General features: G+C 42.5%; 16 protein-coding genes, 5 long non-coding RNA genes, 2 other non-coding genes, 3 pseudogenes and 11 gene segments (V, D, J or C); 21 read left to right on the forward strand and 16 right to left on the reverse strand.

The window, feature by feature from the left end:
• Positions 1-7,455: 7,455 nt before the first annotated feature.
• On the forward strand, positions 7,456-8,572 carry LOC129013229 (T cell receptor alpha variable 18-like). The segment is given in 3 exon segments: positions 7,456-7,501; positions 7,630-7,997; positions 8,474-8,572. Coding segments are annotated over 3 exon segments (513 nt in total).
• Positions 8,573-10,777: 2,205 nt separating this feature from the next.
• Positions 10,778-606,636, forward strand: LOC129012897 (T cell receptor alpha chain MC.7.G5-like). The gene is made up of 7 exons (XM_063651408.1): positions 10,778-10,832; positions 11,010-11,314; positions 554,392-554,467; positions 601,970-602,242; positions 604,084-604,128; positions 605,019-605,126; positions 606,087-606,636. Exons 1-6 carry the CDS (start codon positions 10,778-10,780, stop codon positions 605,123-605,125), a joined length of 861 nt encoding a protein of 286 aa, XP_063507478.1. The 3' UTR covers position 605,126; positions 606,087-606,636.
• Positions 15,048-48,048, forward strand: LOC129013230 (sal-like protein 4; annotated as a pseudogene).
• Positions 107,487-108,086, forward strand: LOC129012906 (T cell receptor alpha variable 23/delta variable 6-like). The segment is given in 2 exon segments: positions 107,487-107,604; positions 107,752-108,086. Coding segments are annotated over 2 exon segments (387 nt in total).
• On the forward strand, positions 126,035-134,172 carry LOC129012898 (T cell receptor alpha variable 25-like). The segment is given in 3 exon segments: positions 126,035-126,101; positions 133,252-133,382; positions 133,663-134,172. Coding segments are annotated over 2 exon segments (498 nt in total).
• LOC129012902 (T cell receptor alpha variable 36/delta variable 7-like) lies at positions 269,687-270,278 on the forward strand. The segment is given in 2 exon segments: positions 269,687-269,772; positions 269,926-270,278. Coding segments are annotated over 2 exon segments (405 nt in total).
• On the forward strand, positions 308,802-309,273 carry LOC129012910 (T-cell receptor alpha chain V region 2B4-like). The segment is given in 2 exon segments: positions 308,802-308,853; positions 309,029-309,273. Coding segments are annotated over 2 exon segments (297 nt in total).
• Positions 324,177-325,382, forward strand: LOC129012907 (T cell receptor alpha variable 38-2/delta variable 8-like). The segment is given in 2 exon segments: positions 324,177-324,300; positions 324,549-325,382. Coding segments are annotated over 2 exon segments (357 nt in total).
• On the forward strand, positions 345,874-347,841 carry LOC129012900 (T cell receptor alpha variable 39-like). The segment is given in 3 exon segments: positions 345,874-345,947; positions 346,896-347,028; positions 347,197-347,841. Coding segments are annotated over 2 exon segments (408 nt in total).
• LOC129012899 (T cell receptor alpha variable 41-like) lies at positions 363,756-552,307 on the forward strand. The segment is given in 3 exon segments: positions 363,756-363,807; positions 363,980-364,257; positions 551,613-552,307. Coding segments are annotated over 3 exon segments (528 nt in total).
• Positions 421,829-467,853, reverse strand: LOC129012912 (uncharacterized). 2 transcript variants are annotated; one of them, XR_010123676.1, is made up of 7 exons: positions 467,781-467,853; positions 465,469-465,611; positions 456,572-456,641; positions 452,733-452,863; positions 427,087-427,184; positions 425,113-425,205; positions 421,829-422,297 (listed from the first exon to the last, which is right to left on the reverse strand). It is a non-coding gene; the product is annotated as an uncharacterized LOC129012912 (long non-coding RNA). The 2 variants fall into 2 exon arrangements; XR_008493736.2 differs by lacking the exon at positions 467,781-467,853 and having other exon boundaries at positions 465,469-466,032.
• On the forward strand, positions 455,104-456,205 carry LOC129012903 (T cell receptor delta variable 2-like). The segment is given in 2 exon segments: positions 455,104-455,204; positions 455,370-456,205. Coding segments are annotated over 2 exon segments (399 nt in total).
• Positions 471,109-486,222, reverse strand: LOC129012913 (uncharacterized). Its single transcript, XR_008493737.1, has 3 exons — positions 486,135-486,222; positions 481,162-481,296; positions 471,109-472,412 (listed from the first exon to the last, which is right to left on the reverse strand). It is a non-coding gene; the product is annotated as an uncharacterized LOC129012913 (long non-coding RNA).
• LOC129012896 (T cell receptor delta constant-like) lies at positions 476,024-521,640 on the forward strand. The segment is given in 7 exon segments: positions 476,024-476,084; positions 476,237-476,532; positions 503,717-503,783; positions 517,960-518,238; positions 518,802-518,903; positions 519,268-519,387; positions 520,594-521,640. Coding segments are annotated over 6 exon segments (909 nt in total).
• On the reverse strand, positions 523,316-524,823 carry LOC134738130 (T cell receptor delta variable 3-like). The segment is given in 2 exon segments: positions 523,316-524,414; positions 524,648-524,823. Coding segments are annotated over 2 exon segments (372 nt in total).
• Positions 606,637-610,721: 4,085 nt separating the features above from the next.
• On the reverse strand, positions 610,722-611,520 carry LOC129012717 (uncharacterized). The gene is made up of 3 exons (XR_008493694.2): positions 611,370-611,520; positions 611,212-611,273; positions 610,722-610,943 (listed from the first exon to the last, which is right to left on the reverse strand). It is a non-coding gene; the product is annotated as an uncharacterized LOC129012717 (long non-coding RNA).
• A 7,811-nt stretch (positions 611,521-619,331) lies between these two features.
• Positions 619,332-642,924, reverse strand: DAD1 (defender against cell death 1). The gene is made up of 3 exons (XM_054448809.2): positions 642,475-642,924; positions 629,411-629,585; positions 619,332-619,562 (listed from the first exon to the last, which is right to left on the reverse strand). Exons 1-2 carry the CDS (start codon positions 642,683-642,685, stop codon positions 629,455-629,457), a joined length of 342 nt encoding a protein of 113 aa, XP_054304784.1. The 5' UTR covers positions 642,686-642,924; the 3' UTR covers positions 619,332-619,562; positions 629,411-629,454.
• A 239-nt stretch (positions 642,925-643,163) lies between these two features.
• On the forward strand, positions 643,164-665,878 carry ABHD4 (abhydrolase domain containing 4, N-acyl phospholipase B). Of its 2 annotated transcripts, XM_054448805.2 has the most exons (7): positions 651,787-651,903; positions 655,207-655,295; positions 656,915-657,287; positions 657,450-657,604; positions 659,930-660,041; positions 663,234-663,420; positions 664,378-665,878. In XM_054448805.2, the coding sequence occupies exons 1-7, from the start codon at positions 651,881-651,883 to the stop codon at positions 664,465-664,467; spliced, it is 1,029 nt and encodes a 342-aa protein (XP_054304780.1). In that variant the 5' UTR covers positions 651,787-651,880; the 3' UTR covers positions 664,468-665,878. The 2 variants fall into 2 exon arrangements, with proteins under 2 accessions (XP_063507505.1, XP_054304780.1); XM_063651435.1 differs by lacking the exon at positions 651,787-651,903 and adding an exon at positions 643,164-643,287 and having other exon boundaries at positions 663,234-665,878.
• Positions 665,879-686,296: 20,418 nt separating this feature from the next.
• LOC129012785 (olfactory receptor 6J1) lies at positions 686,297-694,238 on the reverse strand. Its single transcript, XM_054448810.2, has 2 exons — positions 693,983-694,238; positions 686,297-688,733 (listed from the first exon to the last, which is right to left on the reverse strand). Exon 2 carries the CDS (start codon positions 688,704-688,706, stop codon positions 687,663-687,665), a length of 1,044 nt encoding a protein of 347 aa, XP_054304785.2. The 5' UTR covers positions 688,707-688,733; positions 693,983-694,238; the 3' UTR covers positions 686,297-687,662.
• An 18,620-nt stretch (positions 694,239-712,858) lies between these two features.
• LOC129012786 (large ribosomal subunit protein uL10-like) lies at positions 712,859-713,862 on the reverse strand (annotated as a pseudogene).
• Positions 713,863-751,606: 37,744 nt separating this feature from the next.
• On the reverse strand, positions 751,607-752,044 carry LOC129012788 (large ribosomal subunit protein uL24-like; annotated as a pseudogene).
• Positions 752,045-759,637: 7,593 nt separating this feature from the next.
• LOC129013235 (olfactory receptor 6E1-like) lies at positions 759,638-760,567 on the forward strand. Its single transcript, XM_054449712.1, is given in 3 exon segments — positions 759,638-759,746; positions 759,749-760,266; positions 760,268-760,567. Coding segments are annotated over 3 exon segments (927 nt in total).
• A 58,169-nt stretch (positions 760,568-818,736) lies between these two features.
• LOC129013443 (small nucleolar RNA SNORD41) lies at positions 818,737-818,805 on the reverse strand. The gene has a single exon (XR_008493919.1). It is a non-coding gene; the product is annotated as a small nucleolar RNA SNORD41 (small nucleolar RNA).
• Positions 818,806-826,231: 7,426 nt separating this feature from the next.
• LOC129012811 (uncharacterized) lies at positions 826,232-828,609 on the reverse strand. Its single transcript, XR_008493720.2, has 3 exons — positions 828,389-828,609; positions 828,109-828,256; positions 826,232-826,623 (listed from the first exon to the last, which is right to left on the reverse strand). It is a non-coding gene; the product is annotated as an uncharacterized LOC129012811 (long non-coding RNA).
• A 6-nt stretch (positions 828,610-828,615) lies between these two features.
• Positions 828,616-834,652, forward strand: OXA1L (OXA1L mitochondrial inner membrane protein). Its single transcript, XM_054448854.2, has 10 exons — positions 828,616-828,729; positions 829,213-829,374; positions 829,923-830,136; positions 832,659-832,802; positions 833,061-833,146; positions 833,329-833,493; positions 833,673-833,777; positions 833,886-834,048; positions 834,136-834,216; positions 834,302-834,652. Exons 1-10 carry the CDS (start codon positions 828,667-828,669, stop codon positions 834,424-834,426), a joined length of 1,308 nt encoding a protein of 435 aa, XP_054304829.1. The 5' UTR covers positions 828,616-828,666; the 3' UTR covers positions 834,427-834,652.
• A 2,095-nt stretch (positions 834,653-836,747) lies between these two features.
• SLC7A7 (solute carrier family 7 member 7) lies at positions 836,748-886,752 on the reverse strand. Of its 6 annotated transcripts, XM_054448852.2 has the most exons (15): positions 886,596-886,752; positions 884,643-884,871; positions 884,255-884,374; positions 883,981-884,029; positions 880,563-880,681; positions 876,253-876,390; positions 873,828-874,368; positions 843,432-843,557; positions 842,298-842,442; positions 839,725-839,848; positions 839,364-839,467; positions 838,972-839,068; positions 837,880-838,029; positions 837,459-837,642; positions 836,748-837,242 (listed from the first exon to the last, which is right to left on the reverse strand). In XM_054448852.2, exons 7-15 carry the CDS (start codon positions 874,324-874,326, stop codon positions 837,136-837,138), a joined length of 1,536 nt encoding a protein of 511 aa, XP_054304827.1. In that variant the 5' UTR covers positions 874,327-874,368; positions 876,253-876,390; positions 880,563-880,681; positions 883,981-884,029; positions 884,255-884,374; positions 884,643-884,871; positions 886,596-886,752; the 3' UTR covers positions 836,748-837,135. The 6 variants fall into 6 exon arrangements, with proteins under 6 accessions (XP_054304827.1, XP_063507482.1, XP_063507485.1 ...); XM_063651412.1 differs by lacking the exons at positions 880,563-880,681; positions 886,596-886,752 and having other exon boundaries at positions 884,781-884,928; XM_063651415.1 differs by lacking the exons at positions 876,253-876,390; positions 886,596-886,752 and having other exon boundaries at positions 884,781-884,928.
• A 169-nt stretch (positions 886,753-886,921) lies between these two features.
• MRPL52 (mitochondrial ribosomal protein L52) lies at positions 886,922-895,946 on the forward strand. Of its 7 annotated transcripts, none has more exons than XM_054448868.2 (6): positions 886,922-887,143; positions 890,707-890,860; positions 890,966-891,026; positions 891,103-891,170; positions 894,325-894,389; positions 895,079-895,946. In XM_054448868.2, exons 2-6 carry the CDS (start codon positions 890,707-890,709, stop codon positions 895,226-895,228), a joined length of 498 nt encoding a protein of 165 aa, XP_054304843.2. In that variant the 5' UTR covers positions 886,922-887,143; the 3' UTR covers positions 895,229-895,946. The 7 variants fall into 7 exon arrangements, with proteins under 7 accessions (XP_054304843.2, XP_054304845.2, XP_054304847.2 ...); XM_054448870.2 differs by having other exon boundaries at positions 886,933-887,143; positions 890,454-890,856; XM_054448872.2 differs by lacking the exon at positions 886,922-887,143 and having other exon boundaries at positions 890,454-890,856; positions 890,969-891,026.
• A 1,133-nt stretch (positions 895,947-897,079) lies between these two features.
• MMP14 (matrix metallopeptidase 14) lies at positions 897,080-908,602 on the forward strand. Its single transcript, XM_063651411.1, has 11 exons — positions 897,080-897,169; positions 897,361-897,830; positions 902,334-902,482; positions 902,755-902,877; positions 903,252-903,559; positions 904,099-904,260; positions 904,553-904,713; positions 905,210-905,348; positions 905,469-905,619; positions 906,089-906,204; positions 906,551-908,602. Exons 2-11 carry the CDS (start codon positions 897,723-897,725, stop codon positions 906,880-906,882), a joined length of 1,749 nt encoding a protein of 582 aa, XP_063507481.1. The 5' UTR covers positions 897,080-897,169; positions 897,361-897,722; the 3' UTR covers positions 906,883-908,602.
• Positions 908,603-933,332: 24,730 nt separating this feature from the next.
• LRP10 (LDL receptor related protein 10) lies at positions 933,333-939,814 on the forward strand. Its single transcript, XM_054448831.2, has 7 exons — positions 933,333-934,070; positions 934,468-934,512; positions 935,041-935,176; positions 936,785-936,975; positions 937,085-938,102; positions 938,419-938,548; positions 938,670-939,814. The coding sequence occupies exons 1-7, from the start codon at positions 934,037-934,039 to the stop codon at positions 939,255-939,257; spliced, it is 2,142 nt and encodes a 713-aa protein (XP_054304806.2). The 5' UTR covers positions 933,333-934,036; the 3' UTR covers positions 939,258-939,814.
• Positions 939,815-944,890: 5,076 nt separating this feature from the next.
• On the forward strand, positions 944,891-949,385 carry REM2 (RRAD and GEM like GTPase 2). Its single transcript, XM_054448863.2, has 5 exons — positions 944,891-945,087; positions 946,381-946,722; positions 946,973-947,046; positions 947,733-947,940; positions 948,323-949,385. Exons 1-5 carry the CDS (start codon positions 944,985-944,987, stop codon positions 948,616-948,618), a joined length of 1,023 nt encoding a protein of 340 aa, XP_054304838.1. The 5' UTR covers positions 944,891-944,984; the 3' UTR covers positions 948,619-949,385.
• Positions 949,386-962,557: 13,172 nt separating this feature from the next.
• Positions 962,558-981,119, reverse strand: RBM23 (RNA binding motif protein 23). Of its 18 annotated transcripts, none has more exons than XM_054448855.2 (15): positions 980,794-981,119; positions 973,933-974,050; positions 973,475-973,550; positions 971,952-972,064; positions 970,800-970,847; positions 968,677-968,850; positions 968,083-968,136; positions 967,810-967,927; positions 967,568-967,720; positions 967,349-967,486; positions 966,092-966,157; positions 964,037-964,232; positions 963,830-963,949; positions 963,664-963,733; positions 962,558-963,584 (listed from the first exon to the last, which is right to left on the reverse strand). In XM_054448855.2, the coding sequence occupies exons 3-15, from the start codon at positions 973,538-973,540 to the stop codon at positions 963,581-963,583; spliced, it is 1,320 nt and encodes a 439-aa protein (XP_054304830.2). In that variant the 5' UTR covers positions 973,541-973,550; positions 973,933-974,050; positions 980,794-981,119; the 3' UTR covers positions 962,558-963,580. The 18 variants fall into 18 exon arrangements, with proteins under 18 accessions (XP_054304830.2, XP_054304831.2, XP_054304832.2 ...); XM_054448856.2 differs by lacking the exon at positions 973,933-974,050 and adding an exon at positions 978,817-978,954 and having other exon boundaries at positions 980,794-980,979; XM_054448857.2 differs by lacking the exon at positions 973,933-974,050 and having other exon boundaries at positions 980,794-980,979.
• A 1,203-nt stretch (positions 981,120-982,322) lies between these two features.
• On the reverse strand, positions 982,323-991,311 carry PRMT5 (protein arginine methyltransferase 5). Of its 4 annotated transcripts, XR_008493716.2 has the most exons (18): positions 991,026-991,204; positions 990,269-990,387; positions 989,899-989,984; positions 989,303-989,437; positions 988,487-988,599; positions 988,291-988,340; positions 987,918-988,081; positions 986,660-986,821; positions 986,413-986,490; positions 986,260-986,318; positions 986,052-986,174; positions 985,790-985,965; positions 984,846-984,955; positions 984,542-984,635; positions 984,243-984,359; positions 983,972-984,036; positions 982,634-982,849; positions 982,323-982,525 (listed from the first exon to the last, which is right to left on the reverse strand). XR_008493716.2 is itself a non-coding variant. In XM_054448832.2 (17 exons), exons 1-17 carry the CDS (start codon positions 991,133-991,135, stop codon positions 982,697-982,699), a joined length of 1,914 nt encoding a protein of 637 aa, XP_054304807.2. In that variant the 5' UTR covers positions 991,136-991,311; the 3' UTR covers positions 982,323-982,696. The 4 variants fall into 4 exon arrangements, 3 of the variants coding, with proteins under 3 accessions (XP_054304807.2, XP_054304808.1, XP_054304810.1); XM_054448832.2 differs by having other exon boundaries at positions 982,323-982,849; positions 991,026-991,311; XM_054448833.2 differs by having other exon boundaries at positions 982,323-982,849; positions 990,941-991,151.
• A 73-nt stretch (positions 991,312-991,384) lies between these two features.
• Positions 991,385-1,019,255, forward strand: LOC129012812 (uncharacterized). The gene is made up of 3 exons (XR_008493721.2): positions 991,385-991,528; positions 995,471-995,520; positions 1,018,894-1,019,255. It is a non-coding gene; the product is annotated as an uncharacterized LOC129012812 (long non-coding RNA).
• Positions 991,477-991,549, forward strand: TRNAR-ACG (transfer RNA arginine (anticodon ACG)). Its single transcript has one exon. It is a non-coding gene; the product is annotated as a tRNA-Arg (tRNA).
• Positions 1,010,835-1,021,772, reverse strand: HAUS4 (HAUS augmin like complex subunit 4). Of its 3 annotated transcripts, none has more exons than XM_054448849.2 (10): positions 1,021,490-1,021,772; positions 1,019,661-1,019,737; positions 1,017,097-1,017,239; positions 1,016,880-1,017,011; positions 1,016,110-1,016,244; positions 1,014,866-1,014,962; positions 1,012,466-1,012,611; positions 1,012,199-1,012,329; positions 1,011,773-1,011,841; positions 1,010,835-1,011,311 (listed from the first exon to the last, which is right to left on the reverse strand). In XM_054448849.2, exons 2-10 carry the CDS (start codon positions 1,019,713-1,019,715, stop codon positions 1,011,128-1,011,130), a joined length of 1,092 nt encoding a protein of 363 aa, XP_054304824.1. In that variant the 5' UTR covers positions 1,019,716-1,019,737; positions 1,021,490-1,021,772; the 3' UTR covers positions 1,010,835-1,011,127. The 3 variants fall into 3 exon arrangements, with proteins under 3 accessions (XP_054304824.1, XP_054304826.1, XP_054304825.1); XM_054448851.2 differs by having other exon boundaries at positions 1,021,482-1,021,752; XM_054448850.2 differs by having other exon boundaries at positions 1,021,302-1,021,699.
• A 13,554-nt stretch (positions 1,021,773-1,035,326) lies between these two features.
• AJUBA (ajuba LIM protein) lies at positions 1,035,327-1,047,418 on the reverse strand. 3 transcript variants are annotated; one of them, XM_054448845.2, is made up of 8 exons: positions 1,045,393-1,047,418; positions 1,042,472-1,042,573; positions 1,040,767-1,040,834; positions 1,040,578-1,040,640; positions 1,039,101-1,039,231; positions 1,038,966-1,039,017; positions 1,038,172-1,038,240; positions 1,035,327-1,037,708 (listed from the first exon to the last, which is right to left on the reverse strand). In XM_054448845.2, exons 1-8 carry the CDS (start codon positions 1,046,396-1,046,398, stop codon positions 1,037,583-1,037,585), a joined length of 1,617 nt encoding a protein of 538 aa, XP_054304820.1. In that variant the 5' UTR covers positions 1,046,399-1,047,418; the 3' UTR covers positions 1,035,327-1,037,582. The 3 variants fall into 3 exon arrangements, with proteins under 3 accessions (XP_054304820.1, XP_063507501.1, XP_054304823.1); XM_063651431.1 differs by having other exon boundaries at positions 1,035,327-1,037,804; XM_054448848.2 differs by lacking the exons at positions 1,035,327-1,037,708; positions 1,038,172-1,038,240; positions 1,038,966-1,039,017; ... (2 more) ...; positions 1,040,767-1,040,834; positions 1,042,472-1,042,573 and adding an exon at positions 1,042,939-1,043,166.
• Positions 1,047,419-1,051,064: 3,646 nt separating this feature from the next.
• C15H14orf93 (chromosome 15 C14orf93 homolog) lies at positions 1,051,065-1,073,943 on the reverse strand. Its single transcript, XM_054448836.2, has 7 exons — positions 1,073,901-1,073,943; positions 1,062,528-1,063,453; positions 1,060,081-1,060,401; positions 1,054,231-1,054,292; positions 1,053,907-1,054,010; positions 1,052,062-1,052,174; positions 1,051,065-1,051,796 (listed from the first exon to the last, which is right to left on the reverse strand). Exons 2-7 carry the CDS (start codon positions 1,063,122-1,063,124, stop codon positions 1,051,377-1,051,379), a joined length of 1,617 nt encoding a protein of 538 aa, XP_054304811.2. The 5' UTR covers positions 1,063,125-1,063,453; positions 1,073,901-1,073,943; the 3' UTR covers positions 1,051,065-1,051,376.
• Positions 1,073,944-1,084,809: the final 10,866 nt, after the last annotated feature.

Consider the following 1,084,809-nt stretch of genomic DNA (forward strand, 5'->3'; position numbering starts at 1 on the left):
TCATTTCTTTTTTACCTTTCTCTGTTCTCCTCTCTTCTCCTCTTTCCCATCTCTCCCTTTGTTTTACACACAAAATACCTTAAAATCAATTTTTGAGAACATTTATAAAATACTCTAGAAGGTTCTTGCTATTCTTTTTGACTGCTCTGCATCAGGACCCATTTTCTTATAACAATAATAATTTTTCAGTCACTAATGAATGTCAGGCACTATGCTAAGTGACATCTTATGATCTCATCATTAACCTTCAACAGCTCTGAAAAGGTGGTATTATTATTTACTCATGATCCATGTTCTACAGCCAAGAGAATGTAGGCACAGAAGACAGAAACAGCTACTGAATTGATAGATGCAAACCTGACTTCAATGGCCTGAATACAAAACTTACTCTCTTCCTGGACCCGCCTGCCTCCAGCCATAGAAACTAAAACTTCTAGGTATTCATTGCTATGGACTGAACTGTGTTTCCACAAAATGTGTATGTAGAAGCGCTAACCCCCAGTACCTCAGAACATGACTGTATTTGGAGACAGAACTTTTAGAGGTAAAGTTAAAAGGTGGTCCTGAGGGTAACCACTAATTCAATAAGACTGGCATCCTTAAGAGGAGATTAGGACAGATAGCACAGGCAAAGGGATGACCATGTGAAGACACAACAAGAAGACAACCATCTATGAGTCATGGAGAAAGGCCTCAAAAGAAACTAAACCTGCCAGCACTTTGACCTTGAACTTGTAGTCCCTAAAATCATGAGAAAATAAATGTTTGTTGTTTAAGCCACGCAGTCTGTGATACTTTGTTATGGGAGCCCTGGTAAACTAACACAGTACACTAATAACCAGCCTACTGGTTAGGCTTGATGTGGGCACATGGCTTGGGCTCCAACAATTAGATGAATTGTTCCCTAACTTTCACTCAGGAGTTACTTATGCAAAAAAAAAAAAAACAACAAACAAACAAAAAGAAAAAAGTAAGAGTTTCCTTTTTGAGAGTGGTGGTAATTGCAACAAGATGGACATGAGAGTTTACAGAGCTACAAGGCAGTGGAATTGTAGCTGCATACATTGTCCTGCATGAACAGTCTTGCATAAACTACATGCAGTATCTGGAGGTCAGGAGAGGAGCCAGTGGGATACTCAGAGGAGTGGTTCTCCAGAGTGATTTTCTGTACTGCTGCTGACTTAGTAGCTTTTGAGTTCAGTTCTCTGACCCTATTGGAGATTCTGAGGCAAATCCAGTATTCATTAATTTATTCCTTTTCTACTTAATTCGGGCAGAGTCCATTTCTGTTGCCCATCAATAAAAACCGTGACTTGTATATATTCTCATTCCAGGGAAAGTTTTTTAAAAGGAAGCTCATAGGTACATGATCGGGGTCATAGTAACTACAGGGAATTTAAAAGTGCTTCTCAGAGGTAGTCTGCAAATATTGAGCACCAACTTTCTTTCGTAGTTGAGTTCTTACCTGAATTGAAATGTATCTGTTCCTATTCTAAGTTAGAACTAGAATTCAATAAAGGCAGAGACTGGAATAGCTTTGTAATTTCTTCTGAGTCAGCTCTGAACACGCGTCCTGATGGCAGCAGGATGATGTTGCCACCACAAGAGGGCAGTGCCTCCCTCTCCTCAGACTAACTTGGCTTTAAATCAGCCTGTCTGCTTGCCTCTGACTGGCTAGGGAGGAAGCTGAGACTAGGGGACAGAAAGACTAAGGATTCACCCAGTAAAGAGAGCTCACCTGTGACTGAGGAGCCTGGCTCCATTTCAGATTTTCTGTGATTTCATAAGGAAGAAGAATGGAAACTCTTCTGGGAGTGTCTTTGGTGATTCTATGTCTTCAACTGGCCAGTGAGTTGGGGTTTTTGGTGATGGGAATGGCAAGACGAAACTTTAGAGCCCACAGGACTGAGGGGAAAATTTCTTATTAATCTGGAAATGTAATTTGAAAATGCAATGACTGACTCCTGGTCCTGGACCTGTGTTTCTGCCTAGGGGTGAACAGTCAACAGGGAGAAGAGGATCCTCAGGCCTTGAGCATCCAGGAGGGTGAAAATGCCACCATGAACTGCAGTTACAAAACTAGTATAAACAATTTACAGTGGTATAGACAAAATTCAGGTAGAGGCCTTGTCCATCTAATTTTAATACGTTCAAATGAAAGAGAGAAACATAGTGGAAGATTAAGAGTCACGCTTGACACTTCCAAGAAAAGCAGTTCCTTGTTGATCACAGCTTCCCGGGCAGCAGACACTGCTTCTTACTTCTGTGCTACGGATGCACAGTGTTCCCCAGGAACCTGCAGCCTCTACACAAACCCTGCCAAAGCAGCTTCTTAGAAGCCCTAACAGCGGGTAGAATTGGTGGTTATGTCTTTCAGTGAAGAAGAATCTACAAACAGCTGGCAAAGTAAAAGGGGAACGCTTTCAAATTCATGATTTTTTAAAAAGCATCTTGGACTAGGGGAAAATGCATGAAATTTGGAACAGGAAATGGAAATGCCAGGCTCAGTTCTGCTAATCCTGGCTACACAGGGACATTTTCAGTGTAGCAGATTTCAATTTCCTCACTTGAAATAAAGGATTTGGACCAATGAGCTCAAAATATTACTTAATCGCTAATTTTATTAGGGAAAAAAAAACAATCACTGGGCTCTTGTGGAAGAGGAGGAAGGCTGCTCAGTTTTAGAAGGTCTCATCTGTCCTATGTGCAGCCCTCCCAAGACATCAGTGGGTCTTTGAGATGCATGAGGTGGCTCTTACATTCCTCTAATTCTTGTATAAGAAGCAGTAGATTCATTAGGCATTAGAATTGGAAGGGGTCCTAGGACTCTCAACCAAGCTTTTCATTTTAGAGCTGAGAAGTAAAACCATTGCATAATAAGACAGACAATTATCTGAATCTTTGGAGTGATAGTGGCAAATATCTGGATCTGATTTCACCATTTATAAGTTGTATGATTCCCACGCTTCAATGTCTCTATTAGGTAAAATGGGAGTTTATAAGAAAGTAACAACTTCTCCCCATCAAAAGGAGAGATATGTGTTCACCACTACCAGGTCCTAAAATGCTGTGTTTTGAAAGCAGGCATTTTCAGTATCAAATACATAACAATTTTTCAGCCATTTATTCTTGCTCTTACTGAGAAATAAATGCTGACTATAGTTTTCTTGATACAGTTTTGATACTACCGAAAATGTGTTTGTGGAGAAAATTAAAGCATTTGTATTTAGGTGTATGCTTTGGTGAGAAAAGTGGGGGAGGGCAGGGAAAGGTTGTATAGGACAGTGGTTCCCACAAGTCAGACCTTGACCCATTAATATTAGCTGTACCAGCATCACTAGAGCGTCTTTGAAGATCTGGACTATTAAGCTCAATTCTGGCTTACTCAATCAGCCTCTGATAAAGTGATGAATTTCAATTTTAATGAATATCTTTTATATATGTAAGAGATTGGCTCAGGTTCACATTTAAAAAACCCAAACAATAATGTTTTTAACAAGATTGACGAGTTTTTTTCCACATAAAGGAGCTCTGTAATATTCAGGGCTGGTTCAGCAGCTTCATCATGTTACAAAGGAACCGGGGTCTTTCTAGCTTACTGTTTTTCACTCTTAATGTGTCACTCTTGTTTTTATACTTTCAAGAGACTGATAGAGATCCTTCCACTTTATACACCTTCCAGACTGAAAGAAGGAGAAAGTCAAGGGCACATGTACATGCTGGCTGAGTCAGTCTTTTCCAGAATCTCCGCCCAATGGCTTCTGCTTACACTCATTTGCTAGAGTGTTATTCGATGTTCCCACCTCCTCCCATCTGCAAGGGAGGCTAGGATATCAGGATTATTATCTAAGTATATTTCTATTCACAGCAAAATTTGGGTTCTATTAGTAAAAAAATAGGCGATAATGGACATTTTACAGACAATTAGAAGTTTCTGCCAGACTCTCAGTTTAGGACATATTAGGACTCATAATATTTTTGGTTCATAGTTATTTTTGAATTACCATATCCAATGTATTTTCAAGTTCTATTGAGTGTACCACCTACTAAGTTTTCCAGAAGACATCACAACCTCTATAACCTAATTCACCTCCACACCCAAATTTAAAATTCTCCCTAATCCCTTGCTCCTCTGCCCCCAGCAAGCTTGACAGACCCCAACACTTCTCAGTATAGTGCTTTGTACACAGTAAGGGTGACATTTTCAGAGTGCAAATTTGACCATGTCAGCCACCTGGGTCCTCACTGGTTCTTAGAGTAGAAAAAAAATTGCTTCATGTGATTTACAAAACCCTCCATAATTTAGACTCTTAATACCTCTCCAGTATCTTTCCACAATAAGCTCCTAATTTATCTTTTTCTTCAATACTGGTCCTATCTACGTTTCTTGAATGCACTTTGTTCATCTTATATAACCCCCTCAAAGCAACTTTAGGATACATTCTTACTCTTTTTAAAAAATTCTTTTCTCTTCCCTTGAGAGTAGAACCCAGGAAATGCCTACTTGTTCTCATACGTCTGTTCAGGAGTCAGTAATAGAAGAAAGCTCAATACGCTTTCTTAGAATTGTGGACCACTGCCTTTTTAAATGTGCCGTTTCTCCTTTTATTTCTTTATTTAATTAGTAATTGTCTTTATTATTACTCTATGTGCTCCTTAAGGGCAGGGACCATTATCTGTGCTGCTCTGTTCTGCTCAGTCTTGAATCTGTAACACCAAAGTAACTTAAGCACTAAGATAATCAATTTTTCCTCTTCTTTCTTCCTATTAATTTATTTAATATACTACCTTTATTTTAAGCCTCCTCTAAGAGTTAAAATAATGTTGTAGTAAAAGAACACCCAAGAGGTCGGGCGCAATGGCTCACGCCTGTAATCCCAGCACTTTGGGAGGCCGAGGAGGGCAGATCATGAGGTCAGGGGATCGAGACCATCCTGGCTAACACGGTGAAACCCCATCTCAACTAAAAATACAAAAAATTGGCAGGGCATGGTGGCGGGCGCCTGTAGTCCCAGCCACTCGGTAGGCTGAGTCAAGAGAATGGCGTCAACCCGGGAGGCAGAGCTTGCAGTGAGCCGAGATCGTGCAACTGCACTCCAGCCTGGGCGACAGAGCGAGACTCTGTCTTAAAAAAAAAAAAAAAAGAACACACAAGAAAATAGGGCTGAGTTTTTCAAACTATAGTCCATGGGTATTTGGAATTGTATGAACAAATTGTTGGTGTATAATGGGAGTCAGAAAACTATGGCCTAGTGTTCAAAACAAACTGTCACCCATTTTTGTAAAGTTTTATTGCAAAATAGCCATGCTCATCTATTTACACATTGCTTATGATGGCTTCCATGTTATAACAGCAGAGTTTAGTACTTGCAACAGAGAGTGTATGATTTCAAATATATACTATTTGTCCTTTTACAGAGAAAAGTTTACCAATCCCTGAGGTATAGAAATTAAATGAGAATTATTAGATCTGTGTGATTAGGACAATGTAAAATAATGAAGGTATATTTCTAATAATCTAGATGACTAATAGAATAGCCCCCTTGAATTTGATTTTTTTGGCACTTTTACCAAATTAAGGGTAAATGGGATAATAATACTCTACAAATGAAGACATTGCAGCTGTTTAAATGGTGAAAAGTTTTTGGAAAATTTTGGTTATGATATAGAACATAGCACATAGCACTACAGATATATCACATAGTACTACAGATAGGGCACACTCCCAAGAACCTGCATCTTTCCATTGAAAGAGGATGTATTGCAAACATTCATTGTTTGTATGCATCAACATGCAATTCAATATACATAAAAGTAGCAGTAAATAAAAAACATTTTTTTCAGTGCTGAATTCTTGGGTGCTTCATTAAATAATAAAATTGTATAATGGTGACTGACATGAGTATTTCTAAATAGGAAAAGTGAAGAAAAAATCCTAGTAATCACTAATCACAATAACTCAGACAATAGCACATCAAGCTCCAAATAACTTTAATCAATTCAGTTATTCAACTATACACATCCATAGCTTTCTTTTAATAAGTCTACACTAACCGTTTAGTTTCAGTGAAAAATCATTTCTTACACTAATGTTTTAATTTGAATTTTATCGATTTTATATTTTGTTTGCAGTTTTTGTCTGATTTGGTAATTGTATAAAACCTATGAGCCTAAAAAGTTGATATAAATAAAATATAAAGTTTTTATATTTTTATTATATATATTTTATATATTTTTTATATATTATATAAAGTTTTATATATATAATATAAATAAAATATAAGTTGATAAAATAAAATAAACATTTTATTGTTGGGTATATGAAAGCACCATAATATTTTAAAAAATGGTTAGTATGAAAGTGGCCCCTTACAAGAAGACCTGCACCTTACTCAATTTTGAAGAACACAGAATGCACCTGCTACCAGGTTCTGGATCTACTCCTAAATGAAGCCAGTCACACCAGGGGCCTAAGACACTAGACACATCTTCCCATAGACTGTCCTTCATCAAAGATAATTTTTCCCACCAGACACAGCCATTCATTCATTTTTTCACCAATTTTTAAGGGTTTTTTTTGAGCATTTCCTATGAGCTAAGGTCCTAGGAAAAGGGCTGCTGATAGTAATAGGATTCAACTTCTGATTCAGGAGCACTAAGTGCAGCTTGAGAAACAGGACAGAAACGATTCTAATATGATGTGATAGGGACAGAAAATATGGTGGGAAAAAAGGAGAGCACTAACTCAGCTCGAGAGATGGCAGAATGTTTTCACATGGAGGTGATGCACTGGTTTTCGAAGAATGAACAGGAGTCTTCCAAGTGAAGGGGAGTGGGGAGAAGGAAGGGCATTCTAAGAAGAAGTGCTTACCCCCTGGTTTTGGGGGACCAGTGGGAAATATGTCGAGAAAAAAAATCTCACATTTTTTTAAAATATATTCTCAGGATATCCTGAGATGCCTAAAACTAAATTACCACTTGTGAACACATTAGATGCAGGGAATGGGGAGATTCAAGGGAGTCATATTGCTCTGAGCCTTGAAGAAGGTGACAGGAATCACCCACACGATGAAGTCAGCAGAATGTTTGATGCGCCTTCCTTGAGTCCCACCCTTCACCTCGGACACCATTTTCTTTCTATGTCTGCAGGTTAAGCCGCACCCCAGGATGGAAATGAAAATCATTCCGAGACTCAGAGCAGGCTTCAGAGACAGAGAGGAGCCTCAAGAGGGCGCTGCTGCCTTCAGCTTGTGGTTTGACAAACATTTCATCTTTCCTACCTTCGCACATCTCTTTGTTCCAGCCTGTGGCCTGATCTTGCAGAGCAGTTTACCCTGCTTAACACGTGAGTCAAGATTTTGTAGAAGACTCCGCCAAAGGATCAACAATATAAGGAAATATACCTCTCGGTTTGGGTATCTCTCAACAAAACGTTCTACTGCTTCTCAGCCAGCCATGCTGTCTGCTTCCTGCTCAGGACTTGTGATCTTGTTGATATTCAGTGAGTAATGTTTACTCAGAACTTCTGAGATGTTCTATTCCTTAGCTTTACGATGACCTTTAACCCCTTCCAAACTGGAGACCATGCCTCTTCTATTGCCAGTATAATAATGTCTTTCCTTTTTTTAGGGAGGACCAATGGAGACTCGGTGACCCAGACAGAAGGCCCAGTTACCCTCCCTGAGCGGGCAGCTCTGACACTAAACTGCACTTATCAGTCCAGCTATTCAGCTTTTCTATTCTGGTATGTCCAGTATCTAAACAAAGAGCCTGAGCTCCTCCTGAGAAGTTCAGAAAACCAGGAGACGGACAGCAGAGGTTTTCAGGCCAGTCATGTCAAGAGTGACAGTTCCTTCCACCTGGAGAAGCCCTCGGTGCAGCTGTCGGACTCTGCCGTGTACTACTGCGTTCTGAGAGACACAGTGGGTGGGACTGCAGCGAGAGCCCAGCACAAACCCCGGAGGCTGCAGGTGGGGCCTGAGTGTGAGCCGCTTACGGTGGGAGGTATTATTTTCTGTCTCCAGGGTTCTATGCTGGAGGCTTCCTCCAAGTACTTCCAGCTCTGATTCTTCAGTGCCAAGGAACCATGGAGATTTTGGATTACACCACACAGAGGAATTGGGGGAGGAACAGTCTAAAGCGAACCTAAGCTCTGTTTTCTAGAAATGCCTCTGTCCTCAGCCCAGATGTCTCTTCTTCTCCCCAGACGGCATACATTCCTGAGAAGTGACAGTAACTTAGCTATGTGACAGTTCAGTTGGTCTATGCTGAAATACTTCATAACCTGTTAATACAAACTCTAAGGGAAAACAGTTCATGGACTAATGTATCACCTTGAATCTACACCCTTGTGTTTACAATTGCGATCAAAGTTGTTTGTCTTGCTGAGTTTCACCTGCGGAAACTCCATCTCCAGTGACTGCAGCATTTATCCTCTCTTCCCTTCACTTTTCCTTCTCTTGTGGTTGCTTAGAAATTCTGCTACCTGAGTAAGTGCTATGAGGAGAGTGTCCTGATGAGAGGCTTTCCTTGTGCTATTGGCACTGTGGTTTCAGAACAGCCCAGTCAGTAAAGGCTGTGTCCATGGTATGTCTTGCCCACACTGTTTACACCCCTCCACACTGATCTTCCTGTTGGCTTTGCAGCTGTTTATTGCAACACTAAATCATGACCTGGAGTTTTGACTTGAGGATCTGTGTTATGAGAAATTCTGGATTTGGGACATTACTTTAACTTGGGAACTAACATTATTTTTATCATTGCATTCATGCCAATGATCCTTTTAAAGTGCATCAAATTTAGCAGCCAAGAAAGACTGTTTATAAAAAAGAGGTGAATGGACATGGACTTTTGTTCACTGGGACCCCAAATGGAGAAAATAATCTCATATTTCTCTACATCAAAGAGCACAAAACAGAAATGTGGGCCCCTCACACATGGGATGTAGCTCACCATGAGAAACTTTTCCTAATATTCTGGAGTTCTGTGAGCCTTGTTTGTCCTTTGTCTATCCTGCATGATTCTGTGAGTTTTACACATAAAAATGCAGGTTTTGCAGGGCCTGATGCTTCTTTGATTTCTAGGGCTCTCTTTAAGAAAAAGAAAATTGGGGGGAGGGGGGAGGGATAGCATTAGGAGATATACCTAATGCTAAATGATGAGTTAATGGGTGCAGCACACCAACATGGCACATGTATACATATGTAACAAACCTGCACATTGTACACATGTACCCTAAAACTTAAAGTATAATAATAATAAAATAAAATAAAAATAAAAAAAAGAAAAAGAAAATTAAATTATAAATTTAAGTTTCTAGGTTCTGGGGTAGAAAGGAGCCCTAAAATCAAAGCCGAATATACTTCATGGTAAATCTCCATTTGAGGTTCCATAGAGATCATCTTCTTTAAGACTGAAATATTATAATAGTCTTAGTTTGTCCTGATACTGGGAGGTTCCCTAACTCCAAGTCCTCTTTCCCACGGCAGCACTAGAATCACTTTAGCTATCATTAATATGAGTATTTTCACTTCTATCTTTAAAAAAATAACAGCTTTATTGAGATATAATTTGCATACCTTAAACTTCATTCTTTTAAGTCCACAATTCAGTGGTTTTAGTATATTCACAGTTATCCAATCATTATTGTGATCTAATTCCAGAACATTTTCACTACCTCATAAAGAAACTCTGTGCTCACTAGCACTCACCCCCATTCTTTTCTTACCTTAGCCATAAATCAAATAAAAATATTGATTTATGAAGAATAATAACACAAAATTTTGTTGTACCCAGTCTTATTGTAAATACAGGACCTCTTATGAACCTATATCTAGAGGGATGAAACATAAGTCCCAACATGTAAGACTGCAAAGAGTTTAATGACTGTGATGCAAGGGACAAAAACCAGTGGAGATTGAACTCTGCTGGTATTTTAACAGGATTTCTATTGTTTTTGGTAACGCTTTGGTTACAAATTGTATATTTTTGGGTGTTTCCCATCCTAATCTCCACCATAATTAATATGTGTGGATTGGAATAGCAGGGGGATTTTCAAGAACACACATATTGAGTTATAACAGAAACTCCTGTCTTTGAGCAGTGAGTAGAATTTCTGGAATTTATTTTTGTTTACACACACACACAAAATATGTGTGCAAAGAAACATGTATGTATTTTTCTCTGGTGTTACTCGACATGGCAAACACTGAACAGATTTGGTGACTCAGGAGGTATGTTGTGAAATCATTTATTAACAATAAACTATTTCTTATATAACTTTTGCTAGATTCCACAACTGGCAAAGTAGTAACAAAGATTGAGACTAAAAGTTTTGCCTTCCTGCTAGAAAGTGAAAACTCCGTATGGTTAGTTTGCACCTTGATTCTATCTGGAGAAAAAGATATGTAAGACCAAAAGATGCATAACTGTATCATCCCATGTATTCACTATAGCTCATAATAAATTGTAAGTCTCACATTTTCCACCAAAGATGAATTAACTAACCATGATTCAATTTTACCACTGTATATTTACAGTCCAGTAAGTTATATTGAGACAAAATTGGTATTTAGGACAGTCTAGCATCTTCCATCTATACAGGAAGCATGTGACATGGCACAGTCAAACTCATCATATATCTGTTAACTGTACTTCCTGTAAAAGGCAGAAGCCTCACACAGCCCAGTAACTTTGCTAGTACCTCTTGAGTGCAAGGTATAGAATTAAGATCTGGATTTGAGACGGAGCACAGAACAGTTCACTCAGGGGAAGAGCTATGAACATGCTGACTGCCAGCCTGCTGAGGGCAGTCATAGCCTCCATCTGTCTTGGTAAGGATGACACCAGCATAGGACTCAGGCTCCTGTTAGCTCAGAAGGATGTGGAGAGAGGCTTAGAAAGAAGGGGTAATGGGCAATGGAATCAGCACTAGGTCCTAAGCCACTGAATCTGTTTTATCCCCAGGGTTACAAATAAGGGATCAGTCTATTTTTTCCTCTTTTCCGCAGGATCCAGCATGGCTCAGAAGGTAACTCAAGCTCAGGCTGCAATTTCTGTGGTGGAGAAGGAGGAGGTGACCTTGGACTGTGTGTATGAAACCCGTGATGCTACTTATTACTTATTCTGGTACAAGCAACCATCAAGTGGAGAATTGGTTTTCCTTATTCGTCAGAACTCTTTTAATGAGCAAAATGAAGTAAATGGTCGGTATTCTTGGAACTTCCAGAAATCCACCAGTTCCTTCAACCTCACCATCACAGCCTCACAAGTCATGGACTCAGCAGTATACTTCTGTGCCCTGAGTGAGGCCACAGTGAGATGAGTGCCTGCGGGAGCCCTACAAAAACCTCAACAAGAGACAGGGCTCCTGGGGAGAGACTCCGTCACAGACAGGAAGAAGCAACGAGGGGCTGTGTCAGCACAGGTGGCTTGGCAAGGAAACCTGAGTTCAATTCATGTACAATGTCTAGATATAACATTTATTAGAAACATGTGTATCTTCTATTCTTTAGAATAGATTGAGACAGAATGTATAGCACATATTTTTATATCACATATAGAATTATGAAACAAAAAGTGCTATAACAAAATATATTAATCTTGTGTTGGTTTTATTGAGGGTGGGAAACTATCCAATTATCTTCAGACCACATGGAATGATTCCATTCATAAGCTGTTAAGTTTTTAGAATCACTCATACATTTATGCATTAATTATTATGTAGAATGCTTTAATCCAAGTGTAATAGAAATGCCTTTCATCGATTTTTCTTAAGAACGGTATCAATACTCAATGAGGTAAAAAAATTAAATTTAAACTTCTTTCCATAATCATACCAGCAACCTCTTGTACATCAGAATAGATGTGAAATGTTTCTCAAATTTCCTTTCTCTGGCTCCTCTCTTTTTGTGACATGATTATGATTTTTTAAAAGTACCTAAATATTTTGCTCTCATTTAGAGGCTGCCTACTAAGAGAGATGTCTAGGGTGGGAATTTGTCCTAACTGATTGAATATCTTGCCTTCACCCTTTCCCCTTTGAGTTCTGGCCAGTTTGAAGCTGAGAAGTGGTTAGGGCCAGAATTACAGCTGCCATGGCAACCAGAACCCAGGTGGTGTGTCCAGTGTCTACTTCCTGTCTAAACATATATTTCTCCTTGGATGTTACAACAGGTGCTCAGGAACAAGGATTTTTATTTCTTTTGCTCCACACAAGTTTTTAGAAACCTGAGTTTTTAACATTAAAAGAAAACAGACATCATATTAAAAACCAGATTTCTAGCTTACCTATAAACATGGGAAGAGCTGGGAAACACTACACTCCCTGGGGTAGAGGTCAAAAGTTCTGTTTGGATACATAATGGTTTTGATGTATATGTATTTTATTTTTAAAATTTATGCAAATTTACCATTCATTTCACAGTATGAATTAATTTAAAAGTAAAAATTTAAATTATTAGTTACAAGACATAAACTAATCTGCAAGACAAACAAATCTGAATTATCATCTCATGAAACTATACCTGGTTTTTCCCCCATGATTTCATGTATCATGGGTGTATCCCAGCTTGAGAAACTTAACTATAGTTTATTCTTAATTCAGGAGGCATTTGTAGCTATAGTAAGCATTGGAGAAACATTAGTTAATAAGACATGCTTCCTGCCTTTATGGAGGTCATGTTCTAGGGGGCTATATCCACTATAGAATGATAGGCAGAGGGAACTAAAGTTTTACACAAACAACCTATGTGACCTTAAGAAAGTTATAACTCCCCTGAACCTGTTCTCTCATTTGTAAAATGCAGAGATTTAATTAGGCAGTTGCTATTGAATAATATTTTCCAAAATTTTACTAACCTCACAAGAGCACATAGTCCACTGCCTTTTTGAGTTCCTAACACTTATTAGCTGCCCTTCTTTTTTGGGAAAGGACAATTAGTTGTTATAGACATATTCATACTGTTCCACATATTGCATGATAATGTAACAGTAATAGCAAGAAGCCAAAGGAAGCAGGCAGAGAGGAGAGTGGCTTGGGAAGTCACCTGCTTTCCATACACAGAAGCTATTATTCTGTGTAGCTGAGCAGCAGAGGAAGAGGGAGAGGAAGAAGGCGAGAGGGAGGGAGAGGAGAAAAGAAAGAAGGAGGAGGAGGAGAAGGAGGAAGGGGAGAGGAGGAAGGCAGAATGAGGGATAGAGAAGGAGAGATGAAAGGAGGAAGAAAGAAGGAGGAAAGGACAGAACAGGTACTAATTCAAAAGTAAATATTTTTATTTGAATTCGAAGTTTTTGTTTCTTTCACAAGGCATTAGACACACTTTCTTTCCTCAGCATGAGAGAATGAGAAAAATTAGAAGATTCCTATTTGACAAGCATGAGGTCACACTGAAGTTGGACTAGCTGGCTGAAACTCCAGAGGACACAGCTCCTCCAGTTAAGTTCTAAGGCAGGTTGAGAGACAGATTTTCTAGTAATTCTGGTTGTCTCTTGTAAAATTAATATAATTCATCTGTTCCTAAAGGAACTAAGAACATTGTAACTGGGAAAGGTTCGTTCAATATTAGAATTCTCTCTAGAACTAAGTAGCAAATGCAAATGCTCGTAGGTGCCTAGAGTAGAATGAAATGAGTGTGGTTGTCCAAATGTTTAAAAAGGTACAGGCCTGATGATGTGTCACTAGGCACTGGGCTTTGGCATCAGACAATAAACAAAAATGATGCAGTAAACCCTCCCATTCTTCTCCTTAGTAGAGTGGGTGTCCTGAAAGGTTATCCAGAGATTGAAGCTTTGTTGTTTGTTCCTGAGTCCTATCTAAGTCAGGCTACAAGCTGTTAGATGTAGACAGGCCAATGCACAAGAGCTGTAATACAGGAAGCTTCTTGATGAGGGGTTGGGGAGATGAAGCCATCACAGTCTGCAAGACAGCTGAGGCTTATTCCAGCCTCTGTGAATAAAGTCAATGATAATGACCATTAGGCTCCAGCCCCTGCTATTTCCTAATGATCCTCATCAGGGAACCTCTTCAGGTGTTCCCTGAAATTAGTTACCCTCATACCCCGCATCTCAGAGCCTCTGATCTTGCATACAATGGATGTCTTCACTGCAGAATTGTTCCAGTATCCCTGGGCTAAAGTTTGACTGAGTTCAAATAAAGCATATCACACACAGAGAGAGCTGGTTAAGCTAATGAGCTGTCCAGGGTCCTTAATCACTTGGCTTACATAACTTCTGTTCTAGACATGATCCATTGTCACAAGCATTTTTTTTAAAAAAAGAATGAAAGCATACATTAGGCACATATTATGTGTGATACAAAGAATCTCTGAACCTTACCTCTTATCCCTTTTTATTACATGTAGTAGTTGCCTTCTGCCTGACCCCTAGTACAACCTGCTTACCATCTACATCCTTTGTGTGTTTGCCCTCATTTCCATCTTCTACCACACAATAAGATACAAGTTCAACAGCTCGGTGCTGCTCCAACCCCAAATGGTAGCATTAGGAGCCTTTCCACCTGATTTCATAATTAAAGTTTCCTTTTCTTTGGAAAGGAGGAAATTTCCCCATCAGAATTGGATACCCTTGGGTGTGAACAGTAAATTGTCAAATGTGTACTCTCCCAGAAGTAGAGTGGAATTCTTGATGTTTCACACCACTGTTATTACACAACCTCCAGTCTCTTTCAGAATTTCCAAACAGAGGGAAAAATTAGGTGGACTTGAGATAGTAACTCAATCCAATAGATTTCCCACAGAAGTGAAAAATAGCTTTGTTTTTTGTTCACTGTATTAAACAAAATACTGCCCTCTAGATCCAATCGCCAATTTATAGTAAGTACAAAGGACAGCAGAACATATTAAACCCATCACAAGTATACAGTAAGCAAAATTTATAGTATGAAAAACTCTGCAAGACAGACACCCTGGGTCTTTTTTTCTTCCCACAATAAACTACAAAGAATGAGTGAGGGGATCTATGGATCAGAAGGGCCTTTAAAAAACATATCAGCCAGAACTGTGGCTTTCCCAGTGCCCCATGCTAGCACCATGTAGAAGTGCAAGCAGACAAAACCCCAGCATGCCAGCTTGGAGGGGGACCAGGGCAAGCAGCAACTGAATCCAGAGTTTGCAGATGCAGCCTGAATGGTGCCAGTGGTGGGGGCCCGGGGTGCTCCAATGGATCACCAAGGGAATGATGATGAAGCGAATGAGGACAAAGCCACATGGTAAAATGGCTTCATCAGGAGGAGATGGACACCTGCGAGAAATACTGTGCAGAGTTCTTTAGCATCTCTGAGTTCTTGGAACATAAGAAAAATTTCACTAAAAATCCCCCTGTCCTCTTCAGGAATGACAGTGAGAGGCCATGACAGCTCTCTGGAGCTGGACTGAGCCATACCAGCCACTCAGTCCAAGTAATAAAGATGGTCACAAGGAGAACAGTGGCAGCTCAGGAGACATGAAAGAGAAGCCGGGTGTGGAGTCTGTGGTGCACTTACAGACAGAGATGGCCCTGCCACCCACACCTAAGGACACAGGCTATTTACCCACAGGCAAAGTAGGCAATACTAACGTGCCCATGCAGGCTCTCTGGGGCACGAAGGTGGCAGTGAATCAGTGGAGGGCAGGTGCACTGCCAACCTGTGCCCAGCGCCCACAGCATCCCATGGGTCCTCCAGCAGATCTTGTATCTGCAACAGCAGCTACAGCAGATACAGCTCACCAAGCAGATCTACACTGAGATGAACATGTGGGCCTCCCATGTCCTCCACTGTGGCAGGGCAGGGGCTGACACCCTGAAGACTTTGGGCAGCCACATGTCCCAGCAGGTTTCTGCAGCTGTGGTTTTGCTTAGCCAGAAGGCTAGAAGCCAAGGTCTGTCTCTGGATGCCTTGAAACAAGCCAAGATATCGAACGCCAACATCCCTTCTACATTCAGCACTCTGCCCCAGGACTGATGCCTTTTGCTCTGAAGCCAGATGGGAAAAGTGTACTCCCTTCCCTTTCCCTGTTTGGGAAAACATCATGTCTCCCACACTGAGTGCTTTGCTCCCTCAGGCTCTGGGCTTGGTGCTCTTCCAGGGTCCTTTCTCCACTATGGCATTAGACCCATCCAAGAAAGGGAAAGGAAAGCTACAGAACATCTCCAAGCACAAGTGTAAGTACTCTAGCAAGGTTTTGGGGACTGAGAGCTTCTCGTGGATCCACCTCTGCTCCCACACTGGAGAGAGACCCTTTGTGTGCTACGTCTGTAGTCATCGTTTCACTACCAAGGGCAACCTCAGGGTACACTTTCACAAACATATCCAAGAGAAGGTGAACCCCCAGCTGTTTGTTGAGTTCCAGGACAAAATGGCAACAGGCAGTGGCAACCTATATGCACTCTGTACCCGCCCCCTTCAATGAATCGAGTCTCTCTTTAAACAGCAAACTTGTCCTTGTAACTTCCTCTCTAAGGTTACCTCAGAATCTCTCTTCAGAGACTAACCCCAAGAACATCATGGATGGCCTGTTGCCCAACGACCTGTAGCCCAGTCCTTCTGCAGAAAGTGAGGGCAGGCCTACACTCCTTGAGGTAGGGACAAACAATAATTCACCAAGGATTGGTGGCTTCTAAGTGAGTGGGACCCCCAGCCAGGACCAGAGACCCTAAAATTGCTGTAGCTGTTTGAGAACATCCACAAGGCCGCCACTGGCTTCATTTTCTACTGATTCCTAAACTTACTCTCTCTCAAAATGTATTACTGCGCACGCACCCACACATCAGGGAAAGACCATTCCAGTCTAAGATTCGTAGCTGAGATTTTTCTACCAAAGGCAACCTGCAGACGCACCTTGAGGTTCACTGAACCAACACACCCATAAAGAGGCAGCATTCATGTCTCATCTGCCAGAGTTACCAATGCCGTAATATTGAAGCAGCATATTCGGATGCACATGGGCAGTCAGATTCCCAATACTCCCTTGCCAGAGGATCCCTGTGACCTTATGGTCCTGATCCAGTGATGGTCAGTGAGGATGGCCTGCAGTGCCAGAGCAGCCGAAAAATGGTTCAGTGGAGAGCAATGGCTTGACCAATGACTCATCCTTACTGAAACGAGACCAGAAGTGTGAGAGCTGAAGTCCAGACACCATGGAAAATAGGTCCTTCCAGGTACTCTCTCTGGCCAATAGTGAGGCACAAATCATCAAGTCAATGTCTCCTGATGCTGGGGGCCAATCAGAGAGCTTTGAGAACAAATGCAGAGATGGAGGGTCGGAGCAGGCTCCCTTCAACGTTTATCTGAGCCCAGCCAACCTATGTCAAACTTGAAGTTCCGGGTATATTTGTAGGACCTTCAATCTTGTCTCCAGGGATGACCCCTTTGTTAGAGGCCCAGCTACACCGACGGGTCAAGCAACACGGCTGCACCCAGTGTGGGAAGAACTTCTTGTCCACTAGTCTTTTCAGATTCATGGACAGACTCACACTGGAGAGAAGCCTTTTGTATGCAACATTTGTGGGACAGCTTTTACCACCAAAGGCAACTTGAGGGTCTACTATATGACACATAGGGTGAACAATAACTGCACACCATGAGAGGAAGCTGGTCCTGGAGAACACCATGGCTCTGTTAGGTACAAAAGGAAAAAGAGTCTCAGAAATGTTTCCTAAGGAAATCCCAGCCCCTTTGGTGAGTGTGGACACTGTTGTAAAGAATCAGTACACCCCCACACTTGACTGCAGTCTGGCGGTGAAAACCAGTGAGCTCTCTCTGATCCAGAGTAGCTGTATTCCCACCCTCCTGGTTTCCTTGGTGGCTGTCTCTATCATGAATAGCACCACCATCTCCAGATGGTGGCTCCCAATCAGGTGTCAGTGCAGATGTGGAAAAACCAGGTGCTATTGACAGCATTCCCAAACACCAGTTCCCTCACTTCCTGGAAGAAAACAAGGTTGCATTCTTCTTTTTTTTCTTTTCTTTTTCTTTTTCTTTTTTTTTTTTTTCCAGCTTAGCTTAACTTGCATGGAAGGATAAATGCAGACAGAGTTAAATCTCTAGAATCTGCCATTTTTTTTTTTTTTTTGTAAAGGCCCGTCTCCTCCTGTTTCCTTTCTTTTTTATTTTTATTTTTTCGAGATGGAGTCTTACTCTGGAGGCTGGAGTGCAGTGGCGTGATCTCAGCTCACTGCAATCTCTGCCTCCCAGGTTCAAGCAATTCTCCTGCCTCAGCCTCCTGAGTAGCTGGGACTACATGCATGTGCCACTGCATGCAGCTAATTTTTGTATTTTTGGTAGAGACGGGGTTTCATCATGTTGGCCAGGCTGGTCTCGAATTCCTGACCTCGTGATCCACCCACCTCGGCCTCCCGAAGTGCTGGAATTACAGGTGTGATTCACTTGTGCCCAGCCTTCTTTTTCTTACTGGTATGCAAATGATGTTTATGAAGGTTGTGACCACCACCTCAAGCATGATTGAAATGAAAATGAAAAAAATGAAAAAAAAATTACACCAAAGCAAATATACACTGGATTTTTTTTTTTAAAGCAGCAGGTCTTGCAAAGTAGCCTTGTTACTTGTGACAAACTGTATACATAGGACTTTTGTACAACCTAGGGTGACTTTTTCTAAGACCATTATCTATTTCAAGGTGGAAGTATTGGAACTTATTGAACCACAATGGAAGAGACAACTACTTAGCCTAATTGGGGTGAAGGGTATTGGTAACCGCATGCAGGTAAACGGACAAGATCTGTCATCTATTTAGAGAACTGTTTTATATTCCCCCAAGTCTGTTAACATCTTTTTTTAAAAAAATATACTTTTTAAAGAACAAAAAACTAAGGTTGTACAATTATAAAACTGCTTCAACCTTAGAACCTTAAGTAGGATGCCCTCAGATGGACTTATGTTAGTGCTTAGGGATTCATTGTGTGTGTTGCTGTTTATTCAAATGCAGTTCAGTCAGAACCACAAAAGTGCCAATGTCCTCTTCATACTTCCCAAATGCCTTTTTCTTCCTGAACCTGAGGTGGACACCTGAATGGGGAATCTCAGGTGACTTAATTTAGTTTGCCAGTGCCTTACCTATTGAAAAACTGGGTTTTCATTCTTGAGAAGAAACTCATGGAAGAGTGTTTCCTGCCATAGGTTCACACACTATTTTTTTGTTATGTTTAATTTATTTGGTGCAACTTAGGAAGATTGTTTTTTCTTGAGGATTTTATGAAGGCTATGAAGTTGGAACAGGTGAGTCCTGGATAGGAAAGCTTTTATTTATCTCCCTTATTTATTTGTTTATTAGCCATAGTCTCTATTTTCCTATTTTAAGACCACTGAAGTATTCCCAGGTTCTGTCTTAAACCTAAAAGTCAATGTATTGGTGGAAAGAGTTGGATGTTCAAGGTGTTTTGTGATTCCTTTGTTTGTAATCTCCTTTCGTATATGTAATAATACTGAGCAAATGAAACAGCTCTCTAATGGTTTAACAAAAAGGAGAAAGAAAAACCCTAATTTCTGGAAGAAGTCTATCCCTTCTATGTGCAAGGCCCTGAATGAAATGTAGATCAAGACTGTTAGCTAATGTTTTGCCTCTTTGTTATTGCACCTGATTTTAGGCCTTTTTTTTTTTTTCCATTTGTGCCTTTCCTTCTGGAATTGTAAGTGAACACAATAATGGTATCTGCTTATACTGTGAAGTGGATATTGTTACAGAGACCACACCAGTGGCTTTTTCACTGTTGAGCTAATAATGCCTTGTGAATGTATGATCTTTGGAGAAACTCCTATAGCTGTGCTGCTAATGCTATCTGTCTGTTGGAAAATAAATTTTGAATGTTTTCTCTTTGGAAAACATGTCCACAAATCACAATATGTGACTCTTAGGTGAATTCTGAATCAGATAAGCTGTAAAATAATTGAAAATGTAAACACATTTACCAATTTGGTTGTGTTTTTAAAAAGTCAAAATTTAGTGATAGTACTAAAATAAGCAAAAGCAAAATAATATGATATTTTAAAAATACATGAATGGCTTTAAAAAAATAAATGAATGTGTAAGTTTAGTTGGGGCATAAATAAAACAAAATGGACCGAGAATCAATATTTGATGAACATGGGTGATGGGTACATGGGGTTTCATTGTTCCATACTGTATACTTTTCTATACATTTGAGAAATTTTCTTTAAAAAAATTAAAAATAGAAATTGGCTAGATTCAAATCCTGTCATCTCCATTGCAGCATGACTTTTGATTCTTTAACCTGTTGATGTCTCAGTTTCCTCATCCATTAAATGGTGATAATAGAATTTACCTCGTGAAGTCAAGTTGAGAATTAAAATTATACATGTTTACATATACCTATATGTTTAAATTAAACTATACATGATTTTATACAGACACAGTTTTCGCACGGTACATAGCATGGCATGTTGATGCAGTAGAGACTCAATCTGTGACAGCCAATGTTAATGGAAAGGGTGGAATTTGTTCAGGGCCTAAATCAGATTTTCAATCATGTGTTGGTTTCATAACACCACACTGCTCCTTGACGTGTTTTTCAAAGGAAAGAGCCAAAACTCATTGATAAGGAAAGGACATCTTGGCACTGCTTGAAAATCACCCCAACAAGTCCCTATATCCCCATTTGCAGCTCCAGTAAATATTCCCATTTGCAGCTGCTCCCCCGCCAGTACCTACCCTGCTGATAAGGCCCAGGCCCTGTCAGAGAAGCAGCACATGACGGATGTTTAATATAAAAGTGTTTTTAGGGGGCAGGCAGGGCTGCTTTAATTCCCCTAACTAGGTAATTTAAGGTATATTTTCTCATATTTGCTAACAGACCAAAGAAGAAATGCTCTAAGATGTAATCAATATTCACATCAGCCTTCAAACCAATTTGGTTTCAGTCTTTCACACTGTTGAAATAAACAACCCTGTGAAGTCCCACACATCAAGATAAAGGCCAACAAAGAAACGACATCTTTCCCTTGAGCAAATATACATCTAAAAGATGACTTGTGAAGCAATAAATATAGGTTATGGAGATTTTCCCCTCTTACTCTAAGAGTACATAAACACTTTAAAATGTATTTGAAATATTATTGATTGCTGAATTAATATATTTTGTAAGATGAGGTAATTATTGACAAAGAAGATATTCTCATCCTGTATTCAGTTTAAATGCAAGCTGTCATACAAAAAAGAGGTGATTTATAACCTGCTCCAGGAAGCTAGGAGAAGGTTTCATCCACCCTCAAAGCACAGACACCTCCTCACTCTTCTGCTTGTTAACAGTAATTTGGATGCCACTGTGTCTGGTCACAGATCTGTGTCTCTGCTTAAATTGTCCCCATTGCACAAAATGTTCTTTCTCCATCTCCACAGGCTAAACTTCTGTCTCAACCTCCTATGACTGTACTTTCGGAAAGGAAAGTGGGGAACACAGTAGGTGAGAAAAGACATCTGTTTTGCTGGTTGATAGTCTAGAAGATGTGGCCTAGACATTGAATTATTGTCATTTCATAATTTATAAGAACAACTATTAAAATTCCCAGTGGTCCTGGATAATGTATAGTCACCATTCTTATCTTACAAGACATAGCTGTCCTGATGCAAAGATACATGTGTAATCTTTCCTTCTCTAAATTTCTCAATCACTCTTTAACCTTTGTTGCTACTTACCACTTGATACGTTGCATTTTGTTTCTGAAAATTCATATCTATAACTACACCATGATCAGAATGGCTAAAGTGAAAAAGACTACACTAAATATTGACAAGAACATGGAGCAACAGAAATTCACATATTCGGCTGGAAGGAAGGTCAACTGGTACAATTTCAAAAAACATTTGGCAATATTTACTACAGCTGAACATGTGCATTTCCTGTAATGCAGAAATTCCATTTCTACCTATATGCCCAATAAGAAGTTACATATATTCATTTGTAAAACATGTACAAGAATAAGAACATGTATTACATCAGTGATTATAATATCCTAAAACTGGAAAGCAACTCAGATGCACATCAGCAGTTTCAAAGATAAATAAAGTATGATAATGAAATACTACCCAGCAATGAGAATGAATAAATTTGCCATATGCTCAAGGCAGATTGAATCACACAAATATTACTGAGTGAAAAATGAAAGCAAAAGAAATTCAAGAAAAGGCAAGACTAGGCTATGAAGTTGTAAGTCAGGAAAGTGAAGATAGGGGCTATCTTTACAAGGAGATAGTGACTCAGAAAGAGTACAAGGGAGGCTTCTGGAGGTTGGCATGCTGTTTCTCAATTTGGGTGCTGGTTACATAGGTGATTTCACTTCGTGAAAATTCACCAAGCTCTACATTTAAGTTTTGTGCACTTTTCTGAATCTATACTATACTTTAAAAGTTTTTAAAAGAAACCTTATCCATCCCATTGACTAAATTTTGAGAACATACTTATTCAATCCATCTTCATAGCCCCACTGCCCTTCACATTAGCCTTCATTTAAAACATGCTTCATAATTGTTTTCTCAATAAAGGACTGAGCTACATGTTTAAAAAGATGCTCTGGTCCCACGTCCTAGGATCTAGTATGTTATTAGATGGACTTGAATTTCCCTGTGTAGCTTGCTAATTACTGCTTTGAGTTTAGACCTTTGGTATTGATGTGGTTTTTCCCTTTGTCTCCACTCAAATCTAATGTTGAATTGTAATTCCTAGTATTGGAGGAGGGGTCTGGTGGGAGGTGATTGGATCATGGAGGTGGCTTCTAGTGGTTTAGCACCATCCCCCTAGTGCTCTCTCGTGATAGAGTTCTCAAGAGATCTGGTTGTTTGAAGGTGTGTGGCACCTCCCCCGTTGCTCTCTCTCTCTCTCTCTCCTGCTGGGCATGTGAAAATGTACTTGCTTCTCCTTCACCTTCTGCCATGAATTTCTTAGTTTCCTGAGGCCTCCCCAGCCATGCCTCCAGTATAGTCTACAGAACTGTGAGTCTATTAAACAACTTTTCTTCATAATACCCAATCTCAAGTAGTTCTTTATAGCAATGTGAGAATGGTCTAATACAAGTATGTTACACATGGTTTTCTGGAACAGGCTTTTAACTGGCCTCCCTCCTTCCAGCATTTCCTCCCCATAATCTGCTCCCATACCATACAAATGAGTTATTCTTTTAAGAAACACAGCATCAATCACATCAGTCCTCTGTTTAACAACCTTCAATGACCATTCTTTTCCTGCAGGAGTAAGGTTAATTAAAACTCATGGTGTAGCTCTTGATGGCCTCTACAGTAGTCATGAACTTTCTGCTTCATCAGATTAAGTCTAAATTGTGAATGAGGCTGGGAAACATTTACTGTCCTCCATTAATAGCTCTGCTCATAGTCCTTTGCTCCCATGATTACACCTGTCTGAATGCTTACCATCATTCTTTCTCCCTATCCTAGAGACTATCTCAGACTATTATTATCTTGTGAAGAATTTTCTGGTCACCCCAGCTCACAGTGATTTCTTCCTTCTGATAAATTACCCAAAATTTTTTAAAAATATATTTCAAAAAATCTTTTTTTCAAAAAATATTTTTGAAATGTATTTTTATATATTTTATGTATGTTTTTAAAATATAGTTCACTTAATTTTACAGTGCACTTTCACAAACATTATCTCATTCACTTTTTATAATAACATTGTGAACAAGGCAAGGTACAAAGAATTAATCTCATTTTGTGGATTAAAAACTGAGATTCAGAGAAGTGAAGGGACCTAAGCCAGTGTGCTCAGCCAAGGGTAAAGCTCACTCTTCTCACCCAAGCTCTCTGTAGCCAATTACCTTAATGTGAGTATATAGGTTATCTCCTCCCAAATATACATTTTTTTCTAAATGTGCTTACACGTTTGTATGTCTCATAATACTGGACAAGACATTTATGGGGCTATGTAGAGCTGAGTGATTTTATTTCAATATTGTTCCCAGCAAGCTCAAGGACTGACAAAGCTGTACCGCCTCTGCTCTATGGGACTTCTGTAGCAAAAGCTGAATTGTAGAAAAAAACAATCACTGCATCTCCAAAAAATCTGCTTTTGGAAGTAAGAAAGAGACAAGAAAAATAATCTTTTAAAGGTCAGGGCAGCCTTAATTTTACCTTTATATCCTCGGCTCCATATTGAAAACTTTCAAAGAAGGCTATCAGAGGTAATGACAATGGGCTTCAAGAACTACAAATGAATCACAATAAAATAAGTTTCAAATTGATCAAATTCCAGAAACCACTCCTCAAATAATTTAACTGGTAAGCAAAATGGAGAACCTTTTGATTTTGAAGCCCAGTTTAACAGAATTTAAACTATATTAATATAAAACTTAATTTTCTTTATTCCAAAGGCTATATTATACTAAATCTTTCTGGAAGCCAGCCACAGAACTAATGTGATGAAATTGAAAGAATGGGGAAAAAACTAGGTGGATGTCTGGACACCCCAAACTGAAGGTAAATGCTACCTTCTACCCTAACATTCTTGACTTCCACAAACTCAGGTGTTAGACGCCTGAGCACTGGAAGTTAAACATCTAGATATGAAGACTAAGAAAAGAAGAGTAAGCTAGAAGGACCAAAAGAAATCTGAATATTGTAAAGAAGGTATTCACACGGTCTTTATTTGCCTAGTGCTAAATACATCCAGTATCTATTTCTAGTCTGACCCTTCATTCCAAATGCCTGTGCCTGGGCTAGCGGGAGTATAGACAGCGAATAGAATTTGCTTTACTATCTGTTCTTCACTCAAGTGAAAGCAATTTGAGGTAGGAATCATGTTTTGTTTTGGTTTATGTGTTTTTTTGTGGAGCTTTACATGTCATGTAAGTCTGAATTTCTGGAATGAGTACTTAAGCTTAGGGATTCCTGAGTATGCATAATCATTTGAGAGCGGCTAGATGATCTGTCTAGCCAGAGAATCTTATCAGCATGTAACTGTACTCAAGATCATAATTTTACTAAGAGTTGAAGTGTGTAGGTAATTTTAATTGGTGATAAAATTCATTTAGGATAAATATTTATTATTTAAAGATTATTTTTATGTTCACTTTATTTTTGCCATAGCTATTGTTACTATACTGACAGCACTTCCAATCAGAGACTGTGTAAAAATATACTATAGTGGTCCTCAGTAAAAAAAGTCCCAATGCTTTAAAATGGTTTATGTAGGCAGAGAACTATGCTTTAACTTCTTGCTATAATACAACCATACCTTGCATAAAGTAAATCCAATCCTAGAGAAATTATGAGCTATGAATTCTGCTGGTCTTGTTTCATTAGCACAAATAATTTTTAAAGCGCTAGACAAACAGGCCAACTGATGTCAAGCAAACAGAACCTTTAACCGAGATTCCTGAAATCCCTAATAAAACGAATAAACGGGAGACAGCTATAATAAAATAAGTGCCTCTGTAATGAAGAGAAGTGTGTGATAGTAAGCATCTAAACCTGGCATTGTAAAAGAAACAAAAAGTAAAAAGATGGCATTTCAAAAACCAAGTTACTAAAGTAAGGTTACCTATTTATCATAAAGCTAAAGGTGTAAGGCTGCTGTCATTCAAGTATGGTCCAGGGAACCCTAGACAGATCTTTTAGGGAGTCTGGCATTCCAAAACTATTTTTATAATAATAATAAGACATTATTTGCCTTTTTTACTTTCAAAGTCTCGCAGGTGTATATGGAATGTTTCCAGTCTACATGATATGTGATAAGGTCATCACTCTGATGGTTAATGGAATATATCTCTACCTCTATCTCTATTCCACATAAACAAAACCTCTTTAGAGTCTTCTTGGAATCTCTCAGTAAAACTATACAGGGATCCTGAGACCAACGTTTGAGAACTGATGGTTTACAGACTACAAATTCAATTTATCACAATATGACTTTGAGTAATATTTTACCACTTCACACACAGTGTAATAAATTTACAGCATTTCACCTCCATTCTTTGTGCTATTGTTGTCAATGCATTTTTATTCTACATAAGTTAAAAGCCCCACAATGCAGTTTTATGGTTTTTCCTTTAAAAAATTATAGTTTAAAGTTTTTTTAGCACTTTAAAGTTCGGTTCTGACATACATTGTTTCTGATGAAAAGCTGGCTGTTATTCTTAGCTTTGACTCCCCTTACCTAAAGCGTCTTTCCTCATTTTTCTATCCTGTCACCCCAACTGCTATTAAAATTTTCCCTTTTATTACTGGTTTTCAGAAATTTGATTACAATGAGCCTTGGAGTAATTTTCTCTATATTTCTTCTTTGTATCTATAAAAAACTTTCAGCCATTATTTCTTTAAGTACCTTTCTTTCTCTCCCTCTCTTCTTCAGAGGCCTCAGTTACACCTATTTTAGACTATTTGATTTTGTAGAGTTCAGGAGCACTATTTCTTTTTTTAAAATTTTTTTTCTTTGCTTCAGTTTAGATAATTTCTACTGCTTTTTCTTCAAGTTCTCTAAGCTTTTTTTCCTGTGATTTCTAATCTGCTGTTAATCTTGTCCAACTTATTTTTCATTTATTTGTTTTTTATTTCTACAAGTTCCACTTGGATCTTTTTATGCCTTCCATTTTTCTCCTCCTTATGTTTCTATATTTTTTTACATCCTTGAATTCATTTTTATTGTATATATGTAGTTTATATGCACTGTTTTAAAGTCCTTTTATAATAATTACATAATCTGTGTCATTTTAAATTCCATTTCTCTTTATCTTTCTCCTGGTTATAGACTTTATTTTCCTGGTTCTCCACCAGCTTGATAATTTTGATTGGGTGCTAGATATTATGTATCTTACATTGTTGTATGCACAATTTTGTTATATTACTTTAAACACCATTGGACATTGGTGCTTATCATTAAATAATTTGCTTATCCTTTTGATTTTTTGAGACTTCTTTTAATTTTTATCTGAACAGCCTCTATTCTGGGACTAATTAAACTCACTACTAATTTATCACCTTTCTGAGGATTCTAGTGCCTGCCCCATGCATTACAATGTCTCTTGAATCCTGGATGCTAGTAATACAAGCTATGCCCAGCACTGTGTGAACTCTGGAAATTATTTGGCCTGTTGCTTCTCTTTGCCTGAGGTTCCTCTCATATATATAAAGATCAGCCAAAGACAAAGAGTGACCCCTCCAGAGCCAGAGTTCTCTTCTGAATCTCTCTCTCCCCCTCTTTCTCTTTGTCCCTCTCTCTTTTTCTGTCTCCCCAAATCCCTCCTCTCTGGTATACTTATTCATACATTCTAGATGCTTTAGGATCCCCAATCTCCTATTCTATTCCTCAACACAATGAGGCAGCTGCGCTGTGTTGTGGTTAATCCTCCCTGTGCTGTTGCCTAGAAACTGCCTCCAGGAAATAAGTGGAAGCAATGTTAGGACTCACTTCATTTATTTTCATTATCTCTGTATAATCTGTAGTCCAAGCTCTGAAAATTTCCTTTATTTTGTCCAGCTTTTTAATTTGAAGATGAATTTCTGTAGCAGTGTACATTTATCAAGGAAACAAAAGTCAAAGTAATTTATTTGTGTTGTATTTTACAGTTGTAGTGGTCCATGATAAATTGGTGAAAACACTGATTCTTTATCATCGATTATTTGAAAAGAGCCACATTGGATAATGTTTCTAACATGCATTATCATGTTTATAAGATGGCATGCTGATTGTGTCTTGGGGACTTAATAGAACCGATTCAGATAAAGGAATAAAGGAGAGTAGAGAGGACTTTCTAGGCAGATGTTCTCTGTCCCATGAGAACTATAAAGACATGTGCAAGGAGGAGGCCTCAGATTTTTCTGCTTAAAAGTTGTGCCTGGAATTATTTGGGATTATTATCTGTACCCAAGGAGAAAATGATGCAAGTAGTAATTGAATATTGCCCCAATTATTGCTGTGAATCTATAAAAAATGAATGTTTAGTGCTTTCTTCTTAGAGTCCTATTCCATTCTTCTTAGGTATCTACCTTCCCTTCAAGCTATTTTATTAAAAACAGGGTCAAGGTTCTTTTTGGTTTTTATTTTCTCCAAGATAGTGGATTGGAGGCATCATCAACATGTCTCTCCCACTTGGGAAGACAAAATAGTGTGTAGAGACTCACACTGTGAACTTTCTTCCAAGAAGCAACACAGGAACTTAACAAGAAAATGGAAAGAAACCACATACCCTTTGAATGAAGCAGCAGCTCGGCTGGACACAGCGGCTCACGCCTGTAATCCCAGCACTTTGGGAGGCCGAGGTGGGTGGATCATGAGATCAAGAGATCGAGACCATCCTGGCCAACATGGTGAAAGCCCGTCTCTACTAAAAATACAAAAATTAGCTGGGCATGGTGGTGCGTGCTTGTAGTCCCAGCTACTCGGGAGGCTGAGGCAGGAGAATTGCTTGAACCTGGGAGGTGGAGGTTGCAGCGAGCTGAGATCGCACCACTGCACTCCAGCCTGGTGACAGAGCAAGACTCCATCTCAAACAAACAAACAAACAAACAACAAAAAGCAGCAGCAGCGGGTTGCAGCCTGCACTGTGAGCTAGTTGGAAAACTCTAAGTCCCCAGAGTGTGAGAGGGTTAGAGACTGCTTCTGGGATATACATGCCCACTGGGGAAACTGGCAATCCAGGCTACAGGGAAAGACTTAATCCTACCAAGCCCTAGAGCTGATTTAGTGAGCTGCAGGGGGTACACGAGAAGGAGCAGCATTGGGATGTGCTTTGCATGCATTCCCAGTCTCCAGTGGGGACAGAGGGAAGCCATTTCTGATCCTCACAGGGGACCTCACAGACATCTGCCAGCTAGCTCAGGCGGTGGTTGAGAGAAGCTCCCAGCTGAGATTTGCAATATAATCTCAAGTGGGGATAAACCCCTTTAGCCCGAACTCAGGGACAAGCGGAAAGTGTACTATAACCATGAGCACAGGAGCTAAATGCCCCTGCCTTGCAGGTGGATCAGGAGGGGCATGGCCTGAAAACCACAATTTCTGTCTCTATGGGGAAGGCTTATGGCCTGGAGAAGCTTTGAGTTCTGAGTGCAGACTGCTTGGAATCCAGCTAGCTGCTGATAGTGAAACACTGCAGGTGTGAGACCTGCCTTGCCAGGTGCGTGGGGGCTGAGGGAGGCTTACTGCTGCCTGCTACTCCCTACTCCCTATGTGAAAGAGTCCACATGGGGAAGTGCCTTCTGTGCAACAGAGGCAGCTGTACTCCTCTGCTTGTGCCAGCTTGTGCCTCTGCTTGTGCCAGCACACAGAACACGGACTTCCCTGACCTAGCACCACCTAGCTTTGCCCCTCCACCAGCTCTGGTTGCTTAACACAAAGGTCTGAGTCTTTTGGGAGCTATATCGCCCTTCCCATTGCCTGAGACACCAAAGTACCTCTCCCGGTAACATAAGGCAAGCACAAATCCCACCATTATTACCACAGTTGGTGCTCTTTTGCAAGCACTATCTCCTGGCTGGAGGCCAACCAACACAGTCCTTCACAGCATTTGTAGACAGACTAAAACAGCACCAAGAAAGAGGAAACTTGAGTGTGACCTCAACTATAACCATTGCCTGCAGCACCCTGGCTAACCAGGAGGTCCTCAGCCCGTCCACATGATCGGTTCATTTACTAGTATAACTGGCATTTGAGGAAGCCAACACACTAAAGCTATTCATAACCAAGCAATCTCTCAGAGTCTAAGTCACTCTCCTGCCACTCCCATCAGAGCTGGTGCTGGTAGCCACTTCTGGGAGACTTGAGAACAGGTCACATCACTAGATCCCTTGCAGACATTCTGCAGCGCCAGCCTGGAGGTATCAGTCCCACTGGGTGGCCAGAACCAGAGGAGCAGCAGCATTCACCAAAGTCTGGCTCTCAGGGACTCCTACTTCTAGGGGTAAAGGGGGTGCACTACATCAAGGGAGCACCCTGTGGGACAAAAGAACCCAGATGGCCAGTCTTGAGTCCCAGAATTTTCTGCTTTGGGGAAATTTCTTTCAACAGAGTCACAGGTGCAGTGCTGGGCTCAGCAGGGAAAGCTTGTGGCTCTAACTCAACAGTCAGTCAGCCCTGGTGCTAGTGAAGGGTCTTGAAAAGTAGAATTCTTTTTCCCCCTCATCCACCACTGCAGACACAGCTGCAGCTTCTCCCACGGAAGCTCAGTGTGGGTGCATCTGTAAACAACCTTTCTGGAACACTTCAAGGTAATTGCATCCCCACAGGAAAAATGCCTTCCAGGTTTAGGCTTACACAAGGGGGGGAGTCACAATCCCTGTCTACATGGAACATCAGCACTCTTGCAGGTGAGAAGAGGTGCCTATATGATCTGTACAGCTGGAACACTGGGCCAGGAGTATGACTGGGAGGTGGATCACTCTCCTGCTGGACTGGCGGGGTAGCTGATGTGGCTCTCTCCCTTTCCCTTGAAGAGGACTCAGTGCATTTCACTGAGAGTTCCCCCAGCTGCTTCTGTCAAGGCTGGAACCTCTGCCCACCTCTAAATATTGCATTTACCCATCTGCTTTAGCCACAGTTGTTTTTTTGTTCCCCTTGGACATCTCTTACTGGTCTGAAGCCTGAACTATTCTACCCAGTGAATAAAATACTGGGGAAAAAAGTAAATAAATAAAAGGGTGCACACCACTGGAGAATGAGACAAGCGTCAAGACGCCTCTGCCATTCAAGCCCCACAGGAGACAATGAACCTGCTCACATACTGAGAACATTGCTACCACAACCAGCATCCAAGAAAGCCATCATACAAAGGCTCTCTATAACCAAGTAGCTCATACAGAATCCATCTCTGAAAGCACCCAGAGCCAAACCAGATTATAATAAACTATAGTCAAAGTCACATCCTCAAGGGGACAAAAAAGAAATTAAAAAACCCACAAATGAATAAAAAATAAATTCAAAAATAATTAGAAGAAATGGTCTATCCAAATATAAGAAGTGCAAAGAACCACTGGGAGATTAAACCATACACACAAAAATGTGAACCATTGTCAAAAGAGAAAACAGTTAATAAAACCAACCCAAAAAGAGATGACCCAGATGTTGGATTTATCGAATGTACTTTAAAATAAATATAATAAAATACCAATGGATCTAATAGAAATTGTAGACAATATGCATGCTGAGATATGTAAGTTTCAGAGACAGAAGAACAAATATATGTATAGGGAATAGATTAACCAGTATACTTAAAAATATGTATACAAAATATGCTAACCAAAAAGAAAGATTGACAAATAGGACATGAATACAATTTTAAAATGATGCTCATCAAAAGACAGTAGTAAGAAAGTCAATTAGCAACCTAAAGTCTGAAAAAATATTCAAGAAAGATACAGCTGAAAAAATATTATTTCCAGAATATATTTAAAACCTCCCATAAATTAACAATTAAAAATTACACAATAATAAAATACATAAATGGTGTAACGAGTGAGTACTGCTATAGACTGAATGTTTGTGTCCCCCCAAGTTCATATGTTGAAATCTGTTGTGATTTTAATTTATGTCTTTTTTTTTTTTTGACAGAGTCTTGCTCTGTTGCCAGGCTAGAGTGCAGTGACGCGATCTCAGCTCACTGCATCCTCTCCCTCCTGGGTTCAAGTGATTCCCCTACCTCAGCCTCCCGAGTAGCTGGGACTACAGGTGTGTGCCACCATGCCCAGCTAATTTTTTGTATTTTAGTAGAGACAGGGTTTCATCACGTTGGCCAGGATGATCTCAATCTCCTGACCTCGTGATCCACCTGCCTCAGACTTCCAAAGTGCTGGGATTACAGGTTTGAGCCACCTCACGTGGCCAATTTGTTATGTCTTTTTAATTTAGACTTGAAGTCTCTCTCCTGAGAATGACCATAAGCCAAGATAACCACTGCCTAGGAGAGACTTGACTAGGGGAAAAATTAGGTTTAGGTGTGTGGGTCAGGTAAAATGGAATGGATCTTTAAAACTTCATGTTGAACAATAGAAACCAGGCCCTTCTCCCAACATACTATATAAGGACATGAAGCGAAAAGGCATAAAATAGAAGGAATTTATTACTCACAGGCCCCAGAGAGGTTATAAGTGCCAATGGGAGGCTGATGGGAAGTTTGGAGGCAGCAGGGAGCTCAACCAGTAGGTGAAGAGAGAGAGAAACAGAGGGAGAGAGAGGCCTGTGGGACTATACCTTTATTAAGGTTCATGGGTATTATCCCTTAGGCTTATCCATGGCTATTGAGGACTGTCTAGTTCAAAGAAAACACATAAAAAGGGGAGAAATTATGTACACGACTCTGGCATTGGCCGTTAGATTTATCATGGTTAGCAGCTGTGGAAAGTGTTGGATTTTGGGTCAGTGAGATAAAGAACAACCACAAAGGGAGCGGAAGTTCTAACTAGGCCAAGGGAGATGAAGTATGACTTATGTCAGGCCTGAAAATGGATGCCAAGGCAGCAACCACATTCAACAAACTTATGACAGAACTTAATTACCAGTGTGATGGTATTTGGAGGTGCGGCCTTTAAGAGGTGATTAGGTAATGAGAATAATATCCATATAAAAGAGGTCACAGAGAGCTTCCTTCCTTTTCTGGCAATTTGAGGACACTGCAAAGATGACTACTAACCTGAAAGCAGGCCCTCACTAAGCACTGAATCTTCTGGGAACTTGATCTTGGACTATGCTTCCTCCAGAACTTTGAGTTTCTGTTTTTTATAAGCCACCTATCTATGATATTTTGTTATAGTGGCCCAAATAGACTAAGACAAATTCATAAAATATATTAAACATCATAAGTCATTAGGGAGATGCAAATAAAATCTATATTCCGGTGCCATTCATTCCCACTAGAAGCACTAAAAACAAGCCATCTGACAACCCCAATACTGGCAAATATGTGGAACAACTAGACGGTTCATGCAGTGCTGGTGAGAATGTAAAATGGCACAGCACAATTATTTTGGGGTCTTGCAATGGCCCAGCAAGAACACTCACAGATATTTAGCAAAGATAAGTAAAAACATAGGCCGATAAATGATCCATACAAAAAATTTTGTATGCACCTCATTTATATTTGCTGTAATTGGAAACAACTTAAATGTCCATCAACAGGAGATAAAAAGGAACTACTGACTGATACACACAACAATATTAATGGATCTCTAAAGCCTTATGTTGAGCAATGGAAACCAGGCCCTTCCCCCAAAATACTGCATGATACTGTTTATATAAAATTCAAGAACAAAAACTAAACTATGGTAATAGAAGTAAAAACGTGGTTTCCTCTGGGAAGGAGGGTTTGGCTAAAAAGGGGCACAAAGGGATTTTTCTGCGATCATGGAAATGTTCTACATATTGTTTTAGGTGATAGTTACACAGGTGTGTAAAATTCTCAAACTCATTGAAATGAATATATTGTATCTGTGCATTTTATTATGTCAATCATACTTCCATATAAAAGAAACCAAAATAAAATAAAATAACCTATATAGAAAGAAATGTGCCCCTGCACAATTGTAGAGCTAGGTAAGTTTTCACAATTTGGAAAAGCCCATGTAACCAGCACCCATATCAAGAAAAAGGGCATTACCCACATGGCAGGCCACTCTTGTACCTGCTTCCTGTCTCTACCAGCCCAAGTAACCATCATCCTGACATCTAACTGCACAGACTAGTTTTGCACTTTAATTAAATGGGATCATTTAGTATGTACTCTGGTTTCTAGCTAATTTTACACAATCATAACTTTATGAGATGTGTTTGTATTATTATGTGTAGCCATAAATCTTCATTCTCAGAGCTGTGGGGCATTTTATTTTCTTTGGTCATTTCATTTGTGTATATTTAGCATCCCAGGGCATATTAACGACAAGCTAGTCTTTGTTGATTCCAAGTCTCAGACAGCTATCACAGTAGACTATAATCACAACAGACCACAGCTGCTCTGTAGCAATTAGAAAAGTATAAACAAATTCCTGCAACAACTGTAGAGAGCTAAAAATATTAATTTTTCTCTGTGTATATATTATTTTATTTTGGTTCTTTTTTATGAGGTATAATTTTTTCTACAATGAAATGCACTTACACGTTTAATTTAATGTGTTTTGAGAACCATATACACCCATGTAACAAGACAATATATAGAACATTCCCTACATCCCTGAAGTCCCCTTGTGTCCCTTTCCAGTCTAATTTTTCCTCCTACAGGCGACCACTTTCTCATAATTTTATCACTAGTTAAATCATCCTGGACTTTAAAAAAATTAATTTTCTCATGAGAGGGACTTTAGGTCATTATATTATATTCAATTATATTCACTCGAAGAAGAGAACACAAACAGACAATTAAAAGCTGCAGTCAACTGAATCATACTCACATATCTGCACATTGACACCACACAAATCAGTCACCAACTTTCATGCTGCTGAAAGGTAAAACTATAGAGTTGCCCCCAGTGAAAAAAGTCTTTCAGCCATATCTGCTGCAGCAGTGGGCTGACAGGGGGATTTGCAATGTTCCAGTTGCTTTATTTATGATACAAGAGAATAAAAATGCATGCTCTGATGAGTTTGGCTGCACTCATTTAGACTATCGGGTGCAATGTTTGAAAGCCAGATTTTTCCTAGCACAGACTTACTATTGATTGCTATTGGGCACATGCAACGGGACAAATTTTGTCAATCAAGAAACTTGCTGTAATGCCATTAAGCAAACAAGAAACTTTATCTAATATAAATTTTCCCGGAATCCAATGCCTTGGTTCACAGGAAGAAAGAATTATAATGATTGAGAGTGAAAAGTTTTATCTCCCTGTCTGAAAGAAAAATCTGTGAATATATTTCACTGTAGATTTCAGCCAGAGACCAAAAAGCATACACCATGCAAAAAGATGGATGATAACTTGTTCTCAGTAGTCATCATAACCCATAATAAATTCTTATTTCTTATGAAACTTATGAGTCCATCTCTGATGCATTGGCTGAATTTAGCAAATGGTTGAATCATTAAAACCCTTCAATTTAATTTAACTTATGTACATGTACAGATGTAATTTCTGTCTATTAAATTACAATAAGACCAAATAGGCAGGTTAGAATCTCCAACTGTGTCAAAAAGCTATGGCTTAACACAGGCAAACTGATATCAGCAGATCACATTTTCTTTTCTGGCGCAGGAACACCTTACAGCTCGGTACTCAGAAGAACTTGCAACATCCTGCTCCCCTGCCTACTGAGGACAGTCATAGCCTCTTTCTGACAAAGGATGGTAAAGATGGCCACAAATGCAGGACTTTGGCTTTTCTCAGCTTTAAAATCTGGGGGCAGCAGCAGGTTGTTATTTTCTCCTAAACCTGATAGGGTTTAGGGGAAAAAGGTAATGGACAGGGAGTCACAGCCCCGTCCTACATTATTTCCTTACAACCTCATGGGTACCACCAGGAGAATCAGCATAATTCTCTCTCCCTTCTCCCCCTCTCATCTCTTTTGTCTCTCTTTTTCAGGATCTAGCTAGTTCCAGAGGGTAACTCAAGCCCCGACAGAAATTTATTTTTATGCTTTAAGTTCTGGGTTACGTGTGCAGAACTTGCAGTTTTGTTACATACGTATACACATGCCCTGGTAGTTTGCTGCACCCATTAACCTGTCACCTACGTTAGATATTTCTCCTAATGTTATGCCTCCCCTATCCCCAACCACCAACAGGCCCTGGTGTGTGATGTTCCCCTCCCTGTGTCCATGTGTTCTTATTGTTCAACTCCCACCTATGAGTGAGAACATGCGGTGTTTGGTTTTCTGATCTTGTGATAGTTTGCTGAGAATGATGGTTTCCAGCTTCATCCATGTCCCTGCAAAGGACATGAACTCATCCTTTTTATGGCTGCATAGTATTCCATGGTGTATAAGTGCCACATTTTCTGAATCCAGTCTATCACTGATGGCCATTTGGGTTGGTTCCAAGTCTTTGCTATTGTGAATAGTGCCACAATAAACATACGTGCACATGGGTCTTTATCATAGAATGATTTATAATCCTCTGGGTATATGCCCAGTAATGGGATCTCTGGGCCAAATGATATTTCTAGTTCTAGATCCTTGAGGAATCGCCACACTGTCTTCCACAATGGTTGAACTATTTTACACTCCTCCCACCAACAGTGTAAAAGCATTCCTATTTTTCCACAACCTCTCCAGCATCTGTTGTTTCCCGACTTTTTTAATGATCACCATTCTAACTGGCGTGAGATGGTATCTCATTGTGGTTTTGATTTGCATTTCTCTAATGACCAGTGATGATGAGCATTTTTTCATATGTCTGTTGGCTGCATAAATGTCTTCTTTGGTGAAGTGTCTGTTCATATCCTTTGCCTAATTTTTTGATGGGGTTGTTTGATTTTTTCTTGTAAATTTGTTTAAGTTCTTTGCAGATTCTGGATATTAGCCCTTTGTCAGATGGATAGATTGCAAAAACTTTCTCCCATTCTGTAGGTTGCCTGTTTACTCTGATGATAGTTTCTTTTGCTGTGCAGAAGCTCTTTCCAATTTGTCAGTTTTGGCTTTTGTTGCTGTTGCTTTTGGTGTTTTAGTCATGAAGTCTGTGCCCATGCCTATGTCCTGAATGGTATTGCTCATGTTTTTTTCCAGGATTTTTATGGTCCTGGGTCTTAGGTTTAAGTCTTTGAGCCATCTTGAGCTGATTTTTGTATAAGGTGTACGGAAGGGGTCCAGTTTCAGTTTTCTGCATATGGCTAGCCAGTTTTCCCAACACCATTTGTTAAATAGGGAATCTTTTCCCCATTGCTTGTGTGTCCTGATGGGAATTTCTATACTACCAGGAGAATCACTATAATTTTCTCACTCTTCTTCTCCTCTCCTCTCTCCTCTCCTCTCATCTCCTCTCCTCTCTTTTCTCTCTTTTTCAAGATCTAGCCAATCCCAGAAGGTAACTCAAACCCAGGCTGCAATTTTTATGCTGCAGAAGGAGGCTGTGACTTTGGGTTGTGTATAAGAAGCTAAAACTTGGTTATTATTTACTCTGGTACAGACATCCACCAAGTGGGAGAATTATTTTCCTTCTAGATCAGGAGTCTTTTAATGAGCAGAATGGAACAAAGGGTTGGTATTCTCTGAACTTCCAGAAACCAGACAGTTCCATCAGCCGTATCTTCACAGCCTCACAGCTTGAGGTTTTGGCAATGTTCTTTCGTCCCCTGAGTGAAACTACAGTGAAATATTCACCTGAGGGGGGCCTAAAACATTCATATCTCAATGTCCCCCGATATAAACACCTGGGCAAGAGTCACAGTGTGAACAGAAAGAGGCAGGGAGGCAGTGTCAGCAGAGACGGAGATTTAGAAGGAACTTCACTCTAAGGAAAATGTTCTCTCTGGCTCAGAGAGCATATCTTAAATTGTCATTCATCAAAAGCATGTTTATCTTCAGTTCTTTATCTTGAAGTAGATTATTTGGCAAAAGATATATATATGTGTTTGTGTGTGTGTATATATATATGTGTGTGTGTGTGTATATATATATATACACATATATATATTTTTTCCAAGATGGAGTTTCACTCTTATCGCCCAGGCTGGAGTGCAATGGCACTATCTCAGCTCACTGCAACCTCCACCTGCCAGGTTCAAGCAATTCTCCTGCCTCAGCCTCCCAAGTAGCTGGGATACAGGTGCACGCCACCACGCCCGGCTAATTTTTGTATTTTTTTGTTAAGTAGAGGTGGGGTTTCACCATGTTGGCCAGGCTGGTCTCGAACTCCTGACCTCAGGTGATCTGCCAGCCTCAGCCTCCCAAAGTTCTGGGATTACAAGCATGAGCCACCGTGCCCAGCCAACAAAAGATTTTTTTTAGAAATTTGTGGTGACTACATTAAAGTGTGAAACTGACTCTTAAAAAGAAACACTTGGCCAAATCTATATGCAGATTGTTAGATGATTTAGGTTCATTCCACAGGTATTTATGCATTGCTTACTAAGGCTGAGCGCTGTTCTAGAGCTGGAATATCTAGAGCTGGAAATCACACCTCTCGGACCCTTGCTCTTCCTTCAACTCAAGCTGAACCATGAGTGACTTGGAATGTATGCATAGGATAAACGTTACTACAAATCTCTCTCTTTTTTTTTTTTTTTTTTTTTTTTTTTTTTTTGAGACAGAGTCTCGCTCTGTTTCCCAGGCTGGAGTGCGGTGGCGCGATCTCGGCTCACTGCAAGCTCCGCCTCCCGCGTTCATGCCATTCTTCTGCCTCAGCCTCCCGAGTAGCTGGGACTACAGGTGCTCGCCAACACACCCAGCTAATGTTTTGTATTTTTAGTAGAGACGGGGTTTCACCGTGTTAGTCAGGATGGTCTCGATCTCCTGACCTTGTGATCCACCCGCCTTGGACTCCCAAAGTGCTGGGATTACAGGCGTGAGCCACTGCGCCCGGCCCAAACGTTACTGCACGTCTTAACACCAAGGAGAAATGAAGCTCTTCATTTTGCTCAGAACTAACTTCACCACCTGGTCACATTCTCCGTATGCAATTACAGAGTTATTCACGTCTCAGGTAAAAAAAAAATATATATATATATCCAAAGAATGAAAGCTAAAAATGAGATAGCTCCAAAATTCTACCTTTCAGAAAAAAACTGTATTATGGAATCATGTGATGTAGGATGCTTTCTACTACACATTTACCCAACAGTATATTGAGAAACAATTACTTACAGAATGTTATTTATAGTTTAACATTATACATTCTAATGATGATATCGTAATGTATGATTTTAATAATACTTTAAGTGATTCCATTTTGTTGGCTATTTAGATTGTCTTAATTATTTACTGTAACAAATAATGCTGAGATGAACACACATATTTAGCTATTTCATGATTTCCTAGATTATTTCCAGGAGTTGAATACCTGATACTTACCCTTAAATTTTTCAAGTATTGCTCCCTGACCATTTTTGTGACCCTGGAATATAGCATATTTTTCTTCTGCAACCAATAAACACTCTTGTAAGTGCCCCGATTCACAAAATTTTATGTATCTATCTAGCTACTAATGACTATCCAGCTTTTTTTTCTACCTCCTAGCTACTTTCCTGTCATGAGTAAGCTATCACTGGGAGCTTCCTTATGATCTAACTGCTGATGATTCCATGTGGCCTCTATTTCCTACAGTCCTGCATTAAATTCATGTGCAGATTAACTGTCATAAAACTACTTAACAGTCATGCCCTTTTGCTGTTGTTTGAAGATATTAGATAGAAATAAACCTGGTGGATCTGTTTGCATCTGGAACTCCAAATGGAAAGATATTCTTCCTTTTAAAAGGAATTCCTATCATCGATGTGCAAATAATAATACTAAAAAAGAGAGGAAAATGGTGTGTGTGTGTGTTTTAGAGAGAAAGAGGAGAGGGAAATAGAGACAGGGAGAAGGAAACAGAGAGAGAGAGAGAGTCAGAGATAGAGAAGGGTGGAATTATGTAAATTATGTAGCCAAGTCATCAAGTAATAAACTAACTAAACAGTTAAACCACAAAAACCCTAGAAGAAAACGTAGGCATTACCATTCAGGACATAGGCATGGGCAAGGACTTCATGTCTAAAACACCAAAAGCAATGGCAACAAAAGCCAAAATTGACAAATGGGATCTAATTAAACTCAAGAGCTCCTGCACAGCAAAAGAAACTACCATCAGAGTGAACAGGCAACCTACACAATGGGAGAAAATTTTCACAACCTACTCATCTGACAAAGGGCTAATATCCAGAATCTACAATGAACACCAACAAATTTACAAGGAAAAAACAAACAACCACATCAAAAAGTGGGCAAAGGATATGAACAGACACTTCTTAAAAGAAGACATTTATGCAGCCAAAAAACACATGAAAAAATGCTCACCATCACTGGCCATCAGAGAAATGCAAATCAAAACCACAATGAGATACCATCTCACACCAGTTAGAATGGCAATCATTACAAAGTCAGGAAACAACAGGTGCTGGAGAGGATGTGGAGAAATAGGAACACTTTTACACTGTTGGTGGACTGTAAACTAGTTCAACCATTGTGGAAGTCAGTGTGGCGATTCCTCAGGGATCTAGAACTAGAAATACCATTTGACCCAGCCATCCCATTACTGGGTATATACCCAAAGGACTATAAAGCATGCTGCTATAAGGACACATGCACATGTATGTTTATTGTGGCATTATTCACAATAGCAAAGACTTGGAACCAACCCAAATGTCCAACAATGATAGACTGGATTAAGAAAATGTGGCACATAGACACCATGGAATACTATGCAGCTACAAAAAAGGATGAGTTCATGTCCTTTGTGGGGACATGGATGAAATTGGAAATCATCATTCTCAGTAAACTATCGCAAAAACAAAAAACCAAACACCGCATATTCTCACTCATAGGTGGGAATTGAACAATCAGAACACATGGACACAGGAAGGGGAACATCACACTCTGGGGACTGTTGTGGGGTAGGGGGAGTGGGGAGGGATAGCATTGGGAGATATACCTAATGCTAGATGACGAGTTAGTGGGTGCAGCGCACCAGCATGGCACATGTATACATATGTAACTAACCTGCACATTGCGCACATGTACCCTAAAACCTAAAGTATAATAATAATAAAAAAAAATTTTGTAAAACATATGGGAGGAAAATAAGTAGAGTGTTCCAGAGAAATATTATATTAAAGAAAAAAGATGTTTAAGTAGTTTACAAAGGAATAAATTAAAGATTTGAAACAAGGAAAATAAATCCTAGAATCTGGTGCAGGAAACAGTAATAATGAGAGATACTCAAAAGAGGATTCTCAACATTTAGCAGAAATTTAAAAATACAAGACCTGAAACAATAGATTACCTATCTTATTTAAGGGCTATTTCCAATCTATTTGTTTTATACACATTTTGCAAAAATCCCCAAACATATATTCTGGTCTATAAGCCTTTGTTGGTTCTTTCCAAAGTCCAATTCAATAGGAAATGTTGCAGTTAATATCTTTTACACATCTATGTCTATGTCTACATTTATGTATAGATTTTAAAAATTCCTGTTACACCTATAAAAGTGAGCACCATAGAGTCAGGAAATACGTATGTATTGTACACCATTAGCTAGGTCTTGCCACCTAGTGATTGAACGTTAAATATTTGCTGATCGAAAATCAAATGTATTGATAGCATTAACAGGTATACAGTTTTATCCTTTGGATGCTGTTAGATAAGTATAGATCAATTATTTTATGAATTTGTCCTTTTCTCATCACCACGAGAACATTCCTTATATTTACATGTGTCATATATCTCCTTTCCGTTTTTACACAATTTTCTCATGAGGTGCTATTTCTCGGTTTGCAGTTTAGATGGTCTCCACCTTGTTGGCATTGACAGCGGCATCATGATCACCTGAGTGATTCTATGCAAAGGTTTATACCTGATTTGGTTTCTTGCAGACTTGGAAGTTTGTCCTATATATGTATGCTGATTCTTTTTGGCTTTGGCCAGTGATGGCATCCCTCTGTCTTATCTCTTTTCTGGTTTATTCTGGGAGTTTTAGAATTTGAGCCTCAAATATTTACTTATTGTGGCTGGAGATATGAGTTCTATAAAATTAAGAGCAATCATATAGGGACTAGGCTGAAAGAAAATCACAGTTGTCTCAGTTCTCTCTGAGTCCCCATACTTTTCCCTTCCATCTTAAATTCTGTGGAACAAACAAAATTATTCTTGTATGTAGTGTTGTCATACAGCATCTGCTGCCCTTGTGTACAACTGGATGGGGTCACACAGTCTGTTGCCATTTGTCTGTGTATTGCCATGACTTGCTTTTCTTCTTTTTATGTTTTTTTCTTTCCCTTTGAGTGACCTACTTGATTTACTTAATTTCTGGGTGGATATTCCCTCCATTACAAGTCCTAGCCTAAGACTTAAGGAAAATGAGCTTGCTTTTCTACTTTCCTGACTCTGGTTCCAAAGGCTGAATTATTTCAATTGAAATAAAAACTTGTTGATTCTTAACCCTTAAGAAGACTTTCAGAAAGTATTATCCTCAATTGTAATATTGGTCTTTTCAAAATTCACCCATGAGAGCAAAATCAGAACCCTGTTCCGCGAAGAAGCATGACTACATCCCAGGGAGCCAGGCCATTTGGCCTTGAAACTGTGATTGTGAAAAGAGGTAGATGAAAGCATATGACTTTCACAAAAAGTAATGACAAAAAGAGGGATTTCTTATTCTTGGGACAATTTGGAGAGAATTAGTCTTTTCTTCAGGAAACATGTGCCTAAATATCAGAAAAGAAGTCATAGAAGCAGAAAGAAAATCTCATTTTCAGTTCATTTTGATGACTTAAAGATGGATGGGCAATTTTCCTGCGGAATATTAAGTTTTAAAAGAACATAAATTTTAGGAAAAGTTTCCAGTTATTCTCAATAATAAGACAGATATAAAACTATTTTCCAAATCTATAATAAAAAATTGCCCTGTAGTAAATGACAGGAAATTTCTGAAGGTGATGGGTTGAAAAGGGTTTGATGTGGTTCCTATATTTCTAAATTAAATTTTCAGGTGAATAATCACAGTGAGATAAAAAGGAAATTTTTCAGCCTCAAAATATAAAAGGTTTTTAAGTCATCTATTAAAAGACTTTGATATACATTTTGGTTATTCAAAGCAGAATAACCACTGTACAATTCCATTTATATAACATTCATGAAATAACAAAATTGTAGGGATTAATAACAGATTAGTGATTATCAGGGGTTATGACTGGGGAGAAGGAATAGCTATGGCTATTAAGATAAAAATAATGACCCATTCCTCCTTTCCAAAAAATCTATTTAAAAATACACATCATAAAAAATAAACTCAAAGTGAACCATGAAATTAAATGTAAAATGTAAAACTGTGAAATTTTAGGAAAAAATAAAGAAAATCTTCAAGATGCAGAGCCAAGCAAAGAGTTCTTAGGTTTGACACCAAAAGCGCAATACACACACACATATACACACACAAATTGGATTTCATCAAAATTTAAAACTTTCGCTCTGTAAAAGATCCTGTTAAGAAGATCAAATGATAAACTACAGACTGGGAGTAAATCGTTAAAAACCAGGTATCTGACACAGAGTTGTGGCTAGAATATATAAAGAATTCCCAAAATGAAACAGTAAAAAAAAAAAAGAAGTTAGAAAATAGGCAAAAAGCATTAAACAGATTTCACTTTGAGGACATACATATTGCAAATAAGCATATGAGAAGATGATCAACATTATCAGCTATCAATGAAATGCAAATTAAAACCACAATGAGATATTATTATATACCTATCAGAATGGCTGAAATAAAAAATAAAGATAACATCAAATGCTGTTGAAAATTTAGGGAAACTGGATCACTAATATGTTGTTGGTAGGGGTATAAAATGATACAGGCACTCTGGAAAATAGTTTAGCAATTTCTTATAAAATTATGCATGCCTTACCACATGACCCAGCAATTACACTCTTTGGGACTTATGCTAGAGCAACAAAAGCTTATATTCACACCAAAACCTGTATATGAATATTAATAGCAGCTTTATTAATCACAGCCCAAATCTGGAAACAACCCAGATGTCTTCCAGTGGGCGAATGGTTAAGCAAACTGTGGCACATTCATAACATAGTCTATTATATAGCAATACAGAGGAACAAAAACATTTATACACACAATAACTTGCATAGATATCATGCTTTTATCCCTCATGCAGAGTGAGAAAAGCCAATTTTAAAAGATTACTACTGCACAATTCCATTTATATGACATTATTGCAATAACAAAATTGTAGGGGTAAGTAACAGATTAGTGATTGTCAGGGATTAATGATGTGGGGAGGGGATGGGTGTGGCTGTGTGAAGGAGTAGCATGAGGAAAGCTGTGATTGTGAAACTGTTGTGAGTCTTGACTGTGGCAGTGGTTACATGAATCTATACAGATGATAAAATTGCATAGAACCATACACATACAAATTAGTGCATGCACAACTTCAGAAACCTAAATAAGCTCTACAGATTATACCAATGTTAATGTCTTGGTTTAGATTCTGTTCTATAGCTACACAAGTTGTTATCGTTGGGGAGGCTAAGTGAAGAATACCTGAGACCTCTCTGTACAGTTTTTGAAATTCTAATTCTATAATTATTTCAAATAAAAAATAAAAATATTTTTAAAAATTAAACAAAACTTTGCATAAAACTCACAATTCTAAATCACCTTCTGTGGCTCTGTTACCCATCTATCACACATTCAGTCTAGGTTCTCTTAGTTCCTGCACTAATAAATATAAACATAAATTGTCCCTGCACTATAAATAGCCCTGCCCCAATCTTGCATTTATCTTTCATCTTTTTCACCTTTTTTCTTAGGTACGTATATTCAGAAACAGAGAAAAACTGCCTATTGAAAATGATTTGTAAGAGTCAGAGTTTGCTAACGTGGGTAAAATAAATCAAATCAGTGAATGATGAATTATATGCAAGCTAGTGTAATGATTTGTAGATAACTGAGAAATTATCTTATTCTCAAAAAAAGTCAACGAACCACGTGTTTATACTGTTAGTACAGTATATGCTGGGTAACTTTTTTTTCTGCTGAATGGAAGAAGGGTTGGAGGAGCATCAAAATTAATGGGGACTAGGAGCAGACTGCTATTGGCACAAATCCAAAGAGAATTCGTATAAGTAATGGATAATTCAACGAGATAAGCACATATTTAATGACAAAATTTACCTACAAAATTATTGGCATATGATAAACACATCGCAATTATAAAATCCAGTGGTGTGTCATAGAATCAAACTAATTAGGCAATACTAGTTTTGCCATGATATCTTAGCCTAGTATTGCTAATTTCAATGTTCTTGGAAAAACAGTTTAGGGGTTATGTCAGAATATTATTGAGGTTAATTTTCATTAGGTAACTACTCTTTTAATTCAGTTTTAATAAGGTAACTACTCTTATTTTTGTAGTAGTGGGTATTGTCTAAATTATGATTACCTTGAAATTTTTATACATTTATTTGAAACTAGACATGCTCATTCAAAAATTTAAATGAAGACTAAACATGTAGAAAATGAGAAACAGTCTTAAAACAGAAGGGCAATAGAGTGGAGACAAGTTCAATCATGCATTAAATAATATTATTAAGCTGAAATAATTAAAAATAGTTGGCAATAGTGAAAGTATAACTAGATAGATTGATAGATCAGAAGACAGAAACAAATTACATAGAGAAAATTACTATACTGCAAAAGTATTACTAATCAGGGAGAAAATAATAGATTTTTGAGCACATAATATTGAGTCAATTGTCCAGCCACTTGAAAAAAATTAACCCCTTACCTTATTCCTTAGATCAAAATAACTCCAAATGATAGGCTTAAAAGATTAAATATAAACACACCAGAAATTTTCAGGATTTAAAAAAGTAAGCTTAGAGTGGGTCAGGTTTTCTAAGCAAGACCAAAATTTCAGGAGATATTATAAAGATGAATGCATTTGAATATACCATAAGTAAGAGATATATGAAAGCAAATATTTCTACATGGCAAAAATACAATAAACAAGCAAAAACTAAATGCCAAAATGGAATAAAAAGCTTCAAAATATAAAGTCACCTAAAACATGACTTTAATATATAAAGAGCTTTAGTAAACCAACAAAAAATTAACTCTCCAAAAGAAAATTGTGCTAATACTATAATAGCTAATGTTACTTATTTGTTATGTTTTAGCCACTATTTTATTTTTTATCTAGGTAGTGTGTAATCTACCTATCTACCTATGTATCTATCATTATCAATCAATATATATCTGTTGATTTCAATACATATTTCAAGTGATTCTCACAGTAATTATTTAAGGTATGTACTGTTCTTTCTCCACCATCCAATGATAAAACTAAGTTCAAAGATAAAACTAAGTCACAGAAAATCTCTGAGCAATTTTTTCATGCAAAATAAATCATAGAGCTAGAGTTTGATCAGTGGTATTCTGTCTCCAAAATGAACACTTAAACATAATTTTCAATAGACTATTCAAAGAGAGACATACAAATGGATTTTAAAATTATTTTTTCAACCCAGGCTTCAGTAATAATAGAGAAAATTTTGAAGTGGTATTCTGAATTAGCATTTTTCACCTATTAACTTCATAAAGATAAAAATGTTTAATAATACATTGTGTTGGCAAGGAAGTGAAGCTGACACTCACACATTATAAATATATAAAGTGCTACTGCTTGTTAGAAGCATTTTGGCAATATTTATTAAATGAAAAATGCATGGGTTCTCTGTTATCATTTACATATTTTCAATAATTTTTATAAATATATTTGTTCATGTTGGCAAACATCTTTTTATGGGGATAATCATTTCACCATAATCTTTTGTAGTAAAAGACTGGGAAATGAAAACACAAAAATGCAAAACTCTTTAAATATAATATAGTACAGCCAAACAACGGAATACTATGTGGCCGTTTTGCATGGACAAAAAACAAGGCACAGAATGATATGTATGTTTGTCTGAAAATAATGAGTATGTACATGTATGAGAGTGTTTGAAAGAACAGATGCATAGATGCCTCTATAATGAGAACTGTGATACTGAAGGACAGATGAGGAGGAAAGACTTACTTTTGCTGTGTATTATTAATTTTGTGTAAAATATTTATAATTTGCATGGAATAATCTCCCTCGCAGCACACACACACACACACACACACACACACACACACACACAGTGACTTTCAGGTCTCTCTGAGGTCCAGAAATGGAGACCTCTTTTTTCTCCCTGCCATGCTTTTTCAAAACTTCCTTCCTTCTAAGATCTATCAATTTTGTGACCCTGAATTTTGGTCACAGTTGGTCTCAATCCTGTAGTCACACAGAAAATTATTTGAAGACATGGATTTCTTAATTTATGTTCCAAATTCTCTGCACATTGCATCAGAGAGGTTTCTAGACACATCCACAAGCTATTTGAGCCCCTCAACCCCATCTTTTATTTTCAGAGCTCTAGTCTTTTTAAGGTTTCACCTGCTGAGGTTTTAAGATTTTAAGGTTTCACCTGCTGAGGTTCTTGTGTATTTTAGTGAGAAATATAGTTTAGTGAGAAATATAATTACACCTACCAGTTGGGTTCAACTCCTTTATAATCTCTGGTTGCAGCTTAGCTTTAAAAACCATTCAAAAAACAATCTAGAGAATTAAGAGTCCAAGTAAAATAAGGGTTTTCTGATTGCCACTTTAAACCTCATATGCACTATGCCCACCAAATATGAAGAATATTTTTCTTGGTAGGTGGCATGAAATGGGTACTGTGGGACAGTACTGTGGCCATGACGTAGCAGTAGCTCAATTTACTCTCATTCTGCAACTGCCTTTAATTTCAAAAGCATGAAAATTACTAGAGGACTTGCATTTGATTGGTTGAGCAGCCAACAGAAAGGCTCTTTCCTGCATTAGAGAATATGAACTAAGATACAGAAGTAGCGCCTCTGAGAAAAGAAGGTTGGAATTATCGTAATTTGTCTCTAGGCTGAGATACCAGCATGGAGAAAATGTTGGAGTGTGCATTCACAGTCTTGTGGCTTCAGCTTGGCTGTAAGTTGGAGGTTAAGAAATGAGAACCATTCATGCAAAGCTGAGGAAGAGAGATGAAGATTTAATCTCAGCTCATTCAGTTTTCCTGTTGGAATTTTTCAAAGCTGCTAAACTAAAAGCTTTGTATAATTTCTGATTTTGCTTTCCTGAACAGGGTTGAGTGGAGAAGACCAGGAGAAGAGTCCTGAGGCCCTGAGACTCCAGGAGGGAGAGAGTAGCAGTCTCAACTGCAGTTACACAGTCAGCGGTTTAAGAGGGCTGTTCTGGTATAGGCAAGATCCTGGGAAAGGCCCTGAATTACTCTTCATCCTGTATTCAGCTGGGGAAGAAAAGGAGAAAAAAAAGGCTAAAAGCCACATTAACAAAGAAGGAAAGCTTTCTGCACATCACAGCCCCTAAATCTGAAGACTCAGCCACTTATCTCTGTGCTGTGCAGGCACAGTGTTCCCCAGGTACCTGCAACTTGTATCAAAACCCTGCAGCTAGGGATCTGAAATGATGGCAGAAGCATCTCTGCTGTTCTTCCTCTTGAAGGAGTATTTATTTAATGCCCAGGACCTTTTTCCAAATGGTCCTTTGGAGAATGAAGTCATGAGACAAAGTCAGAGGGCACGGACTACTGTTCATTCTGTCCAGGCATCCTAGACAGTCCCTTGTGCATGTTAATGGGTCATTCTACTCTTAATAACATCCCAGAACTTCCCTCACATAAATTCAGAAGGGCCAGATGTAATATGAAGAGTCCTGGTTTCCAGTTGTGGACCACTTGGAAAAAGACTGCACAGGTGCATACACTCCCTGCCGAAAAAAAAAAAAATGTGTGTATGTGTCTGTGTTGTCTCACAATAATCTGGTCACATTAATATAAGTAAATCTTTTTCATTTTAATATAGTCTTCTTGAAACCCACATCTCCACCAGCCACATCTCTATATTTCTCATCCCTTCAACATCAAATTACTTGAAAGAATTGTCTGGACTCATTCTCTTAATTTCCATTCTTCAGTTTCATTCAGCCCCTGTTAGCATCACTCCAAGGGAAGTTCTCACTTTAGCAGTTTTGGTATTGATAAGGCTATCAGATATTTTTCAGTACACATCTTGTCTAAGATTTTCAGCAGTCTTTCCTCCCTTCTCATTAAAATAAATGTTACTTTAATCAAAATAATACTCACATACATTTACAAAACCCAACAGCACTGTCTGACACCCCAGTCAGGTCTCCCCACTCTCAGGTGGTGGTACTCACATTTATCTGAACATTTAAAAATGCTGTTTGTTCGCTTTCTTCTCTTTCTTTTTGAAATTGAGGTACAACACATAATAAGGTGAATAAAATTTTAGCTTACAGCTCAATGGAATTTTACACTTCTTTGTATCTGGGTAACACCATCCAGACCTACATATTGAAATGTTCCATTACTCCAGAAGATTTCCACATGCCCCTTCCAATTCAACGGCCCTTCCCCCACTCTCCACCTGGAGTAACCATGATTCTGCCTTTCATCATTTGGTCTTACACTTTGTGTGACTGGAATTATATTGTACAGCCTATATTCTACTGTCTCAATTTCTTCTCTCAATATCATATTTTTGAAATTTATTAATATTGCTGTATGCACGTTATTTTTAAGTTTATATGTAAAATTCCCCTGTATCAATCTGTAATAATTTATTTTTCCATTCTTCTTGAAATAGACATTTGGGTTTTTTAAATTGTTTACAGTTTTGTGCCATCATGGAAAATGTTGCTATAAACATTTATTTAAATTTTATTTGGTGGGCATATAAACTCACTATTCTTGGGTAATTCCACTGGAATGGACTTGAATGGACTTAACTAGGCCATAAAATAGGCATATATTTAGCTTTAGTGGTTATTATCAAATGTATTTCGAAAGGTTCTGAAGTTGTATGCTCTTATGAACAATGTTGGGGAGTTTTAGTTACTCCATGTCTTCACCAAAAAATGGTATCAGGTTTCTTTTTGTTTGTTTTTTAATTTAAGCCATTATGGTGACATGCAGTGGTATCTCATAAAATTGTGGTTTTAATTTGCTTTTCCTGAAGAATAATGATGCTGAGCACCTTTTCTTATGTTCATTGTCCATCTGGATATTCCTTTCTGTCTAGTACCTGTTCAAGTCGTTTGCTTATTTGTTTGTTTATTGTTCACATGTAGGCATTCTTCATAGATTCTGGCTATAAGCCCCTGTCAAAACCATCTATTGTGAATTCTCTACTAATCCATTACTTGACTCCTCACTTTCATAATGATTTTCTTTGAGATACAGAAATTCCTAGTTTTGATAAAGTCCAAATAACTATTTATTTTTCTTTATTGGTTAGTAGTTTTTGTGCCCTATTGAGAAATCTTTCCCTACTTCAAGTAACAGACACACTTTTTTTCATGTAGGTCCATTTTCCACCTCAAATCAATTTTCATGATGCTATGCAAAAGGTGTCAAGGTTCCTATTGCCCCATGACCATTTAATGAAAAGATCTTCCTTTCCCCCATTAAATTGCAGTGGTGTTTGAGTCATAAATCAAGTGATCCTACATGTATAGCTCTATTTCTGCACTCTATTTTGTTTCATCTGTTAGTTCAGCCTCCCAGCTATCTCATAATGTGCTTATTAATATAGCTTTAGAATAGAATTTGAAACTCATCAGTGTTTTTTCTTCATTTGTGTTCTTCCCCTTATTATTTTATCCATTCTATGTCCTTTCTGAATCCATACAAATTTTAGAATTAGTTTCCAAATTCTAAATCATTTTCAAATCTACAAAATTTCCCTTGCAGTTTTGATTGGTATTGCATTAAGCTTATAGATAACTTTGAGGAGAATTGCTACCTCAAAAATATTGAGTCATTGTGTCAAAAACATAGACGGTCTACCTGCTAAGGTCATCTAATGTCTTAAGCAATGATTTTAGTTCTCAATGTAGTGATTTGCACATCCTGTATCAGATTTACTTCCATGTATAGACATTTCATGCAGATTTTGAAATTTTATTTTCTAATTGTTGCTGGTGTATAGAAATACAATTGGTTTTTACATATTGACCTTATATTCATTGAACTTGCTACACTTACTAATTTTAATCATTTGGTCATACATTATTCTGGATTCTCTAAGTCCACAATCATGCCACCTGCAAACGAAGAAAAATTTGTTTCTTGCGTTATAATCTTTGTATCTTATTTATTTTCCTTTCCTTCCTTATTGGGCAGACTTAGTGGAAGAGCTGGCCACTCTATTTAGATCTGCTTATCATCCCAGGGAGGCAGGAACTTAAAACTGTAAGAGATATAAAGTGAGCGAGTGGTTTATGGAGTTCTAGCTATTGAGTCAAAGTAATGACTAATGCCCTACTTATAAATGGACTCTAAACAACAGAATCAGCTCTTTCCACCCCCGCTTTGTGGAGAAGAAATGCAGGGAGGCCTAGAAACAAGGGAGCAGAAGTAGAAGCTTCCTGATTTAGGAAGAGAGGCACAAGCGTTATTTTACCCACGTCATCTGGTTTTGTTGTATTTAACCCTTTGGGTTTACAGCCTTACAGTTTGCCCAATGTATTCAGGTGAAGCAATACAAAAATCACCGAAGGATTCATGCTTTACCTGGTACCAATTTTGTCATTCTCATCATCATCTTTATCGTCACAAAAACTATGAAGTAATATTAACCCATTTCTCAGATTGGGAAACTGAGGCTTACATAAGTTTTGAGATGAAAGCATTTCTGAGATAAAGTAAATGCTGCAGGTATCATAAAATAAGATGAAGAAAAATACATGAAACTCCAGAGTTAACCAACTAGACAGCACTTCTCTAATTTTACTGTACATTTAAGAATCACATGAAGAGTTTATTTTAAAAATGCTTTATTTCCATAGATTCTGATTCTATAGGTCTGACACAGGGTCAGGAGTCTGCTTTTTATAGTGAGTTGTCTAATGATTTTGATCATTAGATCTGGAGATCTTACTTTGAAAAACACTGCAGTTGGGAGAGTACTGCATTTCAGGAGGATGGATGAATAGACATGCAGGTGACTTTGTGATAACTTAGATAACAGGGCTTAGGGAACCAGGAAACACACCTGGGAATGCCTTAATGTGGGTTATGCCTATTCTGATTAAACTATATCCTATCATAATTAGTAGAAGATACTTTGTTTTGATGATAAAGAAGGCAATGATTTTTGTTTCAACAACAGAAAGAAATTTATTTATGATTTCAAAAGCAGCAGAGAGATTAGGGGATAGACAAGCGTTTTAGTTGCAGACTTTCCAAGAAGAAAATAGGCTAAAACAATATATGAGATTCTCCACTATGAATTAAAGCTTTTTCATTCTTTATTGTCAATTAAAAAATAAAACTTCTATATATTTTAAAGGCCATAAGCCAATTATCTTAGTGTTTCCTTCAATGTTCTAAAATTTAGACACATTTTATCTAATTATTTTATTTACTCTTTTTACACTCTCTGGATTCTTTACAACATTTTAACTTTCTATTAAAGAAAGTTGGTTGCAATACCGCTAAAGCTGTTTATTACAGAATATAGCAAATAGTGCTCCAAACTCCGCCTTTAACATGCTCATAATAATTCCAGTATAGAACATGCTAATGCTCATTATTGTTTAATGAGCATGGTTATCTTCTGCTGCATCCTCATAGCTAGGCTTTCCTTTTCCTGAATCCATGATGAGTTTGGTTGGTATGAGGACTGTAATTGAATTTTGTCCCCAAAGCTCATCTAATATTATATTCCTAATATTACTGGAATACAAATATGTCTATTTATATTTATATATTTATAATCTATATGTTATACATTACATATTTATATTTATTTATATGTTATATGACATCTAATTATTGGAATATATATTTATTTTGTCTTTTGGAGAATTTGCTATGGAATCAAACAGACTTCTTTTTCCCATGAGATCAATAGGATATATTGTGGGACATTTTCTGTTATGAATTTGGCAAATAGGACCCAAAGCTAGGAACCAAGAGTCATTAGGCATCCACTATTTTTCATTAAGAATGGCTCACATTTTAAGCACAGCTGCACTTCTCAAAAATTTTTTTAAATAAAAAAAATTAAAAAAAGAATGGCCCGCAGTTGGACATTCTCTGTAGAGTTAAGCAGCAGCAACTGAACAGGCTTTGCAACCTCCAATTCTCACCTCTTAGCTGGTGTAAGGAGGTAGCGAGGGATGGGAGGAGTCAAGAAGAGAATATCATCAGAGTATTCCCCTTTTCCCACAAGCCACTTGAGGGATCAATACTCCAAAATAATTACTTCCAAAGACAGAGATCTGCTGCATAAAAAAGGAACATTGTATGACATTTTCGTCTTTGTTCTGAAGCAGATTTTGACCTATGTTTACATCTACTTAAGCAGAAGACAAGGAAACTGGAGAGAGATGGTGGAGTGGAGAGGGGCAGCCATGGCCTGCCTGGGTTTCTGCACTGGGCATGGTGAGGAGGCACGTGTATTCTGTGGGCAGGTGCCGCCTCTGAGGTGCCAGGGCTGAGCTGTCCTGCCAGAGCTTCACCCAGAGAAGAAAGTAAGGGGCTGTGGAGGGTTCTCCTGAAGGAGGGGCTGACAGGAAAGGGAGACACCTCCCTTGAGGAGTCCCTGAGGTCCCCTGGGTGCTCTCTCATGGGGACACTCACCACACACAGGCATCAGTGGTCGGCCAGGGAAGTAACAACACTAGAGGTGCACAGTGGTTAAGTAAGAACAGTTTTGTTGCTTCATCCCCTTAATCTTTTTCTTTCACCTTAATCCCGAGAAGTTAAAATCAAAGAAAAAGGAGGGAAGAAGAGAACGAAGTAGGCCATGTCCACCTCACTGTAGCTCGGGATCAGGCCTGAAGTGTGGAGAGCAGAGGAAAGGTAAAGACTGGAGTGTTAAACAGAACTGCCCTGAGGTTTATTTAACCACTGAAAGTGGCCCAGAGGTTTACAGTTTTTTTTCTTAGACCTCTTCAAGGGCATAAGGACCAGGGCCCCTCTGAAGGAGCCGACCATGGTTAATCCTCTTTTTTTTTTTTAAATTATTATTATACTTTAGGTTTTATGGTACATGTGCGCAATGTGCAGGTTAGTTACATATATATACATGTGCCATGCTGGTGCACTGCACCCACTAACTCGTCATCTAGCATTAGGTATATCTCCCAATACTATTCCTCCCTCCTCCCCCTACCCCACAACAGTCCCCGAAGTGTGATGTTCCCCTTCCTGTGTCCATGTGTTCTCATTGTTCAATTCCCACCTATGAGTGAGAATATGCAGTGTTTGGTTTTTTGTTCTTGCGATAGTTTACGGAGAATGATGACTTCCAATTTCATCCATGTCCCCACAAAGGACATGAACTCATCATTTTTTATGGCTGCATAGTATTCCATGGTGTATATATGCCACATTTTCTTAATCCAGTCTACCATTGTTGGACATTTGGGTTGGTTCCAAGTCTTTGCTATTGTGAATAGTGCTGCAATAAACATACGTGTGCATGTGTCTTTATAGCAGCATGATTTATAGTCCTTTGGGTATATACCCAGTAATGGGATGGCTGGGTCAAATGGAATTTCTAGTTCTAGATCCCTGAGGAATAGCCACACTGACTTCCACAATGGTTGAACTAGTTTACAGTCCCACCAACAGTGTAAAAGTGTTCCTATTTCTCCACATCCTCTCCAGCACCTGTTGTTTCCTGACTTTTGAATGATTGCCATTCTAACTGGTGTGAGATGGTATCTCATTGTGGTTTTGATTTGCATTTCTCTGATGGCCAGTGATGATGAGCATTTTTTCATGTGTTTTTTGGCTGCATAAATGTCCTCTTTTGAGAAGTGTCTGTTCATGTCCTTCGCCCACTTTTTGATGGGGTTGTTTGTTTTTTTCTTGTAAATTTGTTTGAGTTCATTGTAGATTCTGGATATTAGCCCTTTGTCAGATGAGTAGGTTGCGAAAATTTTCTCCCATTTTGTAGGTTGCCTGTTCACTCTGATGGTAGTTTCTTTTGCTGTGCAGAAGCTCTTGAGTTTAATTAGATCCCGTTTGTCAATTTTGGCTTTTGTTGCCATTGCTTTTGGTGTTTTAGACATGAAGTCCTTGCCCATGCCTATGTCCTGAATGCTATTGCCTAGATTTTCTTTTAGGGTTTTTTTTTTTTTTTTTTTTTTTTTTTTTTTTTTTTAGGTGGACACATCTATTTCTTTATTATTATTATTATTATTATTATTTTTTTTTTTTACAAATGACTTATGAATTTATGAGAGACAAATGTCATAAGTTATTAAGAAAACAGAAATGTCACAGTGTTTTTCACTCACATTGATAGTATTGAGTCTTGATAAGGATGAAGGAAACATTGTGCCTTTGGGAGAAGCATCAATGAGCACACTTGTTTTGGAGAGGGTAATCTATCTAAACTAACATTAAATTTTTAAAAAATGCCTATCTTTTGCTAGATAGTATCATTTCTAGATGTCTAATCTATAGAAATAGTCATACAAGTTCAAAAATAAATACAGAAGGATTGTCATCCTATCATAACATGAGATAACATTTTTTTAGAGAAAACCTGAACACTAATTAATGGAAAATTGTTACATAAATTGCAATGCATACATTTTTTTTTTTTTTTTTTTTAATTTATGAAGTATTTATTGATCGTTCTTGGGTGTTTCTCGGAGAGGGGGATATGGGAGGGTCATAGGATAATAGTGGAGAGAAGGTCAGGAGATAAACACATGAACAAAGGTCTCTGGTTTTCCTAGGCAGAGGTCCCTGCGGCCTTCTGCAGTGTTTGTGCCCCTGGGTACTTGAGATTAGGGAGTGGTGATGACTCTTAAAGGGCATGCTGCCTTCAAGCATCTGTTTAACAAAGCACATCTTGCACCGCCCTTAATCCATTTAACCCTAAGTTGACACAGCATATGTTTCAGAGAGCATGGGGCTGGGGGAAAGGCCATAGATCAACAGCACCCCAAGGCAGAAGAATTTCTCCTAGTCAGAACAAAATGGAGTCTCCTATGCCCACCCCATTCTACACAGACACAGCAACAATCTGATCTCTCCTTCCTTTCCCCACACTTCCTCCCCTTCTCTTCAACAAAACCGCCATCGTCCTCATGGCCCGCTCCCGATGGTCGCTGTCTCTTTGGAGCTGTTGGGTACACCTCCCAGACAGGGCAGCCAGGCAGAGGCGCTCCTCACGTCCCAGACAGGGCGGCCGGGCAGAGGCGCTCCTCGCTTCCCAGACGGGGCCGCCCGGGCAGAGGCGCTCCTCTCCTCCCAGACGGGGCGGCCGGGCAGAGGCTCTCCTCACATCCCAGACGATGGGCAGCCGGGTAGAGGCGCTCCTCACATCCCAGACGGGGCGGCCGGGCAGAGGCGCTCCTCACTTCCCCGACGGGGCCGCCCGGGCAGAGGCGCTCCTCGCTTCCCAGAAGGGGCCGCCCGGGCAGAGGCGCTCCTCGCTTCCCAGACGGGGCTGCCCGGGCAGAGGTGCTCCTCACTTCCCAGACGGGGCCGCCCGGGCAGAGGCGCTCCTCACTTCCTCCCAGACCGGGTGGCAGCCGGGCAGAGGTGCTCCTCACCTCCCAGACGGGGCGGCCGGGCAGAGGCGCTCCTCACCTCCCAGAGGGGGCGGCCGGGCAGAGGCGCTCCTCACTTCCCAGACGGTGTGGCGGCTGGGCAGAGGCGCTCCTCCCTTCCCAGATGGGGCAGCCAGGCAGAGGCGCTCCCCACTTCCTCCCAGACGGGGTGGCGGCCAGGCAGAGGCGCTCCTCACTTCCCAGAGGGGGCGGCCGGGCAGAGGTGCTCCTCACTTCCTCCCAGACGGGGTGGCAGCCGGGCAGAGGCACTCCTCACCTCCCAGACGGGGCAGCCGGGCAGAGGTGTTCCTCATCTCCCAGACGGGGCGGCCGGGCAGAGGTGCTCCTCATCTCCCAGACGGGGCGGCCGGGCAGAGGTGCTCCTCATCTCCCAGACGGGGCAGCCGGGCAGAGGTGCTCCACACTTCCTCCCAGACGGGGTGACGGCCGGGCAGAGGCACTCCTCACCTCCCAGACGGGGCGGCCGGGCAGAGGCGCTCCTCACCTCCCAGACGGAGTGGTCAGGCAGAGGCGCTCCTCACTTCCCATATGGGGTGGCGGCCGGGCAGAGGCGCTCCTCACTTCCCAGATGGGGCAGCCGGGCAGAGGCGCTCCTCACTTCCTCCCAGACGGGGTGGCGGCCAGGCAGAGGCGCTCCTCACTTCCCAGACGGGGCGGCCGGGCAGAGGTGCTCCTCACTTCCTCCCAGACGGGGTGGCGGCCGGGCAGAGGTGCTCCTCACCTCCCAGACGGGGCGGCCAGGCAGAGGCGCTCCTCCCTTCCCAGACGGAGTGGCCAGGCAGAGGCGCTCCTCACCTCCCAGAGTGGGCGGCCGGGCAGAGGCGCTCCTCACTTCCCAGAGTGGGCGGCCGGGCAGAGGCGCTCCTCACTTCCCAGAGTGGGCGGCCGGGCAGAGGCGCTCCTCACTTCCTCCCAGACGGGGTGGCGGCCAGGCAGAGGCGCTCCTCACCTCCCAGACGGGGCGGCCGGGCAGAGGCACTCCTCACCTCCCAGAGTGGGCGGCCGGGCAGAGGCGCTCCTCACTTCCCATAGGGGGTGGCAGCCGGGCAGAGGCGCTCCTCACTTCCCAGATGGGGCAGCTGGGCAGAGATGCTCCTCACTTCCTCCCAGATGGGGTGGCGGCCAGGCAGAGGCGCTCCTCACCTCCCTGAGGGGGCGGCCGGGCAGAGGCACTCCTCACCTCCCAGAGTGGGCGGCCGGGCAGAGGCGCTCCTCACTTCCCAGAGTGGGCGGCCGGGCAGAGGCGCTCATCACTTCCCATAGGGGGTGGCAGCCGGGCAGAGGCGCTCCTCACTTCCCAGATGGGGCAGCTGGGCAGAGGTGCTCCTCACTTCCTCCCAGACGGGGTGGTGGCCAGGCAGAGGCGCTCCTCACCTCCCAGGCGGGGCGGCCGGGCAGAGGCGCTCCTCACCTCCCAGGCGGGGCGGCCGGGCAGAGGCGCTCCTCACCTCCCAGAAGGGGTGGCTGGGCAGAGGCGCTCCTCACTTCCCACATGGGGTGGCAGCCGGGCAGAGGCGCTCCTCACTTCCCAGACGGGGTGGCGGCCAGGCAGAGGCGCTCCTCACTTCCCAGATGGGGCAACCGGGCAGAGGCGCTCCTCACTTCCTCCCAGACGGGGTGGAGGCCAGGCAGAGGCGCTCCTCACTTCCCAGACGGGGCGGCCGGGCAGAGGCGCTCCTCACTTCCTCCCAGACGGGGTGGCGGCCGGGCAGAGGCGCTCCTCACCTCCCAGACGGGGCGGCCGGGCAGAGGTGCTCCTCATCTCCCAGACGGGGCAGCCGGGCAGAGGCGCTCCTCACTTCCTCCCAGACGGGGTGGCGGCCGGGCAGAGGCGCTCCTCACCTCCCAGACGGGGCGGCCGGGCAGAGGTGCTTCTCATCTCCCAGACGGGGCAGCCGGGCAGAGGCGCTCCTCACTTCCTCCCAGACGGGGTGGCAGCCGGGCAGAGGCGCTCCTCACCTCCCAGACGATGGGCGGCCGGGCAGAGGCGCTCCTCACTTCCCAGATAGGGCGGCCGGGCAGAGGGGCTCCTCATATCCCAGACGATGGGCGGCCAGGCAGAGACGCTCCTCACTTCCTAGACGGGGTGGCGGCGGGGCAGAGGCTGTAATCTTAGCACTTTAAGAGGCCAAGGCAGGAGGCTGGTAGGTGGAGGTTGCAGAGAGCCGAGATCACACCACTGCACTCCAGCCTGAGCACCATTGAGCGTTGAGTTAGCGAGACTCCGTCTGCAATCCCAGCACCTCGGGAGGCTGAGGCGGGCAGATCACTAGAGGCCAGGAGCTGGAGACCAGCCCGGTCAACACGGCGAAACCCCGTCTCCACCAAAAATACAAAAACCATTCAGGCGTGGCGGCGCGCGCCTGCAATCCCAGGCACTCGGCAGGCCGAGGCAGGAGAATCACAGGAGCCCGAGGCAGGGAGGTTGCAGCGAGCCGAGATCACGGCAGTACAGTCCAGCTTCGATAACAGAGGGAGACCGAAAAAAGGGGAGACGGAGAGGGAGAGGGAGAGGGAGAGGGAGAGGGAGAGGGAGAGGGAGAGGGAGAGGGAGAGGGAGAGGGACTCTTTTAGGGTTTTTATGGTTTTAGGTCTAATGTTTAAGTCTTTAATCCATCTTGAATTAATTTTTGTATAAGGTGTAAGGAAAGGATCCAATTTCAGCTTTCTCCATATGGCTAGCCAGTTTTCCCAGCACCATTTATTAAATAGGGAATCCTTTCCCCATTTCTTGTTTTTCTCAGGTTTGTCAAAGATCAGATAGTTGTAGATATGTGGCGTTATTTCTGATGGCTCTGCTCTGTTCCATTGATCTATATCTCTGTTTTGGTACCAGTACCATGCTGTTTTGGTTACTGTAGACTTGTAGTATAGTTTGAAGTCAGGTAGTGTGATGCCTCCAGCTTTGTTCTTTTGGCTTAGGATTGACTTGGCGATGCGGGCTCTTTTTTGCTTCCATATGAACTTTAAAGTAGTTTTTTCCAATTCTGTGAAGAAAGTCATTGGTAGCTTGATGGGGATGGCATTGAATCTATAAATTACCTTGGGCAGTATGGCCATTTTGACAATATTGATTCTTCCTACCCATGAGCATGGAATGTTCTTCCATTTGTTTGTATCCTCTTTTATTTCCTTGAGCAGTGGTTTTTAGTTCTCCTTGAAGATGTCCTTCACATCCCTTGTAAGTTGGATTCCTAGGTATTTTATTCTCTTTGAAGCAATTGTGAATAGGAGTTCACTCATGATTTGGCTCTCTGTTTGTCTGTTATAGGTGTATAAGAATGCCTGCGATTTTTGTATGTTGATTTTGTATCCTGAGACTTTGCTGAAGTTGCTTATCAGCTTAAGGAGATTTTGGGCTGAGACAATGGGGTTTTCTAGATATACAATCATGTTGTCTGCAAACAGGGACAATTTGACTTCCTCTTTTCCTAATTGAATACCCTTTATTTCCTTCTCCTGCCTAATTGCCCTGGCCAGAACTTCCAACACTATGTTGAATAGAAGTGGTGAGAGAGGGCATCCCTGTCTTGTGCCAGTTTTCAAAGGGAATGCTTCCAGTTTTTGCCCATTCAGTATGATATTGGCTGTGGGTTTGTCATAGATAGCTCTTATTATTTTAGATATGTCCCATCAATACCTAATTTATTGAGAGTTTTTAGCATGAAGGGTTGTTGAATTTTGTCAAAGGGCTTTTCTGCATCTATTGAGATAATCATGTGGTTTTTGTCTTTGGTTCTGTTTATATGCTGGATTACATTTATTGATTTGCATATATTGAACCAGCTTTGCATCCCAGGGATGAAGCCCACTTGATCATGGTGGATAAGCTTTTTGATGTGCTGCTGGATTCTGTTTGCCAGTATTTTATTGAGGATTTTTGCATCAATGTTCATCAAGGATATTGGTCTAAAATTCTCTTTTTTGGTTGTATCTCTGCCCGGCTTTGGTATCAGGATGATGGTGGCCTCATAAAATGAGTTAGGGAGGATTCCCTCTTTTTCTATTGATTGGAATAGTTTCAGAAGGAATGGTACCAGTTCCTCCTTGTACCTCTGGTAGAATTTGGCTGTGAACCCATCTGGTCCTGGACTTTTTTTGGTTGGTAAGCTATTGATTATTGCCACAATTTCAGCTCCTGTTATTGGTCTATTCAGAGATTCAACTTCTTCCTGGTTTAGTCTTGGGAGGGTGTATGTGTTGAGGAATTTATCCATTTCTTCTAGATTTTCTAGTTTATTTGTGTAGAGGTGTTTGTAGTATTCTCCGATGGTAGTTTGTATTTCTGTGGGATCGGTGGTGATATCCCCTTTATCATTTTTTATTGCATCTATTTGATTCTCTCTTTTTTTCTTTATTAGTCTTGCTAGCGGTCTATCAATTTTGTTGATCCTTTCAAAAAACCAGCTCCTGGATTCATTAATTTTTTGAAGGGTTTTTTGTGTCTCTATTTCCTTCAGTTCTGCTCTGATTTTAGTTATTTCTTGCCTTCTGCTAGCTTTTGAATGTGTTTGCTCTTGCTTTTCTAGTTCTTTTGATTGTGATGTTAGGGTGTCAATTTTGGATCTTTCCTGCTTTCTCTCATGGGCATTTAGTGCTATAAATTTCCCTCTACACACTGCTTTGAATGCATCCCAGAGATTCTGGTATGTTGTGTCTTTGTTCTCGTTGGTTTCAAAGAACATCTTTATTTCTGCCTTCATTTCGTGATGTACCCAGTAGTCATTCAGGAGCAGGTTGTTCAGTTTCCATGTAGTTGAGCAGTTTTGAGTGAGATTCTTAATCCTGAGTTCTAGCTTGATTGCACTGTGATCTGAGAGATAGTTTGTTATAATTTCTGTTCTTTTACATTTACTGAGGAGAGCTTTACTTCCAAGTATGTGGTCAATTTTGGAATAGGTGTGGTGTGGTGCTGAAAAAAATGTATATTCTGTTGATTTGGGGTGGAGAGTTCTGTAGATGTCTATTAGGTCTGCTTGGTGCAGAGCTGAGTTCAATTCCTGGGTATCATTGTTGACTTTCTGTCTCGTTGATCTGTCTAATGTTGACAGTGGGGTGTTAAAGTCTCCCATTATTATTGAGTGGGAGTCTAAGTCTCTTTGTAGGTCACTCAGGACTTGCTTTATTAATCTGGGTGCTCCTGTATTGGGTGCATATATATTTAGGATAGTTAGCTCTTCTTGTTGAATTGATCCCTTTACCATTATGTAATGGCCTTCTTTGTCTCTTTTGATCTTTGTTCGTTTAAAGTCTGTTTTATCAGAGACTAGGATTGCAACCCCCACCTTTTTTTGTTTTCCATTTGCTTGGTAGATCTTCCTCCATCCTTTTATTTTGAGCCTATGTGTGTCTCTGCATGTGAGATAGGTTTCCTGAATACAGCTCACTGATGGGTCTTGAGTCTTTATCCAATTTGCCAGTCTGTGTCTTTTAATTGGAGCATTTAGTCCATTTACATTTAAAGTTAATATTGTTATGTGTGCATCTGATCCTGTCATTATGATGTTAGCTGGTTATTTCGCTCGTTAGTTGATGCAGTCTCTTCCTAGTCTCGATGGTCTTTACATTTTGGCATGATTTTGCAGTGGCTGGTACCGGTTGTGCCTTTCCATGCTTAGCGCTTCCTTCAGGAGCTCTTTTAGGGCAGGCCTGGTGGTGACAAAATCTCTCAGCATTTGCTTGTCTGTAAAGTATTTTATTTCTCCTTCACTTATGAAGCTTAGTTTGGCTGGATATGAAATTCTGGGTTCAAAATTCTTTTCTTTAAGAATGTTGAATATTGGCCCCCACTCTCTTCTGGCTTGTAGGGTTTCTGCCGAGAGATCTGCTGTTAGTCTGATGGGCTTCCCTTTGAGGGTAACCCGACCTTTCTCTCTGGCTGCCCTTAACATTTTTTCCTTCATTTCAACTTTGGTGAATTTGACAATTATGTGTCTTGGAGTTGCTCTTCTCGAGGATTATCTTTGTGGCATTCTCTGTATTTCCTGAATCTGAATGTTGGCCTGCCTTGCTAGATTGGGGAAGTTCTCCTGGATAATATCCTGCAGAGTGTTTTCCAACTTGGTTCCGTTCTCCCTGTCACTTTCAGGTACACCAATCAGACGTAGATTTGGTCTTTTCACATAGTCCCATATTTCTTGAAGGCTTTGCTCATTTCTTTTTATTCTTTTTTCTCTAAACTTCCCTTCTCGCTTCATTTCATTCATTTCATCTTCCATGGGTGATACCCTTTCTTCCATTTGATCGCATCAGCTCCTGAGGCTTCTGCATTCTTCACATAGTTCTCGAGCCTTGGTTTTCAGCTCCATCAGCTCCTTTAAGCACTTCTCTGTATTGGTTGTTCTAGTTATACATTCTTCTAAATTTTTTTGAAAGTTTTCAACTTCTTTGCCTTTGGTTTGAATATCCTCCCGTAGCTCGGAGTAATTTGATCGTCTGAAGCCTTCTTCTCTCAGCTTGTCAAAGTCATTCTCCATCCAGCTTTGTTCCGTTGCTGGTGAGGAACTGCGTTCCTTTGGAGGAGGAGAGGCACTCTGCTTTTTAGAGTTTCCAGTTTTTCTGCTCTGTTTTTTCCCCATCTTTGTGGTTTTATCTACTTTTGGTCTTTGATGATGGTGATGTACAGATGGGTTTTTGGTGTGGATGTCCTTTCTGTTAGTTTTCCTTCTAACAGACAGGACCCTCAGCTGCAGGTCTGTTGGAGTACCTGGCCGGTCGTGTGAGGTGTCAGTCTGCCCCTGCTGGGGGGGTGCCTCCCCGTTAGGCTGCTTGGGGGTCAGGGGTCAGGGACCCGCTTGAGGAGGCAGTAAGCCCGTTCTCAGATCTCCAGCTGCGTGCTGGGAGAACCACTGCTCTCCTCAAAGCTGTCAGACAGGGACATTTAAGTCTGCAGAGGTTACTGCTGTCTTTTTGTTTTTCTGTGCCCTGCCCCCAGAGGTGGAGCCTACAGAGGCAGGCAGGTCTCCTTGAGCTGTGGTGGGCTCCACCCAGTTCAAGCTTCCTGGGCTGCTTTGTTTACCTAAGCAAGCCTGGGCAATGGCAGGCGCCCCTCTCCCAGCCTCGCTGCCGCCGTGCTGTTTGATCTCAGACTGCTGTGCTAGCAATCAGTGAGACTCCATGGGTGTAGGACCCTCTAAGCCAGGTGCAGGCTATAATCTCCTGGTGCACCGTTTCCTAAGCCCGTTGGAAAAGGACAGTATTCGGGTCAGAGTGGCCCGATTTTCCAGGTGCCGTCTGTCACCCCTGGAAAGGGAACTCCCTGACCCCTTGCGCTTCCCGAGTGAGGCAATGCCTCGCCCCTGCTTCGGCTGGCACACAGTGTGCTCACCCACTCACCCGCGCCCACTGTCTGGCACTCCCTAGTGAGATGAACACGGTACATCAGATGGAAATGCAGAAATCACTGTCTTCTGCGTCCCTCACGCTGGGAGCTGTAGACCGGAGCTGTTCCTATTCGGCCATCTTGGCTCCTCCCCCGCTTAAGCCTCTTTGATGCTCTTTTCTTTGGCATCCTTTCCTCTCCCTATCACTCCACCTAGAAAATGTTTATATAGACTCGGGTAGGCAGACTTGCATTATATCTTTGTGTCATTTCCTATAAGTCAGTTTATGCTGGATTCCTTAATTTGCCTATAAAGCTGAAAGTTTTGAAATAAGAAGGTAGGAAAGACTTCTTTATTTTTGGTTTCCAGCTATGCCTCCTTTCCTGAAAGTGATAAGCAGAGAATCACCCAACTGCCTGAATGGAGGAAAAATTAAGTGGTTAAAAATAATGATATAAAAAGGCAACCACTGTTAATATTGCAAAAATGGCTTGTCACACATGGTGATCATTCTGAAACCACAAATGACCAAAATTGGTGAAGTCCTTTCTGTAACATCACAGGCACATCTAAGTGATTATTTTCCATAACTGTAAAGTAACTTTACGAAAGCAGGTGGAAGACCTGCCCAGGACCTGAACGAAAGCAGTCATGTATTTAGTCACAAGAGGGGGCTGCTGTGTCTGTCAATAAGATGCCTGTTCAGTTGGGGAAAGAGTGTTTGGCTCACAGTCAGTAGTGAAGTCATTGCAGAAACTGTGAAAAATGATACGTTTTATTCTCTTTGTTCTAAGCAGAGTAGTCTGCGCATAGCTTCCAACATTCAATAATTCCCGGCCTTGCCTCAATCCATTATGAAAAGTTTTGTTTCTACACAAAATAGGACAATATAGAAAGACAGAGACAGGAAGTAGCTATACAGCTTTCAAGTTGAATTGATCTATTTTTTTCAAGTTTTTGAAATAGAGAAAAGTAGATATTTTTGGTGGGGAAGACACTTTTTTTTCTCAATCTATTTCATTTATCTTAAACTTTTTTTTATTATTATACTTTAAGTTTTAGGGTACATGTGCACAATGTGCAGGTTAGTTACATACATATACTTGAGAAGATAATGAGAAAAGGTCTTCTAGGTTGCTTCCTTCCTTCTTACAGTCCCCTCCTTTCTTCTGTCTTTTCTCTTCTCTGCATTTCATTTCTTAGTGTGTGTCACCACTAGACATACACACGGAGAATAGGGAAATGTGGGTCAGGGATAGGGTTTCTGGGGTGTAAGGATGAGTGTGACTCCAGGTCTCTTGTTTCCTTTGTACCAATATATGCAGTCTATAAATGCTCTCCTAGAGATAGATGATATCTAGAGGCATTTCAGGCATCTGGAGACACGGCTTCCTGATCAGGTTCTGATTATACTTTTCTGGTCACTTTGGACACATTACTCTCTGCATCTGAGCCTCATTTGCTCTTTATTGTTATTTAGATGGGCTTTCTCCATCTTCTTATGATGGTATAAGCCTTGATGGGGTTTTCCTGAATATAAAGAAGCTCATGACAGAGTGGACTGTACTCCTGGGTAAGAGTTTAGGCCTAAGAAAGGATGGTGTTTTAAACCAAGAAATCAGAAGAGGAACCTGCTGCCCGCACAGTCTTACTCTCCTTCACCCAAGATGCTAAGGGCAACCGATCAAATAACAGCTGTTTAGTTCTTGAGAAGGTCACATCCTCGGTGTGAGGGGCTACATCATACCCAGTATATTAGTTTGTGCCATAGGCTGAGGACTTAAAAATCAGAAACTTATTGTCTCATGGTTCTGGAGGCAATGTCTGAAGTCAAGATGCCAACAGAATCCAGGAAAGGAGGATCTGTTTCAGGCTTCTCTCCTTGGCTTATAGATGGCCATCATACCCCTGTGTCTTCATATCATCTTCCGTCTGTGTATATCTGTGTCCAAATTTCTCCTTTTATATTGCATTAGAGCCCACCTCATTTTAATTAGATACCTCTATAATCAAGAAGTAATCTTGAACCCAACTCCAAATAAGGTCACATTCTGAAGTACTTGGGGTTAGGAGTTCAACATATAAATTTTAGAGGGACAAATTTTAGCTTATAACCCTCAGCGAAAGCTCACAGAAGAGTTTTCTTTGCTATAGAATTTCCTGTGTTATTGAGCCCAAGGGAAACTGAGAGACAGATCCAGGGAGTCCTGCCTCTTAACTAGTGAGTCTACATGACCCTAGCCGTATTTGGCTCTTTCTAGGGGATGGGAGTCATAGATAAAATTACTTCTCAGTACTATACCAGGGGTCTTCAACAAATTCGTGAAAAATGCATATTACAAAGAAATTATGCATAATTTTTAAATTTTTGCATCAAAATAAACTCCTACTAACTTGTTATGACCTTGTGCACAGTATCTAATTTGAGGCACTAAGAAGGATGAAGGACAAAATGGTTTGAAAAGAGCTCCTATCAGAGCAACATGAATTCTGCCAATATTGAAGCAAAAACAAGCACCAAATTTAAGGTAAAGGTTGGGTGGAAGAATGGTGAAATCATTGACAAGTTTATGGGGGCAATTCCCCCAAAAAATTAGCAGTTTACAAATGAATAACTCATTTTAAGAAGAGACAAGATGATGTTGAAAATGAAGCATGCAGCAGCAGACCATACACATCGATTGAGAGGAAAAAATTCATCTTGTTCATGCCCTGATTGAAGAGGACTAATGATTAGCAGCAGAAACAATAGCCAACACCATAGACACCTCAACTGGTTCAGCTTACGTAATTCTGACTTGAAAATTAAAGTTGAACAAACTTTCCACTCAGTGGGTGCCAAAATTGTTGCACCCATATCAGCTGCAGACAAAAGCAGACATTTCAATGGAATTTTAAACAAGTGGTATCAAGACCCTAAAGCATTTCTTCAAAGGATTTTAACAGAAAATGAACACAGATTCACCAATACAATACTGAATACAAAGTTCAATCAAAGCAATGACTGCCAAGAGGTGGAAGTGGTCCAGTCAAAGCAAAAGTGGACTGGTCAAGAGCAAAGGCTGTAGCAACAGGTTTTTTAGTTTGTTTGTTTGTTTGTTTGTTTTTTGCTCAAGGCTTGTTGCTTGTTGACTTTCTGGAGAGCTGAAGAATGACAACATCTACTTATCATTAGAGTGTTTTGAGAAAGTTAGCCAAGGCTTTAGCAGAAAAATGCCCAGGAAAAGCTCACCAGAGAGTTCTTCACCACGACAATGTTCCTGCTCATTCCTCTTGCCAAACAAGGGCAATTTTGTGAGAGTTTCAATGGGAAATCATTAGGCCTCCATCTCACAATGCTGACTTTCTTTCTTCTGATTTATTCTTGTTTCCTAATCTTAAAAAAATCTTTAATGGGCACTTATTTTTTCTTCAATTAATATAAAAAAAAACCTGCATTGACATGGTTAAATTCCCGGACCCTCAGTTCTTAAGGATGGACTAAATTGCTGATATCATCACTTAAAAAAGTGTCTTAAATTTGTTGGAGCTTATGTTGAGAAATAAAGTTTATATTTTTTAATTGTTACCTTTTAATTCCATATTTCTATAAACTTTTTGAAGCCCCTTTATACCTTGATCTTAAAAATCTGCCCTGATTTGAGGGTCTGGGGATAATCTTGTTTTTCTCCTCAGGGATTATGTGTAATGTTAAAGCCACAAGAGTAGGGCAGTGCTGAAACAAGAAGTGAATATACCCTGTTCCCACTCTACCACTGGAGGAAATGAGGACACAATCTGGTATCAACAGTTTGATAACCATTGCTCACAATATCTGATTGGAGGTTTAAAGAACGAGGTGACCAATCAAATGGCTTCACTGCCTGTATTAGTCTGTTCTTTCATTGCTATAAAGAAATACTTGAGACTGGGTAATTTGCAAAGGAAAGAGGTTTCATTGGCTGTTCAGGTTCCGAAGGCTGTACAGGAAGCGTGTTGTTGGCATCTGTTTGGCTTCTGGGGAGGCCTCAGGAAACTCTCAATCATGGCAGAAGGTGAAGGCAGAGCCAGCACTTCACATGGCTGGAGTAGGAGGAAGAGAGAGAGGACAGGGAAAGTGCCACACACTTTTAAATGACCAGATCTCACAAGAACGCACTCACCGTCACAAGAACAGCACCAAAGGGAAAATTTACCCCCATGATCCAGACACCTCCCACCAGGCCCGACCTCCAACATTGGGGATTACAATTTGAAATGAGATTTGGGTGGGGACACAGATCCAAACCATATCACTGCCCATCCCTGTGGACGATAAGTCTAGTACCCTGGTCCTGCACCAGATAACCCTCAAACGCACCACCATGTGTTACTACATTGTGGGCAGATTGGACCACACCTGTCTCCCAGGTGAAGAGGGGAGATAAGCTCCATTTAAAGAGGAAATTGCACAAGAAAATGTGAGATTAATGGAAGAGGTAGAAAATGAAATGAGAAGAAGGAAAGGGGAAAAATAAGGAAAGGTGCATGAAATCAAGAACTGCACCAATAAAGAAAAGACAAGGAGAGAGAAGATCCTGGATATTGCTCTTTCTCCAATCTAACATTTTCATTCTTGGTAAAGGTCTGGTGTCAAGTTCATAAATTGAGCATTATTTTTCTGAGAAATATCTGGGCTCTCTCAATTTTTTCAACTATAGCACATGCATTGAAAAATAAATGAATTTTGAAAATTTGCTAACATGAAATCATTATATTAATATTTTTATTTCAACATTTCCCTAGTTTTCTATGCACCTGAGTTCCATTTTTATGACTAATCACTTTGTAAATTAATATGTAATTGTTTAAGTATCTAGGCAATATAGAATAAAAAGTGATACTTCATTGATTTTCTTCTGACAAGTTCCTAATCACTGTTAAGTTTCATCACACTTCCACTGTTTCTATACATTTAAATACAAACTCACAATAAACATACTTTTAAAAATCACAAATAGGATCACACTATATATAAAATGCTGTTGTTCAATTGAATAAGAGAGAGAAGATTTTGCAACTCAGAAAATTTAACCCACCTTATAGTTTTTTGCAAGTGTAGTAAGTAACTCACAATACAGAGCTACCATAATGTATTGACTATCTATATTGAAAGAATATTTAAATTTTTTTCCACTTTTTTTAACCATTGCATGCAATGTACAATGCTATAAGTGTATTTATAAGAGTATTTCTTAAGAAAAATTCCTGGTCAAATAGAAATTTTGCATTCAATAATATGTAAATAACATATGTAGACATTTATTAATTATATTTCAGCTATCAGAATATCAGAGTATCCATTTCCTGACATGATCAACAAAAATGAATATTAATAGTATGATTCTGAACTCCTTTTGCAATTTGACAAGTAAGAGATGATAGAAAGGGCCTTTTCACAAAAATGCAAGTTACGGGAAACCAGTCCTTAAGCACTGAAGTGGCAAGAAGAGAGAGCAGTCATAGGAATCTGGAGAAAGTTGCTGTAACAGTATGGAAAATATTTACATATTTTTTCTTTTCTAATATAAGCATTTAAGAATATATATTTCTCTCTATGCACTGATTTGGCTGCATTCTACAAATCTCATATTCAAACATTTTTGTTTCTTTAGAAGGAGGAGGAGGTGAAAATGGAGGAGAAAGAAGCATTTCTCTAGCAGTACTGCGCTTGGTCCTGAGGTGGCAGTGTTTTCATTTCTTTCATTCCATTTCCACCTCCCACATTTTGCAGATCTGTGTGTGTATGTGTGTGTGTGAGAGACAGAGAGAGAGGAGAGAGAGAGAGACAGACTTGTCTCAGATTGGCTGGGCCAACTCTGTGTTTCCTGTAGAAATGTTTGAACAGATGAGATAGCAAAGCAGAGCGTTTATCTTGTGAGCCATTCTCCATATTTCAGACATAAGATTTCAGTTCTCGGTGAGTCTAAGTGACAGAAGGAATGGAGACCCTCTTGGGCCTGCTCATCCTTTGGCTGCAGCTGCAGTGTGAGTTAGAGGGAAATGGAAATGAGCAAAGAGTAGGCTGACTCCAGGACATTTCTCCCAGGAAAGAGGGAGAAGGAAAGGGAGTTGTTATGCCTGTATGGTTTACTGGGAGTTTCTGTGGAAATTGAAAAAATAAATTTAAAAGTAATTTCTAAGGAATCATTAGCCACTAACCAGTCTATTGCTCTTTTTCTGAACAGGGGTGAGCAGCAAACAGGAAGTGACACAGATTCCTGGAGCTCTGAGTGTCCCAGAAGGAGAAAACTTGGTTCTCAACTGCAGTTTCACTGATAGCGCTATTTACAACCTCCGGTGGTTTAGGCAGGACCCTGGGAAAGGTCTCACATCTCTGTTGTTTATTCAGTCAAGTCAGAGAGAGCAAACAAGTGGAAGACTTAATGCCTCACTGGATAAATCATCAGGACGTAGTACTTTATCCATTGCAGCTTCTCAGCCTGGTGACTCAGCCACCTACCTCTGTGCTGTGAGGCACAGTGCACAACAGGCACCTGCAACCAATACCCAAACTCTATAGTTGGGGCTCTAACTGCATGTTTTATCTTGAGACTGAGGAATGTTTTTGCATTAAGAGGACTTCTAAATTGACACTGTCTCCACATAGAAGCAATTAAATACACAAAACTTGATGTAATAATCTGAAATTGAACTATGAATTCTCTGATCTTTAGATTTTTATCAATTTTAATATAAATAATAGTTTTATTTCAATTAATTTACATGCCATGAAGTTCAGTCTTTTCAAGTGAACAATTAAGTGTTATTTAGTGTATTCACAATGTTGTGCAGCTTTTATCTCTGTGTAGTTTCAAAAACTTTTTAACATCTCAAAAGCTCAAAAGGAAACCACATGTCCATTAAATGGTTACCTTGCCCACACTCCTCCCAGCCCCTGGCAGCCACCAACCTGTTTTCAATCTCTATGGATTTTCCTATTCTGCACATTTAGTATAAATGGAATAATATAGTAGGTAGTGGCCTTTGTGTATGGCTTCTCTCACATGGCATAATTTTCTGAGGTTTATTCGACGTAGGAAGGACCAGAGAAAGCTAAATATGCACATCTAACCAATCACATAGGATACCTCACTTTTGGTTAGCCTGCTTATATCTTCCCCATGCAAGAGCCTCCAACCAGGGCACAACTGAAGCTTTGTTAGTTTTCTTCCACTCTAAAGCTTCCCTGCTCCTCTGCCTACCTTTAAGTCTGCCAAACACAAGGGATGGTAGCTGATTCCTTCGGTATAGCAAGATCTGAATAAATTGTCTTTGCTTTTTTCATTTAGGTGGTCTTCACTTATATCCACAGAACTCTTGTAAAGGCACTGAATTTTTCTTCCCTGCCAAGTTCTCACTTCACCATAAGAGTCACTTTGCACATGAAAAATTAATGAATCACCGTAAGAAATGTTAAAGCTGGAGGGCAGCTTGTCCTCCATTCAGATAGGTCATCGAAGCCTACATCAATCAGATAGTACTTCTTAGATAAGTCAGAGAGAGGCATTGATGTAAAGCCCAGTTCTCAATATTTATGTCCCAAACTCTGTCATCAATAAAAGCTTGAAACTCCAAACAGATATCTTGGCCTTCCTGGAAGATTTTCTTATCAACAAGTTCTTGTTCTCATCTATTTCTTCTGGTAAATATTCAGGCTCCATATTGTGTGATGAGGAGTTTGCATTCACAACCTCTGCCATATCTGGGCTACAAAGCTGCTTTCTTTCTTGACATTACAAACCAACTCGTGGGTAAATAATACATTCAGATATATGAGCTATAAAGGAGCTTAAATAGTGGGGGACTTCACCCCACTGACTATGATACGAAGATCATCAAGGCAGAAAACTAACAAAGAAATTCTGGACTTAAGGCTGAGCGTGGTGGCTCACGCCTGTAATCCCAGCACTTTGGGAGGCTGAGGCGGGCGGATCATGAGGTCAGGAGATTGAGACCATCCTGGCAAACATGGTGAAACCCTGTCTCTACTAAAATACAAAAAAATTAGCCAGGTGTTGTTGTGCGTGCCTGTAGTCCCAGCTACTTGGGAGGCTGAGGCAGGGGAATTGCTTGAACCTGGGAGACAGAGATTGCAGTGAGCGGAGATTACAGTGAGCCGAGATTGCACCATTGCACTCCATCCTGGTGACAGAGTTAGACTCCATCTCAAAAAAAAAAAAAAAAAGAAAAGAAAAAAAATTCTGCACTTAAACTTGACCAATTGGATCTGACAGAACTTTATAGAATACTTCACTCATCAACCACAGAATATACATTCTTCTCGTTGGCCATAAAGCAACTCTCAATAAATTTTTTTTAAAATGGAGATTATACCAACCATACTCTTAGACAACAGTGAAATAAAAATGGAAATCAATACTAAGGAGATCTCTCAAAGTCACACAATTACATGTTAAACAACTTGCTCCTGGATGATTTTAGATAAACCATGAAATTAAGGCAGACATCAAAAAATTATTTAAAATAAATGAAAGCAGAGACACAACATACAAAAATCTCTGGGATGCAGCAAAATCAGAGATAAGAGGAAAGTTTATGTGCTAAATGCCAATGTCAGAAAATAAGAAAGACCTTAAATTAGCAATCTAACATCATACGTAGAGAAACTAGAAAAAGGACAAACTAACTCCAAAGCTAGCAAAAGAAAAGAAATAACTAAAATCAGAGCAGAACTAAATAAAATCAAGACACAAAAATTCATACAAAGGATAAATAAAACCAAAAGTTGGTTCTTCAAAAAAAATAATAAACAAGATGTATAGACTGCTAGCTAAATTAACAAAGAAAAAAAGAGAAGTTCCAGATAAGCACAATGAAAAATGACAAAGGCAGCATTAAAAATGATACCACAGAAATAAAAAAGATCCTCAGAGACTATTATAAACACTTCTATGCACATGAACTAGAAAATCTAGAGAAAGTGGTTGAATTCCTGGAAGCACACAGTCTTCCAAGATTCAATCAAGAAAAAAATTAAATCAATCATTAAGAATCTACCACCCAAAAAAAAGTCCTGGACCAGAAGGATTCACAGCCAAATTGTACCATATGTACAAAGAAGAGCTTGGACCAATCCTGCTGAAATTATTCCAAAATGTTGAGGAGGACGGATACCTTCCTAACTCATGCTATAAAGCCAGCCTCACCCTGAAACAAAAACATGGTAAAGACATAAAGACAAAAGAAAACTACAGGCCAATATTCCTCATGAATCTAGATGTGAAAATTCTCAACAAAATGCTAGCAAACCGAAACCAGTACTACATCAAAAATTAATTCACCAGAATCAAATAGGCTTCATTTCTGGGATGCAAGGTTTGTTCAACATATGCAAATCAATAAATATGATTCACCACATAAACATAATTAAAAACAAAAGCCATGTGATCATCTCAATAGACACAGAAAAAACTTTTGATAAAATCCAACATCCCTTCATAATAAAAACCTTTAACAAACTAGGCACGGAAGAAACATACCTCAAATTAATAACAGCCATCTATGACAAGCCCACAGCCAACATCATATTGAACAGGTAAAAACTGAAAGCATTCCTCTTGAGAACTGGAACAGGAAAAGAGTGACCCTCTTACTACTCCTAGTCAACATAGTGTTGGAAGTCCTAGCCATAGCAATCAGACAAGAGAAAAAATAAAAGACTTTGAAGTAAGAAAACAGGAAGTCAAAGTATCTCTCTTTGCTGACAATATGATTCTATACCTAGAAAATCCTAAAGACTCTGCCAAAAGACTCCTGGAACTGATCAATCTTTCACTTCCTTGGTTAGATGGATTCCTGGGTATTTATTTTTTTTGTGGCTATGGTAAATGACATGAGAGTGAAAGATCTCTACAAGGATAATTACAAAACACTGCTGAAAGAAATCAGAGTCAACACAAATAAATGAAAAACCATTCCATGCTTATGAATTGAAAGAATCAATATTGTTAAAATGGCAATACTGCCAAAAGCAGTCTAGAGATTCAACACTATCCCTATCAAACTCCCATCATTATTTTTCACAAAATTAGACAAAACTATTCTAAAATTCATATGGAACCAAGAAAGAGCCCAAATTACCAAAGCAAAAAGAACAAAGACAGAGGCATCACATTACTCAACTTCAAACTACACTATAATGCTACAGTAACCAAAATGATAATGGTAACAGTACAAAAACAGACAGATAGACCAATGGAACAGACTAGAGAACAGAGAAATAAAGCCATACACCTACAATCATCTAATCTTCCACAAAGCCAAGGAAAACAAGCAATGGGGAAAGGATTCCCTATTCAATAAATAAACAGAATTGAAAAAAAAAATTTACAGTAAGATCTCAGACTATCAAAATTTCAGAATAAAACCTAGGAAATACCCTTCTTGACATCAGTCTGGGCAAAGGATTTTTGCCTTAAGTCCCCAAAAGCAATTGCAACAAAAATAAAAATTGACAAGAGGGACCTAAATAAGGAGCTTCTGTCTAGCAGAAGAAACTATCAACAGAGTAAACAGACAACCTACAGAACGTGAGATAATATTTGCACACTACGCATCCAACAAAGGTCTTATATCCAGAATCTGCAAGGAACTTAATCAATAAGTTCAATAAGAACAACACAAATAACCACATTAAAACATGGACAAAGGACAAGAACACTTCTCAAAAGAAAACATATCTAAGTGGCCAACAAATGTTTGAAAACAATTCTCACCATCACTAATCATCAGAGGAATGCAAATCAAAACCACAATGAGATACCATCTCACACCAGTCAGAATGGCTATTATTAAAAAGTCAAAAAATAACAGATGCTGGCTAGGCTATGGAGAAAAAGGAACACATACTCTGTTGATGGGGATGTAAATTAGTTCAGCCACTGTAAACAGTTTTTAGAGTGGTTTGGAGATTTCTCAAAAAACTTAAAATAGATCTACCATTCAACCCAGCAATCACATTACTAGGTATATATCCAAAGAAAAATAAATCATTCTACCAAAAAGACACATGTACTCGCATGTTCATTGCAGTGCTATTCACAATAGCAAGAACACAGAATCAACCTAGGTACCTGTCAAATGTGGATTGAATAAAGAAAATGTGGCACATATACACCATGGAATACTATGCAGCTACAAAAAAGAATGAACTCATGGCATTTGCAGCAACATGGATGCCACTAGAGGCCAAATTTCTAAGTGAATTAATGCAGAAACAGAAAAACCAAATACACGTTTTCTCACCTATAAGTGGGAGCTAAGCATTGGGTACACAAGGACATAAAAATGGGAACAATAGATACTGGGGTTTCCTGATGAGGGTAGGACTGAAAAACTACCTATCGGATACTATGCTCACTACCTGAGTGACAGGATCATTCATACCCCATACCTCAGTGTCACGCAATATACCCATGTAACCGACCTGCACATATACCCTCAAACCTAAAATAAAAGTTGAAATTGTAAAAAAATTAAACATAAAATTGGATATAGTTAGGAAAAAGGGGGCTTGATTAGTGCTACTTTAATAGCTATTATATTCCATAATATAAATGAGCTTCTATTGTTAATGAAAATTAATGAGCTACATTGCAAGAATAAATGTGAGAGTTCACATTTGAAAGAAGTTGAAAGAAGTTACTTTCCCCTACACATGTGGTAACAGCATCTTAGGTAGGCAAACACTTTGCTGTTGGCAATACAGCAGTGAACAGTTACAATTTAACAGGGAAGATGTATACATACAATAAAGCAATTCAAACAAATATATAATTTCAACACATGATAAGGACAATAAATTTTAAAAATGGATATGAAAGATGGTAAAATTGTGTTTACTTTGGCAGGGTGGGGATTATGCTGCTGGTGGTCAGAGAAGGCCTCTCTGAGAAAATAGTTACATTGAGATATGTCAGAAAGATCACAATAGCAAAGTTAAGGTTCCTGCTAAGAAGAGCTGCAGGCGGAGAGAACCACTTGTACGATACAGTGAACTTAATCAATAAATCTTTTGTGTGTGTTCTGTCTTCTCCACCAAGTGACTGTTTGCCCCTCTCTTTCTCTCTCCACAGGCCTTTCTATTCTGTAAGACATAACAGTATTGAAAATTGGCTAATTAATAACCCTACAATGACTTCTAACTGTTCAAGTGAAAGAAAGAGTCGCATATCTCTCACATTATTTATTTTTCTTTTTGTGGAGATGGGGTCTCACCACGTTGCCTAGGCTGGTCTCAAACTCCTGGGCTCAAACAAGTCTCCTGCCTTTGCCTCCCAAACAGCTGGGATTATAGGCATGAACTACCATGATGGGACTCTCATTTTAAGTCAAAAGCTAGAAATGATTAAGCTTAATGAGAAAAGCATGTCAAAGCCCAATCAATAAGCTGACAGATAGACCTCTTGAACTAAACAGCCAAGTTGTGAATGCAAAGGAAAATTTATTGAAGAAAATTAAAAGTGCTACTCCAGGTAAACACATAAATGATAAGAAAGTAAAACAGTCTTACTGCTGATATGGAGAAAGTTTTAGTGTTCTGGATAAAATATCAAAGCAGTTACAATATTCCCTTAAGCCAAATCCTAACGCACAGCAAGGCCCTAACTCTCTTCAATTCTGTGAAGGCTGATAGAGGTGAGGAAGCTGCCAAAGGAAAGTTTGAAGCTACAAGAGGTTGTTTCCTGAGGTTTAAGAAATGAAGTCATCATCATGACATAAAAATGCAAGGCGAAGCAGGAAGTGCTGATGTAGAAGCTGCAGCGAGTTATCCAGAAGATCTAAGACTATTGATGAAGGTGGCTACACTAAACAACAGATTTTCATTGTAGACAAAACAGCTTTCCATTGGAAGAAGATGCCATGTAGGACTTTCATAGCTAGAGAGAGGAAGTCAATGCCTGACTTCAAAACTTCAAAGGACAGGCTGACTCTCTTGTTAGGTGCTAATGCAGCTGATGCCTTTAAGTTAAAGCCAATGCTCATTTACCATGCTGAAAATTCTAGGGCCCTTAAGAATTATGCTAAGTCTACTCTGCCTGTGCTCTATAAATGGAACAACAAAACATGGATAACAGCACATCTGTTTATAGCATGGTTTACTGAATATTTTAAGCCCAATGTTGAGATCTACTGTTTGGGAAAAAAAGGGTTCCTTTCAAAATAGTACTGCTGATTAACAATGCACTTGGTCACCCAAGAGTTCTGATGGAGATGTACAAGGGGATTAATGTTTTCTTGCCTGTGAATGTAACATCCATTCTGCAGCCCTTGGATCAAGGAATAATTTTGGCTTTCAAGTCTTACTATTTAAGAAATACATTTTACGAGGCCATAACTGCCATAGATAGTAATTCCTCTGATGGATCTCAGCAAAGTAAATTGAAAATCTTCTACATGATACCATTAAGAACATTTGTAACTCACAGAAGAAGGTAAAAATATCAAGATTAACAAGAGTTTGGAAGAAGGTGATTCCAGCACTCACAGATGACTTTGAAAGATTCAAGACTTCAGTGGAGTAAGTAACTGCAGGAGTAAATACTTCAGTGGAATAAGTAACTGAAATAATTTTGAAATGATATTGATTGTTCTTGTTTATTTTAACTATCTAGGACACTGCTGTAGAAAGCTTTTAAGAATAGGAGGGAAATCATGGGTTTGGCATGGTTAAGTTGTTTTCTTTCCTGGAGGCAGTAAACAAGTTGAACGGCTCTTGAGGTGCCCTCTGGAGCTCAGAATTTTTAAATGTCAGTTTTAAAAGATCCAAATGATAATCAAAATATAGTGGTAGATAGCAGGAGAACTAGAATTAGAAGTGGAACCTGAAGATGTGATTGAATTGCTTCAATCTCATGATAAAACTAACAAATAAGGAGTTTCTTGAGATGGAATATATTCCTGGTGAAGATGCCATGAACATCGTTAAGATAACAACAAAGGATTTAGAATATTATATAAACTTAGTTGATAAAGCCATAGCAGGTTTTTAGAGGCTTGACACAGATTTTGAAAGAAGTTCTACTACGGGTAAAATGCCATCAAACAGTATTGCAGGCTACAGAGAAATCTTTCATGAAAGGAAGTATTAATTGACGCAGCAAACTTCATTGTTGTCTTATTTCAAGAAATTGCTATAGTCACCCCAACCTTCAGCAATCACATCCTGATCAGTCAGCATCCATCAACATCAAGGCAAGACCCTCCACCAACAAAAAGATTATGACTTGCTGAAAAATCAGATGATCGTTAACATTTTTTAGTAATAAAGTACATTTTAATTAATGTATGTACATTGTTTTTCATAGTGCTATTGTCCACTTAATAGACTACGGTGTAGTGTAAACATAGTTTTTATAAGCACTGAGAAACCAAAAAGTTTGCATGACTCACCTTATTATGGTGGTCTATAATCAGCAGTATTTCAGAGGTACAACTGTCTTTGACTTTGCCATCAACTCAATGACTTACACTCCAGAAATTGTTGTTAGCAGAAGCATACCAAAGGTCAGGCAATGGGAGTGGTTTGTCCCAGTTGCAGGTAATAACGGGGTGCTTTAGAGAGCTTTTTAAAAACAATATAAAAATGATTAATAGCCAATCTGATTTTTAATACCATATGCCAGGAATTCTAAACAATGTCAATGATAAAAAATATTTTGTTGGCCTAAGCTCTAAACAAATGCAGAGGTTACAATTTAGTTTTAATAATAAATGTATGCTTCAAATTATCACATTTTTATTTCTTATCATGTAATAAACAGTTTTCTACATGGAAGTTATTTTGGAGAATTCTCAGTTTTGCAGCTGTCTTCAACATACATGGATTGTAATACAGCGATTTTCCATGTATCTTTTATCCAGTTTCCTCTAATAATATATTATCTTTGATATATTGTATATATATCAAAACAATGATATAATTACAGCCAGAATATGGATGTCGATATAGTCAAGATACAGAACATTTCCATCTCTACAAGCATCCTCATGTTTCCCTTTTATAGCAATAGCAACTTCCATTATGCCACCATCTACTGTTCAACCCCTGGCAACCACTAATTTGTTCTCCATTTCCATAATTTTATCATTTCAAGAATGCTATGTAAATGGAATCATTCAGGATATTTATGAACATGAATATTTTTCACTCTGCATAATTATCTGGAGATTCATACAGGTTGTTGTATATATTAATGTTTCATTCCTTTTCATTGCTGAGTAGAATTTCATAGTATGGATACGCCAGTTTGTTTAACCATTCACTTAATGAAGGACATTTGGGTTGTTTCCAGTTTTGAGCTATTATGATTAAAGCTTCTGTAAGTGTTCATGTACAGGTTTTTGTATGAAGGTGAGTCTTCATACTCTGGAATATATACCAAGTAGTACAATTACTGAGACATGGGGTAAGTGTATGTTTAGTTTTATAAGAAATCACCAAAGTATTTTCTAGATTGCTGTACTGTCTTGCATTCCCACCAGCAATGTTTGAGCAACCTAATTTCTCCACATTTCTGCTAGCATTTTGTGTTGTCATTGGTTAATACTTCAGCAAACTCTAAGAGGTATGGAGAAATCATTGTAGTTTGACTTTGCATATTTCTAATAGCCAGTGACATTAAACATTTTCGGTTTTTCTTTCTTTTTTAAATTAAGTAAAGCCCATACTTTATTCTTATTTCCTTGGTTTTTGCCAAATGTCCTTTTTATGTCTGCAGGGTCTGTAATAACACGCCCTCTTTCATTCCAAATATTAGTAATTTGCCTTTTTGTCTTTGTTTTACTACAAGTTTGTCAGTTTTACCCATCCTTTTAAAAACGGCTGTTTAATTTTTGTTTCTGTTTTCAGTTCTATTGATTTCTGCTTTTATCTTGATTAATTCCTTCTTTAAATTTGCTTTGGGTTAATTTTTCCCTTCTTTTTCTTGGTTCTTGAGGCGGGAACTTAGATTTTTGTTTGGATACTTTTTTTCATTTTTAATATTTGCATTTAGGGATATACATGTTCTCTCAATGCTGCTTTGACTATGTCCTACAAATTTTGGCATGTTGTATTTTCATTTCCACTCGGTTCAGTGTATGATTGATTTCCCTTGAGCTTCTTTGATCCTTGGATTATTAGGAAGTATGTTGTTTAATTTTCAAATATTTGGAGATTTTTCTGCTCTCTTTCTGATATTCACTTATAGTTGTATTCTACTGTGGTTATAAAACATAGTCTATTTTTTTTAAAGAAAAAGATATTTGCATGTCTTTACTTAGACTTATTTTTTCTTTTTTATTTTTTTAAAAATAGTCTTTATTATTTCAATTCTTTTACATTTAATTTTTTGAGGTTTGTCTTGTGGCCTAAGATATGGCATACTTGGTATACGTTCTACAGGCATTTGAAAAGATTGTTTATTCTGCCATTGGTAGGTGCCATGTTCTAGAAATGGCTATTAGATCCTGTTGGTTAGCAGAGTTGTTGAGTTCATCTGTCCTTGCTAATTTTCTGGCAAGCTTTTCTATTAGTTATTGAGAGTGGGGTGTTGAAGTTTCCAACTATAATTCTAGAATCATCTGTTTCTTCTTTCATTACTATGAGTTTTTCTTCCACATATTTTTTCAGCTCTTTTGGTTGGTGTATACACATTTAACATTGCTATGCCTTCTTGATAGACTGACCCTTTCAACAATATATAATGTTCCTTTCTGTCTCTTCTGTCTCTGGTAATTTGCTTTGCTCAGAAGTCTACTTTACCCGATATCGATATAATTATTTTGACTTTCCTTTGATTAATGTTTGCATGATATATATTTTACTTTCTTTCTTTTTTTTTTTTTTTTTTTTTTTTTTGAGACAGAATCTTGCTCAGCCGCCCAGGCTGGAGTGCAGTGGCGTGATCTCGGCTCACTGCAAGCTCTGCCTCCCGGGTTCACGCCATTCTCCTGCCTCAGCCTCCCAAGTAGCTGGGACTACAGGCGCCCGCCACCACGCCTGGCTAATTTTTTGTATTTTTAGTAGAGACGGGGTTTCACCGTGTTAGCCAGGATGGTCTCAATCTCCTAACCTCATGATCCGCCCACCTCGGCCTCCCAAAGTGATGGGATTATAGGCGTGAGCCACTGCGCCTGGCCTATATTTTACTCTCAACATGCCTATGTCATTAAGTTAGAAATGAGGTTTTCGTAGACAGCTGTAGTTGGATCATATTTCCACTCTTTTCACTTTCTCTGTATCGTAACTCTCTTTTCATTGCTGTTTGTAGACCAATCTCTGTATCTTAATTGGTATATGTACATCATTTGCATTTAATGTAATGTATATTTTAGGGATTAATCTTCCATTTAATTTTGTTTGTTTGTTCTGTTTTTTATTTCCCTGTGTTTTATCTCCTAACTTCTTGTGGATTATTTGACATTTTCTAAAATTCCATTCAATTTACCTGTAATGCCTTGGATGTGCATTTTTGTGTAGCTTTCTTCAGTGTTTGCTCTAATGGCTATTATAAATAGATAACACAGTTATCTATAGGTGATGTCATTCCACCAATTTAAATGAAGTATAAAAACATTGTCTCCCTTTACGTTCAGTTGTCCTCATCAATTCATAATACAATTTTCTTTATGTTTTCCCCAATATATATTTAGAACCTCATCAGACAGTGTTATTATTTTTGTTTGATCCATCAACCATAATTGAAGATACAAGGGAAAGGAAAGCCAACTGTGTTTGCCCATATTTTTGGTTATTTTGTTCTTTTTATTTCCTGATGTCCCGAGTTTCTTTTAAATCATTTTGTTCATGGTTAGAGAGCTCCTTTAGACATTTTTTTTAGGGTAGGTCTGCTGGTGACAATCTTTTATTGGAGAAGGTCATGATTTCACTTCACTCCTGAATGATAATTTTATATGTATATAATTCTGATTGACAGTTCTCTCTTAGCACTTGAAAAATATCTGGCCACTTCCTTCTGGTCTCCCTGGTTTCTATTGAGAAATATACTGTCATTGGAATTGTTTATTTCCCTTGGGTAAGTTGCCATTTTCTTTAGGCTGCTTTCAAGATTTGTTCTTTTTTTAATTTTCAGATTTCATTATGATGTGTATTGGCATAATTTTTTTAGGTATATTCTGAATAGGGTGCTCTCAGCCTCCTGTATCTGTAGGTTTATGACTCTTCACAAATTCAGAAGTTGTCAGCCATTATTCCTTTGAGAACTTTTTTAGCTCTATTTTCTTTTTATACTTCATATAGAATTCTGATAACAAAAATATTAAGACTTTTATTATAGAACTACAGATGTCTAAGGCTCTGATCATCTTTTTCAGTCTATTTTCTCTCTGTTACTCGGATGGACAATTTCTCTTTTTCAGCTTTCTAGTTCACTGGTTCTTTTCTCTGACCTATCCATTCTGCTGTTGAGCTTATCCACTGAGTTTTTAATTTCAGTTATTTTACTTTCAGTTCTAAAATTTTCATTTGTTTCGTTTTCTATCTTCTATTTCTTTGCTGAGACATTCTACTTTAAAAATTTACTTTGAACATGTTTATAATTGCTTGCTGAAGCATTTGAAAATGATGTCTGTTTTAAAACTCTTGTCAGATAATTTTAACACTTGGGTCATCTAGGTGTTCGTGTCTGTTAATTATATTTTCTCATTCATTTTGAGATCTTCCATGTTCTTGATATAATGTGTGATTTTTCTATTGAAACAAGGATGTTTGCAGTATTATTTACTCTTATTTTTAAATCCAAGTTCTGGAAGCTCCTTTGCAATGTCTTTTTTATGCTGTTCTTTGACCATCTCATATTATCTCCATTCCTACTGCTGAAGGCCCTCTTCTCTGTCCATGGGAAATTTCATCTACTCAAAAGGCTTCAATTATCATCTAAGCAGCCTGAGTAGACTACAGATGATAAGACTAGGCTCTGGAGTTATACAGATTTGGGTTCTAAATCCTGCTTTATCTCTTAAAAGCATTGGGACTTAAATAATTTAACTTAGCATCTCTAAAGCTAAATTTTCTAAAATTAGTAACATATTAGCTTTTTATATTAGGTACGATATTCTCTATGAGACATATAACAGATAAATAATTCCACAATACTTTCTTTATGATTGGAGAAAGATTTAATGTAAAGTTAATGAAGCTTAAGCTTCAGGGTCTCTTTCTTGAACAGGTACCTTTCAAGGCTCTAGGAAAGACTAGCACTATGCTCACATTGTCATATATTTGCATATTTTTCTAAAAGTAAGATATTTTAACCACAATTAGTTAAGATCCTTGCTTTCCTACTCCAATTCCCCCTCTATTACAATTCTACTTTTGTCAGGTGGTGACAAAGTGACCATAAGTTTATTTGGAACCAGGCTAATGTGAATTTGAATTAGGGATGCATTTAATTTGGATTTAGTTGGTTTTATTTACATGACTCACAGTTACTTTATTGTATATTTAGATGTTAGCTAGAAAGATTTCACAAGCTTTGAACCAAAATATTTGATACTAATTCTCCTTTACATTACACTCTTTAGCCTTTCCTTTGCTAATGATCCATTCACAAATCTTTGTTTCCTTAACTTTACATCATGAGAGTCTATTGTCAGCAACTTTCCAGTATTTAAAATTGTATTCTACCTCCCTAACTGGCTCTGATATACTTTTTTGTTCCTTTTTTGAGACAGAGACTTGCTCTGTTGCCCAGGCTGGTGTACGGTGGCATGATCATGGCTCACTGCAACCTTTGCCTCCCGGCTCAAGTGACCCTTCTGCCTCAGCCTCCTGAGTAGCTGGGACTACAGGTGCCACCATGCCCAGCTAATTTTTGTATTTTTAATACAGATGAGGCTTCGCCATGTTACCCAAGCTTGTCTCAAACTCCTGGGCTCAAGCAATCTTCCCACTTCAGCCACCAAAGTGCTGGGATTACAGGTGTGAGCCACTGTGCCTGGCCTCTGATATAGTTTGCTAGTTTCATTGCCCACCACTGCAGTGTCTGTACACTCTATGCTATCTAAACTGGATTCCTTACCTTTGGTTATATTTTTCCTTTGGCAGGAAAAGACCTTGTCCAATCGTTAAGGTTTTTATTAACTTCTTTCTAATTGGTCACAAAATGTTTACATTTATAAAGATAAAGTAACACTCTTACTACATCAATACAATGAGGACATTAACAGCTGTGGCAGGAAGAATTCTAAGATGGTACCCAAGATATCTGCCCTTCGGTGTACATGAGTTGTATAATCTCCCTTGATTGTTGGCAGGCCCTAGAATTTGATGAATGTCACTCCTGTAATTAGGTCATATGGCAAAGGTGAAGGGATTTTGCTCATGTAATTAAAGTCCCTAATTAGTTTCCTTTGAGTTCATCAAGAGGGAGATTATCCTTGATGGACCCTATCCAATCAAGTGGGCTGTTTAAAAGGGTTAGACTTTTAAAAGGCTTAGGCTTCTGAGCAGAGAGCATCCTGCTAGAGGAGTCAAGCTGCCATGAGTTCTACAGCTACAAGAAAATGAATTCTGCCAATAACTAAATGAGCTTGGAAGAGGACTCCCAAGCCTCAGACAAGACTCTGACCTTCACTGACTGTTTGATTACAGCTTTATGAGATCCAGCTTAGCTGCTCCTTACAGAAACTGTAAGATAATTAATAGGTGGTATTCTAAGTTGCTACGTCCATGGCAATTTGTTATACAGCAATGGAAAGCTAATATAGACTTAATAAACTAGTTAATGAGTGTCACCAGTTCATAATACTTAGGATTTATTACAGAATAAGAAAACTTGAAATGTAGTGAAGTCTTATAGCACATAGTAACTTTCTCAAATTTGACTATATTCCTAAAAATTTACATGACATTAACACAATGCACTGTGAATTAAAAAAATTGATCAGACATGTTTGGAGTAAAGATGGCATTATCTTATTTTCTCTATATAGGAAATACTACAAATTTATTGTCATATGAAGTCAATTAAGAAGTATGGAACCGAAAAATATAAAAACAAAAAATATTAATGCCAGCAAGGATGTGGAGAAAGGGGAACTCTTGTACACTGTTAGTAGGACTGTAAATTAGTATAACCACTATGGAGAACGTATGGAGTTTCCTCAAAAAACTAAAACCTGAGCTACCATAAGATCCAGCAATTCCACTGCTGGGTATATACCCAGAAGAAAAGAAATCAGTATATTGAAGAGGTATCTGCACTCCTGTTTGTTGCAGCACTGTTTACAACAGCTAAGATTTGGAAGCAATCTAAGTGTCCATCAACAGACGAATGAATAAATAAAATGTGGTACATATACACAATGGAGTATTATTCAGCCATAAAAAAACAATGAGATCCTGTCATTTGCGAGAACATAGACGGAATTGGAGCTCAGTATGTTAAGTGACATAAGCCAGGCACAGAAAGACAAACATTGCATTTTCTCATTTATTTGTGGGATCTGAAAATCAAAACAATTGAACTCATGGACATAGAGAGTAGAAGGATGGTTACCAGAGGCTGGGAAGAGTAGTGGGGGAATGAGGGGGGAGGTGGGGACGGTTAATGAGTACAAAAATATAGAAAGAATGAGTAAGACCTACTATTTGATAGCACAACAGGGTGACTATAGTCAAAAGTAATTTAATTGTGAATTTTAAAATAATGTACAGTTACACTAAAAGTGTAATTGGATTGTTTGTAACACAAAGGATAAGTGCTTAAGGAGATGAAAACCCCATTCTCCATGATGTGATTATTTCACATTGCATGCCTGTATCAAAACAGCTTGTATACCCCTAAAATATATACACCGACTATGTACCCACAAAAATTGAAAATGTAAAAATTTAAAAATAAAGTATTATAGAAGTGTGTCAGATAAATAAGTAAGAAAATATGTAAATTTCTGATTTTATATTTATGGTATTTGTGTTTTAAAATTTATAGTTTGTTGTGATTTTATTTCTCACCTAAAATTATTTTTGTACCCAGTTTTGTTCTTATTTTTATGTTATTCTTTTAAAAATCCTCCATCTTGTAAGTTTCAGGCTTACAAACGTAAATCCTCCTTTGTACATTATCATAAATCTTTGAAATTCAACACTAGAAGGGCAGGAAGGATGTGGAGGAAGTTCACAAAAATTGTGAATTTCTCCTTAGCCCTCTATTTGACCCCTGGAGGGCGTTGTTGCCTAAATTGGAAATGGCTTTTCTGTAAAAGATTAGAATAAGCTTCTTCCTTCTCTACAGGTTAAAGAGGTGTCCTTTCTGACTGAGCATTCTTTTAGACAGCGATGTATAAAGAATCTCAGACACTAGAGGCAGGCAAGTTTGTCAAGAGAGCATATCTTACTAGCAGTTTCTACAAGATCCCTAAGAAGAAGAAATCTAAATCCCTGCCATTTCTCCTTAGTTTCAACCTGGATTCAAGTTACCCCGTTGTCAGATTGTGTCTGTGGGGAATCTCCTGGAAAGGTGCATGCTGCACCTTCATTGCTTGGCTAGATCTTATTGTGTGTCTTGATGCTTGGGGTAATCCTGTTCCCAAGTGGGTATCATTCCATTTTACTCTCTTGTCCACAAATGGAGCATTGTCTATTTGACTCTGAATACAGACTTTTTGTGTTAACTGAGTTCACTGACACAGCATTGGCATTGTAGGAAAAACCAGTGCCCAGTCTGTGACCCAGCCTGATGTTCATGTCGGTGTCCCTGAAGGAGCCCCTCTGGAGCTGAGGTGCAACTATTATTGATCTTCTGTTCCAACATATCTTTTCTGATATGTGCAATATCTCAGTCAAGGACTCCAGCTTCTCCTGAAGTACATATAGGGATATAGGGTTGTTTCAGGAATTAATGGTTTTGAGGCTGAATTTAGGAAGAATGAAAACTCCTTCCTCCTAAGGAAACCCTCAGCCCATTGGAACGACATGCTGAGTACTTCTGTGCTGAGTCCCGCATTGCCTGGGACTGTAGTGGGGGCTACATACAAACTACCTGAGACACATAGCTTAAATAACTGAGGATGTCAGCCTCAGTTATTTTCAGGAAGTTGACGTGTTCTGTGAAAGCAAACAGTACAAAGAAAGTAGAATCCTGTCTAGCATTTAGTTCCTATGGACATCTTAGATTTCTTTAATTTATTTTCTTATTTGCCATTTTGCAAAGGAAAGAGCTTGTACCTGATTCTAGAAGAAATTAGACTATAGGATTTGTAACAAGCTGGAGGAGGTGATTTGCACCATGTTACTTGAGATAGTGATGGACTGAGATGACTTAAGGTTGGCCATGTGGATTGGTATAAGGCAAATCAATTTGCTTTTAGTTATTAATCTCATCTCTCATGCAATCAGAAACCCAGAATGAGTGTTTATTTCAAGTTGTATTATCTACAGATTATTTTACCTGGTATCCTGACCTCAGTGAGCTACAGTCCTTTGAGGAAAGAAGCCTCTTCAAAGGACTTCAGCTTACTGATGAAAGTATTTGAGACTGGGAGACTTAATTAAAGCTGACATTTAAGGATGTGTGCAAGGCCATCTTTCCAAAGACAATATAAGTAAAAAGGGAAAAAAAGACTTTATTTTTTTAATCTGGTGGTCCCCAGCAAAAGGCAATCTAAATTAAACACAATATCATGGCAAAGCTCCATGTGGAATCTTGGGGTTGGTTGTTCTATGGATGACCTGCCCTTTATTAGTTCTACCCAGATTACCTCTCTCCTGTTTTTCTCCCTTTCAATTCAATTTCCCTAATACTTGCTGAGTGTCCAATAACTATTATTGATTCCTTAACCATATTTAATTATTTCTCTACACCATTCCTCATAGTGCCAATAGTAACTATTTGCAACGTTCTTGAGCAGTTAATCCAATGTTGTGCCTGCAGAACTTTTATTTCTACTTCAGTGAAAATATAGGTGTTCTTATTTTTCGCCCCCTTTGCCTCCAAATCCATTTACAGATAATTATTATTATTTATGGAGTCTGGGGCAAAAGCAAAAACAAATTATTTTCATAACTTTTAAAAACAGCTAATTTTATTTTAAACCATTAGAATAATCTAGTAAACCTAAAAAGCAAAATATAAATAATAATTAACAATGAATAGTTTTAATAAGATGTATTTAAATAAAATTAGAATTTATTTGTTTTTAAGTTTAATTAGATTACAATATTTAAAATAAATGCTAGTTTCAACATCCATCTAGTTGATAAAGAAGCTAATCAGTGTCACTCTTTATGCAGATTCAATCTAGGATAAATAAATGCAATTTAAAACTAATGTTGTTGAATATTACAAAGTGTTCCAGCAATCATGAGCAACTATAGTGAATACTATGCTGATTCATGAGTACCCTGAAGAACCACAAATGAGTACATAAGAGATGCAAGAAAATAGATCCTCAGCACCCTTGGGAAACAGTATTTCTTTATGTAAGAATCTATTGCCTCCATGCTGAGAGGGAAGATGGGGCTAGCTAATTAATTTTTTCCTTCTCTTCCTTGAAACCCCTCCACCCTTGGCCCCAATTCCAAATCAGAGTCATATGAAGTCAATTAAGACGTATGGAACCAAAAAATTTAAAAACAAAAAGTGTTAATGCTGGCAAGGACATGGACAAGAGGGAACCCTTGTACACTGTTTGTAGGAGTGTAAATTAGTATAGCCACTATGAAGAACAGTATGGAGGTTCTTCAAAAACCTAAAACCTGAGCTACTATAAGATCATATTTACTTATTTTTCTACACCATTCCTCACAGTGCCAATAGTAACTATTTGGAACGTTCTTGAGCAGTTAATCCAATGTTGTGCCTGCAGAACTTTAATTTCTACTTCAGTGAAAATGTAAGTGTTCTCATTTTTCATCCCCTTTACCTCCAAATCCATCTACAGATAGTTATTATTATTTATGGATTCTGGGGGAAAAGCACAAACAAATTATTTTCGTATAAACAGAGTCTGCCTCCTATGGCAGGAGCGGCACAACCCACAAATATTTATAATATTCAAAAAGGACAAAGGTCAAGGTATGTGAAGAGGTATTTTTCTCAAATCTGAAAAATGGTGTTAGTGGTTTTTTACAGATTGTGCCCGGTCCGGAGTGACAGAGACAGCCTGTGTTCTTCAGTACGTGTGTGTGTGTGTGTGTGTGCGTGTGTGAGATTGGGTGGCCCTATAAAATATGAGGCTCTGGGTAGGGCTCTTGCCTGATTCTAAGGGTCATATTTTCCAGAACCTTGCTCATCTTCTCTCCTCCTTGTATTTAGAACAAAGGGTCACTTTTCAAAGTTTGCCATCTTTGCTTTTGTTACTCTCCAGTCTTGTCACCTCCACAGAAGGCATGTAGCATCACATCCCCATCAAGTCACATCCTGTAATAGAAGTTTGACGTAATTGTTACTGTCTTGGTGCTCATGTGGTGTTTAAGGATGCTTTTTAAAAATGATATCCTGTAAACCTTTATTACATTCAGAGAGATGTTTGTCTCCTCACTATATCACAAGCTCTATGAAGGAAAAACCGCATCCAATTCATTTTTTTTTTTAATTTCCAAGGTCTCAAACACTCTTAAATATATTGGTTTTACTAAAACTGAATCAAATTAGTGAGCTCATATTTTTTCAGTTCATAGGTATGAATTAAATGGATGTTATAACTACATTAAATTACATTTAAAGTATTTATCTTCATAAAAGCCACCGTGGGGTCTCATGGTCCTATTTATGGTACTCTTCATTCTGTGGACACTTCTGTTGGTTCAAGTCAACCCACAGGTACAGCTCTAGGAAAAGACAGCTGGGCTGAGCTGTCCATATATGCTGAGGAAGATGTGCTCTTTCTCAAGGTTTTAGCACATCAGGAGGCACTATAGGCTTTTCTTAAATTGAGGGACGACTCTGAAGGATCTAGTAGTGAATAGTTGTTGAAAGATCTGAGAAATAGATTGAGTATAAGGATGAGGGCCAGTAATAGTAAAGACGGAAGAAAAATTATGTGTAAGGACAAACTAAGTCATTATCAGCACATAAGAAACATATTTTTGCTGAGTATTTTCAATTGTAGCTCTGTCCTCTAAAACAATATAAATGACATATGAATATTCAAGTTCTAGGTTATATTTGAAATGCATATATATATATCTATATTTAAATTTTTGTCTTTGTCTATATCATTATCTTTATCTGTATCTATCAGAAAATATTCCTGGATCAAACAGAATCATACACAGCAAGAAGGAAAGTGGAGAATTCCAAAGAAGAGAATTCAGATTTTAAAAAATTTTTATTTCCTAAGATTTCCTAAGAAAAAAATATGAACTTTTATTTCGCAGGTCCAAAATTATTTCTAAACTGTTGAAAGCCATCTTTTCTTTAGTTTTCTTCTGTCCCTTTCCTGTAACTAGAACCCCCTATCCTCAACCAAAAATAAATAAATAAATACATAAATAAAGGAGAGAGAGAGAAAAGGAAGAACATGGAAGCAAAAGGTAATGATAGAAAAGTGAGAACATGGAACCAAAAGGTAATGATAGGAGAAAGTGGAAGGAAAAGAGCAAGACAGAAAAAAAATAAAGAAAAAAAGATTTACTGGACTGTAAGATGAGCTATAAAGGAAGTTTGTATAAAACAAGAATCAGAAAAACAAAACATATTGCCCATCCAGAGTAACATGTAGAAAAAATATTTGAATTGATCTTATTTTTTCTCTCACAATTTACAGTCTTACTAGGGCCATTTCTTATAACAATATTTACCACAATTCTTGATTATTTCAGGAGAGTCCTAATCCACATATTTCATATATTCTAATAATAAAAATTATTACATATATAATACGTAACATGTATGTTCTTATTACTTTACATGACTGGAATGACTTTCACCTAAATTAATTCATTGGTTAATAAAGACCCTCTTGTCAGAACACATTCTTGTTTTGGGGTTTTAAACTGTGGACACTCATTCTGTGATCCCCCCCAGGCTCGAATTAGTATTAGAGTTGAGGCACGTTCTTTCACATTCTTTACACATTCTTTACTATATCCAGAATTATTAGAAAACTTCCCTCAGGTTATGGAATAATGACCTTTCTTTTTCCCTTCCACTCCACCCCTTTCCACCCCGGTTCTCAGCCAGGTTTAAGCCGGCTGGTGGGGCTTCCTGTCACCGAACGCTGTTTAAAAACTCAGTAGCATCTGGGCGTGAGCAGGCTTTGTCGGGTGGAGCTGATTGGTTGCAGGAGAAGCAACAGTTCCAGAGCCAAGTCATGACACCGACCTCCCCAAGGTTTAGTTAAGTATATCTTACGGTGAAAATGCCCGGAGCAAGAAGGCAAAGCATCATGAAGAGGATATTGGGAGCTCTGCTGGGGCTCTTGAGTGCCCAGGTTTGCTGTGAGTTGGGGCTGTCCAAGGTGGGAATCCAAAAGGATTTAGCAGCTGCAGCCTTGTTGAGGGGAGGAAGGGAAAGGAGTTAGTTAAGTCTTGCAGTCTTTCTATTCACACAATCTGTGGGGGCATTTTCAGGGTTTTCAGATATTAAACTCCCCATCACTGATGACTTTTTCTCCATTTCTGACCAGGTGTGAGAGGAATACAAGTGGAGCAGAGTCCTCCAGGCCTGATTCTCCAGGAGGGAGCCAATTCCACGCTGCGGTGCAATTTTTCTGCCACTGTGAACAATTTGCAGTGGTTTCACCAAAACCCTTGGGGACAGCTCATCAACCTGTTTTACATTCCCTCAGGGACAAAGCAGAATGGAAGATTAAGTGCCACGACTGTCACTACGGAACGCTACAGCTTATTGTACATTTCCTTTTCCCAGACCACAGACTCAGGCGTTTATTTCTGTGCTGTGGAGCCACAGTGCTCCCCAGGCACCTGCAGCCTGTACACAAACCCCGACCTGGGTTCAGTTCCTCTACCAGTAACAACTACATCACGAGGCCACGACAGCAGCATTTGCACAGCTTAATATTCCTTTTGTACATAGGTAGAGTTTTAACCACAGATTCTTTTTGGCTCTACAGGTTTGAGACTTTGGTCTTTATTTTCCCTTTTCAATACACACCTCCTCCTACCCTATAAATATCTAACTTGGAAGGAGTAGAGTAGCTGATAAGAGGACAGAATCAAAATAAATATTTAAGTGACAGTATGCAGGACTCCAAAAGGGTAAAAAGTAAAAAGAGTAAAAAGAAAAGAAACACCATTCCAATAAGCGTGTTGTTAGACATTAATTAGACCGTAATCCAGCTTAGTTGTGTGTCTCAAGCACATTCAAGTCTGCCTCACCACATTATGTACCAACAAACAAGGGCAAATATTTGCATCCTATCCCACTAGTGCAGCAAAGTAAAATTTCTTTGAATATTAACATACTGAGAAATAGCTCTGGAGAAGAAACTTTAAAATGTTATGTTCCACTCAACTAGTCCCATATGTGTTTTTCAGCTTGTTGTATAACCTAGAATATGATCTATCCTGGAAAATATAACCATGCATGCTTGAGAAGAATGTGTAATCTGATCTTGGGTAGATAGATGTCTGTTAGGTCTACCTGGTTTTTGTGTTGTTCAAGTCTTCTATTTCCTTGTTGGTATTCTATTTGTCCTATCTATTATTGAAAGTGAGGTATTGAGTCTTCACCTGTTATTCTTGAGTTTTCTGTTTTTCCCTTCAATTCTGTCAGTTTTTGTGCATCGTGTATTTTGGGATATGTCATTAGGTGCATATATGTTTATAACTGATATATTCTTAATGGATGCCCTTTCATCATTATAAAATTTCCCTTTTTATCTCTAGTAACATTTTTTGATTTAAAGTATACTTTGTCTAATAATAACATAGTGACTCCAGTTATAACTTTTTCTATCCTTTTACTTTCAACTTATTTGTATCTTTGTATCTAACTTGTGTCTCTGACAGTGTATAGTTGTGTGTGTATGTGTAGCCATTCTGATAATCTCTGCTTTTTGATTGGATTGTTTAATCCATTAACATTAAATGTTATCATTGATATAGATTGTATCTGGCATTTTAATTTTATTTTCTTTCTGTCTTATGTCTTTTTTCTTCCTCTGTACCTCCTTAACGGCTTTCCTTTGCATTAGGTGAATATTTTATAGTATAATATTTTAATTCCTTTATTTTTTCACTATGCTTTTTCAATTATTTTCTTGGTGGATGTTTTAGTACTTACAATATATATACATCTAAACTTGTCAGAATTCACTTCAGATTTTATGCTAACTTAACTCCAATGGGATTTTCAGATGTCACTTCTATAGAGGTCTATTTCTTATTCCCTTTATTATTGTTATTCATTTTATATGTATATATGTTACAAACAATAGATTATTATAATTATTTCTTTATATAATTTTTATAATTATTTCTTTATATAATCTTATGTTTTATAAGCTGAGAAGGAAAGAAGAAAAGCAAATATATATTGAAGTGTTTGTTGTTAACCTTCTTACTTTCATTTCTGGTTCTCTTCATTTGTTCCTGTGCACTTAATCATAGCCAAAAGGTCGAGAAGTGATCATTTGTTCCTGTGGATTCAAGTTGCCATCTCATGTCATTGTCTTACTCCGATATAGTTTTGCAATCTTCCTTTCTCCTTTATTCTTCTATTGTCAAATATATTACATTCCTATAAGTCCAATAATATAATTATATATGTATTGTTTTATACAGTAGTTATTTAAATCAGTTAATAGTAGAAAGGGGATAAATATGCAGTCACACTATCTTTTTAGTATGTGTGCGGATGCAAATTACTGTTTGAAGTCCCTTGCTCCCAGCCTGAAGATCCTCCTTTATTATTGCTTGAAGGTAGGTCTGCTTGCAATAAATTCTCTCAGTTTGTATTTATCTAGGAGTGTCTTTATTTTACCTTCATGTCTGAAAGATACTTTTGCTGAATATAGGATCTTCATTGATGGTATATTTCTTTCAGCACTTTGAATATATCTTCTCACTGCCTTCTAGTTGTGTTGTTTTTGTTGAGAAGTCAGCCGTTAATTTTATTGAGTTTCTCTATAAATATTTGTTTTTCTCTTTCTACTTTAAGATTCTATTTCTCTTTCAACATTTTTGCTATGATGTGTCTGAGTGTGGATCTGTTTGCATTCATTTTACTTAGAGTTCACTGAGCTTCTTAGATGAGTAGATTAACTTTTTTTTTGAATCTGGGAATTCTCAGCCATTGTTTCTTCAAATTTTTTTGTTCCTTTTTCTTTCCTTTCCTTTTTCTGGTACTCTCACTATGCATATATTGGTGTGCTTAATGATGTACCACATTTCTCTGAGTCCCTGTTTATTTTTCTTTATTCTTTTTTCTGTCTGTTTTTCAGATTGCATAATCTCTGTAGATGTATCTTTAAGTTCACTGATTCCTTGTTCAGGGAGCCCAAACCTACTGTTTGACCCTCCAGTGAATTTTTTATTTGGTTATTGCACTTTCCCAACTCTAGAATTTCTATTTTGTTCCTTTCATAAAAAATAATTTTTACCACTTTATAGATATTCTCTGGCTGATAAGAAGTCATCATCATATCTTTTTTACTTCCCTAAGCATGGTTTTATTTCTTTGAGCATACTTAAAACAGCTGTTTCGAAATTTTTGTCTGTGAAATCCAACATCTAAGTCATAGAAAAGGCAGTTGCCATTACCCAATTTATTTCTCTTGTGTAAGAATCACACTTTCCTGTTTGGGGCATATCTTATAATTTTTTGTTTTAAACTAGACATTTTAGATAACATATTATATTAGTTTTCTATGGCGCTCTTATGGGTTGAATTGTGTTTCTCAAAATTCAAGATGAAATCCTAGCTCCCAGTACCTCAGAATGTGACCTTATTTGAAAATAGGGTCATTGCAGATGTAATTAGTTAAGATAAAGTCATTAGAATGGACCCTAATTGTGATGGTTAATGTTAAGTGTTATCTTGATTGGACTGAAGAATGCCTAGGTAACTCATAAAGCATTGTTTCTGGGTGTGTCTGTGAGGGTGTTGCCAGAGGAGATTGATATTTGAGTCAGTGAACTGGGAGAGGAAGACCCACACTCTGTGGGTGGGCACCACCCAATAGGCTGCGCAGCTAGAACAAAGCAGGTGAAAGAAGGTGGGATAACGTTGCTTGCTGAGGCTTCTGGCTGCCTACTTTGTCCCATACTGGAGGCTTCCTTCTGCTTCTCCTGTCTTTTTGTTCCTGGACCAAACTGAGGTTGGAGCTGCTATTTTTTACAGCCAAGTAACGAGATGCAGATGAACTGGAGAGGAAGAGAGTTTTTATTTCTGTAGTCAGTTACAGGGACACGGCCTGGAAATTATTGCCAGACTAACTCAAAATTACAAAGTTTTTTGAGAGTTTTATATACCTTCTAAGTTATATGTCTACGTGTAAGTGGGCATTCATTTAAAGACATAAGTGATTAACTTCTTTTAATCTATAACTAAGGTCATTTAAAGACATAAGTGATTAACTTCTTTTAATCTATAACTAAGGTCATTTAAAGACATAAGTGATTAACTTCTTTTAATCTATAACTAAGGTCTGAGTCCTGAAGACCTTCTTCTAGAATCTCAGTAAGTTTACTTAATCTAAATGGGTTTAGGTGCTGAGGTGATTACACTTATCTGGTCTCATGCTAAATCACAGAGGTTTGGGGAGTTCCTTCAGACCTCCAATAAATGTGTTTGTGGAGGCCTGGAGAGTTTCTTCAGACCCCCAATAAAACTTGTTTAATCCTAAAGAGGCCCTGTTAAGAATTACTCCGTTATTTTGTCATGCTTAAAAGCCCAGGAAAGTCCTAGGCAAAACCCTTGGTGGGCTTTTGCTACATTCCAGCCTTTGGATAAGGGTACTGGCTTTTAATATTTATCTTAACCACTCAGTCAGTACTGAAACAGTTGTTATGGAGACCTGCCACACTTGGACATCAGACTCCAGGTTCTTTGGCCTGTGGACTCTGGGACTTGCACCAGTGGCTTGCAGGTGGCTCTCGTGCCTTTGGCCATAGACAGAATGCTGCACTGCTGGCTTCTTTGGTTTGAGGCTTTTGAGCTTGGACTGAACCACTACCAGCTTCTCTTTTCCCCAACTTGCAGACGGCCTATCGTGGGACTTGGCCTTGTAACTGTGTGAGCCAATTCTCCATAATAAATAAATAAACAAACAAATAAATAAATAAAGTTTATTAGGGGGAATTGGCACACACAATTACAAGGCCAAGTTTTATATATATATGTGTGTGTGTGTGTGTATGTGTGTACATGTATACACACACATACACACACACAGACACACACATACACATATATCCTACTGGTTCTGGAGACCCCTGACCAATACACTAATCTAATATGACGGGTGTCCTCATAAAAAGGGAAAATTTGGAAACACACACACACAGAGGGAGAACACCATTTAAAGATGAAGGCAGAGATCAGGGTGGTACTCCAACAAGCCAAAGAATGCCAAAGATTGCCAGAAAACCATGAGAAGCTGGGCAAGAGGAATGGAGTAGATTCTCATAGCCCTCACAGGGAGTCTCTCAGACTTCCATTCTCCAGAAATGTGAAACAGTAAGTTCCTATTGTTTAAGCCACCTAACTTGTGGTACTTTGTTATAGCTCTAGCACACTAATAAAGCTGCTGTAACTGCAAATTTGGTAGCTTAAAACCAAACAAATTTATTCTCTTACAGTTCTGGAAGCAAGAAATATGAAACCAGTTTTACAGGGCTACAGTCAAAGTGTTGGCAGGGCTGATTTCTTCTGGAGGCTCTCAGGGAGAATCTGCTTCCTTGCCTTTTCCAGCTTCTGCCGTCCACCTGAATTCATGGCTCATGCTCTTTCTTGAATCACTCCAAACTTTTGCTTCCATCATCACATCTCCTTTCTCTTCTGGGGCCACATCTTCCCCTGTTTCCCTCACTTGTGATTATATTTAGGGCCTGCTCAAATAATCCAAAATATTTTTCCCATCTCAAGATCTTTAATAATGTATTCAAAGACATTTTTGCCATATAAGGTACCATTTGCAGGTACAATTTGCAGGTACCAGGCATTAGGGCCTGGTTATCTTTGGGGATGATTATTCAGGCTATCACATATAGTGACTCTGGATATTGTGTCTCTACCCCATCCAGGGCTTGTTGTTATTTGCTTGTTTATTTGTTGTAACAACTTGACTATTTCAGTTAAGTCCATTCTCCTGCAGGGTGCAGCCTATGATGTTATTCCTCAGAGGACAGTCTTTGGTATGTGTGCAGACATCTTGATATGACAGTGGTTTCAGCAGTGTTTTCTTTAACTGTCTTTCTCCCTGATTTTTCTGTTAAACTACCTGCCTCAGTTTGTATTACACTTAGCCAAGAGCTCCACTGAGGAGATGTTGACTGATTGTTATATTATTTTCAGTGGCACTCTGGGGCATACATTTCTCCATAGTCTGATTCAATTAAATTCAGGCCCCTTTGCAGAGGTAATCTTTGAGGCCAATCTTTGAAGCTTCTTATAACCTCAGGAGGACTCTTCCCAGCTGTCTTTATTCCTGGTTCTCTCTATTAGATTTTTAGCTAGTCATCTGTGGTTTAGCTTGTTGCTCTAGTGGAACTACCAGCCTCCTCTTAATTGCTTACCACAAAAGTCTTCATTCATTTCAACAGTACCCTTAAGGCTTGGACTTCCTGAAGCTCTGTTCCAAATAGAGTCTTCCTAGTGGAGAGCGCTCTGTTCTTATAACTCCTTCTCTCCCTGGGCACAACTTCTGTGCCCCTGCTCTAGAGCAATGTGAGAAGAGACAGTGCTTTTCTTTCCTCAGAGTGATAACCCTACTTTAGGAGCAAGGTGCTTGATGGGGGCAGTATCCCATGGCCTTCTTGCTTGCCTCCCCTGGTATGAAACCTCCACCTTATGAGCAAGCTGGGGTGAGGGAAATAAGGACCCAGTATTCTTGCTCTGCCATGCCAGGGTAGAGCTTCTGCCCTAAGAGTAGGTGCTAGGAAGTGAAAAGGAGCCCTAGGCCTTTCAGCTTCCCTGGCCCAGAATAGGACTTCTGCAATACAAAGTTGAGGAAGATGAGAATTGTTGGCAGACTGTCCCTCCCAGGCAGATATCGTAGCTCAACACTGGAATCTGAGGGAAGAGGAAGCCCTGTATTCTTGGTTGTCCCCACCTGAAGTAGAGTTTCTATTATGCTGAGCTCTGTGTGGTGGGGGAAGTAGCAGTCATGGCTCAAATTCCAAGGATTTTGTTCTTATGGTGATTTAGTAAATTTTCCTGAATAGATAATTCTCCCATTTGCTATATACTCAGGACAATTTCCAGGGACTTAAGTTTCTAAAATATTTTTTACCAATTAATAGTGTTTTGTTACTAATTAGGGAGAGTAACCATGAACCTCTTCATATTGCAATTCTGAAAGTCATAGCCTCCCATTCATGATGATATCACATAGAACAGGCCTAAACAGAAGATAATCAAAAGTTCAACTTTTCTTTGACTTTCTCCATTGAGAAATAAAGGTGAAGCTCCCAGCTTGTTTTGATCCTAAACCTGACACACATATAATTATTCAAACACATCATGTATCACCATCATAAAATAAGCATGTATTCTGAGAGTATTAAAGATGAAAAACAAGAACACTATATTTTCTTAAATCATAGTTTTTGTAGGAAGGATGGAGTGAGGTAGAGTAAACAAGTTTAGGATTGCCTAGTTTGAATAATTTCAGTGGGCTCTGAGGCCAGGACTATCCCTAGTTGCCTGGTACCTGGCCATGGGATGCTTAGGGCAGGGGGAATAGTGGATGGAGTGTAGGAGCCTAGTGACAGCCTGATAAAGGAGGTGCTTGGAGTATGGGCTCTATATTAGTTGGTTTGCATTTGAAAGATGTGCTCCCAAGTGAGTCTTTACTATCTCTAGGAATTAGCCAGAGATGGTTAAGGCCCTTAGATGTCAAAACATTTGGGTAAAAAGACGTGGTTAATACACCAACACTGTTGGAATATGAGACCTCTCTATGCCTCACTTTCCTTTGGATACTCTTGTTCATTCATATTTTTTCTTTACTTTTCCTATTATGTTCCTTTTATGATTAATAATAACTTGCCTAAGTCTAGTCTTTACTAGAGACAACAATCATCAACTTAATTCACTCAATTCTCCAAAGCTAATGTTATTACAGCCAATTTGAAAGGGTATGTAATGTTATTACAGCCAATTTGAAAAGTGATAAAAGGGTATGGTACGCTAACACTACCAATAGTGATACTCTTTGTAGGCATTCCATAGGTGAAAAAAGTCCTTACATTACAAAAAGTATAACATATGATGGTCATTATTTGTCAAGAATGAATTCCATTTGAGTTCCATTCAAAATGGAATTTTCGTTTCATACCTACAGCTCCTGGGAACTGTTTTCTGTTTGGGAATCAGTCTCTTCATTGCCAAAACAGCGCCAAGGCCAATCCTTCTGTAAGTCTATTTGTTAGGCTATTTTAAAGGCATGACCCGCAACAATCCTCAGTGGAGCATATTATTTTACAAAAATCATAAAGCAATGAAAATCTTTCTGAAGAAAAACTCCCGAGGGTAGTGACACCATCCATATCATTAAATAATTTGCAGTGGTTATCGAAAAATATTTTCTCACATTAGCTAACATAATAAATATAGTAGTATATCCAAAATCTTGGAATCACAGCAAGCCAGTTAAAATTTCTTAATCCAAAGGCCTATGTGTAGTAGAATAGTCACATATTTTTGTGGGGCCAATCAGGGAGCGATCTTTGTCATTGCTAATACTTCATGTTGACTCTACATTAATACTGAAGATGAGTAAAAACACTTTTAGCATAGATAGATAGATAGATAGACAGACAGACAAGTAGGTAGATACATAGATGAGACATAGATAAAAAAGCAACCTAGTTATGTAAGATAGACTCAGAAAATCATTTGGACTTGTTTTTTTTAATCAAGTCTGGGAAATCTTGGATCATGGTTGCAAAGTATCTTACCCTTTTTATAATATTTAATGTTTCAGATTTATTCATTTGTTGCATGGCTCTGTTGGGGTTCTAAATATCACTGTCTCCACAAATTGTTGAGCAAATAATCCAAAGACAAAAATTCAATAAAAGTCATGCTTATAAATACACAAACTAAAAATCAAATCTCTACAGGCCAAAACTCTTTGTCAAGAAAATCGACAATAGTGGAGAAGACCTGGACAGTTCTTGAACATCTTTTCTGCAGCTTTGGCTGCATAAGGACCAAAAGGGGATGGGGGGTGGGGAGAGGGGAGGAAAATAAAATTATTCCCATAGATTTAGGAAAAGATAGATTGTTACACAGCCATAATAAGTAGCCACCAGAACCAGTTTTATACCTGTTCAACTGAATAACAACTCGTCTCAATGAACATGCCTTTGCAAGCCAGCTAATCAATGTCAGCTTCTGGCTTCTGAAAGTCAGCCAGTCAGTGCCCCTGAGTGCCAAGCAATCAGCAATAGCCTCACCCTAGTGACTCTGTTTCTGCAGATAATGTTAACTTATTTATACCTCTGAAGTTTGCCAATCCCTGAATTCCATGCTTCCACAAAACCCAGTATAAATCAGCTATCTGTTGTGCTCAGCAAGACTGTGTCTGATTTTCATAGGTCTCCTTTGCTATTATTTCCAATAAATGCATGTGGTCTTTTTATTTCACACATTGAGTAGTGTCAAATCCTTTTACAGCTGCCAAAGTATATTTTCTTGTGGGACATTTGGACTTGGACAACTTTTCTTACTATTTTTCTTCAATGCTCAAAACAAACCTAACATAAGGGATATTTATTCTTGTTTGAAATGATATTCAGCATCAGCAGAAATAGTTGACATGCTATCAGAACTTATAAAATCAACATTTACTATTATAAGAAAATGAATCTCTTTGCAGATCATTCCAGCCAGAATGGTGATGTTTATTGCTTTGTACATCATTGAAGTCACTGATTCCAAAATCAGCTATTTCAAAGCAGTTGTGGATTACATTTAGGGTGATTGTGTCCCACATAGCATAGCAACAAGATTCTTCACTGCTATCAAAAACATTCCATTAAAAAAATCTATACTAGAAATATTTCTTCTTATTTTACATAACATACTAAGTGCTTCTAGCATAAAACTTTTAGGTAATTAATTATGCCTTCATCTAAAAACCGCATATATATTATGGTACTAGAGGACAAAAAAAGATATTGCAAATACTGAAATAAGTCTCCAGTTACTTTGGGCAGCACGTTTATCAAAACAGATTTTATCTATTTTGGCAAGCTATTCTCCTCTCTAATTGTAGGAGCCATCTCCCAAACAATCATCCAACATCGGTGGATTTAACTTTAAATATACATATAGGAGGTATGTGTATATATAGGGGATTTTCAAATTTTTCTACAAATGGTTTTACTTTCTTATTAGTTTCAGCATTATAGCACAGTCAGACTTCCTCTTAATGAATGTATATATGTACATATGTATGCATAATATATGCCTGTGTATATATTTTTCCTTGAGAAAAATGCTTTTCACCAAGAACTAACATCTGGCTTGGCTGAAGATTATAGAAGAGCCCCATCTTATAATTATTAATTATGCACATATGCACATGCTTATCCTGAATAGATCTGCAGATTTCAAGCCAAATATTAGTAGCCAAAAGAGTTTCTGCAGATGCTGTATATTTTAGAGTAATGGCATAATGTTCTGACAATGCCAACAATTGACCCATATCTCCATTCAAAATGTAATTGTATTACTCTTTTATTTAGAAAAATAATTCAGATCTAATTTTTTTCACTCTAGATTAGTAAAGCAATCTAAGAATTTCGTTTTATAAATTTACCTTTTGTTTCCCCTCTCATTCTTTTTACCTTCCTTGGCAGGCTGTTTTTCTATTCTGTTTTGGTTTTTAAGATATACACACACACACACACACATACACACACACACACACACACACACACACAGAGATATACCTTGGAGATAATGTGGGTAGGGTTCCAGATCACCATAATAAAGTGAATATCACAATAAAGTAAGGCATACTTTTTTTTAGTTTCCTGGCACACATAAAGGTTTAAAATATACTGCAGTCTGTTAAATATGCAATAGCATTATGTATAAAAATGTACATACCTCGACTTAAAAATGCTTTATTACTAGCAAATGCTAATTATCATCTCAGGCTTCAGAAAGTTGTTACTTTTTTTGCAAATGTAGGGTCTTGCCTCAATGTTGGTGGCTGATCAGGGTGGTGGTTGCTAAAAGTTGAAATGGCTGTGGCAATTTCTTACAATAAGATAAAAATGAAGTTTGCCACATCAATTGACTCTTACTTTCATGAAAGATTTCCCTGTAGCATGCAACACTGTTTGATAGCATTTTACTCAAAGTAGAACTTTTTTCAAATTGGAGTCAGGATAAAAAGAAGGAGGTTAATGGTTACAAAAATACAGTTAGAAGAAACAAATCCCACTATTTGATAGTACAGTAGGGAAATTATGGTTAACAATAATTTACTGTATATTTCAAAATAACTAGAAGAAGAGAATTGTAATGTTCCCCAAAACAAAGAAAAGAAAAATGTTTCAAAGAGTGGATATCCCAATAACCCTGATTTGATCATTACACATTGTATACATGTATCAAAATATCACAAATGCCCCAAAATACATACAACTATAATAAATTGATTTCAAAATCTTTTTTTTTTTTTTTTTGAGACGGAATTTCGTTCTTGTTGCCCAGGATGGAGGGCAATGGCACAATCTCGGCTCACCGCAGCCTCTGCCTCCTGGGTTCAAGCGCAGCCTCCGCCTCCTGGGTTCAAGCGATTCTCCTGCCTCAGGCTCCCGAGTAGCTGAGTTTATAGGCATGCGCCACCACGCCCAGCTAATTTTGTGTTTTTAGTAGAGACGGGGTTTCTGCATGTTGGTCAGGCTGATCTCGAACTCCAGACCTCAGGTGATCCGCCCACCTCAGCCTCCCAAAGTGCTGGGATTACAGGCGTGAGCCACTGCGTCCAGCCTAATTTCAAAATCTTTTTAAAACTACTAAGAAAATTTAAAAAAAAAAGGAAGTTAATCATCTCAAATCCTGCCACTGCTTTATCAACTAAGTTTATGTAATAATCTAAATCCTTTGCTGTCATTTCAATAATGTTTACAGCATCTTCACCAGAAGTAGATTCCATCTTAAGAAAGCAATTTCTGTGCTTATCCATAAAAAGCAATTTATCATTTGTTAAAGTTTTATCATGAGATTGTAGCAATTCAGTCACATCTTCAGGCTCCACTTCTAATTCTAGTTCTCTTGCTATTTTTAACACATCTGCAGTTACTTTCCCCACTAAAGTCTTGAACTTCTTGAAGTCATCCATTTGGATTGGAATCGTCTTCTTCCAAATTCTGACAACATCGATATTTTGACCTCCTCTTGTGCATCATGAATATACTTAATGGCATCTACAGTATGAATCCTTTCCAGAAGCTTTTCAATTTACTTTGCCCAGATCCATGAAAATACAAGCACGTTTTATTTTATTGCAACTATTTCTTGAAAACACTTTTTTTAACCCATTGAATTGTCTTGGTATCTTGCTTGAAAATTAATTGAATATGAATTTGTGAATCTATTTCTATTTTGTTTCTTTGATCTACAAATTTTATTTTCACAAATACCAAACTGTTTTGATTACTGTTCTTTATAATGTCTTGAGATCAGGTAGGGTGAGTCCTTCAATTATGTTCCCTTTAAAAATTGTTTTAGTGGCCGGGCGCAGTGGCTCACGCCTGTAATCCCAGCACTTCGGGAGGCCGAGGCGGGCGGATCACGAGGTCAGGAGATCGAGACCATCCTGGCTAACGCGGTGAAACCCCGTCTCTACTAAAAATACAAAAAATTAGCCGGGCGTGGTGGCGGGTGCCTGCAGTCCCAGCTACTCAGGAGGCTGAGGCAGGAGAATGGCGTGAACCCGGGAGGTAGAGCTTGCAGTGAGCCGAGATCGCGCCACTGCACTCCAGCCTGGGTGACAGAGCGAGACTCTGTCTCAAAAAAAAAATTGTTTTAGTTATTCATTAAGGTTTATTTTTTGCATTTCCATATAAATTTTAGGATTAGTTGGTCAATTTCTATAAAAAGGCCTGCTAAAATTTTGAGTGATATTGCATTGCACTTACAGAAAATTGGGGGTAGAACTGCCATCTTGAAGCTATTAAATCCTCTAATTCATGAACATGATATATCTGTCCATTTATTAAGTTTCTTTAATTTTTGTCAGCATTGTTTTTGAACTTTTCAGTGCAGAGGTCATGGACATCTTTAAGAAAACAAAAAGGCCATTGACTCGAAGAAACTATTTGAAACATGTAAATTATTCCAAAGTCTTGTGTACAGCATATGTAAAAAGCTCTTACAACTCAATAAAAGAGAAGAAATGACCCAATTTAAGAATTAACAAAATATTTTCGCAGAATCTTCACAATAAAAAGATAAAAATGACCAATAAACACATGAAAAGATGCTCTACATCAGGAGTCAACAAAATATGGCCCATGAGCCAAATTCAGCCATCCACCTATTTTCATAAAGCTTTATTTAAACACAGCGATGCTTGGGTTTTTTTTAATGTGTTACCAATGACTTCTTTCATGCTGCAATGGTAGAACTGAGTAGTTGCCATTGAGACTGAATCACCTGCAAGGCTTAAAATACTTACTATTCAACCCTTTATAGAAAAAGTTTACTGACTCTTATGTCATTAATAATCAAGGAAGTGCAAGTTAATACTGTAATAAAATATATAGCCACTATATGGAGCATTTATGCTATATAATATATATATGCTATATATATGTTATATAATATATATATGCTATATATGTTATATAATATATATATGCTATATATGTTATATAATATATATATGCTATATATGTTATATAATATATATGCTATATATGTTATATAATATATATATGCTATATATATGTTATATAATATATATATGCTATATATATGTTATATTATATATATGCTCTATATATATGATATATATATTTCATATATATGCTCTATATATGATATATATATTTCATATATATATGCTCTATATATGATATATATATATCATATATATATGCTCTATATATGATATATATATTTCATATATATGCTCTATATATGATATATATATTTCATATATATATGCTCTCTATATATATTTCATATATATATGCTCTCTATATATATTTCATATATATATGCTCTCTATATATATTTCATATATATATGCTCTCTATATATATTTCATATATATATGCTCTATATATATTTCATATATATATGCTCTATATATATTTCATATATATATGCTCTCTCTCTATATTTCATATATATATGCTCTCTATATGATATATATATTTCATATATATATGCTCTATATAAGATATATATATTTCATATATATATGCTCTATATATATGATATATATATATCATATATATATATATGCTCCTATATAGCCACTATGTTGGCTAAAAGTGAAAAGATGACTACTATACCAAGTGTTGACAAAGATGAAGTGTAATTAACTAAGTTAGATCTATTTAAGAATATATTCACTTTAGTGTGAAGACTTCTCCCCGATCTGATGTTGCCATTATGTGAGGAAGGAGACCCCATGCAGTGACTCCATCTGACGGCCAGTTTCTGCCTCTGAAGGAACCCCAGAGCAGTTGCGGTGTCACTGTTTCAGTAGCCCTGTTCTCTCCTGGTACCTCCAGCATCCCAATCAATTCCTCCAGATCCGCCTGAGACATACCTGACCTCAGCAAGGACAAAATCTCCTTTCATCTGAAGAAATCATTGGCTCAAGAGGACGACTCAGCCACTTATTTCAGTGTCCTGATAGATGTAGGGGTTGCTGAACAGTTAAGCTGTAGGAAATTGTTTGATGTAAACTCCCTATGTGGCCACAAGGGGGCAATGCTTCTTCAAAGAAGATTAACATTTGTCCAAATACACATATTCAGCAAGTAGCCAGAGATTATCCTTTTAAAATCTAGTAAATTATCTCCTACTCTGTCTCAATTCACGTGTCTGTTTCATTCAATGCATCTATGAATTTATCCATTCATCTACCTAACTAGTATCTGTATTTATTCTAGTCTAACAGAGTGGAAAACATCACTTTGGAAGTCAACACTTTTTTGAATTATACATGTTATCCTTCAAGCCCACATTAACTTCTCTAGTATAACTTTATAAGGTTTTCACCCACATACAGCCCAATATCCAGTCACACTAATCTGTGCCTAATATTCCCTTATCCATTCTTTTTATGGGGAAATCTATCATGGTTTGAGGCCCTGTTCAAGCATCTCCCCATCCGTACTCTTCTTTGACTGGGTCCAGAAACAGATTTCATCACTCTTTCGTCACATCATCTAGACACACTGGTGTCTTTGGCAGGTTCCATTGGCTGATACCTGAGTCTTGGGACTAGGTTGACCGAAGACTTGGACTGTGTCTCTTTCGTGAATGAAATGAGGCCCAAGTACTGCCTAATTTAGTAGGCACCTCGTAGACAGTATATATGTATTGAAGATATGCATATATAAATTAAAAGAAAAGAAAGCACATCAAAACTTAAACAACTTTTAAAAAGCACCTTAGGGTACTGGGGAAGAAAAGGTTTGGATTCTAGATTGAGGAATGTGGAACATTGTCTCCTATTGGACTGGGATGGTGTTTTCTTTGAGTGGATTTGAGATGACACCAAATATAAATACAAAAAAATCATTTTTGTGCTTCTGAAAAAAATGTGCTTCTCATGTTATTTTAACTTATATGATTTATAATACAGATCATCCCTATTTCAGGTCTGCTTTAGAATTTATCTTCAATTTCTCCCTTGTATCTTGCCTGTGTTAATATCAAAAGTTAAATTTATTCTTTATATTTTCATAGTTGATCGATTTTGAAGTGTGAATAAAATATCAAATGTTTATTCAAACTCAGGATAAGAGCCACCAAAAGTGACTGCATTACTGGATGGTTATAGCTCTGTATCTTCTGTATTCTGCAGAATTTTTCTATCCTCTCTTATCCATTTAAAGATCACAGCTCCTCCAGAACAGGTAATTCCAGTATTTCCTCATTTCTTTTTCTAGGTACATTTAAAAAAATATTTAATTTACCTAATCTGTAATTTAGAAAAAATATGGAGAAAAAATAAAATTGACTTAATTGTATTATATCATTTCTGAGGATCTTCTAAAATGTGGAATGAATACATCTGAAAAATTGTAATAAAATTTAAGTTCTCTGAGGACAAAGGGACCATATATTCTCTATGTTCTGATTCATGACCTTAGCTTGTAATGGGATATTATGCCCATTGTGTGCCCTCAATAAACTTTATTAATATTCACAATAAAAAAGAAATGCCACTGTACATGTTAATCTTGTGGTTTCACAGTTGTTCCTCTCTTCCACCACTGTAAAATAAGGCCCTTTCTATTGACATATCCAGCCATCTTAAAGGTCTGAGGAAAAGTTGAGGGGGCTTGAGAGACAGAAATTATAAACTGATACTTATCTGTGTGTAAAGAAAGGATTACTGATTCCCAATGAATATATCTTCAGCAATTCTAAATTTGGACAAAGTGGGGAAGTGCTTCCTTTCACAGAGACAGCTTTAACTGAAAGCACTTGTGAAAGGGCGGGGCCTGCTGAAAGAATTCAGTTGAGGGTGAATTTACAGAGTTTCAGCTGGTTGGGAAGACCGGAAGACCACCTGGGCTGTCACTGAGTTCTGGTGCCAGGAGGAATGGACAAGATCTTAGGAGCATCATTTTTAATTCTGGGGCTTCAACTATGCTGTGAGTAATGGAAGAGAAACTTCAGGATATGTTACTAACTTGGGTGGATGAGAAAATTGGGGTACAGACAGACTCATGCAGGTAGACCTTTTAAGAAGAAAATATTATTCTGGGGGCCTAATGACATTTTGTTATCTCTCTAAACAGGGGTGAGTGGCCAACAGAAGGAGAAAAGTGACCAGCAGCAGGTGAAACAAAGTCCTCAATCTTTGATAGTCCAGAAAGGAGGGATTTCAATGATAAACTGTGCTTATGGGAACAGTGCATTTGACTACTTTCCATGGTACCGACAATTCCCTGGGAAAGGCCCTGCATTATTGATAGCCATACGTTCAGTTGTGAGTGAAAAGGAAGAAGGAAGATTCAAAATCTCCTTCAATAAAAGTGCCAAGCAGTTTTCGTTGCATATCATGGATTCCCAGCCTGGAGACTCAGCCACCTACTTCTGTGCAGCAAGCACACAGTCCTCCCCAGGCACCTGAAGCCTGTACCCAAACCTGCAGTTGAGGCTCCAGCCAAACCCCACAGTGGAAGCTTACTTGGGCAGAGATGTAGCCTAGTTTTCATCTGCATATGCAAGTGATAAATAAATGTATAAACACTAGTGTGGCAGTATGAGAATGGTAATTAAAGAAAAGAAACTTAGCTTAATAAACGACCATCTCTAACAAATTTTTTATTATAGTTACAGTATTTGAAATTGTTATAAGCATCCAACCAGTTGTGGGGCAACTGGGACTTTTATGCCCTGCTGATGGGATGCAAATCAGTAGTATGACATTGGAAAATCATTTGGCAGTTTCTTATAAATTGCTCTTGACATAGGACCAGAAATTCCACTCTTAAGTATTTATCTACAATAAATGAAAATATATCTTCACACAAGGACTTTTGTTTACAGCAGTTTTAACCATAATAGCCCCAAGCTGGAAACAACCCAAATGTCCATTAGCTGGGGAATAGAAAAATAAATTGTGGAATATTCCTATAATGGAATACAACAGAGCAATAAAATGCAATAAGCTAGTGGTATGGGTAACACATGATGGATCTCAGAAACTTTATGCTTCATTGAGTGAATGGTTAAATATACTGTGGTACATATCCACATAATGGAATATGATTCGTCAATAAAAAAGCATGAATTATTGATGTGTGCAACAACTTTAATGAATCTCAAGGTCATTATGTTGAGTGAACACAAGTCAATCTCAAAGGCTATACAATGTGTGATTTCACTTGTATAACACTATCAATATGTAAAAATTACAGGACAGTGGTTGCCAGAAGTTATGGATGGGGAGTGTGTATATAGGGAGTTTATTTAGGGTGATGGATGGAATAGTTCTGTATCCTGATGTAATTGTGGTTAGGGAAATCTATATATATGATAAAATGTCACAGAAGTATATATCAGAAAAAGAGTGCATATAAAAATTGGTGAATCCAATAGCAAAGACTTGGAATCAACCCAAATGTCCAACAATGATAGACTGGATTAAGAAAATGTGGCACATATACACCATGGAATACTATGCAGCCATAAAAAATGAAGAGTTCATGTCCTTTGTAGGAACGTGGATGAAACTGGAAACCATCATTCTCAGCAAACTATCGCAAGGGAAAAAAAAACCAAACACCGCATGTTCTCACTCATAGGTGGGAACTGAACAATGAGAACGCATGGACACAGGAAGGGGAACATCACACTCCGGGGACTGTTGTGGGGTGGAGGGAGGGGGAAGGGATAGCATTAGGAGATATACCTAATGCTAAATGAGGAGTTAATGGGTGCAGCACACCAACATGGCACATGTATACATATGTAACAAACCTGCACATTGTGCACATGTACCCTAAAACTTAAAGTATAATAATAATAATAAAAAAAAAGTTATTTAAGCAAAAAAAAAAAGGGTGAATCAGAATAAGATCTGTAGTTTAATAAATACTATTGTATCAATATAAATTTTTCTGGTTTTGATACTAGTACATAATGATAATGGTACATAGCTATGGTTATGTAAAATGTTATCATTAGAGAAAGCTGGGTGAAATGTGCAAGAGAACTCTGCGTTATTTTTGCAACTTCTATGTGAGTCTAAAATTATTTCAAAATAAAAAGTAAGGATGTGGAAAAAAGATTTTTAATAAACATTTACAAATTTTTGAAATATAAAATTTTGGAATGTAGAATTTTAGAACATGGTTGGAACATAAACTGGGCAACCACTTTGGTGGATTTTCATAAAATTAAATGCATTTCTACCACAACCCAGTGACTCACATCTAGGCATTTACCCAAGAAAAATAAAAACATGTCAACACAAAGACTTGTACAAGAATGTTCACAACAGTTTCATTCATAATAGCCATCAATTTGAGAAAACATCCATAAACAAGATCCTAAATCAATAAATTTTGTGTCACACACATTCAATGGAATATTAATCAGCAATAAAATGGCCTGAACCACTGATACACATAACAGTACAAACAAGCCTAGATTATATAATGCCTAGCAAAATTGCCAAATACAAAAGGGTATATACTGTTTGATTCAAGTTATGTGAATTTCTAAAGTAGACGAATTAATCCACGGTGAAATAAAGCCAAACAGTGATTACATCTGTGAGGGGGAATTATTTGGGTGGAGCACAATGAATTTTCATAAGATAAAGGAAAAGAAATGTTCTATTTCATGATAGGGGTGTGGTTTACAAGGCTGTTTACAGTTTTCAAAACTCATCTAACTCCATACTTATGACTCATTTATTTCACTATATCAATTATACTTCAATTAAAAATAAAGTACAGAAATTAATCAAATAGGAAACAAAAACAAAACAATTAAGGGAAAATCCAATGCCAAATAAATTTGAAGAAATAAAAGAGTTAAATACTTGATAATGTTGATAATGAGGAAAATAGAAAATAGTTAAACAATGCAGTACACTGAATTCTGGCCCCCAAAGATGTCCATGTCATAAACCCCAGAGTCTATGAATATGCTGCTTTACATGGTATATTCGTTTTCTAGGGCTGCAGTAACAAAGTACCGTGGACTGGGTGGCTTAGAATACCAGAAATTTACCGTCTCCTGGTTCTAGTGGCCAAAAGTCTGGAACCAAGGTGTTGCAGAGCCATGATCCCTCTGGGGCGCTAGGGAAGATTTGTTTCAGACCTCGCTCCGAGTATCTGATAGTCACAAGCATCCCTTAGCTTAGAGATGGCCATGTCCTCCCTGTGTCTCCTCCCATCGTCTTTCCTCTGTTTGTGTCCCTGTCTCTTCATGTGACATTCTTTTCATAAAGGTACCAGTCTTATTGGACTAAGGGCCCACACTACTCCAGCAGGATCTCATTTCAACTTAACTAATGACATCGGCAATAACCCTATTTCCAAAAAAGTTCACATTCTAAGCTTCTAGAGATTAGAACTTCAACATATGAATTTTCTGGGGATACAATTTAACCAAATAACATATAGCAAAAGGAACTTTACATATATGATTAATTCAAGAATCTTGAAATGAGAAGATTTATCCTCGATTATCCAGGCAGACCCAATGTAATCACAAGGATCTCTATAAAAGGAAGGCAGTAGAGTCGGAATGAAAGAAAGCAATGTGATGAGAGAATGAGGACAGCCTCGAAGTTGGAAAAGGCAAAAAAAAAAAAAAAAAAAAAAAAAGACAAATTATTGCCCATAGTCACCAGAAGGAACTCAGACCTGCTGGTACCTTGATTTTAGTCCAAAGAAACTGATTTTGGATTTAAGACCTCCAGAATTGCAAAATAATAAATGTGTGCTGTTTTAAGCCACTGAGTTTGTGGTAATTTCTTATGGCCACAACAGGAGACTAATAAATACGACAATAGGAGAGATGAAAAAGGAGACATGTCTGGAGATAAAGTAGAAACTAAAAAAAAAAATTAGAAAAAGTTAAGTACAATTTAAGCCAATAAATTTTAAAACTTTTAAAAGTAGAAACAATTTGAATGAAAAACATACACTACCAAAAGTAACACAAGAAGAAATAGAAAAACTAAGTAGATTTGTAACCATTAAAATTATTTGATAATTGGAAATGAAAATCCCTAAAGATTTAGTAATAGAAGGGAAATTTTTACCTGCATGTGTGCCCACTACAAAATTAAAAACAAGACACATGCTGGATGCATCTGTAAATAATATAACCAATAAGATTTTAGAAATTAAGGTTAGATGGGGAACTCTTACAAAGAAATAAGAAAACATCCAAAATAAGAAGAGACCAGGGTATAAAAGGCAATTCAAAAAGAAGAAATAGGAATGGCCACTAAATATGTAAAACATCAACTTCCACAGAACTCAAGGAAATCAAATTAAAGTAAATTGTTGTTTCATTTCTATTAGATCAACAAAATCTAAAATGTCTGATAACATTAAGTATTGGTAGGAATACATGGAGATGAAGCTGTTACACTTTTCCAGATGAAGAAAAACACCAGAGAACTTAGGATGACAATTTGCCTAAACTAGTTATGAATTTGCACATATCTAATAATCCAGCAATACAAACTTCTGATATCTACATAAAGGTAGTCAAAATATAAACTAGGAGGCATTTACAATGATGCTCACTGCAACCCTCTTTAAAAATAAGTATGATCACAAGAAAAAAACAACCCCATCAACAAGTGGGCAAAGGATATGAAGAGACACTTCTCAAAAGAAGACATTTATGCAGCCTACAGACACATGAGAAAATGCTCATCATCACTGGCCATCAGAGAAATGCAAATCAAAACCACAATGAGCTACCATCTCACACCAGTTAGAATGGCAATCATTAAAAAGTCAGGAACACTTTTACACTATTGGTGGGACTGTAAACTAGTTCAACCATGTGGAAGACAGTGTGGTGATTCCTCGAGGATCTAGAACTCGAAATACCATTTGACGCAGCCATCCCATTACTGGGTATATACCCAAAGGATTATAAATCATGCTGCTATAAAGACACATGCACACGTATGTTTATTGTGGCACTATTCACAATAGCAAAGACTTGGAACCAACCCAAATGTCCATCAATGATAAACTGGATTAAGAAAATGTGGCACATATACACCATGGAATACTATGCAGCCATAAAAATGATGAGTTCATGTCCTTTGTAGGGACATGGATGAAGCTGGAAACCATCATTCTCAGCAAACTATCGCAAGGAGAGAAAACCAAACACCGCATGTTCTCACTCATAGGTGGGAATTGAACAATGAGAACACATGGACACAGGAAGGGGAACATCACACACCGGGGCCTGTTGTGGGGTGGGGGGAGGGGGGAGGAATAGCATTAGGAGATATACCTAATGTAAATGACGAGTTCATGGGTGCAGCACACCAACATGGTATATGTATACCTATGTATCAAACCTGCACGTTGTGCACATGTACCCTAGAACTTAAAGTATAATAAAAAAAGAAATACAATACATTCATTAAAAAAAAAGTATAATCAATAGTGGAATGAAAAAATTGTGGTTTAGTTATACAATGGCAGTATTAGCCATTACAAGCAAAGAAGTGGTTCTATACATATTTTCTTAGATGAATCTTACAAATAAAATGTTGGATGTAAAAGCAGAATGATACATACTGCATGGCACCATTAATAAGAAATCTCAAAATACAAAATAATGCAGTATATTGTTTTGTAATACATACCTGTAACGGTTGAATTCTTTTTTTTTTTTTTTTTTTTTTGAGACGGCGTCTTGCTTTGTCACCCAGGCTGGAGTGCAATGGCACGATCTCGGCTCACTGCAAGCTCCGTCTCCCGGATTCACGCCATTCTCCTGTCTCAGCCCCCGGAGTAGCTGGGACTACGGGGAGCACCACCACGCCCGGCTAATTTTTTTTTTTTTTTTTTTTTTTTTTTTGTATTTTTAGTAGAGACAGGGTTTCACCGTGTTAGACAGGATGGTCTCGATCTCCTGACCTTGTGATCCGCCCACGTCGGCCTCTCAAAGTGCTGGGATTACAGGCGTGAGCCAGCGTGCCCGGCCTGTAAGGGTTAAATTCTAAAAGACATGTGTGGAAACTTCCCAAGAGTGGTTACTAACTTTGAAAGAGTAAAAGGAACAAGGACTATTGTTCTAGCTTTGTCTGAAATGTTTGAGAAAATCTGAAATGTAGAGCGAGAAAGAATACTTTTAGAAAACAGCAAAATTCATCATCTGTTTATCTGTTTATTCTCATTGCTGGATACAAAGATGCCTGCTATATGTTTTTCTGTACTTTTTCTCATGATAATTATTTCATAAATTTAAAAAATACTTTTTAAATGGATAGCAACAACCATAGTTTTTACTATCTTCACCAGTCCACAGAATGGAGACTAGCACCTTCATTACCTACGACTTTGCCAGGTGTATTTCTGGTAGGCCACATAAATGGCAACAAAAAATCAATTGGAAAAAATCTCTAATTTATGAATAAAAGGACGTTCAACCTGAAATAAACAACCCAAGACTGTTTCCCCTGAACCACAATGCATACATTTTCAATACATAAAAAGAGGATGTGGAAAAAAAAAATCCAATTAGTTACCTCTTAGCAATGGGAGATGTGCCCACAAAATGTCACCATTTTGTGAGTGTTAACTCCCCTGGGCTCTCAAAGTTTATTTTACTTCCTTTTTTAGCAGTTTGAAAAATTGAAGAAGAAATTGGAATAGTATTTATGTCTGATTAGAGTGGCTTTCATTGGACTGAAATATTCAAGAATAAAGTAGAATACAGTGCCTAGGATGAATTCGTGGTCCACATGAGAAGAGGGCTCTTGTCAAGTATATGAGAGAGAGGAAGAATTGGGAAGAGCTGGGAGTCTCAACAGTGATTCTGTGACTTCATACAGATGTGAGTTTGGGGATTTCTACAAAGAACCAGGAAGAGTCTGAGAACAGTTTGCCAAAGAATAACGCAATTATTCCCATTTGGATTTCTTTTTGGGGCAGTCCAACAAAAATACAGCTTTTGGAATTTGGTGCTTTGACATAAACTGCTTTATCAGTTGAAGTTTCAGCATAAAGTGGAAAAGAATCTTCATTCTTTCAATGTCCAAAGAGGGAAATATTTTTATTTTGGACATTTATAGTATTAATAGTTTTGAATATTTTTACTGATAAAGCAGCATTTTGTGAGAGGCCTTGTCTTCCTGATAACTATTAAAAATTATAGAATTGCACCAAACAGTACACATGCACTCATGGCAACAGCATAGCTAAAGATTTGAATTCAGAGGGCCCATGGATTCTCCCATCCTAGAACTTCTAATAAAATTAAGCATAGTGTTACAGTAGAAATAATAGGCCTTTGCCGTTACTATTGACACTAGAACATACAACTGGAGAAAATACAGAACTTGGGAGTCTTTTTTTTTAATCTCATTTGTCTGAGCTGATGCTTTGCCATTGTAGAGTTACCAGTTCCCTTGGTTTGATGGGTAAGCAGGAAGGACGGGAGGTGATGACTTCTGGTTTGTCTCCTGTGTGGAAGCCAAGGATTGGTGAGCAGCTTCACCTCAGACTCAGGTTGGTAGCAAGCGAACAATCAAAACATGAATGAATATTTGCAATCAAAGCCATGATTCATAATAAATTGGTTTCAGATAAGCCCCTCAGATTTATCACAGATCAATTTCCTAAACTTGGAAATTTTAAATGACTAATCTCCTTTTAAGAATTCCTTCAATATTGTTTCATGCATGTCCTTTACCAGATATAATCCTTTGTCATTTGTTAATTAAATTATAAGAAAGGGCAAAACGATGTTTAGGATAGAACCAATTTCCCAGCCTAGGGATTATCATAGCACATTCACACTTGACCCACCCAGAAACCATATTTCAGAGGCAGCTTCTATACAGAACTGAGGGACCATGCACCTGTACCGTCAGGGTACAGAGCAGGGCTATTTCAACAGTAAGGAAATCCTGCCATCACACTGCTTCCCAGTCTACTGTGGGTATTCATGGTCTCCGTCTACTTAGGTACAAATAATTGCAAACCAGAGCATGGGTACCCATCAGCACTCAGAGGTGAAATGGGACTAAGGATTAGATGTCTCAAACAATGAGAAACTGTTCCCTGCACCTCTCAGTGATATACTATTTTGACCTTTATAAAAGAACTGGAAATGTTTTAGAGACCTTGTCTGCACTTTCTTTCTTAGCTATCTCTTGGTCCCTTTATATTAATTCATCCATTAAGATAGTGAAACTAGGGGCTGGGTTCACACATATAATCCCTGCACTTTGGGAAGCCAGGATAAGGTCACTTGAGGCCAGGAGTTTGAGATCAGTCTGGGCAACGTAGAGAGACTCCATCTCTACAAAATAAAATGAAAAATTAGCCAGGCCTGGTAGCTCGCAACTGGAGTCCTAGCCATTTGGGAGGCTGCGGTGACACGATTACTTGAGCCTAGGAGTTCCAGGCTGCAATGAGTTCTGATTGTGCCACTGCACTTCAGTCTGGGTGACAAAGAGAGACCCCCAACTCTAAAATAAAAATTTTTCTATTTAAAATTTTAAAAAAGACAATGAAATCACATGGAATATGAACATCTAAATTCCATACAATCACATAACAGCATACAAAAAATTCAGCCACCAACTTCTGTGATATTGACACGCACAAAGTTCTTGCAACCTTCAGATAACACGTTCTGTGGGAGTATATTATAGTATTGTATCACTTGCATCACAGAGAGATCTTGTATTCTTATCATGACAATGTCTTATGCTTATCATTAAAAATTAAAAAAATGCCCAGCCATAGAGTGTAACAAGTGAGACTGAATACTTTGGATCAATGGGATAGAAAATGTGATATCAGGACAATTCTAGGACACATGATCTAAGAAGTATAATCCTACTTGTGAAGGCAACAGGACTGAACATCCTGATCCTCCTCAGTCTAGTAAATAAAACTTAGTGTCAGATTTTGAAATGATTACGTTTTATTCCTGTTATAATTTCATAAAAAGATTAAAAACTGAACAGCTTCTGAAAGTCGAAAAGGACTGATTTTTATCATTTGATTTTGAAGTAGCTTTACTTACTATAGAACTTAACTAGGGCCCTAGAACTCAGTAAGGAGGAAGAAAGAAATGCAGTAATTGTTTAGAATAGGACTGCCTTTCACAGAGAAAGTCAAATATCTGAGTATTTTTCTTTTAAATTTAATTAGTTTCTGATGGCAAAAAGTAAATATATGCTAAATGAATAATATCAATGTATGTCAACTGGTTCAACTGCAATTCCCCTCAATACAAATTGCTTTTCTTATATCCCTTTTCTAGGTTCTGTCTATCCTAATGACTAGGGAAAGATTCAGGGGTGAGCCAGACATTTTTCCTCATCTGCGCATAGCCATGTAGTCTATGAACATAAGACTAAATTTCCTGTTTGGGGAGATAGCATCAGAACCCAGGAACTACGTATACACACCGCAGGGCCCTCGTAGGCACTGAACTTTGAGCTTCAGGCAGCACAACTCACATTTGTGCAAAGAGCTACATGCCACATGCTGTTCTCCAGCCTGCTGTGCGTATTTGTGGCCTTCAGCTACTCTGGTATGGATGGTTCCAAGTGTGAGTAAAAATGTTAAGGATGGAAGGATTCCAAACAGGCATGTGGTATTTCTCATGGATTTGAGGAGGAAAGGAGAAATTGGAAAAAAGCGAGCATACTATGATTTTAGTTTGGTTTGTCTCTGGGTCCTAAATTAGTCTAGCTCTTACAATATTTTCTTCACTATATCAAAGGATCAGCTCTGTTTTCTGATTTTTCCCACAGGATCCAGTGTGGCCCAGCAGGTTACTCAAGCCCAGTCATCAGTATCCATGCCAGTGGGGAAAGCAGTCACCCTGAACTGCCGGTATGAAACAAGTCGGTGGTCATATTATATTTTTTGGTACAAGCAACCTCCCAGCAAAGAGATGATTTTCCTTATTCGCCAGGGTTCTGGAGAACAGAATGCAAAAAATGGTCGCTATTCTGTCACATTCAAGGAAGCAGCGAAATCCATCTCCTTAACCATTTCAGCCTTACAGCTAGAACATTCAGCAAAGTACTTCTGTGCTCTTTGGGAACTCACAGTGTTTGAAGTGATAGTAAAAGCAAAACAAAAACCCTAGGGCTCAATAACAGAACCCCTCTACTCCCCATCCTTTGCCACAGGAGCCAATCTGAAATGCACACCTGCAGATCTCAGGCAAGAGAGGGCAGTGACTGTGGTCTGTGGATTTAATCTGTGGTCTGGATCAGATGATTTAATTCTAAGTAAAACCTCCTTCTATCTCATTTGGAAACAGGTGTTCAGAGCAACTTTCTTCTAATACTTCAATTTTTACTTAAAATAGATCATACAGAAAATGTGTAAAGTTGTCTAAAGTTGGAAAGACTTCCACATAATAACTTAAAGTGGCAGTTTCACTTAACGATGCTCACAGCAGAAATCTGGGTCTGGTTCTCTTGAATCACCATAAAAATCATTTCCTTAGCCCTTTCCTCTTAGGCTTTATGTCAGTTAGGGTACAATCAGGGAAGCAGAACGATCATGAAAGATGTAGAATAAGATTAATTATAAGGATTAGACCTCATTCAATTGCTGGAACTGGTGGCTCTCAGAAGTTACTTAGTTGTTTATGTTTTTATGAAATGGTAACAGGAATAAAATGTAATCTTGTCAAAATCTGACATTGAGTTTTATTTACTAGGCTGAAGAGGATCAGGACATTCAGTCCTATTGCCTTCACAAGTAGAATAGTACTTCTTAGATCATGTGTCCTAGAATTGTTCTGATATCACATTTCTATCCCATTAATCCAAAGTATTCAGTCTCACTTGTTAAATTCTGTGGCTGGTCATGTTTTTCATGTGTAAAACAAAGTCATGATAAGCATGCCAGATTTCTATGTGATACAATGCCATAATCTGCTCTTACTCCTACGCAAAGCTGTTGTCTTTGCATCTAGTATTCAGCCTGAATTTACTCTAGGTCAGCTAGACTCACATTTGGGAAGCAGAGTTGAACGTGGACAAGAGCATGCAAAAGCTGTGATTTGTAAAGACATTTTGGAACCCATGGTGACAGGTGGAACCCACGAGGACAAACTAAAACTTGTCTGTTTCTTACCTCCTTCAATCTCACAGTGTTGGTGACCTTCAGAAGAAATGGCGTTATTTGCTATCATGCTCCCTGGGTACTTGGCCCAAGAAAAAGAGAAGCTGAAAGAGGAGATCTAGGGGGAGTGGAGGAATTGTGAATCAACAACAAGATGGGTTAGCAGATCAGTAGCAACATGTGTGAGTTGCCACAGTGCCTGGAGCCTGGCACCTGCCTTGCACAATTTTTTTCAACTTAATCAAGAACAACATAGGGAAGGATTTTCTTAGAAGTATATTTCCAGGTAGTTACGATGAGACAGTATGAAGTTACCACAATACCCCCACCTTGTAAACTTGACATCCCTATGCACCTCTTTTAATAACACTTAGCTTTCAAATAAAGGCAATTTTAAAAAGCATACTTCCTGCCAATATGATGCCACCATTCTTCATTCAACCACAAATACCCTAACTCTCTCCCCCAAAGAGAATACAAAGTATTTATTCATCTTTGGGTGATGTTCTTTCCTCTTCTAGCTGAGTCACACTCTCCCATTGATATCCTGTAGTTTAGCTTCTGAGATATAACAAGCTATAAGATTAACTTATTAACATATCTTTCACTATTATGTATAGGCAAATGGGAGGAGAGTAAAAAACGGTTAATATGTATTTTAATATTTTCATATCACAATGAAAAAGAAATGTTTATAACAGTATAGTCTTTTTTTCCACAAATGGTCCCATGATTGTAGCTGGTTTCTATAACTACCTCTTCCATTACCCATTTCATGATCTGTTTGTTTTCAGCAAGCACCTCAACCCACTGGTACACTTGACTTTCTATAAAACAAGCTGCTTGGTCAGGAGCAATGTTACACAGAATGCTATAAAGTTGAGCAAGGAATTCTCTAAGTCCGCCACTGTGGTTTTGCCAGAAGCACTGCAGATGTGGAAGGAAAGCCCATATTCAGAATGTCTAACTGGACTAAAACAAAGCAAAACTTGCCAGCAGCCAGAGAAAGTTGATATACTATGTTCTGGGAAATGTCTTTAAGAATGAATGCTGAATTCTCATCAAAATCAACAGAAGCCAAAGAGGAAAAAGTATTTTTAAAGTACTTATAAAACAAGCAAACAAAAAACTCTCTAGCTAGCTTCCTATGAACATGAAAGTCTAATTTTAAACGCTTTGTCAAAAATCATCATTAAAAAGGTGGAAAGTCAGTGCACAGATTGGAAAATTATATTTGCATTGGCATATTTCTGAAAAAGATTCCAATGTAGAATATATAAAAAACTTGTACAAGTCAATAAGCAATGAAAAAACAATACAAATGGCCAAAACTTGAAGAGACACTTCAGAAATATGGTATCTGATAGTAATAAGCATACACAAAAAGCACTTAATATAATTACTCATTAGGAAAATGAAAATGAAACACCATTGAGTGATCCCCCTGTGCCCTTTCAGCACCCCAGTTGTATTAATGTAGCCAGGAGGAAATGACCACAAGAGGATAATGAAAAATAGTGACTACTTCCAGGGGAAGGGATGGCCAAGTAGGTTTTCTAGAAACTTCTGTTAAGTTTAGCCTAAAGCGACCTCCTTACTTATTTTAAAGTCAGAGGAAAGGTTTCTCCATACATAGTGCCCTGTAACCTAACAGGATGCATAAACAGGCTACAGTCTGCTCTCTACCAATCCCTAAGTTTTGGCCATAGGTGGCCAACTGTTCAAATCATGTTCAAATAAGGCAAATGCCAAGCTTTAACCAATCCATCTGTTTCTGTACCTTACTTCCTTTTTCTATAAGTCACTTTACTTTCTCCGTCCGTAAATATTCTTTGACCGTGTGGCAGTGCCAGAGTCTCTCTGAACCTGTTCTGGTCTGGTGGGGGGCTGCCTGAATCTCTAATCGTTCTTTGCTCAATTAAATTCTGTCAAATTTAATTCATCTAAAGTTTTTCTTTTAACACGTCCATCACTGAACCATGTTCAGTGGAAGAAGAAAAAGCAGTAACAGGAAAAGCAGGTTTTACTAGGAAAAAACGAAGTTGATATTCATTGGCCATACTATATGTCAGGCACTATTTATACATTACAAATTCATTACCTAATTTAAGCATCATACACCCTATGAGATAGGTTTTAGTCTTCCAATTTTTTTTATTTGGGAAATGAGACACAACTTTCCCTAACTTTGAAAAGCATCTCTAACTAAAGTCAGCCAGGGTGTAACATCTTAGAGGGCTCCTAAAAAATCAAAGTCTGGACTATGGAGAAGCAAATAGCCCCAAAGCAGCAGCATTGGCTTTCTCAGTGAGGATGACAAGATGCCAAACCTAGGCACAAATTGCCTCAGCATCAACAGATGGAGGAAATCACCGACTAACTATTAAAGAGTGCTGAATGTATCAGTGAGTCTCTTCTACAGTAGTGTGCTATGAAGCACAAAAGGGTAGAGGGAAAGATGAAATACAATTCCTTAAACACTCCAAGCAGGCTTCCATATCAAGGCCTTTGCCCACTCTGCCTGCAATGTTATACCCCCACAAAACTTCATGGTGTACCACTGAACTCCTCTACGTCTTTGCGCAAAAGTCACCACCTTGTGAAGCTTTAACGAAATCTTTCTATTGTATTTTCCCTCTTTGAGAATCAGGCTGTAGCATATTCCACGTGTTGAGAACTAAAGCACCAAGTTCTGAAGCACTGCCACCTGGTGTCCCGCTAAACTATTTGGTGAGGTTTGCGCTGGCCTCCCTGCTGCCCTCCAGTGCTCATGGGCTAAGCTGTGGTGAAGCCTGGTTGCAACAGGAGCTAACATTTCTGAACCAATGTCAGTAACCTTCCCATTGTAGTAATCGTGTGAGACAGGATTCAGCAGGACTGGCTGGGGCTTTTTAAAATTTCATTTTAAAAATATTTTTCCCTGAATATGTGAGGGTGATTGATTTCAAAATGGCAAATATAATATATGGGATGGTTTAGGCTAATAGAATACCTTGGAAACAAAGGTTGGCATTATTGCACAAGATGGGAAGTTTTTCTCCATTAAGTGAGAGTTCGTCTACTGCTCTGTCCCTTACTGTAGTATAGAAATATCCTAAGAAGTGAGAACAAGAGTCAATGATGGAGAAAAATATGCCATTGGAGGGAACACAGTGCAGTGTACTCTCTCCATGTTATCATATGCCTCCCAACCTCCCAATATAGCATCATAAAGCCACTGATTTCCCACTAACAGTAAGAAACATGATAGAACATGGATGTGTATTATAGTACATAAAATATGTCATGCAAATTGCAAAATGCCCCTCAGGAAAATACTGAATTTTATCTTGTAGATAGACTGCACTGCAATTTCAGATACAGTCTCCCAACCCCCCAATATTTTCTATATTGAATGCATCTGGTTGAGTGCCTAAGATACAGAAGTTATTGTACTAGATGATTTATTTGGTTGGTGTAAAAGTAATTTCTGTTTCTTCCATTACTTATAATGTAATGGCATAACCATCATGTAGACTCGGATTGTATTTCTGGACCTACCACTCATTGGTTACTTAATAACTTTTATGCTTCAGTTTCCTTATACCTACAATGTGGATATTGATAGTACTTACTACAAAGGATTATTTTGAGAAATAAGCAAAATGACAAATGCCAATGCTTACCCCAGTACCCACAAAAAGCTACTGGTTACTTACAGAAAAGGAAATTGAATATGAGAGAGATTAAATGTCTTGCCTAGAATCACAAAGAGTCAGAGTTGAGCCTTCCCTCCATGCCTTATATAGAGCAGATACATTTTCTCACCCCAAGAATAACTCTCTATCTCATTACAGTGTTATATTGTCTTTATAGAGCTTATCACTGTATAGAATTATCTTATTTTGTAAAAACTCATTTATTTAATTTCTTCTCACTGCACTCTAGTCCCTTTTCGATCTCTTCACTACCGTGTTCTCCATGCCTGGAACAATGCCTAGCACACAGGAGACACAATCAATATATGTTTGTTGAATGAATGTACAAAAGGTAAAATTATGTCCAGAGTCCTTGCAATTCAAATATTAATATAAAAGTTTACGCTGGATTAATCTTTGTGTTATTTATGCAGAATTGTCAAGATTTCTATCCTGTAAGTTTCTTAATGTAATATTTAAATATGTAAATGCTAAATAGTTGAATACTAGCTTTGGTTTATCTATGTTGGTTTATTTTTACACTTTGGGGAATTAATAAATAATCTTACTAAAAATTTTATCTATAAATCCCTCACTTGACTCACTGGGGAGATGAGGTGGAAAAAATTCTGAGGCATTTTTCTCTGTAGTGCATGCATCTTATCTTTTATGTTGCAAAAGTTTTTCAGAGGACTCATGTATATGTATATATTTTTATGTTTTAAAAAATTCTGTGTGCACACATACACACACACACACACACAGACACACACACTCCTTGCATAAGAGTAGATATACAGGCCTACTGTTTGCTCAAAACAGAGAAAGCAAATTGACCTTGTTTCCCTTCAGTATCAGGGTGGGTACATTTAGAATCCTCCCTTGATATATTAGGCTGTTAAGAACGATAAAGATTGATATTACTAGTTGAGTTGTCCTGTGGCCAAAGTGGGGAGGAAGGAAACTAGGATCATGCACTCTTCCAGAAAGAGAATCTCGTTGTTTACTTTCCCTGTAAGGCCGTATTTAGTTGTCAACAGGCTTGGCCTTTACTTCAGGTCAAATGTGTGTCTATACCTTGTAGGATTCTGTCCTACTATTATAGATAGAGGAATTCTCCCTGCTGTTAGAGGTATATCCGTCTTGATCTGGACACTGCTCCTCCAACATGTGGGTGAATTTATCAGTGGATCGGTATTCTCACCAGAAATGAGCTCCACAGCATGTAGGCTTTCTGAGTGATTGTGGCCATGACTTCACTCTTCTATGATTAAGTTATCTTAATGCTATGATCTTCTCCATTCATCTGGAGAAGAAACTACAGAAAAGAAACTACTACAGCAAAGACTTGGAACCAAGCCAAATGTCCATCAGTGATAGACTGGATTAAGAAAATGTGGCACATATACACCATGGAATACTATGCAGCCAAAAAAAGGATGAGTTTATGTCCTTGGCAGGGACATGAATGAAGCTGGAAACCATAATTCTCAGCAAGCTATCACAAGACCAGAAAACCAAACACTGCATGTTCTCACTCAAAAGTGGGAGTTGAACAATGAGAACACATGGACACAGGGAGGGAAACATCGCACACCAGGGTCTGTTGGGGAGTGGGGGACTAGGGGAGGGATAACATTAGGAGAAATACCTAATGTAGGTGACAGGTTGATGGGTGCAGCAAATCACTAGGGCATGTGTATACCTGTGTAACAAAACTGCATGTTCTGCACATGTACCCCAGGACTTAAAGTATAATTTAAAAAAAAGAATGACTCATTTTTCTAGCAGCCATCCCTAACCCTAGTCCTCATGCTTCTGAACTAGGAGTCATTATTGAGGCTTCCAGGATTTCCTTTACTACCCATACCTTTATTTCCTTTCCTGGGAAGGAAAGCTAGAAGTTAACCATTGAAATACTTTCTAATCCTGTTCTAATTTTTTAGAACATGATTTAAATGTATGTGGAAAGTGCTACCCCCTGATTTTAGTACATACCCCATGCTGTTTCCTTTGCTTATTTCAGTTGTTCACTGGAAAGGTTTTAAAGGCACTTCATACACTAAATACCTAGAGGTTGAATTTATATTCTGAAAAAAATTAATTAATGCTATCTTATACTATTAAATTTCCCTTGGATATATCTTATTTCTCCAATTATATTTTGGGCTTGCAGGGAATAGGGAATGTTGCTTTGTAATTTTTTTTTCTTTCTTTTCCTCTCCCCTAGATGAGGCTATAGCTTTGTAATTTTTAATTCCTCAGAGCTCCTAGGGAAATTCAAAGCACAAAAATTACTGTTCAAAAAATACATGTATATTGAATCAAACTAACATTATATCTGGACTGTGACAGAAGCAAGACAGCATAATTCTTATTTACTTTTAAACAACTTTATTGGAGTATGTTTACGTTCCATAAATTCATCCCTTTTGAATGTATGGTTCAGTGATTTTTAATTAATAACTGATTTATGAAACTATTACCATAATCTATTTGTAAATACTTTTCAACACTCTAGAAAGATCCTTCATGCCAAACTATAGTTAATCTCTAACCCAACCCTGGCCCCAGGCAACCAGCTTATATCTTTATAGATCTTCCTTTTCTGAACATTTCATATAAATGGAATCATTCAATATGTAATCTTTTGTGGCTGGCTTCTTTTTCTTAAAATAGTATTTTTAAGGCTCATCTGTGCTGTAGCATATATTAGATGTTTTATTTTATTTATTTCATTTTTGCTTATTTTATTTTATTTATTACTTATTTATTTTTGTTACCAAATATCATTCATATCTTGTATGAACATACTGCATTTTGTTTATTCATTCACCAGCTGATGGACATTTGGGTTGTTCTCATTTTTTCAGCCATGATAAAGAATGTCCACAAATTAGACTTCCATTATTTTTAGAACATATCTAACATGTAAAACATTCATGGTGCATCACAAATGTAGGTGGCATATCAGATTCCAAATATGATAAAGTCTAGAGCTAGACAGATATATGTTCTAATTCTTAATATGCCACTTAGGTAATTGACCTTGAGTGAATTATTTAATCTCCTTGAGCTTTGGGTTATTTTTTGTTTGTAAATTGGAAACAGTAATGTCTCTATTGCATGACTTTCTTATTAGAGTACATAAAGAAAAAGGTAATTTAGATGTGTGCACATTTGTAATTTGAAGGGGATTCAAAAGTTTTTTTTAATGTTTGAAGATTCAAAGAAAAGTGCTTTTCCTGCCACAAATTGCCATCCCACCTGTAACTCCCTCTAAATTTGAATAATAGCAGTCCACAGTTAGGCAGCGCACTTCTGAAATGTTTTCAATTCTCTTTGTGTTCCACACTCACGGGGGATTTCCTCAAAGTTTATGAAGTTGGCCTGAAGAAAGCAGTTACTTCGACCGCTCTTTGTGAACCACAGGAAACTGAATATACGGCAGAGTGTTTCTAGGACATTTATAGGAGCTGGTCTCTGATTGGCTAGGCAACCAGATGCAGAATCCTGTTTTCTGAAGCACAATATTTCCACAGATTTTGGCTGCAAAGAGTTTTTCTGCTGAGGGTACGTGAGCAGGAAACATGGAGAAGAATCCTTTGGCAGCCTCATTACTAATCCTCTGGCTTCATCTTGACTGTAAGTCCAGGGGTTACAGGAGACATTCTTAGTCTGGGGTGATGATGAGGAAAGAGGAGGATGCAGTCAGACACTCTAGGTTTTATTTGGGGATGTGTGAAGAAAAGGCCAGCTCTGTAGAGAGACCAACTTCTATGTCTGACTCTTTTTTTAAAAAACAGGCGTGAGCAGCATACTGAACGTGGAACAAAGTCCTCAGTCACTGCATGTTCAGGAGGGAGACAGCACCAATTTCACCTGCAGCTTCCCTTCCAGCAATTTTTATGCCTTACACTGGTACAGATGGGAAACTGCAAAAAGCCCCAAGGCCTTGTTTGTAATGACTTTAAATGAGGATGAAAAGAAGAAAGGATGAATAAATGCCACTCTTAATACCAAGGAGGGTTACAGCTATTTGTACATCAAAGGATCCCAGCCTAAAGACTCAGCCACATACCTCTGTGCCTTTACACAGTGCTGTTCAGGCACCTGCAGCCCATATGCAAACCTGTGTCAGGTGTTGCACTGTTACCAGCATTGACAAAGAACCATGAGTAGAATGGAAAAGACAAGTTCATTGAATTACAGTTTTTTTTTTCAAGAGGATTGTGCAAACATAGAAAAATAAGCATGCTAGTGATCATAACTAACTACCACAAGAGCTAATTAAGTAAACATATTCCTTATGACAGATAGATGTCAGAGTGCTAATGAAGCATAACACATGACCTGGTAACTGGGCTGTTACTAAACAATACTAACCCCAGCTCCCAACAACACATTAACCACATCATGGAGTCAGATCCATTGCCTGCTCTTTTGGCATGATTCTGAAAGAAACCAATAGTTACTCAAATCTATCTAAAACAATCTGGGTAAATAAAGGCGATATTTACCCCCTCATTGTTGCTATGTCCTGAAAATGAATTCTTCTATTATATTTTATCACAGCACAAATGGAGCATGTTGGCATGCCCCTTCCTCACACACCTGGCCTGGAAATATGCATGTTTAATACCAGAACAGGTGATGCTGCCTCCTTTAATACATTGGGGATTTTGGTTTTGCTTTAGTTCAACTTTTCCCCTGCATGAACATTTGTATTTTTATTTCTTCTCACATGTGGCTATTTTCATTTTTAAATATCACTCATAATATCATAAAGGAGCACTGATGAAGGACCTTCACTATTTTGATGTGGTCTATCCCCCAGCTTGTACTGTGATTGTGATATTGGATGACTAACTGAACACTATTATAGAAGTCTCTTCATTTGTAATTTCTGGGTATATTAATCAGGCTGAGTGTTTGGTGCTCTCCTCCTTTTGCAGATTTCCAAACAACCCACCAGTTTAAGGTCCCACTTGTACTCTAGAGGCATCTAATTCTAAGCTTTCTTGGGGGTTGTTAAGATGAAGTAACTTGCTTCTGGGCCTCCTCATCTAAAAGCTAGAATTTCAACTTTCTCTAAACATCTACAGTAATAATTATTTATCCAGCTCCTGTCCAGTTTCCTAAATTATGCTGCTATTGCATTTTCTCTTTTTTGGATTTATGTTTTTAAAAATATTATTGTTATTATCACATATTTAGGAAAAAAAGCCAGTACATTTTAAAAATAATAATGGAGTGTATACAAATCTCTGACTGGACCCATTTAGAGATATTTATATAGAGAGAGAAATATTTTTTTCAAAATTTATTTACAAGGTAGTAATGAATCTATTTGACTATCAGGTTGGAAGTGGCTAAATTTGTAATATTATTTGAACATATATGGAATCGGAAGAGTGTAGCACAGGACTGAGTACAGAGAAGTTATGGTTCATTGTACACTAGTGTTGGTGGAGAAGGACTACACAAAAGAAGACTGATCACTCTTCCAGCTGCTAGTCAAATTCCCAAACCAGCTCTCCATTATTGGCATAAAGATCAATGGAAGAATTTCTAATATTTCCAGCAATGATCTTGAGGCTTGAACTAACTTTGAATTGGTAGAATCAAAAGGCATGGGTAAAATAAAAGATGAACATCTGACTCATTTGTGTGTGGCTGCAACACAATGCCTCACAGTCTCCCGCACGTCAAAGCACACATAGAAATTAATTACATTCATACAACACTTCAGTGTGGAATGACGCTGCTTGACACCAGCCCGTGACTCCAACTTCCTTGAGAACTCTGCCTGCCTTAAGCCACGATGAGATAGAGATCTTCCCACACACACGATCAAGAAAAATATAAACCTGTAGTGCACGGTCCTTACAAAAATATCCCTATCTTTATGAAAGCTGTACGGAACCAAGTAAATATGGACCAGAATTTTCAGTGTCTTTGAATTCTAAAGCTGATCTGAAATTGAAAATAATGTGTTAAATTCTGATTATTTATAGAGACACAGACAGGCATGTTCTTGTAAATTTTGTTAGTTTAGACACGTGGAAAGAGAAGGGTGAGTGAAATATAAAAACATGTTAAATAAGAAACAAAGATCTCTGTTGATTGCAGGGCCCCAACCTGAGCAATCAGCCACCTGCTCCTGTGCTGTGGCAGCACAGAACTCTTGTTACCTCTGATCATTGCCACCAGGTCTTCTGTGCCAGGGCAGAAGCACAAGGATGGCTTTTGAAAAGAAGTTTGGTGAAACAGGCAGATGTTTCAGGTCAAGCTATTAGAGACTAGCAGAAATCAGCCAGAGGAAGCATACATCTTTATTGTTGATTTCTCACAAGTTCTCAAAAAGACTATTTTTCATTGGACTCCAGAGCTTTTGTGGCTTGCTGAATAACAAACTGTTGTACAGCTCACTTAAGCAAGTGCCATTTTACTATCTCATGATACTTCTGCTCCTTGTGATGCTGACTGCAGCTAGGGTCCTCTGGGGGCTTGCCTGACTAGAACCCCTGGAGCTTACTTCCATACCTGGAGCCTTGGTGGGGATGTGGAAGGCTGGGCTCATCTCTCATCCCAACTATTCTCAGGGCTTTCATTACACATGGCCTCTGCATGTGGTCTCTCCTCAAGATCTCTCTAGGGTGCAACTTACCTGGTGGCTCAGGGCTTCCAACATTACAAAAGTGGAAGGTGCCAGGCCTTTTAAATGTCTAGGCCAGAACTGCCACAATATTATTTCTACTGCATTCTCATGCATACGTAAGAACCATGAATGGTTCTTATGGGCCTCTGGAAAAGGGGCCCTTGGAAAAGGGGCCTCTGTAAATATAATTAAAAATGAGTCATGGAGCCAACCCAGAGTCAACATAGAAGGGAACTACACAAGGCATGAATATCAGAAGCAGGATTTTGGGGGCATCTTTGGATACTAACTCCCACAAGAGCTGACTAAGTAAACATATTCCTATGCCAGATAGATATCAGAGTGCTAATGAAGCGTAACACATGACCTTGATAATCCAGTAATTATCAAGGTCATGTCAATTTGAACTTCCAAATACTGCTCATATCCATTTCTTTGTTTCTATATTGCTTACTGCTTCAGGCATTCAGCACCTCTCACTTGGATGATTGCAATGGCTTCCTAACTGTCTTCCTGCCTCTATTCTCAACTCTTTGAATCTAACTTCTACATGGCAACTAGAGTTATTATAAAATGTATCTAATAAGATCACTTTCTGCCTCCCTTTGGGTAATGAGGAACCACTAGAAGTTGTAAAGTTGAAACTCTATATTAAAACTACAAGGCCGGCTGGGTGTGGTGGCTCATGTCCGTAATCCCAGCACTTTGGGAGGCCGAGGCAGGCAGATCACCTGAGGTCAGGAGTTCGAGACCAGCCTGACCAACATGGCGAAACCCCGTCTCTACTAAAAATACAAAAATTAGCTGGGCGTGGTGGCATGCCCCTGTAATCCCAGCTACTCAAGAGGCTGAGACAGGAGAATTGCTTGAACCCAGGAGGCGGAGATTGCAGTGAGCTGAGATTGCCACTGCACTTCAGCCTCGGTGACAAAGCAAGACTCTGTCTCAAAAAGAAACAAACAAACAAACAAACAAAAATACAAGGCCATCTACAGAATCCTGTTTACCTTCTATTTTAATCTTCCATCCTTCTCTCATATATGTAATATATATATTTTTATATTATATATATTTATATATTATATATGTATATTTAAATTCTAACCCTTTCTGTGAATATTAAGGGCCTTCCTAAATCTGTCCTCTTTTCCCAGAATATATTTTTTCCCATTCTAATATGCACACAGGTCTACTCACCCTTTATGGCCCAATTCAGGCAGCATTATTTATTTTTTATCTGAGATTTCATTGAATAACACTTGTAACATCTTATTATAAATATTTTTGAATCTGATCCTCTCTTACAATTGTTTTGACAAAAATATTTGCCACTGAGAGCTATCGTACGTTTATATTCAATGGAAATGTTTCCTACTAGGAAATGCAGAGATTCCGTCTAAGAGTGCAGAGATTTCTTTTACTCCTTGAACCAATGCATGGCCAGCTTCCCTTCTCTTCCTTTAGTAAATTTCCACTTCCAACCATAAGATCTAGAGAGAGGCTACAAGAGAGACCATGCTGCAAGGTGGGAAAGGGCAAGCTTGACCCGGGCGAGATTCCTCTGTCTTGGTTTATGCCTCCTACGTAAACTGCACCAGTGCTGCTGCCCCGGATGAAGAGAAGAGGATTTCTAAAGCCCCCACAGGTGCTCCTTCCACACTCCTTGCTCTTCTTGAATGGGGAAGGAGTCCTTATTGCCTTAAAATTGTTAGCTTTGTCTTCATTTTGAGATCCAAATCCAGTATTCCAAGGAGGAAAAAAAGCATCCCAGTGGCATGCATTTCAAAAGTTTATCTTAACTCATGAGATTTGCCATTTTTCGGGACATCCTAAAACTGCTTCTTGGTCTGTTTCCATTTCATGCAGTAATTCAGATTTAGATTCACTTTTTACCCTACACAAAATGTTGATATTTCTGCCATTAATACATTTACATGGCAACACTTTAAAGACATTAGATTTCTTGTAGTGGGTTGAATGATGGCAGAAGATATGTCCATGTCCTAATCCCTAGAAATAGTGAATGTGGTGTTATTTGAAAAAGGGTCTTTGCAAATGTAATTGAGTTAAGAATATCAAGTTAAGATCACCCTGGATTAATCAGGTAGGCCCTAAATCCAATGACAACTGTTCTTTTAAGAAACACATAGATGAGGCCGGGCACGTTGGCTCTATGCCTGTAATCTCAGCACTTTGGGAGGCCTAGGTGGGCGAATCACCTGAGGTCAGGAGTTCGAGACTAGCCTGGCCAACATGGTGAAACCCTGTCTTTACTAAAAATACAAAAATTAGCCAGGCATAGTGGTGCACACCTGTAATCACAGCTACTCGGGAGGCTGAGGCAGGAGAATTGCTTGAACCTGGGAGGCAGAGGTTGCTGTGAGCCACTGCACTCCAGCCTGGGTAACAGAGTGAGACTCTGTCTCAGAAAAAAAAAAAAAAAAAAAGGAAACACACAGATGAGAAGGCCATTTAAAGACAGCGGTGGAGGTTGCAGTTATGCAGCCACATCCAAGGGATGCCTGGAGCCACTGGAGGCTGGAAGAGATGAGGACGTATTCTCCCCTAGAGCATTCAGAGGGAGCACGGCCCTGCTGACACCTTAATTTCAGACTTCTGGCCTCTAGGGCTGTAAAGAAAATAAATTTTTGTCAAGCCACCAAGTTTGTTTGCTATGACAACCCTAGGAAAGCGGTATCTCCTAAAGGTAATTAGCTACAACCAAACCTTGATTGTTTTTATAGAAGGGCACATTGTCAACCAATACCAATTGAATATGGTATTGAATATGATTCTAATATTTTAATATTTTTTGGAATATTTTGAGTTTAAATCGTGACACAGTATATATACAAACACACACTTTTTAAAATCATTTAATGAACACCTGAGTATCCACAATTTACCAGCTATTAGAGTAGGACATGTTGGTGAATAATAGACAAATAGTTATTGAGGGCTTACCACATATCAGGATTATACTAGTGATCCATCAGCAAACCAAAGAGACAAAATTCATTGTTTTCATAGACCCTATATTCTAGAGCAGTACTGTCCAATAGAATTTTCAAAGATAGTAAAAATGTTCTGCATCTGCATAGACACTAGTCACATATGGATACTCAGCACTTGAAATGTGGCTAGTGTGCATGAGAAACTAAATTTTAAATTTTATTTAATTTAAATTTAAGTATCCTCATGTGGCTAGTAGCTACCACATAATATAGTGCATTTCTTGAAGATGATACAGTACACACCTTTAAGGTACAAAAAGGTTAACTCAGATAATCAGTAGTTATACAGGTATAAACACTGTGATAAGTGTGACTGAAGTTCTGTGGGAGTCCGCAGTTTTTTTAAGTTACTTTCTGTTTTTATCTTCCAGCCTTTCCCACTACATACTGTAGATGTTTATCAGCCAGATCAGAACAGAAAGCTACTTTATCCAAGTGTTTTGTTTATGGAAGCCTTCCAATAGAAATTGATTATCTGTTAGATAAGACTTTTTTTCTAATTATATTAATGTCTTCCCTCGTCACGCTGGCATGTGTAAAAGTAACATAGTGGGATGGCAGACATGATCTCTAAATTGGATAATTTATCCGGGAAATCCGGGTGACAAAAGAGAAATCTGTATTTCTTATCTTCTGTTTTGAGGTAATGTGTTGTCTAACAATAAATCACAAGTGTTTGCCACATTTATTAAAATGTCTGTGACCTAATATGTCCCATTAGCGCACTTATAAGCACGTGCTACATGGCACAACACGATTCTTAGTTACGACGGAAGCGACAAAATGAAACTTTCTCTTTTCTTCGGATGCCCTAGTTTTAAATCACAGACTCCATTTTTAAGAGGCAAATTATTCCTCCTTGAACAATGTCACTATCAGTAAACTCTTTTCTTCCAATCCTTGACACACATACATACCACCTAAATTAGAAAGCAACTTTATTAATAAAAAAATCTGTTGTCAAATCAGCAATGTTTGAGTCCAGCCACAGGGGGGCAGCATCGGCAAACATAGACTCTCCTCTGAAGTGGGTGGGCAAAATAGTCTGATTGGTTTTCTCAACTTGCAGTCACCTCTTCCCCCTTCTTTCCAAAATGCACACATCTACTTTCCAAAATAGACCGCAACTATTTCTATCGATCTGGAAGAAGCTTGTACCAGGCAACCCATTTAGGAGCAGTTGGATGAAGAGGAAGGAGAGGGAGATGCTACTCATCACATCAATGTTGGTCTTATGGATGCAATTGTCACGTGAGTTTGAGACGTCCCTGACTGCTTCCGGGGAATAAATCCAACAGGATAGAGAAGTATCTGCAGGCAGGGAATGGACTTTCTGTTTGAGAAACAAGAATTAAGAGAAAGGGAGAGAAACAGAGAGAAAGACAGAAAGAATAAAGGTTGAGGGAGATGGGAAGGGAGACATGGACAGAAAGGGGAAAAAAGAAAAGAGGAGTGAGAGAGACCCGCGTAGCTCAAGGGCTAAATATCTAATCTTATTTCATGTGATGCTTCCCATTGTCTTTCTAAACAGAGGTGAATGGACAACAGGTAATGCAAATTCCTCAGTGCCAGCATGTACAAGAAGGAGAGGACTTCACCACGTACTGCAATTCCTCAATTGCTTTAAGCAATATACAGTGGTATAAGCAAAGGCCTGGGGGACATCCCGTTTTTTTGATACAGTTAGTGAAGAGTGGAGAAGTGAAGAAGCAGAAAAGACTGACATTTCAGTTTGGAGAAGCAAAAAAGAACAGCTCCCTGCACATCACAGCCACCCAGACTACAGATGTAGGAACCTACTTCTGCGCAGGGCACAGTGCTCCCCAAGCACCTGCTGCCTGTCTCCAAATCTTGCCCTGCGCAAGAGCAGATCGTTCTACTCTCCCCAAAGAGCAGGAGCCAGAGAAAGCCAAAGTCACAATGTCTGTGAGGATCTCGAGCAACTCCTCCCCATGGCAGTAGGAATTCATGTAGAAATTCACTCTGTTAAGACCTGGAAGAGTTTAGCAGTTTTATTTCCTAAAACTTAACTACCGGTTTTCTTCTACACAGGTGTCTCAAAGATTTCTAATTGTCTTAGGAAGAATCGGTGGATTTTAATAAATTGTGATACAGATATTTATATAAAAAGTCTGAGTTCATCTTTCAGTGCAGTGGTCCCCAACCTTTTTGGCACCAGGGACCGGTTTTGTTGAAGACAATTTTTCCACGGAGCAGGGTGGGGTTTCGGGATGAAACTGTTTACCTCAGATCATCAGGCATTAGTTAGATTATCTTAAGGAGCGAGCAGCCTGGATCCCTCGCATGCGCAGTTCGCAATAAGGTTCGGGCTCCTATGAGAATCTAATGTCACTGCTGATCTCACAGGAGGCGGAGCTCTGGTGGTAATGCTCACCTGCCGCTCACTTCCTGCTCTGCGGCCAGGTTCCTACCAGGCCACAGAACGGTACCGATTCCCCGCCGCCAGGGGTTTGGGACCCCTGTTTGGGTGGTAGCAGAGGTTTCCAAGCAGTTTCTTTAAGGTTTTAGCTCAATTGTATTGCGGAAGATTTGAAAATTAAACATTTTTCATTATGTACACAAAACTTAAAAGAAGTTTACGAGCAACTCCCTGCAGAGTCACCTCTGTAGAACTCATCTTTTTCAATGCAATGCAGTCCAACATAGCATAAAGATTATGCATGTGGTAACCAACTTTCCAGAGAACTGAGTGAAGAGAGCTCTTTTTAAAATGAGGAGTTTAGACGAAACTGGAAGGTGACCCGTGAAGAGATTTAGGCATGGTCTCTTTTTCACTTTCCAACTGCAATTATATTCCCCAAGCCCAGATGAAGCTGATGATTCAGGTTCCGGTAGCCATGTCCATTGGTCTAAATACGGGGAAAAGTTAGCCATAGATTTCAAAGTGTGTTCACTGATTTGTCCAATTACTTTATTTCTCAGTACTTACAAAGATTTTTATCTTGGGAAAAAGAGGATAAAAAATACAACTGTATTGGAGAGTTTAAACATTAAAATCAACTGAGATTGGTCAGCTAAATGGTCAAATAAAGTTTTTGCACCTTTTTAATAAAAAGTTTTGTAGCCATAAAATTATTGTGATGAAAATTTTGAAACATAGGAATTAATTTAATTTATCAAATGAACAAAGTCAAATACAAAATAGTACTATGCCACTTATAAAACAAAATAACATATGTATATAGAAAAATATGGATGGGAGCACATGCATGTTTAGGTTAATTTCTAAGAGCACCGTAATTATTTAGTAGTTGTTTTCATCCATTATAACATTTCCAAGGCTATTTCAGAGTTGTGCCAAAAACAGTTATGTTAAAATTATTGTAAAAATTATTTTCTCCTCTTCTGTCATAGCCTTGGCCCTTTTGCACACTGATCCTCTCAAACTATGACTTTTCTGGGGGGGGGGAGGGGCAGGTGGGTCTTTCTCCCACGAAGTTTTCCTTCCTTTCTCTTTTTTTCTTTCATACGTTTTCTGTGCTTTTCTGCTACAATCATGCCAAAGTAAAAAATAATACTAATTAACAAAATCACAAGCACTAGAAAACAGACATGAATTATAAAAGGCCTCATAAATAATTCTGGAAAGATCAAAAAGTGACCTTTACCGCCAGTAAGAGAGTGATTTCATCCATCAAAACAGCTGCCAGAGATAATTCACATCAGAAGGAAAAAAAACAAAAAGCAAAAAACAAAAAACAAAAACCACAAACACCACCTTACTAGTATAATTAGGATCTCATTTTGATTCTTTACCAAATTTAAGGAGAGTATGGTCTGATATTTCTTGGTTTCCCTCACTGATTGTTTCTCTTTTCTTCCCAGTGTATCTTTTATTAAGCACACATGAGGGGCTGTCATCCTTTGATTCTCCAACATTTTCTGTCTGGGAGACCCCATGTACAGAAACAAGGGGTGGACTGACAATTTCAATTTGACTCTAGTGTCAAATTGAAGTGTTTGGCTTCTTCCTCCAAAATATCTTTCTTCATAGGATTTTTTTTAAGGTTTTCTCAAAGACTACACCTAACTACTGTACAAAAACACATCAGTAGAATCTGCTTAAAAGACCTCCTTCAAGGTTGCAGTGAGCATAGATCGCGGCACTGCACTCCAGCCTGGGTGACAGAGTGAGACTCCATCTCAAAAAATAAAATAAAATAAAATAAAATAAAATAAAATAAAAGACCTCCTTCAGAAGGCATTAATCATGTCTTTTTTCCTTTCTATCCCTCTCTCTTTCATTCCTTCCTTCCTTCCTTCCTTTCTTTCTTTTTTTTTTTGTCACATCCAATCTGTATCTCCATGCTGTCTAGAGTGATTAGAGTGATTCTCTATCCTTTACAACAATGGGGTCCATTAGTCCACATCTCTGCTTTTCTTGCTCACTCACAGGAGATAAGATTAAAAACAGGTAAGGATAATATTGCTTTATGAAGCAGGTATTATAATTTCAAACTTATAAAGAAAGAAATTGAAACCTCAAGATATTAAGTAACTTACATCTACTCACCTATAAGAATGGATGAAGTTCAAATATATGAGAATATCAAGTACTGGTTAGGCTACACATCAACTGGAACTCTCATACGTTGCTGATAGGAAAGAGAAATGATCAGCACTTTGTAAAACAGGTTGGCAGTTCTTATAAAGTTAAACTTCACTTACAGTATAATTCATCAATCCCTCTCCTACATATTTAGCCAAGAGAAATAAAAGTTATGTTCACATAAAATTTCCATGTGAATGTTTACAGAAGCTTAATTCATAATTACTAAAACCTGGGAACTATCAGATGTCCTTCAGCTGGAGAATGGTTAAACACATTGTGGTTCATCCATATGATTGAGTACTCAGCAACAAAAAGAAATGAAATATTGACTCATGCAACAACATGGATGAATCTTCAACATGTCTTGGTAAATAAAAGAAACTAAGTCCAAAGGACTACATATTGTGTGAGTTAATTTATATTATTAATACATATGGGTAGAAGCAAAATTATAAAGATAGGAAACAGATCGAAGGGTTGGTGAGAACTGTACCATAGACCTGTATACTGCAAAAAGTAAATCTTACTGTGTATAAATTTTTTAATAACTAGAATGTGAGTGGAACCCCAAAAGAAATAGAAACTGTAACAAATGCTTCCAACAATATTATAGTGAATAATGTTAACACAGTGACACTCTCTTTAATGTGGAAGAAAATAACTAACCTAAATAATTTTTGAAAACAGTATTTTGAGTAGATACTGTAAGACCAAAGGCAAAAGAATGGCACACAAATACCATTCTGTAGCTAATAAATTTGTTTCTCAAGGGGTATAGGTTAGCAATTCTTAAACTAATTTATGTGAGCATTTGGATTGAACAAATGTATATAAGTAAAATATATAATAGATCATGGATCATGAGAGCCAGATTTCTCACTGTTGGGAAAAGTAATAAATAATGAAGGGAGAAACTTATGCAGACCCAGTGGAGTTGAACTCATGTTTTTTTTTAATATTCATACATATAGGTTGATACATAAATAAAATTATTAGGAGACTTGAGTGCTTTCTGATGCCCAACAGCAAAGGACAAGCCTGTTGTTACTTTATTTGAATTGATTCAAAAGCCTGAAAGACCTTCAGCAAAGTAGATAAGAAATGTCTGGGAAACTTAGGTGGTCTTGATATTAGGAAAGATACAGTATTTGTGTTGTCACCATATTTAGTTCTGTCAGCGTATCTCTTTGGTTTTTGTATTGAGGCATAATACACATATAGTAAAGTGCACAAACATTCATCAAATGTTTGTGAATGTTTAGTTATGCACATACCTATATAATAATCCTCCACCAATCAAGATGTAGAATATTTCCACCAACCCAGAAATTATTTCATTCTTCTTTTCAGTCAATACCCACCCCTAGAGATAACCACTACTTTTATTTCTATTGCCTTAGATTAGTTTTGCTTTCTCTTGAATTTCATATTAATGAAATCATATATTACATTTTATATGTTTCTTATGTTGAATACTGTTCCATTGTATGAATATGCCATCTTGTTTATCTACTTCTCTGGTAATAGAAATTTGTGTTGTTTCCAGTTTGGGGCTATGATGAATACAACTGCTATAAATGTTCTTATGTAAGTCTTTTTGTGGACATGTGAAATTGTTGAACATTCTTATATAAATTTTATTATTGTAGTAGAATCTCTGGGCCATAGGACAGGCGTATCTTTAACCTTATTAAAAACTTCCAAGCCATTTTTGAGATTATATCATTATGGAAAGGAGTTTCAATTCTCCATAACCTTGCTAGTACTTAATATTGTTGACATGTATTTTTAAGCTGTTTAGTTTTGAGATTATTATAAATTAATACGTATTTAAAAAAATTAAGACAGATCATACGTATCCTTTACTCAGTTTACTCCAGTGTTGTAAAACTATAGTACAATATCACAACCAGGATATTGACGCTGACTCAGTCAAGGCACAGAACATTTCTATCACCACGAGGATGCTTTCTGTTGTCCTTTTGTAGCCATATTCATTTCCTCTCTGCTCCCATCCCCTCCTTCATCCCTGGGAACTATTAATCTGTCCTGCATTTCTATAATTTTGTAATTTCATATATGTTATATAAATGACTTTTGGGAACTGACTTTTTAAACTCAGCATACTGCTATATTTTGTGTCTTGCCAAATTTGAGAAGTTTTTGGCTTTTACTTCTTTGATACTTTTTTAGCCCTACCCCTTTTCTTTTTTAGTACTCTGATGAAAGGAATGTTAGATATTTTGTTATAGTCCTGCAATTCCCTGAGGCTTGGTTCAATTTTATAATCATTCTATTTTCCCTTTGTTATTCAGATTGAGTAATTTCTTTTGTTCTGCCTTCCAGTTCACTAATAATTTTCTCTGTCCCCTCCATTTTGCTGTTGAGCCCATCTGGTGGACTTTTTATTTCAGCTGTGTTTTTAAGTTCTAAAATTTCCATTTTATGTCTTGGTTCTTTTTTATGTATCTTACTTCTTTGCTGAGACTTTCTATTTCCTCCTGAAGCTTTCTGTTTTTTCATCTGTTTCAAGCAAGTTTGTAGCTGCTCTTTGAAACATTTTCATCATGGCCGCTTTAATATCTTTATCAGGTAATTTTACCATCGCTTTCATCTCTGGGTTGGCACCTATTGATTGTCTCTTTAAAATTCTGTTTGAGATCTTGGTTCTGAGTATATTGAATGATTTTTTTTTTATTGAAATCTGAACATTTGAATATTGTGTTTGAAACTCTGGATCTTATTTAAAATTTTTGTTTTATCTCCCTTTCTCTGATGCCACTCCAGCAGGGGATGGGGAACACCACCTTACTACCTGGTAGAGATAGAATCCAGGGTCCCCATTCAGCCTCATTGACATCAGAGGGCAGGGAGGATCGTCAAACTGCCAGGTACGGGTTGGACTTCTGGGTCCCTAGGTACAGATGAGTCTTGAAAAACATGAGGGTTTGGGGCACCAACCCCCACGCATTCAAAAATTTGTATACAACTTTTGGCTCCCCCAAAACTTAACTACTGATAACCTACTGTTGACTAGAAGCCTTACTTGTAACACAAACAGTCAATTAACACATATTTTATATGTTATACGTATTATATACCATATTCTTACAATAAAGTAAGCTAGAGAAAAATAAATGATATTAAGAGAATCATAAGGAAGAAAAAATATGTTTACAGTACCATACTGTATATAGCAGTTCTGTAAGTTTATGTAGTCTGTTTACAAGATGAATCATCTGTCTGAAATTGCAGGCAACTACAACTGCAGCTGCAGCTTAATATCAAGCAATAAAGTTTTTTCTTGTAAGGTCATGACTTTTCTCTGCTTCTTGGGAGCACTTCCAGCATCACTAGTGGAATTTTGTATGGATACCATGGTGTTATTCAAGGTTTACACTATTGCACTAAACACAGTGAAAAGTATGTGAGAACTGTGAAAGATGACTTTTTACTGCAATGGGCAAATGGCTAGAGAGATGAACTGCTCATGTGGAGAGAATTAGCATTGCATTTTAAGTAGGTATTCACAAACTTGAGCTCACTGCAACAGCAACAGAAGGTGGCTATAAAATTATTACAGTAGTATAGTATGTACTATAGTTAATTTTATGCAGCTGTGATTTAATACTGCATCTTTAAGTTTGTGTTTCTCTGGACTCCAAGTGCCACCACATACAGTCTGTGTTTATGTGCTTAAGTTTTGATACATTTAAAATTTTTATAATAAATTTGTGTATGTTTTATGGTAGTAAGTGATAAAATAGACTAGTATTTACATGCATTTTACACATTCATGACATATCTTTTTCTTAATTTTATTGATATTTTTAGACTACTTTGTGTGTTTGCAAGTTTTTTTCAGCTTTTTGCAAATCTCCAAAAATTTTTCCAATATATTTATTGAAAAAAAGTTCGCATATAGGTGGACCCATGCAGGTCAAACTTTTTCAAGGGTCAACTGTAGTCTCCACTGTAATTTATTTTTCTTTCTTTATGGTTAGGGTTTTTTGTGTACTTTTAATGATATTGCTGTCCACTTCTAATATAATACAGTTGTTCTCCTGTGTCTTCTTTTAAAACTTTATAGCTTCACCCTTCACATTTAGGTGTCTGACCCATCTGGAATGTGTGTGTGTGTGTGTGTTTATATATATGATTAAACAATTACTTTGGCATTTATATTGAAAAGACCATTTCTTCCCCACTGAATTGCATTGGCACCTTTGGAGAAAATCAAGTGATTACATATGTGTTTCGTCTATTTCTGGACATGATTCTGTTAAATCATCATTTTAACAATTCTCATACCAATAGACCGTTTTCTCTTAATTACTGAGGTTTCACATAAGTCTTGAAATCTGGAGATGCAATTCCTCCAACTATCCCACACCTTTTTTTTCAAGATGTCTAGCTGGTTATAAGACATAAATTTCCATAGAAATTGCGAAACAGATGCTCAAACTTCTACCACAACAAATTTCTGGTAATTTGATTCAGATTTGCTGAGTTTATGATCAGGTTGAGAAAATTGACAATTTAACATATGGATTCTCTAGATTTATAAATATAGCTCTCCATTTATTTAGGTCCTCTCTAATTCCTTTTATTAATGTTTTATAATTTTCATTTTAATGAACTTTCATATCCTTAATTAAATTCATTTGTTTATTTCATTGTAAATGGCATTTTTATTTTATTTTCCAATTGCTTTTAGTTAGAATCTAGAAATCCAATGGAATTTTTTATTCCATGACTGTGCAATTCATCCATTAGTTCTAGTAGTTTCTTTACAGATTCTTTTAAATTTTTTATATTCAAATTATGTTATCTATGAAGAAGTAGACTTTTACTTATTCCTTTCCCAATTGTATGCATTTTATTTTTTTTCCTGACTTGATGCCAGTTATTCCAATGTGATAATAAATGGACGTGTGATAATGTATCTTGTTCCTAACCTCAGAGAAAAAATGTTTACTATTTTACCATTAATTACAGTGTTGGCCTTGGATGTTTTTATAGATACCTTTTATCAGATTAAGGACTCTTTTCTACATTTCTAGATTTTTGAGAGTATTCATCATGTGAGGGTATTGGCCTTGTATCAAATTCTCTTGTGTGTGTAAGTTTTGATAAATTTAAAATTTTAATAATAGATTTGTATATATTTTATGGTGGTAAATCATAAAGAAGTTAAAATAAGTTGAACTCATTATTTTGGTTTTTCATCAAGTAAAGGAGGAGAAAACCTTACCCATTATGATGTTAGAGATCATGTAATCTTCTAAAATGTAAGATACTCTGCGAATAGTCAGTAAATTGGACAAATACATTTTTTATTCATTAGAGCTATGCAAAATACTTAATGGTTTTCAATACCATTACAAATATCACCTGTTAGAGGGGAGGGCAGCCAAGATGGCTGAATAGGAACAGCTCCAGTCTACAGCTCCCAGCGTGAGCGACGCAGAAGATGGGTGATTTCTGCATTTCCATCTGAGCTTTGAAGAGAGCAGTGGTTCTCCCAGCACACAGCTGGAGATCTGAGAAAGGGCAGACTGCCTCCTCAAGTGGGTCCCTGACCCCTGACCCCCGAGCAGCCTAACTGGGAGGCACCCCCCAGCAGGGGCAGACTGATACCTCACACGGCTGGGTACTCCAACAGACCTGCAGCTGAGGGTTCTGTCTTTTAGAAGGAAAACTAACAAACAGAAAGGACATCCACACCAAAAACCCATCTGTACATCACCATCATCAAAGACCAAAAGTAGATAAAACCACAAAGATGGGGAAAAACCAGAGCAGAAAAACTGGAAACTCTAAAAAGCAGAGTGCCTCTCCTCCAAAGGAATGCAGTTCCTCACCAGCAACGGAACAAAGCTGGACGGAGAATGACTTTGACGAGCTGAGAGAAGTCTTCAGACGATCAAATTACTCCAAGCTACGGGAGGATATTCAAACCAAAGGCAAAGAAGTTGAAAACTTTGAAAAAAATTTAGAAGAATGTATAACTAGAATAACCAATACAGAGAAGCGCTTAAAGGAGCTGATGGAGCTGAAAACCAAAGCTCGAGAACTACGTGAACAATGCAGAAGCCTCAGAAGCTGATGCGATCAAATGGAAGAAAGGGTATCAGCGATGGAAGATGAAATGAATGAAATGAAGCGAGAAGGGAAGTTTAGAGAAAAAAGAATAAAAAGAAATGAGCAAAGCCTCCAAGAAATATGCGACTATATGAAAAGACCAAATCTACGTCTGATTGGTGTACCTGAAAGTGACAGGGAGAATGGAAACAAGTTGGAAAACACTCTGCAGGATATTATCCAGGAGAACGTCCCCAATCTGGCAAGGCAGGCCAACATTCAGATTCAGGAAATACAGAGAACGCCACAAAGATACTCCTCGAGAAGAGCAACTCCAAGACACATAATTGTCAGATTCACCAAAGTTGAAATGAAGGAAAAAATGTTAAGGGCAGCCAGAGAGAAAGGTCGGGTTACCCTCAAAGGGAAGCCCATCAGACTAACAGCGGATCTCTTGGCAGAAACTCTACAAGCCAGAAGAGAGTGGGGGCCAATATTCAACATTCTTCAAGAAAAGAATTTTCAACCCAGAATTTCATATCCAGCCAAACTAAGCTTCATAAGTGAAGGAGAAATAAAATCCTTTACAGACAAGCAAATGCTGAGAGATTTTGTCACCACCAGGCCTGCCGTAAAAGAGCTCCTGAAGGAAGCACTAAACATGGAAAGGCACAACCGGTACCAGCCGCGGCAAAATCATGCCAAAATGTAAAGACCATCGAGAGTAGGAAGAGACTGCATCAACTAACGAGCAAAATAACCAGCTAACATCATAATGACAGGATCAAATTCACACATAACAATATTAACTTTAAATGTAAATGGACTAAATGCTCCAATTAAAAGACACAGACTGGCGAATTGGATAAGGAGTCATGACCCATCAGTGTGCTGTATTCAGGAAACCCATCTCACATGCAGAGACACACATAGGCTCAAAATAAAAGGATGGAGGAAGATCTACCAAGCAAATGGAAAGCAAAAAAGGCAGGGGTTGCAATCCTAGTCTCTGATAAAATAGACTTTAAACCAACAAAGATCAAAAGAGACAAAGAAGGCCATTACATAATGGTAAAGGGATCAATTCAAAAAGAAGAGTTAACTACCCTAAATATATATGCACCCAATACAGGAGCACCCAGATTCATAAAGCAAGTCCTGAGTGACCTACAAAAGACTTAGACTCCCACACAATAATAATGGGAGACTTTAACACCCCACTGTCAACATTAGACAGATCAACGAGACAGAAATTTAACAAGGATACCCAGGAATTGAACTCAGCTCTGCATCACGTGGACCTAATAGACATCTACAGAACTCTCCACCCCAAATCAACAGAATATACATTTTTTTCAGCACCACACCACACCTATTCGAAAATTGACCACCTACTTGGAAGTAAAGTTCTCCTCAGCAAATGTAAAAGAACAGAAATTATAACAAACTGTCTCTCAGACCACATTGCAATCAAACTAGAACTCAGGATTAAGAAACTCACTCAAAACCACTCAACTACGTGGAAACTGAACAACCTGCTCCTGAATGACTACTGGGTACATCACAAAATGAAGGCAGAAATAAAGATGTTCTTTGAAACCAACGAGAACAAAGACACAAAATACCAAAATCTCTGGGACACATTCAAAGCAGTGTGTAGAGGGAAATTTATAGCACTAAATGCCCACAAGAGAAAGCAGGAAAGATCCAAAATTGACACCCTAACATCACAATTAAAAGAACTAGAAAAGCAAGAGCAAACACATTCAAAAGCTAGCAGAAGGCAAGAAATAACTAAAATCAGAGCAGAACTGAAGGAAATAGAGACACAAAAAACCCTTCAAAAAATTAATGAATCCAGGAGCTGGTTTTTTGAAAGGATCATCAAAATTGGTAGACCGCTAGGAAGACTAATGAAGAAGAAAAGAGAGAAGAATCAAATAGACGCAATAAAAAATGATAAAGGGGATATCACCACTGATCCCACAGAAATACAAACTACCATCAGAGAATACTACAAACACCTCTACACAAATAAACTAGAAAATCAAGAAGAAATGGATAAATTCCTTGACACATACACCCTCCCAAGACTAAACTAGGAAGAAGTTGAATCTCTGAGTAGACCAATAACAGGCTCTGAAATTGTGGCAATAATCAATAGCTTACCAACCAAAAAGAGTCCAGGACCAGATGGATTCACAGCCGAATTCTACCAGAGGTACAAGGAGGAACTGGTACCATTCCTTCTGAAACTATTCCAATCAACAGAAAAAGAGGGAATCCTCCCTAACTCATTTTATGAGGCCAGCATCATCCTGATACCAAAGCCTGGCAGAGACACAACCAAAAAAGAGAATTTTAGACCAATACCCTTGATGAACATTGATGCAAAAATCCTCAGTAAAATACTGGCAAACCGAATCCAGCAGCACATCAAAAAGCTCATCCACCATGATCAAGTGGGCTTCATCCCTGGGATACAAGGCTGGTTCAATATATGCAAATCAATAAATGTAATCCAGCATCTATAAACAGAACCAAAGACAAAAACCACATGATTATCTCAATAGATGCAGAAAAGGCCTTTGACAAAATTCAACAACCTTCATTCTAATAACTCTCAATAAATTAGGTATTGATGGGACGTATCTCAAAATAATAAGAGCTATCTATGACAAACCCACAGCCAATATCATACTGAATGGGCAAAAACTGGAAGCATTCCCTTTGAATACTGGCACAAGACAGGGATGCCCTCTCTCACCACTCCTATTCAACATAGTGTTGGAAGTTCTGGCCAGGGCAATTAGGCAGGAGAAGGAAATAAAGGGTATTCAATTAGGAAAAGAGGAAGTCAAATTGTTCCTGTTTGCAGATGATGTGATTGTATATCTAGAAAAGCCCATCGTCTCAGCCCAAAATCTCCTTAAGCTGATAAGCAACTTCAGCAAAGTCTCAGGATACAAAATCAATGTACAAAAATCACAAGCATTCTTATATACCACTAACAGACAAACAGAGAGCTAAATCATGAGTGAACTCCCATTCACAATTGCTTCAAAGAGAATAAAATACCTAGGAATCCAACTTACAAGGGATGTGAAGGACCTCTTCCAGGAGAACTACAAACCACTGCTCAATGAAATGAAAGAGGACACAAAGAAATGGAAGAACATTCCATGCTCATGGGTAGGAAAAATCAATATCGTGAAAATGGCCATACTGCCCAAGGTAATTTATAGATTCAATGCCATCCCCATCAAGCTACAAATGACTTTCTTCACAGAATTGGAAAAAACTACTTTAAAGTTCATATGGAAACAAAAAAGAGCCTGCATCGCCAAGTCAATCCTAAGCCAAAAGAACAAACCTGGAGGCATCATACTACCTGACTTCAAACTATACTACAAGGCTACAGTAACCAAAACAGCATGGTACTGATACCAAAACAGAGATATAGATCAATGGAACAGAACAGAGCCCTCAGAAATAACACCACATATCTACAACTATCTGATCTTTGACAAACCTGAGAAAAACAAGCAATGGGGAAAGGATTCCCTATTTAATAAATGGTGCTGGGAAAACTGGCTAGCCATTTGTAGAAAGCTGAAACTGGATCCCTTCCTTACACCTTATACAAAAATTAATTCAAGATGGATTAAAGACTTAAACGTTAGACCTAAAACCATAAAAACCCTAGAAGAAAACCTAGGCATTACCATTCAGGACATAGGCATGGGCAAGGACTTCATGTCTAAAACACCAAAAGCAATGGCAACAAAAGCCAAAATTGACAAATGGGATCTAATTAAACTCAAGAGTTTCTGCACAGCAAAAGAAACTACCAACAGAGTGAACAGGCTACCTACAAAATGGGAGAAAATTTTCGCAACCTACTCATCTGACAAAGGGCTAATATCCAGAATCTACAATGAACTCCAACAAATTTCCAAGAAAAAAACAAACAACCCCGTCAAAAAGTGGGTGAAGGACATGAACAGACACTTCTCAAAAGAAGACATTTATGCAGCCAAAAAACACATGAAAAAATGCTCACCATCACTGGCCATCAGAGAAATGCAAATCAAAACCACAATGAGATACCATCTCACACCAGTTAGAATGGCAATCATTAAAAAGTCAACAACAGGTGCTGGAGAGGATGTGGAAAAATAGGAACACTTTTACACTGTTGGGACTGTAAACTGGTTCAACCATTGTGGAAGTCAGTGTGGCGATTCCTCAGGGATCTAGAACTAGAAATACCATTTGACCCAGCCATCCCATTACTGGGTATATACCCAAAGGATTATAAATCATGCTGCTATAAAGACACATGCACACGTATGTTGATTGCGGCAGTATTCACAATAGCAAAAACTTGGAACCAACCGAAATGTCCAAGAATGATAGACTGCATTAGGAAAATGTGGCACATATACACCATGGAATACTATGCAGCCATAAAAAATGATGAGTTCATGTCCTTTGTAGGGACATGGATGAAATTGGAAATCATCATTCTCAGTAAACTATCGCAAGGACAGAAAACCAAACACCGCATGTTCTCACTCATAGATGGGAATTGAACTATGAGAACACATGGACACTGGAAGGGGAACATCACACTCTGGGGACTGTTGTGGGGTGGGGGGAGGGGGAGGGATAGCATTAGGAGATATACCTAATGCTAAATGAGGAGTTAATGGGTGCAGCACACCAGCATGGCACAGGTGTACATATGTAACTAACCTGCATATTGTGCACATGTACCCTAAAACTTAAAGTATAATAATAATAAAATAAAATAAAATAAAAATTAAAAAATTTTTAAAAAATAAAATAAAAAGATAAAAATAAAAATATCACCTGTTAGTGTCCTCAATTGTCTTCCAAAAAATAAAGGCGAACAAACCAAAAGCAAAAAAGGAAATTGCATTAATTACTTTTCTTTTGCCTTTGTTAATGTAACAACATGATATAGTCCTCCCTACTTTAAGTAATTGTTTCTTCTTATATTTTTGGCAGTACTGTCCTTTTAACTTACATCTTTATGATCTGGTACAGAGTAGGCTCTTAGTGAATATTTTTTAAATGAATGGAATATTATTACTATGACTTTTACTCCATATCTTTGTAGCTTGATTTTTCACACCCATGTTGGGGAAATTTATTGTCTATCATTGAATTTTTGCCTACAAATCTGACCCTGTGTTTACCCCATTGTAGCCTTTTGTTCAAAATCTATTCCAGAAAACTGAAAGAGTGCACAGAGAATAATTTAAAGATTTGCTCAGCATAAGTTCTCTCAGTAAATTTGTCAGTTATGACTCATCTACGCATTCATGAAACAGGTAATTATTGAGTGCTTATTCTGTGCCAATATCTCTTATAAACATTGAATAGTATGGGCTTTTGAACCAGCCTTTAATTATGGGAAGATTAGAAACAAAAGAAAAATTAACTCGAAGTCAGCAATTGAGAATTATAATGGGAATATTATTGAAAAAACAAAGTAATTTAAAAAATAGTTAAAACCTTTCTTGGAGTGTTAGAGGACTGATAAAACAAAGATGAGTACAGAGGTATTAAAACTAAGATATCTACCTTCAAACCTGATAAAAGAGTCAGAAGATTGCTGGCTGACTTTTTGCCTGATTATAGCTATACAATTCATTTAGTCAGTCAGTCACAAGAGGGGGCTGCTTCACCTTAAAACTCAGGTTTCTTTCTTGGAGAAGGGATGCTAAGCTTATGTTTTCCACTAAAGTTCCACAGAAAACAGGAAAAAAAAGATACACTTTTATCCTCTTTAGACAAATTGTACTTTATGATCTCTTATTAAATGTGTTATGGCTTCAAAAGTTCCAGGGCCCTTACACCGATGGACTAAGTCTTTTCAGAGCACCTCCCTTAACGCTGCTTTAGCCAAGTTTCACTTCCCTAATCATCTCTTACCTTCCCTATTCCTTACACCTTTTTCTTCCTTTCCTTTACCTATTCTGACCACAACCACCCCAACCTTCTTTGCTTTCCCTGGTCTTTTTTCTTTCTGCCTCAGTGTCCTTGGTGTACACAGTAGCCATAAGCATGGGCATAGAAATTAGGAAATGAACAGAAGGCCATGAGTTTAAGGCGGATGAGAGCCAGCACCATTTATGTCATTAGTCACTATATCAAGAACAGATGTATTGAGAAATGGCTACTTAGACAACAGTCAATACATGATTCCAGGGACCTCTATAGAAAACCCGAGTTTGGGGAGATTTAGCTTTCAGTGTCAATGTCATTAATTTTTATTTTCCCCCTGAGCACATCACTTCCTACTTTTGAACCTCACTTCTATTTTCTAGAATGTAGATGGGAATTTCCATCTCCTTACAACACAGAGCTCAATATAGGCTTCTGGGATTCAATGACACTTTTCACAAGCTCCTTGGAGCAGAGGACAATTTATTTGGTACATTGAGGAAGAAATGATGGAAGAAAAGCTCTGGATAGATACATCCTTATGATCAGTTTTCCTCATTCAGTGCCAGCCTCTTAGACTTTAAACCTCATAAATGATTTCAGTAGACTCCCCCTGAATTGAGGATGTCTGGTTGATATCCTCACTGTCTTCTCAGGAACATGACTAAATCTAAGGAGGAAGGCACAGAAAAGCAACTGCTCTATCATTGGCTGAAAAGATCCTGACAACAACACAATGAGAGCTGCACTCCTTGCAAGTCTTTACTAGTAGCTGTTGCTTCTGTTCTCTGGAAATTCTTTAAACCTAGAATCAGACACAAAAACTGAACTCTGGGTCCACAATCCTCATTTGTCCTTGAAGTATGAGGCTGGTGGCAAGAGTAACTGTGTTTCTGACCTTTGGTAAGTGCTCTGTGTCTACCTAGGGAGGGCTTCTGAGGACAAGGGACCCCGAAGGGTGGTTTACCCTCTATGCTCCCTGTGCTTTATCCAGCATACTAGATATGATGGAGAACCGTTCTGTGAATTTGTCTAGGAAGTACATACATCTACATACCAGGCTAGATCATAACCATAATCCCAAAAGAGCCCTTGGCAGTATTCGGTTTTAAGAAATCTATGGGTTTACTAAGTCAAGAGCCCATGGAATACAGCCTAGAGGGTCTCTGATTATTGGCATGTGTCTTTGGTCTTTATAATTAACACCAATGATATTTTTTGTGTTCTCGCAGGACATAAAAGTTTTGCAGTGTTAAGTGAGTGTTGTATCCTTGATCCATAGAATTACATTGGATTGAGAGTCAGGAGCTAATCTGATTTTCTTGACCCCTTAGGAACTATAATTGATGCTAAGACCACCCAGCCCACCTCCATGGATTGCGCTGAAGGAAGAGCTGCAAACCTGCCTTGTAATCACTCTACCATCAGTGGAAATGAGTATGTGTATTGGTTTCGGCAGATTCACTCCCAAGGGCCACAGTATATCATTCATGGTCTAAAAAACAATGAAACCAATGAAATGGCCTCTCTGATCATCACAGAAGACAGAAAGTCCAGCACCTTGATCCTGCCCCACGCTACGCTGAGAGACACTGCTGTGTACTATTGCATCGTGAGAGTCGCACACTGGGACAGATGGGGCTGCACCTGTGCAATATCTCCCTGGTGGCAAGTGAGGAGGAGGGTAGCATTCATCTAGAACAAAATGTCGATAGGAGTCCAAAAGTAACAAGAAAAGAGGAAAAGGAAGGGAAGGAGAGAAGGAGGAAAATAGGTAAAGTAAATAAAGGAGATACAATGAAGAGTAAAAAGATAGGAATAAGAACTTTATTGTTGATGCGGCTGAGAAAAATGATAAAGAGGCTGTGAATCATAATTTGAACATAGCAATAAAATGAAGAGGGTTAAGAATTTCCACGACTCTTCTTCATGTAAAAAAAAAATTCATTTCAGTTCGTTAGTAAAAATGAATGGATAAGGAAAATCAAAATAATTCTGCTTGTCCCAAAGGCTTTTTTCGTCTGGATCCAGGGGCAAGTCCAAGCTTTGAAATGCGTGCTGTTATAGTTGTTCCAATTACCAGAAACAAGTTGATGTTTCTGCAAGAAAAATCTGAAATGTTCTTTCTTACTAGTGCAGTAACACTAGTTACTAGAGCATGCATATTTGTGATGAAGGTTTTTCTTTTTGGAAAGAAACAAAAATCAAATGAATATTAATTTGTTTTTATTTTTCTTGAAGTCTTGAATCTTTAAATAGTCTTTATCATGTTTCATTTCCTAAGCAGCACAGAAATCCATCTCACCATGAAAGACTCAGATAAAGCAAAAGTGAAAGACCTAGCTGCATTTCCTCATTCTTCCCTGTCTCATACCACTCTTCTCAAAGAACACTAGCTTTGACAGTTTAAGGTATATCATGATAGCCTGTTTAATTTCAGTTATCTATCTTTGCGTATAACTTTATGCAATCACACACAAACTTACATACATACACACAGTTTTGTCATGTAATTGGATTTATTAGATTTTTTAACTTGCCATTTATTTTTCATTTAATAAATTGTCCTAGAGATATTTCTATATCAATAGAGAAGTTCAGTTTATTCTTTTTGGTGCTTATTTAGTACTTTGAGACATTCCATCATATAATTGCTTTTTTCTTGATGCATATTTGTTTCTATTGCCTCACTGATATAAAGAACACTGTGTTCTACATCTTTATAGATTCACCTTAGTTTGTGTGTATGTGGAAGTGTTTATTTTAATGATATTTTCTGAAACTGAAATTACTATGTCAAAGGGAAGGTGCATTTAAAATTTTTGGAGAAAATGGAAATTTGCCCTCCAAATGATGTAACTACACTCTATATAATACATATATATGTATTATTATACTCATAATGTATCCATTATAATTATTATATAATTAATAAATGTAATACATATAATGTTTTAAATAGCTTCCAACCAACAGTAGGTGAAAGAACTCATTTTACATTCTTATAAAAATTGAGAATTACTAAGAGCTTTTATTTTTATTTTACTTAATTATTCTATTTATTTATTTTGAGTCTGGGGTCTCACTCTGTCACCCAGGCTGGAGTGCAGTGGCTGGATCTCAGATCACTGCAACCTTCACCTCCAAAGCTCAAGCAATCCTCCCACTTCAGCCTCCTGAGTAGCTGGGACTACAGGTACACACCATCACTCCTGGCTACTCTTTGTAGAGACAGGAGCTTGCCATGTTGCCCAGTCTGGTCTCAAACTCCTGAGCTCAAGAGATCTGCCAGTCTTGGCCTCTCAGAGTGCTGGGATTATAGGCATGAGCCACTGCACCCAGCCCAGTTTTTAATAATCCAAAGATACATTATCTTTAGTCATTTTCCTGATTCATAGTGTTTTTGAGCAACTTTTTTCTACATGTATTGGCACTTTTTCATTTGGCAATATGCTTATTCCTACCTTTTGAACATTTTTCTATTTAGTTGTTTTCCTTTCTCTTTTTATTCGTAAGAATTAGTTTCATGCCTTAAATAATACATTATTTGTTTGAATATTTTATTCTTACATTACCTTTCTATTGCTTATTTCTAATATAGTTTTAAATTTTTACATATTTTAACCTATCAAGTATTCCTTTCCTTTAGGCCTTGAAGGTCAATATCTTTATAGGAAATCCCTAAGTATATTACATGTTTTAATATTTATTACCATTTGGTTGAGAATTATTTTGAGATGTATGTTACAGATTAGAAAACTGAGTCTCAAAGAGATTTAAAAACCTGCTAATATTCACAGTATTAATAAGTTAGCATCAATTTTAAATTTATTTTTAAACCTGAGATTGTCTAACACTAAAATCTGAACACACATTGTTTAACCTCATCTTACTGGAAGCAATCATAAGAAGAAAACCCCAAAATAATGAATCAAATAAAGCATCAGTGGAATGGATTATAGTAGTCATCTAAGACACATGTTAGAGCAAAAGGTCCGGAATGTTAGGGTAGAAATTGCGAGTTATGAGTTGAGAAAATCAATGGTCCTTAATCATATAGAAAGGTAATGCTAGTCCCCTAAACATTCAAATAGCAGTCAAAATGTGTGTTTTGATTGTGGAAGAATTCTAAAGCATCCTCAGCTCTTATTAGCCATACATTTCCCAGGCAGAATGGATATTGAAGAAATTAGAACATAAAGCAAAGGAAGTAGGAAAGAGGAGTTTGATCCTGGATCTGAGTGGCTTCCAATTATTCTTGGAAACTTCACACAGATTGAGGCATTTTTCTGGTCCATAGAATGGGTAGATAAATGTAAATTACTATGATGATCATACTTGGAAATTGCTTTGATTCCATGAGTGAAAGATAAGGGAACAGATATTTACACACAAATCTTAGAAAGTGCAGTGAGATGTGCTGGTAGCACTTTCCAAAGATTGACATATCACTCTCAAGGTCCTTGCAGTCACTTTATTCACACTCCTTTTCTCTTTCACACAGTCTTTAATCTCATTTACCTTTTGTTTAACACCATCCTCTACTCTCCTGTATTTGAACACACAAAGGTTTGAAGCCTGTATTTTTGGTTTTTATTCACTGAAGCATCCTCTGTATCTAGGACAGTGCCTGGCAAATAGTAAGTACTCAGAAAATATTTACTGAACAAATATATTTATTTATAATTGAAAATTTTTACTGGCAAATACTAAGGATACAATAAAATACTAGGGACATGAGTTAGATTCGTTATGAGGATACAAGAAAGAGCCCAAGGGTATCACATGGAAGTCATAACGTAGATAGGTATGTATTCCAAAACTTTATTCATTCATGTGCTCATTAATTCTTTCCTTCTTTTCTTCCTTCTTTCCCTACTTCTTCTCTCTTTTTTTCCTCTCTTCTTTCCTTTTTTCTATTAATATTTGTGAAATAGGTCCCTATGAGTTTTGTCAAGCTCTTCCCTATGAAATTCCAAGCCACTCCAATTCAATATTCTCCTCATCTGTGACAGTCTTCATAGATCATTCTAAGTGGTATAAAAATTTATCCTTTCTATATTAAAGTTCTTATACATTGTGTTTGTCACAAGGTAGTTGATACCTGATGCTAAGAAAGGCTAGGTTGACATTTAGCTAGAATCCCATGGAAAGGCAGGAAGGGATCTCTCCTAACTTTACAAAGAAGAAAATTGGCACTCACAGTCTACACACTGCCATAAGTACAAGCCAATAAAGACAGTGCAAAAGGCACATAAAATGATTCAGCAGCCATGCTATGCCCATAGGAAACAGTGCCTGCCTATTCTTAAGTAAGGAACAGATTTTTAAAAAATAAATAAACTTTTATTTTGTCTTCCTGTCTTTTCTATTCCTGTTCAGAAATAATCCTCTACCATTCAAAAAGTCATGTTTATTCTTACACTGAATGTTTTCTGCTTTAAAATATTTTGCTAAATTTATCTAGAGAAATTATAAAATTATTGACTGGTTTTTACATAACCATCATTAGTTCTAGCACTAATTTTACTATCAGAGTAGAGATTTATCATGAATAAATCTGTTTCTGCATCCACGGAGTAGGACAATCCCACAAGAAAACTAACAAGACTGAAGAACTTTGGGTTCTGGTGGCACATATCTTTTGAATTTTACTTCTCACAAATAATAGAGAAGAGACTTGCTAGTAGCACATATTGAGGATTTTAAAGTTTCACAAACTCTGCTGAGCGTGTTTGAGAGATCGATTATTAAATTAGGAGAATATCCAATTTGTTATATCAGAATTGCATAAAACATACTATACACCAAATGATTTTCAAATTAACATACCACTAGAAGTGGATAAGAGATAAGAATTTTGTGAAAAACAAAGTATACTAGTATATACTTTAGAATAAATATACAAATGTAATATGGAACATGGTAAAGAAAATATCTTGAGTACAGAAAGGAGGCGAGAAATAGCTGGTGACTACAAAACATAAAGAAAAAAATCTAAAAGTAGGGAAAAGACTGAAATGTAAGATAGCATAAGCTAGTGATGGAGATATACGATATAATATTGTGATAAAATTAATATGGAAGTAGCAAACCACATAAAAAGGCAAAAGTCTTAAGCAGACTCTTCACAAAAGGTATTCAAATGGCCAATAAACATACCATTTCTATAAAGTACAAAAGGAGACATAATTAATCTGTACTGTTAGAAGTCAGGATAGTGTTGCCCATGGTGGAGAACAAATGAAAGAGTTCATAAAGGAGGCCCTGAAGTGCTAATAATGTTCTGTTTTTTAAAATCTGGACGCTGGTTACATGGGTATGTTAAGGTTGTGAACATTTATCAAACTGTACACTTATGATATACTTTCTTATATATACATATATCATACTTCAATAAAAACAAAAATAATACAGTGGCCTCATATTAATTACAAAGTGATCTATGAACTAAAACTAAAATTTTAGGTGTTTTTATCCTAGTTTTCCTTTCTTGTTCCTGGGCTATTATCTGAATAAGAGTACATCTGTTAAACACAGATGTATGACTGCAGATTTTGGGCATTCTCCTGCATCTAAAACACCTTAGCTTTAGAGGTATCAACAGCATACTCTTTGTCCCCCAGTGCAATCCAGGCTATTAGCTTTGAGGCCCATTCCTTTTGTCCTACTGTTCTTCCTTTTGTCACTACCATCCTCAAAAACAACAAACACCCCTCCTCACATTGAAAGGTGTGACACAGATTCCACTGTAACCTAAATACCGCATGACTTAAATATCCACATGAGCCATTCAGTGAGAAGCCCGAACTCATCAACTTTAAAGACCATTAATTTGAATCCCCTTTAGCCATTAAACCCATAGCCACCATCTAGACAGGTCTTATGATTCTGCTCCACCTCTGAAATCTTACCTGCAGTCTAAAACCTCCCACCCTGAGATTGTCACCCTCAGTTACTCTCACTGTACCTGTTCTTTGACTATATATGGTCATTTAGTCCCTTGACACCTTTCTTTTCTTTTCTTTTCTTTTTATTTAACTTTTGTTTTAAGTTCAGGGGTATTGAACTTAAAATAGGTTTGTTATACAGGTAAACTTGTGCAGGTTTGTTATATAGGTAATTCTGTGTCGTGGGGGTTTGTTGTACAGATTATTTTGTCATCCAGGCATTAAACCTAATACTCATTTGTTATTCTTCCTGATCCTATTCCTACTCCCATCCTCCACCCTCAAGTAGGCCCCAATGTGTGTTTTTCTCTCTTTGTGTCCATGAGTTCTCATCATTTCATTCCCACTTATAAATGCGAATGTGCAGTATTTGGTTTTCTGTTCCTGTGTTAGTTTGCTGAGAATAATGGCCTCCAGCTCCACCCATGTTCCTGTAAAGGACATAATCTCATTTCTTTTTATGGCTGCATAGGATTCCATGGTGTATATATTACCACATTTTCTTTATCCAGTCTTTGATGGGCATTTAGGTCGATTCCATGTCTTTGTTATTGTGAACAGTGCTGCATTGAGTATACACATCCATGTGTCTTTATGATAGAATGACTTATATTCCTTTGGGTATATACCCAGAAATGGTATTGCTGGGTCAAATGGTATTTCTGTTTTTCGATCTTCGAGGAATTGGCATACTGTCTTCTACAGTGGTTGAACTAATTTACATTCCCACCAACAGTATATAAGTGTTCCTTTTTCTCTGCAATTTTGCTAGCATCTGTTATTTTTTGACTTTTTACTAATAGCCATTCTGACTGGTGTGAGATAGAATCTCTTTGTGGTTTTAATTTGCATTTCTCTAACGATCAGTGAATTTGAGCTTTTTTTCATATTATTGTTGACTGCATGTATAAGACATACATGTAAGACATACATGCAGCCAACAATAATAACTTCTTTTGAAAAGTGTCTGTTCATGTCCTTTGCTCACTTTTTGTTGGGGTTTTTTCTTCTTGTCAATTTGTTTAAGTTCCTTATAGATGCTGAATATTAGACTTTTGTCTGATGCATAGTTTGCAAAAATTTTCTTCCATTCTGTAGGTTGTCTGTTCACTCTGTAGATAGTTTCTTTTGCTGTTTAGAAGCTCTTTAGTTTAATTAGATCCTATTTGTCAATTTTTGCTTTTGTTGCAATTGCCTTTGGTGTCTTCATCATGAAATTTTTGCCCCTTTCTATGTCCAGAATGGTATTGCCAGGTTGTCTTCTAAGGTTTTTATAGTTTTGGGTTTTACATTTAAGTCTTTAATCCATCTTGACTTAATTTTTGTAGATAGTGTAAGGAAGCGGTCCCATTTCAATCTTCTGATTTGTCTAGTCAGTTATCCCAACACCATTTGTTGAATAGGGAATCCTTTCCCCATTGCTTGTTTTTGTCAGCTTTGTCAAAGATCAGATAGTTGTAGATGGGCAGCCTTATTCCTGAGTTCCCTATTCTGTTCCATTGGTCTATGTATATATTTTTGTACCAGTGCCATGCTGTTTTGGTTACTGTAGCCTTGTAGCATAATTTGAAGGTGGGGCGTATGATGCCTCCAGCTTTGTTCCCCTTTATTTTCACCTTATTTCTCGGAAGCTTATCTTTTATTTTCTTACCTATAATGCTTAGACTCTATTACCTGTTGCTTTCAATCTTTAGTCATTAACTATATTATTCTCATGCCAATTCTGCATCATAGCAGTGATCTAATTAATTCCCAATCATGAATCTGTATCTTCCTTATTGTAATGTATATCTTGTCTGATCAAAGTACACAGATGCGCAGATTGGTGTCATTAAAACATATTGTTACCAGCCAGGAGCAGTGGCTCACGCCTGTAATCCCAGAACTTTGGGAGTCCAAGGTGGGCAGATCACTTGAGGCCAGGAATTTGAGACCAGCCAGGCCAACACAGCAAAACCCTATCTCTATTAAAAATACAAAAAATTAGCCGGGCATGGTGGCGTACACCTGTAATCCCAGCTATTCGGGAGGCTGAGGCAGGAGAATTGCTTGAACCTGGAAGACAGAAGTTGCAGTGAGCCGAGATCACGCCACTGCACTCCAGCCTGGGCAACAGAGTGTGACTCTGTCTCAAATAAATAAATAAATAAATAAATGTTGTTACCTTCAACACTAACTAGGCCCACTGTGTTTCCAGGAAAGTATTCTTCTTCTCTGTAATCACATCTCACTGCCATTTTCTACTGGGCTATTTCAAAACTTCTCACATACCTCAGACTTCCTCACCCAGATCCTCCTCCATTCACTCTCTTGGGAGACATTTAATCTCTGTTTATAACAAGAAAAAAGATCCCATTAGAAGGTAATAGGTGTTTCACATTTCTACCTCCACACTCCAAAGAATCTCTTAAATCTAAACTACTGTAATCCTTTTCTCCTTCATTTCAATAAAATTGAAAATAACTGTTTTTCCTCCTACCAAAACCTTGTCCTTCTACCCGTAATCCATATTCCAATCCCACCTGTCTCCTCAGAACTTTAATCCATTGTTTATACATTCTTTCCAAAAGCATGTAAATATACCCCAATTTTTATAAACCCTACCATTACCACTTCAACATCCTCTTCCAGTTAACACCATGACTCTTTTCTCCTCTTCAGATGATCCAGCAATCTCTAGAAGGAGACTTCTATATTCAAATTTTTTCTTCCTTGTCTCATCACAATGCCTCTTCCCACTGCAGTTGACCTTTTGCTGAAAAGACCAAAATCATGATTTTTGTGTTGTTAAAAAAATCGGTAGTTCAATAGCACTGTATGGTAACTATAGTTATCAATAATTTATTGTATATTTCAAAATAGCTAGATTTGGAATGTTGTCAACACAAGGAAATAATAAATGTTTGAAGCGATGGTTAACTCAATTACCATGATTTGATAATTACATGTTGTATGTATGTATCAAAATGTCACATGCACTTCATAAATATGTACAATTATTATGCATCAATAAAAATCAATCGACATTGAAAAGTTATCATCTTATAGACATTTATTTACCACTCACTCTGTTAGCTATTCATTTCTTTTTAGAATTCCTTTTTCCTTCTCTTTAAGAAATCCAGCCATTTCTGATTTGCCACTTACGTCCCTGGATACCCTTTGAGGTTTCCTTTTCTTTTTCTTTTTTTTTTTTCTGAGACAGAGTCTCACTCTGTCACCCAGGCTGGAGTGCAGAGGCACGATGTTGGCTCACCGCAACCTCCGCCTCCTGGGTTCAAGCGATTCTCATGTCCCAGCCTCCCAAGTAGCTGGGACTACAGGCACAAGCCACCACGCCCAGCTAATTATTTGTATTTTTAGTAGAGATGGGATTTCACCATGTTGACCAGGCTGGTGTTGACTTCCTGGCCTCAGATGATCTGCACGCCTCGGCCTCCCAAAGTGCTGGAATTACAGGCATGAGCCACCACGCCCAGCTTTGAGGTTTCTTTAGTACTTTTTCCACTATCTATCCCTTCAGTGTTTGGGTTGCTTGAGGATTTTTTTAAGTCCCTATTCTCTTCTAAATTTTGCTCTAAGCATTTGTCTTGGTAAAATTGCATCTAGTCTTATAGGGTAGTACTACATCACAGATAACATAGTGGGCAAGGAACTGATCTTGGAGTGGAAAAGAATTGGATTCTAATCCTTGTATGTCCTTGGGCAAATTATTTAACTTCATAAAGACTTGATTTCCTGTCTGTTCAGTATAGATAAGATCTACTGTAAAGGGCTGTAGTGTAAAATGTGCAATAGTTATCAGTGGTCAATAATGTGGATTATTAAATCATATTGATAAGACAAACTCCAATTCTGTTGAGATAGCAGATCAGCCAGACTTGTTTTCTGAGTACTGGTCATAAGACCCTGCTGAACAAAACAGGAGCTGATCAAAACAGAATGCAGCAAAGAGAGCGGCCAAAACCAGCTAAAACCAAGATGGAGATGAAAGTGACCTCTGATTGGCCCCACTGCTCATTATACACTAATTATAGTACATTTGCATGCTAAATGAAACTCCCACCACCACCATGACAGTTTACAAATGCCATGACAACCCCCAGAAGTTACCTTATATGGCTTAAAAGGGGAGGAACCCTCAGTTTAGGGTTCCTTTTCCAGGTAATTCATGAATTTATTTATTATTTAGCATATAATCAAATAATAGCCCTATATATAGCTAGCCAACAATCCACAAGGGCTGTAACTGCTGCTGCTGTTACTCTGTCTATGGAGCAGCCACTTTCCTGTACTCTGTAGCTCCAATACACTTGCCTTCACTTTGCTCTGTCAGCTCACTCATGAATTCTTTCCTGTGTGAAGCCAGGAAACCTGCTGGGCTGGTTTTGGGGATCACCTGCATCACTATCACTTACTATGATCTTGGACAAATTGAATCTTTTCTTCCATGCTTTAATTTCCCCATTTATAAAATGACAATGATAACACTATTTACTTCATAGGATTAAATAACATTATTTACTTTATAAGATTAAAATAGCTTCCTCATAAGCAGACCCCTGAAAACACCGTCATCAGATTATTCTGCTAAGATATTCAAACCAAGGAAATGGAGCACAAACCCAAAAGACTCAGTGTGTTTCCACATTTGACCTCCAGGGAGCAATGTTTCATAGACTGGAAATGTCTGCTAAGAAGAGTTCTGTCCTTCCTGAGTGGCTTTATCTCACAGCTCACTGAGGTGCACATTCTGAGTAGGATCAACACCAGAGTGGCTGTTGTCAAGAGAGCAGCTCTTACTAGTGGTCTCTAGGCCTTACCTAAGCAGGGAACTGTTGAATCCTAGATTTTCCTCATTATAAGGACTCACCATCCTCTGGCACATTCCTTCCCACTCAGGAGATCTTCTAGAATAGAGCTCTCAGCTTCCTCCCTGCCTAGCCATGCTCTTAGTGGTCATTCTGCTGCTTGGAATGTTCTTCACACTGAGTAAGTATAATAATATTGTTTCCCTGCTCGCGTCTCCGTACAAGGAACATTGTTCCAATCGGAATCTAAATAGAGACTCTGTCTCATTACAGGTAGATCTGTTCTGGTCTCACTAACAGAGTGTTGATGTTGCAGGAGGAACCAGAGCCCAGTCGGTGACCCAGCTTGATGGCCACATCATTGTCTCTGAAGAAGCCCCTCTGGAACTGAAGTGCAACTATTCCTATAGTGGAGTTCCTTCTCTCTTCTGGTATGTCCAATACCGTAGCCAAAGCCTCCAGCTTCTCCTCAAGGACCTAACAGAGGCCTCCCAGGTTAAAGGCATCAATGGTTTTGAGGCTGAATTTAAGAAGAGCGAAACCTCCTTCTACCTGAGGAAGCCATCAGCCCATGTGAGCGATGCTGCTGAGTACTCCTGTGCTGCGGGTGACACGGTGCTTGGGACTGCAGGAGGAGCTGAACACAAACTTCCTGAGACACTGAGGTTTTCAGCAACTCAAGGGCACAGCCTGACATGTTTGTATTAAGGTCTCTCATTTGATGAAAGTGAGAAAGGTGGAAGAACAGAGCCATGAGGAGTGCTTGACTCCAGAGAAGAAACAGAGACTTCAACACGTTCCTTCTTTTACTACTGGGTCACATCAGACAAGACCTAGAAGAGACAGACTTGTATGACTATTCTCCTTCTGCTTGGAAATACCGCACTGAAGAGGGTCAAGATTTTAAATTAATGTGACCAGTACTGGACTCCTGATCTTTCTCCTTCTCACTGCCAACATGCTGCTTCTATTATCTTTCGTTTTTCAATCGACAGCATCTCATTCTTTCAGAATCTCTGCCCATAGCCTCAGAGTTATCTTTGACTCTTATTTTTTCTTTCACTATTCACATCGAATCCATCAAGAAATTCAGTTGACCCTAACTGAAAGATTGACCCATAGTTTGACCACTGCTATCTCTTTGGTCAAGCCACCCTCATCTCAATGAATTACCGTAATAGTCTTCTAAATGCTTTCCCTGCTTGTCCTCCTACAGAACATTCTTAATACAGCAGCCAATGAGATCTTTCAAATATAGATAGGTCACTCATCTGCTCCAATCCTTGCAATAGCTTCCCATTTCTCTTAGAGTAACATCAAAGTACTTACAGTGACCTGTAAGAATGCATGATCTATCTCTCATTACATTTTTAAAACACCAACAGAAAAATAACTTTGGCAACCCTGAATTCTATACCAGTAAAAATATCACAAAGAAATTATAGTAAAGACATTCTCGAAAGGAAAACTGAGAGAATTCATTGTGAGCAGACCTGCTATAAAAGAAGTCCTAAAGGAAGTTATTCAGGCTGAAGGGAAAGGGTACCAGAGGAAAATTTGCAACTTCAAATACGGAGGAAGAACAACAGAAATGGTAAATATATGATAAGATACAAGAAACTAGTTTTCATTTCTCTTTTACAATCAGCTTTATTGAGGTATAAGTTATATCCAAAAACTATATATATTTAATATATGCAATTTGATGAGTTTGGACATATGCATACAACCGTGAAACCATCATCACAATCAAGGCAATAGACATGTTTGTCACCTCTAAAAGTTTCCTTGTGACTCTTTGTTTTTGTTGTTATTGCTGCTGTTGTTGTTGTAAGAAAAATTAACATGAGATTTACCCTCAATAAATTTTTAAGTGCTCAAGCCTGTATTGTTAACCATGGACACTATGTTGTATAGCAGATCTTTAGAACTTATTTTTACATAACTAAAACTTTAAAACCATTGAACAACAACTCCCAATTTCTCCCTCCCCCCAGTCCCTGGAAACCATTATTTTATTCTCTGCTTCTATGAATTTGACTATTTTAGATACCTCAAATAAGTGTAATCATGCATTATTTGTCCATCTGTGACTGGGTTATTTCACCTAGCATAATCTCCTCCAAGTTCAATCGTGTTGTCACAAATGGCAGGATATTCTTCTTTTTCAAGACCAAGTAATGTTTAATTGTATGAATATACCACAATTTATTTATTTATTTCTCACTAATCTTTCTTTTCCATATCTTGCATATTGTAATACCACATGCAGAAGAATAAAATTGAACACCATACACAAAAACTTACTCAAAATTAATTAAAGACTTAAGCATGATACCTGAAAGTGTGAAACTACTAGACGAACACGTACAGAAAAAGCTTCATAATATTGGACTTGACAATGATTTCTTGGGCATGACACCAAAAGCACAGACAACAAAAGCAAAAATAGACCCATGATATTACATCAAACTAAAAAGCTTCTGTACAGCAATGGAGCAATTTATGGAAAGGGAGAAATATTTGCAAACCATATATTGATAAGTGGCTAATATACAAAATATGCAAGTAACCATAAAACTCAGTAAAAAAAAAAAAAAAGTTTAAAATGGGCAAAAGACCAAATAGACATTTCTCCCAAGAAGACAGACAAATAGCGAACAGGTATATGAAAAGGTATTCAGTATCACTAATCATCAGGGAAATGCAAATCAAAACCACAATGAGATGTCATCTTAACAAATGTTAAGATGACCATTATTTTTTTTAAAGTTAAGTATAGGTAAGGCTGTGGCAAAACTGAAATCCTTGTACAGTGTTCTTGGGTATGTAAAATGGTGCAGCTGCTATAGAAGACATTATGGAATTCCTTAAAAAATTTTAAATATAACTACCATATAATCCCACAACCCCACTCCTGGGTATATATCCAAGAGAACTGAAATCAGGATCTCAAATAGATATCTGTATTTCCATATTAATTTAAACATTATTCACAAAAATTTCTCTTCTTAATTTATTTAAAATGCATAGACTGTTGAAATAAAATGTTATAAAATTCCCCGTTGGGGTTTTCAAAGTCTAAAGATGGAAGGCATCTGACAACTATAACATGAAGGAATGAGGGTAAAGTAACCTAAATACAATTTCTATATTTTTCATGAAGCAGTATAAATAAATATAAACAGACTGTGAAAGATTAAATAGTAAGCATAGTAGTAGTAGGCAATCCTAATAGAAACCATTAAAAACATAATACAAAAAGAAATAGTCAAAAATCAAACAGATACATTATAATAGAATAAAAAGAGACCAAAACAAAGGGCAGAAGTGGAAAATGAATACTGAAGTAACAGACTTAAATACAACCATATTAATAGTTGCATTAAATGTAAATGGTCTAAGCACAGATATTTAAAGACAGAGATTGTCAGTATGGATTTTTTTCTTAAAGAAGACCCGTCTACATACAAACTCACTTTAAATACAATGACAAAGATTAAAAGTAAAAGAATGGAAAAAGAGATCCATGAAAACACTAATCAAAAGAAATCTGGAAGAGCTATATTAACATCAGACAAATGACACTTCAGAAAAAGCAATATTAAAGAAACAAAGTGAAATATTACATAATTATAAAATTTTAAACATCACTAAAAAAAGTTTAAAGTGCTTGTACCTACCAACAAAGCTTCAAAATATTTGAAGCTAAAATTGTTAGAACTAAAAGAAAAATAGACAAAACCGCTATTACACTTGGAGACTTAAACCCTTTGTGTTCAGTAAATAATAGAATAAGTATTACAGTTAGAGAATCAGCAATAATGCAACAGACCTGCTCCACACTATTATACTGACATTTATGGAACACTCCACTAAACCACAGAAAGCACATAAAGCCATGCTTAGAAGAACATTTGTAACAGTAAACATTTACATTAGAAAAAGAAAAAAATCAATAATTTTATTTTTTGCTTCTGTGTGTCCCCAGTGATGATGTCCTGCATAGAAAAAAAATAATCCTAGCAATCCAAGAAACTCTGTTTTTGAGTTCAGGCAAACAAGAGTATTTTCTGCTGTTACTGCACAAGGTACCCAACTGGAAAATGATATATCTCATATTTTATATTGCTCTCCTATGCTCAAAGATTAAAATGAGATTAATTCTATTTATATCACGTGTCACAGTTCTGGAGGAGGTTATGAGCCTTCCTATTATAGTAATGATATCAGAAGGGGTACAAGATAAGTTTAGTCCTTCATCTTTTAAAAAAATATATCAGTTATGAAGATTGTTTGCCACGAAATGAATTCTGTTATACACATGATAAATTATATAGGACATTATAGGGTACCTTACAATACATCTGCATATTTTCACACAAGGTGAGATATCACTAATTATTAAATGGAACTATGCCACTATGTTTTTCTTTAGCTTTTCAAGGGATAAGCACAAGAACATTCAAGTTATGCAGTGGGTCAAGCCTAAGAACAAATGGGAAACCTGATAGAATAAAGACTCAGGCTAGGTTCTGGACTAGCTGGGACTAACATATCATAAGTCCATAAGTGCAGAATGAACTGGATGTGAGGAGTGTGTAACCCTTCTCCATTTCAACGTGCCCACCTTTTGCTTTATTTTTCGCTGAATGCCTCTCAATATAACAATGTAACAACACATTGACATCTCATTTAAGTGTCAGAAGCATTATGGGACATGATAGAAGGAACAATCAGCTTTTCTGTGTCCTATTTGATCTTTGAGAGTATAAAAATCTGACTTTTTCTGTGGGCAGGTATAGAGGGAGCATATGATAATTTTGTGTACTTTCTGCTCAATTTTTCTGTAAACATAAAACTGCTCTAAAATAGTCTATTAACTTTGAAAAATCAATTTTAGTATAGAAGCTAAAAAGAAAAAAGAAAAATCAATTCAATGAGCTCAATCTCATAGAAAATATTTACTACAGCCAGCTCGGATTATTTCTTAGTTTCCTGCCTTGTGTACTCTCTTCAACTTTTTGTGTTGGTGCTTCTTTGGTTTATGCATTTACTATGCAGCATGCATTATGTAAAATTTTGCATATATTATATAATTTAAGTATACTAACATGAAAGTAGAAATAACTTCTGTTAGGAAAAGAAATATAATAAGTAATTTAAAAGAATAAGTTTATGGATTGGATAGGGTGTGTAGAACTCTCAACTCTGTCATTATTTGAATTATAGTAGAAAAGTTAACAAACATCTTAAATTTCAATTTTATCATCTGCTTACAGGAGATCATCATGATCATCCTGTCAGAAGTTGTTCCAATTATCAAATAATAAAATATCTTTCAAGGGCTTAGCTCATATTCTAGCACAATGTAAACATTTAATAAATTATTACAGGTAAAGAAATGGAGGCCCAGAAAACATAACTAATTTTGCTCATAATCAGAAACCTAGTACATTATAGAAAGAACACTGAGTTTTGAAATCCTAGCTATAAAATTTAAGCCAAATATCTTCAACTTATGATATCACTGATTTATTCTCTTGAATACATTTATTGGGAGTAAAAGATGAGCAGCTAGAGAAAAGTAGAGGAAAAGAGAGAAACCAGGGGAAGCACTTTGAAACCACCAAACATGTATTATCTCTTCAGATATTCAATCACACAGATAGGCATACTCCTTGATGGCCATTTGTACCAGGGCTGCAGGACTTGATAAAAGAGAACCTACAAAAACATTCTGTAACCTTCAATTGATTTGTTGCCCTAGATCTGGTCCGCATCTCTCTACAAGGTTATAAATGTAATGTTCTTTTCAGCTGTTTCTCCTTGTATTAATGAAATGGAAAATCCTTTCTCTTCTGTCCTGACACAGCCCTGATTATTAACTGGAGTCACAATATTTTTCTTTCTATTGTTATACAAACTGTGTGGAAAGTATTCTCTTTATTCTCAAGACTATGATTTAATCCAATTAGTAAGAGGGAAGATCAGGACAGTTAGCTTGATTTTTCCATTATTCAGTAGATGGGCCTTTATATAAATGAAGCAGGAGACTGGCAGTTTACTCCTATACTGTGTGAGCTTCCTTTCATTAAGACCTCGGTGTCTTACAGCTTCTCATGACTCTTCTCTCTCCCACTGTCACCTTCTATAGCAGCAGCCTCTTTCCTGGCAGATCTTAATGTGGGAATTAAAAAAGGATTGATGTGTCCATGTATTACCACAGACAGATTGATAGGGTCAGGCTAGAAAGAATTATGTAGAAAAACTCGGTGATAGAAGCAAAAGGCAGAATGGGATGTACAGCTGAGCCAGAAAATACAAGGCAAGAAAAGATAACAGAGATTGAATGCCCATAAATGTCCTTATTTCTGTGCTAGGGCTCTGTGACTGCAGGTACAACAGAGAACACATGAGATCCTAAGGAAAGAGTGTGTGTACTGGGCGTTGGAGGCCTGTGAGTACCATCAGAACTTCCTGAGTTTCTTCCAAATGTCCTTTCTTCAGTAGGTATATCTCTGAAGCACCTGTGTGTTGAATGAAGAATTACCTAAAGGGCTGAATCTTTCTCTTCTTACCTTTTCTCTAGTCAGTGCCAGACTTTAGGGTATGTGTGCTCTGGGATCACAGACCTCATTGAAAACAAATCCCAGTATCCCAGTATGGCTTCCATTCTAGTGGGAATGGGAAGGCAGGCCCCCATTGTGCTCCTCTCCTGGGGATGAATGTTCACTGAGGTTCTGCAGTACCTCTATGCCATGGCTCTCCTGTAGTCCTGGAAACAGCATTCAGACTCCAGTCTGTCATAGCAGTCACTGAGGATCTTACAGCCAGCTCAGCAACAAACAAAAACACAGTCTGGGGCTCATAGCATCCCTTCCAAAGACTAGATTTTCTGATTTCAGGTACAAGATTCTTGTGACGAATGACAAAAACAATTTGTCAATTCTTCCGAACAGAAGGTCCAGCAACCTGAACCTCCCAGGGTGGACCAGAGAGATGCTGTTGTATATGACTATGCTCTGAGAGGCATGAGAGTGACAAATGAGGCTGCTACCATGTGACAGCCCTATGACAAAAATGAAAATGATGGCAGCCTTGGAAGGCAGTTGAAGAAAACATACATAAAACACACTAGCAAGAACAGAATGCTTACTCTTTCTTTTTGATAAGAAAGCCCATCTGTCATACGCTTCCTTTGTCTAGGGACCAGGTTACAATAATAATGATGATAATGATATTAAAATACATCATTTAATATCATTTTCATTAGTAATAAATAAAAAACAAGATCAAGTAAGTAAGCATGAAATTCAAGTAATTAGAAGAAAAACTAAATCTAAGGAAATCATGAAAATGGTACAGATAAATGTATAAGCATAACTAAATTATGAGAAAAAAGAAAAAATAGAATTGGACAATTTTTTAAAAACTGAATCATGAAAAAATTAGATTAACTCTTCTTTTGTTGAGGTAATTATTCAAAAAAGAGAGAACCTATGTAATAGGTATTATACAGGTGTATAGACACATTTATATATACATTATATAGTTTTCTATCATTTTGTCATCTTAATTTATGTTTTAGTTCTCCATGTGTTTCTCCTTCCTTCACCTCTTTTCAAGCAGGTGTTGTTTCTGCGCTTCAACATGTAAGTGATGAGGCCTGGGAAGACAGAAAGCTGTGTTGCCTGTAGAGTCTTCTGGCTTGTTTTGAAAAATCTAATTTCATTGAGGAATAATAGAGTTTATGGAAGTGGGAGAGGTTGAAGGAGATTTTTGGTGATAAATAGAAAAGAGAATGGCTTTTCCAGGAGAGAATAAAGAGAGGTCTGTGGGTCCTGGGCATCAGGGAACATGTCGCTGTTTCTTGACAACTCTCTGAGAATTAGTAAGACCCAAGAGTGGGATGGCTGTTTGATAATTAGAAAGAGTTCCCAGGCTTGCAAAAGATTTTGGGGACTCCATAAACCTGAAAAACAGAAACCTTCCACTTGGAATACACAGGTAACATGAATAGTTTATAACATATTGGATAAGAAGGCTATGTTTGTGATTCCACTCACAGACCATAGTGACACCATTTATAGTTAAATTGGCTTGTGAGAATGATTACTGGGCAAAGAATAGAACTTGTCTTGTTTGTCTTTATAATCACACACACAGGTCTGTCTCTTTGAAGCATTAGATCTCAACAGTTCTTAAGTTTGGATATTGGGCCAGGACAGATGAAGAAGACCTGGGGATCCCTCAGCTCAGCTCTCGTGGCTTCACATTGGATGTGAGCACAGAGGCTGTCAAAGACTTTTCCCAACAGGCTAAGGGATAGGGCAAACAGTCATGCTCATTGTGGATTACTCATAGTTCCCTATGAGAAAGGCATAAAAAGGATGTAAATTCTGTAGTAATCCTGAATTTACAATCTTATGCAGTTCTGCCCATCAATAGGGAGCAGAGTTCTTGATCTCTGCATGCCAAAGGGGGAAAGAAGATCAAAGCCTCTTTTCATGCTTTAACAGGTATTAGCAAAATTCTGAGAAGGATTGCCAATATCCTGTTCATAATGAATCTAAACTGGAGTGAAGAGGAGGTAAGAGTTCTCCTTACTAATAAGGAGGTAGAGCTTCCTCCACCCTTCAGTCTTCCAGTCTGAGGCTCAGCCACCTACCTCTTTGTGCTATGTTCTTTTGGCACCTGCAGCCTGTCCCCAGTGGTGCTGCTAGGCTTATGGCTCCCAGTGTCAAGGCAGCAAACTTATTCTCAACAGGTGTATAGGGAGGGGCAAACTCAGTGAATCAAATATTTTTAATATTCTGAAAAAATGATCTGGAAATACAAACATATAACATTTAATAAATATTATTTATAAATTATATGAACCATTATCAACTTCTCTTACTCTGCCTTAGCCATGTCAGTAACTCAGTTATTCTCTCTCATTTCTTGGCATTATATGATACTCAAGATTATTCAAGTACGTACGTTGGCCTATAATAGTTGCTTTTCTGTTTCTATCCCCAAAATGTTGGTTATATTATCTTATTTTTTGCTCCTACATAAATGCGACCTACAACATAAGCAGTCCCCACTTACACACACACTTGTGCTTAAATCTCAATAATCTCCTACTAGTGAATGCAGTGCAGATCTCTTTAATTTATGCTTACTTTTTTCCAGTTTCTTCCATTTCAACAATGTGCACATTTTGTTTTTTGTGCCACCTCACAATTTTTCTTTCCTGACTCTGTTTCCTTGAGAGGATCAGGCAAGAGGAAACTGACTTCTCTCGTCTATCCATACCTACTCTGTGATCTTAGATAGGCTTCTTCCTCTAGCATATGGAGACAATTTTACCTACTCTACCTCTTGCAGGATTATTCTGAATTATCTTCCAAAATGAAGATTTCTTTGCATCAAATAATATAGAACTGGGAAAGAATTATATAAATGATGAGATGAGCCTCATTGTGTGGGTGAAGTAAAATGTAGACTATTTCTGAAATGGATTGTATATTAAATTGCAATCTGGTTAGAGGTTTAAATCACTAAAGAGGTAGTTATTCATATAAAACCGACTTAAAGTTGCTTTGATAAATTAATCAGGAACACAGACCAGTTAATTAATTTATAACACCTGTTAACATCCAAAGAACTTAAACCTTTCTTCTCAAAATTAAGCTCTAACCATTTACACTATAGTCATTTTAAGAATTTTAGGATTATGGGCCAGGCACGGTGGCTCACGCTTATAATCCTAACACTTTGGGAGGCCGAGGCAGGTGGATCACCTGAGGTCAGGAGTTCGAGACCAGCCTGGCCAACATGGCAAAACCCTGTCTCTACTAAAAAATACAAAAATTAGCCAGGCGTGGCAGTGGGCACCTGTAATCCCAGCTACTCGGGAGGCTGAGGCAGGAGAATCGCTTGAACCTGGGAGGCAGAGGTTGTAGTGAGCTGAGATCGTGTCACTGCACTCCAGCCTGGGCAACAAAGCAAGACCCCATCTCAAAAAAAAAAAAAGAAAGAATTTTAGGAGTATGTAAAGCTACTAATTGGCTTACAGAAACTGACTAAAATAGGAGGTCTTTTCCTTGGAAGGAAAAGATGTAATAATCTCAGTTTTGGATAAAATTGGGTAGAACAGATTTCCCTACAATGGTTAAAGGGATAAAAACACAAGATATCCCCAGCATCTACATTACAGACTTAAATTAAGGAAGTAAAAATATCTCAGTAGTTGAGCTGAGGAAGTGGGTCAAGGATATGAATATCCACAGATGCTGACAAGGGAAATATATGTTATATTCATAAAATTCAAAGTAATTAAAATAGATAAGTATACATGTCCACTTAGGTTAGATGTTAATTCTTAATAATTAACATAATGATCTGAGGCTGTGTACCACTTCTACATCTCAAACTTTGATGTGGATTCCCCGGGGATCTTGTTAAAGTATAGATTATGATTCAGTAGGGTCTGAAATTCTGCATTTCTAATAAGCTCCAAGGTCATATTGAAGCTGCTATTCTGCTGAGCAAGGTTTCCACTATCTGAGAGGCAGTATTCCACAGGAGCTAAGTGGGTCCACTCTTTAGCCACACTGCCTAGATTAGAAGCCTGTCTGCCCGCTTACTAACTGGATGATTATGGGAAGATTAATGAACTTCTCTGTGTCTCAGTTTTTTCATCTGAAAAATGAGAATAATGTTAACTTTCTCCAGTGATGTTGTGAAGAATAAATGTGTTGATTTATATGAAGTGTTTAGAAAAGTCAACAGTATTGTTAATTGTATATATTGTTTGTCAAGCTTGCCATATCGAAAATATCTATGTGTTTTTGACTGTCTACTAAATACCTATGTGTTTTGATTGGTATCTAATTGGCTACTTGTGTACTAGTTGTTTAAAAAGGGACAAGGTGACTAATTATTGAGTTTTACGTAGTTGTTACACTTCTTCACATAACCCTTGTCACAGAACAATATAGTCACATATTCTGGGCATTTTTCACTTAGGATGAGTGTGGCTGATGAGGCTGATGTATTCTTGGATTTTTCTAGGTGATGATTCATCTGGGCTGGGCCTTTCATTAGGGCCTGTTGAGAAAGAATTGAAATAGTAAAGTTGAGCTTCAGGGAATCGTCTAAATAGATTGGTTGAAACACAGTCCGGTTTATATACATAATCTCAATGAAGCCTCAAGACATCCTTGTGGCATAAGTAATATAAGCCCCATTCAGCTCATTAGAAAACTATTACAGGAGTGGGTTAAGTAAATTGTTTGATGTGACCTAGCCAGTAAATGGCAATGATGGAGTAATAATATAAGTATGTCTGAATCCGGTATCAAGTCATTTAGGCAGAATTCATCACTTCTCTACCAAAAGAGTTAAGTGTTAAAAATATTTCTGAAAGTTTTCTCTTATATCCAAACTTTTTTATATTCAGTATTCTACTTGTCCTGGTGATCCTGAGCTCCCTTGAGGACATTGGTGGCACTAAGAAGAGGCTTACACAGAACTGGTGCCTTGAACTCAGTTTCCCCTCACCACCCTTATCACACTGGAGGCTACCCAGGGTGGACTTAGAGTGGAAGGAGAATTGTCCATGTGGACCACAGGCTCTCACCATGGAATGATTCTGGAGGACTTGATAGTGTGGCTAGAGGTTCTATTTTAAGCTCTGAGAAATGTGGAAAATCTCCTAGGGAGGTCAACAGTTGACCCTGGCCCTTTCCTCTCTGGTGCAACCTCCAAAGGGCTATTCTGTTTCTCTCGCTTGTCACTCAGCTCTACTTTATGTGTAAAGGCAGGTTGGATAGTCTCCAAATCTTTGTTGGGCTGCTCCTCTAAACCTTGGATGAAGTCTTTCTCTGTGGCCCCATTTTTAGCAGTTATTACATGTCCAATGTTTGCCTGTAATGCTGCTACAGGTCTTTTTTGACACATTAGTTTTGAAAATTGTTTTTGACAGCAGCTCTTTTGGACACTAAGGACCTGGAAGGCAGAGACCTTATCTTGTCGTGTTTATATCCCCCAAATCTAGTACATGGCCTGAAACTGTGTTTATTAAATGAAGAATGTGTTGGAAAATTAGATTCTGGAGAAAGGCTTGCTTAGAATATTTTAATCAGGAATGAACTTTGTACTTTTTTTGCCTATACTCCTATGGAGCCACATTTTTTCTAATTATATACCAAAAGGGATAATGGTACAGTTTGAGTGTGAGTGTTTTTATTTTCTTTTTTATATATTGATAACAAACTTTTTTTATAATGGGCACATTTGGGATAGAATATACTTCTATCCCAAATGAACATGAAACAAGCAAAACATTTCTTCAATAACTGACCAGAGATGATAGTGATTCCACTTCACCTTAGAATATGAATAACTAAATAGTGTGATTTAATTGTGTCATATATTATGAATAACAGAGCTCATGAGAAAATGAGCTATCATATATTTGATGGAGCAGAATATGGCAGGGAAAGAGCAAAATCTCTTTCATCTGGATATTCATCATCCCAAGCCAAATCTTCATTAAACTTGGGTGCAAGAGCTATTAGGAAAGCTCTTGGGAGTTTTCTTTGAGACTTTGTGGTGTGGCTTCTGATGAACTGTTAATTTGGAGACTTCCATAAATGTAAATAAAATGGCATTAGGACAGTCCTCAAAAGCCAAAAGATGGAAGAGTGCAACCAAACCTGTCTCATTTGCAATTGCAGTGACGCCTTGTGGAAACAAAATTAATATCTGGAGTACAGTGGCTTTAAAGCAAGATCCTAGATCACTCTAAATAGCTGTTAATCAGAAAAAAAAAAGTTTCCAGTTGCTGGATATTCTAGATCTTCACTTCTAGATTCCAATTATTTAAGAGACCACAGAGCCTTTGTCACCAGGGCAGAGCCATTTGCTCTGATAAATGGGAACAAGATCTTACAATGAACACTGTTGATATGAACAACTAGTTTACTGAAGACGTGTCCTTCAACACAAAAAGAAACAAGAAAAAGAGAAGGGACAAGCAAATTGTTATCATCTTTGATTTCTCCTGTGTCTTCACCAAATCTTTTTGTAAACATTTTAGAGTGGTCAGGCATGGTGGCTCACACCTGTAATCCCAGCATTTTGGGAGGCTGAGGAGGGAGAATTGCTTGAGCCCATGAGTTCAAGACCAACCTGGGCAATACAGTCAGACCGCATCTCTATGAAAAAAATGATAAATTTTTAAAGAGGTTTTAGGATCACGTTAACATACTTTCTTTCCCACAAATCAGTTAATCTCAGAGTGCTCCTTAAGCTCACTCTCACATACCTTATTTCCAAGAGTACTGTAGTAGATTATAATATTATTTGATGACAACTATTTATTTCCCACCCTTGCCATGATTTAGTCAGAATATACTTCCCCTGACATTGTTGACTTTGGACTTGGCCATATGACTAGCTTTGACCAATGAAATGTGAGTGGATAGGAAGTACGCCACATCAAAGAAGAAACTAAATATATTCACGTATTTTGGCTCCTTCTATTTCTGCTCTGCATGTATCAGAATAGTCACTCTTTCAGCTTCTAATTCATAATGTCAAGCAGACTCAGTTCTGCATAGTTTAGGATGAAAAGATGACTCATAGAACAGACATGCTGTCTACTTGCAACAGGGCCTCAGAAATGCAGCTGACATGCAATTAACATACCATAGACAACAAATTTGTTGTTGTGAGGACTGACATTTTGAGATAGTTTCCACTGAGCCTTATCAGTCAGAACTGACTGATATATAAGTCATATCAATTCTATCTTTTAAAGATTTCTCTTATTCTGTCACTCCTTTTCAGTCTCCTTGTTACTATCCTGATCCAGGTTCTCATTATTTCTCACCTGGCTAATTGGAATAGCTTCTTAAGTATATCCTCTGCCACTTAGTTCATTCCTCTCCAGTCTATTACTACCTCTGGAGCTGTCCTGCTAAAACACATGTGTAATTAGATCACTAGCCTATTTCAGGACCTTCCACAGCTCTTCATTACCCAAAAGTAAAACTCAAGGTTTATTTGGCCATCTACACCACTACTCCCAGTAACTTTTTATCTTCATTCCTATCATTACCTCCATGATCTCTGAACTTCAGCCCATCAGATGACCTCACTCTAACACCTCCTTCTTTTGTATGTTATTTCTTTATAAACTTGGCAAAATTCTATGCAATCATGAAGGACCAGTAAACATGATATCTTTTAAAAAAAGATTTTTCCAAGTTATCTGTTAATAAATTATAGCTATTCCTTCCCCCTCTTTTAGCATTTTATAGTTTTGCAATAGCACAAACCCACCATGTTATGAATATTTTTTGGTTTTTATTTCCTCTCTAGCTCATGTTCCTCAAAGATAGAAACTTTTTCATGTTCATCTCTTCAATCTGAGTTGTTATTAATAATCCATGCCATGGAAGAAGCACTCAGAAAATGGGCCTACAGCTTGGCCCCAGTGCACTTTGACAAAGGCCCTTATTGAATGAGAGCTGGTTTATGCTTAGGTGTGCTGGAAACATTTTACTGTAGGGACACTTGAGGTGCCTGTACTTCATTATATCCTTCAGGCCAATTCATGACTATATTTCCTTTTGCTATACCCAGTAGTTCTCATTTAGAATAGAACCCCAGGAGGAAGATATGACTCCAGCCACACTGTTCTGGATTCCATCCTTTTTATAACGATGGAATCCAGAACAGAAAAATTCTGTGGCAGAATTTTTTTTCTGACTGAAAGCACAAGGAGATTCAAGCACTAAAAAAGATCATTCCATATTCCCAATCAGTATAATGACAATGATAGTTAATCCCAGTGTCAAGGAAATTTTCTTCTCATTCCCATCTTGAAGCTAAATCATTATTCTACTTTTCAGAGAAATGCATATTATATCTAAAGGGCTTGGGTTATGGGATTCCTCAAAGAAGCAGTCAATAGCTTGTAATCCTTGAGCAGCTCTTTTCTTGTTCCCATGAGCTCCACAGGCTGACCCCGTCTTTTTTAAGCCCCTTGAGGAATCTGGAGTCCCACATACCCCACTTACAGGTAAAATTTTTAAAAAGAAAATGCATATGCATTGTATTTTCTCATTTAACATATTAACAAATAGTCATATGGCTTATCTGACTATCTTTACTAATGAGTGTATGCAATGGTTGAAACAATTCTCTCGGTACACAAGATTTTGTGATATTTGAATACATACTACACCCACACCACAACATCTATATCCTTAAATCACTATACCAATGCACAAACACTTTACATATTAATTCATGATTATATGTTCACATCTTTCTGTCTAGTAACTGCTGGGTTACAAGAGTGAAAAAAAAAGCACAACCTTTTCCACAAGGAACTTGTAGATGAGCCCAACAAGTGCAATTACTAGATAATGTGATGAGGGCTTTGATAGGCATGAACCAGGGATCTAATAACAGAGTAATGCAGTAGAATATCAAAAAAGTATTCTAAATTAAATAATCTACAACAGAGTTGTTCATTTTTAATTTAGTAAAAATAGGTTTATGACACTCATGCTGTATGGCCCTGTAAATGTAGTATCATTTCATACCACATATGTCCCCCACTACAGTTACAGTTACTCAGATACTACATGGCTCAGCATGCTTGTTGAGGATACCAGAAATGATAAGATGATATTTTCATTATCTTCTATTATTCTTTTATTCTGGCTTTTAAATGATCAATGTTTAAAAGGATGTATTTTCCATTTTTTTTAATAAGGTCACAATAGTCTTTCTGTAACTGGACCCCGGTCCAGCTGCTCTCCACTTGAAAGCCAAACACAAGAGCCAAGGGTAGATGGGAAAAGCAGGTTTAATATGAGAGCCAGCAAACTGAGAAGATGGCAAACTAGCATTCTAAAGTACCATTTTACATTTTTAAATTCACCATGGGATTTTAAAAATGAAACGTAGGATGGGAGACATGCAGGAATGGTGCAGGGTGCAGGGTTTGTGTGTCTTGTTCTCGAGGCTATCTTGGGTAATTGCCCTTCTGGGGATCTGGAAGGTGTTATCTTGACTTCGGCCTGGTGGTGGTGGACAAATTGTTCACAAGTCCCCCTAAGCTTGATGATGCTTCAATAGGGACTGTGCCTGGTTTGTTTCAAGGTTTGACTCTGGGATTTCTTAAGCAAGAGAATAATTAGACAAGCATGCATTGCTGGCAAGGAGTGTCCAGAGGGGAAGAAATGAAGGGATGAGAGGGGAGGGAAGGAAGAAAAAGAAAGTGGGTGAGGTCCTCAGTCACATTTCTACTTTAATCTTGATATTTATGCATACCAAACGCAATTGGGAGAAACAGAGCATTATTGGAAATAAATCACTTTTCTATCTTTCCACAGGAGGGTAGTATTTCAAAAGGCAACATACATTTTGGGTTGGAGGAAGGGGTGGGTGGAGAGTGAATGATTCCATTGGCTGCCACACTGAGGCTCCTGCCTTTCTACAGAACTCAAAGTGGGTGGCAGCAAGCACTCTTCTAGCCCAGAGAAGCCTGTTCCAGAACGGGCTCTTTCAGGAGCAGCTAAAGTCAGGGGCCATGTCCACCATGTGATAGAAAGACAAGATGGTCCTGAAATTCTCCGTATCCATTCTTTGGATTCAGTTGGCATGTGAGTTGAAAAGGTTCCCAATTAAATTAACAGAAAATCCTAAAAAGATGGAAAATCCCTGATGGCAAGTTGTTTTATGGCAAAGTATGAAAGGAGAAATTATAAAAGATGGAAGAAAGGGGGAGAGCAAGGGAGGGAGGAGAAAGGAGTAAGGAGGGAGGAAAAATCATTTCAGGTTGGGAAACAATCCCTAATTCCCTTCCCTGGTTCCTTCTGCTCTGTTTCTAAACAGGGGTGAGCACCCAGCAGCTGGAGCAGAGCCCTCGGTTTCTAAGCATCCAAGAGGGAGAAAATTTCACTGTGTACTGCAACTCCTCAAGTGTTTTTTCCAGCTTACAATGGTACAGAGAGGACCCTGGGGAAGGTCCTGTCCTCCTGGTGACAGTAGTTAAGGGTGGAGAAGTGAAGAAGCTGAAGAGACTAACCTTTCAGTTTGGTAATGCAAGAAAGGACAGTTCTCTACACATCACTGCGGCCCAGCCTGGTGATACAGGCCTCTACCTCTGTGCAGGAGCACAGTGCTCTTGAGGCACCTGCTGCCTGCACCCAAACCCTGCTGCCAGCCCCAGTCACATGGCTGCCACATGCCTCCAGCTCCCCCTCGCACAGTTTATGGCATGAATAGAGAGAACAACCTCAGCCCCTCATGGAACCATTTCTGCTGCCTTTCCAGCAAACATTTTCCACACACACTGGAGGACAAGACCCTCTGCTATAACACAAATATCTGGAAATGCAGCCTGCTGTTAGGATCATTAACAATATGGGCCTGCAACTCCCGATCAACATGGAGAATTTCAGAATACTTTATGGTTCAGATTGGTCATTCCGTTTTCCAGAAGATCACAGCCAGGAATGTTCAGTACAATGGGGCAGAAATGGATGGTTTCCCAGCTTTCTTGTAGTACTCCAGAGATGATGAAGCTGCTATGTTTCCAGACTCTTACACTGCAGTAAAAAGCAGAAGTATTGTAAAAATTAGAAGAAAGTTACTACTTTTTTGGAAGAAAGATACTGATAGTACACCTCAGTAGCATCCAACTGTGGTTTCAAAGCAACATCGTAGTTGGTGTTTCTGAAAGTGACCAAACATTAACTACAATAGCCTGTATGTTCACAGGACTGGCTCGGGGAACAGTCTTTGAATGGCAAATGTCAATAACTTCAAGTTTTCAAGCCTGAAGAAGAAAGAAGTTGGCAGTTTCCTCCACATAACAAGCCCTCTACTGGCCCATTTTCATACTTGAAGAATTTGTATTTGTTCTGTAAGGCAAGATGATATAGCAAAATGCACATGAGTTTTTGAGTTTTGAAATCAAAATAAACTAAAATCTCGTTTTTGCAATTTTCTAGCTCTGTGTCCCTGGGCAATTATTTATCCTCCCTACATTTCCTTATAAATTAATGTTAGTAAGAGCACCTATCTTGCTGAGTTGCTATGAATTAAATGAGATAAAATACATAAAATTGTCTCAAGTTCCAGGCATAACATGTATACTTAATAAATGTCCCTAAAATAATATTGTTATTGATGCTCCTATGTAAATGTCACCCCTACTGTGGAATTTTCACTGACTACTTAAAGGGGAATGAGTTATTCTCTGCCTAATACTCTGAGTCTTCACCAGAGGAGTCAGGAAGGCAGACACTGCAAGCTGCCAACCTAATCACAATTCTCTTCTGCCTCCTTATTAACAAAGCCCTCAATTTTGATTTGGGCAACAATATGTCCAGCTTTAAAAAAGCTCAACGCTACATTTTACCCTCTCTTTCAGCAAGGGATTGCCATATACATATAGAACAGTTCTGACCAGTGAGATAGGACAAGAAATCGGCTAGGGCCTTCCCGTAATGTTTTTTTCTCTCCTGATACGAGTACACATCTCTCTATTCCTCTTTTTCTCTTTTTAAAACATGGGAGTGATAACTTTACCATAAAGGAAAACACATACCTAATCCCCTTTCCCTATCCCATGCCTGGTAGTCTTTTAGATGCCAAATCAAATCCAGCCCCCAGATTTATTTTTGCATGAAAATTTTTAATAAACCATTATTTGGTTGAGTTTTCTGTTGCTGTAGCTAAACATAATTCTAACTACAGTAAGATTGACATAAAATGGCTTTATGATGTCTTGTTTCCATGTGTAAGAGCAGGAAAAGATATATAAACAAATTACTTTGTTTATACAAACACGGGGCCTCCATTTATGTTGATCATATCTATTTCATAAAGTATTAATATTCTTATAATTTTTTTATAAAGGAAAAAACTTCACCTTTCATTTAGAGAGGACTCATTATTAAATTTCCATAGCAATTTCTTATACTCATGGAAGATTATGGAATCCAGCTTTCATCCTAAAGTCTTTTAACCACAGACAATTTCCATGCAAATAATAACTGTAGTCTTACATTTGTCTTACTATTATATTCCAAAGGTTATTTTTCTTACTTTCTTAACCTTACTCTACCCAGTAATCCATTTTAAAAGCCTCCTCTAAAAACTTTATCACATTAAACTCCTTCATTCTGAAAATTTTAAAGGCAAATACAAATAAAAATAAGAAAACAATTTTAATGATCTCTGATGCAAAAAGAGAAAGACACTCTCCCCTCCCTTTTCTTAGAGCACCTACTTTAGAAAACTTGTAATTGTGAGTTCTTTTTCTATCCCTTTGAAATGTAGGTAAATATTTTTGAAAGCTAAATAAACCTCTTGCCAGTTTTACAATCCAGGACTGTCTTTCTCAAGGACCTGAGAGCATTTTTTTCGAAATGTAATCATGAGGGGAGGTAGTGCCCTAATCTAGTTTTAGTGGAGGATAGTTGCCTAACTTCAGCTGGTACTTTGCTCCCAGTTGCAAACCAATCTTCTGTCGTAAAGATATGAGAAATGTTTCCTTTGCATGAAGGCAATTACAAAACAGGTGGCTACCTCAATTACCAGGTAAATTGAGGATGAACTATTTGACAAATGATGCTGTCAAGTCCTCTTTCTTGAGGACTAGTTATTGTTTATCTTGAGAAATTGTAGACAAACACTTGCATCTGCTTGGCTATATAAAAGGATAAGAGTTCTTTATTTCTTTGTAATATCTTTAGTGGATTGCCTGTGAGATGCATCACATTCTGGTTTAATGCTTATTCAATAAAACTGTTTCTTTTTTTTTGAGACAGAGTCTCACTCTGTCACCCAGACTGGAATGCAGTGGCATAATCAGGGCTCATTGCAACCTCTGCCTCCCAGGCTCAAGCAATCCTCCTGCTTCAGCTTCCCAAGTAGCTGGGACCACAGGTGCATGCCATCATGCTCAGCTAATTTTTTTGTATTTTTGTATAGATGGGGCTTCACCATGTTGCCCAGGCTGGTCTCTTAACTCCTTAGCTCAACCTGTCTGTCTGCCTTGGCCTCCCAAAGTCCTGGGATTACAGACGTGAGCCACCACACGCGGCCAAAACTGTTTTCTTTCTCTTCTACCTTTGTGGGAAGGTGTTACGGGTTGATAGGCGATTCTGTTTTACTTCCTCAACAAAATGGCGCAGGGTCTTTCCATAATCACTGGGCTTACATGTCTCTTCCTGAAAAGCACCATGACACTATGAAAAGAGCAAGGGTTTCTAATGGCTCTGTCCCTTATTGGCTGTGTAAATTTGGGAATATTATATTAACTTCATGAGCATCAATTTCCTGATAAGTACTGCAGGAAGTAAGTACAAATACTTAATTTACAGTATTATTGTGAAGATTAGCAATGGTTTGGTAACTGCCTAGCAAAATGGACTTATAAATTAAAAAATTGAAAGTGGGAACCACAGCTTCCACAAGGTACATTCAAAACCTCATTTGTGTCATGATATATGTTTTGAGCCAGGAATATGTGTAAGAGTTAAAGAAAGAGGAAAGAAACACAAAACACAGCTTGGCAGTTAAAGATAGGTTTACTTTAGATAAAACCTGAGAGGGGCTTCTAGCTGATTTTTTTTTTTTTTTTTTTTTTTGGTCAGGAGCGCTTTCTCCTACAGACTAAGAGTATATATTGGTTTTAGGGTGAGGGGGTTTATCACAAGCTTGGAATGTTTATGTGTGGAGGAGAAGTTTATGGCGGGGGTTGGAATCTCTCTGGGAGGAGGGGAGGTTATCTTGAGGCTGACGTCTTTCTGGCAGGAGGGGGGTTATCTTGGGGCTGGCACCTTCCTGGTTGGAGCAGGGTTATCTCAGAGCTAGCATGCCTTTGGTTGGGGAGGAGTTTGGAATGTTTCTGGTTGGAGATGTTATTTGTGGTTTATAGTCATGCTGACCATAGCCATTAGGCTGATGGCCTTTGGACTTAGGAGGTTTTTGGTTAAGGTGAATGTTAGAATGAGGGCTTGTCCAAGACAGCGATGTTCCTGCTCTGCCAATATGGAAGGGACACAGTCCCTTCTTCCAAGGAACTCACTTTCATGGTGATAGACAGTCATAGACTTGCTCCCATAGCCATCATTCTCCAGGGGCTATAAGTTGAAGAATCCTCTGACCTACAACCTCCATTCAGAGCAATAATTTCTGAGAGAAATTGCACACTCTCCGCACTCCTGAATCACTGTATGCCTTCCTAAAAACACACTGCTGATGTTTAAGACCAGACTCAGGCACCACCCCTGGGTGGGGCATCTGCATTGCTGCAGAGGAAGTGGTGTTAGCTCTAGGGGGTACTCTAACCTGAGAAAGGTCTCCTTAGGCTGTCAGGAGGATTGACGGATGAATGGAGAATAAAAATCTCTGAAACATGAAGAAAGCTAATAATTTAGGCTGAGGGTGGGGGATCAGTAGCAAAAGAGTATATGGATCATAAAATTCTTAATAACACACATAATTCTGCTTTCTTATCACCAATTCTGCTTTATCTCTAACAGTCAAAATGAAGCTTGAGATTTAAAGAAGACAATTTGTTTAACATTTATTTATAGTTCACGAATTACTATTTTTTAGTACCAGGGGCCAATGTGAGACTTGATCTGTTTGTCCAGAAATTATTTCTAATCTCTGATCACTGTTCTTATCTAAACCATGCCTATGGACATAGAGGGTAGAAGGAGGATTACCATAAGCTGGGAATGGTAGTGGGAGGCTGGGGGACAGGTGGGACTGTTTAACAGGTACAAAAAATAGGACGAATAAGACCTACTATTTGATAGCACAACAGCGAGACTATAGTCAATAATAATTGTACATTATAAAATAAAGAATATAAGTGAATTGTTTGTAACTCAAATGATAAATGCTTGAGGGGATGAATACCCCATTCTCCATATGTGCTTATTTCACATAGCATTCCTGTAACAAAACGTCTCATGTACTCCATAAATATATGCACGTACTTAAGTACTCACAAAAATTAAAAATTGAAGAAACTCAAGGCCAAGAAAAATTTTTAAAAAGAAGCAAATTGAGAAAATGTAAGGTGTAGCTGGGAAGAAAAGGATAGAGAAAGGTTAAGAAGAAAATTATGGAGGACTGTCTGAATTGAAAAGCATTGTCTCTGTGAGTTTGTCAACAGCAACATTATTAGCATTTTGGGCCAGGTAATTCTTTTGGGGAAAGGGAATTTTCTAGGCACTGTAGGGTGTTTAACAGCATCCCTGGTCTCCGCCTACTAGATGCCAGTAAGATCCTCAGCTGTGGCAAACACAAATGTCTCCAGACACTGTCAAATGTCCCTGGAGGCAAATAGCCCCCGGTTGAAAACCAGTGGTCTATATGTCTACATACTGAATGCTGAATTGATAGAGCAGGAAAAACTTTTAGAAGGTATATATATGTATATATATATATTTATTATATATGTATATATATTTATTATATATATTCATATATACAAAATGAGGATGTTAACATTTTTCTACTATTATGACACATTTTTTATTCCTATGGTGGTCATATGTCCTAAGTTGCTATTATTTCATTTGGCTTTAATAAATTAAATAAGATAATTTCAATGTAAAAATGGGAATTGTGATATATATATAAACATATGTATTTTATATATAAATATATATAACTCTTTATACAGTTCATTCACAATGCAAAAAATTTTTCAGTCTGATCATGTTCCAGATTTTACCTTGGTCAATATCTTTTATCTCTGACTCCTCAAAGACGTATAGACTGTTTCTCTATTCTCTCTCTAAGCTACTGTGTTCCTATTCTTCCCCAAAATGATTCTTAAACCCTAAAAAGATGACCCCTCCATTACCCCCACCCCACACACATACACACACAAGCACTCACGCATATGCACCACAGTGTGCAGAAGGTGAACTAAACCACAGGTAGGTGGAGTTTTCCACTACGAAGCTGAGTGGCAACTCCCGGGAGCTGCTGCTGCTGAATCTGTCTCATGAAATTTCTCAGCCATGGGAACAAAATTAGTTCCAAATTCAAGATACGATACTTACCAATATTTAAAGGGAATAGATATCAAGGAGTGTCCCTGTAGCAAAAAAAGTAAAGAATCATGAAGGCATTAATAGGAATCTTGCTGCGCCTCCTGTGGATACAGATTTGCTGTGAGTTAAGGACAGCCCAGAGGAAACCTGGAGGAGTATCACAACTGAATTTGGAAAGGAGCAAGGGAGGAACGGGAGAGATGGAGAAAGAGAAAGAACACAACTCTCAACTGAGCTGTGTCCTCTATCATAAGGAAGAAAACCACAGAGAAATTTCCTACACTTGGAAACAGCTACAGTGATTTTGTGATGACTCTCACCTGCATCTACTTTTCTCTTTCTGAACAGGGGTAAAAGCGCAAATGAAAGTGGAGCAGAGTCCTCAGGTCCTGATGCTCCAAGAGGGAAGAAATTCATTCCTGGTGTGCAATTGTTCTATTAACATGATCCATGTGCAGTGGTTTCAACAAAAGCCTGGAGGACCCCTCATGTCCTTATTTAACATTAATTCAGGAATACAGCAAAAAAGAAGACTAAAATCCGCAGTCAAAGCTGAGGAACGTTATGGCCACCTATACATCAGATTCCCGGCCTGAGGACTCAGCTATTTACTTCTGTGCTGCGGGGACACAGTGCTCTTCAGACACCTGCAGCCTATACATGAAACCATAGCAGAAGGCCTAACCCAACCCTGAGAGTGGCAGTAGGTCCCAATGTGAATAGCATTGCATTCCCACTGCTTACATCTCCTTGTATGTCCTGATTCATGTGGAAAGCATTTCTAAATGAGTTGTAGCTTGACACTATGGTGCAGGTGCATAAATGGTTCCCCTGCAGATATCTGTGGGAATGGTGTTACTAGGCAAAATCTATTGATTGATCAGCTCTTTCATATATTATCATATCTCTCTGGATAAGAATGAGCAGAGTCCTCAATCCTCCATATCCAAGAGCAAGAAAGCACCAGTCTCACCTGTACTTTCTTTTCCACATCTTTTTTATGGCTTACTTTAGTACAGACAGAATCCTAGGAAAATTTCCATGATACTTTTTCTAACAGAATTAAGTGGAGATGAAAAGGAAGAGGGAAAATAGATGGCCTCTATTACCATGAAGGATGGTCAGAGCTTTCTGCATACTTGACCAGAGACTCAGCCACTTACCTCTGTGCTGTGGAGACACAGTGCTTCCCAGGCACCTGAATCCTGAAATCAGAAAAGTACCTGCAATTCTAAGACTCAACAATAAGGTAGAGATGTCTATGTGTTTTGCTGTAACATGGTTTTGAGAGGCATACACTTGATAAATCAAAGTGATTTCATTTCCAAAAAAAGATTCTGATGAATACTTACTCTAGTAACTATCTCTGTGCTAAACAGAACAATTCCTAACATCCTAATCCCTAAATCAAGGAATCAGTGAGTCAGAAATTCTAGATAAAGGATCCCTCAAACTCAGTGATAAGGCTTTCTGTCAAAAAGGGTATTTGCACCCTGAATGCTACTTATTCTTATCTTATATTATCTATGTATAAAGGAAAATCTTGAGAAAGTCAAACCAAAATGTGTCAAAAAAGACATGCTAAGCTCTCTAATCCTTCATTAATTTTTTTTCCAAATTCTTTTTTTTTTTTTTTTGAGTCAGAGTTTCACTCTTGTCACCCAGGCTGGAGTGCAATGCCTCGATCTCGGCTCACCACAACCTCCACCTCCCAGGTTCAAGCGATTCTCCTGCCTCAGCCTCCCAAGTAGCTGAGATTACAGGCATGCGCCATCACGCCCAGCTAATTTCTTGTATTTTTAGTAGAGATAGGGCTTCTCCATGTTGGTCAGGCTTGTCTCGAACTCCCAACCTCAGGTGATCCGCCCACCTTGGCCTCCCAAAGTGCTGGGATTACAGGCGTGAGACACCGCGCCCAGTCTCCAACTTCTTAAAGTATATTTAATTGTTCATTTTGCTCATGTTCAATATTATCTATATCATTTTCCTCTTTGTTATGTTTTGTGAAGTTTATTAGAAAAAAGCTTATTTCCAGTCATGAGTATGCTATGTCATCTTCAGCAAGTGAGTCATTTTATTTGTCCCTCATCTCAGAATCCTCATTTATAATGTGAAGATTATATTTCCCACCCACCACTACTCACAAGTTTGATACATTAATTATTCAACAAATAATTATCAAATACCTATTAGGTGCTGTAGGGAACTTTGAATAAATAAAGAGTTCTTTCCTTGTTGAATATATTTCTAGTGGGGAACACATTTTTATTATCAGTTCCTATAGAATAGAGAAGGACTTAATTGGGACAGTAAAAGGTATTATAAAAACAAATAGATGTCTGTTAAAGGAAGCTTTCTGGAGTATGTGATGCCTCAGTTCAAAATCTGGCAATTTAATAGGAGTTAATCAGACTGAAGAACAAAAGTGGGTGGGGGAAGGTGCTCCAATTTGAGGAACAGCATACATATATAGGCAGGAAGCAAGGCAGATTATAGCAATTTTAAGACATAATGTTTAATTTGCAAGTTATTAAATAATGCGCATAAGTAACTCTAATTTTATGGGAGACTAAATAAGAACCGTGAAATGAATCGTCTGTAAATCATAATATGGTAAGGTGAAGGATATGGGGAACAAAATTACTAAGCATATCTACATCCTAACACAGCAGATGAGGATAACTGCACTAAGAACAAATAAAAAGAATCATGCAACTGATTGATGATAAGAAAATGTTAGTTCTTCAGAGACCCTAATCCCTTTTAAGTGTGGAAAGCATTTCTAAATAAATTGTATAAGATATGATAAATATAATACACAAATGTGATACATTTTGACTATTAAATAAAGCTGACAATTGTCTTTAAAAGGGAGGAAATATATAACAAAGCACTGACTTAAAGAAAAATAGATTTTCTGGTTTTTGCAGTATAGCTGATATTGGAGTTATCTTTTAGCTATAAACTACTACAAAACTGAAAACACATATGAAACAATTCTTTTTAAGGAGAGAAGACAGTGAACGTTTGGAATTCTTGGGAGAGGGAAAAACTGCAAAGTGACTCCCACATTCATTCAGCATTTCTCCCTTGTGGGTATTTTCTAAGTCTCAGCACTAGGACTTGGAGCCCCAGAAGAGAGTGGCAGCCTTACTGGGTGGAAAAAACAGAGATGGAATTATGGCTATGAATATAACTGTGATTTTAAGAAAAGGGTACTAGAGAGAAGTGAATCTCATATAAGAGGGTCTTAAAATCTGTGTAGGGTGTTTGCAGAGCCTACACATAAACTGCACATGCACAGGGAGAAACTGGGAAGCCTCACAGAAAACAACTTCTGGGGGTCTAAAAGCTCCATGGAGATTTCAGGGATTGCGCTGTGCAGAAAGACATTGAAGCTCTGGCCTAGCCAGAGCAAAGAAACCTTGGGAAACACCTTGGGCTTTCAATTGACTCACTAGAGTATGGTGAGTCAGTGAACAGTAGCCACTGCTCTCTGAAGCAGTCATTTGCCATATGTGACAAATAGACATGCTAAGAGTAAGGGCTATGTTCTAAGACAAAAATAACAATTGAGGAAAAAAACAAAAAAACTCTCCCCTCACAGAGATTAAAGTAAGTCTCAACAGTATCAGGGTGATCCACTGGTAATTTAACAAAATTAACATTTTTAGAGAAAAACAAAATAATCTACAGATTTTATATATTATTACCCAGATTTTATAGTGTACAAAAAAGGTAATGAAGCTAGAACAAGGGCCAATAATCAAGAGATAATATAATGAATAGAAGCAGACCCACAAATGATTTAAATGTGGAATTAACACACAAGAATTTCAAAATAACTATAATTAATGTTTTAAAAATTAAGGAAACACAAATAAAATAAATCAAAATTGTCAACAGGAAATTATTTCAATAGCATATTTTAACAGAGTATTAAAACAGTAACTTAGCATACTTAAAAATTACATGGACATTATAGAATTGCAAAATACAGTATCTGAAATTAAGAAGCCATTGAGTAGGCTTAATATCAGATTGGAAGAGGGACGCAGAATTAGTTAATGTAAAGACAAATCAACATGAAGTGCCTTTAAGTCAGATAAAGAAAAAAAAATTAAAGAACAGATCTGAGCATACAAATGATGTGAGGTAATTCAAATGGCCTAATACATGTGTAATTGGTGCCACAGAGAGGAGAGAGAAAATGAAACAAAAACAATCTGAAGAAATAATAACTGGAAATTTCCAATTTGATAAAAGTCTCCACTGATTCAAGGAACTCAGCAAACTCCAAACAGGGTAAATGTAAAGCACACGCACACACACACACATACACACACACACAGAACAAGAGAAATGCATACTTCCACACATCAGAGTAAAACTTCTGAAAATCAAGGAAAAAGAGAAAAATCCTTAAAATCAGCTTTGCTTTTATTTTTCAGAGGGTCAATTTCATTTCCTTCAAGTTTTTCTGAAATCATGGATGAGTGAGTCTAGCAAATGCCCAGCCCTCTTCAGGAGCCGGGAAACATATGTGGCCCAGTTGCAAATTTGGGGACAGCCTACGGATGCCTGAAGATCACTGCACTTGATCCACATAGGTAGATACCTGAGCAGCTGGGCTGGCCAAAACTAATTTGACATTATAGTATAGGCAAGAGAATGGCATGGACTCCTCATTCCAGTTAACCAAAAGCAAAGAAGGGGGTTTTCTACTGGCTGAGATGATTGATGCTGCCTTTCATGGAGAAATGGTTTGCTATAATACAGTGGAGGTAAACAAGAGTATGTCTGTGGAAACTCTTAATCCCACCATGAATGATGATAAAATTTAATGGAAAACTACAGCAACTCAATATAGGCAGGACTGCTAAGACACAGATCTTGAGGTCATCGTCCCACCAGAAAAAGGAATATGCTTGCTGAGGGCAAAAAACAATAATGAATGATGACAGAAGAATGAAATTGTGCATACCAGCTACAATCTCTTGACCAGTGACAGAAACAAGATCTGAAGTAGTTATGAGTACATCTTCCTTACTTTGATGTGTGTGTGGGGTGCAGGGGGGTTAACAACCCATTCTTTTTATTTCTTTTATTCTTCTACTCTCTGCAATAGTATGTGTTTTTATTTGTTAGCTTTATGGCTCACTATAAAATTTACAGGTTATCAAAGGAGAAGTATGACTCAACTAGAAAAAGAATAAACTTCACTTAAAGATGTATAAAGTGACACAAGGGACCTTGCATTTTCTTTTGGGGAAAAGGTTAGCATCCTTACAATTTTATGGAAGAAATTGCATCATATTAGGTAGAATAATTATTTTACTATTGTCTTATATGGAAATTAAATACCATCAAATGAGGTATGACCTAATGCAAAGTTTATAAGGAGGTACAAAATCGTGGTTTGTACTGGATTAAACAGAGAACAAAGTTTCCCAGAGTTTCCTTTTTTGTATGGTAGCAGGATAAAATTGGCCAAAGAGTAATGTGTGTGAGATGTGGAAGGCAAAAGTGAAACCGTAGCCACTGCTCTCTGAAGCAATCGTTTGTCATATCTGACAAATAGACACGGATATGCCCAGCAAGTGCCAGCGTGTCCTCACTCTGTTCCACTCCATGTCTAGCATGCCTTCCTGCTGACCAGTCACCTTCAGATGCCTGGCAATAGATGAATGGAGATGGTAACCACACAAAAGAAAGAGCTTCCTTAGATTTCTCCTTGAACTTTCCCTTCAAATCACACTTCAGCAGCTGTAAATGCTTCATTTCTCAGATTAACTGGATAGAGTTTCCTTCTCTGGCCCTCCCACAGCCCTTAGACCTTCACTTTCCTGTCTCCTTTCACAATCACATAAAGCCAAATTCCCATAATTAAGCCCCATCCCATAAAACTCATGGTGACTTTCCTACACTTGACAGTACCCTGATTGATGCACTAGGCAAATATAAATTAGTTCAATGGAAAGTTGTTCTGTCTTTTAAAAATGTGTATCCAGATACCTATTGAGAGAAAGAACAATCAGAAATCTAGTCTTACCAGAAAAACAGTAGACCTTAAAAGAACACATGTAGCAAGGTGAGTTGCAAGGGAAAGAAGAGAGGGAAAAAAGGGATGCAGTCTGTGGGCTCCTGCATTTCCATGAAACACTGGGTGTAAAGAATCAAATTTACTGAACTTAAAGTATAATAAAATATATATATATATATATAAAGAATCAAATTTATCACTATGTGAATATGTAGGAATTATTTTTAATTTAAAAATTCTCATCAGGAAGAAATTACTTATAACTTTATAAATAATTTAACATATGTCAATCTAATTCTGTGTTGTTATAGTAAAGATATCAAAGGAATAGCTCTACTCCCATGTTTCAGAAATTCCTGGTAGTATAACTGAGTAGTCTTTATTAGGGAAGACAGACTTCTCTAAACATATCTGGTGACTCAGTTTGGTATATGCAAATATGAATATGGATATGCTATGACAAGTGTCCCCACCCCCTCCCCCCACTAATTTCCTGTGCAGAGACAGTTGTGTCACCCATCTCCACTGATTCTGCAAGGGACTTGTCATAAAAACTGAATAAGGCCAAGGTTCAGGCTCTTTAGAGTGGTTACTCCCCTAGGAATAGAAGTGTCAGCGTGACTTTTGTAATGTGCTTTGAGTACGTTATAAAATTTGTAAATTGATAGGCTCATCTTCTGCTCTCCCACAAGCTCAAAACACTGTGAATCTTTTACATCTCCAGAATGGAACCTCTTGCTCTTGTGTGGCTGAGCCATCATCAGTTCTTTTAATGTTCACCACTCTCAGTAGATAAAAGCTCTATTTCATTCTAATTGTTCTATGATATGATTTAGAATCACTTTAATGACACAGTCTTCAGTGTGAGAACTTCTCCTGGTTCCAGCATACATACCCCAGGAGAAGCAGAATCTCCTCAGGTCTAGGGGACCTAGTGGACTGTAATACTCTCTCTCTCCCTCTCTCTCTCTCTCACACACACACACACACACAGACACACACACACACAGAGGCAACAAAGTGAGTTCACCACAAATTTAAAATTGTGAGCCACTAATAACCCACAATCAGCCTCAAAGCTTGCTGAAAAAACTCGCACCAACACCCCTCCCAAATAAAACAGTTTTCTGTAACAAGGCATAGAGTCACTCATATCCAATGATTCAACATGGGGCTTGTGATGCATCTGTGCATTGTGTATTTTGTACTTTTGTTGTCTAAATGGTGAGTCTGTGTGGATATGTATGAGAGCACGAGCGAGAGAGAGAGTATTACAGACCACTAGGCCCCATGGACTTGGAAAATCGGCCTTCTTATACGTGATTCATGCATGGATCCTCATGTTTTGCGTGTGACCACCCTTCCTAATATCAAGTCATAAATTTCCTACACACAGATACTGAAATTCAACTATAATGAACTGAGTTCATTTGCTGAGCACTCTTGGCTATAATTTTTCTGTGTGCTTGTAAAATTGCAGATACGTTTGTCCAGAATGCCCTTTTCCTACAAAGCCAACTTGTCAATCTTCCTTTATCTCTTAAGGCCCCAGCTGAAGAGCTCTACCTTTGTAGGGTCTTCCCTGACTCCACACTGCTAACCTCCTCAGCAGAACTAATGGATCACCATTATGTTTTCCTCATAAAAACACTTATGTCTCATGCTATGTTGTAAGTATATAGTTGCACATTTGTCTTTCTCTTCAAATTATCAGGTATTTATGAATGAAGATTGTCCCATAACCATATTTGAGACTCTAAGCCAGGCACATTGCTAAATATTGCATAAAAACTAAATAAATGTTGATTGATATATAAATGCACAAATAAATCAATGAAAATTTCTTCACTAGAAAGTCTGAATTATATAGGTTTAAAGTATATAACATGCAACATGGATAATGTATCAGTTTCTCCTGAATCAGACAATTATTTTTAATAGACTATATATATACTATACGTATGTATAGTATATATATACTATATGTGTATATATATACTATACATATGTATATATATACTATACGTATATATATACATATGTATAAATATACATATGTATAATATATGTATATGTATATACATGTATATATGTATATGTATGTGTATACGTATATGTATATATGTATGTATATATGTATGTATATATGTATATGTATGTAATATATGTAATATGTATATATGTATATGTATATATGTATATGTATGTAATATATGTACATGTATATATGTATAATATATGTATAATATATGTATACTATATGTATAATATATACATATAGTATATACTATATGTATAATATATACATATAGTATATACTATATGTATATACTACACATATGTATAATATATACTATATGTATATATATTATATATACATATATAAAATATATACATACATAATATACATTATATTATATATACATATAGTATATAATATATATACTATATGTATATATATTACATAGACATATATATATTTTTTTGAGATGGAGTTTCACTCTTGTTGCCCAGGCTGGAGTCCAATGGCGTGACTCGGCTTATTGCAACCTCCACCTCCTGGGTTCAAGCGATTCTCCTGCCTCAGCTTCCCAAGTAGCTGGGATTACAGGCAGGTGCCATCACCCCCGGCTAATTTCATATTTTTAGTAGAGACAGGGTTTCGCCATGTTGGCCAGGCTGGTCTCGAACTCCTGACCTCAGGTGATCCATCCGCCTTGGCCTCCGAAACTGCTGGGATGACAGGCCTGAGCCATGACGCCCAGCCAGACTTAATGTATTAATGCCCTTAAAACACTTTTAATAGAGGCGTTTTAACTTTTCTGAGTATTTGTTTCATTGTTCTTCAAGTGAAAATTCAAAATGTTTATTACCATAATAAAATATGCATCAAATATTATTGTATTATGTGTTATCAGTCCTTGCTAAAAATAATTTCAAAAAATATTTTGGAATTTAATCTTAGCTGAAATCACTAGTTGCCCTACTAATTCAGCATTAAAAGTACAACTGATTCCTCTTCCTTCCTCCATCATAGTAAACCATGGGGAAATACACTACCTGTGGGCCAAGAGTGACGGTAAGCAGCTATGTTGCCTTTTTGGCATCTTCTGGTAAATTTCATGAATATATTGTCTATAGACTTTATAGGATTATGTCACCGTTTTTCTGATTTGAAAATACAGAACACACTAAATGATCTCATTCAAGTTCCAATAGAGATAATTTCAGTTCAGAAGGTGATCTAATACAGAAGATAAATTTTGTTGTGCTGATTTGTGTTTTTAAGAGAGGTACTCAGAGTTTTAATTAAATTTAATTATGTTGTGCTATTTATCATATAGAAAATATGGGCACATTTGAAGACCATATTAGAATTCAATTGCACTAAAGACTAAGCTACAAAACTTCTTTGTGTTCTAAATTCATAATGATTGTATTAAATAAAACATCATACCCACATGTGTCCCCAATAAGTATCAATCCTTACCAATATTTTTAAACAAGATGTCTGCCTTAGTATGCCAGTTGACAAGGTGTCAGTCATTTGACCTTATGTAATTCTCCAATTTTCAGCTATCATTTTCGACTATTGCTGTGTGTATGTGTTCTCTAAAAACTTTTCCTTCTCTTTCAATCTCTTGTTTTTTAACTTTATATGGAGAAGGCATTATAAAATCATCTTTAGGAAACACAGAAACACATTTACAGAAACTTTCTACATTTGAACTAAAGGGGGCAGTGCTTCCTTTCATAAAGATAAATAGCTTTATAGCTACACACAGGGTGGTTCATATGTAAAATGAAGGGTCTGTGGAAGGACATGAATAAAGCATAGGAAGTTGAAATCAGATTTGCAGCTTTCTAGGCAGGAGACAAGACAATCTGCATCTTCACAGGAGGGATGGCCGTGCTCCTGGGGGCATCGTTGCTGATTCTATGGCTTCAGCCAGACTGTGAGTTGCGCATGGGAGGTTTGAATATAGTAGGAAAAGCTACAAGGAACACTACAAGGCTGGGAGATAATTGGAGAAGTTTTGTTTTGTTTTCCGGATCATGATGGTTTCTTGTGGGGACATTAAAAATAAAACTGAAAATCTGTTATTCTCTTTCCAAACAGGGGTAAATAGTCAACAGAAGAACGATGACCAGCAAGTTAAGCAAAATTCACCATCCCTGAGTGTCCAGGAAGGAAGAATTTCTATTCTGAACTGTGACTATACTAACAGCATGTTTGATTATTTCGTATGGTACAAAAAATACCCTGCTGAAGGTCCTACGTTCCTGATATCTATAAGTTCCATTAAGGATAAAAATGAAGATGGAAGATTCACAGTCTTCTTAAACAAAAGTGCCAAGCACCTCTCTCTGCACATTGTAGCCTCCCAGCCTGGAGACTCTGCAGTGTACCTCTGCGCAGCAAGCTCACAGTGCTCTCCAGGCACCTGCAGCCCGTACTCAAACCTGCTTTGGGGACTCAGACTGGGAGACACATAGACTTGCTTCCATTTACACATGGCAATATGAGAGATTATGCTTTGAAGTAGGTGAGGCAAGTTGAGCTTAAAGAAAGAGTGATACATGACAAGCCTTACAAATAAGTTAAGAAAGTTCCCTGAGTTTTAGAGAAACTTAAGAGTCTAACCACTCTCCTTTTCTACTTTCAGAAAGAGGTTGCTGATTTAGCTAAAGTATAAATCTCTGGTGATGCTTTGTTTCTGCTAGCCTCTGGAATGCGGGTGCCCTGTCTTCCTTGTATACTAGGGGGCAAGAATATGTGTTTGGAATGGGAAAACCAAGGTTCTACTGTAGGTTCTTCCAGTGATGAACATTTCCTGAGATGTCGTTTCTTTTAGTTTTTCTCAGTGTACAGGCATTTCTGAGCAAAGAATTGCATGTGTGAATACTAACCTGTGTATATCTGCATATCTGTAAATATTTCTATATGTAGCATAACCATCTGTATCTACATTAAGTTAAACATTCGTTCTTAGCAATGTCTCCAATGCTAAATCATTACCAAATGGATCACACTAGCCTCCTCCCCTTACTTATCCATAAATTCCCACTACAGGGGTGCACAGCCTGGCTCTCACCGTTAACAAAAAGTTATTCAGTAATACTTGTTAAAACATGGTGAGGCAGAATTTATTTAGGACCATCATGATAGGTACGGAGACCACTGCAACAGGATTTTGCAGTGAGGGAGAAGAATTGGACTCAACCCAGAATACAGCATAGACAAGTGGGGATTTCTAGCCAAGGGGCAGATTAGGGGTCAGTGGATGGGAAATTACTAAGAGGAAACATTAGAACCAAGGGATATTCTGGCTAGACCAGCCAAACAGGATTCTTGCTGAAGACAGGTCAGGGTGATTAGACATCAATCCCCTGGGGGATGATAGAGGATGAGGAGCCCAGTTAGATATGGAGTCTAATCAGATACCAAGTGGAGGATGGCAAGGGCAGCAGAGGAGGGTGTGGTTCTTGCTAAACCGTCTTGGAAGGATTCTTGCTAAAACTAGATTTTACAAGAAAATGCACAGATGAGCTTAGGAAAAACTTCAAAAGCCTGACTAAAGTTTGGTCAAGCAAAGAATTTTTGTTATCACCACCCACTATTCATTTACATCATAGTCGAATTCCATTAAACATGTATAGTGGTATCAGAATTGTCACTTGTAGCTCCATGAGAAAGAATTTTATTACTTACAGCACACTGCTGTGTAACGGTAATAATGTCTAGATTATGTTGAACTTCTATTATTCCACCTGTTTTGCATGTATTATGTTAACTAATTATTCTAATAATTATTTAAGACAACTATTAGAATAATCCATATTTTAGTAGAGAAAACAGGCTGTGGGAGTTCAGGGATTTATTCAGTATCACTAACTTTGTGAGAAAAGAGAGTTCATTGTCACTCATGCCCCAAACCACCAAGTATGGGCCCTTCCTACAGAAGCTATTAACAAGTCATGCTTTTGAAAAGCTAGCAATTTTTAAAATTCTTATCATACATGTCTTCATCATTGACCTATAGAAGAGTGAGATTATCACTCATAGAGAATTAAAAGCTGAAATTATAGTTTTATATGTATATTGTATTTGTAGATAAATGATTAGAACTTCTCCCTCACAGGCTGATTTTCTGAAGCTGAAGATCTTTACAGAGAGAAGATACAGAAATTCAGGATACTTCCCAAGAAGCATGTGGAAGCTTCCGTAAATCTCATTACTTATGGCGTAATCTGAACAGTGACTTCAGGAACAGTGATTTCAGGAATGATGAAGACATTTTTGATCAGAATAGGGGTAATATATAGGTTGGCTTAGCTTGGTTAATCTAGGGATCCTTGTGGGGTTGGTTTAACTATAAGGTAAAATCTATAGGTTGATCAGTTCTCTCATATTTAATTCTATATTCCTGAACATGGATGTAAAGCTAACTCAGTGTGAATTAGATTTATTATCCCTCTATATCCAGGAGCACCAATATCACATGCAGTACTTTTTCTGTTCTTTTTGTGGCTTATATTGGTATAGGCAGGAAAAATTCCAAGATCCTTTTCGTAATGCATGTAAATGAGAATGAAAAGCAGGAAGGAATATTAAGCATCACTCTTCATACTTAGGGTGTTCCATGCACATCTCGGGCTTCCACTCTAGAGCCTCAGCTACTCTGAGCGGAGAGTCTGCTGTGCATACTCTTTGCTCACAGGCATCCAGAGCCTGTTCCCAAATTCAAAGCTGTAGCCACAGATCCCAGCAAAAGGGCAGGCACGTGATAGTTGTTGCTGTCTTCTAGCAGGGTGTAGAGAAATGTAGCTATGATGAATCATTTAATTTCAGTTTCAAAAAATATGAAAATTCAGCTGAATAATCAGTCCAGTTACTACATATCCCTGCTCTTAACAAAACTATTTCAAATACCTTAAGACAATAAATCAGCTTTTCTTATTTTCAGATATATTTAACATGATTTATAAATTACTGAAACCCATTATAAAGTTCTGTTACAATGGACATTTTTCACTCTAACTTCTGTTACATTTACCCCATTTCATGTCTTGCATAATGGGGAGGGAATATATTAATGCTGTCTCTATCCTTCTAAAGCAACATAGAATCATACCAGAAAAAGGAATACTACATCCAATCTCATCCCTGCCTTTTTGTTCAAGCTCTTCAGACTGCTTCAACTTTCACATTTCAAATTCATTCCCACAGTTATCTATTTGTATTCTTTTCTTATCTAATATATTTGGGAAACAGCATTGGAAAAACCTACTTTCTAGCATTGTTCTAGCCATAAGTGTGTTATGTCTTCTTGAGCAAGTGAATCAACTTCTTAACATTTTATATCAGGACCTTCATCTGTAATTCAAGGACAATGATTTCCAGCTAACATTGGTCTCAAGTTTTATTCATTTTATCAATTAGCAATTGTTAACTGGTTGCCTGCTGAGTTCTGCATAAATGTTACATGCTGGGAAAAAAAGAGCTATGGAAAAATACATATCTTCTTTCACTAAATTTGTAGTCTAGTTAGTTATGTAGGCAGCTAATCAGACTGAGTAAAGTGAAATGAGGCCAACCTTGGGAAAGCAAAGGGAGGTATGAAGGCATATGGAAAGTCCCACCCCCGTCTTAGCCTTAGAGGTGAGTCGGGGGCAGCCTGGAGTATGTCTTGCCTATGCTGAGACCTAAAGATTTAGTAGGAGTCAATCAAGTTGAAAGACAGAGAAGGTAATGAAAGTGATCTTAAAGATAGAAACAGCATGTACAAGGCAACACAGAACACAATGAACCTGAGGACTAAAAGCCAGAATTACGCTATAATTAAAATTATGTATGTCATAAAATGTTCAAACCACTACTGCAAAGCAGTTGCACCTTAATTCTCTGTTTTATAAATGAGTAACCATAAGATTTGTGAGGTTACCAAATATGTTATCTATTTATTTGAGATTTCACTTAATAAGGTTATTCATTTGATACCTAATATGTGTCTAAGACTCAAAAACAATAGATGCAAATGAGAAGAATAAGGCATTGTTTCTGCCTTCAGGGAGCATGCAATATTGCAGATTGTATTACAATATAGTATAATAAAAGCTATAAAGGAGAAGCATAGAATATGACCACCTAACAGTGGCATTTAACTTGGAAACTTGAATGTAAGGGAAAGCTGCCTATGGGAGGTAGTATCAAAGTTAAGATCTGTAAAGCAGCCAAAAATGGAGTCAGAGAAAGGGTATTACAGAAAAAGATAAATAGAATACACAAAGACATGAAGTCAATATTTCGTATAAGAGAAAGACATTAAACTAACTCAGAATGGCCAGAGCATACAACTCAAAATGTATATCAGTAAATATAAAACTAAAACAATAAGCAGAAACCACTTCGTGAAAATAATTAAAAGCCGTTATAAGATGTTTGTACATTACATTATCTTAAAGACAATGATGAGCACTGAAAGAAATCTGCACAAGTAAATAGTATAATGAAATGTCACCATTTGAAAGATTACTCTGAGTTCACATACTTATATATCATATCCATGTGTGAGTGTGTATATAAAAAATATATATAGTAAAATATATATAAGACATTTTCCCTTGATACTTCTCTTTTCTCTTAATTATGGAGTAATTCTTTCTGTAACACAGTATATTGATAGGCCCTTCTTATAGCAAGAAAAAAACCTATCCTGGATGAAAACTTACTCAAGAAAAGCCAAAATCCACAGTTTAATCAACATTCCTCAGTCTGGCCACAGGGGAGAGCTGTTTAAAAAGTATTCTAGATAGATGCATTTAGTTCTGTGCAGTTGAACTGTTGCGATGTGTCTCTGATTGGTTGCCCCCAAAGTTGCAATATCCTGGAAACAATTGCAACAGGTCTCATTCTGAGTTCAAAGCAACTCCTATTAAGGAAGCCCATTCAGAAGCTGACTAGATATTCTGGCAGGCCGAGGATGGAGACTCTCCTGAAAGTGCTTTCAGGCACCTTGTTGTGGCAGTTGACCTGTGAGTACACGATTCAGTCTGGGAGAGGTTGTGATATGACAGCATCTTAATGACAATAGCTTTCTGTCTTGGGAACGGCCCTTTTAAGAACCAGACCTAAGAAGTGAGAAAAATGTACCGTAATTATGTGGTGATGCTTAATGTTTTAAATAAGGAAGGAAGGGAGAAAATCACTCTTCCCTTCACGAGACAGCTCTCATTCAATTGTCTTTCCGATCAGGGGTGAGAAGCCAACAACCAGTGCAGAGTCCTCAAGCTGTGATCCTCCGAGAAGGGGAAAATGCTGTCATCAACTGCAATTCCTCCAAGGCTTTATATTCTGTACACTGGTACAGGCAGAAGCATGGTGAAGCGCCAGTCTTCCTGATGATATTACTGAAAGGTGGAGAACAGAAGAGTCATGACAAAATATCTGCTACATTTAATGAAAAAAAGCAGCAAAGCTCCCTGTACCTTATGGCCTCCCAGCTCAGTTACTCAGGAACCTACTTCTGTGGCGCAGAGACACAGTGATACCCAGGCCTCCAAGACCTGTACTCAAACCTAAAGCTGAGCCACAGATGCTCCCCTAGCACAGATGCTCACCACAGGAATATGGGGAACTTACCAGAAGGTTCATCCATGATAAAAGAGAAACCTGAAGGAAATTCATTTGCTTCAACATATAACACAAAAAGCAAGCCATGGCCTTAAGACCATATCTAATTTGGCATTGTTTTCTTGATAATTATTTAATTGCTTGGTAGGTATTATAGATAACTTAGATTCAGAGAAAATTACATAGATTTCAGTTTCAAAAACCAGAGTGAATTCCTATTTGACTGAAGCTATACATATAAACTCCTTTTGGATCTCTGCATTCCTATCTGAAAGCGAAAAGTAACCTCTCTTTCTTCTCCTAGGTACCCACAGCTTGATAATAGGACAGCAAAAAAAAAAAAAAAAAAAAAAAAAAATTTGTCTGGTTCTTTCTTGGATGTGAGGATTGTACACCATAGGTATTTAGATTGTTAATCTTGTTACCTATCTGGAAAGGTCACTAGCATTATTTTTTCCAAGATTTTAAATATCTGTTTTGGGGAAATGGCATTTAGAAGTACTTCAATTTTATATTTGCCTTGCCTTCTCTTCTCATTGTGGTTTATTCTGATTGATTTCCAGCTTTGCCCAAGGGACCCTGAGTTATCTTACCTGTTTGCCCAATGGTCAAGATCCTTCCTCAATTGTTCCTTTCACAACAACCCAGCACAACACTGCGTGTAGGAAACACTCAACAAGTTTTAATTGAGTCATATATTGATAAGAATTGAGAATGGCCAGGTGTGGTGGCTCACGCCTATAATCCCAAGACTTTGGAAGGCTGAGGTGGGTGGATCACTTGAGGCCAGGAGTTCAAGACCAGCTTGGCCAACACGGCGAAAGCCTAACTCTACTAAAAATATAAAAATTAGCCAGGTGTGGTGACACACACCTGTAATCCCAGCTACTTGAGAGATTGAGGCATGAGAATCACTTGAATCTGGGAGGTGGAGGTTGCAGTGAGCCGAGATCACACCACTGCACTCCAGCCTGCATGACAGAGTGAGACCCTGTCTCAAAAAAAAAAAAGAAAGAAAGAAAAAACAAAATAAATAATCACACACAGAATTCCTTCCACAAGATCAGTCTTCCACAAACATTCTACAACTTGCTTAAATCTTTAGTCTTGTCCTATCAGTCTACCCTAGAACAAAAATTTAATTTTTCAACTTTCTATATCATTGAGTTTTCTCCATCATTTTTTTACTCAAAAAACTTTAAAATTAATTATTTAAAAACTTAATTTTAAAAAATTAATTTAAAAAGATATCCACACTGGGAAAAATTATTTTCTCTTTAACAGAAGAAACCAGATTCCCATGCCTTCTTAGAAGCTTTTTATCAAAAACACAAAACAACTTGCATATAGAATTGTTTCTCTTATAGCTAGTAGTTTGTTGTTTTGTTTTGTCTTGTTTTGTTTTTGAGATGGAGTTTTGCTCTTGTTGCCCAGGCTGGAGTGCGGTGACGCAATCTCAGCCCACCGCAACTTCCGCCTCCTGGGTTCAAGCAATTCTCCTGCCTCAGCCTCCCAAGCAGCTGGGATTACAGGCGCACACGACCACACCTGGCTAATTTTTGTATTTTTAGTAGAGATGGGGTTTCACCGTGTTGGGCAGGCTGGTCTTGAACTCCTGACCTCAGGTGATCCACCCACCTCAGCCTCCCAAAGTAATGGGATTACAGATGTGAGCCACCGGGCCGGGGCCATAGCTAGTATAATTACATACATTAATTGTAATGTTACTTCTTAGTAACTCTTATTCTTAGTGAAAAACTGAGGAAGTAAGTAACTCTAATTAAGCACCAGATACAGAGTCCAAGACAAAGGACAATCCCTGGAGCTAGGCTTCACAATATCCTAAAGGCCCAAATCCAAAAACATAGTTTATAGACGTTAAGTGTCAAAAATTGTCATAAAAACACATTTTATGATCTTAAAACATCTAGCAGAGATAATATCTGAACAATAGGCCAATAGACTCAGACAAAGTGTCTAAATTAAATTCTGAAGAGGTTTCTATTTTATTTTATTTCACCAATAATTTTTAAACTGTCTTTATTTGTTAAAGATTACTAAAGTCACACGAACTTAAAGGTGTTTGAGTTAAGGTTTCTATTTTTCTCATAAAATATTTAACTGTTTACTTTTTCTCTAAGCCAATTAATTAGAACTCTTTCACTTATTTTGGTAGTGAAACATCACATACACATAACACATATAAATATATAGACACTAGACATGCAGACACACAGACAGAAGCAGATCTTATAGAACTATATGATTTTTTATTTACCAGTTTTAAATAGTTGTTTTTATTCACAGTTTCAATTACCTATTTTATTGCTCTAGGCAACTGTTAGCTAGGCAACCCTAAATTTGCATTTCTAAAGTGATAACTCTCGGGTGAAACAAGATAAAGGATTTGCATCTCAAAATACAGAGAGAGACAGGGAGTTTAAGCTCTTTAAATCTGGTTGTGTAAGAGGAAGATTGAAAACATGGATGCCAAGATAACACAAAATTATATAAATTTATCATGGGCTTTTATAAGGTGACCAATTTCATTTAGATAGGTGTTTTAATTTAGTCTCTTCTTTATACCTGGACCATTGAGTTCAAAGCATAACTCACACTAAATCTTGGGTCCCCCAAAAGAGGGAAACACCATGGGGATTAGGACATGCCATGTTTTCACAGGGTGTTTCGCTGCAAATACATTTCCCCTGAGGTCGGTGGGCAATCCATTGCCAATCAGCCCACTCTGTGATCAGCCCATTCCCTAGCCATTATACACACCAAAGGCAAGTTTTTCACAATAAAAAGAAATTTCTAGTAACTCCAGAAGCAAAACATTCTGGTAGTGCAATGCAAAGGAGAGCAGAGTTTTAGATCTGAGAGGACACTGTCCATTTTCAACTCTTGGGATTCCCTGAGGAAAAAAATAACAGTTTCTCCCATAAATGGGTCTGTGGCAACTTTTCTGTTTTTTTCTTAAGGAATCCCAGGCTGTTAGAGTTGTTTTTTTGTTGTTGTCTGTTTGTTTGTTTGTTTTTGTCTTCTTATGTGGCACTGAGGGTGGCAAGAGGAAGGAAAGGGCAATAGAAACAGAGAGACAGAGGGAGTGCACATTCCTAGCAGGGGTTTAAGAAGAAATTCAGTTGCCTGAGAAATGTTTACAGAGAGAGAGAACAGAGGCCTTAAAGCAGTAAGTAAATACATACATAGCCTAAATATCGGTTTTAATTAAGTCAACTTTTGACTCTAGAGCCCTTTAAAGAAATCCTTTCAAATCTCTTATTATCAGATTTTAGCTGAGACAAACAGTTGATATTTCTGACTTTTGAACTTCTTTACCAAAAGGTATCCCCCCCAGGTGCCTTAATCAAGGTTATTACCTAACCATGGGTACACAAGCTGTCTCCAAAGAGTTGGCAAGCATTTTTTAACAAGATCCAGAATCACCCCAAAGATCGCTCAGCGAAGGAAAGTTTCATTACCAATAAACGGGGTATAACCCATATTTCTGTTAGGCCATGTTTTTAGAGTCTTACCTTCTCAGCTGACCATATACACACAAAGACCCCAAAGTCCCATGTGCCCCCAACAGATGAAAAAAGACAGGAAACAAAAAGCTAAGGAAGTGGGAAAGATCAATAATAAAGATCAATATAAATTGATACCTAACAAAGAAGTCACACAAATATTAAACCGAGAGGGGCTGGATCCCTGACCAGTAATCAGACTGATGCTGTGGATGTGAAAGTGCAGAGTTTTAACTATTAGGCCACAGGTGGAGTGGCCTTTGTTTTTCCTTGACCAGGAAGCAAACCCAAGCCTCTGCAGGAATTTTACCTACCAGAACTGTTTTAGGTCAGATTTTTCACTCTTAATTTAGTCAAGAGAATTTTTAAGGCTGGCCATGACACTACTATGTGTCGTTTTTAAATGTGATCTCTTTGTTAATTGTTCAGAATAAGAGATCCCTAAAATCTTTAAATTAATTGCACTGAAAGAAAAGATGGGAAAAGGGTCTTGTGTAAATGAAACTTCTCAGGTAGTCAAATTGTTGACCTTTTTTACCCAGCCAGGGTTTTTAGAAGTGAAAATTGACTTTCTCCAGCTGCAGAGATTCATTCAACATTAGAGGGGGCCAGGAGTTGGTAAAGTCTAACAGAAGACGGACCAAAACTGAAAAGAAAAACCAGAAAAAGTGATCACAGAATTCACATATAATTGCGATCTCTCAGCATAAGGATAAGTTATAGCCAGCTGACAATAAACCTTGACCTTCAGCTACCAAATCCCAGTATGAAACCAGCTCCTTACCTGGAGGTGGACCCAAGCTGAGGACTGCCGTCTGCCATCATGGAAGCAGAAACTACCAGAAAAGGAGTTCTACAGCAGAATAAACCTCAGATCCCAATTGAAAATTTGGGGGAGATCAGGGATCTCTGGAGGGAGAAGTTCCCAGAACTTACATAGCAAGTCATCCAATCTGTAAGAGTAATAAAGAGCTCCAGCTGGTACCAGGCCCCAGTAGGAGACTTGCTAGAGGACAAGAGCCAGACTCCACTCAGAGTCCCTTCGTGGTCACCAAAATGTAAACCAAAAAGTGACTGAGGCAGATCTCTATTGATTAGAGGTTTATTTTGCCAGTCGAGGATATGCCTGGGAAATAGAAACATAAGTCACAGTAGGATCCTTGACCTGTGTTTTTCCAAAGAGGGTTTTGGAAACTTAACTATTTAAGGGGTAAGAGCAAGCAGGAGGGAAAGGGGAAAAAAAGAGGGACAGTAGGCAATGAGACAAGTGGTTACATTCTTATAAGGCTTTGATTAACACTCAATGAATCCATATTTCATGTATGAAAAAAAGAGAGTAGAGGAAAAAATCAATTATGCATTCATCTCATCCTCAGTAAATCTACATTTTACATAAGATAGAGTAAGCATGTGAAATTAGAGTTACCTGTTTGGGAACAGAAGGAAGGCAGTGTTTTGTGTGACTCCGTTTTCAACCTTAATTTTTCTCTTGGCATAATAACTTTGTGGTTTTGAGATTTTATTTTTCTTTCCAGATTGAGATTCTCATGACACCCCGTTTGAGTTCAATTAATAATTAATTTGCTAGAACATCTCATAGAACTCAGAGAAACACTTACTTACATTTACTAGTTTATTATAAAGGCATACATATATTACAAAGCATAAGGATGAAGAGATGCAAAGGGCAAGGTATGGGGGAAAGGGGTGCAGAGCTTCCTCACCGTCTTAGGGCACACCACTCTCAAGGAACCTCCATGTGTTCAGCTATCTGGAAGCTCTCTGAACGTAGCCTTTTTAGGTTTTTATGGAAGATTCATTAAATAGGCATAATTGATTAAATCATTGGCCATTGGTTGTCAACTTAACCTTCAGACTCTCTCCCCTTCCCAGATATTGGGGATGGAGCTGAAAGTCCCAACTCTCTAATCATGCCTTTGTCTCTCCCATCCCCCATCCTGAAGTTACCCAGGGGCTGCCAGCCATCAGTTCAGTCAATCATTAGCAAAGACAAGACATTGCTTCAGAGTTTCTAAGTATTTTAGGAGTCGTATGTCAGGAAAAGGGGTCAAAGATTGAATATATACTTCATAATATCACAAGTCATAAAACTGAATAGTACTTAGCAACCAAAAGAAATAAAGTACTGATTCATCCATCAATATGGATAAATTTTAAAGCATTATTCTGAAAGAAATAAGCTAGACACAAAAGAATACCTACCATATAATTTTATACATATGAAATTTTAGAAAAAAGAAAATCTGATCGATGATGACAAAAATCAGATCAGTAGTTTCCAGGTATTGGGAATGGAAGAAGGACATTGATAACAGTAAGTCACAAGGGAACTTAAAAGGTGATAAAATATTCTATATGTTGATTAGGATAGTGGTTACACAGATGTAAATGAGGGAAGAGAGAGACCCTCTCGTATTGTTTTATATTGTTTTATACTCAGTACCTGTTTTAAGAAAAAACAACAAGGAAGTAAAACCAAAGACAGGCAGCCTGGCGCCAGGCCCAAAACCAGGCCTAGGCCTGCCTGGCCTAAACCCAGTAGTTAAAAATCAACTCATAACTTAGAAACTGATGTTATTCATAGATTCCAGACATTGTATAGAAGAACATTGTGAAACTCCCTGCCCTGTTCTGTTTCTCTCTGACCACCAGTGCATGCAGCCCCTGTCACATACTGCCTGCTTGCTCAAATCAATCACGACCCTTTCATGTGAAATCTTTAGTTTTGTGAGCCCTTAAAAGGGACAGAAATTGTGCACTCGGGGAGCTCGGATTTTAAGGCAGTAGCTTGCCAATGCTCCCAGCTGAATAAAGCCCTTCCTTCTACAACTTGGTGTCTGAGAGGTTTTGTCTGCGGCTCATCCTGCTACATATACATTTGTCAAAAACAGCTTGACTGTTATGCTTAAAATGTGATACATTATTTCATGTAATTTATATTCAATAAAATTAATCTAAAAAAGATTAATAAAAGGATTTAGATTCTAGATCTCATGATAATCTGTAACACTTCTTTTAACTCAGAAGTAATTCTTCTGTTTTAATTTTGGGCAAAAAATAAAAGAAAGAGATAAGATAACAAGAAGTAGGAAAAGGAAGGTAACAAGAGGTAGTTTGCAGGAATTAAAATTCATTCTCTTAAATTAGAGGACGATTACATCCCAGGTTCTTCATTTACTGCATCCGTGATCTTGAGCATGTTTCTGAGCCTCTGTCTCCTCTCTGTAATAAATTCTCACAAGATTCAACTGTCTCACAAGGGGAGGATTAAGTAATAATATGTACATAATGTTCCTAGAACATGATAAATGTTCAGTGAATTTTATCTAGTATTTTTATTATTAACCAAAGGTGGTCATTTTAAGTGAGCCTAGGTTCTCTAAATCAAATTATGGGTGGTGATCAACACGGTATGGCAGCTCCAGAATTTTTTTTTAATCTGGGCAACATGAGGGGCTAGGGGTAAAAGTAGAGAAAAAAGATAATTGTATTCCTATCTCAGAAACTGTCCAGTAGCCTGGAATCCCAAGTGCTATAGTTTGAATGTTTGTCCCCTTCAAATCTCATGTTGAAATTTGATCCCCAATGTCAGAATTAGGGTTGAATGGGATGTGCTTGGGTCATGGAGGCAGATCCCTCTGAATAGATTAATGCTGTAGAGTGGAGAGAATGAGTAAGTTCTCACTCTGTTAGTTCCCAAGAGAACTGGTTGTTGAAAAGAGCCTGGTACGTCCCCCTCTCTATTGCTTCCTCTCTCACTTTGTGATCTCTGCAAACAACAGCTCCCCTTTGCCTTCCACCATGAGTGGAAGGAGCTGGAGGCCCTCACCAGAAGCAGATGCTTTTGCCATTCTTCTTGTATACTCTGCAAAATCATGAGCAAAATAAATTTATTTTCTTTATAAATTACCCAGTCTCAGTATTCCTTTATAGTAACACAAAATGGACTAAGATGATGGGAAATAATATTTTATCAATGGAAGTGATCTTCTATCATAACTGAGCCAAGAGAAATAAAATTGAATAGAATGGAAGTTTTCTTTTGTCTTAACAAAGTTACCAAAATCACACATTACGAGGACAAGCAGAAGTCTAAGATAATCAGAAAACAGAGTAGACTGCAAAAAAATTATTTGAAATCATGAATTAAGATGGAAAGGAGGCAGGGAAAATATCGTAGTTTCTAGAATCACCCTGAAATTTTGTATGTAAGAATATATATATGTCTATCTACATCCAAGGATACAAAAAACCACATCTGTATTTTAAAGTGAAATATATTTTCTTCACTCAAAAAAATATATAGGTATCTTTTTAATCTCAGTCTAAATCTGGGAATAAAATTTTGTGGCCCCAAAATGTCTGGAGAATAACTAAGCAAACTTTGTTGGGGAAAGAGCTGTCTTAAACACATCTAGTGGCTCAGTTTAGTCTGTGCAAGTATGAGCAGGATATGATTTAACAACTTGTCCCTGCCCCTGCCTTCCCCACTTTACCACTTTCTTTCCTATTCTGAGACAGATGCACTGCTCACATCCAATAATTCTAGATGGAGCTTTACACAAAACTGAATAAAGTAGGCCTCAGGCTCTGAGCAGGCAGTTTTTTTTCCTAGAAATAGAGGTGCCAACATGACTCTTGGCAGCATATTACGGGCACTCATGGCCTCTGCCTTCCTTGGTAAGGACAGTAGCTGATAGGCTGAGGACAGTCTAGGACTGGGAGAAGACAGTGGGGAGGGAAGAGAGGATGAACAACTGGTCATATGTGACATTCAGGTGTAATAAGAAGGAAGAGGAAAGGAACCAGATTCTGACTCCTGCCTTTATTGAAGATTTAACTCCTGCCCAAAAAGTTCTTGGAAGCTGTCTTACAGGTCAGCTCAGGGGACCAATCTTGTTATTTCTTCTCATCTACGGGATCCAGCATGTCACAGAGGGTCATTCCTTCCCAACCAACAATATCTACACAGGAGGGTGAGACCTTGAAACTGGACTGTTCATACAAAACTAATATTGGATATTACATATTGCATTGGTACAAAAGGCCTCCAAATGGGAAGATTATTTTCCTCATTTATCAGCAAACAGATGCAGAAACCAATGTGACACAGGGTCAATATTCTGTGAGCTTCCAGAAAGCAACTAAAACTATTCAGCTTATCGTATCATCGTCACAGCCAGAAGACTCTGCAACGTATTTCTGTTGTCTCAAAGAGCCCACTGTGAAGAAAATAGCAGAGCCTTACAAAAAGATCAGAATTCAACCTGAGGCAATTGCCTATTCCCACATTCTCAGGAAAAACTCACAAACCTTACCTAGGCATTTGTTAGCAGCTGGTGGTTAGGGTGCATAAGATAAGACCTTGAAAGGAAGTCATTGAGTTCATTCTAGGAAGCACACCCTCACAACTGCCTTAGAAACCACACAGGACCACGTGTAAAAGCCATAGTGCTCGGATGACATCACTTCTCTATTTCTTCCCATGGAGTATGCCATTTAAAAAAGCAACATGTGAAGCATGGAATTTTAAAGCTATAATTGATTGTACAGGACTTTATATCTGCTCAACCAAATCTCTTGAGGAAAATAGTATGGAAGACACTAGGGAAAAAAAAAACATGCATACAAAATAAAGATTTTTATGGCAGGATCCCTAAAGACTGGCCAGAGAGATGCAGTCTTGGTGAGACTACAGACTGGAGTGCTTTGGACCATGTAGAACAGCAGCCTATTCTGGACCAGATGCATTTTTCTATCTCCTTGGCTACATTTCTCTCTAATCCTGCCAACTCCAGCTTGGCTTACCATGCTTTTTGATTCTCATGTTCCTTGCAGCTGGGTCTGCTAGTTGTGTCCTCCCTACAGTCACATGCCTATCACAAGATTTGGTTAACCACAACAGAGAAAGGAGATATGTGGGGAGACACTGCTACAGATGCTAGGATCTGTAGTTAATCTTGTAGCCACCTAATTAATTCATGGAAACTCCAGAAATGAGACTGCAGTTTCTAAATCCCGTATTTCTTTATTCAGTCCCCGAACCCAATTGTTTTGGTCGATCACATAAGACTAGTCTTCTGACTCTGATGAGTCATTTTTCTTTCCTACAGATTTTCCTAAAAATCCCTCCTATGAAACCTCTGCTAAGGATGCTAAGTGAACCCTATCACATGTGGCTGCAGGCCTGACACAGTGCCTAAGCCTTAACCTGCCTCTTCTCTTAATTCTGTGCTCTCAGCTAAGGTTTTGACAACTTGCCAGAACCAAAACTGGAATACACAAAGTGTCTGCTCTTTCTTGGTTGTTACCTATTTCAGAGCAAACTGGACATTCCTCCTCTAAAATTTTATCTATCTGAATTCAAAATAAGATTGCCATACTTGGATTCTTACTCTCATTGCTTCAGTCAATCACTTGTTCATTCAGGAAACGAAAATATGTCCTACACAAAGCTCTTCAGTTGCTTCTAATTGTTTCAAGAGAAATATCCAAGTTCTCTTGTATGGATTAAAAATTGTTTCTCCCCATATTTTTTTATTAAGCCCAAGGTGGATAAAAACGTGGAGACTGCTCTGTAGATATTCATAATATCCATAATCGCACCTACAAAATCTATGAAAAGCCCAGAGAAAACCTATCTGAAACAAAGTAAATTGTAATTATCTAATTCCTCAGCCTTGCTATGTTCCTTGGGATTTCTCCTTATTGAGTCCAAATTTGCTACCATGACTCACAACCTAACTGAAGCCACAGAATAAATAACTCAGACACTTGCCAATTCTTCCATCAACAGAGGCCCAGTAAAGACTCTAGTCTCTGTGAGACTTTTAACAATTAAATATAAAATTGTCTCAACATTTTTAAAGAAAATACATTAGTCTTCTTTTAAAAGAAAGTGGAAGGGAAAATGGTGCAGCAGAAGGGACAACGATGCCCTCCTTCTCAGACTGAATAGGAAGGAGGTATTTCAACTATGATCTGTAATTTACAAGGATAATATGATTTGCAATACTTCTTATGGTTCAGAGAGAATATTGACAAAGGTCTTGCGTTTCTGATACCAATATTTCAATTTTAGATGCAGTGGAAGATGGCTAGAGTTCCCATTCCTGCTAGAAAAGAGTGTTGCTTCTACCTCAATAAGTAAAGCTGGATAAATAGAAAAATTGTAACTTTGCTTTAACCCATCAGAGACCTGAGATTACAGAGCAAACAAGTAGCCTGGATTCCAATGAGGAAAAGGCTCCTCCAAGGGGAGACAGCCAGCTTATGGACTGGCACAACTGCAGCAGAGCATAGAAAAAGAAATGTTATCTGCCATACAAGCAAGAAAAAGAAACTGGGTAAAAGATTGAGTGAGAGCTATCATCAGAATATAGAACTGCCTGGAGTTGCAGACGTAGAAGGAGTTTATATTCACTGGTAGGGCCATTTCACAGATGTTGGAAGAAGTAATTAGGGGCAGGGTGGGACACAGAGAGAGCCCCAGCAAAAGTGTAGGCTTACAAGACATGATCAGCAGCCACTGCAGGAAAGCACAAATCCCAGCATTCTTGCCTAAATCAGCCTCTTGCAGGAGGAAGATTTAAGCTGTTGAGGATGGGGCTAAAGATCTGACAGCACATTCTGTCACCCCCCAGAGCACAGGTTAAGATCCACAACAGCAAAGAAAAGAGTCAAGGAAAAAAAAACCTCTACCTTTGGGTAAGAGACAGGAAACCATTCTGAGCTGAAGACCCTATAACAATACCATTCTAATTTTGCTACCTGTAAGAAAGAAGCAGAAAACTCTCTCACACCACACCCACAGAGAAACACTGCAGTGTTTGGCTGCCACAGGGAGGAAAGGTATGAATGCTGAGAAAACCCTGAATCCAAGATCCAAGCACATGGGGCCAGTCTAAGATGGAAGCTGGACCAAGACAACAGAGAAGTCCACCTACCCACACAGTGAGCCTCATAAGCACTAAATAACAAGCAACAGCAAACAATTGCTAGAGGAGTGAGGTGTGAGGAACAGAAACAGAGATCCTCTTTGTGCTGCAGGAATTCAGGGACAGCTAAAATCTGAGGTAGAGTACTCTAAAAAATAGAGATTCATAAATCTATAGTAATTCAAGAAGCCAGCTTTTAAGTGGCTCAAAAAGCAGTAAGATGGTTTCGGGTAAACTTATATATTTAAGGATAGCACTCTAGACCTTCTATTTTCAGATCCTTCTACTTCCTACTTTCTATTCCTGGAGACAACATGGTTGGATACTACTATCAGAGCCATATTAGGCTGACTGAACCACCATTGTGACTTGCATTATATTATCTTCTCTCAATTCTTTATCTCCATGGAGTTTTACCTTAAAAGATGTTCATTCATATACTTTTATTCACTAGGTATAATTATGAGGAAGCTGATAAAAAGGGATGTTTCTCATTAGTCTTTTGTTTATCTAAGATTTGTTGTAGGTTCTGATACATTAGCAAAATAATATAATCATACTTTGATTTGTTTATCAGATCTGTCTAGGTTCATATGCTGCCTCTTTGTGTTCTTTAACTTCTTCGAGTCTTTGAGGATTAAATGAAAGAATTGATATAAAATTAAAAGCACAGTGGTTGGCATGTGGTAGGCACCAATAAGCCACTAATAACAGCTCTTGAAATACGTCATATCCTTTTATTGCTGAATTACAACATTGAGTTTATAACAGGGAAAAAAAATAAATATTATTGCACAGACTCCATGAGACTCTGGACTGGGACTTGAGTGCATAACATTTTTTACTTGCAACATACATTGCTGAAATCTAGACACCCCAAACTTCCCGCATCTGCTTAGGCTTTTCAATCATGGAAGAGTACTGCACCCTGGCAGGAAAAATATCCAGATGCTTAACTTGGAAAATAAACTAAATGAGGCCATCTTGGGAAATGGCGTATAGCTCTTTGGGTGGCAACTTTATATTTACCCTGTCTTCTGATATGTTGAATAAGAGTAGTTTAAATGAGACATCTGCTTTAGTATTTGGCATATTGATATAGGTGAGCTCTTACACTATGAAAGTATATTGGAAAGGATATGACAAAGAATATGCTGCTAAAATCCCTGAAACTCGTTAACACTTAAAAGTGGTTGATTTCAATAATAAATTTCAGGCATCTCAGGAACTGATTTCCTCAAAAGTATGATTTATAGCCATCTGATTGTGAAGGCATGAACATCCTCATTCTTTGACATTAAAGGAGAAACTTGGCAATTAGAGGGAGATGCATGGGCTTGATTCTAGTCAGTAAATGGTTCAGGCAGAGACAATGACATTAATCTGGGACTCTTTATATTGGAAAACACAAGCCAAGAAAGAAGGTGCAGATATCTTTGCCATAACAATGCTGGTGTTATGATTTCACAAGAAGTAGGTGTGAATATGTTTTACTAATGAAAAAAATGTATTCATTCTTCAGGTAGACTACAATGATTGGACTATCAAAGGAAAATTATCTTTTTAAATACTAAGTTGTGTGTTTTCATGTACACATATACACAAGTCCTGGCTGTAGCTTTACTGATACAGAGAAAACAAACTGAAATTGAAGCACTGACAATTTTCACCTACCTTCTACCTTTTTCATGGCAGCAGAGCTCACCCTGTCTTGCAAAGTTGTTAATAGTTCAAGCAAACAAAGATCCCACTGATATCCAATATATGTGCAAGATCCCATTGATATCCAATATATTAAAAAGAGACTTTGATCTGAGCTTTATTATCCTGTAGAATGGAAGGCTATGTCTTGAAGAACGATGGAGCTAGTATACCAAATATCATGAGTTTAAGAACCAATAAAAAGGGAAAAAAAAATGAGAGACAAGGAAACAAAAATTTTGATGTGTGATGGATTCTATTGGTCTACCCATTGAAGCCTTGCTATATCAGGATACCTTTTAAATTTATACTGTTCAGAACACATATTGAAACTGTCAGTAAAAAAGATCTCTCTACTCTTTCAACAGAGTCCATTGTATATTTGGTACAAAAATAAAACATGTAAGGTTGTATTCCATTCTTTTGAATGGAAGCTCAGATTAAAGTCCCTTTTAATGTCTTGCACATATATTAGATATCAGTGGAATCTTTTTGCCAGCCAGCAGATAATTCCCCAATGCAGATGAAACCTGTTTTAAATAGTAATTCTACTTCAGAAACTAGTTACTAAAAATCTCTTTGGGAAAAGGTCAGGCACATAATTGTGATGTGTGATGAATTTCCTTGTCTCCCAATTTTTTCCCTCCTTATTGGTACTTAAACCGATGGCATTTGGTATACCAGCTCCATGGTACTTCAGGACCATGGACATCAATCCTTTCTACAGGATAATAAAGCTCAGATTAAAGTCTTCTTAAATGTCTTGCACATATATCAGAATCAATGGGATCTTTCTGCCAGTTAGCAGATAATTCCTCAATGTGGATGAAACATGTTTTAAATAGCACTTCTACTTGAGCCTGAGAGGCGGAGGTTGCAGTGAGCTGAGATCACACCACTACACTCCAGTCTGGGTGACAGTGAGACTCAGCCTCAAAAAAATAAAAAAATAAATAGCACTCCTATTTCAGAAAGTAGTTATTAAAATCTCTTTGGGACAAAACTAGGCACACTCCTCTAAATACTTCATGAAATAATAATATTCCCAATGCTTTTCTGAGTCAAGTGTTCCTGGTGTTACTAGAATGTTGGTCAATTCTGCACAAATTTACCTAATTTACATCCTAAGATGCTCTACTTTTTCTTTGCAATAGCCATCAATTATGCCCCAATGTTTTTAAATAAATCTATTGATAATATCAAGGAACTGGAGGAGGAACTCTAATATTAAGTCTGCATGCCAATTCGTCCAATTACTCAGTAGAGGAAAGCCTTCCAATTGAACTTCTTTGCGTGCCTGCTTTTGTGCTTCTTTTATTTAAGCATTTTGAATATATGAGACTACTTTAGCCCTTCTATTCCATTCTCATTTCCTTTTCATCCAGTTAAACTTATTGAGAGCCTAAAATAGAAAATTCAACACAGGCAGTCCTAAATTCCCAAAAGATTTGCAACTAATGGTAGAACAAAGAAGCAATAATTTTTTTTTTTTTTAGACAGTTGTACATTATTGTGTGGACTGGAGTGCAATGGCACAATCTCGGCTCACTGCAACCTCCACCTTCCTCCCGGGTTCAAGTGATTCTCCTGCCTCAGCCTCCACGTAGCTGGGATTACAGGCACCCGCCACCACTCCTGGCTTACTTTTTGTATTTTTTAGCAGAGATGGGGTTTCACTATGTTGGCCAGTCTGGTCTTGAACTCCTGACCTTGTGATCTGCCCAACTTGGCCTCCCAAAGTGCTGGGATTACAGGCGTGAGCCACTGCGCCCGACCGGAAGAAACAATCTTTATAATGTTTCTTAGGAACACCATCTGGGCTGGGCGTGGTGGCTCACCTGTAATCCCAGCCCTTTAGGAGGCTGAGGCGGGTGGATCACTTGAGGTCAGGAGTTCGAAACCAGCCTGGCCAGTATGGTGAAACCCCAACTCTACTAACAGGAAAATTAAAAAATAAGCCAGGTGCGGTGGTGCACACCTGTAATCCCAGCTACTCAGCAGGCTGAAGCAGGAGAATTGCTTGAACCCGGTAAGTGGAGGTTGCGGTGAGCCAAGATCATGTTACTTCACTCCGTCCATCCTGGGCAACAGAGCAAAACTCTATTAAAAAAAAAAAAAAAAAAAAACACCACCGTCTGTAAGACAAGGTTGACCAGAAACAGAATAATGCAAGGTTGGCCAACACAACCAAACTCTTCTAAGCCATGAGCTCTGCCTCTGTCTCATTGATTGGTGCCTAGCTGCTAGAGTTCAGTGATAAAAGTGAAATCAAAGGCTGTACGTTATTTATTTTCTTTGACTATGAGTTTATCTTTCCTGCCAGATCCAAAATGACTAATAAAATGAGAGATACAGTCAGTCTAGACTCGAACCAGGAAGAGTCTCTAAAATCCAAATGAGTAACTCTAATGGTCTCTCTGAAGACTCTGCACTGTAGCTTCTTTAAACATAAACAGGGAGGAGCCAAGATGGCCGAATAGGAACAGCTCTGGTCTACAGCTCCCAGCGTGAGCGACGCAGAAGACAGGTGATTCCTGCATTTCCATCTGAGGTACCGTGTTCATCTCACTAGGGAGTGCCAGACAGTGGGTGCAGGTCAGTGGGTGAGGGCACCGTGTGCCAGCCCAAGCAGGGGCGAGGCATTGCCTCACTCGGGAAGCACAAGGGGTCAGGGAGTTCCATTTCCAGGGGTGACAGATGGCACCTGGAAAATCGGGCCACTCCCACCCGAATACTGTGCTTTTCCCATGGGCTTAGGAAACAGTGCCCCAGGAGATTATAGCCTGCACCTGGCTCAGAGGGTCCTACGCCCACGGAGTCTCGCTGATTGCTAGCACAGCAGTCAGAGATCAAACAGCAAGGCAGCAGCGAGGCTGGGGGAGGGGCACCCGCCATTGCCCAGGCTCGCTTAGGTAAACAAAGCAGCCAGGAAGCTTGAACTGGGTGGAGCCCACCACAGCTCAAGGAGGCCTGCCTGCCTCTGTAGGCTCCACCTCTGGGGGCAGGGCACAGACAAACAAAAAGCAGTAACCTCTGCAGACTTAAATGTCCCTGTCTAACAGCTTTGAGGAGAGCAGTGGTTCTCCCAGCACACAGCTGGAGATCTGAGAACGGACAGACTGCCTCCTCAAGTGGGTCCCTGACCCCTGACCACCGAGCAGCCTAACTGGGAGGCACCCCCCAGCAGGGGCAGACTGACACCTCACACGGCCGGACAGGTACTCCAACAGACCTGCAGCTGAGGGTCCTGTCTGTTAGAAGGAAAACTAACAGAAAGGACACCCACACCAAAAACCCATCTGTACATCACCATCATCAAAGACCAAAAGTAGATAAAACCACAAAGATGGGGAAAAAACAGAGCAGAAAAACTGGAAACTCTAAAAAGCAGAATACCTCTCCTCCTCCAAAGGAACACAGTTCCTCACCAGCAACAGAACAAAGCTGGACGGAGAATGACTTTGACAAGCTGAGAGAAGAAGGGTTCAGATGATCAAATTACTCCGAGCTACGGGAGGATATTCAAACCAAAGGCAAAGAAGTTGAAAACTTTGAAAAAAATTTAGAAGAATGTATAACTAAAAATAACCAATACAGAGAAGTGCTTAAAGGAGCTGATGGAGCTGAAAACCAAGGCTCGAGAACTACGTGAAGAATGCAGAAGCCTCAGGAGCCGATGCGATCAAATGGAAGAAAGGGTATCAGCGATGGAAGATGAAATGAATGAAATGAAGCGAGAAGGGAAGTTTAGAGAAAAAAGAATAAAAAGAAATGAGCAAAGCCTCCAAGAAGTACGGGACTATGTGAAAAGACCAAATCTACGTCTGATTGGTGTACCTGAAAGTGACGGGGAGAATGGAAACAAGTTGGAAAACACACTGCAGGATATGATCCAGGAGAACTTCCCCAATCTAGCAAGGCAGGCCAACATTCAGATTCAGGAAATACAGAGAACGCCACAAAGATACTCCTCGAGAAGAGCAACTCCAAGACACATAATTGTCAGATTCACCAAAGTTGAAATGAAGGAAAAAATGTTAAGGGCAGCCAGAGAGGAAGGTCGGGTTACCATCAAAGGGAAGCCCATCAGACTAACAGCGGATCTCTCGGCAGAAACCCTAGAAGCCAGAAGAGAGTGGGGGCCAATATTCAACATTCTTAAAGAAAAGAATTTTCAACCCTGAATTTCATATCCAGCCAAACTAAGCTTCATAAGTGAAGGAGAAATAAAATCCTTTACAGACAAGCAAATGCTGAGAGATTTTGTCACCACCAGGCCTGCCCTAAAAGAGCTCCTGAAGGAAGCGCTAAACATGGAAAGGCACAACCGGTACCAGCCACTGCAAAATCATACCAAAATGTAAAGACCATCGAAACTAGGAAGAGACTGCATCAACTAACGAGCAAAATAACCAGCTAACATCATAATGACAGGATCAAATTCACACATAACAATATTAACTTTAAATGTAAATGGACTAAATGCTCCAATTAAAAGACACAGACTGGCAAATTGGATAAAGAGTCAAGACCCATCAGTGTGCTGTATTCAGGAAACCCATCTCATGTGCAGAGACACATATAGGCTCAAAATAAGAGGATGGAGGAAGATCTACCAAGCAAATGGAAAACAAAAAAAGGCAGGGGTTGCAATCCTAGTCTCTGATAAAACAGACTTTAAACCAACAAAGATCAAAAGAGACAAAGAAGGCCATTACATAATGGTAAAGGGATTAATTCAACAAGAAGAGCTAACTATCCTAAATATATATGCACCCAATACAGGAGCACCCAGATTCATAAAGCAAGTCCTGAGTGACCTACAAAGAGACTTAGACTCCCACACATTAATAATGGGAGACTTTAACACCCCACTGTCAACATTAGACAGATCAACGAGACAGAAAGTCAACAAGGATACCCAGGAATTGAACTCAGCTATGCACCAAGCGGACCTAATAGACATCTACAGAACTCTCCACCCTAAATCAACAGAATATACATTTTTTTCAGCACCACACCACACCTATTCCAAAATTGACCACATACTTGGAAGTAAAGCTCTCCTCAATAAACGTAAAAGAATAGAAATTATAACAAACTATCTCTCAGATCACAGTGCAATCAAGCTAGAACTCAGGATTAAGAATCTCACTCAAAACCGCTCAACTACATGGAAACTCAACAACCTGCTCCTGAATGACTACTGGGTACATAACAAAATGAAGGCAGAAATAAAGATGTTCTTTGAAACCAGCGAGAACCAAGACACAACATACCAGAATCTCTGGGATGCATTCAAAGCAGTGTGTAGAGGGAAATTTATAGCACTAAATGCCCACAAGAGAAAGCAGGAAAGATCCAAAATTGACACCCTAACATCACAATTAAAAGAACTAGAAAAGCAAGAGCAAACACATTCAAAAGCTAGCAGAAGGCAAGAAATAACTAAAATCAGAGCAGAACTGAAGGAAATAGAGACACAAAAACCCTTCAAAAAATTAATGAATCCAGGAGCTGGTTTTTTGAAAGGATCAACAAAATTGATAGACCACTAGCAAGATTAATAAAGAAAAAAAGAGAGAAGAATCAAATAGATGCAATAAAAAATGATAAAGGGGATATCACCACCGATCCTACAGAAATACAAACTACCATCAGAGAATACTACAAACACCTCTATGCAAATAAACTAGAAAATCTAGAAGAAATGGATAAATTCCTCAACACATACACCCTCCCAAGACTAAACCAGGAAGAAGTGGAATCTCTGAATAGACCAATAACAGGAGCTGAAATTGTGGCAATAATCAATAGCTTACCAACCAAAAAAAGTCCAGGACCAGATGGGTTCACAGCCGAATTCTACCAGAGGTACAAGGAGGAACTGGTACCATTCCTTCTGAAACTATTCCAATCAGTAGAAAAAGAGGGAATCCTCCCTAACTCATTTTATGAGGCCAGCATCATCCTGATACCAAAGCCTGGCAGAGACACAACAAAAAAAGAGAATTTTAGACCAATATCCTTGATGAACATTGATGCAAAAATCCTCAGTAAAATACTGGCGAACAGAATCCAGCTGCACATCAAAAAGCTTATCCACCATGATCAAGTGGGCTTCATCCCTGGGATGCAAGGCTGGTTCAATATATGCAAATCAATAAATGTAATCCAGCATATAAACAGAACCAAAGACAAAAACCACATGATTATCTCAATAGATGCAGAAAAGGCCTTTGACAAAATTCAACAACCCTTCATGCTAAAAACTCTCAATAAATTAGGTATTGATGGGACGTATCTCAAAATAATAAGAGCTACCTATGACAAACCCACAGCCAACATCATACTGAATGGGCAAAAACTGGAAGCACTCCCTTTGAAAACTGGCACAAGACAGGGATGCCCTCTCTCACCACTGCTATTCAACATAGTGTTGGAAGTTCTGGCCAGGGCAATTAGGCAGGAGAAGGAAATCAAGGGTATTCAATTAGGAAAAGAGGAAGTCAAATTGTCTCTGTTTGCAGATGACATGATTGTATATCTAGAAAACACCATTGTCTCAGCCCAAAATCTCCTTAAGCTGATAAGCAACTTCAGCAAAGTCTCAGGATACAAAATCAATGTACAAAAATCACAAGCATTCTTATACATCAATAACAGACAGAGAGCCAAATCATGAGTGAACTCCCATTCACAATTGCTTCAAAGAGAATAAAATACCTAGGAATCCAACTTACAAGGGATGTGAAGGACCTCTTCAAGGAGAACTACAAACCACTGTTCAAGGAAATAAAAGAGCATGCAAACAAATGGAAGAACATTCCATGCTCATGGGTAGGAAGAATAAATATCGTGAAAATGGCCATCCTTCCCAAGGATATTTACATATTCAATGCCATTCCCATCAAGCTACCAATGACTTTCTTCACAGAATTGGAAAAAACTACTTTAAAGTTCATATGGAACCAAAAAAGAGCCCCCATCACCAAGTCAATCCTAAGCCAAAAGAACAAAGCTGGAGGCATCACACTACCTGACTTCAAACTATACTACAAGGCTACAGTAACCAAAACAGCATGGTACTGGTACCAAAACAGAGATATAGATCAATGGAACAGAACAGTGCCCTCAGAAATAATGCCACATATCTACAACTATCTGATCTTTGACAAACCTGTCAAAAACAAGCAATGGGGAAAGGATTCCCTATTTAATAAATGGTGCTGGGAAAACTGGCTAGCCATATGTAGAAAGCTGAAACTGGATCCCTTCCTTACACCTTATACAAAAATCAATTCAAGATGGATTAAAGACTTAAATGTTAGAACTAAAACCATAAAAACCCTAGAAGAAAACCTAGGCATTACCATTCAGGACATAGGCATGGGCAAGGACTTCATGTCTAAAACACCAAAAGCAATGGCAACAAAAGCCAAAATTGACAAATGGGATCTAATTAAACTCAAGAGCTTCTGCACAGCAAAAGAAACTACCATCAGAGTGAACAGGCAACCTACAAAATGGGAGAAAATTTTTGCAACCTACTCATCTGACAAAGGGCTAATATCCAGAATCTACAATGAACTCAAATAAATTTACAAGAAAAAAAAAACAACCCCGTCAAAATGTGGGCGAAGGACATGAACAGACACTTCTCAAAAGAAGACATTTATGCAGCCAAAAAACACATGAAAAAATGCTCACCATCACTGGCCATCAGAGAAATGCAAATCAAAACCACAATGAGATACCATCTCACACCAGTTAGAATGGCAATCATTAAAAAGTCAGGAAACAACAGGTGCTGGAGAGGATGTGGAGAAATAGGAACACTTTTACACTGTTGGTGGGACTGTAAACTAGTTCAACCATTGTGGAAGTCAGTGTGGCGATTCCTCAGGGATCTAGAACCAGAAATTCCATTCAACCCAGCCATCCCATTACTGGGTATATACCCAAAGGACTATAAATCATGCTGCTATAAAGACACATGCACATGTATGTTTATTGTGGCATTATTCACAATAGCAAAGATTCGAACCAACTCAAATGTCCAACAATGATAGACTGGATTAAGAAAATGTGGCACATATACACCATGGAATACTATGCAGACATAAAAAATGATGAGTTCATGTCCTTTGTAGGGACATGGATGAAACTGGAAATCATCATTCTCAGTAAACTATCGCAAGAACAAAAAACCAAACACCGCATATTCTCACTCATAGGTGGGAATTGAACAATGAGAACACATGGACACAGGAAGGGGAACATCACACTTCAGGGACTGTTGTGGGGTGGGGGGAGTGGGGAGGGATAGCATTGGGAGATATACCTAATGCTAGATGACGAGTTAGTGGGTGCAGCGCACCAGCATGGCACATGTATACATATGTAACTTATCTGCACATTGCACACATGTACCATAAAACCTAAAGTATAATAATAATAATAATAATAATAAAAATAAATAAATAAACATAAACATTAAAATAGAAATCTGCATCTCTAGTAAAATATTTGTCTTTCCCAGACTTTCTTGAGAGTGAGTCTGGAGTGACCATTTTGTGGTAACAGACTATCATTTGGTGCTATTATTTAAGCACCAGTTCCCTCATATTTGTGCTGTCAGTCACTTCCTCAAACCCTCCCATTCAGTGTGTTTTAACTTAAGACTCAGAAGGACACACTGATGGTAAGAACTTTCTCAGTGGGTCTGAAGCTTAGCTCCAACACTACTTGCCTTAGAATAGAGACTTTATCTTACTAGGACACCAAAGAAGACTGTTACTACATGGCATGAATATCTGCTTCTTTATTTAAAAAAAAAAGTGCAGAAGGCATCAATGGATAACATTCTCTATGTTTTCATTTGAGTCTAGTAGTCTTCTGTTCTTACTTTGCACTGTCAGGCTTTTTTTTTCCCTTATATCTACCTTAAACCCTATAAAGAACGACTACAGAACAGAAACTTTAAATGCAAGATCTGTAACTTAATCACCAGAAATATAAACCAGAAATACGACTTTCTACTAATTTCCTACTTGTGAAGTAAGATGTTCTAAGGGATAGGCAGACATGCCAGCTCTCCTTCTAAAGACAGAATGTGTGAGCGTTATACATGTTGCCTCGGCAATTAGAGGTCTGTATACAAGATGGCAGCACTTCATTTTCACATGCAGAGAAATGGAATGTTCAACTCTGTTGGGCAGAGCATAGCTTGTCTCCTATTGGCTTATAGCCAGGTTAAGAAAAAGCAAGAACACACTGAGAATAGAATATGTTCGGCTTCCCAGATAGTATAGATCATTGATGGTTCTAATGAAAAGAAGAATGGAAAAGCCCCTGGGAGCTTTATTCAAATTCAGCTGAACCGTAAGTGCAGGGCTTCTGGAGGGGTCCATCACAAGTCTGTGGAAGGAGAGGGGGTCATTTTAGTTCTCCCCAAGTTTCCTGCAGATACTCTGCAAAGAAAACGTACATTCAGAAAATGACCCAGTAACCCATTGTCCTTGTTTCAACAGTGATGAGTGGCCAAGAAAAGGATGTGATACAGAGTTATTCAAATCTAAATGTCTAGGAGAGAGAAATGGCCGTTATCAATGACAGTTATATAGATGGGGCTTTGAATTATTTCTGTTGGTACAAGAAGAAAACAGGGAAGGCCCTAATCTCTTAATGGAGATTCATTCAAATGTGGATAGAAAACAGGGCAGAAGGCTCACAGTACTGTTGAATAAAAATGCTAAACATGTCTCCCTGAATATTACAGCCACCCAACCAGGAGACTCATTCCTGTACTTCTGTGCAGCAAGAACACAGAACTCTTCAGGCACCTGCAACCTGTACTCAAACCTGCAACTGGGAGTCCAGTCACATTCTTTGTCTTTGAACAGGTTTTGGGTTAGAATGGTTTACCATAATGTGCTTGTTTCTAAATTGAAATGAATGCAGAAATCTAATAATTGTGATTACAAAATCATTACTTTTGAAGTAACTCAAAATGAGCTGGTATAATTTGTACTAACTCCAATGTATTCAAGAGGAGAAGTAGTGTTGTTTTAAATAGATATGTAAATAATAAAGATAACCTCATTGGAATACCTGAGGTTCTTTCATTGAGATCCTACACTTCCATAATAAAACAAGGACACCTAAAACTCTTCTGGGTGGCAATCTGCTGGCCTTCAGAAAAAAAAAAGATTCATTTTTGAAAAAACGTATTTTTAAATCATCACACATTCATTATTTATTATAAGTATTTTCATTCTAGGTGTGTCTGCATATGCCTTAATTCATAGCAACTTAACATATCAAGTATATTTATCATATAACATTTATGTCCATTCTCCTCTGGACATCCACCTTCATAGTATGGGTATTCAGTCATAAAAGTTACAATTCAAATAGCCACCAGAAGGATTCCTGCAAAGATTTTTGTCTTGCAACTGTTCTACATTCAGAAAATATTTACCAACTGCCTACTCTGTGCCAGACATTGTTCTTGGTGTTGAGGATTGAGCAGGATGAACAGAAAGAAATGACAAAATTTAATTCTATTCTGCCTCTCTCCTCCAATGGACGTCTGCTCACCAGAAATTAACTGGGGAAACATTTTGATGACAGTGTATATCCAGGGATCAATGACACCACCTAGGAGTTTTAGGATTTTGCCCAAATTCACCAATTCCTTCATACCTCATAGGTCTGTATGTACAGTAGCAACAGTGTGATCTTTCTCTTTTTTCCAATGTTCCTTCAAGAAAGGAAGATAATAGTTATTTTAGTCAAACTGTTCAAAATAGAGAAAAAAACCTACCTACTCCCTCATGAGGCAAAAAACATAAACAAAATCTGTAGAGTTAAGAGTAGTGAGGCTGGGCACTGTGGCTCATGCCTTTAATTCTACCACTTTGGGAGGCCGAGGCGGGTAGATCGCTTGAGGTCAGGAGTTCGAGACCAACCTTCCCAACATGGTGCAACCCTATCTCTACTAAACATACAAAAATTAGCTGGGCGTGGTGGTGTGGACCTGTAATCTCAGCTACTCAGGAGGCTGAGGCAGGAGAATCGCTTGAATCTGGAAGGCAGATGTTGCAGTGAGCCGAGATCTGGCCACTGCACTCCCTGGGTGGCAGTGCAAGATTCCATCTCAAAAAAACAAAAACAAAAGAGAAAGTATTTTTCATATAAATTATTCTCGGATTTTTGAATAGATAATAAGTATACATGGTATAAAATAAAAATTATACAAAAGGATACATAGTGAAAAGTAACTTTTCTCTTTACCTCTATCCCCACTATCCCCAACAGCCTAGTATAACCACTGTTACACTGAAATTTTCTTTGAACATTATACATATATACATATATATGGTGTATATATATATGTATATATAAAAATGATGTATGTATATATGCTTGTGGGTATATATATATAACATATATATTAATGTAACATACTATCCACACTGTTCTGTTACCATGCTTTCTTACTTAAACTATATCATGGGAAACCGTCATTGTCAGTACATGATTATTATTATTATTATTAATATAATAATTATTATATTTTTATTATTATTATTTTTAATCTAAATTTTCAAACACACGCAAACTAGGAAGAATTGTATAATGAACTCCCTTGTATCTGTCATTCAGCTTTAACAACCATCCACTGGCTATCTCCTTCTCTTTAAAGTTTCAAATTTTGCCGTTGTGTGACTATACCACATTTTATTTAGTCAATCTATTGTTGATGGACACAGATTGTGTTCAAATTATTAGTTTTGCTTGAATTGTAGCATAGTTTAGTAAGGTACACAGATCTCAAGAGTATAGTTCAATGAGTTTTGACAAATGTATATGCCATACAACCATCACTGAAATGAAAATATAGAACATTTCCCATAATCCTGAAAACTCTCTCATGTTTCCCCCCAGACAACACTTCCACTAAAGTAAGAATTGTTCTTATTTACATAAAACCATAGAACAGTTCTGTTTATTCTATTTTGATAAATTGAGATATAATTCACATAGCATAAAATCCATGCTTTTGAAGTATACCATTCAGTTATTTTTAATATCGTCACAAATCTGTGCAACCACTACAACTAATTCCTAAACTTTATCATCACTCGCCAAAAAAAAAAAATCATTCCTATTATAAGTCACTCTCATCCCCTCCTCACCACATCTGCCACTAACAACGCCTTAATCTGCTTTCTGTCTCATGGCATATCCTAGATATTTCATACAAATAGAGTTTTACAATATGTGACCTATCATGTCACATAGTGTACGATTCACATATTCACGTATTTTACTGGCTTTTTCACTTACCAGAATGATTTCAAGGCTGAACATTTGTGACCAAGTTTTTGTGTGGACATACGTTGTTAGTACTCTGGGTATATTAATACAAATGGAATTGTGGGTCATATGGTAATTTTATGTTTAACTTTCTGAGGAACTGCCAAACTATTTTTCAATGTGGCGTCACTACTTTACATTACTGTCAGCAGTATGGGAGGATTCCAATTTTTCCACATTCTCATTTGTTATTGTCCGTCTTTTTAATTATACTCATCTTAGTAGGCATAAAGTAGTATCCCTCTGTGGTTTTCACTTGCGTTTCCCTAAAGACTAATAAGGTTAAGCATATCTTCACGTGCTTAATTGCCATTTGTGTACCTGCTTTAGAAAATGTCTACTCAAGTATTTGGGCTGTTTTTAATTGGGTTGTCTTCCTATTTTTGAGTTGTAAGAATTCTTTATATGTTCTGGAAACCAGACTTTTATGAGACATATGATTGGCATATAGATGCTCCCGTTCTATAAATTATGTTTTCTTTGCTTTCTTAATAGTGTTTTCTGAAGGAGAAGTGTTCTAAATTTTAATGAAGTCTAATTTATCTAATTGTTTTCTTTAGTTGCTGGTGCTTTATATGTCATATTTTTAAAAACATTGCCTAATCCAAGGTCACAGATAGTTATACCTATGTTTTCTAAGAATTTTATAGTTTCAGTTTGTACACTGAGGTTATTGGTCCACTTCAAGTTAATTTTTAAATATGGTGAGAAGTAGGGATCCAAGTTCATTCTTTTGCATGTGAATAATAAGACATTTGGAGTCCCCAACCAAAAGAAAGCTGGGTAGCTATAGTTATATAAGATAAAATTGACATTAAACCAGGAATTATTACTAGAGACACAGAACAACACATCAAAATGATTAAGAGTACAATCTACCAAGAACAAATTCTATTTTTGTATATACCTAATGGCATAGCTTCAAAATACATCAAACATAAACCAGTAGAGTTGACCAGTAGAATTAAATTGGTAGAATTTATTGATTAAAAGATCAATAAATAATTATACAACCATCGTGTCAGGCATTAACACACATCTCTCTGTAGAAACGTATTGAAATTATGACCAACACAACTAATATCCTTTACCTCACATACATAGATTGAATACTTTACCTCAAAAGAACAGAATACACATGGAATATTTAGCAAAATTGACTATATTCTGAAACATAAAGTAAGCCTTAATCAATTTCAAAGAACTTAAATCATTCAGAATAGTCACAGTCTCTGACCATAAGGTATTAAACAAAAATTCAATAACAAAAAAATTATTAAACTTTATTCCTGTACCTTGCGAGATATAAGGTTAAATTTTCAAATGTATTGCCACAGAAAAACACCAAGACAAAACAGAGATTTGGGGTAGGGTAGATTTTTCAGTCTCTGAATAGAGCAATGTAACATACTACTTGCACACTTTATTTCCTGTTTGGGGGCAGAAACATTGAACATCTTCAGGGACTTTGCACTCAGGCACTCAGAGAACCATTTGGTTTCCAGGCTTGAGTGAGGAAGCAAATTTCAACCATAAGAAGAAATTCTATCATGCTCTGCCCTGGCCTGCTGTGGGCATTCGTGGTCCCCTTTGGCTTCAGAACATATAGGCGGCCCCAAACATGGGACTGCAGCTTCCTCGAGAGCTGGGCTGCACAAATTGGAACTGGTGGAGTATTAAGTAAGAGGTAAGGGAAGTGGGGAAATGAAACACTATTTAATTATTTTCGGGGGAGGAGCCAAGATGGCCGAGTAGGAACAGCTCCGGTCTACAGCTCCCAGCGCGAGCGACACAGAAGACGGGTGATTTCTGCATTTCCATCTGAGGTACTGTGTTCATCTCACTAGGGAGTGCCAGACAGTGGGCGCAGGTCAGTGGGTGAGCGCACCGTGCGCCAGCCGAAGCAGGGGCGAGGCATTGCCTCACTCGGGAAGCGCAAGGGGTCAGGGAGTTCCCCTACCAGGGGTGACAGACAGCACCTGGAAAATCGGGCCTCTCCCACCCGACTACTGTGCTTTTCCGACAGGCTTAGGAAACGGTGCCCCAGGAGAGTATAGCCCGCACCTGGCTCAGAGGGTCCTACGCCCACGGACTCTCGCTGATCGCTAGCACAGCAGTCTGAGATCAAACAGCAAGTCAGCAGCGAGGCTGGGGGAGGGGCGCCCGCCATTGCCCAGGCTCGCTTAGGTAAACAAAGCAGCCTGGAAGCTTGAACTGGGTGGAGCCCACCACAGCTCAAGGAGGCCTGCCTGCCTCTGTAGGCTCCACCTCTGGGGGCAGGGCACAGACAAACAAAAAGACAGCAGTAACCTCTGCAGACTTAAATGTCCCTGTCTGACAGCTGTGAGGAGAGCAGTGGTTCTCCCAGCACGCAGCTGGAGATCTGAGAATGGGCTGACTGCCTCCTCAAGTGGGTCCCTGACCCCTGACCCCCGAGCAGCTTAACTGGGAGGCACCCCCCAGCAGGGGCAGACAGACACCTCACACGGCCGGCCAGGTATTCCAACAGACCTGCAGCTGAGGGTCCTGTCTGTTAGAAGGAAAACTAACAGAAAGGACATCCACACCAAAAACCCATCTGTACATCACCATCATCAAAGACCAAAAGTGGATAAAACCACAAAGATGGGGAAAAAACAGAGCAGAAAAACTGGAAACTCTAAAAACCAGAGTACCACTCCTCCTCCAAAGGAATGCAGTTCCTCACCAGCAACCGAACAAAGCTGGATGGAGAATGACTTTGACGAGCTGAGAGAAGAAGGCTTCAGACGATCAAATTACTCCGAGCTACGGGAGGATATTCAAACCAAAGGCAAAGAAGTTGAAAACTTTGAAAAAAATTTAGAAGAATGTATAACTAGAATAACCAATACAGAGAAGTGCTTAAAGGAGCTGATGGAGCTGAAAACCAAGGCTCGAGAACTACGTGAAGAATGCAGAAGCCTCAGGAGCCGATGCGATCAAATGGAAGAAAGGGTATCAGCCCTGGAAGATGAAATGAATGAAATGAAGCGAGAAGGGAAGTTTAGAGAAAAAAGAATAAAAAGAAATGAGCAAAGCCTCCAAGAAATGTGGGACTATGTGAAAAGACCAAATCTACGTCTGATTGGTGTACCTGAAAGTGACGGGGAGAATGGAACCAAGTTGGAAAACACTCTGCAGGATATTATCCAGGAGAACTTCCCCAATCTAGCAAGGCAGGCCAACATTCAGATTCAGGAAATACAGAGAACGCCACAAAGATACTCCTCGAGAAGAGCAACTCCAAGACACATAATTGTCAGATTCACCAAAGTTGAAATGAAGGAAAAAATGTTAAGGGCAGCCAGAGAGGAAGGTCGGGTTACCATCAAAGGGAAGCCCATCAGACTAACAGCGGATCTCTCGGCAGAAACCCTACAAGCCAGAAGAGAGTGGGTGCCAATATTCAACATTCTTAAAGAAAAGAATTTTCAACCCAGAATTTCATATCCTGCCAAACTAAGCTTCATAAGTGAAGGAGAAATAAAATACTTTACAGACAAGCAAATGCTGAGAGATTTTGTCACCACCAGGCCTGCCCTAAAAGAGCTCCTGAAGGAAGCGCTAAACATGGAAAGGCACAACCGGTACCAGCCACTGCAAAATCATACCAAAATGTAAAGACCATCGAGACTAGGAAGAGACTGCATCAACTAACGAGCAAAATATCCAGCTAACATCATAATGACAGGATCAAATGCACACATAACAATATTAACTTTAAATGTAAATGGACTAAATGCTCCAATTAAAAGACACAGACTGGCAAATTGGATAAAGACTCAAGACCCATCAGTGTGCTGTATTCAGGAAACCCATCTCACGTGCAGAGACACACATAGGCTCAAAATAAAAGGATGGAGGAAGATCTACCAAGCAAATGGAAAACGAAAAAGTCAGGGGTTGCAATCCTAGTCTCTGATAAAACAGACTTTAAACCAACAAAGATCAAAAGAGACAAAGAAGGCCATTACATAATGGTAAAGGGATTAATTCAACAAGAAGAGCTAACTATCCTAAATATATATGCACCCAATACAGGAGCACCCAGATTCATAAAGCAAGTCCTGAGTGACCTACAAAGAGACTTAGACTCCCACACATTAATAATTGGAGACTTTAACACCCCAGTGTCAACATTAGACACATCAACGAGACAGAAAGTCAACAAGGATACCCAGGAATTGAACTCAGCTCTGCACCAAGCGGACCTAATAGACATCTACAGAACTCTCCACCCCAAATCAACAGAATATACATTTTTTTCAGCACCACACCACACCTATTCCAAAATTGACCATATACTTGGAAGTAAAGCTCTCCTCAATAAATGTAAAAGAACAGAAATTGTAACAAACTGTCTCTCAGATCACAGTGCAATCAAGCTAGAACTCAGGATTAAGAATCTCACTCAAAACTGCTCAACTACGTGGAAACTGAACAACCTGCTCCTGAATGACTACTGGGCACATAATGAAATGAAGGCAGAAATAAAGATGTTCTTTGAAACCAATGAGAACCAAGACACAACATACCAGAATCTCTGGGATGCATTCAAAGCAGTGTGTAGAGGGAAATTTATAGCACTAAATGCCCACAAGAGAAAGCAAGAAAGATCCAAAATTGACACCCTAACATCACAATTAAAAGAACTAGAAAAGCAAGAGCAAACACATTCAAAAGCTAGCAGAAGGCAAGAAATAACTAAAATCAGAGCAGAACTGAAGGAAATAGAGACACAAAAAACCCTTCAAAAAATCAATGAATCCAGGAGCTGGTTTTTTGAAAGGATCAACAAAATTGATAGACCGCTAGCAAGATTAATAAAGAAAAAAAGAGAGAAGAATCAAATAGATGCAATAAAAAATGATAAAGGGGATATCACCACCGATCCCACAGAAATACAAACTACCATCAGAGAATATTACAAACACCTCTATGCAAATAAACTAGAAAATCTAGAAGAAATGGATAAATTCCTCAACACATACACCCTCCCAAGACTAAACCAGGAAGAAGTTGAATCTCTGAATAGACCAATAACAGGAGCTGAAATTGTGGCAATAATCAATAGCTTACCAACTAAAAAGAGTCCAGGACCAGATGGGTTCACAGCCAAATTCTACCAGAGGTACAAGGAGGAGCTGGTACCATTCCTTCTGAAACTATTCCAATCAATAGAAAAAGAGGGAATCCTCCCTAACTCATTTTATGAGGCCAGCATCATCCTGATACCAAAGCCTGGCAGAGACACAACAAAAAAAGAGAATTTTAGACCAATATCCTTGATGAACATTGATGCAAAAATCCTCAATAAAATACTGGCAAACAGAATCCAGCAGCACATCAAAAAGCTTATCCACCATGATCAAGTGGGCTTCATCCCTGGGATGCAAGGCTGGTTCAATATACGCAAATCAATAAATGTAATCCAGCATATAAACAGAACCAAAGACAAAAACCACATGATTATCTCAATAGATGCAGAAAAGGCCTTTGACAAAATTCAACAACCCTTCATGCTAAAAACTCTCAAGAAATTAGGAATTGATGGGACGTATCTCAAAATAATAAGAGCTATTTATGACAAACCCACAGCCAATATCATACTGAATGGGCAAAAACTGGAAGCATTCCCTTTGAAAACTGGCACAAGACAGGGATGCCCTCTCTCACCACTTCTATTCAACATAGTGTTGGAAGTTCTGGCCAGGGCAATTAGGCAGGAGAAGGAAATAAAGGGTATTCAATTAGGAAAAGAGGAAGTCAAATTGTCCCTGTTTGCAGATGACATGATAGTATATCTAGAAAACCCCATTGTCTCAGCCCAAAATCTCCTTAAGCTGATAAGCAACTTCAGCAAAGTCTCAGGATACAAAATCAATGTACAAAAATCACAAGCATTCTTATACATCAATAACAGACAAACAGAGAGCCAAATCATGAGTGAACTCCCATTCACAATTGCTTCAAAGAGAATAAAATACCTAGGAATCCAACTTACAAGGGATGTGAAAGACCTCTTCAAGGAGAACTACAAACCACTGCTCAAGGAAATAAAAGAGGATACAAACAAGTGGAAGAACATTCCATGCTCATGGGTAGGAAGAATCAATATCATGAAAACGGCCATCCTTCCCAAGGTAATTTACAGATTCAATGCCATCCCCATCAAGCTACCAATGACTTTCTTCACAGAATTGGAAAAAACTACTTTAAAGTTCATATGGAACCAAAAAAGAGCCCGCATCGCCAAGTCAATCCTAATCCAAAAGAACAAAGCTGGAGGCATCACACTACCTGAGTTCAAACTATACTACAAGGCTACAGTAACCAAAACAGCATGGTACTGGTACCAAAACAGAGATATAGATCAATGGAACAGAAGAGAGCCGTCAGAAATAATGCCACATATCTACAAGTATCTGATCTTTGACAAACCTGACAAAAACAAGAAATGGGGAAAGGATTCCCTATTTAATAAATGGTGCTGGGAAAACTGGCTAGCCATATGTAGAAAGCTGAAACTGGATCCCTTCCTTACACCGTATACAAAAATCAATTCAAGATGGATTAAAGACTTAAATGTTAGACCTAAAACCATAAAAACCCTAGAAGAAAACCTAGACATTACCATTCAGGACATAGGCATGGGCAAGGACTTCATGTCTAAAACACCAAAAGCAATGGCAACAAAAGCCAAAATTGACAAATGGGATCTAATTAAACTCAAGAGCTTCTGCACAGCAAAAGAAACTACCATCAGAGTGAACAGGCAACCTACAAAATGGGAGAAAATTTTCGCAACCTACTCATCTGACAAAGGGCTAATATCCAGAATCTACAATGAACTCCAACAAATTTACAAGAAAAAAACAAACAACCCCATCAAAAAGTGGGCGAAGGACATGAACAGACACTTCTCAAAAGAAGACATTTATGCAGCCAAAAAACACATGAAAAAATGCTCACCATCACTGGCCATCAGAGAAATGCAAATCAAAACCACAATGAGATACCATCTCACACCAGTTAGAATGGCAATCATTAAAAAGTCAGGAAACAACAGGTGCTGGAGAGGATGTGGAGAAATAGGAACACTTTTACACTGTTGGTGGGACTGTAAACTAGTTCAACCCTTGTGGAAGTCAGTGTGGCGATTCCTCAGGGATCTAGAACTAGAAATTCCATTTGACCCAGCCATCCCATTACTGGGTATATACCCAAAGGACTATAAATCATGCTGCTATAAAGACACATGCACACGTATGTTTATTGCCGCATTATTTACAATAGCAAAGACTTGGAACCAACCCAAATGTCCAACAATGATAGACTGGATTAAGAAAATGTGGCACATATACACCATGGAATACTATGCAGCCATAAAAAATGATGAGTTCATGTCCTTTGTAGGGACATGGATGAAATTGGAAATCATCATTCTCAGTAAACTATCGCAAGAACAAAAAACCAAACACCGCATATTCTCACTCATAGGTGGGAATTGAACAATGAGAACACATGGACACAGGAAGGGGAACATCACACTTCGGGGACTGTTGTGGGGTGGGGGGAGGGGGGAGGGATAGCATTGGGAGATATACCTAATGCTAGATGACGAGTTGGTGGGTGCAGCGCACCAGCATGGCACATGTATACTTATGTAACTTACCTGCACATTGCGCACATGTACCATAAAACCTAAAGTATAATAATAATAAAAATAAAAGAAAAAAGTAAAATAAAATAAAATAAAAAAAATTATTTTCTTTGTCCTTTTGCCATAAATTAATCTAGTCCTCATGACCCATCTGAGACATTTAAGGGGACCAACTCTGTTTTCTCCTTTTTCCCATAGGATCCAGCATGGCTCAGAAAGTAACCCAAATTCAGACCACAGTAACTATGCGGAAAGGAGTAGCTGTGACCTTGAACTGCATGTATGAAACCAGATAGAATTTGTATACTTTATACTGGTACAAGCAACAAGCAACCTCCCAGTGAAGAGATGGTTTTCCTTATTCATCAGGGTTATTCTAAGTCAAATGCAAAGCCTGTGAACTTTGAAAAAAAGAAGAAGTTTGTCAACCTCACCATCAATTCCTTAAAACTGACTCAGCCAAGTACTTCTGTGCTCTCAGGAATCCCAGAGAAGTAGAAATGACAGTGGAAGATTAAAAAAAACCTTAGCACTCCATAAAGGAAGCCACCTGCTCAGGAGCTTAGGGAAAATGCATGAAGCACAGACAGGAAGAAGGCACATTAGTGGCACAGTTGAGACCTTATAATGTAAACATTCCTCTGTAAAAAAAAGTTTCCTTATTGACTTTGTATATAAAGCAGCATTCTTTCTTGAGATTTCCAAGTATTACATTTCTATCTTGGGTTAAAGTAAATCACAAAGTGTATTAGTCAGGGTTCTCTAGAGGGACAGAACTAATGAGAGAGTTGTATGTATGAAGGGGAGTTTATTAAGGAGTATTGACTCCTTAATGTGAAGTCTCACATTAGGCTGTCTGCAAGCTGAGGAGCAACGAAGCCAGTCGGAGTCCCAAAACCTCAAAAGTAGGGAAGCCGACAGTGCAACCTTCCATCTGTGGTCAAAGGTCCAAGAGCTCCTGGCAAACCACTGCTGTAAGTCCAAGAGCCCAAAAGCTCAAGAACTTGGAGTCTGATGTTCGAGGGCAAGAAGCATCTGGCATGGGAGAAAGATGAAGTCCAGAAGACTTAACCAGTCAAGTCCTTCCATATTCCTCTGCCTGCTTTTATCCTAGCCGAGTTGGCAACTGATTAGATGGTGCCCACCCAGATTAAGGGCGGGTCAGCCTCTCCCAATGCAGACTCAACTATTAATTTCCTTTGGCAACACCCTCACAGACACACCCAGGAACAATACTTTGCATCCTTCAATCCAATCAAGTTGACACTCAATATTAACCATCACACAAAGTGCTTTTTAAAATCATTCCTGAACAATAAGATTAAATGAACCTATGTATTTCATGAAATTCGAAGCAGTTTGCTGATTCTCATCCTAAACTGTTGAATTTTCAGATTTGAAATAGCACTATAAACCATTTTACCTTCCAAACTCATGTTGATTTTAGCAGTTTTTATAAATATTATCATTTTATTTATTCATATATTTTATATATAAACAAATTTCATAAATACATAAATTTACTTTTATGTATTTTAATATATAAGTACATGGCTTTTATTGTATTCAGATAGATAAGAAGGCAATTAATGTTTTGAAAGAAATGGATGACCAAAAGAAGCTTTGACTAAAACAAACTATGATTGTTAGAGATACAAAATAATTCTTGGGTGCTTCATAAGCCAGCAGAAGATGGGCTGAGAAACCAATTTATCCACCAAGGCAGGCATATTCCTTAATATGTGGTCAAAGGAGATAATAGAAAAGGAATATTCCAGATGACTGAGCCAGAGAATGTAAAAAACAATGGGCAAAATAACTCCCTGCATAGACTGCAATCAGAATCTCATCAAAGCAGGGTAGGGGTCTTCATAATAATCCAAAATGAACTAGGTATGTGCAGAAAATAAGTAACGGTTTCTCTAACACACTGAGATTTTGGAGTTGATTATTGTAGCAGGGTAACCTACTCAACTTATCTAAATACAGAGAAAAAATGAGAAAACATTTTCCCAATTTATTTTACAAGGTCAAAATGATTTCAATACTAAACCTGAATAAAGAAATATTTTTGAAAAAATTATTATGGGATAATCTCACTCAATGAACATAAATTCAAAAATTCTAAACAAATTATTACTAAAAAGGATTAGCAGCTTATAAAAAAGAATAACATATCACAACCAAGTTGGATTTTATATAATCTTTATATAACATCTTAAATGAATTAAAGTAATAATTCTCATTAATGAAAACATGATTTAATAATCTCAACAGTTACACAAAAGTTTTTAATGAAAAGTAAATATTCATTCATAATAAAGAGATAAATTTATGGCAAATTAGCAATAGAAAAAAAGTCCTCATTCTGGTAAATTATATGTATTACAAAAAAGCAGACATAAAACTTAATGAAAAATGTTGAATGCTGTATTTCAAGAAAGCCAAAAAAACACTATCCCTATTAAAAAAGTATACTGAAGGTCCTAAACAATATTTAAGAAAAATAAAGAAATAAAAGTTTTAATAATTAGAAACAAGACTATAAATAACATTAGCCGCAGATGGCATGACTGTGATATATACAATTCCAAATCATTTGCGAATATATATTAGATTACTGAGTTTAGCTATGTAGTATTAAAAATTACATTTTATATGAAAGCAATCAGAAATTTTAAATGAACTTTTAAAAAGTATCCTTAAAATAGGTGGGGATGGACTGGGAGTGGAGGGTTACGCCTATAATCCCAGCACTTTGGGAGGCTGAGATGGTTGGATCACGTGAGGTTAGGAGTTCAAGACATGGCGAAATCCCATCTCTACTAAAATTACAAAAATTAGCCAGGCATGATGGCTCATGCCTGTAATTCTAGCTATTCAGGAGGCTGAGGCAGGACAATCTCCTGAACCTGGGAGGCAGAGGCTACAGTAAGCCAAGATTATGCCACTGCACTCCAGCCTGGGCGACAGAGCGAGACTCCTTCTCAAAAAATAAAAATAAAAAAATAGGTGGGGGTGACTAATGGGTACAAAAAAACTGCAAAGAACGAATAGGACCTATCATTTGATGGCACAACAGCATGTCTATAGTTAATAATAATTTAATTGTACATTTTAAAATCACCAAAAGAGTACAGTTAGATTATTTGTAACACAAAAGATAAATGCTTGAGGGGATGGATACCTCATTCTCCATGATGTAAACTTTTTTTTTTTAAGAAAGTCTCACTGCGTCACCCAGGCTGGAGTGCAGTGGTGCAACCTTGGCTCACTGCAACCTCCGCCTCCCAGGTTCAAGTGATTCTGGTGCCTGTCTCCTGAGTAGCTGAGATTACAGGCAAGTGCCACCATGCCCGGGTAATTTTTGTATTTTTAGTAGAGACAGAGTTTCATCATGTTGGCTAGGCTGGTCTTGAACCCTGACCTCAAGTGATCCTCCCGCCTCAGCCTCCCAAAGTGCTAGGATTACAGGCATGAGCCACATGCCTGGCCTCTATGATGTAATTATGCATTGCATGCCTGTATCAAGACATCTCATGTACCTCATAAATATATACACCTACAACGTACCCACAAAAATTAAAAATTAAAAAATGTAACATGTATATATCCTTAAAATAGCATAAAAATACAAAATACTTAAAAATAAATTTTAAAAGATATTTGCAAGGCCTCAAGACAAAACGCTATAAAACATTAAAAAAGGAAATTAAAAATCTAAATAAATGGGAGAATTCATCATGTTCATGAATTAGAAGATTTACAATGCGAAGGCATCAATTCTCGCATATTTGGTAAATACATTCAATGAAATCCCCATCAGTATCAAGAGTGTGTGTGTGTACAAGTAGATTCTAAAATATATAGTCTTTAAAAGTCAAGAATACTCAAAGCACTCCGAGAGAAGAAGAGCAATAGGAGAACTTCCTGTCCCTGACAATAAGCCTATGAAATTTAAAATATGGTATGAAGGAACAGGAACACACTCAGTTACAGATCTCGTCAGCTGTGTGTGTTCCTTTTTCCTCTCATATCCACTCTCCACCTTTCTCTTCCTTGCTGTTTGTCTCAGGAGGCTGACGTGAATGAACCACATCAACAAGGCTCCCGTACCCTCTGGGTTCTAGTGGATTTTTGCCAGTGAGGTGCCCTTTGCCAAAATCTGAAAAAGGTAGCAGAGTAAGGTCAGGGTGTTTGTTCCTTGGTTCTCCTCCTGAGGAATCTCTTCTAGTGGGAAACATCATTTGTTCAAAGATCACAACTCCTTTCAACTTGGCTCTCTCCACACACCCATCTCCATTCAGGTTTCAATATTCCTCCCTGCCCTCTGGACATAGGGATAGTAAAACTCCACTGGCCTAAAGATAATAAAATTAAAATGCAGATATTTCTCAAAAATCTCATAGAGAAAGAAGTCTGAGGATTCAGGTAAATGGGAATGTGGTAATGGAATTATCTGATGCAATTTAATCAGATGCTTGCTAACTATACTCCCTGGGAATCCCAGAGGACCCTTCCTTCACCAAGGAATCAGGAAATTGATCATTGAATAGGTCACCAGAATTCTTAAAATATTTCTTGGAGGCCATCCATCCTTTATACAGTAAAGACAATGGGGATGGGGTGGGCACATTGCCATGTAATTTGCTTTCCTGGATTTCAGTGGGTGTGACTGGATCCTTTTGTGATAGGTAGTGGAGTTTAACAGATAGAGACAAAGATAGAGTTTAACAGATAGAGAAAGAGTATTAATCAGTCTGTTAACATTCAGAGATTTTTGGAGAAAGCTAATTAATCATGGAATACCTAGGAATGAAAGACAGAATCAGCTTCCTAAGGCTCTACTTTATATTATCTAGATTTTTTGAGGAAAAAAATATAGTTTTAGTAGCTATAATGGAGATTAATAGCCCCTTAATCAATCCCAATTGAGAGGACTAGAACATCTGAACTGAGGGAATGGCTGCATCCATTTGAGAAAGATTATGCCAGACAGTATCAAGTGTTGGCAAGGATGTGGAACAACTGAAGCTCTTATATATTTATTATGTTGGCACTAGGAATGTAAAATTGTGCCACCACTTTGAAAAATGGTTTAGCAATTTTTATAAAGTTAAGCATGCATATACTGTATGATCTAATAATTTGACCCACAGATTGTTAATCAGAAGAAATAAAAAATATATATTCACAGAAGTATTTATGCAGAATATATTTGTGAATAGAAAATATTCACATAATATTTTTTATTTCTTTTGGATAAATATTCAGAGGTGCTTTATTCATTATAGGTCAGAACTGGAAAAAAAAATAGGAATGAGCGGTTTATATATACAACAACATGGATGCATTTTAAAAACATTACATGGAGAAAAATGTCAGATGAAGAGTTTATACTGTATGTATCCATTAATTTGAAACTTGAGGAATGGCAAATTTAATCCATATTGAGAGAAAACAGATCAGTGGTTGTCTGGATTCTGTAGTTGGGGAACCCAGACAACCACTGATTGACAGGTAGAGAACACAGAGGAACAATTTAGGGTGAAATAATTGTTCTATGTCTTGATTTATACAACAGTTACATGCTCTATAAATATTTCAAAACTCACCATATTTCAAAACACTTAAAATGGGTTCATTTTACTGCATGTAATTCATACCTCAATAAAGCTGATTTTTTTAAAAGAAATAATAAATATTGCTACATGCCAACCAAAAAATCTAAAATTAAAAAGAAAGACAGAGCTAAATAATGAAGAAAATTTGAATCTACTCAAACAAGTAAGAGTGTAAATTGATACCAATACTTAGGAAAATTGTTTAACACTAATTTCTCAATTAGAATCATAACTGATGAAAATTATTTTTTAAAAAGCCAAAGTCTGGGAAATTGTCCTAAGGGCATACCAAAAATGGAGAAGCATTTATTCAAGAAAATCTACTGAATCTACTAAACGTCAGCAAACAAAAATAAATAAGATGTGATATATATGTATACACACACACACACATATAATAGAATATTATTCAGCCTAAAAAGGCTGTTTTTATGGATACACGTTCCTTTTTGGGATGATGAAAATGTTCTAAAATTGATTGTGGTGATGGTTGCACAACTCTGTGAATATACTAAAAAACATTGAGTTGTACACTTTAAATGGGTGAATTACATGATATGTAAATTGTATCTTAATGAAGCTGTTACATAAAAATAAAAAAGCAAAGCAAAAGGTACCACAATATTTATTGTTCTTTTCTAGACTCAAGTCTGGATTCTCCATACAATTTGAATATTGCAGTAATGAACACTATATGTTTGAATTTTGTATAATATAACTAGATAACATAGAGACAACTACATTTCATATTTCTTTTCGCAATCCCAATTTTTTAAACCTGTATATTTATACCAGTGCTGAATTATTAGTGTCATTTTTAATCTGACACATATATGACATGACGCAGTGAATAGCTGTCAAATTAAGTGTCACTATATGATTATTGTGTCATATATGGCCATATTCTAATAATCAGTCTTTATGTATTATAGATTTGTGAATTTTTCCTTTTTGGAGGATGGAGAATGGGGTTTGGTGTGCTATTTGAATTTTGCCCACAGATCTAATCTGGCATCTTCACTTTTACTTTTAGATACTTTTGTTCAATTTGTTTTCAAAAAAATTAGAAGCTTTTTGGGGAAATAATTTCAAGAGTCATTCCATATAATTTCTCCCAATAATGTTATGAGTAAATAAAAATTAATATATTCACCTAACAAATTAAGTTCTCAATCCATACCAAATCCTATGCTACACAATGAGTAACATGAGCTTTGGGAACTGCCTTCAAACATGTGAAGAACAAGATACCACAGAAAACAAAAGGAATACATTAATTGAGAAAACATCACATAAATAATTTTTTGGGGGGCTTCCTTTATTTTATTTTATTTAAAAAAAATTTTAAATAGCTTTTGGGGAACAGGTGCTGTTTGGTTACATGAATAAGTTATTTAGTGGAGATTTCTGAAATTTTGGTGCACCCATTACCCAAGCAGTGTTCACTGTACCAAATGTGTTGTCTTTTATCCCTCACCACTCTCACACTTTCCCCCGAGTCCTCAAATTCCAATGTACCATTCTCATGCCTTTGTGTCTTAGAGTTTAGCTCCCACATATGAGTGAGAATGTACGATGTTTAGTTTTCCATTCCTGAGCTACTTCATGATACGGTTTGGCTGTGTCCCCATCAAATTCTCATTTTGAATTCCCATGTGTTGTGGGAGAGACCTGGTGGGAGGTAATTGAATTATGCAGCAGGGCTTTCCCATGCTGTTCTCATGATAGTAAATAAGTCTCATAAGATCTGATGGTTTTAAAAGGCATTCCCCTGCACAAGCTCTCTCATTTTTTACCTGCCACCATCCATGCAAGATATGACTTGCTCTTCCTTGCCTTCTGCCATGATTGTGAGACTTCCCCAGCCAGGTGGAACTGTAAGTCCAATTAAACCTCTTTCTTTTGTAAATTGCCCAGTCTCTGGTATGTCTTTATCAGCAGCATGAAAATGGACTAATATAGCATATTGGTACCAGCAGAGTGGAGCGTTGATGAAAAGATACCCAAAAATGTGGAAGTGACCTTGGAACTGGGTAACAGGCACAGGCTGGAACAGTTTGGAGGGCTCAGAAGAAGACAGGAAAATGTGGGAAAGTTTGGAGCTTCCTAGAGACTTGTTGAATGGCTTTGGCAAAAATGCTGATAGTGATACGAACAATATCATCTTCCAGGATGTGGTGGTCTCAGGTGGAGATAAGGAACTTGCTTGGAACTAGAGCAAAGGTGACTTTGTTATGTTTTAGCAAAGAGACTGGTAGCATTTTGCCCCTGCCCTGGAGATTTGTGGAACATTGAACTTCAGAGAGATGATTTACAGTATCTGGCGGAAGAAATTCCTAAGCACCGAAGCATTCAAGAGGTGACTTGGGTGCTGTTAAAAGCCTTCAGTTTTATAAGGGAAGCAGAGCATAAAAGTTTGGAAAATTTGCAGCCTGACAATGCAATAGAAAAGGAAATCCCATTTTCTGAGGAGAAATTCAAGCCATAATGAAGAGCCAAATGTTAATCCTCAAGACAAATGGGGAAAATGTCTCCAAGTCATGCCAGAGGTCTTCACGGCAGCCCCTCCCATCACAGGCCTGAAGGCCTAGGAGGAAAATATGGTTTCATGGGCTGGGCCCAGGGTCCTCATGCTGTGTGCAGCTTAGGAACTTGGTGCCCTGCATTCCAGCTGCTCCAGCCATGGCTGAAAGGGGCCAACATAGAGCTCAGGCCATGGCTTCAGAGGGTGCAAGCCTCAAGGCTTGGCAGCTTCCACTTGGTGGTGAGCCTGCAAGTGCACAGAAGTCAAGAATTGAGGTTTGGGAACCTCCACCTAGATTTCAGAAGATGTATGGAAACACCTGGATGTCCAGGCAGAAGTTTGCTGCAGGGGCAGGGCTCTCATGGAGAGCCTCTGCTAGGGCAGTGTTGAAGGGAGATGTGAGATCAGACCCCCATATAGAGCTTCTACTGGAGCACTGCCTAGTGGAGCTGTTAGAAGAGGGCCACCATCCTCCAGACCCCAGAATGGTACATCCACTGACAGTTTACACCACACACTTAGAAAAGCTACAGATACTCAATGCCAGCCTATGAAAGCAGCCAGTAGGGAGGCTGTACCCTGCAAGGCCACAGGGATGGAGCTCCCTAAGACCATGGGAGCCCACCTCTTACATCAGTGTGACTTGGATGTGAGACATGGAGTCAAGGGAGATCATTTTGGAGCTTTAAGCTTTGACTGCACCGCTGGATTTTGGACTCGCATGGGGCCTATAACCCCTTTGTTTTGGCAATTTCTCCCATTTGGAATGGCTGTATTTACCCAATGTCTGTACCCCCACTGTATCTAGGAAGTGACAAACCTGCTTTTGATTTTACAGGCTCATAGGTGGAAGGGACTTGCCTTGTCTCAGATGGGACTTTAGACTGTGGACTTTTGAGTTAATGCTGAAATAAGTTAAGACTTTGGGGGATTGTTGGGAAGGCATGATTAGTTTTGAAATGCAGGGAAGTGATATTTGGGAAGGGCCAGGGGTGGAAGTATGTGGTTTGGCTGTGTCCCCACCCAAATCTCATCTTGAATTCCCATGTGTTGTGGGAGGGACTCAGTGGGAGGTAATTGAATAATGCGGGCAAGTCTTTCCCATGCTGTTCTCATGATAGTGAATAAATCTCACAAGATCTGATGGTTTTAAAAAGAGGCATTCCCCTGCACAAGCTCTCTCTCATTTTTTGCTTGCCACTATCCATGTAAGACATGACTTGCTCTTTCTTGCCTTATGCCATGATTGAGAGGCTTTCCCAGCCATGTGGAACTATAAGTCCAATTAAACCTCTTTCTTTGTAAATTGTCCAGTCTCGGGTATGTCTTTATCAGCACCGTGAAAACAGATGAATACATTTCACTTAGAATAATAATCTCCAATTCCATCTAGGTTGCTGCAAATGCCATTATTTTGTTCTTTTTTATGGCTGGGTTGTATTCCATGGCATATATATACCACATTTTCTTTATTCTGTTGTTGATTGATGGGCATTTGGGCTGGTTCCATATTTTTGCAATTGCAAGTTGTGCTGCTATAAACATGCATGTGCAAGTATCTTTTTTGTATAATAACTTATTTTCCTCTGGGTAAATACCTAGTAGTGGGATTGCTGGATCAAACGGTAGATCTACTTTTAGTTCTTTAAGGAATCTCCACACTGTTTTTCCTAGTGGTTGTACTAGTTTACATTCCCACCAACAGTGTAAAAGTGTTCCCTTTTCACTGCATCCACACCAATGGGTATTTTTTTTAATTTTTTTATTATGACCATTATTGCAGGAGTGAGGTGGTATCACATTGTGGTTTTGATTTGCATTTCCCTGACAAATAATGATGTTGGCATTTCCAGATCCTTGTGGGCCATTGGTATATCTTTTCTGAGAACTGTCTAGTCATGTCCTTAGCTCACTTTTTGATGGGATTGTTTGTTTTTTCTTGCTGATTTGAGTCATTGAGTTAGATTCTGGATATTAGTCCTTTGTCAGATGTATAGATTGTGAAGATTTTCTCCCACTCTGTGGGTTGTCTGTTAACTCTGCTGATTGTTTCTTTTGCTGTGCAGAAGCTTTTTAGTTTAATTAAGTCCCGTCTACATATCTTTGTTCTTGTTACATTTGCTTTTGGGTTCTTGGTCATGAAGTCTTTGCCTAAGCCAGTGTCTGGAAGGGTTTTTCTGATGGTATCTTCTAGAATTTTTATGGTTTTAGGTCTTAGATTTAAGTCTTTGATTCATCTTGAGTTGATTTTTGTATAAGGTGAAAGATGAGGATCCAGTTTCATTCTTCTACATGTGGCTAGCCAATTAACCCAGAACCATTTGTTGAATAGGGTGTCCCTTCCCCACATTATGTTTTTGTTTGATTTGTCAAAGATCAGTTGGCTGTAAGAATTTGGCTTCATTTCTGGCTTCTCTATTCTGTTCTATTGGTCCAGGTGCCTATTTTTATACTAGTACCATGCTGTTTTGGTGACTATGGCATTAGAGTATAGCCTGAAGTCAGGTAATGTGATGCTTCCAGATTTGTTCTTTTTGGTTAGTCTTGCTTTGGCAATGTGGGCTCTTTTTTGTTTCCTTATGAATTTTAGGAAATAATTCTAAAACCCCAAAGTGACTGAAAATAATTTGACCTTTCTCAGAGAATTATGGTAGGAAGCTCTTTGCTGAGCCTCGTCACTAGAGGGAGGTAGCACATCCAAAATAATCTATCTTTATACCTGAAACTCTTTATACCTGAAACGCAAACCCTGAAAGATTGCTAACTGACTTGGTTCCTAGTTCTATGTAAAGGAGTTCACATATACAGTCACAAGAGGGAGCCGTCACAGCTGCAAATCCAAGCTCCTTCCAGGGTGAGTGAGGTTGTCATTGAGTTGTATAAGGAATTTATGTTCATTCTTTTTGCCACCTTGTGCTTTATCATCTCTTTTTGAGTGTGTGCACAGTTTCAAAGACATGGGTAAGCCCCTTCGCAAATGCAGAGCAGAAATGACCCTGAATGGGAAAAACAGAGAAGTGATTAATACATAATTAATACTCAATTTTAAACGGTGAAATATTTGTTGCTATAATGGACTGACAAGCTTAGTTATTGTAGCAGAGATAATGAGTAATTTTAATTTTATCCCTTCCCATTTCTTTAATAACCACTTTTGAAAATAACTAGAAAAACCCCGTCATAGTTACTTCTACCTCTCTTGTCAAATGGCATCATTTCATTTCCCTCTCCAAACCTCTTCCCATTTCTTCCTTTCTCCTTCGTGTCTTCAATGTATGCCACTCCTAGCCCTCATGAAGATGAGAAAGCATATGTTAAAGAGGAGTTCAAGTGGCATAGAAAGAGGGACCATTCAAGCCATTGGCTCCTGTCTCAAAACCAGAGGCACAGGCAATGTCTATCTAGAAGACACTTAGGACATTATTCCAGGAGCCAGTGTGGGAGACCTGAGTACCAGGAAACTTGGCTTTTAACCTGAGTTCTAAATTTGTTCTTTCCTTTCACACTTAGCACAGCAGTATTATACAATTATGAAATTACTTTTGTTATATATGTTGCAAATAACTTCTTTCATTGTGTCATTTGATTTTCAATTTTGCTCATGGTAATTTTTTTTTACCAGAAAGAAGTTTCTAACTGTTGAAATCAAATTATATGCTACTGCTTCTAAGACTTACTCGCCCTGAAGATGTGAATAGAAATTCCCTTCTTTCCCTTACAGCACAGGGCTCACATAGACTTCTTGGAATAAAGGGCATTTCTTAACAGCTCAATGGATTGTCAAACTACCAATTAATGGTGGGTTTTTTCCTTACCGCAATAAGGGATGGGTAATCCCATTTACTCCTTTAGATGTAGCCTACTTGAGTTTCAACCTTGAAAATTATCTTAATGCAAACTTTCTGAATTAAAGCTGGATTTAAAGAAAATATTCTTCCCCTCTTTTTGAAGTTTTATTTTTTTAATTAACAAATAGTAATTGTATTTTATCTTCTTTTAAAATTTATGTTTAAACCTGGGGGTGGGCTAGACCTAACCAGGAAGTTTCTCTATCTTTAACTGACGATTTCTGGGGAGCACTCAAATTGAAACCTGCCTGATGTGGGATGTGCTGTGGCTGCTGCTTTGTTGCTTGGGACCTCCTCTGACCTAGGATCAGACACAGATTCTGAGTTCTGGGGCCTGGAACCTCAATGTGCACTTGAACAATGAAGTTGGTGACAAGCATTACTGTACTCCTATCTTTGGGTAAGTGTTCTGGGCCTAAGAAAGGATAGTTTTGTGGCTAATGACAAAAGAGAGTTACCTGCTGTCTCCATGTTTTCTACCATGATTTACCAATTGCTGGAAAGAATTTGTGTCTATATGTTTCTCGAGGGTGTCTGAGCATCAGTGTGAGGGGCTGGTCTTATCCACTACTCAGAGAAGATTCTCCAGGTCTCACAGCTCTCAAGCTGTAAGGAGTTTTAGGTTCATTGAGCTCAAGGGTCATGGAAGATGGGAAATTTATTTTTGGCCTTGTGGCTCTGAATAGCTCAGGAACAAATAAATACCAGTAATATTTCGCTTGCCCTGTGCAACACACATAAAAATACTCAAATATGGAGTAGGGCAGGGAGGACAGTTCTGGAGCAGTGGTGAACCTGACGTTCAGATGCACCAAGAGCTGATGATCCAGAGCTAATCTGCTGTTTTTCAACCGCGTAGGTATTACGGGTGATGCTAAGACCACACAGCCAAATTCAATGGAGAGTAATGAAGAACAGCCTGTTCACTTGCCTTGTAACCACTCCACAATCAGTGGAACTGATTACATACATTGGTACCGACAGCTTCCCTCCCAGGGTCCAGAGTACGTGATTCATGGTCTTACAAGCAATGTGAACAACAGAATGGCCTCTCTGACAATCGCTGAAGACAGAAAGTCCAGTACCTTGATCCTGCACTGTGCTACCTTGAGAGATGCTGCTGTGTACTACTGCATCTTGAGAGACCACAGTGGGACAGATGGGGCTGCAGCTGTGCAATATCTCCTTGGTGGTGAAAGGGAAGGCATCTAACGAGGCCACTGCACAAGAAGGAGCAGAAGTCTAATAGAGAAAGAAGAAAATTTAAAGAAGAAAAGGGAAAAGAAGTAAAGAGGAGGTGGCAAGGAAATCAATGAGAGGATTAAAGGAATGAAGAAACTGAGAAAGAATAGCTAAGAAATCCTGAAGAAAGAACGGAGAAACTTGGCAAAGAGATGAAGAATCACAATTGGAATTCTGCAATCACGAAGAAAGGAAATAAGAATTTTCCAGGACCATTTCTTTTAATCAACTCTTTCTTTCCATGTAGATCTCACTATAAAAGATGAGAACCATCATCTGGTAGTCCCAAAGTGTTTCTTCATCTAGCCCCAGGGAAGTGCCTGGGCTTTGAATATTATATCACATTTGTCCTTCCAACCTCTTAATAATTGAAATGAATTTCAGAAATCGATTCATTTGCCCTTACAAAAAATTTGAAATTTTATTTTTTACTCATCCATAGCACATACTCTTGGGATATAGATGATTTCTGGAAGGAAGCAAGAAAGTGGTGGATATGTGAATATTGATTTCACTTTTTAAATCTATGTTGAAATATCTCTATTATTACACAAAAATACACAAATCTTTTTTCATTGTAAAAGATTCAAACTATTAAGTATGAGAAGTAAAACCTTAAAGACCCAAACTGAATGTCTCCATCTCCATCCCATTTTCTCTTCAATTCCTACAATAACCCATTTTGACAGTTTGGAGTGTGTCCTGATGATCATACTTCTTTTCATTTACATGGATACTCACATAAATATCTACCCAATTTTATTACATAAATTGGATCATACCATGTGTATTTTTCTGCAACTTGCTTTTATTTTTATTTAAAAATAGTTTTTTGAGGTGTGTTCATACCAAGATACATGTGTATGCATGTGTGTATAAACTGGCCTTATTCTTTTCAATATCTACAAATGTTCATAGTATGGTTGTATAATAATTTTACTTACCTCACCTATATTATCTCTACATATATAAGTATATATGACGTGTGTGTGTGTGTGTGTGTACATATTCCTTATAGATTCCTAGAAGTGGAATTACTGGATCAAAAGATATGCCTATTTTATATTTTTATAGATATTGAAAAGTTGCATCCCAAAATGGCTTTAACAATCTAACCCAAGATCAGGAACGTGGCAAAAATGTCTACTCTCACCATTTCTATTCAACATTATCCTAGAGAATCTAACCAATGCAATGAGACAAAAAGATAAAGGAAACCAGCCTTTACCTATTACAAATTTGTGGATTTTTCTTTTTTGGAGGATGGAGAATGAGGGTTGGTGTGCTATTTGAATTTTGCCCGCAGATCTAATCTGGCATTTGCCTTTACTTTGGATACTTCTGCTCAATTTGTTTTCAAAAAATTAGAAGCTTTTTCGGAATAATTTCAAGAGTCATTCCACATAACTTCTCCTAATAATGTTATGAGTAAATAGTAATTAATATATTCACCCAACAAATTAAATCTTTAATCTGTGCCAAATCCTATGCTGTACAATGAATAACATGTGCTTTGGGAACTGCCTTCAAACATGGGAAGAACAAGATACCATGGAAAACAAAAGGAATATAATAATTGAGAAAACAACATAGAAATAATTCTAAAAGCTCCGAAGTGACTGAAAATAATTCTCTTCCTTAGAGAATTGTGGTAGGAAGCTCTTTGCTGAGCCTTGTCCCTAGAGGGAGGTAGCACATCCAAAATAATCTATCTTTAAACCTTAAACACAAAACCCTGAAAGATTGCTAACTGACTTGGTAAAGGAAACCATATTTAACTTTTTAAAACATAACTATCATTTTGCAAACAATAGAATTGTCTGTGTAGCAAATCCTATAGACAAAAAAACTACTGTAACCAATAAATGAGTTAGACAAAATTGCAAGATACAAGCCAATATACAAAATAATGCTGCTTCCATACAGTAACACTAAACAAGCAGAATTGAAATTTATATAGATATGCATATGTATATTTATGCATTTATATATTTATGCATACATATGCATAAAAAACTTTTAACAAAATTTTAGCAGACTGAGTCTAACAATATATAAAAAGGATAATACATAATAATAAAGTGGGGTTCATCTCAAGAATGCAATTTTTATGTATATAAATTTCAATTCTGGGCCAGGCACAGTGGCTCATGCCTGTAATCTCGGCACTTTGGGAGGCTGAGGCAGGCAGATAGCTTGAGGCCAGGAATTCAAGACTAGCGTAGCCAGCGTGACAAAACTCTGTCTCTACTAAAAATAAAAAATTAGCCAGTTGTTGTGGCACACACCTGTAATCCCAGCTACTCAGGGGACTAAGACACAGGAATCACTGGAACCTGGGAGGCAGAGATTGCCGTAAGCCAAGATTACACCACTTCATTCCAGCCTGGGCAACAGAATGAGACTCTGTCTCAAATAAATAAATAAATAAATAAATTTCAATTCTGGCGTGTGTGTGTGTGTGTGTGTGTGTGTGTATGAATACATTTGACAACAGATGTCTAAGGCCTGTACACTAAAAGATATTTAAAAAATTCTGAGATAAATTTAAGATCTAAATAAATGGAAAGAGTTATTGTGTTTGTGGATTAGAAGACTCATTAAGATTCTCTCCAAACTGACCTATAGATTCAATGTCATTCCAATTAAAATCCCGACAGAAATTTTCATAGAAATTGACAAGTGGGTCTAAGATTTATATGAAAATGCCAAGGGAGTATAACAGCAAAAAAAAATTCTTTAAAAAAAAAACAAATTGAGGAACTTACACTACTGATATTAATACTTTTAAAGTTACAATAATCAAGAGACTATGATATGATATAAAGATAGACAAATAGAACATTGGAACACAATAAAGGGTCCAATAATAGGCCAACACATACATAGTTGATTTTCAACAAAAATACCACAACAATTTGTCATTAACTGAATATTTGTGTTCTCCCCTGCAAATTCATGTGTTGAAATCCTAACCCCCAGTGTGATGGTTTTAGGAAGTAGGTCTTTGAGGAGATGATCAGGTCATAAAAGTGTAGCCCTCTTGAATGGGATTAGTTCCCTTATAAAAGAGACCCTAGAGAACTTTCTTGTTCTTTCTGTCATGTGAGGACACCACAAGAAACTGCCATCTAGGAACCAGGAAGCAGGCCCTCACCAGACATGAGATCTTCCAGCACCTTGATCTTGGACTTCCCAGCCTCCAGAACCATGAGAATACATTTCCATTGTTTTAGCCACACAGTCTATGGTATTTTATTATGGCAGCCCAAGCTAACAAATACAATCTCAAAATAAATATGCTGAAAGAAACCAGATGACAGAAAGTAGATACTGTATTATTCTGTTTACATAAAACTCTAGAAAATCTATAGTAAGAGAAGGCAGACTAGAGATTGCCTGGGGTGGAATAGGCATTGGGATGATATATTGGAAAGGTATGCAGAAAGGATTAACAAGGAACACAAGGAAGCTTTGGGGAGTGGTGCATATGTTCTTTATCTTAATTGTGATGATGATTTCACATTTGTATGACCATGTCAAAAATTATCATATTGCACCTTGTAAACATATGTAATTTATTATATGCAAAGTGTACCACAGAAAAGTAGTTTTTAAGAAGGCTCAAAACAAAAGTAGACAGAGATAAATATGGAAAAATAATCACTCTGTACTATAGAGAACAGAATTTTTTACTTTCTCTTAATTATGAAGGGCAAACTTTCTCAAGCATGCAAGAGTAACATATGTTATGAGATTTATCTCTTTCTTTATCTCATAAGTGGCATATTTTATTGCAATAAATAGATCTATGTCATATATAAATTAACTCCAGAAAACTTGTCCATTATTCAGCATTTCTCAGTCTGGCCAAAGAGTGGCAGTGTTAAAAAAGTATTTGAGTAAGATTGTACAGGGCTGAACAAACAGGAATCCAGTATGGCTTCTGATTGGTGCAATCTCCTGCACCAATGAGCAATGTAACTTCTGCTGGGGAAGCTCATTCAGTAAAATCTGATTTAACTGTGTCTTCTAAGTAGCTAAGGGATGGAGACTGTTCTGCAAGTACTCCTAGGGATATTGGGGTTCCAAGCAGCCTGTGAGTATGTGGTTAGTCTGGGAGAATTGTGAGATGATGACAGCATCCTGAGGGCAAGAGTCCAGTCATATTCTGTTCTGGGAATGCCCTTTTGAGAGCCAGATATGTGTTGAAAAAAAAATGACAATACTTTGTTTTAATGTGACAATTCTGCTGCCTAGGGAGCGTGGGAAGGGGGAGAGAAACATCATCCCTACCATGACCATGAAAATCTTATGAGGGTCTTCTGTATTTTCTTTACATTGTCTTTTTGAACAGGGGTCAGTAGCCAAGAACTGGAGCAGAGTCCTCAGTCCTCGATCGTCCAAGAGGGAAACAATCTCACCATAAACTGCACATCATCAAAGACGTTATATGGCTTATACTGGTACAAGCAAAAGTATGGTGAAAGTCTTATCTTCTTGATGATGCTACAGAAAGGTGGGGAAGAGAAAAGTCATGAAAAGATAACTGCCAAGTTGGATGAGAAAAAGCAGCAAAGTTCCCTGTATATCACAGCCTCCCAGCCCAGCCAAGCAGGCATCTACCTCTGTGGAGCAGACGCACAGTGATCTTCAGGCCCCTATCAGCTGTCTTCAAACCTGCAGCTGGGCCACATATGATCTTCTGACATGGGGCTCCTGAGATGTGGCTGGGACCTTTGCCAAGACATGAAGCCTCAGAACGTTGCAATTGTCTTATTGGAAAAATGGGGAAGAGAGTAGGAATGATACAAGGGGGAGCTGTATCACTAATCCCAAATTTAATTTGACTTTATTGTCTGGTAGTTATGTTACTTTTTAGTAGATAGAACATCAAATTAGAATGAAAATAGCATGAATTTCAGTGATTTATGCAAGAACTATGCACGAATATTATGTCCCTGTTGTGCCAAGGAACTTCTTTCCCCTTGCTATTTACCCACCTTGTTAATAAAAAGAAATTGTGCATTGTTTGTCAGATTCTTTGTCACATATTAACATTGTACCAAGAGTATTAGAATATCCATACTGAGGAGTCATGGGCAATGGTTTTTTCTAAGTTTGTAGTATAGATATAGAAAAAGACAAATGTTTAGATAGATAAATAGGTGATAGATTATAGGTAGCTAGGTTATTAGATAGATGGTAGATAGATAGGTAGATAGATAGATAGACAGACAGATAGATAATAGGTAGATTAGATAGATAGATAGAGTGAGCTAGAGAGAGGGGAATATATTAACAAATACCTAATGCAGTCTTAGACTGGCCTCCACTTCTCTTCTCATTCTGCTTTTATTTATATTCTATCCTCAGTATTCTTCTGGCCACTCCAAATTACCAGCTTAAAGAATTATTTCCCAGTTGTCTCAGTATGAGGTGGAGAAGATCTTACCTTCATCATCCACTCCACATCAGAATAGTGCTGGCCTAAAGTGGGTGTTTAGAAGTATTAAACTGATACTGAATAACGGATAAGATCATAGGTTAGAGAGAAATAATTCACATGTTTCTTAAAAGCTATGTGATGTTGACCAATAACTTTAACTTTCCAAGTCTCTATTTTCCCTCTGTAAAGTTGATACAATCATATTATTTTATTCATATGTTCTTGTTAGGATGAAGTAAGGTTATAGATTACATATATTAAGTATCTGGTGTATTGCAAGCCCTCAATATTTGAAATAGTATTTTTACTATTAATCAAACAATGACAATTTCAAGTAAGTCAAACTTCTCAGATAAAAGTAGGGAAGTTGATCAACATGATATGGCTCCAACCTAACTAGGAGATGTTCTATTCTTTAAATTTAGAAAAGAAAGGAGGAATATAATGGTCTCCTGTCATCAGAAACTGCCTAGTGACCTGGTTTCAAAAGAAATTGCATGTAAAATGGGAATGAACATTTATGTTGGCCAAAGTCAGGGAAGATTTTTAAAAATCAAGTCGAATTAGATTATTTTCTGTTTTAAAGAATTGTTACCTATACCACCCACTGGGAGAAAAGTTTGCTAAAATAACCAGGAAAGACAGAAAAGAGAGAAGCCCGTGAAAGAAAATGTTTGGCAACGTGGTAAGAGGAAAAGCAGGCAGGAAAGAAGCACATAAATTTCTGATTTTCATGAAATGTTCCGAGTAAAGTGACACTTACCTATGTGTGTAAATATGCATATACATATACAAATCTCAAACTAAAGAGTGTACATATTTGCATTTTAACCTAAAATCAAATTTTTCTAATTGGGAAATAATATAAAGATATTGTCTCCAATAGAATGTTAGGAATATTAAGGATTTAAAGTATGAAGATAAGTAGTCATAAGGATGTTTAAAGACTAACCTGCCATGTCCCACAAGACTGGTAAACCAATATTATCAGGAGAAAGAAACTGTTAAACTCACATCAGCATCTAAGGTCAGCCTAAGCAAATAGGTTATATGACATGCAACTTACCCTTCTCCTCTTTTTTTCTCCCCCATCAAAAGCCAATTTCCTATTCTGAGAAAATAATTCACCTTCTCCAGTGATTCTGTCTCAGAATGTCTAACAAACTGAACAAGGCTGAGCTCCAGACATTGGTTTTGATTCTGGGCAGCAGAAATTTCCCTATGGGACAAGATATCAGCATGACTTTTCCTAGTGTGCAATGAGCAGTGACCAGCTCTGTCTACCTCCTTAGGGATAGCCCCTGATAGGAATGCTGGGATGGAGTAAGTGGAAAGAGTGAGTGATTAGAAGAAAGAAGGCAGGAACCAGGTTTTTTTCCTCCTGCCTTGAGTGCAGGGTTTAGTTCCTTTTCTAACAGCTCTTGGCAATTCCATTATAAATCAGGTGAAAGAATTAGTCTTGTTTTTGTTTATAGGGCCTAGCATGTCCCAGGAAGCCAGTAAATTCTAATCAGCAATATCTGGACAGTAAGGGAGATTGTGAACTTAGTTTTCTTACAGGACATAGGTATTATAATTATTATTGTGGTAAAAATGGCCTCCTAGCAGGAAGATAATTTGTTTGTGCACTTTGGGAATCACCCGAAAGTTTTCCACTGTAAAAACCAATGAAATAAGGAACCGATATTTTCTAGACCTTCAGTAAGCGGCTGAATCTATCAGGCGTATCTATTCACCATCATAGTGAGAATTCTTATAGATACCACAGTCAGAAAAAAAGGGGATGGATTAAAATAAGCAGAAAAAATTTGCTATATTCTGTGCTAACTTTAACCCCATATAAATGCTGTCTTATAAGTAGATCTATTAAATAGGGCCATCCATAGCCACAGCCTTTCATATTTTAAGTAAATATCACAACATAAGATTTTCATCAGAAAACTTGTCTCCAATTTCTAGAGCCTTTTTTTACTCATGCCACTACCTTAGTAGGACTTTAGTGTGCCAGATATGAGCCTGCTAGATTTAAGTCAAATAATTATTTATTCTTATGCCCACTTCTCAACTATGTTGATCAAATTCATAAAACAAATCTTAGCCTTAAATTCCTTACTTCACTTCCTTGTCTTCACTTCCTCTGGGACCTAGTCTATTATGCTGCAGCCTTGACAACTTGCCAAGACAAAAAGCTGAGAGTTACAATAGTAGGAAGAAGAGCTACAGAGAATAAACAGAATGAGAAAGTATAAAATATGATTAAATGGAGTTCCAGAAAGAGGAGAGAGGTGAATGAGGCAGAAACAATATATGAAGAGATAATGGATGAACAGTTTTTTAAAAATGGATGAAAGACATCAATTCACAATTCAAGAAGACAAAAACATTCCTGGGCAATTTATATAAAAAGAAGTGTGGTGTGTGTGCGTGCGTGCGTGCATGTGTGTGTGTCTGTGTGTTCAGAGTAAAACAGCAGAAAATCTTAAATTAAGAAGAAAATCTTAAAAATCAGAAGGGGAGGGGGAAAAAAGACTGTCTTCAAAGAAGTAAACTGACAGCTGACTTCTCAAAAATAACAATGGAAACCAACTGAGATTTGAATTACATTTTCAATGTTCAGAGAGAAAATAACTAACATTAAATTTTATATAAAGCAGAGCAATTCTTAAAATAAGAAATAAAAGCATTTAAGAGGAAATCTGCAGAATTTAACAGTATATTTTCTCTATAGGAAACTCCACAAGTAGATGGAAAGGATGAGGGCCTGGATTATACCGCACCTGCCACCTGTGTGGTTGTGCTCAAAGAACAGAACCTCTTTGGGACGGTTTCTAAATTTCAAAATAAAGATGATGTATTCTCAGCTAGCCTCGCTATATTTTATTAATTGAAACACCACATGTGAAACAGAAGACTCTAATGCAAATGTAAAGAGATTCGTTACTAAAACCTTAGGCCAAGCTTTGGATGTTCTTAAAAGGGCAATGGCGGGAATGAGAATGGGGAAAATGATCTATCCTCAGTGAGTTGTAGGACTTAGAGAAAGCCTCAAGGACTGCCATGTGTTTTATCATGTCCTGAGAAATAGGTTTACAAATATTAGCACCTCTTTACTGTGCTGGATAATTCTATTCTGATTCCTCCAGCAGTTTGTGAGACCCCCGATGTGTAGAGTGGGTATGTAGGGGAGAAACAAAGGGTTTTCCACTCTCAACAACCACAGGCCTCACCTGTTCTTGCTGCCTGCAAGCTGTAGCCACATCCAGTTGGCTCTCACCTCCCTAATAGCTTCAAAGAGAAGCAAATCATATTCAACAGTTTTTGCGGCAGAACTCACCCTGCAGACTTTTTAAAAAACTTGTTTTATCTTACTGCCTTTGATAAAAGTTCTGAACCCAGGGCCAGCTGTAGCAGAATTTGGACATATGAAAAATCTGCCTTTAGTCTCTTGCCATTCCTTTATCATTGCCTCCCCCCTATTCTACTGCTCCTGCTTTTTTTACTCAACCCATGGTAGTATTCTGTGGCCTTTTAATACTCTGTGCCTGCCCAAAGCCTGATATTTCTAGTCACTGAATTGCTTTCCAGAATCTTCTCCTACACTATTGAGTAGATATATATCTCTCCAATCAATCTCTAAAATAAAGTAGTTTATAGCCTAACATACATCTCAATGTAATGTTCTAGGTTAGGTCTCCCTGGACTGTTTGTATTTGAAAAAGAGTTGTAGAGGAGATTCCAAGAAAGTCTCCTCAAATGATATATTCTCAGTTACGGTGGCAGTAGGATAGAAAAGATGTTTTTGTCATAAAATATTTTTTCCCACACTTCTCAGCCATAGTGTAGGCTGCCAGTGTTTGGTCAGTTCCCATCAGCAGGGATGCAGGCAACATACTGTCAGCTTTTTTTTTTTTTTTTTTTGAGATGGAGTCTCGCTCTGTTGCCAGGCTGGAGTGCAGTGGTGCGATCTCAGCTCACCGCAATCTCTGCCTCCTGGGTTCAAGCCATTCTCCTGCCTCAGCTTCCTGAGTAGCTGGGATTACAGACATGCGCCACACACAGCTAATTTTTGTATTTTTGGTAGAGACAGGGTTTCACCATATTGGCCAGGATGGTCTTGATCTCCGTGTCAGCAGTTTTTAAAACATGTTTTTATTCCAATTATTTTAGAAAGACAACATAATTCAGAGGAAAAAATTAAAGATTTTATTGCTTGACAATACGTAGAATAATATTCTATTAACTATACCTTGTCTATGTTTAGATACACAAAGACTTACCATTGTTACAATTACCTACAGTATTCAGTACAATAACATCCTGTGCAGGTTTGTAGCCCAGGAGCAATAGGCTACACCACATAGCCTATCATGTAGCAGCCTACACCATCTAGACCAGTATGCTCTTAAGATATTTGCACAATGGCAAAATTACCTAATGATGCATTTCTCAGAACCCCTGTAGTTGAGCAAGGCATGACAATATCAACAAAACTTCCACATGAAAGAATAGGCAGGGGAACTAGTTTGTCTAAGAAAACACATGAAAATTTAACTGTTTCAGAGGCAGCACAGTCAAAAAAGTAAAGGTTTGTAATCTTAGATATCACTCAAATACTAGTCCTCCTACTTCCAAACTGGATAACCTTGGGCATGTGACTGAATCTCTCTGAACTTAGATTCATCTGAAAAGTGAATAACATCTATTTCCTAGAGTGGTAAAGAGTCCCACATACTATGGGACTTAGGATTACTTAGGATTGCTAAGGATTACTTTGGCTATTCAAGCCCTTTTTTGGTCCCATATTAATTTTAGAATCATTTTTTCAAATTCTGTAAAAATGAAGTTGGAGATATGTATGAGATAAACAATACACATTACCTGCCACATATTAACATAACATATATATAACAAACATTATGTAAATGGCAAAGAGTACTAGGTACTCCCAGGACCTTTTATGATCCTCACAATATTTTTTTGAGGTAGGTATTATTATCCTCCTATTACTGATGAGTAAAGTGATTTTCAGAGAAGTTAAGTAACTTGTTCAAATTCATGCAATTAAGAAGTGTCAGAGACATGGTATTTTTTTGTGATAGAATTCTTTCCCTTTCCCTGCCTGTTGAAGGGTCTGCATTTAGGCATTTCTTTAAATTATTTTCAGTTTCTTTCCCTTCTTCCCCACAAAGAGCACTAAAGGTCATCGTTGTTGTGGGAAGCCAGGGACCCCAAACGGAGGGACCAGCTGAAGCTGTGGCAAAGGAACATAAATTGTGAAGATTTCATGGACATTTATCACGTCTCTAATAATACTCTTATAATTTCTTACACCTGTCTTTACTTCAATCTCTGAACATAAATTGTGAAGATTTCATGGACATTTATCAGTTCCCAAATAAAACTCTTATAATTTCTTGCGCCTGTCTTACTTTAATCTCTTAATCCTGTTGTCTTCATAAGCTGAGGATGTACATCACCTCAGGACCACTACTGTAAAAATTGATTGTAAAACATGTGTGTTTAAACAATGTGAAATCAGTGCACCTTGAAAAAGAACAGAATAACAGTGATTTTAGGGAACAAGGGAAGACAACCATAAGGTCTGACTCCCTGCGGGGTTGGGCAGAATAGAGCCATATTTTTCTTCTTGCAGACAGCCTATAAATGGACATGCAAGTAGGAGAGATATCGCTAAATTCTTTTCCTAGCAAGGAATACAATATTAAGACCCTAGGAAAATAATTGCATTCCTTGGGGGAGGTCTATAAATAGCTGCTCTGGGAGTGTCTGTCCTATGTAGTTGAGCTAAGGACTGAGATACCCCCTGGTCTTCTGCAGTACCTTCAGACTTACTAGGATTGGGAAACCCCAGCCCTGGTAAATTTGAGGTCATACTGGTTCTCTGCTCTTGAACCCTGTTTTCTGTTAAGATGTTTATCAAGACAATATGTGCACCGCTGAACATAGACCCTTATCAGGAGTTTCTGACTTTGCTCTGGTCGTGTTTCCTCAGAAGCATGTGATCTTTGCTCTGCCTTTTGCCCTTTGAAGCATGTGATCTTTGCGACCTACTCCCTGTTCATACACCCCCTCCCCTTTTAAAAACCCTAATAAAAACTTGCTGGTTTTGCGGCTCAGGTGGGCATCACGGACCTACAGATATGTGATGTCACCCCTGGTGGCCCAGCTGTAAAATTCCTCTCTTTGTACTCTTTCTCTTTATTTCTCAGACTGGCTGACACTTAGGGAAAATAGAAAGAACCTACATTGAAATATTGGGGGCGGGTTCCCCTGATACATGGTAATGTAGGATCATTTGAATCATGTTATGATCTTCCTAACATGAATGACTCCTGGCTTTTCCAGTTAACAGGTAGTGGTCCATTATGCTGTGGTTACATTTTCTGCATGTGTGATGATATAAAGAAAGTAACTGGCCAGGCAAGGGGGCTCATGCCTGTAATCCTAGCACTTTTGGAGGCAGAGGCGGGTGGATCACCTGAGGTTGGGAGTTCGAGACCAGCCTGACCAACATGGAGAAATGTCATTTCTACTAAATATACAAAATTAGCCAGGTGTGGTGGTGCATGCCTGTAATCCCAGCTACTTGGGAGGCTGAGGCAGGAGAATCCCTTGAACCTGGGAGGCAGAGGTTGAGATGAGCTGAGATCACACCATTGTACTCCAGCCTGGGCAACAAGAACAAAACACTGTCAAAAAAAAAAAAAAGAAAAGAAAAGAAAGAAAGTTACCAAAAGACTGTCACTTACTTGCCCCATGACCCCTGTTACATAGCCTTTGAACCTCAGTTTCTCATAGAAAAATGAAGAAAATAGTATCTCCCATCCTATTGCTTTTCACTGTATTAAATGTAAATGTATATGGTTCTTTAAATATTATGTATTATGTACATTTATTATAATAACTCTTATGTAAATGACACCTATCTGATAATATAGACAGCATATTATTCTATTAACTGCATATACAGTAAAAATACAGTATAGAAGATTTTAAAATAATCTATTTGTCTATTTTTGTATCAGTGCCATGCTGTTTGGGTTATATAGCCTTGTAGTATAGTTTGGAGTCAGGTAATGTGACACCTCCAGCTTTGTTCTTTTTGCTTAGGATTGCTTTGGCTATTTGGGCTTTTTTTGTCCAACATTAATTTTAGAATTGTTTATTTAAATTCTGTAAAAATGATGCTGGTAATTTGATAGGAATTGCATTGTATCTGTATATTGCTTTGGGTAGTAATTTTAATGATATTGATTCTTCCAATCCATGAGCGTGAGTTTTTTTTATTTGTTGTATCAACTATGATTCCTTTCATCAGTGCTTTGTAGTTCTCCTTGTAGACATCTTTCATCTCGTGGGTTAAATGTAATTCTAAGTATTTTAATATTTGGGTGTGTAGATATCATACGTGGGATTGAGTTCTTGATTTCTTTCTTAGCTTGGTTGTTATTGATGTATAGAAATGCTACTAATTTTTGTATGTTGATTTTGCATACTGGAAGTTTACTGAAGTCATTTATCAAGTCTAGGCATCTTTCAGAAGACTCTTTAGGATTTTCTAGGTATAAGATCATGTCATCAGTGAATAGAGATAATTTTATTTCCTCTTTTTAAATTTGGATGCTTTTATTTCTTTCTCTTGCCTGATTGCTCTGCCTAGGACTTCTGGTACTATGTTGAATAGGAGTGGTGAGAGTGGGCATCCTTGTCTTGTTCCTGTTCTTAGGGGGAATGCTTTCAACTTTTCCTCATTTGGTATGATGTCATGGATGGCTCGTATTTGTCATAGATTTTTTTTTATTATTTTGAGTTATGTTTCTTTGATGCTTAGTTTGTTGAGAGTTTCTATCATAAAAGGATGTTGGATTTTACTGGATGTTTTTTCTGAATCTATTGAGATGATCACATAGTTTTTGTTTTTAATTCTGTTTTCATGGTGAATCACATTTATTGATTTGCATATTTTGAACATAGACCAATGGAACAAAATAAAGAACCCAGAAATAAAACCATATACCTACAATGAACTGATCTTTGACAAAGTCAACAAAAATACACAACGAGGAAAGGACATTTAATTCAATAAACAGTGCTGGGAAAACTGGATAGCCATATACAGAAGGATGAAACTGGATCCATATCTCTCACTATATTCAAAAATTAAGTCCAGATAAGATAAAGACTTACATGGAACATCTGAAACTACAAAAATCCTGGAAGAAAAACTCTTCTGGACATTGGCCTAGACAAAAAATTTATGACAAGATCTCAAAAGCAAATGTAACAGAAGCAAAAATAGACAAGCAGACTTAATTAAGCTAAATAGCTCTACACAGTAAAAGAAATAATCAACAGCGTAAACAGACAATCTACAGGATGAGTGAACATATTTTCAAACTATCAACCAACAAAGGACTAATATCCTGAATCTATAGAAAACTCAGACAACTCAACAAGAAAAAAACAAACAACCCCATTAAAAAATGGGCAAGGGACAGGAACAGACATTTCTCATAAGAAGACATACAAGCAACCAGCAAGCATATGAGAAAATGCTCAACATCACTAATCATCAGAGAAATGTAAATCAAAACCACAATGAAATACCATCCCACACCAGTAAAAATGGCTATTATTAAAAAGTCAAAACACAAACAGATGTTGGCAAGAATATAGAGAAAAGAGAATGCTTATACACTCTTGATGGGAATGTAAATTAGTACAACATCTATGGAAAACAGTATGGAGATTTCTCAAAGGACTACAAATAAAACTACCATTTGACCCAGCACATCACTGCTACCCAAAAGACTACAAATAGAACTGCCACTCAACCCAGCAACATCACTACTACCCAAAGGAAACAAAATTGTTATATCAAAAAGACACCTGCTCTTGTGTATTTATCACAGCACTATTTACAATAGTAAAGTCATGAAATCAACCTAAGTGTCCATCAATGTATGATTGTATAAAGAAAATGTGGTATATATACACCTTGGACTACTACACAGCCATAAAAAAGAATAAAACCATGTCTTTTGCAGCAACATGGATGGAGCTGGAGGCCATTACCCTAAGTGGAATCATTCAGAAACAGAAAATAAAATACCTCATGGTCTCACTTATAACTGGGAGCTAAACAATGGGTACACATGGGCATACAGAGGGAAAAAATAGACAGTGGAGATTCCAAAAGGGAGAATGATGGGAGGGTTGAAAAGTTACTTATTCAGTACAATGTTCACCATTCAGGTAATAGGTACACTAGAAGCCCAGACCTCACCATTATGCAATATATCCATATAACAAACCTGCACAAGAACGCCCTGCATCTTAATGATAATAATAATAAAGATTAAAATTATATGCTTGCTTAGGACACTTACAATGAATGGGGCTTGCAGGACTGGAAGGTGCTCTGTGTAATTCAGCAAATAAGGGTCAGTGAATGTAAAAGCCTAGGACAATATTACACACTGCTGTAGACTTTATAAACACTATATACTTAGGCTACAGTAAATTTATTTAACAATAATTTTATTTTCTCAAGAATAAATTCACCTTACCTTACTGTAGATTTTTTACTGTACAAACTTTTAATTTTTTTTTGTAGTAGCTTGAAACACAAACACATTGTACAGCTATACAAAAGGATTTTCTTTTTTATATCCTTATTCTATAAGCTTTTTTCTATTTCTAATTTTTTCTATTATTTAAACTTATGTACTAAAAACTAAGACACAAACACACATATTAGCCTAGGCCTACACAGAGTCAGGATCATCAATATCGATGTCTTCCACCTGCACATCTTGTCCCACTGGAACGTCTTCAGGGGCAATAACAGGCATCAGCTGTCATCTCCTATGATAGCAATGTCTTTTTCTGGAGTACCTCCTGAAGGGCCTAACTGAGGCTGTTTTACAGTAAAGTTTTTTATAAGTAGAAGGAATATACTCTAAAATAACTATTAGAAGTATAGTATAGTAAATACACAAACAGGTATTACCGTTTATTATTATCATCAAGTACTATGAACTGCACATAATTGTATGTACTATACTTTTATATGATCAGCAGTATAGTAGGTTTGTTTACAATACAACAACACCACCACAAACATGCAAGTAATGCATTTGTGCTACAATTTTACAATGGCTATAATGTCACTAGGTGATAGCAATGTTTCAGCTCCATTATAATCTTATGGAAGCACTGTCATAAATTGATGGAAATATCATTATATGGTGCATGACTGTATAATAAAACCTGTTCCAATTTGGACCATTGGCCAGAGACACCAATAGACACAACGTAATCAAGATGTAGACCCCAATGTCAGCCTTCTAGACACAAATGAAACAACACCCAACTTAGCTCAAGAACACTTTCTAAAAGCAGGAGGCTCCAGTTCCCCAATCTGTGGGAACAAGGAGAACCACAGTAAATGAAGAGGAAAATCGTTATCTCTGAACTTGTCAGAAGAAAAATCCCATCAAGGAATGCTTTTGAGAACTTGAATTCTGGAGAAGCCCACTGGAGACCACAGCCACTACAGAAATATAGAGGCCACTGTTTCCTGACATGCGGTGAGGCCACATCTCCACTCACTTCCTGTCAGTAGGTGTCACTTGAACAAATTTTCTCATGTCCTGGCCAGTCACCTGGAGCCTGGAGGCATGTCTTACTTTGCATACACCTCTGCCAAAATGCGTATCAGACAATTATGTTATAAATTGAATGTCTTAGGTTTACGGAGTAGGTGTTATGGAATGAATATTTGTGTATCCTCCAAAGCGCACTCTCTCTTTCTCTCACACACACACACATACATACCCCAAGGAGAGGCCATGTGATATCTTGATTTTAAACTTCCAGCCTCCAGAACTGTGAGATAACAAATTTCTCTTCATTAAGCCACCCAGTGAGTGGTATATTGTTATGGCAGCCCAAGTAGACTAATACACTAGGTTATTCTGCTCCTGATCCAACTCACTGAGCTAGACCTTCTTTGGTCGCCACATCTCTCCCCAGGGACACTGTATGAAGCCTGGAGCTATGTCAATTTTTCTGTACTCAAAAGTAGTGCCCTCCCTCCTATATTTACTTCTTGTTTGTCTTATTGGAGTTCCTGGTAGGTATCTTCCTTCTCTTTGAACTGTAAATAGAAATAATCCTTCTTTTTGAAGTAGGATTTTCTTTCTGAACAAGATCATTAGAATTATTTCCTACCATTGATCTTCTGGCATGGCAATTTCAATTAAAAAATCATTTGAATAATTATGTTAGAATACACAGCAACTATATTTCTTAGGTTAGTGTAGTTTGCAAACAAAAGATATATATGTTTTCCTAGTAACCGCAGTGTGTGTGTGTGTGTGTGTGTGTGTGTGTGTGTGTTTTAATTTCCCTACAAATCACTGCTAACAGCCAAGGAAAGTTAGGCTATATTCTTGAAGGCCTGGGAGATATAGTCCCCTGTATGTGTATGAAATTTGTTTGAAATCTCATGTACTATATTTAAAATTCATATGTTACTTTCTATTACGTAATATATTCTCATTTGTTTCAACATACAAAAAATACTTTAAATCGATTATTTAAATGTATGTCATATTCATCCCAGAGCTTAATGTTACCCTTCATACATTCATACACTACTACTTGGCTTATTCTTCTTGAGGAGAGAGAAATGTATTGCCAGTATTCTCAATAGGTACACTTTCAAGGCTGAGACAGCAGGGCTCATGAAGAACTGGAATAATATAAACCATTGCTGAGACTGCAACAGCAACCATGATGATCGCAAGGAGGCAACAGATCTAATGGTAATGGAAAAACACACCATTTAGGAATCGGTAAGCCCCTGCAGCTCCCTGTCATCTCTGTGCCTCCCACATGCCATTAAGAGAATACAGAAGGAATGCATTTTTTATGTGAATTAAGGCGTTTTGCTTTCTGTTTATTGTTTTTTTATTTTCCAAAAATACGTTTTTCAATAAAATCTTGCAATGATTAAAAAGAAAAAAAGCAACATAAGATTGTATTTTTATTTGATGGAGAGCAGCAATTCATTTTAGGTAACATGCCACCACATAATAGGAATAGAGAAGGTAAGAAAGGTAAATATATATACAGAAGTAAGTCACGGGCAAACCTAAACAACTAAGAAAAAAATTAGCAATGAAATTAAAAGGAGAAAAATGCCCAGGGAGACAGAAATAGATTTTCCTACTCTCCTACGTCTAAAGAGCACAATGAGATACAAAACACAAACGCCAGTAAATGGCAGAAGCTATTTACATAAATCAGGGTTGAAGCTATGAGGCATAGTTTAGGCACTCAGTCCAGATCCTAGGCATCTGAAACTCCAAGTTGCAGAATGAATTTTAATCTTAAAAACCAAACTTCTTCAAAATTCCATTCGGTAAAAGTGAGGTTTGCTACTATTCAAAGTTTTATTTGCTTCTTAAAGAATAGCCAGAATGTTCCTACCACTGTGTTGATAAGCAAAGGTAACATTGCCTCTATCAGGGGCTTTTTCTCTTTTATTTAAGTCTCTGCCTTTTATGTTAAGGGATTCTTTTTAATGTCTAATGATCCTGGGATGCTCATTCATGCTTAGTAGAATACAAATCTGAGATTCAAGCAAAGAAAAATGGCTCCAGTTCCTGTTTTTAAATACTTCACTTCACTCTCGACTAAGCCTGATAGCCCAGAATGTCATGTTATTTATTCAATATCTTCAGAAAAAAATAGTCTTTTTTCCACAAAAGTGGTTGGAAAGAGTGGACACCTGACTATTCCAGATCAAATGAGAAATCTGACAGTATAACTGCAATTTATTCAAATGTACTCTGTATTTTCTGTATAAAGTCTCCCACCCCTACCCGCTCTCTGATCTTCTGAGGTACCAGGTATCCTACTCACTAAGACTTTTGGTGCACCTGAATTTTTGTTGGCATTTGCCTCTGTGGGCCCTTAAAATTTGTCTTTCTGCAGTTTATTTAAGTCAGTTACCACTTGTTCATTCACCTGCATTTTCCAAAACATCTCACATGCTGTTATCCTTTGCCTGTTCTATGTGTCCTTTGGGGTTCATAATTTTTAAAAACATTTTTACTCTCATTTCACTAGGTACTCAGAAAGGAACAGAGAAGTATGTTTCCAATTCACCATACTCATCAGTCTAGCCTTCACTGATATTTCAGAGCAATTATAAGGTGCCCAGGGGCAGAGTTCCCATCTGTCTTGTTCATGTCTCTATATTTCTCTAATATATAGTGAATACTCATTAAGTGTGTTCATCAAGTGAAATGGAGAAATAGGAAGAAACTGAAAAAGTGGCATGAAAGGACAAAAATTTAGCATTTCACCATACGGGGGCAGTGCCTCTATTCATAGCTAACCTTCAAGGTTAGCTCAAAACCCTGGGAAAACATCTGGTAAGAGATCCGATTGGCTGATATCTGGAACAGAGATTTAAATTTCGTGGTAGTGTTTCTAGTGTCACTCTAAGCCCAAGGGAGTTTCTTGAAGAAAAAAAAAAAAAAAAAAAAAAACATTCAGGAAATAATTCTTTGCTGATAAGGATGCTCCTTGAATGTTTATTAATAATCTTGTGGATGCAGCTGACATGTGAGTCTTGGGAGTTTCTGACTCTTCCGTAGCGAATTCTAAAGGGGAGGAAATTTTGTAAGGACAAGAGGTGAGGCTTTATCGGAGACTATGAAAAGAGGAAAACAGAAGGAAAAAAGCTAGAGAAGGAGGGAGGAAAGGAAAGACACAGATGCAGGGCTGGGAAGTTTGGGGATATAGTGTCCAACACAGCTCTGAAAAAGGTGATCTAAAGATAACCTTAACCACCTTCTTTTCTCTTTCTAAACAGGGGTCAGTGGTCAACAGCTGAATCAGAGTCCTCAGTCTATGTCTATCCAGGAAGGAGAGGATGTCTCCATGAACTGCACTTCTTCAAGCTTATTTAACACCTTGCTATGGTACAAGCAGGACCCTGGGGAAGGTCCTGTCCTCTTGATAGCCTTATATAAGGCTGGTGAATTGACCCCAAATGGCAGACTGACTGCTCAGTTTGGTATAACCAGAAAGGACAGCTTCCTGAATATCTCAGCGTCCATACCTAGTGATGTAGGCACCTACTTCTGTGCCGGGCAACGCAGTGCTCCCCAAGCACCTGCAGCCTGTACTCAAACTTGCAGCTGGAACTCCAGTCTCTATGCTGCTTTCAGCTCTTAGTCCTCTTGGCATGAAATGTGATTATGCACGCCACCTTTGCCCCTGTCATTCCGTTACTACAAACTCTCCTTTATCCAAGGATTTGTCCTCCAAAGATTGTGCTCTTTGCTTGATGAACTTGCCCCTCTCAATTCATTTTTAATGTATGTAATAGATTTTCTTAGTTATTTCTGCCACGATATGAGGAGAATTGATCAATACACAATTACAGTAGAAGATTTTAATAAGTATCTCTTTTAAAATGGATGCTATCAATAAAGTAAAAATAAGAGTCCAGAAATAAATCCATAAATCTATGGCCAATTTATTCCAACAAGACCATTCCATGGGAAAAGAATAGTCTTTTCAACAGGTGCTGGGACCACTGGATAGCCACAGTTGGATCTCTACTTCACACATGTACAAAAGTTAACTCAAATGGATTGAAGACCTAAATGTAAGATCTAGAAGTACAAACGCTTAGATGAAAACCTAGTTGTAAATCTTGGTGACCTTGCACTTTGCAACAATCTCTTATATACAACACCAAAAAAAGCAACCAAAGGAAAAATAGATAAATTGGGCATTATCAAAATTAAAATCTTTGTGCATTAAAATTCACAAAATTGTCCACAAAGGAAAATGAAAAGATAACCCACATAATAGAAGCATATATTTGCAAGTCATATATATCTGATAAGGATCTAATATCAATAATATATTTTTTAAACTCTTACAACTTAACAATAAGACAAATGCCAATTTTAAAACGGTCAAATGATTTAAACCATCATTGCTCCAAAGAAGACACACAGATGGCCAAAAAGCATGAAAAAAAAGAGGCTCAACATTATTATTCATTGGGAAAATGCAAATTAAACCACAATGAGCTGCCACATCACACCCACTAGGATGTTCATAAGTTTTTAAAAAGGAAGAAGAAGAGAAATGGAAAATTCTAAGTGTTGGTAAGGATGTGGGGAAATTGGAATCCTCATCCACTGCTGGTAGGAATGTAAAATAGTACAGACACATTAGAAAATAGTTTGACAGTTTCTCAAATGACTAAACACAGAGTTACCATTTGACCCAGCAATAACAGTCCTAGATATCTACTTAAGAGGTCGAACATGTGATTTATTTCATTGGCCAGAACCACATCATATGGCCAGTACTAATTGCAAGGGAAGTTGAGAAAGGGAGCATTTAATTTGTCTAGCCTCTAAAAAAGAGATGAGCATGAAAGATGTCGATTGCTGATAAGTGTTGGTTTAACTATCCAAAAACATCTGCCACATCATACTAGGTCCTCATTCCGCAGAAGAGACTCTAATGATACATCTTGATATTCTTATTACTGTTATTACCCTAACAGCATGTGCCCAAGGAAGCCGAAGTCTGTTAAGAGCTCTACAGAGCTCTTCAAATGTAGTATTGTTTTTGCTCCAAAAAATATACTGTAGGTTTTCTTCCTTGCAAGTGTCCCGTGGGAAATCAATATCTCTCAAGAGGCATCAGCTGATGTTTCAGAGGAAAGATGGGCCACTGCCCCTGACACTGATATGGGCAGTTCCAGGCAGTTCTTAAAGCTGGTCGCTTTAATGTCTCACAGAGATCATCATGTTCTTAAACGTCAATATGGAATTCACTTCCGTCTCCCTGAGAAGCAGTCCCCTGAAGACCCAGCACAATATTTCCATGGGTCCCACATGCCCATATGACATAACCGTCAAAATCCTAGGAATGTTTTAATTGAGGTAATACTTTTACAGCTATTTATAGGATCTCTAGCACAATTCTTTTCTCAGGAACTTAAAAAATGGGTATTAGCTAACCACGGATAACCATGTTTTCTTCTCCCTTCCCCATTCCCATTCAGCTGTGTGTAGGCAAATCTACCATCCCAACTTTCTCAATGTTGAAGCTATGATTTATTTTACAGCAGGCTTTCTATTTTATTTTATTTTAACTTTTATTTTAGGTTCAGGAGTACATATGCAAGTTTGTTATGTAGGTAACCTGCATGCCACGGGGGTTTGGTGTATGGATTATTTCATCACCCAGGTAATAAGCATAGTACCTGATACGTTTTTCAATACTCAACTTCCTCCCACCTTTCATCCTCAAGAAAGCCTGGGTGTCTGTTGTTCCCTTCTTCGTGTCCATGTGTACCCAATGTTTAGCTCCCACATAGAAGTGAGAACATGTGATATTTGGTTTTCTTTCCCATGTTAATTTGTTTAGAATAATGGCCTTCAGCTCCATCCATGTTGCTGCAAAGGACGTGATCTCATTCTTTCTTATGACTGTGTAGCATTCCATGGTGTATATGTATCACATTTTCTTTATCCAGTCTACCATTGTTGGGCATTTAGGTTGACTCCATGTCTTCGTTAGTGTGAATAGTGCTGCGATGAACATAGGTGTGCATGTGTCTTTATGGTAGAAAAATTTATATTCCTTTAGGTATATACACAATAATGAGATTGCTGGGTCAAATAATAATTCTATAGAAGGCTTTTTAAAGTGTAGGCTAGTATTGAAGGTAAAGATTGCCTTATTCATTTCTGTATGCTCCTCTGTTCCTGGCACAAAGAAGACAGTCAATTAAAAATGTTTACATGAGAGGCCGAGTGCAGTGGCTCACACCTGTAATCCCAGCACTTTGGGAGGCCAAGGCGGGCAGATCATAAGGTCAGGAGTTCAAGATCATCCTGGCCAACATGGTGAAATCCCGTTTCTACTAAAAATACAAAAAAAAAAATTAGCTGGGCGTGCTGATGCGCATCTATAGTCCCAGCTACTTGGGAGACTGAGGCAGGAGAATCACTTGAATCCAGGAGGCAGAGGTTGCAGTGAGCTGAGATCACACCACTGCACTCCAGCTTGGTGACAGAGCAAGACTCTGTCTCAAAAAAAAAAAAAAAAAGTTACATGAATTAAGGGGCAAGATGCTAATTAATTCTCACATCTGTGCCTCTGTGCCACCCAGAAATGCAGAAGGAAGCTTATAAACAAAAAACAGTGGGTTAAATTATCTGACCTTCATGGGGACAGTACAAACTATATCCATAAGCAGTAATAGAACATGGCATTATTTACTTTATTGTGGTGTTGTCACATCATCAGTCTCTTACTCATGTTTCTGGGTTTTGTTTCTTGCTTAAGATCTAGAGAATTAGGCCACTTTATCATTGTCACAAAAAAGTAGTCTTGGAAACCAAGCGATCCATCACTTCATCTCAACTGGGCAATTCAGCTTTTCTGGAATGCAAATATGTTTGTCTTCACCTTGAGATTTGAACTTTCTAATTAGTAATTCTTTTTCTTAGTGATCATAAAGATCAAGCAAGAAATTACTAGTCTTCCTAGACTTGAACACTACCTACATAGATTATATGTATTTTACTAAAACTAGACATTCCTAGACGATGACAAGAAAACTATGTAATAACATTTATGGAATGGAATGCAACCAAAGCTATACTCCAAGTATACTAGCAAAGGCCAAACTATTCTAACAAATATATGCCAAACATTCAGAGGCTTAATGAACAAAGTTTGTCTTTCTTGTGAAAATCTGGAGCAGATATTCCAGGTCAGCAGATGAGTCTGCCTTACATGATCTTTGAGGAACTGAGGTTATTCTCATTTGGGGACTCTGCTATTTCTCAGAGACTTACCATCATATGCAGGGTCATGGCCTGGCTATGCCAGGTTTCAGTTAGCAAGGAGATGAACGAGTGAGTATGGAGCACGCATGACCACTCCCTTAAGAATCCTGGACAAGAAATAATAGAATTACTGACTCCTAGGATTATGGACAGCTTTGGGTAGCCTGTCCTTCAATAGTAAGACAATTTTAGAAGTATCTACCATCATTCATAAAACATGTGGACACTGGTTTTCAGCTATTCTGCACCAGCTCACAAGATGGCGGTGTTCTATTTTGAATGACTTCCATGGGTGATTAAGTGGGAGGGATCTGAATTTAAATAGAACCAAATGACACATTTTTTAATGGTTGACTGAATCACCAAATTGCTATTTCCCTTTTTCTGAGTGTGCATCTGTGTCTGTGTGTATGTATGTGTGTGTGCATGCGCGCGCACACAGGCAGACGCTAGGGGTACAGTGTGATGGTTCAAAAAGAAAAGGAAACGCTTAAAGTAGTGAATCACATTTTGCCCAGGAAAACACACTTGATAACTGCAGGATGATGAAGTGTCCACAGGCTTTACTAGCGATCCTTTGGCTTCTACTGAGCTGTAAGTAGGGTTACTACAAAGGGTCGGGGGCAACCAGGAAACCTGAGGATTGATCCTCAGAACACTAAGAGGGTAAAGTAGACTTCATTCTGACTTATTGTCTGGGAGCCCTGTGATTCCAACGGTGAATAATTATCACATTTTTCTACACAGGGGTGAGCAGTGAAGACAAGGTGGTACAAAGCCCTCTATCTCTGGTTGTCCACGAGGGAGACACTGTAACTCTCAGCTGCAATTATGAAGTGGCTAACTTTCGAAGCCTACTATGGTACAAGCAGGAAAAGAAAGCTCCCACATTTCTATTTATGCTAACTTCAAGTGGAATTGAAAAGAAGTCAGGAAGACTAAGTAGCATATTAGATAAGAAAGAACTTTTCAGCATCCTGAACATCACAGCCACCCAGACCAGAGACTCAGCCATCTACCTTTGTGCTGTGGAGGCACAGTGCTCCCTAGTCACCTGCAGCCTGTACTCAAATTCTACAGCTGAGGCTCTGCAACTGTAAGATGGGGAACTTGCTATATTGAGCAAGCCCTCAAAAATAAACTATATGGAAAAGCAGTTATTGGTCAAAATCCTTGTGCCCATGTTGACAATTACTTTTGCAGTTTACTGAGTCCTAACTCAGAGTCATATCACTGCATTCACTACCTTCTCTGTGAGTTTTCTATGGGATTCGGCATAGCTAATATTTCTAGAGGGTCACTCAGAATACTAACTCCATTGCCACACCATTATGCTCTGTGGTAGAAAGCAAGCCCTTTTATCAGGATTGTACAGGCAACTGATATGTGCACTACACATTAGGGAATCTGCCTAACAGCTATGGATGTTTTAGCTTCTTTCCCAGGACAGACACATTTATAGGTAAAGTTCTGCCTATAACATTTTTTTCTGGACCTACTAGTAAAGAACAAAGGGTAGGAATAAGCAGGTAGGATTACCTGATTAAAACAAAAGGTTTTCATTCTCAATTGCATTATTCTTACTTACTATCTTCATTTTAGGATTGTTGCCTATCCTAGGTACTTCACTAAAGTGGTGATAGAATTTTTCAAGCTATTACACATTAATTTGTATGCTTAGAACCTTAAGCAGCCTACTAAAAGAAAGGAGTTAGCTGAAGTAAGTTATGTGAAGCTAACATAAACTTAGCCTCCTTATATTGTAATACACTCTTTCAATGAATTATGTAATCATATATATGGTATTTACAAAGAGCTTGCAATGGAAGCTACCGTTTATTGAAAGCAAGTATTATGTACCTTGTATTTTGCAAATATCATCTCATTGAATTCTCAAAATCACTCTGATAAATCATCAATATTACTTTCTGTTAACATATTAGGAAATGAAGACTCAGAAAGATTAAGCCCCCTTCCCCACCTCCTACTCCAAACAAATAACTATAACAGAATCTGAAATCAGGTCTATCTGACTCCAAACTATACTTTGTCTATTACATGCCCCAATGTTAAACATCACTGAGGAAAAAATTTACCCACAGTGTGACCACAATTACGTATAAAAAATGTACACAAAATATGAAAATAATATGTGTTTAACATGTAAATAAAATAACATTTACAATAATATGTGAATAAAATAACTCCAGAAGTTTCCAACAGTATTAGTTATCTTTGAATACTGGACTTAATACTGTTCATTGTTTTACTCCTTTATAATATTCTTTATTTTTCAAATTATCTACTATGAACTCAATACTATTATTATTTCAGAAAGAAAAATATACATTTTAAAATACCAAAATCCAAGTAGGCTGAACTGCATTATATGATTATTATCTGACACTCACAGTAGCTTAATTACAGTGAGGAATAGACATGACTATACATAGCCAAATGATACAGCATTAAAACCAGATTTTTGATTGCTAGCTCTTCAAATTACCGTAGACTAGTGCTCTCTTCAATTGGGAATGTTTTAAAATTACAAGAAGACCTATTTCTCCTGACAATTTGTTTGAATAACTGTCCTATGAGTAGAATGCTTTAATATCCCATCACTGTGTAGGAGAGGACAGGCAGTAAAGGCCACCTGTGCTTGTGAGTTCATTAGACAATTCATTGCAAATTGAGCATGGTTTAGGTTTCACTGTCTGGGAAATGGGGAGGTAGCCTGAGAAAAGGGCAGGTAAACATTCAAAGAGGAGGGGAAGAAATGGTATAAAAATTAATAGAATGCATCCTGCCATTTTTAGCCTGCACAGACTTCTGTCCATTTTCCTTTCTCCTCCTTTCTATCTACATCAAAACCCAGAAATCACACAGTGGATATAAGAGGAAACTCTGACAGTCATTTATTTAAGACTAAAAAATAGAGTGGGAAACCCTATGTAAGATGCCCGGTGTGTCTGGCTCTGCGATTTGAAGAGTTTATGATTTAGAAGCCAGAGATTTAGCTGTCTTTGAGGGGAATGTGCGGATGGAAGGGGGAAAGTTTCTTTTTTCACTCTTTATTGTTTCCTATCCTAATGAGAACCAAACAATTTACATCTCAAAAGATCAACCTTTCACCAAAATAACATGTATTCTAATTCTAAGACTAAATATGCATTTGTTATAAAAGAAAAAACAAATTTAAAAAAATCTATAAACTCAACCTACAGACATTACCACTATTAACTATTTAGCATTTTGCTTTCCATTTCACCTGTATCAATGAACATGAAAAAATAAGTCTGTAGAGATGTGGGGAATTCAACTCATTTCAAACAAAAAGTGTTTCTCAAAGTCACTGCAAAAATAGGTGTTTCTGTTCCTTAAAAAAAATCTACATGGTTAAGATCCTCCCACTTTTGACCTGTCAGTTGTGATAAAAAGCTTCCAGAAAACTCATCTCAGTGACTTGATTATGAAATGCTACCAGTTTGAAGCAGTCACTGAATAACATAAGGTCATAAATCAGGAATCCAGAAGAAACAATGAATAGCAATTTTATCTTCACTTCACTTCTAGCACTGGCTTTCCAAGGTAACAGCCCTATCCTGTACCCAGAGTGGCCCTTCTGGAGAAGGTGGCTGGTTTGACCTATGACTGATGAGTGTTTCACATTGCAGGGTCTGGGAGAGCAGACTGGATCAAGCCCCAGGAGACAGAAGTATCTGGAACAGAAGGGAAGACTGTGAACCTACTTTGTAACTATGGTGCATCATCGGGGAGCTATCTTGATCTCTACTGGTTTCGACAGTATCCGAGCCAGGCACCAGAATACATTCTCTACAGAGGGTGGGGATATTCTGGAAAAGGAGATGCCAATTTTGCCATAGGAAAGTTTTATTCAAAGAGTACAGCGAATGCGATAAATTTGTACATCAGAAATCTGGTTCCTGCAGACACTGCCTTATATTACTGTGTGCTGAGACGCACAAAAAGAACACTTCCTAGGGGTGTCATACAAAAACGCAGTGCACAGGAGGAAGTAGAGCATTTGTTGTAATAACCACATTGATTTTTTTTTTTTTTTTTTTTTTGCAAAGACATCATTGTAAGTGGAAGACACTGGATCAGGAGAATTCTGCTTTAATAATAGCTATATATAGTAACTTGTAGGCAAATAGTTTGAGCTTTTAGAGTTTCCATTTCCTGAAATTAGATAGCAATTCTAATTTGTAAGCTTTTATGAGACATGGTTTTAGGTTTTAACACTTGGATTAAGTGCCTAGCATGTCCTACACGCTCAGCAAATGGTAGCTATCTTTTCTTGCTCTCCCTCTCTTTCTCTCTAACTACTTTGACCTCAAAGGACCCTTCTCTCACTATCTGAGAATCTTCTATATACTCCTACTGGTAAAATAACAATAATAATAATAATAACCCTAAAAACATACATGCAAGACCTAGATAGAGAAGGCTTCTTTGCCCAGGGATCATTGGTCATTGTGCCAGGCTTTTAAAAGGGTGTGCTCAGCAAATCCAACAATTAGAGGACAAAAAGACCCCAAGACACTAGCTCCTGAGTTCATAGACCAGGGCAGTTGGGCATTTATCATGATCTGAACAAGAACAGGAGAGAGTTCCTCACAAGACTAAAGAGAAGAGAAGACATTTAGCATTAGGTGGGTGGTGGGAGAGAAGAGAGAAATTCTTCGGAAGACTACAGCCATGCTCTGGTGTCAGATCTGACCTCCCTAGATGGAGAAGAGAGGCCAAGTGAGCCAGTGGGTCCTCAGCCCACCTGGTAGAGGAGGAGGGCACCTGCCACTTCCTGTACTGGTTCAAGCCACACTCCTAACAGAATCCTATCATTTAATCTGGATCTGAGCAAAGCCTAGCATCTTTGTTTGGACTGGTGATAGATGAAAGGTAAAAGAGGAAGGAAGATTTAATTTAGAGCCTTATTCAATAGTCTGCAGAAGCACTAGCACCTTACTGCTTGCAGGCCAGAAACCTCAAGGTCTAGCAGTTCACAGTGAAGCCTGCACCACACTGTCTGCTGAGTAACTGCCCCAGTCACTAGGAGGGCTTGGAAATCAGACAGCAAATGAGACCTTAAACAATATGTATTAGGCCATTCTTGCACTGTTATAAAGAAATACCTGAGACTGTAATTTATAAAGAAAAGAGGTTTAATTGGCTCATGGTTCTGCAGGCTTTACAGAAAGCATGGTGCTGGCATCTGGTTGGCTTCTCAGAAGGCCCCAGGAAGCTTATAATCATGGTGGAAGGCAAAGGGGGAGCAGGCATGTCACATGGCCAGAGCAGGAGCAAATGAGAGAGAGTGAGGGGAAAGATGCAACACACTTTATTTAAACCAGATCTTGTGAGAACTCACTCACTAAAGCAAAGACAGGACCAAGCCATAAGGGATCCCACTTCCATGATACAAACACCTACCCCCAGGCCCCACCTCTAGCACTGAGGAATACAATTCAACATGATTTGGGTGGGGACAAATATCCAAACTATATCATTCCACTCTTGATCCCTCCTAAGTCTCATCTCCTTCAAACATTGCAAAACACAATCATACCTTCCCAATAGTCCTCCAACGTCTTAGCAAATTCCAGAATTAACTCAAAAGTCCCAAGTCTCATCTGAGACAAGTCAAGCCTTTTCCACCTATGAGTCAGTCTGTAAAGTCAAAAACAAGTTATTTACTCCCAAGATACAATGTGAGTATACACATTGGGTGAACATTCCCATTTCAAAAGGGAGAAATTGGCCAAAAGAAGGGGCTACAGGTCCCATACATGTTTGAAACCCAGCAAGGCAGCCATTAAATCTTAAAGCTCCAAAATAATCTCCTTTGACTCCATGTCTCACATCCAGGACACACTGGTTCAAGAGGTGGGCTCCCAAGGCCTTCCTTGGGCAACTCCACCTCTGTGGCTTTGCAGGGTGCCACCCCCACAGCTTCTCTCATAGGTTGTTAAGTGTCTGGCTTTTCCAGACACAGGGTGCAAGCTGCCAGTGGATGTACTATTCTGGGATCTAGAAGATGGTGACCCGTTTCCCACAGCTCTACTAGGCAGTGCTTCAGTGAGGATTCTGTGTGGGGCCTCTAACTCCTATTTCCCCTCCACACTGCCCTAGTAGAGGTTATTTGTGGGGGCTCTGCACCTGCAGCAGTCTTCTGCCTTGGCACCCAGGCTTTCTCATACATCCTTTGAATCTAGTTGGAGGCTGCCAAGCCTCTTTCACTCTTGCATTGTGTGTGCCTGCAGGCTTAACACCACATGGAAGCTGCCCAGAGTTATGGCTTGCACCCTCCAAAGTGGCAGCCTGAGATGTACCTGGGCCCCTTTGAGTCATAGCCAGAGTGGCCAGGATGTGGGGAGCAGTGTCTTGAGGCTGTGCAGGGCAGCAGAGTCCTGGACCTGGCCCCTGAAACCATTCTCTCCTCCTAGGCCTCAAGGCCTGTGATGGGAGGGGCTGCTGCAAACATCTCTGAAATGCCTTTGAAGCCTTTTCCCCATTGTCTTGGCTATTAGCATCCGGCTCTCTTAGTTATGCAAATATCTCTGGCAAGCAGTTGCTTTGAGGCTTGCTTGAATTCCTTTCCTGAAAAATCTTTTTCTTTCTCTGCAACATGGCTAGGCTACAAATTTTCCAAACTTTTATACTCTGCTTTTTAAAATATAAGTTCTAGCTTTAAGTCATTTCTTTGCTACTGCATCTGAGCACAGGTTATTAGAAGCAGCCAGGTCACCTCTTGAATGCTTCACTGCTTAGAAATTGCTTCCACCAGATACCCTAAATTATCACTCTGAAGTTCAAACTTCCACAAATCCTTAGGGCAGGGGCACAATGCAGCCAAGTTTGTTGCTAAGGAATAGAATGGGTGACATTCGCTCCAATTGCCAATAAGTTCTTCATTTCCATCTGAAATTTCATCAGCCTGGCCTTCATTGCCCATATCACTATCAGCATTTTGGTCACAATCATTTAACCAGTCTCTAAGAGGTTCCAAATTTTCACTCATCTTCCTGTCTTCTGAGCCCTCCAAATTTCTCAAACTTCTGCCTGTTACCTGGTTCCAAAGCTGCTTCCACATTTTCAGGTATCTTTATAGTAATGCCCCACTTCTCAGTACCAATTTGCTTTATTAGGCCTTTCATGCACCACTTTTTCAGGTATAAAAAAATACCTGAAACTGGGTAATTTATAAAGAAAAAAGGTTTAATTGGCTCATGGCTCTGCAGGCTTTACAGGAAGCATGGTGCTGGCATCTGGGGAGGCCTAAGGAAGCTTTCAATCATGACATAAGGAAAAGGGGAGCAGGCATGTCACATGGCCAGAGCAGACACAAGACAGAGAGAGTTAGGGGGAGGAGCCACACACTTTTAAATGACCAGATCTTGTGAGAACTCACTCACTATTGCAAAGACAGCACCAAGTCATGAGGGATCTGCCCTCATGATCCAAATATTTCCCCCCAGGCCCCACCTCCACCATTGGGGATTATAATTCAACATAAGATGTGGGTTGGGACAAATATACAAATAATATCACAATAATTTCTTTTATAAAAAAGTGAAAGATACTTTTATTAGAGAATAATTTTCAAAGATCTGTTTAAAACTAACTTTTAAAAACAATGAACTATGGGAAACATTCACAAATTCATAAAATAAAATAAGTAACCTTTTCCATTTTCAGTTTGTGCAAAGTTATTTTCACACCCTGTTGGTAGCAACACAATATATTGGTACAATCTTTTACATAGTGAATTACTTGGAAAGGGATTTTGAGATTCATTAAACAGTTCATGCCTTTGAACTGTTTGAAACTGAATGAACACCTTTAATCCATTTCTCAGAATTTATATTAAAGATTGATTTTAAGTAGAAAAAACCCTCTAGGCAAGAAAATAGTAAAAATTTCTCAATCAGTTAGAAGAATTTGGATGGCAACTTGACTTTACAACCATTTAATGAGTTAATAACACTTAAAACATAGTAATGCTCTTGACATACAGTTAGATAAAACATAGAGTCCATATAATAACCATATGCTCACACTAATATCGAATGAATGAAGCACATAGATAAAAACCAGAAGTTTTGATGCAAAACTGAAAGTATGAAATTATTTAGTGTATGTACTTGCAATATTTTAATTTTTATTTTTTCATGGAATAACTATGAACTTGTGTCTACAATAAATAACATTTTAAAAATTCTCTTGACTCCAAATGTTGTAGCTAGTGGAAAAACAAACAAACAAACAAGGATCTCAAACCCAGCTCTGTGCTCTTGGCTGTTTCTCCTTTCTTCGACTCCGGAGCATCAATTTTCTGGTTCCCTTCCCTTAGCTAAGTCCTCTCCTTCGTTATTCCCCAAGGCCTGCTGACAGAAACTCCACTGAAATATTATTTGTGTCTCAAACCTATCTTTGATATGGGCAAATAAGGAAAAAACTATTTTCAGTTCTTTTCTCTTTTCTCTGCAGTAGACTCAGTAACTAGAAGATTGAGCTGATTGTACCAAAAATTAAGAATTCTTCATTGACATCACATAAGAAAACCATCTCTGGTTTTCCAAGAAGGAAGACTAGGTAAGGCTATATACCTTGTCATTTTTTTTAAGTTAGAACATGAAAGATAAAGCTTAAGTCTTATCTGCTCATGTTTTCATCTGTTCTGTTTTCCCAGAGGTAAATGTTGCTCTGGGTTTGTGAAAGGAAATTAAATCTTGAGACCCCAAACTCATTGAGCCAAAGGGAAAAGTTAAGCTGGGAACTGGGTCATGCAAACCTGCCTCGCCCTTTCAGTTCCTACATAAGATGGCTACAAGATGAAAAGCTACATGACTCCACCATATTTTGCCCACAAGGAAATTCCTAGTGAGCTGCAAGATCTTTACCCTATGGTGTCTCTGTTAAAATTTCACCTTGGAAGGCTGGGCATGGTGGCTCATGCCTGTAATCCCAGCACTTTGGTAGGCCAAGATGCGTGGATCATGAGGTCAGGAGATTGAGATCATCCTGGCTAACATGGTGAAACCCCATCTCTACTGAAAATACAAAAAATTAGCCAGGCATGTGGTGGGCACCTGTAGTCCCAGCTACTCTGGGGCTGAGGCAGGAGAATGGTGTGAACCTGGGAGGCGGAGCTTGCAGTGAGCCAAGATGGCACCACTGCCCTCCAGCCTGGGCAACAGAGCGAGACTCCATCTCAAAAAAAACAAAAAACAAAAAAAAATTTCACCTTGGCAATGTAAACTGATAGCTTATCCTTACAGGTGAAGCCAACCCCTGTCCACCAGACCTAAATACATATCTGATTGTTCCCCTGCCCGTTTTGCCTATGTTATCTTGTGTAAAAATGCAAATTCCCTGCATTTTTCCTCTGCCCCATTTGTCTATGTCACCTTATGCAAAAAAAAAAAAAAATGCAGATTCACTAAGCCAGACAAAGGCATGAATAACTATTTTTCCCTACCCTTCTCTTACCTAAAAATTGTATACTCCTCAATATCCCACCCTTTCCCCTTTAAATCTGGAGCCCTCAAAATCATCTTCGGAGAAAGTCATAGACGTGTCTCCTGGGAGCACATCCTTAACTTTGGCAAACAAACCTAAAATGATTGAGACTTGTCTCACCATTTTTCTCAGTTGACAGGTTTATAATTTACATTTTAAACTCTTTATCATTATTACTATGCACATATAAATGTACATGCTCATGGGAAATATAAACTATGATTTTATGGCATTTTTAACTAAATGTTACACATGATATGTTTTTCTCCACAATTTCCTTTCATTTTACTCAACAAAATAGACTTGAAGACTAGCCAGGTTGATAGCTAGAAATCATCTCATTTCTTTTTAATTCCTCTAAAGTAAATCATTCTATCAATATGCTATATTTAATAATACTCATAGTAACAATACTATTTCTCCACAAAGTAGACAACTAAGGTTCAGAAAGATTAATTTGCCAAGGTCACATAACTAGTAAGTGGCAGAATGAAAGACAAATCAAATCTTCTGACTTTAGAAAGTTCTTCTGTCTTTCTCGTTTCCAACATGTTTAGTGGCAAGAGAAAGGTTTTCTTCACAGAAACCTAATATCCTAGGCAAATTTGTATATAGGACTTCTCTTGCAAATTACCTCTCACTTGGCTCTGTTCTTATGGCTATTAGGCAATAAATAATAATAATAAAAATAAAAATAACAAAAACTTCTCTCTCCCATATTTTGAAAATTTTTCAGTGCAACATGATGGTCAATGTTGTTCATTTTTTCCCTCATTTCTTTGTCTCCAACCAAAGAAGAACATCTCTATTTTAAATACTCAACAGTGGGGAATCAAAGTGTTCGGGATACAAACCCAGGCATTTGAGCTGGCAATGGCTACTCTCTTTGGGTCCCCTCCCTTTGTATGGGAGCTCTGTTTTCACTCTACTTCACTCTATTAAATCTCGCAACTGCACTCTTCTGGTCCATGCTTGTTATGGCTTGAGCTGAGCTTTCGTTTGCCATCCACCACTGCTGTTTGCCACCACCGCAGACCCACTGCTGACTTCCATCCCTCCAGATCTGGCAGGGTGTCTGCTGTGCTCCTGATCCAGTGAGGTGCCCATTGCCACTCCCAATTGGGCTAAAGGCTTGCCATTGTTCCTGCATGGCTAAGTGTCTGGGTTCATCCTAATCGAGCTGAACAGTAGTCACTGGGTTCCACGGTTCTCTTCCATGACCCATGGCTTCTAATAGAGCTATAACACCCACCACATGGCCCAAGATTCCATTCCTTGGAATCTGTGAGGCCAAGAACCCCAGGTCAGAGAACACGAGGCTTGCCACCATCTTGGAAGTGGGCTGCCACCATCTTGGGAGCTCTGGAAGCAAGGACCCCTGGTAACATTTTGGCAACCATGAAGGGACCTCCAAAGCAGTGAGTAATATTGGACCACTTTCACTCACTATTCTGTCCTATCCTTCCTTAGAATTGGAGGAAAATACTGGGCACCTGTCGGCCAGTTAAAAATGGTTAGCATGGCCACTGGACTTAAGATTAAGGCGTGACGCTATCTGGGGAGGAGCTTTCTAACAACCCCCAACCCTTCTGGGTTGGGGACATTGGTCTGCCTGGAGCCAGCTTCCACTTTCAACTTTCTTGGGGAAGCCGAGGGCTGACTAGAGGCAGAAAGCTGTCGTTCAGAACTCCCAGCAGTAGCCGGTTGAGATCATGGTGCAGCCAGAAGTCTCTACTCAACAGTCACCCATACCTCCTGGGTCCTGACCATGACTTTCTTGAAAGTGTAGCCCCAAAATTCTCCTTACCTCTGAATCTACTTCCTCTGATCCCTGCCTCCTAGGTACTAATGGTTCAGACTTTCATTTCCTCTAGCAAGTTGTATCTCCAAAGGGATCTAAGGAAGCTCTACACTGTGTCCTTAGGCACTTAGGCTATAACCCAGGGAGTCTTATCCCTGGTGTCCCTCCCAATTTAGGTATACAGCTCTTGACATGGGCAGTTATGTGGGACCCATTCCCCACCACCCTTGCCAGGGCCCCAAGTTTGTAATGGCTAAGAGAGAGAGACAGAGAGAAGACATACACACAGAAAGAGAGAGAGAGATGGAGAGAGAGAGAGAGAGAGATGGAGAGAGACAGACAGAGAGAGAGAGAGAGAGAGACAGAGAGAGAAACAAACAGGGAGTCAAAGAGAAAAAGAAAGAAAAAGATATAAATAGAAAAAAAAAGTGTGCCCTGTTCCTTTAAAAGCCATGGTAAATTTAAAATCTGTAATTGATAATTGAAGGTCTTGTCCATGACCCTATAACACTCCAATACTTTTTTATTTACACTTTGTTGTCAGTGTAAATAAGGGCTTAGCCTGAAAGCACTGAGGCCACTGACAACCCGTAGCTTTCCTATCAAAAATCTTTAACCCAGTAACCTGCAGATGGGCCAAATGCATTCAGTCAGTACCGGCAACTACTTTGCTAAAAGCAGAAAAGTAACTTTTAGAGGAAACCTCATTGTGAGCACACGTCACCAGTTCGGAATTATTCTAAGTCAAAAAAGCAAAAAGGTAGCTTACTAACTCAAAAATCTTAAAGTATGGGGCTATTCTGTTAGAAAAGGGTAATATAACTCCAACCACTGATAATTCCCTTAACCTAGCAGATTTCCTAACAGGGGATTTAAACCTTAATTACCATACAAAGGTCCGACCAGACCTAGGAAGAACTCCCTTCAGGACAGGACGATAGATGGTTCCTCCCAAGTGATTGAGGAAAAAACTACAATGGGTATTCAGTAATTGATAAGGAGACTCTTGTGGAAGCAGAGTTAGAAAAATTGCCCAATAGTTGATCTCCTCAAACGTGCGAGCTGTTTGCACTCAGCCAAGCCTTAAAGTACTTACAGAATCAAAAGACTATCTCAATCCTGACTCAAAAGGTTACCTACACCCTCTCTGAAATGAATTTGTGTAAGAACTGTTGTTTATGGGAATGCATCTTGATGGGGCAGCTGGGTTGTTTTGAAATACTCAGGAAACCAGCCCAGCTCTAGGACTCACCCCTAAGCACAAAGGCAATGTTGGGCATGCTGGTAAAGGACCACTAGAATCCAGCAGCCCGGACCCCTTTCTTTGTGGTCAAGAAAGGTGGGAAAACAGGTGCCAGACTGCTACATTGGTGAGCATAACTAATCCGATAAGTAGAGGTCCATGGGTGGTTACGCACCCTGGAAAGGAACTCACCTCTCAGCACAAAGGCAATTTTGGGCACGCTAGAAAAGGACCACTAGAATCCAGCAGCCCAGGCCCCTTTCTTTGTGGTCAAGAAAGGTGGGAAAAGGGGTGCAGGACTGCTACATCATTGAGCATAATTAATCCGATAAGCAGAGGTCCATGGGTGGTTACGCACCCTGGAAAGGAATAAGCATTAGGACTATAGAGGACATTCTAGGACTAATGGTCATCGGAAAATGACTAGGTGTGCTGGCATCCCTATGTTCTTTTTTCAGATGGGAAATGTTCCCCCAAGGCAAAAATGCCCCTAAGATGTATTCTGGAGAATTGGGATCAATTTGACTGTCAGATGCTAAGAAAGAAATGACTTATATTCTTCTGTAGTACCACCTGGCCATGATATCTTCTTCAAGGGGGAGAAACCTGGCCTCCTGAGGGAAGTATAAATTATAACACCATCTTATAGCTAGACCTCTTTGGTAGAAAAGAAGGCAAATGGAGTGAAGTGCCATATGTACAAACTTTCTTTTCATTAAGAGAGAACTCACCATTATGTAAAAAGTGTGATTTATGCCCTACAGGAAGCCCTCAGAGTCTACCTCCCTACCCCAGCATCTCCCTGACTCCTTCTCCAACTAATAAGGAACCCCCTTCAACCCAAATGGTCCAAAAGGAGATAGACAAAGGGGTAAACAATGAACCAAAGAATGCCAATATTCCCCGATTATGCCCGCTCCAAGCAGTGGGAGAATTCGGCCCAGCCAGAGTGCATGTACCTTTTTCTCTCTCAGATTTAAAGCAAATTAAAATAGACCTAGGTAAATTCTCAGATAACCCTGATGGCTATATTGATGTTTTACAAGGGTTAGGACAATCCTTTGATCTGACATGGAGAGATATAATGTTACTGCTAAATCAGACACTAACCCCAAATGAAAAAAGTGCCGCCATAACGGCAGCCTGAGAGTTTGGCAATCTCTGGTGTCTCAGTCAGGTCAATGATAGGATGACAACAGATGAAAGAGAATGATTCCCCACAGCCCAGGAGGCAGTTCTAAGTGTAGACCCTCACTGGGACACAGAATCAGAACTTGGAGATTGGTGCCACAGACATTTGCTAACTTGCGTGCTAGAAGGACTAAGGAAAACTAGGAAGAAGCCTATGAATTATTCAATGATGTCCACTATAACACAGGGAAAGGAAGAAAATCCTACTGCCTTTCTGGAGAGACTAAGGGAGGCATTGAGGATGCACACCTCCCTGTCACCTGACTCTATTAAAGGCCAACTAATCTTAAAGGATAAGTTTATCACTCAGTCAGCTGCAGACATTAGGAAAAAACTTCAAAAGTACACCTTAGGCCCAGAGCAAAAGTTAGAAACACTATTGAACTTGGCAACCTCGGTTTTTTATAATAGAGATCAGGAGGAGCAGGTGGAATGGGACAAACAGGATAAAAAAAAAAGAAGGTGACTGCTTTAGTCATGGCCCTCAGGCAAGTGGACTTTGGAGGCTCTAGAAAAGGGAAGAGCTGGGCAAATTGAATGCCTAATAGGGCTTGCTTCCAGTGTGGTCTACAAGGACACTTTAAAAAAGACTGTCCAAGTAAAAACAACCTGCCCACTCATCAAGGGAATCACTGGAAGGCCCACTGCCCCAGGAGATGAAGGTCCTCTGAGTCAGAAGCCACTAACCAGATAATCCAGCAGCAGGACTGAGGGTGCCCAGGGCAAGTGCCAGCCCATGCCATCACCCTCACAGAGCCCTGGGTATACTTGACCATTGAGGGCCAGGAGGTTAACTGTCTCTTGGACACTGGTGTGGCCTTCTCAGTCTTACTCTCCTGCCCTGGACAACCGTCCTCCAGATCTGTCACTATCCGAGGGGTCCTAGGACAGCCAGTCACTAGATACTTCTCCCGGCCACTAAGTTGTGTCTGGGGAACTTTACTCTTTTCACATGCTTTTCTAGTTATGCCTGAAAGCCCCACTCCCTTGTTAGGGAGAGACATTCTAGCAAAAGCATGGGCCATTATACACCTGAACATAGGAGAGGAACACCCGTTTGTTGTCCCCTGCTTGAGACAGGAATTAATCCTGAAATCTAAGCAACAGAAGGACAATATAGACAAGCAAAGAATGCCCATCCTGTTCAAGTTAAATTAAAGGATTCCACCTCCTTTCCCTACCAAAGGCAGTACCCCCTTAGACCCGAGGCCCAACAAGGACTCTGAAAAATTGTTAAGGACCTAAAAGCCTAAGGCCTAGTAAAACCATGCAATAGCCCCTGCAATACTCCAACTTTAGGAGTACAGAAACCCAATGGACAGTGGAGCTTAGTGCAAGATCTCAGGATTATCATTGAGGCTGTTGTTCCTCTATACCCAGCTGTACCTAACCCTTATATTCTGCTTTCCCAAATACCAGAGGAAGCAGAGTGGTTTACAGTCCTGGACCTTAAGGATGACTTTTTCTGCATCCCTGTACTTCCTGACTCTCAATTCTTGTTTGCTTTTGAAGATCTTTCAAACCCAACGTCTCAACTCACCTGGACTGTTTTACGCCAAGGGTTCAGGGATAGCCTCCATCTATTTGGCCAGGCATTAGCCCAAGACTTGAGCCAATTCTCATACCTGGACACTCTTGTCCTTCGGTACATGGATGATTTACTTTTAGCAGCCTGTTCAGAAACCTTGTGCCATCAAGCCACCCAAGCACTCTTAAATTTCCTTGCCACCTGTGGCTACAAGGTTTCCAAATCAAAGGCTCAGCTCTGCTCACAGCAGGTTAAATACTTAGGGCTAAAATTATCCACAGGCACCAGGGCCCTCAGTGAGGAACATATCCAGCCCATACTGGCTTATCCTCATCCCAAAACCCTAAAGCAACTAAGAGGGTTCCTTGGCATAACAGGTTTCTGCTGAATATGGATTCCCAGGTACAGCGAAATAGCCAGATCATTATATACACTAATAAAGAAACTCAGAAAGCCAATGCCCATTTAGTAAGATGGACACCTGAAGCAGAAGCGGCTTCCCAGGCCCTGAAGAGGGCCCTAACCCAAGCCCCAGTGTTAAGCTTGCCAAGGGGCAAGACTTTTCTTTATATGTCACAGAAAAAACAGGAATAGCTCTAGGAGTCATTACACAAGTCTAAGGGACTAGTTTGCAACCTGTGACATACCTGAGTAAAGAAATTGATGTAGTAGCAAAGGATTGGCCTCGTTGTTTACCAGTAGTGTCGGCAGTAGCAGTCTTAGTGTCTGAAGCAGTTAAAATGATACAGGGAGGAGATCTTATTGTGTGGACATCTCATGATGTGAATGCCATACTCACTGCTAAAGGAGACTTGTGGCTGTCAGACAACCATTTACTTAAATATCAAGCTCTATTACTTGAAGGGCCAGTGCTGCAACTGCACACTTGTGTAACTCTTAACCCAGTCACATTTCTTCCAGACAATGAAGAAAAGATAGAACATAACTGCCAACAAGTAATTGCTCAAACCTACGCCACTCAAGGGGACCTTTCAGAGGTTCCCTTGACTGATCCCCACCTCAACTTTTATACTGATGGAAGTTCCTTTGTAGAAAAAGGACTTCAAAAAGTGGGGTATGCAGTGGTCAGTGACAATGGAATACTTGAAACTAATCCCCTCACTCCAGGAACTAGTGCTCAGCTGGCATAACTAATAGCCCTCACTCAGGCACTAGAATTAGGAGAAGGAAAAAGGGTAATATATATGCAGACTCTAAGTGTGCTTACCTAGTCCTCCATGCCCATGCAGCAATAGGAAGAGAAAGGGAATTCCTAACTTCCGAGGGAACACCTATGAAACATCAGGAAGCCATTAGGAGATTATTATTGGCTTTACAGAAACCTAAAGAGGTGGCAGTCTTACACTGCCAGGGTCATCAGAAAGAAAAGGAAAGGAAAGGGAAATAGAAGGGAGCCACCAAGTGGATATTGAAGCCAAAAGAGCCACAAGGCTGGACCCTCCATTAGAAATGCTTATAGGAGGACCCCTAGTATGGGGTAATCCCCTCCAGGAAACCAAGCCCCAGTACTCAGCAGGATAAATAGAATAGGGAACCTCATGAGGACATACTTTCCTCCCCTCAGGATGGCTAGCCACCGATGAAGGAAAAATACTTTTGCCTGCAGCTAACCAATAGAAATTACTTAAAACCCTCCATCAAACCTTCCACTTAGGCATTGATAGCCCCCATCGTATGGCCAAATTATCATTTACCGGACCAGGCTTTTTCAAAACTATCAAGCAGATAGTCAGGGCCTGTTAAGTGTGCCAAATAAATAATCTCCTGCACTGCAGGCCATACATTTCAATCCCTGTATCTTTAACCTCCTTGTTAAATTTGTCTCTTCCAGAATCAAAGCTATAAAATTACAAATAGTTCTTCAAATGGAGCCCCAGATGCAGTCCATGACTAAGATCCACCGCGGACCCCTGGACCAGCCTGCTAGCCCATGCTCTGATGTTAATGACATCGAAGCCACCCCTCCCAAGGAAATCTCAACTGCACAACCCCTACTATGCCCCAATTCAGCAGGAAGCAGTTAGAGCAGTCATCAGCCAACCTCCCCAACAGGACTTGGGTTTTCCTGTTGAGAGGGGGGACTGAGAGACAGGACTAGCTGGATTTCCTAGGCAGACTAAGAATCCCTAAGCCTAGCTGGGAAGGTGACCGCTTCCACCTTTAAACACGGGGCTTGCAACTTAGCTCACACCCAACCAATCAGGTAGGAAAGAGAGCTCACTAAAATGCTAATTAGGCTAAAACAGGAGGTAAAGAAATAGCCAATCATCTATCACCTGAGAACACAATGGGAGGGACAATGATCAGGATATAAACCCAGGCATTCGAGCTGGCAATGGCTACCGTCTTTGGGTCCCCTCCCTTTGTATGGGAGCTCTGTTTTCACTCTTTTTCACTCTATTAAATCTTGCAACTGCACTCTTCTGGTCCGTGTTTGTTATGGCCCAAGCTGAGCTTTCGCTCACCATCCACCAGTGCTGTTTGCCGCTGTCACAGACCCGCCACTGACTTCCATCCCTCCAGATCCGGCAGGGTGTCCGCTGTGCTCCTGATCCAGGGAGGCGCCCATTGCTGCTCCTGATTGGGCTAAAAGTTTGCCATTGTTCCTGCATGGCTAAGTGCCTGGGTTCATCCTAATCAAGCTGAACAGTAGTCACTGGGTTCCATGGTTCTCTTCCATGACCCATGGCTTCTAATAGAGCTATAACACTCACCACATGGCCCAAGATTCCATTCCTTGGAATCCATGAGTCCAAGAACCCCAGGTCAGAGAACACGAGGCTTGCCACCATCTTGGAAGTGGCCCACCGCCATTTTGGAAGTGGCTTGCCACCATCTTAGGAGCTCTGGGAGCAAGGAATCCCTGGTAACAAAACCTGATGTTTGTTCTCTACTAAGGAATAAAACAGGCATACACGTGAGATAACTATAAAGAGTCAGGACATGATAGAGGGTCTGCACACTATACCCAGAAGCCCTGTTTCCAGCTCTGTGGCTGCAGCATCACACAACTCCAGTGCTCTGCCTGAGGCTGGCTGTGCACACAGAGCTGAGCCCTAGGTTTTGGCAGGACAAGACATGTTTTACTGAGGGAGATGAGAAGGCCTGTCAACATGTACTGCCCCACCTGCTCTGGCCAACTGTGGCCTCCATCTTCCCCATTAGGCAGCAATGGACTCAGGGAGGAAAGATACCTGAGGCACATCTGAAAGACGCTTTGGGCAAAGGACAGAAAAGAAGTGACAGAAACCAGGCTGTGCTTTTTATTGCTGTCAGGACAATCTTCTTAGGACATGGGGGTTTCTTTTTTTTTTTTTTTGAGACGGAGTCTTACTCTGTCGCCCAGGCTGGAGTGCAGTGGCACGATCTCGGCTCACTGCAAGCTCCACCTCCTGGGTTCACGCCATTCTCCTGGCTTAGCCTCCCGAGTAGCTGGGACTATAGGCGCCTGCCACCATGCCCTGCTAATTTTGTGTATTTTTTAGTAGAGATGGGGTTTCACTGTGTTAGCCAGGATGGTCTAGATCTCCTGACCTCATGATCCACCCACCTCAGCCTCCCAAAGTGCTGGGATTACAGGCGTGAGCCACTGCGCCTGGCCAGGACATGGGGGTTTCTAAACAAGGCTCTTCAGTATCAGCTTATTGTGAGTCACAGATCAGATCTGCCCAGTTCTCTTTTGTTGTTTACATTGTTGTTTCCTCTGCAGGATTCAGCAGTACTGAAAGTGTTATTCAGTCCCAACATGGGACCTTTACACAAGAAGGGGAGCTGCCAACACTGTCATTCTCACCATCTCAGTTATGAGACCAAAAGACTCAGGAAACAGTTTCTCTGCACTCAGGACATCTACAGTAAGAGGAACAATAAAAGTTGTAGTAAAAAAAAAAAAAAATACTCAGAGCTTGTACCCCAGACTCACCTGCCACAGGGACTGGGAGAGATCCACGGGCCCTAAACTGAAAAAATGTGAGCCTGTGGACAGCATTCATGAAGTATGGACAGGAAACAGGTAACTGTTGCAAGAAAAACCCTCTCAAACTGCATTCATTGAGCAGTGCTTTCAATCCACAGTCCTTAAATTGACTTTCTCCTTCAAATTTTAGCAGATAACAAAACAGTACTTTATTTTAATCTAATTATTTTTCTTTTCTCTTTAACTTTTTATTGGATATATTTCAAAATATAAAATAATGCTGCTTATTGTAATAAATGAAGTAATAAAAAGCTATATAAAGAAAAGGTTAATTCTCACTCATCTACTCCCTACTGAAGTAAATAATATTAATAAGCTGATAAGTGTCCTTTTCCCACTATTCTTTCTGCTTATATAAATATAGCCAAAAATCCCTCCTAGTGGAACAAATCTGTTTGTTTGTTTGTTTGTTTGTTTGTTTTTGGTTTTGTTTTCTGAGATGGAGTCTTGCTCTGTTGCCCAGGCTGGAGTGCAATGGCTCACTGCAACCTCCGCCTCCCGGGTTCCTGCCATTCTCCTGCCTCAGCCTCCTGAGTAGCTGGGACTACAGGTGCCCACCACCATGCCCGGCTAATTTTTTGTATTTTTAGTAGAGACGGGGTTTCATCTTGTTAGCCAGGATGGTCTCGATCTTCTGACCTCATGATCCACCTGCCTCAGCTTCCCAAAGTGCTGGGATTACAGGCATGAGCCACCACTCCCAGCCACAAATCTGTTAATAAATGTGTGGCCAATTGGAATTTTTCCTCTGAATCGCCTTTTACATCTTTGTCCATTTTTCTTTTAGGTTATATATTTCTCATTTTAAAATGCATGCTAGAGATGTCAAAAAATTTTTTCATTTCTCCAGTCTATTTTTTATCTTCTGATTTTGTTTATAGCATGTAGCATGGTATCCTTTGCCTCTAAATATACTCTAAACTGTATATAGTTAAATACGCTTGTCTTCTTTATATCTTCTGCATTTCTACCATACTTAAAAATAGTACAGGTTTATATAAATATTCCCAGATTCTTAGACAACAGTTTTATCATTTTGCTTTTTGCAATAAAATATTTCAACCATCTGGAAATTGTTTTTATATATGAAATCTATTTTCCACTATTGAAATGTCTTTGTCATATTTTATGTTTCTTAAACATAATCAAATTATATACATCCATATTAAGAACTTTACCAGTATCCAAACATTACAGAATAATGTAAGAATCACAGTGGAACTGGGTGCTGGTGAAAATAATCACTGAGTTCTCCAGTGCCAGTTTGAAAGGAGAAATTATTAGCCATTCCACTGGGGTGAGAAAGGCCAATGGGTTTGACTGATGTTAACCAAAGAGAGATTAAAGGTTCGACTAAAAGCATAAAGGGGTGACATCTTGGGGAAATGCAAATCTTGTGCAGAGAGAGGAAGATGTTTAACTTATCCTACTCAACTCCTTTCCTATATGACTGGAGGTGCCTAGTCCAGCTTCCACCCACTCCACTAAGTTGAGGACTAGCTATGATCACGTGTCTGGAAGATAATCAGTTTCTGAACTGGCAGAGCATCTCTGGTTCTTGTGGCAAAGACATAAAATGTGGGAGAAAGTAGAGAAAAAGAAGGTGTGGTAGCCTGCATTCCCACCTTTCATTGAGTTTTAATTACTTGTGGTTTTAATGAATCTGCATAGGTTTGAACCAACTTGAACATGAACCTACCCTGCCTCCAAAGAGCTGTCACTTAGCAGAAGGCTCTAGCACAAGAGGCTGTGGATTGACCCATGTGTGAGCTGGAGGAGGAGGAGCAGGTTGAGCCTGAGAAAGATCACCACTCCAGGAAATCATGCAGATGAAGGGTCCTGTAGCCCCCTGAAGAAAACACTAGCACACCGTTGTGAGAAAGCACACATTTGGATTTCTGCCACCAAGAAGGAATCCATGGCCAGGCAGAGATAAGAACCAACAGGAAGGGGAAGGAACCTCTCCATCAGAACCCTCAGAAATTCACATAAGGAAACAGCATCTGAACAACAAAGAAGACAAGGCTCCTCAGCCCAGGAGAGGCTGAAAGGAGAGTCCTTTATTTCTCCCACCACTCTGCCCAACAGCTGAGGGCCGACATGGGGTGAAGTCTGAAAGAATAGCACATCTACCTGTCACTGGAGCCCGCGGAGTCTTCCTGCTGGGTGTGGGTGGAGGGTAGAGCTTTGACTCTAAAATACTAATTAAGTTCAAAATGAATATACACATAGTTGGAACAAAACTGCTTTAGTAACTAAAAGAAAAAGGATAACCTGTTTCCCAGTGGAAAAGAGATGATTGATAAGGCAAAGTAGAGTGTTAGCATATAGTGAAAAAAAAATGAAAACCATTTCACACTCACATTTATCTCATGACTTGAAATGCTCCAGTCAACACAGTAATATCTGGATCTCTTTGGGTATTTTCTATTAAATGTTCTGCTTATTGGCTTAATCCTGCACTTATATCATATTGTTTTGTTTAGAGTGGTTTAGAGTAAGTTTTTATGTCATTAAAAAAATCTGATCTTAATATTCCTTTTCAAGAGTGCAGTTGAAAGTTCCTAGATATTTGTTCTCTCTTATGAATTTTGTCCTGTTCAAACAAATGGCATTCTGATTGTAACTACTTTGGAAAGTTTAACATTTTAGGACATTATGTTTTTCCACAAAAGAAAAATCTATCTATTTAGGTCCTATTTTAAAAGTAAATTTTGCATGTTTGTTTCTTACACACCTTCCACTTTCTTTCTTTTTTTTTTTTTGAGACAGGATCTTGCTCTGCAGCCTAGACTGGAGTACAGTGATACAATCATGGCTCACTGCAGCCCAGACCTCCCAGGCTCAAATGATCCTCCCACCTCAGCCTCTAAAGTAGCTGGGATTGTAGGCATCCACCATGCCTGGCTAATTTTGTTTTTTAGAGATGGGGTCTCGCTGTGTTGCCCAGGCTGGTCTTGAACTCCTGGCCTCAAGCAATTCTCCTGCCTTCACCTCCCAAAGTGCAGGGATTACAGGTGTGAGCCACTGCACCTGGCCAGATATCTGCTTTTCTTATTAAATCAATTGCTAAATATTATATCACCAGCGTTGCATTATTACTGAAATTTTTCTTCATTTAGAGAAATTTATTCCATATAGGGAAAAATTACTAATTTTTAATATTTGCTTAATAGCCAACAATTTTTGTTACTTGTTGATTTTTAGAAGTACTATGACCAAAGTGGCACGTGTACATATTTATTTTTTAAATTCCTAAATAGTACAGAAAAGTCTGTGTTGCAAATCTGGTTTCTTATTTCTCTCCAACTTTCAATCCTTGTCCATAAATATTTACACTTTTAACCCTGGATCTTCTAGCAGTGAGCTCCATATTTCTAAATAATATGTTTTAACTACTTCTTGCAACATAAATTTTATTTTTTTATTGTATTTACTTATTTTTTTAGATGGAGTCTCACACTGTCACCCAGGCTGCAGTGCAATGGCATGATCTCGGCTCTCTGCAATCTCTGCCTCCGGGGTTCAAGCAATTCTCCTGTCTCAGCCTCCCGAGTAGCTGGGATTATAGGCATGTGCCACCACATCCAGCTAATTTTTGTATTTTTAGTAGAGATGGGGTTTCACCTCGATGGTCAGGCTTCTCTGGAACTCCTGGCCCCAACTGATCCACCCGCCTTGGCTGCCCAGAGTGTTGGGATCACAGGCATGAGCCACCGTGCCTGGATGCAACATGAATTATAGGTGTTACCTGTTGACTTTTGTTTTGTTTTTTTAAATAGACTTAATTTTTTAAAGCAATTTTAGGTTCACGGAAAAATTAGGAAGAAAGTGGAGAGTTTCCCATATACTTCCAGGCCTCACATAACCACAGGCTCCCATGCTATGGACATCTTCCGCCAGAGTGGTACATTTGTTACACTGATGAAGCTACATTGACGTATTATTATTACCCACAGTCCATAGATTGCATTAGGGTTCTCTAGTGGTGTTGTACATTACATGGGTCTGGACAAATATATAATGACGTGTAGCCGCCATTACAGTCTCATACAGTTTGTTTCACTGCCCAAAAATCCTCTGTGCTCTGCCTGTTCACTCCTCCCTCCCCCCAGCTCCTGACAATCACTGATCTTTTTACTGTTTCCACGGTGTTAACTATTCCAAAATGTCATATACTTAGAATCATAACAGTATATAGCCTTTTTAGATTGGTGTCTTTCACTTAGCAATAGGCATTTCAGATTTTTCCATGTCTTTCATGGCTTGATGCCTCATGTCTTTTGAGTGCTAAATAATATTCTGTTGTCTGGATGTACCACAGTTTATTTACCTATTGAAGGACATCTTGGCCGCTTCCAAGTTTGGGGAATTATGAAGGAAGCTGCTATAAATTCATGCACATTTTGAACTCATTTGCTTAACTATGAAAGAGCATAATTTCTGGATCATATGCTAAGAGTATGTTTAGCTTTGTGAGAAACTGCCAGTTTTCTTCCAAAATGGCTGTACCATTTTGCATTCCCACCAGCAAGGAATGAGAATTCCTGTTGCTCCACACCCTCACTGGCATTTGGTATCGTCCATGTTTTGGATTTTTGCCATTCTATTAGGTGTGGAGAGGTCACTCATTGTTGTCATTTGCAATTCCCTAGTGACATTTGCATGGAGGGTATCTTTTCATGTGCTTATTTGTCATTCATATATATTTTTAATACGTTTCACTTTGGGGGTCATTTAGCCTTCACCTGGCAAAACAAACAAATGAAAATTTACACATAATTCTGTGAATTAATTTTTAAAAACTTCATAAACCTCACTTTATCCACTTTTGTTCTTACTTATATTTATCCAGTCAGACTTTTCAGAACTTTTTCCAAGTTGATTCAGAACATATTTAAAATAATAAAATTAAAATAGGGGGAATTTTTGCCTGTCACCTTTGCTCTTCTCTCTTTTCCCTCATCCACTCCCATGCCTTTTCTTCTTTAGTTTCCTTCCCCAACCTTTCCAAACACTCATTATGCCCAAGCCTCTCTGGACACTTGGATCAAAATTTTCTTCTCTATATCATCCGGAGGAAATGCACCGTTTGCCCAGGGACACTTAGCCCACCTGCTTCCCACGTTTTCTCTCAGTCTCCACTTGTATCTGGACTGAGTGTTGCTGACCGTCACAGCATCACAGAGCCTGTGAGACCACTGGATGCAGAGTCTGGGGGTCAGTGACCTCGGAGGAAACACCTTCAGTGTCTCACGGGCTCTGCAGGTCAGTGCACTCAGAGTAAGCCTCCTCACACTTTGCTGGGGAAAGTGTCCAGTAGCTTCAATAATCTCATGACCAAAAGACTGAAGAGAGGGGAGAAGACATCCGAGTTCACATTTTCAAGCAATAGTAGCTGACATTTCCTGAATGATCACTGTGTGTCAGGCACCTTAGGTCCGTTCATGATTTACCACATGTTTCTGTATGACAGCACTATGGGGAAGCTTCTGTAATTAATGCCTGTTGGATAGGTTGCTGCTGATGGAAGTGGGGTCTCCAAATCCTCTATCCCAGAGTCTGTGCCGTTCTGCAGACTGAATATGCTTTCTCTCCACCCCTTCCTCAGGCTTTGGCAAAGGAGACCTCTGAAAAATGGCACTTAGTATATTATTGACTTTTGTTTTTTAATTGGCTTTTGGACTAATGAGGTCAGTAAAATGTGTGAAACCAAACTAGAAGGCAGTGCTGGTAAGTTTGTTGAGTCTCTGACAAATATTTGGATTCTGAGCAATCCAAACATCCAGGCAACTTTAAAAGGTCTTCTTCCTCTGAGAGTCATAGTGACTTATACAAATAAAAAAAAAAAAGATTAGTAATAATAGTAGTTCATCAAACACTGCATTTACTTAAATTTTCTCAAATACTATTTTCTTTTTTTTTTGAGGCAGAGTCACTTTGTTGCCCAGGCTGGATTGCAGTGATGCAATCTTGACTCACTGCAACCTCCACCTCTTGGGTTCAAGCGATTCTCCTGCCTCAGCCTCCCGAGTAGCTGGGATTATGGGCTTCCGCCACCACGCCTGGCTAATTTTTGTATTTTTAGTAGAGACAGGGTTTCACCCTGTTGTCCAGGCTGGTCTTGAACTCTTGGGCTCAAGTGATCACCCACCTTGGCCTCCCAAAGTGCTGGGATTTCAGGCGGGAGCCACCATGCCCAGCCTCGAATCCTATTTTCTACCATACCATTTAAATGTCATTCAAATTTAATATTTTCAACAAATTGTGAAAGAAGGCTATCAGGCAAATTTCATCTCATTCAAATAATCCCTAAACTTACACATGCTGTGGCTGTGCCTTCCTCAACTTTGTTTCCCTTCATCCAGTTAAGACTTGGTTGTACAGAGTTAGGGGCTCCACAGGTGATGACATGATCAAAGGCCCTGACCCTTGTCACAAGAGTACTCACTAAGAATAAAAGTGTTTGACATCCTCTCAGCAACTCTGATGTGTAATCCCACCAGCAATTAGTGTTTTTCTTTCTCCTCATTGATTACAGATAGTTTGCTTTTCCCTGTATGACTGCAAAGGTGTGTATATTTGAGTGTATGTCTGTATGTTGTTTGGGTTGCAGGGAAGGAAGGAGTAGAAAAAGGAATGAGAGGTGGCTGTGATTGGCTGGTTGTTCTAAATGCAAGTAACTCTATGCTTTTCACCTTTAGTGAATATATAAATGTCTCAGGATGGGAGAGATAATAAATAATGCCAAAGATCTTCCTTAGTGGTCCTGTAGCTTCATTGAAGGCATACATTGAAATGTTTCTAGCCAGGTGCAGTGGCTCACACCAGTAATCCCAGCACTTTGGGAGGCCGAGGCGGGTGGATCACAAGGTCAGGAGTTCAAGACCAGCCTGGCCAAGATGGTGAAACCCCGTCTCTACTAAAAATACGAAAAGTTAGCTGGGCGTGGTGGCACGTGCCTGTAATCCCAGCTACTGCAGAGGCTGAGGCAGAGAATAGCTTAAACCTGGAGGGGCAGAGGTTGCAGTGAGCCGAGATCGCGCCACTGCACTCCAGCCTGGGCGACAAAGAGAGACTCCGTCTCAAAAAAAAAAAAAAGAAAGAAATGTTTCTGAACAAGGGAAAAGCCAAATGCAATGGGCATTCCCAAAAGACTGAAGAAAGAATACATGCAAGTTGATTCTTCTGGGGTTTCCAGGAAAGTTGGGAAAAGAAAATGAATCATTTAAAAAGTGGAGAGCTGATACCTGGCCCTCTGTACTTGTATATCTCTCTAAACAGGGAAGAAAGGCAGCAGAAAGTAGAGCAGTGTCCCAGTCCACACGTGTCCAGGGAAGAGAGGCTTCTATTTTTAACTGCAGTTACACAAGACTGTTGGCTTTTATGTTTCAGATGCAGTGCTGTGAAAGACCATGTCCTTGTAGTTTTCATTATTTCAGAGGTAAAATGGAAAGCAAGAGTAAGAGCCCCAATCATTAAGAACATAGCTTAGCTCTCTGCAGATCACAGACTCAGCCACCAACTCCTGCCCTGTAACCATGGAGATGCCCCCACTTCAGTCTGTACACAACCCCATAAGAGGAACCATTTATTCGCTTCCTTTTCTAATCAGCATGAAATTATGTTTTTCATAATTATTATCTGAGGCTTTTCTATTTCCTCCTCTCTATCTACTTTGACAACATAAAAATATATTAGGGCCTGGTCGTGGTGGCTCACACCTGTAATCCCATCACTTTAGCAGGCTGAGGTGGCAGGATCACTTGAGCCCAGGAAGTCGAGGCTGCAGTGAGTCATGATCATGCCAATGCACTCAGCCTGGGCAACAGAGTGAGACCCTGTCTCAAAAATATATATATATACATATATATTAGGCATTATGCTGTACACAAAGAGCTTATTATCTAATACACATGATAATATCTGTCACTAGATGTAAGCTTTATGGAGATACCAATTTTTTTATCCAATAACCACTAACCAAACAATGATCAAATAAATAAATGGCTGGTTATATTTATACCCATGTGTAAAGGCAAATTTATGGCTAATGGTCAAAATTTATTGAAAACAAATTTCAGCTCACTATAAAAAAGAACTAGTCATCAGAGGTTTCCCAAAAAGAAACAGACAGCTTTAAGGGGTAAAATATTCCTTTCTACAGGAAATATTCAAAGAAAAGTAGAATGCCCATTTCCAGTGATGTTGCAGAATTACAAAATGATATGATTTTGTGCAAAACTAAAACATGTAAGTTTTGTACGGGGGAAAATAGCATCAAGGAACAGAACAACCAAACAGCTTGTAAAATGCATCATGAATAAAAAGCTACTTCCAGCTTAATGGAAATTGGATTTTGGATTTGTATTTGAAGCATGTGTAGGATTTAAAATGAGAGAGAGGGTAAGAGAATACGTGCCAGGCAGGATAAGCTTATCAAGGGCAATGATCAAGAAATAACAAAGAGAAAGGTTTAGGAAATTAAAAGTTTTCAAATATGACTGAAAGAACTAATTTTCATTGGAAAATGCTGTGAGATAAGAGGGAATCTTGGCTTGAGACAATTGTTAGTGTAAGAGGACTGCACACAGCCCAGAACTGGGTTTCTTTCCAGACAAAGAGAAAACATGGTATGAGGTTATCCATCCTTACCATAAACAACATTAAGGAATATCTTGAAATTGTTTTTCAGAAAGAGCTAATATTAACCTAGATTTATACTGTTAAATAACATCAAAGATTTACTCTACAAGCACATTTCTAAATGTACTGAAAAACTATATTTCCATAATAATTGATTCAATGGACAGATAAATTTCCTTTTCCCTGAGCAGTTCTATCATCAACTAATAGCCCTTATTGCAGGAAATGAAAAATGTAAACACTTTTCCAAAAGTGTCGCGATTCCCTGATCACTTTCCAGTGTGAATTTTCTTAGGGGTGAGGATGGGAACACTAATAGTTTCTCTGCACTCAGGAACATCATAAAGAACAAACTTTTAAATCAAATAATACAGACCAAATAAATAAAACAGAGCTACGTCTTGCTTTGCTTTACACTTCGTTCTCTTTCTTGTCTGTCTGCAAAAACCTTTGCATGATTTTCATTGAAAATAACTCCTGAATTGATGCGAGATTTTACTTACCCTGGGACCTACCCAGGCCTGGTTTAGATATGTTCCCATAGTCTTCCCTGCTCTTCGGGGTACTGAGTTGCCATAAGGATAAACCAGGCAGACAGTTCTTAGACATTAGGGCTAATTTCTAATTTACCCCCTTGTGTCTTTCTTTTATCATCACAAACATGTTTGGTGTCTAATTTGGTTTACTCTTAGAAAAGGATGGTTTGGAGTACATAAAACAGAATGGTTCTTCAGGCAGCAATATGCTACAGTTTTAGAGATCTTGTAGCTCTATTTTTCTATTAATTGAAGCAGGTTTTGAGAATCAACAAGCACATTAAAAAATAGACATCAACACCATAGTAAAATTAAAAGTTATTCTGTCTTTTGTTGTTGTTTCCACATTATTCAGAAAGAGAAAAGTACTCTTTAAAATTAGAAATGGAGAACAACAAGGAAGAGAAATCTATTTTGTTGAAAAACAGCTTTTGGTAATATTATTCAGTGAAAGATGAAGTGACAGATGTGGAAACTTCTAGTCAAAGTTTGCAGCTTTTATTTGCATTGAATATCTATCCAAGATGAATCATCCTAGAAAAGCAGCCAGTGGACTTGGAATAATCTCGCTCACCATGGTTTCTACCAAGGAAGGATTTTCTTGGTGCAGAATGTTGGGTATTTATTTGGGGTCTTGAATGGGTGAAAGAGACAAAGAACAATTTAGGAGAAGGAAAGGAGAAGAAGGAATGGATCCATGGGCAGAAAAGATTTGTCCTCAAGGGTACACCCAAGATTTGCTTTAATCTGTCATATAATTGAAATTTGAAACAGTTATTAGCACAGGTTCACAGCATCTCAAAACTAAAAACCATTGTGGAAAAGAGGCTAAGCACAAAGATGTAAGCACTAAATGAGTATAACTGCTTTGCAGACAGTTTCATGTCAGTGGACATGTGCCATTTTTCTTTTTTTTTTTTTTTTTCTGCCCAGTGCAGCTGCCACATATTATTCAATGCACAACTTTACAGGGCATCATTCACATCTTAGTAAGAGATGGAGAAAGACAATGCTGAGATAAAGAAAAGCAGATTTCCGAGAGCATTAGAGCCTATAAATTCAGCTCTGCCTGGAGCTGCAAAAGTCAAAATACTCTTTTTGGGGATCAAGCCAGCATGAATTGAGATTCTGTCATTTACGTCCAATGGATTCATAATTCTCATAGCCAAAAGGGAGGGGGATACTTTTGATTCTCTGCTATTTTATGAGCTGAATTTATGGTGCACAGAAGCATTTCCTACTCAAAATAACTAGAGTTATGTAAAGACAAATAATCATTGGTCTACTCTTATTATGGGAAATAAGAGCCATAATAACCCTATGTGTGTTTTATGAATTTCAAATGGGAAAAATTTTTAAAACTACTAAAAATTCATAACTCTGCCATATAAACATAAGAACTCTTACTTTTTCTATTTTTACTTTTTAATTTCCACTTTTGTTTCTATTTTTACTTATTTTCCTTGTTTTACATTTTTGCACATGATGAAATCACATTGTAAGAATAATTTTATGAAATTTTATTCTCATTTTTAGAATTAAAAATGCCTTGGATGTATAGTTTGAATTGTCCACTATTTCACACCGTAGATATACCATACTTTATAATTTTCCTGATTAGGGATATTTTTATTATTTCCAATTTTTATTATTTTAAATAGCATTGTGGTAAACATCTTTAAATGCACATTTTATCTTATTTATATATATATACTTTTTATTATACTTTAAGTTCTAGGATACATATGCACAAGTGCAGGTTTGCTGCATATGTGTACATGTGCCATGTTGGTGTGCTGCACCCATTAACTCGTCATTTACATTAGGTATATCTCCTAATGCTATCCCTCCCCCCTCCCCCCACCCCACAACAGGCCGCGGTGTGTGATCTTCCCCTTCCTGTGTCCAAGTGTTCTCATTGTTCAATTCTCACCTATGAGTGAGAACATGGGGTGTTTGGTTTTTTGTCCTTGTGACAGTTTGCTGAGAATGATGGTTTCCAGCTTCATCCATGTCCCTACAAAGGACATTAACTCATCCTTTTTTATGGCTGCATAGTATTCCATGGTATATATGTGCCACATTTTCTTAATCCAGTCTATCACTGATGGACATTTGGGTTGGTTCCAAGTCTTTGCTATTGTGAATAGTGCTGCAATAAACATACATGTGCATGTGTCTTTATAGCAGCAGGATTTATAATCCTTTGGGTACATACCCAGTAATGGGATGGCAGGGTCAAATGGTGTTGCTAGTTCTAGATCCCTGAGGAATTGCCACACTGTCTTCCACAATGGTTGAACTAGTTTACAGTCCCACCAACAGTGTAAAAGTGTTCCTATTTCTCCACATCCTCTCCAGCGTCCATTGTTTCCTGACTTTTTAATGATTGCCATTCTAACTGGTGTGAGATGGCATCTCATTGTGGTTTTGATTTGCATTTCTCTGATGGCCAGTGATGATGAGCATTTTTTCATGTGCCTGTTGGCTGCATAAATGTCTTCTTTTGAGAAGTGTCTGTTCATATCCTTCACCCACTTGTTGATAGGGTTGTTTGTTTTTTTCTTGTAAATTTGTTTGAGTTCTTTGTAGATTCTGGATATTAGCCCTTTGTAAGATGAGTAGATTGCAAAAATTTTCTCCCATTCTGAAGGTTGCTTGTTCACTCTGATGGTAGTTTCTTTTGCTGTGCAGAAGCTCTTTAGTTTAATTAGATTCCATTTGTTGATTTTGGCTTTTGTTGCCATTGCTTTTGGTGTTTTCAACATGAAGTCCTTGCCCATGCCTATGTCCTGAATGGTATTGCCTAGGTTTTCTTCTAGGGTTTTTATGGTTTTAGGTCTAACATTTAAGTCTTTAATCCATCTTGAATTGATTTTTGTATAAGGTGTAAGGAAGGCATCCAGTTTCAGCTTTCTCCATATGGCTAGCCAGTTTTCCCAGCACCATTTATTAAATAGGGAATCCTTTCCTCATTGCTTGTTTTTGTCGGGTTTGTCAAAGATCAGATGGTTGTAAATGTGTAGTATTATCTCTGAGGGCTCTGTTCTGTTCCATTGATCTATATCTCTGTTTTGGTACCAGTACCATGCTGTTTTTGTTACTGTAGCCTTGTAGTATAGTTTGAAGTCAGGTAGCGTGGTGCCTCCAGCTTTGTTCTTTTGGCTTAGGATTGACTTGGCGATGGGGGCTCTTTTTTGGTTCCATATGAACTTTAAAGTAGATTTTTCCAATTCTGTGAAGAAAGTCATTGGTAGCTTGATGGGGATAGCATTGAATCTATAAATTACCTTGGGCAGTATGGCCATTTTCACGATATTGATTATTCCTATCCATGAGCATGGAACGTTCTTCCATTTGTTTGTGTCCTCTTTTATTTCGTTGAGCAGTTGTTTGTAGTTCTTCTTGTAGAGGTCCTTCACATCCCTTGTAAGTTGGATTCCTAGGTATTTTATTCTCTTTGAAGCAATTGTGAATGGGAGTTCACTCATGATTTGGCTCTCTGTTTGTCTGTTATTGGTGTATAAGAATGCTTGTGATTTTTGCACAATGACTTTGTATCCTGGGACTTTGCTGAAGTTGCTTATCAGCTTAAGGAGATTTTGGGCTGAGATGATGGGATTTTCTGGATATAATTTCTGCAAATTATCCCTGTTTGCAGATTTGTATATCTGCAAACAGGGATAATTTGACTTCCTCTTTTCCTAATTAAATACCCTTTATTTCTTTCTCCTGCCTGATTTTCCTGGCCAGAACTTCCAACACTATGTTGAATAGGAGTAGTGAGAGAGGGCATCTCTGTCTTGTGCCAGTTTTCAAAGGGAATGCTTCTAGTTTTTGCCCATTCAGTATGATATTGGCTGTGGGTTTGTCATAAATAGCTCTTATTATTTTGAGATATGTCCCATCAATACCTAATTTATTGAGAGTTTTTAGCATGAAGGTTGTTGAATTTTGTCAAAGGCCTTTTCTGCATCTATTGAGGTAGTCATTGGTTTTTGTCTTTGGTTCTGTTTATATGCTGGATTATGTTGAATGATTTGCGTATATTGAACCAGCCTTGCATCCCAGGGATGAAGCCCACTTGATCATGGTGGATACGCTTTTTGATGTGCTGCTGGATTCGGTTTGCCAGCATTTTATTGAGGATTTTTGCATTGATGTTCATCCAGGATATTGGACTAAGATTCTCTTTTTTGTTGTGTCTCTGCCAGGCTTTGGTATCGGGATGACGCTGGCCTCATAAAATGAGTTAGGGAGGATTCCCTCTTTTTCTATTGATTGGAATAGTTTCAGAAGGAATGGTACCAGCTCCTCCTTGTACCTCTAGTAGAATTCAGCTGTGAATCATCTGGTCCTGGCCTTTTTTTTGGTTGGTAAGCTATTAATTATTGCCTCAATTTCTGAGCCTGTTATTGGTCTATTCAGAGATTCAACTTCTTCCTGATTTAGTCTTGGGAGGGTGTATGTGTCGAGGAATTTATCCATTTCTTCTAGATTTTCTAGTTTATTTGCGTAGAGGTGTTTTTAATATTCTCTGATTGTAGTCTGTATTTCTGTGGGATCGGTGGTGAGATCCCCTTTATCATTTTTTATTGCATCTATTTGATTCTTCTCTCTTTTCTTCTTTATTAGTCTTGCTAGCAGTCTATCAATTTTGTTGATCTTTTCAAAAAACCAGCTCCTGGATTCATTCATTTTTTGAAGGGTTTTTTGTGTCTCTATCTCCTTCAGTTCTGCTCTGATCTTAGTTACTTCTTGCCTTCTGCTAGCTTTTGAATGTGTTTGCCCTTGCTTCTCTATTTGTTTTAATTGTGATGTTAGGGTGTCAATTTTAAATCTTTCCTGCTTTCTCTTGTGGGCATTTAGTGATATAAATTTCCCTCTACACACTGCTTTAAATGTGTCCCAGAGATTCTGGTATGTTGTGTCCTTGTTCTCGTTGGTTTCAAAGAACATCTTTATTTCTGCCTTCGTTTTGTTATGTACCCAGTAGTCATTCAGGAGCAGGTTGTTCAGTTTCCATGTAGCTGAGCAGTTTTGAATGAGTTTCTTAATCCTGAGTTCTAGTTTGATTGCCCTGTGGCCTAACAGAGAGTTTGTTATAATTTCTGTTCTTTTACATTTACTGAGGAGTGCTTTACTGCCAACTATGTGGTCAATTTTGGAGTAAGTGCAATGTGGTGCTGAGAAGAATGTATATTCCATTGATTTGGGGTGGAGAGTTCTGTAGATGTCTATTAGGTCTGCTTGGTGCAGAGCTGAATTCAATTCCTGGATATCCTTGTTAACTTTCTGTCTCATTGATCTGTCTAATGTTGACAGTGGGGTGTTAAAGTCTCCCATTATTATTGTATGGGAGTCTAAGTCTCTTTGTAGGTCTCTAAGGACTTGCTTTATGAATCTGGGTGCTCCCGTATTGGGTGCATATATATTTAGGATAGTTAGCTCTTCTTGTTGAATTGATCCCTTTACCATTATGTAATGGCCATCTTTGTCTGTTTTGATCTTTGTTGGTTTAAAGTCTGTTTTATCAGAGACTAGGATTGCAACCCCTGCCTTTTTTTGTTTTCCATTTGCTTGGTAGATCTTCCTCCATCCCTTTATTTTGAGCCTATGTGTGTCTCTGCACGTGACATGGGTTTCCTGCATACAGCACACTGATGGTTCTTGTCTCTTTATCCAATTTGCCAGTCTATGTCTTTTAATTGGAGCATTTAGTCCATTTACATTTAAGGTTAATATTGTTATGTGTGAATTTGATCCTGTCATTATGATGTTAGCTGGTTATTTTGCTCATTAGTTGATGCAGTTTCTTCCTAGCATCGAAAGTCTTTACAATTTGACATGTTTTTGCCATGGGTGGTGCTGGTTTTTCCTTTCCATGTTTAGTGCTTCCTTCAGGAGCTCTTTTATGGCAGGCGTGGTGGTGACAAAATCTCTCAGTATTTGCTTGTCTGTAAAGGATTTTATTTCTCCTTCACTTATGAAGCTTAGTTTGGCTGAATATGAAATTCTGGGTTGAAATTTTTTTTCTTTAAGAATGTTGAATATTGGCCCCCACTCTCTTCTGGCTTGTAGAGTTTCTGCTGAGAGATCCGCTGTTAGTCTGATGGGCTTCCCTTTGTGGGTAACATGACCTTTCTCTCTGGCTGCCCTTAACATTTTTTCCTTCATTTCAACTTTGGTGAATCTGACAATTATGTGTCTTGTCCACTCCAGACCCTGTTTTCCTGGGTATCAGCAGCAGAGGCTGCAGAACAGTGAATATTGCTGAACAGCAATTGTTGCTGCCTGATCGTTCCTCTGGAAGTTTTGTCTCAGAGGGATACCTGGCCGTGTGAGGTGTCAGTCTGCCCCTACTGGGGTGTGCCTCCCAGTTAGGCTACTCAGGGTCGGGTACCCACTTGAGGAGGCAGTCTGTCCATTCTCAGATCTCAAACTCTGTGCTGGGAGAACCACTACTCTCTTCAAAGCTGTCAGACAGGGACATTTAAGTCTGCAGAGGTTTCTGCTGCCTTTTGTTTGGCTATGCCCTGCCTCCTGAGGTGGAGTCTACAGAGGCAGGCAGGCCTCCTTGACCTGCAGTGGGCTCCACCCAGTTCGAGCTTCCCAGCCACTTTGTTTACCTACTCAAGCCTCAGCAATGGTGGTTGCCCTTCCCCCAGCCTCGCTGCTGCCTTGCAGTTTGATCTCAGACTGCTGTGCTGGCAATGAGTGAGGCTCTGTGGGCGTGGGACCCTCCAAGCCAGGCACAGGATATAATCTCCTGGTGTGCCCTTTGCTAAGACCATTAGACAAGCACAGTATTAGGGTGGAAGTGTCCTGATTTTCCAGGTGCCATCTGACACAGCTTTGCTTGGCTAGGAAAGGGAATTCGCTGACCTCTTGCACTTCCTGGATGAGGCGATGCCTCGCCCTGCTTCGGCTCGTGCTCAATGCGCTGCACCTACTGTCCTGCACCCACTGTCCGACAAGCCCCAGTGAGATGAACCCAGTACCTCAGTTGGAAATGCAGAAATCACCTTTCTTCTGCATCACTCATGCTGGGAGCTATAGACTGGAGCTGTTCCTATTCAGCCATCTTGGATCCACCCCTAAATATACATTTTAATTTAACTTTTTATCATTTCATTAAGACAGCATCCTCAAATTGGAATTAGTGGTTCAATGAGCAAAACAATTTTATAGACTGTTGGTTCCTTGTGGGTCTTAATAACATAACACCTTTTAAAAGCTTTCTAAATTCATTATCTCTACTCCCTAACCCCTTTCTTACTCAAAACCCAGTCCAGGCAGATTTTTATCCCTATCCTTGTATCAGAATCACTTTGTTAAGGTCACTAATGGGTTTCATAGCCTCAAATCCAATGATCCATTACCATGTTTTATCTTACTGAATTTCTCAGAATAATTTGACATTTTGGTTATTCTCTCCTTGAAACATTATCTTTGCTTGAATTTGGGGATTCCACACTTTCCTGGTTTGCTTTCAACCTCACAAGCCACTCCTCCTCAGCCTCCTTTTCTAGCTCACCTTCCTCTTGCTGCCCTCTAGATGCTGTGTTGTCTCAGGACTCAGTCCTCAAACATACATGCTATCTACATGCACTCTCTAAGTGATTTCATACAGTAATATGGCTTTAATTACCATCCATACATTGATGACTCCCAGATTTATACCTCCATCCCACCCCTCTCTGTTGAAAGCCAGGTTCATATATACTATAATCTATATAACACGTATGCCAGATGTCTGTCTGGCATCTAAAATCTAAGATATCCACAACATGCCTTATTCCCTCCCTTACGCTCATCCCTCAGTCTTCTCCATCTCAAGAAAACAGTGATATAATTCACCCATTCACTATAGCCAAAAATACTGGAATCTTCTTTAATTCTTCTCTTTCCTTCATAACCCACATTGTCAACATACTGGCCACATAAGATTTATTTTCTGTTAGAAAAAAAAGCCTGACTTCATTTTCTAATTCAAATAAGAATGTTACATGATGGGTTCCAGTGACAACCCAGTCATTTCATAATTCTAATTCTAAAGTAGGTAGATGAATACAGTAAGGAACCTTGCATTGAGGCTGTCGCCAGTTGAAATATATTCCTGTTTTGCAATATTTCTTGCTTAGCTTTTAAGGGCTCTCCCTCAGACTCCAGAAGCTAATAAATTGTCTCTTTATTTGGCACTTTGGGAATTTTTTTTTAGCACCCTGGACCAATGCACCATTCCAGATTGTTGAGATGTATACTTTTTCTTTAAGGGGTAGGATGTAAGGGTGATGCTGGAAAGAGAAATGGGAAAGAAGCAGCAGCTTGACATTTGGACCCTCAAGCATGTTCTAGAGCAGGCTGGTTTTAAGAAAGTCCTCATTTGCCTCAAGGTACATGACCCCAGTTTAATGACTATAGGCCTAAATGGGACAGGATCACAATCACATTTGTCACCAGCAGACTCATATCTAGGAGGCATACAAGTTGTTCCTGTTAGAACAATGACTTACTGGAAAGTCATTTCCCACCACTGATTTGAGTTGTTGTTATTATAATACATGAATTTCCATATACAATTAGGCCATATTACAGATTTGCTATCCATTTAACTAACCTGTCTGCCTACCCTTAATTTTCACTTAAGAATTTTCTTTCTCTTTCTTTTCACTTCTGTGCAATAGAGAATGTGCTCTTTTCTTCTACATTTTCTACTGTTTTTTGTTTTGGCATAAGAATGACAGGAATTTTTTAAATGTTTATATTGTAGCCAATCCTTTGCTAGTGGTCTTTGTTCTCTTTTAGGTTTTCTGATGTACAGTCGTTTTATCTACTTAAATGCAGATGATGTTTTATCTCTTTCTTTCCAATTCTTATGCTTCTTATTGTTTCTCTGGGCTGACTGCATTAGCAAGTAGCTTCAACACAATGTTAGACAGCAGTAGTGATAATGAACATCTTTTTCCTTCACCTACTTTAATAGGAAAGCCTCTAGCACTTTCCCATAAGTTGGTGCTGGTTTGGGGTTATGGTGTATGCAAGTTTTATGTGATAAATTAAAGAATTAGTTATTAGTTTTTATTTTTCAATGTTTTAACATAAATCTGTGTTGTATTTTGTCAAATTCCTTTTCTGCATCAATAAAGATAATCACATGATTTTTCTTCTTGGCTCTTGTATCAGTTATTAAGCTACTAACTCTTACCTACAATTGCTTAGCTCCTATACTTCGCTTCTAGAGTAGTAACTGCTGATGTCAATCATGCACTGGCCCCTAGAGCTAGTTGACTTTTTAGGTGTGTTTTTCTTATCTCTCCAACTGGATAATTAGCATATTCTATTTTGCACATTTTATTAAACGTCTCCACAGGGTTAAGTGAATTTGTTGAGGTAGCGACACTCAACATTTATTGTTTACCTGCCACAACCCCTGTCCATCATTGCTCAGGAAAATCGTTGATCATTTATAGCTAGATATATACCTGCTGGTACCTACCTAGGATGTTGAAATCACATACCTGAGACAGGAGAGAAGAAAAATTCCAAGGGGAACATTCATGTAAATGCTACTTCTTCCAAGCAACTAAAACAGCTCCTCTGTTCTTTCTAGGAAAAAAATCCCCTTCTTTGAGGACATTCCTGGTAAGTATCCTCATCAATAGAAAAAAAAATTTACAAAGAAAACTAGAGGTTTTGCTAGCATTTCTGTGGTTTCAGACTTAATGTGATGTGGGGATGCTCTGATTGGGAAAAAGAATGATCATAAGGTTTCTAGGGAAGTGTATCAATTTACAAATGGCTAGATTCTCCAGTGACCACCTCATGTGTCTATTGTTTTTTTCTCAAGCAGAAATGTGAAGACAGGAGAAGGTAGAGTCCAGTCTTACCCAAACCCTGCGTGTCCACGAGAAAGCTAACTCTAGTCTAAGCTACAAAAAAAGAAAAAAAATAGTCTCCTTGTTTTACATAATTTCATACACAAAAAAGAATGGAAGAGTAATATCCACAATTAACATCAAAGATCCTCTTATTCTTCATAGACTCAGTGTAGAGGCTCAGACACTTATCTCATGACCAGAGAAAGAAACGAAGGAAGAAAAGAATGAGGATAGATTTGCTAGGGCCAGGGCTTTACCCAAGAAATATAGCTGAGAAAATGTGGGAGGGTAATAGGTAGGCACCTAGGCTCCACAGGATGAGAACTGGATGCAAAGAACAGATGAGAGCTTTCTTCCCTATCCTCTCCTCATCTTGAGTCCCTAGTCATTGCTGCAAGTACAGGAGACCATAAAACCGAGTTTCAGAAAACTAATATGTAAAACGTGAGAAATTACCAGTGTGCACAGGTGCCCAGAGCTAAATATAAAGCACTTGGATATTTGCAAAAGCACTAGCATGCTCAGAGTTAGCCAGTTACTAGACTGCTTTCTCACACCTGAAAACATCCTAAAAGAAAGGATACTACATTTTCCTCCTTCGTCTTTTTAGCAAGAATTTGGAAAAGGTCTAACTCTTTTAACTTATTTAAAGCTGCTGAGATTGAGACATATAATACAGCTCTGGTAGAAAAATAATCAATTAAGGGAAATAATCAGGACTTCTCTCAACCTATTCCTACCCCCCTCAGAATGTACTACAGTGCTATAGAGGCAAAGAGCCTGCATATTTCTTTAAAGGTGAGGGGAGTGAGGGAGTTTCAGGTGTAAAGGATTTCCAGACAGTCATAACTGGAGAAACTTTCCTTTTAACACTGTTTGCTTTCTTTCTTTTTTGTTTGCTCCTCACCTCTCTGTATGTTCTGTCTACCTTTCATTTCAACATAATAAGTTACTTTATATTAACGGGGAAATGAAAAAACAATTTTTTTGAGTTCAGACCACCTGGGGGCAGTGCTTCCTTTGACAGAGGCCCTGCCAGAAACTAGAACAAGGGGAAGGGAACAGCAGGAGGAGGGCATTCAATGACATGTGTGATGTAACAGTGACGTTTTGATTGTCCATAAAAACAGAATGAAGATTCCCCAAAGGCTACCCAATCAACAAAACCAGAAGACTCTAGAACAGTGAACTAGGCCCAATGAACACGGTCAAATCTAGGTCTCCAAACTGAATCCACAGAGGCTCCAGGAAAAGGAAAGAATGGAAACTCCATTGAGCACTCTGCTGGTGCTCCTGTGTGTGCAGCTGACCTGTGAGTCAGGGAAGTTGTGAGGAGGGGAGGAATCAAGTAGGGGTGGCCAGGGCATTGAAATTTAGAAGGATCCCAGGGACAATTCTTGGGTCTACTCTCAGGAATGTAAAACAAATAATGAAGCTGATGAACAAACAAACTATATATATGAAAATGTTTCATTCCTCCTAAGCAGGGTCAAATGGACAACTGCCAGTGGAACAGAATGCTCCTTCCCTAAAAGTCAAGGAAGGTGACAGCGTCACACTGAACTGCAGTTACAGAGACAGCGCTTCAGATTTCTTGCAGTGTTTCAGGCAGGATGCTGAGGAAGGCGTCATTTCCTTGATACAAATGCTACCAACTGTGAGAGACAAGATCAGTGGAAGATTCACAGCCAGGCTTAAAAAAGGAGACCAGCATTTTTCCCCGCACATATAGGATTCCCAGCTCCATGACTCAACCACATTCTTCTGTGCAGCAAGCACACAGTGCCCACAGTCACCTGCATCCTGTACCTAAAGCTTGCTGAGGGGCCTGGGCACACCTCCTTTTATAAGGGCCCTGGGGCACTGACTATAACTCTGCTGCATACAAAGGGAAATATGAGGGACTGTTTTATAACATAATATCAAACATTTCATTCGAAGACCATGTGAGGAAGGATAGTGTTTTCAAATACCATCTAAAGTACTTTGTTTCTCAGTGTGAGGCCCTTCCTTTGTGAAAACTAGTCCAAAAACTAGAGGCTAAATATCAAAAAGGAGAGAGCACTAAAGAACAAAGAAAGAACAGGGTAAAATTCTTGTCTTTGAGCTTCTTTGTAGACTTTTACAAAGATATAGAAAATACAAAATCTTGAAAGCCATGACCATCAAATTCAGTAGTGAAAGAAAAAATATTTTGACATGTCAAAAAGATTGGCTTAGAAGATCAAGTACCAAAATCTGAGGGAAAATGGTACAAAGTGTTTAAAGGAAAAGAGAACACAACATGGTAGAAAAGCTGTCTTCTCCTTAAAAGGGATAAAATGTCAACCAGCTAGCTAGAAAGGAAGTCAGTGATGTGAGGAGAGGTCATAAACAGTGAGTCCAGCATCCTGCTCATTTCTAGGGTCAGAGCCCTGAGCAGGTAGGGCGGGCGGAAGGTGAGTCACGTTTAGCAATGACTCTGAACTGAAGGAACAGTGAACTTTGGCAAAAACTGTTTTGATCATTGTGTCTTATATCAATACTCACAAGAAAACACCCTTTACAGAGGAAGCATTGAACAGCCATGTGGACAAGATGGTCCGTCCAAAGCATGTCAGCCAGCCAGAGAATGTCTGTCCTTGTCAATTTCCTGAACAATAGACCCATGAATAGATTAGCTGAGGTGACAGAATTGAGTTTCTTTATAAGCCCAGAAGCATGGGTTTTCTCCCACCAAGATAGATTTGCTACTTCTTCTGCTGTCACAGGACTTTTCCTTAGTTCAAAGACAGGCTTCTTTTCTCATTGCCATGAAAATTCAGGCTCGCAAACAATTTGAATGGTGAGTAAGACACGGTTTTATTGGGTGAAGAGGAAGAAAAGGGGGAAAGGGACTCTTACAAGGCCAGAGTCCCTGCTAGAGCACTTCCCACACTGCAGTTCGAATCCCAGATTCCACACAGGAAGAGGAGGAGCCTGGCTCTTCCCCACTGCAAAGGACACCAACTTCTGTGGCTCCACCCCAGTGCACAGGCTGCTTGGAATTTCTCCAGGGACCCCCTCCCACCTGGCTGTCTCACTGCCAAATGTCCACCCTGTCAGCAGTAAATACAACACTGAGCCTTCAATGTGGAATCATCCTTCAAAGGAACCAACCACACACTAGTTGGCAAGTTGATTACATTGGACCACTTCCACCCTGGAGTTATCAGGAATTTTTTTCTTCTTAATACATAATCCAAAGTGCCACACATAGTTGCATGAACTGATGGCTCAGAGTGTCTCATTGATTATTCTGGTCATCAAAGGATTTCACATCCCTTGCATCAACAGACCCACTTTATATCAAGGGCGTGTGACAGTAGTCATGTCATATAGCATATATCTTCATCATACAGCATTAGCCATGAACCACTAGCCTGATAGAACTTTGGAATGACCACCTAAGGACCCAGCTAAAGCACCAGCTTAGGGACAGCACTCTGAGGGCCTGAAAAGCTATTTGAGATAGTGTTGTGTCCCTGTTCCATAAAATACATGGACCTGGGTACCAAGGGGTGGAAGTAGGACTATCACCCCATCAACCACCACTTTTAGTAACCCACTTTTGTGCTTCCTATTCTTATAACTGTAGGTTCTGCTGGACTAGGGATCCTGGTTCCCTTTGAGGGGGAAAAGGGAGGATGCTGCTTCTACGAGGGAAATAGAAAGGTTTTTACCAAATCCAAGATAACATATACTACATCATAATTTGGCGATCTTCATGCCAGTCCTGGAGGCCAAGAAAGGAGTTACTACTGTCATGGACAGTTGATCCTGATTGTCATGGACAGTTGATCCTGATTATCATGAAGCTAAACCCCATAGCAGAACTGGGGATATATGTCTACAACTCAGGGAATTCACTGGGACGACTTTTAGCACTTTCATGTCAGTGATTATTGTAAATAGGCAACCATAGTAACTCCAGCCTGACCAGGGCCGACTAACCAGGGGCTTATACCCCTCGGTGATGAAGGTCTAGGTTACCTCCCTGGAAAAGAAATCTGGAGCAGTAGAAAAAAATGTTGGCCAAAGGTGGGGAGAATCAAGAATAAGTAGTATAAAAGGTAGATGGAGGAGATAATAAATATGAGTTGCAGTCATGGAACTAACTATAGCAAGGGTAACTTGTCCCAGTAACCCTCTTGTTGTTCAAAACAACAACAACAACAACAAAAACTACTGATCTTTATGGATTTAACACAGAGCACAAGTGGATCTGAGCAAGGCAAGGAGTGAACTGTATAGATACTGTTGGTTCCCTATCCATATCTCCTAGGCAGTCACACCAACTCGCTGGACACCACTCGCTGAAAATCCTAGCCTCCCTGAAGACGACTTTGACTTTCTGGCCATGAATGTGGAGGGTGTGGAGGACAAGCCAAAAATGCAAAAGAGTTAATGCCCCAAAAGCAGTTCTTAATCAGTGATAGACAGTGAATTTAGGCATGATTACTCCAGTTTCTTCATGATTCATTTGGCATAGCTCCAAAGAGTATGCTATGCTGTCTCTTAGAGTTATTGTGACAGGTAGTTAGACAGGCATGAATGGGGTACAAGAGAGCTCTCCCCTCCACCCACCAGGAGTCATCAGGTGATGGTTCGGCAGTTATCACATTACCTCTCTAAAAAATGATAATTGGCAGCAAATTATCACTGGCAACTTTCCCAACAGATAAAGACACTTAAGATTGGTAATCAGCTTCCAATAAAATCTCAGGAATTGGGTGAGTGAACCCAGCATATACATTAAGAGACAAAACAGCAGAGTATGACCTTCTGTGGGCACTCCACCAGAAAAAGGAAGAAAGCCTTAGATGGGCATGAGTACAACTTCCTAAACACACTGCTCATGCCCACTTCCCAAGCAGGAAGGAGGGCACTGGGCATGCGGGCAGCCCATCCTAAAGGAAGAATCATGGGAAAGCGGCACAAGATGCTGGAGGTAGGTCAGCATATAAAATCTTAGGATTAAGGTTAAAGGCTGCACTTGTCCTTCAAGTTGTCCGCTTGGGTCTCTTCCAAGTGTACTTTCCTTTCTCTCCTGCTCTAAAGCTTTTTAATAAAATTCCGCTCCTGTTCTGAAACTTGCCTTGGTCTCTCCTTCTGCCTTATGTCCCTCAGTCAAACTCTTTCTGCTAAAAAGGCAAGAATTGAGGTTGCTGCATACCCATATGGATTCACCACCAGTAACTCAGAACCTTCTACCCCTAACATTATCCAGCTGCAGAAAGCTGCAATTGCCCATCGTGGTAACTGCCTTGATGGCACATTCTGTATTGGCTTCCTTCCTTCCCTGATTTACCTCTTACCCATGTTTTGCCAACAAAAAGAGTTAAACTCTGTAAAATAGTGAAAGAGGTTGATTCTGAGCCAAATATGAGTGACCATGGCCCGTGACACAGCCCTCAGGAGGTCCTGAGAACATGCGCCTAAGGTGGTCGCGGTGCAGCTTGGTTTATACATTTTAGGGAGACATGGGACTTCAATCAAATGCATTTAAAAAATACATTGGTTTGAACCAGGAAGGTGGGACAACTCAAAGCAAGGGGCAAGGGGGTCAGTGGGAGTGAGAAGCTTCCAGTTTATAAGTAGATTTAAAATTTTTCTGGCTGACAATTGGTTGAGTTTATCTAAAGACCTGGGATTAATAGGAAATGTCTGGATTGCGATAAGAGGTTATAAAGACCGAAGTTTTATCAGGCAGATGAAGCCTCCGAGTAGCAGGTTTCAGAGAGAATGGATTGTAAATGCTTCTTATCAGACTTAAGGTCTGTGTTGATGTTAATGCCAGAGAGGTATGATGAAGTATATCTGACCCCCACTTCCCATTCTGGCCTGAACCAATCTCTCAAGTTGAATTTTAAGAGAGCCCTGGCCAAGAGGGAAGTCCACTCAGATGGTTGCGGGGGGCTGGGGAGCCTTAGAATTTTATTTTGGTCTACAGTTTCCTAAAATCACCTACAATAAACTATTTACACACAAATTATTGTGTTGAAGCTGACTTTTAGGGATCCAAAACCAAGATACAGGATTTCAAATCATGAGACAAGGGTGAAGATTATCTAGAAGAAATGTTGGTGCCCCTTCTTTTATTGCTACCAAGCTGAGCTTTGCAGCACAAGGGATTTTAGCAGCCTCATTCAGGACAGGCCACAGTGCTTACAAAATCCTTAAGCATCTCTCTGAGTGGGGACACTCAGCCACCTACCTCTGTGACAGAGAACTCATGCTCCTCACACAGCACCCAATACATAACAGGGCCCCCATTCATATGCCCAATTTGGGGACCCCAACTCAGGAATTACATAAGGATCCCTAACACTCCCTCTGGAAATGCAAAATTCTAAAGAATCAGAGTAAGATATTTAAAAAGTGTTTTTTTCACAATATTTTTTCAAAATGGAATGAAAATGATGAGAGCAATTCTTGATATAAATATAAATTAAACTGAGGCAATTTAGTGCTGATGAGAACTTCTGCAATAGTTATTTCAGAGCTTCTTGATATAGCATAAACAAGGTGGTTTTGTTTATTTGTTTGTTTGTGTTTGTTTTTTGAGATGGAATTTCACTCTTGTCACCCAGGCTGGAGTGTGGTGGCACGATCTCAGCTCACTGCAACCTTCGCCTCTTGGGTTCAAGTGATTCTCTGGCCTCAGCCTCCCGAGTAGCTGGGATTACAGGCATGTACTACCATGCCCAGGTAATTTTTGTATTTTTAATAGACATGGAGTTTTACCATGTTGCCCAGGATGGTCTTGAACTTGTGACCTCAAGTGATCCGCCCACCTCGGCCTCCCAAAGTGCTGGGATTACAGGTGTGAGCCACCATGTCTGGCCAACAAGGTTATTTTTTTAATCCATGTAAAATGTGAGCAAAGCTACACACTACATATTCTGCTTTTACTTATCTCTGAATTTAGTTGATGCTCTTTTCAGCCACAAGCATATATCTTTTTTCTCGTTCTTTATTTTGAGAAATTATAAAAATGTAAAAAAAATTGAATACAAATAGGCATATTCTTATCACTCAAAATTAAGTGTTCATATTTCATAAGATTTGCTTTGTAATTTTTTTAATAAGAAGAAAAATAAAATCACAGTTTGCCATTTGTTGTGAATGGAGTCAGAGGCTTCTGCCCACCATTCCGGATCACGCTCTCCTCTCCAAGATTAGGTTTTATTAAAAACAAATTTGCCAGCTCCATTTTCTCTTTGTTTTTCTTCTAGGCTAACTAAAAGCACTCCAGAAACATTTTTTATTTTCATTTGAAATTATAACCAGAGGCCTATTTTCTGAGAGACCAAAAAGTATTCAGAAACATTTCCCTCCTTGAAACCTGCTCACCCACCCACGTGTCATAGCATTTCCTGCCCTGAAGGAGAATTCTCACCAAGCACACAGGAGAACCCAGATGAGAGCAGGAGACTTTTCACTCTGCAGGGGAGCGCTGTCAGCATGACACGTGTTAGCTTGCTGTGGGCAGTTGTGGTCTCCACCTGTCTTGGTAAGGAAGATGTGGGTCTTTCTTTATAAAGGCATCTAATGGGGCTGTGAAGCAGGAGGGATTAACAGAACAGCAACTGCATTGCCTCTTAGAGCCCAGCTACCTGGAGGCAGAAATATGCTGCCTGAGGCTAGAATCACAAAGAAAGGTGTGTGGGAATGGGAATCAGCTTGTGAGTCTGTTTCTCACTCACACATGATAGCCCAGTGAAGTCCTTTCTCTCCTATTTCCCACAGAATCCAGCATGGCCCAGACAGTCACTCAGTCTCAACCAGAGATGTCTGTGCAGGAGGCAGAGACCGTGACCCTGAGCTGCACATATGACACCAGTGAGAGTAATTATTATTTGTTCTGGTACAAGCAGCCTCCCAGCAGGCAGATGATTCTCGTTATTCGCCAAGAAGCTTATAAGCAACAGAATGCAACGGAGAATCGTTTCTCTGTGAACTTCCAGAAAGCAGCCAAATCCTTCAGTCTCAAGATCTCAGACTCACAGCTGGGGGACACTGCGATGTATTTCTGTGCTTTCATGAAGCACACAATGAGATGAGCAGCAGGGAGAGGCTTACAGAAACCTCAGACCTCAGCGTCTGTGCAAAGGTCACAGGGTGAGAGGGAAGTGGTGGGGTGATAGGTATAGAAAATCATTGACTTCTCTTGGAAATAAAAGCTTCTCCTATTTCTTCTCCTATAAGAAACTCAGACAGATGGCTGTCTGCAAGCTTCAATCCTTAAAGCAACAGTAAAGATAATGACATGTGCAGTGCATTCCAGTTTTACAAGGTGCCTTCACTAAGGGACTTATTACAGGTCAGATTTCCTAAGCATTTTCTCTGTCCAGAAAATTTTTATAATTTGCCTGGGCATTCTTACCTCCAGGAATTTTAAACCTTTTCCATTTGTTAATTGTTGCTTGTCCTTTTATTTCTCCATCTAGTCCAAAACTGCATCTCCTCCGAATAAGGTACCCATTTTAGAACACAACAGGTGTGACAATGGTGGCATAACCACGAAGGGGACCTGCTGGTTCCACCACAGACTTAAGAGATGACCTAGGTCCACTGCAGTAGAACCTAGAAGAATGATGAAAAGGCTTTAAAATGTTCCGCTGAAGGGCCAGCTCGTGGGCAACACCTCAGTGGTTGGAATGCTATGCTTCAGAAAATGATAATATTCGTTAAACTACTGGCTGATACATGGTGTTGTGGCAAAAGTTTAGAAACCAAGAAATAGACATAGAATAGAGTCTTCTCATATCGCTCCCTATAACTCATTTTCAGAATTCGTGTTTCCCTTTTCCACAACCCTAAGTTCTGCTAGATTAGAGGTCCTAGTTCCCAAGGAAGGATGCTCCCTTCGGGGATTCAGTAACCTGCAGCTATGGCTGCCACTTTTAGGTCACTCTGAACTCTCTGTGCCAATAGCCCAGCAGGTAAAGAGAGGAGCTATTAGACTGGAAGGGGTAATTGACCCTGATTGTCATGAAGCACCAGGTTGTTGTGACACAAGGAGGGTGAGGAGGAATGTGGCTATAATGTAAGTATTTCACATTGGTGTCTCCTGATGTTTCTGTGCCCAATACAAACAGCAAGTGGCAGTTCTTGTAGCAACAAGGCCTGAAAAGGGCAACGTGACCAAGAACTGAGACTCTTCAGCAATGAAGTTTTAAAGAACAGAAGCTCATGTCTTGCAACCTTCCTGTATTACGGGCATTGGAGAGATTGCAGTCAGAGGCAACCTTGAAGACACAGTGACACAGTGGAAATAATATAGGGCAAGCACGCATCTGAGTAGTGCAAAGAAAGGACTGTAACTGATATCATATGTGCCTTGTAGCCCCATCCAAATGTCTCTCTGATTTTAGCTAGAGTTGTGGTAGACAATCACACTCACCTCATGCTGGTAACATCCAGCATTAAGCACACTCTGTGTTTTGTTTTGTTTTGTTTTGTTTTGTTTTTTGTTTTGTTTTGTTTTGTTTTGTTGCTTTCTACCCCAAAGCCTTCTCTAATGTCTCAGGAGATCCCTTAGTTTAAGGGCAAGCACGGCCTGAAATTATAGGGAAACTACCACCCCTGTTGGCAAACACCAACCAATGGGGAAAAAGAGCCAGGGAATAAACGCACTAGCTTTGTGTCCTTTAAATAGACAATTCTGAGAGGCAACCTGTGTGCTTCTTGGGAGATCCTACCAGAACCGAGTCCCACTTGAGTCAGTTATTGCTCGACCCACTTTCTTCTTTTATAACTTATTTTTATAGATCAAGGGAGTACAAATGCCACTTTTGATACATGGATATATTGTGTAGTGGTGAAGTATGGGTTTTCAGTGTAACCATCACCTGAATAGTGTACATTGTACTCATTAGGTGCTTTCTCATTCCTCATTCTCCTCCCACACTCCCACCTTTTCAAGTCTCAATGTCTGTTATCTTTGTCCATGTCTATGCATTATTTAGCTCCCATTTATAAGTAAGAATATGTAGTATTTGAATTTCTGTTTCTGAGTTACTTCACTTAAGATAATGGCCTCTAGTTCCATCCATGTTGCTATAAAAGACACAATTTTATACTTTTTATGGCTGAGTAGTATTCCATGATGTGTGTGTGTGATATTTTCTTTATTTAATCATCCATTGATGGACACTTAGGTTGATTCCATATCTTTTCTATTGTGAATAGTGCTATGATAAACATAACAGTGAAGTTATATTTTTGATATAATAATTTCTTTTTGAGGGGATAGACACCCAGTAGTGAGACGCTGGGTTGAAGAGTAGTTCTATTTTTAGTTCTTTGAGAAATCCCCATACTGTTTTCCATAGAGGTTGTACTGATTTACATTCCCACGAACAGTGTATAAGTGTTCCCTTTTCTCTGCATGCTTACCAAACATCTGTTGTTTTCTGACTTCTTATTAATAGCCATTCTAACTGATGTGAGATGGTATCTCATTGTGCTTTTAATTTGCATTTATCTGATGATTTGTCATGTTGAGCATTTTCTCATGTTTGCTGACCATTTGTATGTCTTCTTTTGAGAAATGTCTGTTCATGTCCTTTGCACGCTTTTCAATGGGCTTATTTGTTTCTCGCTTGTTGAGTTGTGTGAGTTCCTTGTAGATTCTGGATATTAGTCCTTTGTTGGATGCATGGTTTGCAAATATTTTCTCTCATTCTGTAGGTTGTCTCTTTACTCTGTTGATTATATATTTTGTGGTACAGAAGCTATTTAGTTTAATTAAGTCCTATTAGTCTATTTTTTGTTTCGTTGCATTTGTTTTAAGATCTCAATCATAAATTCTTTGCCTAAGCCAAGATCCAGAAGAGTTTTTCCTAGGTTTTCTTACAGAATTTTTATAGTTTCAGGTTTTATATTTAAGTCTTTAATCCATCTTGACTTTATAGTAAGAGAAATGGATCCAGTTTCATTCTTCTGTGTATGGCTAATTTTCCCAGCACTATTTATTGAATAGGGTGTCCTTTCTCCAGTGTATGTCTTTGTCTACTTTGTCAAAGATCAGTTAGTTGTAGGTATGTGGCTTTATTTCTGGGTTCCATATTCTGTTCCATTGATCTGTGTGTCTATTTTTTATACAAGTACCATGCTATATTGGTACTATAGCCTTGTAGTATCATTTGAAGTCAGGTGATATGATGCATCAAGATTTTTCTTTTTGCTTAGGATTGCTTTGGCATTCAGGCTCTTTTTTTGTTTCATATTGATTTTAGCATTTTCTCCTAATTCTGTGAAAAATAATATTGGTATTTTGATAGGAATTGCATTGAATCTACATATTGCTTTGGGCAATATGGTCATTTTAATAATATTGCTTTTTCCGGTTCATAAGCATGGGATGTTTTTTCATTTATTTGGGTCATCCACAATTTCTTTCATCAGTGTTTTGTAGTTTTCCTAGTAGAGATCTTTTACCTTTTTGTTGAAGTGTATTTCTATGTATTATTTTGTGGCTATTATAAATGGGATTATTTATTTTGTGGCTATTATAAATTTAGTTTGCAGCTTGGTTGTTACTGACGTATAGAAATGTTACTTAATTTGTACATTGGTTTTGTATCTTGAAACTTCACTAAATTCACTTATCAAACCTGGGAGTCTTTTGGAGGAGCCTTGAGGGTTTTCCAGGTATAAGACATATCATCAGCAAACAGATAGTTGGACTTTTTCTTTTCCAGTTTGGATGCCTTTTATTTCTTTCTCTTACCAATTGCTCTGGCTAGGACTTTCAGCACTATTTTGAATAAAAGTGGTAAGAGTGGGTATCCCGCTTTACCCATTTTCTCACTCCTGCTTCCTGAGATCACTTCCTAAATAAACTACCTTCACCCAAGGTAGTTTCAGGCTCTGTTTTGGGGGGAAATCAAACTAATATAAGGAATCTTTAGAAATTCAAAGATTCTTTGAAAATTTAACAAAGAAAGAACAGAGAAGAGTTCAAGGTGAACCTTACTGGGCTGAGCTAATAAAGGCAAGTGAGTACTTGAGTGAGTAATTGTAAAAATAAGATGATGAGGCAGATCGCATTTACTAAACTCCAATCTCTGCAGATATGTGATTACGTCTTTTCAGTGTTCAAAAACTTTACTTTCCAAGTTTAAGATCTTTCAACTGTCCCTCATTTCCCCTTCCCAAATCTTCTGACTCTTTACTATTTAAACTTCATTCCTAGTTATTCCCAAAATACGTCTCTCTTCTAGTCAGTTTATTACCCTTACTGGCTCATAAGCACTTAAAGCTCATTACTGGCTCTAGCATTTCTCTATTGGTTGCTCCACCCACCCAAATTTCCCTTTTGTGTGTATTTCAGACTGCTCAAACCATATTAATCTTATAATGACCACCAGAAATCTCTCTTCCATCTAAGATTTCTTTTCTAATAATCAAAGAATCCTTTAATTCCTTCTCTTCCAAATGTCATACAGTATCAACTGTGGACCAAACAATCTGACTCTTACTGGCATACCTCCCTGAGGCATTTGATATTGTTTCAAGATACTCATCTTTCCTCCCTAAATATATATATTCTCTATGCAGATAGAGTTTGCCTTGTACCCTTCACAATTCCTCACTTCTCTTAGCACAGTATTAAGCACAAATATGCTTAATACTGCTCTTAGCACAGTGTTAAGGCACAAATATGCTTAAGGTTTGAATTATAATCATGCTATATGTCTGAAGGAATATCAAGGAAAAGAAACAGGTTTCTCTGAGGTAAGATGTGATAGAAGGTAGAATTTAAGAAAGCAGTGATAAAGGAAAGGACAGATACATTTTAAACATCCAAGTCTTTTGATTTAGTGGAAACATAAATCTGAAACTCGTAAAAAGATTACTTCTAGAATACATTTCTTACTAAACCAAGTTCTTTCCACACAGAAAATCCTGGAAACTGCCTCTGTAATTATCTCTTTGACCTGAAGAGGGCACTGTTTGCTCCCGTCGGTAGCAGTTACTTACAAAAAACCGATCTCATTTTAAAGAATCTGCTGTTCCTAATACATACGAAATAACTAGAACAAATCCTATGTTATTTGTAGAGTCTAGGTCAGATTTCCACATTCTGAAATCAAATTTTCCACCAATTAAAAAGGTCAAACCATAGAGGAGCTTTTAGGAACTGTATTTGTGATCTGGTGACTTTGGCCTGGATGAGAGCTGAGTGAATTCATGTCATCAGGAACACAGAGGACTCAGAAGGTTCTGAGAACTAGTCTCTATTTTACAGAAGGGATTCAAAGAATAAATAAAACATTTAATTTACCCTTTATTTAATTTACCCTTAATTCATCTTTTTAAGAAAATTTGCTATCAAATGAAGGAAAAGGAAAGCTCTTCCTCACCATCTGTCCAGAGAGACAGAACCAATCTCTGTTCTCCAGAGAGACAGAACCAACAGGATGAATATATAGATATATGAGAGGGGATTTATTAGAAGAATTGGCTCATGCAATTATGGAGGCTGAGGAGTCCCATGACAGACTGTCTGCAAGCTGGAGAACCTGGGATGCTGGTAGTAGTGTGACTAGTCCAAATCCAAAAGCCTGAGAACCCAGGGGGCCACTGGCATAAATCCTAGAGTCCATAGGCCAGAGATCCCAGAGTTCTTGTGTCTAAGGGCAAGAGAAAAAGAGTGTATCCCAGCTCCAGGTGAGAGAGAGACCAAGTTGCTTTTCCTAGGTTTCTGTTCTATCCAGGGTCCTAGCAGAATGGATGCCCACGCTGAAGATGGATCTTCCCCATGTATTCCATTAAGACTCACAAGCCAATGTCCTCTGGAAACACCCTCACAAACACACCCAAAAATACTGCTTTACCAGTTCTCTAGGTATTCGTTAATTCCGTCAAGTTGACGCCTAAAATTAGCTATCACACCATCCACAAAGGAAAGATGTTTTGTCTTCTACTATAATTATTTGAACAATGTTTCAGATCCATGCGTACAAAATGAAAAAGATCTAGAATAAATCTGATGCCTTTGTTCTGTTCTTGTTAACTAGGGTTTTGTAGTGCAGGGGAAGATAAGCAGCCTCCTTCGGTGCTAGTACCAGCTCCACCTCTCCCTGAATCGCAAGACCACCCAGTTGAGGGACTTAGCCACCTATGTCTGTGCTGCAGGGAACCTACATGCCCCTTAAAGCACCTGAATGCACCACCCCCTCCACCCTGCATTGGGACCTCCACTCAGGGGTTAGTAAACCATCTTCATCACCTCCACTGACCAAACGAATATTGTAAATGAATATAACAAATCAGAGAAAACCTTGTTTTACAGACTTTAAAAACGTTTTTTGCTCACTGTATTTTCAGATAAGGAATTCACAGTCACGAGAACCCTGATCATGAGCTGTGTGAGGTGATTCGGACGGGGGACCCTGAGTGTTCTTTCATCAAGACCCACTCATCTAAGAGGGGCTATCTCAATGATTACAGCGGCTTCTCCCACTTGTGCCATTAATTGCTGATGTGCCTTAGTTTTTGCATCTGTAAAAATTCTCCCATGAGAACCTGAGAGTAGGTGTGTGATACTCACATATTTTTCTCCTAGTTTTTACTTTTTATAGTCTAACTAGCTAACTCCAGTAAGAAATCCCATGATGGTAGTTGCCAGATAGGGTTGATATCCCAAGGGAGCACAGTAGAATTTCTCGGACTGCCCAGAAGGGGTTCTACTTCCACAAAAAGGCAGCCGTCTGCCCACCCCACCCATATTTGCCCACTTTCAAGTTAATTTATATACATCACTTTATTTGGTCACCAATGTTCAATAACTTGATTAACTGTGGAAGTTGGAACTGATTGAATGATAAATACAAGATACTAAAGTTCTGGTTGTATAGGCCTCAGAGGATCACAAAAAAGATCTAAAGTGGCAAGATCTGTCTATGGCCACACCACCCCAAATGTGCCCAATCTCATCTAAAACGGTAAGATCCATTCAGCATCGCAGCATTGGAATCCCCAATCAGCATTGCAATTGCAGGCCCAGTGAGCCCAGGCAAGAGGCGGAAAACATTTACTCTTGAGACCCTAATTAGTGAACTCATAGCTGCAGCTGGCCTGAGACTGGGAGAGAAGACAGCCCAATCATCTAGAGTTTCCTATACAGACTAGAGAGTGGTGGCACACGCCTGTAGTCCCAGCTACTTGGAAGGCTGTGGTGGGAGCATCACTTGAGCCCAGGAGGTTGAGGCTGCATAATTGCGCCACTGCACTCCAACCTGGGTGACAGAGTGAGACCCTGTCTCAAAAGAAAAAAAAAGGACCAGAGAGGAGAAGGGGGTAAATAGTAAAGTAATAGCATATTTACCAATTTCCTGTGAATTTGTCCAGAAAATAGTAGGTAGTGCAGAAATTTAACACCAAGCAAACAAGAGAACTAGACCACCAATGGAAGAAACTCAACATGCTGTACTTTAAGAAGTCCTCTGGAGTTAAGAATGTCTGTGGCTAAATGCCCACTGTTAGCACCATTTCGAACTGGAAATAATAAATGGGAAGGGAGAGTTAAGACCACCACTCCCTATACGGCAAGTCAGCTTTTAATTTAGTCTTTTATTCTCCTTCTTGTTTTACAGGGGGAAAAATTTACATAAAGCTGAACTATAGAGAAGCCTTATCTAAGATTGGATGACACAAATTCAATAGGGAAAGAAAATTAATGCAAATGAAACTAGTAGTTCTCTGTATTGTGAGTTTTCATTTTTGCTCTGTTGCCTCTTCTATAAAATGCAGACTAATTCCTGACCTTTCCTCCCTCAAAGTAGAATGTGTGCATGAGGAAAAATCAGATGCCAATGAAAAGCTGTCAGATGTGCAACACAGAATGTTCCCAAATGAATTTTATGTTAATTGTTCTGAGTCTTCCTTCACAAAGTCATTAACAGAAGCTCACAAAAGCCCTTGCCACCAGTATTGTAGAGCTCCTTGACACAGCCAAAATCAGGTATTCTTTTTTTAAAAAAGAAAGTCTTCAGCAAATTACAGTATAATTAGATATCAAAATTCTGGTTTCAATTTTCTCTAGACTATCTGAATGTTATTGTTGTTGTCATTATTTTTCATCATTTCTCAAAGTATTAAAATACAATTTGGTCAAACAATAATATAACCAATACCTGTGTTATCATAACCCAGAGATAATTTTCTGATATTGGCTTCAAGACAGAGGAGGGAGAGAAAAAAAGGAAAGAAGGAAAGAAGAAAAAAAAAGGAAAAAAGAGGAGTAAGGGGAAGGGAAAGAGAAAGGAAAGATGGGAAGGAAAGAGAGAAAGAGAGAGGGAGAGGAAAGACAACAAAAGCTTATAGAGAAAATTGAAGTCACATTAGCTTGGCCTGTCTTTTCCCCACCCATCTCATTCTCCTCTCCAAATTATGTCTTTAAAAAACAATGTATCAGCTCCCTTTCCTCTTCATGTTTATTCCCAAATAAATTACAGTTCCAACAACATCTTTTTTCATTAAATACTATAGTCAAAGTTTTATTCTCTGAAGCAAAAGACAAAAAGTATCGAAGAGCTTTCCCTAAGGGAGACATCCTAAACAGCCCACCTGACATCTCATTTCCTGTTCTGAAGCAGCTACGGCACCAGTACAGCTGATACTCAAAGTTCAGATCAGAAGAGGAGGCTTCTCACCCTGCAGCAGGGACCTGTGAGCATGGCATGCCCTGGCTTCCTGTGGGCACTTGTGATCTCCACCTGTCTTGGTAAGGAAGGTGCATGTATTCACCTTAACTAGTATTCAATAGAACAGAGAAGTGGGAAGAAAGATTAATAGTGCAGGAATCTAATCTCCTCATTGGGCCCAGCTATTAGGGGCAAGAAAGCTGATGGATTTTGTCAGAGGTTTGGATCAAGAGGAAGAAAGGTGGGTGGCAATGGGAACAACTTGTGAATCTGTTTCTCTCTCTCACATGATATCCCAGTGAAGTCCTTTCTCTCCTCTTTCCCACAGAATTTAGCATGGCTCAGACAGTCACTCAGTCTCAACCAGAGATGTCTGTGCAGGAGGCAGAGACCGTGACCCTGAGCTGCACATATGACACCAGTGAGAGTGATTATTATTTATTCTGGTATAAGCAGCCTCCCAGCAGGCAGATGATTCTCGTTATTCGCCAAGAAGCTTATAAGCAACAGAATGCAACGGAGAATCGTTTCTCTGTGAACTTCCAGAAAGCAGCCAAATCCTTCAGTCTCAAGATCTCAGACTCACAGCTGGGGGACGCCGCGATGTATTTCTGTGCTTATAGGAGCACACAGTGAGACAAGCAACAGGGAGAGGCTTACAGAAACCTCAGACCTCAGCATCTGTGCAAAGGTCAAGGGGAAGTATTCAGGGTTATGGGAATATAAAGAGGAAATAATTGTCTTCCCTAAAAAAAAAAATGTATCTGACTATAGGAAACACAGAGGGGATGTCTATAAGCTGTAATTTTTGAAATAGTTGTAAAATAATGAATCCACACATGCTTTATAGATTTTCAAGGTAACTTCACGTGTTAATTCATTAAACCTGCACAAGCCTGTGTGTTGTATAGGTCAGATCAGATATTCTAAGCATCACTACTATCCAGAGACTCTTAGAGCTTGACCTAAAGCTATATTCTTTTAGAATTATATATTTTTGCTTTATTATTTTAATTACTATCTATCTGTACATCCCATGATCATATCAAAGTCAATATGTCCAAAACTGAATTTCTTACCATCTCCACAAACCTTAATTTTTTCTTCATTCTTTTCTCCTCAGCCTTGCTCAAGATTCAGGAACACAATAAAAGTTTGCTATTGCTGGGTTTCCAGTTTGGGGAATTTCTTCACCCTCGACTTTCCAGCCTGGGCTATCAGATTTTTATGCATACCTTATTACATTCTAATTATAAAATGGTGCAAAAAAAAACACTACATCATGTCAGTCTCACTGTTTCCCATCTATCCATCATTCTTTCTGACTTTAACCTGGCTTCATCCTGTATTTCTTAACGTTCTTTAAAGCATCATTTGTCTTGACATAAGAAAGTAAGCAAAGAAAGCAAACGACTGTCAAGTAGGATTTCATGTACTGCTAGTACTCACCAGCAAATGCTAAAAAAAAAAAAAAAGAGGAAGTTAACTTCTGGTAATGCTATAATTGCTTCTGGTAAGGCAACCTAGCAGATGGTGACAATTTTGATAAAACTGGTCTAACAGTGAGGCCAAGCAGCTGCCATGGTCCAAGTCTCCACCCCTATGTCTTCTGAGAATTAGGAGATGCCTGGACCATGAGAGGATTCTCCCTTATGCTAAGGGAAAAATTAAAATAAATGAAAAAAATAATGCCAACTTTTCTTTTTATGCCCACAATTGCCCCAATACATCTCCTTCACTAATAAGCCCCTTGTGGAGCATTTTATTCCATATGCTCACTGTGGGTGGCGAGAGGGAGTCTGGAATGACAAACAGCTGAAATAATTAAGTCCAATAAGCAGGCTCCAGAGCTTAGGTTGGGGGTCTGTTTGGAATGAGTGGTGAGAGTGACTGGATGTGGGAGAGGGTAAGGGGAGGCCAAGACCAAACTGCGGAATCATAATTCAGATTGCTGAGTCATTTCCCAAACACAGCAGCTTCAGTAACGCCACACCCTAGCCCAGCTCAGCACCCAGGCTTCTGCTTGTCTGAAAAAGTGGGGTAGGCACCAATCAAAATGAAAACCTTTCTCTCACACAAGGAAGACACCTTCAGGCTATTCAGGTTTTGCCCTCCCTTTTACCCCTGAGGCCCATGAGTCGCCCAGACTTAGATTCAGGCTAGTTACCAAGTTTCATATCTAAGCTCACTTCTTTCCATCTTTGCTTCTAGTGCCTTCATGCAGATCCTCTCATTTGAATTAATAAATAATCATTCATCTACTCCCTCTACCTTCAATTATGTCCCCCTTAAATATGGTTTGGCTGTGTCCCCACTCAAATCTCAACTTGAATTGTATCTCCCAGAATTCCCACATGTTGTGGGAGGGAACCAGGGGGAGGTAATGGAAACACGGGGGCTGGTCTTTCCTATGCTATTCTCGTGATAGTGAATTAAGTCTCACAAGATCTGATAGGTTTATCATGGGTTTCTGCTTTTGCTTCTTCCTCATTTTTCTCTTGCCGCCACCATGTAAGAAATGCCTTTCACCTCCCACCATGATTCTGAGGCCTCCCCAGCCATGTGTAACTGTAAGTCCAATTAAACCTCTTTTTCTTCCTAGTCTCAGGTATGTCTTTATCGGCAGCGTGAAAACAGACTAAAATACACCCTTCAGACATTGCTTCACATAGCTGTCCCAGTGAGCATCCTATAATAAAAATCAGATCACGTACACACACCTCTGCCTCAATAAAGCCTCATTTCCCACAGAAAGGCCCTGTGATTATTTAGAATATAAGTCCATCAAAGCGGAGGCCACCACTGTATCTCCAGCACTTACCGTGCCTGACATGGTAAATGGTCAGGGCCATCTACTGATGGATTAATTAGTCTGTCCCCTGCTTAGCAACTCAGCCTCATTTGTTGCTATATTCCCATCCCCCCAAACTGTACACACCCATCCTCTCAGCAAATGAAATAGTTTCCTGCATCTATGCCTTTGCCAGCATTGTCCCCTCAGCATGGAATGCCTATCCCCAATTAACCACTTGCCTATTATTTGAAAGGTTCGCAAGCCTCCCTTCTTCTCTGGATCCTTGTCCTGACCCTTTTGCACTGGTAGAACTGATCACTTTCTCCTTTATCTCCTAACTGAAACCCTAAGCATATTTCTAATTTGGCAAATCTAACACCTTATGGTGTTTACAGGTATTTTTCACTGTCTCCCCACTAAAATGCAAACTGTTAGTTACCAAGGACACAGTTTTACTTATTTCAATAGCAATTGTGCCTGTAACAATCTTTAATTCACAGAAATGATTTTTAAGTTTTTTTAATGAAGGTAATTAATTGATGGGCGTTTTCCTCATTAAACATTATAGAGTAAAAATGGATAAGTTTTCTATTTTGCTCTCTCCTCCATAGTTGTGTTAACTCAGAATTCTGAGCTAACTCATAGGACTGTATGGCATGTCAAAAATTAATAGTAACAAGAGTATCATGCTGATAATAAAAATATTAGTAGTAGCTAACAATTATTGAGTATATATATGTATATATATATGTGTATATATATATATATATATATGTATATGCGCCCCATATTCTGAGAGGTGCATGACTTGCTTTATTTCATTTAGTAGTCCCAACAAATCCATGCTGTAGCTACTATTGATATCCCAATTTTATATGAAGAATTAATATAGGTTCAAAGAGGCCAAAATGCCTAGAATCACACAATGTATGACTCCTTAACCACTGGACTTTTCCCCTTCCCAAAGGGTGGCAAGCTGCTATAGCATCTCAGTCTTATTAATGTAATAGACACATAGAACATAAGAAAGAAATTCATGAAAACAGTGCTGTACCATACATGCACTTGTAGTCCCCACTTTTTCTAGAGTAGTAATTGCAAGATGAGACTGATTTCAAGTATCCTTATTAATAGAAGTTAAATGTAAAAATAACACTATTACCATTATTGTTTACATAGGAAATTTGTGCCTTTTTAACATTAGTTTGTAATTATTTGACTTGGGACTATACAATATTTTAAACTTCTTCAGTGCATTTTTCAATAGCGTTTAAGTTTAAAATGCAGTCTTTGGCAGGGGCATTAGTAAATGTTTCAAATGTCATTTTGTATAACTCTATGAAGAATACAAGAGTTTAGAAGAAATTTCTAACCTTTCCAAGTTATCCAAATTTCCAAGTTATCATAGGAGGATCCTTCATTTGTAACTTTTAAAACTTTTTTGTATATGGTTGGGTGTTTCTATGAATGCTGCTTTTCAATTTTTTTGCTTCAGTGAAAAACTAGTATATTGTAAAAACTTTCCCACATAAACAAGCAGTTTTTCTATAGCATGAGTTTCCCATGGCTACAAGATATTATATTTTTGAAATACACCTCATTTTACTCAATAAATTGAGGGTTTTTTGTGGTTTTTTTGTTGTTGCTTTTGTTTTTCAGATGGAGTCTCACTCTGTCACCCAGGCTGGAGTGCAGTGGTGCAATCTCAGCTCACTGCAACCTTCGACTCCCAGGTTCAGGTGATTCTCCTGCCTCAGCCTCCCGAGTAGCAGGGATTACAGGTGCGCACCACCATGCACAGCTAATTTTTGTATTTTTAGTGGGGATTTCCTCATGTTGGCCAGGCTGGTCTCAAACTGCTGACCTCAAGTGATCCGCCCACCTCGGCCTCCTAAAGTGCTGGATTTGCAGGCATGAGCCTCTGTGCCTGGCCTAACTTGAGTTATTGATCGAGTAAATCAATAAATACAGTAAGCGTGATAAGTACATTGTTTCCAAACTGAAGCTATTAGAAGTAAAACTGTAATTTTAAAAAGATACTTGTACATAAAATAGTATGCAAGTAAGAGAGAGCCCAGCTCAAAGTAACTGAAGCAAAACAAAGCAAAACAAAAATCTGTTGGTTAATAAAACTGGAAAATCTGGGTTAACTGCTTTAGGAAGGACTGGACCAAATGCTCAAATAACGTCACCACAGCATGTCTCTATCATTTGGCTCTTGTTTATACTGGCTTTACTTTGAAGCAAGCTCAGGCCCACATGATGGCAAAGATGGCTGCCAGGAGCCTCAGACTTGTGTCCTACTGTGTTAATTTCCTCCTGCTGCTGTAGCAAATTACCACAAACATGGTGTCTTAAACAATATTACTTTATTATCCTACAGTTTGGGAGCTCATAAGTCTCAGTGCACTAACACAAAGGTGTTGGCAGGGCTGTGTTCCTTCTATAGGCTCTAGGGGAGACTGAGTGAAACCCTGAGCTTCCCTGGCTTCTAGAGGCTGATGCATCCCTTGGCTCATGGCCCTCTTCCATCTTCAAAACTAGAAATCACAGCACTGTGACCTCTACCACCATTGTCACATCTCCTCTCACCCTTACGGCCCTCCTGAGCCTTGATCCTTGAGATTACATTGAGATCCCCCCACATATTCCAGAATAATCTTCCCATCTCAAGATTCTTGGTGAATCCCATTTCCTAAATCACATTTTCAAGAACATTTGCCACGTAAGGTAACATATTCACAGGTTCTGGGGATAGGTGGTGGACATTGCTATAGACTGAATGTTTGCGTCCTCTCAAAATTTGTATGTTGAAGTCCTAATCCACAAGGTAATGGTATTAAGTGGTAGGACCTCTGAGAGGTGATTACATCATGAGGGTGGAGTTCTCATGAGCGAGATTAGTGCTTTTATAAAAGAGGCCCCAGAGAGCTGCCTTGCTCTTTCCACCATGTGGGAGCACAGCAAGAAAGCACCATCTATGAACCAGGAAATGGCCCTCACCAGACACTGAGTCTGCTGCTATCTTGATCTTGATTTCCCAGCCTTAATTTTGAGAAATAAATGTTAGTTGTTAAAGCCACTCAGTGTATGGTATTTGGGGTATAACAGCCCCAGTGGATGAGACAGACATCTTTGGAGGGCTACTACTCTCTTTACCATACCTGCCAAATTAACAACTCCAGCAGAAGAAACAGGCTTCTTTTGTGATATTTCCAGAAAATATCCTGGGCTGACTTTGCTTAGACTGATTTCTTCAGATTTGGGAAACAGGCAGAGGTGGTTCCTCAAGGCAAAGCCAAGATGCTACTAGAAGAGGAATGAATAATGGATACGTAAAAATAACAGATGACCCCAATGCTATTAATTTCTTTCAAACTCCTTTTTGCCATCAGAAAGAAGTAATAAGCTCACATATTAATTCCAATAAAATAATTTTTTAAATCGCCCAAACTTACATTTCAACATAGCAAGCAAAAAGCAATGAATAAAATTGCTTCACCAAAATATAGAAGCTCTGTTGACCAGAAATTCAGCATAGACAGTTGTTCAAGATAATTTCAATGTGTTCAGCAGATAAAGGGAAAAATAAGAATTCTTTAATGGCAAATTTAGCTGAGGGATGTGTTAAATTGTATATTTGGTAGACTGAAACTAAAGAATAAAAAAAGAGACAGCTTGATATAACTTTCTATGCCAAACCCAATGTTATACTCTAAATCTAAAACTCCAGAAAAAGTTTGAAAGCAACAAATATGAAGTCAGGAAAATCATTCTAAATTACCAACTATTTAGGTGTAATCTTAAGCATTTCAGCTGTAGGTGAAAGTCCTATTTAACCAGCTCATATAGATTCTCATATGCTATGAATAATAGTTAATTTGGATGTCTCTTTAAATCAAGGAGGGATAAAGATAGGAAGGAAGAAAGCTGGCAGGCAATAAGAGCCAAAGTAAAGATATTATTTTGATTAAAATGTACTCATTGTTGAGGTATCCACAAATATTTGAGAACACATTGAAGAAGTAAGACAGGTCAGAAAATATAAGTATATGATCAGGACTTAGTGAAAACAGTTAAAGAGAAAGAAAGAGCAAAAGAAAAATTGCTTAAAGCAACATAGATATTCAAAGATAAGGAATTAAAGCTGAGATAAATGTGACAGAAATGGAAAGGAAGGAAAATGAAGTTATGAAACATTGGCAAAAATAGCTAAAGAATGCAGAATAAAATGTCCTAGAAAACATTTATCAAAGGGCTATATTTTATTAGCATTCAGTAGTCACAAGGCAAGAAACATTCTGATAGCTATAAATAAATACATGAGAATGTTTAAGGTTTTATGACGATCGCGGCTTTACTGTTCAATATATATTAAATAAACCACAAGTTATCTATAACACAGTTCTGAATAAAATTTAGGAAAAGTAGAGTCAAGTACCTCAATATAGAAAAATACAGAAATAATTAACCATAATGCAGACAAAATGGCACCCAGTTGTAGAGAGCACTACAAGCATTGAAATATTCAGAATATTATTTGATTAAAAAAAAACTCATGTAAAGATACCCTAAGCAATACCAAAGATACACACACACACACACATACACACACACACAACACATACACGCTATATATAGGAAGGAAGAAAGCTTCTTTATTAGGGACACAGTTTACATATTACCTCATGTTTCTATGAGATGCTATAAGAAAAATTCTCTTAAGATTTACTACATGGGTAATATATTTATATAGTGTCTGTGTGTATGTATAGCAAACTCTTATATATATATATGGATATCTTACAGTCTTATAGACTTATATGAGAGTGAGAGTAAGAGAGAGAGAGAGAGAGAGGAGTGTATACCTATTTCCTCTCAGAAAGGCCATATTCTGGCAACTCCCTTATTCCCCATTCCCTACTATGCAGTTTGATCCAGCCTTAGATTTCCCAGGAGGTTCTCTTCCAGAAAAGTGCCTGTAGCTATAAAATAATCTTCATCTTGGCTGTTTCAAATTTCAATGCAGGATTCCTATTGAGCCAATACCTTACCATTTTCTTTCCTTCGTGGAACTGTGCTTTGTCATGATGCAATAAGTTTTCTATGAAGTATATCATAAACAACAGTCCTACAGAATTCATCATTGGACATAATATAGCTTCTTTATTGGGGACACAGTTTACATATTACTTCATGTTCTATGAGATGCTATAAGAAAAATTTCTCTTAAGATTTCCTACATGGATAATTTGTACCTACACTTGTAGTTTGTTTTTATCATACGGATGAGGTAATTATCATAGGACTGATTGTTTTCCTTCTTTACATTGACTGCTAATAAGTTCAGAGCCAGTGTTAGCTTAACTCCAACTATAGAGGCTGATTGCATATATTTTAATTGCAAATCTAATTCAAGGTTTATGTTCCTGCCCTTAGTTTTTTCTTCTTGATTTTTATATTTCTTTGCTGTTGTTTTTGTAGATTTTTCTGTGCCTTATACTTTTTTCAAAGATAATTAAAATAGTGTGTGAATTCAGTGGGGTGGATGAATGAATGAGGCAGAGAAAAAGGAAATTTACATGGTGGGATAACAAACTCATATAATATGTAGATACATATAAAAAGACACACGAAGAAAAAAATTTCTCTAATATATCTAATCTTCCTTATGAATGGTCCCATCCACCAAATAGTCAAGAAACTTAAATTTTGTAAATTTCAATTAACAATGTCTCATTTTATTCAGGTTTAAAGAGTTCCTTTCACTTTAAATATTCGGTTCATTTAAGTTCAATTCCATGTTAGGGCTGATGTAAAGTCTGTCTTAGATGACTCAGTCTCTTTAGGTGATATGTTTGGAATTCAACCACCTTACCCTTTTCTTTCCATGATGAAATTTAGGTGATAAGGGGAGACAGTTGAGTGTCACCTGAGGCAAAAAAAAAAAAAAAAAAAAAGGCTTAAATCCGTGCATTGCCTTCTGGATCTTTTGGTCTGAGCAGCTGAGCAGCCAGTCTGCTCTGTTCCCTGTGTAGGTACCTAGTTATATATGGATTTTCCCACCTGGACTTTTGGGATTATGTGTTGACACTGCTGAAGCCAACTGTTTCAGCCGCTTGACTCCATCTCAAAGACCCTCATCATGGGCACTTCTTTGTCCTTAGCCCAGGACTTTGCCAGGCCACTAGCTCTCTCAACTCTCTGCATCTACTTCCTGGACCCCTGGGGACTTCTGTATTCCCTGCACCTGTAAACAGACCATGGGGATTCTAGAAAGTAGCCTCTGACTCATGTAGCCAACCCTTGATTTTTCTCCAGCGCCATCTTCCCACACCGTAAGTAAGACTTCCCCCAGAGGCATGCAGCCTGCCCCTAGAATACTGTGAGAGGTGCTTTACTACCCAGTACTCTTGTGCTATTCCCATACTTATCTAAATGCTTCTAGCCTTTCCTAACCCAATCAGTGTCTGCCCTTAGCAGACCAGGGGAAAGACCAGAGTCCTGACACTTAAGTTCCTTGTTCTGCCTCCATTTTTCTTTATCCTCTAGGACCCAAAAAACTGACCTCCCTCTCTGTCCTGCACCTTTCTGTCAAACTGATGTAAAACTCTATGATCAAGTCCTGCTGGCCTTACATATAATATGGTAAAGAATACAATAAATAATTAAGAAAAACTATTACACCTGAAAAAAACCTTACTTTTAAGCCAGTTCTCTTGTTAAGTAATCAAATATCCAAATTTAGATGTCAGAGCTGAATATTAATTATTTCTATTTCCATTCCTCTCAGAATAATCTAATCTCTCCCCACTCAAGACAGATAGATTCCTCAGAAGAATATAGATAAGGTTATGTATCTGAAAATGTAAAGGAGAAAAGAATATTAATACATTTCAAAAATATAATCTCAATTACAAGTAGAGGGAGGAAATATTTTATATCACCAAGGGCACTTATTGGAAAATCACCATAGGTATTTTCAAAGAAAATAAAAGACTTCCAAAATCATAAGAAATTAAGAAAATGAAGAAAAGACAAGCCACAGACTGGGAGAAAATATTTGAAAAACGCATATGTATTTTTTTAAGTGGTATCCAAAATGTACAAAGTACTCTTAAAATTCAACAATAAGCCAGTCATGGTGGCTCATGCCTGTAATCCCAGTACTTTGGTAGGCCAGGGTAGGCAAATCACCTGAGATTAGGAGTTTGAGACCAGCCTGGCCAACATGGCGAAACCCTGTCTGTACTAAAAATAGAAAAATTATCCAGGCATGGTGGTGGGAGCCTGTAATCCCAGCTACTCAGGAGGCTGAGGCAGGAGAATCACTTGAACCTGGGAGGTGGAGGTTGCAGTGAGCCGAGATTGGGCCATTGCACTCCAGCCTGGGCAACAGAGCAAGACTCCGTCTCAAAAAATAAATAAATAAAATAAAACCCAACAATAAGAACATTTAAAACCCAATGAAAAAAATGGGCAAATATCTGAACAGACACCTCACCAAACAAAGTATATAGATGGTAAAGAAGCACATGAAAAGATGCTTAACATCAAATATTACTAGGGACTTGCACATTAAAACAGTGACATATCACTACATGCCTATCAGAATGACTGAAATCCAAAACCCTGAAACCATCAAATTTTGGTGAGAATATGGAGCCTTATTCTCAAGGAACCCTTATTCATTGCTGGTAGGAATGCCACTTTGGAAGATAGTTTGGCAGTTACTCATAAAACTAAACATTCTCTTACCATATGATTCAGCAATCATGCTCTTTAGTTTTAACTCAAGTGAGTTGTAAACTTCTGTCCCCATAAAAATCCGCATGAAAATGTTTGAAGTAGCTTTATTTATAATTGCTAAATCTAGAAATCAACCAAGATGTCCTTCAACAGGTGAATCTATCAACAAACTATGGTACATCCATACAATGAAATATTATTCAGTGATAAAAAGACATGACCAGGCTGGGCGCAGTGGCTCACGTCTGTAATCCCAGCACTTCAGGAGGCCAAGGCGGGCAGATCACCTGCAGTCAGGAGTTCGAGATCAGCCTGGGCAATACAGTGAAACCCCATCTCTACCAAAAATACAAAGTTAGCTGGGCGTGGTGGCACATGCCTGTAATCCTAGCTACTCAGGAGGCTGAGGCAGGAGAATCGCTTGAACCTGGGAGGTGGAGGATGTGGTGAGCCAAGATCGTGCCATTGCATTCCAGCCTGGGCAACAAGAGTAAATCTCCGTCTCACCAAAAAAAAAAGACATGACCACAAAAAGACGTGGAGGAACAGTAACTCTATATTGCTAAGTGAAAGAAACCAATCTGAAAAGACTATATACTGTATCATTCCAATTATATAACATTCTGAACGAAAACAAAACTATGAGGAGAGTACACTGATCAGTGGTTGCCAAAGGTTTTGCAGGGAAGATGGAAGGATGATAAGTAGAACACAGGGAATTTTTAGACCAATGGAGCCATTCTATATAATACTATAAGAGTGGTTATGTCATTATATACTTGTCAAAGCTCATATAATGTATAACACAAAGAGCAAAGTCTAATGTAAATTATGGGCTTTAGTTAATAATATGTCAATATTGGCTTATCAATTGTAACACAAGTATGACATTAATGTAAGATGTCAATAATAGGGGAAATGGGGAGGATGAGGGTTGAGGGGGTGTATAAGAGCTCTGTATTTCCACTCAGTAGTAATACATCACATGCGAGTCTTAATCTTAAAAAAGAAAATATATTCTAGTTACTGTATTTCACAATGCTATGATCATTCCTTGTCTTACTTAGTTCATTAAGGCTGCCATAACAATCATAGACTAGGTAGCTTATGAATTACAGAAATTTATTCTCAGAGTCTGGAGGCTGGGAAGCCCCAGGTCAAGACACCAGTGGATTTGGTATCTGGTAAAGGCCCATTTCCTGGCTCATAGGTGACATTTTCTCATCATGTCCTCACATAGTGGAAGGACAAGACAGCTCTCTGGAGCCTCATTTATAAAGGCACCAATCTCATTCATGAGGGCTTTGCCCTCGTGACATAGTCACCGCCCAATGGCACCACCTCCTAATATCATCAGTTTGGCAATTAGGTTTCAACATATGAATTCCAAGGGGGAAGACAAACATTAAGATTGCAGCAGTCCTTTCCTCTCTATCAAATCCTTGCTTATCCATCTAGATCCTTAGCAAATACAACTTAGACTATATAGCCCATAATGATCTGCATTGCTAATCAACTCACATACAACTTCTTGACTCTGCCATATGGGGGACTTTTTAAAACATTGACTTATATTTCTACTTAATCGTGTACAGGTTTATATGTGTCAATATTCAGAACTATGATTCACACACATAGAAACATATAAATTAAACCACCATCATCACTCCCAGTCATACACACACATGTTCATATACAGCATCCAATAAAGCATCCTATTCAAATTTGGTAATAAATAAATATTTACTACTTGAAAGATCAACTGGCTAAAGAAAATAATGTATTCCGATTCATCCACTTTCCGAAAGGAGGGTTCTTCACAACAATCACTAGTGCGTGCCTTTGGTCAGACTTTTAAGTAACAGCAAACAGTGAAAAAACAAATAGAAAATGCCAGGCTGCTCTCATTTGCACTCCTGCTTCAGATATAAATGCTTTCAATTATTCATCTAGCAAACCACATTGCAAATGCCTAAAATTTCCTTTTGCCAATTAGAGGTAAATGCAGCCCCCAATTTCTATTCATAGAAGAATTAAAGCAATTCTATTTGCATCCAATGTGACCAAAAGTTGCCTTTCTCAAAAGATACCTATGCGGCCTCAATAATCCAGACAAAAGGCTCACTCGCTCAGTGTGGCTGCTGTACTTCTTGCCTCTTGTCTGTATAATCTACTGAAATTAGGTACCACAGCACTTTCTCTCCAACAAATCCATGGAAAGTAGGAAAACATATTGAACTACTCCAGGACTCCCAAATTCAGGTTGAAATTTTCTTTCAACTTAGAAGTAGAAACTTCTGGTAAAAGATGGTAATAGCTCAGCAGGAAGTCAGCACAAACCTCTAAAGGCAAAGCAGGAGGCCCGAGTCCTCCCCTGTCTCCCTCCCTCATAAGGAGCCCTGCTCTGGAGACTTCCACGGGGACAAGAGAGGAGAAATCATTTTGTTGCTCAGATCCTAGGATTGAGTGACATAGGAATGGAGGACCCAAAAATTTGAGTAAAATTCCTAGACTTGGTTTCTGAAACTGTCCTGACTCTAAGATTAAGCAACTTCTCTTCTTCCATTTCTTCTTATAAATCTCTCCTTAGGGAACTTTCCTGGGTGGATAAAACCTATTGAAGAGGGGAAACAGAGTTGTGGAGATTAAAGTTAGAAGAAAAAAAATGTCTTTTTTTTTTTGTTTAATCCTATTTTCTCTTTATTTATCTGAGGTAATCAAGATCCAGAGAAATCCCTCCCTTGCCCTACATGCAATAGCAGGGGGTTCCACAAGGATTCTGTCCTCACACTGACTCCCACCCCCAGTCTGTGTCTGCTTTTCATACCAAACACTAAATATGTTATTAAATAGGAGGGTAAAAGTTGTGAATATCACCTTGGCCTAGACGGAAACACACAATATATAAAATTAAATACTATAACAGATATTCTACTAGATATGAGAGAGCCGATACAGGCTAATGAAGAAACGAGAGGAAAAGATGAAAAAAATGACATCTAGAGATATTCGTAAAATAAAAATCTAATAGGTAAATAGGCATGAGTTAAACTGATCTTTCCTCTACCCCAAATTATTTTTCTGCTCCACTGTCTAGGCTAGAATGTCTACTTCCTGCTTCTGCACCTATAGTAATCTTAGTCTTTGTCTAAGAACTTAGTCAAACCAGAACCTTTAGGTATTGTGACTCCATCAGTTAATCCCTATGGATATTTTCTTCTTAGTAATATTATGGGCTAACATTTGTAGACTGCTTTGGTTATTAACAAAACCAACAACATGGAGCTTTAATGCACTCTCTAACTTGAGTTCTTTGTCTTGTCTCTTTTACAGCTGCATTCTCTCTGTGACTCTAGGAATCAGCATTTCCATCAAATACAGCAAACTTTAAACCCCCTTTTGACAGGAGGAAACACTTTCTGCTTAATGAAGGGGAGGAAGCAGGTAACCCAGAGAGTATCTGCCACACAGGCCTCCTCTACAGTAGCTCAGAATTGCACTGTTTGATTATTTCTTACACATGGCATCTGCAAATTCAGAAAGGTGAGTGATGTCAGTTCTAAAGGTTCCTTGTTCCATCTTGGTTCATCCAAATTCAGGTCTAAGAGGAAACATTGAAGAAGCTATGTGAATTTCAACAGGACTGATACTTTCCACCAAACGCTGTAGGAGACACAGATTTAAAGAGTGACTAGGGGATTAAACATAAACATATATTGGCAGTAATTCCTGCATTGTCATCAAAGTGTGCTCATGTTTGTAGGCCAACTCTTAGTGGTATTCAGACATTGGAAAACTGTAAAACCTTCATGCATTTTTAAGATGACTTCTAAAATATTTTATTACTGGTTTAAATGTTTAAATAGCTACAAAGGTTGTAAATTCCACTGTAATATAAACATTGACATTTTCAAATAAAACTCAGAATAGCTTTTAAACATATCCAGTGAAACCTTAATACCAAAGTGATTTGATACCCATCAACACCTAGTTAAAATTCACAACAAGCTCTTCATTGACAATTGAAGACCTTATATTGCTCTTTTCTTTCCTTGGAATCATATTTCCATTCAGCTTCTCCTGCAGAACTTAATTTTAGCATATTTTTGTTTAAAGGCTTTTGTTGATCACCCAAAATGTCTGCAACAAAATCATGTATAAAATTGAAATTGCTTTTAAATTTTCTGTGACCATACTGCTCTAATTGCTAAAAATTATCTTTCTAGATTGAGTTATAAATATAATTATTGTTGATGTACCTTTGATTAAAACAACAAAAATGTATTTCAATTTTAGTACATTTTAAACTTAAAGGAGAAAATTTTTTGGAAATGCATTTCTTAAGAAAATCATTGGGGTCATATTTATGGTTAATTAAAGGAGGCTTCCTTGACACCAATAAATTGTCCCTTTGTTTAATGTTCCAGAGGTGTTTAAACTGCAGGGCAATGCTGCAAAAGGAGATTCCTTCTTGAATAAGGTTGGGGAAGAGCAATTGTGAAATTTGAGATAGGAAACGAGAACCACAGTCAAGTTCTTGAACAGATCACTTTTAGGAAAGGTTGCATACAGAAGTTGAAGATCTGGAAATTGATTCCCTTAAAATAAATAACTCTTCCCTAGTTTGAAAATCACTGCACTAGATTGCTCTCCACATTACTGATTCATTCTCAGCCAGACTTCATGAAGTGATGTGGTTTGAGGAAAATCAGCAAGAGATTTTAGTGACAGAGCCTTGAGTTTCAATAAATCTGATAAATTTCCTAAAACCTATTTGACATTTCTGGCTTGAAAGAATAGCTCCTGATGAATTAGAAAATTATGGGAGATTGAGTTCTTGCATAACACAAAGTCATTTAAACATGTATCTTTATCTTGGGAAAGACAGTTTAAATACCAGGGCCATTTATTAACAATACTGTGAAAAAAAGTTATCCCAATCCTGGAAAAAAGAAAAATGATGATTGCTAGTCTCTTTTTTCTCTATCTGCAAGAGCATTTTCAAGGAAGCACTTATCTGGCATTCTTGGGGATTGTAACTTTGTTGTCAGAGCATATTTACCTAGCAATCCATAATTGAGAAAAGGCTCACATAGTTTACATTCCTGTAGGTTGGAGGTTAACCTACAGAATGGAAGAGTTTTCAGTTCATAGCCTGGAAAAAAAAATTAACCCCAGATTATCGTGTCAACCCTAATAGCATTTTATTTTGCTATCTATACAGTTGTGTCTTTTTCCTGTAAACATTTGTGGAATTAGCTTTTTTTAGTTAATGATTAAGAATAGTAATAAAATGTGAACACAGGCTCACTCCCTATTTGTATTAGTATTTTGTTTTTTAGCACATTTAAGGCCATCCTGGCACTAAATCAGAAAACTACTTCCTGATACCTAAACTATAAAATCCTGGTTTCATATACATCTGAATTAGGCAAAAATGTAGCTGGCTATTATTTATTTAATTTGATGTCTTAACATGTAAAGATTTTCTTTTCAGAAGAAATCTAATGGACCAAGATGTCTTGAAACACTCAATTATTTTTCAGTAGTATGAATATACCCATGAAGGCAAAGGAAGGTAGATGATCAATTCATGTTAAGAGTTTCAAATTCCATGGACTAATTTATATCTTTCCCCACAGCCACCTGGCACATTCTGGCTTTGAACAGATGCTTTACAAAAACATAATCTGTGGACATGGAGATCTTGCATAAAGCAAATTCTCTCTAATCCACAGCTTCACTGAGGGGTTTCAGTTTTCAAGGTCAGAGTGACTGCTGGAGATGAAGAGATTCTATCAAATGTCAGTGTAAAATTGTCTCTTACTTAAAATGCCCTCATTAATCTTATCCTGATACCCTTACTACAGAAGTTTCCATGACTTATCTAGGAGATACCAGAGAGTTCACTAGCCAATTCAAGAGCATGACTTCTCAAAATTCTCCACGTTTTCCTCCTTCCTTCCTAGCTACTCCCACTTTCTCCTGCCTTTGAAGGCTATTAGCTTCTCTGCCAATTTCTTGAATTCTGGGGTTCCTAAGCCCTCTTCTACGCTATCCACAGATTCTAGGCAATCTTACTGGCTCCTGAACCTCAAATACCATTTAACTGCTCTAGACTGACAAACCTCTATCTCTAGCCAAGACTCTCCTTGGCACAGACACACTATTGAGCTCCCTATCTCATCACCCCATAGGTCCACCTTGTCTGTGTCCCCATCCTAGTAAACGAAGCCATCAATGCCTCCAACATGTTCTCTTCAGTCTAGCCAGAGTTATTATTTAAAAATACAAGTGCAATCTGTTTGCTCTCTTGCTTAAAACTAATCAGTGACTTCCAGTTTCCCAAAGGATGGAATTCCAAATCATTACTAAGGCTCACAAAGCCTTTCTTTCTCTAGCTTATTGCTCTGGTTTCATCTTTCATCTTTATTCTTCACCCATCTTGCACTGTGTGCTTAGTATCTCCTGTTTGCTTCCAGGTCCTCTCTCCATCCTTCTACACCCTGCTCTGTGCCCCAGGTGACTGACCTATAGGGATTATATCAATAAGCTATCTTGTCTTTTGTTTTCCAGTAGGTTTTTGCCCAAGGGGAGTACCCACAGAGAACAGAAAAAACGAGGAAAGTAAGGTCAGGCTATATATTCCCCCAACTTCCTCCCTTCCCACATACTGACATTAACCCACAATCAGCTCCCTATGGTGCCCTTTCCAAATAGCCTGTCTTTCTCCAGGTTTTAGTAATCACTCCCTCCCTTCCATTCAAGGCCTGGAGTGATGCTAGTCCCAGGTTGTAGCACTATCTCTTATATGTTCCCTACTCACTGCTTATATTTTTATAACTAGTGTCATATTTCTCAAATTACACAGTTTCAGTATGCCATAAGTTTCCTACCAGAACCCTGATTGATACTGTCTGCTTTCAAATCCTAAAAGGTGTCAACTATGGCTTAAATATTACTTATTTCGGGAGGCCTTTTCTAGCCATCTTGACTTGGATGTAACCGCCTGCTAAACCTCCTACAGCACCCTGTCCATCTCCTGACAGAACATCCTTCACACTTAGCAGCAATCATTGAATGAGTATTAGTGTCGCCTTCTCTAAACAACAAACAAACTGCGTCAGAAAAATATAAAGCAAAATTTGTTGGAAATATAAAAATAACTTGATAACATATTCATTATGGGACACTTTAATATCTTTTTCTCAGAGACAGAAAGAGAGAGAGGATGATGGAAAAAACTTTATATTAAACATATAGCTACAGAATATTTACAAAAAATGAGCATATAATATGACTCAAAAAATGGGAATCATATAAGCCACATTGTCTGAACCTAATGCAATAAAGCTAGAAACTAATAATTAAAAGATAGCAAATAAATAAGTAGAAAGAGAACCACTTATAATATTCTAAAACATTTTCAGGTCAAAGAACTAAGAGTTAAAATTACACTCCACTAAAAATGAACCCTAATAATGGTACTACATAAAAAACTATATATTTGTTCAAAGCAATATTCACAAGAAAATGCATCCATCTATTAATAAAAAGTAAAACAAAGGAGCCAAATCTGGCAATTCAAGAAATAAAAAAAGAAATGAGCAAAATAAGTCAAAACAGAGAAGGAGAAAGTTTAATGATAAAAGCAGGAATTAATGTAAATGCAAAGGAATAATTAGAATGTACAAATAAAGACAATATTTCTAGGAAACATGATAATAAAAAAAGAAAACACACATGTGCAATGTTAAGAATGCAAAAGGTGCTATAACCCCACAAAAAAAGCAATTTTTCAAATCACTGGTTAATGCCTTGTATACATAGATCTTGATGAAATTGGTGGTGTTTAGAAATATATAACTTTTTAATTTAAACTTCTCTACTTTCTAAAAATTTGTACTATTTCACAATTCCAAAGTCAATATCAAATTGTAAAGAAAAAAATCCTGAATTCTGCCTCTTCTTCCTTCTTCACATATGCAGCAAATAAATGCTACACATATACCAACTACTGTGTCTCGACTCTCCTATGTTTTCATCATTAAAGAAAAAAACATATTGCATTCCTACCATATGCCAATCTTTGCACTACACACTGGGAAATCAAAAATGACAATGAGAAATTCCCTGCTTTCAAGGAGCTCATAGTCTAGTGGGAGAAACAGACAGATGTGCACACTGATTATAATACTATGTGGTACCTGTGATAATGCATAATAATGATAGATGTATTGAGTTTCTGCTAAGTGTCAAGCACCTTCCATTCAGCTGAGATCTTGTCCTTTACCTCCAACTCTTACCCGGGCATTTTCACTTAATACCTCGTTATCATCTCAATTTCAAAACACTTCCCGTACTCAGATGCTTCTCCAATTTCCCAGTTTCTGTAAATGGCACCACAACCTTTCCTTATTCAGCTTGAACCTTTTGAGTTTATAATCAGGTACCAATGCTTGTCAGTTTTTCCTTTGAAGTGCTATTGAATGTATATTTTGTTTAGAATTCCCATGACTACCACCTTATTCAAGTCCTTAGATTGTTCCCACCAAGTTGAAAGGGGTGTCCTCCTTCCTCTTCATTATTGAAGTCTCTTTCTTGCCCTTCTCCCCTATCCTACCAGCTCCCAACTACCCTCTGACCCTCTGCACCACTGCTACACCCTTATTTTTAAGATTATCCTTTCATCATGTCCCTCCACTATTCACAATCTTACAACAGTTTCTATTTTCTCATAAATATAAGCCCTTTGAAGTAGCTTTCAGTGACTTCCATTATCTGCTCCTCATTTCACCAATTTATCCTCATTCCCAGACACTATTACCCAGACTCTGTTTTCTCTGTTAGCTGGACCATTCTTCACACTTTCTCAAAGACATGTCATCCTCACTCCTACCTCTCTATATTTCCTGAAATAGTCTTTAGTGCGCGCTCTCTCTCTCTATCTAAGCATTACGTGTTTTTTGGGCCTCAGCTCCTCCAAAGAGATTGTACTAAATTCCTATAGCCTTTCATAATTTCCCTCTCTTTTGACCTCACATACAGCACATACAAAAAAAAACATGCACCCAATTCTATGCTACTGTACAAAGCAGGGTACTGCTTTGCACTGTTAACTTTAACTCTATGTGCATTATTTTAATCTTTCTAACTAACTTACAACTCCATTAAGACCAAGACTAGATACTGTGGAATTATTTAATACCCCCACCTACCCCATCATTTATCACATTACTTGATACTTGGTGAGTACTTGCTGGGTACATTTGAACGTAATGTCTTTTATTTCTTAATGTCTTTCATTTTCTCAAGTGTTCTTAAAGGCAAAAAGCAATGTTGGATGGTTTTATCAGTTATGCAGAGTTCATGCAGGAAAAGAGATTTCAGTGGGACCTTGCTTAAGACAATAGAGAATTTAGTTTAGGATTTAACAGGTCTAGAAATTAATGTAGAAAGCTGTCCCACAAAGGTCTATTATCCAGAATACGTAAGAACCTAAACAATTGAACAAGCAAAAAACAAATAACTCCATTTAAAAATGGGCAAAAGACCTGAACAGACATTTCTCAAAAGAATACACACAAGCGGCCAACCAACATATGAAAAAATGCTCCACATCACTAATCATCAGAGAAATGCAAATCAAAACCACAATGAGATATCATCTCACACCAGTCAGAATGGCTATTATTAAAAAGTCAAAAAACAACAGATGCTTTCAAGGCTGTGGAAAGAAGAGAACACTTACATACTGTTGATGGGAAGGTAAATTAGTTCAGCCACTGTGAAAAGTAGTTTGGAGATCTCGCAAAGAACTTAAAACACAACTACTATTCAACCCAGCAATCCCATTACGGGGTAGATATCCAAAAGAAATCAAATAGTTCTACCCCCAAAAGACACATATACTCCCATGTTTATTGCAGCACTATTTACAACAGCAAAGAAATGGAATCAACTTAGGTGCCCAGCAATGGTGAATTGGATTTTTTAAATGTGGTACATATACACCATGTCATACTATGTAGTCATAAAAAAGAACAAAACCATGTCCTTTGCAGCAGCATGAATGCAGCTGGAGGCCATTATCCTAAGCAAATTAATGCAGGGACAGAAAAACAAATACCCTGTGTTCTCACTTAGAAGTGGGTAAATATTGGGTAAACATGGACATAAACATGGCAACAATAGAAACTGGGGACTACTAGAGGAAGAAGGAGGGGGGGTGGAGCAAGGGCTGAGAAACTAACTTTTAGACACTATGCTCGCTGTGTTAGTCCCTTTTCATGCTGCTGATAAAAACATGCCAAGACTAGGTAATTTATAAAGAAAAAGAGGTTTAGTGGACTAACAGTTCCATGTGGCTGGGGAGGCCTCACAATCATGGCAGAAGGCAAAAGATACATCTTAAATGGCGGCAGGCAAGAGAGAAATGACAGCCAAGGGAAAGTGGAAGCCCCTTATAAAACCATCAGATCTCATGAGACTTATTCACTACCAGGAGAACAGTATGGGGGAAACTGCCCCTATGTTTCAATTATCTCTTACTGGGTCTCTCCCACAACACATGGGAATTATAGGAGCTACAATTCAAGATATTTGGGTGGGGACACAGCCAAACCATATCACTCACTATCTGGGTGATGGGATCATTTGTGCCCCAATTGTCAGCATCATGCAATATACCCAGATAACAAACCTGCACTTTTTTGCCCCCTGAATCTAAAATAAAAGTTGAAGGGAAAAAAAGAAAGCTGTCCCACATTGATTGCAGTGAGTATAATGGGCGAAAAAATACTGCCCCCAACCTGTAGCCCCCAAATCCTAACAGAAATCTGTTACATACATACAGACAAGCACGGGATTGAGCATTAGCTCAGTAGACAGGTGGGTTGAATCCCAACTCCGTCCCTTTCCAGCTGCATGATCATAAACTTATTGTTTAACCTCTGTAAGCCTGTTTATTCTTCTGTAAAATACAGATCTTGTGAGAATTAAATGAGATTATGCATTCACTTAGCATAGTGCCTGGCATACAGTACAGCTCAATACATGTTAGTTATTATTACCATCTTTTGTCCTTTCTTCCACAACTTTGTATAAGAAGTGTTTGAGGAACTGAAGAAAATGTGATGTGTTCAACATGGTACAGAAAAGGTACACCATGTGCAGATGGTCAAGGTGAGTCATAGACTAACCCAGTTCACAGGAGTAGCTACTCACGTTAGAGGAGTCCTAAAGAAATAAAAGCCTTCCTTCCCTCCCACTCTCCCTCCACAATAGTCCACAGAGTTGAGATAACACAACTGTGGTGGGCATCTACCATTTTGTTCACTTAGAATAGCAACTCATTCCTGGTAAAATATAAATTCTAACCATGTGTTATGAATGGAGACTGCTATCTTATTTATGAATGGGCTGATGAATCCACCCAGAGGTGGATGCCTGACCCAGCTGAACCAATCATATTATGTATACACCACTCTAGTCACAAATTGCCCCCCTGGAGGGGAACCTGGCTCAGACTGAAGCAATCAAAGCCTTACCTCAATATTTTTAAATCTGGGATCAGAAAGGAGCCTCAGTACTTCTTTGGTGGCCACACTGTGAGATGAATCCCAACCAGAAAATGTTTACAATCATGCCTCCTGCTTTGTGGTGGAATCTGGTCTGAGGAATGAAACTAAGACACAGAATGAAAGGAAAAGTCTTGAAGGATTAAGTTCCCTGGCACCCTGAATGCCTGAATTCCAGATACACTTCTGCTCTTGCCAAGGTTATTGGAGTCAATGCATTTCTCTTCTTGCCTAAGCTCATTTGAGTTACATTTCTGTCACTTGTAACATCGATGAGATGTTAAAGAGTTAATTCACTAGGAAATTTTTAGGAACACCTTGCTGGCTTACAAGAAGCATCAATTCTACGAATTACTTTCTCAGGAATTTCTCTAAGTATCCTGAAGAGGGCACTGTTTCCATTCATAACTTCTGTCCAAACCCACCCCCATTCTTTTTTTTTTTTAATTTTTCTTTTTCTTTCTTTTTTTTTTTTATGAAAGGGAGGGACTGAGTAAATTGCAGGATGTGATTCTAATTGGTTGGCACGTCTTTTGAAATCGTGTTTCTGTAGCGAAAGAAAAACTACTATATTTGGATAGCCCTGACCAACTTTCAAGGCTCCTAAATCTGAGTTTTCAGTGAACTGGACAGAAAAAAAAAAATGAAGAAGCTACTAGCAGTGATTCTGTGGCTTCAACTAGACCGTGAGCTGGGGGTTCATTGAAAAGGGAGCCATGGCAGGAAAGGAATTGTCCATACAATGTTTGGGGGTAGAGACAAGATTCAATGCAACACATTTGGGTTCCCTTGGGAGGAACAGGATTATTGGGGTAACCAGTGAAGCCTCCTTCTGAAATGTTCTCTTTGGACAGGGTTAAGTGGAGAGCTGAAAGTGGGACAAAACCCTCTGTTCCTGAGCACACAGGAGGGAAAAAACTATACCATCTACTGCAATTATTCAACCACTTCAGACAGACTGTACTGGTACCGGCAGGATCCTGGGAAAAGTCTGGAATCTCTGTTCGTGTTGCTGTCAAATGGAGCAGTGAAGCAGGAGGGACGATTAATGGCCTCACTTGATACCAAAGCCCGTCTCAGCACCCTCCACATCACAGCTGCCGTGCATGACCTCTCTGCCACCTACTTCTGTGCCGTGGACACACAGTGCTCCCCTGACGCCACCAGTCTGTACCCAAACCTGCAGCTGGTGGGCCCACTCCTGCTGCAGGAACTATGACTGTAAGGCTTCGTTCACTGTCTGTGCATTTCTTTCTGCAAGGAAAATTCTGAAACGGGTGAAAAAAGATGCTGTTTTATTTTCTTAACTGTGGAATATTTTTTAAAAGGAAAATGTATTCAGGCTGAGGGAAGATTCCTAAACATGTATTTCCTGAGAATATGAGGTCTCATTCTTTACTGCCTCACGGTCAGAATTTGTTAGTCTTCCATTATGGAATAATTTTACATGTAGTGCAACTGTCACAAATAATTCCTATGAAATATGGAATCATTATTTGTTTTATATGTGAATGTAATATATGGCATTTACCAATGAAAGAAAGAAAGAATAAATGCTTTATAAAAGAATGTTCTAGGTGAGGTTCCTTACCTAGTGTTTCCTGCTAAAATATTGACTACAGTAGTCAGATAATATCCGTGTGAGCTAAGTACCTGTTTATCTCAATGTGTGGAGAATCTCTGGGAAATGTATCCTTTGGCTGGATTTACTCCAAAACTATCTGAGTGTCCTTGCCAATCAGAAGAATATTATATTTTTTCATATATTATTTACCAGTTTCCTCTTCTCCTCCCTCCACTTTTTTTGTAATTGTTTTGCTACACGGTACAATTTATATTAAACTTTATTTGCCCATTGCAGACTAAATTAGAATGAATTTCACTTTCAGGGAAATTGTCTTATAAGAAATCCCCAATTTGAATGTTATACAAAAATAATTGGAAATAAGTTTTCCTGTCCCACTAATGAGATAAACAAGCCCTAGTCAGTACCTTCAGATATCAATTGCATCACCTTTTCATCCCAAACTTCTAGGAAAATAATAAACTTGATTCAGTCAGGCTTTTAAGTGACCATATTTCAGAAATTACCATTACAATGTAAAAGCTGACCTTAACATTTCAACATTTGTACCCTCCTAAGCAACAGCACCTTTAAAAACATTTTAAAACTAAAAATACTTATTTCTCTAAATTGCCTCTAGAGTCTTTACAAGCGAATCAGCTTCTGCAGCAATTTGTTGGCAGATTACGAAAAGTCAGCCACAGCAGTGTACAGACCAAAAGCTCCTGCTACCACTCAGAGCCTCCAGCAGGGACTATAATAACTTCCGTATTTAGATAAAATAAAATTTGACATGAAAAACTGACTAGTTCCATCATCCTTTGAGTCAAGCAGAGGTTTCACTCTGACAGAGTAGGCTGAAAAAACTTTGACCTTGTATTTATAAATACTCATAACGTATGGTAAATTTCAAGTTTCTTGACCTGTTACCAAAGCACATTTCCTTGTCAATGACTGATTGTCGGGAAATTTTTATTTTGCATTGATGATCTTATGTGTTGCATTGTTACGTAATCAGACAACAGGATGTTACATCAGATTTTCTATAACCTTTCTGGAGCATTTAACAGTATGTCTTCACACACTTATTTCCATGCTGAAAACAATTTCACAAGGAAACTGTTCATGACAGGGAAGAAAACATTGCTCAATCCAATCTAATTAACTGAAGGAACAATATTCACTTAAGTCCCCAAATCTCTTCCTTCTTAGAGAGAACTCTTGGATTCTGAAGATGAACTTTTATATCTTCTTCAGATCAAGAATATAAACAAACCCTAAAACAAATGAATAGAACTGAGAATTTCATTAATTTGATCTTTAGAACATAAAAAACTAAGTTCTTTCCACTTCTCCTTCCCAATTTTCCTGACTCCTTCCCAACTTATGAGTATATAGATTTTTTGCTTTCTTTTCCTAGAATCACTTACTGTCACTGAAAATATATCATTAAACCTTATTCTTGAATACAGACATTCAAAATTGAACCAGTTGACTTCAAGGGTGTGATGGTGTAGTAAGAAAATGCTATCGAAGGTGACAATCTCCAACACATTAGAGCATGCTAAGCCAAATATGTTTTCCCCCAGTAGCACCTTTAGGAATGTCTCAGGCGACTCCAAGCTTCCGGCACTTGCTGTTGATGACCAGAGCTTCTACTAACAAGAAGTTCCATAAAATACTTGGATCCATCCTAATCAGATACACCAGTTGCCAAGTCCACTTACCACAGAGATTAGGAAAGGAGACATTTTTCTCAGTTGTGCTATTCATGTCCCAGAAATGGCATTTACGACAAATAATTATTTGAGTATTTCTTCCACCCGTCTCATGTGTTTTGGTGTGAACTAGTCTCTTTTTTCATTGCTTTTAACACAGCTGGTTATTTTTTCTTTTGATAGTGTGTCTGCTTCAAGGTTTATCTAGAAGTTGTTTCTTAATAACAAAAGAGTTAACATTTTTTATTTTTACTGAATTATGATCAGAGAATGCACCTATATGAGCTGTACTTTTTAAAAACTTTCATTAAGATTTACCTGAAGGCCAAGTACATAACCATAATAATTTTATTGGAGAGCTATGAATTTATATATGTGTGTCTATGTATTCAACTTTTTTGATTATATCATTAAATCTTCCTATGTCCTTGTTTTCATTTTCTAAAATCTGTCACATCCTGAAAAAAACTATTGAAATCTTTCACTTATTTTGTCAAGTTCTTGCAAATTGCTTTCGCTTTATTTATCTAGCTGCAATTTTTTGATGTATATGGTTTATGACTTATATCTCTTCAGAGAGTCTTTTTAGCATTAATAATGTCCAAGAAATTATCCATCTCTTCTAGATTTTCATCATTATATAAAGTCCTTCATCCTGTGTGGTGCAGCCTGATATTTTTTCCTCAATATCCATTCTGCTGTCTTCCCCTCTTTTATTCTGCCCCAGAATAAAACTGTGCTGCCCAGACCTCCTTACAGCTAAGTGTTGGCATGAACTAAATTCTGGTCAATGAAATCTAAGTGTAAATGTCAGGTGCACCTTCTAGGAATTTATCTAAGACACAGTATGCATGTTCTTCCATCTCTCCCAGCTACCTGGCCTCCCATCCCCTTTCCTGCTGGACTTGTTGATCCTCGGAGACTCAAGTACATCCTTCACTTAGTCTATGCACTATATACCTTCTTCGATGAGGTCCCCGTGGCAGGGACATGGTTCTCAGTTTCCAGCTACTTTCCATGAGCTCCCTCAAGCAAGCAAATATTTTTAGAAGATATTTTTAGAAGACAACATTTTAAAAGACCATAGTGTCCTTTCTACTCTACTGTGTCTGCAATATGTTGCAGTAGAACATTTCACAAAGCTAGATCTTCTCAGAGCTCCAGATGGGAACCAGGCAAAAAGCTCTGTTTGCAGTGGACAGTCAACCTATCTTGTGATTTCTATCATCCGCATTCCTAGCTCAGGGTTTTAGATAGGATTTGTGATTTTTTAAAACTGCCCTGAAAGCTCAGGCTCTGCTCTTGACATATAAATTCTCAAAATGAAAAATTACCAAGTACCTGGCTCTTGCAACTCGAAAAAAATGCCTTATTTCAGGATACTTTTTCCTCCTAAGTCTTTTTAAGTCCATTTTGAATACAAAATCAATAATTTGACCCTTTGATCTCACTGGATCCTTTCACAATCTCCCTTTACTGGACCAATAAGATTCATCCTCAAAATTTATGGCAAGAGATTTACAGGGGAAAAAATGAATTTTAAAGAAGGAAACTATCATATTTGAAACTGTTAGTCCACTCCATTTAGACTCAGAGATTCTAACAATACAATAGTGTGAACACCAGATTTGGTATCAGAAAGAATTCCTGAGTATTCAAACTCTTCTACTGTGAGCTCTATACCCTTAGGCAAGTTTCATAATGTATTTAAGCCTCACTTTTCTCATCAAGAAAATATGGAAAAAATAATAACCACTTTCTAAAGTTTTTGTGGCATTTAAAATGAGATGGTGTATATGTAAAGTAAACAGCACGCATACCGGATCTTCTAGAACAGTGTTTACTAGAGAAAATTCATAAAGACAAGAGAAAGAGCAGGTGTGTGGTTTCCCTGGGGGCAGCACACATCCTACATTCTGAAATAGCACACAGCAATCTAGCATGGCCAGTGTGAGACCCTAAGAAAGAGAACCCAGTCTTGAGCCATGGAACTTTAAGGCTGCATTACAGGGGGAAGCACCAGGCCTTACTGTAGCATGGGGGCTGGGCTCCAAACTATGTGATTATAGCAAAATCAAAGAAATCTGCAGCCTCCAGTCCTGATCTGCCACTTCAGCTCTCTTACAAAATTTATTGCCTCAAGTGCTAGGCTGAGTCTCTATTAGGAGAACCAGTTCCTTCTTTGGAAGGCCACCCTGCAGGGAATCCATTACCCTCACCTCTCAGTATGTGAAATTCACTAGCACAGAGCCTGGCATGTAGTTGGTATAAATGTGGAATGAATGTGTGCAGCCATGGAGGACAACGTCTTCGGTCCCTTTGTAATGCAGAAAGTGTGCTTGTTCTCAAATCAAATAATTAACTTATTCAACAAGTATTTATGGGTATCTACTAGGTACCAGGCTGTCTTCTAGACACTTGAACTACCTTCTTTTAAAAAATGCACGAAGATATCAGATTTTATAGAAAATACATTCTAGTAAGCGTTAACCATAAGTATATTATTATATGGTTTATGACTTCAGAGAGTCTCTTTAGTGTTAATATATTTTGCATTACAATATATGAGAAGATAAGTCGGACGGGCACGGTGGCTTACGCCTGTCATCCCAGCACTTTGGGAGGCCGAGGCGGGCGGATCACAAGGTCAGGAGATCAAGACCATCATGGCTAACACGGTGAAACCCTGTCTCTACTAAAAAATATATATATAAAAAAAATTAGCCGGGCGCGGTGGCGGGCGCCCATAGTCCCAGCTACTCGGGAGGCTGAGGCAGGAGAATGGCGTGAACCCGGGAGGCGGAGCTTGCAGGGAGCCAAGATCACACCACTGCACTCCAGCCTGGGCGACAGAGCGAGACTCTGTCTCAAACAAAAAAAAAAAGAAGATAAGTCTGTGGAGAAAAGAATCAGAGCAAGTTAGTGGATAGGAAATTCTGGAGGGGGCCACAGAAGGGTGGTTCCCTTGTAATTTTAGGTAAAGTGTCAGAGTAGGCTCACTGGAAGGATAACATTTGAGCAAAATTGAAGAAGATGAGAGAGTGAATCTTGCATATATTTGGAGCAGGTTTTCTAAGCAGAGGAGAGTCCAGTCCTAAATTAGGAAATGCCTAACATGTTCTAGAACTAGGTGGAATGAGAAGCCATAGGAAGGCTTTGAGAAAGGAGTGATATAATCTGACTTCCATGTAAAAGTCTCACTCTGGCTGCCGTGCTGAGAATAGATTGCAGGTTGTCAAGATGAAAGTGGGGAAGATTGTTGTATTAACATCAGAACCAAAGATATCTGGTGTTACTCTGAGCTCAGAGGCTTCTTCCACCAGAAAAGCTCATTCAAGAGCAGCTGCTGTTACTGCTCCTGCTGATGGAAAAGGGGCTAAACACTTATTTGATAGGCTTTCTGTAGATCTGTTGACTGCAGATGACCTGTGAGTTTAGGGGAAAATGACAGGAAGGAGTCTTAATTTCAGACACAAAAAGGTCTGTTGTGAAGGCATCTTCCAGAAGGCAATATTTGTGCTTTCTTCTGTTGTGTAAGACTCCCTACTCAAATTTAGGCAGTTTAAGGACCTTAGAAAATTGTGCTGTGGTGATAAAGGTAATGGAAGTCAGAGCAGAGGGAAAATAAAAATCCACATGCCTCTGTGAAAGCCTATGTAATAAAGATCTCTGCTGCCTCATCGATCTGAACAGGGTTGAATAATCAACAAATGGACAAGAATGCTCAGCCCTTGAGCTACCAGGAGACATATGCCTTTAGCAGGACTGCCTATATAATTTACAGGACCCAGTACAAAATGAAAATGCAAAACTTCCTAAGAATTTGAAGACTGCAACAGCAGAGCATTAAAGCATGAGTTCTATGAGACTGTACAAGGTTCATACCCAGGAAGCTGGCCCTGATCACTAGTTTGGAATGCCATCACTCAAACAAATTATTCAGATATCGATGTTACAGGCAGGAGCATGGGAAAGACCTTACATTAATTTGATAACAATTCAACCTAGTGGCATACAGAATGAGGGCAAACTAACTGAGTAGTTTGGTGTAGAAAAGAAGCACCTCACCTCCTCAAATTATCTCTGAGATGGTGAGATGCCCTGTTCTTTTGACATCTACATATTTAATATAAACTCTTCACCTAGGACCACAGCAGTGGCAGAGATCCAGATGCTTGGAGAGATCTATTTGCACAGGAAAAAATATGCATAAAGAGGTTAATAGTCAAACCAAATAAGGGGCTGAGTTGTACCGTGAGCTTTTTTACAACTTCAAAGTGGGAAACATTTATTGCCCTTACTCATGGTGCTGTCTAAAGAATAACTTTGTACTCTCCTGAACATTTCAGAGTTCTACCCTCACTAAAGAAACTGTACTATTATTATTTTATTTTTAAAATATTTTTAGAAATGGGGGTCTCACTGTGTTGTTCAAACTCTTGAGCTCCAGCCATCCTCCTGCCTCAGCCTCCAGGGGAGCTGGGACTCCAGGTACGCACCACCCCACCCGGCCACTGCGTCACTATTAAAAATCATTTAGCATAGCCAGGCCGGGTGTGGTGGCTCACGCCTGTAATCCCAGCACTTTGGAAGGCTGAGGTGGGTGGATCACCTGAGGCCAGGAGTTCAAGACCAGCCTGACCAATATGGTGAAACCCCACCTCTACTAAAAAAAAAAAAAAAAATTAGCCTGGCATGGTGGCACCCGCCTGAAATTTCAGCTACTCAGGAGGCTAGGGCAGGAGAATCGCTTGAACCCAGGAGGCAGAGGTTGCAGTGAGCCGAGCTCATGCCACTGAACTCTAGCCTTGGCGACAGAATGAGACTCCGTCTCAGAAAAAAAAAAAAAAAAAAAACATTTAGCATACCCAATCTGGGGCTTTCTACTGAGAGCCTTTGTTGACTTCTCTTCTAAGGCAAAGAGCAGGGATATAAAGAAGTAACACTTCGAAAGATGGATGTTCTAGTTAAATTTCTAGGCTCTAAAATAAAATACTTAATTCACTTATTGACTGATTAATTTATCCAACAAATATTAAACTTGACGACCCTTCTAGTGTCTGGAGCCTAATAAATAACTATTGAATAATGTGTGAACAGACAGCCAAGTCCTGTGGACTCAGAGAATAAAGAGACAAATCAGATATTGAATCCTGGCTTCACCACTTTTGAGCAGTGTGACCTGGAGCAATTTGTTTATCCTCTCTGATCATCAATTTCCTCATCTATAAAATGGGAACAATAATATTAACACCTACTTTTCACAATCATGTGGATTAATGTATGCAAAGCCTCTGGTTCATCACTCAGCACTAAGTAAATATTAGCTATCATCATCATCATTACTAATTTCTATTGATTTAACTAGACACAGACAGGGCAGCATGTGTCTCACAAGCCAGAGCTTCCCTCTTCTAACCACTAATTCAAAAAGAATTGTAAGTAATGCTTAGAGTTCACTCCCTAACCCAAAATAGGATGCCACTGTGTTGTGCTTTGTTTTCTTTCTTCCTCCAGTGCCAAAGCACTTGTGTGTTTTTGCTAATCTAAGATTTAAAAGATTCCTATGTGTAGTCATGCCAAGTACTTGTATATACCTCTAAGGACCTAGTAGGTCTAGTGATCCTGGAGTCTCACATCTGAAAGAGGAACCAGTACTAAAAGACAAACTTCCCAAAATCTAAAGAAGGGAGGTGCAATCAATGGTATGAGTTAGAAGCCTCAATCCTGGGAGAGACAGCCTATGCAAGCCAGGAGAAATCATGGGTTCTCCACAGTCCCCAGCACTGGAGCAGCCATGATCAGTGCCTCCACTTCAATGCTTGTGAGGCTGTTACTCTCTGGTGAGCAAAATGACAGTTTAAAATTTTGGCTGTTTTATAATTTCCCTTATTTCTCATTTTATTACTTAGATTCAATGTCGTTTCCATTCATTCTAATAAGAACCTTGGCTTTCCAGGAAGAACCACTAGAGACTCAGTGACTTAGACACAGGGCCATGGGACCCTTTCTCCAGGGGCACACCTGACGTTGAACTGTACATACAAAATGGGTAGGTACCTTCCTCTTGTGGTATGTCCAATATCCCAAAGAGGTATCAAAATGCCTTGTCTCTGAGGCATCATGATAAATGAAAAGGAAGATTACAAAGGTTTCAGGCCCATTAAGTTAAGATTAAAACCTCTTTCCACTTGCAGAAAACCTCTATCAGAGCACTAGGCACAACTGTGTACTTTTATATTCCTAATGACACAGTAGGAGAGACTAACAGAGGAGTTGAGTGCAAATTGCAAGGGGTGTGAGAGGGGCTGGGTGTGAACACTTTCTTTTTTCTATCCAGACAGGGCCCTGGAGTGCAGGAGTGTATGTGGGAAGTTGGACAGGCTTCTTGATTTGCTATCCCAGGTTAAGAAGCACATGAGACTGCATCTTAGAAATGGGGAAAGGAAAGATTCGTCAAAACATTGCCCATATCTGTCCTCTAATTATAGCTCACTGATCAAAACTACAAGCCTAGTAATGTAATGAAGGAAAGTTCTTTGACATCAGTTATTTAAAATATGTACAATGTGATTTTCTGAAATACCTTTGTATTTAAAATGTAATTTAAATTACCCTTAAAATTAAAATAAATCAATAACTGTTTTAGTCCATTTTGTGCTGCTATAATAGAATACCTGAGAATGTGTAATTTATGAAGAACAGAGACTTATTTCTTACAGTTTTGGAAGATGGGAAATCCAAGGTCCAGGGGCCTGCATCTGGGGAGGGCCTTCTTGCTGCACCATACTATGGCCAAAGGCAGAGGGCAAAAGAGTGCACGCAAAAGGGAGAAACGGGTAAAGTGCCAAACTCATTCTTTTATCAGGAACCCACTCCCAAGATATCTAACCCACTCCCATGATAATGTCATTAATCTATTCATGAGGACAGAGCCCTCATGACCTTTTAAAGTTCCCACCTCTCAACACTGTTGCATTGGGGATTAAATTTCCAACATATGAACTTTGGGGGACACATTCAAACCATAACAATAATAAAACATTAATATTCCTGGGGAAAATGAGCAATTCACAAAAAGTAGTACAAATGGCCACTTTATAAAGAGGTATACAAATTCTTTAGTCATCAAAGAAACATTAAAAAAAGTGATTCATTTTTTCCAGCTATCAAAATAGTGAAGGTTACTAAGACACACACACACACACATCACGGAATTTTTTTTTCTGTTACTCCAAGAACCTTCTATGGCACCATGAGTCTTGAGCCATTTACTATGTAACCAGAAATAAAGACTGCAAATACTCAACTGTAAGCCAAGCCACTTCTAGTCTAAGTGCAAGGTTGCATATTTGAAGAGAAATATTTCCATTTCTGAGAAACCAGATAAAATTATGCCAGGACTGAGGAACAAAAAAGAAAAAAAAAAGCAGTCAGAAAAAAAAAGCAGTCCAAAAAAAAAAAAAAAGAACAAAGTTAAGTAGACTTTGCAAAATGACTTCAATTGAATTGCACCATCATTATCAAATAAATCTTCAAGTCCAGATAAAAAAGGAATAAGTGTACCCTCAGCACTACCCTTTTCTAGAAGAGAGAACCAAAAATATCTTGATTCACTACCATTTTCAGTAAAGAATTTTGCAAATGTGAAAAATGGTAATAACAGGAGCAATCAAACAATAGACAGTCCTGAGAGGTTACTGCTCTTTTACTGTAATGCTAAACTTTGAAATGTGAATGCTAAGTCTTTGTTAATACAATTATAATAATAATTACATTTTAGATAGAATTTCATATTTATTCTTGTATTTTTGAAGTTAATTCTATTTTTTGATATTCAGATTCAGCTTTAGCTTCGCCCAGATATTGACTTTAACATCTCACCATTCGGCATTTGGTCACAATGTGTGTTCAGTGGATCATGTTATAAGGAAATAATTAGATGTATGAAGAGGGTTTATGTAAACATAGATTTATCACAATATTGTTCTTAAAAACTGAAAATATTGAAACAACTGTCTAAAATACTGACATGTTGTGATGTGTAAGTTCTAGTGGAGATTATTCTCCCTTAGAATAAGTGTTGTAGAGATAACAGACTTAGTGTGGTGAGTCCCCTTTGCACAAAAAGACCACCTCACACCCAACATGACTCTTAAGAATGAGGACAGTAGTGAGGACACACAGCAGAACATTGAGAGGCAGATGACGTCTTATAACCTGTTCATTAACTTGCCACGTGGGGGTGCTATTCACCAATGAAATCATAATTTATGCATGAATTCTGAGTACAACTGTGAACCCTCACTTCAACAGTGATGCCCTCTGCTAGGCCAGAGACACTAACAATGAACTCCTCTCTGGACTGTCTAATTCTGATCTTAATGTTTGGTAAGTACGTTTTATGAAAATTTTTTGTATTATTTCAAAATAATAAAAACCTTCTCCAAAAGATACAACTCTGGCCAAACCCATAAAATCAGTACATTTTTCCCCCTACAGGAGGAACCAGCAGCAATTCAGTCAAGCAGACAGGCCAAATAACCGTCTCGGAGGGAGCATCTGTGACTATGAACTGCACGTACACATCCGCGGGGTACCCTACCCTTTTCTGGTATGTCCAATACCCCAGCAAACCTCTGCAGCTTCTTCAGAGAGAGACAATGGAAAACAGCAAAAACTTTGGAGGCAGAAATATTAAAGACAAAAACTCTCCCATTGTGAAATATTCAGTCCAGGTATCAGACTCAGCCGTGTACTACTGTCTTCTGGGAGACACTGTGCTAAAAGCACAGCAGGAGCTATACAAAAACCTCAAAGGCCCAGAGGAAATATGTAGTGAGGCTGGAAAACCCAGGTTGTAGAGCCTTGTTCTCTCTTTCACAGACAGTCCTGTTAAGACATTATTAGAAGATAAGGAAAATCAAAATCAAATATAACTGCCTCTAATTCCAGGGGCACAGGGTTTCTTTGACAGAAAATGGGGTCAGGGAAGAGGGTCTCAGATAATATCCCTGTTCTCATTTAGGTGAGTTCTCTCTTGTCCTTCAGGCTTTCTTGCATGATGTGTAGGAATTAGAATATGATGACTGGGATGTCAGTCCTGGCTCTACTACTTATTAGCTATGCAAATTTGGCCAAGTTAATTGATGTCTCAGAGCTTTAGTTTTTTTCTCTTGTGAAGTAGAAATAAAAATAATCACACAAATTTAACATGGAGATAAAGTGGATAAAAGGTAAGTTAGAAGGGACAGATTAGTACTCAAAGCATTACTGGAACTTGCAAGTCCCACCATAGCAGTTCTGCTCTCTCACGGCAATCTGTCTGCCTAGTGCTGACCATCCTAACAGGGCTTGGCACGCCCACTGCTTTGTCACACCACACCACACCCCACGCCCAGCCCCAGGCCATTATGATCAACATATCGTCTTTTTTTTCACAGGCTCATACTCACACCACACACAAAAATTAACTCAAAGTGGGTCATAGACCTAAATGTAAAAACTAAAATTGTAAAACTCTTAGAAGAAAACAGAGGAGTAAATTTTCATGATCTTGAGTTAAGCAGTGATTTCTTAGATGTGACACCAAAAACACAAGCAATAAAATAGAACATTGATAAGTTGGACTTCAACAAAATTAAACTTGTTTATGCTTCAAAGGACACCATCAAGAAAATGAAATGATAACCGACAGAATGGGAGAAAACATTTGCAAATCATATGTACTATGTACCCGATGATAAGGGACTTGTATTTAGAATATATAAGGAACTTTTACAACTCAATAGTAAAAAGAAATATAAACAAGCAGTAAGCAAAATATTTAAATAGACATTTCTTCAACAAAGATACAAGAATGTCTAATACACATGTGAAAAGGTACTCATTATTAGTCATGAGACAAATGCAAATCAAAATCACAAGATACCACTTTGCACTGAGTAAAAGGCTATGACTTTTTAAAAAGGACAATAACGAGTCTTATCAAGGATGCGAGAAATTAGAACCCTCATACGTTGTTGGTGGGGACGTAAAATGATGGTATCACTTTGGCAAACAGTTTGGCAGCACCTCAAAACGTGAAACATAGAATTACCATATGACCCAGCAATTCCAGCCCTATGTATCTACCCACAATACATATGTCCACACAAAAGCCTGTGCATGAATGTTCATAACAGCATTGTTTACGGTAGTCAAAAGTGTAAGTAATCCAAATGGATAAACCAGGTGTGGTATCTCTATACGATGGAATATTATTCAGCCATAAAAAGGAATAAAGTACTGACACCTACTACAACATGATGAACCTTGAAAACATTATGCTAAGTGGAAAAATCCAGATACAAAATACCCATATTGTATATTTCATTTATATGAAATTCCCAGAATAGGCAAATCCAAAGTCAGAAAGCAGGTAGGTGGCTGCCAGAAGCTGGAAGAAGTGGGGAGTGGGGAGGGACTACTTAATATATGCGTGGGGTATATATATATTTATGTATACTTATATAAATATATATAAAAATATATATATACTTATATAAATATATATAAGGGACTACTTAATATATATTTCTTTTGGGGAAAATATTCTGAACTAGATAGTGGTGATGGTTGCACAACATTGTGAATATACTAAAAGCTACCATATTATATACTCTAAAGTGATTAAAAGTATGAATTTTATGTTGTGTGACTTTTACCTCAATAAAAAAGAAGACAACCAAAAAATCTAAATGTGATTCTTAATGGGACAAGAAGCTCTAAAAAAATTAAATTCTTACTACTCCATTGCAAACAGTTCCTAAGCATATGAAATATGGAGCCATCTGATAAAACCTATAGCAGTACGGGAAGGTATACTAACTCAGCTTTTAACTAAAAATTATAAAAATGTTGACTGACAAAAAGGCAAAGGAGAATAGCAAAGATAGCATGAGCCTTTAAGGAAATCGTTAAAAAGTGGAAACTTTTTAATGAATACAGTTAAAGCTTAAAGAAAATGTGAAGTGGAACATAAAAAACATTTTAGAACAGTTTGGAGAAATGAAGAGGGTGGGGTGGGGAGGAAGGTTAATTTACATATCGAGGAAAATAGAATAATTTTGGCAGAGAATAAAGAAGAGGTAGAGCACTTCAGCTACTGATTTCATCCTCTATTCTTCATCAAATACAATAATTTTGGGCCGGGCGCGGTGGCTCATGCCCGTAATCCCAGCACTTTGGGAGGCTGAGGCAGGCAGATCACCTGAGGTCAGGAGTTCGAGACCAGCCGGGCCAATAAGGCCAAAACCCATCTCTACTAAAAATACACAAATTAGCTGGGGGTGGCAGTGGGCACCTGTAATCCCAGCTACTCTGGAGGCTGAGGCAGGAGAATTGCTTGAACCTGGGAGGCAGAGGTTGCAGTGAGCCAAGATCACGCCATTGTACTCCAGCCTGTGCAACAAGAGCAAAACTCCATCTCAAAAAAAAAAAAAATTGAGTAATTTTCAAACTGGAAATGAAGAAATGAAAAATGATGACAGATAAAGAGATACTAAGAGAGGACTTAGATGCTTTCAAAATGATCAAGTCTTCTGGGTCATTTAAACTAATCCCCAACATACAAAAAGAGTTTGCAGGCATGGTTGGCAAGGCATTGGGCGAACTTTTTGAAAACCTATTGGGAATGAAGGAAATCCCCAACTCATAACACAGAAATAGTGGATTGATACCCAGCAAAATTCTAGAACAGATTATTAACAGATAACGGTGTGGGCTCTTAGAAAATAATGCAGTGATCAGTACTAAGCCAGAAAGAGCTCACTAAAGACATTTTTAAAACAAGTCCTAAATTCAAAGGACTTCCATGGACTTCAAACATGTCAAATATTTGCAAGACATTTAATAATTTGTTTTTCACTATATCAATGGAAAAAAATATATATTATCATTTGTTGAGTGTTGTGTTTATCACAGGCCCTGTTGTACTACATATGTAAGAAGAACTGACATGTATTTATCAAGGGCTTAATGTGCATGAAGTGTTCTTCTAAGTGCTTTGCATACATTAATTCACTTAATCTTCACTACAACCTCATGAAGTAGCTGCAATCCTTATTAAAGATAAGGAAACTATTTTTAATACAGAAGAATTAACTAACTTGCCCAAGAACACAGAGTTAGTAAGGGAAGACCTGGCATACAACTAGTTTGACAAGCCCAAAGCCTGCATTCTTAAATTCTATACTTTGTTAACTCCCAATGTTATCTGTAATCCCCACCACAAAACTACAAGTTTGGTATTATTACACCCATTTTATGAATAAGGAGACTGAGGATTGGAGTATTGAATAGAAAAATCCAGTAGAAGAATCTAGTAAGTAGTAAGACTAAGGCTCAAACCTAAGTTCATTTGGATGTAGACTGTATCCTCTATTCACTTTGTCATTCTGCATAATGCTAGACTTGGTGAATCCTCAGTTGAAAGAACGGCCATATATAAATATACAATTTAGAAAAATGGCCCTATTTGTTACACCTCATGATTTTATCCTTCACTCTGACCTGTTCACATTGATATTATGTAAATTCACACAAGTTTTGCCCATTAAATGTACAAATAGCAAATTCTGAGATTGGTATATGATGATGATGTCCTAATGATGTCCAGCTAATATGTTTATTTACAGCATAAATTAAAGATTGAAAATCATCTGAACAAACTGGAAAGATAGACTGAAACTGCCAAAATAGAATTTAATGGAGATAACTGTATATTTATACAGTAGTTTTATAAAAATGAGTTGCAATGTCCGGAAGAAGGAATCCTGAATTTTTAGTATTTGTTGTGTAACGCACTCAAAGTAATTAAGGAAAAGATTTTCTGAAAGGATATTAGAAAGTCTCATAAAATCAAGTTGTGAAAAATACAGCTAGGACTCACAGAAAGAAGAAAATCACCAATTGGCTATGCTTTCTGAATCTACTTTTCTCTGGATGTATAATCTGTTCTCCTCCTGGTAAACCAGATTCCACTGTAAGCCTGTCATATTCTACTCCACAATAACTTCAGTTTGAACATACCCAGCTCTGTTTACTAAGAGATGAGTCTGGTTTGAATCCCACAGGGCTTTAAAGCCCTAGTTACACTAACTGCTGTTTCTGTACCTCTAGTTCAAATTAATGAGCATAGTATCTACCCACATCCAATAAGCTATTGCCAGAAAAAGGAGGTTATTTGGTACAAGCTTGACCTCTATGTCATCTCTTTAGAAAGGAATCCCAAAAGTGGAAAAGGACTACAAGCTCAAAATAATTCACCAATGTGATAAAACAACTGAAACTATCATAGATAACAATAAAACGACTGGAAACCAGATGAGTACAGCAATACTCTGACAGGGCAACAATATTTGAATCACATTTGAAGAGACATGAACAAACTGTAGCAAGTCTAAAAATAAGAAAGATAAAACTAATAAAGTAGTCTGAAATAATACCATGTGCAGAAAGAAACAAGGATGTCACATAAAGAAACCAGAGATATTTATAAGGACACCTTTACAAAAAAGAACAGATCTGGCCTTGAGTTTTCAAAAGATATAATGTGAAATGCAGCTACTCTACTTGATCTATCATGGCTGGCTGAAGTCAAAAAATCATCAGGCATCTGTTCTCCCACATTACCCTCACCTTACTTCTAGGACTCCTAGTAGGAGGATGCTAAGTTTGGTTCTCTATCTGTATTGTGGGTGAGAGGTGCTGTTTGTTTGTTTGTTTATTTGTTTGTTTTAGAGACAGGGTCTTGCTCTGTTGCCCAGGCTAGAGCGGAGTAACGTGATCATATCTCACTGTATCCTCAAACTCCTGGGCTCAAGTATGTGACCTGCATAATAAATGTCTACGCCTCATGCCACTAGGTGGCAATGTGGGTGTTACATTGAAAAGATCACAGATGGTTCACTTTGCAGGTAAAACTGTAAATGTTCTTAAGTGTGCATTTCTGCTGCTTCTGATGGGCTGAGAATCCCCTTTGATTTCTAAAGTAAATGTAGAGACGTTTTAAAAATAAAGGACTCCTTTGTCCAACGTATATTCCGAAATCCTCCAACAGAGACCCGTGTGAGCTTCTCCTGCAGTAATAATGGTGAAGATCCGGCAATTTTTGTTGGCTATTTCGTGGCTTCAGCTAAGCTGTAAGTTGGGGAGTTTCAGGACATGAGATATTTTTCAAAATTCTGGGGAGGGGAGAGAAGGGACTCCAAGTGGCTAATCTGGAGTGCCCTCCTGAAAATGTGTAAAGAAATAATGTGTATAAATGTTGCAATAATTATAATATTCTGTATCTGATGATGTCTTTGAGAACAGGTGTAAGTGCCGCCAAAAATGAAGTGGAGCAGAGTCCTCAGGACCTGACTGCCCAGGAAGGAGAATTGATCACAATCAACTGCAGTTACTCGGTAGGAACAAATGCCTTACACTGGCTGCAACAGCATCCAGGAGGAGGCATTGTTTCCTTGTTTATGCTGAGCTCAGGGAAGAAGAAGAATGGAAGATTAATTGCCACAATAAACATACAGGAAAAGCACAGCTCCCTGCACATCACAGCCTCCCAGCCCAGAGACTCTGCCATCTACATCTGTGCTGTGAGACACAGTGCTCCCCAGGCACCTGGAGCCCGTACCTAAACTCTAAATTTGAGGCATCATTTCTTACTCCTGTCTTTCAGACTTGTCTGTCTCTATCCTTGGTCACATGATGTAAAATATTTAAGTTTTTAAAATACAATATTTTCCCCTTCCAGACCATCTCTCTTCTCTACAACATCATCACCAAGTATGTTAAAATATGTGATTTTTACCTTGGAAGTAAAATACACGGGGTATAAAAATCCTGATTCCGCTACTTATTAACTGGATGATCTTGACCAAGTTACTTAACTTCTCTGTGCTTCAGTTTTCCCTCAACTATAAAAAGGAACCAGTGTTAACCATAGTACCTAACCCCAATTGTGGGGATTATATGAGGTAATATACACAAAGGGCTTGACACGTTTCTTGGCACATAGTGTTACATAAGGGGTATCAATTATTAGTATTAGTTGTAGATGCACCATGAGTTTGCTAATACTCACTATGGTTTAATACCACAGATCATTGAAGAAGTACGTGGAATATAAATAATAAGCACCTTATAATAATTTTAGTTTTTAGATTCTTTCCTAATGATGTCCAGCAATTGGCCTTTTTAATAGTGTTAAGAAAAACAGAGAGTAGCTGTAGAAAACATAATAGAAAGATGACTCTATGGTTTGGTTTGTGGTGTGGAAATGAAAGACTGGTAAGAGATGTTTCTGAGGAAGCTCAGCTGCTTCTTTGGAAAAAAGAACAGGTTCTAAGTTTTCATGTGGAGATCTCTAATGGAAACTTGCATTTGTGGAAATTCATGAAGCAAAATATCAAACCCAGTGTATCTAAATCAATGGTTCTTTATATCCTCCAAGGATTCTTTACATTATTATTCCCAATCCCAGTGGAATTCTTATATCAAAACAAGTTTTATGATTATTATTGTTCTTATTACTCAACAATATCAATCATATATATTAAATTATAGCTACATTCTTTTTTAAAATCAAAGGTTTTTTAAATCAAAATACTACCTGCACATATCTAAAAAGCCAGTAGTATTATAAAGGTCTGTTCCTTCCTTATCCCATCAAGAAAACAGAAATACCACGCTCTACCCCCACCTTACAATTCAAATCCATTGTAGCAATTTCTAATTAATATGTATATACTCTTGATTTATCGTTATTAAGCATGATCTATTGACTGCCTTCTATGGCAGCATGCCACTACTCTCACCTTCTCAACATAGTTATATATATCATAAGCTGGGGTTAAATAGACAGTCAGTGCATATATGATTATGACCACATGAATATTGCCACTGTACAACCAAAATGACAACTATGAGTATATTTCCTTTCTGGTACAATGTACTTTCTTAGTTAATAATTACATTTTTTTTCATTTATTCTATGTCAATGTGCTATTTTTTCTAAGTTCTTCAACACAGTCTTAAAAATATTTATTAATAATTTCTCTCAAATGCTTCAAGCACCTTAATTTCTTTTTTTTCCCTCAAGATTCCGTTTCCCTTGACCTCCGTTGTTTCCTTATGTGAACTGATTGCTCTATAAGCATAAATGTGATTCTAGACATTTTAGCACCACTCTCCCAAGTTGGCATTCTTGCATTTTGGATCTCATATCTTCATTTCCCAAAGACAAATACTAGAGAGAAAAAAGGGAGAGGAAGAAGAAGGAGAAAGAGAAAGGAGAAAGAAACACTCTTGGGCTCACTTTTGAACAATGAGAGAAACAATTGAATAAATGGTTCCAGCCCGCCCCCACGCCCTGCAGGAGGAAAAGTCTGAGGCATATTTCAAAAGACTCTTCAGAAGGTCATGTCAGGATCAGGCACCAGTCATGCACATGGTGGCCAGCTCCATTATGCACCGTTGCATTGGCTTTCTCCACTATCCAAATTTGCTCCCTTGATCCCTTACTCCTGTTCCATGAGATCACTTCCCAAAAATGCCCTGCATGAAAACATTTATCTCAGTCTCAGCTTTTAAGGGAATATAAGCTAAGACATGCCTTTTCTCCCTATGAATAGAGAGGACACAGAGCCGGAAGACACAACCCTGCCTGTCTGCTCTCAGTAGTGCCTTATCCCCTTCAAAAGCCCTAGATACTGGCCTATGTAGCTGTCCCAGTGACTACTGACCACAGCTTCTCTATCGGTAATACATGTTCCTGGCTTCCTGTTTTTAAGAAGTACTGGACACACCTGTGTCACTTTCCTGAAAGAAAGAGTGCTGAGATTGGAGGGTCCAAGTGGAATTCCAGGGTGAGACAGAGAGAAGATACAGGAGATGCTGGCCCTAACAGACAGGGAAAACAAAACAAAACAAAAAACTGTTCTTATGAAATAAAATAAAAAGTCATCTTCATCTGAGAGTCCACTGGTCTTTCCTGAAAGCCAAGTCATTTTTCCATCTAATAAATGCACAAGTAAAAATCAAGAAAACATAAACATGGATAAAAGTTTCCTCATAGAGTTGACAAGATTATTCACAGAGACAGACTTCTTGGTCTCAATTTTCTCAGCATCCTCAGAGTTTACTGTGTGGACACTGTGATCACAGAAAGAATCTCAGGTGCCAAAGCTAGCAATTCAAGTTGTTTCTGGTGGAAGTCAATGCCCTCCTGTAGTCAAATGAATGAACTAGTAGAAACCACTGCCTTGGTCAGTTTCCCCTCTCCTGTATCTGGCCTTCAGCACCTCAGTAGGTGCTTAGAGAGCACTTACCAGGCACCAGCTCCCAGCTGATATGGGAACCATTGGAACTCTCTCCAGAGAAACTCAGTCTGGCCCAGTGTTTCTGACTTCAAGCCTCATTTCCATGAATCAGGTAGCTGATGAAATTGATAGACTGCAAACTCCATGAGGGCAGGAACCATGCCTTGGTCATTACAGTGTCCCTAGTACTTAACATAGTGCCTGGAGCCAGGAGCGTTCTCAATGATCTACGCTGCTTTGTCATCTGCTCTGATAATGAGAGTTTCTTGATGTCAAGGGCTGTGTTTTCTTCATTTTTGTATCCACAAAGGGATTAGTACTGTATTTAACAATAGTAGAAACTGAAGAAAAAAATTGTGTGGAATCACATTTCCTCTTTTTCATCAGAAGTGACTTAGTCTTGCTGACTTTCTTTCTATGCCCTTGTGTGTTGCCTCTTTGCTTACTTGATTTTTTTGCCTCACTGAGAATGTAAGGTCTGTGAGGACATCGGCTTGTGTTTCTTCATCCCTGATATTTCTTTTGCAACCAGCCCAATTCTGATATCTAGAAGGAGGTCAAGAAGTGGTTTTTGGAAGAATAAGTGAATATAATAGTTATTTCAGACTTGTGTTAAAAGGCCTCTTTGCACAATTTAGTAGAAAAAGCACTACAGTCTTAGTCCCAGTTTTGCAGTGTAACTCTGAAGTCACATCCCCACTTTCAGCTTCAGTTTATAACCTGGAAAATTAGGATAATAATACACACTCTACCTTTATCAAAAGAAATCATGATCTAATCTGAATTAGATCGTGAAAATGAATACCTTTTAAAAAGTGAAAAATTTTAAACAAACAAAAATTAATATTATTATCAAGGAATTTTATATATATATATATATATGGAATTAAATGGACAAGAAATACTATCCTAATATACTCCAAGACAACAGTTTTCACTCCCATACTTATCCACACTGCTATGCAATTCAGTCAGTGCCAAATCACTACCCACACACCTGGTTGTCCTTATTATTGTGGCTTTGCAACCTTCCCATCACTCAGCTTATCCAAATATTCTCCTGTATCTAAAACCAGTTTTTAGAATCTCCAAAGAGCTTGCTTTCCAACATCCCCCAGAAACATGCATTTCTCACCTTACTGAGCCAAACTATTCCCCAGTGTTCATCGTCTCTCCAAGAAAAGTTTTTATTCATTTGGTCGTTGGTCAACATTTTTCTCAGCTATTTCTCAAAATGTATGTTCTATTCTACTACTTTCTTAAACTAATGCTATTTTCACCCCTGGCCAAACTTTGTATTTGAATTTGAATCTTATTTGAATTTTACATTCTAATTTGGCAATATCTTTGTAATCAGAAATACCAGTGATAGTACTCACCATTCAGTGTACGAAGTATATAAAATAGACATGCTGCATATCTATTAAGTGATGAAAATTTTCTAGGTGATTTTATTATAAAATTAAACATTTTTAGAAGAAAATGTTTCTTTAGTAGATTGAGAAGAAAATATTCCAGGGAATGACCAACCCAGTGATATCATGTTACTGTATATATAAATTTTCATACTTGATTACAACTATAATCAACTACAATGTGAAATTTCTTTTGAAGTGCTAATAAGTATGAAATATTCTCTTCAACCTCAGATTAAATATTCACCCTCAGTCCCCCTCATTTCCCCTGAAATACAATGACATTAAATTGCCTGATCTTTGCATTTTCTGATTTATTTTATTTTTATTTATTTTCCTTTGAGGTGGGCTGGGTACTTGCAATGGCTAATAGTGCAGAGCTGCAATTCTAGGCACTATCAGCAGGTGTTTAAACACATTATGTGGATTATTTAAAAACTTAATTTAAGGCATATGATAATATAGTACTGCTTTGTATTTTTACAAACTCATATTTTAAAGCTCCATTCTTAGCTCAGAGCTGAGCCATTAAAGTTCAATAATGTAAGACAGCAAGAATGCTAAAGCTTGATACTAAACCTATTCAGTAATATGGAACAGAATTTGAGATCAGGAAAGAGGTGGTCCCACAACTGGGAATTAAAATCAAAATAGATTTGAGCAGATAAAGCTGCATGTCCAAAGGAAGTTGATGGGAAAACTTGAATCTGCCAGGAATTTTCTGCTAGATTTACCGCAGATCCTGCCAGATTCAAGCCAAGCATAGAAAAATCAGCAGAAAACCTCCTTCATCACTGCCTGTGAAAGAATGTTGAGTCCAAGAGACGAGTAGAGAAAGACCCCTATAGATTAGGACCCATTAATATACACTGACTTGGCAAACCAAGACCTAGAGGCAAGCACAGACCACAGGACCACCAGATGATTTACTCCCTTGGATTCTACTGGTGGCAAAAGCTGCTCCCAGGGTCCACTTCCCTGTACAGAAAACTACTCCATAAGAACTGAAAATTATATGGCAATACACATCAAAGAGTCCTTGCACTCTGACCCTGTAATTTCACTTCTAGAAATTTCTTCTTTCTTAAAAAACAATCAAGTATGTACAAAGATTCCTTTTTTAAATGTTGGTGAGAGCTTTATTTAAATGAGTGGAGAAGGAAAAGAAATCCCAATGTCTAACAAAGGAGTTGATTTAAAAACTGGGGGCACATTTGTCTAATGGATATAACCAATAAAAATCATTTTATCTAAACTTGTGCTTCCAGCCACGCTGAAATAACAGGGACCAGATTTACCCTTCCACTTGAAACAACAGCAACTGAGAAGGCTCCAGACAAATGACATAAATCAACAATTTCCAAAACACGGTACACCAAGCAATAAATGACCATGATCCTGAGAGATGGGAAACAAATGAGGCGAGCCCTAACATTGTAATAGCTTATTGCCTTGAGAGAGTTTCTAGGCCACAGCACAAAGAGGGGAAACTAAGGCAGAACCTGGTAGGCTCCCTGAGTTGAGGCAACAGAGCTGAGACAGAGAAGACTAAGGCAGCTAAAGTTCATAAGACAGAATACGCGAGAGGAGAGAGGGGCACAGAGAGGACCTAGAGATCTGCCGAGGGTGCCCTCAAGTATTCAGCAGAACACTCATCTGCGCACGCGTGTGGAATCTACCCAAGGGCGGGTGGCGGCAGCAGGGAATAACCATCCAAAAAGATTAAAGGAAAGAGGACCTCTTCAAGTATGTCTAGAATTCAGAAAAGAGTTTATTGCTTAGCCATATATTTCTTAATTCTTTAATTAATGTTTCATACATTTCATTTTCTCTGGCTCTAGTCACTTATCATTGTTGTCCATTTTCAAACAAAGAATCATTTCACATATTGAGGAAACAATATATGAATAGCCTGTCTGGCTTAGGTAAAGAGTAAAGGCAAGAGACCAGGTGTGGTGGCTCACGTCTGTAATTCTGGTACTTTAGGAGGCAGAGGCGGGCAGATTACCTGAGGTCAGGAGTTTGAAACCAGCTTGACCAACATGACGAAACCCTGTCCCTACTAAAAATACAAAAAAGTAGTTGGGTGTGGTGGCACATGCCTGTAATTGCAGCTATTCCAGAGGCTGAGGCAGGAGAATCACTTGAAGGTGGGAGGCAGAAGTTGCAGTGAGTGGAGATCACGTCATTGCACTCCAGCCTGAGCAACAGAGCAAGACTTCATCTCAAAAAAAAAAGTAAAGACAAGAATAAGTATCACCCATATGGCATGACCAAAGTTTTTGGTAAACCTAGGGTTTTTTTCTGTTGTCAGTAATACAATTACCCTTAAAAACTAGTTTTTATTTCTCATTCCTGAACTCATTTAAATATAATGTCAAAGTATGATAAATTCAAACTATGCTGACACCTGTACGAATGTGGCTTTGTATGATATAAAGTCTTTATACTTTCACCAACTTCAAACCTCAGTTTCTACTGTTATAAAGTTCATTTCACTATCTCTTGTGACCATTTAAATACTTTCACATATTTCATTGCATTTTTCATCTTCTAGGGCTGAGGACTCCTAATTCTTAAGAATATTTCTGTTATCCCTATAATTACTGTTTTGTCTCTCCAGGCATTCTTTTTTACTGAACAGGTGTCATTAATGACTTCCAGAAAGGATTCAAACACCATCTCTACATTTATCCTTCCAAGTGCTGTGACTACTGCCTTGCTAACTACATTTTCCAGGCTCCCTTGCAGCTAAGGTGCAGACCTGTATTCAGCCAAGTATTTGATTGGGAGATGAGCCATCTGAGGAACAGGCTAGGCAGGGGCATCCCTTTTCTTGGTTTAGGGGCAGTGGAGGCCACATGGTCTGGGTTAGGCACCAGCAGCATCTTCTTGATTGGGCCAGGAGCAGTAACTTCCTGTTTGGGCCTGTTTGGCTGCATATTCTGTTGCTGGCAGCACTGGAGGCAGCTAGCATAGGGATAGGACTGCAGCCTTCTTACGACGCTGATGGACGGGTGGTTCTGGGCATCACTCCTGGAAGTCGAGCCTAGAATCTTTTTCTCCAGTCTGCCCAATGATTCTATGAGCCTTCTGCCTCCCCAAATCCTGATCTGCTTACGCTAGGTAAAGCGATTTCCTTTCTTTCTTGTCCCTTAGCACACAGACATCTCACAGTGTTTAGTCTGAGACCCACCACAGCTTTCATTCCAGCATCCTTTAAGCTGAGTATCAGACCTGGTTAACTTTTTCACTGCAGTACACTTGGCTCATTTCAATGAGGATGAGTTCATGTTTATAGTGATTTCTGGTTCCTTTGCTTGGAAATCCTAAAAGATAGAAAAGAGCCTCCAGTTGCTGCAGACACAGGCATGAGATATACTGAAAACTCTCCAAAAGTGTCTCTTGGAATGTTTCTTCATTACTTCACTAGGTTTCTTTCTAACCTTCAGAGCTAGTAAGGACCTTGGATTAAAAGGGCCATTGAATTTCTAGTTTAGTTAAGAAATACTTTCCTCATTTCATGGGAGTGGGGAAGCAGTGCAGACTAAACTCAGAGCTCACATCATGTTGTTCTTACCAGTTCAAATCAAATCACGGTTTCCAGTCGCTTGGCTAATATTTATCCTTCTTTAAATCTTGATGAAATGTCTCTTCCTCAATGAACACTTCTCTGCTCCTCAATCTAAATTTGTTCCCCTCGTGTAAACCCTGTAATTTCTATGTATTTCTGTGTGATTATTTGTATAATATCTGTCCTTCCTATTAACCTCTAAGTTCCACTAAATGCTCTGTGTTCAGAATAGTGCCTGGCACAAAGGAGTATGACAAATAGTGATGAATGAATGAATCTGAGCCATCAGACATGTATCTTACTTTGTGTTTGGCTGTCCCTCAAGTGTAGATGTTCCTAGTGACAATCCCATTAATTCAAACACTGACTGGAGGGGATTGAAAACATATGAAGCAGTGCTTTTGGAACTGAGGCTGTAGTCCAATATGAGTGGAGATAAAAAATGAAGACTTTAAAAAAGGAATTCACATAAAAGCAGGTATCAACATGGAAAACTGCAGAGGATGCTTGTATACACAGTGGGCACAGCAGCAGCATTAGACCAATCACCTCCAAACTTGAGGTTCCAGGCTTAGGTGACAGATCAGAGTGAGCCAGGCACCGTGGGACAATGGGAACACTTAGATTCCTGACACTGGAATTTGCTGATTCTTCTACTAACGTGTAGCAAGAAATTTAGCCTTACCCAAAGTCAGGTCTGGTCTTTGTCCCAGTTCCTGGGAGATAACCTCTGAAGGCTCGGAATTTCCTGAATTGTTAGCATGTCTTTATAATTGATGGTGGGGTCTTTGGCCCACACTTAATAGTTTCTGCTATCAAGATGACTCATTGTGAGCCTGGCCACACTTAATGGTCTCAGGATGGGGGCTGGCCATGCCAGAAAGACCAACCATATAACTTAGGGTGGAGGGTTTGGGTCACAACCTAGAGACTGAGTTCAACCGCACAGGCTATCAGTCATCCAATATAATGAAGCCCCAATAAAAACTCTGGACATCAAAGCTCAGCTGAGTTTTCCAGACTGGCAATATTCCATGGGTGTTTCATGCCTTGATGCTGGGAGGGTAACTCATCCCTGAGGACAGTGGAAGTTTCACATTTGGAACCCTACCAGACTCTGCCCTATGCATCTCATCCCTTGGCTGCTTTTAATGTATGCTTTCTCTGTAATAAACGAATCACAAGTATACTAGGTTTCAATGAGTTCTATGAGTCATTCTAGTGAATTATGAAACCCGATTCAGGAAATACCCAACCTTGCCATTGGTGCCAGTAGTGAGAGTGGTCTTGCATGAACTTATCTCCCCTTTGTAGTTGAGTCCTACCTGCTTACAGTTGGGGGCAGAAGTCTTATTTAGATTTAGTCTGGAGGTCTATGCCCTTAACCTTGCAGTTTGGCTAACTCTGGGTAGCTACATTTTGTACTGAGCAACTCTATATGAATAAAAGAAGTTTTTTTCATATAATGCCTAAACAGAGAATCAAGTATATCAAGAAAGTTTTTTAAAAGTTAAAAGTAGGCAAGTCAACTGGTAATAAAGTAGGCAAGTCACAAGGTAATTAAATGCCTACGTTTCAATGATTACACGTGTTGCTTAGAACATATGCATATATGAGATCATCACATTAAAATATTTCTAACACATGGGCTGGCAACACCTAACAATAATAATAATTAGTAATTGTCTAGTTCTTACTACTAACTGGTTTCTGTTCTGAGTGTTCTACGTATATTAACAAATTTAATTCTCATAACAACTCTGGTTATTAGCCAGGTTTGTAGAAGCTGAGGCACAAGGAGGTTAAATACTTTGCCCTATGGCACACTCCCAAAATTTGAATCCAAACCATGTAACTCCATAGCTCATGCTCTTAACCAATGCCCCATATAGCTTCTCAGAAGGCAATCACTTGAAATTTCTCTCTGATCTTATAGAAAGGTGTTAGTAGACTGGTTATCTTAACATCCAATCCTAATCATCTTTGTAGCAAAGTAATATTTTTATATGAACACGTCAGAGACATTTGAACCAGAGCAACTCCATCTGGAATACGGGCTGGGTAAGATGAGGCTGAGGCCTACTGGGCTGCATTCCCAGGAGGCTAATGCATTCTTGGTCACAGGATGAGATAGGAGGTTGACACAAGACACAGGTAACAAAGACCTTGCTGATAAAACCAGTTGCAGTAAAGAAGCCTGCTAAAATCCACCAAAACCAAGATGGCAACAAGAGTGACCTCTGGTCGTCCTTATTGCTACACTCCCACCAGTGCCACAACAGTTTACAAATGCCATGGCAATGTCAGGAAGTTACCCTATCTAAAAAGGGGAGGCATGAATAATCTACCCCTTGTTTAGCATATAATCAAGAAATAACCATAAAAATGGGCAATCAGCAGCCCTCAAGGATACTCTGTCTATGGAGTAGCCATACTTTTATTCCTCTACTTTCTTAATAATCTTTCTTTCACTTTACTCTATGGACTCACCCTGAATTCTTTCCTGTGTGAGATCCAAGAACCCTCTCTTGGGGTCTTGATTGGGACCTCTTTCCAGCAACAAAGAGATGTGTATTTTATTTCTGAAAATACTTTTTTGCTTTGTTATCGTTCTCATGTTAGGCCAGCAGCTCAAGAAGTCCTGGTCTCCTTCCTGTATTGGAAAAGGGAGTTCACAATGAACACAAAAGACGAAAGGAGAAATTTGAAAATTCCTCTGGAGACAATAGAATGGAAAAAAAGGGTTTTGAGTTTGGGTTATGACTTTTGAGTTTAAAAATAAATCTATGCCTCAAAAAGTTCTCTTAGAATATATGTAAATACAAAAACCAATTACGCAACCCTAGATTTAATGCAAATTTCTTAGTTTCTGGGAATTTCTGGGGTGATGGAGACAAAAGCAAGAAAGTAAGACATCAGTGAAGATCTGTGTGCCCATTTCCATATACCCTCCCAGCAGTGGGGTAGGAGGAGGCAATTTTTAGCCCCCAAATAGGATGTTAAGAATCTGAAACTAGAGGAGATTGACAACTAATTCCTCTCAGAAAGCCTGAGTGACAATATCCTGCAAATTTCCATCAGGGCAGAGACAGCTGTGCAGTACTGCCAATAGGCCCAGAGAGCCCAAGACAGCCCCATTCTGCCAGATTGGAATTAGAGTAGTTGAATTTTTACATGCACACAAAAAGCATAGAAGTTAACAGAGAGAGACTTAGTGGACCTGGATGGGTGTCAATATTATAATAAAAATGATGCAGAGCATGTAGATTAACAGCCAGAGACCTACAGGGACTCAGACATCAGGACATTAGAAACAATAATGTCCCAGACTGGACCCTAAGCACTGCACTCCAACAGATGCTAGTATGGGCCAGGTGTCCCAACCAATGCCAGACCACCATTTAAGGCCTCTACATGCCACCCCAAGGATGGCGAGGAGGAAACCTGACCTGATGGAAGACATCCTGAATTGACTTAGAAAGTCATGATTTTACTGAGAAAACCCTGTATTTACTTAAAGCAAGCTTTCTGACACCAGGTAAAGTGGTTACCAGAGTTAGAAATTAGGCTGTTATAGAAAATAAAGATGTCCTGGATTGAACATCTGAGTAAATTACAAAACATTTACCCGCTACATCTCTATTCACCAGATAGCGAAGCTCAAGCATTCCTCTGCCCCTATATAAATGACAAATGACATTCACGTGTATCACATATCCCCTCAGGCCTAACTAGGGCTGTGTGCTGTTTCCAAGCACAAAATGTCACAACTGAAAACCACTCACCTGGATACTTGCTATAAGAAAAAGCTTGGATTAGTATGGAACTTGATGTAACCCTCAAATATGGGAGTTTGTCACTAGAGGTACCAGAGGACCACATTCTCTGTTAGGGGACCTTGATGACAGTATATTACAATGAAGGCAGTGACTGGCAAACAGCGGCTTCAAATAGGCATGCAAACAAACATTGAGAAACAGTAAGCACATAAGATAACTCATTTACACACTTTTATATGCAGCATGTATAGGATTTAAAATAACATTCCCAAGTTAAACTGAAACCATTACTATGTAAATGCCACAGCCAAGTCAAATGAAATAGTAAATACCAGCCTTGCAAATTGGTCTCCCTCAAGGGCACTCAAAAGAGTTAGACTGCATGCTGCTGTCTTAGGAAATGTCCTCCTCTCTATCAATCATTTCTGTTTTGACATCAAACCCATTGACAAGCATATGTTTTGGAATTTCTAAACAATTGACTTTCAAGGACTCACATTCATTCTGCACTTTCTTAGAAACCTCATAGGAGCCACTGTTGCCAATAAAATAAAATAAAATAACACAAACATTATAAATCTAACCCCAAAATGGGGTTGCTTCAAAAGAGAATGGACACCCCACTCCCTACACTGCTTGTACACATCTGTGTTGACTCTCTTGGTGAATTGGCCCATGCAAGCAGGAGATCATCAATCAACAGGTGTCACCAACTGCGAGTCAGAATTGCTCAACAGAAAAATTGAGTCTTTTTTTATTCCCTATTGTCACCTACTAAAATGTAAGTTGCTTGTTGATCTCATCACACTGAGCTATGTTTCAGTGAAGTGTTGAAAAGGCCCAGCCTGCACATATTCTTGAAATTTTGAAATAATGGCTCAGTGAACAGATGTATACTTTCTCCCAACAGCTCTTTGTGGAAATGAATTTTTTATGAGCCCAAAGTATCTTTGATTCATCCCTGATTAAAAGTCAAATTAAAACTAAATACCATATACTTTTTGAAAGACATTTTAGGAAGTTATTGACACAAGGACTTTTGAGACTGAAAATCATGGGTTAACAATAAACCTTTGTTTGGTGAAACAAAAGAACAGTACAGGACAGAGGTGAAAAGCACAGGCTCCAGGGCCAGAGTCCCTGGGTTCAGATTCTTCACATTTCAGCTCTGTGACCTTGAACAAACTACTCCAGTTAATCATAACTTCAGTCTTTTTTAAAAAATGAGATATTAAATAATGGGTATAAAATAATAGGGTTGCCATAGAGGAAAATATAAGGTAATATTTATATGCACATAAAACAGTGCCTGGCACAGAGCCAGTATTCAATTAGTACTAGCTATTTTTTGGGTACAGGTAGATAAAAGAAGCATTTAATGAATAGTTACATGCCCATTAACATAAAATGTAAGCCACATCCATATTCTGTAGCTTATGGTGACAAACTTTTCTGCTCGCGTATTAACTAAAAGGAGCGAAGAGCTTCCCTATAATATTGAAAATTTTATCCTAATGGTTCAAAGGACTGTTTTCTAGGAATGTTTGCTACAGAAACCTCACTGGTTAGATGTTTGTTGGAGCACACTGTGATTATTCATTGTCATTGTGAACTGTGTTTACCATGGGAGGCTGTTCTGACTCACCACTTTGTGACTCACCAATTAGTAAACAGCTAAATGTCGCATTGCTGATTTAGGTGTAATTTACTGCGTCAATATAAAAGGACTCTGCAGATTCTACTAAAATCGAGAACATAGCTAAAGGCATTCTTCATTGTAAAAATGAATTTTAGAAAACCAGATGACTCTAACAGAGTTACTTTAAAATACAATGCAATATGTCTATTTTAAATGACAACAATATCTCCTGTCTGACAGCATTCAACTTACTTTCAGATTTATTTGGTGTTTTCTCAACTTCGTGAGCACTTGAAAATCCATAAAGGAGGGAAATACGTCTTGTTTCATTTTCAATAGTTTTATCCAGGACACTTTTCAGAAGTATTTCATATTTACCATGTTTTCAACAAGTAACTCTTAACAATACTCTGAGAGTACGATCGTGATGATAGGTAAAAATCAGGATCACTCCCTTTTCATCTTTACCTGTGTAGAGCAATGTAATGTGCCCTTTTCCCAAACCCTCTGACTCCATGAGGGATGAGACACAGAGGGTGTGGCTGAAGGCTCCTAGGCCCAGGACTCCTTGGCTGGTGTCCTGTAGCCTGCAGTCCAGGGCTTGCAGGTGATCAAACAGGGAAGGAGAAATGAGGGAGGCACAGTGCTATGAACAGGCCTGTGTTTTCACTGAGAATGGTGGTTAGCAGATGCTCAGATGTGTTCCTTCTCCCTCACACTCACCTTTGGCTTGGTTCTTAACTCCTGCCCACCCGCCCCAAACCCTCTGTGGAGGTCCGGAAGAACTCACAAAGAACTAAGTGAGTCACAGACACCCAGCAAACAGTCTCCAGAGAGGCCTCTGTGCATGAAGACTTCCCCAGAAGGATGCCCACTCTTCCTACCTGGCCTGGGAACTCAAAATGGGCACAAAAACTGAAGACTGTGAGGGAGGGTCAGGTTACAGGCCAGAAACTGACAATAAGATTGATGATCAAATAGCTGAATTATTGATTCTTATCCTGAGACCCACTCCTCATTTTCAGTCTTGTGTTAAACCTCAGTGAGGGGTGTTCTGTCTTGTGTTCTATCTATAGAGGGATGGATCCCAACTTTTCTGAATATGGGGACGTACTTTTTAAAGCCAAAAATTTTGCAGATAGTAGTGGATTTTTAACATCCATTGATTAACAAAGTACCATGAATACAGTAACATTTTTAAATAAATTTGCTTTCAGTTTTTTTAACTAAACATAATACATGCACGTATATATTTAAACTTATCACAGTGCCTGGCACAGTGGAAGCACTCAACAAATATTAGCTATAATTACTGCTATTGCTGTTGTTTCCTCAATCTATAGGTAATGCCTGGTATACATGTGGATTCTTAGAGTCCTTATAGAACACAGCAACACATGAACTGTACTAGGCTCTAAATCTTCTCTCCCAGGAACTTCATCCGATGCATATTTCACCAGCAACAGCAGCATTTAGCACTGTCTTGCTGTAGAAAAATTCTTGATAAATTAATTGAATTAAATTTATGTCACATAAAATGTCATGAAGAGATGGAAGTGTCTTGGTCCTGTATCTTAGCATTTTCAAATCTCTCCGTTGTTTTTTTTAATGTGTAGATTTCACCTGTGTAAAAATTAAAAATAAGAAAACTGATTCTAATGCTCTTCATGAAAGACAAGAAAAGCCTTCTTGGAAAGCAATAGTTATGGGAGAGTTCTGCCAGAATTTGTTCTCAGTATGACATGAGAGCAATTTTATTCTAGGAACTAGAGGTGCTGAGGACTCAGCTTCTGACCTACCCTAGATCATAAACATCACTGGACTAATGGCCAATTGAGAATAATCTAAGCTCTTGTCCTTTTATAACAGACCTGGTTATGTCCTAAAAAGTAGGAGCATTTATAAATAAATAAGAAAGTTTAACAGTTCAATAGAGCAACGTGACTTTCCAGCACCTCTCTGAACAGGTGACATCTATTTCCCCATCCCTTGAATCTCAGTTGGCCTTGTAACTTATGTGGATCAACAGAATATGGCAGAAGTGACAGCTGTGCAAGTTCTGAGCCCTCACCTCAAGAGCCTTTGCACTCTCACCTGCTCTCTTGGACCTCGGCTTTTTTCCATGTGAATAAACCGAGGCTAACCTTCAGGAAGAAAAGAGACCATATGAAACAGAACCACATCAGCCTGAGGCCCTGGACATGTGAGAAAGCTGAAGATCAGCAAAGCTGACCTAAAACTGAGTCACAGTTGACCTCAGATGCATGAGAATCTAGCCAAGGCTGAAAACATTTGGTTGAATCCCACCTCAATTTCTGACCCAAAGATAGCAACTAATGTACAGTATCATGATTATTATGCAGTCGTTAGAAAGAATATATTAGATAAATGTGTATTGGCCTGGAAAAGGTATCATCTAAGTATGCTTAATGATTATCCATCTTTAAAAAAAATATGGAAATAGGGTTGTAGAACAAGGGTCCTGGACATACTGAGCTTACATTTCTGTTGGTGAAATAAAACACATATAAGATGATGAGGAAATAATTCAACCAACAAGAAAATGCTTTACAACCAAGAGACTTATTAAATAAAATGGGTGCACATTTTATGATACCAATAAGTATAATAGTACCCTAACACAGTAGATACATTTCTGTTGTCTGTAGTTATCCTTCAGAAAGCCATCATGGCAGAACCTTTAAATGACCTCAGAGAGCGAGGGTTTATGTAAATAAAGAATTAAGTCAGTGTGGGTAGAGGTTCAGCACCAGGGTGCAGGAAGTTATGTGAAGATTGTGGTATGGGGCTCATATCTAGAAACAGAGAGTGGCCCCACGTCAGCCTATGAGGGAGGAGCCAGGCCCCACCTCAAGAGTCTCCTTCAGGAAGATCTCTGTGGGAAAGGAGCAGGGGTTCCAGGTTTTTGGCAAAGCCTGTGCTTGGGCAATCCATCAACACAGTTAGTCCAGGGCCCACAGATAACCTCTGACCCTTCTCACATTTATTTTCTCTGCCTGGTACTTCCTCTAAGGAGCATCCTGCCACTCACCAGCCCCTACCAAACACACACACACACACACTCATACTCTATTTGCTCATAATCATCCATCAGGTTTTAACTTAGATAGCACTTCTTCTGGGAACTTTCTCTGGTGAGAGGTACTCTTATGTGGCTCTTGACCTACCAAACCAGAAGCAGTTGTGCAATTAGTGATCATTATTCTCTTATTTATTATAGTATCTCCAGCACTTAGCACAATATCTGCAGACAGTGGGCATGCACTAAAAAAAAACACTTTTTGAATCAATGAATTAAATAGCTAGTTTTCATTCACCCTGAGAAAATACCAAGCATTGGTCTTAAGAATGTCAGTGTCACAGGCCTGAAGGTATAAAGGAGGAAGCAAGGAAACAAAATCAACAGACAGAGCTTTGGCAAAATCTGCTGTTCGCCAGTCCTCCCAGAAACTCCATTTCCTGTTCTGGGGAAGCAATGCCAAACAGCTCCAGGAACTCTGTATATGGTCTGTCAAGTATCCAATACAGAAGGGAGACTTTTCAAGAGTGGAAGCCCAGCCTGCTTGCTCCAGTCCGGACTGTGCTGGTCTCTATTTTCCTAGTCAGGGATGGCCCCAACCTGGGACTGTGCCTCCTCTCAGGCTCTGAGGCCTTGGGAATGGAGGAATGTCATATATGCCAGTGGTTTAGGTCTGTATTGTGAAGAATTAACTTTCCCAAACAGAGATCTGGCCTTCGCCCTCAGCTACTGGGTGGTGATTCCTAGGCTCCTGGAGCGTCCTGCCAGATAGGAGCATCTTTGTTTGCCTGAGGGCTTTGGCCACCAGTCGGTCTAATAACATGATATATGATGGGGCTTTGGAACATGCCATGTGAGTTCTGACCTCTGGAGGAACAAGAGATCATTAGCTAGAACCTCCAGGAGGGGCTGGAGGTTAAAGGTCAGCCACGTGGGCAGTGTGTGATAAAGCTCCAGGAAAAACTCTGGACACCAAAGGCTCAGTTGAGCTCCTATCCTCCGCAACACTCTGTGAGTTGTGTCACACAACAAGGCTGGGAGGAGGTAACACACCCAGGTCTCCCTGGGAGAAGACAACCAGAAGCTTCACGTTTAGAACCCTCCCAGATTTCACCCAATGCTTCTCTCCCTTTGGTTGGTTCTGATTTGTACCCTTTTGCTCTAATAAACTATGATCATGATCACTTTCCTGAGTTTTGTGTGTTGTTTTATGGAACTATCAAGCCTGAGGGAGCAAGGGAACTCCTAGATTTGTAGCCAGCTAGTCAGGAGTAAAGGCAGCCTGGGGACCCGGAACTTGTGGCTGATGTTTGCAGTGAGAGCAGTCCTGTGGAGGACTGTGCCCTTAACCTGTGAAGTATGGCCACCTCCCGGCAGTTGCTGTCAGAACTCATTGCAGGGCCACTCAGGGAAGTGTGGGAAATTGAACCAATGATGCCTGACACCAGGGCTTCCTGACTATCCTCTAGGAAGTCTAACAGGAGATGCCCCTGTTCACTTCCCTGTAGGTTCCAGCAAGGCTCAGAGGGTCATCAGTTCTACCAACAATATCTGTGCAGAAGAGAGTAGCTGTGATTTTATTTTAGTCTGAAAGAACACTGTTTGTTGTTGATTAACACCTAAATATTACAGTCTCTCAGTGTGAGAAGATTTATCTTATTCTCCTGTGTAATTAGAATGATTATTCAACAAATGGATGTTATCTAGTGAACTTCCAGAAAGAAGCCAAATTTATCAACCTCATCAACTCACACTTACAGCCAGGGATCTATATTCCTGTGCTCTCAGAGAAGGCATGGAGCATGGACTGATAGCAAAAGATCAACAAAAAACCCAGAAGCCAGTCAAAAATGGCCCAGGCTGCAGGATCCTGGAAAGACCTGAAAAGACATGAGGAAAAGGCTGGGAAATAGGAATGGTGAGTGGACCTCTGCGGTCTGGAGAGGAAACTACTGGTTATTTTAGGAAAAACATTCCCATAACGGGGCTCAGGGAAAAAAGAAAGTAATGGTATCCAAGGCCTTATTCTCAGAAGCATTCTCCTCCCTGAATCCAGTACCTGAGGTAACTGAGCAGCAGATAAAAATAGCATTTTCTTGAAACAAAGCAAAACATTAAAAAAAAAAATAGCCTACTGCCTAAGCTTTGTCTCCCAGTGGAACTCAGGAACCAAGCCAGCTTCTCCAGCTGTGCACTTTGGCTGTGTGTCTCAGATGGAACATTTCTGACTTCATTCCCTCCTCCTCCCACGTCACTCGGTAAGAAGGGTGGGCCAGGACAAGCAGCTCAGACAGCTGTTCCTATAGCTCGCCTTACTACAATCCCCCAGGCCTCACATACATGCACCTCTGGACCCTGCCTGCCTGCACTAAACCATCCGGCCCAGTGCAACAGACCATTCTTTCAAGCTGTCTCTCTCCTACTCACAACCATTCCAGGAGGCCTCTTGAAACTATTTTTTCTGAGAACACATTGTGCTTTGCCACACTGTTCCATTTATCTCTTGGTGGCCGTTCCATTTGCCTCAGCAACTCTCTATCCCATTTTTTAGTACTACCCCTGAACGAGAAAGCAATCTTGTTCACCTTGCCAACATTAAGTCCTTATCACAATGATGTTGCTTTAGATTGCATTTATGTGTGGATAGGTGTGGATAGGTGTTTGGTACTGTGTTAGATGCCAAAGATACAGTGCTAAGGAAAAAACATACCTGACAACAGATTTTATTATATTCTAACGGGAAAGATAGGATAAACAGATACATAAACAATGTATATGCAGATTAGTACAAGTATCATGAAAGCAATAAATAAGAGGCTGAAGGGTTCAATTTAAGTGGGGTGGCCAGAAAATGCTTTTCCTTCTTCTGAGAGAAGTGAGCAAGGGGCACAGAGAAGTCCTAATTGTTACACTAATGAATATTTCTGTGCTTGAAAACACAAAACAAGGGAAGATGAGGTTCCACTCAACAGAGGTATATACACATCAATTACATGACCCAGAAAATCTGATTCAGACACACCTTGCTGACCCTACTCCATAAGGAATGTCATTTTTAGTTGTGCACATCTACCACACCTCCATTTTCACTCTCCCTGAGATAAGAGGTTGTGCATTTGCATTGTGTCTGCCTAGCAAAATCGTACTCTCTGCTGAATAAAGCACAGTTAGTTGATATTCACGAACACCAAGCCTCTCTTTATAATGATACTTTAGAGAGCTGTGTTAACTGACCAGCACTCTGGATACTTATGAGCAGATGTCTGGTAGCAATGGAACCTCTCATGACCACCCAGGCTCTAAATTACTGTTCAGCTCAGCAGCTCATTATCACCTTCCTGGAGTTAGAGCTCCACCTTCCTGGAGTTAGAGCTCCAACATAAGAGTAAATATCTCCATCTAGAATTATCACTTTTTAAATCAAAACCTATATTCAGCTTGAGAGCATAAATATCAAAATTCCAGGGCATTTTTTCTAACTTTTCTTGGGAGATTTTAGTAAAATTCCACGGCTGATTGCTGAAAGTACAATCTGGGAACAGAAACTAATATAGTGTCACATCATATGAAGTTAACCTTTTTTTCTTATGCAATTCTATCAAACTTCAAGGAAATTCTTTGGAAATCTGTGCACCACTACATCTAAAACAAAATAGGTCTATCATTAAATGCCTAATAAAGGTTGATCTTACAGTGTGATCGAGGTGCTATGCAGACCTGAGACAGATGGATTATTCCAGAATGAGAAAGAAACACAGGATGAATAAGTCGCACTAATGGCAATAGCAACTTCTGGGAAACACCATTTTCTGGCAGCTGTTCCTTTCGTCAACACATTCTCAGCAGAATTGCCACAGCCATTTCTGAGAGTTTAGAAGCACTGCTGGGAATCTCTAATACGAGTTTGTATAATGGGAATTCCTATTGACTAGAGCTGCCTTTGCATATAGGAGATAATGTTGAGCGAAGGGAATCTTTCGATGATTCATTCAAAACATGTTTATCTGCCATGTGATAAACATTATAGTCAGTGCCATAGTATAAACTTGAATAAGGCATAATCCCTGCCCCCAGGGAACTCACATCCTTCTTGACATGCCTAGCACAAAAACACAGAATTATAATAAAAGTTGTCAAGAAGAAGATATGGGGGCCCATTATGCAAGCGGAGAAAAAGGGACTGCCTTTTTCATTTAGAAGCTACTGACCCTCTCTAGAGATTGTTGGTCTTCCAGTACATCTAAATATTCTTCAATCATAAAATGCCATGAAGCTAGAAGTACAAAATGCTGTGTTATCAATTAAGCCCCCTTTTTTTCCTTTTTTTTTTTTTTTTTTTTGAGACAGAGTCTCACTCTGTCACCCAGGCTGGAGTGCAGTGGCACGATCTCAGCTCACTGAAACCTCCACCTCCCAGGTTCAAGCAATTCTCCTGTCTTAGCCTCCTGAGTAGCTGGGATTACAGATGCATGCCACCATACCCAGTTAATTTTTGTATTTTTAATAGACACTGGGTTTCACCATGTTGGCCAGGCTGGTCTTGAAGTCTTGAACTCCTGACCTCAGGTGATCCACCAGCCTTGGCCTCCCAAAGTGCTGGGATTATGGGATTACAGGTGTGAGCAAGCCACCATGCCCAGCCAGTTAAGCCTCTTAAAAAATGTCTTGAATTATAACAAACACATGATGCCTATCTTCCCCCATATCTTTATACTGACAAAATTAGGTTCAAAATCAAGGCATTGTCACCAGAAATCAGGTCAGAGGGATCAAGATAACATGGACAGTGAAGTGCTTTCACTTCCATACAGGTGATAAATATTTCCTAAAATACAGGTAGATGTGTCGCACAAAACCTCCAGACTCTGAGCATCAAAGTCCCTCCTAATACCAGAAAGGAAGGAATGAGCATCTGTCATCTCAATCTCAGATAAACACATACTCAGAGGGCCTCAGGAACATATGTAAACTAAACAAAAAGCATGAGAAATTGAGCAGGAGCCCGAGTTTGGGCTTCCTTGGGTGGGTACTGTATTAATTTCCCATAACAAAATACTATAGAATATTACACAGATGTTTCTTTCCTCACATTTTTGGAGGCCGGAAGTCCATGATCGAGGTGTCAGCAGGCTTGGATTCTCCTGAGGCTTCTCCCCTTGGCTTGTGAATGGTCATCTTCTCTCTGTCCCTCTTCACTGGGTGTTTTCTCTGTGTGCAGGCATACTTTGTATCTCTCCCTCTTCTTATAAGGACATAAATCCTACTGGATTAAGACCTTACCCTTATGACCTCATTTAACCTCAGTTATCTCTTTAAAAGCCATATCTTCAATTACAGTCACATTGGGGGCTAGGGCTTCAGCATATGAATTTTAGGAGGACACAATTCAATCCATAATAGATGGGGACGGGGCAATTCTCTTCCTAGAGTAAGCCTTCCCTTAGGGCCAATTACAGGGAGATAAACAAACCCTAATTTCTACTGAGCAAAAGCTCAGAGACCCTGAAGTAACTGTAGTTAGTAAATGAGAAAGACAGAATATTTTCAAAACCTTCAAGTCTAATACCTAGAAGTGATAGAGGCTTATTCACATTTTCTCCCAGTCATTTTCTTACTCTGTGTTTATACAGCATTTCTGTGAATGACACCATTATTTTCAGAAATAAAAATGAAATCTTAACGTCATCGTTGACTCTCCCCCCTTCCTTGCCTTCACTTCAATCATAATTTTCCATGTCTATGTAAGTATTCTTTTGACTATTTACATATTCATCAGAAACCTATTTCAGCTCTTATTACTTTTCATGAAGATCACTAAAAGAAGCCACCTATTATTCATGCTTCTAGTTCAGCTGCTCCTAATATGGAAACTGTATAGTTTCAGTTGATCTATAACCCTTCACCCCCAGGTTTTGTGGTTGTTTTTATATACACTTTCACACATATAAGTAGAAATGTGTTCATTGCTATTATCAGTTGTTCAAAACGGGTCCCTCACCCATGAACAGGTTAAAAGCCAGAGCTCTCGTCTCTCCTACTGCACTTGCTCCTTGTAAAAAAAAAATTTAATATTTGTGGTTAACACGATTGTTTATATTCTTCCACCTACTCAAATACTCCCAGTTACAAACATTTTAACTTGTAGTTTAAAATGGTTCCTGGTCAGCAATTCCTTCTGTAGACTCTTCCAAAAATTACCATGGAATACTTCTTGTAATCAATCTCACACCCAAGAGAAGAGATTTTAGAAAGGCATAGACACCAGAAGGCAGGGATATATCTGTCTACCACAGTCCACCGTCTGGCCACCAATGACTCACATTACCCTCACTTGCAAAAATACATTCACATACATCCCTGAAGGTCTCAAGAATCTTATCCCACAGAGCTTCAGCTCAAAGTCAAACTTTTATGATTTAAATATGTCTAAGTTCAAACACAGCTCCTGGGCATAATATGTGAAGTACAGCTCCTGGGGTATAACTTCTCTCCTTCTGTCAACCTGTAAAACTAAAGAGGCAAGTGATCTGCCCCCAATACAATGTTGAAACAGGCATAACTGGTAGGCATGGGATAACAGCTATAGACATATTGGTTCGAAGGGAGGAGGGGAAAAAGATAACAAAGAGTCGTTGGTCCATAGCAGTCCTAAAATCTAGCTGGGCAAATGCTGGGAGTTCAATGATTAGGTTTTAGAGCCTAAGATTAATCTCAGCTATCGGGGAAACCAGCCCCCAATACTTCAACATAGGTTCTTTTCTATTTTCCCTAAGTGTCGGCCGGTCTGAGAAATAAAGAGAAAGAGTACAAAAGAAAGAAATTTTATAGCTGGGTCTCCGGGGGTGACATCACATGTCGGCAGATTCTGTGATGCCTCATGAGCCTCAAAACCAGCAAGTTTTTATTATGGATTTCAAAAGGAGGGGGGTGTATGAATAGGGTGTGTGTCACAGAGATCACATATGATCACATGCTTCAAGGGCAATAAAATATCTATCACAAGGCAAATGGGCAGGGCAAGGTCACAAGGCCAGGGCAAAATTAGAATTACAGATGAGATTCCCTGTCCCACTGTGCACGTATTGTCATTGATAAACATCTTAACAGGAAACAGGGTTCAAGAGCATAGAACCGGTCTGACTAGAATTTTGCCAGGCTGGAATTTCCCAATCCTAACAAGCCTAGGGGTGCTGCAGGAGACCAGGGCGTATTTCATCCCTTATCTACAACTGCATAAGACAGACACTCCCAGAGCAGCCATTTTAGAGGTCTGCCCCTGGGAGTGCATTCTTTTCCCAGGGCTGTTCCTTGCTAAGAAAAAGAATTCAGCAATATTTCTCTTATTTGCTTTTGCAAGAAGAGAAATATGACTCTGTTCCACCTGGCCTCTCAGGCAGTCAAACTTTATGGTTATCTCCCTTGTTCCCTGAAAATCGCTGTTACCCTGTTCCTTTTCTAGGTGCCCGGATTTCATATTGTTCAAACACACATGCTCTACAAACAAGCTGTGCAGATAACACAATCATTACAGGATCCTGAGGCGACATACATCCTCAGTTTACGAAGATGATGGGATTAAGAGATTAAAGTAAAGACAGGCATAGGAAATTATAAGAGTATTGATTGGGGAAGTGAAAAATGTCCACGAAATCTTCACAATTTATGTTCTTCTGTCATGGCTTCAGCCGGTCCCTCCGTCCAGAGTCCCTGAATTCCCGCAACACTCGGCTCTACCCTCTTGCCTCTTAGCACCACCCTCTATCATCCTTCTTCTTTAATGTTTGCAGTTGAGTAGTTTTATCAGCCTGCTTCCTGCCAGTAGAAACGTTGGGGTCTGACAGCCTCCTTTCATTTTGTACTCTTTCTATCCCTTTCAGTCCAAGCCAGTAGTGTTTCTGCTGAAATAATTTTCTCCAGATCTTTGTGCATCTACCATGGATTTCAATGATGTTCTGACCATCAGAAAAAAACACACCCACAGATCTTTTCCAGACAGCATATATTTTTGGCTCCTGCTCAGATGGCTGAGGGGCAACACTCTTAAGCTTTCTACAGGTCCTACAGTTTGATTGAGTGGATCTAAAAGGCACATTCTTAATCTCCTTAAGGAGTCCTTTGTGCCCTTGAATATTCTCACCTTTTAATCTTTGAGGTTTTTTTAACTTTTATTTTGAGTTCAGGAGTACATGTGTAGGTTTGTTATAAAGGTAACTTGTGTCATGGGGTTTGTTGTTCAGATTATTTCATCACCCACCCAGGTATTAAGCCTGGATGTACACATTAGTTATTTTTCATGATCGTCTCCCTCCTCTCACCCTCCACCCTCAAGTAGGCTCCAGTGTCTGTTGTTCCCCTCTATGTGTCCATGTGTTCTGTGTTCTCATCATTTTACTCCCACCTATAAGTGAGAAAATGCTGTATTTGGTTTTCTCTTTCTGTGTTAATTTGCTAAGTATAATGGCCTCCAGCTTCATCCACGCCCCTGCAAAGAGCATGATCTCATTATTTTTTATGGCCGCATAGTATTTCATGGTTTATATCTATTACATTTTCTTTATCCAATCTGCCATTCCTGGCCATTTAGGTTGATTCCATGTCTTTGCTATTGTGAATAGTGCTGCAATGAACATATGCATACATGTGTCTTTATGATAGAACGATTATTATTCCTTTGGGTATATACCCAGTAATGGGATTGCTAAGTCAAACGGTAGTTCTGTTTTTAGGTCTTTGAGGAATTGCCATGCTGTTGCTCCTAATGGTTGAACTAACTTACACTCCCACCAACAGTGTATAAGTGTTCCTTTTTCTCCACAACCTCACCAGCACATTATTTTTTGACTTTTTAACAATAGCCATTCTGACTGGTGTGAGATGGTAGCTCGCTGTGGTATTTATTTGCATTTTTCTAATAATCAGGAATGTTGAGCTTTTTTCATATGCTTGGTGGCCGTATGTGTGTCTTCTTTTGAAAAGTGTCCGTTCGTGTCCTTTGCCCACTTTTTAATGGATTTTTTTTCTTGTAAATTTGTTTAAGTTTCTTATAGATGCTGGATATTAGACCTTTGTCAGATGCATAGTTTGCAAATATTTTCTCCCATTCTGTAAGTTGTCTTTTTAGTCTACTGATAGTTTCTTTTGCTGTGCAGAAGTTCTTTAGTTTAATTAGATCCCATTTGTCAAATTTTGCTTTTGTTGCAATTGCTTTTGATGTCTTTGCCATAAAATCTTTGCCTATTCCTATGTACAGAGTGGTATTGCCTAGGTTGTCTTCCAGGGTTTTTTATAATTTTGGGTCTTTAATCCAGCTTGAGTTGATTTTTTGTACATGATGTAAGGAAGGAGTCCAGTTTCAATCTTCTGCATATGGCTAGCCAGTTATCCCAGCACCATTTATTGAATAGAGAGTCTTCCCCATTGCTTGTTTTTGCCAGCTTTGTTGAAGATCAGGTAGTTGTAGCCTTATTTCTGGGCTCTCTATTCTGTTTAATTGGTCTATGTGTCTGTTTCTGTACCAGTACCACACTGTTTTTGTTAGTGTAGCCCTGCAGTATAGTTTGAAGTCAGGTATCATGATGCCTCCAGCTTTGTTCTTTTTGCTTAGGATTGCCTTGGCTATTTGGGCTCTTTTTTTGTTCCATATCAGTTTTAAAATAGTTTTTCTCTAATTCTGTGAAGAGTGTCATTGGTAGTTTGATAGGAATAGCACTGAATCTATAAATTGCTTTGGGCAGTATGGCCATTTTAACAATATTGATTCTTCCTGTCCCTGAGCATGGGATATTTTTCCATTTGTCTGTGTCATCTCTCGTTTCTTTGAGCAGTGTTTTGCAGTTCTGCTTGTAGAGATCTTTCACCTCCCTGGTTAGTTGTATTCCTAGGTATTTTATTCTTTTTGTGGCCATTGTGAATGGGATTGGGTTCCTGATTTGGCTCTCGGCTTGACTGTTATTGCTGTTAGGAATGGTAGTGATTTTTGTATGTTGATTTTGTATCCTGAGATTTTGCTGAAGTTATCAGTTGAAGGAGCATTGGGGCCAAGTCTATGAGTTTTTCTAGATATAGAATCATGTCATCTGCAAAGAAGGATAATTTGACTTTCTCTCTTCCTATTTGGATGCAATTTAATACTTTCTCTTGCTTGATTGCTCTAGCTAGGATGTCCAATACTATGTTGAATAGGAGTAGTGAGGGAGGGCATCCTTGTCTTGTGCTGGTTTTCAAGGGGAATGCTTCCAGCTTTTGCCCATTCAGCATGATATGGGTTTGTCATAGAAAGCTCTTATTATTTTGAGGTATGTTCCTTCAATACCTAGATTATCCAGAGTTTATAACATGATGGAGTGTTGAATTTTATTGAAAGCGTTTTCTGCATTTGTTGAGATAATCATGTGGTTTTTGTCTTTAGTTCTGTTTATGTAATGAATCACATTGATTGATTTGTGTACACTGAACCAACCTTTCATCCAGGGGCTAAACCTTACTTGATCATGGTGGATAAGCATTTTGATGTGCTGCTGGATTTGGCTTGCTGGTATTTTGTTGAAGATTTTCGCATCAATATTTATCAAGGATATTGGCCTGAAGTTTTCTTTTTTGTTGTGTCTCTGCCAGGTTTGGGTTATCAGGATGATGCTGGCCTCATAGAATGAGTCAGAGAGGAGTCCCTCTTCCTCAATTTTTTGGAATAGTTTCAGTAGGATTGATACCAGATCTTCTTTGTACGTCTGGTAGAATTTGGTTTTGAATCCGTCTGGTCCTGTGCTTTTTTCAGTTGGTAGGCTATTTATTATGAATTCAATTTCAGAGTTCATTACTGGTCTGTTCTGAGATTTCATTTCTTTCTGGCTCAGTCTTGGGAGGGTGACCAGGAATTTATTCATTTCTTCTATATTTTCTAGTTTATGTGCATAGTGTTTGTTCATAATATTCTCTGAAGGTTATTTATATTTCCTAGAAGAGATGGACAAATTCCTAGAAGCACATAATATGCCAAGACTAAATCGGGAAGAAATAGAAAATTGAAACAGAAAATAAAAACAGACCAATAACAAGTAAGAGGATTTAATCAACAATTTAAGAAACAAACAAAAGCCCAGGACCTGATGGCTCCACTGGCAAATTCTACCAAATATTTGAAAAAGAATTAATGCCAATCCTTGTCAAAGTCTTCCAAAAAAAATGAAGAGGAACGATCACTTCCAAACTCATTTTATAGGAGCATAAGTACCCTGACACTAAAGCCAGACAAGGACACTACAAGAAAAGAAAATTGCAGGCCAATATCACTAATGAACAAAAATACTCAACAAAATACTAGCAAACTGAATTCAACAGCACATTAAAAGGATCATAGCATCATGATCAAATGGGATTTATTTCTGGAAAACAAGGATGGTTCAACGTATACCAATTAATAATGTGATATCCTACATTAACAGAATGAAGGATAAAAATCATATGACCATCTCAACAGATGCAGAAAAAGTATTTCACAAAATTTAACATCCTTTCATGATAAAAACTCTCTACAAATTAGGTATAAAAGGAATGTACCTTAACATAATAAAGATCATATATGACAAGACCACAGTTAACATAACAGTAAAATTGCAAAATACAAGATCAACATAAAAACCAACAGTTGTATTTCTATGCACTAACAATAAACAATCTGAAGAAGAAATAAAGAAAACAAATCAATTTACCATAGTATCAAAAAAGTACACTGAAAACTGCAAAACATTGATGGATTGAATTTTAAAAGACACAAACAAATAGAAAGACATCCTATGTTCATGGATTGGGAGATTTAATGTGTTAAAATGTCCACATGTCCCAAAGCATCCTAAATATTCAATGCAATTCCTATCAAAATCCCAATAGAAATGTACAGGAATAGAAAAGACAATTCTAAACTGCATATAAAACCACAAAATAGCATGAAAAGCCAAATCAATCTTGAGGAAGAAAACAAAGCTGGGGATATCACACTTCCTAATTTCAATATATACTGCAAAACTACAGTAATCAAAACAGTATAGTACCGGAACAAAGACCAATATATAGACCATGGAACAGAATAGAGAGCTCACAAATAAATCCATGTATATACAGTCAACTGATCTTTTACAAGGGTGCCAGGAATACATAATGGGGAAAGGACAGTCTCTTCAACAAAGGGTTTCTTAGAAGACTGGATATCCACATGCAGAAGGGCGAAATTGGACTTTTATCTCACATAATGTACAAAAATCAACTCAAAATGGATTAAAGATACAAATAAGACCTGAAACTGAAAAACTACTAGAAGAAAAACACAGGGAAAAAGCTTCTTAACATTGGTCTGGACAATGATTTCATGGTTATGATACTGAAAGCACAGGCAACAAATATAAAAATAAGTGAGACTACATCAAATGTAAAAGTTTCTGCACAGCATAGAAAAAAAACATGATAAAAAGGCAACCTACAGAATAGGACAAAATATTTATAAACCCTGTCTCTGATAAAGTTTACAAAGTTTCTCTACCACTTCAATCTAATGAGACAGAACATGTGCACAATTCAGGCAAAGTAGATTTATTATTTACAGATAAGCAGCAAAAATAAGCAGAAGCCTAAGATTCATTGTCAGGGGAACCAGCCCCCAGTATTTCAACATAGGTTCTTTCTATTTTCCCTAAGTGTTGGCTGGTCTGAGAAATAAAGAGAAAGAGTACAAAGAGAGAAATTTTACAGCTGGGCCTCCGGGGATGTCATCACATATTGGTAGGACCGTGATGGTGACCCCGAGCTGCAAAACCAGCAAGGTTTTATTAGGGATTTTAAAAGGGGAGGGGGTGTACAAACAGGGAGTAGGTCACAAGGATCACATGCTTCCAAGGGCCATAAAGATCACAAGGCAAAGGCAAAATTAGAATTACTGATGAGGGTCTATGTCCCGCTGTGCATGCATTGTCTTGATAAACGTATTAACAGGAAACAGGGTTTGAGAGCAGACAACAAGTCTGACTAGAATTTACCAGGCTGGAAGTTCCCAATTCTAGTAAGCCTGAGGGTACCGCAGGAGACCAGGGCATATTTTAGTCCTTGTCTCAACCACATAAGACAGACACTCCCAGAGCAGCCATCTATAGACCTAACCCCAGGAATGCATTCCCTCCCCAGGGTTGTTCCTTGCTGTGAAAAGAATTCAGCGATATTTCTCCCACTTGCACATCCATCTATAGGCTTTCTGCGAGAAGAAAAATATAGCTCTATTCTGCCTGACCCCACAGGCAGTGAGACCTTACTGCTATCTTCCCTTCTTCCCTGAAAATCACTGTTATTCTGTTCTTTTTCAGGATACACTGATTTCATGTTGTTCAAACACATATGTTTTACAATCCATTTGTACAATAGTGGTCCTGAGGTGATGTACATTTTCAGCTTACGAAGATAACGTGATTAAGAGATTAAAGACAGGCATAAGAAATTATAAGAGTATTGATTGGGGAAGTGATAAATGTCCATGAAATCTTCACAATTTATGTTCTTCTGCCTCAGTTCCAGCCGGTCTCTCCATTTGGGGTCCCTAACTTCCCACAAGAATTCATGGCAGGAGCCTAGGGCAGATGGAGTCTCATCTGCATGCACTTGACTCCATATTTTTAATGGAGTTGTTTGATTTTTGCTTGTTAAGTTCCTTACAGATTCTTGATATTAGACCTTTGTCAGATGTATAGTTTGTGAATATTTTCTCCTATTCTGTAGGCTGTTTACTCTGTTGATAGTTTCTTTTGCTGTGCAGAAGCTCTTTAGTTTTATTAGATCTCACTTGTCAATTTTTTTGTTGCAATTGCTTTTGAGAAGTTAGTCATAAATTCTTCCCCAAGGCTGAAGTCCAGAATGGTGTTTCCTAGGTTTTTGTCTATGAGTCTTATAGTTTGAGGTGTTACATTTAAATCTTTACTCCATCTTGAGTTAATTTTTGTATCTGATAGAAGGTAGGGGTCCAATTTCATTCTTTTGCATTTGGCCAGCCAGTTATCCCAGCACTATTTATCGAATAAAGAGTCCTTTCTCCATTGCTTGTTATTGTTAACTTTGTCAAAGATAAGATGGCTGTAGGTGTGTGGCTTTATTTCCGTGTTCTCTATTCTGTTCCATTTTTCTATGTGTTGGTTTTTGTACAAGTACCATGCTGTTTTGATTACTGTAGCTTTATAATATCCCTAATGAACATAGACTCTAAAATCCTAGACAAAATACTAGAAAACTAAAACCAGCAGCACATCAAAAAGGTAATTCACCATAATCAAATAAGCTTCATTCCTGGGATACAAGGTTGGTTCAACATCACATAAACAGAATTCAAAAACAAAAACCACATGATTATCTCAATTGATGTTTAGAAAACTTTTGATAAAATTCAACATTGCTTTAGATAAAAGTCCTCAAGAAACTAGGCATCAAAGAACATACCTCAAAATAATAAGTGCCTTCTATAAAAAACCCACAGCCAACATTATGCTGCATGGGCTAAATCTGAAAGCATTCCCCTTGAGAACTGGAACAAGACAAGGATGCCCACTCTCATCATTCTTACTCAACATAGTACTGAATGTCTTTCCCAAAGCAATCAGGCAAGAGAAAGAAATAAAAGGCATCCAAATAGGAAAAGAAGTCAAACTATCTATCTTCACTGACAATATAATTCTACCATAGAATACCCCAAAGACATCACCAAAAGGATCCCAGAACTGATAAATTACTTCAATAAAGTTTAAGGATACAAAATCAGTGTACAAAAATCTGTAGCATTTTATACAATAGTAACATTCTAGCTGACAGCCAAATCAAGAATGTATCCAATTTACAATAGCTGCAAAAATAAAAATAAAATACCTAGAAATACATCTAACCAAGAGGGTGAAAGATCTCTACAAGGAGAACTGCAAAACACTGCTGAAAGAAATCATAGATGACACAAACAAATGAAAAAAAATTTCATGTTCATGGACTGGAATAATCAATTTCATTAAAATAGCCATACTGCCCAAAGCAATATACACATTCAATGCTACTCCTGTTAAGCTACAAACATCATTTTTCACAGAATTAGAAAAACTATTCTAAAATTCATATGGAACCAAAAAAGAGCCCAAATAGACAAAGCAATCCTAAGCAAAAAGAACAAAGCCAGAGGCAGCACAGTTTTCCTTATTATGGGATATACCAGTGTCAAGCCATCCAGTGGAGCAATTACTTACATCATTTATCTGTATTCTGAAAATGAAAACTCAAGGGAAGGATGCTATTCTGTGGCATTTTAGAAATTAGACAAAGTCCTAAAGCTCACCATCTCAGCCTTGACGCCTAGAGACTCAGCTGTCCATTTCTGTGCTATCAGAGATTCCATGATGAGAGCAGTAACAGAGACAACCCTACAAAAACATCCAGGGCTCAGCAAGAGTCAGCCCCTGCTCCAGGAGCATAGGAGAGAACAACCCAGAGGACGGGAAGAGGGGAGACATGAGGCACAGTGAGTGGAACCATTGAGTCTAGAGAGGGAGTTAATAGATGTTTCAGAAACAATCTTTCCACGCTTGGTACCAAAGAAAGAGTTGTAGTTACAAGACCCCAGCCTCAAGAATATTTTCATCTCTGAATCTAGTGCCTAAGGCTGATAGGGAAGCTGACAGAGTTGTGCATGTGTTGTTTCTACCTGCTCAATATCCATTCTCCCGTTTCTGGTGACAACATCTTGATTGATTTTCCCTGGATGAACCAAGGCTTCCCTCCTCCTACCTATGTGTGGGTGTGGATGTGGCCTGCCCCACCCTTGGACACCCTGACCAATTAACATAGCTCATCTACCTGACCACAATGATTGATCAAGGATGAGCACATGACCCAGGCCCACATTCCAAAACATTGTATGAAACTATTCTCAGAAATGATTTTGGGAAGGTGAGAGGCTGGTATGTAAAAAGTTGGGAGGTGATTCTAGGAAGCATAGGAAGAGAGACTGGAAGGGAAGTAGGCCAATAAAAAGGTCTTATCAAGCTAGCTGCCACCGTGGGCAAGTGGAGCTTAATCCTGTCATGGAAACTCAGGAACCAGTGTGAAACATCTGCCTCGAGTTATCCCACCTGAGGGCACAAGGAGCTAAGGTATTGATATCCTACATTTTTACTTAAGGGAAGCTCCTGGAGATAGGAGCGTTAATTCCCAGCACTTAGGTCTGCCAAGCAGGCTGTGGCAGTAAAAGAAAACCCAAAGGCAAAGAAACTCAGATGCTTGCAGGAAAAAGCTGGGCAACGTGCACTAAAGTCATAAGCACAAGAAGGTGTAGGTGGACACAACAATGTAACATAATAAATGTTTTTCTTAAGCTATTCTGAGTTGAATTTTCTATCACTTGCAATTAACAGAGATCTAATTAAACATACCAGTAAAGATAATATTGTGTAAAATAAATTAATCAAACAAAATATTTTTAAATTATCTTTTTTTGGCTTGTTTCATTTCAAAAAGTAAACAACTCCTCCAACTTTTCAGATTAGATAAGCAGTTCAGCTCTTTTCTCCCACATAAGCTGGTGTGGCAAGGAGGAGGAACAAATTTAATACCTTTATCTATATGATTACACTGGACATTCAGCTGTTGTCTCCCCTTTTAGACTCTTCTTGCTCAGAATTGCTCTCCTTAGTGCTGCCAGATTAATGTCCCTAAAGTGTCCCTCCAAAGAACCTTGAATGCTCAAAACCCAGATGCACCATGAGACTGTGTTTTTCCCAACTCCAAACTTTTCCTCCACCTATTTCATGCAATATGTCCACTCTCTATTTCTCCCTTTCGAAAATCTCTCCCATGGTGCTTTGGGGATGATCCCTGTTAAAACTCTTTCCTCTCTCCATTGGTTTGCTGGGCCAGCTGGTACCTGCTGGGGAGCTGAATGTGCATATGTTTTCCCAGTTCCACCTTCAGTGATGTTATGTTAGCAGCATAAAAATGGCCATGCTGAAAATATTTACACCAGGGAAATCAGCAGACATTATAAATCAGGACTTTAACCCCGTGGAGAGCTGACTTGCCAGCACACCACTACCTCTCCCTCTGCAATGCACCTTTACTGCCTCCCAGTTATGTTAGCTAACACTGTGTGCCTTGCATTGCATTTCTGCCTATACCTGTCTTATCTTCCCTTTGGCCTGAAAGCCCCCTGAGGACAAATACATCAGTCAACTGTTTCTTTGTTTGTTGTTTCTTTTAAATTATTCTCATTACTTAGCACAGATCATGTACACCATGAGTGTTTAATAATATCAATAGAATATTTGGGAGCAGGAGGTTGTTTTGCTTAGTTTTATGCTTTCACTGTTGTTGTAGAACAACTTGGTTAGAAGACATTATTAAACATAAATACAACTGGTAAAATATCCCAGCAGAAGAAATGCTTTAAAAATATCTCCAATCACTGCAGGAATTCAGAGAGGCAACAACTCCTCCAGCTTTTGTACATCAAATAATTGGTTTAGTTCACTCCTTCCACATCACTTGGAGCAGTGGGGAGGGTGGGGAAAGCTTAATGACCAGGAAAGCCTTTCATAAAGTCATCATCAATGTTCTTTATAACCTAATGTCACTTCAATAGTCCATGGTTTTCAAATAAATGTTCTACCTGCCCACAGACTGAACTTTTGGCCAAATAAATCCATAAATTTAAACATATTGACAATCAAAATGGTAAAAAGAACTTTTATTTTTAACTTGTAAAAATGGTTTTAGAGGTTATCAGGAAGAATAAATGAGATACATAGCCAAAAAAAATTTAAATACTTGCCACATCAGATATTAGAATGTGTTCTAAAGGTACGCTAATTAAAATAATGAGGTACCAATACAGGAATAGGTAGGTAGAGCAATAGAAGCATTAAGTATAAACTTATAAGAGACTCAAGTTATAAGTTATAAGAATTTGACATATGTTAAAGTTAGCATCTCAAGCCAGAACAGCATGTCAATAAATTGTTGAAAGACACCTGGATAACCATCAGGAAAACAATTAAATTAGATCCTTACCTCAACAAATAAATTCCAAAGGAAAAAGACTTATAACATTTTTAATTAAAAAGCATGGGAAGAATATATAGATGACCATTTATATAACTTTGAAAAAGTAGAAGTATGTTATAAAAATCACAACAAAGGCAGAAATTATAAAAGATAAAATTGACAGATTTGACTAAATACATCTTTAAACATGTGAATATTAAAACACCATAAAAAATTAAAAGACAAAGTAGAAATTATCTAAAATATATATCAAAGCAAAAACTACATTTCTATAACCACTGGTATATAAAAATACTTCCAAATCAATAAATACAAATTGCACACAAATAGAAAATGATAGAAGACGCTAACAGGCATTTCACAAAAGAAGACTATAAATGACTGATAAACATATCAAAATGTCTATTACTACATAATTAAAGTAATTGTGAAACGAATAACATACATTTTTCTGCGTAATTCTAGGGATTTATGCTTAGGAAAGAATTTGTAATAAAGATCCACACACAAGGATATCTACCAGAATGTAGGATATAACACCACAAATCATAAATGAGTCAGGCACGGTGGCTCATGCCTGTAATCCTAGCACTTTGGGAGGCCGAGGTGGGAGGATCACTTGCAGACAGGAATGCAAGACCAGCCTGGGCAACATAATGAGATACTGTCTCAAAAAATTTTTAAAAAGAAACAATTTAGGGGGGCAGTTCCAAGATGGCCGAATAGGAACAGCTCCAGTCTATAGCTCCCAGCATGAGTGATGCAGAAGACAGGTGATTTCTGCATTTCCAACTGAGGTATCAGGTTCATCTCACTGGGGCTTGTAGGACACTGGGTGCAGGAGAGTAGGTGCAGCCTACTGAGCATGAGCCAAAGAAGGGCAAGGCATCACCTCACCCAGGAAGTGCAAGGGGTCAGGGAATTCCCTTTCCTAGCCAAGGGAAGATGTGACAGATGGCACCTGGAAAATTGAGTCACTCCCACCCTAATACTGTGCTTTTCCAATGGTCTTAGCAAAGGGCACACCAGGAGATTATATCCCATGCCTGGCTTGGAGGGTCCTACGCCCACGGAGCCTCACTCATTGCTAGCACAGCAGTCTGAGATCAAACTGCAAGGCCGCAGCAAGGCTGTGGGAGGGGTGCCTGCAATTGCTGAGGCTTGAGTAGGTAAACAAAGCAGCCAGAAAGCTTGAACTGGGTGGAGCCCACCCCAGCTCAAGGAGGCCTGCCTGCCTCTGTAGACTCCACCTTGGGGGGCAGGGCATAGCCAAACAAAAGGCAGCAGAAACCTCTGCAGACTTAAATGTCCCTGTCTGACAGCTTTGAAGAGAATAGTGGTTTTCCCAGCAAGGAGTTTCAGATCTGAGATTGGACAGACTGCCTCCTCAAGTGGGTCCCTGACCCCCGAGTAGCCTAACTGGGAGGCACCCCAAAGTAGGGGCAGATTGACACCTCGCATGGCTGGGTACCCCTCTGAGATGAAGCTTCCAGAGGAACGAGAAGGCAAGCAACATTTGCTGTTCAGCAATATTCACTGTTCTGCAGCCTCTGCTGCTGATACCCAGGCAAACAGGGTATGGAGTGGACCTCCAGCAAACTCCAACAGACTTACAGCTGAGGGTCCTGACTGTTAGAAGGAAAACTAACAAAGAGAAAGGACATCCACACCAAAACCCCATCTGTACGTCACCATCATCAAAGACCAATGGTAGATAAAACCACAAAGATGGGGAAAAAAACAGAGTAGAAAAGCTGAAAATTCTAAAAATCAGAGCACCTCTCCCCCTCCAAAGGAATGCAGTTCCTTGCCAGCAACAGAGCAAAGCTGGATGGAGAATGACTTTGATGAGAGAAGAAGGTTTCAGACGATCAAACTTCTCCGAGCTAAAGGAGGAAGTTCGAACCCATTGCAAAGAAGCTAAAAACCTTGAAAAAAGATTAGATGAATGGCTAACTAGAAAAACCAGTGTAGAGAAGTCCTTAAATGACCTGATGGAGCTGAAAACCATAGCACGAGAACTACATGACGAATGCACAAGCTTCAGTAACCAATTTGATCAAGTGGAAGAAAGGGTATCAGTGATTGAACATCATGAAATGAAGTGAGAAGAGAAGTTTAGAGAAAAAAGAGTAAAAGGAAATGAACAAAGCCTCCAAGAAATATGGGACATATGAAAAGACCAAATCTACGTCTGATTGGTGTACCTGAAGTGACAGGGAGAATGGAAACAAGTTGGAAAACACTCGGCAGGATACTATCCAGGAGAACTTCCCCAACCTAGCAAGGCAGGCCAACATTCAAATTCAGGAAATACAGAGAATGCCACAGAGATACTCCTCAAGAAGAGCAACTCCAAGACACATAATTGTCAGATTCACCAAAGTTGAAATGAAGGAAAAAATGTTAAGGGCAGCCGGAGAGAAACATCAGGTTACCCACAAAGGGAAGCCCATCAGACTAACAGAAGATCTCTCGGCAGAAACTCTACAAGCCAGAAGAGAGTGGGGGCCAATATCCAACATTCTCAAAGAAAAGAATTTTCAACACAGAGTTTCATATCCAGCCAAACTAAGCTTCATAAGTGAAGGAGAAATAAAATCCTTTACAGACAAGCAAATGCTGAGAGATTTTGTCACCACCAGGCCTGCCTTACAAGAGCTCCTGAAGGAAGCACTAACCACGGAAAGTTACAACCAGTACCAGCCACTACAAAAACATGCCAAATTGTAAAGACCATCGATGCTAGGAAGAAAGTGCATCCACTAATGAGAAAAATAACCAGCTAAAATCATGACAGGATCAAATTCACACAATATTAACCTTAAATGTAAATGGGCTAAATGCTCCAATTAAAAGACACAGACTGTATTCAGGAGACCCATGTCATGTGCAGAGACACACATAGGCTCAAAATAAAGGGATGGAGGAAGATCTACCAAGCAAATGGAAAACAAAAAAAGGCAGGGGTTGCAATCCTGGTCTCTGATAAAACAGACTTTAAACCAACAAAGATCAAAAGAGACAAAGAAGGCCATTACATGATGGTAAAGGGATCAATTCAACAAGAAGAGCTAACTATCCTAAATATATATGCACCCAATACAGGAGCACCCAGATTCATAAAGCAAATCCTTAGAGACCTACAAAGAGACTTAGACTCCCACACAATAATAATGGGAGACTTTAACACCCCACTGTCAACATTAGACAGATCAATGAGACAGAAAGTTAACAAGGATATCCAGGAATTGAGATCAGCTCTGCACCAAGTGGACCTAATAGACATCTACAGAACTCTCCACCCAAAATCAACAGAATATACATTCTTCTCAGCACCACATTGCATTTATTCCAAAATTGACCACATAGTTGGAAGTAAAGCACTCCTCAGCAAATGTAAAAGAATAGGAATTATAACAAACTGTCTCTCAGACCACAGTGTAATCAAACTAGAACTCAGGATTAAGAAACTCACTCAAAACCGTGCAACTACATGGAAACTGAACAACCTGCTCCTGAATGACTACTGGGTACATAAGGAAATGAAGGCAGACATAAAGATGTTCTTTGAAACCAATGAGAACAAAGACACAACATACCAGAATCTCTGGGACACATTTAAAGCAGTGTAAAGCAGTGTGTAGAGGGAAATTTATAGCACTAAATGCCCACAAGAAAAAGCAGAATGATCTAAAATTGACACCCTAACATCACAATTAAAAGAACTATAGAAGCAAGAGCAAACACATTCAAAAGCTAGCAGAAGGCAAGAAATAACTAAGATCAGAGCAGAACTGAAGGAGATAGAGACACAAAAAACTCTTCAAAAAATCAATGAATCCAGGAGCTGGTTTTTTGAAAAGATCAATAAAATTGATAGACCACTAGCAAGGCTAATAAAGAAGAAAAGAGAGAAGAATCAAATAGATGCAATAAAAAATGATAAAGAGGATACCACCACTGATCCCACAGAAATACAAACTACCATCAGAGAATACTATAAACACCTCTACGCAAATAAATTAGAAAATCTAGAAGAAATGGATAAATTCCTGGACACATACACCCTCCCAAGACTAAATCAGGAAGAAGTTGAATCCCTGAATAGACCAATAACAGGCTCTGAAATTGAGGCAATAATTAATAGCCTACCAACCAAAAAAAGTCCAGAACCAGATGGATTCACAGCCAAATTCTACCAGAGGTACGAGGAGTTGGTACCATTCCTTCTGAAACTATTCCAATAAATAGAAAAAGAAGGAATCCTCCCTAACTCATTTTAAGAGGCCAGCATCATCTTGATACCAAAGCCTGGCAGAAACACAACAAAAAAAAGAGAATTTTAGACCAATATCCCTGATGAACATCGATGCAAAAATCTTCAATAAAATCCTGGCAAACCGAATCCAGCAGCACATCAAAAAGCTTATCCACCATGATCAAGTGGGCCTCATCCGTGGGATGCAAGGCTGGTTCAACTTATGCAAATCAATAAATGTAATCCAGCATATGAACAGAACCAAAGACAAAAGCCACATGATTACCTCAATAGATGCAGAAAAGGCCTTTGACAAAATTCAACAGCCCTTCATGCTAAAAATTCTCAGTAAATTAGGTATTGATGGGACATATCTCAAAATAATAAGAGCTATTTATGACAAACCCACAGCCAGTATCATACTGAATGGGCAAAAACTGGAAGCATTCCCTTTGAAAACTGGCATAAGACAGGGATGCCCTCTCTCACCACTCCTATTCAACATAGTGTTGGAAGTTCTGGACAGGGCAATCAGGCAGGAGAAAGAAATAAAGGGTATTCAATTAGGAAAAGAGGAAGTCAAATTGTCCCTGTCTGCAGATGACATGATTATATATTTAGAAAACTCCATTGTCTCAGCCCAAAATCTCCTTAAGCTGGTAAGCAACTTCAGCAAAGACTCAGGATACAAAATCAACGTGCAAAACTCACAAGCATTCTTATACACCAATAACAGACAAACAGGGAGCCAAATCATGAGTGAACTCCCATTCACAATTGCTTCAAAGAGAATAAAACACCTAGGAATCCAACTTGCAAGGGATGTGAAGGACCTCTTCAAGGACAACTACAAACCACTGCTCAATGAAATAAAAGAGGACACAAACAAATGGAAGAACATTCCATGCTCATGGATAGGAAGAATCAATATTGTGAAAATGGCCATACTGCCCAAGGTAATTTATAGATTTAATGCCATCCCCATCAAGCTACCAATGACTTTCTTCACAGAATTGGAAAAAACTACTTTAAAGTTCATGTGGAACCACAAAAGAGCCTGCATTGCCAAGTCAATCATAAGCCAAAAGCCAAAAGAACAAAGCTGGAGGCATCATGCTACCTGACTTCAAACTATACTACAAAGCTACAGTAACCAAAAACAGCATGGTACTGATACCAAAACAGAGATATAGACCAATGAAACAGAACAGAGCCCTCAGAAATAATACCACTTATCTACAACCATCTGATCTTTGACAAACCTGACAAAAACAAGAAATGGGGAAAGGATTCTCTATTTAATAAATGGTGCTGGGAAAACTGGCTAGCCATATGGAGAAAGCTGAAACTGGATCCCTTCCTTACATCTTATACAAAAATTAATTCAAGATGGATTAAAGACTTAAATGTTAGACCTAAACCATAAAAATCCTAGAAGAAAACCTAGGCAATACCATTCAGGGCATAGGCGTGGGCAAGGACTTCATGTCTAAAACACCAAAAGCAATGGCAACAAAAGCCAAAATTGACAAATGGGATCTAATTAAACTCAAGAGCTTCTGCACAGCAAAAGAAACTACCATCAGAGTGAACAGGCAACCTACAGAATGGGAGAAAATGTTTGCAATGTACTCACCTGACAAAGGTCTAATATTCAGAATCTACAATGAACTCAAACAAATTTACAAGAAAAAAGAACAAACAGCCCCATCAAAAAGTGGGCAAAGGATATGAACAGACATTTCTCAAAAGAAGACATTTATGCAGCCAAAAGACACATGAAAAAATGCTCATCATCACTGGCCATCAGAGAAATGCAAATCAAAACCACAATCAGATACCATCTCACACCAGTTAGAATGGCAATCATTAAAAAGTCAGGAAACAACAGGTGCTGGAGAGGATGTGCACTGTTGGTGGGACTGTAAATTGATTCAACCATTGTGGAAGACAGTGTGGTGATTCCTCAAGGATCTAGAACCAGAAATACCATTTGACCCAGCCATCCCATTACTGGGTATATACCCAAAGTATTATAAATCATGTTGCTATAAAGACACATGCACATGTATGTTTATTGTGGCACTATTCACAATAGCAAAGATTTGGAACCAACCTAAATGTCCATCAATGATAAACTGGATTAAGAAAATGTGGCACATATACACCATGGAATACTATGCAGCCATAAAAAATGATGAGTTTGTGTGCTTTGGAGGGACATGGATGAAGCTGGAAACCATCATTCTCAGCAAACTATCACAGGGACAAAAAACCAAACACCACATGTTCTCACTCATAGGTGGGAATTGAACAATGAGAACACTTGGACACAGGAAGGGGAACATCACACACTGGGGCCTGCTGTGGGGTGGGGGGAGGGGGGAGGGATAGCATTAGGAGATATACCTAATGTAAATGACAAGTTCATGGGTGCAGCAAACCAACATGGCACATGTATTCATATGTAACAAACCTGCACATTGTGCACATGTACCCTAGAACTTAAAGTATTTAAAAAAATGAAGGAAGGAAAACAAAAAAAGCAAAAAAAATTAAAAATAAATAAATAAATAAACAGTTTAGGCCGGGTGCAGTCGCTCACACCTGTAATCCCAGCACTCTGGGAAGCCGAGGTGGCCAGATCACGTGAGGTCAAGAGTTGGAGACCAGCCTGGACAACATGGCGAAACGCTGTCTCTACTAAAAAATACAAAAATTAGCTGGGCATGGTGTCATGTGCCTGTAATCCCAGCTATTCGGGAGGCTGAGGCTGGAGAATCACTTGAACTCGGGAGGCAGAAGTTGCAGTGAGCTGAGATCATGCCACTGCACTCCAGCTTGGGTGACAGAGCAGGACTCCATCTCAAAAATTAAAAATAGAAAAATAAAAATAAAATTAAAATTAAGAATAAACAGTTTAAATGTCCAACAATAGTGACTTGGTAAAATAAAATTTAGCACATCCACATAATGTAATGCTACTGTCAAATGAAGTTATTTATGGATATTTGTTGACATGAAGACATGTTTGTGAATCATAATGTATTAGTCAGTTGGAAGAAAGTTGCTGACATTATAAACTGATGTTTGGCTAAATTATAAGTACAGATGCACGCATATAGTACTACGAGTATATACCAGGGTTAGCGTATATATATATATGTATGTATATATACACACACATATATATACATATATATAGTGTGTGTGTATATGTATATACACATATATATAGTGTGTGTGTATATGTATATATATACATATATATATGCTTTCTTGCTCTGCCAGCTGAAAAGCAATAACACTCCAGTAGCAACAAACATGCCTAGGTCCCAGAACTCGCTTTGTAATCCCATTTTCCAAGAAAATAAATCAGAGCTCTCTGGAGAAATGTCTGATTCTAGGGCTGGGACAAGGAATATACAAGATGGGTCTGGAGAAAGTTACAGTGCCAGAAAGTAAGCAAGTGCTCAAAAACAAAGAAAAAAACTCACAATGATGGGAGTATGTAAAAAAGAGGTAAGAGCCAATTGGAAACATTCCTTTTGGCTAAAGCCAGAACAATTGGAGCAATAAAATAAAGTATTGAGTAATAAATAATCCAAGGTGCAAAACAAATATCGTTGTGTCGATACTGATATAAATAAATGATTGAATAAATAAATGGGGAGAATAGACAAATCTCCCACGCAGAAGAATTCCAAATAATTTACGTGGAGCATAAAGTGATAGAATGTAACTCCCTCCTCAAGTGTGGGCCATACACAGTGATGTCCTTCCAAAGAGCACAGTATGGAAAGGGGTAAGAAAGAGCAACTTTACAGTGGTAAAATCTGACAAACATGGCCTCAGTCAAGTGATCAAGGTTAACGTCAACAGTAGTAAATCATGTTGACAGTATGAACCTTGATATGGTGTGAGGAGAAATGGCATGCTACCTATGGCGTCTTCTTCCCAAAAATGTATAACCTCAGCATAATCATGAGGACATCATCAGACAAATCCCAATTGAGGGAAATTCTACAAAATACTGAAAAGGATCTCTTTAAACTGTTAAGGTCATCAAAAACAAGGAAACTCTGAGAAATTGTCACAACCAAGAGGAGTCTAAGAAGACATGATTAAATGTAATGTGGTATCCTGGCTAGAGTTCTGGAACAAAAAAAAAACTAGGTAAAATGGATGTAAATCTAATAAAGTATGAACTTTAGTTAATAACAATGTATCGGTATTGCCATTAACTATGGTATATGTGCTGCTGTAAGAAGTTAATAAGAAGCCACACTGGATAGGGATTTATGAGAACTCTGTGTACTCTCTTCACAACCTGTCCATAAATCCAAACTATTCCAAAATTAAATTTCTTCTTTTAAAACTAAGTTTCATATGACTTGATTTTTGTTGAGGGAGGATTACAATTTTATGTATAGCTGTGTCATTATAGATATAGCTATAGACATAGATAAAGATATATAGATATATAGAAATATAGAAAAGCTTTTAGCTGTGCTGTCTAATACACAGCCATTACCTAGATACAGCTATTGAACACTTGGATTGTGGCTAATCCAAATTGAGATGTGCTGTAAGTGTGAAATGTACAACAGATTTCAAAGACATAATATGAAGAAAAGAATATAAACAATATCATTAATGTTGTGTTTTGAGACAGGGTCTCATTCTGTTGTCCAGGCTGAAGTGAAGTAGTGCAATCACAGCTCACTACAGCCTCGACCTCCCAGGCTCAAGCAATCCTCCCACCTCAGCCTCCCAAGTAGATGGAACTAAAAGTGTACACTGCCACACCTAATTTTTCCATTTTTATTTATTTTTTATTTCTAGGTTTACTCAAAAACAAGTTATTTACTCAATTCATAAAATATTAATTCAGTTAGCTGGTGCCTAAAGACTGAAAAAATTATAATTTTCAAGGCATTTACAGTTTGGGGAACAAAAAACATGAGACCTACTTGAAAAAATAGAGGCTAATAAATAATTAAGGATAAGGCTCTAAAAAAAAGTATTGCAAACTATTTTTAAAGAGAAAAATTTGATAGCAAAATGTTTCTCTGACTTTGTAAATGCACAAGAAAGATCAACAGTTTTATCACTTGCAGAAAAGGCAATTCATGTAATAGAAAATGTGATGATAAACTTCTAAGAAACTAAGTGTTTATGTCTATTTAACAATAGAAGTTTTACCTATTACCATTTACTATTCATATGTCGACAGCAATCCCCTTCTCTCCCAACTAGGGCTTTCACAATTATGGAATATAGACATAAAATATTATTCCTAGATACATTTTACAAAATAAAAATGAGTAAATGGAAAAAAGGCAAGTTAAAATAGTTATATATATATATATAGAAAAGTGGGTGAATGAATTGAATTACTTTCACTAAAGTGACTATACAATAGTTAATGAATTTCTTATTTATACAAAGGGAAAAATGGATATAATATATCTTTAACATTATACAGTCATAGAAAAATGTTAACTTTAACCTGATATCCTTTCCCCACGTTTTACACTTTGGATTTTCTTTCAAGGTTTATTTTGGATCCAAAGGGTACATGTTCATGTTTGTTACATGGGTGTATTGCATGGTGCTGAGGTTTCGGTATGGATAATCCCATCACCCAGGTAGTGAGCATAGTACCCGATGAGTAAATTGCTACCCCATGCCCCACCCCACCATCTAGGAGTCACCAATATCTATTATTCCCATCTTTATGTCCATATGTACTCAATGTGTAGCTCTCACTTGTAGGTGAGAACATGTGGTATTTGGTTTTCCATTCCTGCTTTAATTCACTTAGGATAATAACCTCCAGCTGCATCCATGTCACTGATTTTGCTCTTTTTAATGGATGTGTAGTATTCCATGGTGTATATGTACCACTTTTTTCTATCCAGTGTACCACTGATGGGCCCCTAGGTTGATTCCATGTCTTAGCTATTGTGAATAGTGCTGCAATAAGCATATGAGTGCATGTCTCTTTTTGGTATAATGGTTTCTTTTCCTTGGGGCATGTACCTAGGAATGGGACTGCTGGGTCAAATGGTAGTTCTGTTATAAATTATCCAAGCAGAGATCAACAAACTGCTTTCCACAGTGGCAGAACTAACTTGCATTCCCACCAACAGTGTATAAACATTCCATTTTCTATGCAGCCTTACCAGCAGTTGCTATTTCTTGACTTTCTAATAATAGCCATTCTGACTGGTGTGAGATGGTATCTCATTGTGGTTTTGATTTGTGTTTCTCTTATGATTAGTGACGATGAGCATTTTTGCACATGTTTGTTGACTGCCTGTATGTCTTCTTCTAAGAGGTGTCTGTTCATGTCTTTTGCCCATTTCTTAATTGGATTGTTTGGGTTTTGCTTGCTGATTTGTTTAAGTTATTTTTCCTATTTGGATGCCTTTTATTTCTTTCTCTAGCCTGATTGCTCTGGCTAAGACATTCAGTACTGAATGTTGAATAGGAGTGGCAAGAGTAGGCACCCTTATCTTGTTCCAGTTCTCAAGGGGAATGGTTCCAGCTTTTAAACATTGAGTATATTGCTGGCTGTAGGTTTGTCATAGATGGCTCTTGTTATTTTGAGGTACGTACCTTCAATACTTAGTTTTTTGAGGATTTTTATCATGAAGCAATGTTGGATTTTATCAAAGCCTTTTTCTGCATCGACTGAGATGACATATGGTTCTTGTTTTTAATTCTGTTTATGTGGTGAATCACATTTATTATTTATGTATGTTGAATGTTGAACCAACCTGGCAGCCCATCAATAAAGCCTACTTGATCATAGTGAATTAACTTTTTTATGTCACGCTGGATTCGGTTTGCTATTAACAGTATTTTTTTTTTTTTAGATGGAGTCTCACTCTGTTGGCCAGGCTGAAGTGCAGTGTTGCAATCTCAGCTCTCTACAACCTCAGCCTCCTGGGTTCAAGAGATTCTCCTGCCTCATGGAGTACAGTGATGCGATCTCGGCTCACTACAACCTCTGCCTCCTGGGTTCAAGCAATTCTCCCACCTCAGCCTCCTGAGTAACTGGGATTACAGGTGCGCACCACCCTGCCCGGCTAACTTTTGTCTTTTTAATAGAGACAGAGTTTCACCATGTCAGCCAGGCTAGTCTCGAACACCTGACCTCAGGTGATCCACCCATCTCAGCCTCCCAAAGTGCTGGGATTACAGGTGTGAGCCACCTCACCCAGCCAGTGGTTTGCTAGTATTTTGTTCAGGACTTTTGTGTCTGTTTTCATCAGGGATATTGGCCCAAAGTTTTCTTTTTTTGTTATGTCTCTGCCAGATTTTGTTATCAAATTAATGCTGCCTTCATAGAATGAGTTAAGGAGGAGCCTGTCCTCCTTGGTTTTTTGGAATAACTTCAGTAGGATTGGTACCAGTTCTTTATATGTCTGGTAGAATTCAGCTGTGAATCCATCTAATCAAGGGCTTTTTTTGTTGGTGGTGGTGTTTTTTTTTTAATTACTAATTCAATTTTGGTACTTGTTATTGGTCTATTAAGGCTTTCACTTTCTTCCTGGTTCAATCTTGGGAGTTTGTGTGTTTCCAGGAATTTATTAATCTCCTCTAAATTTTCTAATTTGTGGGCATAGAGGTGTTTGTAATAGTCTCTAAAGATCTTTTCTATTTCTGTGGGATCAGTTGTAATGTCATCTTTGTCATTTCTGATTGCACTTATTTGGATCTTCACCCTTTTAAAAATTTCTTAATCTACCTAGAAGTCTATCAATCTTGCTTATTCTTTCAAAAAATCAGCTCTCAGCTTCATTGTTCTTTTGTATAGATTGCATGTCTCAATTTCTTTACGTTCTTCTCGGATTTTAGTTATTTCTATTCTTCTGCTAGCTTTACTGTTGGTTTGTTCTTATTTTTCCAGTTCCTCTAGGTGCAATGTTAGATTGTAAATTTGGGATCTTTCTAACTTCTTGATGAAGACGTTTAGCACTAGAAACTTTCCTCTTAACACTGCTTTAGCCGCATCCCAAAGATTTTAGTAAGTTGTATCTCTTATTTTCACTAATTTCAAAGATTTTTTAAATTTCTATCTTAATTTCATTTTTCACCCAAGAGTTATTCAGGAAAAAGTTGTTTGATTTTCATGTTTATGTGTTGTTTTAAGAGATCTTCTTGGTACTGATTTCTGTTTTTATTGCATTGTAATCTAAGAGTGTGCTTGGTATGATTTTGATTTTTTTAAATTTATTGAGACTCGCTTTGCAACCAAGCATGTGGTTGATCTTAGAATATGTACCTGTGTCGATGAGAAGAATGTCTATTCTGTGGTTGTTAGGTGAACCATTCTATAGATGTCTATTAGGTCCAATTGGTTGAGTGTCACGTTTAAATTCAGAATTTCTCCATTAGTTTTCTGTCTTGATGATCTGTCTAGTGGTGTCAGTAAGGTGTTAAAATACCCCACTATTAGTGTGTAGCTGTCTAAATATTTTCATAAATCAAGAAGAACTTATTTTATGAATTTGGGTGCTCCAATGTTAAGTGCTTATATATATTTAGGATAGTTAAGTATTCTTGTTTAATTGAACCTTTTATCATTATGTAATGCCCTTCTTTGTCTCTCCTGATTGTTTTTGGTTTAAACTCTGTTTCATCTGATATAAGAATAGAGACTCCTGCTCTTTTCTGTTCTCCATTTGTGTGGTAGATTTTTTTCCATCCCTTTACTTTGAGCATGTGAGTGTAGTTACACATTAGCTTGGTCTCTTGAAGACATCAGAAAACTGGCTCTTGTCTTTTTATCTAGCTTGTCACTCTGTGTCTATTAAGTGGGGCATTTAGACCGTTTTACATACTGAATTAGTATTGATATGTGGGATTTTAATCCTGCCATTGGGTTGATAATTGGTTGTTTTATAAACTTGATTGTGTAATTCCATTATATTGTCTGTGAGCTATGTGCTTAGTATGTTTTTGTCATAGCAGGTATTAATCTCTCATTTCCATGTTTAGCATTCTCTTAAGGACTTCTCATAAGGTTGGTCTGGTGGTAACAAATTCCCTTATAGTTTGCTTCTGTGATAAGGATTTTACTTCTCCTTCACTTATGAAGCTTAGTTTGGTGAGATATTAAATTCTTGGTTGGAATTTATTTGCTTTGAGGATGCTGAAAATAGGCCCCCAATTTCTTTTGGCTTGTAAACTTTCTGCTGAAAGGTCTGCTGATAGCGTAGTGGGGCTCCTGTTACAAGTGATCTGACCTTTCTCTCTAGTTGTCTATAGTATTTTTTCTTTTGCATTGACCTTGGTGAATCTGATGACTATGTGCCTTGAGGACATAGTCCTCAAGATGATCACATCTTGTATAGTATTTTGCTGAGTTCTCTGTATTTCTTGAATTTGTACGTCAATCTCTCTAACAAGATTGGGGAAATTTTCATAGATTATGTCCTCAAATATGTTTTCCAAGTTGCTTACTCTCTCTCTTTGTCTCTCAGGAATGCCAATAAATTGTAGACTTGATCTCTTTACACAATCCCATATCTCTCAGAGGTTTTGTTCTTTTTTGAACGTTCTTTTTTCTTTATTTTTTTCTGACTGAGTTGATTTAAAGAACCGGTCTTCAAACTCTGAGATTCTCTACTCAGTTTGGTCTATTCTGCTTTTAATGCTTCTGATTGTATGTGGAAATTCTTTTTTTTATTATTATTATTATACTTTAGGTTTTAGGGTACATGTGCGCAATGTGCAGGTTAGTTACATATGTATACATGTGCCATGCTGGTGCGCTGCACCCACTAACTCGTCATCTAGCATTAGGTATATCTCCCAATGCTATCCCTCCCCCCTCCCCCCACCCCACAACAGTCCCCAGAGTGTGATGCTCCCCTTCCTGTGTCCAAGTGTTCTCATTGTTCAATTCCCACCTATGAGTGAGAATATGCAGCGTTTGGTTTTTTGTTCTTGCAATAGTTTACTGAGAATGATGATTTCCAATTTCATCCATGTCCCTACAAAGGACATGAACTCATCATTTTTACGGCTGCATAGTATTCCATGGTGTATATGTGCCACATTTTCTTAATCCACTCTATCATTGTTGAACATTTGGATTGATTCCAAGTCTTTGCTATTGTGAATAATGCCACAATCAACATACGTGTGCATGTGTCTTTATAGCAGCATGATTTATAGTCCTTTGGGTATATACCCAGTAATGGGATGGCTGGGTCAAATGGTATTTCTAGTTCTAGATCCCTGAGGAAACGCCACACTGACTTCCACAATGGTTGAACTAGTTTACAGTCCCACCAACAGTGTAAAAGTGTTCCTATTTCTCCACATCCTCTCCAGCACCTGTTGTTTCCTAACTTTTTATTGATTGCCATTCTAACTGGTGTGAGATGGTATCTCATTGTGGTTTTGATTTGCATTTCTCTGATGGCCAGTGATGGTGAGCATTTTTTCATGTGTTTTTTGGCTGCATAAATGTCTTCTTTTGAGAAGTGTCTGTTCATGTCCTTCGCCTACTTTTTGATGGGGTTGTTTGTTTTTTTCATGTAGATTTGTTTGAGTTTATTGTAGATTCTGGATATTAGCCCTTTGTCAGATGAGTAGGTTGCAAAAATTTTCTCCTATTTTGTAGGTTGCCTGTTCACTCTGATGGTAGTTTCTTTTGCTGTGCAGAAGCTCTTGAGTTTAATTAGATCCCATTTGTCAATTTTGGCTTTTGTTGCCATTGCTTTTGGTGTTTTCGACATGAAGTCCTTGCCCATGCCTGTGTCCTGAATGGTAATGCCTAGGTTGACTTCTAGGGTTTTATGGTTTTAGGTCTAACGTTTAAGTCTTTAAGCCATCTTGAATTAATTTTTGTATAAGGTGTAAGGAAGGGATCCAATTTCAGCTTTCTCCATATGGCTAGCCAGTTTTCCCAGCACCATTTATTAAATAGAGAATCCTTTCCCCATTGCTTGTTTTTCTCAGGTTTGTCAAAGATCAGATAGTTGTAGATATGCGGCATTATTTCTGAGGGCTCTGTTCTGTTCCATTGATCTATATCTCTGTTTTGGTACCAGTACCATGCTGTTTTGGTTGCTGTAGCCTTGTAGTATAGTTTGAAGTCAGGTAGTGTGATGCCTCCTGCTTTGTTCTTTTGGCTTAGGATTGACTTGGCGATGCAGGTTCTTTTTTGGTTCCATATGAACTTTAAAGTAGTATTTTCCAATTCTGTGAAGAAAGTCATTGGTAGCTTGTATGTGGAAATTCTTGTAATAAATTTTTCAATTCCAGAAGTTCAGTTTAGTTCTTTCTTAAAATGGCTATTTTGTCTTTCAGCTCTTAGATCATTTTACTGGATTCTTTGGATTTCTTGGATTGCATTTCAACTTCTTCCTGGATCTCAATGAGCTTCTCACCATCCAGGTTCTAAATTCTATACCTACCACTTCAGTCATTTCAGTCTGGTTAAGAACCATTGCTGTGGGGGCTAGTGTGCTCATTTGGAGGTAAGGAGACATCCTGGCTTTTTGAATTGACAGAGTTCTTATGCTGATTCTTTCTCATCCAAGAGGGCTAGTGTTTCTTTAAGTTGAGTATAGTCAGTTGGCTTCATTTCTGGGTGCTTTCAGGGGGCCAAGGCTCTGTACAGGATCTTTATTTGTAGCTGAATTCTTGTCTTAGGTTTCACAGGCACTGTACATTGGCAAAATATTTTGGCAGTTGTAATTTGAACTGTGACCCAGTAGATGGTGTTTAAGAGTGATGACCAACAGATAGGCTCTTATTCAGTCATGCAGCTCTTTTATATTTCACCATGTTCTCAATAGTGCTCTGTGGTGGGGTAAGGCAGAGAAATAACTCCCTCACCAGGTTCACTCCCGGGCCTTGGAGGAGCCCCCTCCAATCACTGGGGTCATGCCCAAGTTTCCTTTGTTAGGTGTTCTGGGATGTGGGGCTCCCTCAGATAGAGGTCATGGCTGGCAGACAGGCCACTTCCTTCCCAGACCAGCCCTGTGGAGAGAGGCACACCCCACTTTCATGCTGGTCCATGAACCATGGCATCTCAACCCTCTCAGTGTTTTGAGAGTGAGAACATTTCCCCCACTCAGGCACCACCAAGCCAGTGAGTCTTGCCTATCTAAGTACAGAGGGACCATGGAGGTCGCATGGTCAGCCATCAGGGTCTCCATTTTTTGTGGGGACAGAATCTTACTATGATGCTCAGGCTGACTGTATGTTGAAATGATAATATTTTAGGTATATTGGGTTAAGTAAAAATAATTTTATATATTTCTTTATGATTTATTTTAATGTAGTCACTAAACATTGTTAAATTATATATGTGGTTCATATTGTATTTCTAATGATAGCAGTTGTTTAAAAGGATAGACATGAGAATGTTAACAATAGCTATTCCTAGTAGTAAAGTGTAATTTTTAGCTTTTCTTTTTTTCTAATTTTTCTTGAATAAATATGTGTTCCTTGTGTAATTTTAAAAGTAATAAAAGTAAAAATACACAACGAACTACTGCTGTGAAATGTCACACTAACAGAAGTACTAAGCAGAAATGTCAAGTCTTAGAGTCCTAATTATTTATTCATTTAAATACATATATATTAAGTGTCTCATGTGCAAGGCATTTGGACAGTTGCTAGGAAAATAAACACAAAAAAAGATGAGCTATAATTATTTCCTTCAAGGGGTTCATAGTCCATTTTGGAAGTTAGGCTCATGAATAGAATATTAGAGCACAATGTGGTCAGTGATACTATGGTGATTTCTATTAACTCTCCTCCCATTCTGCTTTAAATGTTGCTGTTTTTCTGGCTCTAACCTTAGTCTACTTCTCTGCCCACACCATAATTGCAACTAACACCTATATACTAATGGCTATGGCTTTAACTTTGACTTTGCTTCAGATCTCAACATCCAACTGTCTTTTGGTCAGATGGCCATTGGGCAACCTAAACTGTATGCCTAAAACCCATCATCTCTTCACCTCCCCTGCTCCAGACTCTTCTACCTCCATAATTCTTGTCTTTGTTAATGATGCCACCATTTAACCAGTTGCCTCATTACTCTGTAAAAAGGAAATTTAGTTACTTTACTTCACTTCTCAAAATTCTTCAGGCTTGGCAGTGCACAAGCCACATATGCCCTTAGCTACCAATCCAACTTCATCTCCTGGAACACTTCTCATCATCATTGACACTCTAGAAATACCAAACTACCAAACTCAGGAAATGTCACAAGTTATCACCTCTCTTCCTTTCATTGTTGCATGTGTCCTTCCCTCTGCTTGAAGTGTCCAAACTCATCAACACCTCCTCTTCATGGTTCCTAGACATTCCTCTCTGATACCTCCCTTGATCTTCCAGGCAAATTAGGCTCTCTCCTCTCTGGCTCCCCTTGAACTTTGTACATACCTCCAACATAGTGATTTTCCCATTATATTATAATACCAGCTTTCTGTATGATACTCTATTCCCTAAGGACAGAGATTGTATCTCATTCACCTTGGTATCCTCAGCATCACACGGAACATGACAGACAGAAAACTTTCAAGTTTACTGAATATTTCCTATCTTTCTTTACCTTTTCCACTCTCTTGTGGTCACTCTTACCCTAGAATAGTCTAGATGTTCCTTGAATACCAACCAGGCTTCACCTCTGGGTCTTTGTTCTTGAATGGCCTTACTCCAGAAGGTTCCCTCTGATCAACCAATTAGTCAATGCTCAGATGTCACCTCATCAGAGAGGTCTTTCCTTCAATCCTATATAATATAGTGCCCGGCAAGAAAAGGATGCCCTCTCTCACCACTCCTATTCAACATAGTATTGGAAGTTCCCAATCAGGCAAGAGAAAGAATAAAGTGTATTCAAACAGGAAAAGAATAAGTCAAATTGTCTCTGTTTGCAGATGACATGATTGTATATTTAGAAAACCCCATCGTCTCAGCCCAAAATCTCCTTAAGCTAATAAGCAACTTCAGCAAAGTCTCAGGATACAAAATCAATGTGCAAAAATCACAAGAATTCCTATACACCAGTAATAGACAGAGAGCCAAATCATGAGTGAACTCCCATTCACAATTCCTACAAAGAGAATAAAATACCTAGGAATCCAACTTACAAGGGATGTGAAGGACCTCTTCAAGGAGAACTACAAACCACTGCTCAAGGAAATAAGAGAGGACACAAACAAATGGAAAAACATTCCATGCTCATGGATAGGAAGAATCAATATCGTAAAAATGACTATACTGCCCAAAGTAATTTATAGATTCAATGCTATTCCCATCAAGCTACCATTGACTTTCTTCACAGAATTAGAAAAAACTACTTTAAATTTCATATAGAACCAAAACAGAGCCCATATAGCCAAGACAATCTTAAGCAAAAAAAAAAAAAAAAAAAACAAAGCTGGAGGCATCACACTACCTGACTTCAAACTACCCTACAAGGCCACAATTACCAAAACAGCATGGTACTGGTACAAAAACAGAGATATAGACCAATGGAACAGAAAAGAGGCCTCAGAAATAATACCACATATCTACAACCATCTGATCTTTGACAAACCTGACAAAAACAAGAAATGGGGAAAGGATTCCCTATTTAATAGATGGTGCTGGGAAAACTGGCTAGCCATATGTAGAAAGCTGAAACTGGACCACTTCCTTACAACTTATACAAAAATTAACTCAAGATGAATTAAAGACTTAACTGTAAGACCTAAAACCATAAAACCCTAGAATAAAACCTAGGCAATACCATTCAAGACACAGGCATGGGCAAAGACTTCATGACTAAAACACCAAAAGCAAGGGCAACAAGGCCAAAATTGACAAAAGGCATTTAACTAAGCTAAAGAGCTTCTGCACAGCAAAAGAAACTATCATCAGAGTGAAATCAGAGTGAACAGGCAACCGACAGAAGGGGAGAAAATTTTTGCAATCTATCCATCTGACAAACGGCTAATATCCAGAATCTACAAAGAACTTAAACAAATTTACAAGAAAAAAACAACCCCATCAAAAAGTGTATGAAGGATATAAACAGACACTTTTCAAAATAAGACATTTATGCAGCCAACAAACATGAAAAAAGCTCCTCATCACTGGTCATTAGAGAAATGCAAATCAGCCAGAGTGAGATACCATCTCCCACAAGTTAGAATGGCGATCATTAAAAAGTCAGGAAACAACAGATGCTGGAGAGAATGTGGAGAAATAGGAATGCTTTTACACTGTTGGTAGGAGTGTAAATTAGTTCAACCATTGTGGAAGACAGTGTGGCGATTCCTCAAGGATCTAGAACTAGAAATACCATTTGACCCAGTAATCCCATTACTGGGTATATACCCAAAGGATTATAAATCATTCTACTATAAAGACACATGAACACATAAGTTTATTGTGGCACTGTTCACAATAGCAAAGACTTGGAACCAACCCAAATGTCCATCAATGATGGACTGGATAAAGAAAATTTAGCACATATACACCATGGAATACTGTGCAGCTATAAAAAAGGATGAGCTCATGTCCTTTGCAGGGACATGGATGAAGCTGGAAACCATCATTCTCAGCAAACTACTGCAAGAACAGAAAACCAAATACTGCATGTTCTCACTCATAAGTGGGAGTTGAACAAGGACAATACATGGACACAGGGAGTGGAACATCACACACCGGGGTCTGTCTGGGGGTCAGTGGGCTAGGGGAGGGATGGCATTAGGAGAAATACCTAATGTAGGTGATGGGTTGATGGGTACAGCAAACCACCATGGCACGTGTATACCTATGTAACAAAACTGCACATTCTGCACATGTACCCCAGAACTTAAAGTATATACATATGTGTGTGTGTGTGTGTGTGTGTATTTAAAAAAAAGATACTTTCCTAATTAAAGATAGTTTCCTGCCTTGAAAAATCTCTAATGCCAGCTACTAAAGTAACAATTTCTCACTTATCCAAAGGGGTTATTTCTGGCTAGTGAGATGATGAATGACTGTTTTATGTTAACTTTTAATTTTATAGTATTCTCATGGGATTAAAATAATTCTGCCAACCGCAAAAAAAATTCAGGAAACAACAGATGCTGGAGAGAATGTGGAGAAACAGGAACAGTTTTACACTATTGGTGGGAGTGTAAATTAGTTCAACCATTGTGGAAGACAGTGTGGCAATTCTTCAAGGATCTAGAACCAGAAATACCATTTGACCCAGCAATCCCATTATTGGGTAGATATCCAAAGGATTGTAAATCATTGTACTATAGAGACACATGCACACGTATGTTTATTGCAGCACTATTCACAATAGCAAAGACTTGGAACCAACTCAAATGCCCATCAATGATAGACTGGATAAAGAAAATGTGGCATATATACATCATGGAATACTATGCAGCCACAAAAAGGAATGAGTTAATGTCCTTTGCAGGGACGTGGATGAAGCTGGAAACCATCATTCTCAGCAAACTAACACAAGAACAGAAAACCAAACACCACATGTTCTCACTCATAAGTGAGAGCTGAACAATGAGAATATATGGGCACATGGACGGAACATCACACACCAGGGCCTGTCGGGAGGTTGGGGGCTGGGAAGGGATAGCATTAGGAGAAATACCTAATGTAGACGAGGGGTTGATGGGTGCAGCAAACCACTGTGGCACACCTATACCTATGTAACAAACCTGCACATTTTGCACATGTATCCAATAACTTAAAGTATAATTTAAAAATAAATTAATTAAAATATATATTATATATATTGAAATTATTTATATAGAGAAATATATTATATTTATTTATATATAAAATATATTTTTTATATATTCCAGCAGAATATAAGCGTCAACTGGGATGTAATTAAACTAAAAACTTCTGCACAGCCAAAGAAATAATCAGCAGAGTAAACAGACAACCCATAGAGTAGGAGAAAATATTTACAAACTATGCATCTGACAAAGGACTAATGTCCAAAATCTACAGGGAGCTCAAACAAATCAGTAAGAAAAAACAAATAATTCCAACCAAAAGTGGGCTAAGGATATGAATAGACAATTCTCAAAAGAAGATATACAAATGGCCAACAAACATATTTAAAAAATGCTCAATATAACTAATTATCAGGGAAATGCAAATCAAAACCAAAATATGATACCACCTTACTCCTCCTACAAGATGGCCATAATTTTTTTAAAAATCCAAAAATCAAAGATGTTGGCATGGATGTGGTGAAAGGGAACAATTTTACACTGTTGGTGGGAATGGAAACTACTATGGAAAACAATGTGGAGATTCCTCAAAGAACTAAAAGTAGATCTACCATTTGATCCAGCAAGCCCACTCCTCAGTATCTACCCAAAGGAAAAGAAGTCATTATACAAAAAATACACTTGCACACACATGTTTATAGAGCACAATTCGCAACCGCAAAAATATGGGACCAGCCTAAATGCCCATCAACAAACCAGTGGATAAAGAAAATGTATACACACATATACCATGGACTACTACTCAGCCATAAAAAAGAATGAAATAGTGGCATTCACAGCAACCTGGATGAAGTTGGAGACCATTATTCTACTGAATTAACTCAGGAATGGAAAACCAAATATTGTATGTTCTCACCTATAAAAGTGGGATTTAAGCTATGAGGATACAAAGGCATAAAAATGATATAATGGACTCTGGAGACTCGGGGGAGAACGGGTGCACCAAAATCTCGGAAATCACCCTAAAGAATGGATCCATGTAACCAAAAACCTCCTGTTCCCCAAAAAACTATTGAACTAAAATAAAATAAAAGTCATTTTTTATAAAAGAATCTAAGTATCAAAAAGCCCAGGACTTTGTCTGAATTATTCAACAAATGAATAAAGATCTGATACATGTATAAAAAAGTAAATGATGTTATTTATCACCTAAATATGACACTGTCTCTCTGACTTTAATTTTCCTTTCATCTGCTTATTTTTCTCCCCAAGCCATGAATATGGGACAAGAAAAAGGGATTAAGACACAAACACCAAGAATTGGCAAGTATAATGAGGCTGAACTTGAAAAATAACAATAGTTCAGGTAACCATTTATTAAATTTGTCTCAAGAATGTATTTTATTTTCTCATTCATTTATTCAACAAATATTTACATCACGCCTATTATGAGTTCTTTTTGAAAATGCAATAACTGTCTCTTACATTTGTATCATTGTTTATAGTTTACAAGGTCCTTTCTGATACTTATTTTAACATATCCTCATAAACAATTCTTTGAGGTAAGCAGGTCTTATGAGGAATGAGTCTTATAAGGAATGAGTTACCGGATTAAGGATTATTGGGTTGTAAAAATCTTGAGCTAGAAAGCATTCCATCGTTTTATTGTTGATACAACTATATACAGAAGCCCATTATCAATCTATTTATTTCACCACAGAGAGCTATAATACATACATTGACCATCGGTACCAGTACATTAATTCTCACTTCTGGGATTTCCAGCCTACTCTTAGCTTCAATGTTAATGTGAATATTTCATGGTAGAAAGCACAAACTTTGAGGAAGGTGCAATGCTTTCCCTGTTTCTTCCACTTATGTTCAGGTTCTGCACATACTGTATGTTCTCCATAAATATTTATTGGCAAAGAGAACAGTTATTAATGTAAGAATCTCTCTATTCAGAAAATATCCAAGGCAACTGTGATAGCTGCTGGTTTCCAAAGATGGTCTTCCAATGAACTATGTCTCTCGGTATTCAGAATTTTGCATAATTCCTTCCCCTTGATCTGGACTGGCTCTGTGACTTGATTATAACCAATAGAACATGGTGTTGGGGTAAGCACTACTCACTTCACCGGGGGCATTTCTGGTCACATGATACTTAATGGTCCATGGTCAAATACTAGCATCTAGCAAAGAGCCAAGAGCTGTTTCTCAAAAAAAAAAAAAAAAAGAAAAGAAAAAGAAAAAGAAAAAAAATAGTTATCTGCAGAGTATGGCATGGCTTTGCTCCCAGAGTCTAAAAGTCTGCTCTGGAATTTACCTAAGAGGCCTGCCAAAAGCTCAACAGGCACTTTAAGCACCACTGAATCAGATGTGTCATATGACCAAAGTGGCAGGGAAGCTTGCCACCCTCTCACAAAGGCTTGTCTTTCTCCAGGCCTTATTCAAAACTGGAAGCCTTTCAGATTACTCACTCAGCAAATAGGTTTAGACTATAAGAACACACCCAAATAAGATACATTGCCTCCAAAATCCAATGAGGCACACCAGGAATTCGGACTCTTTTTTACGGTAGGAGGGACCAGATATAGCAATTGAACTTCACCTTGAAAGAGATATCTCAACTTTCCCCAGGCCATGAAACCCCAAGAAAGTTCCTGAAGGAGCAAACTTCTAAATTTTTCTGGGATTTATTTCACAACCTCTTGCCTCTATGTGTCTTACCAAGGTGTCTAAAGTAGTTGCGATTTCCTGGTCCACCAGTGTAGAGGATCCATGTGATGTGTTGTGAAATGAAGAGGCAGTCAATTTCCTGTGGAATACAATAGGCCAGGGTTGGAGAGTTGATATAACTCTGAGGTGAAACAAGGAGGGTACATTGCTAGCCCTTCCAGATGAAAGAAAAATGCTTCTGATAGCCTCTACTAACATGTATATAGAGGAAAAAATGACTTCCCCTATCAGTATTCACATATTAGAAGTCACATATATTGATTTACTATAGCAATGAAACCACATCTGGAACAGCAGCTGTGATTGTACTCACCACCTGATTAAGTTTACAATAATCCTTTGTCATTCTTCAAGATCCATCTGTCTTCTGCACAGGCCAGATAGTTGAGTTGAATGGAGGTGTGGTGAAAATCACCAGCCCTGCATCTTTTCAATCTTTTATAGAGGCACTAATCTCTACAAGTCTCTACAGAATGCAGTGCTGCTGTGGATTTACTAGTTTGGAATACAAAGGCAGTTCTAATGCCTTCTACTTGTCGTCACTCCTCAGATCAGATAATCAATACAGTTATTCTGCCTTTCCTGAGTGTGCCTCCTTCAGTTAAGCATTCTAGAACTTAGGAAATAACCATGGGGTAAGTTCAGAGCTAACTGGATGCAATATGAGATGGACCTGAGCCAAAATACCATTAATCATTCAGCTTCAATAAACCCCTACTCTGGTAAATAGGCAATAGTGGCATATTATGTCTCCAAGGACTGGTATCATTTCAAAGCCAATGTCCAGAAATCCCCCAAAAGTCTGGTTATTTACCCTTCCCAAATGCACTATGACCTTGGCAAATGGCTTTAGGTCTTTTCAGGGAAGGAAAGAAGGAGAAATTACAGTCTAAGCTGTTGGAATGTAAATATAAATTAGAAAAATCCTGCAGTCCTTTTGGCAGGCATATACCTCATCATTTTGTTCCTGCCCTGATACAGCCTGCCAGAAGTCGAGTCTAGCTATAGGCATACAAACAGTAAAAGATGTTGGGGGTGAGTCTTGAGGGGTCTCTGCATTTTTCCACAGAGTAAGTCCTTACAGGCTTTTCAGTCAAGGGAGTACTAAACTCCTCAGAGGGAAAGGCTGCTTCTGCTGGGAAAGGAGACAGGGCTTTCAAGGTTCTCAGCTTCCAAAGAATCTGCCTACATGTTGCCATCTCAATTTTCAGGGAAGGAAAGAAGGAGAAATTACAGTCTAAACTTTTGGAAAGTAAATATAAATTAGAAAAATCCTGCAGTCCTTTTGGAAGGCATGGTACCTCATCATTTTGTTCCTGCCCTGATATGGCCTGCCAGCTCTATCCCAATCAAAGCCCTAATTTTAACTGTAAGATCTTGAATTGAATTGATGTTCTAATCTAGCTAGCTGCAGGATTAGTCTTTGGGCTTGGTTTTTTGAAATATCAGATCTTGCAGCTATAAGAGATAAGAGTTTCTTTCAGAGTAGTCACAAAGACTTTTCAGTCCCTTGCCTGCATCTTGAACTGAACATTCAATACTCTGAGTTTATTTCTTTTTCTCCATATTCTCTGTGACACTTTGAAGGAACCCACAAACTCCAGTCCTTATACTCCTTATTTCCACTACATTGCTCTATGGCAGCAGCTACCTGGTAATCTAACACCTTGCCTTCTATAAGCACTTGATACCAAGGACTACTGTGTCCCATTTACCATTGACAGTATAGTCACTAATGCTTCATCAAATCAGAGAATCAATACCAAATTCCCATCCTTAAAATTCTACCTCTGGATTCACTTCCGAGACCAATAGTTGTATCAGTTAAGAGTCAGCCAGGGAAGCAGAACCACTGTGAATGATATGGAATATAGGAATAGTGGATTCGTTGTGGAATCAGACCTTACAAATGTGGGAGAAGCTAGAGAAGGAAAGGTCTGGAAGAAGGAGTCAGAGGATCAGAAAAAGGGTCATTAACCTGTCTATCTTATGCAGTAGCACAGATGGACCAGACAGGCTGGGGCTTCAGGGAAAATCTAGGAAGCTAAACACTTTCAACCACCAAAGTGGGACTGTGAAGGGGAGCTCATGGAGAAGTGTATGGAAAGTGGTTACCTCTCTGTAACAACCACTTCTGTGGGTCCACAGCCAAGTAGTTGGTGATGGGTCTGGAGTCACTGTTGTTCAGCAGAGCCAAGAGTCAGAAAGATTCGCTGGATGCAGAGTGAAGGAAAGCAAGGACTATATGGGACCTACCAAGCATCTCTGCCTCTGTCCATCACTGTATGTGATCACAGTGACTTTCTAAGAGTAATAGTTACCACTTCTGTGTTCTAAATCTTTTCCCATATCATCTCTTAGCCAATGCTAACACAGAGCGATACATGAAAGGGGATTCTGAGAAATGCAGTTGTCTGCTTAAGCAAGTTGACCAGCATAATCCAGCACAACTTCTAAATCTCAGAAGATAGCAAATGTGGGCAGAAAGAAAAGTACAGATGCTCCACGGGTTCACTGGTGATCTTTATGGCTGCAGCTGACCTAGGATTTGGGAAATGCTTGGAGAGGGACAGAGGGGCACAAAGGAACTTTCCTCTCAAATATGAGGATATCAGTCTAGATCTACGAGGAGTCCTTTTGGAGATAAAAGGAACTTTATAGGAGATGATGAACAAAAGGCCCAATTTCTATATTAGACTGTCTCTCTGAATGAGGGTGAATACCAAGAGGAGACTGAGCCAAGGCCTCAGCCCTCTGAATTCTAAAATGTAGAGAACTTCATTCTGATTTATTTTACACAAATGGTGCTGGTCTGTCAGACAGGACCTTGTCCAATGAAAGAAAGAGAGAAATGAAGTAGAAGATTCATAACCCAGCTCAGTAAAGAGGCTTACCTTTGCTCTTTGCTCACCATCATTCCCCCGCTCAAAGGCTCAGCTACCTGCCTCTGTGCAATAGCTACACAGTGCTCTTCAAGTATCTGCCTCCTGAACACAGAATTATAGTTAACAAGTATTTAAAATTTATGTATTTGGTGCACATCTTTCAGTATGAGCTTTTTGGCACCAACTCTTAATGAATGCCAATATAAAAATAAACAATTTGAAATTATTTTAAGTGATTATCAAAAATAACAGCATAAATTCTATGATGTGGATTTCAGCCACAGTCCCTTCCAGGGACTCTTCCAGGCAGACCAAAAGAGAAAAGCTACCTGCAAAAGAAACTCAAAGTTCCCAGGACTAATAGCATACTCGAGTCAGATACAGCTCCTTAAAAGACAAGTAATTTTCAGAGGCCCTAGGGTAAACTAAATTAGTTTTAACATAATACTATTTAAACATGTAGAAACATAATATGATTTATAAACTCTATGTGCTTATTGCTCTTATGCCAACAATTTAAAAATATAAACTAAACATTCACAAAGCTTCAAAACCACTACAACTTCAATAAATAATTTTAATTTAATGTAATAATAATATTTGGCTAAAACTAAATCACCAGGTTTTTTTCTTTCCACCTTTTATATTAGGTTTAGGTGGTACAGGTGCAGGTTTGTTGAATGGGTAAAGTATATGTCATGGGGGTTTGAAAAGATACAGATTATTTCATCACCCAGGTAATAAGCATAGTACCCAATAGGTAATTTTTCAATCTTCACTCTCCTCCTACCTTCCACCCTCAACTGGGCCCTGGCATCTATTGTTCCCTTCTTTGTGTCCATGTGTACTCAATGTTTAACTCCCACTTATAAGTGAGAACATGCAGCATTTGGTTTTCTGTTCCTGCATTAATTCACTTAGGATAAGAACTTCCAGCTCCATCCATGTTGCTGCAAAGGATGTGACTTTTTTCTTTTTTATGGCTGAGTAGTATTTCATGGCATATATGTACCACCTTTTCTTTATCCAGTTCATCATTTAAGTCACCAGTTTTGAGTTTAATAGATGAAAGATATATACGTGGTGTTGGGTTTTGCTTATTGACTTGATTCTTCTCATTTTGTACATAATTTTCATCCTTGTTTTCCTTTGTTTGAAACAAATTCATATTGAATTGTCAATTAATTCACTTGATGGGTCAATCAATTTACTGTGCACCTATAGTACAATACTGAAAGAAATGTTTTTAACTTTTAATGAAGCATTCTTTACTATTGCTAATCAACTGTAACACAGTGATTTATACAAAAGATGAGCTCTACACAGTACAGCCATGTGAATGGGGAATTTAGCACCAATCATTCACTGAGTTCCCCAAGCTTACAGCATCTACCTTGTTATGATTCCATTTTCCAATGACTGTTTTATATTCAAATTACTTGACATTATTAGGCCTTCACTTAGTATTAAAGTAACTATTAGTATTAGCAAAGCAGGGCATCAAAATCTTGTGACAGTATTTGCTTATAGTTGTTCAGCCCCAACGTGAGTCAGTTGTGTTTTATGAGAGGTATGCACTCCTTATAATTTTGCATAATTTAAGGCTTATCTTTCCATGGGGAACTGGTTCACAGAGCCCAAATACCTACAACTTTGTAGCACATTTCTGTTTTGATGCCGCTCTTTATTTTCTTAGCATTATCTACAATATTTAGCAACTGCTCTTTTCTAAATTAGTGGTAAAACACATCAAGGGAGTTGTTTGGCTTTTTCCGTGGGAGTGAATTATAGCTAACATCTGCTTAGAAGTTATGCATCTGAATGCACATTTTCCAGCATGAGCTTTGGTACCAACTCCTAATGAATGCTAATATAAAAATAAATAAAACAATTTGAAATTATTTAAGTGATTATTAAACATAATAGCATAAAATAACCAAGTTCTCTTATAGAAATTCTCATAAAGCAACAGGTGGAACATACCATACTAACAATGGCTGGTTCTTTCCATTAAAGCTGAAGTAGCTCCACCATGTGGCAGGAGTAAAAACAATCTACGGTTCCTTTAGCTCGTTCACCAACTGAAATTACACAAATCTCATTTAAGTTTGGTGAGAACGACAAAATTACCCATTTTTCACAGAATATATGGGCTATTAATTTTCATATCACATTACTTAAATTTCACATAACTTATGCTGCCCAACTCCATGTTTTAGACTACCATTCCATTGAAAACACATTTTTAACTCCATAAAATTATGAAGACCCATGAAAATTCTAGAGATGCACATATTCCAAGTATAATAAATATCACAAATAACTTTTAAATTCAATTTTTAAATAATTCTTGTTACTATTATAATTTCCATACAGGTCTCAGAAGCATCTTAAAAGTAATGATAACTTTTTGTCTCTGTAAAAAGAATACTATTCAAAAAAGGACAAAAAGTTAATAAATGTGGAATACTAACTTTGTAACTAATATCTAAAATACATGAGTTTTTTTGATTCCTAAATTCTTCCAACAGAAATTCAAATAATGTAAAACATTGGTATCTTTAAGCCATAATTTATTACCTTGTTAATTTCAAAACAGCATACTAGTAACCTGATCTTTAACATTAGTTGTTACCAAATTATAGTTTTTTAAAAAATTTCCTAGGAAAGTATATCATTTTTTGAGTATCAAATATCTCACCTCATAGGAATACGGTCATTGTTTTCCTTCCACTCTTTTGTATTTTCCAAATTTTCAATGTAATAAGCACATACTAATTTTATGATGAAATGAAATTTGTAAAAGAATAAACATTAATGTTAGGAGATAATTAACAAAATTATCTGTCTTGAGTACTATATACAATACAAGGAAATTAATATAACATTTTACCCTGGTGGCAAGGAAAATAGGTGAGATATCTTTCCTATCACAACATAAAAGTATATGTTAGTAAATATTCATATTGGAAAGGAATGTGTTCTATGACCTAGCAATTACTGCACCCCAGTCTTGGCATTACTCTTATTGTAAAAGAAAGCATGGACCAGCAGCAATTTTGGGGCCATAAAAAGTTGGAAATAACATAATCATATAGCAAAAAGTGATACCACATATTATAAGTCTATATTCCATATGTTAAAAATAATGACATGAATCTATATATAATGACAGAAGAAGATCGCCAAAATGCATTATTGATTGAAAACGCAAGTTGCAGAACAATATATAGAGTATTACATATTTATGTTGATAAAAATACTTGTACAGTATAAACCCTGAACATTGCACAGCAAAAGGACTGTAAATACATTGATGAATTCCCTGTGATTAGTATCTCTGGAAGAGGGAATTATATTGTGGGATGGGAGGACAGTCAGTGGAGATTTTGGTTGTAATTGCAATGCTTTTATTTTTATAATAAGGATGTATTAGTATATTACTTGAATAATTAAACTTTAATTGTTTTTTAGATTTTCTTCTCTACCATCATATATTCGCATGCATATACCTATGCAGATAACAAAGTCCACCTTTATTCGGGATTTGTGACTGGCATTAAGCACTTTGTCATGTGTCATACATTGTATCATGTAAACTTATCATTAACCTTATGATGCTAATAATATTTTTGCCATTTCACAGATGACGAAACCAAGCCTCAGAGGAACTGGGTACATTGCCCAAATTCACCAGGCTCGTAAGGGTTACAATCAAAATTTGAATTCAAATATCTGGCTTGGAGTCCACAATCTTAACCAAATTTTTTTTTTTTTACAAATTCCCTTGTAGAAGTGTGTACATCCACATGCAAGCGTGCGCACACACACAACCCTGCAGTCCAGCCTCTTCTCCCCCTGACACTTGAGTGCACACGTCATTGGTATCTTCTCTCCATAACTTTCCACTATTGACAGAAATGTGTTTGCTCAAAGGATGAGTTGAGGTGAAAACCTTACAACATCAGTTGTTTCGTAAAAAATCTGAGCAGATTTTTTGTTTTGTATTTTGTTTTCCTGGTTATGCCTCTCCTTTTAAAGGTTTGAAAGGTGGCATTAATATCTATTTCTTTCCTGACTGCTCCATTTATTAGTTTCATTAGGATTAGTGAATTCTACTTGGTCTTTTCCAATCCATTAGAATTTTTTCCCTTCACTTAAAAAAAAAAAACACTTGTTTTCCAAATGGCTTTGGGGTGGCAGTAAGCTTTGCTGATGGCTAGAGGAACCTCCTCATGGCAGTATCTTGGTTGAGTAATTAGTCCTTGTCTATATGTTCAAGAAAATGTTCTTAGTAAACCCAGAGGGGATCAGCCCATCAGAGGTAAGCTTCTGCTATGTAAATTGAGACGAGATCCAGGCTTAACCTCAAATACCAATGCATTTGCTCTTCTGGTCTCTCCCTTCTCCTCCTTATTATCATGACACTTTAAAAGCCAAATTACTGATAAGAAATTTGCTTGCTGAGAACATAGAAAGTTAAATGGCTTGACAGAGGGGGTTGCACATTTTTCTTTAAATCTAAAAAACCACTATGAAGAATCCCAACCTCCCAACAAAAATTGCCCCTCTGTTAATTGGATTTTACCTGCATTCAGTTTTAACACCTCTCTCCTCTGGACAGTGCTGACACTGTACTCCTGGGAATTATGACTTCCTTAGACACATAATGCTGGAGTCAGGTTGGAACTTAGATTCTTTTTCTTGTGGAAGTGGGAGGCATTGTATCTCCTCCCTTCATGCAGTAATTTAATTAGAAAAACATTCAGTGTCTCTCACTATCAGCCTACAGATTCTCTACCTTCTCAGCCCTGTGAGAGCCTTATCACACTGAAATAAATGGTTCTCTTTGTTGTACCAAGGAGGTTCCTGAAGCATGGTAATGGGGAGGAGACACCTAGAGATCAAAGCAACTAATACAATCAACTCCAATCCAAGCCCTAAACCAAATCTTTCCACCAGCTATTCCTTTCATATCTAAATGTTGTCCTCTTCCTCTGCAGCAGGATAAAAAATCAATTTCTAAGTGTAAAGGCAGTAAACAAAATTTCAGGGATATATAGTATATGTAAGTTTGTGTGCATAAAGTTAAAAGATTCCCAAATATCTAAAAATGTTTGAATTAAAAAATCAGTATCAAATTAGTAAAAAAAAAAAATTAAAAAGTTATGTGAGCTGTATAACAGTCAAATGTTAATATGCTTAATATATTAAAAGTGTATATAAAAGGATAAGGACTACACTAGCCTGATGGATATATAGGCAAAATTCAGTTACAAAAATTATGTATAAATTACTAATGAATATTGGAAAAAAAACACTGAAAATTTTAAAATGCAATGAAGACAGCTATAATTCATATCAAGTTAACAACTATTTTTAAACAATCACAATCTAATGCTGATGAAATTGGGCATATTAAGAGCAATTACATTTATTACTGCTATGATTTCAAACTGATAGGTATCAACAGCTTTTAAAATAGTCATCCTCTTGACCCAAACATTGGAAATCTATCATTAAAAGGGTCTTCTGAGCAGATTTTATATAAGCAAAATGTTCATTAAATATTTTTCATACTTTCACGTAATTTGAAATAACATAACTATCCAACACTGGAGAAAAATTAAGAAAATTTAGCAACATCTACCCAGTAGAATACTATGCCACCATTAAAAATTAGATTTTCAAGAGTTTTAAATTACATGGGGGAAAATAAAGTTAACAGAAAATTGAATGTACAATATGGCCTCAACAATGTCAGAAAATATACTTAAGACCAAAGACTAAAAGGAAATATGCCAAAATGATGTAGTTATTGTCTCTGGGCAGTGAGATAATAGATTATTTCCTTCTTCCTCTTCTTTTTATAATTATATGTAAACCACAATTTCTTCTTCAATGACAACATATTTTTATAATGAGAAAAAATGATCTAATAACAGTATCTTTTAAATACAAGGTTATGTGCCCCGAAAACATTCCTAGTTTCCCTTAAAGTCATTTGTCTAACATAAGTAAATTTGTCTAAATCTCTCTAGAATACACATTCATATGCTCTACCCCAGGGGCAAGGAGTTCCTAAAATCTACTCCCTACTATGTAAAATAAAACTGCCTTTAATTTTTTTCTGAATTTGTTTCAGACTTCAAGTAGAGTTCTTTATTATTTCTATTCAACAGCACAAACTACAAACGTAATCTGTTTGGAAAACCATTTTTATTCAAAAGTATAATAATGCCTTGTTTTTAATCCTTCCAGAGGACCTAGTGGAAGAAAATGTCTAACATCAGGGAACGGTAGGAGCCGCCTAAATTGACCACAGAATTGTATTTGGCCACTGTCCTCAAAAAATTCAAGTGGATTCAGTAATCCTGAATACCTATTTACAACAAGCATTCCTGCTATAATAGGTGATGGGGATTAAAATGAGGTGAGTTCATTGGTGAGCATGACATGTAGCCATAGCAATTAATCTTAGGTTCTTTCTCCCTTAAAAATGACTAATAAAACAGAAGAAATGCTGTATCAATAATTTCAGAATAACATGGAATAATTGTAGATATTTCTATAAGATTTGTACCAGATCCACTAGAACAAATCTACCAGTAGCTAAACACTGTAGAGTCTCTAAAAATGGACAAGGAAGAGATGTGACAAAGATGCTCTTTAGGGGAATAAAGTCATCCTAAAATCTGAAGATATTTTCTGCTCTGCCAATCAAGGAATCATTGTTCTTTCCCCAGCAAGAAAGAGAGTGAAAAGAGGACCAAATTGGAGGCCCCAAATTTGCATTTTAATCATAACCCTTCATAGCTAATTATGAGATTTGAGCATTCTCTGGATCTCAGTTTGCCACCCATAAAATGATGGGTGGACTGAAAGATTTCTAAGTTTTCCAGTTCTGACATTGCATGGGTCTATAAGGAGCTCCATCTTGGTTGGTCCCTGAAGGTACCTGGAGACTTTGGTTTTAGGGAACCAATGAGTCTTAGTGCTGAATGAGAATATAGCTCCCCAGTGTAGAATTTTAGAAACTATGCAAGCACTTGGATCTTTAAAAAAAAATTGGTTGGTCCCTGGGCTGTCTCTTACAACTTTAATATTTACACTATGACAAAGTGAAAGTGCTCATTAGTGTTCGAGCCAAAGTAATACCATTCCCTTTACTCATTCCAATGAGCTTATTTTACATGAGCAAGAAAGCACTGGAGAGGTACAGACCCATGGGATATTTGCCTAGCCTAAGCGAGTCTCAGATGGAAATAAATATGAAAAGCGTTAGCATGGGACCTTTGAGAAATTGATTCTTACATCTGGCCTCCAAAGGGTCAAGCCACAAATAAGTGACCTTTGACATGCCCCTTCGCTAGTTCAGCCTGGAGCTGCCCACATTTCCCAGTGGTGTCCAGTCAACTCATTCTCCTGATGCAGGATCATCAGAGAGAATCTGGAGTAATGGCAGCTGCGGGTAAGGGGCTGCCAAATAATAGTGGAACAAAGATCTCTTCCAAGTTTCTATTTCCTCCAAATAGCTCAAATACCTCAAGAGTCCAGGTCCCCCTAAAGACTGCAATTTCTTAGCTGCATTCTCTCTAGTTGTGATGAGTGTCTCAAAAAGGAACACCTCTCCTCCTGAGTTTATGATAGTTTATGACCTGCCACTTCATTTCCAGCAGTGTGTCCCAGTTCCTCTTGCAATCCACAAAGGACACTTTTTCTTTCAGTAGCCTGTTGTGAACTCTTGCCTCTCAGGATTAGCTGTGATCTTACTGCTGGGGTGGGAGCACACTTAGCCACAGGGCCCAAAAGAACTACTGTCACTGAAAAGAGCACTTTCCTGTATTTGAGGGCTCTTCCTCTCTTCTGGTACACCCAGGGAAAAACCTGGCAGAGTCCACCCACAGTCTTTATGGATTAATTCTGTAAGAACTTCTTACACTGAAGGGAATCCTCCTCCAGGGGATGATTCTGCTCTGTGCTTCTGAGCTCTGATGGCAATCACATCAACATTGCTGGGGGCTGTGGCAGAAGAGGAACATCACCCGCTGGAAACCAGGGGCAAGTTGCTCCTCTGTAGTTCCAGGAAATGGCCAGAGGCACAGCTCTGCTGTTCTAATTTGCAGTTTTCTCTAACATCAAAAACAAAATGTGATTTGCATTTGAAATTTTACAGAATTCCTCATTTTAGGTCAAGACTGGCCTTACCTATAGGTTAGTGACTTATGTGGTAGGATTTAACACACACACACACACACACACACACACACACACACACAAATATTATCCATAAAAAGAATTATATTCCCACCAACTGGCTGTGGCATTCATCAGTGACCCTTTGAAGTTCAGCCATTGAAGGTGCAGGTTAAAATGCAAATTTGTTTCTTGGAGAGGTAGCACATAGAGCTATTATCAACTGTTAATGCTCCAGTATTGCTGGAATGTCAGACTAAGAAGTTTGGGTTAAAAATTAACATATCAGTAAGTGAAGACTAGCTTTATCTATTATTTAATTTATAAAAATGGTAACATTAAAAGGTGGCACCAAAATGTAAATAGAATCAAGATCACTTTGGATAAATTAATGCATGACACAAGTCTTTGATATGTTATTAATGGAAATGAGTTTGGGGGATCTAATTTAGCCTTTGAGATTAGGGTCAACAAAGAAAGGTATATCCCCTGGTGCCCATGGCAGAAGCAGAACATTAGTACAATTCACCACAGATCAGGTCCACTTTGTATTTCAGTGTAAGTGGTTTATATGCTAGAGAGGGCAGGAAGATCTGGTTTTGACTCTGTCTCTACTACTTACAAGATGCATGAAGCTGCTCAAGTCACTTAAGCAAGGTGAGTCTCAGGTTCTTCATCTACAAAAGTGGGATGTAGAAAAGAAGAGTAAACGTAAAATTCCTGTTCAGCAGTTGTCTATTAAAGAATCTCTCCTTCCTTCCTCTATTCACATCCATCAGGGAAAGTAGTAGGCTGATGGTGGCAGCTAAGGACCTCGGCACTCCTAGACCTATTCCTGAACCATTAATAGCTCTGAATTTGGGACAGGAATGTTACTCTCATGGTTAAGTCCTTGCTCACCTGTCTGCTGGTGCTTGTTCACAATGTCAAAGATATGGCAACTTCATGGGAAGGCAGGGTTAACTTTTTGGTGTTTTTGCACTAGCCTGTATGTCTGTCTACCTTTCATATGAGAACCACCTTGTTGATTCAGACTGGAAGCTTCAAGAGAGAAGTTTCTTTCCATTTAATGCACTGGGGATGGTGCTCAACAGAGAACCACACTCAAATCAGGGCTAAATAATATGTCAATATCATGGTTACAAAAGAAACACCTCCCTCTCTCACCAAATCACTGAATCCCATATTCTATAAAAACAAAATTGAACTGCAAACATCACCACCATGACAAGAGGATTTAGGCACACTGACCAACTGATTAAATTCTATTTGTCATCCAGAGTGATCCTGGAGGCCTTCAGATTCTGGAGGAAACCTCTCTGTGATTCTACTCACATCTTTACACATGGAAAATCAAATTAGGCTGAGTATCTACAGTGGCTTCCAGAAGTAAGCTGATTGCAGAAGGGCAACCTGCTGCCTGAGGACTGCAGGGGACGGGGAAGGGATGGGCCACCTGGAAGGGACCTCTGCCTTCTCGGCACCTGGGGTTGGTTTCCAGATGATCACATAGTTTAACCCTTTTCTTTTATAGACAAGGAAATTGAGGCCCAGAAATGTTAACAGTCTTGCCCAAGACCTAAGATTAGAAGGCGGAGTCGGGGTTGAGAATTGCTTATGTGAGACTCAGACCCAAAGCAGACGACCCCATTTTCAAATTCAGTGAAAACTACCCAGCCTGGAAAATCCCCATGTATTACCAATACATAGTAAACGAATCAAAGATTGATGAGTTTACTTGAAAACCAATCAGAAGGCCTCTCCCACATGCAAAAATCCTACCCTAATAGAACACTCATCGCCCGTCAGGCTGTCTTAACACATCTTCCTTTTTCTTTCTTTGCAAACCCCTTTGAGCCTGTGCCAGAAGTGACAGTGCCTGCCGCCCTCTCTGCAGTCAGTTCTGACCAGTTCTCTGGGGTTTACACCCGTCCTCTGGCCACTCGCCCGCTGCACTTCCTGCATCTGCTTGTTTCACCCTGGCCCCAGCTTTACCTGAGGGGTGCTTGGCCTGTGCCTTGAGTTCCAGGGCCTATGTTTACTTCAAAAATATTAACGTCGATTCCTTCAACTTGTTCCAAAGCCAACAGAGCCTCTCATAAGCAGGCAAGCCCCGCCACTTGTTATGTAGTTGAGGCTGAGGAGTCTGAAGGTCCCAGCCAACTTTATCACCTCCCTCTTCTGAGGGGTGGAAGTCCCCAACATCTCAGGGTCCCCTGAGAGTGCGGGGATTCCCACATCGGCAAGTACCTGCTTCAGAGAAGCCCATGAGAAACTGGCCCAGAGCAAGCGGGGCCACCCTCCCATTGTGGGAAAGCGAAGGGCAGAAGGAGTCTGGCTGGAGGTCACTCCTGCCACTGATCTTCCTCACTCGGGTCCAGCCTGTCAGAGGATAAAGCGCAGTGGTGTGTCGGGGTATCTGGCTCTCCCCCACCCTCCTCCTCAGGGGTTCACTAGTCCCTGGGAACAAGATTCAGCTAAGGAATTTCTGGGATGCTGGTCGGTTCTGGCCCTAAGGACACTGGCAACGACAGCGGGCTGCTGAGGATGTGACAGTGACTGAGCTGTTCCCTTCACATGACTCTACCAGGGCAAGCCCTGGCCAAATCCCAGCACCTGCTGAAAGTTGAAGCTGACCACTGGAGTGATTAGATTCATGACATGTGATGGAGGGCTGGGGAGTGGGGCTACTGGGAAAGGACACAGCTAAGGAATCTCCTCCCTCCCAGCATTGCTTGACCCTTTCACAAAGACAGTGGTAGGTAGAGGAGGAAGGAGGATTGGCCTACTCCTTCCTTTTGGCTGTATATGGTCATAGAAATTGTCAGAACTTTATATCTAGATTCAAGTTCTATCTCTAGCACAACTAGCTCTAAAACTTTGGGAACGTTACTTAACCTCCTAGGTCCTCGTTGTTCATAAAACGGGAACGCAATACGTACCTTGGTTGGCTGTGAAAGTTATATGAGTCAGTGTTGTGGGGAAGTTGAAGGCATGCAGTAGATGCGCAAGGAAAATTAAATTCCGTTCCCCAGTTCCTGGCTGGCAAGTTGGGGGTTAAACTCAGTTAAGCTCAGAGAAGACATGACGGGGGGATCAACGGAGAAGTGGGAAGCTCACGGGCTGTGGTTCCCACTGATTCACATTAGACTCCAAATGACAACACCCTCACAATCCGTCAAATTGAGCAGAATTTCTCTTCTTTCTTGTGACGTTTCCAGAAATGAAGAGAGAGGGAAGGAAGACACGGAGACTCTGATCTTTGACTTCACTTTGGTTCCAAGACCTGGAGTTGATAGTGTATGGAGGGTTGCCTGTTTGTCCAGGCAATATGAATAAGACCAAGGTAACCCAGCCCAACTCTAGGACACAGCTAAGCCAACAAGCAGCTGGATCTTGTGTCTCAGCACTCACAGAAATGTATAAATCATCTGATACCAACTGCTCCCCGGCAGCCTCTGTCTCCAGAATATAAATGCCCAACTACAGGACTGGCAAAGAAACCAAGCCCTGGGCAATGCCTACTATGGACCCTTATTTCTTGTGGTTTGCTAAGAAAAAAGTAGACCCAGGGGAGAGGAGGGGGAAAACCAGGAGGGTCTAAAGTTCTTCTGACTGAAAGAAAAGACCACATGAGAGAGAAAGAAAGGAATCAGTTAAGTAATAGAAAGTTGTGAGTTTGTTTATCACTCAACTAAACAAATTATCTTCCTGCACAAACATTCTGAGGATTAAGTGAACAATATAATACTTTTCTGAGCTCTTTCTGATCAAATGCTTTGCTGTTAGAGGTTATATTCCTGGAGAGTTGATACTGAAGCTTCTTGTTCCTTGTCAGTAAACACAAGGAGAGGCCAACCCTCTGTAAATTTAAATTACGTAAAACCTTTCCCCAAACTGTCTGGTCTCTTAACAGCCCCTTTTCACTGAACTCTCTGGTTATGGAATGTAAGTATCTTTATCACAGCAGCACAGACTTTTGAAAATTTGACATAATAGAATTTCTTCCTCACAAGGCATATCAAACACCATTGCAAACTAGTGGGATTTTTTGCTTTTAATCAAGACTAAAGCAGAGGTCTTTTATTTGTTTGTTTGTGCTTAGGTTATTTCCACATGACCAATAAAATGTTCTCTCTGACCATCATCCCTGCTGACTAGAAGTACCAGGAACCTTCACTCACCCTCACCTCCAGAGGTAAGGATATGAACGGACTGTGAAAAAACACAGCAGAACTCTGGGGTCAGCAGAGAGAAAGCGGAAGAACCCCGTGGGCAGATAATCTAAAAGCAGCAAAGAATCAATGGGAAACTAACACAAGTGCCTGAAGATGGAGACAACAATTTTTAGTGATTTTGGCTTGTCTCCGTTCTATGAATCTCCAACTCAGTGGCAACCTAGTGTGAAAATTTACGAAATATTTTTGGATTTATCTCTGTAATTCCAGGTCTGGCACAGTATAGGTTTCTTGAATGAATAAATGAATGAACATGTCAATCAATGAATGAACAGTAATATTAAGGAGGGGAAGAAAACCATTACAGGTCAATGAATGGGGTCCTGGAAGATTCCCCTTGTTTCCCATTGTCTTCCGACTCAGGGAGACAACAGCTGGAGCAGAGTCCCTAGACTTCGGGGACTTAGGAGGCCACACATCTTAGAGAGCATTTCACCATCAACTGCAATTCCTTTGGCAGTTTGAATTATAATATTTACTTCCATGATACACTCTTCAGCTGTTGTAACTCTAGTGACCGTTCTCTGAATCCCTACTTCATATGTTAGACATTTTTTATGTGGAGAATTAATACAGCCTTGACTGCTATGCTTCTTTTTTACTTCCCTCTCTAATAATAAGATCCTCACGGGTCGAGACTGTCATACTCTTGTTTTTTGTGTTTACTTCACTGCATATCCTAGAGCTGAGTACATATGGAAGAATGAATCAATTAATGAAATTAATGAACACGTGCTGAGGTTTAAAGAGAATATCACCTGCTTGGTTTGATGACAAAAAGCAACATAACTCTGTGTCTAGCTCCCAGCCCAGAGGTGCAGGCTCCATCCTCTCATGTGAGGAGCCCACGGTGATGCACAGGCACCTGCACCCCGTGCCTAAACCCTGCAGCTGGCACGGGCCCTGTCTGCTCTTCATTCACCGTTCTCACGAGTTGCAATGACAAGTTCAGCCCTCCATGTCACACTGTGTTTTCCATCCTGGGGAGTGTTTCACAGCTATCCCAAGCCCCACGCTGACGAATCACGGCCGAAAACACACTCCGATGCCAGCACAGACCACGGAGCAAGTGTCAGACAAGATCAGCCTCGGAAAACTGAGTCCTGAATTGCGATGGAAGTGGGCTTCCTCTTACAAGGACTTTGTGTGGAGATGCGCAGGTGGGCTGTTGGAAAAGACCCGGGGTCTTCGTCTGGGTGCCTTTTCCGTCCCAACCTCTGTGGATTCCTCAAGAATCAGGGGGGGTTTCAGCACGGAGTGTGGGACTCTGTCTGCCCCAAGATCAGAGGATTCACCTTGGCTTTTGGAAAGAACTGCCCAGTGTATCAGGTTTTTATGAGTCAGTTTTAGAGTTGGGAATGCGGACAGATTTCTAAGAAAGTCGACAGAGCATATCTCTCCACAGCGGAGAAGGCCCTCAAGCCCCAGAAGGCAATCTCACGGTGGTCTAGGTGGATGTCACGGGATGAGAATCAACCCTCAGTTGCCACGAGGAATCTGAGGAGATCTAGGATTATGGTTTTTATGTAACTGTCCTACCTCTGTTTCACAAGGGCCAAAACTTCAGCCCCGTTATAAAATCAACAAATGCAGAAAAGAGATAAGTGGCCACTAGATGGCAGCAGATGGTAAGAAACGTGAGTTGCAGACGGGCTGGGCAGAGTTAGGCTGGAAGCCCCTCCATTTTGCTTTACATCTTTAATGAGATATGTGAAGAAAATTAGTCCCTTACATGCCAGACACAGATGCCACAGCATATGGAGAGATGCCGCACAGCAATATTTCTCTGGTTATTAAACAGGAGGCACCTAACCAGTCATTCACTGCATCATCATGCAGAGTTATCCTTTAGGTCTCCGGATACTGTTGTTGACAAGGTAATAACAGAAGAAAGCAGTTGAGAAGACTGATGTCGGGACGTGGGCCTCTGGGCTCGTGGGACTTCACCATACCAGGGGACGGGGCGTATTGCCAGAAAATGAGGAGCAGCCCACTGGGGCCACTTTTCGGTGGCCGGGGGGACACTGCGTGGCTTCTGCTGCCAGGCTTAGTCCCAGCAGGCGTCTGCTGCTCTCTGGTCCATCTGGCAGCCCTCGGGGGCTCATTTATTCAGAAGCCCCATTACCACGAGACAATTCTGTGGTCTGACCTTTCACCACAAACCCCAAATGGGAAAGGGAGCTCTGGGAATTTTAAAGAGCAAACCACACTTGCTTCTCCAGCAAAATTGAAAAGATACAGCATAACTAGAGTGCATTCAGATGCACACAGATAGGGAAACACGGTTTCCATGCTGCCCCAAACGAAAGGAGGGAGTCCAGTCCTGCCGACTGCGGGGAACAGCCTCACTCGGAAGACACACTTTTTCCTGGGAGAGTGTTCCCAGGTCCAGAGCAGGCAGGGATTGCCCTACTTTATGACTATATTCTACCCACTTCCCCACTCCTCACACTTTTCTCCAACCCCACCACTCAGTCTGACTATTCCTTTATTTAATTCTTCCACACTCCCAATCCCAGGGGCTTCATGAGGCCTTCATGGTAACTGAGGAACAGAGAACAAATTATTCAGTCCAGGCAACCAGTCCCCGTCTCAGGCCCAACAAGAAACTGTTATCTTATTAACCTGAAAGCCCAGAACTCCCAGGACTTCTCAGAGTCACTCATGAAGCCCCTTAACAGTTCTGAATTGAAGATAAATAATACAGCCATTTTTCATACAGAGAAACTGAGGTGTAAAACAGAGATCAGCTGCAGCTCTCCTGGTCCCCATTGCTTTCCCATAGATTCGACCCTCTGAAGCATCCTCCAGTGAAAATGTAGTAGCAAGATTCACCCTACCAGGATTTCTCTCCCCATCTTAGAAAATTACTTCCTGCACTAGAAATCCTCACTTGTCTGTGTGACTTTAGACAACTCCCTTAACCTCTCTGCGCCTCACTTATCATCTGTAATTTGAGGGACTAGAACCAAATGATGACTAAGGCCCATTCCAGCTCACAGTCTTGTGGCTAATTTCCCAGTCCTCTGCCAGCCCTCAAAGAGAGTCATATGGGACACTTTTTCCAGCAATAGCCAAACTCAACAGGAGCAAGCAGAATTTCCTTCTCCAGTTGAGAAGCAATGGGGTGGTGGTTGGAGTCTTGTTGATGTCCTTTGTCCTTGGAGTGAGGCAAACAGGGAGGCTTCAGATGTTATTGGCACTAACAGCAGGGCCTGGAGGTGGCCTCACTCTTGTGGAAGGACCATGCAGAGCTGTCCCTGTGGGCAGTGTAGGTGCATAGCCAAGACTGAGGGATGTTTTAATAACTACTTCTCAATAAGAAGACCTATTTTATTCTGCACAAGGGTGTGGACCCAATCCAGGTCTCCCAGGAGGAATCTACTCTCACCCATAATAGGGGATTGGTTCAGCTCAGCTGCGCTCACAAAGGGCTGAATACAGCATGCAGCAGTACAGGCAGCTCCCCGCAGCTCCATGTGAAAATGACTCACAGCAGTTATGAATATCAAACCTCCTTTGATGTGTTCCCAGACATGAAGAACAGCCACGGGAGAAGGAGACGGACTCTGGTTGCTAGCTCTGTGGGGTGGTGCACAGAGGGCCTGGACACATCTGGTACCATCCTGAAGCTCCAGGAGAAATTCAGGCTGGGTAATTACCTGGGACTTCCTAGGATAACAGAGCTTCCTTTCATCTATCTCTCTCCCTCCCTCTCACTGTCTTTCTGTCTCCAGCTACAAGGGAGTTAGATTCTCCAAGAAATTACAAGCTGTTTCTGTACCTTCACCTTTCCCGAGGAGATAACAATTCACATCCCTGAATAAAAGTTGTTTTATTGAGCACAAAATGAATGCATCCCCCTCGCTCAGCATCTGTGCCAATTGCCTTAAAGCTATAGACCTGGCCTCCATCAGCCAAGTGAAAGGGTTTTCCTCTGTCATGGCCATTTGCAGACTCTCAGCCTTTCGAGTAGCCACATGGTACCTTGTCCTCCTAATAGGCTCTCAATGATGATTGAATACAAAGGCTCTAATTCTCTGTTGTATTGGCAGCTCCCAAGACTGGGTCGATCACAGTCGTCCACAGCAGAAGACAGCGGTGCTGACGGTCAAATGAGCATCAGGGCACACAGCAGAAGGGGAGGGTCAGCCACTATCCTTTCATGCCCATTTCAACAGAAAGCTTATTTATATGCAAGGGCTGTTCCCCTTCCAGACAGGGTTCAAGAGCACACTGGTCCCTGGAAACTTGAGCAAAGTCTTCATGGTTATAGAAGGGAGTGGCAAAGGACATGTAGGAGAGAATCAGTTCCACCCCATGCCTGCACATTTCATTCTCTGAAATGAAAAGCTCTCATACACTCACAGAGATCTGCACATACCCACACATGGAAATAACATAAACAGCTACTCTTTCCTGAGCAGTGACCACGTGTCAGGCACAATGCCTTGGGCTTCACATGCATCATCTCTAATCCTCATCCACGTTCTGGGTGTGGGAGTGAGGGCAGCTATTATTATCCCTGTTTTATGGATGAGGAACCTAAGGTCAGAAAGGCTAAGAAACTTAAGATTGAAAAACTAAGGCAGAAGAGCTAAAATTCTAGATGGTTGGATTCCAAAGCATCATCTCTTAACCACTGTACTATGGGGCAATATGCTTATTAGCAAGTGCTTACTCTGTTGGAGGCACTGGGGTTATGAGGTAGTGCAGGAAAGACACAGTTATTAACTTCACAAAGCTTCATTTTTAACGCACACTCATGCACACAGAGCTACACACACACATGCAGAGAGTTACTATAACTGTGGTGTCTTCCAAGAGCCCTATCACTAAGGTATCCTCAGTGTCCTACTCTCGGTCCTCCTGCACTTGAACCACAGTTTGAATTGTGCATAGGGTAAAGACGGAGGTGTTCTACAGAAAGGCCTAAGCTGCTGGAACTTTACAGACAATTACGTGAGCAATTCAACTTTTTATACATTATGCTGTAATTACCCAGCTCCTGAACTAGTCGTCGGGTATTTTATTTGTTTTTTAACATGGTCAGGAAGTTTCTCTGACTCATTTCTCTATCTTTTCAGAGGAACAAGGTAGGAGAGCAACAGGGGCAGGAACAGAGAGGATTTCAAGCTTGATGAAGGTTCAGGAAGTCAAGTCATAGGTCAACTAGAAGAAATAAAGCAGGGGAAGATTTGGGGTGGGGTTGAAGCTCCATTGCTTCCATGACACCATAAGATAAATGGTGATCTAGGTGTGCAAAAGTGAAACAAAATGAAAGACGCAAACATTGTACTAGTTGCAGGTTTTGCCAAGAGCAGATTGGCTGCCAAGGCTACTTCAGCCTTGACTCAAATAGATCCATGATCTGGAGACAAGACAGCGTCCTGCTGTGCTGGACATCTTCCAGTGACATTGACCCAATTGGGGGAACTCCCTGAGGTTAAGAAAATCCTCCCTCCAAGGCTGAGTTAATGAACTACCTAGATGTAAGACAGGAGACTGAAACCATTTAAGTCCCAGGAAAAATGCAGACTTACCTTCTTATGACCTAGACCTCTTTGCAAATCTAATGAAAAAAGTTTGTTATGCACAGATGTTTCCCTCCAATTTTATTTCAGGAGATTTGTGCTCTTTCCTGGACTGCCCCTGAACCTGGAGGTAATAATTCTAGATCAAAGTCTCCCTAGAACCTTGAAAAGGCTGGACTGAGAAGACTGGATATACAGCTCTAGGTAACCAGTCCTCCACCGCCACCACCATGCTTTCTAATCCCCAGGGGAGCCTGGTCATCTTGCCGGACAATTGCTATTTCTCCTGACAAAATCCAAGTTAGGAAACTGACAGGGTCTTTGTTTCTGTTTCTCTCTATGCCTGTCTCTCAAGGTGCCCTGTCATTAATGAATCTTAATCCTCACTTTTATTTGTCAACTCTGGCTCCCTGCCACCACCATGCTTTCTAATTCCCAGGGGAGCCTGGTCATCTTGCCGGACAATTGCTATTTCTCCTGACAAAATCCAAGTTAGGAAACTGACAGGGTCTTTGTTTCTGTTTCTCTCTATGCCTGTCTCTCAAGGTGCCCTGTCATTAATGAATCTTAATCCTCACTTTTATTTGTCAACTCTGGCTCCCATTTTCTGTTTTCACACCCCTCATCGGGGGGAGCCATCCTGGAACCCCTTCATTAATCCACAGACAGCCATCTCAGGACTTCATGCTAAGAATTCATTGTTCCCCACTTTCCTGCATTTGAACACTGGAGGGCAATGCTGGACCGGCCAAAGCACTCTAGGTGCTCTGCTCCATCTTTGTCTCAACCTTGCCTGTCATTTCAGGATGCAGCCTCTGGTTGGAAGCCAAAACCAAGGACCAGTGGAGCGCCCATAGGCTAGCAGAACAGCTAGGTCTATTACAGCAGCTCCCCCACACGGGATCATAGGAATAAAAGGTAGCTCACGGAAAAGCACATCTGGTTTCATGGGTAACACAATCCCCTGGGAAAGAAACTGAGCGGGGTGCTTGCCTAACTGTGTCATTAACCAGAAACAATCTGTCTCTCTGACTAGTGGATGCAGATTCCTACCTGTCTTCGCTCATTCAGATGTAAGCCCCTGGAGTGTAATGTCTTAGTAAGGTCTGCATTCCTGTAGCAAGCACAGTGTTTGGCAACAAATACTTGCTGGATGAATAAATGGATGAATGCATGTATGGATACATATATATAAAATGGAACTGGCCATTTTCAGATTTGTTGTTGTTTTCTAGCTCTTATGACACCCAAAGTTTAAATCATTAATCAGTTGCTGAGCATTCTTAGTCTTAAAGACAGCTAAGGATGGTCAGGTGGTTAATTAAACTAGTGGTTGTCATTGTACAAATGTTATTTCAAACACCACTTCAAGAGTTTCAGGTCTCTTATTTTTAGGAAGGCCTTCATTATCTCATTCATGTGTCCTCAGACCTCACCAGCCTGTGGATTACAAAATACAGACACTATTTCATTAATATTCAATTTACAAGAAACTGCGGGCTCATCATGTGGAATATTGAGCACCCGTGATGTCCCCAAGTGATTTGTAGGAATTTCATATGCCACAGTGGGTCCCCATGGGGCTTGACAGTTCCATGGAGCCAGAGCTCTTCTTCAGGCCGTTTTTTCATCATCTTGTGAGACTCTTCTCCAGGCTGCTCTCCCCTCTACCTTCACCACAATGGATCCCATGTCAGGTGGACACAGTCTACTCTCTTAATCATTCAAAGCACTGCTAAATGTTTGAGGAAGAAAGAAGAGCACATTTTGAGACCCAAAACCCAACTTGAGACTCTTTCTACCTCCAGGCAGGCTTACACATAGCAAAGACCAGCTCAAGCTGCCCAGCAGAAATCTGTAGGCATCTCCATATCTCCAAGTGCAGAGAGCCGAGGAGATCTTTTCTTCTCAGTCCAAGACTTGTTCTTTTCCTGCCCTGGGATGATTGATAGTGAGAAAAAACATTTCCTCCAGGGAAGCGTCTACCTGCCCCTCCACCTTCTCAGATGGGATCCGACCTTCATAACCCCGACAAAGCAAACCTGGTGCTCAGCTGTCTTATTACATCTTCTAATACTATGTGTGTGACATCAACAGCCCTAACTAAATTCACACTTGGCAAAAATATGACCCTCATTCTAACTAAACAGACACCATTTAATTTTTCTAACAGAACACTTACTATTTTGATGCGCAACACCTGTTTTCAGTTTTATGATGACTTCATAATCTCCAATACGATGAGTGAGTATTTATTTGAAATGAGAATAACCTCATTCTCAACCTTACTTTAGTTTTCTCAACAAAAGAAGAGTGCTCAAAGTTCATCTAGGGTCTTTACCTACAGAAATTCAATGCTGTCAGCAATCTTCAAGGAGCAGCTCTGCCAAAGGAAAAAAAAAGAAAGAAAAAAGGAAATCCTGCCTTTATAAGTTATCCCTATTATTAAAATTTCTAACAAATCTCTCCCTACAGTTCAAACCTAGGTCCCCAGAGTATATGGTCCTCATCCTCTCATAAAAATGCTGTTTAAAAAAAAAAGTGTTCCTTTGACACTTTCCCTGAGTGCAAACAGAGATTGAAAAAATCATTCTAAAATAACATTTTTCTGTCACTGTCCAATGGGAGGTGAGTTGATCATAGGTGAAGCATGTCCTATTAGTATATCTTGCTCAGGATGCCTTTGGTGTGAGTAAGGGATGGGTTTCTAGGGTAAAATCTCTGTCCTATACCTGCAAAAAACAATGTACAGAAATTTCCACAAGAGAGGAGATTGGCAGTCAATACATAAGACTCCATGGGCAGGAAGTCTCCAGGGTCAGCTCCCTGCATTCAAATACAGACTGCATCAGGGCTGTGATTTCCAGGTCCAAGGCTTAGAGAGTGGATAATGCCTAAGGCCTGATGCCAGGCCTGATGTCCAGGTTTAACACTGATGGCAGACCACAGACCCTCCTGTCTTGGGATTCCGAAAAGCCCAGAATCTTTTCCAGTTCCTACTGACACTCACTTTGGCCCAGGCAAGAAGTGTCTGAGACTGCTTCCCTTGAAACCATAGTCCTTTCTTATAATTCCAAAACCAAGCAGCCCTGTTTATGCTGCTGTGGCAGAGCATGGAATCTTGGTTAGTCCTTCCAAACTGCACACATTGGGTTATCCCTGGGGAAATGATCACATCACGCTACTTTGTTGAACACTAAGGACTCCAATAAGGACTGTGAATCCCAAATATTGCTGGTGTGGGAGCCAGGTCTTTCAGGTCATCCACCAGAAATTATCCAACCAGAAAATCTTCTTTCAAGTTCTGTTCAAAGTCCAGCAGTTTGCATACAGGATTCAGATAAGACTTCTAAGAATCACCTGTGTCTTAGATAGAGCACCCTGGCAGCCTCTTGAAAATCAATTCCCTAAGAAACCTATCTTTTAGAAATGGACCTTCCCAAAGCCAGTGAGAGAATGGGAGGAGTATGTGTTTTCCAAAGGGAGACATATATAGACTTTCATGTCATTAATTTCTGAAGTCAGACCATGATAAATGTTGGTCAGAGTACAATGCACAGTTGCCCAAAGGAGGGGGAAATTAGCTTGGTTCAGGAGGACTGGGAAAGGCTCCCTGTGGAAGTTTTAGTTAAATTGACTTAAAGGATGAATGATTTTGACAAATGAGGGATTGGAGAAGGACATGGCGGGCAGAGGGAGTGCAGCTTGAGCAATGTCCAGGAGGGATATAGAACTGTGCTTGGGAAACAGTGATCACTTGGTGAGAATTGAGTCTGCCTCAGTTGGGGCAGTGGAGTGGTTGGAGTGGTGGGTTGTGGCTTGACTGAGAAAGCTTTTGTGAATCACACTAAGGGACTAGATTCTGTTATATGGGAAATGGGCAGAAATCACAGGCACATAGGAAATGTGCTTCGAAGAGTGCTTGGAAAGATTACTATGGGTGGGAAGATTGGTTCCAAGACCGGAAACAATGAGATCAGATGTAAAGTTAATACGAAACTGAGGTAGACATTGAAAAGGATCAGAAGGACTTGGAAAGAGAAAACAGATTTAAGAAACACCTCAAAAATAGATAAATGATATGTGGGAATGAAAGAAAATGGAGAGATTGTCTCTTCCCGACATCCTGGCTATGTACTGGAAGATTCCCTAGTTCCCAAGCCCCAAGGTCTTACCATTAGAAATCAGTCCTTACTCATTTGTCCATTAAGGCTTAAGGTGTCAATCCTTCCAGAAATGTTTTTATGTTTCTATGGTCCAAAGGCTTAATCTCCAGTGGCAGAATGCCAGGTACCAATAGAGGAGATTTGGGGGCAGTGGTCTTCTCGGGACCCTCAAAAATCATTACATAGTTGCCCACTCCTCTTATTTATAAAGCTGTTTGTGTGAATAAGCACCCAACTACTTTGTCTGTGCCCATTTGATCACTGATTGAATATGAAATAAAAGCCAAACATCTATATTCTTTTTCTTCTCTGAATAATCTTTTCCCCTCTCTTCAGATTTGGAACAAGGAAACCCAGATCCAGGGAAAATATTCTAAATCCTTGACCTCCCTATCCAGTTGGCACCCCAGCCCAGTAAAATGGCTTTGGGTGCAATATTCCCCCAACAACAAAGACAGCCTTCCTGGGAGTCTTGGGTAGGCCTGTCCAGGGCCACCGTGCAGCACACATACATCTTCCCAACCAGCTCCACTGTCACAAGCACCATCCACACTGTCATGGGCAAGCCTCTGGCCACCAATGCCATCCCACCTGCTCTGGTGTGGCCACACCTACAGCCATGCCACCAGCACTCCTCGTGCACATGTCTATGGTGTATGTGCAGTCACAGTTGTCACCAACTCAATTCTGTGTAACCCTAAGTCCAGGCATCTTGGGGTGAATGTCTCCTTATTTTTTGTCCATTGTCCTGCTCTCCCTTTAAAATTGTTCATGAGCATATTTTGCAGAAAGATATGTGATCTTGAAAGAGAGAGAAGGAAAGAGATGAGGTAGGAGAGTGGCCGGGGGTGGGGGTAGAGACTGTGAGAAAGGCAAGAAAAGAGAAAGGATCCTTCACCTCCATCAGTCCCAACTCCCAAAATAAGATTGGCCCTAAAGATAGCTCATTATTTATCCCAAATTAAAATTTTGTGGCTCTGCAGTCATTGTGTACACAGTGAAAAGAAAACCATCACACAAAAGATGCAGTTATCCTCACAGCGGGAACAATAGCAGCCAAGCTGATTCTGCTCCAAGAATAGAATAACAGTGCTAAGTCAGGAACTCCAAAACTTCCTCAACAAATAGAATAATTTCTCGATGGGAAAATGGCTATAAAAGAAGATGGGTAGAAAAGCAACCTTCTGACTCTTGAACTGGGCATGGGTTGCCAGGGAAAATTCCAGCCTGGGTCCCTCCATAGTGAGCTCACAACCAGCTGTGCTGACTGGGGAGAAGTCCTGCCTGAATATGCACAGACTCCAGAAGGCACTCACCTTACCCCTGCCCAGCATCATATACAGAATCTGACAGGCCGTACCTGCTTCTCTTGCCTAAAGTTAAGCATCATTACCAGATTTCCAGCTCCATGATGGCAGAAATTTTGGCTGATTTTTGTTTCCATTGTATCCTCGGCATTCAGCAGAAGGTTTGTATATACTTGGCTCTCAATAAACACTTGCTGAATGAACGGTTGATTGATTAATCAATTAATTGATTAATTTAAAAGGAGTAAAATACTTCCTCCCTGTCTGGCTGCTGAAGAGTGAGTCTGAGTACTAGAAACTTCCAGATGGGCAACAGAAGCCACAGTCCACTTGGAAAAATGACTGTTTCTACCTTTGCTCATCCTTCTGGCACCTTAGATTCCTGAAATTCAGGAACAAAGACCCAAGAGATCATGACCCACCAAGTGTCTTTCAACAAAAGACTATTTTCCTGGCTGTTTCCTTTCAGAGAATAAGCCTCCTGGGGCTGATAAGCGAATGGCACCATATGCTGAAAACACAGGCCCTGAGTGGCAGAGGGCACCAGAGCCTCCTCTAAGGAGTCTGTTAGATTGCAGCCTTTGAACAAATCTGAGTGTGTCTTTTGATAGCACCAGCATCAACCACCCCCAAGGATCTCTTTCCTTTATTGCTTCAGCAATGAAGCAGCCACATGGCTGTTGTAGATAAGGTGGCCCAAGTGCATTGTGCATGCAACGTAGGCTGCTGGTGCACAGCACTGAGAATCGCAGACACGCCATGTACCAGCTTCTCTACACTGCGTTGCCCTTCCTCTGTAAGTGGCCCCAAGGTAAACGGGTGTGATTCCCCACCACTTCTCATTTCTCATTTTCTATCATTTTTTCTTTGCCAGATGGCTCCTGCAAGATTGAAATCACACAGCCTTCCAACATGGCCACAATGATTGGGACAGATGTCAAGTTCCAATGCTAATATAACATTCCTGATAGGAATTATGATTCTGTGTGCTGGCATCTGCAGAGAGCTAACCAAAGGTTTACCTATATCTGCCATCCTTTCAAGGCACCCTGGAATCAGAGCATTGCTAGTTGTCTGTGGACAGAAAATTGTTCTCCAGAACCCTAATCCTTAAGCAGCCAAGAGACAGAGCCATTTACTGCTGTGCACTGTGGGCACCATGATGCATGCTGGATATCACACTGAACAAACACTGTAAGCCTCAAGCAGCCTCAACACAGAAAATTCAAAAGATCCACCAACAACACACAGGGTGTTTAGTATTATCTTCAGCTTGCATCTTGAACGCATCATCGATTCATTCATTCCAAACTAAAAGTCCCTTAAGGCTTTTGCAAATTGATGTGCTGAGTATTTTGAGGGATACAGACATATAGGACAAACACTTCTCAAATAATAAAATGTATTCAGCAGGTAGAATCTCCTCACTTTTATCTTGCTAAACCATGAGAAATTAAAATTAAATCCTGTTTAATTACTTGAATCTTCCAGCTGACAAATAAAAATAGTCTTTGATACACAGAAGGACAAATGAATTGCACACACATACAAAATCAAGGCCAGCAATTAACATCTTAATGACATACCCTTAACTTACCAACATTTCTAAAAGCCTGAAAAAATATTAAATATCTATGTATACATGTATATGTACAGTAAATTTATAGATAGATGATAGATGAATGGATACATAGACAGGCATGCTGTAAGAAGTATCATAAAAGGACTGAGCTCAAGTTCAGACTTTAAAGCCAGACTTCTTGAGTTTTGAATTCCAGACCTTCCATTTACTGACTCAATAGCTATGTGACCTTGAACTATAGCACATGTTACTGTATTCAGAGCAAGGCTTGGCACATGAAAAGCACTCAGTGAGTATTCACTACTTTTGCTTTTGAGTGTGATAATATCCCGATGATGATTACTAAATTTCCCCTGTGTTGGGCTGGGTTGAGCCTTTAGGAAGTTGTTGATAAGAAATAAGTCAGTCTCTTGAACAATTAAACATTATTTTCTACATTAGTATCCTATCTAGTAAGAAGTAAATATCAATGGAAATTCAGAGAAATACAATTCAAAAGGCCTTCAGGACCTTTTTCCTGGATGGCAATAAATTATTGAGGGCTTCCTATGTAGAAAAAAAAAAAAAAAAAAAACAGAGGAAAGTAATTTCTGCTTGACCATCATAAAATAAGCAAATATAGGCTTTGTGAGATATTAAAATACAACAGTAGCCCCACTCATTAAATGAACAGAATAGTGGAATAATGTATAAATTTAAAGCCAAAAGTAAAATTGAAGTCATTTATGAACATATTTTTAAAGTAAAATATTTGTTCTATCAACATAAAAGGCATAGTAGATGACCTGAAAAAGTTCCCACCTCCAAGAAGATAACAAATTAAGTCACAGTATGCCTGACGTTGTGTCATCCTCAAAAGCTGGGAAGTCAGGATCAGTCCAAGACTCCAGAAGTGAGGAGGCTCTACAAAGACACCTCCACTTCAGCCTCTGCTTATTCAAGTCCCCAGCCATGGAAACTCGATGGTGTGAACTGCTGAGCTGAGAACTGGGGGTAATACGTGAGGACTGTCTTCTCTGTTTTCTTTTCTGAAGATGCAGGGTCTCCTGCTAATTCAGATTCTGTGTTTTATTCATCAGTGGGAACACAAATCCCCTGCTATCTTGCTAGCTTTCTCATTTGCAGCCAACATATGGGTTTATCAGCACAGTTAGCCCTCCCAAGAACAGCCCTTCAGGGACATGGGATGACACAAAATGGGAAATTTTTCTCGGAATAAAGAGTTGGGGAAGGATCCTTTGTAAAATTTGGTTTTGGGGTCAGATTTCAAAGTCTTAACCCTTATGGGACAGGCAGAGACTCAGGGATATTTGGTGAGTGACTGAGTCCCTATTCTTCCTGAGCTTGCCCTTCCCCAGGGCACCTCAGAGCCAGAATTGCTTAATGTTGACATGGGGGACTCAGGTTTCCTACAGGACACTTACAATTCTGGTAACCCTGCTGTATGCTCTGCCAGTAGGGAACTACTTAGTAATTCCTCCCAGAGCCAACACTCAAAGACTAATGCCACATTACATGCAATAGGGAAATGCAGCTCTATCTGTCATTCACGTCTCTAATTCTGTCATTCATTACTCCATGCTAAAAGTCCTAGTGGGAGAAATCGTCTTTCTTCTTTTTCAAAACCAGCTACTATTGAAGGTAAAGAAAAGTTTAGGGGCAGAAGAACAAAGTCATTACAGAACCATGCATTGATTGGTGAGCACTGCCTGGGGGCAGGTTTTGTGGTAGTGATCCATAAGAAGCAAAGCAAAAATTATGGTGGAGCTGATGGAATATTTGAGAGTCTCTGCCCCAACCATCTCATAATCGAACTGGGAGCCCTCCAATCTCCCCATGCAATCCTTGGAGGACAGTCATAGAAGAAAAAGTGAGCAAGAAGGTTTAACTAGTTAACAAGTGTTCATCAAGTATCCATAAATCTCAGGGTACAGAAGTGGCATTTTTGTATTCAATCACGTATATTAGTGTTTGCTATGTGCTGTATCCCATGCCAAGATCCAAGCCTTCTCCCACTGCGTAACTCGTACCAAAGCAGGGCTTACAGTTTAATAGAGGACCCAAATCAGATGCTTGTGGAAACAAGAGAAATACTTGGTTGTAATAATTATGGGGGTGTTCCAGGAGGAAAGTGCAGATTGAAATTAGAATATTTCAATTTCAGGATGAGTTAGGTGATGGGAGCCAAGAAGACATGCTAAAGGAATTAGATCCTGAGCTGAGACTAGATATGAAAAAGTTTGTTTATTTACATCCCAAGGTCCCAAGTCAGTAACAGAAGCAGAATTACAACTCGAGAAAGGCCCCACTTGCCTCTATGTTGTTTTGCTCAGCAGCTGCTTCCTTCGGTGGCACACAGCTGGGAAATTGAGTCGCAGATGGACTATTAGCAGCCAAAATTTTTTTAGAGACAAATGACACTGTGATTTTTCTTGACACCCATTGAAATTCCTCACTCATTTCCAAAAATATCCTATGTTGTTTTAAAACAACCAGTGAGGCCCAGACATTTCAGTAGAACAAATCAGAGAAACAAAGTTAATTCCAGCCATCTGAGCATTCTGAGCCCAAATCAGCTAGACTGAGAAGAAGAATCGTTTACTTACCGAAGGCAGTCCCAGGACACCCAGCAGCTGAGGTCCTGACTCACAGCATTCTAACCAAGAGAAAACAGAAACACAGCATTTTCTCTTTTCATTCACTTCTGTTCCTGTTCTTCAGTTGCTTGTCCAACCAGCTGGAGACACAGCAGAGAAACCAGAAAGCAAAGAAAGCAATTAGGAACAGGAGAAACAGCTGATAAGCATCCTGCCTAGGCAGAGGTGAATCTTGGGCACCCATCAGGGAAAGACTTTGCTGTTACTAAGGCTTTAGGTGAGGAGTTTGAGGGTTATGAATAAGAGATAAAGCAAGGAAAGGGCTTTTCTTTGCCAAATTTATCTTTTTTTCACCCATAAAACTCAAAGAGGATGGGGAAAGAATGGATGTATTCTCAAATCCAAGGAAAAATAGTTCTAAAACTTCCAATAAGTGAGAAAATCAGAAGTTCTCGCACTGACTCCCATTTATATTGAAGTAATACTATGGGTAAATATTTTATATCAAAGATCCCAGAGTGGCAGAGACCATCAGAGAATGGCACTAAGCTGGGCACGCATAGTAGCCGATATGGGGTTAATTTGATTTGACCTTGGCATCTTTTCTCTTTTTAAAGTCCTCCCATCCTTTCTTTATCCTGTATAGACAAAGACTGGAGTCTAACTTATATGTGTCTTCCATCCTTAGCTGCCAGAGACAGTCCTTTGCCAAAGGGCACAGTAGATTGATACTGCCCATATGTCTCTGACACGGCTCCATTCAGCTCATTCATTTATCTCCCCAAGTCCTACAGCAGCCTAACATGGCTCAACAGACCGCTGTTTCCCTCAGAGGAATGTTCTGTGCCAGGCTTGAAATAACAAGCTCTGTGTCTCTCCTGGTAACTATGGCTCAGGCAGGGAGCTATGACCAGGTCACTAACCCCACCACAGCAAAGAAGAAGAGACAAGGCAAAGAAGCCAACATCTGTGGAGGGCTTACAAATGAGTACCTGGCACAGGAATAAGCCCTTCACAAGTGTTCTCTCATTTCGACCTCACAGCATCCCTGCAAGGTAGCTATAATTACCCCATTTGCAAATAAGGAAATCAAGACTCAGAGTTGTAATTTGTCCCACTACTGGTAAGTCACAAAGCAAGATTCAAAACCATGGGCCAGTAGACCTGCAAAATCAGTGCTCCATTTACATGTAGGTAATATGGGCACTGATACCACCTAGGCAGTGAGCCACAAGCTATTACAAGCAGGTCCTATCCAAGTGGGAGGCACCTTGCTGTAGGTACCTAGCAGGTTCTATCCAAGTGGGAGGTACCACCTGCTGCAGAGTCCCCCACTTCTCCCTGCACCTACAACAGTGGGTAAAAGACCTGGATTTCCCATGTTTTATCCTGAGTTGCTGGCAAATTCTTTCCTAATCTCAGTCTTCACTAGATAAGCAACCAACCCTCTTGGTTCCTTGAGAGTTGGGGTGTCTAGAAATCCCGCCTGGACTAGCAAATATCTGTGAGTTCCTAATATTGACCAGCTCTGCACTGGACATTAGGAATGCAAATACAAATAAGGTACTGTTTATGTTCTAAGTACTCTTAAAGTTCAATGCAGGAAACAAACAGATTATCAGAGAATAGAGGTGATAAGTGCCATGGCCCAACATGGCAGGGGGTCCAAGGGAACACCTCCCTCAGGTGGAGTTAAAGAAGGGAGGAGAAGGACGGTATGGCTTTTCTGGAAGAAGGAGAAGCCAGTGTAAAAACTGAGCATCTGGAAGTCTATGACACATCTTTGAACCTGCAAGTATTTTATGTGGCTAAAGTGTTGAACACAAGTGGGAAAGTGGCCAAATGTGAGACTGGAGAAGGTAACAGATCGGGGGTCTTAGGGACCACACAGCGGATAATTGGAGGCAGAATGACCACATTTTACAGACTGCTTTGCGCCTTCATGCCCTCATGCCTTTACTCAGACCATTCTCACTCCTAGAAATGCCCTCTGGACACAAAGGCTGACAACATCCTGCTCAGTTCAGGGTTTTTCTTCAGAGGACTGGAAGCAGAAGCACTTCCTTCCACGGTGCTCCTGGAACATGTTGTATCTACTTCTTTAATAGGACTTAACACTCCACTGTATTTGCACTTAACATTTTGTCATTGTATGTCTGTCTTCCCAGAAAACTGAATTTTTTTAAAGCAGAAACCCATATTGTTTACCTTTATGTTTCCCAAATAGTATCTGGCCTGCAATAGCCCATGTTTGTTGAATAAACAACTTACCTTGTGACCTTGCCAGCCTGTCACACCCCTCTCTGAGGAAGTGACTAACACCAAACCACCTATATAACGGACAAAACTTCTGGGCAGAGAGCTGCTGATCTGGGTTGGGTTGGGACTGCCAGGAGAGCACCAGCCTACTGCAGGGTCACCCCCTGGTTGAAGCCATGCCAAAGACCTGTCCCCTCTTCTTCCTCACCATCTTCTGTGCAGGTAAGGACAGGTTGGGGCCTTTTGCTCTTAGGGATATGTGTCCCTGGGGCAATTTTCTGGGGACCTAAAAGAGTGTATCATTGCAGAGCACTGCTGTAATACCCCGTCCCCTTGGGGAAGAGCAAGTTCTTCACAGTCTTTCTGACTTAGGGCTTTTCATTTCAGGGGTCTCATTGGATATAATTTTGGAACCAGATACCAAAGCACTAACTGTTCTCATTGGGGAGGCTGCTACCCTCCATTGCAGCGTAACAGGAGGGGACCTGAAGAACTATCAAATGAGCTGGTATAAGAAGAATGAAGATAACTCTCTGATTTTGGTCTCCAAACTAAGCAACAATTCTAATGACAATTTAGGGAATAATTTCAAGGTGAAAACTGATACTTTAAAAAGTCAATTTATGCTTGACATTCAGAAAGCAACAACACAAGATGTTGGGACTTACTACTGTGCGTCTGATATCCACAGTGCTGCAGCTCCGTTTCTGACCGCTTCAGAAACCCTAGGGCCAAACTGAGCTGGCAGATCCAATTCGAGACCACCCCGGCCTAAAATGTGCACCACACCTGAGATGAGGCTGCCTGATCACTTCAACAGTAATATCTGATAAAAGAGGCCAGGAGTTGAAAGTGGGGGCAAGGGGCTTATCTTTGCAGTTGGTTTAGAGGGGCCTTCTTTATCAGTTGAAGAGGGCAGGAAAGGCTGTTAGGATTTTTGTGGAGAGATGTCGGGGGTTGAGGGTGGGGTGCTGAACCTGTCTCTCACAGGCTCCTGAGGAAAGGTTGAAAATAACAGCTTTTAATACTGAATAGGCCCTCTCATTGTGGAGGCAGGCTGAGATAAATAGAACCTTTACTATCACGAGTGCTGTAGCTCATTGCAGTCTTTATTGTGAAAGTGTTCATGTGCATAAGCCAGATAAAGCAAGGATGGTTTTCCATTACCATCCTAATCAAAATTTCCAAAGCTATTAGAGATAGCTTTAATTCTTACTCTGTGAAGAAGGATGAATAGAGTCATTGTCTGAAATGTTTCCACAACTATTTCAGGTGTTGAGTGTTTTATGTCTTCCCTCAGCTGCCGAAGAGTCCTGGGGATCCGTAGGGGTGAGCAGGAAGGGGAAATGCACAGGCTTCCTTCATGCCGGTTGCTGAGAGCGAGCTTAGAGACAAATACTTGTGGCAATGTGGAATTTCTGAGTTGAACACGGGTCAACTAAATTAAAAAAAAATTTTTGATTCCCAAGTCCCAAGTTGAAATGGGTAAGGCAAGAAGGTCTGAGACTGTGGGGAAAAAATTCCTGGAAGAATCCACGGAGCAGACAAGTAGGCAGAGGGGCTTAAAGATACAAACATTAAACACTCACCCAGGGAATGCCTTCATCCTGTTGGCTCTCTTTGTTCCGCTCAAATATCTGTCTGGAATCCTCTCTCCGCCTAAGGTTAAAATTCGGGCATCAGGACACAGAGTAGACATACACATAAAAATCACAACTGAAAGTCAACCCTCCTGATACCTTCTATTCAACATTTCTTCCAATGCACTGTCATCTTCATCACATGTTTTTTATACGGTACTTACCATTCATGGTATTGGGGTGGGTCACGGGAATAGCAAAGTTCTAAGGCAAGTTCTATTCAAAGTTCTATTCTCACCAATGTGTTTTCAATTTATTTTTAAAAGACAGGGCATTAGAAAGTACAATTAAAGATTACAAAGAATACAAAAATATAAGAGCACATATGATAATGAGGGTTAGTGATTTCATGTGCAGTGCTCTAGGAATTTATGAAAGGACCAATCGCTATGAGAAAATGTCTTAGGTTCGAGACTGCAGTGAGCTATGATCACATCACTGCACTCTAGCCTGGGTGAAAGAGTGAGACCCGGACTCAAAAAAAAGAAGAGAAATGTTTTTTAAAACCTTTTTTGCTTTTGTAAAAAAAAATTTATTCGTATATACTTAGTACAAGTGCAAATTTCTTACATGCATATGTTGCGTAGTGGTGAAGCTTGGGCTTTTAGTGTACCCATCACCCAAATAGTAACCATTGTACCCAATAGGTAATTTTTCAACCCTCACTCCCCTCCCACCTTCCCACCTGTTGGAGTTTTCAGTGTCTATTATTCTACTCTGCGTGTCCATGTGCACACATCGTTTAGCCCCCACTTATAAGTGAGAACATGCAGTATTTAACTTTCTGTTTCTAGGAAATTTTACTTAGGATAATGACCTTCAGTTCCATCCATGTTGCTGCAAAATATACTATTTCATTCTTTTTCATGGCTGTTTAGTATATATACCACATTAAGAAAATTGTCTTAGAATAGCTGAGGCTTAAAAGAGGCAGGACTTGGATAAGTAGGAAGGAAAAGGAAGGGTATTTCAGGGTGGGTATACTAGTTATCTATTGTCACATACAAATCACTTCAGAACTTAGAGGCTCAAAACAACATTTATTATCTCAGTTTCTGTGGGTCAAAAAATCCAAGTGTGACTTAGCTGCATCCTCTGGCTCAAGGCCTCTCATCAGGCTGCCATCAAAATGTTACCTAGTGCTGTAGTCAGCTCAAGGCTCAACCGGAATAAGATCCACTTCGAGTTCACTCATGTGGATGTTGACAGGCTGATACGGTTTGGGTGTGTGTTCCCTCCAGATCTCATGTTTAAATGTAATTCCCAGTGTTGGAGGTGGGACCTAGTGGAAGGCACTGGTTCATGGGAGAAGATCCCTTATGAATGGTTTAGTTCCATCCCCTTGGTGATGAATGAGTTCTCGCTCTATTAGTTCATGAGCGAGCTGATCGTTTAAAATGAGCCTGGTACCTCCTCCTCTCTCTCTGTTTCTCCCTCTCTCACCATGTGACATGTGCCCAGGCTCTCCTGCCCTGACTACAGAGAAATGGACATTAGATGTGGTCAAGGCATCTCTAGAGCAATGGTTCTCAACTCTATCCACATATTTGAATCACCTGGGGATATCGTTTGAAAATACTAGTGTCTGGGATACATCTCCAGAGATTTTGATTGATTTGGTGTGGGCTTGAAGCTCTGGCTTACCAGATGACTCAACCTCCTTCCCCTCCTCTTGCTCTTCCCTCCCCCTGGGGTTGAAAGCAACTGGCTTAAGACCTTGCTATTCCAAGTGTAGTCTAGACAAACACAGTCAGCATCATCTGGAAGCTTTTCAGAATGCAGAATCTCGTGGACCATCCCAGATCCACTGAATCAGAATCTGCATTTTAAACAAGACTCCCCAGGTAAATTATACGCATATTAATGTTTGAGAAGCACTGGTCTAGGCATTCGTCATTATTGAAAACATTCATGGAGGTAAAAAAAAATAAATAAATCACTCTTTCCCAAATGTCACCCAAGAATCCATACTTGTAAAAAATCTCCTGAAGGGATACTGATGTGCCACCAGGGCTCACTGATAGGCAGTCAGTCATCCCCAATTCAGCTTACAGATTATTTGTGTGACTACCAATACAATAAATATTCTTATTGGGGTGATAGTGAGTCCTTGTGTGCTTCTTAGAGGAAGGTATTACACAAATTCTAGGTTTTATCATTTCTCATTCATCCACAAGCAAATAAGGAAGTGGATTAATATTTACTGAGTCAATATACTTTTTACCACACCACGATGGATTATCCATGGAAACCCAGAATCTTGTGCCACATAACTTCAATTCAAGATCAAGCCAAAAAAAAAGATCCACAAATTATTGGTGTCTGGTTAAGTCTGATTGGGAAGAAGAGGAACAGGAGACACAAGAATGTGTGCCTCCAGTGGTCCAATCCTGCAGGATGAATGACGACATGAAGTTCTGGCCCGTGATGGATTGGGGTAATGTAGAACCTGAGGTTGGCCTGGGGTGAGCATGAAAAATAGCCTAGAGACAAGGAGGAGGGAATCCTGGGAGAAAATACCTGGACTGCCCAACAATCTGAGGGTCTGCGCACAATGAAAAAAGAAACCAGACAAAAATTAAAGTAAAAAACCTGGAGAAATTTAAATAATTCCTGTGCTTACTAGCAGGTAATTAAAGAGGCATTTTATGTAACATCTGAAGCCTCAGATTTAGAGGGAGACAGGGCCACTGAAGGCCCTAGCATAGTAAGGGCATGGACCAAGTGTCTCTGCAGAAATCCCAAAGCCAAATGAGCGACATGAACACCCACTATTATTTTTGTATTATTCATTTTCTTTTTTTCTTTCTTTCTTTTTTTTTTTGAAATGGAGTCTCATTCTGTCACCCAGTCTGGAGTGCAGTGGCGTGATCTCAGCCTACCATAACCTCCTCCTTCCAGGTTCAAGCAATTCTTCTGACTCAGCCTCCTGAATAGCTGGAATTACAGGCGCCCACTACCACACCTGGCTAATTTTTGTATTTTTAGTATAGATGGGGTTTCGCCATGTTGGCCAGTCTGGTCTCGAACTCCTGACCTCAGGTGAATCGCCTGCCTCAGCCTCCCAAAGTGCTGGGATAACAGGCGTGAGCCACCGTGACCAGCCTGTATTGTTAGTTTTCGTCCCCCTCCACTGGTAAGGACAATTGAGAGTTGACTAGATTCATATTATTGTTGCCTCCATTGTTCTGCTTTCTGTGATTCTTACCCATCATGAGAAGGGCTGACTTGGAAGAGTTCAGAGCAGTGAAGAGAAATCCCAGAAAGTGTCTGTCAACACTCAAAAAGACTTTGAATTTGACTGTCAGAATAGGAATAGGCTTGCCACTCTCACCAGGCTCCCAAGAAGAGTCATTGGACAGGCTGGATGGCTAGAAAAAGAAGATTCCTATCTGATGCCCAAAGGCAGCTAGAAGGCATCCTGGCTTCAGGAAGAGTGCCATCACCTGGCTGCCCTCACAAAGAGGTCATCCAACATTGTGAAACCATGACTATGAGTGAAAGGCAAGAGAAAATAAGGGAATCTGAAACCATGTAAATATGCCACTTCCTCTGCATCAGGGGAGGCCAGAGACAGGCAATGAAGAGAATTTTACTTCTATCATATAACACATTCTCGATTCGGAAGGTGCCACAGCCTTGAGAAAGTCCTCATTACACCATCTTGAAAGCTCTCAGGGATGATATAGGTAGGGTCCAAATAAGAAAATGGACTCAAGGAAATCCAAATTGTGACCTTCACTCTGAACAATTAAGATTTTAAACAGAAAATTAGAATCGTTGAATTTAAAAGCCAGAAAGGATCTTAAAAACAAAGTAGGAATCCCCTCATTCAGTTTAAATGTTCACTAAATATTGAATGAATAAGTGATCATCCAGTCTCAATTCAAATATTTTCAATGACAATTCTTGTTTCAAAAAATCTGTCCTATACCAAATCAAAATTTGCCTCCCATAACTTCATACCAGAGCAATGCAGACTAAGTTCACCTTCGCATATTCAAATATTTAAAGATAGCTATCCTGTATAACCATTCCTCATGACTGTCTAATAAATTTTAAACTCTTTGAGAGAAGAATCCAAGTTCAATATATTTTCCTGTACCATACAATTCTTAATAGGGTGACTAATCTATAGCGGGTAGTCAGCAAATGTGAGTTGAATACATGAATTAATATCTATGTGTCCACCTGACCAACAGTTCTACTCAGGTGTCTCAAAGGCACTTCAGCTCAACTCCAAGACTTAAATCAAGATCTTCCTTGCGAATATGGCCCTAGCCCAAGATTCCCTATCTGAAGGAATAACACCACCATTTCAAACCCATCCACTGCTCTCCATCCACTGCCACCAGCCTGGTCAAAACTACCATTTTCTTCTTTGGATTGTTTCTATAGCCTTTTGAGTAAGTTAGCTGGCCTCTGGTACTATTCAGTATCTCCTCCCCACAGCAGCCAGAGTGATCTCTCCAAAATACAAATATGATCACGTCATGCCCCGATTAAAAATCCTTCAGTAACTTCCCATTGCAGATAGGCGAAAGACCAAAATTCCTAAAAGTCCTCTAAGACCTTGCACAGTCTGACTCCTCACCTCCTCTGCCATACCTCTCACTCTTCTCTCCCTCATTTTCCAAACATGCCTTCTTCCAGCTATTAAATACTTGAACGTACCGGGTGCCTTCCCACCCCAGGGTCTTTGCAACACTTCTCCCACTCCTCATCCCCTGTTTAACTCCTACTGAAAGGAGTTAAACAAAAAAGATCAAAGCCTACACATCTGTTTTTCAGAGGCACTTGAGATCTCCTGACAAGTTCAGGTTGTTTATTCTTTAATGCTTTCATATATCAGTTTGTAATATTTTATTAATTTGATTATGCCTATTTTCTCATGAGTCTGTAAGCTCTGGAGATCAAGGACTATATCTGCATTTGCTTATTCAACCTGACAAATCGCATAAACATATCTGTGTGAATAAATGAATGAATTTCCCACATTCTGGGACTTCCCAGAATTTGATCATCATCACAGACTCTGGGCTGCAGTGGGGCCTCAAGCCTTGCCATATTCTCAATTTTTAGGGACCTCAGAGACTCCAATGTCATCCTGAGCTGGAGTCCAAGGCTTCTTAGAAACCACTGATTTCTACTCATTCTGTCTGGCGTACTCAAGAGCCCATTCTTGGGCACACAGGACAACTGAACAGGATTGGAGGGTCCTCCATAGGTCTGAGCCAGCTCCCACATAGGGACCCTGAACAGGTAAGTAAAACCTACCCAGAGAGTCTAGCTAGACATGAAGAAATCAGAGGGGCCCAAAATGATTATTATTTTCTCAGTGACTACTGGCTGGGCTTATGATGATCCCTCTTGGTGTTTTTCATTTTGCATGGCTATTTTCAGTAGCTGTATCATTAAAATACACAAGTCTATAATTATGGGGATGCATATCCTCATCCCTCAAATATGTACTGAGCATGCACAATATTCCTGGTCCTGTGCCACACGCTTAGTTACAAAGGCAGCCAAAGCTCAATTCCCGTCCTCAAGGTGCTCTTCCTAGTGGAAGAAACAGACATGAAAATAGAAACTGACTAACAGAGAAAGGAGCAAACAGAACACAGAGAAGGAAGTGATGGCCTAGAGATGGGGAGGGCTTCTCAGAGGAGGTGACACAGGCTCATAACAGAAAAAGCACTTGTTTCCCCGAGGTAAAGTGTGCTTGCAGGTTCCTTAAGATGACCCAGGAGGGAAGATAAGCATCCTCAACAGTTACACAGAAACACACTCACCTTGGTCTCTGATGCTTGCAGTGAAAATAAATAACTGAAAATAGGCCTGACATGCTGGCTCATGCCTGTAATCCCAACACTTTTTTTGTTTGTTTGTTTGTTTGTTTCTTTTTAATCCCAACACTTTGAGAGGCCAACATGGGAGGATTGCTTGGGCCCAGGAGTTCAAGACCAGCCTCGCTGACAAAGCAAGACCTCATCTCTATTAAAATAAAAAGAAAACATAAAATATTGAAAAATAGCCAAAAATATGCTACAAACCACCATGGCACATGTATACCTATGTAACAAACCTGCACACTCTGCACATGTATCCTGGAACTTAAAGTAAAATAAAAAATTTTTAAATTAAAAAAATGAAAATAAATAAACTGAAATTTTGTGGAAAAATACGAAACCCCAGACTAGACAAAATCAGTTTCTTTTTGTGGGAAAGTGAATTTATATCAAAGCTTTCATAGGGGTTCTATAACCACAGAATGTAGTTAATTCCCTGCCAAGTAAAACCAGATACTTCCAAAATGCTGCTATTGTACACACCACAGAACAGAGCAGCCAAAATGGTAGTGGTATGGATTGAGAAGATAAAGAATTAAGAAAAGTAAAGAGAAAGGGGAGAGGAAAAGGAGAATATTATTTCCTTGAATGATGATCACTCCTTTTATTAATAACTTTCTGTTCTTATTAAAGAGATGTCCCAAACCTCTGGGCTTTCCCAGAATTTGGTACCACTGGTGCACTGACCTATCCTCATCCTGCCAATGTGAGGAAACCCAGAGAGACAAGTCAAATGCCCTGCAGAACAGCAACCACGCCAGTGGGGCTGGCTGTGGACTTTCACTTTGGTGTGTTCTTTGATTTCATTTGGTGTGAAATATTGAGATTTCTCCTCAGATATCCCAGCGCCTTGTAGCTACACTGGATCTATAAATCTTTATCTGGGCTAGATTGAACCATTTTCATTTATGGAGTTGTTTTTAATCGGAGCAAGAGTAAAACTTTTGCCCTGTACAAAAGAGTCAGCTGTAAACTGAGCCATTCTGCTGCAGCTTTCTGCTTCTCCTCTGAAGTTGTGTCTCTTCTGAGAGCTCTGGAATAAAACAGCTGCCGTAGTCATATCACCCTTCCATGTTTTCCTCTTTGTATTAGTCAGCTCTGCTATGGTAACGAACAGTGCCAGGACCTCAGTGGCTTACAGCAATGAACATTTACTTTTTGTTCCCGCTTTTACTACCAATTGTCTGCTGAGCTCTGCTCCCTGTGTCTTCCCATTCCAGAGCCCAAGATGAAAGATAAGCCACTATTTGGGACACACTTTTTTTTTCTGACAGAATCTCACTCTGTTGCCAAGAGGCTGGAGTGCAATGGTGCGATCTCAGCTCACTGCAGCCTCAACCTCGTGGGCTCAAGCGATTCTCCCACCTCAGCCTCCCAAGTAGCTGGGACTACAGGTGTGCATGCCACCATGCCTGGCTAATTTTTGATTTTTTTTTTTTTTTTTTGTAGAGCTAGGGTTTTGCCGTGTTGCCCAGGCTGGTCTCGAACTCCTGGGCTCAAGCAATCCACCTGCCTTAACCACCCAAACTGCTGAGATTATAGGCATGAGCCACCACGCCCATCCACACTGTTTTTATGACAGAAGAAAAAGAACAAGAGAAATGCTAGCAGAAACTCAAGATACTTCTTAAAACTTCTGCTCAGATACAGCAGACATCATGTCCACTCACATTCATTGGCCAAAGCCCTTCCATGGTCAAGCACAAAATCAACTAGGCAGGGACTCACACCTTTCCCACAGAAGGCACTGCAAGACACATAGCAATGGGTAGGAAGCAATAACCCTTTTTCATGGAAAGAAGGATCAAATACTTCAGAATAATAATTATAACCTACAATACCCTTTAACTCCACCCATGTAATTTGTCTCCATCCTGGGGAGTTTCTCCTGCTGTCAACTAAAAAGGAATTTAAAATGATTTTTTTTCTTCTTAGAATTCTTCTGGGGCAACATTTACCCAGTTCTTATTCAGAATGTCACCATCCCTCAAGATGTTAACAGTGGTTGCACAATTTAAAAGAATTCCACCATCAGATAATTTTGGCAAATGCTACATATTAATAGCCTCCTCTTAATATTTACAATTCTTATTATCATATTAAATGCTCTGAGAACCCCTGCTCTAAAGATACCTATTTAACGTGGGATTGGAATCCCAGAATTCTTTTTGTAATGGCACAGCCATTAAGACTCATGAAATTCTATAGGCAAATACTGTCCCAAAGGATTACGTGGGATTCAGCCAGATAGATTCCTGCTGTTTCCTCATTTCTGTGCATACAGACTGAAGGGTACCTAAGGATGTTGAGAGGAGCTATGCATAAGGCCAATGGGTCTGTACAGGCCTCAAAAAGAAGGCTTGCATTTTTTGCTAAGACCAAACTCAATGTCAGAAACCTGAAAATGCTATTCAGATACTACTCTTTGTTTACCGAATTAAGTATAAACACCTCAGACTGGCTTTTGTTCCTTCCTTTCTTTCTGCAACAAATGTATCTTGAGTCCTACTAGGTGCCAAGTACTGTGCCAGGCATTGAGTACATGGTGTGGGCAAAACAGACATGCACCCTGCCCCATGGACTTACCAGCTTAAAATAAGAGGAGACAGACACAAGACAAGCATATGAGTAAATAGCCAGTGATCATACAACCTCCCAGTGGTTAGCTACACCGTTGGCCACCCATTCCTCCTCGAAATGCTTTCCACACTTAGCTTCTGAGATGCCACTCTTGGCTGATTTTCCTCTTCATCACTGGCTTCTCCTTCTCAGTCCCCCTTGCTGGCTCTTCCTCCACTATACAGCTTCTAAATACTAAAGCAGCCAGGGCCCTTGCCTGGGTCTATCTTCTCTTGTCTATCTCTCCCTAGATGATCTCATTCACCCTCGCAGCATTAATTTCACATATGTACCCATGACTCCCAAATTTATATCTCCAGTGCAAAACTCTCCTCTGAGGATATAATCTTCCCCCAATTGAACCACCTTAGCACTTACCACTCTTGAGTTATTTCATGTGTTTTCTCTTTTGCCATGATTGTTTGCATACTTCCTTCATCTTCTTCCTAATTTATAAACCCCTCGAGGCGGGGATCCTTGGTCTGTTTCATCTTCAGTTTCCGTAGTGCCTTGCAGAGTAACTGTTTAATATATGATTATTGAATTTAATGTTTGAACTGAATTTCTGCTTTAGGGATCACTGAGGCACAGATGTAATGAAAGAGAATATTTTATTTAAAGAAATAATGCCTCATCCTTCTGTATTTCCAAATGAACAACCTCAAATGAGAGAACACAGCTACATACATTAGCATGAGGTGAATACTTAAGTTTAAAAATGCTAAATCAAGCCAGTATCATCCCTTGTGGTCACAGCAGCTGCTGCAAAGGTTTTGTAAATTGCCTACGTTCCCGCACCCCATCTGGCGATGCTGGCGTGTTACAGCCATGGATGACTTACTCTTCACAATAGCCTTCACTTGGATCTATTCCCTACTTTAAAATAAAAAGACAAAAAGAAGGTGCCAAAGGGCTTGCCTAAAGTGCTCCCACCCAACCAGAGTACAATTCAACCACCTAATGCTGCCTCCTCAGCATTTAGATGATTAGATTCAGGGCCAAAGAGGAGGTCAGAAGAGGAAGGCCCCCTGGATTGCAGAAAGGTGTTTCACCATCAGTTCTAATAATAGCATGTGGCAGCTGCACTTCTGCGCCTTCCTCTGCATTTTAATCTCATTATTTTCTAAGCCTCTCCCAAGGCCTCCTTTACCAGTCAAAATCAGCCAAAGTTTCATATGCCCTTAGAAGAAAAGAGGACTGATAGAACCTAAGTATCAACTAGAGAAAAGCCAAGAGCCTTTTTGTGCTGGGTGATCCATCTGAGTCCGGGTTCCTGATTGCCACACAGGGAGGCCCTGACTGTAGTGTGGACATTGGTTCCTTTGCATAGCTCCCTCATGTGTATACACAGAGGCTGCTTTTTCTCATCTTGTTTGCCCTAAAACATTTTTTGACTTAGCCTCCACATACTTGAAACTTAGAGTTTAACCTGTCAAAATCAGACGGAAATTGACTGAATTGCATCTCTTTCACGAAAACAAATATTTTCCAACTGCCATGGCATTTTAGACTGCATTTTCCCTTTCTGCTAGTGTTGCTTCCCTATTGCATTTCCCTGGATAAACATCTAGTTTGTGCCATAATATTTATTAACAAGGAGTCCTCTGGGCAGACGGTGGCATTAGGAATTTCTGCTTGGCATTTGGTATGCTGTCTAGCTGAGTCCCCAACCATGTTGTGAGTCAACGCAAACACAGCAGGTTTCAATAAAGGCAACAGTTATCTGAGCAGGCTGCAGCTGTGACTCTCAGCTCAGCCTCTGCGTCACCAATCTGGGATGTGAGCTGGCACCTTGTTAAAAAAGGTATTCTGACAGAGAGATGGCTGTCAATGGACTCTTCCAAAAATTCTCTTTCCCTGGGTTCTTCTAGTCCATCTCCTTGGCATGTGCCATTCCCTATGCATCTTTTGTTAGACTACATCTCTGGTTTCTCACCACAGCCTGGACACTGCTGATGGGCTAGATTGATACCGTATGCTTTGTCATGCACTGTGATCCCACTCACAATGTTATTCCAGTGGGATAGATGCTGAGATTGTTCACCATGCAAGAGGAATCTTGCTGCACGTAGTATTTTCTCTGCCCTCCTTTGGTAACTTCGCAAGTTCCCACAGTCACTACTCAGTTATGCATGTGTGGTAACTCAGGCTCAGACTACTTTGCAATTAGAGCCCTGCCAATTGGATAGCTTGTATTTCTATTCAATAATCTTTTCATTCACTCATACTAAACATTCATTACATAGCTCAATGTTAAGAGCCCTTTAACTTGTCATATACATGATGAATATAACAGCACTCGCACTCTAAACTAGGCTTTAACACAGCGGTACAGTGGTGATTATGGAACAACCACTCTGAACTGTGGCTTCTTTAGCTGTGGTGAATGTTATAAAGAAAGTCTATTTACTCTAGTCCTTTACCAGTCCCCACACACTACCAAATTCAATATATACCCCACATAACCAGCAAGAATATCTGAGGTATGCAGGTTATGGCAATGGGACAGCAGCAGACGCATAGTGGGTGAGGTTCCCAGGACATGACCAGGACACTGGTTTATAGTGGCCCAAGCTGCTGTAAGTCTAAGATCCCACTCAAATACTCTACTCACTTTCCCACTTAATGGTTTACGAACTCTTTTCTAGCCCCCAAAGCTACACTCTGAGCCACTTTTTTTTTAAACCTACACAGCTGCCTTCCCAAGAGTATCCTGCAGTGATTCCATGTTCCTCTTCCATTGTTTTCTCAGTTAGCTCTGACTCCATGTTTTGGCAATCTTTCAGCCTCATTCCTTTTTCCTCCCAATCTGTAATAAAACAAAGCAAAAAGTAGTAGGTATATTAGCTCAAGAATTGGGATGCACCTGTGGAACTGTTGCGTGATGCAAGTTTTTGTCAATGGCTATGGGAGCCCCTGGCATGGAGGGCCAGGCCCACCACCCCTCTCCCAAGGGAAAGAGGACAAGTCCCCATCCATCTGTCTTCTCCCTCCTCTGGCATCATAGACCCACCTCAGTAGATAGGGTCATCTCACTGTCTCCCATTGGAGGTGGAGTGGGGGAGGGTCTCACTCCCAGAGATGCTCCTACAGCTTTCTCCTCTCCCTTGGATTGAAGGATGAAGGGTAGTTATTTGCTTCCCCATAGGAGATGAAGCAGGGAGTTTCCCTAGGGTTCTGGGAGGTCCCACCATTGTCGCCACCCTGTGGTGCCCCAGGGGTAATCGGCTAACTGAAGCAATGTAAGATCTATGTAATAAAATCTTAATTCCACAGAAGTATGATTCCAGCCACAAAATTTAAGCTCTCTATAAACACTAAACACTCTACATTTCCATAAGTCCCACCACCAAAGGAGAAGAAAACAGCATTTATATTCTCTCTAACACTGAGCTATCCCCTCAGCCTACTCCCAACCAAGAATCTTGAGCAAAATTCTTTGCTCCATTTCAGAGGAGGAAAGTGGGAAGTGCTTTTTCTTGTATGCAGAGACTACTACAAAGAGGGAGGGGCTCCTGTTCGGGCCCCTTTAAACTAATTTTCCAACTGCTCCCAATCCAGGTTTTTCCAGTTTTACCTCTTTATTGGGATATTGTTGAATGGAAGTACATAATTACCATTGTTTTATTTTTTATAAAGGGGCTTCTACCAACAAAAACATAGGATTAGTCTATTATTAGCATGAAAACCTGTGTCATGGCTTCTCCAAGTTCTACCTGAGGACCAGCACACCCCCACTGTCTTCCAGCGAGCAGAACAAATCAAAGAGGATTTCCAGAGACAGCAATAACTTTATATTCCACCCACTGCTCTCCCTGGGGCAGCAAATCTTCACTGTGAAATCTGCAATTCCAGGAGAGCAGAAAGCAATCTATCTCCCTCCAAAAACAAGTTACCATTTCAGGGAACTGTACACTTTTCACTCCTAATGGTAGGTCTCCTTGGATTACTATGGTCGGCCATGAGCCTGGGAATTGTAAGACAAAAACAGAGGAAGGAAGGAAGGAAAGAAGGAAGGAAGGAAGGAAGGAAGGAAGGAAGGAAGGAAGGAAGGAAACAGAGGGAGGGAAAAAGAATGCAAAGTTGAAATATAGCAGAACCCATTACTCTGTGAGTCCAGTGCGCTACAGGCTGGGTTCCATCTCACACACACACACAGTGATGTCCCAATGTAAGGAATTCCAGCTAGTGGGCTCCCCGGCTGAATTCTACCTCTCAGAAGGGAGCTGGATAGGACAAAATTTCCATCTGAAAGGTCAGGGCAGGATTAGGAGGAGGAACCAAGAACACAGACTTAGCCCATTTCATCTAGCACAGAAGGACCCAGAACACCAGGTATGATAGTGCCTAGCAAATATTTACTATTTAAGCACCCACTAAGTGCCCAGCACTGTTGAAAGAGATCAAGGGGACAGGAAGATGGTTGGTGCTGACCTAAGCAGAACCGTGTGCCCTCTGGTTTGTAAGACGTGAGTAATCATCAGGCAGGAAAGCTGCTGGGGGTCCACGCTGGTCATAGAGAAAGGACAAGGAGCAGAAGACTGGCCGACCCCGATGCCACAGCAGGTCCTATGGTCACAGATGACACCTCTTCCTTGTCCCCTCAGTACAACAGTGTATAAGCCTTTACTGTCCTACAATTCTTCTTTTTGTTACACAGTGGCTTTCAACACTGGCTGCACATCAGAACTATCTAAGGAAGTTTTTAAAATCCTGTTGCCCAAAATCCACCCCAGACTAATGAAATCAGACTCTGTGGGGGTGGCACCTAGGCTTCAGTAGTTCTTAAAACTCCCCAGGTGGTCCCAGTGTGGGGCCAAGATTGAAAACCACTGCATGGAGGTAATTGTCCTAATTACCTCTCCAGCTTATCTCTGCCTCTACATTCCTCTTATCTAAGCTGTTACATTGCCTTTTTATTTTTAGTTTGTTCTACTTCATCCTTTCAGTAGATAATTCTATAATATTCCATTAAACCTTTTTTCATGCTTTAACTTTGCTTTTTCTCATTTAATTTTCATTGCCCACTCTACTTACTCCCTTTTCCCATTATATTTGATTTGTTTTGTTTTGTGTTTTCTTTAATCCAGCATCAACATTTGCAGGGCACTTGATATGGACAGAGTACGACAGCAGGCACTTAACTGCTGCTAAAAATTACATTTAATGCAGTAATATTTTTTGTTAGATCCTGTGCCGTGGCTACAGGCTCTTGTCTTACGGAAGATTGGCATTTTGGCTTCTTCCTTGGAAGTAGCTGCATTGCTGTATAAATTTAAGATCCAAAATAAGTATATTACAATAAAAAATAAAAGAAGCATTCACAGATATGAGGGAAAGAAGCATTAACAGCAGTCTGAAGCTAAATATCAACATCACCCCTGCCAAGCTCTTGGCCTCATTGTAGGGGGAAGACGCTGCCATGTGCAGCAAAAAGAGAAAGGGCCCAGACTGCATGTACAACTAATGAGGCTGTTCTCTGAGGACAGGTCATTTGCTGATTTAGACTCATTTCCTCAAGGTCCTCAAGCAAGCCCAAGAGTACATAGGTCAGTCGCTGAGACACTGAAGGTTGAGATGTGGAAGAAAGGGCCAAGAGACTGTCCCAGAAGCAGAATGCTTCAGTCCTCCAGGGAAGCTTTGGGGGAGATCTGCCCTCGTGTCCTCTTACAGCTCAGCTGAGAGCAGCCCTGGAGCCTCAGAACCACAGGCCCTGTAGTTCCCTGGGTCTGGCAAGCCCCTGGGAGACCAAATCACTGTCCTCCCCACAGAGCCAGCCCAGCACTGAGAACACCATACAAGTCAGAGGACGCTTGCCAAATAGATGCATGAATGAATGAATGAATGAATGAATGAATGAATGAATGACTCCTCTGATGAAGTTGTCCCAGGAGAGTTTGTGGGAATACTGAAAAGGAGGGTGGTCCCCACACTGATATCCCAGTCCTTGATACTCTGATGTGGCTTTTTAATTTCTCTGTCTTCCTTTTACCTTAATGTATTTATTCTCTATCAATCTATTTGTTTATTTATTTATTTACTTTAGGAATCAAGCCAGACACCTTGTTGGAGCAACAAGAGCTGGAGACATTTGTTCCTTTTAGAAGAAGCAAAATTTTCCAGTGCCAACTGACAAGGAAGAAGATGAATAATTACACTATGTGCTGGTAAAGAGGACCCGAGATGGCTTCCTGATTTTTGTACATCAACAAGGAGACGTCTATGGCCCTGGTCTCCAGCACACCTTTCTTGGTAGAGTTGAGAATTCAACCAGCCAATTCTTCCTGGAGATTCTCAGAGCCACATTGCGAGAGCAGGAGACTAACAAGTGCTGCCCTATCCATGGTGACTCCCCTTGGCCTCTAGGTAAGTCACACACTGAAGCCTGCCTCTCCCACCTTCCACCCTGGTCAGCTAATCTAGGTTAGTGCAGGTCTAACTTAGATTACAGGGCGTGCTCGTGTGCATAATTTCATGACCACCAACAACCACATGGGGCAACGTTATCCTCATTTTATTGTCCAGGAAACTGAGGCCTGGTGTGGTAAGTGACTTGCAAGTAAGAGGAGGAGTGAGATGTAAACCCAGATTCCTGAATCTGAATTCAGTGGTCTGCACTGCAGCATAGCTGCCTCTTGAGAGCTACAGTGGGCAGCGTGGAAGTCGGAATCCCCAAGTTCCCAGGCCTCTTCCAGCCCAGTCTTCTATGTAAAATTTTTTTTTTCCAGGCTTGTCTGAGCAGAGGTAGGGTGACCCTGCCGCCTGTTCCTCAACAGTCTGTGCAAATTCAAAGAACTAGAGTGTGAATTCAAGGAACTCATTTGAAGAACAGGAAAAGCAACTCTCTCCTTGAGGTATGGGGAAATGAAGGTTGAAACATGGATCAGAAGACTTGCTGAGGTCTCTTCCACCCTCAACTCTTCCATTCTGTTCCCAATGAGGCCCAAAACGCAGCTTTCTCCATCGCTCTTTAATCTGTTGGTTGATTTGTCTGGTGCACCCAACCAGCACCGTGGCCCTGAAAATAAAATATTAATTACATCAACCTTACAGCCATCCATTGCTAGCCATCTGACGCTGATAGAAAGGCAGGAAACACTCGTGGCAGTTTGCATATCAGGGTCAGCAGTTCCTTTCTTAACCTCCTCTGTCTGGCAAGGCTAAGGGAGCAGACGTTCCTGTAATGACCTGGCCTGTCTTTAGAGCTGCAGCCCTAAGAGCTGGTTTTCTTCCTGTGGCTATGGTCTTGGCACTGAGCTCCTTCCTGCTCTTCTTTTGCTCTTGTGTGTAGCAGACCACAACATGCTTTCAGATCAGACATCCTGTGGGCAAAAGAAATCATTTCACTTCAATAAGAATTTTTGAAGACCAGTATGGGTTCAACGGGTGCTTTTGGGGGATTACACCAGAGATAAGAACAAACTAAATCACACGCGTGAGGCAGCATTTACAAATCATACAACACAATATGCAATAGCAGCTTCCGACTTTCTGCAGGGGAGAGGCTAAGGACAGCAACCTGGTTGGAAGATGCCTCAGGAACTTGCCTTTAGGCTGTATTTTCATAGCACATAAGATTGGGAAAGACACCAAAGAATGGGAAACATTCCATTCTGGAGAGGTGGAGATTATGGGGGAGAATGGATAAAGCCCCCAAAAACACTCTTGCCTCTCCTACTAACTATTCAAGTCTCAGGTATTATTATTTGTATGACGAGGAGAAAATTAACATCATTAGGCAATAAGCCAAGTGTTTACAAGTATAATTTCATTTATTTCTCACAGAAATCCTATGAGTTATCTTCTCCCATTTTACGGAGTATAAAAAAATTAGTTTTTCCTAGAAATCACATGAAGGGAAAGACATCCCCTTGGCAGGACCAAGGAAGCTGTGGCCTAATTGCTGGCCTTGACACGAAGGAATGACTGAGCACAAAGAACACAGCCTGCACAGGGCCAGAGGAGGGTTGGGTCCGAGGGCAGAGCCCTGGTGGATGTTTCTGCCTTCCACCTGGGCACCCCGAGACAGGCTGTGTTTTTGCTGAAGTTCCATCTTGTCCTGCCACAGGCCCAGGCCAAGCTGACTGCTCCTGACCTGGTGAAGCACTAGCCACACTCTGCCCCAAGCTCCCACCACATCATCACCTGTCCTCTCCTGTACTGTCTTCTACCTCTGCCTTTGATTTATTGTTCACGCCAGCTCTCTCTCTTAGTAAGGCCTAGAGGAAGGTTGTTTTTGGCCATTAACAATAAATTCTTAAAATTCCCTCTAACCGGTGGATGATATAAATCCAGTCATAAATATAATACACATACTTGGGACTTTTCAAAATGACTTCCCGAATAATTTGAGATAGTTCAACAATAATTATCTAGAAAGACAGGTGTATTTGAGCCCTGCTAACAGCTCTTTTGATATTAATACAGTTTTAAGCCCTCTATACTTCTTTCTGCCTCAAGACTTTTTAAATACATGTCCTCATTTGTTACTTAGAACGTTATTTCCCTACCCACACCCCACACCTGTTTCAGGCACAGTCCCAGCAGGAGACAGGGCACTCTCGGGGTGATTAGAGAGAGTTTAGTTAAAGGGACTTTTACAAAGCTGTGGACAGGTGTTAGGGATTGAACTGTGCCCTCCAAGGAAAGATATGTTGAAGTCTTAACTCTCAGTACCTTAGAAGGTGACCTTATTTGGAAATAGGGTCACTGCAGATACAGTTAACTTAAATGAGTTCATACTGGAGTATGGTGGGCCCCTAATGCAATATAACTGGCATTCTGTACGACAGCCAAGTGAAGACAAAGACACGCAGGGAGAGAAAACCACAAGACAGTGCAGGCGGAGACTGGAGTGATGCAGGTGCGAGCCAAGCCAAAGACCATCAGAGTTTCAGCAAACCACCAAAATCTAGGAAGAGGTGAGGAAGGATTCCCCTACAGGTTTCAGAGGGCGCATGGCCCTGCTGACACCTTGATTTCAAACTTCCAGCTTCCAGAACTGTGAGACAATACATTTATATTGTTTTAACCACCCAGTTTGTGGTACTTTGTTAAGGCAGCTATAGGAAATTAATACAGAAGGGTTATGGGAAACCAAAAAGAAGGTGGTGAAACACCCAGGGCTGGCAACAAAGAACCGCTGCCATACCAGGCCTGAAGCGTGTAGGGGAGGAGCCTTTACTGAAACCTGCAGCTGTGGAAGAGGAGTTAATAGCTTCCAGTGGAGGAAGGCACTCTCCTCCTTCCCTCCAGTCTCCTGAAGGTGTCTCCATTGGCCAAACCAAATGGAATGGAGAGCCGGTGGATGCTGCCAGTTAAGGTCAGGCTGTTAGAGTAAGAAGTAGAGTGGATGTGCAGAGGCAGACAGACTCAGTCTCAACTGCAATGCCACTTCCTCTTCAGGAAGCGTTCCCTGACCTCCTGACCAAACCTGGCCTCTGTAATATGCTCCCATAGCAGAAGTATAAGCTTCTGCAGAATACTTATAGCTGCAATGGAGGGATACATTATGCAGATTATGAAGTGATGACTGGCTTTCATGCTGGAACATAAGCTCCATGAAAGAAAAGACCGTGTCTGCCATTCATCAGTGGCAGACCCTGAATCCTCAGGGCCTGGCATGTAGTAAGAATGACTAGGTTTTATAGGATGTGCCGAGAACTAGGGAGCCCAATAGAAAAAGGTCAAGTATTTAAGTCCAAACAGATTGACCTTGGCAACTTTCAAAGAGCTATAGACAGCAGACAGCATTATGTTCTGCTGGGGGACAGGGTTGCTGATGATATAATGTATAACATCAAAGAATGTGACCACTTTGAGTACTTGCTAACAGTCCTCCAAGAGCAGTAGGCAGGATGGGCAGTTGTGCAAAGTGAGGTGAGGCAGAGATGGGTGGGGAGAACAACTACTATGGGGTCAAGAAACTTGAGCTGCTCGTATCTGAATTTTTTTCAGGGCAGTCTGTTCCTAGTCACACTGGGGAACTTAAGAAAGCTTAGGTGAGTCTCTCCTCCACTAACCTGGGAATGTAAGTCCTGCATCCACCCTCCAATATGGAATGCCACCTTTGCTCTTGCCTTTTTGCTTACCAAGTGACCCTCTTCCCAGCTTCTGCTGCACTCTCTAGTTCCCATTATTAATTTACCTGTTTGATTTCAAAATTTCAAAGACTGACCTTTAAACTCAAAAGTGGAGGTCCCAAAAATCCTAACCTCCCGTCTTTTGAAGTCCATGTAAATTTAGCCCATCATAAGTTGGGATGTAGTGGTGGTTTCTAAGTTTTTTACAATATTTTGCTTTGTGTAATTTAACACAGGTAACCTAAGAACCCTTCAGAAAAGAAGATAGATGAGCTCAATAAAGATCAGGAAACTGGCTCACATTTGGAAGACAATGTTTCATTGGATTGCTCTTTAACACATGGGTAAATCACCCTTATCCAACTTTGCCTAGAGGGAGTTTGCAGTGAACACAACGATCATTACAACATCTTCAGAGTCTCTGTGCACATACTATTGATCTCCTCATTTTGTGGTTCTTTTGATTACAGCTGTAAATGTCAATAATTCTTCTTGGTATTAACTATTAACATCACCACATAGTGTCTAACATGTACATCTAACCTGAAACTGCAACAACAATATCAAATTTAACGTCTAGGGCAGGAAGCAGAAACCTTGTCATCAATTAAATAAGATGCCTTAATCTCCTCTCAGTTGGCCTAACTTACCTGAACCATACTATCGGTCTTGAAGGTGGCACTGTCATCCCATTAGCAGGCAGCAGACCCTGCAAGCTTCTTGTGATCACCTAGACTTCTCTGGGGAATGAAACAGCTGCTGATAGGGACTGACTTCCTCAGTCACAAGTGTTTCACAAGTGTGTTGGTTCAGAGGAGGGACCAGGCAGAAGGTGGTTGAGAGGCAGAGCTGCCCCTGAGTGAGCCATGCAGAGGATCTCCTCCCTCATCCATCTCTCCCTCTTCTGGGCAGGTAAGGCAGACCCCAGAACTTCGGCCAAGCAAGACTCAGCAGCAAAGAAACATCAAGGCTCCCAGGACCTTGTCCTCATGGACCGTGCTCCTTACTCAATGACCTCAGCCCCCAGCCCTCACTGAGCCCCTCTCTTGTGTCTTTTCTTTCAGGGGTCATGTCAGCCATTGAGTTGGTGCCTGAACACCAAACAGTGACTGTGTCAATGGGGGTCCCTGCCACCCTCAGGTGCTCCATGAAAGGAGGAGCGATCAGTAACTACTATATCAACTGGTACAGGAAGACCCAAGGCAACACAATGACTTTCATATACCGAGAAAAGGGCATCTATGGCCCTGGTTTTAAGGACAATTTCCAAGGTGACATTGATACTGCAAAGGACCTGGCTGTACTTAAGATCCTTGCACCATCAGAGAGAGATGAAGGGTCTTACTACTGTGCCTGTGACATCCACCCTTCTGCAGCTCTACTTCTGAGCAGTTCAAAAACCACTGACCAGGCGCAGTGGCTCACGCCTGTAATCCCAGCACTTTGGGAGGCCAAGGCAGGTGGATCACGAGGTCAGGAGATTGAGACCATCCTGGTTAACACGGTGAAACTCCGTCTCTACTAAAAATACAAAAAAAAATTAGCTAGGCGTGGTGGCGGGCGCCTGTAGTCCCAGCTACTCGGGAGACTGAGGCAGGAGAATGGCGTGAACATGGGAGGCGGAGCTTGCAGTGAGCCCAGATCGCGCCACTACACTCCAGCCTGGGCAACAGAGCAAGAGTCCATCTCAAAAAAAAAAAAAAAAAAAAAAAAACATTGCCATCCATGTAGAGCAGCAGTTCCAACAAGATCATGATTTTCTCTTGAATAAATAATTTAGGAAATAGGGACCAGAGAAAGCTAGCATTCCTACCTTTCTTTCAGGCTCAGCCACTCAGCTTGCCCATGCCCTCCCATGGTGCTCAGATAGGCAGCCCCCAGTGGGACAGAAGAGAGGAGAGATGGAGCCAAAGGAATGAATTGTAGCATCTACTGTGACAGTTTTCTTGGAGGCTCATAAAAGGTGTGACCACAGAGCCACAGTGCTTAGAGTATAGCATAGATTAAGGAGGCACCTTACAATTTACAACTATGGGTGACATCCAGTTTTTCCCCAGCCACATGCCTCTGAATTTACATGTTCTAGAGGAAAAGGACTGGCAATGAGGGGAGGCTCCTCTCCCTCCTTCAGATCAAATATGTACACTACCTGTCATTTTGCCCAACATGGAAGGAAAGGCTCCATCTCTAGCATGCTCTATTGTTTTGATGATTACTGACTGGATATTTTGTTTTGCTTTGTTTTGTTTTCTTCATGAGACGGGGTCTTGCTGTGTCCCTCAGGCTAGAGTGCAGTGGCATGATCATAGCTCACTGCAGCCTTGCACTCCTGGGCCCAAGCTGGATATGGTGTTTTGCTCTCCCTTTCTTCTCTATCTCTTTACTTCCACATGTGCTAGAAACAAAAAGTTGAAAAATTGCTTCCACTGGCACTTCCTTATCCTTCTTTGGACAGCTCAATTTAACACCGCACTTTTATCTTGAACAATGTGTTTTTCCAGATTTAGATGATTGATGGGGCTCTCTACTCCAAGGCTGAACCTGTGGCAGAAATCAGCCTTCCTTCTGTCCTCATGTAGAAAATCTATCACTTACCTTATTAAATAGCCTCATAATAACTTGTGGTGATAGACATGGTCAGTGACTTGATTGCGGTGATGGTTTCACAGATGTACAGGCATATCAAATTCATCAGATTAGGCACTCTAAATGTGTACAGTTTATTTCACATCAAGTATACCTCAATACACTTGTAAAAATATTTGTTTAAACCCAAAATGGATTTTTTAGGCTTCATTGGACTACTTCAGGCAACGTCTACACAAAATGTTCTTCGACAAACCCCTCTAGTCAAATATCCTGTCTTCCACAGAAGTACAAAGAGGCTGACAGGGCTTGCCACACCCTATTTGGTTTCAGTCAGAGCTTTTCACTGTTTCACCAAGGGTCTTCCCAATCCTCTCTCCTCTCATGATTCTGCCTGAACTTTCATATATATGTTATAATGTGTCGTTGTTCCATGCATTTTAGTCATGACTGCCCCCATGAGCTCTTATCATTTATCTTCCCAAACAGCTATATTCTAAACCTTCAGAAAATCTCTCTTCTCTACTCTTCATCCCAAACTCACTCACTCTGACCTGATGCATGATCCCAACATAGGCCTGAAACCTGCCTTCTACCTTTCTGCCCCACCCCATTGGGCAGCTTCTTTGGTTGAACAGTCTGCAAGGCCCTGGATATTGGCTCTGCCCTTGGACAAAATCGGGTTCCCAAATCCCCATCCAGATACAGCACTCCGAGCTCCACGATCTTGGAAGGGGTTTGGACCCAGCCTTCCCCAGATGTATTTAAACAGAGGGCCTGTCACAATTCATCAAGCCCACTGCCTGCCACTCAGATCCAATTCTCCTTCTTTGAACAAATGATAGGCAAGAAGGTGGAGTGCATCTCCAACATGGAGAGGATACAATTATTTTCCCAGTTTGAAATTATGATTTGGAAAAAGAATGACATCTGGAAATGTTTATGCTGATGTCAAAGTATGCTGATGTCAAAGTTGTGGAGCCATGGTTTTATAACGCCTGCAAGATGGATTCCTAGTAAGACCCCCCGTGACTCCCTCTAACAGAGACTGGGAAGAATGTCTCTAAGGAGAAGGAGGGGAAAAAATATCTGGACAAATCCATAAGACTATATGTCTTCTGTATTAATAACTAATATCTGTTGAGTGCTTACTATGTGCCAGGCAGCATTCTAAGCACTTAACATGTGTTATATGATTAATCTTCACAACAATCTTAGTATTTATTTTCCATTCTTGTCCTCATTTTACAAATGAGAACCCCAAGGCACAGAAAACCTAAAATACTTGCCCAAAGTAGCATAGCTAGTAAGGAAGGGTGACAGATTTCAGACTCTTGATGCTGCACCAGAGGATACAGCATGTAATTTGGGGAGATGGGGGACCCATAGAGAGGGCCACCTTCAGGATGTATCAGAACCAAGGGACAACAGGGGCTGTGCCCTCACCACCAAACCTGTTCCAACTGACACTCCGTGACCATCTGTCAAAAAACTGGGACAACAGAACAATGGTCCCAAATGACCTCTCAAGTGTTTTCTAACTCTGAAATTTTGTGATCCTGACACAAGCTTCACACCGTCTTCTAAAATCATCTGCATCTCTTCATCTGTGAAATGCGGATAATAAGAGTTCTACCTTCACTGTGTTATAAAATATACAATTATAGAAAGTAAATAAATTGCATAGCATATAGTAGCTATTTAATAAATGTTACTTATTATAAGAAAAAGCAAACTGCAAGGAAGAATAATTAAGAAGAAAGTGAACTAAATTACTGAGCACCAACAAAATGCAGCCACTTTACAGGTATGGACTCACTTATCCTATGACAACTCAGTGAGGTCATGATCATCCTTTCTGTTTTGCAAGTGAGGATACTGAGCCTCAGAGAGGCTGGACAGCTTGCTTACAGAAGCAGAGCCAGGATCCAGATCTGACTTGAAGCCTGATTGTCCTGGCTGGGGTACTGGGCTGGGAGCTGCGGGATGTCCTAAAGAAATATCTTACCTATAGCAACATCTCAAGTAAAGGATGGCTGGGAACAGGTATGTGAAGTCTGGTCATCTTTGCTCATGCAAAGATTGCTCTTGACTCCTTGGCCAGTTTCCAGAAGAAAGGATAGTAAGTGAGATCTTCAACTCCTTCCCCCTGCCTCCTCTCCCCTGCTTTAAAACATCAATTCAATTTCGGCTTCCAGGCTGTTCTCCAGAGATGGCTCACTCATCTGACTGAAGGAAGACAGCTACTCCCCATCCCACTGCCACTCACACTCCTGAGCACCACCCCTAGGTCAGCAGCTTTTCTCCCAGGGTACACCATGAGAAACTTGAGAAACTGGCCCACATATTCCCTCCTTCTGATGCTTATCAAAGGTAGTCTCTTGTTGGACTCCCTTAGATCCTCAGGGTGCTCATGGATTCACTGCCTTTTCCTCTCCTTCTCAGGGGCTTGCCTGGAGTGGAAACCATAGGGGTCCAGGGCCGGCATAATGACAGCTAGAAAAATTCCCTGGGTTTCTGTCAGGTCCATAGAGTTGGTGACTTTACCACCCACATATATCTTTGCTGTCAAGCAAAGTATGCAAGTTTGTCTCTTCCATTGTCATCGACTTATCACTTATACAGAGGCAGCAATGGGGCTCGAGATCTGACAGCCACAATTCTCTGCATTCAAAAGTGAGCACACAGGTACGAGAAAACACTGCAGTGGATTAAGGTGCAGGAGCCACTGTGTAAAGAATAGAAATTAATTTCTAACCAAATGTCTCTGCTTCAGTTAGGGTCTTAGTCCACTGCAGTATCTTAAACAATATGTATTCAGTGATAAATTTTCCATAATGACAAGGTGAACAAACTCAGAATCAAAGCTCCTTTCCTACTCTTCAATTCAACACATTACCCTCAAATATTAATTGAAATGATAGGATTATACAGCTCTTTTTTTGTGAGAGCACTTTATTCATTCTTTCAGTAAATACCATCTCTCATATCTGCTTAATTTTTCTCCACAGCATTTATCACTATTTGGCGTGCTACATATTTTACTAGTTTATATTTTGTTGTCTGGCTCTCCACTGGAATACAAGGTCCTTGATGGCAGGGATGAGTTTTGAGTCTGTTTTGTTCACTGCTTTAACTCCAGCACTTAGAATAACTTTGGCCCATAACAGACACTCAATAAATGTATTAAATGAATGAGTGAATGAAATACATATGAGTGAGTGCTACGTACCCTGCACTGAGCTGGGTGCCAGGGACACAGTGGTGTACGAGGCTGGTGCGGACTCTGCCCTCTGAGATGTTCTCTCCGAGCCTCATCTACCCACTAAAAAAATGCTATTGACCGTAACAAGATTTTCTGAAGAGTTGATTATAGAGTACTCTGGAACACCAAATAACTTACTCTTGGAGAGCAGACATCGAGGCTCCTAAGTACGTTGGATGTTAGCAGGGGCAAAATGAAGAAAATAGTAGGCTTTCTCTTTTCTCCACCTTTTCTCTCTTTTGAGTCCCAAGGGCCCCAGCCCTGAGTCTGAGGCTGTCAAAGAAAAAGCGAAACACTTCTGTTTTATTTCACAGAGGAATTTTGCAAACCTTCTCTCCAAACAGACTTGCTGGGGCATGCTATTTCACAATGAAAAGCCACAATAACACAGTTTCCTAAACAAAGGAGTGATTCCTAACTCCCTCTCACTTTATCACCACCACCACCAAATGATTTTGGTATTCTTCGAGAATACAGAATCCACTGGGTCTTTTTGGGCTTTTTAGCAATTTACACATCCACAGACACATACGTTTATGAGTGGTAACAGCATACGTTCCGGTGCATGAAACACTGCAGGGATTCTCTGAAGGCGTGCCCTGGATGCTCCAAGGCTCCAAGGCAGCAGTCAGCCAGTGGAACAGCGTGCCACTCGACTTGATAGAAAAAAGATCCAGTGACAGGGCAAAGGAAGTCAAGCCAACATGCAATTGCTTGTATTAATTTAAATAAAGCCAGGTTATCAAACTCCATGTTTAAATAACAAATCTAACAGTCATAAGTTTTCTTTTGACCTGCATGCCTATGGGAGAATAGGGAAAGTTTAAATTATCTTTCTGGCTTAAGGACAAAATTGCATGAGTATTTATAACTTTCAGAAAAAGAAATGTCAGTCTAAATATATTACTAGGGCAACAAATTATTAAGAAAAAAAACTCCAAATTACAGTCTTTTGGAAATTAAAGTTGCTTTCATAGAATAGAGCAGCATTCACTCAGTAACAATTCATTAAGTACCTCGTATGTGCCAGACGCTTTTCTAGACACAATGGAAGCACAGCTCTCAGAATCTCAGGAGCTTATATTTCAGTGGAAATAAACACAAAATAAAATAAGTAAAATATATGTCAGATGGAGATAATTGCCATGGAGAGGAGTAAAACGGGGGGGAGAGAGAGAGGGTTGTCAGCAGGCTTGGAGAAATTATAATTTTAAATCAGGTTGTCAAGAAGGGATACAATGAGAAGGTGACATTTCAGCAAAGGCCTGCGTGTAGGCAGGGAGCCCAATATTTGGAGTGTGGATGTTTGCTGGACTCCCTCTGTTAGAAATAACATTTTCATGCACATTCTTAAGACATAATCGTACCAGCTTTTCTGTAGGTTGGGGAGATAAGGAGTCATTTTTACTTTCTTATCTTGCTAAGAGCTCTTTCACAAGTAGTTCACACTTTCATTTTTCAAAACCAAGCGATGAAATGCCATTAATTAGCACAAAGTGTGTTGGGGAGTGGACGCGAGGGTTTGGCAAGGAAGCAGTCCTGAAAAGATCAAAACTTACAACATGAACAGGAAGACGACAGCACTGATTATTGACAAATGGAAAATGGGGTATGGCATTTTGAGCCCTTTGCCTTGAGTCGCTCCCTAGTCACGTGACCACATTCTGTGAACTGGTGAGTGTTTCTTCCCCAACCATAAAGATAAGAATACAAAGTGGGTGATGCATTTCTCTCACTGATCCCCAGATGACTCCACTCTAGCAGCCCCGGAAAAGAATCTGCAGCCTCATCTATACCTGCAGGTTGATGTGCCTCCCAAAAACTGTCTCACTCAATTGTGAAGCTGAAATCAATCATGTGTTCACCTCAGTGGGGTTCTTGGTTTTTCTTTTCTGGCTTCTCCAAAAAGCCAATCATAGAGAAACCTGAGGACTGTGGAGCGCCACTATGGAGAAGGCTGGAGTGCCTTTACCATCCCTAGCTGAGCTTTAGGGATTCAACCTCCAGGACCTCTGAGTGTGCTGGGATCACACGGCCTAAGGTAGGCCCTAGAGTCAGTTTCTATCTTTACCTGCCACCTGACAGGAGTGAGAAATTTTACTTAGAAGCAGTGAGAAGGAAAGTCAGCAGCCCCAGGGACAGTACCAAGGAGACACAGCCTGAGCGTGTGTTGTCATAAGCTCTGTCACAGCCAAGGCCTCCTCGGGCATAAAGACCTCACTGTGTTTGCATAACACCTGTGTTATAATCGTGAGTGGTCAATAAAGGATTAACTGCCTCAGTCTTCTAAAGAAATGAAGAACGGTTTTATGCACCAAGTTCATTAATAAGGACAAAGAAAAAAGCTACAAAGGCCAGTGCAGCTGCCTCTGTACGTGGAAATTAGAGAACTGGTACAATAACAATAATCCACCTCTGTAGTAAGAATCAATGTGAAATCTTTGAGTTCATAGCTAGTCCATTTCTCAGCATCAAAACCATCATTGTGCTTTCTGTATGGAGGATGTCCACCCCCACATATGCACACTCAGAGTGTCAGAGCAATGAGAAACCAATTATCATCAGGCTCCACCTCTTTGGTTGAAGACGTAGAAACTGATGAATGAAGAAACTGAGTGACTTTTCCAACATTACACAATATAGTGCAGACAGGTAAAGTGATATACTGTACTTCTGTCTCTTTCCTCCAATATCCTAGAAGTTAAGGGCTAAGAAAAGACAGAAAGGGTAAACCACGTGATCATGCCAAAGTGAAAGAAAAATGGCAGTGAAGTGTTCTCCACATTCCAGACAACTACCTCCTGCCATCTTCTAGGTGGCAATGCAGTCCAGGTAGGTAAAGCGATATACAAAAATAAATAGCCTTAATCACTCACAAAAATATTAATGTGTGTCAAATTTAAAAACAATAAATTGCAAATTGCCCCTAACTTTGGCAAGTCCCTTTCACCTATCTTAAAATGGACAAGTTTACAAATTTGGGCTATAAACTGCATATAAGTTTTTGTTGTTTTTTTTTTTCCTTGAGACGGAGTATCACTCTTGTTGCCCAGGTTGGAGTGCAATGGCACAATCTCGGCTCACTGCAACCTCCGCCTCCTGGGTTCAAGTGATTCTCCTGCCTCAGCCTCCCAAGTAGCTGGGATTACAGGCATGCATGACCACGCTTAGCTATTTTTTGTTGTTTTTAGTAGAGATGAGGTTTCACCATGTTGGCCAGGCTGGTCTCGAACTCCTGACCTCAGGTGATCCACCTCCCTCGGCCTTCCAAAGTGCTGTGATTACAGGTGTGAGGCACCGTGCCCGGGCACATATGAGTTTTTATAAGTAAGTTCTTTTAGTAGTGAAAAAAGCATAGGCTCAGGAATCAGAGAAAAATAGAATCACAACCCCTCACTTAATAGTTCTGTGACCTTGAAAAATGTTGCTTTAACTTTTCTAAACCTCTACTCTCTCATCCATAAAATAAGGATAATAATTGCATAGAGTTACTATAATGATCAAATTAAATAATTGCTAGTAAGTACCTGAGTGACTACAAAGCAGAGGTGCTCAATAATACTAACTCCATTCCTTTCAGCACCCGATGGTCTGCAGTAGAGTGGTTTCACCCTCTACTCCAGACAGAAGGAGACAGAAAAGACAGAAAAGCTAGAATGGGAGAGAACATGGCCAATGACCACTAGCATTTTTCCAAACCAAGAAATCTAAAGTGCCCATCAGCACATTTTTTATAAAAATACCTCATCAGGAATGTTCTTCCCACACAACCTCTCTAAATCCTTTCCCTGCACTAATGATAGTGAAGGTCCCAAAGGCAAGACCATCACTGGGAGGGTCTAGCTCCCCAACAAGAGATGATGTCCTCATTGCCCTTCTTTTGCAGAGATGAAGGTGACACAGGTCAATGTCAGCTTCACCAATAGTAACAGGGAGAGTAATTTTTTTTTTGAGACAGGGTCTCGCTCTATTGGCCCGGTCGGAGTGCAGAGGCATGACCATGGCTCATTGCAGCCTCAACCTCCCGGGCTGAAGTGATCCTCTCACCTCAGCCTCCTAAGTAGCTGGGACTACAGGTGTGCAGCACCATGCCTGGGTCATTTTTTAATTTTTTGTAGAGACAAGGTCTTCCTATATTACTCAGGCTGGTCTTAAATCCTTGAGCTCAAGTGATGCTCCTGCCTCGGCCCCCCAAAGTGCTAGGATTACAGGCATGAGCCCTCACACCCTGCATGAATGAATTTTTTTACATCAAACCTTCTCCAGCAAACTTGGTTCAGATGTCTGAGATAAGAATTGCACAAAGGAGTCTCAGTCTTCGGAAAGTGCAGCCTTACCCAGCTTTATGGATGCTCTAGGACACATTTAATTCATGCATCTGTTTAGGAATAGAGATCTTCTCCCATCCTTAAAAGGGAACCTGTAATATTAATTACTGACCTGTGATGAGTCAGCTGTCCATCCTCATTCAGCCCATGCTGTCTACATGGAGTTAGTTTTCACTGTAGTGCTCGGCCAAGAAAAACCAAGTTTTTCTAAATGAATTCCAAGGACAAATAGCCTAATTCCAGTTCTTTGGCTTCTTCCACTAAAGAATTATAGGGACCTGATCTAGGGAAACTGGGGGGAAAAGCCAGGGAATGAGAGCCACCGTCTTGCCAGAAATGCATGTTCTAATGGGGAAAGATAGTTCAGGGTATCTGCGCCAAATCACACATTGGAAAGAAGCTTTCTGAGATCTGAGGAAACTTCCACCTGCTAAAAAGAGCTAGCAGTCTGCTGGAAAGAAAAAAATTCATTCGGGTGTCAGAACTCTTACTCTTCACTTTGTGTGTGACTGTAGACAAATCAGTTAACCTCTTTGCACCTCAGATTCTCATCTGTACAGTAAAGAGTTCACATTAGATTGTCTCTAAGTTTCCTCCAGCACTAACAAGCCATGGGACATGGGAGATCAAATTTGAAAGATTCCTGAGATACAGGAATATGGATTCCTGCAGCTGATTCCTTTATGTGACCCAGTAAGGATAAAATCGAAAAAAGGGAACTAAAAGAAATACACTCTTGATTAATCAAAGGGGATTGAAAGTCGTGTTTAACCTCACACCTACCTTGCATCACCTCCAGCTCACCTCCCTTGAGACACTCCTCCTCTTCTTTAATGCCTCATCATGATTCTCAAAAACTGTGATCACTCAAGGTTGAAGCTTTTAATCTCCCATGTGTAAAAGGATATGCAAATAGAGTTCAGTTTCCTGTTGAGTCTCTGCCAAGGTCTTAGCCTGGCAGTTCTGGGAAAAGAGCCAAAGACCTCATATTTCTTGGCTGTTAACATTCTCCCATCTGTGCTCAAGTCAGCAGCCTGGGCTTCAGGCTGTGGTTTGTCTTTAGTCTTATGCTTTCCCAAGTTTTCTGAAGGAACCCTTTAGAATGTTCCTGCAAGAAAGTAAGATACAAGTGGCTCCCAAGAAACCAGACAGAGGATTATCTGGTTATATTTGGAGGCAGTAAGAAAAAGACCAGGAAGTCTATATTCCTATAGTATATAGCCACAGAATCCAATCTTGCAAGCTACTTGAAATACTGATATTAATTAAGTCTTAGGCAGGGCTTTCAATAAGTCATCTGTGTCTCCAATATGGGATGTCCCACATCATGCATATGCACAGTGAAAAAAAGCAAGATCCTTGGGTACAGTACGGCATTCAAAAATTAAAGACCTGAAAAACACAGGACATCTCAGTGTGCTTCCAGGCTGGAGGCTCTGCTAAACAACAGAAGCAGAGACCGGACTAATTGTCCCCCGTGTCTCTTTGACTGAACTCACACAAAATAGAATCTACCATTTTCACTCAGTGCGGGGTACCCAGACCCAAGTTTACTGCAATGTTGTTACCAATATTCTAATGGAAAATTATATATTCGGAGCTATGTTAAATTTGACCATTTATTAAACAAGGAATTTCTATTTTTTCTGTAAGTGCCTTGTCTTACTTGTATTGCCCAGTATTTCCCTTCTAAAGCTAATTCCCCAAAGGGCTTTCCTGTATGTTCTCACTTCTATTACAAAGTCAATGTACAAGTTAATTTTTTAAATTTCTTTAGAAACCTTTATAAAGAGATTTCCTCCTTCATTTCTCTGTTATCCCAGGCAGCTGTCAGGAGCAAAGAGCTCAAGCCTGCACTGCCTTGGAACAGGACATCAGTAAAAGACACTCTCAATCTACTCAGAAGGCTGAGGTGGGAGGATTGCTTGAGCCAGGGGTTCAAGACCAGCCTGGACAACTAAGTGAGGTTCAGTCTCCAAAAAAAAATAAAGATCTCAATGTTATTGTTCCATACCCAGTCATTCACTTGGTGTTTTCTGCAGCATTTATTTATAAATATCTCAGTCTGTTCTTAATCCTTGAGCCTATATTTTTTAAAATCATACTTTCTTTAATATCTACTCAGAGTATTGATTCTCTTCAAATTTCCCACCTCTTAGTTCTCCTCCTACTCTCTCCCACCCTGAGCCTTACACCTCCAACAATGATCATTCTAAGACCATTTACATCTCAATAGGGAAGTGATGTAAAACAGGTCTCCTTACTCTGTTTTGGAGGGGTTTTTGGTTGTTGCTGTTGCTTGCTTCTCTGTCCCACCCCAAACTCATGTGTGTCTGAAATTTAGCACCACCTTGCGCCGTTTGTGAGCATTTTTCTCAGAGGCTTGTCCCACAGCAGCATTTTGAGACTGAGCCTGAACTCCACTGATGTTATGACCCTTAAAAGTGTCTGGCTCCAAAAGACTCAGGAGTTCCTGCGTAAATCCAGGTCCAGCTACTCCATCACTGTGACTTGTTATTGGAAAAGGTTGATCTATCAACATATTGCTCCTGTAAAGGCTCAGAACTGAATCTTAGATTCTTCAGGATATATGAGTGAGTCCTCTGAGGCTCCTGGGCAAAGACTCGAATGTAGCAGTTCTGTGGACTATAAATGGGAGATGTCCAGATCATACACCTTCAGTGGAAGAAAAAGCACTGTCACCTTAGACGACTCCAACTCTGTGGTCTACTTTTGTCTTCCTAACACCATACCTCATTCTCCAATGGGTTTATGGCAAGCCTCATCTACTCAGAAGTAACCAAGAACAAGCCAACACACTCTTGTGTTAGTGTGGAGGCCCAAAGTGACGTAAGTGAATGTGACTCCAGACGAAAACCTCCCCCTCTCCAACACAAAGATGCCAAAGACTATGTATAAAGCAAGTCTTAAATCACTCTATATTTCCATTTGAATATATTTCCCCAGTTCCTATACATTGCTTCTGCATACACAGAATTCAATGATAAAAATTAAGACTGTGTCCTACATACAGTAATTAACTCAGCTATCAATGCCAATTGACTGTGTAGAGGGGAGACAATTTTGTACCAAGATTTACTAACCTCTATTTTAATGAGAAAAACAATGGAAAAGCTTTCTTCCTACTATGACTCTCTCTGGATAAATTGCTTACCAGGAAGGGTTAGGATCATTCTGCCATGACTCTTTGTCTTCCACACCCAAAGACATTTGGTCCCCATCACATGTGGAGGAAGGATCTCCTTGTTCAGCAGTATTTACACCATCACCCTGACACCCGCAGTCAGATCTAACTATACAGCTTGGCTAATAAACCTGGAGAAACTCATATTCTAAGAAAAAAGTGGGAAGTGGTGGGACAGATGGGGCCTGAGTGCTGAGAAACTGCCCGTGCCCGCTGCTGACTTGGTCTTCTCACCAGCTGCTTGATCCAACAGATGCATCTTCCTTATGAGGCACCAGAGATCCAGAATGTCCACATCCTGTGGTCCCCTGTACCCTTAACACCCCACATTTGAGTTCCTTTCCAATTCAGAGAACAAAACCTGCAGGCTTTGAGCCAACTTACAACAGATGTGGGTCACAACAACCAACTACCCAGGAAGCCTCCACCAAAGCAGGGCGTGAGAATCAGCTTCTTAGATATTCCCATACGTGTGATCCCATCAATCATTTAACAACTGTCAAAGAGAAAGACTAGGAGACTTTCTCCAGAGCATCTCCAGGGATTTAATTCACTATGTTGGAAATTAAGAGATTACTACTAAGCTATAAGAAGGCTAAGACAGAGTTAAGGGAATTATTGGAAAGTTGGCATTACAACTTTACACGTACACTAGGAAAATCTGCAGCTCTACCCATAGCTTTGACATAATACCTTCCTATACCCTGTCCTTGCCCAACTGTGACTCCCACATCATGGTCATACTCTGGATAGGCCCGTCTCTGCATGTAGGACAATGTGAATGGGGATTCTTCTTATCAGGATATCATCATTATTCTGTGCCAGGCCTTGCAAGAATGTCTTTGTTCTACAACTATTTGTATGAGATGGTACTCTGGCACCCCTAAGTGTGCAGACTTTTTAGCTTTTGTCCCCCAAGAAAATGGTCCCTGATGTGCACTGCCTACTGAGTAAGGCTAAGAAAGATAGGAAGGAAGAGGACAAAGTGCAAGGAGAGAAACATTACTGCAAGAAGAAAAATAATAATGTGGGTGCAGAATATTTATCATGTGAATCCATATTAACCTGACTTCCTCAGAAAATGTCAGCATTAGTAGTAGAATGTGTATTTCCTTCAGAGCTCTGAAAGAAAATATGAGAATTCAAGAGGTGCTAGTGCAGAATCCACACACACACACACACACACACACACACACACAAAGTGCTTCACTGTGACTGGAATGATGCAGAGTCTTGGCAATAGTTCAGGAAGCTGCCAGCTGTCCGCCCATTGTAAACAGAGAAGTAGGTCATCTGTGGCTCCCCATCCTCATCTGTCTAGGCCATTTTCTTGGACCCTCCTCCACATCCCATTCCTCATGTTCTCATTCTGTTTCCATCAAACCGAAATCCTTGTGGGGTGGGGGGAGTGGGGAGGGATAGCATTAGAAGATATACCTAATGCTAAATGACAAGTTAATGGGTGCAGCACACCAGCATGGCACATGTATACATATGTAACTAACCTGCACATTGTGCACATGTACCCTAAAACTTAAAGTATAATAATAATAATAATAAATCTTTCAGTAAAAAAAAAAAAATGACCTGAAATCAATTCGTACTAATGTATGAGTCATGAAAACAGAGGAAGGCTTTAGCTTTTCTGAGATTGGCAGGGAGGGTCGCAAGTGAGCATTGTATTTTCATAGAGATAATAGCCATAAGCTAAACACTGCAGCAACCACAGAAGAATTTTCCAAGCCTGAGGAACACTGCCCAAAATAAAAGACAGAGGTTTGTTCTGTCTTTGTTTGGAGGTTCAGTGTGGATCATACACAGAGGGTCTGGAGCCTCCCACAGTGGGCACTTCTTTTCCCCTGTCCAGGGAGAAGTCCAGCTGGAGCAGACAACCAGAGAACATTAGCCTGCCCATGGGGAAAGTCATTGCAGCAGAATTAGGCCCAATAGAGGAAAAAAGATGCCTGGAAAGAGATTTCATTTCAATAGCTTTGTAAGAGTTGATAGCCATTCAACAGTGAAACAAGCATCCTTGTCAGTGGATGAGTTCGGTGGATGACTACACTGGGAAGATTGTCTACATACACTGAGCTAAACTCAGTGAGCTCTTTCCCTCCTAGAACTCATTATATACTGTATGTATATGATTATATATACTCTGTGCATTTAATCATGTATTATATATACTCCATATATGTATATTACATATACATATATTACATATACTCTGTATATGTAATCATACTCCATATACACATTTGTATCCATTACATAATCAATTTTCCATGCTATTGGATATTTTTCCTAATCAATATTTTTAATAAGTTATGTTAGTATTGTATCTAGAGCTATATTATAGTTTACTCAATCAGTTCACTTCATGGTTGAGCATTTAGGCAGCTTCTAAATTTTTCCTGCTATGAAAATTATTGTGATGAACACACCTGTACTTACAACTTTTTCATTATTTAAAGTCATCATATATGTATATGATGATTTGGACCCTGTTCCACATCCTATTCCTCATATGCGCTCATTCTATTTCTATCAAAACTCAATCTCAAGAATATTTCAGTATATGACTTGAAATCAATTCATTCTAAAGTTTAAGTGATGAAAATGGAGGAAGACTTTAGCTTTTCTGAGGTTGGCAGGGAGGGTCACAGGTGAGCATTGTATTTTAATAGAGATAATAGCCATAAGCTAAACACTGCAGCAACCACAGCAGGTACACAAATGGTATATATACAAATATACAACTATATTTGTATAAATATATATAAACATATAATAAAGTAAGCTCCTATTTTCTTAATTAGAAGATTCAAAATTAAGAATTTTGTCTGACTTGAATATATAAAACTTTAGGGTTATAGAGAAATTAGCCAATTCTACTTTAGATGTTTTAATGTATTAATACAGTTAAACACACATATTTTAAAATCACATATTATATAAAATAATATATCAATTTTGAATACTGCTTTTTCCTTTTAATAATTCATAAAATTAATCAATCAATGTATTTGTCACCACTACAGCCACTTTTTTATCCTCAAATATTTTTCCAGAGTATATGAAACTCACTTTGCTAAATTGAAAATTTAGAAGCACAGTAGATTTAGAAACATAATTTTAAATTGTTTCAATGATAGCACATTATTAATACCTACTTTTGAGACACAATACATACTCACATAATATTAGAATCATTGTTTTGCCATTTATCCTGTAAGTGAATATTCATGATCTCCACAACAAAACATTTACTTTGATAGATTTGTTTAAACAATATCAAACACTTGCAATCTTGAAGGCACTGGAAGACCCAAAAAATAGTTACTACTTTTCTGTTAAACTACTTAGTCATCTTTTTAACTAATTCTATCAGCTGACTGCCATAAGCATCCATGAGCTAGCATTGATTGAGATCATTCCAATGTGTCCTCACTAAACTGTACTTAACTGTTCAAAGCAAAATAATTAAGTGAAAGCATTGTAATATTGTTTTTCATAATTATTGTAAGGAATCAAATATAAGGGATTTCTTCTTCTCTAAGGATCGTGAACCTTACTCCATGTTCAAATAGATATAGTATTTTCTCACAGTAAATTCCCCAAAGTGGAAATAGTCACTGAAATGAATATTTTTACTCTTTTGACATTAACCAAATGACTTCCAATAAAAATGAAACAATTTATATTGTTACCAACATCTTGCCCACATTGGGAGTGTCACCATTTTGAGCAAAAGCTTTAATTAAATATCTATCCAAAAAATGGTTTGTTAATACTTTACAGTTTTATTACTAGAGAGTTAAAACATTTTTTCAAGTCTGACAATCAATGATTAACTTTTTTCATTTGTCCTTCACCTATTTGTTTTTTAGGTTGATGTTGTTTTACTTATTGATTTGTGTGATTATAATAATTTTGTGCCTGAGTTTTACAGCATTTAACCACAAAAACAGCATTGGTGAAAGGAGTTTCAGGGGTGTTGTGGATGGCAGAGGGTGGTGATGGCAATGTGCCAAGGAAAGGGAAAAAGGAAGAAGAGGGTTTTTATACTGATGTGTTTCACTGTGCCTTCCTACCACAGAGGTTAGAGTGCATTAAGCCTTTGTCCAAAAACACCCAGCTGTGACCCGCTATGTATGTCTCAGCATTGGGAAGAGTCCTCTGAGTGTCATGAGAAATAATATATGAGTTTTATTGCCCCTGTGTCCCAATTATTTTCTGTTTACTCCATGTTGGTCTACTGCAATAGCTTCAGAACATAAACAAATATCACCAAAAGCATTAGTGATAAATAATTCCAACCACACACTTCAATGTTTACTAAATATACCCATGGCACTGTAAAAGAGAATATAATGGAAGAGTAAAGGAATTGAGACTAATTGTGACTGAGTACCTGTATAGTAGGCTACACACTAGGTATATGACGAACCAAGAAGTTGAACCCAAATCTAACTAACTTACATAATCCCTTCCTTTAAAGAACTTAATGTCCAGTACAAAGCAAGTGTTCAAAACAGTGTTTGTTGTGAATTGAATCCATTTCATTGGAATACAGCATGCTTGCAAAGTCCCAACTTTTTAAAATAATGTGTTTCTAAAGACCACTGGTCTCTAGAAAGACCGATGACCAAAGACCTTAGACCATTGGTCTAAGGACCATCTGGAAGCAGATCCCCAAAGTGAAATTCTGACATTGAATTCCCAAATCCTAACAGGTCATGTACCTTGTTCTGATAAGAAAACTGTCAAATGAGGGAGTGGCAGTGGCATGAAGGATGTTAGTAGGTAGCATGAGCCAAATGGCCCACTGATGTGATGAAAAATGCACTCCTCCAAATAAGACCCTAGTTACTAGAAAGTCACAAGTAGGTAAACAGATGCCGGGAGGGACAGTTTTTGTTGGATAAAGTCAGCAGAGAAAAGCTTTTGGAGGAGATGAATCCTGAGATGGTGCCTACAGGTAGTGACAGAGTTCGTGCAACTGGGAATATTATGGAGAATGAAAGAGTCTCCCTCTCTAACTAATGCCACCAAGCAGTCCCTTCACCCCAGAGCAAAGACATAACCTATCTCCACCCAAGTGAACTATGTATTCTTGAAATATATCTCCTCGGAACTAAACCATTTTTCTGTTCACTTCAGATCAACCAGTGTGAATACCATAGATCTGACAGCTTAGAAGGCCTGTGTTCTCCTTCACTCTTCTCTTGACCCTATGTGAGTTTGATTCAAGAGCATGGGGATTAGTCCCTTCTCTTGAATTACAATCACCAATTAGCACACCACGTCCAACTGCTCTTTTTAAGTCTAGGAGAGCAAAAACAATGCACGGGTGAAGAAAACTATGCCTAGGCCTCATCCCTAGGTTGTCCAAAGTAACTGAATTTATGCCTTCAAGGACAGAATAAATCAAATAAAATCAAAGAAGCCCATTTTCAGGGAACAGAAACAATTCACAGAAATAACACCTTGAATGAAATTCTCATTTTTAGTGCAGAAATGGAACATAACATCCTTAGATTACTTGCTTTCTAAAAGTGAATATTCTTTAGGTATTACTTTTTCAACATTGATGAGTTTAAAACATTTCTTTTTGCATAGCAGAAAAAACTGTGTAGGCATTCACAGTTACAGAAAGAAAAAATATGACTAGCTTCCTGCTTCACACAAAGAAATCATGGGAAAAAAAAACATTTCAAGCCAAAAGAAAAAAAAAGTTTTAAAGCATTTTAAAGTCTCATATTACTTGCTGGCTATAATGGGAATGTGTAACTTTGTGAAGATGTCTGTAGCCATCTTATCCTAATGATCACTCGTCTTTATCAAGCCATGATGTCCATCTTGACGTGATGCAATACACAGGGCATAACATCACCTACACAGTATTTCTGACAGAAATAAATAAATAAACTAAAACTGATCAAACTTTTAGTTCTAACAGGAGACAGGAAGCTAGAAAAGCAAATTAAAGGATTCTACAAAGAAACATCTAGACAAATCCAACAGGTGAGACATTCCACTGGACAACAGGTTCAGTCCCACCAATAATCAATGTCATGAAAAGGGGGGAAAAAACTGCAGTAGAGGGGAAGCAGTGGAAGGAGAACTATTAAAGATTAAAGAGATTTAAAAGATTTAACAACAATGAAATGCATAGTCTTTGAATGGGTCCTTGTTTAAAAAAAAAAAAAAAAATTGTAACAGAGGCCAGGCATGGTGGCTCACGCCTGTAATCCCAGCACTTTGGGAGGCAGAGACTGGAGGACCACTTGAGCCCAGGAGTTTAAGACCCTGTGTCTGAAAAAAAAAAAAAAGAGAAAGAAAGAAAGAAAAAGAAAAAAATAATCTATAAAAGACATTTGGAGCATTTGGAGGAAAATTAGGAAAACTTGACTATGGGTTGGCTATTAAGTTATTTTCCGGAATTTCTGTTAACTTTGTTAGGTGGAAAATGGTATTGTGGTTGTGTAGAAAAATATTCTTTTTTGTAATATATACTGAAGTGAATTGTCATTTTATCTGTAATTTTTTTAAATACTAGAGCAAAATAAATAGAAAATGTGACAAATGTTAACAATTGTTAAATCCAGGTGATCATTCTATAGATACTTATTTTATTAATCTCTTCTTTTTGGATTGTTTCAAAAATTTTATAATAAAATCCTTTTTTTAAGTCTTCATTCTGTGGCTAGGCATGGTGGCTCACTCCTGTAATCCCAGCGCTTTGGGGAGCCATGGCAGGTAGATTGCTTGAGCCCAAGAGTTCTAAACCAGCCTGAGCAACATAGCAAAACTCTGTCTTTACAAAAGAATATAAAAATGTCACCAGGCAAAGTGGTGCATGCCTGCAGTCCCAGCTACTAAGGAGGCTGAAGTGGGAGGATCACTTGAACCTGGGAGGTCAAGGCTACAGTGAGCCATGAGCATGCCTCTGCACTCCAGCCTGGATGACAGAGTGAGAACCTGTCTCAAAAAAATAAATAATAAAGTTTTCATTTTTAAATGGCCAACAAGTCTACAGCAAATTTAAACAATGAAAATATGGAATACAATATCTTCCTTAAAAATTAGCATATTTTCTTAAGGAATACTGCTCTGCTCAAAGAATTCCCTAGATCTGTAAGCGTTCGAACAAATTAAAATCTTGTGTTTATATAACATATTTCTAAGACAACAATGAATTCTGTCACTAACTATATGAGTAAAATGAACAAGAAAACCACGAATAATGATGGTGCACATTTTAGATTCCTATTATTCTTTTTCAAGACATAGGCATAACTGAGATATCTTAAAATCACTGACTTTCAAGATTTGAGATAATGACAATAGCTCAAGGTTAAGTCTTCCCCTTGTGTTAGAAGTGGGGGTGGGACAGTTCCAGACTTCCACAGTTGTACCAATGAACCCCAATCAGATGATTTTCAGGTGGGTGGGCATCAGAGAGACGCTAAGAGAAGGTTTTGACAAAATCCAAAGTGTGTCCAGACCCCTCAAATAAGGTAACATGACCAGGTTTAATACATTCTTAGGGCCTAATATGGATCTCAGTTCAAAATCCTGGTCTCTTTTAATTCTTGTCTGGTTGCTAAGTGTACTATTTGACCCATTAACTCTGCAAGTCATGTTGGTCCATTCTTCTTCTTTACGGTTTAGCAAAAAACCTAAGGTTACAGTTGCAAGTATCTGTCACTTAAACAGTAAGCATTTATTATTTTTAATGGGAGGGCTAACATATTGCCACAGAAATATAGTGTGGGTACTGAAGAAAATATACACAGACTCTCAGGTCATCACTGAGCCTTCCCACCATCATCATAGATCCAGCATCTGACTTCCAGAGTACCACCAAGCAGAAATCAGAGGCAGATGACATACAGATCCATGGTCCTTGACTCTAGAGAGTCCAGCCAAAATATGTGGGTCCATTTAATCATTTCTACAGAAATGGGAGGTTATTGCTCCAAATGACTTCTAACCACTCACTCATCCATCACTCAAAGCATATGATACAATTGATCTACCAGTCATTAGTAAACAGGTAGAGAGTGGTGAAGCAGTGGAGAGAGCTTGGTATTTACTGCTGCTATTGCAGATTTGGTAGCACAAACAACATGGAATTAGGACAGGGATTTTCAAAGTATTGCCCACGGACCTCTGAGCACCTCAAGATCTTTTCAGGGAGTCCATGAGGTCAGAATTATTTTCATAATAACAGCAAAACATTACTTGCCTTTTTCATTGTGTTGATATTTACACTGATGGTGGAAAAGCAATGGTGGATAAAACTGCTGGTGCCTTAGCATGAATCAAGGCGGGGGCATCAAATCTGTATTAATAATCATTATATTCTTCACTGCCACATATTTTCAGGGGAAAAAAGTTAGTTTCACTTAAAAATGACACTGACTGTATTACCTTGCTAAGGCTGCCATAACAAAATACCACAGACTAGGCGACTTCAACAACACAAATTTATTTTCTCATAGTTCTACAGGATAGAAGTCCAAGATCAAAGTGCTGGCAGAGTTGGTTTCTTCTAAGGCCCCCATCCTCCATCTCCAGGCAGACAGCAGGCTTCCCGCTGTGCCCTCCAGAAAGGATGGTCTTTCCTTTTTGTGTGGGGAACACTGGTGTCTCTTCTCATGGTGTGTCCAAATTTCCTCCTCTTATAAGGACATCAGTCAGATTGAATTGGGGCCAAATTTAATGACCTCATTTTAACTTAATAACTTCTCAAAAGGCCCTTTCTGCAAATATAGTCACATTCTGAGGTTATGGGATTTAGGGCTTCAACATGAATTTGGTAGAAAACAATTCAACCCATAATACCGACAAAGCAATAACAATTATTAATTTTATTAAATCTCAACTTTCTAGTACATGTCTTTTTAGTATTCTGTGTGACAAAATGATAAGTACACATAAAGCACTTCTGTTACATTCCAAATTATGATTGTTATCTAAGAGGAAACATTTGTGTGGTTGCTTGAGTTGGAAGCTGAACTAGCTACTTTTTCCATGAAACACACATTTTTGCTTGAAAGAACAATTGACAGGCAACTATGGTTATTCAGACTTGTAGATTTGCCAGGCATTTTCTTAAAAACAAATGCACAGAGCCTGTCATATTAAAATAAACAACTTATAGTTGTTGCTAATTATAAAATCTTTTTTTTTTTTTTGACAGAGTCTCACTCTGTCACCCAGGCTGGAGTGCAGTGGTGTAATCTCAGATCACTGCAACCTCCACCTCCTGGGTTCAAGTGATTCTACTGCTTCAGCCTCTCAAGTAGCTGGGATTACAGGTGCTCACCACCACGTCCAGCTAATTTTTGTATTTTTAGTAGAGACAGGGTCTCACCATGTTGGTCAGGCTTGTCTCGAACTCCTGACCTTGTGATCTGCCCACCTTGGCCTCCCAAAGTACTGAGATTACAGGCATGAGCCACTGCGCCTGGCCTCCACCAGCACTCTTTAGCCTCTGTCCTTTGAGATGAAAGGCGTATTCTCCAGGGAGTCATTGCCGCTTCACCCTGACCTCTAGATTGAAGACACATAGAACAGACCTAAATCCATCTCACATCTTGAAGCCAAGTCCAGGTGGCCTGCAGACCAGTGAGCAAAAGTGATACATGTTTGTTACTGTAAGCCATTGAAATTTTGGGGTTGTTTGTTATAGATCACAATTACAACAAAAATAGCTGATTAATACAGATGGTGGGTCTTGAGAGGATTCTACCTTCATATGCTTTTAACTCTATGTTCCCAGCAATTATGAAATGGCATACACAAAATTTTTGGTGGCTTCCTATTATCCTCAGGACAACACAGTATAAAACACAAGACCTTAGCTTACTTGCTCCCTTAAATGCAGTTGCACTGAACTACTTACTTCCTGAATGCTCTGTGTTCTTTCCTATTTCTTTGCTCGAGATGCCGTTTCCTTCTTCTATCCCCCAATTGATCCATAGCCCGTCTGCATTTTCAGGGTCTTAGCTCAGTTGTTTGCTTCCCTGGGAATTCCTAAATGACTAACCCAAACTGATCTGAGTTAAGTGTTCACCCTTTTCAGAATTTTCATGGCATCCAGTACTTATCTCTATTTTTGCACTCAAAACCCTTTTTCTCTCTTCTTCATTAGGTTGAGACCCTTGAGAGAAGTGATCTGTCTTGTTCATCCCGGTATACCATGTACCAGCACAGAGCCTGACCCAGTGAGTGCTCAGAAAGTGCCTTCTGAATCCATTTTAAGGATGAGGTATTTCAGGTTCAGGGAAGATAAGCTAGTAAGTGACAGAGCCATCTGTCCCAACTCCCAGGCTCTGGCTCACTGCCTGGCACCAGGCTGCCTTATGGAATACTACCTTAACACTTGTTTAGTGGTACATGGCACCACTACTTAAAACACATTGATTTTTAATATTAGCCTGAGTTAAACATGGTTGGTAAGTTTAATTTGTTGTGATTTACTCCATACCATATAATATATTCCAAAGCCATATAGAAATGAGTTTCACATTGTCTACATATTTGGAGTATTCAAGTCATGTTCTCTTCCACTAAGATCAATTGCACCTCTGGAGAGGAATCCTCGAATGCCACAGCTGGGAGATGTTTCAAAGATCATATATTCACTCTCCTAGGTTTTCAGATGAGAGAGTCTAGAAAGATTCAGAGAGGTTTCACAACTTGGCCAAGTCACCCAATTTCAAAAGAACATACAAGAAATTGGGTATCTCTATCCCAGTGCAGTGATCTTTTTAGTACACTAGGCAAATGTCTTCTTTGGTCTTTCATTCTGGCATTTATGGTTGGAGAATATTTCAGCCTCTCAGTTGATACCCTTCCCTGGAGTGGCCATAGGATAGTCTGGGCAACCTGGCCCTTTCTTTCTCTGTGTAGATTTTAATCATTATGTGAGATGCTCTTCTGCAGGAATGCGGAAGAGTAGGCACAAGGTGGATGAATCCTGAAGTTCAACTATTCCTGGAAGGAGCCTGTGTCATGTTCTTTTTGCCAGGCAAACTCATTTTCAGAGGAAAGGGACAGTGTTGGAGGCTGGGTTGACTGTGTTACAGTTCAGTCCTGGCTGGATTAAGGTCTTATGCTTGGGAGCAAATTTATGGGATATTAAGCCAAGAAATGAAACAGGGATTAAACAGGGGCATCCTCCAGGCTTAGAATATTTGGGATTGTGAACTTTGAGCTGGTGTTATTTATCTCTACCCCCTGCTCCTGGTATTAACACATACGTTTTGAGAGTTGTAGACAAACTACAGCGTGTTTTAAAAAGGATACCAGGTCGTTTAACAGACTTCAAACCATGTCCTGGGAGGAATAGCTAAAACATATGGGAGACTGTAGACCAAAGGAAGGGAGGTATCATAGTGATCACAGTCTTCAGATATCTGTCAGAGAAGAGCTGGCGTATCAGAAAACAGTTGGATTCTCATGTCTGCTTATGCACTCTACCTATTGAAGTATGTTGGTTTGGTTGAAATATATGAGAAAAATCTGGCCTTACATAGATACGTAGTATGAAAACAAAGGAGTATTTTAATAGCCTGTTCAAAATATTGTGGACACGATATTCTTTATATTGCACCATAATTTGACAAGAGGTCGTTTCTTTGAAGGTTAGTTGCAATGTGAAATCTGATACCATGTTAGTGAACTTATCATATTCTGTTACATTAAAACATTGGTTTATCCTGAAATTTGGATAGAACGTTCACCCATGCATGCTTCTTAACCCATCCATTGGTCACTTGACTAAATTAGTTCACTGTTAAGCAGCTTCCACCTGTCAGCACACATTTTATTATTCAATACCAAAATATTTCAGTAGCTAACATAATCACTGGTCTCTTTAAATCAGGAAAAATTTTTAAACATTGGTGAGCTGTCTACTTCACAGTGACAAACATAAATTTCCTAAAACTCTAATTTTTCCTGGAAGCTTAGATTTTATCATTAGCAGGCTGGGCACGGTGACACATACCTGTAATCCCAGCACTTTGGGAGGCCAAGGTGGGCAGATCACTTGAGGTCAGGCATTTGAGATCAGCCTGACTAACATGGTGAAACCCCATCTCTACTAAAAATACAAAAATTATCTGGGTGTGGTGGGAGTGGCTATAATCCCATCTACTTGAGAGGCTGAAGCAGTAGAATCACTTGAACCCAGGGGTAGAGGTTGCAGTGATCTGAGATCGCACCACTGCACTCCAGTCTGGGCAACAGAGTGAGACTGTCAAAAAAAAAAAAAAAGATTTTATAATTAGCAACAACTTAGCTTAGGAGGCTGAGGCAGGAGAATCGTTTGAACCTGGGAGACAAAAGTTGCAGTGAGATGAGATCGCACCACTGCATTCCAGCCTGGGCAACAGAGCAAGACTCCATCACAAAAAAAAAAAAAAAGAGAGTGCTGGTGGAAACCCATTATGTGACATGTCTTGAAGCCTCAGCTTAGAACTGGCACACCGTCACTTCCACTCATATTCTATGAATCAAAGCATAATGAAGCCCCAATGTCAATGAGCCTGTAGTAGGAAGCCCTGCAAAGTCACATGGCAAAGAACCCGGAAGTACACTTCTATTACAGGGAGGAAGTGAAGAGTTGGGAAGCTGCATTCTCATCAGGATTCCCAACTTTTGTTTCCTCTAACTAATTCTATTCACACCAGTTTCGGATGGCTCCTTCTTGGGAAAGTCACCAGCACCAGAAGGAGCTCAATGAGTCTCATATGGGTGGGTCGGAAGCTTATTTCATCAATCAGCTACCTCTTGCCATTTCAAAGACTAGTACCTAAGGCCAGATACACTCAAGAGTCCAAGTGACAGTTCTTTATTCTTATCTGGTTCTCCCCATGAAGCCTTTTGCTCTATGCCATCCCATTACATCATCTGTTATTGAGGCCATAACATTTCTTATTTTTCTCTTTTCCTATTTGCTTTTTTTTTTAATCAGCAAAAGAATGTTAGACTTTATATACAGCGATAACGTTCCTTGGAGTTTATGGGGCAGGCATGCAGCCGTATGTAGGGTGGAAAGTCATCACAAAGGTCATAGGTAAAATAGTCGTAATTAAATCAAACCATGGATTTGGATAAGACCTCCAGGGAAAGTGTGAATACTAACCTTTTTAAATTCCTGCTCCCTGTTGATAAATAGCAACAACAAGAAAATTCATGCTCTTCTTTCATGGTTAAAGTTTAATAAGGCCACTTTCGATGAGCCTATCACCTATCATATTGCTTTGTTTTGACAGCACTAGAACAGAGATCAAAGGCAAACAAGACCAGTGTCTTGTGAGCCCTGAGGAGAGGTTTTGAGAAGGCAATGACTGGGCGAAACTCTGAGGTCAAACAAGATTAAAACTGAAAATCATCCGTTGAATTTGGCCAGAGCTGCTGCCTCTGATTGCTCAGGTTGTGCCTTCACAAGGGCACCTGGCAGAGAGGAGAAGTGGGGCTAAAATTCAATGCGTGCTCTGCCGCCAGCCAAGGCCCTGATGTGGGGCTGCATCTTCCGGAAAGGGAAGGCCTTTTATAAACCGCACAAAAGTGCAATCTGTTCGCCAAGCTTGAACCGAAGGGGCTATCTCTACATTCACCCAGCAGGGCTGCCTTTTCTAAATCGCACAAAGCACCATACGGGCTACTGGCCTGAATTTAGCAACTGGGAGGAGGTCAATGGAGAGGACACAATTTTAAATTTACATGAAAACCCTTTGTAAACTGTATAACACTATTCAAGTGGAAAGCGGGGCAGGAAGAGGTGATTCAGAAGCTTAGCAGGTGACAGGAGAAATTACACTGACCACAAGCATTTTCCGCCTAACCCACAGCATGTAGAATCTACATGAGATGTTTAAGTACCCGACAAACTCCTCAGTGGGAAACCATTTGAGGGCAGACTGGCCAGAAAGCACAGATGGGAGTGGATGTGATTATTTCTAAAAATCCATTCTAGTCACAAACCCCAAGGCAGATCTAGCCAGTGGGGCAGAAGAGCCCCAGAAAGAAGCACCTGAGCCAGCTTGGCCTGACCTAACTGTCAGGACCCTTTGATCTTGCTGGAGCTTGACTTGGAGAAAACATCTGGTTCTGGGGATTCTCAGGGGCCATATAGTGTGAAACCGAGGGAAAGTTTTTGTAAAGCTCTGTAGCACTGTGACTGGGGATATACGCACAGTGCTACAAAACCTACAGAGACCTGTACAAAAACTGCAGGGGCAAAAGTGCCATTTCCCTGGGATATCCTCAGCCTGGGTCCCATGCCTCAGGAGACAAACACAGCAAGCAGCTTCCCTCCCTGCTTTGGGGCCTGTAAGGGATAGCAGGAAGTTGACTGGACCAGGGAGATGACCACGGCTGCTGACCTCTCACTCACTGCTGTTCTTCCTTGGGTGAAACTGGCATTTCTACATTTTCTTACAGCACATTTGGGGAATACAAAAAGGTCTTTCTTAAAAACTATTCTTGTCTTGCTTTCATGTTGATTCTATTGCAAAAGAGAGTTATATGAGCCACCTCATACGGAATTTCTAAATTCAAACCTCTAGAGAGATTTACCCAAGTGCTTTCCTTTGCAGTTTGGGAAGATGGATTTGAAGAGACATTGATTTGTTTGTAGGCAATCACCAGCCACAGTTGCTCATTCTAAAGCTGACTGCTCTGTAAATCACCCAGTGCTTCATGCCACCCTTTCTCCTCTTGCTGTGCCACACATTATCTGCCTTTAAAGCAGCACTGGTGGCTGTAAAGGCCTTAACCCTGGAGTAGTCATGGAGCCAAGACCCACCCCTTTGACAGTGCCAGCCTTCCAACATAGAGAGTTGAGTATGGGTCTAGGAAGTGAGAGCAATGTAAAACAATAGAAAGCAACAGTTCAGAGCACTGCATCAAGTGTACTGTGCTGGAAAGGTCCGCCATAGGAAATATGCTCCTCCATACTCCTCAGACAACAGCCTTCCGAAAGCAAACCTGTCCCTATCTGCAGATGATTAATCACCTATGAACCAGCTGGATAAGCAACAAGTGCCATCTTTCACGGAGCTGAGCCTTAAAGATCCTCCAGTCCTAAAGCTAATGGGAAGAAGGTAGGTGGGAGCAGTGCTGAGGTTTTTGGAACGTCCTCAAGTGCTGTGACACTGATAAACTCATCTTTGGAAAAGGAACCCGTGTGACTGTGGAACCAAGTAAGTAACTCATTTATTTATCTGAAATTTAAGGTTAAGGCATCCTCCATCTAAGGAGGCAGAAATAATCCTGAAATGGGAAATGGGTGAAATAGCTAGCGTTTAGGAGGACTCCTGGGAAGAGGTGAAATATGGTTAATCCCTTCCATAGGAGAGGAGCAGAAGGTGTCTGTAAAAAAAGAGTTTGGGGCATATGAAAGGACCCATCCGGCTCAGAGGAAACAGAGAACTCTGCCCAGTCCATCGAATTTGGGTCAGGCTGTAGAAACCACAGAGTCATTGGCCCGACTCCCTGAGCAGAGTCAGAATGGACACGGAATGAAGCTGACTTGAGTCCAGGTGGTTTTACCAACGTGATTCCAAACGTTCTGACCTCCCTTATGCCAAACACATCCTCCTGGAAGAGCTCAGAACTGAATCCATCTCCTGGGCATGGAGGGTGAGGCGAGCGCAAGTAGTCCCTGGTGTTGTGATATTTCTCTTTAGAAGAAAATAACTTGTTTCAAACATTTGTTTCTAATTGTTTGAGCTGCAAATGAAAACTAGGTTACTAGTGAGAAATATGGGACATGCTGGTTCCCGCTGAGACCAGATTCCAAGCAGTACAAAGTGAATGTGTAGTGCTTCCAACTAAGAAATGCATTGAAGCCTCCAGGACACAGCCAGGAGAGTTCCCTACCACTCACCAGTGTTCATTGTTTTTGCAAAGAGTATATGGTACCACTCACTTATTAACAGTTATGCAAGAATCAGTGCTAAGGTTGTTGAAGGATTGTGCTCAACACAGAAGGCATCTTTGGTGTCCTTTCAATGACATTTGAATTCAACCGTGTCTTGCTAAAAAATAAAATAAAATAAGACAGTGGTCTCCACCTGGCAGCAGCTTCCAGTTAGATAGTACATATTAATCTTAAGTCAGAAAATGTCATAAACCAATACAAAAACCCGTTTCGAAGGTCCTAGGGAAGTCAGTAGTCCCAAATAGGGGACAGTAGTCCCAAATCAGCCCAACCAGCTGTTGGAAAAGAAACAGCATGCCCTGCCCTGGCTGGGACTTTGGCACTCAGCTCGGGTTCTTCAAGGTAAAAGAAGGCTCTAGAGAGATAGGGTGGTGACGGTGGGCTCCTCTCAGAGACCAACTGGGGACAAAGCAGTTCCAGGCATATGCGGGGAAGGAGGCTGAGGAAGGGGAAGGACAGGCATGAGCATCCCCAGACCTCACACACTGCAGGGAGAAAAGGGGCAGGGGCCCTGCCATCAGGGAGAAAGACACCCAAAGCTGTGCTAGCGGAGTCAGTGCAGAGATGTTCAGACTTTTTTAAAAAATCAAAATCTTAGTAAGATTTTGAAATTTTCACTAATTTGGGCCTTTGCCTTTAGACCTTATTATCATCAAAATTTTCACTAAAATAAGTTTATCCACACTTCCAACAAAGCTAAAGACTGATTATCCTAATTTCCCTTTGTTTGCCAAGTTTTTCCTAATGAATTAAGTTCCTCTGTTTACCCATTTACTTGATCCATATTTCCCTAACTGTGGAGTGCATAGCACATATTTTCAGATGGAGAGACATTCTTTTTATTTGCATGGATCTATCTTTTAATGGCTATCAGAATAGTACAAATAGGCTATCAAACCCATGTGATTTCAAGTTTCCTTTTAATTATATTTTAAGTTAAAAAGTGAGTAATTTTTTTTTAATTATTAAGCAAATTATGACAGATGAATATGACCAAAAAAGCAGGGGAGATGTGCTTAATTGAAGTTTGGGAAATGCTGAACTTCATATTGGTGCATTTCATCAGCCTTTGAAGTGAAAAAATAAGGGGTATCCAGAGGGGGCACAACCTAGAATATCTTTGAATGGCAACTTCTATTTTTAAGCTACCAACATTGGATTAAAGAGACAGCACTGCAAACCCAGGGCCTTTATCTTCTCAGAAGGCTTTTGATGCTTTTTTTCCCTTGGGAGCTTCTTTCAAGTTCTTACTTACGGAGCTCCTGGGTAGCACAAAACTAACAGAACAGGTCTATACAAACCCACAGCTGTAGATCCCACACTTTAGTCCTCTGGATAGAGTAAACCTGGAGAGACCACTTAGCTTCATAAAACAGAACAGAGAAACAGGACAAAACAGCATGGGATAAAGTAATGTAAACATATACTTCTACGGTAACAACAGCGGCAGCGGGGAAAAGAGGCATGGTCGTTGGGAACATCTGTGTGGAAGTGGGCCATGTGTGGACTTTGAATGCAATCTATTATTGTATGTCATAATTATGTAACTACCACTTTTTGAGTGCCTATCATTTATTAGGCCACTGGGCTAAGTCCTTTAATGAATGTCATTTCACTCAGTCCTCACAACAATCATGTGGAATTGAGGTACCATGACTTGCCTTTTATGGATCAGGAAACTGAATCTCAAAGAGGTTCCTCAAGATCACACAGCTTAGTAAAGTCATCATTTGAATCACCTGCTTGATGCCAGAATCTGTGCTCTTAAGAACTCTGCTCCTCCATCAGGGCTGCAGCTAGACTAGGGCATGTGTGGAGGTTTTTCCTGCCTGGCCCAGCCTCTGCCTCAGGTCTCTAATGAGCTCCTTTTCAAGCTGAATCAGAAACAACAGTTATGCCACTTCCCTTCCAGTGCCATCCCCATCTCTTCTTTCACCAAGGAAGAACTTCTGAACCCCCGCCAAAACCAGTTACCCAAAGCAGCATTCCCCTTCCCCAGGAGGAGCCAGGTGAGGCCCATCTCTCACATTATACCCCTGGAGACACAGGGTCCCTAAATACAGAAAGGTCCAGACGATGATCAGAGCATCACCCTTTCCCTCAAGAAAAGGAGTCCACATAATTCTGGCCTCATCAAGATGTTTCCCAGATTCCAAGAGATGACCTTCCCATTCCTCCAGGCCCACTAGCCCTTGGCCTGGCATCTGGCATTCCCTCTCACTCCCAGTGAGCATCTCCCAGAACAGAGCCTTTGCACCTGCAAGTCCTTCCACCTGGAGCCATTTTCTCCGAGGGACTCACACAGTTTTCTCCCTCCCCTCCTCCAGGTCTCCACTCAAATGTCATTTCCAGTGAATCCTTTCCCTACCACCTCATGTCACTCTGAAGACCCCTTTCCCTGCTTTATTTATAGCCCTCATGTCTACCTGAATCTTTGTATGCTCGTTTACTGTCTGTTTCCCTTGCTCTGTGAGAGAAAGGACTTTGAGTTGTTTCTTACTGCATCTATGAGCACACTGAAAACACTAAACAAACATTTGTTGAATGAGTGAATGAATAAATAAAGGAATGAATGAATCAGAGAAAAAGTCAGCTATGGTATAAAGCAAAAGAAAAGAAAAATGAAAGGAAGCTGGTAACCTACAGAGCCAAGCCTGAGCCATGGCTCTGCAACCCGTCACAGGTTGCTGCCACTATGTGCCAGGCACTATTCTGGGTGCTAGGGAATCCACATGAACAAAGCAGGCATGAATTTCTGCCATATTGGAGCTTATTTTCTAATGGCAAAAGACAGTTGGTAAATTAAATAAATAAATAAAATATACAGTATGTTAGGGTGGTAATAAGCCCTGAGAAGAAAAATAAAGCCGGGAAGGAGAATAAAGAGGACTAGTGGGAGGGACCAGCATGCAGTTTTAAACAGAAGAGTCACAGAAGGTCTCACTGGAAAGGTGACAGTTGAGCAGAGACCCGAGGAAGTGGTAAAGTGAGCCATGCAGACCTCTGGAGGAAGAGCACTTCCAGGCAGAGGGGACACAGGGCTGCCTGGGGTGTGTGGCTGGAGGAGGGGAGGGAGTGATGGGGACAGAATGTGAAAATTAGGTCAGATTGGTGACGGGTTGGGGAGAGGGTGGCTTGTAGGCCACTGTAAGGACTTCTGCTTTTGGATTCGAAAGGAAAGATTGGAGAGTAGAATGGAAGTCACATGTAACCTAGAGAAAAGATCTAGAGAGACAGAAACCTGAATACCAGTCCTTACCCATGGCCCTAAGAAGTGGGCACCCTCTTCATATCACATAACACTAAAAAATAGCTTCTGTTCTTTTTCAGCAACCTGTCCCAACAATCCTTCCTGCTTGGGAGCTCTGTTCTTAGTGCAATTACATTCCCCACGCCTCAAGTAAAATGTATCTTCTCTGAGTTTAGCCCTAATAAACATTCTAATAATTACATCGAGGCTCTCTAGTTCACAGATGCTGTATCTAATCTTATAACCTATAATACAGAAGATGTTATCCTCACTTCGTAGAGAAGCCAAATAAAGCTCAGTGAGTTTAAGGAACTTGGCCAAGATTACACACTTGGAAAGGGACGGAGTCAAAACTAGGTTTGGGATCTTCTGACATCTTTCTACTTCACAATGACTAGGAACCACCCTTCACGTTAGTGATTCTCCAACTATCATCTACGGTCTTTTAAGGATTGTAAACTGATCTGAAAAATCCATATTCCCTCCTTGGTTTTTATGGGTGACATACAGGCAATCTCATAGATTCTGATGTTCATGTGTGACAGAAATTAATTTAACTGTCACTTCTAAGTGTGAGAGTGTCATTGAAGCTAGCTGAAATTTGGTATGCATGAATGTGTTATTAAAATGGATGGAAAAACTTCATTCTATTTTGTACTAAGCAGTCTGGCTGCTGCACAATACTTGGCAATGATGCAAAACTCTCAGATATGAAATAAATTTCCCCTAAAAGGTTGGAATGCATGGTGTATATAACCTGCTAGGTCCCTGCCTCACCTAAGTGTAGCCCAAAGGTAGAGAACCACTACTCTATGACCAACGTTCCACCCTTCTTTCCTCTTGATCAAACCAAAAAACATCTTTCCAGTCTATATTCATTCTCTCTTATTTGAGCACAAATTCTGTCAGATTGTAATACGGGCAAAAGCTTGGATTTCCATTTGACACTAGAGTCACCTCTTGTTCCATCCTGAAGGACAACCTCTAAGACTGAGGAGAAGAGGCTAGGCCAGATGGGACAGAAAATCGCATGGGATGAATATCACATGACTTGGCAACTGGGGCTAGGGTTGCCATAAAGGGAAAAGCAAGGTAGTTTTTGGATTAGGTATGTCAGCTGTGCCAGACCCCTGATCTTTGGCAAAGGAACCTATCTGGAGGTAGAACAATGTAAGTAACCTACTTTTCCTTCTTATGACCACTATGTTTGGCAATTATACTTGTTAAATATTTTTCTAAGTCACCAGGTTAGGAAGCAGTGCTCCAGTAGGTAATATAGCAAGGGACGGCTTGAGGAACAGGAACTGAGTTTCCCATAAAATCCAGGATGGCGTCTGTGCTTCAGTGAGCCGTCTTGATCCATTGTCCTTCCTAGAGAGTTTCTATTCCCTCTACCTGGCTCCAGAAAGCTAGCCTCCTCAACATCTATGTATCCACCATGTACAGATCTAGGCCACCACTGTGATCAGACTCACACGACAGCACTTCAGGGGGTAGACACAAGGTGAAATGAGGAGCATGCTGAACCGGTAAATCAGAGGCCAAATTCCAATCTGTCCAATGCATTAATTGACAATGCATTAGCTGACAAACTCTGTGACTTAACTGCACTGAACTATAGTTTCCCTATAGTTAGATGAAGGATTTCCAAGCTGTCTTCCAGCCCTTGCCCACTACGATCCTGATTATCCCCAGACCAATTCTTATGAACAATTGGGAGGAAAAGCAAGGAAGCCCAATGGTGTGACTGTCCTACTACCCATTAGGAATTCTGTGATTTAATGGAAAAAAAAAAAAAAGCACTGGAAAGGGAGTGAAAACTCTCCCTATGCATCCCTTAATTAGCCCTTGTGTGATCACAGAGGTTTGGAAAAATGATGCCTTGAGGCTCCTTTCGGTCCTACCATCTATTACTCTGGTTCAGGGGCTGGAAACTGGAAACTGAGTGAAGCCCAACTCAGCCACTCACTTAACCACCTTTACAGTGCCTTTGTCTGTGAGATGGATCTAAAAATATCACCTCATAGAGTTTATTTCAATAACTTTGTTGAAGTAGTATAAACACCAGCTGTTTAAGTAGGAAAGTATTTATACAAAGGATAGTCATCTGTGATTATTATAGTCCTTTGGATAGACCCCAAGTCTTTTGCATCAATGGCTGTTTCTCCAACCATTGTGTCCTTCCACCTCTCACTGAGGCACACTCCTGTTGTGATTGATTTAGTTGAGGCTTATCGTTACGTTTCTGCCTACAACAGCCATTTGGCAATTCTCAGCAAAATATGTGAAAATTTTATCCTGAAGCAAGATCTGGGAGTAAGAGATGGCAGGTTGAGGAGATAATAGCAGAAAATCTAAGGACTTGCCTAAGTGTCAAAACTCAGAAGATAGCAGACATCAAAAAAAGCTGCCAAAATATAATGCTCAGATCTCAGAAACCCTTGCAAAGCTCTGTCTCCAGCTACACCCATTCTGCTCCACCCACCCACTTCCAAACAGATGAATTAGACTGACAGGGAGCAAATAGGTAGCAAGGTTTTTTGTAATGATGCCTGCGGTAGTGCTTTGAGAGCACAACTCTTCTTTGGAAAGGGAACACAACTTATCGTGGAACCAGGTAAGTTATGCATTTTACTACAGCTCAGTGTGTATATTTCTTTAGGGTTGTTATAGCATAGTCCTGAATGAATGGGGCTTCTTGGGAAGTAAAGAGTTCTAAATTAGAAACCTGTTGTTTGTTGCAAATAGTAGGGGTAAAATTTGGAAGCAAATGCATTAGATTTCTCTTAAGAAAATATTCTGTATATGCTTGGAAACTCCATTCTGAGGTTTGGTATTGATAAGTTTTTTACAACTACTGAAAAAAAGCCCTAGGTCAGGCTTCTAGTTTTGGGCCCCCTGGAACCAGGAAAAAGGCAAGCTGTGGTTGAGGAAGGTCTCTCCAGTATTTATGAGGGATAAAAGTCACGGTCACAGTGTAGGAAGAGGGAAGGTTAGAAAGAAAAAAAGTATTATGAAAGAAGGAGTTTTAAAAAGAGGATCTTTCTCTCTCTCTTTCTCTCTGGATAAGAAGCCAATCTTGCCCTTGTCACTTTTTTCTAAGAACTTGCATTAAACCAACATAACTGGCTCAGATTAAATGGTTCTCAAGGTCCCATCCTGGCCTGGGTCTGCTGAGAGCAGTTATGTGCTCACCTCTCCTGTTAGCCCTGAAACTGGGGACTCTGCACAATGGTTCAGGAGCCTGTATCCAATGTAGAAACACAGCCACCAACTTCAGGACAATAGAGAAGTCGTGGTCCCCTACTGGAGACATTGTCTACTGGTAGCCTACTCCAGTGTCTGGAAATCCAGGGGCTGTATTCTGGTAGTTTGGGTAGCTGCCAACAGTCAATCACTAAGACCAGTCCAGAGAATAGCCTTCAGACACCTTCCAAAATGCCAAGTCCATTGGGAGAGCCATCACCTCTTACATGATTAGGTATTGATTTTGTTTATTCAGAAGAAATAAATAAGTAGGGAATGGTACATAAATGTGGCTAGGCTATCTGACCAAAAGTCCAAAAAGTGACTGGTGCCGTCAACATGGTCTCTGCCTCTCAGAGAATAATATAAACTTATAGGGGTTCTCCACTGCCTGTTGCCTCCAGGGAAATGGTAGAAATTGGTGAGTTTTCTTATCTTTGAGGGGAGAAAGACTAGGGCACTGTAAAGGAGGGAAACAGAATCATGTCGTAGCTGATTATAGTCTGATTGATGTTTAGCAAATTGCATCTGAGCAAAAAATACTGTGTTTGATTTTCCCCTAAAATCATTTCCACTTGAAATTTGGAATTATCTGCAGTGTCAGAATCAAATCTTTGAGGCTGTGCCTTTGGGAGTCTTAGGGAAGAAGGAAATTGATGAAACTGATGCTTAGTCCCTCTGCCAGGATGCTGACCATGCTCCCCGATGACACTCCATTCGCTTCTCTGGTTTTCTTCTCCTGCAGTGGTGAAATGTAATATGATTATGTGAAGCTCAGGTACGGGATGTGAAAATTTTCAAATCAAATCCCAAGTCCTTAAAGTTTTGACAGTGAATAATGGCCCTACACAACTGTCATTCTCTTTTGCCTGGCTCTAGCCCAAGGATCTTGATTTTTGGTGATGACGCAGAGTAATTCACATGGTCTTTAAGTTACATTGCACATGATGACTATATACTCCTGAAACTTATATCTGGATCCAGAGTCAGGAAAAATTATAAAACAAAAATAAGCAATGCAAAGCAAGCACTGGCTTCTCTGACCTGTGTCCATGACACACAGCACCAGTGGGCTCCCCCAGCAGTGACCAATTTCTCGTTCAACCCTCAGGTCCTTAGAAAGCCTTTCGCCAAGCTCAGGGAATTAGAAAGCGGGTTCGTTATTATTGTGAGACTCAGTCTGAGTGATGGGGGAAATTAGGTTTCTAATCAAAATTCTGTACTTGTGACCCAAGAGAATGGAACCAGAGTATAATAAGAATGGAACCTGTTTCTATAACCCTCCTCTCCTCTAGGTTGAGGAGATGTTATAGTTACATTTGTTGTAAGAAAGGTCAAGTTAAGTACCCCATCCCTACCCTCAAGCTATGTGCTCTTATTGGATGCTCCTCTCAATAAACTGGGAGTTAGATTTTCCATCATGAAGACAGCTATTTGTCACCTGCCACCCTCTTCTCTTGCTCTGTCTCAGCCCTGCCCTAGTATCTCTTGGATGGGGATTTCACCCTCACAGCTCTATCAAGCAGTTCAACTATTATTAGCTTCAAAGGGAACTGACACTCTGTGTACTCAGCCCCTTGGTCTCATCAAGAGCAGCTTTGTAGTTCTCTGAGCTGTGGGGTCTCTAGGCTGAGACCTGAGGCTGGGGAGGCAGGGCACAGATGTTACAGCCCAGGCCCCAGGGCCAGCTCCAGGCTAGTTACCTGTAAGGCACTGTCATAATGTGCTCCTGGGACACCCGACAGATGTTTTTCGGAACTGGCATCAAACTCTTCGTGGAGCCCCGTGAGTTGATCTTTTTCCTATATTTCTAGGGATAATTTGAGTCCTGGCACTGGGGCTGCAATCCAGTTTGCATTATAAATTATAACTAGTAAATGAAATTATAACAAGGAGACAGAGTATTACAGATGTGAAACAGGCCAGAGTGAACACACTAGACTGAGTCACTTAAGTAGCTCTGTTAACTCTTTTTATTTTAATATATATAGATACTCTATATTAAAACAATAGCTCCCATTTATTTCTGAAATCTTCAGAGCAGCCCAAAAAACACAAAGAAATCTAGAAGAACTACGCTAAGAGTTGGAGCATTCAGGTGCAGCGGAGACAGTGGGAGGGATACTTCAGCCCCAATTCCTCAGGAAGCTGCTTCATCTCTGCACATCCCTTTGGCTAAGCTAACTAGTATGCATGCCTCCTTGCAAACTGAAAACAAGTGTCCTACAGCTTGGAAGATTCTGGAGAAAGGTAGTTAGCATAGTCAGAGTAATTAGGCAGAACAAACTTTTATTTCAGGGTTTAAGTTAAATCCCATATTGGCAGAAAGTCTTGAAATTCTGAGTGACAGTTATTACAGTTGTTGTAATTCTTAGGGGATCAGTAGGACTAGCTATGTGAATCTAAAACATAGGTGACTTCTAAGTTTATAAATTAAGAAAGACTGTTCAGGAATGGTATACACTTTTTTGGTATTGTTTACCAGCACATAAACTTAGCAATGTATTGGTGTTCATAAAAAGAGAAAGTCTGACAATAAAGCAATTTTCCAAAGAAATAACACTTGAAACACATGTTGCAATGTAATTATATTTGTGGACCAAGAAAAAAAGCCTACAAGTTCTTCAAAGATAAACAATTAAATTTTTAATCTAAATTTTGGACTACAATTTCATACAGCTTCACGTTTGGGTTTAAGTCAAATACAAAATAGACTAGGACGCCTATGGCAACTGTATTGAGTGCATTCCAGTTTTTAAAAAGGTTTAATTCAGTCAGACACCCGTTTCTTTGGTTCCCAAGATGCCAAACAATGGATTCGATAAGACACTTTCTTTCAAACAATCGTTTTGAAAATATAAACATTAATGTAGAAAGAGGGATTCAGAAAAATGTTTTATCAAATCAATGTATTATGCTCTATCTGAAATGCTAATAGAGTCAGAGCACAATATCATAAGTGCATGACCGTCTTCAGACATCTGTCTTTTCAATTATATTGTATTATTCAAATTACTCAAACCCAATCTCCCCAGCCCAAAGTGATGATTTGACAACTGCCTGATGAATTTAGATTTTAAAATTCTAGCAAGCCTTAATTATCCAACTAAATCAGACTAGGATTAAGGGATACTCTTAAATAAACAAGGAGATAGGGTGTTTATTTTATGGACAAGTTTCTTTTGTAACTTGTAACTCCCTTGAAAGTCAGCCAGAGTATGTCTCAAACCAAAGTCAAGATAGTGAGCAAGAAGTGTTGCCCTTATGAAGGGAGGTGAGTGAGCAATGCATGTGGTTTCCAACCGTTAATGCTAGAGTTATCACTTTCTGTTATCAGGTGGCTTCAGCTATGCAAGGAAACCAAACAGGGGAAGTTTTCTCAAGCAGGTTGAAAGCAGGTTCCAAGAAAGCCCTTTGAAAAATTTCTAATCCTCTCAATTGTCTAGAACTCAAGCCAAAAACATAAGCAACCAGATTCTTAGGAACGAGTTTCCTGCCCTGAGTGACTGAAACAGAATCAGTCTTTTAGTTGAGCTTCTCAGCAGAGGAAACGGGGAGAATGATGATGGTAGTGATGGGGGGTTTCTCTGAATAGTTGATTTTCTAGGAAAACCGTGATCAACTTTGGTCCATTTACAGAGCCGTGATCAGCAGAAACTTCCTGACTAGCAATCGCTCCCTCTCAACCAGATATAACCAGTTGATCTGGCAGTAGCTCTCCTGCTGTGAACCTCACAGCTGAAGCCCAAATTCAGATTCAGGATAAAGCATTAGAAAAATTATTTATTTTTATACAAAAAATTAGCCAGGTGTGGTGGTGTGCACCTGTGGTCCCAGCTACTCGGGAGACTGAGGCTGGAGGAGAGTTTGAGCCAGGAGGCAGAGGTTGCAATGAGTTGATACTGGGCCACTTCACTCCAGCCTGGGTGAAAAAGACCCTGTCTCAAAAAAAAAAAAGGAAAAGGAAAATTACTTATTTTCCATTTACACATTCATTACCAACTTTCTGTTCAGCAACACCTAATGTCTTTTTTTTTTTTTTTAAGCAGTTAGGAAATTTATTGATGTCGGACTTCTTAGGTTGTTCATGGACTTTTCTAGTGAGCCAGAGGATGCAGGCTTTTATGCCACATTGCCAGGATCCACACCCAAAGACCACTGCAGGGACTACTCTGGTGAAAACATCTCCACTACCACACCTGGCACAGACATTATACCTGGCAACAATGATGAAGAAGCTCCCCTACTGCAACCATCCCTCTCTTAACAAAAAGATGGATTCTGGGTTGGGTGTGGTAGCTCCTGCCTATAATCCCAGCCCTTTGGGAGGTCGAGGTGGGCGGATCACCTGAGGTCAGGAGTTCAAGACCAGCATGGGTTCAGGGATGGGAGAAATTATCGTGACCATTTCTGCAAACAATCTGCCATAGGGCATTAATACCTACTGGGGTGAACTTTGGGATTAGAAAATAGAACAGAAATAACCAGCAAGCAAATCTTTCTCTCTTGTTTTTCCTTCCTAGTGGGCCACAGTAGTCCCCCTTTATCTGTGGTTCCACCCTTCTTGGTTTCAGTTACCCAACATCAACCACAGTTCAAAACTGGGTGAGTATAGTACCATAAGATACGTTGAGTGAGGCCAGATTCACATAACTTTTATTACAGTGTATTTTTATAACTGTTTTATGTTATTAATAGTTACTGCTGTTAACCCCTTACTGAAGGGGTCCCCAATCCCCAGACCATGAACTGGTACTGGTCCTTGGCCTGTTAGGAACTGGGCCACACAGCAGGAGGTGAGTGACAGGTGAGCGAGTGAAGCTTTATCTGTATTTACAGCCACTCCCCATCCCTCGCATTCCCACCTGAGCTCCACCTCCTGTCTGATCAGTGGCGGCATTAGGTTCTCACAGGACCACGAACCGTACTCTGAACTGAGCATGCGAAGGATGTAGGTTGCACACTCCTTATGAGAATCTAATGCCTGATGATCTGTCACTGTCTCCCATGACCCCCAGATGGGACCATCTAGTTGCAGGAAAACAAGCTCAGGGATCCCACTGATTCTACATTATGGTGAGTTGTATAATTACTTCATTATATATTACAGTGTAATAATATTAGAAATAAAGTGCACAATAAATGTGATGCGCTTGACTCATCCTGAAAGCATCCCCCACCTCCCACCATGCTTCATGGAAAACTTGTCGTCCACAAAACCAGTCCCTGATGCCAAAGAGGTTGGGAACTGCTTTCTTACTGTGCCGAATTTATAAATTAAACTCATAGGGACGTATGGGAAAAAACAGTGAATGTAGGGTTTGGTAGTATTTGAGGTTTCAGGCATCCACCTGGGTCTTGGAATGCATCCTCCATGGATAAGGGGGGACCACTGTATTCTGTGGTGCGCTGGTTCTATATGCTCTCCCTGAAGAAGGCCTCTAGTAGCTAAAAGTACACTGGAATTCAACGTATTTTTCATTTGATATCAAGAAGCAAAATTCACCTAAGTTTCAAATACTAAGGGGCAAATTTACAGGAGCAATTAATATTGAAAGTCAGCATTAAATTTAGGATTGAAAATGTATCTAGATCATCATTCACAGGTTGGTTGTGTTTCTTGATTTCAGGTATTAACAGGGCTCTTTCTTTAACAGTTATTTGAAGATAGCCTAAGAATTTAAGTCTCCATGGACACAACATTTATCACAATTCAAAAACTTCAGTGAGGCACTGTGTGAAAGAATCATCACTATCTCTCTCAAAGCTTCAAGACTTGTGGTCTTAAGGAAAGAAAAGGATGCATGTACAGGGTGGTAGTCCAAAGTGAGGCACAAAAGAAGAGAAAGCCAGGAGGGAACCCAATCCTGGGACCAACATTCCACAGTTCCTCTTAGATTAAAACAAGAACGAACGGGCTTAAATTGGTTTTATTTATTTAAGGACTTCCTGAAAATGATCATTGTTATCCTCTGATTAAGGACTCAAAGGAAACTATACAGTAGTCAGTCCCCTACAGAAGAATGAGTATTCACCTAAAGGCAGAAACATGTACCACCTACCTTCAGCAGATCCCTTTCCAGCAGATCCGGAAGGGATGGCACCCTTCCGTGACCCCAACACTGCCATCCTCAGAGCCTCTGAGCCAGTTATGCAGTCCTTCTCAGACCCTTGATTCTTCAAGTGACAATGCAGACCATGAGCATCTGCCCTGATCTACCATCCAAGGGCCCATGCATTTACAAAAAACCAACTGGTGCAGACAGATATTCAGCCTGACCTAGATTGTCCAGAGGACTGATTAATAAAACACAGATAATTGGCCGGATGCGGTGGTTCACGCCTGTAATCCCAGCACTTTGGGAGGCCGAGGTGGGCGGATCACCTGAGGTTGGGGGTTCGAGACCAGCCTGACCAAAATGGAGAAACCCCATCTCTACTAAAAATACAAAAAATTAGCTGGGCGTGGTGGTGCATGCCTGTACTCCCAGCTACTCGGGAGGCTGAGGCAAGAGAATCACTTGAACCCGGGAGGTGGAGGTTGCGGTGAGCCGAGATCGCACCATTGCACTCCAGCCTGGGCAACAAGAGTGAAACTCCATCTCAAGAAAGAAAAGAAAAAAAAGAAAGAAAAAGAAAAAAGCCACAGATAATCGAAACCCAGATGATCCAGAAACTTCTTTGTAGTTGTTATTTTCCATCTGTACTTCCAGCCCTATCTCCTAGCAGCTCCTAACTAGAAGTCAAACTTACTGCCTTTCATTTCTGCTCCCCTTGCCTGTCCTTTCACAGAGGTGGTAATAAGCCCAGGTCACTAACAGGATGCATGGAGGTCTGGATTGTAGTGTTTGGCTCCGGGGTAATCGAGGTAATCACCACTGTTTAACCCCCACGAAGTTGTGAATAATCATCTCACCTAATAAGTTGATTATATTTGCAGAAAGTCAGCCTCATACCAAACCATCTGTTTTCGTCATGAAAAATGGAACAAATGTCGCTTGTCTGGTGAAGGAATTCTACCCCAAGGATATAAGAATAAATCTCGAGTCATCCAAGAAGATAACAGAGTTTGATCCTGCTATTGTCATCTCTCCCAGTGGGAAGTACAATGCTGTCAAACTTGGTAAATATGAGGATTCAAATTCAGTGACATGTTCAGTTCAACACGACGATAAAACTGTGCACTCCACTGACTTTGAAGTGAAGACAAATTCTACAGGTAGGTCATTTCTAGCTTCAAGGAGCTGGAGATTATGGGGAACAAGAATTGGGTGAAAGGGAAGTTAGAGATGTAACTGTGGACAAATCATTCTCAGTATAGCATCATGCTGGAAATAAGACTTAGGCGCAACTATAGCCTGCCATTGGCAGGGGAGGGAAACGCTTGTCATCCCTAAGATGGAATCTAAAATAAAGCCCATCTTATTTCATCCTCATCTCTCCTCTTTACCAACCACTGTCCCCTTCATACTAGACTCTGGGATTGAAAGTCCACGTGCATTCTAATCCAGTGCTAAATTCCAAGAAAGCGCAATGCAGCCTATCGTGGGACTAAGAATCCTAGTTCTTCCCGCATATTGGTGTGCCTGGATGTTGACCTCATGTTACAATGAAAAAGGCTAGAATGGGAAATATGTTGTATAATTAGCTATGTGACCTTAACCAAGTCACATCCTCTGGTCCTCAGTTCACTCACCCAAAGTCTCCTCCAGTTTTAAAACCCTACAATCCTGTGAGCCTCTTCATTCCCAATGTAACCCTGACCACGGCTGTTTGTTCCAGATCACCTAAAACCAAAGGAAACTGAAAACACAAAGGAAACTGAAAACACAAAGGAAACTGAAAACACAAATCAACCTTCAAAGAGCTGCCATAAACCCAAAGGTTAGTTCAAATCAAAGGGCCAACTTCAGAATCAAGGGTTAAAGCAAACTCTGTAATTGTCCACTGGGGCCAAAATGTATCAGATTTCAAAAGAAAACACAAACCATGCTGAGCCCAGTTGGTTCTGCGGAGCCTCTGACTCTCCCAGCAGGGCTTACCTGGCTGTCGGCATCGGTTTCCCAAGCTTGCCTGGCTGGGTGTCAGCAGCAGCCTAAGGTCTCTGACGGCTATCTGGCACCATGCTGGGCTTGCAGGCCAGAAAGAACTAGGCAGACTTGGGGCAGGCTGATATCAGTGTTGCAGGCCCAATTTCTGGAAGGGAATTTAATCTCTCCCTGAAGCCACCCTCTTCATTCTTGTTCAGCCGTAGTTCATACCGAGAAGGTGAACATGACATCCCTCACAGTGCTGGGGCTACGAATGCTGTTTGCAAAGAGTGTTGCCATCAATTTTCTCTTGACTGCCAAGTTATTTTTCTTGTAAGGTAAGAATTAGCTGCTTCTTATTTCTATCTCTACCCACACCATACTGCACATGGGGAAAGGGGATTTAGAAATGGTAAGAAACCAAGAAGCATTGGAAAGGGAAAATAAAGACATATTTAGAATTAATAAGGTAGGCTATCTCAGCTACTCAGCAAAACAGCACCCCATTTCCTGTTATCCTTTCATCTTGAGTCAGACTGAAACCCATTAGGTAGTATAATGTACTATTTTTCTAATACACCAGACAATAACCCTCACTTTCACTCCAGGGAGAAAACTGAAGATAAATAAGGGGAATTCATCTTCTTTACTGCTATTTTGTTCATTGACCAAGAGACCATGGGTTATTTGCAAGGCCATAAGTAAAGCTTTGCCTGAAGAATATCCGGAGAAAGCAGAACCTATCTTTGTCCTGATAAAGGGAATGCCAGTTCACACTCCTTAATCAAAGGACCAGCCTCTCTATGTGTGGATCAGCCTGGCTTTGGGATGAACCTACACACAGCATTAGTAGTGACCAGCTCACTATTAGCTACTCAGGATGCATACACAGTTAGGTCTGAGATGTCAATTATTTGCCTGTTACTTGCTTTCCATTCTCAGGTAATCTTGTACACGAAATTGAAACCAGGGCCTGGGTTTGTGTGTGAGGCTCCTCCCCGTCACTCCTTCTCCAATACTCACAAATGCTCATCAACCCCAGCTCCTGTTCTAGGAACAACCCTAGACTTAGAGTACTTGACTGATCTGACCCAGACAGTAAACATACCCAGTCATCTCAAAAAGGATGTCCAACTCACCTGTTACTTTACTAACAGTCCCAGGGACACAGGCAGTGTGGCTGGATAAAAAGAGGGCTACACTAAGAGTCAGAAGATCCAGGTTTTATCCTGATTTTGACACTAACTTACATGTTACCTTAGCCAGGTTTCTTCATCTCTCTGGGCCTGGGATTTTGCATCTGTAAAACAAACAAGTTAAAAAAAAATAACCTAAGGAGAACAAAAGAGTTCCATGACTTGTGCCAGCACTAATAGGTGAACTAGCTGAGCTATTGCCATGCGTAGATGGAAAATGAGCCACAATAGATTAGTGATGTCTGCAATGGTACAGCATAGCCAGTACTGGCCACCTCCAGACTACATGACCCCTACAATTCCTTCTAGCACTGACAGTCTATTCTATAACAACTTTCTTCACTGCAGGCTGACTGGCATGAGGAAGCTACACTCCTGAAGAAACCAAAGGCTTACAAAAATGCATCTCCTTGGCTTCTGACTTCTTTGTGATTCAAGTTGACCTCTCATAGCCTTGTTAAAATGGCTGCTAACCAAACCAATTTTTCTTCGAAGATAACAAACCCAGCTCATCCTCCAGCTTGATGGGAAGACAAAAGTCCTGGGGAAGGGGGGTTTATGTCCTAACTGCTTTATATGCTGTTTTATAAAGGGATAGAAGGATATAAAAAGATATAGGACTCTTTTTTTTACTCCTACAACTGATACACTTTGAAAATGATGTTTTGTTCCTTTTGACTTTCTTTACCTTTTGAAGTAGAAAGTGAGAACCAACAGGTTCACAGCTTCATTCCTCATGAGGAAAATAGGCCTTGGGAGAAGAAGAGCGGGTGCCCTTTTATCTAAACGTGGAAGGCTCTGCTCAACTGAGCACTAGATTTGCTACAAACCAGCATCATCTTCTTCCTCCTGTCCTCACAGCTTGTCCCACCCTCTATGTTCACTTCAGGAGCCACACTAGAGATTCTGCATGGCATGGAGGAGGACAAAGTTTCAGCACTTTCTGCCTCTCCTAGTACTTTACAAAAGAGATTACATTTGAATTCGCTAATACTTTATGAGCAGGCAATGCGATTTCCAAAATCTCATCTAAATACTCTCCAATCTATTAGCAAAAATCAGAGTGAAATACAGAGGAAAGGCACTGCTTTCTGTTAATTGATTTAACATGCGTGAATTAGCTCCCTCTGAGTTCCAGGCACTATACTGAGAGTACAAAGAAGACACAAGTCTGCTTTCAAGCAACTCACTGTGAAAGTGTTTTTGAAGGGAGGAACAGAAATGAGACCCCTATCTCTCCCTATAAAAACAACATTTTTAGTGTCTTTTGCCTGCCAATCTGTGTTTGAAACCATTGGACACTGATTCTCTGGCCTGGGACTTTGGTATTGATGGTTTTCTGCCTTTCTTCTCAGCCCCTGCCTCTATTGCATTTATTAAACTGCATTGTGTGCACCTCGCCTCTGGCTTTACTCTTTGCAGATCACCGCAGGGGGAAGCTCGGCTCTGTGAGCTCACTATTAGTCAGCCAAAAGCCAAACTGAACTTATGGGTCACACCGCAGTTTCCTGAGCCCCAAGCCTACAGAGGCCCTGCCTTGGAGACCCAGCCTCGGGTTTCCTGCTGCCTCGGCTGATGCCGCTGTTACAGCAAGAACAACAGCAGCACCTGCAGTGTGGCCAATGACCTCTGCTACTCCCGCCTCAGGAAGGCCACAGCCTTTTCCAGGAGCACTGCTCAGGTAGCAGAGCCCTAGCAACCCATTATTGTGCTTCCTCAGCACCTATGTGGAGCATCAAGTGGGGGTTTATGAGGTTACAAGTGTAAGAGTGACTGTCGCCAACAACTCCCCTTGCCATCACCGACAGCAAACTCCCCCATCATGTCTACTACACCTTGTATGTGTAAAGAATGCTGATTTCCAAAACATTCACAAGTTACCTTATGTAATATTAGGGTGTTTCCTCTGAAGTTGTTAGGAACAAAAAGATCATATTCTCATTTTTCAGATGAAACAAAAATGCCCTCTCCTCAAAAAAGTATGTACCATGTCCAGAGTCATTCAGTGAGGCAGAGATATTGCTGGGAGCAGAACCAAGTTCTCAAGATTTTCAGCCCAAAGTTCCTGCTGTAAGAGCACACTGCATCCCCAAACGAGGACAAGATGTCAATGTGAGTATCAGCTAGAATGAACTTCAGGATTGTCCCATATTTAGCATATAAACGAGCCACCCTCTAGCCCACTATGCCAGAAAAAAAAAAAAATCCTGGCATATCACAGGACCATGAATTTTTCACACCAAAAGGAGCCTCCAGAGAAGATTTAAGGCAAGAGCCAGGAGGGATTATGGCTGCCTTCTGATCTGGGGCCATGATATGTGAACTCTGAGATGGACATGTGACACACTCAGTAGGCATTTAGAACAGAAGCCCCAGAAAGCCAAGCCACATGCCCAGGGCCTTTGGCTCCCTCATCCCCTCTTCTTTCCATTGCTCCGTATAGTGGCTACTCTTGTCCACTGTTTCTGAAGAGCACATAAACCGCTGCCCAAACCACTCACTGATAGAGCCACCTAAGGTGCAGCTGCAGGAGAGAGCCCTGGAAGTGTAACGCTGCATCTCTGGGCCTGTCATTAGCCAGCTATATGACTTTGAGAATGTCTGCCACGTCTCTGGAGTGCAGTGTAGTTTCTATAAAATAATGTGTAAGGCCTCTTCCATTTCTAAGACTATATCTAATAACTCTAATAGTTCTATAAGGCAGGTAATTCAAGAAAAGAGGAAGGAGGGACTGATTCCCAGGGACTGAGGATGTGTATCTCTTTCAACATCACATAGTCAGTTTGCCCCAGAGGAAATTTTCTCTGCTGGAGACACCACTGAGCTCCAAACTCAGGAACTTGGCAGCTGGAATTCTGGAAGTCACAACTTTCCAGGAGTGCCTCAGTGCTCTGCAGTGAAAAAAAAGAAAATGTTCTCCAAATAAAATAAGTAAAATGGAGGTGTCAAAGAACATCAAGGAGAAGGTGGCTGGATATAAAAAGATGCAAAAAAAAAAAAAGTAAATTGGTGAAAAGTCTTTTAAGTAAATAACTTTGTGTCTAACTTAATTTTTTTTTTTTTTTTTTTTGAGACAGAATCTCGCTCTGTCACCCAGGCTGGAATGCAGTGGCACCACCTCGGCTCACTGCAACCTCTGCCTCCTGGGTTCAAGCGATTCTTGTGCCTCAGCCTCCTGAGTAGCTGGGACTACAGGCGCGAGCCACCACGCCCGGCTAATTCTTGTATTTTTAGTAGAGACGGGTCTTCGCCATGTTGGCCAAGCTGGTCTTGAACTCCTGGCCTCAAGTCATCTGCCCACCTCAGCCTCCCAAAGTGTTGGGATTATTGGCATGAGCCACCACATCTGGCCCTAATTTAACTCTGAAATGAAAACAGATCAATTCATAATAATGGATAAATGATGGTGGTAACTAAAATAAAGACACTGCTGACGGCCTCACCTTAGATGGGCCCTTTACCTGCACCTGAACCTGCATTCTGAAACCCTCACAGAAAATGCAGCACAGGCTTGTCAAGCCCCATTCTGTATCAGGGGCAACCAGGGCACCAGGGACACAAAGACAATGCTCCCTAAACATGCAGTTCTCCCTTGCCTATCAGGAGTCATTCAGGTGGCAAGGGCCCACTGAGTCAGAAGTGGGGAGATACTCTGCTTCTCTGAAGCCAGGGTGCTCCCCTGGATCTGACCAGGCCATTTATTTCTCAGAAGACACTTTAGGTCACTTCTAAAGGCCAGGCTGGAACACAAAATGGCTAAGAGAAGGATGCCAAGTCCCAGACATGACCTGCCCTAAGAGGTAGCTCTGCTGAGCTGTGCCCCAGGAGTTTGTGTTAAGACTTCCTGGGCACCTGCATCATCGTGCTAAAGGCACAGTAGTAAGTGGCACTGTCTTCAGTCCTTAATGGAGAGATCACCAAGTGAAAGGCTTTCTGGGTCGGAATGTGCTTCACAGAAAACCGTCCTTGAGTAAAATCTGCAGCTTGAGATCTACTGTTATCCCCATAAAAGACAAACTGAAAGGAATAATCTGGCCTTATCCGGTACCAGAATAAATCTGGATTTGAATATACAGTGTCGTAAGTGCAGAGCAGTACCACCTCACTGCCACTCGCCACCGTCTGGTCCGGGGAACTCTGGGTTACTTTGTCACACAGCATGCCCCTGTCTGTGAAAAAGACAATGAGAAAATCGTGAATTCTGCACCCCCCAGACATAAAGTACAGCACATGCCTAGCCCAGAAGAACTCAATGAGCAGAGGCAAGAGAAAGACACAGAAATAAAGCCAAAGGCAGAAAATAACCAAAAGCCAAGAGTGCAAGAGAAAAAGCCTTCAAGAGTCAGAGAAGGAGAAATGGGGTTATAGAGCAAGTGGAATGTAAACAAATGAATCTACTTACAGAAAAACAAAAAGCTAAAGCCCACAGTAAGAATCATCTTTTCTTCATATCAGGGCAGAGGATATACAACAAAACAGGGTTCCTAAGATCTCAGAGACTATCTGACGGTTCTAATGAAAGAAGACGGGAGGAAAACAAGAGGAGACTGGCAGTGCTGACAGTCATGTGACTGATTCAGCCGTGACTCCTAGAGGCAAATGCGCTCAGCCAAGGAAACTGCTATTGCTATTATGATTTTGGCCCCAATCCATCTTGAACTAATACATATGACGATGAAAAATGGATTACTTTTAAAAAAGAAAAGAAAAGAAAAAGAAAGGAAGGGAGAGAGAGAGGAAGTGAGGGAGGAAAGAAAACTACAAGACTAATGATGGCGTTCTTGGATATCCACCTGCTACAAAAGTAGTTCACTCTCCATTTCTGTATCGCCTGGTCACAGACTGGTGTACTAGTCTATTAATCACATGTCGTACTTTGAGTGACACTGTCTCATAGCATCTAGCATGGCTCCACACACCTTGTTCTATTCAATAAATGGAATAAATGAAAGAGTACCTTGGACAACTCCCTTACTCCTCTGTGTAAAGAGGGAGGAAAGGGGGTTGGACCAGATCCTTTCTAAAATCTGTCCTAGACCTGAATTCCAGAAATCTTTGATTTCAGATGCTTGAGGGAGTGTCCTGATCCTAAGTGCTTCTTGCACTTCACCAGCTTGACTTTCCATCTCTCATTGGGCCCACCGCAGCACACACTTGGCTCCAGCTGGAAAATCCTGAACAGAGCTTCCCAGCAGGTGAACTGCCATGAGTGGGTTACAAGCTTGCTAAAATAGTGTTCAGAGTGACCGTGTACCTGGGGTGGCTGGAGCCCCTGAGCCAGCCCCTCCCAGTCAGGAGCCCTACAAATACGGTTTTCCATGTAAGCCATCAATATGACAACAGTTGGGAAGCACTGCTGTGAAAAACAGAACAGTGACTAACTCACTCCCCAAAATGCAGGAGTGTTCCTAGGAGTATTTCTAGAAGGTCCTTCATTTCCCTTTTTCCCTACATCCACTTCATCAGTAAGACCTGTCAGTTCTACCACGAAAATATATCTCCAATCCATCTACTTCTTCCATCTCCACTGCCACCACCTTCTATAAACACCATCACCTCTTACAGGGACTGCTTCAATAACCCACTAACTGGCCCCCTTGCTTCTGCTCTTGTCCCTGGACAATCCATTCTCCAGTTCTTCATAAAATGTATATCAGATGATGACAGCTGGACCTCCTTCCCAGGCCTGTAACATCTGCAAATGATCTGGCCCTTGTTTCCTCCCCAGCCTCACCTCACATCTGCTCCTTCTCTTTCTTCCCTTCAGCTGCAGTGGCCTTCCTTCTCATCCGTTCTATGTCTCTCTTTTCTAGCTACCTGAAACTCTGTCCCCAATTTTTCACAGTTCTCAGCTCCAACTAAATTAGTCACCCATGCCACCCATAACCAACCTCAATTACATCTCTGTTCTTATTTTCCCTCACGTCACTATCTGAAATCATCAGATTCATACATGTTTATTTTATGTCTCTCCCATCTCACCTCTCCCCGCCCCCCCACACACACACACACACAAACACACACACACGATAATATAAATTATATGAGGGCAGGGAGCTTATCTTTTCACTGATATGTCTCCAGCCCCTGGGCTTGTGTTGACCACATCACACACAATCAGTAAATATCTGTGTAAAAAAAAGGAATGCAATTTCTTCACTTAAAAACTAACCATTCACCTAGATTTAGCAAATAAAAATACAAGACACCCAGTTAAATGTGCATTTCAAATAAACAACAAAAATTTCAGTAATACGGGTAGTTGGGACATGCCATATTTGGAACACATTTATACTAAAAAAGTATTCATTGTTTATCTGAAATTCAAATTCCACTGGGCATCCTGTGTTTTATCTGGCAATGCTAGGCATGCAGAATACCAAAAGTAAGCACCAGGCAGGCCAGAGTCCCATCATGAGCATCTTCAGGGCCCCTGGATGTGGAAGAGGGAGGTTCAGGGCCCAGGGGCTGCCTTACTGGTGCATTGGCTGCCCAGGCCTGCACTGCCGCCTGCTGGCAGGGGTCCAGTCCACGAGACCCAGCTCTCTGCTGGCAGAAGTCCATTTCAGAGCTTCCGGTTCTCCCAGGTCCAAGGATTCTGCTCACTCCCGACCCACAGTCTCTTAGTGTCTGTCCCTGCTCTAAAGATGTTGTCTGGGCTTGATATTTATATGGAAGCTGACTGTTCCCTTCCTGGTCTAGACCATAACCATCTTCAAGTTAAACTGCTCCTCCTCTTCTAACTGCCCAACCTCAGCTACGTCTGACCATACCCAAGCACAGAGAAGTGGGTTTAATGGACCTTCGCACAGAAGGACACATCCTCTCCTATAATGCTTTACATGGAAGGTTCAGACATAACCTGAGTCCTGCTTGGGGTAGCATTATCATGACTCTCTTGCCCTGGTGTCCTTGCAATATTCCTTGAAAGGCATCCCTCCCCCAAGGAAGGGCAGGCACTTAGCACAGCAGTGCAGTATAATGGCTAAGAGTGGGATCCTGGAGCCAGCCTGCTTGGGTTCATTATCAGCTCCAGCTTTTACTGACGGTGTGACCTTAAGCATGCCCTAACTCTCCAAGTCTCAATTTCTCCATCTGCAAAATGGAGATAGTAATAGCTTTTCTCACGGGACTATTGGAAAATTTAGTGAGGTCACGCATGCAATACACCCAGCAGATAAGTGATGTATGAATGTCAGGTATTGCTGTTGCATATTTAATTTAAATGTTGCCATTTTTATTAAATAGACATATGAATAGAGTTCCTAAGAGTGTTACTCTCATCAATGCTGTTCAGGGAAAAGACGCTGAGCAAATCTAAATTTTAAAGTTGCAAAATCTAGCAAAAGATTGTTGATATGTTTTATCAATCAATGGTTAAAAAAAAAAAAGACCGATATCTTTAATTTGCTGTCAGTGCTGCAAGCATGTCCTAGAGTTCTGTGATCCCCTGAGACCTGTGATCCTCTGAGACATGAGCCAGCTGTGTTCTCCCCAAGTCCCTAAGAGCGTTAGGAGCATGAGAAGTGAGCCTTCCAGCCCCTTGTTCTTATGTCTTCCAAACGTTGTAACAGGCTTGTTCATGAGAGGCCACAATGCATGATCAAGTGACCCCGTCACTGAAGAATAAGAGAGAGCCTCAAGATTCAGTGGCCCACTAACAACGTATTGCCCCTAAGTTTCCCCACACCATCTTCCTTAAACCTACTGGCATCTGCAGCCCATGCCTCTCCCCAAGGTGCTGAGGGTCCTGCAGGCCCCACCCACCCACCAGTGAAGCAGGGCTGTCTTTCATTAGCCCAAAACTGCCACTCAAGAGGGGCCCTCAGACCAGGTGGGAGCCAAGAGATTTGGCGAACAACATCGCCCTTGCCCCACAGCTTGGATCTTGATCACTCATATCACTCAGAAGAGGGACTTTTCTGTTTCCTTTGAGGTGGGCAGCTTTGTTTTTGACCTTGTAGCGCCCTCTGCTGCTACTAATTATTCCATCTCCATAAATAGGTCATACTGGAGGTTGATAGAAAATAGGTCAGGGAAGGAAAACATTCTTTGTTCACAATTCAAGTCAAAGCTGCTTCTTCTGTCTCCATTCCCTTTTCAACTCTGAGACTGGCAGCTGCTTCTCTGTCGGCCCAAAGGGACTATCCTCCACCAGTCACCCAAAGAGGACTGTCTTTAAGGATATGAGATAGCACCCTAAGAGGATAAATGGACATTTTCTTGTCTACAAAAAGCCTAATGCAACAGTAGAGGACATAGGGAAATTTCTTTGGATGGATAGAGACAAGTGCATCTCTTTCTTATGAAAGAATAGAAACGTGATTAAAAAGGAAAAGCCTAGAAATGTCTGAACGTGTGGAAATGGGGGTGAGTGGTCTAGAGAAAGGATTTCTGCATCACTTTCTTCCTGTAGCACATCCTATCCGAGATCCCTGGGACAGACGTGGCCTGATGAATAGCAGGAAGCACACCAGGGAGGGACAAGTTCCCGTAGACAACCTCCAACCCCAGGCTGGGACAGTGCCATGGGGACCCAGGGCCTCTGCTTTGGGGAAAGACCTTGCTGAGGGCCCCATGGGCAAGAACAAGTGTGAAGAACCCTACCATGATTTTTTGCCTAATGCCCTCCACAAAGCCAACGTTTGAAGGAAAACTGTGAGGAAGAAGGGACACTCCACGGTGTTGCTGTTGCCACCTCTGGAGCAGCTTGTGGCAAGAACAGTCTTGGTCCAACCAGGTCAGTGATACTTTTTATGATGGGGCTGTGTGGGACCTGACCTGACTCTTGCTAACCAGATTTCTAAAGCCATCTGCAGGGTCTTTTCTCCTATTATTCCCCAGGGCAGGGAGGGCAAACAGATTATATCTCCATTATCAAGAGCTAACAATTGGTAGAGACTATCTGGAGCATGCTTGTAAGAAGGATTCTGAGGCCACATCTATACTCAGAGGAAGAGAGTGATGTGTCTATTAGCAATATCTACCACAGGAGCAGAAGCAGGAGGCAACCCCACACCATTTTGTATTTCCCGTTGCTGCTCTTTATGTCATTCCCTGAAATGAGCCCTGCAGAGAAAGAATAATCAGAGCCAATTCTCCATTGGATTGTCCTTTTGGTAAAGGGCAAATTTTTCCACTTCTGTCTTTTCCATGGCTTCCCTGGGATCTCATGGACCATTTCCCCTGCTATCAATTGCTGTTGCCTGCAGCCTAAGAAATAAAATTTTAAAATAAATTAGAAGTTTCTATAATTCTCTCTAAAATCATAAACAATGCGTCAAGGCCAAACACTTCCCTGGTGTGATTTATTCATATATGGACTTATCCTTGTATAATTAGCAGGAATAATCATACCCTGAGCCAGCTAGCAGAGCCCCTGGGGACAGAGACCACCCAGAGAAGGTCCTTGTTCTCCTGAGTCACATAAAGGGAGTCACACAAGGTGGGAGTGGAACTCAGGTGTCCTGAGCTCTAGTCCCAGCTCTGCTTCTGTGTATCTACATGACCTTGAGCAAATTTATCCCGCAGAGCTTCAGTATTTTCATCTCTAAAATGAGGGCATTGGCCCAGGCAGTTGTTAAATTTCCTTCCAAGTCTCACATTCTAGGATGCTAATGTGTAAAATTATAGAGCTGACCCAAGAGTTATTAGTTCATATCCCCCTGTGCATGTTGCTTGAACTCCTCATTGCCCAGCAAGAGGAAAAGGGAAAACATGCTTCTTCATTGGGGGGTAGCATAATTTCCTGGTTTACTATGTGTGACTCATCAGAGCCTGGAGGTCCAAGCCCATATGCCAATTTGAAATCCAGTTATTATTACATCTGGGAGAGAGAAAAGTGCTGAAAACAGCCTTTCGATTTGGCCACTTTCGATAGTTGGACACTATCTATTTGGCCAAAAAAAAAAGAAAAAGAAGAAGGCTCTGTCTAGTGTGATAACATTTTGTTATCTTATTTATTATCTTCATCCCTGAAATATACTCTGCTCTCTCCTATCTCCTCTCTGAAAGACAGAAAGAGGGCAGCCCTCTCCCAGGCAAAATGGGGCTCCTCTGGGGAACAGAGGGGTGTCTCTGTCAACAAAGTTGATGCCACATCCCTTTCAACCATGCTGACGCCTCTGGTTTTTGTAAAGGTGCTCACTCCTGTGGGTACTGGGTTAATAGGAAACTGACATTTGGAGCCAATACTAGAGGAATCATGAACTCAGCAAGAAATATTTGGCAGAATTTTTTTTCTATCTGAAAATTATCAGTGAGAGATTCTAATGTGCCTTAACAAGCAGGAGCAAAAGATGAGTGTTTAATACAATTCAATTTAACAAATATTTATTAAGAGTCTACAGTTATTCCCACGGATCATCTGAGTCAGTTTCTGAGGAAACATTATCATTGCCTTAAGGGAGCTGGGGGGTTGTTAACGGGCCAGAGATGGGATGAAAAATGACAACAGATTTACCTCTGGGACCAGGACATAGTTAACCACAGTGGCCCTGGGTAAGTAGCTTAGCTTCAGAAGAAAATGTGCACAACGGCATGGGTAACCTAAAACACCGGGCAATCAAAATATTCTTTTATGATTGGCTTTAGCATGTATTTTATTCTTTTGTAGGGCAGGTTTATCTTACCAATTATATATTTTCTTAAGCTGATCTGTAAAATCTACAGGGGAAAAGTATTTTAAGAATTATATGTTTCTGCAATTAGGCTCCCAGCAGTCAACAAACAAGTGGTACTTTTTGTCTTTCCAGTGATGAAAAAGGGAGCTGGCATCCCTGGTGGCCCACCAGGGTCTCCTTCCCTGGCCTAGGTCAGAACAAGCCGTAAATCAGCAGGCCGTTATCTTCTTATAAATCTGTAGAGCAGGGTGGACAACAAAAGGCAGCCTGCTAGGTTTTCAGGACATGAGTTCCTTGTGTAGCCAGAGAACCTTGGACCATCCTGAAGTGGTTGGTCCTGCTGTCCTCACAGCCTGAATCCTGGGCTGTATGAGTAGGAGAGGTGCAAGCCCAGATGACTGTTCACGATGCTGGTCCCCCTTGCATCCCTAATCATGCTAGAGACATGACCAGGATCTGAGAGGAGGAAGTTACAGCACAGCACTAACAGGGGCTTTTGGTAAAGGGCCTGGGCACTGTGTGAAGATCACCTAGATGCTCAACTTTGGGAAGGGGACTGAGTTAATTGTGAGCCTGGGTGAGTACCTCAACTCCAGAGGTAGCTTTAGCGGAACCCCTCTATACGTAACACCTGGCAATCAGAGGGCTGAAACACTTGGCCAGATAATGAATTCTCTTATCCGGTGGGAAAAGGCTGTAAAGATCAAACCACCTTTCCTATGGGTAAGCAAGAGTCTGTAGTTTATGTAAAGGCAGCAGCTCCTGTGGGAAGGAAGGAAACAGGAAATTTACATTTGGAATGGGGACGCGAGTGAGAGTGAAGCTATCTTTAAACCAAAGGTGTCAGGTTATTTGGTTTGGTTTTTGAATTATCTGGAAGTTCCAAAGAAAGAACACTTCTCCCTGAAGATTTGATTGCAAAATTCTGACTTCAAACTTCTAAAAAGATCAAATGTTAAATCAGATAGTAGGCTTGGAAAACTCTATTTCTCTATGTAAAAAGTAGAGAACTACTTTTCTTTTGTGTGCTCATTTTATTTTGTTTAGGAAGTAAGAGGATTAGATAACCTGGTGGTGAGTGGGGAGGGCAGGGACATTTGCACAGCATTTCTGGATAAATTAGATCCAAATAATCAAATCAAAGACTCTCAGCTCAGAAAATAATTAAAGATCTCCTCACCCACCTCTTTAATTTTGCAAATGAAGACAGTGAAACTCAGAGAGGTTATGAACTTGCTCAAGGTCACACAACTGATCCTGATATCAAGGTCCAGGGCAAAGCCAAGACAGCTCATAGTTCTCACCAGCCCAGACCCAAGGGAGAAAAAAAGTCATAGTCCTTGGCCACAGCAGCATCATTTGCATCCCAAACATTCTTTACCCAAGACGTAATGAACTCAAAAAGAAATCCTGAGTTCCAAAGGGAGATAAAATCATTCTGCGCCTGTTGAAAGAAAAAGCAAGCTAAAATGGAACAGTAATTGAACTTGATATTAGGGGAAAGGTGCAGCCATCTGCAGACTGAGAGGGGGGTGAAAAAAACAAATGAAAATGCTAGTCTTGTCTTCAGACAATGATTATGACCATAGAACACTACCTATAAGTTCTGCATAGCTAATTTCTTTCCCAGTGGGGTTGATATTCTATGATAGATTGCATCAGCTATGTGATTGTTTTGGACCATAGAATATGTATACAGAATTGGCTTGTTGAGCCTTCTGGTGTCTTGAAGTGAAAATCATATCTCTGGATATATCTCTCAGGCCTGAAGCCCTAGGCTACTGGAAAGAAAGATACCATGACTTGTCCTTCCTCTGAAGCTTAGAAGTTGGAGAAAAATTCTAGTTCTTGGGAAGCTCTGCAAAGCTGGGTTCATTAAGCTGACGCCACAGGTTTTTGCAAAGCCCCTCAGCACAGTGTTTAACAAACCAGTGGCTCTGGGTTGACCTTTGGGGAAGGAACACAGCTCACAGTGAATCCTGGTAAGTAGAGAGGAGCATTGAATCCTCTGCCTGAATGTATCCATTTTATGCCAATGAATTGAGATATGGCTTCTTGCCCCATCTCTGCCACATTCAAGTCCTGCTTGGCTAAACAATGCTCATGGATGTACATGTGTGCAGTGGGATGCAGCCTTTTCTAACCTCTCACAAAATCATGTAACCCCTTCACCAAACTGCTTGGTGGCTCTTCTGTGCCCTCATAGCCCTTCTAGTTTATCAGTTAGAGGAAGACAAGTGCCCAAGGGCTTTCATATTTTTAGGTCATTGTGAAAAGAGGAACATTGGCGATGTGTTTGCCTTCTTGGGAGGAAAATAATAATGATGATTTATTCATTGGTTTCTATATGCTAGTTGATGTGCTGCATTCTTTCTCTTACCACATTTAATCCTTATACCAGGTCTGTGAGTTAGGTGCTATTATTATCCTCATTTAATAGAAGAGATATATTTATATTTTATATTTCTATGGAAGCACAGAGATGTTGAATAACTTGTTCAGGCTGATGAAGTAAGAAAGAGAACCTGGAGTTTAATTCTTGGCACTCAGATTCCAGAGCTAAAAGCTTTTTAGTGAGGGGATTATGTCTAGAGGGAATGTCCCTCATGCTCTAGTCTCTAAAGTTGCTAAAATAATCCCTAAAGAACTGCGCTCTCTGCAAGTAAAGCCAGGGGTTGATCAACAGGACCACTGTGACCCAGTTACATATTCTTAATCCTTACAACATCATCAAGCAGTTGCTGTTTTCCCCACTTTACAAGTGAGGAAACTGAGGTGTAGCAAGTTAGGAAACTTGTCCTGAGTTTTAAACTCAAGCCTACCTGCCCCAAAGCCTGAGCTCTTTTAAATTAACTGCAACTGCTGACCAGTTGGATTAACTAATTACTTAACTAATAAGACAACAACCTAATAGGCTGTAAGGTAAAAAAGTAATCAGATTTGTTCTATAGGTCCCCTCCCTTTTCAGGAATAGCTATACAATTGTATAATTTTATGCTTCCCCTGGGAGAGTGGGTGGAGCCCTGGCTCCCAGCCCGTGGTGGAAGGGTCTTGGCAGTATTTGTAAAGCAGTCTGTGGGGGTGTAACTCAGGGCGGATCTGAGAAGCTGGTCTTTGGAAAGGGAACGAAACTGACAGTAAACCCATGTAAGTCTGAATAACGCTTCCAAATTTCTCCCTGGAACCCTGATTTCCAAATTTTCCATTCTGTTTTATAACCCAAGTCCAAACTACAGCAGTCCCATTAATGGATTCCAATGCAAACAACTGCTGGTGTATTCCTACTACACGCAGGTCTCTGCTGTTTGCCCTCATGTGCTATTTTATCTAATAGCTGAGAATGACAGTATCAATGGAGCACTGAGTTAAGGAGTCAGACTGTTCGAAGGCTTCATTCTTCATTATAATTGGTGAGATTTTCCATGGGACTAAGAGAAAATTGATTAACTCTCTGAGCCTCTATTTTCCTCCTCTGTAGAATGGGGGAGGCAGTTGCTGTTCCCATTTTACCACAGCGGGCATGCTGTGAGGGGATGTTGGTACATTTCCAATAAGGGGACAATGAGTGTGAAGAGAAAGGAAGGCCCCAGGTGGTCCATAAACTCTTCCACCAGTCCCACACTATAAACAGCTGGTTTTATCAGGGGGATTCTTGGATGACAAGTAAGCACTTAAGTAAACATCAAGGGGAGTTTGGGCAACTGAGTTTTTGTAGATCCTCGTGTTATTGTGTTATACTGGAGCCAATAATAAGCTGACATTTGGAAAAGGAATAACTCTGAGTGTTAGACCAGGTATGTTTTAATGAATGTTATTTGTTTCCAAACATAAGCCACCATCCTTAGAAATTCAGTGAAAGATAACTGAATCTCCTGCCCAGTTATTAGCATCTTTCACCATGGGTCTTTCTGGAGAAAATGACAATGTGGGCAGCCCCTGACTGCAGCCCCTTTGGGACTGTTTCTTTAACACCTTTAAGTACTTGGGAATGTTAAGTGTATTTTTGTTAATGTAGGAGATATGTGTCTGACAAATGGAATCTGAATTGAAGTTTTAGTGTGTAGGGGCAGAAAGCATTTAGAAAGGACAAAAGAAGGACAGATTAGACTAAAATACATACCAATGGCTGGGAGTATGCAATGCAACCTAATCCAAAAGGAAACAGTGAGATGTAGCCTGCTGATTAAACAACTGAGCCAGCACTCCGTGTCAGCTGACTTGTCTTCCCAAAGCTTCCATGTTGGTGCGATTAGGAAAAGAATTGTCTAATCCCCATAACTCAAAATCTTGGAGCCAAGCTAAATTGGGTAAAGCCGTGTAAGATTTTCTGGTACTGACACTGACTACAAGCTGATATTTAGGGAAAAGTTAAGATTGAAAGCAAATATTCAAATTAGTCAGAAAGACCATGAACTTCTGAAAACAAGCCCCAGGGTGCTGTAAACTGCTGCATTTCTAATTGGGTCCTCATGGAACATTTTCATCTCCGCCTTGTCTGAGCTTTCTGCATCAGAGAAGCCCCTTTTGATATCCACTCACTTCTGCGTCCCTCATTGAAAAGGTGGCAACTAAGCTTAGAGAAGGATTCCCTAATCCAAATGCAATACTCAGGGGAATATTTTAAGCATTGCTCCACCATTCTCAAAACAAACCTAATTTCAATTAACTTGAATGTAGCTGAAATTTTGTTCCATGAGGGAATCTCTGCTTTCTATGATAAAGGAAGCTCATTTCAAACAATTGTTTGGAATTTAACTTTTGCTCATAATTCCCAAAAGATACCAACTATTCAATGAGTATCTCAAAATAAAACTACTTTCATGACCAAATTATTATCCCCATTAGAAAGGCTAGAATCAGAATGTCATAGTATGTATTATGTGAACTCCATGCGACCTTCATAAGGTTTCTTATGCCTAAAACAGCATAAGAGAGAAAAGCATTCCATGCTAACCTGTGTGTTCCCTGGTTAACAAGGGTCTAAAGAGCAGGTGAGCCAGCTGCTCTATTTCCAAACTGGATTGGACATTTAGAGTCCTGCAGATATTAAAAATGATAATCAGGAAAAGCACACACAATTCTACTTTTATTTATAATTCCCATCTTTCCCAAAGAACTGTTATAAATTCTCTCCCAAAGGTGTTATATTCATGCTTCTTTTGGTTCCTCTATTTGTGATGTGTACTGAGTGAAATATTTGTTGAGATTCAAAAACCCCATGAGATTTAACTTAAGCTTTCCCTGTCAGAGAGATTCTAAGAGCTAAAAGATGGGAAGCTGGTATTTGGGAACTAGATTAAAAAGAAAATCCAAATTAATCCCAAGGAGCAAGGCTCAATAGATAGTTATTTAGACATAGCATGTCCACCCTGCAAGCCTAGTTGCTCGGTTGACTGGGCTGCCCCTATCTTAGTCTTGCCTGGAAGAGAAATAAGTTGTTTGCCCCATACCTGTCTTGAGAAATGTCAGCCTCCAGACCTGAAAGCTTCTTGTGATTTGGTTTATTTCTGTAGAGTTTATTATTATACACAGTGTTCTGGAAGTAATAGAAAAGTGCATTAGAAGCTCCTGCAAATGGAAATGAAATGTAAATTTAGATTGTAAATACAAGACTGCAGTAAATAGATAGCAAGAAAAAGGATGAAGAGATTAGAAATTTGCCACATTTCTCTAACCCTAAAGGGATGTTTCTATAAATAGTTTAAAACTGTTGAAGATGAAAGGGGAGGAGGAAGGAGAACAGAGGCAAACAGATTTTCTCCTAATCCTTTCCATTTGGCAAAATTAGAAATGGTTTTTCAATTAAATTTCCCTGAGCAGAGGAAGAAACCATGTCTGTTTCAACACTAAAGTTCTTGTGGGTGGGAGTCTCTAGAGTTGATTTTGAGGATGGCTCCCTGTTAGTGACAAGTGCTGGTAATGCTCCTGTTGGGGAAAGGGGATGAGCACAAAAATAAATCCAAGTAAGTGTGGAGGGACAAGAAGATCTCACGGCGCAGAATTTCCCCTGGATTTTCTGCGTTGCCTTTTCACCTTTCCTGTCTTAGCAGGACAAATTAGGTCCCAGATGAGCAGGCCCTCGCATTCAAACCGGAAATTTTAAGGAGGAAGCCAGATTAACTTTACTCGGGAGACCTAGTAGACTCTGACTTTAAAGATTCTTTTAATCCAGCTGTTTTTAGGGAGAGCTCTGTAAAAGATGAAAGAAATATTTTTTTAAAAAAGTTAAAATTCTATGGGGTGAAAACAAAGATGTTAAATATTTGATTGGCAAGGAAACTGGAAAATCTGGACCATGTCTACAACTGCTAAAGGAGGCTTTGTGAAGGAGAAAATGAGCAGCCCAAGGAGACCCCGTCCTAAACTTCTCTAGCTAGTGAAATTCGGGCCATTCTCTGCCACAGCCTTGGACTGCTAGGAGGGCAGATCAGATGTCTTCCTCAGTGGGGAGAGGTGGGCCCTCACTGGCAGTTTCTGTAAAGCCTTGTGCTGTGGTGTAACTCAGGGAGCTCAGAAGCTGGTATTTGGCCAAGGAACCAGGCTGACCATCAACCCAAGTAAGTATGACAGGGTGAAGCTACATGCAGCTGGCTACAGTCTTTTCCTTTCTAGACCATGTCCTGCAAGCTCTCCTTGAGGGGCGTATACTCATTTTGCATAGTCCTTTGTAGAGAAGCAGACCAGGAAAGACAGGAAAACCCTCAAATTTCCACTTTTAAACACATCCCTGTAAAAACTGTCTTGCTTCCGTCCCCTTCTACAATCAGTTTCTAGTAAATCAGAATCCGGTGAGTTGATATGCAATTTCAATGAAAAAAAAAGCAGAGAAATAGTTACCCCAACAAGTGCAAAAAGTAGAAACTACCTGAGTACCAGCCAAGGGAAGATAATTAGGAAAGAAAAAAAAAAGAAAGAAATGGGTTACTGGAACTGTGATGGCAGCTTAGTCACAAAGAAAATGATAAAAAAAAATTAAGATTAAATTTTAAAAATCTTTAAAGATATATACATATATATATATATCTATATATATATAATCTATATATATCAGGGCTCCATTGTCCTCTGGAACCCCAGCACTCACCTACAGCAGCTGCATTCTGGACTTATTATCAAATAACCTATAAACCTGTAGTTTAATGAAGAGTTGAGCAATCGAGACCACATTGACCCCCAGGACCCTTTTGCAAAGAGCAGCTTCTGTTCCTGTTTCTGTAAAGCCTTCTGTAGCTGTGAGAATAGTGGAAGTGGCAACTATGAACTGACATTTGGAAAAGGAACTCTCTTAACCGTGAATCCAAGTAAGTTTGAAGGGAGTGAGGGAAGGGGGGATTCAAACACTTCTGATTTAAATTACTTGCCATTTAAAGTAATTTAAATGGAATCCAAAACATTCCAGCTTAGGTTCCAAATCTAATGTTTGTGCTGGGGGGATATGGTGCCCATCAGAGGGATTAGAACTCTACTGTACGAAGACTAAATTACTTTCAGCCCAAAACATTCCTATCATTCATCTTAAACAAGATTATTGGTGCAAGGAGAAAAACTGAATACAGAATCCTGAGGGATTCAGCTAAGGGTCAGGAAATGTTTGCCAAAAAGATAAAGAGGAAATTGGCATATTGTGACTATGCAAATGCAGTAGACCAAATATAAATTGTCCTGACTTAGCTACTAACACTCCTCTTAAATTTATCACCTGAAATAGTGGGACCCTGCAACTTCATTAACTAATGCTGAAAATTCTATAAGCAAGCTCCTTTTCTTCTTTTACCTTCACTTTATCTCTCTGAAAAGAACTGTTCTCAATCCCCAGTCTGGTAACTGAGGTCCTGTGGGTGGAACTGTCTGGTTAACTCAGGCAGAGCATTTAACCCCACTTTTTCCTTGGTTACCAAAATAATGGATTCAGCCTCCACTTTACTTGGTTCACCTGAGAAGGGGAAAATTCATCTGTCCTCTGAGTCGTGAGAATAGAGTGGTACATTCTCTCCTTCAAATATACACCCACCCTTCCCTAATGGTAATGTGTGAGTACTTAGAAAAGTTTTTAAATGTTAGATATAAAAGTAAGGCACTGTGGTTGCTAATGGCACTTCTTGAAAATCTGTGCTGCTGGTGGGCTTCTGAAAGTGGTGCTTATAAACTAAGGCTGGAGAAGACTGACTTGTAAAATTCAGATAAAATGAAAATGGGAAAAACTTATTAAAGGGCCCCAATCTCCTAAGTGCCCTGATGTTGAGTAAAGGCCAAATGCCCCAGTTTTACTTACTCAGATCTGCTTTCTATGATTAAGAAGAGATGCACACTAAAGAGAGGCACTTTGAAAAACACAGCCCAGGCAAAATTCTTAAAAAGACTGGCTCTAGTGGTGGGGCGGGTGGTAAAGGACTCAGTGACACCGTGCATGCAGCATTGAGGGAGTTAATGCAGACTTGCTAGCAGACACCTTGGAATGTTCTGGGATAGGCCCTGCCTGAAGAACATGCAGTGTGGTTAGCCATCAAGTTCCCATGTGCAGAAGTGCCTTGCTCAGCAGGGGCAAAATCAGCACGTCTGTGGCAACAGCAACAATGAATAATATATGATGTTAAATCCCAGGCGTTCAGCAGTCTCCACTGAGGTCTTATCAAATTAAAGCTTCAAGGGGATTCATATAAACATCCCAGGAGACTCAAGGACTCAGTCGCTTTACAGAGGCCAAGGCTAGGGACCAGACAGTAGCCTTTTTTCTTTGGTTTCTTACCAGAAACACACTAGGGCAGGGCTCTGCAGTGGGTTTTCCAGGATGCAGAGAAGCTGGGAGCCCCTGTCAGCACTTGGTCAGCCTCTTAGGGGACTGAGAACTGTAACAGCTCCTACCCTTTAAAATGTTGACGAGGTCAGGGAGTTTGACAGCCTAACCAGGCAAAGAAAATATCTATGCAAGGCTAGCATTCTTCCAGAGCTCTGGACAGTAATTGTATGCCAGATTTTCCATGCAGTGGACTCTTTAGCTGCAGGAACTACATGGCAAGGCTGGTGTCCAAGGAACCCATGATTAAATTCTGTTTTCCTGCAGTAAGTGGAACACAGAGATTATTGCCACAGCAACACTTTGGTGCCTGTCTGTTTGAGGGCCTCAGCTGAGGGCAGGCATCTGGTTTTGCTTATGTTCTGTGGAGGCTGAAGAGAGGGTGGGAAGCTCTTTAGACAGTGAATACTGTGAAATAGTGAAGAGATGGGAAGGGTCGTTTGAATCCCTGACTGCTGTCCTTAAAAAAAATGGATACATCTTCTTAGCTAAATAATAGCTTCACCCTTTTCATGATAGTAAGCAAGCTAAAACTTTAACCCTTTGTAATAAGTGGTTGCTTGAAGACATGACTAAACAAGCTAGCATAAATTCAGTCCAAAAAAAGTCTGAGTTAAGAAAACTAAATTCAATTAAAGAGGTGTCTGTTTTTCATACCCCTGGGGGACAGGGTTTGATCATCACCACATCATGAAACTGCCTGGATTTTGCTCTTCACATTTTTTGTGACATCCAGACACAGCCAGGGTGACTCCCAGGATTCCTGTGGTTGTGTCTGTTGGCAACAGAAGCATTGTTTGGTCAAGGGATGAAATTTACAGGAACCCCAAGTAAATGTGCAAAAGCCTGCCTCTAACAGAGACCTCACTTAACCCTACCACTGTGGCCACTGGGCTGCTCTGTGAGGTCAGAACACCTCAGGTGAGACTGTGGAGTAACCAGATGTCCTGGTTTTCATGGGATTCAGGGGTTTTCCAGGACAAAGGTCTTTCTTTGCTAAGCCCAGAATGATCCCCAGGATAGTTAATCACCATAACGAGGCACAGATAAAAACTTTTTTCTGTGAGCTACTACTTATATTTCACCAAATTCAAGACTGACAAAAAAGCTGCGTTGTGTGAAAGCTCAGTTAAATGTGCCCATCATTTTTATTTCTTATGCTAAGGCATGAAGGGAAGCTCAGGAGATACTGTTTCATGAGGCTACAGTCTAAACCTCATCTAATGCTAGTCAGTCTCCAAAAAGCTGAACACTCTCCTCTTGTCTCCTTGTAATCAATTCATTGTCATCAGAAATGTGTGACACCTCGAGGGGAGGGGAGGACGTGTCTTGAAAACTGATCGGAGAAATTGTCCTGAAAATGATGCTGTAAAATGGAAATGAGACCTTTAGAAAGAGAGATGCTGAACATGAGAAATCAGTAAGCCTCAAGACAAAAACCAGAGGAAATGGAGAGAGACGGGAGGCAGGAAGCCGGACCTGGGGGGAACGTGGCAGGTCAGTGTCCCAGGACCAGAGGTGGAAATGGTCTTCGGACCTTTGGTGGGAAGAAACTGAGCCTCACAGACCCAGGCCCCTTTGTGTGAGTTTATTCTCCCCAGAATAAAAAAAGGAGGAAGTCTGTGAGCTTCAGAAGTTCCCCTAGGGTTCTTGTAAAGGCCTCCAGTGCAGTGCTAATGCTGGTGGTACTAACTATGGAAAGCTGACATTTGGACAAGGGACCATCTTGACTGTCCATCCAAGTAAGTGTAACAAGACACAGCAGTATACTGGAAATTATGGAATTTCACCCCAGTGTCAGGTTTTAAAGAACCAGATATTGCTTAAAGTTAAGTGGTGTCCTCTGAGGTCCCTTCTCTTCTTTAATCTCAATATTCACAGATTTCCTTTTGGACCCTGAGTTGTTAGGTCTGTCTCCCTGCTGTGTGTACAGCTGACCTTAACCCTGGAAAGTCAGAATCTTTCCTGCTTTCAATGTCTTCTCTGGAAGTGATGCCCTAACTTTTTTGAGGGGGAGGTCATCCTTTCCAAATGACTCCCCTGAGTAACCTGTTCTAATGTTTAGTAGCATTCCCTGTCAGAAAGTCCTTCCTTACATCAATCTTAAATTATTCTTGGTATAGCCAAGGCCATTTCCACCAGCATCATCCACAATAAAGAGGAAAATTGAGAGCGGAGTTTGAATAGGTATGTGGTATTTGATTCAGAATGGGTTTTAAATGAAAGTGGAGAGGGAAAAAATGAAACCTGAATGGGAATCTGAGGTCTTATTTCAAATCCCTCTCTGTTTCCTGTCTGTCATCTCCTTTTGCTTCTATAGATGCAAAACTATAGAGAGAGAGGGGGGGAGAGAAAGGATAGACAGAAATAAACATCCACTGTGTCCATTCCCTATTGCTGAAACCACCATGCAAGGGATTACAATTAATTCCAAAGAGTTTCAGGTACACGGCTTAATACCTTTCTCCTCGTGGTGACTTGTATCCGGGCTGATAATTAGAGCAGATAGAAAGATTTGGCTTTGGTGTGTTTGCCGCTGCACCCTGCTGGGAAGAGACAGAAACTTGACTGTTTTTTAAGACACATAAAGTTCCTTCTGACAGTCGCTGTAAAAGTCCCTGAAGCAGGGAGATGCGTGACAGCTATGAGAAGCTGATATTAGGAAAGGAGACACGACTAACCATGAAGCCAAGCAAGCTGGAAAGACCTAAACTCACAGTGTTCCTTATGTACATTTGCTCCCTTCCCCACTTCAGGCCTTTTGGCTGTTTCCTGTAGGGATTCTAAGGGAGTCAAGTGGAAATGGATTAAAGAGAGTCTGAAACCCCGTGGGTGCTCAGAAATGATAAATGAAAGGAATAAGAGACAGAAAGGGAAACAAAGTTGAAAAGCAGGAATATGTCTTTCACTGCAGCTTGATAAGACTGAGATGTGAGGTGGGTGTCAGAGAAGGGCGTCATCGCTCCAGTTGCTATTGCAGAACACTCTGTTTTCCTAGGATCCCTATCAAGGGCAGTGTCCTCTTATGCCAAAGGGATGAGTCAAGTCCCTATATTTCTGGAGTAGCTGTCCTTGTGCAGGCAGAGTTGGTCAGGCAGATAGCACAATCCCAGTTCAGTGTGTATGGAGGAGGCCACCTGACATTGCCACCTGTATCTGCTCCATTCTGTGGCAGCATAATAAATTCATGCCAGGTGGGTGTGGATTTGGAATATGCCAGTGCCACTACAAGGCTGAATGTTGAGTTGTTGTGATCATCTTGAATGTGTGAGATGCCTCCAAGTGAAGTCTGGTTCTAATGAGCAGGGTGCAGGTTGGACCAATATTGCCCATTTTCTGTTGAGTTTCTCCAAGCCCAGTAGTGTGGGAGCCAACATTGAGAGACTGACATTTGAGCTAGGGATCCTATTGACTGAAATATGCCAAAGGGATCTGAAAGGTCAAAACTGCCTTCAGAGCTCAGCCTTTGTTGTTAGCTCTCTGGCAGTTGTCATTACAGCAAAATGCATCCACTTAGAAAGCTCAGCTCTTCATTAGGCAGACAAATGAGAACAACATATTGACCAGAGATAAGGAGTTGGGAGCCCAGATCTCTGCCTCTGAGAGCCTGGCATTTCCAGTTCTTTAATCACGTGAGCCGGCGAGCGTATGCTGTCTCAGAGAAAGCAGATCAATGGTGTCTGAGGACCTGGTGTCACCAAGCTAGGGCTTAGAGATGGAAATGAGATGCAGATGGAGATGTTGTGTGAATTGGGGAATAATAGAGAAGGGAGGAGGAGACAGGGAGTTCAATGATGCTTTTTAAAACCGGCATCATGTGAGAAATTGTAATGACACAAAGGTGAAGAAGTATGTATTGCATATAATCCTAGCGAGTTTCCTACCATTCCCAACAGAATCTGGCCTCACTGTGGCCCCAACTCACAGATCCTATAGGTAATGCTGAATCGTACCTGAGATGCCTTTTGAAATGGCATCAAGACTGGGCTCTAAAATCTTTAAGAGTCACCTGTCAGTTATTGTAAAGGTTTGGATGGCTGTGTGACAACCTCCTACGACAAGGTGATGTTTGGGCCAGGGACAAGCTTATCAGTCATTCCAAGTAAGTCTCCCTGGGGTGCTGCCTGTGGAGTGCGCTGGGGCTAACAGTCTCATACATTAGGGCTTAAATGACTGTGCAGATGGCATCGTGGTTGAGGACCCAAAATTGAGAGAATCGAGATACATTGACTCTGATCAGAAAAAAAGGTCGTGGAATCGCAAATATAGGTTTAGTCCTTAAAAGGTAGCATAGATAACATGGGACTTGAACATGGCAATTTGAAAAACAACCTGTGGTCTATCAGCACGTTCTCACTGCACATGGGGGATAAACGGGGAATAAGCAACGGACATTGCATGATAGGGGTGCTAGAGAAGTGAGGCAGGTCAGAAAGAAGCAAGGTGATCAGAGCCTCATATGGGGTTAATCTAGAGAAGATGAATTGTTCCATAAGTTTCACAAAGAAATAAAGTCCAAAGATATAAAGAGTCCTGATTAAAATCCACTTCAGAATCATATGATCATCAGGAGAGAAATTAAGTCTTAAAAGAAAAAGAATTTTTTAAATGCCCGAGCATAAAACAAATGGACCTACACCTTTAATTAGACAGCAAGCAGCACAAGATGCATGTTAGCCTTCCTTTTAATCCCCTCTCAGGAGGAATCAGTCCCTCCAGCTGCACATGGTCACAGCTGCTGTAAGCCCTGGAGCTCCTTCCCAGTAATACCCTTGCTCCTGTGCCTGCACAGGGAAAGGAGATGCCTGCCTGCCTACCAGTCTGCCTTTTGGTCCACCGCTTGGTGGGGCCCCAGGTGTAACCTCTGGCTGTCTCTTCTGCCTGGTTTTTGTTGAGCTTCCTATCACAGTGGAACACCGGTAACCAGTTCTATTTTGGGACAGGGACAAGTTTGACAGTCATTCCAAGTAAGTCAAAGAAAATTTTCCATCACCATTGTGTTGAGCAAAAACTTTAAATTGCAGAAAGAGCTGTCAAAGTCTGCTACTCTATTTCTCTGCTTCTAGGTATAACTTTTTCTGGACCAGAGTAAAGAGGCCCCCCCACCCACCCCGAGAATGATTTATGCTTGGACAGATCTTTATTTCATTCCTTGAACTATCTATCTATCTATCTATCATCTATCTCAGAAATAGTTGTTTTTAACAGTTAATTCTGTGCCTCACCCAAATTGTCATTAACTAAATGCAGATGTGCTGCCACACTGATAAACTTCATTGGAAAAAAAGAAAAAACCAAACCCAGAGAATGTTCCTTGAACATTCCTGAAGTGGGGGGGCAGGCGATGTCACTTGCAGTGACAGCTGGCCTCTCTAGCTCACCCCCCACATCTGTGCCAACCAGAGAAGCTGGGCCCTTTGTGGCACAAGCCTCAGGAGCAGAGAATGGAGGGACATTCTCAACTGAGAGGAGAGGGACTAGGAAGCTAGAAGGGAAATGAGGTGACTCTACAGAAAACCGAATATGGGATGGTGTAAAAGGATGAGAAAGATGGCAGGGGGTCCACACTCCCTCTTGTATTTAGACCTGGGGGAATGCACTGATAGATACCACCTGGAGAGAGAAAGAGGATTTCTGTTTCTCTCTGAGGAAAAATGTGGCAGAAAAATCAAAACAGATCGCACATGTCAAGCCTCTCCTAATTACAGCCTTTCATTCCGGTTTCTCTCAGCTGTTCCAGCAGGAAACGGTAGGAAAGGGTCATTGGTGCCTTTGATGTTGTGGAAGCATTGCAGGAAGGAGATTTGCAAGAAACAGGGCAGGGGCTTGCAGTAGAGTTTGGAGAGTTTAGAATGATGGTTTTTGCAATGACTTAGAACACTGTGTATCTAACTTTGGAAATGAGAAATTAACCTTTGGGACTGGAACAAGACTCACCATCATACCCAGTAAGTTCTTCATCCTTGGTCAGGAAATCAGCCTGCATAAGATTCTGGGGGTCATAGTAGACATGCAGGCTTAGAGAATTTTCATCTGTCCTTGTTCATAACTGGTAGAGACAGGTGGCAGCCAAATATCTGAGTTTTCCGGGGGAATTCCAGTCCTGACTATTTAATTCAAAACTAGAAAATATGATTCACAATTCTGTTTTTGCTGCTGCCATCAAGTGCTAATGTGGCATGTGAAGAGAACTCAGGCAGAATGACTGCATCTTCACTTTTATCTTGTGTGATAATTTTAGCTTTGAGTACTGCAAGCGTTTGGGAGAAATGGTAGAAACATAGAATATCAAAGAGACAAGCAAACCAAGAGACCCAGAGAGGCAGGCAGACGGAACGTCGGGCAGTATAATTTTACAAAACTAATTCAGTGTTGTGTCTCTCTCTGCAAATAGCAAGGTATCAGGAAAGGTGCTAAGAGCTAGTGCTCTGGGTGGGGCAGAATTATCTAAATAGAAGACTAAGCACTGATCTCAGGGGGAAAGTTTAAACTTGGAAATCTCTGGGTTTGGTTTTTTCTTTTTTTCCAATGAAGTTTATCTATGTGGCAGCACATCTGCATTTAATTAATGACAATTTGGGTGAGGCACAGAATTAACTGTTAAAAGCAACTATTTCTGAGATAGATAAATGATACAGAGAGAGAGAGAGAGAGAGATACTGGATATATATACACAGTTAATGACAATTTGGGTGAGGCACAGAATTAACTGTTAAAAACAACTATTTCTGAGATAGATAAAAGAGAGAGAGAGAAAGAGAGAGATACTGGATATATATACACAGGGTAGAAGAATGTGAGAAACATGGGCAAATATATTCTTTTGCATCTACAATTAAAAGCTGTGGAAAATTTGAATATGTTCACTTTGTAACCAAAGAAAACCATACAAAATGGAACAAAAAGCATGCTTGCAAGAGCGAGAACTGGAAGTATGGAACCTTTCTGTCTTAACCACTCAGTTGCCTAGAAGAATCTTTTTTCTATTTTGCTGCATTAGAAATTAAAGGCAGGAGTATTGAGGATTTGGGTAGGTAAGATTTTATAGTGACAATTACATTACAAAGCACCTCCCAGCTAGGTTGGATAAAGCACCTTTAAACATCAAAGTCTTTTTCTTCTTTCTGAATAAGATAGAAAAATGGTCTCTCCTCACTCTGTGTCTAAGGACAGAGGGCTCAGAGAGTTCCAGACTTACAAAGTGAGACTGCAGCAGAGCTGAGCCATGGGACCTGGAGGGACCCAGTGACAGTCAGTCTGCTCCCTCCCACAGGTGCTATAGTAGCCACAACCGTTCAGGGAACTGTCCCCAGGCGAGAACGTAACACACGCAGGGAAAATCCCACTGCTACTAAGAGCAACTCAGCATAAGAAAGCCTTACCCAGCAAGGGACAGTCAGAGGGGCTCTAAACCAGAGCCCCAAATATTTGAAAACTTTATGTGGAAACCAGCTATAACAAGTTCGTTTTCCAAGCCGTGCCTCCAGAAGCTGTTAGTGGTTGGTAGTTGCTAAGGGTTTTGAAACTAGAGGACATCACAGCAGAGTGGAATTATTTGGAACAAGGGGCTACGATTAGAATTAATGAGATGAAAGAAAATTCTGGCTAGAAGACTAGAAAAATCCTGAAAGAAAAGATACAGTAAACCTTGGGGGAGTTGTAGCATTTATCCTAGTCCAAGCAGCAAAGAGCAGACAGAAGCCAAATTCCAATAAACAACTGGCCTTTTTACTTTTACAAGTTTCTGCAATTATCACAATGTCTTCAGCTTCTTGGGCAAATATCAACAGGTCCTAAATGCGAAGTGGAACAGTCCTCTGTTTCCAGAACCAAGTAACTTAGCCCCATCCCACACACCACCCATGCTCAACCACTGTTTTTGTAGAGGAGTTTGATGCTGTGTGGACTATGGAAACAAGCTGGTCTTTGGCGCAGGAACCATTCTGAGAGTCAAGCCTTGTGAGTATAAAACACACTCAAGTCCTAACCTGGGTTTCATTGCATATTAAATAAACTTTTTCTGGCTGGGAAGTATTTGATTCTAAGGAAAGGAAAAGTGAAATTCCAAGTGCAACACAAGCATTTCATTAGTGTGATTCATTAAGAATTTCCATGTGTTGCCTTCAAGAGCGTTAATCACATCCATTCACTGGTGAGACCTACAGTTTTAAAACTGAGTTAAATTTGAAAAAAAAAAAATTGTCACCATCTCTGTGGACCACAGTGCTTGCTGTTTGGGTGTCTAGACTTCCAAAATGGAACCTCAATCTGTAGTTTCGAGCTTGGAGATTTATCCTGAGCCTGTGACTTAGAGATATGTAAGAAAAGCTGCACACTGCTGGGCTTTGTAGGGCATTTGTGGGATCGGTGTCATGAAAAAGCCTGGGTAGACAGGTTGGTGAGGAGACACTGGTGACAGGTGTCTGCCCTGTTTCTGTAAAGCTGCTGACAGCCCTGAGAAGAAAAGCAGTGGAGACAAGCTGACTTTTGGGACCGGGACTCGTTTAGCAGTTAGGCCCAGTAAGTCTGAGCAGAAAGTAAGATATTTATGCCTTTTCCTATCATTTGTTCTAGCCTGACATTTGAGTTGTCCTCCTTTGGATTCCAGATCAACAAACCATTGTGTCTTTTCATACTCCTTTTAATATTTGTGGCTAAGGGCCCTCCATTCTTCCCATCTCTCCTACATGAGGGTCCTGGGGCCAGGTCCACATTCATAAAGAAGCCAACAGTGATGCAGTTGTTTGGCAGTGTGTCAAGAAACTGCAGTCATCATCTCCAGGGCCCTTACTTTCTCCAGGGCCCTTACTCTGGTTATGTGTGTTTCAAGCTTTTATGCCAGCAACAGAGGAGAGGGAGAAGTGACCAGTAGCAATGACCAGGGCTATTAGTACCTGGTGTCTGTGGGTTTCAGAGCAGCTGTGGAGGTTCTGGGAGGTTCAGGGCATGAATTTTTCTGGCAGAGGGATTTATGCAAAGGGCTGGTCCAGAGTGCATATTCAGGAAGAGGTGCTGACAGACTCACCTTTGGCAATCGTCTAATTGTCTAATCGTCCAGCCCTGTAAGTGCTTTTTGCCTGGGAGGTGGGGTTCAAAATGCAGTCCCCATGGGGACATTTCTAAACCTTGGCTCATGTGCTTCCGGTGCCACTACCATTGTTGGCACTGTCCTAAGTACATGGGAGGTTTTGAGCCATGTAGAGAAGGAGGTGATGCAGTTTGTGCTTTGGAGGACTCCTGAGATCTGCCCTTTGGCAACTGTGTTTGAGTAGGAGTCCATCATTGGAAAATCTGGATGCCAGCAGACAAAAGATATGAGCTTAGGATGGGTCACGAACATATGGAGGCCACTTTGCCAGCAGCACCTTTGCAACGAAAATTGCTTTCATAGGAAATGTGGAAATGGCTGTGTAGAGATTTGGCCGTTTCTCCTTTTCTGTCTTTATACTTTCTTCTCTGCCTGACTTAGGGCCGTTAAATAAGAACAGCTATTAATCATTTGATTTCTTGTCCCCATCACTCATCAAGTATGACAAGAGGGATTCATTAACATAAAACCCAAAAAGAGAAAGGACAAAGAATTCAATTCTCAATGTCTTCAGAGTTGAACTTGACAACTCCTCAGCCTTAACCATCTAGTCAGCACCCCATGATCAACTGAGGTCAAAGAGGGCAATCAGCAGGTAATGTTAGTCAAGTGAGTATCTGGCCAGAGTCTGGCTGCCCTCATAGGAATTAATGCTGTGGAGTTTGGGAAAGGGAAATGAATCTGTGAGGGCTCACCCAGGCTGCCCATCTGGGAGAGATCATGGGGAGAGTTCTGAGTGAGGGAGTGAACACCAGATGGAAAGTCAAGCAGCAGGTTTCTGTTATGAAGCATCTCACAGTGTAAACACCAGCACTGCCAGTAAACTCAGCTTTGGGACTGGAACAAGACTTCAGGTCACCCTTGGTAGGTAACAGAAACCATGAGGTAACTTAACTGTGTGTTCCCCTAAAACAAGGGATACAGTAGAGGGGATATCCTGGCTGGATGTAGTCCTTCCTTCCTTCCAGTGGGAGGTGATCTCACTGAGGATACATACCTGCATTCAGTCAGTTCTTGTGCTATTTTTATACCTGTTACGGAGGCTTTCCTTTCCACCTGTGAAAACAGAACCTCTCTGCTCCAAGCTTCTTCAGTCTTTATTACCCTGTGTATTTCCTTTAGAACAGTGGTTTGGGAATTAATTTATCATCAGGACTTTGTCTCTGATGATATCACTCTGGGCAACAAAATGAAAGGGCTCTCAAATAGAGAACAGAGAGTCCTGAATACTCGGATAACTTTTCCAGAGTGATATGTGTTATGCGTAATGGGATGAAGTGGGCTAGAATGACCTTCCAATGACTGTTTTGGAGACACACTAAGGAAACTTGCTTAACATCCTATATCCTTAACTTGTTAGAACATTGGTGAAGTAAAAGCAAAACCTTGACCCTCTAAGAACATAAACAAATGCCAACTCCTCTCCCCCAAAGCACTGCCATGTTTCATTATGTGCAATTATGAAACAAATACATGATAATTTATATGAAATTACATAGATGAGTAGTTTGAGTATTTTGACCCATGAGTAAGATGCAAATTGTAGAAGTTCTCAGGAAGTTCTTCATACAAAGTGGTCCCTGAAGACAAATAGTGTACCTGGGCATAATTTGTTTGCAGTGTTGGTTTATGCACCATTTGGGGACCTGTTTGAAAGCTGATTATGTCCCAGTGTGCCAATTTGGGGTCTCAATTAACTGTGCTCAGTGCACTGATAAGTGCCCATATTTACAGTCTAGAAGCATGACAAAATGACCCCATTTCTGTAGGAAAAGGAGAATAGAACTGTGTGTGGTGTGGTACTTGTCAGTGCTGCTCCCTCTTGTCCCTGCCATGCTGGGAGGTGGCTGCAAGTTTTCCCCAGGAGGTTTTTGTTAGAGCATGTATTACTGTGACAATAACAATGACATGCGCTTTGGAGCAGGGACCAGACTGACAGTAAAACCAAGTAAGTTGGGGGAATGGGTCAATATTAAAAGCTGACCTGAGTGAGCAATGGTGCTGTTCTGGGCAGTTTCTGTGGGGTTAAGACACTGCCACTCCCAAGAGGATCTAATACCTGGTTTCTTTGTGCCTGAGACCCTGAGCTGGTTGGAAGTCTGTTAGTTGATGAATTCTGGCAATCCTAAGGATTAGGTCAAGAAGAAGTAGAAAATTTCACTGGTTTCTTCACTGGCTCTGGATATATAAAAATGCTAAATATAAGCTGGGTGCGGTAGCTCACTCCTGTAATCCCAGCACTTTGGGAGGCCGAGGCGGGCAGATCATGAGGTCAAGAGATGGAGACCATCCTGGCCAACATGGTGAAACCCCATCTCTACTAAAAATACAAAAAATTAGCTGGGCATGGTGGCACGTGCCGGTAGTCGCAGCTACTCAGGAGGCTGAGGCAGGAGAATCGCTTGAACCCAGAAGGCGGAGGTTGCCATGAGCCGAGATCGTGCCACTGCACTCCAGCCTGGCAACAGAGTGAGACTACAACTCAAAAAAAGAAAGAAAAAGAAATATGGCGGAGGATGTGGCATGGTGCTCCTGGTCCCTAAAGTAGCCCCTGGGACCTCGATGTTGACCTCCTGTGCTGGGTGGGATGGTTCTGCCCAACCTTGCTATTGTCCTCTTGTGCCTCTGGCACAAGCATTCTGTCAGAACCCAGTGTCCTAGGAACAAAACAGGGGATTTAAGATCAAGTTCAGATCTATCTGCACAGCCAGCTGTTAATTTTAGAGAACTGTCCTGACCTTGCAAAGGAACTGGAAACAGAGGCTGCAAGGTGGGGAGACTTCCACTAGAGGGGAAGGTGATCGCGCTTGCTCAGTCTTCCCCTCCATCCTTCCCACCTGTTGATTATTGTAAAGCCCCATAGGACTGTGTGAATTATGGAGGAGGCCAAGGAAATCTCATCTTTGGAAAAGGCACTAAACTCTCTGTTGAACCAAGTAAGTGTTGGGGATTCAAAGTCCTGATTTATCATCAGTACTTTGTCACTCTGGGCAACAGAATGAAAGGGCTCTCAAATAGAGAACAGAGAGTCCTGAATACTCAGATAACTTTTCCAGAGTGATATGTGTTATGTGTAATGGGATGAAGTGGTCTAGAATGACCTTCCAATGACTGTTTTGGAGACACACTAAGGAAATCTGCTTAACATCCTATACCCTTAACTTGTTAGAACATTGGTGAAGTAAAAGCAGTAAGTGCAACTAAAGTACAATGCAGAGTGAGTGAGAAGAGACTTGCCAACTCCTTTCTCTGTGATATCTTCCCCCCACCTTCACCCTTGAACCCTTGCTCCTGTCCATGCCCCTGTCTGTTCCCAGTCCAGACCAGCACGTCCTTCTGCTGGACATAGGAAAACTCCAGACTTCATAACATGTCACAGGGCCCCCTTCCTCAGATGGCAGATCTCAATGTTGATCACCTACCTCACTGTGGGGAGTGGTGACCTTGTCAGCAATGGTCTCCTGGAAGAGGGAAGCTTTATTTACATCATCGAGGGCCCATGGGTGACCCACAGTCTGTGTGACTGCGGTGTGATTGGTTTTCAGACATTAGCTTTAATAGGTATCATAGGAGAAGGGACATGGTGGCTACTGCAAGGGGTTTTTTGTTTTGGGAGAACGCACTGTGGAACTCAAACTCCGGGTATGCACTCAACTTCGGCAAAGGCACCTCGCTGTTGGTCACACCCCGTGAGTTCTTGTGGTTTACTAATTGTCCTTTCTGGAAAGAAATCCAATGGGACCTATTGAAACACAGCTGAATTTAATTGCTATGCCTAGCATGCAGTTGTTAACTATGTCTGATGTGTGAGCAAGATATGAATACATGTTTCCCTGGAGGCTGGATTTGGTTATCAGGTCTCGGGGCAGTTTGATAAATTGTACTAATGCTGCAATCACTGTTTTTCAAAGGTCCACAAAGCACGTTGTGGCTTTGGGAAAGGCAGAGATAAGAAGCAAAGCTTTGTAATAGAGACAGAAACAAGCCCATGAAAAGGGAAGCTACCAAAGCAATGGCATAGCCAAGGAAGTGTGTCCTCAACAGATAAGTGGCAAGGACCCTGTTGAGTTGATGCTTGTGTTGTCTGGTAGAATTAAAAAATAAGGTGAGTGGGCTGGGCGCAGTGGCTCATGCCTATAATTCTAGCACTTTGGGAGGCTGAGGCGGGTGGATAGCTTGAGGTCAAGAGTTCAAGACCAGCCTGACCAACATAATGAAACCCCATCTCTACTAAAAATACAAAAATTAGCTGGGCGTGGTGGCGGGCACCTGTAATTCCAGCTACTTGGGAAGCTAAGGCAAGAGAATCACTTGAACCCGGGAGGCAGAGATTGCAGCGAGCCTAGATCGTGCCACTGCATTCCAGCCTGGGTGATAGAGCGAGACTCCGTCTCAAAAACAAAAAGAAAGAAAAACAGAAAAATAAGGCGAGTGGACTGAGGACTCAAGTGAAGGGAGGGTAGCAGGAGTTCCAAGCTTGGCATGGCTTTCTTCCTCTAAGAGAATAGCAGAACAATGTAACTTTCTCTAGAGAGAGAACAGAGCCCTTGATTTATCACATCGATGCTTCTGTTTAGATAGCCCCCTTCCTCACCATAGGGACAAAGCAGGTCCCCACGTGGACTTCACCCGCTTAACTAGGCTGGCCGAGCCAACCCTATGGGAGAGGCAGAGAATCCCAGGACTGTGGAGGGCCTCCCCACGTCCACTAGATTATCTGTAATAAAACAGAATATTTATCTGAGTTGTGAAGCTGTGAGGGAGAGGGTAATCGTGATAGATTATAAAAAGCAATATTGAAAATTTTACAAGCTGTCTCCACACTTGCAGAATTCAGTGTGTTTTTTGTTGTTATTGGGTTTTTTTCTGTTAGAATTACAGAAACAGGGGTGCTTTCCTGCAGGCACCCTATTTGCAAAAATGTCTGCCATCTCACATTTCAGTAGTATTTTATCAACAATCCTCTGCACACGAACCAGCTGTGACAATAAGGTAATGGGGCTGATTTGTTAACAAATTGAGTTTACACATTTCAATGAGTGGCCTACTCAAAACACTCAGCTTGAAGCATCCAACACTGTCCATTGCTTGCCCCCTCCCTGAAACCACCCTCAAAGGCCAAAACACTTTCTTTTTGTAGCATCCATGATGGCTTTATCTTTTAAAGGTGGATTTTACTATTGATAATCAAAATCCTTTCAGAACCAAGGCTATTAAATAGAGGAGAGAGTCAACTAGTTACTGATACTGTTTCGGATCCAAAACTAGATGTAACTATAAAATAATGTCATGGGTTTGTTTATGTGGCTCATAAACTGGCTCTCAGGGGGAATCCTAGATGGAATATTTCAGAGGGTTCAACAGTCATTTAGATGTTTAAGTCCTCGTATGTTCACTAAATCAGCCTCTTTAATTAATAAACATGCATAAAGATAGCATGAGATTGAAGAACTTTTGCAAACTTGGACCCAGTAGAAGCAGTGAAGACTTTCCGTATGAATTAAGATATAATCCCAAAAAATTACTTTTAGAAAAATATGAGATCAAGGCCTTTCAATGGGGAAAGTGCATGTAATGCCCTATTTATTCATGGAGAGTAAGCTGCTTCCATAAATGGTAACATTATGTTGGTTTATGTAGAGACACATAACACTGTGACTACCTCAGGAACCTACAAATACATCTTTGGAACAGGCACCAGGCTGAAGGTTTTAGCAAGTGAGTATAACAGACAAGACAGGCTTTATTTTAAAGGTTGTTGGTGTTCATGTTTGAGGGACAAGGGAAGGTAGGACAAGGGAAGTACCCGTGTAAACTGTGCAAGCTAAAATCACTGCTATCTGAAGCGGCAATTCTGGGTCCCTCTACTCTGGACAGGAGGGGTGAAGGAGAGCTCTGAGCCTTACCATGATGGACTTACTGCCGATTTCATAAGAATTGTATCCATCATTAGAAAAATGTTTATGACTTGAAGGCCTCGAGAAACTCCTGTAAACACAACAGGAGTTCTGTGTTCTTTATTCTCTTCTTTTAAAACTGTATTCTCACTTTACATTTTTCACTCATTTTTCTGCCTCTTTTTATGCGTCTCTCCTCTGTGCAACTCAGTGCTTCATCTGGGCATTCATATTTTGAGAAATCATCTCAAGGGGAAATCATGTCCAGATCCTAGCATGTCACTCAAAGCTCTCTAAAATCTGGGCCCTTTCTGTTCTCCAAATTTATTTCCAGCAATTCCCTTTCATGAATGCTCTGCTCCAGGAAAACTAGGCATCTGCCTCCCTTGAATATTTACACATGCCCACACCTGTACCCTGTGTCCATACATCAGACATCCTGGATCCACCACCTAAAACAGGCTTGCACAGGTGATAAAATTTGGCCTCACCGTCTCTCAGCCTTGAGACCCAGCACAAGCATCACCAGATTTAGTTTCATAGGAAGAGTGAAAAATCATATCATTTTTTTAATTAAGCAGACCAAGGTAAGAGATCCATCAGACAAAGAAGCAAAGCAGGAAGGAAAGAGATGGCTTCTGTACTGGGTTTGAAAAGGAGAGCTCTGTCCCTGAAATAACACTAATATAATCCAAGTAGATTTACAGGCTGCATGTTTCTTGGTTTCCCTTTGGAGTGCTCCATTCCTAACACCAGTTGTTAAGCCCCTGGTCCTCCATGTGGCCGGGGTGAGGAAGTGGGAGGAGATCATGCTGGCCACTCAGTGGTGGTGCCCATGGAGTTTCGGGCTCAGACTTTCTGTGAGGTACCTCAAAATTGAGAGAAGCTCAAAAGGATCATGCAGGAAAAATGGGAGAAGTCACCTTCTCATAAGAGGATTATTTCTGATTAGTCCTTGAGCTGTGTTATGTCCTGGCGAAGGGACAGTAAGAGTAGAAAAGTCTTTCCTAGGACAAGGATAGGAAGTGGTGAAAAGTCCTTTTCCTGGTGACTAGCAAAGCAGGGATGAAAAGATCTGGAGTTGGAGTCCAGGGTGGATTCTAGGGAAGACAATTGCATAGGACTGTCTCGAGTTCTGTGGATTGAAAAGGTTGGGCATCCCTTCAGATGTTCCTGAGCTGACCTCGGTCAGAGGTGCCTGGCTCCAGCACCCAGAAGGTGTGACCAGCACGCCAACGCCTCCTGCCAGGTGGGCCATGACCGCTTCCCTCAATCCCTCCCACTGTGACAACAGTCTCTCTGATTGCTTTTGCTTTGGTGCTATGGACATAAAGTGTTCCTACTTTGTCCAAGTGAGGTATACAATTTTCAGAACCCTGGAGAATTATAATCTAAAACACCAGTGGATATGCTAGGATTTTGGCATTCAGTATCCTGGGCTTGTGCAGGAAAACTCTTTCTTTAGAACATGTAGAAAAACTATCCTTTATTTATCCAGTGTGGAAACAGTCCTGAAATCCAAACTGATACTGGGATCCTGTGCCAGGTTATTACTGTGACAATTACTTAATATTCTCTGTGCTCACGACATCACTCCTTCCAGAAGATCTTTAGGGAAAACTTAGTTCAGTTTCTAGGAGGCTTTTGCTCAGCTGAAGATCACTGTGTGAATAATAATGCAGGCAACGTGCTCACCTTTGGAGGGGGAACAAGGTTAATGGTCAAACCCCGTGAGTATCTCTGCTGAATCCATAATGAATGCTCTAATTTCAAAATGAAGCCATGGCACTGTGCTCTGTTTTCTGTTTTCTCCACTTAATTTTCTTTTTTATATTAATTCTAATGGTTACATGTTATCGATACATGGCATACGTATATATGAAAATGGACATACATGTAACTGGCGTGGGAACAAATGTGCTAGAGAAAAACAGATTTCTTGTCCTTTTTGTCTTAACCATTTGGGTCAGAAAGTCTGACTGAGTAGAACACGGGCTGGGTGAGCACTGCAGTGGGGGAATCCTTCTCCAGCAGCTTTGTCAGGATGATGCTCCTTGCTGGCCTGGTCAGAAGGCAGTTTTGTCAGGAGGTGGAGGTATGAACTAGTTAACCTCAGAAGAGCCTTTCCACCCCGACCATGCTGTGAATAGACTGCCATAATAAACAGTCTTTTCCGCTGCCTCTTTGGCCAGGGTCCCAGCTGGAGGAGCACGCCGGCCAGATTTGGGGATTGAAAGGGATTTCCTGATACACATTGGCCTGGTCGGTTTTGGTAAAGCTTTCTATGACTCTGTAATGCTGGCAACAACCATGAGCTGATTTAGGGATTGGGAACAAGCCTGGCAGTAAATCCGAGTGAGTCTTCATGTTAACTCTGTCAAACCTGTCTGTGCAGTTTGAAATATCTCAGAAATTGCCTCCTTCTTTTTTAGCCCCGATGTTTAAGATATCTAGTTATGGCTAGTGTTTTCTTCCTGTCCACCAAAGCTGAACCCTTGCCTACCCATCAAGCAAAATAACTAGATACAGGGATCCAGATGAGCACAGTAGGAAGGCCATTGGAGTGTTCAGCTGTTTTCTTAGAGAGCAAACACATTCGTGCATTCCAAAAAGGCCTGCCTGGGAGCACTGAATATTACAGAAGGTGAGAGTGTGCAGCACATTTCATGGCCGCATTAGTCTGCACTATGCCAACCTCACCGTGGGCCACTGGTAAATACTGTTGCTTTCCGGCCAAAGACAGGTCAAGTGCTGGGAACTCTTGGGACTTACAGTCATGCTAGTGACCATGCTAGAGCACATCTCCCCACTGTGGATTATCCAGAATGACTCAAACTTGCCATATAACTCCTGCATCTCTCAGTTCTCTTTGGCTTAGAGCCTTATTGTGGATTTGTTAGAGGTAACAGGAAAGGAACTGATTTCATCCTAATTCTGGCTTCTTCTGAGAAGTTATTCTCTGCAAGAGTCTTCAGGAGCATCTTATAGACCACCTACACTGTTCAGAATTTTGTTCCGCACACCAAATTGTGTTCCCAGCAGTGTTTGCTGTGGCTTTGGCTGGGGCCAGGTCCTGAGTCAGTTCTGGAGCTCCAAGCTTGGCAAAGCTGGATAAGGGCAAGGGGAGTTGTACAGCAGAACCAAAGGGCTTCAGGAAAGACATCTTTGATATAGACATTAATGAATTTCTAAATGGGCTTCTATATGCTATCCTGATAAGACTCTCTGGGGAGAAGGTCATCCTTTCCTTTGCAGCTCTAAATATAAGACATATGCAGAAAAAAAAAAGAATGAGAAATGTCTGTTACAGTGCCAAAATGAAGATAATGGGTATAAATATTGGGTGTGTTTTAATATTAAGTTTATGAAATGTAAGTCTTTCAGAAGAACTATCTCAGGATATATTTATTAGGTCAATGAACTATTTTATCAATGTGACTGGTATACACACTTCAAAGGAGAACCCAAAATGGCAGGCAGGGGAGGGTGGCTAATGAAAGGTATGGCATAGTGGTTAAGAATATGAATTTTGGAATCAAACTGTTCAGGCAAATCCTAACTCTGCAGGTTACTTAATCTCTTTATGCCTCATTTTTCTCATCTGTAAAATGGGGATGGTAATAGTACCTAGCTCACTGAGATGTTATGAGATTTAAAGAGCTAATACCTTTAATGGACTTTGCATAGTGGCAGGCCGATTGAAAGTTTTCAGTTAATATGTTTTTATTGCTACTATGTCAGGTTGCTGGAGGGAAGGAAGAAAAATGGAAATGATCCATAGTTTTTGTAAAGTACAGCATTAGAGTGTGGCTCTGGCAACACAGGCAAACTAATCTTTGGGCAAGGGACAACTTTACAAGTAAAACCAGGTAGGTCTGGATGTTTCCAAGTGAAGTGCAGTTATCCACTCTGTTCATTTTTTGTTTAATCTTCTCTGTCTCAACTTCTAACCAAAAACTCTTACTCTTAGGTTATATTTTCCTTTTATAAAAGTAAGTAGAATGTGTGTAAAGTCTGTTGATATGGTCTTTTCTAACTCACTTGGTTTCAGCTAGTGGCAAAAAGAGGGGTGTATTGGATCTGGAATTCTTAGGTTAAGGCTGAGAGAATGTCAGTTTGCCTGACTTGGAAGAAATAAAAACATCAAATGTGGGTGGCTCACACAAAAGAAGGTGATTTTTCATCATAATATACTAAAGTAGAAACCACCCTTGTGACCACCAGAATTATTCAAGTACTGTCTTCCAAGGACAAAATGGGTAGCATGGAAATGATATGTTTTTGTTTGGGGGAAAAAAAATGGGGAGAGAGAGAGAAAGGGGACTATTAGTTGTCTGGATTGTTAGGAAACATGGAAGACAGCACTTCTTGTTTTAAGGTTTGGCAAAGGTTATCACCAAGTAGAAGTCCAAATGTGTGTAACATACCCCTGGCAAACGTTATAGAAGAAGGAAGCTGGGGCCGGGCGCGGTGGCTCACGCCTGTAATCCCAGCACTTTGGGAGGCCGAGGCGGGCGGATCACGAGGTCAGGAGTTCGAGACCATCCTGGCTAACCCGTCTCTACTAAAAAAAAAAAAATACAAAAAATCAGCCAGGCGTGGTGGTGGGCACCTGTAGTCCCAACTACTAGGAGGCTGAGGCAGGAGAATGGCGTGAACCTGGGAGGCGGAGTTTGAGCCACTGCCGAGATTGCGCCACTGCCAAGATCATGCCACTGCACTCCAGCCTGGGTGACAGAGCGAGACTCCGTCAAAAAAAAAAAAAAAAAGAGAGAAGAAGAAGGAAGCTGGGAGCAGTGGCTCTCACCTGTAATCTCAGCATTTTGGAAGGCTGAGGCAGGAGGATCACTTGAGGCCAGTAGTTCAAGACCACCCTGGGCAACACAGTGAGACCCCCATCTGTACCAAAAATAAATAAATAAAAATGTGAAAAAAAGCCAGGCATGGTGGCATGCACCTGTCATCCTAGCTACTGAAGAGGTTGAGGCAGGAGGATCACTTGTGCCCAGGAGGTCAAGGCTACAGTGAGCCAAGAACACACCACTGCACTCCAGCCTGGACAACAAAGTAAGATCCTGACTCTAAAAATATATATTTAAAAATATAAAATAAATAAGTTAAATAAGGAGGAAGGAGAGGAAGAAAATTTGGCTTAGTAGGAAAGTGTTTTTGTACTGGGCAGAAACACTGTGTCAAACTGGGGCAAACAGCCTCTTCTTTGGGACTGGAACGAGACTCACCGTTATTCCCTGTAAGTCCTTACCACTTGACAAAAAAGCTCTTAATCTGTAATGACGAGTTCTCACATCCCAGACACCTAATGAATTTCTAAATGAGCTTCCATGTGTTAACCTGATAAAACTCTCTAGGGAGAAGGTCACCCTTACCTTTGCGGCTCTAAATGTAAGACATGTTGTAAGAAAAATTGGGAACTGTTAATTGCAGTGCCAAAATGAAGACAGTGATTACAAATATTGGGCTAGTTTTAATGTTAGATTTATAAAATATAAGCCTTTCCGAAGAACCATCTCAGGGTACATTTATTAGTTTGTGTCTATACAGCCCAATTGTCCAGTTACTTTGATTAATGTTGGTAGCTGATCCAGATATTTAGGGACTTCCTTGAGAAAACTTCTTTGGGCTCAAAATTGCATGAATTGAATGTCACATCACCTAAATAATTGCCAAATCTGTTTTACTTTGTGCTGTATAGACTCAGCCTAATAAAAACAAATGCTGTTGTGCTTTTTCCCAGTCTGTCTCCTCTCCACACAGAAAGTTTCCCTTCTACTAAACAGCATCTCTTCACATGAAGAAAAGATACCCAGCAAGCCATTTGACTTATTGCTGCTGCTATTTTGCATTTATATGACTCCTTTCCTTAGAAGAGATTAAGACACTTTATACGACTTATTAGCTAAACAGATTGACAGCCTAATTAAGAAGACAGAAACAGATTCTGAGTATCTTTTTGTGGCTGCTGTTCCTGCCCCCTCGTGTAGAACATTTGGTCAGATGGCTCTTTGAGACAGAAATAAGACAGGGACGTGGTCTCTGTTTGTAGTGTGGGGTGTCTCAGCTGCACCTAAGAGGTTGTCACAGGAGGTAGAACAGTACTAAACAGGTCAGGGCAACTGACACAGCCAGGAAAATTTCTTTCCCCTAGAACTTGTGTGTGCTCACCAAGCAAAGCGTGACTAATTTTGACATCCGTTGTTAGTGTGTGTCTGCCCTTCTTGCCTTTGTTTTCAGACCCTTCCTCTCTAGATCCTATTCCTTCCATCTCCAACTCCTGTATGTAAATCCCTGCTCTCTCCTTTGAATTCCTGACTGCTACGCCCATGCCCAGCACCGGCATCCCCACGCACACTGCTGCCTGCCTCTGTAACCATCAGCTGTATTTCTGAGGAGTTTCCTGGCTCCTTGAGTGATCCTCAAATGGCTCAGGGCCCTGAGGGAATCTTTGCTGAGGGTTGGCCCCAGCAGAGCCGCTGCAGAGGTGGAGGTGGCCACCAAGGGACACAGACTGCCTGCATGAAGGCTGGAGCTGGGCCCAGGATGAGGAAAAGCCTCGGGAAGGAAGGGCTGACACGAAATAAGGAATACCGTGGCACTCATGATATGTGTGTCTGAACCCTCTCTCATGCCCGAGAGGCTTTAGCTTCCACCTTGGGACACAAAACATGTGGTTATGAAGAGATGACAAGGTTTTTGTAAAAGAATGAGCCATTGTGGATAGGCTTTGGGAATGTGCTGCATTTCGGGTCCGGCACTCAAGTGATTGTTTTACCATGTAAGTATATCTTTTCTCATTTCTGTGGGCTGTTATGTCCGTAAATCATATAGAACAGTTCTTCACACACACACACACACACACACACACACACACACACACACACACACACACACCCATTTTCCAGTCACTGATGAGAAACAGTCTCTGGGTCTACCTACACAGCCAGTTTGACCATTAAGATGGTCAAATTCATTTTGTAAAATAATTTTAATTGGTTCCATTTAATGCTGCCAACAGCCAAGGGCATTAGCATGTCGTGGGAACCTAATCTATGTTCACTCACTGCTGTGGGAGGACAGTCATTTCTTCTTCTCCCCTGGCAGTCAGACTTCAGAATCCAGCTGACCTTTTCCATGCCTGTCTCTTCTGGCAGATTAAGTGGTTATTTCCACTAACTTTCTTGTGGAAAAACACATAAGACAGATATATTCTCCTTCAGTTTTTACTAAGAAAGCTTTGTGGTTATTATTTTGACAATAAACTTCAGCTAGCATAGTCCCTACTATTCATGTTAATAATATCCTGACTTGAACCATCATATTTTCCCCACATCATTCACAATGCATTTCAATGCTGTAACCCACTGCACCGTCCCCAGCCCTTTTATCTTCACAACGTTCTCTAATAAGGTAAACAGGGTCATACATCATCAAACATATGTCACAGACAGAAAAGCTGACACACAGACAAGTTAAATAATTTAAGTCAAACCAAAAAAAAATCATAACTGGGATTAGAGCTTCAGATTCCCTATTTTCTTACAGTGAACTGTCTTGAGCTGTCACTTAAAGCATTGAAAACATAATAAGCACAGGCCATAGGCATTTTCAGAACATGAAACTACTGAAACAAAAACTGACTGATTGCTTTGGTGTTTTAAATGTATCCCCAAATCTTCTTTGCTATTGAGAGTCATTTGGTGCCAGTGACAGGGAAGAGCAGAGGGGCTTAGGAGGTTTTTGTAGATCTCAATATCACTGTGTCTTATAATACCAACAAGCTCATCTTTGGGACTGGGACCAGATTACAAGTCTTTCCAAGTAAGTACTAGAAACCAAGGAGCCATTTTGAAAAGATGTTTTCTTTTTCTTTTTCTTTTTTTTTTTTTTTTTTGAAATGAAGTTTTGCTCTTTGTTGCCCAGGCTGGAGTGCAGTGGCATGATCTCGGCTCACTGCAACCTCCACCTCCCAGGTTCAAGCGATTCTCCTGTCTCAGCCTCCTGAGTAGCTGGGATTACAGGCACCTGCAACCACGCCTGGCTAATTTTTGTATTTTTAGTAGAAACAGGGTTTCACCATATTGGCCAGGCTGGTCTTGAACTCCTGACCTCAAGTGATCTGCCCGCCTCGGCCTGCCAAAGATTACAGGCGTGAGCCACTGCACCCGGCCTTAAAAGGTGTTTTCTATAAACAGGCACGTTCTCACAGCACTGCAGGCCACCCTTCCCAACTCTGAGCTCTGTAGGGGCCTTTAGCACCTATAGTTGCAGAACCCTCTATAAACCAATTAATCTATATGTGAACAATTTAACCTATATGTGAACACCATGGTGCTGACTAAAATCTTATCAGCAGTGAGAAGAAGGCACTAGAGCGTCAGTTGCATTATGACTCTAAACAAATGATCTGTTTCCCTCTTTTGCATTTTTATTTAAAATATCAGGGAAGGTGAAGCAAGTTCAACTTCTCCAATTTGAAAACTGTTTCTGAATTATGCTTCCCTTGTATGCAGAGAGACCTAGATTGACTTTGGATGTTTAGTCATTCGATTTCATCATCTGTGTCTGGAATCTATAATGGGCAAGGGAATCAAATGTAATTAAATGAGCAAATAATCTCCAATAGCCAATATTCCTATGTTGTTTCATTGTTTTATGTGCTTTGCTCTAGACTTTTTATCTGGGCTTTATCTCTAATAGGATCCCCGGAAGGACAGTGAAGGTTTTTATTAAGGTTTTTGTGTCTGTGTGGATAGCAACTATCAGTTAATCTGGGGCGCTGGGACCAAGCTAATTATAAAGCCAGGTAAGTCTCAGAGATGTGACTGTAAGGGAGAGGAGACACTAGTTGAATAATGCACAAAGTGTAGCATGCAGATTATATTTTTAAGAATAAGTCAGCCTGCTGGAGACAATGTACTCAACCCAAATGGGGTCTCCACTCCCAGTGAGAAGCATGTCAGCCACTAACTCTTTTGTTTGGTCTAGTAGCTTCTGGAATGAATAATGCTTAAGTAGCCCTCTAAGAGAACAGAGCCAGGTTGTTAAGGAATATCTAATTCCCTCTGATATGGTTAAAACTCTTTCCCAAGGACGGAACCACCCTCATTCCATTGGAAGAGCAAATTCAGAGAAAAAGGAAAGGGTCACAGCCAAAGATGGTAAAATTTTCAAAGGTGAAAAATAGCAAGTCTGCAGCTCTCCTGACATCCTTGCCTCAGGCTGCTGTCCCACGTGGAAAGCACATGCCTGCAAAGCTCTCGGTCACTTGCTGGAGTCACTCAGGGTTCTGGGCCTTGGGATGTAACTTAAATGACAGTGTCAGGGCATGTCAGGGGAATATGAAGGCTGCAGCGATGCCTGCAAGTCAGCTTTTGCTGCACTGGGACTGAGGTGTTCCAAGCCTGGAAAGACACAAAGCTGTCCCCACCCCATCCTGCTGTGCCCCTCCTTGAGGGTTAGTGTAAGGCTCTGAAGGACTGTGTGAATTATGGCAGTGCTGCAAACAAGCTCATCTTTGGAACTGGCACTCTGCTTGCTGTCCAGCCAAGTACGTAAGTAGTGGCATGTGTCAGGTGGATTCTGTGTCCATAGCAAGTGGGAAGCGACAGCCACCCTTTGGTGGAAAGGAGGGCTGAAGGTTGACTTTGTTCACTGCTGTCATCTCTTATCTACCATGATATAGCAGGCTGTCAAAATTCCCATTCTCCTGGATGGCACACCACAATCAGGGGAGGGGAAACATGCTAATTTTATGATAAACCCCAGGGGAGAAAAAGACTACTGTGGGAAAATTTAGTTGAGAAAATCAAATTGTTCTCAACTAAACGCTGCAGGCTTTATGCTTCTGTGAACCCAATTTCCCAGTCATTCATTGACCCTGAACATACCTTTACCTGTGCAAATACAATCTCTCCTAACCTATTTATACAATTCTGTATCTGCTGGTCCAAATGCCTTCTTCTATAGGCCATGTTTTTATTTCTCTTCCAAAAGAGACTCCAGAGTCATCCTTGGGAAGAGTGCTGAGAAGTCAGGCAGGCCTAACTCCCAGGGGTCGGGGAGGAGAAAGAGAAAGCTAAGGGTAACTTAGCTCAGTATTAGAACTGTGATCCACGTATCTGTCACTCTATTTCCTATGTTTGCTTCCCTTTTGTTTTCTCTAGAATAAGTTCTTTTTGTTTGCTCTGGACACCCACTGCTGCCAGAATGAAAGGAGAGAAATTAGATCAGTTTTGAATACTTCCTCTTGAAATATAAAGAATCAACAAGTTACAGTCATGTTGGGGACTTCTCCTCTCTCTAAGCTTAAATTTCTATTACATAAGCCTTACTTTTAACCAAGAAAGTCAGTGACATGATATCACTGTCTGGGATGCTCAACCCTCTCTCTTTTCTCCAGATACTCCATGTATACTAAAGCTCAGCCAATGCTCAGCTTTGTGATAAAGGAGCTGTTGTGTGTCTTTATCTCTGCCTTTAGGATACAACCTTTTTTATAATAGAAAATGTTCACTTCTCCCATTTATTTCATGCCTAGACTCTCTACCCCTTCCTGGCTGAAACAGCATATGGGTCTGTGGTGGAACTTCTTTGGGAAAAAAAAAAAAAAATAGAACTGTTTGACTTTTGCCACTCTTCCCTCATGAAATGTTTTTTAGGCTATCAAATAAGCATTATTACACATTAAGAAGGCTTTGAAATAACTTGATCACTGAGTCTGGAGGTGAGCTGGGATGGCTCTGTAGCTGGAAAATATCCCTGTGGGTGTAGGAATGTACTGTCCCTTCAAACTTGTGTGTCTAGGGCTGAGCTCACCCATATGACAGCAAGAGTTCTTAACAAATTAGATTCAGCTTTGGCAGTTTTATGCCTAGAAATGCAAAAGAATTTTAAAAGCTCATAAGTTTGGCACTTTTAAGGGAGAAATTTTTTGCTTTATGTTGCAGAACCAATTTTTCTTCCTATCATAAAAGGCCAGAAACACAGGGAAAGCAAAAAAAAAAAAAAGGCAAAAAAAAAACAAGGAGCGTCTAACTGCCCCCTCACCACAGTGCTATGTGTTTGGTAGGGTTTCACTAGGGGTTTCAGTAAAGGCAGGAAGTGCTGTGGGAATAACAATGCCAGAGTCATCTTTGGAGGTGGAACTCAGCTGGTGGTGAAGCCCAGTAAGTGGCCATGTTTTATTGATATTTGACCAAACAAATAAATCCTGTGAAGTTAGTGGAGATTTAATTTAATATGTAAATAAATGTACTTCTTGAAAAATGACTTTTGCAAATACATGAAACATTCGCGATTATTGAGACTAGAGCAATAATGATAAATAAAGGCAAAATGAGACCACCCCAAATCACCTTTAACACGGTGGCTTAGCCCTCTTTCTTCTAGAGAGATATGGGGCCATGAGCTATTTACAGCCGCAGTATGTCTTAAACTGTGTTCTGCAATGATTTGTGTGTTTACTCTGAGTTTAGCCACAGAACTTGTTTTCCATTCTATTAAAAATGAGAATCTATCTCACTTTAAATGCTACTAATATTTATAAGGTACCTTGTCTCTTGTGCCTGCATATATATTCATTTCAAAAAGATCTAATAAGAAACCCAAATATTGTCGCATTTTGACAAATGTCCACATCTAGTCCCGTAATGTCAAATTTCACTATAAACACAGCCTGACTATGCAAATGCAGTGGAAGAAAAAAACAATTCAGAAATGGATTGACAATCTGAGGTGGCTTTATAAACACCTAAAAGGAAATTCAGAGTGAAATAAAATGGCAAGAATGATAACACGATTTTTGTTTAATGATCAATTCCTCCATGGGGAATAAAACTTTTTAAACCGACCTCCTTGAAAAGGAGGGAAGTAGGCATTCAAGAGCCTGGCATTCCCGGGTGTGCTCCTGGGGTGTCTGTTTCTCCACATTGCCATTTTGGAGAAAACAGGACCCATCCAAATGTCCAACCAAAAAAATAATATTAAGAGGCTGGAGTAACCACATTGACTGTCTGTTATTAAACCCTACAACAGGTTATAATTAAGATTATGGAATGACTAACCCAAGGAGCTTTAAAATAGGATAGCCTAGTTTTAAATGGTTCAGCCTTGGGAAATGCTGGAAGACAAGGAAATGAGATAGATGACTCCATAGGTTTGTTTTAGATCTAGTGAACATATCCATCCCATGTTAATTTTTTTTTAACGACTATGATAAAGAGCACCTTTGGGGTCAGGTAGACCCCAAAGGAGGAAGAGAAAATGGGACTTGGTTCTTTAAGTGTCAAACAAGTATCCTGCCAGGGTTGAGGGCAATGGCATAAGGTTTCCATCTCTTGGTGGTGAGAGATCACATCCATGGACTGTGGAAGAAGAACATATTCTAAAAGACGGGGATCCCTCTGGGCTAAAATGAATGATGCTCATGACCCCCAGCTAGGGCAGGGCTATAATGAGTACAGCAAACATAAGGCAAGGTATCCTCAGAATTTGGTGACAGGGCAAATTCTAGAACTTAAGGCTTAGAGCCAAGGTAAGGGAGGGCTCTGTAATGCAGTTCCTTCTCAGGTGGAAATTCAGATATGTGCCCTAAGTGACCCATTCCTGCCCCATTTTTGTTTGGGCTCTGAAAAGTGGATTCCTAGCTCAGTGGCTGTCTGCCAGGTATCTCTTGCCTTCAGTAACAGAATTATATTTGATATTGGAAAGGAGCTTGTTGAATTGTTGCTTTTATAATTCACTCTCAGTGTCAAATGAGGTCATTCAATTTCCTCCCGCACATTTGCAATAAGCAGCATAAAATCCAAGCAGAACAACTAGAAGACACAGAGAAAGATGGCTGAGCCGATAATGAGGCCTGTTTATTACAGGAGAAGAGACAACGTAGAGATCTGTTAAGTCCCATGAGGGTGAAATATCCATCAAAAAATATGTAGCTTTCCCCAAAAAAAAAGTCACTAGGAGTTTTTGTTATGGTCCCAATCACAGTGTGAACAGAGATGACAAAATCATCTTTGGAAAAGGGACAAGACTTCATATTCTCCCCAGTAAGTGCTGTTTATGTGATTTTCTGATATTGACTCCCACTGAGTTCAAACTGTTGTGAGTGTTGAGTAGGAAAGTTTCTAAGACGTGTGGGTGGCCTGTAGGTCCTGGGCTCTTCTCTTGCAGAGGCCCAGTCCTCAGCCTTTCCACAGCTAAGCCAAATACCAAATTCTCCCCTCTAGGGCTGGAAAAGTTGCTACCAGTCCTCTGCTACCCAAATATAAATTATCTTTTTCATTGTTTATTAAGAAGAGTAAAAGAATCGTGATGCTTTGTCCAGAACTCATTTTCCAGTCTTTCCCCCAGGCTTGTCCCCGGTAACCTCTGTTTGGACACATTGTTAAGCCCAGCATGATTTTTGGCTCCAACTAAATTGATTTTGGAAATGACTCCAGCATACCTATGACCCCTCTCCTTCCACCCTCCATAAAAGATATATTTTTCTTTATTTGGCCTCTGCTGAGATTCCTAGCTTTGGTGCCCCAGGATCTCTCATTTCCCTTGTTCCAGGGATAAGTGAGAGATGACTTTTTAAAGAGCTACTTTCATGTTAGAGACAACAAAGAGAGTATGCCAGCAAGAGCAACATCTTGCATTGAGCCTTCTCACTGTATGCCATTTTCCAAATCTTTTTCTTTATTTAGGATAAGTGACCACTCCTTTTATTTCTGGTACAGCAAAGAGTACATCATGATATCAGAAACAGGGATTTCCTTTGGAATATTTTTCACAGGCTAACAATAAGCTAGAAGTCTGCAAGCAGTTCAGAAATGCATCCCTGAGCTACAACTCTATGTATGGAAGCTCATCAGCAGGGTAGACAGGCAAAGCAGAAACATTTTAATTATACCATACTTTGTAGAGATTGGGGGAGAAGTGGGCAAATGCATGCTAAGGAAAAACAAAAACTATGGTTAAGTGGGGAGATTTCTGGATGATTCTAACAAGGAAGAGGACCAACAAGAGGAAACTTGCAGGAAAACCACCAAGGCCAGGCATTCAGGGTTTTTGTTATGGAGGAAATCACTGTGGGAATTCAGGAAACACACCTCTTGTCTTTGGAAAGGGCACAAGACTTTCTGTGATTGCAAGTAAGTGTTTCTAGCCATCCTTGATTTTGATCAGCAATGGCTTCTTCCCTTGAATTGTTTTTCAGTGTACCTAGAATGCTTTTGCCCCCAAGAAAGGTTTAGAAAGAGCTAGGTCATTAGCATTGCGCAGGAAAATTACAGGTTATTCTGTTATAATTCGAAAGCCAACTGGACGGTCATGAACGCACACAGAACTGGGCCCTGCATTGCACCCTGGCCTAGTTGCCTCCAGCTTGTTCTGACCGTAATCCTGGGCCAGTTTCCGCCTCTGATCCCAGGAGACCAAAGCCCTGGGCAGAGAACCAGACTACTTAGCCTCGGGGAAGCACAGAAAGGCTTCTCTGAGATCCATAAGCCTTTTTTTTTTTTTTGAGACAGACTCTCGCTATGTCGCCCAGGCTGGAGTGCAGTGGCGCGATCTCGGCTCACTGCAAGCTCTGCCTCCCAGGTTCACGCCATTCTCCTGCCTCAGACTCCCTAGTAGGTGGGACTACAGGTGCTCACCACCGCGTCAGGCTAATTTTTTGTAATTTTCTTTTTAGTAGACACAGGGTTTCACCATGTTGGCCAGGATGGTCTCGATCTCCTGACCTCGTGATCCACCTGCCTCAGCCTCCCAAAGTGCTGGGATTACAGGCGTGAGCCACCGTGCCCAGCCCCAAAAGCCATTTTTAAATACATTGCAGGTTTCTATTTAATGTTGTTATGCATTTTGATTTGCCCAAGTAATACATTAAAATTTCTCATTGTAAACCATTCAAATTACAGATAAAGGCCAGGCGCGGTGGCTCATACCTGTAATCCCAGCACTTTGGAAGGCTGAAGTGGGCAAATCACCTGAGGTCAGGAGTTTGAGACCAGCCTGGTCAACATGATGAAATCCCATCTCTACTAAAAATACGAAAAGGAGTCAGTCGTGGTGGCAGGCACCTATAATCCCAGCTACTCAGGAGGCTGAGGCAGGAGAATCACTTGAACCCAGGAGGTTGAGGTTGCCATGAGCCAAAGTCATGCCACTGCACTCCAGCCTGGGTGACAGAGTGAGACTCTATCTCAAAAAAAAAAAAAAAATTACAGATAAAGCCAGCATTCACCTTGGCCACTTCCTTCAGTATCAGTTTCCTCCTCCCCAAAAGTGACCACTGAGACCAGCTTGGTGTGTTGTGATGAGTTTCTCTGTGGAATATGTTTATGTGAAATCCCATCTTCAACCAGGGAAGCTTGAGAGGGAAAGGGCTCAGACCACAGTTTGCAGGATTTCAATTAGATATAAGGAACAGTTGATTAGATGTAAGGGCTTTTAGCAAAGGAAAGCTTTATAAAAACTAGGAGCTGTTAATAACTAGACAGGTCTTCTGACAGACAACATATTGAGGACAGGAGGATGGATTCGATGACCTCTGAAAGTCCAGCCAGGACTCTGGAGGACTCTGAGGAATGGTCTGTTCCATAGCCCGCCTCTGTAATGCCCTTCTCTCTTGCCTATTGTCTGGTTGTTGTTACAGTCTGAGCTTTTGTCAGAGCTGCTCCTATGCTGTGAGTGGTCTGATTTTCTCCGCATCTCTGGGGTTTTTGCAAAGAAAGGAAACTCTGTGCATACTCTGGGGCTGGGAGTTACCAACTCACTTTCGGGAAGGGGACCAAACTCTCGGTCATACCAAGTAAGTTCTTCTTTCTGGCTAATTATTCTTCCCAAGAAGCCTGTCTTCCATCATGCAGAAGCTGTCAAAACACAGGTGGTGTTTTCTTTGCTTGGTTTGTGTTGGGTGGTTAGTGATATCAGTTGGAAAACAAGGTTATTAATGCACATATTCCCTGGGGCATTGTATTTGGACATTTACTATCCATGTAGTCTCTCCCTGTGAAAATATGTGAACCTCCACAAAAAGAAAGGTCCAAGGAAAGTAGCAGGGAAAAGGCAGGAATTGGATGAAAATAGCCAAAGAGCCTGCAGGAATACAAACAAGGCAGGATCCCAGGAGACAGAGCAGTAGCCACTTTGAGTGAATTTCCCAGGAGGTGCTCCTGCCAAGGCCCATTCCTTCAAGGAAAATTAAGGCAAATAGAATTGGGCTGGGGAGTTGCTACTTATTAGTATTCCTCCCACTTTCTAACCTAATTATGAGGAGGTTGTTTTGGCCATGGGCAGTCATCTCAGGTTTTGTTTTCCTGCTTTCCTCCCCAACCTCCGCCTGTCTTCCTAGAGGCCTGAGTCAAGGTTATTGCAATAGCACTAAAGACTGTGTAACACCAATGCAGGCAAATTAACCTTTGGGGATGGGACTACGCTCATTGTGAAGCCAAGTAAGTTGTGTTCTTCTTTGCCTAGGCCTTCAGGGGCAATCAATCAAATCATTAGTTTGAAAAAGACTTTAATCCTATGCATCTGGTTGGGCTCTTTATTAATGTTCTTTCTCCAGGCCAAAGAGAGTTGGTTCTCTTCCCTGCTTTAAAATGAGATGTGAGTGCATGTATGCACACGTGCATGCCCACATGCAGACTCTTGCTCTAGCTCATGGTAAGGGCTTCTCAGGAGCATATACAACATTTTGAAAGAAATAGAGAAACAAACAATAATGAGCCAATGGAGCTGTCAGGAAGGTTCTCCACCACCCCCGACCAGGCTTCCCAGCAGGATCTCTGGCTATATAGGATGTGCTCGCACTATATCGGATGGTCTAGGATGGGAAATATCTCTCTGTAACTAATTCCAAAATTTGGCAACCCTTATTGCCAGAAAGTACTTCTCATATCTAAGTTTGATCTCCCAGCTGCGATTTAAATATCTGCTTGAAAAGAACCACTAGAACTCTGTACATCTGGATTGAGAATCAAGTAACTGCCATAGAATATGAGGCTCAGCACTAAGCCCACCTCTGCAGCACCTCTGACGTGTCGTGGGTCCCCTCTGGACATTTTGAGCTCAAGTAATAGTGGATTAAGCAGGATAGCACGAGCTTTGGAAACAGAAAAACCTGAATTCAAGTCCTTGCTCCACTACTTACCTAGCTGTGTGACCTTGAACAAGTTACTTAATCTCTCTGAGCCTCAGTTTCCCCATCCACAAAATGAAGATAAAAATATTCCTATCTCGTTGAGTCATTGTAAAGATGAAATAATACAGCTGAAGTATTTAGGATAGTACTCAGAACATAGAAAAAGCTCATTAAACCCTCGCTATTAATAATAATGATAAACATCATCTCTAACCCACTGCAGAGCCTTCGTTTCGCCCCTCGGGCTCTTCTGTCAAGGTTCTGTTATACATCAGCAGCAGAGCTGGAATTGGGGGGAGGGTGGAGAATGTCAGCCTGTTCTATGAAATTCTTCACCTGGGATTTGAAAGTGGAAATAGAAAGAATCCTGACTAATTTAAATACAAAATCATCCAAGTGTCAGAGGCAGGGGAGAGGTTTCTGCAGAGAGCTGCATGGCTGGGACCCTCAAGGCTCCACACACACACTTGGAGCAGGGATGCAGGTCACAGGATGGCAAGGCAAGGGTTGCAGAACTGAAACCTTGTACTTCCCCATCACCAAAATGACCCCAGCATGATTTCCTTTAAGGTGTCCTGAGCCCCTTCCCAAAAGACAGGCTCCCCATGGGGAGGGGCAATGACAGAGGGAAGATGGAAACTTTATGGGAAGGGCGATCTTTCCCAAGGTTGTCCTTCTACTCTTCAGGCTAGTGAAGCTCATGAGAAATATGGCTCCTGAAAATAGCCACTAAATGAAACTCTCCAACCTGGAGGTAGAGGATCAGTAAAGAATGCAGAAGCAAAATGAGGCAGTTTATTTCAAAGAAAAGAGGTTGAGGGCAAGGCGGGAGTTAAGTCACACATCTAAATCTGGGAAAGGAAGCATTAAACAGAAGATGGAGGGGCTCGGCTCTCCACCTCCACCAGGATTCAGACCACAGGACATGGCTAATACTGCAAGAAGGGAGTTAGGTTAGTGGTAAAACCTTTCTAATAGGTTTTTGAACAGTGAAAATGAGCTGTCAGGAGTAGTTGCCAGGGCACTTTCTCTAGAGGGTTTTTGAAAGGAGATAGACACCCTGCTATCAGAGGTGATTGGAGTGCAGCCCTGCCTCAAGGCAGGAGGAGAAATGAGAGAACCTCTTTAAGCCTCTTTCCAGCCCCCAAAGCCTGTTTCCATGAAAAAGACCCAGGCTCATTAATGCAGAGCTGCATCCTCCAGGACACAGGGGGTTGCTGGGTTGTTAAGTTTGGAACCTTTGCCGCCTTAGTGATTCCCAAACTCCCTTTGTTCTCAAGACTTGACTTGACAAATGGGCTGGCTTTTTCCCTTTAAAGCCAAAAACACAGGTTCTGAGTGCTGTGTTATTTGTGGTGTTGAGATGCCCAGGCTGGAGGGAGGAAGCTCTAGGGGGTTTTTGCTGAGCCCAGAAACACTGTGGGGATAACTATGGTCAGAATTTTGTCTTTGGTCCCGGAACCGGATTGTCCGTGCTGCCCTGTAAGTACAGTTAAGTGGAGATAGAAAATGAGTCCAGTGCTTAATGTGGGGAGAAGCTGCAGGGGCTTGAGGCCAGGAGTCCACTGTGACCTCAGGAATGGTGATGGAGAAGAAGGTTAAAAAAGGAGTGAGAAACAGAACCATATGGACAATACAGAGGAAGGGTTCACTTTTTCAGGAAGGAAAATCACAAGGCCACGTGATTAACACTGGAGGAAATGCACTCCTTTGGAGGGTCCCTTCTCAGGAGGGCTTTGTGTCGGGGAAAGCTGAGTTGTTAGGTTTTTGATGCTGAGATAATCACTGTGCAGAAGGACAAGGCTTCTCCTTTATCTTTGGGAAGGGGACAAGGCTGCTTGTCAAGCCAAGTAAGTGACATATAATTTATATGTGCTGAATATTATTATCTCCAAGAGAAAAACTTGCCCTCTTTTCCACGGGTGCCTCCTTGGGTCAGAAGGACATTAAAGGTGTTGAGCAGACCAAGGCCCAGTACCTCGTCACCTTCTTCATCCTTGAAGGAGCTTTAAGAGGTGTGGAGGGGAAGAAACCCACCAGGACCCCACCAATAAGCCCAGCCTTGGGACCCCTCTACTCTGTCAGACTTGAATAAGAACCGTCTGATAACTAGGTCTTCCTCAGAAGGGGACTCCAGCATAGTTATCCCCATTTGATAGATTTTGAAACTCAGGGCCAGGCACAGTGGCTCATGCCTGTAATCCCAGCACTTTGGGAGGCTGAGGCAGGTGGATCACCTAAAGGTCAGGAGTTCGAGACCTGCCTGGCCAACATGGTGAAAGCCCATCTCTACTAAAAATACAAAAAATTAGCTGGGCATGGTGGCAAGCACCTGTAATCCCAGCTACTCAGGAGGCTGAGGCAGGAGAATCGCTTGAACCCAGGAAGCGGAGGTTGCAGTGAGCCAAGATCATGCCATTGCACTCCAGCCTGGGCAACAAAAGTGAAACTTCATCTTAAAAAAACAAACAAACAAAGTCAGGCAAGTAGAGGCCAGTGATTAACACTCTTCCAATAGGAACAGAACCCAAGCATCCCGAAGTAGTTTTTCCAGTAGGCTCGTGAATTCAAAACATCAAGTTATTTAAATGACAGAGCAACCGTTTTGATCAGCCGTCATTTGAGTAGTGCTGAGGACTGGGTCTGACCTTGGGTAAACTCCTAGGCTGGTGGGTTTCTATCCCTGCAGCGTCTAAAGTGGATGCCCAGGCTTCACTGACCCTAGCAGTCTGGCTTTCTGCCCCTGCCGCCCAGGAGGTGCAGCTCTTGGCACACACTATCCTTAGTGTCTTGAAAGAAGAGAAATTAAAAGAGAAAGGGGGAAAAGCTTATACCTCATATCATGCAGTTGCCTCATTTTGTAGCAAGATTGTTTCCCCATGAGCAGTTTGTCTTCATTTAGCAGCTGTCTTCTCTGGGGAAGCCATTTTGTAGAGGTGTTTGTCACAGTGTGACAACTGACGGCTGGGGGAAATTGCAGTTTGGAGCAGGGACCCAGGTTGTGGTCACCCCAGGTAAGCCCCATTCCCTAGAGCCTCACCTGCCCTTAGTATTTGGCATGTTCTGCATGCCAAATATTTCTAGCTGAGACTATAAGAAACACATCTGAAAGGAAGCCATTTCCCTGAACAGCAGTACCCAAAGCCATTAAGCAAAAATGAGAGATCAGACTGGTGTTAAATAGAAACGTTTTTGGATAAATAGTAATTCTCATTATTCTCTATCAGTCTCCTGTGTGAATACCCTTATTTCCCTTATAAGGAAAAAAGTTAACGATAAGCAGTATAGCCATGATTCTTGCTGTGGTGTGGGAGCAATCTGCTGTGGATTTGGGGGTGGAGGATTAGAAATGTGTTCAGGCAGATTGGATGTGTTTTTGACAGGATATGTAACACAGTGTGAATTATAACCAGGGAGGAAAGCTTATCTTCGGACAGGGAACCGAGTTATCTGTGAAGCCCAGTAAGTATAAAATTGTATCCCTGGATTAAGCAATGTCTGTGGATTAAGGGCTGATTTAGACCTAATTATACACTGTGAAGAATTATACCATATGAAGAATGTTTAGAGAGGGAGATGAGCATCACATAGGAAGCCAAACATCGTCCTGGCTAGGATCTAGCATCTCGGTGCAAAATGGGCTATGTAAGTGTGTCTCTGGGAATTGCTCCTGAATATATGTGTTGGGACTAAAATGTATGACTGGCTACTTGGGGTATTGGCTGGGATCATATTCCTGGATTTATGCAGTAATTGGTGACAAGATTTCTAATTCCTTAATAAACCTTCTAAGGCACTAATCTATTTGGCTAAGATTATGTCAATTTATAGAAGGAAAGAACCTTGTAAATAATGATCATTAATCAAGAGTAATGTGATTAGTCTCCCTCAAAGTCTGAAAAACCACTTTTTTTAAAAAAGTTTACTCATGACTACTGAGGGACACTTCCTGTTTCTGAGACTTTCAGCCAAAAATTCATACAGCGTAGCCTCACGGAGCAGAGAGAACCTTGACAATCTTCCTTCTTGACTTTCTCCATGGATGAGAAAACTGAGGCTCAGGGAAGAGACTGATCCCGGCCCCGCAGCCAGTCTATGGCTGAGCTAGAACTAGATTTTAGGTCTCTAATTTGCCAAACCTGTCAGTTGGCTCAAACTTGAAGTTTGATGAGTCTGCGAGATTCATCTGACAAATATTTACGTGTACTTGTGCTCTGCCAGGCTCGGTGCTGAAACCAGGGATCCAACAGGAAGGAAACTCAGTGTGATATTGCCTTCATGCAACTTACATTCTGGAGGTAGATTCCATGTTTCTTCCCGGATATGACAATGCTTACCCTGATTTCTCTTGGACATGACTCTCTTGTACCATCATCACTTCCTTAGGAAATACTAAAACTAATTTTTGCTGCAGTTTTAAAGTCCTTGAGCAGATAACTAATACACATACCACTTTAGTCAGGAGAAGGGAAATGCCCAAAAGTGAAATAGAAAACTAGGAATTTCTCTGATAATTGATTATTATAAAGTTATTTTATCAATGTGAAACGAGTGGCCAAATTAACTGGACAATGCCAGCTCTGTACCTACCTCACTTCGAGTCTATAGACTCAGTCTCAGGAGGATTCAAGAATTCAGACAGTTCTCTGATGACATAACCCAGCGATGCCCACAACAGAGGAGGCATATTCTCTATTCTGGACTTTGTGAGTCTCCTTGGATGAAAAGATTCAAGTGCTGTTTTGACACCTAAAATCAGAGAGTATTTGCTCTATACATATATCGAAAATACACAGTTGATGTTTAGAACTTTGTAGTGGAAAGTGGAAAGCAAAGGTCCCCTAAAAGAAAATGGGATTGTAAAGATGAAGAAGTGTTAGTTTAGGATTTGTAGAAAGTCAATTTGGCTACTCCAGACCAAACCTAGATTGACAGTGATGCAGGCCTAATTCATAAAGGAACCACTGCCAGCTCTTTATTCAGTGCTCTGCCAACCTGGCCTGTTTGATCTGGTTTTTGTTGTTGAGCAAATCATAGTGTTTCTTCTGGTTCTGCAAGGCAACTGACCTTTGGATCCGGGACACAATTGACTGTTTTACCTGGTAGGCCGCCACAATTAAATACTATTTGCACTGATTTACTAATCTACAAATGTATTCTGTACATGTAACTTAATGGGCCTGAGGTTGAAGATGGGGAGAGACAGCAACAATGCATACTAGAAAGGGTAATGTGAACAGAGAATTATTTATCAGAGACCAAGAAGAGAAAGAGAAGCCTTTTTGCTAAGGCTTTTAGTAATAGGAGTTGATAAAAATGAATAGAAAAAATTTCATTTTAACTTAGAAGAATTGCTGAATAATGGGAACAGATTCCATAAGGGGAACCTCTGTTTCTGAAAATATTTGCACTAGGACCAGCCTACATGCCACAAAAACTCTCTCACACCAAGTCTAGTTGGTCACTTACATTTCTAGCCTATTCTAGTAGCTATTTCTAAATAAGTCTTTAAACACAGAGGTGCCTATATTTAAGATATTTAAATGAGGCTCTATTTCTATAGCTCTCTGGTGCCCTTCCAGCAAAGCATTGCTGTAACACATTGCTTATCATTTCTACAAGTGAGAACAAGTAAGCCCCTTGCCCTCCAAAACTGCATGAGTATTATAATTACTTGGCTTAGATTGAAGTCACTTCTGTGTTATTTCTCATAACTGTGTTCATTTGTTGAGATCTGTTTAACTCCAAACTGTGTGGGCGTCTAACTGTTGGCACTAAGGTTTCTTTTCTCTTGAAATTGCCAGCAAAATATTTTAACCATAAATAATGTTTCATCTAGACTTGCAAATGACAACCAACACTGCAGCCTCTTTTTTTTCTTTTTCTTTGTTTCTTTTTTTCTGAAGGGAATATGCAAGCAGGAAGCAAAGAAAAAAAAAAGCCAAAATGTACAGTTTGACTGTGGGGTCTGGGAGAAGAGTGTCAATGTGGATGCTAAAATATACATGGTTGTCTAATGTAGATACTGTGACAGAGAGGCTATAGTGATCTTATTAGGTCATACATGCAGAGCACCACTGGTCAGCTGGCATTGCTCAGGGTGTCCTTAAGAAAAGCTCAGGTCTAGCTGTCAAGTGCAGCCCAGATTCAGATACAGAGTCTCAGAGAGAAGCTTCCAGATCATCCTGGAGCTAAATGCAGAATATGAATTTTCCCCTTAGTTAAGTCTACCTGAGGGGAATTTTCATTTATAATTAGGAAAAGAGAAAGGTAAAGAACATTGACTTGCAGTGTCCTTGTTTCAAATATTGTGTGCATTGAGCACAGAGGACACAAGAATGAACCCAAGCAGAAAACTAAAGAAAAGAAATCAATAAAACCACTGAAGAAAACCAGTTGCCCTTATCTTGCCTGTCTCTGATAATGAATGTGCCTTCCCTGCTCATTCCTCACTTTGGTTCTCAAATTTTCCAGGGAATTAGCAAAGAACTGGTAGGGTTGGGTTAGTCTTGGTCTAATTTGGTTAGTCATCTCTGGATAACAAGTCTCCTTTTTAGGAAGTGCCAGGGGATTTTTTGTAATGCTAATAAACATGGTGTACAACTTCGACAAATTTTACTTTGGATCTGGGACCAAACTCATTGTAAAACCAAGTAAGTTATAGTTGCCTAGAAGAAAAAGTTACCAACACATTATGCTAAATTCTTCTTTTCAGTCTGTATTTCAGTTCTTTTATTTTGCATTTTGGGTCCCCACCCATAATATTTTATTAGTCCTTATTCATATGTCACTTGAACAGATATGTAGTAAACAAATCTCATGATCAAGTAGACATGCTGAAACTGCCAATGTTCTCAAGGTGCTATTCTATATAAGGAAAATGCCCAAATTTTAACTGTTGCTACTTAACAAAAGAGCATTTGGATATAATTTAAAGCACCCCTGAATGTCCAGGATTTCAGAGAGGAGACATGACAAATTAAAATTATATGTATTATTTAAAGATGAAAAGAATTAGATCCCCTTGATAGTACTCTAATAACTAACATTTCTTCAACATTCGCAATGTGCAAAGCATCTTTCATACCTTGACTCATTTGACCCTCCTAACAACCCTCTGGGGTAGATATTACCTATCTCCACTTCCACAGATGAGGAAACAGTGTGAAAGTTAAAACTAAAGCAAAGAGGTTGAAATAGTTACCCAAGGGCTCACCGCAGATGAGGGGCAGAGCTAGATTAAGAGCCAGGCCTGCCTGTCCCCTAGCCCACTGTCTTAACCATGGTCTTGGTAAGGTTTGTGTAGGGCGACCTCGCACTGTGGTTCTAACAACTACAAGCTCAGCTTTGGAGCCGGAACCACAGTAACTGTAAGAGCAAGTAAGTAAGAAAGAAAAGTCCAGAATAATTTTAAGCAAAATGGTGGGTAGGTTCTTAAGCAATTTGACCTAGGAAGTGCGATGGTCAAGAACTGAATTCTAAGAGCTTTCCCAGTTTGTGTTAGAACCATAATTTTTCTACCTCACATGTCTCCCTTGCCTTCTCTGTCACCTCAGAACAGCTCCTCCTAAGGCATGCCTTCACAATGGTACATTTGTTGGTGGCACAGTCTTTGTGGTCAGATAAAAACTGAGCTAATTATCTGAAATTATCTCAGGTCTCTAAGTGAGAGAGCTAACTCCTTTCAAATATTTGAAGAACTACTATGTAGACCAGGTAAGGTGTGAGTGGAGGCCAAATCAAAACCAGCAGGCGAAAGATGTGCCCCAAACTCCTCTCAAACATTGTTGAAAAAGTGGAACTGCCCTGCAGTGGAAAGGCTGCTTTGTGAAGTATGGAACTTTTCTTCCTTAGATATCTTCATGCCAGACCCCTAAGGTTAACCATGAGATGTTGCAGAAGGCACTTCTATGCCATTTTAGCTATTAGACTGAATCACCTCTGGGCTCCCTTTCAACTCTAAATGCTAAGATCCCATGACTCAAGCCTGGAGGATTAATAGGTGAGCTCAGACTTGTTTCTTCTATTTTTACTATTTTGATAGCCAAAGAAATAGTTCATCAAATTATTCATAAGCTAAAGCCTACTTGGGATTTTTACACCTAGAAGATGGTGGGGTATGATTTCCCAGTGCAGTAAATGAGAAAACAATAGGAGATATCAAGGAGGAAAAAAAGAAAGAAGAGATAAAGGGAATGTCTTAAGGGAGGCTCAGAGGTTGAATGAAGGAAATGAGGTGATTTTGCAGAGGACAGATGTGGCTATCAAAGATTTTACAATTTCAGCTTTGGAAAGGGATCCAAACATAATGTCACTCCAAGTAAGTGAGCAGCCTTTTGTACTGGAAAATAGGGCCAGGGGAGCAAAGTTCCTTCCAATTTAAACACACTCAAAAGGATGTGTAATTGCTTTCTGATGGGAGGGAACTCTGAAGGTAGAAAGACTATTGTTACCACAGATCACTTGTCCCTGGAGATATAGCATCTGAGGACTGACTGTCCAGGTTAGACTGCTGTCTGCACAAGAAGAAGACTTACAGATGCTTAAAGAGGATGCTGACAAATTTTCAACCCTATACTCCAAAGCTGAGGGGAGAGGGGATGGGGAACATTAGGGCTGGGTTCATGTAAAGGGGACCAGCATTGTGCCGACAGAGGCTCAACCCTGGGGAGGCTATACTTTGGAAGAGGAACTCAGTTGACTGTCTGGCCTGGTGAGTGAGTCGCTTTCCATTCCAGGAAAATATTACTGTGGAGAAATTAAAAGGGGAGATGAATTAACTCCTTTAGTCTTGAAACTAAAGAGATATGTGTATTTCTCCTCCTGGAGGACCCCAGTCCCTAGGTAGATTAGGACAAGGAAGCAGAGGGAGGCAAAGGCGATGGAAAGTCCCTTTTAGGAACCCAGGAATCGGAGAGAACTTGATGGTCCCCACCAAAGGCAAAGAAGGGAGGTCCCACTAAAACATGTGAGCATCCCAAAACACCTGCTCTGGTCCACCCACAACATTTGGGGAAGGACATGGCCCTCCACCCAGAATGGGCAAGCAAACTAGACAAGCCTTCTAAGGTGTGTTTTCCTTGGGTCCCGTGACTCTTGGCCGTCTCCCTGTCAGAGGCTCCATCTGTCGCTGCACTCTTTCTTATTGAGAATGGCCTCTCCGTGGTTCTCTGTAAACTTTCCCCAAGAAGCCTGTTTCCCTGCTTCCTCAGCACTTAGCCTCACCAATGGATGGGCTCTAGAGTACCTGGAGGGAGTCTGGGTCTGAAATTTTCACTGAGAAAGTAAAACTGATCTGCAGTATCCAGCAGATATGGCAGCTGGGAGGACTTAGGACTGAAGTACTTGTCCTCTCTTTGGGGCCTTTCCTGGGCACTCGATTGAATACAGAAACGCTGTTAGCAAGTGCATGCATGTATATGAGTGTGTTCATTCAGCATTTCCATTCTGAATGTATGAATAGCCTTACCCTGAAGATTCCCTGGAGCTTATAGGGCTTTCTGTTTTCAGAGAAAATTGCCTTTGTGAGACAAAAATGGCCAAGTGGGCCCCTGAATGAGGTTATGGTTGAGAGCTATTAATATTATCCTTATTCACAGAGCAAGATCCGAATTCCCAAAGCAGAGTGGAGAATAACTATGTGAAGGGCTTAGATCCAAATATGTGCCCACTTGCAAGCATTCCAGCTCTATGAAGAGGATACAGTGCTAGGAGATAGGATTACGCTGCACATTGCAAACCCTCCACTTTTCCAAGACCATAGAAAATGTCCTTTGTTGAGCACCAACTGAGTGTTATTTTCTTGGTCCCTGTGGTTTTTGCTGGGCCTCAAATCATTGTGTGATCAATACTGCAAGTGACAAGCTAACTTTTGGAGGAGGAACCAGGGTGCTAGTTAAACCAAGTGAGTACTGGGGCTTGGCCCACAATTGAGCCTTGCCATCAATTTGAAATTCAACGTGCCGTATTGGCCCAAATTAATGTCTCAAACTTGTCTTTAAAATGTTTCATGTTGCTCTTATGCATAAGCATGCACTTATGTACAAATTCAGCATGGATAAAGGATATCGTTATCCTGACATTTTCTAGAGTCTATTTTCTTAAGAGAAGGCACATAGTAAAAGGTACTTTTCTTATTTCTTCACATTTCTTATCTGATTTTCCCAAGAGGCAGAGGAAGTTGGACGCAGCGTTTCTCTCTATTCAGAGTAGTTGATTTGAACATGGTCACGATAGCAGAGCAAGGACTTACAATTTCTAAGGTTCGAAATATTGCTGTCTGTACCAGGCTGCAGCCTCTATAACCATTATTCTGATTTATTTCCTCTGGCCCTCATTTTTCCCAATTAATGTAACTGAAATATTGGTAACCCTTATCTTCTGGTTCACAGAAAGTGTGTGAGGATTAAAAAGTCGCTGCTCTGAAAAGGAATTGAGCTGGAGGGTTTTCTTTTAGAGGGGGGTATTGTTTTGTTGATGGTATTGTCTCTTTCATTGAGGGAGGGAGTAAGAAAGGAGGCATACTTGAAAGGCAAGGTAATATGATCAATACATGAATGTGTGCAAAATAAATCATTAAGGCATTCAACTAGAAGCCAAAAAACAGCGTGGACCCTGGCTCAGCCACTCAGTCACTAGGCAGCCATGAGAAGATCACCAAGCTCTCCCAGCCTCAGTTAATCTAAAATGTGGAGATTATTATTCCAGCCTTGACTGCTTCAAAGGATTCTATGAAATTCAGATGAGATAATATATGTGAAATCTCTTTGAAAAGGATGGGTGGTCAAATGATTCATGATTTTTCATAGTTAGATTTTGTGCAAAATTTCATTTGAGGGTAAACTTAAAGGTGAACAAGTTTAATGGACTTTGTCCATGGCAGAGAAAGGGTTGGGTTCAGATATAAGGTGACCTCTCTAATTATAAGAAAAAAAAGAACATGAGAATTGGTGAGCAAGACCTTCCCTGGAGATCTTCAGAAACCTGAAGTCACTCAGGAGAGAAATGTGTGAGGTTGAGAGCTTATAGTAAATGGTTTCTGAAGTTTCCCACCATTCCAAAGAGTGCATGAGCTTAAAATTTTTCATGAGTTGAGCTAAATATGTGCTTAGTGTTAGATTAGGTTTCAACCAAGCGAAAGAACCCTGGGAGAAGTACTATGCTTGGAAACGAAGCATCCTTTGGTTTTTGTGGTACAATAGATCACTGTGGGTTTTCAGATGGCCAGAAGCTGCTCTTTGCAAGGGGGACCATGTTAAAGGTGGATCTTAGTAAGTATTATTACTAAGGAATTCTGAATTTGATTAGTTATTAAGACAAGTAATAAGCTTTTTTGGAAATCTAAGTGGACTGCCAAATGTTCTCGATTTAACCATATTTCATGAGGAGCAGAGCATTCTTCATGCCTTCTCCATCCTCACTTCTGCCAGGTAGCAGTTTGCGTTGTTAACAGGGAAGCAGAATGGAAGCTTAACAGAGAAGCAGTATGGAAGACGTCTCCTTAGCCCGGTGGTCAGTTCCATCAGAGAAGTCTGATCTGAAATGCAAACACTTTTTCTTGCAGCTGGCAGCCCCTTGCAACCTCAGTGCCCTCCATGGCCAGGGCCAAAGCTTCCAGGTGCCCAGATAACATCCCAAAGTCACTCTGAAAGAAAATCGGTCTTACTTTACCTTTTCTAACCAGGAATTTACATGGTTAGATTTACATCTAACACTTCAGCAGGGAGAAGACATGATCTAAGTGTCCATGTGGACACTCTGTGTGACTCGGAGCCAGGCTCTGCTCTTTCAGCCCCTCCATTTATCGCAAAAGGGATGATGATTAACTCCTCCATGCCTAGACTTCACTTTAGACGTCACCTCAGAGAGGTCTTTCTTACCCAGCCAATCTAACAAGCCATCAAACACAGCCACTGCCTGGCTGCTCTCTACTCTGTTATTTAGCCTGATTTTAATTCACACACTTTCATCACTTAACATTATACTATCTGTGTATTTATTGTTTGCCTTCTTCTAGACCGTAGGCACCATGAGGACAGGGACGGTGTCTAAGTGGCTCTCACCGTATCCCTAGTGCCGGCACAATGTCTTTACACATCGGAGGTGTTCAGTGAACAGTTACTGAGTGAATAAAGGACTTAGCACCAACTGCCCCTCTTTTTCATGAAATTACAGAGCTTTGCTATTTCATACCCGAATACTAAAACCCACTGAGATTTTTGCAAATTTCCATCATTTATAGTTATATCCAAGGTGGATTTGAGTGAGCAGGTACATGAGGTATTTGCAGGGCCTCATTTCACTGTGCCAACCAGGCAGGAACTGCACTGATCTTTGGGAAGGGAACCACCTTATCAGTGAGTTCCAGTAAGTACCTGATAATTATTGATCATAGTGCTTGTACTTATCCTGTAGTCATATATTGCACAGGTGACCAAAGGCCTCCTATTTCTTTGAGTTAAGGAATATTGATATTTAATAAGGAAAGCCATTTAAACACATGGGAAAATTGGATGTTGTCTCTCACCCCTAATACTCCAACCATAGCCCCTGTCCTTTTCCATGCTCATAAAAAACATTTAATTGATAGAAGAAAGAAAGATTATCTACAAGGATATGAGCAGTTTGCTAAACAGTGGTAAAATGAGATTATGTATAGGTATTGATTCCTAGGTAAAAATGGGGGTCAGAGTTGCTATCCTTTGGCTATTAAAACAAGATTACTTGGCGAAATTATGTAAATCTCTTTGAAAGAAATAAGTTTCAGAGTTGTCTAGAGAATGTCACTTGGACTGTTCTCAGGCTTTCCACTACATCTGTTGTACCACTATGGTGCCCTGAAAAGAGGCTTTCGCAGGCTTAATTCCATGGCTTAGTCTTTATTCCGGTATCAAAAAGGGGGAATCCCAGCCAGAGCTCCCATGAGGGAGGATAGCTGCATGCTAATCACATTAATCTATTATCAGGGTAACTTGGGCGTTTTTGTCAGGCAGCACAGTTCTGTGATTTATAACACATTCATCTTTGGGAGTGGGACAAGATTATCAGTAAAACCTGGTAAGTAGGCAATATGTCACTAAAGTAGGAGGCTTTATGTGGCTACTGAGACCCACTAAACTTATTGCAGTATTTGGAAGGCCCAAGTGTCAAGAAATTAATGGTGTATGCAGACTTAAGTGGATTCCAATGAAGGAAGAAATGTTAAAGTAATGGCACAGAGGATAGAAGAGCTAGCTGTGAAAAAAAAATAGCCATGTGGATGAACCAAGCACAACAGACTGAAACAGCCTAGAGAGTTGATCCTAAAGAAAAAGGCAGAAAGTCTGGCTGAGCACTTCCAGTTCTTCTGACCTGGCTTGATTAGTGAATCTGGGCCATAGTTTCTTTATCTATAAAATGAAAACATTTACTATCACCTCAGATTTTTTGTTTTAATTTGTGGGTACGTAATAGGTGTATATATTTATGGGGTTCAGATGTTATTTTAAAGATTAGCTAATATATGTGAGAGTATTTTGTAAATTCTTAAATGCTATCCACATGTAAAATATTGTTTATAGAACAAAAAAAACTATGTCAGATTGTAGAATTCTTTTAACATGAGAATTTGTAGGTTCTTAGTGAAATAGGCATTTACATGTAATCTGTAGCCCTAAGCATTGGTAAAAAGCACTCTCTCTTCTACTGAAATATAGTGGCTCAAATGCTACCCAGACGAAAAGGGCAGGGGAAGGGAAGTCATTTTGTAAAGGCAGGCATTACAGTGTGAATTCTGGGGGTTACCAGAAAGTTACCTTTGGAACTGGAACAAAGCTCCAAGTCATCCCAAGTGAGTCCAATTTCCTATGCATTTCCTCTTCCTTGTGTTGTCTTCTCTCAGACCGTAACATTTGGAGCACATAAAGAGATATTTCTGGCTGTTTCAGGAGACTGAAAGGGATTGTATAAGAACATCCCTTAGCATGTTCTTAGTATTGTTTTATCCAGTTTGTGTTTCTTCTTAATATCAAAAAAAGCTAAGACATTGCCCGTGAAGCCAATGGAAAACAGTAGATTTGCAAAGAAAAGAACTAAAGAGAAGACAAGTAGTACTTTTTACCAAGCTTAAAGCAGAGTGGGTGTCCTTTAATCAGAGGGATGCTTGGTTCTGGGGGCTGGGTAGGACTCAAGTAAGTAACAAGGCTACCACTGAGTCACTGAGCTTCTAAAATGAGTTGACTCGGGGGAGCAGGAAGCTGCCACTCATGATGATCTAGATGCTATTCCATGAAGTTTCAGATTGATTGAAGTTAAAATTATGGGTGACACTATGTCAGGAATCTAAAAATTGATAACTGTAATGGAAATGAAAGAAAGGCTAGCTACATCTGTTGGATAAATGGAGTTGAAAATCATGAGTTTGATGGTGACAGACTCAGAGATATGGGTAGGTAGAAACTTCATTTCAAGTGATATGCAGTAAATACCCCAAATTTGAGTCAAATGGCCTGTGTAAAAAGGAAGTTAAAATGTAACCCATATCTCCTTGTAGGTGAAAAGGCCATATCTCTAGGTCTTAGGTATGCAAAGGATGTATGGGCTTCTGGGTGTTTTTGACTGACTAGGAAACACTGTGGGATGGATGGCAGCTATAAATTGATCTTCGGGAGTGGGACCAGACTGCTGGTCAGGCCTGGTAAGTAAGGTGTCAGAGAGGTAACAGAAAGATTGAGGGTAAAATGTCTTCATGTCTCAGGAAATGATTGTATAATGCAAAATGACCTGGAGTTTTTTAGGAGCACTGTTACTAGAGTTCTGATATCTGGTTCTAGCAAAAGAACCCTAATATAGCTGTAATCCCTCTCTAGAAGGAACAAGGAAGAGGATTCTTCTCTCAAAGCTCCTCCTAAGATTTATCCGTCCTCTGCCAAAGTGTCTTGTAGATCCAGGATACTTACATCTTTGTTAGCAGTGCTGGCCCAACCTGCTTAGCCTCAGATCACCTATCCCTCATTAGTAAAATGAGGATAATAATATTTAAGCTCATGGCACAGTTGAAGCCCAAATGAGGTAGTGGAATATATGCAGATTATTAATCCACTTGGCTCATAAATGAAGGTTTTCTTTCCTTTTCCCTAAGTAGACCATGGGTTGAAACACCTAACACTGCAGATCATTTTTGTATGGGGATTTGCTATAGTGTGAATTCAGGATACAGCACACTCACCTTTGGGAAGGGGACTATGCTTCTAGTCTCTCCAGGTACATGTTGACTGCATCCCACCCATGTTTTCCCCTTATCTGGTTTAAGGCTTCCATATGTATTGTGTGTTATCCTCATGGATTGCATCATCCTTGTTTTATTATCAATGTTCTGTGAATTTAAGATTGAGCCTCCATGGACTCTTCATTTAAAAATGAAAATAGCTAATAGAAGAGTTGGAAATAACAGTAGAACTAATTCACTAGGTCAGGATGGAGAAGGGACTAATACCCTAGACAATTAGGACAAACGTGGTTTTTCCAGAAATAGCCTCACTTCCTGTTTAAAGCCTAGACTGTGGTCTCTCCCCGGGCACCCTTCACATTCCTCTAACCCTCCATATCCCAAATTTAGCTGTGGAATCTCAGACAATCTGTGACCTGTGCAGCTACAGAAATCTTTTCTTACTGAGAATATCTGCCTATTTGAACCAAAAGATCCTTGAGAATAGACCCTCTCTAATATTCCATGAAGTGTCTGATATGGTCCTTTTACAAAAGTAAGTACTTGATAAATTCTTGTTTAATTGAAGTTAAACACCCAAAGAAATCAAGTTTCCAGGCCAAAGGGAAGAAGAAAATTAAGCAAATGACACAGTACATTTGAGCATGTAGTGGGGAGGAAGAAACGCTAGATTGGGATTCAAATAGAGCCATGTTTTGGTCTCTGCTACCAACTAGCAATGTAACTTAGACCAGATCTCTTGCCTCTAAGCCTCGGTTTCTTTATCTGTAAATGAGGAAGTGGGTCCAATGGCCTCTCTGGCCTCTTAGTACAAAAAGTCTATGAATTTATCCCATCTGGGGCACTTTTTTCTCCTAGGAGTAACTCAATAGCTATTTTAAAGTTTGAGTGTTTTCTAACTCATTAGAGCACATCAAGAAAAGGGGTAAAGTGGCAAAAGGGAGTTTATTGTGAGGCATCAAACACTGTGATACTCACGGGAGGAGGAAACAAACTCACCTTTGGGACAGGCACTCAGCTAAAAGTGGAACTGAGTAAGTATGAGATTCTATGGTAATTACAAAATGTATTCTGGTGACAATAAGCATAAGAAAAGATGATGTTATTTTTGTCATTGTATCTTATTTTTAATCTATTACTGAAGCATTAAGAATTGTGACATCCAGATAAATTAGTGGAAGTATTCAAAGACTATATAAGCGTGCTTTCTTTAGGGTGGAATTTAGCTAACCACTAAGACTTTTTCCAAGATATGAGATTTTCAGCTCTCTTCAACGTGAGAGTTTTTAATACTAGTATTAAGCTAAATGATGCTCAATAGAAGAAAAGAGCTAGAAGAGCAGAAAATTGCATTGTCGTGATCAAATAGATCCTTTCCACTTCCACTGCCATGGATTCAGTGGTGCATTTAGAAGAGGATATTCAAGGTCATTTTACTCATGCCCCAAAAAAACCACTCCCAATTCATTCCAGAGATTATGCCCCCTTATGCTAAACATCATCCAAGAAGAGTCAGTGAAGTACAGAGAAAGGAACCCAGGGTTTCTTCTTTCAGTCCAGAGTTCTAGGTTTGATTTGGTCCCAACTGGATGTGTGATATTGGAATAAGTTATTGCCCCACTCTCAGCACCTCAGATTCCTACAGTGGATGAGGGGGTCAAAGCCCTCAAAATCTGTTGTTCTGGGATTTCGCTATTATACCACCCGAGAGTTTATAGGACTCAAGAGTATGGAATCTTGTGAGTATTTCATAAACAAATTCTATAACCCTCAGGAAATAGCCCTGTTAATCAACAACCTAACAACACAGAAATAATAACCACCATCTCAGTCCGTACGATGTTTAGACACGATGCTAGATGCATAACATGTAGAATTGTTTATCTCAAATAACTCTGTGAGGTAAGGGGAAGTATCCTATTTTACAAAAGAAGAAACTGAGGCTCAGAGAAGGAAGTGCCCAAGATCCCAAAGCCAGTAAGTAAAGGGCCTAAATTTAAACTTGGGTCTGCCTGCCTGACTAAAAAGCCCTGCTCTTTCTTTCTTTTTTTTTTTATTTTATTTATGTATTTATTTATTTATTTCTGAGACAGAGTCTCGCTCTGTCACCCAGGCTGGAGTGCGGTGCAGTCTCAGCTGACTGCAGCCTCTGCCTCCCAGGTTCAAGCGATCCGATTCTCCTGCCTCAGCCTCCCGAGTAGCTGAGGTTACAGGCATGTGCCACCACGCCTGAAAGCCCTGCTCTTTCTACTGCATGATGTCGCAGAGCTTGTGCTCTAGTTTACTTAGAAATGAGAGGTGATGCCAATCACAGTGACTGGTGAAATGCTTGGAATTCATCTTTTCTACCTTAGATATTGCTGTGAGTTAGAGAGGACGCTTCAGGAAATCTTAACACGGATGCCCCAAGTGTCTAAAGAGTTCTCTTTCCCTTTCAATGACAAAACAAAAAGTACAGAGTTGCTGAGAGCATTTACCCCAATAGGGAGAAGAGAGAGGGGAGCTGGCTGCAGCCACTCCCTTGTTCTGACTGTCCCTTTCCTTCACTGTTTCTTGTATTTTCCCCAGGCAGACAAGCCACCAGTATAACTGATCTACAAGAGCCTGACTCGTTTGTGAGTTAGAGAGAAATGCAGGGTGAAGGCACTTTGGACATAGAACTTTAGCTCTGAGAAATAGCTTCAAAATATCTAGTTCACCCCTCTTTATTTTCCCAATAAGGAAATTAAGACCCAGAGAGGTTGGCTGAATTGTCTAAAGTCAGTGCAAACTAGGGCTGGGACTAGAACTGGGAGATCCTGGTCCTGGGGCCATATTCTGTGACTGCTGTTTGGGGAACTAACCTTCTGATAGGTAGGAAGTGTGAGTTATGCTCAAAAACAGGAAAAACAAATAGGTTTTACAAGGGGAGTATAAAAATGTCCTCCTTATTACTAGCACCTTAGTTTAGGCTCCCTAGACCTGCTCCCCAGCTGTAGTGTAAAAATGGAAGGAGAAGGAAATGGCCCATTTTGTCACAGTGCAAATCACTGTGGGAAATACTGCAGGCTTCAAAACTATCTTTGGAGCAGGAACAAGACTATTTGTTAAAGCAAGTAAGTTCCGTGAAATAACCTGATTTATATTACAGTTGAAGGACATCTGTTTTCATTGATTTTTTTTCTTTTTGGGGGGAAGGGGACATAGTTTTGTCTGCCAGTTAAATTAGAAGATAAATTGGCAATAATAATGTTGCACTGTACAGTATCCATGGGCATCACTCTTGCAAGAAACATGTATAATAACAAACAGTTAAGTGTGGATGGATAAAACTTCCCTAGGTCCTATCTAGAACTGAAACTCTGTAATTATATTAGTAACTTTTTTAACTTGAATATTAGTGACATTTTTATATAACCCATTGTATACAAAGCAGAATCTTCAGTTGGGTTCTATCTTATTTGTTGTCATCTTCCAATGGTCTTAGGAAAATTAAAGTTAAATAGTAAAATTAGATGCCTCCTACCACTTTGGTACATTCATGCAGATGTAGAAACGCCCTTAGTAACTAACTTGCATGTGACTTGGCAATCCTAGGCTATGGCCCAGTGACAGGGTCCCATTTTGTACAGAGTTATGTCAGAGTGTGAACACAGGCTTTCAGAAACTCGTATTTGGAACTGGCACCCGACTTCTGGTCAGTCCAAGTAAGTCAAATCTGCAGAAATGTGTAGCCCTATCCTCAATATTAGGCACATATAGATATAATTATTCTGGTCTATAATAGATTATTATTACTACTATTTTGTTATTATTAATCATAACAATGCTGCTAATTTCAAATATACATTTTCTGCCATATTATGATTTTTACCTTTAAGGAGAATTATTGTCAAGATATCAGGAGAGAAATATTTGAATTTCCTTTGAGTCAAGTTTCTTATTTGTTCCTGCCTCTCTGCTGAGGGTCATATGAACCTCACGATGTTTTGGTTTTTGTACTGCCTTCTTATTATCTCCCTTAGAAATGCTTCCTTGGTTTTTCCTTGCCTAAGTACTTAGATTTTGCAGCTCACATTTACCCAGAGTATACTTAGCTTTTAACCTCTCCCAGAACTGGCCTCCCTGTCCCAATAATTATGCACAGTAAAAGTCAGTTCAATTCAGTAAATGATTATTGAGTATCATCAACAAACCAGGGAATCGTTGGTTTTAAAAGAAAGAAAAAAGAAAAGAATTTCTAAAACCCTAAGATAGGGCTCCTGATCTCAAGAACTTTCAGTCTTATCAGAGAAACTAAGCACTCATAATAGAAAGTCTAATAACAATTTATATGTATATGTGCCAAGATGGGGGGGTGGGTTCCCTGATGGCTGGAGACAGGACAGGAATGACCATGCACAGCCACATTCTTTGGCAGAGAACACACGTGATTCCCCCAAATGTGTTTCTGGGAAAGGAATTGAGTCTGTTCTGTGCTGAGATCTTTGACTTTCTTGAGGACAAAAGCCCCCTTGGCAGTTAGCATCCTTGAGCGGGCTGAGGACAGAAACAGGAATGAGTCAGGCGTGAGTCACCCAAGACTCTCACTCAGCCCCGAGAGGATGCAGTGACTCTGAGTCATGCTGAGGCATGTCTTTAGCATGTGCCCCAGCACAGTGTGCATTTATGGCAAGGTGAAAAATACATTTTTGCATATGTCCCTAGCAAAATGGTACCTTCTTCTCAAGCATGGCAGATGAGGTAGGAAAATGCCCGCCTGCTCTCTGGTATCTTTAGAAATATTCACACCCACCCAGCCTATGTAGGATACAATGTTTTTCATGAAGTTTTGTAAAGATTCTGTTTTTCCCAAAGGAGAAATAGCCAAAGCTGTGTTTGTTGATAGCTGTGATGAGGAAAATGAAGGCCAACAGGTAGCATTGGGGTCTGATGCTGTTTATACCCTTTAGGGAGGTTCCTTCAAGTCTTCATACCACCCATCACAAGGAAAACTTTAGGATCCGCCTTTCAGGGTTTCCAGATCTTAGAGCTAATGTGAAGGGGATGTGTCTTCAGAGAAGGGGTGGGCAAAACCAGGACGTTTTTGTAATACACTTACACAGTGTGACTATGGGAACAATAGACTCGCTTTTGGGAAGGGGACCCAAGTGGTGGTCATACCAAGTAAGTGAGCTGGGATCCTCCTGCACAAATGGCCGCACCCACCCCCATCCCTACCCTGTGCTGGAGAGCCTCTTATCATATTTCCATGGGAGCGGGGGAAGGACATGCCATTCATCAATGCTATATCGAAGAATCTTTGGTGGCCACTGTCCCAAATCTTTGCCTGTCCCTGGTTTCTTTCACTCTCCCCTTCTCTGCATCTCCACTGACCATACTCCCATTCTCATGTAAGCTGCCCCTGATCTTCCCTGAGGCTGGATTTCAGATTGAACAAAGGACCACAGAAGTGAGAGCTGGAGGGGACTGTGGGGACATCTTGCTCATGTTGCAGAGGGGCCTGACGCCAGGGTCTAGCATCTGTCCAAGATCGTGCTGATGGTCAGTGCACAGTAGTGGAGGGTCCCCAGCCCTTTACTCCCACCCTGAGTTTGGTGGAGCCACACAGCTCTTTGCTAAGTGACCCTCAAACCCAGTGTGAGATAAGCTGAGTGTTGGCAGTGTCCACCTGCTAGGGAACCAAGTGCTGAGTTCCTGCCCCAGCTCAGGACTGTAGCCCAGGCCATGACCTCCCTGAGCCTCAGTTTTCATATCTCTGAAGTAGACAGCATGGTCTCTGTTTCCTCCCATCTTTCAAAAATTCTATGGAAATTATTGTGACTTTTTTCTCTGTAATTGTAGGGTTTCACAGAGGCAGGGCCTTGTCTGAGTCAAGGTCATTAGAAATAAAGGAATCCAAGGGCTTTGGATGCCTTGGCCTAATTCTAGATGGTAAAGAGGGAAGGATGAAAGCACAAATCACAGGAAGTGCCTAAATCCTGCTTGGATTTAGTGTTGCCTCAGACAGGGATATACAGAAATCCAACCCCAGGGTCTCCCATAGGAAGAAGACTAGGAGTGGGAAGTGCCAAAGAGCTCTGGAAAGGAAAAGAGAACAAGGAGCACTTCGAGAAAAGGAGGTCAGAACAGCTTCAGCAAAATGTCACATAAAATTTCCTTTGCTGTCTGTCCTCAGAGCAATTTCAGAAGCTTCTTGCATCTAACTAAAGAGTAACAGAGCCAGACCCTCAGAATGTCTGCTCCAAGCAAGCAGAGTGTGGTGTTTGTATTGGGGTGCTGGGAGCAGACGTGGGGAGTTGCTGCCCTGCTTCTCTGCTGATGGGAAGCTGATATTTTCCCCTGGGTACACAGGAGCCAAAGAACTCTCCAGTCCCCAGCCCCTGGCTCCCGCCCCTAGGCTCCAGCACTCGGGAGCTCTAAGGACAGCAGTAGGAGACTTTCTATAACTCAGAGAGTATTCAGGAGGGTTTCCCAGGATGTTGCCCAATACCACGGGGCAATTGGTAGAGGGAGGTTACATGAAACAGGTTTTATCAAAGGCTGTCCTCACTGTGTGCATCAGGAGGAAGCTACATACCTACATTTGGAAGAGGAACCAGCCTTATTGTTCATCCGTGTAAGTATTATAGAAATGATCAAGGGAAATTTTGCAGACAGATTATATTATGGAAGGATACTGTAGTAGTGAGAGTTTGTGTTGTGATCTGTTCCATCATTAAAGGAGTCCTTTGTCGCCTGGGAGTAACTATCAGTGTCAGGTATGATGAGATGATTGAGGCTGTGCTGGACAAGGGTTTTGCACAATGATTTCATAGGACAAATCCCCAAGCTGAGAAAAAAACTTCACTCTTGGTTAAGTTTCTAAAACAGAACTTTCTTCTTGGCAACAAACGGGTGTACTCTGCCCCCTCACTCCTGTGTCTCTTATGGCTGAGACTCTGTCACTACCTCCCCTAGAATCCGTGAGATACCTCCCCCTAAATTAGAGCATACCAGCCAGGGTGCTGAGACACTCTGTGGTACTGGAATGGATGGTACAGGGATGCATTTCTGGGCTTCTGGCTGCAAGAAGCCTCATCCTTCCCCCAGTGTAAAGCGTTGCTGGGAATCATCCCATTATGAGCTACTATTTACTGAATGCCTGACATGTGCCAGCGGCCATTCTCTTGTCTTTTATGTAATTCTCATTCAGTGATTACATACATCCTAATAATAGGTAGCTGATATTTTGCCCATTTTACAGGTGAGGAAACAGAGGCTTGGGATAAGTAACTTATCCAAGATTATACAGCCAGGAATGACAGAGCTAGAGTTTAACTCAAATCTATTTGACTCTAGGGCCTTGTTATTAACCATGCCACCACCATGCCTCCTGCATTCTGTGAAGGAAGACCTCACACCTCAAAGGCCATCTGTTTGGCCTTTGGTTTGCCCATCCTGAGCCTTCTTACCATAGTGATCATGGCATGGTGACTCAGCACTTCTGAAGAGGTCAGCAGAGTCATTGGGTTGGGTGGCAGGATACAGGTATGGCAGGGAGGGAAGGAGAAAATTAGGGGGACTGTTTATTGGGCATAAAGTTAGAGAGAAAGAAAAATTTATCATCAAAAAGATAGAATAGGCTGCTTAAAAGCTTTTCTCCCAAGACAGAAGCTGTGAGTGTGTGGGGGTCATGGGCAGCTGCCCCCAGCTGGCAGAGGGCAGGATTTTGTATTGTGATGTACCAGGGTGTGGACACGGGCAGGAGAGCACTTGCTTTTGGGAGTGGAACAAGACTCCAAGTGCAACCAAGTAAGTACCCAAACTTAGGCTCTGGCCAAAGACACAGAAAGCCCCTACTCTGCTTTCTTAGATGATGAATCTGTACCTTCTGAACTAATTTTTCATATTTCTTTATGAGGCTTGAATATCTTGACATTTCAATTCCTAGCCACTAGCTTAATAGTCTGTTTTCTAACGGTAGCATTTGCCAATGGGAATTGGCCATCTCATCATTGCAGAGACAGATTCCTTTGAGACAAAAGATCTTTATCAGAAAAGAAACTGTGACTGATTATGCCAAAAGATTTATTTTTGTTACCATTTAGTTTTCATGAAAGGTGATGAATTATGCTTCCCAAAGACTCTGGGCATTGAACACACTTTCTCAAAACTGCACATCCAATTGAGAGATACAGGAAGAACTTAGAGCCTAAATAATGCCATAAAAATAATAAAAAGTTTGTAAAAAGGAACCATATAGAAGTTAAAGAAGAAATGAAATAGTCCTAATAAAAGAAGATAGCAGAACTGAATTAGAAATGAATGGAAATATTTAGAGGGTTTATGTATTCAACAAATATTTATTGGACATTTATTTTATTCCAAGCACTACACTAAGTATGAGGAAGGGAATGGGAGGGAAGGGAAGGAAAGGAAAGGGAAGGAAAGGAAGGAAAGGAGAGGAAGGACCGGGAGGGAGGGAGGAAGGAAGGAATGGAGGAAAGGAGGGAAGGAGGGAGGGTCTCTGCCATCCAGGAAAGGAGGGAGAGTCTCTGCCATCCAGGAGCTCAGAGTGCAAACAGACAACTATAGCCCATTTTCACCATGTCATAGTGGAGGTACATGCAAGTTGCAATGGAACCACAACAGAAGACGTGACTAGCCTCCAATTCTCATTGCCTGGTACATACACACATCCTTCACTATACCTTAAGCTCCATGAGGGCAGGACCCTTTTTCATCTTCACAGCTCTACAGCTCAGCACAATGCCTGGCACATAGGTGTCACCAAACAAATGATTGTGGGAAAAAAAAATGCCTTCTGGCTAGAAGACTCATGATTTAGACATTAACAAGTATTCTCTAACAGGCAGAGTTGTTAGACCTCAAAACCAGGAGATTGCAGAATCCATCCAGATGTCTGTGGTGGGAGAAGGCCCATCTCTCAAGGAAAAGCACCTCTGTATTTATCTGTTCATATGTGTGCTTCATCAAAGCCTCTTCTCAGCCACGGTTCAGGCTGAATTTATAAAGCTTGAAACCTATCATATTTCTCAACAACCAGAGATCAGAGGTGGAAGGTTTACAGTATCTCGATAAGTAAGCAGTACAAATGAATTCTAGCAGCAAAAAAGAAAGAGGTCTAATGATAAATATATGAAGTCTGTCTCCACTTGAGAGACCACCTAGAAAAGATTTGTTCTAAGGAAACTTTTCTCCATTAGGAGCAGAATCATCCTGGAAACATACAGCTCCAAGTTATGTTAGAAAGGTGTGTACAAAGAAGACCAAAAATTCACATTTGGAAAAAGACGTTAAAGTTGTCATTGTTTCTAGTAGGCAAACCTGCAAAGTGTTGGGGCATCGTAGATCCTGCATGTTGACGCCTGCATCTAATCTGCCCCGGAGCTGTTCCGACAGTGGCTGGAGCATCTGCTGCACAGTTGCGTAGGTGTTCAACAATTGCCAAAATAAAATGAAGCTATTTCATGATGATTAGAAAGAAATAATCAGCATCAATGAGGCCTCTGATGCATCTTCAGGAGTGAGTAGGAGGAATTAAGACCTGGTAGGTGAGACTTTTCTCTCTTGTCAGAGAAAGTTTGACTTGGGGGAGCCTGGAAAACAGGGACAGGAGATGGAGTGCCCCAGCCAGGATTGCCCTGCCCAGGTTAGAGTTCTTGTAAAGCGCCATCTGATTGTGTGTTTTCTGGTGGCTACAATAAGCTGATTTTTGGAGCAGGGACCAGGCTGGCTGTACACCCATGTGAGTATGACCCTGCAAGTGACCAGTGCAAAAAGAACTGACCACTTGTCTATGAGAAAACAGGTGATGATTTATAGCAAACTTGGGGATATATTGAGAAGCACTCATTTTCCATTCCTACAAGCTCTCTTGGTGAATTAAAATGTTCCCATTTCTCATATGAAACACAGAAGTGCCAAGAGCCAATTGAGTAAATGAAAATCTGAGCAGAATAATTTATAGAAACATAAAAAGAGTTCCAAATACTCAGTGCTTTCAAGCGAAGCTGATAATATCGGCACCAGATAATCTGAACATTCAGGAAATTAGCTAAGTGCCCTTGGGGGAAAGAGATGAGTTAATGGCAAACACAAATTCTCTTTTATTGCAGCATGCAGCTAAATTCCCTGGATTGGCTAATAAACATGGTGTGGGGATCCCTACTCATAGAATCTTCCTCTCTGGAGTTAGGAGAGTTTTCAACTTCCTCCTAAGGGTAAAAGTGGCCCAGACCCCTAACTGAAGGGCAAGTATACCATATGCAATTACAAGGTATAGAGGCAGCAATGTAGAGGGAGGCCCACAGACCTGGGGAAAATCCGGGCTCTACTCTCACTGGCTGTTTTCAATAAAGCCTCCACTTTCTCAACAGCAAAATGACTATAACTACATCATAATAATATGAGATAATGGCCAGAATATAAAAAGTGATCAATAAGTAGTAGCTCTTCTAAAATATTATTATAATTATTATTATTGAGACTTTGCTTATACTAAGGTTTACACTATCATAAAGGGAAAGGAGAATCGCTTCCTTGGGAAATAAAAGATGTAAGCAACAAAGACCCAAGGAGCCTTTTAGAATGTTGCTCTGAGACCCCAGTGGCTTCCAGCAGATTAGCATCAAGAAGGTTATCTCAAAGACCTTACCCACAGTGGGGGTACAGCAGTGCTTCCAAGATAATCTTTGGATCAGGGACCAGACTGAGCATCCAGCCAAGTAACTAGAATGAAGCAGGAGAGCAAAGGAGGACGGACAACTATTTCTTCTTTGTCCAAAATGCCGACTTGAGCCCAGGTATTTTCCTCTGTGGGCTCCAAAATGATTTCTTCCACCCATCCCCAGAAAATCCTCCCATCCAGCACTCAGTGCTCTGCAGACATCATCCTTAGGCTGGGACGTTAGGAACCATGAGGAAGGCGATGAGTGAGTACTCCTGAACCTTCCACAAACGTATCCAAGATACTGCTGCCTGGAATTGAGGTGTTCGTTCTACTGAATTATTGGTTTATTGAAATCACATGAAATCACAACCTCAGCCCAGGGAACCACAGCAGAATGGAACAGGAGGAGAACTTTCATATCAGAAGCAAAATTTCAGTGCAAAAGAGCAGAAGGTTTAGGCCAGGCGTGGTGGCTCACGCCTGTAATCCTAGCACTTTGGGAGGCCAAGGCGGGGGGATTACAAGGTCAGGAGATCAAGACCATCCTGGCTAACACAGTGAAACCCTATCTCTACTAAATATACAAAAATTAGCCGGGCATGGTGGCACGCGCCTGTAGTCTCAGCTACTCGGGAGGCTGAGGCAGGAGAATCGCTTGAACCCAGGAGGCAGAGATTGCAGTGAGCTGAGATCGCATCATTGCACTCCAGCCTGGGTGACAGAGCAAGACTCCTTCTCAAAAAAAAAAAAAGGAGCAGAAGGTCTAACTCTTAGGAGTGTGATTCTCCTGCTCTCCTGCTTTGTGGGGGAGATCAGTGTTTCTCTTATTTAAGTAATCGGTAGGTCCTGTGAGTTTCTGCAATGGTGTCACCTGTGGTGTGAATAATGGAGGAACAATTGAGAAACTCCCATTTGGGAAAGGGACCCATGTATTCATTATATCTGGTGAGTCATCCCAGGTGGCACCACGTGCAACCCCATGGGCCAGTGACACTAATCCTTTCTCTGGGGATATCACTTATTACTATGGTGAGGCTTGCTGAAGATGTTGTGACTAATTTTCTTACAGAGATCTGGGAAGGGAAAAGCATCACTATCTGTCTTGAATATTCGTGTTTCTCTAGGTCAAACACATTAAAATTTGACTTTAATCATTCAATGGGTATTGTAAAATGCCTTCTATGTGACTATCACTCTATAAAATGTTAGACTGAGTATGAAGTGTGAGATAGATTCCTGTCCTGTCCTCAAGTGGTATAAAAACTAGACAAAAGTACAGAACTATTGTAAATTAAGCAGCCTGAAAACTATTTTAGTATTGACCAGTTGGTGATGTCAATGGACACAATAGAGATTCAGAGGGGATAGGGTGCTGGCTGAAAAGTTGGCCTAGACTGAGAACTTTCATGTGGTACAAAGGATTCACTGAGCCCGGAAAGATGGTTAAGATCTGTATGGGCAGAGAAAGGAGAGAAGGGGAGTTCTGGGCGTAGGGAACAACAAGAAAGAAGGCATGATCTTGGGAATAATCAAGGCACATGCATTGTAGCCTAAGTATACATCTGATAATAAAATTGGTTGACAAGTAGGCAGAGAAGATGTCTTTTCAGGCATGGAAAAAGGAAATACTAGAGCATTCAAGAGAATACAGAAATTAGGGCCAGGGCCAGCCATTGGGAAACTGAGAATCCGATTTAGAGATGCAGACCAGAAGTGAAGGTGAGAGGAGCCGGCTACAGTGCTGCAGACCTCCCCTCTCCTTCCTCGGTGGGTTCTGAGAGGGGTCATCCCACACCTTAGAGGAGGAGAAACCTAAGGAATTCTGTAATAGAGACACTGGGAGTGGTATGAAGGTGTTACCTCCCAGTTACAATCTGGCAAACGAACCAGAGTTTCCATTTCTCCCTGTACGTCTGCCCGTGCCCACAGTTTCCTGATGCTCACTAGAGCCTCAGTGGGACCCAGAGTCAGTGTCATTAATTCTGATTTCTGGGTCCCTGGTGCCCAAATACAGGGGACAGATTTAATGGTAAGGAAGCTTTCAATCACTGCTGTGTCCCTAGGGACCTAAAGCACTAGAGCACACGTGCTTCTGCAGTTCATTTTGAATTTAAAGGACAGTTTAGGATCTAGAATAGCTGAACTTCCACATCAAAAAATTGGTTCCATCTTGCCAAGCCTACCTTCTGATATCATCAGTGACGGGATGTGTTTTTCTTACTAGGGTAGAATAGGATGTCTCTCCCCAAAGGGCTCTGGCAGACAGACCCCTAAACACCTCCAAATTAAAAGTGGCAAAGAGATAAGGTTGAACTAGAGGTACATGGGGATAAAAAGTATAAAAGGTACATGGGATGAAAGGATAAAAAGGCTAAAAAAAATTAAGTACCTCTAACTCAGCCCCTGTTGCCATTTCTCAGAGTCTTGTGTTCTGTGGCATTGTGCTTTCTAGACCAATAGTGTCCAATAGAACTTTCTGTGGCAATGGAAATGTTCTGTCAATCTGCACTGTCCCATACAATAGCCACCAGCTACATGTGGCTATTGAGCTCTTGAAATGAAGTTTCCATTTTTTAATTGAAAACATTTTATTTCACATTGACTAATTTTTATTTCAACAGCCACATGTAGCTAGAGACTTTCATACTAGACAGAGCAGCCTAGATCTTCTCCAGTCTTACACCCACCGGTCCCAGGACTTGAGTGAGTGTTTAACCAGGACTCAAAGTTGGGTTTCTGCCCCACAAAGCCACCCCGTTTCCTCTTTAAAACCAACCTGTATCTGGTGGCCCCTGATCCCCTGCCTTGAGGATCGCCACTTCCAGACTCCTCTCCCCCTCTGCAGTGCTGTCCAGTACCCCCACTGATGACTAACAATCAGAGGGACGTGTTGGTAGAGCTAATGGCTTTCTGTCTGTCCCTTCCCAACAAAGGAACTGTGCCTTAGGGCCTTCACCCAGAGTGACGTCAGGCTGCCCCTGTATGAGGAGGGAAGTACGCAGAATCCTCTGGAGCCAAAGCTCTGGGTGTCTCTCCCCTCTGACCACGGAGCCCACCCCTGCTCCACTGCTCCAGGGGCAGCCCCATGCTGCAGGCAGCTCTTCCCCCACTCAGCATCCCAGGGGCTGATTTCTTTGGTTTTGGATCCAGCTGGATGTCTGCATTGCCGAGGCCACCATGGCTGGCTCAGCAACTGTCGGGGAATCACCAGGGTCTGAGAAATCTTGTGTGCATGTGAGGGGCTGTGGGAGCAGGGAACCACTGGGTGGGAAATTCTAATCCCCGCCCTGCTGGAAACTCTCTGGGTGGCCCCAACATGCTAATCCTCTGGCAAACCTCTGCTTCCTCCTCAAAAGGCAGGAGGTCGGAAAGAATAAACAATGAGAGTCACATTAAAAACACAAAATCCTACGGAAATACTAAAGAATGAGTCTCAGCACTAAGGAAAAGCCTCCAGCAGCTCCTGCTTTCTGAGGGTGAAGGATAGACGCTGTGGCTCTGCATAACTCACTAGCACTCTATCACGGCTATATTCTGGCAGGGTCAATGGCTCCAACTAACATTTGTTTGGTACTTTACAGTTTATTAAATAGATGTTTATATGGAGAAGCTCTCATTTCTTTCTCAGAAGAGCCTGGCTAGGAAGGTGGATGAGGCAACATATTCATTTTGCAGATGAAATTCCTGAGATGTAAGGAGCTGCTGTGACTTGCTCAAGGCCTTATATTGAGTAAACGGTAGCGCTGGGGCTTAGACACAGGTGTTCTGATTTATAGTTCAAAACCTCTATCAATGAGAGAGCAATCTCCTGGTGATGTGATAGATTTCCCAGCTTACTGCCAACATACCATAAACCTCCCATTCTGCTAATGCCAAGCCTAAGTTGGGGAGACCACTCCAGATTCCAAGATGTACAGTTTGCTTTACTGGGCCTTTTTTCCATGCCTGCCTTTGCTCTGCCAGAGTTATATTGCTGGAGTTTTGAAGAAGATCCTATTAAATAGAAGAATAAGCAGTATTATTAAGTAGCCCTCCATTTCAGGTTTCCTTGAGTGGCAGGCCAGGCCTGGCCGTGAACATTCACTGAAATCATGGCCTCTTGGCCAAGATTGATAGCTTGTGCCTGTCCCTGAGTCCCAGTCCATCAGGAGCAGCTGGTTTCTAAGATGCTATTTCCCATATAAAGCATGAGATCGTGACTTGCCAGCCCCACGGAGCCCCGCTCTTGTCCATCACTGGCATCTGGACTCCAGCCTGGGTTGGGGTAAAGAGGGAAATGAGATCATGTCCTAACCCTGATCCTCTTGTCCCACAGATATCCAGAACCCTGACCCTGCCGTGTACCAGCTGAGAGACTCTAAATCCAGTGACAACTCTGTCTGCCTATTCACCGATTTTGATTCTCAAACAAATGTGTCACAAAGTAAGGATTCTTATGTGCATATCACAGACAAAACTGTGCTAGACATGAGGTCTATGGACTTCAAGAGCAACAGTGCTGTGGCCTGGAGCAACAAATCTGATTTTGCATGTGCAAACGCCTTCAACGACAGCATTATTCCAGCAGACACCTTCTTCCCCAGCTCAGGTAAGGGCAGCTTTGGTGCCTTCGCAGGCTGTTTCCTTGCTTCAGGAATGGCCTGGTTCTGCCCAGAGCTCTGGTCAATGATGTCTAAAACTCCTCCGATTGGTGGTCTCGGCCTCATCCATTGCCACCAAAACCCTCTTTTTACTAAGAAACAGTGAGCCTTGTTCTGGCAGTCCAGAGAATGACACGGGAAAAAAGCAGATGAAGAGAAGGTAGCAGGAGAGGGCACTTGGCCCAGCCTCAGTCTCTCCAACTGAGTTCCTGCCTGTCTGCCTTTGCTCAGACTGTTTGCCCCTTACTGCTCTTCTAGGCCTCATTCTAAGCCCCTTCTCCAAGTTGCCTGTCCTTATTTCTCCCTGTCTACCAAAAAATCTTTCCCAGCTCACTAAGTCAATCTCACGCAGTCACTCATTAACCCACCAACCACTGATTGTGCCAGCACATGAATGCACCAGGTGCTGAAGTGGAGGAATAAAAAGTCAGATGAGGGGTGTGCCCAGAGGAAGCTCCATTCTAGTTGGGGGAGCCCATCTGTCAGCTGGGAAAAGTCCAAATAACTTCAGATTGGAATGTGTTTTAACTCAGGGTTGAGAAAACAGCCACCTTCAGGACAAAAGTCAGGGAAGGACTCTCTAAAGAAATGCTACTTGAAGATACCAGCCCTACCAAGGGCAGGGAGAGGACCCATAGAGGCCTGGGACAGGAGCTCAATGAGAAAGGAGAAGAGCAGCAGGCATGAGTTGAATGAAGGAGGCAGGGCCGGGTCACAGGACCTCCTAGGCCATGAGAGGGCAGACAGTATTCTAAGTACACCAGAAAGCTGTTGATCGGCTTCAAGCAGGGGAGGGACACCTAATTTGCTTTTCTTTTTTTTTTTTTTTTCTTTGAGATGGAGTTTTGCTCTTGTTGCCCAGGCTGGAGTGCACCTTGGCTCACTGCAACCTTCGCCTCCCAGGTTCAAGTGATTCTCCTGCTTCAGCCTCCCGAGTAGCTGGGATTACAGGCACCCGCCACCATGCCCAGCTAATTTTTTGTATTTTTAGTAGAGACAGGGTTTCACTATGTTGGCCAGGCTGGTCTCGAACTCCTGACCTCAGGTGATCCACCCGCTTCAGCCTCCCAAAGTGCTGGGATTATAGGCGTGAGCCACCACACCCGGCCTGCTTTTCTTAAAGATCAATCTGAGTGCTATATGGAGAGTGGGTTGTAAGCCAAGAGTAGAAGCAGAAAGGGAGCAATTGCAGCAGAGAGGTGATGGAGGCCTGGGCAGGGTGGTGGCAGGGAAGTAACCAACACCATTCGGGTTTCAAAGGTAGAACCATGCAGGGATGAGAAAGCAAAGAGGGGATCAAGGAAAGCAGCTGGATTTTGGCCTGAGCAGCTGAGTCAATGACAGTGCCGTTTACTAAGATGAAACCAAGGAAAAAATTTGGGGTGCAGGGATCAAAACTTTTTGGAACACATGAAAGTACCTGTTTATACTCTTTATGGCCCTTGTCATTGTGTATCCCTCGCTGCCTCCATTGGACTCCAGAATGAAGCCAGGCAACAGCAGGGTCTATGTGTGATGGCACCTATGGCCAGTGTCATGCAACATGTACTTTGTACAAACAGTGTATATTGAGTAAATAGAAATGGTTTCCAGGAGCCGAGGTATCGGTCCTGCCAGGGCCAGGGGCTCTCCCTAGCAGGTGCCCATATGCTGTAAGTTCCCTCCAGATCTCTCTACAAGGAGGCATGGAAAGGCTGTAGATGTTCACCTGCCCAAGAACTAGGAGGTCTGGGGTGGGAGAGTCAGCCTGCTCTGGATGCTGAAAGAATGTCTGTGTTTTTCCTTTTAGAAAGTGTCTGTGATGTCAAGCTGGTCGAGAAAAGCTTTGAAACAGGTAAGACAGGGGTCTAGCCTGGGTTTGCACAAGATTGCGGAAGTGATGAACCCGCAATAACCCTGCCTGGGTGAGGGAGTGGGAAGAAATTAGTAGATCTGGGAATGAATGATGAGGAATGGAAACAGCGGTTCAAGACCTGCCCAGAGCTGGGTGGGGTCTCTCCTGAATCCCTCTCACCATCTCTGACTTTCCATTCTAAGCACTTTGAGGATGAGTTTCTAGCTTCAATAGACCAAGGACTCTCTCCTAGGCCTCTGTATTCCTTTCAACAGCTCCACTGTCAAGAGAGCCAGAGAGAGCTTCTGGGTGGCCCAGCTGTGAAATTTCTGGCTCCCGTAGGGATAGCCCTAAACTAACCAGATCATCCTGAGGACAGCCAAGAGGTTTTGCCTTCTTTCAAGACAAGCAACAGTACTCACATAGGCTCTGGGAAATGGTCCTGTCTCTCAAGAATCTCTTGCCACTCCTCACACCCACCCTGGGCCCATATTCATTTCCATTGGAGTTGTTCTTATTGAGTCATCCTTCCTGTGGTAGCGGAACTCACTAAGGGGCCCATCTGGACACAAGGGATTGTGATGATAAATTCTGAGCACCTGCCCCATCCCCAGAAGGGCTCAGAAATAAAATAAGAGCCAAGTCTAGTCAGTGTTTCTGTCTTGAAACACAATACTGTTGGCCCTGGAAGAATGCACAAAATCTGTTTGTAAGGGGATATGTACAGAAGCTGCAAGGGAGAGGAGACGCAGGAGCCGCAGGCCTCCCCCACCCAGCCTGCTCTGCCTTCCAGCCTGCTCTGCCTTGGGGAAAACCATGGGTGTGTCCTGCAGGCCATGCAGGCCTGGGACATGCAAGCCCATAACCGCTGTGGCCTCTTGGTTTTACAGATGTGAACCTAAACTTTGAAAACCTGTCATTGATTGGGTTCCGAATCCTCCTCCTGAAAGTGGCCGGGTTTAATCTGCTCATGGCGCTGCGGCTGTGGTCCAGCTGAGGTGAGGGGCCTTGAAGCTGGGAGTGGGGGTTAGGGATGCGGGTCTCTGGGTGCATCCTAAGCTCTGAGAGCAAACCTCCCTGCAGGGTCTTGCGTTTAAGTCCAAAGCCTGAGCCCACCAAACTCTCCTATTTCTTCCTGTTACAAATTCCTCTTGGGCAATAACAATGGCCTGAAACACTGTAAAATATACTCATTTCAGCCGCCTCAGTTGAACTTCTCCCCTATGAAGTAGGAAGAACAGTTGTTTAGAAATGAAGAAACTGAGGCCACACAGCTAATGAGTGCAAGAAGAGAGACACTCGTGCACACCACATGCCTTGTGTTGTACTTCTCTCACCGTGTAACCTAAAGGGGCCCCCAAGGCCTCTCCTCATGTCCTCTCTCCCCAATACGGCTCTCTTAGCTCACTAGAAAGAAGACATTACACTCATATTATACCCTAATCCTGGCTAGAGTCTCCACGCCCTCCTCCCCCAGGGTCCCCAGTCGTCTTGCTGACAACTGCATCCTGTTCCATCACCATCAAAAAAACTCCAGGCTGGGTGCGGGGGCTCACACCTGTAATCCCAGCACTTTGGGAGGCAGAGGCAGAAGGAGCACAGGAGCTGGAGACCAGCCTAGGCAACATAGGGAGACCCCGCCTCTACAAAAAGTGAAAAAATTAGCCAGGTGTGGTGGTGCACACCTGTAGTCCCAGCTACTTAAGAGGCTGAGACGGGAGGATCGCTTGAGCCCTGGAAGGTCGAGGCTACAATGAGCTGTGATTGTGCCACTGCACTCCAGCCTGGAAGACAAAGCAAGATCCTGTCTCAAATAATAAAAAAAAATAAGAACTCCAGGGTCCATTTGCTCCTAGAACGCTACCACACAGCCCCAAACAGAGCCATCTCCATCACACCCCTAACAGTCCTGGGTCTTCCTCAGTGTCCAGCCTGACTTCTGTTCTTCCTCATTCCAGATCTGCAACATTATAAGACAGCCTGTGCTCCCTCGCTCCTTCCTCCGCATCGCCCCTCTTCTCCCTCTCCAAACAGAGGGAACTCTCCCACCCCCAAGGAGGAGAAAGCTGCTACCACGTCTGTGCTCCCCCACCGGCAATGCCACCAACTGGATCCTACCTGAATTTGTGATTAAGATTGCTGAAGAGCTGCCAAACACTGCTGCCACCCCCTCTGTTCCCTTATGGCTGCTTGTCACTGCCTGACATTCACTGCAGAGGCAAGGCTGCTGCAGCCACCCCTGGCTGTGCACATTCCCTCCCGCTCCCCAGAGACTGCCTCTGCCATCCCACAGATGATGGATCCTCAGTGGGTTCTCTTGGGCTCTAGGTCCTGGAGAATGTTGTGAGGGGTTTATTTTTTATAAATAGTGTTCATAAGGAAATACATAGTATTCTTCTTCTCAAGACGTGGGGGGAAATTATCTCATTATCGAGGCCCTGCTATGCTGTGTATCTGGCTGTGTTGTATATCCTGCTGCCGATGGCTTCATTAAAATGATGTGGAAGAGCAGAGACTGTGCCTCTGTTTGACTGGGTTTGGTAGGAGTCATTTTCTGCTTGCTGGTGATCACTAGCTGGGCAGAGAAAAACCAAGGCATTTGTCCGTGATGCTGTCCAGGAAGCCTCATTCAACAAGCTGCCTAAGTCAACCTCTTCTTGGAATAACTTCTAAAAGTTTCCGGTTAGCAGGCTATGCTGAGGGCCAGGAAAACCCACCTACCAGCTTGGACCCCTCCTCTTCCACTCCCATGCCACGCCACGGGACCACCCATAACAGAAGCCCATACACGTGGGTGGCAGTGACCTGCGGCAGACAGGGACCACACAACAAGTGTCCCCAAAATGCCACCCACTGTCTCCTGCCCTCCAGGAGTATTTCCTTTGCCTCTCCTCTCAGACTGGGTTTCCACTGAAACTGCGCATTGTCTCACAAATTCATGGTTGGGGACCACCCACCACTCTGCTGCCCGATCCAGCCCCACGCCAGCCCTTTGAGGTGCCCAAGCTGACACCAGGAGCAAGGTTGAGAGGAGGCTGTGACCCCAGCAGGACTTTATGTTCCCACCATCCCGGATGTGAGAATGAGGAAAAAGGAGATGAGCTGTCTCCCCACAAGCCCAGAGATTTGACCGAGGCGAGTAGAGGCCTCGAGATCTCACCTAGGAGAAAAGACATGGGGCTCCCTGGGGTCCACAGCACACTGCGCTCTCCCTCCTGAGACTCCTGCTGCCAGAGCACCTTTCCCCAGGGTCATGGATGCTGAGGGGAACATAACTTAGAGACCACTCCACCATCCACCCAGCAAGCACAGCTACCAAGACCCAAAGCTGAGGCTTACCAATGCCCAGAGTGGGAGGGGGTTCCATCCCTGAATACCTCCATGGTTCCCCTATGCGTCTGACCATCCCAACCAGAAATACATAAATCCTCTCAGCTGCAATTCAGGCCTGCTTCTTTTCATAGGGATGAAGCTACAGGTTGAGTATCCCTTATCTGAAATGCTTGGTACCAGAAATGTTCAGGTTGTGGATTTTTTTTTTTTTTTTTTTTTTGAGGCTGGGGGTGGAATATTGGAACTTACCAATTCGGCATCCCTAATCTAAAAATCTGAAATCCAAGATGCCCCAGTGAGCATTTCCTTTGAGCATCATGTTGGCATTTAAAAAGTTTCAGATTTTGGAGCATTTCAAATTTCAGATTTTTGAATTAGGGATGCTTAACCTGTACCAGCTTTAATAGGTGACCTAGAGCACGTCCGTCCCCTCTACAGGCTTATGTGTTGCCACTTACGAAATGTCGGGTAGGACTGGAGGCTGCCTCCCATACCTGCCCCTCTGAGTCTGCGACCCCTGTAGAATTAAGAACCAGTGTCCCTTCTCCTGGTCAGCCCTACTGAGGGGAGTCACAGAATCCCCAGGTCTTTCTAAGCTGCCCCATCTCTCACCTAAATACAATCCCCTTAAAGAACACCAAAGGGAAAGGGCTCAGACCTCCATCACAGCAGGGTCACTCTCGCACGTGGTAGGACCATACCACCTTCACAAAGGCGGGGTTTGCCACCTTTGGGGAGCTCTGGGGGGCCTCTACCTCCTCACCAGTCTGACACAATGCCAGAGATTCCACCACTGGGAATTGCTTATAATTAAAACATTCTCTTCTCTGTATTAAATGAAAATGCCCGTGGGAGGGTTAATAGAGCAAGCCTGTATCAACCCTTAAAAACTGAGGGCCAGTTAGTTTCTCTTTCTTTTCCCCCTGAAGTGGTACTTCATTTTGTTCTATAGAAAAAAGATTCAGGCAAGGGAAGTGTGGGTGGCTGGGGAGGCAGGTCTGCTCCTTTGAGTTGGCTGCAGTGACATGGAAGTCATAGGGCTGAGGGAAGGAGACAAGAGCCTGGATGGCAGTGAAGGGGTCAAAGATAGACCCCTCCAAGAACCTCAGAGGAGACCCGGACTGCAGGAGACCTGCAGGAGGACTGCGGGAGCCTGTGGAGGCCTGCGGGAGCCTGCGGAGGCCTGCGGGAGCGTGTGGAGGCCTGTGGAGCTGCAGGAGCCTGTGGAGGCCTGTGGAGGCCTGCGGGAGCCTGTGGAGGCCTGTGGGAGCCTGTGGAGGCCTGTGGAGGCCTGTGGAGGCCTGTGGGAGCCTGTGGAGGCCTGTGGAGGCCTGTGGGAGCCTGTGGAGGCCTGTGGAGGCCTGTGGAGGCCTGTGGGGGCCTGTGGAGGCCTGCGGGAGTCTGTGGAGGCCTGCGGGAGCCTGTGGAGGCCTGTGGGAGCCTGTGGAGGCCTGCCAGCCCAGTGCCCTCAGGCAGCAAAGCCCAGCAGTCACTGGTCCCCCAAGGCCGCCCGTAGATCTATGCAAGGTGATGCAACAGGGGCTATGGACCCACCCACACCAAAGCAGGGAGGCAGGATGACAAGGCCCAGGCAGGTAGGGGGCCATTCGGAGAGCAGGCTCAGCTCCAACCCCCAAGAAATTTCCATCTAAATCCAGGAGATCCTTGATTCAGCAACAACCTTCCCTCATGTCTGAGGCTGTTAAACCTAAAGCCAGTTAGGGCAGAGGTCAGAGGGGTGGACCAGGAGCAAGTGGGTCGAGGGTGAGCAAGTGTCAGGAGTGAGGACAGAAACTCCATCCATCTCCGACTGCTCTGCTCACATGTCTGGCTCCAGGGCCCACCTAGGATGTCAGAGGGAATTAGAGTGGCCTTGTGAGGAGGCTCAGGAGAAGGGCTCCTGTGCCCACCGGGCAGGTCAGCACTGGGCCTAACACCACCACAGCAAAGCCCCTCAGTGCAGAGGGCCCAGCTATAAGGAACTGGGCATTGCTTAGCCTGGAGGGAAGAGGCAGCTGAGGAGACCTGGAAAACACAGTCACGAAGAGACTGGCCATGAAGACCCACAGACCCTGTGGGCCAAGGCCTTGGGCTGCAGCTGCAGCTCTACCAGCCTGGACCCAACCTCAGGCCGACATCCCAGCAGGGAACATGTTACTAAGGCCAGTTGTAGAAGGGACTTCTCTGGACACATGCCCTACTGTCCCAAAAGGCTTAAGCACAGGCCAGTCCCAAAGGCAGAAGAATGGACTAAATGAGCTCTTGTGGCCCCAGGCCTAAGATTCTAGAGGACTCTCTGAAACTTCACTTGAAGACCTGACCTCTGAGTGCAACTGGAGTCACAGCCACTCAGCAGAAAGGGCAGGCTACGCAAGCACGTGCTTCAGGAGCATCCTGGTGGGGTCTTCAGCTCTGACAGAGCAACCCCTCTGCTGTTACCCTCACTGGGGGCAGCCATCTGAGTCTTAAGGGGTTGCTTATTTTTTAGGTCCAAACATAAAATTCACCTCCCCTGGGATCACGTATACAGACAGGCCTACGGCACCTTATTATCAGGTACCATCCTGGTGTGGAAGTCCCCTGGCCTGTGTGCTCTGTGGGATGGGAGTATTCCTTGTCATCAATGCGTCCCCAGGAACTAGAACAGTGCCTGGCACACAACAGATACCATTAAATGAATAAGTGAATGACTCCTGCAGTTAGGCTCTGGGTGGGGGGAGCTGAGTGTGAGGAGTGGGGAGTACAGGAGAAAGGAAAGTGAGGATTAGTAGAGGAAGTGGTCAGGTGAGTCAATGTTTCACAGTTTTGCCCAGAGCTAAAGTAACTTGTCAAGAACTTCAGAACAAGCAAAGCCTGAGTGGTGGCCCCTTGGTCAGGGCAGCCCCCAGGCAGGCACACATGTATCCAACAAAGCCTGGAGGACGGGGACTTTGGGAAAGCACGCAGGGTACCTGGGAGTCTGACCTCACTGTGTGACCACACTGAGGTCCAGGGCCAACAGTCATTTTATGTGGGTTCACCTCAGTTTCTCCATGAGTCCTACTCTAAAACCCATCTACCTCCTTGAGCCATGTGTGGGAAGACCAGCTTCTGACTGGGATGAGTCTGGGCGAGCAAGCACATGGAGACCCAGTGCTGTCATTCTGGCTGCGGGAAGGCTGCAGGACCACCAGCGCCCTGCGTCTGTGTCAAGGCCACCTGGGCAACCCGGTGAGGGGTGGGGGGTGCAGGCCTCCTTTCACACAGAGACACACATGCCTGAGGCCTCCCTGGGTAGCACACATAGAGCTATATTTTGCAATTAATAAACAGGTCAGACATTGAGTCAGTAGCCACAAGTAGAACAGGAAGTGGAAAAAGTCTCCCACTTCCCTCCAGGTGTTTGGGGGCTGGGGCGGTCCCCTCCCATTTCCATGATGTCATGGTTACCAAGAGGTGCAAGTAGGGCACCCTTTGAAGCTCTCCCACAGAAGCCACATCCTCTGGAAAGAAGAGTTAAAAATACTGAGTTAGAGATAGCATCGCCCCAGGCCACGTGCCGAGGGGAGCAGGCTGGGCCGTTACACCACCCCCCAACCGCAGGTGCAGCAAGGCCAACACCCCAGGCTGGGAGTGGCTGCCGGCCCCTCTGTGACTTGCACCTGGCCCGCAGCAGGCTGGGGAGGTGCTGCTGGCCCCACTGCTGAGCCGCCTCCCTCACCGCACCTCTGCTGCCCCTCCAAACCAGCCAAGGTCAGACCTTGATCTGACCTGATTAAGCGCTTGTTTAGTACAGGACAGACCCTCAAGGCTTATGCTTAGGCCAGTGTCTCCTGGGAGGGAGGGATGTGGTGAGGCCGTATCTGCCCCCGCACAGAGCTAAGGCTGATTCTCTGAGGGACCCCCCTCAGTAGCACCTCCCCCCTTACCCTGATGCTTGTCCATTAGGTAATGGCCCTAATGGACGCCCTGACGGACACGTCCGGGACCCAGGACCCGGAGACCAGGAATCTGCAGGTCTCGGGGAGCGGCAGAACCTGAAACTCAAAAATACCAGGCTTGATCGCCTTCTCTTCGGTAGTGTCGCCATCCACCCGCATGAGGGCAGCAGCGCTCCACCAAAAAGACCTCTTCTCCCTTTGTCTGTTAATTCTGGAGAAAGCCCCCAAAGTTTAGGAAAAGCTCTTTTCCGAGGAAAATAAAAGGGCAGGTGACTTTTATCCCACAAGTCCCTGCCCTGTGCCCGTCACTGCGCTGGGCGCAAGGCCTGTGTCATCCTGTCACATCCCCCCCAAAGGAGAGGAGGGGCTGGGGGCTGGGCCGGCAGCAGGGGGCGCTGCTCGTCCGGGATCGTCAGACCCGCTCCACCCGCAGCCCCGGAGGAAGCGCCCAGGGAGGGCTGGGGGCCCGGAGGAGGCCTTGGGTTCGGAATTAGGCTGGCAGGAGTCCGGGATCCACCACATCATACACTCGTGCCTTTGGCAGGTCACTAACCGCCCACCGCCTCAGTTTCCCGGTGGGACCAACTCTCTCTCACAGGTAGTTTAAGAACCAGGCTTTCTTTGGCATTGTACACCTGCCATGTGCCAGGCTGTGTCGTGCTCTGGGGATTCAGCCTCTGTGCAAACTATGACTCCATACAGATGAAGTCCAAGAACAGGCAAAACGCATCGCAGGTGATAGAAATTAGGGCACTGTTTGCCTCTGGGGTAGAAGGATGGATTGAAAAGGGGCACGAGGAAACCTTCAGGGGTGGTGGAAATGTTCCGTATCTTTATCTTGGGTGATGGCTACATGGGTGTATATATATATATATCAAATGCATCATTAGTGTATTTTCATGTAATTGTGCCTCAAGAAAGTACTGCTCCCATTAAATACACACACACACACACACACAGAGAGAGAGAGAGTTTCTGTCTTCAAGGAGTTAACAGTCCAGTGAGTAGTGGGTATGAAAGAGATGTGTTAATGGCTGCAATTGCAAGACAGAGGCTTTTGTTACTATATTCTCCTCAGGCAGGAGTCCTCAGGCAGGAGGCAGGAGAACCAGTTGTTTGTCCCTAAGCTTCACTGCCCCTCACTAGCCTTCTCTCCTGTGGCCTTTAATTTTTCTGAGTCCCCATGTGTTATTATTCACATAGAGATAAAAATACCTGCCCACCTATTCTCAGCGTTGTTGAAGGGATTGAAAGCAATAATGGGTGTGGAATGCTTAGTAAACTGAAATCCCAATGCAAATGTGAAGTGGGAATGCATCAGAATGCCCAGAAAGATGAACCATGACCCGAGCGAGATGGGTTGGGCCAGGTCAGATGGCACTGCATACTGAGAAAAAAGTGGGCTGGCTGCGGCTTCACACAGCCCAGGAGAGCTCAGAACTCCCCAGGCCCTGCCAGTGCTCTGGTGTTTCTCATAGTGTGTGGCCACCTCTCCAGTCACTTCGGCCCTAGGAGCTTCTTCTTACACCATGATTTTGTCACTACCTCCGCAGCTTCCCACCTACTGCTTCCGGCTTCCGGAAGGAAGCGCGTGATGGAGGGGAAATGACAGGGCCAGGAGGCAGCGGTCAGGCTGGGCCAAGTTTCTGACAGAAGCCAACACTTCTGGCCCCACAGTGCTCACAGCCTCCCTGACTCTCCTCACCACATCACAGCTGAAAACGCTCACATCTTATCTCCCCTCTCAACCTCTGGGGGCTTCTCTGCTTTCAGAAGGACCCCCTGGAGCCCCTGGCAGGACACATCTGAAAGCACAGAGCCAGACCTCTGCAGCCCCCTCCAGCGGGCACGTTCTGCGGGCAGCCATCTCCTCGCAGGCCAGAACACCCCACATCACTCCAGGAGGGTTCACCACCTTTGAGAAGAGAGGACTCCAGTGTCTGTTCGCTCTGGAAATGTGGGCATGTTCCCATTCCAAAGGTGATAGGATCTGAGGGGAGGATCCTTCCCATTTTCAAAGCCTCCCTAAAATCCCACTGAGTAGTGGGGAGGAGTGCAAGTCTACCCTTTCCCCGAACCACCCACATGAAATTTAGCAACAACAACAACAAAAAAGAAAAATATTAGAGGAAGATCATATAAGCGTAAGAAGACAAGGCTGGCAGGACCTAAGAGAGTCTAGGTAGATGAAGGAATATTGTTTACATAATGGGGAGCACCTGGTCTCCATTTCATGCTTCCAGCCCTGATGAGAGGAAAGTAGGTAAACCCTAAAAGGGACTTCTTTCCAGTGGAGGCTGCAAGATTCTATTTTTACCAACCTCTAAGGTGTCCACCTCATCCTTGCTGACCCAAGTTATTCCAGTGATTTACCAAGGGACATGGGTGGAACGACATCCTTATCTGGACTCCTTATTAACAATATCCTACATCTGTACAACATCAAAGCAAACATCAACTCTTGATCAAAATGATAAACCCAAGTGGTAGGCAGAGTATTCTCTCCCCTTTTACAAATGAGAAGGCACATGGAGCGGCTTGCACAGGATCACGGTGAACTAGGCCCTGATCCCCACCAGACTCAGATCCCAGGCTTTCCACCAAGCTCTGTGGACTCAGAAATACCAAGTGGTTCCAGATTCAGCCATCAGAGGAAGGAACATGAATTGACTGGCATTCCCAGGCCCCCTAAGACTAAGTGTCTTGTTTCCTGCCTCCGTGGCCCTTCCCTCTTCCTAACTCTGCCTGCATGGATTTGATCCCCCTTCAGGGTAAGATCAGAATGACAAGGAAGAGCTCTGTACCTTTAGGAGGCACTCCCTCAATAAATATTTGATATTGTCGGGCACAGTGGCTCACGCCTGTAATCCCAGCACTTCGGGAAGCCAAGGTGGGCAGATCACTTGAGGTCAGGAGTTCAAGACTAGCCTGGCGAACTTGGTGAAACCCCGTCTCTACCAAAAATACAAAAAATTAGCCGGGCACGGTGGCGGGCGCCTGTAATCCCAGCTACTAGGGAGGCTGAGGCAGGAGAATTGCTTGAACCCAGGAAGTGGAGATTGCAGTGAGCCGAGATCACGCCATTGCACTCCAGCCTGGGCAACAGACCACGACTCCGTCTAAAAAAAAAAAAATTGATGTTTGTGGCCTCAAGGCAATACTTATCCACTACTCAAGCATGTCAATGGGGATAACTAATATCCAGACACACTCCCCATGGCTGGTCCCTTCGCTGACTCTTTCTTAGCTGTCAGATCTCAGCCTAAAGGTCACCTGGTCAGAGAGGTCCTTCCTAACCACTCTAAGCGGCTCCCTCCCCAGCCCCATTTACTGTCACATTATATTGTTTACTGTTTCTTTCCTTCACTCCACTCACAACAAAATTATTTCATTTATGTAATAATTTGGCTCTCTTCCCTACTGGAATTTAAGGCTCAGAAAGTGAGGCACCTTGTCCGTTCTGATCACTTCTGTAGCACTTAACTCATAGTAAGCAAAAATTTAAAGGAAGGAGTAATAACAGAAAGAATGAGCTCTGCCATCAGATGTCTCTTATTTATACCCTGACACTAGATTGGGGTTAAATGTTGACAATCATTGAAGCTGTTAGACATATGGGAGCTTGCTGGCCTCTTGACGTGCGTGTATACACACGCATGAGGGAAAATTTCAATTAAAAGTTAAAAACGAAGTTGTTTATCCCTGGGATTTAACAGGCCTGAATAGCGGTCTCAAAGGGGGCTCCTAGAGAGGTCTCTCCCCTTCTCCCAGGAAGAGCCAGGCCTGCCATTGGCCACCACGGTGCTTTAGCTGAAAGTCAGTGAAATGGATGTGCAGCTGACGAAGAAAAGCAATATGTCATAGAATCCTCAGATCTTCTAGTGAGCACTGAAAGGAATGATACATTTGTAGAGCAATTACATTCAGATATTTACACTTACGTTTTGTTGGGATAACCACAGTATGAAGTATTACTAGCCCCATGCTTATTTTATGATTTATCTCATTCAAAGCCTAACCCAAACGCTTTCAGCTAGACAGAAATAAGATTCAAACCTAACACTTGCTAACTGAGTCTCCATTTCCTCATCAGGAAAATAAGAATGCCACCCACCTCCTTCATGCAATGATAGGGAAACGTAAGTAACAGGAGGGCGCTTAACAGTTTGCCAGACATGTGGCCCACGCTCACTCACTCCTGGACAGGAAGGGCTGTGTCTTATCTTTTCTAATGCCATGCACTACCCAGCACAGAGCCTAAGTGTGTAATTATTTGCTAAATTTTAGAGACAAAAGGTCAACAGACAGTGGCAGAACAAGTCCTTGAATCAACACTTTCAGATCAAAGTGTTTTCCACAACACCAGGCTGCCTCTCTGGTGGTTTGAAAATAGTTTTTTAAAATCCCATTGACAGAACTTGGACCTACCTATAAAATCAATGTAAGCAAATAAAATACTTTGTTTAGTCCTTCATAAGCTTCCTCCCACTTTTTTCCTACTCTCTCCTCTAAGATCCTTGTTCTAGAAAGTGTTTTTTCTCACAGGAGAAATCCATTTTTTATATTTGTTAAAAACTTTTAAATTAACCATAGTTATTAAGTCATTTCACACTCAAACTTTTATTATAGACGCCCAGAGCTGAGCTGCAACCCAACAAGATAGGAGAGCAGCAGAGTCTCCCGCTAAGTTTGTAAATAAGCTCCCTGGCCTCTATAACCTCCAACACCAGGGAGCACGCCTCTGTGACCTCCCCAAGTATTTTCTAGCCATCACAACAGTGTTTTGAAGCCCAAGATGAAAGGATGTGATCACAAGAGGCCAAAGGTATAGGCTGCTAAGAGAAGAAAACAAGAGAGATGGTTTCCATGTGATAGGGGCCAGGAAATGTGTGGGCAGGAGGTGCTCAGGGCTGGGCTTCCCACCACTGCAAAGAATGGCAGGGAACAGACTTTCCACAGTGTTTGTGGTGAATGGCTTCCGGCCCCATAAAAGCGCATAGAAAATAAAAATAAACCACCCCATAGAGGTGTTGAGCAAGGGGGAGCAGGAAATGCTAGGGTCTACCTCACTCTCCATGCAGTAGTACTCAAAATCAACTCCTTCAACATACTTCAGCTGAAAAAACACCTAAGAATCAGAAACGCAATGGGGCTTGGGGGTGTCTTTAAGTTCAAGACAGGGTCTCGTTCTGTTGCCCAGGCTGAAGCGCAGTGGTGCGATCATGCAGTCTCTACCTCCTGGGCTCAAGTGACTCTCCAAACTCAGCTTCCCGAGTAGCTGGGACTACAGAGGTGCACTGCCACGCCCAGCTGATTTTTTTAATTTTTGTAGAGACAGGGACTCACTGTGTTGCCCAGGCTGGTCTTGAACTCCTGGGTTCAAGCCATTCTTCCACCTTGGCCTCCCAAAGTTCTGGGATTACAGGTGTAAGCCACTGCACGCCTGGCACTTTTTCAGTGTTGTCTTTTTTTTTTTTTTTTGTGACGAAGTTTCGTTTCTGTTGCCCAGGCTAGAGTGCAATGGCACAATCTCGGCTCACTGCAACCTCCGCCTACTGGGTTCAGGCGATTCTCCCGTCTCAGACTCCTGAGTAGCTGGGATTACAGGCTCATGCCACCATGCCTGGCTAATTTTTGTATTTTTAGTAGAGACGGGGTTTCATCTTATTGGTCAGGCTGGTCTCCTGACCTCAGGTGATCCACCCACCTCGGCCTCCCAAAGTGCTGGGATTACAGGCATGAACCACCAAGCCTGGCCTCTTTTAAGAACAGGGTCTCATATTGTTGCCCAGGCTGGAGAGCAGCGGCTACTCACAGGTCCACAGCTAATTCTTCAGTACACGTCAAATTGAGAACCATAAAGCAAATCAACAGAAGCATAAAAACAAGAGTTACCTATAATGAGCCTTTAACTAAATATAATCCCAACACTCCGAAAGCAGTCTGTAGGTTTTAGCCCCGAAGCAAATACTGAAAGGACACACCAAAGAACAATGTTTCCTGTTGATGGTAACTGGCTTGGGTAAATCACAACCTCTGAGACAATAGCTGACCTGGTAAATGGGAATTTAATACCTGTCCCATGTATCTCAAGATCATTATGAAAAATTAAACAAAACCTATGTATTAAAGACTCTGCAATTACAATGTCTTCCTTCACAAAATTACTATTATTCCCAGTTTTCAACCTGTGTCTCAAAGTCCAGATGCTTTTCTTATTCAAAATTCCAATTTCTCTAGACTAAAAATTATCCAGAAGCCTCCTGATAAGGTCTGTGACATCTGTATGTAAGTTTTAAAACAGATTAGGCCAGGCACGGTGGCTCACGCCTATAATCCCAGCACTTTGGGAGGCTGAGGCGGGCAGATCACCTGAGGTCAGGAGTTTGAGACCAGCCTGACCAACATGGAGAAACCCTGTCTCTACTAAAAATACAAAAATTAGCTGGGCATGTTGGTGTGCGCCTATAATCCCAGCTACTTGGGAGGCTGGGGTGGGAGAATCGCTTGAACCCAGGAGGCGGAGGTTGCAGTGAGCCAAGATCGCACCATTGCACTCCAGCCTGGGTAACAAGAGCAAAACTCCCTCTCACAAAAAAAAAAAAAAAAGAAAAGTGCAGATTAAACTGCTCAATCATAATCTCGGTGAACTAGTATCACTTAAGAATGGCAAACCATGACCCACATAGCCACAGCCAATTTTCATAAATAAAGTGATAGTGGAATATAGCCATGCCCATTTGTTTAAGGAAAAGCTTGCAGACTCCTGACTCAGTGTGTTATCAGTTAGGCAGAGAGCTAATAAGGAACATACAGGCCCAAGCTTTTCACCAAGTTCCTAGGTAACCTTGAGACACGCCAAAATTTGAGAACCACTGCTCTAGATGAGGGCTTCTCAAATCTTATTGTGCACATAAATCACCTGAGGACCTTGTTAAAATGAAGATTTTGCTTCTGTAGGTTTGGGGTGAGGCCTGTGCTCCCAGGCGATGCCAATACTGGTAGTCAATGACTACATTTTGAGTAGCAAGAATCCAGAGCAGTGTTTCTCCAATTTGCTGTGCCCTGGAATCACCTGGGTAGCTTTACAAACTACAGAAGCCACACCAAGAGATTTTTACTTAATTGGTGTGGGGTGTGGCCTGGACGTTGGGGTTTTCTTTTTGCATTACCCAAGTCATGCTAATGTGCAGCCAAGGTGGAGAAGCTCGAAACTCATCATTCTCGGTAGCTGGCTAGATTTAAGTAGTGGCATTCTCAACATAGCTTCCGCCCCATATATAGCAACCCAACAGCACCCAAGATGAAAACAGGGCTGCGAGCATGACACACATCGATATGCCCAGACTTCAGCCAGCAGACCTACGTTCCACCCAAGCTTTGTCATGAACTCTGATTTTAAGCAAGTCACAAATCTGAGTTTCAATTTCCTCACCTAACTAATGAGGACAGGAACCCCTAAGATAATTGCAAGAATAAAATGAGAGAATATTTGTGAAGGTGCTTTGGAGAATATTGTATCTTATAAGTCAACACATACATAACCCCCATTTTTCACTCTGTCTACATTGCCTAAGAGAAACATATTTCACTTTTACCACTAAAACATGTTGAAACAGATGTAAATGTGGAAGCACATACTTAGTTCAATTTCTAGCAAAGTGCTTAATGATGCAGTTCCAGGAATGCACTGTCATAAGAGTGGAAGCACCTGTAACAATCGAAGGATTAGTAAAGGATTACCTGCTCCAGGAAGAAGACAAAGGACTGCCATTTCCCAGGGTTGTCAGCACTGCCTTTTGCCATTAACTTCAAATACACTTAATGAAAACAAGGAGGCAGGTTCACAGCTGTAAGTTACCAACTCATAAAGAGTTCAGCACAGAGGACTGAAGAGAAAAAAAGGATTCTGATACCAGTAAAGAATAAAAACAGAGCCAGAGGCATATGGAGGAGTGGCATGGAGTTCTTTAATTTGGAAGGCAAAAGGTTACATTTAATGAAAGGCAGAGGTTGGATTAATAAATGTTTGTTAGAAAGTTGTTCTGACACAGAGTGAACTCTGGGCTTTTCTCCTGCATAAAAAGCAGAGCTAGCAGTAAGGGCAAATCTGAAGAAAATCCATGTGTCCAACAAGCTGCCATCTCCAGAACTCTTATCCAGGAAATTCAAAGAGTGAACCTAGAAGAAAAAAGCAGCAAGGTTAAATGTCTTATGATACTAGAGACAGGGCCCCAAATCCTTCCATCTAAATTCTAACCCACAAGACAGTTATGGGGTTCCCACACTCAGGACAATATTTAAACCAGGCGAGAAAAACTAGAAAGAAGCAAGTATTTTTCACAGAACATTTTATGGCAGTAGTATCCAGAAAAATTAATGTTCAAAACTGAATTTCAAGCACACCAAGGCAAAACCAACTAGGAACTGGGAGACATGTGTTCTAACTCCAGCTCTACCATTAATTAGCCGCGTGACTTCACATAAGTCACTCTGACTTCCCTGGCCCACAAATTCTTTGAGGTGAGAGGGTTGTAGTTTAACCTAAAGAGCTTTCCGGAATCTAAAATGCTTATAAAGCACAGATTTCCATTGGCGGGGAGGCAAGGTAGGGAAGTAAGGATTCAAGAAAGAAAGAAAAATTCCCAATCTCAGCTATAACAAAGGACCAAAATATAAGAAATAATTTAGTTTTCATTTAAAGATAAGTTTATTTTTGGCAAGAAAAAGGTGAAGAAAGAGTAACCCCAACAGAAGTGGCTACATTGCTGCTAGAGCCAAATGGAACTGAGATCTGTAACTTGTGAAGTGGAACCCTCACCACAAGACACAGGCTTCCTTTAGTCCCTCAAAGCACAGCCTCCCAGCTACTGGACTCCAGCACGGGTCTGGTTGGAAAGTGACCTCTGGCCCTAGGGGCTCCAATGTCTCCAGCTATAAGCAACTGATTTTCCCAGTGTGCCATAAAAATACTGCAATCTCCTATGTGTACCATGACTCAAAAGAGGCTGGGAAATACTACCTTTCAGAAGAACCGGGCTGCCCCAGGAGGAAAAAAGGGCACTACCTTATTTGGTATATTGGGTCAAGTAAGTAACCTGGAGATTCTGGCATCAGAGCTTAAAGGAGAGATTTTGGACTTTCAGCCAGAATGCTTTTATTTCACTAACAATGGTATTTAGAGAAATGCTACATAATTGCAGAACATTCCTGAATCAGTGGTATTATAAGAAATGTATAAAAGAAAGGGCAGTAACAGGAAGCAAAAGGTGTTCATAGTGCCAAACAAAACCAAACAGACCTATTCAAACTCACCTATTCATTCCATCAAATTGCTTAAAACAAATTCTCTGGCAATAGACTATAAACCAATATAACATCACAGCTTTTTTTTTTTTTTTCAAGACAGAGTTTTGTGCTTGTTGTCCAGGCTGGTGTGCAATGGCATGATCTCGGCTCACCGCAACCTCCGCCTCCCGGGTTCAGGCAATTCTCCTGCTTCAGCCTGCTGAGTAGGTGGGATTACAGGCGTGCGCCACCACACCCAGCTAATTTTTGCATTTTTAGTACAGATGGGATTTCACCATGTTGGTCAGGCTGGTCTCGAACTCCTGACCTCAGGTGATCCACTCCCCGTAGCCTCCCAAAGTGCTGGGATCACAGGCCACCATGCCTGGCTACATTGCAGTTCTAATGGCCAAGGTGAGAGAGGACTACAGCATAATGCCATTTTCAGTGAACAAAGCCTTGACACTTTTAGAAATATAAAAGAAATCCTAGTTTAGTACAAAATCAAAGTTTCAAGATTTTATTATATTAAAACATTTAGATCTAAGATGCTGAGGCCAGTCCACGTGAAAGGCAAAAATTGACTCATGAGAGTAAGTCTCTTTTATAGTGGTTTTCAGAAAATCCTATTTACAAAGATCTGCCTCCCCTCTTTTAAAGCAGATCTATTTACCAGACACTATTCTAAAAGCAGAGGTTCTAGGATTCTTTGAAATGTTAGCTCACACAATTGACTATTCAACAGCTAAGAAGAATGGTTTCAACTGTTAACCAGGGCATAAAGGCTTCAGGAAACTGACTAATAAAATCTCCTCCCCTGATATCAAGACATGCAAAATGGAAGACACCTACTGAGAAAAGTTAGCATGACTTCGGTCTATTTCACCTGGGCAGAAAAGACAGTGCCATTTAATCAGTTTGTTCTAATCATCTTAAAAGAAAGCAAGGCATAACACAAAGAACTGTTAAAAATGACTCTGTAGAGATAGAAAAGATAATGCCAGCCAGGGTCATTTCTATTTGGAATCTGTATTCTTCTCCAGCAATATCTCTATTCAGACACTAGCACTGGCCAGATATGTTCAAATACTGATTTTCCTTCAAATTCATCTCTCCTGGATTCTAGTCACCCAATTAAAACTGAAATTAGAAATAATGTGAATCAAAGACCATTCTGCAGAAATTCTAGGTTTACAGCTCAATTTGAATCACCAGTTTTAGAAGGCGCAGACTGTATATTTCTAAAAAACGAAAGGAGCTTTAGAGATCAGCTTCTTTAATCCTTTCATTACAGAGATGAGAAAACTGTAACCTGATAGTGTTGACAAATCTGTCCAGAGCTGTGCTGCCCAACACCACAGCCAGTAGACACAGGTGACTAAACTTAGTCAAAGTTAAATTAAAAATTCAATTCTTCAGTCTGTTAGCCACATTTCAAATGTTCAATAACCACATGTGGCTAGTGGTTACCATAATGGGTGGTGCAGACCCTGAATGTTTCCCCACTGCAGAAAGCTCTATTGGACAATGCTGGTCCAGGATCACCATCCCTAGCCAAAGTCAGGTCTCCTGACCTGCATTCTCCTCCATTTCTCCTGAACCATATTAAGTATGGCCAACTATGCAGAAACATTTGAGATAGCCAGCCTTCATCCTTTCCTATCAATCTCTGCCAAATTTTTCCCATTTAAAAACAAAAAGCATCCAGTCTGATGATGGCACTGATGAAAATTTAAAATAAACAAAAATTTCTTAAAAAGAAAAGCAAGTTTAATATTTTTAATGAAAACCCTCTAACATGACATATATATAAAGCCATCATCTGAAAGTCCTAAACATAACAGGAAGGAATATAAAGGTTTAGAGTCCAAATGTCTGTTACCCAGTTCCCCCTCAGTCACTTATTAGTTCCAGGGCCTGAATACATCAACTGAAGTTTCACCAAGGTGTAATTACCTCAAGTGTAAAACAGGAATACTACTATTTGTCTATCTCCACATCACTGGGTAGGAAGGAAGGATCACATGAGCTGATGTATGTAAAAGTGTATGTGGAATGTATGTGAATCCTACAAGCCTGTTAACGTGGGAACTATAAGACATTTTACGAATGTTTATTTTTGTAAAAGGCTTCATACAAATATGTGCCTCTTGTCATAATCACATTTAACTTTCTACCTCCTATAAATGGATAACGGGAATCTGAAAATATGAATAAAAAGCAACAATTAAGGAGAAAACAGAAAGCAGAGCCCAATTGAGGATCCGCAAAAACAGTACAATCCTCCTCAAACACAAAAGAACCAGCAAGAATTATGCCGAGAGGCATTAACAGTGGCAAGAGACTGTGATGAACATCCAGGCCATTCAACTAGTTAACAGAGCAAAGCCTACAATAGAACTCTTCTGATTTTTTGTTTGTTTGTTTGAGACAGGGTCTCACTCCGCCACTCAGGCTGGAGTGCAAGTGGCATGATCACAGTTCACTGCAGCCTTGACCTCCCACGCTCAAGCAATCCTTCCACCTCAGCCTTCTGAGTAGCTGGGACCACAGGCACACGCCACCACGCCCCTCTAATTCTTTTGATTTTTGGTAGAGACAAGGTCTTGCTATATCACCCGTGCTGGTCTCAAACTCCTGGGCTCAAGCGATCCTCCCACCTTGGCCTCCCCAAGTGCTGGGATTACAGACCTCAGCCACCGCACCAGCCCCTCCTCTGACTTCTTGTCTCATGCTCTTCCCCACCCCACAGCCTCTCCTATGAATCTTTGCCTTGGCTTTTTTTCTTTTGTAGCACTTTCCATGTTTTAGCATCCAAGTAACTTAATAACATAACTTTTTCTTGCAGTTAAAAATTGTTTATTTGGCCGGGCACAGTGGCTCATGCCTGTAATTCCAGCACTTTGGGAGGCTAAGGCAGGCAGATCACAAAGTCAAAAGATCGAGACCATACTGGCTAACATGGTGAAACCACATCTCTCCTAAAAATACAAAAATTAGCCAGGTGTACAGGAGCACACACTTGTAGTCCCAGCTACTCGGGAGGCTGAGGCAGGAGAATTGCTTGAACCCGGGAGGCAAAGGTCGCAGTGAGCCGAGATCACGCCACTGCACTACAGCCTGGGCAACAAAGCGAGACTCCATCTCAAAAAAAAAAAGGTTTATTCATTCATACACTCATTCAACAAACACACACTGTTACTGTTCACAATGGAGTCCAGTGGGAGAGAGAAGAAAGTGAATGGTTTCATAACAATGTGATAAGTGCAGCATTGGAGGAATGCAGTAGACTAAGGGCCCGGAGAAGAGGCTCCTATGCAACCTGAGGGGTGGGAATGTCTTGGAATAGGAGTCCATCCAAGCTGGGAGGATGGAGAAAATAAGGCAGTGAGTTAGGGCAGCAATGAAATTCATAAATATAAATCTATTTCTATATTCTTTTTTTCTTTGGTAGCCTTAAATAGACCAAATATAAAATAGAGTTCAATAAAAAAGTAGAGTCATCAATTAGCACTTTTTAGCAAATAAAATAAGTAGATTCAAAGTTTTAAGAATGAAAGGTAAAGAACTAATCTCAGAGCCAGGCACTGTGACACACCTGTAGGTCCAGCTACACAGGAGCCTCAGGCAGGAGGATCACTTGACCCCAGGGAGTTCCCAGCTTGGGCAACGTAGCAAGACCCCAGCACATAAAAAAATATATAATTAATCTCACCTTCTAAACAGAGAAAAATGAGTTGAAAAAAGTTATGATGTGACTACCTCAGAAGATTTCCTACAAATTTAGGACAATTCCCTTTGAGAGAGCTTATCTTGGTGGCAGGACCTAATTCAATATAAGGTGGAAATATCAACGAGAAAATGAAATAAAAACTAAATGGGCCCCTCTGCCAACAAAAAATTAAAGATTATTGCCAGTGGGAGGTCACCATTGAGAATAAAAGACGTAGAACAAACCAAAAAAGGAAGCTCTCAAACTGAGGAGGTGAAAAAAAGAAAACAAACGGGAAACCTGAGGGTCTATGTGCACAGCCTTGGCCTTCCCCCACACAACAAAATCTAGGGCCACTTTAGGGTTCTATGCCCTTTTGTTCCTAACTCGACATTGCCCACTTCTGGCCAGAATGTAAAGCAACCCCCAACCCAGCATCTAAACCCACCTGGACCTCTGCTGCCCCCCAATGACTGGAAAGAAATTAGGTGTTATAACACAGGTATCAGTAGCTTCTTCCCCCAAACTCAACTCCTTATGTTTTGTAGTAGTCTCTCAACACATGAAACACACAATCCACTAGGTGGCAGCAAAGCCCACAGAATAACATCAAGATCCCCTTCCAGAGGTAATTTTCTAGATTACTATACTTTAACTGAATTCGAAAAGCCAACACAATTGCATGTTTGTAAACAGTGCTGCCAGTCAGAGTTTAAAATGTTCTGCCCAACCCTGTAGCCCCCTTGTTCCAGCTAGGATCAAACACTGAATTTTTTAAGACTTGTGGGAGAATGGTCTCCATTATAAAAACAAAACAATGCTAACAAAGCAAAGGCATTTGGCAACTATCTCCCTGGGAGTTTAGCACATTTTCAAGCAAGGTTTTGTCCCTTTGGGCCCAGTTCACCCTTCCTTCTGATCCAGGGCCCAATTCATCAGGAACTTTAATTCTCAAACTGTGATCCAATACAGTTCTGTCCTTCTTTTCCACATTACCCTTCAGAACACTTGAGATGGACTGAGATTTTTTTTTAAAAAAGAGTTTCACAGGACAGGTGCAGTGGCTCACGCCTGTAATCCCAGCACTTTGGGAGGCCAAGGCGAGTGGATCACGAGGTCAGGAGTTTAGACCAGCCAGGCCAACAGAGTGAATGAAACCCCATCTCTACTAAAAATACAAAAACTAGCTGGGCAAGTGCCTGTAGTCCCAGCTACTCGGGGAGGCTGAGGCAGGAGAATTGCTTGAACCCGGGAGGCAGGGTTGCAGTGAGCCAAGACTGCACCACTGCACTCTAGCCTGGGCAAGAGAGTAAGATTCTGTCTCAAAAAAAAAAAAAAAAAAAAAAAAAAATTTCACAAAGAAACACAGAAAAACAAACTAAAGGATACACATTTTTAAATACTGAAATCCACTGAGCTTCTGTCATGCATTCATTCAAAAATATGCCACCAGCTACACACCAAAAACTGATCATCATTTCAGGTGTGCATGGATTTCTGGGGGTCAGAAGCTCACTGGGAGCATTTTTGCTTTTGTATTTTCATTTGTACAGTCTAAAAAATAAAAAATATTGAGTCTTTCTTGATCACCTGGATAGATACATTAGTTATAAGATTTCTAGCAAGGGACTCTTTTTTTTTTTCTTTAGAAAACAGAGTCTTATTCTTGCCAGGCTGGAGTGCAATGGCGCAATTTGGGCTCACTGCAACCTCCGCCTCATGGGTTCGAGCGATTCTCCCACCTCAGCCTCCCGAGTAGCTGGGATTACAGGCACCGGCCACCATGCCCAGCTAATTTTTGTCTTTTTAGTAGAGACGAGGTTTCACCATGTTGGCCAGGCTAGTCTCGAACTCCTGACCTCAGGTGATCCACCCGCCTCGGCCTCCCAAAGTGCTGGGATTACAGGCGTAAGCCACCGCGCTCAGCCATCCTAGCCAGGCTCTCTCAACTTCAGTTCCTCATCTGTAAATGAAAACAGCAAGCCTATCCTCGTGAAATTATTCTGAAAATAAAATGATATAGAACAAGAAGTACTTAAAGCATAGCACACACTGAGCACTCATTATCTGTTAACTTCCTTACTTCCCCTTGAATTACTTATTTTTTCAACCCAATGCCATTTTCTTTTGGTCTGCCCCTTTCAGAGTAGTTTAGAGTTTGTCACCCCCAAATTCATGTAAGATCAGCTATATTACAGATTTTTTTTTAATATCAAACTCTCAACTTAGTTGGAAAATATAAAGACATTCAATCTGTTTTGTTCTACCTTCTGAGCTGGTATAAATATTGAGAATTTGCTTGGAACTATTTTTGAAGTGCTGTGGCACACTGCACATATAGCTGAGTTAGAAGCACATAAAAGGAACAAATAAATGTATATTTTTAAAAACTGAGAGCAGGACAGTATAGTATATGTCAAATGAAGGATCTCTATGAAAAACAATCTGGGCAATTCCCCAGAGAGAAGGATTTTTCTATGAACATATTCTCCACAGAAAGATTTAACACTGCAATCTGGGATTGAGGATTTTGCTATGCTTTGGGCCCATAATTCCCAGCTGAGCAGGTGGTCCTAGGTTGTTAATATGGTCTGCAGTATACAGTTTCTGCTGAGACTGCTTTTTTGTCTCTGCTTTTGTCATAATTTTGAAATACTAAGCTCTCTGCAGTAGAGTACTCCTCCAATCATGACAGCCTTCAGAAATAATTTTCCATGATTTGGTATCTCCCTGAGCCTAGAAAACATCCTTGAAATGTTTGCTGTGTCCCCTTCCTAAGTACACACCATGACTCAACTAGAAAAAAAGAATTTCAGAAATCTAGAGTAAGCAATCAGAAGACGTGACCTTTCCAGAAGGCTCTATCAGGAAGCCCAAGGGTTACTCATATTTGCAAGCGTGAGAAGGTCAATGCTGGTGGGTCAGTTGTCTACCTGCATTCAAGGTTATCCACTGGTAACAGTTCATTGTAACTGGCAATAGCTGTTATCCATTGGTCAGATAACTCATCTGCTGTCCCTGCTCCCAGATGGTACAGCTGCTCTCTTCTCTGGATTTTCGCAGCACTTTGTTCAAACCTATAGCGAGGCCCTAACTGGGCTGTATTTTAACTGTTATGTTTACGTATTCTCCCCTACTAGACTGTACATCTCTTGAAGGCAGAAGCCACACTTTTGGGTTTTTTTTTTTAATTGAGATAAGGTCTTGCTATGTTGCCCATGCTGGTCTCAAATTCTTGAGCTCAAGCAATCCGCCCACCTCGCCTTCCCAACGTGCTGGGATTATAGGCATGAACCACCATGCCCAGCCAACAATATTGTTTATATTCCCAACAAGAAGACATTGGCTGGCACATAGAAGGGGAGGGAGGAAGGGAGGAAGAGGACAACTCAAGTCTTAATCAGGTCTCTAAGGAGTTAAATTGTATTAAAATAACAGAACAAAGTGGTTCTTAAAAGTTTTTCACTGTCAGGAGGCCAAGGCGGGCAGATCACGAGGTCAGGAGATCGAGATCATCCTAACACAGTGAAACTCCGTCTCTACTAAAAATACAAAACATTAGCCGGGCGTGGTGGCGGGCGCCTGTAGTCCCAGCTACTGGGGAGGCTGAGGCAGGAGAATGGCGTGAATTCAGGAGGCAGAGTCTGCAGTGAGCCGAGATCGCGCCACTGCACCCCAGCCTGGGCAACAGAGCTAGACTCCGTCTCAAAAAACAAAAAAAAACTTTTTCACTGAAATAAACCTCTGTCAACTTACCACTACCAAAATGATACCTTACCTGAACTAACAGAACTGTTTTTGAGGCAGTATCAAAGGAAAGGATTTATGTAACATATTGTAAGTAAATGACTAATTCATGTCAGAAAACGAAGTATAGTCACTGTCACATTATTGCATCCACTTTGCACATAGATGCTCTAACTCTTGTACCAGATTTCTGCTGATCACTATAAAAATGACAGCTTTCCAAGTGGTGACAGGAAGAGGTTGGTCCTAGGATATCCTTCCCCCAAATAGGATGAGATCTCCTAAGGTTCTCTTTTCTCTACTACCCAGAACATTACATTTTGCAATGCAAAGGCAAAGATTGCATGCATTCATCAGTAAGCTACATGGGATACCGGAAGGAGTATGGGGCCAAGAACACCGCTAGACTAGGGCACTTCACTGCAAACACTTAACTATGTGGCTAGGGAAGGCCAATGGATTGTTCTAGGCCTCTGTTGTCTCATATATAAAGTAACAGTGTTGACATACGGTATGGAAAACAAACATGTATTTATTAAAGCTTTAGAACTGTGCTTGGGAGGGAGCGATGCGGGGGAAGGCATACCATACGTGATGAAGGCCAAGCAGAGAAGGCTTTTCAATTTCTGTCCATCAAAAAAAACTCCAATTCTACTTCTGCTTTATATACCAAGATTCTTTTTTAAGAGTTTGTTTGAGAGAAGGGAGAAAGAACTCTACTGCTAAAAAAGGGAAAATGGCAAATGAACCAAGCAGCATCCCATCTTATATTTTAAAGTCTTCTCCCAAGTTAACCCAATTTCCCCATTTATTTCTACTTTAAGGCACATATTAGCAAATGCCCAGTCACTCATTCAACATACACTGGATGCTACCAAATTTAAGTGCTATGAAAACAATGGTCCAGCATTTAAAGTCATCTGAGATCAAAATCAGAAAAAAATTAACTAACAAATCTAAAGGCAAAACCTACCATTTATGTCTCTTCCAAAATCTCCGAGTTATTTTCATGGAGTTATTGGTATAGAAATTATTGTACTAGCTACAAACATTAATTTTCTGTTATCTTAATGATTTGAAGAACTGTAAGACAAGGCAATGACCAAGAGTGGTAGCACTGATGAATTATGATGATATTAATGCATACTTTGCAGACCAATGGAAAATTCTGCAAATGTCAATAGCAGTATGGGAGCCTGGCCAACCATGATCAAAACCAGTCCCATCCAATTTCTCTTCCTAAAATCAACATTATAGGACAAGGACTATGATCATCACTTACATTCTTTTAGTCTCCTACTCCTCAATTAAGTAAATGGGAATGATTCAGCCAACAAAGTTCATGACAACAAGGTGCAGGATGGTGCTGGCAAAGAGAAAATCAGCAAAGGCTCGCTCTGGGGAGATGCCTTGGAAGTCCGCTTTGTTCTGTGGGTTGATCTGTATTCTCAGGCAAACTGCACAAGAAGCAAAACACAAAAAAATGATTATATAGAAGTATAAAATAAATATGACTGCTAATGAACACAGACATACCTGAGGACCCAACAATTCTAACAGAAATAAATGTATACATACATCAAAGGGCATACACAGAAATGATACCCAGGTAGCCCCAAACTGGAAACAATCTAATGTCTATCAACAGTAAAATGGATAAATTATGGCATATGCAAACAATAGAATATTATACTGCAATGAAAAAGAACTGCTATACACAAAAACAGATGAATTGCACAAGTTGGGCAACACAATCAAAACTTTATTTTCCGGGGAGTCGGGGACAGAGTCTTGTTCTGTCACCCAGGCTGGAATGCAGTGGCATGATCTCGGCTCACTGCAATCTCCACCTGCCGGGTTCAAGCAATTCTCCTGCCTCAGTCTCCCAAGTAGCTGGGACTACAGGCGTGCGCCACCATGCCCAGCTAATTTTTTGTATTTTTAGTAGAGACGGGGTTTCACCATGCTGACCAGGCTGGTCTCGAACTACTGACCTTGTGATCCACCCGCCTCGGCTTCCCAAAGTGCTGGGATTACAGGCGTGAGCCACCATGCCCGGACAAAACTTTAAAAATACACACTGGCTGGCCAAACCAGCTGGAACCCAGCAGGTACCCAGAGGAAGCCAAAGACAGAAAAGCCCAGCTCCCACACACAGACCACAGGGCAGAGCTTAAGTGTATATGTTGGGGGAACAAATGCACCCCCTCAATTAGATGAGGAATATTCTGGGATGCAGCCACACAGAGCCACTGAGAACTCGGCAGGAGACAGGGTCTGGTTATGCTGCCCAGGCTGGACTGGAACCCAAGCGATCCTCCCACCTCAGCCTCCTGAGCAGCTGGGACCACAGGCACGGCTGAACACGTCTGCCCAGCTCCATGGTATTTTTAGTGTGACCTTCTATTTATGGATAATGATTCAGGTTTTCCATTATAAGTTTATTTTAAAAATACATTTACTACAGTTAAAAATGAATCAATTTAATTACTTTGTTTTTTAAGAAATGCACAAAAACCCTTGTATACAAAATCAAATGATTTTCAACCAAAGTGACAAAACCACTCAATGGGGAAATAGTCTTCTCAACCAATGATGCTGGGAAAACAAGTTGGACCCTTACCTTATACCATATACTACAAAAATTAACTCGAAATGGATCAAAGACCTAAATGTGAAACAGATAAAGACCAAAAACTAAAAATCTCTTAGAATAAAACAGAGCAAAAGTTTTATGGCATTGGATTTAGCAATGATGTGGATATTGGACAGTCAACAAAAGTAAAAATAGATAAATTGGACTATATCAAAGTTTAAAACTTCTGTGCAAGATAAAGGTACAATAAAGGGCACAATAGTGAAAAGGCAACCTACGGAATGGGGAAAAATATTTGCAAATCACATATCTGATAAAGGGTTAATATCGGAATATATTAAAGTACCCCTACAATGCAATTAACAACAAAATAATAACCAGATTTTAAAATGGGCAAAGGACTTGAATAGACATTTCCCCAAAGAAGATATAGGAATGGCCAACAAGCATATGAAAAGATGCTCAACATCACTAATCACTAGGGCAATACAAATCAAAATTACAGTGAGATATCACCTCACATCTATTAGGATGTCTAGTATCAAAAAAACAAGAGTTGGCAAGAGTGGAGAGAAACTGAAACCCTTGTGCACTAATGAGTGGGAAAATTAAATGGGGTAGCCACTGTGAAAAACAGTATGGCGTTTCCTCAAAAAAATTAAAAACAGAATTGCCATATCATATAATCCAGCAATTCCACTTCTGGGTACATATCCAAAAGAAGTGAAAGCAGGATCTCGGCCAGGCACAGGGGTTCACACCTGCAATCCCAGCACTTTGGGAGGCTGAACCAGGCAGATCACCTGAGGTCAGGAGTTCGAGACTAGCCTGGCCAACATGGAGAAACCCCTTCTCTAATAAAAATACAAAATTAGCCGGGCATGGTGGCGCATGCCTGTGATCCCAGCTGCTTGGGAGGCTGAGGCAATGAGGCAGGAGAATCGCTTGAACTCGGGAGGTGGAGGTTTCAGTGAGCCAAGATCGTGCCATTGCACTCCAGCCTGGGCAACAAGAGCGAAACTCCATCTAAAAAAAAAAAATTTTTTTAAATTAAACAAGGGCCAGGCACGGTGGCTCACTCCTGTAATCCCCGCGCTTTGGGAGGCCAAGGTGGGTGGATCACCTAAGGTCAGGAATTCAAGACCAGCCTGGCCAACATGGTGAAACCCCATCTCTAATAAAAACTACAGAAATTAGCTGGATGTGGTGGCACACACCTGTAATCCCAGCTATTCAGGAGGCTGAGGCAGGAGAATTTGCTTAAACTCAGGAGGTGGAGGTTGCAGTGAGCCGAGATTGTGCCACTGCACTCCAGCCTGGGCAAGAGAGACTCCGTCTCAAAACAAAACAAAACAAAAAAGTTTATGCTATATGATTCCATGTACAAAAAGCTTAAAACTTGGTAAAACCAATCTATGGTAAGATAGTGGTTTTTATCTTTCACAGGGAGAGGATAACTGGGAAGATGCAAGGAGGCTTCTATGGTGCTGATAATGTCCTGCATCTTGATCTGAATAGTGGTTAGACAGGTAAATTTAAAAATTTACAATTGTTTTACAATTAAATTTTGCACTCTGTTAAAGGAAAAAAAAATATGACGTCTCAGAGTTACATTGAAACCTAGAGGCTTTCTCAGAGAAAAAAAATATAACCAAAAAACCCACAAAGCTCTCTTATCTGCTGATTTAAAGGTTTCTAATTATACCTAGATGGGGATGCACTTGAGGCAACCACAAAGGGTCCGGGCTGAATGATAAAAAGTTATAAAAATGTGAATTATTTTCTAATAGAATATTCATTTAATGAGTAGCAGAGTTTATAAAGATAGTACGCTCATTCTTGAGAACCTCACAGTTGTCGATAAACTATCTTTGATCTCGAAGTTCTAGCAGCTGCTTATTTGTCTCAAAAAAGGCAGAAGACCTAAGAGATATAATTCATGAGAACTCTCCACTGCCATACTCTATGCCCTTGAAGATTCTTACAGTCACCAATGACAAAAAAAAAACCAGGTAGTTCAAGGAATACACTCTTCCAAAGTATCTTTATGCCTGTGATAAATTATTACACTGCTTAAGAAAACCTAAACTTGCTTCAGGCTAGCATCATCCCATCATTAACTAAGAAAAAGCAACAAACAAATCTAATCCAAAGGCCAGAAAACTATCAGACTAGTTCTCCAGAGCCTGTCACCATGACAACAGTTTTCATTATGCTTAAACATGTAAACACCATGGAAGCACCATTGATCCTTTCAGGTATCCAGACCCTTAAAAATATTAAAGACAATGACTGAAGCAAGGGTAACCAAGTAAACCCCTGCTGTAGAAAGTACAGATTCATTCGTCCATTTGAGAGAGCAACTAGCAATATCCATTAATATTTAAAATGATTTTACCTTTTGACGAAGGAATTTATCTTACAGAACAAAGACATTCTGAAAGCTATGTTTGTAAAGTTGAAAAAAAAATTAAAAGTCTAAACATCAAGGGAATTAAACTATACAACTGACATGCAATGAAACCCCATGCAATTATTCAAAAGAATAAGGTAAATTCTCTGTACATTGACAGCAAACGTATCTAAGAGTTACTAAGTGAAAAAAAGCCAATTCTTTTTTTTTTTTGAGACAGGGTCTCACTCCATCGCCCAGGCTGGAGCGCAGTGGTGCAATCATGGCTCTCTGCAGCTTCGACCTCCTGGGCTCAAACAATCCTCCCACCTCAGCCCTGAGTAGCTGAGACGACAGTCATGTACCACCATGCCTAGCTAATTTTTTTGTTTGTTTGTTTTTGGTAAAGACAAGGTCTCCCTATGTTGCCCAGCAATCTTCCCGCCTCTGTTTGCCTAAGGGTAGGGATTACAGACATGAGCCCCCACACCCAGCCCATTCCTAATTTCATTTGGCCAGGTCATGGTGGCTCACAACTGTAACCCCAACATGTTGTGAAACCAAGGTGGGAGGATCGCTTGAGCCCAAGAGCTTGAGACCAGCCTGGGAAAGATAGGGAGGGAGACCCCCATCTCTACAAAAAAAAATGTTTTAATTAGCCATATGTGATAGCACACACCTATGGCCCCAGCTACTTGGGAGGCTGAGATGGGAAGATTGCTTGAGCCCAGGAAGTAGAGGTTGCAGGCTGCAGTGAGCCAGTCATACCACTGCACTCTAGCCTGGGAGACAAAGCAAGACCATCTAAAAAAAAAAAGTAAAATATTTTATTTACATATAATGATATGCATAATTATCTTCTCATTTCAGTTAGAATCTAGAAAAAAACTGAAGAAATAGAAAACTATTAATAGTGGTCATTGGGGTAGAGAACATGGTGTTGAGTTTTGAGGAAATATGAGAGAAAAAAAGAAAAATTATCCATGAAGGTGGATAAGGTTTTAAATTGATGTTATCATTATCGTGATCACGGCAACCAGATTATTTCAATGAAAATATATGAATCAGAGTCCCACAAAGTTGGAAAGGACCTCAGAGGTCATAAACACCAACACCCCATTTGATGCATACAATGCCCAAGAGGTGGTAGGGAGTGGCCATGCTTGGGGAGGCTGTACTAATCACGTGGGAAGCTTTCCAAAGTATACTCACCACTTACAGAATCTGGTAAGCCACCTCCAGATGGAGAATTATCAACTTTCCAGAGCCTGTGTTACTGATAAGGATATCACATCTCTCAGATGTATTGGAAACAAAAAAGGCAAAAAAAAAAAAAAAAAAAGCCTGTTCAAAATGCTCCACTACAAATGATCCTTCAGTCTCTCCCTGGGCACTTCCAAAGATGGAAATTTACTACTTCTTCAAGCAGTCTGTTCCATTTTAGCAATTCTGATTTACTCTATCCCCTTAAATGTCCATTTATTCCATAAAATATTTACTAAACACCTACTACATGACAAGCATCATTTCAGGTGCTAGGAATATGGCACAGAACAAAACAGTCTGGCTCTCAAGGAACTTATACTCCTATGGAGAAAAACATATAATCAATAAGTTAACAAATAAACCAGGAACTACTGGAGAGAGATATGTACTATGAAGAAAATAAAACAGGGTAATAAAGAGTGACTGGGAAGCTTTTCTTAAATTCAATCATAACAGAAGGTCTCTTTAAGAGCTTGCTATTTAAAACCAATATTTGAAAGATAAGGAACCAACCATGTAAAAATTTGGGGGCAGAGCATTCTAGACAGTAAGAACAATCATGACATGTTATAAACACAAGGACAGATGCCAGGCATGGTGGCTCACACCTGTAATCTCAGCACTTTGGGAGGTCGAGGAGGGTGGATCACCTGAGGTCGGGAGTTCGAGACCAGCCTGACCAACATGGAGAAACCCTGTCTCTACTAAAAATACAAAAAATTAGCCGGGCTTGGTGGTGCATGCCTGTAATCCCCGCTACTCGGGAGGCTGAGAGAAGAATCGCTTGAACCCAGGAGGCGGAAGTTGCAGTGAGCCGAGATCGTGCCATTGCACTCCAGCCTGGGCAACAAGAGCGAAACTCCATCTCAAAAAAAAAAAAAAAAAAAATCAAGGACAGACCAACAAGACTATAGTGATCAAGGGGAAGGGGACAAGAGCCAAATCCTGAGAGGAATAGTAAGTCTCAGAAAAGAGTATGGATTCAGTTATAAGAGTATAATGGTTTGCAAGGTTAAAAAGAAGCAGAAGGCCTGGGGTGGCGGCTCACGCCTGTAATCCCAGCACTTTGGGAGGCCGAGATGGGTGGATCACGAGGTCAGGAATTCAACACCAGCCTGGTCAGGAAGGTGAAACCCCGTCTCTACTAAAAAAAAAAAAAATACAAAAAATTAGCCGGGTGCAGTGGCAGCCCCCTGGAATCCCAGCTACTCAGGAGGCTGAGGCAGGAGAATCGCTTGAACTCCGAGGGCGGAGGTTGCAGTGAGCTGAGATCACGCCACTGCACTGCAGCCTGGCGACAGAGTGAGACTCCGTCTCAAAAAAATAAAAATAAAAATAGGCCGGGCGCGGTGGCTCACACCTGTAATCCCAGCACTTTGGGAAGCCGAGGCGGGCGGGGATCACGAGGTCAGGAGATTGAGACCATCCTGGCTAACATGGTGAAACCCGTCTCCACTAAAAAACACAAAAAAAAAATTAGCCGGTCGTTGTGGCGGGCGCCTGTAGTCCCAGCTACTTGGGAGGCTGAGGCAGGAAAATGGCGTGAACCTGGGAGGCGGAGCTTGCAGTGAGCCGAAATCGCGCCACTGCACTCCAGCCAGGGCGACACAGCGAGATTCCATCTCAAAAAAATAAAAAATAAAAATAAAAATAAAAAGAAGCAGAAGAATTACTTAGGACCCAAAGAGCTCAGGGGAATGGTAGTAAAAATGGACAGAAATAAAGACATACAGGCTATATTTTGGAGAAGACAGAGAGCTTGCGGATGAAACAGATGCAGGAGATAAGAGAAATCAAGGGATGCGGGAAACTTAAATTTCTTCATTTAAAAACACAACCGGCCAGGCATGGTGGCTCATGCCTGTAATCCCAGCACTTTGGGAGGCCGAGGCAGGTGAATCACCTGAGGTCAGGAGTTCATGACCAGCCTGGCCAACATGACAAAACCTCATCTCTACTAAAAATACAAAAATTAGCTGGGCATGGTGGAGCGTGCCTGTAATCCCAGCTACTTAGGAGGCTGAGGCAGGAGAATCGCTTAAACCCGGGAGATGGAGGTTGCAGTGAGCCGAGATTGTGCCACGGCACTCCAGCCTGGGTGACAGAGTGAGACTATGTCTCAAAAAAAAAAAAAAACCCACAACCAACATTGACACCACATACTAACTGGTGAAGAGGCAGATGGCTGGATGAGCAGGTTTGATCTTGGACATGTTAAGTTCAAGGTACATATCAGACATCAAGTGAAGACATCAAGTTGGCAACTGCATTTACTAATTTGGAATTCAGGGGACAGTTCAAAACTAAAAATATAAAGGAGTAGTTGTAGGTATACAGGTGTTATTTATCTATTTAAAAAAAAATACAAAGTGAAGGTATCTACAACCATGCTCTCAGTCAGAGAAGCGCCCAGCACAAAACAGCAGAAAGGAAAAAGCAGCGAGGTGAGACAGAACGAGCAGGAGAGTGTTGTATTCAAGAAACTTTCCTTTTACACAGAAGCCGATACCTACATTAAATGCTAACGTTGCAACATGGCAAGAGTAGTTTCAGTGAAGTAGTGAGGACGGCCCAATACCAAGCGTGGGTTAAGGAATGAATAGTTAAGGGAGGAAGTAGGAACATTAATTATTCTTTCAAGAAATTCTGTAATGATGGAAAGGAAATGGGATGGTAGCTAGAAGATTATCTGTGGTCAAATGGATTTTTTTAAAATAGACAATATTAGAACATGTTTGTATGATGGGAATGATCCAGGACAGAAACAGAAATTAATGACACAGAACGGAGGAATAATTGCAGAAGCGGAGTCCCTGAGTGAGCAAGGGAAGACTGGATCCTCTGCACAAGCGGAGCTTTCACAGGAAAGAGACACATCATCCATCATGGGAAGTCAGAGAGTATGGGTATAAAAGTAGGTGATCTGTTATGATTCAGTGGTGAAAAGAGAAGAAATTCTTATCTACTTCTATTTTTTTAGTGAAAAAATAAAAGCAAGATCACCTACTAAGAATGAAGGAAAAGAGGAAAAATAGAGTGATTTATGAAGCCTACTTTAGGAAGGCGAATACATAAGAGAAATATTATTGCAGGACCACTAGGCAGGGTTGGGTGCACATCGTGTTCCCATTCTCACCAATAATTCTCCATCAGTACCATATCCATATTTACTTGTGTGTATTTCCCACTAATTACAAACTCTGTGAGAGTAGAAGCCACGTCTCTGTGCTTCACAGTTGAATTCCCAGCACCTTGGCAGAGAACCTAGCATATCATTGCTCAGTATTCCTGACATGACTATAGGCCTGCTCACCATTTAATATATACAGTGTTCAGCACTGAGGATGGAGAGATGAGAAGACAGCCCCTGCCCTCGAGGGCTCACCTTCCAGAGAGAAGGCAGGCACCCAGATACAGCACACTGCCATATCTCTCTCACACACACATACAAGGTGAAAAAGGAATACAGAGGAAAGACCTCAATCTGCAGGAGAGTCAGGGAAGGGTTCCAAAGGGCAATAAGCCAGGCATAGTGGTGTGTGCTTATAGTCCTAGCTACTCAGGAGGCTGAGGCAGGACTGCTTGAGCCAAGGAGTTTGAGGCCAGCCTGGGCAACATAGCAAGACCTTGTTCTCTTTAAAAACAGTAACAAAAAAAAAGAAATTGCACTTGAGCTGAGAAGTCTAAAAAGTGAAGGAATTTTGAAGGCAGTCAAGCAAAGGCAAATACTTTGACACATGAGAGTATTCAGAGAATGACAAGTAGCTCAATACTGTTGGAGCAGAGTATAGAGGAGGCAGAGGCAAGAGATGAAGCTGCAAACAGCGAGGAAGCCAGATCATGAAAGAGCCTGTATGTCAAAAAAAACATTCTTAATTTTACTTTGGGAAACACAAATTGTACATGGGAGTGACACAATCAGATTTGCAAGTCAAATCAAGCCTGCAAACACAGTAGAAGATGGACTGGAAACCAGAGGCCGGAAGGCCAGTAAGGAGGATTACAGTAGTCTTCATAAGAGATATTGAGAGGCTAAAACAGAGGATGAAAAAGTAGCAATGATATGAAAGATATTTAGAAACAAGACTATCAGGCACATGGGTGACAAACTTCTAATCTCTTGGATAACAGTTATGGGAGATAATATTAGGATCCACAGATCTGATGGATAATTCCAAAAGAAATGCTGGACCCTAGTCCACAACAGTCCAATAGCTCCCATGAGACAGAAAACTCTGGACTAGGCCTCCTTGCCTTACAGATTCAAACTGGTTTTGAATTTGTAAACTAGGAAAAACAAAACTATTTTTTAAGACAAAATTACCTCATATAGATTAGAGAACAGAACAGATGAAAGTTGGGAAATGACTTAAAACTTGTTTCAAGACCAAAGACTTATTTTGAGGACTGTCTTAATGTTTTCTACTTATCCCTCCTAAATAGCACTTTAAATGAGCACAGCTTTCAGTTGGGCAAAAAAGGAAACTAAAGGGTTGCCAACACTGGAATATAACTCTAAAAAAGGGACAGATGTCCTCTTCTAGAGATATCTAACTACAAGATAAACAGCTACTGAGGATGTTTGAAATCTCTCTGAAATAGGAAAAATATTCTACCTCTGAGGTCCTTTTAAAGCCAACATATTATACTCTGATAATCCAAAAAACAAAACAAAAAAAAGATCTCTCAATGGCTACTTTCTACCTCTGGTTCCTTCTTGAAACCATGGGTAAGTCTCTCAGCTAGGAGGGAATAGAATAAAACAGACCATTTTCATACCATTAGGCCCAATAACAACAGGTTTTTTAAAGGTTTGGTAGCGTTCTGAATTGGTTTAAAATGTACTGGTCAATTTCCAAAGAGCATATGCTAAACTAACACATGCAGAGGGAATAGAAGAGAATAGACTGCCCAAAAAAAAAAAAAATAGGGAAGATTAAAGAACATTTCCCTCCAATTCATCCTACATGCTAACACCAATTTTAAATCTTTTCCTTTCTTTAAAAAAGCATCCTCAGAGCCGCCCGCAGTGGCTCATGCCTGTAATCCCCGCACTTTGGGAGGCCGAGGCGGGCAAATCACGAGGTCTGGAGATCAAGACCACCCTGGCTAACACGATGAAACCCTGTCTCTACTAAAAATACAAAAACTTAGCTGGGTGTGGTGGCGGGCGCCTGTAGTCCCAGCTACTCAGGAGGCTGAGGCAGGAGAATGGCGTGAACCCAGGAGGCGGAGCTTGCAGTGAGCCGAGATGGCGCCACCGCACTCTAGCCTGGGGGACAGAGCGAGACTCCATCTCATAAAAAAAAAAAAAAAAAGCATCCTCAGAAGCTTTACTATTACCTACAGGATAAAGTCCAAATTCCTGGCCGGGCGCAGTGGCTCACGCCTGTAATCCCAGCACTTTGGGAGGCAGAGGCAGGTGGATCACCTGAGGTCAGGAGTTTGAGACCAGCCTGACCAACATGGAGAAACTCCGTCTCTACTAAAAATACAAAATTAGCCAGGCATGGTGGCGCATGCCTGTAATCCCAGCTACTTGGGAGGCTGAGGCAAGAGAATTGCTTAAACCTGGGAGACAGAGGTTGCAGTGAATCGAGATCACGCCATTGCACTCCAGCCTGGGAAAAAAGAGCAAAACTCCATCTCAAAAAAAAAAAAAAAAAAAAAAGTCCAAATTCCTTGGCCTGGCATTCAAACATCTAGCACCCAGCACTACCTAATCCTTCAACAGTATATCCTACATTTCCCTCTCTCCCAGCTCACTGGACTCCTCCATTCTCTTGCAACAGGAAACTCCACAGGAAAGTTAGAAACCCCAGCACCATAAAAAGGAACAAGGCTACCTTTGCCAACAATCAAAACAAAGGATAAGCATCCAAATTTCCCATTAAAACCAGCCTCCAGTTGACGATCTAGGCTAACAAATGGCAGAAGAGGCAGGATTTAGGAAAGTCAATGCTGTCAAAAGAAGGGTAAATCATACCCTTCTGTGGCAATTAAGAATTATCATGAATCCCTTCTTTTCCTGAAGTTGCTTTCATTTCTCTAGCTCTATTACCTGTTATCTAATAGATCTGGAAATCCTAATCCCCCTTATTAGCCCCATTATTAATATGCCCTTTTACTAGGTTTTTCTTCCATCACAAGCCACCTAGTTCCCATTGGAGAGGAGAAAGGCAGTCCAGTCTGCCAATTCAATTTCAGCCACAACGGGCTCAAAAACAGGTCTTGGCATAAGTGAAAGTCATTTGCTCAAAAAACCTTCTGGCTTTATTACACTGATAATCTGTAACTCTAGTCCATGCCCACTCTTCAGCAAACCACATTCTTCAACGCATCCATGAAAAATCATTCTAAACCCTAGAGGCTTATAAAGGCAGGGTGACTTCCACATGGAGAAGGCATCTTTTTTAAAATCAGCTTTCAGACCCTGCCTTGCTCCTACTCTTCCAGACCTGGAAACAAAAACATCAAACAAAATTAATCAGAAGTTCTCATCAAGGTTCCTTCTCCGGGCTGGCTAATAAAAACATTTAGTACTGTGGCAAAGGGTGTTGGGTGGGTGGTGGTGAATACTTAAGAGCAAAGAAGGTAGTGCATCTGGTCGGATCATGGTTAACACATCCTGAAGGCAAGGATGCCACCACAGACAACCAGGTCTTGGTCATCTAGGACAAAAGTCAAAGATGGTAACTAAATATCCAATCAAAAGGCTAATCTGCAACTTCAGTACACAAGTCATTAGATCCTCAGGCCTGTTTTAAATTCTAAGAAGTATCTCTGGTGTGTCAGAACTAACAGTGTAAATGTACAAAAAGCATTCTATAGGTCTGTAACTTTAAGCACAGCACCACTGTCTCCAGACTTTGTTTTTGTTTTTTTTTGAGGCTGAGTCTCACTCTCACCCAAGCTGAAGTGCAATGGCACGATCTCGGCTCACTACAACCTCCACCTCCCGGGTTCAAGCGGTTCTGCCTCAGCCTCCCGAGTAGCTGGGATTACAGGCGTGTGCCACCATGCCTGGCTAATTTATGTACTTCCAGTAGAGATGGGGTTTCACCATGTTGGCCAGGCTGGTCTTGAACTCCTGACCTCAAGTGATCTGCCTACCTCGGCCTCCCAAAGTACTGGGATTACAGGCATGAGCCACTGTGCCAGGCCTCCAGACAATTCCAATGCTGTATTTTGTTTGTACCCCAACTAGACCATAAACTCTTTAAGGATAAAGAACATGTGCCTGATGTATCCCCAAAGCTTTTACCATAATGCCTCATATTGGACTGAGAATACAACTGATGACCTGACTGATGATCACACTGAAAAGAAACCATGAATGCTGGCATGTTTTCAAAGTCAAAGTAGCAGGTGATACCAGTGATACCAGTGATACCACGCCTGTTTTCAGTATTCACTGAATCCCCGTTGGGCAAGAAAAGTCAGATTTTAACAAAAATTGATGGAGACACTTCTCGCTAAATATAGCGTCTACAAGGTTACCAAATCCTGGAATCAAAAGGAAAAATAAAGCTAAAATAGAATTATGTGAACAAAAATTGGGTTCAGGACAGTGAACTAACAGCTTCCTCAACAAGAAAAAAAGTAGTAGCAGCTAAAAGGCAAAATCAAGTAAAGGATGATTCAACAAGAAAAGCACCAGTATTTATATTCTTTGCACTTTCATTGAAACGTTTCACCGGAGATTGGTAGTGATTAGGCCAAGATGACAGAGATGATTCAAGGTTGGGTTTTTCATTTGAAAAGTCTACTAATTTTAGAGTTGTGTTAAACCTAAGTTAAAGTTGGAATAGGGTTTTCCCCGGACCAATATTAAGTGAAGTGGATCACCAGGTGGAGTAGCAGCACGAAGGTGGTTTCTTTAGACATTTAAGTCCAACTCCTACGCAGCCGTTCGGTATCAGGCATATAATCTAAGCTTTCTGAGCCTCAATTTCCCCATTCACAAAAAAAAGGGCAATGCAGGCTCTTCTCATAACTTCAAGGGGCGGTGGTCTGATATAGAGTACTATGAAAACAAAAGCAGCACACCAAAGTAACACATTACTATTATGATCACTTATAGAACCATTACCCGCTAGGATGAAACTCCCCACACAAGAGATGAAGCCCGAGAGAAAAGAGTTGAAGGGGAAGGTCCCCACGAGGAGACAGTAACCGAACTGCAGCGCCCCGGTCAGCAGTATATACAGCAGGTACGCGTCCAGCAACTTCAGACGCTGCGGAGTGGAGCTCAAGTACTCTTCTAAGAACCGCGAAATGACAGACACTACCGACGCCGACATAACTGCACGCAAGGTACTCCGGTCCGCGCGCCCCAAACTCTTAGAGGACCCGTCGACCACACCGGATGTGCTGTTTGCGCATGCGCACCCTCGTGACCTAACTCCGCCCTCCCCGGTGTACCAATTTGCGCAGGCGCTGAGGCCGGCCAGGGCGCGTAACAACTAATGCGCAGACGCGGACTGCAACAACAGACCCAACTACAACTCACTAAAGTTAATGCGTCTGCGCAATGGCCCTATCAATGAGCTGGGGACGTGTACTCTTTTTGTTCTGTTTCCGCCCGTCAGCTCGGTGACGCCCACAGTTGCTCTGGCAACAAGACACACTGGGAGGAAGAGGGGAATAAGCTTTACTGGGGACCGCCTAGCTAACCAGAGGGATCCGGCTCTCTCTGGACCTTCTGAGTCCTGGAAGATTTAATGGTTTGCATCTACTTTGAGGCAATGCCTGGCGTTCCTGGGGTTTGATACCAGCCTGACCCTAATTCTGTTAAGGGAGCTGTCTGCAGACGTCTGTCACAGATCATTGGAACAAGTCAAGTTCATCCGCAGTGAGACCCGGCGGCCGATCACTGCGCAGGCCCCAGTTTAGACTTGGGAGAGTGAGTGGGTGTGGTGAGGGGCGGGAGGCAGGGAGGAAGCCTGACTTCCGCAGGGTTCTGAACTGGAACTCGGGATCTGGCCCTGCAATGCCAACATTTATTGGGCGCCTCCTTGGGGCCCGACGTTGTACTAACTTGTAGGGACTCTCACGTGAATCAGATATATTTGCAGCCTTAAAAGAGCTGGTGAAGGGAGGGATAGCGGTCGAATATCGTGCAAAAAGCATATGGTCAAGTTTAGCAGCTCTCTTTCCGCAAGCTGGTATCTTGAACCTGGTGTAATATCCCAGGATGTCAGCGTCGAAAGGCGCGAAAGAGCAATGCCTGGTTCAACCCTACTCTGTCTAACTCATTTTGCAGAAGAAACTGAAATGGTTTCAGGTTTTGTATTTTAACAAGTGGGATTATTTTGAGGGTTTTAACTTTTTTTTTTTTTTTTTTTTTTTTTGAGACGGAGCCTTGCTTTGTCGCCCAGGCTGGAGTGCAGTGGCGCGATCTCGGCCCACTGCAACCTCCGCCTCCCTAGTAGCTGGGACTACAGGCACGCGCCCCCACGCCCGGCTAATTTTTGTGTTTTCAGTAGAGACGGAGTTTCACGTTAGCCAGGCTGGTTCCGAACTCCTGACCTTGTGATCCACCCGCCTCGGCCTCCCAAAGTGCTGGAATTACAGGCATGAGCCACTGCGCCCGGCCCGTTTTAACTTTTTTTTAAAAACTAAGTTCTGGCTTTCGTTGCCCTTTTAATTTCACGTGAATCCGACCTTCTAGACCTAGTTCATCTCACCTTTTAGCTGTAAGTTTTTCCACACATGACCAGGTACTTTATTTTCAGCTTCTTAATAATTTGAACTGTACGTGAGCAAAATTCCTAAAACAGCAGGTGAACAACAGCGTTCCTACCTTTTCACTTTTTTTGGGGGGGGGGGGATGAAGTTTTGCTCTTGTCACCCCGACTGGAGTGCAATGAATGGTGCGTCTCGGCTCACTGCAACCTCCACCTCCTGGGTTCAAACCATTCTCCTGCCTCAGCCTCCCGAGTAGCTGGGATTACAGGCACCTGCCACTACGCCCGGCTAATTTTTGTATTTTTACTAGAAATGGGGTTTCGCCATGTTGGCCAGGCTAGTCTTGAACTCCTGACCTCAGGTGATCTGCCTGCTTCAGCCTCCAAAAGTGCTGGGATTACAGGAGTGAGCCACTGCGCCGGCCCCTTTTCACTTTTTATTTGCCTTTAGACTGGAAACTATACGCATTAACTAACAAATGTATTGTCAGTGGTGATCAAAGCCTTAAGTTCTAGAAAGAAGAGAAATAACCTAAGAAATCTTTACAGTCTATTTGAATACATAGATTTATATTCATACCCGTGGAGATTTGTGCAGCTATATGAACATAAGTTCAGCCTAAACCTATGTTGGCTGAGAAGGAAAAAAAAAAAAAAGAGTGGATAACAAGCTGGTTCCTATTTCAATATAATATGGCAGGAAGCATCAATTTCTCTGACAAGTTGAACCTTTCTCTCTGCCTCATCAACAAGTAGGAGGGTAGCTTCCTCACGAATATTCAACTTCAAACTCTATAGGCTAGGCTGATGCTTTTTAATCATTCAGGTGTGGATTCTTCAGGGAGTTTCTGTTCCATCAGCCAGGCTCCTTCCAGTATTTTCTCCCTTATGTTTTGTCTGCCTTTGATCCATGTCAACTATCATCATTAAGATCGCCCCCAGGAACTCTCACAGGAGAGAAGAAGAGATGAAAAACATCAAATGCACTTATTGAATGCATTTGTTTCTGAGACCTGCTAGTCACACCAATATGCTACACTAGGGCTTTTCTGAACTACTTAAAACAGCAAGAAAAGGCCTACTTCTCTGTTCGGTTTATGATTCTATAATCATTGAAACATTTTTAACTGATCTGTCAATAGGAAATTGCTAACACTAGTGTTGATTTCAATTAGTTTAAATCAGAATATTAATAGAGTTAAAAATTCTTGTCCAGAGTAGTGGATAAGAGTGCAAGCTCTAGAATCAGACAATCCCAGGTTTGAACCTTGATTCTGCTGTTTACTAGTTGTCTAATCTGGAACAAGTTATTCAGTCTGAGTCTCATTTTCCTTTTCTATAAAACGGAAATAATAATACCTGGCTCATTGAAATTATGTGAGGATTAAATGAGATAATGTTAAGCATTAAGCTGTTAGCATAGTGTTTGGCAGACAATAAATGTTCAGTAAATGTTTGCTCTTATTAACTATCATTAATCCTAGTAATTAACCATGTCTGCTTCTCCTAGTTCTCTGAATGATTAAAAGTTAGCCAAACTACAGCGCCCCCAATAATTTGGGTATGCAAAAGATAGCACTGGAGGGACTGCAACTCAAATGGCTCTTAAAGGGCAGATCTAATTTATAAGCTGAAACTGAAGTCAGAGTATACTTTAGGGGGTTCATTACTAAAATACTCAATATCATAAAACAATGGAAGAGTGGAGGAGCAAGAGGGTTCCCTTAAAGGCAAAGTCCATGATTTTACATCATACATCTCTCTACAAAAAGAAATCACATTATTTACCAAAAGAAACACAAATCCTCCAAAGTTTGAGTAGACAATAACTCTTCTAAAGGAAATCTCGCATGGATAAGAATGTCTTTTCCAATTCCTTTCTCTTGCATTGTCACTTTTGCCTTAAGATTCCCCCCTTTGCTTCTGTGTACTACTATTGCATATATCATCTCTACCTTCTAAACTTTGGCCCCAGTGTGACCAAAACCCCCTCTCCTTGTTTCCTAATAGAACAGATAAAACAGGTTATTTTCAGAAATAAAAATTTAAGGAGAATCAACTTGCAAACAGCACAAAGTCAAATTTTTAAAGTATCAAGTTTCTGATCAAGTCCTAGTAAAGCAGTAAATATCTTCAGTGAACCCATATCCCTTCATCCTTTCAGTTTCTGATGAAGTGAAACAACTTTTCAGCTCCTTTGTCTGGTTTCCCTCCCTCCTAGCTGTTTGGAAGTCTCAACAGAAGCCTCAGTTTTGCCTCCTTGCTGGCACCCAAAAGTGAGTCCACTATATTGTCCTTTCCAAGAGCAGATCACTCACCACAGCATGGGGCTGACATCATCAGTGCCTGAACAACACTGTGCAATAGAATTTTCTGTGATAATCTCTCTGCACTGCCCAGTATAGTAACTGCTAGACATATGTGGCTATTGAGCACTTAAACTATAGTTAGTGTTGTAACCCAAATGCAGGTTCACTCTCTCGCTGCTTGCAGAGTCCACTTTACAAGAGTGAGATCTGGTATAAAGAAAATGATATTTTATTCCAAAGCTACCTTAGGGGAGGAAGTACAAGTTTTCTGCCTTAAGGGTACCGTTTCACTTTTGGAGCTGAAAGAGGGTGCTTTTGAAATGAGGCATGGAATGCTGGCATGAAAGGCACACAGGGGAGGAAGCAAGTGGTTGGGGGGTCTGCATACTACCTTCAGTGGCTTATCTACTGGACGGTGACTGATGGTGCCTTTTGTGGGCAGGACTGGGTTGTAAAAGTGGCCAAAACTCTCCAGGTAAGAGAAAGCTTTGTAGCAGGCATACTCTGGGTTGTAGATAGACTGTTGCCTCTCAAGGCAACCTCCCGGTGGGTGAGAGTTCCTCTCTGGAGCTTCTAAGCACATAGTTACATGAACCTGCCTCATAGGGAGTGTCTGATAAAGAGGAGGTAAAAGGCTACAATTGCATTTCTAAAGAGCTAAGGAGGAAGTGAGGAGAAGGGGGGAAAGAAGAGAGATTTTTTTTTAAATCATTAAACTATCTCTTAGAAAAATGGGGATACTTGGTTATAGTGTGACTAAGGAAATTTTATTTGGCTTTTATTTGAATCTAAGTAGCCACTTGTGGCTAGTGGCTGTCATTGGACAGAGCAACTTATGAGCTATTCCACTCATTTCTATGTTCAATGAAAGAGATATACCTTGTTCACAGTTTATTCAAATGTCAGTGATACCCATTTGAAACAAGAATAATCTATAGCTGCCAGGCCTGAGCTATCAGTTTATCATGTCCACCTACTTTTGGAATACTTAATGATGACTTACAGTCATAGAAAGAGGGTTTGTAACCTCCCAAGGAGTTCACCTTGCCCGCTGCCTAGACAGAGCTGGTTCATCAAGACTGGGCGATTAGAATGGAGAAAGAGTAATTCATACAGAGCCAGCTGTGCAGGAGAATGGAGTTTTATTGTTACTCAAATCAGTCTCCCCAAGCATTCAGGGATCAGAGTTTTTAAGGACAACTTGGTTGGGGAAGCCAGTGAGCCAGGAGTCCTGATGGTCAGGGAGGAAATAATAAGGAGTCAAAGCTGTCTTCTTGTACTGAGTTCCTGGGTGGGGGGCGCTACAAGATCAGATGAGCCAGTTCATCAATCTGAGTGGTACCAGCTGATCCATCAAGTGCAGGGGCCGACAAATATCTCAAGCACTGATCTTAGGAGCAGTCTAGGGAGGGTCAGAATCTTGTAGCCTCCAGCTGCATGACTCCCAAACCATGATTTCCAATCTTATGGCTAATGTTAGTCTTACAAAGGCAATCTAGTCTCCAGGCAACAAGGAAGTCAGCCCCGGGAAAGGGCTGTTATCTGTCACAAACCACAAACTATAAACTAAGTTTTTCCCAAAGTTAGTTCAGCCTATGCCCAGGAATGAACGAGGACAACCTGGTTAGAAGCGAGATGGAGTCAGTTAAGTTAGATCTCTTTCACTGTCTCCGTCATAATTTTGCAAAGATGGTTTCAGATTTGTCAAATTAATTTCCATCCACACTTGTTGGAGTCTCATACTTGCTCATGGTGTGCTTTGTCCTGATGATAAGGAGAAAAAAAATAACTTACATTTTCTCCCCAGAGGCCTGCCTAGAGTAGGCTCCAAGAGTCCTCTTTACTCTGTATAATTCTAGCAGATCCATCCTAATCCTGAGATATATCAGCACTGGGGATACGTTAAAAACTGTAGTAACTTTGGTTATTAAAGGCATTTTCCATCCATTCAAGTTTCGTACTTCCAAGAAACCTCTACTTTAAAGCTGATTTCGCACATGAAAACAAAATACAAACACTTCTCTGCACTGCCTCCTGAGAAATGGTCTAGAGAGATCTAATACCAGTTCATGTGCAGTCGTCCTTGCCTCAAAAAATCTCACAACTTACAGGTTTTCAGAAAAGTGGGAGATTTTATTGTCCTGTCTGGGAGTGATACAGTATGGAATTTCCTATTTGGTACAATTTAGAATGTGGCTATTTCCTATTTGGTACAATTTAGAATGTAGCTCCCAAAGCCTTTGACACTTAGCATATTGTTTCATAGGTAATTGTTTATGCTTCTGCCTCTTCACTAGACTTGTCTTCATTTACCCAACAAATATTGAGTGCCTACTCTGCCACACCTTGTTCTAGGTGTTGGGAGCACAGCAGATAACAAGACAGAGAGGGTCCCCCAGGAAATTTAGTCTCTAGTGGAGGGAAACTGATAATAAATGAGTAAAAGCAATGCAAGATAATTTCAGATAATGTTATGTGTTATGAAGAAAATAAAAATAGGGCAATGTGACAGAGTGATGGGGGGCTCTCTTTAGATCCTGTGGTCAAGAAATGCTTCAGATGAGGGGAAGTTTGAGCTGAGCTCTGAATACAAAGTTATCAGCTCTGCAAAGCCAAGAACAGCCTAGGGTAGCAACAGATAGAAAATCTGTGTTTACCACTAGAGCAGGTTATTTATTTCCTTTTGATAATTGCTTTTATTTATTTTTTCTTTTTTTAGAGAAAGAGTCTGACTCTCACCCAGGCTGGAGTGCAGTGGTGGGATTATAGCTCACTGTAACCTCTAACTCCTAGACTCAAGTGATCCTCCTGCCTCACCCTTCCGAGTAGCTGTTACTATTGGTGTGCACTGCCGTGCCCAGCTAATTTTTTTCATTTTTGTAGAGACAGAGTCTTGCTATGATGCCCAGGCTGGATAATTGTATTTTTAGTGCTCAACATAATTCTTGGCTTTGAATAATAGCAACAACAAAAATAAGTAATATTCGTAGCACAAATAAGTGTACCACATGTTTATTTGAATTATCTTGGTTAGTTCTCACAAGATACAAACCAGAGGAAGAAATTAAGAGATGCTAAATAACTTGGCCAAGGATTTACAGTGGATAAGTGGCAAAGCAAATACTGAACTTAACCAGGCTTCATGACTCCAGAATCTATACTTCTAACTAACCAGTGAGTCTCATGGAGCACCAGTATCTGCGGTGCTTCCTAAAAATGCAGCTTTCTAGCATAAAGCCAAACCAGCTGAATCCAAATCTCAGAGGGTAGGCGCTAGAAACCTGAATTTTTTTTTTTCCAAGATGGAGTCTTGCTCTGTCCCCTAGGCTGGAGTGCAATGGCATGATCTCAGCTCACTGCAACCTCCTCCTCCCGTGTTCAAGCAATTCTCCTGCCTCAGCCTCCTGAGTAGCTGGGATTACAGGCACACACCACCACACCTGGCTAATTTTTGTATTCTTACTAGAGATGGGGTTTCACCATCTTGGCCAGGCTGGTCTCAAACTCATGACCTCGTGATCCATCTGCCTCGGCCTCCCAAAGTGATGGGATTACAGGCGTGAGCCACAATGCCCAGCCCAGAAATCTGAATTTCTAATAAATCCACCAGATGATTCTTATGCATACTGAAGTTTAGAACCACTGTGCTTTGTTGAAAGATTGAACGAAGCCAAGTTTGTTGGCTCACCCCTGTAATCCCAGCACTTTGAGAGCCCAAGGCGGAAAGATAGCTTGAGCCAAGGAGTTTGAAACCAGCCTGGGCAAGATAACAAGACCCCATCTTTACAAAAAAAAAAAAAATTAGCTGGGCACGTGTAGTCCTAGCTACTTGGAAGGCTGAGGCAAGAGGACCCCTTGAGCCCAGGAGTTCAAGGCTGCAGTGAGCCATGATCATGGCACCGCATTCCAGCTTAGGTGACAGTGAGAATCAGTCTCAAAAAAAAAAGCTTGCATGAAAGAGACAAGTCCTCTGCTAGTTGAACTACTTTGTACCACATCTGGCAAATTCCTAAGCCCCTAAACTCTATAAATGCTGGTTCTCCTAAACGTTAAGTCTTTGTAATGATCAGCTTAACACTGTGTTGCTACAAAGAAGAAATCTCAGAATCATCTGGGTCCTGCAGGAAGGCTAAAGAAAAATGCTTTGATAAACCCCTGTGCACCAGCATTCGCTCACCCATCCTCCACCACTCCCCAGTCTGTTTTTTTCTTTTTTTTTTGTCTGTTTGCTTGTTTGTTTTTGTTTTTTGAGATGGAGTCTCACTCTGTCTCCCAGGCTGGAGTGCAGTGGCACAATTTTGGCTCACTGCAACCTCCGCCTCCTGGGTTCAAGCAATTCTCCTGCCGCAGCCTCCCCAGTAGCTAGGATTACAGGTGCCTGCTACCACACCCGGCTAATTTTTTGTATTTTTAGTAAAGATGGGTTTTCACCATGTTGGCCAGGCTGGCCTCGAGCTACTGACTGCAAGTGATCCACCCACCTTGGCCTCCCAAGGTGCAGGGATTACAGGCTTGAGCCACCACGCCCCACCCCTAGTCTGGTTTTAGCTAAGGGGATGATCTGAAATCTGACAGGTCCAGGGAGGTCAGGCCCTGTTTACCAGTACAAGCAAATTCAGCAGCCAGCCTCAAGATTTAGCTCCTCTGCTGAGCAAACTGAAGTGCACTCAGGACCTCTGGGCCAAGCCAGCCTTATCTCCCTGTCCCCACACTTACATACCGAAAGCAGACCTAGCCTTATCGGTGAGTCCTTCAACTGTTATCCTCCAAACTGAGGGTGACCTGGAGTTGAGCTATATTTTCCCTGGAAAATAGGTTGGGGTCAGAGTCAACTCCAGAGCAGAGCTATGCCCATTTTGGCAGATGTCATATAGATTTAGGTTTGCCAGAGAAAATACAGGATGCCTACTTATGTCCCAAATACTGCATGGCCCATATTTATTCTAAAAAATTATTTGCTTTATTTAAATCTGGAATTTACATTTAACTAGGTGTCCTGTATTTTAGTTTCGAAATCTGGCATCCAGGCCCTTTGTAGGAGCATTCAACCAATGGTGTTGTCTCCACAAACATTTAAGCCTCTTATTAGAAGGAACATTAACAACGGTCTATTTCAGGAGGACACAGTTATAATAGGAAGCCCAAAGAGTGGGTGCGAGCGTGCAGGCGTAGTTCTACCACTTTTTAGTTATGAGAGAACGGAGGGCTGTTGGAGCTTCTGCAAGGACTCCCCCAAATGTGTGACCAGGATTACTGTCCTATTCTGAGACCGTCAGAGACATCTCTGCCGGGACACATGCCAGTGATTGAAAACATAGTAAGGGCCCCACTACCTCAAACCAAGTTGTAGAGTTTGAGAGTCCCACCAGCCGCCCGCCCCCTCCGCGAGCCCCGCCCCCTGCGCAGCCACGCCCCCTTGTTCCCCGCGGCCTCCCGGGTCAGCTGGTGCTGGCGTCAGGCGCTGGGCGGGCTCGCCAGGACCTGGCAAGGCTTGTTTACTATGGACGATGATCTGGAGCAGCAGTGAGTTAATCCTGTCCCTTTCTCTCTTTCTCTCTCTCTCTCTGGGCCATGATCCTGGGACTGTCTGTGGCTGAGGAACAGTTGTAGACACCTTCCCGCCCTTCCTTTTCCAGGTCGGCCTCCGGGGAGGGCGGGGGGTGGGTGCGTTGCTTGCTTTGCATTTGCCCAGAAGAGGCAGCGGCTGAGCCTGGGGAGCCATGGGAGACGCGCTCGCCCGCAGTCCGGGGATCCTGGCTTTCTACCTTAGTCCTCGCGAGTGCCCCTCATTCTCCTCTGGCCTCTGGAGAGATTCCATGTTGATATGTGAGATCCCCGAAAGCAAGCTTGTGGGACGCGGGTGCGGAGGTAGCAGCCAGGCGTGCTCGTCTCGACTTGCCCCAGAACGGCAGTCGTGGGGATGGAGAGAGCCTCCTCCCTCTGCCCGGCAAAGAGAAGGTGTGGAAAGACTGGAGAAGTCTCCACCGCGCTGAAATTGGTGTGGAACAACGGGCTTGCAAGTTTCTTTAGCTGTCTCCCACCGAGACACGTAGCCGCATGAGATCCTAGTTGATAATGCTTTTAATAATCATAACATCTTTAATGCAATGGTTTCCGATTTAGAGCTATTGGAATTTGCTACTACTCTTTCAAGGGCATCAGGTTTGGGACACCACCTGTAGGTGGTGTGACTAGCAGTTCGCAATCCGATAGGAGTAAGAAAAAGTTGCTACGAGAAGAATGACTCAGCTCCCAGCTGAGCCTTGGTTTCACCAGAACTGGGCCTTTCTTGGACCCAGATTTTTCAGACCTGTAGAACTGGAAGTCCGGGAAACTAATAAACTTTATGACCATAATTAATAGCTTGCTGGGCTTGAAAGAAATGTCCAGGGGAATGTTTTACTTTCTAAGATGACTTTTCCAAGAGGAAATTTGCAATGCTTTAAAGGACTTAGGGAGGCAGAATATTAGAGCTGGAGGACATGCAGGTAGTTCAGCTCCTTTTTAAAAATGAAGAAGCTGGTGTCCACAGAAATTAGGAGACTTGCCCAAGATCACAGAGGTCTAGAACAGGATTCTCTCCCAGCACAGAACCCCTTTGCTTCACCCCCATCAAGTTGACAGAGACCGTCCTAGCCAGGTTAAGTTCATGGCTAAATGTCTTTTCTGCTCCTTGCCTCAGTTTCCCACCCCAGCCCTTACCTCCACCATAGTTTTGAGCACATATACAGTGTGCCAGGCACCATTTCCAGTGCTTTACTTGTAACATTTTTGGTGAAGAAGGAAAGCAAAGTAATTCTCCCACCAAGGACTCTCTGCTGAGCAGTCCATGATGCTGTTCCTTGGGTAGCATTCCTCCTGAACTCTGGTTTGTACAGTAACAGGACAATGTGGGATCCAGGTGTTATGATCTGACTTGTCCCAGTCTGTGATTTAGAGAGAAAATTTGTCTCTTAAGGCTGGCAAAATCCTGTGGTCTTGGTCCCCGTGCTTCAAGCCTACAAGGAATTCCAGTAGAATATTAAAAGGATTCTGAGTCTCCCTAGGATTAGATCGATTGATATTGACAACTCTCATCTGGCTAAAACCATTGATGTATCACTCCCAGCTGCAATCCCAGTTTTTCTTTCAAACTTCAAACATCCACTGAGAGTTGCTACTTGCAAAACACTGGGAATGTAGACAACCTATGATTTAGCTGGGGGGAAAGAAAGTTTATTGGGAGTTTGTGCTAGGCATTATTCTATGTGCTTTAGATGCATTAACACATTTAATCTTTATAGCAACCCTATGAGGTAGATATTATTACCTCCCTTTTAAAGATGAGGAAGCTCTGACACAGAAAAGCTAAATAATGTGCCCATAGTCACATTGCTGGTAAGTGACAGTGCTAAAATTGGAACTCTGGCCTTCAGTGTTTAGATCACACCTCCCTTGAGAAAACAGACATAAATGTAAAAATGTGGTTATGTTCTGTGAATATTTGTATATGACCTTGAAAAGCTGAGGCTGGAAGGTTCAGGGAGAGAAACCTGGATTTGAGATAAGGGATTCTAGTTCTGGTTCTTTTTTCTAACTTGTATGACCTCTTTGGGCATCAGTTTGCTCATCTATAAAATACAGAGGCTAGTCTGGATGATTCCTAAGGAAACACCCTAATCTAAAATTCGGTGCTTCAAATGATGTATCAGGATGCCCAGTGTGTGCCAAGGGGATTTGGTAATGGTTCCCCTCACTCCCCCTTAGAGTGCCCTACCTTGAATATGCCAGTGTTCACAGGCCCTTCCTATAGCTGTAGATATCTGTCCTGTAACTCAGGCAGAGTTCAAGAAAAGAGAAATATCATATGGGGTTAACAAGGAATAATACAAACTGTCATTCATTGAGCATCTCATTTGTACTGGGCATCTTACAAGTGTCCTTACATATACAGATGCTCAAAGACAGGTTATTTAATGGGCCAAAACCATTCTGCTCATCAGTGATAACACTATGATTCAGGTCCAGCAGGTGTGTGTGTGTGTGTGTGTGTAATTCCAAAGCTGGTGCTTTTAACCTCTACCTTGCAATGACTTAAGGTCCCTGGGTGTGAAGGAGAAAACAGGATGAGTTATCGGTGTTACCGCATGTCATGAGAGGTGAGGACATAGGTGAGCTTTCTACTCATTTTACAATCTAGAAAACAAGACCAGAGGGAGCCTGTGTCCTGTCAGTGAACCATAACAGAACTTGAATCCAGGTCTCTCACCTCCTTCTCCCTGCCTACCCCATCTCCATGGGTTGGACTGATTGATTACCTGAGAGATCAGTTAGGCACAACACAGTATTCCACACTTCTAGGGGCTTGGAAGAGGGCGCACATAAACACCAACCAGTGCCCTGCCAGTAGGGCAGATGGCACGGGAATTTGTCCTACTGTTGAGGAACAGCTAGTACTGGGGACAGCAAAGGATAACTGAAACATTAGTTAAAAGATGCCTCTCCCTTTAATCTCCTTGAACATAAATTATGATAATCAGTAACAAAGAGAAATTAGAAAGCTTAAGTGAGATAATAAATGTGACAGAGCTTTGTAAACTCTAAAGTATTATATACAAGATGTTCTGAATATCTATTGAAACAAGGGGCATGTTGTTAATACCCATTTACCCAAAAGAAACAGTCTATCAGGCAGCTAGGGAACTGCTGCCTGCCATGAGGGGCAGGTGTCCTGAGGCTAGGAAACACCCTGCTTCCCGAGTACTCTTTTGTAACTCTCAGCAAGGCTAAGAGCATCAGTGTTTCTTTCCAGTGTTACCAATGAGTGTCTCTGTCTCCTCCTCCCAGGCCTCAAGGCTGGCTGAGTAGCTGGCTGCCCACGTGGCGCCCCACTTCCATGTCTCAGCTGAAGAATGTGGAAGCCAGGATCCTCCAGTGTAAGTAGAATGGACAGCTTGTCCCACCTCCCTCATGGGGCCCAAGAAGGATTCAGGATCTTCCCAGAGCCTGCTACATTGGGCCCACTGATTCCTAATTAACAGTGTGTACGGGGTGGGAGGAAAGGATATCAGTTGTGTGAGGGAAGAGGTGCATACAGACGGCACCATATCCGATGATAGTGCTTCCTCACCATCTCCCTAGCCATGTGGATAGTTCCTGCCACTTCCTGCAACTTCACCTTAAACCCTATGCCAGTGCCGGCTAACACACAAACACGTACATTGTCCCCTTCCTCCTTCCTTCTCCCCCATTTCTCTCTTCCTCCTCTCCTTCTGTCTTCTCACCACACAAGTACTTCTTAGATTTACCACCTGCAGACCCTCGGCCAGTAATCTTGCATTCTCTGATATTACTATTCCTGCGTTCTACCTGATTTTGGCCCCCCACCTATCTGGTTACCACAGTAGTTCGTGATTTGCAGACCAGCTGTCATCGGCACGGTTATATTGCAGCAGGGCATCCCACTAGCAGCAGCAGCACTCACTCAAACAAGCCCCTTAAGCCACTTCTTCCCATATTTCCCATATGATCTTCACCACACCCCTACTGTCCCAGCCATAGCTACCCTTTCTCTTCTGGGCCCGAGTAAGTGCAGACAAACTGCAGCCAGAGCTCTCAGGCCTCTGTCCAGGATCCAGGCTGCTTCACCCAGGCAGCTCTTCCCGGGAGACTGCTGTCACACCAGCAGAACAAGCACTGCCCCACCTCAGTCTCTCACCCGAGGCTCAGTCCACACCCATCACTCCCTCCAACTGGCTGGACCACAGTTCTGTCCAGCCATCAAGCCCCAAGCACACACAGGTTCAAGAGCAATGGATGCAAGAGCTCTGGGGGGGTTGGTGGTGTCACTGCCACCTGGGCCTAAAGGGAGCTGGACACACTGTTTCAAGGGATAAGACGGTCCCGCTTATTATGTACAGACTACATGGTCTATAAATGTGATTGGAGTTGAATTCTTTAGAGTGTGTAGTGTTAAAGAAAAAGTGATTCTGACAGATTAAATCGGTAAAGATCATTCAAGACTATTGCAATAGGGAAGAGGGATCAGGCTCAACTCTTGAATACAGTAAGGGCTACTGGGGATTTATAACCAAGCAGCAGGGTGAGGGGGGTCAGTGGATAGAAAATTACTGAGGAGATATCAAAGATAAAGGGAGTTCTTTTCAAACCAGTTTAACAGGATCATTGCTGAAGGAAGGTCAAAGGTGAGGGATGAGGAACTTGATCAGATATGAAGGAATTCTTACTAACTGACGTAGTATGACTTACTCATCCTGACTTAGCAGGATTCTTGCTAAGACTGAGCTTGACATTTGGAAGACAGGCCAGGGGCCAAGGTCAAAGCCTGGTCAATAAGAGGGCTCAGAAGGGCTTGCCTAAAGTTTGGTTAAGGAGAGAGTTGTTTTCAGTGGTCAGAAGGTTGTGAGAGGAAGGAGCTGAGGGAAGCTGGGGAGGGTTGGGGAATGGAGAGAATGTGAAGAGTGGTAGTCCAGGCAAAACGTTGATGCCGTCAGGAAACACTTATTGACTTACCATGGGATTCTTTCCTCCCCAGGTCTCCAGAATAAGTTCCTGGCTAGATATGTATCCCTCCCAAACCAGAATAAGATCTGGACGGTGACTGTGAGCCCCGAGCAAAAGGACCGCACCCCCTTGGTGATGGTGCATGGTTTTGGGGGCGGTGTGGGCCTCTGGATCCTCAACATGGACTCACTGAGTGCCCGCCGCACACTGCACACCTTCGATCTGCTTGGCTTTGGGCGAAGCTCAAGGCCAGCATTCCCAAGGGACCCGGAGGGGGCTGAGGATGAGTTTGTGACATCGATAGAGACATGGCGGGAGACCATGGGGATCCCCAGCATGATCCTCCTGGGGCACAGTTTGGGAGGATTCCTGGCCACTTCTTACTCAATCAAGTACCCTGATAGGTAATAAGGAGATGCCTCCATCCCTTGTGACCTAATTCCTGGCCTTACTGGGAACTTTCCAGTATTCATTTCCAAACTTCTCTCATTCCCAGGCGATTTAAGGGGCTATGGCAACTACCAGAGAATATAATGTGTCTTCTCCTCTTTCCGCCTTTAACATAGAGTTAAACACCTCATCCTGGTGGACCCATGGGGCTTTCCCCTCCGACCAACTAACCCCAGTGAGATCCGTGCACCCCCAACCTGGGTCAAAGCTGTTGCATCTGTCCTAGGACGTTCCAATCCATTGGCTGTTCTTCGAGTAGCTGGGCCCTGGGGTGAGTAGCCTGTAGCATCTCCTTAAAGGAAGGCTATAATGTTCTAGAAGGCCCACAGTGTCTTTCCCGCTTATTCCTAAAAAGTGGAAATGGGCCTAGCCTTGTTATTTAAAGCTGTTAATCTGAACCATATCACTTTGTTCAAGGTTTGAGAAGGTTTTTGGATTTTTTGTTTTGTTTTGTTTTGTTTTTTTGAGATGGAGTCTCGCTCTGTTGCCCAGGCTGGAGTGCAGTGGCACGATCTCGGCTCACTGCAAGCTCCTCCTCCCAGGTTCATGCTCTTCTCCTGCCTCAGCCTCCCGAGTAACTGGGACTACAGGCACCCGCCACCATGCCCGGCTAATTTTTTGTATTTTTAGTAGAGACAGGGTTTCATCGTGTTAACCAGGCTGGTCTCGATCTGACCTTGTGATCCACCCGCCTCGGCCTCCCAAAGTGCTAGGATTACAGGCGTGAGCCACCATGCCTGGCCTGTTTTTTGTTTTTTGTATTTTTTCCCTTCATCGGCATGGGAAAAGCTTTTCCTATGCCAGGAACAGGTGGAGCAGAATAGCTACCAGAGTCTCACTGTGTCTCCCAGGCTGATGTGCAGTGATGTGATCTCAGCTCACTGCAACCTCTGCCTCCCGGGTTCAAGCCATTCCCCTGCCTGAGCCTCCTGAGTAGCTGGGACTGCAGGTGTACCCCACCACACCTGGCTAATTTTTGTATTTTCAGTAGAGACGGGGTTTCACCATGTTGGCTAGGCTGGTCTTGAACTCCTGGCCTCTAGCGATCCATCTGCATCAGCCTCCCAAAGTGCTGGGATTACAAGCATGAGCCATCACACCCAATGTGTGTGAAATTTTATGAAAACCTGCTGGTGATTCATGCCCAGTAACCACTGGATCCCATCCCTGTGGTTCACCCAACACCTGCAGCAGGGAGAGGTCAGAACCAAAGCCTCCAACATAACCCACAGTGGCAGGCAAGCCCCTCTGAACCATGCACTTGTCCAGGCAAGCACCACATCTTCACCTGCTCTGTGTTGCCTAGCACTTGGTAGCTGTCAGCAAATTCTGTGGGTAAAAGGGAGAAAAGGAGGTGGAGGACCATGGAGAGCTAGCCATAATGAATAGTATCAATATCTCCAGCCTTCTGACCTCACACTGCCAGCACCCTTCTCCACTGGGGAGCTTTTTACTCATGAAGTGAAAAGCAGATTCCTTTATGGAAAAGATTGGTGATGTCTGTCTTGTACTGATGGTTGTGCTTACATAGTAATATTCAATCGCCAATTATTATGAGTTAATTGCTGATGGCCAAGTAAGAGTTATCTCTCTAGGTCCTTCAAGAAAAACGGAATGATTTCAGATAAAGAAAAAAAGCATTTGATTAGAAGATAGGAGTTTAGGAGTTCTGAGAGAGAGGAAGGATACCAAGACACGGGTGCCAAAGGAGAGTAAGTGGGCAGAGGCTCCCAGCACCGTGGTCTCCAATAGAGTCTATAGTCCTTTGCCAAAAAGAAAGTCTGCTCGAGCTACTCTCCCCTCTTCTCACCTCTGGCCAGGCTCATGCAGGAGCATCAGAGCTATCATGGTTGGGGAAGTTGGCCAGCAGCCATGAAGGACTATGCAGGAGGGAGGGCCAGGCCCGTGCAGATCCTCATGGCACCCCTAACCCAGCCCCTTCTTACCTCCCTCTTGCTTCTCCTAAACAGAGAGAAGAAAGAGAGAGATCAGGGATCAGAAGTCGATCAGTAGACCTCATTTTTACAGTCTGTTGTTGCATGTATGTATACCATAATGAGGTGAAACGAACAGATTGTTGTAAAACAGTGCCCTGAGTCTGAGACACGATTGTGTTTAGTTCACCACTCCACATATTCTAATACAGGCCTGAAAATGAGAGCGCTCTCGGGAGGTGGTCTAGTTCCATCTGCTACCATCAGAAGATTAAAAGGCTATAAGGGTATCTGGGAGAAAGAGAACATAGCTCAGGCTGTAAGAGAAGAGCATCTCAGCCATGGATTCTGATGGGGAGGACTTGTGATTCTTGCAGGGAAAGATCTCAGGGCTTCATCGAGCTGAAAATAACCTGGCTCCTCAGTGTTGTTAGACTGTCTCTAAATTATTTGGTAATGAGCTGACTTTGTGATTTGAAGTCACCTGGACCTTCCCAGTAGATTCCTGCACGCTTTCTGCCTCTGTAGTGTTAAATGAATAAAGCAAACAAACCCTTAGGAGAAATAAGATTTGGTTAAAGTTCTTAAAACATACACAGGCAGGAGTCTTCCCTGCCCCATCTCCCAAACTGACCTCTCTGTGTTTTTCTATCCCCTCCCAGGGCCTGGCCTGGTGCAGCGATTCCGGCCGGACTTCAAACGCAAGTTTGCAGACTTCTTTGAAGATGATACCATATCAGAGTATATCTATCACTGCAACGCACAGAATCCCAGGTGAGGGCCTCTCCCCAGGCCAGCTTGGGGCAGACAGTTGTTAGGAGATAAAACTCTTAGCTGCTGGAGTTCTGGGCTTTATTTCTTCTTCAACAAAGCCCTGACTCAGTTAGGGAAACACAGGCACTAGCAAGCCTGATCATTTCCAGAGAGTTCCCCAGGGATAGACACAAAGGAATACAGAAGATAATAGATTAATTAAACATGCTGCCCATCTCTAGAGGAAGGCCGTCCCTGTTCCCTACAGGTGTGCAATTGGCCTGATGAGCAACAGTCTGGAAAATATTAATATTTTAAAAGATTTTTTTAACTGAAAAAGTGATACAAACATGGTATTTTTTTTTTCTTTTTTTGGTCAAAAATAATTAGCAAAAACATGATATTTTTCAAAAGGAAAGGAAGTCTTCTCCTGTCCCGGGCCTGTAGTCCCTACATTTCCTTATTATTTCCAGTCTAAAATAGCACATGTGCCATTTCTTCAGAGGGCCTCCATGTACATATTCCTTTGTACACACATGTGACTGTATCTGTTGAACACATTACTACAAATAGAATTTCTCAATGAAAGAGCATGCGTTTTAAAATATCATTATGTGCATTTGAAATGCCTTATCATTGAGACAGAAATTTATTTGCATCTTTGGGAGATTTGGGGGTGTCCCGAGAACTTTGAAAAGTTCCTATCTGGGGCTCCTTATTTACACAGTGGGCCCCGCAAGCCTACCTACCTGCAGTTTGGGCAACGTAGATGGCAGGGCAGTCAGGGAGGTGATCCTCTTATGTGGAAGTGCCCTGTGACTGGCTGATACCACGAGGCCATGTTGGTGACACCCCAAGCTGCTGGGAGGTATCTCAGCAAAGGCAAGCTTACTGCCCTACTCCTTTCTAGGGCTGTCTAAGTCACTTGTTGGGAGCCCAAAGCCATGAGAAAGGCAGAGATTTGCATTCCAGCACTACTGTCTGAACATTAACCTCAAACCCTGACAGCTGTTGGGCAGTGTGTGAGCTGTCTGTCCAGCATTCCACATGAGCTCAGCTAATTGAAGAACCCTGATCAAACAGTAGTATAAAAACTCCCAGCTCAGCAGTCAAATCAGGTTCCCCTGTCTTCCTGCCCTTGGCCCTTCTCTCAGCCCCCATGGGCTCAGTGCCCGTCTCATACCCACCTGAGGCCCCACAGGCCCAGCCCTAGCCCTTTCCCCAGAACTTTCCCCATCCCAGACCTAGTTCTGTACAATGTCCTCCCAACCTAAGCCACAGAGTATTTAAGTTTATAACTCATTCGCGTCCCAGAGGAAGCAAAGGTGACATGAATGACAACCAGCTCCCTCACCCCCAAACACCATCACTCAATTTTGTAACTCCCTGAGTTTTTTGACTTTGTAACCCTGACAAGCTCATGGTAACTGTTATCATTTCCTTGGAAAACATGAAATTTCACCAACATGTTTGAGGGTATCTGCTTCACCTCACCTAAACTTAGGGGCTTTGTATATATTTTTATTTTCCTAATGATGTCCTAATGAAGTAGGTATAATACTCTATAGATGAGGAAATTAAAGTATATTCTGGTTACATGACTTGCTAAGAAAACACAGCTGAGGATTTGAATTCATTTGACTCCAAATTCCATGCTTTTTCTGCCATGCTGCAATATCTTAAGGAAAAATTATCTATTTCTGATGGCCTGGGCAGAACTCAGGTTCCCATTCATCTGTACATGTAAAAGAGAATGGAGATCTGATGGTACTAAACAGGCCAAGCCTAGGAGGCAGCAGTGTCCCCAACCTGCCCTATCTCTAGCAGAAGCTGCAGACCAGCCCAGAAAGCTGGCTCTGCCCCAGCCTTGTGGACGCCTCGTATTACAGCCTCAATTCATTCTACCTGAGCAAATGACCGAGGAGTGAAATAGATTACATTGGCATTTGTTGTTTCTTGCTTAACAGAAACTGCTGCTCCCCCAGCCCTTGGAAGACTGATTTTTAATTCCGGAGTCTTCTCAGGAAGCCCTTTTTACTACTATAGTACTCACTTTTAAGCATTCACCTCAGATGAACTTCTGACCATGTCTCTAGACCCCCAACAGGCTAAATCCCCAGGCTGTGTTTTCATAGCACTCAACCACCTTTTCATCCTTCTTGGGAAATTTTAAGTTGTTGTTTTTTGTTTGTTTGTTTGTTTGTTTTTGAGATGGAGTTTTGCTCATTGCCCAGGCTGGAGTGCAATGGCACGATCTCGGCTCACTGCAACCTCTGCCTCCCAGGTTCAAGCGATTCTCCTGCCTCAGCCTCCCAAGTAGCTGGGATTGCTGGCATGCGCCACCATGCCTGGCTAATTTTGTATTTTTAGTAGAGATGGGTTTCACCATGTTGGCCAGGCTGGTCTCGAACTCCCGACCTCAGGTGATCTGCCCGCCTCGGCCTCCCAAAGTGTGGGGATTATAGGCATAAGCCTCCGTGCCCGGCTGTTTGTTTGTTATTTCGAGACAGAGTCTCACTCTGTCGCCCAGGCTAGAGTGCAGTGGCGTGATCTTGGCTCACTGCAACCTCTGTCTCCCAGGCTCAAGCAATTCTCCTGCCTCAGCCTCCTGAGTAGCTGGGATTACAGAAGCGCACCACCACGCCCCACTAATTTTTGTATTTTTAGTAGAGACAGGGTCTCACCATGTTGGCCAGGCTGGTCTTAAACCCCTGACCTCAAATGATCCGCCCGCCTCGGCCTCCCAAAGTGCTGGGATTACAGGTGTGAGCCACTGTGCCCAGCCCAAGAAATTTTAAATTAAATAACAATGAATCATATGATTAGTTACTTAATGCCTACCTCCCTAACACATGAGCTAAAGTGTGTGAGCTCCAGGAGGGACAGCACCCTGCCTTTCTTGTTCATATGTCCCCTTTCCCAGTCCAGGGCATGACAGAGTATATTTGTTGAGTCAATAATAACCCATTTCATTCTCAGATTCTTGGACAGTTCGTACTGCCGTGGGGTTTTTCACAAGTGTTCCTCCGAACTCTTCTGTGATGGGAGGCCTCTGGAATTTTGGTCATCCCCTAATCTTACCAATATTTAATGAGCCCAGTGTGGGGCTTTGACAGGAATACAAAGATGACTAAGATTCTGCCTCAGTCTCTGAAGAGACCAACAAGTTGACATATTGCGCTGTGAAGTTTATTGCTGTTTTGCTTTTGACAGTGGTGAGACGGCATTCAAAGCCATGATGGAGTCCTTTGGCTGGGCCCGGCGCCCTATGCTGGAGCGAATTCACTTGATTCGAAAAGATGTGCCCATCACCATGATCTACGGGTCTGACACCTGGATAGATACCAGTACGGGAAAGAAGGTGAAGATGCAGCGGCCGGATTCCTATGTCCGAGACATGGTATGTTGCACCACCCAAGGAGTAGAAATGATGACTGAGAGCCAATCACCTCTCAGCCTTGGGGTAGAGAAGGGTGATCAAGGAGAAAGAGGAATGGACAGACTGAGGTAGAGCAGTAGATTTGAGAAGTTTGGAAACTCTCTTTGTAATATCTTTTTTTTTCTTTTTTTTTTGAGATGGAGTCTCGCTTTTGTTGCCCAGGCTGGAGTGCAATGGTGCAATCTCAGCTCACTGCAACCTCCGCCTCCCGGGTTCAAGCGATTCTCCTGCCTCAGCCTCCCGAGTAGCTGGGATTATAGGCATGCGCCACCACGGCCAGCTAATTTTGTATTTTTAGTAGAGACGAGGTTTCTCCATGTTGGTCAGGCTGGTCTCGAACTCCCAACCTCAGGTGATCCGCCCACCTTGGCCTCCCAAAGTGCTGGTATTGTAATATCTTCATTAGGGGCTTCCTACTTTTAGCCCAGTTCAGCTAAAAGGCTGGTTCTTGTCTAGCAGCCAGGTACCTGCTGCTACTCCAGCCCCCATGTAGTTTCTACCCCAAAACCAGAGCCATGGGCACTAGAGTGAATAGTAGAGGCTGCCATGAAGCCTCCTCACCACACCTCCTCCCCTTTTTTCTTACCCCTCTCCGCCATGTGCCAATGAGTGTGCTTAATGAGGCTGGGTGCCAACCATGGGCCCAGGTTTACTGGACCTTTGGATTAAATGAGCAGATCAGTGGTAGGGCTAACATGGAAGGAAAGACATAGTGAATGTTCATCAAATAAGTAGAATGGGAAAGCATTGGCTGTCAAAGGAAAATACCAAGATCCAAGCGAGAAAGGTGGAGCATTATTTCTGATAAGAGCTCATGGGTGGCAGGCAAGCAAGTCTAAGGGGAAAAGAAATAGTGTGAAGGCTTGCCAGCACCAGGAATAAAGGGCCATCCCGCCCCTGCGGGTCCTCTCTCCACAGGAGATTAAGGGTGCCTCTCACCATGTCTATGCTGACCAGCCACACGTCTTCAATGCTGTGGTGGAGGAGATCTGCGACTCAGTTGATTGAGCTGCTCTCTGAAGAGGAAGAGGAGAAAGCCAGAGAGTCACTCTTGCCTCCCTGTCTGCTTACTCACCCACTCTGTCCTTTCCTCACCAACTAACATGTGCCAGCCAGGCAGAGTCTTGTGCTGTTCCCAGAACAGGACGACAGTGAAAAGAACACTCTTGACCCCACACTGAAGGCTGAAGGCAGAAGCCACAAGAGGCCTTGAGTGCCACCCCCGGGGAAGAACATAAAGGGTTGCACAATGCCACCCATCCACTCCTTGCCAAGTGTTACCCAGATGGTGGAGGATGTGAAGGGATTGCACCAAGCCACAATCACTCTCTCTGCGGCCTTTCTTCCTCTGGGCAAAGAAGGGCTTCCAGTGGCCTTTCCTCGCTCTGCAGTGTTTGTGGGGATAGGTTCCATGCAAGAACACCTTCCTCCTCCATCCCCCACTTCACCCCATCCCATACCAGTTCCATCCAGGGTCTGGTTAACTGCCAAGAACAGGTCCTGGAGTTCCCTTCACCTGCAGAGTCCTTTTCATGACCTAGAAGGTCTTATTCAAAGCCCTCATTGACAGAGGAGGAAACAGGCCAAGGCAGGACATGGCTGGACCATGGTGACACAGCTCTGTGTGATTCGAGTTCTGGCAGAGCTTGTAAGGCTAGAGCCCAGGTCTGCCGACACCCTGTGCTTGTTGCACACTTGATTTGCTAAGGTTGGAGACAGGCACCATTGCCATGGGGCTGGTCCTAGTCACTGGCCGAGGATAAGCCCATCCCTGCCCCACATTCTAGCCCCACTATGCGGGGGTGTTGTTGTCCTGCCTGTGTCTCATCCCTGGCTGCCTAAGCTAGGGACACTCAAGTGCTTCCTTCCTTGCCCCATCTTCCTCCCAACTGGAGGCCTCTGAGCCTCCCCTGTGCCTTGGGCCCTGAAGCCCCATATGTAGTATAGCGCAAAGGTGGCTCCTGGTGAAGAGAGGGTGGAAAGGCCCTTCAGCCCCAGGGCCATGTCTGGGTTCTCCATGCCCATCGGTCTCTGCAGTTTCTCTACCTGCCCCCAGAGCTGAGGCCATCTGCAAGCCCCTGCCCATGGCCCAATGGGGAGCCTCCAGCCACAAGTTCCCTATCCTTATCAGCCACTGGGTGGTTCCCACTGCATGACCCTCTATCCCTGCCATCTGTCCCCGTGGTTTCCAGCTTAATCCACCCCTGACCCATCTGTCAGCTCTCTCCCAGGGAGCCGTTTCAGGGGTTCTGAGCAGTAGGCTGGGCCTGGCCTCAGAACCCGGCGGCTCCTGCCTGCTCCTTCACTTTTGTAAAACCAACCTTTTCACCAGAATGGTATTAACTCCTGGTGCTTTGTACTACTGGTCCAGCTGCCCTGGGCTCCTTTTCTATATTAATAAAGAAATTAGTAAAAATTACCGGTGGGAATGATGTTTAAAATTGCTCTGACGAGCGCTGGTGGTGCTGAATTTGCAACAGCCTGTGTGACGCCTGAGAGAAGGGAGTCCTGAGGGTTGCCTGCCTAACCATGACTCCTTCTCCTTTTAGTGTGGTATTTGCCTGCTAGACCCAACCCAGAGTCCAGGTCAGCACAGGCCCTCTCAGCTAACCACTCATGACAAATGAGGAGTCGAGATCCACAGTGTGGATGGGGCAAGCCCCAGTTCACAGTAGAGAGGTGGCGCTTAGTACTTCCTGCTGCCCATTAAACACCCTTTCTTCCTAAGTTCAAGGGAAGCCCACACATGTACTGCTCCCTGCATCCTGCTCTAACTTCCTCTCATCCTCTGGATCTCAGCTCAAATATTCCTTATGCAGAGACGCCTTCCCCTGATTCCCTAAACTAGATTCGGACCCCTCTGTTCTGCATCTCTGTGGCATATCGTCTGCCCCTTTTGTAAAACTTATAAACTTGTGGTTACTTGTTTAATGTCTCTTTCCTCCCCAGACCATAAGCAACATAAAGACAAAGGGCACATCTAGCACATAGTTCATGTTCAATAAATGTTTGTTTTCATCAAGCCACGGGAAGTGAGATATACCAAGTATTCAAAAAAGTGTTCAAACCATTGCTAACAGTGCTTGCTCTGTGCTGGCTGAGTCCAGCTCTGGGCCCAGAATTCCACGGTTCTAAATGGCGCATATTCCATGTGCATAGGCTGATTGAAAATGTATTAAAAATAAATTTTAAAAAAAGCACATGATACTACACATGTCATGATGAATGAATAGACAGAACTCCTCCGAAATATAATTACAAAGTTCTGATCCATCTCAGGACCCTGTGTCTTCTCTGAGGATTGTTATAGGGAGGAGAAGGCAGGTATTTAGAGCTTACTACATGCCAACCACTAGGGCTACAATAGTGAAGAAACAGATAGTGTCTGCCTTTGTGAGAAATTCCAGTTCACTCAGAGAGATGCACCTAGTCAAAATATTACGTAAATCAATGTAAAATTGCTAAAGTGCTACCCATGAGAATTGAGAAAACCTCCTACAGAAGTGATGGCAGCTGTGCCTGAAGGCAGGACCAGGGAAAGGGGAAGGAACGTCTGGAGAGAGGGGCGACTGCACAGGCAGGTGGCTGGGAGAGAAGTCTGGTGAGATCAGTAGGGACCAGCTCAGCAGATCCTCTGGCCACATGAAGAATGTTGTGTTCATTCTAAAAAGCAATGGAAGGAAATGAATGAGGGTCAGGGTGGGGTAGGGAGTGTGACAAAATCAGCCTGAGATTGAAAGAGCCATTCTGACTGCTCTATGGAGTTCAGATGAGAGGGGGATGAGAACTTTGAGGCTGCTGCAGTGGTCTAGGCCAGAGTTGATGGTAGTTTGGACTTGGCTAGGGGCTAATGGACACAGAGAGGGGAAAAATGCAAAAGATGCTTAGAAGGTAAAATCTAAAAGATGTAATATCAACACTGCATGACCCTACCACCCTCTTGAAGAATGGGCCAAGTGAGGCAGTGGTTACCAAACCCAGTCACGTAACAAAACAACCTGGGGGTATTTTTTTTTAAACATAGATTCCTCAGCTGTATTCCCTAGAGTTTGATCTGGTTAACCTGAATGGAGTCCGACCGTGAAATCTACATTTAAACACATTCCTAGGAGATTCTGGTGCCCTGTGTCTTCAGGAACTGGTCTAAGGGACTCTGTCTCTGATATTTGACCCAGAAGGCTGGGTAGAGTAGGGCCTGTGCCCCTGAGAGTTCATTCTGCTTGCTCCAGAACCACTTTTTTTTTTGGAGGTAGCACAACATGCTGATCTGCTTTTTCCAACTCAACACGAGGCAAACACATTCTTCAGGAGCAGATGCGAGAAGAGTCTAAGAAAGGTCACTCAGAGTTCCCTGTTTATACTACATGGTCTGCACGCATGGACACAAACCAGCACGCAGACACACACCCCATCTGACAGGAACATTCCTAACATTCCACTAGGTGGGACTGAGAAATTATTATGAACATTCTACCCAGTCAGCACAGTTTCTGGGTGGGCACTAAGGATTTACGGTGACAGTTCAAATCATAAATCCAGGCTCCTCAAATGCCTAGCAGTTTAAAAGGAGAGATTCCACAGATAGACATTAAGGACTGTGACTCAACTTAAGACCCAGGAGGTACTGCAGTATTCAGCGACTAGCAGGAAATGTGCTAAATTTAACTGCCTCCTCGGTATAGACACCAAAGTATGTGTGCTAAAAATGTAGTCTGGTTTCATTGCCAAAAGGGTGATGAAATCTTGATGAGTACCTCTTTCCATTCTGATCCGTGACCCTTCAGGGACAGTTCATGGCCAGAGAGAAAAGACTCCTACTCTTTTTTTTTTTTCACTGTGTTGCCCAGGCTGGAATGCAATGGTGCAGTCTTGGCTCACTGCAACCTCTGCCTCCCAGGTTCAAGCAATTCTCCTGCCTCAGCCTTCTGAGTAGCTGGGACCACAGGTGCATGCCACCATGCCCGGCTAATTTTTGTATTTTTAGTAGAGACGGGGTTTCACCATATTGGTCAGGCTGGTCTGGAACTCCTGACCTCAGGTGATCCACCCACCTTGGCCTCCCAAAGTGCTAGGATTACAGACGTGAGCCACCGCGCCCAGCCTGAGACTCCTACTCTTAACTGATGATTGAACAAACACAATGTCCAATGAATGGTGCACAACATTTTTTCTCATTTTGTGACTTTTCAATTCATACACAGTCATCGGATGAGGTCTGGAGGGTCCTTTCTCTCAGTCTCCCTTCCTTTTCTGTCCTTCCTCAGGGTCCCGGTCTATCTTGCAGAAGCAAGAAAGACACTTGAGATTCTGAGGGTCTGTCTCAACCACATCCTGGTGAAATATCTCAAGATAGACATTCTCCTCTCTTGCTATTATAATATTGACTGTTTTTCGCTGGGCGCGGTGGCTCACGCCTGTAATCCCAACACTTTGGGAGGCCAAGGCGGGCAGGTCACTAAGTCAGGAGTTCAAGACCGGCCTAGCCAACATGGTGAAACCCCATCACTACTAAAAATACAAAAATTAGCTGGGCGTGGTGGCAGGCACCTGTAATCCCAGCTACTCGGGAGGCTGAGGCAGGAGAATCACCTGAACCCGGGAGGCCGAGGCTGCAGTGAGCCGAGATCGCACCACTGCACTCCAGCCTGGGCGACAGAGCAAGACTCTGTCTCAAAATAATAATAATAATAATATTGACTTTTTTTAATATACTTTAAGTTTTAGGGTACATGTGCACAACGTGCAGGTTTGTTACATATGTATACATGTGCCATGCTGGTGTGCTGCACCCATTAACTTGTCATTTAACATTAGGTATATCTCCTAATGCTATCCCTCCCCCCTCCCCCAACCCCACAACAGGCCCCGGTGTGTGATGTTCCCCTTCCTGTGTCCATGTGTTCTCATTGTTCAATTCCCACCTATGAGTGAGAACATGCAGTGTTTGGTTTTTTTGTCCTTGCAATAGTTTGCTGAGAATGATAGTTTCCAGCTTCATCCATGTCCCTGCAAACGACATGAACTCATCATTTTTCATGGCTGCATAGTATTCCATGGTGTATATGTGCCACATTTTCTTAATCCAGTCTATCATTGTTGGACATTTGGGTTGGTTCCAAGTCTTTGCTATTGTGAATAGTGCCACAATAAAAATACATGTGCATGTGTCTTTATAGCAGCATGATTTATTGTCCTTTGGGTATATACCCAGTAATGGGATGGCTGGGTCAAATGGTACTTCTAGTTCTAGATCCCTGAGGAATCGCCACACTGACTTCCACAATGGTTGAACTAGTTCACAGTCCCACCAACAGTGTAAAAGTGTTCCTATTTCTCCACATCCTCTCCAGCACCTGTTGCTTCCTGACTTTTTAATGATGGCCATTCTAACTGGTGTGAGATGGTATCTCATTGTGGTTTTGATTTGCATTTCTCTGATGGCCAGTGATGATGAGCATTTTTTCATGTGTCTTTTGGCTGCATAAATGTCTTCTTTTGAGAAGTGTCTGTTCATATCCTTCACCCACTTTTTGATGGGGTTGTTTGTTTTTTTCTTGTAAATTTGTTTGAGTTCATTGTAGATTCTGGATATTAGCCCTTTGTCAGATGAGTAGATTGCAAAAATTTTCTCCCATTCTGTAGGTTGCCTGTTCACTCTGATGGTAGTTTCTTTTGCTGTGCAGAAGCTCTTTTGTTTAATTAGATCCGTTTGTCAATTTTGGCTTTTGTTGCCATTGCTTTTGGTGTTTTAGACATGAAGTCCTTGCCCATGCCTATGTCCTGAATGGTATTGCATAGGTTTTCTTCTAGGGTTTTTATGGTTTTAGGTCTGACAAGTAAGTCTTTAATCCATCTTGAATTAATTTTTGTAGAAGGTGTAAGGAAGGGGTCCAGTTTCAGCTTTCTACATATGGCTAGCCAGTTTTCCCAGCACCATTTATTAAATAGGGAATTCTTTCCCCATTTCTTGTTTTTGTCAGGTTTGTCAAAGATCAGATGGTTGTAGATATGCAGCATTATTTCTGAGGGCTCTGTTCTGTTACATTGATCTATGTCTCTGTTTTGGTACCAGTACCATGCTGTTTTGGTTACTGTAGCCTTGTAGGATAGTTTGAAGTCAGGTAGCATGATGCCTCCAGCTTTGTTGGCTTAGGATTTACTTGACAATGCAGGCTCCTTTTTGGTTCCATATGAACTTTAAAGTAGTTTTTTCCAATTCTGTGAAGAAAGTCATTGGTAGCTTGATGGGGATGGCATTGAATCTACAAATTACCTTGGGCAGTATGGCCATCTTCACAATATTGATTCTTCCTACCCATGAGCATGGAATGTTCTTCCATTTGTTTGTGTCCTCTTTTATTTCATTGATCAATGGTTTATAGTTCTCCTTGAAGAGGTCCTTCACGTCCCCGTAAGCTGGATTCCTAGGTATTTTATTCTCTGTGAAGCAATTGTGAATGGGAGTTTACTCATGATTTAGCTCTCTGTTTGTCTGTTATTGGTGTATAGGAATGCTTGTGATTTTTGCACATTGATTTTGTATCCTGAGACTTTGCTGAAGTTGCCTATCAGCTTAAGGAGATTTGGGGCTGAGACGATGGGGTTTTCTAGATATACAATCATGTCGTCTGCAAACAGGGACAATTTGACTTCCTCTTTTCCTAACTGAATACCCTTTATTTCCTTCTCCTGCCTGATTGCCCTGGCCAGAACTTCCAACACTATGTTGAATAGGAGTGGTGAGAAAGGGCATCCCTGTCTTGTGCCAGTTTTCAAAGGGAATGCTTCCAGTTTTTGCCCATTCAGTATGATACTGGCTGTGGGTTTGTCATAAATAGCTCTTATTATTTTGAGATATGTCCCATCAATACCTGATTTATTGAGAGTTTTTAGCATGAAGGGCTGTTGAATTTTGTCAAAGGCCTTTTCTGCATCTATTGAGATAATCAAGTGGTTTTTGTCGTTGGTTCTGTTTATATGCTGGATTACGTTTATTGATTTGTGTATGTTGAACCAGCCTTGCGTCCCAGGAATGAAGCCCACTTGATCATGGTGGATAAGCTTTTTGATGTGCTGGTGGATTTGATTTGCCAGGATTTTATTGAGGATTTTTGCATCGATGTTCATCAGGGATATTGGTCTAAAATTCTCTTTTTTTGTTGGGTCTCTGCCAGGCTTTGGTATCAGGATGATGCTGGCCTCATAAAATGAGTTAGGGAGGATTCCCTCTTTTTCTATTGATTGGAATAGTTTCAGAAGGAATGGTACCAGCTCCTCCTTGTACCTCTGGTAGAATTCAGCTGTGAATCCATCTGGTCCTGGACTTTTTTTGGTTGGTAAGCTATTATTGCCTCAATTTCAGAGCCTGTTATTGGTCTATTCAGAGATTCAACTTCTTCCTGGTTTAGTCTTGGGAGGGTGTATGTGTCCAGGAATTTATCCATTTCTTCTAGATTTTCTAGTTTATTTGCGTAGAGGTATTTGAAGTATTCTCTGATGGTAGTTTGTATTTCTGTGGGATCGGTGGTGATATCCCCTTTATCATTTTTTATTGCGTCTATTTTATTCTTCTCTGTTTTCTTCTTTATTAGTCTTGCTAGCAGTCTATCAATTTTGTTGATCTTTTCAAAAAATCAGCTCCTGGATTCATTGATTTTTTGAACGGTTTTTTGCATCTCTATTTCCTTCAGTTCTGCTCTGATCTTAGTTATTTCTTGCCTTCTGCTAGCTTTTGAATGTGTTTGCTCTTGCTTCTCTAGTTCTTTTAATTGTGATGTTAGGATGTCAATTTTAGATCTTTCCTGCTTTCTCTTGTGGGCATTTAGTGCTATAAATTTCCCTCTACACACTGCTTTGAATGTGTCCCAGAGATTCCGGTATGTTGTGTCTTTGTTCTCGTTGGTTTCAAAGAACATCTTTATTTCTGCCTTCATTTCATTATGCACCCAGTAGTCATTCAGGAGCAGGTTGTTCAGTTTCCATGTAGTTGAGCGGTTTTGAATGAGTTTCTTAATCCTGAGTTCTAGTTTGATTGCACTGTGGTCTGAAAGACAGTTTGTTATAATTTCTATTCTTTTACATTTGCTTACGAGTGCTTTACTTCCAACTATGTGGTCAATTTTGGAATAGGCGTGGTGTGGTGCTGAAAAGAATGTATATTCTGTTGATTTGGGGTGGAGAGTTCTGTAGATGTCTATCAGGTCCACTTGGTGCAGAGCTGAGTTCAATTCCTGGATATCCTTGTTAACTTTCTGTCTCACCGATCTGTCTAATGTTGACAGTGGGATGTTAAAGTCTCCCATTATTATTGTGTGGGAGTCTAAGTCTCTTTGTAGGTCTCTAAGGACTTGCTTTATGAATCTGGGTGCTCTTGTATTGAGTGCATATATATTTAGAATAGTTAGCTCTTCTTGTTGAATTGATCCCTTTACCACTATGTAATGGCCTTCTTTGTCTCTTTTGATCTTTGTTGGTTTAAAGTCTGTTTTATCAGAGACTAGGATTGCAACCCCTGCCTTTTTTTGTTTTCCATTTGCTTGGTAGATCTTCCTCCATCCCTTTATTTTGAGCCTACGTGTGTCTCTGCACATGAGATCGGTTTCCTGAATACAGCACACTGATGGGTCTTGACTCTTTATCCAATTTGCCAGTCTGTGTCTTTTAATTGGAGCATTTAGCCCATTTACATTTAAGGTTAATATTGTTATGTATGAATTTGATCTGTCATTATGATGTTAGCTGGTTATTTTGCTCGTTAGTTGATGCAGTTTCTTCCTAGCCTCGAACGTCTTTACAATTTGGCATGTTTTTGCAGTGGCTGGTACTGGTTGTTCCTTTCCATGTTTAGTGCTTCCTTCAGGAACTCTTTTAGGGCAGGCCTGGTGGTGACAAAATCTCTCAGCATTTGCTTGTCTGTAAAGGATTTTATTTCTCCTTCACTTATGAAGCTTAGTTTGTCTGGAAATGAAATTCTGGGTTGAAAATTCTTTTCTTTAAGAATGTTGAATATCGGCCCCCACTCTCTTCTGGCTTGTAGAGTTTCTGCCAAGAGATCAGCTGTTAGTCTGATGGGCTTCCCTTTGTGGGTAACCCGACCTTTCTCTCTGGCTGCCCTTAACATTTTTTCCTTCATTTCAACTTTGGTGACTCTGACAATTATGTGTCTTGGAGTTGCTCTTCTTGAGGAGTATCTTTGTGGCATTCTCTGTATTTCCTGAATTTGAATGTTGGCCTGCCTTGCTAGATTGGGAAAGTTCTCCTGGATAATATCCTGCAGAGTGTTTTCCAATTTGGTTCCATTCTCCCCGTCACTTTCAGGTACACCAATCAGACATAGATTTGGTCTTTTCACATAGTCCCATATCTCTTGGAGGCTTTGTTCAGTTTTTTTTATTCTTTTTTCTCTAAACTTCTCTTCTTGCTTCATTTCATTCATTTTATCTTCCATCACTGATACCCTTTCTTCCAGTTGATAGAATCGGCTACTGAGGCTTGTGCATTCGTCACGTAGTTCTCGTGCCGTGGTTTTCAGCTCCATCAGGTCCTTCAAGGACTTCTCTGCATTGGTCATTCTAGTTAGCCATTCATCTAATTTTTTTTCATGGTTTTTAACTTCTTTGCCATGGGTTCAAACTTCCTCCTTTAGCTTGGAGTAGTTTGATCATCTGAAGCCTTCTTCTCTCAACTCGTCAAAGTCATTCTCCATCCAGCTTTGTTCCGTTGCTGGTGAGGAGCTGCATTCCTTTGGAGGAGGAGAGGCACTCTGATTTTTAGCGTTTCCAGTTTTTCTGCTCTGTTTTTTCCCCATCTTTGTGGTTTTATCTACCTTTGGTCTTTGATGATGGTGACGTACAGATGGGGTTTTGGTGTGGATGTCCTTTCTGTTTGTTAGTTTTCCTTCTAACAGTCAGGACCCTCAGCTGAATGTCTGTTGGAGTTTGCTGGAGGTCCACTCCAGACCCTGTTTGCCTGGGTATCAGCAGCGGAGGCTGCAGAACATATTGGTGAACAGCAAATGTTGCTGTCTGATCGTTCCTCTGGAAGTTTTGTCTCAGAGGAGTAACCGGCCATGTGAGGTGTCAGTCTGCCCCTACTGGGGGGTGCCTCCCAGTTAGGCTACTCGGGGGTCAGGGACCCACTTGAAGAGGCAGTCTGTCCGTTCTCAGATCTCCAGCTGTGTGCTGGGAGAACCACTATTCTCTTCAAAGCTGTCAGACAGGGACATTTAAGTCTGCAGAGATTTCTGCTGCCTTTTGTTTGGCTATGCCCTGCCCCCAGAGGTGGAGTCTACAGAGGCAGGCAGGCCTCCTTGAGCTGCGATGGGATCCACCCAGTTTGAAATTCCCGGCCGCTTTGTTTACCTACTCAAGCCTCAGCAATGGCGGGCACCCCTCCCCCAGCCTCGCTGCCACCTTGCAGTTTGATCTCAGACTGCTGTGCTAGCAATGAGCAAGGCTCCGTGGGTGTAGGACCCTCCGAGCCAGGTGTGGGATATAATCTCCTGGTGTGCTGTTTGCTAAGACCATTGGAAAAGCACAGTTTTAGGGTGGGAGTGACCCGATTTTCCAGGTGCAGTCTGTCACCCCTTTCTTTGACTAGGAAAGGGAATTCCCTGATCCCTTGTGCTTCCCTGGTGAGGCGATGCCTCGCCCTGCTTCAGCTCACACTCGGTGTGCTGCACCCACTGTCCTACACCCACTGTCCAACACTCCCCAGTGAGATGAACCTGGTACCTCAGTTGGAAATGCAGAAATCACCCATCTTCTGTGTCGCTCACACTGGGAGCTGTAGACTGGAGCTGTTCCTATTCGGCCATCTTGGCTCCACCCTGACTGTTTTTCATAGTATAAGTTCAGCATTGTTATGCTAGACAGATCTTTGTCGTCATCCTGCTAAATATCACTCTTCACTAGGGTTAAGGAGGAAAGACAATCCTCATTCCTGGAGAGAATACTAAGGAGGATTAACAGATGTCAGCAGGTGCACAGAGTCTGTTCCCCAATGCACGAGGACCCCATTCTCTTGGTTGGTGACTCTGCTAAAGGCCTAGGAGATCTGCAGACCTCACCTTACTGGTGGCTGATGCTCCTTCTTCCTGGAATATTCTGAGGCCTAATGGAGAGTTTTTGATAATTCAGCAACCACATATTTTAGTTGGTATATATGTGTCTTAGTCTGTTTCTTTTGCTATAAAGGAATACCTGAGGCTGGGTAATTTATAAAGAAAAGAAAACCTGTCTGTTCTGCAGGCTGTACAAGAAGCATGGCATCAGCATCTGCTTCTGGTGAGGGCCTCAGGAAGCTTCCACTCATGCTGGAAGGGTGAGGGGAGCTGGAGTGTGCAGAGATCACATGACAAGACAGCACAGGCAAGAGAGAGACAAGTGAGGTTCCAGGCTTGTTTTAACAATCTCTCCCAGGCACTACTAGAGCAAGAACTCACTCATAACCACACAGACAGCACCAAGCCATTCATGAGGAATCTGCCCCATGACCCAGACACCTCCCATTAGGCCCCATCTCTAACATTGGGGGTCAAATTTCAACATGAGATTTGAAGAGTCAAATATCCAAACTATAGCAATGTGAGATCAAATTATACACAACCAGAAGAAACCTGGGACATGCTAGTGGCTGAAAAGGATTCTGAAGGATATGGCATTACAGATGATATTTTCATCTTAGTTTGACCAGCTGACACCATGTGTTGTGTCTGGGAAAATAATTTTTGAGAGGGCTCACAACTTATGATAGATTTATGGGCCTCTGATAAATTATGAGGTAACTAACACAAAAACTGGGCATCATGTACTTTCTAAAATGTTCAAGGAAAGTGGTGTCCAAATGTAACTGCAAAAGCATATATTATAGCAGTGGCTTCCTACATAGATCCACAGACTGGAGCTGGTCCATGATAAAGTATTTCTGGTTCATAACAAAACAGTGCCTTTTTTTTTTTTTAGTATTCTTAAATTCTGAAATTATATCCTTTCTAACCCTTTCAGGATTAAACTATTGTTATTTTATGAAAAGATGCTGATATTCTACGATTGTTTGGGGGAGAGAGGGAATGTCATTTTTTGTTTCCAAACATATCAATTTTAGAATTTTTTCCTGTATTTGTAATTAATATTATTATAATCCTAAAGTCTGGGGAGTGCTGGCTGTATTACAGAAGACCACAGTGGGAGAGGAACTTGAATTTTATGACAAGAAGATAAATAAGTCAATCATGTGGATCCCATGACTGGAGGGGACCATGGAAAGATAACGCTGTTCAGAGGAAGTGAATCTAATTGAAGGGACTCAACAATAGCGTGTATGTCAAAAAGGAAACCACAGAACTGAAGGTGGAAATGTTTGGATGGGGATAAAAGGAGAAACAAACAGGAATAGACACTAAGATAATTGGAGGACACAGATGCTGCTTTCTTAGTTCAGACTGCAAAACATCAAAAGCAAGTTACAGTAGTGCCAGAGGTCTCCAAGAATCAGGACACTAACATGAGTCTCTTTCTGCCAGAAGCAGAGCACCTAGTAAATTCTTGCTCTACTCAAAATTGCATTTACTAGAATGTTGAAAAAAGATTGTCAGATGTAATTTTTATAGATTTCAGGAAGTCAGATTTCAGAATGTTCCAAGGAAAATTATCTATAGTGCTTAAAAGGGACAGGGCATTCCCAGACATGAAGTTTCAATTGTATCTCAAAGAGTCCTGCTGAGGAAGAATGAAGAGGCTTCAGCAATCAGAAAGCGGCTGTACAGGTTGTTTTCTGATATAATCAGACTGTGAGCAGAGATGAATGTCAGGTCTTTCACATGAAAAAAATGAACCTCGGCCGAGTGTGATGGCTCACACCTGTAATCCCAGCAGTTTAGGGAACTGAGGCAGGAGGATCACTTGAGCCCAGGAGTTCAAGACCAGCCTGGGCAATATGGCAAGACTCCATAGCTTAAAAAAAAAAAAAAAAAAAATTTAATTAGCTGGGCATGGTGGCATGTGACTGTAGTCCTAGCTACTCGGGAGGCTGAGGCAGAAGGATTGCTTGAGCCCAGAAGTTCAAGGCTGCAGTGAGCTATGAAGCTATAGAGTGCCACTGTACTCCAGTCTGAGCAGCAGAGTAAGACCCTGTCTCTACAAAAAAAGAAAGAAAAAGAGCCTCGCCCAGCATGGTGAAGTGCACTTTCAGTCCCGGCTACTTGGCAGGCTGAAGCAGGAGGATTCCTTGAGCCTAGGAGTTCAAGGCTGCAATGCTCTGCGATTGTGCCTGTGCCTGTGAATAGCCACTGCACCACAGCCTGGGCAACACAGTGAGACCCTGTCGCCAAAAAAAAAAAAAAAAAAAAAAGATAGAAAAAAATGAACCAAACTAGTAAAGCAATGGTAGTTAATATGAAAAGATTAAACCAATGTGAAGGTTTTAGTGGGCTAGAAGCTCTGTTTGTGGCAGTAAAGGAATGAAGCTTCCCCAAAACCTAATGGAAAGCTAGGTCTCATTCCATGCATTGATTGGGGGACTCGATGGTTTCACTGTAACCTGATTTGAGTGTTGGGTTCAATTCTGAGACTATTTTTCCTTTTTTTAATGTAAACAAAAATTTTTAATCATACAAAAACAAGACAAAATTAAAAACACTTTTTAAAAAATCTATAATTATACTACCCACAAATAACCGTGTTAAATACATTGGAATATATTCTTTCAGATGATATATATGTTATTATATATATAAATGTATATTTACCAGAATGAGAGCATACTAACAAAGTGCTTTATAAAAATTTTTAACTTTATTGTTATAAATCTCTTTCTACACCAATAAATATAGAATCCATAGGACTATATCATCATTTTTAATTGTTGCATCTTCTTCCATTGTGTGGATTTACTATAATTCATTTATCTGCTTCTCTATTCTTGGATTTTAAATTACTTCCAAATATTTGTATGTTACAAACAATGTGTGCTAAGTCCCTTGTACGTACATATTTGCATATTTGACCAATTATTTCCTTCCTTGAGGTAAGATTGCAGGATTGAAGGGTATGCAAAATGAAGTTGTTTTTTTTTTTGAGACAGAGTCTCACTCTGTCACCCAGGCTGGAGTGCAGTGGCGTGATCTCTGCTCACTGCAACCTCCACCTCCTAGGTTCAAGCAATTATCTTGCCTCAGCCTCTTGAGTAGCTGGGATTACAGGCACACATCACCCTGCATGGCTAATTTTTTTGTATTTTTAGGAGAGACAGGGTTTTGCCATGTTGGCGCTGGTCTCGAACTCCTGACCTCGGGCAATCCACCCTCCTCAGCCTCCCAAAGTGCTGGGATTACAGGCATGAGCCACCACGCCCGGCAAAATAAAGCTTTTTGATAAGCAATGAGAATAGTTTATAACAAGTGATCAGAAAAGGAAAAGCAACTCAGCAGAAAAATAAATGTTTTATTTTTGTGTACATGGCAAGAAATATGAATAAGTAATTTACAGAAGAAGATATGCAAATGACCAATGAATGATCGCTTCTTGGCCTTTTGGCTCAGATAAAGTGTACAAATGACCAATGAAGCCGGACCCAGTGGCTCACGCCTGTAATCCCAGCACTTTGGGAGGCCAAGGTGGGTGGATCACCTGAGGTCAGGAATTCGAGACCAGCCTGGACAACATGGTGAAACCTCATCTCTACTAAAAATACAAAAATTAGCCAGGCATGGTAGCAGATTCCTGTAATCCCAGCTACTTGGGAAACTGAGGTAGAAGAATCGCTTGAACCCAGGATGCAGAGGTTACAGTGAGCCGAGATCGTGCCATTGCATTCCAGTCTGGATGACAAGAGCAAAACTCCATCTCAAAAAAAAAAAAAAAAAAAAAGAGGCCAGGTGTGTTGGCTCATGCCTGTAATCCCAGCACTTTGAGAGGCCAAGGTGGGTGGATCACCTGAGGTCAGGAGTTCAAGACCAGCCTGGCCAACATGGAGAAACCCCGTCTCTACTAAAAATACAAAAATTAGCCGAGCATGGTGGTGCACACCTGTAATCCCAGCTACTCGGGTGGCTAACACAGGAGAATTGCTTGAACCGGGGAGGCAGAGGTTGCAGTGAGCCGAGATCCTGCCATTGTACTCCAGCCTGGGTGACAAGAGCAAAACTCTGTCTCAAAAAAAAAAAAAAAAAAAAGACCAATGAACATATGAGAAGATACTCAACCTCACTAGCAATAGAAGAAATACATAACAATAAGATACTATTTTTTACATGCAGGTTGACAAAAATTTTAAAGATTGACAATAGCTAGCAATGGCAATAGTGAAGAAGATGGATATTTTTATACAATGTTGGTGGGAGAGGAAATTGTTACCACATTTTTGGAGGTAACTTGGCAGAATTTATCAAAATAATTACTGAAATTTAAAATGGTCATACACTATTAGCCATAAGTCCTAATAGCAGGAATTTATGCCCAAAAAAATTTAGCACCAGTGACAAAATAGAAGAAATGTGTGTTTATTGGTTATAAATGTGACATCTAAAAATGAATTATGTAATTTTATGGGTACTGTAAGCCAAAAATAAAATTCTAAGCACCCCGAACCAACTAAATGGGCCCCTCCTCTCGACCAAGGGCATTCTAAAGTAAACTTGAAACACTAGTTCAGGCCATGATGAGAATGGGTGGTCAGACACGCCTCCTTAAACCTTCCTCCCTTTGGAATTCAGGCACAGCTGACCAGCATTAACATTAAAACAGTCTTATACCTTAAGACAGACAGCACAGATTCTCGGTAGCAATAAGATAACAACATGCAGACCAAGATAGCAGGCCCTGGAAGAAACCGAAGTATTTTGCTCCAAAATATATTGCTTTGACATATTTTGAAATGGCCCTGCAAAGCTGTCTCTTTAAGTCTGATGTTCTCTCTGAAGCCTGCTACCTGAAGATTTCATCTGCATAATAAGAACCTCAGTCTCCACAACCCATCTGAACCCAGACACTCCCTTTTATTAATTCCAGGGCTTTAGATAAACTCTCGGCCAATTGCTAATCAGAAAATCTTTGAATTCACCTTTGACATGGAAGCCCTTCTTCATCCCCACCCTCCTCAATGCCTCCACCCTCAACCGCCTCCCTGCTTTGAGTTGTCCCGCCTTTCCACATCAAACCAAGGCACATCTTACATGTACTGGTTGATGTCTTATGTCTCCCTAAAATGTATAAAAACAAGCTGTAGCCCGACCACCTTGGGGCATATGTCATCAGGATCTCCTGGGTCTGTGTCACAGGCCGTGGTCACTCACATTTGGCTCAGGATAAATCTCTTCAATTATTCTAGTTTGACTCTTTCTGTTGACAGTGTTGACATGGAAAGATTTTAAAAATCAAGTTGCAGACAATTCATATAATGCCTTCTTTTTTGTAAAACAAAAGTTATATGTGTGAATATGAATGAATATATATATATATATATTCTAAGCATAAAATATGTTTAACTAGGCTGGGCACGGTGGCTCACATCTATAATCCCAGCTACTTAGGAGGCTGAGACAGGAGAATTACTTGAACCCAGGAGGCGGAGATTGCAGTGAGCCGAGATCATGCCACTGCACTCCAGCCTGGGCGACCGAGCGAGACTCCATTTAAAAAAAAAAAAAAATATATATATATATATATATACACACACACACACACACATATTATACACACATATATACATACACACATATATACACACATACATACATATATACACACATATACACACATATAAACACATATATACATACATATACACACATATATACACACATATATACATACACACATATATATATGTATATATATGTTTAACTAACAATGTTGACAGCTACAGAATGGAATTGGCTGGCAGGACTTTTCATGTTTTACTTTATACACTTCTGTACTGGCTAAAATTTTACAGTGAATGTGGATTTTCATAATTAAAAATATTAAAAACAAAAGAGTTTTCCAAAATTGATTCTAACTTTGGTTTACACCTATGATGTCAGTTTCGGGAATGAGGCCCTCAGACGGGAATCAGGTCTGCTCACCTTGTTTTGTAGGGATCCTGAACAAACATACACCGAAACTGGCAAAGCAGGCAGACGCAAAGAGCATTGGCAGAGTGTCTCCCGCCACTCCTCCCAGCCTCAGGGCTGTGTAATGGCGAGTGCAAATTCAGAATAAGTGGCTTATTTCTCTCTGCTGAAAATAAGGGAAGAAACTTCTCCCTCTTCCCTTTCCTTACACGTTTACCTCAAAAAATATATGAGTTCTTTCTCTGTCTCTTTGAACGATAAATAAAACTTTTTAAATGTTAACTAATCCTCTGAACAGCATTACAACCCAGGAATGTCTCTCTTAAGGACCTGGGACATATCTCTTGGAAATCATCAAGGAAGATAGCACCTGTGTGCCCCAGTCCTGGTGGGACAGGAGGAACCTCTTGCTCCTAAACTACCTCCTGTTATAAAGATATGTAAAGTTTATTTTTCCTTCTGATAAAACCAATTAGATAAAACAGATGATTCACCCCAATTACCAACTGAACTGAGGACAAACTGTGTGTGACAAGTGGGGTTGTCAAGTCCTTTTACTTGAGGACTAGTTGTTGTTTATCTTGAGAAAATGTATGCAATTAATTTTATTAATATGTCTTTATAAAAGGGTGAAATTTCTTTCTGTCTTTGCAATCTTTTTAGAAAATTGGCTGTGATGAGCATTATATTCTGGTTTAATGCTTATTCAGTAATAAAACTGTTTTATTTATTTTCTTTTATTATTATTATTATTATACTTTAAGTTTTAGGGTACATGTGCACAACCTTTGTGGGGCAGTTTTCTGGGCTGGGAATAGATTTTGTTTTTAATTCTATTTCCCAACAGCTACAGAGTGTCAGACCCCCTTGTACACCTTCAGAAGCCAAGGCCACCCCCGGCCCTCTAGGTTCTGCCAGCTGCATCCTGGAGAAACTCTCTGGAGCTACTGGGAGAGTAAATGGAGGCCACAGGCAGATACAGGCTGTGGAGGCCACAGATATATTAAAGAATAAAAATCATGTCATAGACTAGAGAGGTCTATGACACTTTGACATGCTCCCCCAATCCCCAGACTTTCTGGGACTGGACCACTGGCCATTTCTAAGGCTCTGTTTTCTGAGGAGTTTACAGCAGAAGCTACCTCCCACTTGGTCTTGGAACTAGAATGAGTGTAGAAGTGGGAGCAAGTACAGACAGCTAAGGCAAAGTGTGCAAGCAGATGAACTTTTCCCTCATGCCCCTTTCCCTGTATCTGAACCCATTACCATTTCCTGATGCTCACTGCCCCTCAGGGGGTCCTCCTAGTGCCTGCAGGCTTCTTACTCCTTTCTAAGGGGCTGGACTGCTTTATTTAGTGGGAATACCCCAACCCAAATCCAAGCTAAAATTTACATTTTCAAAAAGGACTTTTGCTAAACTGCACATATTTTAACTTTATTTAGTAAATACTTACTGAGCATATCTGGTATGTGAAACAGTGATGTAGGTTTCTGGGAGAAAGGGTAGGAGACCCCCAAATTAATATCAACCAATCTTCTGCACTGAAAGGGATTTGCTATTTCTTGGGGAAGATGTTACAGGTAGTCAGGCAAGAGCAGGGCAGGAGAGGGCTATCCCCCACCCACTAGGAATGTCAGGTGATGGTTCGAGATTTGTCACATTGCCTCTCTAAAAGTGATAAATTGGTAGCCAGGGAGAGGCCATTATCCTGAGGGTCCACACCTGTTGCACTAAAGTGTTAATTGAATGCAGATGCCAGGAAGAAGCAACTTTTTGGGCATGCACATTAAGAGACAAAATGGCAGAGTATGACCTTCCAGGGGCACTCCACCGGAAAAGGGAAGAAAGCCTCAGTTGGGCATGGGTACAACTTCCTAAACACAATGTGTGTGCTCACTTCCCAAGGGTAAGGGGGGCACTGCACGTGCAGGCAGCACACCCTAAGGGAAGAATCATGGGAAAGGGGCCAGCCTATAGAGTCCTAGGATCAAGGTTAAACACTGCACTTTACCTCGGTGCCCACTTGGGTCTCTTCCAAGCATACTTTCCTTTCTTTGCTGTTCTAAAGCCTTTTTAAATAAACTTCCACCCCTGCTCTGAAACTTCCCATGGTCTCTTTTTCCATCTTATACCCCTCAGTCAAATTCTTTCTTCTGAGGAGACAAGAATTGAGGTTGCTGCAGACCCGTATGGATTCGCCTCTGGTAGCTCGGATGCCTTCCACTGCTAACATATTTGGTGCTGTGAGACTCGAATATTTGCCACCCCTAACAAAGACAGACAAACAAACACATCAACCCCACAAAGCATGAAAAGGTCTATAAGAAGGAAATATTTGCTGTGGGCCGAGAATGGAACTGCTAGGCTAAGGTTCACCAGTAGAAACTTGGATGTATGTTGCTGGTTTTAAATCCAAACTTAGAAGCTTTTGGTCAGTGGTTTGAAAGACTTCTGACAGAGTCTATGAGTTCCCAAACATTTTAAGTGAAACATTTCTGGTAGAAAGAGCATGGGTTCTGAGGCCATCTCAGAGTCTTACACAGGGAATCACAGAGGTCTAGCTTCTTCCTCTCCACTAATCTGATCCTGGAGACTCAGAAATCTCCATAGAAGACTGAGCCTCATAGCCTAACTGCTTTGCCAGATGTACAGCAACAGTGGGCTTCCTCTAGAGGCACAAGGTGTCCTCACAAGCCCTACTAGCCAAAGAGTCTAAATCTTGGGGCCTTGGGTCCACTCAAAGAAGCAGAGTCTTTGGCACATGCAAGACATCCTCAGTTTCTGCAGCTCCCATTCCTGGCCTGCAAATCCCCAACAACGCTCCATTTACCTGAGCTCACCTTTCATCATCTGTTCTCATGGGATCTGGTTTTCCACTTTGGGAGGATTGTCCTTCTGCTTAGACTTAAAAATGTTATATGAAATTTCAAGGTTGTAAGAACTGAGAGACTGAATATAAAAGTGGACAACAGCCAGATCATATATAACAACAGAACTCTGACTCAGAAACTCCGAAGGGACCCTCAAGGGAAGCCAAACCACAACCAAACCTCTGAAGCACTTGGCCCAGAATGGCCAAGACTTGTTCGTGACTGCCCACTTTCCTGTTTTCTGAAGCCTGCCTCCCCTTCCACACTTCTTTCAAACTCAAGACCAATCACAGAAAGCCAAATATGCTTCCCAAACCAATCCCCTAAGATGTCCTGCTTCTAGTTTATCAGGGAACCTGCCCCATTAGTCACGTAGGTTCTTTTCTATTTTCCCTAAGTGTCAGCTGGTTTGAGAAATAAGGGGACAGAGTACAAAAGAGAGAAATTTTAAAGCTGGGCATCCGGGGGAGACATCACATGTCGGTAGGTTCCGCGATGTCCCACAAGCCGCAAAAACCAGCAAGTTTTTATTAGGGACTTTCAAAAGGGGAGGAAGTGTATGAATAGGTGTGGGTCACAGAGGTCACATACTTCACAAGGTAAGAGAATATCACAAGGCAAAGGGAGGCAGGGCAAGATCACAAGACCAGGGCGAAATTAAAATTGCTAATGAAGTTTCGGGCACCATTGTCATTGATAACATCTTATCAGGAGACAGAGTTTTGAGAGCAACTGATCTGACCAACATTTATTAGGCGGGAATTTCCTCTTCCTAATAAGCCTGGGAGTGCTATGGGAGACTGGGGTCTATTTCACCCCTACAGTCTACAGACCATAAAAGACGGGCATGCCCGGGGGGCCATCTATAGGCGTACACCCCCATGTGCGTACTCTCTTTCCCAGGGATGTTCCTTGCTGAGAAAAAGAATTCAGTGATATTTCTCCCATTTGCTTTTGAAAGAAGAGAAATATGGCTCTGTTCCCCTGGCTCACTGGCAGTCAGAGTTTAAGGTTATCTCTCTTATTCCCTGAACAATTGCTGTTATCCTGTTCTTTTTTCAAGGTGCCCAGATTTCATATTTGTTCAAACACACATGCTCTACAATTTGTGCAGTTAACGCAATTATCACATGGTCCTGAGGCGACATACATCTTCCTCAGCTGACAGGATTAACAATTAAAGACAGGCATAGGAAATCACAAGGGTATTGATTGCGGAAGTGATAAGTGTCCATGAAATCTTCACAATCTACATTCTTCTGCCATGGCTTCAGCCGGTCCCTCCGTTTGGGGTCCCTGACTTCCCACAACACTAGTTATCTCACCTCCAGCTTCCCCATGCCAAAATCCTCCAGTCAGGGGATACTCGGGCCTTTCCCTTTTTTTCTACTATGAAGCTTTCCACTCCCCTGCCTGCCTTTGACTCTCTGCCAAATGCAAGTGATGGTGGCTGACTCCCCTGATATAGCTAGCTCTGAATAAGTGGCATCTGTGCTCATTTGAGTGGTCTTCATTTATGTCCACAGAACTCTGCAGCAGTTCCTTAGGTATGCATGTGTCCTTCTGACCAGTTCCACACAGAGCATAGGGGTTAATTTAGCAAAGTGGATGCTGCAGCACTGGCAGCCAAGCAAGACAAGAAATTAAACCTCAGAGATTCTGATGACATTGAAAAGCTGGTTTGCACTGAGCTGAACCATAGGCCCAGAGTGGGGCCGGGTAATCATCCCAGACAGTGTTTGGGCACCAAGAATTCAGACTAGGAGTGCAGTTAAATACAGATTCTTGGCTGGGTGCAGTGGCTCATGCCTGTAATCCCAGCACTTTGGGAGGCCAATGTGGGCAGATCACGAGGTCAGGAGATCGAGACCATCCTGGCTAACACAGTGAAACCCCATCTCTACTAAAAATACAAAAATTAGCCAGGCATGGTGGCACGTGCCTGTGGTCCCAGCTACTCAGGAGGCTGAGGCAGGAGAATCACTTGAACCCAGGAGGCGGAGGTTGCAGTGAGCTGAGATTGCACCACTGCACTCCATCCTGGGCAACAGAGTGAGACTCCGTCTCAAAACAAAAACAAAACAGATTCTTTCCAAGTGTATGGAGCCAGAAAAGGGGAGAAGCTATGCCTTGTGGAGAGATAATGAACTTTGTAGTCAAGCTGCTTTTTGGTCACAAGAATCTAAGACCTTCTCAAGATAGCTCAATAAAAAGGGATTTGATTTACGGGTACAGGTAAAACACATCAAATCCAGGAATAGGAATCAAAACTCTACCAGCTCCAGGCCTAGGAAGTCATGAGAGAAGAGGGCTCTTTGTGTTGTGCCTTTGTGTTGTGAGTGGGCTGTCATCTGTCTCTTCTCTGTTTTTCTCTATACATCAACTGCATTCTCTCTGAGGGGCAGACTGGTTTCCTCTAATTATTCATCAGCTTGCACCTGGCACCCAAAGTGGCCACTCCAGCCACCAAGCCTATTTCTGCTTCCAGGGGAAGCATCGCCCTTATGTGGAATAATCTCTGTGTTTTTTGCTTCAATTTCTCAAAAAAGTGGTATCTGTTTGCACAGCTCCTCTGGTCCAGCCAAGCCACACAGGTCATAGGTCACTGGCCAGTCTCTTAGGTGTGCAAGTGTCCCTGCAGGTGATGGGTTATGCCTTCAGTCAGATTATCCATCCATGGATCAATCATTAGTGGCTAGGGGAAGAGGGCCACGTCCTACATGAGGACATGAGCATATTGGATATTATGAACATGTTCTATTACAGAAAGCAATATTATTAAATAACACAGATGACATACACCCATCACAATCATTGCAAATGCCCACTCCGAAAAAAAAAATGGATTACAGGATGTGATAGTGGATTAGAGAATAATGAAGGTTGTTTCTAGAAAGATCCTGCAGAGGATGGAAAGAAAGAGGGTCCATGCAGAGAAGTTCAGGAAGGACTTCGTGTCAAGCTGATAGAACAGTTGTGTTCGGGATCCATAAAGAAATGGGGCCAAACATGTTACGACTTTAGGAGGAAATAGGCTGCATGGCCCTTCAATTCTTACAATATTCAGTGTGGATGGGGCTTAGAGATCATCAAGTCCAGCCCTGTTGCACTTCAGCTGAGAGTACTGAGAGTCAGAATGGCTGGTGACACAACTGTGGTCACAGATTAAAGTTAAAACCAAGGCCAGAGTTCAAGTCTCTGTCTCCACAGTCAGTCTTTCCACTATAGACTATTCAGAATTCCTTAGCTAGCTCACTCTTTCACTAAGGCAGCTCCTCTCTTTCTAACACTGGAGCTTTACAGAATAGATACATGGTGGAGAAGAGCAAGCCCTTCCTTGGTGGTCTTTGTTGGAGGATAATCTGCTTCTCAGTACTGCCCTCATCCTCTTTTCTAAAACTCCTCGAACCCTGACCCACACATCCCTGAGGACTCCCTGCACTGTGTCATTCCTCAGAGTATATATAAAGGGGTTGAGGAATGGAGTCACCACACTGCTCAGAACCAAAGGGATCTTGTTGATCTCCAGATATTCTTTCTGGGAGGGAGTCACATAGATAAACACAGTGATGCCGCTAGAAATGATGACTATGGTCAGGTGGGAAGCACAGGTATTAAAGGCCTTCTTCCTTCCACTTGCAGAAGGAATGCACACTATGGTCAAGATGATGTACATATAGGAATAGGCCACGAGGACTATGCAGCAGAGGATGACCATGGAAGAAAGCATAAAATCCATCAGCTCGATGGCAGTCGTGTCTGCACAGGCCAGGGCCAGCAAGGGTCCACTGTCACAGAAGAAGTGGTTAATGATATTGGAGCCACAGAAGGGCAGCTGGGAGATGAGGATGGTTGGAAAGAGCACAGACAGGAAGGCTCCCACCCAAGAGAACACAACGGTCCCAATGCAGAGAGGAGGTCTCATGATGGTGGTGTACCGCAGGGGGCAGCAGATGGCAGCATAGCGGTCATAGGACATGACCGTCAGCAGGAGGAACTCAACTGTGCCCAGGAAAAAGTAGAAATAGCACTGGGTGACACATCTGGCAAAGGAGATGGTTTTATCCCTAGATCCTAAGTTGGCCAACACTTTTGGAGAGATGACTGAGGTGAAGAGGATGTCCAGGATAGAGAGGTTGCACAAGAATAAGTACATGGGGGTGTGGAGGCGGGAGCAGGACAGCACGGTGGAGATGATGAGCAGGTTCCCCCGAAGAGTCAGCAGGAACGTGGGCAGCAGGAGCACCAGGAGCAGCAGCTCCGCCTCCCTGCTCAGGGAAAACCCCAGCAGAAAAAACTCAGTCACCGCTGCAGTCCAGTTACCCATGGGCCTGGTGGGCCTGGCTCAATTCTTCTAACAGAACAAAGGGAGATAACACTTAAGAGAGTGTTCAGTGGATGAAACCCCATGGCTGCTCACTAGAAAAATATGAACATAGAACATGATGACTGCCAGCTAGACATGTAATCCAAGTTTAGCTTGGCTTTCAATTATTTGCCTATCAAAATGGACAAGGTTTTTGAAAATAATAATGTACACTGTTAGCAAGGGTGTCTTGAGACCTACGCTGTCATATAGTTCATATGAACTTTCTAAAAGATAATTTAGCGATGTGTATCAAAAACCTTAAAATTAAGAAAATTCTTAGATTCAGAAATTGTACTTCTATCCTGAGGAAGTAGTCATGGATATGTTAAAAAGATTTTTCCACAAGAATATTCACCACAGAACTTTTTACAATAATGAAAATTTGGCAACAAATTTAAGATCCAGAAATGGGGGATGAAATAAACAAATTATGGTACCTTTAAGAAATAACACATTATGTAGCCATTAAAAATGTATATTTTACAGTAACATATAAATGACAAAACATTCAAAATGTATTATTAAGTTCTAAAGCATTATTTTAAGCATTATTTAAGTATTTATTATTATTAGGTTTTAAAAGTGTTTTTAAAGCAAGTTATAAACTTGTAATGACATTGTGATGCCATTTTGGGGGAGAGATGTAAATTAGCAAAGGTCCTAGAGTAGCCAAGAAGACACTGCTGAAGAAGAAAGTCAGGGAAGGGGCTTGCGTCGGCAGATATCGAGACTTATAAAATTGGAATGATTAAGGCAAGATGGCACTGGCACAAATATACGTAAAAATAACCAACGGAACAAAATACAGAGCCAAGAAACAGACCTACACAGATGTGGAGCGGTGATATGTGTCAGAAGTGAAAGAAGCTGGTACAGCTGCTTGTCCATAGGGGAAAAAGTAAAATTGATTCCCAATCTCATATCAGACACTAACATCCACTCCGATGGACAAAAAACTTTTGTGTAAAAATCAAAACTTTTAGAAGAAAAGATAGAAGAATGTTGTTTTTGGCCTCAGAGTAGAAAAGAACCTATTAAATAAGACCCAAAAAAGTGCTAAACAGAAAAGAAAATATTAATAAATTAAGCTACATTAAAATGAAGAATTTCTATTTATTAAAAGATCCTTCAAATAAAGTTAAAGGCAAATCACAAACAGGAAGAACATATTTATGCCACAGATAATGGACAAACTTTAGTACCCATGTAATTAACATTTTGATTCATACAAAGCAGTAATAAATAGATAAGCAATCCAATAGAAAGATGGGCCAAACATGCTACCTGAACTCCATTAAAGAGGAAAAATAAACGCACAAAAAGATGCCTGATCTCATTAGTAATTAAGGAAATATAAATTAAGACACTAGCAAGATACCATTTTATATCCACTATATTGTCAAGAAGCAAAAATATGACAATAACAAGTGTTGACGAGGATGTGGAGACTTAAAAAATTTACATTGCTAGTGGAGGTGTAAATTTATAGAATTGCTTTGGAAAATAATTTGTCATGACCTTGTAAAGATGAACATTCACATACTCTGTGACCCAATAATTCTACTCCTAGGTAGAGAAACTTGCACATATGCCCCAGGAGACAAACAAGAATATGTATAGGGAAGGGGGAGGGGGGAGGGAGGGAAAAGAGAGAAGGAGGGAGGGAAAAGAGAGAGGGAGGGAGGGAGGGAAGGAAGGGAGGAAGGAAGGAAAGGGGAAGGGAGGGGAGGAGAGGGGAGGAAAGGAGAGGAGAGGAGAGGGGGTGAGAGGAAAGGAGGAAGGAAGGGGAAAAAAGAGAAGGAGGGAACAATGTCCAAAGACAGGAGAATAAATCATGATGTGCTCACAGAGTTGAATATTATACAATAAAGAAATGAATAAACTGCAGCTCAACCAACAGTGAGAATGAATTTTCTTTTTTTTTTTGAGACAAGGTCTTACTCTATCACCCAGGCTGGAGTGCAGTAGTGGTAGCATACAGCCCACTTCAGACTCAACCTCCCTGGATCAAGTGATCCTCCCATCTCAGCCTCCCAAGAATCTGGGATCACAGGTGCATGCCACCATGCCCAGCTATTAGGTTGGTGCAAAAGTAATTGCGGTTTTGCCATTACTTTTCATAGCTATGGGATCTCGCTATGTTGCCCAGGCTGGTCTCAAACTCCTGGGCTCATGCGATTCTCCTGCCTCTACTTCCCAAAGTGTTGGGATCATAGGCATGAGCCACCACACCCGGCCTCTTCTTGATATTTTCAGTATTTTATTTTACAATGAACAAATATTCCTTTTATATAAAAGAAGTTAGGCTGGGCATGGTGGCTAACGCGTGTAATCCCAGCACTATGGAAGGCCGAGGTGGGAGGATGACTTAACGTCAGGAGTATGAGACTAGCCTGGGCAACATGGTGAAACTCTGCCTCCGTGAAAAATACAAAAATTAGACAGGCATGGTGCCATGCAGCTGTTATCCCAGCTACTTGTGAAGCGAAGGTGGGAGAATCACCTGAGCCCAGGAGCTTCAGTGAGCCGTGATCACACAGCACTGCAATTCAGCCTAGGTGACAGAGTGAGACTCTGAAGAAAGAAAGAGAGAGAGAGAGACAGACAGAGAGAGAGAAAGAAAGAAAGAAAGAGAGAGAGAGAGACAGACAGAGAGAGAGAAAGAAAGAAAGAAAGAAAGAAAGAAAGAAAGAAAGAAAAGAAAGAAAGAAAGGAAGGAAGGAAGAGAGAGAGGAAAGAAAGAAAGAAAGAGAGAGGAAGGAAGGAAGAAAGAAAGAAGGAAGAAAGGAAGGAAATAAAAGAAAGAAAGAAAGAGAAAGAAAGAAAGAAAGGAAGGAGGGAGGGAGGAAAGAAAGGAGGGAGGGAAGAAAGAAAGAAAGAAGAAAAGAAAGAAGGAAGGAAGGAAGAAAGAAGGAAAGAAAATTATCCTAAAAGGATATATATATAAAAAATATATATAATGTTATATATATAATTATATACATAATATATAATTATATATAATTATATATACATAATATATATAATTATATATAATTATATATACATAATATATATAATTATATATAATTATATATACATAATATATATATTATATATAATTATATATACATAATATATATTATATATAATTATATATACATAATATATATTATATATAATTATATATACATAATATATATAATTATATATACATAATATATATTATATATAATTATATATACAATATATATTATATATAATTATATATACATAATATATATAATTATATATACATAATATATATAATTATATATATAATTATACATATATATCCATATATATCCATTTGGATTGAAAATGTATATTAGCAAATGCATATTGAGTGCCAACTATGTTGTGGGGCCTGCGATTGATGAAAGGTTGCAGAGATGGTAAAAAATTGCATGCCCTTGCACAGCTTTCAGTCTAAAAGAGATGTGAAGAAACCTGATTTCAGGGAAATCACAGAAACAGAGGAAAAATTAAGGGACGGCAAAGTTTTTTCATGGATATTTGTCCTGGGCCATTAGTCTGGAAAGCAAACCAACTACCAGGAAAACTGATAGATTCCAGGGACAAGGTCAAATAGGGCTTCGATAGCTAGGAGGGACTCTGGATAGCAGAGGCCATGTAATTACCAGTGACTAAGAAGAATACTGATTGGATTAGGAAAAACAAGAATAATCTAGTAAAGGAAGAGGACTGCAGAAATCCTGAGGACTGAGTTGACTTCTGCCCATCTAAGCTGAGTCAGAGTATCAGCCACTCCTGCACATAACCTGTCCTCACGACCTGCCCTATCTTCCTGTAGCCTTGGCACATGGACAGTCTCTCCAGACAACTCACCACATTTGCATTGCCAAGGATCTTTTCTTTTTTAACAGCTTTATTGATATATAACTCAAGTACCATACATTCCACCCATTTAAAGTATACAATTCAATAGCTTTTAGTGTATTCACGTTTTGTGTCCATCACCACAATCAACTTAAGAATATATATATATTTTTTGAGATGGAGTCTCGCTCTGTCACCCAGGCTGGAGTGCAGTGGCATGATCTCAGTTCACTGCAACCTTCACCTCCAGGGTTCAAGCTATTCTCCTGCCTCAGCCTCCTGAGTAAGCTGGGATTACAGGCGTGTGCCACCATGCCCAGCTAATTTTTGTATTTGTAGTAGAGACGAGGTTTCACCGTGTTGGTCAGGCTGGTCTCGAACTCCTGACCTCGTGATCTGCCCGCCTTGACCTCCCAAAGTGCTGGGATTACAGGCGCGAGCCACCATGCCCGGCAGATTTAAGGATATTTTAATGATCCCTCCTCCATTCCCTGGAAGCTGTTTTTCTGCTTTCTGACTACGGATTTGCCTATTCTGGACATTTCATATAAATGAATCATACCATATGTGGTCCTTTGTGTCTAGCTTCTTTCACTAACTGTAATATTTTCTTTATTTTTATTTTTAAATTTTTTTTAGAGACAGGGTCCTGCTCTGTCACCCAGGCTGGAGTGCAGTGGTGCAATCATAACTCATTACATCCTCGACCTCCCAGGCTCAAGCGATCCTCCCACCTCAGACTCCCAAGTAGCTGGGACTACAGGCACGCACCACCATGCCCGGCCAATTTTCTTATTTTTTGTAGTGATAGGGGTTTTGCCATGTTGCCCAGGCTGGTCTCGAACTCCTGGGCTCAAGCTCTCTTCCTGTCTTAACAACCCAAAGTGCTGAGATTACAGGTGTAGGCCACTTACTATAATATTTTTTAAGGTTCATCTATGTTGTAGCATGGATCATTGCCAAGGATCTTAAAGAACCAATGTAGCAGGAGGAAAGGCCACAGCCCCAAGAAGAAGCCCTTGACCCCTGGCATGGCAGAAACACACACACACACACACACACACACACACACACAGAAAGAGAGCAATTACTAAATGTAGATATATGCAGAGTCTGTAAAATCTAGAATAGTATGGAGGACGAATTTGGACTTGGTCACCAAATCTGGAAATGGTAAGACGAGGGATCAAGACTTAATTCATTTAACTCTCAAAATACATCTTTGCATAAGGTGCCACTGCACCCACTGGAAAATCATTTCCTCACATCAGAAATATCAAGAAGCTTAATGAAGGCAAAGATACACACCTGAGATTATAACAGGAACTGCCGCTCCCAGCCAGCCCCCAAATGCCAAATGGTTGGTCTGCACTCACCTCGGCTGGGGTTGCCTTGTGCCACTTCCACGGCTCAGTCTGTTCACCTGAGATTTGCTGCCACCTGGGATCTTCCATGGTAATTATCTTGACCAAAAAGCCACAGTGCATTCCACATGAGAGCAGCAGTGTTTGACAGGTGAAATGAGCCCTTCCCAACTCATGTGGATTGTTGCCCTAGCTGTGATCTCTTGCCTGATGAGCATGCACTCGTGTTGTAGACAGCTGGAAGGTACCTGTTGGATGTTTTACACTGCTGAGGAAGTTGCAAGGTATGACATCCATTCCAGCATAGAGAGGTCTACAAATCCTCTGGCCCTAATCCTGAGTGTGTGAGGAAGTTACCTTCGGTTAAGCATTGACCAGCTGCACCTCCCACACTGTCTACACAATCTGATCCAGTTGGGGAGAGAAAAGGGGCACTCTCCACTAAGCTCCTGGACGGTGCTTTGTTCCCCTCTCCTGCTACAATCCTTCCTGCACCCTCTCCAGTCTTCTGCTCAGCCCAGTCTTCTGGCTGCTTCTTTATTCCAGAGAAAATGGGAAAAGAAACACTGTTACCTGATGGACAACAACCATCAACCTGCTTCTTCCTCTGTCCCCTCAACCCAACATGCACTACCACCACCACCATCCCCATCATATTTTTTTCAGAGACTGGCAGGCCAAGCGTCCCAAGGACTAAACTTCCTCTAGGGTTACTGCAGGATAGTCAAATCCTGTTGAGGGGTAGCTGGTGCATAGAGAAAACTCCGGACTTGAAGCCAAAAATCTGGGTTCAAGTCCCACCTGTGCCTTTTACCATTCTTGAGACTGGAAAAATTGCCTCCCTTTTCATACTATCTGCACATGAATCCTCATGTGACAAGCAGCGGTAATGCTCTTTTCCTCATCTTTCTTATGAGGTTGAGAAGCACAAAATGGAAAATAAGATAATTCATATGATGGATCATTGCCAAGGATCATGAAGAACCAATGTATGATAATTCATATGATGTGTGAAATCATAAAACACCATATTGCTTTATTTTCTAGAACCCCTCCTATTCTGCAATACTGGAAAAGAACAAACCTTATCTTCCCTGTCCCTACTGAGATATTGATCATCCCACCCTAGAGGGAAGAATACTGTCCCTTCTGGCTCTGGAATACATCTCATCAGGCCCATGCTTCTGCCTTAATCAACTATTCTTTCCTTGGACAGCATATCTGGTTGGCTGCAAAGTGTGAAGACAAAGGGAAGATGCTTCTCTGCATGGGAATTTCGGTTGCCCAGGATTCCTGGAAATGAAGAAACTACTTCCTGTCCTCCACCATCTGCACTCTACAGAGGAGTCAGTAAGCTGGAAGGAGTTCAGCGGGAGGATTCAGAAATGCTCACATTTGTCTAAATAAGGTAGAGGGGGCTGGCCCCCAGCATATCCTGCCCACACAGCTGCCCCAGGCTTCCGTGCTGGGCGCTGAGGCTTGCATTGCTGCAAACAGACTCTGCACTGTCAGGGCTGAAGGGGGCATGCTCTAGAAGGGTCCCATGTTTGGACCCCACTTGGGAGAGGTGGGGTGGGGTTGGCTCAGGTGAGAGCATGCACTTTCTGAGAAAGATCCAAACATGGGGCAATCCTCATGGGCACATTACAGAGCTGTCCCTGAACACCAAGCCTGAGTCTGATGCCCCTGAGGCCCACTTAGGAAAGGATGCAAACCTAAACATCTACACTAACAAGAACTGGGAACAGAACACTAGCCAAGATCAACACCCCCAGGCCTAGCCTCACAGCATACAGTCCTCCGTCCACCCCCTCTCCAGCCCCACTGTGACAGTTCCATCCACCCCTACCACTCCATTTACCCAGGACCCTCCTCTTCAACATCCTAATACACTGTGATCAATACACCAAAGCGTCAGTAACCTTGAACTATGTGAAACAAAAGGTCCCACACTGCATAGCCCGGCACTCAAGACCCCCTAATCCCAGTCTCCCTTGAATTACCGCCCAGCCTCAGCTCCCGTCTTACACATCACCTTGCGCATCTTTTACTTCTGTTGAGCCACTCTATTCACCAAGCCCCACGCTGGCCCTCACTTTCTTACTTCACACTCGGGCCCCAAGTGTCCTACCATTGGGACCGTCTTCTCCACCGCCTAGTCTCTAGGCCCTACTCTTGTCCCTTTTCCTAGCCTAAGCTAGGTTCTCCCTCTTTAGATATCCTTTTCTTGCACTTGGAATCAGGAATCCACGGTGTAGAACTGGAGTGTTTTTAACCTTTCTTAATTTAAATATAACACATGTACAGAAAAGTATACAAATCATAAGCTCAATGAATTATCAGTAAAGTGAACACCCTCATGCAACCACCACCAAGGTGAAGAAATAGAATGGTACTAGCACCCCAGAAATCCTTCTCAAGCTCCCTCCCCACATCCCAGCGGTAACCATTGTCTTGATTTCTAACACCATGGATTAGTTTTGCCTGTTTTGGAAATTCATATAAATGAAATCATCTAATAGGTCTTGTTTTGTGTCTGACATCTTTTTCTCAACCCTATAGTTTTGAAATTCAATCATGCTGTGGTATGTGACTCATTTTTATTGCCATATATTTCATCATTTCATTTGTGGTTATTTAGCCTCTGGGCAGATTTTTAAGTTCCTTGGGAACAGGGATTTTTTTCACAAAATTATTTTTGAATCCCCATAATGCCTAACTGGAAAAGCAAAAGTTGCTCAGTATATATGAATTTTTGTCCAAAAGGCTTCTAATTTCAATCTCACATCTTATACCCCCATGAGTAGGCAATAGTATCTAACAATTTCAGCAATTTATTTTTCTCACATCTCATACCCAATTCATTAGCAAATCCCACTGGCTCTACCTTTATATATATGTCAAATCCAACCACTTATCACCATCCCCGTTACCCTAATTCAAGTCACAAACATTGTAGAAGAACAGATAATGAAGTAAAAAGAGAGTGTTGCAAAATAGTATAAATGACATCATCCTTTTTTTTTTTTTTTTTTGAGACAGAGTTTAACTCTTGTTGCCCAGGCTGGAGTGCAATGGCATGATCACGGCTCACCGCAACCTCCGCCTCCTGGGTTCAAGTGATTCTTCTGCCTCAGCCTCCCGAGTAGTGGAACTACAGGCATGTGCCACCACGCCTGACTAATTTTGTATTTTTAGTAGAGATGGGGTTCTCCATCTCTGGAGAACTGGTCTCAAACTCCCAACCTCAGGTGATCCGCCCACCTCGGCCTCCCAAAGTGCTGGGATTACAGGTGTGAGCCACCATGCCCTGCCTGTCGTTTTTTTGAGACTGAGTGTCATTCTGTCACCCAGGCTGGAGTGCAGTGGGGCCATCTCAGCTCACTGCAACCTCTGCCTCCCGGGGTCAAGTGATTCTCATGCCTCCGCCTCTTGAGTTGCTGGGAGCACAGGCATGCACCACCATGCCCGGCTAATTTTTGTATTTTTAGTAGAGAGGAGGTTTAGTCATTTGGCTAGGCTGGTCTCAAACTCCTGACCTTAAGTGATCCACCCGCCTGGGCCTCCCAAAGTGCTGGGATTACAGGTGTGAGCCACCACACCCGGCTGATCCTATTGTTTAAAGACATATATTAATGCATAGATAAAATAATATATTAACTAAAATATTAATTGTGGTTATTTCTGCATGCTGGGATCTATTCTTTCTTTCTTTTTTTTTTTTTTTTTTTTTGAGATGGAGTCTTGCTCTTTTGCCCAGGCCAGAGTGCAGTGGCGCCATCTCGGCTCACTACAAGCTCCGCCTCCCGGGTTCATGCCATTCTCCTGCCTCAGCCTCCCGAGTAGCTGGGACTACAGGCGCCCGCCACCACTCCCAGCTAATTTTTTGTGTTTTTAGTAGAGACAGGGTTTCACCGTGTTAGCCAGGATGGTCTTGATCTCCTGACCTTGTGATCTGCCCGCCTCGGCCTCCCAAAGTGCTGGGATTACAGGTGTGAGCCACTGCACCCGGCCTATTCTTTCTTATTTTTATATTGTTGTGGTAGATAGGTCAATCATTGTGTTCCCCACCCAGAGCCCTAACTGTAGCGTTCCTACATAGGAGTTGGCCACCCATCTGATTGGGTCACAGGTAGGCAAACAACCCAGGAGAAACTAAGCCAAAGGTGGGGATAAATGCAGCAGATTTCCTCAAGAAATTGAACCAAGAGGCACAGAAACTATGGTAGACATCTGTTGTTTTAAACATTCTTTCTTATTTTCTTCTACTAACTACTACCTCATTCCCTTTTGGGAAGCAGCTCCTTCCCCATTACACAAACCATGTGATTCTAATGGGACTATATAATATCACAATATAAAGCCAAAGTTCATGAAAGGGAACACGATCTGTTATAATATCCATCACCCAACCACAGTGACTGATCCAAAGAGTGACCATCCAACCTAAGTCAGGCCAGGAATCCCTCCTTTAGAATCCATATGCTGGAGCAGAGTTAGGAAAAGCTCTCTCCTCTGGGCTCAAAAGCTGTGTTGATGTAACCCTGAGCTGCCAGTAGCCACACCCAGCCTCACCCTTCCACTGCTGCACGGAGAGAGCCTTTCTGCTGTCTGGATTCATGAGGACAACACACCAATGGAAATGCAGCTAAGAGGGAGAGATAGAATTTGGACACTGTTGTGTATGACTGGATCAGTCATGCCTGAGGCCTGCCAACAATATCCTTTCTGATTGTACAAGCCAAAAAATCCTCCGTTTTTCTTAAGTTCATTTGAATTACGGTTTTCTGCAGTCATAAGAACTCTAACAAACACAGAGACTAATTAGTAAGATGCTGGTGGGTACTTTTCTGAAAAGTTGTGTAGAGTTGGGGCTGGAGTAGGTGCCATAGCAAACCAAAGTGATTCCTAAGCTGAAGTCATAGGGGAGCAAACAAACCATCAGTGATAGGAGAGACCTTGTTTCAAAGAGAAGTGTAACAGTAGCTTAGACTCAGAGACAAGTAATGACTGAGGGAACACGGGCCCACCGGAAAGGGTGGTGGTAGCCTGAGCTGCTGACTTTCTTGTTCCAATCCCTGTGTGCCTTGTTCCTATTCTTGGATGCCCATGAGAGACTGCCTGATGTATTCTTTCTACAATCTTACACACACACACACACTCACACACACACACACGACTTTAGTCAACTAGCTTGGGTAAGCCTCTGTTTTTTAAATTCAAAGTATCAATGAGTAAGAAAATAGTGTTCATACATCACATTTCTAATCAGAAAGTTATTTTTAAGATCCAAACAAACTTTTGCTCTACAGAAATTTATTTAACATAAATGACATTTATAAATTTATAGATTAAGGCAAAAATTCACTTTAAAAGTCAATGACCTTTGGACAATTTCTGTACAAGGACAATACTTCCGGAAAGTTTAAGGCTGTCAACCTTATTCTGCTTTAACTCCAGCCACTTCCATGTCTGCCTTCCCTTACTTGAGCGTGGTAATGGGTCTGGCAACTGGCTAATTATAATAGGCGACAGGGACGAATATTTTTTAGGCCCAACCAACAATTTTATGATGTACTAGCAACTCTCATGAGGATGTCACTCATAAGTTGGTTTTTTTTTTAAGTACCAGTTCCACTATATAATTGATGTTTTATATTAGCCATCTCCCCCTCCCCACAATTGTATATGATCATAGAAAAGAATTTCGAAGATGGAAGGACCCTAGTGCTATAACCTCCTCATGTCACAGAAGGGTGTTAAGTCTAACACAGGTCAAATGAATCACCCAAGGTAACAAAACTTTGAAGGCAAAAACTCCAGCTTTCTTGACCAGAGCAGTATAGAGAAGAAAATCAATGAAAGCTAGTGGTACAGGCACAGGATTCATGGAAGATGTGAGATTAAAATCAAGCCTTAGCCTTTCAATAGAGGGCAATGAGTACCACCAGACTATGAGTAGAAAGAGCCAGGTACTGGGTCAGGCTATGCCTTATCCATTTATATGACTCCCTGAAGGTAGAAACTAGGTTTTATTCATCGTGGTATTCCCTACACCCAATATCATAACAGAGACATGAGAGAAACTCAATAAAAAAGTGAATAAGGAGTGGGTGACTAAGTAAGCAAATAGATAGGAAACCTAATACTCTGGAGAAGTCTATGTAGAAAAGGAAAAAAAGGGCCGGGTGCTGTGGTTCATGCCTGTAATCCCAGCTACTGAGGAGACTGCGCCCGGAGGATCCCTTGAACCCAGGAGTTTGAGACCAGCCTGGGCAACATGGTGAACCCTCATCTCAGAAAATGGGAATAGAGCCTCGGTGAAAGCCTTCAGTTAAAAGACAGGAGAAGGAGTCACCACTGGGAACAAGAGAAAGAGTAGTAAGAAAGCAAACCAACAGAAAGCCAATGGTACAGGATTAGCAAGCAGGGGAAGAGAAATCCAAGATGCAGGTATGTCAGCAGTGCCAAAAACTAGGAAAAGGTTATGAAACATGAGAGTGAAGGAAAAGTCATTGGATAAAAAATTTTTAAGGCTAAGTGTCTATTGCTAAGCAAGACAAGCAGCATATTTTGGCTAGGCAAGAATTGGGGTTCCAATGTGGCTGAGAAGAGCAGAAAGCATCCATCCCCAGCCTGGCACCACTGGCATGCTTCCTGAACCCACCCCTCAGAATATCTGCTTACGTTAGCGCCTCTATTTCCACAGCAAATAGAGATAAGAAGAGTCCCTTTATATCTATTTGCATATACCAAATTATGTTAAAAATCAGGATTCTCCCAGGGGTAAAAAGGGACTGGAAACAAACAAAAAAAAAGGGACTGGAATTTTGATCCTCATTTAGATTCAAGGACATAAAAATAGGTCTGATGTGTGCAAGTGCCCGTAGTCTGAGGTTAGGTTACAGGAAAGGATTATGGAGCCCCTAAGAAGGACCTAACCGCAAGGGAACAAGGACTCTGAACTGGTGAGCTGTGCTCAGACACAGCTTTTTGAGTACAATGTGTGTCTGCTATCCTGGCAGTGTAGAGAATCAGTGAGCATGTGGGCATGTGATACTGGTGGATCTCTTTCACGAATGCCTCTAATACTTTGGGACACAGTCCATTTTACTCTAACGTCCCATACCTGTCTGAACTCACAGCATAGTTAACAGCAGCCCTGTGGTTTCTAGAAGTGGCAATGGCAACAGTGGCCCCTGGCTCCTTCACTGATGGCAGAGACCCTTGAGGTGACCAAGACCAGCTGTTGTGGTGACTCAGCCCCCAACATCCATCAAGCACCCTCCTGGAACACGGTAGACCAAAGATGCTCAGTAAAAGCGGTACAGCTGAATGACTGAATTCAGAGAGGCATTTAGGAGCAATTGGTGTCAAAGTCACTGCAAATATTGAGTAGCAATGCAAGAACCTTCAAAGTGTCATTCCTCATCTCTTCCCTGTGAGAAAAGAAAAATAGCCGAAAGCAGCCTGAGCTCTGTGAGGCATGCGAAATTTATCAGGCCCAGGGACACATGAGTGTGGGACCTCGGTCACGCGCACTGTCCCCCACCATCCCCACGACCAGGGGCAAGTGTTTAAAGGTGTTTTGGTCTTGACTAGCTGCCTTGCCTGTTATCTTCATGTTCCTGGCATTTGTGATACAAAGAACAATGTATAGCTAATTAATAGCTTATGTTATTTTGATGTAACTTCTTGGCAAACAACTTAGGAACTGCCTTTTTAAAAACTCACGTGTAACTGCTGCTAACTAATCTCAGCATATAGTCAGGGCAACCTGAATCTGTGCACCCAAATTGTAGTCCTCAAATCTGGCCCAAGTAAACTCCCTACTTTTATTAATTTTGTCTCGGTTTTTGTCCTTTAGGTCGACACCTGTGTCCTGGATCTCAGTTCACTAGATTAGGTCAGGACCAGTGGGTTAGGAGAGTGAAGTTTCCACATTCCACCAGCCCTGGCCCTAAATGTCAAGAAGAATAGTGCCGGGCTGGGCACAGTGGCTCATGCCTGTAATCCGAGAACTTTGGGAGGCCAAGGAGGGTGGATCACTTGAGGTCAGAAGTTCAAGACTAGCCTGGCCAACATGGTGAAACTCCGTCTCTACTAAAAATACAAAAATTAGCAAGGCATGGTGGTGGGTGCCTGTAATCCCAGCTACTCGGGAGGCTGATGCAAGAGAATCGCTTGAACCCGGGAGGCAGAGGTTGCAGTGAGCCGATATCGCGCCATTGCTCTCCAGCCTGGGCAACAACAGTGAAATGTCATCTCAAAAAAAAAAAAATTAAAAAATTAAAAAGAAAAAGAAAAATAATGCCAGGGATGCAAGTACTGCCAGCCTCAAAGCACCTCGAGGCACTGATGCCGCTGGCGTTTGCACACCTCAGCCTGGACTCTGCAGCGGCTGACAGGCACGTCTGCATCTTATCACTTAATAAACATTCATTGACACCTCTTATATCTTAGGCACTTTTGGTAGATGCTGGAACACATTAGAGAACAAATCCAGTCCTTGCCCTCCAGGCATTTATAGTCTAGAGCAGAAGCTTCAGAGTGTTCTAGCTTCAGAATTGTTCTTCAATTATACAAAAAAGGCCGGGCATGGTGGCTCATGCCTGTAATGCGAGGCCGAGGAGGGCGGATCACCTGAGGTCGGGAGTTTGAGACCAGCCTGACCAACATGGAGAAACCCCATGTCTACTAAAAATACAAAATTAGCCCAGCTTGGTGGCACACGCCTGTAATCCCAGCTACTCGGGAGGCTGAGGCAGGAGAATCGCTTGAACCCGGGAGGTGGAGGTTGCAGTGAGCTGAGATCGCGCCATTGCACTCCAGCCTGGACAAGAAGAGCAAAACTCCATCTAAATAAATAAGTAAATGAATAAATAAAATTATACAAAAAATTGTGTGTCTACATAGATTGAGAGGGAGGTGGGAACAGTCAAATTCTCAAATGGCTTTGTGACCCAGAAAAGGTTAAGAGCCTCCTAGTTGGGACCATCCATATCCCTCATTTCTAAATTCTTAGCAAGTACCCCAGCACTTACTGACAGAACCTCTTGGGCATCTCTAACCTTTTGCAGTGCTCACAGTGCCTTCCTCACCAGCTCATGGCAGACTCCTGGTGGAAGAGGAGGGAAGCACACTTCATTGTTGACATTGCCTCCTAGTTCCCAGGGAGCTCCATTCCAGGAAAGAATTTACCCAGGGAGTGGCTGTCCCTCTCTTTTGGATAACTTTGGGCTCATCCAGCGGACAAACCACTGCCTATTCCCTGACAGGCAGTCTGACTGGGGGAGATTTTTTCCCTGCCAAAGTACTGCTTGCTTCCCGAGATTTCTCCAGACTAAACATCCATTGACTGAGATGAAATATGACACTTTTCTTTTCCAAAGGTTCAAAGGGATCTCAGCAAGGTTCAGACTAAGGAAAAGAGGGCTGAGTTGTGAACACACTGGGAAGAGCATTTTCGTCTAACAGTCTTATTTCTCATCCAAATTAATAACATGTCACTCTTGAGAACATTTTTGTTAATGACTCCTCAAAACACAACCCACCCAGCCCCAGACTGTGAGCCTTCAAGACAAAGACAGGTCCCCGGCCTTCCCTTGGATGGCACTACCATTCTCCTCCCAGACGTTTTACGAGCCTGCTAATTTTTGTAAGATGTAATAAAACATATTTAAGGGAGAAAAAATGTACTAGACTGTTTTAATGAGCTTGAGCATCTATATTTTTGAAAATGTAATGTCAAGAAGCCAGGGAAAGTTGTTTTTTAAATTATCAGCAATTTTCTGATTCCACTTTTTGAGGATACTTTGTTTGTGTGTTTGTTTGTTTGCTTGTTTTTGAAAAACACTTCGATGACTTTATGGCAGTAAAGCCAAAATCATATTCTCAGTAGCTTAAGACCATGCTGAGCTACACAGCTCACCCTCATGACGCTGAGATGGCCTGCACTGTGGGAAGAGATCCATCTCTACAGGTTAGGATGTGTCTTGAGAAGTGAGTCTGGGGCCGCCATGGGGTTTTCCCTTCTCACTGGGCCTCCTGATCAGGGTCCAGCACCTGGCAGGGGAGTCATAGCAAATGGACCAGTGACAGACACGAGCAAAGACACTCCACGGCAGAAGATAAGTCTCATGATAATGTGGCAGCAGAAGGAGGAATGAGCAGTGGGAGAGAAAAAACAAAATACCCTGTCCAGATGAATGGCTGGTGGACTTTAAGAACAATAATCTCCTGTATCTCATTCAATGGATTTTTTCCCTCTTTCCTACACAATCCCCTCCTGTTACTCCAAAGCTTTCAATGAAACAGGCGTTACAGTGGGCCTGACATACTCAGCAGATAATGTCACGGCATTGGTAAGAGTGTAGTAGTGAGGAAGATCAGAGGTCACTCTCATTGCCATCTTGGTTTTGGTGGGTCCGCACTTGGTATGAGGAGTGGCAGGGAAAACAGGAGCAGTTGGAGAAACTCATCACAAGGTAGCCAGAAGTGACCAGCAGAACCCCAGAAGCAGCAGGTATCTGCAGGAAATGTAAGCATTTGCTGATGGTTACATGTGAGGGGAACCAGAAAACTGCTAAAGTTGCAGTGGCTGATCACGACGAGGGCTTAGACTCTAGTAATTGTAAGCACTAAAGGAAAGGGTGGCTTTTGTAGACCAAAGAAATCAGACTTTGGAGTTAGTTTCTTAAATTGTATTGAATTCACATTCAATGTGAATTCAACATTCATGGCCAAATGTTGTGAATGTTGTGAACAGTAAGATGCAAAGGAGTTTAGAAGAAGGAGGGAGACTTAAAGGAGTTCTTCCCCATGATGGCTGGGAAGGCTTCACAAAAGAAGAATTTGAACTAGATCTTGAAAAGGGAGATCTTAGAAAGGGGGAGGAAGAGAAAAGGACTCCTTTTAGGAGAAAAGGGAAGAGCTAAAGCATGAAGATGCCCAAGTGGAAGGTGTGATTTAAGCAGGGAATGGCCCTGTCTGACTGAAGTCAAATCTATATTCTTGAGCATCCATCCTTCATACTTCATCTTGTCAGAGGCGTTTGAACCAGAGCCACTCCACCTTGAGTAGGGGCTGGATAAAATAAGGCTGAGATCTGCTGGGCTGCATTCCCAGGAGGTTAAGGCATTCTTAGTCACAGGATGAGAGGAGGTCAGCACAAGATACCAGTCATAAAGACCTTGCTGATAAAATAGGTTGCAGTAAAGACGCCAGCCAAAACCCACCGAAACCAAGATGGCAATGAGAGTGACCTCTGATCATCCTCACTACTACACTCCTACCAGTGCCATGACAGTTTACAAATGAGATGGCAACGTCAGGAAGTTACCCTAAGCGGCCTAAAAAGGGGAGGCATGAGATCCTCCTCTTGTTTAGCATATAATCAAGATATAACCATAAAAATGGGCAACCAGCAGCACTTGGCCCTGTCTATGGAGTAGCCATTCTTTTACTCCTTTACTTTCCTAATAAACTTGCCTTCACTTTACTCTCTGGACTTGCCCTGAATTCTTTCTTGGTGAGATCCAAAAACCCTCTCTTGGGGGTCTGGATCCGGACTCCTTTCCGGTAACAATCTCACTTTAGGACCTATTCTTTTTTTTTTTTTTTTTGAGACAGAGTCTCTTTCAGCCACCCAGGCTGGAGTGCACTGGTGCAATCTCGGCTCACTGCAATCACTGTCTCCTGTCTCCAAGCGATTCTCCCTTCTCAGTCTCCCAAGTGGCTGGGATTACAGGCACCTGCCATCATGCCCAGCTAATTTTTGTATTTTTAGTAGAGACAGGGTTTTACCATGTTGACCAGGCTCATCTTGAACTCCTGACCTCAGGTGATCCACCGGCCTCGGCCTCCCAAAGTGCTAGGATTATAAGCATGAGCCACCACACCTGGCCCGTTCTTTTTCTTTTTCTTTTTCTTTCTTTTTTTTTTTTTTTTGAGACAGAGTCTCACTCTTGTCACTCAGGCTAGAGTGCAGTGGCATGATCTCAGCTCACTGCAAACTCTGCCTCCCAGGTTCAAGCGATTCTCCTGTCTCAGCTTCCCGAGTAGCTGGGATTACAGGCGCCCGCCATCACGCCCAGCTAATTTTTGTATTTTTAATAAAGACCAGTGGCCATGTTGGCCAAGCTGGTCTTAAACTCCTGACATCAGGTGACCCACCCACCTTGGCCTCCCAAAGTGCTGGGATTGCAGACGTGAGCCACCACGCCAGGCATTTAGGGCCCATTCTTGGGGCCCAGGGATGGAAACATATTAAGCTAGTCTTCATGGAACAATCAAAGTTGTTGACAACATCTTAAGTTAGCCAGTGCTAGCACTCAGAGAGAGGCCAGTCATCCCAGAAGGACAGGAATTGGCCTAGAATTCACCCTTGGTTTGCTCATGCCTCCCTTCTTAGAAGGCTCTCCTGTTTAGAATGCCCCAACCCCCTGCAAAGTGCTGCAAAAAGTGCCCATGTCTTTATCAGCCCTACCCCACAGGCTACTTGATTTGTGACAGACTCCACTGGGCAAGAGGCATGTTGCTTTTTTAAACTGATCAAAAAATATTCATTCAGCACCTACTTTATGTCAAGCACTCTTCTCGGGCACAAGAGCACAGCAATAAATAGATCAAAGTCTCTGCCCTCAAGGAGTTTTCTTTCTAGTAGGGAAGACAAATATAAATATGTAAATAAAACATCAGGTAGTGCTATGAATAACGTAGAGCAAAGTAAGGGAAGAGAGAATAACAAGGAGGGGGGTCTTTTTAACAGAAGACAGGAAAAGCTCATCTATGGAGGTGACACTGAGCAGAGGCCACAGGGCTGGGGGCCCGGGCTCTGAGATGGGCACTAGTGATGTGCTTGAAGAACAAGAAGGCCTCTATGGCTGGATCAAGCTCAATGAGCATGGGGGATAAAGAGGTGGAGGGGCAGAGGAGGAATTATCCTGCAGCTCCTGGGCCAGCATGGCCACACAGTGCACACGGCTCCTGCCCATGGCCATAATCCCAGTGGCCCCAACCCTTGCCTGCCATATTTTCCTCAGGCCGTCAACAAGACTTATTAAACTTTATCTAAAGTTACTGTGCTCTGCAGCTGGGGGAAAAGGGCAAACTTCCAGTCCTAAAGCTGGAGCAATCAATAGCCAAGGGATTTGGAAGTGGCTGGGGCCTTGTTATCTTAACGTTGTAATGAGCCTTGTGAGAATCCCCACAACTTCACTCCAGAGATGGGGAGCTTCCCTCAGCAGATCCATACTTGGAATTCCAAGTTTCAAAATTCCATAGAAACTGGGAAGCAATCCAAATACACTAGGCCTGCACTAGATGCACATGGAGTCACAAAGTCTCCCCAGAATGGCTTGTACCAAGGCTTTGTTAGGGATGTTGCTCTAATAATCCAGCAGGCCCCCTGGGGCTGCCTGGGGCTGCCCTTGATGAATCTCATCATCCGCAGTTACACCTTTACCTCAAGAGGAAAGGACAGGAAGAGAGACTCCAAGGCCATATCCATGGGATGATTCACTAGCTGCTACCTCACTAACACAACCCAAAAGCAAGGGTCAGAGTCCTCTCATCTAAGAATTTAATATTTTGGTGGGGCTAGAGAAGCAGGCAGCTCCTGGGAGCCTGGAAACCCCCTCCATCTGGGTGACCAGGAAAATCCAAGAGTAAGTAACTGCTTCTCAGCCCCGAGGTAAGTTGGGGCCTGTTTAAGGTATCTGAGCTATTGGAAAATAAGGAGCGTGTGGGGCATATCAAAGAGGATACAATATAACCATGCTAATAAATGATAATACCCTGGAATGGTGGCTCACACTTGTAATCCCAGCTACTTAGGAGGCTGAGGCAGGCAGATCACCTGAGCACAGGAGTTTGAGGCCAGCCTGGGCAACAAAGAAAGACTCCATCTCTAAAAATAAAAACAAAAACCAAAGAGAAAAATAATAATAGTCAACACTTACTGAACACTTACTGTGTACCATTCCAAGCATTTTACATATGTTATTTCAACCTCCAAGCAAACTCTATGAGCTAGGTGGTGCTATTGTAATACCCAGTCCACCAAGAAGGAAGCTGAGGTACAGAGACATTAAGTACTTGCTTCCAAACTTACACAACTATTAATGGGAGAGTCAGGATTTAATTTAAGGTCAGAATCCAGAGGTGGTATCCATAGGTGCTGTGCATGTGGCACTCTGGAAACTATCCCATTGCCTAAATATCCTGGATATAGTCCGCAACAACTAATCTTTTTCACAAATTATTTTTCAGTGTCATGAAAATGTGCCTGCCCAATGTCTTAAAGACTGCGTCTCTTGGAAAACCCATGCTTTTTTTTTTTTTTTTTTTTTTTTGAGACGGAGTTTCACTCTTGTTGCCCAGGCTGGAGGTCAATGACACAATCTCGGCTCACCGCAACCTTCACCTCCCGGGTTCAAGAGATTCTCCTGCCTCAGCCTCCCGAGTAGCTGGGATTACAGTCATGCACCACCACGGCTAGTTTTTTGTATTTTTAGTAGAGACGGGGTTTCTCCATGTTGGTCAGGCTGGTCTCAAACTCCCGACCTCAGGTGATCCGCCTGCCTTGGCCTCCAAAAGTGCTGGGATTACAGGCGTGAGCCACCACGCCCAGCCAAGCCCATGCTTTTATAAGTGCCAGATAGGTGCGAACTCTTTGTTCCCAGAAGAATAAAGAGCTGGGCTCTGTAAACTCCAGAGTCCCTCCTTGCCTTGTGCTCACAGTCCTGATGGAATGGCTCTGGGTGAGATGCAAGGCAAAGACTAATCCACGGAGAGAACCTGTGGAGGCCAACAGGTCCACTGCAAACAGAACTTAATCTACATCCCCACATGGTACTCTCTGTTGTTTTCAGGGCAGCTGGACACTGTCCAGCTAATTCTATAGGATCTTGTGAGTTGCAGCTGCCCTGGATCTATCTGAGGAACCATTCTGCTGCCTCCTCTCTCCAATCAAAGGAATAGCCACCCTCCAAAGGTGGCCTCCACCATCCTAGACAGAGAGCACCTATGGAGCTCTTAAGTACAATCAAGGACAAAAAGATGCATGGTCTCCTGCGGAAGGACATTCCTTATTAGATCTAAGCTAAGTATTTCCTGCCACCTCCAACCCCTCCAGCATCTCTGCTCTCCCTAAGGAAAAACAACAGAGGGCAATGACTGTTTGCTTATAACCCAATCAGTCATGGCAGACCCTCTGCCTTCTCTTAACGTTTTTCTAACATTTTTTCTTCTTTTTTTTAATAGTTAAATGGATCATTTATCCTACAGTGACAAACTGTAACCAAAACAAATTGTGGGGCTCTAGACTCCTGACAGCACCAAAAAATCAAATTGCATTTTTGTAGCATTTCTTGATGTCCTTTGTAATTATAGAAATCTAATTTTTTCCAGCTTTTAATTGCAAAATATTCAGATGTACAGAAAATCTTTAAAAATAGTACAATGAGCAACCAAGACCCATCACCTAATTCCATTTTAAAACTTTAAGTAAGCTAAGGATGGGGTATGGTGGCTCACACCTGTAGTCCCGGCATTTTGAGAGGCTGAAGCAGGAGGCTATCTCAATCCTGGGAGTTCGAGACCAGCCTGGACAACATAATGAGACCTTGTCTCTACCAAAAAATACAAAAATTAGCTCATGCCTACAGTCCCAGCTACTCAGGAGGCTGAGGTGGTGGGGGGTGGCTCATGCCTACAGTCCCAGCTACTTAGGAGGCTGAGGTGGGGGTGGGAGGATCTGCTTGAGCCAGGGAGATCAAGGCTGCACTGAGCCATGATCACACCACTGCATTCCACCCTGGGCAACAGAGACTTTGTCTCAAAAATAAATAAATAAAACTATTAGTAAGCTAAGGATAGGAAGAAATTTCAAACATTCATAAGAAGCCTAATTAATAATTATGCTCAATGTTGAAATATTAAAATAATTCTAACTACAAAATCAGAAAAATATAAGCTCCATATTTGTTCATTTTATCTTGGCTAGAAACTGTAAGTGAAGAGAAAAGCTATAAGCCTTAGTTAACAATTAAACCACATTCGGCCGGCGCAGTGGCTCACATCTGTAATCCCAGCACTTTGGGAGGCCGAGGCGGGTGGATCACCTGAGATCGGGAGTTCGAGACCAGCCTAGCCAACATGGTGAAACCCCATCTCTACTAAAAATACCAAAATTAGCTGGGCGTAGTGGCAGGTGTCTGTAATTCCCAGCTACGTGGGAGGCTGAAGCAGGAGAATGGCTTGAACCCTGGAGGTGGAGGTTGCAGTGAGCTGAGATTGGGCCACTGCGCTCCAACCTGGATGACAAGAGCAAGACTCCATCTCAGAAAACAAAAACAAAAACAAAAAATAGATCCCATTATGTAGGAGACTCAATATTAGTTTATTGGGCTGGGAAGTCCAAGATCAAGCTGCTAGCAGCGTTCGTGTCTGGTGAGGGCCCAGTCTCTCCTTCCAAGATGGCACCTTAAAAGCCTGTGTTCTCACATGGCAGAAGGGATGAAAGAGCAAAAAGGGACTAGCTAGTTCCCTCCAGCCCTTTTATAAGGTTGCTAATTCCATTCATGAAGGCTCTGTTCTCATTATTTAATCACCTCCTAAAGGCCCTACCTCTTAATACTGTTGCACTGGGGATTGAGTTTCAACTTGAATTTTGGAGGGGACACAAATATTCAAACCACAGCACAGGGTTACAACTATCCTTGGGACTATTAAAAAAATATTTTCATATTGTAGGAAAGCTCTTTGACCTTTTAGTTGGCTGATTTAGACAAATGCTCAATTCTTTAAGCACAGTATACAAAATAAAACATAGATTTAAATTTTTGAGTAACTGACACATAAATGTTTTTGCTGACTGTCCTTATCTACCTAATAATATGAAATGATTGGTTTAGGACTTTCTTTACTAAAAGCATCTATGTCAATCCCCTTTCTTTCAAGACATATTGTTTAAATTTTTTTTCTTTTTTTTTTTTTGAGATGGAGTCTTGCTCTTTTCACCCAGGCTGGAGTGCAGTGACCCAATCTCGGCTCACTGCAACCTCCACCTCCCGGGTTCAAGTGATTCTCCTGCCTCAGCCTCCTGAGTAGCTGGGTTTACAAGTGCCCACCACCACGCCCGGCTAATTTTTGTATTTTTAGTAGAGACGAGGTTTCACCATGTTGGCCAGGCTGATCCCGAACTCCTGACTTCAGGTGATCCACCCACCTCAGCCCCTCAAAGTGCTGGGATTACAGGTGTGAGCCACTGCAAGTGGCCCCATAATGGGATCCATTGTGGATCCTCCATTCTACTCTACCAATTTACTTGCTATTTTTGTGTCAATACCATCCTGATTTGCTATGTAGTTTTTGATATGTGGCAAGCACGTCATTGCTATTTGTTAATTTTTCCACAGACACACACACACACATGCACATACACACAAAATCCTTGACTACTTTGAAGCACTTATCTTTTATTTAAACTGTGTTTGTTCTATACATACACATACATACACATACACACACACAGGTTACTAATTGTAATTGCATTGGATTTACTTTTGAAAGAATGAATTTTTTAATATTAAGACTTCCCAAAAAGAGGTATGTCTGTTTGGTTCAGTTTTTGTGTCAAATTCCGTTCTTAGGCTGGGCGTGGTGGCTCGTGCCTATAATCCCAGCCCTTTGGGAGGCTGAGGTGGGAGTATCAACTGAGCCTAGGAGGTTGAGGCTGTAGTGAGCCATAATTGTAGCACTGCACTCCAGCCTGGGTGACAGAGCAAGACCTTGCCTCAAATAAATAAATAAATAAATAAATAAATAAATAAATAAATCTGCTATTTGTAAAGATGTTATCTTTCTTGTTAAACTTATACCTAAGCATTTTACAGTTCTTACTGCTATCATTCCATTGTGAATACATTATTTTCCCCATTTGCTTATTTCCTTGTTAATTCTAGAGGTATCTTACTAAATCTCTCAAATTTCATACCATTATATTGCCAACTTGAAGGAATATGTTTATCTTTCAATGACTCAACCACCTACTTAATTTTGTGATGTTATAATTTGCTAGAAAGTCTAGAAGACTTTCTAACACTGTCAAATAACAGTGTTGATAGCAAGCATCCTTATCTGGTTCCTAATTTTAGTTAAACCATATTTCAATTAGTTTTATTAGTATATTTGGTAATTAGTTAAAAAACTAAAATTAATTTAAAAATTAATTAAAATTAGTTAAAAAGTAATTAATTAAAAAATCTATCTCTATTTTAAATTAAGAATAGCTGCCAAATTTTATCAGCTACTTTTTAGCATCTATTGATATGATTATATTATTTTTTATTTAACCTGTTGTTGTCATAGATTATATGGCTAGGTTTCCTGATATTGAACACAGCTGTATTCCTGAAATAAACTTTTTAGATCATCACTTATTATTCTTTTGATAAATATTATATTTTATTTACTAGTATTTTAGAATTTTTTCTCATATTCTAAGCCAAGCCTGGTATATGCCCCTTCCTTTTAGTCATAGGTTTAGATTAAAATCATACTGGCTTCACAAAATGAATCACAGAGATGTCTATTTTTTTTCTATGAACCAAAATAGTTTCAATAACATCAAAATTATCTGGCCTTGAAAGATTAGATATAATACAGCTGAATCTATCTGGTTGTGTCCCCTTCCGTTGTTAAATCTTTAATCAGCTTTTCAGTCTCTGTCATTTAGTTGTTCTATTCAACCTGCAACATCTTGATATCCATTAGTTATCATTTATATTTTGAAAGGAAAATACCCCCCTTTTTTTCTTTAAATAAGTAAGCCTTTATTTCCTTGTTTTGCAAATAGAGCTGGCTAAGTTGGTTGCTTTTTGGTGATTAGTCAAAGAGACCAAATCCCATATCCTCGTCTGACTCCTCCGACTCTTCCTTGGCTTCAACCTTAGCTGGGGCTGCAGCAGCAGCAGGAGCAGCTGTGGTGGCAGTGGCCACAGGAGCAGCAGCCACAAAGGCAGATGGATCAGCCAAGAAGGCCTTGACCTTTTCAGCAAGTGGGAAGGTGTAATCCATCTCCACAGACAAGGCCAGGACTCATTTGTACCCGTTGATGATAGAATGGGGTACTGATGCAACAGTTGGGTAGCCAATCTGCAGACAGACACTGGCAACATTGCAGACACCCTCCAGGAAGCGAGAATGCAGTTTCCTCTGTGACATCAAGCACTTCAGGGTTGTAGATGCTGTCATTGTCGAACACCTGCTGCCAGCCCAAAGGAGAAGGGGGAGATGTTGAGCATGTTCAGCAGCGTGGCTTCACTGGCTCCCACTTTGTCTCCAGTCTTGATCAGCTGCACATCACTCAGGATTTCAATGGTGCCCCTGGAGATTTTAGTGGCGATACCTAAAGCCTGGAAAAAGGAGGTCTTCTCGGGCACGAGACCGGTGTTCTGGGCTGGCACAGTGACTTCACATGGGGCAATGGCACCAGCATAGGCAGCAGCTGGCACCTTATTGGCCAGCAACATGTTCCTGATCTCAGTGAGGTCCTCCTTGGTGAACACAAAGCCCACATTCCCCCGGATATGAGGCAGCAGTTTCTCCAGAGCTGGGTTGTTTTCCAGGTGCCCTCGGATGGCCTTGCGCATCATGGTGTTCTTGCCCATCAGCACCACGGCCTTCCCGCGAAAGGACATGCGGATCTGCTGCATCTGCTTGGAGCCCACATTGTCTGCTCCCACAGTGAAACATTTCGGATAATCATCCAATAGTTGGAGGATCTTAAGGAAGTAGTTGGACTTCCAGGTCGCCCTGTCTTCCCTGGGCATCACGGCAGTGTGTCAGGGATTGCCACGCAGGGTTTAAAGATGATGTCACTTCCACGAGGACACCTGGCGAGAGAAGAAAAATACTCCTTTTTAAAGAAGGATTTTCTTTTTGCCGTAGCATTCATGTAAGCGCTTATAATTCTTTTTTTTTTTTTTTTTTGAGGCGGAGTCTTGCTCTGTTGCCCAGGCTGGAGTGTGGTGGTGCAATCTCGGCTCACTGCAACCTCTGCCTCCCGGGTTCAAGCAATTCTCTGCCTCAGCCTCCCAAGTAGCTGAGATTACAGGCACCCACCACCGTGCCTGGCTAATTTTTTTTGTATTTTTTGTAGAGATGGGGTTTCACCATGTTGGCCAGACTGGTCTTGAACTCCTGACCTCGTGATCCACCCACCTCAGCCTCCCAAGGTGCTGGGATTACAGGCATGAGCCACCGCACCCAGCCTAGCTCTTATAATTCTTTTAATTTTTCTTGAATCTGTAGTTATGTCTCATTTCTGATTCCTAGTCTTATATAAAGAGTTCTTATAAATTAAAACAAAATATTTTTCAACAAGGTGAATACTACACTGAAGATAGGCAATAGCCAAGCATGAAAAAAGAAATGCAAATGGTCACTAAACAAATTAAAAATATTTAATCTCACTGGATATACAATAAATGTTAGTCAATGCTGGCCAGACATACCATGTTGTAAGAGAAGCTACCTGCCCACAGCTTCCTGAAATCAAGATAGACATGTAAGCAAATGGCATTGAGACTAGTTGGAGAAGTTGGGTTCCTCCCTTCACCTTCCCAACGAATGGAATGGGTAATAGTTGGGGCTGGTACCCTTAGGTTAAAGCTGGAGACTTGTTCTCCAAAGAATGGATAATCTGCCTGTCACAGCATGCCCTGTAGACCCAGCTACTTAGGAGACTGAGGCAAGAGGCTCACTTGAGCCCGTGAGTTTGAGGCCAGACTGGGCAATATAGCAAAACGCTGTTTCTAAAACAATAACAAAAAATTTTTTAAAGAATGAATAATCTAATATTAAAAATAAATAAATAATAAAGAATGGATAGTCTACTCAAAAAGGGCTCCTAGGGAGAATATTGAGACCTGAGAGAAAAATACTGAGTTTCAAACACAGAGAAAAATGTTAAGACACAGAGTTCTATCCAGAGGATGAAATACACCAAAGACTATCACCACAGAATTAATAATTATTTATTTCTCTAGAATGGTAGAGTATAAATTACCTTCCCAAGTACTTGGATTTCAGTACTTGGATCACCAGCTTGCCTAATTCATACCTTCCCTTCCTAGAGAAAAATCTATCTGTTGACAAACCCAGCCAACTTACAGAGCCAAAGGTCAAGCCTGTGATTCAAGGGAGGGACATTTTATGGAAATTGACCTATCTAAACAGAGAGAAAAACCCACACCAGCTACCATCATTATTTAATAAAGCCTTTATGTATGAATATAACTTGATACCCAAGTAACACCAGGTATTTGAATAAAAATAAATAGCATGAAGAGAGAGCTCAAAGATGAACATAATAGGCAACTAATATTGGAGAAATTCAACGTGATTCAGAAAACAAAAAATACTTTTTTAAATGTATGCAATAATCTTATAGTGATTTGAATGGATATGCTATCCATAAAAGCATACAGTCTGTGAGGAAAAAGAGAGAACAAACATATACCAGAGAACAAAAATGTTTTGGACATTGAAAATACAATTGCCAAAAAATTGCGTTAGATTGTCTGAATAATAAAATGGATATGAAGACTTAATTAGAAATTGGAATTAAATTTAACTTTCCATAATGGAGACTAGAAAGTAAATAATTCAAAAATATAAAAATAAATTTTGGCTGGGCAGGGTGGCTCATGCCTGTAATCCCAGCATTTTGGGAGGCCAAGGCAGGAGGATCACTTGAGCTCAGGAATTCAAGACCAGCCTAGACAACATAGTGACCCCTGTCTCAATAAAAAATAAAACATTTTTAAAGAATATGAATAAAAATAAATTTAATTTTTCTTGCAGGAGATAGCTAAAAAAATAAAAATAAATTTAAGACACACGGAAGATGAATCCAGGAGTCAAACATCTGCCTAAAATAAGTTTTAAATGAAGAGAACTGTGACACTATGGAAGGTAAGAAATATTCAAAGAAGTAGCTAAAGAATATTTCCCCAGACTTCATGACTCTTCATTTTGAAATGGTCTATGAAGAAGAGCCAAACACAATTTTAAAAAGATTCACTCCTAGATCCAATCCAATAAAATTTCAGAACTCTAAAGGTAGAGAGAAAATCTTGAGAGCTTCCATAGAGGGAGTAGGAAAACAGGTTACCAAAAGAAACAAGGTTAAGAAATGATACCAAACTTCTCGTCAATAACATTCAATGCTCAAAGATAATGGAACAACGTTCAAAGTTGTAAGGGCGAGAAAAGATTTGTGTATTTTTGTTTATTTTTTTCAAATAATATTTTTACTTGGTAAAAGGATAAAACTACATTTAAAAGTGTTCATAAAGTCTCACTCCCACTCTCTCCTGTTCACCATATTCTCTACTCACCTGCCTCCAAAGGTAATCACCATTTTTATTATTTTTGTGTTTATCCTTCCAGCTGGGAAAATGTTTTTAACTTAGATTTCTAAACCAAGCCAAACAACCAATCAAGTTTGGGGAAAATAAATGCATATGTGATTGATATGGTTTGGATGTGTGTCCTCTCCAAATCTTACAGGGAAATGTGACCTCCAGTGTTGGAGGTGGCCTTTTTGGGAGGTGTTTGGGTCATGGAGGGGCAGATCCCTCATGAATGCCTTCTTGCTGTTCTCAGGGTAATGAGTGAGTTCTCGCTCTGTTAGTTCACCAGAGAGCTGGTTGTTTAAAAGAGCCTGGAAACTTTTTCTTGCTTTCTTGCTCCCGCTCTTGCCATGTGACACGGCTGCTCCCCCTTTGCCTGTCACCATGACAGGAAACTTCCTGAGGCCTCACCAGAAGCTAAGCAGATGCTGGTGCCATCCTTGTACAGTCTGTAGAACCAGGAGCCAAATAAACCTCTTTTGTTTATAAATTGCCCAGTCTCTGGTATTTTTTTATAGCAACACAAATGGACTAACACAGTGATACACAAGTGCTCAGAGTATGGAGTGCCAATCTAGTCTTTGTGAAATAAAATGCTAAAGAAGGAGTTCCAGCAAAATGAAAAGGAAACAAAAAAAAGAGGACATACAGAATACAAAAAACATAGCAACAAAATATGAAATCAACCAAAGTGTCCATCAATGGATAAAGGAATAAAGAAAATGTGGTATGTGTGTGTATATATATATATATATATATATATATATATACAATGGATCATTACTCAGACATCACAAAGAGTGAAATCCTCTTATTTGTGGAAACATGTATGAGCCTGGAGGACAGTGTGTTACATGAAATAAGCCAGGCATAGAAAGACAAGTACCACGTGATCCTACTCATATGTGAGAACTAAAAAAAAAAAAGTGATCTCTTAGAAATAGAGTAGAATAATGGTTACCAGGGACTAGGAAGGGTAAGGGGGAGGGTGGGATAGGGAGAGGGTTAACTATCTAACAAAATTAGTTAGATAGGAGGAATAAGTCCTACTTATTATTATTACTTGTTGTTTATACAATAAACAACAATTTATTTTATATTTCAAAATAGCTGGAAGAGAGGAATTTGAATGTTCCCAGAACAAAGAAATGATAAATGTTAGAGGTGATAGATATCTTGATCACTACATTGTATACATCACTACATTGTATACATGTATCAAATATCACATGTACTCCATAAATATGTATACTTATTATGTATCATTAAACATTTTAAAAATAAAATTTAAAAATATAACAGCAACAATTAAAAAACATAGCAACAGCTAAATATGATCTGTAAATGAAAGAAGCTGAAAAGAATTTGAGGGGGACCTCTTAGTCCCGGAAACAGATTTACAATGAAGCCAACTAAACAAAAGTTTCAGGGCCCCTCCCTCATGAGCCTTTTTGAAGGCCAAGGATGAACTCTACCAGTGTTGTATTTGTAATTTTGTATCTTTTTCTCTTCAAGGGTGCCCCTCAAATTGTATAAGATTCAAGATCCACAAAAACTGGATCCAACTTTGCTAGAACATTTGGAAGATTTTCCTTCAAACAATGAAGTTTTATATGACATAAATTATATTTCTTTCCTTGGATCCAAACTACAATAATATTTAGTGAATAATATGATAAATGTTTATCAGTTTTCTACTTCAATAATTAACCTATAGGCAAAATACAATAATTTAATTGAAGTTATAGAACGAAATGTAACTGTTATACATCTTGACAATATAAAATAATATAACTAAAAAAGTTATGACATAGGAAAAGAAACAGAGAATAATTAATGTATTAGTCTTATCAAAGAGGGACACCTAGGGAAAACATCTAAATTTGACAGTAAGAATAGACTTTTTTTGTTAACTACATGAACAAAAATGTGTTTAACTATAGTCTGCAGCTGGTGGGTGACATGGTTTGGATCCGTGTCCCCACCACATCTCATGTCAAACTGTAGTCTCCGATGTTAAAGGTGGGGGGATGGTTGGGTCATGGGGATAGGTTTCTCATGAATGGTTTAGCACCATCCCCTTGGTGCTGTTCTCCTGATAGTGAGTGAGTTCTTACTAGCCCTGGTTGTTTAAACAGGTGCAGCATCTTCCCCTCTCACTCTTGCTCCTGCTCCCGCCTTGTGAGACCCCCTTACTGCCCCTTCACCTTCAGCCATGACTGGAAGCTTCCTGAGACCTCCACAGAAGTGGAAGCTGCCATGCTTCCTATACAGCCTGCAGAACCATGAGCCAACTAAACCTCTCTTCTTTATAATTTACCCAGACTTGCTGGGCGGGGTGGCTCACGCCTGTAATCCCAGCACTTTGGGAGGCTGAGGCGGTCGGATCACCTGAGGTTAGGAGTTCGAGACCAGCCTGGACAACATAGTGAAACTTCGTATCTACTAAAAATACAAAAATTAGCTGGGCAAAGTGGTGCAAGCCTGTAATCCCAGCTACTCGGGAGGCTGAGGGGGGAGAATTGCTTGAACGTGGGAGGCGGAGGTTGCAGTTAGCCGAGATCACGCCATTGCACTCCACCCTGGGCAACAGAGCAAGACTCTGTCTCAAAAAAAAAAAATTAAATTAAAAAATAAATTACCCAGTCTCAGGTATTTCTTCATAGCAGTGTGAAAACGAACTAATACGGAAGGGTCAAGGAAAGTGGGTGGTGTTATAAGAGCAGTAAATTTCTGATCTTTCAGAATCCAATCAGAGACACTGATTTAAAGATGATAAACCAAGGGAAAGGGCAGAAATATTACTAAGGGCAGAAATGTTATTTAAAGATAAAATAATAATCATGAGAATGACCCAGTTAAAAGGTATTATTATCAGTGATGCTTGGGCTGAACTAAACTATGGGAAGAAAAGAGAAAAGGAAATTTTTATGTTTCATTATATAACTTTCTACAATATTTTAATGTTTTATTTGTGCATATGCTACTTGTAAAAATTTTTAAACAATTTTTAAAAACGTGTACAAGGTTTTTCTTTATAGTGTTGTTTATAATTGTGGGAACTGGAAATAATCGAAATCCCCACAGGGAAAAAATAAGAGAGTGATTAAAATAACTTAAATTGATTTTATGTATTTACTAACGTGAAAAGATCTCCATCCTATATTGCTTTTTTATGTTAATAAATCCAGATGCTAAATTACATGTACATCATGATCATTTATTTATGTATTTATTTTTGAGATAGACTCTTCTTTTGAATCCTTGTTTTGTTTTGTTTTTGAGACACAGTCTTGCTCTGTTGCCCAGGCTGGAGTGCAGTGGCACAATCTCGGCTCACTGCAACCTCTACCTCCCGAGTTCAAGTGATTCTCCTGCCTTAGCCTCCTGAGTAGCTAGGATTACAGGCATGCACCATCACGCCCAGCTAATTTTTGTGTTTTTAGCAGAGACGGGGTTTCACTATGTTGGCTAGGCTGGTCTCGAACTCCTCGCATCAGGTGATACGCCTGCCTTGGCCTCCCAAAGCGCTGGGATTACAGCATGAGCCACGGTGCCCAGCCTGAGATAGGGTCTTGTTCTGTTGCCCAGGCTGGAGTGCAGTGGCATGAACATGGCTCACTGCAGCCTCGATCTCCTGAGCTCAAGCAATCTTCCTACCCTAGCCTCTCATGTAGCTGGGATCACAGGTACCCTCTACCACTTCCAGCTAATTTTTAAAATTTTTTTGTAGAGACAGGGTTTCACTTTGTTGCCCAGACTCGTCTTGAACTCCTGGGCTCAAGCAGTCCTCTCACCTCAGCCTCCAAAAGTGCTGGGATTATAGGTGTGAGCCACTGCATTCGGCATGATCCATTCTTAAAAAATCTGCGTTGTGTATGTATGTGTATTTGCCAAAAATACATATTCTAAAATGTTAATTATGATATCCAGGTGATAAGCATGAGGGTGATTTTTTTTTCCTTTCTGTTTTTTTAGCGACAGGGTCTCCTTCTAACCCCAGGCTGGAGTACAGTGGCATGATCATAGTTCAGTGTTACCTCAGACTCCTGGGCTCAAGTGATCCTCCCACCTCAACCTCCAGAGAAGCTAGGACTACTGGCACTCGCCACCATGATGCCTGGCTAAGTTTTTGCTTTTTCTTTTTTTGTAAAGACAGGGTCTTGGTGTGTTACCCAGTCTGGTCTCAAACTCCTGATCTCAAGAGATCCTCCCAAAGTGCTGGGATCACAGGCATGAGCCACCATGCCCAGCCTTATTTTTTTTTCCTTTTTTACTTGTCTAGACTTTCTTTCTTTTCTTTTTTTTGAGATGGAGTCTCCCTCTGTCGTCCAGGCTGGAGTACAGTAGCACGATCTTGGCTCACTGCAAACTCCGCCTCCTGGGTTTAAGCAATTCTCCTGCCTCAGCGTCCCTGAGTAGCCGGGACTACATGCCACCACGCCCAGCTACTTTTTTTTGTATTTTTAGTAGAGACGAGGTTTCACCATGTTGGCCAGGCCGGTCTTGGACTCTTGACCTCAGGTGATCCACCAGCCTCGGCCTCCCAAAATGCTGGGATTACAACCGTGAACCACCATGCCCGGCTGCTTGTCTAGACTTTCTAAAATTTTCTATGCAGAACATAAATTATTTTGCATCAAAAAGAAAAAAAGTTATTTTAATATATTTTTCCATACTAATGCATTCCTCATTCCTCCCAATTGAAACAAGGCCACAAAGATTCTATTTGTCATTCTTGCCACAACTGAATATTTATTTGAGTGAAAATCTGTTTGACATCACCCTCAAATCAAAGTGGTCAGGTGCAAAGACGTCCTTCAATGCACAGTGATAAGAACACGATTTCACAGCAAAAGGCAGATAAAGAGAACATCATTTGCCAGCTACCTGGGGCAGCAGTGACATCGATTTCTGAAGTCAAGGAGAGGAGGATCTAAATCATCACAGCTTGACAACAAAGCACAAGCTGAGTTTGTCAGAGGCATTTTCATTGTCTGGGATGCTCATTTCAAATTCCTCTGGGAAGGCAAAGTTGCTGCTGCTAAATTTTGTAACATCTGAAAATCTGTGACTTTTACAACCATAAAGAACGGTCCTGCAAACCTTGATAAGAAAGTTTGCATCGACTTCATCATTACAACAGATTTAAATGTGAGAAAACAAAGGCAAACGATAGGTACTAACCCTCTAGTGGAAGTTTCAATCCAAAGCATGTTCATTATCATTACCAAAGCATGTTGCAAGAGGGCTACAGAGAATTTTCCTCTCATTTAAAATATTTTGCCTTCACACAAAAGGCTGCTGTGTATTTCAGAATTCAAAAAGACACTTTACAGGTAACCACAATACACTTCCATCCAATTTCACTTATATTTTTTAGCCTTGACCTGACTAAACTTAATCAGATATTTCTGAGAACCGGAAGCAATTTAGAAACTCAAAATAGTGTTTACTCCAAACTGAAAAATTCTGCAAAGGGAAGTGTTGAAATAATAAGAAGAATGATAACATTTATTGAACTTTTCCAATGTGACAGACACTATAGTAAGTATTCCACACATACTTTTCACAGGTCCTCACAAAACCTTATGAAATAGTCAGTAATATTATCTATATGCAGAAGATTGTATTTTCTAAATATGGCCGCAACAGTGTCTCTCATCCCAAATACTTTCCCACAATGTGATCTTGCCAGTCCTCCCATCAACAAGCTGGACCTTTGGTCTCCGCCCTTTTAATCCCAGCAGGCTTTAACCACTTGAGTATAGCAGAATGGGGTCATTAACTTTCAAGGCTAGCTCAGAAAAGGTCATACAACTTCTACCAGGCCTTCCTGTGATGTTTGTTCAGGGAGAAACCAGACACCACGCCACTTAAGAAGCTCTAGTACCAGGATGTGGTGGCTCACACCTGTAATCCCAGCACTTTTGGAAGCCAAGGCAGGAGGATCGCTTGAGGCCAGGAGTTCAAGGCTGCAGTGAGCTATGATCATGCCACTGAACTCTAGCCTGGGCAACAGAGTGAGACTGTGTCTCTAAAATAAATAAATAAATTTTTTAAAAAGAAGTTCTACTACCATTAGGCCACATGCTGGAGAAGCCACATGTAGGTATTTCCAACCAATGGTGTCAGCCTAGCCACCAGCCAACAGCCAGCCTCCACTGCAAACCATGGAACGTCCATCTTGGATTCCCATGCCAGTCAAGCGTGCAGATGCCTGTATCCCAGTTGGCATCTGAATGCGACTGCATGGGCGAGTTGCAAGAATTTCCCACCTAAGTCCTTTCTGAAGTCCTGACCCATGTTTTATGCTTGTTCGAGTCCGTTCTTACATCACTATAAAGAAAACCTGAGGCTGGGTAATTTATAAAGAAAAGAGGTGGCTCACACCTGTAATCCCAGCATTTTGGGAGGCCAAGGTGGGTGGATCATTTGAGGTCAGGAGTTCGAGACCAGCCTGGCCAACATGGTGAAACCCCACCTCTACTAAAAATACAAAAATAAGCCAGGCACGGTGGTGGGTGCCTGTAGTCCCAGCTACTCGGGAGGCTGAAGCAAGATAATCACTTGAACCTAGGAGGTGGACATTGCAGTGAACCAAGATCACGTGACGGCATGCCAGCCTGGCCAACAGAGCAAGACTCTGTCAAAAAAAAAAAAAAAAAAAGAAAAGAGGTTTGATTGGCTCACAGTTTTGCAGGCTGTACAAGAAGCATAGTGCTGGCATCTGCTTCTGCTGAGGCTTCAAGGAGCTTACAATTATGATGGAAGGTGATGGGGAACCAGCATGACACATGTCCCATGAGAACGGGAGCAAGAGAGAGAGAGGGAGGAGGTGCCACACTCTTTTAAACAACCATATCTTGCATGAACTCAGAGGGAGAACTCACTCATTACTGTGAAGAGAGCACCAAGACATTTATGAGGGATCTGCCCCCATGACTCAAACGCTTCCCGCCAAGCTCTACCTCCAACACTGGGGATTACATTTTAACATGAGATTTGGAGGGGATGAAACATCCAAACCATACCATTCTGCCCTTGCCCAACCCCCACAAAATTCTCATGTTCTTCTCACATTGCAAAACTAATCATCCCTTCCCAATAGTCCCACAAAGTCTTAACTCATTCTAGAGTCAACTCAGTCAAAAGTCCAAAAGCTCATTTGAGATTTTCCACCTATGAACTTGTAAAATTAAAAACAAGTTATTTACTTCCAAAATACAATCGTGATACAGGCATTGGGCAAACATTACCATTATGAAAGGGAGAAACTGGACAAAAGAAAGGGGCTACAGGCCCTCACACAAGTCTGAAACCCAGCAGGGCAGTAATTAAACCTTAACTCTCCAAAATAATCTTTTTTGACTCCATGTCCTGCATCCAAGGCACACTGGTGCAAGCGGTGGGCTTCCAAGGCCTTCTGCTGTGGCTTTGCGGGGTTCAGCCCCTGTGACTGCTCACAAGTTGAAGTCTGGTGTCTGCAGCTTTTCCAGGCTGAGAGTGCAAGCTGCTGGGGGCTCTACCATTCTGGAGTCTGGAAGACAGTGGCCCCCTTCCCACAGCTCCGCTAGGCAGTGCCCCAGTGGGGACTATGGTGGGGTGGGGATGCTGCAACTTCACATTTCCCCTTGGCACTGCCCTTGTAGAGTCTCTCTGTCAGGGATCTGGCCCTGCGGCAGGCTTCTGCCTGGGCACCCAGGCTTTCTGATACATCCTTTGGAATCTAGGAGGGAAGCTGCCAAGCCTCCTTTACTCTTGCATTCTGTGCACCTGCAGACTTAGCATCAGGTGCTACAAAGTTTACAGCTTATGCCCTCCAGAGTGGTGGCTCAGGCTGTACTTGAGACCCTTAGAGCCACAGCTGTAGCTGGAACATCTGGGATATAGTGATTACTGTCCCGAGGCTGAGCAAGGCAATGAAGCCCTGGGCCCGGCCCCTGAGACTATTCTTTATTCCTAGACTTCTGGGCCTGTGATGGAAGGAACTGTCTCCCAGGTCTCTGAAATGCCTTCAAGGCCCTTTTTCCATTGTGTTGGATATTAGCACTTGGCTCCCTTTCAGTCACACTAATCTCTCTAGCAAGCGGTTTCTCCACAGCCTGCCTTTTCTATCACCGGGATAGGCTGCACATTTTCCAAATTTTTATGCTCTGCTTCCCTTCTAAATGTAAATTCCAACTTTAAGTCATTTCTTTGCTCCTGTATCTGATCATAGATTTTTAGAAACAGGCCACCTCTTGAAGGTTTTGCTGCTTAGACATTTCTCCCACCAAATACCCTAGGTCAGCAGTCCCTACCTTTTTGGCAACAGGGACCAGTTTTGTGGAAGACAATTTTTCCACATATTAGGGAGGGGGGATGGTTTCGGGATGAAAGTGTTCCACCTCAGATCAACAAGCATTAGATTCTAATAAGGAGTATGCACCCTGGATCCCTCGCGTGTGCAGTTCACAGTACGGGTCATGGTCCTAGGAGAATCTACTACCACCCAGGAGGCGGAGCTCAGGCGGTAATGCTTGCTTGCTCACCACTCACCTCCTACTGTGGAGCCCAGTTTCTAACAGGCCACGGACCAGTACTGGGGTCTCACTATGTTGCCTAGTCTGGTCTCAAACTCCTGGGATCAAGCAGTCCTTCAACGCTGGCCTCCCAAAGTGCTAGGATTACAGACGTGAACCATTATGCCTGGTCAGTCATCACTCTTAAATTCAAATTTCTACAGATCCCTAGGGCATGAACACAGTGGAGCCAAGTTCTTTGCTGGGGCATAACACAGGTGACCTTCACCCCAGTTGCTAATAACTTCATCATTTCCGTCTGAGACTTCCTCAGCCTGGTCTACACTGTTCATATTTCTATCAGCATTTTGGTCACAGCCATTTAGCCAGTCTTAAGAAGAAGTTCCAAACTTTCCTTCACCTTTCTGTCTTCTTTTGAGCCCTTCAAACTCATCCAAACTCTGTCTGTTACCCAGTTCCAAAGCCACTTCCACATTTTCAGATATCTTTGTAGCAATGCTTTACTCCTCAGTACCAATTTTCTGTGTTAGTCCGTTCTTGTGTTGCTATAGGGAAATATCAGAGACTGTATAATTTATGAAGAAAAGAGCTTTAATTGGCTCACAGTTCTACAGGCTGTACAGGAAGCATGATGCCAGCAGCTGCTCCTGGTGAGGGCCTCAGGAAGCTTACAGTCATGATGGCAGATGACAGGGGGCCAGCATGATGTGTGTCCCACAAGAACAGGAGCAAGAGAGAGAAAGGGAGGAGGTGCCACACTCTTTTAAACAACAAGATCTCATGTAAATTCAGAGTGAGAACTCACTTATCACTGCGAGGACGGCACCAAGCCATCCGTTAGGGATCTGCCCCCATGACCCAAACAACTCCTGCCAGGCACCACCTCCAGCATTGGGGATTACATTTCAACATGAGATTTGGAACAGACAAAACATCCAAACCCTATCAACACCAGTAAGTTTATGGTGATTTGCTATACAACTGTAACAAGAACACCCCATTTTGCAAATAAAGAAACTAAAGCTTAAAGAGTGACTTGCCCAAGGCTTAATCATCATTTTATTCTGCTCCAAATGTGCTAACAAATTTTATACCATGCAGAAGAAATCCTTCTCAATGTTCATGTCCATTTCAGCATATCCATCAACAGAACACACTGTCGAAGGAAAATGGACTGTCAAACGAAGTGGAAGCAACGTATTTTACTTGCATTTTGTGATGAGGCCATTTTCTATGTTTCCACCTATTGCTCCATTAACTAAAATATTTAAAACTGCTTACAAATTACTTGCAGTATTACAACAAGGATAAGTGCCCCCAAACTACTGTAGGCAAGCATCCTAATAAGAGAAAGTCCCAGGAGGTGACTTAACGGTTATCTCTCTTTCTCTAAAATCACTTCTAGCTGGCTGGGTTGAAGTTTCAAAGGTCAGTTCTTTCAGAATGTTCTCAAAGCATGAGCTATATGACTAACATCTTGTGAAATTTTAGAGGTAAGTTTGAAACAAATTTTATAGAACTTGGTTTGAAGAATAAAATGTATGTGAAACATAAGTGAGAAATGAGTGAAACTTAAAGTTTTTGTGAAGTTTTAAAATGCTTGTGTGGATGTATGAGGCCCCAGGTTTGATCCCCAGCACTTCTACAAAAAAATAGAAAAGAAAAAAATATAAGTTAAAAAAATAAAGAAAAAATTAAATGTTTGTATGAAAGACGTATAAGAGAATGTACAGTAAATTAACCCTTCTAAGAGCTGGATCTTTAAATAACTTTTTAATGCAATTCAGCTTTATGCTCTTGAGAAGATGTCATTGTGGTTTGTCTTCAAAATAACAGACACTTAAAGATGTTTTCCAGTTCACAGTCCACTCCCCATTCTCTGGTCTGCTGTGGTCACATTTTTACTATACGCCTCTTGACCCCCTTTCCTCAGTTAATCAAACCAGGATAGACAACAGACTCTATCTCTTGAGAATCTGGAATTGGGACTCACTGATTCTAGTCATTCTATGCTCTTCACTTCAATAGATATGAAAACCCAGGAAATGTGGCTGCAATTGTGCAGCAGCCATGTTTGCTGAGGTCTAGCTAAGACAGCAAAGGGTGGTTCACAGAAAGATGTTCACAGATATAGAGTTCATAGAGCAAAGTGGAAGGAAGCATAAACTAGGTACCAAAAAAATCAAAGGGAGAGAGATAGAAAGACAAAGAGAGAGAGAAAGAGGCAGAGAGAAAAGAAGGCACAAAGAAAGGCAGGCTTCTTGTCCTCTTTGCTTTCAGGTCCAGGACTTCTTATGAAACCAGATGCACCTCCTGTCCATGGAATCCAGGATACACTCTGGTACCCTGTGGTGGCCAGCCTCCAAGAAGGCCTCCAGTGATGCTTACCACTAGTATTCATGCCCTTGTACAGTGCCCTACCACATTGAACAGCCTGGGTAACCAATAGAATACAGTCTTGCAGAAATGACAATGCATGACTTCCAAGGCTAGGTCATAAAACCAACAGCAGTTTCCACCTTGCTGACTCCTTGCTCATCCTGGACATATCCCACCTGGAAAGAACTGGGGCTTCTTGCCAACGGCCAACACCATCTTCCCAGGCATGTGAGTAAGCCATCTTGGAAGCTTTCAGCCCCAATCAAGCTTCCAGATGACTACAGCCACAACCAACATCTTAACCGCAACCTCGTGAAATGCCCTGGACCAGAACCACCCAGTTAAACCTCTTCTGAATCCTTAACCCACAGAAACTATGAGATAAGTGTCTATTATTTTAAAACACTAATTTCATATATTGAAGTCCTAACCCCCAAAGTGACTGACTGTATGTGGAGATAGGGCCTTTATGGAGGTGATTAAGGTTAAATGAGGTCATGGGGGTGAGGCCCTAATTCAATAGGACTGGTGTCCTTATAAGAAAAGAAGACACGCCAGAGCTGTATCTCTTCACACATACACAGAAAACAGGTCATATGGAGAGGGACGGGGCAAGATGGCAGAAAAGAAGTCTCCATCAATTACACCCTTTACGAGAATATCAATTTAACAACTATCTACACAGACAGAACACCTTCATAAGAACCAGAAATCAGGTGAGCACTCACAGTACCTGGTTTTAATTAATTTCATGTTACTGAAAGAGGCACTGAAGAGGTAGGAAAAACAGTCTGGAATTACTGGTGCCACTCCTCTCCCATCCCCTAGCAGTGATTGCATCGTGCAAAGCACTTCTGCGCCATGGGGAGAGGGAGAGCCAGCAATTGTGAGGCATTGAACTCAGTGCTGCCCTTGTTATAGCAGAAAGCAAAACCGAACCAAACTCAGCTGACACCCACCCACAGATGGAGCGTTTAAACCAGCCATTGCCAGAGAAGAATCACTGATTCCAGTGGTTGTAACTTGCGTTTCTGCAAGTCTCACTACTGCCAGCTAAAGTACTCTGGCACCCCAGACCAATGTGAATGGCAGTCTAGGCCACAAGGACTGCAACACTTAGGAGAATCTTAGTGCTGAACTGGGCCTGGAGACAGTGGACTGGGGGGACATGCGACCTACTGAGACACCAGCCAGGGCAGCCAAGGGAGTGTTGGCTTTGCCCCTCCTCTAAACCCAGGCTGCATAGCTTGCAGCTCCGAAAGAGACCCCTTCGTTTCACCTAAGGAGAGGAGAGGGAAGGGTGGGGAGGACTTTGTCTTGCATCTTGGATACCAGATCACCCACAGCAGGTTAGGAAAGTGGTAAGAGTTGTAAGGCCCCCTTTCCAGGCCCTAGATCCCAGACATTTCTAGATATACCCTGGGCCAGGAAAGACTCCACCACCTTAAAGGGAAGGGCCCAGTCTTGGTAGGATTCACGACCTGCTAACTGAAGAGCCCTTAGACCCTGAATAACCAGCAGCAATACCCAGGTACTATGTCAAGGGCCTTGAATGAGACACTGAGACTCGCTAGCTTTAGATGAAACTCAGCACATTACAGCTGTGGTGGCTGTGGGGCAAAACTCCTTCTGCTTGAGAAAAGTGAAGGGAAAAGTAAAAAGGACTTTCTCTTGCATCTTAAGTACCAGCTCAGCCACAAGAAAGTGGAGAACCAAGTGGGTTCTTGGGGTCCCCAATTCTAGGACTTGGCTCTTGGATGACATTTCTGGACCGGCCCTGAGCCAGAGGGGAGCCCATTCCCCTGAAGAGTGAGTCTCAGGCCAGGCTGACTAAAGATACTTCAGGTCTTAAGGGAGTATTGGCAGTAGTCTGGCAGTACTCCCCATGGGCCTGAGGTGGGAGTGGCCACAGGGTAAGGCTCCTCTGCCTTTGGGAATGAGTGGGAAGCACTGCATCTTGTGGTTTGAGTGCCAGTTCAACCACAGTACAATAGAACACAAAGTAGACTTCTAAAGTTTTTGACTGTAGCCACTGACTCCCAGGCAGCACCTCTGGACCCACCCTGGGGCTAGAGGAAATCAGGAAATTTCCTGAAGGGAAAGACATAGGCCTGGCTGGCTTTGCCACTTGTGGACTGTAGAGCCCCAGGGTTTTTAGTGAAATAAGTGGTAGCCAGGGAGTAGTTATAGCAGGCCTTGGGTGAGACCCAGTGCTGTGCTGGCTTCAGGTCTGACTCAGCACAGTCCTAATGGTGGTGGCCACAGGAGCACCTGTGTCATTCCACTTCCAGCTCCCAGTGGCTCAGAACAGAGAGAGTCTCTGTTTGCGAGAAAGTAAGGGAAGACAACAAGAGCCTCTGCCTGATAATCTAGAGAATACTTCTGGATCTTGTCTAAGATGATCAAAGCAGTACCTCTACAAGTCTGCAATAACCACAGCATTACTGGGCTTGGTGTCCCCCCCCTAAAACAGATACAGCCTAGATCACAACACCCAAGTTCTTCTTTTTTTTTTAATTATACTTTATGTTCTAGGGTACATGTGCACAATGTGCAGGTTTGTTACATATGTGTACATGTGCCATGTTGGTGTGCTGCACCCATTAACTCGTCATTTACATTAGGTATATCTCCTAATGCTATCCCTCCCCCCTCCCCTGACCCCACAACAGGCCCCAGTGTGTGATGTTCCCCTTCCTGTGTCCAAGTGTTCTCATTGTTCAATCCCCACCTATGAGTGAGAACATGCGGAGTTTGGTTTTTTATCCTTGAGATAGTTTGCTGAGAATGATGGTTTCCAGCTTCATCCATGTCCCTACAAAGGACATGAACTCATCCTTTTTATGGCTGCATAGTATTCCATGGTGTATATGTGCCACATTTTCTTAATCCAGTCTATCGTTGTTGGAGATTTAGGTTGGTTCCAAGTCTTTGCTATTGTGAATAGTGCCCCAATAAACATACGTGTGCATGTGTCTTTATAGCAGCAAGACTTATAATTCTTTGGGTATATACCCAGTAATGGGATGGCTAGGTCAAATGGTATTTCTAGTTCTAGATCCCTGAGGAATCACCACACTGTCTTCCAAAATGGTTGAACTAGTTTACATTCTCACCAACAGTGTAAAAGCGTTCCTATTTCTCCACATCCTCTCCAGCACCTGTTGTTTCCTGACTTTTTAATGATCGCCATTCTAACTGGTGTGAGATGGTATCTCATTGTGGTTTTGATTTGCATTTCTCTGATAGCCAGTGATGATGAGCATTTTTTCATGTGTCTGTTGGCTGCATAAATGTCTTCTTTTCAGGTGTCTGTTCATATCCTTTGCCCACTTGTTGATGGGGTTGTTTGTTTTTTCTTGTGAATTTGTTTGAGTTCTTTGTAGATTCTGGATATTAGCCCTTTGTCAGATGAGTAGATTGCAAAAATTTTCTCCCATTCTGTAGGTTGCCTGTTCACTCTGATGGTAGTTTCTTTTGCTGTGCAGAAGCTCTTTAGTTTAATTAGATCTCATTTGTCAATTTTGGTTTTTGTTACCATTGCTTTTGGTGTTTTAGATATGAAGTCCTTGCCCATGCCTATGTCCTGAATGGTATTGCCTAGGTTTTCTTCTAGGGTTTTTATGGTTTTAGGTCTAACATTTAAGTCTTTAATCCATCTTGAATTAATTTTTGTAAAAGGTATAAGGAAGGGATCCAGTTTCAGCCTTCTCCATGTGGCTAGCCAGTTTTCCCAGCACCACTTGTTAAATAGGGAATCCTTTCCCCATTTCTTGTTTTTGTCAGGTTTGTCAAAGATCAGATGGTTGTAGATGTGTGGTATTATTTCCAGGGGCTCTATTCTGTTCCATTGGTCTATGTCTCTGTTTTGGTACCAGTACCATGCTGTTTTGGTTACTGTAGCCTCGTAGTATAGTTTAAAGTCAGGTAGCGTGATGCCTCCAGCTTTGTTCTTTTGGCTTAGGATTGACTTGACAATGCAGGCTCTTTTCTGGTTCCATATGAACTTTAAAGTACATTTTCCCAATTCTGTGAAGAAAGTCATTGGTAGCTTGACGGGGATGGCATTGAATCTATAAATTACCTTGAGCAGTATGCTCATTTTCATGATATTGATTCTTCCTACCCATGAGCATGGAGTGTTCTTCCATTTGTTTGTTTCCTCTTTTATTTTGCTGAGCAGTGGTTTGTAGTTCTCCTTGAAGAGGTCCTTCACATCCCTTGTAAGTTGGATTCCTAGGTATTTTATTCTCTTTGAAGCAGTTGTGAATGGGAGTTCACTCATGATTTGGCTCTCTGTCTGTTATTGGTGTATAGGCATGCTTCTGATTTTTGCACATTGATTTTGTATCCTGAGACTTTGCTGAAGTTGCTTATCAGCTTAAGGAGACTTTGGGGCTGAGAAAATGGGGTTTTCTAAATATACAATCATGTCATCTGCAAACAGGGACAATTTGACTTCCTCTTTTCCTAATTCAATACCCTTTATTTCTTTCTCTTGCCTGATTGCCCTGGCCAGAACTTCCAACACTATGTTGAATAGGAGTGGTGAGAGAGGGCATCCCTGTCTTGTGCCAGTTTTCAAAGGGAATGCTTCCAGTTTTTGACCATTCAGTATGATATTGGCTGTGGGTTTGTAATAAATAGCTCTTATTATTTTGAGATACGTCCCATCAATACCTAATTTATTGAGAGTTTTTAGCATGAAGGACTGTTGAATTTTGTCAAAGGCCTTTTCCACATCTATTGAGATAATCATGTGGTTTTTGTCTTTGATTCTGTTTATAAGCTGGATTATGTTTATTGATTTGTGTATGTTGAACCAACCTTGCATCCCAGGGTTGAAGCCAACTTGATCATGGTGGATAAGCTTTTTGATGTGATGGTGGATTTGATTTGCCAGTATTTTACTGAGGATTTTTGCATCAATGTTCATCAGGGACATTGGTCTAAAATTATTTTTTTGTTGTGTCTCTGTCAGGCTTTGGTATCAGGATGATGTTGGCCTCATAAAATGAATTAGGGAGGATTCCCTCTTTTTCCATGGATTGGAATAGTTTCAGAAAGAATGGTGCCAGCTCCAGTAGAATTCGGCTGTGAATCTGTCTGGTCCTGGAGTTTTTTTGGTTGGTAGGCTATTAATTATTGCCTCAATTTCAGAACCTGTTATTGGTCTATTTAGGGATTCAACTTCTTCCTGGTTTAGTCTTGGGAGAGTGTATGTGTCCAGGAATTTATCCATTTCTTCTAGATTTTCTATTTTATTTTTGTTGAGGTGTTTATAGTATTCTCTGATGATAGTTTTTATTTCTGTGGGATCGGTGGTGATATCCTCTTTATCATTTTTTATTGCATCTATTTGATTCTTCTCTCTTTTCTTCTTTATTAGTCTTGCTAGCAGTCTATCAATTTTGTTGATCTTTTCAAAAAACCAGCTCCTGGATTCATTGATTTTTTGAAGGGTTTTTTGTGTCTCTAACTCCTTCAGTTCTGCTCTGATCTTAGTTATTTCTTGCCTTCTGCTAGCTTTTGAATGTGTTTGCTCTTGCTTCTCTAGTTCTTTTAATTGTGATGTTAGGGTGTCAATTTTAGATCTTTCCTGCTTTCTCTTGTGGGCATTTAGTGCTATAAATTTCCCCTCTACACACTGCTTTAAATGTGTCCCAGAGATTCTGGTATGTTGTGTCTTTGTTCTCATTGGTTTCAAGGAACATTTATTTCTGCCTTCTTTTCGTTATGTACCCAATAGTCATTCAGGAGCAGGTTGTTCAATTTCCTTGTAGTTGAGTGGTTTTGAGTGAATTTCTTAATCCTGAATTCTAGTTTGATTGCACTGTGGTCTGAGAGACAGTTTGTTATAATTTCTATTCTTTTACATTTGCTTAGGAGTGCTTTACTTCCAACTATGTGGTCAATTTTGGAATAAGTGTGATGTGGTCCTGAGAAGAATGTATATTCTGTTGATTTGGGGTGGAGAGTTCTGTAGATATCTATTAGGTCTGCTTGGTGCAGAGCTGAGTTCAATTCCTGGATATCCTTGTTAACTTTCTGTCTCATTGATCTGTCTAATGTTGACAGTGGGGTGTTAAAATCTCCCTTTATTATTGTGTGGGAGCCTAAGTCTCTTTGTAGGTCTCTAAGGACTTGCTTTATGAATCTGGGTGCTCTTGTATTGGGTGCATATATATTTAGGATAGTTAGCTCTTCTTGTTGAATTGATCCCTTTACAATTATGTAATGGCTTTCTTTGTCTCTTTTGATCTTTGTTGGTTTAAAGTCTGTTTTATCAGAGAGTACGATTGCACCCCTGCCTTTCTTTGTTTTCCATTTGCTTGCTACCAAGCAAATGGTAGCCTATGTGTGTCTCTGCATGTAAGATGGGTCTCCTGAATACAGCACACTGATGGGTCTTGACTCTTTATCCAATTCGCCAGGCTGTGTCTTTTAATTGGACCATTTATCCCACTTACATTTAAGGTTAATATTGTTATGTGTGAATTTGATCCTGTGATTATGATGTTAGCTGGTTATTTTGCTCATTAGTTGATTCAGTTTCTTCCTAGCCTCGATGGTCTTTACAGTTTGACATGTTTTTGCAGTGGCTGGTACCAGTCGTTCCTTTCCATGTTTAGTGCTTCCTTCAGGAACACCAAAGTTCTTTTGAACATCTGGAAAGTCTTCCCAAGGAGGACAGGCACAAACAAGGCCAGACAGTGACAACTACAATAAATACCTAACTCTTCAATGCCCAGACATAGACAAACATCTACAAGTAACAAGATGATACAGGAAAACATGACCTCACAAAATGAACTAAATAATGCACCAGGGATAAATCCTGGAGAAACAGAGATGTGTGACTGTATCAGTCCATTTCCACACCACTATAAAGAACTACCTGAGACTGGATAATTTATAAAGGACAGAGGCTTAATTGACCCACTTTTGCATGGTTGGATAGGCCTCAGGAAACTTAAAATCATGGCAGAAGGTGAAAGAGAAGCAAAACACATCTTACATGGCAGTGGGGGCTGGGGTAATGACAAACACATTTAAACCATCAGATCTCATGAGAACTCACTCACTATCATGAGAACAGCATGGGGGAAACCACAACCCATGATCCAATCACCTCCCACCAGGTACTTCTCTCGACACAGGGGGATTACAATTTAAGATGAGATTTGGGTGGGGACACAGAGCCAAACCATATCATTATGCCCCTTGCTCCTCCCAAATTTTATATTCTTCTCACGTTTCAAAACCAACCATGCCTTCCCAACAATCCCTCAAAGTCTTAATTCATTCCAGCGTTAACTCAAATGTCCTAGTCCAAAGTCTCATCTGAGACAAGGCAAGTTCCTTCCACCTATAAGCCTGTAAAATCAAAAACAAGTTAGTTACTTCCATGATACACTGGGGATACAGGTATTGTGTAAGTGTTCCCATTCTAAATGCAAAAAATTGGCCAAAACAAAGGAACCACAGGATCCCTGCAAGTTTGAAACCCAGCAGGGCAGCCACTAAATCTTAAAGATCCAAAATAATCTCCTTTGACTCCATATCTCACATCCAGGACACAGTGATGCAAGAGGTGGGCTCCCAAGGCCTTGGACAGCTCAGCTCCTGTGGCTCTGCAAGGTGCAGCCCTGCAGATGCTTTCATCGGCTGGCATTGGTGCCTGTGGCTTTTCCAGGTGCATAGTGCAAGCTGTGGGTGGATCTACCATTCTGCAATTTGGAGGACAGAGAAGAGCTCACAGGTTCACTAGGCAGTGTCCCAGTAGGGACTCTGTGTGGGGGCTCCAACCCCACATTTCCTCTCTGCATTGCCCTAGTAAAAGTTCTTCATGAGGGCTCTACCCCTGCAACAGACTCAGGAAACTTACAATTATGGTGGGAGGTGAAAGGGAAGCAAGGCATGTCTTACATGGCAGCAAGAGTTGGTGGGACTGCAAAACACTTTTAAACCATCAGATCTCATGAGAACTCACTCACTATCACAAGAACAGCATGAGGGAAACTGGCCCCATGATCCAACCACCTCCCACCAGGTCCCTCCTTCAACACATGGGGATTACAATTTGAAATGAAATCTGGGTAGGGACACAGAGCCAAACCACATCAGTGACCTTTCAGACAGAGAATCCAAAATAGCTGTTTTGAGGAATCACAAAGAAATTCAAGGTAACACAGAGAAATAATTCAGAATTCTATCAGATAAATTTAACAAAGAGATTGAAATAGTTAAAAAGAATCAAACAGAAATTCTAGAGTTGAAAAATGCGAGGGGAGGTTCCAAGATGTCCTCATAGGAAGAGCTCCAGTCTGCAGCTCCCAGCGTGAGCAACGCAGAGGACGGGTTATTTCTGCATTTCCAACTGAGGTACAAGGCTCATCTCACTGAGGCTTGTCAGACAGTGGGTGCAGCCCATGGAGCAGGGCAGGGCATCGCCTCACCCTGGGCGAGTGCAAGGGGTCACTCACCCTGGGTGAGTGGGGAAGTGCAAGGGGTCGGGGAATTCTCTTTCCTAGCAAAGGGAAACCGTGACAGACGGTACCTGGAAAATTGGGACACTCCCACCCTAATACTACACTTTTCCAACAGCCTTAGCAAACGGCACACCAGGAGATTATATCCTGTGCCTGGCTCAGAAGGCCTCACTCCCAAGGAGACTTGCTCACTGCTAGCACAGCCATCTGAGATCGAACTGCAAGCTGGCAGAGAGGCTGGGGGAGGGGCATCCACCATTGCTGAGGCATGAGTAGGTAAACAAAGTGGCTGGAAGCTTGAACTAGGTGGAGCCTACCACAGCTCAAGGAGGCCTGCCTGCCTCTGTAGACTCCACCTCTGGGGGCAGGGCATAGCTGAACAAAAGGCAGCAGAAACTTCTGCAGACTTAAACATCCCTGTCTGACAGCTTTGAAGAAAGTAGTGCTTCTCCCAGCACAGAGTTTGAGATCTGAGAACGGACAGACTACCTCCTCAAGTGAGTCCCTGACCCCCAAGTAGCCTAACTGGGAGACAGCTCCCAGTAGGGGCCAACTGACACCTCGTAGAGCTGGGTGTCCCTCAGAGATGAAGTTTCCAGAAGAAGGATCAGACAGCAACATTGACCATTCTGCAATATTTGTTGTTCTGCAGCCTCCGGTGCTGACACCCAGGCAAACAGGGTCTGGAGTGGACCTCCCACAAACTCCAACAGACCTGCAGCTGAGGGTCCTGACTGTTAGAAGGAAAAGTAACAAATAGAAAGGACATCCACACCAAAACCCCATCTGTACGTCACTGTCATCAAAGACCAAAGGTAGATAAAACCACAAAGATGGGGAGAAACCAGAGTGGAAAAGCTGAAAATTCTAAAAATCAGAGTGTCTCTTCTCTGCCAAAGGAGTGCAGCTCCTTGCCAGCAATGGAACAAAGCTAGATGGAGAATGACTTTGACAAGTTGAGAGAAGAAGGCTTCAGACGATCGGTAATAACAAACTTCTCCGAGCTAAATGAGGATGTTCGAACCCATCGCAAAGAAGCTAAAAACCTTGAAAAAAGATTAGACGAATTGCTAACTAGAATAACAGTGTAGAGAAGTCCTTAACTGACCTGATGTAACTGAAAACCATGGCACAAGAACTACGTGACGCATGCACAAGCTTCAGTAGCTGATTTGATCAAGTGGAAGAAAGGGTATCAGTGATTAAAGATCAAATGAATGAAATGAAGTGAGAAGAGAAGTTTAGAGAAAAAAGAGTAAAAAGAAACAAACAAAGCCTCCAAGAAATATGGGACTATGTGAAAGGCCAAAATCTATGTCTGATTGGTGTACCTGAAAGTGATGGGGAGAATGGAACCAAGTTGGAAAACACTCTTCAGGATATTATCCAGGAGAACTTCCCCAACCTAGCAAGGCAAGCCGACATTCAAATTCAGGTAATACAGAGAACACCACAAAGATACTCTTCAAGAAGAGCAACTCCAAGACACATAATTGTCAGAGTCACCAAAGTTGAAATGAAGGAAAAAATGTTAAGGGCAGCCAGAGACAAAGGTCAGGTTACCCACAAAGGGTAGCCCATCAGACTAACAGCTGATCTCTTGGCAGAAACTCTACAAGCCAGAAGAGAGTGGGGTCCAATATTCAACATTCTTAAAGAAAAGAATTTTCAACCCAGAATTTCATATCCAGACAAACAGCTTCATAAGTGAAGGAGAAATAAAATCCTTTACAGACAAATAAATGCTGAGAGATTTTGTCACCACCAGGCCTGCCTTACAAGAACTCCTGAATATGGAAAGGAACAACCAGTACTAGCCACTGCAAAAACATGCCAAATTGTAAAGTCCATCGATGCTAGGAAGAAACTGCATCAACTAATGAGCAAAATAATCAGCTAACATCATAATGACAGGATCAAATTCACACATAACAATATTAACCTTAAATGTAAATGGGTTAAATGCTCCAATTAAAAGACACAGACTGGCAAATTGGATAAAGAGTCAAGACCCGTCAGTGTGCTGTATTCAGGAGACCCATCTCATCTGCAGAGACACACATAAGTTCAAAAGAAAGGGATGGAGGAAGATCTACCAAGCAAATGGAAAACAAAAAAAAGCAGGGGTTGCAATCATAGTCTCGGATAAAACAGACTTTAAACCAACAAAGATCAAAAGAGACAAAGAAAGCCATTACATAGTGGTAAAGGGATCAATTCAACAAGAAGAGCTAACTATCCTAAATATATATGCACCCAATACAAGAGCATCCAGATTCATAAAGCAAGTCCTTAGAGACCTACAAAGAGACTTAGGCTCCCACACAATAATAAAGGGAGACTTTAACACCCCACTGTCAACATTAGACAGATCAATGAGACAGAAAGTTAACAAGGATATCCAGGAATTGAACTCAGCTCTGCACCAAGCAGACTTAATAGATATCTACAGAACTCTCCACCCCAAATCAACAGAATATACATTCTTCTCAGGACCACATCACACTTATTCCAAAATTGACCACATAGTTGGAAGTAAAGCACTCCTAAGCAAATGTAAAAGAATAGAAATTATAACAAACTGTCTCTCAGACCACAATGCAATCAAACTAGAACTCAGGATTAAGAAATTCACTCAAAACTGCTCAACTACAAGGAAACTGAACAACCTGCTCCTGAATGACTACTGGGTACATAACGAAATGAAGGCAGAAATAAAGATGTTCTTTGAAACCAATGAGAACAAAGACAAAACATACCAGAATCTCTGGGACATATTTAAAGCAGTGTGTAGAGGGAAATTTATAGCACTAAATGCCCACAAGAGAAAGCAGGAAAGATCTAAAATTGACACCCTAACATCACAATTAAAAGAACTAGAGAAGCAAGAGCAAACACATTCAAAAGCTAGCAGAAGGCAAGAAATAACTAAGATCAGAGCAGAACTGACAGAGATAGAGACGCAAAAAACACTTCAAAAAAATCAATGAATCCAGGAGCTGGTTTTTTGAAAAGATCAACAAAATTGATAGACTGCTAGCAAGACTAATAAAGAAGAAAAGAGAGAAGAATCAAATAGATGCAATAAAAATGGTAAAGGGGATATCACCACCGATCCCACAGAAATAAAAACTACTGTCAGAGAATACTATAAACACCACAACAAAAATAAAATAGAAAATCTAGAAGAAATGGATAAATTCCTGGACACATACACCCTCCCAAGACTAAACCAGGAAGAAGTTGAATCCCTAAATAGACCAATAACAGGTTCTGAAATTGAGGCAATAATTAATAGCCTATCAACCAAAAGAAGTCCAGAACCAGACGGATTCACAGCCGAATTCTACTGGAGCTGGCACCATTCTTTCTGAAACTATTCCAATCCATGGAAAAAGAGGGAATCCTCCCTAATTCATTTTATGAGGCCAACATCATCCTGATACCAAAGCCTGACAGAGACACAACAAAAAAATAATTTTAGACCAATGTCCCTGATGAACATTGATGCAAAAATCCTCAGTAAAATACTGGCAAATCAAATCCACCATCACATCAAAAAGCTTATCCACCATGACCAAGTTGGCTTCATCCCTGGGATGCAAGGTTGGTTCAACATACACAAATCAATAAACATAATCCAGCTTATAAACAGAATCAAAGACAAAAACCACATGATTATCTCAACAGATGTGGAAAAGGCCTTTGACAAAATTCAACAACCCTTCATGCTAAAAACTCTCAATAAATTAGGTATTGATGGGACGTATCTCAAAATAATAAGAGCTATTTATTACAAACCCACAGCCAATATCATACTGAATGGTCAAAAACTGGAAGCATTCCCTTTGAAAACTGGCACAAGACAGGGATGCCCTCTCTCACCACTCCTATTCAACATAGTGTTGGAAGTTCTGGCCAGGGCAATCAGGCAAGAGAAAGAAATAAAGGGTATTGAATTAGGAAAAGAGGAAGTCAAATTGTCCCTGTTTGCAGATGACATGATTGTATATTTAGAAAACCCCATTTTCTCAGCCCCAAAGTCTCCTTAAGCTGATAAGCAACTTCAGCAAAGTCTCAGGATACAAAATCAATGTGCAAAAATCACAAGCATTCCTATACACCAATAACAGACAAACAGAGAGCCAAATCATGAGTGAACTCCCATTCACATTTCCTTCAAAGAGAATAAAATACCTAGGAATCCAACTTACAAGGGACGTGAAGGACATCTTCAAGGAGAACTACAAACCACTGCTCAACGAAATAAAAGAGGACACAAACAAATGGAAGAACATTCCATGCTCATGGGTAGGAAGAATCAATATCATGAAAATGGCCATACTGCCCAAGGTAATTTATAGATTCAATGCCATCCCCATCAAGCTACCAATGACTTTCTTTACAGAATTGGAAAAAACTACTTTAAAGTTCATATGGAACCAGAAAAGAGCCCGCATTGCCAAGACAACCCTAAGCCAAAAGAACAAAGCTGGAGGCATCATGCTACCTGACTTCAAACTATACTACGAGGCTACAGTAACCAAAACAGCATGGTACTGGTACCAAAACAGAGATATAGACCAATAAAACAGAATAGAGCCCCCGGAAATAATACCACACATCTACAACCATCTGATCTTTGACAAACCTGACAAAAACAAGAAATGGGAAAGAATTCCCTATTTAACAAGTGGTGCTGGGAAAACTGGCTAGCCATATGTAGAAAGCTGAAACTGGATCCCTTCCTTACATCTTATACAAAAATTAATTCAAGATGGATTAAAGACTTAAATGTTAGACCTAAAATCATAAAAAACCCTAGAAGAAAACCTAGGTAATACCATTCAAGACATAGGCATGGGCAAGGACTTCATGACTAAAACACCAAAAGCAATGGTAACAAAAGCCAAAATTGACAAATGAGATCTAATTAAACTAAAGAGCTTCTGCACAGCAAAAGAAACTACCATCAGAGTGAACAGGCAACCTACAGAATGGGAGAAAGTTTTTGCAAACTACTTATCTGACAAAGGGCTAATATCCAGAATCTACAAAGAACTTAATCGAATTTACAAGAAAAAATCAAACAACCCCATCAAAAAGTGGGCAAAGGATATGAACAGACACTTCTCAAAAGAAGACATTTATGCAGCCAACAGACACATGAAAAAATGCTCATCATCACTGGCTATCAGAGAAATGCAAATCAAAACCACAATGAGATACCATCTCACACCAGTTAGAATGGTGATCATTAAAAAGTCAGGAAACAACAGATGCTGGAGAGGATGTGGAGAAATAGGAATGCTTTTACACTGTTGGTGGGAATGTAAACTTGTTCAACCATTTTGGAAGATAGTGGGGTGATTCCTCAAAGATCTAGAACTAGAAATACCATTTGACCCAGCCATCCCATTACTGGGTATACACCCAAAGGATTATAAATCATGCTGCTATAAAGACACATGCACATGTATGTTTATTGTGGCACTGTTCACAATAGCAAAGACTTGGAACCAACCCAAATGTCCATCAATGATAGATTGGATTAAGAAAATGTGGCACATATACACCATGGAATACTATGCAGCCATAAAAAGGATGAGTTCATGTCCTTTGTAGGGACATGGATGAAGCTGGAAACCATCATTCTCAGCAAACTATCACAAGGACAGAAAACCAAACACCGCATGTTCTCACTCATAGGTGGGAATTGAACAATAAGAACACTTGGACACAGGGTGGGGAACATCACACACCGGGGCCTGTCGTGGGGTAGGGGGAGGGAGAAGGGATAACATTAAGAGATATATCTAATGTAAATGACGAGTTAACAGGTGCAGCACATGAACATGGCATATATATACATATGTAACAAACCTGCACGTTGTGCACATGTACCCTGGAACTTAACGTATAATAATAAAAAAAAAAAGAAAAATGCAATTGGCATGCTGAGGAATGCTTCTGAGTCTTTTAATAGCAGAATTATCAAGCAGAAGACAGAATTACTGAGCTTGAAAATAAGCTATTATAATATTTGAAAATACACAGTCATAGGAGACAAAAGAAAAAAGAATAAAAAACAATGAAGCAGGCTGGGCATGGTGGCTCCTGCCTCTAATCCCAGCACTTTGGGAGACTGAGGTGGGCAGATCACCTGAGGTTGGGATTTCAAGACCAGCCCGACCAACATGGAGAAACCTCATCTTTACTAAAAATACAAAATTAGCTAGGTGTGGTGGCACATGCCTGTAATCCCAGCTACTGGGGAGGCTGAGGCAAGAGAAGTACCTGAACCCAGGAGGCAGAGGTTGCAGTGAGCCAAGATCGTGCCATTGCACTCCAGCCTGGGCAACAAGAATGAAACTCCATCTCAAAAAGAAAAAAAAAAATGAAGCACACCTACAGGATCTAGAAAATAGCCTCAAATCTCAGAGTTATCGGCCTCAAAGAAGAGGTAGAGAAAGAGATGGGGTAGAAAGTTTATTCAAAGGGATAAGAGAGAACTTCCCAAACCTAGAGAAAAATATCAATATCCAAGTACAAGAAGGTTATAGAACACCAAACAGATTTAGCCCAAAGAAGACTACCTCCAGGCATTTAATAACCAAATTGCCAAAGGTCAAGGACAAAGAAAGAATCCTAAAAGGAGCAAGAGAAAACAAACAAATAACATACAATGGAGCTCCAATACATCTGGCAGCAGACTTCCCAGTGGAAAGTTCACAGGTCAGGAGAGAGTGGCATGACTTATTTATAGTGCAGAAGGAAAAAACTTTTACCCTAGAATAGTATATCTGGCAAAAATATCTTTCAAATATGAAGAAGAAATAAAGACTTTCCCAGACAAACAAAAGCTGAGGGATTTCATCAACATCAGACCTGTCTTACAAGAAATGCTAAGGGGAGTATTTCAATCAGAAAGAAAATGATGTTAACAAGCAATCATCTGAAGATAGAAAACTCATTAGTAATAGTAAGTACACAGAATATTATAACTCTGTAATTGTGGTGTTTAAACTACTCACACCTTAAGTAGAAAGATCTTAAGTAGAAAGATGTGAGTAGTTTAGTAGTAGTAGTATTTTATGTGAAAAAATGAACTGAAAATAATAACTTCAAGACATAGACAGTACAAATAAGATATGAATAAATAGTAACAACAAAAAGTTAAAACATGGGAGGACAAAGTTAAGGCATAGAGTCTTTATTAATTTTATTTTTGCTTGTTTGCTCATTTGTTAATGCAAACAGTGTTAAGTTGTTATCAGCTTAAAATAATGGGTTATAAGATAGTATTTGCAAGCCTCATGGTAATCTCAAAACAAAAACCATATAACAGATACACAAAAAAGAAAAAGCAAGAAAGTAAATTATATCACCAGAGAAAACCACCTTCACTAAAAGGAAGATAGAAAGGAAAGAAAGAAGAAAGAGAAGACCAGAAAAGAAATAACAAAATGGCAAGAATAAGTCCTTATCCCCCATAATAACATTGAAGATGTTTTTCCTTTGCTGCGTCTACTGAGAGAGTGAAGATCATTCTCAGCAATCAGACTGTCAACATTCCAGAAAATGTTGGCATTACTCTGAAGGGATGCACAGTTACTGTGAAGGGACCAAAGGAACCCTGAGGTGTGACTTAATCACATCAATGCAGAGCTCAGTCTTCTTGGGAAAAAAAAAACAGAGGGATTTACTGGCAAGATTGCTGAATAGGAACAGCTCCGGTCTGCAGCTGCCAGCAAGACTGATGCAGAAGGTGGGTGATTTCTGCATTTCCAACTTAGGTACCCAGTTCATCTCATTGGGACTGGTTGGACAGTGGGTGCAGCCCATGGAGGGCAAGCCGAAGCAGGGTGGGGAGCCACCTCAGCTGGGAAGCACAACAGGTCGGGGAATTTTCTCCCCCACCCAAAGGAAGCCATGAGGCACTGAGCCTGAGGAACTCTGGTACAGATACTGCGCTTGTCCCATGGTTTTTGCAACCCGCAAACCAGGAGATTCCCTCCAGTGCCTACCCCACCAGGGCCCTGGGTTTCAAGCACAAAACTGGGCGGCCATTTGGGCAGACACCAAACTAGCTGCTGGAGTTCTTTTTTTCCATACCCCAGTAGTGCCTGGAACGCCAGCAAGACAGAACCATTCACTCCCCTGGAAAAGGGTGCTGAAGCCAGGGAACCAAGTGATCGAGCTTGGTGAGTCCCACCCCTACAGAGCCCAGCAAACTAAGATCCACTAGCTTGAAATTCTCACTGCCAGCACAGCAGCAGTCTGAGATCAACCTGGGACACTCGAGCTTGGTGGGGGGAGGGGCACCCACCATTGCCGAGGCTTGAGTAGGTGGTTTTACACTCAGTATAAAGAAAGCCACTGGGAAGTTCGAACTAGGCGGAGCCCACTGCAACTTAGCAAGGCTGCTGTGGCCAGACTTCCCTTCTTTGGGAAGGGCATCTCTGAAAAAAAAGGTAGCAGCCCCAGTCAGGGACTTACAGATAAAACCCCCATCTCCCTGGGTCAGAGCACCTGGGAAAACGGGCAGCTGTGGGCACAGCCTCAGCAGACTTAAACTTCTCTGCCTGACAGCTCTGAAGAAAGCAGTGGACCTCCCAGCATAGCATTCAAGCTCTGCTAAGGGACAGACTGCCTCCTCAAGTGGGTCCCTGACTCCCGTGTATCCTGACTGAGAGACACCTCCCAGTAGGGGCCAACAGACACCTCATACTGGAGAGTTCTGGCTGGCATCTAGGAGGTGCCCCTCTGGGAAGAAGCTTCCAGAGGAAAGACCTGGCAGCAATCTTTGCTGTTCTGCAGCATCATCTGGTGATACCCAGGGAAACAGGGTCGGGAGTGGACCTCCAGCAAACTCCAACAGACTGGCAGCAAAGGGGCCTGTCAGAAGGAAAACTAACAAACAGAAAGGAATAGCATGTCCACTCAAAGACCCCATCCGAAGGTCACCAACATCAAAGACCAAAAGTAGATAAATCCACAAAGATGGGGAGAAACCAGAACAAGAAGGCCGAAAATTCCAAAAACCAGAATGCCTCTTCTCCTCCAAAGGATCACAACTCCTCACCAGCAAGGGAACAAAACTGGATGGAGAATGAGTTTGATGAATTGACAGAAGGAGGCTTCAGAAAGTGGGTAATAACAAACTCCTCCGAGTTAAAGGAGTATGTTCTAACCCAATGCAAGGAAGCTAAGAACCTTGAAAAAAGGTTAGATGAATTACTAACTAGAATAATCAGTATAGAAAAGAACATAGATGACCTGATGGAGCTGAAAAACACAGCACGAGAACTTTGTGAGGCATACACAAGTTTCAATAGCTGAATCGATCAAGCAGAAGAAAGGATGTCAGTGATTGAAGATCAACTTAATGAAATAAAGCTTGAAGACAAGATTAGAGAAAAAGGAATAAAAAGGAATGAACAAAGCCTCCAAGAAATACAGGACTATGTGAAAACCAAATCTATGTTTGATTGGTGTCCTGAAAGTGATGAGGAGAATGGAACCAAGTTGGAAAACACTCTTCAGGATATTATCCAGGAGAACTTCCCCAACCTAGCAAGACAGGCCAACATTCAAATTCAGGAAACACAGAGAACACCACAAAGATACTCCTTGAGAAGAGCAACTCCAAGACACATAATTCTCAGATTCACCAAGGGTGAAATGAAGGAAAAAATGTTAAGGGCAGCCGGAGAGAAAGGTCGGGTTATCCACAAAGGGAAGCCCATCAGACTAACAGCAGATCTCTCTGCAGAAACCCTACAAGTCAGAAGAGAGTGGGGTCCAATATTCAACATTCTTAAAGAAAAGAATTTTCAACCCAGAATTTCATATCCAGCCAAACTAAGCTTCATAAGTGAAGGAGAAACACAATCCTTTACAGACAAGCAAATGCTGCGAGATTTTGTCACCACCAGGCCTGCCTTACAAGAGCTCCTGAAGGAAGCACTAAACATGGAAAGGAACAACTGGTACCAGCCACTGCAAAAACATACTAGATTGTAAAGAACATTGGCACAATGAAGAAACTGCATCAACTAATTGGGCAAAACAACTAGCTAGGCTCATAGTGACAGGATCAAATTCACACACAACAATTTAAACCTTAAATGTAAATGGGCTAAATGCGCCAATTAAAAGACACAGACTGGCAAATTGGATAAAGAGTCAAGACTCGTTAGTGTGCTGTATTCAGGAGACCCATCTCATGTGCAAAGATACACATACGCTCAAAATAAAGGGATGGAGGAATATTTACCAAGCAAATGGAAAGCAAAAAAAAGCACAAGTTGCAATCCTAATCTCTGATAAAACAGACTTTAAACCAACAAAGATCAAAAGAGACAAAGAAGGGCATTACATAATGGTAAAGGGATCAATGCAGCAAGAAAAGGTAACTATCCTAAATATATATGCACCCAATACAGGAGCACCCAGATTCATAAAGCAAGTTCTTAGAGACCTACAAAGAGACTTAGACTCCCACACAATAGTAATGGGAGACTTTAACACCCTACTGTCAATATTAGACAGGTTAACGAGACAGAAAATTAGCAAGGATATTCAGGACTAGAACTCAACTCTGGACAAAGCGGACTTGTTAGATATCTATAGAACTCTCCACCCCAAATCAACAGAATATATATTCTGCTCAGCACCTCATTGCACTTATTCTAAAATTGACCACATAATTGGAAGTAAAACACTCCTCAGCAAATGTAAAAGAACAGAAATCACAACAAACTGTCTCTCAGACCACAGTGCAATCAAATTAGAACTCAGGATTAAGAAACTCACTCAAAACCACTCAACTACATGGAAACCGAACAACCTGCTCCTGAATGACTACTGGGTAAATAACAAAATGAAAGCAGAAATAAAGATGTTCTTTGAAACCAATGAGAACAAAGACACGACATACCAGAATCTCTGGGACACATTTAAAGCAGTGTGTAGAGGGAAATTTATAGCATTAAATGCCTACAAAAGAAAGCAGAAAAGATCTAAAATTGACACCCTAACATCAAAGTTAAAAGAACTAGAGAAGCAACAGCAAACAAATTCAAAATCTAGCAGAAGACGAGAAATAACTAAGATCACAGCAGAACTGAAGGAGAGAGAGACACAAAAAACCCTTCAAAAAATCAATGAATCCAGGAGCTGGTTTTTTGAAGAGATCAACAAATAGATAGACCACTACTAGCCAGACCATGCATTCAGACCATACCAACAGCTTTATAGTTCTCTGGTACGATCTTGCCTGGTATTCATGCCCTTGAGTAATCCCTTTCACACTGAATGGGGCTGACTCATATAACCAACAGGATATTGAGGATATGATGGTGTGTGCTTTTCAAAGTTAGGTCATAAAAGTCATTGCACCTTCCAACTTGCTGTCTCTCACATCACTCGCTCTGAAGGAAGCCAGCTGCCATGTCACGAGACATATAAGCAGCCCTATGGAGAGGATTACTGTAAGTGAGCAAAATTCCTCACCTGTTATTGAAAGTAGATAAATCAAATCGCTTAAAGTAGATAATTAAAGAAACAGTAGTATAAACATATTATTTTGGAATAGTAGATATAACCACCTGTAATCCCAGCACTTTGAGAAGCTGAAGTGAGCAGATTGCTTGAGGTCAGGAGTTTGAGACTCGCCTGGGCAACATGACAAAACCCTGTCTCTACAAAAAAAAAAAAAATTAGATGGGTGTGGGTGCATTCACCTGTAATCCTAGCTATTTGGGAGGCTGAGGTGGGAGGATCCCTTGAGCCCATGAAGTCGAGGCTGCAGTGAGCTGAGATCACACCACTGCACAGCAGCCTGCGTGACAGAGCAAGACCCTGTCTCAAAAAAAAAAAAAAATAGTACACATAACTAACACATGAATTTAAAACAAAATGGTGAAAAAATAATAATTCAACAATAATTTATTTAATTGATATAATCAATAAAAATTCTATTTGATATTAATAGTAATGGCAGCTCTACAGGTGAGACTATCAGAGATATTGTGGGACAAAATAGAAGGTAAAGGAAGGAAACTAACTATATTAAGCACCTATTTTGTGAGTAAAATGAGGTTCTGAGAGAAAGGGTAACCCAGCCAGCAGATTGCAGAGCCAGTATATACATCCATATTTATCTGACTGTAAGGTCAAAGTCTTTTCCACTGTATCAGGTAATTGACCAAGAGACACTAGCTCTCAGAGCAGCAGAATGTTTCCACATTTTTACTGACAAAGAATTAATAACATAAATTATGTTTATATTGCAAAGTTTATTTATGGAAATTTGATACTCCTTTTTACATTTTACATAAATTTATTGAGTTATAACACTGCCTGATGCCAGGTAAAGCAAATACAAATCTGGGTTCAGAAACTCACGTGTACAACAAATTTAACTTTCTGGATATTTTAAAAACTCAGCTGAATTTCCCTAGATGCCCCATTAGCCTGATGGCAGAAATTAAATCTCAGGCAATTCTGGGTTCTCCCACAAGTACACTTTTCTTCAGAGTTGTGCTGAAGTTCTGAGGAGGATGGGAAGGGGCTAGGAAATGGCCAGTCCTTTGCCCATCTATCCTCTGGCATTCTCCCATCTTGTTCCAGGTTGTCAGTCCACACAGGTGGCTGGTGCATCACTCCTCATCTCAGTGAGGTCCTTGAAGTTTAGGCAGCTCTCCCTGCTATTTCTTTACCTCTCTCAGGCACTCTTGACCTCATTACTCTATTTCTGCACCTCTGAGCTGCAGAAAACTCCTTGATGCTCTTGAAAATCCCACCTGCCTAGAAACCTTTATGTAGCCTCTTCTCCTCTGTGGTATTGCCATTGCCTGACGGCCCTTTCCAGAAAGCAAATTACAAGTTTTTTCTGTTCTCAGACCCACAACTCTATGTGTGGTTCTATCATGTCCCCTTTCAGACTCAGCCAGGAATTGGGAAAGGCAGAGCACTATGCCCCTTTCTGGAGCCCCACTAGCTCTGACCTGTCCTTTCTTCTCTTTCAAGTCTCCTCTTTCTCCCTAGTGTGCAGAATCTGAGGAAGTAAAAAGGCATGTTCTGACCCATCAGCTTTTTTCCACTCCATGAGTCTTAAACTTCAAAAAGGCTTTACTCTTCCTTCTGCATCATTTCTTTCCCAGTCTACCTACCCAAATTGACAGGAATAAGAAATACTCATAAAAAATAATGGTTTCCCACACCGTGACTTATCAAAAAAAAATCATGGTTAATATTTCAACCTATATGATGTCAGCATATAAGTACTTGTGCCAGATGCTGGAAATACAAAGAAAAATGTGATTAAATTCCTGCTGTCAGGATGTGTCCAGGGTCACATTGTTAGTAGGTGGATATAAAGAAAAAAACAGCAGTGATGATATAGTATTTAGTGCAATATCAGAACTATTTATAGACAAGAGAAATATGATTGGGTGGAGGGAAGGGGGAAGTACTTAGAAAAGTTTTCCAATGGAAAACTCAACCTGCTTTTGGCCAAGGTCGTGAAAGCATTTCAAGTAGGAAGAACAGCATGTGCAAAGGCGTGGAAGCCCAAGAGAATGTGATAACTTTCAAGAGAAACAGGTAGTGTGGTTGGAGACTAGGTTGTGTAAGGAAGAGGATGGGAGAACAGAGTGGAGCAGTAGGTGACCCAAGATCAAAAGGATGCCATACTAGAAAGCTACATTGCACCCTGAAGATTATTTACAAGCATCATATAATTTTAGGCTGGAAAATAGTAAAATCTGTTTTGTGTTTTTAAAGATCACTCTAGCAGAATGTGAAGAACTAAAGTGAGAAGAATATTAAAATCCAGATAAGAGATAAAAGAGTCCAAGTTAAGGCAATGACAGTGGGGATGGGAAAAAAGGAGGAAGTTCACTCACAAGATATTTTTGAGGTAAAATAATAGAACTTGGGGTAGGAGAGTGAAAGAGAAAAAGGAATTTAATATAATTTTTGGCTTTTTAATATAGCCTTTCTGACTGGTATGAGATAGTATCTGTTTGTGGTTTTGATCTGAATTTCTCTGATAATTAGTGATATTGAGCATTTTTTCATGTTTGCTGGCTGCTTGTAAGTCTTTTTTTGAGAAGTGACTGTTCATGTCTTTTGCCCATTTTTTAATTGGGTTATTTATTTTTTGCTTGTTGAATTAAGTTTCTTGTAGATTCTGGATATTAGATCTTTGTTGGCTGCACAGTTTGTGAATATTTTCTCCCATTCTGTAGGTTGTCTGTTTAGTCTGTTGATAGTTTCTTTTGCTGTGCAGAAGCTCTTTAGTTTAATTAGATCCCACCTGCCAATTTTTGTTTTTGTTGCAATTGCTTTTGAGGACTTAGTAATAAATTCATTCCCAAGGCTGATGTCCAGAATGATGTTTCCTAGGTTTTCTTCTAGAATTGTTACAGTTTGAGCTCTTATATTTAAATCTTTAATCCATCTTGAGTTAATTTTGTACATGGTGAAAGGTAGGAGTCCAGTTTCATTCTTCTGCATATAGCTAGCCAGCTATCCCAGCACTCTTTATTGAATAGAGAGTCTCTTCCCCCATTGCTTATTTTTGTCAACTTTGTTGAAGATCAGATGGATGTAGGGGTGTGGCTTTATTTATGGTTCTCTATTCTGTTCCATTGGTCTATGTGTCTGTTTTTGTACTGTACCATGCTGTTTTGCTTACTGTAGCTTTACAGTATATTTTGAAGTCAGGTAATGTGGTGCTGACAGCTTTGTTCCTTTTGCTTAGGATTGCTTTGGCTGTTTGGGCCCTTTTTGCTTCCATATGAATTTTAGAATAGCTTTTTCTAGTTCTGTGAGAAATGACATTGACCAGAATAGCATTGAACCTATAGATTGCTTTGGGTTCTACAGTCATTTTAATGATATTTATTCTTCCAATCCATGAGTGTGGAACGTTTTGCCATTTGTTTGTGTCCATTGATTTCTTTGAGCAGTGTTTTGTAGTTCTCCTTGTAGAGATCTTTCACCTCCTTGGTTAGATGTATTCCTAGGTATTTTATTTTTTGTGTGGCTATTGTAAATGGGATTGTGTTCTGATTTGGCTCTCAGCTTGAACATTATTGGTATATAGAAATGCAACCTATTTTTTACATTGATTTTGTGTCCTGAAACATTACTGAAGGCATTTATCAGTTCCATTAGCCTTTTGGCAGAGTCTGTAGGGTTTTCTAGGTGGAGAATCACATCATCTGAGGAAAGATAGTTTGACTTCTTTTCCTGTTTGGATGTCTATTTCTTTCTCTTGCCTAATTGATCTGTCTAGGATTTCCCAGATTTTTTTTTTTTTCTCCTCCGAGACGGAGTCATGCTCTGTCACCCAGGCTGGAGTGTAGTGGCATGATCTCAGCTCACTGCCACCTCTGCCTCCCAGGTTCAAGAAATTCTCCTGCCTCAGCATCCCGAATAGCTGGGATTACAGACACCCTCCACCACGCCTGGCTAATTTTTGTATTTTTAGTAGAGACAGGGTTTCACCATGTTAGCAAGGCTGGTCTCAAACTCCTGACCTCGAGATCTGCCTGCCTCAGCCTCCCAAAGTGCTGGGATTACAGGTGTGAGCCACTGTGTCTGGCCCCCAGATTTTTTAAATACATGAAAAGATACATATTAAGGAATCATGCTGTCCACCCTGACTCTATCCACCCCAAACTACCACCTACAACAAGTGTTACTTTTATTGGTTTCTGGTACATTCTTCAATTACTTTCAACATATTGGCTTTTTTTTCTTTTTCATTTCGAGTTTTAATGAAAGCTTGTATATAAGATTATTTCATTCCTGCATCTTCTCTATTGTTTCTTCCTTGTATTTGCCCTTTTCCTTTCCTACTTGGTGAGATTTTCCTTTCCATTCAAGGACATTTTTGCAGTCTTTGTCCAGTTTTAGCCTACTGATAACCACTTTGCTGGGGTGAATGCTTACATGGATAGTTGTGCCATTAGCCTTTTCCCACTGCACCCATTCAATGTAGATGACATATTTCTTCCTGTAAACCTGGAGTACTTTGCCAGTTTGCTGACCTTTATAGAGTCCTCATACAACCTGAACTTCATCATCCTTTCAGATGGGCATGAATCAAACGTTGTACTTCTATCTCAGCTCTGTGGAAAGAGAGGAAGACATTATCTTCCTGCAAATGTGGGAAGGTTCACTGAAATGCCTTTTGTGGTTCTCGCTTTGGTCAGAAGTGACAAAGAGATTGAACTTCATTTTGGCTTTTCCCACGTCAGCGATGGTCGCAAAAGGGAAGAGCACTTTCAACATATTGGCTTTAATGCATACAGGTGGATACCTTTAGTAAATAGTTGGATAGATGTTTCTGGGGCTTAAGAGAGATGCCTGTGTTCATTACATACATTGAATCACCAATGCGGGAGTAAGAGTTGAAGATGTAAGCACAGATGAGATCACCAAGAGAGAATGGGAAACCTAAGGACAACACTCTGTAGGACACCAGGGATGAATAACAAATACAAGGTAAAAGGGTGAAGACAATACACTTAAAAGTCTCTTTCCAAGAAGTAAACTATATGCTCCATAGAGGAGCCTATGTTCAATCACCACTGTTTTTGTGGTGCCTAGCCCAGTGCCTGAAACCTAGTAAGTATGAAATAACCATTGAATAAAGTCCAGCTCTCAAAGAAGAGAGAAGAAGTAAACTTTAGAAGATTCAGGATAAGAGGAAGATTGTTTAAAATAGAAAACTACTTTTTCATATTTATGTGCATGTGAAAAGCGGCAAGAAGAAGAAAGCATTTGAAGGTTCAGCATCTAAGACCACTGAATAATGATGGCAGGAAGTGAATGAACTCAGTCCTTGTGATGCCCTTCCTTATAGCTTCTCTTTGCTTCCCTGGAAATGGAAAGGGTGGTCTATCATTAATAATGAAGTTGCCTAATGTCACAGGACTCATTACTCCAAATATATTTGATTTTTTTTTTTTTTTTGAGACAGATTCTTGCTCTGTTGCCCAGGCTGGAATGCAGTGGTGTGATCTCGGCTCACTGCAGCTTCCATTTCCCAGGTTCAAGCAATTATTCTGCCTCTATCTCCCAAGTAGCTGGGATTGCAGGCACCTGCCACCACGCCTGGCTAAGTTTTGTATTTTTAGTAGAGATAGGGTTTCGCTAAGTTGGTCAGGCTGTTCTCGAACTTCTGAACTCAGGTGATCCACCTGCCTCAGCCCCTCAAAGTGCTGGAATTACAGGTGTGAGCCACTGCACCTGGCCTATTTGATTTGAATTGGATAGAAGGGTCCATATGAGGTCATTCCTTGAAAGCCTCTGACAGTCTCAGGCACACCCTGTGAATTTGCTCCACTTGCTTGTACCAAAATGTTTTCACTACTCGTATAGATATTGCTAGGCTTTTCTGCCAAATTTGAAGACCTATATTGGTAAAATATAAAATATAGGTTTAAAAACTTGTGTATTGTTTTATATAAATGTGTTTCCTAATACCACTAATGTCATCAATTGACTACTGAATATTAATGATGGCTATAAGTTAGAATACAGCTATAATTCTGTTCTAGTGTTGTCTACACCCACAAGGCAATGGAGAATGTAGGCTAACCTAAGAGACACAAATACATCCTAGCAGTGCTTAGTCAAGTCAATGCATACAACTTATAGCCCAGCTATCCTACTCACATGTACATATCCCAGGAAATTGCCACACATCCATAAGGCTACTTCTATAAAGACGCTTGTCGCAGGACATTGTTGGCAATCCAGATGACCATCATTGGGAAAATGGATCAATAAAATGTGGTAATGCACACTATGGAATAATATGCAGCAATTAGAAACATCAAACTAAAAGTATACATATCAATAAGTCTTCATAGTACACTGCAGAGTAAAAAGAGTAAGAAAAAGAACAAGAACTATGTAATAACATTTACATAAAATAAAAATACACTTTATATGTTTTACATAGACACATGTAAATTCAATTACAGTGACCTCTTACAGGGCAAAAGAATGAGAGCTTGGAAAGTGGGTGGAAGGCAATGAATAAATACATACATACAAACATACATGTAAGAGACATAATGGCATGCCATCCCGTGCATTGAGAGTGTGTTGATTGTATGCTGGAGTCAGCTCCCATCAGCTTTTGAGAGCTGATTGTGCACATTTCTTGCCAGGTCTGCATTTAGTAACATCACATTGGTACTTAAAATCAGCCAGAGTGGGGTGCAGTGGCTCATGCCTGTAATCCCAGCACTTTGGGAGGCCAAGGCAGGTGGATCACCTGAGGTCAGGAGTTCAAGACCAGCCTGGCCAACATGGCGAAACCCCATCTCTACTAAAAAAGCAAAAATTGCTGGGCGTGGTGGCAGGCGCCTGTAATCCCAGCTACTTGGGAAGCTGAGGCAGGAGAATCACTTGAACCTGGGAGGCAAATGTTGCAGTGAGCTGAGATTGTACCACTGCACTCCAGCCTGGGCAACAAGAGTGGAACTCAATCTCAGGAAAAAAATAAGTAAATAAAATTAGCCAGAATGAAAGTATTTACACCATAGAAATCGCAAATACTACAAATCAAGGCACCTTTTGTTTTCCTGGTGGCCTGTTGTTAGACATTTGCCAGCCTCTAGTCCTCTGGACTAGTAATTCCAGTTCTAAGAATTTGTTTTAAGGAAATATCTCAAATATGGAAATGTTTTATATACGAAGATATTTATCCAAGTCCTACTTTACTAATGACAAATTGGAAACAACCTAAATGTGAAAAGGGAATGGTTATGTAAACTAATGATAAATCCAGCATTTAAAATTATATTTATGTGAAATCTTTAATTACATGAAAAACACCTCTATCGCTGGTTTAAATGAGAAAAAAAAGCAGAATAAAAATATATATGTAAATATAATGTGATACTAATCAATCACCCAGGGTTCTTATTAAAATAGAGATTCTGATTCAGGAGGACTAGAGTGATGCCTGGGATTCTGCTTTTTTAACAGAAATAATGCCAATGCTGCTGGTCTACATACCACTTTTTGAGTAGTAGAGGCATGTAGAATAAATTCACACTCATGTAAAAAATGCATCAGAAAAATAATCTGATGGAAAATTAAAGTGTTAAAGGTATTGAGCTGGGGTCATGAATGAGGGATTTTTAAAAATACATATTTTACCAGAGTTTCCAAACTTTCTATATTATAGGATTACTTGCTTCTATAGTGTGGCAAAATGACATTAAAAATAATCTGCTTAGGAGGGCCGGGCATGGTGGCTCACGCCTGTAATCCCAGCACTTTGGGAGGCCAAGGTGGGCAGGTTTCTTGAGGTCAGGAGTTCAAGACCAGCCTGACTAACATGGTGGAACCCCATCTCTACTAAAAATACAAAAATTAGCCAGGTGTGGTGGCGCACGCCTGTACTCGGGAGGCTGGGGCAGGAGAATTGCTTGAACCCAGGAGGTGGAGTTTGCAGAGAGCAGAGATCGCACCTCTGCACTCCAGCCTGGGTGACAGAGTGAGACTGCATCTCAAAAGATAATAATAATAATCTGCTTAGCCAAGTGTGGTGGCTTATGCCTGTAATCCCAGCTACTTGGGAGGCTGAGGCAGGAGGATCACTGGAGCCTAGGAGTTTAAGGCTGCAATGAGCTATGATTGCACCACTGCACTCCAGGCTAGGTGACAGAGTGGCACCCTGTCTCTAAAATAAATAAATAAATAAGTATAATTTTTAAAATAAAAATACCTATATTTATGCTTATGCATGTGTAGGTGCAGGGAATATATGGGAAATCTCTATAACTTCCATTCAATTTCTCTGTGACCCTAAAACTGATCTAAAACATAAATCTATTTTTAAAAATCTGCTTTAATTTCCTCATAAACAGCATTAAAAATTGAACAACCAAGAACTTGTCGAAGAGCCCAGTTGTACAGCCTGGTTGAGAATCAAGCCTGTGTATGTTTCATTCTTTTTTCCCACTTTCTTAATGATGCCTTGAACGTGGGTTTCTGGTCCTTTTTACCAAATGCTTTTATATTGTTAACCAGAGGAAAAAGACATTTAATTGCAGCTTTTTCATTTTCTTGCATTTTGTCCCTCTCTCCAGTACTCCATCTTCAACCATGTCCCAGCCCTGGGAGGGAAGGGATCCTGCAGGACAAGACTGGCCAGAGTTCTACATTACTTGTGATGGTTCCTTATATCCCTAGAACAATAAGACTGCCTAGTGTTACACAGGAGTCCCCTATTTTGGAGGCATAATTTGATTTTTTTTTAATTTTAGTAGAGACAGAGTCTCTCTATGTTGCCAGTGTGGTCTCAAACTCCTGGCCTCCAGTGATTCCCCCTGCCTCAGCCTCCCAAAGTGCTGGATTACAGGCATGAGCCACCACGCCCAGCTTGGATTTATTACTTTAACTAAAAGTAGTTGTTATTCTAGATCTGAACAAACAACAGAAAGTTTTGTTTGCAAAGTTGTAGTAAGTAACAGCCAAGAGACTTGGAAAGAGGCTGAGTGGGGCTCATTAGACTAACTCTCTGGGGACCCAAGTCCCATCGAACTAGGGAGACGAATAGATCCCTTAAGAAAACAAAACTGTAACCCAAATCTTCCAGCCCTGATATTACCGCCACAAAAAGATGTTTACTTCAGAAGGAGCTTGCTGAAAATTGAAGACTTTGAAACACTCTATACTCTTCAGACCCTTTGAGCTGAATGATGGCTCCAAAGAAGCTATTCTTCTCTGAGTGACAGGGAATGCAACTGCCTGTTCAGGAAGCTTTGTAAGAGAACAGGTGTTCTTAGAAAATGCCATCAAATTCATGAGAGATACAGAACTCACACCAACAGTATAGGACCAGCATTTAGAGCCAACAGACAATATTGCAACCTCAGGAAATAACCGTGAGAACCAGTTATCTCCTGTAGTCCTGTGAGTAGTGTGTTTGGAATGGCCTGATTGGGAGTCTCCCAGAGGACTGGTAGACACCTGACCCTGGACCTGCCAGGTAATCTCCACCTTGGCACTTCAGGGGCTGGCAGAGCAGCAGTTGCTTCCTCAAACCTTCCTCTTGCTGGCGCTTGTTTTTATATTTTGTCAGAAGGTCTGGCACATCAAGGACAGGCACTGGGTCTCATTTGTAACTTTAGCCCCACCCAAGTCAATGCTGGAACACAGCAGTGGGTAAGCCAATGTTTATTCAGTCAGAGCTATTACATTACTCACTTGCACTGAGGGACTTTGCCTGGCCTGACCTGCCCAATGTTGTGCCACGCTGTGCTCTATGTAACTGTCCTCTTGGAAAACACAAAGCTCTGGACAACATGGAATCTAGGTGAAACTCCAAATGCTTTTGCTCTGAAGGGGAAGATCTCATCCTCCTTCTAAGTGTAGTGGAGCTGTTCAAAAGAGCATGAAGGCCGGGCACAGTGGCTCACGCCTGTAATCCCAGCACTTTGGGAGGCGGAGGAGGGTAGATCACCTGAGGCCAGGAGTTCAAGACCAACCTGGCCAACATAGTGAAACCTTGTCTTTACTAAAAATACAAAAATTAGGCAGGCATGGTGGTGCACGCCTGCAGTCCCAGCTACTTGGGAGGCTGAGGTAGGAGAATCACTTGAACCCAGGAGGCAGATGTTGCAGTAAGCTGAGATTGTGCCACTGCACTCCAGCCTGGGCAAAAAAAAAAAAAAAAGAGCCTGAGTTCCTACTGTGGCAGGACACACCTCCAGGTCGTGCATACTTTTCCATGGGGCACTACAGAACTGACCCTAAAAACAATGAATGGTCTGAAGTAGATGGTGCAGCCACATCCAGGCTCTCAGGCTTTTGGGCAAGTCTCCCCTTCACTCATCAAGCATGTAGGATAAAGGAGGAAATGCCTGGGATTCAGGAAGTGGCCTAATTTACTTTATATCTGGAAGGCCAAGAACTAGTGACCTCTGCTTTGAAACGGGAAGAAAAAAAAGTTCATCAGCGGCCCTGGCTAGATGTTATCTCCTTGGCTGGTCACAATGCCTTCATTTATCTGTGCTAAGCTCATGACTCAGCATGAACCTGGAGGTTTTTCTTCTAGTCCCATTCACATCTGGCTCTTTACCACCTTAATCTCTGTTCCTATGTTTCTCCCAATTTGTACCACCCAGGACTTGCCTAAATAATACTCTAATACTCATCCTATTAGTTCCTGATGATGTTTCTGGGCATCATGTTCTTGTTGGATTCTGCTTTTGTCATGGGTTACCTGGGGTCATGTTTGAACAAAATGATGAGGCTACAGAAACCTATTTTTCCAATTGTTGATGGATCTAGAGAATGTGAAGCCTAGAATTAGCCCATGAGAAATAGCCCTAGTTATATCCTCAAAGGCTGGTCAACTATTTTGTGTTCTTTAATAACTGTCAGCAAAAGTTAGAGATAAGGGTAGTTTATGGAATGACCTAGAATAATGTAGCCTGTGCTAAAAAGAAGGCAAAACCTTTCTAAGGTTTTTGTTTTTTGGGTTTTCTGCTGCTGGAAGCTCTCCAGCAAACCCAACCAGACCTCTTTCTACTCACTCACTCAAACTCCAGACCGCCTCAAAGATGTAGACGCTCCCTTCAGAGAATGATTGTGGAGCAATGTCTCCACCTTGTCGTGAGGAAAAGCAAACTCTCTTCAGATGGACCAATTTCAGATGAGTTGGCATGCTGCCGGCAAGGTTGCTGTCCCCTAGGAAATGCTACATAAATTACATGTCCTCAACCACTTGTGTGTCAAACACCCACCAAATCCATCTCTCAGACATTTGAGATGTGGCTTACTCGTTGAATAAATGTTGTTAAAGCTGATTATTTCAAGAAACTTTTTCTAAGTACTACAGAAAATACAAAGGTTAATAAAGAAATTTTTGACTCAGTGAGCAAGAAGTGAAAAACAACTATAACAATACAATAAAAAGATAATATATAATAAAATTACGGGAGGTACAGAGGAAAGACACATTTATTTGGAAGAGAAGGCTTTATAGAAAAGACAGCATTTATTGAGGAAAGACTTACAGGATAAATAGGACTTGAAAGGCTGATGATTCCAAACTGAAAGAGTGCCATGAGCAAACACACAGTTGTGTGAAAATGGATAAAGAATCAAAATATTGCAAAGAATCTATTATATCCAAAGCTCAAAGTTTGTGGAAGGATATAATGAAAGAAGAACCTTGGAAACAGGTCATTAAGAATGCTGAATATCAAATTTCCCCTAAGGAGTGTTGATTTATGTGGATACTACTTGGATTTTTCCTTGTTTGATTTGTGAGAGTTGTGCTTTTCTCTCACAGATTTCCTCTACTCTTTTTTATCAATCCAAAAACTAGTGAAAGGTATCAAAGATTCTGGCAATGTTTAAACAGCAACACCCTCGAATATGAACTCTTTATGGATGAAGACCCAATATTGGTATAAACACAAGAACAAAAGTTATTGAAAGCAGGTAATATTAGTATAGGCAAAGGGATTCATTGAGAAATTAGGAATAAAAGTTTTGGTTAAGAAAAGTAAGAAAGGATAAATTTCGGTTCTGAGCCTTTCTTGGGCCACCTTGCACATCACCACTCTTTTGTCTAACACACAGATTCACCAGAAACCACACATGAAACAGGTAACCCCAGAGGCTCCGCAGATAAGCCTGAGTAGTCAGTGGTGGGAAGATACATCCTTCCCACAAATAAAGTACACCTTCAGCCCTCTCTCCTTTCAGTTCCAGGTTGTCCTCAGGTCCCCAGCATCACGATTCTTGATGCTGAACACCTTTGATCAGCCCTCCCCAGCAAAGGTCAGAGGAGCCATGGGGAACCGCACCACTGTCACCGAGTTTGCCCTGCTGGGGCTCTCAGACACCTGTGAGCTGCAGATGCTCATCTTCCTGGGGCGCCTCCTGACCTACCTCCTCACATTGCTGGGAACCTGCTCATCATGGTCATCACCCTCATGGACAGGCACCTCCACACCCCCATGTACTACTTCCTCTGCAACTTTGCTGTCCTGGAGATCTGGTTCACCTCGGTCATCTTTCCCAAGGTGCTGACCAACATCCTCACAGGATACAAGACCATCTCCCTCCCAGGCTGCTTCCTGCAAAGTTTCCTCTATTTTTTCTTGGGCACCACAGAGTTCTTCCTCCTGGCGGTGAAGTCCTTTGACAGGTATGTGGCCATATGTAACACTTTGCATTATGCCACCATCATGAGCAAAAGGGTCTGTGTCCAGCTAGTCCTCTGTTCGTGGATGACAGGATTCCTTCTCATCATTGTTCCAAGTTTTCTCATCCTTCAGCAGCCATTCTATGGCCCCAACATCATTAACGATTTCTTCTGTGACAACTTTCCCCTCCTGGAACTCATTTGTGCAGACATGACTCTGATAGAGCTCCTGGGTTTTGTTACAGCCAACGTCAGCTTAGTGGGCACTCTGTCCCATGATGGCCACTTGCTATGGCCACATCCTCCACGCCATTCTGCACATCCCCTCAGCCAAAGAGAAGCAGAAAGCCTTCTCCACCTGCTCCTCCCACATCATTGTCGTGTCTCTCTTCTATGGCAGCTGCATCTTCATGTACATTCAGTCAGGCAAAAGTGACCAGAAGGAAGACAGGAACAAGGTGGTGGCATTGCTTAACACTGTGGTGACCCCGATGCTCAACCCCTTCATCTACACCCTGAGGAACAAACAGGTGAAGCAGGTGTTTAGGGAGCAGGTGAGCAAACTCCTCTTATAAAGCTGTGTAACAAAAAACTGAAGCTCAGCATCCCCAGAGAAGCTAAGAGAAAACAGGCCCCTTGAAACAACTGAGCCTTTCCCATTCAGAAAAAGCTCTGATGATATGTTTGTACATGATGTGTTTCTATGGGATCAGTCACTATGCAATTCAGCATAAACTCTTTGGACCCTCTGGCACTATTAGTTAGTGGATTTGAATATTTCTGTTCATTCCATCTGTATCTGCCTGGCTTCCAACAAAATACAAGTTCTTTGAAAGCAGAAACTAGCTCTATAACTCACTATAAGCCTCAAGTGTCAATCCATTGTCATAGACCATATAGATTCTTAAAAAATATTTGTGTGCTGATTGATCACTTTGTGTCTGTTTCACCAACATCCTCAGGGGAAAGAACAGTTATCTATTAGTACTGTCCTTATTTAACACTGATAATCCTGTTATGAAATATATTAGCAAGATGTCGAAAATGCTAAAGCTAATTGCTTATCATTTTGCGTATAAGCTACTTATGCTCTTTTAGTATTTAAATTCCTAGAAGTTCCTCATTCTTACTGATAAAGGCTCTTTCATCTACTAGTTATATTACCTCTCTGAGCCCCAGTTTTCTCATCTATGAAATGAGGATGACAATGGCCATTTCAAAGAATTGTAATAAAAGTCAAATGAGATTTTCTATGTAAAATTCCTTAAATAGTGTCTGGTCCTCAATAAATGTTCCTTCCTTTCTTCTAATTATAATCCTACTTTCCCGCTCCCTTTTTTATTTTATTTTATACCAACAAAAGCATTTTTGAAGATTTTATATTCAAACTGTTATTTTAATTTTTAAAGTTAAATACAGTGTTTAACTTATTTTTTTTTTTTTAATTTATGAAGTATTTATTGATCATTCTTGGGTGTTTCTCGGAGAGGGGGATATGGGAGGGTCATAGGATAATAGTGGAGAGAAGGTCAGGAGATAAACACATGAATAAAGGTCTCTGGTTTTCCTAGGCAGAGGTCCCTGCAGCCTTCTGCAGTGTTTGTGTCCCTGGGTACTTGAGATTAGGGAGTGGTGATGACTCTTAAAGAGCATGCTGCCTTCAAGCATCTGTTTAACAAAGCACATCTTGCACCGCCCTTAATCCATTTAACCCTGGGTTGACACAGCATATGTTTCAGAGAGCACGGGGCTGGGGGAAAGGCCATAGATCAACAGCATCCCAAGGCAGAAGAATTTCTCCTAGTCAGAACAAAATGGAGTCTCCTATGCCCACCTCTTTCTACACAGACACAGCAACAATCTGATCTCTCCTTCCTTTCCCCACACTTCCCCCCCCTTCCTTTCAACAAAACCGCCATAGTCCTCATGGCCCGCTCCCGATGGTCGCTGTCTCTTCGGAGCTGTTGGGTACACCTCCCAGACAGGGCGGCCGGGCAGAGGCGCTCCTCACCTCCCAGACAGGGCGGCTGGGCAGAGACGCTCCTCACCTCCCAGACGGGGCGGCTGGGCAGAGGCGCTCCTCACATCCCAGACGGGGCGGCCGGGCAGAGGTCCTCCTCACTTCCCAGACGGGGCGACCGAGCAGAGGTGCTCCTCACCTCCCAGACAGGGCGGCCGGGCAGAGGCGCTCCTCGCTTCCCAGACGGGGCCGCCCGGGCAGAGGCGCTCCTCTCCTCCCAGACGGGGCAGCCGGGCAGAGGCGCTCCTCGCTTCCCAGACGGGGCGGCCGAGCAGAGGCACTCCTCACTTCCCAGAGGGGGCAGCCGGGCAGAGGCGCTCCTCACTTCCCAGACGGGGCGGCCGGGCAGAGACGCTCCTTACTTCCTCCCAGACGGGGTGGCGGCCAGGCAGAGGTGCTCCTCACTTTCCAGACAGGGCGGCCGGGCAGAGGCGCTCCTCACATCCCAGACGGGGCGGCCGGGCAGAGACGCTCCTTACTTCCTCCCAGACGGGGTGGCGGCCAGGCAGAGGCGCTCCTCACTTCCCAGACAGGGCGGCCGGGCAGAGGCGCTCCTCACTTCCCAGACTGGGCAGCCGGGCAGAGGCTCTCCTCACCTCCTAGACGGGGTGGCCAGGCAGAGGCGCTCCTCACTTCCCAGACGGTGTGGCGGCTGGGCAGAGGCGCTCCTCCCTTCCCAGATGGGGCAGCCAGGCAGAGGCGCTCCTCACTTCCCAGAGGGGGCGGCCGGGCAGAGGTGCTCCTCACTTCCTCCCAGACGGGGTGGCGGCCAGGCAGAGGTGCTCCTCACTTCCTCCCAGACGGGGTGGCGGCCGGGCAGAGGCACTCCTCACCTCCCAGACGGGGCGGCCGGGCAGAGGTGCTCCTCATCTCCCAGACGGGGCAGCCGGGCAGAGGTGCTCCTCACTTCCTCCCAGACGGGGTGACGGCTGGGCAGAGGCACTCCTCACCTCCCAGACGGGGCGGCCGGGCAGAGGCGCTCCTCATCTCCCAGACGGAGTGGCCAGGCAGAGGAGCTCCTCACTTCCCATATGGGGTGGCGGCCGGGCAGAGGCGCTCCTCACTTCCTCCCAGACGGGGTGGCGGCCAGGCAGAGGCGCTCCTCACCTCCCAGACGGGGCGGCCGGGCAGAGGTGCTCCTCATCTCCCAGACGGGGCAGCCGGGCAGAGGTGCTCCTCACTTCCTCCCAGACGGGGTGACGGCCGGGCAGAGGCACTCCTCACCTCCCAGACGGAGTGGTCAAGCAGAGGCGCTCCTCACTTCCCATATGGGGTGGCGGCCGGGCAGAGGCGCTCCTCACTTCCCAGATGGGGCAGCCGGGCAGAGGCGCTCCTCACTTCCTCCCAGACGGGGTGGCGGCCAGGCAGAGGCACTCCTCACCTCCCAGACGGGGCGGCCGGGCAGAGGTGCTCCTCATCTCCCAGACGGGGCAGCCGGGCATAGGTGCTCCTCACTTCCTCCCAGACGGGGTGGCAGCCGGGCAGAGGCGCTCCTCACTTCCCAGACGGGGTGGCAGCCGGGCAGAGGCGCTCCTCACTTCCCAGATGGGGCAGCCGGGCAGAGGCGCTCCTCACTTCCTCCCAGACGGGGTGGCGGCCGGGCAGAGGCGCTCCTCACTTCCCAGATGGGGCAGCCGGGCAGAGGCGCTCCTCACTTCCTCCCAGACGGGGTGGCGGCCAGGCAGAGGCGCTCCTCACTTCCCAGACGGGGTGGCCAGGCAGAGGCACTCCTCACCTCCCAGACGGGGCGGCCGGGCAGAGGCGCTCCTCACTTCCCATACGGGGTGGCAGCCGGGCAGAGGCGCTCCTCACTTCCCAGATGGGGCAGCCGGGCAGAGGCGCTCCTCACTTCCTCCCAGACGGGGTGGCGGCCGGGCAGAGGCGCTCCTCACTTCCCAGACGGGGCGGCCGGGCAGAGGCGCTCCTCACCTCCCAGACGGGGCGGCCAGGCAGAGGCGCTCCTCACTTCCCAGAGTGGGCGGCTGGGCAGAGGCCCTCCTCACTTCCCATAGGGGGTGGCAGCCGGGTAGAGGCGCTCCTCACTTCCCAGATGGGGCAGCTGGGCAGAGGTGCTCCTCACTTCCTCCCAGACGGGGTGGCGGCCAGGCAGAGGCGCTCCTCACCTCCCAGACGGGGCCGCCGGGCAGAGGCACTCCTCACCTCCCAGACGGGGCGGCTGGGCAGAGGCGCTCCTCACCTCCCAGAAGGGGCGGCTGGGCAGAGGCGCGCCTCACTTCCCATACGGGGTGGCAGCCGGGCAGAGGCGCTCCTCACTTCCCAGACGGGGTGGCGGCCAGGCAGAGGCGCTCCTCACTTCCTCCCAGACGGGGTGGCGGCGAGGCAGAGGCGCTCCTCACTTCCCAGACGGGGTGGCGGCCAGGCAGAGGCGCTCCTCACTTCCCAGATGGGGCAACCGGGGAGAGGCGCTCCTCACTTCCTCCCAGACGGGGTGGCGGCCAGGCAGAGGCGCTCCTCACCTCCCAGACGGGGCGGCCGGGCAGAGGTGCTCCTCATGTCCCAGACGGGGCGGCCGGGCAGAGGTGCTCCTCATCTCCCAGACGGGGCGGCCGGGCAGAGGTGCTCCTCATGTCCCAGACGGGGCGGCCGGGCAGAGGTGCTCCTCATCTCCCAGACGGGGCGGCCAGGCAGAGGCGCTCCTCACCTCCCAGACGGGGCGGCCGGGCAGAGGTGCTCCTCATGTCCCAGACGGGGCAGCCGGGCAGAAGCGCTCCTCACTTCCTCTCAGACGGGGTGGCAGCCGGGCAGAGGCGCTCCTCACATCCCAGACGATGGGCGGCCGGGCAGAGGCGCTCCTCACTTCCCAGATAGGGCGGCCGGGCAGAGGGGCTCCTCACATCCCAGACGATGGGCGGCCAGGCAGAGATGCTCCTCACTTCCTAGACGGGGTGGCGGCGGGGCAGAGGCTGTAATCTTAGCACTTTAAGAGGCCAAGGCAGGAGGCTGGTAGGTGGAGGTTGCAGCGAGCCAAGATCACACCACTGCACTCCAGCCTGAGCACCATTGAGCATTGAGTTAGCGAGACTCCGTCTGCAATCCCAGCACCTCGGGAGGCCGAGGCGGGCAGATCACTCGAGGCCAGGAGCTGGAGACCAGCCCAGTCAACACGGCGAAACCCCCTGTCCACCAAAAATACAAAAACCATTCAGGCGTGGCGGCGCGCGCCTGCAATCCCAGGCACTCGGCAGGCCGAGGCAGGAGAGTCACAGGAGCCTGAGGCAGGGAGGTTGCAGCGAGCCGAGATCATGGCAGTACAGTCCAGCTTCGATAACAGCGGGAGACCGAAAAAAGAAGGAGAGGGAGACCGAAGAAAGGGGAGGGAGAGGGAGAGGGAGAGGGAGAGGGAGAGGGAGAGGGAGAGGGAGAGCAGTGTTTAACTTATTGCAATTTATTACCAAGATATTCGCTATTGCTGAAAACAAAGATAAAGTCATATCTGTAAATGAAAAAATATTAAATAAGTAACCAAATCAATTAACATTAATTCTTCCAAAGTAATTATTACACAAAAGTCATATTCAAGTAAATGTGTGGTCTGCTAGATAATAATCTATGCCTTTGAAGAATTTGAAATCAAACAAAGATGATATGAAGTATGCAAATACTATAATTCAGGGTAGAAAATGATAATGTGTAAGAAAATATCACATGTAACTCTTCAACAACCAATTTGAAAACCAAGAGGAAATGGATGATTTTCCAGAAAAGAAATTTTTTTTCAACTGACCTAAGGAGAAATAGAAAACTTGATTAGACATATTACTATAGAAAAGCCTCAAAATCGGATTACATATCTACTGTAACTCAAAAACAAAAAGCAAACAACCCAATTCTACAAATGATCAATAAGTACACGAAAAGTGTTACATCACTTAATCATTAGGGCACTGCAAATCAAAACCACAGTAGGATACCACTTCACACCAATTAGGAAGGCTATTATTTTAATTTTAAAAAAAAAAAACAGAAAATAACAAGTGTTGTCAAGAATGTGGAGTGGCCACTTCCAAGGAGTTAGGATTACAGTGGCTTATCCCTGTAATCCTAACTCCTTGGAAGGCAAAGACAGGAGGATCATTTGAGGCCAGGCATTCAATACCAGCCTGGACAACTGGGCAACATAGTGAGACCCCATCTCTACAAAAACAACTACAAAAATTAGCTGGCCATGGTGGTGTGTACCTGTAGTCCCAGCTACTCAGGAGGTTGAGGTGAGAGAATCGCCTGAGCCCAGGAGTTTGAGGCTACAGTGAGCCATGATTGCACCACTGCACTCCAGCCTGGGTGACAGAGCAAGACCCTGTCTCAAAAAAAAAAAAAAAAAAAGAGAAAGAGAAAGAAAGAAGAAAAGAAGGTACAGAAGTCATCTGGACTTTCTTATAAGACTGGAAAAAAATGTAAAGAAATTAGAACTCTTGCATATGCACATAGTAGTGGAAATGTAAAGTGGTACAGTCACTGTGGAAAACAGGATGGTGGTTCCTAAAACAATTAAACATAGATGTGCCATAAAATCCAGCAATTTTACTTCTGTGTATATACCCAAAAGAATTGAAGGCAGGGACTTGAACAGATCTTTGTACACCTGTGTTCACAGCATCATTATTCACAATAGCCAAAAGGTGGTTTTAAAAAATGTCCAACAACAGATGAATGGAAAAATAAAATGTGGTATATACATACAATGGAATATTACTTAGCCTTAAAAGGAATGAAATTTTGATGCATACTATCTGTAATAAACAAATATTGAATCATAGATAAGCCTAGAAAACATTATGCTATGTGAAATAAGCCAATCACAGAAGGACAAATATTGTATAACTATACTTATATGAGGTACCTAGAATAGTCAAATTCAGAGATAGAAAGTAGAACGGTGGTTACCAGGGCCCAGGCCAAGGAGGAATGGAGGATTTATTGTTTAATGGGTATAGAGTTTCAGTTTGGTCTCAATTTATTATTATTTTTTTTAAGATACAGTCTCACTCTATCTCCCAGGCTGGAGTGCATGGGAGAAGAAAAGATCTCGGCTCACTGCAACCTCTGCTTCCTGGGGTCAAGAGATTCTTGTGCCTCAGCCTCCTGAGTAGCTGAAATTACAGGCACATACCACCATGCCTGGCTAATTTTTGTATTTTTAGTAGAGACGTGGTTTCACCATGATGGCCAGGCTGGTCTTGAACTCCTGACCTCAGGTGATCTGCCCATGCCCAGAGTTTCAGTTTCGGATGAGAAAAAAGTTCTGGAGATAGATACTGGTGATGATTGCCCAACAATGTGAATTCACTTAGTGCCATTTAACTGAATAATTTAAAATGCTTAAAATAATACATTTTATGTCATATATTTTTCACCACAATAAAAAATACAGATCTCAAATCAATAAAAACCCAAAACTATGTAATATTTGACTCCCCTCTTTCTCCAATATCCTACAACCAATCCATTAGCAAATTCTGTGGGCTATACCTTCAAAATATATACAGAACCCTACTATTTCTTATCACTACCACTGTTACCACCTTTGTCCGTGCAACCTTCCATTTCCTCTTGGTTCTCCATCTCCCACCTGTCACCTCTCCCCCGTCCACATAGCCCTGAGGCAGGGAGAAGCCGCAGGTAAGGGGTAGATGTGCTTGCAGAGTCAAGACAGATAAAGCCAACAGCACACACCATTTCTCTCTGATGTCTTGCCTGAAACAAGCTCTAGGTGGAGGAAAGAGTAAGTTTTAACTTTAAATGAAGTTCAGAATTTTAATAATCACATAGAATTGGACAGTTTACTAACACTATTCTATGGACTGATAGTTAACAGAGGACTTTTAAAATTATGTAGGAGTGACCAGAAAAATCACTAGACTTGTCGTAGGTTTTATCAGGGGTCAAGGAAAAATAATTACATGAACAGGTTTGAATGAGTATATAGGAAGAGGGTGGAGTGGAGAATACGTATTACAAATAAAGGGTTATTATCCATAATTTACAAAGGCAAACAATCTAATAGATAAATGAGATAAAGATATGCATAGACACTTCAGAAAAAAGCAAATGTAAAGAGCCAATAAATAAATTAAAAGATGTCCAATCGTGTTAATAGTTAAAACAATAAAAGTAAAAATAACAGCTCTTAATAATTAATGAAGCATTTTCAGTTTTTAAAAGTGAATTTATACTTTAAAAATTACTCTTGTTTTAATACATGCTAAAATATTTACAGAGAAAATGATATGATGTCTGGGATTTGCTTCAGAATAATAAAAGGAGGAGGGGAGTTGGTGGTGGTCTAGGTGAAAGCGGTATTGTCATTGTTAAAGCTAGATGATGACTACATTGATACATGGAGGTTTATTACAAAATCTGTCTTTTTTTTTTTTTTTTTTTTTTGAGACAGAGTCTTGCTCTGTCTCCCAGGCTGCAGTGCAGTGGCACGATCGCGGCTCACTACAACCTCCACCTCCCGGGTTCAAGTGATACTCTTGCCTCAGCCTCCCAAGTAGCTGGGATTACAGGCACGTGCCAGCATGCCCGGCTAATTTTTGTATTTTTGGTAGAGACAGGGTTTCACCGTGTTGGTCAGGCTGGTCTCAAACTCCCGACCTCAGGCGATCCTGGAGGTAATATCATCCTTTCCCCCAATGGATATTAGGAACTATATCACAAGGGAATGTACACTCCCAGCGATATGGAGAGTAATATCGTTCTCTCCCCTTCTGGATATTACAAACAATATCACAAGGGGGTGCACACCGCCTGCAATACAGGGAGAAATATCATCCTCTCTTCCCCTGGATATTACGAACAATATCACAAGGGGGTGTATACCCCATGTGATATGGGGAGTAATATCATCCTCTCCCTCCCTAGATATTAAGAACAATATCACAAGGGAGTGTACACCCATGTGATATGGGCAGAAATATCCTCTCCCTCCCTGGATATTATGAACAATATCACAGGGAAGTGTGCACCGCCTGCGATATGGGGAGTAATGTCATCCTCTCCTCCCCTAAATATTACAAACAATATCACAGGGGATGTACACACGCTGCAATGTGGGAAGATATATTATCCTCTCGCCCCCTGGAAATTAGGAACAATATCACAGGTGGGTGTACGCCTCCTGCGCTATGGGGAGTAATATCATCCTCTCCCCCACTGAACATTATAAACAATATCACAGGTGGATGTATACCTCCTGCGATTTAGGGAGTAATATCATTTTCTTCACCCCTGGATATTACGAGCAACATCACAAGAGGTAGCACACTCCCTGCGATATAGAAAGTAATATTATCCTTTCCCTGCCCTGGATATTATGAACAGTATCACAGCGGAGTGTACACTTTCTGCGATATATGAAGTAATATCCTATCCCAACCCCGGATATTACGAACGATATCACAGGAGGGTGTACACCCTTTGCAATATGGGGAGTAATATTATCTTCTGCCTCCCTGGATATTATGATAATATCATAGATGGGTGTACACATCCTGCGACATGCGGAGTAATATCATCCTCTCCCCCCCGGATATTATGAACAATATCTACAATAATACTACAAGGTCTACACCCTCCATGATATAAGGAGAAATATTATTTCACCCTCCTTGAAATACTACGAACAATTTCACAGGGAGGTGCACACCCACTGTGATATGAGGAGTAGTATCATCCTCTCTCCCCCTAGATATTACGAACAATATCACAGGGTGGTTTACACCCCCTGCGATTTGGGAGTAATATTATCCTCTTTTCCCTGGATATTAGAAACAATATATCACATGGGGGTGTACACCCCCTGCGATATTGGGAGTACATCTTCTTCTTTTTGGATATTACGAACCATTTGGTGGGTGATGTACACTCCCTGTGATATTGGTAGTAATATTATCCTCTCCGTCCCTGAATATTACGAACAATATCACAGAAAGGTGTACACCCTCTTCGATATTGGGAGTAACATCACCCTCTCCCTTTTTGGATATTACAAACAATATCACAGGGAAGTAATATCATCCACTTCCCTCTTGGATATTACAATGTCACATGGGAGTATACACTCCCTGTGATATGGGGAGTAATATCATCCTCTCCCCCTATAGATATTATGAACAATATTACAGGAAGTTGTACAACGTTCGCGATATGGGGAGTAATATCATCCTCTCTCTCCTGGATATGACGAACAATATCACAGGTGAATGTACACTCCCTGCGATATAAGAAGTAATATCATCCTCTCCCTCCCTGGATACTATGAACAATATCACAGCAGGGCATGCACCCCTTGCGGTATGGGGAATAATGTCATTCTCTCAACCCCTAAATATTACAAACAATATCACAGGGGAGTGTATATTATCCTCTCCCCCATGGATATTAGAACATTATCACAGGAAAAGTGTACCCCCTCTGCAATATGGGGAGTAATATTATCCTTTCCCCATTGAATGTTTTGGAGAATATCACAGGTGGGTGTACACATTTTCCTACATGAGGAGTAATAATGGGGAGTAATATCGTCCTTTCCTTCCCTGGATATTACGAACAATATCATAGGGGGGTGTACACCCTTTGCGATATGAGGTATAATATTATCCTCCCCCCACCCAAATATTATGAACAATATTACAAGGGAGTGTACACCTTCTGCGATATGGGGAGTAATATTATCCTCTTTCTCACTGGATATTATGAAAAATATCACACGGGAGTGTACAAGCCCTGCAATATGGGGAGTAATATTATCTTCTCATTCCCTGGATATTACGAACAGTATCACAGAAGGGTGTACACCTCTTGTGATATGGGAAGAAATATAATCCGCTTTTCTTTTGGATGTTACGGATAATATCACAGGGGGTTCTATACTTCCCAGGGGGAGAAAATGATATTTTTCTCCCCACCTGGATATTACAAACAATATTACAGAGGGGTATACACCTCCTGCAATATTGGGAGTAATATCATCCTCTCCCTCTCTGGATATTAGAAACAATATCACGGGAAGGTGTACACCCCTGCGATATAGGGAGTCATGTCATCCTCACCCCCCTCCAATATTACAAACAATATCACAGGAGTGTGTACACCCTCTGCAATATTGACTGTAATATCATCCTCTCCCCACCTGAATATTATGAACAGTATCACAGAAGGGTGTTAACCCCTTGAGATATTGGAAGTAATATCATCCTCTCCCCTCCTGGGTATTACAAATAATATCACAGGAAGTTCTACAGCTGCTGCGATATAGAAAGTAATATTATCCTCTCCCTCCCTGGATATTGTGTACACCCCCTGCAATATTGAGGTTAATATCATTTTCTTTCCACCTGATTACTACGAACGATATGACAGAACGGTGTACAGCCCATGCGATATTGGGGGCAATATGCTCCCCCTCCCGGGTAATAGCAAAAATATCACAGGTGGGTGTACACCCCCTGCAAAATTGGGAATAATATCATCTTTTCACCGCCTTGATATTACGAACAATATCCCGAGGGGGCGTACACCCCCTGCGATATTAAGAGTAAGAACATTCTCTCACCCCTGGATATCATGAAAAGTATTACAAAGGGGTGTACACGCCCTGCAATGTTAAAAGTAATATCATCCTCTTTCCCCCTGGATATTATGAACAATATCACGAGGGGTATACAATCTTTGCGACATTGGGAGTAGTAACATCATTTTCTCCCCCAGTGCATATTACAAACAATATCACAGAAGGATGTACACCCTCTGCGATATTGGGAATACTTTTATGCTCCCCACCCCCTGAAAATTAGAACAATATCACAGGTAAGTGCACACCCCATGCGATATTGGAAGTAATGCCATCCTCTCCCCCTCTGAATATTATGAACAATATCACAGGGAGGTGTACACTCTGCGATATTGGAAGTAATACCACCCTCTCCTCCCCTGGATATTAAGAACAATACCATAGGATGCTGTACACACCCTGTGATATTGGGAGAAATATCACTTTCTGCCACCCTGGATATTACGAACGTTATCACCGAGAATGTACACATAGGGTGTTTACAATATTGCGAGTAATATCAACTCCCCCCTAAATATTACAAACAATATCACAGGAAGGTGTACACCCCCAAAATCCATGGGAGAAGAGAATAACATTACCTCCAATATCGCAGGGGGAGTACACCACCCCCCCGTGATATTGTACCTAATATCCAGGAAGGGAGAAGATTATATTACTCTGAATATCGCAGCGGGTGTGCATTCCCCCTGTGATATTGTTCCTAATATCCAGGGTGGGGAAGGATGATATTACTCCCAATATCACAGCAGGCGTACACCTTCCCTGTGATATTGTTCCTAATATCCCATTACGGAGAGGATGATACTTCTCCCCACATCGCAGGGCGTGTACACCCTCCTGTGATATTGTTTCTAATATCCAGAGGCGGAGAGGATGATATTACTTCCAGTGTCGCTTGGGGTGTACACTCCTTCTGTGATATTGTTCCTAATATCCAAGAGGAGACAGGATAATATTATTCCCAGTATCGCAGGAAGTGCACATCCCCTCTGTGATATTGTTCCTAATATTCAGAAGGGGAGAAGATGATATCACTCTAAATATTGCACGGAGAGAACACCCCCTGGGTGATATTGTTCCTAATATCCTGGGAAAAAGAGAATGATGTTACTCCCAATATTCAGAGAAAGAGAGAGAGAGGATGATATTATGCCCAATATTACAGGGGGTGAACCACCGCCTGTGATATTGCTTCTAATATTCAGGGTGGGAGAGGACGATATTCCTCCCAATATCGCAGGGGTTGTACACCCTTCCTGTGATATTGTTCCTAATATTCAGGGGCGCAGAGGATGATATTATTTTCAATGTCGCAGGGGGTGTACACCTCTTCTGTGATATCCGCGGGAAGACAGCATGAATATTAGGAACAATATCACAGGTGTTACGTATGCCTCCTGCGATATTGGTAGTAATATCATCCTCTCCCCACCTGGATATTACAAACAATATCACAGAAGGGTGTTAGCTCCTTGAGATATGGGAAGTAATATCATCCTCTCCCATCCTAGGTATTATAAATAATATCACAGGGGGTTCTACACCTGCAGCGATATAGAAAGTAATATCATCCTCATCCTCCCTGGATATTATGAACAATATCACAGGATGGTGTACACCCCCTGAGATATTGAGGTTAATATTTTCTTTCCACTTGATTACTACAAACAATATAACAGAAAAGTGTACACCCCCTGCGATATTGGGGGTAATATCATGCTCTCCCCGCCAGGATAATAGCAAAAATATCACAGGTGGGTGTACACCCCCTGCAAAATTGGGAGAAATATCATCCTCTCCCCGCCTTGATATTACGAACAATATCACAAGGGAGTGTACACCCCCTGCAATATCAAGAGTAAGAACATACTCCCACCGCTGGATATCGTGAACAATATTACAAAGGGGTGTACACACCCAGTAATATTAAGAGTAATATTATTCTCTTTCCCCCTGGTTATTATGAACAATATCACGGAGGGTGTACAATCTTTGCGACATTGGGAGTAATATCATTTTCTCCCCCAGTGGATATTACAGACAATATCACAGGGGGATGTACACCCTCTGCGATATTTGGAATAATTTTATGGTCCCCCCTGAAAAATTATAAACAATATAGGGGAGTGTATACTCCATGCGATATTGGAAGTAATACCATCCTCTCCCCCTCTGAATATTACGAACAACATCACAGGAAGGTGTACACTCTGCGATATTGGGAGTAATATCACCCTCTCCTCCCCTGGATATTATAAACAATGTCATAGGATGGTGTACCCACCCTGTGATATTGGGAGTAATATCATCCTCTGCCACCCTGGATATTACGAACGTTATCACCGAGAATGTACACACAGGGTGTTTATGATATTGGGAGTAATATCAACTCCCCCCTAAATATTACAAACAATATAACAAGGGGGTGTACACCCCCAATATCAACAGGGGAAGAGAATAATATTACTCCCAATATCGCAGGGGGAGTACAATCCCCCTGTGATATTGTACCTAATATCAACGAAGAGAGAGGATGATATTACTCCCAGTATCACAGCGAGTGTACATTCCCTTTGTGATAGTGTTCCTAATATCCAGGGTGGGGAAGGATGATATTACTCCCAATATCGCAGCAGGTATACACCTTCCCTGTGATATTGTTCCTAATATCCAGTTACGGAGGGGATGACATTTCTCCCAATATCGCAGGGGGTGTACACCCTCCTGTGATATTGTTTCTAATATCCAGAGGCAGAGAGGATATTACTTCCAGTGTCGCAGGGGGTGTACACCCCTCTGTGATATTGTTCCTAATATCCAAGAGAAGACAGGATAATATTATTCCCAATATCGCAAGAGGTGTGCATCCCCTCTGGGATATTGTTCCTGATATTCAGTGGGGGAGATGATATCACTCCCAATATTGTAGAGAGTGTACACCCCCTTTGTGATATTGTTCCTAATATCCTGGGAAAAAGAGAATGATGTTACTCCCAATATCGCAGAAAGTGTACACGCCCCCTGTGATATTGTTCCTAATATTCGGGTGGGGAGAGGATGATATTACTCCCAATATCTCAGGGGGTGTACACCACCACTGTGATACATTTCCTGATATCCAGGGAAGAAGAGAAGAATATTATTCCCAATGTCGCAGGGGCTGTATACCCACCCCGTGATATTGTTCCTAATATCCAGAAGGAAACAAAATGATATTACTCCCAATATCGCAGGGGGTGTACACTTTTCTTGTGATATTGTTCCTAATATCACAAGGGTGAGAAAAGGAAAAGTCCCAATATTGCAGGGGTTGTATACCCCCACTGTGATATTGTTCCTAATATTCATGGGGGGAGAGGATGATATTACTTCCAATATCGCTAGGGATGTACACCCCCACGTTATATTTCCCGAATATCCAAAGGGGGAGAGGATGATATTACTCCAAATATCGCAGAGGGTGTACACCCCTTCTGTAACATTGTTGCTAATATCCAAAAAGGGAAGGGATGATATTACTCTCAATATCGCACAGGGCATACACCTCTTCTGTGATACTGTTCGTAATATCCAAGGTTGAAAATAATGATATTATGCCCAATTTCACAGGGGGTTTACAACCCCCAGGTGACAATGTTTCTAATATCCAGGTGGAGTGAGGATGATATTACTCCCAATATCGCAGGGGGTGTATGCACCTTCTGTCGTATTGTTCCTAATATCCAAAGTGAGAGAGGATAATATTACACCCAATATCACCGGGGCTATACACCTCCCTTGTGATATTGTTCCCAATATTCAGAGAGAGAGAGAGAGGATATTATGCCCAATATTACAGGGGGGTGAACCACTGTTCCTAATATTCAGGGATGCAGAAGATGATATTATTCCCAATGTCGCAGGGGGTGTACACTCCTTCTGTGATATTGTTTCTAATATCCAGAGGAAGAGAGCATAATATTTCTCCCAATATCGCAGGGGGTGTACACCCACCTTGTGCTATTGTTTTTAATATCCAGGACAGAAGAGGATAGTATTAGTACAAATATCAGAGGGGGTGTAAAACCAGGGGTAAAGAGAATGATATTACTCCCAATAGCGCAGGGAATGTACATTCACCTTGTGATATGGTTTCTCATATCTAGAGAGGGAGAGGATAATATTACTCTCAATATCGAAGGGGGTTGTACACCCCTCCTGTGATGTTAATATCCAGGTTAGGAGAGGATAATATTACCCCCAGTAATGCAAGGGGTGTACACCCCTCCTGTGATATTTTTCCTAATATCCAGGGTGGCAGAGGTTGATATTACTTTCAATATTGCAGGGATGTACACATCCCTTGTAGTATTGTTCCTAATATCCAGAAGAAAAAAGATGACATTACTCCCAATATTGCAGCAGTTGTACACCCCCTTTGTGATATTGTTCTTATATATAGCGGGGAGAAAATGATATTACTGTCAATATCGCGGAGAGTGTACAACTCCCCGTGATATTGTTCCTAATATCCACGTTCGGAAAGGATGATATTACTTTCAGTATCTCAAGAGGTGTACACCTTGCCTGTGATATTATTGTTCCTAATTTCCAAGGGCGAAGAGGATAATATTACTCACAATATCGCAGGGGGTGTACAGCCCTCCTGTGATATTGTTCTGAATATCCAGAAAGGAAGAAAATGATATTACTTCCAATAACGCACGGGATGTACATCCCCACCTGTGATATTGTTTCTAATATGCAGAAGTGGAGAGGATTATATTACTCCCAATATCGCAGGTGTTGTACAACCTTTCTGTGATATTGTTCCTAATATCCAGGGGGTAAAGGATAATATTACTCCTAAGATTACAGTTGGTATACACCTCTCTGTAATATTGTTTCTAATATCCAGGGAAGGAGAGGATGATGTTACTCTTTTTTTTTTTTTTTGAGACGGAGTCTCGCTCTGTCACCCAGGCTGGAGTGCAGTGCCGCGATCTGGGCTCACTGCAAGCTCCGCCTCCTGGGTTCACGCCATTCTCCTGCCTCAGCCTCCCGAGTAGCTGGGACTACAGGCGCCCGCCACCACCCCGGCTAAATTTTTTTTTTTTTTTTTTTTTTTTTTAGTAGAGACGGGGTTTCACCGTGTTAGGCAGGATAGTCTCGATCTCCTGACCTCGTGATCCGCCCGCCTCGGCCTCCCAAAGTGCTGGGATAACAAGCGTGAGCCACCGCGCCCAGCCGTGATATTACTCCTAACATCGCAGGGGGTGTACACTTCCCCTGTGATATTGTTTCTAAATCCAGAGGGGAAGTGGATGATATTACTCGTAATATCTCACGGTGTGTACACCTTTCCCACCGTAATATTGTTCCTAATATCCAGGGCGGCAGAGGATGATATTACTCCCACTATCGCAGGGGGTGTGCACCCTCCCTGTGATTTTATTCCTAATATTCAGGCGGGAAGAGGATGATATTACTCCCAATATCGCAGGTGGGGAAAACACCCCGCCTGTGATATTGTTCTTAATATCCATTAAGGGAGCGGATGATATTACTCCCAAAATTGCGGTGACTGTACACCCACCCTGTAATATTGTTCCTAATATCCCGGGAGGGAGAGTATGTTGTTACTACCAATTTCGAAGGGGGCGTACACCCCCTCTGTGATACTGTTTTTAATATCCAAGGGGAAAGAGGATTATATTACTCCCAATACCGCAGGGGGTGTACACTCCTATGTGATATTGTTCCTAATATCTAGCGAGGGTAGAGGATAACATTACTCCAAATATCGCAGGGAATGTACACGTTCTCAGGGATATTGTTTTTAATATTTGAGGATGGAGGATGATATTACTTCCAATATTGCAGGGAGTGTACACCCACCCTCTCATGTTTTTCCTAATATCCAGGGGAACAAATATTACTCTCAATATCACGGGAGGGTGTACACACCGTCCCGTGATATTGTTCCTAATACCCGGGGGGGCGGGGAGAAGATAATATTACTCCCAATATCAGAGAAAGTGTACATTCCTTCTGTGACATCGTTTCTAATATCCATGGAAGAAGAAGGTTATATTACTTTCAAATTTGCAGAGGGTGTACACCCCTCCCCCCCGTGATATCGTTCCTAATATCCAGGAGGAGAGAAGATGATATTACTGTCAATATCTCAATATTGCAGGGAATGCAAACACCCCTGTGATATTGTTCCTACTACCCAGGAGGGGGGAATAAAATTATATTACTCCCGATATCGCAGGGGCTGTACACCCCACTGTAATATTGTTCCTAATATCCAGAGCGAGAGACGATAATATTACTCTCAATATGGCGGGAGGCGTACACCTTCCCTGTGATACTGTTCCTAATATCCAGGGGGAAAGAGTATGATATTACTCCCAATATTGCAGGAGGTGTACACACCCCAGTGATATTTTTCTCTAATATCCAGAAGGGGAGAGGGTGATATTACTCCCAATTTCGCAGGTGCTGTACAACCCCTGTGATATTGCTCGTCATTTCCAAAGAGGGAGATGATATTACTCCCAATAACATACACAGACTGTGTTGACAACCCCCTGTCATGTGGCTCGTAATGTGGGAGAAGGGGATGATATTATTCCCCATATGGCGGAGGGTGGACACCCCCCTGCCATGTGGCTCATAACCTCCAGGTGGGAAGAGGGGGGTGATATTACTTTCCATATGGCAGGAGGTGAACATTATCATTATTAATTCATTTTTATATTATTATTAAGACTAATAAACATATTAAAGCAATGACTCAACAAATCTAGTTTTATATTATTTCACTTATCACTTCTATTTTTCCAAAACAACTTTTTAATTAAAATTATAAAATTAAATTAATAAAAATTATTAAATTAAATTATTCTATTTAATTAAATTAATAAAAAATTAATAGAATTTTTTAAATTTTGTAGTTGCCTTTTTGAGAGTATATAATTTTTTTTAGAATAGTTTTCTCTTTGGAGAATATAAAGTACATAGAATTTTCATACTCATAGTTTCTTCTTATCATTCTTGTTTATATCATGCAATAATTTATCACATAGATCTTCACTGCCTTTGTAAAGTTTTGTTTGCATAATTCCATTGAGTTTTTCTGCTCAGCAATTATGTTTTTAAGCTATGATTTTTCTCACTTTTCTCAGTATTTTTTCTATAATTTCTAAATTAATTTTATATAATTTATATAAGTGCAATTATCTTTCAAATCACATTTTAAAATGTAAACATTAGGAAAGATTTTTCACAGCTTTGGGTTAGTTCTTTTCAGAGAAAGATATTTGTTAAGATTTCACATATTAGGCTCTCTCTTTAAATTCCCAAATCAACCCACTTTCTCTTTTAGAAAAGGGTCTACAATTGCAAAGAATTTGGAAGTGATGTGGTTTTTGTCCGTCTTAATCTTGCACAAGCAACAGAAAATATTGAATGATTTTTCATCTGTCTATGGATTTCATAGTCTGCACTGAGTAAGACAGGACATACATAGGCAGGGCGAATACTTGAAAAATATTTTGTCTTTCAAGCACTATAGAAACTCAAACTAAATAATGCAAAAATCCATCTCTAATTGTCTTTAAAGGAAGCATCCTTGGTAAGGCTGAAGATTTACTCAGAATGTTGTTTATAGTAAGTGCAAACTGTAAGTGCTACATATAGTAGAATTCAGTCTATCCAAATGAAGGCTTGGAACAATTGTTATAAATTCAGATGCAACAGATTTAAACACATATACCTTAATATCCAACTTCTCAAGCCCTGTTCTGAAGGACATGAGCTTCTGTCATTATCTTAACAAATAGCAGAAAAACAACTTCATCAATGTTAAGAAAAGATACTCTGGATGACTTTACTCTGAGATGGAAAGGCCCTCCTTCTAAGGAATTAGTGTTCTGGAGTAAAACTTGGATTTCAAAAACCTAAATTTTAGCAGCACATACCACCCTCCCCTCTCAACTCTGCCACACACACACCCTTAGCTTGAGTTGGCATTCTATCTAAGGTACACTATGAACAATCATTAGTTATGCCCTTGCCTTTTATCCTTACTTTCAAAATTCATTTTTAGGCAGGTTTCTTATTCTTCTCACTGGATTGTTTCATATCTCACTTTGGTTTCATTTATATCCAGTTTCTTGAAATGTCAATATTTAGATGATATTCTCTGGCTTCTGCTGAAATAGATAATTTTTCCTATTGAATTTATTTGATCATTTACATGGATTTTAAGTATATAAGCTCAAATTTTTATTTTTAAGAATATACTTTAATAATATGCATGTGTCATTTTATAAAATGTTTTTTAGCAATAATTGTATTTCAGAAATATATTTTTTATTTAGAAATTTCACTTTCTGTGAACTGCCATATTTTCCCATGAAAGTAATGATTTTTCACATTTAGCAATTCCTTGCATAAGGTAGGTTGTGCTTGCCTAATTTTGGCATGCATTCAAGAATGGATAAATCAAGACTGGCTACAACAAATGTTGGTGAGGATGTGGAATGCCCTCATATTGATAATGAAAAGGTAAAGTGGTATAATGAAATTTGAAAAATTTTTTGCAATTTCTTATAAAATTAAACATGCATCTATTCTACAACCACACAATTCTATTCCTAGTTACTTTTCCAAGGAAAATTAAGATGTATGCCTACAAAAGACTTATAAAAGTATGTTCATAGCAACTTCATTTACAACAGAAAAACTGAAAAAACCCAGAGTTCAATCAGCAGTACATACACACATTTTAGTATATTTGTTTAATAGAATACCACTTAATGATAAAAGAAGAAACACACAACATGGATGAATTTCTTTTTTTTTTTTTTCTTTTATTATTATTATTATTATTATCATTATTATACTTTAGGTTTTATGGTACATGTGCGCAATGTGCAGGTAAGTTACATATGTATACATTCTAAGGAGAAGAAAAAGCTGGGCACAAAAAAATACGTACTGCATAATCCCAAATATATGAAGTTCTAGAACACATAAGTGGTTGTTCTGTGCAGGAAGAGGCAGTAAGAAACTTTTGGGTGTAATAAACATGTTTTTATCTTGAAAAGGGTGGGGCTTATACTTGTGCATGCATTTGTGAAATGTATTAAGTTGTAAACCTAAGATTGGTCCATTTCATTGTATGTGAATGTAAGTTTAAAAAAAGCAAATAAGTGATAAGTTTGATGTTTTGAAATAAACATTAAACTCCATTGAGTAGGTTTCCTTTTATAGTGGTGTATTAGTCCATTCTCATGCTGCTATGGAGAAACACCCGAGACTGGGTGATTTATGATGAAAAGAGGTTTAATTGACTCACGGTTCTGCATGGCTGGGGAAGCCTCAGGAAACTTACAATCATGGTGGTGGAAGGCACCTCTTCACAGGGTGGCAGGAGAGAGAAATGCCAGGCAAAGCGGGGGGAAAGCCCCTTATAAAACCATCAGATCTCAGGAGAACTCACTCACTATCATGAGAACAGCATAGGGATAATTGTCCCCATAATTTGATTATCTCCCAAAACACATGGGAATTATGGAAACTACAATTCAAGATGAGATTTGGGTGTGGACACAGCCAAACCATATCAAGTGGTATCTTAAAATTCTGAAACTATTTTTTATCAACTTAAGCAAATAAATAAGCTTTTGAGAATTACAGGAACCAGATTTCTCACAGTTCGAACACAATGTTACCAATGGAAAGGCAGAAGACTAGAATGTACCCTGTGGTGTTTTGTTTTGTTTTGTTTGACATCAGAAATGATGTATCAATATGCAATCATGGTTTCAATATATGTAAACTATGTGTCTATGTCGTAGCTCTCTGCAGAAAGGGTCTAGAAATAATAACACACAAGTACCACTAAACTTATCTACTATTTGATTATTAAATGCCACGTTTCATTAATAAGAACAAGAATTCCTTAAAGAAATTGCTGATTTCAGAGTTGGAAGTGAGAGCAAGTAGAAGATGGGCCTGAAATAACTTTTTGCATCAGAAAATAAGAAAGTGCTAGCTCTTAGTCTGTTCAGGCTGCTATGACAAAATACCGTGGACTGGGTGTAACAACAGACACTTATTTCTTCTACTTCTGGAGGTGGAGAAGTCCAAGTTAGAGGTGCCATCCAATTTGGATCCTGGTGAGGGTCCTCTTCCGTCTCTTTCCTCTCTGGTGTCTTCAGTGATGGAGAGAGAGAGTTCCAGTTTGTCTTCCACTTCCAGTAAGGACACTAATCACATCATGGGGCCCCACCTCATGACCCAAACCAAATTACCTTCCAAATGCCCCTGGCTCCAAATGGCATACCACTGGGAGTTAAAACTTTAACATATAAATTTGGGGGTGAGGACACACACTTTCAGTTCTTAATAACATGACAAAAAATTGTTATAGTGATAAGCAGGAAGGAAAGGGATACAAAGTACATAATCTATGAGCGTAGCTATATAAACTAATAAACAATAAATAAAAATTTAAAAATACAATAGAAGTACATCGAAATCAGGCCTGGAGCAGTGTCTCACACTTGTAATCCTAGCACTTTGGGAGGCTGAGGCTGGAGGATAGCTTGAACCCAGGAGTTTGTGACCAGTCTGGGCAACATGGTAAAACCCTGTCTCTAAAAAAAAGAAAGAAAGAATTAGCCAGGAGTGGTGGTGCATGCCTGTAGTCCCAGCTACTTGGGAGGTGAAGGTGGGAGGATCAGTTGAGCCCAGGAGGTTGAGACTGCAGTGAGCTAGGATTACACCACTGCACTCCAGCCTGGGTGACAGAGTGACACACTATCTCAAAAAAAAAAAAGTACATCAAAAATAATTTTTTGTTTTATTATTTTTGTTTGTTTGTTTGTTTGGAGATGGAGTCTTACTCTGTCGCCCAGGCTGGAGTGCAGTGACACAATCTCAGCTCACTGCAACCTCCGCCTCTGGGTTCAAGTGATTCTCATGCCTCAGCCTCCCGAGTAGCTGGGATTGGAGGATTTATTGTTCAATGGGTGTAGAGTTTCAGTTTGGTCTCCAATTTTTTTTTTCAAGACCTTGGGCTCCCAAAGTGTTGGGACTGCAGGAGTGAGCCACCATGCCAGCCAGTAGTACAAAAATTTTAAAGACGCTGAGTAACTGTGAGCAAAATCGTGAGATTTTTACTCTGTTTGCCAGCCTTCATAGTCCCTGCCACACCTAATTCAACTTTTTTTTTTTTTTTTTTTTTTTTTTTTGCTGCCTGTCTTTATGGAACCTATTTAGAGAAATCAACTTGGTTTTTACACTTGTATTTCACTGGTTTATTTTTAGTTAGTTAAAATATGTAATTACAATAACAAGTCCATTTATGAAAGGAGGAGTTTGGAAACAACTGATTCTTGGTATAAGTCAACTGGTGGAACAAAAGTGTGTATGTACAGAAGCCTACTAGCTGCAAAGGCTCAGCATGCTGTGGACATCAATCATTTGGGAGCACACAGATGGAGAACAGAGCTATTGGAAGCATACTATTTGCATTCATATCCTAGCTCAGCCATTTAATCTTGAACAAGAAAGATTTCTCTGTATCTCAGTTATACACAGGGCAATAACAATAGTATCTACCTTATAAAATCCTTATAAACATTAAATAAGTAAATATTTTGTTAGAATGCTGAACACAGGGCTTGGTGCAGAATAAGTACCATGTTAAGTGAAGGTATCATCTTTTAGAGAAGGAATCAGTTGAATAAATAAAGCTATATTAAGAGATCTCAGCCAGGCACAGTGGCTCACACCTGTAATCCCAACACTTTGGGAGGCCGAGGCGGGCAGATCAAAAGGTCAAGAGATCGAGACCATCCTGGCCAACATGGTGAAACCCCGTCTCTGCTAAAAATACAAAAATTAGCTGGGCGTTGTGGCGCATGCCTGTAGTCCCAGCTACTTGGAAGGCTGAGGCAGGAGAATCGCTTGAACACGGGAAGCAGAGGTTGCAGCGAGCCGAGATTGCGCCACTGCACTCCAGCCTGGGTGACAGAGAGACTTCATCTCAAAAAAAAAAAAAAAAAAAAAAGAGAGAGAGAGAGAGATCTATCTTAGGGAAAAAATAAGTTAGATACTTCATATTTTAAACTGAAATTAATTCAAAATGAATTAAATAGATAAACATAAAACCTGAAAACATGAAAGAGAAGAAAAGTTTAGGTAGAAAATTATCTTATTTAAGGTGTGTAGAGTTGTTTTAATGGAAAAAATATGAAAAAATAAATGTAAATTTGGCTATGTAAAGTTTTTAAAGTTCTTTAAGTCAGAGAAAAATAAATAATGTAATGGCCATATGCAGTTTCTACCTGCCTAGCATCCATTACCCATTCTTATCCTAATAGGATCCTGATTTTTCTGAAGAAAGCCCCTTTCCATTCTCAGTCTATGTAGCCCAGGAGCCACTGACTTCATTCTCAATGAATCAGAGCATGACCATGGTTACTGGCTTAGGGATGGCCTCACAACCATCTAATCAGGCCAATGAGACCAAATGAGTCAATTCAGAAACACTTACGAGAACTGATGGGAGAGAGGCTCTCTCTCTCTCTGAACTTGAAACTGGGAGAATGTAGACCTGAAAAAAGTATAAACCACTTTCCAAATCATTTTAAGAGGCTAAAAAAACCTTGATATCAAAACTGAAAAGGACATGACAGTAAAGAAAATTTACAAACGAATCTTTCTCACAAACATAGCTACAAAAATCCCAAATATCAGCATCCTGAATGAAATGATACACAAAAGAAATAATGCATCTAGCAGGCGTGGTGGCTCACACCTGTAATCCCAGCACTTTGGGAGGCTGAGGCAGGTGGATCATGAGGTCAGGAGATCGAGACCATCCTGGCCAACATGGTGAAACCTTGTCTCTACTAAAAATACAAAAATTAGCTGGGCATGGTGACATGCACCTGTAGTCCCAGCTACTCGGGTGGCTGAGGCAGGAGAATCGCTTTAACCCAGGAGTTGGAGGTTGCAGTGAGCCAAGATCACACCACTGCACTCCAGCCTGGTGAGAGAGTGAGACTCCATCTCAAAAAAAAAAAAAAAAATAGTGCTTTGTTGGTGCAGTGGTTTGCACCTGTAGTCCTAGCTACTAGGGAGGCTGAGGCAGCATGATCACTTGAGTTCAGAAGTTCAAGGCTGTATTGCACTAAGATCTAGCCTGTGAATACCCACTCCTCTCCAGCCTGGGCAATAGAGCAAGACCCCATCTCTAAAAATAAAAAAAAAGAAATAAAAAAGAAATAACTCTTTATCATACTCTTCAGTTAAAGAAATATTTGTATTCTATTAAAGAGCAGCTATAGAAACCTATAGCAAACATCATACTTTGTGGTAAAATGTTGAAAGATTACCTTCTGAGATCAGGAGTAAATCACGATGCTATCACCCACTTCTACTGTACTACAGTTGCTAGCCAATGCATTATAGCAAGAAAAAGAAATTAAAGGACAAAGTATTGAGAATGGAAGAAATAATGCTATTATTATCACCACTGATATGCTCTTGGAATTAATAATTTCAATTGATACAAGTTCAGTCCACCAAAAAAAGCTTTGTTTTATATACCAGCAATAAATAGTTAGAAAATTAAAATGTTTATTTATTAGTCCATTCTCATACTGCTATAAAGAAATACCTGAGACTGGGTAATTTATAAAGAAAATAGGTTTAATTGGCTCACAGTTCCACAAGCTGTACAGGAAGCATGGCAGCATCTGCTTCTAGGGAGGCCTCAGGGAGCTTTGATTCATGGTGGAAGGCAAAGGAGGAGCAGGCATCTTACATGGCAGGAGCAGGACCGAGGGCAGGGGGAGGTGCCACACACTTTTAAACAATCAGATCTCATGAGAACTCACTATCGTGATGACAGCACCAAGGGAGATGGTGTTAAACCATGAGAAACCGCCCCCATGATCCAATCACCTCCTATCAGGCCCCACCTCCAACACTGGAGACTACAATTGAACATAAGATTTGGGCAGGGACATATCCAAACTATGTCAGTTTAGGAGCTAGGTGCAGTGGCTCACACCTGTAATTCCAGCTACTCAAGAGGATGAGGAAGGCTGCGCATGGTGGCTCACGCCTGTAATCCCAGCACTTTCAGAGGCCGAGGCTGGTGGAGAATTCATGAGGTCAAGAAATTGAGACCATCCTGGCCAACATGGTGAAACCCCATCTCTATGAAAAATATTTAAAAATTAGCCAGGTGTGGTGGCATACACCTGTAATCCCAGGTACTTGGGAGGCTGAGGCAGGAGAATTGCTTGAACCTGGGAGGCAGAGGTTGCAGTGAGCCAAGATGGTGCTACTGCACTCTAGCCTGGGTGACAGAGTGAGATTCCCTCTTAGAAAAAAAAAAAAGACGATGAGGAATGAGGATCATTTAGGGCCAGGAGTTTGAGACCAGCCTGAGCAACATAGCAGAACCCTGTCTCTAAAACAATTTTTAAAAATTAGCCAGCAGTGGGGACAATCAGTGACAGCAGGTGGTCTCTAAGCCCAGTTGCCACCTAACTTTTCCTTAACTTTGGGTGCTTCCTTTACAGGGGACAACTGTGGGCAGAGAAGCTGCATCTAGATGGCTGTGAGAGACAGGAGGGGCTCCTGGGGGCTCGGCTGGCTCTGCAGGGGAACAGGGGACAGGAGTCAGGTTTGTCCTGGAGGGTGGCCAGTAAGGTAAGAGCTGCACCTGAGAGGTTACCAGAATAGGGCTCCTACCTGAGCTCCACACCTGCCGGGCCCCAGGCAGGACCTCCCTAGTGGTAGCTTCCACAGCTACAGGGCAAGTGAAGCAGGAGGGGCACAGCTGACCTTGCTTGTCTGAAGGGCTTGAAGCCAGCACCCCTCGGCACAGGCTGTGAAACCAAGGAGCAGCCTGTGGAACTCCCATCATCCACCCTCTACAGAGGGCTCATAGAAAAAATTGTAATGTTCCTCCCAGCTTCTCCCTCTATCCACTTTTGAACAGAGTAGATTGCCTTGCTAGGCCCAGAACCAACTTTGACAAGAAGCGGTCAGGCTGAATCTTCAACCCATAGCAGAGCAAGGTCCCCTGGCCACCCAGAAATTCAGCACTCTGGACACCACAAAGAGGAAGCATTTACTGGCACCTTTTCCTCCACCCATTTCTGCAATAATAGAAATTTCTGTGAGGATGGAAATGTTCTATGTCTGCATGATCCATTGTAGTAGCCCCTAGTCACATGTGACTATTGGGTACCTCAACTGTTGCTAGTGCAACTGAGGAAATGAAATTTTAACTTTATTTAATGGTAATAAGTCTTTTCCTAAATGACAAAGATTTGTTTTTATGTTATGGGTGCTGTGAGTCATTACAAGATCACATTTCTCTCTGTGCTGGCTGCTAGGAAGCTTGTCAGTTTTGATCCTGTGGTTGCAAGAGTATATAGCCTCATGGCATGCACCTTTAATATAACCTCATTCTCAGCTTCCTTTTATTTTTACTTTTTCCCACTGCCCTGCTTAATTTTTTATCTTGTCAATGTGGTAAGACTTGAATCCTTTGTGCTGGGATAACAGGTGTGAGCCACCACGCCTGGCCCTAGAATGAAATTTTTAACTCAAAACTAAGCTATAAGCTATTTATAGGAGGTAAAAGGATGAAAAAATATATACTAGAAAAATATTAACTAAAAAATTGGCATACGTTTATTAATATTGGGTAAAATAGACTTTAAAGCCAAAAATAGCATTATGAAGATGAAGAGGATCACTGCTTAGTGACATAAAGTTCAAGCACTGAATAACATAGCTGCAAAAAATATAAAGCAAGGATTAACATGATGAAAAGGAAATATTTATAAAACTATCATCATAGTAGAATATTTCACACAATTATTTTAATTATTGATAATTGAGGCAGATAAAAAATAAATCTTTTATGATCAAGACAAGGTACAGAGAGTGATCAAACACACAGACCTCTACCTCTGCCACTTTTTGCTTATGCCCTTGGGCCCTGACAGGACCCACAAGCAATTCACCCTGGTCAGCTGTGGTCTCCGCCCTTCCTCGGAGAGTTAGCTGCTCATTATCTCAGTCCATGGAGGCTGCTGTCAGCTTGTAGAGTACTTGGTCCCAAGCAGCTTCTCTTACAGGAGGTGATGCAGGCTGTGAGCCATCTCCACTCCCCCACGGTGTCTCCAGCACAACATCCTCCTCCCAACACACAGGCTGCTCCCCACACAGGACCCACATCACCACATGGCAGTGTGGAGCCTGGGGAGGCAGTGGCACTGCTGGAGGGGCTGACTCCCCACTGGGAGTCACAGCCATGAATAAGAGGAGTGGTTCCATCAGCATCTCCCAGTCCATGGGGGTTGAGGGGAGCAGGTTTCCTGTCGGGGAAGACAGCAGGGGCATGGGCAGTGTAGTACTCTGGACTTCACCTCCCCAGGGCCTCCTTGGTGTCAGGGAAACCAGCTCCTCATTCAAACCTTAATTGAATCATCCAGGCCCTGTTCCAATTGTTGGCCTGGCTCAAGGTCTGGCCCATCTGCTGCTGAGCCCAGAGAGGGGTGCTGGGGTTAGCTGGGGACTGGGTTTGCCTGGCCTGGAGGGTATGAGAGGCTTCAGCCAGCCAGAGCCACTCTGTGCTGACAGTCCAGCATCTCAGTACTCAAAGCCCCCACATGCTTGTGAGATAGGGTTGGGGGGTCACTGGTTAAGGAATGCAGAGCCCTTGACAATCATACATGTATGCACAGCTGGCCCATGTCCCTTGTCTGAAACCTTGGCTGGCTGCTCACCACCTTGAGGAAGAAGGCCAAGTTCCTTATGGCCTACAATGACCTCCCTGGCCCTGGGCCCCTCCCAGCATCATCCCATTCCACTCCCTATTCCCACTTGTAGTTGTTGCTTGTCTCTGTGTTTTCATTAATGTCTTCTCTCTCTCTGCATGGCTGCCTCCTGCTTATTCTTCCAGATATGGCTCTTACTTTCCTGACTCCCTCAGGCAGAGTTAATCACCCTGACTCTAATCACCCATAATACATGTCCTTGTGCTCATCACTGGTTGTTTCATGGTATTATCAATATAGATTTACCCACTTATCTCTCTAGCTAAACTTAATAGTAAACTCTGCATAATGTCTGGCACACAGCAGGTGGTAAATAAATATTTGCTGGATACAAGTCTCCCCAGTAGCTGGGATTACAGGCGTGTGCCACCATGTCTGGCTAATTTTTGTATTTTTAGTAGAGATGGGGTTTCACCGTGTTGGTCAGGCTGGTCTCAGACTCCTGACCTCGTGATCTCCTTGCCTTGGCCTCCCAAAGTGCTGGGATTACAGGTGTGAGCCACCACGCCCAGCCTGTTTGGTTCTTTATTCTTGGGAACTGAAGGTCCCTGTCTGTTACAGTGTAACCACCCAATGGGTTCACCTTTCCTGCTGACTCGACAGAGCTGATTTATCAAGAGAGGAACTGCAATAGAGAAAAAGTAATTTACACAGAGCCAGCTGTGCAGGAGACTGGAGTTCTATTATTACTCAAATCAGTCTCTCTGGGAGCAGATTTTTTAAGGACAACTTCGTGGATGGAGGGAAGCCAGTGAGCCAGGAGTGCTAACTGGCCAGGTAAGAGATGCAATCATAGTGAATTGAAGCTGTCCTCTTGCACTGAGTCAGTTCCTGGGTGGGGGCCACATGAGACTGCCAGATGAGCCAGTTAATCGATCTGGGTGGTGCCAGTTGATCTGTCAAGTGCAGGGTCTGCAAAATATCTCAAGCACTGATCTTAGGAGCATTTTGGGAGGTCAGAATCTTGTAGCCTCTAGCTGCATGACTCCTAAGCCATAATTTCTAATCTTGTGGCTAATTTGTTAGTCCTACAAAGGCAGTCTAGTCTCCAGGCAAGAAGGATGTTTGTTTTGGAAACGGGCTGTTATTGTCTTTGTTTTAAACGATAAACTAAGGCCAGGCCCAGTGGCTCACACCTGTAATCCCACCACTTTGTGGGGAGGAGGCAGGCGCATCATGAGGTCAGGAGTTCAAGACCAGCCTGGCCAAAATACAAAAATACAAAATTAAAAATACAAATATTAAAAATACAAAAATTAGCCGGGCGTGGTGGTGGGTGCCTGTATCCCAGCTACTCAGAAGGCTGAGGCAGAAGAATTGCTTGAACCCGGGAGGCAGAGGTTGCAGTGAGCCAAGATCACACCACTGCACTCCAGCCGGGGCAACAGAGCGAGACTCTGTCTCAAAACAAACAAACAAACAAACAAACAAAAAACCTATAAACTAAGTTACTCTCAAAGTTAGTTCAGCATACCCCCAGGAATGAACAAGGACAGCTTGGAGGTTAAAAGCAAGATGGAGCTGGCTAGGTCAAATCTCTTTCATTATCTCAGTTACAATTTTGCAATGGCAGGTTTCTATAGTAGGTGGCTAGTCAGGCATGAGCGGGGCAGGAGAGGGTTTCCCCCACCCACCAGAAATGTCAGGCCACCATCAGATGATGGTCTGACAGCTGTCACACTAAAATGATAATTGGTCACAGCACCAGGGAGAGGCAATTTCCCAATAGATAAAAATGCGGCTGGGCACGGTGGCTCATGCCTCCAATCCCAACACTTTAGGAAGCCAAGGTGGGTGGATTGCCTGAGGTCAGGAGTTCGAAACCAGCCTGGCCAACATGGTGAAACGTTGTCTCTACCAAAAACAGAAAAATTAGCCAGGCATGGTAGCTCACGCCTGTAATCCCAGCACTATGTGAAGCTGAGGCGGGTGGATCACTTGAGGTCAGAAGTTCGAGACCAGCCTGGCCAACATAGTGAAACCCTGTCTCTACTAAAAATAGAAAAATTAGCTGGGTATGGTGGCACGTGCCTGTGATCCAAGCTACTCAGGAGGCTGAGGCAGGAGAATCACTTGAACCTGGGAGGCAGAGGTTGCAGTGAGCCGAGATCATGCCATTGCACTCCAGCCTGGGTGACAGAGCGAGACTCCATCTCAAAAAAAAAAAAGAAAAAAAATTCAAAAATTAGCTGAGCATGGTGGCAGACACCTGTAATCCCAGCTACTCAGGAGGCTGAGGCAGGAGAATGGCTTGAACCCGGGAGGTGGAGGTTGCAGTGAGCCAAGATAGCACCACCGCACTCCAGCCTGGGCGATGGAGTGAGGCTCCATCTAAAAAAACAAAACAAACCAAAAAACACTTGAAATCAGCAGCTTCCAATAAAATCTCAGGTAGTGAGTGAGTGGGCATGAGCATGCACAGTAACCCATTAATGCCTAGTGTTCCATTATTGGAATGCTAAGCATGTGGGAGTTATTTATATCCTACTGCTCAATGTCATCGCAAAGGTCTGATTGCAAAAATTCAAAAAATTGCAACCTCGGGCATAAATGGGTTAAGAGACAAAATGGCAGAGTATGACCTTCTGGGGCATTCCACCAGAAAAGGGAAGAAAGTCTCAGGTGAGCATGCCTACAGCTTCTTTTTGTTTTGCTTTTTGTTTGTTGTTTTTTTGTTTTGTTTTGTTTTTGAGAGGGAGTCTTACCCTGTTGTCCAGGCTGGAGTGCAGTGGTGCAATCTCAGCTCACTGCAACCTCCACCTCCCAGGTTCTAGCGATTCTCCTGCCTCAGCCTCCCCAGTAGCTGGGACTACAGGTGTGCGCCACCATGCCCAGCTAACTTTTGTATTTTTAGTAGAGACAGGGTTTCACTATGTTGGCCAGGCTGGTCTCGAACTCCTGACCTCGTGATCCACCCACCTTGGCCTCCCAAAGTCCTGGGATTACAGGCATGAGCCACCGCGCCCGGCCTAGAACTTTTTTTTTTTAACGGAGTTTCGCTCTTTTTGCCCAGACTGGAATGCAATGGTGCAATCTTGGCTCACTAAAACCTCCACCTCCCGGGTTCAAGCAATTCTCCTACCTCGGCCCCAGTAGCTGGGATTACAGGCGCCCACCACCATGCCCAGCTAATTTTGTATTTTTAGTAGAGACGGGGTTTCACCCTGTTGGCCAGGCTGGTCTCGAACTCCTAACCTCAGGTGATCCACCCGCCTCGGCCTCCCAAAGTGCTGGGATTATAGGTGTGAGCCACTGCACCTGGCCTACAACTTCTTAAATACACTGGTCATGCTTACTTCCCAAGCACAAGGCAAGCACCATGCATATGGGCAGGTGACCCCAAGGGAAGAATCAGGAGGAAAGGGCCACAAGACCCCAGAAGTATGCCAACATATAAAATCCCAATTCAAAAGGTCAAACACCACACTTGACCCCCACAGTCCCCTCTTGGGTCTCTTCCAAGTGTACTGTCTTTTCTTTCCTGCTCTACAGCTTTTTAATAAACTTCCACTCCTGCTCTGAAACTTGCCGTGGTCTCTTTTTTCTGTTTATGCCCCTCAGTCAAATTCTTTCTTCTGAGGAGGCAAGAATTGAGGTTGCTGCAGACCCATATGGATTCACTGTCGGTAACTCAGGTATTCGCCGCCCGTAATAGGCTGAGGCCACTCTTTGGTGGGATCCTGAAGCCCCAGAGAAGGGATACCTGTCTGTCATTGCCCAGAGGGGTGAGGGACTAGCCAGGGTTCTTTTCTATTTTCAGACTGCCAGTGAACCAGCTTGAGTACTCTTTGGCAATTGAGGGTGTCTGACCAAGGGCATTCCCTGGTGTTACCCAAAGCCAAGACAAAAAAGTGAATTTGCTATTGCCCATCAGGGTGTCAAGCCCACTTTTACTTTAACACTCTGTAAATTGTGCCTTGGAAACGAGCAGCAGCGATTTCAACTCAACTCTGCGCAGACACATGCTACTAGTTGCAGACCTAATTTTGGATTCAATTTCATCACAAGCACTGCATCCCAAGTTATGGGTGAGTTCTCCTTCACATTAGGTTGGAGCTGACCACTCAAACAAGGGCACGCCTGGACTGGTCCTCCAGGCAAGGGCAGGCCCTCTATTCGTGGTGGGATGCCCCCAAGTAGAGGGAGCCAAAGGGAAAAGGAAGGTCCAAATCCCTCAGGGACGCCTCAGGGATCTTGTAGCCCCTTATCTAAACCCAACATGGGTTCAATTCATTCTTCAGTTCATTCCAATTCACCCTTGGGTTGCATTCTTAAAAATTTGTCCCATTTTAACCCACAAACTCTCAAAAAGAAGTGTGTAATTTTATTTTGTATTTAGAGGTCCCATATGTTCAGGTCTTTTTGGCTTTATCCCAAAACCCAAAATTACATAAAAATTGTCACACATGCTTCCAAGGAACTTCCTCTCTCCCCAATTCTTTTTTTTTTTTTGAGACCAAGTCTGGAGTACAGTGGCACAATCTCGGCTCCCTGCAACCTCTGCCTCCCGCTCTCTCCCCAGTTCTGATGTCGTAGATGATCCTTCCTTTTGCCTGTCACACTCTCCTCAGCCTGCACCTGCTTCACCTATACCCTCTTCATTTGCTCCATCCCCGAGTCAACGCCCCTCCATATCCAGACATCCCCCACACATACTCTCATGGGAGTCACATATGCCGCTAGTACAGAGTCCTCAGAATATCCCAATAATGTTTTGCCTCTCCATGAGGTGACAAATGGAAACTTGGGAACAATTCAAGTCATGTCCCTTTTGCAAATTTAATCCAAGTTGGGTTCATTTAGCCAGGATCCCTCTAAGCTCATTCAAGAATTGTGGGCTTTTGACTATTGCCTTTGATTTAACCTGGCAAGACATGTTTGTGGTATTAACTACTTGTTCCCACAAAGAAAAATCATGCGTATGGTCTTTAGCTTGAGTTTTTGGGCAGATGAAGCTCATGATCCTAATCTTAATGGTAATAGAGCCAGGGCAGTAGGTGACCCCAACACAGAAACCAGTTGGCAATATCAGGCTGCTGATGCCGGCCCACACAGAGGCGGGGCAGACGAGATCGCATGTTAGCTTGCTTGTTGGAAGGAACGAAAAAGGCTGTAATAAAACCTGTTAATTTTTCTTTTTTCTTTTTCTTTTTCTTTCTTTTTTTTTTTTTTTTTTGAGATGGAGTCTCACTCCATCGCCCAGGCTGGAGTGCAGTGGCGCGACCTCGGCTCACTGCAACCCCCACCTCCTGGGTTTAAGCAATTCTCTGCCTCAGCCTCCAGAATAGCTGGCATTACAGGTGCATGCCACCATGCCCAGCTAATTTTTTTGTATTTTTAATAGAGACAGGGTTTCACCATCTTGGCCAAGCTGGTCTTGAACTCCTGACCTCATGATCCACCCATCTCGGCCTCCCAAAGTCCTGGAATTACAGGCGTGAGCCACTGCACCAGGCCAATTTTTCTAAATTACCGGAAATTACCCAGCAGCCATCTGAGAACCCTACCCTTTTCCAAATTAGACAGGTGGAGGCCGTACATAAATATACAAATTTAGATCCTGAAAGCCCTGAGGGCCAGTTCACTCTGGCCGTACATTTTATAAGTCAGGCTTCCCCAGACATCAGACAAAAACTCCAAAAATTAGAGCAAGGCCCACAGATTCCCTTTCCTACTTTATTAAATACAGCCTTTAAGGTTTTCAATAACTGGGAAGAAACCTCAAAAATAAAAAAGGCTCAATTGGAGGAAGAAAAATGCCATCACCAAGCTAATTACATGGTGACACAGCATTGACACATTCTTTTTCGTTAGTTAATAACCCCAAGGCATGTGCCTATAATACTAACAGAATGGGGGCCTGTCATCACTGCAGAAATCCAGCATATTGGCGTAGAGAACATTCCAAACCTCCAGGTTACAAAGCTGCCCCCAGGATCCTGTCCTCATTGTAAACAAGAGGGTCGTTGGAACAGCGAGTGTCCTTCTCTCCCTCATAAGGAGGGGCCACCTCCTCCTACTGGGCCGTCACAGCCACAACCTCACCAACCTACCCAACAAGGGGGTCCTGCAGAAAGAGGACAAGGGCAAGGGCAAGCACAAGCACCTCTAACTCTATTCCTGGATTATGATCGAGCCTCTGAAAGTCATCCCCTAGATGACTGATGGGGCCTTGAGGCCATCCAGGCCCTTATCTTTTCCCACTCTATGGAGGAGCCTCAGTCAATCCAGCTGTGGCTGAACAAGAGATAATGTTCCTCATAGATACAGGGTTCAGCTTCAAATGTTGACCAAATGTGCCAGTCCTCCATATTCCTCACGGGCATTGACGAAAAACCCCAACGAGGCTGTTTCACACAGCCACTCCCTTGAAAAATGGAAGGCTATTTATTTACCCACTCCTTTTTAGTCCTACGAAGCTGCTCTGTTTCTTTTTTTTTCTTTTTTTTTTTTTTTCTGAGACAGAGTCTTGCTCTGTCACCCAGGCTGGAATGCAGTGACGTGATCTCGGCTCACTGCAACCTCCGCCTGCCAAGTTTAAGCGATTCTCCTGCCTCAGCCTCCTGAGTAGCTGGGATTGTAGGTGTGGGCCACCGACACCCAGCTAATTTTTGCATTTTTAGTAGAAATGGGGTTTCACCCTGTTGGCCAGGATGATCTTGATCTCCTGACCTTGTGATCCACCCTCCTCGGCCTCCCTAAGTGCTGGGATTAGAGGTGTCAGTCACCGCCCCTGGCCTAGAATTATTATTATTATTATTACTATTTTTGAAACGGAGTTTCACTCTTGTTGCCCAGGCTGGAGGGCAATGGCTTGATCTCGGCTCACTGCAACCTCCACCTCCTAGGTTCAAGAGATTCTTCTGCCTCAGCCTCTCGAGTAGCTGAGATTACAGGCATGCACCACCACGCCTGGCTAATTTTGTATTTTTAGTAGAGATGGGGTTTCTCCATGTTGGTCAGGCTGGTCTCAAACTCCTGACCTCAGGTGATCCGCCTGCCTCAGCCTCCCAAAGTGCTGGGATTACAGGCATGGGCCACCACGCCCAGCCCCTAGAATCATTGATGAAGCTGTAATTTCTATTCATCCTATTGTCCCAAAATCTTATACATTTTTTGGACAAACTCCCACCACCACAGCTTGGTTTATCATACTTGATCTTAAGGATGACTTTTTTGCATTCCTGTACACCAAGACAGCCAAATTTTGTTCACTTTTGAATGGCAATATCCAGATACACGAATAACTCAACCATTAACTCCTGCAGTTCTGCCCCAGGGATTCAGAGATAGCCTCTACCTTTTTGGACAGGCTCTAGCTAGGGACTTGTCCACCCTGCAGCTTCTCCCATATAGCAATCTGCTCCAATATGTGGATGACCTACTAATCTGTAGTCCTAACGAGGCTGCTTCAGACCAAAATACAGTATTAGTACTAAACAAACTTGCTGATTGTGAATACAAATTATCTTCTTCTAAGGCCAAAACACCCACACAAAGGGTTCAATTTTGGAGTCTTATCTTAACCCTTGGTACAAAGAGCCTCTCTAGTGCTCATAAAGATCTTATCTTAAACATGACAATTCTAGTAAATAAACAACAGCTTTGGTCCTTTCTGGGTAGGGTCGGGTTTAATATGGATTCCTTCCTTCAGATTAGTAGCAAAATCTTTATATGAAGCTTTCAAGGGAACTGAGGAACAACCTCTAACATGGACTAATGATATGAAACATGCTCTAAACACTTTTAAACAGGCTTTAATCTCAGCCCCAGCCCTAGCCTTACCAGATCTGACTAAGCCTTTCTTTTTTGTATGTACACAAACAAAAGGGAATCGCTTTGGAAGTCTTAGCCCAAGATCTGGAGCCCTCTAAGTGCCCTACAGAATATTTTTCAAAAACTTTAGACTTGTACCCCAGGGATGGCACCCCTACTTAAAAATAGCAGTGGGCCAGGCACGGTGGCTCTCACCTATAATCCCAGCACTTTGGGAGACTGAGGCGGGAGGATCACAAGGTCAGGAGTTCAAGACCAGCCTGGCCAACATGGTGAAACCCCGTCTCTACTAAAAAAATATATAAAAATTAGGTGGGTGTGGTGCGCGCCTGTAATCCCAGCTACTCGAGGGGCTGAGGAAGGAGAATTGCTTGAATCTGGGAGGCGGAGGTTGCAGTGAGCCGAGATTGTGCCATTGCACTCCAGCCTGGGCAACAGACAAAAACTCCATATGGGGAGGGAAAAAAAAAAAGCTGCAGTGGCCCTCTTAGTCCAAAAAGCCTCAAACTATATTACCTGCTCCTCCTGGGCTCTTAGGGCTTTATGGCACTGCCAATAATTATTTAAACCCTTTTCAAGCTTTGGCCCTATCCCACCTTGATAATTCTCTTCATTATGGTGACTGTACTCTGAGAACAATAGCTCCCACCCAAATCACTGTCTTGAATATAACTTCCAATTCAGAATTCTATTCTAGAAGAAAGGGAGCCCTAGGACTTATTACGGCTGGAGTTGTGGGAACGATTGCAACACTCACCCCTTGAGGGGGTTTTGCTTACCATGAAATCACACTACAAGGACATACTGTCTCCCTTGAAATAGCCTTAGCAAAAACTGGTGCAAGTCTATCAGCAATAGAAAAGTCTTTAGACTCGCTAGCAGGAATGGTGTTTGAGAACAGATGAGCTCTGGATTATCTATAGCTGAACAAGGAGGAGTCTGTGCTGTCATCAACAAAACCTGTTGCACCTATGTTAATGTGTATGGAGAAGTGGAACTTCTAATGTCCAAAAAAATTTTAAACAAGCCAAGTGGCTAAACACACTTTCCCAAAGTAGCCAAGACTGGGCCAAAACCTTTACTGATTGCTCTCCAAAAATCACTTGGCTTCTCCCATTCTGGACCTTTATTCCTCGTCATTCTTTTAATATTTGGTCCCTGCCTTTTTAATGCTCTCATTAAGTTTACATCTTCGATATTACAACAATTCCACCTACAGATGGCTATGCAATCCCAATACCAGCCTGCAACAGCAACTTCCATTCACATGGGGTCTCTTGATGGAATCCAGTCTTCCCCATAAGTCTTTCATGACCCTTCATTCCCTTCATGACAGAGAGCAAGAAAGAGAAAAACTCAACCTAACCCCTTAACACCCCCTTTCAGCAGGAAATAGCCAGATGTACTTGTCACCCCTCTTCACTGTGCCATTTTCCCTTTCTTGAGACCCCAATAGGCAGCAGGTAGCCATGATCATGAGGGAACATAAAGGGCCAAAGATTTGACCAAAATGTCTGTCAGGGAAAAAATGAAAAGAGCAAAATCACCTGGTGACCATCTAGCAGGCCCTGGAGACAAAAACTCCTTATCTGAGGGATTTAGAAGTAATTAAACTTCCCTGTTATCTAAAGGCACGTGGTTCCAGGCCTTTTCTCAACTTAAAATTTGTAAGTAACTAGAATTTCTATACATCTCCAGAATGCATGCATGTTGAAACTCATTGTGCAACCCTTGCTGACATTAAGGCACCAAAATATCTGTAAACGTAATCATTTATTGTGCAAATTTCCCTTCAGCTCCTGCATTAAGGTCCATAAACACCCCTAAGGAAAAATCCACTGGTGTTTTCACTCCTCTAGTGCGCCACTGCTGTCTTCTGTAGCATTCTTTCTTTCTAATAAAACGTTCCTTTTTCTTTTTTTGTGTGAGACGGAGTCTCACTCTCCCAGCCTGGAGTGCAATGGCATGGTCTTGGCTTACTGCAACCTCCACCTACCGGGTTCAAGTGATTCCCCTGCCTCAGTCTCCTGAGCAGCTGGGATTACAGGTGCATGACAACATGCCCAGCTAATTTTTGTATTTTTGTAGAGATGGGGTTTTACTATGTTGGCCAGGCCGGTCTTGAACTCCTGACCTCAGGTGATCCACCCACCTCAGCCTCCCAAAGTGCTGGGATTACAGGCATGAGCCACTGTACCCGGCCCAAAACTTTCCTTTTTCAAACCTATACTATAGTCAGTAGATTCTTCTTACCAACCTGCAAGTCCATCACTGCCCAATGCTGATACCAGGGCTCTGACACCACACCCGGCTGTTTTCTAGCAGTGGAATCTGTCATACTAACTCTTTGAATGAGTAACTGAAACAGATTCTGAAACTGAAACTGCCTCTGCAAGGATTATGACAGTGGGAGAAATGGCTGTCATGACTGCCTCCATGACATGACTGACTCCATCTTGCTTCTAAGCCTCACAGGCTGACTGTCCTCACTCATGCCTGGGTGTGGCCAAACTAACCATGGGAGGAATTTAGTTTATAGTTTAACTTGCAGGTGGCAAGAATGATAATAATCCTTACCTAACACTAACCCCCTCCTTCCTTGCTCAGGGACTGAAAATGAATGACAGGCCATGAGATTAGGATTATGGGAGGAGCCTGAATTCTGCTAAGGATGTAAACATCGTTTCTATAACCACTTACTGCTCAGGAGTCATGTTGCCAGAGGTCACAATATTTGTGATTTCCCCAACTGCCCCATAACAATACAATATAAGCCAGACAATATAGGTGGTGGCTCACACCTGTAATCCCAACACTTTGGGAAGCTGAGGTGGGCGGATCATGAGGTCAAGAGATCAAGACCATCCTGGCCAACATGGTGAAACCCCATCTCTACTAAAAATACAAAAATTAGCTGGGTGTGATGGTGTGTGCCTATAGACCCAGCTACTCTGGAGGCTGAGGCAGGGGAATCGCTTGAACCCAAGAGGCAGAGGTTGCAGTGAGTGGAGATCTTGCCACTGCATTCCAGCCTGGCAACAGAGTGAGACTCTGTCTCAAAAAAAAAAAAAAAAAAAAAAAGGCCAGGCGCGGTGGCTCACGCCTGTAATCCCAGCACTTTGGGAGGCCAAGGCAGGCAGATCACCTGAGGTCGGGAGTTCCACACCAGCCTGACCAACATGGAGAAACCCCATCTCTACTAAAAATACAAAATCAGCCGGGTGTAGTGGCACATGCCTGTAATCCCAGCTACTCCGAAGGCTGAGGCAGGGGAATCACTTGAACCTAGGAGGTGAAGACTGCAGTGAGCCGAGATCGCATGACTGCACTCCAGCCTGGGCAACAAGAGTGAAACTCCATCTGAAAAAAAAAAATACAATGTAATAGTGATGCTAGGACCTAAGATTGGTCTTTTAAGATGTTTTCCAGACTTTTGTATTCTATCTCATGACCCAACTGGTCCTGCAGCCCCCACCCAGAGGTAGATTCAGCACACAACGGTTGTTTTCTATATTCCTATGATTTTATCCCCAACCAGTCAGCAGCACCCACTTCCTAGCCCCTGCCCACCAAATTATCTACAAAAACCCTAGCCTCAGAGTTCTCAGGGAGGCTCATTTCAGTAATAATTCTGTTTTCCACATGCCTGGCCAAGTGTTAATTAAACTCTTTCTTTACTGCAATGCCATGGTCTCCGTGAATTGGTTTTGTCTGTATAGCAGGCAGGAGAAACCTGTTGGGCAATTACAAAACTTTTTCTGGAGTTTCACAGTAAAAAAAAAAAAAAAAAGGCCCTTTCAAAATCCATTAATGGTAGGAAAAGTAGAGTCTATGTATGTGAGGGATCCTATAAAGAGTTGTTATCAAACTGAACTTGGGTTCGCTCACCCAGCACAGTAAAGTCAAACATCCACACCAAGTTTTTTGCAGTGGGAGAAAGGAGGGCATTTATTTGCAGGGCACCCAACAAAGAGAATCAGGTAGCTCACACTTAAGACCCGACCTCCCCAATGGCTTACAGTTAAGGGTTTTTTAAGGCAAGGAAACAGCGGTTATGGGCAAAAATCATAAATCGGGCCAGGTGCTGTGGCTCACACTTGTAATCCCAGCACTTTGGAATGCCGAGGCAGGTAGATCACCTGAGGTCAGGAGTTCAAGACCATCCTGGCCAACATGGAAAAACCCCATCTCTACTTAAAGTACAAAAATTAGCCGGGTGTGGTGGCGGGCGCCTGTAATCCCCAGCTACTTGGAAGGCTGAGGCAGGAGAATCACTTGAACCAGGAAGGCGGAGGTTGCAGTGAGCCAAGATTGTGCCACTGCACTCCAGCCTGGGTGACACAGTAAGACTCTGTCTCAAAAAAAAAAATCATAAATCAATACATGGAGGCTATACAGGACATCTCAAATAGGGGCCCACAGGCCACAGGTGAATTCAAAGATTTTTCTGATTTGCAATTGATTAAGGAGGGAAAACTTTGTAAAAAATTTAGGATCAGCAGAAAAGAATGTTAGCTCTGGTTTATGGGCATGCTCCCTCCACACCCTTCAGGAAGAAATTTATAACAAAGAATGGTGGCCAGCATTCATTCCTCAGTTTCCCCCTTATCTGAGGTCTGCGTGCCAGAGGAGCCATTTGATGGAGGTCTGGGTTTCTGAAAAACAACTCAGGGATATATGTTAGGATGTTATCTTCAGTTTCTAAAGGAAACCAAACATCCTGTAACTTCAACTTCCTTGGCTATTGTTTTAAGCTACCATTCTCTTCTTGCTTATCAAGTTGTTCATTTACTTCTCAAGGCTAGCTGGGTGCCTGGAATTTCCCTTGAAGGAATTCAAGATTTTTCTTTATTTCCATGCTTTGTGGGGAAGGTCAACGCTGGCAGGCCCCCAAGAGGGGTCTTTGCTCCATCTCAGAGTCTATGTATGACTGGAACTCTCATACATTGCTAGTGGGAGTGCAAAATGATATAATCACTTTAGAAAATAGTCTAACCTTCTCTTATAAAGTTTAACATATACTTACCATACAAACCATCAAATCCCTTTTTAGATGTGTACTCAAAGACTTGTATGCAGCTTTATTAATGATAGCCAAAAACTAGAAACGGCCCACATGTCCATCAACTAGTGAATAGATAAGCGTACGGTGGAAGACCCATACTATGGAATGCTCCTCAGCCATAAAAAGGAACAAATTAACATATAATCTAGGTAAATTGATACCCATTTTACCTGGGAGGAATATGGCCTTCTAGTGAGAATGAGTAATGAAGGTGTGATATTGAAGAGTTGGCCCAGCTGTACTCATGCACTGCTGTCCACTCTGTCTATCATCCACAGCCTCCTTCAGCCTCAGTTCCTGTTTTTTTAAAATAAGAACAACGCTCATCTCAACATATAAAATTGGCAAAATAATAATAACTATGTTGTAGAGAATTCAGAAAACTGATGCTCTCCAACAGCTAGTGTGATCCTCAGGAGCACAGTCCAGGAATGTGAAAAAAAGCCTTAAAATGTGCAGACCTCCTGACCCAGCCATTCCACTTTTAGGCAATTACCCTAAGACTATAATCACTTATGATGAAAATATTGGTCCTAGTGACATTGACAAAGTTACTCATTTTATCTGATATATATTAGTTTCAGAAAAATAATGCCAATATTATTAGTAATAATAAAACTATGACCTACATAAACAAAAAAACTTTGTGTTATCTCAGTTAAACCTCAAAACAGCCCGATGTGATACTTTTACAGATTTCACAGACGAGGAAAATGTTGTGCCTAATGACACCTATCTAGTAAGTATATCCTTAGTCATCAGGATGCAAACCTCGACAGTCTGAGACAATCCTCACTGTTAGCCACTGTCTTACACAGCCAGATATACAAGGCCTGGGCAATTGTACCCACTGTTAGAAATTCAAATAACTATGTTTTAGGGACTGCTAGTAATGACTACATCAAACAAATCAGTACATCGAACATTAATTCTTTTTTTTTTTTTTTTTTTTTGAGACGGAGTCTCACTCTGTTGCCCAGGCTAGAGTGCAGTGGCGCGATCTCGGCTCACTGCAAGCTCCGCCTCCCGGGTTCACGCCATTCTCCTGCCTCAGCCTCCCAAGTAGCTGGGACTACAGGCGCCCACCACCACGTCCGGCTAATTTTTTGAATTTTTAGTAGAGACGGAATTTCACCATGTTAGCCAGGATGGTCTTGATCTCCTGACCTCGTGATCCGCCCGCCTCGGCCTCCCAAAGTGCTGGGATTACAGGCGTGAGCCACGGCGCCTGGCCGAACATTAATTCTTGAATTTGCTCATTGCTGTTCCCTATTTACAGATATGAGCCAAAGTGTAACTTTACAACAGACAAGTGTCACCTAACTCTTCTGAGTTTGATCCCAGGTTATCAATCTCCTATTCCTTCTAGTTTACTAGACAAAATATAAAGAACAGTTGGTCTGTCAAGGAGTTCTGGAAGTTTATTAACAAATTAACAGGGCAATAGAAGTTATTAGATTAGATTAGAGCTGAGGAATGATGGCAGGGTGTTCCCCTGCCCTACAAAGACCATTTTGACTTCTAACCTGGGGACAGAGTCCTGGTTATGACTTTAAAGGAACCTAAACGCCGGGCGTGGTGGCTGACGCCTGTAATCCCAGCACTTTGGGAGGCTGAGGGGGGCGAATCACTTGAGGTCAGGAGTTTGAGACCAGCCTGGCCAACACAGTGAAACCTCATCTCTACTAAAAATACAAAAATTAGTCGGGTGTGGTGGAGGGCACCTGTAATCCAGCTACTTGGCGGGCAGAAACAGGAGAATCGCTTGAATCCGGGAGGCGGAGGCTGCAGTAAGCCGAGATCACACCACTGCACTCCAGCCTGGGCTACAGAGTGAGACTCTGTCAAAAAAAGAAAGAAAGAGAGAAAGAGAGAGAGAGAAAGAAAGACAGAGACAGAGAAAGGAAAGAAAGAAAGAAAAAGAAAGAAAGAAAGAAAGAAAGAAAGAAAGAAAGAAAGAAAGAAAGAAAGAAAGAAAGAGAAAGAAAGAAAGAAAGAAAGAGAAAGAAAGAAAGAAAGAAGGAAGGAAGGAAGGAAGGAAGGAAGGAAGGAAGGGAGGTAGGAAGGAAGGAAGGTAGGAAGGAAGGAAGGAAGGGAAAGAAAGAAAGAAAGAAGAGAGAAAAGAAAAGAAAAAGAAAAAGAAAAAAAGAGAATAAAGGTCCTAAAAAGTCTAGCCTGACCATAGGTCATCTGGAAAGGCCAAGTTGATTCCAAAGCCATTCTAAAATGTGCATTCGCTCCTTGATGGATCTGAAAACCTACTTTCCAACCCCACTCCAACCAACCCAGCCTTTCTATGGCAAGTGCATGCTCTGGGGCATGAGCACTGGTGAGAATCATTGCCCCAATAAAACTAAGACTGGAGTTGAGTTCTGTCCATCCCCAGCTAGAAGGGAGATTATTTATCCTTTCCATTATTTTCTCCCCTCTGTCTGCTCCTGCTGATTCTCTTTCCCCTATTCTCACTAAACACTAACTCATCTTGCAAATATTAGTCACTTTAAGTCATAAAACAACCCATCACACTGGAATATCTTGAGGTGTCAAACTCTCAGTGTGTATCAATTCCTGAAGAGTGTTGGGTTCTAACTAAAGAGCCAGGGAAGGCCTGGTGCAGTGGCTCATGCCTGTAATCCTAACACTTTGGGAGGCAGAGGCTGGCAGATGGCTTGAGCTCAGATGTTCAAGACCAGCCTGGACAACATAGTGAAACCTCGTCTCCATTTAAAAGAAAAAAAAAGAGCTAGGGGGATATCAGAATGGCTCTTCCTCTTCCCTCTTCCCTGCCCTTCCTGTCTATCCCATGAAGGAGGTAGAATGGCCACCAAAGAGGCAGCCACAGGGAGGCAGAGAACCAAAGAAGATGCTGGCAAAGGAGGTGGCACCAGAGCTGGGACTGAGAAGCTGAGAGGGTCAAGAAAAATGGAGTGACCTTCTCCCACATGGAATGGAAGAAAGCTAAAAAAAATTGAGATATTGGATTGGAATTGGAGATACTGGTGTGAATTTATATTTGCTAGATGATGATTAGATAGATAAGATTAGATAGATATAGATAATCAATGTGTGCATGTGAACCCTGGTTCCAATGAGCCTACTAGCACCCAGATCTTGGTATCTAAATACCATCCTCCACTAAAAGGAACCAGGAATCCTTGGAGAAATGACAGATTCCAGTGCTGGGGTATAAGTTGAGTTTGGAATATTCTATAATAGCAGAAAATAAGGAAGTACTCAAAGAATGATGGACATATATCCAAAGGAAATGGGACTCAGCTTTGAGAGGGTTTTCACTGACCAAAACTGGGACAATCTGAGCACTGTAATAAATGATGATAACAGATCCTAATCTATTGACTAACATAAGAGTCCATGAGTTCACATTGACATGAATGAATGAATGAATGAATGAATGATTAAGGAAGAAGGGAAAGTTTTTCTTTTTCTTTTCTTTTTCTTTTTTTTTTTTTTTTTTTTTGAGACGGAGTTTCACTCTTGTTGCCCAGGCTGGAGTGCAAGGGCGCAATCTCGGCTCACTGCAACCTTCGCCTCCCAGGTTCAAGTGATTCTCCTGCCTCAGCCTCCCAAGTAGCTGGGATTACAGGCATACACCACCATGCCCAGCTAATTTTGTATTTTTAGTAGAGATGGGGTTTCTCTAGGTTGGTCAGGCTGGTCTCGAACTCCCAACCACCCACCTTGGCCTCCCAAAGTGCTGGGATTACAGGCGTGAGCCACCACACCCAGCCAGCTTAGTATTATTTTGGGGGCCACTGCCAAAAATTCATGACCTGAGTATGGACAGGAGAAAGTATCAGACAAACCCCAATTGAGAGTACTTAGAGAATGAAATAGAATATACTGTTTAAAGGTCATGAAAGACAAGGAAACATTAAGGAACAATTCTAGATGGAAGAAGACTAAAAAGACATAACAACTAATGCAATGTGATACTGGATCACATTCTAGACCACAAAGAGAGAACGGAACAGTTGGCAAAATTTGAACAGGGTCTGTTAATTGCGTAGTAGCATTATATCAATGTTGACTTCCTGAATTGGGATAGTTGTATTATACAGGAAAAATGTCCTGGTTCAGGGGAAATTCACTGTAGTATTTAAGGGTTGGATCATCGTGTTTGCAACTTGTTCTTCAACAAAAGAATCATCATATACGTTAGAGAGAGAGAGAGAAATATGGCAAAGTGTTAACAACTGGGAAATCTGAGTAGAAAATATGGAAGTTTTGTGTTTGAAATCCTGGATTGTGATTACGTGGGGGGTTCATTTCATAAACTGTATCAAGCTGTACACTTTTGGTGTGTGCACTCCTCTGTATACATATACTTTTAAAAATAATTTACTTAAAAAAATTAACCCTCCCCAAAAAATTAAGAATTGGGCTTATTTGGTAACTTTTTATTTTGATATAATTTCAAATTTACAGAGAGGTTGAAGAATCATACAAAGCATTCTTGTATACTCTTTCTCTAGATTCATTAATTGTTTACATTTGTCCCATATTTTGTCATTCTCTCTCTGCAGATACATGTGTATACATTTTTCCTGAACGCTTTGAGATTATTAAGTGGCAAACATCACACCTATTTGTCCCTAAATTCTTTAATGTGCATTTCCTATGAACAAGGACATTCTCTTACATAACCATAGTACAATTATCAAAATCAGGAAATTTAACATTGATACAATACCATTTTTTCTTTTTTCTTTTTTTTTTTTTTTTTTGAGACAGTCTCACTCTGTTGCCCAGACTGAAGTGCAATGGTGCGATCTCGGCTCACTGCAACCTCCGCCTCCAGGGTTCAAGCGATTCTTCTGTCTCAGCCTCCCGAGTAGCTGGGATTACAGGCATGAGCCACCACACCCAGCTATTTTTTGTATTTTTGGTAGAGATGGGGTTTCATCATATTAGTCAGGCTGGTCTCGAATTCCTGACTTCAGGTGATCCACCTGCCTCAGCCTCCCAAAGTACTGGGATTACAGGCGTGAGCCACCGCGCCCGGCCTACAATACCATTTTCTAATCCAGTATGTAGTCACCTTCATCAGTTATGCCAACACGCCTTTCTTTTTAAGTCCAGTCTCCAATTCCAGGATTATGTTACATCCAGTTGTCATGTCTCTTTAGTCTCCTCTAACCTGAAACAGATCATCAGTCTTTCATGACCTTGACTTTTTTGAAGACTGGAGTCCAGTTTGTAGAATATCCCTCAATTGGAGTTTGTCTGATATTTCCTCATGATTAGATTCAGCATATGCATTTTTGGCAGGAATACCACTAAAATGATGTTGTGTCCTTGTTAATACATCACATCAGAAGGCCAGGTACTGTGGCTCACACCTGCAATCTCAGCACTTTGGGAGGCCAAGGCGGGCGGATCACCTGAGGTCAGGAGTTCAAGACCAGCCTGGCCAACATGGTGAAACCCAGTATCTACTCAAAATACAAAAATTAGCCGGGCGTGGTGGCAGGTGCCTCTAATCCCAGCTACTCAGGAGGCTGAGGTGGGAGAATCACTGGAACCCGGGAGGTGAAGGTTGCAGTGAGCCAACATCTTGCCACTGCACTCCAGCCTGGGTGACAAATGGAGACTCTGTCTCAAAAAAAAAAAAAATACATCACATGAGAAATGCATGTTACTTGATCCCATCATTAGTGATATAACTTTGATTACTTGGTTAAAGCAGTGTTTACCAGATAGTGCCACTGTAAAGTTACTATTTTTCCCTTTGTAATGACTAAGTAACCTTAAGGGAGATTATTCAAGACTAGTAAATACCACGTTCCTCATCAAACTTGCTGGCTAACTTTAGCTACCATTGATGATTCTTGTCTGAAGCAATTACTAATATGGTAGTTATCAAATGGTGATTTTCTCATTCCATCATTCCATCTACATTTATCACACTTATTAGTTGGCATTCTGCTGTAAGGAGAAGGTGTTCTGTTGTCTTCCTTTTATAGGCTATTCATTTCTTCACGTACATCAGTTTGGACTCTTGGATTTCTATTTTGGTCAGTAAGTTATTATGTCTTAACTATCATTGTAACTTTGAGGCTCAAATTGTCCCAGAATTGGCTAGTGGGGAATCCAAGATGCATTCTCGCCCTGACTTCCTCATTACTAGCCAAGTCGCCTTGTACTCTCAACTTCTTCACACCAAAGTAAAATTAAATTGTGCATTTGAGTTGCACAATGTACCCAACTACAACATATGTATAGGAGAAAAAATACAACATAAAAGAATAAAAAGGGGAAAGTAGGGAAATTCTATGATCTATAAGTAGCAAAATCTCCCTACTTTCAGCAATATAAGTTAACTCACGGTAAATGACAGCAGCAGGGATAAGTGTTAAGGCTCTACTAAAAGGCCGGGCGCAGTGGCTCACGCCTGTAATCCGAGCACTTTGGGAGGCTGAGGCGGGTGGATCACAAGGTCAGGAGATCGAGACCATCTTGGCTAATGTGGTGAAACCCCGTCTCTACCAAAAATACAAAAAATAAGCCGGGCTTGGTGGTGGGCGCCTGTAGTCCCAGCTACTCGGGAGGCTGAGGCAGTAGAATGGCATGAACTCAGAAGGTGGAGCTTGCAGTGAGCTGAGATCGTGCCACTGCACTCCAGCCTGGGCGACAGAGCAAGACTCCGCCTCAGAAAAAAAAAAAAAAAAGGCCCTACTAAAATCTGCCATGTTTGAAGGCCGGGTGCAGTGGCTCACGCCTGTAGTCCCAGCACTTTGGGAGGCCAAGGTGGGCAGATCATCTGAGGTCAGAAGTTCGGGACCAACCTGACCAATATGGAGAAAACCCATCTCTACTAAAAATACAAAATTAGCCAGGTGTGGTGGCACATGCCTATAATCCCCGCGACTCAGGAGGCTGAGGCAGGAGAATCGCTTGAACCCAGAAGGCAGAGGTTGCAGTCAGCCAAGAAACTGCCATTGCACTCCAGCCTGGGCAACAAGAACAAAACCCTGTCTCAAAAAAAAAAAAAAAAATCTGCCATGTTCAAATCAGGAATAAGTAACAGTTAAAGTTCAAAAAACTGTAGTCTTCTTTTTTCTTTGTTGTAGAGGCCTCTTTTTCCAACAACTCACAATGCTCAGTTCTCTTTCTATTTGGTCTAAAGTGCCATGATAGATATTAACTAACAACACTGAGAACTAGAAGTTCCTCTATAAGTTTGCACAATACCCAAAAAATTGTTTATAAGACCAGGTTATCCTTTCTTATTTTTATCCAGTCTCATAGGATGATGACATTTTTCAAATTAGCATTTTTTATTTATGAATAGAATTATTGTCATACAATAATAAACCCTATTTTCTTCATCTTGAATAACAAACATAAAATCTCCAAGAAGCATTCTACTTTTCAAAATCAGGATCATGTTAAATAACTTCTACATTTAAGGAGAGAGAAAAGCCCAGCCTAGGCAACACAGTGATGTTGCAAGACTTTCCTTAGTTCAGCTAAAGACGGGTTTCTTGTCTGTCCCACTGCCATGAAAATTTAGGCTCACAGACGGTTTAAAGGGTGAGTGAAGTAGGGTTTTATTGAGTGAAAAGGGAAAAAAAAAGGGGAAAACAAGGATCCTCCGCAAGGCCAGAGCCCCCTGCTAGAGCGCATCCCACCCACCCTTTGAATCTCAGATTCCACACAGGAAGAGGAGGGGCCAGGCTCCTCCCCGCTGCGAAAGTCATGAACTTCCCCAGGCTCCACCTCAGCTGGTAGGATGGTTGGAGTTTCTCCGGGGACCACCTCCCACCTGTCTGTCTCAGTGAGACCCCATTTCTTTTTTTTTTTTAATTTTTAATTAGCTGTGTGTGGTGGTGCACCCCTGTAGTCCCAGCTACTTGGAAGGCTGAGGAGGGAGGATGGCTTGAGCCTAGGAAGTTGAGGCTGTGGTGGGCCATGATCGCACCACTGCACTCCAGACTGGGCAACAAAGCAAGGCCTCATCTCAAAAAAAAAAAAAAAAAATTAAAAATTAAAAAAAGAAAGAAGAGAGAAAAGCCTGTCAAATGAAGTAGGTTTGTTTTTTTTGTTTTGTTGTTGTTGTTGTTGTTCTTATATAGAGCACTGTGAGTTACACTTAGGGCAGAAAAACCTCCAGAACTCTAAGTTTAATGAATAAAACCAATACATGCCACTGGGACATAAACGTAAAAAGTCAGAAGATAGAACTTGATCATATCCTAAACAATGAATTAATGTATCTAGATCAGAAACTAGAAGGTTAAAACGTGGAGAAATGAAAGGGATTGGAAGGGCAAAATGTGTTAGGGATTAGCTAGCTAGCATGGTTCCAGGGAGAGGCTATACAACAAGCACTATTCTCTGATGAGACTGGTTACTTTAGCCAGCTTCTGACACAATCAAATAGTAAGACCTCTCAAGCTGAAGACAGACCCCTAGTTGATTTTAACATCATTGGACAAAATTATACAAAGCCTATCTTAGCAGCAATCAGTTTTTGGTGACACCACTATTTCTTCACGCCCCCATCAAACTGCAGTAGATATGTTGGAATTTAAGCTCAGCACATATAGTCATCCAAATTGTCTCGAAAGGTTACAAAAGATGGGAAGAAAATTATATGTTGTTCTATGAAAACTATGAAAGGAGAGTGTTAGAAAGAAAGATAATCAACAGTGTCAAATACCACTGAGAAATCTAAGACAATGAGGGACGAGAAAAATCCGCCACGCCTCAGGATGAGGAACCCAGGGTTGCCTTCAGCAATCAGTTTGAGTGGCAGAGATGAGGGCTGAGGGAGCAGCAGACGTCAAGAGGGCAGAACAAGGAGTGACTCTGCATTGAGAAAATGGAATTCTTTTTTTTTTTTTTCTCTTTGCCATCTATTTATTTATTTATTATTATACTTTAGGTTTTATGGTACATGTGCGCAATGTGCAGGTTAGTTACATATGTATACATGTGCCATGCTGGTGCGCTGCACCCACCAACTCATCATCTAGCATTAGGTATATCTCCCAATGCTATCCCTCCCCCCTCCCTCCACCCCACAACAGTCCCCAAAGTGTGATGTTCCCCTTCCTGTGTCCATGTGTTCTCATTGTTCAATTCCCATCAAGACACATGCACACATATGTTTATTGCGGCATTATTCACAATAGAGAAAATGGAATTCTGTCCTCAAACATGTAACAACAAAAGGATGAGGAAATTAGGATAAAAATTGCTGCAAGGTCAAATGAAGGCTTTGGGGTTTGGGGTTTTTGTTTGTTTTTCTCAGCAAGGAGGAAAAAGGATTATGTCTGCAGGCAGAGGACAGAAGAAGAAATTAAAGGTGCTTAAGCTAGACAAAAAGGAGATAATTAAGAGAGAAAATCTTTGATTGCAGATGTTATAGCACCCACCAGGGAGAAAAGGAAGAGAACAGAGAGGACTGAAAACATAAGATTAGTTTAAACTTAGAAAGAGGAAGTTCAGTTCCTCGCCTAAGATGGGGAAGAGAAAGAAATTGCCACAGAGTTGTTTTGGAACGGATTAAAAGGCTTATCTCATGTGGTCTTTATTTTGCCAGCAAAGTAACAGATATCCCCTGTCAAAGGAGAAGGGGGCACGGAGGGGCACCAAGAGGAGGGTGCAGGAGAGAAAAGGCTTAGAACAATGGTGGGCAGGAAACTGCAAAGAAATGGACACCTGACACCAGGTGTCAGTACCTACTCGGTAGATGTTGGAATAAATTGATAAGCCATTTTAAAAGGCCAGACTCGGTGGCTCACGCCTGTAATCTTAGCACTTTGGGACGCTGAGGAGGGATGATAACTTTGGGCCAGGAGTTCAAGACCAGCCTAGGCAACATAGTGAGACCCCGTCTTTACAAAAAAGTAAAATAAAATAAAAGTTTTTTAAAAGACATTTTAAAAAATAGCTGGTTAGTAATGGGGAGAGCCCCACTGATCAGATGATAAAATTTTCTTATAACTTTTATATCTTTCTGCAGTACCACTATAGTGTTGATAGTAGACTCGCAGAATCAAAAGAAGGAAGGATAAATTACTCTCTTCACTGCGACCTGTTGGCTTTCCCTAGTGGTGCTGGAGGAAAAGTAAGAGCTCCAGGGTACCTAGGCTTTTGCTTTGTAAGGATAGCCTCAATATTGGTACACACTTTGAAACACGGGCTGGGTAAGAATTTAAGTGTAGCCAGAAAAAAAAATCTTGGTATGAGCTTCATTTATCAATACTTTATCATAAATTCATCATTGTATCTTCAAATTTGTGATTTTTTAAAATGTTGCCACCTTTTCTTTGTGAGGCTGTTCTCAGCCATCTGCTCTTGGCACTTCACACCACTCACCCGAAGAGCTCAAGCAATCATAGTTACTGTGACCACATCAGTGCTGACGAGAATAAAACGTTTTCAGATCCTGTCTCTCCCACAAACTCCAGGGCCACAGTTGATCTATGTACAAATTATCTCCACTTGAATAGCCCGCTGTCATTGCAAATTCAATATACTCAAAACCAAACCCGACACCTTTCAAAAACAACCCAGCTGCACTTCTGTAACTGGCAAGACCCAGTCAGGAGACAGAAACCATACCAGTATATGGAAAGAATTAAATATAAAGGATTGTTAAGTAATTATAAAGTTGTTAATTAGGTAACTGAAAGAGCAAAAAGAGAACTCTAAAGGACCACAGAGGTAGCTATTGCAGAACGCAGTTGCCACCCCTACAGCTGAGAGAACAAAGGGAAGAGGCCAGGGTGATTAAAACTTTGAAGCTCAGGCGGGGCACAGTGGCTCATGCCTGTAATCCCAGCACTTTGGGAGGCCAAGGTGGGTGGATCATGAGGTCAGGAGATCAAGACCATCCTGGCCAACATTGTGAAACCCCGTCTGTGCTAAAAATACAAAAATTAGCTGGGTGTGGTGGCACACGCCTGTAGTCCCAGCTACTTGGGAGGCTGAGGCAGGAGAATCGCTTGAACCTGGGAGGCAAAGGTTGCAGTGAGCCAAGATTGCACCGCTGCACTCCAGCCTGGCGACGGAGCGAGACTCCGTCTTAAAAAAAAAAAAACAAACAAAATAAAAAACTTTGAAGCTTAAACAAAGGCTCCCACAGAACTGAAATTCATACATCTGAGGAGAGAGCACCACTGATGTCTCTGAGTGGGCATGATAAGACCGGCTCTGCAAGTGTTAGAAAGATTGGAAACTGGATACAGCTCCTGGATGAGAGGCACTGCCGGAATGAAGAAGCGCCACTTGATGGTGCTCACAGGATGCAATTAGATAGGAAACCCACATGGAACAAACTAGAGGTAACAATTCATTCTCCCACGTCCAGCCTTCTAGCTCTGCTCTAGCATCCCTCATTGGCAGAGTGGAACAGGGAGCCAGTTAGAGAAGCAGAAAAGCAGTTTGTGGAATACCAGCCCCAGAATCACAAAGCAGTGGGTTTGGAGCTAAGAGATAATAACTTAATAACTGATGCAGCTTCTGAACTATATTAGTTAGGGTCCAGCCAGAAAGCAGAAACCACTCTAAGTATTTCAGAAGGATTTTACCACAGGGAATTGGTACATGGGTAAGAGAAGAGCTAAGAAGCCAAAAGGGGCACAATGAAGCAATCTGGAAATGCAACAGCAGGAACCTGTCGCCACCTCCTAGGCTGGAGGGACAATGGGAGTTAGTGGAGTTAGTGGAGCCCAGAACCTAAGGGCATCCAGAGGCCAGAAGAATCATGGCAAGGTCTGCATGGAGGGAACTAGGATAGTGGAGAGAAAGGCTGTCTGGCCAAGGAGGAAGAGATGTTGCTGCTAGGAATAATACAGGAAGCAGATAGAGCAGGAGAGAACTACCCTGGGTTCTCTTCCCCCCGTCTACACTCGTGCCAGTGACTTTTGTGAACTTAAAAGTATCTGAGATAGGTCTCAATCAATTTAGAAAGTTTATTTTGCCAAGGCTAAAGACATGCCTGTGACACAGCCTCAGGAGGCCCTGACAACATGCGACCAAAGTGGTTGGGGTACAGCTTGCTTTTATACATTTTAGAGAGACATAAGGCATCAATCAACACATGTAAGATTTACATTGGTTTGATCTGGAAGGGTGGAACAACTCAAAGGAGGGAGGTGAGGGGTGGGCCTTCCAGGTCATAGGTAGATTTAACAATTCTCTGCCCGACACCATGGCTCACACCTGTAATCCCAGCACTTTGGAAGGCCAAGGCAGATCACCTGAGGTTGGGAGTTCGAGACCAGCCTGAGCAACATGGAGAAACCCTGTCTCTACTTATTTATTTATTTATTTTGAAATGGAGTCTCGCTCTGTCGTCCAGGCTGGATTGCAGTGGCTTGATCTCGGCTCACTGCAACCTCCACCCCCTGGGTTCAAGCTATTCTTCTGCCTCAGCCTCCTGAGTAGCTGGGACTACAGGCGTGTGCCCCCACGCCTGGCTAATTTTTGTATTTTTAGTAGAGATGGGGTTTCACCATACTGGCCAGGCTGATCTCGAACTCCTGAGCTCAGGTGATCCGCCTGCCTCGGCCTCCCAAAGTGCTGGGATTACAGGCATGAGCCACCATGCCCAGTCCAATTTTTTTTTTTTTTTTTTTTTTTTTTGGAGATGGCAGGTCTCACTCTGTTGTTCCCCAAGCCAGAGTGCAGTGGAGAAATCATAGCTCACTGCAGCATCAAACTTCTGAGCTCAAGGGATTCTCCCACCTCAGCCACCCTAGTAGCTGGGACCAAAGCTGTACACCACCATGCCCGGCTAATTTGTTTTAGTTATTATTATTTTTTTTTTCTTGAGATGGAGTCTCACTCTGTCACCCAGGCTGGAGTGCAGTGGCATGATCTCAGCTCACTGCAACCTCCACCTCCCAGGTTCAAGCAGTTCTCCTGCCTCAGCCTCCTGAGTAGCTGGGACTACAGGCACACACCACCATGCCTGGCTAATTTTTGTTGGTCAGGCTGGTCTCAAACTCCTGATCCACCCGCCTCAGTCTTCCAAAGTGCTGGGATTACAGGTGTGAGCCACCGTGCCCAGCCTGTCTCTACTAAAATACAAAATTAGCCAGGCGTCGTGGTGCATGCCTGTAAACCCAGCTACCCAGGAGGCTGAGGCAGGAGAACCGCTTGAACCCACGAAGCGGAGGTTGCAGTGAGCCAAGATCACGCCACCTCACTCCAGCTTGGGCAACAAGAGTGAAACTCTGCCTCAGAAAAGAAAAAAAAAAGAAAAAAGAAACCATTATCTGATTGGCATCAGGTTGAAAGTGTTACTATCAGTAGAAAGGAATGTCTGGGTTACAATGAGGGGTTGTGTAAACCAAGGTTTTATCCTGCACTTGAAGCATCCAGGTAGCGGGCTTCTGAGAGAGTAGATTGTAAATGTTTCTGATCAGACTTAAGATCTGTGTTGGTCAATGCTGGTCGGGCTTTTCCTGAATTCCAAAAGGGAAGAGGGTACAATGAGGCATTTCCGACCCTCTCTTCCATCATGGCCTGAGCTAGTTTTTCAGGTTAATTCTGGAATGCCCTTGGCCAAGAGGAGGGGTCTTAGAATTTTATTTTTGGTTTACACTTCCATTGCCAGAACCCATTCAGAAGCCAGGGGGCATGCAGTTTCATGTGATATGAGTTAGAGAGGGTAAGAGCAGAAAAGGATTTGGGAGCATCCAGGCAAACAGCCAGTTCATGGATGTATCCATTTATGTTGGTGGCACTGCCCTGCCCTTTCCCCACTTCGCTGCTCAGAACCCCCAAAATCTTTCGTTTTCTCCACTTCAAGTTCTGCATTCCAGTCATCACCTGGTCTGCAGTCCTTTTCCCCTAAAAGGGCTCCAATATATCTCCATTTCCATCACATTGGCCCAGCTTAATTCTGGCCCTCCTCACTGCAGATATTAATTATTGCCGTATTCTCTTCCTAACTTGGCTTGAACCTCCAGTTTTTATCTGCTACTGTCCCTTCTACGTGGTCTACTCCAGGAGCCACCAAACTATGGCCAATCGGCCAAATCTAGCCCACCACCTGTTCTTGTGCATTAAGGGTTTTTAATTGATATATAATAGTTGTTCATATTTGGGAGGTATGTGTGTTATTTTAATACCTGTATACAATGTGTAATGATCAAATCAGTATAATTTGGATATCCTTCACCTCAAACATTTATCTTTTCTTTGTGTTGGGAACATTGCAATTTTCCTGGTACATAAGTTTTATTGGTACACTGAGTTAAAAGAAAAACTTCAGCCGAATTAAATTTAAAACAGTTAATTGAGCAAAAAAATGATTCATGAATCAGACAGCCTCCCGAGCTAGAGTATCCTCAGAGACTCTAGAGCAGCCATGTGGTGGAAGATTTATGGGCAGAAAAAGGAAACTGACATACAGAAAATGGAAATGAGGTACAGAAACAGCCGGATTGGTTGTAGCTCGGCATTTGCCCTATTTGAACACAGTTTGAACACTTGGCCATGTTTGATTGGCCGAAACAGTGATTGGCACAAGAGTAGGCTACAGTCTGTTTACAATTCCATTTAGGTTGTAGTTCACAATGTACAAAGAAACCTTTAGGCTGAACTTAAAATATGTAAGAAGGTAGCTTTAGCTTAAACCTGAGATTTAGCAGCTGCCATGCTCATTCATTTAGTTATTGTCTGTCACTGCTTTCACATTAAGAGTTCAGTATTTGCAACAGAGACCATACGTATGCCCCAAAATATTTACTTTCTGGTCCTTCACAGAAAAGTTTGCTGATCCCTGAAATTAAACTGACACTAATCCATTCTTCTTTTTTTTTTTTTTTTGAGACACAGTTTCACTGTTATCTTCCAGGCTGGAGTGCAATGGCGAGGCTCATTGCAACCTCCGCCTCCCAGGTTCAAGCTATTCTCCTGCCTCAGCCTCCAGAGTAGGTGGGATTACAGGCACCCGTTATCATGCCCAGCTAATTTTTGTATTTTTAGTAGAGACAGGGTTTCACCATGTTAGCCAGACTGATCTCGAACTCCTGACCTCAAGTGATCCACCCGCCTCGGCCTCCCGAAGTGCTGGGATTACAGGCATGAGCCACTGCGCCTGGCCCACTAATCCATTCTGTTACCAAACTAATCTTCCTAAAACACCCTTCCTGTGGCCGGGCACAGTGGCTCATGCATCTAATCCCAGCACTTTGGGAGGCCGAGGCAAGCAGATTACAGTTCAGGAGTTTGAGACCAGCCTGGCCAACATGGTGAAACCCATCTCTATTAAAAATACAAAAATTAGCCAGGCGTGGTGGTGCATGTCTGTAGTCCCAGCTACTCAGGAGGCTGAGGCAAGAGAATCACTTGAACCCGGGAGGCAGAGGTTGCAGTGAGTCGAGATCATGCCACTGCACTCTAGCCTGAGCGACAGAGTGAGACTCCGTCTCAAAAAAAATAATAAAAATAAATAGCCAGGCACTGTGCCTCACACCTGTAATCCCAGCACTTTGGGAGGCTGAGGCCAGTGGTTCATCTGACGTCAGCAGTTTCAGACCAGCCTGGCCAACATGGGGAAACCCCGTCTCCACTAAAAATACAAAATTAGCCGGGCATGATGGTGCACACCTGTAATCCCAGCTACTTGGGAGGCTGAGGCAGGAGAATCACTTGAACCCAGGAGGCAGAGGTTGCAGTGAGCCGAGATTGTGCCACTGCACTCCAGCCTGGGCAACAGAGCGAGACTCCATCTCAAAATAATAATAACAACAATAATCAATAAAATACTCTTCCTCGTGTCATTTTCCTACCTTCAAATCATTCCTTATGTCTACCCAAAGTCCGCAGCTTGTCATGACTCAATGTTTTCCCAAACTTGATGCCATATTAAATCAGTATTTAAATCAATGATTTCATGAGACAGTCAATATATCTTAATACAATGCCCAGTACACAGTGAACAATCAATAATTAAGGTATCATTGAAGTTATTTCACCTACCCTCCTATTGCTATTTGCCACGTATCTTTCTACTCTAGTCAGGCTTGCCCCAGTTTTTGTGTCTGTATTACCAATAATATACCAATTACTTTTTAAACTAGTGTATAGATTGAATTGTGTCTTACCAAAGTTTGTGTAAGTCCTAAGCCCCAGTACTTGAGAATGTGACTATATTTGAAGATAAGGTCTTTAAAGCATTGCTTAGGTTAAAATGAGGTGCTCTGTTTTTTTTTTCAGGGTGGGCCCTAATCCAATATGACTGGTGTCCTTGTAAGAAGGAGAAATTTAGGCACACCAGGAGACACCAGAAACATGTGCAGACAGAGGGAAAACCATGTGAAGACAAAGTGGGAAAGTAGCCACCTGCAAACCAAGGAATCAGGCCTCAGAAGAAACCAGGCCTACTGGGACCTTGATCATGGACTTCTAGCCTCCAGAACTATGAGAAAATGAATTTCTGTTGTGTAAGCAACCAAGTGCATGGTATTTTGGTATGGCAGCTCTAGCAAACTAATACAAATATTATCCGAGAGTATAAACAAAATATGTAATCATTACAATAAATGTTAAAATTACAGAAAAATATAAAGATGGAAATACAAATCACCTATAATTCCATCAACAAGTGATAACCATCATAAAATATTTGGAGGCCAGGCATGGTGGCTCATGCCTGTAATCCCAGAAATTTGGGAGGCTGAGGCAGAAGGATCACTTGAGCCCAGGAGTTCGAGACCAGCCTGGGCAACATAGGAAGACACTGTCTCTATAAAATAAATAAGTAAATTATATTAAAGTAAATGTTTGGAGTATTTTCTTCCAGGCTTTTTTTCTAAGATATGCATATTTTTTCATTTTCATAAAATTGCCATCATAGTGTACTTACAGTTTTATATTCTGCTTCTTTTACATAATTATGAACATTTTTATTTCTTTTCTTTTTTTTTTTTTTTTTTTGAGACAGAGTCTTGCTCAGTCACCCAGGCTGGAGTGCAGTGGCACGATCTCGGCTCACTGCAACCTCCTCTGCCTCCCTGGTTCACGCCTTTCTCCTGCCTCAGCCTCCCAAGTAGTTGGGACTACAGACGCCCACCACGATGCCCGGCTAATTTTTTTGTGTGTTTTTAGTAGAGACAGGGTTTCATCATGTTAGCCAGGATGGTCTCGATCTCCTGACCTCGTGATCCACCTGCCTCGGTCTCCCAAAGTGCTGGGATTACAGGCATGAGCCACCGTGCCTGGCCTGAACATTTTTATTTCATCATGGACATTTTACCACCTTGTTATCAAAAACATGTTTTGAAATGGCTACATATTGTTCTACTGAATGAATACAGTCTAAGTCATTTCTATTCCCCTATTGATTAAAATGTCAGTTGTTTCCATTTTTAATCATTTTATTTATTTTTCTTTATTTTTATACATTTTTGTCTTTTTTTGACTCACCTCAGGATCAGCCAGTACGAATATGAGAGAAATCAGTGTCACACAACAGTCACAGTTGTCATCACTTCCCCCCAATTTTCATCTTTTTTGGAGTTTTGTTTGTTTGAGACAGAGTCTCCCTCTATTGCCCAGGCTGGAGTGCAGTGGTGTGATCTAGGCTCACTGCAACCTCTGCCTCCTGGGTTCAAGCAATTATCCTGTCTCAGCCTCCTGAGTAGCTGGGACTACAGGCACATGCCACCACACCCAGCCAATTTTTGTATTTTCAGTAGAGATGGGGTTTCACCATATTGGTCAGGCTGGTCTCAAACTCCTGACCTCGTGATCCACCTGCCTCGGCCTCCCAAAGTGCTGGGATTACAAGCGTGAGCCACTGCGTCTGGCCAATTTTCATCATTTTAAATAACACTGTAATGAACCTCTATGAATATAACTGTGATTAATTTCCTACGTGGAAATCTTTATAAAGGAATTACAGGTTAAACTTTATTGCCGGCCAGTCTTCACAGTGTCCTCCACATACCCGACTCATCATTGCTTCCAGGCCTGCTGTCTTGTTCCCTCTGCCTGGAAGCACCAACTAAAATCTCACCAACACTCCTCCTTCATAAATGTCCCCTGAATGTTGTGACCCCATGTCAATTTCACACTCACAGTTACCCTGTATTTTGTTACCTCAAACTTCATTACACACTCTACTTAAAAGTACTTTAATCATGTCATGTATAGGTATTTTCTCCATATCTAGACTATAAATTCCTCAGGCTTTTTTTTTTTTGGTATCCTGGAGTATTAAACACATTGCTGAAAATTTAACCAAAAAAAAAAAAAAAACATGAAAAACCCATGTTTTAAAATAAATATATATTTGTTTAAAAGGAAGATTAAATAGAACTACTGGTATCATACTCTCTACCCAAAGTGGTTTTACATTCATTACAGAGTGATTTCTTAGAATGTTTGATATTAAATATAATTTAAGAATATTAGCAATGGCAACAAAAGCAAAAATAGACAAATGGGATCTAATTAAACTAAAGAGCTTCTGCACAGCAAAAGAAACTACCATCAGAGTGAACAGGCAACCTACAGAATGGGAGAAAATTTTTGTAATCTACCCATCTGACAAAGGGCTAATATCCAGAATCTACAAAGAACTTAAACAAATCTACAAGAAAAAATCAAACAACCCCATCAAAAAGTGGGCAAAGGATATGAACAGACACTTCTCAAAAGAAGACATTTATGCAGCCAACAGACACATGAAAAAATGCTCATCATCACTGGTCATCAGAGAAATGCAAATCAAAACCACAATGAGATACCATCTCACACCAGTCAGAATGGCAATTATTAAAAAGTCAGGAAACAACGGGTGCTGGAGAGGATGTGGAGAAATAGGAACACTTTTACACTGTTGGTGGGACTGTAAACTAGTTCAACCATTGTGGAAGACAGTGTGGCGATTCCTCAGGGATCTAGAACTAGAAATACCATTTGACCCAGCCATCCCATTACTGGGTATATACCCAAAGGATTATAAATCATGATACTATAAAGACACATGCACATGTATGTTTATTGCGGCACTGTTCACAATAGCAAAGACTTGGAACCAACCCAAATGTCCATCGATGATAGACTAGATTAAGAAAATGCAGCACATATACATCATGGAATACTATGCAGCCATAAAAAAGGATGAGTTCATGTCCTTTGCAGCGACATGGATGAAGCTGGAAACCATCATTCCGAGCAAACTATCACAAGGACAGAAAACTGAACACCGCATGTTCTCACTCATAGGTGGGAACTGAACAATGAGAACACTTGGACACAGGGCGGGGAACATCACACACTGGGGCCTGTCGTGGGGTGGGGGGATGGGGGAAGGATAGCATTAGGAGAAATACCCAATGTAAATGACGAGTTAATGGGTGCAGCAAACCAACATGGCACATGTATACATATGTAACAAACCTGCATGTTATGTACATGTACCCTAGAACTTAAAAAGAACAAAAAAAAGAATATTAGGCCCCATGAGGGATAAATATTGACTTATGTGTATCTCTATTGCCTAGAATAGTACCAGATATATAATGGGCACTCAATAAATATTTTGTAGAATAAATAAATGTTGAATGATGAATGACCTTTTACATGGTACTGTAGCAGGAATTATTTAATTATAACATAGCTAGTTCCACTTCTTAAATAGCAAATCCCTAGAGACTACATCTTTTAAAAGATTGCCTGATTAAGCACAAACAGCATTCTGCATAGAGAGAAATCATCCGTGCATAATTAATGACTGAAAATTATACACAGGTCTTTAATATGGAGACGTGATATTACAAACAATGAAAACACAGAGTCCCTCAAAAAAAACAGTGTTATTTTTGCAAAAGGCAATATTGTTTTCCTTTATTGTTCATTCTGCCTGGAATGCCATGCTATTTTCTTTATTTTTATCTTTCTTTCTCTGCATCTATTAATTAAGGCCAAGATTAAAAATGGTTTCCTCCATGAAGCCATCCCTGATGTATTCTTAGACATAACCTCTCTCATCAGAACTACCCAAGCACTTTATTCATTTCTCTCATAAGGCATCAAAGACTAAATGTCCATACCAGGTGAAAAAGCAAAGTAATTATCCAGAGAATAAACTTTTTAAAATTTTTCACTCAAAATATATGAATTAATCGAGACAAATGTACTATTTTGACAGGGCAGTGTCCTCTGTAAACTGTTTTTCTACTTATGAATAAAATTTATTCATGTATAACTTACATAAAATGTGCCCATTTAAATGAATAGTTTGCTGAGTTTTGATAAATGTATTTACCTACGTAACCACCACAATAATCGAAATATAGATTTTTTTTTTTTTTTTTTTTTTTTTTTTGAGATGGAGTCTTGCTCTTGTCACCCCAGCTGGAGTGCAAGGCACGATCTCAGCTCACTGCAACCTCTGCCTCCTGGGTTCAAGAAATTCTCCTGCCTCAGCCTCCCAAGCAGCTGGGATTACAGGCGCCAGCCACTGTGCCTAGCTAATTTTTGTATTTTTAGTAGAGATGGGGTTTCGCCATGTTAGCCAGTCTGCTCTCAAACTCCTGACCTTGTGATCCTCCTGCCTCAGCCTCTCAAAGTGCTGGATTACAGGTGTGAGCCACTGGCCCTAAATTTTTTTTAGAGATGATATCTCACTATGTTGCCCAGGCTAGTCTTGAACTCCTGGTCTTTTTTTTTTTTTTTTTTTTTTTGAGATGGAGTTTCACTCCTGTTGCCCAGGCTGGAGTGCTCACTGTAACCTCCATCGCCTGGGTTCAAGCGATTCTCCTGCCTCAGCCTCCCGAGTAGCTGGGATTACATGCATATGCCACCATGCCCAGCTAATTTTGTATTTTTGGTAGAGACAGGGTTTCTCCATGTTGGTCAGGCTGGTCTTGAACTCCCGACCTCCGGTGATCCACCCACCTTAGCCTCCCAAAGTGCTGGGATTACAGGTGTGAGCCACTGTGCCTGACCTCTTCTCTTAACTTTCTATTTCTTTTCTTACACTTACTTAAGGTCCAATGTGCTCTTTTCTTCTATCTTATTAAAATGGATGCTCATGTGATATCAGCAAAATGGTGGACGACAAAGCTCCAAGCTTTCATTATCCAACAGAAACTTCATAAAACAACCAGAAATGAGCTGAACTAACCTGTAAGAGCTCCAAGAAACAGTTAAAGGTTTACAGTAACCAAGTGAATGCCCACCTTCAAAATGTTAAGAAAGTTTTGTGGTGTCTTTATTTGCCCTTGTCCCCTCCTCCTCCCTGATGCGGCAGTGCTCTTAGTCTAGAAGAGGCAGCAGCCTAATTCCAAGTTCCCTCCCTTAAATGGAAGAGAGAAGAGCAAAGCCTTTTGCAAATTATTGTGCACATATGGGGGTTACCTAAAGGACTGGCCTCAGGTCTCAGAAAAGCGATAGTCATTGCTCATGAAAGCTGCAAGGAGACTACAGACCCACTGACGTGTGGAGTAAAAGACTACGGGTGGATACATACAGTAGACCATGTAAGGCCCCAGCAGAAACCGGACTGAGACTCTTTAGGAAATAAGACATTCAAAAGCAGCCATGTATATGGGGAAATTGGGAAGTTACACATGCCCAGGTAAGACACTTGGTCAGAAAAGCCCTGAAAAGACCTTAAGCCTTCACCTCAGCTGATCCCTAGGCTCAAAGCAAGCCTTGCTCAGTGCTGAAGAACTGTACCAGTATACAGCCAATCTGCAAAGACTAGGGGAGTTAGCTGTTTTTTCAAATGTCTAATTTTCAACAAAAACTACAAAAATTACAAGGCATACAAAGAAACAGGAAAACATGGCGCATTCAAAGGAATAAAATTAATTGGCAGAAACCATTTCTGAGGACACCCAGACATTTGACCTACCAAAGACTTTAAAACAATTATCTTAAATTTGCTCAAAGAGCTAAAAGAAAACATGGACAAAAAACTAAAGGAAATCAGGAAAATGGTATATTAACAAAATTAGAATACCAAGAAAGGGACAAAAATTGTAAAAAGGAGCTAAACAGAAATTCTATAGCTGAAAGACACAATAACTGAAATGAAAATTCACTAGAGGAGCTCAAACACAGAATAATCAGTGAACTTGAAAATATGACAACTGAAATTTTCAAATCTGAGGAGCATAAAGAAAAATAAATAAAGAAAAGTGGATAGGCCAAGTGAGGTGGCTCATGCCTGTAGTCTCAGCACTTTGGGAGGTCAAGGCGGGTGGATCACTTGAGGTCAGGATTTTGAAAACAGCCTGGCCAACATGGCAAAACCTTCTCTTTGCTAAAAATACAAAAATTAGCTGGACATGGCGATAAGCGCCTGTAATCCCAACCACTCGGAAGGCTGAGGCAGGAAAATTGCTTGAACATGCGAGGCAGAGGTTGCAGTGAGCCAAGATTGTGTCACTGCACTCTAGCCTGGGCAACAGAGTGAGGCTCTGTCTCAAAAAAAAAAAAAAAGAAAAGTGGACAGAGACCAAGGAACTTGTGGAATACCATTAAGTAGACCAACATATGCATTACAATTCCCAAAGAGGAGATAGAGAAAGGGGCAAAAAGATTATTTGAAGAAATGGCTGAAAACTTCCCAAATTTGATGAAAGACACTAATCTACAAATCCAAGAATCTCAATAAACTCCAAGTAAAATAAATCCAAAGAGACTCACACTGAGACACATTATAATCAAACTGTTGAAAGACAGAGAATCTTGACAGCAGCAAGAGAGAAGCAACTCATAACGTACAAGTGATCCTCAATAACACTATCAGCTGAAGTCCAGTCACTCCGGAAAAAAAAAAAAAAGACTACTGGCCATTTTCTCAGCAGAAACCCTGGATGCCAGAACGCAGTGGGATAATACATTTAAAGTGCTTTAAAAAAAAAAAAAAACTGTCAGGACAGGCAGGCTGGCTCACACCTGTAACCCCCAACACTTTGGGATGCACCAAGGTAGCTGTGTAGATCACTGGAGCCCAGGAGTTTGAGACCAGCCTGGGCAACATGGAAAAACCCTATCTCTACAAAAAAAACACAAAAATTAGTTGCACCTGTAGTCTCAGCTACTCAGCAGCCTGAGGCAGGAAGATCACTTGAACCTGGGAGGTCAAGGCTACAGTGAGCCACGATCATACCACTGCACTCCAGTCTGGGCAACAGAGAGATGTTGTCTCTTAAAAAAAAAAAAAATTATGTGAAATCTACTCTGCCTGTGTTCTATAAAGGGAACAACAAAGCCTGGATGACAGCATATCTGTTTACCCTACAGTTTGCTTAATATTTTAAGCTCACTACTGATACCTACCCCTCAGAAAAAAAGATTCCTATCAAAATATTATTGCAGGCTGGGCACAGTGGCTCATGCCTGTAACCCCAACATTTAAGGAGGCCAAGGCAGGAAAATCACTTGAGGCCAGGAGTTCGAGACCAGTCTAGGCAACACAGCAAGACTCAGTCTCCATTAAAAAAAAAATTACTGACCATTGATAGTGCACCTTGTCACTCTATAGCTCTGATCGAGATGTACAAGGAGATTAATGTTGTTTTCATGCCTGCTAACACAAAATCTCTTCCATAGCCAGTGGGTCAAGAAGTACTTTTGACTTTCAAGTCTATTACTTAAGAAATATATTTTGTAAAGCTATGGCGGCCATAGATAGCAATGCCTATGATGGATCTGGGCAAAGTCAGTTGAAAACCTTTTGGAAAGGATTCACCCTCCTAGATGCCATTAACAGCATTTGTGATTCATGGGAGGAGGTGAAAATATCAACATTAACTGGAGTTTAGAAGAAGTTGATTCCAACCCTCATGGTTGATGTTAAGGAGTCTAAGACTTCATAGAGGGATGTAACTGCAGATGTGGTAGAAATAGCAAGAGAACTAGAATTGGAAGTGGAGTCTGAAGATGTGACTGAATTGCTACAATCTCTTGATAAAACTTTAAGAGATGAGGAGTTGCTTCTTCTAGACAAAGTGGTTTCTTGAGATGACATTTACTCCTGGTGAAGTTGCTACGAACATTGTTGAAATGACAACAAAAGATTTAAAATATCATATAAACTTAATTGACAAAGCAGCAGCAGGGTTTGAGAGGACTAACTCCAATTTTGAAAGAAGTTCTACCGTGGGTAAAATCCTATCAAACAGCATCACATGCTATAGAGAAATCTTTCATGAAAAGCGTAGTCAATTGATGCAGCAAACTTCATTGTCTTATTTTAGGCCACCCCAACCTTCAGCAACCACCACCTTGATAGTCATGATAGTCAACAAACATCAAGGCAAGACCCTCCACCAGTAAAAATATGACTTGCTGAAGGCTCAGATGATCATCAACATTTTTAAGCAATAAAATATTTTCAAATTAAGGCATGTACACTGTTTTTTTAAACATGTTATTGCACACTTAAGAGACTACAGTATAGTGTAAACATAACTTTTTCTTTTTCTTTTTTTTTTTTGAGATGGAGTTTCGCTCTTGTCGCCCAGGCTGGAGTGCAATGGCATGATCTCGACTCACTGCAACCTCCACCTCCCGGGTTCAAGCAATTCTCCTGTTTCAACCTCCCAAGTAGCTGGGATTACAGGTGCCCACCACCACGCTTGGCTAATTTTTGTATTTTTAATAGAGATGGGTTTCACCATGTTGGCCAGGCTGGTCTCAAACTCCTGACCTCAAGTGATCCACCCACCTCGGCCTCCCAAAGTGCTGGGATTACAGGCATGAGCCACCACAGCTGGCCTAGTATTTTTTTTTTAAGAGATGGGGTCTTACCATGTTACCCAGGTTGGTCTCAAACTCCTGAGCTCAAACAATCCACCTGCCTCAGCCTCCCAAAGTGCTGAGATTATAGGCCTGAGCCACCATGCCGGCCCAACATAACTTTTATATGCACTGCAAAACAAAAAAATCCCTGTGACTCACTTTATTATGATATTGGCTTTATTGTAGTGGTCTGGAACCCAACCCACAGTATCTTCCAAGTTTGCCTGTACATTTTAGCTATCTATTATTGAACAACTTAGTGGCTTAAAACTACAGTAATTTTATTTATTTGCTTGTAATTTTGCAATGTGGGCTCAAATAGCCTTTCTTTGTTCCACACGCAGTCACCTGAGGTGGCTCCAGTGGGCTGGAGAATCCACTTTTTAAATGGCCTTCTTCACGTGACTGGCAAAAGTTGGTGTTGACTGCTGGCTGGGGGTTCAACTGAGGCTGTTGGCCCAAACCTCAGTTCTTCTTCACGTGGTTGGTTGGGCTTTTCACAGGCAGTAAGTCTGAGAAGTCAAACTTCTAACACAGCAGCTGGCTTCCCCCTGAATGCAAAAACAGAAGCTATCAGGCCTTCTTAAGGCATAGTCCCAAACTGGCATAGCATCACTTCCAACGCATTCTACTATTGATTAAAGCAAGTTACAGGCCCAGTCAGACTCAAAAGAACTCCTAAAGGTGCAAATATTGGGAAGCCTGGTTCATTTGGGGCCACCAAAGTAGCAGTGTACCGTAAGATAGTCACCCTGCCAAGTGTTCTGTAGCTGTATATTTGTAATTACTTCTAATTGTATTGAGTTTTAAAAGTAATCTCTAAAAAAAAATCAGTAAGTTGCCATATCAAAAAATCTATTGATGTTTACAATAGCATCCAACATATGCAAGTGTTAGCTCATACCACTATTACTAAATCAGTATTATATTTCTTTGCCTCCTATTTTTGCCATATCTGTCAGGTACATTCATAATCGCCCCAAATTAGCAGTCACTGAAATAATTTCAGGTTATTGTATCTTTCTGAAACTATAGTTTGTTGTTTATAAAGTAATCTGCATATTGAGAGACTTTGTAAGGGTTCAAACATAATCAACTCCACCTTTCTGACCAGCAACTTTTTTTCCCTGAAGATGAATGCTTTTAACTTCAAGAAACAGAACACCCAAGCAACAGACTTAGAGTCTAAACAGTAAAGACCTTTAATTATCTTTTTTTTTTTCTTTTGAGATGGAGTCTGTCACCCAGGCTAGAGTGCAGTGGCTCCACCTCTGCTCACTGCAACCTCCACCTCCCAGATTCAAGCGATTCTCCTGCCTCAGCCTCCCTAGTAGCTGGGACTACAGGTATGCACCACCACGCCCGCCTAGTTATTTTGTTTTTTTGTTTTTTGTATTTTTAGTAGAGATAGGATTTCACCATGTTGGCCAGGTTGGTCTCGATCTCTTGACCTAGTGATCCACCCACCTCAGCCTCCCAAAGTGATGAGATTACAGGTATGAGCCACTGCACCTGGCCAAGACCTTTAATTAATTTACACAACAAAGTCTGGAGATAGGCGGTTCCAAGCATGGTACCGCAGCTCAATGATATCATCAAGTATTTGGGTGTTTTCTATCTTTGCCCTCAACCATCTTCAGCACGTGAATTTTTCTTTTTTCTTTTTTTTTTTTTTTTTTTTTTTTTGAGACGGAGTCTCGCTCTGACTCCATTGCCAGGCTGGAGTGCAGTGGCACAATCCCGGGTCACTGCAACCTCTGCCTCCCGGGTTCAAGTGATTCTCCTGCCTCAGCCTCCCGAGTAGCTGGGATTACAGGCGCCCACCACCACGCCCGTCTAATTTTTGTATTTTTAGTAGAGATGGGGTTTCACCATGTTGGCCAGGATGGTCTCGACCTCCTGACGTCGTGATCCACCCGCCTCGGCCTCCCAAAGTGCTGGGATTACAGGCCTGAGCCACCGCGCCCGGCCTGCACGTGAGCTTTTCATCTGGAAACTTGTCCCCTCATGGTCAGTCCTCACACCACCCTACTTACAGAAGAAAAAATGGAAAGGTGAAGTCTCCTCTGGAAGCTTCGTCTTTTTATCCGGGAGGAAAATATTTCCCAGAAGCTGCCTTCTCTTAATTTCTGTCAGACTGTAGACTACTCTCAAATTTCATTGGACCTGCGATTACAATATTACCTAGCAGTAAGAATCAAAAGAATCGAACATCATTGAGTCGGAAAAATCCTCTGCAAGTACAGCCAAGACTTTTCTGAGGCTATTTTTAAACTTCCAAATCAGAGGACAATCGCGACATTAGAGGAAAATTACCCAGGTTTACGCCATCACTAACGATGATAGTTTACGATGATAACTAACCCAGCTCTTCAACTCCCTTTCAATCTCCAGAAAAGGCTCTCTGCGTGCTCATGGTAACGTGGCTTTACAGATTTTTACCCACTTCAAATATGGCCGCCAATCTCCGTTCTCTTTTACCACCTGATCTGCGGCGACAACTCTGGCTTCATGCCCGCTTCCAAAAGTGCTTCCTCTCGCGGGGTTGTGGTTCTTAGTGCGCAGGCGCAAAAGCAAGTCCTCTTCCGGGCAAAATGGCGATGGGACTGATGTGTGGACGCCGGGAGCTTCTGCGCTTGCTACAGTCCGGGCGTCGGGTAAGGATGCACCGGGGCTGAGCACCGGGATGCTGCCTTGACCCAGTGAACCAGGCCCCAGGACAGCTCGTGCTAGGGGTATGAGCAGACGCTGACCTGCTCACCGGGACCTGAATGTCATGACCTCGGGTCATGTGAGGACGCCCTAGGGTTAGTCCCTGACACTATGGGCCCAGCAGCCCGGTGTCAGCTTCTGGAATTGGCTTCGCCCCTGGCGAGAGCACCTCGGCCTCGTTCTCAGGGCCCTCCGATGTGGGTCTGCGATAACTGAGATGCGGGGAACCCAGGTTCGAGCTTCGCTCTGCAGGCACCACTCGCTGCATGCCTTCGGGCTAGCGGTCTGCGCGCGGTAATAGCAATGTCCTCACCTGTAGTGGCCGGGCTGCTTGCTTCTTCGGGAGTTAGCATAATGAATCCCCTTTGCCCCCACGCGAGGACTTCTGCTCCCGGTAAAGGGGCTCCATCATCCTTTTACACGCTCAGGTCCACAGCGTCGCAGGGCCCTCTCAATGGCTTGGGAAACCGCTGACCGCACGGCTCCTATTCCCAGCAGCCCCGTGCTGCGGTCGCCCACACTACCTCTTCCTTGCGGCTTCCGGCCCCCGCAGCCTCAGTACCTCTGCCATCTCGTTTGCAGAAGTCCAGGTAAGAGGCCTTTCGTTCCTGCAATATTAGGAGTAGTGTTTCCTGGTTGGTTTCATATTTTGTTTTGTTTGGGAGCAGGGGGAATATGGAGCAGAGTTCTTGTCCACACTCCACCCAGCTCTCCAAAATGATAGCATCTCTGCTTGGGATGGATTTTCAATTCAGTGGGGAAATGATTGAAAGTACAACAGGAGAGATGTTATATTTGGTTTTCTGAGCTGTTTTAAAGAAAAGCAATTGTTTCATGTTAATATATGGCAAAAATCATGATAGTGATATTCAGATGGCTGAAGTTTGGGAAACAGTGAAAAAAGAAATAACTTCCCAGCATGAAGGGAAGTCATGGAATCTTACTCAAAGTAACTTCTCTTCCTAACTATTGATAAAAATGAGATGTCCTTTTTAAGCTTGAATTCTGCGGACACTAGGCTAACCTGGAAGAACAAGAAGTAGAGAGAACAGAACCCAGTACTGGTTATTATAAGAAGGTCTCATTTTCCTTGTGTTCACTACTGAATAAATACCATACAAGGCTTTCTTTCACACAGGTTCAGGCCCCTCCTGTTGTTGCTGCAACTCCCTCACCCACAGCGGTACCTGAGGTGGCTTCTGGAGAGACTGCAGATGTAGTCCAAGCTGCTGCAGAACAGAGCTTCGCTGAACTGGGGCTGGGGTTATACACCCCAGTGGGACTGATCCAGAATTTACTGGAATTTATGCATGTTGACCTGGGCCTACCTTGGTGGGGGGCCATTGCTGCATGTAAGGGGAATATACCCTGGACATGGGTTAGGGATAGAACCTCATAGATGGCAATTCTTTGAATGGATTCAGGAAGTAGTTGCAGAAGCTCTGGGGTCAGAAGAGCAGATGATTTCAAATGAGCGATAGAGGTTCATGATACCTAGATGCACTCTGCCTATATTTCTTAAAGAACATGATAAAACCACCAGATCATCTGGGATTCAAGAAGTATAGATATTTGAATACAAACATGGGGTTAGAGTCAGGGGACCTTATTAACAGTCATGAAGCTATCCTGGTTTAGAACAGAGGTTCAGGTCAGGCACTTAAACCCCTAAATTGGGAAGCCACTCGCATTGCTTTTGTAAAGGCTAAAACTCTTCTTTGAATTATGTGTCTCTCTGCCACATTGCTCCATCAATTATCTCTTCTCTCCCCTGTGTCTTCAACATTTCCCTCCTTACTGCCCTACCCTGAACATGTAAACATGCTCAAGCACACCCATGTGTTACCTGGGGGAAGATTTCTTCCTTTCATCCTGAGTTCCCCTTCACCTACTACCCTATCTTTCTTCTTCCTTTGATGGCTGTTATTTGTTTTGTTGTTGTTGTTAATTTTTGTGGATACCTAGTAGGTGTATATATTTATGGGCTACATGAGATGTTTTGATAGAGGCGTGCAAGGTGTAATAATCACATTATGGAAAATGAAATATCCATCCCCTTAAGCATTTATCCTTAAAGTTACAAACAATCCAATTACACTTTTATTTTTTATTTAATTTATTTTTTTAAACGGAGTCTTGCTCTGTCACCCAGGCTGGAGTGCAGTGGTGCAGTCTCAGTTCACTGCAACCTCCACCTCCCAGGTTCAAGTGATTCTCATGTCTCAGCCTCTCAAGTAGCTGGGACTACAGGTGTGCCACCACACCTGGCTAATTTTTACATTCTGTATTTAAAAATATACTATTATTACTGACTATAGTCACCATGTTGTGCAGTCAAATAGTAGGTCTTATTCTTTCTAATTTCTTTTTACCCATTAACTATTCCCAACCCTGACTACCCTTCCCAGCCTCTAGTAACCTTCCTTCTACTCTCTGCCCATGATTTCATTTGTTTTGATTTTTAGATCTCACAAATAAGTGAGAACATGGCGATGTTCGTCTTTCTGTGCTTGCCTTATTTCACTTAACATAGTGATCTCCAGTTCCATCCACATTGTCACAGATGACTGGGTTTCATTCTTTTGATAGCTATTACTTAAAAGATTGCTCTGCATCCAGTTAGCCTACTTCTTTCCATTTACTCCATCAGCCGTCTGGCTTTTACTCATATCACCTCATTCAAACTGCCAGTAACATAATTGCTAAATCTACTTTTATTATACTTGGTCTTTCTGCATTAGACACTTTAGACCTTAAAATCAATCCTTTCCCAGGTGTGGTGGCTCACGCCTGTAATCCCAGCACTTTGGGAGGCCGAGGCAGGCAGATCATAAGGTCAGGAGTTTGAGACCAGCCTGGCCAATATGGTGAAACCCCATCCCTACTAGAAATACAAAAATTAGCGAGGCATGGTGGTGGGTGCCTGTAGTCCCAGCTTTTCAGGAGGCTGAGGCTGGAGAATCGCTTGAACCTGGGAAGCAGAGTTTGAAGTGAGCCAAGATCGCACCACTGCACTCCAGCCTGATCGACAGAGCAAGACTCCATTCAAAAAAAATAAAAAATAAAGTCAATCCTTTGGCTTTTATGATAACCTTTCCTGATTTTTCTCCCTTTCTGACCATACTTTCACATCTCTAAATTATCTTACCTACCCCTTCAGTGCCAGTAGTCTGTGTTCTATCCTTAGCTCCCTTCTCTTTCTACTCCACATCATTCATCATAATGTTGATAAAGCCTAAACCTATAACTAGTCTCATATTTGTTGGAATGACCAGGAAACGAAGTGAGAGAAAAGAAATATGAAGGAGCTAAAGCAGTAGACCACCAGATTATTTCCTACTCCAGGGATTTCTAGAACAATGGCTTCCGAACTTCATTCCTGGAAGCCCCAGAGTTTTGTAAAGGGACCTCTGAGCAAGGGGAAGGCCACCACATAAACAATCCTGTGGCCAGGCTTTTCCTTTGCTCAGAGCAGCTTTTTTTTTTTTTTTTTTTTTTTTTTTTTTTTTTTTTTTTTTGTACGTTGGGGCTACATGTACAGTTTGATGGCGGGGGCAGGCTTTTGATCACAGAAAAGTTTGGAAGCTGTTGGTCTAGAAAAGTGCTCCTGTCAGCTTTTTGTTTGAGGAAACAAACAGGATTCCTAATCATCTGCTTAGAGAAGTGAATGCCATACTTTTGTGATGCCAAATTAGAGAACTGAGCCTTAAAGCAACTAGTTCATACCTCCGACCTTATTTCTGGGCCTCTTAGGCATGAGTCACACAATGGACAAGGCAAGAATAAGACCCTTTCAGTAAGGACCTAAAAACCTTCAACCTTCTAGCTGCAGAACTGCTTTACTTTCACTCCAATCCTAGTTTGTATTTTCCAGGTACAGTCTTTGCCCGCTGCCTGATTTTTCCTCTCATCGTGACGGGCCAGCGAGAGGCAGCCAGGATCCACAATCACTTGCCAGAGATCCAGAAGTTTTCCAGTCGAATCAGAGAGGCCAAGTTGGCAGGAGACCATATTGAGTGTGAGTCAGTTGCAGAATGAGCGTGGGAGAAGACCACATTTGCACTTTTCCTTACATTCTGCTGGGGGAAAGGAACAATGTAAATCAGAAGTTGCCACAGTCGGGGAAGTTCTAAAGGTTTATCTGTTTCTTGGGCCTAATGCTCCCAAGGACTGGCCAGGGTTGGTTAGAAATTTCACAGGCCAGGTAGATGATGAGGATGTTCACCTCCACTGATGTAACTGTTACCCCAACCATTAATTTCCCCTCACCTCACAGATTACAAGGCTTCCTCGGAGATGGCATTTTACCAGAAAAAACATGGTATTAAACTCTATAAACCTCTCATTCTCCCTGTGACTCAGGTGAGCAAAAACATTTCCTTCCTTATTTCATCCAGTACCCATCAAATTTCCTCTCTGTGTTTCATGTGCCCCAGGTCCCCCAAAAAACAGGTGGTGGTGGATTGTACATGGCTTTCAGTAGTGGGGTGATGAAAATATTCCCTCTGGTAAAGCATGCTGACACTGTTTATCTTGTGTAATAGGCCCCAATCTTCATCTCCTTCTTCATTGCTTTGAGAGAGATGGCCAACCTTCCTGTGCCCAGCCTGCAGACAGGTGGCCTCTGGTGGTTCCAGGATCTCACGGTATCCGATCCCATCTACATATTACCACTGGCAGTCACGGCTACAATGTGGGCTGTCCTTGAGGTAAGCCCAGATTGGCCAAGTGCCAGGCAAGCAAAGTGAACTGGGATTGGAGGGTAAAGTAGTTGTACAGAATGATCATCCTTCACTTGCTGGAGAAAGAGTTGATGGATAAGAGATTAGAGACGGATTCACTGAAACTGACAGCTTTCCTGACTTTTCAACCCCACTTCTTTTGGCAGCTAGGTGCTGAGACAGGTGTGCAAAGTTCTGACCTTCAGTGGATGAGAAATGTGATCAGAGTGATGCCCCTGATAACCTTGCCCATAACCATGCATTTCCCCACGGTATGTAATGCCTTATGGGCTGGCTCCAAGGCCTTCTGCCTAGCCTAGCCACCTAGCAAGCTGACCAGGGATACAGCTTCTGAGTCCCTTCTCTGTGTTCTCACCCAGGCAGTGTTTATGTACTGGCTCTCCTCCAATTTGTTTTCCCTGGTCCAAGTATCCTGTCTCCGGATTCCAGTAGTACGCACTGTACTTAAAATCCCCCAGCGTGTTGTACATGACCTTGACAAATTGCCTCCACGGGAAGGCTTCCTAGAGAGCTTCAAAAAAGGTAAGGGCTCGTCCTCTGTGAAACAGGACTAGGGAAAGGGGTCTAAAAATAGTAATGCAACTGAGTCTCTTGCTTCTCTTTACACAGGCTGGAAAAATGCTGAAATGACACGTCAGCTGCGAGAGCGTGAACAACGCATGCAGAATCAGTTGGAGCTAGCAGCCAGGGGTAAATAGTCTTTTCAGGCCAAATTCTGTCTTTTGTTTCTTCTTTTCTGTTCTTCGTTGAAATTTGTTTTCTCTTCTCCCCTCAGGTCCCTTACGACAGACCTTTACCCACAACCCTCTCCTACAACCTGGAAAGAATAACCCTCCCAATATCCCTAGCAGCAGCAGCAAACCAAAATCAAAGTATCCCTGGCACGACACGCTTGGCTGACTTATGTTCCGTGCGCATTCTGGCAGGAACTCTGTCTCTTCAGAGACTCATCCTCAAAACAAGACTTGACACTGTGTCCTTGCCCCAGTCCTAGGAACTGTGGCACACAGAGATGTTCATTTTCAAAACGGATTTCATGAAACACTCTTATACTCATGTTTATAAGAGAGCACTGGGTAGCCAAGTGATCTTCCCATTCACAGAGCTAGTAAACCTCTGTACTACATGCTGCTTCCTGATACTTATTGAACAGGGAAATGAGTGTGCACTTCAGAAAACTAAAGAATACCCAGCATTTTGGGAGGCCGAGGTGGGTGGATCACCTGAGATCAGGAGTTTGAGACCAGCCTGGCCAACATGGGGAAACCCCATCTCTACTGTTTTACAAAAATAGCCACACGTGGTGGTGCACACCTGTAGTCCCAGCTACTCGGGAGGCTGAGGCAGGAGAATTGCTTGAACCCGGGAGGCGGAGGTTGCAGTGAGCCAAGATTGCGCCACCGCACTCCATCCTGGGCAATAGAGGGAGACTGTCTCAAAAAAAAAGAAAACTGAAGAATAGAGTGGGTCATGATTGCTTTTGCTGGCCCATGGCCTTGGAAAATATAATGTTTTAACCTGGCATTAAGGGTTTAAACTTCCACCCAGGCACAGTGGCTCACGCCTGTAATCCCAGCACTTTGGGAGGTTGAGGTGGGTGGATCGCCTGAGGTCAGGAGTTTGAGACCAGCCTGGCCAACATGGGGAAACCCCATCTCTACTGTTTTACAAAAATGGCCACACGTGGTGGTGGCACACCTGTAGTCCCAGCTACTCGGGAGGCTGAGGTAGGAGAATTGCTTGAACCCGGGAGGCGGAGGTTGCAGTGAGCCAAGATCGCGCCACCGCACTCCATCCTGGGCAATAGAGGGAGACTGTCTCAAAAAAAAAGAAAACTGAAGAATAGAGTGGGTCATGATTGCTTTTGCTGGCCCATGGCCTTAGAAAATATAATGTTTTAACCTAGCATTAAGGGTTTAAACTTCCACCCAGGCACAGTGGCTCATGCCTGTAATCCCAGCACTTTGGGAGGTTGAGGTGGGTGGATCGCCTGAGGTCAGGAGTTTGAGACCAGCCTGGCCAACATAGTGAAACCCTGTCTCTACTAAAAATACAAAAATTAGTCAGTTGTGGTGGTGTGCACCTGTAGTTCCAGCTACTTGGTCAGTTGAGGCAGAAGAATCACTTGAACCTGGCAGGCAGAGGTTGCAGTGAACCAAGATCAAGCCATTGCATTCCAGCCTGGGCAACAGAGTGAGATTCTGTCTCAAAAAAAAAAGAGGCCGGGTGCGGTAGCTCACGCCTGTAATCCCAGCACTTTTGGGAGGCCGAGGCGGGCAGATCATGAGGCAGCAGATCGAGACCATCCTGGCTAACATGGTGAAACCCCGTCTTCACCAGAAAAAAAACAATAAATTAGCCGGGAGTGGCGGCGGGTGCCTGTAGTCCCAGCTACTCAGGAGGCTGAGGCAGGAGAATGGCGTGAACCCGGGAGGCGGAGCTTGCAGTGAGCCGAGATTGTGCCACTGCACTCCAGCCTGGGCAAGAGAGTGAGATTCCTTCTCAAAAAAAAAAAAAAAAAAAAACCAGTTTAAACTTCCAACCCATGCATGTGTTGTTCTATGCACATTTGGATTGCAGTCTAGAGGTGTGGCTGATAAGTTGAATGTTGAGATTGTATCTAAATATAGTAACTGCACTTCTTGATCCCAAGATTACTTTAAAAATTTCAAGAAGTAGATGTGTGCAAATTCTTAGTGATAATTAAGAATGAAAGTTCCAGGCTGGGCAAAGTGGCTCACACCTATAATTTCAGCACTTTGGGAGGCTGAAGTGGGTGGATCACTTGAGTCCAGGAATTTGAGACCAGCCTGGGCAACATGGCGAGACCTTGTCTCTGCTAAAAAGTTAGCTGAGCATGGTGGTGCTTGCCCATAGTCCCAGCTACCTGGGAGGCTGAGGTGGGAGGATAGCTTAAGCCCAGGAGGTTAAGGCTGCAGTGAGCCAAGATCATGCTGCTATACTCCAGCCTTGGCTACAGAGCAAGATCCTGTCTCAAAAAGGAAGTTCATGTCATTTTTATGTAACAATCCAACATTTCACTAGAGCAGTTTAAGTGTTCTGTTGTCTGCCTTTGTGTAGAGCCTGGTTTATCAGCCTTCAGCAGCTAGCTTGAGAGAGAAGATGGATATACTTTCAAGCATAAGATTGATTTTAGTCTTTATGTTTCTAGGCGAATGGGAGCTGTCCTAGAGATACTATTAAAATGAAGCCACTCAGACTTTAGGAACATAACCTTTTATTGTCATCCAGCACCTGTGATAGTTTCATGTCTCTCTAAAGGAGACAGGAAATTGGAGCATTGTGGGCCCTTTTAAAAGAAAAGAGGAGTAGGTAGGCACACTCAGGTGCTTCTAAAACAACCAAGCCCACACCTGACATGCTCCTCCCCACAGTCACCTTTATTGTCCCCTTTAAAAGTCTGGAACAGTATGTAGCAAAACAAATAAATTACTTTTCATTTCAAAAAGTAAGTTCAAAGGTTGAAGCTGCCTAGGCCAGGCTTCTGGAGAGGTGCCTCCAAAGAAGTGAGCTTTCCTTTTCAACTTCCTTAGCTCTAGCCAGTAGACCAGAAACCCCTGCTTTCCACATCAGGATTCCAGATGGTGTTTAGTTAGACTTGGGATCCCGTTGCTTGGGCATCTCTCCTCCATCTTCCAAATCCATTTCTGCAGCAACTGACATACACAGGACCTGGAGGTACCTTGTGGCAGACCCTACAAAGAGAACTTTGAGTTGGAATTGAGAAGAGGTCAGCTGGGCTGAGTTCAGGTGTCATCGAATGGAACTCAGCGTGAGGGGAGTGATTCCATTAAGCCGAAGAGTTCATAAGAAGGGGCTAAGGCAAAGATGTCTTTGGAGGCTAGATTTACAGAAAAAGGCAAAAACCAAGCTCTACAATAGCTGAGCAGACTTAAGGATGCACGACTTACCCACGATCCTTCGGAGGTAAAGCGGTCGCTTATGTTCTGGCACTCTGACAATGAGGAAGTAAAAGGGCAGGCCTGAGAGGGCAATGGCAATGCCGATGAGGGAGTTGATAGTATCACTGTAAAGTGGAACAGCCACCAGGAAGATGGTGCAGAGGCAGAAGACAATCGGGAAGAAAACGCTGAGCTAAGGGCACAGGAAACACAACTGGAGTGGACAACTCAGGATTCTTAACAGCTAAAATAGCCCCACCTCCCATAAGGATTAGCGCACTGAGCCTTCTTTCCATACCTTTAATTTCAACACATTACTAACCACCAAGTCCCAGGCAAAGGTTTCTCAATAAAGTGTCTTGTAATAGTCCCTTGTAGCAGCAACTCTAGCTGTTTCAGGTGGAGCAGAGGTAGGATGGAGTTGCCTTACCTTGAGGGGACGAGGTCGATCAGGCTCCTTCCAGCGCAGATAAAGCTGACCCACAATAGAAAGCCCCACAAAGAACCAGTAGCTGAAGCTGTAGTAGTTAATGAGCTGGAAGATGTCTTCCACGCACAAGTAGATCAATGCCATGATACCCTGTAAGCGTGAGCCTAAGTCAGCTCTTCTCAGGGCCTTTGTTAATCCAAAGGCTTTCACTCCCTTTATACCCCAGAAATCCATCCGCTGTCAATCCTCAAAGTCTCCTGGTCCTCTTCTGTTTTTAATCCCTTTAACACCCTAGTTTCAGTACCGTATCCCCTCTCTTATAAGTCAGTAGTCTCAACTGGTTTTTCAACCCATTCTTCAAGTTAACCCTGTATAAAGCAAGCTCGAAACAATCCCTCAAAAGTCTTGCATAGGACCCTTTCCATAATGGCTCCAACCTACAATAACCCGTTCTTATCTCCTCCTACATGTTGAGTATCCCTATTCTGAAAATCCAGAATGCTCCAATGAGCATTTCCTTTGAGTGTCAAGTCAGCACTCAAAAAGTTTCAGATTTTTAGAGCATTTCAGATTTTGGATATTTAGATTAGGGATACTCAACCTGTATTAAAACCCATACTGCTTTACCACAGGATTTTCTGATGCTATTTCTCCTACCTAAAGCCCATCTCTACCATTTGCAACCCTAGCCATCAAGATGCACTTTTTTTTTCTGAGAACACTTCGGTGGATTTTAAGACACACACACACTTCTAGAAGTAATCATTCACCCTCTACTCCCATGGAAGTGATCATTTCTTCTCTTAAACACCGTATCACTCACTATCTGTCATGGCAATCAATCATTACAGTGTATTCCATGTACTTTATGCCTTATCTTAGAGCAGAGGTGTACCATTCCTTAGAGCATTTGGATTTTCCCTGTAGCGGTTAGCATAGTGCCTTGCCCATGGTGAACATTCTGATCCACCAATAGTTTTTCTATTGGAATCTCTTTTAGAGCTTTCAGGAAGCTACTAGAACAGTCGCTTCTGCTGTTACTAAAGTTTCCCCCGCAATCTGGCTTTCAGTCTCATCCTTGAGCTCACTTACATTGAAGAGCAGAGAAGGCACTGGTGTGAACCGCTCAACATGGATCATGCAGATGGCATCAGGGAGATGGCCTTCTCTTGAGCCCACAAAGAAAAGCCTATGTGAGGTAAGATAGGAGAAGCTGAGAAAATTGGTGGACACGGTGCAGCCTGGTTCAGCTGCCACATGGCCCTCCCTCTCTGCCATCCCTTCCTTCAAAAGTGTTTGGATAATATGGACTGGAGCTCAGTATTAAGATTAATGACAACTGCAGGCTTCTGCTAGAAACAAGAAGAAAGAGGTTGTGGTATCGGTTGGAGAACACAAGTAATCAAAGTCTGGGTCCTGTAAGTTCTACTGTCTACTGCATAGCCCTTCGATGATACACCCCCCACAAAAGATGCCACTCTTACCTAGAAGCAGCCACAATGGAGGCATTGAGGCCACCAAAACAGGATAATGCAACTGACAGTGGAATTATCCAGTTAAATATTCCAAATATCTGATCTGCAAAAGTCTAAGGGAAAAGAATGGAAGAGTCATTAGCAGGATCTAAAAGGGATGAAAGACATGGATGGGCATGCCCCCAGATTCCCCTTATTAGGACTCCAACCTTTCTTCCACAGTGGGGGTAACAGGACCTTCTTGCAAGCCCCGTATTCTAAATGAACTCCTTTCAAGGCTGTCTACCCCCTTTCCAGGACTTTCAAGAGCCGGAATATACCAAGTACCCCACAAGACACCCTCAACCTTCTGCTAGTGAAAATCCTTTACCACAGCAACAGCATCACTGGCCAAGATGTCTCTCATGTCGAGCACGGTATAATAGGCCACATTGGTCAAGATATAGATGATGGTGACAATGGGCATGGAGATGCCAATGGAGAGGGGCAGGTTCCTACAGCCAAATAGAATAAAATACACATTAGTCCCACAGTCATATCCCTATCTCTCCTTTAATCCTTAGACTCTCCCTGCCACACCAGTCTTTCCAGGGATGGAGACTCTTGCTACATTTCCTCAATGCATTTGTCTTTGACGGTGCCCTGGATAGTGGCTGAAGCTCTGAACACTTAAGAACTAAAGAACGTTAGGGGAAAGGAATATCATATTAGGAGACAGGACTGTGCAGCTGGGAGCAGTGGCTCATGCCTGTAGTACCAACACTTTGGGAGGCTGAGGCAGGAAGATGGCTCGAGTCCAGGAGTTGGAGACCAGCCTGGGCAACATGGCAAAACCCTGTCTCTACAAAAAACTAGCCAAGCCGCTGGGCTTGGCGGCTCACGCCTGTAATCCCAGCACTTTGGGAGGCCGAGGCAGGTGGATCACCTGAGGTCAGGAGTTCAAGACCAGCCTGGCCAACATGGCAAAACCCTGTTCCTACTAAAAATATAAATAGCCAGGCATGGTGGCATGCACCTGTAGTCCCAGCTACTCGGGAGGCTGAGGTACGAGAATCACTTGAACTCAAGAGGTGGAGGTTGTGGTAAGCCAAAATTGTGCCATTGCACTCCAGCCTGGGCGACAGAGTGAGACTGTCTCAAAAAGCAAACCAAAAAAAAAATTAGCCAAGCGTGGTGGCGCATGCCTGTAATCCCAGCTATTTGGGAGGCTGAGGTGGGAGGATCACTTGAGCCTGGGGAGGTCAAGGCTGCAGTGAACCATGACTGGGCCACTGTACTCCAGCCTGGGCAAGGCAGCCAGACCCTGTCTAAAAAAAAAAAAAAGTGGGGGAGGGATTAACAAAGACTGTCCCAGCATAATAATGCACAGGAAAATGGGAGGTTATTTTGTTTTATACTCCAAAGATCTTTTGGTGTCAGGATTCCATCTCTAAGATTATCAACATTGGCAATTTTGCCTCAAGGTTGAGAAATATAAAAAGAAATTATGGAGGCAAATTGTGAAATTTAACATCTTCAGAGAATAAGATAGGCCTTCAGTAGGGAGAGAAGTGTGTGTATCTGACAAGCAACCTGGAAGATATGTCTGCCCACCCCTTCCTCAGTTTGAGAACCTCAGGAGCCATCCTAACTGGTGGGCAAAAGAAAGATGCAAAGAGCTCTCAAGGTCCCTATAGCCCAATAAAACCATGATCTTTATAAACATCCTTAACAGTAAGGCTGCCAAAAAAAAGCACAAAGTGGGGCAAATACTCTGCAAATAGAGTCATGCAGCTTCTGTCCGGTAGGTAGAAGTACCACCCAGGCCTTGATCCTGCTTCTGTTATCTCTGTTCCCATAGCGTTACCACTAGTTGTGTACCAAGAGTGCTCTTCTGTTTCTCAAGCCAAAAGGAGTTTTTTGGTATAAGAATTGTGATTTTTTTCACTTAAGCATTTACAGAAAGCTGGGCACAGTGGCTCACACCTGTAATCCCAGCACTTTGGGAGGCTGAGGCGGGCGGATCACCTGAGGTCAGGAGTTCGAGACCAGCCTGGCCAACATGGTGAAACCCCGTCTCTACTAAAAATACAAAAATTAGCCAGGCGTGGTGGCAGGCGCCTGTAATTCCAGCTATTTGGGAGGCTGAGGCAGAAGAATCACTTGAACCTGGGAGGCGGAGGTTGCAATGAGCCAAGATCGCGCCATTGCACTCCAGCCTGGGAAATAGAGCAAGACTCTCTCCAAAAAAAAAAAAAAAAACATTTTACAGAAACTCCACTCCCTGGCAAATCTTAGTTCCCAGAATCATAGAATTGTAGAGCCAGGAAAGGCCATGAACATCACAGAATTTAACCCCCTCAATTACAGATAAGGAAGCAGGCAAAGAGATGGCCGGGCAACTCCCTCAAGGTCAGCCAACAAGTCAGTGGAAAGACAAACTCTAGGTCCTTGACTTCCTGTCCAGTTCTCTTTTCACTCTATATGTAGACTACAGAGCAATAATGGTGGGGTAACTTAATTGAATGAAACTATACCACAATGTCAGTATGAATTTAGGAAACAAGGAAGGTATCAGAGGGAAACATAGGAAGGTTTCTGGAAGTCTATATCCCAAAGCTATGTATGTGGGGTAAGGGTGGATAAAATATCTATCAAGGAAAATCTGTTTTAAAAACATACATAAGCATATAATACAACCTGCTTTAATTAATGCAGAAATTAATGAACAAATGTAAAAATGCCTTTAAAAAATTTACAAAGCATGCATGAGAAGGTTCATATTTTAGCCCTGTTACTGTGATCATAGACAAGTTACTTCTCTGAGCCTCAGGCCTCCCATCTATTAAAATGAGGCTGATAAAATTAACCTCATAGTGGTTGTGGTATGCTGTCTGGCACATAGTAGGAGCTCATTAAATGATGGCTATCACTGCTATGGAAAGTTGGTGGTGCAGTACCTACCTCTCAGGATTCTTGATCTCTTCAGTGACATAGTTGAGGGTGTCCCAGCCTGAGTAGGAGAACAGAGCTGAGTACAGTGCCAGGGCAATGTCACCCGCTGCAAATGATGAACCCTCAAAGGAATTCTCAAAATGAGTGGAGGCTCCTGGAACCCAAGAACATTGGAAGGCAGGGGATTAGTGGCTCATTCTCCCACTTCAAGATGGTCAAATAAAGGACTGACAGAATATGGTAATATAATAGCAGGTAAGTGGCCTGCAACACCTTTGGCAGCAAGGATACCAGTAAGGGAACAGGAAACAGAAGAGAGACGTCTGTAGAGATAGACCAGAATGCCCTGCATCCTAATGACGTAGATGAGGATCTTGACAGGAAGGGTCCGGGGTAGCTTTCTAGGATAAGAAACCACCATAGAGCAGAAAGGCTGGAGAATAGAAACAATGCAGTTCTGTTCTGCTCTGCAGGCTGCTGATTCCTGCCTCCTATCACAATCTGCCAAAGCCAGCTCCCAGGGCATGGCTGTCAACCCTTTGCCAAGATCAGCCTCCTCTGGGAGGCAGCATGCATGGAAGTTAAAGGACAGACTTTTGGGTCAGTTGTCCTGGATACAAATTTCAGCTCCTCTACTTACTGGTAGCAACTTGGGCAAGATATTTAATTCTTTTTTTTTTTTTTTTTTTTGAGACGGAGTCTCGCTCTGTCACCCAGGCTGGAGTGCAGTGGTGCGATCTCGGCTCCCTGCAACCACCGCCTCTTGGGTTCAAGCAATTCTCCTGCCTCAGCCTCCCGAGTAGCTGGGATTACAGGCGCCTGCCACCACGCCCGGCTAATTTTTGTATTTTTAGTCGAGATGGGGTTTCACCATCTTGGCCAGGCTGGTCTTGAACTCCTGACCTCATGGATCCACCTGCGATGGCCTCCCAAAGTGCTGGGATTACAGGCATGAGCCACCGCGCCCGGCCCAAGATACTTAATTCTGCAGCCTGTTTCCCCATCTATAAAATGTGAATAATAATAGTGCCCACTGAATAAGGTTATAGTAAGAAATGAGATAATGCACAAAGAGCACTTAGAGGAATGCGGCTCACAGAAAATGCTTAACAAAGATTAGTTGCTACTAATATTATTTCTTACCCTGGCCAAGTCTAACAATGCCTGCAACGATGACCGCGATCAGTGCCAATACTTTAGCATAGGTGAAAATATCTTGTACCAGGGTTCCCCATCTGACATAGGCACAGTTAATGAAGGTTAAGAGACCTGAAAGAAAAATAATACTGATTGGTGACTTACCCTTACCACCGTAGGGCCTTAGACTCCCAAGCAATTTTTCCAGTACCAGTCACCAAGGTATACCCTTCAGCCAGCCCCAGAGGGTGTCCTCACCATTATCACACAAAGGTCTCTATACTCCCTACCCCCAGCACCTTATATGGGAGACACAAAACAAAGTGACTGCAGATCCGCTTACATAAAAAATACATCCAAATGTCCAATCACAGCAGTGGGAGGCAACTGGGAACTGTACAGGATTAGTGATTGTTCCGGCTCTTGGCTCTGAAAAGTCACGGTCTTTCCCTCCTACCTCCCATTTCCCATGGGCTCCAGGACACAGCACTCTGACTCTGTGGTATTACTGTTAACCTTGAGGAGTTCTGCTGTGACTTATCCAATGCTGAGCCAGCAGGTCAGGCTGTGTGGCCAAGGATTAGGATGAAGGCCAGACTTCCTGCCCACTGCCTGGCAGCTCAGCTGCCTGCTTTTGTGCTTGGAAAGATTCTTGCAGCCAAGAGTGGTTCCTGTAGAATGGGGACAGGGCATTTTTCCTGATGGGACAATAGAGAAGTAAGAGCCACACACATTCCCCCAGTCCTTCTACTCAGAAGTACAGGTTTTAAAAGTACCTTTTATCAGGGTTCTTAACTAGGCCTCCATAAGGCTCGAAATTCTTTTTCAAAGTGTTATGTCCATATGAATACAGACATACCTAAGAAAAAGGTTCATACCTTTTCTTAGAAAACGATCATAGCTTTTATCAGAATCTCAAAGAAGTCCATTATCCCTCCCCCAACAAAAAAGTTACAATCTATGACTTGAATTTGAATTACTTGAAGAAATTCAACAAGGGAGGTCCACACATGCTGTGAGGTTGACCAGTAGCCCCAGGATGTGGCCGAGAAGAAAGCTGGAAAAAACAACACAGATTTTCCCACTGGTAGCATAGTGAATCGCTTCATTGCTCCCTCCTTCCCAGCTCAGCAACTGGAACACTATAAGGAGGGCTTAACTTTAAAGCCCTTCTCCCAAGGGCTCCAAGGGCAAGGTCAACATCACCCTGCCTTACCAGTCAAGAGAATGAGGCCTAGTACAGTTCTTGCCTACTTCAGGCCACCAACACAGTCAGAAACACCCTCTGTCTGAGTTCTCCTGGCAGTGGTGTGGCCTTGGTGTCGCTAGTCCTCTTATTTTGTGGTGTCCTGACCTCACCACATTCTGGCTACTTCATCCTGAGAAGCAGGAAAGTCTGGCCTCTCAGAAGAGCTGCCCCATCTTCTCTCTCTCACCCTCCCTTCCACCACCACCCTCATTCTACTGACTGCCCAAGTTCCTTTCTGCTGTTCCTGAGAAGGGGCATTCCTGTCCTATGCAAATGCTTGCCTTTCTGCCTAATAAACAGCAAACCTTATCACAGGGCTGGGCAAAAATGTACCCACAGCTCCAGGCCACCCCAGTGCTAAGTTAATAATTAAGACACAAGTGTGCAGCACCCCACAAAATGACCAAAGTGCCTGTATCTTGCCCTCCACAAATCTTTCAAATCTGTCACTCCTCCTCAGCCAGTCACCCATCCTTTACTCCCCACTGGACTCCAGCCTCCAGCCACTCAACAACTTAGTGCCCCTTCTCCCAGCCTGTAACCTCTGCCCTTTTATCCTAGGCTCTGTGGCTGGCTCATAACCACAATGTAGCCAGGTTTCCAAGTAGAAACACCAGACACAAAGGATGCTGCCACATTGTCAGGGGAATGGGATCCCCAAATACAAATTTATGATTCCCTGCAGGGTAACTATGAGTCATAACACCAAACTGGAATAAGCTTACAGGACTAGTTCTAGTTCAGACTCAGTCTGAGCTGTGTGCCACAAGGTTCTTCTCAGTTCTGTGCAGGGATGTAGGCAGGGAAAAGGAGGGATAAGCAACCAATTCACCACCTGCTACCACAGCAGATTCTGAAATGGAAATACATGGCTTGTTTATATTTTATTTATTTTATTTTTCTTTTTGAGACAGAGTTTCACCCTTGTTGCCCAGGCTGGAGTGCAATGGCATGGTCTCAGCTCATGGCAACATCTGCCTCCCAGGTTCAAGCCATTCTCCTGCCTCAGCCTCCCAAGTAGCTGGGATTACAGGTGTGCGCCACTATGCCCAGCTAATTTTTATATTTTTAGTAGAGACGAGGTTTCACCATGTTGGCCAGGCTTGTCGCAAACTCCTGACCTGAGGTGATCCACCCACCTCAGCCTCCCAAAGTGCTGGGATTACAAGCGTGAGCCACCGCGCCTGGCCTATATTTTATTATTATTTTATTTATTTATTTATTTATTTTTGAGACACAGTCTTGCTCTGTCACCCAGGCTGAAGTGCAATGGCATGATCTCGGCTCACTGCAACCTCCACTTCCCAGGTTCAAGCGATTCTCCTGCCTCAGCCTCCCGAGTAGCTGGGACTACAGGTGTGTGCCACCATGCCTGGCTAATTTTTGTATTTTTAGTAGAGATGGGGTTTCACCATACTGGCCAGGCTGATCTCGAACTCCTGAGCTCAGGTGATCCGCCCACCTCGGCCTCCCAAAGTGCTGGGATTACAGGCCTGAGCCACCACAGCCGGCCCTTTTTTTTTTTTTTTTTTTTTTCTCGGAGATGGGGGTCTCACTCTTTCACCCACACCAGAGTACAGTGGAGAAATCATAGCTCACTGCAGCATCGAACTCCTGAGCTCAAGGGATCCTCCCAGCTCAGCCACCCTAGTAGCTGAGATCAAAGCTGTGCACCACCATGCCCAGCTAATTTGTTTTAAATTTTTTTTTTTTTTGAGATGGAGTCTTGCTGTCACCCAGGCTGGAGTGCAGTGGTGCGATGCTCACTGCAACCTCTGCCTCCAGGGTTCAAGCAGTTCTCCTGCCTCAGCCTCTTGAGTAGCTAGGACTACAAGTGCCCACCACCACATATGGCTAATTTTTGTATTTTTAGTAGAGACGGGGTTTCACCATGTTGGTCAGGCTGGTCTCGAACTCCTGACCTCGTGATCTGCCCTCCTCAGCCTCCCAAAGTGCTGGGATTACAGGTGTGAGCCACCGTGCCTGGCTGTTTTAATTTTTTTAGGGACAGGGTCTTGCTATGTGGCTCAGGCTGGTCTCGAACGCCTGGCCTCAGGCAATCTTTCCACCTCAGCCTTCTGAGGAGTAACTGGGATTATAGGGAGAAGCCATGGCACCTGGGTGGCTTGTTTACATTTTAATCCCTATTGCTTCTCTACTTCTCTTTTTTTTTTTTTTTTTTTTTTTTTTTGAGACAGTCTTGCTCCGTCCCCCAGGCTGGAGTACAGTGGTGCGATCTCAGCTCACTGCAACCTCTGCCTCCTGGGTTCAAGCGGTTCTCCTGCCTCAGCCTCCCGAGTAGCTAGAATTACAGACATGCAACACCATGCCTGGCTAATTTTTGTATTTTTAGTAGAGACAGGGTTTCACCATGTTAGCCAGACTAGTCTCAAACTCCTGACCTCAGGTGATCTGCCCGCCTCAGCCTCCCAAAGTGCTGGGATTACAGGTGTGAGTCACCGGTGTGCCCAGCCTCTTCTCTACTTCTCTATCCATCCGTTTGTATCCCTCTCTTTGTCCACCAGTATCCCACCTCCCCGACTCCTGAGCCTGATTTCTCAGCCACTGACCCACCTTCTAGCTCTGATCTGCTCTCTGTACTGAGCACAGAAGGCTCAGTTTGAATGAGGAAGGGAATCCTACAGAAAGAAACCAGGGAGCAGAGGGAACTGCCTGAAGAGAGCTAGCCCTCCTCTTCCTCAAAGCCTAGCTTCCTCCAGGGCCTCTTGGCTGTGGGAGCAGGAAATGGGTATGGCAGGCAGCAGTGCTGACAGGGCTTTTTGTCCCCACCTCAGCGGATACAGCTGACCAGTGGCCCCAGAGCCCAGCTAAGTGCACTGCTCTTGAAGTGGAGCCCAACCTCCTGCTTCAGGGCGAGGGACAGGAGGGGACCATGGGGTTAGGATAATATGGAGGCAACTGCAAGTAAACCTCAAGGGCAGAGATGCCCTCCCCTTCTACCTCTAGGGGCAATTCAATCCCCACCCAACACTGGGCCAAGTCTATAGGAGGATAACCTGAAATCACCTTTGACCCTTGACTCAGGTGCAGCAGCACTCCTGCTTTGACCCCAGGGGGAGAAAAAAAGAATCTGCAAAGAAGTCACTCCTGGCCGTGCACGGTGGCTTACGCCTGTAATCCCAGCACTTTAGGAGGCCGAGGTGGGCGGATCATGAGGTCAAGAGATCGAGACCATCCTGACCAACATGGTGAAACCCCGTCTCTACTAAAAATACAAAAATTAGCTGGGCATGGTGGTGCGTGCCTGTAGTTCCATCTACTTGGGAGGCTGAGGCAGGAGAATTGCTTGAACCCAGGAGGCGGAGGATGCAGTGAGCCAAGATCACACCACTGCACTCCAGCCTGGTGACAGAGCAAGACTCCATCTCAAAAAAAAAAAAAAAAAAAAAAAGTCACTCCTATAACCATCTAAAAAGATGTTCCTGAATGGATCATCAAACCCAGCCTACATAGAGGGTCCCTGGGAGTAGAAGACTAGTTCTAGTGGTAAGGCCCAGCATCAGCACTAGAACTAGAAGCCAGAAAGCACCAGACCAGGTGGATCCAGAACAGAACAAAACTTGCAGGCCCACTCTGGATCAGATGCTCAGGTTTAGTTTAGATACCTAAATGAAACAGTTCCTGAAAAAGAACATTAAACTCTCAATTCTGTAAGCACTATTACCTTTAAATACACACAATGTATGTACCTTTAAATACACACAATGTAACACACAAAACTTATGATTACAGGCGTGAACCACCATGCCCGGTGTCATTCCATTTTAAAAGTGATCTATAGAGCCAGGCGCGGTGGTTCACGCCTGTAATCCCAGCACTTTGGGAGACTGAGGCGGGCAGATCACTTGAGGCCAGGAGTTCGAGACCAGTCTGGCCACCATGGTGAAACCCCGTCTCTACTAAAAATATAAATATTAGCTGGGTGTGGTGGCGCATGCCTGTAATCCCAGCTACTTGGAGGCAGAGGCAGGAGAATCGTTTGAACCCAGGAGGCAGAAATTGCAGTGAGCCAAGATCACGCCACTGCACTCCAGCCTGGGTGACAGAGTGAGACTCCATCTCAAAAAATAAAATAAAATAAACTGATCTATAGCTCTTCCTTTTTACTAAGCCAACAGCATCTTCCTCCCAGCTTCTACCACTGGTGCCAGACCTCTCCTCTGGCTCCACACAGAATGAAGCTAAACCCTCTTCCACCCAATGGCCCTTCTTAACATTAAAGATGAATATCCCAGCCGGGTGCTGCCTCACGCCTGTAATCCCAGCACTTTGGGAGGCCAAGGCGGGCGGATCATCTGAGGTTGGCAGTTTGAGACCAGCCTGACCAACATGGAGAAACTCCGTCTCTACTAAAAATACAAAAATTGGCCAGGCGTGGTGGTACATGCCTGTAATCCCAGCTACTCGGGAAGCTGAGGCAGAAGAATCGCTTGAACTCGGGAGGCGGAGGTTGCGGTGAACTGAGATCTTGCCATTGCACCAGCCTAGGCAACAAAAGCAAAACTCCGTCTCAAAAAAAAAAAAAAGCCAGGCGCGGTGGCTCACGCCTGTAATCCCAGCACTTTGGGAAGCCGAGGCGGGCGGATCACGAGGTCAGGAGATCAAGACCATCCTGGCTAACACGGTGAAACCCCATCTCTACTAAAAATACAAAAAATTAGCCGGGTGTGGTGGCAGGCGCCTATAGTCCCAGCTACTCGGGAGGCTGAGGCAAGAGAATGGCATGAACCCAGGAGGCAGAGCTTGCAGTGAACCAAGATCGCGCCACTGGGCAACAGAGTGAGACTCTGTCTCAAAAAAAAAAAAAAAAAGCCAGGTGCAGTGGCTCACGCCTGTAATCCCAGCACTTTGAGAAGCCAAGGCGGGTGGATCACGAGGTCAGGAGATTGAGACCAGCCTGCCCAACATGGTGAAAACCTGTCTCTACTAAAATACAAAAATTAGCCAGGCATGATGGCACAAGCCTGTAGTCCCAGCTACTCGGGAGGCTGAGGCAGGGGAATTGCTTGAACCCGGGAGGCAGAGGTTGCAGTGGGCCGAGATCACGGCACTGCACTCCAGCCTGGCCACAGAGCAAGACTCCATCTAAAAACAACAACAAAGGATGAACATCCTTTCCCCTTGAGTCTTTACTCCTTCAGGCTAAAACCCAGATTTTACAACCCCTTGTGGAGCAAATATGGCTTCCAGACCCCTCACCGTCCCAGGACTGTCATTTATTTCACTTTGTCATTTACTGCATATACTTCACTGTGTCAGTGTTTCCCCGGAAATGCAAGACTCCACACAGAAAACTCCAGACACTGTTGCCGACTACGGAGTCTCAACCTGAAATCATTGTTTACTACAACTCCTTTCTTTCCCACCTCAAAGTGATGAGCTCTTTCCTCCCCTCTTTCTGGACCTATAAAAATGATTTTTTCAGCTGGGTGCGATGGCTCATGCCTATAATCCCAGCACTTTGGGAAGCCGAGGTGGGAGGATCGCTTGAGTCCAGGAGTTCAAGACCAGCCTGGGCAACATTGTGAGAACACATCTCCACAAAAAATTTTTTTAGTTAGCCAGACATGGCGGCACACACCTGTGGTCCCAGCTACTTGGGAGGCTGAGGTAGGGGGATCGCTTGAGCCCAAGTGGTCAAGGCTGCAGGGAGCTGTGATCGCACCCCTGCACTGCAGCCTGGGCAACACAGTAAGATCCTTTCTCCAAAACAAAAAAAGTGATTTTTTTTTCCCCCAGATACAGGACTTCATATTTAGCCTTACTGACTTTCCTCTGAGTTTTTATGCATTATTCTTATATATTAGATATGGGATTTTTCCTTCTTGATTTTATTAGTTCAAATCCCTTCTTTAATTTTGTGAAATCTGCAAATTTGATCAGCATACCTCCTGAGTCTTCACTGAAGTCACCCTAAAAATGTTGACTAGGGCAGGGCACAGTGGCTCATGCCTGTAATACCAGTACTTTGGGAGACTGAGGCGGGAGGATCACCTGAGGTCAGGAGTTTGAGACCAGCTTGGCCAACATAGTGAAACCCCGTCTCTACTGCAAAAACAAAAATTAGCCGGGCGTGGTGGTGGGCACCTGTAGTCCCAGCTACTCGGGAGGCTGAGGCAGGAGAATCGCTTGAACCCAGGAGGCGGAGGTTGCAGTGAGCCGAGATTACACCACTGCACTCCAGCCTGGGTGACAGAGTGAGACTCCGTCTCAAAGATAAATAAATAAATAAATAAATGTTGACATGGGCTGGGAGCGGTGGCTCACAGCTGTAATCCCAACACTTTGGGAGGCTGAGGCAGGCAGATCACTTGAGGCCAGGAGTTCGAGACCAGCCTGGCAATATGGCAAAACCCCATCTCTACTAAAAGGAAAATACAAAAATTAGCAGGGTGTGATGGCACACGCCTGTGGTCCCAGCTACTCAGGAGGCTGAGACATGGGAATTGTTTGAGCCTGGGAGGCAGAGGCTGCACTGAGCCAAGATTGTGCCACTGCACTCCAGCCTAGGTGACAGAGCAAGACTCTGTCTCAAAAAAATTTTTTTAATAAAAAAAATTAAAATGTTAGGCCGGGCATGGTGGCTCACGCCTGTAATCCCAGCACTTTGGGAGGCCAAGGCAGGCAGATCACAAGGTCAGGAGGTCAAGACCATCCTGACCATCCACAGAATGAAGATTGCTAATGAAGTGACAAAACAGGGAAATCATTCTGTATTATCTGGGTGGGCACAATGTAATCACAAAAGTTCTTAAAGATGAAAGAAGGAGGCAGAAAGGTCAGTGTCAGAGTAGTACAATATGAGAAAGACTCTCCCAGTTACTGCTGACTTTGAAAATGGAAGGGTCCGTGAGACTCTAGAAGCTGGGAAAGGCAAGAAGATGGATTCTCTCTTTAAGCCTCCAGAAAGAAACACAGTGCTACTTCATAGTAGTCCAGTGAGACCCATTTCAGACTTCTGACCTCCAGAACTATGAGATGATAAATTTGTGTTGTTTTCAGCCACTCAATTGGTGGTAACTTGTTAGAGAAGCAATAGAAAACTCATATATTGGCTGGGCACAGTGGCTCGCTCCTGTAATTCCAGCACTTTGGGAGGCCAAGGTGGGCTGATCCCTTGAGCTCAGGAGTTTGAAAGCAGCCTGGGCAACATAGAGAAACCCTGATTCTACAAAAAATACAAAAATTAGCTGGGCCTGGTGGCGTGCACCTGTAGTCTCAACTACTCAGGAGGCTAAGGTGGGAGAATTGCTTGAGCCTGGGGAGGTCAAGGCTGCAGTGATCCTTGATTGCACCACTGCATTCCAGCCTGGGTGACAGAGCAAGACTATCTCAAAAAAAAAAAAAAAAAAACTAACTGCAGGCAGAAAACTGGAAGCAGCACTGGGTGGTACTATTCATTACATTTGTTGAAAAATGGAGAAAGGGGAAGTGAAACCCTTGACAGCTCACTAAATCTTGGTGTACTGAAATTTCCCTCTCACTTCAATCAAAAGAATCTAAATGTGACTTTATGCGAAGGAGGCAGGCATCCCTTATGATAGCAGATCCTCAAACAAGTATGTATCTCTCTCTTTAATGTACTACATCAATCCCAGCTCTTCTAGCAAATCATCATTTATGAACAAAGTATACTCTTTCATTATCATATTCTAATCAAATATCGCTGATGGCTATGAAATTGTTTCCTCCTTTCAGTAAAAGGTCAAATACGGGCCGGGTGCAGTGGCTCATGCCTGTAATCCCAGCACTTTTGGAGGCGGAGGCGGACAAATCACGAGTTCAAGAGATTGAGACAATCCTGGCCAACATGGTGAAACCCCGTCTCTACTAAAAATACAAAAATTAGCTGGGTGTGGTGGTGTGCGCCTGTAGTCTCATCTACTCAGGAGGCTGAGGCAGGAGAATCACTTGAACCCAGGAGGCGGAGGTTGCAGTGAGCCATGATCGCGCCACTGCACTCCAGCCTGGTGACAGAGCGAGACTCCATCTCACACACACACACACACACAAAAAAAAAGGTCAAATACGTTTATTAGCCTTACTTGTAATATTTGTAGATAAGAGTTCAAAAGCATCATTTCTGATCTTCCATCCGATTTTCTCCAAATGCATTACTGAGCAACTCCTCTCTGCCTTTATTCTCTGCTATGTAGTACCTGATAGTCTCCAAAATACCCAGATTTATACTTTTATCTAGGCATTTTTCTCCTTGCCTCTAAAATTTCCATTTTAAAGCCTTATTATACACATCTCTCCCAATCCCTACAAACCTCCTCTTTCCCTTATCAGGAGTTTATCTTTCTGGTATCTTAGAATTTACGGTCAGGAACTCTGTTCTGTGTTCTTTTTTCTTTCACATACACAGCCTTCAGTTGACAAAGAGACGAAAATTCCACCTGCCACTCAGTTTGCTACTTTAAACTTCACACCACCAGTGAGACATCTCAGCTATCTTCTGACTGGTGACATCGTTCATCCCACAGCAATCAGCAGAAGGATAGCAATCCCTAGGCTTAATTGGTGTGAGCAAGCTCTTGGTCACATGTTGCTCAGAAAAACCGCACATTTCTAGGTTAGGCTGGGTCTGTGTATAGTCAGATGCACACTATTCCTGGGGGAAGGCCAAACCCCGCAACTGGCATACTCAGGCCTGCTAATACCCTGGTGTCTCCAAAATACTCTACCACTGCTGTTTCCTCAGAAGGTCCAGATTTAAGCTCTCTGGAAACGCCTCATATCTGTTACCTAAACCCAGAGATTTCAAGTCTCTTCTTCCTTTTCTTTGCTGCATCCCCATTTGTTTTGTCTAATGTTGGTTTGGGAAACACTCTACACCTTGAAATCACATTTTCACCCTGGCTTCTTTGATACATTATTTCTTCCACTCTCCCTAGGTGCTGTTATTGCTCTCAGATAGCAGATGGCCTTCAAATTATTTTACTTTTCAGACTACAGAAACATTTTATTCCAGGTGCGGTGGCTCATGCCTATAATCCCAGCACGTTGGAAGGCCAAGACGTGAGGATCACTTGAGGCCAGGAGTTGGAGACCAGCCTGGGCAACATAGTGAGACCCTTTCTCTACAAAAAAATTACAAATTAGCTGGACTTGGTGGTGCACACTGATGGTCCTAGCTACTTGGAAGGCTGAGGTGGGAAGGTCACTTGAGTGCAGGATTGAGCCCATAACCATGCTACTGCACACCAGCCTGGGCAACAAAGCAAGACTTCGTCTCAGAAAATAAAATAACATTTTTGGCCAGGCGTGGTGGTGGCTCACGCCTGTAATCCCAGCACTTTGGGAGGCCGAAGTGGGCGGATCACCTGAGGTCAGGCGTTCATGACCAGCCTGACCAACATGGCAAAACCCAGTCTCTACTAAAAATACAAAAATTAGCCAGGCATGGTGGCGCACGCCTATAATCCCAGCTACCTGGGAGTCTGAGAGAGGAGAATCATTTTGAACCCGGGTGGCAGAGGTTGCAGTGAGCCGAGATCACGCCACTGCACTCCAGCCTGGATGATACAGCAAGGCTCCGTCTCAAAAAAAAAAAAAGAAAGAAAGAAAAGAAAAGAAAAAAGAAGAAAATAAAATTTTAAAAAAAAATTTTTTTTTTTTTAAGACAGAGTCTCGCTCCGTCGCCCAGGCTGGAGTGCAGTGGTGCGATCTCGGTGCATTGCAACCTCCCCCTCCCGGGTTCATGCCGTTCTCCTGCCTTAGCCTCCCAAGTAGCTGAGACTACAGGCGCCCGCCACCAAGCCCGGCTTATTTTTTGTATTCTTTAGTAGAGACGGGGTTTCACCGTGTTAGCCAGGATGGTCTCGGTCTCCTGACCTCGTAAGCCGCCCGCCTCGGCTTCCCAAAGTGCTGGGATTACAGGCGTGACCCACCGCGCCTGGCCAATTAAAATAAAAATTTTAAAGAAACAACCAATTCGCTTACTCAGGTGTCATGGGTGAGAGCCTCTGTAATTGCCTTTGCAAAATTATGACTGAGACAGTGAAAGAGATCTAACTTAACTGACTCCATCTTGCTTCTAACCTCCAAGCTGTCTTTATTCATTCCGGGGCACAGGCTGAACTAACTTTGGGAGAAACTTAGTTTATAATTTAGACAAAGCGGATAACAGCCCTTTCCCAAAGCAGACCTCCTTCTTGCCTGGGGACTAGATTGCCTTTGTAGGACTAACATTAGCCACAAGATTAGAAATTATAGTTTAGGGCTGGGCACAGTGGCTCATGCCTGTAATCCCAGCACTTTGGGAGCCAGAGGAGGGTGGATCACCTGAGGTCAGGAGTTCAAGACCAGCCTGGGCAATATGGTGAAAACCTGTCTCTACTAAAAATAAAAAATAAAATTAGCTGGGCTTGGTGGCGTGCACCTGTAACCCCAGCTACTAGGGAGGCTGAGGCAGGAGAATTACTTCAACCCGGGAGGCGGAGGTGGCAGTGAGCCAATATCACACCACTGCACTCCAGCCTGGGTGACAGAGCAAGACTCCATCTCGAAAAAAAGAAATTATGGTTTAGGAGTCACGCAGCTGGAAGCTACAAGATTCTGACCTTCCCTAAACTGCTCCTAAGATCAGTGCTTGAGGTATTTTGCAGACCCTGCTCTTGGTGGATCAGCTGGCCCCACCCAGATCAATAAACTGGCTTATCAGATCTTGTGGCCCCCACCCAGGAACTGACTGAGAGCAAGAAGACAGCTCTGACTCCCTATGATTTCATCTCTAACTAATCAGCACTCCTGGCTCACTGGCTTCCCCTGACCCGCCAAGTTATCCTTAAAAACTCTGCTCCCGTAATGTTCGGGGAGACTGATTTGAGTAATAATAAAACACCAGTCTCCCGCACAGCCGGCTCTGTGTGAATTACTCATTATTGCAATTCCCCTGTCTTGAAGAATCGGCTCTGTCTAGGCAGTGGGCAAGGTAAACCCCTTGGGCAGTTACACCTCTGGCAAGAAGACACACCAAATGCAATCCCTGTGGGTCACTGGATCGGAGTCCTCCCGCTCTCCTTGCTGGAACTCAGTCAGCACTTTGGTCCCCGTGTCTCTGACCACTCTGAGGGAGCAAGCAGGCAGTTTGTACCAGGAGGGTCTTATAGTAACAACCCCATGAGTCCCTTCTCCAAGCCGTGTAAATCCAATCTTTATTGGTTTGCTTAGCTAGGGGTCAGTTCAAGTCCTCAGGTACCAGATCTCAAGCCTGAGTGAGCATCAGTATCACCTGAGGAATTTGTCGACCCACAACTTCAGAGCCCCACACCCCAGAGGTTCTGATGCAGGAGACCTGAGACAGTTTCGCAGGCTAGTCTGAGGACCTGCTTCTCTGGGTGTGTTTCCTTAGGTAATCACCTACGGAAATAACCACACACAGAGCAGCTGTATCAGAACAGTCGCAACCCTTTGCTAACTCAAGGCTCCTCTATCCTGGCTGCAAACTGGCATCACTTGACGAGCTTTAACAAAGTCCAGTGCTCAGGCCCCACCCAGACCAATGAAGTCAGAAATTCTGGGGTGGAACCCAGGCATCGGCATGTTTTTAAAACTCCCCAGGTGACTCTGAAGCATGGTGACAATTGAGAACGGCTTTTCCTACCTCCAGTGACACAAGACCCTCATCAATTCTCCTCAAAAGCAATTTTTCTGCTTCCTCAATTCTTGTTCTCCAAGCCAATTCTCATCTCATTCTTCTCCCCAGTGGTTCAGATTTATGTAGTCAGGGAGTGGGAGTGATGAGTATTGTTTTCTTTCTTTTCTTTTTTTTTTTTTTTTTTTGAGACAGGGTCTCACTCTGTTGCCCATGCTGGAATGCAGTGGCACAATCTTGGCTCACTGCAGCTTGGACCAAATAGGCTTAAACAATCCTCCCATCTCAGCCACCTGAGTAGCTGGGACTATAAGCATGCACCACCATGCCCAACTAATTTTTTTTTTTTTTTTTTTTGTAGAGACCAAGTTCCCCAGACTGGTCTCCTGAGCTTAAGCCATCCTCCTACCTCAGTCTCCCAAAGTGCTGGGATTACAGGCGTAAGCCACCGTGCCCGGCCTTGTTTTCTTAATTCTCCAAATGATTCCAATCCACAGCCAGAGTTAGGACCCACTGCTGCCCAGCATCTTCCGCAACCTCCTCTAGGCTACCTGCCCAGCTTCTTCTGAGGCAGAGAGAAAAAGAAAGGAACATAGAAACATAGAACATAGAAAGAAAGAGAGCAAGGATGAGCCCCCAAAGGGACTTGATGATCAAAGCAGCATAAAGGTCTACCCCTTCACTGCTGGTCAAGAGTTTGTTCCAAAGTTCGCAACAAACCCACACTAGAAAGAACCCAAGGCTCTGATGAAAGCCTATTTCTTGAGGTGAATATGGGCCAGAAAAGGTAGGTTTCTTCACCTCCACCCTCAGATGGCTCTTGGGAAAAACCCTCTGAAAAAGGCAACTAGCTTCCAAGTGGAAGGTTCAAAGGGCAAAAGTCAGTTGGGGGCCCAGCATCTGACTGTTCCACCTCATTAGCCACAAGTACATGAGATCAGTCATTCTGGTACCAGGAGAAGCTGCACGAGGACACCTGGACAAAGCTCTCAGACACACAGAGATCCAAAGTCCTTCACAGCCCACAGCAGCTCTGGCAGACTCAGAGTAAGCTGTCTGCCCCCTTCTCACAGCAACCCTCAGCCCCCACCAGCACCCTGAAAGGCAAAAGCAGGAAATACCCTTCTCAGCCAAGTTGAACCCGGAATCATATCTTCTGTTCATTCATCCAGCCAACATTTACTGAAGAACCCACTACATGCAATTCACTGTGGCCATGTATGCATGACACGAAGAATCTTTGCCTGATCCCTGAAGAACAGTACTCTGTAAACAAAGAGCCCTGAATTGCCAGGTACTGCTGACTCATTGGTACAGGGGACATACTGAAGACATAGATGGTAAAAATGTCCTGGTAGTGTCCTGAATGGCAAAACAACTAGGTCTCAGTGTGGGCAAGTGTAGGTAAGGCAAGAACAGTAATGTCCACCTGTGAATAGTGGGCCAAAATACCTTGGCTCTGAGGAAAGGACAGTCGGGTGGAGCTGGACTTCTGGACACCTATCCTCTTGCTGAGAGAGAAGTTCCACCTCTCTCGCAAAACAGGAAGAAAAGGCTCAGCCCTCCTTTCTGATCACTGGGCTATTGTGAAGTAAAATTTAAACTGCTTTTAAGTCATCCAAAGACAGCATGTGGAAGGTAAAGCTTTTAGAAATTAATAAGATGCATATGATATGAATATAACTTGCAGTAATAGATACTATTTTTAACTTACAACTGTGTGCCAGGTCACTATGTACTTACACCTATCTTCTAATTTAATCTGACAGAGAGTAAGTTTTATTATTTTTATTTTACACTTGAGAAAACTGAGGTCAGTCAGTGACTAGCTCCAAAGCCTATATCCATTCCACCACACCACATACCTCCCTAACTGTATGCAAGAATGTGAGACTGGGAGTGGGATTATCTCCGCCTGTGGTAATGGAGATGCCTAGAACTGCAGAGCACTGGGGCAGTCCACGAATTGCTCCAAGAAGTCAGAATAAGCAGCTTCAGGAGGTGCCATCTGCGCACCTCTCTGTTTGGGAAAAGCAACCATTTCTACTACCCTAGACAGGACAGTGAGGCTCCTTCAAAACTCAGAATTCCTTCACTCACTCATTCATTCATTCATTCATTAAGCTTATATTGAGTACCCACTGTGTTCCAGGCCCTGTGCAGGCTCTGAGATTAAGATCCAGTCTCCAGCCTTCACTGAAAAGTGGACATTGACAATTACAAGAATCAGGTGCTATGAAAGTCACTGAGAGGCAACCTATCCACCCACACCTCACTGGAGGAGTGAATGGGGTGCAGGCAAGCACCAGGAGCACTGTTATCTGGACTGAGTGCATGGAGGCTGGTGCTGGGATGGGGGAGGGGAAGCAATATTCCTGACAGAGAGGGCAAAACGTTATTACCCTGACAATGAAATCAGCAATGAATGAAGTCAACCACCCGTATAAAAAAACTTACTTAAGCAATAACCAGTAAATGATTTCAAGGTCTATTAGTAATACCAGACTATCTAGGGCTGTAGTTCAACAGCTCTAAAGGTAGACTATGTCTGCCAAAAGACTGCAAACAACTGGCAGGAGCAGAGACTCTGTGTTTGCTCTTTGGAAACTGTCATGGTTTGAATAGAAAAAGATGAGAATATGGTAGAAATATAGATCACATTTCTGTGAGGTAGGGACCCCATTCTATAGAAGAGAAAACTGAAGGCTGGGCACGGTGGCTCATGCCTGTAATCCCAGCAATTTGAGAGGCCGAGTCAGGTAGATCACCTGAGGTCGGGAGTTTCAGACCAGCCTGGCCAACATGGTGAAACCCCATCTCTACTAAAAATACAAAAAATTAGCCAGGCATAGTGGTGGGCGCCTGTAATCCCAGCTACTTGGGAGGCTGAGGCAGGAGAATCGCTTGAACCCAGGAGGCAGAGCTTGCAGTAAACTGAGATTATGCCATTGCACTCCAGACTGGGCAACAAGAGTGAAACTCCGTCAAAAAAAAAAAAAAAAAAGAAGAAGAAGGAGAAGGAGGAGAAGGAGAAGGAGAACAAGAGGAAACTGAAGCTAATAAATTTGACCTAGGATTGAGTGAATCCTGCCTGATTCCATGCTCTTCACCACCACGCACCAGTGCCTCCCAAAGGGATAAGGGTATCCCCTACACTGTTCAAGAAAAAGAAGTCTGACTCAGGGCACCCAATCATTACAGCCATGGAGAAGGCATCATTGTAGGGTAGAGATATTTCATCCAACTTTCCCAGAAACACACCTCAACCAACCTAAGGCAGGCTTAACTCTTTTTCATAAAATCGTCCCTCAACCTTGGTCCTTTCCTCTAACAACCACCCTCCGTGCTTTCAGAATCATTCATCTGAAGAGCATGTCTACATTCCTTCCCGTTCCTGGGTCTCTACAATGCAGTCTGAGATGTTGCAACTCTTTCCTCTTTCACCCTGCAAAAGTTTTCCTTTGACCCTCTGAGTTGCCAATTCCAAATGACATTTTATTCCTTATTTTAAGCTTAACAGCTCCTCCAGAAAGGCTATTTTTGAGTGTAAACCTGCCACCTCTGGTACGCTGCCCTTGCTCTGCGATCTCACCTCCCCACATTAACTACACTGCATTAGAACAGTGTACATATGTCTCTCCCACCCACGAGAGCTGTGTGAGGGCAGAGAGTGGATAACAGTTATTCTTGTACCCATGGGCATAGTCCTGAACTAGACACACAGTAACACTTAATACATTTTGCTGGGTGAATAAACGATATTTCTGAAACCTGATTTCACCCTCACTGCCCTGAAATTTCATTGCCTTAGGAGAAAGCCCACATGAAAAGCCACCAGTGACCTTCATATCAATAAATCCAATCAACTATACTCAATCTTTACCTAGCTTGACCTCTTAGCAGATTGGACACAGTTAGTCATTCATTCCTTCTCAATTCACTCCCTTCCACTCACCATCTTCCAGTTTTCCACCTATCTCTCTAGATGCTCCTTCTCCATCTTTTCACAAAATACCTATCCCTCAAATGTGAGTATTCCTCAGAATGCTTCTAAGCCCTTTTGTCCTCCCTTTCTACATCTTGTCCCAAGGTCATCTCATCTGTTCCTGTGGTTTCTTTTTCTTTTTTTTTTTCTTTTTTTTTTTTTTTTTTGAGACAGAATCTTGCTCTGTCACCCCAGATGGAGTGCAGTGGCGCTATCTCGGCTCACTGCAACTTCTGCCGCAGGGTTCAAGCAATTCTCCTGCCTCAGCCTCCAGAGTAGCTGGGACTACAGGTGCACACCACCATGCCCAGCTAGTTTTTGTATTTTTAGTAGAGACAGGGTTTCGCCATGTTGGCCAGGCTGGTCTCGAACTCCTGGCCTCAAGTGATCAGCCTGCCTCAGCCTCCCAGAGTGTTGGGATTACAGGTGTGAACCACCGCCCTGGCCTGTTCCTATGGTTTCAATAACCATGTATACAATGATGACTCCCAAAGTATATTACCAGCCCAACTGTCATGATTCCAGATATATATGAATATTCAACCACCTACTGGACATTACCAAGCACATCAAACTCAACATGTCCAAAACTGATTCCATCAATTTCTCCCAAACCTACTGCACCTTCAGTGTTCCCCATACAAGTAACTGGCATCACCATCCACCCATTTATGCAAGCCAAAGACCTGGGCATGTTATTGTCATCAACAGCTTCCACTCATATCTACTCATAGTCCAAGTCTTAAGTCTCCCCATCCCCAAAACATGACTCTAGTCCAAGCCACCATCATTTCTCACTAGGATCATAGCAGCAGCTTCCCACCTGTCTCCCAGCTTTCAATCCTACATAGAAAAACTAATCTTTCTTAAACTCACAAATTCTAAAATCTAAATCACAAATGCCACTCTTCTGCTTTTAAAGGCCTTAAGAGTTTTTTCATTGCCTTAGAAGAAAGCCCACCAAACTCCTTAATATAGTTGGTGCAATAGATTGCAGTTTTCAAATATGCCTCAACATCTCCCACCCCATATTCCTTTCTTACAATGTGACTTTGACACTCTACCCATCAAGAGGCAGGGTCTGTACCCTCTTCTTGAAACTAGATGGTCTTCTGTGAATGCCTCTACCTATAGAGTATGACAGAATTGACACCATGCAGCTTCAGAGACTAGGTCATAAAGGCAATGCAACTTCCACTTTGGTTGCTAGAACACTCATTCTGGAAGCTTTCAGCTGCCTGCATAAGCAGTCTGACTGCCCACAAGTCACCATGCTGTGAGAAAGCTCAACACAGTCCATACAGAAAGACCACATGGAAAGGCTCTGACACAATTTGATAAGAGAAAGAAGGCCGGGCACGGTGGCTCACACCTGTAATCCTAACATTTTGGGAGGCCGAGGCAGGTAGATCACCTGAGGTCAGGAATTCAAGACTAACCTGGCCAACATGGCGAAACCCCGTCTCTACTAAAAATATAAAAATTAGCCGGGTGTGGTGGGGCATGCCTGTAATCCCAGCTACTCAGGAGGCTGAGGAAGGAGAATTGCTTGAATCTGAGAGGTGGAGGTTGCAGTGAGCTGAGATCGCGCCACTACACTCCAGCCTGCACAACCGGAGCAAGATTCCATCTCAAAAAAACAAAAAAAGAAAGAAAAAGAAGCCCAGATAGTCTGCAACTTCCTCAGCAACCCTTTTTCCAGCTCCTGTCACCATCTGACTGCAACCACGTGAGGGACCCTGACCTAGAACTGTCCCACTAAGCCCTTCCCAAATTCCTAAGCCACAGAAATCATAAATAAAATGACTACTGTTTTAAGACACTACGTTTTAGACTATTTGTTATAGCACAATAATAACTATCACAGCTTATAAAGCTTTGAACAACCTATGCCTTGACCTCTATTTACCTCTGCAAGCTGACTGTCAGCCTTTCCTTCCTGAAATTCAACACTGCAGCCCACCCTGAACGCCTCTCAGTGCCTGAAAGGAGCACTTCTTGCATTTAGGTTTTCATACATTCTGTTCTTGCTACTTGGAACACTCCTCTTCTACTCTTGATTAATTCTTCTTCGCCATTCAGGTATCAGCTCAAACTTCTACAGGAATGGTTTCTAAACGCCTAGGTTAGGACTGGTCTCCTCCTGTGCCTTGTTCTACCTTGCAAATCACAACATCACAATCCATTAAAACCCTGTATCGGAGGCCAGGCACGGTGGCTCACGTCTGTAATCCCAGCACTTTGGGAGACCAAGGCAGGCGGATCACGAGGTCAAGAGATCAAGACCATCCTGGCCAACGTGGTGAAACCCCGTCTAAAAAATACAAAAATTAGCTGAGCATGGTGGTGCGAGCCTGTAGTCCCAGCTACTCAGGAGGAGACAGGAGAATCTCTTGAACCCGGGAAGCAGAGGTTGCAGTGAGCTGAGATTGCGCCACTGCACTCTAGCCTGGCGACAGAGCGAGACTCCGTCTCAAAAAAACAAAACAAAACAAAACAAAAATCCCTGTATCGGGTTGCCCATCCTGACCCCGGCATGCACCCATGCATGCAGTCACACACACACACACACACACACACACACACACACACAAAGTGCTCCAAAAAGACAGTGACAGTGCAGGGAACGTGGCAAGCTCTTCACAAATACTTGTTGAATGTTTACTCTCCAACCCTATCTCTTTCCTAAATTCCAAAGGGCATATCCGCCTACTATGCTACAAATAAATTCCAAATTCAATATGCCCCCATCCTCCTCCTCACAGTAAATGATATCACTGCCTACAAATTGTCTAAACCAGAAACTTCATCTCTTCATTCAAAGAATATTTATTGAGGGCCGGGCACGGTAGGTGGCTCACGCCTGTAATCCCAGCACTTTGGAAGGCCGAGGCAGGCAGATTATTTGAGTTCAGGAGTTCGAGACCAGCCTGGCCAACATGGTGAAACCCCATCTCTACTAAAAATACAAAAATTAGCCGGGCATGGTGATGTGTACCTGTAGTCCCAGCTACTCAGGACACTGAGGCAGGAGAATCCCTTGAACCCGGGAGGCAGAGGTTGCAGTGAGCCCAAGATCTTGCTACTCTACTCCAGCCTGGGCGACAGAGCAAGACACTGTCTCAAAACAACAACAACAACAACCAAAAAAAAAAAAAAAGAATATTTATCAAGCTTCTCTGTTTCCTTGCTGGGGATACAGTGGATCATAGATAGGCACCGCTCTTCTGGCACAAAACTTACAAGATGGTGGATGTTTTCCTTGACACTTCCCTCTCCCTTTATACTTGACACCTTAATAGGTCTCATTGGTTATATTGATTATACCTTCTAAATTGCGCTCAGATCTATCCTTCCTTGTCTACCCCAACTGCCCCCACCCTAGTTCAGGTTTTTGTCATTTCCTGCCTGGATTGCTACAAGAGCTTCCTAATATTGTCTCTGCCTCCAGCCTTGTCCCCTAAGTTCCACCCCAGCTATATCACTCCCCTGTTTAAAGTCCTTTAATGGCTCCTCATATGCTTTGAATAAATTCTAAACCCCTACAAAGACATACCTTGCGTTCTAGCCCCTTGCCCATCTTGGTCCCCTCATATCCCACAATCCCCCATGCACCCCCACACCCCATACATTTTTTTCATCTTGTGCCTTTACATTGGCTTTCCCTGTGCCTAAAATGTCCTGCCCCCTTCTTTATTCAACATATAATTATTGAGCACCTAGCAGATACCAGGCACTGTTCTATGTGCTGGTGATTCAGCAGTGAGTAAAACAAAGTCCTTATTCACATATGTTTATATTCTAGAGGGAAAGAGAGACAAGTAAATGATGTGTTGAACACTGTTATAAAGAAAAAGAGGACAGGCACAGTGGCTCACGCCTGTAATCCCAGCATCTTGGGAGACCAAGGCGGGCAGATCGCCTGAGGTCAGGAGTTTGAGATCAGCCTGACTAATATGGTGAAACCCTGTCTCTGCTAAAAATACCAAAATTAGCCAGGCATAGTGGCAGTCGCCTGTAATCCCATCTACGCGGGAGGCTGATTGCAGTGAGCCGAGATCGTGCCATTGCACTCCAGCCTGGGCGACAGAGCGAGACACCATCTCAAAAAAAAAGAAAAAGAAAACAGGATAGGGAACTGAGAGTGACCATTTTAGATAGGATAGGTCTCTAGTAAGGTACTATTTTTGCAAACAGGTGAATGGAGTAAGGGAATAAGCTCTGCAGGCATCTGGAGACGTGCCTTCCTTGCAGAAGAAACAAACACAAAATCCCTGAGACATGTATATGCCAGGGAAATGCAGGAGCGGCAAGAAGGCCAGTGTAGCTGGAGCAAAGTGAGGGCAAGAAGTCCAAGGTGAATCAAAGAAGTCAGGTGGAGTAGGGACACACAGGCCACGGTAGAAACGTGGGTGCTTCGGCCCAGCCTGACTCCTTTCATCCTTCAGTGCTGATGCAGACATCATCCCCTGAACAAGCCGCTCTCCACCCCTGCAAGCACTTGCCACATATACATGTTTAAGTGACTATGTTTGCCTCGCTTCCCCACCACACTGTGCGTTCCCTGCAGGCAGGGGCTCCACCTTTCAGCTCCATGCTTTATAGAGCCCAACATGTTCAGAAAAAATTTCTCAAATTATTCAAACTTTCTTCTTTTGTTCCAATTCCATACCCTGCAAGCAACTTCCTGATTACTAGATTGGTTTCCCAGTTACTAGGGTACCAGGGAGGGGATGCCTTGATAGTGAAGACACACCTTCTGGTCATTAGAAATTACTCATGTGGGAAAGGATTCCCTATTTAATAAATGGTGCTGTGAGAACTGCCTAGCCATATGCAGAAAATTGAAACTGGACCCCTTCCTTATATCTTACACAAAAATTAACTCAAGATGGATTCAAGACTTAAATGTAAAACCCAAAACTATAAAAACCCTAGAAAAAAAATCTAGGGTTTTATAGCAATACCATTCAGGACACAGGTACGGGCAAATATTTCATGGCAAAAATACCAAAAGCAATTGCCACAAAAGCAAAAATCGACAAATGGGATCTTATTAAACTAAAGAGCTTCTGCACAGCAAAATAAATTATCATCAGAGGGAAGAGACAACCTCTACAGAATGGGAGAAAATTTTTGCAATCCATCCATCTGAAAAAGGGCTAATAACCAGAGTCTACAAGGAATTTAAACAAATTTACAAGAAAGAAACAAACAATCCCATTAAAAAGTGAGAAAAGGACATGAACAAACACTTCTCAAAGGAGGACATTCATGCAGCCAACAAACCATGAAAAAAAGCCCAACGTCACTGATTATTAGAGAAATGCAAATGAAAACCACAATAAGAAATCATCTCACGTCAGTCAGAATGGCAATTATTGAAAAGTCAAGAAACAGCCAGGCATGGTGGTTCACATCTGTAATCCCAGCACTTTGGGAGGCTGAGGCAGGTGGACCACCTGAGGTCGGGAGTTCAAGACCAGCCTGACCAACATGGAGAAACCCCGTCTCTAACAATACAAAATTAGCCAAATACAAAATTAGCCGGGCATGAGGGTGTACGCCTGTTATCCCAGCTACTCAGGAGGCTAAGGCAGGAGAATTCCTTGAACTTGGGAGGCGGAGGTTGCGTTGAGCCGAGATTGTGCCATTACACTCCAGCCTGGGCAACAAGAGTGAAACTTCGTCTCAAAAAACAAAACAAACAAAAAAAAAAGGCAAGAAACAACAGATGCTGGCAAGGTTGCAAAGAAAAAGGAACGCCTGGCCAGGTGCAGTGGCTCACGCCTCTAATCCCAGCACTTTGGGAGGCCAAGGCAGGTGGACCACGAGGTCAGGAGTTCAAGACCAGCCTGGCCAAGATGGTGAAACTCCGTCTCTACTAAAAATACAAAAATTAGCCCGGTGTGGTGGTGGGCACCTGTAATCCCAGCTACTCAGAAGGCTGAGGCAGAGAATCACTTGAAACAAGGAGGCAGAGGTTGCAGTTAGCCAAGATCATGCCACTGCATTCCAGCCTAGGCGACAGAGCAAGACTCAAAAGAAAAAGAAAAAGAAAAAGAAAGGTACGGCAAGTAAGAAAATGTGGTACATATATATCACGGAATAGTATGCAGCCATAAAAAGGAATGAGATCGTGTCCTTTGCAGGGACATGGATGAAACTGGAAGCCATTATCCTCAGCAAACTAATGTACGAACAGAAAACCAAACACCAAATGTTCTCACTTATAAGTGGGAGCTGAACGATGAGAACACGTGGACAAATGCGGGGGAAGAACAACACACACTGGGGCCTGTCGGTAGAGGTTGGTGGAGGGAGGGCATCAGGAATCATAGCTAATGGATGCTAGGCTTAATATCCAGGTGATGGGTTGATCTGTGCAGCAAACAATCATGGCACATGTCTACCTATGTAACAAAGCTGCACATCCTGCACATGTGCCCTGGAACTTAAAATAAAAGTGGAAGAAAAATTAAATAAATAAAAATTTTAAAAAAAGAAATTACCCATGTATGCTCATCAATAAACTGTACATACATCAAAGGCCAAGTGCGGTGGCTCAGGCCTGTAATCCCAGCACTTTGGGAGGCTGAGGCGGGCGGATCACGAGGTCAGGAGATCGAGACCCTGGCCAACATGGTGAAACCCCGTCTCTACTAAAAATACAAAAATTAGCTGGGTGTGGTGGCAGGAGCCTGTAATCCCAGCTACTCAGGAGGCTGAGGCAGGAGAATCGCTTGAACCTGGGATCTCAGCTCACTGCAACCTCCGCCTCCCGACATAGCGAGACTCTGTCTCAAAAAAAAAAAAAAAACTGTACATACATCAGTAAGCTGGCATTATCATTCACACATCAATCTCTTTTTTTTTTTTTGAGACGGAGTGCTCTGTCGCCCAGGCTGGAATGCAATGGTGCAATCTCGGCTCACTGCAACCTCCACCTCCCAGGTTCAAGTGATTCTCCTGCCTCAGCCTCCCACGTAGCTGGGATTACAGGCGCCCGCCACGAAGCCCGGCTAATTTTTTTGTGTTTTAGTAGAGACGGGGTTTCACCACATCAACCTCTTTTTTTAGATAAGCGTGACTCAACTGCTGGGAAAATGACCCAATTCTGTGTCATGGCACCCAAAGAAGGCGCTGCTCATGGAAGGGCCACATAAGCAGCCTGGCAGAAGACTCAGATGCCCTGTCTGCCTCACACTCAGCCCACCTTCCCTATTTTAGATGGCAGCCCCATCACCCACACCTGTCCAAGCTCAAATCTCTAGCTTCATGAACTCTGAGAGCTTCCACATTCCCCATACCTAGAATATATGGGTAATGGGGTGTGCATGAAAGATTACGGGATATGAGAAGGCCAAAGCGGCGAAAGCACAAGGCACACCTTCCTAGGGATTTAGATTTTATCCTAAAGCATATGAGGAGCCACTGGAGGATTTTAAACAGGGAGCAACATACTAGGGTGAAAACCTATGGGCAAGGCTGGAGGCAGGGCTTCACCTGTGAGAGCTCCCCGACCCCTGGCAAAAAGTCCTTGGAAGTCCACTGTTAACTATTTCTTTTTTTTTTTTTTTTTTGAGACGGAGTCTCGCTCTGTCACCCAGGCTAGAGTGCAGTGGCGCGATCTCGGCTCACTGCAAGCTCCGCTTCCCAGGTTCACGCCATTCTCCTGCCTCAGCCTCCCGAGTAGCTGGGAGTACAGGCTCCTGCCACCATGCCCGGCTAATTTTTTTTGTATTTTTAGTAGAGACGGGGTTTCACTGTGTTAGCCAGGATGGTCTCAATCTCCTGACCTCGAGATCCGCCAGCCTCAGCCTCCCAAAGTGCTGGGATTACAGGCGTGAGCCACCGCACTGGGCCAACTATTTCTTTATTCATACCCTCATCTCTGTTCCTAAGGCCACTCCACAGTGCAGATATTCATCACCCTTCACATGGATTCAGGTTTCGGCTCCCTAAACCAGTCTCCCCACCTTCTGTCTCTTGCTCTTTCCAAAAACATTCTCCATGTGGCCACCAGAGTTCTCCTTTTAACTAAGTCTGATTATTTCACTAGTCCCCATATCCCCGCTTAAAATCAGTAGCTGTGTAGCTTTGTAGCTCCCACCTGTAATCCTAGCTACTCAGGAGGTAGGAAGATCACTTGAGGCCAGGAGTTGGAGGCCGCAGTGAGCTATGACTGCACCACTGCACTCCTGCCTGGGCGACAGAGCAAGAACCCCCCATCTCTAAAAATATAAAAATAAACAATAGCTTCCCCTTATCTTTTAGATAAAGTCCAACCTGATTATAAAACCCATCTCACCCAGGGCTGTCTCCTCGCCCTTCTCCCACCCCACATTCCAACCATACCAACAACCTGGAATTCTCTGAACATTCTGTGCCTTGCACCTCCCCACCTTTGCACATGCAGTCTCCTGTGTGAAAGGTCGCAGGAGACAGCTATATTTATTTTCAAAATTCAGCTCAGACTCCATGTTCTCTGTGATACCTTCCTAAGCCCTCCTTCCCTACAAAAATAAAGTTGTCCCATTTAGGTCGGGCGTGGTAGCTCATGCCTGTAGTCCCAGCAATTTGGGAGGCTGAGGCGGGCAGTTCACCTGAGGTTAGGAGTTCGAGACCAGCCTGGCCAACATGGGAAACCCCGTCTCTACTGAAAACACAAAAATTAGCCGGGCGTGGTGGTGCACACCTGTAATCCCAGCTGCTCAGGAGGCTGGGGCAGGAGAATCGCTTAACTTGGGACATGGAGGTTGCGTGAGTGAGGCGAGATCACACCACTGCACTCCAGCCTGGGAGACAAGAGTGAAACTTCGTCTCAAAAAAAAAAAAAAAGTTGCCTCATTTGCTCTTATGGTGCCTCTATCAGTGCACAAATTATATTGCATGACAATTATTTGTTAACATGTCTGTCTCCTTTCTGGACTATAAATTATTGAATGGCAAGGGCCAGACATCATTCTTCTTTGTTTTTCAGCACTAAGTAAAATATCTAGCACACACATAGCATGCCCTAATTAAATTTTTTCTAAGGGAGGGAACGTATGAAAGCTCTAAATTAAAGCCCTTCTCTTGCTAAATCTGAAGATTCTGCCTAAGTTCTCACTTAGGCTAATCAGAATGTCTTCATAGGTCCCAGCATCTGACTTGTGTCAGGTGCTTATTAAACAGTGCCTGAAGGCCAGGCACAATGGCTCACGCCCGTAATCCTAGCACTTTGGGAGGCCAAGGCAGGCAGATTGCTTGAGCCCAGGAGTTTGAGACCAGCCTGGGCAACATAGCAAGATCCCATCTCTATAAAAAGAATTAAAAAACAAAACCAAAACAGTGGCTGAAGGAATAAACCCATGAATCATATGTCACTAAATTCTTAGTCTTGGTTGCCCTTCTGAACCTTCTTTAGATCTCTATGTTCCTCTGAAGTTATTAAAGATAGAACAAAGTCCGGATATTATCTATGCAGTAATATCTCATTTATCTAACCATAACTACTCAGATGAAGCCAAGAAGCAGGAAGAGGAACAGGACTACAAGTGGCCAAGAAAGACAGTAATTTTAAACATAATACCTTATACTTGAGTCATAATTCATGGTTTTCACTGAACCTCATTCCATTCTCACAACAGCCTGGAATTAAACAGTCAGTGCACCTGGCTCAAGGTCACATAGCTATTGAGCCCAACCTCAAACACAAGTGTGTGCACAAGCGGTGTGCACCTTTCACTCTATCAGAGAAATCTCAAATGTGTGTCACACATGTGTGCACAAAACTCTACGCGTTTTACTCACTGAAGAGCTCTGCATACGAACCATAACTGCGGCTACTTTGCATGTATTCTTTTTGTTTTGTTTTGTTTTGTTTTGTCTTTTGAGACAGAGTCTCACTCTGTGGCCTAGGCTGGAGTGCAATAGCATGATCTCAGCTCACTGCAACCTCTGCTTCCTGGGTTCAAGCGTTCCTCCTGTGTCAGCCTCCCCAGTAGCTGGGATTATAGGCACCCACCACCACACCCAGCTTTTTTTTTTTCTTTTGAGACAGAGTCTCGCTCTGTCACCCAGGCTGGCGTGCAATGACGCAATCTCTGCTCACTGCAACCTCTGCCTCCCGGGTTCAAGCGATTTTCCTGCCTCAGCCTCTCGAGTAGCACGCACCACCACACCCAGCTAATTTTTTTGCGTTTTTAGTAGAGACGGGGTTTCACCATGTTGGCCAGGATGATCTTGATCTCTTGACCTCGTGATCCACCCATCTCGGCCTCCCAAAGTGCTGGGATTACAGGCGTGAGCCACCATGCCCGGCCTTTTTTGTATTTTTAGTAGAGAGGGGGTTTCATGATCCGCCCGCCTTAGCTTCCCAAAGTGCTGGGATTACAGGCATGAGCCACTGCACCCGGCCTTTGCATGTATTCTTACGAGGATGTACAGGCACATGAATGTGTACATGGGTGAATGAGGGTTTGAACATGTATGTCTCTATACCCAAATTAGAAGCAGAAAACTGGCCAGGTGCAGTGGCTGTGAAATCCCATCTCTTCTAAAAATACAAAAAATTAGCTTGGCATGGTGGCAGGCTCCTGTAATCCCAGCTACTTGGGAGGCCGAGGCAAGAGAATCGCTGGAACCTGGGAGGGAGAAGTTGCAGTGAGCTGAGATCGCACCATTGCACTCCAGCCTGGGCAACAAGAGCGAAACTCTGTCTCAAAAAAAAAAGCAGCAGCAGAAAATTAAAAAGGGTTGACTGGCAGAGGTAGGCACAATGCCAGAATCGAGGAACAAGAGCTGTCAGAAATGTCACAGACAAAGATAGTTAAAATAATAGAATTCTAAGGCCGGGAAGGTGGCCCATGCCTGTAATACCAGCACTTTGGGAGGCCGAGGTGGGCAGATTACCTGAGGTCAGGAGTTCGAGACCAGCCTGACCAACATGGAGAAACCCCGTTTCTACTAAAAATACAAAATTAGCTGGGCATGCTAGCATGCCTGTAATCCCAGCTACATGGGAGGCTGAGGCAGGAGAATCACTTGAACCTGGGAGGCGGAGGTTAAGGTGAGCCAAGATCGCGCCATTGCATTCCAGCCTGGGCAACAAGAGCGAAACTCCATCTCAAAAAAAAAAAAAAAAAATAGAATTCTGGTATTTTAAAGGAATGCAGCCATCTTAGAAATATTACTTAGATGAAATGATCCTTCTCTGCACATGATATAATTAACCATATGCCCACATTTGAGGGTGCTCCAAGACCAATAGATCCTAAAATTAATTTCACCAGTAAGCAACCTACCAGATCATCTGCAAGTAATGCAAGAGAAATCACAGATCACATTTAAGACCTCAGTGAAGGCCAGGCACTATGGCTCATGTCTGTAATCCCAGCATTTTGGGGGCCAAGGTGGGTGGATCACCTGGGGTCGGAAGTTCAAGACCAGCCTGACCAACATGGAGAAACCCTGTCTCTAATAAAAATACAAAAATTAGCCAGGCGTGGTGGCCCATGCCTGTAATCCCAGCTACTTGAGAGGCTGAGGCAGGAGAATCACTTGAACCCGGGAGGCGGAGGTTGTGGTGAGCCGAGATTGCGCCATTGCACTCCAGCCTGGGCAACAAGAGTGAAACTCCATCTCGAAAAACAAACAAAAAAAAAACCTCAGTGAAAACCCCCTTCTTGCAACACAAAGCAGTGCCTTCCACCCCTCCCTGACTGTTGCCGTGTATGACAAACATCCCATATGCAGAGATGAGTCCAGGCCAGACACAAGGACACACAAAACACAGAAGGACCCCCACAGAAGACAGCCAGTTCTCTACACAACAGTAAAATCAGGGAAGCTGGAAAGGAAGTTGAGGAGTGAATGGGGCAATACAGAAATTGAAAGAAAAAAGGACACAAACTGATTGGAGAGCAGTGAGCCAATGAGCAATTGCACCTGGTGCAAAATTCCTGTGCCCCAACTGCTAGAGCAGCTGCCCCTCAAACTGACAGAATGTCTGAGCTTCTTCACAGTTGCGGGGTGGAAGGCATCTCTAAGGTCCTAGGCTCTCCCAGGTTGGAAGGGCATTTTTCAAGAATAGAGGCATCTGAGGGATGGGGCTATGGAGAATCATCATCTCAGCACCTCCAATGGCTTTACTGAATGTACAGATTTAAATAATGTTTTGTTTATGAGATGGAGAAAAAGCCAAGGTGGACTGAAATGACAGTATTAAAAATCTAGCCCACAGAGGCCGGGTGCAGTGGCTCACGCCTGTGATCCCAACACTTTGGGAAGCCAAGGCAGGTAGATCACTTGAGGTCAGGAGTTCAAGTCCAGCCTGGCCAACACAGTGAAACCCTGTCTCCATCAAAAATACAAAAAAATTAGCTAGGCATGGTGGCACATGCCTGTAATCCCAGCTACCAGGGAGGCTGAGGCAGGAGAATCACTTGAACCCAGAAGATGGAGGTTGCAGTGAGCTGAGATTGCGCCACTCAAGCCTGGGTGACAGAGTGACTCTATCTCAACCAAAAAAAAAAAAGGAAGAATCTAGCCTACAGAAATACTCATGCAGCTGCAAAAGGGTATCCACTAGAGCATTATCTGTAAGACTGAGAAACTGAAACCAACGTACATGGCCATTAACAGAGGACTAGCTAGATAAATAAACTACTATACATCCTTAAAATTAATATGAAATAATATGAAGCATTTTTTAAAAAGTAGATCTGTAAGTAGAAAAGAATGTCACTGATAATGCTAGAGGAAAAGCACACTGTAGAATTATATGTAGACTAGTATGATCTCATTTTTGTAAAAGAACAAAACTACACCACTTTTTTTTTTTTTTTTTTTTGAGATAGAGTCTCACTCTGTTGCCCAGGCTAGAGTGCAGTGGTGCAGTCTTGGCTCACCGCAACCTCTGCCTCCCAGGTTCAAGTGATTCTTCTGCCTCAGCCTCCCAGATAGCTGGGATTACAGGCGCCTGCCACCACACCCAGCTAATTTTTGTATTTTTAGTAGAGATGGGGTTTCACCATGTTGGCCAGGCTAGTCTCGAACTCCTGACCTCAGGTGATCTGCCCACTTCAGCCTCCCAAAGTGCTGGGATTACAGGCATAAGCCACCACACCCTGCCAAAACTACATCTCTTGAAGGAACAAGAAAAAAAAAAAATCAGTGTGCCTGTGGTCCCTGCTACTCAGGAGGCTGAGGCAGGAGGATAGCTTGAGCCTAGAAGTTCGAGGCTGAAGTGAGGTATAATCACACCACTGCACTCCAGTCCGGGTGACAGAGCAAAATACCTGTCTCTTTAAAAAAAAAAAAAAAAATCAGGAAGAATATGCAAACTGCTAATAGTGCTTACTGTGAGAAGCTGGGGAAAAGGTGAGTGTTTTTGCACTACACTGTGGTACTGTTTGAATTTTCACACAAAGCATACATTAACTATATATATATATATGTTGTCAGAGACATTCCTTTCTATCTCCTTCTTACTCCCAGACTGCACTCACATCCCAGCCTCTGTCCAGCCCTCCACCCACCATCTCCTGCCCCAGCCCCACTTACAGATGCAGGCAGCAGCCAGCAGGCGGCTGGCAGCATAAGGGGCGAAGCAGCTCGGGAAGAGAGGCTGTACCATGTAGTTGGCAAAGGTGATGGCAATGATGGCCTGGCTGGTGGGCTCAATGATGAGCAGGGAGGTCCAGAGTCTGATGAAAGCAAGGAATCCTCCAAAGGCCTCCAGGATATAGGCATAGCTGGCCCCAGATTTCTTAATGGTGGTGCCCAGTTCCGCATAACAAAGGGCCCCAAAGACGGAGAAGAGGCCCCCGACAGCCCAGATGACCAGAGAGAGACCAAAGGAGGCACTGTATATGAGCACACCCTTGGGGGAAACAAAGATGCCCGAGCCAATCATGTTCCCCACAATCAGGCACACGCCGTTAAGCAGTGAGATCTCCTTCTTCAGCTTTACCTGCTCCGGCCCTGGGCTGGCCCCATCACCCAAAGGGGAGGTTTCCACCTCAGGCTGGGAGGCCACTTCATACTCAGTGCTGTCAACCATGGTGGAGGAGAGGAAACCCTTCACCAGCTTTCTGGCATTGCCCTTTAAGGAAGAAAGATGATGCTATATATTAGGTGGTTGGCAATTACATAGAACCTCTACCCGCCTCCAACACAGGGTAATATGGGCAGCTCACCAACCACTGCGGAGACCTCCAAATAACCTTTTCTCCAGCTCACTCATCAAAACAACCCCAACTTGAATATTTATCTATCTATTTATTTCTTTATTTCTTTATTGACAAAGTTTCGCTCTGTAGCCCAGGCTGGAGTGCAATGGTGCAATCTCGGCTCGGCTCACTGCAACCTCAGCCTCCCGGGTTCAAGCGCTTCTCTTGCCTCAGCCTCCCAAGTAGCTGGGATTACAGGCACCTGCCACCACACCTGGCTAATTTTCTTTCTTTTTTTTTTTTTTTTTTTTTTTGAGATGGAGTTTTGCTCTTGTTGCCCAGGCTGGAGCGCAATGGCGCGATCTCAGCTCACCGCAACCTCCACCTCCTGGGTTCAAGTGATTCTCCTGCCTCAGCCTCCCGAGTAGCTGGGATTACAGGCATGCACCACCACACCCAGCTAATTTTGTATTTTTAGTAGAGACGGGGTTTCTCCATGTTGGTCAGGCTGGTCTCAAACTCCCGACCTCAGGTTATCCGCCTGCCTCGGCCTCCCAAAGTGCTGGGATTACAGGCGTGAGCCACCTTGCCCGGCCTCCAACTTGAATTTTTAAGAGAAAGCACTCATTCGCCAGAAAGGATCTGTCTCTCATCATTAGGAAATTGCTGCCCACCCAACTCTCCAAATAGAGAACTAAATCTTGGGCTGGGCGCGATGGCTCACGTCTGTAATCCCAGCACTTTGGGAGGCCAAGGCGGGCAGATCACCTAAAGTCGGGAGTTCGAGACCAGCCTGACCAACATTTAGAAACCCAGTCTCTACTAAAAATACAAAAATTAGCCATGCGTGGTGGCACATGCCTGTAATCCCAGCTGCTTGGGAGGCTGAGTCAGGAGAATCACTTGAGCCCGGGAGGCGGAGGTTGTGGTAAGCCAAGATCAGGCCATTGCACTCCAGCCTGGGTGACAAGAGCAAAACTCTGTCTCAAAAAAAAAACAAAATCTAAAACAAAACACTAAATGTTGGTTCTCTCTGAGCCTGCTATAATACAAGACAGGCATGGGGGCAGTGTGGTGGCTCCCAGAAAATAACTATAATGGCTTGACCCCGAGTTTTCAGCCTTATCCAAAACCCGTCTTCCCTCCAATTTCAGCTTCAGGGATCACCTGTGCTGAGATACAACATTAGGACCCGACCTTACCAGCAGCTAATCTGTGGGAGCGCCTGATGACACTGCTCTTTTCCCCAAGGACTCTACATCTGCCAAACCTAAAGGCTTCAGAAATCTGCCGGAAACCCACAACCATCCTCCTGCCCAAAGAGCATCCCTTAACCCTTAGCTGGAGTCTTCAGCCCTGGCAAAGCCCAAGTAGACCCACCTCACCCTGAAACAAGACAGGCTATTCTCTTTTGCTTGCTTTTCCTTTCCCATTCTCTGGTATTCCAAGCCTCCTGCTATCAGATCCCTCACATCAGCATCGTTGAATCACCCAAAAAAGTATGAATGAGAGAAGGGCGATCCAATGTACAACAAAACCTAGAGATGATTGGAGGCAGCTGATGGCCACTCCCTACCCCAGAGCTGCTTCTGGAGAGATACCACCCCGAGCCAAGGCAGGGAGACAGCTGCAGCCAGGCAGCACATGCTGGAAAACACCGAGCACGAGACAGCTGAGAGGAAAACGGGAGAGGCTAGTCAAGCAATGGAGAGATATTAGGGTGAGAGGCACTCAGGAGAAGAAGCAATTAGACACTGCACGGCAGCAAAGAGGAGGGTTAGCAAGGTGAGTGGAGATGAGAAGAGGGTGAAACGCACACTCACTCCTTGGTCCTGGATATAAGCAGGTTCTCACGGCAGTGCCAGCAGCAGTCAGAGAGAGAAGTGCCTTCCAGGATCTGTGGTCTGATGCTCCTCCTTCCCAGCCAGCAGTAAAAGGGAAGACCAGACAAATGCCTATGGATTTAAGCAAGAAGGGTGGAGGAGGTGAGGCAGCCCACAAAGGAAGGACTGAGGGAGGGGGAAAGGAGTATTAAGCAATCATCTGGGTCCAAGGTTCACTGGCCCTTCACATCTGCAAAAGGGGCAGCTAGGAGCTCTTGGCTCAGCATTTTCTGTGATAAGGTGCTCTCTCAGGAATCTCCTTTGTCAGCTCTGCTCTGGGACCAGGGGCCCAGAAGAAAGGACAGTCAGCTGGGTGCAGTATCTGTAGCCCTGGGGAAACTGTCCCAGAGCAAGTTAGCTGAGGACAGGACAGTAGCCGGGAAGGAATACACAGTACTCTCTCTCTCTGTGTCCTCCATGCCCCACCCTCGCCTCTCTTCTCTCTCACCCCAAGCATTTAAGAAAGGGAGGAAGGTTGCACAGTGTGACACAAAGGCTTGTTCCCATGCTGAGATTACAGGAAGTGTAAGAGTAGTCTCTACACCATGTGACTGGGCATTCTAAGAGAACTCTGCACACTTCCCCGTGCAAAGAAAGACTGGGGGGTTGCCTCCACGCCTGGGCCACTGCCCCAAAGTCTGAATCTCAGACTACTTCAAAAGAAACACAGTCAAGAGATCAAACATCTGACTGCATCCCCACCAGACCCATGTGCCTTTTCATTCTTGACAAAACATACCAAGATATTTGGGATAAGCATAAATTCCTATAAACACCTTCCTCAAATATAAGTTTACTCTACTTTCCTAAAAAATATGAGGAAATCAGGCCAGGCGCGGTGGCTCAGGCCTGTAATCCCAGCACTTTGGGAGGCCGAGGCAGGCGGATCACAAGGTCAGGAGATCAAGACCATCCTGGCTAACATGGTGAAAACTCGTCTCTACTAAAAATACAAAAAAATAAAAATTAGCCAGGCATGGTGGCAGGCGCCTGTAGTCCCAGCTACTCGGGAGGCTGAGGCAGGAGAATGAGGAGAATGGCATGAACCTGGGAGGCAGAGCTTGCAGTGAGCCGAGATTAGGCCACTGCACTCCAGCCTGGGCAACACAGCAAGACTCCGTCTCAAAAAAAAAAAAAATTAAAAAAGAATATGAGGAAATCAGATTTCACTGAATTCTGTTGGACAGACAGGCCCAGAACAGGCAGAGGAAGCTGAGCATTTTTTCGAAATCACATAGTTTATGCTATCTTTATTATTTACTTTAAATCTGGTATTCTGAGTCTCTTTCACCAACAGAAATAGACCCTATCCATTCTGAAATCCAACCGTCTGTTTCTTCTCATATCTGTTCTAATCCTCTTTGGTTATTCTACAAACAGAGAATAGAGATCTAAATATCTCTGGGAGATATCTCTACCATACATCCTCCCATGCTAGCTCTTCAAACTTTTAATTTAATCTAGGAGGAGGATTCTGGTGTGAGTGTTCCCAGAGATCATGCTTCTCCCATGACAGGCTCACAATGATCTGAAATCCTTCTGGAGGAGACTCTCCTTTTCTCCAAAATGCTCCTGTAATAATAATTGCTATCACTTATTGAGCACTTACTGGGCCAGACACACTGCTAAGGACTTAAGCACATTATCTCATGGAACCACCAGAGCTCACACACTCTTAATCACACAAGCATACTATCTCTCCATCTCCCCATCCCCCTGGCCTGCCTTAGTCTCTAGGCCTTCCTTTTATTTTATTTTATTTTTTATTTATTTATTTTCTTTTTTTGAGACAGAGTCTCACTCTGTCCCCCAGGCTGGAGTGCAGTGGCACGATCTTGACTCAGTGCAACCTCCACCACCTCCTGGTTCAAGCAATTCTCATGCATCAGCCTCCTGAGTAACTAGGATTACACCTGGCTAATTTTCGTGTTTTTATTTTGGTATTTTTATTTTATTTTATTTTATTTATTTTGAGACAGACACTCTGTCGCCCAGGCTGGAGTGCAGTGGTGCAATCTCGGTTCACTGCAACCTCCACCTCCTGGGTTCAAGCAATTCTCCTGCCTCAGCCTCCCGAGTAGCTGGGATTACAGGTGCACACCACCACGCCCAGCTAATCTTTTGTGTTTTTAGTAGAGTCGAGGTTTCACCATATTGACCAGGATGGTCTTAAACTCCTAAACTCAGGCAATCCGCCCACCTCGGCCTCCCCAAGTGCTAGGATTACAGGCATGAGCCATCGTGCCCAGCCTAATTTTTGTATTTTTAGTAGAGACGAGGTTTCGCCATGTTGGCCAAGCCGGTCTTGAACTCCTGGCCTCAACTGATCCACCTGCTTCTGCCTCCCAAAGTGATGGGATTACAGGCGTGAGCCACCGGTGCCACCTTAGACCTTGCTTTTGGACAGGAATTATCTACATGAATTACCTGGGGGAAGATGTAAGCAGACTAGATTAAAAAGAAAGAAAGTCTCTGTCATCCTTCAGTCAATAGCCTAGACAAAAGGCTCCAACAAAGTTTGTTAATCTCCTTCCTGGCTGCCCCTCCCCTTTCTCATTCTTTGCAGGGATAAGAGGTGATTACAAGTCCTCTTGGCAGTGCTGCTATTGCTAGGGTGCCCACTTCTAAAGCAAACAAAAAAAATACAAACACATCATCACGCCTGCCCTTTTAAGACCAAATTCACTGGCACCAAGGGGTGGGCATGTGTCCTAATATGACGTAAAAGAAAGGAAGGAAGGAGGGACAAAGGAAGGGAAAACTGTGAGGGAGAATGGAGAGAGAAGTGTACAGGGTTTCATTCCTGACTGGTAGCATCTGAAAAGTGAAGTCCTGTCTGTGGAATTTTGAGACAGAAATCTGCTGGGGGTAAAACCCACACTCCAGCAAACAGCACGCCCTAGTGGTAGCACCAGGAAGTGCTAGTGGACTCTAACCTACTTCAGTCTGCCCATGCACACTAGGCAAGGGAGGCTGCCATGCATAGAGAACATGAAGCCCCCCTCTTTTCTCAACCGCTACCTAGCACCCTGGACAAGAAGGCACCATCTTTGGCAGCTCACATTTCTCCCTGAGACCCTGGGTCTTAGGGTAATGCTTCCACCATTCAGGCAGCCCCACCATTCAGGCAACCTGGGGGGAACACTCCTAGGCTCTCCCAAAGGGGCTCTTCTACCCCAGGTTTTTTTTTTTTTTTTTTGGTTTTTGGGTTTTGGGGTTTTTTTCCCCGAGACGGAGTTTTGCTTTGTCCCCCAGGCTGGAGTGCAGCGGCACAATCTCTGCTCACTGCAACCTCCGCCTCCCGGGTTCTCCTGCCTCAGTCTCCCGAGTAGCTGGGATTACAGGTGCCTGCCACCGCGCCCAGCTAATTTTTGTATTTTTAGTAGAGATGGGGTTTCACCATGCTGGCCAGCCTGGTCTCGAACTCCTGACCTCGTGATCCTCCCACCTCAGCCTCCCAAAGTGCTGGGATTAAAGGTGTGAGCCACCGCGCCCAGCCCACCCCTGGTTTTACATGAGAAACCCCATAAGATAACAGCAGCCCTTGTTGCCTTTCCCTGTCTGAGATGCATTCATCTCTGAACACCCAGTGAAGACTACAGGACAACAACACTCATCCTACAGCCTGTGGAAGAAATTTGATTCAGAAACTGGCAGCAGGGCCTCCAGTATGCAGTGCCGGGCAGAACAGCCAATGGAGCCCCTCACCCTAACCTCACCCTCGAATGGCAACACCAAACACACTTCCTCCAGGAACTAGCACATAATTCGCGGTCTTGGCTCCTCAGCCAAGCTCAGGGAACTACTGTAAGAACACACTTTCTCTCCCAGAGACCCCATGTCCTGCCTGCCTGGCTCCAATCAGTCTGTGCTGCCTCCCCTAACAACAGAAACAGAAAACAGATACACTCTGGTATGACTAGATTTCCCCATCACTCCAAGCTAGAAGCTCAGCTCCTCCCTCCCCAGTTCTCTGTTTGTTTTTCTATCTTCCACTGTGGCTAAGACAGTCTCTTTAAAAAAAAAAAAAAAAGTGAAACAAAAAAGAAATTGTTTACTCCTGTGCCCAGGGCTTCCATTAAGGAAGGGCTGAAGTCTCTGGGCAGAAGGTTCAGCCCAGGGAGGGACAGGGCTGGGATCAAGAAACAGGAGGCTCTTGGGTCTCCATTCAGCCAATTTTTAGGACTCCATCCTCCTCCTGCACTTCCTCTCTCGCCCACTGTCCCTCCTCTCCCACCTCTTACCTGTCCAGTGACCTTTGGGCAGGTGCGGGGAGGAGGGACTACCAGTTGAGTCAGGGGAGAAGAGAAGGTGCTAGTTAGGAGAATCAAGGGTATGGCTCACGCTGCAGCAGCTGTTGACTCTGAGGAGCAGAAAAAGCAGAGGGTAACGGGGACTGAAATGGAAAACAGGAAAACACATGTGTGACTCTGGCCGGCAGCGGGGAGGGGCCAGGGGACGGGCTGGAGCTGGGACTGCCTGGTCAGACCCAGAGCACCTCAGTGCCTGCCAGCCTCCAGGCACCTTCTCTACTACACTGGCACCAAATACCTGAGTCTCAGCTCCTTCTCCTCCCTACCTCAGCCCCACCCCCCTCTTCCTTGTTGCCCTACATTTACTGAGCACTTAAGCTTTCCCCTCCATTGACAGTGACCTCTGATGCCTCTTGCAACTCCACTCATCCCATTTCCTACTCATCTCCCACTCATGTACTATCCTTAGTCCTGCAGAGGGGATATGATCCCATGGTTAGGGGAAGGAAACTCTGCAGTCCCATCTCAAGAGTGTCAGTGCCATTTCAGCCCCTAAAGCAAGCCAAGGGGAGGTAATGCAAGCCAAGGAAGACCACTTATAGGGGGACAGCCAAGCACACATTTAGACACCAAGCAAGCTCACTCACAGCTGAGATCTCTAATTGGTTCAGGTGATATCAATGTGTGTCGCCAGGTAAGAGCCAACTGGGCAGTGGCACCCTGGGCAGACTAATGAGTTGGCATCCATTCAGACCAGTTTTATTTAAACATCTGTCGAATGTTTACTTAGCAGAGGTGGGGGAAATGTCAATTTTCCTGGAATACAAATTGTGTAAGCCTTTTTATATTCAAAATTAGAAATTATTACACATCAGCCAGGCGCGGTGGCTCACGCCTGTAATCCCAGCACTTTGGGAGGCCAAGGCGGGCAGATCACAAGGTCAGGAGTTTGAGACCAGTCTGGCCAACATAGTGAAACCCCGTCTCTACTAAATATACAAAAATTAGCCAGGCGTGGTGGCGGGCGCCTGTAATCACAGCTATTTGGGAGGCTGAGGCAGGAGAATCGCTTGAACCCGGGAGGCGGAGGTTGCAGTGAGCACTCCAGTCCAAAAAAAAAAAAAAAAAAGAAATTATTACATATCTTCATCACATGCAATCTTCTGAAGCAAACAACTTCTTGGTAAGCATAGTAAACCACTTAAAATGTAGATAATAGTATAAATCTCTTGCCCTCAGGGAGCAGCACTTCACAGTGCATCATGAATTTTTGGAATTACAACTGTGACTAATGCCTTTAAGCAACTGTCAGCTGGCTGGGCCCAGGGCTACACCCTGCAATTTGCACCTGTCTGTTGCAAAATTACTCCAGACACAAGCAGTCCAGGTAAGGAGTTGTCAATAAGTCTATGTCACTGGATGAAAGCCAACTCATATTTCACCAAGACACAGAAATCATAGTACACTGGCACCAAATACCTGAATTATTCCAAAGATATTTTAGTGTCCTTTAGACATTCTCAGCCTGCTACCCAACTTGCCGGCCCCTTAATTGCACTCTGGGGTCGGGTCCAAGTTGTGAGGGAAGTCCTAGGAAGAGAGAAGCTGTCCTTGTCTGCATGGGCCTCCCTGCTGTCTTCCTCACTCCACTCCAGCTTCACTGGCTTCCCTGCGGCGGCCACACAGCAAGCATGCTCCCGCCTCACAGCTTTTGCAATTCCTGTTCTCCCTGCCTGGAACATGCTTCCCAGTGATATTGTCCATTCCCGGTGTCATTTGTTTGCTGTCACCACCCCCACTAGAATGTAAGCATCACAAGAGCTTTGTTCACCACTGTATCCCCGCAGTGCAGGGCTCACATAGACAGTTAATAAATGTTTGCTGGGTTAATAAGTGAATGAATGAACTATGTTATTTATTTGATTTCCCAGGTGGCTAGGCTCCTGCGCATGTCCTTGAATTTGCTCTCCAGGCCCTCCTGTTTGGCTGCCGCTCTGGCTCCTAAGCAAGGAGTACCCGGAGGTACTCTTTTTGACAGTAATGCATTAAAGGCAAAGAAGAAAGTATGGCTTTCACAGTTTTACTGGGAGGCCTAGAATGATTTGAAACAGACTTTTGTTTCATTAATGGGAAAAGCAAAGCAAAACAAAAAGCCTATCATCTAACACTCTTTCCCTGGATCCAGGAAATTCTTATCTGCTCTACCTCACACCCAGGCTCAGGTGACTCGTCTGGGTCGGCGTGGAGATGGCGAGAGCTAAGTGCTACGGCCGCGAAAGGGTGAAGGGCAGAGGAGGAAAAGGCCGAGGGAGGTGAACGCTCAGGTTCACGCATATGCAAGTGGGCTCTACAGCGGACTTCGAAGCATATACTCAACTCCCCACCATGAGCCGGCCCGCTGCTCTACCCCTGAAAATCTCCCCCCTAGCCCGCGATCCTCACCGGCCTATCCCTTGGCCCTTCCCATCCCCCTTCCGCCCCCGCCCAAACTGCTGGCCTCACTCACCTTTGTCCCTTTCTCCCATCCCCACCCCTCAATCCACCCGCGCTTTCTCCGAGCCCCTCCCTGCCGTTTGTCTCCCTTTTATTTCCCTCCTTCCTTTGGGCCCCCAGTCTGCGGCCCTAGGACAACGCCTTCCCAAGCTCGGACCCAGCCACCGTCCGCCTTCATTGCCCCTCTGAAGAACAGGGTGGCCCCGAGGCCCAAGTCTGGCTGTGGGGGCCCACCCGAGCTCTGCCTTGGGGGACCAGGACCTCATCCCAACAGGCGTCCCTTCCGCTCCCTCCACCTGGCCAAGCAGCCCCCGCCCTTCCCCCGACTCTAGGAAGCGCTAGAAGAGGGGGTTGCGGTGGGTGTAGGCGAAGGGCGCGCAAAGGTCCAAGCCCCGAGACCTCGCAAACCGCTCCCCTGTCCGCTCCTCGCTCCCGCACAGCTGGATTGCTGCAGGGAAATGAAAATGACCGCGGATACCCTTAGAGACTGGTCCTCCACCCCATGAATGCTCAGCTTCCTCTTCCCTCCCTCCCAACTCTGCATAAGCTGGCGGCCAGACAGGGGTCTGGGCGAGCGCCCCAACCCGTGGCCACAACTGCCTCCGGCCCCGAGATGCTTGGCTGAATCTGGGTAGTGCCCCCAGACGGGAAGCCCCTTGTTGGGGGGGCGGGGGCGGGGGCGGGAGGCGGGGCGAGGAATGTGCCTGCTGGGAGCCAGAGGAGGGGTCTCCCGAAGGCCGTCTCTTCCACCCCGGGTTCCCGACTCCCCGCCCCCTCGGGGTAGCTGTTGCATCAGCTTCCAGATTCCAAACCAAAGAAAGTGGGCTCCACTAGGGTGGGAAGGCGTCGGGCAGCAGAACCGCCGCCAGGAGGCAGCGCTTAATCAAAAATGTCGGGCCGAGGGGTCCCAGGATACCGGAGTCCCCGGAGCATCTTTCATCTCAAGTCTTAGCAGCAGCGCGGACCTAACAAAAAAGGGAGTTGCTGAATTAGCTCAAGAAAAGGGAACTGGAAATTCTTCATCACGTTTTAAGGCTAAAAGATGGCTTGTAAATAATACAACTACCTTTTATATATCTTTTGGACAATCTAGCTTTGGGGTTTTTTTTAAGCCAAAGTTGGCGCTCTGCGGAGATCCACAGAGAGCCACCGCCTTCGAGACCAGTCTGATAGAAACACACAGAGCTTACGGAATTTCCCAGCCGCCAGGCAAGGAGGAATGTAGTCCGAAGTCATGATTTGCCCATCTTGAAGCTCAATCATTTAACACCTAATTTAGCCAGTACTGATATAGCAGAGATTTGACAGCCCTGGGAAAAGAAGCAGAATATGTCGCTATAAATTATGTAAATAGTAAGGAAATAATATGCAAAGTAGTGTATTGAGTGATTTGTAGCCACAGTTCTCATATTTCTTGCAGGAGGTGACAGTGATTTGTTCTTTGTACTGTCCTAAAAAGGGAGATAATGACAGAATTCCCAAACAGTTCACTCTTCTCTCCACAACTTCTCCAATCTTAGAATGTTCTCACAGGCATGCAAAAAGGAAGAGATTGCAAAATGAAGTAGAATTGCCTACCCAGAGTCAGCTTCCTTCGTCTTATGTTCCTTCTCCAATGTCATCATTATCAATCACAACAATTACAAGGCACCTAATTTCCCAGAGCAAAGCACTTGTACAAAAGTAACTGTAGGGGCCGGGGGCGGTGGCTCATACCTGTAATCCCAGCACTTCGGGAGGCCAAGGCGGGCGGATCATGAGATCAGGAGATCGAGACCATCCTGGCTAACACGGTGAAACCCCATCTCTACTAAAAATAAAAAAAAATTAGCCAGGCGTGGTGGCAGGCGCCTGTAGTCCCAGCTACTCTGGAGGCTGAGGGAGGAGAATGGCGTGAACTCGGGAGGCGGAGCTTGCAGTGAGCCAAGATCGCGCCACTGCACGCCAGCCTAGGCGACAGAGGGAGACTCTGTCTCAAAAAAAAAAAGTAACTGTATAAATACAAACTTACAGAACAGAAGGAGGCTATTTGGATAAACATATTAGACAAAACATGAGCTCACTGCACCCTTGACCTTCTGGGCTAAAGCAATCCTCCAGCCTCAGCCTCCCAAGTAACTGGGACTTGGTGGTGGGTGCCTACAGGTGGGGGTGCCCAGCTTTTTTTTTTTTAGATGTAGTCTCGCTCTGTCGCCAGGCTGGAGTGCAATGGCACCATCTCGGCTCACTGCAACCTCCGACGACCTGGTTCAAGGGTTTCTCCTGCCTCAGCGTCCCCAGTAGCTGTGATTACAGGCACACGCCACCACGCCCAGCTAATTTTCGTATTTTTAGTAGAGACGCGGTTTCACCATATTGGCCAGGATGGTCTCAATCTCCTGACCTCGTGATCCGCCCGCCTCGGCCTCCCAAAGTGTCGAGATTACAGGAGTGAGCCACTGCGCCCGGTTTTTTTTTTTGTTTCGTTTTGTTTTTTTAAGAAACAGTCTTGGGTGTCTCTAAAAACTACAAAAATTAGCTGGGCATGGTGGCATGTGCCTGTAATCCCAGCTACTCGGGAGGCTGAGGCGTGAGAATAGTTTGAACCCAGGAAGCGGGAGTTGCAGTGAGCCGCGATCACGCCGCTGCATTCTAGCCTGGGCGATGGAGTGAGACTCTGTCTCAAAAGAAAAAAAAAAAAGAGAGACAAAGTCTTGCTGTGCTGCCTAGGCTGGGATAACAAAATGTTAAAGCCAAATACAGGGCATGATGCCCTTGAAAAGCAAAGCAGTTTAAGAGAGGAAACACATGAAGCACAGATGCCTGATGCTTCACATTATTCTTAACTCGTCTTTGCCAGTTGAAGTCCAGAGGTTAAAAGACATTCAGTTTAGGATGACGAAGCTGCTTTCCTGTGGCTTCTGAGGCTGATGAAGTCATAGATGAGTGCTGTCCAGGTGCCAGACCCCTCCCTCCAACAGAGTTCCATGAGGTCCCTGAGATTGCTGATGATGTTAGTTGTCAGCACTCTGGGGTTCTGTCTCTCTCTCTCTCTCTCTATCTATCTATCTCTGTGTCCAGGGAGGCTGAGATGAGAGGTAGCTGTTTGGGTGAGGAGCCCTTTTCTGGTATTTACAACCCATGGATTGTCCCCCTGCTGTATCACACTAACCACATCAAAGGTTAAATTTAGGGAGGCCCAGACAGGAAGATTGCTTGAGCCTAGGAATTCAAGACCAGCCTAGGAAACATAGCAAGACCCCATCTCTACAAAAAAAAAAATATATATATATATATATATAAAGGCTCAACTTGTCTTCTTTTTTTTTTTTTTTTTTTTTTTGAGATGGAGTCTCGCTCTGTGGCCCAGGATGGAGTGTGCAGTGGCACAATCTTGGCTCATTGCAACCTCTGCCTCCTGGGTTCAAGTGATTCTCCTGCCTCAGCCTCCCGAGTAGCTGGGACTACAGGTGTCCACCACCGCACCTGACTAGTTTTTGTATTTTTAGTAGAGTTGAGGTTTCACCATATTGGCCAGGCTGAACTCCTGACCTTGTGATCCACCTTCCTCGGCCTCCCAAAGTGCTGGGATTACAGGCGTGAGCCATGGCGCTTCTAAAGACCCTTCTCTTCCCAGATTTCCTAGTTCCAATGAAACGTCCCATCCTGCTCCCAAAGTCCTTCAGCTCTGGCTCCTTGACTCCCACATCTGTTAAATAATTGTACTTGTCCACTTTTGCATGCTGTGTTCATATTATACACATTATTTGTTCACCTAAATGCATATGCCCCACTCCACCCCAGGTGTTTTTTGTTTGTTTGTTTGTTTGTTTGTGACAGTATCTTGCTCTGTCACCTAGGCTAGAGGTCAGAGGTGTGATTACAACTCACTGCAGCCTTGACCTCCCCAGGCTCAGGTGATCCTCCCACCTCAGCCTCCCACATAGCTGGGACTTCAGGCACATGCCACCATACGGGGCTAATTTTTTGTTTTGCTTTTTGTTTTTTGTTTTTCCGAGATTGAGTTTCACTCTTGTTGTCCAGGCTGGAGTGCACTAGCGCGATCTCGGCTCACTGCAACCTCTGCCTCCCGCGTTCAAGTGAGTCTCCTGCCTCAGCCTCCCAAGTAGCTGGGATTACAGGCACATGCCACCACACCCAGCTAATCTTTGTATTTTTAGTAGAGACAGGGTTTCGCCATGTTGGCCAGGCTGGTCTCGAATCCTGACCTAGGTTATCCGCCTGCCTCAGCCTCCCAAAGTGCTGGGATTACAGGCATGTGCCATCCCACCCGGCCAATTTTTTGTATTTTTTGTAGAGACAGGGTCTCACCATACTGTCCAGGATGACCTCGAACTCCTAGGCTCAAGCAATCCTCTCACCTCACTGACCTCAACATCCCAAGTAGCTAGGACCACAGGTGCATACCACTATGCCTGGCAAAACACACACACACACAATAATTAAATTTTAGTAGAGGCAAGGTCTCACTATGTTGCCCAGGCTAGTCTCAAACTCCTGGGCTCAAGTGATCCTCCAACCTCAGCCTCCCAAAGTGCTGGGATTACAGGCCATGAGCCACAGTACCTGGCCAGTTTCTCATCTTTTCTTTTCTTTGTGTGTGTGTGTGTGTGTGTGTGAGAGAGAGAGAGAGATGGAGTTTCACTCTTGTGTGCAATGGCGTGATCTCGGCTCACCACAACCTTTGCCTCCGGGGTTCAAGTGATTCTCCTGCCTCAGCCTCCCGAGTAGCTGGGATTACAGGCATGCACCACCACACCCAGCTAATTTTGAATTTTTAGTTTGGGGTTTAGACGGGGTTTGACGATGTTGGCCAGGCGGGTTTCAAACTCCTGACCTTGTGATCCACCCACCTCGGCCTCCCGAAGTGCTGGGATTACAAGCGTGAGCCACCGCGCCCGGCCTAATGAAGGCCTTTTAAATACAAACATACACACATGCATCCATAGACACATGCATCTTGGATGTTAGCCTTTTAATTAAGCTGACTTTTAACTATTGAGCTCCTTAACAAAAGAAAAAAAATTTTTAATCTCATTACCATATTTCAGCTATGACAAAATACTACTAAACTAACGATGATCACACTAATTATATGATTTCTGAGTGTTCTAAGTGTAAGCAGAAATTAACACCTGCTGGCTGTTAAATGCTAACTTTAGTTGTTTAAAAGGAATTTGCAAGACAAAATCCCAAACCAGTTTCTTACCTAGTGATGGGTCTCAGTTTGTAGACTGTTCTCTACCAGCCTAGAAGCAGGAAAAAAAAAAACTCATCTTCCCAATTGGAAGTGAGTTCAAACTCATGGAAGCAGGAAAATGTAGGAAGCAAGTAAAACTCCAAAAACAAACCAAAAAAAAAAGCAGTTGTAAAAAATAAACTTTAGATCTCGACCAAATTTTGGGAGATCAGGGATTCTCTAGAGGGGATGCTCTCAGACCTCAGCAAATTGTCCTACTGGTTTGAGCCATAAAGTTAGCTCATGCTGGTACCAAGCACCGATAGGAGATTTCTTTTATTTTTTTGAGATGGAGTCTCGCTCTGTTGCCCAGGCTGGAGAGCTGTGGCACGATCTTGGCTCACTGCAATCTCCGCCTCCTAGGTTCAAGTTATTCTCCTGCCTCAGCCACCCGAGTAGTTGGGATTACAAGTGCACGCCACCACGGTCGGCTAATTTTGTATTTTTAGTAGAGATGGGGTTTCACCACGTTGGCCAGGCTGGTCTCAAACTCCTGACCTCAAGTGATCCACCTGCCTTGTCCTCCCAAAGTGCTGTGATTACAGGCATGAGCCACCACGCCCAGCCAATAGGAGATTTTTCTTTAAAGGTCAAGGGCATCTCCACTCAGAATTCCTCTGTGCTTACCAAAATGTGAACCCCCAAAATTTGAGACAGGTCTCAGTTAATTTAAAAAGTTTATTTTGCCAAGGTTGAGGATGTGCCTGTGACACAGTCTCAGGAAGTCCTGAAGACATGTGCCCAAGGTGGTCTGGGCACAGCTTGGTTTTATACATTTTAGGGAGACGTGAAAATGTAAGAAGTAGCATTAGTTCTGTCCAGAAAGGCAGAGACAGCTCAAAGCAAGGCCCCCTCACTGGGGGGCCCCAGGTCACATGTAGGTGAGAGACAGATGGTTGCATTATTTTGAGTTTCTGATAAGCCTTTCCAGAAGAGGTAATCAGAATATGCATCTATCTCTGTGAGTAGAGAGATGACTTTGAATAGAATTGGAGGCAGATTTGCCCTGAGTGGTTCCCAGGTTCTCAGCTTGAAGAGGACCAAGATATTTTCCCTTCACACCTGGCAGACAGTTAATGGGCTCTTTTGTAGGAGTTTCAGGATTTATAAAGCACTTTCACTCACATTATCACTTTTAGATCGTTTTCACAAATGTAACATATTAAGCATTTTTAAAATTAAAAAATGAAGGATAAATGACTTCTCCAAGACAGTACTGAATAGCAAGTGATAAAAAGAGGGGAGTCGCCAATCAGGGTTTGCCACTTTCTAGTACCTACCTCACAGGGTTGTTGCAAGGATAATATTAAGCAATGTGTGGTGGTAGCACTTATAAAAATGGAATGTCACATCTTAGCTCCAATACAATACCCCTTTCTCAGGAAAGTCATCTTTGATGGTCTACTATAGATCAAGTTCACACAATAAACTCACAAACAACATGTATTTCCTTTCCCAGCACTCAATGACAATATTCATGTAGGACATCATTTGATTGTCTCTTTTTTTTTTTTTTTTTTTTGAGATGGAGTTTCGCTCTTGTTGCCCAGGCTGCAGTACAATGGCGCAATCTCGGATCACCGCAACCTCTGCCTCCCGGGTTCAAGCAATTCTCCCGCCTCAGCCTCCCGAGTAGCTGGGATTACAGGCATGTGCCACCATGCCTGGCTAATTTTGTATTTTTAGTAGAGACAGAGTTTCTCCATGTTGGTCAGGCTGGTCTCGAACTCCCAGCCTCAGGTGATCCGCCAGCCTCAGCCTCCCAAAGTGCTGGGATTACAAGTGTGAGCCACTGCACCTGGTCTGTCTTGTTTCTTTTATACCGAGAGCTCTATCAGGATATTGATGTCTGGTTTTGTTCTCCGTAAAATCTACGCCTAATACAGCATTTACCATACGGAATTTTTTTTGAGACAAGGTCTCGCTCTGTTACCCAGACTGGAGTGCAGTGGCATGATCTCTGCTTACTGCAGCCTTAGGCCTTCCAGGCTCAAGCGATCCTCCCACCTCAGCCTCCCAAGTAGCTGGGACCACAGGCATGCGCCACCACACCCAGCTAATTTTTCATTTTTTTGTAGAGAGGGAGTTTCGCCATGTTGCCCAGGCTGGCCCAATTTCCGATTAACTCTAGATTTGATTACTTTTCTTAGTCTAGGAAAACTGTGTTACAGTGATGCGAGGATCTGTAGAATGACGTGGATGTTACTCCTGAAATCAAAGTCACTATTAATATCAATTTCAATGAACTAGAGACCGCTGTAGGGAGGTTGTGGGAACTGTTCAGAACGGCTTAATCTGGGAGGACACAGCTTCCAATGAGAATGCATGCGCTGAACGACAAATCGTTTTCACCTCAAAAACCTGGATCACGGTTTTGTCTCTCCTTCCGTACGATGACCCAAGATGGCGGAGCCCGTGATTGAAAACCCAGATTCAAGATGGCGACTTCCTGCTTCCCCGATAGCGTCGCGCGTGGCCACCGAGGCCACGCCTACTTCCGGCTACCCCGGCTACTCCTGCTCAGCATGGCTGCTTTGGCGACTCTTCTCTTCAGTGAGTGGGTATAGATAGGGACCGTGGACTCGGGGGCCTGTTGGGGACGGGCACAGGACCCCTGATCCGGCTGCGCGGCCTCTCCCCCAACTCTGCTCTGTTCTCCCAGCAGGTGTCCGGAGGCTGCACTGCAGCGCAGCCGCTTGGGCGGGCGGCCAGTGGCGACTACAGTGAGTGCTGGGATGAGGGGACCTGGGGGACCAGAAGCTGGGCTAGGTCCTCACAGATCTGTTTTTCTCCACACAGGCAGGGACTGGCTGCCAACCCCTCCGGCTACGGGCCCCTTACAGAGCTCCCAGACTGGTCATATGCGGGTAAGCGCTGATCTGACAGTTAACTCCACAGGGGAGATTTTCACCCAGAGGGAACGCCCCTGGACAGGGAGCTGGGGGTATCAAGGTGGGGGCGTGTAAAAGTGTTTAACTTTTTATTTGGAAAACGGAATTTGGGGAAAGAAGCCCTCTTGTTTATTTTGTAGACTGCATTTCGACTAAGGAAGGTAAAGCTAAACAGGATCTTGGCTTGTGGAGATAAGCAGAAGATAATTCTGACTTGGGGCCGCCAGGGTGGAAGGGGGTGACAAGACTTCTGCGTTTTTCAAGGGGGACATTTTTTTTAACCAAGAACCACTTTTCTCTGTGGTTAGTGAATTTTCAGTATTTGGTACCAAATGCAGGGAGAGCTCTTTGAAAAGCTGCAGAAATAAGCGTCTCAGAGGGGTAGAAGAATGAAGACTATGGATGGCAGGCTCCCTTCAGAAAATTCTTTTACCTTTACTTACAAAAGAGAGACAGAGGGAGAATGGATATTAGCCCTAGAAAGGAGGACCTTAGAGAAGTTGAAGCTACTCCCCGTTCTCCTTATGAGACTCCAGTGTACAAGTAGGAAATTTGAGGCCTACAGAAGTGAATTGCACATGATCATACAGCTAGGTAGTAGCAAAGCCAAGACTAGAACATAGGCCAGTCCTCCTTGACAACACAGAGATGTGAATATTTAATATCCTATTGTTGATCTCTAGGAGTATGATCCTGCTTAATTGGATAATTGGTGACTGAGGAAGATGGTGAAGATTTTTTCTACTTGTTATTTACTGTAAGAAGCCTGGCATCTCCTTGTAGTAGTATGGACTATTGGAAAGATTCTGGAATTACATATGACTGCTTCTTTTTTTTTTTTTTTTTTGAGATGGGGTCTTGCCCTGTCACCCAGGCTGAAGTGCAGTGGCATGATCATTGCTCACTGCAGCCTTGATCTCCTGGGCTCAAGCAGTCCTCCCACCTCAGCCCCCTAAGTAGGTGGGACCACAGACACACACCTGGCTAATTTTTTTTTTTTTTAACTTTTAGTAGAGACAGGGTCTTGCTATGTTGCCCAAGCTGGTCTTGAACTCCTTAGCTCAAGTGATCCACCTCAGCCTCCCAAAGTGCTGGGATTACAGGCATGAGCCACCGCGCCCAGCCTATGGACCTTATTCTTAATCCAGGCTTTCCTTCTCGCTAAGTCTGTGGTCTTGGACAAATTACTTAATTTTATCTTAGTCTCAGTTTCCATATCTGTAAAAGAATACCTAACTCATGTGGTTCTTATAAGGATAAAATGAAACAACCAATGTAAAACATGTGGCATACACAATATTGGTTCCCCTTCCTGGTAAATAACACCTCTTCTGTGTCTTGCCTTCAAACTTTTGGGCACTCTTTCTTTCTTTGCAGAAAGTAAACTACTTGGGTCAGATACTGCATCTTTTCAGCAAGTCAGCAGATATTTATGGATTTTTATTAACATGCTTATGTGCTACACTATACTGTGAATAGCAAAAGCTAGCGACACAGTCCCTGACCCAAAGAACTTAAAGTCTAACTGGGACAAAGCATGGATGTTTTAAAAATTAAGTAATAGTATTCAGGGCCATGCGCCTACAGTTCCAGCTACTCGGGAGGCTGAGGCAGGAGAATCGCTTGAGCCCAGGAGGCAGAGGTTGTAATAATCTGAGATCATGCCATTGCACTCCAGCCTGGGTGATGGAGCGAGACCTTGTCTCAAAAATAATAATAAGTAATAATATTTCAATACTCTGCCCCTTTCCAAAAGGACCTGAGGTAGCTAAATAACACTTTAAAAAAAAAGAAAAGAAAAGAAAAAGTACAGTAAATGTCCCAAGGCAAATAGGTGAATATTAAATATTCAGTACTTCTTTCAGAAGAGAAGGCTGATGGACTTGAAGAGATTAGCATTTCTGGGAAAGTTAGGGTTTGAGTGGACCTAAGGATGAAGATTTGGCTGGATGAAAAAAAGAGGGCATTTCATTGTGGAGTGGGATGGAATTTAGCAAAGATACATAGTACAACAGTGATCACATTGCTTAAGAGTTTCTGGTTTGTGTGTTTTGTTTTTTTTTTTTGAGATGGAGTCTGGCTCTGTTGCCCAGGCTGGAGTGCAGTGGCGTGATCTCGGCTCACTGCAGGCTCCGCCTCCCGGGTTCAGGCCATTCTCCTGCCTCAGTCTCCCCAGTAACTGAGACTACAGGCGCCCACCACCACGCCCAGCTAATTTTTTGTATTTTTAGTAGAGATGGGGTTTCACCGTGTTAGCCAGGATGGTCTCAATCTCCTGACCTCGTGATCCACCTGTCTCGGCCTCCCAAAGTGCTGGGATCACAGGTGTGAGCCACCACGCCTGGCCAAGAGTTTCTGAAGACAAAGCAGTAGATTCAGCATTGCAGAGGACCTCAAATACAAGGCTAATGAGAGTTCAGTGAAATAGAGTAGTAAATTAGCCGGGCATGGTCGTGGGCACCTGTAATCCCAGCTACTCAGGAGGCTGAGGCAGGAGAATTGCTTGAACCTGGGAGGCGGAAGTTGTTGTGAGCTGAGATCATGCCGTTGCACTCTAACCTGGGCAACAAGAGCAAAAGTCTGTCTCAAAATAAAAAATAAAATAAAAAAGGCCGAGCACGGTGGCTAACGCTTGCAATCCCAGCACTTTGGGAGGCCGAGGCGGATGGATCACGAGGTCAAGAGATCAAGACTATCCTGGCCAACATGGTGAAACCCCGTCTCTACTGAAAATACAAAAATTAGCTAGGGATGGTGGCACGTGTTTGTAGTCCCAGCTATTCGGGAGTCTGAGGCAGGAGAATCTCTTGAACCCGGGAGGCAGAGGTTGCAGTGAGCCGAGATTGCACCACTGCACTCCCACCTGGCAACAGAGCGAGACTGTCTCAAAAAATAATAAATAAATGAAATAAAATGAAAAAGAGTAGTAATATGTCTAGGAGCTTATTCTGGGTTATCGTACCTCACCCTTGAAGATGATGGACATATTTTAGGATAATTAAGCTACAATGTATATGAAATGGAAGAGAGGAGCTAGAGATTGGTTCTTCCCTTATTCCTATCACAGTATTTGCACAAGGTGATGCAGACCGTCTCTAACACTTGCCTTTTCTCTCACTTCTACTTGTAGATGGCCGCCCTGCTCCCCCAATGAAAGGCCAGCTTCGAAGAAAAGCTGAAAGGGAGACGTTTGCAGTGAGTGGCTAGAGCAACAGCCAGGGCTACCTGGAAGGAAAACATTTAAATCATAATTTGTCTTGAGCTGTGTTGCACCTAAGCAAACATGTACCCCTCATACAGAGGTTTTATTAATAACAGCCAAGGTTTTTTTTTGTTTTTGTTTTTGTTTTTTGTCAGACGGAGTTTCGTTCTGGTTGCCCAGGCTGGAGTGCAATGGCGCCATCTCAGCTCGCCTCAACCTACTCCCGGGTTTAAGCGATTCTCCAGCCTCAGCCTCCTGAGTAGCTGGGATTACACACGTGTGCCACCATGCCCAGCTAACTTTGTATTTTTAGTAGAGACAGGGTTTTTCTATGTTGGTCAGACTGGTCTTGAACTCCCCACCTCAGGTGATCCGCCTGCCTCAGCCTCCCAAAGTGCTGGGATTACAGGTGTGAGCCACCGTGCCTGGCCCCAGCCAAAGGTTTTAATAGCACTGTGAGAAGGGAAGAAGAGAGTGGGGCACTCCCAGGACAGGAACCAGTAGTAGACATCCTGCTGCACATTTTGCTGTCTCCCTCTGCTTCCCAAGCCAGAACTTGGTCCCACTGGGGAGTCAGCAGCGTCATTTTCCAGATGAAACCTCTGAATTTGTAAGTGGAAGGATATATAGTATAGCGCTGAAGTCCCAGATGTTATCCACACTGTTTTCCTGTCTGTTTCAGAGACGAGTTGTACTGCTGTCACAGGAAATGGACGCTGGATTACAAGCATGGCAGCTCAGGCAGCAGAAGTTGCAGGAAGAACAAAGGAAGCAGGAAAATGCTCTTAAACCCAAAGGGACTTCACTGAAGAGCCCACTTCCAAGTCAATAAAAAGCAACTCCTGCCTCCCTTCCTCAGCCTGTCTCTGGATTTCTTTTCTATCACCTAGATGCTTCATCCAGCCAGAAGAGAGCCTTCACATTCCCCATCTGTCTTCAGAGCAAAAGAGCTGGGACATCAAGAACAAGCTGTTAGATCACTGCCTGGGAAGCTTGGCTTAGTGCCCTCATCTCTGGTTCCATTGCAGTTCAGCTAAGTCTTGCTTTAAAATTTTTACCTCCTGGCTGGGCGCGGTGGCTCACGCCTGTAATCCCAGCACTTTGGGAGGCTGAGGCGGGCAGATCACAAGGTCAGGAGTTCGAGACCAGCCTGGCCAACCCAGCCTGGCCAACATGGTGAAACCTCGTCCCTACTAAAGATACAAAAAGCTAGCCGGGTGTGGTGGGGTGCGCTTGTAATCCCAGCTACTCAGGAGGCTGAGGCAGGAGAATCGCTTGAACTCGGGAGGCAGAAGTTGCAGTGAGCCAGGGTCGCGCCATTGCACTCCAACCTGGGCGACAGGGCGAGACTCCGTCTCAAAAAAAAAAAAAAAGTTTTACCTCCTTTGCAGGCCATAGGATTAGCCCAACTATAAGAAACAGCTGTTCTGTGAACATGAAAAGGGGACAGCAGTTTTCCTGGTTCTAGCCAGGCAGTCAGGCCTTTAACAGCTCATACACAGTTTAGGCCATGTACAGCTGGCATCTAATAAATGTTTTCATGAAAAAGATTTTCTAGCCGAGGTCCCTTTTTTGGCAAGCATCTGGTGTCAGTCTTCCTAAGATTCAGATACATGGTCCAGGAGGTTACCCCCACTGGAAAGGCTGATGTGGGAAGAATCATCTGGGTGTTGCATGTTCTGCCAAGAGTGGGGTTCTGAGGTCTCCATGGTTCTGACTGCATTCCAGAGATGGGTTGAAGAGGGGCCTGTACCTCCCAACGCCAGCTTGTGTAGGAAAGCCCTACATAAGGGCTCAGCCCTCAGTCACTGTGGGGTAGGTAGCTGTTTAATAACACACACCATATACTTCCCACAAACCTGGAGGCTCCACAGGACCTGAAAAGCTTTTCATTTTATTGATCATGAATCTGAGGGCAAAAGACCTTTGTTTTCATTACAATACTGAGCACTAGACTTCTATTCTGCTACAGAAGTGCATCCCTAGGATTTCTGGAGCTTCCTACCTGACCTAATTTCTGTCCACCTTCCTCTATTCCTTCCTTTGCTTTCTTCTCCCTTCCTCCTCGCACTACCTCCGTCCTCTCTCACTGACCAAATGCAATTCTTGGATCTTAGATTTCGCTGATAGTCTAGTTTTCTGTCTCCCACACTTTTCCTGCTTCTGTTGTGCTGCTTTTCCAGATCTGTCTAGTTCCCAACTCATCTGTTTCCCTTTCTCACGGTCAGCTTTATCCTGCCCTGTCCCTTCCCTACATACCTCCACCTTTTGTTCTGAGTCCAGTAAGTCCCTAAAGGAGATTATACTCTTTAAGAATTGCCTCCTTTTTCAGTGTAGAGGTGGAACTAAACCCCAGAGTCCCAACTCCCAATCCCTTCTTTTACAATAATTTCACCCAACTTGATTTGCTTTCCCCCAGATCCCACGGCCTTGTACCCTTTTCCTCCCAGCGAGTTCCAATTAAAGGTACAGCCACATTACAAATGACAATAAAGGAATCACCTTTGTCTTTTGTACAAAGGTTGGAGCCACAGATCCAGTATGGTTGTGGGGTTTGTTGTTGGTAGTTGGGTTATAGTTTGGATTTTTTTAGCAGCAGAGGGAGGGACATAGACAGTTGTCTACAGGGCCCAGAAGATAACCCCCTATTAGTAAACTGGCCCCTTCTCCCTCTGCAGGTCTCATGGGCATGGAAGAAGACCCCACCACCATCCCACACTCTGAGCTCCTCGTTGCCCCTAGCCACATAGCCCCCAATAATTCCCACCCTGAGGTGAGACAAATGCTGAATACCAGAGTAATCAAGCCACTCAGAATATGCTTATGGGGACAAAGTCTCCCACATCCCGTCCCCTAGATCCCCCTACAGCCCCCTGCTGTCCACCGTGGCCTCAACCCCTGCAGATGGCAGCCTGCACCACAAAAAGGCAACCTAGAGGGGTTTGTTTTTTTTTTTCCTTCCAGTTCTTGGTTGTAATTGGATTCAGGCTAAAACAACCACGTCCCCAACCAGGAAAGGAGGGCACTGGGGCGGGGACGGAGGAGAGGCTGTGGGAGAAGGGAGGGACCAGAGGAGAGAGCGAGAGAGGGATCCAGACCCCAGTTCGCCGACTAAGCAGAAGAAAGATCAAAAACCGGAAAAGAGGAGAAGAGCAAACAGGCACTTTGAGGAACAATCCCTTTAACTCCAAGCCGACAGCGGTCTAGGAATTCAAGTTCAGTGCCTACCGAAGACAAAGGCGCCCCGAGGGAGTGGCGGTGCGACCCCAGGGCGTGGGCCCGGCCGCGGAGCCCACACTGCCCGGCTGACCCGGTGGTCTCGGACCATGTCTCCCGCCCCAAGACCCTCCCGTTGTCTCCTGCTCCCCCTGCTCACGCTCGGCACCGCGCTCGCCTCCCTCGGCTCGGCCCAAAGCAGCAGCTTCAGCCCCGAAGTAAGTGAGCTCCCCGGCCCTTCCCGGAGTCGCGCCCGCCGGGAGGCGAGCCCGGGGGTCTCCAAGGGGACAGCCTCTATTCGGAGAGGAGGGCTTTTGGGATCTCGGCTGCTCAGGCCTGCAGGATTCCCCCTCCCATTCTTTTTCCTCTTCGTCTCCAAACTTCCAGATCGATCCAACTTTTGCCCGCTTCCAACCAGCTGCCCCCACCCCCTGCGCCGCCGACTCTCTTTCCCATTCCTTCTTTTTTCCCAGTCCTTGGAAGAACTTTACAACTGGGGCGAATTCCCCCTTCCCCAATTCCCTTGGGCTCTGCGCTCAGCTCTGGAACCGCCTGATAAACATTTGGACTCCGCTCAAACCCCGCGCTGTCCCGGCTCCTCGTCATGCGCGAGAGTTTGTTGTTTCTTCGATTTCCCAGCTCTCCAGCGCTCTCCCGCCGGCGCGCCCTCCGATGGGCGCTTCGGCCTCCCCGGGTGGCCCAGGCCCTCAGCGGACGCGTCTGCGGCCAGGTGGGGGTCGAGGGTGGACGGCCGAGCGTCCAGGGCCACAGCCCCCGTCTCCCCGAGAGGACCCCGCTGTGTCCCTACCCGCATCCCTGGCGTCGAGGGTCGCAGCGCCGGCGCGCTGGCCGCGTTTCCGTACACACAAAGCTCTCCTTGTGAGCCGGGCGATCGGCCGGGTCGCTGCCTCCCCCTATCCCCCACCCGCGTCGGCGCCTTCAGGCCCTTTTTGTTGTTAATTGTTTTTCTGTGTTAATTGCAGGGAGCCTGGGGGCGTCGCTTGGGGAATGGGGAGAGGGTCTGGTCCCGGGTGCCCTCACACGTCGCGGCTGGCTCGGGCGCCCCCCACCCCCACCCCGGCCCAGACGGTGGCCCACCGGGCCCCAGAGGAAGCTGCGTGGGAGTTGTCTGAGGAGGTTTTTCCTCTCTCTCTCTTATTTTGGGGTGAAGGTGGGAGACGGATTTAATGAGCTTCTTATTTTGGGCCATCTCAACCCACTCAGCCTGGCAAGGGCCTGGGTGCGGTCGGGAGGGACCAGGAAGGGCCCTAGAAGGGGGATGGGATCTGGGTTTAGCTTCTCCGCCCTGGTCCCACCCCGGAGAAAACTCTTTGGAAAGAATACTGTCTTCTCTCTCCGTCCCTGAAAGGGTCTGGGGCCGACTGGAAAAGTATGGCCCCAGGAATGGGGGTGGAAGACGAAACGTGGAGTGCTCAGAGATCAGGGAGAGTAAAAACCTGCCCTGGTGCTGGAGGCTGAGCCTGACTGTCCGGGAGGAGTCGTCCTCTTCCCAGGCCTAGAGTCCTCCTCTGAGACCTGAAAGGGAGCGCCCCTAACAAAACGAGCCTGAGCATCTGGGGAGCTGCCCACCGCCAACTTCACTGCCTTGCCTTTTTTCCCTCCCCTGCTCTGCTGGGTCCGCCAGGGGAGGGGCGGCTGCCCTGGCTCGGTTTTAATTGGGTCATGGGCGGTCCCAGTGCCAGAACCACCATTTGCTTCTGGGCCCTAGAAGGGAGGGAGGAGCAGCCCCAGAGGCTAGGATACAGGGCCTACTGCAGAGCTGGAGGTCCCCCACCCTCCCCTGGACCCCTAAGCCAAGGTGGGAGGTGTTCGTTGACTTTCTCCTAGGGGATACCTTGCATCTCTCATTCGCAAAGACAAAGCCAGCCAACTGAGTTCTTTGACCCAACATAGTTGCTTTTTTCTCCAGGCCAGTGTGGAGGGAAAGCTGGGGTGGTGCAGGCCTCATGCAGCTGGGTCCCTCCCACCAGGCCTCCAGAGTCCTGCACCAGCTCCAGGACAGCCCTCTCCTCCCCATGGCCTGTCTGGCGCTGGGCCCTTCCTCCCACCCAGCCGCAGACACAAGAGTCCTCTCTTCTGTGGTTTCGACCTCATAGTCTCTTTGAGGAGAGAAACTTGCCTAGGCCTGGGGGGAGGAGAGGGATGGGGGCACTTCCTTTCCAGGCCTTGCGGCTCTCTTCACTCCAGGGGAGTCCTTCACTTGACTGAGCCTTCATTTTTCTCCCGAGGGTATGGGGTGGAGGTTGTGGGTGTGAATATTTAGACCCGCCTAGCTTCTTGAACGACTCCAGAGGGGATTTCCCCCAGAGCTCCGGGGTGTGGATTCTCCCCATCTCTGTGCTGCCCTTCCTTCTGTCGTTCTGCTCTAGGCGAATTCTCTCAGCTTTGCTTTCTGAGGGTTGAGGGGGCCTGGCCTCAGTCCTCCTGCCTTCCAGCGTCAGTAGACCAGTCCCATCCTTCCCCAAGTCCTGAAGCAGCTGCTCCTCAACCAAGGGTCATAAGCCTGGGGTGTGTTTATCCTACAGGTAGGCTAGGGGCAAAAGACATTTCCTGCATAGTTAGGCACAGGCCACAGCAGGCCTCCCCAGGCACTAGCTGTGCCATCAGCCAGAACAGGTCAGGGCAAGCCTGCAGCTCCCTGAGAGCAGCCCCGGACTGGTGTGCCCTGCTTGGCTCCCTCTGGTATACCAAAGGTTAAATGTCACTCCTTCCTCTACCCCTGAGGAGGGGCTCTCAGAGCCTCAGAGCTAGGTGGTGCTAGGGTTGTTCTAGCCAAGACTGTTGGCTGGGAAAAGGCTGGGTTGTTTACATCTCGGGTTCTAGCTCGCATCAGCCTTGGGGGATCACTTCCCAGAACCATGTTGCAATTCTTGCCCCTGTGGGCTCAGGTCCCCAGTCAGCTGCTCTTGAGTCACCCCCAATCCCCACGCAAGACTACTGCCCCATCACCAGGACCTGAGCCCAGAGGTGAAGGGCCACGTGGCAATCCATCCTGTTGGCCTTGGCTAGGAGATGCGGCGCCCAACAGCAGCCTCCCCCATCTCCCCTCCAAGGTCCCGTCCTGGGCAACCTACAGTCCCTTCCCGAACTCCCTAAGAAAGCAAAGCTGGAGCAGGGACTAGAGCTATCTGGGTGGTGTCTTCTCCCCATAAAAGAATCCAAGCATCTTCATATTTCATATATAACTTGGCTTGTTTTACTTTTTTTTTTTTTTTTTGAGACATAGTCTGGCTCTGTCACCCAGGCTGAGTGCAGTGGCGCGATCTTGGCTAACTGCAACCTTGGCCTCCCAGGTTCAGCAATTCTCCTACCACAGCTTCCCGAGTAGCTGGGATTACAGGTGCCCACCACCATGAGCGGCTAATTTTTGTATTTTTAGTAGAGACAGGGTTTCACCATGTTGGCTAGGCTGGTCTCGAACTCCTGACCTCAGGTGATCTGCCCGCCTCAGCCTCCCAAACTGTTGGGATTACAGGCGTCAGCCACCACGCCCAGCCTGGCTTGTTTTACTTTGAGGCTTTAAGAAAATACTCCATTGTTCTTACAGTAAAGGCTGACTTTCTCCTCAACAGGGCTTTGCAGTGTGTGTACCTTTTAATCAAACACCAAAAACCTAACATTAATTTAAGGCAATATGCCAGCCTTTATATTATGACCAATTCACAACATACCTGAAATAAAATGCAGTCACCAAGTCTCCTCCTCCACCCCTATCTCCCACTTCCTCTGTTGAGAATCTTTTTTTTTTTGAGACGGAGTCTCGTTCTGTCGCCCAGGCTGGAGTGCAGTGGCGCAATCTCAGCTCGCTGCAAGCTCCGCCTCCTGGGTTCAAACCATTCTTCTGCCTCAGCCTCCCGAGTACCTGGGACTACAAGCGCCCGCCACCACACCCAGCTAATTTTTTTTGTATTTTTAGTAGAGACGGGGTTTCACCGTGTTAGCCAGGATGGTCTCAATCTCCTGACCTCGTGATCTGCCTGCCTCGGCCTCCCAAAGTGCTGGGATTACAGGTGTGAGCCACCGCGCCCGGCCTCTGCTGAGAATCTTAAATAGGCCTTTAGGTTCCAAGCCATAGGTCAGATGCTGCTTGGATAAGGACAGCAGCAAGATCCTGGCTTCAGCTGGATCATACCTCTTACCACATCCTAGTTTCCCCTTGTAGCAGCCAGCCTTAGCTCTAGCTCTTTTTTGTGCCCTCCTTTCTAAAAAGATCTCAGCTGTGAGGGTCCTGGGGACATGGCACTCCCATCCCAGGAGGGCCTCAGGTCAAGCCCAATAGTAGAGCTCACTCAGCCTGTCAACACCCCTCCCCACCCATCATGGGCATAGCCCATTCCCAGGTGGAACATGCTATATTTGCAAGAACACTGACATGGGGGAGAAAAGTGCTAGAAGGAATCACAGCTCTGAGAAGACATCTCAGAACCCCATTAAACCACCAGGGCTCTCTCTCATTTTCAAGAGAGCTACAGCCAAGAGCCTGTTTGGGCCCATAGCCCCGAGGGGACAAGCCCTACTGGGGCCTGGGCCAGAGATCGGGTCTAGCCTGGGAGTTCCTCCAGACCTGCTGCCGGAGCCAAGCTGGGAACCCACTGCCCTTTCCTTACCAAGCCAAGGCTGTATGCTGGGCATTGTGGGGGAGGTAGAGGCACCCCATGGGCCAGGTAGGGACACTCTAAGCCATACCCCTTTCCCTACAGGCCTGGCTACAGCAATATGGCTACCTGCCTCCCGGGGACCTACGTACCCACACACAGCGCTCACCCCAGTCACTCTCAGCGGCCATCGCTGCCATGCAGAAGTTTTACGGCTTGCGAGTAACAGGCAAAGCTGATGCAGACACCATGAAGTAAGTGCTAGACCCTGGCAGGAGTTCTGCCTAGCACCCACTGACAATGCCACCGCCAGAGATGTTCCTACCTGAATGCCTGGCTTGTGCACCCCACCCCCCATATCTCATCCCCACGTGCTGATCCTGACCCTCTCATGTTCACCCTGACCTCATAACCTTGGCCTTTCCCCACATTGACACACAGCAAGTCTCACCCAACACTGATGGTGGAGACCTTTCTCTTTCATACACTGCACTGATCCCAATCCTCACACCCAAACCCACTCCAGGGCCATGAGGCGCCCCCGATGTGGTGTTCCAGACAAGTTTGGGGCTGAGATCAAGGCCAATGTTCGAAGGAAGCGCTACGCCATCCAGGGTCTCAAATGGCAACATAATGAAATCACTTTCTGGTGAGTCCAACAGGCAAGCAACCTTTCTCACATCTGGTTATTATTCCCTACCCATTGTGCTTATGCAGGGACTCAGAGACCTCCTGCCCCACTCCCCTCAGTTCCTGGGAAGCATCCCTGGGAGTGGGGAGGAAAATGGCTCTCATCCTCGAGAGAGGTGTAGCCATCAAGGGTGCACCCCAGTGCCAGAGAGCCAAAGGCTGAGGATCCCTTGTTCTTGAGACAGAGGCGTCGTGCATGAGGTAGCAGGAAGAGTTGGGTCAGGCAGAGGTGGCTGGGCAGCACAGTCAGACCTGGGAGAGTGCAGGAAAGGAGAATGTTGCCCCTCTTTATCCTAACACACCCCATCCTCTCCCCACGTGGCTGGACCTCAGCATCCAGAATTACACCCCCAAGGTGGGCGAGTATGCCACATACGAGGCCATTCGCAAGGCGTTCCGCGTGTGGGAGAGCGCCACACCACTGCGCTTCCGCGAGGTGCCCTATGCCTACATCCGTGAGGGCCATGAGAAGCAGGCCGACGTCATGATCTTCTTTGCCGAGGGCTTCCATGGCGACAGCACGCCCTTCGATGGTGAGGGCGGCTTCCTGGCCCATGCCTACTTCCCAGGCCCCAACATTGGAGGGGACACCCACTTTGACTCTGCCGAGCCTTGGACTGTCGGGAATGAGGATCTGAATGGTGAGCCAAGTATCCCTGGGACTTACTCTGGAAAAAGCCAACAGTCATTTGTAGGGGTGGTTCCCCTCCGTCCTTCCAAAATCTCGGGGCTAGAAGGGACCACAAAGACCTTCTGGTCTAACTGCTGACAAAAGCAGGAGTCCTGTTTGAGCCATTTACATCTGGTCCCCCCTCTCACCCACTGACTGGCTTTCCAGTCAAAGACTTCAAAGCATCCTTATCGCCCACTTTTCCAGACCGATGTCATGTCTAGCTCCCGGGAGAAACTGGGGACTAGAGAGGGCCTTGGCTTCCCCTAACACAGGTCTTCCCGGGATGGGGGTCCTGCTTCCAAGCACTCTCTCACCTCCACCCAGAGGAGCTTGCTGACTGGCTTTGTGCCTAAATGCCAGATAAAAAGCTGGACCTCAGAATTTGGTCACTTTGGATTGAAAACACGGGCAGCAGGCTTGGAGGTGAAACCAAAGCTGCTGGTGGGGAAGCAGGGAGGCTGAGGGAAGGGACTCAGGCTGCTATCGTCACTGTCCCCATCCTTCCAGGAAATGACATCTTCCTGGTGGCTGTGCACGAGCTGGGCCATGCCCTGGGGCTCGAGCATTCCAGTGACCCCTCGGCCATCATGGCGCCCTTTTACCAGTGGATGGACACGGAGAACTTCGTGCTGCCCGAGGATGACCGCCGGGGCATCCAGCAACTTTATGGCGAGTAGTCTATACCCATGCCTGCTCCCTCCTCTGCTGCTTGTTCTCTCCTGGTCTACGCATTTCCCCTCTTTTATGCCTTGCAGTCTCCACACCGCCCCCTGCCAACCTGACCCTGCCTCTGTCAGCTCCACTTTTGAGCCCATCTTTTATGTCACCTCCCAGTTGGTTGCTTCAGCCTCCCCTAGAAGCCCATCCACACCTTTCCAAGGGTATTGTCTGCCCATCTGTCTGTCCTTCCCTCCCCTCTCTCCTCCTAAGTCTGAAATGCCCCTCGTGTTTTCTGCCCCAGGGAGTGAGTCAGGGTTCCCCACCAAGATGCCCCCTCAACCCAGGACTACCTCCCGGCCTTCTGTTCCTGATAAGCCCAAAAACCCCACCTATGGGCCCAACATCTGTGACGGGAACTTCGACACTGTGGCCATGCTCCGAGGGGAGATGTTTGTCTTCAAGGTGAGAAGAAGTGGGCTGGTTTGAAAGACAAAAGGGCTCTATGGGCTGGGCATGGTGGCTCATGCCTGTAATCCTAGCACTTTGAGAAGCCAAGGCAGGCGGATCACCTGAGGTCTGGAGTTCGAGAGCAGGCTAGCCAACATAGTGAAACCCCATCTCTACTAAAAATACAAAAAATTAGCCGAGTGTGGTGGTTGGCACCTATAATCCCAGCTACTTGGGAGGCTAAGGGAGGAGAATCGCGTGAACCTGGGAGGCGGAGGTTGCAGTGAGCCGAGATAGGGCCATTGCACTCCAGCCTGGACAACAGTGCAAGACTCCATCTCAAAAAAAGAGGCGGGGGGGACTCTGCGGTAGGGCGGCTGGGTGGAAGTGACAACAGCTGGACTAAAAACTAAAATTGAGGAACAAACAGCAGTGGGGGAGCTTTGGGGACTGAGCCAGAGACCTAGGCCGCAAGACATAATGGACTCTTCCTGCATTGACTGGCTTCCAGGAGCGCTGGTTCTGGCGGGTGAGGAATAACCAAGTGATGGATGGATACCCAATGCCCATTGGCCAGTTCTGGCGGGGCCTGCCTGCGTCCATCAACACTGCCTACGAGAGGAAGGATGGCAAATTCGTCTTCTTCAAAGGTAACCAGGCACTCCACTTTAGTCTTTGGGAGTGAGGAGGGTCTCCCTAGAGGTGCTGATTTCCTCTGAAGTCCCTAGAGCCTAAGTTGAACCCAGACGTTGCCCTCCTGTCCTCCCCAGGAGACAAGCATTGGGTGTTTGATGAGGCGTCCCTGGAACCTGGCTACCCCAAGCACATTAAGGAGCTGGGCCGAGGGCTGCCTACCGACAAGATTGATGCTGCTCTCTTCTGGATGCCCAATGGAAAGACCTACTTCTTCCGTGGAAACAAGTAATACCTCAATCCCTTAATCCCAGGCCTCCCTCAGAAACCACCACCACCCCAAATTCCCTCAGTTCTGGAGAAAGACCCACTTTACCCCCAAGATGCTTCCCTGGAGAAGGAGCTAGCTGAGCCTCTGCTGTTGCCTAGAAATGGGCAGCCTCCTTTGGACACTGTGTGAGTGGGATGTGACCGGGTCATTCCAGACCTGGTCATTTGGCACCTCCTGCCCCCAGCACTGTGCCTCCACCCCAGCAGCCAGGCACTGTCATTAGGGCTACTGGTGGCTCCTTGCAGCCTGGGCCCTCCCTTCCACCCCCACCTTCCGCCGCTTTCAGCAGCAGGCCCTTATTACTCAAAACCCCCGTCCCCGCCCTGTCCACAGCTATCCTTTGCCCACTGGTGGATTCGATCCGGGTCTCGCACCCTCTGGGACATGCCCAGTGTCCGCCACTTCCCTTCCTTTCCCCTTCCCCAGGTACTACCGTTTCAACGAAGAGCTCAGGGCAGTGGATAGCGAGTACCCCAAGAACATCAAAGTCTGGGAAGGGATCCCTGAGTCTCCCAGAGGGTCATTCATGGGCAGCGATGAAGGTGAGAGGGGTAAGGGAAGGTGTCACTGAGAGAAGGGTGGGAATAGGGAGTTGAGGAAGAGTGGGAGGGAAGCCTGAGGGAGTGTGGTGTGGAAAACAATGGCGATGATAATACCACATACCAGGCGCTGGGCTAGGTGCTTCCACACATGGTGCCCATTCATCCCCACCACCTTCCAACCTGGTACTATAAGCACCCCCATTATACAGCTGAGGAAGCTGATGCTGGGGAAGGTGGAGGGAAGCTCAGCTGCCCTCACATTAACAGAGCTTCCCTCGCTCCTCTCCTCTCCTCTCCTCTCTTTGGGTCTTCCCTTCCTTACCACCTTCTGATTCACCCCCTGCAGTCTTCACTTACTTCTACAAGGGGAACAAATACTGGAAATTCAACAACCAGAAGCTGAAGGTAGAACCGGGCTACCCCAAGTCAGCCCTGCGGGACTGGATGGGCTGCCCATCGGGAGGCCGGCCGGATGAGGGGACTGAGGAGGAGACGGAGGTGATCATCATTGAGGTGGACGAGGAGGGCGGCGGGGCGGTGAGCACGGCTGCCGTGGTGCTGCCCGTGCTGCTGCTGCTCCTGGTGCTGGCGGTGGGCCTTGCAGTCTTCTTCTTCAGACGCCATGGGACCCCCAGGCGACTGCTCTACTGCCAGCGTTCCCTGCTGGACAAGGTCTGACGCCCACCGCCGGCCCGCCCACTCCTACCACAAGGACTTTGCCTCTGAAGGCCAGTGGCAGCAGGTGGTGGTGGGTGGGCTGCTCCCATCGTCCCGAGCCCCCTCCCCGCAGCCTCCTTGCTTCTCTCTGTCCCCTGGGTGGCCTCCTTCACCCTGACCGCCTCCCTCACCCCTGCCCCGGCATTGCATCTTCCCTAGATGGGTCCCCTGAGGGCTGAGTGGGAGGGTGGCCCTTTCCAGCTTCTGCCCCTCAGGGGAACCCTGTAGCTTTGTGTCTGTCCAGCCCCATCTGAATGTGTTGGGGGCTCTGCACTTGAAGGCAGGACCCTCAGACCTCGCTGGTAAAGGTCACATGGGGTCATCTGCTCCTTTTCCATCCCCTGACATACCTTAACCTCTGAACTCTGACCTCAGGAGGCTCTGGGCACTCCAGCCCTGAAAGCCCCAGGTGTACCCAATTGGCAGCCTCTCACTACTCTTTCTGGCTAAAAGGAATCTAATCTTGCTGGGGGTAGAGACCCTGAGACTGTGTGAGGGGGTGGGGACTGCCAAGCCACCCTAAGACCTTGGGAGGAAAACTCAGAGAGGGTCTTCGTTGCTTAGTCAGTCAAGTTCCTCGGAGATCTGCCTCTGCCTCACCTACCCCAGGGAACTTCCGAGGAAGGAGCCTGAGCCACTGGGGACTAAATGGGCAGAAGAAACCCTTAGCAGCCCTGTGCCTCTCGGATGTTAGCCTTAGATGGGGCTTTCACAGTTAGAAGAGCTGAAACCAGGGGTGCAGCTGTCAGGTAGAGTGGGGCCAGCGGGAGAGGCCCGGGTCACAGCCCTGGGGGTGAGCCTGAAGGCCACACAGAAAGAACCTTGCCCAAACTCAGGCAACTGGGGCTGAGGCCCAAAGGCAGAACAGCCAGAGGGGGCAGGATGGGACCAAAAAGGAAAATGAGGACGTGCAGCAGCATTGGAAGGCTGGGGCCGGGCAGGCCAGGCCAGGCCAAGCAGGGGGCCACAGGGTGGGCTGTGGCGCTCTCAGGAAGGGCCCTGAGGAAGGCACGCTTGCTCCTCTTGGTCCCTGTCCTTACTGCCCAGGCGGCGTGGAGGGGAAGGGTGGGGCAGCCCAGAGAAAGGAGCAGAGAAGGCACACAAACGAGGAACGAGGGGCTTCATGAGAGGCCGCAGGGCCTGGCTGGCCACGCTGTCCCGACCTGCTCACCATCTCAGTGAGGGGCAGGAGCTGAGGCTCACTTAGGCTGGGTCCACGCTTCTCTGGTGCCGGCACCCCTCAAGTCTGTCCCGCCAGTGGCCTGCCCTCTCGCTCCCCCGCCCAGCCCACCCATGGAAGTCTCCTTGGGCCACCAAAGGGGGTGGCCATGGTACCGGGGACTTGGGAGAGTGAGACCCAGTGGAGGGAGCAAGAGGAGAGGGATGTCGGGGGGGTGGGGCATGGGGTAGGGGAAATGGGGTGAACGGTGCTGGCAGTTCGGCTAGATTTCTGTCTTGTTCGTTTTTTTGTTTTGTTTAATGTATATTTTTATTATAATTATTATATATGAATTCCATTCAAATCGTTCCTTTTTGTTAACAAGGGGCATGGGGAGGGGTGGGGGTGGGGGGGCAGAGGCGTCTGACCCCAGGAACCTGCAGGGCGGGGCTGGGTCGGTGCCCTCTAAGGACAATTTTGACCTTGTTCAACCTTTCCACAAAGAATAAATTGTGTTTCACATTCCTTGTGTGGCTGAGCTCTGTAGAGGGTGATGGGCTGTGGGTGAGAGGAGCTGGATGAGGGGAGGGCACACGTCATGAGCAGCGTTTTCCATGAGGTGGGGCTTTGGCATTTTTCATAAAGGAGTATGTTTATTCTTAGTGGACTAAAGGGATTCAGGGGCCAGAGCTGGGGAGCAGGGCATACCCATAGGGGGCAGCGGGGTGGCTGACAGAGCTCAGCTGCTCTCCCACCACCTGGCTTAAAAGGCTGCCTTGAGACCCAAGGCTCAGAGACAAGAGGAAGTGGTCAAGCTGAGGCCACTTGGAAAATCTTCCTAAATTGCATTACCCTGTCCTGTGATCCACCCGCAGACCCTCAGTTTCCTCATGCCTCTCTGCCTGAGGCAGGGGGATTCCCATGATCCTATTCAGCCTTGGGCTCACTGGCTTTATCCGAGCCCTCAGGACCTAAGAAGCCTCTTCCAGGCCTGGGGCTCTGCTGCTAAGACAGAAGGAAACAAGGGAGAAAGAGAGATAGGTGTTGCTGCGGGGCCTATTAGGAGCAGCCTGTCTCTGGCCAAACAGAGATCTCATCCCAATTGTCCGGAGGAACCAGGATGGTCAGGTTGGAAGGGCAGAATAACAAGGCTTTGCCTCCTCTTTCCTTAGAAACTCCTGCCCCAGACAGGGTTCCCAGGCTATCCACCCACCCTTCCTCTGAAACCAGCCTGGAGGGAGGAATCAGCTCAGTGCTGAGTCAGCTCAGCTGGAGGAGAGCAGCCCCTTTTTTTCACCCCCCTTCCCTTCCTGCCTCCACCCAGCCCAGACTCCCTCCACCGCCTGCCTTGCAGAGTCCTGGCCCCATCTATGCCAGTCAGTCTATCCAGCTGCTATTCAGGGCTGGTTAGTGTGATTGCTTTGGCAGAAGGGGTACCCCACCTTCCTGCCTGCCAGGAACCCTGACCCTACGCCTGGCCTCCTGCGCCTCCCCTGCCAACAGCTGTTTGGCAGTCTGTGTGTCGCAGTGGAATTGGACACCACCTCGCCACCACCCTTACTGGAGGGGATGGGGACCTTGATAAGGTGGCACGGGAAGTCAGGGGCATCTGAGGGTGGTAGGGTCTGTGCGGGTGGCAAGGAACTCAAAGATGAGCTCATGGCCCCTTTGTGTTTTTGTGGTCCACATCTGGAGGCAATTACAGATGTTATCCAGTGGGAGTTTTGCAAAACACAGCTGGAGCCAGTGGAGGAGCCTGGGGAGGGGGGACTGCCAGAGAGAAGAGGAGGGGGAGCCTAGGGCTCCCGCGCTGGAGTGCGGTTTCCCCATCACGAGGAAATTGTTTGGCCCTGATTCTGGAATCACAAGATGCTCTCTGGAGCCAAGGGGGAGAGATGGGAATGGAGGACCAGAGACAAAGGGGGAAGAGGTAGAAGATGGGCTTATAAAACCCCCCACTGCTAAATTTGACTGGTTTAAAAAAATACAATTAAAATTAAAACAAGCTTCACAAGCAGAGAGAATTTCAGGGTGGAGGCGGCAGGGTCCCGTGCTTCTGACGTGCCTGGGCCTGCCTGATCCACCCCAGTGAGGCTGCCCGGGGACCCTGGGAGGTGCCTTAGTGATCACAAGTTCCCGCTGAGTGAACCGCCAGGTCAGGCTGGGGTGAGGGGAGAGCAGAGGGCCCTGTGGCTTCCGAAAGACCTGCAAACTCGGCTTTCACTGGCCCTACCCCGATTTGTCCATTGGGCCTGACCCAGTTTCTATGGTTCCAAGTTCCTTTATTCGAAAGCAGCACATGTGAGTTGGAGCAGCCAGGAGGGAGCCAAGGGGAATCTTCAAGGAGGTTTGGGCAGAACCCAGGAAAGTTGGTGCTAAGGAGACGCTGGACTGGGGGCAAGGGCCGAGGAGGAGCAGCACTCTGCCCACGACTGCACCCCACACATCTGGAGGGGGGCCACGGACTCCCTTGTCATCACCTCCCCTTCTCCAGGGCTCCTGGCACCAGCTGGGCCCATGACTCCAGGGCTGCCAGCCAGGCGCTGGGTCAGCGGGAAGGGAAGGGAAGATCTAAGAGGAGCTAGGTCCTCTAGAGGAGAGAGGACTGGGCAGAGAGGCACCCCCACACCCCTCCAGACCCCAAAACACAATCTGGCTAGCTCTGCCAGTCCTTCACTGTCCCTCCCCCAGGGCCCCTTCTCCCCACAATCTGACAGACTTTCCAGTGGTCTCTTCCCGCTCTGTATCCCTCCTTCCCTTCCAGCAATGGTGAAACTAACATTTGCTGAGGTCCTTACAACACACAGTGACACAGGCACCAATATTGTCCCCATTTAACAAATAAGGGAACTGAGGCCCAGAAAGATAAATGACTTGGTCAAGGTCACAGGTTGTTAGTCTAAATTTAAAACCCAGATCTTTCCAATTTACTTATTTATTTTTCTATACTGGCAGATCCTGGCAATCTCTTGGTGTCTCTTCCAGCATGGACCCTCGGTAGCTGGGCGTTTTCATGGCAGTGTGTGTTCTGGGGATCTGTCAGCACATATGTATTTGCTTATTATGGTTTTTGTTGTTGTTGTTGTTTTGAGACGGAGTTTCACTCTTGTTGCCCAGGCTGGAGTGCAATGGCACGATCTCAGCTCACCGCAACCTCTGCCTCCCGGGTTCAAGAGATTCTCCTGCCTCAGCCTCCCGAGTAGCTGGGATTACAGGCATGTGCCACCACGCCTGGCTAATTTTGTATTTTTAGTAGAGACAGGGTTTCTCCATGTTGGTCAGGCTTGTCTCGAACTTCCGACCTCAGGTGATCCGCCTGCCTCGGCCTCCCAAAGTGTTGAGATTACAGGCGTGAGCACCCGGCTGTATTTGCTTATTGTGCAGCAATATTATGGGGTATAGGAGTGCAGAGGGAAAAGGACCCCACTTTGCCAGCCCATCGCCTCCCTTCTTGGGGACAGGAGCCGCACTCTGAGGGAAGGAAGGTGGCACCAAGACTCAGAAGCCAAAGGGATGGAATGAGACAATGGCAGCAGCTAAGGGAAGGGTGGGATTGGTGAATGTTTCTGTGCAAGCGCATGGTGGGGCGGGGGGGCTTCAGGGGTGGTGCCCATTCCCAAAGGCCCCAAGGAAACCCCAGCCAAGGCTGCTCCGTCGTCCTGCAGCTCCTGTACCCATTTGCTACCTACCAACCTAAATCCGAGTACACCTCTTTTAAAAGCTCAAGCCTGTACACCTAGCCCCAGCCTTGGGGGTTTCTGCCCTCCTCTCTCAGTCTTGTGAAAGTAGGGAGACCAGAGGCCGCCTGCAAGGGGCTGGGCAGCCAGGGCCTGGAAGGGAGGCAGGCCTGACTGGCCAGAAGCCACCTTCCAAATGAGCTCACACACATATTTTCCACCCTGGCCCAGGGCCGATGGCTCAGCTCCTTCCAGGCCAGCCTTCCCCAGCCAGGCCCAGCCCCCTCTGTCTTACCCTGCCACCAGTCCTGGCCCTAGGGGCTCCAAAGCAAGATTACTGGCAGCCCCCTGGCCAGGGCAGTCACTGGCATCCCCAAGGAGCAGCCTCCTCTGCCTCCATGCTGAGGCCATTTGCCCCCAGAGTCCCTTATTCCTTTGTGACTTAGAGAAGAAGGAGACCAGCTCCCTGCCTCCAAAGACCCACACCTGGGTAGGGAGGGACGGTAGAGGTGATAGAAGAGGCGGTGGAAGTAGTGAATGGGCGGAAGGGCTTCCTTTGAGTGCCCGAAGTAGCTCATTGACTCAGGGACCAACCAGGTCTGGGAGCTGCCTCATCACGGGTCATATCCTGCTCACTCACTCAATTTCCTGCTAGGGGCACTTCCCTGACTTGGAGCAGGATGGGGTCTGGGTGAGGCAAGGCCAGGCTGACCACAAAGCTGAGAAAAAAGACTGGCGTGTCAGAAGGCCTAGTGGATTCATACACACGCAACAGGCTCCATTTCACTTTGGTTTGTCAAAGACATCACTCATTGCCCAACTTACAGAGACGTGTAGCACCAGGCCACAGAGCAGGATCAATTCCCCAAAAGGCTCTCTCACCTGCTCAGCACCTGACTCTGTGCTAGGAGTATGGCTGCCCTGACTGTATTTCCTGGATCCAGTTTTGTCCCCTGTAGTTCTGTGAGTTAGTATATTCAGACATGGCAGACAATTCTTCCCACTCTGGAGTCCAAGATGACGGTCACTGTGAGTAGATCACACAATGTTGCTCTCTCATACCAGCTGATGGTATAGTTCTGTCAAGGAATTACTATAATTCATAATACCAACCCTATCACAGCCACTGGAAAACAGGTTCTAGCCTCACTTTTCTTACAAAAGGGTAAAATAGTGCTAGACTCACAGGAGGCACTCAATAAAATTTGTTGAATTGAATTACCAGTGGTAGTTGTGATTACATAAGTATTGTATACATATGTACATATTATGGACACATAGGTAGTGAATACATGACTCAAATCATTGAGCTGAACACTTAAACTTAGTGCACTTTGTGAACATCATGGTATATATATATATATTTTTGTGTGTGTGAGACAGAGTCTCGCCCTGTCGCCCATGCTGGAGTGCAATGGTGCGATCTCGGCTCACCGCAACCTCCGCCTCCCGGGTTCAAACAATTCTCCTGCCTCAGCCTCCTGAGTAGCTGGGATTACAGGCGCCCGCCACACCTAGCTAATTTTTTTTCGCTTTTTTTTTCTTTTTTTTTTTTTTGTATTTTTAGTAGAGGCAGGGTTTCACCACGTTCACCAGGCAGATCTCAAACTCCTGATCTCGTGATCTGCCCACCCCAGTCTCCGAAAGTGCTGGGATTACAGGCGTGAGCCAATGCGCCCGGCCTTTCATGGTATATTTTACCTTATTATTTTTTTTTTAGATTAGTCAAGTGCAGTAGTGAGAAGGGGGAAAAGAATAGAACAAGGAGTTTGATCTGTAACTGTGAGCAATCAGTTGAGATAACACACTACCTTCAGACCAACCATCACGTCAATCTTTAAAAGGTTTTAAAAAAGAAAAATATATTGAGGTAAAGAGGTTCATACCCCCAGAACTCCTACTTGGTCCCCGTAGGCCCCATCCCCTCCCCCTTAGGTGTCAACTCTCCACTCCCTGCCTGCCCTTACCCTTAATCTGGGAGCGGTTGGTATCAGGTTGTGTTGACCCAACTCTTCTGGAAATACCCAGCCTTTGGCTTGCACTCCCAGCCCAGCCCAGCCCACACCTAGACTCTGACCTGGAGGGCCCAGCCAGGAGGCCTCTCTTCCCTATATTCCTCTAAGCTCTATGTCAGATTCCCCAAACTCTCCTCTGCTTTGCTGGCCTGTGCTCCAGAGGTCTCCCCACCTCCTCCCTGCACAAGATTGCATGTAGGTTCTGAGAGGAGGAAAGCTGGGTAAGGGACTTAGAGGAACACATCCCACTCTCTATGGCTGCGCCCACTCCACGTACAAGACCCGTGGGGCAGGGTTTGCAGGGTGGTAGCGCCCCCTTGTGCCGGATGTTAGTACTGCAAACCGAACCTAGGGAACTGAGAGGCAGAGGCAAAGCCAGTCCCACCAGGGCCACGGGTACTACCAGCCTGTTCCTTCCCCTGTTCCACTTTCCATGTTTCCACCCTGGACACCTGTACTTAAAGGGGTGGGACTCTGGGCGAGACCGGCAGACAAGCCACTCTTAGCTTTCCAGCTGCAGAGAGGGAAACGTCAGAGTTTCCGTCTGCTGTCCCTGTGTGGAGGTTGGTGGGCAGCCCTCACTAACTCCAGGAAAGGAGAGGGAGTGGGGGGGGGGGGCGGCGGGTGGTACAGGACAGATGGTCCGCGGGAGGAAGGAAGGTTGGCACTTCTGTGCCCTCTCCTTGGAGCGCCTCTGGGTTGTCACACTGCCCCCCTGTGGGCGCCTCAGACACGAATCACTCCAGGATGCCTGTCCCCGGGGTCCCAGGGTAAGAGTCCAGGTGAGACTCTGCACTCCTGGACTGCAGAATACTATCACAGAACTCCCTCTGACCAAGACAAGCAGGACCCTGTGTCCCCTTTATCTAAGAGTGGGACATTTCTGTGCCAATTCCCTGAGGCTTTTGGAGATAACACCCACGCCACTTGAGGGACCTCTAACCTGCACCCATGCCCCTGTCCTCGTCCTCATCCTGGTGCCATGAGAATCCTTTGGTCTCAGCCTCACATTTATAAAGGCCCTCAAATTTCTAATTTTGTAGTTAAAAAAATTCCTGTTGGTTCTTGTAAATAGTACTATATAGCTGTGTTGTTTGTACCAAGTTTGTATTTGTTAAATGTTTAAATATACCAAGTATTATCAAAACAATCTTAGCATTTCTTAGTTGTTATTATTATTATTACTTAGACCGAGTCTGGCTCTGTCACCCAGGCTGGAGTGCAGTGGCACAATGTCGGCTCATTTGCAACCTCATTTCCTGGATTCAAGTGATTCTCGTGCCTCAGCCTCCTGAGTAGCTGGGATTACAGGCACCCGCCACCATGCCTGGCTAATTTTTGTATTTTTAGTACAGATGGGGTTTCACCGTGTTGGCTAGGCTGGTCTCAAACTCCTGACCTCAGGTAATCTGCCCACCTCGGCCTCCCCAAAGTGTTGGGATTACAGGCATGAGCCACTGGGCCCAGCCTTGATTTTTTTTAATATACCAGAGGCTCAAAAAATGGACATGATTTGAGGTTACGCTCAAATTTCTGAGGGGTGTCCCTACCCCACATAAAAAACTGAACTGCGGCTGGGCACGGTGGCTCCCGCCTGTAATCCCAGCACTTTGGGAGGCCAAGGTGGGTGGACCACCTGAGGTCAAGAGATCGAGACCATTCTGCCCAACATGGTGAAACTCCATCTCTACTAAAAATACAAAAGTTAGCTGGGCATGGTGGCGTGCACCTGTAGTGCCAGCTACTTGGGAGGCTGCACCAGGAGAATCGCTTGAACCCAGGAGGCGGAGATTGCAGTAAGCCGCGATCGTGCCACTGCACTCAAGCTGGCAACAAAGCGAGACTCTGTCTCAAAAAAAAAAAAAAAAATTGAACTGCATCTTATTCTCTTCCAAAGCACAAGGAAGCCAGCTCCCAAAACCATGTGTAGGCCTTCAGTTCTGTCTCTCCCTTCAAACATAGAAATTTTGTTGGTGGTGTTTTTTTTGTTTTTTGTTTTGTTTTGTTTTGTTTTTAAGACAGGGTCTCACTCTGTTACTCAAGCTGAGTGCTGTGGCACAATCATGGCTCATTGCAGCCTCGACTTCCTAAGCTCAAGCAATTCTGCTGCCTCAGCCTCCTGAGTAGCTGGAACTACAGCCATCTACCACCATGCCTGGTTAATTTTTGATTATTTGTAGAGAAGGGGTCTTACTATGTTTCCCAGGCTGGTCTCGAACTTCTGGACTCAACTGATCCTTCCACCTCAGCCTCCCAAAGTGCTGAGATTACAGGAATGAGCCACCATGCCTGGCTGCAAGCAAAAGTTTTTAAAAGCTGTCTATATTCTTTCACTGGTCATTTCTTTTTTTCTTTTTTTTTTTTTTTTTGAGACAGATCTCGGCTCACTGCAACCTCTGCCTCCCGGGTTCAAGCAATTCTCCTGCCTCAGCCTCCTGAGTAGCTGGGATTACAGGCGCGCACCACCACGTCCAGCTAATTTTTTTGCGTTTTTAGTAGAGACGGAGTTTCACCATGTTGGTCAGGCTGGTCTTGAACTCCTGACCTCGTGATCCTCCCACCTCAGCCTCCCAAAGTGCTGGGATTACAGGCATGAGCCACCGCGACTGGCCAGTCATTTCTTTTTAACCTAACCTCTACATCTGTATTCCAACCCAGACATTTGCCAAAATTGTTCCATAAAAGGCCTTTGTGGGCCGGGCATGGTGGCTCACACCTGTAATCCCAGCACTTTGGGAGGCCGAGGTGGGTGGATCACCTGAGGTCAGGAGTTCGAGACCAGCCTGGCCAACATGCTGAAACCCCATCTTGTCTCTACTAAAAATACAAAAATTAGCTGGGCATGGTGGCGCATACCTGTAATACTAGCTACTCAGGAGGCTGAGGCAGGAGAATCACTTGAACCCAGAAGACAGTGGTTGCAGTCTGAGGACATCACGCCATTGCATTCCAGCCTGCGCAACAAGAGCAAAAAAACTCTGTCTCAAGAAAAAAAAAACAAAAACAAAAACCTGGCTGGGTGCGGTGGCTCATAGCTCATCATGCCTGTAATCCCAGCACTTTGGGAGGCCGATCATGAGGTCAAGAGATCGAGACCATCCTAGCCAACATGGTAAAACCTCATCTCTACTAAAAATACAAAAATTAGCTGGGCATGATGGCACGCACCTCTAGTCCCAGCTACTCGGGAGGCTGAGGCAGGAGAATCGCTTGAACCCACGAGGCAGAGGTTGCAGTGAGCCCAGATTGTGCCACTGCACTCCAGCCTGGCAACAAAGCGAGACAACTTACTTCAATAAGCTGCCTTTGCCCTTGTCTTATGTGAAGTGGGCTATCCTGAAACTGATGAGTCACAGAGTTGTCAAGGAGTACTGATGGGCCCAGACAGGTATCCCTCTATATCAACACTTGCCCTCAGCCTCTGTACCTCAAGCAGGAAGTAGACTGACTTTATTTGCTCCATTAATTCCAGTTTCTGGCCTTCAGAGTATACAGAATAAACAAATTCTTGTTCTACACTACAGCTTGTCAAATATTTGAATCTAGTTTTCACTAAAGTTAAGCTCTCCAGCCAGGTGTAGTGGCTCTTGCCTGTAATCCCAACACTTTGGGAAGCCAAGGTGGGAGAACTGCTTAAGCTCAGGAGTTCGAGATCATCCTGGGCAACATGGTGAAAACCCGTCTCTACCAAAAAATACAAAAATTAGTCAGGCATAGTGGTGCCGGGCTGTAGTCCCAGCTACTTGGCAGGCTGGGGTGGGAGGACTGCTTAAGCCTAGGAGGTAAAGGTTGCAGTGAGCCATGATCGTGCCACTGCACTCCAGCCTGGGCAACAGAGTAAGACCCTGTCTCAAAAAATAAATAAATAAATAAAAATAAAGGTTAAGCTTTCCTTTAGTTGAAAAGCCTTTCTAGTTTCATAAACAGCTTATCATATGACATGACTTAGACATTTCAACATTCCTGTCACCTTCCTCTGCATTATTTCATTTTACTAATCTTTTATAATGTGGCTTCCAGTACATGGGGAGGCAGTAACACATAGTGGCTAGGAACAAGGGCTCTGGACTTGGCAATTAGTGTGTGAATCTAGTCTTTACTACTTACTGGTTGGGACCTTCAGCAAGTTATATATCCTGCTGGAGCTTCAGTTTCCTCACCTTTAACATGGAGCTAATAATACAAAGGGTAGTTGAGTAGATTAAAAGACATAATCTATGTGATGCCTGTAACTAGTGGTGACTGATTCATTCACTCAAAAAGCATTTTTTGAATACCTACTATGTGCTAGACATTGTTTTTGGCACTGAGGATACAGCAGTAAACAAATAGAGCCCGCCCTCATGGAACATACATTCTTGTGAGAAGAGCAGGGATAAATGTGATGAATTAATAAAATAGTTTATTAGATAGTGCTAAGTGCTAAGGAGAAAAATTAATTGAGGAAGGGAGATAGACATTGTTGAGGGTGTAATTTTATACACTGGGGTCAGAGAAGGCCCCACCAAGAACCTGAGGATATGAGGGAACAAACCAAGTGGTTTTCAGGAAGAAGAGCATTCCAAGCAAAAGCAGAAGCAAATGCCAAGACTGAGGTGAGTACGTGGCTCCCATATTCACGTCTTAGTGAACAAGGTAGTGTGGCTGGAACAGAATGAGCAAGGAAGAGAGCAATAGAAGAGGAGATCAGACAGGTCAAGGGTTGATATCCCACAAAACCCTGTAAGTCATTGTAAAGACTGGCTCATACTCTAACTGAAAGGAAGGAAGACCAGTGGCATAGAGGAAGGACGTGACATTTTAGTACAGTGTAAATACTCATTATTATTATATATTATTATAGATACTCATTATTATAATATATTAAATAAATATATTTTATTTATTTATTTTTCTTTTGAGATAGAGTCTTGCTCTGTCACCCAGGCTGGAGTGCAGTGGCGCGATCTCCACTCACTGCAATCTCTGACTCCCGGGTTCAAGCAATTCTGCCTCAGCCTCCAGAGTAGCTGGAACTACAGGCACATGCCACCACACCAGGCTAATTTTTGACCATGTTGGCCAGGCTAGTCTTGAACTCCTGACCTCAGGTGATCCGCCTGCTTCGGCCTCCCAAAGTGCTGGGATAACAGGTGTGAGCCACCCTGCCTGGCCAGTGACTTGTTTCTAATAGAGTCTGGCAGCAGTGACAGTGTGTGACTTCCAAGACTAATAAGCAATAAAAGACATTATATAAAAATTTAAAATCTAAAATCAAAAATATATTTTGCTGTCTTTTGGATCACTTATTTTGAAGAAAGCTAGCTGCCATGTTGCAGGACACTCAAGAAGTCCTATAGAGAGGTCCACAGGTAAGGAACTGAGGCCTCCTGCCAACAGCCAGCATGAACTTGCCAGGCATATGAGTGAGCCATCTTGGAGGCAGATCCTCCAGCCATGGTCAAACCTTCAGATGATTACTGCCCTGGCCAACATCTGGACTGCAACCTAAGGAGAGACCCTGAGCCAGGGTCATCTAGGTAAGTCACTTTCAAATTCCTGACCAATATAAAATGATTACAACAATAAATGTTTATTTTATATTTTAAGCTGTGAAATTTTGGGATGATTTCTCATTCAGCAATAGATAACTAATAGGTTTGGGCACTAAAAGTGGAGCGCTGCTATGACAAACAACTAAAATGTAAAAATGACTTTGAAATTAGGCAAAGGGCAGAAGCTGGAAAGACTTTGAGAAGAGTGTTAGTGAAAGTCTAAAATGCCTGGAAGTGACAGTTAGTAGAACCACAGTGGCCTCTTTTTTTTTTTTTTTTTTTTTTTTTTTTTTTTAAAGACAGGGTCTTGCTATGTTGCCCAGGCTGATTTCAAATTCCTGGCCTCAACTGATCCTAAGTCACTGAGATTATAGGCACAAGCCACCATACCCAGCCATGATGGCCTTAGAAGAGGCGGCCAGTGAAGACTTAAGGAAAGTGAGGAAAATGTGTTTTGAAACGGAAGAGGCCGGGCGCGGTGGCTCATGTCTGTAATCCCAGCACTTTGGGAGGCTGAAGCGGGCGGATCACGAGGTCTGGAGATCGAGACCATCCTGGCTAACACAGTGAAACCCCATCTCTACTAAAAATACAAAAAATTAGCCAGGCCTGGTGGTGGGCACCTGTAGTCCCAGTTACTCAGGAGGCTGAGGCAGGAGAATGGCATGAACCCGGGAGGCGGAGCTTGCAGTGAACTGAGATCGCGCCACTGCACTCCAGCCTGGGCAACAGAGCAAGACTCCATCTCAAAAAAAAAAAAAAAAGAAACTGGAAGAAAGAGGATTCTCGTTATTCAGCAAGTTTAGCAACTGTAGTTAGTGTGTAGTAACATGGAAAGTAAAAAATGTAATTAATGAATGGGAAATCTAGCTAAGGAGATTTTCAGGGAGAATGTTGAAGTTAACACCTGGTTTCTTCTTTGCTGCTTATAGTAAAGTGCGAGATAGATAGCTAGGAAAAAAAAATACCACTTAAAAAGAGCCAGGAGGCCAGGCGTGGTGGCTCACGCCTGTAATCCTGACACTTTGGGAAGCCAAGGCGAGCAGATCACAAGGTCAAGAGATCAAGACCATCCTAGCCAACATGGTAAAACCCCGTCTCTACTAAAAATACAAAAATTAGCTAGGCATGGTGGCGCTTCCCTGTAGTCCCAACTCTCGGGAGGCTGAGGCGGGAGAATCGCTTGAACCCAGGAGGCGGAGGTTGTAGTGAGCCAAGATCTCGCCATCGCACTCCAACCTGGCGACAGAGCAAGACTCCATCTCAAAAGAAAAACAAAAAGAGAGCCAGGAATTTTTGGATTTTAAAATTCTCGGCCTCTCCAGACAGTAAATGATGTTAAATTTTTTAAATAGCTTTTGGGCAAATATCAAATTCAGGGCACTCTCAGGAAAACATGGTATAAAGACAAAGCCAAGATTGAGTGTAACATGCTTTGTTAATATCAGAAGGATCTAAGGTGGTACTCAGGAAACCATTTAGTCTAACAATATGGTTTTTGGTTTTTGGTTTTGGTTTTTGTTTTTTTTGAGACAGAGTCTCACTCTGTCACCCAGGCTGGAGTGCAGTGGCGTGATCTTAGCTCACTGCAACCTCCGCCTCCTGGGTCCATACGATTCTCCTGCCTCCGCCTCCCGAGTAGCTGGCACTACAGGAACGTACACCATGTGTGGCTAATTTTTGTATTTTTAGTACAGACAGGGTTTCACCATGTTGGCCAGGCTGTTTCAAACTCCTGACCTCATGTGATCTACCCACCTCGGCCTCCCAAAGTGCTGGGATTATAGGTTTGAGTCACAGCACCCAGCCTAACGATATAGTTTTTAAGAATCTTAAGAGCCAGGCATGGTGGGTCACACCTGTAATCCCAGAACTCTAGAAGGTCAAGGTGAGAGGATTGCTTAAGGCCAGGAGTTCAAGACCAGCCTGGACAACATAGCATGGTCCCATCCTACAAAAAAATTTTTTAAATTAGTGGCCATGGGCCTGGTGCGGTGACTCCCAGCACTTTGGGAGTCCAAGGCAGGCAGATCACAAGGTCAGGAGTTCATGACCAGCCTGGCCAATATAGTGAAACCCTGTCTCTACTGAAAATACAAAAAAATTAGCCGGGCTTGGTGGCACATGCCTGTAATCCCAGCTACTCGGAAGGCTAAGGCAGGAGAATTGCTTGAACGCAGGTGGTGGAGGTTGCAGTGAGCCAAGATCACGCCACTGCACTACAGCCTGGGCAAGAGAGTGAGACTCCCTCTCAAAAAAATAAAAACAAAAATAAAAATAAAATAGTGGGCATGAAAGTATGCACCTGTAGTCATAGCTACTCAGGAGGATGAGGCAGGAGAATAACTTGAACCCAGGAGTTCTACACTGCAGTGAGCTATGATTGTATTATTGTACTCTAACCTGTGTGACAGAGAAAGATCCTGTCTCTAAAAAATTTTAAAAAGAAGCTTATGGCTGGGCGCGGTGGCTCATGCCTGTAATTCCAGCACTTCCAGAGGCTAAGGCGGGCAGATCACAAGGTCAGGAGTTCGAGACCAGCCTGGCCAATGTGGTGAAACTCTGTCTCTACTAAAAATACAAAAATTAGCCAGGCATAGTGGCAGGCACTGGTAGTTCCAGCTACTCAGGAGGCTGAGGCAGGAGAATCACTTGAACCCAGGAGGCAGAGGTTGCAGTGAGCCGAGATCGCGCCGCTGCACTACAGCCTGGGTGATAGAGTAAGACTCCATCAAAAGAAAAAAAGAAGAAGCTTACGAGTGTTGCCCCTCAGCAGTCTAAGCTGAAGCCTGAGGTAGAAAAGAGTTTATCTCAAACAGATTTGTGAGTACGACTTTTACCTAAATGAGTGAACCCCAATAAGATTCACTGGAGATTCACAAAAGTTTTAAGAAAATTGTATTGGCAGAAATGCTACCAGCTTGCATTGAAACAGATAGAGGGAATACAAAATAAGAAGTTTTTGGACCCCCAAACTTCTTTTTTTTTTTTTTTTTGACATGGAGTCTCACCCTGTTACCCAGGCTGGAGTGCAGTGGCATGATCTCGGCTCACTGCAGCCTCCACCTCCTAGATTCAAGTGATTCTCCCACCTCATACTCCCCAGTAGCTGGGATTACAGGTGTGTGTCACCACGCCTGGCTCATTTTTGTATTTTTAGTAGAGATGGGGTTTCACCATGTTGCCCAGGCTGGTCTCGAACTCCTGACCTCAAGTGATCCACCTGCCTCAGCCTCCCATAGTGCTGGGATTACAGGCATGAGCCACCATGCCCAGTCTTGACCCCCACACTTCTACAGCAAAAGTAGGCTGAGAAGGCAACACAGCTGCAAGCATGAGCCTTTCTATAAAAAGGAAAGGTGGCTCAGAGGGCAGAGTACAAAGAGCCCAAAGCTAGAGCCAAGAGCTAGGAGAAATTATGCTCAGGCCCTGAGCTCTACTCAAGGAACAGCCAACCTGTATCCTTCAGTATTTTTCTATAGAATAGTGACTACTTCTTATATTTATTTATCCCTTTTTTTTCCCTGCCCCCAGGGACTTCTTTTTTTTTTTTTTTTTTTTTTTTGAGACGGGGTCTCGCTCTGCTGCCCAGGCTGGAGTGAAGTGGTGCAATCTTGGCTCACTGCAAGCTCTGCCTCCTGGGTTCATGCCATTCTCCTGCCTCAGCCTACCAAGTAGCTGGGACTACAGGCTCCCGTTACCATGCCCGGCTAATTTTTTTGTGTGTTTTTAGTAGAGACGGGTTTTCACCGTGTTAGCCAGGATGGTCTTGATCTCCTGACCTCGTGATCTGCCCACCTTGACCTCCCAAAGTGCTGGGATTACAGGCATGAGCCACTGCACCTGGCCTTTTTTTTTTTTTTTTTTTTTTTTTTTTTTTTGAGACAGAGTTTTGCTTTTCTTGCCCAGGCTAGAGTGCAATGGCACGATCTTGGCTCACTGCAACCTTTGCCTCCCTCATTCAAGCAATTCTCGTGACTCAGCCTCCCAAGTAGCTGGGATTACAGGCATGTGCCACCACGCCCAGCTAATTTTGTATTTTTAGTAGAGACAGGGTTTCTCCATGTTGGTCAGGCTGGTCTCGAACTCCTGACCTCAGGTGATCCGTCTGCCTTGGCCTCCCAAAGTTCTGGGATTACAGGTGTGAGCCACCATGCCCGGCGGACCTCTCTCTTTTTGTGAATAGAAATATTTGTAGAGGTAATCCTATGCTTTTCCCACATCTCATCATTGTATGTTGGTGATGGAGGAGTAGGAAAGGGAATATAAGTTCTCTTTTTAGTTCATAGGTCTTCAGATCAAGAAGAGCTACTCAAGGAGCTGTACATAGGAATTAGTCCAGAAGAACCTCACCTGGAGGCCTGTTTTAGATGACAATTCTGGACTTCAAGCTGATTTTGTAATGCGATGAGACTTTTGAGTTCCTTGGGAGGGTTGAACAGATTTGCATTTGTGAAGGACACGAACCTTTGGGAGCCAGAGTGTAGACTAGTGTAGACTAGCATAGCCAGCCTTCAGGATGGACCTCAATGATCTTTACCTGTCAATATTTGTGCTCTTATGTAATCTCCTCCTACAATGCATAGGGCGGATCTATGTTACTAAGGGATATTGCAGAAATGATGGGGTGTGCTTTCTGAGACTGAGTGTTAAAAGCATTGTGACTTCCACCTTGCTCTCTCTTACATTGCCCATTCTAGGGGAAGCCAGCTGCCATATTATGAAGACACTCAAACAGCTTATGGAGGTGCCCATATGGGGAGGAACTGAGGCCTCCTGCCCACAGCCAATACGTACTTGCCAGGCATGTAAGTGAGCCATCTTGGAAATGGATCCTTCAGCCCCAGTCAAGTCTTCAGATGACTGCACCTTCATGAGAAACACCAAGTCGGAATCACCCAGCTAAGTTACTTCTGAATTATTGACACACAAAACCTGTGAGAAAATAAATGGTCACTGTTTTAAGCCCTAAGTTTTGGGGCAATTTGCTATGCAGCAATAGATAACTAAAACACCAATATTAGCATCATCCTTATTTTATACATGGAGAAAATTGGGCATAGAAAAGTAAAAACTTTCCAAGTTCATTCACCTGATAAATGGCAGTACTGGCCAATTCTGCTTCTCTAGTATGTTAGCTTTTATGCAACCACGCCATGCTATTCATTCAGCACCAGCAGAAATCTCTAATTTGTCTATTAAATTTATTTGTATTTTTATTTTTTGTAGAGACAGGGTCTTGCTATATTGCCTAAGCTGGTCTCAAACTCCTGGCTTCAGGCAGTCCTCTGACCTTGGCCTCCCAAAGTGCTAGGATTACAGGCATGAGCCACTGCGCCTGGCCCCTAGTTTTTATTTTTTTATTTTATTTTATTTTATTTATTTTTGAGATGGAGTTTCACTCTTGTTGTCCAGGCTGGAGTGCAATGGCGCAATCTCAGCTCACCGCAACCTCCACCTCCCAGATTCAAGCAATTCTCCTGCCTCAGCCTCCCAAGTAGCTGGGATTACAGGCACACGCCACCACACCTGGCTCATTTTTGTATTTTTAGTAGAAACAGGGTTTCGCCATGTTGCCCAGGCTGGTCTTGAACTCCGGACCTTAAGTGATCCGCCTGCCTCAGCCTCCTAAAAGCACTGGGATTACAGGTGTGAGCCACCGTGCCGGGCTCCTAGTTTTTATTTTTAAAGAAGGGGTCTTGCTATGTTGCCCTGGCTGGACTCAAACTTCTGGGCTCAAGAAATTCTCCCACCTCAGCCTCCCAAGTTTCTGGGCTTAATTCCTCTTTACATAAACAATAATTAAGCTACCTGTCCTTTCTGTAAGTTGGTGTTTTTAACCTAAGTTGTAGGATTTTGCAATTTTTTTTTTTTTTTTTTTTTTTTGAGGCAGAGTCTCGCTCTGTTGCCCAGGCTGGAGTGCAGTGGCGCCATCTCGGCTCACTGCAAGCTCTGCCTCCCGGGTTCACGCCATTCTCCTGCCTCAGCCTCCAGAGTAGCTGGGACTATAGGCACCCGCCACCATGCTCAGCTAATTTTTGTATTTTTAGTAGAGATGGGGTTTCACCTTGTTAGCCAGGATGGTCTCGATCTCCTGACCTCATGATCCGCCCACCTCGGCCTCCCAAAGTGCTGGGATTACAAGCGTGAGCCATCGCGCCTGGCCTGAATTTTGCATTTTTATCTTCTCTGTCATCGTAGATCTCTCAGATCCATCATCCTAGGTTGTCAAAATCTTTAGATTCCTTATTTTGTCTTCTAGCTCCCAATTCCAATTCATGTCATCTTAAAATCTAATTAACTCTTATTCTACATCTTCATATAATTAATTTTTTTTTTAAGACAAGGTCTTACTCTGTCACCCAGTCTGGAGAGCAGTGGCTAATTTTTGTATGTTTTGTAGAGATTGGGTTTCACCATTTTGTATAGGCTGTTCTCAAATTCCTGAGCTCGAGCAATCTGCCCACCTCAGCCTCCCAAAGTGTTGGGATTACAGGCGTAAGCCACTGTGCCCGGCCTTAATTAATTTTTGCATATGTTGACTGGGACTCTCCAGATTGACATCAGTTTTGATGTGTGCATTATGAATACCTATTTCAACTTGAGGGTACTAATCGTATTATCATTCAGCCCATATTTTCCTATTGGCTTAAATCTAGATAGTCTATGTTTATGGTACTAAGTAATACTCCCAAAAAAGACATTGATTTGTATTTTTATTTATTTTTTACTTTTTATTTGTTTATTTTTTTGAGATGGAGTCTTGCTCAGTTGCCCAGGTTGGAGTGCAATGGCGTGATCTTGGCTCACTGCAACCTCCGCCTTCCAGGTTCAAGCAATTCTCCTGCCTCAGCCTCCTGAGTAGCTGGGACTACAGGTGCCCGCCACCACACCCAGCTGATTTTTGGTTTTCTTTGTGTGTTAGTTTGTTTATTTTGAAACAAAGTCTCACTCTGTCACCAGGCTGGAGTGCAGTGGCGTCATCTCAGCTCACTGCAACCTCCGCCTCCCGGGTTCAAGCGATTCTCATGCCTCAGCCTCCTGAGTAGCTAGGATTACAGGCGCCTGCCACCACACCCAGCTAATTTTTGTATTTTTAGTAGAGACGGGATTTCACCATGTTGGCCAGGCTGGTCTCAAACTCCTGACCTCAGGTGATCCACCCACCTCAGCCTCCCAAAGTGCTGGGATTACAGCCGTGAGCCACCACACTCGGCCTGTATTTTATTTTTTTTATTTTTTTATTTTTTTTGAGGCGGAGTTTCACTCTTGTCACCCAGGCTGGGGTGCAATGGCACGATCTCAGCTCACCACAAACTCTGCCTCCTGGGTTTAAGCGATTCTCCTGCCTCAGCCTCCCGAGTAGCTAGAATTACAGGCGCCCGCCACCATGCCTGGCTAATTTTTTTGTATTTTTAGTAGGGACAGGGTTTCACCATGCTGGCCAAGCAGGTCTCGAACTTCTGACCTCAAGTGATCCGCCCACCTTGGCCTCCCAAATTGCTGGGATTACAGGCATGATCCACCGTACCCGGCCAGCTAATTTTTATATTTTTAGTAGAGATGGGGGTTTCACCATGTTGGCCAGGCTGGTCTTGAACTCCTGACCTCATGATCTGCCTGCCTGGGCCTCCCAAAGTGCTGGGATTACAGGCGTGAGCCACCGCACCCAGTCGATTTTTATTTTTAATTAATTAACTTTTTTCTTTTTGAGATGGGGAATGCACCCAGGCTAGAGTAAGGTGGTGGGATCACAGCTCTCTGTAACCTCAACCTCCTGGGTTCAAGTGATCCTCCCACCTCAGCTTCCCAAGTAGCTGAGATCACAGGCATGTGCCACCAGGCCTGGCTAATTTATTTTTATTTTTTGTAAAGATGGGGTCTCCTTATGTTGCCCAGGCTGGTCTCAAACTCCTGGGCTCGAGCCATCCTCCCACCTTGGCCTCCCATAGTGTTGGGATTACCGGCGTGAGCCACCACCCCCAGCCAAGAATGATTTTAGAATGATGGGTCTAGTTGGTGAACTATGCCAGGTACTAGTGATGATTACCTCCATGGGTCAGAATCTGGTCAGGTAAACAGTCCATAACAGTTAATTCAGTAGAAGAAATTTAACAAAGAACGAGAAAAATATGATGAAATTGCTAAAAGTCCAAAAGGAGATGGTGAGGTAGCCCAGAGATAAGCAACAGCAGGAAGCTGGAGGAACAAAGGGAGGAGGTGGTGTCACCAGCCCCTAAGAAGCCAGGCTACTCAGTGGGAACTAGCACCATGGAAGATGCACAGCTGCTGCTAAAGACAAAGCTGAGGCAGAGGGGATGGGGCCGGCCCTGGGTCCTCCTTCCCTACCTCCCCTCCAGTCTCCCACTAGTGCCTCCTGCTGGCTGAATCTAGCCCAAAGTCACTTGGCCAGAGAGCCTGGGAAGTGTAGTTTGCAGGAAGAGGCAGCAGGATTAATCTGAACACAGACAAGTAAATGACTGGCATCCATTCTAGAAATTAGCCAGGTGTTAAATTCCTTGGTCTGAAGATTCTAGAATCTACCATGTTTAACAGCAAGGCTTCTGATTCAGACAGTTTCACTTATGTCTTGGCTCTTGCAGATGCTAGTAGTTTGATCTTGAGCAAAGTGTCAAACCGTCTATGACTCAATTTCCTCAATTAAAAAATAAGGACAAAAAATAACACCTACTTCCTAATGTGGTCAGGATTAAATGAGATAATGTATGTGAAGTGCTTAGAACCGTGCCTAGCATATGGTGAGTCCTCTATAAAAGTTAGATATTATCATCTTAAAAACTAAACATCAGCCAGGCATGGTGGCTCACACCTATAATCCCAGCCCTTTGGGAGGCCAAGGCAGGAGGATGGCTTGAGGCCAGCAGTTTGAGACCAGCCTGGGCAATATATCAAGACCCCATCTCTACAAATAAATAAATAAATAATTAAAAATAAACATCTGTCCATTTCCCACTACTTTCACTATTTTTCATAGTTCCTCAAAGATTTCCAAGAATATTTCCACAGTCCCATTCCCAAAGGTACTTGATCGTTTAGGATATGATTTTTATGGGCCTGAACACTGAAACCCACTAAGCTAATCAAAGCTTAAACTCATTATAAAGACCTATGTCATCTTGAATTTTTTCCTCATCTTTTTTTTTTTTTTTTGGCTTGCATTCACTCTTGAATATTAACTCCCAGTGTCTGCCACAGTGTCTTGTACTTGCAAGGCACTTAAATATTTACAGAATGAAAGTGTGTTCTACCTGGGTGCCATTTCTTCCTGACGATGATTATCCTGAACAGCACAGGTCTTGACTATTTTCTGTAAATTTTAGTTTATTCAGCATTCCAGACCATGGGTTCTCTTCCCCCTTTCTTCACCCCCATAACTCTTCCCATCTCACTACCACCTTTCCTGCTTCCTTTCCAAACTCCTACTCCCTGAGATGCCCATTCCCATGGGTACTCCCCATGGCTGTCTGGCATTGTTAATTTACGTATCTGATCTCTCTTTCCAACTAGACTGTAAGCTCCTTGAAGCTAAAGTGAAGTCTTAAGAATTCCAAGCATCCAACAAGAATACAGCCAGCGCTCAGCTGAAACTTCCGTGACCACTTTTAGGACCTAAACATTTTCAATTTCCCCAACCTCTTTGCCCTGCTTCCTTTTGCATCTCCCTCTCACCTTCAGGGTTCTTTTTCTTTCTTTTTTTTTTTTTTTTTTTTTTTTTAATGGTCTCGCTTTATTGCCCAGGCTGGGGTGCAGTGGTGCAGTCTTGGCTCACTGCAGCCTCAACCTCATGGGCTCAAGCAATCCTCCCACCTCAGCCTCCCAAGTAGCTGAGACTACAGATGCACACCACCACATCCAGCTAATTTTTGTATTTTTTGTAGAGACGGGGTCCTACTATGTTTTCCAGGCTTGTCTCAAAACTCCTGGGCTTGTCATTTATAGTTATCCCAATCCCAATCTGCAGGAGATTCGAGAGATTAGCTTCAGGATCCCTGAAGATATCAAAAATCCCTGGCTTCCACCTTCACGGTTCTATTCAATCTTCTCATTAATCTTGGGAGCAAAGAGAGAGTTAGGGCGTGGGACCAAGGTCCAAGTGGAAGAAGAGCCTTTTTATGGCCAACTCTATGGTATCAGGCCCAACTGAGGCCCTACAACAATAAATGTCATTAATAGAAAACTCTTCTGAGTCTGTGTGCGGTGGCTCACACCTATAACCCCAGCAATTTGGGAGGTCAATGTGGGTGGACCACCAGAGGTCAGCAGTTTGAGACCAGCCTGGCCAACATGGTGAAACTCCGTCTCTACCAAAAAATACAAATATTAGCCGGGCATGGTGGCACGCGCCTGTAATCCTGGTTACTTGGGAGGCTGAGGTGGGAGAATCGCTTTAACCCAGGAGGTGGAGGTTGCAGTGAGCCAAGATAGTGCCACTGGACCCCAGCCTGGGCGACAGAGTGAGACCCTGTCTCAAAAAAAAGCAAAAAACAATCAAACAAACAAAAAAGAAAACTGTTCTGGCTGGCCCGTTACAGTGGTGTTCACAACTAGTTGATCACAATCAGTTACAGATTTCTTTGTTCCTTTTCCACTTCCACTGCTTATTTGATTAGCCTTTAAAAATAATGGGGCCAGCCGGGCGCAGCGCCTCACACCTATAATCCCAGCGCCTCACACCTATAATCCCAGCATTTGGGAGGCTGAGGCAGGCAGATCACCTAAAGTCGGGAGTTCGAGACCAGCCTGACCAACATGGAGAAACCCCGTCTCTACTAAAAATACAAAAATCAGCCGGGCGGGCGTGGTGGCGCATGCCTGTAATCCCAGCTACTTAGGAGGCTGAGGCAGGAGAATTGCTTGAACCTGGGAGGCGGAGGTTGTGGTGAGCTGAAGTCGTGCACTGCACTCCAGTCTGGGCAACAAGAGCAAAACTCCACCTCAAATAAAATAAAATAAAAATAATAGGGCTGAATGCAGTGGTTCATGCCTGTAATCTCAGCACTTTGGGAGGTCAAGGCAGGTGAATCACTTGAGGTAAGGAGTTCAAGACCAGCCTGGTCAACATGGCAAAAACCCTGTCTCTACTAAAAATACAAAAATTATTCAGGCATGGTGGCAGGTGCCTGTAATCCCAGCTACTTGGGAGGCTGAGGCACAAGAATCACTTGAGCCAGGGAGGTGGAGGTTACAGTGAGCTAACATTGTGCCACTGCACTCTAGCCTGGTCAATGAAGTGAGACTGTCTCAAAAAAATAAAATTAAATATAAACAAATAAATAAATAGGCTGAGTGGAGTGTCTCATGCCTATAATCCTAGCACTTTGGGAGACCGAAGCAGGAGGATCACTTGGCCCAGGTGTTGAAGACCAGCCTGGGTAACATGGTGAAACCCCGTCTCCACAAAAGATACAAAAATTAGGCCAGGCACAGTGGCTCACGCCTGTAATCCCAGCACTTTGGGAAGCCAAGGCGGACAGATCACAAGGTCAGGAGATTGAGACAATCCTGGCTAACACAGTGAAACCCCGTCTCTATTAAAAATACAAAAAATTAGCCGGCATGGTGGCATGTGCCTCAGTCTCAGATACTTGGGAGGCTGAGGCAGGATAATCGCTTGAACACAGGAGGCTGAGGTTGCAGTGAGCCAAGATCGCGCCACTGCACTCCAGCCTGGGCAACAGAGCAAGACTCTGTCTCAAAAAAAAAGAAGATATGAAAATTAGCCTGGCATGGTGACACACGCCTGTAGTACTCACGAGGCTGAGGTGGGAAGATCACCTGAGCCCAGGAGGTCGAGGTTGCAATAAGCCAAAATTGTGCAACTACACAATTTTGTAGAGTGAGACCCTGTCTCAAAAAATAAATTAATTAAAATTAAAGATTAAAATTGCCGGGCGCAGTGGCTCACACCTGTAATCCCAGCACTTTGGGTGGCCAAGGCGGGACCTCACCTGAGGTCAGGAGTTCGTGACCAGCCTGGCCAACATAGTGAAACCCCGTCTCTACTAAAAATACAAAAATTAGCCCAGCGTGGTGGCACATGCCTGTAATCCCAGCTACTCGGGAGGCTGAGGCATAAGAATCGCTTGAACCCGGGAGGTGAAGGTTGCAGTGAGCCAAGATTGCGTCACTAAACTCCAGCCTGGGCAACAAAAGTGAAACTCCATCTCAAAAAAAAAAAAAAAAAAAAAAAAAAAAAAACTATTTTATATCATTTGTAGAAGGGAGAAAGTGGTTAAGATCAGAATGTGCGCTCTATCCAGAGCCAGATTGCCTGGGTTTAAACCCTAGCTTCATGGCCGGGCGCAGTAGCTCACACTTGTTAATCCCAGCACTTTGGGAGGCCAAGGCGGGCGGATCACCTGAGGTCAGGAGTTTGTGACCAGCCTGACCAACATAGTGAAACCCCATCTCTACTAAAAATACAAAAATTAGCTAGGCTTTGCGGCACGCACCTGTAATCCCAGCTACTCGGCGTGGGGGCTGAGGTGGGAGAATCGCTTGAACGCGGGAGGCGGAAGTTGCAGTGAGCCGAGATCGCACCACTGCACTCCAGCCTGAGCGAGACGCTGTCTCAAATATACATATATGAATAGTCAATATACTTTATTGTTTAGGGAATAACGACAGGGAAATAAATTATGTACATATTCAAAACAGACGTGGCTGGCCGCGGTGGCTCACGCCTGTAATCCCAGCACTTTGGGGGGCCAAGGCGGATGGATCACCTGAGGTCAGGTGTTTGAGACCAGCCTGGCCAACATGATGAAACCCGTCTCTACTCAAAATACAAAAATTAGCCGGGATGGTGGCGGCGGGCGCCTGTAATCCCAGCTACTCGGGAGGCTGAGGCAGGAGAACTGCTTGAACCCGGGAGGCGGGAGGTGGAGGTTGCAGCGAGAGATCACGCCACTGCACTCCACCCTAGGCGACAGAGCAAGACTCCGTCTCAAAAAACAAACAAACAAACAAACAAAAAAAAAAGATGCAATTCCACTCAATTCCCCCAACCCCACCCCAACAATATTTTCCATCTACGATCAGTTAAATCTGCGAATGCAGAACCCAAGATATGGAGGGCCCACTGTACTAGATCTTGGGCAAAATACTTAACTTTTCTGCGCCTGCATTTCTCGGAATACCTTGGAAATTGGAAGTAATAATAGTATCTACTTCACACGGTTGTTGAGAGGATTAAACCCGCAAATACTTGTAAAGTGTTAATGTATTTAGTAGATACTAAAATAGTTCCTAAGTATTTAGTAAAGTGCTTACTTAGATCTGTGTCTGAAAAGTGGAAAAATCTAAAATTGTTTGCTATTTGTTGTGTTTATTTTTTCACTGAAAATTCTGAGCTTCAATATTGTTTATTAATGTTATCTATCAGTGCCACAGGAAATCGGTAACCTCCAGCTCACACAAATTAGAAACACCTTCTGTGACTGATAATAATAGTTGCTACCAGATACGGAGCACTTCCTGTACGTCAAGGCAACTTGCTCTCCTTAAATGTTAGCAACAACCTTAAGAGGAAGTTGCACTATCATAAGCCTCATTTTATACCTGAGAAGAACAGAGAGGTTAAGTAATTTTCTGGAGGTCACAGCCAGCAAATGGAGAAGGCGTACTTATTCATTTATTTACCATTTATTGAGTTCTTCCTGTGTCTCAGCAGGAGAGAAGCCCTTGTAGGTGCAAAGGTAAACAGTCTAGGCCCCAGCCTACGGGAAGTTTCAGTTTGCAGAGAAGGGGCGGGGCGGGGCCGGGGCGGGGGCGGGAATGACGAACAAATAATTACCATACCGTGTGGTAATAGCTGTAATAAAGTCTCACTCCGAAAAGTGCTGCCGGATCTCAGACCCTGGGACAAGAAAAGTACTGAGAGCTTAGGGCCCAAAGGAAAGACATCACAGTTATGGAATAAGCAGACGTCCTTTGACAAACGTGTGACAAACATATGACAAACGTGTCCTGTAACGACAAACGTGTTACACCCCAAGGATTAAACAAAGCAGGGTTAAATGTAGAAGCTGAAGCTGCAAGTCAAGGGCCCGTCTGACAAGTCCGGCAGGGCCGGGAAAGGGGTTAAGGCGAGCAAGTGGGTGTGGCCCGTGCGTTGATTGGCAGGGGTGGGACCGGGCTCGTCACCCGCCCCGGCTACTCCAACCCCCGGGCGGGCGGGGGTACCGCCTGGGCAAGGGCCGGGGCGCCGGGCCGAGCCACCTCTCCCCCTCCCCCGCTTCCCTGTTGCGCTCCGCTGGCTGGACGCGCTGGAGGAGTGGAGCAGCACCCGGCCGGCCCTGGGGGCTGACAGTCGGCAAAGTTTGGCCAGAAGAGGAAGTGGTCTCAAACCCCGGCAGGTGGCGGCGACCAGGCCAGGCCAGGGGTGCTCGCGGCCTGCGGGCGGGCTGTAGGCGAGGGCGCGCCCCAGTGCCGAGACCCGGGGCTTCGGGAGCTGGCCCCGGGAGAAAGAGTGCGGCGGCGGCCGGAGAAAACAACTCCAAAGTTGGCGAAAGGCACCGCCCCTACTCCCGGGCTGCCGCCGCCTCCCCGCTCTCAGCCCTGGCATCCAGAGCACGGGTCGAGCCCGGGCCATGGAGCCCCCTTGGGGAGGCGGCACCGGGGAGACTGGGCGCCCGGGGCTCCGCCGCGACACCATCGGGTAGACCACAGAAGCTCCGGGACCCTTCCGGCACCTCTGGACAGCCCAGGATGCTGTCGGCCACCCTCCTCCTCCTCCTCGTTGGTAAGAACCGAAACGAGACCAACCCCCAGCCTTCTGTCACCGGGCCAGCAGCTCTAACTCCCTCCAGTGCGGCCCCGCACTCTATCCTGCCTGCGCATTCCCGCCAGCCCCTGCCGCCGCCCCCAGCACTGCCGGCCCCAACCCCCAGGAAGTCTTCAGCTGCTCCGCTGGGCCCTGGTCCTCTCTCCGGCTTCCCCTAGATCACCCCACCAACCCCACAAGGCCCTGCTGCCGGACCTTCCTTCCCTGGAAGTCCCACGCCGCAGCCCTCTCCCACCCCCCACTCCCTCTTCGGATTAACTGCCCGGAAGTCCGGGAGGGCTTCCTTGAGTTGCTCAGGTGAAGAAAACTCCTAAGGAGTGTCTCACGCTCCTGCCCTTTCTCGTTCCTCCTCTAGGAGGCGCTCTGGCCCATCCAGACCGGATTATTTTTCCAAATCATGGTGAGTTGAGGGAACCTCTGGGGCTCCGTGGGCTTGGGAATGAGGGAACACTCGAGAAGGACTCTCTGTTCCCTGAATTCCATGGGACCTACCAAAGTTTTAGAGGTGAGATAATTTAGCCTTTATTTATAGATAAGGAAACTGAGGCTCGGTGTGGACCTTCATCTGGTAGTTGCTATGTACTATTTTATTTCTTCTGGGAATATCTATGCTTGATCGTCCTAACCAGGATGTAGTCTCCCTGAGGGTAGAGGCAGTATTTCCTGCTCCTCCTGGTTCAGTGGCTGGCACAAAGCAGACGTCAGAATTGTTCGTGGTATTAGTATTTACTGGTGAAGCTATGAAGAATGAGGAGAGAAAGAGCGAAGCTAGAGGGCTGTAACTCTAGGATGTACGTGGGCTGGGGCAGATACTCTGCTCCTCCTTGCAGAGCCCAGACTTTTGGAAACCTCAAGCCTCCAAGCGGAAGGGGAAGGGTGGGATGCAAAGGGGCTGTCTACTACCAGTGTCCTACCTTCCTCTCTCCAGCTTGTGAGGATCCCCCAGCAGTGCTCTTAGAAGTGCAGGGCACCTTACAGAGGCCCCTGGTCCGGGATAGCCGCACCTCCCCCGCCAACTGCAGCTGGCTCATCCTAGGCAGCAAAGAACAGACTGTCACCATCAGGTAAGAAGCGGAACAAGAGCAAGAACCCATTCTTCTCCCCTGCCCCTTCCCCTCCATTGGAAGTCTTCAGGGATCACTTCTTTTTTTTTTTTTTTTTTTTTTTTTTTTTTTTGAGACGGTGTTTCACTCTTGTCACCCGGGTGGAGTGCAATGGCACGATCTCAGCTCATTGCAACCTCCACCTCCCGGGTTCAGGCGATTCTCCTGCCTTGGCCTCCCAAGTAGCTGGGATTGCAGGTGCCCGCCACCATGCCCAGCTAACTTTTTTTTTTGTATTTTTGGTAGAGACAGGGTTTCACCACGTTGGCCAGGCTGGTCTTGAACTTCTCACCTCAAGTGATCCGCCCGCCTGGGCCTCCCGAAGTGCTGGGATTAAAGGAATGAGCCACTGGGCCTGGCCCATTCAGGGATCACTTCTCTATGGAATTTCCATCCTTGTTAAAAGGGAAAGAGTAGAATTTGATTTGGCCTAGTGTGCCCTAAAAGCCTGACTTTTTCTGGGTCAGACTCAGTGAACTGAGGTGGAGCTGGGCTAGAGTGGACATCTAGCTTGGGTCCTGCGCATCTCCAAAGGACAGAGGCCCCTCTACAAACGGTCCTCAGCTCAGATAGAACTGTTCTGAAGAGTCCTTCCATTCATTGCATGTCCTGCCTGAGATTCAGAACTACTCCTTAATCAGTTTAGAACATTCCTCAGCCTCTCTGGATCTTTTAAACATTCCAAGTCTCCCCAGGCTCCCCGACCTTGGTCATTGTTTGGGGATCATATTAAGTACCTGGCTATTTGCCTCACATAGTTCATTTTCCATGAATTTACCCAGAAAGGGGTAGGCAAAGAGAGAGGGCAATCTGTAGAGAGGTTGGTGGGGCAAAGGGATCAGAATGCCATGCAGAACCAACCCAGGTCTCACATCTGGCACAGTGTGGTGGGATAAGATGGTGAGTTCTGGTTAATTGAACTGTATGGTAATCACCAGTTACTGCTGGTACCATACTTGGGTGACAGTGCTACAACTGGAATGCAGTGCACCTCTTCTTAACTCAGTCCCAGAACACAAGTCAATTTTTCCAAAGGGCTCTAGGATATATTTTATGGTCTCATGGCAATACCAGCCCATGGTAGGAAGATCCCCATTGACTACATTGACTTAAAAATAATTTGGCTGCCAGGCACGGTGGCTCACGCCAGTAATCCCAGCACTTTGGGAGACCAAGGCGGGTGGATCACCTGAGGCCAGGAGTTCGAGACCAGCCTGACCAACATGGTGAAACCCCATCTCTATTAAAAATACAAAATTAGCCAGGTGTGGTGGCGGGCACCTGTAACCCTAGCTACTTGGGAGGCTGAGGCAGGAGACTCGAACTTGAGAGGTGGAGGTTGCAGTGATCCAAGATCACGCCATTGCACTCCAGCCTGGGTGACAAGAGCAAAACTCTGTCTCTAAATAAATGAATAAATAGGCTAACTGAGTTTTCATTTGGCCATTAGATCATGGATAAGCAGCTGTTTGTGCTTCCTGGGATACAAGGGGCCTGGTGGCACCAGGGGAGGAGAAAGCCAGCAGCAGTCAAGAGTATCTCATGTCCTGCTCTCCTCTACTCCCATAGGTTCCAGAAGCTACACCTGGCCTGTGGCTCAGAGCGCTTAACGCTACGCTCCCCTCTCCAGCCACTGATCTCCCTGTGTGAGGCACCTCCCAGCCCTCTGCAGCTGCCCGGGGGTAACGTCACCATCACTTACAGCTATGCTGGGGCCAGAGCACCCATGGGCCAGGGCTTCCTGCTCTCCTACAGCCAAGGTAGGCTGGACAGGGATGTCTGAGGAGCAGGCAGTGAAAGCCCCAGGCAGGAGGGGAGGATCCTGAGGGTTCTGGTGCTTCACAGCCCCTCTCCTTGGTGCCTCTGCAGATTGGCTGATGTGCCTGCAGGAAGAGTTTCAGTGCCTGAACCACCGCTGTGTATCTGCTGTCCAGCGCTGTGATGGGATTGATGCCTGTGGCGATGGCTCTGATGAAGCAGGTTGCAGCTCAGACCCCTTCCCTGGCCTGACCCCAAGACCCGTCCCCTCCCTGCCTTGCAATCTCACCTTGGAGGACTTCTATGGGGTCTTCTCCTCCCCTGGATATACACACCTAGCCTCAGTCTCCCACCCCCAGTCCTGCCATTGGCTGCTGGACCCCCATGATGGCCGGCGGCTGGCCGTGCGCTTCACAGCCCTGGACTTGGGCTTTGGAGATGCAGTGCATGTGTATGATGGCCCTGGGCCCCCTGAGAGCTCCCGACTACTGCGTAGTCTCACCCACTTCAGCAATGGCAAGGCTGTCACTGTGGAGACACTGTCTGGCCAGGCTGTTGTGTCCTACCACACAGTTGCTTGGAGCAATGGTCGTGGCTTCAATGCCACCTACCATGTGCAGGGCTATTGCTTGCCTTGGGACAGACCCTGTGGCTTAGGCTCTGGCCTGGGGGCTGGCGAAGGCCTAGGTGAGCGCTGCTACAGTGAGGCACAGCGCTGTGATGGCTCATGGGACTGTGCTGATGGCACAGATGAGGAGGACTGCCCAGGCTGCCCACCTGGACACTTTCCCTGCGGGGCTGCTGGCACCTCTGGTGCCACAGCCTGCTACCTGCCTGCTGACCGCTGCAACTACCAGACTTTCTGTGCTGATGGAGCAGACGAGAGACGCTGTCGGCATTGCCAGCCTGGCAATTTCCGATGCCGGGACGAGAAGTGCGTGTATGAGACATGGGTGTGCGATGGGCAGCCAGACTGTGCGGACGGCAGTGATGAGTGGGACTGCTCCTATGTTCTGCCCCGCAAGGTCATTACAGCTGCAGTCATTGGCAGCCTAGTGTGCGGCCTGCTCCTGGTCATCGCCCTGGGCTGCACCTGCAAGCTCTATGCCATTCGCACCCAGGAGTACAGGTCAGTGGGAGTGGGGCTGGCAGTAGAAGAGTAGACCCTGAGGGTGAGGCTGGACCGTGCAGCTACAGGAGACCATGAAAGTGCCCACCTTGGGGAGAGGCTCCCATGATCAGCTTGTCAGTTGTGTCCTGTAAGGGACAGGTCCAGATCCTGAAAGCAGTTTCAAGGGAGGAGGGACCTCAGATGACCTTTGGGAAAGCCATGGCACAGCTCTAGCTGGCCTGGCCCGGGTGTGGAAGTGGGAGGACTGTCCAGGCTGAGGTGGTCTACTCTGGCCGAGAACTACCAGTGACTGAGCAGTGCTCATTCCTTCTAGCATCTTTGCCCCCCTCTCCCGGATGGAGGCTGAGATTGTGCAGCAGCAGGCACCCCCTTCCTATGGGCAGCTCATTGCCCAGGGTGCCATCCCACCTGTAGAAGACTTTCCTACAGAGAATCCTAATGATGTAAGTCACTCCCCACAACCCTAGCACCTCCTGGTCCTAGTTCTGCTGTGGCCCTGCCCCTGTACCCTCCTTCATTCAACCTTTGGCCCTCTGACTCTGAGGCCTCCTCATCTCCTTGCAGAATTCAGTGCTGGGCAACCTGCGTTCTCTGCTACAGATCTTACGCCAGGATATGACTCCAGGAGGTGGCCCAGGTGCCCGCCGTCGTCAGCGGGGCCGCTTGATGCGACGCCTGGTACGCCGTCTCCGCCGCTGGGGCTTGCTCCCTCGAACCAATACCCCAGCTCGGGCCTCTGAGGCCAGATCCCAGGTCACACCTTCCGCTGCTCCCCTTGAGGCCCTAGATGGTGGCACAGGTCCAGCCCGTGAGGGCGGGGCAGTAGGTGGACAAGATGGGGAGCAGGCACCCCCACTGCCCATCAAGGCTCCCCTGCCATCTGCTAGCACGTCTCCAGCCCCCACTACTGTCCCTGAAGCCCCAGGGCCACTGCCTTCACTGCCCCTAGAACCATCACTATTGTCTGGAGTGGTGCAGGCCCTGCGAGGCCGCCTGTTGCCCAGCCTGGGGCCCCCAGGACCAACCCGGAGCTCCCCTGGACCCCACACAGCAGTCCTGGCCCCGGAAGATGAGGACGATGTGCTACTGGTGCCACTGGCTGAGCCGGGGGTGTGGGTAGCTGAGGCAGAGGATGAGCCACTGCTTACCTGAGGGGACCTGTGGGCTCTAATGGGGCCTCTCCCCTGGGGGCTCTACTCATAGTGGCACAACCTTTTAGAGATGGGTCAGCCTCCCCTCCACCACTTCCTTCCCTGTCCCTGGATTTCAGGGACTTGGTGGGCCTCCCGTTGACCCTATGTAGCTGCTATAAAGTTAGGTGTCCCTCAGGCAGGGAGAGGGCTCACAGAGTCTCCTCTGTATATGGCCATGGCCAGACACCCCAGTCCCTTCACCACCACCTGCTCCCCACGCCACCACCATTTGGGTGGCTGTTTTTAAAAAGTAAAGTTCTTAGAGGATCGTAGGTCTGGACACTCCATCCTTGCCAAACCTCTACCCAAAAGTGGCCTTAAGTACCGGAATGCCAATTAACTAGAGACCCTCCAGCCCCCAAGGGGAGGATTTGGGCAGAACCTGAGGTTTTGCCATCCACAATCCCTCCTACAGGGCCTGGCTCACAAAAAGAGTGCAAAAAATGCTTCTGTTCCATAGCTACGGCATTGCTCAGTAAGTTGAGGTCAAAAATAAAGGAATCATACATCTCAAAATTTTGCAAATTAGCTGCGAGCCTGAGCCCCACCTCTGCCCATCTCAGTCTATGCTCACCTCATCCCACTCCTCCCTGTGGAGCCCTTTGCTTGGCCCTCTACCTCCTGCCCTCTTCCTGTTCATCTCCCAACCACTGCAGTCTTGATTTTTATACCACACAGAAGGTAAGAAAATTCTAGGAACCCTAAGGATCAACCCTCTCCATTTCCACTCAAATGCCTGGGGCCCAGCTCTGCAGTGACTGATTCCAGGACCTCTTTCCTCACGGCCAGGATAGAAGTCAGGGGAGCCAGCTGGGCTCTGCGGTCAGGAAGGTTCTCATTTATGGAGCACTCCTTGAGCCCAGATCATAGGAGCAGCTGTCCCTGGTGGGACACAGGAGTCATGACTCCTACCCTCCACCCTCCACACCCACCAGGCATTTAGCAGTCTGTCCTATACAAGACAGATGAATTCTCAGCCAGGATACCTCAAGGCAGGCAAAGGTGAGTGGAGGGAAAATTCACAAACATTCAGGGTGTGCGGTGCTGGCATCACCATGGCCAAATCCAAGAGGTCTTCCTGGAAGAGGGCCCAAACTGGAACCAAAAGAATGCTGTCAGCAGTTGGAATAGAGCTGTGAATTCTAGACAGGGGGAGTGTCCACAGAACAAGCAAACTGAGGAGACAAGAGGGCAAGGGTTATAGGCAAGACCTTGGGCCTGAGAGCACAAGCAGCAGCCAGAGCTGCAGAGCTGGGGTGGGTGATGGAGGGAATGATTCGCAAGCAGTGTTGGAACCCAGCCCCTAGTGAGCAAAGTGACAGAAGCTGCCCCAGAGTTTGGAAGGAAGATTGAGGCAAAAGATGTAGAAGGAAGCTGTGGGGGTGGGAGTGATGCCTCAGGAACAAAACTGAGGAATTCCCTAACGGAGCCAGTCCCTGGGGAAAGAGGCTCCCCTCAGGCTCTCCTTGTCTAGCCCCACACCTGGCAGAGCCTGTCACCCAGCCTAGCTCCACACCTGGCAGAGCCCATCACCCAGCCTAGCCCCACGCCTGGTGGAGAGGCCCTGTTGATTACACCCTGTCAGCATCCTCAAACCCAGCACTAATTTTCCTCTCCTAGTGAGCAAGAGCCTGAGGAAGTAGCAGAGAGGGGTGTGGGCCCATGTGCAGTTCTGGGACCCTGGCACCTTGGCTCAGGGAAGACCCGAGCTCCTTTCACTGCAGACCCTCTCCAGAGACTGGGGAGAGGGCTCTGGAGAACCTGGTTCTTGCTTACTGTTCTCCCTTTGGGCCCTCCTTCCCAAATGCAAACAATTCTGGGTCCACTCAGCATCAGGCCCAATGGAAATAGTGAAGCAGTGATTTTCCCTCCCCTGCCTCTCCATAGCCTGGTCTTTGCCCTCTGCTTTGCTCTTCTCTTCCCCCATACCCACCTCAAATACCTGCAGCCTGATATCTTCATCCCTTCATCCAGACCTTTTCTCTCCTAGTGGTATTGCAAACTGAAAGTGGACAAAGACTTAAGGTAAAACTGCTCCTCATGGTGGAATGCTTCCAAATGCTGGAAGGAGGACTTTAGGGCAGAGTTCACTAAGGAGGCCTGTGCTTATAGATCAGTGGGCCTGAAAGGAGTTTTTGTAGGTTCTGGTTGTGTGCTGTATGAGGTGTAGGCAGTAATAATACTCTTGTCAGCCATAGTGAAGCCCCAAGCTAGCCGGGATAGGGGACTGACCTTGTACAGGCGGCATGGAGAAACTAAGACAGAGTGTCTGCCCAAGTGATGGCACTGGGGAGCAGTCACTCAGGTTTATTTCCACCAGGGCCCAAGAAAAAAAGAAATGAGGCAACCTAAAATTCCATCAATATAGATACCAATATCCAAGGTGCTTGGTCTTAGCGGTGTGGGACCCACGTCAAGGCTCTTGGTGGGAAGGTGGAAGGTGTTTTCAGCATGAGATAGGGTTTAGGCTGTGAATGAGAGTCTAGAGTCTAAGATAAAACAAGATACCAGGGCCGGGCCGTGGTGGCTTACGCTTGTAATCTTAACACCTTGGGAGGCCAAGGTGGGCAGATTGCCTGAGCTCAGGAGTTCGAGACTAGCCTGGGCGACATGGTGAAACCCTGTCTCTACTAAAATACAAAAAAGTAGCTGGGTGTGGCGGCATGCACCTGTAGTCCCAGCTACTCGGGAGGCTGAGGCAGGAGAATTGCTTGAACCTGGGAGGCGGAGGTTGCAGTAAGTGGAAATCACGCCACTGCACTCTAGCCTGGGTGACAGAGCGAGACTCCTTCTCCAAAGAAAAAGAAAAGATACCAGAACTCAGTCCTCAAGAAACAAAATTCTGCCAGGCGCGGTAGCTCACGCCTGTAATCCCAGCACTTTGGAGGGGCCAAGGCGGCGGATCGCTTGAGGCCAAGAGTTCAAGAACAGCCTGGGCAACATGATGAAACCCTGTCTCTACCAAAAATACTAAAAACTAGCCAGTCTCATAACCTGGTCTCAAAATAAATAGATTTAAAAAAAAATCACGGGCCTGAACCAAGCTCCAGGCCTCACTAGGAGGGGAGAAGGACCCCCCAGCCACACAGCCCAAGGCTGCAGAAGCACCTAGGTGGTTAGAGAGTGAGTGCCTGGATGGGGCGCGGTGGCTCACGCCTGTAATCCCAGCACTTTGGGAGGCCGAGGCAGGCGGATCACGAGGTCAAAAGATCAAGACCATCCTGGCCAACATGGTGACACCGTGTCTCCACTAAAAATACAAAAATAAGCTGGGCATGGTGGTGCATGCCTGTAGTACCATCTACTTGGGAGGCTGAAGCAGGAGAATCACTTGAACCTGGGAAGCAAAGGTTGCAGTGAGCTGAGATCGCGCCACTGCCCTCCAGCCTGGCAACAGAGTGAGACTCCGTCTCAAAAAAAAAAGTGAGTGCCTGATGATGCCAGATTCTTCATCACCTAAAGTGAACCCGCACAACAGAGCTGGGCCATGGGCATCATAAACCCCATTTTGCAAGCTCAGGAGGAGCTTCAGGGAAATCAGAAGACTGTCCCAGTCTCTACCAAGTGGTGGATTTAGACGCGGCATGGCTCCGTTCCAAATCTCACCCTTGTCCCACCATTCCACGGGACCTCCCATTCTTGAGGGAGCCTGGATACGGGCAAGTGCACAACCCGGGAGGTTGAGGTTACAGTGAGCCATGATCGCACCATTGCAGTCCAGCCCGAGCAATAGGGTGAGACCCTCTCTCTGAAAAAAATAAAAATACTCATTTTGGAAGGAAGTCATTCTAAAATGTTACACTTGTCTTCAGCATATCTGCAATATAATAATTTTCTGCATAACTGAGGATCATTCACAGACACCAATGGCTTTTCTCCAGCAGTGTCTTCTGAAGTTGTAACAGTAGGGGCACAGGGAGCTATTTGCTTTTATGCTAAATGACCTTAGACCACTTAAAAAATGCATATGAGTGCTTTAAATGTTATTTTGTGTGTGTGTGTGGTGTTGCCTCCCTGACTATAAGGGGACACTTGCTACTCTAAATGTGTTTCTAATCTACTAGTACAGGAACACACATGGACACATTACAATTGTGAATAAAAGTAAGTAAAAAGTAAAAGTAAGTAGGCCATGACTGAGGACTGGAGAATCTACCCAGTGAGTAAAGCACAGGAGTATTTTAGCAGCTGAGGGGTCCTTTCTGCTCCCTCAAACCCTGCACTGTTGCCCTATAGCTGACCTCCAAATAAGTGAAGTGTCACTGCACATTGTTCCCAAGATTATTCTTTGCCTCTTCCATTGGAAGAGTCCACTGAGGATTGCAATATAGACTGTTCCCAATAATAGGAGACAGTTGGACTATTTAAGAGAAGGAAAGCTGCACAGTGTAGAAATGAAAAATCCTTGGCACTGGAAAGATGTGGGTGGGATTCCTGGTGTTCCCATTTTCCAGCTGCAAGATTGCTTTAGGGACAGGGCACCCACCTACCAGTGTGGGCCTTGGGCTCAAGAAGATGAAAGGAGATAATGCAAGAAAGTACTTAGCACAGCATCTGGCAAAAACGGGGCAAGGAAAGGAAATCAGAATGTGTGTCTGGGAGCTTAAGGGTGTCAGGAAGGAGGACAAGAAGGAAAGGGGCAGGAGAAGGAACCTGAAGGGAAAGGGAACTAGGCAGAAAAAGAACAGTAAAAGAGATGTGCTATCTGGGCTTCCTACAAACAGGCAGACATCACCCATTGTGTATCTGCCTTGCATAGCCCAGAAGGCCTGGCAGCTGCACCAAAAAACATTAACAGTGGGTAGGGGAGTTGGGGGGTAGCTGGCAGTCCCCCTTCCCCACCCACTTAAGATTGGGAACCTCGTGTTTGAGATAGCTAGCTTTGTCTCACCCTTTTTTCCTGCTCTGATTATCGTTGGCTTGGTGGGCCTGGCAGGGAGAGAAGGTGGAAGAGTCTCCACAATGGTTTGCCCCTACCTGAACTTAGTGGCAAAATGAAGCTGCCCAAATGAGGCAGCTGAATTTCCTTCCTCAGAGCACGCATCTGCCTAGGGGCTGGGAAATGGGTACTTTTGTGGCTCTTAGCCCAGAAGAGGCAGGGTGGAGAAGGAAAAGGTGGCAGGGTGGCTGACCCTCAGTCTCCACAGTCCCCACACCTCTTTTGGCCTATATCTCTTTGTCTTTCAGACCAGCTTTTAGTCTTTCTGCCTCTTGCCCCTGTGCAGCCACTGAGCACACTCTCTGGGCTAGACACTGGGCTAGGGGTCTGGAAATACAGAGACAACTGATGCATAGTCCTGGCTGCTGGAGAAAGACCTTCACCTCCCCAGGTCCCTGCCTTCTGTCACCCTGAGCTCCCTTACCCACTGACACCCCCTGCAACCCTTGTCTGTTCTGCCCCTTGACTGTTCTGTCGTAACTCAACCAAGCTCTGCAGTGTGTGTGCTCCCAGAGGGAAGCGACACAAAGAAAAGGGAGGGGGGGCAGAAAGGAGGGAATCCCGCTGACATCACTGCTCATTAGCATGTGTGACCTCATCAGGGGGTGGGACAATTTCCCCAGGTGTCTAGGGGGGAGGGCATGTGTGTGTGTGGGGGGGTGGTATTTAAAGGGAAAAGCTGACAGTGCTGCTGAGTGAGGGAGAGGGTGCTGCAAGCTGCTGGGCTGCACACGCACACACACACCGATGCACACGGACCCGGACACAGACATGGACATGGACACAGAAACCACAGCACTCTGCCCCTCTGGCAGTCGCCGGGCCTCCCCTACAGGGACGCCCACACCAGGTGAGGGCTAACCTGGGCAGGTTCCGGCTGAAACCATGCGGGTGGGAGCTGAAGCTTTGGTGGGGAGGTCAGAACTAGGGGTTGAGGGAGCTTGAGCTCAGTCAGCAAGAGGGGAAGAGCAATTGAGAAAGTGGAGAAGACCCCTGCTCATACAAGGGATTGGGGTTGGGCTAGGGTGGAGGGGAAGAGCTGCCTAAATGCCCCCTCCCCCAGCACTCCCAGGGCTTTGCTTGAGAAACTGGTACATGGCCCCTAGCTCAGCTTCATTCCCGAGGCTGGAATAGGCAAGAAGGAAGGGGAGAGGAGAGGGGCAGCCCACAAGCCTGGGAATCACAGGCAGGAGCTACCCCGGGGAACTGTTGTAAGGGTTCTTCTGGATGCTGCAGGCCCTGGCGGCTGGCCAAGTATTGATCCTGGGCTATTTCCAGCCTCCCTCCAGCCCCCTTTGTTGTGTCTGTTGTTCCTCCTCCAGTTACCCTGACCCGCGCATTGTCACTCTCCCTTTCACTCTCTCACACACACACACTCTCTCTCTCTCTCTACTTCTACTGCTCTATGAACACAATATTCTCTCCCACTCACAGGGACAGACAGGGATGCAGGATTCTCACACCCAACCACGCAATGAGGGATGCTCACCTACAGGGCCACGGGAAGCAGCAGCCCCTCTCTCTCTCTCACACACACACACACACACACACACACACACAGAGAACCCAGAGAGACCCAGCACGTACATCATCTCAAAAAGCAAAGGCCCTTTCCTAGGAAGAAGCTCACTACAAAGTTTTTTACTCTGCTATACCTACTCCCCAGACACTGGGCAGCAGCTTCAGCTTGTCATCCTCTCTGCTCCTCAGTTTGGGGATTACCAGTGCTGGAAACAGGAGGAGGAAGGGCCTCTTGATGGAAAAAGAGGCAGCTTCCCCAAACCTCCCCCAACTCCACCCCACAGGGCCAGAGGCCTAGTCTGGGAGTGTGCCTGTGTATCAGTGTAAAGTGTGAGTGGGTATGTGAGCCTGCATTCAGGTCCCTTCCCTGCATGGGGCACGTTTTGAATAGGTTGGGGTTGGGACCGCATTGGAGAAGCTATCATGTCAACTCCAGTTCAGGCTTCTGGAGACTTTAGTGTAAGAGGTCAGGCCAGACATTCTCAGTTCCTTCTGGGTAATGGTCATCAAGCGGGTGTAGCTCGGCCTCTGATACTGGAACAGCCTGGATTGAGCCTTCTGCATATGGTTGAGCATATCCCACTCATAGCTTCCTTTTCTTTGCCCTCCCATTTTATTTTAGAAGCAGATGCCACACTACTAAAGAAGCCAGAGAAACTGTTGGCAGAGTTGGACCGGAGCGGGTTACCCTCTGCCCCTGGGGCCCCCAGACGAAGAGGCAGTATGCCTGTCCCCTACAAGCACCAGCTCCGGCGGGCCCAGGCTGTAGATGAACTTGACTGGCCACCTCAGGCCTCATCCTCTGGCTCATCTGACTCCTTGGGCTCAGGGGAGGCAGCCCCTGCTCAAAAGGATGGCATCTTCAAGGTCATGCTAGTGGGGGAGAGCGGTGTGGGCAAGAGCACCCTAGCAGGCACTTTTGGTGGTCTCCAGGGAGACAGTGCTCATGAACCAGAGAATCCAGGTATTTGGGGAAGCCCTCCAGAGGTTGAGGGGGCTCTGGTGCCCTGGTCAGGGAAGGAAGTGCTCATGACCTGAGCAGCCCCTGAAGGACAGAGCTTAACAGAAGCTCTTCCAATGCTTTCTGTGGCAGCCTCCCTGAAGAGGGGCGGGGTTCCCTGGTGCTGAGATCTGAGGTGTCCCTGGTTACCAGGTCTCACAAATGTTGGGAAACCTCCTAATGGACTTTATACCCTCTCCCTATTTCCCAACAGAGGATACCTATGAGAGACGCATCGTGGTGGATAAGGAGGAAGTGACTCTAGTCGTTTATGACATCTGGGAACAGGTGAGAACTAAGATATGGCTGCAGGCGGGTGATGAAGCTGGGAGAACTGGGGAAGGGCAAAGTCTGGCTGAAGGCTGGTGGGACTGCTGGTCCTGGTTTCCACATGTACTGGAACCTGACCTTTCATTCATATCACCTCAGAAAGCAAAGGCCCACACCACAGCCCGTGGCTGTTAAGAGCCACAGTCTTTCCAGGATCTTCTGACTCAGAGCAAACTTAGGATGGGAATTTGACAAACCCTGCAGCTCCAAGCTAGGCTGGACACCCTGAAATTGACTCCGTCCATACATTTTTCAGCCTGAAGGAATCTGATGTGACAAGACAAGAGCTCAGGGATCTGGAATATCCGGGAAGGGGGAAAAAAGTGAGGACTTCTGAATATTTGGACATAAAGGTTACTATGTAGAAATAAGAGGCCAAATTACAGACGTGTGAATAATATTCATTTTTGAATCAAGAGCTTAAGCTTAAGAAATTAAGATGGCTACCCTAGTCTAGGATCTTCGTATTACTAATTTCTTCCTCCTCCACAAACACTCTGGGTAGGGAGATTCTGCCATTAACTAGCTCTGCTGTCCTAAGCAGGTGGCTTCTTCCTCACAGCCCTGTTCCTCCTCTTTGAGGTGTAGGTGCTGGACAGGATCTCCTATGCCTCCAGCCCTAACGTTCCTCTGCCTGTCTGCAGGGGGATGCAGGAGGATGGCTGCGGGACCACTGCCTTCAGACCGGGGACGCCTTTCTCATCGTCTTCTCAGTCACCGACCGACGGAGTTTCTCCAAAGTTCCAGAGACCCTACTTCGGCTCCGGGCTGGGAGGCCGCACCACGACCTACCCGTTATCCTCGTTGGAAACAAGAGCGACTTGGCCCGCTCCCGGGAGGTATCACTGGAGGGTGTGTATCCTGAACAGATTCCATACTTGCAATCTCAGGGGAATGCGCTCCCTTCCAAGTCACCTCTTCTCCCTAAGGCCTTTTTACCATCGCGGACGCACTCACTTGCAATCAGACCCAGGCTAAGGGCACACTCCCAATGCCCCACTCGAGGACCCTGAGAATCCCTTCTTGTCAATTCACCTCACCTCTCTCCTAGGCCTCCTTCTCCCTCTCCTTCGCACCTCCACAGACCCATCATATGAGCTCAGCCCTGTTCTCTCGGTTGCAAGATTCACTAGTACCAATCCCTTGCCACCGCACGCCCAGGCCCTCCCTAGACCCGCCCTCGCCCCGGGTCCCGTACAGTCCAGCGGGCGTCTGAGCCGGTCCCTTCCTGCAGAGGGCCGCCACCTGGCCGGGACGCTGAGCTGCAAGCACATCGAGACGTCGGCCGCACTGCACCACAACACGAGGGAGCTCTTCGAGGGCGCGGTGCGCCAGATTCGGCTGCGGCGGGGCCGAAGCCGCGCCGGAGGCCAGAGGCCCGATCCGGGCAGCCCCGAGGGCCCTGCGCCGCCCGCACGGCGCGAGAGCCTCACCAAGAAAGCCAAGAGGTTCCTCGCCAACCTGGTGCCACGCAACGCCAAGTTCTTCAAGCAGCGCTCCAGGTCGTGTCACGACCTCTCGGTGCTCTGAGCCGCGGTCGCCATGGCCACTGCGGTCGCCATGGTCACCGCGCCCTCTGCTCGCCCCCTCGCCCCGCCCCGCCCCCGTCCGGCTTCCTTGGTGGAGGCCGTCTAGGAAACCAAAAACTCCCAGGATGCCCCCGTATGATCACCAGGGGAGGCCCGGGGCCGCTGGGCGGCACCTCCACACCCGCCCCCACGCGTTCTCCGGACCTTCGGGCCTCAGGGCGCCTAGAAGGCGAGGACGCAGACCTGAAGGCGGCCGGTGAGCGGGGCGGGTTCTGCTGGGTCGGGAAGAAAAATAATTCTGCAAGGTATTTTGTTTTTTATTAATTCACGCTTGGCCACCTCATCTGTAAAGAGATTCTAAAAGCGAGATCTGGAAAAGTGCTTCGTAGACTCCTTGACGGAGTTTGCCTCCTTTGTACGCTGCGTGAACATGCCTCACCTTTAAGAGAGTCTTAAAGGTAAAGACACGGAAACACTTCCTCCAGGGACCTTCCCGAAAACGTTCTGGCTCTCATCTGCTGCGGCATGTGTCCACTTTGCCTTTAAGGAGTTCTTAAAGGCAAGGGCCTGGAAGTGCTGTTCGTGAGACGGATTCTCTTGACTTACCAGTCCACCACGGCACTTCCCCTTTAAGGTTATTAAAGGTAAGGGGTGGACAGACTTTCTGCATTCAGATGCTGAGCAGTGGCAACCCCTTTTGGCCAGGGCCAAGGGGGCACCAGAAAGGGGCCACCCTTTCCCTTTTCAATAAAGAATTTTTGTACTGCCTCTGTTCACTTTTGACTCTCTTCTTGGAGTCTCTGGGGAAGGAATGGGTGTTGATGGAAACTGCTATTACCCACCAGAAAACTCAGGCCCAGAGGAGCAAGGAACCTAACTCTCTAAGGAGGCTCTGGAACTGACTTGGCCTGGGGTAGTCCATGTCATAGGGCCACAGGCCTTTACAGATAATCAGGTCCACTTCGTGCGTTTGCCGATGAGAAAACAGGCTTGGAGAGGAACAGGGACCGCCTAGAAGTCATTTGTAAACTAGTGACACAGTGGGACCAAATCTCTAGACTCTGAGCCTTATCTCCTTACCCCACTCTATCCTGCAGGGAACAGGCTAGAGGCTACATTTAGCTCCCAGAGGTACTCAGCTTTGACTTGGGCTGGTTCCAAGTGGGGCCCACATCCACCAGGGAAGCCCATCAGCTGTGGCGTGATGGGGTCTGTCTGTGCCTCCTCTGGCAGGGCTCCACAGCCCCAGCTGTCACCTGCAAAGCCCGTGTGAGTACTGAAACTGTCACTGCCTCCCCTGGGGACGCCCACGCCTGCTGCTGCCTGAGCCATGAGTTTGAACAAAGGGAGCAGAGGCAGCAGCTCCCCTCACCACCCCTAGACATACAATACAGCTACCTGAGCACCTGAGGGCCAGCCTCCATTCCACCCCACACAGCCTCCCAGAACTTGATGGAAAGAGGGTTGCAATGCTTCCTGAGTCCTTGTAGCTGGGGAAGAGCCAAGGGGACCGTCCCAGCATGGGTAGTTATAATAAGATGAATAATGGCACTATCCTTAGGACTTTATACACTTTATCTGTTAATTCCTTAAAGACTATATAAGGTCCAGCCTGGGAAACATAGTGACAGCCAGTTTCTACAAAAAAAATATAAAAATTGGCCAGGCATGTGGCTCACACCTGTAATCCCAGCTCTTTGGGAGGCTGAGGCAGGAGGATCATTTCAGTTCAGAAGTTTGAAACCAGCCTCGGCAACGTGGCAAAACCCTGTCTTTACAAAAAATTAGCTGGGTGTGGTGTCATTCAGATAGTCCCAGCTACTTGAGAGGCTGAGCTGGGAGGAACCCTTGAGCCAGGAGGTTAAGGCTGCAGTGAGCTGTGATTGTACCACTGCACTGCAGCACGGGCAACAGAGCAAGACCCTGTCTCAAAAAAAAAAAAAAAAAAAAAGCAGTGCACCTGTAGTCCTAGCTACTCAGGAAGTGGAAGGATTACTTGAGCCCAGGAGTTCAAGGCTAAAGTGAGCTGCAATCACTGCATTCCAGCCTGGGTGATAGAATGAGAACTTGTCTCTTTAAAAAAAAAAAAAAAAAGGGCCAGGCACGGTGGCTCACACCTGTAATCCCAGCACTTTGGGAGGCCGAGGCGGGTGGATCACAAGGTCAGGAGTTCGAGACCAAGCTGGCCAATACGGTGAAACTCCATCTCTACTAAAAAGTACAAAAATTAGCTGGTCGTGGTGGCAGGCGCCTGTAATCCCAGCTACAGGGAGGCTGAGGCAGGAGAATACCTTGAACCCAGAAGGCAGAGGTTGCAGTGAGCTGAGAACGTGCCACTGCACTCCAGCCTGGGCGACAGAGTGAGACTCCATCTCAAAAAAAAAAAAAAAAGGCCAGGAGCAGTGGCTCACACCTGTAATCCCAGCACTTTGGGAGGCCGAGGCAGGAGGATCACCTGAGGTCAGGAATTCAAGGCCAGCCAGCCCAACATGGTGAAACCCTGTCCCTACTAAAAATACAAAAAAATTAGCTGGGCATGGTGGTGTGTGCCTATAATCCCAGCTACTTGGGAGGCTGAGGCAGGAGAATTGCTTGAACCCAAGAGGTGGACGTTGCAGTGAGTGGAGATCGCGCCATTGCACTCCAGCCTAGGCAACAGAGCGAGACTCTATCTCAAAAAACAAACAAGAAAAAAAAAACTATATAAGCTGTTACTACCTGTTTAACAGTAGAAGAAACAGAGTGTAAGTAACTTGCCTGAGGTTACCCAGTAAGCAGCAGAGTTGGGATTCCATGTCTGCTTGATACTTTTTTTTGAGACGGAGTCTTGCTCTTGTTGCCCAGGCTGGAGTGCAATGGCGCGATCTCCACTCACTGCAACCTCCACCCCCCGGGTTCAAGTGATTCTTCTGCCTCAGCCTCCCGAATAGCTGGGATTACAGGCAACCACCACCACGCCCAGCTAATTTTTTGTATATTTAGTAGAGATGGAGTTTCACCATGTTGACCAGGCTGGTCTTGAACTGCTGACCTCAGGTGATCCACCCGCCTCGGCCTTCCAAAGTGCTGGGATTATAGGCGTGAGCCACCGCGCCCGGCTCTGCTTGATACTTAATGGTGATTTTATCCAGCTTTGCATCTGAGGCTCCCTTTCCAATAAGGATGGGAGGAAGAGAAAGAGGGGACAGCAGTCAAGATGCGGGGACACAATGGGCAGGGCCATGTGCAGTGGCTGTGGTGAAAGTTCCAGAGAAATTACATGGCTGTAGTGGAGTAAGCAAGTTCTAAATTCTGAAGACCATGAACAGAGGCAGCTCAAATTTTAAAACGCAGGAAAACACACTGCGCCTATTAAGGGACCAGATGGCTGTACAGTTGGGTTGAAACCTCAGGGACATGAAGAGGAGGGGTAAGAGATGAGCATGGAAAAGAAGGTTTGGAGTTCCACTGTAAAGGAGCTTAAATGCCAGGAAAAAGAGTTTGTGTCCAACTCTGTAGGCAGGGAGAGTCACTGCAGGTATCTGAATGTGGAAGTCATAATTAGGATGGTCTTTTGGGAAGAGGAGGCTGGGAGAGGTGTGTATGGATTGGAGCTGCAGAGGCAAGTCCTGAGGAGCTGAGTTTAGGGACTAGTAACAGTGATACATACAGAGGATAATGAAAGACCATCCTGAGGGGGGTGGCAGTGGGAAAGGAAGGAGGCATGGGTTTGAGCGTCAGAATTAATGGGACTTGGCAACTTAGTGGATGAGTATAAAGAGAGGAAAAAGTTGTAGGTGGTGAGAGGATGGTGCAGAACTTGGAGTAAGGGGGCAGAGGAGGTAGTGAGAGTAAGGAGCTCCATTTTGGAGACACTGAATTTGAGATGCTAGAAGAACGTCTATATAGAGTTTCAGCAGCCCTCTGGAGCTGAATCTGAAATTCAGAACAAGTTGGGACAAGAGAAACAGATTTGAGAATAATTACCATAAAGATAGTAGTAGAAGAGCAAGGGGAAAAAGTGACCTGTGTAGTCACATAGGGCCCTAAGCTTAGTTTAATGTTCTGCTGTTATGTTCTTAAAATTCTTCGAACAAGGAGCCCTGCATTTTCATTTTGCAAGGGGATCCATAATTATACCAAGGGAGAAGGTGCAGTACAGGCTGGGATCCTTACCCCAGACTACTGATGGAGTCTGCGTCTTGTGAAATGGTACATACAATCTGATGTATTTGTGTAGTCATACATGTGTCTGAGAATAGGGTTCATGAATTTCATCAGATTCACAAAAGGGTTTGTTACAGGCCAGGCACAGGATGGCTCATGCCTGTAATCCCAGCACTTTGAGAGGCCGAGGTGGATAGATCACCTGAGGTCAGGAGTTTGAGACCAGCCTGGCCAACATGATGAAACCCCATCTCTACTAAAAATACAAAAATTAGCTGGCCATGGTGGCACATGCCTGTAATCCCAGCTACTTGGGAGGCTGAGGCAGGAGAATTGTTTGAACCTAGGAGGTGGAGGTTGCTTTGAGCCGAGATCGTGCCACTGTACTCCAGCCTGGGCAACAGAGTGAGATTCTGTCAAAAAAAAAAAAAAAAAAAAGATGGTACTGGCTGCTTCTGGGAAGGGGAACTGGGTGAGAAGACCAGGATGGGAAGCTGACTTTTCATTTTGTATGCCCTTTTTCTTTTCTTTCTTGAGATGGAGTTTCACTCTTGTTGCCCAGGCTGGAGTGCAATGGTGCAATCTCACTGTAACCTCCGCCTCCTGGGTTCAAGAGATTCTCCTGCCTCAGCCTCCTGAGTAGCTGGGATTACAGGCATGTGCCACCACACCCAGCTAATTTTGTATTTTTGGTAGAGATGGGCTTTCTCCATGTTGGTCAGGCTGGTCTCAAACTCTCAACCTCAGGTGATCCGCCTGCCTCAGCCTCCCAAAGTGCTGAGATTACAGGCCTGAGCCACCGCGTCCAGCCTGTATCCCCTTTTTCTACCTTTGGAACTTTTTTTTTTTTTTTTGAGACAGAGTCTTGCTCTGTCGCCCAGGCTGAAGTGCAGTGGCACAATCTCAGCTCACTGCAAACTCCACCTCCTGGGTTCAAGCGATTCTCCTGCCTCAGTCTCCCGAGTAGCTGGGATTACAGGTGCCCACCACCACGCCCAGCTAATTTTTGTATTTTTAGTAGAGACGGCGGTTTCACCATCTTGGCCAGGCTAGTCTTGAACTCCTCACCTCATGATCCACCCACCTCAGCCTCCCAAAGTGCTGGGATTACAGGCGTGAGCCACCGCGCCTGGCCTACCTTTGGAACTTTTAACTGTGTCATTTAGTACCACTTCAAAAATGAAACAAAATAGTCTGGGCACGGTGGTTCACACCTGTAATCCCAGCACTTTGGGAGGCCAAGGCCGGTGGATCATGAGGTCAGGAGTTCAAGACCAGCCTGGCCAAGATAGTGAAACCCCATCTCTACTAAAAACTACAAAAATTAGGCGCAGGGGTGGGCACCTGTAATCCCAGCTATTCGGGAGTAGCTGAGGCAGGAGAATCGCTTGAACATGGGCGGCAGAGGTTGCAGTGAGCCGAGATCACGCCACTGCATTCCAGCCTGGCAACAGAGTGAGACTGCGTCTCAAAAAAACAAAAAAAAAAGAAAGAAACAAAATAATTTAAAACAAAGCCTCACGGGTCCAGAGAAAGAAGAGGGAACAAGGAGATCCTGGGGATATATAGATGGAGAAGGTGGGGAAGCAGCTGCCAAAGAGGTAGTGGGAGAACTAGGATTGAGCCTGTTGTGACTGCTGCCAGAGGAGGGGTTTCTAGGAGAGTATCACCAATGGTCAGATGTGGCCAGAGAAGAGGGTGAGGAACAAGAAAGGGCCAGTGCCTTTTATGTGGCAGAAGCTTAAAACATGTCTTTCGTGTATGGAAGACCATGATGGCAAGACCTCCCCCACGAGGGGAGCCACACACCACGAGCCTCCCTCCCCCAACTCAACCAGTCCCATCAGCCCGACCCATCTGTGTGTTCCCTCCAGACGCCTACAGGGAATAGCTCAGAACAGACGGAAGCTGAAGCCAGGCTCCCGCCAGACTTGGGAGAGGTGAGGCCTTCTCTGAGAGCCAGGCCATTCTCTCTTTCTCTCTCAAGGCAAAGTAGAGCCATTGATCTTGGCTGGGGTGAGAGGTCAGCAGAGGGCACCGGGACCTGAGCTGCCATGCCAGGTAAGGTCCTTTCTGTCCTCATGCATCTCTTAACCACTGCAATTTTGTCTTGGAGTCCATGTTCCCTTACCAGCCCCTGCCCAGCCCCTACGACTCCCACTCCCCTTTGCCCACAAGACCCCCTCATTGGCCCAGAGCATAGACTTTGTGTGCTCTCCCCTGAGGGTCAGAGGAACGGGGAGTCCTGCATCTGGAAATCTCTCCACTCTGGGCCTCTGCCTACAGATGAGCTTTTAGGCCGTGCTGCATCTGAGTCCTCTAGAGAGACTGGAACAGGGGCTCTTCTCTTCTGAAAGACTGCCAGGGTCATACGTGGAAGTCCTCTGGGTTAAACCCTCACTCCCAGGAAGTTCACACACACACATCTTTTTATTAATCTAATATAGTTTCAATCCACATCAATCTAAGTAAATTTTCCTGGACATTTTACTCTTTCATCCACAAATGCTAGAAGACATTTTGTTTCTCTCAAGTACTAAACATCTGCAATATGCCAATCACTGTGCTGGGCCCAATGGGGAAAACAAATACAAATAAGACACAATCTCTGCCCCTCAAATAGCTTACAATTAAGCTGGGGAGATGGATGAGGTGACACAGCACAAAACAGGGAAAACAGCAGCAAACAATACCACATTCTATCTAACTGGGGGCTACCTCATGTGCTCCAGGAATTCTGAATGGAAAAAACAGTAAATTTGGAAGACATATTTTAGAAACTGGGCCTTAAAGGATATGTAGGCTATAGATAGTTGAGAGAAAGAAGGAAAAGCATTCCTTGTGGTCAAACTACATGAGCAAATGCACAGAGGAGAAACAGTGGGCAGCCCACCACATGAGGAAAAGGCCCTTCCTATAAAGAAGGCAGCAAAATTTGGGTGGATGGTGCAGTCGTCAAAGGACACAAATGCCAGACAAGAGCATACTGCTTCTCAGGCCTTTATCATCTTGGTGACTCCCTGATGGATATGCTCAAGGTCCCTTTTCATCTATTTGAATACTGATGTCAAGTTTCCACAGCTTAGTGGCCTTGAAAACTCCAGATGTGAATGCAAATTCAGTAAGCCCTTGAATGCTTTTCAGTTAGTGCTCAGGCTGTTTCCTGGATGGGGGTCTGTGGATGAAGTCACTCTTAACCTGTCTGGTTTGCTGAACTCAGCTATGCTATCCCAACTCTAAAATGAAGAATACCTACCTTGTAGCGAAGTCATGAGGACTAAATAAAAGAGCAAAGATATTTGTAATTTCTCAAGCATTATACAGAGAAGCAGTGGAAGTAGTAACGCCTTTTGCAACCTATGTCCTGGCTCCATATTTAGGCATCAAAGCAGCTTGCTAAACTCTCAAAGCACAGCACCATTTGGAGATAAAAATTTAAGTTATGGTCTACAAAGTCCAACATGCCTCCCATAGGACTCACAGGTAACACTTTATTGGGTTTTGTTGTTTGATGGAAGGTTGGGGGAAAGATTGGCAATTGAAGCTCTGCGATAGTATTTTACTGCATGATTTTCCATTTTTGTGTTCAAATTATAACTTGACTTTAAGCAGAGGACCTGTGCTGATTTAAAATACTTACTCAGGTTGGGCAAGTGGCTCACGCCTATAATCCCAGCACTTTGGGAGGCCAAGGTGGGTGGATCACTTGAGGTCAAGAATATGAGACCAGCCTGGCCAACATGGTGAAACCCTATTTCTACTAAAAAAAATTACAAAAATTAGCCAGGCATGGTGGTGGGTGCCTGTAATTCCAGCTACTCGGGAGGCTGAGGCGGGAGAATCACTTGAACCCAGGAGGCAGCGGTTGAAGTGAGCAGAGATCATGCCACTGCACTCCAGCCTGGGTGATAGCGTGAGACTCTGTCTCAGAAAAATACATAAATAAGGCCCAGCCGGGCACAGTGGCTCACGCCTGTAATCCCAGCACTCTGGGAGGCCGAGGCGAATGGATCACAAGGTCAGGAGATCGAAACCATCCTGGCTAACACAGTGAAACCCCATCTCTACTAAAAAATACAAAAAATTAGCCGGGCATAGTGGCAGGTGCCTGTAGTCCCAGCTACTTGGGAGGCTGAGGCAGGAGAATGGCGTGAACCTGGGAGGCAGAGCTTGCAGTGACCTGAGATCGCGCCACTGCACTCCAGCCTGGGCAACAAAGCGAGACTCCGTCTCAAAAAAAATAAATTAATTAATTAAAAATAAATAAATAAATAAGGCCCAGTGCAGTGGCTCAGGACTGTAATCCCAGCACTTTGGGAGGCCAAGGCAGGCGGATCACCTGAGGTCAGGAGTTCGAGACCAGCCTAACCAACATGGAGAAACCCTGTCTCCACTAAAAATACAAAATTAGCTGGGCGTGGTGGCGCGTGCCTGTAATCCCAGCTACTCAGGAGTCTGAGGCAGGAGAATCACTTGAACCCAGGAAGCAGAGGTTGCGGTGAGCCGAGATCCCACCATTGCACTCCAGCCTGGGCAACAAGAGCGAAAGTCCATCTCAAAGAAAAAATAAAAATAAATAAATAAATAAATACTTATTCAGAAAGGAAAATGCCAGTGTAGGGCTAGGCTCTGGAGACCAACAAAGACAGGTGCTTGGGGGAGGCTGAGATGCTAAGGAAAGGGTGGTAACAGAGGGTGCTCTCAGGCAGTTGTGGTGGCTCACACCTATAATCCTAGCACTTTGGGAGGCCAAGGAGGGAGGATCACTTGAGCCCAGGAGTTCAAGACCAGCTGGGCAACATAGTAAGACCCCATCTCTACAAAAAATACAAAACTTAGCTGGGCATAGTGGCACATACCTGTAGTTCCAGCTAATCAAAAGGATCATTTGAGCTCAGGAGGTTGAGACTGCAGTGAGCTGTGATGGCACCACTGTACTCCAGCATGGGCAACAGAGTCAGACCCTGTCTCAAAACAAAACAAAACAGAGTGCCCTGGTATTTTTCCTCTGCCAGACAAAGCTAATGGTGTTACGTACCTTGAAGTCACCTGGGAGGGGGGCTAATTTTGATTTTTCGAAACCATCTGGTTAAAATCTAACTATGTGGACAGAGCCTCAAGCATAAAGAGATTGGGCTGTGGGATTTGCTTTCCTGAAAACTAGGCAAGTTATGTGTGACCCAAGACCTTGTAAGCTTGGGGTTTTAGCGCAGGAACAATTTATTTATTTAAAAATGAAGATTTATTTTCACCATTGCACCGCCCTTGCTTTTCCCCATAAACCTTGAGCTCTGAAGTTGGGGATAATGAAGTCAGCTAGAAAATCGAGTGAGTAGGCATCCAGAGGAGTGAAAATACTGAGGACAGTAATAAGCCAAGTTCTAAACCTTTCTCAATGAATTCTCACAACATCCCTATAAGATAGGTGTTATCATTTCCTTTTTACAGATGAAGTGTGACAGAAGTGAAGTAACTTACCCAAGCTTATTCAGCTAGTTTGTGAGGGAAGAGGGATCTGAACCATGCTGTGTGGTTCCAGAGTGTGACACTCGGCTACAGGGTGGAAGTCCCCTAGCTTGCTTATGCTCAGGAGTTGAGGAGGCGAATTCTTAGCACCACTGATTCTAAGCAAGTAGGCTTCCTGATGCCTGAAAGCTGACTGAAACTCTCATCCTTTCTCGAACATTGGCAAGTTTGACAGGTCTCCGATTTCCAAGGTCATTGTTTCTCCTTTCTACAATCTGGCACTGACTGGCTCCTTTCCAGTCTTCAGGCACCTCATCCATCTACCCATTGCTCTCAAAAATAACTGCTTAATGGCTCTCCAGAAACTCCAGCCAACTCCTTAAGGGCTCTTGAGAGCAGATCATCTGAACAACTAATAGACTTCATCCAACTTTTTGAAGTGATCTTTGATCAGCTCTTTCCTTGCACCCACCTTCCCACATGATCTAAGTTGGTTGGTCTGCTTCACCTCACTTTCACAGAGCTCTCTCAACCAAGGGCACACGAGAGAGCAAACCAGTCCTGGATATAAAGTGCAAAAGTTAGAGAGGCGAAAGGATGTCTGAAGCTAGAAGATTCAGATATGCAGCTTCTCAGACCGGAATTCCTTTCCTGCATCCAGCTCGTGACTATTGCCTTCACCTGGTTGCCATGGAAACATCAGTCTCTGGTGGATGGCAAGCAGCACTTTAGAAAGAAAGTATCACAGGCTACCATGGTAACATCAGAAAGAGTAAAGCTGCATCTTCTCTCCTGGTGGAATGAGGAAGGAATGGATGAGGCTGCTGGGAAAAGCAGCCTAGAAGGGGCAGCCTTTGGAAAGCCTGGTGCTGACTTTAACACAGAGAGCATTCATTCAATTCTATAGACATTTAATATGTGCAAGGCAAAGCAATCATGAGAAAGACATCTAAGTCTGGCCTCATCAGGCTGTAACCATCGAGTAATGGAGTTTTCAATAAAATAATTATTATTGAAATTATTTTATTTACTAAATAAAAGTAGAGTAAGATGACCCACAAGAGGACAAAGAATACTGAAAAGAGAGATTAACTCCACCTAGGAAAGCTTCAGGGTCTTAAAGGACAGGACTTTGATCAGCAGAAGGAGGAAAGGAAGAGAAATAGCTGGCAGGATAGATCACTCCCATGCCTTCTAGCAAGATGCTGAGCCTACAGTAGGTCTGGCCTCAAGCTGCTTCAAAATAAGGTCTGAGGCTGGCTTCTCAATGCACATGTCCATGCTATCTCCCAGGGCCCTTGTAGCAGAAAAAGAGCACCTTCAAGGTTCACCCACAAACACTGTCACTCAAGATAAGCAAAGACATGGCAGTGGAAAAATTCTGAGTCTACTGAGAGTTATGGGTACAGGGATAGGAAAAGTGACACTTCTTCACTGACTCCAAGGCCTTGTCTTCCACGGTGGTGCTGAGAGGCAGGTAAGGTTAAGATCAAGGGTTCTGAAGCGAGAGTACTTGGATTGGAATCCCTAACTTGCTAACTTTGTGCTTATGGGGAAAATTATTTAACCTATTTGGATATGTTTCCTTGTTTACAAAGTAAAGATAATAAACTACTTTAGAGGATTGTTGTGAGGATTTTGTGACTTAATACACATGATTAGAACGCCTAACCTACAAGCAACCTTGCACAAATGTTAACAATGACCATTATGCCACCTCCTGTCACCTCACCTTTCAGAGTCTCTTTTCACTGTCCAAGTGTTGCTGCCTGATTTTCACTAAAGCCTTTCCATCACAGGGAAAAGAGGGACTGTGATATAATTCCATCCTTCAGGTTTTCACTCAATTCCCTTCATGATATGCTCCAGGACTAAAAGTTCACAAGTCAATCCTCTCCTTCTACTGGTAACTCCTGTCTGGGGGTTGTTGGGAGTCTGAGGAAGCAGGCAGAATTCCTGTGTCAAGAGTACAGCAGTTTAAAGAACAAGGAGGAAATGCTGCCACCTTAGTGAATACAGAAGCATAGACTGGAAGTCAAAAATCAGGTGAGAATCTTTTCTAGAACTGAAGACTGGTAGGGAAATTCTAAGTATGCTGGCAAAGGATCTGGGCCACAATGTCACCCCTACGCCACCAGCCACCATGTGCAGGTAGACGTTGAGGGAAGTTTCTTTTACCTTAAGCTGGGCCGAGTCTGTTCACTGCCCACTTCTCTCCACTCTAACCGCCTCGTATGGAGGGATGAGTAACAAGAAGGCACTGAGTCACACACCGACACCAACTGTCACTCACTAGATACCATCACCTTATATGGAGTAAGACTGGAAATTATCTTAGATATGTCCTTACATTGTCTCTCTCCCAGCAAGAGGCTATGTGAGGAACTAAGAACAAGAAAGAACTGAGGTGGAAGGATCCGAGTGTAGGAAGGCCAAAGTAGGGATGGAAACATAAGGAAACCAAGCAGAGGAAAGCAGGGAGGCAAGGCCTATGGATATTTATAATAGTCTGAAGGAGCCAAGCCAGCCATGAGGAGACCCAGTTCATGGCCTCAGGATGACTAACAAAAACGGTACCCACTGCACTTCTCGAGATGCATTAGAAGACAAATCAATAACTGTAGGGGTGCTGGGTCATAGTCAGCAGCTTCTACCTAAAAATAGTGCATCCTCCTCCCCTTCCCCCCAGGTACAGAAAGCAAACTAGGATAAGATGGGCGAAGGGATGGGGGTGGTAACCAGGAGAACAGCAACATCATGTGAGATCCAGGCCTGGAAGAATCAGAAATGCTGTGGTTTGAATGCATCCCCCAAAAGTTTACATTGGAAATTTGACTCCCAATGCAACAGTGTTGAAGATGGGGCTTAATAGGAGGTGATTGGGTCACAAGGACAGAGCCCTCATGAATGGATTAATGTCACCATCACAGAGCAGGTTATCATGAGAGAAGGCCGTTATAAAGCAAGTTTGGCCCATGGTCCCTTTGTCTCATGTACTCATTTCTACCTTGTGCCCTTCTGCCATGGGATGACCCTCACCTGATGCAGGCACCATGCTCTTGAAATTCCCAGCCTCCAGAACTGTGAGAAATACACTTTTCTGTTTTTTTGAGATGGAGTCTCGCTCTGTTGCCCAGGCTGGAGTGCAGTGGTGCGACCTCGGCTCACTGCAACCTCCGCCTCCCAGGCTCAAGTGATTCTCCTGTCTCAGCCTCCTGAGTAGCTGGGATTACAGGCGCCCACCACCATGCCCGGCTACTTTTTGTATTTTTAGTAGAGACAGAGTTTCACCATGTTGGCCAGGCTGGTCTTGAACTCCTGACCTCGTGATCCACCCACCTCGGCCTCCCAAAGTGCTGGGATTACAGGCGTGAGCCACTGCACCCAGCCTACACTTCTTTTCTTTACAAATTACTCAGTCTGTGGTATTGTTACAGAAGCAGCAAACAGACTTAGGACCTAGAGTCCCACTGGCCTTTTATGACTCAAGCAGGCTTCAAGTATTTAAATGATTTTGTGTTAAAAGCAACCCCAGAGGCTAACATCACTGGTTTAGTAAGTCTGAGAGCGGACAAATTAAAACCTAACAGCAATTATCCATATTTTTAGCATAATAAAGTCTTAGCATTTTGTTGCCATAGAGATCAAAAAAAGAGCCCCACAGAGCCCTGCCCCTGAATTCAGGCCTTCTCATTTGGTCCCTAAGCTGGGTGAGACAGCCTCTCTCCCACCCCCTTATTAAGGCAGTGGTAGGTGCACCTTCCCTTTCACAGAGGTATTTCTGGAATACTCAGTTCCCTAGAATTCACTGGTCCCAGGCCTGTGTTATCCCAGGCAGAGCCATATGGAAAGCAGGAACTGAGGGGACCGACAGAGGAACAACAGTAGACATCAGGTCAGGGGAACCCTGCTGTTATACAAGACCCAAACCCCTTTGGATATTGGACTGGGATTGCTACTACAAAGAGGGTCAAAGGCAGGTACAAAGGCCAATAGAGTTAAGAAAGCTCAGCTTAGCTCTGATACTTAACTCTTCAAGATCACAACCCCCCCACTAGAAAAAAACAAGTGTAGAATGCAGTACTGTCATAGTGCCATCTGCTGGAAAGATAAGATCTGTCATTAGGCACAGAGCAGGAGCCTGTTAAGTCCAAGTCTGTCCTGGTGCTGCAACTTGGCTCTTTGGGTAATTCTGTCCAGTGGGTAGCTGGGATGGAGAAGACAACCACAGATCAACAGTGTAATGCAGATACAGAATGGGAACCCCACCCTGGTGTGAGTTTTCATTTTTCTTTCTAAAAGTGGTTAAATAAAATAAAGAAACACAATGGTGTTACTAATGTTTTATATCCCTAGAAACATCATGAGTTGGGCTCATGAGAAGTTGTCAGACACACAACAAAGACCACACACAAATGGGCAACAGCTGCCACAAGGAGGCAGCTTGCCTTTTGTGCAAAGTTTCTATGTATGTATATATATTTATGTACACAGACACAAGGGTATAAAACCCAGTGAGGAGGGCTCACACACGCCCAGGTAAGGGGTGGGAGCAGCTTTAATTGCCAGGGTTGAGGCCACAGTAGGGGCACACAGGAAGTGGTAGAGCAGCAGCCTCCCTCCATCCTCCTACCCCAGGCCAAAGGGAGGAAATGGGAGGAAGGACAAGTATACAAAGGAAGATGGAAGACACTGGAAAGGCATACTCCACCTTTTACTCAATTCCTGAAAGCCCCTAAATGCCTGGCAGGATAGATCACTTCCATGCCTCCTAGCAAGATGCTGAGCCTATAGCAGGTCTGGCCTCAAGCTACTTCAAGATAAGGTCTGAGGCTGGCTTCTCAATGCACATGTCCATGCTATCTCCCAGGGCCCTTGTGGCAGAAAGAGCACCTTCAAGGTTCACCCACAAACTCAGTCCTCTTGATTCAGAGGTCCTAAGGGTTTTCCTTGAGACTAAAGGGTAAAGGTACAGGAAAAGGAGAGAGGTCAGTTCCTTCAGTTAATGCCCTATGGCCTTCCTAACGTGGGAGGAATTGAGGAATCACTAAGGTGTTGGAAAGGGCAAGAAGGTAATCTCAGAGACGATACACATGGAGAAACAGGTATTCAACGCAGGTGTGGCTTCTGTTCTCTTCAACTGGGGGCTTTGCTCAGCAGAGTCCATTTCCAGTGGGACCATGGGCAGGAGCTCTTCTTGGTATCTTAAGGGTGGCCCCAATTTCCTCAGAGACAATGTCCATGCCCTCAGGATGGCTTGGTCCACAAAATGGAGAAATGGGGTGATGGAAGAGTAGATGTGAAGTGGCAGGATCCAGAGGCACAAGGAGGCAGTATGCTGTGCCACTGACTTACCTGTGGAAAGAAGAGGTAATGGGAAGCCAAAGGAAAGAGAATAATCAAAGGCTAGAATGAGCTAGACCCTGAGACTCACATGGTCTGGGGGGTAAAGAGGCTGGAGAGGTGGAAACACTGGGAGGCAAGGTTCAGGGCTGGACTCAGAGCTAGAACAAAGAGAGGCAGAGTGAGTGAGCAAGCACCACGCACTCCTTCTTTCCAGACCCCCAAACCTTCCCTTCCTTTCCCATGTCCAAGACTACCAGTCAGAGCTGCTGGATTCAGGGCCCCCAAGGGAACTGCTCCATTCAGTTGCAAGGCAGCAGCTTGGGCAGCAGCAGCAGCAGCAGCAGCAGCAGTGGTTGGCAGTTGGATTCCAGAGCCTAAAAGGAAAAGAAAAGGTGAGATTAAGCCCCAACCCTTCATCTAAAATTCAACCCCATATTCTTCACCTTGCGGAGATATTTTACCTTCTGCCAGTTTTGCCATGAGCTGCAAACGTCCACCTGCTGATCCCAGATCCAGCTCCTGGTCCCCATCAGGAAAAGTGATGTCTGTGCCACCATCCAGTCGCTCAGTCACATGGCCAACCCTCATAGGTCGACCAGCAAGCTCAAAGCCATTCAACTGTTCCAGGGCCCGCCGGGCACACTCAGAATCAGAGAACTACGAGAAACCCAGGCCATGTTAGTCACCTACTCACCAAAGACATGCTCTCAAAAGACCCAGTAACACTCCCTAGTCCTACTATCCCAGGAAAATTGTATGCTCACTGAGGTACAAACTTTTCTTTCCCAGAAAATATGACCTAGGCCCATCACCTCAAAATGGTTCTCCAAAAAGGACCTTTTCCAATGGACTCAATGGCAGTCACTTTTCAATCTTTCAGCTCCATTAAGAATCTAACAATGCAAAAGTTTATTATTGTAGGAAACCTAACCTGACAAGTCATTTCACAAATGGGTATATCAAATGGAAGACAAGCTAAGAGCCAAGGCTCCTGGGCTTTTAATTCAGTTCTCTGTCCTAGTAAGTTTTAGTCCTTTTTTTTTTTTTGAGACAGAGTCCCACTCTGTCACCAAGGCTAGAGTACAGTGGCACCATGTCAGCTCACTGCAACCTCCGTCTCCTGGGTTCAAGCAATTCTCCCGCCTCAGCCTCCCGAGTAGCTGGAATTACAGGCACCCACCACCATGCCCAGCTAGTTTTTTAATTTTAATTTTTTAGTAGAGATGGGGTTTCACCATGTTGGTCAGGCTGGTCTCGAACTCCTGACCTCAGGCGATTCACCCACCTTGGCCTCCCAAACTGCTGGGATTACAGGCGTGAGCCACCGTGCCTGGCCAAATTTTAGTTAAGTACTAGGAATCTGGAACTCCTAATTCCAGGCTTAGGAGGGAACACACCCTAGTGCTGACAACAAGGCAGAACGCACACCCCCACATACACACGAGAGCTGCTGACTAAGTGACCTACTGACCAGAAGGCCTTTACTCTCTAGTCCCTTTTATCAGCAGCAGCCAGCAACACACTGGTACAAAGAGGATTCCCAGTCTGCTGTTTGTTTAAGTGTCAAGATTGTTGACCCAAAAGGCAACAACGCAAGGGCAAAAATGCCCCACAGAAGCCTTTCCATATCTCAGCCACACAGAGAGCTAGAAAAGGTTACAAAAGTTACTTGCCACCACAGAACTGTCAACATCACAGCTAGCTTTGTTTAGCTAGCTAGCAGCATTACCCACCTTAGGGCCTGGCATGTGGTACTGACAGTTCCTAGGCAGGTGTTATACATGGCTTGCCTTTACTGGATATTCTTTAGGTGAGCAATTCCAATGACAGAATACAACCTACTGCCCTCTGCCCTGTGGGCAACTGTGGGGGTGTATGCTGCCTGGTTTAAGCCCAGAAAATACAAGCTTCTATCAGATTTTGTGGCTGGCAGCCAGTTCTCAGCCTGGAGTCACATGGGGCTGGAAGAACCAGTTATAGGAATTGGCAACCATTTTGTTGGAATGTCAGGAAAAGGTGAAACTTGCCCATAATTAGGTGGCCTCACTATTCTCCCCATAGTGCTACGTTAATAACTGATCCTTCTCGGTGCAGAAATTGCTTCAAATGGGGGGGCACCAGAGGGAAGTATAATTTCCTATTCCCATCCCTGTTATGAGAAACATCAATTCTATAAAGCATGTCTTTAAAAGCCCATACCTAACCTCCCTCTCACCCCCAACCTTTTAGCTGCAGCCTGGTTACTATTACCCAAAGAACCAAGTTGCAGCACCAGGGAAGCTGGTTGAACTCCTGAACAACCCCATACCAGGGCCACTGACAAGAGTGCAGGAGCAAAGCCAAGATCTCAAGCAATGCACTCATCTCAAGGGGTAGAAGGCTAGTCCAAGCTTCAGGCACCAGGGTTTATGGGTCATTTAGACAGTTCCTAAAGGAGGAGGATGAAGCTAAGCTGCAAAATCAGACAAGTGGACAAACCCAAAGTAAAAGAAAAAATTAAAAGACTAGAGACTCACCGTGATGAAACCATAACCTTTAGAGCGGCCTGTATCTGAGTCCTTCATCAGGACAATATTATCAATCTGTAGTAGAATAGTGAGAAATTATTATTAAACTTTTGACTAGCCCACATCTTCAATCTTTCCTACCCAGATTGCTTTTTTTTTGAGACAGAGTCTCACTCTGTTGCCCAGGCTGGAGTGCAGTGGTGCAATCATTAATTTTTGTATTTTTAGCAGAGATGGGGTCTCAACATGTTGGCCAGGCTGGTCTCAAACTCCTGGCCTCAAATGATCCACCAGCCTCAGCCTCCCAAAGTTCTGGGATTACAGGAGTGAGCCATCATGATCTGCCAATATTTCTAGCTTTCTACCCAAAAAATTACATCTTTTATTATTATTATTATTTTTTTGCGATAGGGTCTCACTCTGTTGCCCAAAATGGAGGGCAGTGGCACAATCATGGCTCACCGTGGCCTTGATCTCCTAGGTTCAAGCAATCCTCCCGCCTTAGCCTCCCAAGTAGCTGGGACTACAGGCACAGGCCACCACACCCAGCTAATTTTTTATTTTCTGTAGAGATGAGGTTCTGCTATGTTGCCCAGGCTGCTCTCAAATTCTTAGGCTCAAGTGATCCTCCTGCCTCAGCCTCCCAAAGTGTTGGGATTATAGACTGAGCCACAGTGCCTGGCCCAAATCTTTTAAAAAGAAACAGTGGGGCGTGGTGACTCACTCCTGTAATCCTAGCACTTTGGAAGGCTGAGGTGGGCAGGCAATGTGGCAAAACCCTGTCTCTACAAAAAATACAAAACTAAGACCATGCCACTGCACTCCAGCCTGGGTGACAGAGTAAGACCTTGTCTCAGAAAAAAAAAAAAAAAAAAGATTAGTCAGTAGAAATATTTTGGTAAAAGGTGGCCTTTTTTTTTTTTTTCGAGGCTCACCACAGCCTCGACCTCCCAGGCTCAAGCGACCCTCCCACCTCAGCCTCCCGAGTAGTTGGGACTATAGGCGTGCACCACCACATCAGCTAATTTTTGTACTTTTTAATCTTTCTTAATCTGGCCTATTATTTGATTTCGTTGTGTCTAACTTATTTGTCCACCAAGCACATGAATAGAGATGGAGCCAAACTTTCACAGCACAGACTTATATGCCCACTATGATGTATGCAGCAGGTTAATCACGGCCAGGCACAACAGAGAAGTACACTCAAACACTCACCCTCCCCACTTCTTCCAATTCCCTTCAGAGGTTTCTCTCACTTCTACTCACTTTACCAAAGGGCTCAAAGATGCCCCGGAGCATGTCTTCAGTGATATTGAAGTGCAGGGAACCCACATAGAGGCGCATTGGTCCACCACTGCCCTTTTGCAGGTTGTTGGCCATGGCTGCCAGTCGGTTTTTCTCTGCCTGGGGAAGGAGGAAATGATGGGTCATGTCCCACATTCCCTCTCCCCTTAAAATCTTATGTCTGTTTCTCAGCCTGCTCACCTGTGAAGCCTGTACAATGATAGGCACTCCCAGCAACCGCTGCCCAGTCAGCCCAATGGCCAGTGGCACAGACTGGATTTCACAGAATTCCACGTAGGCAATGCCCTTAGAACGACGTGAGTTCCGATCTGAGATGATACGTACATCGCGAACCTATCCAGGACACAAAAGAAATCCTGAGTTGGGCATAAAGGGAGATACAAGCTAAGCTACTCAGAAGAAAACTAAGGTGGGAGGGTTACCTTGCCTACAGCAGAGAAAAAGTCCTCCAGATCTCGAGGCCGAATTCGGGCAGCTAACTGCATACAGAAAACTGTGCGGGCATCACGCTCCTCAGGACTCAGATTATCAATTGGCTCCCTTTTAAAGAGTGAAATGTGTTGAGACCAGCCCTCCCAATACCTGGTCATTGTTCTCCAGCTAACCCTCAAGTACTACACATTCCTGTAATTTGACTCAAATAACCTTTTATTCATACCTCACAATCCCTAAAACAGTGTTCATTATCAACCCACCTGACTGGGCTCTTCTCTTTGAAATGAGGACTCTTACTGTGTCCATACCTATAACTAAAGAATAGAGAAAAACAAAAGGTGAAACCTTATTCTCATTGGTCCAATGCTGGGTCTTCCATAGTGAGAAAACCAGATTCCAGTACTTCGTCTCATTTTTTTTTTTTTTTTAGACAGGGTTTCCGCCGTCACCCAGGCTGGAAGGCAGTGGTGCCATCTCAGGTCACTGCAACCTTTGCTTCCCAGGCTCAAGCAATCCTCCCACCTCAGCCTCCTTGTGTAGCTATGATCACAGACACACATGACCATATCTAGCTAATTTTTGCATTTTTTGTACAGCCAGGGTTTCGCCATGTTGTCCTGGCTGGTCTTTAACGCCTAGGCCCAAGTGATCTTCTGGCCTCAGTCTCCCAAAGTGCTGGGATTACAGGCATGAGCCACCACGCCAGTAAATTTTGAATACCAACCCTTTCTGTGCCTGAGTATCCCGCCAATCACAATGTGTTATAATAAGCACCCTCAAGCAGGCTTCATAGTGCATTTGTTGTTTTATCCAGATTATTATACAAAGGTGAATCTATTAGCAAAAAGTGATACCCAGTGGCAAGTGGAGGACTCCTGTAACGCACACAATCCTCACGACGACGGTCTCGACTTCGCGACTCACTACTATGTCGACGATCCCAGCTACGGCTACGGTGACGACGCTGCCGACCTCGACTTCGGCTCCGACTATTTCTCCGTCTATACCGATCCCGATCTCGACTACGACTATGGAGGGAAACAACTACAGTCATGCCCACATCATGTTCAGGCCAACAACCAACTGCATATACAACAGTGGTCCCATAAGATTATAATGGTGCTGCAAAGTTCGTATAACCTAGTGATGTTACAGCCGCTGTAATGTCGTAATGTATTACTTATGTGTTTGTGGTGATACTGGTGTAAACCAAACTATCACCTATTGCACTCCCAGTTGTATAAAAATACAGCACATCTGATTATGTACAAAGTGAATCTCATGAAGATAGAAAGACTAGTGTTTACTAGAGGCTGGGAAGGATGGAAGGATGGGGGCTGTGGGTGGAATGAACAGAAGTAGATCAATGGATACAAATATATCATTTAATAGAAAAAATAAGACCCAGGGCTGGGCGCGGTGGCTTACGCCTGTAATCCCAGCACTTTGGGAGGCCAAGGCGGGCAGATCACCTGAGGTCGAGAGTTCGAGACCAGCCTGAACAACGTGGAGAAACCCTGTCTCTACTAAAAACACAAAATTAGGCCAGCCGCGGTGGCTCACGCCTGTAATCCCAGCACTTTGGGAGACCGAGATGGGTGGATCACTTGAGATCAGGAGTTCCATACCAGTCTGGCCAACATGGTGAAACCCCATCTCTACCAGATATACAAAAATTAGCCAGGCGTGGTGGTGCGCAACTGTAATCCCAGCTACTCAGGAGGCTGAGGCAGGAGAACTTCTTAAACCTGGGCGGCGGAGGTTGCAGTGAGCCGACATCGCACCACCGCACTCCATCCTGGGCAACAGAGTGAGACTCTGTCTCAAAAAAAAAAAAAAAAAAAATTAGCCAGGCATGGTGGCACATGCCTGCAATCCCAGCTACTCAGGAGGCTGAGGCAAGAGAATCACTTGAACCTGGGAGGCGGAGGTTGCGGTGAGCCAAGATCGCGCCATTGCATTCCAGCCTGGGCAACAAGAGGGAAACTCGGTCTCAAAAAAAAAACGAAAAAATAAGACCCAGTGTTCAACAGATCAGTAGGGTTATTACTACAGTGTACAATAATCTATTACACATTTCAAAATAGCTAATAGAGAATAATTTGAATGTTTCCTAGTATAATGAAAAGATAAATATTTAAGTCAAGGATATCTCAAGTACACTGATTTGATCTTTACAAATTATATGTATTAAATTTCACACATACCAGAAACTATATACATTATGCATCAATTAAAAATTGTTTAAAAATAAAACAATTACGTACAGTATATACTTCACGATAAAAATTATGTCACTGATTCATGCATTTACTATATTTGTTATTCTAGAATACATTATTTCTACTTCGGTTAACTATAAAACAGCCTTAGGCTGGTCCTTCAGAAGGTGCTCCTAAAGAAAGCACTGTTACAGCAGAGTACAACTCTGTGTGTATTAATGCCCTTGAAGACCTTCCAGTGGGACAAGATGTGGAGGTGAAAGACCCTCTGCAGGCCTAGGCTCATGTGTCTTTGCGTCGTAGTTTTCAACAATAACAATAATGTTTAAAAAGACAAAAAAAATTTAAAAATAGAAAAAAGCTTACAGAATAAGAACATAAAGAAAACTTGTAGAGTTGTACAATGTGTTTGTGTTTTAAGCTAAATGTTTTAATTTTTTATTTTAATTTTTATTTTTTTTGAGACAGGTTCTCAATCTGTTGCCCAGGCAGGAGTTTAGTGCTGCAATCTCGGCTCACTGCAACCTCGAACTCCTGGGCTCAAGCAATCCTCCAGCCTTAGCCTCCCAAGTAGCTGGGAGTACAAATATGTACCACCACACCTTGGTAATTTTTAAATTTTTTGTAGAGACAGGATTTTGCTATGTTGCCCAGGCTGGTTTTGAACTCCTGGCCTGAAGTGATCCTCCCGCCTTGGCTTCCAAAGTGCTAGGACTAAAGATACGAGCCACCGTGCCTGGCCCAGAATTACTGACCTGTGCTTTCTATCCCTGCTTTTACTATGGGTCCGACTCCTCTTCTTCCTGTGAAAGAGAGTACATTCTTTTTTTTTTTTTTTTTTAATTTTGAGAAAGAGTCTCGCTCTGTCGTGCAGTGGTGCAATCTTGGCTCACTGCAACCTCTGCCTTCCAGGTTCAAGCGATCCTCGTGCCTTAGCCTCCTGAGTAGCTGGGATTAAAGGCATGTACCATCATGCCCAGCTAATTTTTCATATTTTTAGTAGAGACAAGGTTTCGCTATGTTGGCCAGGTTCACCTTGAACCCTTGGCCTCAAGTGATCCACCTGCTTCAGCCTCCCGAAGTGCTGGGATTACATGCGTGAGCCCCGCGTGAGCACCGCGCCAGGTCAGGAGTGTAAATTCTTAAAGAGAAGATTTTGTCATTGCTGCTATAGAAAAGGAATTACAGTAAGGCCAGAATGAAACAGAAAGCATGAAAAGACCAAAGACCTGAAGATGATCCAGCAGTAATTCACAGCAATTGCACAATACCAACTTACAGCCCTGAAAGCTGTCAGGCATCTGAAGAGGCCATTTTTCCCCCTAATGCCAAGCAAAACCTGGTGTTTCCAAATCAGGGGTCCTCTTGCTATTTTTTTTTTTTTTGAGACGGAGTCTTACTCTGTTTCCCAGGCTGGAGTGCGATGGTGCAATCTCGGCTCACTACAACCTCCGCCACCCAGGTTCAAGCAATTCTCCTGCCTCAGCCTCCTGAGTAGCTGGGATTACAGAAGCCTGCCACCACACCCAGCTAATTTTTGTATTTTTAGTAGAGATGGGGTTTCACCATGTTGGTTAATCTGGTCTCGAACTCCTGACCTCAGGTGATCCACCCACCTCGGCCTCCCAAAGTGCTGGGATTACAGGTGTGAGCCACCACACCCGGCCCCTCTTGGTATTTTATTCAAATGAAGTATATTGATGCTAGAACTAATCCACAAATCTACACTGGAAAATGAAGACTAGATAATTAAATCAAGTCACCATTATTCTCATGACCTAAGTGGAGCCATTACTAACAGTCAGCAGTCTTAACAGAAACAATCTCCCTATTCTGGTTATTTTTCCAATGGACAAAACTGTTTCCCTTCCCCAAGTTGCCAACCCATTTCTTCCTCCCACACTCACTTGCTTGTCTCCCCGATGGTGTTGCTTCCACTGGTCCCATTGCCACTGTTGCTGGTGCTGCTGGTGGTATTGCTAGGATAATCCTTTTTAACTTCTTTCCTTTGTTGCTCATCCTGAGGCATTCACCAGGAAAATGTCACAAGGTATAAGGTGGCAGACACACAGATTCCAATGGGCAAAGGGAGCAAAGGTGGACAAGGAAGAAATCAAACCACTTGATTATCTAGCCAGATTTTCAGCACCCTTATTTCCTAACAAAGGGAATAAGAGAGGAATCAAGGAAACTACCTAAAAGGAAGAGATCAGCATGACAGATTTTGATGTCAAACTTCAGTTACCCAACATCTGCTCCACTAACATTTCCCAGGAGAGTTACAAATTGGTGCTAGGCCGGGGCAGTGGCTCACGCCTGTAACCCCAGCACTTTTAAAGGCTGAGGCAGGCGGATCAATTGAGGCCAGGAGTTTGAGACCAGCCTCGCCAACATGGTGAAACCCCATCTCTACTAAAAATACAAAAATTAGCCAGGCATAGTGGCACACGCCTGTAGTCCCAGCTACTTGGGAGGCTGAGGCAGGAGAATCACTTGAACCTGGCGGCAGAGGTTGTGGTGACCTGAGAATGCGCCACTGCACTCCAGCCTGGGCAACGAGTGAAACTGCGTCTCAAAAAATAAAGGAAAAAGAAAGCGGTGGGGGGAAGGGAAGGGAGAAGGAGGGAGGGATGGGAGGAGAGGGCAGAGGGAGGGAAAGGCAAGCAAGCAAGCAAACTGCTGTTAAGTGGGCCAGGGTGCAGTGGCTCACTCCTGTAATCCCACCACTTTGGGAGGCCAAGGCAGATTGCTTGAGCCTGGGAGCTCGAGACCAGCCCAGACAACATAGCAAGACCTTGTCTCTATAAAAAATATATTAAAAAAGAAACTGGGACGGGCGCAGTGGCTCACGCCTGTAATCCTAGCACTTTGGAAGGCCAAGGTGGGTGGATCATGAGGTCAGGAGATCGAGACCATCCTGGCCAACATGGTGAAACGCCGTCTCTACTAAAAATACAAAAATTAGCTGGGCGTGGTGGTGCTTGCCTATAATCCTAGCTACTTAGGAGGCTGAGGCACGAGAATGGCTTGAACTCAGGAGGCAGAGGTTGCAGTGAGCCAAGATCGCGCCACTGCACTCCAGCCTGGCAACAGAGCAAGACTCTGTCTCAAAAGAAAAAAAAAAAGAAATTGGTGCTAGGTCTGAGGTACAGTGACTTTCTACTGTGTCACTTCGAGTTTTGAGCAAAGCACAGATTACCAACACCACATTATGTGCCCACTCCGGTTTTAGAGAGGTCCTCTCTAAAAGTATGGCTCTTAACCATAGTCTCCAGCAAAGCTTACTAAGACTATGCCTTTTATGATTAATTATTCTACATAATAAATAAGCAGGGAAAGAGGATTCATAAAATGTTGAAAGTTGAAAGTGATGATCGACAACTACTCTTTCTCATTAACCCAATTCCAGGAGTGAGGTGGAAAATATTACCTCTTCTTTTTTATAGGGAGCTTCCAGCATGGCCTCAATCACTATATCAAAGTCATCAGATGCCATCCTGTCAGATCTGGGGAGAGGATATTAATATGTAAGAACCTGTTTTATATTTTTCCTCCCTTTCCAGCACCACACATTTCTTTCCCACTCCACGAAAGAGACTTCAGGATATACAGATTTCAGTTCTGTTTCTTGAACTGCAAAGAAATCTTACCAGCTGTCACTTACTCTAGGTTTATTTTTACACCCTATAGATCTGAACTAGTTCGGCTTTGTGGCTTGAAATAGTCAAGGATAGGCCAGGCGCGGTGGCTCACACCTGTAATCCTAGCACTTTGGGAGGCCAAGGCGGGCAGATCACCTGAGGTCAGGAGTTTGAGACCAGCCTGGCCAACATGGCGAAACCCTCTCTACCAAAAATATAAAAATTAGCTGGCTGTGGTGGCACACACCTGTAATCGCAGCTACTCAGGAGGCTGAGGCAGGAGAATCACTTGAACCCAAAAGGTGGAGGTTGCAGTGAGCCAAGATCACGCCACTGTACTCCAGCCTGGGCAGCAATGTGTGACCCTGTCTCAAAAACAAAACAAACAAAAAACACAAAAAACAATACATAAAAAAATAGTCAAGGATATAGAAGAAAACTGAATATCTAGGAAGAAACAAAATACAATACCAATCCTGTTCTATGAAGAGTAAATGATGGTAGCCAAACTACTATCTGCTATAAAATGGACATTAGGTCTCCACTCTACTGTTCAAAATTCTGAATAAATACCTGGTTTAAACTTAAATAATAAAAACAGGCCTGGCTGCTACAGAAGTGAGAAAAATATAAAAATAAAAAATAATAAACAAATATAGGCACATTATTTCCAATAAAAAGGTAAAGAGGCAAGACTAAAAATCAGAAGCAAGTCAAAGCAATACCAAAATGCAGACTTGCCCTAAGGTCTTCCTCTCCGCATACCCTGAACACCAATAATTAGGGGCTTATCCCTGAGCATTTTCTATCCAATACCAACTATAGTTTAGGTAACTCAGAAATATGATGATTAAGACAGGCTCGACCAATCCCATCTTGAAACCTTTCTCTCTGGCAGGCAAGGTAATACGTGCCTCCCCCAAGCTTTCACATCTAGAAACTGCCTTTCCCCAGGCTGTCTACCACCAGTTTGTCAAATAAGAAAAACAGAAAATACCAAAGAAAACCAATAGGATAAATTATTCAAATGTTATTGGCCTGAAATTATCAACCCACACATGGATGAATCTCAAAATAATTACACGGAGTGACAGAAACCAGCCCCCCCCACCCCCCCCCAAAAAAGTGCACAATGAACAATTCCATTTACATAAAATTCTAAAAAATGCAAACTAGGCCAGGCGCCGTGGCTCATGCCTGTAATCCCAGCACTTTGGGAGGCTGAGGCGGGCAGATCACAAGGTCAACATATCGAAACCATCTAGGCCAACATGGTGAAACCCCGTCTCTACTAAAAATACAAAAATTAGCTGGACGTGGTGGCACGTGCCTGTAGGCCCAGCTACTTGGGAGGCTGAGGCAGGAGTATCACTTGAACCCAGGAGGCGGAGGTTGCAGTTAGCCGAGATTGTGCCACTGCACTCCAACCTGGAGACAGAGCAAAACTCAGTCTCCAAAAAAAAAAAAAAAAAAAAAAAAAGCAAACTAATCACTGTATCAAATAAAGCAGAAAGCAGATCAATGGTTGCCTAGGGATAGGAGTAAGGGGGGGAAGGGCTAGGAGAAAAACATTTTAAAAGGGCACAAGAAAAACTTTGGGGCCAACTTTGGGGCCAGGAGTTGTGGCTCACACCTGTAATCCCAGCACCGTGGGAGGCCAAGACAGGTGGATCACCTGAGGTCAGGAGTTCAAGACCAACCTGACCAATATGGTGAAACCTCATCTTTGCTAAAAATACAAAAATTAAAGCTGGGCACGGTCATGAGGTCAGGAGTTTGAGACCAGCCTGGCCAATATGGTGAAACCTCATCTCTACTAAAAATACAAAACATTAGCCAGGCGTGGTGGCACGCACCTGTAGTCCCAGCTACTTGGGAGGCTGAGGCATAAGAACTGCTTGAACCCAGGAGGCGGAGGTTGCAATGAGCCGAGAACACACCACTGCGCTCCAGCCTGGGTGACAGAGCAAGATTCCATCTCAAAAAAAAAAAATACAAAAATACAAAAATTAGCCAAGCATGGTGGCACATGCCTGTAATCCCAGCTACCTGGGAGGATGAGACAGGAGAACTGCTTGAACCCAGGAGGCGGAAGTTGCAGCCAGCCGAGATCGCACCATTGCACTCCAGATTGGGTAACAAACCAAGACTCTGTCTCAAAAAAAAAAAAAAAAAAAAATTTGCTGGACATGGTGGCTCACACCTGTAATCCCAGCACTTTGGGAGGCCGAGGCAGGCGGATCATAAGGTCAAGAGATCGAGACCATCCTGGCCAACATGGCGAAACCCCATCTCTACTAAAAATACAAAAATTAGCTGGGTGTGGTGGCGCACGTCTGTAGTCCCAGCTACTCGGGAGGCTGAGGCAGGGGAATCGCTTGAACCCGGAAGACAGAGGTTGCAGTGAGCCAAGATCGTGCTACTGCACTCCAGCCTGGCGACAGAGCAAGACCCTGTCTCAAAAAAAAAAATTAGCCAGGTGTGGTGGCAAGCGCCTGTAATCCCAGCTACTCAGGAGGCTGAAGCACTAGAATTGCTTGAACCCAGAGGGCAGAGGTTGCAGTCAGCCAAGATCATGCCATTGCACTCCAGCCTGGATGACACAGCGAGACTCTGTCTCAAAAACACAAAAACAAACAAATCTTTGGGAGTGATGGTTTCGTGTGTGTTTAACATATCAAAACGCATGAAAGTGTACACTTTAATGTATACAGTTTTATCGTGTGCCCATTAAATGTACCTCAATCATGCTGTTTAAAAAAAAAAAAAAACCTGAGGAATTTCTATGCAAGGAGGCTATCATAATCAGACTTTTTCATACCTGTAAGGACTTTGTTGGCCAGCCGTAGTGGCTCACCCCGTAATCCCAGTACTTTGGGAGGCCAAGGCAGGTGGATCACCTGAGGTCAGCAGTTCAATACCAGCCTGACGGATATGGTGAAACCTCATCCCTATTAAAGGTACAAAAATTAGCCGGGCATGGTGGCGGGTGCCTATAGTCCCAGCTACTCAAGAGGCTAAGACAGAAGAATCGCTTGAACCTGGGAGGCAGAGCTTGTAGTGAGCTGAGATCACACCACTGCACTCCAGCCTGGGCAACAGAGTAAGACTCCATGTCAAAAAAAAAACGAGGAGCTTTGTCCTCTTTAAAGCAGCTAATGGACTATGCAACAAGGCTCCCCTGGTTGCCCTAACAGTCCATACCCTATTTTGACAATTCAATAAGTGTAATAATTACAACTATGATTCTATGACTTACAGTACCTACAACTGCTAGACACTGTGCTAAGCATGTTATGGAGAGAGAAGATTCTTACAGAAAAATTACTTGGAGCCAAATTTGAGGCTTAAAATGGAAACTAAACCCAAATCAAATCGGTATACGTAAAAACCAGTAAACTCAATTTCCTCTGCCTCCCAGGTTCAAGCGACTCTCCTGCCTCAGCCTCCTGAGTAGCTGGGATTACAGGCATGTGCCACCACATCCAGCTAATTTTGTATTTTTAGTAGAGACCAGGTTTTCCGTGTTAAGTCAGGCTGGTCTCGAGCTCTTGACCTCAGGTGATCCGACCGCCTCGTCCTCCCAAAGTGCTGGGATTACAGGCATAAGGCCCACGCCTGGCTTTTTTTTTTTTTTTTTTTTTGAGAGGGAGTCTCGCTCTGTTGTCCAGGCTGAAGTGCAGTGGCATGATCTCGGTTCACGCCAACCTCTGCCTCCCAGGTTCAAGCGATTCTCCTGCCTCAGCCTCCTGAGTAGCTGGGATTACAGGTGCCCGCCACTACGTCCCACTAATTTTTGTATTTTTAGTAGAGACGAAGTTTCACCATGTTGGCCATGCTGGCCTCAAACGCCTGACCTCAGGTGATCCGCCTGCCTCGGCCTCCCAGTGCTGGGATTACAGGCGTGAGCCACTGTGCCCGGCCTTCTACTTCTTCCAATAAACACTTTATTTAGCAATCAAAGCTAACAAATGCTACAGACAGGTAATATATGATTCATACCCAAATTTTTTAAAACTAAGGTTTTTTGAACTGCTCAAAGTCATACATAGCTCAAGGGCCAGGCAGAGGGGGTGGCTCACGCCTGCAGTCTCAGCACTTTGGGAAGCTAAGGCTGAAGAATGGCTTGAGGCCAGGTCAAAATCAGCCTGGGCAATACAGTGAGGCCCTATTTTTACAAAAAATATAAAAATTAGCCACGCATGGTAGTACGTGCCTGTAGTCCCAACTACTTGGGAGCCTGAAATGGAAGGACTGCTTGAACCCAGAAGTTGAGGCTGCAGTGAATTCTGTCTCAATCCCCAAAACAGAAAAGGTCACACAGCTCAAAGGGAAGAATTTTTTTTTTTTTTTTGAGACAGGGTTTCACTCTGTTGCCCAAGCTGGATTGTAATGTTGCAATCTTGGCTCACTGCAACCTCTGCCTCTCTAGCTCAAGCAATCCTCTAACCTCAGCCTCCCCAGTAGCTGGGACCACACAGGTGTGCACTACGATGCCAGGCTAACTTTTCTTATTTTGGGTTTTTTTTTTTTCTGGTAGAGACATGGTCTCACTATGTTGCCCAGGCTGTTCTCCAACTCCTGGACTCAAGAGATCCACCCACCTTAGCCTCCCAAAGTGCTAGGATTACATCTGGCCAGAGGAGCTAATTCTTGATCAGAAAGGTTTTCTGACTTCAAATCTAACATTATATCTATTATATCAGGTTACTTCTCATACGGTTTGTAATTAACTTTAAAGGAAAAAAAAAAGGACACAGTATACCAAAATATCTACTTTTAAATATATACTCACTGAACATGAATGTTCTTCTCATATGTTTATCAAAATAATCAGTCCCATTAGCTAAACCTCACTGTGAGTCTCCTATATCTGAGGCATGTAGTGTATGCTTAAAAGTATCAGACTAATATACACTATTGATTCACTATGGGAAAATAGTTCAAAAAGAAAAGTTTTTTTGTGTGTGTGTTTTTTTTTTTTTTTTTTTGAGAGAGTTTCACTCTTGTTGCCCAGGCTAGAGTGCAATGGCGCAATCCCGGCTCACTGCAACCTCCACCTTCCAGGTTCAAGCAATTCCCCTGTCTCAGCCTCCCGAGTAGCTGGGATTACAGGCAGGCACCACCACACCTGGCTAATGTTGTATTTTTAGCAGAGCCGGGATTTCTCCACGTTGGTCAGGCTGGTCTCGAACTCCTGACCTCAGGTGATCCGCCTGCCTCGGCCTCCCAAAGTGCTGGGATTACAGACATGAGCCACCGAGCCGGCCTAAAAAGAAAAGTTTTTGATACTCCAGCTGTTTCAGTCATTTTGGCTGCCAAGTCTACACAAATTTTCTGTTATGAACTATTTTTTACAATCTGCCTTTTCCCCTCCAAATGAAATGCTTGATTTCAAGAACTGCTTATTGTTGAGTGCTAATGCAGGGTAAGGAACAACTTAACACACACACTAAAACTTACACTTAAGTTTACGAGCTTCTACAAATAAACCTCTATGTAAAAAGTTTTCACTCAGAAACAAATATATCCATTTAAGCAAAGCCATATACAACACAATATTTTGAAACTTGCAATCTCACTACTGAGTTTAGTGTCTTTCTAGACGTGCTAAAAGCAATAAGGTAGCAAACACTATGCATTTTCAGGCTAGTAGTTTTTTCTTTTCTTTTTTCTTTTTTTTTTTTTTGTATTTTTAGTAGAGACGGGGTTTCACCGTGTTAGCCAGGATGGTCTCGATCTCCTGACCTCGTGATCCGCCCACCTCGGCCTCCCAAAGTGCTGGGATTACAGGCGTGAGCCACTACACCCGGCCCAGGCTGGTGGTTTTCAAACTCTCTCTTCATGTCCCAACTTATGGGTCAAGGTCCACTCAATCTCATCCACATACAGAATATCATGTTTTCTTCCATCCTGCTCCAAAAACAGTATTAGAGACCCACAATCACGTCAGGTCCTAGACCTGGTCATAGCACAAGCCAACAGGTAGACCCCACTGCTAAAGGAGCAGAGAGAACCACTGTCAGACCAATTCGGAAAGAATTCACGAAAAGCTGGAGCCCCAGGGGTGATGGTAGCGCCATCTCCAGGGTCTGATCACTTAGCTGGGCACAAACACCTACAAACTGAAGGCAGCTTAATAAAAAAGAGGAACAATAAGAACGATAAAAGCTACTTGAAAGACTACCCTCCCCATGTTGTGTAGCTTTAAAAAATGGTCCTATAGGCCGGGCGCGGTAGCTCAGGCCTGTAATCCCAGCACTTTGGGAGGCCGAGGCGGGTGGATCACCTGAGGTCAGAAGTTCATCAGCCTGGCTAACATGGCAAAACCCCATCTCTATTAAAAATACAAAAATTAGCCGGACGTTGTGGCAGGCGCCTGTAATCCCAGCTACTCGGGAGGCTGAGGCAGGGGAATCGCTTGAACCCGGGAGACAGAGGCTGCAGTGAGCCGAGATCGCACCACTCCACTCCAGCCTGGGTGACAGAGCGACACTCCGCCTCAAAAACATAAAAAAAAAAGAGGTCCTATAGGCAACCAACTGGCACAATCTCTGCGGGAGCCAGTGTCCCAGGGCTCAATCTTCATATGTGGCCTCATCATACGCCTACTGGAATGAGTGCTTGAAAAAGTTAAATGGGAAAAGCCCATAAAGGTCAACATAGTGAACATGAATCTTCGACAGACTAGAGATTGAGGAAGAAAGCTCAATTCCCTTCTCTCTCTCTCTGAATGGTGGTGAGAGTGGCTGAAACTGATGATGCGTGTCCTCTCAGGCCGCGGAGGGTCGATGCTCCCTCTCCAGTGTGGGCGACCCTAAGTGTCACGGCTGCAGGGACCCGGAAAGAAAAATCACAGGATTCTAGAAACCGCATCTTTATCGGTGCAGGATACAGCCACGAGGGTGCCCACCTCTAAAATCGTGGCAGTGGGCTACATTTAAGTAGCTAACACTTCCAGGTCAAAACAAAGTTTTTTTTAATGTTAAAAGTTCGCCTGAATCTCTTCGTGACGCCATTTTCTGCCCGTGACGTCAGGGGGAGGCGCCGTGCAGCAACGTCACGCATTGGTGACGTCCGGTGGGGACCGGGTTTTGGGGTTTCTCACCAGTTCCGGGTCCCCGCAGGGGGGTCCCAGTTCTCTCCGTTCCTTTGAGTATGTTGTGGGGAGTGGAGCTCGGATATTTCCTAGAGTCTAGGCAAGACAAGCAGCACTGCAGGTAGAGCAGCTCCTCTTCCCGCAAAATGGCGGCAGCTCTGCCGTCTTCCGGAACTTTCCCCAATCTGCGCATGCGCCAAGACTCCCCGGCGTTGGAAATAACCTCCCTGGTTTCGCGGCAACGGTCCAAAGTACAGGTTCTCATTGGCTAAAGTCCTGAGTATGGGTGGAGCAAACTCAAATGCGTCTTAGCAACCACCGAGTTCCCATTGATTGGCTAACCTGAGACTCCAGAAAATGGAAGCGTCCTTTGGTAGCCGCCCATCACTCTCTCATTGGTTAAATGACTTGCGGAGGGCGGGGAAAACGGGACGGAAAACGCGAGTGAAGAAGCCACCGACCCCACTCCTGGTGCTCGCGTTGACTAGACCAGTGCGATGGGCGGAGCCAACGAGGAGGCACAATTTACATCCTTGGCCGTCCCTACTCGGATTCGCCGAAGGAGTCACGTTGGTCGTTAAGGTTAAGCTTTGTAGAGAACAGCGGCGTTTGTTTAACGTCCAGAGATGCTGAACTCAAAATCCCCGTTCTGAGCCGGCTACCTAAACAACCCTCCCGACCACCTCTCATGACCTCGGTGCTTGGGACCTGGGAAAAGCAGATCTTGCCAGAGACTTGTCTTGGTCCACACTCTGCCCTATCGTCATGGCCTGTTCCCACAGGTCATAACTTCCGTTCAAATCAGTGCCCCCACATTTCCCACTGCAAGGGTAAATTTGAAAGTTTCTCAGGTGACTCCTTGGATGTAGCAGTACTGAGTTCTCTAACCGGAAAGAAGGAACTGATGTCCACCCTCACTTTCCAACGGCCTCTAGGAGCCCCTAGACACTTCTGTGGTCTACTGTGCTACCAAAAATGTAGCTGGTTATAACATGCGGAGAGCCAGAGTCGGAGGACCTGACTTCCAATTCTGACTTGGATACTAATATCACATCATTGTACCCATTTCAAACTCCCCCTCTGTAAAATGGAAAATTGGACTAGATGATCTCTTAGGACTTCAAACTGTAACCCTGTGGTTTTATTAAAAAAAAACAGGTAGCTTCTTGCTGGAGATTCCTGGATGGATTCCAGTCTTCCCAAGAGGTAACAAAGGAGAGGTAACCAGTTGCCCGTGCAGTAGCTCAAGAATACAGAAGAGAAAAACTGGCTTCACTCCCTATTCCATCTTTTTCCAAGGTGGCAAACTCTATGCCTCCTCCCCAGAGAAAAGCCTAACCGCAGGTTCTAATAGACAAGAGCTCACTGTAGCTGGTCAGAAAGGCCTATATCCAGGACTACAATAGTCATTGCTCAGCTTCCTAAGTAGGGAATACAACTAGGCCCCTATGGGTCTTAGATAGGGTGAGAGGACAGATCTGAACATGCCTGGGTCTAAGTGAGGTGTGGGAAAATAGTGGCAGGGGGCAGCATGGTGGTGCAGTAAAGGGCTATAACTTTATTTGTATTTCCTCTTACACAAAACCATCAAAACAAGAACAGAGAAGGGCTGAAAATCCATTCAAACCCCATGTTCTCAGAGATATTCCAGGGAGTTCTTGAGGCTGAGTGCGTAGCTTCAAATCCAGCACTAATTCCTCAACCCCTGGCCTGAGGTCTTCATAGATTGGTGGCTTGAGCCCTGCAATTAATTATAATCCCTTGTCCACCTTGATGTAAGGCAGGAAAGCAGATTGAAATGCTCCTCTCTGATGGGCAAGGGGAATCACAGCCCATAGATGTACTGCACCTTCTGTACTACAGGAGCAGAACCTGAAGCTGCTTCCAAGGCTCTGGACACTTGCACGCAGGGCTAGAGGCCAATGGTATATGAGCGGCCTGTGGGGTTATGAATAGCGGAACAGACTGGTGCTGTCACAGCCCACTCATACCACACCTTCTTGGAATTGCTGCATCTCCAGAAACGCACACAGATGGTTTGGCCTTCACGCACCGTTATGGGCTGCTGTAAGAAGAAAGACAGGGAGGTTCAGGGTGAAGCTAATGAATTATACATGGCAATGTATTAAGGTAGGTGTGGAGATAAAATGGTAAACATGACAAGACTGTCCCAACCCTTTGAAAGTTATTTGAAGCCTATCAGAACACTGAACAGTAAGACACTGAACAAATAATCAAAGGTGTGGTAAGAGCTGTGAACATGTACAGAGTGCTAGAAAAACACCTATGAAAGGGAACACTAACCTAGTCTAGGAGATCAGAGAAAGTTTATCTCACAATAAAAATGTTTAAAGAAGACCTAGAAGATAGGTTAACTGTGTGAAGAGACAAGCAAAGAACTTCACAGGCAAGAGAAAGGCATGAAAGCCTGAGGTAGGAAAGAAGATAGACAATTAGAACAAAAAGAAGGTCCATAAGGCTGAAGCAGTGTAAGCAAGGGGACAGTAGCTGCAAAGGTAAGCAAACACTCGATCACATCAAGTCTTACAAGCAATGTCCCAGATTTTGACTTTTATCCTAAAGACAGTGGGAAGGCATTGAAGCATTTTAAGCAAAAAAGAGAGAGAAGATCAGGCCAGGCGCGGTGGCTCATGCCTGTAATCCCAGCACTTTGGGAGGCCGAGGTGGGCGGCTCATGAGGTCAGGAGATCGAGACCATCCTGGCTAACACGGTAAAACCCCATCTCTACTAAAAATACAAAAATTAGCCAGGCATGGTGGCTGGCACCTGTAGTCTCAGGTACTGGGGAGGCTGAGGCAGGAGAATGGCATAAACCTGGGAGGCGGAGCTTGCAGTGAGCTGAAATTGCGCCACTGCACTCCAGCCTGGGCGACAGAGACTCCGTCTCTTTAAAAAAAAAAAAAAGAGATAAGATCAAATTTGAGTTTTTAAAAGATGACTCTTGCTCAAAGTAGAGAACAGACAGAAGAGTAGCCAGAGTAGATGCGGGAAAGCCAGGCAGAAGGCCACTCCAAATACTCCCAACACCTACCACTGGGATCCAAGAGCATATGAAATCAGGAGAACATGAGTCATAGTCAACTATCTTCCTGGGAGAAGGAAAGAAGCACAATACCAAAGGCAAAGGTTACTCCTTAACTACAGAATCTTAAAAGCAGTTCCTACCTTAATAGGGAAGAGGATGGGAAACCATGAGAACATCCCAGGAGAGTGAGTCTCTGGACGGATACCTGTGTGGACAAAGTAATGAAAAAACAGAGGTCTCCATGGCTGTGCCTTTTGCCTATGTTGAAGAGGGTCTCTTCTCTAATCACACAAACAAAGATCTCCATTCACTGAGCACTGGGCCCCCCATAAATCTAAATGACACATGTACATATAAGCTGCCCAGGCAGCACACCCTCATACTCTGCCATCTACTACCATAGACACTCACTCAGAGTGATGTCCTGATAAAGCACAGTCTCAAAGTAGCCGGCAAAGCCATGTAGTACTGTGTTCACCTCCACAGGAAACTCCAAGGTGCAATAGCGGTTGTTGTCAATCATAGGATCTGCCAGGAAATAATTATGTGGGTGACAAGGGGCCAGAAGCTCTAGACAACTTGATAAAGCATGAGCAAGACCAAGGAAAGGAAGAGTAGATAAGGCAGACTAGGGACAGCAAGGGAAGAAAGCAGGAGGAAGGAAGAAGCCCACACCCCTCTAGTCAGAGGACAACTATAAAAGAACCTACCTCTGTTGGGATGGCTGAAGGTGAAACAGGGCTGGGGTGCAGAGAGCTGGTGGAAGTTGTGCAGCCGTACCACATAAGGCATCTCAAACTGGGCCTGTCAGAGACAGAAAGAGAGAGAGTGTGTTGGGGAAGACACACGAGATAACTACTTCCCCAAGGATTAAAAAAAGTTTTACTTTAGTGCTTCCCCAATCCCTAACTTCTTCGCCTCTTCATCCCCAGCAGAAGAAAATAGCTGATGCAAATACAGAAAAAGAAGAGGACTAAAGAGTACCACTTCTTTCCGAAGAGAGTGGTTCTTTACCTCAGGGTCACGGTCCTTCTCCCTACAGGCTCGGACCTCATTGTACAGCTTGGAGGAAGAGATGGGAGCCAGAAAGGAAGTGTACTCCCCAGGGATGCTCACACCGTCATCTGCACAGCAGGATGGTCAAATTAGTTCCAGAGGGAGGGAAATGGTATGTCTGTACTAACTGAAGGATCAGAAGGAGCAAACCTCCCATGTCAAAACCAACCAACGTTGGCATGGGCATGGAAGAAAGAGACAAATGCATGTTGTCACATTACTAAGCCAGCCTGCTTCCAACTACTGTCACGGAGGATTCCACTTCTAGGTTAATTTACAGAGTCACACAGATTAAAACTGAAAGAACCCAAGATAGTCTAATCTGGTGGTTCTTAACTTTTGTGGGGTCACAAAGTCCCACAAAAGTTCCTGATGAAAGCTAAGCTCAGGGTATCTATGTCATATTTACTTTTTTTTTTTTTATTTGAGATGGAGTCTCGCTCTGTTGCCCAGGCTGGAGTGCAGTGGCACAATCTCGGCTCACTGCAACCTTCTCCTCCCAGGTTCAAGTGATTCTCGCACCACAGCCTCCCGAGTAGCTGGGATTACAGGCGTGCACTGCCACGCCTGACTAATTTTTGTATTTTTAGTAGTGACGGGGTTTCGCCATGTTGCCCAGGCTGGTCTCAAACTCCTGACCTCCCGCTTTGGCCTCCCAAAGTGCTGCGATTACAGGCATGAGTCACCGCGCCCAGCCCACTCCCTTCATTTTACAAATATGAACACTAAGGTTTGGAGAGATGACTTCATTTGCTAAGGGCACAGAGGTAGTGAAGCAGTGGCTCTCAAACTCATATGATGTGACCCAGGTCCAACCCACTTTCCCCTAAACCCTGTACCCTCCTCCCAGGTTGCTGTCTCACCCATCATCACCCTCCACCTACACCCCAACCTAGGGGCACCTTTTAGGAAGTGCTGGGCTCCATCCAGGCACTCAGGCGACAATTCATTGTCAGCAAATGAGCCCAGAAGCTCACTGACAATGATGTCTGCTTTCTCTGGAGCCACCCATTCCCTCATGTCTGATGAGACTACGGTCACTTGGCTTCCCCATTCTTCAAACTGCCAGTTCTCTAGCCTGAAATAGAGACAATAAGGTAAGGAGAGATGTTAAGGAAATTTGGCAATGAGGACTAACTTCCCAGCAAGCGGGTTGCTACTCACGTCACCACGGCATTTGGGTTTTTCTCCACAGCATACAGCTTTATCCGCCGGTCAGCCTGCTTGGCTGCCCGCAGGGAAGCGTTCACCAGGGGTCCCCGTCCTGCTCCCAGCACCATCAGTACCCTAAGAAAGAAAGGGAAGAGTCAAGCAGACTTGGCATATACAGATGTAGGATGCAAGTCCCTGAGATTGAGGGGAAAGCACTCACTGGACATTGGTATCCTTCTCCTCTTCTGGTACTCGGTCTAGCAGACATTTATAGATGGCCTGGAGGGAGGAGAGAATAGCCCATGGTTGTAATCCCATCCTCCACAGGTCATGCTGGCCCTGTGCTTTCCTCACCCTGGGCACCACACAGTACCTGCTGGTACTGAGAGTATTTGATGGGGTCCTTTTCAAATACTTCATATGTCTGAGATTCAAGATTGTCCATCAGTGGCTGATGAATGAAGAAAAGGACAAAGTTAGCTGGTTTCTGGCAAAAGACAATGCACTAAAATATCAAAAACTTTCCACTGCTTTCTGAGCTTTAGTAAAATTTGGAGGCATATATTCTCAAGAAACATTTTCCACCCCACCTTCCTCCTCTCAGCGCACTCCAGACCCACCTGAAGCGGGGACTGCAGATAGTCTTCATAGCCCTTGGCAAAGAGTTCATAGGCATTAGGTGGAGGACGGTTCTGGCTTAAGTATTCCAAGTACTGGAGGTAGGAGCAGAACTCCTTCTCTGAGTGGTGGTTGGTGCCTGTGATGATGAACTGCACCTCCAACTGTGAGAAAAGTCAGATCATCAGACACAGCCCTCAAACCAAGATTCTGGAATATTATGGTATATGGTCAAAGAGCCCTAATGTAAAATAAGGTCCAGATCAACAGTTCTCTTTTTTTTTTTTTTTTTTTTTAAAAGATGGAGTCTCGCTCTATTGCCCAGGCTGGAGTACAATGGCGTGATCTTGGCTCACTCACAACCTCCACCTCCCAGGATCAAGCAATTCTCCTGCCTCAGCCTCCCAAGTAGCTAGGACTACAGGTGCGTGCCACCATGCTTGGCTAATTTTTGTATTTTTACTAGAGATGGGGTTTCACCATGTTGGCCAGGCTGGTCTCAAACTCCTGACCTCAGATGATCCATCCGCCTCAGCCTCCCAAAGTCCTGGGATTACAGGCATGAGCCACTGCACCTGGCCCAGACCAACAGTTCTTTAGCATCTGTCCCAATACCAACAAAGGCAGCATGAGGCTTCAGTAAACATATAAAGCCCCCTTGGCCGGGCGTGGTGGCCCATGCCTGTAATCCCAATACTTTGGAAGGCCGAGGTGGGTGGATCATTTGAGGTCAGGCATTCAAGACCAGCCTGGCCAACATGGTAAAACCTGTCTCTATTGAAAATACAAAAATTAGCCGGGCAGTAGTGGTGCATGCCTATAATCCCAGCTACTCAGGAGGCTAAAGCAGAAGAATCGCTTAAGCCTGGGAGGCAGAGGTTCCGGTGAGCTGAGATCGTACCGCTGCACTCCAGTCTGGGTGACAGAGTGAGACCCTGTCTCAAAAAAAAAAAAAGAAAAAAGAAAAAGCCCTCTTATGCCATAAAAGTATCATCAACACCCAAACAGCCTCATGGATCCTTGCTGTAACTTCCTAAATGAAACCTTCTGCAAAGTTCTCATGAGGTTTGGTTTGTTTTGAAAGGTTTCTAGGGCTACTACTGGCATTTACCTTTTTGTTCTCAAGACTCCCAACTTCACTGAAATTGCTCCCCAGAAACCAAAGAAAAAGAGACAGCCTCACAGGAAAAAACGATCATACACAGGTAAATAAGGCACGATGTATAGCTGGACTACCTTTAGGACCCTCCTACCACTCACCTTGAGGAGCCGGAAGATGAGCCTCTGGTGCATCTTAGAAAGAACAGGAAATCCCTTCTTATTGGTCAGGAAAATGCTAGTGGGGAGAATGGCTGCTTTGATGGGCTCCCCAAGCCAGCGATCAATGACATGATTAGATGGGAGGTCAGCCCCAATTTCAAGAGCTACATGAGGCAAAAGAAAAACTGTCAACCACTGCCAGGCAAGAAACCCTTCCTTGCTCCTTTGTACAAAATCTGTTTACTTCTTTAAGAGAAAGGCAGTCTGAGACAGAGGGGAAGTCGCAAAATTGTATACTATATACAAAATTCCTGATTCTTATTCACAGGAGGTAAGAGAAGCAACACCCATCCCAGGATTCTCATGGACTCACCCACTGCAATCCTCTTACTATAGTCACACAAAGTCCGGAAGTTGTGCCACCTGTTCAGTCAAATACAGAAAAGTACAGTCAACTAGATATGGCCGACCAATCACCACAGCTCAAGGAGACCTCCCTACAGGTTGCACCCTGTACTTCCCCTCACTCTATCCCTTGCACCCTGGTACAGCAGCAAAGGGAGACATACCACATCCACGTTTTCTCCTCTCCACTGTACTCCTGTGTGTGTGTAGTTGGTGCATTCTCAATTATATCATCTCTCAGGTCCTCTGGTGCCACCAAGGGTACCCGCATCCAGAACTGCACATGAACAGTCACCCTTTTAGAACTCTCTTCTGAACTCATTGGGTCCAGAAAGTTTCCCTCAATAAAAAAAAACTTCATCCAGACCTCGTTAATCCCTTTATATGCTTTTCCCAATTTGTAATTTTGTAAGTGAACATGTACCTTATATATAGATCCTTATGTAAATATCTGCCTTGTCTTACGTAAGTTTCCAAAATAATTACATTTACATGTTTTGAAACTCTCTTCATACCACTTTTAGATGGAGAGGTGTGCAATACTGACCTTTTTTTTTTTGAGACAAGGTCTGGCTGTGTCACCCAGGCTGGAGTGCAGTGGTGCAATCTCAGCTAACCGCAACCTCCACCTCACAGGTTCAAGTCATCCTCCCACCTCAGCTTCCCAAGTAGCTAGGACTACAGGCGTGTGTCACCACACCTAGCTAATTTGTGTTTTTTTGTTTTGGTTTTGGTTTTGATTTTTATACAGACAGGGTTTCACCATGCTGCCCAAGCTGGTCTCGAACTCCTGAGCTCAGCGATTTGCCCACCTCAGCCTTCCAAAGTGCTGGGATTACAGGCATGACCCACTGTGCCCGGCAATACTGATACTTCAGTTCTGCCAAACACACCCTTCACTGAATGGCTAGGCACAAGAAGGTACTTAGCACAATCTGACTACTATGATATGCAGCAGGAAAGGAGCCCCTCAGCTATACCATGGAAGAGTGATGGCCAGTGTGGATGTGGTTGGTCAAAACTCTGGCCAGGTTGGTGTTATCTTCCTGATTAAGGGGCAGCAGGAAAGCTGGAAGACCCAAATATGCACCAAAATTCAGCTCCTGCAACATGGCCTGGAACGGAGATGAAGAGGAAAAATTTTGAGCTAATAAGCAAACAGCTTTTTTTTTTTTGAGACAAAGTCTCACTCTGTCACCCAGGCTGGAGTGCAGTGGCACAGTCTCCACTCACTGCAGCCTTGACCTTCCCAAGCTCAACTGATCCTCCCTCCTCAGCCTCCTGAGTAGCTGGGACCACAGGCATGTGCCACCATGCCTGGCTAATTTTTGTATATTTTATAGAGACGGGGTTTCACTACACTGCCCAGGCTGGTCTCGAACTCCTGAGCTCCAGTGATCCTACAGCCTCAGCCTCCCAAAGTGCTAGGATTATATTAGGTGCACCACGGCACCCAGCCTAATAGCTTTAATTTCATTATATCAGTTGATTTACCAAGTTATTGGGGATGGGAGGGGACCACTCTCCCCACCCAGCTTGGTTAGAAAAATCCAGCAGAGAAGTCAAACAGTCTTACCGCCTCGGAATTCCTGCGAATCTTCTCCACTTTTGAGTCTGGACGAATCCATGGAGAAAGCTTTCCCACAATTAGCGTATTCCAGTCTGCACTCCCCCACCCAAGAAAGACAAATACTGAATAAGGTTCAGCACTTTACTTGTTCAATTTTTAGTTTGGGAATCAAGAGTAGAAATGAGAGACAAAGGTTTTTTCTACATAGACATGGGATAGCCTGATGCAGAATAGAGAAGCAAGGAGAAAACAAGTTATCTATATCCCAGGGACTAACAAATATATCCAAGTTAGAAAAGGAGGAGAATGAGGGCCCCGATAAAGCAGAAGTTGTTATTGCCTCTAATAATTAAGGGGCATATGGGATGGTCCCTACCCCTTCCTGACAGCAGTAGGTCTGATCGTGTCTGGGGACCGGGCCGATTCTTAGCAGGTTCCTGAATGAACTCCCTCTTGAAACGCGGATGGAAGACAGGCATGCAGAGGAAATCAAACCTACAACCGCGACAGACCCAGAATCATGTAAAGAGAGCAGCAGTGCCAGAGAGCCAAGCAACTGGATTTAGGCTATTTTGATTTTGCACAGCCCTTTCAGCTGCCATCAGTTCAACCTACTAGGCTGCTGAGTTCAGACCACCTTGGGGGATATCAACTCTGCTGTACTGTGCCTGAATTTCTCCCTAAAACACAGCCATGGGAAATATGAGTAAGGAGAAAATGATGGAAATCCACAAGTAGAATTTTTTTTTCTCCTCAGGTGTCACTATGTTTCCAAGACCATCACACCCAGATTTGCCCCAGTTCTGCCCATGCCTCCCCCGTCAAGATTAGCCTGTTCTCTCCCTTGCCCCCTAACACCTCCTCCCACTCCCAGACAATAATCGCGACCTCCAGGGCCCTTTAGAGTTTACCCAACAACTCTCCCAACTTTGGGACTCAGTGACCACAGGCCCCCCACAAGTTACTTTCCTCACGTTACTGGGTCCGAGGCTCCTCCCCTCCAACGAGTAATAGTCTCTCCCCTCCTCATCCTAGCCGACCCCCTCACCCCTGCTTCTCCGGGATGACTAGTCTGCCCTTCTCCGTCCCCGAGTTCGGACCCCGCATTCCGCTCGTGGAGGTCCGGCCCTCACCCCTGCTTGGCCACAGCCCCTAGTGTGTCAGCTATTTCGGGGACGCAATTCAGGTCCCTCCCGCTGGACACGCGGCTCCCACCAGCACCCCCGACCGCCATCGCCGCCATCTTTCTCCTCGCGCTGTCCACGCCGGGATTCCTTGATACTAGTAGCCAATCACAAAGTCAAACTAGAGCCCCCCAGAAGGCGGGACGAGTCGCCTTAACAACCAGAGCGTCTGCCACAGCTCCCGAACGGCAGGGATGGGGAGTGGCTTTTCCCGCCAATCCGCGGGCTGCACAGTGGCGTACGGCGTGGATCCACCAATCTCAGGGTCTGGTTCCTGACGAACTTCAATCTCCCAGAATGCTTAGTATATCTGCAGAACTCCGTTAAGAGACTACACCTCCCATGAAACCCTGCAGTATAACCTTGAAGTATCATCACGGAGAAAAACGATCTCATCTCAGGGCCAGTGGCGCAATGGATAACGCGTCTGACTACGGATCAGAAGATTCCAGGTTCGACTCCTGGCTGGCTCGGGGGCTCTTGGCAGCTACGCTGCGTGAGCATTTTCTAATTTTCCTTTCCTTTCGCAGTTTGATGCTTCTTTATTATCTTCATGCTTTCATTATCAGGTCCTAAGTTAGTTGGGTTATGCAGCCATGTAATGTCAGCTTTTCCCGTAACTACCTTCAAAAGTGTTTTTCTTGTGTCATTATTTACGTCCATATAAACATTGAGAAAACTGGGTTAATGGCTGGTGCTATTAAAATGAGCTTTGTCACCTTACTATGTTACATATTAAAATAAACTGCTAACTCAGCTACTACTTCCTAGTGATTCTAGGAAGTAGTGTTTTGTGTTTCAAACACAAAAGGTGTAAATAAACGCCTAAACACACACACACACACCTCTCAAGACAGAGAAAAGGAATTCATTAATTACAGTGGGCAGCAGTCATGAAATTGGCTGGCATGGAGGCCAGAGAGAATCTACATTTTCTCATGTCATTAGCTGCTAGAGAGATGGAAAGGAAGGAAGCAAGGAAAGACATAGGGAGGGAAATGGGAACTCCTGAAGGCAGGGGGCCCACTGGTGTTGAGGGCTCGGCACCAAGGATGGAGAGGAGAACACGGTACGAGAGGCCCGACGCAGGCGCCGCTGGCAGAACTTGGGGACCGACTGGCAGGGAGTCCCGAGAAAGCAAAGTTGGGGGTGATGCCTAGGATTCTGTCCGTGCAGTGAGCGAGAAATGCGAAAAGAGGGTTTGGGAAATCAGGGTTTGGGTTTGGTCATGCTGAATTGAACGTCTAGGGGGCGCTGTGTAATAGAAAATTGGATGAACAATTATCTGAACCAGATGAGATGGAGGTCGCCAGAAGAAAAGAACTGAGGTCATGCGACTGAGATCACCATAGCTCGTTGGGGACAGAGCCATAGGAAATACGAAAAGGGTGTGGGGTAGGATAAGTTCTGGGGAACCCTGGGTGCAATGCAAGTGCCCCAAAAGAATGAAAGCCGGAAAACCGGCCGGGCGCAGTGGCTCACACCTGTAATCCCAGCACTTTGGGAGGCGGAGGCGGGTGGATCTCCTGAGGTCATGAGTTCGAGACCAGCCTGGCCAACATGGCGAAACCCCCGTCTCTACTAAAATATACCAAAAATTAGCCAGGCGTGGTAGCAGGCGCCTGTAATCCCAGCTACTCGGCCAGCTACTTGGGAGGCTGAAGCAGGAGAATTGCTTGAACCCGGGAGGCGGAGGTTGCAGTGAGCCAAGATCACGCCACTGCACTCCAGCCTGGGCAACAAGAGCAAAATAATGTCGGGGCAGGCGGAGAAGGAAAGGAAAGTCGGAAAACAAAATAATTAAATGCACCATGAAGGCCAGGCTGGGCGCAGTGGCTCACGCCCGTAATCCCAGCACTTTGGGAGGCCGAGGCGGGCGGATCACCTGAGGTCGGGAGTTCCAGACCAGCCTGACCAACATGGAGAGACCCCCGTCTCTACTAAAAATACAAAATTTAGCCAGACGTGGTGGTGCGCGCCTGTAATACCAGCTACTCAGGAGGCTGAGGCAGGAGAATCACTTGAACCTAGGAGGTGGGAGGCGGAAGCTGCAGTGAGCCTAGATCATGCCATTGTACTCCAGCCTGGGCAACAGCAAGACTCCGTCTCAAAAAAAAAAAAAAAATCCCAGCACTTAGGGAGGCCGAGGCAGGCAGATCACGAGGTCAGGAGATCAAGACCATCTTGGCTAACACAGTGAAACCCCTTCTCTACTAAAAAAATACAAAAAAGATTAGCCGGGTGTGGTGGCAGGCGCCTGTAGTCCCAGCTACTCAGGAGGCTGAGGCAGGAGAATGACCCAGGAGGCAGAGCTTGCAGTGAGCCGAGATCGCGCCACTGCACTCCAGCCTGGGCGACAGAGCGAGACTCCATCTCAAAAAAAAAAAAAAAAAAAAAACTCCATGAAGCCTGAAGGTATTGGAGGTGCTTTTGTCCACTATTATCGTTACTATTTTTCTGCTCCAGGATCCCACGCAGCATATCATATGACATTTAGTTGCTATGTCTCCTTAGGCTCCTCTTGGCTATGACAGTTTCTCAGATGTTCCTTGTTTTTGATGACCTTGGTAGTTTTGAGGAGTACTGGTTAGGTATATTGCAGGATGCCCCTCTATTGGAATTTGTCTGTTTTTCTCATGATTAGACTGTGTTTTGGGAAGGAAGGTCACAGAGTTAAAGTGCTGTTTTTGCCGGGGGCAGTGGCTCAGGCCTGTAATCCCAGCACTTTAGGAGGCCGAGGCAGGCAGATCACCTGAGGTCAGGAATTTGAGACCAGCCTGGCCAACATGGTGAAATCCCGTCTCTACTAAAAATACAAAAATTAGCCAGGAATGGTGGCACGCGCCTGTAATACCAGCTACTCGGAGGCTGAGGCAGGAGAACTGCTTGAAACTGGGAAGCAGAGGCTGCAGTGAGCCGAGATCACACTACTGCACTCCAGCCTGGGTGACAGAGCGAGAGTCCATCTCAAAAAAAAAAAAAAAAAGTGCTATTTTAATCACATCATATCAAGGGTACGTACTATCAACATGATTTATGACTTAATGTTGACCTTGATCACCTGAAAAGAAGTAGTTTATCCAGTTTTTCCACTGTTAAGTGATTCTCTCCCCCCCTCTCCCTAGCGCCAACTTTCCATACTGTATTCATTGGAAGGAAGTCACTATGCTCCCCCTCCTTAGAGTTGGAGTATCTACAGAATTTATTTGGAATTCTTCCCTCCAGGTCTTTTCAATAAATGGTTTTTCTCAGCAAGTGGGTGAGTGAGTACTCCACCAGCATTTTATTTATTTATATTTTATTTCATTTTTCATTTTATTTTGAGACAGAGTCTTGCTCCGTCGCCCAGGCTGGAGTGCAGTGGCATGATCTCAGCTCACTGCAACCTCCACCTCCCGGGTTCAAGCAATTCTCCTGCCTCAGCCTCCCAAGTAGCTGGGACCACAGGCGTGCACCACCATGCCCGGCTAATTTTTGTATTTTTAGTAGAGATGGGGTTTCACCATGTTGGCCAGGCTGGTTTCAAACTCCTGACCTCAGGTGATTCACCCACCTCAGCCTCTCAAAGTGCTGGGATTACAGGTGTGAGTCATGACGCCCCGCCTTCACTGGCATTTTAAGAGGTAAAAGAAAGAGTTGTTGAGGAGGTCTGCTTGTTCTCTGCCCTAGTTGTGCCCAACCAAACTCTACATTCACAGAAGACTTGTTAGATGTTTTTTCTTCTTTAGAAGCTAATTGTCTAGATTGTGGACCATCTGTGCTCCTGGCATCTCACTCCTGATGTCAAGCAGGTAGCTGCTCTGTTGGTTGTTAACTAACCCATCATGGGTGACAGGGAGAGAGGACAATCTATGAAACAATAATGTCAGTTTTGCCATCAGTTAAAGTAATTTTCTAAAGGATTCATGTAAAAGAACCTAGAATTTCTGACTGACCCTAAAGTAAGTTTACATGGGCTGAATTTCTTTGGTCTGTGTTGTCTTTGTCTTTTCATTCCAAATGGCCTCGGCATTGTGGCTAGCATCATGCTGAACAGTTCTCAGTAACTCCATACCACGTTGCTCTCAGCCTTTTCTATAGCACTTTCCTGTGCCATAAAACACAGCATGTAACCGTGGGTCTGTCTACATGAGTTGCAGAGGAGCAAGAAGGGAAGGAATGAAGAGAAATAGAGCACCTGGAACAGGTCCTGTCCCTAGGCGTTAAGTCAAAGTTGGTGAAGTCTACATTATGTTCTGCTTTGCTCTGCTCTGCATGCTGAGCTTTTGGGCCCAGAAGCGTGTGAATCACTGTTATACTATGGGACTTTTGCCTTGGCTGAGATGAAGATAGGGAAATGGTGCGACAGAAGGGCAAATAACCTGGGTGAGAAATAACGTTACTTTCTCCAACAGGAGCCAATGACCAACAGGCCGGAGCACTGGAGACTTTCTGGAGGAAAGGGGTACCCACTCCCAGATAATGCTCCCACTTATCCCCCTGGCTTTCCTCACTTTCAGGCCCAATTCTTCCACCTTATCTTGTTCTTTTGTCCTTGTTTAAACACCTCTAGCCCATTGGAAACCTCTTTGCATCTTCTATTGTGCTCCCCTCCTCCCTCCGCGCTTGCCTCCCTCCCCAGGCCCACCTTCACTCATCTCTGTGCCTGCCCAGCCAGCCACACTCTTCAACACCAAAATAATGGCCTGTTTGACCCTCCTACTGCTCCAAATTGCTTTTTCACAATCAAGGCTGTCCTCCAGCTATAAAAGTGGCAGAGTTACTGAGGCAAAATAATCTGTGCAGATTTGCATTCTCTTTTTTGTCATCTCTATTATACAGTGTTTATCTGTCAAAATGAATAGAAAGCAGGAACTGTTCTGAACATAGAAAAAGATGGAAAACTACCCAATTTATTTATGAAGACAGAACACATCTAATATCAAAACCTGTCAGAAATAACACTCCCAAAAAAGCTATAGACCCTTACTTATGGATATAAATGTAAGATTCCTAAAATATTTAGGATTAATAAATAAAACTTAAAAGTATGTTAATATAGTAATTATATAATAAAACCAATTAGGGTTTATACCAATAATTAACACAAAGGTATTAGGAAATTTCTTTATAGAATAGGTCAAAAATAAACCAAACAAAAAATATTTGACGGTTGTTAATTGTCAAAGAAGAGAACACAGTACGTTAACTGCATTTTCTATAAATATTCTCTTTTTTTTTGAGACAGTCTCGCTCTGTCGCCCAGGCTGAAGTACAGTGGCGTGATCTCAGCTCACTGAAACCTCCGTCTCCTGGGTTCAAGCAATTCTCCTGCCTCAGCCTCCCGAGTAGCTGGGACTACAGGCGTGTGCCACCATGCCCGGCTAATTTTTTTTGTATTTTTATTACAGACAGGGTTTCATCATATTGGCCAGACTGATCTCAAACTCCTGACCTCGTGATCCGCCCACCTTGGCCTCCCAAAATGCTGAGATTAGAGGCATGAGCCACCTCACTTGGCCATAAATATTCTTAATAGTTTTGGTATTCATCATATATGTGTATATATAAGATCAACAACTTACATAAAGATGAAATGAGCTGCCCTGCATGGTTGTAAGTGCCCATAGTCCCAGCTACTCAGGAGACTGAGATGGGAGGATCCCTTGAGCCCAGGAGCTCGAGGTCAGCCTGGGCAACACAGTGAGATCTTTTCTTGAAAAAAAAAAAAAAAATACAAGAATATCTAGTCTCATCACTGAGTTATTTAGTATTATTCTGAAAAATCCAATATAATAAGATTGGAAATAGAAAAAAACGGGTTACAACTTTTAGGAAGGGAGAGGTAAATTTATCATTATTTGTAGATGATATGATTGCACACATAGAAAATTCATAAGAATCCATTTTAAAACGATGAGAATTAATACTAGAATGCAGAGAAGTAACTTGATGTAAGATAAGTATAAAATAAATCTGTAGCTTCTCATATACCAAGATTAACCAGTTAGAAGACATTATTGATTTTAAAAAATCCCAATAATATGATAGTTAAGAGTATGGCCTGCTAAACCAGATAGCAAGACGTTAAAGCCCTGTTCATTCATTTACTAGGACTGTGAACCTAACGCTTCTGGCCTGTTTTCTCATCCACAAAATGGGAATGTAAATAATAGCTCTTATAAAGTCATTATGAGGATTAAATTAGTTAACATAGTAAAGCATTTAGAAGCTACCCTGCACATAGTAAACCTTCAATACGTATTGGCTATTGTGATTATTATTTTCCCCATTCACAGTGGTAACAGTAACACTACTATAAAATATTTATCTTTACTGAAAAATGTGAGAAACTGACATAAAGAAAATTATAGGCTGGTTACGGTGGCTTATGCTTGAAATCTCAACACTTTGGGAAGCCGAGGCAGGAGGATTGCTTGAGCCTAGGAGTTCAAGGCCAGCCTAGGCAACATAACAATACCCCATCTCTACAAAAAAATTTTAAAAATTAGCTGGGCGTCAGCCTGGCCAACATGGTGAAACCCCGTCTCTACTAAAAATACAAAAATTAGCCGGGTGTGGTGGCACATGCCTGTAATCCCAGCTACTCGGGAGGCTGAGGCGGGAGAATCCCTTGAGCCTTGGAGGTAGAGATTACCGTGAGCCGAGATTGTGCCACTGCACTCCAGTCTGGGCGACAGAGTGAGACCCTGTCTCAAAAAAAAAAAAATTAGCAGCCGGGCACGGTGGCTTGTAATCCCAGCACTTTGGGAGGCCGAGGCGGGTGGATCACCTGAGGTGAGGAGTTCGAGACCAGCCTGGCCGACGTGGTGAAAGTCTATCTCTACTGAAAATACAAAAATTAGCTGGGCGTGGTGGCAGGACCTATAATCCCAGCCACTCAGGAGGCTGAGGCAGGATAATTGCTTGAAGCTGGTAGGCGGAGGTTGCAGTGGGCCACGATCGGGCCATTGTTCTCCAGCCTGGGCGACAAGAGCAAAACTCCATTAAAAAAAAAAAAAAATGACCTGGGCATTGTGGCATACACCTGTAGTCCCAGCTACCCAAGAGGCTGAGGTGGGAGGATTGCTTGAGCCCAGGAAGTTGAGTCTGCAGTGAGCTGTGATCAAACCACTGCACTCCAGCCTGAGTGACAGAGCAAGACCCTGTCTATCAAAAAGGAAAAAAAAAAATTGCTGCAAGATAAAATAGAAGACTAAAAAAAATGGAGAAACAAGCCATAATCTTAGAAAATAATGAATCTTACAAAGATGTAAATTCTTACCAAATTAATTTCTCAATTTCTCACTTTTACAACATTCAATCACGATTCTTTTTTTTTTTTTTTTTTTTTTTCTTTGAGACAGAGTCTCGCTCTGTTACCCAGGCTGGAGTGCAGTGGCACGAGCTTGGCTCACTGCAAGCTCCGCCTCCTGGGTTCACGCCGTTTTCCTGCCTCAGCCTCCCAAGTAGCTGGGATTACAGGCGCCCGCCACCACGCCCGGCTAATTTTTTGTATTTTTAGTAGAGACGGGGTTTCACTGTGTTAGCCACGATGGTCTTAATCTCCTGACCTCGTGATCCACCCGCCTCCGCCTCCCAAAGTGGGGGGATTACAGGCATGAGCCACTGCGCCCGGCCCATTCAATCACAATTCTAATGGAATCTTTTGTTACTTGATAAAATAATTCTACTGTTCATCTGCAATAAAAATCAGACAAGAAAAGCAAGGAAAACTCAAAAAGAGAGGAGAAAGAGGCCGGGGAGTGGTGGCTTTTTTTTTTTTTTTTTTTTTTTTTTGAGACACCTCTGCCTCTCAGGCTCAAGTGAATCTCCTGCTTCAGCCTCCCAAGCAGCTGGGATTACAGGCGCACGCCACTACTGCCCGGCTAATTTTTGTATTTTCAGTAGAGACGGGGTTTCACCATGTTGGCCAGGTTGGTCTTGAACTCCTGACCTCAAATGATCCACCCACCTCGGCCTCCCAAAGTGGTGGGATTACAGGCGTGAGCCACCACACCCGGCCTCAATGAAATCTTCAGCAGCCATTAAAATCAGTGTTGTCAAAGAAAATGTAGTAACATGGAGAAAGGCTTATGACATGCCATTAAGAGACACACATTACAAATTTTACACACAGAATGACCTCAACTATGTGGAAAAATTGTATTTTCCAAATGTTCTGTATAAGCATGTTTATATTACATGTAAAATATTTTTTAAAATACATATAAAACCTGTTACCTTGGCTGGGCATGGTGGCTCACGCCTGTAATCCCACCACTTTGGCAGGCCAAGGCAGGTGGATCACCTGAGGTCAGGAGTTCAAGACCAGCCCCGCCGTGGTGAAACCCTGTCTCTACTAAAAATACAAAAAATTAGCCGGGCATGATGGTGTGTGCCTGTAATCCCAGCTACTTGGGAGGCTGACGCAGGAGAATCACTTGAACCCGGGAGGCGGAGGTTGCAGTGAGCCGAGATCGCGCTATTGCACTCCAGCCTGGGCAACAAGAGTGAAACTGTCTCAAAAAAATAAAATAAAAATAAAAATAAAAATAAATAAACCTGTTACCGCTCCCTGATCTTTGTGCTTATGTCCTTTCTTTTGAAGGTCTAGCCAAGGCCTCCCTCCTTCTCTATAGGCTTGTGTAGCTATCCAGTCTTCAACAATCATTCTTGCCTCATAACAATAACATGATAGTCCTAGCCAGGCTAATATTTATTTATTTATTTATTTATTTATTTATTTATTTTTGTGAGACGGAGTCTCGCTCTGTCACCCAGGCTGGAGTGCAGTGGTGCAATCACGTCTCACTGCAACCTCCACCTCCCGGGTTGCCTCAGCCTCCCAAGTAGCTGGGATTACAGGTGCCCACCACCATGCCCAGCTAATTTTTGTATTTTTAGTTGAGACGAGATTTCACCATCTTGGCTAGGCTGGTCTTGAACTCCTGACCTCGTGGTCCACCTACCTCGGCCTCCCAAAGTGCTGGGATTATAGGCATGAGCCACCGTACCCGGCCCAGGCTAATATTAATTAAGCTCTACCACATGCCAGGCACTTTAAATATATTATCTCAAAAGGCTGGGCGTGGTGGGTCATACCTGTAATCCCAGCACTTTGGGAGGCCAAGGTCAGCAGATCACTTGATGTCAGGAGTTCAAGAACAGCTTGGCCAATATAGTAAAACCCCATCTCTACTAAAAACACAAAAAAATTAGCTGAGCCTGGTGGTGCACTTATAATTGTAGTTACTTGGGAGGCTGAGGCAGGAGAATCGTTTGAACCCAGGAGGCGGAGGTTGCGGTGAGCCAAGATAGCGCCATTGCACTCCAGCCTGGGCAACAAGAGTGAAACTCCTTCTAAAAAAAAAAAAAAGAAACAAATATTTTAAAATTTTCTCAGCCTGTTGCAGTAGCTTACCCCTGTGATCCTAACACTTTTGGGAGGCAGAGGTGGGAGGACTGCTTGAGCCAGGTGGCACATGCCTGTAGTCCTAGCTACTAGGGAGGCTGTGGTGGGAGGATCCTTTGAGCCCAGGAGGTTGAGGCTGCAGCTGCACTCCAGCCTGGTTGACAGAGTAAGACCCTGTCTCCCAGAAAAAGAAAACAAACAAAAAAACTGGGCAAAGGACATGAACAGACACTTCTCTAAAGAAGACATAGATGTTGCCAACAAATATATGAAAAAATGTTCAATATTACTAATCATAAGAGAAAGGCAAATCAAGACCACAATAAGATACCACCTCACACCAGTCAGAATGGCTATTATTAAAAAGTCATGCAAGGCGCAGTGGCTCACGCCTGTAATCCCAGCACTTTGGGAGGCCGAGACGGGTGGATCACGAGGCCAGATGGAGACCATCCTGGCTAACACAGTGAAACCCCACCTCTACTAAAAATACAAAAAATTAGCTGGGCGCAGTGGCGGGCACCTGTAGTCCCAGCTACTCGGGAGGCTGAGGCAGGAGAATGGCGTGAACCCGGTAGGCAGAGCTTGCAGTGAGCCGAGATCGTGCCACTGCACTCTAGCCTGGGCGACAGAGCAAAACTCTGTCTCAAAAAAAAAAAAATTAAAATTAAAAAGTCATGGCTGGGCTGGGCGTGGTGACTCATGCCTGTCATCTCAGCACTTTGGGAGGCCAAGACGGGTGGATCACCTGAGGTCAGGAGTTCGAGACCAGCCTGACCAACATGGTGAAACCCCGTCTCTACTAAAAATACAAAAAAATTAGCCGGGCATGGTGGCAGGCGCCTGTAATCCCAGCTACTCGGGAGGCTGAGGCAGGAGAATCGCTTGAACTGAGTGGGTGGAAGTTGCAATGAGCTGAGATCATGCCCTGTATTCCAGCCTGGGTGACAGAGCAAGACTCCGTCTCAAAAAAAAAAGGAAAGAAAGAAAGAAAAATAAATGAATGCGAGAATAGAAAACAAAATACCGCTAGTTCTCACTTATAAGTGAGAGCTAAACATTGAGCACACATGGACATAAAGATGGAAATAGACACTGGGGACTGCTAGAAGGGGAAGGGGGGCGGCAATGGTTGAAAAACTACCTATCAGGTACTATGCTCACTAACTGGGTGACGGGATCATTTATACACTAAACCTCAGTGACACACAGTTTACTCGTGTAACAAACTTGCACATGTACCCCCTGAGCCTAAAATGAAAGTTGGAAAAAAAAAAAAAAACCTGTAGCATTACTTCTGCTTGTTTTCAGCCTGCTGGCCTGCCCTACAGATTTTAGACTTGCCAGCTCCCATAATCACATGAGCCAATTCTTTAAAATAAATCATATATAGATATATCCAGGTTCTGACCTTGCTCTTTTTTTTTTTGAGACACAGTCTGACTCTGTTGCCCAGTCTGGAGTGCAGTGGTGTGATCTCGGCTCACTGCAACCTCTGCCTCCTGGATTCAAGCAATTCTCCTGCCTCAGCCTCCCAAGTAGCTGGGACTATAGGCGCGAGCCACCATGCCCGGCTAATTTTTGTATTTTTAGAAGAGACAGGGTTTCGCCATGTTGGCCAGGATGGTCTCAAACTCCTGACCTCAGGTGATCCACCTGCCTCGGCCTCCCAAAGTGCTGGGATTACAGGTGTGAGCTACCACGCCCAGCCAACCTTACTCTTTAGATAACCCTTTTCTAAATCCTAGGCAGGTCATTTGCTTTTGGTTACACATTCTTTATTCAGCCAGGCTTGGTAAATTTAGGACTCTCCAAACTTCGGTTGTTTTTTCCTGAGACCAGAAGTTAGCCACTTTGGCCGGACCTCAGCAACTCAAAAACAAACCATCTTTTAGGGTAAATTATTTCTACACATTGTTTAGTCCATTGTAAATTCACTCATATCTTTGCTGTCTCAAGGGATAAGGAAGCCTGCTAGTTCCTTTAACAAAACCTAGTCCCGGTTCGTCAAGATGGATAATATGGAGAGATTCTTTTTTTTTTTTTCGAAAGAGAGTCTTGCTTTGTCGCCCAGGATGGAGTGTAGTGGCCCCATCTCGCCTCGCCTTACTGCAGCCTCCACCTCCCAGGTTCAAGCTATTATCATGCCTCAGCCTCCCGATTACAGGTGCGTACCACCACACCTGGCTAATTTTGTATTTTCAGTAGAGACCTGGTTTCACCATGTTGGCCAGGCTGGTCTCAAACTCCTGACCTCAAGTGATCCGCCTGCCTCAGCCTCCCCCCAAAAATTTGCCGGGATTACAGGCGTAAGCCACCGCGCCCAGCCAATATGGAGAGATTCTTATAGGGTGAGGGGCACCGTTCTCCTTTGGAGATGCCAAAGCTGGCCCTTAGGGGGCGCTGGGTCTCCTGTTTGTGGTCGCCGAGGAAGAATGCAGTCACTCCCCAGGACACCTCCATATTCACCTTTCACTGAAAATATTCAGGGAACAGATTTTGTTTATCCAAGAGTCCCAGAGTTGATCCTATTCCAAGTTCTGAAGGTGATTTCCTTTGCCTCTCATCACAAGGGAAGAATCTATAAGACTTATCAGGTGTGGTAAGAGGCAAGTAAAGAGAGGTTCGACTGTGAAAGAAAGAAGGGAGGCAGTAAATGCAAATCTTTTCTGAGCAGTGTGAGCGAAAGAGAGCAGCTAAGGTCCAAGATGCTAACCCTCAACTCTCACTTTCTTTTTTTTGAGGAGACTCGCTCTGTTGCCAGGCCTGGAGTGCAGTGGTGCGATCTCGGCTCACTGCAACCTCTGCCTCCCGGATTCAAGTGACTCTCCTGCCTCAGCCTCCCGAGTAGCTGGGACTACAGGTGCGCACCACCACGCCTGGGTAATTTTTGTATTTTTAGTAGAGACGGGGTTTTGCCACGTTGGCCAGGATGGTCCCAATCTCTTGACCTCGTGATCCACCTGCCTCAGCCTCCCAAAGTGCTGGGATTACAGGCATGAGCCATGGCGCCCGGCCCCTCAGCTGTCACTTTCATGCAGACCCTTCTACTTGTCCTCCAAAGCTACTTCCCATATTTGCCACAATAGAGAGCAGCATGTATGAAGGGCACCTCCGACAAATCTTCCACCTCCAGTCAATGTGCAGAATGAATGGACCAAGAGAAACAGCTGTAGTGCTCCCTCAGGCCACAGTGGACATGATTTTTGTTCCTTTTCCCCTACGGAGGAACTGTTTTGAAATATTTTTTTTCTACCAGACTACACTCATAAGCTCAATCAGTAGTTTATTTTTTTCTGGTCGGGCGCAGTGGCTCATGCCTGTAATCCCAGCACTTTGAGAGGCCGAGGACAGGCGCATCACCTGAAGTCAGGAGTTTGAAACCAGCCTGGCCAACATGGCAAAACCCTGTCTCTACTAAAAATACAAAAATTAGCTGTATGTGGTGGCACGCGCCTGTAATCCCAGTTACTCGGGAGGCTGAGGCAAGAGAATCGCTTGAACCTGGGAAGCGGAGGTTGCAGTGAGCCGAGATCGTGCCACTGAACCCAGCCTGGGCAAGAGTCAGACTCTGTCTCCAAAAAAAAAAAAAGCTTATTTTTCCCATAAAATAACTAATATACTGATTTACTATAATACTAGCAGAAAGCAAAGGCACCTGAGCAAGATATATGTGCAATGACATCCAATAAAGCATTTTTGTAATAGGGCAAGAGGGAAACAACCTTAATATCATGAAGGGAAGGGTTAAATGATAATACAGCCATACTCTAATAATAATATTAGCCACATTTTTAAAACTTTTTCTTTATTGATTTGATTTTTAGAGACAAGGTCTTGCTCTGTCACCTGGGCTGGAGTACCTTGGCACAATCATAGTTCACTGCAGCCTCTAACTACTAGGCTCAGCCTCCTGAGTAGCTAGGGCTATCAGAGCACCACCATGCCCAGCTAATATTAGCTAATATTTATGTACATATGGTTGCATATTTATAGAAACAGATCTGACACACAGTGATCTACACACCAAATCACTCTAGTTACTCTGGGGAGGTGGACTGGAGTAATACGGTATTTGTGTGGGGGGTGTCTGAGGGTGCACAGTTCAATCTTTTCCTTTTTACTGTATGTAATTCTGTTCTGAGTATTTTTACAAAGCATGTGCTCCAGTTGGTTTTTTTTTTTTTTTTTTTTTTTTTTTTTGAGATGGAGTTTCTCTCTTGTTGCCCAGGCTGGAGTGCAATGGCGCAATCTCGGCTCACCGCAACTTCTGCCTCCTGGGTTCAAGCGATTCTCCTGCCTCAGCCTCCCTAGTAGCTGGGATTACAGGCATGTGCCACCACGCCCAGCTAATTTTGTATTTTTAGCAGAGACGGGGTTTCTCCATGTTGCTCAGGCTGGTCTCGAACTCCCGACCTCAGGTGATCCACCCTCCTCGGCCTCCCAAAGTGCTGGGATTACAGGCATGAGCCACCATGCCCAGCCTGCATGTGCTCTAGTTTTTAAGCCAATGAAGATTTTTTTAAAAATAGTTTGGGCCGGGCGCAGTGGCTCACGCCTGTAAACCCACCACTTTGGGAGGCTGAGGCGGGCGGATCACGAGGTCAGGCGATCGAGACCATCCTGGCTAACACGGTGAAACCCCGTCTCTACTAAAAATACAAAAAATTAGCCGGGCGTGGTGGTGGATGCCTATAGTCCCAGCTACTTGGGAGGTTGAGACAGGAGAAGGGCATGAACCCAGGAGGCAGAGGCTGCAGTGAACTGATATCGGGCCACTGCACTCCAGCCTGGGTGACATAGCAAGACTCCGTCTCAAAAAAAAAAAAAAGTTTGTGCAGGGCGGGGCACGGTGGCTCACGCCTGTTATCCCAGCACTTTGGGAGGCTGAGGCAGGCGGATCACCTGAAGTCGGGAGTTCGAGACCAGCCTGACCAACATGGAGAAACCCCATCTCTAATAAAAATACAAAATTAGCTGGGCGTGGTGGCGCATGCCTGTAATCCCAGCTACTTGGGAGGCTGAGGCAGGAGAATTGCTTGAACCCAGGAGGCAGAGATTGCAATAAGCCAAGATCGCACCATCGCACGATCCAGCCAGGGCAACAAGAGCAAAACTCCATCTCAAAACAAAAAAAAAAAAAAAAAAAGTTGTGGATAACTGTTGCAAGCAAATGTTCCATTTTCTTTTCTTTTTTTTTTTTGAGACAGAGTCTCACTCTGTAGCCCAAGCTAGAGTGAAGTGGCATGATCTTGACTCACTGCAACCTCCGCCTCCGGGGCTCAAGCAATTCTCGTGCCTCAGCCTCCTGTGTAGCTGGGACTACAGGCACGCATCACCACACCCAGCTAATTTTTTGTATTTTAGTAGAGATGGGGTTTCACCATGTTGCCCAGGGTGGTCTCCAACTCCCGAGCTCAGGCGATCTGCCCACCTTAGCCTCCCAAAATGCTGGGATTACAGGCATGAGCCACTGTGCCCAGCCCATTTTCTTTAGGCTTTTTGGGAATACAAGGACTAGCTCACTCTCCATTCCCATGCCATTTAGAGAGCCAGGGTGAGGACCACTGAGCCTTGGAAGCCATTTTTCAGGCAGTCGAAATTGAAATGTTTCTCAAACCCCAGCTCTCCAGATTCTCAATTGAAGCTATAGGATATTTGTCTCAAATTTTGTTCACTTGAAATGAAAACTCTCCTTGGTACATAATTTGCCCATTCTTAACTCTGTGCCTTCCCATAGTGCTTCTTCCCTTTCCTCTATCTTTGTTCCTTTTTCCATAGCTCTATTCCTTTTTCTTTTTTTTGAGGCAGAATCTTGCTGTCACTCAGGCTGTAGTACAGTGGCATGATCATAGCTCACTGTAACCTCAACCTCCCAGGCTCAAGCAGTCCTCCCACCTTAGCCTCCTGAGTAGCTGGAAATGTAGGCACATGCCACTATGCACAGCTAACTAAAAAAAATTTTTTTGGCCAGGTGCGGTGGCTCATGCCTATAATCCCAGCACTTTGGGATGCCGAGGTGGGCAGATCACAAGGTCAGGAGTTCGAGACCAGCAAGGCCAATATGGTGAAACCCTGTCTCTACTAAAAAATACAAAAATTAGCCAGGCATAGTGGTGGGTGCCTGTAGTCCCAGCTACTCAGGAGACTGAGGCAGGAGAATCACTTGAACCCAGGAGGCAGAGGTTGCAGTGAGCCGAGATTGTGACACTGCACTCCAGCCTGGGCGACAGAACGAGACTCCGTCTCAAAACAAACAAACAAACAAACAAAAATTAGAAAAAAATTTTTTTTGTAAAGACGGGTTCTCCCTATGCTTCCAGGCTGGTCTCAAACTCCTGGACTCAAGCAATCCTCCCTCCTTGACCTGCTGAAGTGCTGGGATTACAGGCATGAGCCACTGTACCCGGCCCCCAAATTCTAGTCTTGATTCACTTCTGGTTTGCAACCATATGTATTTGCACTTCTTGTTACTTTATGTTCTTAGACTGCTTTGTGTGTCTACTACTGTGTATAGGTTATAAACACTGAGGACACAGTTTTTATTTATTTATTTAGAAACAGTCTCACTCTGTCACCAAGGCTGGAGTGCAGTAGTGGCTAACTGCTACCTCCCCATTCCAGGTTCAAGCGATCCTCCCACCTTAGCCTCCCAAGTAGCTAGGACTACAGGCACGTGCCACTATGCCTGGCTAATTTTTTTATTTTTAGTAGAGATGGGGTTTCACCATCTTGGCCAGGCTGGTCTCGAAATCCTGGCCTCAAGTGATCCACCCGCCTTGGCCTCCCAAAGTGCTGGGATTGCAGGCATGAGCCACTGCACCCCGTCAAGGTCCTTTTTTTTTTTTTTTTTTTGAGACAGAGTCTCATTCTGTCACCCAGGCTGGAATGCACTGATGCGATCACAGCTCACTGCAACTTCTGCCTCCTGGGTTCAAGCGATTCTCATGCCTTAGCCTCCTAAGTAGCTGGGATTACAGGCATGTGCCACCACGCCCAGCTGATTTTTGTATTTTTAGTGGAGATGGGGTTTCGCCATGTTGGCCAGGCTGGTTTCGAACTCCTGGCCTCAAGTGATCCACTGGCCTCGGCCTCCCAAGGTGCTGGGATTATAGGCATGAGCCACTGCGCCCGGCCTCAAGGTCCATTGTAAAAGTTTTTATCCTTACTATTTCAAATACTAAAACTTAGTATGATTCAAGATGATTAGTATACCAAAACTAATTGACTGAAGAAATGCTAAATACTGTAAGTATCAGGAAGAACTATTCTGAGATTTTTGAAATTCATTTCCAGCTGCTACTTACAAAAAGAAAACGGATTTTTATACACCAGAGAAATACCACTATGTGGTATCTGACAGTTCCCACCTTAACCAAGCAATGAAACTCAACATAATTAAGTGACAAATTCTAACCTGTCTCCAGTGATGTAATGTGAAGTATGTAATGTCATTTATTAAGTATTCTTTGCAAAATTGTTTAACCCAAATCTAATCAAGTCTGTAGACCTACTTCCAGTTTTGAGAAAATATAGGTTTATAGCACTGTCCAACAGAACTTTCTGCAATAATGTAAATATTCTATATCTGCACTAATACAGTAACCACCAGCCTACTGAAAAATTCAATTTTGTTTTTTGAAAAACAGGATCTCACTTTGTCACCCAGGCTGCAGTGCAGTGGCATGTTGGACAAAATCTATTTTTTTTTTTTTTAATCTATTTTTTTTGAGACGGAGTCTCGCTCAGTCGCCCAGGCTGGAGTGCAGTGGCGCAATCTTGGCTCACTGCAAGCTCCGCCTCCCGGGTTCACGCCATTCTTCTGCCTCAGCCTCCCAAGTAGCTGGGATTACGTGCCCGCCACCATGCCTGGCTAATTTTTTGTACTTTTAGTAGAGACGAGGTTTCACCATGTTAGCCAGGATGGTCTCGATCTCCTGACCTCGTGATCCGCCTGCCTCAGGTCTCCCAAAGTGCTGGAATTACAGGCATGAGCCACTGCGCCCAGCTTTTTTTTTTCTTATTTTTGAGATGGAGTCTTGCTCTATCACCCAGGCTGGAGTGCAGTGGCGCAATCTTGGCTCACTGCAACCTCCGCCTCCTGGGTTCAAGCAATTCTCATGCCTCCGCCTCCCTAGTAGCTGGGATTATAGGCGTGCACCACAACACCTGGCTAATTTTTGTATTTTTAGTAGAGACGGGGTTTCACCATGTTGGCCAGGCTGGTCTCGAACTCCTGACCTCAGATGATCCGCCCACCTCAGCCTCCCAAAGTTCTGGGATTACAGGTGAGCCACCACGCCCAACCTGGACAAAATCTTTAGCTCCTCCATCCTGACAGAGGGAAGCAAGAAATGTCAAGTGGAAGATCCCTGATAGGAGCAGAGTTAGGATTGGACACCGTGCCTGCTGATGGTCAAGGTGTGGGCTAAACACTGATAGGATAAACAAGGTCACTCTGAATCTCTGAGCAATTAATTGCTACAAAAAATACAAAAATTGGCCAGGCGCAGTGGCTCACACCTGTAATCCCAGCACTTTGGGAGGCTGAGGCGGGTGGATCGCCTGAAGTCAGGAGTTCGAGACCAGCCTGGCCAACATGGTGAAACCCCGTCTCTACTAAAAATACAAAAATTAGTCGGGTGTGGTGGCACATGTCTGTAATCCCAGCTACTCGGGAGGCTGAGGCATGAGAATCACTTGAACCCGGGAGACGGAGACTGCAGTAAGCCAAGATCATGCCACTGCACTCCAGCCAGGGAGACAGAGCAAGACTAAAAAAAAAATATATATATATATATATACACATATATACAAATATATATACACACATATATATACATATATATACACATATATACACATATATACGTATATACATATATATACGTATATATACACATATATACGTATATATACACACACACATATATATACACAAAAATTAGCTGGGCATGGTGGCACATGCCTGTAGTCCCAGCTACTTGCGGGGCTGAGGTGGAAGGATAATTTGAGCCTGGGAGGTTGAGGCTACAGTGAGCCATGTTTATGCCACTACACTCCAGCCTGGGCAACAAAGTAAGACCCTGTTTCAAAAAAAAAAAAAGAAAAAAAAGTTGAGTCAAAGACATTAATTGTTCTTGTAAGTAAATCCAGGCCATCATTTGATATTAGCAGAATACCCCAAGACAATTTCCTTGGAAAGTGGTTTCAGAAACTGAGTAGGCTCTTCTAAATAAAGGTAGAGGCCTTCTGTTTCTGTTCATAGTCCCCTGTTTTGACACCAGCCAGGACTCTGCCTTGCTCTAAGCTGACCGTTGAACTTGGTTCCTCAGGGGGAATCTCCTCCAAACCTCTGCTTTTAGAGAAAAATGTGGCTCTCAAACCACTCCAAGGGAACCAGGAACACAAGTGGCTTGTGTCCTTTCCTATAACTGAGCTGGCCACCGGCTGCTTTTCTTTTTGAGACAGGGTCTCACTCTGTCACCCAGGCTGAGTGCAGTGGTGCCATCATGGCTCACTGTAGCCTTGACCTCCTGGGTTCAAGTGATCCTCCTACCTCAGCCTCCTGAGAAATTGGTACTACAGGCACACACCATCATGCTTGCTAATTAAAAAAATTTTTTTCAGCTGGGTGTGGTGGCTCATGCCTGTAATCCCAGCACTTTGGGAGGCCAAGGTGGGTGGATCACTTGAGGTCAGGAGTTCAGAGACCAACCTGACCAACATAGTAAAACCCTGTCTCTACTAAACTGCAAACATTAGCTGGCTATGGTATGGTGGTGCATGCCTGTAATCCCAGCTACTAGGGAGGCTGATACACAAGAATTGCTTGAGCCTGGGAGGCGGAGGCTGCAGTGAGCTGAGATCACGCCACTGCACTCCAGCCTGACGACAGAGTAAGACTGTCTTAAAAAAAAAAAAAAAAAATTTTTCATAGAGACAGAGGTCTTGCTATGTTGCCCAGGCTGGTCTTGAACAGCTGGGCTCAAGTGATCCTCTTGCCCTGGCCTCCCAAAGTACTGGAATTACAGGTGTAAGTCACTGCTCCCAGCCTCAGCTGCTTTATTATAACTCCCACACTGATACCCATAGTGAGAAAATAGCTTCCTACCTGCCTATCTAGCACTCCTCTGGAGATTATAGTTCTTCAAGAGCAAGCCCAAATTTAATCCACTGTACTCTTCCAAAATGAAGCCTCTAAGACTTGATGTAGGCAAGCTGGCACGTCTACTTCTTACTCTTTGCATAAGCATCATGTATCTGTTTCTGTTTGGATCCACTCAGTTCCCCGCTCCTTACCCATATAGCCTTCAATGTTCTTTTTCAATCTTTGCCCAAGGAAAGTGACTAAAATCCTAAGATATGATATCATAACTTTATTCAGGAGATAATCAAATACAATACAGCGCTGACACTGACACACAGCTATGCATAAAAATTATATAAATCTCCTTGCTAGATTTTCCAGAAGAGGCCCAGACATAAAAAAACAAAGAGAAACCAGGAGAGTGCCTAAATGACTGCAGTGTTTCAAGCGTAAACGTTTCCACACTCCCTTGTAGTGAAGGCAGCCCCAGGTGAAGGTGGTCCCACTAGCAGGAAGATTAGGAGGCAGCAGCTATGCAGAAGCCATATTTCCTGGCCCTGCCAGAGCTCAATGGTAGGCCTTATTGAACTCCTGGAGGGCCCACCGCTTGTTCTCTGTTGCCTGCTTGAGTACGGTGTACTCTTTCACCAGCCTGTCAAACTCCTCCCCAAGGACCTCATAGGAGTTCAGGACCTGTCTTGACTTCTCCATGTCCTGCTCCTGTAGGTGAATGGCTCCCTCCAAACGGTCCCTAAGAGGCGGGCAGAGAAGGTACAATATGAGGGTGCTGCTCCTCAGAAAGTGGCAGACAAAAATGAAAAAACTTTTTTTTTTTCTTTTTTTGAGATGGAGTCACGCTCTGTCACCTAGGCTGGAGTGCAGTGGTATGATCTTGGCTCACTGCAGCCTCTGCCTCCTGGGTTCAAGCGATTCTCCTGCCTCAGCCTCCCGAGTAGCTGGGATTACAGGCACACGCCACCATGCCCAGCTAATTTTTGTATTTTTTAGTAGAGACAGGGTTTCACCATATTGGCCAGGCTGGTCTCAAACTCCTGACTCAAGTGATCGGCCCACCTCAGCCTCCCAAAGTGCTGGGATTACAGGTGTGAGCCACTGTGCCCGGCCAAAAATGGCAACATCTTTAAATAAACAAGTTTAGGGAATGTGAGAACCACCCGTGAACAGCTGTACCAGACTCTTAGGAGTTCTCACCTAATCAGACGATGAACTTCCACTTTCTCAGCAGTGTAAGTGTCGGACAAAATCTTTAGCTCCTCCATCCTGACACAGGGAAGAAAGAAATGTCAAGGCAGGAAGGTCCCTGATAGCAGCAGGGTTGGGAATAGACGCAGTACCTGCCGATGGTCAAGGTGTGGGCTAAGCACTGATAGGATAAACAAGGTCACTCTGAATTCCCGAGCAATTGATCTCACAGTAAAGTGCCTATTTCAGAAGACTGTAAAAGAAAAGTCTCAAGGATGTTGAAAGCTTTTGGGTAATCCAAAAGCTAATACTGCTATGTGACATTTACTGGATACCCACAAGGCGCTAGGATAAGGGAGAGGAAGATTAGGGTAAGGGATAGAGGGCTGATATGTGAGACAGAATCCCTTAAGATCCACAGGGGTCACAGCTCACCTCAGCTTAAGAATCATAGCACCGCACTTGACTTCCAGGTACTGGGCATTGATGCGGTCTAGCTCGGATTGAGTCTTCAGCCGGTGTTCTTGAAGAAGCCTCTGTAGCAAAGTGAGGCAGCGGAGAAGCACCTGAGCCCAAGATGGAGGAAGAAGAGGGCATAAATAAAGATAGTAGAAAGGAGGGTAGATCAGGAATCTTTGGCTTCCCCAAAAGTGCTCCTGGGGTCAGGATAAAGGAAAGGGGCTGTCCCATGCCCTGATAAACCTGGGAATAAGTAGCACTCTTCTTCTCCAGCAGCAACATCTGCTCCTTCTGCTGGCTCTTGGCATCCTGGCACTGCTGCTGCTCACCCACCAGGACCTCTGTGAGTTTCCACACCTTTGCTGCCTTCACGGTTTCACTGTCAGCATCTGAGCAAAGGGGCAGAGGACTGACAGGAAAAGCCTAATCGCTACAACCCCTCTAAAGCAACCTTCCAGTGCCCCTATCCTGTATCTAGCCCCACAAATCCTGCCTTATGACAGGTTTTCTTCTAATAATCTATTAAAAATGGCCCCATTCTGGGCTGGGCATGGTGGCTTATGCCTGCAATCCTAGCACTTTGGGAGGCCAAGGCAGGAGGATTGCTTGAGCCCAAGAGTTCAAGACCAGCTTGGGCAACATAGTGAGACCCTGTCTCTACAAAAAAAATTCTAAAATATTAGTTAGGCATATTACGCGCCTGTAGTGCCAGCTACTTGGGAGGCTAAGGTGAGAGGATCACTTGAGCCCAGAAGGTCGAGGCTGCAGTGAGGTGTGATTGTGCCACTGTACTCCAGCCTGGGTGACAGAATTTAAAAAAAAAGAAAAAGGGGGGGGGTCCAGTTCTCATAATTATTAAATAAATTATCTTCACTCTTACCTTTGATTCCAGATTTGGACCTTAATTCTATTTTTTTGAGATGGAGTCTCTCACTGTCACCTCGGCTGGAGTGCAGTGGTGCAATCTCGGCTCACTGCAACCTCCACCTCCCAGGTTCAAGCAATTCTCCTGCCTCAGCCTCCCAAGTAGCTGGGATTACAGGCACCCACCACCACACCCAGCTAATTTTTTGTATTTTTAGTAGAGATGGGGTTTCACTATATTGGCCAGTTGGTCTCGAATGCCTGACCTCATGATCCACCTGCCTCAGCCTCCCAAAGTGCTGGGATTACAGGTGTAAGCCACCATGCCTGGCCCGGACCTTAATTCTTAAGTCATAGAAATGGTTTAGGGAGACCGAGTGTGGTAGCTCATGCCTGTAATCCCAGCACTTTGGGAGACCGAGGCGGGCAGATTACCTGAGGTCAGGAGTTTGAGACCATCCTGGCCAACATGGTGAAAACCTGTCTCTACTAAAAATACAAAAAAATTAGCTGGGCATGGTGGCAGGTGCCTGTAATCCCAGGTACTTGGGAGGCTGAGGCAGGAGAATCGTTTGAACCTCAGAGGCGTAGGTTGCAGTGAGCCGAGATAGCGCCATTGCACTCCAGCCTTAGCGACAAGAATGAAACTCCGTCTCAAAAAAAAAAAGAAATGGTTTAGGGAGGAAAGTTCAGACTCAGGTGTTAAGCTTTATTATTTTTGTAAAAATGATACACATTCAGGGCCGGGCACGGTGGCTCACGCCTGTAATCCCAGCACTTTGGGAGGCCAAGGTGGGCAGATCATGAGGTCAGGAGATTGAGACCATCCTGGCTAACACGGTGAAACCCCATCTCTACTAAAAATACAAAAAATTAGCCAGGTGTGGTGGCGGGCACCTGTAGTCCCAGCTACTCGGGAGGCTGAGGCAGGAGAATGGCGTGAACCTAGGAGGTGGAGTTTGCAGTGAGCTGAGACTGCGCCACTGCACTCCAGCCTGGGTGACAGAGCGAGACTCCGTCTCAAAAAAAAAAAGATACACATTCATTCAGGGTGGTCAGACTCAAATAAGAAAATCATTACACAGAAGCAAGTAAAAGCTGAAATATGAATACTACATCTAGAAACACATTATTATAAACAGCTTGACATAAATGGTATTATACCCTCCAAGCTTATACAGAGAGTATAAGGTGTTCTATGAGTCTGAACTTTCCTCCCTAAACCATTCTGAACTCCTGAGAGAACTCATCCTTCCCTGCAGCAGGAGGACACTCCCACTCGGTATCTTGCTGAATAAAAAGAGTCCTTACAAAAGTCCTTGTTTTGGCTGGGCGCGGTGGCTCACACCTGTAATCCCAGCACTTTGGGATGCCGAGGCAGGCGGATCACCTGAGGTCGGGAGTTCCAGACCAGCCTAATCAACATGGAGAAACCCCATCTCTACTAAAAATACAAAATTAGCCGAGCGGGGTGGCGCATGCCTGTAATCCCAGCTACTCGGGAGGCTGAGGCAGGAGAATTGCTTGAACCCGCGAGGCGGAGTTTGCGGTGAACAGAAATGGCGCCATTGCACTCTAGCCTGGGCAACAGGAGCAAAACTCCATCTCAAAAAAAAAAAAAAAGTCCTTGTTTTTATTCCACCAGCAACAAAACAAATAAGCATCTCTGATGGTTCTAAACCTCTGTCCCAAATCTAAAATCAAAATATATTATTCTCAAAAGAGCAGACCAGGAACCCTGAAGTCCAGCTGTGAGCACAACAGAGAGCTAGCACTCACCTGAATTGGGATCATAGTAGCAGAGCAGACTGAAACATTTCTTTTTGAGCTGCTCCTCTACTTCTTGCTGTAGCCGAGCCCTCATCCACACAAAATCCTACAGTCATAGAAGTAAAAGCAGAAATGCGAATAGACTGTAAGAACTAGGACGTCTCAGCCAATGAATACATGAAGATAACCTCAATAATAGCCAAAGAAAATGCATCAAGAGACATCAGAGAGACTCATTTTTCACCTATCAAATTAGTGAAGAATAAAATGACTGTCAAGACCCCACGTTGGTGAGAATATGGGGGATCCAGGAGCCCTGAAAATACCTTTCTGGATAGCAGTTTGGCATTAGGTACCAATATTCTATATGAGTATGCACTGACTCAGGAATCCCACTTTTAGCACCAACATTACAGAAATAATCAAAGGTAAAGACACATATGAACCATATGTTCATCTCCCTGTGGTTTCTAACAGCAAAAATGTGGAAACAACCTTAATATCCATCAATAAGGTTAAGCAAATTATTCTACATCCATACAATAGAATCCTAGCAGAGATTTAAACTGATGACATAACACTAAGCACTATGTGCCTAGATACTTTGCTAAGAGTGCTATAGAAGCTACATCTTATTTACATTTATGTATGACTTGAAAAGAAATCCAAAATATATTACATGAAAATAGACTGTACTTTTCTTTTTTTGAGACAGGGTCTCACTCTGTGCCCAGGCTGGAGTACAGTGGCATGATCACAGCTCACTACAGCCTTGACCTCCCACCCTCAAGTCATCCTCCTGCCTCCGTCTCCCGAGTAGCTGGGACTACAGGTGTGCACCACCAAACCTGGCTTTTGTTTTTTTGTTTTTTTGTATTTTTGGTAGAGACGAGGTCTCACTATGTTGCCCAGGCTGGTCTTGAACTCCTGGATTCAAGTGATCCTCCCGCCTCAGCCTCCCAAAGTGCTACTAAGATTGTAGGTGGAAGTCACTACACTCGGCCTTATACTCTCTATGTAAGCATGAAGGGTATAATACCATTTATGTCAAGCTGTTTATAATAATATTGTGCTTCTAGATGCAGTATTTCAGCTTTTACTTGCTCCTGTGTAATGTTTTTCTTATTTGAGTCTGACCACCCTAAATGTGTATCATTTTTACAAAAACAATAAAGCTTGACAAAAAAACATTTTAAAGATATGGGAGAAATTAAACTATTTCATTTATTTGGTTCCAATATCTCCCCGCCAACCTCTGAGAGTGGCATGAGTTCCAGAAGGTCCGCTTTCTCCAGCCCCAGCAGTGGAGGTATCTCCCTCTCCTGGCTAGGACCTAAGAGCCGCATCAGTTCAGTTACAAGCAGCCGCTGTTCAAGGGTCTCATGAAACTGAGAGAGAGAGAATAAAAAACAAAAAGAGGTGACTATAAAACTTCTCCCACTCCACCTCTTCCATCCTTATGAACCAGTTTTTCACATATTTTCAAAGTCCTCAAATTGTCATCCCCCCTCAGATAACTCAGTTGCGAGTGACTTCCGTCAATGTTTCTGTTTCAAACTCTGATAACACATCCACTCCTTCCCCGTAACTACAGTCCATTTCTCTTTTGACAACCCATTTCTCAAAGCTCCTACTTCCCCTAGATCACATCATCAGACAAGGCCACAGTTGGCCTGGTCATTCCTGTACCTGGTAACCGACCCCCACCTCATTTCTTTCACCTCACTTTTTTTGAAACTGTTTCGCTCTGTCACCCAGGCTGGAGTGCTGTGGCGCAATCTCGGCTCACTGCAATCTCCGCCTCCCAGGTTCAAGCGATTCTCCTGCCTCAGCCTCCCGAATAGCTGGGATTACAGGCGTGTGCCACTGCACCTGGTTAATTTTTGTATTTTTAGTAGAGACGGGGTCTTACCATGTTGGCCAGGCTGATCTCAAACTCTTGACCTCAAGTGATCAGCCTGCCTCGGGCTCCCAAAGTGCTGGGATTACAGGTGTTAGCCACCACGCCCAGACTTTGCCTCACCTTTTTGTCCTCAGAAGTTACATTTGTGTCTTGTATCTTCACATAGTAGTCCACAAGCAACTCTTGAATGACTCTATGTAAAATCTCAGACCTCAACCATGTTGTCTTATGCAGTCGAACTTCCTTCCATGCCTAGAAATCCAAAAAATCTCCGGTAGGAACCTCTCTCTCTCTCAGGATTTTCCCTTCTTCTTATCTCTTCTCCCAAAGCCCTTACCTGAGCCTGCTCCTTTGCTAGGGTGAGGCTTAAGCCACTCTCATCCACACGCTGTGAGAGATTCAGGAGAAGCTTGCTGAAGTATGGGTTCTGTAACAGGTCCTCTTTACTCAGGTTACAAGGAGGAAGTTGTTTGCTGCACACTTAACATCATGTCCCCACAGGTACAAAAAAACAAAAAAGGTGCGGACTCTTACTTTACATAAGTGAGCATAACTTAATACTTCCAAAAAAAACCCTAGGATTTTTATAAGAGAGATTGCTAAATCTAATGAGATTTTTAAAAAATCCACAAATAAACTAGGGGTAGTATTCAAGGTAACAAGCATTTATATTATATACAAGGATATTAAGGGGGAATAAATAATAAACTAAGATCTTAGGAAATGGAAATGCAGTTGGTACATATTAGACAAATATAATAAAAATTAAGGGACCATTAGTAGGAATCACAATACACAAAATGCCTCATTCATCCAAAATTAATAGAGTTCTTAAAGTAGGGGGAAAAACAAACAACATGCGAAGTTCCAACTTTGGATGTGATATGTAGTCACATAAACAAGACTAACCGAATACACTTAGAGTAAGTTAAACGTTCAACTAACCAAATTTTTTTTTTCTTTTTGAGACAGGGTCTCACTCTGTCACCCAGGTTGGAGTGCAGTGGCACAATCACAGCTCACTGCAGCCTTAACCTCCCCAGATCAAGCGATCCTTCCACCTCCTGAGTAGCTGAGACTACAAGGCAAACCACCATGACTGGCTAATTTTTTTTTACAGACAGGGTCTCACTACATTGCCCAGGCTGGTCTTGAACTCTTGGGCTCAAGTGATCCTCCCACCTTGGCATCTCAAAGTGCTGGGATTATAGGTGTGAGTCACCACAGATGGCCCAAATTCTTTTTTATTTTTTTCTTTTGAGACAGAGTTTTGCTCTTGTTGCCCAGGCTGCAGTGCAATGACATGATCTCGGCTCACTGCAACCTCCACCTCCCGGGTTCAAACGATTCTCCTGCCTCAGCCTCCCGAGTAGCTGGGATTACAGGCATGCATCACCACGCCTGGCTAATTTTTTGTTTTTGTTTTTTTTGTTTTTTTTTTTTTGAGACGGAGTTTCACTCTGTCACCCAGGCTGGAGTGCAATGGCACGATCTCGGCTCACTGCAAGCTCCACCTCCCGGATTCACGCCATTCTCCTGCCTCAGCCTCCCAAGTAGCTGGGACTACAGGTACCCGCCACCACGCCCGGCTATTTTTTTTTTATTTTTTATTTTTAGTAGAGGCGGGGTTTCACCGTGTTAGCCAGGATGGTCTGAATCTCCTGACCTCGTGATCTGCCCCCCTCGGCCTCCCAAAGTGCTAGGATTGCAGGCGTGAGCCACCGTGCCCAGCCTCTAATTTTTGTATTTTTAGTAGGGACGGGGTTTCTCCATGTTGGTCAGGCTGGTCTCAAACTCCCAACCTCAGGTGATCCGCCCACCTTGGCCTCCCAAAGTGCTGGGATTACAGGCGTAAGCCACCACACCTGGCCAGCTGGCCCAAATACTTATAATTGTCGGTAGAGTTGAGTAACCCATGTAGATACAAAACAGCATAGGCATGAGAAAAAAGTGTAAGAAATTGAGATCCTCTGGTTATTCCATATGCTCAAGGAGCTTTCTTTCCATTTCTTTTTCCATATGCTCTCTGTTGGGGTCTTTTACCTCTACTTGCGAAAACACCCAAATTTTCATTCTTTGGAACATTATACCCAAAGTCTTTTTGGGAAATAAGAAATCTCTCTTTTTCCCCAAGGTACTGAAGCATCCAATATGGAAATAGTCAAGATATAGAAAATGCAAGCTCTTGAAGGATTCAAGATATAGAAAGGATCTGAGATATGGAAAGAACTCAAGATACAGAAGGATCTGAAATTCTGGAGACTAAGATATGAGAATATTTAAGACACAGGTAGGAAGGACACCTTCAAGGAATTTGCTGGCTACCCTTATTTTTATAATATGCTTGCTAACATCAGCATGGGAGCATCTTGAGTTTTTAGTCTACTACACAAGCAGACATTGAACCAACATTAACAGGAATTAGTGTAGTCTGTTTTCCAATAAGAGAGTGTTCAAGGATCTTCATGTATTCCAGTTTCCTCAGAAACATAGGCTTCTGTGAGGAAAACCATACTGGGGAAACTTATAAATCCTTTTTTTTTTTTTTTTGGAGTCTTGCTTTGTTGCCCAGGCTGGAGTACAGTGGCACCATCTCAGCTCATTGCAAGCTCCGCCTCCCAGGTTCACACCATTCTCCTGCCTCAGCCTCTGGAGAAGCTGGGACTACAGGTACCTGCCACCACGCCCAGCTAATTTTTTGTATTTTTAGTAGAGATGGGGTTTCACCGTGTTAGCCAGGATGGTCTCGATCTCCTGACCTCGTGATCCACCCACCTCGGCCTCCCAAAGTGCTGGGATTACAGGCGTGAGCCAATAAATCCTTTTTACTAGAAAAGGCAAGAACCTGGATAAGACCTCTCTGGATAAATCATCAAACCTTTTGCAAATGGCTACTCTTACCTTGTTGAAGTATTTCCATCCCTTCTCCAGGTGAGCAGAAATCCCCGGATGCCATTTGATTTTCTTGGGATTCTAATCTGTGTAACCAAGAAGTGAAAGAAAACAAAAAGATGAATAAACAGCTGGCTGCTCCAAGCACACTACCTTAACGTTCAAATTTCTGTTGTCCACAAGCTGGAAAGGAACCTCAAGGATGACTTTTACAGACGGCCTATACCACACATCCTGGGTCCCAAGCTCTTACACAAGCTTTATGGACAAACAGATTTACAAGTGCCAAAACATGTCACATTCTAAGCACACATGTGTTTCCACTTGCTCCAAGGTGTCCAAAAGGAGCCTCCTAAAAAGAGCTTTCCAATTCACTGAGTCTAAATAAGAGGATTCTCCATCACCACCACCACCATTATGCCAAAGTTAAAACTGAGCTGCAGCTTCCCAGTTACGAATGAACTGGGGGAAAAGGGAAAAAAATCAAAGTCTACTTTTTCCCCCCTAATAACTCAGCTATCAAATTCCATAATAGTTTTTTTGTGCTTCTTTAACTTTCATCTAAGATCTGTTGGTAGTTTATCATTAACTCTAGAATCATCCTTCAGGAATGATAAATCATTCCACACTTGAACAACAACTGGTTTTCACATAACAGCCTAAGAAAAGAGCACCTGGAGGAAACAGCGTGACAAGAAGACTGACAGTGAGGTCAGTGGCAAAAGAGTAATGCAAAGGCGTAATGTGGCTACAACGGGAATGTGAGCTGTGGGTGTTTTGCCAGAACATGGAGTGCGCTGAAAGGAATGACACCAACACAGGGGCAGTAAAGATGGGCACAGTTTGACCTCAGGAGACAAAAATTTTCCCTTGACATTAGTTTTCATGTTTTTGCTCTGCCCCTCCTGTCTGCAAGGTATCAAACTCCAAAGGGCAACTGAGCCTCCCAAAGCTGAACAGGCATTGAAGGTTATTATGATTGAACGCTTCATGTTTATAGAACATTTGGTTTACTCAATCGTTTTATGAGTAACATCAAAGTAACTACTCATTTGTTTTCTAACATGGTCTAGAGGGGGACGCAGCTGAGGAGGCAGAATGCTGAGACTTAATTTGCAGCTCGGCCGGCCGTTGCTTCTGTGAACTTAAGGAAAATGCTTTTTTCTGTGCCAAATTTTCCCACCTGCAAAACTGAGATAACGATTCCTGCCTTGGATGAGACATTAAGAATTAATAACACAATCGACTTGTCAACAAAAGCCACTACTTAGTTAAGCTCAGTGTTTTAACAATTCTGCTTATCGTTGATCTATGACTGCAAATAAAAAGTTTTGCAGGCAAATTTCGCACTTGGAAATGAGGACCAACCCAAATTTCAAAAAGCCAGCTGTTCGTCCCTCCCTAGGGTAAGTGTCCCTTTGCGTTTTTTAGGGTGCCTTTCTTTACCCTTCTTAAAGGTTACAAGGCATGAACGGCAATCAGGCTCGATTCTCCACCCTCTGCACTCAGACGTGTTCAAACGCTGCTACAGGGACCCAAGCATTTAAATGTTCTGACTCAGGCGTCTTTTAAATTCTTAGAGCTGTCTTTACACGCTGCACTGAACGTTAAATTGATTTTACAGGTATTTTCACAAGATATGACCCTTACAGGGCCCGAGATGAATCAAAATGCAGAACGGGCTCTCCGGCGCCTACTTCCCTTCTGTCTGGGCGGCCAAGGATTCCCAAGAGCGACGACGGTCTCCAGCTGCGGAGGCCGGGGACTGGCCGGAATGACTCTCCCTCAGATCTTCCCCGAAGCTCCGCCCGCCGACCCTCTAAAGCAAACCTGCACACCCTGGGGCAGCTGAAGCTCTCAAGCCGATGCCGAGAACCTCGGCCGGGGCGGGCTGGCCAGCAGCGTCTACACCCCAGAACCCGCCCGCGCCGGGGCTCCGGAACCTCTCGCTCGGGCCGGGCGCAGGGGCTGGGGGAAGCGAAGCCCGGAAAGACCAAGCTGGAAGGCCCGGAAAGGGGAAGGAGCATAAAGTGCAGTAGAGGCTGCGTCGAAGGAGGTGGAGGCGGGGCCACACTCGAGGCGGGAACGGCAGGCCCCGCCCCTCAACGGGTGCGCGCTGGGTTCCCACCGCCTTGGGTTCGCACGCTCGGGTGGTGGAACCCGGACTGGGAAACAGGATGGTCTCGGAATGGCTTTTTTGCCCCTTCTCCTTAGTGCCTCCCCAGTGAAGGGCAGGTGCTGAGTAAATGGTAGTAACTGCTAACATTTATTGAGGGCCTACGATGAGTCAGGCACTACGCCAAGCATTTTGCTTGCCTTACCTCGTTTTTTTTTGTTTTTTTTTTGAGACGGAGTCTTGCTCTGTCGCCCAGGCTGGGGTGCAGTGGCGCAATCTCGGCTCACTGCAAGCTCCGCCTCCCGGGTTCAAGCAATTCTCTGCCTCAGCCTCACGAGTAGCTGGGATTACAGGTGCCCGCCACCACGCCCGGCTAATTTTTGTATTTTTAGTAGAGACGGGGTTTCACCATCTTGGCCAGGCTGTTATGGAACCCCTGACCTCGTGATCCACCCGCCTCGGCCTCCCAAAGTGCTGGGATTACAGGCGTGAGCTACCGCCCTCGGCCAGGCCTCGTTTAGTTCTTAAAGCGTCCTGTGAGAAAGTCACCATCATACTCATTTTACAGAGGGGGAGAACTGAGGCACAAAGGGTTAAGTTCGAGGTCGCCATTTGCGGGGTCTAATCCTGTCCCAATAGCTCTCGGAACCTTCCCAGACCTGCCACCCACGCCGCGTCCTGCGAGTCTCCTCACTAGGGCCTGGCTCTGAGGCGCTGCCCGCCCAGCCCAGCCCATGCCGGGCACCATACACTGCTTCCTCAGGGTCAGCTTCCTCTCGAATTCCCACCACAGACTCCCTATTAGCGCTCATTCCTCATTCGCCTGTTTTGTTTGTTTGTTTTTTTGTTTTCTTGGGGGGACGGAGTTTCGCACTTGTTGCCCAGGCTGGAACGCAGTGGCACGATCTCGGCTCACTGCAACCTCCACCTCCCAGGTTCAAGCGATTCTCCTGCCCTAGCCTCCCTAGTAGCTGGGATTGCCCGCACGAGCCACCACGCCTGGCTGATTTTTGTATTTTTAGTAGAGACAGGGTTTCACAATATTGGCCAGGATAGTCTCGCACTCCTGACCTCAAGCAATCTGCCCGGCCAAGTATCTTTCACCTGTCTTAATCTTTTTTTTTTTTATTTTCCAGACGGAGTCTTGCTCTGTTGCCAGGCTGGAGTGCAGTGGCGCGATCTCTGCAACCTTCACCTCCCGGGTTCAAGCGATTCTCCTGCCTCAGCCTCCCGAGTAGCTGGGACTACAGGCGGGCGCCACCACGCCCAGGTAATTTTTTTGTATTTTTAGTAGAGACGGGGTTTCACCATGTTGGCCAGGATGATCTCAATCTCCTGACCTCGTGATCCGCCCGCCTCGGCCTCCCAAAGTGCTGGGATTACAGGCATGAGCCACCGCGCCCGGCCCACCTGTCTTAACCTTAAACCCAACCCTCACTCCCACCCACACCTTCGGTGAATTATTTTAAAAATATAAATTTAAAAAAGTAAAGAGCTGGGCATGGTGGCTCACGCCTGTAATCCCAGCACTTTGGGAGGCTGAGGCAGGCAGATCACCTGAAGTCAGGAGTTTCAGACCAGGCTGGCCAACCTGGTGAGACCCCCGTCTCTACTAAAAATACAAAAAATTAGCTCCAAGGCTGAGGCAGGAGAATCGCTTGAACCCAGGAGGCGGAGGTTGCAGTGAGCTGAGATCGTGCCACTGCACTCCAGCCTGGGCAACAGAGTGAGACTCGGTCTCGAAAAAAATTAAAAATAAAGAAAATGTTTAGGCGGGGTGCAGTGGCTCATGCCTGTAATCCCAGCACTTTGGGAGGCCGAGGCAGGAGGATCACTTGAGCCCAGGAGTTCGAGACCAGCCTGGGCCACATGGCGAGACGATCCCTATCTCTACCAAAAGAAAAATACAAAAAGAAAATATGCAATGCTAAGTAAACTGTGCCAAGTATATCACATCTCTTACATCAGATAAGGTGATAGCCTGGAGTGGTAGGGAAGGAATCTCCATTAGGTGTGCTGAGAGATGGCGAGTTTCGCCTTTTCCTTCAGTACCAGCTACAGAATTCTATTAATATGCATAGAGGAATGGTGTGGTCCAGTGAGGAAATTTTATATTCTTGGTCAGCTCATCAGCTGCCACCTTTCATGCTTAACATTGAACTGCTATCATTTTCTAAAGCTTTTAAAAATCATTTATGCTTCCTCAACTCTGAAGCACAGCAACGTTAAATATCAGGCATAATGTCCATAGCAAACGGCACTTGGAACAAAATAGCAAATATGCTTTGGTGACTCAGAGCCAATCGGAAATCTACTGAAATTTTGTCTCCCAGATTTGTCAGGTTCTCTAATATGGTACTACGAAGCTTTGGCTAAAGTACTTTGGGGAATGAGGGGGTGAAGGATGCAGCAGGCTGTCTTCAGGTAGGAGGACAGGGGATAGTGATGCAAAGAAGCCTTGAATTGGATCAGACCTTCATGTGCAATTATCTGTTCCATCTCTGTCTCTACAAGTTGTGTGACCTCGGGCTTCAGGGTCCTTATCTGTCAAAAGGAGGAAATAACTTATTTCTAGCTCCTCCAATCTCATAGTGTTGATGTAATGATCAAATGAGATAATGGCTGAGAAAGTGCATTGGAAAGACTAAAAGTGAGGTATTTTAAATTGACACTTATTACGCACCTATTAAGTGCCTTGGGAGAGACACAAAGCTAAATATGGCCCAGTCCTTGCCCCAAAGATGTTCATAATCTAAAAGATAACACGTATGCACATGAAAAGCAAATAATACAAGGCAGCAAATTGGTGTCAAAAGAGCAGTTTAGATTATAAATACTAGAGAAACATGAAGGTACAGAATTCTTTCTGCAGAAATAGATAGGATAGAATAGATGAAATAAATCTTACTTTCATTGGGCCTGAAAGGAGAAAATTTGGATCATTTAGAATGAAGGAAACATCCCAGCAAATGGAAGCAGAGACAAGGGGAGTATAAACTGCATTCTAGGTCCAAGAGGAGACAGGACCAACTGAAGTGAAGGATTTTATAGGCCAGCTCTACATAAGACTAGAAAATTAAGCCTATAGTCCATCCTGGCAGTTAAAAATGCAGCAAAGGCCGGGTGTGGTGGCTCACGCCTGTAATCCCAGCACTTTGGGAGGCCAAGGCGGGCGGATCACGAGGTCAGGAGATCAAGACCATCTTGGCTAACACGGTGAAACCCTGTCTCTACTAAAAATACAAAAAATTAGCTGGGCGGGGTGGCGGGTGCCTGTAACCCCAGCTACTCAGCAGGCTGAGCCAGGAGAATGGCGTGAACCCAGGAGGCAGAGCTTGCAGTGAGCAGAGATTGCACCACTGTACTCCAGCCTGGGTGACAGAGAGAGACTCCAAATCAAACAAACAAACAAACAAACAAACAACAAAAAAAAATGCAGCGAAGTGCTGAAAAAAAGTTTATAATCAGACACCATCTGGTTTCCTTGAAGAAGAAAGAATTGTAAGAAAGGACCTAGAATTCATTCATATTCTCTCTCTCTCTCTCCCTCTGTCCTTCTCTTTCCCTCTTTTTTGCCAGATTTTTAAAACACAGCTTCATGGAGGTATTTTGGCACACAGTATTTAAAGTGTACAATTCAATACATTTTGATATAACTATATATGTGTGAAACCATCACCAAGATCAAGATAGTGAACATATGTATCACACTCTAAAAGTTTACCTGTGCCCGTTTGTAATTCTTTTCTGTAGCCTCTCCCTGCCCTACTCAACCATTGACTCTGTTTTCTGTCACTATAGAATAGTTTGGACTTTCTAGACTCTTATGTAAATTGAATCAAATAAAGATGCACTCTCTATGTTGGGGTCTCACTATGTTGCCCAGGCTGGTCTTGAACTCTTGGGCTCCAGTGATCCTCCTACCTCGGCCTCCCAAAGTGCTGGGATTACAGGCATGAGCTACCACGCCCAACCAATTCATTTTTAAGTTAATGTCATTTTATTGCTGATACATATGAAATCCTCTTTAAAACCTTAATTTGGGCCGGACGCGGTGGCTCACGCCTGTAATCCCAGCACTTTGGGAGGCCAAGGTGGGCAGATCATGAGGTCAGCAGTTCGAGACCAGCCTGACCAACATGGTGAAACTCCGTCTGTACTAAAAATACAAAAATTAGCCAGGAGTGGTGGCAGGTGCCCTGTAATCCCAGCTACTCAGGAGGCTGAGGCAAGAGAATCGCTTGGACCTGGGAGGTGGAGGTTGCAGTGAGCCGAGATCGTGCCATTGCACTCCAGCCTGGGCGACAGAGCAAGACTCTGTCTCAAAAAAACAAAAACAAAAACAAAACCTTAATTTGTTTGGGTTTATATTTAAGGAGGTGCTTCTAACAGCCCCAAGGTACCTATCTCCACACTTGATTGTTTGTTCCGAGTTCCAGTGAGGCACTTATTTGTTGAAAAACGAATTTTCGGCCACCCCCACACTACAAATACCTTACATAGCTTTGTTTATTCCATGGAATGCTTGGCTTTTATAGTCCTTTCCTTTCATTAGTGTTGTTCATCTCACCTTCTGTTATGCCATATGCAAAATACAATCATTCACTTCTTGAATGCTCTTTAATGATAAAGTCAAGAACATACTCAAGTATTCCTGAGCTAGACTCCTGTAAGGGTGGGAGGTCAGGGTGTAGGAAGATAAATTAGACATAACTCCTGCCCTCAATCCAACTCTACCATTTCGGAGACATTGCTGTTGACCTGGTCTTCTAAAAGCTATTCATGTATGTTTTTAATTTAGTGATAAATGTAAATGAGAGTCTGAGAAAAAGTCTACGTAACCTTTCAGACTTGGACATTCCTTTGCTGCATTGTTTAGAATTGCAGAGAATGGAGATTTGTAAGAACATTGCAGGCACTTTGCCTCCCACACTCAGGCCAGGAAACAAAAATTCCAGAGAGAAATTCCAGGTGAGTATTTAGTATTGTATTCTATTTATGATACCAATAGAAATCTTTGAGTAGAATATGTTCTCACTAAAAATATGGGCTTCAATAACCAGTTGCAAAGCTAGGACATTAAAATAGCATTGGAACTTGGAATCAATTTTTTTATTTTTTTTTTGAGACAGGGTGTCTCTCTGTCTTGCAGAGGTGTGATCACAGCTCACTGCAACCTTGACCTCCCAGGCTAGGGTGATCCTCCCACCTCAGCCTCCTAAGTAGCTGGAATTCCAGGCACATGCCACCAAGACCAGTTACTTTTTTGTCTTTAGTAGAGACAGTATCTTGCTATGTTTTCCAGGCTGGTCTTGAACTCCTGGGCTCAAGTGATCTACTTGCCTTGGCCTCCTAAAGTGTTGGGATTACACGTATGAGCCACCGTGACTGGCTGGAATCATATTTAACTGATCAATAATTCAGAAAAACTTGAAAAATAAGCCATATCACTTTGAAAGTATTTGAATACATTCTGATATTATATGGACTGAGAAACTAGTTTCAGAAATAAAAAATTTTACATGCAGTCAGGAGATTTTAGATTTATTTTCAAGGTTGTTCACTGGAAAATGAAGGTATTCAGAGCTACAACTATTGATGATTAAGCTAGAAAATTTCATGCCTATCGTAAGCACATAATTTAAAAAGAAAACAAGTGGATAAAAAAATATGTAATCAACCTATGACATCAAATGAAAATTTCAGAACAAATGTTCATAATGTGCCATTTTTTCAATTGCTTAACACCTCCAAGGAGATTTCAAAGCTAGGCCCTTGAGGCTTCAAGGGTTGCCTGCCTGTTCACAGAAATTTCTGTTATACAAACTAGAACGAACCTGGTTTTACTTTGAGACACTATTGTGAACTAGTATATGAAGTAGGCCTGATAGAAAATTTTAGAGCTCAAAGAAAAGCTAAGAAATTTGGCTCAAACATGGGACAGATTGAAACCATTTTTAAAGGAATATGAGACCATAAAGGAAACTGATTCAGGAGAGGAAGACTAGTATCATTTTGAAAAGCTAGACATGAAGCACAAGGTGGGCAATTCTTGTTATGATGATTGAGTATGCTGCTATAACTTGAAAGCATGTGCCAGGGTGATAAAAGTATTTCCCTGGATTTTAATTAATTAATTTAGAGACAGGGTCTCACTGTCACCCAGGCTGAAGTGCAGCGGCACTGGTTTTAGTCACCCAGGCTGCAGTGCATGGGTCACTGCAGCCTCAAACTCCTCAGCTCAAGGGATCCTCCCTTCTCAGCCTCCCAAGTAGCTGGGACCATAGGCATGCACCACCATGCCCCAATAGTTTTTTAAATTTTTTGTAGAGACAGGGTCTCGCTATGTTGCTGGGCTGGTCTCGAACTTCTGGCCTCAAGCCATCTTCTTGAGCCTCAGCCTCCCGAAGTCCTGGCACTACAGACATGAGCCACTGCATCCAGCTTTCCTTGGATTTTTGTTTGTTTGTTTGGTTTTCGAGACAGAGTCTCGCTCTGTCGCCCAGGCTGGACTGCAGTGGCGCGATTTCGCCTCACTGCAAGCTCCGCCTCCCGGGTTCACGCCATTCTCCTGCCTCAGCCTCCTGAGTAGCTGGGACTACAGGCACCCACCACCACACCCGGCTAATTTTTTGTATTTTTTAGTAGATACGGGGTTTCACCGTGTTAGCCAGGATGGTATCGATCTCCTGACCTCGTGATCCGCCTGCCTTGGCCTCTCAAAGTGCTGGGATTACAGGTGTGAGCCACCGCGCCCGGCCTCCTTGGATTTTAAGCTGGTGGTGACACTGTTTTATATCAAGTTGCACATGAAAGAGATAGTCTCCTTTAAAAATTATATCAGAACCAGTAGGAGAAATAGAACAACTAAAGGACATTTGGAATTTCATGCTTGGGAAGAATACGCATTGTGAATTTTGAAACACCTCCTATGATTAAGGTATTATGGCAAAAAAAGCAAAACCTTGAGAAAGTTAGCAACTTAGTAGACTTTCTATATTCCACTTACCGAAGAGAAATTTTGCTCAGCTAATTTGCAGTATGCAGCCATAGTAGCTAAGTAGATTATTCCATCAGGGTTTCCCATGACTGAGTTGCCTTATAAAAAAAACCCAGGCACAGATAATTCTGAAATGGATGCATTTCTTGGGCAGCATTTCAAAACTAATTTATTGCTTTCTTCAAGTGATTAATAATGGAAGGTTTTATGGGGAGGGAGCCCATCAGAATCATACAAATCATGGGATACTGACCCAAAAGTCTACAGGAGCCAGGAGGGTAAATAATGTGTGAAGGGTGCAGACTTTACAGTGGTGGAGACTGACAAACTAAGAAGAGACGACGCCAAAGGGGCAGCCGTCATTCAGTCCCAGTGGACAACTGGACCTAATGCCCTGGAGTAGAGTGATGATGGGTCCAGAGTCATGATAGAACGATTGCTGCCATGTGGGAATGGAAGCTCAGGGGTGACAGATCTTCTGATTATTTAAAAAAAAAAAAAAAAAAAAAACCACCTTAAAAATCCAGCTCTTCATATAAAATATCCAGATTTTTATGTGAAATTTCTCAGTTGTAAATGTTGGCAACCAGTTTTTATTTTTTAATTGTTTAATTTTTTATTTTTATTTTTTATTTTTTTGAGACAGAGTCTCGCTCTGTCGCCTAGGCTGGAGTGCAGTGGCGCAATCTCGGCTCACTGCAACCTCAGCTTCCAGGGTTCAAGTAATTCTCCTGCCTCAGCCTCCCGAGTAGCTGGGGTTACAAGCTTATACCACCATGCCCAGCTAATTTTTGTTTTTTAGTAGAGATGGGGTTTCACCATGTTGGCCAGGCTGGTTTCAAACTCCTGACTTCAAGTGATCTACCTGCCTCAGCCTCCCAAAGGGCTGGGATTACAGGCATGAGCCACCATGCCCAGCCCTTTTTTTTTTTTTTTTTAAGACCGAGTTTCACTCTTGTTGCCCAGACTGGAGTGCAATGGCATGATCTCAGCTCACCGCAACCTCCACCTCCCAGGTTCAAGTGATTCTTCTGCCTCAGCCGCCCGAGTAGCTGGGATTACAGGCATGCGCCACCACGCCCAGCTAATTTTGTATTTTTAGTAGAGACAGGATTTCTCCATGTTGGTCAGGCTGGTCTCGAACTCTCAACCTTAAGTGATCCACCTGCCTCGGCCTCCCAAAGTGCTGGGATTACAGGCGTGAGCCACCATGCCCAGCCCAAGCCCAGCCTTTTTAAAATTTTTGAATAGAGATGGGGTCTTGCTATGTTGATCAGGCTGGCCTCAAGCAATCCTCCCATCTCCACCTCCCAAAGTGCTGGGATTACAAGCGTGAGGCACCATGCCTGGCCTTTTGTTTCTAATAATTACTTTGCAATTGTTGACATGTTGCTTGTAATCTTTTCAAGTCATTTTATGCATGCATTTGTCTCCCTGGCTAGACTGTGACCTCCTCAAGGACAGGGACTCTCAGTATATTTCCTTTGCTTCTCCTAATGTGTGTGTGTGTTTTTTTTTTTTTTTTTGAGATGGAGTCTCACTCTGTCACCAGGCTGGAGTGCAGTGGGACCATGCTGGCTCACTGCAACCTCTGTCTCCTGGGTTCAAGCAATTCTCCTGCCTCAGCCTCCTGAGTAGCTGGGATTACAGGCGCCCACTATCACGCCCAGCTAATTTTTTATATTTTTAGTAGAGATGGGGTTTCACCATGTTGGCCAGGCTGGTCTCGAACTCCTGACCTCAGGTGATCCACCCGCCTTGGCCTCCCAAAGTGCTGGGATTACAGGTGTGAGCCACCATGCCCTGCCTCTTTTTTTTTTTTTTTTTTAAGACAGAGTCTCACTCTGTCACCAAGGCTGGAGTGTGGTGGCGCAATCTCAGCTCACTGCAACCTCTGTCTCCTGGACTCAAGTGATTCTCATGCCTCAGCCTCCTGAGTAGCTGGGACTACATGCATGAGCCACCACACCCAGCTAATTTTTGTATTTTTATTAGAGACAGGGGTTTCACCATGTTGGCCAGGCCAGTCTCAAACTCCTGACCTCAAATGATCCACTCACCTTGGCCTCCCAAAGTGCTGAGATTACAGGCGTGAGCTACTGCGCCCACCCTGTTTCTCCTAGTGTGCTTTTAAAGGTACTTTGGCTACTGCTAGTCCTAATGAACAAAAAAAACATCGGTAAGAACCAGACGTTTTCATTATTGCTGCTTGTGTTCCCTGGCTTTGCCACTAAAAGTTTCCCTAATTCTCTATCATAATGAAGTGCTTATCTCATTTACAATACGTAAACCTTTACAGTTTACTTGTGCTGTGGGAATCCCTATGAAAGGGGGTGGAAGGGAGGAAGGCAAACGGCCCTTTATTGGTCTTCAAAAGTTGGAAAGTCATTATCCAGCTGTGTGACCTTGGGAAAGTGACATCATCACTCAGTTTCTATTCTTCATTCAGTAAAATGAGGTGACTGGGTTATCTCTAAAATCACATCCCACTTGGTTTGAACCCTCTAAGCCTGACCAGTATCTTTTATTAACCACCGCTCCCTGCTTGGATGGTACTCTGGTTCCCTTCCCGTGGATTAGCACTATCCTTTCCAAGTAAGGTCAATTGTAGGTGAAATGACACCCACAGTAAACAGAATTTGTCTCTGATGACTCTCCTATCATCACAGTTATTCTGGTCTAATCTATATGTCCTAGTAAAGATTTGCTCATGTTTTCAAGGTAAAACTTCAGTCCAGAGGCCCCTATAGAAGCAAGAAACCCATTCTTAGGTATTCCTCACTGTAAGGTAGGAGAGGGCAGAGAGGACTGAGATTGGTTAGACTCTTTTCGTGGAACTTTACCATAAGGGCTCTGAATGACCCCAGACCAACTCTGGGGCCATGGGAACTTCTACATCACAAAACTAAATAACGCCTTAGCTTACCTGTTTCTTCTAATCTTCTTATTTCAGTCCTTTGGTTCTCTTTTCTGTTTTTTGACACAGGGGTCTCACTCTGTTGCTCAGGCTGGAGTGCAGAGGCACCATCATGGCTCAGTACAGCCTCAACCTCCCAGGCTCAAGTGACCCTCCCACCTCAGCCTCCAGAGCAGCTGGAACAACAGACATATGACACCACTCCTGGCTAACTTTTATTTTTGTAGAGTCAGTGTCCCACTATGTGGCCCAGGCTGGTCTTGAACTCCTGGACTCAAGTGATCCTCCCACCTCAGCCTTCCAAAGTGCTGGGATTACAGGCATGAGCCACTGTGCCTGGCCATCCTTTTCCTTTTTTTTTTGAGATGGAGTCTCACTCTGTCACCCAGGCTGGAGTGCAGTGGCGTGATCTTGGATCACTGCAAGCTCCGCCTCCTGGGTTCACGCCATTCTCCTGCCTCAGCCTCCGGAGTAGCTGGGACTACAGGCGCCCGCCACCACACCCAACTAATTTTTTGTATTTTTAGTAGAGACGGGGTTTTCACCGTGTTAGCCAGGATGGTCTCAATCTCCTGACCTCGTGATCTGCCCGCCTCAGCCTCCCAAAGTGCTGGGATTACAGGCCTGACCCACCGCACCTGATCCCCCTTTTTTTTGAGACAGAGTCTTGCTCTGTCGCCCAGGCTGGAGTGCAGTGGCCTGATCTTGGCTCACTGCAAGCTCCACCTCCTGGGTTCAAGCGATTCACCTGCCTCAGCCTCCCGAGTAACTGGGACTACAGGCGCCCCCCACCACGCCCAGCTAATTTTTGTATTTTTAGTAGAGATGGCATTTCACCATGTTGGCCAGGCTGGTCTCGAACTCCTGACCTCAGGTGATCCGCTGGCCTTGGCCTCCCAAAGTGCTGGGATTACAGGCGTGAGCCGCTGCGCCCGGCCCCTTTTCCTCTTTTTATTCCCTTCTTTATAGGTACAATCTGAAGGTTCTCATCCAGCTGGCTTTATGTGCTTGGAAGTAGGTCTTTCTCTACATCCTCCTTGACTGAGGACAGTCTCCAGCCTGATTATAAATGGCATCTTACCATTTCCCTGGCCCTGAGAGAGGTCCAAGTGGTGGAGGGGAAGATACTCTCTAAGGAGTAAGGCAGAGAGAAAACCAACACCAGATTTATTCTCTTTTTTTTTTTTTCTTTTTGAGATGGAGTCTTGCTCTGTCGCCCAGGCTGGAGTGCAGTGGCGTGATCTCGGCTCACTGCAAGCTCCGCCTCCCGGGTTCACGCCATTCTCCAGCCTCTGCCTCCCGAGTAGCTGGGACCACAGGCACTCACCACCACGCCCTGCTAATTTTTTTGTATTTTTTAGTAGAGACGGGGTTTCATCGTGTTAGCCAGGATGGTCTTGATCTCCTGACCTCGTGATCCACCCACCTCGGTCTCCCAAAGTGCTGGGATTACAGGTGTGAGCCACTGCGCCCGGCTTTTTTTTTTTTTTCTTTGAGACGGAGTCTCGCTCTGTCGCCCAGGCTGGAGTGCAGTGGCATGATCTCGGCTCACTGCAAGCTCCGCCTCCCAGGTTCACACCATTCTCCTGCCTCAGCCTCCCGAGTAGCTGGGATTACAGGCTCCCACTACCATGCCTGACTAATTTTTTGTGTTTTTAGTAGAGATAGCGTTTCACTATGTTGGCCAGGCTGGTCTCAAACTCCTGACCTCAAGTGTTCTACCTGCCTCAGCCTCCCAAAGTGCTGGGATTACAGATGTGAGCCACCGCGTCCGGCCACCAGCTTTATTTTTGATAACCCATTCAGGCCTGTGGTGAACAGGGCTGGTCAGAGCAAAGACTGAAGTCTGCAGTCAAAGCCTAACCCTTGTCCTGTGACTGTCATCTATAAAGACAGACTTGGTCCATAATTCCTCCATTTTCCCCCTTTCTGCATCTCAGCACTAGTGGTTGTTGATTAAATCAGGTGGCAAGTTGGCCAAACAAGGTCTACCTTTTGATGTATACTTAGCAGCACCCCACGAATCTTTCATCATCAACTGTAAATACTAAAAAACTATAAATACTAAACAGAAATATTGAGGAGGATTAGTCTCCCAGCAAATAGGAAGAAGGGAAACTCTTGTGATGTGGGGTACACCTGGGAGCCTGCCAGTGATGGTGTTGGGGTGGCTGGGACTGCTCTTTTTTCATCGCCTGCCCTTATCAGCTGTTATCATTTATTTTTCCTCAGGAAGAAGTAGCCTCAGTGGCAACAACAGAGTCTTGGGGAGCCCCAAGGCTAGGACAATCAGCACAGACCTAGAAAGGAATGAGTCGGATCAGGAACAGAAGAGGCCAAAATCAGAGTAAGAAACAAAGGGTCAGGAGCTGGGCACAGAAGCTCATGCTTGTAATCCCAGTGACTTAGGAGGCCCAAGTGGGAGATAACTTGAGGCCAGAAATTCAAGACCAGCCTGGGCAACACAGCGAGATGCTGTCTCTATAAAAACAATTTTTAAACTTAGCCAGCCATGGTGGTGCACACCTGTAGTCCCAGCTACTTGGGAGGCTGAGGCAGGAGAATCGCTTGAACCCAGGAGGCAGAGATTGCAGTGAGCCATAATTGTGCCACTGCCCTCCAGCCTGGGTGACAGAGTGAGTGAGACTCCCAACTCTTTTTTTTTTTTTTTTTTTTTGAGATGGAGGCTTGCTCTGTCGCCTAGGCTGGAGTGCAGTGGCACAATCTCAGCTCACTGCAACCTCTGCCTCTCGGGTTCACGCCATTCTCCTGCCTCAGCCTCCCGAGTAGCTGGGACTACAGGCCCCCGCCACCACGCCCGGCTAATTTTTTGTATTTTTAGTAGAGACAGGGTTTCACCGTGTTAGCCAGGATGGTCTCAATCTCCCGACCTCGTGATCTGCCTGCCTTGGCCTCCCAAAGTGCTGGGATTACAGGTGTGAGCCACCGCGCCTGGCCTTTTTTTTTTTTGAGATGGAGTCTTGCTCTGTTGCCCAGGCTGGAGTGCAGTGGCGCGATGGCTAACTGCAATCTCCACCTCCCGGGTTCAAGCGATTCGCCTGCCTCAGCCTCCCGAGTAGCTGGGACTACAGGTGCACGCCACCATGCCTGGCTAATTTTTTTATTTTTAGTAGAGACGGGATTTCATCATGTTGGCCAGGATGGTCTTGATCTCCTGACCTCGTGATCCTCCCACCTCAGCCTCCCAAAGTGCTGGGATTACAGGGGTGAGCCACTGCACCTGGGCAAGACTCCCAACTCTTAAAAAAAAAAAAAAAAGGCAGGGCTCAGTGGCTCACAACTATAATCCCAGCACTTTGGCGGGCCGAGGCAGGCGGATCACCTGAGGTCAGGAGTTTGAGATCACCCTGGCCAACATGGCAAAACCCTGTCTCTACTAAAAATACAAAAATTAGCCAGGTGTGGTGGCGGGCGCCTGTAGTCCCAGCTACTTGGGAGGCTGAGGCAGGAGAATGGTGTGAACCCGGGAGGCGGAGCTTGCAGTGAGCTGAGATAGCACCACCGCACTCCAGCCTGGGCGACAGAGTGAGACTACGTCTCAAAAAAAAACAAAAAACAAAAAACAAAAAACCCTGAGGGGGTGGATGTAAAGTTACACAAGCTTGTCTGGATTTCCCATCATAGGGCCTTTGTATTCACTTATTTAATAATAGTTCAGAAGAAGCTATCTCAGCTGTACAAGAAGTAATTCAGTTTCAGAACATTTCTCACTCCAACAAGGTGCATTTTCCCCTCTGGCACTCAGTTGTATAAATCTGAACTCTTTCCCTCTCACTCAGAGATCTCTTTTATGTATTTCCCAGGTTGGCTGGCATAGTCATCTTAGAATAGCCCCCAAATGTGGAAATTCTGTTGTCAGGAGTCATCATTTCCAGTAAGAAACTCACTGAGTGACAGAAAATGAAGACTAAAGATCAAAGATTACTAGATTAATTTGCCTAAAACCAATTCGCCTAAAACCAATTAGTCTAAAATAAATATTTATCAAATCTGCAGCATTTCAAAAGGATTTAGCAGATTCACCCTTTTAGTTATTCCTGTTGTCTGTATAACTTTTCAGTGTAAGTCAACTGAATATGCCTCATGCCTATTCATTTAAGATACACTGGCCTTTTAACAGTAGGAATGTAGAAGTTAGACCAAAGCATCAAAATCACATTGAACTCCATTATATTTTTCAAGGCATTTAATTTGTAAAGGAATATTGGATTAAGAAACAAAAAAATGATATACAAAATGTCTGTACCAATTGTATTTATTGCTAGAAACTTTAAACTTTTTAAAAAAGTTTTTGAATGGTAGATAACATAGAAAAAGACATCCATAAAGGTAGGAAGCAATCTCATCATTTACTAAGTGCTGCAAATTTGATAAATTTATGTTGCTGATAATAACTCAGAAGTACTCTTGGATGAATAGATATAAATCCTTGAAATATCCAAAGCATGACAAAAAAGAATAGGACACCTAAATGGATATAAACACACTGAAATAGGAATTGAGCTTTTGGCAAATTAGTCATTAAGTCATTAACTTTAAGCAAACAAGTTTTCAGTAAATTGGTTTTAAGAGATCTAGCTTTAGGTGAACTAGTTTCAGGCAAACTGACTAGTACCAAATCAGTGTTTTGCTCCCTCCAGTTCCCCCCAACTCTAGTTTTGGGATTGTGATGGATGCAATCCAGGACCCCTCTGAGATGTGACAAGTGAGCTTCTGCTAGGAAACCAAGTGTACAAGTGACCTGAGAAGAGAGTAAGAAAGAGTGAGAGAGAGAGAGAGAGACACAGAGACACAGAGAGAGTGTGTGTGTGCATGAACACACCCACACATGCATACACTGGGCTGTATGGCTCAGTGCACCTAAACTTGGGAATGTGGCTAAGCTGAAGCTTCCTAGACATCCCCTCAACAAGCTCCACATCCACAGAGACCTGCTTATTACCTCCCCCAGCCAAGGAGAAGAGCAACCACGTACAATCACCTATCTAGCCTCCCCAGACCCATGTGAGTCCCTGAGAAACAGGGAATATAGGCAGCAACCCCACTCAGAGCTGGTCCCCATTCTCAGCAGACAGATGAGGAGCTCTCCTAGTCCTTAGAAGAAGGCCAAGAAATAACTCATTAATGAGGTCCAGAGTTTCTACCTCTTCATCCAGATATAGGTGCGGGACCCCATATCTGATACCATGTGTCACAAAAAAGTGAGGAGCTTAAATTTGGTTGCCTAGCAGGAACTCACCACCCTAGACTTGCTACCTCTCAGGGACATCCCACACTGCATCAACCACAACTCCAAAACTCTGGGGTTTGGGGGAGCTGGAGGGAGAATTACACTTTGATTTGGTTCTAGTCAGTTTAGCTGAAACTAATTGATTTAAAGCTAGGTCCTCTACTCTTGGAATCCAGGACCAGAACATTGCGTGACTCATGCACAATCATATACTAGGCCAGACACAGTGGCTTACGTCTGTAATCCCAGCACTTTGGGAGGCCAAGGTGGGAGGATCATTCGAGCCCAGGAGTTCAAGACTAGCCTGGGCAACATGGTGAGATCCCATCTCTAAAACAAACAAAATATATATACTGAAGATACAGAATCAGATGTTCAGAAAGTACTGGAACCCTCCTGTGCGTGCCTAAGCTCAGGCTGCACACATGGGAAAAAGGCCAGTCACCCCCACCCTGGTAAATATAAGGTTTCTCTTCCACAATCCATTTGGAATATCACGATCTTTGGGTCTCCGGCCCTTGGGGTCCTTCCCAGAGGACTCTTCTGCCAGGCCTGCAGAGTGCATTCTTTGCCTTGGCTGGCCTCAGAGGGGCCCACTGGCCACAGCAGTTTGTCTGTGGGGTGACAACAGCAGCAGTGATTGCAGCTCAGATATAGTTGGCAGGGGGTTGTCGGGCATTGAGCCGCTGCATGTGGCAACCATGGCAGAGCAAGTGCCCATCCAGAGGGAAACAGCAGCAGCCTTCCTCATCACTCAGCTGCATCCGGCAGTCCTAGGGAAGAAGGCACCTAGTTCACCTCAGCCTAGGCACCTTGGACACTGAGGGTATCTTAGGAGTCTGCCCTGCTCCACACCTGACTCCTAATAACTGGAAGAAAGGGATGGGGTGGGAAGGGAAGGATGGAAGGGATGGAAGAGCAATCTGAGAAAATATTAATACCTCAGCTGGACACCAGGTGTCACTGCTGCAACAGAAATAATGACACAAGCCTGTCTTTCAAGAAGTTTGACCAGAGTCCCTAGTCTTAGAAAGTCCTGACTCTGGGAGAGTCCAACCTACTTGGACCAGAGAGAGTGGCTGGAGGACAAAAAAGAGACTGAAGATAGGTCACAGTATCTTTCTGGTTTCCCATGCCCTACACCTCTCCCATAGATGTCTGGTTGTTGCAGGACTTGACTCCTCCCCTCTCCCCATTTCTACTTCTTCTCCAGCACCGCTGAACCCCAACACTCACCTCACAGTGGTAGCACTCAAAGTGATAATCCCGGTCCATGGATATCACCCTCACGATGTCCTCACAGCCCTGAAACATGCAGACCCCCGTGGAGATGACAGCAGCATGTTGCCTCACCTCTACCTTTCCCTCATATACAACCCTTCCCACCCCATGGGAAGATCATACAAATGCCCCCAGAGTCTCTCTGCAATCACCTGTAGTTTTAAGATGCTTCTGCAAATCCTACCAGAACTCTCCTCATCTCCTTCACTGGCTGCTCCCATGTAGCACACTCCCTCTGTACAACAGCCCTGGCCTTACCTACATCTCTCAGTTGTGGGGGAAGCAAAGGGAAGGGAAGGGGACAGGAGGCTTAAATAAAGTAGGCTAGGCTGGGAACAAGGGGATCCAATAAGATCTGGTCCTCACTGGCTTTTGGCTTCTCTCCGTAGGCACATCCCCTACACACGGCTTAAATCATTTCTGACCCCTTCCTACCAGTGCTGAGGATTCTTCCCACCTTTTTCCAGCCCCTACATCTGCAGTCTGGTGACCTCAACCTCAAAGAAAGTCTCCTCCTCTGGACTGGGATAGAAGAGATGGAGCCTGGGCCCAGTTAGGCTTTCAGACATGTCCAGGCCCGGATGTTAGGGTCAGGGTGGTGACCCCAAGAGGCAGAGTCACACGGGAATCTTCACAGAGTACATTCCTTGGCACTACTGCTTCCGGCAGGAGGCCAGGCAGCATGTCCCTATCACCTCCCCAAAGGCAGTGGCACTGGCTGCCCTGAAGGAGAACCCAGACATACTGACCTCAGAGGGGAGGATGGGTTGGCCACAGGCTGCACACTTAGGAGCATAATTTCTGAAAGAGAGAGGGAAGAGATGAGCTGAGGTTGGAGAATCCCTGGACCCAGTTCCACACTGCATCCCAAGGGGCGGACTCACTTGTGGTAGTCGGTGACACAGTATACTTGGTTGGAGAAGTCCACTGTGAAGGGGATGCCATCCAGGCACTTGTTGCAAACAATGCATCGGAAACAGCCTGGGTGATAGGACTTCCCCATTGCTTGTAGGATCTGGCTCATGGGGTAGCAAGAGAATCAGTCTCCCTCCAGTCCCAGCTCTCCAGCTGCCCATTATGCTCCTTATTACTCCCATTAACCTCATCCAACCCGCTGCTATACTCCTAGAACAATGCTATGTAATGTCGGGGAAGAAGTCTTAAGATGGAGGCGGAAACCCTGAAAAGTGCCTGAGAGAGCATTCAGGCCAGTAGTGTTTAACTCTGGCTGCATATCAGGATCACCTAGGGAGCTTTTAAAAAACATCAATGCTTTGGCCCTCCTCCAGGCCTATTATCACAATCTGTGGTGATGGGATCCAAACACTGTTTTTTGTCTTGTTTGTTTTGTTTTTTAGTTCTTCCCAGCTGATCTGCTAGGCTACCATGATTGAAAATCACTGATTTAATCCTATCTTTTGTTTTTACAGAAAAGAAAACTGAGTCCCAAGTGATTCTAACCAGTAGCAGAAAGGGGATTAAGACTCAGGACCGGCCGGGCGCGGTGGCTCACGCCTGTAATCCCAGCACTTTGGGAGGCCGAGGTGGGTGGATCACGAGGTCAGGAGATCGAGACCATCCTGGCTAACTAGTCTCTACTAAAAACACACAAAAAATTAGCCGGGCATGGTGGCAGGCGCCTGTAGTCCCAGCTAGGCAGGAGAATGTCATGAACCCAGGAGGCGGAGCTTGCAGTAAGCCAAGATCGCGCCACTGGACTCCAGCCTGGGCAACAGAGTGAGACTCCATCTCAAAAAAAAAAAAAAAAAAAAGACTCAGGACCGCAGGCTGGGCATGGTGGCTCACGCCTGTAATCTAGCACTTTGGGAGGCTGAGGCAGGAGGATCACTTGAGGCCAGGAATTCAAGACCAGCCTGGCCAACATGGCAAAACCTTGTATCTACTAAACATACAAAAATTAGCCAGGCATAGTGGCACATGCCTGTAGTCCTAGCTACTTGGGAGGCTGAGGCACTAGAATCACTTGAACCTGGGAGGCGGAGGTTGCAGTGAGCCGAGATCATGCCACTTTGTCGGAGCGAGACTCTGTCTCAAAAAAAAAAAAAAAAAAAAAGACTCAGGACCCCACACTCCTAGCTCAGGCTGGAAGGCCTGGCTGTGCCTGCAGAATTAGGGAGGGGCTAGGTCATAGAAGCCTGGGTTGACAGGCTTTTGAGCCCAGACTTGATCCCATAGGCAGAGGGAAGCCACTGTAAACAGTTGCTCTGGGGAGGAATGGGATGAAAGTGATTCATCTGGTGACAGGCTTCTTTCCCCAACCTTCTCTCAGTATCCATTTAGTCCCTGATTCCGCTCCTCAGCCTCACAGTGAGAGTTCTAAGCTGAAGGCACTTTACTTACCTTCTCCAAAATCAAGTGACCACAGACACAGCATTTCTCAGCTGCCTCCTGAAACCCTGAAAACTAAAGTAAAAGACAAGACAAACGGAGGCTGTTATCAAACTGAGAATGATGGGTGGTACTCCAATGGGCCACCAAGAAGGGGGTCAGTATGGAAACCAATTCCAGGTCCAGGTGACCCTTACTCACCAGATAATCTTCCTCACAGTACACAGAGCCATTGACACTGTAGAAAGCCTTGCAACGCAAAGTTCGCCCTAGAAACAATAAAGAAGGGGCTGGAACCTATCCCACAGCCCAGGTGCAAGACCTCTGGGGTCACTGCTCCCCATTGCTGCATAATAAATTTAAACCTGGACTTTGTGCTTTTCCTCCTAACTGCTGTCTGTCCTTCTTCCCCACACAAAAATTCCATCTGATGCAATTCCAATTTGCCTTGGCTTCATTCCAGCCAACTTCCCCTCTCCTTTGCTTGCTGCTCCTCTACCTCCTGCCTCCTTAACAGTTTTCTAGGGCCCTCCCCTAAACGAACTACCTTCCTCTCCAGTGCATAGGAAGCCACCTGGGAGAGTAAAGCCAACTACGTGCTGGAATACATGAGCTCTTAATAAGGTGCTATATGATTTGCATAGAGAGAATCATATTGTTAACAGGCCTTGCCCTCTGGGACCCTTCAACCTAGAAGCCTCTTTGCCTGAGCATATCTATCCTGCTCTCAAAGGCCTATCTGTCTCCTTCCAGAGACAGACTCTATGGAGGTCAGGACTGGAGTTACTGCAGGAGGACAAAGTGCTTTGTTTGGAAGCAAAGCAGGTCCCCTCTCCTGTTTGTATAAGGCTGCTTCCCTAAGCTTAGAGGGACCCAGAGTCACTGGGGTAAGAGACAACCCAGGATCTTCCTCCAGCAGACAAGGCAGGATCATTCCCCATGTGACCAACCCCCAGGAACTGCTCCCAGGTGTCTATATTATCAGGGATAGGGGAGGAGTGAGAACAGGTGGAGCATGAGCAATTTTCCCACCTTTGCCTTCTTCCCCTCAAAATCCCCACTTCCAACTCTGTCCAGTGGGTTAGGAAAGCTGACTTAGAAGCTCATGAGATACAGGGGAGGAAAGACAGGGAAAGAGATATAGCCAGAAGAGGCCCTGTAAACAGAAGGATAGACAGACAGATGAGCCTAAAGAGAACCAGGCAGAAACTGGGGGAGTGAGAAAAGCTGAGTGCTGAAGTCAGACAAGCAGAGATAGGAGATTAAAGGTTTAGCAAAGGAATCAGAATGGGTAAGCAGTGAGGAGGGGGTAATGAGGGAGGGGAGGGGGGCAGTTAAGGCCGCTGGGAGCATCCCCCCTTTCCAAGTGGGCCTCCTGAGCTAACAGTGGCAGGCATTCCTGGAGCGTGATGTCATCAGCTTGGCATGGCCCGGTGGCCTGCACTCTAGTGAGGTGGCTGAACTCTGACCAGCCAAGAGAAAACCCCCCTCTCCGCTCGAAACAGCTCCCCACTCCCCCAGCCTGCCCCCACCCTCCCCACATTCCAGTCTTTCACTGTCGCCCCAGGCAACTTGGCTGCCCAAGACCAAGCCCCACCAAGAAGCTGGAGGGCCAGGAGAGTCCAGGATGGGCAAGCAGGGAGGCATGAGAGGGAGAAACAGAGGTGAGGAAGGAAGGAGGGACTCCAGAAAGGAGACCCACCAGGGGGAGGGACAGCCAAGTAGAGGACAGACAGGGAAGCAAGAGAGGCGGAGCAGCTGTGGACCTCCAGACACTTGGTGGGGATCCAACAGCTGCTCTGTGAACAAATGAAGAGGGACAAGCTCTCCTCCTGTTCCCCATAGCACTTCTAAGTGCGTATGTGGGCAGGGGAGGGCAGTGCTTGAGTGTTGGGGCTACACTCACCACAAGAGCAGCAAACAAAGCACTGGGTGTGGTAGAGGCTGTCCAAGGCCTGGCAGGCATTGCTCTGCCCATAGATGCCTTTGTTGCACTTGATACAGGTGCCTGAGAAGAGAAAAGAGTGTCACACTCCACCCCCCACTGGGTCAAAACCAGGGATTCCCAAGCTTTCCTGACTGCCCTTTCCTGATGTGCCAGGGGTCACAGTCTCCCTTTGATGGGCTCCCTTCTGATTAGAGAAGATAACAAGTAATGAGATGCAGCAAGATCTTGGCTGAGCAGATCCACTCTTGTTTATTTAATTACTCAACAGATATTTTCTGAGCATCTATTTTGTGCTTAACACAGCACCACTACCTAAGGAAACCTGGAGAAAGTCGAAGATATGGTCCCTGGCATTCAGATGCTTAGTTTCTGTTGGGGAGAAAAGACTGTACAGGCAAGGTATGATCTCTGTTGCAGTGTGGGATGAATGGTCAAAGATGCCAGTCCACAGGTGCTCAGCAGCAGACTTGAAAAAACTTTCTAGAGAAAGCAGGCTAGGCCCAGAAAGCCTCTCTGGGACTTCAGTTTCCCATCAGTCAAACGAGCTGTTCAGTTATAGAATGATTTCTCTCTGCTGCAGACTTCCAAGGATGGAGAAAAGGATCTGGCTCGGCAGAGGGCTCCGTGCAGAGGGGACCATGTGAGCATGACTCCTGTGGGGAGGTGGCTGCTGAGAATGCAGGGTGTGTTCCAGGAATCAGGGTTGAACAGGAAAGCAGGGAGAGTAGCAGAGCCCCTGATGCCTCCTAGTCACCTTCTATCATGGGAAGAATACAGAACTGAACTGCTTGCTATTCCCCAAAATCCCCCACTAGGATATATACACCTGGCTCTGGGACTCGCCTTTCCTGGGTGTGTTCTTCCCTCCCTCCACTCCCCAATTCCAGGCCCATGAGTGAGGGCTAGGGCCTGTCTTTGGGGAGCAGATCCCAACGGGCCCGCCCCACCTCTCCCCCTCGGCAGGCTGCCACACTCCCTGCCTGTTGGGGCCCATCCCAGTCTTTGCCCAGGGGCTTGGGAGTCTGTGCAGCAGCTGCAGCAACTGATGGGCCCAGGCCTGTCCTGCTCCCACCCTCTGGCAGCTGGGCAAGGCTGAAGCCAAGGAAGAGGGCCCCTACTAGGGGCAGGAGGAGGGTACAGTCAAGCTGGGGCTAGCGGCACAAGGGGTATGTAGGGGTTCTGTCAAAGGAGGCAACCTGACTCCCAGGGAGAAGGGGCCCCCATCTCTGAATTCAAAATGCGGCTTCCTCATGGAAGTGAAGATCTGCCCCAAGATTTCCATGCCAGGGGGTCCTGTCAGAGCCATTCTTTAGGAAACCTTGGACGTTATGGGAAAAGCAAACGAAACTGCTCAGGCACGTTGGCCTCACCTCCTCTAACCCAGCATATCTATACCTATGTTCTTCATGCCATTTTATTGCAGTTTCTCTGAGTTCCTTTCTTCCTTTTGGCTCTGATGGTTCAGCCAAAAAGACTTCTTTACTAGCCACCTCTCCTGGGCCTCAAAACGAAACTGCTAAATGGGCCCTGTCATTCAGTCTTCCTTGATCAAAGCGGTTTGGCATCATCTCCTCTGGGCTTTCCTCTCGGTGGATTTGGAGGTGGGGAAAAGAATGGGGGTGGAAGTTGGGGGTTGAGTTATGCAGCGCCCTTATAGCCTGCCGCCCTGCTACCTCTGAACCTCCTACCCAACCATCCCTCCCTGGCCACGTTCCTCTTCCTATTCACTTTTCTAGCCATAGAGTTCTACAGCATGGGGTCCAGGAGTGGGGCATGAGTGATAAGAAGAGATGCTTGGAAAAGTGAAAGAGGCCCACAGCCCTTAGGGGGTAAGCCTGCCACTTCTTTCCAATCACAATCAGATTCGAAGTTTTTTGTGTGTAGCAGTGCCTGTGAATTTTGACTAAAAGATCTTTCAAGACCCTAATGTTCCTCATAGCTGAGACATATAATCAATCAATACTTCCTGAACAGAGTAGGGGAGGGAGACAGCGACCATGTTTCCTTAACAGTGTCAGGAAGTAAGGCGCTACTTCTAGCCTGAATTCTGAGAGGTTATAGCCAGAATTCAAGGCCAGGTTATTTCTGGCAATAACACAGGGTCGTTATCCATCCAGAGGTAATGGTGTTCCAGTAGTCATGACTTTTGCCCTGACTTCCGGAGGATGGGGAAAATAGAAGCTGGTACTACTGGGTCTCTGATTAAATGCCCACGCACGCACCTAGCCAACAGGACTGGGGAGGGACAGCAGTTGGGTCCCACGGCGCTCCATCCTGCCTCCCAGGCTCCATTTCCCCGACAGCCGCCACTACTCCGCGTGTGCTAAGGAGCGCCCCCCCATCCCCGAACCCCACCCCTCCGCCGCACGGGGGCAGCCGCCCCGCCCCCGGGCACCTGGAGCGCCCGGGCAGGAGTCGGCACGCACGCGGCCAGCCTGCCCCGCCCCCCCACCCGCGCATTCTCCGAATTCCTGCGGGCGGAGCCTGGGCCCGGGTGGGGGCGCGGCGCGCACAAACCTCCAGGGGCACCGCCGTGAAGAGGGGAGCAAGTTGGGGGGGATGCGCCCTCACTGCCCCACTTGGTCCCTTCCCTACGAGGCCTCCTGCCGCAAAAAGCCGAGGTTCAAATGCTTGAGAAACGGACTCACGAGATACCAGGGGGGTTGAATTTAATAGAAATAAGGAGCCCTGGTTCATTTGAAAACTAGCAGGAAGGGGACAGTGCTCTGGGGCCGCCCCCATCCATCCCTCTTGTTTCTTTCCTAGTCCCGCGTCTTCACCTCGGACCCCGGGGCACCGGCACTTTGGGCCGTCGGGGCAGTGGAGAACCGAAGACCGTGACGGGTCCCTTCCCGTCCCTAACCACTCCTCTCACTCACCGAAGTAGTCCTCCCTGGCCTCTGGCTCCCGCATCCGGGCCCGGGCGGCCTCCGGAACGAAAGGACCTGGTGGTTCCTCCAGACCCGACGGCTCAATCCCCGAGGGTTCTCCGCGGGCTCCGGCTTCTCGCCCACCGGTGCCCACCGTCAGGCGAAGCAAAGCTGTTAGCTCGTCCTGGTACCGGGCGCCCACGGCGCAGTCCCCGTAGCCGGTCACAGAGTGTCGTCCAGGTTGCGCCCCCCGTCTCTCCAAGGGCCCCGCCGCTCCCACTCCGGCCCCGGCTAGAGCTCCAGGGCTGCCCAGGGCCGGGGGATACGAGTGGCGGCTTTCCTGGCAGCCGAACCCCGCGGGCCGCTGAGCGTACAATCGGTCCAGGGCGGCGTGGAGCTCCGGGTAGGCGGACGGGACCCCTCCGGGAGAATAGCCTGCCGGTGCTCCGGCCAGGGGTGGGCCAAACAGGCACGGCCCCGCTGGCAAGGGGCTCCCGTGGCGCTGGTCGTAGCCCATGCTGATGCCGCTGGTGCGATTGCTGCAGGGCCGGCTACCTCCAGCTCCGCCAGCCCCCGCCCCGTCCAGCAGCAGGCTGCCCCGAGGGCTGGACGGCTTGCTCGCGTCGCTGGCCGAGCTACTGGCGAAGCTAGAGCGGGGGCTGAGGGCCGGGGCCGTGGGCTCCAGCCGAAAATCGGGGGGCAACGACTGAGGTAGAGGCAAGGCCCGGGTGGGCGGCGGACCCCCGGGAAAGGAGCCTTCGTAGCGCGGCGCCTCAAAGGAGCCGCGCTGATTCCGCTCAGCGTCCAGGGAACCTTGCTCCCGGGCCGGCTCCAACGGCTCATCCCCAGGTCCCCCAGTAGCTCCTCGGGGCCCTGACTTCCTAGGTCCCCCCAACCCACTTAGGCGCCCCTTGCCCGGCCCGGGGGTCCCGTCAGACCCAGACCGGCTAGATTCACCCTTTCTGCGGCCGAACTTCTCCAGCAGGCGACTGGCTTTCTCTCCTAACCGCTCCATGCCCTCGGGCCTGGGGCCTCTCGCCCCCTCCCCGCCTGGCACCCTGCGGCGTCTCGGCGGCCGGTTCTCTTTCCCTGCAGCCGGACTCTAGTTCCCCAGGGGCACAGGGGAGGCACAGGGGCTTAGCGGGCGGCCTGGATGCCCGGCGCCAGGAATCCCACAGCATCCCCCAGCGGGAGGGGCTGCGTCCCCCCGCGCATCTGGGGCTGAGTGGGGCTAGCAGGGCCTCTGGCCGCGGCTGTCCCGTCCGCAGGTCTATCTGTTCACGCGTCGACTCGCCCGACTGCCCCAGTCTCCCCGGCCCCCGCCCCCCTAGCTCTCACGCTAGCCACAGACCGAACTTCTCTCCCAAACTTTTGTCTGCCTGGCCGGATCTACTTTCCTAGGAGGGCGGAGCGCGGTGTGTGCGAGAGCGCCGGGGGTGTCCGCGCAGGGATAGCTGGTGTGCGTGCAGGAGAACTGGCGCTAACTGCCCTAGATATGGAGGCCCGCGGACTGGACGTGAGAGGCGGGCAGGGGCAGTTGGGGCAGCTGCCCCTACAACACTCAAGAATTGGAACAGGAAAGAGTGTGGGGGTAGGGGACGGGGACTCTTTGTCTGCAGTTGGAATGCGCGGAGGGGCATGGTGGAATGTGTCGCGTCCCGGGACCGGACGATAGGAGGCATGTTCTGCGCTAGCACCGTGACTTTGTTCCCAGCGTGGGGACTGTGGGAGAGATGGAGAGAGACTGGTACAGAAATGGTGAGACAAGGAGAGAGCCATAAAGAGGAAGACAGAGAGAAAGAAGACAAATGCATAAAGAGGTTCAGAGACGTGTGCGTAAAGATAGCCCTGAAAGGCGACGAAGCCCACAGAGAGAAGTGGAAGAAGGAAGAGGTAGCGAAAGAAAGGGAGAGCTGGGGAGCAAAGAGGAGTGTGGACGATGCAGAGACCGAAGGGTGCGCAAAGGAAAGGACAAGCTTGTCCAGAGAGAATGAGAGACAAACGTTTAAACTGCAATAAAAAGGCACCACCTTCTGGACCCAAAAGTTTTGTGATGGTGGAGAAATTTTGTGTTTGTAAAAGCAATGAAAAGGAGTCAGGAAAATGGGACTAATCTCTACCTTGAGAGGGAGGGAAAGAGATATAGTGTGTATGCAGAAGCAGTGAAAAGGAGTGAGGAAAAGGTTTGGGACTAATCTCTACCTTAAGGGTAGGACAGTTAGAGGGATAGACAGACACCCCCTGGTGTTGGGAAATGAGATTTTTAGCAAACATTTCAGGTGACTATGGAGATAGAAGGCCTGGTTTTAGGGCTAGCGAACACCTTCTCGCTTTGGTTTTGGTCCACAGAAGACTGGTGATACAGAGTAAGTATTAAGAGGAAGAAAAGAAATGCAGTGTAGAGGAAATTGCAAATGAAAATGATCAGGATGGAAAAGAGGCTGATATTGACTATTTTAGAAGGATCAAGAATAAGTAAAAGAAACCCTGGCTGAAGCAGCCGGGCGCGGTGGCTCACGCCTGTAATCCCACCACTTTGGGAGGCTGAGGCGGGCGGATCACTTGAAGTCAGGAGTTCAGACCAGCCTGGCCAACATGGTGAAGCCCTATCTCTACTAAAAATACAAAAATTAGCCAGGCGTGGTGGCGCACGCCTATAGTCCCAGCGACTCGAGAGGCTGAGGCAGGAGAATCGCTTGAACCCGGGAGACAGACGTTGCAGTGAGCCAAGATCACGGCCACTGCACTCCAGCCTGGGCGACAGAGCAAGACTCCGCCTCAAAAAAATTCTCAAAAATAAATAATAATTTTTTTTTTAAAGAAACCCTAGATGAAGCTAAACATACCTAATTAAATACCAGCCGACGGCCGGGAGCGGTGGCTCACGCCTGTAATCCCAGCACTTTGGAAGGCAGAGGCAGGCGGATCACGAGGTCAGGAGTTTGCAACCAGCCTGGCCAGTATGGTGAAACCCCGTCTCTACTAAGAATACAAAAATTAGCCGGTGTGGTGGCGCGCACCTGTAGTCCCAGCTACTTGGGAGGCTGAGGCAGAAGAATCGCTTGAACCCAGGAGGCGGAGGTTGCAGAGAGCCGAGATTGTGCCATTGCACTCCGGCCTCGGCGATAGAGGGAGATTCCGTCTCAAAAAATTTTTTTAAAAACCAGCCAACTAATTTTGCCCAGACTAAAACATCAGGGGCAAGGGGTGGAGGAAGTAGAATGGAGAAGGAAAATGACTCCTTTGTATTTAGATAGTAAATGAGTATGAAAATTATATGCAAACAAGTCATGCATATTATTTTCATCTCAACATTTTGAACACCTTTTATAATCTTAGTGTAGCCTTAGGGAATGTGGAAAGAAACGTGGTTAATATCTTTTGGGAAATTAATTTGTGCCAAACTATTTGGCTTCTTTGTCCTAGTTGCATTGTCTCCCTGACCTCATCTCCCCTGAGAATCAGCCTCTCTGTTTCCCTGGTCAAGGCCACGGCTTTTCTCTGATCCTGAGGAGAGTTTCCTACCAGACTGGAAGCAGGGAGGACTGAAAGCACTAGGAACAGAGGGGAGCTATCGGATTGCATCTAGAACCTGCTGTGAGCAACATCTTCAGAATTAACCATAATGTGTTCCCTCCTTTCCTGTGTCCAGATGAGAAAGGAGAACCTTGATTCTTCCTTCCAATTACATCCAGAATATCCACACAACTACTAATATTTGGAAGCTTTGATCCTTTGGGGTGAGGATGCGAGAGGAAGTCTTATGAAACGTTGAGAGGCCATTAAAGGAGGCCCATGCAAGAGTTGGTGGTAACAATGGGCACAATTGGGATGAACAGCCTGTGTTTTCAAGGGATAACTGGAAACAGAGATGAGTGAAGGGGAAGAAGTAGAAGACGTATATGCTAATAGGACATGCTCCAATAGTGCTCATGACCTCAGGTGGCCTCTCCACAGTCTAAACTGGAGCTGGGATCTCCAAAGGCCCTCTTCATCCCCAAGACTTTAATTATAATCTGTATACACAGGTGACTCCCTAATCCATATTTCCAGCCCAGTCTTTCTTGGACTTAAAAACTCAACTAACTACTAGCATCTCCAATGGCTGTCTCAGAAGCACCCAATATCCTAAACTGATCTCATCTTCTCTGCCTCATGAAACTGGCTCCTCTAACATTCTCTGAGTAAATGGCACAATACTGTTCGCTGCGTAAACTAGAAATCTGAGCATCAACCCTATGTCCTCCTTCTCCCTTAACCTCAAATCCAACCAAGTCCTATCAGTCACCAAGTTCTATTAATTCTGCTTCCTAAACGTCTTCCAAATCTGTCCTCCCCTCATCACCACTATATATGTCAAGTCACCATCTTTCCTCTCCTAAACCAATGCAAAAGTCTCCGGGCAAGGCTTGCTCCCTGCAATCCATCTTATACCCTGAGGTTAAGTGATTTTTTTCAGTACAGAAGCTTTACGACTTACAATGGAGTTATGTCTGAATAAACCCATCCATTATAAATTGAAAATATTGTAAGGCAGAGTGCTTCTTCAACTTAACCATATTTTCACCTTAAAATGGGTTTATCTGATATAACTGCATCATAAGGTGAGGAGCATACTGAATCATTTTGCACCATCGTAAAGTTGAAAAATCCTAAGTCGAACCATTGTGAGTTGGGGACTGCCTGTAGGCAAAACCTGTCGTTTTATTTCCCTGCTAAAACAAACTTTCAATGATTTCTCACTGCCCTTGGGCTGAAGTCTGTACTCTGTATTATGAGGTCTGCCTCACTCTCCAGCCTCTCTTCTACTATTATCCCTTCCCCAAAACAGTCTGCAGTAGAACTGGACCTTGTCTGTACTCTCTGTTGCCCCTGGACTGTTGTACCCGCAGTTCCCTGTTTGGAACACTCTCTTAGCCTCCCCTTTCCTTCTCCTGGTTAACTCTTCCCCATTTTAGACATTACACCCTCTCAGAAGAAGCCTTTCCAGACTGCAAGAGTAGGTTAGCTACCCCTGCTGTATATTGCCATAGTGCACTACACTCCACCATGGTCACCCTTATCACAGTTCATTTCATTGCCTACTCCACTGCCTGGCTTCCTGACTAAACTAAAAAAATTTCTGAACAGCATCCAGCCTTATCAACAATGTATCCATAGCACAGTACCTGACACCTAGTAAAGCGATCAATGTTTGTCATAAGACTGAATAAATGTAAAGCCATTTTTGCTTTTCAATCCATCCAAAATGCATACCCCTTCCTCAAAATACAGCTTGGCTGACAGGACCAAGAAACAGCTACAAAGCTGTGTATTTTGCTTGGTCACATAGTGAGAGAGAGGCTGCCGGTGAGACATGGGAACTCTTTAAGCCTTAATTTCCTCATCTGTAAGATAGAAATAGTAAAACTTTCCTCATGTAATTCAATAAACAATAGCTATTATATCAGGATCCCAATTCCCCAATAGTGATAGAACTTGTGTTCCGTTGGTCAGAAGACTCAAGCTCATGACTGAAACCGCCCACCGGGTGGCGGTATTAACCTGCACTGGTCATGTTCGGTTTCCACTGCAGAGCAAGACAAGTGGTCACAGGGAAGCAAAAGGTACAACCTGGGCTGCTTCCTCAGAGCTTTGGGTGGAACGGGGCAGGGGCAGAAACAACTCAGAGACGGGGCATATGTCAAGAAGGCCTCATGTTTCTTGGACCCATCCTCCTCCTTTTCTCATCCCAGGCTTCTCCGAGACACTGTTTATGCTGAGGAATAAGCATATTCTGGCTTGCTGTTCACAGTGGAGGGAGTTTCTCCCCTTCTAGATAAGTTTTTATCCCACCAGTGTTCTGCTTCCCCAGTAGAGACTGTGTTAAGAAAAGAGGCAAATTTGCTTTCTCAGACTGCACAGAGCATCTTATTATTTTGTGAAGCCCCATGGCCACCTATTTCTGAGACATGGGGCGTGGCGGAAGCCAGAGTTATTCTTGGTTGTAGATTTTATTCATCCTTTTCCACCTTGATTTCAATGAATGAGTTCAAGTCAGGACAGCAGGTTTTGTGGGGTTGGTCAAAAGATGGGGAGCCAGGTGCATTCTCATCCCCTCCCTCATCTTCCTCTTCTTGGAAATTAGGATTGTAAAGTTCTGGTGGAAGGAGCTGGGCTTCAGCAGAAGGCAGTCTGTCTGAGGGAGGCCCATACACACGGTTGGCTTTGGTGCCATGCTTAGAGTTAGCATCCAGATGGTAGCAGAGCTCTGTGAGGCGCTGGGCCCGGAAACGGGGAGGGCGGGCCACCCACACACCTGGCTCGTTAAGACTGTCCTCTTCATCTGACATCAGCTCCTCTGTCACATCATTCCACAGACGTTGGTCCTCAGGTCCAAAATGCCTCATGATACTGGATCGGTTGGCAAAAAGCTAAGGCAGGAACCCAGGAGATAGATTAGGAAGGTAAACATTCTATGGATTAGATTTGGGGAAAAGGTTTGGTGGGGAAGGCTGTGTAAAATCTGTGCCTAAGTGAACCCAGTCCCCAAGTCAGATCTTAGCATTGGCTCACTGTTCTCTATCTTCCTACATTCCTGGCTCTCAACCCTATTCTCAGATGCCATGTCCTCTGGCCCTTCCCACTTAGGAAAGGGTTTAGAGTTTAATATCTTGAAAGAAAGGCCTAGAAACCTACCCGATATCGGCGACTTCGAAGTTTCTTCTCCTCTTTTTCCTTCAGGCCTTTAAAGGGGTTCAGGGAGTTGCGGTACTCACGCCTCTTAGTAAGGAAGTAGGCCACACAGGCTCCTGGCGGGGAGGGAAGGAAGGGAGCAAGAAGGAGGGTCCTCTAGAGTAGTGGTCCTCAGCCCGTTTTTCTGCCCTAACACTATTGAATGGGAGGTTGGGGATCACTACTTAGATGAGGGCTTTTTTTTTTTTTTTTTTTGAGATGTAGTTTCACTCTTGTTGCCCAGGCTGGAGTGCAATGGCACAATCTCAGCTCACCACAACCTCCGCCTCCTGGGTTCAAGCGATTCTCCTGCCTCAGCCTCCCGAGTAGCTGGGGTTACAGGCATGTGCCACCACACCCGGCTCTTTTTAGTAGAGATGGGGTTTCTCCATGTTGGTCAGGCTGGTCTCGAACTCCTGACCTCAGGTGATCCGCCTGCCTTGGCCTCCCAAAGAGCTGGGATTACAGGCGTGAGCAACCGCGCCTGGCCTAGATGCTGGGCTTTCTTGGCATAGGCATTAGCATCTATTCACTCCTCTTTGGTTAGGTTTCTTTTTATTTATTTATTTTATTATGATTTTGTTACGAGACAGGGTCTAGCTCTGTAACCCAGGCTTGAGGGCAGTGGCATGGTCATGCATGCTCACTGCAGCCTCAAACTCCTGGGCTTAAGTGATCGTCCAGCCTCAGCCTCCCGAGCAGCTGGGACTACAGGTGCACATCGCCATGGCCGGCTAATTGGTTTAGCTTTCTTTGCCCACCTCCATCTCCAACACTAACTCCTCCCAAATATCTCCCACTGGAAAAAGACAACTCCAATTGCTTCTGTGTCTCCCGGCTCCCTCCACCAAATAAAACTTACCCCTTGTTGGGCGTGGTGGCTCACACCTGTAATCCCAACGTTCTGGGAGGCCTCCTGCTGAGGCAGGAGGATTGCTTGAGCCCAGGAGTTTGAGACCAGCCTGGGCAACATAGTGAGACTCAGTCTCTATTTTAAAAAAAATTTAAAAACAACAACAATCTACCCCTATTGCCACTCTGATGGAAGATTACAAGTATTTTTTTCTTTTTTTTTGAAACAAGGTTTGCCCACAGTGGAGTTCAGTGGCACAATCTCGGCTCACTGCAACCTCCACCTCACAGCCTCAAGCAATCCTCCCGCCTCAGCCTCCCAAGTAGCCGGTACCACGTCATGCATGCCACCCTGCCCAGTTAATTTTTGTTATTTTTGTTTGTTTTTGGTAAAGATGGGGTTTCGCCATGTTGCCCATGCTAGTCTTGAACTCCTGGGCTGAAATAATCCTCCTGCCTTGGCCTCCCAAAGTGCTAGGATTACAGGGATGAATCACGTTACCTGGCTCTACAAGTACTTTTTCAGCAGAAGCTTTCATAATACTTCAGGGTTAGCTACAAATAACAAAAGAGAGCAAGGAAAGAGAAAGCCTGGGAAATAATATTTAGGGACCAAGGGGCAGGCCTGGCTTCTGAACATAACACCTCCTCATAACACCTTAGATTCCTCCTCCTCATAACACCTTAGATTCAAGACTTGCATAAACAGAATGCATGATGGTGTTCTAGCCCTTCCCTTCTCTCATTTTCGTTTCAGACTGAGAGGGAAATAAACAGGCAATTTGAGATAATTCTATGAATATATTGAAGGTAAGAAGAGCCAAAAAATGTTTCAAATCCACTATTTTCAAAACCTCCTAATCATCTCTATTATTCCTCTTCTCCTCTAACCAAGAAAGAGGAGTGGGAGGAGAGGGGGAGAAAGGATGGCATAGGAGTTAAACCAGTTTTTCTCACCTTTTAGCTCCTTATCAGTGTAATTGTGGGGACTGGTCACCAGCTCTTGCTTGAGCTTTTCCAGAAGAAACTTCACTACTGAAATATTCCAAGAGGACTTGATGCTGCCACAAAGAGAAGAGAATGAATAAAGTTGTCGGCTTTGTAAGAGCCAGACAAACAGAGATACCCAGCACTGATCAACTTTGTGGCAAATCCCTCCATGGCCTAAGAAGTTATGGTGAGATCAAAGTCTTAGTCTCATTGCTGTATTGGAGCATCCCCCTCTACTTCCCTGTCCTTAGCAAAGTACCTTCTAATTCTTTTTCCTCAAGGGGACCATACCTTTCAGACCCATTGAATCTCTTGTCATTGGTGATGTGGTTATGCACATTGTGGACCAGTTTCTAGGAAAAAAAAAGAAAACACAATCAAGCCAAGAGTGGATATTATGAAAACTCTCCTCTGGTCCCTAGGGTAAAAAGGTATTGTCCCTAAGGCACTCTCTGCCTGAATCCTTTCTAAGCCAAGAGCCTATCCAAGTTACTATTTCTAGTGTGGTCTTCCCTGACTTTTCATTTCATGTGTGTCAGGATTCCAGGATCATCCCTGGCCTTACTTCTGCTCCTGAGTAGTGTGATCACTAGAGCAGAGGGTCTCAAACATTTCCATGAACATACCCCTGATAGCAACGAGAAAGCAAGTATACACCAGGAGTACTGCGAGTGAATATTTCTTTTTCACTTTTCTTTCTTTTTTTTTGAGATGGAGTCTTGCTGTGTCGCCCAGGCTAGAGTGCAGTGGTGCGATCTTGGCTCACTGCAACCACCGCCTCCCGGGTTCAAGTGATTCTCCCGCCTCAGCCTCTCGAGTAGCTGGGATTACGGACACCTGCCATCATGCCTGGCTAATTTTTGTATTTTTGTAGAGACAGAGTTTCACCGTGTTGGCCAGGCTGGTCTTAACTCCTGATCTCAGGTGATCTGCCCGCCTTGACCTTCCAAAGTGGTGGGATTACAGGCATGAGCCACCACGCCCAGTCAAGTGAACATTTCTTGAAGTCCCCTACTCTTGCACTTTTTTTTCTTTCCCTTTTCTTTTCTTTTTTTTTTTTTTTTGAGACGGAGTCTCATTCTGTCGCCCAGGCTGGAGTGCAGTGGCACGATCTTGGCTCACTGCAAGCTCCGCCTCTCTGGTTCATGCCATTCTCCTCCCTCAGCCTCCTGAGTAGCTGGGACTATAGGCGCCCACCACCATGCCCAGCTAATTTTTTGTATTTTTAGTAGAGATGGGGTTTCACCGTGTTAGCCAGGATGGTCACGATCTCCTGACCTCGTGATCTGCCCGCCTCGGCCTCCCAAAGTGCTGGGATTACAAGCACAAGCCACTGTGCCCGGCCCCTACTCTTGCACATTTAAATTTTTTCTTCAAAATGTATTTGTATTTCTTTTCTTTTTTTTTCTTTCTGAGAGAGAGTTTCACTCTGTCATCCAGGCTGGAGTGCACTCGTTAAAAAGTTTTGCCGGCCGGGCGCGGTGGCTCATGCCTGTAATCCCAGTACTTTGGGAGGCCAAGGCAGGTGGCGCCATCTCAGCTCACTGCAACCGCCGCCTCCTGGGTTCAAGCGATTATCCTGCCTCAGCCTCCTGAGTACCTGGGATTACAGGTGCCTAGCACCACGCCCAGCTAATTTTTGTATTTTTAGTAGAGACGGGATTTCACCATGTTGGTCAGGCTGGTCTCGAACTCCTAACGTTGTGATCCACCCACCTCAGCCTCCCACGTGTGCTGGGATTACAGGTGTGAGCCACCACAGCCGGCCTGTTTAATATAAAAATGTCTTCTGGAATTTTTTTTTCTTTTTGAGACAGAGTCTCACTCTGTTGCCAGGCTGGAGTGCAATGGTGTGATCTCGGCTCAGTGCAACCTCCACCTCCCGGGTTCAAGCGATTCTCCTGCCTCAGCCTCACAAGTAGCTGGGACTACAGGCACACCACCACCACATCCAGCTAATTTTTGTATTTTTAGTGGAGATGGGGTTTCACCATGTTGGCCAGGATGGTCTTGATCTCTTGACCTCGTGAACCACCTGCCTCGGCCTCCCAAAGTGCTGGGATTACAGGCATAAGCCACCATGACTGGCCATCTTCTGAAATGTGCTAGTAAAATTGATGACCCAGGAAAAAGCGCTGGGTTTGTCTGTGGCTTTATATATTCCCTCGTGTGTTACCACAAATCTCAGGAGTATATACACCATGGTCTGAAAAACAGAAATCTAAAATAACAGAAACATGAATCGGAAAGGACCGTGGAGGTTATATTACCCAATCTCCCTTTCACATCATTAAACAGGCTGTCTTTCCACTTTGTTTACACCCATCTAATGATGAGTTCTCCATTCTGAGTCAGCTTATTCTATTGTTGAACACTTCCACTCGTTAAAAAGTTTTGCCGGCTGGGCGTGGTGGCTCATGCCTGTAATCCCAGTACTTTGGGAGGCCAAGGCGGGTGGATCACCTGAGGTCAGGAGTTCGAGACCAGCCTGACCAACATGGTGAAACCCCATCTCTATTGAAAATACAAAAATTAGCCTGGCGTGGTGGCGTGCGACTGTAGTCCCAGCTACTGGGGAGGCTGAGACAGGAGAATTGCTTGAACCCAGGAGGCGGAGGTTGCAGTGAGCTGAGATCGTGTCACTGCACTCCAGCCTGGGCAATAGAGTGAGACTCTGTTTCAAAAAAAAAAAAGAAAGAAAAAGTTTTGCCTTAGATGCTTCAAAATCTGTTCCCAGTTTTGCCCATAATAGCACCTAAAATATTTATTTATTTATTTATTTTTTGAGATGGAGTCTCACTCTGTAGCCCAGGCTGGGGTGCAGTGGCGTGATCTCGGCTCACTGCAACCTCTGCTTCCAGGGTCCTGGTTCAAGCAATTCTCCCGGCTCAGCCTCCCTAGTAGCTGGGATTACAGGAATGCACCACCATGCCCAGCTAATTTTTGTATTTTTAGTAGAGATGGGGTTTCACCGTGTTGGCCAGGCTGGTCTTGAACTCCTGACCTCGTGATTCACCCACCTCAGCCTCCCAAAGTGCTGGGATTACAGGCATGAGCCACCACACCTGGCTTTATTTATTTATTTAGAAACAGAGTCTTGCTCTGTCACCCAGGCTAGAGTGCAGTGGTGTGATCTCAGCTCACTGCAACCTCCGCCTCCCGGGTTCAAGTGATTCTCCTACCTCAGCCTCTCAAGTGGCTAGGATTACAGGCGCACGCCACCACGCCCAGCTAATTTTTGTATTTTTAGTAGAGACATGGTTTCACCATGTTGGCCAGGCTAGTCTCAAACTCCTGACCTCGGGTGATCTGCCCGCCTTGGCCTCCCAGAGTGCTGGGATTACAGGCGTGAGCCACTGCACCCGGCCCTAATGCAGGGTTTTACATTTCCTTCAATTAAGTTTAGTTGTGTTGTTTCTGATTGTATTTTCATCCCAAGCTCCCTCAGTCAGTGGAAGTTACCCAGTCCCAAACTGACAGATTAATATCCTGATCCAAGGACTTTTCAGCTCCATGTTCAGAAATCCCCAATTTATCCTTCTACCTCTATGGCCGATTCACCGTACCAACTTAGGAAAGTATTGTCACCTCTTCATGGCTAGGGTCTCCACTCTGTAAAAAGGACCATTATTATACTAGCTGCATATTCAACATAGTTATTTTACCTCTTAGTAGTCCACACTTAAGGAATCACAAAGGAATGGGTGAATGTTTCAGAAAGTATTTGGGAGAGTTTCAAAAAAAACAAAAAAAGGAGAAAGAAAAAAGGGAGTTACAAAGCTTCCCACTCAAGTGGCTTGGAAGAGATCAGCTGATAAAAATCAAAACAGGCTTGACATGGAAAGGGAAAATACTCTAGACAATAAATGTGAGGACTGGAAAGGCTGTTGGCTCACCTACCTCCTGAAGAAGCTAAAAATATTTCCCCAAGGAGTGGCTGGGATCTGCAGCATTCCAAGGAATTAAGAATTCTGGTTTGATCCTTTTGGTTCACAGGATCCCTAGCAGCCATCCTCAAGAGCCTCAGCAGATTGGAGAGATGCCTCTTTGATTCTGTCCCAGAGCTAAAGATTGGAACAACTGTCCCTCCCCCTCTAAACCCACAGTCTGCCACAAGAACATTTTAAACCTCCCTCCATGATGGGCAGCAAAACTCCCTGACTGGTCCTCCAGATCCTTCTCAAGCACAGAATAGAGAGAGCATGATGGTGAGTGAGCATACTGTCCTTCCTGCAGGTCTTCAGTTCCACCACACTCTCCTAAGGGAAGGAAGAAGCCAGGCCTCAACGCTGTACCTCTCTCTGGAGGCAGCAGGCACAAGTGGAATGGAAGTGATGGAAAATCCTGCTTTTATGCAAATTGTAACTATAAACTCATTATAGTCAATATGAACATTGTATGGCCAAAGAATATCTCCAGCCAGGCACGGTGGCTCACGCCTGTAATCCCAACACTTTGGGAGGCCGAGGTGGGTGAATTGCCTGATCTCAGGAGTTCAAAACCAGCGTGGCCAACATGGCGAAACCCCATCTCTACTAAAATACAAAAATTAGCCAGGCGTGCTGGTGCAAGTCTGTAATCCCAACTACTCGGGAGGCTGAGGCAGGAGAATCGCTTGAACCTGGGAGGCTTGCAGTGAGCTGAAATCATGCCACTGCACTCCAGCCTGGGTGACAGAGCGAGACTAAAAACAATATCCCCATGGTTGTCAGAAAAAAGCTTTTGTGAGACCAGCCTGGGCAACTAAAATACAAAAATACAAAAAATAAGCCAGGCGTGGTGGTGCGTGCCTGTAATCCCAGCTACTCGGGAGGCTGAGGTGGGAGATCACTTGAGCCTGGGAAGTCGAAGCTGCAGTGAGCCATGATCACACCACTGCACTCCAGCCTGGGCAATGGGAGTGAGACCCTGTCTCAAGAAAGAAAAAAAAAAAAGAAGAAGTTTTTGGGTACAGAGTTGATCCCAAAGACTGTGGTCACTTTAAAGAAAGTTTCTCAACCTCTTCACTATTGGCATTTTGAGCTGGATAATTCTTTGTTATGGGGGCTGTCGTGTGCACTGTAGGATGTTTAGCGGAACACCCACTAGATATCAGTAGCATTCTCCTTCCCCTGCCCCCAGCCACCCACCAGTTGTAATAATCACAAATGTCTCCAGATGTTTCCAAATGTCCCCTGAGGGTAAAATCACCCCAGGTTGAGAACTACTGCCCTAGAACTTCTCTAGGTTTGGTCAGCTGCCAGGATGGGGGCTCCCAGCTCAGCAGGATGTGCTTTGGGCTCCCAGCCACGCCAAGAAGCATTCAGGCAGACCTGGTTCAGGCCAGTCCCTTCCTGGCTAAGAGCTCTTGGAATGACTGGAATCTCCAAACCTCTATAACTGAGCTGAAGGTTTAGTGACTCTCTGCATCTCTAAAGCTTGAGACTACCTCAAGACAGCTTCACTTGCTTTTCCACCCAAGGTGCCCTTTGCCACTTACTCTGCACACTAGCTTAATTTGCAGGCAATTTCCAGAGTTACTCTTTGGTGACCAATCTGCTCAATCCCTTAAAGATCTTCTCATCAGGATTATTAGAACACTAGGAAGGCCGGGCATGGTGGCTCACGCCTGTAATCCCAGTACTTTGGGAGGCCGAGGCGGGTGGATAACCTGAGCTCAGGAGTTCGAGACCAGCCTGACCAACATGGCAAAACCTGGTCTCTACTGAAAATTCAAAAATTAGCTGGGGGTGGTGGCACATGCCTGTAATCCCAGCTACTCAGGAGGCTGAGGCAGGAGAATCGCTTGAACCTGGGAGGTGGAGGTTGCAGTGAGCTGAGATCATGCCATTGCACTGCAGCCTGGGTGACAGAGTGAGACTCTGCCTCAAAAAAAAAAAAAAAAAAAAAAAAAAAAAGAACACCAGGAGATGTGATATAAAGGAAGATATCACATTATCTGGAAAAGCCTAAAAGCTTGATGTTTAACAGGGGACTTCCTATCCCTAGTGTTACAGAATAACCTCTCTCCTTATCCCTCCCACTCTGGTAGGATTCAGTATAGCATTCATTCAATATGGGAGGCCTAAAATCAACCCACCCATCACTCTTCACTTATCTCTCCAGACTGAAGAAAAATTTATAGAAATTGAGCTCACTCACAGAGAGTACCAGATCCCGCTTGCGCCTGGAGTTCTTCTGCCCACTTCCTCTGGTCCTGCATGGGGAAACGGTCAGCCCTAGAGAATGTCTCAGCTCCCCAGTGCTCCCAGGGCCTGACTCTTCCAAGGCACTGTCCAGTGCAGCAGCGGCATTGAGCATGTCCTCAGGGCGGGGTGGTGGCAGCTTGGTTCCATTTTCTGGTCCTGTCTCTGAGGTTGCTCGCTGGATTGCCAGTTGTGTGGCTGGTGAGAGTTGCTTGGCATAAGCAGGGACCAGAACTCGCTGTACTGCACCCTCAGAGGCCACGTAATCATCCACCAGCTAAGAACATAAAAAATAATAGCCTATTAGCCAGCCAGGCTTAGGGGAACCTGGTTAACCATCATTCTTTGGCTAAGAATAGTGAACAGAAAGTGGAAAGAAGGGGGACTCTAGCACAGTCTTTAATGGTCAATGGCTTGTTTCTCTGGGACTCCTATGTGTGTACAGGGCCTTTCATGTTGGGTTGTACCATAGGGCTGCTCACAAGGAGAAAGCATGTTTCTGACACTGTTTGTGAATAGTCATTTATGGATAGCTCTTGGATATAAGAAATGTAGCTAGATAAGTGTTTTGTCTGAAAGGACTGGGTGAAGAAGTGATGACAAGAAAGAAACCAAGCAAGAGAAGGAGTAAGAAAATAAAACAGTAACAGCAATAAAGAGGAGACATAAAAGAAAAATGAGCAAAGGAGGAAGATATAAAGTCAGAAATCCCTAGAGACTGGCAGCTACAGCTCCCCTCACCTATCCTCCATTCCCAGAGTCAGTCCGTGCCCTCACCTTGATCCTGCCCTGGCCACATTCGACTGTCACAGCCCCTGACATCTACCTGACTGCCTGTGCCCTCACTCAAGGACATACAGAGCCGGGAAAGGAAGGAGGGAGCAAGGGAGAAAGGGAGGAAGAAAGGAGGGGGGATTTCTGCAGTCAAGAAAACAAAACACTGAAAGTGGGGAAACACACACACACACACACACACAGAGAGAGAGAAAGAAGCGGGGGAGGAGGCTGAGATTTATAGACCTGTGAGCTGCTTTCTGTGCTGTGAAATCTAATTCCTTCCTGTCGGCTTGGAAGCCTTTCCTGCCTCAAAGAACCCACAGCTCAGGGCAATGCCTAGCCTGGTACCCTCCTGCCTCCCACCTTCCAGGTCCTCCCTTGAGCTGGAACCACTGAGAGTCCTGACCAGCCACAGACTGGGGTGAGCAGCAGTGGCCATTACCCATATGGCTGTGCCTTCAGGAGAGCAATGACCAGTTGCTGTGTTACCCTGGAGGGGGAGAGAGGGGTTTATATATTCATTTCTCAGATCCAGCAGATGGGCTGGGAGTTTCATCCCTCCCATCTACTCCATGTGTTCTGCTCCTTTACTCTTTACTGGGTGTCTATGTCTTGTCGTGGGGGGAGGAGAAAAACAGAGGACAGACGGAGAATAAGGCGGAGAGCTGACAGAACTCCAACCGTCTCTCAAGTGGCACCACATCTGTTATTTTCCTATCTCTAAGATCTCTATAGTTGCTCCATCTCCTTTTCATACTTCCATGTGTGACATTCTGCAGTTCTTACTCTACTCAGCCAGGATTTTCCTGCTCATATGGCCCTTAAGCAGTAAAGAAACTGAAATAGCACAATGTACATCTATGTCTTTTCCTGCTCACAAAATATGCTTGCTTGCTTCCTTCTTTTCTTCCCTCTTTCTCCCTATATGTTATTCTCTTACTGTTAACACTCAGTTGGCCATTTCTTTTTCTCATTTCCCATTTTATTTCCTTTCCTCTACCTCCCTCTCGCCTTACCTCATAGTCTCTCTCCCATGGTGTAGATTCTCTTTCCACATAGACTCACCTTTCTTCTGTGCTCCCTTTTTTCACTTTTTTTCCTCTCTCAGCCCTTCGTTTCTACTTGTCTCTTTCCCTCCCTATACCTGTCTTCTATTATCTTTATCTTTGTCCTCTCACTTTTTCCTCCTCTCTCCACCTCTGCCTCTCTCCCCTGTACATTCCCATCTCTCTTTGTACTGAATTCCTCTTGGCAAGCAGAGGGCCTGCGATAAAATATGAATGAGCCGTCTGTGCACGGCAGGCATCCTCGCCAGGAGAGGCAGAGTCCATGGAGCAGCCGAGACAGCTGTGGAGGAGAAGGTGCCACGCGGAGCTATTGAGAGAGAGGGAAGGGCACCCCGTCACTACACACAGCAAAAAATGACCTTCTGCCAAAGAAGCTGATGGTTCAGGAAGAAAATAGGAGAGCTGACTATCCCTGAAGGAAAAGGAAACGTGGTACTGTTTTGCTTTATCACAAATACAAACAAAAGGTTTAAAGATGGAAAGAAAAGAACAGAAAGGAAAAAGAGTGAAAAGCCAGGAAAAGCACCTAGGAGCAACAGCTCTCTGCTGCCATACTCACGGGATTGAGCAGGGGGGCCCCCTCGCTGGCAGCCAGCGTGCACCCCGGGAGCCGCATGTCCCTCTGAGTTGCTGGGAAGCCCAAAGGCCCAGGCCCCACTGAGGCTGCTCCCAGCTGCCGCAGCTCCTCAATCACCACCTGCACACCACTGCCCACGCTGTCACACTCCTCTTCCACGGCAGACAGAGCCTTAAAGGCTTCCCCGGGACTTTCCTTGAGAGGCCCAGGCTCCTCAGGTGGGGAACTATGTGCCCGGCTTTCCCCATCTTCATCAGGGATGGACACTTTCCCTTGCCTCAGGTCACCCACTTCCTCCTGGAGACGTTTTAACAACTCATTGTTGGCCCTGGCAAGACCCAGAGCAGCTTCAGCCAAACCCACTGCCTTATCCACCCGCTGGTAGATAATATGCAGGAGCTGCTCTGAGCTCTGAACAGCCAGGCCATGTCCAGTCACTGTGATGGGGGTGCTGGGAGGAGGATTTCCACCCTGGGAGCCTGTGTTGCCTCCATTAGTCTCACTCTTACAGGCGCAGCAGCAGCATCTGGCCTCGCTGCCACTGGGAGGGGAGAAGAGAATGGTGGCACTGAAGGACATGGCGGATGGGGCAGTAACAACCACGCTTACACTGCTGGGCCGCTCCAACAGGTAGGAAGCATCGACTTCTCTGGACTCACTTTCCTTTCTCAATGAGGATGGTCAGAGGAGCCCAGGCCCCAGGCTGTAGGGTCTGTGAAAGAAGAGTAGACAAGCCACGAAGAAGCACACAGTCCATGGCGGCCTCTCCTCGGCCTGCAGAAGGGAGACAGGTGCCTTCTATTTGCAGATCCTGTGCTCTCCTAGCACATCACAAATCAAGGCCTTCCTGATGAACGGTTTCAGAGGGTAGCGAGCATTTCTTCTGCCCCCCAGCACGGAACCCCTGACTAGTGCAAGCTAAGGAACAGGGAAGGGATTCAGAAGGACCTTCCGGCATCTGGAAAGATTAGAAGACTAAGGAAGAAAATGTAGATCTGTCTCCTCCTCCTCACCATCTTTACTGTAATAACGGTACTGCATTTCATTGCTTTGACATTGTTCCTTAAGGTGTTCAGAGCACTTCACATAAGTTACCTCATCTACTCAACAGCGCTAGGAAACACATATTACTCCAGGTCCAGAGAAGAGACATGCGGAGAAGTTATATGTGTTTTTCAAGGCAGAGGAATAACAGCAGAATCCAGTTATTGCTACTTTCAATGTAGTGTTGTATTTTTTTTTTACCTGATACCACTTTTTGTTGACATTAACAATCATGACAATCATGATTTTACCCTCTCTGTAATTTTCATACAAATGCATTCAGAGTAAAACTCCTAAATAAGGAATACATCCATCACTGCAGCCCTCAGCATGTCACCAGCTTCTCACTGTTATATCATTAATGCTTTGGGGATGAGGGCAGGGAAATGAAATGAAAAGATCAGGGAATTGAGCTGGGGTAACCCAGGGCTGCACAGCCCCCTTTCCCACATAGTCATGTACCTGGGCCATGAGCCTCTGTAATGAAAACTAGCTGTCCTGAATCTTCCAGCCAGGAGCCCAGAGAAATCACCCGTGGGGCCCCTTATCTTCATTTCTCATGCTCCTTAAGGGTGGATCCAAATTTCAACAGGAATGTTTGAACAGCTATGCTGTCACTTTGCCTGCATGACCAGCCCCCATTAAAGGAGAAATCAGAATGTCAGTGATAAACCAAACTGCCTTTCTTTTAAATTACTGTAGTTAAGCAACTAAACTACTCCAGGAGAGAAAAAAAGGGGTAAAGAAGTTGATTTGTACCACTGAGAACACTCCCAGGAACTTAATAAATATTGTAATTTTCTAAATAATACTTGATGATGATAGAAAAAAAATCCTTCTGATGCTCCACGTCAAAACTTTAAGTATGTTTACAGTTTCCCTGAGAGATGCATTTCTCTCTTACCCTGTAAATTAAAACATCACAATTAAAAGGAGAGGAGGGGCCGGGCATTGTGGCTCACGCTTGTAATCCCAGCACTGTGGAAGGCTGAGGTGGGCCGATCACCTGAGGTCAGGAGTTCGAGACCAGCCTGACTAACATGGTGAAACCCTGTCTCTACTAAAAATACAAAAATTAACTGGGTGTAGTGGCGGGCATCTGTAACCCCAGCTACTCGGGAGGCTGAGGCAGGAGAATCACTTGAACCCGGGAGGCAGAGGTTGCAGTGAGCCGAGATCGTGCCACTGCACTCCAGCCTGGTGACAGGGCGAGACTCCACCTCAACAACAACAAAAAAAAGAGTAGGAGGTTAAGAGAATTTTCTATATTTGAGGGTTTTCTTTTCTTTTTGAATAGGCAATCTCATTTCAGAAACAGGCAATATCAGTGCCTCTGAGGTACTAAAACATAAATCTGACAATGCATTTTAATTACATGTGGTTATTAAAGAATAGTCTTTAATTTGCTCTTTCCACCCTTTATATCGAAGAAATGGCTTTTTCTGTGCCAGATACTTACTTCTCGCAAAAACTTAACTCAAATACATTTACAGCTTCCTTGTCATTATAGTCACTGGGAGGCACAGCTAAACCTGAAACTAAAGGTTAAACCAAATTAAAACTAAAGGTTAAAGGAAAGCACTAAGCAAGTCTATGTCAATTTATAGATGAATCACTTATGTATTCTTTTCCTTCCTAAATAAGGGCCTACACTGCTCCTGCAGAGTTTTTTCTTTTTAATTCTTTCTTTAACCTACATCATGCAGGGAGTTTGCTCTTAAACATTGATGCTGTGGGCAAAAGAATGTTTTGGTGATAATAAATAATAGTATTCAAATGCTTGCCAGCTGGGTTCAGTATGTGTAAAATCAGTAATTAAGATGCATCAGGTTGGGACACTGGCTGAGTTGTCTAACTCCTTTCTGGTACCAAACTCTCTTGCCTCACACACTCTTTCTTGCAAGAGGCTTTTACCCCTACCAGTGTTGAGCCTGCCTCAAGCTCTTCCCCTCTCTTTTATTTTTATTTATCATTTTTTTGAGACGGAGTCTCGCTCTGTTGCCCAGGCCAGAGTGCAATGGCAAGATCTCGGCTCACTGCAAGCTCTGCCTCCCGGGTTCAAGTGATTCTCCTGCCTCAGCCTACCAAGTAGCTGGGATTACAGACGCGCGCCACCACATATGGCTAATTTTTATATTTTTAGTAGAGATAGGGTTTCGCCATGTTGGTCAGGCTGGTCTTGAACTCCTGACCTCAGGTGATCCACCCGCCTCAGCCTCCCAAAGTGTTGGGATTACAAGTGTGAGCCACTGCGACCAGCTCCCTCTTCTTTAAATAGTCTTTCCTTGGTCGTCTTTCCAAAACAGCACTGTACTGCAGGTTAAAAAAAAAAAAAAAAAAAAAAAAAAAAAAAAAAAGGGTGGCCGGGTGTGGTAGCTCACGCCTGTAATCCCAATACTTTCGGAGGCTGAGGTGCGTGGCTAACTTGAGGTTAGGAGTTCTAGACCAGCCTGACCAACATGGTGAAACCCTATCTCTACTAAAAATACAAAAATTTGCCAGCCATGGTGATACGTGTCTGTAATCCCAGCTACTCAGGAGGTTGAGGGAGAAGAATTGCTTGAACTCAGGAGTCAGAGGTTGCAGTGAGCCGAGATCACACCACTGCACTCCAGGCTGAGTGACGGAACAAGACTCCATCTCAAAAAAAATTTTTTAAAAAATGAGGTTCTCCTCTGGCTGCACCATTTATGAGCTGTGTGAACATTAGTAAATTATTTCACTTTTCTGAGACCAAGTTTTTTCATCACTATCTACTTTGAGTGGTTTTTGTGAAGATTATACATAATATATGTAAGGCACCTATAGAGTGCTGGCACATGGTCAGTGCTCCACTAGTAACGGCTGGATGATATTATGGTTATTCCTGTAACATTTTGTGTTCCCACCCTGGACACCCATCCTGATTCCTTAATCTTTTTTTTTTTTTTTTTTTTAAGAGGCGGGGTCTTGCTATGTTGCCCAGGTTGGTCTTCAACTCCTGGTCTCAAGCCATCCTCCCGCCTCAGCCTCCTGAGTAGCTGGGATCACAGGTGTGAGCCACCACCTTGATTCCTGATTCCCTAATTTTGAGTAAAATGCAATGGCTTGAAATAGAATTTGGGGAAATTTGTCCCCAAATTTAATATTGAATTTCTAACAAACAACACATTCCTCAAGTCTATGAGGATGCATTTATAGGTACAAAAACTTCTATGACGCAAATTAGAAAGGTAATTGAGTATTTGGAATTTACTTGCTATCATGAGCTGGTCTCAGACTAAGGATAATATTTTATGCTAGTTTTTAATGCTAAATGTATTTTCCTATTGTGAGTTCAATTTGTTCTTCAATTTCTCTTCTGTTTTTCTACTTTGTATGTTACCATACTATGTCCATTTTAAAACATCACATTCAGGGCAACAAATAGGTGTTTTCTTGAATTAACCTGCCTGTAAAAACTTGGTACAGTGTGGTCTAGCACAATAGGCATTCAAATAATTCTTTTTTGGTTTCCATGGATACTATTGCTGACTTAATTTCCCAGCCTCTTGCTATAGTCTCTCACCTAAACTCTAAGATATGGAAAGATATTGGGATCAGCAGGTAATAAACGAGTATTTCACGTTATATTTACTAACCAGGTAACTACTTAAGTGCTGGATAAATGACTCAAAACAAAACATTAATTTCATTAGCTGCATATACCCCCATTAAAGACGGTGAGCTGGGCCAGGCACATGGCTCACGCCTATAATCCCAGCACTTTGGGAGGCTGAGGCAGGCGGGTCACCTGAGGTCAGTTCAAGACCAGCCTGGCCAATATGGAGAAACCCTGTCTCTACTAAAGATACAAAAAAAAAAAAAAAAAAAGTAGCCGCGCATGGTGGCGCGTGCCTGTAATCCCAGCTACTCAGGAGGCTGAGGCAGGAGAATGGCTTGAACCCAGGAGGCGGAGGTTGCAGTGAGCTGAGATCACACCATTGCACACCAGCCTGGGAGACAGGGCGAGACTCTGGCTCAAAAAAAAAAGGTGAGCTGGTGAGTGGGAGGAGGTATTTTTAGGTTCATATATTCATATATATATATATATATATATATATATATATATATATATAATTTATTTATTTATTTTGAGACAGAGTCTCGCTCTGTCGCCCAGGCTAGAGTGTGGAGGTGCGATCTTGGCTCACTGCAACCTCCACCTCCCAGGTTCAAGCAATTCTCCTACCTTAGCCTCCAGAGTAGCTGGGACTACAGTCATGTGCCACCACTCCCGGGTAATTTTTGTATTTTTAGTAGAGATGGGGTTTCACCACATTGGCCAGGCTGCTCTTGAACTCCTGACCTTGTGATCCGCCCTCCTCGGCCTCCCAAAGTGCTGAGATTACAGGCGTGAGCCATCGTGCCTGGCCAAAATATATATATATATATATATATATTTGATACGGAGTTTAACTCTGTCACCCAGGCTGGAGTGCAGTGGCACGATTTCGGCTCACTGCAACTTCCACCTCCCAGGTTCAAGCGATTCTTCTGCCTCAGCCTCCCGAATAGCTGAGATTACAGGCATGCGCCACCACACCTGACTAATGAATCCTGACCTCAAGTGATCTGCCCGCCTTGGCCTCCCAAAGTGTTGAGATTACAGGTGTGAGCCACTGTGCCCAGGCTCAAAAGTTTTTATATGTAAGGCCATGTTAAAGGATGATTCACCAAAATGGACTGCACGCTACTCAAATGAAGGGAAGACAAAGTCTCTACCTACAAGGCACTTAAAGTGTATTTCAGATGGGAATGTCTAAAGAACATGGAATGTTCTTAACATGGACTATCTAAAAAACAAAGTGAGGCCAGGCGCAGTGGCTCACACCTATAATCTCAGCACTTTGGGAGGCTGAGGCAGGCAGATCACCTGAGGTCAGGAGTTCGAGACCAGCCTGACCAACATGGAGAAACCCTGTCTCTACTAAAAATACAAAATTAGCTGGGTGTGGTGGCACATGCCTGTAATCCCAGCTACTCGGGAGGCTGAGGCAGGAGAATCACTTGAACCTGGGAGGTGGAGGTTGCAATGAGCCGAGATCGCACCACTGCACTCCAGCCTAGGCAACAAGAGTGAAACTCCGTCTCAAAAATAAATAAACAAATAAATAACAAAGTGAAATACACACAAGTCCTAATAATATGGTATAGACTGATAAATTTCTGAGGCGTTAGTTCAAAATAATGGCAACATTAACAAAATGAAATCATACTGAGAAAGAGTTCTTACAGAAGAAAAGCTTCCAGTTGAGCCTTGAGCAATGTATACGATGAACTAATAGGGTAGTAAGACATTCTAGAGGAAAAAAAAAAAAATACAGGACTTAACAGGGTGCATGTCAGAGGTCAGAGCAAAGGCGCTTATATAGTAAGATAAGGAGAATTGACAGAGGTATAGAGATGGGGTATAGAGATAATTGGTTAAAGACAACTGCAAGATTATAAGCCTAAGAGTAACAGGATGGTACCACCACCACCACCAGAATGACAGAAATGAGGCAGTTGAGAGGAAATACCATGGCCGGGCATGGTGGCTCATGCCTGTAATCCCAGCACTTTGGGAGGAGAGGAGGATCGCTTGAGCCCAGGAGTTTGAGACCAACCTGGGCAGCATAGCGAGACCCAGTCTCTAAAAAATAAATAAATAAAAAGAGGAGACACCAGTATATTAGAGAAGAAGTGTATTTATTTAACATTTTAAATTTCAACTGATGGCAACATGTTTAAGTAGAAAGTCCTGAAAACAACTGACTAGGTCTAAAAAACAGAAAAAGATCTTCAATCTTGGGATGCGTTGCCAACACGACAGTAGATGTCACACTTAGGTTTGCAAAAAATATATGCATTTGGGGTTCATTTCAGTATTGGTCTAATTTAAATACATGTGAAATGAGCCTTAAAAATGTACTTTCCAGTACTTTTGGTATTTTTCATAAATATTTAGATAAAAAAGAAAGAAAATTCATCTCCTTTAGACAGACAGTTCAGGGTGAGACTGTCCATAATTTTAACTATCCCTTTCCTCCCAAGTCACATTTTTGTTAGGACTAAATATATCATACTCTTGGCAGTTCCCTTGCTTGCTTTCTCCCCATTCTGAGTTTGAATTTTCTGCATGACTGAGTTCACCTCCAAACTATGAAAAATAAAAGTTTTCTCACTATTTAATAGATGTGTATGATATGGTATCACTCAGATGATGTATGTTTTTATAATGGGTGCTTGACTCATTCAGGGTCATGCTAGCAATAGACTTCCTTAAATGTGATTACTGAAAGCATGGCAATTCATATCATAATCTTCATTTTAAGAAATAAATAAGGAAAACGGCCACTTAAAGCTCCTGCTGTGTTGGTCAGTCCTACTCCTCCATTTCAAGGTGCAAAATGGCTCACCTGTCAAAAGGTTCTCTCAAAACCTATTTTTATCAGAAATGAGCTCCTTATCACACAAGAGCAGCTAAGTAAATACCACAAAATACTATTTTCCCACATTTTAAAAGAGTGACTCGACTAATGGTCTGCAAAAAATCCAAGACCTTATTTTTAGGGGTAAAAAAGAGAGCTGTAGACCCAGAAGGCCGAATGCGGTCTTTAAAGGATTTCATGTAATCTGAAAATTCCACGTATATTTCTATAGCAGGATGAGAATTTTTAACCCAGTATAGCACAGTCCTTTTTATTTACATTTGCTAAGATTACATTGAAAATATTAATTAATTAACTAAGATTAATTAAAAATATTAATTACAAAATTAATATTTCCGATTTCAGGTTTGCCTAATGTAAAGGACCCACTGCATTTATGGAGAAACTGAAAAATGAAAAAGTAGCTCCTAGAACTCGTGCCAGCGAGAACTTGGTAAATGTTAGTTGATTAAATATTAGTCAAGGATGACAAGGTGGACCCCAGGGACTGCAGAACCGTTTCCGATGGGTCAGTGTGATTCAGCTACTGGAAGCGCGATCGCAGCGACGCAGGAGGCAGAGATCTGCGACTGCTCAAGAGGCCTCAGGGGACAGGGTGACTCGCCACTGTGCCCAACCATACAGTGCGCTCTGGGAGTCCCGGGTAAAGGGGGTCATTCCCGCGAGGGATGCGGAGAGCAGAGCGGCCGGAGGAGCGGCTAGGGATCTCGCCGGGTCACCGGGGAGGGTAGACTACGTAGCCCCGAGAGCTTTGAGAACTTGGGCTAAAGGCGGCGCTCGCCTTGAGAACTGACGCGGAGGTGCAGCTTAGCAACCCTACGGCTGTTCTACCGCGTGTGCCTGGCGCCACCGCACTGGCTGACTCAGCTAGGCGGAGGCGGAGGCGGGCGCGCGGAAGACAGAAGAATCCGCGGCGCCTGCCCGTGTACCCGGCCAGCGCGCGCACGCGGGGAGACACCGCCCCGCTTGCCTTCTGGCTCCCGGTGATTGGCGGTTAGACGATGGTTGGGGAGCAGGGTCACGGACACTATTGGCTGCAAACAACAGTCACTCAAAAAGTCAGGTAGGGGAGGGGCCTCCTCAGGGAGAGACAAGACTGTGAGGCTTTTTCAAGGCCGTCAGACGCCATCTTTAGCTTGTTTTTGTTTACTTGCTTTTGTTCTCTGCTGCTCACAAACCTGTGTGTACACGATTATAAGCACAGTGGCCACAAATCGGCGTCACACGTTGGGTGGTTGCCGACTTTTAGTTACTGCTGGCCTCGGTTACATTTCTTTCACGTGTCACCTGCAAATTAGCAGCTCCTCATAGTTCAAAGAAGTTTCCAATACTAGGGGCCCCGAGGATTCCCAGGCAAAATCAACAGAGTTTAGTTTTGCTTTGCTTTGGAAGGCCAAGCCAACGATATATATGTGCGAGGAATTCTCTCCTTTCTTAGGAAGAAAAAGCAAGAACAGTGGATATGACCCTACGTTCCTGGATATAGAAATCAAATAGCCTAGGAAATCAGGGACACGGGCTCTGCACCGTTCAGGGAGAGCTCTCCCTATTTTTTGAGAAGCTAAAAAGTAAGGTAAAAAGTATATGTGATGACCTGTAGTGATGTGGAAAAAAGCTGAAAAGGGTAAAACTCCATTAAAAATTCCCGTAACTGGCCGGGCGCGGTGGCTCACGCCTGTAATCCCAGCACTTTGAGAGGCAGAGGCGGGCGGATCACCTAAGGTCAGGAGTTGGAGACCAGCCTGACCAACATGGTGAAACCCCGTCTCTACTAAAAATACAAAAATCAGCCAGGCATGGTGGCACATGCCTGTAATCCCAGCTACTCGGGCGGCCGAGGCAGGACAATCGCTTGAACCCAGGAGGCGAAGGTTGCAGTGAGCCAAGATCACTCCAGCCTGGGCAACAAGAGTGAAACTCCGTTTCAAAAAAAAAAAAACTACCCTCACTGTTGTGATCACAAAGATCACTAGAATGTGACTAGATTTCAAAGAAATGCAGGTCTGAACTTGTGGAATAATCCACAGTCGAGCCAGTATTTATTAAGCACTGGTCTGACTTGAATTGTTAGAGAATAAAAATACACACTCAGCACAACAAGTAGAAAGCCCAAACAGGGCCACTTTTGTTATAAATTTGTACAAGTAACTTTATTGCAGTTGGTATTTAGGAGTCAAATACTGCTTGAAATAGAGTAGAATGCTAGCTGTGTAATAGAAATGCATTATTATACAGAGGTTTTGTTGTAATGAAATTTAAATTCTGCAGTAGATCTTTTTTTTTGTCTCCTGGTTGTCATGCATTTGTGACATTCCAGTTTCTCCCTCAGCACCTCATATACCTCCTATGCTTTCACTCCAATCTGCGAATACAAATTTGGATACAGATATTTTCCATATGACTTCTAATGAAGAGATAGTGATTCTGTAACAGAATGAAGTGAAAATAGGGCTCCTATAACAGGAGGTTCTGCTCTGCGAGCCTGTTTTTCTCTAATTCACATACTTTTTTCTGTGACTCTTAGAAATGAGAAGCTTTCCATTCTAAAAATGCAATATGATAACCAAAAGGCATTTCTTATCCCTTCTATTATTTGCCTTTGCATCCTCTTGGCTCCCTATCACCATCACCATGAACAGTTTTTGAGAATTACACTTGACTGGATTTTTTTCCTGATACTTTGCCAGCTGTGGAGCTTTTCGAATATTCCAACCAATAAACGACCATTTTGTCAAAAAGCCAAGAAAGAACTTCCCTTCTGAACACACCAACCAAACCACACATAAAGGCCAAAATATACACAGCTGTACATTTAAGAACGTGAGACAATAAAAAGCAAAACCACTTAGGCAAAACAGTCACTGAAGGCTTTGAACCACAGATTCAATAAATTGCCTACTCCAATTTGCCACATGGACTATATACTCCTTGGCAATTATTTAATTATTCATTATTCTGATCCTTTAGGAGCAGAAAAATATAGTAAATGCACATAGAAAGTGCCTAAGTATGCTAAGCATAGGATTTCTTCTAAGCTCTGCTTTGCACACAAAATATTTTGATCACATTTGGGAAGACAACAGAAAAAAATTCACATCCTAGGGGATACTTTGCACACATAAAACCAGATATATTTATCACTTTTGAAAATAAAATCTGATATGGCACAAATACACACATATTGTACATATACACAAATAACCCCAAGTTATAACTTTACAAATTTGTTTCAAGAAACACACATACACACACACACACACAAATGTTCTAATGAAAATGTGTGTGAAAGACACACTGTAATAAGGTCTTTCCCCCTTCCCTAGGGAAATGAATGTCTCCATTATAATATCCCAATATTAACCTATTGGCCTTGGACAAGTGCCACATCCCAGCCACTTGGTTTTGGTTCTGGGGGTGGGTGTGTAAAAAGCACGCAAACGGCTTTATGAGGGAGCCTCAAGTCTCTCTCTGCTTCCTTCGATGTTGCCTGTGGCAGAAATTTACATTATCCCTTCAGCCCGCTTAAAAAAATCTGTACTTCCCAAGCGGCTAAATTTTTAAAGTCCCTCAACCACAAAAATCTACTAGTTCTTAAAATGTGATTTAAAAAAAAGAAAAAAAAACTATAAATTTGGCTGGAAACGGTTGTACACGGCCATCCTGCTTCTCAACTTCTTGGTATATTTAAAACCTTGACCAGGAAAAAGAAAGAGGAAGAGAGACAGAAAAAGAAATGGGGGAAAGAGCAAATTCCCCTTAGCAACAGTTTCCTCACCCCAACACTGCTACAGATCTCTATTTTTTAAAAATTTGAAAACACACACAAGATTAAGGAGGAAAAAAAATGGAAAAAGGATACCCGAAGGTCGTATGGCTCTTTGTATTCGTGTGTGTGCAAAAAGGAGGACTCGCGGAGCCCGAGCCGGCAAGCCCCGCCCCTCCCCGGACGCCCTCCCGGATTGGCCGTCCGCGGCCGCGGGGCGCCCCGCCCGCAAGCACACGCGCCGCGCCCGAGGTGCCAACCCTGGAGTGGGGGGGCCCCTGAGGGCCGCCGGAACCCTGACCCCCAACCTCGCGTGGACCTTGGCAGACCCCTTTCCCACCTCTCTCCCTTCCACTCTCTCACCGTCCTGTCACCCTTTCCCATCTTTTTTTCTCGGTGAAACAAGGCCCAGTCACCAGCATAACAATCCAGTGAGCGACCTCCGGACACTTTGTTAAATTGAGTGAACTAGTCAGTAACATTCTAGACTGCGATTAAACATCAGGGACTTGGTGCGTGGGCCCTACTCCGGGTTTCCAGGTGAAATGTCTCTGGTCACGTGTGTTGCTTAACACCCCCACGTTTAAATGAACATTCACGTATGGAACATCTTTCTGGAGAAAGGCAAAGTAGTCTTACACTTCAGCCTGAGCTCCCAGTTTCTCTACCTGGCTCAGACCACATTTTCAGAACTAAAATGACTCCTCTTTATTTCCAGGAAGACAGCTGGTATACCTGGATTTTAAGCCACCCGTAATCTGGTCCCACCCACCTATTTGTTATTTATTTATTTATTTATTTATTTATTTATTTATTTAGACAGAGTCTCGCTCTGTCACCCAGGCTGGAGTGCAGTGGTATGATCTTCGCTCACTGTAAACTCCGCCCCTCCGCCCCCACCCCCACCCCCACCCCCACCCCGCCCAAGCGATTCTCCTGCCTCAGCCTCCCAAGAAGTTGGGACTACAGGCGTGCGCCACCGCACCCAGCTAATTTTTTTTATTTTTAGTAGAGACAGGGTTTCGCCATGTTGGCCAGGCTGGTCCCGAACTCCTGACTTCAGGTGATGTGCCCACCCTGCCTTTTTTTTTTTTTTCTCAGTGATGTGATCTCGGCTCACTGCAACCCCCACCTCCCAGGCTCAAGCGATTCTCCTGCCTCAGCCTCCCGAGTAGCTGGGATTACGGACATGTGCCACCACGCCCGGCTATTTTTTTTTTTTTAAGTAGTGACAGGGTTTCACCATGTTGGCCAGGCTGGTTTTGAACTCTTGATCTCAAGTTATCCGCCCTCCTTGGCCTCCCAAAGTGCTGGGATTACAGGCGTGAGCCACTGCGCCTGGGCACATATTTGTTCTTAGTTCCCTCTACGCTCATCTTGTCAATCTTGTATTATTCCTTTACTCAAGTGGCTTTTTTTTTTTTTTTTTTTTTTTTTTAGCCTGAATTATGCGTCTCCCCTTCCCTGACTGGTCAATTTTTATCCATGTTCTTTCAGCACAGACCGCTTACTTCCTTCTCTCCGCTCCCATCAGCATGAACTTCATGCGTACTCCAGTTAGCGGCAGGTAACTCTACCTTGATTAACATATTTTAGTAATTTCACTCCAGTAAACTGTTTGAGGTCAGCGATCATATCTTAAAATTGTTTTTCCATCCAGGAACTGTTTGATTCTTACTGCAGTAGCTGGCATAATTGTAGATATTTAGTAAACACTGACCAAAAAAATCATTTATTTGTTTGTTTTTGAGTTGGAGTCTCGCTCTGTCGCCCAGGCTGGAGTGCAGTGGTCCGATCTCCGCTCACTGCAAGCTCCGCCTCCCGGATTCACGCCATTCTCCCGCCCCAGCCTGCCGAGTAGCTGGGACTACAGGCGCCCACCACCACGCCGGCTAATTTTTTGTATTTTTAGTAGAGACGCATTTTCACCGTGTTAGTCAGGATGGTCTCGATCTTCTGACCTCGTGATCCACCAGCCTCGGCCTCCCAAAGTGCTGGGATTACAGGCGTGAGCCACCGTGCCCGGCCAAAAATCATTTATGATTAAATAAGTGAATTTGTTTTCTAGCTGAAACACAGATTCTGAAACTCACATCCCACAAGAATTTCCCTTCTATAGTAAGTAGCAATTTGTGAACACTTATTGTGCAGGAACTGTTCTGAACACTTTGTGTGTATTAATTTAGGTATTATTATTATTTTTATTTTTTATTTTTTCGAGACAGAGTCTTTCTCTGTCGTCCAGGCAGGCAGATCACGAGGTCAGGAGTTCGAGACCGGACTGACCAACATGGTGAAACCCCGTCTCTACTAAAAATACAAAAAGTTAGCCGGGCGTCGTGGTGCGCACCTGTAGTCCCAGCTACTCGGGAGGCTGAGGTAGGAGAATTGCTTGAACCCAGGAGGCAGAGGTTGCAGTGAGCTGAGATTGCGCCACTGCACTCCAGGCTGGAGGACAGAGCGAGACTCCATCTCAAAAAAAAATAATAATAAAATAATAAGGCTGGGCGTGGTGGCTCATGCCTGTAATCCCAGCACTTTGGGAGGATGAGGCAGGCGGATCACCTGAGGTCAGGAGTTCAAGACCAGCCTGGCCAACATGGTGAAACCCCATCTCTACTAAAAATACAAAAATTGGCTGGGCTTGGTGGCGCATGCCTGTAATCCCAGCTACTTGGGAGGTTGAGGCAGGAGAATCCCTTTAACCTGGGAGGCAGAAGTTAGAGTGAGCTGAGATTGTGCCACTTAAAAATAAATTTTTTTTGGCCGGGCGCAGTGGCTCATGTCTGTAATCCCAGTACTTTGGGAGACCGAAGCGGCATGGTGGATCCCTTGAGTTCAGGAGTTGGAAACCAGCCTGGGCAACACAGCAAAACCCCTGTCTCTCCTAAAAATACAAAAATTAGCTGGGTGTAGTGGTGTATGCCTGTAGTCCCAGCTACTCGGGAGGCTGAGGCACGTTAATCACTTGAACCTGGAAGGCGGAGATTTCAGTGAGCCGAGATGGTGCCACTGCACTCCAGCCTGGGTGACAGAGCGAGACTTTGTCTCAAATAATAATAATAATCTAGGGACATGACAACTACATGCAAAGTATGATCTGGGTCAGAAGAAAAAATGCTATCCTGGACACTACCAGGATACCTGGGAAAATTAAATATGGCTTGGATATTAGATAATTTGATTGTAGCAAAGTTAGATTAGTGGCATCACCATTTTACAAGAAACTGAGGTTCAGAGAGTACTTATTACAAATTTACATAGCTAATAGGTGACAGACCTGAACCCCCAAGCCAGCTGTCTTATCAAGCTGTTCAACATACACACACACACACACTCACACACACATTTTGACACTGGCCGTCAGTCAGGCCTTGTCCATAAAACTGTTGGTTCTCAACATCCAGGGCATTGTTGGTAGGATCTAGTTCTCAGCAGAAAGGCCCAGTGCCTTCAGTGTTGTTTTCACCCTAGCAGCACCCTAGCTTAGGCAATAGCTTTGCCTTTTACCTGAAAATGAGGTGCTAGTGTTTACTTTCTCAAGGGTTATAGACTTTCTGTGTTTCTTTTTTTCTCTTTTTAGAGGCAGGACCTCACTATGTTGCCTCGGCTGGTCTCAAACTCTTGGACTCAAGGGATCCTCTTGCCTCAGCCTCCCCAATAGCTGGTGCATGCTACTGTGCCCGACATGTGTTTCTTTTAATATGTTTTTCATTTAAACTTCTAAAAAATAACACAAGCCTAACTGGGCGTGGTGGCTCATGCCTGTAATCCAAGCACTTTGGAAGCCCGAGGCAGGTGGATCAGTTGAGGTCAGGAGTTCGAGACCAGCTTGATCAACATGGTGAAACCCGTCTCTACTAAAATACAAAATTTACCCGGGTGTGGTAGTGTGCACCTGTAATCCCGGCTACTTAGCCAGGTGTGGTGGTGTGCACCTGTAATCCCAGCTACTCAGGAGGGTGAGGCAGGAGAATCGCTTGAACCTGGGAGGCAGAGATTGCAGTGAGCTGAGATCGCACCACTGCCCTCCAGCCTGGGCGACGAAGTGAGATTCTGTCTCAAACAATAAATAAATAAATAAATAAAGCCATGAGATCACTAGGAAAATATTAAATATTAACTCTTGATGAGAATGTACTAGGACATCTCATATTCTCAAATTTACAGGTGATATATTTTCTTTTTTTTTTTTTTTTTTGAGATGGAGTTTCGCCCTTGTTGCCCAGGCTGGAGTGCAGAGGCACAATCTCGGCTCACTGAAACCCCTGCCTCCTGAGTTCAAGCAATTCTCCTGCCTCAGCCTCCAGAGTAGCTGGGACTACAGGAGCCTGCCACCACACCCGGTTAACTTTTTGTATTTTTAGTAGAAACAGGTTTCACCATGTTGGCCAGGCTGGTCTTGAACTCCTGACTTCAGATGATCTACCTGCCTCGGCCTCCCAAAGTGCTGGGATTACAGGCATGAGCCACTGTGCCCAGCCACAGGTGATATATTTTCAAAAATGTTAGGATAAAGGGAAAACAGAAATGTTAATAATTATTAAAATCAACAGTTATTGAGAGTTTATTTGGTGCCAGGCACTCTGTATGTCATTTAATCAATTCTGTGAGATAAGTACTATTATACTCCCTCTTTTACTGAGGAGAAAACTGAGACTTAGAGGGGGATTGGTAAGTTACCTAGAGGTCGTTGAGCTAATTAACTCAATGGTGGTCACTAGTGGAATCATAGCTTGAACCCATGTGTGCTCACTACAGAACCTGTGCTCTTGACTATTCATTAGTCTCTGTCTAAATTGAAACCCACTCTGCCTTGCTGTTACCCTCTTTTGCTCTCGTTCTGTCCATAAAAGACAAGCTGTCTTCACTTTGATGATCAATGGAATGTTCATAACTGCCATACAGTCTCCTGGGATATATTTTTAATTATGAGTCCATTACTACAAAAGTCAAAGTTAAGTTGGAAAAGCCATGTCTTTTTTTTTTTTTTGAGACAGAGTTTCACTTTTGTTGCCCAGGCTGGAGTGCAATGGCACGATCTCGGCTCACCGCAACCTCTGCCTCCCGGGTTCAAGCGATTCTCCTGCCCCAGCCTCCCAAGTAGCTGGGATTACAGGCATGCACCACCACACCCGGCTAATTTTGTATTTTTAGTAGAGACAGGGTTTCTCCATGTTGGTCAGGCTGGTCTCCACCCTGACCGACCTCAGGTGATCTGCCCGCCTCGGCTTCCCAAAGTCCTGGGATTACAGGCCTGAGCCACCGCGCCTGGACTTTTTTTTTTTCTTTTTCTTTTTGAGACAGGATCACTTGCTTTGTCACCCAGGCTGGAGTGCAGTGGTGCAATCATGGCTCACTGCAGCCTCTACCTCCCGAGTAGCTCAGACTACAAGTGTGTGCCAATGTGCCCAGCTAATTTTTAAAATATTTTTTAGAGATGGAGTCTAACTACGTTGCCCAGGCTGTTCTCGAACTCCTGGGCTCAAGTGATTCTCCCACCTTGGCCTCCCAAACAATTACAAGCGTGAGCCACAGTGCCTGGCCTAAATTTCTATTTTCCCCATGGTCATAGGAGAATCTTTGAGTAGAAGTTTTGAGTAATGAACTTGTGTGCTGTTAGGTAATGAGAATAGGGAGAAAATGTACCATTTTCACCTAAAAATTACAATTTTCAACTCTAAAACATCTGAAATTTCAAATGTTAGACTTTACAGATGACTTGTCGATTGAGGAAAATAGCTAATTTGGCTTTGAATCAAGCAGATCGTTTATTTTAAGCTGTTTCTGTTCAATGAGATCCCAAAGGGGCCTCCCCTACAGTGAAATGTAACTTCCCCTAGAGTGAGGCCAGGAAGCTGTTTCCAACAGTCATTCGTTAACACATGGGAGAGCATCTTAGAACAGGAGCGGAAGGAAATCCTACAGCCAGCTGAGAATATGTCCTAAGAGACACTGGAGAGGAAAGTATGAGAGAGCTGAGATTCAGAGTTGAGAAAGGGTACAGAAAGGTGGAAGGTAATGCAAAGGAAACAACAGAAAAGGAAGATGGCAGGCAGCAGAGAACAGCCCTCAAGGAAGAGAGAAGAAGGGGTTTATATTGTAGCAGGAGTGAAAGTAGATTCGATTTTAAAGAAAAAAGTGCTGAATTTGATTGTTAGATGCAAAAATTTGATAAAAATTGTAGAAGCAACTGGAGCATCTTAAGATCAGTTTTAAAAAAGTGTCAAAAACCAAAACAAAATAAATTAAAATGCCATAACAGGCCAGGCACGGTGGCTTACACACGTCTGTAATTCCAGCAGTTTGGGAAGCTGAAGTGGGCAAATCACCTGAGGTCAGGAGTTGGAGGCCAGCCTGGCCAATATGGTGAAACCCCGTTTCTACTAAAAATACAAAAATTAGCCAGGCTTGGTGGTGTGCACCTGTAATCCCAGCTACTTGGGAGGCTGAGGCAAGAGAATCACTTGAACCTGGGAGGCAGAGGTTGCAGTGAGCCAAGATCATGCCATTACACTCCAGCCTGGGCAACAAGAGCCAAACTCTGTCTAAACAAACAAACATAAAACTGTGAATGATATATTATTTAGTCATTTTTGTTTACAATTGAAACTTTGGGAATTCAAAAGTAACATTCTTGCCTTTGAGCTTCTTTCAACCTACAAGAAAAGAAACAATCATCACAAAACTTTCAAATACACACACTCATCTTAAAACCTTATGATTTTGTGAAATTGTGCCCCTTATGTTTTCTATTTGTTTGTTTGTTTTGAGATAGAGTCTCTTGCCCAGCCTGGAGTGCAGTGGCATGATCTTGGCTCTGCAACCTCTCCCTCCCTGGTTCAAGCAATTCTCCTGCCTCAGCCTCCTGAGTAGCTGGGATTACAGGCACCCGTCACCACGCCCAACTAATTTTTTTTTTTTTTAGACTGAATCTCACTCTGTCACCCAGGCTGGAGTGCAGTGGCACTATCTCGGCTTACTGCAACCTCTGTCTCCTAGGTTCAAGCGATTCTCCTGCCTCAGCCTCCTGAGTAGCTGGGATTACAGGCATGCACCACCAGTCTCAGCTAATTTTTGCATTTTTAGTAGAGACCGGGTCTCACCATGTTGGCCAGGCTGGTCTCGAACTTCTGGCCTCAGATGATCCACCCACCTCGGCCTCCCAAAGTGCTCGGATTATAGGCATGAGCCACCACGCCTGGCCAATTTTTGTATTTTTAGTAGAGACAGGGTTTCACCATGTTGTCCAGGCTGGTCTCAAACTCCTGACCTCAAGTGATCTGCCCGCCTCGGCCTCCCAAAGTGCTGGGATTATAGGTGCCTTTATGGTTTTTCTCCTTGGCAGCCAGTTACTGTGAAAATCAAGTACTGTGAAGATATGGGGCACATCCACGAGTGTCCCAAGACTGAGAACAAGCTCATTTGCAATGTTGTGGGACAGGATTCTGCAGCACTGCACCTAAGTGCTGTGCTCCTTTGCCATGTGGGTGTGTGTGAATCTTTCGTGGTGTTTCTACTGGAAGAGTCAGGACATTATTTGCAATCTGATTTATCTGTTTTCTTGTGATTAGGTTCAGGTTAAGCTTTTTTTTTTTTTTTCTTTTTTGAGACAGGGTCTTGCTCTGTCACCTAGGCTGGAGTGCAGTGATGTAATCACAGTTCACTGCAGCCTTGACATCCAAAGCTCATGCCATCCTCCTGCCTCAGCCTCCTGAGTAGCTTGGGACTACATGTGCATGCCACCGTGCCCTGCTAATTTTAAAAAGTTATTACTTGGTAGAGACAAGATCCGCCTATGTTGCCCCGGCTGGTCTCAAACTCCTGGGCTCAAGGGATCCTCCTGCCTTGGTCTCCCAAAATGCTGGAATTATAGGCATGAGCCACCACATCAGGGCCAAGGTTAAACATTTTTAGCAAGAATATATTACTTAGGTAATTTTGTATACTTCTTATTGTATCACATCAAGAGGCGTATAATGTCAGTTTGTTCTATTATTGGTGACTGCAAGTTTATTCATGTCTGCTAGACGTCTCTGTTGGAGAAGTATATTTGCCATTCGTAATTAATTAGTAAACTAATAATAAATAGAGTGATTGTTATGGGCTGAAATGTGTTCCCCTAAAACTTATATATTGAAGCCCTAACCTCCAGTACCTCAGGATTCAACTGTATTTGGAGACTGAGTCTTTAAAGAAGTGATTAAGTTAAATGAGGCACTTAGGGTAGAGCCAGTCTGACTGGTGTCCTTATAAGAAGAGTGAATTTGGACACAGAGAGATACCTGTGGTGCACAGAGGAAAGACATGTGAGGATACAGTGAGAAGGCAGCTCTCTGCAAGCCAAGGACTGAGGCTTCAGAAGAAATCAACACTGCTGATTCTCTGATCTTGGACCTACAGCTTCTAGAACTGGGAGAAAGTAATTTCTGTTGTTTAAGCCACTCAGACTATGGTGTTTTGTTATAGCAGCCTTAGCAAACTAATACAGTGATTATCTTAGATAATGTGAATATCCTGTTCTCCCACAACCTTGCACCTTCCTATTTTTGCACTGGGGTTTGCCAAATGGTGATTTTTCAAATTCTGTTATTTCTTCTACATATAATAGCTGGCATCTATCTACTCATTTTTCTCCTCTTTCCCTTCTTCATTATCTTCTTTACATTTATGTTATTTCTTTTTTTTGAGATGGAGTGTTGCTCTGTTGCCCAGGCTAGAGTGCAGTGGTGCCAAAAAAAAAAAAAGACCATCCTGGCTAACACGGTGAAACCCTGTCTCTACTGAAAAATACAAAAAAAACCAAAAATTCACGGGCATGGTGGTGGGCGCCTGTAGCCCCAGCTACTCGGAAGGCTGAGGCAGGAGAATGGCATGAACCTGGGAGGCGGAGCTTGCAGCGAGCCGAGATTGCGCCAATGTCGCCTGGGCGACAGAGCGAGACTCCATCTCAAAAAAAAAAAATTTCACAAAACAAGTAATTTTAATTTGTCTTAATTTTAAAAATTAATATACGTTTCATAGTTTTCGTTTTTGTTTTTTTGTCTTTTTGAGACAGAGTTTCACTCTTTCACCCAGGCTGGAACGAAGTGGTACAACCTTGGTTCACTGCAACCTCTGCCCCCTAGGTTTAAGTGATTCTCCTGCTTCAGCCTCTGAGTAGCTGGGATTACAGGCGCGTGCCACCACACCTAGCTGATTTTTGTATTTTTAGTAGAGATGGAGTTTCATCACCATATTGGCCAGGCTGGTCTCGAACTCCTGACTTTAGGTGATCCACCTGCCTTGGCCTCCCAAAGCACGAGGATTATAGGCATGAGCCACCGTGCCCGGCCCATAGTATGTTTAAGAGCAGCAAACAGCATGTTAAAATTAAACAATATGGGAGTCACAGTGCTAAGAAGGGTAGGAACCACTGGCAAAATGACACCATAGTGAAATCATTCATTAATTTTTTTTTTTTTTTTTTTTTTTTGAGATGAAGTCTCGCTCTTGTCCCCCAGGCTGGAGTGCAGTGGCACAATCTCGGCTCACTGCAACCTCCACATCCCAGGTTCAAGCAATTCTCCTGCCTCAGCCTCCCGAGTAGCTGGGACTACAGGCGCCTGCTACTGCACCTGGCTAATTTTTTTGTATTTTTAGTAGAAACGGGGTTTCACTGTGTTAGCCAGGCTGGTCTTGAACTCCTGACCTCAGGTGACCCGCCTGCCTCGGCCTCCCAAAGTGCTGGGATTACAGGCGTGAGCCACTGCGCTTGGCCATCATTCATTAATTCTGTATTTTTTTTTTTTTTAGTGGAGTCTCACTCTGTTGCCCAGGCTGGAGTACAGTGGCTGGTGGGATCTCTGCCCAGTGCAGCCTGCACTGCAGTTCAAGTGATTCTCTTGCCTCAGCCTCCTAAGTAGCTGGGATTACAGGTGCACACCACCACACCCAGCTAATTTTTGTATTTTAGTAGAGACAGAGTTTCACCACATTGGCCAGGCTGGCCTCGAACTCCTGACCTCAAGTGATCCACCCACCTTGGCCTCCCAAAGTGTTAGGATTACAGGCGTGAGCTAATGCACCTAGCCTCATTAATTCATTTATTAAAAGTACATTTATTATATATCTTTCCTGAGTAGCCAACAGCATGCTAGACACTGTGGGGGGAACAAGTAAAAACTACAGTATAGTGCTTAACTGAAAAAGCAGGCAGACATGCCAGGAAACAACCAGAGACACTACATAGATGCTCTTTGATGTGGCACATGCCTAAGGCTGTTTTTTGATTTGTTTTTTTTTTTGTTTGAGACAGGGTCTAACTCTGTCACCCAGGCTGGAGTGCAGTGGTACGATCACGGCTCCCTGCAGCCTCATGTCCTAGGTTCAAGTGATCCTTTTGCTTCGGCCTCCTGAGTAGCTGGTACTAGAGGTATGTACCACCACACCTGGCTAAATTTTAATATCTTTTGTAGAGATGGGGGTCTCATTATTTTGCCCAGGATGGTCTTGAACTCCTGAGCTCAAGTGAGCCTCCCACCTTGGCCTCCCAAAGTGTTGGGATTATAGGTGTGAACCATGGCACCTGGCCCTAAGGCTGTTTAAATGAGATGTAGAACAGTGCTGACCCCTAGCCAAGGACCACACTTGGATTGACCCACCTTTATGCATATTTTTCCTCTTTAGGAGGTGCTTGGAAATGCAGGACTATGCTGAATATGTTGTGTTGGTTTAAAATGCTCCATTGCTTTCTTTTCTAAAGACTAAGCTATGAGCGCAAACTCAAGACCCAAGGGAGACATGGTGATTATGAGCCCTCCCACATAACCATGGTGCTCAGAGGATTCCCTCTAATCAGACAATACCACACATCACCACTGGAGATAAGCTGCTGTGAAAAAAAGCCTGTGTATTGTGTGAAACTCTGTATGCATGGGGAGGCTTACATAGATGTCTCTGGGATAGTGATGGTGTTGAGGCTAGAATGAGAAAAGAGCTGCAGTAGTGCAAAACATCCCCTCTA

This window comes from Pongo pygmaeus, chromosome 15 (assembly GCF_028885625.2).
Source record: "Pongo pygmaeus isolate AG05252 chromosome 15, NHGRI_mPonPyg2-v2.0_pri, whole genome shotgun sequence".
Classification (NCBI taxonomy): Eukaryota; Metazoa; Chordata; class Mammalia; order Primates; family Hominidae; genus Pongo; species Pongo pygmaeus.

Excerpts from the sequence above, each read along its gene's own strand:
- LOC129012897 (XM_063651408.1), top strand. The coding sequence starts at position 10,778 with ATGAACATGCTGACTGCCAGCCTGCTGAGGGCAGTCATAGCCTCCATC. Across the intron at positions 10,833-11,009 it reads CATAGCCTCCATCTGTCTTG|GATCCAGCATGGCTCAGAAG; the intron begins GTAAGGATGACA and ends TCTTTTCCGCAG. Across the intron at positions 602,243-604,083 it reads CACCTTCTTCCCCAGCTCAG|AAAGTGTCTGTGATGTCAAG; the intron begins GTAAGGGCAGCT and ends TTTTCCTTTTAG.
- DAD1 (XM_054448809.2), bottom strand. The coding sequence starts at position 642,685 with ATGTCGGCGTCGGTAGTGTCTGTCATTTCGCGGTTCTTAGAAGAGTAC. Across the intron at positions 629,586-642,474 it reads GGGGAGTTTCATCCTAGCGG|TTTGCCTGAGAATACAGATC; the intron begins GTAATGGTTCTA and ends CTTCTTGTGCAG.
- ABHD4 (XM_054448805.2), top strand. The coding sequence starts at position 651,881 with ATGGACGATGATCTGGAGCAGCA. Across the intron at positions 651,904-655,206 it reads GACGATGATCTGGAGCAGCA|GCCTCAAGGCTGGCTGAGTA; the intron begins GTGAGTTAATCC and ends TCCTCCTCCCAG. Across the intron at positions 660,042-663,233 it reads TGCAACGCACAGAATCCCAG|TGGTGAGACGGCATTCAAAG; the intron begins GTGAGGGCCTCT and ends TGCTTTTGACAG.
- LOC129012785 (XM_054448810.2), bottom strand. The coding sequence starts at position 688,706 with ATGGGTAACTGGACTGCAGCGGTGACTGAGTTTTTTCTGCTGGGGTTT.
- OXA1L (XM_054448854.2), top strand. The coding sequence starts at position 828,667 with ATGGCGATGGGACTGATGTGTGGACGCCGGGAGCTTCTGCGCTTGCTA. Across the intron at positions 833,494-833,672 it reads CAATGTGGGCTGTCCTTGAG|CTAGGTGCTGAGACAGGTGT; the intron begins GTAAGCCCAGAT and ends TTCTTTTGGCAG. Across the intron at positions 834,217-834,301 it reads GTTGGAGCTAGCAGCCAGGG|GTCCCTTACGACAGACCTTT; the intron begins GTAAATAGTCTT and ends TTCTCCCCTCAG.
- SLC7A7 (XM_054448852.2), bottom strand. The coding sequence starts at position 874,326 with ATGGTTGACAGCACTGAGTATGAAGTGGCCTCCCAGCCTGAGGTGGAA. Across the intron at positions 843,558-873,827 it reads GCTGGCTGCTGCCTGCATCT|GTCTCTTAACCTTCATTAAC; the intron begins GTAAGTGGGGCT and ends TTTTTCTTTCAG. Across the intron at positions 842,443-843,431 it reads CATTGTTAGACTTGGCCAGG|GAGCCTCCACTCATTTTGAG; the intron begins GTAAGAAATAAT and ends CTTGGGTTCCAG.
- MRPL52 (XM_054448868.2), top strand. The coding sequence starts at position 890,707 with ATGGCGGAGCCCGTGATTGAAAACCCAGATTCAAGATGGCGACTTCCT. Across the intron at positions 891,027-891,102 it reads GGCGGCCAGTGGCGACTACA|GCAGGGACTGGCTGCCAACC; the intron begins GTGAGTGCTGGG and ends TTCTCCACACAG. Across the intron at positions 891,171-894,324 it reads CCCAGACTGGTCATATGCGG|ATGGCCGCCCTGCTCCCCCA; the intron begins GTAAGCGCTGAT and ends TTCTACTTGTAG.
- MMP14 (XM_063651411.1), top strand. The coding sequence starts at position 897,723 with ATGTCTCCCGCCCCAAGACCCTCCCGTTGTCTCCTGCTCCCCCTGCTC. Across the intron at positions 902,483-902,754 it reads GCTGATGCAGACACCATGAA|GGCCATGAGGCGCCCCCGAT; the intron begins GTAAGTGCTAGA and ends AACCCACTCCAG. Across the intron at positions 904,261-904,552 it reads GGGCATCCAGCAACTTTATG|GGAGTGAGTCAGGGTTCCCC; the intron begins GCGAGTAGTCTA and ends TTTCTGCCCCAG.
- LRP10 (XM_054448831.2), top strand. The coding sequence starts at position 934,037 with ATGCTGTCGGCCACCCTCCTCCTCCTCCTCGTTG. Across the intron at positions 934,513-935,040 it reads GATTATTTTTCCAAATCATG|CTTGTGAGGATCCCCCAGCA; the intron begins GTGAGTTGAGGG and ends TCCTCTCTCCAG. Across the intron at positions 938,549-938,669 it reads CTACAGAGAATCCTAATGAT|AATTCAGTGCTGGGCAACCT; the intron begins GTAAGTCACTCC and ends ATCTCCTTGCAG.
- REM2 (XM_054448863.2), top strand. The coding sequence starts at position 944,985 with ATGCACACGGACCCGGACACAGACATGGACATGGACACAGAAACCACA. Across the intron at positions 945,088-946,380 it reads TACAGGGACGCCCACACCAG|AAGCAGATGCCACACTACTA; the intron begins GTGAGGGCTAAC and ends ATTTTATTTTAG. Across the intron at positions 946,723-946,972 it reads TCATGAACCAGAGAATCCAG|AGGATACCTATGAGAGACGC; the intron begins GTATTTGGGGAA and ends ATTTCCCAACAG.
- RBM23 (XM_054448862.2), bottom strand. The coding sequence starts at position 975,663 with ATGGAATCTTGCTCTGTCACCCAGGCTGGAGCGCAGTGGTGTGTTCTC. Across the intron at positions 968,137-968,676 it reads AGTCCTCCACTTGCCACTGG|TTATAGGTATGGACACAGTA; the intron begins GTATCACTTTTT and ends TCTATTCTTTAG. Across the intron at positions 963,734-963,829 it reads GAATCCAGCAGCTCTGACTG|CTCTGAGTCCAGCCCTGAAC; the intron begins GTAGTCTTGGAC and ends TCTTTGTTCTAG.
- PRMT5 (XM_054448832.2), bottom strand. The coding sequence starts at position 991,135 with ATGGCGGCGATGGCGGTCGGGGGTGCTGGTGGGAGCCGCGTGTCCAGC. Across the intron at positions 988,600-989,302 it reads CTGGCCATCACTCTTCCATG|TTCTGGATGCGGGTACCCTT; the intron begins GTATAGCTGAGG and ends GTTCATGTGCAG. Across the intron at positions 986,175-986,259 it reads GAGAAGGATACCAATGTCCA|GGTACTGATGGTGCTGGGAG; the intron begins GTGAGTGCTTTC and ends TTTCTTTCTTAG.
- HAUS4 (XM_054448850.2), bottom strand. The coding sequence starts at position 1,021,678 with ATGCTCCTTCCCCTTTCCGGGCCTTCCAGCTTGGTCTTTCCGGGCTTC. Across the intron at positions 1,012,330-1,012,465 it reads AGAGTGCTACTTATTCCCAG|GTGCTTCTCCGCTGCCTCAC; the intron begins GTTTATCAGGGC and ends TCTTGGGCTCAG. Across the intron at positions 1,011,312-1,011,772 it reads GAAGTTCATCGTCTGATTAG|GGACCGTTTGGAGGGAGCCA; the intron begins GTGAGAACTCCT and ends CCCGCCTCTTAG.
- AJUBA (XM_054448845.2), bottom strand. The coding sequence starts at position 1,046,398 with ATGGAGCGGTTAGGAGAGAAAGCCAGTCGCCTGCTGGAGAAGTTCGGC. Across the intron at positions 1,042,574-1,045,392 it reads GGCCAGGGAGGACTACTTCG|GCACCTGTATCAAGTGCAAC; the intron begins GTGAGTGAGAGG and ends TTCTCTTCTCAG. Across the intron at positions 1,039,018-1,039,100 it reads TGTGTCACCGACTACCACAA|AAATTATGCTCCTAAGTGTG; the intron begins GTGAGTCCGCCC and ends TCTCTCTTTCAG.
- C15H14orf93 (XM_054448836.2), bottom strand. The coding sequence starts at position 1,063,124 with ATGTCCTTCAGTGCCACCATTCTCTTCTCCCCTCCCAGTGGCAGCGAG. Across the intron at positions 1,060,402-1,062,527 it reads GGGCCCCCCTGCTCAATCCC|CTGGTGGATGATTACGTGGC; the intron begins GTGAGTATGGCA and ends TTATGTTCTTAG. Across the intron at positions 1,054,011-1,054,230 it reads AGATTCAATGGGTCTGAAAG|CATCAAGTCCTCTTGGAATA; the intron begins GTATGGTCCCCT and ends TCTTTGTGGCAG.